Below are 1,055,073 nucleotides of genomic sequence, written 5' to 3'. Positions count from 1 at the left end.
TTCTTGCAAGGCACTAGATTCTGGTAATGGTGGGGACTGCACGTTGGGATAATGATGAAAGAATGGAAGTTAAGGATCTAAGTAAGTTTTAAATTTTATTTCCCCACCACCCAGGCCATATACCTAATTCTGAAAAGATGTAACTGATTTAGATAATTATGATGAAACCTCAAATTAAATGTGAAAATTTCCTGGCTTAAAAGAATATGATAAATTAGTTTTGAAAATTAAGTAAATTTTCTTACTTAAACTAACAAGGCATTCATACAGAGTTAAGTTTTGAGATTATAGGCAGGTCATGTTCCATATCCATTGATAGGATAATAGTAGAGTATTTTATGAACAAGTCACATTATATATAATGCAGTATTTCTAAGTTAACAATGACAATAGATAGTATACGATGTTATCTCCATTTTATGGTTGAGGAATTTTCTCAGGCTTACAAAGCTAGTAAGTAGTGAGGCTGGGATTTAAAACTAGGTCTGTTTTCAACCCACCAGCTGGGAGAGAATATTTTCAAAACATACATCTGACAAGGGGTTGATCTCCATAATATATAAAGAACTCACACAACTGAACAACAAAAAAACAAACAACCCGATCAAAAAATGGGCAGAGGAAATGAACAGACACTTCTCCAAAGAAGATATACAGATGGCCAATAGGCACATGAAAAGATGTTCAACATCACTAATCATCAGGGAAATGCAAATCAAAACAACACTAAGATATCACCTCACGCCCGTTGGAATGGCTATAATCACCAAGACAAAAAACAACAAGTGTCGGACAGGATGTGGAGAAACAGGAACCCTCATACACAGCTGGTGGGAATGCAAACTGGTGCAGCCTCTATGGAAAACGGAATGGAGATTCCTCAAAGAATTAAAAATAGAGATGACCTATGATCCAGCTATCCCACTACTGGGAATCTATCCAACAAACCTGATATCAACAATCCAAAGAGGCTTATGCACCCCTATGTTCATTGCAGCATTATTCACTATAGCCAAGAAGTGGAAGCAACCTAAGCATCCCTCGACTGACAATTGGATCAAGATGTGGTGTATATATACAATGGAATACTACCCAGCCATAAAAAAGACAAAATCGTCCCATTTGCAACAACATGGATGGGCCTGGAGGGTATTATGTTAAGTAAAGTAAGCCAGAAAGAGAAAGACAAACACCGTATGATCTCACTCATATGTGGAATATAAACCAACACATGGACAGAGAAAACTGTATTGTGGTTACCAGGGGCAATGGGGGTGGGGGTGGGGGGGTGGGGAGTGGGCACAAGGGGTGAAGGGAGACATATATATGGTGATGGACAAACAAAAATGTACAAACCAAAATTTCACAATGTTAAAAACTATTAAAACATCAATAAAAAAATTAAAAAAACTAGGTCTGTTTTATTCTGCTGTACCATGCTGTTATTCAGTAATGATTTACGGTAATTGGGTTGAATTGCATTCATTTCTAGGTGAAAGTCTACTTAATATTCATAAAACATCCCATGTAAATTTCCTACTGAAATGAGTATTTCCAGTGCCATGCATATTTGTATAGATAATAGACTTTATAACCTTTTTCTACATGCTTCCACATAACTGATATAATAAGAGCCAGAAAAATATTTAGTGAGGAAATATTTAATTTAAATATCAGGAGATAAAATGGCAATCTAAAGTGACAATTCTAATCAAGCATAAAACAGGTAAATTTCCAAAGTATATTAGGTTTCAATTATTAATCATTATTCAGAAAAATGTCTTTGTTACACATCTTATGATGATAAAAGTTAGGTTGAAAGGTGGAAGGTTGAGCATGGATTCACGCTGTTTTGGATATAGACATGGTTTGAGCACAGCATACCATAATATTATAAAGTCTCTGAATTTGGTCCTTTCAGAAATATTTCCAAAAAAATAAAGCAATTTTCCATTACTTTTGATACAGAAGAAAATTATTTAAATATACTTCTCCTATGAGAGGGATCATCAAATTGTACTATTTTTTTTATGTGCAGATTTAAATGTAATGTAAAGAAAGCAAAGACAGGAATTTAGAAAACTAAAGACATTTATAAATTCTTTTTACAAAGTAGTAAGAGAAGAAAAGAAATAATTGATCTATTTAGAAAATGATTCCATATCTCAGAAGGAATCAATAGAGGTAACTATATAGAATTGAACTCTTTTTTTTCCTTCTAATTTTTACTTTTGGTGTCTGGAATATAGAAGTGAATAATTAGATACCTTTTATAATGTCCATATATTTGTGGGATTTAAAAAGATAAAAAGACCAATAGACATTTGTTATATAGTTGGTTTTGCTTGAGACAAGACATCTTTCATTCATCTCTTTTCAGTTACTTGAGAGATGGTGTGTTTAGTTATTTACTATGAATGTTGCCAAATAAGATCTAAGGAAACCATGTTAGGTGCAAGACAACAGGACTTTACATTCCTGGAGGTCAGTCATGGAATGAAAAGCCAGCTTAGAGATCAGTCAATTAGCCAGGCATGCTTAGTTTTCTTTGCTAATAGCAAGGCTTATTTTTGCCCAAAAGGGTCAAATGTTAAGACTAGTTTTGATTCAGCAGTTTTATCCTTTGATACATTTGAATTTAGTTATTTTGGACTATCTTTATATATTATACAGTGAGACATTTTGTGTTACTTTGAAACTCATGTTTGCTAAAAGTAGTTCCCTAGAAGTAGTTTATGATTTCATGCAGAGTCTGCTTATTTAAAACAACCATGTTATAATACTCATAACATTATTGATTGAAAGATCCAGTCTTCACTAAACGTATACTAACTATTCTGATAAAATAACTTGCATCATTTCGTAGTCTACAAGGGGCTCCAAACTTTTGAATTCATAATGTTGATTACAAGAAACTGAATTTCAAAAACTAATCTGGGTCCGGCCCAGTGGCTTAGCAGTTAAGTGCGTGCGCTCCGCTGCTGGCGGCCCTGGTTCGGATCCTGGGTGCGCACCGATGCACCGCTTCTCCAGCTGTGCTGAGGCCGCGTCCCACATACAGCAACTAGAAGGATGTACAACTATGACAAACAACTATCTACTGGGGCTTTGGGGGGAAAAAAAAAAGGAGGAGGATTGCCAATAGTTGTTAGCTCAGAGCCGGTCTTCCTCAGCTAAAAGAGGAGGATTATCACGGATGTTAGCTCAGGGCTGATCTCCCTCACAAAAAAGTAAAAAATAAAAAAAATAAAAAACTAATCTGTGAGGAGAAAAATAAGGCAATTTTTATAACTTATTTGGTTTTTTGTTAATTTCAGAACCAAATCATTAGTGATTTCTTTTTGTTAACAGCCATGATGTTAAATGCCTCATAAAAGATATTTTTCTTTTTCTCAGACTCCATTGGAAATAGTTGTAAGGTATTTAGTACATGGTACATCAGTCCTCTTTGATGCTTAAGCAACCCCGAATGCCTTGAGGTCAATGCTCTGAAGGTCCTTTAAATGGAGATAAAGATCAGAACTGACACAGGGACCCCCAGGGCCTTTCCTGGAAAATGTTGTGTTTGTTTTGTTTTGTAACTAAACAAATTCCTGTGAACTCTTTGTTGTCGTTTTTCTAAATCCTTCAAAAAAAGAAGGATTTGGAAGACAAAACAGATTCAGTCGTCAAAACATTTAAAATTTCTGCTCTAGGTAGAGTCACATATTCTTTAGAATTTCAGCTGAAATAGATAAAATATTTCCTGACAGACTTTCATTATCATCTCTTAGAGGCACTTAGAGCTTTTATTGCTGTTGTTTTTGTTGTTACTGTTTAAATAACTGTCTCTTCAGCATGTAGAATGCCTACTAACTATATTTGTAAATGATTTGTAATGTAATGTAAATGATTTATAAATTAATGATTTGTAAAATCTGTACATTTCCTTAATTCAGTCCAGACTTAGGGGCCTCTTAGATCTGTTGGCTGGAGTGTAATTGAGCTTTTAGTTCAATCTCTGCCTAAGGCTTACTTCAGTGGCCATAGATTGTATTCCTGCTGTTATCAGTCATCTCACAAATTTATTACCAAATGGAGTATGGACAAGAGAGAATGGATTTGCAAAACATATCTGAAGGTTCATAATCTACACATTGAAAAATATTATTAGTCTAGATAGTGCTGATGTTCTATAGTTTATCTGTTTGTCAAATCAAAACATAAGCTTAATTTTTGATTCTTATGTTTAAGTATTACATATGGAAACAACATATTGCATATGGAAACAAGTGATCTTAAGAGCAGATTGCCCAAATTCAAATCCCAGCAACAATTTACCAGCTAATTGTCAGACTTTTTGTTTTCTATGCCCCAATTTTTTCATCTATCATTTAGGGCAAAAGTACTTACCCACCTCAGAGGGCTTTGGGAAGATTAAAGCAGACAGCATGTGAAAAGTAGAACAATTCTGGGTGTATAGTAATAGCTGAATAAATGTTAGCCCGGATTATTGGAGTTTTTCAATGATTTTGAACACTTTGCATAGGACAGATACTAACAGTCATTCAACAAATACTTAGGAAGCACCCATCACATGCAAGACCATGGTGAGATCTTTATCTGTGACTATGTTGAAAACCACTCCCGCCTTTTTTAAAATGCTGCGCTATATTTAAAATGTCTTCTAACATTTTGCTTTGCAGGAGAACAAGACAAAGCGGAAGTAAAATGAATGAACCAAACAGATGGCACCTAACGGCTTACATTTAACTCTTCCGTGTAAGAGTTCGCAAAAGTGACGACATTCCTGTCCATTCTCAAGGAGAAGGTGGGCTGTCAGCTGACAAAAAAAACTGTGTGTGACATTTGCAGATGATGGTGTGCAATCCCAAAGGGAAGGTATGCATGTCCTGGGCTGTCCTGTGCTCGCCTTTATTCTTGGTGGAATCTAGCAGGAAGTGGGCACAGAAAGGAGTTTTCTTGGCAGATGGTCACAGCTGGGCCGTCCAAAGAGCCCAGGCCTGCCCAGAGACCGCTGTGGAATAGTGATTAAATCTCTCGGACTGTGAGGAGCACAGGTCAGCAGAATTAGGTTCTCAGCATCTCTAGTTAAGCTGGAATTAGGGCTGCTTTTCATTGCCTGGCAACTTCCAAGTTACTCCCGACTGGGACAAGAGGATATCTGAATTAGATTGTCACACAGGGATTGAACACAGCTGATTAGTCAGAGAGCTATGTGGTTCCATGCTAGGTAAACTGATTTTTCTAAGTCTTGGGTGTGTTTTTAAGAATCATAGAATTTTAGATGTAAAAAGCAAACTCAAGCTAACTCCTCCAATCTCCTCATTTAATAAATGAGGAAAATGATGTCCCAAGAGGGGAAATACATCCTTTAAGAAAATTACAAAGTGGCCACATTTGCGCTGGCTACCAGCACAGGCTCTGGAGACAGTGTCTGAAGTTATTATATCCTCCTCCTCTGCCTACGAGCTTTCTAAACTTGGGGAGGTCATTGAACCTTCCTGTACCTCAATTTCCTGATCTATAGAATGGGTATAATAGTAATAACCAACCTCAGAAGTAGGTGTGAGGATTAAATGAGATCTCATGCAGGATATTTGGTAAAGAGCCTGCCTAGCCTGTAATAAGCATTCAATGAATGCTACCTCATTATTATTATTACTATCATACTTATTGGTATTATTTTGGGGAAACCAAATTTAGAAAGAAACCAGAAGACAATGGCTGACAATCAAACACCCCTTCATGCTCTGAAATTTTCACTCTAAAGCTCTAATGAGCTAGCCTAACAATAAGGAGAATTTTTATGCCTAGTCTTATTTGTTTTTGTTTTTAATTTGTATGTCTCCCAGGTCACTGTTTGAAGTACTTGAGAGAATTAGATATATAAAAGTTATGCTGGTAATGTTAAATATTTACAAGAATATGATTGCTTATAAACAATGTTTGAAAGAATTTAATTTGCTGGGTTTATTGTTTTTTTTACTTTAATTTGAAATGCTTAAGATAACATTTCAAACTGTAACTGAAAAAAGAAAGTAATAAACTTACTAGGAAAAATGTAGGATACTATTTATATGACATTGAGGTAGGAACGTATTTTTAGATAAGAAACAAAAAGATAAAAATCATGAAATTTCATAAATTTAAGTTCATCAAAAGGCAAAACTTTGATTCTACACAAAAAAATTTTATTTTTTTAAATTTATTTATTTATTTATTTTTTGTGAGGAAGATCGGCCTTGAGTTAACATCCGCCAATCCTCTTCTTTTTGCTGAGGAAGACTGGCCCCGGGCCAACATCCATGCCCATCTTCCTCCACTCTACATGGGACGCTGCCACAGCATGGCCTGACAAGTGGCGCGTCAGTGCACCGGCGAACCCAGGCTGCCACAGCGGCACACGCACACATAACCACTTGCGCCACGGGGCCGGCCCCCACAAAAAACTTTTAAATGTTAAAAGAACAACTTAGACTGTGAAAAGGGATTTGCCTTATATAACTAACAAAAGATTCTCATCCAATAACATATTTAAAATATTTTACAAGTTGGTAAAAAAAGTAAAACGATCTAATAGAAAAATGTTCAAGATAAGAATAAGAAATTCATAGTAGAAAAAATACAAATGGGGTCCGGCCCCATGGCATTGTGGTTAGGTTTGGCGTGCTCCGATTCAGCGGCCCGGGTTCACAGGTTTGGATCCTGGGTGAGGACTTACACCACTCATCAGCCATCCTGTGGTGGTGTCCCACATACAAAATAGAGGAGGATTGGCACAGATGTTAGCTCAGGGCTAATCTTTCTCATGCAAAAAAAAGAGGAAGATTGGCAATAGATGTTATCGCAGGGCAAATCTGACTCAGGAAAAAAAATACAAATGGCCAACGAATATATTAAAAATGTACACCTTCAATAGCAATGAAAAATACAAATTAAAATCAGATATGACTTTTTACTAATCAGATAGGTGAATATTAAAAATCTAATCATAGCTGGTGTGGGTAGGGCTGTGGAGGAAGCGGAATTTTCAGACACAGCTGACAGAGGTCTGAGTTGTTGGAGCCATTGGGAAGGACAACTTAGCAATATTCATTGGAACTAAAAATGCAGTCTATGTCCCAGCAATCCCCACTTCTCCATATCAACCCTAGAGGAACACTTGCCAAGGGGACATGAGCAAAAAAATTAATTGTGTGTTTTTTTTTTTTTTTTTTGCTATATTGAAAAATTGTAAACAACCTAAATGTCCTTCAGTAGGGTAATGGCTGAATAAATCATAGCGTGTTCCTTCTCTGGAATACTAAGCGTGAATAAAAAGGAAAGCATTAGGTAGGTGGATAGATCTCCAAGACGTATCTTGAGATAAAAATAACCAGTTGCAGAAAAATTCATACAACATACAATTTACATTAAAAATATAGTAAGATGTAAACACATAGAGTATAGATTTTTGCAGTCATATATCCTTATATAAAAGTATAGGAAATGTCATGGAAGGATACATACAACTTAGCATTGGACATCACTGGAGAGGAGCTGAGGATAGTGGGAAGGCTGTTCAGGGGGTGGTTCAGTTTTGTGGGGCCAATAAATAATACACTTGTTTGCTACCCAAGTTGAGAACAGATTAATATATAGACGGAGACAAAAATGTCAGCTTTATGACTGATAAAGGCCGTAATGGAACAAAGCGCTTAGATTCCCAACCCCCAGGCTTGCTGAAGTCTTGATCTCCCACCTCCCATCATGTTCACCTCCCCTGCCTGTCCCTTCTCCACACCAGTCTAAGCCTTGGGACGGTCCACGAGAAGGGGAGTTTAGTTCTGCGTCACCTCATCTTGGTCAAAGCCAGAGAGGAAAGTGAAGAGACTGGTTCCTCAATCTCATAGCCTTTTAATAGACTGCCTCCACCTTACTTAAAAACATGGACCACTGGCTGTCTCCCACCAGTTAGGTAATGCATTTCTCCTCATCCTGGGGAGTAGTGAGGATGGAAGGGACACAGCAGGAGGAGCCGACGGCCAAGATTGCTCCTGTCGTTGTTACTTGTATTGTTACTATTAGTATTGTTCCTCAAGGATGATGAGTGTTTCCTCTCACAATATCACTAACACGCAGTTTTTTAATGCTTTAAAAAAAGGAAATGTAGGGCCGGCCCAGTGGCTTAGCGGTTAAGTGGGTGCCCTCTGCTATTGGCGGTCCGGGTTCGGATCTGGGCGTGCACCATCGCACCGCTTCTCCGGCCATGCTGAGGCCGAGTCCCACATACAGCAACTAGAAGGATGTGCAACTATGACATACAACTAGCTACTGGGGCTTTGGGGAAAAAAAGGAGGAGGATTGGCAATGGACGTTAGCTCAGAGCCAGTCTTCCTCAGCAAAAAGAGGAGGATTAGCACGGATGTTAGCTCAGGGCTGATCTTCCTCATAAAAAAAAAAAAAAGGAAATGTATTCTTGGAACACAAGTGAACAGAACCAAAATTTAACTAGAATCTACAATGGGTGTTAGGCTTTTCTCCCAACAGTTGTCACTTATAAGTCATGTTTTAATGCTTCCAAAATGGAAAATGTATTCATGTTACATTCATATAATAAAATAAAAATTAAGATAGAAAACATAATGGGAGGCTATGACATGAATTTTCTTTAAAAAGACTGGAAATTATTTCTGTGAAATTTAACATGTAGAATTTCAATAAGCTTTACATCAACATCAATATACATTCAATATATTGAATGGTATTTATGAAATATAAATATAAAAAATAATAATTATTAAAATGTATGAACACTTAACTGCATGTCAGTTACTCTGTTATGCACTTGACATGGTTTTTAAAAATTTTTTTCATTTAATCCTTGTATCAGCATTAGGGGTCAGCACTCCTTTTCAGTTAAGGAAACTGAGGCTTAGAATGAATAAACATTTGCCCAAGGCCCCAGAAAATTTGAGCCCATTTCAACTGTGTACTTATCTCCCTTGTTCTTCACCCAAATTCTCTTTCAGCTTCTAGGCCATCATTGGATAAGCTGAATATATGCATTTTACATTAAAATAAATTCAATTGTTTTCTTGGCATATACATTTGAAGTGATTCAAAAACTTGCATCTTCATCTACTGAGAAGAAAGAGTCCTTCATTCTTATAAACTGTAATTATAAGCATTCAATATTTTTAAAGGGAAAAATGTATCTGTTTATACTAGGTATTTAATAATCATCTACAGATTTACTCTAATTGTCAGCTTCTCCAAAATTACTATTGTTTTCTAAATTTCTTAACAAGTAATTATAAATAGATGTTTTGGTATGAAAAATGAGAAGGATATTCAGTGTTTCCCGTATTTCATAAACACCATATAATTTCCATTCATCACAATTTCCATTTCTCGATATGAAATAGTGTTAGGCCACACCCTGGGCATAAGTGTATACTGGAAGCATCCATACATTCATTTCCTTCTGGATTACCTCTGATCTTACTTTGCAATGTTAGAAATTTGCACAAGAGATTAATATTCAAATACACGAACATATCTTTGTTTTCATTTGCAGCAAAGGATTTTTTTTATTGTAAATGCTGTTCACATTGAAGGCTTGAGAACATATATCAAGTACAGGCAGAAACAACATGTGATTTCATTAGGATGTACATCACTATATAGCAATGATGGCAGATTGGTTAGATTCATAAGTCAACAAAGATATGTCCAAGGTAAGAGCTGATTCTCCAAATGTACAGACTACTTTATAATTCTGATTGTACATATTTAGCTTGGCCTGTGAACTTTGCCCAATTTGTTATTGCAGAGAAGAACTGAGGTAATCCAAAAGAAAAGTATTTGGGGACTTCCAGTAGATTCTCTAGCCAGCAGAAATACACCCAGACACGGAAGCATTGACTCCCTCACTAAAGTCAATATATGAAAATGAACACTATCCTGGATGCCATTGTGCTAATGCAAGTGTGTAAAGGTGAGTGCTAATATTGGTCAAAGTGCAGATTTGGTTCTTCTCATGTCATAAAACGTGGAAGCTAACATCTTGATGACTCCCCTTAAAATCCTTTTTTTCTCTTTTTATAAAATTATAACGTATTTTGCAGTACAGACAAGAGAAGCTACTTTTTCATCTGCCAAAATAGACTGAGATTATGATCAGAGCCAAGATATAGAAACTATTAAATATCTCATGTCTCTTCCCCCAAAACTTGATTCCCCAGAGAGCAAAATCTAATTATTCTGTAGTTTATTCACAGCTCCTAAAATTTAGGGATTAGACAGCCCATTCACAGACTGCAAGCTCGAGCCCTTCCTGTATGAACTATAGGAAACAGGCAGTCGCATCATGATATATAAATGTATCAAAGTAACATGTTATCCACCTTAAATTGACACAGTGTTGTATGTCAAATTTATTCAATTTTTAAAAACCACAAATAAACCACAAGGAACAAAGTTATCATGCAAAAGGAAAAAACAATTTAAGATGCTGATTAAAGCAGATATTTAGAAATCTGTTTCAGGAATTTGTCAAGTAGAGAAGTCAGAAAGAAAACAATCCACATATAATATCAGTACAATTTTTTTCCATTTTGTTCTTTAAAATTTCCCTTTTATTAAAAAAAAATAAGAGCCAAAAAAAAGGTATATGAAATCAAACATAGAAATTTCTTCCTCATGCCATGCCTCAGGGATGTGAAGCAAAAAGATAAGAGCAATCAGTGCACCGGTCATAAAACTAGCAGATTATTGGCGACTCTAAGAGGTTTATTGTTCTCCTTCCAACTAGTAGCAAAAGTTTGATCATGTGTGAATTAATGTGAAACTAGGTATTTTCACAGAGATGTCAAAGTCTTCCCTTCAGTTCAGGGCTGAAGGAAATGCCTGTTTCTGCAGAGGAGAGAGGGCGTACTGGATTGAGTCCCCGGCCAGGGGGCCAGAGTACACTGGTTCTCCCCACAACTCCACCACTTATGTGCTGTGACTCACTATCTTTGATCTTCCATTTCTTCCGTCTTAAGGAGTAATGCCTGCTACCCCTGCCTCAAAAGAGCCTTGTGAAAAAAGATCTAATGAAGAAATGTAGTAGAATCACCTAATAAAATAAATAGTCCTGAACAAGTAGAAGGTGTCATTATTAATATCAGAATTTCCTTGTGGCTACTACTGAGTGTGACACTGTGTGAGTGCTTACTGCAGGGCTGTGACGTCAGCTCAGAGTGTGGCCCTCCCCAGTGGCTCAGGAAACCATGGACATCTTAGCAGAAGGTGACCTAATTTTTCAAAGTGAAGACAAGAACAATGCCAGAGACCAAACTGCAGTATAATATCATCTTTGGGGAAGACTGTGTCACAAGACATTTAAAAAGAGGAAACTTAACATATTAAAAAGAAAATATACTTTCAACTAGAACAGCTAAGAGAAACGGTTTTCAAAAAGTTCCAGAAAAATTTCAAGCCAAAGGAAAACAAAAGAAATGTTGGGAACATGCCGACTCTAGTTTTAATCATTTTGAAAAGCAGGAAAACTTGAGAACTAGATGAATTCGTAAACATGGTAAAAAAAAAGCTGTTGTTTTTCTTGGTCTTAATGTCCTCTGCAGCATTAACCAGGTATTGAACACTCAGGTGAGTTGAGACAAAGAGAAAGAGAGAGAGAGAGAATGAGAGAGAAAGAGAGAGAGAGAAGGAAAGGCAAGTTTAAAGAGTATGACTCTTCCGTGGAGCAACTCTGGCTGCAGCACGATCTTGTGTTTATTAAATATTCTGCACAAACGTCTGGGGTGCAAGCTGCGTCATGGAGTTCTTGGAGACGCACTCCACAGTGATCTTCAGATAAAATCTCTTACTTTTTAGATGAGAAGGATAACTGAGGTAACTGAGTTTTAATCACTAAATTTAATCTTCTCTTGCTTGGGCTAGAATTCAGATTTCCTGATTTCTAATCTTTTTGCCACCTTTCATCATTTTTCACATATACAAGATATGATTCTTTAATTATTGGACAGTGATTTCGATTCATTTTTGGATCCGATCTGGCCACCACCACTCCAAATTATATTATAGCACATACTTCCTATATATGGATATGAATCAAAATTAATTATATCTTAATAACCGTAATATCCCTTGAGATTAGAGATACAAACACCAGGGGTAGAATTTATGCTTATATTTTCCCATGTGAAGTGAAAAAAGTCTGAAATATAAATCGCTAACAAATTATAAAGAATTTCATATCATTAAACTCAATATTACTTTAAGAAACTACAGTGGCAGAGATTCTAGACTAAATCGCATTGTTAATATGAATACATTCATAGATAGATGATAGATACATCGATAGATAGACAGATAGATAGATGATAGACAGATACATAGTCTTTTGGGGAACTGTGAGCTATTTGTCAGAATTTAAAAGGAGACTATTAGAATTCTTCTGACAGGTCACTTTCTCTTGGGAAATATTTACAGATGATATGGGATTGCCTTTCTTTTTGGGCTTCAAGAGACTATAGGCAGAGTGTTTTCAGCAAAGATCCTAATTTCGGATCTTTCTATTGAACATGCACCTGATATACTTGTCTGTACTTCGTGGGCTGGTCTGGAATTTTCTAGAATGTTAGCTACAAAAGGTTTAGATATTAATCCCTGTAATAACATTTAGCACAATTCTAAAAAAAATTTCCTTATCACCTACCTATAATTATGGTATCATCACACTGAATACACATAAACTTCTCTTCGTCCCACTCTTCCAGAACTGCACACTAAGTATATTTTGGTCTGTATTCAATACCATTTCTTAATGTGGCATTCACAAACGATCCCATTTTGGTAGACCATATTTACATTTTAATTTCATTATGATCAGAATAATGAGGCTATTGATGATTTCTTCCATTTTCTCTTTTAATAGTCTCTTAAATTTGAACTGCGGTCCTTTTGTGCATCAATCTGTTGTCACAGATGGAATTTTTCTTGCATGCATTTTCTGTTTCTACTATTCTAGCAGTTAGAATAGAAAAAAATCACCTCATACTCATAAGTTTAAATTCCACGATGCAGTCTATACAGAAGTCAAAATATGAAGATGTATACCTGAAATTTATATAATGTTATAAACCAATGTGACCCCAATAAAATAAAAAATATATGAATAAACAAGTTCCACCAATAAAATCAAAACTTGTATAAGTGATTATTTATTTGTCCCATACAGTAAAGGATTCAGCTGGAAAGTGATATATATTATTATTTTATTGCAACATTAAAAATCTTTCTAGGAGAAAGCATTATTTATTTAAGAATGAAAAGCAGTGGAAGTCTTCAAAATGTTTTTATAAAATTTCAGGCCAAAGTTTAATATATATATATATTCTCTATGAATATATACATTTAAAAGTAAAATGTCTGAGATAAACATTTTGGTATTAAAAAGAAGGGACTTCTGATTATGGACGTGGTCAAGGAACAGATATTGGATTTAACTACCCAAAGTAATCAACTGTCAAACTGGAGAAAATACATGAAGTAACTCTTTTCAGACATTGGACAATATTCCACACAGGTCTGCCATCCTTAAGAGAAGGAAAACACAGGAATGTAGATACATCTTACTTGAACCTCAGCCTTCTGCCTGGGGCACTTTCCTGACTGTAGTACAAGGCAGTTAACCTAGATTGAGAGCAGTGGTTCTGCCCGGAGGAGGAAACAGAGTTGAGAGCTGCTGAGGCAGCTCTAATTTATGGAAAAGCATATGCAGGGAGGAAAGATCTGCCCAGAGAAGTAGCTCTAGAAATCTGCAGGTAGGTTCCTGTGAGTCTTTCACCAATACTAACCTGGGCATGCTCAGAGTGAACGCCATGATTACTGGCTGGGAGCTACTGAGAAGCTGGGAGTTGAACTGGGATACTGGAGCTTACACAGTGTAGGGCAGCCCTGGGGTTCTGACCAGTCAGAGTGCAGTCAGTTCACTGAATACCCCAGGCATTCTGTTGAAATCACAGGAAAGCCACACTTTAAAAGTAGGGCTGGGGCAGGCCCAGCGAGCGGCGTAGTGGTTAAGTTCGCGTGCTTGGTGGTTCGGGGTTCGCAGGTTGGGATCCCTGGCACAGACATACGCACTGCTTTTCAAGCCAGGCTGTGGCAGGCGTCCCATATAAAGCAGAGGAAGATGGGCACAGATGTTAGCCCAGGGCCCATCTTCCTCAGCAAAAAGAGGAGGATTGGCAACAGATGTTAGCTCAGGGCTGATCTTGCCACCAAAAAAAAAAAAAGTAGGGCTAACAACCGAGTTAAAAAGAATACACATTTCATTTGAATACACATTTCATTTTAAAAAGATATATGAATGGCTAATAACCACATGAAAATTTGCTCAACATCCTTAGTCATTAGAGAAATGTGTGTTAAAGTGATGATGAATACCACTACGCACCCGCTGGAATGGCTGTAATGAAAAGTGAGACAATACCGAGTATCCTCCCTGTGTTCTGGTAGGAATGAAAGCAGCTACTTTGGATAGCATTTTGGCAGTTTCTTAAAGTGTTAACCATAAACTTACCATTCAACCTAGCAGATCCACTTCTAGAAATCTACCCAAGAGAAATGAAAACATGTCTACACTAAGGCATGTACGTGAATGTTCACAGCAGCATTATTTATAATGGCCAAAAAACAAGAGACAATCTAAATATCCATCAACTGGCGATTGGATAAATAAAAATGGGTATATCTATACAATGAAACTGTGTACTCAGCAATTAAAAGGAATGAACTGCTGACCCATGCTACAGAATGTATTAGGCCAAAAATACGCTAAATGAAAGAAGCCAGACAAAAGAGACTATTTAATTTATATGCAATGACTAGAAAAGGCAAATTTATAGTTGGAAAGCAGGTCAGTGCCTGCCTGGGAATGAAGACAGAAGCTGGAATTAACTGTAAATGTCACAAAGGAGCTTTTCGGGACGATGGAAATGTTCTTAAACTGGGTTGTGGTGATGGTGATACAATTCTATAAATTTACTAAAATCATTGAATTGTGAAAAAAAAAAAAAAGGCCTATACAAACCATAGAGTAAGTGCCACTCTAGAACCATCCTAATAAAGCCTAAAGACAATTTGACCCACCAGTAAATTAACTGCCTGCCAGGATAAAACCCAACATTATTTAAAGGGAGGTAACAAAATCCAGACTCTAAGCAACATAGCAGCTGCAATAACCAACATTCAGTAAACAGTTACTAGACATGCAAGAAGCAGGAAAATGTGACTCATAATCGGGGGGGGAAAAGTCAATAAAAACAGACCTGAGATGGCCCAGATGGCGGAATTATGAATTGAAAACTTTCAATGAGCATCATAAATCTGTTTGAGGATTACAAGGAAAACACAGATGTTTGGGTGAAGAGATGGTGAATTTCAGCAGAGAAATCAAAATTATAAAAATTAAATACATGGCAAATTTGGAACTAAAAAAATCAGAACTGAAAAATTCCCAGCGTGGGCTGAACAGCAGATTGGAAAATATGGAAGGAAGTAACAGTAAACAGTAAATTTAACTCAGGGCAACAGAAAATCTAAATTTACACACAAAGAAAGATTTCTTAAAAATGAAGTGACCTCTCAGACATATCAAGACATATGCATAAGTAGAGCCACAGAAGGAACTTAGAGAGTTTGGGACAGAGAAAAAATTTGGAAAAACAATGGCTAAAAAATTTCCAAAGGTAAGAATGATTACGAACTTCTTATTAAAAACAGTATGAGACAGCCTACCTGGTATCTTTAAAGAGCCGAAAGAAGAAAATTTTCAACCTAAAATTCCATAACCAGGGAAATGATCCTTCAAAAATAAAGTTTAAGACATTTTCAGTTAAACAAAATTGAGAGCATATATCACTAGCAGATCAGCACTACAAGAAATATTGAAGAAAGTTCTCCAAGCTTAAATGATATCAATAAATCTGTTAAGCACACAATAAATCTATTATGCTCAAGAAATTAGAGAAATATTGCAAACCAAGAGAAATCAGTAGAAAGGAATTATAAAGAAGAAAGCAGAAATTAATGAATTGGAAAACAGAAATATAGTGGAAAATATAAATCAAAAACTAGTGTTTGGGGAAAAAAACCTTTAACTAGTCTGTAGAAGAGAGAATATAAATGCAAAAATAATAAATAATAATGGGAAATGACCACAAATATTAAAGACATTGAAACATAGATTAATTTGTATCACTCTATGAAAAGAAATTTGAAATTCTGGATAAACTGATTATTTTCTATGATAACATAATCACCAAAATGGATCCTAGAAATCTTAGAAAATCAACACAGGCCAATTACCCCAGATTAAAAAACTTTTAAAGTTGTCAAGGAGCTAGTTTTCCAAAAAAAAGTTTCAAGCCCAGTTAGTTTCATGGTTGAATTTTAACATTTAAAGGACATGTCATTTTCATACTATTTAAACTGTTCCATAGCATTGAGGAAAAAAGTTTGTTTCCAAATATTTTAAAACTAGTTTACCATTGATACCAGACATACCTTATGAAAAGCAATGTAAAAGTCATGAATTAAATATTAGCTAATAAAATCAAAGTCCGTCTTTAAAGACTTACAAACCACAACCAATTAGGGTTCATACCCGGGATGCAAGGGTAAGTCCAAATTAGAAAATCTGTTGTTTTACCATATTAATATCACAAAGATGAAAAGTCATCTTATCGTCTACATAGATGCTACAAACGTATTGGATATGTTCCCTGATCTTCAAAAAAAGTATTAATAAACCATGAATAGATGGATACTTTCTTAGCAAACATATGAGAGTGTCCAGAATCACCACCACTGTTTAACACTATTCTAAAGAGTATGTACATTTAGGCAGGAAAAAGAAAGAAGTAAAAATTAGGAAAGAAACAAGCATATTGATATTTGTAGATTCTATGATTGTATACCTGGAAACCATAAAAACAATAAGTGAATTTAAATAAACTATAAGTTAGTATTAAATCAATTACTTATATAAAAAATCAATTAGAACACATAATGGAAAAATCACTTATAATAGCTACAAAATTACAAGAAATAAATATGATAAGAAATGTAACAGATCTATATAAAGAAATCTTTCAAATACTACTGAGTAATTAAAAATAATATTTGTTCAAATAGAAGGATATATCCTATTCTTGGGTAGAATGACTCAATATTGTAAAGTTCAATTTTTTCAAAATGCAAGCGTGAATTTAATGTGATTTCAAAAAAATACCAGAGAAAATTACTTTTGGAACTATACAAATTAATTTTAACTTCAGTGGAAAAATAACAAGAATAACCAAGTAAATTCTGAAGAAAGATTTAATTATACCTACCAAATATTATAAAGAGTAATTAAAACAATTTATTATTGGCAAATATATATCCCTATAGAAAGGAAAGAAGGCAGAGTATAAAAATAGACTGAAATATATATTGACTCTACTTTTAGTATGTAATAATATTTGAATTTTATATCATTAGAGATTTGATGGCTTATTTAGTCTATAATACTGGGGCAATTTGAAAGCCCATCTGGACAAGAAATTAATTTGAATCCTTGCCTTACTTTTTTCACCAAAATAAATTCCAGATTGACTAAATATTTAAAAAAATTTTAACAAACCACAAAAATACTAGTAAAAAAACATTAGATAATTATGTTTAACAATATGGGAGTGAAAAAGCCTTTTCTAAACATAATACAAAATCCAGCAACTATAAAAGAAAAGACTAATGAATTTGATGAAATAAAAATAAAAAGAAAATTTTGCACGGATAAACAAGTACAACATGCAAAGTAGGTTATAAACAATAAATAGAGAAAATACTTACGTGTTAATTAGAAAAAGCCAACAACTCAATGGAAAAATTCGCAAAAAACTGAAGAAATGGTTCATTGGAAGAGAAAATCAAATGAATTTTACACCTATGAAAAATGTTGTACCTCATTGATAAGTGAAATGCGAATTAATGCCAATTACTGTATACCATCCCTCACAAATGATTAATAATATAAACAAAAATGTTTGATAATGTAATATGAAATCAGATCTCAAAGAGATATTAGCACTTCCATGTTCATTGCAGCACTATGCGCCATAGTCAAGATGTGGAAACAACCTACATGTCCATAGACAGATTAATGGATAAAGAAAATGTGGTATATACATACACTAGAATACTCTTCAGCCTTAGAAAAGAAGGAAATCCTGTAATATGCGACAACACGGATGAACTTGAGGACAGTATGCTAAGTGAAATAAGTCTGTAACAGAAAGGCAAATACTGCATAATTCCACTTATATGAAGTATCTAAAATAGTCAGATTCATAGAGTAAGAGTGGAATGGTGGTTTTCAGGAGCTGGAGAGGGGGGAAAAGGGAAATTATTAATCAATAGGCATAAAGTTTCAAGTAAGATGAATATGTTCTAGAGATCTGTACAACATTGTACCTATAGTCAACAATAATGTACTGTATACTTAAAATTTTGTTAAGGGAGTAAATCTCATGTTAAATATTCTTACTACAATAAAATAAAAAGAATGCTAGTTGAGGGAATATATCAAGAAACCGTTAGTTTCATACATTGTTGATTGAAGTAAAATAATGGTTCCAACTAATTTGAAGGGCAATTTGGCACTATCAACATTAAAAATGAATATTTCTAGGAATTTATCCCATGTCTAGGAGTTTATTCTTACTGATATCTTGTGAAAAAAATTTGAACAGTGATATTTGGTTGTAATTATGTGTAACAGCAAAAGTTGGAAACAACCTAAATGTCTAAGTAAAAAACAGATTAAGTAAATTATGAGATATTCTTTCAATGGGTATGTTGGCAGCATTTGTACTTCTTGGGTAGGGTACTTGGGATTGGGTAAGGGGAGAAATAGGAGAGGCTGACTCTTTATAACATTTTGTTCCCATTGAATTATTTACCATTTGTGTGTATTATTGTATGTATTATATTAAAAAAATAGAAGATAAAAATTTTCAAAGTTGAATAAGCGGGGGGAAGGGTAGAGGTAAAAACATTTCAGTGGCTTCCATTGCGCCCAGAAGAAAAGTCAAACTTCTGTCCAGCGGTACAAGTCCTCCTTGAACTAGCTTTTTCCCATGTCTTCAGTCACATCTGGTTCCTTTGTCCTCCTCAGACTGTGCTTTCCAGCTGTATTGACCTTCTTTCAGTACCTTGAACAAGGCCAGTTATCCCCCTTCAGAGTGTCTGTGCTTGTTTGCTTGCTGCTTGCAACTCCTTCCTCCCAACTCAATATGGCTGGCTCCCTCTCTCCCTCAGATTCTCTCAGCTCTGATGTGGCTTATTCAGAGTGATCCCCGAGCTTAACCATCCACTCTAAAGTAGAGTCCTTTTTCAGCAGTCTTTTTTTGTGGCACCTAATTCCTTCTGTTCACACTTATCACAGATAGTAGTTTTTCATTTCTGTATCTGTTTGTTGGCTTGTTTAGTGTCTCTCTACAGCCATCCTCAAGACAGTAAATTCCTTGAGGTACCATTTCTATTTTATTCTCTAGTCCATACCTATGATAGGGCCTGACACACTCCAACTTGGCTGGAATGCAAACATGTCTTGAATAAATTAATTCACTTATGAAAAAACAAAAGTTTTATAACAAACGTCTTACTGATTGGTATATAAGTGAAAAAATGTAGTCCCTACGATTCGTTTTTAAAACTCTCAGGATGCTCAATATTTTCTACTGCTTTATACACTAAACTTGCACGCACAGCTGTTTGCCCATTTCTCTTGACAATCTCAGTGCTTTGATAACCAAATGAAAAAAAGTACAGAAAAATGTAATTTTAGCAACTGCTAAGTGGACAAATAACTTCAGTACTAGCTTTTAAAAATTCTCAAGAGGTATAATTCTCAAAAGAACATTTCCTATAGCAATGACCTAAGTAAGAGGCAAGCTGATGTATGCAGGATATGGGGCAACCACACTTGTTTAGGACGGCTCTTATTTCATCTACATCAATTATTGAAACATCTTTTGTTGTCCACCAATCCAAAAAGGAAACAATAAAATATGCACATAAATTGATACTCAATATCATTTGATTATTTTTGCCAAAGTCTAACACACAATGTAGTTACAAAGTTGAATTTTAATAGTAGTACCAATGTAAAATGATATAATGCTTTTCATACTTTACATTGCTTTCATAAACATTATCTCATTTGAGCCTCGTTATAAAAACACAACAGAGATCATTTTGGCCCTTGCTTTTGTAAAATCATAGAATTTTAGACCTGGAAAATTTACAATGTTATTTAGTTCTGTCGTTCATTTTATAGATAAGAACACTGAGGGCAAGAAGTAGTACAAAGATGTGCTCAGGTCTCACAGCTTGTTAGGATCAGGATCCAGGTCCTTTCTTGGGCAACTGAAAAATCACCGAATATGCTTCTGCAACACCTTTTTTAAGATAACTTTTAAAATATACATTTTTGTTTATTTAAGAAAATTGCAACAGTTTTTCTTAAAACATGGAGCATGGTGCAATAAGAAAGATCATCTACATCCCACTACTCAAAGACAACCATTGTTTCATTTGTGGATATTATTATCTAGTATCCTTCTTTGATTTGCATGTTTCATAAAATTATATATATATATAATTTCATTCTATGCTTTTTACTTAACACGTCATTCTTATATTTTTATTGCTGCAAGTTTTTCATAATCTTAATTTTAATACATATTTAATATGCTGCTTAATGAACCTAGTGTAATTGACTTATCCCATTTCCCATTTTGGACATTGAGGTTGCTTTCACTTTATGCTTTATAAATCATTCTGAAGTAAACATTCTATGTGAATATTATGGTCAATATCTCTGAATTTCTACAGGAAAGATTCCCTGCAGGATGATTACAGGATCAAATGGAATGAATATTTTTAACACCATTGACTCACATTGTCAAAGTGTTTTCCACAAAGAATATGACAATATCACCAATAGTTTATGAGAAACAGTTTACAAGGTTTTATTCTCACTGGGTGTTGTCATTTAAAAATAAATCACTAATTTAACAGGCAAAATAGCTCCTAATTGTTCTTTTATTTTGAATTTATTTGCTTACTAATGAGATCAAACATTTTCCAATTTGTTAGTTTACCTGATGTCTTTTAAGCCTAGATTAATCTACTATTTTTTTTTAATTGACAGGCTAAGATGAAGATGAAAAGCAATGAGGAGAAGAGATGAGGAAAACAGAGGTAGAAAGGATTAGTGATCCCCTACTGAGGTGATAGTTATTTCAAATGATATTGTCAAGTATATTAATACTCAAGTTATGAGAAAGAGAGGAAGCCAAAGTCACAAGACTTGAGCTCATAATACAGTAAAAACTATCTCAGACTAGCTCAGTTTTAGATCTTTTTTTTTTTTTTGTGAGGAAGATCAGCCCTGAGGTAACATCCACTGCCAATCCTCCTCCTTTTGCTGAGGTAGATTGGCCCTGGGCTAACATCTGTGCCCATCTTCCTCTACTTTATATGGGATGTCATCACAGCATGGCTTGACAAGCGGTGTGTCGGTGAGCGCCCAGGATCCGAACCTGTGAACCCTGAGCCGCCGAAGTGGGAGCGCACCCTCTTAACCGCTTGCACCACCGGGCCGGCCCCTCAGTTTTAGATCTTAAGGGACTTTTATCCTTTGTCAAAGTTTTTACAAACTAAATGCATTCGTGTAAAGGCATTCTTTTAATATTAAAAGGAAATAATGAATAGCATGAATAGCATCTGCATGATGGGTTTACAACTTTGCTGGGAAATATGGTAGCCAGTCGGGGCCAGTGGCTATTGAGCACTTGAACTGGGGCTAGGCTGAATTGAGATGTGCTGTAGGTACAAAATACACGCCTGATTTTGAGGACTTAGCACACACACACAAAAAAGAAATGTGAAATATCTAATTAATAATTTTTTATTGATTACATGTTAAATGCTAATATTTCGGAGATATATATATATATATATATTAGGTTAAATAAAACTTAGTATTAAAATTAATTTTACCAGTTTCATTTTATTTTTTTAAATGTGACCTCTAGAAAATTTATAATTGCATATGTGGCTAATATTGGCCCGCACCGGTCTAAAGAATCATTATGATCTCAGATTTTAGGAAGGACGTTACAAAATTTCTGGCTTTGGCCAGAGATCTAACAAGGTGTATGACTCAAGAGAGGATGCACCATGTAAATAAATGAAGTAAAGAGAGTGGCAGTGCAGCTGCCAGCGTGGCCAGCCTGGAGGGCTCTGATAAGCTCAGATATTTATTTACAAGTTCAGATTTTAAAGGACTTACTATAAAAGACAAACTGAAAGGAGCATAAACAACTATTGTCAGGATCCTTATATAGAATGAGCTAGAAGAAGCCAACGGGGCTTCGAAAACTATGTTCAGAGAATAAAGAAGAGCAAAGAAGGACAGATACTGCCCAGGAAAGCTGGGAAAATATCGCGATATGAGAGAGAGGATAGAATTATGCAACTCCTATTTTGCTTCTGTCCTTTCTATAAAGAAGAATGATCTTCAAGCTAGAAAACAGAGACAAAATCTCAAGAGAAAAATGAACTCAGGATAGAAGAGGAGATATTCGAGAATATCCAGGTGTTATAAATAAATGTGCATTCCTAACAGTGGATAAATTTTATTTCCGGGCAATGAAATCATTGGTAGTCTCTGGCACTTGACTGTTCCATGAGAGACTTGTCCAAATAGCCATCCATTCACCTTTGCAGAACGTTAAGTCCACCGCCATAAACAAAGTGTAATCAGATTTCAGCTAGGTAATTGATAAGGTCGCTTGTAATAGTGTGGCAACTAATGCTGTATTATGACAATCAGACCAATTAGTAGTATGTGGAACCACTGGTCCCAAGTAGTGTGAATTAATGAATTGATGTAAAACTGAAAGGAAGTCTTGTGATGTAGAGCTCTGTTCTTGAACTTTTTATGTTAAAAAATGTGGTCAACGGCTTGGAGAAAGTAATAACATTCCCACTTTTAGCTTGTCACACAATTTTACACCAATTCCTACACTTGGACAATGAGCCTACGCACTCCCATTTACACATGTCCTCTTTTCTTCTTCCTCTGGTAGAATAAGAAGTGATCTCAGTGGAATTCCTGTGAGAGGTGCCTCCTATTTAAACATTTAATCCATGTACCTTTATGTACACATTAAATAGAAGTTTGGCTCCTTAGCCCTCAAGAAAGAATCAACAGAATCTTAGTCTGCTCATTGCTATCCTTACTCCAAAAAGTATTCTTGGGCATGGACCAGGCATTGGGAGTTAGTTGCTGTCACACTGACACAACTCCCTGCTCCAAATCGTTTGTTCCTCTCCCATTCCCCATCACCACTTTCCACCCCAATCGCCCTTTCCATTTCTGACACATTGCACAAGTGGAGATACGGGAGGAGCCTTCACTCCATCAGTGGTGGCATCATTTTCCTGGGCTCCTGGTGAAAGTAGCCTCACTCTTTTAGTTAATCTCAAGCTGCCCTGAGTGTCGCAATCCATTTGTTTTGTTTAATTAGATTTATTTAACTTTCTGCTATGCTAGGAAATGACAAGAAAGTCAGTTATTCCACTTAAATAAGATTTGTTGAGCATTTATATTCTACGCCAGAAACTGAGCTAAGAATGAGAGACAAAAAAAAAGGATTAAGACATATTCCTTGTCCTCAAAATATGTTAAGTTTGGAAGATGGAGATAGTAAGTAACTCAACTTCAACTCAGTGTAATAGATGCCAGGTGCTAGTGGAAGAATAGACGCGGTGCTGTGAGCGCTCAAAGAAAGCGTATCTAATCATCCTGATGAGGAAGTTACACGCGGTGAGTTTTTAAGAATAAGTACAAGTTAGCTGTGTAAATAAAAGGGGGATGAGTGTTCCAGGCAGAAGTGTCAGTGTGAATAAAGGCCAGAAAGCCTGATAAGGCGAAGCTGTGGGAACTGCCTTCTCTTGGGCCTGGGGAAAGTATGGAGCAGGAGGGATGCAGTGGTAAACCAGGTGAGAAGGGTAGGATGGCTTTGGACCATAGAAGATTTTAGACTCTACTTCTCAATGCCGTGGGGACGCAAGGAAGGGTTTTAAGCTGTGGTGTGACAGGATCTGATTTGCATTTTAGAAGGACTGCTTCTGGCAGCCATGGAGGATTAAGACAGCAGGGAAAAGACAAGAGGAAGGAAGGACCATTAAGGGGTTACGTAGTGATGTAAATAAAAAGTGGTGAGCCAGCCCTGACAGCCTAGTGGTTAAAGTTCAGTGCTCTCACTGCTTCGGCAGTGGCCCAGGTTCGGTTCCTGGGAACCACACCAACTGTCTGTCACTAGGCATGCTGTGGCAGCCGCTCACATAGAAGAACTAGAATGACTTACAACTAGGATATACAACTACGTACTGGGGCTGTGGAGAGGGGGAAAAAAAAAAAGTAAGGGTCTGAACTGGGCCCCTGAAGAGAAGATGGATTTGAGAGCAATTTAGGAGGTAAAATTAAAAGAACTTCATAAAAATTTGTATATGGGAGTGAGGAAGAGGGAGGAGGCACAGGGAACGTGGATTTCTGGCTTGGGCAAATTGGGTGGACAATGACGTCATACACAGAGAATGCACGAGACAGGTAGGTTTAGGGGAATGACAATAGCTTCAGTGTTGGAAATGTTGAGTTGTCTGTGAAGCATATGACGGGGGCGGGGGATGTGTATTAGGTATATATCTTAAAGGATCTGCAGCTTCTCAAGAGAGGGCTGGGCTAGAGGTCATGATCCAAATGGATGTCATTAGTGTGTACATCATGGCGGAAGCCCTGGGTTTTGATGAAGTCACCCAGGGAGGCGATATAGAGAGATAAGGGCAGAGGACTGAGACTGGAACCATAAGAAAAGATTTGCGGTTGATCTTTGTTGTCTTGTTTTGTTTTGTTCAAATAGATTCTAGAAATTTTTTTTTTTTTTTTTTTAATACTGAGAGGAAAGAGCCAAAGGAGAAAGTCTGAAGATACAAAAGAGAGCAGGTAAGTGGTAGAGTGATTTTCCTGAGGGGGCGGAAGGTATTCATTCATTTGTTCATTTAACAAATATTTGCTGAGGGCTTCTAGGAAGCTGAGAATAAAAGATCCCTGCCCTCATGCAGATTACATTCTAGTGGTGATGAGAGAGCCAGCAAGAAAGCAGTAAATGATAGAGTGTGTTAGCAGGTGACAAGTGCTACAGAGGAAAGCAAGGCTGCATATGGACGACAGGGCGTGCTGGTAGAGACTGTATGTGTGTGATTTAAACAGTGACTAAAGAAGAATTTCCTGAGAAGGTGACAAAAACTTGAAGGAGATGAAGGAGAGAGCCATACAGACTTCTGGGGAAAGAATGTTCTAGGCAGAGGAGTAGCAAGAACAAATAACCTGAGCCTCGGGAGCCGCAAGGAGTGTGGCTGAGCAGAGTGAGCGAGGGGAAGGGTAGCAGATTAGACCAGAGAGGTACGATGTGGACAGGTCATGTGGGGGTTTGTAGGCCTTAGTAAGGAGCATGGCTTTCTCTCTGAGTGAGGTGGGAATCCACTGGAGTGTTGTGAGCAGAGGAGGAGCGAGGTCTGATAGCTTTTAAAGGATCGTTTGAGGCTGAGTTGAGGATAGACTGTCGGAGGCTGTGTTAGTCAAGGTTCTCCAGAGAAACTGAACCAGTAGGGTGTGAGTGTGTGTATGTGTATGGAGAGAGAGAGAGATTTTAATGAATTCATGCATGCAATTGTGGAGGCTGGGTTGACCAGCAGGCTGGAGACCCAAGGAAGCATTGAAGTTCCAGTATGAAGGTAGTCTGCCGGCAGAATTCCTTCTTCTTTGGAGGTCAGTCTTTTTTTTTTTTGCTCAGGAAGATTTGACCTGAGCTAATGTCTGTGCCAATCTTCCTCTATTTTTCAATATGTGGACCACCAGCACAACATGGCCACTAACAGAGCGGTGTAGGTCCTCGCCTGGGAACCAAACCCAGGCTGCTGAAGCAGAGCATGCCGAACTTAACCACTAGGCCGCTGGGGCTGGTCCCCAGGGAGATCAGTCTCTTTTATAAGGCCTTCAACTGATTGGATGAGGCCCACCCATATTATGGTAATTTGAAGAAAGCTTAGTTTGCAGAGGTAAAAAAATAACTCACATATCTCCAATGTGAGAAGTTATTTATTTATTTATTTATTTATTTATTTATTTATTTATTTTTACTGAGGAAGATTGACCCTGAGCTAACATCTGTGCCCATCTTCCTTTATTTGGTATGTGGGATGCTGCCACAGCATGGCTTGATGAGTGGTACGTAGGTCTGCACCTAGGATCCAAACCCACGAACCCCGGGCCACCGAAGCAGAATGCGTGAACTTAACCACTACACCACTGAGCCAGTCCAGAGAAGTTCCTTTTTAAAAAAGTTTTTTCCTAACTGCTCCTTCCTAAGACATTTTCGGCAAACTTTTTATAGGTTGGTTTTATGGCTACGTATGTCTCATGAGAACGATACTAATGTCTGCTTTTGCTGACTTGGAGGTTAAAAGGAAATGGGAAGAAATCCAAGTGTGTTCCACCAAAAATGGTTTCCTCTACACTTAAGAAGTTATTTTTGTATAATTCAGTGATTTGGAAAAACACTTTGATCTAAATCCATATTTTCTAATGTTGCCTAGGAGTGAAAAAGCATTTTAAAACAACTTTAAATACTACAGGGAACAATCCTTATTTTCTAGTCTCTTCTATCATAGAGTCTTTTCTTCCAATTTTTTTTACTTTGAGAGATTCATCCTATTTCATAATTTAGAGTGCATTTCTTATTTTCTTACTATGTTTCTAGTAATGCAAAATTATTGACTGTTTTAGGGATCAATTATCCCTCATAATTTATTTAGGACATTTCTGGATCATTTCTTCCCTTTCCTACATCTTCTCTCTTCCTTTCCAAACCTTTCGTGTCAGCAGAGTATGTTGCAGACAAATGTTGCTTGAATAAATAAAAGAGTTGGTGCATATCCAGAATATGCAAATTTATTCTAATGGTAAGTGTAAAAATATATCCCAAGGAAAGTAAATGCATTCCGCCCTACAACCTACATCAAATACAGTGGATGCTGGATCTCTCTGTGTCTTCTCTTGATCCATCCTCTGTAGCATGAACCTTGAGTTACATGTCAGAAAAGTTACAGTTATTACAAAATTACCTGGAAATCAGAACTCCGTCCACCTTTAATTTTCTGAAAATGAAGTAACTTAGGGACACCCTTTCAAATCTGTATAGGGAATGTCAATTCAGAATGTGCATTTGTGAACTGTGACCCTAATGAGTTGGCTTTCTGGATTCCAAAAAAGGGCATACATTTTCGGATGTCTAATGCACATCGATGTCAGACATCATTAATGGCAGCACATTTCTGCATTTTGTGATCTGACTCCCAGACAATCTCATCCAAGAAATCTCTCCCTCTTGCCCTTAATTTGGGGCGAGAAAGATCTGGCACATGAAGCTTTGTCACTGATAGCAGCACTTGGGCAGCTAGAAATAACCTTATTTAGTAGCATGGCTTCACACTCCCTATGCTAGAAAGATCGGTTTGGAATGTGGTGACTTGTAATGCTGATAAGGACATTCCACAGGAGAAGGCTGAGGTTGGGTGGAGGAAGGATCGCTGTAGCACGATTACCCATTAAACACCAGCTCTTGTTTCAGACCAGTGACGAGCAGCAGCCGACAGAGTTTTCATTAGTCATAGACACTATGACCTGGGCTTGGCCTACTTTCAAACATTTAGAATTGCAAGCCCAAATGCACTTCCTCCGGAGTGAGTTTGCCTCTGCTCGCCTGAAGGGTGGTAGTTTATTATTATAGAGGTGACACAGGCACCTGGAGTCACTAGCAAGCTATTGTTTCCTTTACTGAGAACAGCGAGAGGAGATAAAACAGCCCTTCAGAAAATAGTTTATCTACACTTTTGCAAGCCAACGAGAAAGTGAATCAACATGAGGCTGAGGGACCTGCCCTGTGTCCTGAGGACGGAGAATGCCTCTGGAGGTGACCACACGTCTAAGAAGTTTCACTGCTGATCTTGATGTGACTGTGCTTAGAAAAGTGGAGTTCAGGGGTTCAGAGAAAATCCTTTCTCCTCATAAATGAGAAAGGAAGAATGGAGGCACTCAGGGCCCCGTTCCATGCAGACAACCAGCCTAACAAAAAGTAGCGTGGCTTTGCCATATTGCAGCATCTATCACGGGACATGTCCCAGGCAACCAGTCGGAGGCTTCACGTGGGCCCACCCTGGTTTCTCATCTTTGTGTCGCCAGCCCCTGAGCACGCTGCCCAGTACACAGTAGGTGTTCAAACTTCCTTCCTTCCCTTTCTTTCTCGCTGGCTGTCCTCCCTTCCCTTCTCCCTCTGTTCTTTCCTTTCTGTCTCCCTCTCCTCATGCTTTCTTCAACCCTCAGCGACCGAGGGCTTCTTACATCCCAAGCGCTGTGCCCACGGACAGTTTGGAAAGCCTGATGCCTGGTGAATTTCAGTGACACGCCTCCTCCTAAAGATTAAGGAAAAAAAAATCTCCCAACCAAAATCATTTGGTTCTCAACCCAATTCTGTACCACTTTTCAATAAATTTTGGTTTCTGCATTTAAAAAATTGTAATTATTATTTATTAAGCATGATCAGGCCTACTAGCAGTTGCCTAATTCATTGATTCATTTATCCATTCACGAATATTTATTGAGCACCTGTTATGCACTAAGCACTGGGATTACAGCAGTGAATAAACAAGAGAAGACTCTGTCTTCATGAAGCTCTGGGAGTGGGGGAGAAAAGCACTATACAGACAAACAGTCAACATCTATTGCCTCAGGTGGTAAGGAGGGACGCGAACGAAGACAAAACAGCATCAGGTCTATAGAGAGTGGCTGAGTGGAGAGGTGGGTGCCTTTTGAGCAAAGACTGCCACAAGTCCTGTGGAAGCCAGGGGGAAAAGCATTACAGCCAGAGGGAACAGCAATTGCACAGGCCCTGTGTCAGAGCGTCTGAGTGTTCAAGAACAGCAGTTTACCTCGAACAGAAGAGCTGAGGGAGATGACAGGCCATGAGGTCACAGGCTGGCAGTCTTGTAGGCCATGGTAAGGACCTTGGCTTTCCCTCCGAGTCAGATGGGAAGCCAGCAAAAAATTTTGAGCAAAAGGTCAGCAGGATATGATGTACTGCATGGTACAGTGGTTAGGTACTTAGGCCCTGGGCCAGGCTGCTAGTTTAGAATCATGCCTCTGTTTCTTGCTAGTTGTATGACTGAGGGTAAGTACAACTGTACCTGCCACCTAGGGTTGTTATAAAGATTATATAAATTAATATGTATAAGCTACATATTTGTTAAATATATAAAATAAATGTATTTTTAAAGGGTCACTTAAAAAAATTTGCAAGATAGTTTTGACCTACTTTTCGGCAATTAATACACATGATTTCTCTAAGGCTGCAACTCATAGATGACCAGGTCAGGATTTATTTACAGGTCTTCATGACTCTGAAGCCCACATTTTATGACATGGTACCCGCCTCTTTCCCTCAGCAACCCCAGCTGCTAGAACTGTCATTAATGTGATAGCAACACTGTGTGTTACGAGTTCAATTGTGTTCCCCCAAAATTCCTTTGTTGAGGTCCTAACCCCAGTACCTCAGAGTGTGATGTTATTGGGAGATAGGGTCTTTATAGAGGTGTTAAAATGACATCATTGGGGTGGGCCCTGATCCAATACAACTGGTGTCCTTATAGAAATGGGAAATTTGGACACGGAAACACACACACAGGGAGAATGCCATGTAGAGACTGGAGTTGTGCTGCCACAAGCCAAGTAACCACCAGAAGCTGGGAGAGAGGCCTGGAACAGAGCCTTCCCTAGCACCTTTAGAAGGAGTGTGCCCCTTCCAACACCTTGACCTTGGACTTCCAACTTCCAGAACTGTGAGAGAATCAATTTCTGTCGTTTAAGCTGCTCAGCTTGTGGTGTTTTGTTATGGCAGCCCTAGGGAACTAATACGCTGTGTTTAGGTCATCTTTGATATTTTATACACTCAAATTTGTCATTGCCAAGTTTCCAGCGAAGGCACGGTTCTAGAATCCCTGGGTGTCTAGACTCCTAGACTGCCTGGGTGAGAGCCCTGACTTCCAGGCAACTTCACTGTTGTCTGGACACTTTGCCCAAGAGGTGAATGAGAAGCTGTAGCAAATCATTTACAATTAAAGGTGTTTGCAAGTCGAAGCACTCACCTAGGCCTGTGTGTGCTTTACTTTCCTCCTGTAATTAACCTGTCAACACCACCATTAATAAACCGAGGGAGCTGCCAACACTGATCAAGGAAAACGTGAGGAAATTGGATCCCATGGAAAAATGTCACATCAAAGTATCAGAAGCATTTAAAAAACTCTGTTCTGATTCAGCTGACTTTTTAAGGAAGACAAATCATCCTGATGAGTAGAGATTGCTGGCACCTGGATGGCCTGGTAAGGCACCTCACTTTGATTGCCCGTTGTGTGGTTTCATTTCAGCCTGAGATCTTAATTCCTGCAAATGATTTCCGTGGCTGCACATTGAAAGGTAAGGTGTCTGCTGAAGATGGATTGAACCACACTAAGCTATCTATTAAAAAGTCCTTGTCAGGGACCAAGTCTTTATTTATTTTTTAAATGTTTGTGCAGTGCAGTGGCATATGAATGCTCAATAAATATAATTTTCACTGTTACACTTAATATTTTCCCCCAACTTTGATCTCTTCCCATAGATTATTTAAATTTTCTGTGATAATAATGAACCAAGGATTTCCACTGATTCCTGCAGTTTGCACACTCTTCTAGAAATACTTGGTACATTGCCCCGTAACTGCTCTGAAACAGCCTCTGACACTGACTGGGTCTGCCAGCTTAAGGTATGATCATTGATAATTTCGCAACTACTTTGCAATCAAGATCTAGATTTAAGGACCGTGGGTGTGGAAGACCACAGACATTGATTTGAAGCTCTGTCACCCACCAGCTGTTGGTCAGGTTATTGAATCTCTCTGGGCTTCAGTTTCTTCAACTGTAAAATAACGAAGATAATAATATCTCTGTTGGGATATTTATTCTGAAAATTAAATAAGATAGTATACATAAAGTGCGTGACACGGAGTGAGCACTCTTCAGCTGGTAGTAGTTAGTGCAGTTATTATTCACTACAGGGTGTTACTAAGTGATTAACATTTTTAGAAATACCTTCTGAGGCCATGCCCCCACCCCAGATAATAATAAAAAAAGAGTATAGATGTTTTGCCTTTTAAGAAGCAATTGTTGATTACTTGAAAGTCCATAATGATTATTTAAGTCAATGCTTCATTAATATTGATATTTCAATAGGAGAAACAGGATAGTAGTTATTAATTTTTGTTGGTTCTTGATTTGCACGTTCCATTAACTTAGATGGGTGCTTTTCAGCAACGAATGGGTCCCGATCTTTTGAGCAATTTCCCAGAAAAAGGTAATAATGATAATAATGACAACGAACATTTATATAGTGCTTGCCAGGGACCAGTCACTAGTCTAAGGACCTGTATATAGGCACATTTTCTTCTTTATCTTCCTTAATCACCCTAAGAAGTAGGCCCTTCTATCCCCGTTTTTCAGATGAGGTAACTGAGGTACAGAGAGCTTAAGTACCTCCCTCAAGGTCACACCCAGCTCGCAAGTGGCAGAATGTAGAACTCAGAAGAGCTTGTGTGGGCCACAAAAACACACGCACCTTTTACCACATGGTTAAAGGATAATGAAATTTGGGCAAATATCCCAAAGAAATGGTTCACAAACTAGCCTTTTTTTCTTCTTTTCATTTGACTTGCCCTGAGACTCCGAATGTGTGGAGTGGAGGCGAAGGTGAGGATTTTTCTAATTAAGGAGATGGTAGACAGAAATAAAAAAGGCAAAAGAAAGGAGAGGTTCACGGTTAAACCCAGGTGTGGCAGAAAAGAGTTGAACTTCAAGGTAGACGGAAAGGTCTGCCTAAGGCTTTGGATTGGGCTGAAGGCTCATCCTAGACTGAAGGGAAGGTCTCCAAGGAACGGTGTGACTTAGATTAAGCCTGTTCTGGAGCATGACTCTGGGGCTCCATTAACAACCTGAAAACCAGTCCTTCAGCCACGTGCTCGTGATTAGTGAGCACTTCCCCGACTCCGCAAAGCTCGAGAGACTGTGGAAGGCGTGGAATTGGAGACGACTGACTTTTGTTATCCATTCAGAATAAAAATGCTTATCAGGCACTTTGCCCATGTGTTGAATTTATGGCTATAAAATTAGAACATCTTTTTTTTGAGTACCAGCCCTAAAAATAGAGAAATTAGGCAACTATCAAGCAGCTGTTTCCCCTACGATTACATTCTTTCTCTTCTTTCAACAATTGTCCCTGTTCTTTCCTACCTTCCTATCAAGGTTATAAGATAACTTCATTTCGTATAGCCAACTCATAATCCCCCAATTTTCTCATTATGAACATTTGTAAGTGTTCTGGGAATATTTCTAAGGTTGGCGAGAGCAGTCAGAAAATACGTGCTAACTTGTGATTCCGTAAATGCAAAGTGAGGCAATGGGGTCATCTGACACCAGGTTCTCAAAACCGGACTCTGGAGGAAGCCTCATCGTAAGGGATTTCACCACAGTGTGTGTGGCCACAAAGGAAATTACCGTGACTGTTGTGGGTTGTTATGTAAATTGTACGCACCCCCCCCCCCATTCATATCCTCAAGTCCTAACTCCCAGGACCTCAGACTGTGACTGTATTTGGAGACAGGGTCTTTAAAGAGGTGATTAAGGTTAAAAGAGGTCATATGGGTGGGCCCTAACCCAACAGGACTGGTGTCCTTATAAGAAGAGGAGATTAGCACACTGACACGCATAGAGGGAGGATCATGTGAGGACAGAGGGAGAAGACAGTCATCTGCAAGGCAAGGAGAGAGGCCTCAGAAGAAACAACTCTGCCTACATCTTGAGCTCAAACTTCTAGCCTTCAGGATTGTGAGACAATACATTTCTGCTGTGTATGCCACTCAATCTGTGGCACTTTGTTATAGCAGCCCCAACAAACTAATACAGTGGGTGTCGGGTTTATAGAACCCTTTCATTCACAGAATGCAGCGTGGTTGACCTCCTACAACTTTCTCCCATGTTCCCTCTGCCCTAGCCACCTTGCTTCTTCACTATTCCTTGCACATGCTGTTCCCTCTGTGTGGAACATACTTCTCCCAGATATCTTTTTTGCTTCTTCCCTTACTTTCTTCAAGTCTTTGTTCCAATCTCACCTTTTCAGATAGGTCTTCCTGGCCATCTTATTCAAAATTACAAATCGACCACCTCCTCTCCTCCCTCAGCACTCCTTATTCTTCTTTGTTGTTTTATTTTTCTCTATAGTGCTTATCACCTCCTAACATCCTATATAATGCACTTATTTAATCCGTTGACTTCCCAATTAGAATGTTAGCTCCATAAAGGAAGAGATTTTTGTCTTTTATTCACTGACGCATGCTCAGCACTGTGCTCTATATATATGCTTATTATATATACATGTATGTGTATATATACATATATATACATGTATGTGTATATATTTTTAAGTAATGCCTAACGTTTTTTATAAAAATGATGCATTTTCATCATAAAGAAAAATTACATAATTCAGTAGAGTACAAGGAAGAAAGTAACAACTCACATAAAATCACATCTCTCAAGAAAAAAAAATCAGCATTGGCACTTGGTGAACATCATTCTAGATCTCTCTGTGAGCCTATATGGCAGACTGAGATGCCTTCCAGAGTCAAAGGGAACCTCAATGAGTGAGATGGGATGGATGCGAGAAAATTCACTAGATCCTCTCAGTCTACCTTGAGATTTTCCATGTGGAGATTGAGAAATCTCTCTCTACTTTAAGAAAAACCACAGTGCAAGTGAGATGATAGACAGCAGCTAATGCCGTCCTCATTGCTGGGGGCAAATGGAAAGTGGTAGGAGCTGCAACAATCCGGAGAGTGATGCCCCACCCAGAGGGGGCAGGTGTCACTGAGGTAGAGCCCATTGTTGCCATGTGGGAGTGTGGTCCCAGTGTTGTCAGACCTTCAGATTTATTAGAAGATGTGGGACATTTGCATTCGTACTTGAAACCTAATTTTAAATATTCTCTCAAAATTGTTTGAAAACACTGTGCAGACTAAATGAAATATGGAATGTAGCCTGTTGACTGTTTATGGATAATTAGGTAGATGAACAGATAGATCTGTAGAAAAGTGACCAGCATATCAAATAATTGTTTCAAAATAAAATAATTCTTTAGATGCTACTTACTTTTTAAAGTCACAATGAATTTTGCTTAAACTTGACAGAAGAAAAGTAAGCTGACATTAAACTGAAAGAATTGCTGACCTTCATTAAGCATTTCTTCACCAGCAAAAATTCCCCTAAACCCAAGAAAAGATTATGACAACCATTAAGAAATCAGAGACTTTATTATTACAATTATTACTGTATTGTTAACCACATGTTTCAGTTTTAGACTATATGAATTGACTTCCTACTTTTAGGAGATTTCAACTCCTTAGATATTTTTTTCTTAGTTTGTCTTAAGACTATCTTATCGTCCTTAGTCCACTTTTCTCAAAATCGTAGAGTATTATGAGAATCTCATAATATTGATTGACCTTCTTTCTCTAGCATTTTTTCCAGAAATGGAGGGGTACTTAAGAGCCATGGCACTCCAGAATCTTCAGTTTCTTTTTCTGACCACTACTTTTTAATGTTTATGGCATAATGCTATGCCCTTTCTTTATTTGGTTGCTGTTGGAGAACTTTTTGCCTTTTTAAAAACTATTTTTATTTAGTAGGTATCAGAGAAAGTAGTTTCTGTAATCCTATGTCATTTCACCATATTTATCTAGAAACCTGTCTCAACTATCTTTAAAGCTAGTATAAATTTTACAAGAAACTGTTACATACAATCAAGATTTATATCAAATAGCATGACTCATAAAATCTATTCTCAGATACTTACAGGTGTATCATTAATTTGGCAGTCATATGCTACCCTATATCGGAGGCTATATTTACATGTTTTCGTATCCACATGTACCACGTATCAATTTCCTGGGTTATTTAATAATGGGGTCTCCAGTCAGATTTTGGAATTTAATGTTTTTTAAAACTGGAAGAGATCTTATAGATCGGTTGATTCTTTCATCTTACAGATGATGCAACTGAAGTCCACAGAGATCAACTGGGCAAGCTTTTAAGTTTTTCGAGGGATTGGAAACCTCACAGGCTTTGTGTACAGCTTCCTTCGCCATGCCCACCTCTGGTGTTTAGAACAGCGCCTTGTATGATCACAGAGAGATCAAAATAAAAAATTAGTGTGCTGCCCGAAGCAATAGTATCAAGAAGCTGCTGGTGGTGAGCAAAGAGGCTTTTCACATTTTCAAAGCAACCCCTTCCTATGACTTCACAAGCACACTGACCCAGTGCTTACTAAATGTTAGGTGAAAATGAGTATGTCTTCAGATTTGACAGCGATAGATGGATTAGGGGAATAGAGCTTCAGAAAAGGAACACTCCTTCTACAGACTTAGAACTACCTGATTAAGAGAACTTTCAGATTTAAAAAAAACTCAATCACTATTTGGAGATCAGGGCTCTGAAAGAAAATAATGACAACTCTATTTATCTCCCTCTGAATGTTTTCTTTTGGTATAATGTACCTTTTCAAGTGTATTTTTACAAAAGTTCTCCCCTCCCCTGCCCCACAATGCTCTTGTGGGTTGTTTTTTCCCTACCTTTCCGTAAGGATGGATGCTGTCATCAGTACAAGTAATCCAGCAGAGTTGTCCCCTCAGCAGACTACTCCTCTCTCTTGGTCCAAGTTGCTTTCATTTGACATTTAAAATTGTAGGCATGAACATGCAGGCGACAGTCAGCCATAAAATTATGTACGTATGTAAATATTTCCTTTGTGCGAAGTAAAGTTACTTATGAGTTTTTTCCAAAGGACACCATGTTCTGTACAAGATAGGTGTATGTGCGTGTGTGTGTGTGTGTGTTCAACAGAACAATGTCCAATATATCATTGATATTTTACACTGAAAAAAAAATAAAACTAGGCCTGAAATGAAGTGGATTATCAATAACATTTATTCAGGGAAGTTCAGTTCATTTCAATAAACATTCATTATAAACTTACGATATGTGAGAAATAATACTCTACCTCTAGCCCTGTTATTCACATCCTTCAACATGCACATCAATTCTCCGTAAAAAACTCTGGCTTCTCAGTTCCTAGACCCCTTCATCTCTATTAATGTGTTACTCCACCATGCCTTTGCTATCTATTCTCAACATCATACCAGGGGCCTTTCAATATCAGTAATTGCACCACCTCAAATATCCCCATCTCTGCTTACCACCTCCAGACTTTCTAACCCGCTTTGCCTAATATGTCCACTCCAACAATTTTTTGAATCCCTAAATATTGCCAATCCATTGGCCTTCCTTTTTTATTTTTCAATCTTATTTCATTATTTTAAAATACATCATGAAACATTTCAGACATACAAAAAAGTATAAAGAATAATAAAACATTCATATTTCTACCACCCAGCTGAAGATATAAAACATTACCAAGAACACTGAATGGCCCTGTGTAGCCTTCCCAGCTGCAGCCCCGAGAGAAGCACCGTCTGTACTTTGTGCCTGTTATTCCCATGCATGTCTTTATTCTCTTATTTGTGTACCCCTCTACACAATATTGTTTAATTTTGCATACTTCTAACGTTACTGGTATCATAACGATTGTATTTTTTTTTGATGTTTTAATAGTTTTTAACACTGTGAAATTTTGGGTTGTACATTTTTGTTTGTCCATCACCATATATATGACTCCCTTCACCCCTTGTGCCCACCCCCTACCCCCATTTCCCCTGGTAACCACAATACAGTTTTCTCTGTCCATGTGTTGGTTTATATTCCACATATGAGTGAGATCATACAGTGTCTTTCTCTTTCTGGCTTATTTGACCTAACATAATACCCTCCAGGCCCATCCATGTTGTTGCAAATGGGACGATTTTGTCTTTTTTATGGCTGGGTAGTATTCCATTGTATATATACACCACATCTTGATCCAATTGTCAGTCGAGGGATGCTTAGGTTGCTTCCACTTCTTGGCTATGGTGAATAATGCTGCAATGAACATAGGGGTGCATAAGCCTCTTTGAATTGTTGATTTCAGGTTCGTTGGATAGATTCCCAGTAGTGGGATGGCTGGTTCATGGGGCATCTCTATTTTTAATTCTTTGAGGAACCTCCATCCCGTTTTCCATAGAGGCTGCACAAATTTGCATTCCCACCAGCTGTGTAGGAGGGTTCCTGTTTCTCCACATCCTCTCCAACACTTGTTGTTTTTTGTCTTGGTGATTATAGCCATTCTAACGGGTGTGAGGTGATATCTTAGTGTTGTTTTGATTTGCATTTCCCTGATGATTAGTGATGTTGAACATCTTTTCATGTGCCTATTGGCCATCTGTATATCCTCTTTTGCGAAGTGTCTGTTCATTTCCTCTGCCCATTTTTTGATCTTTTTTTTTTGTTTTTTTGTTGTTCAGTTGTGTGAGTTCTTTATATATTATGGAGATCAACCCTTTGTCAGATGTATGTTTTGCAAATATTCTCTCCCAGCTGGTGGGTTGTCTGTTCATCTTGATTCTGGTTTCGCTTTTCTTATAGAAGCTCTTTAATCTGATAAAGTCCCACCTGTTTATTTTTTCTTTAGTTTCCCTAGTCTGGGTAGGCATGTCATCCGAAAAGATTCCTTTATGAGCAATGTCAAATAGTGTGTTGCCTATATTTTCTTCTATGAGTTTTATAGTTTCGGGTCTCACCTTCAGGTCTTTGATCCATTTTGAGTTAATTTTTGTGAATGGCGATAGCAGATGTTCCACTTTCATTCTTTTGCTTGTGGCTGTCCAGTTTTCCCAACACCATTTATTGAAGAGACTTTCCTTTCTCCGTTGTATGTTCTTAGCACCTTTGTCGAAAATTAGCTGTCCGTATATGTGTGGTTTTATTTCTGGGCTTTCAATTCTGTATAATGATTGTATTTTTTGATAAATTCTTTATTTTCCCTTGATATTATGTGTGAGTCATCCTTGTTGGCCCATAGCTCTGGTTCATCTATTTTCACCGCCATATGTTACTCCGTGGTGTGAATATGTCATAATTATTTAAAATATAAATATAAATGTTCTTGCTGAGGGACATTGAGTTTTCCAGTTTGTTTGTTTTTCTGTTTCACATGATGCTACTCTGAACATTTGTGTACATGTCTCCTCATGCACAGGCACGTGAGTTTCCTCTGGGAGAGACGGTCGTGTCCTAGGTTATATCCGTCTTCATCCTTACTGGTGGTGTCAAATTCTTTCCAAAGCACATTTTCACTTCTCGCTAAATAGCTCATGTCCTTCCTTCTTTTCTTACCCCATTCTGATTCCATGATCCATCTGTAAAATGAGTCCCTTCCATATACTGTGGCCACCTGCCTTTTCTCCTCCCCTCTAATCTCCCTAGCAAAACCCTATCCTTTGCTTAGTCCAATTCTTATTATTCTGCTCCTCCCTCTGAGCTGAACCTAGAGGATAACACAACTCTGTTGAAGGACCCACTTCCTCTGTGTGACTACACAACTCTTGGGCACTCTCAATTCTACCAGGCCATCCAACTTCACTTCCCTCTCTCAGACAACACACGTTCCTTCTTTCACCTCAGACTCCCCTCTCCACTGTCAAATGATGAACTTTCTTTTCCTTTTTTTTTTTGTGAGGAAGACCAGCCCTGAGCTAACATCCGATGCCAATCCTCCTCCTTTTTTGCTGAGGAAGACTGGCCCTGGGCTAACATCCGTGCCCATCTTCCTCCACTTTATATGGGACGCCGCCACAGCATGGCTTACCAAGTGGTGCGTCGGTGCATGCCCGGGATCCGAACCAGCGAACCCTGGGCCGCCACAGCGGAGCGTGCACACTTAACCGCTTGCGCCACCGGGCCGGCCCCTCTTTTCTATCTTTAACGCTATAAAACAATCAGGGGAAAAATTTCACATCTTCCCACCTCCCAGTCAGTCAGCTTACCTGCCCCTGTATCCACACACTCTGCCTGCCCAGCTGCCAGAACAGGTGACCTGTCCTTGTTCCTATTTAAAGTCAGTCTATCTTCTGGGACACCATATCCCCTCTGTCTGACCTATCTAAACGTTTTTTTACTCTAATTTTCTCCACTTCCTCCCACACCATTATTTTCCCCCTCTCTGCTGGATCTTTCTCATTAGCATACAGTCATGTTGTAATATTTCCCATCTTAAAATAAAAAAAAAAATTCTCACCTTCCTGCCTCTCATCTCCTCATTTATCTCTTTTGCTTTATAGTAAACTCCTCAAGAGCAATCTAAGCTGATTGTCTCCACTTCTTCACTTCTATCTATTTTGACCCACACGGTGAGAACACCATTGCCAAGCCGTCAATAATCTCCATGTTACCAAATCCAATGGTCAGCTCTCATTTCCAATCAACCCTCTGGAAACAATTGGACCAGCCTCTTAATGTTGGCAGAGACAGCAGCTCTGTTGCTGATCCAGGTCTACAATGTGGATTTCAGAGTCAGTCCTGGGAATTCAGCCTAGAATCTGTAGCTCTACTTGATTTTCTTCACTTGGCTTCCAAGACACTTTCACTGTTGTTCAACCTCCTCACTGTGGTTCCTTCTCAGTCTCCTTTCTGGATCCTCTTTTCCTTCCTGCCCTCTAAATGTTTAAGCACCACATGTTTAGACCTGGCTTCTTCTCTATCTACAGTCAGCCCCCTAGGAGATCTCACCTATCCTGTGGCTTTGAATACCATGGTAATTCCCAAGAGCATATCTACAGTCCCCTTTAAATGACACTGATATGTGCCACTGTTTACTCAACATCTCTACTTTGATGTCCAATAGGCGTCTCTAACCTTACACACGGACAAAACAGAATTCTGTCTTATGCCCTCCTGCTTGTCTCAAGCCCACTTCCCTAGTCTTACCCATGTCCACAAATAGCACTACCCTTCACTCAGTTTCCCAGGCCACAAATCTAGAAGTCATACTTGATTCTGCTTTTTCTCTCGTATCCCACAATAAATCTGTTAGCATGTCTTGTCGTCCCAAATTAGAAAATATCTCCCGAATCTGACCCATTTTCAGAACTTACCCCAGCACCATTTAAGTCTGAGCCATTTTTTCTCTCCCAAGGTACTACAGTGGCCTCCTAAATGTCTCCCCACTTTAACTCTTGACTCCACACAGTATGTTTATAGAACTTCAGACTAGTATTTTATTTTTCCCTGTCTCCTTTTAAAAATATTTATTGAGGTATAACACACATTCAGTAAGATGTTCAAATCTTAGGCATTCAACTCATTTTTTATGTATATATATTTGGCCATGTAAGGGCCATCTGTATGAAGATATAGGGCACTTCCAGCACCCGGGAAGCCTTGCTCATGACCTCTCCCAGTCAATAACCCCCGAAAGTAACAACTCTTGTGACGTCTATCACTATAGATTAGTTTTGCTCTTTTGAACTTAATATGAATGGAGAAATATTGAATGTACTCTTTCATACTTGGCCTCTTTCACCTCCACATTAGGTCAACAAGAATCATTCATTCTGTCATATGTAACTGCACTTTGTTATTTTTCATGGCTGTGTTATATTCCACCATATGAGTATACCATAATTTATTTATCAGTTCTATAGTTTATGGATATTTGTGTTGTTTCCAGTTTGGGGCTATTATTAATAACTATGCTATGAATGTCCTTGTGCGTGTTTTTTGGTAGACATAGCTGTGCTCTTTTTTTTGGATGTATACACAGGAACTGCTTTGTCAAAGGTATATGTGTGTCCAGCTTCAGTAGATACTGTCAACTGGTTTTCCAAAATGGCTTTAACGACTCACAGTCCCATGTAAGATATGAAGATTCTAGTTCCTCCACATCTTTACCAATACTTTAATTTTAGCCATTCTTTAGAGTCACTACCATGACTTAAAAAGATCACATGGTAATCTTTTTAAAATAAAACTCAAAGCACACCTTTCTCCCGCTGAAATTCCCAGTGACCCTTTACCACGGTTAGAGCAGGGCCCATCTTTTCTGGGCCTACTTCCTTTTCCACCCCTCTCCCCTGGCTACCTGATCCACTGCTCCATTTACTCAGCACATTTCTACCTCTGTGAATTTCCTCATTCTTCTTCCAAGCCTGGCGTGCTCTTTTCCCAGATATTTGAGCCCCCTGCTCTCTCATTTTCTTTTTTCTTTTCAAATATCACCTCGTCAGAGAGATCTCTGCCTCCTGCCACCCTCCCATCACTCTCTACCTCTTTACCCCACTTTATTTTTCTTCACAATACTTATCAGTTCCTGACATTATATCATATTCTTATTTATTTGTTTATTCTTGGTCTCCTTTGCTAGAATGCATGTTCCACGCAAGCATGTTGGTCATCACTGTATACTCAGTGTTTGATGCCTGACGGAGTGTCTGGCGCTTAGCAGGCGCTTACCTTGGTGCAAGGGGACTTTTCTATCTGCACTAATCCTTTCTCTGCAGCAATTTCATCCCATCACTTACACTTACAACTATGAACCTATCATGTTCCTCCTCTTTTGTCTCATCCATTTCCATTTTCCTTTTCTATCCACCACTCTTTTAGTTTCTCTTTCCTTCCTCCTACTTTTGTTTCATTATTCATACCAGCACATTGGGTTGGGTTTTTAACATGAAAGCTCTCAATTGCAGTGCAGCGAGCAGGAGAGCTAACACTTTCTTTGCAACATGAAAAACATAGCACAATACTCTACAATTTATCTTTAATTTAGCTGAAGGGTTTTATAGAAATTCTCCTCTCTGTTCCTCTATCCTCTGCCTCTTCCCTTTTCTCTATCCCTTCCACTAGATATTTCACAAACCAATCTCTGGGGTGGAGTCTATTCGACTTAACAATAAGCCCCTCTTGCAGTGACACTGTTAGACGCAGAGACAGCTGTAAACCCTGTTCTCCCAGGTAGAGAGCAGCCGAGCGGGGATTTGGTAGAGGCAGTTGACAATACATTAGGCAAAGTCTGTGATGAGAACAAAGGAGGCAGATGAGTCTTCACCACTCCATCCTAGCGGGCAAGAGTGTAGCATTCCAGATTTGTCATCGCCTTGGGGTCTGGCAGGGTCATTAGCATATTTCCAATAAGCATAAGAAAGAAACAGAGAATAACACGTATCTGGGGGTGTGCCTGCCTGCCTTTCTCTTGTGCAAACAACAACTGGAAAATATGACTTAGCCCCCCACGAGGGAGGGAGAAGTTTGGAACTGTTGTGAGACAATGAAAGAATGGAGCTAGAGGAGGAGGTTAAAATGCTGTTCTTAGTCTGAAAAAGAGAAAAGATTCATCTTTAATAACACCAACTGCAAAGAGTACAATCGTCCAGGCAGCATCCCTCACACTGGCACCCTGTAGGACAGGGAAGGGAAAGATGTCTGGCGCACATGTTTGTGTGCAAATGGTCAAACCGCAATCCAGGAAGACTAAGGGAAGTCATATATGAGGCCCCAGGTAGAGCCAGGTAAGCCTACCCAGGCCTCTGTCTAATGCCCAGGCATAGTGTGTTACAAGCACCACATCATTGGCTTGCATCAGCCTACGAATATGCTTACGGATAAATTTATAAGCAAAGTTTCTAAGTAGCACAATTACACAGGAAAAAATGATTTATTTATATAAGTGTGGATTTACTTTAACCATCCCATTCTATGCCTTAGGGAGTTTCTAGTGTTCTCTGTCCAGGCAAGTCAAGGCTAACATCAGTCTTGCTCTTGTGTGGAGTACACTGTCATAATAAAGTACAGCTCTGGCATTCACCAGAGCTCCTATCAAAAGCCACTCCTTCCTCCCCCTTTCTTGGCAGAGGTTACCTCCCACTGCAGAATCTGAAAATGTCAGATAATCATTTTCCTGGTGTATTTGGCAGCTCAGCAGAGTAATGGCACTCAATTCTGGCCAAAGGAACTTGAGAGTTTCAGGGAAATATCTTTCATTTCCTAATTTCCGGGGAGAAGTTTCTTCCTGTTCCTTCCTTCCATGGAGGAAGCATGTGATGCTTGGAGCACAGCCACTGTCTTGTGACCTTCTGGGAACCTCCCCAAGGATCATGAAGAGGCTGACCCAGATGCTGGACATCGCTGAGCAACAGAACCAATCTTGAAATTGCTTCTCTCTAGGCTTCTTGTTAGGTGAAAAAAATCAACTTACCCAAGCCCCTTTCCATCAGATATTTTGTTTCTTGCAGCAGAAAACATTAATAATAAATTACAACATATTTATTGTGACATGTATTAATGAAATGCATATTCACAACTCCCCTTTTATAGACCCCTCAGGGCTTTTCCTTGCAAGTAGAATAAAGTACAAGGTCCTTACCTTGGTCCACCAAGCCCTGCACAGTCAACACCTCCACCTCTCCAAGTGCTCTCAGGCCTTGTGCTATGTTCCCCACTGACGTTCTCCTTTACTTTCTTGCTTGCTATCACAGCCAAATTCCAACCTCAGGGCCTTTGCACACCCTAAGTAAATCCTATTCCTTCCTCTACACTTACCCTAAAGGCAACTTTCTGAAACAGCTTTTCTCTATTACCCAATCTAAAGCAGATCTTTTGTGCTATTCCCTCTGATAGTTCTCTGCTTTTTCCCTCAGTGACGATGGCTGACTGGGTGGGGTCCCTCAACATGCATTTCAGTCTCCTTCTACAAGGCAGGGACTAAGATTAAAACAAGCTTTCCCAGGCTCCCTTGAAGCTGGGTTCTAGAAGTGGTTCAGATTTGCCTATCAGACATACATCCTGGAGGTGGTTTTGAGACTCTGTTGCCTGAACAGTGAGAGGTGGATAGAAGAATTCTATCCATTTGGCTGGCTGTGGTCCTGGCAGAAGAGATGTGATTCTCACCTTGACAAAGGCAGTGGTTTCTTTGGTGGCCTAGTTCTGCAATATGGTTTGGGATGTTGAGCCTGGAATGTTTGCCTAGAGTCTGTTCTTTTAGGCCTCTTCAAAGTGTGAAGCTAGCTGTATCTCTTAATACATCCGTCTCTGCTTAAATTGTCTAGAGTGGATCTTGTTGTCTGTAACTAAGAACACTGACCCACAGAGAAATACTCACTGCAATTTGTAATTATAGATTCATTCATACATTTCCTTGTTACTTGATATCTCCAACTAGCCTCTGTGCTCTGAACACTTAACCCAGGGTATAGTATATGTCCAGAGCTCAAATATTTATTGAGTGGATAAATAAGTCATTGATTTAAAAAAACCAGACATCACATATAGAATTATAAGAAAAAATAAAGTACTGAAGTCACATCTTTGATATTTAAAACTCCAGTGATGTCTAAGAAGCCAGAAGCCAATATTTACAATGAATTTTCAACTTGCTTGTTTCCCCTGGCAGCCCCATGGCTCTGATAGCCAAATTTGAAGCACTGGAGACCAGAGAACATTAACTCTGTTATGACATGGGATGATAATCCTGACCACAACAATTTTGTTCCTCAAGAAATGTAGTTTTCCTCAGGGAGATGTCCCTGACATTTTCTGTCTCTCCCAAGAGGGTAAATCACGCTCTGAGGCGTTTGCATAGTACCATGGAACTCTCCACCAAAGATGCAGCCTCACGCTCGCTCCTGGGCGATTCCCTGATTAGACACCGACGTGCCCGCTGGACTTTCAGATCCACGAGGGCGTGAACCCGTGTCTGGCTTGGCTAATCACTGTTCCTCAATGCCTAGCACATAATCAGCGTTCAGTAAATAAATGGATAGTGTTGCATGTTATTTAAGCATAAATTTTGAAAAGTTTCGTAAAGGACTAACGCTAGTGTTACATTTGCACTGAAGAATCAGATATCTCTTTTTATGAGTTATTTGTGTATGTACATTCTTATAAATTCATGATCCCTGTCTCATACATGTAAAAATATATTTCCTACCGGCTGCAGCCTTCTTTCGTTGTAGTAGCCTCTCTCTCCCACTGTGTTTTTCCCTCAACTACTAAAAAGAACAAGTAAGTGTGTCTCTTGCTCTTTGCCCTCCCTTCCTGTAGCTCAGCTTGTTCTACAAGCCCTCCCTCTACCTGGTCTTCCCACTAGAGGCTCACATTCTCTAGAGCGACCCATTGTTTGGAGTTATTCCTGGCTGACTGACTCTCACCATCATAAATATTAGAGAGGAGGGCGCGCAGACTGAGGGGACACAGGGAAAAGGGGGGAAACCAGTGATCCCCAAAAAAACCCTTCAGAAAGATCATCTTCCCAGAAAACAAGACAAAATGGAAGTTGATGTTTCTTCCCTGGGGCCAAGTGGTCCTACTCAAAGGCCGGTGTTGAAGCAAACATGCTTCTGCCATGTTTGCTCACGTTTAAATCTGTTCTGTTTATTGACCTATAAGTTACATCAATAGGTATAGATTCTACTATACAATTTACAGTACATTTTTTTTTTTTTTTTTTTTTTTTTTTTGTGAGGAGATCAGTCCTGAGCTAACATCCGCCAATCCTCCTCTTTTTTTGCTGAGGAAGACGGCCCTGGGCTAACATCGGTGCCTATCTTCCTCCACTTTATATGGGACGCCGCCACAGCATGGCTTACCAAGCAGTACTTCGGTGCGCGCCCGGGATCCGAACCAGCGAACCCCGGGCCGCCGCAGCGGAGCGTGCGCACTTAACCGCTTGCGCCACTGGGCCGGCCCCTACAGTACATTTTATCTGATGCATTGTAAGCATATATGACAAGGAGATCATGTATGCAAATAAATAAAGTATTTTATCTCCCCTTTTTGTCACTTTTTTGATGTCTATAATTGGCATCAATGTCCAAAATCTTTATTGACTCTAGGTGTGCCCATTAGTACACAAATGATCACATTCTCATTTGACACCACCAGTGATTGAGAGTCCCAAGTCTTGAAATGCTCTTCCTTGTGACCCAGAGCTGAGGACCCTGCATTTGCTCATGTCCTCCCATTGCTCCCATCTTCTTACACATGACTCCCCAACACAAACACACACACACAAACACTTACTCCACCTATCTCTAAGAATTCATGCTCCCCAGGGATCTAGGAATCTAGAGGGTGCTGTCAGCAGCCTGTATGAGAGCATAACACACACATGCCAAGCTGCAGGAGTGAAGGTGAAATTCAGATGCAAAGATGGGGGCACAGACCAGGACAGGTGGCACAGAGACCCTGAGCCCTGGAGCCGGGGTGTTTGAGAACTAGGGGAGAGGGAAGGGAGGGAGCAGTGAAGGATGGCGCTGAGGAACTAACCCAGTTATTCTGTGGTACCTTCACCTCAAGACTCCCAAATGTCCAAATCAGTTTTACCTTAAAATCACTAAAGCACGTTTGCTGTCAGGACTCTAGAAATCTTTCCGTTTAAGTTTTATTATTTGTAGTATTCGAGTCATACAGAAGAATATAGTTAACATGTCTAAGTTCTGTCACATACCGATAACATAAATACTTGCGGTTCACCCGTCAATGGTGGGCCTTGTATCTGAGTTCCTGCTAATTCTCACAATTACCTGAAATTCCTTATAGAACACACAAGCTTTCATGCTAGACATTGAAAGGAAGGCTAAAAATGCAGCTAGCAGGGAGAGTTGACACATTGGTATGAGCCAGCTTCAGGCAAAGCATAAATGGTGACAGCCTGGGGTTTCCTATTCAGAGGGTGAGAAAGAGAAAGACGTGTGGGGCCTGGAGGGGAAATGTTCACTCCCAATGGGGAGGAGGGAGAAACGGGGCTCAGATATTCTCAAAGCAAGTGCCCCAAGCTGTACAAGATTTTTTCCACACCTGTGCCACTTATGTCTATCTATTCAGGGACAAATGAAAATGGTGGACAGGGCTACTCCAAATTCCGTATCGTCATAAGTGACCACATGCAGATCCTTATAGAAACTGTTAAGATGGTGATATTTATATTGGCAATATTTATAATTTGCTGAGTGCATATTAAGTGTTCTATGCTCAACTCTGGGGCTACAGCTCTGAGAAAAACTGGATTCACAGCTCAAGCACCCTGTAGGCTGGTAGGGAGACCCACAAGAAGTCACGCAATTACCTCACAGTCCGAAATATGTGAGTCTCTCATGCCAGTTTGAGACACTCCTTCACAGAGTCCTATAGTCTCTTCAAAATTAAAACCACACACTTTTTTGTGCAGTGATTTGTAACGCCTACCTTCCCTGCTATATTGTTAGCGCCAAGAGACAGGACTTGTGTCCATCTTGTCCTCCGCTATATGCTGCGGCTCATCCGGGCAGGTGCTTAGTAAATCATCGCTCAATACATGAGCGAGTAAGGGAATGGATGCTAGAAGAGAGGCAAGCAGGCAGTGCTGAGGGACTATTAGCTCTATCCTGGGGATCAGGGAGGCGTGGGGAGAAGTGATATTTATGCTGGTACCACCCGGGGAAATGGTGTCTAGCCAGGTGAAGAAAGCACCAAGTCCTGGAGGCCTGGAGGCAAGACCTCTGGGTACATCAGAGGGAGCTGGGAACTGCAGGCTGGAGCTCAGAAGTGCTGCTCTGTCCGTGGGCCTTGGTGCAAATTAGAAAAGAGGGTGGTCTCAAGGTGCAGAAATTGCAAACGGGTGCCCCCTCTCTAGGCCAACCAGTGAGAAGAAAGAGATTTTTCTTCCAGGATGATTGAGTCTCTCCACCGTGCGCTGACTCCCTCTTGGCAGGGAGCCACCGGCACAACCAGGCCCAGCGGCCCTCCGAGTGGGGAGGAGGGCGCCGAGGGCTGAGCTAGGTCTAACAAGCAGGGCAGACTCACATACAGCTCTGGACCTCTAAGGAGTTTGAACTTCATTCCGTGGGCAGCGATGACCTTTTGAGGAATTTTAAGCTGGGAATGGCTCTCTGACAGAAGTTTATTGAACAGACATTTCTTGAGCTCCTGCTCCTGCGAGAGGCACATGGGGATCGCCTTGGGGGAACCTACAGTGCACTGGTGAGAGAGTGGGCGGGGGCAAGCAACCCACGCGCTGGCACTACAGAGAAAAGAGCAAAATGCTGAATAATATGTCCTCACATACAGTTGAAACGTGAATATAAAAAAGACAAATCACTGATTTCACTCACACACACACACACACACAATCTTTCTCCTCACTCCCTCCCACCCCCAATGGTGAAATAAAACCTCACTTTCCAGGAAATGAAGTCTGGAAAATATTGGTTGGAACATGGCCACTGGCCTAGCTTTTGTCCCTGCATGGGCTTATTCAGACTAGTTCAGCCCGTCCTGGGGAGAAACATCGAGTAATGACACACCTTGCCTCTCAGCTTAGTGCGGCTTCTTGCAGATGGGTGCTCTTCATAGGATCGCACAGCAGTAAAAAGCCAGTCTGAGAGCCTGGTTTGGAACTCTCAAATTCAGCTTAGCAATCCTGTGAATTCACATCAGTTCTCTCTTCTTTTCTTGAAGTTCTCTAGGGGTGGAACTCCATGTTCCAAAGTTTCATCACCCTGGTCAGTAGAATGTTCCACTGAGTTCAGACACAATCTTATCTGCTTTAGTGCGAACTCTGTCCCTTCTTTGGTCCTCTACTGGCATGGAGGTCAGAAAGCTCTTAAACCCGTCTCTTCTGCACACTCCACAAACCCACTTTTGCTCTTCATCCTAGGGTTCATTTTCTCTCTTTATAAAATATTCATTTCTCTTCTCTAAACTGTCTCCTTTCCAGTTTCCTTTTTAAAAAAAAAAAAAAGCAGGGATATGCATTTTGGGAAACAGAAAAGCTGCTAATGACAGTTATAGTTGATTCTCGTTATTAGTGGGAGTTATATTCTAGAAAGTCTCTGTGAATATTTAATTAGTGAACACTGAGCCATTGCTCCTAGTGGAAATATAGGTTAGGCTCCTGTGAGTCTCTGGTCATATTTTCATTAATTGATCAATATGTACCCTGTTTTATTTGTGTTTCTGTTGAAAGACACTTTATGTAATATATAATGTTGATTCATTAGCATTGAACTCATGATGAATGAAGTTGAGGGAACACACGTATTTTCTCCATAAGGCACCTCACGGACTGCTTGTACTTGGGAACACTAGACAGTGCTTCAGCACTATGCGTGGGGGCCATTTTAAACCATGAAATCACCCCCAAAAAAGCACAGAAATGTGAAGAATGTGGCACTAAATAAACAGCAAAAAGGACACTTTATTTCAGTCTAAGAACTGAAGCAAGAAGGCAGAGCACCGTCTCGTTCAGCTGGGAACACGAGCTTCCGTAATACATATTTTCTCCTGCTCCGCACACGTTCATGAATCACCGTGAAAGCTCTCGAGTATTGATTTGGGGGTTACAAATAAATCTTAGCATGCAGGCTCATTTGCCCGTATTTGCTCTTTCCTATTAAGTGATGGGGGCCTGTTGCAGATGGTAGAAAAAAGGATGAGAGGAGGGAACTGGGCATTTTTGGAGACCCAGGAGATTTTTGAAAATGATTTGTGAGAGGTACAGTCCCAGAACAGTAGCTGACTAGCCTGAGGTGCAGAAACATAATTCCTTGCACCTCCAGCAATCTGTCTGCAGCTCTTCGGGTGTGAAAAATGGCTTGCCATAATATGCGAGCTTTGTCACATGTACGTGTAATTATATTTTAATAAAAAATAGATTTATAGCCAGACAATGAGTCATAAGATTAAGTGGCTCAGAAGCTGCTGTGAGCTCTCAGCCGTCAAACCCTGGTCCTCCTGTCTCCCCAGCGGCGCTGACTTCCTGCCGGGGGGGTGGCTGACTGAACACCACTGACCCCCAAAGTTGTGCAAGGCTCATGGGACCCACGTTCTTTGCTTGGCATTTTAATTTTAAAGACCAATGATCCATCAAAACTCCAACTCAATGAATCAAAAGTCAAATCCACACTTAACAGGAAAAGATAAAATCATTGATCTAAAGGAATGAAACAAATCTGAAAACTGATGGGAAAGTTGTGTTGTGAAATCCACTCAACACATGTACTTCTTGGCATTCCCATACGCATTTGCTGCTTCAGTTTGACTATTAAAAATTATTTTTTTCTTTTACTAGAACTAAAGTATAATTTTACTTCTGGATTCTTTCAGAGCCATGCTCCAAACAGAAGCAAAATGAAAATCTTTCAGTGGTTTATTAGACAACCACTGTGAAAGAAAACACATGATTATCTGCAGAGTTGTAGGTTAAAGCTATAAATTTATTTTATTGAACAGTAGGCAACGGGTGAAATTTAAAGACACTGTAACCCTGACCTTGTTTTCTCGGAATAATATTCTTGGCTGATTTATTTCTTTAGTTTTTACACAGAGAAACCACTCAAGATACACACCAATGGTAACTCTTTTTTGGCAAGCTTTTATTTCTTGTAAAATTCTGATGTATTCAGTGATGAATTTATATTAAAACAAGTTTTTCAAAAAATCCATAGACTTAAAAACATAAAGCACTCATTAGCATTTGGATTAAATAAAAGAAGGGGTAAAACATTGTCATTTTTTCCCAAGAGACAGCAGTTCTCCACATTTTTATATAATCTCTTAAAATGTATTTAATTTGTATATAACTTCTGCTAATATGATCAGTCTCCGCAAATACATATGTCTGACTAGATCACCATATGGGAAGTCTGTTCAGATTTTTAGTAACTCAGTTTATTTTTTTCACCAGGCAATAAAACGTCCGGTATCAAATAAATAAGGGTCATATGATTCCCAAATAGCATGACCAGAATGTTCATAAAATTCGAGGAAGCTTAGTCGGATCATTTCAAAAGGACAAAGGCAGAGCTCCTCTGAATTCAGTAACTTGTGGAATGTAGCAATCTTGTCTCGTATTTTCTCTGAGCCAAGCAGCCTGGTGCTGTCAGGCTCTGCTTTCACCCCCGCCGCCTTCCACCAAGTGTTAGTGTTTTCATTATTAGAAGAAAAATTTATGCATTTCTTAATTAAAACGAAATTGATTCTGTTAAAGTGAAGTTGATCCTAATTGATTCTTTCACTCAAAATGCTAACATAATAAAGGAAAATGCTGTACGGCATGAAGTAGTGCTGTAGTTTATTGACCGTAGCTGCGGTAACTCATGTATAGGCCTTTGAGTTATTTTATAACGAAAGGCTGTTGGGTGCAGCCTTAAAAGCAATGAGGAAATCAACAGAATGTTTTTGGAATGACTACTGGCAAACTTTATTTTTGTCTGTTCTCATTAGTGGAAGGAGAGGGCAGGTCACTTTCAGAAGGATTAAAAGGTCAAAGAACTTGGTGAAGGGAAGTCGACAGCAGCCTTCAGAGAGCTGTTATCAGAGGATCGGCTAGAAAACAGTCTTAAAGCTAATCTTTTGGCTGCATCCAAAGAAAACCCTTTACCTGATTTTTCCTTTTTTTTCCCCGTTGCAGAGGCCATTCCCCACAAAACACCTCTCACTTTGCATTCGTGTCTTAACCCAAGTTTACAGGATCCCAGTTCTGCTCTTTCCAGCTCCTTCTCTTTTTCTCAGTACCCTCTCAGTCTCCAACCTAACCCTTCCCAGCTCTGTCCTCTTCCTGCCTTCTTCCGACCTCTTACTGTCTTTGCTTGGTTTTATCTGGTATTCCCCCTAAAGCCCTCCTAGCCTCTACAATAACCCAAACCTTAGCTGATGCAGAACTTCTTCTATAAAAATGAGACCGACTTATAGAATGCTGGTATTAAAGAGGATTTTGGAAAATCTGGTCTACCTGCCTTCTTTCCTCACCATTTCACAGGTGAATAAAATTCACAGAATTGCCCATAGTCACATACCCAGGTAGTGACTCAGCCAGGACTAGGACTCAGGACTGCTAATTCTACATTGTCTCTCAATAATTACTGCAAATTGGTTGCAAAGTATTTAGACAGCCCAAGCTGCTCTACTCATCTAAGGTTGTTAACCCAGTGGACACCCGTGTTGCAACCTGAAAATGAAGAGGGCTGGGCGTTTGCTTTATACTCAGAGCCCCGTGATCTGTACTCACGGCCAGAGGCTTCAGTCACTGCACTACAAGGGGGAAAGGGACTTTTCAGCATCTCAGGGCAGTCGTCACCAGGATACCCTCCTTCTCTTCCTCATGATTGCGCTCTGGGAACCATTGCTCACTAGGAGCCTGAGTAACACAGGAACTGTGTTTCTGAAACTGCACACAGAAACTGGTGTGCTATAGAAAAAGAAACCAAATAAAGGCCTCAGCTTTGCTGGGGCTCTTCCCACCCCCCTGCCAGCTGAAGAACAGAGATCAAGGAGGACCAGATGCTCCATATGTGGCCTGTGCTCCTTGGTCAATAGTCACAGAGGGCTGGAACCCACCTGGATCCTAGTATTAGGGTTGGGAAGCTGGCACTTGATAAGGTGTTGAATGCACCTTGCTGTTCACTTTCTGTGGTTGGAAAAGCCTCCCAATATCAAACTTTAGAATAAAGCACCACCTTGTGGTCTGATGCACATATTAAAATGGCAAAATACGAGAGCTACAACTGGAAATGCTCCCTCAGCTGGTGGCAGAGAAACCATGATCTGAAAACCGACTCCAGATGCCTGATCGGAAGCAAGAACGCCCAAGGTGTCTCTCCGCCACTTCTTGGGGTTCTCGGGTCAGTTACCAACAGTATCACCTTTCACGGAGTGAGTCTCATGTTTCTGACACTAGTATACTATGCTAGTCACATATGGTAACCAATTTAATCCTTCCAAAACCACAGGGAAATGGGTCTTATTATTTCAGCTTTGTAAATGGGGAAACTGAGGCTGAGGTCGCCCAGTGGTCTGACTGCATGTAAGGGGAGAGCTTGGATTGGAAGCCAAGCCCTTCTGACACAAGGTCTTTGCTCTTAACCACTGCTCTGCTGATCCCAAAGACCAAGACCAGGGTCCACTTTAGGCTCTCCTAGGGGACTATGGCTCTGGGCTCTAAACCAAACCAGAAGCAGCTAGAATCCCACCTGAAATTCACTCAGGATGCTGGAAGTAACAGATTCTCCAAGGTTGCCCTGGTCAGGAAGGTCTGTGCTCAGAAGTGGGCACTTCACTAGTGCCCATCCACCTTCTAAGAGAGCCAGAGATGAGGGAGTAATTTTGGCTTTTAAGGATGGGCCAGAGAGCAAGTGAGCAAGTGACCAGACCCTAAATCGTTTCAAAAAGAAACAAACAAGGAAGAGATATTTGGCAAATATTCACATGTACAATTATAGTGCTTTCCTGAACCGTGATATTTTATCTTCTTTAAAAAGTAATTATTTTATCATATAGGTTGTTTTAAAGGGAGTTTTGGAGTATCTGTTTGGCTAGTATATAAGGTAAACGCATAGTAGTAATATGAGTAAAATAATATTAGAAGGGAGACCTTGCCATAGTCTTGTTCCAGTGACATTGTAAATGTCCTTGGGTCTCAATTTTCTCATTTGTGGAATAGGGGGTTGGACTTCACTAAAAGGTAGATGGTTCTAAAATAGTGTACAATGCAACTGTATGGAAAATATGAGTCGTGAACCTCAGCTTTCTCCATTTCCTTAGAAAGTCTGTCCTGCCCATGCTTCCTTCCTATTCTCAACTGAATCTGCTGCTAATTTTAGTAACACAATGACTCGCACACAGTAATGTTCAGTAACATTTTTTTAATGACAATGATTTCGGGGGATATATGCTTCTCTGTTTTCCAAAGGAGATAAATGCACATAGTTCCTGACTTCCTAGCCACAAAAAGAAATACAAAAAGTGTTTTAAAGTACCATGAAAAGAGGAGTACTGCTATGGATTTTCTTCCTTTGGATGGCTAGTATGTGACACCAAGACACATGTGTTGTTTGTCTCAAAGCCTCTCCCATTCTATTTCCTCCTTGTGCTCTCACTCTCAATGTCTTACTCTGGATCTCTTTGTTGAGCCATTCTTTTAACAGATAATCTATAATAGAGTAGACTGTAGAACAGAACTGTCCAATAGAACTTTCTGCAGTGTTGAAAATGTAATTTGTGCTCTGCAGTGTGGTGGTCAGTAGCCATAAGAGATTACTAGGAATCTGAAATGTGGCAAGACTGATGGACAAAATGTACAATCTTACTGAATTTAAATTTTAAGTCACCACATGTGGCTAGTGGCTACCACACTGGACAAGACAGCTCTGTAACATTGTTATAATGTAGATTTTCACTGCAGACATTACGGTTTTTGTGGGCACCAAGCACATATCATAACAGAGCTATCCTTAATATTGGTTTTTCGAGCACACTTTTAAAAGATGGTTTCTCTATATTGTTTTTCTTACAAACAGGATTTCACAAAAATAATGGTATACCAGTCTTTGTGAAATGTATTCTATCTTTGAGACCACTGAATTTTTTCTTAATTTCACACTAAATGAGAAATAAAGAATCCTTGTTTGATTCCACGGGAATAGAACTTATTCCATGGCGGTAAGCAGAGAGAAGTATTTTCTCACTCTGTAGATTTTTTCCAGTCAATAATAGAATAAATTTGAATGTAATCTTAGAATATCTTCCAAGTAATGAGTAGTTTTGATGTCAAACATTTAATAATAAAAATAGATTCTGTACTTAAGAGTAGGGCTTCATATGTAAGTGTATTTTTCCTAAAATATTTGATATGGAGGATGAAATTAGAAAAAAAACAACTTGGATAATTCTAAAGGCTTTATTATATAACTGCTATCTTGAATGAGCTCAAGTTACATTCCAAGTCTGTTCCTAATTAATTAGCCCAGTATTTCTTAACTGGAACAAAGATTGAATAATATTATCTCCATTTATCTCCAAATAAAGCCTTTTGTCCTCAAAGAATAGAAAGAGGTTTTCAGGTAGGTGACAGTCCTGAGAAAGTGACATTAGGCTAGAAGAGAATACTAAAAAGTCATGTAAACAATATTGATAAATGCATGGATGCTTGCGTGACAAAGCATATTGACGTGTTTCAGAATTTGTAACACCCAGTAAACAAGAGATTCTGACTTTCATCTGGAATGAAGGAGCGGCATCCCTTGTGTCTTTCCTCATCTGCTACATGACTGAGGTTCTCAAACTGGGACCATATGATGGCCTGCTGCTCTGGGCCTGTCCTTGCTTTATGACGATGATATACAGACATCTTTATTCCAGCTGACCAGAGCTCTAATTAAAGAATTTACCCTTGGTGCAGAAAATCATCTCTACTCCAGAAAGTGACTTAAAACCTCAAAACTACACTTCCTGAGAACGAGCATTTCTCATGTGCTCAAAGGCAAATAAATGGAAATCAGCCTCAGGTCCTTAAAATAAACCGAAGTGCTGCAGAAAAAGAAATTAAGTCCGTGATTCTATTTCTTTGTAATTTGATTTTCAGGGGAATTTGTACTTGAAAGGATGTAGAAGTTCCATTGGGGTATGAAGGCACATTTCTGCCTTGATAAAACCAGTCCATATCTCAGTGGGGTCACTTCTCAAGTCCTGCGTCATATGGCCCACGTAGAGGAAATGGAGGCCCCTCCCTACCCACTCCACTCCTACTCAAGTGGCTGCAGCAGAAGGAATATTCAGAACCATAGGATAAGAAGTGCGGTAGACTTGGTGACCCTCGGAGCCATGAGGAAGTTAGTCAAAAGCATTTGTCAGAGAGCTACCAGAGAACATGCACAGAGAGAAGACCTCTTCCAGGGTTAACCAACATAACTATCAGACTGTCAAGTGTCCTTGCTGGAGGACAGCAAACTTCTGAGAACTGTGGTTGATGCAAACTGTGGTTAAAGCACGAACATTTAGCTCTTGCAGGAAGAGAGCTTGAGAATCTCCCATTGAAATTCTTTTGCAAGCCTTGATACAAGGATGTCACTGTTATAACCATGGACATGAAGTCACAGAGGGAAATGAAAGATCAGGATCCAAGCAAGAGCTGTAACGAGACATTTCCTTTAGTTCCACCTGACTGAAGGTTTCCCAATTCCCCAGTGAAGATGAGTTAGAAATTACATGAGAACCACACTCTGTATCATTTCTAGATTAATATATAGAGTGCCAGTTTCAATTGTTTATAAAACTGCATCTATCAAATGGGTGGGGTTAGCCATTTGCAATTGATCTTTTAGTAGTTTGCATAAAATTCCAACTTTTAGAAACTTCTTCAGTATAAATTAGACAGATGTATGGCAAGACCCATGTCTTGCTTACTATACCAACAGCTAGTCCCTAGCACATGGCAGGCCTCGTTGTGTCTTGGCTGAAGTAACACAATCGACTATTACCGTTACAATTCTGGGTCCAGAGTAGGCAAATGAGGTAAGCAGCATCTCTTTCAGAATGTTGTTCTGCCTTTGTTCTATGTTACAATCTCTATAGTAATTGTTCATTTCCCTAAACTCACTAAAAAACGTACCTATAAGTATAGTAGGATTGCTAGTTATTCCTGAATGTTCATGTTCCCCTTCTTCCTTGATAATAAAGCCCCTGAATGCTAGTAAAGTCATGGCCATCTAGAAGAAATACTATATTTCCTGTGCTCCCCCTGGCAGCTAGATGTGGCCAGGTAACTAAGCTTTGGTCAACGGATGTAAACAGAAGGCATGTGTACTGCTCCTAGGGTGTGTTTTAAGGGGTGGGGGCCAGCTCTCCTCCTGCCTCTTTCCTCCTTCCTGCTGGCTAGAACCCAAATATGATGGCTTAAGCTGGAGGATTCATATTGGACCTGACTTGTGAAGTAACTTAATAAAAGAAGCCTAAATTGAGAGAGAGTATTTGTGGAGTATAGAGGTTATGAAGTAAAATAAAATGAAGATATCAGGCATAAAACTATGTTCAGACAAGATCTTCGTGGTTGCTTACAAGCAGAATGGATGGAATTCAAATAGGCGAGCGCCCACTAAATTTTGTACTGACAAAGAGGCCACAACCTGGCCTGCAAAAGCTTTTGACCCTTCAACACCTGAGTGATTCCACCTCCCCCAGCCAGCACCGACAGGAAGGCTGTGAAAACTGTTAGAGCTTCAAAAAGGGCAAATTATTTTGAGTACCACAGACAAGAAAACGTTTCCCAAGGAGGAGAGCCAGGGCCCACACATGACAGTGAACAAGGGAGTCCTTTCCAGTAAGCAAAGGAGGGTCTACCAGAAGCCTGGACATTTTTTTTTTTTCTTTTTCTGCCCAGTGGAAACTGAAATTTTTAGAGATAAGTGACAATTGTGTGAATTTTATCTTTTTTGTTTTTCTGAAGGGGAGAAATATTTGTTTATTGTTTATCCTGCTGCAATTCAGTGTGTTATATGAGATAATTTAGGTTTTTTTAGGCCCCCAGAGGAAGAGTAGCCACATCCATTCTGATGAGGAGCAGTAAGTATTATCTGAAAATCCTGGGCTTAGAATCAGACGCATGAATCTGATGGAACTTTGGGATTCTTCCTCTGGGGGAGGGGAGTTGAGTGTGTTTTAAACAGGGAAATATAAGAGTACACAGAGATACTTGGGTGGCCAAAGGGGAGACTAACTGTCTTCCAACATCTATTCTCCCTATCTTCCTCAGTGAAAGAACTGAAGACTGTAAATAGCAGTGGTGTGTGCGGTATCTAGGAAGTGTCACTAAAGGAGGTTGTGTGGCCTTATCCTGCCTCCTTTTTTCGTATCCTGCTGCCTGGAATGCAGATGTGATGGCTGGTGATGGATCCTGTTGCGTGCTGAGAATAATGGAACATCAAGGGAGAAAGCACTGGATGCCCTGATCACGACACAGTCATCACTCCAGTCCTGGATCAGCTACATTCACATGAGACGTTATACAAATTTTCATCCAGGTTAAGCCACTTTTATTTTGACTTTTCAACCACTCTCAGTTGAACCTGATCTGAACTGCTCTAGAAAAACATTTTCACTATGGAAAATTGAGGTCACACATTTGCAAGCAGCTGGCTTTAGAAATCATGATGAGAGAGATAGCTCAGGAGAGGAAGAAAGGGAGGCATTGCCCCAACTGAGTTTCTGTAGGCGCAGCACTTACATTATAAAAACTGTTTACATAATAGCATGGCTCTACATTTTTCCCTGATGAGATTGCCCATTGCTCTATGGTCAGTGGAACATCGATGTAATTGCTCACCTATTTCCTTTCTTCAGAAATTAAATGTAGTTTACAATTGAAACCAGTTTTTTCTTCTCTTACTCATTTTAATAGGAGATAATCACATGAGTAACACCTTTTTGAAGACTCAATCATTGTTTCCAGTCTCTTACATTCCCTAGCAAACGCTTTACCTTGAGCAGCTTTCGCAAATTGCATCAACATACACGCCTGCTACAAATTTAAACTCAATAAACGAAAGAAAGCAAGGGTGTGGTGGTGGGAACTACTCCTGAAACAATCAAGTGTACACTGTGCGAGTTGCCCCCATCTTTACTGCTTTTCCATAAAAGGCTTGAGAGAAGGAAGTTAAACCACAACCGCATTAGGTAATAGGCTGTAAATTAATATAATTTATCTGGAATGAGGAAGGGAAAGGTTCAGATTTGATTTTCCTCAACAGCATAGTCCTCTTTGTTTCAAAGGTGTCCCTGAAATGTGAGGAGAGACACAGGAAGAAGCCTGGAATCCCTCATCCATCCTCTCCCATGGGCTTTCTGGAGATGTGCGGTCTTTAGACGTATTGAAGGTGTTGCTCAATAGGTAGAGCGATTTTAGAACCAGTCCTCACCAGGCTGATTTCCAATCCAGGCAATGGGAATGATTCATGTAGAAGAGTGATGAGGAGCTTTGACTTAACCGGACCCAATGGCGGGTACTGGGTCTGCCGCCAGCTAATCGTGTGGACTAGGAAAGGATGTAGTAAGTGGTGAAGAGTGTGAACGCGGAAGACGTACGGCCTTGGTTTCAACTCTGCCTCTGCTACTTCTCTACTGTGTAACTTTGGGCATGTTATTTTACCTCTCTGTGCCTCATTGCTTTCATCTGTAAAATGGGGACTTCTGTGTACCTACCTCATGGTGTGGTTGTGAGAGAGACTTGCACATGAGCCGTAAAGCGTATCCCACGGCACATGGCACATTGTAAGTGCTAAACCACAATTTATCTTTTTAAGTGGAGTTAGTGAGATGCTAGTTAAACACTGTAATGAGGCAGATCTAGACTGGAATCTGAGCCTTGCTACTCACTAGCTGGTTGACCTTGAATCTCTGCTCACCTTGCCCGCCTGTTCTGTGTCTATCTTCCTCTGGCAGTCCATGCTTTGACCACACTGACTTTTTTTCAGTTTCTCTAGCTCTCTTCATAGCCTATATATAATATTTCTTCTGGTTGGAATGCTCTTTATTAACTATTACAGTTGTCCCCGCCTTATCCACGCGGGATACGTTCCAAGATACCCAGTGGATGCCTAAAACCACGGATAGTACCAAATCCTATATAAACTATGATTTTTCCTATACATACATACCTATGATAAAGTTTAATTTATAAATTAGGCCCAGTAAGAGATGAACAACAATAACTTCTCTTTGCCATATTGGAATTGTCAGCGTCACTATTCGTGTGCTTAGAGGCCATTATTAAGCAAAGTGAGAGTTACTTGTACAGAAGCCTCCAATACCACCACAGTCGATCTGTTAACTGAGATGCTACTAAATGACTAACGGGTCCAGGGAGCATACACAGTGTGGATCCACTAGACAAAGGAATGATTCACGTCCAGTGTGAGATAGAGGGGGACAGCAAGATTTCATCACACTACACAGAATGGCCCACAATTTAAAATTTATGAATTGTTTATTTCTGGAATTTTCCATTTAATATTTTTGGACCGTGGTTGACCATAGGTAACTGAAACCGTAGAAGGCGAAGCTGCGGATAAGGGGGGACTACCGTATTATCAAAAGTCCCCTCCTTGGGAAGCCTATTTCTGTCCTTTCAGACCAGGTTCTGTTCCTGTTATATCTCTCAGAGCACTCTGTGCCTCTCCTTCAGAGCACCTGACATAATTGCAGTGAAGGATTCACTTGTGTAATTATTCCTAGCTTTGTTGAGAGACTATGAGCTGTGAGAAGTGTAATAGAGCCTGTATCAGTCAGTCCCATGTCTATACTGGTGTCTGGCTCAGAGTAGATACTTCATCAATATCTGCTGAATGAATACATAAACAAATTAAATGGGTGTGAGAAGAATTTTGTTTTTTGCTTGTTTTATAAACTCTGAGCTCCTTGAAGGCAAACCATATTTCATTTATTTTTGTATCCCAAGAGCCTAACACAGTGCTGGCCATTAGTAGGAACTCAATATATTTGTAACGTGAATGAGTAAATTTATGATAATGATTCAAATCCAGTTCACTAAAATGCAAACATTCTGATTTGAAAATATATATCATGATCTCTTTAGAGAGGTTTTCATTGAATATAACCTTATCTATATGACTATTATCTTTGTTTCTATGTTGATTAAGAAAGTCTTTACTTACTTGTGATGGAAAATTCCTCTCTTCTTATCTTAGGAACATCTCACTACAAAGTATAAGACTAAGACTTGTAGTACAGAGATTCTGAAAGCTTTTGATCTCAGAGTCCCTTGATACTCTTAAAAATTATTGAGGATCCCAAGAAGCTTTTGTTTATTTGGGTTATATCTAACATATTAGAAAATAAAACTGAAAAATATTTAAAATATTCATTTATTTTTGTTTAAAATGACAATGAGAAACTCAATACATATTAATGTAGGATAATTAATTTCTGTGAAATTAAAACTGAAAAAATTAAGATATTTTGTTTAAAATAACAATGATAAACTCAGTGCATATTAGCAAAAAATAACTAATTTTAATGAAATTATGTTTTCCTAATGGATCTTTTGCTCAAGTGTGATTTTGCCATATAATGTGTTTATCATTTGGAAAATATTGATTCATTGAGTGAATATTTGACCTTCCAAATATTGGCTATACAATATATTCAAAATCACACTTGTTAATATCATCGATCTCTTTGGAAAAGTCCTTAAGCCTCAGGAGGCTGTCAGGTTTACATTAGCAGACACAAGTTTTCCAAAATGCTAAGTTTTGCTTGAAAGTTTTGGCAGCAAATAACGTCTGTTGTTTTCCTTGAAGTGATAAGCCATCTTTCTTCAATCTCAAGAAAAAGTCTGTCAAGTAGCCAAGTCTGAATAACAATAGTTTGCTGTCAGTTGTCTTTGAAGAAAAAATGGTGGTTCATGAAAAAATAGGCTATTGCAGCACACGGTGACAAAGGACAACAGTGCCTGCTGGTGCAGCCGGAGCCCTCGCCTCGACTGGTACTAACGCTGCAGCTGTTCCACCCACTTTTGCTTTTGCACAATTAGTGTAAATGTCAACGCAGCAAAAATGGCAACTAACATCTTAGTATAATTATTAAGATAGTTTTGATCTCATGGACCCACAAAAGGGAATCCCAGTGGGCAACAGGCCACACTTTGACAATGGCTGTGGTAGGGTATTCTGCTGTTAAATGAAAAGACTCATTGACATCACATGGATGAGATTTACAACAGTGTGGTCTTTTAATTAAGCATCTTTTCTGCACCCACTACCCAATCGGGAACAAATAAGCCATGAGCAAAATGTTACAAAAGTTTATCATGACTGGGTTTTAGATAACACACAAGAAATAGCTTACCAATAATTGTTAATGGAAAGAAGAAGTCTCAAAATGTTTTTTTAAAAATTTCTACCCCTGAACACATTTCAGAATTTAAGAGGTAGCAAGAGTAATAATGAATAACTACAAAATCCCCTTTGAGTGTACTTTCAGCAGCTTTTTTTCCTAAAGATTTATCTTGTTTATTTTATTTTAACTTTAAAACATCTTCATGATATTGTTGCACAGGATTTGATACCATCTTCGTTTCATAGGCGAGGAATCTGAAAATTTGAGACTCATCCGTAGTCACAAAGGAACTTGGGGGTGGAACCCAGAGCACTCCTGATTGACATTCAGTCCCTTTCTATTTCACCACGCTGAATCACTTGGTCCATCTAGTCTCAGCAAACATGTTTCACTTTAATAAAAACAGAAGATTCCAATGAACTCAGAGACTTTGGCAATTCCTAAGGTGGAGATTGCAAAGTAACAGAAAACCTGCAGGGAGAGTGTGACTCCCATGAAATTTTCCAACTTTCATTTCTGCTAATAGATAGAAGTTCCTAGAAAGGAAGAAATTCTCTCAGCCTGGGCCACATCACTCACTAAATTTGGAGTTCCAGATTAGAGAAACACCCTCAGATGACGGGGCCTTCCATCCTTGATATTCTGGAGGTGCTCATTCTGAAAGTACACATACATTTTTCCTTCCCTTTTGAAGCCAGAGGGGAAACTTGGCTAAGGAGTCTGCTGCCGTTGGCCTGTTGTGAGTGATTGGGGATATTATTTGGAGATTTAGGCAGAATGTGTTGAAGGGGAAGAGGATGTGGGTGGGGACCAGTGATGAGTGAAAGAGAAGAGAAATGTGAGCCTCTGGTCTTGTAAGCAGAAACAGTTTTAAAACATCATGTTCGTGTTTACCAGCCTATTACAGGTAACAGAATCTTCTCTACATGTCGCCAGTGACTAATTGCCATAACAATGCTGTATTTATGTGACCCATATTTTACCTCCCAAAGTCGGAGGAAGATCCTTAAAGAGACACATAGACCTCCAGTTGTGTGTAGAAAGGATCAGCTATCTTCCCTCCTCTTCCATGTCGTACGGCCCTTTCCTCTTAAAAATACTCATCTTTTTCTTGTTATTTCCACTGTGCCCTCCACTCATTAAATTCTAGCACAGGATTTAAACGGAAGGTACAGGTAAAGTGTGTCTGAATGGAGCCTGCTTCACCCAACCCACCTCGTGGGCAAGGCAGCATCTGAGGGACCTCCTCTCAAAGAGACATCACAAGAAATCACATTGCTCAGATGCAAACACTTCTTAACCTTTGGAAAAAAAGCTTGCCTGGGTGGACCATTTCCTCAGACAGCGATTTGCCCACGAGTTGTAATAACATTGTTCTTCCGTGCCAAGAACATCAATCAGTTCAAAAGTCCCTCTCCCATGAGCCATTAGTGAGATCCTGGGCATGCACGCACAAGCAGAATTTGTAAGCCTGCTGTTGGGGGCTAGTGTAAATGTCAAGGCTGAATATTGGAATTAATTGTTTATTCTGCCACTACCTGGCTCTCCTATCTCTCTCCCACCACCACCCCTTTTATATAATCTCTTGACTTCTTCCCCCCTCTCTTGATCCTGATGTTTCTAGCTTTACGGTTCTCAGTTTAGGAGTGTGAGCCCTTTGGGATGAAAGGTGATATAAAATCTGGGCAGAATGGAGAAGCGTCTGTGAGGGATCAGAATTGGCCACCTCAAAATATGTCTCTTTACCTTGATTATTTTCTGAAAGACACTTTGACCCCCCCTCCCCCCAAGCCTAAAAGAATTTAAGATAAGCATCCTGTCCCCAGGACAGGCCATCACCAGAGGTAACTCTGGGTATGGATAGACTGGGAGGGTCCTTGCTAAGCCTTTTCTTATCAAAGTTCTGTTTACCAAACATTTACATTTGTAAGGGAAATCTCCATTTGTAAATGTATCTCCCTCTCTGTACCGGGAAGAAGGGGGGATGACCTCACCTCTAGAAACTTGTCAATGCGGAAGGCAAGGCCTTAAACCTGCATAACAACCTCACTCTTGTTTACTGGGCTTTTCTGATAATCTCCCATAGCTGACTCCCCCCACCCCCAACATCCGCCTTTGTCTTTACCTGAATCTATTTAAGAAGAGAACCTCTGCCCTTTTGTTGAGTTACCCAGTGGGTCTCTCCCATGTTTACATGTTATAAAGCTTTGTTTGATTTTCTCCTGTTATTCTGTCTCATGTGAATTTAATTAGTACCCCAGCCAGAAAGGACCCAAGTGGGTAGAGGATAGTCTTTCCTCTCCTTCACATCTTACAGTCTGAAGGAAAGAGCACTGGACCACAGGCCACAAGACCTAGACTCCAGTTACACTGTCATTTATTAGCTTATACCAAGCCACTAACTTCTCTTTGCCTCAGTTTTCCATCATAAACGGGGGGTAACATTACTCTGTCTGCATTACCAGATTCTTGTAAGAATCAATTGCTATTATGTAGCACTATTTGACATTGTGTTTACTTACTTCATTCCAGTTCCTAGAACAGTGACTGGTGCATAGCAGGTGCTCAGTAAACATTTGTTAAATGAATGACTGTATTGGGAAATGTTTTGTAAACTGTAAAGGTGTTACCACCCAAGGGGGTTTGTTGCTGCAAGATATGCCAACAGTTGAGAGGCAAGGTGGTAGGAGGGAAAGAGTTTTATTACAGCTTGCTAGCGAGGGGAAATGTGGCTGACTAATGTCCAAAAGAACCATCTTACAGAACAAAGACTACAGGCCAGTTATATAGGGGGCTGGTCTCTGGGTGGTGGAGGCTTCTGGTCTCCAGGTGGGGCAGACATCTGGTCTTAGTTCCTGATCATTTTTTGTTTTACTGGATATTCATCAGAGACCGGAGCAACGCCCTATACCCTGATTTAGTTTAAAGATAATAAGAATAAAATATTTAATATGTATAGTAAAGATTACTGTTTATGTGTGTGGCGCCAACAAAAGCAATGTACGAAGGGTTTTATTACACTTCCCATAGATGACACTGGTAGTGGGCAGCGCTCTAGGCCCTTGCTTCTGTTCCATGTGGTGTATGAACAGGCCAGGTCCTGCCACAGCTGGGGTTCAGGGATTTCTTTCCAGGTCATGGCATCCGCTTGGTTTCTGTGATCCCATCTCTTTGTGTGGATCTGACTTGCTGCCCAGCAGATTGCACTAAAGGGACTTTGGGGTGTAAATTCTATTGCTGGAGGGCGAATGTTGGTCCCCAGAGGGCTGGTCTTATAAATTCATAACGTGTTCCTATAATACGGAATGACACAGATACTGGCAATGAGAATTTTATTGGTCTGGGAAATTTCAAGGGCATTCCAGATCAAACAAGGGACAACAGTAAAAGAAAGAACTTTAGAAGCATCCTTATGAAGAATTCCTATTTACATCCCTGTTATGGATTGAATTCTATCCCCCCCGTAAATTCAAATGTTGAAGACCTAAACCCCAGTGGGACTATATTTGAAGATAGGGCCTATAAGGATGTAACTAAGGTTAAATGAGGTCATGAGGGTGGGGCCCTAATCCTCCATCAGGACTGGTGTCCTTATAAGAAGAGGAAGAGACACCAGAGCCTTTTCTCTCCCCTCCCCCACCCTGGGGGCCACAGAAGAAAGGCCATGTGAGGACAGAACAAGAAGGCAGCCATCTGCAAGCAGGAAGAGAACTCGCACCAGGAACCAAATCGTTTGCACCTGGATCTGGGAATTCTAGGCTCCGGAACTATGAGAAAATAAATTTCTGTTGTTTAAGCCACCCAGTTTATGGTATTTTCTTATGGCAGCCTGAACAGCTTAATACAGATTTTGGTACAGAGAAGTGGTGTGCTACTATAACAAACAGCTAAAAACATGATATTTTTACCAAATATCAAAAAAGAGTTTTGAGATCCATGCTAGAAAAAGCTTAGATTGCCTTGAAAGGATTGTTGGTAGAAATGTGGATATTAAAGGCAATTCTAATGATGCTCAGAAAGAAAAGAGGATGGCTGTAGAGAAAGCCTCTATCATCTTGGAGAATACATATTTCATCATGAACAGAATGTTGGTAGAAATATGGACATTACAGGCCATTCTTATGAAGTTTCAGAGAGAAATGAGGAACATATTATCAGAGACTAGAGGAAAGGCTATCCCTGTTATAAAGGGGCAAAGAACTTGGCTGAATTCTGTTCTAGTGTTTTGTGGAAGGTAGAATTTGTGAGCAATGAAACTGATATTTAGCCAAAGAGATGTCTAAGCAATGTTGAAGGAGTAGCTTGGTTTCTCCTCGCTGCTTATAGTAAAAAGCAAGGAGAGAGAGATAAATGGGAGGAACTGTTAAGTAAAAAGGAATCAAAACTTGAAGATTTGGAAAATTCTCAGCCTATGCATATTGCAAAAAACAAGGAAGGTGTTCTGAGGAGAACACTGAAGGTGTTCTTATTAGTTTGATAAGGAGATTAATATGGATGTGGACCACAGATTTAATGGCCCTTTTAGCAGAAACCGACAATAGAGATGGGATTACACTATCAGAAACACTGCCAGCTGGGACTAAATGGAATGGAGAAAACAGAACAGAATGTAGGAAGGCTGTCAGACTGCTGGGATTCTATAGGATGGGAAAATAGAGCTATCCAGCTGTAAACATGCATTATCTTTCAAGAAAAGGGAAAATGACCCCAAAGCTGATTCAGAGATCTTCAGGATTATCACTCCCACCAGAGGCCCAGGGGGCAGGGCTGGTTTCTCCTCGGTTTTAAAGAGTGGGGCCATCTCTTGGTATTAGCCTGCCATGTTGCCTCTGCCTAGAGCCTTGGGTCAGGGCCACCGCCCAGGGCCATGGGGATGACACTGCTGCCCTAGTAGGCCCAGAAGGAGGAGTGTTGAGCCAAAGAGGATTATTCTGAAGCTTTAAGATCTAATAGAATTTACCTTGCTACGTTCTGGACTTGCACGGGACCTAAGGCTCCTTTCTTCTTTCCGATTTCTCCCTTTTGGAATAAGAATGTCTGTCTTATACCTGTCCCACCATTGTATTTTGGAAGCAAATAACTTGTCCAGTTTCACAGATTCACAACTGAAGAGGAATTTTGTCTCACGATGACTCAAACCTCGAGTTTCACATATATCTGATTTAGATGATATTTAGATGAGACTTTGGATTTTAGACTCTAAAGTTGATACTGGAAGGAATTAAGAATTTTGGGGATATTGGAATGGGATAAATGTATTTTGAACGTGAGAAGGCTGTGAATTTTGGGAGGCTAGAAGGTGGAATGTTATGGACTGTATTGTGTCCCCCAGCAAATTCATATGTTGAAGCCCTAACTCCCAGTGTGACTGCATTTGGAGACAGAGCCTGTAAGGAGGTAATAAAGGTTAAGAGAGGTTATAAGGGTGGGGCCTTACTCTGATGGGCCTGGTGTCCTTATAAGAAGAGGAAGAGACACCAGTTATCTCTCTCTCTCTCCAACCCCTCCCCCCCACCACCATGTGTCACAGCGAAAGGCATGTGAGAATGGATCAAGAAGGTGTCTGTTTGCAAGCCAGGAAGAGAGCTGTCATCTGAACCCTAACTGACTGGCACCTTGATCTGGGACTTCCAGCCTCTAGAACTGTGAGAAAATACATGTCTGTTGTTTAAGCCACCCAGTCTATGGAATTTTGTTATGGCAGCTCAAGCTGACTAATACAATCCTCCTCTCCTCTTGGTTTCTCTGGCTCACTTCTGAGTAGTTATCCTGACATTCATAGCTCTGTCTCCACCCTATGTGCAAAGGCACATTTCACCCCAGGAGTGGACTGGGTGCATATGTTTGAAAATCCTTGTGACCCAAGCACAATGGAAAAGAGGGGACAAGACCAGCTACACTTCACTGAATGACAACAGATTGTAGAAAGTAGCTCTTTTACCTGCCTGGCCTGAGATCATTTTGGTATATTGCATTAAACTTCAGGAGCATGAAAGGTTATAGGTTATTTCAGTGAGCCTGTGGAATTTCCTGAAAACCACATGTATAAGGTCTAGGGCTTTCTGTTGCATTAGGTTTTATTAAAACAATGTTTCCACTGTGACAAATCAACTTTGCTCACACCATTGTTATCACTACTTGAAGCTGCACCTTAGTGGTATTGCTAACATACATGCACAGGGAAATGATTATTTGGGAGAGTGGAAAAACTGTATTTTATACAGCATGATAATAGAATAAATGTGAATACTGAATTTTTAATCCTCAACCTCTAATTTTGTGAAAGATTAGTGCTACATTCTTCTCATTATTTAGCACAAATATTAAAATGACTTGACATAAATGAGTTAGTCTATCACAGTCTTTCTCAAACTTTAATATTCCTACAAATCACCTGAAGAGCTTGTTAAGATACAGATTCTGATCCAGTGGGTTTTGGATGGAGCCCTAGATTCTGCATTGTTAAGTTTCAGTTTATGCTGCTGTTGCTGATTTAGCAAGGGTTGAGCATACTGTGTATTAGACTGAACTTTGGAGTGTATAGTTTTTCTCCATAAATAAAACATTACATGAGAGTCAGTTGTTGTTTTATTTTCCAGTGCCTGAGAATTTCTCCCTAAAAATGGTTCAAAATCTTGCACTTTGAAGAACTACATTATAGGGATTGTCAAATGATTTGAGCAGCAAGTGCTTGACATGAATATATGCTTAATACTGATTAATTGGCTGATTTCTGGAAAGGAGATCTTCAGGGAGGTATGACAAATGTCTTCCAGGGAGGTATGACAAATGCCTTCCAGTGATATAAAATGAGACATCCTTATTTAGAGGCTCTAGAATTCTATGCATTTAGAGACAAGACAAAGTTAATAGTGTCAGAGTCACTGAGAAAGCATGGCTAATCTGAGACTAACAAAAGAGCTCCTTTGCAAATAGCCACTCATCTAGGGTGAGCAATTGGTTTAGGAAATGGTAAGGAAGGTGTGTTTCATAATTTTATGACTGGGTACCTCCTGGAGTGAAGGAAAGGCATTAAAACATTTTGCAAGAGCTGGTAAAGCTGGAGTCCTTATTTGCAAGGCTTGGTAAGTCTGTGGGTGTACTATTGTTTATTTCATTGTGATGTATGATAAGCAAGTTCCTATTGCTGATTATACCTCTCTGGCCTTCTCAAGACCTCTCTCCCTTCAGACACCAGGGACTGCCAGAACCAGGCTTGCCAGTGGAGGAAATTCCAAAGGGGTCAAGCAAAGGATAAGACTCCTATTTGAAGCAATCATTTGTACACTTTCAGAATATGTATAAATGTACTTTCACAATACGTATCTATGTATATTAGGTAAGAGATTATAGTTAATAAATAATTCAAAGAGCATTTTTGACTTAAAAAATGTGCTTTATCCACCCAATCTTACTGAACTAGGTCCCTTGGAAGTATACAAGAGAAATCAGTTTCGCAGAGTTATAAGAGTGTTTGTTGGATGCTGGAAATAATATCATGCCACATTTGTTGCCAATGGCCTAATTTGGATAAATGTGGTGCACTTTTTTTTATATTTTGTTTGTTTGTTTCTTTCTTTTTTAAGTTAGACTTGACCCTGGAATTGACATTCTATCAAAAGGTCTTTACGACCATTGCTAATGGTAAAAACAGCTAAAAGTTTTGCAGGATGATTGACTTGGAGCAAGTATCTTCAGGATCAATTCGCTTCAACTCTTTGCCTTAACAATTCCAAATTTCTGGTTTTCTTGCCATTATCAATGAGTAGACATTTTCAGCCTTGCTAAAAGTATGTTATGTTCCATGGGAGAAATTTGGGTAAGATTGAATTTTGGAAAAGTTCCATGTTACCTAACCTACAAAATGCCTGTTCCTGCCTATGTCTAAGCAAACGCTGTACTTGTTTACAAAGAGAAAAATGTCCCAGTTTCCAACTTTGACAGTTAGGAACCCATATAATCTTCCCTACATCCAAATTTCATTTTATCATAAAAATACTCCTTTTGTCTTACCATAAAAGTATTCTTTCAAAAAAAAGTACTCATTTGAAAGGTTGCCTTCAAAAGATACCTGTTTAGGAGATGGAATTAGAGAATGAGTTCAATTGCTCTCATTGGTGGGTAAGTCAAGGGCTCCTTAAGCAGAAATTTCCAGTGCCTCTTGGCATGTTTGCATGTACCAACTAGAGGTTATCCATATAGTCATTACCTATAATACCATTCAAATGTATAATGAAATCCAGCAAGTCGTTTCTGCTTAACTGATATATCAGAGATTAAGCCATGATTCCTGAGACTGAAAGGTTAGCACGGATCTGGCTAGGGCAAATGTCTCTAAAATTACTGCAAATATAAGATAAATGGATACTGGATTGATGAAAGGCATAGACCAGCAAAATAACATAATTAGGGGAGATACCACCTTAGCTGCTGTGCCTCTATAGTTAAACATTGGATGGGTGTTGCTAAGGGACACATCACAATACTCATACGTAACCCAAAGGATATTAAAATAAAAACAAAAGACCACTAAAAGATATATTAAGCCATATCCAACAAAACCTAGTCAACTAATTAGTGATTTTACCATTTGACAAAATGCATTGATAGATGATAGATTTCTCCTTGGTAGGAACATTGCAGATTTACGCAATGAAAGCAATAAATTACATAGAGCTTGCTGAAAAGTCAATAGTGCAAGTGAAACCAATGATCACATTAATTAATGTGGAGCATATGCCTTTGATGGGTGTCTTACCAAACTCGAGATGTCACTCAAGAAGACACACTTGCTGTCTCTGTCTTCTGAATTTCCAAGAAGAGATTACTATATGTGTTGAAAATGAGTGCTCTCTTGGGTGACTCTGATAGAAATGCATTTTAAGTCTACATGTGTATAAATGTGTATGTGTAAATGTACAATTAACAGTATCCTTTTAGTTTTCTGCATTTATTTTAGGCCAAATTGATACACACACTTAGGTACTGTTTGGCAAGTTCTGTTTGCTTTGCTGTCCATTTCATTTGCTCCTAAAATCTGGTTGTAATTCAGAAATTCTTTGCATGCTGTGTAAACATAAATGATTGCTGCTGAAATTCTGATAGGATTCTGCTCCTACTGACAGAAAACAACTCCCAGGTAGCCAGGAGAAGAATATAAAAAGAAGAACAAAAAAGACATTTTAATTTCACACATGATTTGTTTGGTGTCTTTGACAATGCTTTTGTTTCATCCAAACCATAAAAGAAATAAAAAATTAGGTTCCATTTCTGTCCCTTATCATATCAACTCTCCAAAGTAAAAAATCGAATATTTTGAGTAGGGCTCTGAAGTTTGCTAGAAAATAAAGGTATTGAAAGAGGGGCAAATTTGGGTTGGGTTCTAAGAGTGGTGAAGCTTTCTACATGGTCCTAATGGCTTTCCAGAACTTTCCTGTCTTGTAATTCTGTAGGAATATAAAGCGGCGTGCCTGACTTCTCTTCAGTTGCATCAGTGTCTGTTAAACTTGGGATTGATAGTAGGGTAGCGAAACAGTGGTGCAGTTTTAAGTTTACCTAAACTTAATTTTTGTCTATTCGTGTATCTATTCCTCTAGTATTCACTCCATACCTAGTATAAGCCATATGCTCTACGAGATACTAGATCTACAAAGATGAATAAACTTTTCCTCAAGGAACAAGTAATTTTAAAGCTAAAAGATAACGAAAAATATCCAATTTACATCCAAGAAGAAAAAAAATAGTCACCTATAAAGAAATGAAATATAACCTCAGGATATTTCTTCAAAACTCTAAATGCCAAAACCAATGGAGCAACTTACAGGATTGTACGAGAAAAGTTTGTGACCAAACCACACTCTATCTGTAGCTTCTGCGTGGAGATCAGAAAATATACCCCCACATATTTTTTCAGGTGAATAAATGCTTGATCAGATACTATTACCAACCAAGAACTGAATAAAATGAGGAGCTTAAATTGTGTTAGTGGCAGACCATCAATGAACAATGAAACGAATGATTTAAAAACTGAATGCATCTGTCAAAAAAGGGAAAGAGAAGATACATAATGGAAAAATAATCATTTTTTCAACAAATATTTATTAGATCCTCGAATAAGCTACACACTGTTCTAGACTGTGAGATTATAACAATAAATCAATTAGACAAAAATTAAATAAAATATAAGCTCTGTTCTCATGAAGCCTATATTCTAGCAGGGGAATAAGAAAATGAACAAGATAGAAGAAATGAAATGCATAATATGAAATAACATAATAGCAATAATGTGGGCACAATACCTCAGATTTTATTAACAAAAATTTGAATATGGATAGAAAAGGATAGAAAAAGTGAGTAAAGGAGGGATACATTTCTTATCTTATGTAGAAAGAGGAAAAAAGAGTTTGATAATTTTCAGGCATCTGCAAACGTGCACACAAAACAAAGAGTAGAAAAATTATTTCTTAGAGAAAATATAAGTAAAAGTAAACAACGTTAAACAGGACAAAAAGAACAACTCATATTAATAATAATTTTAAAAAGTCAGCATACCCAAAGTCAGTATTCTTACTCTTCATCTGACTCTTTCCTCCCTAACTCAAGATATGGCTCTACAGCCCCCAAGTCAAGCCGAAAACGTGGGCGCCATTCTTTACTCCTCTTCTCTCCTATCGCACACGCCCAATCCATCACTCTCTAAATTCTGCTTTCCCACCTCTTAAATACATCTCAATCTGTCCTTCCGCCCATGCTCGCCGCTGCTTTGCTTGTTTAGGGCACCATCGTCTCTCATCTGGCTTTCTACCACAACCTCAAAACTGCCTTCCTTGCCTCTTGTCTTTTTCCATCAAATCTATTCTCCACAGCGAGATCAAAGTAACCTTACAAAAATTTTTGAAATGGAAAATCATTTCAAAAAATGATTATGTCATTTTTCTGCATAAAACACCATTGGCATTTCATTGTCCAAACTTCTTAATATCACTCTTTATAGTTGGATTCCTGATGATCTCTTCAGGCTGATGTCCCTCTTATTGCTTTTTATATCCAGCCTCATGAACATTTGCAATTGCCAAATACTAGGTCATGCTCTTTCTCAACCTGGGGCCCTGGCACAGGCTGTTTCCTTTGGCCTGGTACCCTCTCCCTCTATCTTCCTTTGCCTGGCCACTTCCTACTTTGAGCTTAGGCATCACTTCTACTTATAAACCTTTCTTGACTCCCATCTCTACCAAATCTGGTTGAGTTTCTATTGTAAGGGTTCTCTTAGAACTTCGAACTTCCCCTATCATACACCTTTCCCATTTTATTATCATAACCCGTTGATATATCTGCAAACCAAGCTAGTTTGTAAACCCCATAATGCTGTGGGCCACAGATCTACCCAGAAGGGCTTTTATTATTAAATAAGAAATATTTTTTTAAAAGAAGTAAGAATTTAATCTATGAATCTAGAAAAGAGAAAAATAAAATAAGCCAAAATAAATCAACAGAGAAAGACACAACCAAGATAAAAAAACGAATAAATCAGAAAGCAGAAAAACTGTATTTCTTTGAAAAGAAACATGCACAAAACAAAGTACATAAATCTGTGGCAAACATAATCAACAGGAAAAGCACTCACACAACTGAAGAATTTGGTATGAGAAAGGACAATAGATGCGAAGGATATCTAAAATTATGCTTATGATTTAGAACATCTTTTAAAATGGCAAATTTTCTGGATAAACATGAGTGACCAAAATTGTCTTAATAATTAAGAAGTCTGAAAATTCTGATAACTGTGGAAGAAACTGAAAAAGTTCTCAAATAATTAGGTCAAAAAAGGCTGCTAAGCTGTATAGCTTTACAGCTCTCACATTTTCAAGGAGCAGATCTTTTATGTTAGATAAATTGTTCCGGGAGTAGAATAAGATTTAAAAAAACTATCACATTCATTTCATGAAGGTGAAATGACTCTGCCTAAAAAGTTGAATAAATAACTCAAAATTCCTGAATTGAATAGCAATCTCATCTTTGAATATAGCTGCAGAAATCCTTAAAATAATTATAATCCAAACACAACAGCACCTTAATAAATCATCCACTGCATCCAAGTGGAATTTATTCCTGGAATTCAAGAATGATTTAATGAGAGAAATAGGTTAACATATTACGTAAATGGGTTTAATGAGAAAAAAATAGTAAAGCTCATAACACCATTTCGACACCATTCTGGATAAAAATTCTTAGACGACTAAAAACAAAGGACATTTACCCAAATTGCTAATGCATATCCAATAGCTAAACAGCAGAGGTACTCTCTTTAAAACCAGGAACAAAATGAGGAGGCCTAATATTACCATTACTATCTATAGGAATGCTCCAAACATCAGTTTTGGCTTATAATTGAACAAAATTTGAAATTTTTGCTTTGATTTTGGCTTTCAGAGACTGAATAAATACCTTCTTCACCTGGATTTCTAGCATCCCTGAGATCTTGCCTGATCAAAAATCATATTATTATGTAGATGACCGTCACATCTAGTCAATGATGATCGACAGTTTATATTGGTCTAAGACCTACAAGGTTTTCATTTTTGTAAGTCAAAATAAGCAAATATCAGCCATTTCATATGGTTTAGTCTAGTACAAGTACTGAGACAGAGTATGTTTGCTAAATAACTTTAGGGAGGACATTGTATCTGTGGAGATCAGTAGGAATGGCTCATGAATGAACCAGAAATTGCTACAAGGTGCATGGTAAGGAGAGATCTGAACCTAAACTCAACTTCTCTTACCCTGTTGCTTAGGAACCACCGTTTCCCAGCACCCTCCTAAAAAGATGGCTTTAATGAGGCTGCTTGGCACCTGAGCTCAAAATCTTCTTCCCCATTGCTCACCTCCATTCCCCAACAAGCCATCCACCTAATAACAAGAGAGAGCAAGAAGGCATGGGGTAGCCTCTGCTGCGACATAGTCCCGGGGTGCATGCAACTGTGACCAGGGAAAGCACGTCCCTCCTAAAGATGCCAAGAAAATGGATGTAAACCTGCTGACTTTCTCCCGTGAGCTCCATCCTGCGCCAGGTGATGCAGGCTGTGGTTTGTCTGAGTCTGTAACATGACAATACCTATTTTGAATCAACTGAGGTTTATAAAAAAATTAAATAACAATATCAGAAGAATAATAAAATTAAATTATATAGTACTAGTAATCTTCATGGTATTGTTTGCATACTAGTACTATGAGCATCAACTGAAATATTCTTAGAGTTAATGAGAGTTCATTAGCAATCCAAATTTAGCAGCTTAGACTTTTGAAATAAGATTTAAATAATTAGAAAGACATAACTTTTACTAGTGAGATAAATTAACAGTGTAAAGATGCAAATGTTGGGCCGTCCCCATGGCTTAGGGGTTAAGTGCGCGCACTCCGCTGCTGGCGGCCGGGGTTCAGATCCCGGGCGCGCACCGATACACCGCTTCTCTGGCCATGCTGAGGCCGCGTCCCATGTACAGCAACTAGAAGGATGTGCAACTATGACATACAACTATCTACTGGGGCTTTGGGGAAAAAAAAAAGGAGGAGGATTGGCAATAGATGTTAGCTCAGGGCTGATCTTCCTCACAAAAAAAAATAAATAAATAAAAGATGCAAATGTTTCTTAATTAATTTGTTGGTTTAACCAAGTCCTGATCACAATTCCAGTGGAATTTATTTTGGAGCTTATCAAAAAATGTCAAAAGATCATCTAGAGGAATAAGTGGGTAAAAGTAGCTAAGAATTTTTTAAAAATTAAAGTGATGGGAAGAGAATTGCGTAAACTATGTTATAAAGTAACATTAAGTAAAATAGTGTGATTTTACTGAAAAATTGGAAAGGTCTGAAACAAAATTGATCATAAAAAACAGATTCCAGAAAACAGAAAAGGAGAAGGAATGGTGTGTGTGTAAATACCATAAGGAAAATTAGCTCTCGGAGGAGAAATGATCAAGTGTCTCCTCTCTCTCATATACTGTTAATTGAATTAATTTTTAAGAAGAGCTTATAAAAGTTCCTGGCACATCATAAGCTCTATATAAATAAAACATAAGATATCAAGATAAGTTAAGAACTTAAAATACAACGTTAAACCTTTAGAAATAAAGAAAATACAGGTGAATTTGGGAATTTCTATACAAAAAGATAAAGATCGATGTACTTGGCTACATTTGGTCCAACACCAGAAACAAAATACAAAGCAAACACAAACTGCTAAAATATTTCCTAGCAAACATGGTAGACAATATATAAAAAGTTATTATGAATCAGTAAGAAAACCAGTAACATCTCTTGATAAATGGGGTACATGAATAGACAAGTTACAAAAGAAATATGAAATTCTAATAGACATAAAAACACTAATTCAAAACAATAAAAATTTTAAAAATTGATAAAGACTCCAAGTAATCTCAACATTTTAGAATATTGTTAAAATATTTTTTATCAAAGTTAAGTGTTCATTGTTAAAAGGGTTTTACAACTAAAATCAAAGTCTTCTTCCCTTCTCCTCCCTACTCTGAGTCCCACTTTCTGAAAGCAAGAAACTAACTCTTTGCTTCTTCTCATATTTATGTTCATATCTCTAAGAACCTTAAATTGCTTTCTCTATTTTTATCACTTTTATACCTTAGTTATTGATCTCTGCAGTGACAAATGAAATTTCAGCCCTCTTACAACATGCCCTATTCTCTCCCATCCTACCCATGCCATTACATCACTATTTAAAGTTAAATCATTACATTACTGTGACCATGTAAATATCATTCCCTGTACAATGAGGTAACGTTTTATGATTATATGTCTTTTATAGTCTTTTGTCCCCTGGTCCCCTGGAGTTTCTGATTACCTTTATTTTTTTATAGCACTAATTGCCTTTATCATATTGTCAAGTTTTTCTCAAACTCCTTATCATATCTGGCTTGGTATCAAATCTTCTCTGAGACTTAGGCTACCCTCCCCGAATCCTAGATCTTTCTGTTCCAAATATGGGCTGGTTGCTTTGCAAAGATTTGTTTAAAAGATTACATAGAAAAAAAAGGTGTGGCGGGACACTCAAACAGTGCTGGTGGAGTGTAAATTGTTATAAGCACTCTAGAAAGCAGTTGTCAATATGTGTCAAAAGCTATCAACATTCAGACTTTGACCCCATGTTTTACTTCTAGAAATTTCTTCTCTGAAAATAACCAGAGACGTTATACAGAGTTATGTTCAAGGATGATCACTGCAACAATGTTCATGTGAAAAATTGGAAGTGACCTAAGTGTCCACTTATTTGTGAATTGTTACTAAACTATGGAGTACATATTCACTAAAATTCATTGGTGGAACACTTTTTGAAATCTACTTTGGGGAAACACCTCAAGGAGAGAAGTATCTTCAAGCAGCTAAGACTGAAGTATAATAAGAAAACCATGTGATTGTCAACCAGCTGGGCCATCAAAAGACCTAGACAGAACAAAGTCTGCTCTCAAAGTGGTCTGCAAATCAAAAGATACAAGTAAGTACACTGCAAAGTCTCAAGGGTTGAATTACTGTAGAGCGGCTGCTCACATGGGCAACCCTATGTAGCATGTATGTCCCAGTCACGTAGCAGGGGTTTTATTTTTAAATTTAATGATGGTAGTGATGCTCTCAAGCAATGAGGAGGACAGCTATGAATGAACGGGTATCAGTAGCTAGGTAGGTATGTGAAGCTGACAAGGAGCGGAAGAGGTATTATTGGGGGAAGGCTGAAAGTTCACACTGGAGCCTCAAACAATTGCCCGAGCTCTAAGTTACTAGGTAAAGGATGTGTGGGGAATGAGACTCACCTTTAGAATTACGAGGAAAGTTATGTCATCAGGGGAAATCCAGGTTTCAGCTGGGATGAGGCAGAGGAGAGTATATTTGAGGAAAATTTTCCAAATTTCTGAAAGCCTCTTGGCAGCAGAGCAGGACTACCAGACAACATAATTTAGGCTAGGGTTAAGGGAAGGTCAGAGGGAAGGAAGAGCAGGACTACCAGACAACATAATTTAGGCTAGGGTTAAGGGAAGGTCAGAGGGAAGGACATGGGAGAGAACGGTCAGTCTGCTCTGAATGGAATGGAGAGTATAGACAAGTGTGGCCACCAGAATTCATCCCTTAGCAATCTTAAGAATAAGAAATTCTAGAAATTGAGAGGTCAAGATGCAAGTCATCAACAGAACCAATAGGATGGAATGGACTGCCCCAGGATTACAACTGAAACTTTGGAAGGAACTTGCGACAATGCCTCCGCCAAGTGTTGTTTCAACCAGCGCAGGTCCACCTAATTGCCTCAGGCCTATCAGGAGTTTTAACGTTGACTTCCTGCACAAATATTTTGGGGAAAACCCTATGGCTAAGTAATTTGAATGAGTGCTTTGTAAGAGAATGAAGCGGTATAGAGGATGGATTTAGGATTATTTGTTCATTAAAGCAAAAAAGCACAGATGAGAAAGGGTTCAAGGTATACCAGTAAAAGACTGAAAATCCAGTATTGGCTCAAGATAGCTGGGATAGACTCAGTACCCCAAGAGAACAAGTGTCTTGCTGGGAGTGTTCTGGGACTGTGTGAAATCCTGGCTGAGTTTGAGTCAGGGTGGACCAAGGTATGTATCTAGCTTCCTAGCAGAAGGGGCCTCACTCCCTGCTTGAGGCAAAAATCTGCCAGAAATGGCTCTGACTTTGAACTAAAGGAAGGAGTAGGAGTAAATTAGTGAAGGAAGACCGAAAGAGGGAAGGAAAACGATTCATGCTTTAACAGTAGACGCTTAAAAAGTTTCAATTAACCACCCGATGATGTTTTGCTCTCCCTCTTCCCCAAATGTTTATTTTTAATCTAGGGCATAATTCAAAGTGGGTGGGTTGTGGGAGGTGAGTATGCTTACATGTGCTTTCTTATTTCTGGGTAATTATAAGGAGTCAATGTGCACAATCCTCTTTAGAGTAGACATATAACTGTGAAGAAGACAATCTTATCATCTTAGAATCATTAGCATTTTTAATGTTTTGTTGGCCCAAATTCTGAGAAATGTTTCATGTAGATAATAGAGAATGTACTGCATCTTCTGACAGATGAAGAAGATTCAGAGTGACTTAAACACTCTTGTGACCTCATTCTAGATTCCTAAGCAGCTGAATTTTACCTGCTAAATATTACAATTTTTGGTAAATCTAGGGAACATAGTTTGTTCAGTGGTCAAAAGAATCTTACTCTGTATCATATACCTACAACTACATCTACCAAAACCAGTGGAAAAAATTTCCTTGAGGGATTAGCACAGAAAGAATCTGTTGCAAAGGATGTACAGATGCAAATTATTGATATAGAACAAAAACACACCCAAGTTCTGTTTGTTACTTCCGCCCTCATGCAGGGCCTGGGCATTCACAGAGCAGCCTAATTTTTCAACTCATTGACATTGCTCAGTCCACCACTCTGGGTTTGCAGAGAGGCCTCTATCTTCCTAATACTTGACTTCCATCATCAGAGTTCTCACGGAAAAATCTTTCACCACCATAAATCAACATGGCTGTTATTGATGCTTGGCCCAAAGTTACACAAACACTACAAGATATTGGAAGAGAGGGTTAAATGGATTGTTTTGGACATCTTTCACGAGAGTTACATTCTTCTCACATTTCTCTGCGGTGTTTTCTTTTTCTGAGTGGCTTCTTAATTTCCATATAATCATTTTCTCTACCCTTTCCAGTTCCTTGTTAAAAAAAGAAAAGAACATGCTTCTAAGAAATCATCTTGTGAACTGACCTTTGCATTTTAAATTATACCTCTGTTGTCTTGATTTCTAAAGAGAGTGGAAGCGGAAGTGATCGTGTAGGTCTAACTATTCCTAAACTTAGGTTTGAGCTCACTGAACTATTTTTCTTTTGAACCTCATTGAAACGTTTAATGTTACTTTCATTAAGAAACAAAATGTCATTTATCAACGGATCCTATATAACTATTTTGACCTGTAACACTCAAGAGTTTCTAATGAGTAAATAATGAGTAATTCCTAAAACATGTAATTAGGATGCATGTAAGCTCTGATAATAGCACTAATATTCTCATCTTTCTTATGCCTACCTCTTTGCTCATCAAGATTCCAATGACTCTAGTGAAAGAAGAGACTCAGGCGCCTGAAGTAGTATTGTAGGAGCAGGGACTCATGATTAGGAGCGTGGGGTTTAGAATGAGAGCAACCGGACTTGAATCTATCTCTCCAATAACTGCATAAACTTGAAAAGTTTCTCAACTGCTCTGAGCTTCAGTATGTGTAGGTGATAGATGGAGCTGTGGACAAGTAGATTTCAAGTAGTCGTCCCAAAGGACAGGATAACCACTTTTCCAAAAATGAGGGAAGAACATATAAAAGGGGATATTATTTGAGTTTCTTGTTTAAATTTAGTGAGCAGGTTGGAAGGGGGATCACTAAAGAGAGGACATTCTAGATATAAGGCATGGCATGGCAGTGTCCTCAGACGTGGAAGATGGGAGAAGTAGAGGGAAGATGAGCTGGGGTGTAGGAAGAGATGAAAAAAGTTAAAGATTGACTAAGGCAGTCTTCTCTGCCCATGTGTTTTGTAATATTAACAATGACATCTTTTTTAGTAGAATTCGATATCATAGAGCACCTGATTTCTTAACTGGGGATTCCTTTTATGAACCATATTCTCAACTTTGCTCCACCTCTACTTCATTTATCTGAAGAGGGAAGTCCAACACATAGGGAACAAGGAGTGCTAAAGGGCTGTACCATTCAGCCTCATTATTAGTGCAACAGGAATGCGGAGTCAGAGATGAGCATGGCATGGAGTATTGCAGCAAGCTCCAAGGAGGAAGGAGCTTTGGAGGAAGCTTCCTAGAGGCCAACAGCAATGGGAGGTCTTGATGTTAGGTCTGACCAGATAGTAGGAAGCTTTGTACCAGACTGTGTCCAATAAATAAGGTGCCTGAACTGACATATAATTATTTTTGAATTTGTTGAGTGAATGAAAATAAGAATCTATCTGTCATAAGAATCTATCTGTGATAGGCTGAACTGTGTCCTCTCCAAATGTTGAAGCCCCAACCCCTAGTACCTCAGAGTGTGACTGTATTTGGAGACAGGGCTTTTAAAGTGGTAATTAAGGTCAAATGGGGTTGTTAGGGTAGGTCTTAACCCAATGACTGGTGTCCTTATAAGAAGAGGAGATTAGGACCCACAGAGAGACACCAGACATGTGCATGCCCAGAGAGACGACCATGTGAGGACACAGCAAGAAGACAGCCATCTACAAGCTAAGGAGAGAGGCCTCAGAAAAAATAACCCTGCTGACACTTTGATCTTGGACTTCCAGACTCTAGAACTGCGAGACAATAAATTTATTTTGTTTAAGCAACCGTATCTGTGGTACTTGGTTGTGGAAGCCCTAGCAAACTAATAGACTATGCTTCTCATTTTAACATCCTTTTAGATGACAGTTACATCTTAGTTATGCTTGTTATCTATCCCTGAGGTAGCAACTCATTTTTTTTTTTTTTTTTTTAGCTTCCTAAATGACTAAGCTGAAGGGAGAGGAGAAGATTAAGTTGGAGAATTATGGTCATACATGGATGGAGAACAGAAACTAAAGTCTACATGAAAAATGCAGTTGAGATGGTGCAAGGTCAACATGATATAAGGTTGAGGGAACCCTCCCCACCCTTTTCCAATGACTCAGAGACTGGTCACTGCTTGACAGAATTTTTCCCTAGAGAATCACTAGTATTCGAAGAGGAGGCAGAAATCAGGGCCATTATTTTAGCTCATTCTTTCAGATATGGAACAAGGAGGAATGTGAGGAGGAGGTGAAGCTGGAATTTGGACCTTGGTTAGGGATATAGGGAGACCACAGGAAGAGCTGGGGTCAGGGAAAATTAATCATGTGCCTGCCTCTCCCACATTTTTATACATGCAAAATAATTCAAAACAAACATCAAGGAAGAAAAAAGAGCTAATAAATATTGAGTCATAGTCTTTGTGGAATGCGTGTCAAAGATAGCATTGAAAGGAAAAAGAAGTGGAGAAGATACCCCATACACTCTAAATTGAGCTTCAAGGGTGGTCAAAGAGAGTTTTAGGAGATGGGGAAAGAGCATAGAAGGGAGCAGTAGGGAACCATGCAATGGGGGTGGTGATAGTCCAGTTATTACTATGCCCTTGAACTGCTCTCATTTATTTAATGGGGATCCAGGCATGGAAAACACTGCTCAACCTCCCAAGGATCTTCCAGTCCATTGATGAACACTGACAAATAAATTGTGAATAGACTACAGTGTTGTAAGCGCTAAGATGGGAACACAAGTTGTGCATTGGGAGCATAGAGGAGAGACACCTTGCTTACCGCTGGAGGGAATGGAGCGGGTCAGAGGCGGTCTCCCCAGAAAAGGTGATGTCCAAGACAAGTCGGAAGAGAAAGTGGGAGTTAGGCAAACAAAGAGAGAGGTGGAAGTGCATTTCAGGCGTTTGAAAAGTTTGTGAGACAGGAGAGCACGACTCATTCATACCACTATACGTAGGTTACTATGGCTGGAATATGAAACAATATTTCTGAATCTTGGTCTTTTCTCAGTGGTGAAGAGGGAGGGCAAGGGAAGAGATCCGCAGTGTCTCTCTCAGAACTTAAAAATGTCTTCATTTTAATAATTTAAATTAATATATGCATATATATCATCTGGATGATTTGCATATTTTTGAGGACTATTACAATAAAGATAACTTAGGACAACACCAAATTTAGTAATCTATTCTTTTTTTTAGAGGGATGTCTTTAAACACTGATGAAAGATGCAACTAGAATTGTAGGCAGGACTATATGTTTTAAAGTTTATGTTTCTGCTTCAAACAATAGCTCAGGGATCTGGAAATTTCAGGGGCCTGGGTTAGCACCCCAATTCAACAGACTATAGGAAAGATTTCAGTTGTACTTGTTGTTCAAGTGAGGTTCTTGAATTTCAGTTGTGCCCTTTCTGTCAAGGATACTGGAGAATTGGACCTATGAAGAAAGTCTTCTAATGTGGAAAATGGAACAAAAAAGAGCCGTCAACTTTAATGGGAAGTGTGACTGGTCATACAATAAAAGAGCAGTCTCTGTTAAGAAATGCCACTGCGAGTGGGGGGTGGGGCACTAAGTACTAAAGAGCAGAGTGTTTTCTTAAGTGTGTGTTGTACTTGGCTCGCACATCTCCTGGATGAAATTTTATCTGTTACCTTCACTTGGTTTTCACTGTTATAAAAAAAACGCTCTGCTCTTTGAAGCAGGTATTTGGTGCATTTTCATTGTGATCAAATGATTGTCTTTTGACAATTGTAAATATGTACACTACAACCCATAAGATGCTTTAAGCCACCTAAATTGGAGTTTTGAGATCCAACTAATTCTAATGGATTTCATTTGGATATAGATAAGTACTAAAATTTGAAGGACTGTGAGGCAATGAGCAACTTAAGAACTTTTTTTTTTTTTTTTTTTTTGTGAGGAGATCAGCCCTGAGCTAACATCCGCCAATCCTCCTCTTTTTTTTTTTGCTGAGGAAGACGGCCCTGGGCTAACATCGGTGCCCATCTTCCTCCACTTTATATGGGACGCCACCACAGCATGGCTTACCAAGCAGTGCGTCGGTGCGCGCCCGGGATCCGAACCAGCGAACCCCGGGCCGCCGCAGCGGAGCGTGCGCACTTAACCGCTTGCGCCACCGGGCCGACCCCTTAAGAACTTTTTAATAAAAGGCTCTGACTTCTTGGCAGAGAGTGCAATGGAGAGTGACTGAGTACAAGAGTAAACTGGTTGCATATTAGTACAGAGCTCTGTGATGTAATCAAAATACATCAGGCACGTTTAATAAATCATAGACTGTCCCCAGTAAAAGAAGATAGCTTTCTGATGGAAAAAGTGGCAATTTATTTTCAAAATATTCATGGTATTTGAGCCCAAATTCTTATATCTTGTGTTTCTCCCCCAGTTAGAATTTAAGAACACTAGATCGGGGACTGTGTTGTTCACGACTCTATTGCCAGCATCTAGAACACTGCTTGGTCCATAGTAGACTCTACATAAATATTTCCAGGATGCACTAAAGTCATTTACACACCTAATTCTGGCCAGACACTGTGTTGGATACTTTAAAATCTTTGTCTCATTTGTCTTTCATCATAGCTAGTCAGGTACGCCACTGGCCCATGTGGAAACTGAGGCTCAGAGAGGCTAACTGTCCAAGACGAATAGCTAGGAAGTGTCGGATCTGGGGGTCCACCCAGGCCTTCTGACTTCACTCTCAATAATGCTTCTGTTTACCTTGGGTTTAGGGAATAATTCTGGTTCTCTGGTGGGAGGACTGGCTCCTGACTGCTACAAAATTTGTGAAAGTTTTTCTTCTTTCTGCTGGTATATATCCCCAAAGACCCATGATGTGAACTAAATAAGTTACTAGTCAATTTCCTTCCAGATCTAAATGTTTAGTGATATACCAGGACACCATGTAACCTCAAAAACTTCTATCCCAAGAGCACCTCCAGTGGTACCCACGGGGTCCCCTAAAGGGATCTTGCTCATACATCGGCCATTAGGTTGCAGGACCCCTCACTTGGCTGCTTGCTGCTGGCATCCCTGATCCTTCCCTGGCACCCATGCTTCCTTACAAGTCACATGGACAAACAGAAAGTACTGTCCCGATGAGTCATTTTTGGCCCCAAAGCCGCTTCTCACTCAGGAGGCAGGAGAGGGATGGGAAGGAGTCTTGGCATGAATTCTTGCAGAGAGAGACTTGGCTTGGTTACGTATATTTCTTTTGTTATAAAATCCTGATTAAAATAGACATTCTTCACTTGACACAGCAGATCCGCAGTGGGTATTTTTCCTCTCTACTGTAACCAAAATTAACTTTCCCCCCAACCTCTGGGCTTGACCATGAAGATGATAACTCATCATATAAATATAAAATTTCCCAACTTCTTCATAACAGGATCCAGGACAAACACTTTCAGGTAGGCTAAACAAGTGCTATTTTTGGAAAAGTTATAGGAGACATTTAAAAGGCAGAGGCCTTGAATCCAAATCTCCCTTCTTAATTAGCTGGTTAGAGAGCAAAGTGAAGACTTGGAGTGAGAGGTGTTTGTCTTGCGTGTTTTGGGTGGGTGTGTGCGTATGTGTGCACACACGCATGCCTGTGTGTATATGTACACAGGTGAAAAAGAGGAATCCTAGCACACAAAGAGTTTTGTTATTTACACAAAGATGTTGATAGTTTCAGAACAATTTCTAGGAATGCGAATTTTTATCTAGCTGACATTTTCTAGTAAGGGAAAGAAAACGGAATTAAGTGACTGTTAGTGCAGGCATTGTGCTGGGAACTTTATGTTTATTATGAATTCAATTTGTATTTAAAAATATGTTTTATTGAGTACCTCTTAAAAGTAAGTTACTGTGCAAAAGTTGGGAAATAAAGATGAACAAAGTACATTCCTTTATGCCAAGGAATTTACAGTCTAGAAGGTGAGGCAGGATAACAACTGGTGATTATAATTGGGAGTAATGAGTGTTATGCAAGAAGTCTACACCGAGTTATTATGCAGGAGCACTTGGGAGGGGCATCTACACTTAATCTTAGCCAAAGGGTGACGACCTGAGTGCAGGCAGCCAGACCAGGCTTGGTAAATGTGTATGTGGGGGGGTGGGGAGGTGGGGGTTAGGAAGACTTCCACCTTGGGTCTTGAAATACTGGTGCAGGAGTGTAGAGACAGCTTCAATGCAGGCAGAAGGAAAAACACAAGGAAGCTGCTAGAGGCAAGAGAGGGCTTGACAGGTTCAAGGACACTGCTCAAATAGGTGTGGCTGGGAGGCAAGGCTATTTTAAAGAGTTTAGATTCGTTGTGATGACTGGGAAATCAGTGAAGGATTTCAAGTGGGGAAAAATAGAATTAGATTTTCATTTTGTGAAAATAAATCTCAGTGTTTTGAATAAAGGTATATGATTATTTTGGGGTTTTTTTGGACTTTTGATTTTCTGGAATGATAAGAAATGAGGGACAGGGACCTTGCTATAAATAGAAATTCATATGATCTGATTATTGTGCTGGTTGTTAGTCTAATTTTCTCCCCATGAAACTTTTTATTGGAACTCCTAGTAAGTTATAAAATAAACTTATTTAAGTTGTCTTGCAATATGGCGAAAGGATTATGGAGAAAGTGAGATTGGAGGCAGGAGACCAGTCACGCACTTGTTGAACAATCCAATGGGTGGAAATGCTACGAGGAGAGAATTGATACAATTGGGAAGGAGAAGTGGAACAGAAACAGGTGTCAAGGGCGACTTATAAGTTTCTGGCTTGGGCAACTAGGAGGATGGTGATAAAACCATAGCTAACATTTATTGAGCACTAACTATATGCCAGGTACTATACATGCTTTACATATATGAACTCATTCGGTACTTACAACAGTACAATGACGTAAGTATTACTCTTTTTGAATTTTACACATGAGGAAATGGAAACAGGAAAATGATAAGTAGCTTGCCCAAGGTTACATAATTAGTAAGAAACAAATTTGGGAGAGGTCTTGAAGACAATAAAATAGATAGAAATACCCGGAAAGCATCTGTTGGACGAGAAAAGGAAAGGGCCAAGGGCAGAATCTTGGGAAATTCCAATATTTCTGGAGTTGGCAGAGGAAGAGACGCCTGTGAGAGAGATGGAGTTGGATCAGCCCAAAAGGTTGAAGACCTCAGAAGACAATGGCGTGATAGACGAGAAGGGCCTTCAGATTGGGATTGTGACATGCTTTTTCCAGATGAGGGAGTGGAATCTGGGAAGTGGCAGAGCTGAGATTTGTTGCAGTTCTAGATGTTGTCTCTTCCCACTGTTCCATGGCCCCTTTGTGATTAAGGCAGCATTTGGCAGACACATCACTTTTATTTTTATGTTTGGACTCTGGATTATCTGGAATGATGAGGAATGAGGGACTGGGACTTGGTTATGAATTAAAATTTAAAATATCCCCTCATTATAATTATAGTTGCTAGTTAATTTCCTCTGTATGAAATCTTTTACTGGAACACTTAATGAGTTAGAAAATTAAGTGATTTAAATTATATCTCCTCTTTTTGATACCAGCTGAATGTTGGTGAATGAAGGTTGACATAAGGGAAGCCATATTATAGAAAAGAAACTATATTGTAACTTTGAATGATCTCTGATTAACTAGCCCAGACATGCTCTGTGGATTTTACGGCCCCTCCCAGCTTTAGTAAGTCGATAACTTTGTTCTTTCGAGTTCCTTAGGAATGTGATAACCCCTGGGCAGAAAGTCTATGCTGATAGCCATCATCAATGACAACTGAAAGATCAGGGTATAGGGCGTTGCTCCGGTCTCTGATGCATATCAAGTAAAACAAAAGACTATCAGAAACTAAGACCAGATGTCTGCCTCCACCCAGAGATCAGATGGATGCCCCCACCCAGACACCAGATGCCTCTGCCATTCAGAGACCAGCCCCCTATATAACTGGCCTGTAATCATAGTTCTGTAAGATGGTTCTTTTGGACATGAGTCAGCCATCTTCTCTCTTGCTAGCAAGCTGTAATAAAAACTCCTTTCTCTCTTACCACCTTGCCTCTTCACTATTGACATGTCTTGTGGTGGGCAGATGAACCCCTTTTGGGCAGTAACATTTTTTCTCCACTAAGAACTAGCTAGAAAGTATCTAGGAGGAGAAGCAGAAGACCCCAATAATCCAGTGATCCCCCAAATATTCATTGGGGGTATAGTTAACTTTGATGGCTCACAGCTCACAAGGTTTGTTGGCAACCCTTATTATTTACCATAATTGCTAAGGTAACCTCATTGAATAATTTTTCTGGATTAAAATTCAGCAAACATCAATTCTCCGAGATCTCTGCTTTTCTTAGATCACTGGCTAGCTGGCTATTTCCTTTCCTTTTCTTGATTGTGTCATCTCTAGAAGGTGCCGTAATCCCATTAGTCTTCTTGTTTACAACAGCATTGCTGAGCAGCTCCTGGGGGTCCTCGAAGGTCTTTAATCCCTGACACCTGGCCACTCCCCCTTCTTAAACTAGTCACAGTCACACATATCTTTTTACATACATCACATGTACCATGTATTTTCTTTTCCTTTAAATTCTACATTTAAAAATCTCTTGCAAAAGCCAGCTTGAATCCCTGAGTCCTTTATAAAGTTTAGTGCTTGGCTCATTTTTTGAAAGAATACTGTCTCTCCACCTGAATTTTTATGTTTTAATTTTTTCCCACTTTCTCTGGCAGTGCTTGCTGCTAAATTCCCAATTTGGTAGTCATAAAACCATCATAGTCCCTGCTTGTATAGTCCTTAGCAGAACATGCCAATTTTTGTTCATTTTTCTGTTTACTTGTTTGGCTGTCTCGCCCATGACCTCCAAGATCTAAAGAGACAGGAATTGTGTCTTCTTTTACTCAGCGGTGCAAATTCTATTTGCAATTCAAGCTCAGTGCTGTTTTCACTACAACACACTAGCAGAGGTACCAGAGGCAAGGAGGGGAGGTACATCCTTCAAACTTGGCCCCTAGAAGAGGAGATGGGACGGGCATGAGATTTGTCTGCTCCTGAAAGTACCTAGAGAAGGGTAATGTTAGGGAACCAGTCTGAGGGTGGGGAGCTGGGCCTGCAAGGCAGCGAAGAGCTAGAAGATGAAGGGTTGAGATGGAGGATAAAGGAGCCTATAAACCAAGATGGGAGCTAAAGTGAACACTGACGCAAATGAGGAACTGGAAGGATGGGGTCAGGAGTCAGAGAGAGATGAGGGTGAGGCTGGTTTAGGATGAATTTTGCTAAGTCAGGGTATCTGAGACCAGAGTTCCTCTCTCTTATCTACCACTTTACATGCTCATGCTCTGCAATGTGTTTTCTTGCACAGTCATTTCTCAGAAAAATGCCATTAGGAAAATTTGAACTAAAGAGAAAAACCTGACTGGTGAAAGGAAAAATGATAAGAACCTTAAATGAAACTATGACCTATTATTCCTCTCAACACTGAAAGAAGGAAAATCTAGAATGAAGTCAGAGAGATACCAGAGATTCCTGGAAAGTAGATTACAAAACTTACAGTAAAAATTAGGCTTCCAGAGATTGCTAAAAGGGAAACTGTTCAAGAAGAATGGGAAGCTAAAAATATGACTCAAATAAGTATAACTATAAGTAATCCAATCAAAAATGATTTTGATGAAGGCAAAAGATAGACGGAAATCTGTATACTGAAACAGCAAGAAGTCTTTATTAGAATTGCTTGTAAAAAATCCACATAAAAATGTAAGGAGGGGAATGTAACCAAGTACAGATGTAAAGATGGCTTTAATCTATCTGTGAAAAAACAATTCTGCAACAAAATAAGAGGAAAGAAAAGCTAGATTTTAGAGTGAGCTGAAGCTTGCAAAAATACTTAACCAGAACAATAAAAGGATCTTTAAAACCTACGTTCTCAATGAAGATGAGCAGCAAGTCTGCTTTTCTAGTGTTGATGGGACTTTTTCCTCAGGTAGTTTTTTTTTCTTTTTTAGATATTTACAAACTACATTTTCTCCCCTATGCCCACTTCATAGCTCACCTCCTACATTTTCAACTAAAATTAGGAAGATCTCATGTGCTCAGTCTCGAAACCATGTTTTCTTTCTGATTGCCTAATCCTTCCTCTTTCGGATTGCTGTGCACACAGTCCCTCGTGTTTCAGTTTTTGCCTTTCTATTTGAGAATCTCTGTCATTACTTACGATCTGAATATTAAGTGTTTTCCCGCAGTCAACATCCCGTAACAGAGCTTATATAAAACTGTTCTCCCTGAGTCCTTCTTTCCACTTCTTTTACATTCTGCACTTGGTGATGTCTTGCTCTTTCCTTTGTTTCTGGATCTTTGACTTAAAAACAGGCACACATGGATCTCTGTATACTTCACTAATTACACTCTCCCAGGGACTATGATTGTCTCCATCCTTTGGGATACAGCCTCAACTCAACACTCTCATTTGGACATTTTGAGATAAATAGTAGACGATATGCTCTTACTTTGTAACGGGAAAAGGCAGACAGGGAGAGAGCAAGCACCTTGTCTGTCTGCGTGAGGGGCTGTTTGATCAGTTGACACGAGTTCCTGCTGAGTTGTATAACTTATATTTGGCCCTTGTCATTATTAGAAGTTTCACTTTCCTAAGAATTGGGTGTTCTTGGAATTTGGCATTCTGGTTGTTATAGATTGGGTCACTCTCCTGAGTTAAGCTCTATTTTCCAATATGTTCCTTTGGTTCCTGCTCCTCAGTTATCAGGTGGTGGCTGTTCCACAGGTGGTCGCTCTTTTCAGACTCCCTGTTCCCTGGAAGGGAACAAAGCCCTTGAAAAATTACTGGGTATTTAGTACTTATTTATCATTTCTTACGTTATATATCCAGGGTTTTGAACCAATATCATATCATCTTTAAGTGAAAGGAATAAAGTAAGTATAGATTTGATTAAAAGAAACTAAAAAGCATGATTAGGATTAAAATGTCCTGGTTTTCCAGTCTTCCTTTGAGAACAGGAAAAAAACAATCCACATCTCCATTTACATATGTAGAAGATGTTAACCAATCAAAGAGGGGAGGTGGGTGCTGGTTGGAAATCTCTGCATGTTGGGAACCTATGCTCTTTGTCCTATTTTGTCAGTTCCAAGTCACCATAAAGTGGCAAAACGCTCCTTGGAAGGGGGAGGGGTATAGGAGAGAATTGGTAAAAAGGAGGCTGCTGGTGCAGAGACCTGGTCAATAGTCCAAAAAGATAGTTTCTTCCAGATAATGTACAAAAATAGAATGGATGTTGGGGGAGAAAGAACAGCCAGAAAGAAACAATGCTGTAAAATGCTTTATCTAGAAAATGTTAGCCCTCCCTGACTAGTCTTGAAACAACTTTGGGAAAAAAGTCTTTAAACAAGCTACTTTGCAGTTCACAAGATCTTTTCCACCTTGTAGCAAGATAATGCACTTTACATGAACATTATCAATTTCAAGATTCTCAAACTCACGCTTCCCTGCTTTCCTCACATCCCAGGAAGGAGGAGGGCTGAGAATTGGGCCATAGCTCCATGCCCCATGCTTTCTCCTCTCCCTCCTCCCCCGCCTCCTCCTCCTCCTCCTTTTGAAGTGAGTCTTCAATGCTGCTTTCCCTGCAATGGAATTATGCCTGAAATTCAGCCATAAGCAGATACCTCTCATATTCCCTCATTTTCTTCTATTTTTCTTTTCCTCATTTTTCTCTTAAAATAAATCAACGTAATAAAGTGTTAACAAACACAATGTCATCACTCTGCATTTTTTGCTCTTGTGAGTCATATGTGAAAAAGAAACGTACTTCAACGCCTTTTGATGTACCTCACTGTCCTTAATAAAAAATGCACTTACAAAAGCCAGTAATCAATAAATGTTAAATAATATTAATAAAAAATTATGCAGGAGTTTTTAAGCTTCACAGAAAAAAAAAATTTAGACATCAATTTCCAAGAAAATTATTCTTGTAACCACTCCAAAAGTTTTTTTTTTTCCCATCAAAAGAACAAATGGAAAAAAGTGTAAATGCCAAATCAAACAAAACCCTTAGCATTAAATATATTCTGGACCTTGTGAAATTAAATTTGCATTTTTAAATAGATCCACATGCCCCTTTAAAAAAGTAACCCACTTTTCTTCATTTTTTTTTCCTATGGTGACAGCCAGTAATAAATATTTTTTCCTTTTTCACTGCATACTCATATTTGAGAAAAAATTACTATTTGAAGAGAAATTTACTTTTATCAAAATTATAGTTTAGAGAGGGAGGTTTGAATTCCTTGTAGGTGGGCAGCAGGTAGGAATAATAAAAATAATCCTTGTATTAAATCTTTTCTCATGGAAGGAAGAGAGACAAGAAGAAATGTAGGAAGTCAGAGAACTTTTCTAGAATTCTATAGTAAACATTTTTTTCCCCTGCAATGGCTGAGTCCAAAAAGGAGACTTGCAAAATGTGGGAATAATGTTAACTCATTTAATATTTTCTAATACAAATAAGATCCAGACCTTCTAATGGAGACATAGTCCGGACAATGAACTGTCAGTCATTTATGCTTATGTCCCAGGAAGGAGTTCTTCATGGTTCCTGTGGCTTTACCTTTTAGTGGCCCACGTTCGGTTCATCCTTAGGACTTCAGAAATCACAGTGTGAAAACTATAGGCACATTACAGTGATATTGGAAATATTAACCACATATATCACCTATACAACCTTTCTCTCATCATCATCGGCCATCTGGTCTCACTGAAACTGCAAATCCAATAACCAACCATCTCATTAAAATTCCCTGCCCGTCTTAGCTGTTTCCTGTCCTTTGTCACACCTTCTAATTCCTCTCACCTTTAAAGATCTTTCTTACTATCCTTTAAAACCTCCATTCAGCCTCTTTCATTCTGTGGTTATTTCTTGAATCACTGAGTAACTAGTGTCATCATAGCCCTTGCTTCCTTGTAGGTACCTCAGCTTTCCCCACCTCAATGATTGTCCTTACTCCACCCCCTGGGACTTTTATTAATCTCATGTCAATCCATTGACTTGTGACGATGAAGTCCATCTTACCTTTACAGTGGAACAGATAAAGTACCTAGAATTACTTTTGACACCCAAGGGGGGCTCGATAAACGTATATGCACATGAAATTAGAGAAATCAAATAAGAGAAGCTTTCCGATTTCAGATTTCTAATATGAAAATGAATTTCAAATGAATCATTTTCTTGCTACTTTCCTAGGATAGGTTTCTAAATTTCAGCAGGACACCAAAGGCCTTTTACACAAAAGTTAAGAAAGAGCTAAGACTTCTGGCTTATTTTTTGCTGTTACATATGAGGTGCAAAAGAAACTTTTTCCCCCCTAGTTTAATGAGATATAACTGACATACAACATTGTGTAAGTTTAAGGTATACGATGTATTGATTTTATACACTTATATATTGCAAAATGATTACCAATGTGGCGTTAGCTAACACCTCCATTACATCACATAATTACCATTTCTTTTTTGTGGTGAGAATATTTAAGATCTCTTCTCTTAGCAACTTTCAAGTGTATAATGAAGTATTGTTTACTATATTCACAATGCTGTGTGTTAGATCCCCAGAACTTACTCATCTTCTAACTGGGAGTTTGTTCCCTTTGACCAGCATTACCCCATTTCCCTCACCACCGCACCCAACTCCCGGTAACCACCATTCTACAAGAAACTCTTACAAAACAAAAAAGAAATGCACAATCAGAGATGAAATAGAGTCGTGAAAAAGGTTCTGAGAGCAGTGGATTTAACCAGAGTCAGCCTATTGAATGTCACACATGCACTTTGCTTGAGAAAACATGAGGGCAGCCATCATATTTACATGGCACCTGCCCTCCAGAATTAATTCCTTTTACCATCCCATTCAAACACGTGGAAAGAAAGCTTGTCTGGAATGATTACATAAATTAGGTTTAATGAAATGACTTGACTCTACTTCACTCACCCTCAAGTGGTCTTCTTTTTTAACCCGTGCATCAGAATCCCTTTAGTTCCACATGTCATGCATAACATAGAATTAAAATTAAAGAAAAAAGATGAGGAGGTTGCCACTGGCTGTCACATTTTTCCAGTCTCTGATGTGTGAAATATTACAATTACCCTCCCATTCCAATCTATAGGTTCATATGTATGTGTTGTGTGTATGTGTGTGTGTGTATGAGTGAAAACACTCAGAATATTTAAATTTGGGATAGAGGGTCAAAATAAGATAAAGGACAACTAACAAAATATTGAAGCAATAAGCCAAGGGGAAGTACCAACTAGGAACTTTTTTTGGATATAAACTCTTTGCTTTTCTAGATTCTGGATGCCTGAACTTCTGTTTCTTTGAGATGCATCCATATGAGAATTTTGATATGGAATACTTGGAGATTATCTTGGAAAGTAGAGGTCGGAGAGCAGAATTAAACCAGGGCTTAATTCTTTTTTTTTTTTTTTTTTGTGAGGAGATCAGCCCTGAGCTAACATCCGCCAATCCTCCTCTTTTTTTGCTGAGGAAGACGGCCCTGGGCTAACATCTGTGCCCATCTTCCTCCACTTTATATGGGACGCCGCCACAGCATGGCTTGCCAAGCAGTGCGTTGGTGCACGCCCGGGATCCGAACCAGCGAACCCCGGGCCGCCGCAGCGGAGCGCGCGCACTTAACCGCTTGCGACCAGGGCTTAATTCTTAACATGAGGTATAAGAGATCACAGTAGAAGGAACGGTGTTTCCCAAGAGGGGTAAGCATGCTGGGGTTGGTGTAGAAGGTGCTGGTACATGGCTGAACATTTTTTATTTCTAATTACTTAATGAACACACAATAATTATATTTATTTTAACATGTATTAAACTATGACTTCATGTACAATATTTAACCATGTAAATTATGTATATTATTTAACCACACAAACCATGATTTTATGTATATTATTGCTTGGGATAATAGTGATCGTAAGTTTCCTTAAAATTATTCAAGCAAAAGAAGTGTCAGTTGAATGGAAAATATTCAGTAAAAATGTACAGGTGACACACAAAGATGGCAAGATTCGTGAAAGAGGTGTATGAATGACTGAGGTTTGGGATATGCTAGGTTAAAGAATTGGACATATTCTTTTAAACTAAACACTTGCTACCTGTTATTGCCTTACGGTGGAAAGTGCCAAGGAAGCAGAGTTGCATACGTTATATGTTTTTAAAATGCATGGGATGAATCTATCCTGAGCATCACCCTAATTCCTGTGCTAAATCAACCATTGCAGTCTAGATGGTAGGGAGAAGCTGTGTTTGTTCATGACTCCTGGAGGAAGGTAACGTGGCATGGAGCAATATCTGTAGTGCACGATCTTTCACAACAGCGCTGTGCAAAGTGGAAACATGAAACAGTCAACACTGTACGACTGAACCAGGTCTAGGGGCCTGGAGAGCCCCACTGCACCCACAATAAAGTAGTTCCCCATTCTACTGTCCTCAAGCAACCTAACGGCCATTCTTTCTGCTGAGCTAAATGCAGCATCTCCCGGCAGGTTTATTGGCTTGGCCAAGTTGAAAATTTTATTACGCAGAAGTTGAGAAAGAGCAACACTGAAGAGAGCTAAAAACAGTGCACTTTGCTACTGTGTAGTATCTGTATTTGGGGCTCAGGCTGTTTTATTTATAGATATCTATTAATACACAGCAAGAGATACAGAAAGAAATACATAAAGAATAGCTTTATCAAATAGTTTCCAGTGTCCAAGTGTAACCTCAAAAGCAAGAACAGCAACAACAAACTGTTCTGTTGGGGAAAAAAGCCCTCTTCTTATGTCTTCTCCTTCCCTTCCCTTTCCTCTCTGAGGAGGACTGTGGCTGCAAGAGTCTTCCCCTTGCTAGATCTTGGAGGGGTGGGGTGGGAGGCTGTGGAGGGAGGTGGAATCTCCACCTTGATTTCTTTTTCCAGCTCTTTTAATCTCATCTGTCCTACCTCCCTCTCTAGCTATGCTGCAAATGGAGGAGAGGTGGGAGCATCCAGCCTGTAAAACTGGTTTGTTGGGGTTCTCTCTCCCTCCTCCTCTTGTTTCTTGGGAAAATTTCTTGCTGGGCAGCTGCCTGGCAGTGCCACGGCTGCCTTCTCTGGGCTTGAAAGGGGCTTCCCTTTCCTCCCTCAGGAGGCAAAGGGGCTGCTGCCAGAGGTGGAAATGGAGAGATGGAGGGAGAAGGCAGATACCACCACTTCCCCAAGACATACAAAGAAAGAGAAATAGAAACACACACATGTACACACGCACACACATGCGAGTGGGCATGTGGGAAACTCAAGATTCAGAGAGATAAGGGCAACATGGTACTTGGAACCACGGGACCCTCCCAGGTCTGAAATCCTGTGCATTTATTTTAACAGAAGGCCTGGGGTGAAGGGTGGGGGTGATGGGGGGTGGATCGCGGCTGCCCACCTTTTGTATTTATAATTCAAATGCATTCACAGGATGACACAGACAGGAGAGAAGAGGGAGAACTGTGGGAAGGTGTGTGAGCAGTTTCATTTTGCTTTACTTCCCCACCTGACGGTTGGGTGCTGTGGGCACCTGCAGGGAAAGCCTCACCACGGTGGGGGTGGTGGTGGAAAGACGGGCTTCCCTGCTGGACCTGGAGAGACTAGGGAAGGTGGGGGTGGCGGTCATTTCCGGGAGGAGCTCAAGACACGTTGGTCTTGACTGTGGCCAGTGTCTGGTCAAAGTTGCCAAGAGGTTAAAAAAAAGGGTAGGGGGAATCTCTGCCGAGATGCATTTCCTAGGACACTTTTCCCTCGCTGGGGGAAGATGGATCCTGTGACTGTGACATCAGCTCTCCTCTGCTGTCCCTGTGGTCTGCTGGGGGGAGGAGGTGGGACACGCTGGCCAGAGCTGAGGTGGGCAAAGCTGGCTTCCTGCTTGGTGCCCAGTCTTACGGGGAGCTGTGCCCTCCTCAGCGCCCAGGGCTGGGCTGAGGTCTGCATACAGAGGAGGCAGAGGGCCCAGACAAAAGCCCCTGGGGATGCGTCGAGGCCTCTCTGGGTATGGGTGTCGGGGAGAGGGCTCCTGCCTCACCCCCAACTCCACCTCTTGCTACAGTGGCTCTTTTAGGGGACAGATCTCATTATGGTTCTGACACTGCTACTGTCACTAACCAACAGTACTGACAGTACCATCTCCCCAACTGTGACTTCCAGGGAGGTCCAGGAGGCCCAAGAGTGCCCACGTCCACAGTGGCGGTGTTGGGATAAAATCTGTCCTTTAGATTCTAGAGGTGAAGGGTAAGCAGGAAGAAGGAGGAGAAAACGTTTCCGTGGGATCCTCTTGAGTATTGGAAATAGGTCCACATTTGAACACCCCCTCCCACTCCTGGGGGGCGGGGGGGGGCGATTGGAGTAAAATAAGATGAGGAAATAGAGGAAGCATCTATTTGATGGCGTCTCTAGGTGCTAGCTACAGACTCATCTCTTTCCTGTGCAGGGAAGATGCTCTGAATTTATGCCACAGGCCTTACTCAGTGCACCGTGAAAACTTGAGTGGAGCACGGAAATTCTGGCTGCCTCAGTGTTCTCACCTCAAAAGTGACGCTAATTGATAAAGCCAACGTGTTCCATTTATGTTTTGTTTCATACATTACAGCATGTTGTCATCTCTGCAGTAACTGCCCTGTGGGTACCTCAGGGGATATTTCAAGGTTAAATAGACAGGTAATTGCTTTGAAAATGTAAACACGTTATTAAACGTGAGGTATTATCTGATCCCTTTATTCAACACGGGCATTTCCCCCTTCCCAATGCCACCCTCAGTGCATATTTACCTAACCCTCCCCAAGAACACCCCTTCGCCCTGAATGAAGACGCCAAAGGAAAAACAGACCCCGAAAAGGTGTCCCTGTGTAGGGAGTAAATGGAATATTCTGAAGGGCATCCGCCTTTCTTTTGTGAGGCGCCATTCCGTGCCCTTCCTCAGCTCCCACCTCAGGTTGCGTTTCATTCTGTTATTCGGAAGCCAAGACTTTTACTTTTTGTCTCCATAAAACATCCGCCCCTGTAGCTCTTCACCACCCCCTGGCGTTCCTCTCTCGCTATTTCTTAAGATTGGTGCTATTGAACGTGGTCGAGGGGAAAAAGGGTGGGCACAGAAAAAAGCTTAGGGGGGTTCTAATCGTCCTATTGAAAGGATTGGGTGTGTGCCTGAAAGGGCTCTATTTTTTTTTTTGGTTTAAACTTCCCTTCCTTGCCATTCCCTCACCGATCTTTTCCACTGTGAACGCAAAGAACTTGAGCCAAAAAGACTTGGGGGAGGGGGCTCAAAGTAAGAGAAAGGGCAGTAAGGGTGCTCGTTGATCTGCCAAAATACTTTGACCCCAAGTCGGGGGGAGTGAAGAGGGAGAGCGCTCCCCTGTTTGATCAACACTAAAGAAATCGGAGAGACATAAAAGGAAAATGAAGTGAACAACAATTAAAAAAATTCCCCGCTCACAACAATACAATCTATTTAAACTGCAGCTCATACTTTTCATACCAATGGTATGACTTTTCTGGAGTCCCTCTTCTGATTCTTGAACTCTGGGGCTGGCAGCTTGCAAAGGGGAAGCCGACTCAAGCGCCGCACGGGCAGGTTTACCAAAGGTCTCCAGTGGGTATTTTCTTTTTCTTAGCCCTGCCCCTGAATTGTCAGACGGCGGGCGTCTGCCTCTGAAGTTCGCAGTGATTTCCTTTAGAGCCTGGCCTTATCTCCGGCTGCACGTTGCCTGTTGGTGACTAATAACACAATAACATTGTCTGGGGCTGGAATAAAGTTGGAGCTGTTTACCCCCACTCTATGGGGGTTCAATATAAAAAGGCGGCGGAGAGCTGTCCGAGCCAGACGCGCTTCTGCATCTGCGCTGGCGCGAGCGCCGAGAGGGTCCTCGCGTCTCCGCCGCTGTCCCCGCGCGCCACCGCCGCGTGCGTCTCCAGACCGCTCCCGCTGCCTTCTCTCCCGGCAGAAACTTATTTTTCTCCCCGTTAGAGAGCACTTAGGCTGAAGGATCGCTTTGAGAGCTGAATAACCAGAAGCGCTTGGAAGGAGCTGAAGCTGTTTTTCTTCGTTTTCCTTGGGTTTAGCTCGCAGGGGAGAATTTTGATCCCTTTTTCAGAATGGATTATTTCCCCATGATTTTCTCTCTGCTGTTTGTGGCTTTCCAAGGAGCTCCAGAAACAGGTAGGCACGTCGACTTGTAAATCGCTGAACGTTAACGTCTTCTTATGCACCTTCATGCTTTTCTTGCTTCTGTTTTTCCCTCTTTTTATTACAGCAGCTCAGATTTCAAGTGTCTGGGAATTATTGCTCAAAGCTACTTAAGTTTTCTAGTGGAAAAAAAAAATTCCTCTATTGAATACAGTTGCTCCTCTTGCATTAAGATAACATTGCTATTGTTGCGTAGTGTATTTCTTTGGCTTTTAGAAATATAACTCAAGAAAAGACAAGACAGAGTTTAGCCAAATGTATATGTGCAATATATGTGTTCATACGGGTAATAGGACACAGAGAAACTCATATCTTATTCAAATGCTGCTTTAATGTTGTGTTAATGTGTAAAATATTTAAACATTTCAGCTTGAAGCCAAGGAATTTTATTCAAGTCATTCAAGCAATATATGAGCAGTAAAATCACCTGCAGAACAGTCTGCTGAGTAACCCCCCAGGCGGTTTCAGGGTGAAGCAAATGTTTTCTTTAAAATTTGTCATTATTGACTTTAGGTTTCTTTTGGCAGGTTTTTGGCACCCAAAACAGTGTGAGCTCTATTTTCAGTTTTACTCACCTGTCCTGGGAGGGGAGCTGGGATAAATCTTGACTGCTTGAGGATTTAGATAGTACGTGTGCATCTGCCCCTTTCCCTCTTTTAGGGTCAATGCACTTTTTTTGTCTTTTCTTGACCCTGACTAAAGAGAAAGGATGTCAAGGGAATGAAAATCCTGGAATGTGTCTGATCATTTGAAATGTACAAAATTGGGCAGATAAGCTGCATGGCTAACTTGTCAGGGAGAAGAGGCGATGGTGCAGTGGGGACGGGGGAGGCAGCGAATCCCACATGTGCTGTGCTGCTCCCGGGACTCTGAATTCAAAATCCACAGAACCCTGACTAGGTCCCCCGAGCTGCTGCTCAGCCTCACCCTAGGTCAGTGGTTTCTGTGGAGTTGGTCTCCTGAAATGACTATTGTGGAGCTGATTTCTCTTCTTTTTCTCCAATCATCTCCCCAAAGCTCTTGACCTCCACCTGTTTCAAGGAGTATATATCATCCGGGCGACTCCCCTGCCCCACACTAGGTCTGAAGTGGTGGGTGCTCCCCTAAATGGAAGGTCATCCTGCATGGAAAAGTGGCTCTGAATCTAGGAAGAGGTAGTGATTTATTTAGTGTTAGCCAATTTTAGGCCACTGTAGGTTGTGCTGTCCTACTAAGTTCCATGCAGAAGCCAACCCAAATTTCTAGCAGGCAGCATTTCCAAGCATTTCCTTGAAGGCTGCTTCCAGGCGGCTGCTAAGTCCCTTTTCAGGTGTTTGTTTCCATTGCACTTGTATAATCTCTCTGATGGTGGATAAGCCAATGGAGGTAAAGGAGAAGTCATGCGAAGGAGGAAAAATTAAAGTCTGTTTTTCCCTGTGTTTCTTGCTGAAGGCAGGCTGTATGCTTCATGTGCTTTTATCTGCTCTGCTAGGTCTGGCATCAGTACTGTGATCCAGCGCGCCTCGGGGCCTCTGAGGAGACATCTCCCTCTGACCTGCTCTTTCTCTCCCCAGCGGTCTTGGGCGCAGAGCTCAGCACAGAAGCGGATAGCGGAGGCGAGAAGGCCTCTCCCAGTGCACCCTGGAGGCCCCGCCGGTCCAAGCGCTGCTCCTGTTCCTCCTTGATGGATAAAGAGTGTGTCTACTTCTGCCATCTCGACATCATCTGGGTCAACACTCCCGAGTGAGTCTCTAGAGGGCATCGTAACCCTAGCCATTCCCTAGCTCTGGCTTCGCCAGAGACTGGAGCCCAGTTTCTCTAGTCACTTTTTGGAGGAGCTCCTGGTTTGGATTCTGAAGGTAGCATTTCTGACGGCATGAAAGTGCCTCAATAGGGCCAATGCCCCTCTGTTCCTGAAAAGAACAGCACAGCTTGGATCTTAGCAACAGAGGAGAGGGTCTTCTGAGGCCTGTGGCTCAGACTACTCATGACAGGGTAGATGAAAAGAGCTGACCGCAGGCAGGAGCTCCCTACATTTCTGAGGAGAAACTTTAAGTGTGGGGCTTTGTGGGGAATGTTCTTTCAGTGGGATCTGCCTGAAGTTGCTGAGTTCATATGTGGGTTAGCCCAACCTGTGCTCCTGATGGCAGGGCAGAGACTGAAGAGGCAGAAGGGCTTATAAAGAGTTATAATCCAATCCCTTCATTTTACCTATTAAAAAAACCTAAGACCCGGGGCCGGCCCGGTGGCGCAAGCAGTTAAGTGCGCTTGCTCCGCTGCGGCGGCCCGGGGTACGCTGGTTCGGATCCCGGGCGCGCACCGACGCACTGCTTGGCAGGCCATGCTGTGGCGGCGTCCCATATAAAGTGGAGGAAGATGGGCACAGATGTTAGCCCAGGGCCGTCTTCCTCAGCAAAAAAAGAGGAGGATTGGCGGATGTTAGCACAGGGCTGATCTCCTCACAAAAAAAAATAAATAAATAAAAAACCTAAGACCCAAAATGTTGAAGTCACTTGTGCAGGAATGAGTTTATGGCAGAGCTGGATCTAGAACCTGGATGTCCTGACTCCTCCGTCCTTCCCTTTAGGAAAGCCCATTTCAAGACAGCAATAGAAACATGGTCTGTACATTTCTCTTCTGCCTCCAGAGTGAAGAAAGCTGTTTTCCCCCTTTCACTCTGAAAACTAGTTCACCCATCAGAAGCAGTGGTAAACAAAAACATCCCTCCCATTATGGCGAGGGATGACCAAAATGCAAACAAAATCAAATCAAACTAAACAAAACCCACAAGGAGCCTAATACTTAGTAAGGTGATACCTCCAAGGGCAGGACTTGATTCCTTAGGTGAGAATCAAAATGGACACACTGGAGATTACTGGAGAGCCTTCTAGCAGTGAGGCCTTCCACAGTCTTATGATATCATCAAATTGCAAGAGATGTGCAAACCTGGGCGTGAACTGTACACGCAGTAGTGTGTCTCCCTCGCCCCCTCAGGGGCACATTTAACATTATCATATATGACTCGAATTGAAAATAAGTTTCAAAATCTTGTGAGTCATGGTTTTGCTTTGAGGTTCCTCCCCCACAAATAGCTGTTAACGAAATAGAACTCTAGAAAAGGGAGAAAATATGAAACAGATACCAAAGGAGAGACATTATAACTTTAGACAAAAAACAATGCTGCTTGTGTTGAGAAGAAATTGAACTTGGTTAGAGTTGAAATGGAATTTCATTGAGTTAGAAAAACCGGTTTTCTCCCAGTTGGGTACACTCACTCAGGGCCATTGGTGGGCATGTGATCCCAGCTGTTGAATCTCCTAAGTTTCACTACCAAGCGCCGTGTGGTGAGCTCCTTGTGTCCCAATGGAATGAGTTTGCCCCATGGAATGCATCATTTGGAAGACTAATAATTATGCTAATATCTTTGTTTCTCTCTTTTGATAATAGGCACATTGTTCCATATGGACTTGGAAGCCCTTCTAGATCCAAGCGATCCTTAAAGGATTTATTTTCTACAAAGGCCACAGACCACAGGACTAGATGCCAGTGTGCTAGCCAAAAAGACAAGAAGTGCTGGAATTTTTGCCAAGCAGGAAAAGAACTCAGGTGAATAGAAACACTTTGCTTTTGATCAGTTTTACAGCCTCCTGACCTCCTTCCTGTTATGAGGCTGCCTTCTTGTTTAAGAGAGATTAACAGACACATTGAGAACACCTGAAGGTACTGTTGCTGAAATGTTTTTCCCTGTGTGTATTTTAACAGGGACCAAGACACTATGGAGAAAGGCTGGAATAACCAGAAGAAAGGAAAAGACTGTTCCACGCTTGGAGAGAAGTGTATTCATCAGCAGCTGGTGGAAGGAAGAAAAATAAGAAGGTAAGAGGCTTCCACAAACAGCCAGCCCCCATCACCAACGCTAATGGTCTAATCCCCTGGTTATTCTAACCTTGATGGGAAAAGGGCTTAGAAGGAAATAACAAAGGGGATCTTCATGTTCTATAGCTTAAAAAGAGCAAAAGGGGGCCTGCCCCGTGGCTTAGTGGTTAAGTGCACGCGCTCCGCTGCTGGCGGCCAGGGTTCGGATCCTGGGCATGCACCGACGCACCGCTTCTCGGGCCATGCTGAGGTCACGTCCCACATACAGCAACTAGAAGGATGTGCAGCAATGACATACAACTATCTACTGGGACTTTGGGGGAAAAAGTAAATAAATAAATTTATTAAAAAAAAAAAAAGAGCAAAAGGAATCCCTCTCAAATATTTTCTTGAAGGCCTTGAATGCAGACTGTTGCCCACTGTACACTTTAGTGATCTTTAGCATATAGCCCTCAGCCTAAAGGTAGATTTTCCCAACAAGTTATATCTAGAGATACCTTTGTCGTTTAGTCATATCCAGTCTGTGCCTCTCTGAGTCAATATATTTATTGCTTTCCCTGAGAAATTAAAAATCATTTCAGGGAGAGTTTTTTTTTTTTTTTATCAAATCCAAGTGTCATGTATAATCAAGTTCTTCAAAAAGTAGCAGTTATTCGAATGGCCACAGGGAAAATAAAGTCATTAGGTAGGGTTGGTGAGAGTTAGAACATGCTGTTTTTTGGGTTTATTTATATTTTTTTTTTAATAGGGAAATGCATTTGGTGGAGAGCCAATGTCATTCCAAAATCTCTCTCTTTTTCTAGTCAGTCGTGAGCTGGGGCAGAGAAGGATCTGGATTAGGCAATACCGTAGGGTTGCTAGGAGCAGCTCAACAGTGATGTTTTGGAATTCACAAGCTGGAGGGAGGAAAGCTCCTTTTAGATCTGTCACATGTTCTACCTTTCCCTATCATGGTCAGTGGAAACTTTTCCTAGAAATCCAGGGGCAAGAAGTTCCATGATCAAAGTGTTCTGAGCACAGGCCTGGCAGTCATGAACCACCTCTGAGCCGTTTACTGCTGATACATGAGCCATCCTCAGCTGTCTGTGACTTCACACTTGCCAGTGCCCTTTTCATATTTATGATCTCAGGCCACAAATGCTCCCCCAGATTACAAGATTATGTAAACCACAGTTTCTGAACTGACTCGGAAATTATTATTTTTTTCTATTAGTTCCTATTATATCAATTATGAAATCAACATTACAGTTCTTCCCTCTTTCTTTCTCCTGCAAAGAGAAAACATTAAACCTGCAAAAAAAATTTTTTTTAATTATCATAGAATATTTGCTTTGGGCCTTCCTGTACACCTCCTCTGTTTTTATTTCTTTTCCACTAAGTCACCTTTAATTCCTTTTGTGATTAAGAAGACATAAATGACTATTTGAAACCTATGCTGTATTAGTTTCTCCATAGAGTCGCATGGTGGTGGTGGTTGGGCTGGAGCTACAGAAGAAAAGAGAGTATCTCTAGTTTACCTTAAAATTGTATTTGATGCCCAATTCCCTTTAGATATGACCATATCACCCTTCCTCTTTGCCCATCCCCCTCCATTCTAGGCATACGAGGCAGGCTTTATTTTCACTTGAGGTTAGCGAAGAGTAGCATGCTGTTGCAGTTGGTGGTGAAAGTTCAGGAACTAGACTTAGATTTGTTTGTGCTAGATTCTAATCTTAGGTGTGTCTTTTGCCCAGAAATGATTTTTCTTTTTAAGATAACATTTGTTTTCTCTTGTCTTGTTTTAATAGGTTGGAGGCCATCAGCAACAGCATCAAAACATCTTTTCGTATTGCAAAGCTGAAAGCTGAGCTCTACAGAGAGAAGAAAGTGACCCACAACCGAACACATTGATTCCAGATCCTCTGGGCCTGTCTGAAGCCATCTCCTCCGCGGAGAGCTGTGTGCCTGACTCTGCACTCTCTCCACCCTGGCTGGGATCAGAGCAAAAGCATCCTCCCTGCTTAGACCATTTCATGTTCCAGACTGGCAAAGGATCAGCGTCCTAGTTCTAAACATTCCAAGAAAGGTTAAGGAGTCCCCCAACCCGTCTTCATTTGCTTCCATCAGTGGTAACTGCTTTCGTCTCTCCTTGTTGGGGGCGACAATGGACCACTCAAAGAAAGCAGAGAGACGCAGTGACCCGCCAATTAGGGTGGCATCCTCCAGAGGGAGGCAAGGAGATTCCACCTGCTGGTGGGGTTCCTGAAGAGGATCCCAAGGCAGTGTTTGTGTCTCACTCAGGCGCCTGGCACATTTCAGGGAGAAGCTCCAAAGTCCACGCAAAGATTTTCTGAGGAATGCACAAATTGAAAACACTCGAAGGACAAACACTCGAGAAAAAAAAAAAAAAAAAGACTTTGTTCTTTTAATTCATAAAATGCAAAACTTAAAGAAACTGTTACTACTGTAAATCAAGATGTGTTTCATGAATGAGTCTACCTCACTTACCTATATTGCACTCTGGCAGAAGTATTTCCTTTAATTATTGCCTCCTCAAACTCTTCCCCCACCTTCTGCTCCCTCTCCCAACACCCCCATACTAAATCCTAGCCTCGTAGAAGTCTAGTCTAATGTGTCAGTAGTAGATATAACATTTTCATGGTAGTCTACTAGCTCTGATCCATAAGAAAAAAAGATAATTAAATCAGGAGATTGCCTTACCTTGATTTTTGGAAACACAATGGTATAGGGTTGGTTATGAAAGACATTGAAGAGTAAACATTGGTTATGCTTTAAAGCAGTAAAATTATTTTCCTTTACATAACCGGCTAATGGAAGAGGTTGGATTAAATCTGGATGTACTTATATTTTTATAGATATTTATATTCAAACAATTTATTCCTTATATTTACCATGTTAAATATATGTTTGGGCAGGCCATATTGGTCTATGTATTTTTTTAAAATGTATTTCTGAATGAAATTGAGAAAATGCTTTGTTTTGCCTATCAAGGTAACGACGTTAGAAAATAAATATTTTTTTCCCTACTGTACTGGTTTTGAATCATTTCTGAAATTCCCAAGAAGTGGGCCAAAGTGGTAAGAATTATGTAGGGGAATGGTTAAAGATGGTTTCTTAGAAAGGTGACAGTTGAAAAGAAAATAGTCTTGGCTAATTAAAAAAAGAATTTGGTCTATATCTTAAAAGTTGCCTTTAGACTGCATTAATGTAAAAACAAAACGAAAAACCAGCTTTAACGCCTCTGTCATTCCCTGCCTCGCAGCCTTCTGCTTCCCCTTCACCTGAAAACTCTCCAAGGACTTCATCCATTAACTCTGCGTAGGTTGTTAGACAGGATCCAGCAGTTTAAGCTGATGGTGTGGTGAGAGGTGCTTTCTCCATATTAATGGACTGAAGGAAGCAATGGTAAGGTGACCTCTCAAAATGTACCTAGTTATACACAGTTCCACAGAGTTGCTTTGAGGAAATGGCCTGCTCAGAGGAAGGAGGGGCGCCCAAGCTCTTTTTATTTGCTCAGATCAAGAATTTTGTTTATTAAGGAACACTGAGTACCTTTGCTTCTTCATGGTAGCCCAGGCCAGACACAAGCCCGTGGAGGTAGAGATGCCCAATGCTGATTCTAGGTCTCTTGCGTCACAGCACCATCCTCCTCTCCACGTTGCCTTGGCTGGCCTTGCCAAACCACTGGGGAGAATAGTATTGCGAGTGGTTGTTACCAACAGAAGCCCGTAAGAGCTTGATCAGCTTTCGAGAATCTTGACTGCCCTTCTAGCAGTGTCGAAAAGAATGTCTGGCATTCAACAAATATTAGCTGATGGTGATCACTATTGTCCAAACAGTGGCACATCTGATGGATGTTAAATAACAGTCTTCAGGTGTGCGTAGCTAATGTCCTGGGCAGAGTTTCTATCCTTATTAGCATTGTTTTTCATCTTCCACATTTTTTTTAAGGGACAGTTCAGTGTCTTTGGGGCATTGCTTATAAAGCTCACTTTATCTAGCAAGCTCTTTATCAGTACGTAGTTCTCATGTGGATTGTGGAGCTGCTTGGCCTGAACTTGGCCACTACTTAATCTTGAGCAACTTTTCAATCCCCCTGCATAATGAGTTTCCTCATCTGTTAAATGAGTAAGTGGGGGAACTTCTCTAGTAGCTCTAAGAGAGAGTCTGAGATCACCTGAAGAAGCTGTGGTGGTACGAAAGAGTGACGGTCTGAGCTTGGAGGACATGGGTCGAATACATTTAAGGAGGAGTTGGGAGGGATGGGAAGAAGCCACTGAGGAAAAAAACAGCATAGCATGCAAAGGCAATAAGATTTTCTTTTTCTTTTCTTTCTTTCTTTTTTTTTAATTTTTATTATTTAGCTCTTTAAATCCTCTTGCCCCATGCTTCCTGCTTCAGTAACTGGCAAGAAAAGGAAAAGCGTGAAAGCAGCTCTCCTAGGTCATGAGGGTCAGTAGTAAAATAACCTGGAAGGTTCATAGGAAATAAATATTTTCCAAGCTTGTAGAGGAAAGATGCAATATTATTCAAGGCTCATGGCAGCTTGAGGGGTGACCTGATGGGACGGTCTGTCACATTTCCTGCTGTTTTTCCAGTAAAAGCATGGTTTCTGGAAGCCCACTTAGGACAGATTTCTCTCTTCACACTGACAGCTAGGCAAAGCTTTGATCTCAGGACTCCAAGAACCAGAGGATCCTGGGCTGGCAGTAGTGATCTTTGGTGGAGGGAGAGGAGCCCACTTATGGGTACTTCGTTTTTTCCCCCAGGGATTGTCATCTTTTGTGATGGAAACCATTGGCTTTAATTCTGCCTGTGCTTCCCTGAAATACTCAGGGTATTATACTGAGCTAGAGTTCCCTCAGGAAAACTCTTCGTAGCATTGAGCAAGAGGAATCTTTTGTCTTCCCAATGAAAAAACCAATGCCCAGAGAAGGAAGTGACTTACCTAAGAAAACGCAGCAAGCTGTAGCATCTCTGGAGTCTGAACACTCGAGCACTGCTGAGAGCCACCTGGAGGTCAGTGGAGACAGATGCCCAAGCAAACCTTAATAGAGGGTTCTGAGTGATAGAGGCAGAATCACTCTTCTTGAAAGTTTTGCCTTCCAGCCTCACAGATGATGGTTGGCAGATCCCTTCTCACAGGATGAAAGGGAAGAAATGGAGGGGAAGAAAAAAGGGATGTAAGGAGGCGTACCAATCTCTTGGCATCCTGGAGTGATTTTCTATAGGATTAAATAGACTATAACTAGGAACTTTTAATTATTATTATTTTTTTAGAGTTTAATTACCAAATAATCCTTACATAATATGAGTGATGGGGAATTCTTTTGGTCGATTCTCTTACTATATGGTGCAAGGCAGTGTTTTTATTTTTGTGTCTAAAGACTTGAAAATGCTTATTTTCAAGCCCAAGATCTCAATGTATAAAACTCTTTGTTTTCAAGCCCATGTGTTCAGTGGAGCTCTTCTCACCTCACCTTTCTCTCACCTTTGCCCCCACAGTTCCTGGGATCCTTGGTCAGGGCTCAGGATATATCTACTACAAGTGACGCATGAATCTTCTCATAACATTAAAATTTCACAGCAACCCCTCATCTTTGTAAAGAACTAGATTTCCCATAGCATTTTCACATCCTTCTCGCATTTGACCCTCTCCTTCAATAATCTTTTCAAGATGTTGGGACAACGTTTTTATACCCATTTGACAGCTGAGGAAACAGACATATTGAACGAGTAAGTGACTTGTCCAGACTCCTCCATCAGGCAAATAGCAATACTGGAACTCAGGACCCCTGACCCCTTCCCCTTAAACTGCCTCAGAGCAGAGGGGAGACCACTAGGCCCAAAGCTTGGATAAATGTAGATTATTTCCATCTTGCCAGCGAGCTATGGGTGGAATTAACTTTTTATTACTCTCTCAGTAATATCAGTGTTACACATGTGCCCCTGAGCCCTAGTCTGATCGTCATCCTGTAGCCCTAGCTACATCATCCTTATTACGCCAAAGCATGATTGGCAGAAAAATCTTGACAATTTACCATGCCTGCCTCCAAATCTTGTGCCATGGAGTGCTTCCTTGACAACCACTGGCAATAGATCTAACACACGGCAAGAAACTGTAGTGACGAATGTGATGGCAGAAGCTATAACATTTCCTCAAACTCTGGGCAATAATCAGAGAAAGATCTAGGGCTGGTGCCAGTGGATAATGAAGAGAGAAGGGCCTCGGCCTTGGGGATGCTGACTGATGGAAATGATGGGTCCTGAGCATGACAGGCTGCTCACAGCTCAGAGAGGCAGCTCATCGGGAATCTGACACACGGTTTTGTTGGTTCAGAGTCTTGTGTGTTTCTGCAGCTTATTCTTCTCTTTCATATTCTGAGTCATTCCAGGCCTCCACCCTACACTGCGGAAGGGTGTGGAAGTATCCAGGAATGAAATTCGCAATATTAAGCTACCACTGGCATGCCATGAGCACTGACCAGGACAGAGCCGTGGGGCCGGTTCCTGGTGGTCCCCAGCTGGGCCAGATGTTTAACCTCCAGGTGTTGGTTGTGGGGAGGTCCAGTGGTCTGGGGAAGGGGTGGGCAGCCAGGGTGGAATTTCCAGGCTTCTTGCTGCTATGGCTATTTACCAACCAGTATGAAAGCATTTCAATATTTTAAAAACTGAAATAGTCTCACTGGTACACGCCCCTGTGTATGTCAGACTTGGAAGTGTCAAAGCTCTCCTCCACTGGGTAAGTTATCCTCTTATCAGCCTCACCGAGTGGGATCACATTGTCTCATGCTTGCCGAAGCTTATTGCCAAATCTTTCTGTCCCTGTACCTTTGTTGTCCTGCTGCATTGTCATCCCTCCGCATCACCCTCTCACCTTCCACGTTCCCCAAATTCATGCTCCAATCTCCTTTGGTAGAAGTGGAAATATTCTAAGGTATTCTTTGTCTCCTTGGAGGTTTTCAGCAAGGGCTGAACTGAACAACTTTATGGTTGCTCAAACTAAGGTTTGCCTTAGACCAGGACTTGCTGGGGTCCTAAATCTGCTCTAGGATTGTCGTGAAGAAGGAGCTGCTTGTAAGGTTGGGTCTTGCCCTCTCAGATTAACTCTGGAACGTGAAAGGGTGGCTATATAATTTATTATTAAAATGGAGACATTTTTTATAGTGCTTGGTGACACTCTTAGTAATGACCAGAGGACCACAGACTATCATGGGCAAATTGGGACAGATGATCACCCTAGACCAGGACAAACCTTGAAGCAGGTCAGAATTTCGGAAGCACCTTGATCTCTTAGAGATGACCTGGACCTTGGCCCTGTTTAAGCAGACTCAATGTCTATGTCTCTTCATCTGCAGACCTGACTATGGCGGAGGATTTTTACCTTCTCTAGTGCCTCCAGCCTTGAGCAGGGAGCTTTGGGAATAATATGTGAATGAATTAATAAGTGTTCTAATGGGTTACAGGGTTTAGTAAGAGAGAGGTGAAGGTGATACTTCCCTGGCAAAATGAGACTAGACTACAGAAGATTTATAAGACCCACTCATAGGAGTCTCTTTGGAGAGTTTGTGTAGCTGAAATGTTCCATTATCCAGGCTCCACCCTAGTGGTAATTATTTGTCACAACAGGGTAGGTCTTTCTATTTCTCTCTGCTCCAATGTATCCTGTATATCACCGTCATCATAATAATCTTCCCCATATGTTTCAATCATAATATCAATGAATTCAGAGTTAGAAAGAACTTAAAAATAGTTTATGTTATCTCCCCATCTCAAGAAATCTTCCATTGCCATTCTCTGCTTATAGAATAAAAAATGTTATCTATTGAGACAGGGGCATTAGAGAAGGCCTAGATTGGGGAGAAAGGTTGGAAAGTATTATCATTTCAGTATTGGACATACTGAGTTTTTAATTTTTTATTACAGATGTCTTCTAACATATCCAATAATTGAGAGAACAGTATAATAACCCAATATACCCATCATACAGTTTTAACAGTTGTCAAGATATGATTGATGTTGTTTCATCTCTACCCACATTCTGCCCTCCCTTCTTGGATTACTTTGAAGCCAAACCCAGGTGTCATTGTCATCTCATCTGTAAATATTTCAGTATGGACATAATGAATTTGATATGCTTTGTTCAACCAAGTAAAATGTGAAATAGTCAATTGGATGTGTGGGTCTGGAGCTTAGAGGGAATGAAAAATAAATTTTCCCAGACCTCATGGGACTCATAATAACAAAGGAGACAAACACATGGTCTCCTACGGTTTGTCACATGGTCACAAATGTCCTTTCACCATGTCAAGAATTTCCACTTGATATTTGAGTATGAATTGCTCAACCACCTGTCAATTTAAATGTCTTCTTCAAGTTTGAAGAACTTACTAAGATGCCATCGACAACCACCCTGCTAGGAACATTGCTCATTGGTTTGTTCCCCCCATAACTGGTTGATTTTGCTCTGATCAATGGCCGTAGGTTGTGTCCTTCAGTTTGGTGAAAAACAAAATTCACGTGACAATTAAGGAGATGATTTTATTCTGGCTATTACAACAAGGAAAATGCTCATTAATGGAGAATGTTTCAAGAAAAGGAAGACGGCCTGGGGTTTTATAGAGGCAGGTAAACAAGGAAGTTGTCCATGAGTCTAATGGGAGTCATGAGGAAGGATGGAGATGGTTTTCCCTGAGTTGCTGAGAAAGGATGGAGGGCAATATGTGAGAGCAGGGTGATCTTTTGAGGTTAGCCATTTCTCAGAACATGAAAAGGGAGGGGGACTTCTTGACCCTTGCTTTTGGGGAACACAGGGCTCAGATAAAGTTTAACATTGTCAGTTCCCCCTTTTTGTTCAAGATGAGTATGATTTATCATTGAACAACTCAGCAATGATCATAAACTTTCTAAGAGGGGCAAAGCAAGTTCTCAGAAATAGTTTCTCAAGGTGTCCTTGCGTTGCTCCTGCAAAATCAGTTAAAATATCTGTAAAGAAGTAATGGTAACGGTCAGAGTTTTAGGGTCCTGGAGATCAGACCCCTTCAAGGAAGGATACCTATAATAAAAAAGAGAAATGTTAATATAAAAGGTTGTATTAAAGTAAAGAGCTAGGAACTGAACTCTGAGGGTAACCAGCCCAGTGGATTCTAGGATGTCAGTGGAGGAACACCTCCCAGTTACACAGCACTGCTTGTTAAGTTCCTTGGAGCTCCTGAGCTAGGATGTTGATGCTTTTGGTGTCCACCGGGCATGTCTGACCCTAGCATTCTACCAGGCTTGCTTGGTGGTCAAGACAGTATCTTTTCCAGGGAGAAATGTGGCCCATGAACGGTCTGCTATTGTGGTGAGTCCTTCAAGGTACATACCAAGGCATTGGGTTTTACCTCACAGTGCTTCTTCAGATCTGAGGGAAAAGGGCCAGCTGCCAGGTAACCAAGTCCATGGGGACCTGCATAGTCAGGTTTTAGTACTCAGAGACACAGAGTCAGGCAGCAGGGAGAAAAATTAGAAACATTACTTTGAAGGATTATGGTCAGATCTTGACGGAAACTGAAAAGATTGAAAATTTGATAAGGATTGACAATTTGGGAAGGTAACAGGAGCCAGTCCAATTTACAGATAGATACCAAACTGATTTTACCCCAGCTGAGGAGAAAGTCAATTAAATGTCTACCAAACAAGACTGAGATTTCATATGCATCAGTTACCCACAATTTAAAAAGAGATCCAAAATAGCTCAAAGACAATGAACAGGGCTAAAATCTGATAACCCAGAAGGGTGTGCTATACAACGTATAGTTTTCCATTAAAACACAAAATTTCTCTCTACAGCCACCCCACTTCTTGTGAAAGATACTCTCAAAGAAAGATTATTCTATTTTTTTAAAGAACGCTTACTTTTATTTATTTATTTATTTATTTATTTATTTTTAAGATTTTATTTATTGATTTTATTTCCCCCCAAAGCCCCAGTACATAGTTGTATGTTATAGCTGCACATCCTTCTAGTTGCTGTATGTGGGATGCGGCCTCAGCTTGGCCGGAGAAGCGGTGTGTCGGTGTGCGCCCGGGATCCGAACCTGGGCTGCCAGCAGCGGAGCGTGTGCACTTAACCGCTAAGCCACGGGGCCGGCCCAAGATTATTCTTGATCACAAAATAAGGCTAGTCTTATTAAATTTGGCATAGTTATTTAGATAGGTACAGCAAGAATGGTAATTCTATGTTGAAGATGAAGAACCCTGGCCTGTGGCTGATTGCAAGAGCTTTCAGGGAAGCATCACAGTAAAGCAAAAACTGTCTGTAGATCACAAAATACTGAAAATGGCTATGGTTAACTTATTACTGATAATTTTCAATAATGAAAGATCTGATGATAGTTCATTACAAGAATAATGCAACTGACAAGGAAATTTGGTTGTTTATGTGGTGTGCAAAACAAAATAATAAAGTCAACCCATAAAGTTTTAGACAAAGTAATTATAAACACACTGATTACCCCTATTTTCAAAGAAGAGTGGATTACCTCTAATTTATAAAAATAGGTGAAAGTTATCTTTCTAGAGAAAAAATTCTTCAGATAGAACTATAATAATCCAGAAATAATATACCATGAATATAGTATACCAAGCATATAGTTAGAATAAACAAGAATATATCAAGAATATCAAATAAAGAGATTCTGTAAGTCTGAATAATGTCCTAAACATCTATATATTGATGAAACTTCATAGGAAAGTGATGTGAACCCTAAATTGAAAATCAAGGCCTAGAAGATGCCCGACTCAAATAGAGAAACAAAACTGTGACTAAATTAATATTTTAAAAAGTAACTGAAATTATGATCAATAGCACTATAATGTTGTTGTCTAATATCAGGCAAAGCAGCAGTACCTCTCAATAAATAGAAACATATCATGGAAAGTGAGAGCATTGAAAATCCTTTAAGAACTTCTCATGCAGCACACATTTTCTGAAATATTTATAAGATTTTATCCATTTTACCTAGGGAAAGCTAAGCATCTCTTCTGATGTGCTAATTCATCAATAGTAACTTATCAAATATGCATAATTATTTCTAGCACTTCTCATTTTACAAAGATGAGAGAACAAATCTTGGTGATTTTCCAGGGGCCCTCTGGAAAATCTCAAAGATAGTTTTAGGTGCAAAAGATCTCATTAGGATTTGATTTGGGCAAGGCAAAAATTAAAAATCTTTAGGAGATTCGAACACTTGATTAAGATAAGATAATGGATTTCTGAGAAATAATATTTGGCTAAGTATTTAACCAAAACGACAATAAAATACTTAAAAGATAAACATAGGAAGTAACATGTTGTAAAGAATCTTAGCTCTTTCCTAAGTGACAAACTTTTGTTTTCTTAAATAATCAAGGGCATAATGAAGTCAACATAAACCACAGAAGGTTATTCTGGTAAGACACAGAAGCTTTGTTATCTAGGCAAATTACACAGAAGATAAAGAATAACCTTTTACAACCTCCTCCTGTTAAGTGCAAACCAATAATCCAAGAAATTTTTTTCACTTAGAGAAAATAAAATTCTAATTTTTAAAACTCTTTTTAAAAATGTTAAAAGTAAATCTGTCAAATATACTTAGCTTTCACCATGGCAAATAAAATTCCCTTTCCAAGAAGCTTCTACTACTTTCTATGTCCATATGCATCCTTTATGTTACAATTTCTCAAAGTGCCAGACATTCATTAACAGACATATGTATGTATATATAATCTCTGTATCACATAAAAATTAGAGGCAAGATTATAATGATATCATCATCTAATGAATATTCATTCATTAACTCAATTTAGTATCAGTTCAAGGTTTTAAGTTTCTTAAAGATCTTGCAAATTATCTTCAAGCTGACATACTGCAAAACATGATTACTGCTGAAATAAAATTTTTCAGAATTAAACACACATTTATATTTTTCATAGTCTTAAATATTTACTAGAAGTCATGCTAGCTTATTTAATCAGTAAATCTGTATAAATTTAGGAAGAACATACACAAGTAGAATAAAAATCTATGCTCATATTATATTTAACGTTGATAAATCAGAGAAAACATAGCTGTTTTTATTAAACCAAAAGTATTAAAGTAGTGTTGTTTGCCAAAAGTTTACATAAATTATGTGAACTTGAATTCTTAAATTGTTTCTATATCTCTTTTTTTCCCACATTGAAACTATTATAGATTCAATTTTCTTAATTTCTGGGAATTTTAGGAATATTCAATTTATATAAGTGCTTCTTTATCTCTAAGTGATTCAGACCAGAGTTCCTTTAATTTAAGAGATTTTCTAATCTAGTTTATTAATAGGAGATAGGAAACAGGAAAACGTTATACACTCACGCATTGAGAGGCAAAGACCTTCCTAAATTACGTATAAACATACAGACACACACAGAGAGAAAGCTCATAGTTACAATTCTAAAATTTCAGACATAAGTTAAGCATAAACTCAGAAATACCAAACTCACCAGTTCAGATATTCACTTCCTGCTTGGCATGAAATTCTTAGTTGATATGAACTCAAAACAGATAAACAAACAGAAAGGACTAACAAACCAAATTCTCTGGCACCTTCCACCCAACAGAGACAAGATCTTCATAAACCATCAACTCTTTACAGAGATCATCAAATGGTCAGACCATGAAACCAAAAGAAGATGGCACCAGAAATCAAGAAAGTGTCAAAAAGAATCAAAATCAAATCTTTACTGTGCTACCAGAGGACAAAGGTCTGCAGCACGGGAGTTGGACTTATCCTTGGGTCCTCGAATTGCTAGTCAGGAGCACAAGGAGGTCCACTGGCCTCATTCCCCTGGTGGAATATATTTCTAAAGGCGAGGTCCAATTCTAACCAAGCCATTGCATCCAACCAAGAGTGTCCTTGTTTACAAGGAGAATGTGGGAAGAAAGGGAAGCTAGGTCAGCACAAATGTATGAAGGAAAGGGGCCCAATGCAGTTAAATGGCTAAGAGCATGGCCATTGGGCTCAGACATACCAAGATTCAAATCATGGCTCCACCACCTATGTGACCTCTGGAAAGCTATTTTACCTTCCTGAGACTCCACCTATTCACATATAACATGGACCTAATAATACCTACCACATTGTGTGATTGTAAAGATTAACATTCCACATAAAAGAAAACTCCAGCGACCAGCCCTCAATACATCACATAAACCCTTCACTGTGAGCCTCCAGCTCACTTTTCCTGTTTTATCTTCACCCTCCACCTCTACTTCCTATTTCAGATACTATTTTAGGGCAATATTTCTCAAATTTTGTGTGCAACAGAATTATCTGGAAAGTTTGCCAAAAAATCAAGATTCCCAGGTCACAAACCCCAGCAATTATGATCCAGTACATGGTGGGACCCAGAAATCTTTGCTTTAGCAAGCATCCAATTGCTTCCAATGTAGGTGTTCTTCAGATTATAATTGAAAAAAATACTAAGTTAGAGGTTCCTCACCCTGGCTGTGAACTTTCTCTCCACCCTGGGTTTTCACATGTTGCTTTCTCAAAGCAGAATGCCCTTTTTTCACTGTTCTGCTGGTGAAATTTTATTTATTCTCCAAGGTTCTTTTCAAGTGTTTTCTCTTGTATGAGGTCTTCCTGGACTCCTCACGGCAAAAGGGCTTTGTCTCTCTCCTCTAGCATTTGCTCACACATCGAATTCCCCACTTGACAGCGAGCTCTTGTAGGGGCGGGATTGGGTCTTGTTTATCTCTGTGTCCTCGGCACCTAGACAAGGCTCACTTTGAATGTCTGGTAATTGAAATGACAATCCCAACCCTAAATTTTGAGGAGAATGATTGGAATCTCTCCCATCCTTAGCTTTAAACTCATGGACAATCCTGAACTGAGAGTCTTACAAAGGTTCAGTCCAGAAGACAGTAAGGTCTGTCAAGCCACAGACTGAAAAAAGATATTTACAATACATGTATCTGGTAAAAGACTGGGCCTCTCTCCGGGATACCAGGCTCTGAGAAATGGTGCTAACACATCACTGTAATACATAAGAAAAACGGTGCCTGCAACTCTTTTCATTGCTGACAAAATAGACATTTGTTCTGCTTCTGCTAAAGTAGATAGTGCCCTTGAGTAGAAATAAAAACTTTCCTAGCATGAACCTATCTCTGCTATTTTGGTGCATGGATATGTTACGAGGGCAATGACAGGCTCCTACCGTCTCTGAGTCCAGTCCCCTGACAATCACCCAAAGCCAGCAGTAACAGGCAGCTGACGTTCTGAAACTAAATAAGGTGTAACGAGGTGCCCTTTCTAGGGAACAAAACTTTGTAATTATATGCATGTCGCGGACCTCCACTTAAAGTGTGAGTAAAAATTGCTCTCTGGCTATGGGTAACAAAATAAGCCATGAAATGAAAGATAATTCCAAGTAAGTTAAAATGATAAGTTTAGTAATAAGTGAACGTAAAAAGCTTTACAGTTTCACAAATAAAAAAGCAGTTTCAATGTGAAGAGTCTAGAGAGTCGTTCCCTTTGGGGGTGGTTGAGACCAGCAGAGAGCCTGAGGGACTTCTGATGTTCTATTTCTTGGTCTGGATGCTGAAAACATAGGTGTGCTCACTTTGTGGGAATTCTTTGAGCTGTATATTATGATGTACACTCTTTTCCGTATGCATGTTATATTTCAAGAACGCCTACCTCCCCCTCCCAAAAAGCAGTTTTTTCCTTTCTTCACTAAACAAACGCTGAACAAATATGTGTGTAATAATGGCTTGAAGGCGTGCCGGAATTGTAGCCTGCCTCAGGGAGCATATAGGTCTTGGTCCAGCCTGGGCATCAGATGTGCATCTTCGTTCAATACAGGTCATTTCATTGTTGCATGACCTAGCTCCCCTCTTCGGAGGGAAGGTCCCCTTAGCATTTTTCTTGAATAAGGTCCCCGTCTTCTCTGCGTACAAGAGGCTACTCCAGCGCCGTGGCTGTGCCGCAGATTCATTTCCTTGTACACGTTGCCTGGCTTTGTCAGCTCTTGACGCCATCCTGAAGATGGTAAAACGAGCCAAGTGATTTCATCTCTCATGGCACATCTTGAGGACATTTCTTGGGCCTGAGCCAATTTACTGCTCACAGCCTGAGAGACATTTTTTCCCACGAGCTAGCTTACCTCCCCTTCTCTCACAAAGAACTTCCTCCATGGGGAAGGACACATCAGAGAATATGGGGCATTGTAACTAGTGGGAAATATGCTTGACATGGGAGATGCTGTCCCCACTCCCTCCTTCCCCACCCACTCCACACTGACGTGTCAACTCTAATTTCTCACTTACTAATGCTTGGGTTTCACTCTAAGCTCTCTTTGCTTGCTCATGCCCATCAACAAATATATCCAGGAAAAGAAAGAGCAGCAGGAAAGACTGGCCTGTGTGTAAGTAATTCGTTGTTGTTGCTGACTGCCTTGAGCAGCTTGGAGACTTTGACTCCTGGAATTCATTGATAGACTTAGGCTCCCCATGAACATGTTTCTCTCCACCTGTGGCCTGAAACTGAAGATGACGATGAGCATCGATTCGCAGCGTGTTTGGTGCTTGACACTTGACTTCAAGACCATTGTGCTGTCTCTTGGTCAATTCCACTGGTCCTTCCACTTGGTCAATTCCATGACTCCCTGACCCAGGCCTAGAGGAATTTAGCATCTCTACTAAGCTAGACACAATTGCAACACCAAAAAGGCTTGTGCTGAAGGACACAGGGATTAGGTGCAAAGAGTCAGACTTCTGTCAGGTTGCAATAGTGTTGCAGCCAATTGATTTCGGGACGTTTTTGTTTTGTTTTCCTCCAATAAATGTTTTCAGAGATTTTGCAGTTGGTTTTTGAAACAGTTTTATAAATTATGAGTCTTTTTTATTTAAAAAAATTTTACGAAGTACAATTTATATGAAATAAAATGCCTAGGCCTTAATTATGCAGTTTGATGAGATTTGACAATTGTATACACCCATCTAAACCAAAATGTAGAACATCTCCATCACCTAGAAAAATCGACCACGGCCTTTTTCAGCCAGTTCCTTCACACAGTCTTTCATCCCACCCTACCCCAGATGGAACTTAGAGGAAACCACTGTTCTGATTCCTCTCATCATAACTTAGCTTTGCCTATATAAAATGAAGTCATACAATATGTATTCTTTAGGTTCTGGCTAATTTTGCCAAACATAATGTTTTTGTGATTTGTCCATGTTCTTGTCTGCATCAGTAGTTTGTTCTGCATTATTCCTGATAGTATTCCATTGTATAAATACATCATAATATATTTATTAATTCTCCTGTATGGGTACAACTGGATTGTTTCCAGTCTGGAGCTATTATTAAGACTGCTATGAACATAAAATCTCTCTGGGCCCAATTTTTTTTTTCATTTCTCTTGTATAAGTAGAATTGCAGGGCCATAAGTAGGTATATGGTTACCTGTACAAGAAACTTCCAAAATTTTGCAAAGTGGTTATACCATTTTACACTCCTATCAGCAATATACGGGAGTTCCAATTGCTTCATATAAGGTATTGTCACTATTTTAATTTTACGTATGCCAACATTTGGTATTTTCACTTTTTATTTATTTTAGCTATCTTAGTTTGTGTGAAATAGCATCTTATTTTGGCATCAGTTGGCACTTCCTTGATGATCTGTGATGTTGAGCCCCTTTTCACGAGCTTATTGGCCATTTGTTCTTTCTTTGTGACATATCTGTTTAAATCTTTTCCTATTTTTACAAGTTGGGTTGTTTGTCTTCTTATTGTTGGTGTTTAAGAGTTTTCTATATATTCTGGATATGAGTCCTTTATTGGATATATATATTGCATGTACATTTTTCAGTCTGTGGTTTCACAAATTTTAATGGTGACTTTTGATGGACAGAAATTATTTATTTTCATAAAGTCTGACTTAACAATTTCTTTTTTTATGATTAGTGCTTTTTATGTCCTATTTAAGAAACCATTGTCTTTCCAAAGGTTGTGATAGTCTCATAAGTTTTCCACTGGAAGCTTTATATTTTCAGTCTTTCTGTTTAGAACTATGATTTATATCAAATTAATTTTTGTGTGTGGTATGAAATAAGGGGTCCAGATTAATTTCTTTTCTCAAATATCCAGGTGTTCCAGCAGTATTTGTTCAAAGACTTTCATGTCACCATTAGAATGTATTGGTGCTTTTGTTGAAAATCAATCCGTATATATGTGTGTGCCCGCCTATTTCTTGGCTCTCTATTCTGCTCCATTGATCTATTTCTGGTCTCTCTTCAGTTCCATAGATTATGATCTCAATCTCAGTACCTTTAAAGTAAGTCTTAAAACTGGTTAGTGTAAGTCCTCCAACTTTTTTCTTCTTCATCAAGATCGGTTATTCTAAATCCTCTGGGTTTCTATATTTATTTTAGAATCAGTTTGTCACTTTCTTTAAAAAAGTCAGCTGGATTTTTGATTGAAATTGGGTTGAATTTATCATCAGTTTAGAGAGAATGGACATCTTAACATGTTGAGTCTTCCAATTTATAAAAATGATATGTCTTTCCATTTCTTTTGTTGTTGTTGTTAAGGAAGATTCACCCTGAGCTAACACCCGTGCTAATCTTTCTCTATTTTATACGTGGGTTGCCACCACAGCATGGCTGACAAGTGGTGTGGGTCCATGCCTGGAATCTGAACCTGCAAACCCAGGCTGCTGTAGCAGAGCGCACCAAACTTAACCACTACGTCACGCGGCAGGCGCTCTGTCTTTCCATTTCTATAGGTTTAGTTTCTCTTAATATTTTGTGCTTTTCAGTGTAGAGATCTGGCACATCTTTCATTATATTTATTCCTAGTTATTCAATTTTTTGGTGATGCTATTATAAGTGATATTTTAAAATTTTTCTTTGCCAATTTTTTATTGCTGGGTATAGTGTATAATGTATACTGACTTTGTATCCTGAAGCTTTGCTAAATTCACTTACCGGTCATAATAAAATTTGTACAGATTCTGTAGTGTTTTCTATGTATAAAATTGTTTTCTTCGAATAATAACAGTTTGATTTCTCCCTTTAGAATATTCATGATTTTTATTGCATTTACTTGTCCTATAAAATTGTTGTGTCTTCTAGAATATTGCTGAATAGAAGTGTTAAGAATGGATATTCTTGCCTTACTGCTGGTCTTAGAGGAAACAAATTCATTGTTATTAGTTTGAAAAATAGCTTGTAATTAGATTGAGAAAGTTTTCTTCTATTTCTAGTTTGCTGATAGTTTTTATTAGGAGTGAATGTTGAATTTCAAGTGCATTTTTTGCATCTACTGAGATGATCTTTTTCTTCTTTATTCTCCTAATATAGCAAGTTACCTTGACTCAGTTTCACATGTTAAACCAATCTTGCATTCCTGGATAAACCCCACTTGGTTATGATTCATTTGTTAATTAGAATGCCTTTTTGAAAATTCCCATATTTAGGCCATCTTGTGGTCTGGTTGTATTGACTATATTTTAGCAATGTGTTGTTGTTGTTTTGTTTTGCTTGTCTGTTTTCTTGCTTTTTCATGTGTTTCTTAATTTGAGATTCAATGTCAGACTGTGTTTTAAAAAGAACAGGAGAGACTGAGATAAATCTTATTTACACCCAGAAAAGGGTATCTCTCCTCTTCTGTCAAATGTTTAGTATGGAGGTTTGGTTAATAAAGTTTGTATTTGAAGTGGGCTGGGCTCTGTTGTTGCTGTAGTTATGTCAGTACACCACAAGTTTTAGGTTTGCTCAGCAATATGCTTCTGCAGCCTCCTAGTTAGTGTAAGTACTGAGTGCCAGAAGCTGTCCCTTGGGTCTCCTGTCTGCCCTCAGACTTCAGGAGTCCCTGTGTCCTCGCACAGCAGGATGGTGTCTCGCTCAGCATTTCTATCCCTGCTCCAATGGTAGACTGCCACTTCCTGGCAGTTGGTGTAAAGCCAGGAGAGTGGAAGGGTTTCTCTGAGCTCTCCTGACCCACCTCTAGACTTATGCAGGCCTTATGCAGCTGTGGCTTTCTCATCTACCCTGTCCTTCCCCAGAAATAGACAACGGTGCCTCATTCTTAGCATATAGTCCAGAGGCCAGGCTGGATTCTCTTGGTTTTCCAGCTCTGCCCTCAGCCTTAGGTAAGCCCTGCGTACCAATGCTTCAGGGAGGTCTCTCTCAGAGCCCTGACCCTCCCCTCATGGTAGACTGCTGCTGCCTAATACTCAGTGTAAGTTCCGGAGTGTGGAAAGATTTCTTTCGGTTTTCCTGCTTTACCTTCACACTTAGGCATGTCACATTCTCTTGCATTCCTCAGAGTTCTTGACCCTTTCCCAGCTGCAGACTGTCACTCCCTGCTACTGAGGGTAAGGCCTGCAGGGGAAACGGTTTTCTCGGTTTTTCTGCTCTCCCTTCAGGTTTAGACGGTTGGCATACTTCGTTCGATTCCATTCACCGTTGGCTCCAATCTTTAAGACGGAGTCAGGACTTTTCATTCATCTGGGCTTGAGATCTGAATATCAGTGAGACTCCAGAGATCTCCTTATGTTTTAAAACTCAGCTTTCCAAATCTTGAGATCTCTCTGTCTCTCTGCTGTATAGTTTGCTGCTAGATTTTTCTATCAGGCTTTTCTCTCCGGTCACTCCGCTGGTTTTCTGCACTTTGGGAGGTCTTTCTCCTCCTTTTTGTCCTGTTCCTAAACAGAGAGTTACTGCTGCCCCTGGTGAACACCACTGTGCCTTGAATGGATTTATCTCAGCTCTTTTGCCCTGATCCCAGCCTTCAGCAGGCCACTGCACTGCCCTTAGTGAAGTCCTGGAGTGTCTCGGGGGTACGTCTTATAGTTCTTCTGCCATTTCTCCAGCCTTTGGTAGCCTCTGCCTTGCCCTAGTCAAAGGCCTCATGTATCTTGTGGGGGATATCCCTCAGGACTTCTGTCCTGCCACCAGCCTTCTGTGTACTATCCCTATCCCTGTGCACTCAATGATAGGCCCATAGGAGAGAATTGGACAGTGAGTATAAACTCGATTTGTGACTAGGGCTTCTCGAGACTCCAGTCCACCAGCCAAGCCAACCAGTGGGCGTCAAAAGTCCATCAAAAGTTTAGCTGACTTCTCCTCACCCCATCCGCAGAGGATGACTCCTTTCCCCACCCTCGGCCAGGGCTTGAAGCAATCACGGCCTTCTCTCGCCTGAAATTCATTTCATTTAGGTTTTCTTGCTCCACAGTTCTCTGATAGGTTTCTTAAAACTATAATTATGTAGCTTGTCTGGATGTGTTTTGCTGTAAAGGTGGAAGCAATGATTTCTTGCTACTTTTTATATCCGAACAGGAAGCAAATGTCTAAAAATGGTGTTAAAAAATCATTAGGCAACTGAAATTCTATACCACTCATTAAAAAAAACGAAAATCATTCTCCATTTCCTAATTTCTCTTCATCCTTTCCCTACTCAGCCATCCATGTCACCTCCTGTTGCCCACCTATTCTAAGTCAGTGGTTCTCAGTTGGGGATGCTCTTGCTCCCCAGGGGACATGTTTGATTGTCATGGCTGAGGAAAGAGTGCTCTTGGCATCTAGTGGGTAGAAACCAGGGGTGCTGCTAAACATCTTACAATGAATAGGACAGCACTCAATACCAAAGAATTGTCTGGTCCAAAATGTTAATGGTGATGAAGTTGAGAAACCCTGTTCTAAAGGAATATGAGCAAATGGCTGTAGAAGATTCAGTCATTATTGTTCCATCAACAAATTCTGGTGGCTATCAAGCAAATCAAAGAGGAATGAAAGGAAAAGGAAGAATCTATGTATTATCTCCCTAATCCTGGGAAGGCAGTGAGTGGATTTTATACATTGCCACATCTCCTGTCACAGTGACTTGCCATTATAGGGTCAGTAATAAATGTTTACTGCATGAATACATGAACGAAAGAGTGAGTGAATGATTCAGTGAATGAAGTTCGAATGTCACCTATTATCTGCTAGGCCTCTTCAATGAAGCCTTTCCCTGAACACTCCAGTACTTGTCAAAGGACTAGGGCATTTGAAATATGTGTCCTAAGAGTTAACCTTACGTTTTGCTTTTTGAAGTTAACTAGTTCAAGTGTCTCCTCACTTAGTTTGATGTTCTTTCAAAATCATCCTTTCATTTCTACATTCATTACTGGCCACCACTGTGAGGCACTGTGTTGGGCCCTGAGATAATACACTGACTACTGCATGGACTTGGCCTTTGAAGGATCCTTCCCATATATGCTCCACAGAAAAGCTTGTATCCCTGAATCACTTAAGTCGTGTTTCTAATCATGGCTATTCTGAAAGCACAGCCTCAAATACTGTTTCATATTCTGAAAAGATAAAGAGAGACAACTGAGTATGCTGTAGTCTTTTTATTTATTTATTTATTTTTTTCCCCCAAAGCCCCAGTAGATAGTTGTATGTCATAGTTGCACAGCCTTCTAGTTGTTGTATGTGGGATGCGGCCTCAGCATGGCCGGAGAAGCGGTGCGTCGGTGTGCGCCTGGATCCGAACCCGGGCCGCCAGCAGCGGAGCGCACACACTTAACTGCTAAGCCACGGGGCCAGCCGTTGTAGTCTTGATTAATAAATTTAACTCACTTGCTGAAACTCAACATTTTTATTTTACCAGTTATCCGTAGGAAATTATATTTTCCAAAATCATTTTGGGAACAAGATTCAAGTCCTATGACCAACTTACGCAGACGGAGAAGTACTATGAGTAAATTGATGTAGGTTGCTGGCTTTTATTTTTGTTATTTTTGCTCTACTTATCTGATGCAAATATTTGAATGGATGATTCATTATTATGCTTGAGTCCTGAGGCTTTTTCACTGAGGTTTGAATAGTTAATGAGGAAATGTTTTTCAAATATATTCCAATTCAAATGATTTAAATAAATTATGTGTGTAGGTGTGGGCATGTATATTTGTGCTTGCAGTGTATGAGAATATTCCAGCAGTTTTCCTTTTCCTTTAAAAAGCTTTTCAGACTAACATGTATTGAAAACCAAATGAATGGATGAAATACAATTTCTTCATCTTTTTGATAATCCTTTTCATTTTTTCCCCTTATTTATCCAGTCTATTTTTCTATAGATACCCTGGGATTGTGCGATTTAGAACTCTTTCTTAAAATTGCTGTAGTTTTAAGAGTTCTGGTTGAGGGGTAAGGACATGGCATTACCAGTCCCCAGGCACAGGTGAGTATGTGGGGCACACACCTGTTCCCATCAAACCCATCCTGAAGTAGGACCCCAGGTAGTTCTGTCTGCTCTTTGTATTCACCCCCCAGTTAGGTTACTGTGAATGGGGTCCTCTTAGTGACTTTCAAAGTCAAAGAGGAGAAACTCCATATCAAATGAAGAAATACGAAAGAGTGAAAGGTATACAGTGTCTTGTGACTGTTTCTACGGCGCTCCTGTGGGACTAGGCATGTCCCAGGTGTGATTCATGAGCATGGAATTTGTTAAATTAGCTTAAAGAGGCCACAGACAGTATTGGCTACCGTTGTAGCACCCTTTATTCAGCCAAGAGCTCAGCTTGCCAAACAAGACTGTGTGATTCTGACTTAGAAAGAGACAATCTGTAAACCAAAAGGCTGAAATCCTTGTTGATCCTGGTGTACCTACTCTGTTGTAGATCATGGGGGAATAATTTCCTTTGTATTTCTCATAAGATCAGGACTTAGGAATGTTGATCTCATCAACGGAGAATGAAGCCTAAATCAATATGTCTTCTATTTTCCTCCACACTGATCTCTTTTCTCCTTCACTCTGGTAAAGGAGACAGGGGTATTTGCCCTTGAGGCTGTTAGTGTGTAATTATCGTGAAGATAAGGTCAGCAGATGCATGATGAGTGCTTCAGGTGACTAATTAAGGCTTCACTCCTCTCCTCTGCTCCTCCACCAAGGATGCAGTTAGTAAATACAGGGACAGGGGCCCCCCCCACAGGCCCAACAGGTTATCTCACTGCTCTGGAGATGGCCCTGCCTTTGTCTTCTAGGTCTGTCATACCCCTAGGGGCAACGCATCCAAAGTGGGTTTGTCTATCACTTGCTGGGTGGTAGGAGCCCTGCCAGCTCGTGGTGGGAGATTCACCGCTGAGGAGGGACCTTGTCCACATCCTGGGGGTGGTAACAAGAGCTCACTCATTAAGCTTTTGTTTCAGGATCCAAGCATCTAATTAGGATTTTTCTAGTGAAATTAGAGCTATTTTTTTTAAATGGTTTAAGAAAAAGGAATGGGAATAGGGTGACAATAAGACAATCTTTAAACATATAGTAGCTGCTGAGAGCTGGAAGGGAGTAATAAAGACTCTCAGCAGGAAGAATTACTAGGCACTTGATGTTAAGACTAAAGAATATTGTGAGATTTTATTCCCTGGCTTTCTCAAAGAACATGATGGAGCATAATTTCTCTACAATTAGCAAGACAAAGCCAGCCTGGAGCAAGCACTCAAGGAATGATATATTCATTCACTCAGAAGATAATTCAGCACCTGCCAAGAGACAGGTAATGTGCAAGATTGTTCTGGGGAATACTAAGTTCTACCCAGCCTTTAACCCTCATGTAGCTCATAATCTACCTACCACAGAATTCAGTGATTTATTGAGGTTCCTTGTTTTTTACGTAGGATAAAAAAATACATGGTAATATTGACAAACTAGATTTTAATGGTTGGCATTATGTATATATAGATCAGGCTAGATGCTAGAGATCGGCTATGCTTTCAGTTGGCTTTTTTAAAGATCTGTCTCTCAGAGAAGTTTGTGTGTTGGTTACCGTTCAACTCTTTGGCTTACTATGCAGCTGCCTTGTGGCTGCCCTCCACTCCCAACTCTACATCCAAAGAGTTGTTGCCAGGGAGGTGGTGAAGCAGAACACATCCCAGCCAACCTGCGGTAGTTATTGGGCATCCTTCCTACAAAGCTCTGAACCAGATGCTGTAGGTGAGAAGGACCCACCAAATTAAGTAATTCATCCATATTCTGCTCAGTGTGATTAGACAAATTGCTAGGGAAAGTACATCCTGGAGTGATACCAAGAGCAACACGTCCCAGGTGCTGCACAGAACATGGAGAGACTAGATCCCCATCCCTGAGAAGTTTCCATTCTCCGTGGAACACTGATATTCCTCCCCATCCCTCTAAGAATACTGCTGGCCATTTAATTGGCAAAACAAGAGGAAGGCCCAGAAACCTGTGCAAACTATCCAGGAATGAAGGGAAGAAGGAAGAGAAGAAGGAAGGTGAGGATTTTATCACTCAGGCAAGAACTATTGATCCTTAAACTTCCATACTCCACTGGGAAATCCTGGGTTCTTAGTTTGCATGCAGTTTGCAAAACTCAGAAAAAACGTCAACCCATTAACCCCAAATCTGTATAGTGTGGTTCATCAAAAGATAAGCAAGATAAAGATTTCAGTCCATTTGGCTCTATTCCACCGACGTTGGTAAAGACAGACCGGTGCTAACAATGCTGAGGGTGTGGGGATAAGCAAGATTGCCTGTTCTTAGGAAGTTTAAGTCCACTGGAGGGCATTGTCGTGAACAAACAGAATTATTATAGGACTAAAAGAAATATGTGCTAAATATACATGTGATGAGATGTAGAAAATATCAGCTGGCAGAATTCTTTTTGGAGAAAATATCTTGGATGAACTATTTGGAGTCGAGGGTAAGACTGCAAAAACATACTCAAGTAATAATGGATGGTTTCTACACTGCCTTAAGGGGAGAGCAGATCTTGTTAATCGGAGGGTGCTTTATTTTCCAAACACTACAGAGGATTTGATTACGTGCTTTTTGGGAGTAGAAGCTGAGTCAGAGATGGATATCTTTGCGTAGTAGGGAGGAAAGAAACCTTAAGTCTATAGGGAGCAGGGAGCAGGAGGGAGAAGAGAGCTGTCTGCCAAAGAGGAGCATAGGAGAGCATAACGGGAAAACAGTGCCTTCAACGTGGCTTGCTGTGGCATTTGCAATGTAGGTAGTCCCCCTCTTCAGGCCTTTCAAAGGAATCTTCAGTAAAATAGACAAGGGTTAACATGGCTTTTGTGCATCTTTTTGAAGAATTTGAAACCCCATTTGAAGTTCTGCCTTGATTGGTGGGAAGAGAGGGTGAGCAAAACAGTTGGCATGAACTCCATTACCACTTACTACTACCAACGGCATCAGTGGTCTGGACGGTGGAAACAGGCTCCTAACTTGTTCCCCCTTTTTCACCCTTGCTCTCCAATCATCTTTTTGCCACCATGTAGTCCAAATCATAAACATAAGTCAGATTGCGTCGGACCTCTGTTCAAAACTCTCCAATAGCATCCATTTCATTTAAAACAAAATCCACTTTCCTAACCGTGGCCAACAAATCCCTACTTGATGGGTCCCTGGCTTCTCCTCTGAGCTCATCTCCAGCCTCTCCCCTAATTCCTACTCTGCTGCAATCTCATTTTCTTCTTGTTGCTCGAACACTTGAAGCATTTTCTCGTGTCAGACATTTGCATTTATTGTTTGTGCTGCTGGGATGCTCTTCCTTCAGACATCATCCTAACTTATCTTTCCTTTCTTTCAAGTCTTTTCTCAAGCGCCATCTTCTTGGTCATAACATCCCTGTTTCCTCCTTTCTTGCTAAGCATTCCTCCACTCTCACCCCCACCCCTGACCTGGCTTTTTTTAATTTACAGGGTTTATATGTTTATTATCTGCACACACACCCCCACCCTAGGCAGAATGTAGATCCCACAGGAGCACGGGCTTTGTCAGTGTTGTCATACTGAATCTCCAAAGCCTAGAATTATTCCTGGTACAAGGTAGGTAATTAATAATTAAATGCAGAATGAATGGATGACTGAATGAGGTTGTACAGGGAAAGACCACAAAGTAAGAAGAGAAACTTGAAATAGAGTGAAAACCTGGCCAGCAACTAAGGTTTCCTTCAAGGATTCATAACAATAGTGACGGGGAATTTTTTCCAAATAGTAATATTCCTTTTCTTTTATTTTTAGCTTGGAACAAGGCACATCATTGACTTGCTTTGTTTTATCAAACAAGCCTTTCTGAGGGAGGCAGAGGGGAGAAGGCGGGTCTGGCTCCTTCCCTGGGGATGCACAAGTGGCCTCTGGACAATGGCATTCCAAGTTAGGGAGCTCTGGGAAGGCAACTTAGGCGAGTGTGCACTGTCATCCATGCACCAGGCCCGTGTGTCCTTCCAGGCCGTGGGGCTCAGGTCACTTGCTGCTCGGGTGACTGACTAAGGTCTCTTTCGGCTGGGAGCATAGAGAATTAATTGCAATTGTGACAAGTCAGGAAGCAGAGCAGAGAATGAAGAAGAGTGAGAGAAAAGAGAACTAGAAAGCAGTGGAGCTAAGAAAGGATTTTGGAATAAGTACAATACAAAAAAAGCAGCCAAGTGGAATAGGAGTGGGGACCTAGAATTCACTTGCTTTTCTCCACCAGGGTATTGCTCCTTGCTTCCTTCTTTCTCATCCCTCCTACTTTGTGTCACCAACTAGGAAGAACAAAGTAGTTGCTTGAACCTTTTTCTTGCTGGATCAAGATACTTGGGCCTCAAATTAAATCTTAAAAAAGAAGATGCTACAATTGTTATATATGGTAATGATAATAATAATGTCTACTAATTGTTGAGTGCCTCCGCTTACTAAACTCAGTAAAGGCCTTTTCCATATGTTACGCCCAATCCTTAGCATTGTAAGGTGGGGATTACCCCCATTGTACATATGAAGAAACCAAGGTTTGGGAAACACTAGATATGTCTGGAACTTCTGTCGCTTGGAAACATTCCTCTTTGATATTTTCTCTCTCACAGAAGCCCATGTGCAGCCTTGAGTAGAGTTGATAGTTACTCTAAACAGTAATGAATTGAAGGGAAGTAGAAAAGCTACAAGAATGAGATGCTAAATATTTTGGACAACGTACTAGTGTGTGACACTGTACTTTAATAAATGCCTGGCAGACTGGAGTTAAGGGAATGAATGAAAATGTCAAAAATTAATGAGAGCAGACAGGGTAGCAACAAGAGGGACTCAAGTGCATATATCATCCCCACCTCATTTCAACCCACATGTTAGAATGACAATATTGTGTGTTTAAAAAGTATGAATTATTAGACATAAGGGGACTTATTTATTTGAGGAGGGAAGTTCAAGTGTTTGAACTGCAAAGGAGACCCTGCAGCAAGTTTGAAGTCAATTGCTGGGTGATAAAAAGAGGATGGAAGAAAACATCTCAAGAGGATTGTGAAGAAGCAAAGATCTGTTCTAAAACCAATGTTTGATTATTCATCATTAAGGGGCCCAGAAAGAAGGAGAGACATACAAATGCAAAAAAAAAATCTCAGAACCTCATTTTAATTTCCTCTAGGAAATCTGCTTGGAAGACTGCTAACAGGTAGCTAAACTCATAAGTTATATTTCACTTTCCTTCTATGTCTTTCCTTTCCCTTTCTTGATGTGAAAATGGACAGACAGATAGAGGGAGCTCAGATTATTCCAAAACTTTATCACAGAACGATCAAGATTTGGTTGCTTGCAGTTTTGAGGTTTAAAAAAAAAAGCCCATTCTCCAGTTTTGTGTGCGTCTGAAGGCTGTCTGACCTATCAGGTGACCACATAAGAAGCTTGCTAATTCGTCCATGAAAAGATTTGTCAACTAAACAGCCCACCACAAAAGAGCTGCCCTAGGCTTCAGAGCAAAAAGGCCAAAACAAACATCAGTGGGGCCCATGGATTTGGGTCACTGGGATAAAAGGAAAAGAAATTTCTACAGTGCCTGGCGTGTGTTATCTCTTCCCAGGCTGCTGCTCTTGGCATTGACTGCTGTGATGCCAAGCAACCAGATGAAGCTCCTGGTTGAGAGGACCAAATCATTCATTCATCTCTTATGTCTTTGAATTCCTGAACCATTTATTCACTCATTCATTCATCAACCTCAGCTGACTTCTTCTGTAACTCAAAGTGGGGTCTGAAGGGAGTTTAGAGGGACTCTGGAGTCTCAGATGAACTAGATTATAATTAATGTTATTACTTTAAATATAAAAGAAATGCTCTTGTTAATACAGCTGATAAGTCCTTGGCAGGCAGGGATGAATAACCCAGAAACCCCAGTATCTGAGGCCTAAGCTTTCACCTGTTTTAGTTCTTATCACAGTGAAGTGTGACTGCCTATTTATTTATGACTTCCACTCAGCAGTCAGCTTCTTGAGGTCTTACATCCTAGCACCCAGCACAGTTCTTGGCAAATAGTAGGAGCTTAACAAATGTTTGTTGAGTAAATTGAATGAGATTGGGCAGATTCCCATGATGTCAGACCATGAGGTCTTTTTCATGAGGTAGCTCAACTCAGCAGCTCCTCTGGAGCATTCTAGAAGGGTGAGCAAGTACCTTGGGGGCAGCGACTGCCTCTCATTCATCCCTGTGTTTGGAGCACATTGTTTGTTTAAGGAATGAGTGAAGGTCTGTACTGCTCACGCGGTGTGTGTGTGATAACTTTTTGGGGTAGTCCTACTCCATCCTCAGCTTGGAAGCTCCTCGGGAGATCAGCATGGTAATGTGTCAGATGGATGCCTGGCTGTTGCTAAAAACCTGCGTAGGGACTCCGATGGGGGCACTTTCTACAGGCCATGCTTTGAGTTTCTAGCTACTAGTAACAGCTCAATGACTCAAGGAGGTGACTAGAGGGGCAAAAGGCCAAGATAATTTGGAGACAGAAATAACAGGAGCAGAAGGAATGGCTTTAGCAATAGTACCTTATTATAACTGCAAGAAAACCACCCAAGAAACTGTTGATAATTACAAAAAGAGGAAATGGACAAAACTAAGGATAAGATGCAGGAATAAATGAGTACTTTAATGGGAAAAAAAAAGCCCAAGGCTCATAAATGTACCATGACTCTAAGACCATTCATAAGAATAAATTTATTATGGACTCAAGAGTTAAATAGGAAAAGTAAAACCATATAAGAATTATAAGAAAATATAAGAGAATCACTTTTACTTGATCTCTTAGAAGGGAAACCATTTCTCAGCACAAATGCAAAAGCAGAAAGCCCATTACAAAAGAGCATCTTATATGTATTATATTAAAAAAACATACAGAAAGCTTTATTTCCTTCTTTAAGCCTTCATTTCCATATTTTAGATAATAACATGTATGATTCTTGAAATCAGAAAAAATAAAAACATGTGTTTAATAATTAAACCAAAGTGAAAAAGTTATGTATTTGTTCCATAACATCTCACACCAGGCAAAATATCACCCTGCGTCCCCCTCTTTGGTTGACTTTTTTGGTGCTTGCTATTAAATTTCCAGCCTTGCACAAGCATGTATGTGGAGGACTAAGAAAGGCTGAGAAAGTACACAGTACAATTCTTCTGTGGTCCTAGAGTTCATCAAGGAATGCTCTATAGTCTCACATGCCCCCTTTCCTAATGTCTAAGTATTTTTGACTTGAGAGAAATTCCTCCTTTCATTTGTCTAGCCCCCTCTTACATTTTACCCTTGTTTCTTCCTCTTTCTTAGCATGGTATTCTAAACTTCTCACAGTGGATTCCAGCTATCCTTATTCCCAGCCCCATGTCCCATTTGGCACATACACACATAACGTGCTTCATCTACCGTTGCTATACCTGGAACATCTACTGCACTTTACATCTTCACATGGTTCTCTCTGCCTGGATTTTCAGTTTTTATCTTTTCCACCTAACAAACTCCACTCATTCTTTAAGAACCAACTCAAAAGCAATTTCATGCATTGTCAAGCCTTTCCTAATGCCTCTGTCAGAGGGCACCTCCCCTCCCTTCCGCTCCCACAACAGTGCACCCACAGACCCACAGTCTTACCTTATCACATTAAGCCCATTACCGTGTGTGGGTTTATACCTCTGACCCAATGCAGGCTCCTTGAGGGCGGAAACCATGTCTAATTCCTGTCTAATTCAATTTTGTATCCCCAACATCTTGTGATGCCTGAAACAGAGTAGACAAATGCTTCTTTTATGAATGAATGAATGAGCAACACTGTGAGTGGTAAAATAAAAACTAGTTGTTACATTCCTCCATGAAATAGCCTTTAATTCTTTAAGGCAGAGTAGCAAACATTCCGTAGCAATGTGGCCTCTGAGAGAAATAATTCCTACTTCAAGTCACATTTGTTTTATGTCTCACTTTTCAACTTCTTGTCTATTGGAATCTGATAAATCTAGACTCTAAAGCACAGGATTTATTGTAAAGTATCCATAAAGAAAGTCAAGGAAAATTCCAGCCTTTGGATTCTAATTCTTGTTATTGTATATTTAAAGGCTCAAGTACCTCTAGTTATTTGGAAATGAATAACAACACCCTAGAGGTGTCACTTATTTGTCTGGATTAGTATGTTTATTCCTATGACAATTATTATATTACTCCTGTAATTCCAAACAGCAACCAGAAAACTCCCAGAGTAGGTATCATGTTTTTAGAGAGTAACTTACCTAACTGCAGAAATTGGCCCACTATATGCTAATAGGCTGCTAGGTTTGCTTCCTTTCTGAAAGGCCACATGGGAAGTCCCAACCAAAAATATTTTGCAAGTCTAAGGGCATTCGAGGTAAAGGGCCAGCCTGAAAGGGCCAGTTGGTTAACTGGTGATCAATAGGTAAGTTTTTTTTTTTTTGCTGAGGAAGATTTGCCCTGAGATAATATCTGTCGCCAATCTTCCTCTTTTTGCTTGAGGAAGAGTCACCCTAAGCTAACATCTATTGCCAGTCTTCCTCTATTTTGTATGTGGGTCGCTGCCACAGCATGGCCGCCAAGGAGTGGTATGGGTCCGTGCCCAGGAACTGAATCCGGGCTGCCGAAGTGGAGCATGCCAAACTTAACCACTAGGCCACCGGGGCTGGCCCGTATAGGTAACTTTTAGTGAGAGTTATCATAGGCTAGACACTGTGCCAAGAACTTGTCACCTGTTGTCTCATACTCAATGTTCACAATAATCCTGTAATACACTTATTATTATTATTATTAATTTATCATTATGCACAAGTAATGAAAGAGAACGTAAGAGAAGTTAAATCGTTTGCCGTAGCTCAGATACCTAGTAAACAGAGAGAGGAGTAGCTGAAGCTTTGCAGATTCCAAAGCCCTAGTTCTCTTCACTAGAGCCTATCACATCACAGTACAAATTTGATAAGTCAACACACCTGGTGATAGCGGGTTATTATCAGTGGACTCCAAGACTCCTTAAAACGCTGCACTCACAATGAAAAAGCAAATCTTCTGCACCTCCAGGGTTGGTAGAGTGATTGACTCAGCTTCTCCAGGGTTACTCCCTCAGGCCCTGAGAGAGCACGAAGGAGAAGGCGCAAGCTGTGCCAACTCCCCCGAAGTTACCTGTGTGGAGAAGGGAATGGAAATCTGTCCTATTCTGCAGTTAAATGAGGACTTTTGTTTTCTCTTGGCAGCCCGGAGTTTCCAACTGTTTCTTTTTCACAGGCTAATCTTTCATTCTATGCTGCTTTCGAAAGTTCCTTATTTATATGTTTTTTCCTTTTTTACTTATTTGGGATGGAATGAGGCTAGGCCACATCCAGTCTTTCCGTGCAGGTCAGGGGTGGTCAAGTGACCCTTTTCCTTGCAGAGTCCTTCAGGGCAGGGCCTGGATGAGAGCTGACACGATCTCGCATACCGACTGGCAAACAAATAAACAAAGGAGGAGTTTTTCCTAGCAGCCATAACAAAAGAGCAAACAGAGAAACATCTGGAAGCCAAGAAATCACTAGAAACTACTTCTGCAGTCACGCAGACCCGCAGTACTTAAACCTGGAAGAATCTAGAAACAGTCCTTGAAGCTATTGCAGGCAACTAAATTTCATCTACTCAGCACCAAACCATAAAGGTGGTCCCAAACACAGCAGGGAAGGATGCCGGGTTTGTCTCTGGACCTTCATCCCACACCCCTCACCTCAGCAGTGTTGTGGTATCAGTTGCCAGCTGACAAGGGCTTTCCCTTATCACTTTCCTCCAAGGAAAAATTGCCTTTTGACAAGCGAAGTGGGGAATCTTCCAGTACTAATTTAGTGTTGAATGTTTATTTCCTCTTGTGTAGTTCTACTTCCTGTAATTTTCTCTTCTCAATTAGAATTGATGAATTACTTAATCAAACAAGCTTAAGGAGACCTCTTCCATTCCAGACACCATCAAATGTAAGCTCCGGCTACCCCTGCCCATTTTACCTACCTTCTTCGCTGAGGTGACTCCTAGTTCGAGTCAGGCAACACCTAGCCGTTCACGGGCCATTCAAGCTCAAAGGAACAGTAGAAAATCACAACATTAACAGTAATAGTATTAATAATAACAACTAACATTTATTGGGTGCTTGCTATGGGCCAAGACGGTTGGTAAATTTTTATGTTTTATTTTTCCATTGAAATCTCACAATAGTTCTAATTATCTCCACTGAATGGAGGAGTGGGCTGAAACTAAGGGTGTTAAAAACTTTCCCAGTATGATTTCCTTCATTAAGTAGTAGATAATAACAACAATAAACAAACACATAGGGACGGAGATTGGATTGGTGGTTACCAGAGGGGAAGGGGGGAGGGAGGAGGGTGAAAGGGATAATTCGGTACACGTGTGGTGATGGGTTGTAATTAGTATTTTGGTGGTGAACATGATGTAGTCCATGCAGAAATTGAAGTACAATGATGTACACCTGAAATTTTTACAATGTTATAAACCAATGTTACTGCAATAAACAAAAAATTTATTAAAAAAAAAAAAAAAAAACTTTCCCAAGCCCCTTCCTGCAGCCCATTGAGTGAGGGGCTAGGCTCACACGGAGAGTTACTGGCTGCCTTGCTTCCACTGTTAATTGACTGATGGAAGCCCCTAGGTCTCTGAGCTGTAACGCACTGAAGGTGTATATTTAGAATAATGGATTTTATGGTTCATATTTAGAGACTGGGGAATGTGTCTGACTGCTTCAAAGATTGGAGCACCTACGTAGCTCCTTCAAAACTGTTGACATGTGGGGAACAGATTTGCAAAGCTAATGATGAAGACAGCACCCTGATATCGGTTCATTCACACAGACACTCACACATGATAGAGGAAAAAGTAAATAAATACAGTTTCCTAATCTTTCCTCTTACAGCTCTTCCTTCCCACTCTGCCCTGGTCTGCTAGAAACGATTTTCTCTGCTCTCTCAGGTCTTACTCCTCCATGTCTGTAAAGGAGATTTGGTCTTTGTCAGCGTGCACCTGGCTTCTGTGATGTCAAATAGGAAAAGTGAAAAGAGAGAGAGAGAGAGAAATTGAGACAGAGAAATTGAGAGAGAGCCAAGGGAGAAAGACAGGAAAGGAGAAGGAGCCCCAAAAGCTGGGGCCAGAGGAGGCTATGTCTTGGTGGACAGCAGGAATAGTGAGTTGAGAGTAAGGCTTCAAGTGTAAGAGGCTCATGAGCGGCAGCAGGTATGTAAGGGAGCTGGAGAGAAGAGGACAGGAGTTTTAGGAAGGATTTCTGAAGGTTGTGAATTAGACTTCCTTCTTTAAAAGTTTTTCAAGAGACACAGTAATGAGTGCAATTACTTTTTAATGTTTTATGGGTGGGTACGTGATGTTTCTCTGAATAGCAGAGCAAGTCAGGAATAGACCACACAAAGCCCTGGTTTTTAGATGAGTTGCACAATCATTTTACAAGCATTTATTGAACACCCGTTTTGCCCTAAGAGTGCAAAGATAAACAAGGTAAGAGCTTTACCATTAAGAGTCTTACGAACAGGTGTCTACCCTCCTACCTGGAAGGACTGCTAGACCTTTGCCCTTCTTGGCTGCATGCCCGATGGATCTGTACCCAATAGGAAACAAAACAAAACAAATTCAAGGTCCTTAGCTTGGGAGGAGTGGACTGTAACTCACAATGCCGGAAGTGAACTGAAAGGCAACTTAACTCAAACGCTTCATTTTACAAACAAGGAAACTGATGCCCAGAGGATGAAGTGGCTTGCCCAGGGTCATGGTACAGCAGGACCCCAACAGGAACTGGAGACACCTCGCTGTCTGTTTCCTCTCACAGTGGGCCTCTTAGGCATTACTGGGGTGAAATCTGGGGACCCCTCCAAGGAATCCTATCTCATTGATCCATATTGGGAGTGGATAAGAGTTGTTAGGGACTGGGAGAGGGGCTGGGTAGAAGCTAGAGACAGGAGGGCCCTTGCACATTGCCACGGTATATGTCTGTGATGCAAGTCACAGCCCTCTCTTGGAGGCAGTGCCAAGGCCTCTTGGCTGCTCTCAAGCCTGGTCTCCCCTTGGATTCTGTGTTGGTGATCCCTCCAAGCAGGCCAGGGGTCATTCAGTATTACCTTTTGTTGAGGGGAGAGGGACAGAGGGCTAAGGAGGTTCTGCTCTTTTCTGGAGAGTGTTGACTTTCGGCCTATCTCCACAGCCTGATCTGTGGGAGGCCCACCCATTGGTGATAAATTGACACTTGGGAAGTTCAAAGGTTCTTCAGGACGGAAATTCATTCTGATGATTTATCAGCTGTTTGGGTTTGTCTAGGTGGGGAAAGAAGGAACAATTTTGCTTGAGGTGCCTCCAAAATGCTGCCTGCGTGGCGGTGGAGGCTGGGTAGCTGGACATGCCCCCACCTGGGCCCCTTCATCAGCGATGTTAGCCATCCTGATACTGATTTACTTGTTCATTTGGTCCATGGGAGGAGGCATTCCACTGAGTGATAATGTTGTGTGGACTGACCTTTTCTCTGTCAGCCCTCAGTGAGCCTGCCACCCTCCCGTGGAGCAGCTCAATCGCTGGAATGCACCATCAAGACAGGAGAAGAATTGGGGTGGGGGCAGATTCTGTTGTCACCAGTGAGTCCTCAGGGCGGTGGGTCTGCCATGGCCCAGCAGCTGACAGGGTAAGCGATGCCTTCCCTTTCTCACTTTCTCTCCGATGCACAGAGGCCCCACCCTATGCCACCTCCAGAACTATTAAGCAGAGTGTTGTCCTGGAGGCACTGTGGCCTGGGACTGCCCATGGGCTCTGGACACCCACCTGGGCCAGTGCAGGTGACTGTGATCCTAGCCTTCCCTTCTCCTCTCCCAGAAATGCAGGCCATGCCATGAATTTACTCTGAAGTCTTGAAAAAGCCACTAAACTTCTCTGGCACTCGGTGTCCCCATCTATCAATAATTACCTCTCTCCAGGCATAACAGATCATTATGTTTTCCAAAGTGTGGTTTGTGCCACCTTCTGCCCCCACTCCATATCAGAATTCCTGCGGACATTTATTTAAAATATGTATTCCCAGATCTCATGCCAAGAAATTCTGACTTAATGGTACTGAGAGGCCCAGGTATCTGAATAGTTAACAAACTCCAAGTGTCACGTTTTAATGCATTTTGCTTCCCTAAATTCATGACGTGGTGGTAAACTGAAACGTTTCATTTAGTACTGGATCATGTAATTTCTTGTGTTGATTTCTAATTGTTTCACTCACATAATGCCAATCTGCTTTTACCAGTGAGCAAGCTCCATGAGAGCCAGCATTCCTTTTTTTTTTCACTTTCTCAAAATCACTCTACAGTCGAGATTGATTAGAAAGGAACAGGAGGGAATTTTCTAGGGTGACAGAAATATTAGGGGTGTAGGTTACATTGATGTATCCATTTGTCAAAACCCATTTAATTGTAACATGAAGACGCTTGGGAATGCATTTCACACTAAGTCATACTTCAATTAAATAAATTAAATCAATTAATATTAACAAGAACAAAAACACTGGCTCGCAATTTGCCAATAGATAACACAAAGGCAGCCAGCAGGAATGAGTCTTCATTTGAGGGGCACTGTCAGTAACATTAAAGAAGGCTCTGTCACTAACAATTTCTTTCTGAAGGCAAAGCCAATTGCAGCTTCAGCACGTGGAGTGGGAACTGGCAGGGACTCTGGAATGACTCAGGGAAGCTGCATGGAGAAAGAAGGAGGAGTGTCCATCTGTCCATCCCCTCCTTGGAGCTGGCACTAGAAAGGCCTGTGGTTTATATCTGATCTGCAATTTTAGGACAGGATCTAAACCATCCGTCACAGGTCCAGTGAGCCTGTGACCCCAGAGGAGGGACACATCACTGCGAGGTGGGGGAAGATGGCACCTGGGGCACTGAGGAAGGGGCTGTTGGTGAGGGAGGAGGGATGGCATCATTTCAGTTGGGGGAAGTGGTGAAAAGGGAGGCTTAGCAAAGAGCTGAACCGAGAATCATCTAAGGAGTTTGGACTTTATCCTGAAGCTGCAAGTCCTGTGGTTTTTATTTTTTTAAAGTACAGGAGTGACAAGCTTTGTATTTTATTTCCTTCCCCTTTCAACCTAAGGAAATGCACAGTAATTTCTACCACCCAGGTGTCCACCCCACAGTGAGAATGGCCCTGAGTTGGGGCTGGACACCACCCCCTTCACCACTCCCCTCCCAGTAATGAGGAAACCCAGAGGCACGGCATGTAGACCTCAGATTCTTCAAAGGCCAGCTGAATGTCTGGATCCTTATCTTCCATAATTGTACCTGAATCTCAAACTTCTCACTGCTTCTCATGATTTCCACAGAGGCTTGTTAACTAACTGATTCCACCTATTTAACCAGCTGGAATGTACTGTAGCATCTCATCCATCCCGAGCTGGTTAGTCGGGTAACCTCAACCACACCAAAGAGAGCCAAGAATAAAAACATTTCCAAATGTATAAAGTCAACACCATTAAATCCATGCTCTAGATATTGTTGGAATGGATTCAGTTATTCAGTCCTTTACTTAGAGGCTGATCCACTCAGGTTAAACACAACCAGAACAAGCCTGGAATTTTCCATTTTCAGCCCAGGGCAGATTAGAAGTAACAGCTGAGAGGGAGGGAAAGACCAACGCCATAGCAAGCAGGCAGAAAGGAGAATTCAAAGGCACAGCCACCTGCGGCCACCGAGGAGAAGGACAAAGGTCTCACACCTCCTTGTCCAGTGGAGCAAAAATTTTCATTGTTCTGTCCAGTGGAGCAAAAATTTTCATTGTTCCAATGAAATAACTGTTTTAATAGTCATCATGTAAAGGCTACTTATGTTTGCCGTGCTCTGATTAATAAGGCAGGGACATGTGCAATATACTTTAAAAAAAATTCCATCAAAACGATTCTATTATAAAAATGTCGGTGCTTCAGGAAACACATTTCGGTTGTCTAGAAATTTCATTTACAAGGACTGAGTCACTCTCCAATGGTACAAATAAATGAAGCATTTCTCTGTTTGTAAGTTACACTGAGTTAGTATCAGTTAGGTGACGTGGCTGAAATGGCCTTTACAAAGGGCTGAAATTTCCTTACAAATGGAATTCTAAACCTTTCCATTCCCATAGAATCAATTTCCCTCCGTGGAGAACAAAGTGGTTAGAAAGGGCTCCTTTACAACCCTTTTTACACTAAGGGCAAGTGAAGCTCACTGAGGCTGACTCAAGGTTCTTTCCTGACACCTGCAAGAAAACAAGAAGTTTTCTGAGTTAGCTGCCCAGCAGTACTGCTTTTAAATCAAGGGACAAATGAATCCCATACACAGTAGCACCCAGTGAGAGTCTGCTATGCCCACGATCAATAAGTCTTTGTGCAGGCAAAGTATTGGTGGAGGTGAGATTCTGACCCCCTCGAGGCTAGGAAGAGCTGAGATCCTTGGTTGATAGCCTTTCAGCTTGAAAAGCATGGTTGGAGCTGAGCTATTAAAAAAAAAAAAAAAACTCTCTAGAAGCTTTTATTTAGTCCTTTGATGACACTTTATGATTGCAAAAAGCTCTCAAATTCTTTTCAATAATCCATTATTCTTCACAGTGTACAAAATACTTTCAAATCAACTACCTTATTCCCTACATACTTCCCAATGTTTCTAAAAACCACTGCTTTCTTCTTACTTTGGCTCCTTACTTAAAAAATGCATTCAGAAGAATGGCAAGCCTCTGTTTCTGTTAACTGAGTTAATGAAACGCAAGCCTCCCCGTTGCATAACTTGTGGTTTTTCTGAAGTCTCCTTCTGCTAAGAAATTAGCAAAATAAAAACAGGAAAGTAAAAGCATTATTTGCCTTTTTTTGTGTTTCCTGGCATCTTTCAAATCCTTCAGTGTTGCTTCTGACAAATGGTTTACTTGGTGTGGTCCAAACTCTTGCACTGGTTCAAGGCAGGGTTTCAGATCATTTTTGTTCGGTGACACTCCCTGTTTTCCCAGCCTGGCTTTGAGTTGAATTATAGCAGCCCGAACAGGAGACGGCACAAGACCAGGGATCAAGAGACCTTGGCTCAGGCCATTTAGCATCTTCAGCAGGAGGCTAACTAACTACCTCCCTGTGTTGCCTCTTTCACAAAGTGGTGTGAGGCCAGTGGGAAACCACATGTGAAAACACTTTTTAAAGCATGAGCGTCTACGTCACACCGACACAAACCTTTATTATCCGGGACAGTAATGAATTGCAACTTACAGGAATAGAATGTGCTATTGCTATTCCTTGAGGAATTGTTAGAATCACCCTCCAAGCCAGAAAACTTGCGGAGGCCATCCGTGTGTTTTTTGGATATAATGTCGAGTTCCATTGTTCTTCTTATCATTTTATACAAAAGCAGCTCCCTTGAGAAATAGGTGGCATAGTTAGGATTATTGGACGTATTGTCTTGGAAGTTCACCTCCGGGTATTGTCAGAAGCAAGTGTAAGGAGACTATGAGGAAAGTCCATTTGCATCTGCTCCTCACCTGAAATGTTTTCTATGGGCACATATTCTGATGTCTGTGTGTTCACAGAAGGGTAGTGGGCCAGCCAGCTCTTCTGGTGGGAATTCCAGTGGGCATTGTTGCAATTAGTCTCACTGTGTGTAAAGGCGTGGTGGGTCACAGTTCTTGTCACTGTGCTAAGACATTTCCAGTGGGAGAGAGAGTGAGACTGCAGAATCTGTGGTATGATCCAACCTTCCCGGCAGTCACCACCTCAGAAGTCGGTGGATTAGGGTGGATGCTTGCCTTCGCCTTTATTTGCCTTTCACCTGCTTTGCCAAGCTCCCAGTTGGCTGGCGTGTCCGCCGCCTCCCTCTTGTTGACCGGAGCTGGGGATGTGTTTGGCTTTTCACGGATTGTAACTAATTATTAACTCTGCGGGGTAGGTTATCGTTTTATGTTAATAGAATTGCAGGGGGCTTTGAGATGCCGCGGCTTGATAAAACCTTCTGAGGCTGTTCTCCTGGGGGCTCCCAGAAACCCGACAATGGCGCCATGGCCCCACACTGGGGCTGACCTGATTTCCTGAAGAGGGAATGTTTTGCAGTGGACGCAGGGAGAGTGCCCTGTCCTCGGTCTGGCTTCCTATCTAACACCAGGAACCTAAAGCAGCCAAAATCCTTTAGGTGATAAGGTTCAGCTTTCACGTGGAGCTGTCCCATTTGGTGAAAATAAGCAGCCAGTTCGTGTATATTTTGGACCACTCCTCTGGGTTGCTGGAGGGCATCCTGCAACCTGTTGTGCAACCTGCTTGTTGTGGAGAGTTAGGGGAAGAACAATTCTAGAAAGGTGTCCAAAGTCAGTCAGCTGACACTGTGTATTGAGAGTTCTTTTGGGGCGGACGCTACATGGACTCTGGGAGAAGGGAGAAGGGTTAGAGAACTAAGGGAGAGAGAGACGTGGACGAGGAAAAGGACTAGATGGGAGAGCTGCCCCCACTTTTGCCCTTGAGTGTGGTGAGTACTCTAGCACGGGGACAGTACCCTCGCCCATGGAGCACAGCTAGAAGTCTAAGGAACATGCTTCCCCCTAACTGCTGCTGTCACAGACAGTCTGAGTGAGGCAAACAGGACCAACTCTCTCCTAGGAAGCTTGATGCCCCCGAGTGTACGTGCCACTTCGGATATACAGCAAAGATCCTTGTCTAGTTAGTCTCGACTTGTTCGAAATTTCTAAACATTCAATGCGAATTAACACGAAAGCCATTCAAATGGTGGTAAGCACTAGTGTGAAATTGGTCCCCCTTTTCGATGGCCTAGGCCCCACATTTTGTGCCTCTGTCTACCCTCCTGACCAGCTCTCTGACCTTCTCTGCAGCTGTTCGGTGGTTGTCTGTTCATGTCTTCCAGCAATCCCCACCCCCAATCAAAGCCTGCTCACGGGAAAAGAGCCTAAACCAAGTCTATTCACACTGAAATGGCTGATGTATTACCTCTTCCAATAATATTGACATAATTATTATCCTTATTAGAAGAAAGCTTTCAGTCAAAGGAAAACATATCTAACTGTAAAGTTTCAAGGGAAGTAGAACAGCATTTACTGAGTGCTTACTATGTCCCAGGTATCATGCTGTGCAAATGATCCAATTAAATCTTCAAAACAACTCTATGGGGAGGCAGTTTTATATTCATTTACCCAAGGAGGAAAATGAGAGTAACCTCTCTAAAGATACATAATGGTTTCAGCCTGAAATGTCTTCCGGACTTAATTGCTAGACCCCTGGTTCATTAGAATCCAGGATTACACGGAGATATCTCAGAGCTACTGCCAGGAAATGAGAAGCTGAGCAAGTGAGAATAGACAAGCTAGGCCTTTCTCCTCTGCTCCCACCAGAGCAATGCTGCTTGCACTGGATTTCAGGAAAGCTTCTGTATTAAGAGTTCAACTATACAATAAATTTTTAAAATGACTTCTTTGGAAAAGGGGATCTTTTGAAGGGATTTAAGCAGGGGTATAACATGGTCATATTCACTTGTTAATATATCACCCTGAGGGTGTGTGGAGAATGAATTGAGCCTAGAAACAATCCTGGAGAGGAGAGGCATAGAGGACCTGAACTAAGGCAGTAGTAGAGGGCATGAAGACAAGAGAACAGATGTAAGAGATGTCAGGGAGGTCAGCCTTCTAGAGCCCAGTGACTCCAAGTGTGGCCTTTGGACCAGCAGCCTCAGCATGACTTGGGAGTTTGTGAGAAATGCAAATTCCCAGGCCCCACTCTAGATCAACTGAATCAGAATCTGCATTTTGACAAGATCCCCAAGTGATCCATATGCCCCCTTGAAATTTCAGAAGCACTGCTTTAAGGCTGTGTGCCTGGCAAGGGGAAATGAGGAAAGACTGTGCGATGACTTTGACCCTGTGTTAAGACGTCACAAAATAGGTGAGACCTTTCAGAAGAAAGTTTCCCACTCAACGGCTCAGTGGTTATGGCACCGGCTTTCTGGTGCCAAGACGTCTATCTAAAAGAGCTGGCAATAATGATATTGCTTGTTTTTAAAAAAAGTCCTATTTGATTTCTTACCGTACTCTCCTTTGCTCTGTTGGTACGGATTTCTTCAAGCATCCAGGACCATCGTCCCTGATTTTGGCTGTCCTACTGAATTGGTCCATTGTAAACCCTTTATGCCTAATCTTGACTTTCTTTTAGTCTCCCACCAACACTTTCTTGTCTAATGTTTTATTCTCTCAGCACCAGCCAATTTAAGCTAAAATGCTGATGGCAAATAACACTCAGATATTTTACTTCTTCAAAGAAATATTTCAATATTAACAGAGCCTTAATTCAAAGTCATTAGAGATGAGAGTGTCTCAAGCATTGAGTTAATGAGGAAACACTTGGAAACGCGAGGGTCTTGAAGGTTCTCTCACATAGACATCCCTAACATCGTCTCCCCTTGTTCTTCCACATATACCTGATGCTCCTGAAACTCTTGCTCTCAAAGGGCTGTGTTCCTTCACACCTGGAATGCTATTCCCCAGCTCCCCTGCTGCCTCCAGGCTGTGCTAGGGGCCCCACCTGTGTGTTCTCCTTGGGCATACCTCCATCACAGCGTGCTATCGCACTGCAGTCTAATCTTTGATTTATATGTCCCTCCCACACCGGATTCTGTGTCTGTTCATCTTTACACCCTCAAAGCATAACAGAGCACCTAGCTCATACCAGAGACACAATAAATACTTGTTAAATGAGTCAATGAGACAATGTGTGACTGCGGATGATGCTGGTCTTGGTTGTAGGATGGGTTTGGGAACAGGAGTTCGTTTAGCAGTTTGGGACTAGAACTTCTGAACTTCTAGACTTACGCTGAGGTCAGGCAGCTACTCTGTGTTCTGATGTGGATTTTGAGTATCTCTGAATTACTCTTAATACCCTAATGGGCCCTTCTGGCCCATTCTAGGAATGTTCCTAGAACATTCCTCCCCACCTTAACTTTATGGGCAAGCATCAAAACCTGCTGCTTAGTGTTATTTCCCCTACAAAACTTGCACAGCCCTGACTGTAAAGTGGGTTTGGTCACTTGTTTTACTTTTATGGGTGTTTTTATTCCTAGTTTCAGAGGTATTTTTACTTGCTGAACACTTAGAGTCCAAGGAACAATAGACTTGCCCTTAGCACAGGTCGACTCCGCGACCTCTGTTTATGAGGGGATTCCTGGACTTAAGAAATGATCCACCCCTACACAGTGTAGCTGCCCCCAAACAAATTCCATGACAATACAAGGAATGTCAAAAATACCAAAGCGAGAAAATACTTTTGTTGTAGCTTCAAGCTTGGAGGACACATTCCTCCCCACCTTAACTTAAGTAATCTTTCTACAGAGAGAAGAAAGAAAGACAGATCCCTGGGAACAAAGAGCCACGATGTATGTGTGCACATGAATGGATTCATGTGCATTTTTTATTATTGTTGTTGTTCTCAATGATCCTTTGTTGTTGCAAACAGAGACTATAATTTATCCTGATTGGCAAGCGGGTCTTATGATTTCTCTTTTAATTCTCCTCTACTAATGATCTTCTGAACAGCCTACTGATCACCTTTTCCTTGCCCTTCATTCTTTGTAAACACACTCCCGAAATTTACTTCTCGCTCTTCATACTCCCAGTCCACACAGTGGCCATCTCTTTTCTTCATTTCAACTTCTGTTTTCCCATAGCTCCACTCATGTTATACACAACTGTATTAGACCTGGTTACACCTGGGTCTTTTCTGGTCATTACCACATATATATTATAGAAGAACATTGAGAGAATCAATTTGGAAAATGAATGCAAAATTTATTTTCAGTCCTTTCTTTCCCATGCCATGAAAACATTGCTTGGCTTACTAGAAATCACAAGTGAGCTACCCACATGGATCAAGATCACGTTTCTTGATTCCCAGCAGAAGTGTAGCTGGCTCCTCATGCAACATTGGGGAGAAATGCCCCAATTTCATGCTCTGATCATTAGAATTTGATAGCATGCACATGGTCAAGACTGAGACAATCTGAAGATGCATGAGGGTCCTGTAAATGATGCTCACCGAAAGGAGGGAGGCACCAAAGACACACTTGGCCTCTTTTGCAATGTTTCTTAGAGCCAATCTCAGCTTTATTTATATTATTTTTAACTCAAGAGCCTTCACTGGATTTCCTCTGGTGTCTGCTATAGTTTTGCCAATTCCTACAACAATATTGTTTCAAGTGTAATAGAATTTTTGACCAACGGGAATCTAAGATTGACTTACACAAAGTAAAGCATGCCTGAAATGATTAATATTTTTCCAAGTTTCTATGTTGCATGTCTTGAGTTAAAATGCAAGATTCATGACCTGTTGTGAACTGGGCTTACCACTGCGTTTAATCAATGCAGTTGATCAAAGTAGCTTGCAATGCAAAAGTGAGTGCCTGGTTATGGTGTAATCGTGGCAAAGCAACAACTCTGAACTTCATTATTTAAAACATTTATATGTTCCGTTTATAATGGAGTAGCCAAAAAACTGAAATGCTGTGCTCAAATTAAAAATGCATTAATCATATCTTAGTGACAATAAAAGATTTTTCTTTTTTTAACGTCTGTGGAATGGGCACAAATATATTGGGAATCCTTCATTTCGTTAAAAAAAAAAAAAACATAGGCGCAAACGTTGCACTTAAAGTCCCATATTGCAAAGAACATTATTACTTGCTCTGTTTTGATTCTTTTATTTCCTTTCTTTTTTTTTTTTTTTGGTATGTGTGTGTTTTGTTTTTTTGCTGTCGGGAAGATGACAAATTGTATAGTTCAGTGACATGAATTACCTGAACAATTTACTGGAGAAGTTCCTGGCAGAAAACAGCTAGCCTCTGCGTTCCCTTCTTTGCTGCCGTGAGAACACTATGTACTCTCAGGAGCCTGGTGAGGTCTGGGTTGGGCTGTATTATTTTCATGTCCACGGTCAACTGCGCAGAGACCCAAGAGGTAAAGTGTACTCTCTCAGTCTGTCTGTCTAAGAGGGGTCATGCTTGTTATTGCCCCTTCAGTTCTGCTATTCTGCTTCCAGCAATGTTCAGCATTTGATAATTTAGGGAAAAGAGACCAACAGTTATGCACCTGGACAATTATGAAATAAATGTTGTCCATGACATGTAAGAATTTTATAAATTCCAGCATGTGATCAGTTCCCACCCTGAAGAATGTGTTCTGATTATGTCTAACACTGCTGGCATATCTACAAATAATATATAAACACAGTTATTAACCATCTGACACATTTTAAAGAGACACAATCATCCTGCTGTCTAGCTTTTGGTGCTTTTAAGGTCTGACATGTGGTTGTAGGAGGTTCTAGTGCTTTCCTTTATTGGCTCCAGGTCAGGCATGTTCAAATGTTTGCAGACAAGGGCTCAGCCAAAGATTTAAGCTGCAAAAGCTCATTCTACCTGGCCAGAAAGTGATGGCCCCACCATTTTCTCCACGTTTGTCCTAATTGTCTCTTTCATACTTCTCCTGGAGGGCATATGTATGAATACATTAAATGTGTCTAGAAGATAACAAGTGTGGGTAAAATAGTCTCAACTTTAGACAGTAGTGAACTTTACTGATTCAAAATATCCCAAGGCAGAGAACCGAGTGGCATTATTTGCCTCGTTCCCTCTCTGCGGTCCAGTCATTCCAGTCTGGTGTTGCCCAAATATGAAAGGTAAAACATGCCCAACACCAAAGAGAACAGCCAGTTAAAACCATCAGTTTCTCCCCCAGGTGGTCACTCAGTCCCATATTTCCCATTTCTGTGACTAACACCAGTACCCTCGGTGTGATTTTGAACACCTGACTCCTTTCCCCTTCTAAAGACTTGGGGCATCTCTTGCTCATGATCACTACTACTAACCACCCAAACCAGGTTCACATCTGGATTGTGGAAGCAGCTCCTAATCAGTGTACCTGCATTCAGCCTTTCTCTCTGCCCTCCACATGACTGCTGGAACAAATTTCTGCAAATGCTCTTTGTAATGTACCTAGTGACCCAACAAAAAATTCAGCTTATTACTTTAGACCTCCATCAACTGGCTTTATTTTTACTCCTCTCCTTCCTCTCTTATTTCTCCTCAACACAGCCTTTCTATTCCCATCCCAAGTAATATACTGGCACTTCACTCCACAATACAGGCTTGATGTCTGCCCTTAAGATTTTGTGCAAATGTTTCCACTAATCTGGAATTCTCTCTTTCCTACTCTCTTTGCATCCCTCAAGACCTGAACTCCTCATTCAGGAAATCACTCTAATTAGGCTCCCACTCTGATTACCTCTTCACTCTTCTTCCTCTATCCCCTGTAAGTTTTCAGTCTATTGAAGTTTTGAGTCAATGTTAAATAATTTTGCAGTGATGATATTTTATTTTATAACTACTCACAAAGTATTTCTGGTGCATTTGGGGTGTACCTCAACCAAAGTCCCTTGAACCCATCTACAAGATAGAAAACTTTTTGAAGTTAGGAGCATGTCTCCTATTGTTTTTTTATGCCCCCCAAATGTGATGTATCTATTTAGCATTTATTTGATAAATGTTCATAAGCACATAAGAGCTGCAGATACATGACCCAGTCCTTGCCCTCAAGAGCCAGTGTGGAGTAGGTTTATAGAGCTAACATCCCTGGGACATAAAGGAAAAATTAGGCACATATTTTCCAAAGGAATAAAAAAGCATGTGTGATAGCTTCACAAATAGTGGCAAGAGAAATGAGAGAATTACATACAGTTATTTATTTTATGATGCAACAATGTAATTAGGAAATAACATGGCAAGCACTGGAGACAGGCCATCTGCCAGATTCTGTAGACCTTCTATGTCCTCTCAAAATAGTAGGACCAGTCTTTGCGGGGTGGGGTGGGGCACAGAAATATTCTACATCTTGATCTGGGTAATGGCTGCACAAGTGTGTACATAAATAAAAATTCATCAAACTCTACATGTATTACAGTTCCATTAAAAGGTTTTGTTTCTTTTTTAGTTGAAAAAAATGGTAAGAAGAAAAGCAAAGTAAAAATATGGCTTTGGGCATAGCCACTTATTCCAATAGACATCCACAAGAATCAACCCTGCATAGATCCCTAAGATCCAGGTTGGAGACATTTTTTGTGGGCATAAAGTGAGCATGTGAAGCCATCTGAATGGATTCTTGCCTTCTCCTGAGCGTGCGAGCCTTGGAGTGAATAAGTGATTCTTAGAATGCTGAAGGATTGAAAAAATGTCTGAAGATCAGTGCAGTAGTTCTGCACTACGGCTGCACATTAGAACCACCTGGGGCATTCTTAAAGAAACACCAGTGTGTGGACCCCACCCTCAGAGATTCGGATACAGTCGGTCTGGGATGGCGTCCTGTACCACTATTTTAAAAAAGTGCCCAAGGTGTTTATAATGTGCAGCAAGAATTCAGATTCCCTAGAGAATCCCATATCCTCTTTATAGAGTTAGGGAAATAGAATTTTAAAGTTTAAGTGATTTGCTTAAGATGGTGCTTCTGTGTGCATTTCTCAATTACTGGGGGAGCATGTGGTGTATACCCATTCCTGCTCAGGGTTACAAAGGAGTAAATGGTCAGAGCCAGGAATCAAATCCAAGTGTTCTGATGTCTAAACTCTAGTTTGTTCCACTTCATCTCCCCCAAATGGAGGCATCATTATTGGCAAGAGTTTTTGAGACAAAAATTGCAGTGATTGCTTTAATCTAAATATGAACTCATTAGAGCAAACCCACTGACTGAAAACATAAGAAAGAATCTAGGGGGGTGGAATTTACTCTTCCGAATTCTTCTTGATATGAATAAACAATGTCAATTGCCCTCCCAGGTCTGATTCCTCATTTCCCTCCTCACTAGCCTGTCCACATCCCCCCATTGATAAAATCTGTCTGCTGGGTTAATACTTTTGTCTAACAGATTTTGTGGCATCACTCTGGCACGCTTCACATTAAAATACAATAATTCAAGAAACCAGAAAAATGAGGAAAAAATTAGTCAGAAAAACACTAATGAAGAAACTGGTGTATATTGAACCATCTATTTGACAAAGGGGATTAATGAGATCTTTGTAATCTAGCTTACGACTTCCAACAATATATGAGCTGCCCAACTAAAATGACTTCAAGAATCTCTATAACAGCAACTTGAAATCTACAAGAGGCTATTTAAGACGTTGCATAAGATGTCTGTTTTTAATGGCTTACAGGAAATTCATTAGTGAGATCACCATTTAGAAGCAAATGCAACTTTCTCAGAAGTCCATCATCCAGATTGACTGCAAGTGGTCCATTTTCCTACTGCTTTTTACCATTTGTTTCCTTTGAAGTAATCAGGGCAATTTCTGCATTCACATGTGATGACCGCTTTTTTATTTGTTTTATCACTTTCGTCTGTTTAGTCACGTAAGTTTTAGCTGGGTGATCATTATGTTTTTAACAAGGGTACACAATATATTCAAATACAAAAGAAAGATTCATCTGTTAGGCTCTGTGTCAACATGGTTGGATAAGTGCATGTAGATGAGAGATTGGTTTAGATCAAATCTAAACATATATCATGGTTGGCAAATGTGGAAATTAAATTACAGTGGAGCTCTAATGCCAAATAACACTCTGAATACAGCTCTGGTCTGACGCGGAGAAGAACAGCATGGGGAATTTGTCTTACATGCTCTCATCCTTTCTGACTTAGAGGAAGAGTTGCTTCATCTTCCTTTTCCAAAACTACACTCTTCTAGTTTTATTTTATTTTATTTTCTGTCCTCCCCCGACCTACCTCCTCCAGAAACTCGTATCTCAGTCATCTCTTTTTTTTTATTCTCTTCAATTTCCTACCTCCATGGAGGCTTTACTCTCTGCTGAAAACATGAATAATCGACTTTCCTTTGAAGAAAAAGAAAACAAACACAAACAAACCAAACCAAACCAAACCAATAAGCTGGTGGTTGATCATGCTGACTCTTTGGGCTCTCACTTAATCTCTTTCATGTGCTTCTAAATCTCTAAACCATTTAGATCTCTAAATCTCTAAATGTCCAAACTGTTTGAGTTCTCTGCATCATTTGCTATCAACGACCACTCTCTTTTTGAAATTCTCTTTTCTCCTGGTCTCTGGGTCACCTCACTTTCTGGCTCTCATTCTTTTCTTTTCTACTACTTTTACATTTTCTTTATCTATGTTTCTTTCACCTCTCACCTCCTAAATGCAGGGATGGCACTTGATTTTACTTTGGCTTTTTTCATACTCTCCATCCTAGAGCTCCTTCACTCTCATAATTTCAACTATCGTCTCTGAATGGAATGACTCTCAAGACCGTCTCTGGCCCTGACAGCCCTTCCTAAGTCTAATCTCACTTCTCTAATAATCTTTTAAATGATTCCTCTTGAATGATCCTCTACTCCCTAACAGAATTCACAAGCTCTTGCCTAATAAACTAACTCATTTTCTTAAAATCCTTGTTGCGGCAAATGGCACTAGCTTTCTTCCAGTCACCCATGCTGAAAACATCTGAGTCACCTTGCTCCTTACTCTTGCTTGCCTTCGGTGACCAATTAATGATGTGTTAATTATTCATTGTTTTTAAATCTTGCTTTCGTTTTTCTTTTATTTCAACTTCCATTGTGTGACCAACTTAGCTGCTTCTTCTTTTTTGAAGAAGAAGATTGGCCCTGAGCTAACATCAGTTGCCAATCTTCCGCCTTTTTTTCTCCCCAAAGCCCCAGTAGATAGTTGTATGTCATAGTTGTACATCCTTCTAGTTGCTCTATGTGGGACGCTGCCTCACCATGGCTTGATGAGCGGTGAGCAGGTCCGCACCCAGGATCTGAACCACCGAAACCCAGGCTGCCAAAGGAGAGCACACAACCTTAACCGCTATGCCACTGGACCCGCCCCTAGCTTCTTATTATATCTTGCCAGTACTACTATGGTAACCTCCTTGCTGATCCCATTATCTCCAGGCTCTCAACTATTAGTATATTTTCAGCAACACAACTGAGTCGCTCTTGTACATTGTCATTTGTATAACATTTCTTCAACTAGACTGTAAACATAGGAAAGCCTTTAACCAAATGCACACATTTTAGATATTCAGTAAATGTTTATTCATCCATTTATTCCTTCATCCAACCAATATTATAAAGTTGCCAAATGTTTGACAAGCTCTGCTAGATGTCAGAGTATATATGTGAATAAAATACAGTCCGTTACCATAAAGATTCTGGGGATAACTTATTGAATGAACGAATATAAGGAGAGAAGCAAAACAAGCATATAGAGGAATAGCAAGACTAGAGAAATATTGAGAAAGCATGAGCTTTTGAGTCAGGCCGATGCTAGTTTGAATCTAAAAATAACTTCTTACCAGCCCTGTGACTGAAGTCAAGAGTTCAGACTAACACCAGCATTCAGTTGAGAATGCTTATGTTATTTGGGGTCCTCTGAGAAGCAAAAGGCAAAACAAGACGAGACATGACAGAGATTTATTGGAGAAAACACCTGTGAAGGATAAAGGAGGAGGGAGAAGAAGTATGGAGGAAGAACCCTCAGACCATGATGTAGGTCTGACCCCTGGGAAGGAGAGAAGGAAGGAAGGAGGGTTGGATAGGGAGAGTCTTAGATTCCACAGAGCAGTTGCAAAAAAGTTTTGGCCAAGTTGGTGGGAGTCGCTGAGCCAAAGTCACCTGTTGAAGGAGCCTTGCATCTCACAGGAACGGCATCTGTGCTTAGCCGTTGGGTAAAGGCAGTTTGCCTGAAGCGTGGCTTCCCAGAATGTGGCTGTGGACCCAGAGGGCAGCAGCTGGGATTGTCATTCAGTTATGCTCCCTGCATCAGGACATCTGAGCAGCACGTGGCCACCACAATGCCTTTGACTGAAAACAAAAGAAAACTCAGCTATTGCTTACATCAAGAGTTGAAAAACATTTTCTGTAAAGGGGCAGATAGTAAATCTTTCAGGCTTTATGGGCCATATGATGAGAGCTGCCATAGACATTATGTAAATGTGTAGGTATGGCTATATTCCAATAAAACTTTATTTACCAAAACAGACAGGAGGCCAAAGTTGGTCTGTGGGGCATAGTTTCCTGACACCTGGTTTATGTGAATAAAGTGATATTTTTCTCACATGATGAGACATCTAGGTATAAGAGATCGCAGGTGATGCTTCAGTGGCTCAACACGACATACGACTTTTTCATCCTTTTGCTTATTTATTTTCAGCATTTTAAAAGATAGCAATCACTTCTCTAATGCCTGTTACTTGTATAAAGGAAAAAATTATTTTCCCCCAATCCCCTAGCATTAATGAACTAACTAATTAATTGACCACATACTTACCAAGCAGCTATTTCAGGTCAAGTATTATTCTAGGTGGTCCCACAGTTAACAAAACAGAACAAATGTTTGTCCAAAAGAAGCTAACACTCTGGTGGGGGGAGACAGACAGTAAATAAGATAAATAAGTAAAATATGTAGTACTAGATGATAATAGATCCTATAGACAAAATAAAGCCAGGAAGAGGGTAGGAAGTTCCGAGTGGTGGTAGTGGGGAGAGATTGCATTTTAAATGGAGTGGGTCAGAAAAGGTGTCATCAAGTAGGTGACATTTGAATAAAGACAAGAAGGAATCAAGGGAGCAAACCATGCAAATAAATTGTGGAAAAATTTCCAAAGAGGGGATCTATCAAGTGCAAAGTTCTGATGTAAGATCAGCGTGGCTGGATCAGAGGAAGCCAGAGGGAGAGGGTGAGACAAGAGACCAGGGAGGTAAAGGGGCCAGGTCATGTGCAGACTTCCGGGCTTCTGCGATGACTTTGGCTTCTACTCTGAGTGAGACAAGAAGCCATGGGACTGTTGTGTGCAGAGGAAGGACATGATGATTTCATTTTAACAGACTCACTCTGGCTGCTATGTTGAGGCTACACTGAAGGAGGTGGCAGGATGGAAGCATGGAGACCCATTAGGAGGCTTCTAAGCAAGAGACGCTGGTGACTTGAAGCTGGGCAGCAGCAGTGGGGGTAAGGAGAGGCAGCAGAGCTGCAGAATCCGAGGACTGACTGGCTATGGATGTAATGTGAGAGACAGAGGAGGCGAGGATGACTGAGTGTGTGGGCCTATGCCTCTGAGACAACAGAGTTGGCATTTACTTAGATGGCAAAGACTGGCAGAGGGCAGACGAAGCTAGGAAGGTCAGGAGGGAAGATTGGACGTGTTAGACTGACATTCTTATTAGCTACACAACCAAGAGCTGGATAGGCAGTTGGATATGTGAGTCTGGATTTAGACTAGAAGTCCAGACTGTAGATGTAAATTTGCATATGCATACATATCATTGACTATGACTTTGTCATATAGTCAGTCACATACGTCATGCAGTCCTAGATGCAAAGAAGGCAGAGAAAGCAAATGTTTACCTTTTCCATCTTCCATAGAGAAAGGCAGCAAGAGAGAAAAGGATTGGTAATGTCTGTTAGGTCACTCAGTTGGCAGTGTCTGTGCTTAATTTCTCCTTAGTTCTTCATATACAAAATAAGGATAACGAAATCTACATGATTATAGTGAAAATTACCCGAGGTAAGCTTTAGAAAGCTCATGGCATAGCTAACATGTTCTTTAAATATATGAGTTCCCCTTCCTTCCCTTTCAGTGTCCTGAGATGTCATAGTAAGTTGTTAACTCAGTCTAAAATACTTATTTTTGGACTTCCTCATTTAACAAAACAGTGGCACTGCTATTTTTACAACCATTACTGTGGCAGAAGAAAGGAACTTTTTCTTTTCGCCTAAAAAATTTTCCAGAGCTGGGCTAGTCAAACTGGGTTCTTTTCCTCTCAGTCATTCTTTCTTCTCATTTCTGGGGTTCTGTTTTCACTTTTACATTTCAGTTTCCGTGCATAACCATGGCCAAAGTATTTACAAATTCTTGGTAATGATTAACCATCCCAAGACAGGCATAACTCTCCCCTAATCCGAGCATGTCTGGGAAGCACATTCACAAAGTATGAAGAAGTCCAAGGCAAAACAGAGGGTGTCTGGTTAAAGGCCTAGTGTGGGCGTGCGTTTGGGCCACTTTATGGAGCAAAGTCAAAGAGAACCCAATGGCCATCAGAGGAAAAGTAATTCTAAAGAAGTTATCCTCTGGGAAATAGAACCCTCCACTCCCAAATCTGGCAGAAAGCTGTGTGGTGGCGTTCCTAAGTCCTTTCCCAGCCTTATCAGTTGACTTTATATTTACTTTACACTCCTTTCTCTCTCCCGGTGTGTGGATAAGGCAAGATGTTTGTGCGTGTTTATGCCCATAGAGGGTGGCCATAAAATCTTGACCCTTACATAATATTATTTTATCATTTATTTTGATGTGATAATGATAAACCTTTTAAAATGTGTTTGTCTGTTCTTCCAGACTTTGTGGCCATCCTGTGTGTGTATGTGTGTGTGTGTTTGTGTTGTATTAGTTTGCTAGGGCTGCCATAACAAAATATCGCCGACTGGGTGGATTACACAACAGAAATTTATTTTTTCACAATTCTGGAGGCTAGAAGTCCAAGATAAAGTTATCAGCAGGGTTGGTTTCTTCTGAGATCTCTCTCTTTGGCCTGAAGATGGCTGTCTTCTCCCTGTGTCCTCACATGATCTTTCCTCTGTGCATTGTCTATATCCTAATCTCCTTTTCTTATAAGGACACCAGTCATATTGGATTAGGGCCTACCTATATGACCTCATTTTAACTTAATTACCTGTTTAAAGACCCTGTCTCCAAATACAATCGCATTCTGATGTACTGAGGGTTAGAACTTCAATATATGAATCTTGGAGTGCCACTATTCAGCCCATAACAGTATGTATGTATATATATATTTCTATGTATGACTATAATATATGTAAAAATAAGTAAAATATAATATACATTATATTATATTATATGTAATACATTATATTTACACTTCTTATACATACACACTTACATACATCCACTCACGTGTACAACACACATAGAGTTCTGAGATGCTGTCCAATTTGTGCCTGAAACTTCCTCCTGTCTGTGGAAATGCCGGTCCCTTTGCTGCCTGGGGCAGCTTTCCCCTGTAACTGTAGATCTCATGTTCTTCTGCTCTGCCGGAGGCTCCTCGTCTGGATTAGTTAATCTTTGCAAAATGCTTTGAAGGGCAGGCTACCTTAACCTTCTAACCTTGCCGTGCCTGTTAAGTAGGAAGGGAGATGCTCTGCTCCTGGGGCAGCTTTACCTGTGGAGTCTATCAGCAGAATCTCAAAGCAAAAAGTCCTCTGGGATTGGGGATGGAGGGAGTGGGGAGCTCTGTGCTTTTGTTTCCCTAAAATTCCTTTAGCAGCAAGCAGGAAAAGTGACCACAGCAGGGTAGACTTCTGTTTAGGCTGAGGAAGCAGGGAGCCAGCCAAAGACCAGGAAAAGACCCATGCTTCTGGGTTAAAGATAAACTAAAAAGGTATTTTAAGAGCTAGCTGTTGGTCCACTGGGAACAATAGATAAGTTGCAGGTCTGGGGATTAAGCCAATTTCTTCTCTGAGTAATTTTTTTAGGAAACTATAAATGACATAAAAATTGGCAACAATTGTTCATTTGAAAAGAGACTTTTCAAGAAATCTTGACTTTTCTCTTGACATATGGTCAAAATGGGCAGAAGGAGCTGTTCTTTCGCTATCACCCATATTTCACTTATTTGGGTTACTTCTCTACTTGTCGGTTACAGATTGGCCAATTTTATTTTAAATCATATGCAGGTACTAATTTGTCTAAGTCCTTGCTGCCCAAAGTAGTGAGCCTGGGCCAGCAGAGTCCACATCTCCTGGGAGTCTGTGAGAAGTGCAGAATCTCAGGTCCCACCCAGACCTACTGAATCAGAATCTACACTTTAAAAAGATCCCCGGTTGATCTCTATTCATATTAAAGTTTGAGAAGCAGGGGTCTAAGACCCTAACATCACATTAGTGATTTTTCTGGAAGGTAGAGGCCACATACAAAAATGTAATGCTTTATTAGGGATGGTTTTCATGTAGTGCCTGATATTGAGTAGGTGATACACAAACAGGCATGCTGTGATGATTGACAGATCTAGCTCCTTCTTGCTTTTTAGTCTGTACTTTTGTAGCTTTATTATTCATCTAACTACACTATTTTTATGCTGTGCTATCTGGGGTCAGTTACTTGACCCTCTGTGACTTAGTTTTGTCTTCTGTAAAATGGGATTTAAAATAGTATTTATCAAGCCAGCCCTGATGGCTAGCAATTAAAGTTTGGGCACTCTGCTTCAGTGGGCTGGGTTTGGTTCCTAGGCGTGGATCCACACTGCTTGTCTGTCAGTAGCCATGCTGTGGCTGCGGCTCACCGAGAAGAACTAGAAAGACTTAACAACTAGAAAATACAACTATGTACTGGGGCTTCGGGGAGGAAAAAAAAATGAGAGGAAGATTGGCAATAGATATAGCTCAGAGGGAAACATTCCCAGCAAAAAATAAATAAATAAATAAAATAGTATTTACCACATAATATTCTTGTGAGCTTTAAATGAGTTAACACCTGTGGAGCATTCATGTTGGCATATCGCAAGAATCCAATAAATGTCAGTAAAAATACAACACAGTGGGACCTCCATAAAGTCTTCCCAGGCAAGAATTGTGATGATATTTTCCTTGAATGTGTTATTTGGTTTCTCCCTATGTGTTTGTAAGCTATCTTCCCTGCTGCAGTTTAGGTTTTTTGAAAGAAGAGTAAAAGACAATTACCGTCTTCCCATAACACTATATAACACAATGCTCAGCACACAGTAGATCCTTAGTGTTGTGGAATTGTCTATGTTCGTGTGCACAACTATTTTGATAGTTAAAACTCATGTGTTTGATTTTTCCACTGCAGGAATGACTAAATTGGCTGTAGTTGTACATTCATTCATTCCCTCATTTGACAAAGTTTTGAGCACCTACTGTGCTCTAGATTCTGTCCTAGGTGCTGGAGATACAGCAGGAACAAATCTTTTGGAAATCCTTTGAGAAGTTTTGCTCTAAAGAGAAGCAGAGAAATTAGGAAGTCCTGGAGGGAGATGAGGGAGGTCAAGGGAAGGTTAAAAAGACAGAAGATGTTACAGCATGTTTGCATACTCATGGGAATTGAGATAAGATGATGAGAGACAAGGAGGGTGGGATCATCACTCCTTGAGATAACAAGAGAGGGTGGGATCTAAAGGATACATGTTGTGGTTGGCCTTGGTTGGCAGCAATGACAGCTTATCCATAAAGAAAGGAGAGAAAGCAGAATATACAGATGGGCACATATGCCAGCAGTTGGGCAGATGTGATGGTGGGAGAATGGGGAATTTCTCCTCTAATTGCTAACTAAAAAAAATCGAAACAGGAAGCAAGGTAGGTATCAGTTTAGGGAGATGAGCAAGGGGGAGAGATTGAAAGTTTCAGGGAAGGGAAGGTGGGAAATAGTCATTAAGTAGAGTGGGAGAGGGAATGAGGTGTGCACATACAGAATGCCTGCCTGGTCCATTTGATGTTTGTGGTGATGAGTTTCCAGTGGGACCAGGCAGCATATTAGTGTGTTTTCCCTTGGTCTTTTTCAGCTACCCAGGTGCAGGTGTGGAATAGACCGTGAGTTGCACCTTGTCAGGTTGTACTCATGGTTTGGTACCATGTACACACAACCACTGGAAAGACTAGATGGGCCAGTTCCCAAAGGAACTCACAGAATAAGTACACTGGATATGAATTATTTACATTACAGGGAATCATTTACTCCCAAAGAATATGCCACTTCCCCTGGTATTATTCTGTTCATGTTAGGTTTCTACATTCCTAGTTTCAAAGACATTTATCTCTGGGAAAGTGACATATATTCACATATTCTTTCACTCACGTGATTTTTCAACTTTGCTTAGACCTGGAGTTTACTTACGCCTTTTCATGTTCCTTAAAACATGGAGACCTTGGGCCGGCCCCGTGGCTTAGCGGTTAGGTGCGCACGCTCCGCTGCTGGCGGCCTGGGTTCGGATCCCGGGCGGGCACCGATGCACCGCTTCTCCGGCCGTGCTGGGGCCGCGTCCCACATGCAGCAACTAGAAGGAAGTGCAGCTATGATATACAACTATCTGCTGGGGCTTTGGGGGAAAAAATAAATAAAATTATAAAACAAACAAACAAATATGGAGACCTTATTTAGTGCCTATGCCCTGGAATGGGCAGCCCCCAACAGGAAATCTGTTTATTCTGCTGGCTCAGTAGTTTGTGGAAAAGTTTGAGAGGTTGCATGCAGCTATTTCTGGTGCTTTCTATATCTCCTCTACATCAGGATATTGCTTACTTTGTACTCGAAATTGAAACCTTTTGTTTCCCCCACAAGGTTGAGAAAGTCCTTAAACACAGATGTGTGTCACCCAAATTTCCCTTTTTGTCCCTTCCTCCACAGTGTCAGCTTACATTATTACCCAACTTGCATGACTGTCCTTCAGCTGGAACAGCAGTATTCAAAAGAGCTCTTAAAAGCTTAGGACTCCAATAAGGAGGAATGAGTGAGCTTTATTCTCTTGAAAATCTTTTGCAACCTCCTGTGGTGAGCGCAGGGGTTGCTCTGTGCATTCTCAATTCTCCCTGGCTGCTGGCCACTCCTGGGCAATGGGAATCTGACTGTGCTCCTGCTCACTAAATTGTCCTTGCGTTGAGGGTTGCGTTGTGCTCTCCAATATATGCATAGTTGGCTGCATATTTCTTACCACGCACAGGTGCAGGAAGTACCCAGGGGGCTTCCCCACAGCTCTGTACCATGCATGTCTTTGGCTTGATCACATCCTGTACCCTTTTCACACCTCCCCTCCCTGAAGTCTTCCCTGATAATGCCAGGGTAGGGACATTCTGTTCTGAGCTCATTAGTCAAGAATGTTACCAGACTGCCCTGAGGCGAGTTTTCTTTGGTGTGGGCTCTTCCCAAAGGTGCAGAGAATCTGAAAATCATGCTGTCTTTATAGTGAGTTCAACTCAGAATTGCATTTCCTCACCTGTATCCAACCACTAGATAGATGATCTCTTATGACTCCAGCAAATTCACAAAAATGTCCAAATTAACAGTTATCCCACATATGGATAGTCATCCTTGAACTCATTCTTCCAAATGGTCTGGGATTTGGCTTCATCTTGCTGAGGAGAGTAGCCTGTCTGATGCACTAAGTCAGAGGAGGTAACATTGGTGCCTGCCTGCAGCCTCTATGGAAATCTCTGGTAAAGCTAAAGGTCCAAACATTTGACTCATGAGTATTTATTAAGTGCCTACCATGTGTCAGGCGTTGTACTTTAGACAAGTGATTCTCAAATTTTGCCACAATTCAGAATTCCTTGGGGAGCCTAAAAATAATCCTGATGCCCATGTTACAGCCAAAATCAAATAGATCTCTGGGGCAGGAACCCAGGCATCAGAATTTTTTGAAGCTCCCAGCAGATTCCACTGTGCAGTCAAGGTTGGAACCAGTGTTTTTGACAGTGTTCTTCAACTTGAATGTAAAAACGAGTCCCCTGGACATTTTGTTAAAAATTCAAATTTTGATTCAGTAGCTCTGAGGTGGGGCCTGGGATTCTACATTTTCCTAAATTTCCAGGGAACACTGATGCTGCTGGTCTGAAGACCACACTTTGAGTAGCAAGCAATAAAGTTCCTTTATCCCTTGATATGTCAAATTTTCCTGCCCCTGAGCCTTCACACAGGCTCTTCCTTTTCCCCTAGAATCACTTCCCTGGAAATCCCCAGCAAAGGTGACTTCTCATCCTTCCGTCCTTCAGGTTTCCCTTTACCACCCAATACAGAGTAATCTCTACACTTTCTCTATAATTCTCTATCACTATATTCTATTTGCTTACTTCTTAGAATTATCACAATTAATAATTATTTATTCGTTTCCTTGTTCCCTTGTTTTCTCAATGGTCCCTCACACTAGTGTGAGTGCCAAAAAGCAGGGAACCACATCTGTCTTGTTCTGTATAAATTATACTCAGCTCTCAGCACAGTGTCTAACACAGAGAAAGGAGTTGATAGATACTTGTTGAATGAATGATAATAGGAGAAACTGGCCAGTTTGATCAATTTTCCTATTTCAGATGAGACAAGAAGCAGAAGTGAGAATAGCCCAAAGATTTCCATGAGATAGCAGAGAGTATCTTTGAGCATGTCTTACCTGGCCCTTTTTCTAAAATGAACTTTGACTAAAGAAGTATGGTCTACCTCAAGAAACTCAGACCCCTTCCTAAAAACAAAGCTTGAGGAAGAATACTAGGAAAATCTACTGCTTTGCCTAAGGGAAGTCACCTTATTCCTATGAAAGGTGAATCATCAGTTTGCTAGTATTATTGTTTCAGGTCACTGCAGCTCACTAAGATAGCACCAAGGTAAATAATCAACAGAAAAATGCCATAAACGTCTCAGAAATTGAGGTGACCTTGGAGCTGGTTCATTACTAACCTGATACCATATCAGAGGTCTTAACTCGTCAAGGGCAACATCTTGTCCTTTGCCAAATCTGAGAATTAGATGGCAAGCACACCAAGAATCTTGTTTAGTTCCTCATTTTAAGTTTAATTCATGAAAACACAGAAATTTGTATTGACTTCTCATGGATGGTGCAGAGGTCAGAGATAATATACCAAGGCTGTGTGTGCTCCGGGTAAAGCACCGTGGAAAGCCTAACAAGAGTGATTTGGTGGGATTAAGAGAAGAGATACAAAATTTATCCAGGCTCACAAAACCCAAGAATGGGAGGAGAGGGATGTTATTGTCTCCCTTACTCTTGAGAAAACTAAGCACAGAAGGACTAACAGCTTGCCTAAGGTCACTAAGCAACCTTAGTTTGGGAAGGTAGGGTAGAAGAATAGGACTAGGGCATCTCTGTTCCCAACAGAGGCCTCGATCTACACAATGACCCAGTTTTCCCTCTTCCTAAATTCACTACAAGGAATTTATGTGTTATGTTTTCTTTAATTTTTCTAAATGGGGCATGATAGAATCTCAAGCCTGTTTCAGGCTTATACATTCTGAAGGTAATGAATTTTTGTATTTGCCTTAAGTGTTTATGTAATTTTTCATTTTGAAAAATTGGCTGTTACCGTTGACCTTCTCCTTGGTGCTGAGAATGCCCACGGGCTGTGTATACTGGTGAGTGTTTGTTCCTGACGCCATCTTTTCCACGATGTAGAACAATAAACAGGAAAATGGCCAGAAGGCATTGGTGTGGTATTTAGGAACAGCACATATACCGTCTATTAATTTGGTGACACTGCTTGAATCAGCGCCACAGTATCATTTAATCTGATCTGCATGTGGAAAACGAAACTTTTGGTAAGATTGTCCATCTCTTGCTCACATTTCACATTCTTCTCTCTTCCATTTCTGGAAGTCTCTATAATGCTTGGAGCTGAGATTTCTGTGTGATTAAAGCCTCTAGAAATCTCTACAGCAAAACTATAAATCAGTAAGAGTGGATGTGTACCAAGGGAAGTTTCTCTATTGTCCTTCAGCTGTTCGGTTCTAAATCCTAGAAGAAGGGAATAAAATTCTTTCTGTTGTGGGCTCCAGGATAATCTTTGAAAAGAAGTTTGATCAGGATGCAATGTTTCACATAGCTGGCAAAGCTGGTGAAGCTGCCTTGAGAGATCATGGAAGTCATAGGATCTCAGCACTCTATACCACCTGGACGGCCTCACCTAATGCAGGCTTCCTTAGAGAGCATCCCTACAGGCTTGGTGAAGAATGGAGAGCTCAGATCTTTGGCAAAAGTCATTCTTTATTGGTTCTAATTTTAAAATAAAATTAAAATTCCTTAATTTAAACCTATGTCTGAATAACTCCAACTTCTATACATTTATCTTAGTTCTCACCTCTAAAGCAATATTTCTAAGATCAATTCTTCTTCTGGCCATTTCACAACCTTTGTGGAAGTAAACAGAGTTTAATTTATGAGTTTAAAAATGAAAGACTCCTTCTTCCCAACAATAATCCTTTGGATACTTAAACAAAGATATTAAGACCTGTCTTACATAATGCTCTCTTCTATACTTGGAATGTAAATGATTGTTTTTAGTATATGGTTCTAGAATCCTCATGTTAGATGACCCTCATTCATTCATTTATTCATCAGGCAATCACTTGTTCACACAATGCTCTGTGTATTTTCTGAAATATACAGAGTGCAGGAGGACTGTTATTTCCCTTGTACCTTCAATAAACTAGGCTCATTTTGTGGTAGCTTGTTTACTAGCAGCTTTGTCACATAGCCTTGATCTGCTTTTAGTTGAGTCCACCTCCTTCTGGCTGTGACTGGGGAGATTGTCTTTGACTAAAGAAGTATGGTCTAGCTCAAGAAACTCAGACCCCTTCCTACAAACAGAGCTTGAGGAAAAATACTAGGAAAATCTACTGCTTTGCCTAGGGAAGTCACCTTATTCCTATGAAATGTTGAATCATCAAAAGATTCATGATAGATATCTTCAAGTACATGCTGAAACTGTGTTGAGAGAGAGTGGAACTATAACAAACAGTAGATGCTATAAAGAAGCAGATAACTATAGGAAAGCGCAGATAACTATAGGAAAGCACAGACAAGAAATAGAGTTTAAAAGAGGTGATGGATTGTCTTGTGGGGTAGCAACTTTCCCTTCACTAGAATTTCTTCAGATGTTGAGGGGCTTCCACCACTAGCAGCATGAGCTACAAGATTTGATTCAATTCTTACAGTCTGTGATTTTAGTGGTCTCTGTCTTTAGACTTCTCCACTTGCTTTTTTTCCAGTCATTTGGTTTTTTTCCAGTAAGCATAGAGAATAAGCCCTTCTCTCTGCTCTACTGATAAATAAAGCAGCCCCACTCTCTGCCCATGGAGCCATCCATACACGACCTAGGCAAAGATTGTGCCATTTACTCAGTTTCAGGCATGGCTCTAAGAGCCTCACATGCATTTAATCTTGTTATTCTCCTAATAATTTTACAGTTTAGCTCTTCCATTTAGATGTTTGATCCATTTTGAGATAATTTTTGTATATAGTGTAAGGTAAGTGTCCCATTTCATTCTTCTGCATATGGCTATCCAGTTTTCCCAACATCAGTTGCTAAAGACTGTCTTTTCTCCATTGAATGGTCTCGGCACCCTTGTCAAAAATCATTTGACCCTATATTCCAGGGATTATTTCTAGGCTTTCTATTCAGTTCCATTGCTCTAAATGTCTGTCTTTATGCCACTACCACACTGTTTTGATTACTGTAGCTTTGTAACAAGTTTTGAAATCAGGAAGTGTGAGATCTCCAACTTTATTCTTCCTTTTCAAGATTGTTTTGGCTATTTGGGGTCCCTTGAGAGTCTATATGAATTTTAGGATGGATTTTTCTATTTCTGCAAAAAATGCCACTGGGATTTTAATAGAGATTGCATTGAATCTGTGGGTCATTTGGGGTGGTATTGACATTTTAACGATATTAAGTCTTCCAATCCATGAATAGGAGATATTTTTCCAGTTATTTCTGTCTTTAATTTCTTTCAGTAATGTTTTGTAGTTTTCAGTGTACAATTCTTTCATAAACTTGGTCAAGTTTATTCCTATGTATTTCTTTTTGGTGCCATTGTAAATGGAATTGTTTTCTAATCTTGCTATTGATAGCCCATTGTATAGATGAGAATACTGAGGCACAGAGATGTTAAGTAACTTGCCCCATTAGTGGTAGTGGTGATGTTACCAGCAAACTGGGAAGCCGGGATTTGAACTCTGGCAGCATGACCCTAGAGTTGTGTTCTTGAGTGCCCTACTGTATTGTCACTACAGGAAGTGGACTAGACCCTCAAGGGCCTTCAGTGTGGGTGAAGAAGTCTAGCTGATTTACAGTGGAAAATTAGGATTTCTGTGGTTTCTGACCACTCCTCCCTGTCCTTCCTTCACCCTTCCAAACTACCTCTTTCCAACAGTTCATTTTGAAAGGGAGACAAATTGTAAACAACAGACCTTCAGCTTTCAAACTTTAGAAGCTTGATGAAGATTTATAGCCCATTCTCTTCAGAGTGCCCCTTTTCCTTCCTTTCTTAAATGGACTGTGAATAACTCTTATCTACTTTATTTTTTATTTTTAACATTTTACTCCAATTTCCCAGAATAATTTTAATAAATGATTAGAAACTGGTTTGGAAACACAGCAATAAATTTTTTTAAATTGAGCTTTGTAGTCGCGACTTGGGTATTTTCCTTATTATGGATATGTCTGGACTGTACAAGGATCCCTTTGTATAACCAACCTTAGTAAACCAATGGGCCAAACAGAGGCTTCATTTATTTCTGGCACAGTAGCACTAACCCACTTCAGGTGTCTGACATGAATTAGTATGATACTCTTCTCACAAGCCCAGGTATCAAAGATTTGAAAGTGCATATGTAAATACCCTAATGTCTCACCTGTTTATTAGGGCAGGGTTTGGAGAATTCAATGGTGAATCCCCAAATAAGAGTATTGGAAAAATGTCTATTTTGTAGCACCCTATATGCAATCAAGTGAGAAAATAATGGAGGAAAAAAGTAGTGGTTCTTCCTTTCTTTCTATCTCTCCATCCATCCAATTAACCACCAAATTCTACTCATCCTTACTCCTAAATGTCCTTCCAGTCCATTCACTCTCTTTCTCCACTGCCACTCTCTCCACTCAGGCTACCATGATCATTTGCTTAAATTACTACTGCAGTCTCCTGACTGGACCCCTTCTTCCAGTCTCCCCCTAGGGTGATCCTCCTGAAAAACAATCTCATCAATAGATCTCCTCACCTGAAAACTCTTGATCTTGAATTATACCACTTGCTCCTTCTCTCTCCTCCCTCCATCATATTTTTTTCTTTCTTTTCTTATAGTTAGACTTACTTTTAGGACATGCCATTCTCTCTTTCTGGAGCACTGGCCCTCCTTATCTTGTATATCAGTAAAGGTTCACTCGGGAAAATGAAAACCATTGTAATTTCAGACAGAAAGAAATTTAATACGAGGAATTGGTCACATAGATTATGGAAGAACTGAGAAAGCAAGCAAGGGAGGTGATGCAACTTAGAAATTGCCAAGAACAGGAAATAATTACCATCCTTAGGCCTGGAGGGATAAATGGAGGAGATGGTGTTATTTGATCCCAGAAACCAGGTAGATGCCAAAATCAGAGCAGAAGCTGTGGCCACGGAGAGAAGTGATATCCTGTGAGACCTGGAGCCATGGAGGAGAGGCAGCCATTGCTTGGGATCCTATTGAAAGAAAAAGGAAGAAGGGGATAAATATTGAGCTTTTTCCTCCTCTCACCATCCGGTCTCCCACAGTGCTTCTCATTGGCTGAATTTACATTGAAGCCAAAGGAGAGGAGACCTGCGAAATGTGAGTCCCTCTGATATACAGGAAGGCAGAGAAGGGTAGGGAAGTGATCTGTGTATTCAACTAATTCCATCTTTTTAGGATCCAACTCAAATATCATTTCTTTCAGAATACTTTTCCTGGTGGTGCCGTGTAACCAACTATGGTCCTCTCATTAAATTTACCACTTTTTGTTATAGATGATCATTTCTTTTTTTTTTTTTTTTTTGTGAGGAAGATCAGCCCTGAGCTAACATCCATGCTAATCCTCCTCTTTTTGCTGAGGAAGACCAGCCCTGAGCTAACATCTATTGCCGATCCTCCTCCTTCCTTTTTTTCATCCCCAAAGCCCCAGTAGATAGTTGTATGTCATAGTTGCACATCCTGCTAGTTGCTGTATGTGGGATGCTGCCTCAGCATGGCTGGAGAAGCGGTGCATCTGTGTGCTCCCGGATCCCAACCTGGGCCACCAGTAGTGGAGTGCGCACACTTAACCGCTAAGCCATGGGCCGGCGCCAAGATGATCATTTAACTATTGTTTTCTGAGCTAATCTGTAAGAACTCTCAGAACATTCATGGTCCCAATAACATAACGGTATACTAGCAAATATTTGTTGAACGAGAAAATGATCTTGGTAATTGCCCTCCATTGAGGTTGTACCAGTCAGTTCACACTCACCAAAACAATGAAGGTGGTTATTTCTTGACATCCTTACCACGTTGTGTATAAGTAAACTTGTTGATCTTTGTGAACCTGATAATTGAAAATGGTATGTTTATATTTGCATTCCTTTTATAGCAAGTGAAGATAAGCATCTTTTCATATGTTTAAGAATCCGCGGTGACTAATCATTTATATCTTTTGTCTATTTTTCTATTTCATTGTTGGTTTTGGTCATATTGATTTATAGAAGTTCTTTATATAATAGGGGAATTAGCCCTTTGCCTCATATGAGTTATGAATACTTTTACTTAATTTATTGTTAATTTTGAGACTTAGTTTATTGTGGTTTTACCAGGCAAAAATTTTCAAATTTGTCAATATCTTTTTGTGTGGTTTCTAATTCAACATGGCTTTTGATTTATATGTAAGCCTTTCTTATCCTAAGGATTATGTTTTTTAAATCTCCTGTTTTAGTATTTTATATTTAAATCTGTGATTGGTCTGGGATTTATTTTGATATAAGGTAAAAGATACGGATAAAATTTTACTGTTTTCCCAAATATCTCTTTGGTTGGCCAAACATAATTACTTAATAATCCATACTTTTTTCTCATGAATTTGAAATGCTAATTTTATCACATTCTAAATGTGGATATCTCTTTAGATTTATTTCTAGACTTTTATTATGTTCCACTGATTTGTCTATTGATGCAATAGTCTCGTAATGATTTAATACATATAATGTTGAATTTTGATTGCAGTATTCAAATGTTCTGGTTTAATGCTTACTGAAAATATATGCATCACAAATAAGAGCAGTGAAAAAGTTTTCCTGTTTTTGATTCCAAACTAAACTCTGAAGAGATATATAAGATTAAATAAGTAGGATTTCTGCTTTGAGGTTGGCTATAGTAGGTTACTATAGGCTAATGCTTTCACTGCAACAAAAACCCAGATAAATTACAAAAATATCATATTTTTAAAGCTACTGGGAAACTGCAGAAGCAAGGAGGATTAGATGTACTAATTTCCAGTAAGCGGAAAATGTTTCTGAGGGACACTGATGACATCCAGTCATTTTTGTTTTTTTACCTTAGGGACATTTGTTAATTATGGGCATTGGTTGAGGATTGGACTTAGCCAAACAGACTTTACTGGGGGAAAACAAACCAGCAAAGCTGTAGCAGTGATGCAGAGCTGGTGCAACAGGATGGAAACTCAAAAGGACATAAATGCACCAGGCACGCTCTGCTTTTTTTTTTTTTTTTTTTGTGAGGAAGATCAGCCCTGAGCTAACATCCATGCTAATCCTCCTCTTTTTGCTGAGGAAGACCTGCTCTGAGCTAACATCTATTGCCAATCTTCCTCCTTTTTTTCCCCCAAAGCCCCAGCAGATAGTTGTACGTTGTAGTTGCTCATTCTTCTAGTTGCTGTATGTGGGACCTGGCCTCAGCATGGCCGGAGAAGCGGTGTGTCGGTGCACGCCTGGGATCCAAACCCAGGCCGCCAGCAGCGGAGCGCAGGCGTGCTCTGCTTTGGTGGCCTCAGGTTTGCGGGTTCTGATCCTGGGCACGGTCTACACACCACTCAGCAGCCATGCTATGACAGCATCCCATATACAAAATAGAGGAGGACTGGCACAGATGTTAGCTCAGGGCCAATCATCCTCTTTGAAAAAAAAACTTTCATTTTTTAAAAAGACAATACCAAATGTTAACAAGGATTTGGAGCAACTGAAATCGTCAGACGTTGCTGGTGGAAGTGTAAAATGGTACAGCCATTTTGAAAACTGATTGTCAGTTTCTTATGAAGTTAAACATATGACCCAACAATGCCTCTCTTAGGTATTTCTCAAGAAAAATGAGAACATATATCCATAAAATGATTTGTATAGAAGGACCTTACTCATAATAGGCAAAAGTTAAAAAATATCACGTCTATAAGCAAGAGAATGGATAAACAAATTTTGATATACAAACAGTCCCCAACTTAAGATTTTTCGACTTTACAACGGTGTGAAAGTGATACGCATTCAGTAGAAACTGTACTTCGAGTTTTGAATTTTGATCTTTTCTTGGGCTAGCAATATGCAACAAGATACTCTCTCCTGATGCTGGGCAGCTACAGGGAGCCGCAGATCCCAGTAGCCATGTGATCACGAGGGTAAAAACCAATACACTTACACAACCATTCTACACTCAGACAAGCTTTCTGTTTTTCACTTTCAATGCAGTATTCAATAAGTTTATGAGATATTCAACACTTTATTATAAAATAGGACTTGTGTTAGATGATTTTGCCCAACTGTAGGCTAATGTAAGTGTTCTGAGCACATTTAAAGTAGGGTAGGCTAAGCTGTGATGTTCAGTAGGTAAGGTGTATTAAATGCATTTCGACTTAGGATATTTTCAACTTATAATGGGGTTATCCAGACATAACACCATCATAAGTTGAGAAAGATCTGTATTCATTTAATAGACTAGTACTCAGCAATAAAAATGAATTACTTATACATTTAACAATATGGTTGAATTTCACAAACAATTATGTTAAGCAAAAGAATCATGCACAAAAGAGTATATACTGTATAATTCCATTTACATAAAAATCAAGAACAGGCAAAACTGAAGTTGCTGTTAAAAATTAGAGAGTAGTTGCTTTTAGGTGGGAGTAGGTTGACTGCAAAGGGATGTGAGAGGAATTATTAGGGTGATGGAAATATTCTATACCTTCTTTTGGATACATACAATTGTCAATACTTATCAAACAGAACACTCAACGTCTGAACATATTATGATCTGTAAATTATACTCTGGTTTTAAAAAGACATAAAAACAAGAGAAGGAACACTTACACTTTTTATGAGGTGGCATAGCATCAATTTCAAAATCTGCCCAGAACATTACAAGAAAGCAATATCGCAGATCAATATCTCTCATGAACATATAGGCAAAAATCCTTTAACAAAATATTAGCAAATCAAATCCAGTGATATTGAAAAAGATAATACACCATACCAAGCTGGATTTATTCACCACATTAACAGTGGAGAAAATCAGTGCTTATCATGACAGGTACAGAAAAAGCTTCTAGCAAAAACTCTTAGCAAACTGTAATTAGAAAGGAACTTCCTTAATCTGATAAAGAAAGTCTACAGAAAAAACCTATAGCAGACATTATAGTGAATGTTGGAATATTAAACACTTTCCCCCTGAGGTGAGGAATGAAACGTCTTTGTAAGCACATGTACAGTGTGTAGTATGCTGCTTAGAACAAAATAAGCACTCAATAAATATTAGATATTTAGCAATTTTTAAAAAATTCTCTGCTTAGTTTCTTTCAGCTAACTCCACTGTATTTTTTGTTACTATTTTTACTTATTTATGACTTTTCAACGATTTGATTTGCATTTAACTAGCTTTTGGTTTTGTTTGTATCTTATTTAAAAAATTTTATTACATTTTTACCTTTTCTACTTTATTTTTTCCCTTTAGTTTTTAAATTTATTTTTAATCTTCTTTATGTTAATGCTTTTGAGGTTAACTGTTTCAACAAATACCATTTTAACTACCTCCCAACAGTTTTTCTCTCCATAGCTTCACCAGCATAATGGAGAGATACATTTTAATTTTTGATAATCTGATCCTTTTAGTAGTCATTCTTAAATTTGATCTACATGCTTAGTTGTATTTTCTAACAAAGTAAAAAAAAAAGTATAGAAAAATGGAACCTTTGTGCAATGTTGGTAGGAATGTAAATTGGTACAGCCATTATGAAAAACAGCATGGAAGTTCTTTAAAAAGCTAAAAATAGGACAACCATATGATCCAGCAATCCCTCTTCTGGATATATACCCAAAGGAAATGAAATCAGTACCTCAAAGAAATATCTGTGCTCTCATGTTCATTGCAGCATTATTCACAGTAGCCAAGATATGGAAACAACCTGAGTGTCCATTGACAGATGAATGGATTTAAAAAAATGTGATAAATACATACAATGGAATATTATTCAGCCTTAAAAAAGAAGATTCTGCCATTTGCAACAATATGGATGAACCTGGAGGACATTACGCTAAGTGAAATAAACCAGACACAAAAAGACAAAAACTGCATGATTTCACTTATTGTGGAATCTAAAAAAGTTGAATGTATAGAAGCAGAGAGTAGAAGGAGGGTTCCCAGGGACTGGGAAGTAGGGGAAATAGGGGCATACTGGTCAAAGAGTACAAAGTGGTAGTTAACGCAGGATGAATAAGTCTAGAGCTCTAAGGTACAGCATGATGATTATAGTTAATAACACTGTATTGAATACTGGAAATTTACTGAGAGAGTAGATTTCAGGTGCTCTCATCACATACAAAAAATGATAACTGTGTTAATTGGCTTGACTGTAGTAATTACTTCACTATGAATACGTACATCAAATCATATTGTACACCTTAACACACATAATTTTCATTAATAAAATAAAATAAATACTTTTACATGCAAAAAAACCCAAACAACACAAAATAAGCCATTAATCAGTATCTTTGCACTCATCCCTAAACAAGACAAGGGTCTGAGCATGCATTAACTTCTTTCCAGTCTCCCCACCTTCATGAGAGCGAAGTATAGAATTCTAGATTCAGTGCATTTTAAACAATAAAGAAAAGAGTTAGCACTGTAAATATTGTTTAGGTTTCTATTCAACATTTTCTTAGACTTGCCATGATTTTACATCACTTTGTTGCTTTTGCTTGTTTACTATTTCCTTCAGTCTTCATTAATATTTTTTTTTGCTCAAAAGTCCATTTTTTAATATACTTTTGGTGAGCGAGGGTCAAACCTCCCTTAGTCATTCTATCTTCATATATGAAAATGACCTTATTTTTTACTTTCTCTTAAATCATAGTTTAATGCAGTCTGGAAATCTAGGGTCACATTTTTTGGGGTTTTTTTCCTTCAGTACATTGAAGGTTTTCTACTGACTTTGGCCATTTGTTTCTGATAATGAAAAGGTAGATGGCATCCTCTGTCTCTCTTTCACAGATACCATCTCTTTTCTGTCCAGTAGCTTCACTGTGATTATTCTGGTTGTGAATTTATTTTTATTCGTCTGGCTTGGCATATGCTAGAATGCTTTTTCAAGCTAAAAACTCATGTTTTTCTTTACTTCAGGAAAATTTGCAGCCATTTTCTCTTGGATTATTATCTCCCACTCTCTCTTTTATCTTTTGGCACTCCCAGCAGATAAAACTCATTGTATCTATCATATCTCAATGTGTTTTTCTGTGATATTTTCTCATTTCTGCCTGTCAATTCATCAATTATTTTTTTAACTTTCTTCATTCTACCATACAGCTTGTCCATTAAGTTTTATTTCAAATATTATATATTTCCTCTTTTAGATTTACAACTAAATAGTTCTAATTTTATAACTTCATGGTTTTTTTTGCTTTAAAATGTTAATCCCCTTTTATCTTATTGAGAATTTTAAACATACTTATTTTAAGGTCCTTTTCAGGTTGACTTTTTTTATTCCCTCAGGTGTAAATTCTTTAATTTGCTGCTCTGGCTCCCTTTTATGGTCATTCGTGTACCTTCTGATTTGTAAGAATCACCTTCTCTGTGGATTTTTCTCTTTCTTTTGGATGGGATAGTTCTCTAGTTGCTTAAGCCTCTGGCCCCACAGATTATGTGTGCGAATCAGTGGCTAAACTTGAGGCTCTCATCCTGCGTACCTGGTAAAATTAAGTGTCCAGCATCCTTATGTGGTTCAAGCCTAGGTCCGGAAAGCACAGTGGCACCTCTGATTCCACCCTCAGGCATTTTGGATTTGAGAGTTCTTTGTTGTAGGGGTCTGTCCTGTGTATTGTAGGATGTTTAGCAGCATTGCTTGCCTTTACTCACTACATGCCGGTAGGACCCCACCCCTAGTGGTGACAACAAAAATGTCTACAGACATTGCCAAACATCCCTTAGGCAGAGGGGGACAAGTTTCACCTGACTGAGAGCCACAGCTATAGAGGAAGGAGTGTGGAGGCTCAGGGAGATGGAAAAGTTGGTGTAGACCTATTATTACAACATGGGCAGTTACTCCCTATTTATAATCCCTAGTAGGGCCCAGAGGACTTATTTCACTGAGGCATTAAGAAACGCACTATTATTCTCAAAAAGCTATGTGGCAGTTTTCCTACGAAGGCTGAAGTTAATCATGCGGAATTCTGCAGTGGAATTGAGTTCTCTAATCTCAATGAGAAATAAGATTCTTAAGTGGTAGAGATCAGGTGGCTGTGCTCTATTCTTGGAGACAATGTGGGTTTAAGTACCACAATAATCCAAAAGAGTGGGGTGATATTGAGTGTTTTGGCCCACAAGGATCTGTGGTGATGGCTGATTGATCACAGGATTCCTAAGAATGATATTAATGGGCATAACACTAAAGTACTCCTTAATGTATGTTAGTAGAAAAATTCTAGGTCCGATGGGCAGAAATGTAACTCCAGTTGCTGCAGTGGCGCTTCATAACTTCTCCCTCAGTTCTCAAACCTAAGCTGGTGTATAGATTTTGAACCTGTCAATTGAAAGAGAGGCCAAGTGCCTTTAAGAGCGGATTCTGCAGTGAGGTCACAAATATATACTATGAATCTTTTTCCATGACCATTATCATGATGACTATGCACTTAGGAAAGGGAAATACCCGAATCATCTGAGATTATTGGATACCGGCTCTGAATTGATGCTAATCCCTGAAAATCCAAAATAGTACCATGATCCACCAGTCAGAGCGGAGCTTATAAAGATCAGGTGACAGAGTTTTGTCTAACAGTGTCAAGAAGGATCACAAAACTATTCTGTAGTTATCTCCTCAGTCACAGAAGATGTAATGGGAATAGATATGCTTACTAACTGGCAAAATGCCTGCATTGATTTCTCAACCCTTATAGTGAAATCTACTGTGGTAGGAAAGGCCAATTGGAAGCCTTGGAACTGGCCCACCACCACCTAGCCAAGATAGTAAATCAAAAGCAGTGTCACCTACCTAGGGGAACTGTGGAGATTAGTGCCACCATCAAAGATCTGAAAGATGTATGGGTTGTGGTTCCTATCGTATCACCATTTAATTCACCTATTTGGCCAGTGCAAAAGCCAGATGTATTTTAAAGAATGATTGTAAATTATTGCAAACTTAATCAAGCACTAATTTTAATTATGATGACATATTTTATTCTGGAGCAAACCAACACCTGAAAATTGGCATGCAGCTTTTGACTTGGAAAATGCTTTAATCTCCACTGCTTCAATTAGAAAAGATAGAGGGAAATAATTTGCATTCACATGGCAGAGATAGCAGTACACTGCTGTTTTACTGCTTTGCCTTGGGCCATGTCAATTCTGCTCTCCTTCACAATATAACTCAAAAGAAAGCTAATACCTTGACAGGCCTCAAAACATCATACTGGTACAGACATTTGGTGCTGTTATGCTTATTGGATCTGGTTGACAGGAAGCAGCAAGATTCCTAGATGACTTAGTAAAACACAAGAGTACCCAAAGGTGAGAGAAAATAACCACAACACTTCAGGGGCCTGAAATATTGCTGAAGTTTCTAGGGGTCTAATTTCTTGGGGCTTTTGGGATAACACCCTAAAGTGAGACAACTTGCCAAACTTTGCACCACGCGCCAAAGAAAAAGGCACACGATGGGTAGTTCTCTTTAAATTTTAAAGGCAGCATATGCCACATTTAAGCATGCTGCTACAATACATTTATCAGGTAATCCATAAGAATGCTAGGTTTGAATGAATCCCAAAGAAGAAAAGGCTCTGAAGCATGTTCATGCTGTAGTACAAGCTATCCTGGCATCTGCATCATATGTCCCACCAGATTCAACAGTATTAGAAATATCTGTGGTTCTTAGAAGTCTCTGGAAAACCCCAAGAGGAGATTTACAGAACAAGGTTGAGGTTTTAGAGTAAGGACATATCCTCTTCTGCCAACAATTCTCCACTTGAAAAGCAGCTCCAGATTATGCCAGATCATGGGAAGCAAAATGACTATGCAATTCCGAGCGCTCTTAATGAACTGGGTATTATCTGATCCACTGAATTGTAGCATTCTGCTGTAAGATGGAGGTGTACATACAAAACTGAACCTGGGTAGGTCCAGAAAGTACATATACACTGTGCAAACAGGCAGCTCAGACTCCCACGGTATCTGCCCTTAATGCTTTGTAACTTCTGCCTTGACCCATACCATGACCATATGGAAGTTTCTTATGACCAGCCAATGTGGGAGGAAATAAAGTGAGCCTGGTTTACAGATGTTATCTGCACAGCATTTACTTTATAGTCTTGTGTGGGGCTGTCCCTGAATGACAGTGGTGAAGGGAAAGCCTCCTAGAGGACCTAACTTCATACACTACATCTAGTTGTCCAGTTCATGCGGAAGGAGGGATGGCCTGGCATGGATCTACATTCATTCATGGGCAGAGGCTGAGTTGATCTTCTGGACAGGGACTTGGAAGATTGAAATTTTTGTGCAAAGAGTTCTGGGAGAAGTAGTAGGCAGATGTACTTTTCGAATGAGCACAGAGTATATATATGCTTATGTCCCACATAAAAGTCCAGACAGTATCCATTTCAGAGGCTTTCTATAATCAGGTAGTCAAAATAAATCAGCCTGTGGATCTCAGTCAGCCTCTCTCTCTCACCATCCTGCGTTACTACAGAATGAGGGCATGAAGGACCATGCTTGGAACTTAATGGATTCACTGGGATACATCTGAGTACTGCTCTCTTGCCCAACAGTTCTGGTGAAAGGAAAACTATGGCAACTCAATAAACATAGGATGACTAAGCACTCATATCCCACAGAAATGAAGGCTTAGTTACATCCTCGTAGAGAACTCTGTCAGGCCAAGTTGTGTGTAAGGAAACGTGGGATGGATAGGAAAAGAAGGCAGGTATGTTTATCAACTTGGTCTCATGACCAGCTATGGAAGTAGAGCTATGTTTTTTATTAATTGATTCTTTTCCCCTGCTTCTACCTTCTCCCTTTATGAAGAGTATTGACAGTGACTAATGTTTTAAGTTTCTGGTGGGAGTATGACTGAATTTATCCTGAGAGAATAAAGCAACTACCAGGATCGTGAGTGTCACTTGTGTTGGGATCACAGTATTTTTCATCCAAAGGACAAAAGTAGATGCTGAAGGGCGAAAGAAGAGGACTGAATATTTTATTTTGCCCATTGAATCCACTCTCCGCCCTTCCCCATCTTGCTCTGTGCCTAGAGAAGCTTATTTTCACCTTCTGCCTTCTCATTGGGTTTGGCCAATAGAAGGCCCCAGTGGGAGTCAAGAGGGCAAGAAGAAAGAGTGAAGTCAGGGTGTTTATTCCCCTCGCTTCCATCCAGGAGGCAGGTTCATCGCTCTACTTAAGATCTAGTTCCTATTAGGAGATATACTGGCTTCTAGTAACTACTCCCTGTCTGTCTCCTTCAGGTCTAGTAGTGATAATGGCCCCTGCAGTTGCCCTGGGATAATGCACTACTTCTCATTAGTTTCCATAAACCCTGCACACACCTTTGAATTCAGTTCTCTACTAAATTTCTCTTAATTAATCATTTGAGTGTGTCATGTCTTATGTCAGAACTGTGACTGTTATAGTAACATTTTATATCTCCTCTCAAAACTCTTCTTATTAATGTGTCCCTAATCTTGACATATGACGTTACTACCTCCCTAGTTACCCAAGCCAGATATCTAGGTGACATCCTGGTGTATTCTTTTCCTCTTAGCACTCAGAGCTTATTCACAACCAATTCTGTCTCTTTAACACCTCTTTTATACTTATCATGCCCACTCCTACAGCCTTATAACTCGATATTTGCAACGGTTTCTTAACATAACTCCCTTCTCCAGTCTTATGCTCACCCATCCTTCCTGCACCATGTTGCATTCCAAATATACAAAACTGAGCTCATCTCATCCCTCATCACTTAAAACCCTTTGAAGTACCTTCCTCATCCAGAGGTCTAGGTTCAAAGTCCTGAAAATGACATGGAAGAGTCTTCAAGGTTTAGATCTGCCTTACTCTCTCTTCTTTCCTCACACAGTATGCGTCAGACATACTGAATTGGTTGACATTCTGAGCACTGACTAGGCTGTTTCATGTCATTGTGTCTTTGTGCATACTTATTGCCGTACTTGGCAGGCCCTTCTTGACTTTATCCACCTAGTAAACATATAATCATTTTTCAAGACACAACTCAAATATCAATGTCTCTATGTATCCTTTCCTGACTTACTTGAAAATCATGTAGGATTCATGTCACTACTTACAGTCATTCCTTCAATCAATATTTATAAACACTTACTATATATCACACCCTATTCTATCATTGAAGATATAGCATGGAAAGAAACAGGCAGAAACCCTGCTCTCTTAGAGCCTGCAATTTAGTGGAGCGATAAAGGTAGTAAATAAAAACAGTTTCATATAAGTTTGTGATTAAGGCTAAGGAATACCAAGAAGCAAGTTAAGGAGGCTTGAGATTCCTGGGAGGGGATGTTATTTTATATAGGATGGTCAAGATTGTCTCATTGATAGAGTGACATTTGTGCAGAGATCTGAATGAAGTAAGGGAGCAAGCCATGTGGGTAACTGAGAGAATAGCATGCCAGGCAGAGAGCCCGATAATTTTGAAAGCCCAGTGGCGAGTAGGCACTTGACACTTTACAGGAATAGCAAGGCGGCCAGTGTGGTGGAAAGATGTGACTGATGTAGAGACTTGCAGGAAATGAGATCAGAGAAATAATCAACTTGGAAGAAGCTTTGATTTTCCTCAGGGAATAATGGAGAGCCATTGGGGAGTTTTGAGCAGAACGCTAACATAATCTGACATGTTTTAAAAGGGTCACAGTGGCTCTGGGCTGAAAGTAGTGTGTCACTCTGCTAGGGCAGAGACAGAGGCCAGATAGGAGGCTGTTGTAATCCAGAAAAAGATGACAGTGGTGTAGACCAGGGTGGTGGCAAGTGGAAATGCTGAGAAGTGCTTAAATTCAGGATACATTCTGAAAGTAGAGCCAACAGATATATTGAAGGATTAGCTATGAAGGAGGTAGGGACACACACACACACACACAGAGATAGAGAGAGGGAGAGAGAATGAGAAGGTAAGAGTGACTTCATGGCTTTAGCTTGAGCAACTGGGAGGTTGGAGTTGCTATTTCCTGCTACGTGGAAACCAGGAGGAGGAGCCACTTTTTGCGAGGAATGAAGAATGTGGAGTTCAGTTTTGGGCATATTAAATTTGAGCTGCACGCTAAATGTCTCAGTGGGGATCTCAAGTAGACAGCTGAATATATAAGTCTACAGTTCATGGATAGAGATCTCTATAGTCCTCTGTAATAACACCTATGATAGTCTATTGAATTTATTTGTCTGCATGTTTGTACCCCTAAGTAAACTGTAAGCTCCTTAAGGCCAGCAACTATGTCTGATTCAACTTTGTATCCATAGTACCTAAAACAATGCTTAATAAATGTGTATTGAACAAAATGAATGCGTGCATGGCTCTCCTTTGCCCTTCTCTTCTTCTCCTCTGCACACCTGTTTCCTCTCTAATTCTCATCTCCTTGAGGGAACGAGATATGCTGGCCCATGTATTTATTCCTACCGTCCGGTACAACTAGGAGGTCCTCCATATATATTTGTTACATTGAATTAATTATCCCATACTCTATTCAGCTCGATTTACATCTGTATTTAGCATGAACATGCTTTTTGGATTAACAAGCACAATTATAATTTTGAGATGGGCTTCCCTGCAGACCACATCTCCCTCCATCTCTGAGTACCTTTTAAGTGTCAGGCAAAATTAAACATACGTGGAAAAAAATGGAGGAATTTATTCCACAGCCAAATACAACTGACTTTAGCATGCTCTAATACTAATAAATTTCTCCATCTTATAGTGTCTTATAGGTTCCAAAGAATTTTGTGCACATTTTCTCCTATAATTCTTATAGCCACTCTGTGACAGAAAGCCAGTCAGGACGTAACTTGCCAAATATTACACAATTACTAAATGGCAGGGCTTGGACTTGAACCTGTTTTTTGTAACTCTAATTCCAAGACTCCTTTCTCCATACCATCTTATCTTTCTGGTCTCTATATTTTCAGTGCAAAATGTTGAATTTTGAAGCTGTATTTTCTACTGAAGACTATTGTAAGATGTTTCCTGACTGTATCATGATTAGTTTTTTAGATCAATATAAGAAACATGTATGGTGAAATTTGGAGGTAATTCCTCACACCTGTCAGGATGGCTATTGTCAAAAAACCCCCAAAACATAACAAGTATTAGTGAGGATGTGGAGAAATTGAAACCCTTGTGTACTGTTGGTGTGAATGTAAATTGGTGTAGCCCCCATGGAAAACAGTATGGTGGCTCCTCAAAAAACTAAAAATAGAATTACCACCTGATCCAGCAATCCTAATTTTGGGTATTCATCGAAAAGAATTGAAATAAGGATCTCGAAGAGTTATGTGCACTTCACGTTCATTGCAGTGCTATTCACAATAGCCAAGTTGTGGAAACAACCTAAATGTCCATCAATAGATGAATGGATAAAGAAAATGTGATATATATATACATATATATATATGTATGTATATATGTGTATGTTAGCCAGCAATAAAAAGGAAGGAAATCCTATCACGTGCTACAGCATGGATAGATCTGGAGGACATTATGCTAAGTGAAATGAGCCAGTCACGGAAGAACAAATACTGCGATTCCACTTATATGAGGTATCTAAAATAGTCAGATTCATAGAAATAGAATAGAATGGTCATCGCTGGGGCCAGGTGAGAGATGGAGATGACAGGTTGCTGTTCTACAGGTATGAAGTTTCAGTTATGTAATGTGAATGAGTTCTAGAGATCTGCTCTACACCGTTGTGCATATACTTAACAATATTGTATCGTACACTTAAAATTTAAGGGTTCTCCAGTGAAGTGTTCTTACTACAATAAAAAAAATTGGAGATGATTTGTTGCCCAAAAAGGAGATGTAGGACTCCACTTTCCTGATAAAAATGCTGGAAAAGTCACTGATTTGCAAAGCAGGTTGTAAGCATTCGCCAGAGCAGTGTGGTCACCCTGGTGCAGACCCCTGCCAACTGAAGGAGACAACATTGGAGGGACATAATTGGTGACTTCTGTCTTCACATTTTCAGTTGCCATTTTTTAGGCATGATCTGGAAGAGAATACATAACCTTCTGCTTGTTGAGTCACATGTTCCAAAATGCAAAGCTGATGTCGTCGTTTTCTTCTTTCCCTGCCAGCCGGTCTTATTTTCCTTTCCCTTTCAGGGAACTCCCTTGCCCAAAGCTAGCTGGCATTTCTTCCATCAATATTTTCCCTGTGTATTTAGAAAAGGACCCTGTAAAAGAGGTGGGGTTGACACCACGGCCGCCACTCTTCTCTCGGACACTCATCCTTTCGGAACCTTTTATTCAGAGTATTTTCTGTCTCTCTTAAATTCACTGGACTACCAGACAGACATCAAAGGAGGCCGATTGGATTGCTTACAAGATGCAGACAACATAGTGTCCATATAGGACATGGAGTATGGAGTGTTGAAACATCCAGGCCTTCCTCCCTCTCTCCGAGGGGGTCTTCACGAGTGTTTTTACGCCCCCCAGTGAGGAAGATGCAAAGAAGTCTAAGTGTAAAGCATAACCAGCCTTCCACACATCTGGAATGCTTCCACAGTCTGTTTGCACAAAGCTGCTGGAGGAGGACCAATGTACCCTGGCTCTGCCGTCTCATGGCATCACGGCACGTCGCAGAAGCTTCCCCTGGAGAAGCGCTGAGTTGTCCGTTGCTGCAGGCGTGGCTTCGTTCTGTTCAGCTGATGGAGGTTTGTCCATGACTCAAGCATCCTTCTCCTCATGCTGTTCACCAGGCTGGTCTGGACTAGGGACGTGACACCTGGATCATTCTGGGAGTCAGATCTCCAACTGTAGCTGCACATCCACCCAGTGTCTATCTCCCTTCCCCTCCCTAGTTTCCTTGTGTGTGTGTCCAAATTGGGCAGCCAAATCACAAGTCTGAATTATGCCATCTTCCTGGTCGCCAGAGTCACTTTCCTATCTGACACTAGCCTTGCTGGCTCCTCCTACCAGTTTGCTCAGGTCAGAGTCATTTCTCGGATGTTTAGCTAAAATAACCAGCTTAATTAGGAAATCCCTGCATTTTCACAAAAAGCCTTCACTCAGTCATGCATTCTCCTGTAGGCTTGGTTGCTGAGGTCAGAATTTTACCGTTGTCAATTTCAAGGCATCTTGAGTAGAGATAATAATACTATAGGTGTTTAGATGCTATCCTGGTTCGAATCAGAATCTAAAACAATACAACTCTACCACTCTATTCATCCTCTGCATCAGTATTTCATGGAGATCCAAGTGTGGCGAGTCTCATTTTTATTTGAATTTGTACAGAATATAAAAATTCTACTCATCTGAATTTCAAATTATCTTAAGCCTCTCTTTAACCTTTATGGAGCTGCCTACCTCTCACTTTGGTCAATATAATAATTCTTTAGAAATGCTAAAGAGGGAAGGAGGTATTGTAAATTGTAGAACACATGACGAGTATGTCTCATATTTGCTGCAAAGAGCAAATGTTTATTGTCTATGGTAATGGGCCAAGCACTAATGAGATGTTTAAGTCTGTCTTGGTCTCTTTCTGTAAAATTGGGCAAAATAATAATTCTGTACATTTCTCATTCTCCAATTGCATATTTTAATTTTAAAATTAATTAATTAACTAAATTTATTTTTAATTTAATACTGACTTTTTTTTTTTTTTTTTTTTTAAAGATTTTATTTATTTATTTTTTCCCCCCAAAGCCCCAGTAGATAGTTGTGTGTCATAGCTGCACATCCTTCTAGTTGCTGTATGTGGGATGCGGCCTCAGCATGGCCAGAGAAGCAGCGTGTCGGTGCGAGCCCGGGATCCGAACCCGGGTCGCCAGCAGTGGAGCACGCTCACTTAACCACTAAGCCACGGGGCCGGCCCTTAATACTGACTTTTATATAACCCTTCTCCTAGTTTTTTTCAGGACCTGGGGGAAATTTGAGAAACACAAGCTTCTGATTTTACCAGATCTGAAAATTTGCAAGGAAAGGAGGTGTTGGGAGGCATGAGCTCCTTGTACAATAGGAACTAATACATATTTTTAAGAATTCAATGTAACTAGAAGTGTTTTTCAATTGATTCCTTTCAAATTTATTTTAACAAAGTGTGTACAAGTTTGTATATTCATTTCAACCCATGTGGAAGTCAAGAGCCTGCTGGGTCGGGCCGGGGTCTAGAGAAATGGCAGATGCCTCCTTTTTCTTCCATGTACACTACTCCACGAGAGAAACAACTCTCTGGGAGAGTATTATTGCCATTTCCACTCTAACTAGGGGCTAAGAAAATAAATAAATGTACTCAGAACAAAACATAACGGTAAATTAATGATAATAACAGAGATATGAAACATTGTGGAGCGAGCACTGTAACTTCTCCAAAGTTTAAAGTAAGAGCTGTGGAAAAGTGAACTCCAATGGGAAATATCTGATTTCTATCTTGAATTCTTGTACCAAAGGGAATTTATCTATTTGCTGGTATATCACCCATTCCTTGGACATTTACAGCTATTGTTCTTATACTCTATCCTAGTTAATTATGAATTTTTGACCTATCTGAGGGAATCTAAGATTGTCCTGCAGAGATCATAAAATCCCATTCTCTCCTGTTTTACCTTCATCGGGGATTAAGACTGCCTGGATTACTCCAGGTTATAGTACAAGACTATTAAAGATGCTCTCTGAAACACCCTTACCTCCACCAATACACGTGTATGCTCATACACTCAAGAGCACATGTATACACAGGCGCACATGTGTGCACGCACAGACGTGCCCTATTTCAAGGGCTGGCAGTAGGATAATTAAGTTCTTCCCAAAATATACCTTGTGCTCTATGCATACTCCTTGTACTACAGCCTATCTGTTAGTGGTTCAGTTGAAAGTGTTGAAAAGCGGGGTGGCATTTTAGGAGTCTGCCCTGAAGATGATTAAGATGGACTGCTTAATGGGCACAGTAGAAGATCTTTTGTTGTGTAAAGCCAACAGACAGCGTAGACTTCCCAGGTCCCTGGCTCATTTGGTCTGCTTCATTGACTTTCTGGAGCTGCCCTTACTTTCCACTGAACAGAATCTGATTTGCAATATTTGGAAATTTACTCCTTATCTGAGCTACCCCCTTTTAGTTGCTGGCTTTTTCTATGTTCCATAGGGTTAATATAGTAATGTAATGTTATACTGAGGGCATATTACCATTTAATATTTCCAATTATTCCAAGATTTATATACTATTACAGTTTTCATTCTACTGTTGAGGAAACTGAAGAGAAGCTACCCTGGCCTCAATTTCAGGGCTGGTGAATAGTTTGATCCTGGGTCTGTTGGACCCAAGATACATGCTTCTAACCCCTATGCCAGATTGTCTGCAGAGTTCTGAAATCTAGAGTGGATCTAAGGTGCTATCTGTCCCCATCTAAATTTAAATTAAGAAAGAAGGAAGGAGCAGCTTACATATTCATTGTTTCTCTACTAGCCTTTTCTCCAGAATTACCAGAGTAAATTCCCTTACAGAAAACCCTTATTCAAGAAGTTTCCTGAGTCATGACAGCCTGAGGTTCAATAGGATTATGATAAATAACAGCAATAAAACAGAAATCTATGGTTTAGAACCCACCAGTAGATCACTAGATCCCAGGCTTCTTAGAGAACTTTCCTTGTGAGGGGATTCCATGTCCTTCCACGTGTCAAGATGGCTTTCTTCTCCCACCCTTTCATGTTGGAGTCTGGTCTTCAGCTTTCCTCAGTGCTCCTCACCCATGGCCAGCCACTGGCTTGGCACTCTCTCTCACTTTCCACGTTGCTGATGATGTTGCTATGAGGCTCACTGTTTTTCTGCTTAGCTCGCTGAACTGGGTGGATGATACTCACATACTTTTGTTCTGAGGACACCACGCTGTATTGAGTTCTTAGTTTCTCATTGCTCTTTCAGCAGTTCAGCACTCTATTTCCCATTTCCTTATGGTCTTGTCGATGCAAAATAACCAATAACCATTCTATAGGTAAGAGAAATAAGTTGAGTTTACTTGAGCCAGAGTGAGGATTATAACCCAGGAAGGCCTTAGAAAACATTCCGGAGAAGCATGGTTTTCAGTACAGTCTTACATCTTTTTAGAACAAAGAACATACATCAAACACTCCCAGGATACATTTTTATCAAAATTTCAAAGAGGTATTCAATTGCAAATTAGCAGGTCAACACGACTGTGATGTCAGGAAAGGGACTGATCCGGGCGTTACCAATGGGCCTTACCAATGGGGTGTAGGAGGGCACGTATGCATTCTTATCTTAAGAGAGTGCATTCTTTACTTTAATGGTTAAGCATATGTACAATGTATGTTTGATAGGCCATAAATCAGGCTTTTTAGTTCAAGCTGAATCAGTTTTGAACCCAAACAGTTACCCCATATACCTCAATATGTGAAAATCTCTTGTTATTCTCCTAGTTCTCTAGTCACCAAATTCATTTTCCTTGGGGGCAATCTAGAAAATAACCTGAGTGTTGTGCCCCACACTGTACTTAGAGCCCCAAGCCAACCTCAGTCGCCTTGCCTCTCTCTCCCCATTAGGAGCCTGGCCTGGATGTTAAGGTGTGGCCTCTATTCCAGGAGAGTTCTGTTTCTGGACTTCAGCCCTCAGCTTCAGCATGTCTAGTCACTGTATCTTTCCTGAGGCTACTTGGTCCTCCAGGCAGGCCCGGACATGCTTGAATTCTTGATGTTCACATGATTTAGGCCCTTGCTCTGGGACCTTTGCTTCCTATTTTTTGTATCTTTTCTCCTGTGCTCTCATTTCAGTGATCATCTATCAGATCTTAACACTCTGAAACCTAGTTCTTAACATCCTGAAAGCCCCCACATTTACCCATCCAACTCCTAATTAATATGGTACCCCCATTTTTCCATTATATTTTCTTTTATGACTAGTGTTTCTATACTATTACCATTTCCTAGGACACAATTTCCTATCATTAGATTGAATGAGGTCATATGCATCCTTATACTAAAGGAGTGCCAGACTACAGCTCCTGGAAGCTTTTTTGCTCCTATCCAGAAGGCTCCAAGTTGGGATATTCATACACTTGTTGGGGAGCAAGGCAATCTTTTGGGAGCAAAGGAAGAAAATATTGAACTATTATTTTCATTTGTATTTTTCTTGAAGAGAAGTAAACAGTAAACTTTATAGTCTGTATTCATTGATTCTTGATTCTTGTCTTGACATTGTTGCCGGTGGTTCCTATGATAAAAGGCGCCATATCCCACATGGTCCATGAAGGGTCCTGAGGGAAAGGGGTACTGGAGGTACTACAGTCACTTGGTCACTGGTTGTCAGCATAGTGGCACATATTGTCATTTGTGTTTGCTTGGTTAAGTGGATTACAAATTACATCATCTGACTTTACTAAATTAAATCTCACAACATGGTTAAGTGGTATACAAAAATGGCTGCAAAGAGATCACCGATTAAGATAATACTAATAAAGCTGCAAAAGGGAAAAAAAGGTGGAGCTGACTCTTGTGTCCCATATAAGCTCTCATCAGCCAAATTAAGAGGTAAAAACAATGAATATTTAATCTGCTATCAAACAAGAAGTCAAAGTAATTAAGAATTTTAAAAAGAATCTAAAATAATCAAGAAGACTATTGGATTTAAAGTCATTATGGTTAAGAATGTACATCTGGTTTGAGATATCGACCACTGTAATTAGAAAGACATTTAAAAACTAAGAATTCAAAACATTAATAATATTTTAAGTGTGAGCTAAAAACTATTTGGTACCATTAATACATAGAAAATGAACCATTAACAAAACAGTATAAATAAGAGACAAAAATTACTTTAAAAATATATTTTATTTTTATCTTACTCCTTTAAAATTTATTCTTTGTAGGTGTCATATATGATGTAAATATAAATATGTATTTTATAAATAATGAACCATGCATATCTAGATGTATTTGTTCAGTACTTTTGCACTGATACGAACAAAAGGCCAAAAAAGAATCAAGAAACGGTGCCTTGAGAGGAGAAAGAAAGAGTAGCATCTTCTTATGCAAACTTATATTAGGAACATTTTAAAATCATTGTACAATGAATGAAAAAGAATTCATTTTCTTTGTCTTCCCTCCCATGGTTTTCTCTTTAGAATTTCTTCTAATTTCAATGGCATCTCCGTTCTGTTTTTCCCCTTTAAAATGGAAATGCCAGCCAGGCTGACCTCACCTTAATATTGTAATACTGTGAAACTAAAACCAAGCACATTACATCTCCATTCCACACTTTCTCCTACCTTTCCATCCCGACACCCCCACAACGGCCTTCAAAGCTCTACCCCCCCCCCCAAACTCACCAACTACAATTCTCTCATCTTCACAGACTCTGCCTCCCCCTCGCTGGCCCCTTGCTCTTCACATGTGTCAGGCAGCTCCTCCCTCAGGCTTTTGTTGTTTCCAGATTTTCACGTGGTTGATGCCCTGACCTATTTGCCTCTTTTCTCAACTACTGCCTTTTTAGTGAGACCTTCGTTGGTTACCAAATCCACTCTTATCCTTTTTCCTCGTGTTATTTATCTCCTAGACACTTACCACCATCCAACATGCTATCTATTTTCTTTATCTGTTTTATGTCTTTCATCCTCTAATACAACACAAGCTCCATGAGGGCAGAGGATTTTGTCTACTTATTCATCTCTAATCCCTGAACACTGGCACACAACTGGGGCATAATAAATATTTGTGGAATAAATAAATAAATGAACAAAATACATTGTGTGCTATTCTTTAAAGTTAGCTAAGTGATAATTTAACTATCATTTACCTGTTGTCTAACTTAACCACTGTAGTTTTATAACATGGACAAGGCAGTTTGGTTCTGCAAAGAACTAGGACTTCTTGGAAGGAATCAACACTGTCATTTTGATACATCATATTTGAGAAGAGGACAAAAGATTTCACCAGAAATAATTTGGGCTTTCAACACACAAAATATCTAATTTTGGAGCCCTACGAATCTTTAAAATTCCAGGAAATGTATTTAGAAGAATTCTCTTGTGATAAATTTATTTCTTGGAATATTAAAAGGACTCTTAGAGAGGATCTATGAATTTTCTACACAGAGTCCGTACAGAAGGTAAGTTCATGGATACAGCATTGGAAATAATACAGATTCCAAGAGATGATTTCATTGATTCTCTATTGCCATAGAAAAGTAACTAAGAAAGAAACTAACTTGCAGAGCCATCGAGACACTAGATCTTTGGAAAAATTAAATTCCAGAGGTGCCATAGAATAATTTAGGAAGCAATATGATTGAGTGAATCCACTGAGGAAAAAAGATATTTTATGGATAACAGTAGAGAAGAGAAACAACATTAGGGTAACATCAGCTTTAGAAAGCAGTGAGCATTGGGAACAATTTCTTTCTTACAAAATAATCTGTCTATCTTTTGGAAGAGGAGAGAGCTGAGGGGATGATTGAAGAGCAGGATTTTATCGGCAGAAAATAAAGAACATCTGCAGAAATATAATCAGAGTTATTACCAATCTCCACATAAAATGCTCACTTTAAAGAGAATTGACGGCACAGATAGTTCCTTCTCTTAGAGATCATCTAATTCTGGCCTAAAGGTGATGGAGGAAATAAGAATTCATGGGGATGACGGTGCCTCTAAGTTATTTCCTTTGCTCTGTTAGTACCATTATTTTATCAGCAAAGAAGGCCTTCAGGAAACAGGTCATGCACCAATTATCATCGATTGCACACACAACTCACAGGACATTTCTGAAGTCACGCATTTCCAGGACACAACTGAGATACTGCAAAAATGAATCAAATAGTTACTTTCTGTCTGTCCTAAAAAGACCCCTGCACAGCATCTCATTCTTCAGCAGCTCTTACAGAACAGCCAAGTTATCAACAGGGTGCTGGATGATTTGCCTCACTTTTTATTGTTTCTGATTTTTCTCTGGTAGAGACAGTAGTTAAAGGATATAAAATCCATTTTGACAGCTTTGTTGGGATGGCAGAAATTCAACTTTTTATGATATCAAGCCGGTAGTAAGTTTTTAAACTGTAATCTTGCCTTCGTGACCTTGATGCAAGATTACTCTACATTCTTTGTTAATGGAGAAATATCACTTCTTATAATGGTAATAACCAAAAATCAATTGTTATATTTTGGAACTTGGTATGTGGAAAGAGCTTTCTTGCTAATTTTAAGTTCCTGGAAGCTAAGGACTACATCTAATTCGTCTTTTCTTTCCTTACAACATTGTAATTACGTATAAAAGATGTTTAGGAAAATTTCTTGGATAAATGAATGACTCAATCAATAAATGAAAGATAGAACTAAAAATAAATATGAAAGACGTGGTCTCTGTCCCTAAGAATCTTGAAACATAGGTGAGGAGATAAGACACAATCTAACAGAAACCTTAACATGGGATAGTAAATGTCAAACAGGTGGTAAGTTCTAATGAACTCCAGCAGTGGAAAAGCCTCCTGGTAGAAGTTGAATTTGAAAATTAAACTTGAATATTGAAAAATGAGTAGGATTTCAATAACTGGAGAAGATGTCAGAGTACTCCTAGCAGGGTAGTTTCAAGAGGAAAGATCTAGAAATGGAGGTACATTAGGTGTACTCTGGGCACAGTAAAGAGATTAGTGTAGCAGAAGCAGCAGGCCTAGAATGCCAAAGGAAGGGGGTTAGACTTCATCCTGTAGATAATGTTGAACTGTGTACAGTTGTAGAATCCATTCAGTCACCAATACTTACAGACTCCAGGGGAGAAGCTAGAGGCACAAGGTAAGGACAGACATAGACAGACAAATGTGCTAGGTGCTCTGATGAATGTGTGAATTAGGGTATGGTAGCCGATTCTATCTATGTTGGCTTAGCACAGAGGGCTACTGGGCCCAAGCCCTGTCTTTCATGTTGAACATTTTCCATTGTGCTCAGATAGAGAGAGAAAACAATGGCTGTATGAAGAAGGGCCCCGGATGCTCAGCCCCAGGAACCATCTCCATGCAACTCATCTCATTGTCCAGTGTTTTCCCATGAGAGCTGGAATTCTACCCAACACACTGGCCACCAGACAGCCTCTAGCAGCGTTAATTATTGGTGTTTCCCAAGGGCTCCAAATCTATCATGAGTCGTGCAGGAAATTTCTAAATTATTTTCAAAGTTTTTATAAATCTCAGGGAAAAGTCATCATATTCCTTAACACTTAACAATAGGACTCAACATCGTCTCTCCTTGGATTGAAACATATGACAGAAAATAACTAAGATTTCTTTATGTTTTAGTGACTGTGAAAATGAAAATGAAGGCCACATGTAGAAATTTTTTCAACATTTTTACCCCCTTTTAGGGAGCAGCAAGAGCGAATAAGTAACCAATTTAATTTTTGGCAAAGTAGAGTATTATCACAACGTTTTAAATACGGATTTTAAAGATACATGCTTTTTCATAAGCCTGTAACCACAACCTTTCAACTTTCAAGTAAGAAGGGACTATTTAAGTTTAGCTGGGTTTGCAGAGAAGGCACCTTAGCCCTCACAAGAAATTTAACTTGCTTTAAAAGTGAACTTCTAGAAAACAAATCTATTCAGATTTTTAATGTGGAGGTGGGGAGCTTTCCTTCTGCTAAGAGAACTTGATATCTCTCCCTGTGATGCTCTTCAGTCTCACAGCTCAGTGGACTAACAGGGTGTCATGAACTTGGATAGCAGCCATTCCGGAAAAATCTAAACATGACAGGACTTGGTGTTAATGACTTTGGTAGCTTAGAGAAATGAAAACTGGGGAGCTTGTCCCCACTTGAGGCTAAAGGAGGCAAGGTGGCTTTCAGATTTAAAGTGAGGTGTGGTGTTTGTGAGTATGTTTAAAGCTAGGATCCTTGCCCTGCTCCAGGTGGTTCAGATCGCCTATTCTGAAATGCCTCCCCTTCCCGTCCTAACTGAAGCCCCACATCAGGGCCCTATAAGCAACCTCTGTTTGTAATTGACCTTTTCTTAGATCAAGTTTACATCAGCATTATCTACTTTCAGGTGGTTTGACCTGACTTTTTCTTAGCTTTTCAGCATTTCCCCTGCTCAGGCCTCAGATATCTATCTTCTCAATAACTTATGACAGATCACCTTGCATCCCTGCCTTTCTTCCCTGCTCTGACCTCTGGTCACCGCAAGTACCGTGGACTTTCCCATTGACCACCTGAACTCCTAACACCTGGCTCGTGCTTGCGTTAAGCCAGGAGTGCACCCTCCTGTAGTTTTCAGATTTGCTGGTCTTGACCTTGACTTGGATTTCCTTGCTGAACTGCCACTCTCCGACAGCATACTGCTGAAAGACCTCATTAAGGAGGTCTGTGGAGTCACTTCCTTGGGAAGTTTTCATAGAGAGGCTGAATAAACTTGCTTAGATATATGAGTCTAGCCTTGGACTCAGAGGCATCCTTCTAATTCTATGATCCTTACCAACATTGTTGCTAGAAACCACACAGTGCCGCTCTAGAAGGAAAGAATTTCTGTGGGTTACAAAAAAATGCTGACAACCTTATCTCAGGTTCAATTTCAGGTCCCCTTCACATAAGATATGTCATGTATGTATGGATGTAAGTCTTAGAAACACTAAAATAAATGTGGAATTATGATGATATAAACCAGAGCAAGAACCACAAAAAATGAAGAACTTTTATTTCTCCTCAAACTGTTAAATATTTCTAGTGACAAATCTGACATCCCTTATCATTTATATCACCTTTAGAGAGATTTCTGAACACTTGAAGACACTTTTATTTAAATTATTGTGGCTTGCTTTTTGTCCAAGGGATTGAAAAAAAAAAAGTCAGGCCTTTCTGAATTAAGCCTCCCCACATACATCTGTGTGAAGCGGACAGCTTCACACAGTGAAGTCTTCTATAGATTGACTCCATGGCCCAGAAAAGTGCAAGATGAGAGCATGTCTTGAAAACACAGAACAAGATGAATCGACGTCAGGCATCAAAGAATCTGGGAAGAAGGAGCCCTCGGCTAGCCTGCTCCATATCAGCCCACAGAGGGATGTGCAGGACCCTTCCAAGGTGAGGTGAGGCAGGTGATGGGCTTAGGCTGAAGGAAGCCCTTCTCTTTCTCCTGGTGTGTTGGCTTAGCATGCAAGGCTGCTGGGCCCGTGCCCTGCCTTTCATGTTGGACATTTTCCATTGTACCCAGATAGAAAAAGAAAACAATGGCTGTGTGAAGAAGGGCCCCAGATGCTCAGCCCCGGGAGGCATCTTCAGGCAATTCATCTCACTTCCAACTGTCCAGCGTTTTCTCATGAGAGCTGAAATCCTACCCAACACGCTGGCCACCAGACAGCCTGAGCTGGGCATTTCCTTTAGCAGCGCAAATTCCTAGTGTCTTTACAGGAATCCTGACCCAGAAATGCACCTCAATAGGTAAAAAGTTAAAAAAACACAAACAGGGGAAACAAACTGGGAGATAAAACATTCTTGAGCTCTGGGGAACTCAGAAAGGGTATTTGGAGCACAATTCACACATGAGCCAGCCAGCTCTGTTCATGCTGATAAGTCATTTTGAGAAAAACAAATGAATTCATATCTGATAAACCAGTACATTGATAATACCGAATTCCTTTTGCCTTTCTAAGACTCTACCAGGGAGCGGGAATAGATAAGTTCTTGCTGTGCAGGGGCTGAGGGAGGTAAGATTTACTGTAGATGCGACACAATGGAATATTTCTAAGTTTAATCAGTTTCGCAGGGATTGTACTAAGTGCCCCTTTCCCCAGATAATTAAGACGTGCCTTCATCCCCACACCTGCTATTAGAATGGCAGTTGATAGAATCTGTTTCTATCAACTAACAGTGTCCATTGTTCCAATCACAAATAAGAATAGCTGAGTGGATCCCAGGAGAGATTTTTAGACTTTTTAAAGTGTTTTTGAAGGGGTAGATCAGTTGCTGTCCCTCCTAAATGGTACTGCCCACTATGCACATGTACATTTATACACACACACTGTACATAAAAGTTATTCTCCTTGTAATCGTCCTCAGACAACTAGCAACCCGGTGACCCCAGAGAAAAACAGGGTAAAGAAATAAGATACTGGGGCTAGATTCTGAATGCCATCTCTCTAGGTTTTGAGTGACTTCTGAATTCTGCATCCAGGCTTAGCACTGACTTCTACTTGTCATTTATTCTTTGCAGTGTTAAATGGTAGCACATAAAAAGTAAAAAATGCCTGAATAATCAAGTAGCTTATAACAAGGGTTTATACAAAGTAGAAAGGAGAGCCCAGTAGAGCAATTTCTGATTCTTTCTGGACAAGTTGAGGATTAGTTTATACAAAGGAGGAGATTTAAGCTGGATCTTGAAAATTGGGTAGGAAATAGGTAGATGAAAGTTCTTTTCCAAACACACCTAGCACGGAGTAGGCATGCTTAAATAATCATTCATTCATTCACTCACCAGAAAAACCTACATAAGCGCTGGGGATATAGTGACTCATAAGATGGACTTGGTTGTTTTCATCACACAAGATGATGTAGTTATTAAAGGACTACAAACAGGTAAAAAGACAATTATAATACAAGTTTATAATACAATTTCTGATAAAAACTGCAAAGGGCTAGGAAAGAGAGGCAGGATGCTTTAGCAGAAGGGTGAGAAAAATTAGGCTCTTACTTCCGCTCTGCCTCTGCCTCGGCCTTTCCTCACTGAAAGAGTAAGAGTTCTCTTGGTATAGTTTCCACAGCAATTTATCAACATACTTCTTGGAGTCCCTTAGAAGTGTCTGATATAAGTTTGGTCAAAATATTCAGAATCAAGGCTAAATTCATCCTCCTGTTTTGTTCCCTTAAGTTCCCTTAAGTCCAAATTAAGGGGTCCTTTTTAAAATATGGGTTAGATTTTGTTTTCTACCATCAAGTATGGGTCTTGGCATGTAGCTCCCCTCACTCCTCCTTGCTGAATGCTGCTGGTTCTTAGACAGTTCTCAGAGTCCTAGAGAATATCCTGGTCCAAATCAGGGTGTAGATGCTGCCCCTCTCTTACCTGCAACCACTCCACATGAGACTGTGGGGGCAGATGCCTCTCTGTGCCTCAGTTTCCCTTAGTTCTAAATGAGAAGTTTAGACTAAGTGAACGCTAGGGTCCTTACAACCCTCTTACATTCAGAATTTCCTTTCGTTCATTTGTTAGGAGATGAGTCTTTGAAATCAATGGTGCTTTTGCATCATTAGAGGGCAGACTTCACTTGGAGTAGGAAATGAAGGAGAGTTTTGAAAAATAAATATTTAATATGAAGCATTGGACTCTTCTCATGGTAGGTGAGCATCAGAGAGGGGAGGAATGGGGAACAGTGGCGATAACGAAAGAATTGCCCACTCACCCTGGAGCAAACGTTCACCATTAATCAAATGTTTAGTGGATAGCGGAGTGTGTCGAACTATAGGTCCCATTAGCAGGTCATGAAATCGGCTTATTGAATCATAAATAGCATTAAAAACAAAATGGAACAAAATAGAAAGCATTCTGTGTAGTAAGAAACAATATTGTTTCATGAAATTTTGCTCCATATATATGTGCATGGAAATGTATACTAAATCACAATATGAAATTTATTTCTAACTGTAGGTAGAGGTCAAACATTTTGAGAAATATTGGTTTAAGGGATCAAATGTTACTTTTAGGGTTAAATATTTAAACTCTTTACACAATAATATGGAAATTGTAGTTGAATATCTGGTTGAAGCAGGGCAAGACTCACATACAGACAAACTAGACTAATAAGTATTACAGACCTGGTAATTTTTTTTTGAGCCATGTGCTTACAGTGTGGCTAATAATTGCTAGTTGATAAAGGTCATGAATCTTGTGTTCATGGTCATCCTTTTTGGGTCTTCTTTTTTTTTTTTCCTTCTTTATTTTTTTCTTTTTTTTTTAATGAAGTATAATTGACATATAACATTATATTAGTTTCAGATGTACAACATAATGATTCGGTATTTGTATATATTGCAAAATGATCACATCAATAAGTCTGGTTAGCATCCATCCCCATACATAGTTACAAATATTTTTCTTGTTATAAGAATTTTTAAGATTTACTTTCATCAACTTTCAAATATGCAACACAGTGTTATTAACTACAGAAACCGTACTGTTCATTACATCCCCATGACTTATTTATCTTGTAAGTGGAAGTTTAACAGACCTAATAATCTTGAAGAAATAGAATACATTCTATTTCATCCACAGTCACCAACATCTTTTGCCTTGGAACTTGTAGAACTTTTCTTCTAAGTCCTTTTCTTTTTAAAAAGTTTTTGTAAACTGATTATTGGCTTTGAAGTCAGGCAGCCTCGCATCCAGATCCCATTTCCACCATTCCCTATGGGTATGACTTTCGGGAAATTATTTACCCTCTTTCTGCCCAATGGCTTTATCTGTAAAATTAGGATAATTGCACTTTGCACACAGAATTGTTTTTACTCTATCAGCTCATGTATGTAAAGGGTTTAGCCCAGGGTTCTTGTAGTTAAAAGAGAATTAAATGGGGGCTGGCCTGGTGGTGTAGTGGTTAAGTTCATGCACTCCACTTTGGCAGCCCAGGGTTCGCGGGTTCAGATCCCGGGCATGGACATATACACTGCTCATCAACCATGGCAGCATCCCATATACAAAATAGAGGAAGACTGGCACAGATGTTAGCTCAGGGACAATCTTCCTCAAGCAAAAAGAGGAAGATTGGCAATAGATGTTAGCTCAGGGCCAATCTTCCTCAACAAAAAAAAAAGAGAGAGAGAGAGAGAGAATTAAATGGTTTTATCTGCTTCTTAATTTAGGAAGCCTAAGTGCGGAACAAGCCATGTGATGGCTGATTAACCAACGCAGAGATTCCCCTCTGAGCAGGTTGCAAATTCTTCCTCACCTACTGCTGAAAAACTACGTATTAGGTGAGGATAATAAATTAGCACAGTTAGCAAAGAATAGAAGCTGATCTCAGCTCATATTCACCTCCTTCAAACTGCCACTTCCATCTGGCTAAAAGGCTGTATCATTTCTGGGCTGTTTTCCAGTTGAAAAACTAAAGAATACGATATCTCTGTTTAGGGCAAGTAAGTTGGCTGCTGACTTGGGACAAGTCACTGCCCTGAACGGGATCCTGCTGCTCACCTCTGTTTCAGGTCATGATCCTGAAGAACAGCATAAAATGTCGTGTTGATGTGTAGTAGCTTTGCCCAATGACAAAAGAACTCCATATAGGTTATGCAATTGTTTTTTAATGAGTATCCAAAAGTCTTGTTATTTGTGAATTATCACCAATTGGAGGTGATGAAATTCACGCGACATTCATGAAACAGGAAACATCTTTTATCTTAAAGGTCATCTTCTGCCTTCTCTTATGGTTAATAATCTCAGGGGACCTCATCTTGGAGCTTTCCAGAGACTGGGCCCACGGTCTACAAAGTTACATGTGCTGGTGGATAGATTGATAATTTGTCTAAAACATATGACAGAATTATGTAATTTTTGAGTTGTAAGACGTTATAGAGATCATCTAGAACAAATCCTTCATTTTACAGGTGAGGAGACAAAGCCCAGAGATATTAGATTATCTGCTCAATTTTGTCCCATGGTTAGTGTGTGGCTCAGAACCTGAACTCAGACATCCTGTCTCCAAGCCTAGTACCCTTCCCACTGCATTCTAGCTTTCCAACAATGGGCATGAAGTAAAGGCAGTCCTTATAGTTCAAGGTCATGGCAGGATTATTTAGAGTCTCCGTCACAAAGCAGGCTGGCCAGTTCTCACTCAGCCTGGCCATAGGACAGACTTTCCAGGAGAGGCAGGAAACTGGGCTTTCTGCCACTCAGCATCCCATATTTCTCTTTAAAGCACAAAAAAGGACTGATTCCCTTTCTGAAGGGCATTTCAAAAGCTAAGTGAATATTCATGACTTGTAACTCAATGATCCCAGTCCTAGAAATTAATCATGAGGAAAGAATCTGGACGAGGGCAAAGATTTAGCTGCGAGGATGGCATGGCATTGTTTTCATAACAATAAGGTCTTGGACCCAGGGGAATTGTTTAAATAAATGATGATATATTTATATATCATCGTTTATTTTACAACCATAAAAATGATATTTTAGAAAATAACATCTAATAAGCCGGGGGAAATGTTCGTGATATACTGCTTAGAAAAGCACCTTACAAAAATAGTGTATACAGAATGATTCTAATTTTGTAACAAAAATCTATATTTATACCTATACTTGTTTAAAATAAGGACTCAGATTAAATATTCCAATATATCAAGAGTGGGTGGTTAAATGACAGGTCATTAATATTTTTGCCTTTGGGTTTTGCTGTATTTTCCAAAATTTTGAACATGGACATACCTTATTTTTGTAATGAGACAAAAATATTATTTTATGTTAAATTCTGATTTCTTCCTTTACTATTCTTCTAGGATAGTCCCAACAAGCTGAAGATGGGGGGTAGCACTTCAGAGTTTGGTGGGGGTGCAGCAGTGAGAACAAGGGAGGATCATACTCTGAAGATTTATTACATGTTACTACAGTATTTCTAGTCCTTTGGGTCTATTGTAAATTTCATCAAGCACAGGATTTTTAATGTTTTCTTCTAGACTACCTTAAAGTAACAGATCTCAAACTTCTTTCTAAGTGGAGGCCCAGTTAGGCAGGAAAAAACCCACGACCTCCCCACTTCATCTATTCCCACGCTCCATTGGTCATATAAAATTAGAAAGAAAGTATTTAAACACGTTGCAGTAAACTTATTGCTGGCTATAGATAAGAATCACTTATTTACTGTATGTGACTAGCATTTGAGCTTATACACATGATTTTGAGTTATAAAGCCATGCAGTGTAAACCTAAAACTAACCCAGTAATGTTATTTCACTTATCTTGCTAGTAAGTAGCAAATTACTTAAATAGAACAAATTTATAGATGGCACATAATACCTGGAGGTGTCATCATTCACATGCATTTGGGGACTTATATCTGCTCTAGCACAAGGGTGTAGGTGAGTCGTATTTGAGCCAGGACACGCACATGTGTTAGTTTAGTAATTGGGAAATTATAGGCCAAAAATAAATCTGATAAAAAATGCATCACTACATGCTACGGGTCAACCAAATAAACTGCATCAAACTAGATTGGTAATAATGAAGCCAGACCAAGAGTAATTCATCATTGAAAAGCAAGAATGACAGCCATTGAAAACTCCATCCAGCCCAAACATAAATGATGAGACACTGATTTGAAAATCACCTTCTCAAAAATCATAGAATTCCAAATATTGGCATGTACTCCTATGCCATAGGGGCTAGACAGTGCTGCCAAGAAGCTCGATTTGCGTAACTTGTAATAATTTACTTAGCAGGTTAGTACTAAGTGGCTTTACGCACAATGGAAAGCTATGGCCTTGCACTGCCGCCTGCCTGTCGCCTGCCTGTAAGAAGTTAGGAAAGGACTCTCATTTTAGAATCAGCACTCTGGCCGAGAGCCACCAATGTCCCAGGTTAACCCTTTAGATGACTGTGAGTTTAGAGGATTCTTGATCACTGTAAGTGAGGAAATGAGTAAGAATCTGATGGATTGGTTCACCCGGGGCTTCTGAACATCGGCATCACCAGCCAGAAGGCAGACTAAGAGGCCTCTTCTGAAGAAGTATACAAAAATCTAGAAAGCTTTTCTCCATTTTCTTTTTGCTCTTTCCTGCTTTTCTATCTCCCTCTCCCAGCTCAAGGTCTAAGTAGTGACAAAAATAGAAGATTGCTCTTGAAGGACATCCCATGCCACTTCTTTTGTTATTGTTTTTTTTCTGGTAATTTTTCATTTTCTTGGTTCTTAAGCCATTTCTCATCTCTGAGGAATAACTTTCATTTTCAATCACTACACATCTATATTCCACAGAAATAAAGGGGGAGCTTTAGAATTTTAAAAACAAAGAGACAATGTTGGAACCTCTTTAATAGCCTCAATCTTCAGGGAATTAGTGATTATAAGAAAATTCCTAACTAGGCCCAAGAAGAAAACCTAGGCATCCTAACCACTAGACAGGCGCTGTGGTGCACGAGCCTTTGGAGTGCCGAAGAATTAGCTGTGATTTATGTAATGGGTGGAGGATATTAATTCCAACATCTGAAAGGGCTTTGCATCAACCCCTCCCTTTAAAAATGGTTTGGCTTGTCAGATGTCCTCTGGCCCTGACAATGTACATGTCTCCCTCCAGGGGCAGAGGATAATGACAACAGCAGCAGCAGTCTGGAGACCTCACGGTCTTATGGGCCCTGAGACAACAATTGGCCGAGACACGGGCTGTGTGTTGCTGGGCCAGGCTCTGAGGCTAGTTAGGACTACCAGACTTGAGGGCGCCCCTGTGGCTCCTGCCCTCTACAGGGGCCCCCACAACTGCTAAGGCTGCCCAGTCAAAATGAGTCAGGCCTTGGTTGGACACCCATGAGGGCTGTCCTCTGACCCCCTGCCTTCTGCTGTCTTCTCTACTCCGTTCGGCCTCTTTGAGCTTCTCAAGGTTTTTTGACTCTTTCTACCCAAACTCACTCTCAGAAAAGATGCTGATCTTCGCTGGACATTTGCATATAGACTTAGGTTGACCACTACCTTTCTGGATGGAATTGTCATTCTCGTGTTTTCATCAAACAGCACAGAGAAGGTAAAGTCCCCAGGAGTTGGGGTAATACTGATTCCCTGAAATCACAGGATTGATCTTTTCTTAAATAAGGTCTGCTCCAGGGGGAATGGTTGAAAGGTGTGAATTCAAGTCTGAAACTATCACTGACTATCTCCTGCTATCAGTTGAAGGACTTCCAACAAAGAATTCTGATTTTTTTTTCCAGGGAAGAAACTGGGCCAACCCAGAAGTGTCTCTGTCATAGCTTTACTTACACTTTCTTGGCTATTGGGAAGTACCTGGGCAAGTGGCCTAAATTAGCTGTGCCTGTTTTCCTTATCTGTAAAAGGGGTATAATAAAATACTACTATCTTTAAGGAGAGTTCAGAGTACATCTCCAGGAATACTCCTTGGCCTTGAAGTGGTTCACCAGTGAACGTGTGTGCACATGGCTGCATTTCCTTCCCTCAGCCTCTCTTCTAACACAATTATTTAATTGTCTTGGTTTGCTATGTACTTCTATCTATTAATTTTGGTTTGTGTTTCATGTCAATCACTGTCCCAAACCAAGAACCAAATTCTCCCTCAGCACTCAATACTTAAAAAAAAAGGAGAGGAAAAAGCTTGAGGACATGGTCAATCAGCTACCGTATGGTTAATCGACGAAGTCCTAATAAACCAGCATACATTTGAGTCACAGCTACTTTGGCTGATGGGTGTCCTAGTACAGATCCCACGTTAACATTGCAATTATGTGTTTTTGTGTCTGTTTATTCTGCTAGATTCTGCTCCTTGAAGTTTCTAGTGTCCTCTGTGTATCACTAACACCAACATGGGAGATTCCAGGTACACTAACCAGTTACTTACTTAACCTTTGGTTACTGAGACTAGTCACAGAGAGCTGAGATGAGGGTTTCATTCTAGGGATGTACACACTAATAGGAGAGACAGGATCACATGGCATCCAAGAAAAACAGCCAGGTCTGTCCCTTCTGGAGCCCAGGACGGCGTGGACGTCAGTCTGTATGGATCTCCACTCTAATGTCTGTCATTGATTCCGCCATTTCTCTGTCTGTCTCTGTCTTAGTCAGCTTGGGCTGCTATAACAAAATACCATAGACTGGGTGGCTTAAACAACAGAATTTATTTCTCACAGTTCTGGAGACTGAGACGTCCAAGATCAAGGTGCTGGCAGATCCTATGTCTGGTGAGTCCCACTTCCGGGTTGCAGACGGACAACTTCTTGTTGTATCCTCACATGGTGGAAACAGAGCTAGCTAGCTCTCTGGCCTCTTCTTATAAAGGCACTAATCCCATTCATGAGGGCTCCACCCTCATAACCTAATTATCTCCCAAAGGCTCCACCTCCAAATACTATCACATTGGGATCAGGCTTTCTACATATTAATTTTGAGGAGACACTTACATTGGGTCCATTGCAGTGTCTCTTTGAGACATCAACTTCTAACGCTACCAACTCCTTTCTATACCCTCTATCTCTACTTCCACTAACCAAACAGGACACAGGATGGGCTGCTTAGGGGCTATGGGTAGGGGAAGACTGACATGTCTGCTCCACACAGTCTGGGCAGCACTCCTGGAGCATGGCAGCTGCCCCAACATTCTTTCAGTCACTCACCCTGGGCCTAAAAAGGATGAGAACAAGTCAACGGCACCACTTACCAATGGCATTCCAATGGGCCTTTTCCCACATGTTTGTGCCATTGGATTAAACAGTATTAGAGTCAAAATTTGGGACAAGGTTATTTTTTTCTCACCCTTGTGACAAACAATCAACAGACATGACAATGCCTGGGACATGGAAAGTCATATTTCTAAGAAGAGTCAGCAAATATTCCAAATTCTGTGACTCTGTCCTATTCCATCTGTGGCTACAGCCATCTCTCTTATCGCCAGTAAATCTCTAAGTGACTGCACACTATTACTAGTGAGAAAAGGACAGAAATGTACACCGCAAGAAAAAGGAAATCTCCTAAGGCACAAATCAGAGCTGCCTGAAGTCACCTGGATGAAACTCTGTATTTTTGTTGTTGTTTTATTTTATCTCAGCCTTTTGGTTCAGAGCTACCTCCACTCTACAGAGAAGAAAGTAACAAGCAATTTCAAGGAGAGAGAAGATTCAAGAGGAAGGAGAGAAGTTATCTAAGAAGAATGGCGAATGGTTGACCTAAAAGTGAAGGCCAAGAGCTGAGATGCTGTTTTACTAAGTAAAAAAATTTGCTACATCTCCTACATTTGCTCTGTCCTCTTTGTCCTTAACCCTGTCTCTTCATGGAGAGACAGGGGGATGGAGAAAGGGGCCGTCAGCACAGGAAGTCATCCCTAAGTGCAACTCTCGCTCCCTGCACCTGGCTACATACTGTTTTTCCCCAGCTCCCAGTGGAAACCCATTATCGCAGCATTTGCCATACTATAGTGAAGTTGGCTCTTTCTCGTGGAAATGCATTAGCCCACTCAGGCACGGGACCAACTTATTCATCTCTATACTTCAAGGCCCAGCCCCTGGTATGTTTAAGAAATATTGTTTGAAAAGGGCTGAACAATTTCCTTTGCTAAAACACAGTAAAACAAATAATTTTGCTATTTGCCCGATGGGTTAAACATCCTTAAATTAGAAGCCATGCGTAGCTTACTCTCTTTCTATTCCTGTGATCATTAAGAGTAAGTGACAATCCTTACTACAGATAGAGCAAGAAAGATTGAAGTTCATGCAGGACCTATAGTGACAATACTGGCAGCAAGGTACCACACCAAGTGCAGTATTAGCGTGGCTTCGCATGTCCCTGCCTTGCGAGGATGAGGTTTGAAGTTGGCTGACAGATCAGCACTACCTGAAGCCCCCCAGCAAGCTGCTCAGGAAGCATTGAGAGCTTCTTGTTAGAAATGAGTTGAGAGGGAGCCCAAGCCTTAATAATGTCAGAACAAAATGGGAAGGGGGGCCTTTGATGCTTTAGCACCACACAGATATGAAAATAAAAATTTATCCTGGTTTGAGAGTATTTTTTATCCTTCCTGGGCTCCATTCTTCCTCTTTTAGCTTTCCTGACAAGTTGTCAAAGAATAGTTATGGGTGGGAGAAGATTCCTATAAGCAAATTGCTAGCGAAAACAATAACACAATGAAGAAACCTCTCAGGGTGGATCATTTTCCTTAACACAATACATCTCAAAGAGATCTTATTTTAAATGATTTAAAATGAATAGAGGAAATAAGATGGGCATGAACTAGACAACATCTTCATCACTGCGCTGTTTCATTCTGACCTCGATACTTCTGCATCATCTTCCTGCTGGGTACCCTCCCATTGCACGTTTCTGTATTCTTCTTCTTATTATTATTTGGCGACCTCTGTTCTGCTCAGAATGGCATGTGAAATGCCTGCTTGTGGGACTGCTCTCCATTGTTAGGGAGACAATAAAAGGATGTCTGATAAGCATCTTAAGACAGATTTTTCTCCAGCTGAAGCATATTGGCAGCACAATTTTCCAAATTTGCATTCTACCTGTGGCTCCACGGAGCTAGCCGAGACTCCTTGCCAAGAGAGGACATTGTTCCTTCATTTCTAGAGGCTGAAAGCGCTTACCAGATTGTTGTGGATATTGTCTTAGAGCCGGTTAATTCACACACTACTAACTGTCAACTACAAATCTCTGGTTGGTTGAGGAACTTTTGAACTGTCTCAATGTTTCAGGAAAACCTATTTGATTGAGAAGCATGTGAGCAGGTACAATGTAATCTGTCTTCAACAAAGCATTGATTTAAATGAGCATGTGTGAAAAATCTGTATTCTTTTTTAAAAGGTAGATTGAAAATGGTGCTTTGCTTTATGGCACATTCACAAAAGGAGGGTAGAAATTTTTCAGACTCTGATGTAATAGTTATTTTTATTTCACTGGAGGTTTTCAACAGGGGATCAATGCTCATTTTCAAGAACATTCTGGAGGGATATGTTTATGTGGATTGGAAACTACACTAGAAGGCTTTTTAATGCCAACTTTAAGATCCAACTTTTCTATGACTCCTTTAAATAAGAGCATCCCTATGTGTTTAACATATAATTCAATTAAGGGAAATTTCAAGTTATATGCCAATCTGTAGGAATGTCTGTTGACTGAAACAAAACTCTTGTTAATGACCTTCTAATCAACTGTATTTGTTACATGTGTGCAATGTATAAGGCACCATACTAAGCATTTTGGACCGCAAGAAACTAAAGACATTTCCCATACTTTCCATGAACTATCTATTAAAGAAAACAGTCACAGGTAGATAGAAAATTAATTTTTAAATTCCAAATGGTTGCCCAAAACTCTTTGCAAGTGACGTGGGGTTCAGCTTGAGGAGAGAACATCCCGGCCTGCCATGCTGAGGAAATCTTTCATTAAACAAGTGAGATTTGAACTGTCCTCTTTGAAGAAATTTTTGCCCTATGTATTCCTACTGCTTCCATTTAAACATATATTTGTGGTTAATCAGAAATCAGCCCAGAATGAGTTCCTTTTGCTGCTTCCTATGTCTCTCAGAGGATCACAAAAGTAAGCAGAAATTATTAGATAACCCGGAAGTAGATTTACTGGACAGCTAGAATTTAGAAAGTTACACGATAGGGAAAAAAACAAAGTCGTTTTTTGACAACCCGTATCTTCAAGAATCTCGGTAAGGATTTAGCATCTTGGTTTCAATCATTCAGTTTAAGCTTACATGTTTTCAACATAACAGTCACCAAAATAAGAAGAAACAGCTGGGGGCAAATTAATGTCTCAGAAACTCTAGGTCACTATCATCAAAGGGACAATGATTGCAACATTTTGACATTGTTGAGAACAACTAGTGTAGTTCTTTCTAATACAATGTGAATGATAAGGAAGAATTTCAGGGATTGGACTGCATTTCTGCATTTTGTAACATTTGGTAAACATAAAGCTCCTCCATTTTCTGTTCACCATATGTGCCATCTTTTCTATTAGCATAAAATTCCAGTGACCCTTAAATAATCCAAATTCAGTGACAGAACATAACTAAGATTCTGTTAAAATTAAATAGATGAACAAAATTCCACGTAGTCTCTTCCTGTGAAAGTAAAATAACTTCTCTAGGTCATTTACATACATTTTTGGTAGAAGATTTCTCTTTCTTGAAAACGTTTTTAATAATATATTGTTTAGAACCCAAATATTTGTTATAAACTACTTGCATGAGAGAATAATAATTTTCACTTGACCTATTAATTATTTTAAACATTTTATTAGAATTGATAAGATGTGCTTCCCACTCACTTAATTTGTTCCCTAAGTAACTGGGTTTCAATAGCTTTTTTTTTTGTCCTGATGTTTTGGACAAGGCAGAAGGAAGTAAAATCAATGGACAACAACCACCCAACTTCATCCACTTGGGAAAAATTAAAGTTTACAATAAAGAGCATGTACCCAGCCTGGTGCTAATTACTCTTTTGTATGTAAAGAAGTGAGCCTTTGCCCAGACCCTCAAAGAACTTCCCACTATGCTGGGGAAAGAAGACTCCTACAAGCCCTAACTAAGGAACAGGAGTTAACCTGAGTGATTCAGAGTCATAATACTTAGGGTTAGAGACACATAAACGGGAATCAGAGCCACGAGGGCATGTTCAGGAGAAAGGAGGCTCTGAAGTGATCTTTGAGAGGGATTCCATTCTGGACAGGCTTGAGGGCAACAAACATTGGAAAGAGGCCATTCTGTTCACGGCCGGTGAGAAACAATCACTTAATCAAACAAAGAAACAGAAAGCAACATTAAAAACAAACAAACAAAAAAAACCTTCCTGACTGGAGTAGAGGTACCTGTGGGGAAGAGTGGACGCAAGTAAATTGGTAGCTAAGGTATGGCAAGGAGATGATGGTGAGCTTTGAGATTTAGGCAGAAGTGATATGGCAGATGCTTGAGTCACATACAATCATTCTGAGGAACACTGGAGAACCCCAAGCTGGACAAAGTATTCTACTGCTAGTATAAAATTATCTTGTTCTAAGTGATGTTGTTTTTTTTTTAACCCATAACTTTTTTTGGACTTTTGGTGACTGCTGATGATGGTTTACTAGCTTAATTCTAAAAGACGTTAGGAGTGAAAGAGCCATTCAAACACTTGGAAGCTGACAGCTTGCTTTTTGCTTTGTTTTTAAGGAAGACTTGTGGTTCAGGCTCTAATTTTTTTGTTATGTGTATTGATTACAATCAGAGATGGCAGCCGTTCAGTGTAATGACTAAGAACACAGATCTTAGAGTCAGGGTAAAATTGGGTTGAATCCCAGCTCCATCTCTTACCAGTGTATTACCTTCAAGAAGTTATTTTACTTACCTGTGCCTCAGTTTCCTCATATACAAAATGAGGAGGAGGATAAGGATAATGATGATGATGATAACAATACCTACCTTATACAATTAAATGTATATCTATAGTATAATATACGTAATGTGTGTGTGTGTATATATATATATACACAAATATATATATAGTTTTTAGAACAGTACTTGGTACAGCAGAAGCCATCAATAGGTATTAGCTATGATTTTTTTATAGTAGCAAAAATGTCCCTAATATCATACCATAATTAAATGTATTAACATTTTGCTGTATCTACAAAGAACACGATAAAATCTAGATATTAGATAAAAAGGTTTGAGAACCACAGAGCCCAAAATAGGAAGCAATTATAGTTTTTGCTAAAAAAGTGACTTGGTGAAAATGATTTTTTAGGAAGATTAGTTAGCTTTCTTCTCTTTTTAATTTATTCTCACTGTGTACATGTTCCCTGAACAATATTAACCATCCCTAAGGCTTTAAGTATACTATTTCTTATATGCCGATATCCAAATTCTTGACTCCAAACCTGACCTTTTTTCTAGCTCCTAACCTGTCTATCCAATGGCTGACAAGAAATCTAGTACTCCTTCAGGAAATTCAGGAGCAACGATTTAAACTCAGCTGTCGCCCAAATCTGTCACATTGATAGAATTCTAACGCACTCGTTCTCAGAATGGGAGCCCTTACCAACAGCATCAGCATCACCTGAAGATGTGATAGAAATGCCAGTTCTTGGGTCCTACCCCAGAGCTATCAAGTCAGAAACTCGGTGGGGGAAAGAAGGGGCAACAATCTGTGTTTTAACAAGCCCTGCAGGTGAATCTGATGCATGCTAGAGTTTGAGAACTACTGGTAGAAAACTAAGGCTGATACTTTGTTCTGTCTCTAGTTTGTGACTCCCTCACTCTTCACACGAAGGGTTCAGTTTTTCAAGCAGAAAAAATGACTGGGAGCTAAGAAGAGTGTGAAGGGGAAAGAACAAGACTAATACTAGGGAAACCTACCTGGTGACTAATGAAATAGTACAGATGAGAGCCTCAGCTGGAGCAGGGCAGTGGGATGTTTTATGGCTAAAGCAAAAGTGTTCTAGGTTCTGTTCTTTCAAGTCCACTGCTATTAATTCCCTCCCTCTAACTGTGTACTCTTAATGAGCTTCAATATTTTTAATGGAATTTTTGAAATTTTAATTAAATAGTTTTGATCATAAATCCTTTTAAAAGGTTGTGAACGGTGTCTTATTTGCCAAAAGTAAAATAATTTACCTAGATTTTCTGAATCACGAGCCTTTGTGTCCATTAAGAACAACCTTTAACCTCTAAAAACTGTCTGGGTGAGGTAGACAGGGAGATCATAGAATTAAGAATAGTGTATCTATGGAATTTTCCCAAATACATTTTATCATATTTGGAAATAGTTTTACATTTAAAATCAGTGTGAGAATTAGATCATAAGGTGAAATTGGACTGTCAAAATATTTTTATTTTTCATATTTCTAACACAAAACAAATAATATCACAGGCATTCTGGAGGCTCCTGTTCTCTGAATATTGATCCTTTTAGATGCCATTCTCACCAAGCCATCTGCCAAATGATTTTCTCTTTGGAACAGAAATGTAAGAACTCAAAACCCCTCTTTTTTCTTTAATGCAGCTTTTACTTAGGGGAGGTGAAATATCCTTTAAGAAGATAATACAGAGTGCAGATAATTATAATTTAAATTAAATTATACTTTATCTTCCAATAATCAGAGGAAAGAGGGAGAATCAAAGGTAGGTGTCAAGTGAATCCAGAACTTAGTATAATGATTTTCCAAAAGCGTTTATCCTAATGCACTTAGGAAGTCTGAGGGAAAACTATATAACTATACTTTCTTTCTTTATTTTAGTTTTTAATTTACTCATGTTTTTTGCTTAGTATTGATTATAAAAAATGAATAAGACACATAGAAGAGTTGTCAAAAAAATCAGAAAAGATATAGATCTGAACACTATCAACAGTATTGACCTAATTGATCTTTAGAAAACTCTACACCCAATAATGACCGAATGCTGATTCTTTATAAGTGCACATAGTATTTTCACTAAGATAGACCACATGTTGGGCCGAACAAGTCTCCATATACTAGAAAAGGATGAAAATCATGCAGAATATATTTACTGATCACAGTGGAATAAAATTAGTAATCAGTAACAAGATCTCTTAAAAAACCCAAATATTTGGAAATTAAACTTCTACATAATTCACAGACCAAAAAAATCATGAGATATTAAAATTTTTTTAAACTAAGTGAAAATTAAAATACAACACATCAAAAATTTCTGGTGTAGTTAAAGTAGTACTCAGTGAGAAATCTACAGCTTTAAATGATTAGAAAAACTGTACAGTATACTAATGACCAATGTAAAAAAAAGGAAATAATAAGGGCTGGCCCGGTGGCGCAAGCGGTTAAGTGCGCGCGCTCCGCTGCAGCTGCCCGGGGTTCGCTGGTTCGGATCCCGGGAGCGCACCGACGCACTGCTTGGTAAGCCATGCTGTGGCGGAGTCCCATATAAAGTGGAGGAAGATAGGCACCGATGTTAGCCCAGGGCCGTCTTCCTCAGCAAAAAAAACAGGAGGATTGGCAGATGTTAGCTCAGGGCTGATCTCCTCACAAAAAAAAAAAAAAAAAAAAGGAAATAATAAAAAGTAGAAGTTAATAAAATAGAAAACAAACAATAGAGAAAATGACCACAGCCCCAAACTTATTCTTTGAAAAGATACATCAATTTGATCAAATTCTAGCTAGAAGGATTAAGAAAAAGAAAGAGAGAAAAAACACAAGTTGCCAACATCAGTAAAAAAGGGGAGTTATTACTACAAATTCTAGATACATTAAAAAGGGTTTAAGGGAATATCACAAACAACTTTATGCTGCCAAATTTGATAACTTAGATGATATGTACAAATTCCTTGAAAAATACTATTTACCAAAATTGACACAAGATAAATAAGAAAATCTAAGTAGCATTACGACTACTACAGATAATTAATTTCTTATCAGAAACCTTCCCACAAGGAAAACTCCAGGCCTATGGAATTTTATTGCTGACTTCTATGAAACACTTCTGAAATAAATCACTCCTTTCTTACTTCCTCAGAAAATAGACGAGGGAAGAGTTTTCATCTCATTTTATGAGGCCAACATAACCCTAATACCAGAAATTGATAAAGAAAATAACATATCAATAAACTTCATAAAAATAGATGTAAAAATCCTTAACAGAATATTAGCAAATTAAATCCAGTAATAGATAAAACTTTTTTAAAAATGGAATAAGACACTGTTTCTGCTTTCAAAGAATGCGTCATCTAGAGGGGAAACAAGACTATAAAATTTCATAATGGGTTCAGAGAGTTAAACAATGGGAAAGAAAATTTATGTTTCTTAATATTAAACAATATATAATATTCATTCAAAAAAATAAGTTAATTAAGGATCAACAAACATTTTATGAAAACCAACAGCAAGAAAACAAGTATTGATAAGAATAAATGTTACAAATGATAAATAGTACAAATGATAGGAAAAAAGATGATAGAGGAGAAATAAAGGTTTTGCTCTTTCCATTTTACTCTCAGAGTGATTGGAAATAACATTGCATCTTAAAATATGAATACAGTGCTATGACAAAAAGGAGAATTCAGAAAACAAAAGCATTCTTGAAAAATAAAATGATTGTTCAATAAAAACAAGAATCAAGAGAAGGACTGGAGGAAATAGGAAGATAAAGAGATGGAAAATTAAGAAAAATGATAAGACATGAAAGGTGAATTTAATACGTCCAACATCTGTTTAATAAAAATTCCAAAAGTGATAAAAAGAGGAAATGAAGGAAAGAAAGAATCTAAGAAGCAAAAGTTATAATACTATCCATCTTCAAATTAAGTGCTGAGCTGGATAAATCAAAAAAGAATAAGCAGATACATGTGTTAAAATTTCAGAAAAATATAAATAATGAGACGGTCCTAGAAGTCTTCAGTCTGCATTTTCAGAAATTCAAAGACAGAAAGTTTATCTCCCATGCACCATTGTTGTACAAATTATATGAGAATAAATCATCAAAACAAGAGAAGCATACAAGAAAAAGAACACAGAGTTGAAGAGAGAGGTGTACAAAAGAATTACTGAGAGATAACCATGCAGCAGACAAAGAAAACATTGAATTCAAGTTTGAACATGAATACGTGTTTCTCTGAGAAAAAGTCATTTCAAAATGAAAATATTGTATATTTAACTGAATGATATGATTAAGAAGTTGGGATATCTCATTCATGTAGTAAAGGTGGCCTATATTTCTGTTCTCAACAAGAAGAAACAAAAAAAAAAGAATGGTGTTAGAAACTACAGAAAAAACCTAAATTCTTATAAACTAATTATAATCTAAATATGAAGCAAACAAACATTTGGCATGGTTTGGAGGAATTTACATGTGGCAACAAAATTCTCATATCCTGAAATGTAAGAAGTTTCATTGATTCTCGTTCCTGTAACATTTTCAGTTTCAGTGGCATAGATTTAAAGGCATAGAATTTATTTTATCTCTAATCATACTAGTTGGTTTTATAGTAAACAAAATTTTGCAATCAAAATATCTTAAGTGCTGTTTATTGATTTTCCTTTTCTACAGTTTCCACTTCTCTGCTGAAATTCCCAATATTATCTTTTAATTCCTTGAACATATTAAGCATAGTTATTCTAAAGTGTATGTTTGATAACTATTTCTGAATCCCTGTGGATCCGTATCTATTGTATGTTGTTTCTCTTTCTCCTTCCTCCCCACCTTCTTCCTCTCCCTCCTCCTGCTCATCTCCTCCTCCTCCTCCTCCTTCTTTTTCTTCTTCTCTTGTTCTTTCATTATTGACTCCTTTATTCCTGGTTATTTTTGTTTGAGGGCTAGACATTTTTTATGAAAAATTATAGAATTAATTTGAGGCCTATGGTAACGTTATATTTCTCTAGAGAGGATTTATGTTCACTTTATAGGGATTGAGATGTTGCCAGAGCTTGGCTTCAGTTTCATCTTATTTCTGGTTCACTGTTTTTCCTAGAGTACAGCCCGTCAGAGTCCCAGCTCAAAGTCCCAGTGGTTTACTAGGGCTCATCCAACTGGCAACATCTGAACTCTAATTTTTATCCCATAGTTTGGTAACTATTTAGTTACCAAATATAGTCTGTATGCCAAACATAGTTTGTTAGACTATTGAAAAAGTCTAGCTCATCTTCTCAGCAATCTACACTTGAATTTGAAGCTACCTCTAAGGGAAAAGCAGCCCCAAATTCTGGGTTTAACTCCTGGGGTTTGAATTACCTAAGATGCCATTTCTGAAAGCAGAAGTCTCTTGTACTGATTTCTAATTAAGACAAAATATTTTTTTAAAAGTCTAAAAACTTAAATATATCTTCAATACAAATATTATAAAACTCGATAATGTGGAAGTAATGATTTCTGTGAAAGAAGTAAGAAAGTGGATAGTAAAGGAAAAATGGAGGGTAGTATAGGTGTCATAATTTCCTCTTTTTACAAACTGAAGATTCAAGATACACTGCCTAAGGTTGGTGGAGCTGGACCTAGAGGTTTCACTCATATTGAAGTTGTAAAATAGTAGATGAACCTAAACAGCGACAGCACCAATGTAACTGAAAAATTTAGGAATATTAGGAAGGTAGGGAAAAGCCTAAGAACTAAATCCTCCACTTTCATAGTAATAGTCAAAAAATAATGCAGAACACTTATAAATCTACTTTACTTGGAAATGTGGCCATAAACAACCAATCTGAACACAAAAAGTTTAAAAATGGTTAGCTCTTGGGAGTGGGCCTGGAGGTCAGCGGAACTGGTGGAAGGCTTTTCCTTTTCACTTGGACCCGTTCTAAAATGTTTAACTTTAAAAAAGTTAGGACTAATTCAGGGGAAATCAGGAAAGGTTTTACAGAGATGCTAACACAAACTGCATTTTAATGGATAATTTGTGTTTTTCCCCCTTGGTCATAGAAAAAGAGTGGTCATACTAAGCAGAGGGAATGGTTTGGAAAAAGACATGGATATGTGACATGGCCTGTTTTAGAAACAGCAAAACATTCTGTAGATTGGAGCATCCAAATGAAGGAGAGAAATGGTAGGAAATGAGGCACATGAGTGAGATAGGGGCCAGAATATAAAGAGTTTTGAAAGATCTGAAATTTTTCTCCGAAGTTTTTCTTTTGAAAGTCCGGGAGGAGGTGGTTCTCTATTCCCTGAAACAGGGGATACTGGAGGCAAAGCACTCTTAAGAGGAAGACACAATGAAAAGCAAGTAATTCTTCAAATATTTCACAAGAAGAGTCTTAAAGCTATTCATAAAGAGGCTCCTTGATTGCTGTCTGTAGTATATGGAATATATGACTATTGTATGCGGTAGAGGAACTCAATAAATATTTGTTGATTACTTTGGCACAATAATACCTTGAGAAGATCCAGTAAGGCAATTCATCTAAAAGCCTCTAGTTACACCATGCTTTCTGAAGAAAAGAGCTTTTAAAATTTATTGGGTCTCAATGTGTTCTGTGAAACATCGCCCTCATTCTCATTCAGCCCAGATAATCATTCTTGGCATCATCAAAAGTATATACAGGTCATTTTAACTTTGTGTGTCATGAATAAACATCTACACCGCAGTAGCCAAAAATAATACCCATTTTAATCACGGTCAACTCTGTGCTGGTCTGATGGACCTTTCAGATTATGAACAATTTCAGATCTTCTCTATTCTCTGGAAGAGAACCTGGGGAAGGGCTTGTGTATTTAAAAACTCTCTTTTAAAATCTGATATTAATTTACAAAAATGATTTCAGCTGTATGAAAGCTTTTAGGTTTGCTAGGAGATTATGCAGTGCAGAAGGAAAGTTTGCAATGGGGTTGCAATACTAGCCAAGTGTGTTAATCTTTCATGTTTTAATAGGGTGAGAGGCAGGGGTATGGATCCTTTTCTTGATTTGCAATTAAAGTGGATGTGTGATCCTACTTTCTTACCTAATTAGCTAGGGTTCAAAGACTTATAAACAAAGATGCTGGGAATCCAAAGTGAGGACGCAGACGCTAACCTAGTTGCACTACAACTATTGATACCACACTCTTATGAAAGGAGTTGGATGCCTTTTAATAGCTGGGCTAACTGCCACCAAGATTCATACAGGACAATCATGCCAGAGCAGGAGGCAATTGAGGACATCTCTGGACAGACACCTATTATCACATCTCTTCAGTGAATCAAGATCTGTGAGCATAACTTTTATCAGATATTTTTGTTCCTGCTATGGGTTGAATTGTGTCCCTCCTCCAAAGAAAGATATGTTGAAGTCTTAACCCCTAGTACTGCAGAATGTGATCTTATTTGGAATTAGGCTTGTTGCAGATGAATTGGTTAAGATGAGATCATGCTGGAATAGATAGGGCTCCTAATTCAGTATGACTTATGTCCTTATAAGAAGACAGCCGTGTGAAGGCACAGAGACAAAGGGAGAAGGCCATGTGAAGCTGAAGGCAAATATTGGAGATCTACTGCCACGAGCTAAGGAACACCTGAGGCTACCAGAGGCTGGAAGAGGCAAAGAAGGATCCTCCCCTGGAGGCTTTGGAGAGAACGTGACTCTTTTGAAACCTTGATTTCAGACTTCTAGCCTCCAGAACTGTGAGAGAATAGATTTCTGTTGTTTTAAGCTACCCAGCTTGTGGTACTTTTTGCAACACTCCTAGAAAACTAATACACCTCTCCGGATCCCTAAATGCAGATAAACTGGAATGTACAATTAACCTCTCAGTTAAATTCAGCAATCTCATTATAATGATTCAATATTTTAATCTATCTGTTAAATATTTTTATCAATAAAATTTTTTTTCAGATATCTTTCTTAAGGGCTACATAATCTGCTTTGTATACATAGTAATTTGTAGAAATGGAGTTACAAGATCAAAGGGCATGAAAATATTTAATATTCTTAATATATGTTATCAAATTGCTTCCCATAAATGTTATAACAATTTATTACTCGCCCCTGACATAGTAACAAAAGGGCCCTTTTCAGAGCTGTACCCCAGCGTTCAGAATTTTCATTAAAAGTGTTCTCTGCCAATTTGACTAATAAGAGATTTATCGTTTTAATTTTCATTACCTTGAACACTGAGGTAGAACTCTATCCCCTCAAATGGTTATTAACTCTTAGTATTTCTTCTATGACACTTCTACTTGTTCTTCATTTTTTTTTTAGAGTCTTTGTATAAAATCTATTTGTTCATTATATGTGGAATATATTAACATTTTTCAATGTCCTCATTTGTAACATGAAAGTAAGGATAAGTATTCTCTAGAGTTGTAGTAAAAACTAGAAAAGCTGAATATACCAAGTACCAGGCACCTATCAGGTTCTTAACAAATGGGATAATTCATTATAATTTCATATGAAGCGTAATCAAATGACCTGCATATACTCTCACTTGCTCTCTCTGATTTAGCAGCACAAATACTTTGACTTTTCAATAAATTTCATTCTTATTTATATAGTTACTTTGATCATTATCTTTTGCACTTTCTATATTCTTTAAGGTTGAACCAAGATGGAGGAAAAAGCTGGTCTGGAGACTCAGCGTGCAGAAATGCACAGAGACATGGAATGCATGTGTTGTGGGGTAAGGGTGAGGGCTCTGCACTCAGATCACCTGGACTCAAATCCTGATTCTATGTGTTTGTAATTGGGGCTCTTTGGACAAGTAAATTAATCTTTTTATTCCTCAGTTTCCTCTTCTGTAAAATGGGAATTAATAATGTTAACTATCTCATAGATGATTGTGAAGGTTAAATAAGCTCTATTAGTTATCTATTGCTGCATATCACATTACCCCACACCTAACTGCTTAAAACAATAATAAACATCTATTATCTCATACAGGTTCCGTGGGTCAGGAATTTGGGAGTGGCTGAGCTGGGTGGTTCTAGTTCAAGGTCTCCCAGGAGGTTGTGGTCAAGGTGCCATCTGCAGTGGTAGTCATCTAAAGCTTGACTAGGGCTGGAGTATCTGCTTCAGAATGATCACTCATGTGGCTGGCAAGTCAGTGCTAGCTCCTGGCGGGAGGTCTATGTTCCTTGCCATGTGAATCTCTTTCCGGGACTGTTTGAGTGTCCTAATAACATGGCAGCTGGCTCTCGTATGATCCAAGAAAGAAGGCAAGGAGGCATTTGTAATGTCTTTTTCGTTAAATCTCAAAAGTCTCACACTATTACTTCTGCCACTTTCTAATCATTAGATGCAAGTCACTATTTGTGACCTGCACTCAAGGGAAGGAGAATTAGACCCTACCTTTGGAAAAGAGGACTGTCAAAGAATTTGTGGACTTATTTTAAAGTCCACATTAAGTCCATGACTTAATTCACGTTCTACATGTAGCAGAGATAGCATATCGGAAGAACTCAAAAGATTTTAGCTGTTGTATCATCATAATCATCATCATTATCCATAGCACTATCATTAAGGAACTGCAAGTTGTTCTGTGGTGGTGACTTTTGGGTACATGTGTGGTGTGATAGAAACTGAATCTGTAAGATACACAGGAGATAGGTCAAAAAGGGCTTAGCATGTCATAACATAGCATTTGTATTATTCCCATAAGTCCTTGCTTTTCAAACTAGGCTATTCCCAGGGCACATAGGCACAGGGAACAAGTGCTACTTAAAGCAACAGGACAAACACACATCATATCTACTGAAGTCCTTTTTTATTTGGAAAAAAAAATGTAATAATGAAATGACCTATCAAGCCATGAAAAGACATCGAGGACCTTTAAGTGCATATTACTAAGTAAAAGAAGCCAATCTGAGAAGGCTGCATATTGTATGATTGCAACTATACGACATCTGGAAAAGGCAAAATTATGGGGACAGTAAAAAGATCAGTGGTTGCCAGGGATTAGGAGGGAGGGAGAAATGACTAGGCAGAGCACAGGGGATTTTTAGGACAGTGAAAATACTCTGTATGATACTATAATGGGTGGACATATGTCATTATATATTTGTCAAAAGCTGTAGAATGTGCAACACCAAGAGTAAACTCTAATGTAAACTATGGGCTTAGGGTGATAATGACATGTCAATGTAAGTTCATCAATTGTAACAAAAGTACCTCTCTGGTGAGGGATGTTGATAATAGGCAAGGCTATCCATGTGTGTGGGGTTGGTGGGGGGGGATTAGGGACATATGGGAAATCTCTGTACCTTCTGCCCAATTTTGCTGTGACCCTAAAACAGCTCTGAAAAAATAAAGTTTATTTGCTAAAAAAAAAATAGATATATTAGAAAATAGAGTGTAAAGTTGCTTGTATTTTAAAGATGAAACATTAGATTTAGGTGGAATGTTGGCTTTCTGATGGGCCATTTTGGATTATACTCCCTGATTCTGAGTAAATAATTTACTTTTCTCTTCATTTTGGGTCCTTAATAGTGAAATTAAGCAACTCAGTTGATGAGGGGTTACTGAAGGATCTAAGAAGGGTAAGAACTTGAAGGATCTAAGCAGGGTAAGGACTTGATTTTTTTTTTTTTTTTTTTTTTGAAGATCAGCCCTGCGCTAACATCTGTTGCCAATCTTCTTCCTTTTTTTCCTTTTTTCTCCCCAAAGGCCCAGTAGATAGTTGTTTGTCATAATTATACATCCTTCCAGTTGCTCTATGTGGGACACTGCCTCAGCATGGCTTGATGAGTGGTGTGTAGGTCTGCACCCGGCATCTGAACCGGCAAACCCTGGGCCACCAAAGCAGTGTGCAAATTTAACCACTACACCACCGGGCCAGCCCCAAGAACTTGATATTTTAACAAGGTATCTCTGTCAAGAATATTGAGGGGCCAGCCCGGTGGCACAAGCAGTTAAGTGCGCGCACTCTGCTGTGGCAGCCCGGGGTTCGCCGGTTCGGATCCCGGGCATACACCGCTGCACCGCTTGTCAGGCCATGCTGTAGTGGCATCCCATATAAAGTGGAGGAAGATGGGCATGGATCTTAGACCAGAGCCAGTCTTCCTCAGCAAAAAAAGAGGAGGATTGGCAGATGTTAGCTCAAGGCCGATCTTCCTCACACACACACACACACAAAAAGAATATTGAAGTAATTTTTGGTAAAATAAGAATGATAAATATTTGAATTTACCCAAAATATATTAAAGCCATTTCAATGCCCTAATAATTTAAAAAATTAGGACAAGAATAAAGAAACAATCCATTTATGAGAGTAGTTGTTCCAGAAATAGCTGCCAGTATTTACCTAAAAACCTAATGTAGGACTAAGAAAGTATTATTAATCATTGGGAGAAGGAATGAATTCAATGCTTGTCAAGGGAAAATTGGCTCTTGGAGGGAAAAAAAATCCATTGCTAGCCTCACCTTGTATTATATACTAAGATAAATTCCAGATAGAAGAGATAAATGTAAAAATGAACTCATAAGAGACTTGAAGAATTAGATGTATATTTACTTGCTGTCTAGGTGGAAAGGGATTTCTAAATATAAAAGCATTAGAAGGACTCACTAGGGAAAATAAATAAACAGATATGTCCAAGTAAGTGTGAAACCTTTATATAACGCATTAAAATTTTTAAAACAAACCACAAACACTGACACATTGTGTACCAACTATGTGCCAAACACCGTGCTTGGAGCTTTGTCTTAATTACTTACCCTTAATCCTCACAAAAAACACCAAGGACTCAGTATTATTACCTCCACTTAACGAGTGAGGAAACCGAGCCTGTAAGAGATTACATCCGTAGTTTACAATTCTGGCTGCATATTGAATTACACAGGGAGCTTTAAAGAGACCCGTGCCTATGCCCCACCCCAGAACAGTTTAATCAGAATTCCTGAAAGTGCACCTGGGCATCCAATGCTTTGCTCAAAGTCACACAGCAAAGACAGAGTGGAGGCCTTTCTGCTTCTTAAACATCTGGACTTTTCCTGTGCCACATGGAAAGATTTCTTAAAAACATAAACAGCTGCTTAGTTCTCAAAGATTGAAAAAACCTACATGAAGGCTTAACTTAAAGCAGAAAAAATTTTAGATATGAGGATATATTCGTTGACCCATCTGCAACATAGACTCCATGATACGTGTTTTGGGGTATCAGTGAAAAAACCACAGGGCTGGAGTGGATAATGCTTGGAGAGCTTGAAGTCGCAATGTAATTTATGACTTAGCCTTGGGGTCACACCATCACTTCTGCAGTATTCCATTGGCCACAGATATCAGTCCTGATTCAATGTGGGCGGAGACTATACCCTTATACCAGGAAGCAAGCATCATTGGGGGCCATTCTGGAGGTGGCTACCACAAGTATCTAGTTTACAGTCTTGTTGCAAAGACATATTATATATGTATAATACACAATATTAATATATGTGTGTGATCACTTAGAATAGAGCCTAGACAACAGAGCTTAGAACATATTTAGACCAGAGCATAATATGTATATTGTGTATGTGCATATGTATCTCACATTTAGAACAGAGCTTAGACCATAGTAAATATTATATAACTAAATCAGAAATTCTGGGGGTGGGGCCTGGGCATTGAATTAGTAGTTTAAAAAATCATTTCTAATATGCAGTCATATTTGAGTCCCACGATTCTATCCCAAAACTTAGCTTCATTATGATAATCAACCCCTGAAGCCCTAGTTAAGAGATATTCCTCTACCTTGGCTGCATAGTAGAATCACCTGGAGAGCCTTTAAAAATCTGGATGTCCAGGCTACATACTAGGCCAATTATATCAGAATCTCTGGGATGTTAAGACCCAGGCATCAGTATTTTTTTAGGCTTTCTAGGCCATTCCAATGCACAGTTAATTTGAGACCCACTGCTCTCATGATTTTACTTAGATGATTGTATTCCAATCCCCCCATTTCTTCCAAGAGCTGAGCTCTAACTCAGCATTTAGATCCTTGAGACCTAATTTCACTTGTTGAAAACAAAGGGAAGACCTTTGACTCACCCTAATGTGCTGGGAATGCTGAAGATGGGTGGGAATGTGCTGCATGGCGCCAGTTGCTCTCTGTCTACGCTCTGTGTGTCTGGAGGATTTGAGCCTCCAGCATGTCAGCCAGGCTCCTTTGGCCAGAATTTGCCTTCATGCAACAGTAGAAACTTCCTAGGCATGTGATTGCTGGGCCAGGAAAATGTCACCCATTTCCAGAGAAAAGCCAGCCTTCCATGAAACTAGAGTGAATGGCACATGAAACCAATTTAGCCACAGTGGTTGGAGAGGCATCAGAAGCGTTGTGAGATGACCATTCTGGAAACAATGCCTAAAAGATGCACCTGGCAACGTTTATAGGTGCTGTTCAGGCAGAGAACATGCCTCAAATTCGAGATCACGGAGCTGCCTATCTGCTGCTCTGTGAGTCTGTTTTTGTAAATGAGCATTAGCTTGGTATGGAGAACAATCACTTAGAATTTGGGGAAGACAAGCAATAGAGAGGAAATTGCAGCTGTACTTACGTCAGAAAAATACTAGGTAAATGGCAATTTCTAGTGAATGAAACCATCAAACTACACAGAAAATTTGTGGTGTGTTGGAAAAATCAACCCTTTTGCAAATATTTGGGATTGAGGGAAGCTCCACGCAGAAGTTGCCCATAGCTTTCTCTCCACATTTAAACCTATGTTTGTTTTAAGTAAGGCTTAATCCATGTGTTTCTGATTCCTTTACACATAAGTCATCAGAGTCTTTATTTTGGAAAAAAAAATCGATTTAATGTTCAAAATGCCTTTGCTTTTTAGCCTTTTAAAGCATTTTTCCTTCTTTGAAAAGGGGCTCAAATAGCATGTTTGCCAAGTTTAGAGCCCACTTGGCTTTTGTGAACGTCAGATTTTGACCACTCTTCAAGATTTGATGTCTTCACATTTGCCAAAAATGTGACTTCCTGTTTGTTTTTAATACCCCAATCCCTTTTTAAAATAGAGTTTGTGACTCTCGATGAACCCTGAATGCAGCAGATTTGCCCATCCGTAAATTCTTTTTTTTTTTTCCTATTGTGGAGCTTACTAATGCATTTATATAACAATCTTTCTGATTCTTTGGAACAATTTTATTTGTGTTGCCTAGTAATAAAAGAAAAATATTTTGAACTTGTGATAGCACCTTTTATCAAGGATCTTAAGGCTGGCTTGCAAATATGAGCACAGCTATGACCACATTAGCCTCCACGCACCCTGTGATGAATGTAACGCTTGATTTGGAGGAATAAGAGAAAGAGAAGTAAGAATGAGCAAAGACAGTGTCTGGACTAAAAGCAAGCCAGATGGGCCTTTTGGACCTCAATAACCGTTTTCTCGTGCATTATTTAACAAAACTAGTTAGGTGTCCCTGTTTCATAACCTCTGTTTCTTAGAATGAGAGGAACAGGGAACTGACCGTGTTAATTAGGCTCAGCCAAAGTTGTGTTGAAATAGTGCAAATCACCTAATAAAAACCAAATAAACGTTAGTAAGCTATTTAGCCATATTTATTTGCATAATGCCATAGGCTCTGTTATTTGGAATATCTTTCTTTTTTCTTATTAAATTTTTAATTTTAGATGCTTGGTTCAGGTAATCAAAAAGAGAGAGGAAACAAAACTCAAGAAGGTTGTGATGAACTATTGTAAAGAAGCTCGAGTAAATATTATTTTCATAGATGCAGTAAACTGATATCTATTTTGATCCTCAGATGAGTAATTTGGTCAACACTATCTTTTATGTTGATTGTTATTTGGTAATGTGGGGACATTTGTACAGGAAATGGAAGTCATAGTTCCTTCCCTTAAAGAACCTACAATTAGGAGAATTTATAAAATTTCACTACCAAATATAAACCACAAAAAAAGGGATTAGTCCGTAGCGATGACAGGTGTTCAGGTGACTTGGCACTTGGGGAGATGAGGAGGACAGAACGTCAATATTCAGATTGAGTGACCAGATCCAGGAGGCTAACAGTGCTTTGACTGCCGGGACACCACAGCAAACATTAGGTATGATTTTCAGACAATAATGACTCATTTTTGGAAAAAAAAAATGACAATCTGTCATTCTATTTTATACAAGTAGTGCCAAGTTTGATATTTAAAGGAAGACCAAATAGAATATTGAAGTGGAGAGAGATGTCCTTTAATAATTACTATTGGCAGCTTGAGTTTATTTTCTGTAACAAGGTTCACATCCATTATATCTACTTAACATACCCAAATGGAGCAAAATATTTGTATTATCATGATCCATTTTTAAGTGAATGTTCTGAAGACCATTCTTCATAATGATTTTATATTTTATACAAGTATTTTCCCTTATTTTATTGTATTGTATTGTATTTTACCTGTGCAGACACTTTATCTCAGAGCTGGCCTCTTAAAATGCCAGCTATTAACATAAACTGCAGTTGCCTCTTGAAGAATATACAGCAACTTTTTCATTGGTGAGGAAGAAAAATCAGAGATTTTTAAGAGAAGATTTTGAATGTTTTCTCTGGGTGGCTAACCTTAATTCAGTTGGTCTCTCAGTTCCCTTTTCTAAAAAGTAGGGCTATCACTTCCCAGGAAAGAGATGTGGGAAAGGTGAACGCTTGGAAAGAAAATTTGGACTCCATAGTACTTTTTTGTGTGTGTGTGAGGAAGATCGGCCCTGAGCTAACATTTGCCAATCCTCCTCTTTTTTTGCTGAGGAAGACTGGCCCTGGGCTAACATCCATGCCCATCTTCCTCTACTTTATATGGCATGCCACCACAGCGAGACTTGACAAGCAGTGCATCGGTGCACGCCCGGGATCCGAACCGGCAAACCCCGGGCCGCCGCAGCAGAGTGCACGCGCTTAACCACTTGCGCCACTGGGCCGGCCCCTGGACTCCATAGTTTTAAGAATCATTATTCCTGGAATTCTGGGAAGATGACGGAGTAGGAAGCATAAAGATTCTGTCTCCCCACCTAGACAACAATTGTACTGGCAGAATCTATTTGATGAAAATATTTTGGAACTCTGAGGTCTATTGAGGGCTTGCAAGTTCCAGGAGAAGACTTGAATAGTAAGTTGTGCTTCATTTGGGTCAATTTTAGCTCTTAGCACAGTAGTGCTACCCCTACCCCACCCCTTAGCCCCATGGCAGTCGGTTGTGTATGTGTTCCAGGAGCAGTTTGCAAGGAGCTTGTGGGAGCCAAGGTGGGTATATTATTCAGGGTTCTCCAAAGAAACAGATCTAATAGGATATGTATAAATATAATAAGAGGAGATTTATTATAGGAATTGGATCATGTGGTTATAGAGGCTGAGAAGTCCCATAATCTGCTGTCTGCAAGCTGGAAAACCAGGAAAGTCAGGCAGTATAATTCAACTATCTGGGCATCCCTTAGTCCAGTCAAGTTGACACATAAAATTAACCATCATAGTGGGCAAAAAGGACCCTGTCCTATAAATATTGGGGGTCTGCATACTGAGCCTTGATTGCTGCTTCTGATTTCAGCAGTGCAGACAAAGAGGTGGGCAGCCATTGTTGTTGTACCTTCCCAGATTGTTGCAGTGCCCTTCCCCTCTGGCTGAAATGACTTTCACAGGACTTAAAGGGATAGTGCCCTTTTACCTCCTCTTTCATTTTTCTCTATTTCCTCTCTTGGGAATCAGATATTAAAGAGTAGGACATTCAAGAGCAACTGCATATATAAGGGTACATTAGAAAGTCACCATGCATGTGCAACATCACTAATCATAAGGGAAATGCAAATCAAAACCACAATGAGATATCACCTCATGCATGTTAGGATGGCTATCATCAAAAAGACAAGAGATAACGAATGCTGGCAAGGATGTGGAGAAAAAGGAAAGTCCTGCACTGTTGGTGGAATTGTAAATTGGTATAGCCATTACGGAAAACAATATGGAAGAGCTTCAAAAAATTAAAAATAGAATTATCATGTGATTCATCAATTCTACTTCTGGGACTATATGAGAAGGAAATGAAAACACTATGTTGGAGAGATATCTGTACCCCCGTGTTCATAGCAGCATTATTTACAATAGCCAAGACATGGAAATAACCTAAGTGTTCATTGATGGGTGAATGGATAAAGAAGTTGTGATATATATATACAATGGAACATTATTTAACCATAAAAAGAAGAAAATTCTGCCATTTGTAACAACATGGCTGGAACTTGAGGGCATTTTACTAAGTAAAATAAGTCAGACTGATGAAAAGAGATCAGATTTTGGTTACCAGAAACAGAGGGTTGGGGGAGGGGGAATTGGATGAAGGTAGTCAAAAAGTACAAACTTCCAGTTCTAAGATAAGTAAGTACTAGGGATGTAATGTACAACATGATGACTATAGCTAACTCTGCTGTATGGTATATTTAAAAGTTGTTAAGAGAGTAGATCCTAAGAGTTCACATCACAAGGAAAAGAAGTTTTTTTCTTTCTTTCTTTGTATCTGTATGAGAAGATGGATGTTAACTAAACTTACTGTGGTAATTATTTCATAATATACGTAAGTCAAATCATTATATATTGTACACCTTAAACTTATATAGTGCTATATGTCAATTATATCTCAATAAAACTGGAAAATAAAATTAAAAATTTAAAGAAAAAGAAAGCCACCATGCATGCCCAAATAAAGACAAAGGCTCAGAAAAGACCTGAGAAAATCTTAAGTTTACACCTCGGGCTGATCCTTGGCACAGACACAGCCTACAACAATAAAAAAACAACAACAACAAAAAAATCAGCCAACTCTGGAGAAGAAGGAGAATCTGATTTCTAGAGTTGCCACTTTATGAGATTCAAATGTCTAGTTTTCAACAACAACAAAAAGCCACCAGGCATACAAATAAACAGTAAAGTACAGCCCATTCAAAGAAAAAAATAAATCAACAGAAACTCTCCCTGAAAAAGACCTGATCAGAGATCTACTAGACAAAGACTTTAAAACAGCTGTCTTAAAGATGCCCAAAGAATTAAAGGAATATGTGGAGAAAGCAAAAAAGACAATGTATGAACAAAATGGAAATATCAATAAAGAGATTAAAAAAAAACTGAAAAGAAACCAAAAGGAAATTCTAGAACTAAAAAGTACAATAACTGAAACAAAAAATTCAATAATAGAGTGATTCAAAGTCAGATATGAGCAAGTAGAAGAAAGAATCAGCAAACTTGAAGATAAGACACTGGAAATTATCAAGTCTGAGGGACAGAAAGAAAAAAGATCAAAGAAAAGTGAACAGAGCTTAAGGGACCTGTGGAACACCACTAAATGAACTAATACATGTATTGTGGGAGTACCAGAAGGAAAAGAGAGAGAAAGAATATTTGAAGAAATACTGCCTGAAAACTTCCCAAATTTAATGAAAGACACGAATATAAACATCCAAGAAACTCAATAAACTCCAAGTCAGATGAACTGAAAGAGACTCACACCCAGATATAATCAAACTTTCAAAAGACAAAGACAAAGAATCTTGACAACAAGCAGAAAGGTGACTCATCACATGCAAGGGATCCTCAATAAGATTATTAGTAGATTTATCATCAGAATCTTTGGAGGCAAGAAGGCAGTGAGCCAATATATTCAAAGTGCTAAAAGAAAAAAAACCCGTCAACCAAGAGTGCTTTATTTAGCAAAACTCTCCTTAAAAGGTGAGGGAAAAATGAAGACATTTCTAGGTAAACAAAAGCTGAAGGCGTTCATTACCACTAGACTAGCCCTGGAAGAAATGCTCAAGGAAGACCTGCAGATTAAAATGAAAGGATACTAGACAGTAACTCAAAGCTGTATGAAGAAATAAAGACCTAAGTGAAGTAAATGCACAGGCAATTATAAAAGCTAGTAATATTGTAACAACAATTTATTACTTCATTTTTTGTTTTCTACATGATTTGAGACTAATACATTTTTTTTAATAAATTTTATTCTTTCTTTATTTATTTTTTTTGCTGAGGAAGATTCACCCTGAGCTAATATCTGTTGGCAATCTTCCTCTCTTTGCTTGAGGAAGATTTGCCCTGAGCTAACATCTGTGCCAATCTTCCTCTATTTTGTATGTGGGTTGCTGCCACAGCATGGCCACCAACAAGTGGTGTAGGTCTGCACCTGGGAACTGAACCCAGGCCACTGAAGCAGAGTGCACTGGACTTAACCACTAGGCCACTGAAGCAGAGTGCACTGACCTTAACCGCTAGGCCATGGGGCCAGCCCAAGAGACTAATACATTTTTTAAAACCCAGTTATTTGTTTGTAACTCCACATTTTTCTTCTACATAATTTAAGATATTAATTTAAAAGAATTATTAGTTTATGTTTTGGGGCACACAATGCATAAAGATGTAATTTTGTGACATCAACAACTGAAAAGGGGGGATGGAGCTGTAAAGGAGCAGAGTTTTTGTGTGCTATTGAAATTAAGGTAGTATAAATTCAAATTAGAGTATTATAACTTTAGGTTCCTCATGGTAACCACAAAGAAAATAGCTGTTGAACATACACACAGAAAAAATGAGACAGGAATTTAAATCTTTTACTACAAAAAAATGAACTAAACACAAAAGAAGACTAATGTAAAAAATCAGGGACAAAAAAGCTATAAAACATAAAAAACAAATAGCAAAATGACAGAAATAAATCTCTCCATATCAGTAATTACTTTAAATGTAAATGGATTAAACTCTCTCATCAAAAGACAGAGACTGGCAGAATGGATAAATAAACCAGTCACAAAAAGACAGATATTGTATGATTTTCACTTATACAAGGTATTTAGAGTAGTTAAAATCATAGAGACAGATTGTAAAATGATAGTTACCAGAGGTTGGGGGGAGGGGGAGTAGGGAGTTGTTGTTTAAGGGGTATAGATTTTAAGTCTTATAAAATGAAGTGTTCTGGTGATGATGATGGTACAAAATTATGAATGCTTTTAATGACACTGAACTGTACACTTAAAATGGTTACAATGGTAAATATTACGTTATGTGTATTAAAAAAATTAGGAGAATCGTCATTATAGCTAAAGAATTGCTTGTCATTTAAATTCTGCATTGCCTGGTGAAACCAGGGAAGTGGATACATCTGGCTTACAACACTGGTTAGTGAACAATGTCATCTGAGATTTGCTTGGCCTCTCCAGGTCTTTGCTCACATTACCTACGACCTCCCCTTATGGTGTTAGCCACATCTTGAGAGCCATTATGTAATCACACGTGACCAGCAGTAAATTAGAATCTGCCTGTTGGAGTGGAGCACCATGTTCTTACACCCAGGGCCTCATATATAGAGGGATTCCAACATGTACATCTCCATAAGAAAAAAAAATATTCATCAAGAAAAGAAATTTGGGGTTTGGTTTGCAACCACTCAAGAGATCAACAAATACTTATTCAGCATACGCCAGGTGCCAAGCACTATCCCAGGTGCTGTGGGTACATTTGTGGGCAAAGTTTCGTATCCAAGAAAACTAAATGATTTACTCAGTGTCCTTAATCAAATATGTGGTGGAGGAATATTGCACCATGTCAAATTCCTAAAAATAAGTTTGGGTAAAACTAGAGTATTTCTGTTCCTCTATTTCTTTGTAGAAATTAAATATAAAATCATCATATAATAGGAGACAAGTTACAAAGTGCTCTCATGAATTAGTTAAAGTTAAAGTCATGTTTTAAACCAGGCCACATAGTGTTTTTAACTTACTGTGGTCCCAAAAGCAAAGTTCTGTTTCTAGCTTTACTCAGTGAATTTAGGTGAGTCATTTAACACTGTTGAACCTTCATTCAAAGTAAAATGCTGACAATTCCTGCCCTTCTGCAGCAGACAGTGTGGACTTACCACTTACTTTCATTTTCTTCTTCCCTAACCTACCTCTACTACAGAGTCTTTCAAAGATAAATATGAATTTTCCAGCCAGCCTTACAGCTAAAGGTGGTTGCAAATAAATCTAAGCAGATATTTAAGTAGCGAATGAGATATAAGTAGTTGTCTGCTGAGGTAGGGTGGAAAATTCTGGAAAACATTTACTTTCTTGATAAAATGGCACAGACACAGCTGGTGCCACATCTCACTTCAGTTTTCTCCTTCTCTCTTCCTTAAATGCAACAGTGATATCTAAAGTGTGACAACCATGTTGTGGCTATGAGGTGACAAGCAGAGGACAAAATCTAGGGTGCTAAGGATAGCCTAATGAAAGATAGAAAGAGCCTGAACCCTGGAAGAGATTATTGAGCAACTGAGTTGACTTCAGCAATGGCTGACCTCCTGTTTGTAAGTAAAGTGCCACCCACCCCCAAAATGTCTATTTTACATTATTGACTTCATATTCTTATTTTGTATGTGAGGAAACTTGGGCTCAAAAAGGGTAAGTAACAGAGCAGAGTTAACCTACGTCCTCTAACTGCATATCTTATGATCATGCTGTATGCCTTGCTCCCTCTTGAAGCATACAGAGTGTATCAAAGCATTTTGTAAATGATGCTCTTCTAATACCTCTAAACATCCGTCTAGTCCTTTAAAAAGTTCAATGCATTTTCCAAAATTTCATCAAGTTTGATTCTCAGAGCAGCCCAGTGAGGTAGAAATTATTAATATCCCTATGTTACATAGTTATTGCCATTATTACCCTTCACTTCTTTATCAACCACTATTGCCACTTGGCTCAGCACTTCTGCCATCACCGATTAACAGTCCCCACTTACTATTCTTTTTTTGGTGGGTTAAAGCTCTTTCTTTGCTTCATATTTCTGCCTTAGTCTATCTCTACTCACCCGTCGTAAAATTCTATGTTAATTCAACAGGGCACGTAACCACAACACCAGAGCATACTTCGGCTTGGCTGAAGCCAAGGAGCTCTGGAAATCTCACTAGGAAGGCTGTCTACATTGCCAAATTCTATTATTAAAAAAAAAAAACGCTTATAGTATTAGGCATAAAATGTGATGAGAGCCTGTCCTGGTAAGGGAAAGCTTTTACAAAGGTGGTGCCTCTGATTCTGGAGGACTGTAGCCCGCTTTTTTCCTACCAAACATGATTACTTAGAGGAAACCTCTTTGCCTCATTTGAGCTAACTCAGTGAAATCTGCCCCTTGCACACACCCTGCCCCTCCCCACCCAAGTTGGTGACTGTAAAATGATAACACTGGTTTGTTGAAATAGATTCTGTGTGTGACGAAACATAGCAATTCAGTGTAGATAGGGAGGTAACAAGTTACTTTACTTGAGTCTCTTCTACAAAGTCTTGTTGTTCCCGGTGTGGCCCCTGGACCAGCATCATCAGCATTACCTTGCAGTTTGTTAAAAATGCATAATCTCAGGCTCTACCCCAGACCTACTGAATGAAAACGAGAGCCTCTGGGGATGTGTATGTATGTTGCAGTTTCAGAAGATTACTGGGAAGAGCTATCTATCACATAATTGCATCTGTTATGGGTGCCCGTGAACCAGTCTTTGCTAGAGTATGCATTCTTGCCATCTCTTTTATACCTTGCCTGTGGTGCAAAAAGAATTTCAGTGACCAAAACTGTCCTCCTCTCACCCCACTTTTTTTATTACTCAAAAGTGTAAGTTGGTCTACTAATACTCGCTTTATAGCGAATATGTTTGAATGCATCCACTTTGAGCACTGGTGGATGTTTCACTGTATTACTTGTCCTCTCTGGTTAGATTTGGATTGAAATTCATAACTGAATTCCTGAGAGCTTGTTGATCCTCAAGTACCACTCTAACTTTTAAAGTCAATTAAATAAATTATGTGAAAGCATGTAGTACGGTGCCTATGATAGAGTGGTATGCAAAAAAATGGTATTGTGAGGGGCTGGCTGGGTGGCGTAGTGGTTAAGTTCACATGCTCCGCTTCAGCGGCCTCGGGTACATGGGTTTGGATCCCAGGCGTGGACCTACACACTGCTCATCAAGCCATGCTGTGGTGGCGTCCCACATACAAAATAGAGAAAGATTGGCACAGATGTTAGCTCAGGGCCAATCTTTCTCACCAAAAAAAAAAAAAAAAAAAAAAAAGGTATTGTGAGTATTTTTGTTTGCTGAATTTTATGATATTATGTTTGCATTTTGGGATCCACACTTAGAGGATGTTGAGGGGGATGGAGGGATAAATATGGACTACAGAAAATTTGTCTAATAATTCTTTACTTCAACAATTATGTACAAATTATCTCATGGGTTCCCACATTGGCCATGTGATGAGCATATAAAGATGATTGAGACACAGTTTCCTTCCTGAAATTGCAGACAGTCATGTGGAGGCAGAGCCCTGCACAGCTAAACTCCAATGGCACCAGTCACACTCCAGTCTATGTGAATAGTGCTTCCTGGAGCTCAGCCCCACAGTTACTTTGGGGGTAGGCGACCAACAGTAAATAGTGAATTAAGGCAGAAATGTACCTAGGAGCTCAGGTAGCACAGTGAAGGTGTAACTAATTCATACTGAGTGAAGTATGAGTGTGTGTGAAGTGTATGTGTGTGCACATGTGTACATGGTGTGGGCGTATGTAGTGTATATGTAAGTGTGAGGTGTGTGTGTGTGAGGTGTACATGTGTGTGTGTGATTGGTGTCTGTGTGTGAAGTGTGAGCATGGTATGGGTGGGTGTGGTATATATGTGTGTATGAGTGTGTGAGGTGTGTGCAGACCCTTGTGTGTGTGTTGGAGAAAGAAGTGTGAGGTTTGAATATAGGCAAAGCTTTCCGGAGGTAGTGATGCCTGAGCTCTCTGCTTATTCAACTCCAGTCCAGCTTTCTTCCCACTGAAACGACACTTGCCAAGTTCTTAGTGTCTTTGCCACCACCAAACCTTACGCTTGATTCTTAGCCTTCACCTTATTCACCTCCCTGAATTCCCATCTCAGTAAATGGCACCCACTTCGTCTAGATGCTCAGACTGCGAACCTAGGGATTATTCTAGACTCTCTCTCTCTCATACTCCCCATCCAATCCATCTACAAATCCTGTTAGTCCTACCTTCAAAATATCACCAGAATCTCAGCGCTTCTCACGACCTCTACCACTAGTCAGAGGCTCTACATCTTCTGCCCTATTAGAATAACTTCCTAATTGATTTCCCTATCCTACGACAGCCTTCCTATTTTACATTCAGCAAATAGAGTGGCTCCTTTACAATCTAAATTTGATCGTGTAATTCATTTCCTCAAGATATTCCAATAGCTTCCCTTCATGCTTAGAATAAAATTCAATTTCCTTGCCATGGTCCAAGGCCATACACAGTGTGGTTCCTGGCTGCCTTCCAACTTCCTTTCCGCCCTCTCTCTCCCCTCCTTCACTCCTCTATCCACACTGGCCTTCTTGTTGGTTCTTGAACTCACCCAACATGCTGCTGCCTCAGGACCTTTACATCGTTTTCCTTCTGCTTATAACGCTTTGTCACCAGTCAGTAACATGTCTTTTTCTTCATTTTATCCTGGCCCCAACTTTCCCTGGTTGTTTTTCTTTTCTCCTTACCCTGCTGTATTTTTTTTTCTTTTTAGCACTAATTTCTACTCCATATTTTATATTAATTTGTTAATATCTGTCTCCTCACTAGAAAGTAAGCTCCATGAAGTCAGGAACCTTCTTTTTCTCTTCCCTGTGTCTTATCTCCAAGTCACAGTACAGTGCCTGGCATAGCAGGTGCTCAATAAATATGCACTTAATAACTGAATGACTAGCTGACTGACCGACTGAATATACATGGGCAAAGCCTGAGGAATTCCCATATCAAAGCAGTAGCTGTGGAGATGAACAGCAGGAACAGGAGGCAGGAGGCACAGGACTTGGTGATAATTCATACGTGGAGGTGGGTGAGAGGAAGCTTTCTGCTTTGGGTCACTGGATGACTGCAGTTCCATTTAATGAGAAAAATAACATGGGGTCAGGGGGTATGTTTAGTGGCAAAATGATTAGTTCAGTCCTGATCATTTTCAATTTGACATGCCAATGGATAGTCCAGTTTAAGATGTCTAGTAAGTAGATGGGAATATGTGCCTGGAGCTAAGCATAGGAGATTTGAGAATTGGATGATTACAGGTAGCAGTTGGAGCCATGGGAGAAAATGGGTTTATTCAGCAGGCAGGCCAAGAGGGAGAAAAGAAAATGCAAACAGCTCCTCCAGAATCTTGAAGTATCGTTCATCCTTGCAGCTTTGTGTAGCAACTCAGTGGTGGCACCAATCTCACTACCAGCCTAATTTAAGAACAATGAATGTAGATTGGACATGAGTTGTTGATGGTGGTAGCGGGTTATAGGGCCTTTAGAATTACTTCATATCCTCTGTTTACCCCAGACAATACTCACACTTATGCTTTTGCCCACCTAACACAATGGTCAAGTGCTCTGCTCTTTTACATTGTGATGTTTATTACAACAATCACTCATTAATATTACGACAATTTCTCTGTTTCATCACTACCCATTTACTTCTGTAATCCCTGTAACATGTGGCTTCAGATTCTACCACTCTACAGAAGCTATTTTTTGGAGGCCTTTAGGGACACAGACATAATACATTTGACGCACTTTCCATAGTCCCATTCTCTTTGCCATTTCTGACATTTGACACCATTGGTCGCATCCCTTGTTATGAAGCGCTCTCCTATCTCTGGGAAGTTAATTATGGTCATTCCGTCTCCTTCCCTGGTTCTGCATCTTTCCCTGCGGGCTCTTCCCAAATTTCAGACCTTGGCCTTCCATTGTTCTGTCTTATGCTTTCTCTTTGGGATCTCAGTCAAACATCCCATAGCTTTACAATCCCCGAATCTGCAGCTCCATCTCTGACTACGCTTTTTCCCCCACTACTCCACTTGTCTTCTGAGCTTAAGTTTTTGTTTCCAACAACCTTCTGAATAGTGCCATTTGGATGTCATACTTCATCACTGTAACCCCAACATATTCTGGAACTAAACTCACCATCTTTGCCCATGATGCTGGCTCCTTTTCTTGACTTGCCTGTTTTCATCAGTGGGAAATCAATGTGCGAAACCACAGAATTACTCTTAATTTTTCACTCTCTCTCAACTATTTACCCAAACAGGTGCTAAACTGCATAAATTCTTCTTTTTAAAAATTCTTCTTTTTAAATGCCTTTTACATCTATCTTCTTTTTCTTTCCACTGCCATCACTTTTGCCCAGGCCTTTAAGAACCCATGCCTAGTTAGTATGGGGTAGAGGCTAAGAGTGCAGGCTCTGGAGCGGGGCCACCTATATTTGAACTCAAGCTCTACTCTTCACTATGTAATCTTGAATAAGTCAAATCATCTCTCTGTGTCTTTGTTTCCTCATCTGCCAAATGCAGATAATAATGGTATCCACCTTATAGATTTGTTGGAGAATTAAGTGAATTGATATATGTAAACACTTAGCATAGTCCTGTAGTATTGTAAGCGTTGTTATTGGCATTGGATATTATTATTATCAGTCTTTGCATAACTTTCTAACTGTTGTCTGTGCCTCCCAACCATTCTTCTGTACAGCCTCCTGGTACATCACCACCAACTTCCTAAAATAATTCCATCATGTGCCTCTTGCTGAGGGTCTATAAAAATTGTTATTTCCCATTCATTTCCAGGAAAACTGTTCTACTTGCCCTTCAATGTCCTCCATAACTTGGTGCCATCCTGGGTGGTCACCTTTATTTCTCACCACTCTCAAACATCACCTGCACTTTAGCTTCAATTCCAAGCACAGTATGGCAGAGAGATCAGAGGAGTGAGAAAAGAGAAGCATATCTTACTTGTCACAGACCGAGTTTAGCTTCAGATCTAGTTTCCACTCCCAGGTCTGTGTGACCTGGAACAAGTAACGTAATCTTTCTGAGTCTTGGTTTCTTCATCTGTAAACACTGGAGTGTAATAATTCTGTTTATGGAATCTTTGCCATGCTGACTTATGTTATATGAATGCCATGAACTCGGGGGTGTCTGCTTTGCCTAAGAAGGGTCATGCCCCCTCAGGCCTGCCGGGGCTCTTGAGGCCATGTTGCAAATGCGCCACTCAAACCATCAGCAGCATCATGTTCCTCTGAGTTACGAGTATGAAACGAAATGCTATATGTTAGTTGCTTCCAGCCCTTATTGAAATGAGTCTGGGTATAAATAAAATACATTAATTAAATGAAGCAATATGAATGGAATGATCTTGAAATGTGTGCAAACCAATGGAATGTACACAAAGGTACTTGGAATGTACACAGAGTACCTAGAATGTATGCAGGGTACCTGGAAGTTATACGTTTATGGAACATATGTGAAGAGGTGACATGAATTAAGCTAGTTCATTCCCATCCTTTGCTTTAGTTAAAATTGCTCCTTGCTTCTGAATACTCATTTTAATCCTCTCTGCCTTTACATCTTAAAAAGTCCAGCTCTGGTCTTGACATTCGGGAGATGTCTTTTTTCACTTCAGCGTTCTCTTTCTTCTTTGTAGTATCTACAACGCATGTTGTCTAGACTGCTAATTTAGGGCTTACTATGAACTGTCCTGCGTTGTTAGTTAAATTTTCGTGTTTTCATGTTTAGTCTATTCAGCTAAACTATTTGTGCTTCTTCTTTTTTTTTTTTTTTTTTTTTAAGATTGGCCCTGAGCTAACATCTCTTGCCAACCTTCCTCCTTTTTTCCTTTTTTTTTTTCTCTGCAAAGCCCCAATAGATAGCTGTGTGTCATAGTTTTACATCCTTCTAGTTGCTCTACGTGGGATGCTGCCTCAGCATGGCTTGACAAGCAGTGCGTAGGTCTGCGCCCAGGATCCAAACTGGTGAACCCCAGGCCGCCGAAGCAGAAAGCACGATCTTAACTGCTACCCCACTGAGCAGGCCCCCTATTTGTGCTTCTCGAGCACAGAAACGGTGTCTTCATAGTCCTTCAGCATGTAGAACAGAATTTTGCAAATAGCAGCCCCCTAGGTCTATGTTTTTAATTTAATGCGCTGTGGGAAAAAGGAATCTTTGCCGCGTTAGCTCATGTTATATGAATGCCATGAACTCGGGGGTGTCTGCTTTGCATAAGAAGGGTCATGCCCCCCTCAGGCCTGCCGTGCCTCTTGAGGCCATGTTGCGAATGCGCCACTCAAACCAACAGCAGCATCATGTTCCTCTGAGTAAGGCTGGTGTAGACTGATGTAGAGTATGTGCAATCGGGTTGCTTTATACACGAATTAGAACTGCTTCCTTTCTGGTGGGAACATTTAGAGTGGGCTTAGAAGAAAATAAGATTCAGCAGGAGCAAGTCTCACTATGAATAATACATAAAGTATTTTTTAAACAGTCTCTAGAAACTGCCTGCTCTTTCCTCATCTGGCAACTTTGATTCGGGTTTATACAGATTTTATTAGTTTAAAATGAGATGCATTCATAGAGCCTTAACTTGCCTCGTTATTTATTTCAAAATACAGATCACATAGATTTTGACGTATTCTAAGTAATCTTATTATAATGTTTAGGTGGCCTGAGCTAACTCGGGCTTTCTGTCCAAACACATTACAGAAACAACTCCTTTCTTAACAAATGCTTAAGTGCCAACAACGGTGCCCTGGGCCACAGTCTCCGCAAAGACCATTAGGGAGTAAAAGAGGCCATGCTTGACATGCTTTGGAGATTTATTCTATAATGAGGTTCAGTAATCATTTCAAAGAGCCCAGGGCCATGTAAGGGAATTTTGGTCCACAGACTAAGGTACTTGAACAGAAAGTGTTCAACCCCTGCTTCCAGGGCCATGTTACTCAGCCTGATCAAGTACTGGATTTCTGGCACCAATGTCTTGACTTGAGCATAGCCTCACATGATGATCAGTAAGTTGAAGACTTAGCATTTTACCTGCTGGTTGGAGAGGTAATGAGAATGCTTATGCTATACAAATAAAAACTGTGCTTATGCTAATACTAGTAACAGCTCCATTTATAGAGCACTCCACTAAGCATTTTATATATGTTATCTCATTCTATCTTCATAGCAACCCTGCAAAGTAGGTGGAAGACTGAGGCTCAGGTAAGTGACCCAGCAATTAAGTGTCAAGAATATTATTTGAATCCAGGGCTACCTAGCTCCAAAGTTTCTTAGGCCAAATATTATATTGCCCCAATGAGGATATTTCTTGAAATGATAAATGGTTTGGTGGCTGAGTCTTTGAATTATTGAGGACAAATGAATTCATATGATTTAAGCAGTGTGTTTATTTTGAAGAAAGGATTTCAGTAACACCTAATAACAATAGAGAATTTAGCCACATGGTAGAATGAATGCATAAATCTTTTTAAACTGATTTTAAATGTTCTGACTTTGTAACGATTAACTTTTTGTGTGTAGGTATTAAGAGGAAGTGGTTATTGACTAGTAAAGGGACATGGAGAGTTGGAAATGTTTAATCTCTTGATCTTGGCAGTGTTTACATGGGTGCATATTTATGTAAAAATTCATTGAGCTATATACTTAAGATTGGCACACTATATTTGTCAGTTATATCTCAAAAAATACTTTTAAAAATTAAAAACTAAAATGTCTTAAAATTTCTGTCTTTTAATTGGTATATTTAGACCATTTACATTCAATGTGATTACTATATGATTAGGTTTAAATCTACGACATTGATATTTGTTTTCTAATTGTCTTGTCTATTCTTTCTACGTTTTTTCCTCTCTTTCAGCCTGCTTTTGGATTCAATATTTTTATGATTCAATTTTTTCCCCACTATTGACTTATTACTTACAAATCTTTTTAAAAAATTAGTGGCTGCCCAAGTATTTACAATATGCATATTTAATCAATTACGGGTTATTCTCGTATAATATTGTACTGCTTCAAGTAAGGTGTAAAATCGTTACAGCAATGTATTGCCAGTTCCACCTCTCATCTTTTGTGTTATTGTTGTCATACATTTTATACTCTACGTGGTATTAAGCCACAGTAGATTGCTACTATTTTTATTTAGACAGCAACATCTTTTAAAGTGATGAGAAATAAGAAAAAATGTCTTTTATACTAATCTTCATTTTAACCATCCTTGGAAATCTTCATTTCTTTATTTAGATCCAAATTTCTGTCTGCTATCATATTCATTCTGCTTGAATAATGTTCTTTAACATTTCTTGTAATCCAGGTTTTTGAAAACAAATTCTCTGAGTTTTAGTTTTCCTGAAAAATCTTTATTTTGCCTTCATTTTTTTTTACTTTTTTTAATTGAAGTATAGTTGACATACAATGTTGTATTAGTTTCAGTTTTACAACATAGTGATTCAACATTTATTTACATAATAAAATGATCACCCTGATAAGATTAGTTATCATCTGTCATCATACGAAGTTATTACAATATTGTTGATTATATTCCCTATGCTGTACGTTACACCCCCATGACATTTATTTTATGGCTGAAAGTTTGTACCTTGTACTTCACCTATTTCACCCTTTCCCTCACCCCTCACCCCTCTCCCCTCTGGTAAAAGCACCAATTTGTTTTCTGAATCTGAGTCTGTTTCTGTTTTGTTTTGTTTGTTCATTTGTTTTTGGTTTTTTTTATATTCCACATGTAAGTGAAATTGTGTGGTATTCTTCTTTCTCTGTCTCACTTATTTTACTTAGCATAATGTCCTCTAGATCCATCCATGTTGTAACAAACAGGAGGATTTCATTCCTTTTTATAGCTGAGTAATATTCCATTGTATATATACATACCACATCTTTTTTATCCATTCATCTACCAATAAACACTTAAGTTGCTTCCACATTGTGAATAATGCTGCAATGAACATAGAGATGCGTATTTCTTTTCAAATTAGTGTTTTTGTTTTCTTCAGATAAACACCCAAAAATGGTATTGCTGAATAATATGGTAGTTCTATTTTTAATTTTTTGAGGAACCTCCATACTATTTTCCATAGTAGTTGCACTAATTTATATTCCCACCAATAGCGCATGAGGGTTCCCTTTTCTCCACATCCTCATCAACACTTGTTATCTGCTGTCTTTTTGATAATAGCCATTTTGACAGGTGTGAGGTGATATCTCATTGTGGTTTTGATCTGCATTTCCATGATGGTGAGTGATGTTGAGCAACTTTTCAAGTAACTTTTGGCCATCCATCCATATGTCTTCTTTGGAAAAATGTCTATTCATGTCCTCTGCCCATTTTTTTAATTGGATTATTTGTTTTTTTGATATTGAGTTGTATAAGTTCTTTTTATATATTTTTGATATTAATCCCTTATTGGATATATGGTTTGCAAATATATTCTCCCATTCAGTAGGTTGCCTTTTTGTTTGTTGATGGCTTCCTTTGCTGTGCAAAAACTTTTTAGTTTGATGTAGTCCCATTTGTTTATTTTTGCTTTGTTGTCCTTGCCTGAGGAGATATATCCAAAAAAAATATGGCTAAGACCTATGTCAAAGAGTTTGCTACCTAGTTTTTTCCGGGAGTTTTATGGTTTCAGGTGTTACATTTAAGTCTTTAATCCATTTTGAGTTTATTTTTGTGCATAGTGTAAGAAAGTGGTCTAGTTTCATTCTTTTGCATGTATTTGTCCAGGTTCCAACACCATGTATTGAACAGATTATCTTTTCCCCATTGCATATTCTTGCCTCCTTTTTTATAGATTATTTGACCACATAGGCATGGGTTTATTTCTGGCCTCTTTATTCTGTCCCATTGGTCTTTCTGTCTGTTTTGTGCCACTACCATACTGTTTTGATTACTATAGCTTTGTGGTATAGTTTTAAAGCAGAGAGCATGATTCCTCCAGCTTTGCTCTTCTGTCTCAAGATTGTTTTGGCTATTCGAGATCTTTTGTGGCTTCATACAAATTTTAGCATTATTTGTGCTAGTTCTGTGAAAAATTGCAGATGACATGATACTATGTATAGAGAACCCTAAATATTCCACCAAAAACTATTAGAATTAATAAATGAATTCAGTAAAGTTGCAGGATACAAAATAAATATACAGAAATCAGTTGTGTTTCCATACGCTAACAATCAAACTATAAGAAAAAGAAATTAAGAAAACAATCCCATTTACAATTACATCAAAAAGAATAAAATACCTAGGAATAAATTTAACAGAGGATGTGAAAATACATTGGACACTGAAAACTATAAGGCACTGGTGAAAGAAATTGAAGACGACATAAATAAATGGAAAGATATACTATGCTCATGGATTGGAAGAATTAATATTGTTAAAATGTCCATACTACCCAAAGAAATCTACAGATTTAATGCAATCCCTATTAAAATATTTTGCCTTCATTTTTGAAAGATATTTTCACTGGGTAAAGAATTCTACATTGACAGCTTCTTTTTCCTTTCAAGCATTTAAAGATATCATTCCATGGTTTTCTGACTTGCATAGTTTCTGACAAGAATCTGTGGTAATTCTGATTTTTGTTCCTCTGTTTGTAATGTGTCTTTTTTCTCTGACTGCCTTCAGATTTGCTGTTCGTCTTTGGTTTTCAGAAGTTTGCATCTGATGTGTTTAGGTATGTGTATATGTGTGTTATTTTGCTTGGGTTTCTTTGCGATTCTTGGATTTGTGGTTTGATATCCTTTTTTATTTTTAGAAAACTTTCAGCCATTATTTTCTCAGCCAGTGCTCACATTCTATCTCTTTGGATGGGCCTATTTCTCCTTAGATTTCAGGCTTGTTGGTTTCCTTGAAACCTCAGCTCCCTGAAAGGCTCAAGGAAAGTTCTGATATTATAGTTTATCCAGGTTTTTCTTGTTGTCAGAGTGGAAGCAACACTGTTTCCTTGAAGGAAGTAGAATTCTCTTTATTCTTTGAATTGGAAACTTCAAATCAGTATCTGTTTGGTATATGAAACTGTCAATGCTGTGAAGGGTTTGAGATTTTGCCCTACTTTCACCTTAACTAGGCAGCCTGCCTCCATTTCATGGACACAAGACTCCTGAGTCAGACAAGGATTAGTTTGTTACACATAGGAAGAGTGGTATCCAGAATATCTTCACTTTTGTGCCCATCCCCCAAGCACCAAGTCCCTTAGGGCAATAGGCAGAGGGCCAGGTGACACTTACACTTGCAGTGGGCTGTGTTACAAGGGAACGATGAGTTTAAGGAAACCAAAGCTTTTATAATGGACGTTAAGTATGCCTGCACTTTTCTGTGGAGGGAGACGTTATTTTTCTCTTGTTTGCTGTACAAATATCCTTGAAGAGATAGTCCAAAACAAAGACAATCAGTGCCTCTGCTCCTAAAACATTCAAAAATGTAAGAGACCTATGGAGAATTGTCTCCCAATAGAGATAGAATCTCATGAGCTGATTAATTTTCTCAACTCACATTCTCAATCCAATTGTATCAGTAATTCAGTTCTATATTTTGTGTCACAGAATCTATTTCCATTCATTTCAATGATATTTATTATGGACCTCTCATATACCAGCAGACATGCCAGGAGCTGAAGATACAATAGTGAGCAAAATAAAGAAGGTCTATATTTCTCTCAGCTGATAAATAGGATAATTGGAGTTTTTCAGGTTTTTAAATAAGCCATACAAAGTCCCAACGAGCTAAATTATTAGTGCTGGGAGACTTTAGATGTTCAGACCATAATATATGAATGCCATTTACATTTACATCCTCAACCTGATTATAATTCCTTTTCTATTATGTATGCCACTGTAGGAATTATGATACCTGACTGTGAAGTTTTTAAGAGAAAGAACTGCATTTTATTATGCTCTACTTAGCTGAAACTTCTCATATACTTTATTACCTCATAGGAGACATGAGAATTTTTTTTGCAAAATTGCCTTTAAATTTGTCCTCTAGACTTCACATATTATTTCATTAGAAAATGAGACTTAATTCTACTTTTCCATGTGGTAAAATGGCCAAATAATTTTTACCTGGATGTTTGCCATGTCAAAGAGCTTTGAATCATTAGGCATAACATGCAAATTCTGATATTTTTTCCCCAGCAACCTTTACACTTCATAAAATAGATATGGTGCTTCCTATTTCTGTATATGAAGGTGAGAGATAACAAAATTGAAGGAAGTTTGGATTTGCAAATGACTTGGAACCACATCTTGAACACTATTTCTTACCACGTGTCCTTTTCAAAACAGATATAAAATGTAATCTTTTCTTCTCTTTTTTAATTGCCAGGAATAGGAGTATGATGGCATTTCATTTCTGATAAAACATCACAAGGTTATCTATTTCCCCCAAATAATGCCTTTGACTCAGTCAAACCCAGCCAATATGCTTTCTTAGAGTTTTCCCCTTGATTTTTAAATTCCATAAATGTGTATGTATGTATATCAATATATTTATACATAATTTAGTTATAGTCCTTATTCATTTGTGCCTAATTTATGTGTCTTGAATAGATCTTTCTGTGCCTGAGGTGTCGTGTCAAGGTGCCTTTGTAAGTGTTGACCTTTGAACCTAGGAATTATGTTTTACCAGCACTCAACTGGGGACAAGCCAAAGTTCAACTCTAAACTCTGTGTGTGTTGCTTGATTTAAATGTGAAACTTGGCACTCTGTGTCCTCCTGTGTCTGGTTATTATTTTTGGAATGCAAAAGGTACATGTTTTTGTAATTCTCTGAGGAGCTCCTCTACAGCTTTTCCAGAACCTAAGTCAGATTTTGCTTCCAGGGCTATGTTCCAAGGCCTAAAATTCATTTTTTAGCAGCTCTCAGACAGATGGGTACTATTTTTGAAATCCATACGCACTTTCCTGTCTGCTAAGGTCTACTTAATGGTCTATGTTACTACTACAGAAATACACTTACAGCATTTGTTCTTCCCTTGCTGCATAGAGGGTTCTGATTTCTATCCAAAATACGGAAGCAGCCATGGAGAGGAAAGGGAGAGCAAACTCATGTGCAAGTGAACTTTAGTCAGCATTTCTGAATTTCCACAGATTCCATTTCAACATTCATTTGGAACCTCAGGCATTAGAACTAGTAAGAGTATGACGCCGGAAGCTACCTGTGCAGCCTGGGAGAAGAAAAAAATAAATAAAGATGTATGCATATACTACGATATTTACAGCTGGTATGTTCTTGAAAGAGTATGGGTAGATTAAAGTTTGGGAAATTAAATAACATTTTAAATGCACTAGGAGAGCATATCAGAACAACACTCTAATTAAGTAAAAAAACTTTTGTATTTAAAGGGCCACTTGGTGTATATTTTATAATTTCTTGTTTTTGGAACTATGATTTTACCTGTCTGAAACTCACCTATTCTGTAACTCCTCCCATTTAGAACATAACCCAGAGTCACCGAATAAGCCAAAGGTGTTGCTGTAAGCTAAAATCGATATCACACTGTGCATGCATTAAAGCCCAGGAACTTAACTCAGAAGCAAGCCCCACTTCAAGATCTATTTATTTGTAGCTTATGCACAATTCTAAAAACTAGCTATTTTCATTTCTTGTTTGTATTAGTTGGCTAGGGCTGCCATAACAAGTATCACAGACTGATTAAACAAAAGAAATTTATTTTCTCAGTTCTGGAGCCTGGGAAGTCGAAGATCTGGGTGTTCGGCAGGGCTGGTTTCATTCTGAGGCCTTTTTCCTTGGCTTATAGACAGCTGTCTTCTTCCTTTGTCCCTTTGCACATGGTCTTTCCTCTGTGTGTGTGCATGATTGTGTCTAAATTTCCTCTCTTTATAAGAACACCAGTCATATTGAATTAGGGCCCACTCCAAAGACTTCATTTAACTTAATCATCTCTTTAAAGACCTTATCTCCAAATACAGTCACATTCTGAGTTACTGGCATTTAGCAGCTTTGAGGTGTAAAATAGAAACAGTGAGTATAGAAAAATATGGCATTATTCAGGTATCCTGAGAGTAGCAATAAAGGCAAAAAAAGAAGATAGCAAATTAATTTTAAAAGCTCATGTAAGTATATTGAAAAGCACAAAAGCCTAGTGTAAACATCTTTGCGTCTCTCAGCAGGTCCTGGATCATCTTGCTATAACTGCAGAATTATAACTGAGACCGGGAGAAAAAGTGAAGTGTTCATCATATAGAAGCAGCAAGTTCTCATAGAATGACAGATGGGAGTTTAAATCCTAACATTGTCACTTGGACAAGTCACTTAAACTCTCCAAGTATTTGTTTTCTCATTAGTATCTTGAGAATAAAATTATTTGTGCAAATACCAGCGATAAGAAAGCCAAGTATGGATAAGTGTCTCATAAACTGATGTATTCTACAGAAAATAAGGTCATAGACCCAAAAAGAAGGCATGAAAATATGTATTACAATTAAATAGGATCTAGATTTATATATGAAAATAATCAAGGAGGAAAAATATTAAATTTTTAATAAGTCATATCCTTAGTTATCTAGAAAACTGATTTTTAAAAGCAAAAAAACTAAGTCAATATCTGAGTTCTCTAAGGATTCATTGCAATGAAATTTCTTGAGGTAGAGCATAGTCGCTTGTTAAAACAACTAAATGAGGTCCTTCTGATTATATTACCCTGTATCCAAACTCAAGAAATAGAAGCCACAAGAAGTAATATGACATAGCGGAAAGACTTCTGCTCTATAAATCAAAGGAATCAGATTCTAATTTGAAATTTGTAACTACCTTGAACTTCATTTTGTTTTTATGGGCCAGCTTCCACATCTTTAAAATAAAGATATAGAACCAGATGGTTTCAATGGTGTCTTCCAATAGTAAAATTGTAGGAAAAGTTATTTCCATGTCTCTTGCTGTCATTTCAGAGAATTGAGGAAGACCTAAGAAAAGAGATGACCTCCACGTACTTATCAATTCCCATTACTCCCCACCAATTTGTGGAGATGAGAAGGGTGAGAATATGAAATACCAGGAAGTCTGGTCTCCACCTATGCAGCCAGCTGACTTGTTATGGCAACCTTGACTCTTTGAATCTGAGTGTTAGGTATCTGTTTCCTGGGTAGGGACTTCCGGGATAACACATGATTGTCATACCTAAATCTCATAATGGGTAGGTTGCCATTTTAAGCTGTTAAATCCTCCTTAGCAAGACATCAGACTCTGCCCTACTCTGTCAGTGCTGTGTTAATCTTTGACATTCAGAAGAAACCAAATAACCTGACAAGTCACAGCATGCATGTAGATCGTGTAGGGAAAAATTCCCCTTTAAATGCAGTCAATAATTTAATAGCTATAAGAAGCCCAGAACCCTCAGCCTTTCTCTTTGTCTAAAGTCCTAAGAAAAAAGTCCTGTCTTAGATGGAAGCACACCTAAGAGCTTCTCTTTGCTTGAAGACAATAAGAATCCACCACACGTTAAAAATAAATTCTTCAATCCCTCTACCTAAAGTGGTTAAGGATTTAGGGATGGCACCACAAATGATTAGCAAGCAAGCACTTTCTCAGGCTCTAAGTGATACAAGGTTGGGCGTGAAAAGATAACCTTCACGGAGTTTATGATCTAAGGGTGAAAGAACAGTGTGAAGTACTGATACCAGGGATTTAGGCGAAAGAGCACTGCTTCTGCAGCAGAGCCTACAAGATTTCAGACAGATTTCGAACTCCCAAAGACAATTCAAATTTAACATACCAGCAACCAAACCCATTACTCAGCAACCAAATCACCCCTCAAACCAATTCCTCTTCTAAGTCCCTCAAGCCAGAATGTAACTTCCTGTACCTAATCAGTAACTAGGACCGACTGATTCTGTCTCCTAATAATTTCTTAAATCCATTCCATTCTCTTGTTTTTATTATTATTACCCTAGTTAAATGTCTCTGTTTGCCTCTAGTCTTACCAGCCACTAAATCATCCTTTACACAATCAACAGATTATCTAAATAAAATACAATTTTAACTGTATCACTCCTCTGCCTAAAGCCCCTAAATAGCTCCTCATCATCTTTAACAAAAGTCCAAGCTCCTCAGAAGGGTATATAAGGCCTTCTGTCACCTAACTCTTTATGATATGGCCACCCTACTCACCCCCTTTCCCATTTCCTATTTCTATCCTCCCATTCTGGATTTGGAAAACATAGTGTCCAATCCAACTGCATTTCTTTACATATTGATTTAACATACTTTATCTTATAAAAGTAACATAAATGTCAATCATTTTATAGCTCAAGTATCTTATAATAGTTTCATTGATTTTCTGGAACAAACAAGTTATGAATAAGTTTAAATGGTAAGAGCCATTTTCTTCCACTGGATTATCATTCACTAAACTGAGTGTTCTAGGTTGCAGAACTTTACAATGAAGATAGAACTCTAGATTAAAGGAAAATAACAGCAACCTTTATAAGCCAGCAAACTGTTCTCTACTACTATAATCTTTTTGCCATACCAGGCAAAGTTACAGTGAGTAAAATAAATTGATTTACGGAATACAAGTTTAGAAATAGTGGAAGAACAAGCTGATAGTTCTTTGATAAGCCTTGTCTGGTGCAAGGCATTTCTCTCCATAGGCATAAGCATAACTAATATTGGGGTGGGATTGGGGAGGTGGTGGAAGGAACCTGAGCCACTGTCCATGGTCCTGACACACAAATACACACTGTGACATAGTTGCTCTCTGTAGGCCATGTGCCTCCTTCCTCATTTCTATCATCCATCAGCACCCAAGAGTTACATCAATATGGCTAACTGTGGATTTCTGAGTGAGTCAGTGATCTAAATAAATACTGTTATAGGTTGAATTGTGTGCGCCCCCCCCCAAAAGATATGTTGAAGTCCTAACCCCTAGAACCCGTGAATATGACCTTATTAGGAAACAGGGTCTTTGCAGTTAAGATGAGGTCAAATTGAATTAACTGATATCGTTATAACAAGGGGAAATTTGGACACAGATACACAGTGGGGAAGGCCATATGAAAACAGAAGCAGAGATTGAAGTGGTGCATCTACAGGTTAAGGAACACCAACAATTGCTGGCAAACACCAGAAACTAGAAGAGGTGAAGAAGAATTCCTCCCCTAGAGCCTTCAGAGAGAGCATGACCCTACAAACACCTTGATTTTGGACTTCCAGCCTCCAGAACTCTAAGAGAATACGTTTCTGTTGTTTTAAGCTCCCCAGTTTGTGGTAATTTGTTATGGCAGCTCTAGGAAACTAATACGAGTACAATATAAATACTCCTTTGGGTTTTTTTGTTTTGTTGTTACTTTACAGCCCCAAATCTTAGCTAATTATCTTTCTTCCAGGTCTAGATTTGATGCACTCATTAGTATGTATGAAGGATAGTAGTGTTCAGGACTGAAATACAATAATGCCTATAAGTGAGGGAGATCACACTGTGAACACTAAGTGAGGCTTTTGGTCTAATTTCCATGATAATTCTCTATTTCTGCCTCAGTTCAGGCAGCAGGGCAAGTATATCTTTCACTTAAAGGAATAAAATAGCTTCAAATTATTCAAAATTAGTGGTGGTTTTTGGATAATTTATAGAGATTTTGCTTTTCTACTTTTCTCTTTTGGATCTTCACTGCTTAAGTATTTCTCTAACATTAGCAGTGCTTAATAAGTCTACTTACTGTTTTAAGACATTGTTAGGTAAAGAAAGAATGGGAATTATCCTTCAAAATGTCTATTTTCCTAGGTCTTTTTTGCACTAGAGGAAAGACTGGTAAAGAAGCCGCCGTGGAGAGAGGGTGGCATAGAGGACAGACCATGCTTTGCAAATTGCGAAGGTTACTTATGACTTGGTCCCTCCTGACTGCAATAATAACAGGCTGTGTTCTCCCCTTGCCATGCATACTTTCAGCAGCCAAGAAGGTTATCTTTATTATTCTTGTGCTTGTGAATGCCATTTTGTTGTTGATGAGAACACGGAAGAATTTCTGCCTTCATTACCTTTTCATCTGGGGTGTGTATGTGACCAGGAGGCGTGTGCTCAATACTCTGCTTGCTGATGTTATCAAGACATCCTATAGGGCATACTGTTGAAGAGTTTCCTGTTCTTTCAGAACAGAACAGCCAGATTTAGTTTTCAATGTACTCTGAGTAGACGATGCCGACAGGCTGCACGTTAACTCAGAAGGAGCCTTTGGCATGATTGGCAACACGATACCAATTCTTAGATTGTTTTTATTCTACTTTTTTAAGGGAGTGATCTTTTTCCCATCATAATCTTCCTACGGATTTCAAAACACATTTTCTATCCCAGTGTAAACACAGAAGATGTTTCTGGCACACAACTTCCTGAGATGGATTTTCTGGGGTGAATTTTGGGACTGGCATCTAAGTACATTACATAGACTGATTGACTTCACTGGAGTTGCTCTCAGGTTGCGGCACTAGTTTATTAGAGTTTGATACACAATTAGAACTCCTGTAGGACTTATTTATTTTGATCATTTGCAAATACATACAGTGAAACCATGAACTTTATTTCAGGATTATTTTCATTGCTGTTAATTGAGATAGGCAGTGTCTTGAAGATAATGTGTTTTAACTTGTGAGATTTTTGTCCAGAACCTTGCCCTTTTCTTTAGCTCTCTGTGAATAAGTGAAAAAATTATTATTTTCTTGCCAAAACTGTTTGGCAGGTAAGGTAATGACTTATTTAATAAAAGTGTTCCTATGGTTCTTGTTTGAGTATGGTGTATTCTTTTGACTATCGTAGGATTGTGGCTTTTGGATTAAGCCAAAAGATCATGAAGATTTAAAAGCAATTTATTCTGTTTTTATCAGTCATCTTCCTAAAACAAAAAAAGTTACCATGACATTGTTCTGCTCAAAAACTTTTGGATTGTTAACTCAACTATTGAAATGTCTTGTCACTTACGTCTCCCTCTGTTTGATCATTCCTCTCTATAAAAAAAGCAGTAGAACGGACACTGTTTGTTGCATTAGAAAGGTGACTCTCCTCAGAACAAGTTGAAAACAACTTGTGTATAGTGACACCGGCCCATGCTCTGGGATGTGTGAAACAAGTAAGAAAATGAATCTTGTTTGACTGCCAGGAAAGTTGAAAACTAATTTATACTTTTTTAATATGATAGAGCTAATAAGCCTGGCATGGGGTAGATGCCTAGAAGATTCTTATATGATTTGGATATTGAATTTTAGCAAGGCATTTGACAAATTCTTATAATATGTTTATGAACAAGATGCACAGTGACTGTTGCACAAACTAAGTTACATTTAGGCTGCATTAAAAGAGGTATAATATTTGGAACAAGGCATGTATTGGTCCCACCCAGATCTGTCTTAGAATTTTCTTGGAGTTGTGGGCTCAGTTCTGGGTGCTATGCTTTATGAAGATATTACTTAGAGCATGTCCAAAGAAGAGAAGCTAGAACAGTGAAAAGATTCAAACTCAATTCATTTGAAGGAAGGCTGAGTCAGTTCAGAATATTTAGCTTGGATGAGAGAAAATGTGGAAAGAATACAAAATGCTGAATAATACTGTGGGCCGATTTGTCGAAGAAGGGCTTATTCTATGTGGCTCTTTGATTTAAAGAGGCAGTAGGAGACGGAAAGGAAAGAATAAGGACTTAGAAGTCAGAACTGGATTTGTCATGCCACTTTCTAGCTGTGTGGGGCTGGACAACTTTTTTTAACCTATCTGAATTTTAATTTTATGCTCTGTAAGGGGAAGATAATTGTGTCTACATTGAAAAGATTAAAAGATAGGTACTAAAACTGCCTGGCATATGGTAGTGTTACGGACTGAACGTTTGTGTCCCTCCAAATTTATATGTTGAAACTCTAACCCCCAATGTGATGCTATTTGGAGGTAGGACCTTTGGGAGGTAATTGGGTTTAGATGAGGCCACGAGGGTGGTACCTTCATAATGGGATTAGTGTCTTTTAAGAAGAGGAAGAGACACAAGAGCTTTCTCTTTCCCCAAGTGCACACCGAGAAAAGGCCATGTGAGGACAGAGCAAGAAGGTGGCCATATGTCAGTCAGGAAGAGAGCCCTCACCAAGAACCAAATCTACTAGTGCCTTGACCTTGGATTTCCTGGACTCTAAAACTGTGAGAAAATAAATGTCTGTTGTTTAACCACCCAGTCTATGTTACAGCAGCCTGAGCTGACAAGATAATAGGTACCATTATTTCAAGGAATTAGAACTATTATCTAGAAGGTCCTGGGAGGTAGTTTTGCTTCACTATAAAGAAGGGTTTTCTTGTATTCAAGGCATTCTTACAAAAGAGTAGAGGAGTGTATTCCTCTGGCTGAAGTGTTCAGAGTCTAGATGGTAAACAGACTGATCTGTATAACCTTTCTGCCCACCCTCCTGAATTGGCTCGACCTTTGCTCTCTCCTGGAAAATTAAGGTACATGAGAGTGAGAAACCCTATAAAGGAGAGATTAGCTTAAAGAAGAGCATCTGTAATTCTCATGTACTTTCTGGGTTTGTAATTCCATCTTCTTGAAAGAATTTTTTTATTTATTTCTAATTTGGATATGTTCATTTGTTTTAGCCTGTTATACTTGCAAAATTATGTCTTTTAACACAATATCAGTTATTTCCACACAATCAAATGACTGTAGACTTAAGAAGAGTGTTCATTCTCTTAACTTGGAACTCAGAAATGAGTTTTAATTGCTCCAAACCAAACATACACTGTTTTCTAATGGGGAATCATAGTTTCCAAAGAGAATAAAACTGAAATGCAAGAATACATCATTTTCTATTTTCGGAGACAAGATGGAAACTCAATTTATATATATTCCTTGAAAAAAATATACAAATGACCCTCAATAAAATACAGAAAATCCCAGTGGAACACTGGATTTAAGTTATGGCACCATGAAGGCATGTAAGTGTAATTTATATGCCACTAATGATACTTATATGAATTTCATTAATATTAAAAAGTAAATTGTTGCTATCTCCATGTGGACAAGCTATCTTTCTTTGGTGGCTTTTGAAAACCATCCTGGGTGCATAACGAGAACTACTACATGAGAATTGAGATTCTGTAAAAATTAATGTGCATATATCATCTGCTGTTAGCAGTTCATATTATTGTTCAGTGCAGCACATATTAAGAAATTAAAGCTGTATATATCTAACTAATAAACTAAAGAGAGGCAACATAGTGTCTTTTTTTAAGATTCTTTATCAACTCTGTTAAATGCAATACAAAGGGAAATTCTAAAACATGGCTGAAATTAGGAGTCTTTCAAACCCAAAGGATATTTTACATATATTTCTAGACAACACATTTTTTCTTCAAATACAACACAAATTTTGAAAGTTTTGGAAACTTTATTCAGAAATAAGATAAATTTATCAATGTATTTTTTAATAAATTATGTGAGATGTGTATAATTAGATGAATTTTCTCTGTAACCAAGAAATTCATCATATTTCCCCCCTCAAACAGGAATTGATTGAAAAATCATTTGAGATACACCTTGGCTGACAAGTAGGCCTTTCCAAGGAAATTTTGAAAATTCTTCAAGGCTTAGTGAGCCAGGTATCTCAAGTGCCTCGGGTAAGGAGAATCATTCCTAGACATGAACAAATAAATCAATCTATGTATTAACCTGTTCTACCTATTGTGCAAGTATGCCAATCATGTCCTTAGAAAAAAGCATTTGAAAATAGGAATAAAATTCTTGTGAGCATTCCATAAAACCTATGGATATATATTATTTGTCTCCTCAATTTCGTCACATTTTAAGAAAAGTTATTTTAGTCAAATCAAAAGAGAAATTTGCTCTCACTTTCATAGGTGCCTCAGGGAACTACAAGTGTCTCCTTTTGAGGCTCTTGAATTTGTGTGTAATGCGTCTCCAAATTCAAAAGTGATCTTGAGTTTAAAGAAGCTAAATTACTTCCCCAAGTGTACAAAGATGGCAAGTGGTGGAGCTGGGCTCAAACCCAAGTGAGACTGTCTAGAAACACAATCTTTGTTTTTCTCAAGACACTACCCACTCTTCTCGGGCAACATTTCTGTCTCCTTTGCTGAGCTCATTCCCTCTATTTCACTTCTAAATATCAGAGTTCTTTGGGGCTCTGGACTGGGCCTTCTTCTCTTGGTATACTGTTTACCTGGACAACCTCACTTTTCCCACATGAACAAATACCACCTGAATGTTGACAATTTCCAATTTTCATCTCTAGCTCAAACATCTCTTCTGAGTTCTAGATTTGTACATCCAAACGTCTTATAGTCACTTCATACTTTAAATTTTAAAAGCTTGCTTTCTCCACAAACCAAAAGTTACCATCTCCACTTTTTCCATCTCAGTAAAGGGCATCTCCACCCACATAATTGCTCAAGACATAAATCAAAGAGTTGTCACTGATTTGTCTATGTACCCACACTCAACCTACCTCCTAACTATGTTCTGTTGAAATATTTCCTAAATATTCCTTGAGTCCCTCCACTTCTCTCCATCTCCTGGTGATGAGGACCAGAAAAGTGGCTGCCTTATCAAAAAATGATATAATCTCATTATTAAAAAAAGGTGTAATGGATTCTACTTCTTGTTTTCTGAAAAACTATGGCCATGCATTTGGTCATTTCTGACAAGAACTTGCTGTTCTTGCTTTACCAAATTTAGAATTATCTTCAATTTTATGAAGACAAGAATAATTTAAGAGTTTTTTCCTCATCCCAATGCCTCTTCTCCTTTCCCTATGTGGTATTTTCTGTGTTTTCTAGAACCCTTCCAATCCTCATTGGAGCCTTCTTTACTCAGTTATTCCTCCAAGGGCTTTCCTTTGTCTTATCAGTGCTCAAATCTTGGTTCCCTAAGGATTGCATTTTTTATTACCACTGTTTAGATATGAACATATTTTACATAACCAAACATATGAAAACATTTTTTAAGGGTTTTTCTTATTTTAAAAATACCATAAAATGGTATTCTTCTAGTCTAGAGAAGGGAGGAAATAAAGATATATTAGCATGGCCGGCCCCGTGGCTTAGTGGTTAAGTGCACGCGCTCCAGTACTGGCGGCCCGGGTTCGGATCCCGGGCATGCACCGACGCACCGCTTCTCCGGCCATGCTAAAACCGCGTCCCACATAAAGCAACTAGAAGGATGTGCAACTATGACATACAGCTATCTACCGGGGCTTTGGGGGGAAAAAAAGGAGGAAAATTGGCAATAGATGTTAGCTCAGAGCCAGTCTTCCTCAGCAAAAAGAGGAAGATTAGCACGGATGTTAGCTCAGGGCTGATCTTCCTCACAAAAAAAAAAAAAAGATATATTAGCAGTTCTAAGTCTCAAGATTTTGCCACAGGGGAAATACACTGTAATAAAGTATTTAAGACAGTTGTGGTTAGAACTGTGAATTCACAGAACAGAACAGGGTGTTATAAGAACCTATTACTGGGGGTACCTGATATAGTCTGGTAATAATAATAGTACCCGTGATAGGCTAGATAATGATCCCCCCCATAGGTGTCCATATCCTAATCCCTAGAACCAGTGAGTGTTATACAGCAAAGACTTTGCAGATATAACTGAATTAAGGATCTTGAGATGGGGACATTATCCAGGATTATCTGGATGGACCCTAAATGCAGTCACAAGCCTTCTTACCAGAAGCAGGAAGAAGGAGATTAGAGTCAGAAGAGGAAGAGGCAGTGCACCCACTGAGACAGAGACTGGAGGGATGCAGCCACAAGCCAAAGAATGTTGGAGCCACCAGACGGTGGAAGAGGCAAGGAACGAATTCTCCCCCAGAGTGTCTGCAGGGAGCCTGGTGATGCTGGTTTCTTGATTTCAGCCCATTGAAACTGATTTTGTACTTTAGGCCTCTGGAACTGTGAGATAATAAATTTCTATTGTTTCAAGGCCCCAAGTTTGTGGTAATTGATTACAGCAGCCCCAGGAAACTCATACAGTCCCCACATGATAGGGCATGCCCAGAACAGGCACAGTGCCTGGAATATAGAAAGTTCTCAATTGTTATTTGTTGCCATTATTATCTAAACCACCTAAGTTAGTGGGAATCTGTCCTGCTTTTAATGATCTCCACAGGAAGAAGAGGCTCGTGCTCCTCAGAGAGGAGGAGAGTTTGAACAACCTGTCCACTTACCAGCCAATAACAGTCACTCAGAATTTGTTGTGTGCAAAATGTTATGGACAAGTTTTGTTAACTGTGTTGTTATAAGGAGAAAATATTCTTTTATAACTTTATTTTTGTTTTTGCAATATCTTATTCTAGACCTTGCTACATCACTTATTTTTATATTGCAATTTATTTAAGTTTACATGTCTAACCTCCAAAGGGTGGGTGTCCTCTGTAATTTGGCTCTATATTCCCAGCACTGAGCAGAGTGTCTGGCACGCAGTAGGCGCCTCATTGTGAATGATTAATTGATAAACTGATTGAATGAACAGATTCAGACTATTTCATTCAAATAGAAGACCAGGGTGAAGGAAAAGGACCACAGACGGACATAACGACAAGTGTGTTTTTGGAAGGAGCACTGACTTGCAATGGTGAAGACTGCAGCCAAACCACAGTGCAGCTTGGGGAAGGCACTGAACCTCCTGTTTCTATTTTCTCCTCTAATGAGGATAAGATAAAGTAAGATAAAATAAAGTAAAATAAAATAAAAAAAGGGGCTATAGTGGATTACAAGTTATTTGTCAAAAGCTATTTACTGAATACTCTGGGCCAGACACTATTCTAGGATCTGAAAAGACAACAAAATCTTTTATTTCATGAAACTTAAACATAGTAGGGAAAGACAGAAGATTAACAAATAAGAACATATTGGGTAGTGCTAGTGATTTGACAATGATTAAGCGGGATAATATGATAGACTTTTAACTAAATCTTGCACAACAAGGAAGAGATAGCCATGCAATGATCTGGGGGAAATCATTCCAGGCAGAAGGAGAAACCAGTGCACAGGCTTTAAGATAGTGAAAGTTTTATGTTTTTGCATAGTGGAAAGAAGGCAACTGTGGCTGGAGAGGACGGGGCAGACGAGCATAGTACAAGATGACATCAGAGAGGTTCAGAGGAGCCAGATCATGTAAAGAGCTTGTCTAATTTTTATTCTTTCAAGTACTGAAGGGTTTAAGCAGGCGATCAACTTCACCCGGGCTATTTACTTTTCAAGATCACTTTTTGTAAGGGCGGAGTGCAGAGAAAGCAGGAACATCAGATGGTACATCATTGCAGAAGTCCAGAAGGGAGAGGAGGCTGATAGTTCCCGTTACGGTAGTCACAGTCAGGATGGCAAGAAGTAGACAGATCTGAAATATCTTTTGGAAGTAAAATTGACAAGACTTTCTTACATGCTTATTGGATGTAGAGATAAAGGAAAGAGAGGATCAAGAATGCCTCCTAAGTTTTTATCTTCAGTAACTAGTGCAGGATATTTACCCATACAGTCACGTGCTGTATAACAACATTCCGGTCATTGACGGAGTGCATATACGACAGTAGTTCCATAAGATTTGTACCATATAGCCTGGGTATGTAGTGGCTATACCAACTAGGTTTGTGTAAGTACACTCTACGATGTTCCCACAATAACTAAATCGCCTAATGATGCATTTCTCAGAACGTATCCTCGTCTTTAAGCAACACACAACTGTATAAAGGAAAATAGGAGAGAAATCAGGTTTTCTGTTTTGAGATTCCTCTTAGACATTTAACGATATGTCAAGTGGTCAACCAGATATGCAATGTGACATTCAGAGTTGGTCAGGGCTGGAGATAACATTTGGGAATTAATAGTATATAGATGGGGTAACAGTTTCCCAGGGCTGCAGTAACAGAGTACTCCAAACTGGATTGCTTAAAACAACAGGAATTTATTGTGTCACAGTACTGGAGGCTAGAAGTCCAAGATCAAGGGGTTGACAGGGCCATGCTCTCTCAGGGCTCTAGAGGAGAATCTGTTCTGTGACTTTCTCTTAGCTTCTGGTGTTACCAGCAATCCACGGCATTCTTTGGCTTGCAGCGGTATAAGTCCTATCTATGCCTCTATTGTCACATGGCACTCTTCTCCCTGCCCTTCTTTGTGTCCAGATTTCCCTGTTCTTATAAGGACACTATCATTGGATTAAGGCCTACCCTACTGACCTTGTCTTACCTTGGTTACATCTACAAAGACCCTATTTTCAAATAAGTCACATTCACAGGGACTAGGGGTTAGGACTTCAATATCTTTTAGGAGAACACAATTTAACCCATAACAGATGATCTTAAAAGCCATGAGACTGGATGAGGTCAACTGGGAGAAGTTTACATAGAGAAAATGTCCAAAGACTTGGCTCTGGGGTGCTCCAACATTTAGAGGCTCAACAGAGGAAGAAGAAGGCTGAGAAAGAGGTAGGAGGAAACCAGGAGAGTCCAGTGTCCTAAAAGATGAGAGATGAGCATTTTAAGAAGGTAGCAGTTAAAGGATTTTTTTAAATCAAAAATACTAGATCATGGGATTCTGTGCTATGGGAAGTTGATTCTACAACAGAGAGAAGTCAAGTGGGGGAGCTACACCTCACGAAGGCGAGAAGGGCTGGAGCTGACTTTGACGGGAGCAGGATCACGCTGTCCTCTGTAGCACATCCTCTGACACATCTCTGCTCTTGGATTGGGAGACATGGCAGACTTGTCGTGTCCACAGGCAGGAAGTTTGAGATATGATGATGAAAAGGAGTGATGGTTCTCTTCTGAATCCTTCCATTTCCTCTATAATGTGTGAGGCGAAGCCATTCAATGAAAGTGAGGCAGGAAGAGGGAATGTGGGGGATACGAAGAGAGGGATGAAGGTGTGAAAGGCATTTTGGAGAGTGGGAGAGTGAAAATACTAAGGACATATACTAGGACTAATAAATAATATTGCTTCCAATTTGGAGTCTATGATTCCAACCAATGATAGTTACACACCCCCACACCCACACCCACACACACTCATGCTTCTGTGCTTTCTCAGAGTTACTCATTAAAATTGATTTGTAAGCATACTTTATGTATTAAGGATATTGATATTGGCTAATTGCCATGCTGTTGCACTTTTTACTGTCTACTGTTTGCTCATTGACTTTGTTATGATGTTTTTTGGTTTTAATTTGTCATGTGGTCAAATCTCGACCTTCTTTGTGACTTTTCCCATTACTGTTATGCATAGAAAGTCTTTTCTTTAGAAAAGCGTTACAGCTGTCTTTTCTTCAGTTTAACCTGCCACTATTTCTAAGACTTTCCAAATTTATGATCTTCATGCCTATTGTCATGCTCATCGTGGTCCCAACCCTCATCCACATCTACAGCTGCTACCTGCGTGATGCTGGGTTTTACCCTTGCAGAGTGTGGAAAAGACACAGTGCCAGACCTCAAATTAACAATAAAGCATTTTAGTCCCTTTGTTTTTCCTATAATTGATATTTGACTTTGTCATATGGATCCCTCAATTTTTCAGCTAAAAGTCAGTTGAGTTAGCAGTTGGCTTGAAAAGTAAATCAGTGAGTGGAAAGAAGGTACATCCAGTGAATGAGTGGAGATTCGTCTGTTTTCACCATGTGAGCCAGCTGTCAGATATCCGGAGCACAGAGAGCAAAGCTCTCGGAGAAGCTTACAGGTCAAGAGAAAAGCTCTCCCTCCTGGTGCCAGTGGATGCCGCAGGGCTGAGAAGGACATTTTGTTCTCAAGATCTGAGGAGCTCTCCAGGGATTTTCCTGGGGCCTGAATGAGAGCCTGAGGTCTCCTTTGTCACATGTCACTTCATCCAACCAACATGAGTTCTGTCACTCCAGGCTTGGGAAGAGCAAGTCTGCCCTTGGGTGAATTTAAGTTTGACACTAAAGAAAGAATGTGGAAGCAAGTAAGCATGAGGCGTGTTGCCTGGACATGTGCATTCCTACCAGGTTGGGAAGAATCAAGCTAATGCCTCCCTCCAGTTTAGGAATTCACGAAACAACAAATGTGTATTGAGCACCTAGTTTATACCAGGCATTGCTATAGACATGGGAACTCTTGCTTGTGTAACTGAGATTGCCTGAATTAGACATGCATCCTTTCAAAAGAAGACTAATTGTTTCATAGTTTGCAGGCTGTGGACATCCTAATTCCTTCACCACTTTATTCACCTTGTCAGATATACCAATACTTACTATCCCAATGTCCAGTCATTTGTCTCTGTCCATATATTAATAATTATTATTAATGTTACTGTCATTTTCCCCTGAATTAGCAGGATGACATAGAGATCATTAGAGACAATATGCCTTCTATAATGTCACCAGAATTTTTTCTACTTCTGTGTCTCTTTGCTCTACCTTTTTTCTCTCTACGCCTTTTGTCTCTACTCTCTCTTTCCGCGTCTCCCTTTCTCTTCTTCTCTCTCATTCTCTCTCTCACACACACGGAACTCACCTGGCTTTCAAACATTGGGATGCTCTTTTCCACATTACTGATAAAGTGTATGACTCCTGCCCTTTCTTTTTGCAGATTTAGCAGCTATAGAGTGTTCATGGTCTACTGTCACGTACAATTTTCTTTCTTTTGTGGAGTAATTGAAATGGAGCCATGACTCAACCCTTCCTGAAACACCACATTGTGAGGCTGACAGATTTGGAAAATACTGAAACTCCTACCTTAACCAAAGCTGTCTTTCTGGTCTCTTATTCTATTATTCCTGCCATCAGTTGCTGTCCGTGCTTGGAAACTCTTTTCTCTACTTAATTTCGTCTCATGACTAGATGTGATGAGGAGCCTACGTGAATTCAGACTGGGAATTAAAAAAAATAGTGCTTTCTCTTCAAAGTAAATTAGTTAAAAAGTAAGGAGATTTCTACATCAGAATCTCTGCATGTCAAACAGTGGAAGAAATCAAACAGAGTTCTAGGAAATAAAATGATTTTGGACTCCCTGGATTATAATTGATCGGTGTGTATGTTGATCCATTTTAAAGCATCCTAGTTAAATACTAACCTGGTTATAAAGGTTGTACATATTAATTTTTCCCTTGATTGAACTCCCATTGTTTGTGTGAGCCTCATCATTTCCTTGGTCCTTCATTTTTCATAAAGAAGAAATTGAGATCCTGAGAGGTTAAGAATTTAGTGTAATTTTATGATACAGTGAGATCTGGAATGGGATTTGAGGGCTTCTGGTACGTAGAACTGGAAATCTCAGCCCCAAGGCATCTTCTGCTCTGGATCCATTTGCTCATCATGCCAGCGAGGTGCCATTGCTATGGCAACCTCTCAGTCAGCACCAATGAACGCCCTGACTGCCTAATTGCACGTGGGGTTCCCAGTTCAGCTATATTTTCCCTTACAATGCAGGATTATACTCATTTATTTTTCTATATAACGCCAACTAATTACTTGTGATGTTTAACCCTATATTCTCTCCTGTCACTCTCTCTCCCTCCCTTCCCTTCCTCCTTCCCACAACCCATCTCTCCTCAGGAAGGAATGGGGTCATTCTAGCCAGGGCACTGAGATGCCGTGTCTCTGACCTGCTTCTCTGAGGATAGCGCCTTGATTTTGCCTTGCAACCTCTTGGGTACTTCTCTAGGTCTTACTGATTTAATGTCAGAGCTCTCTGTACCTTCTGAACTGGCTGGAAACCTGATATTTTCAGTATAAGTATGTGCTCTCCTCTCCATGAAAAGTGCTAGGCTGTTACCTGGATTGAGTGGTGACTTTTTGTGAGCTCTGTGTTGTTTTGCGTCAGTCCTGACTCCGCCTTGCACAGCACCTCTCTCTGCACAGAAGGCTGTACTTTCTGTTTGGCACTGTAAGGGAAGATTCCTAACTTTACAGCCTCTGAGGGATTCCACCCTGGCCCAGAGGCCAGTGACTTCATTCATCACATTCCTAGTTCTCTCTGGGTCCATCCTGATTGCTTCTAGGTTTTTTTCTGGTCCCCGGTCCCACTGAGCAGCCCCTGGCTCTGCGGCCTGTCTGAGCAGAGTCTGTACTGGGCAGCTTGGCCTCAGGACCCTGATGGCCGCATACCGACTCTCAGATCTCTTTTGTCATTTTGTGGCTCCACTGACTGCTCTCAGCAGGCTGGAAGGGCTGTTTTTCTTGTCCTGTGCTTTTGAGCAGAAATAGCTTCTTGGCAATCAAGCAGCATGGAGACTTGCTCTCCAGTGAAGCATAGATTTCGCTCCGTAGCCTTCTCCTGCTCCCATTTTCAAACGTTCCTCCAATGTCAGACATACTGCCTCTTCTATGGAGCCCAGTCTGCTGGCTGGATCTGGGGCAGAAAGCATTAGCTCTTTCTTGCCTTCTATTTTGGCAACACTGTTGCGTAGATCCTTAATCTGATAAACTGTGTATTTTTCGCTGAGGAAGATTTGCCCTGAGCTAACATCCACTGTCAATCTTCCTCTTTTTGTGTGTGAGCCACTGCCACAGCATGGCCACTGACAGATGAGTGGTGTAGGTCCATGCCTGGGAACTGAACCCAGGCCGTTGAAGTAGAGTGTGCCAAACTTAACCACTAGGCCACCAGGGCTGGCCCCTGATAAGTTTTAATTCAGTCTAATTTGAAAGCCATTATGATGGGAACAAATAACATTTTCTCATAGGGTAGAATATTGCCCCAGACCCTAGGGCAAGGAGATATGATCCTTACTTTTAGGCACATAAGTGTTCTTATGAACACATACAGTAATACACACACACAGTATATACCGCTGTAAAGACCGAACACACACTCCACAACATTCACTCACACATACACCAGTGTAACTGTAGCAGTGTAATGTTAGGATTATTCTCAAAAGAACCATTTTGAATTCAACCAAATTTCTTTTTGGAAACTGAACTTTAAGTTTTAAATACTGCCTTGTCATGCTCTTCCAAAATTCCCTGCATAGACAGATTTGTTTCAAGTCTTTCTAAGGTATATGTGATTCCCAACTATTTACTCTAAAAACACCCACCTCTCTTCTCTTGCTGTGCTATTTCAGTCCACACCTGTTCACTCGAGAAACCTCAATTAGAGCTCCAGACTTACTGAGCTACTCTAGGATGATTTCCCTTAGATTCCCACTCAAAACAAGTGGTTCTGCTCCTCTTGTTCCATAGTAATCTAGTATTGTACATTTGGAATACCTTGATATAGGATTGTAGCTATTTGTATACACAACTGTCTCCACATTATACCGTGAGCTTCTTAGAAGACACCGTTCTTAGTCATCTCTGTGATCCCAGCACTTAGCACTATGTTCTCCTGCCTTGTATATAGCAGACGCTGCATACATTTCCACACACATACGAATGGCCAAGAGGTATATGAAAAGGTGCTCAACATCACTAAGAATCAGGGAAATGCAAATCAAAAGCACAAGGAGATACCACTTCACGTTTGTTAGGATGGCTGTTATCAAAAAGTCAAGAGATAACAAATGTTGGTGAGGATGTGAAGAAAGGAAACTTTTATACACTGTTAGTGGGAATGTAAATTGGTATAGCCACTATAGAAACAACTTAAATATGCTTCAACTGACGAATGGATAAAGAAAATGTGATACGCACATATGTGTGCGCATACATGCCAGTGCGCGCACACACACAAGCAGGAAAATTACTCAGCCATAAAAAACAAAGAAATCCTGCCATTTGCAACAACATGGAAGAATCTATAGGACATGATGCTAAGTGAAATAAGCCAGACAGAGAAAGACAAATACTGTATGGTATCACTTACATGTGGAATCTAAAAAAAAAAAGACATCTCATGGAAACAAAGAATAGAATGGTGGTTGCCAGAGGCTGGAGGGAGGGGGAAATGGGGTGATGTAGGTCAAAGGGTACAAGCTTTCAATTATAATAGTAATATTTTCTGAGAATCTAATGTACAGCATGGTGATTGTAGTTAATAATATGATATCGTATACAGTCGTGCATCACTTAGCAACAGGTAAACGTTCTGACAAATGCGTCGTTAGGCGATTTCATCAGTGTGGGAACATCATAGAGTGTACTTACACATACCTAGATGGTAGAGCCTACTACACACCTAGGCTATATGGTGCTAATCTTATGGGACCACGGTTGTATATGTGGTCCATCATTGACCAAAATGTTATCACACAAGTAAGGGGCTCCACCTTACTGAAAGTTGCTGTGAGTAGATCTTAAGCACACACACAAAAAAGTTCATTATGTGGGGTGTGGAAGTGTTAATTATCTTGATCTTGTAATCTTTCCACAATGTACAAGTATATCAAATCATCACCATGTACACTTGAAATATATACAATTAAATTTGCCAAAAAATATAAAGAAAGAAAGAAAGAAATTTCCACTGGATGACTGACTAGATCAATGATTAATCTTCAGTTGACTTGCCACTGCAGTCACACACTCATGAATTAAATGACATTGTGGGTCAAAACCCAAATAAATGGCAGTGTTTTGTAGATCCCATCTCAGGGTCTCTGTTGTAGGATCCTAAAAGGAGGAACAGTTGCATTTCCCAGAATATCATTTTGCTTTTCCCAGTACTATTGCTTGATCATGCTGACACATTCCAGGATACCTTTAGATTTGGTGAATTAATTAGCCTCTGTCCTCCTTTAACTTTTCCAAAAAGTCTTCTGTGAGTGCTTAGTGGACTCGTTTTTACCGTTTTCTTTCCCTTAGCAGTTGGTTGGGGAAATTTTCTTTCAACAGAGAAACGTAAAGCCGTGTCTGTCAGCGTGGCAGTTCTGGTGAGGGGATTGTTTTGCAAGGCAAGGATTAAAGACATTTAGTTACTTGTGCATAGACTATACTCTCTTCTACCATTTCAGTGTAGGAGTCGATGAAGACATCTTAGTCTTCTTAATAAGTTACAGATAATCTCGCTCTACGTGCATGTTTTTCTGCTTCTAACTTGGAGCCAAATTTTGGTCATGCTGAAAAGAGTGATGCCTGCGTGTTTGCTCTGGTATTAGCTCTACTTTGTAATACAGCACAATTCTGTAATTCAGTGTCACCCCTGGCACTTCACGCACATGTGCATTTTCTTTCTTCCCAGTCATCACTGTGATTATCTTGTCTGTCTCTTTGTGTAACATGTTCTGCGTGGGTCTCTGTGCTGAACCCCATTTATTTGGCAACTATGAAAATTCAGGTTTGGCTGCAGTTTAACTTTGCACTGTGAATATGAGGTTTCCTAAGTAAACTTTAAGAGTTAAATAGTTTAAAAAAATAGTGAATCTACTTAAGGGAAGAACTTTTAAAGACATAGTCATTGTTTGAAAGCAAATGAATCCTGCTAACCAGGCGTCATTTTCTTTGGTCATGTACAAAACTTGTGTCTGGAAACATTTTGCTAAGTTTGTCTACATTTCTTTATGTACGTGAAAATAACAAAAATGCATTTAAAAAATATTTCTATAATTCATATTTGAACTTATGTATTTTTTCTCCTATTAATCTAAGTGAGAACTTCTACAGTCAGTAGAATTGAATGGAAAGATCAAGACATAGGGACATAGGGCGAACTGTCTCCGTATTATCCTATGAACTCTCCATGTCTCAATGACTTTCTTTTCTTTCAACAAAGCCCAGGGCAAAGGACTTTTCCAGGATTTATGGCAAAGATTTTAGAAGTATGTTGGGGAATAGGGCAGGAGCTGGCAAACTTTTTCTGCAAAAGGCCATATGGTAAACATTTTACACTTTGAGGGCCATAGACTATCTCTTTTGCATATTCTTCATTGCTTTGCTTCCCTCTCCCCCATCCCCAACAATACTTTAAAAGTGTAAAATCTCTTCTTAGCTCATGAGGCCACACAAAAACAGGCACTGGGCTGGATTTGGCCCACAGGCAGTAGTTGGCACACCCATAGAATCGAGGATTGCTTGTTCCTTGAGAGCACATGTAATTGTGTACGTTATGCATATATTTGCAAGTGTGCGTGTTGGGGGAGGGGATTTAGATGGTAGCTATTAAAAACCTGGAAAACATTTTTTTTTTCAGTTTATGAAACGTTTTAGTTTTTTGGTGCTCAATTTAGATTCTTCTAGTGACCTAAAACTATCCACTTTAAATCTTTTTCACAACAAAGCAGGATATAAATTCACACAGACACATAAATGACTTGAAATATGCATTAATAACATTTGTAATAGACTTAACCATCTAGAAATGTATATAGACAAACACAGGTCTCCAGCAAAAACAACTATAATGTTCTATACATCAATATCTCTTCAAACTTTTTTCTATATATATGTTCCTATTATACATACACATCTACAGACAAATGTTTTTATGATGTATACGTGTTTAAAGCTATGCATATATATATGCATACAGAATTCAGATAATTTTGTATTAATCATTTCCAATTCATCTATTTTCATCAAACATATTTTCTGATGTAATCACTGATTCTTTGTAAATATAATTTTAAATTACTAGACAACATTCTGTCTTACCCAACTACTCTCATGTATTACTTATTTTTTATTAGGTTGTTGTCACTATAATATGTAATACAACAAGGAACATCTTCATAATTGCAGTATTTTTGAGTAATTTTTAGAAACTGGTAGTTTTATTCTCTTGAATGACAGTCAAAGATTTCACAAATATATAACTAGAGAAAAGCATGAAACAACCACATTAGAGTTTCTTGGAAATTTATGTTAATAAGGAAAGGGAATGAACGAGTTTGGATGCCTCTGACGGGGAAGTGAACAACCTTCAAGAATTCACAATGTCTGTCTTACTCAACAAGATATGCCAAGCTCTTCATGGTTTGCACCCAGTTTATTGTTTCCATCGTTAAATTCTTTTTTCCTCTTGACTTAACCTCCCAGTTTTCCATGAGCCCCTTAGGCCGATACTATGTATACAGTGTGCTCAGAAAACAGAACTTAAATGCTAAGTGCTGCTTTTTAAGGGAGTATTTTCTGTCAGCAATTCAACCTGGAGTAGGCCACAGATCTCAGGTTACTGTGAAATAGAGATGATTTGAAATAGAAAATTCAACTTAGTGGGAAAGGTATAGTGTTTGCTTTTATATTGTCCATGCCAGCTGAATTAGTTTTGAGGTTTACAGATACAGAAACTTCTATGAACAGAAATGGCCCGGTATTAAATGTTGGCAGTAAAAATTTTGATGAAAGATGCAAAGTTTTAACTCATACCTAATGTTTGTCATCGCAGCTCAAAAGATAAGAGCAAGTCAAGTTGCTTATAAACCATAAGAAGTGCTGCAAAACATTAGTCTAATGCCTTACAGCTAAAACAGTGAAAGCATCTGAATTTGAAATATGTATAGTATTCTCTTGATCTAAAAAAGTTATACACAGTCAGCAAAAGGAATAAAAGGGAGCATTCCCTTCAGGCAGGGACAATTGGCTGACTGATAATATTCAGGATCTAAAAATACATGGAGCCTTCCCTGAATGATCAGATGGGTTCATTTAGAGAACATTTTCAGAACTAATTCCATCTCCTGTCCACAAAACCCACTGTGCACAACAGTAATTGCTAGGTGCTTCGGGAACCTAGAGGGATGGAAGTGATCCCTGAGGCCAGATGCTAATTCTGAATAAGCCTGCCATAATCTTCTTCCACCTGTTGTCTTCACTCCATTTTATGGTTTACAAAGCACTTATGTAACATTGGTTTCTGTCTTTGTAGGTGAGGAAACTGAACCTCAGAGAGGGCATGTGACTTACCCAGGATCCTATACCTGAAAAGTAGGGCAATTGGACTCTAGATCTCACATTACTTTCAACAAACCCTGCTGGGTGGCAGAATTTGAAGAAGCTGGGACATTTCCTTGTTCAAAGAATCTCCCTCATGTACATGTCATGATATTGTCCCATTCTACCATAAGAGATATTCTTTTGGTGTAATCACTTTTAATGATAAGGAAAACAATAAGAGTTTGTGGAACACCCACCATGGTACTTTTTATGTGCTCTCTCTAAGCTTTATGAAAACTCGCATGGTAGAGATTCTTCTTTCCAATTTACAGTTGAAAACATGTGGTTTGGAGCAGTTAAAATAACTTGCCTTGTTCAATAACCAGAAATGGTACACCTGGCCCTTGAACTCGGGACTCTGGAAGCAGCCTTCTTTTTTCTGTCTAGGAATAACTGTTCAAAATATAAATTCCCAAAGAGCAACACATTCACATCTTCTACAGAAATTGTTTAGCTGGCTGAAAATACAAGGAAAATTGACTATAAAAGTTTGATGGAAGATGGAAAGAGAAATCCAGAAGTAGGGTTAACAGATCTAGATCTACCATCGAAATGATACAGCTTGGGGGGGTGCATTTGGGGAGAGGCCATTGATGGTACTGTTGATGGGCATAAGGATAGTGTGTGCCCTAGGCAAGTTATGTAACTTCTTTCTACATCATCTTTTCTTCATTGTAGAAATAATAATTCCTACGCTCCAGAGTTGTTGTGAAGAAGGGAAGTGAAAAAGAAAGTTGTAGAGTACCAAACATAGACTGCAGCTACCTCAAAATTTCGCCCACAGCCAGTCCTCTGGCTGAACAGAATCTCTTTTTCACTCTATACTGAATCTTTGCCATGAAAACAAAGCAAAACAAAATTTAAAAACTTTTCCTTGACCCTATTCCTCCACAGCTACTGGGCCATATCTTTGTTCCTCTTAGCAGGAAAGCTCCTCAAAAAAGTTGTCTGTTCATACTGTCTCCAATTCGTCTCCTCCTATTCTTTCTTTTTTTTTTTCTTTTTTTGTGAGGAAGATCAGCCCTGAGCTAACATCCGTGCTAATCCTCCTCTTTTTGCTGAGGAAGACAGGCTCTGAGCTAACTTCATTGCCAATCCTCCTCCTTTTTTTTTTTCTTCCCCAAAGCACCAGTAGATAGTTGTATGTCATAGCTGCATATCCTTCTAGTTGCTGTATGTGGGATGCAGCCTCAGCATGGCTGGAGAAGCAGTGCGTCAGTGCGCGCCCGGGATCCGAACCCAGGCCGCCAGTAGCGGAGCACGCACACTTAACCACTAAGTCACCGGGCTGGCCCCTACTCTTTCTTAAACTAACTCCAGCCAGGCTGTCACCTCATCACTTTACTGAAACTGTCATCTGGGCACCAAGTTACCAAATCCAATGGTCAATTCTCTATCATCATCCTACTCGACCTATCAGTGACATAGTTGATCACTCCCTTCTCCTGGATTAATTTTTTTACTTAGTTTACAAGACACTCCATCCTCTTGGTTTTCTCTTACCCAATTGGTCACCCCTTCTCTATCTCTTTTGCTAGTCCCTCCTCTTCTCCCCAGACATCAAATACTGGAATGTCCCAGGCTTCAGTCATCATTGTTTTTCCTCTACCTACTCAATCCTGTGGTGATCTTATTAAAAACCATAGATTTAAGTCCATCTATATGCTGACAATTTCAAGTACATAGGCCCAAACCAGACTTCTCCTAAGCTCCAGCCTCAAAGAGCCAATTGCCTATTGGCTATCTCTCCTTGGATGTCTAATTGGCATCTCAAATTCAACATGTCCAAAACTAAAATCCCAATGCGAACCCCCCATCACTAGAAATCTGCTTGTTCTGCAGGCTTTCACATCATGGTTGATGGCAATTTGTTCTTCCAGTTGCTCAAAGCCAAAACTTTGGAGTCACCTTTACTGTTTCACATCTCACAGCCAGTCCTTTAGGAAATCTTGTCTTTAAACTATATGGGGATCTGACTGCTTCTCCCCGCCTCCACTCCATCCTCTCACATCTAGATTATTGCAATAGTCTCCTAAACTCTACCCTTGATCTCTACATGGATGCCAGAGGGATCTTTTAAAATGTGAGATGATTACATAATTCCTTTTCTTAATCACTTGCAATGTCTCTCCATTGCATGAAGAATAAAAGTCAAAGTCCTTAAAATGGCCTACTAGGTCCAGTGTCCTATGGCTGTTGTTCCTCATGGTCTCTATTTTCTACTACTCTCACCCTCCATTCCAGCTGTACTGCCCTACTTTCTGTTTTTGGAAACCAGACATACTCTGCTTTAGGGGCTTTGCTCTAGGGATTCCTTCGCCTGGTGCACTCTTCCCCCAGATACCCATTTGGTCAACTCTCTCACCTCCTTCAAGTCTTCATACAAATGTCACCTTCCCAATGAGGACTACCTTAACAGACCATCCCATTTAATACCTCATACTACTCCCCAACCCACCATCAGCAATCCCATTCCTCCTTATACTGATCTACTTCTTTTTTCCCCACAGCACTTATCATCTTTTAAATATTCTATATAATTTATTTATTAACCATGTTTATTTTGTATTTGCCTTCACCCATAGAATATAGGCTCCTTGAGAGCAGGAATGTTAGTCTGGGTTGTTCAGTGATTGCCGCAAGTGCCTAGAACAGTGGCTACACATAGTAGGCACTTAATAGCTATTTTTTGAATGAGTGATTGAATAAATGCACTAGAAATGAACTGAATCTGATTCAAGAGCAATGTAGAGTCATCTCTTCAACACCAATCTGTGGGAAAATCATAAGTGCAAAGCAGAGAATCTACCACCAACCATTCTCTCACTCTATTCCAAGGGAGAGGTGTGAATTTTTCAAAGAAAAGTTTAGCTTATCAATTGCAATGAAAATGTATATCAGCCACCTAGAAATAGAAATCAAGTCAGTTGATACAGACTCTCATCCCTAAAACTAGACTTTTAAAAAAATTTAAACTGTGCCTGTAGAATGTTTATACAGAAAGTGAATCAACATTTCAATTTAAATCTTGTTTATAAAAAAGTAATGATCTGAGAGTCAGATTCCTGTTAAAAATTCCCTGTTTCCCTAAGTATGTTCTGTAGAATCCCAAGCCTAGAAGACATTTAGTGAAATAAGTGTCCTTGGGTCCAATAAAATAATAAAATGACTCTGGAGTGCTAGAGCCAGTTCAAACTGGCTCACACCCAAGAGACAGATGTGCACAGCTCTTCCCACCTCTACATTGGTAGCTTGAAATCTGCTGTGTTGAGAATATTTACAACATAAAAACTGTGATTGGCAATCAGCAAATGCTACAAATCAGGCCTTGTTATTCCTGATAAGATTTAAATAAAATTTAAATAAGAGAGTTGGTTGTTAAACATTTACTACCACACAAAATCTCCATTGCATATTAAAATCAGAGATGCCTGTAGGAAAAAATTGATTTAACTTTGTCTTCCAGTCTTACTAAACGTGCATAACTATGGAATCAGTTTTTTGAGTTTGGGTTGTTGTTTTTTTTACCTGTGAAACACACATTAATACTATAAGAAAATATACTTTGTAAAATGCTACAATAGTGGAAATTGCATGGAATTTTTGAGTCTGAAAAACCTAGGTTACCAAATGTGTATAATCTTGGTAATATTTCTACGTGTGAAGTGAAGAAAACACCTAACTTGTAAGATTTTTAAAAGGCTGAAAATGAAGCCAAATATATAAGGGTTCCCGACATATATTAGGCACTTAATGAATGTCCATTTTTCTCTTCCCCGTTTCCATCCCCCCAACCTGGTTTTTGGAAAATGCAAAATGATACTAAAGACCTTCCCATTGTGAGATTGGGAATTATCATCCAGAATCTTATTTCTCATTACATAATCAGATACACAAATTTATAATCAAGAATAAGAAATTTCTTGTATCACCATTTTACTTGTAACAATATCTTAAAAGATATTTATTCTGAGCTTAGATTTGAATTTTGATTCATTGTAAAATAGTTTGTATGATAATCAAAAAAGTAAATCTTACCATAATATTTCACAGTTTTCTTTGTTTGTTTGGGACATAGTTTCTAGTCTTCTCAATTTTTTCCTGATGAGTTTTCTTATACCCAAGAATCATGGAAACATCTTTGAATTTTATTTATTTGAAACAGTTTAGTCTATTCCAAATTATAAGTGAGGGCTTTGGGTTCAAGAAGCTTCAGTTGTGAGTGAGTTGTCTTTACATCTGGTAGGTATTTTTTCCTAGTAAACAAATTGTTCTCCACACACTGAGTAATTATTTAATAAGGCATTGTGAAATCTTCTTAGGTAGAATAAATTGATCTCATTTATTATGAAGACCAAACAGTAGAAGTTTCTAGGAAATATGACTTCCCAAACAACCCCAATCCCAACTCAAGAAGTTGTTCTTTGCCAAAATCTACTTGCCTTGTACTAAATGGTTTCAAGCAAAACTCTAATAACTTTCATGAGAATAATACAGATATTCCAAAGGATTTCAAAACCACCATTAAACAATCCTTCTTAAGTGCAAATTGGAGATACAGCAGAGCATGTAAGGAAAAAAAGTCTTTTCTTTGAAATGATATTTCCCGTGAGACTCTTAGTTAGGACACATCTTGATTGGAACACGCCATGGGATTTTCCATGCGCATCACTCTCCAGACTCGGGGGAGGCTGAGTGAGCGGGAAAGTCATACATGTGCAAAACGGAAGATCCCCTTGGCACCATCAACAGAGCGTTTGCAGGCATTGAGATTGGGATCCGAATGTGTAGAAAGTCCTAACCATCAACGACAATCTACAGACCTTCCTTCTTTGGTCTCCAATTGAAACATGAAATAACAATCTTCAGAAACACAAAATGGTCAGTCCTAGCCATTATGTGGATTGCAAAGATTATTCTTTCCTGTTATCTCCCGGGATGCATTATCTTTAGAATCTCTCCAATGCGTGTGTACATTTCTGTGAAGAGGAAATAAGCACTTCAAAAGTTGCCATCAGCAAAAGACCTTCCAAGAGCTCCGGGTGTACTTTGTTACATTGTGCTGAGTTCACCACAGCCAAAATTCTTGTGCACTAAAACAGTCATTGTGAATTCCATTTACTGCAAAAGCAAAAGTCGTGGAGAGCCTCTTGCCAAGAGCCTCTTGCCACGGAGAGATTATAGCTGGAACACAGGCATTAATAAGCCACATTACTAAGAACAACAACAAAAACTGTTCTTTCTTCTATGCATCCTTGCTAGTATTTGCCAGTATTACCATAAAAGGCTGTTCATTTTATAGGTTAAAAAACATATATTTTAATCCATTTCTTTGATTATTAGTGAAATTGAATGGTTTTCCATGCTTGTGAACTAGTTATAGTTTTATCTTTTAAAATTTTGTTCATATCCTTTGCATATTTTAATTGAATTTTCATCAACATTTCTTATATAATTTATGCAAGCTCTTTATAAAATAAGTTGACCCTTTATTTATTGAATATCTGAATTTGAACAACCTTGAATTTTGATTATTTTTTTGTACAAAGAGAAGTTTAAAATTTTTATATAGTCAGATCTGTTACACTTTTCCTTTCTAATTTTTTCTATCATATCTAATCAGTGCATTTTTTTCTGCCTTGCAATTTGCTAAACTCTTATTTTCTCCTAGTTTTCTATGGCTTAACTTATATTTAATTTCTTAATACATCTGGAATTTATTCTAATCCCTTGTGTGAGTTAAGATCTCAATTGATATTTTAAAATAGCAAATTAACTATCCCAATATTTACCAAATAATCTTTTCTTTCTCCTTTGACTTGTGAACCTTAACAAGATGGATTGCATAGGGCAAGGAGTGTTGCATTCAAGAACTAGACGGGCTTCGATCCTGCTCTCAGCTACTCGTTAACTAAGTGATTCTGGGCAAGCTCCTTTATCCTTCCGGACCTCAGTTTGCTCATCTGTAAAGTAGAGGTGATAATATCTAACTGCCAGGGTCATCATGAGAATGAAGTGAGAAAATGCAGGTCAAGTGTGGAACACCATCCCTGGGACATAATTAGAGCCATTTGGCAGTGTTAATAGTACTTACCTCTCCCTTGTTGTGAAAGGTAAAGCCCTTACGATAGTCTAAGGCCCTAACCTGCTCAGTCTTTTTGCTACTTTTCCCCACTGTGGTCACCCTCTGACTTCATCTCCTCCTCTTAGCTCACCCCATTCCCACCACACTAGCATCCTGGCTGGCTCTGCACCAGCCAGGTTCACTCCTGCCTCACACCTTTATTCTTTCTCTTCCCTCTCCCTAGATGTTTTCCCAGATTCACACCTGGCTTGCTCCTTCAGCTCTGTAAAGTCTTTGCTCAGCTGATACCTGCTCATGGAGACCTTCCTTGAGCGCCCCATTTAAAGCTGAACCTGCCCCCAGCACTCTCTCTCATCCTTGTTTATTTTCCTCCACAGCACTTACCATCTCAATATATTTGATGCATTTGCTTATTGTCCCACCCCACCCCATGATGAAAACTCCACGGGGTCAGGGTTTCTCAGCCATGTTGTTCATTAGTGTACCCACAGGACCAGCAATAGTGTCTGGCACGTGGTGGCATGTGCTCTATAAATTACCGTTGAATGAACCAATTATCGTACTTTTTAGGTTACATTATTTGCTTCAACTAGCTAAGGAGGCAGGGCGGGGGAGATTATCAAACCAGACAATAGAAGCAGCGAGGGAAGAGGTGCAACAGAAGGAGGAGCAGCCAGCACCTTCCTCAGGGAAAGGTTTCATGGAAGCAGCCTTTCAGAAGCCCCAGCTAGGAAAAGTGCCCCCTGCCTCTAACAGCCGTCTGTGCAGCCTTGCTTGTGTGCCTGCCCCCTGACGAAGCGTGCTGGTGAGAACCAAATGGTCAGGAGTGGGTTGATGAAGGAGAAGCAGCAAAAGGAGAAATAAGGGCCCTTCCATGAGTGAGCACTGTCTCTGAGTCTGTGTGTTGTCTATGAAAGTGACTAAGTAACATGCATATTCTGTTACTACCTTAGCAATAAAGCCTTCGTCCTAGTTTGTTAAATGTCAGAGGACAGAAAAGCCTGCATTAATACTCAGCAATCCTAAGTAGCATGGTTCTAAAAAATTTTTTAAAGCAAACCTGATTCTTAAATATTATCTATCTTTCTATACACTGAAAAATAAAACAAAGGGTTTGCAAACTGCAAGTTGTATGAATTCTTTTGACATCATCATTTTGTGACATCCTCTGCATGACAGTTGGGAAAATTAGATTTACTCTTAGCTTTCTGTTTACACAATCAGATGGAGGAGACCCGAGAGATGTCTTTGCACTTTATTCTAATGATCTTCTCTTTACTTGACTGCATTTACCTAACAGAATTGTAGTCTCCTGAAGTGTATGAACTGGACTACCAAAACCTTTCAACTAAACTATTCTCACTCCTGTGAACTCATGGATGCTGGTTCCCGAAGGCTCTGCAAGAAGGGAGTGTTTGTCTTTGTCCTAATGTTTTCCAAGCTTATATAATCTTGTTTACTATGTCTGGTTTCCATTTCTCCTATTTCCAAATGATTCAGAATAGACCTCCTTAACTTTCTTCCTCAGATTTCTATCTCCTTGGATGACTAGAAAAGTCTTGACATTATAATAGCAGGGGGAGGGGGAATGACTTCATTCTCTAAGCTGCAACTCTTTCATAACCCCTCTTGGACCTAAAGCAGAGCTGACCTGCCAGAAAGAGCATTTTGCTGTTGCCTTGGCAACCTCCTGACTCATTGACTACAAGCCGCGCCCACCAGAAGTCCTTAAATCGCTGAAGTCATGTAACCACTATCAAAATGCCCGCTTGGGTCCATGTTTACTATTGAGCACCCAATTGAAATATGTTTTGGGATGAAGGTGGGACAACCAGTGATTGCTTGTCCATACATGAAGAGACAGGCATCTCAACATCAGGATGCCTTGCTTGGTACACCACGGATGACTCAGATGAGTTGGATTTGGGGACGAATACTTGTTAAGATTTTACAAACCAGCCAGCAGCATGGTGCTCATTTCACTAAGAGGTTCTCTGTGTGATATTGACTAATGCAAGTTCATTCTGTTCTCTAGAAACAGTAAAATGACCTAAAGAAGTTTTCATCAGTCAGTGTTCACGATGGACACAGGTTTTTATAATTTAGGTCTTGCCTCTACCTTCAACTCCTGATTGTTCATAACAGGAGAGACATTTACTAGTATAGATAAACCAGTCAACAGGCATTTACTAGGTCTCATTTGATTGAGTGCTAGTCTCAGCTCTATGGTGGTTGTTGTGACAGATTTAAAAGAATTACAGGTCTCAGGTTTCAGGGAGGCTGCACTCAAATTAGTAAGATCAGGATGATGAACTGGTGGTGGAGAAGTAGCCTCAAACCCTATTTGCGTATTCATTTGCACGGAAAGGAAGGACCTTTGAGGAGGAGGTTTGCACAAAAAAGCTTAGAGATAGAGGTGGTAGAAAGCCTGACATGGAGAGCAGATGCCTCTCTCCCAGCCTGGCCCATGGACTAGGTGAGAGCTTTCTAAAACAGAAACTGAAGAGGTGACTTTGAGAGATACCAAGGCTCATGCAAAGCTGCTTTGAGGCCTCGGTGACAAAAGACAGCACCTACTGGGGACAGAGATAGAGTGAGGAGAAGAACATTCTCCCTATGCGTGAGTGGGACACAAACAGCACTATCTGGGTGCCCATGGGCCTGCGGCTGGGGAGACTCAGCATTTATCCTCTGGCAGTGGATCCAGGCACTAATGGGCACAGGCAGCGGTGGACATCACATGGGCCGGTATGGACAAACAGAAGAGGAATCTTGGTGAGCACATGTGAGAACCACCAAGGGAATCCCAGAAATAACTGGGAGAGATTTAGGTGGCGAGGTGAGGTCCTCATTGTGCAAGTAAGTGCAGTGAGCCAGTAAATTTCGCCTACTACTCAGCGTTACCTTATTTGTACCCACATGTTGGAGACGATTTTCCTGACCTGATTTTTGGAGTCTCTCCAACGTTTATGAAAAAAAATGGTGGTGAGGCAGCTCTTTCCAGGACACAGCTAGTCAGAGAAGGAGCAGGCTGCGTGGAGACAGAGGAGAAGCTCGGAGGCTGGGTCAGTCCTGAAAAAGTGAGATGAATGATGTGAACGTCATTTCCCATTTCTCTTCTCTTTACACTTGTTAGAAGATTTTGGTTACTAAAATGACTTCAGAGGGTTATAAATTCCTGGACTGATAGAGAATAGAAGCAGAAGGAAACATTCTAACGAGGTTAGGTAATATTAGTCAAGTGGAATATTGCTCCCATGTGAAACACTATATTTACTTGGAGGGGAGCTCTCCAAGTGACCACACACTCTGCTGATTATCGCCTCTCCTGCTGGCTCAGTAAGGCAAAGGTGAACTGGTTGATTGCTGTGTGAGTAAGGCAAGTAATCAAGTCAAGGCTCAGTTAATACTTGCCACTCTTAATTGTTAACAGATGCACGTGAGCATGCTTCTTCTAATCAAGAGATCATCAAGTGAAGAAAGATTTCACCCTTAAGTCAGTCCTGCAATCTCCACCTTTTTCTCCTTTATTATCTGACATTTGATCCAAATCCTACTTATGCTAATGCAATGATCAGAAACTGAAAAAATATCTGCAGCTAGTCCTCTCCTGTTTATTGTGGCTTCCACAAGCTTGAAAATGCCTAGAATTGTCTTGCTGGAGTGTTACTCGCTTTTGGATAATTTATCGTAAGAAGATTAACGCCAACATGCAAGAAAGAACTTTCGTAGGTTACGTCATCCCCTGCTTCCCTCTATTACCTCCAGAAATAACTGGTTTTAGGGATATTTCACTACCGAGCTTTCGGGATGAGAAGTCAATGTTAAATTGGTGTATTCATTCTTCTCTGAAATATGATTTGAAATAAAATACTAGAATTCATTTATAGATAAGATCTTAGAGGAAATATTTTACGTTTGGTTCATTATTAAGATAATTTCTAAATGAAATTATTTTACATATTCCATGTGTCAAAAACTGAAGGATTTAAGGTTTTACCATACTTAGAAACTAAGTTAGCCTGCCACAGTTTCATGGATGCTGGCAGAAGACATGAGACTCCTGGGTCAAAGACAAAGAACTTCATGACTCACAGCAATAGCAATAGGCCAAGAATCAGCATTCTCTTGTGCCATTTCCACAGCCCTAATTGCACAGTGCAATTCAAAGAGCTAGGTGACATCTGTATGAGCAGTGGGTTGCATTATAAGAAAGGAACCCTGAGCTCAGGGAACCAGAATCTTTTATAGTAAGCATGCCTGTCCTTTGCTCCAGAGGGAGACACTATCTTTGTCTTCAAAGGCTATTATTCACTACACAAACGTCTTTGAAAAGATGGTCCAGAACAAATGTAGTCAATACCTCTGCTCATAAAATGTGCAGAACCTGAGCTATCCATTGAGAAATGTTTCCAACTGTACACGTATTTTGAAAAAGTGAATATCCGTGTCATATCAAATTACATAAATTAAATGTAATAGGCCCCCCAAAGTAACATTATAATATAAATTTTACTTTACAATATATAATATTAATTTATGTGATGTTAAAATTCACTTCCCAATGTTTTTATAATGTAAACATATAACAAGGATAATAATACAAAGAAATGTCACTCTTTTCTGAAGTGACAAATTTCTATTTGAATTGAGGTTATTAATAAAATTAATAATGAAAGAAGGCCTTTGCAAAACACTCTCAATTACAGGACGATTAGGAAGAGAAATAGATAAAGTCTATAAGTACTGATTTGAATGGAGAGACAATAGTATAAAGGAATAATCAAAAGGAAAGTTGTTTGTTCTCCTCACTGGGAAGGAAGCTCTTGAGCAGGGCATTGGGCAATTGGAGGATACAGTCCAAATAATGGCAAAGGATAACCCAAAATGCAGGATGCAAAGAAAAGAAATTGTCCAATTCAGACCTTTCTAGTGACAGCTAAATACTAGTTAACAAGTGTTTTTTGTTTTTTACTGCTAGAAATACTTGATTGCTGAAATACAAGTTCTTTTATCTTCTCTTTCATTTTTCACAGTTGTTATACTTACCCCATCCCAAGCCAGGAAAAATAGTAATCCCATAAACCCTGGTTACAAAGTTTATTCAGATACCAGAAGCATCAGTGAATTATGCTTCCACCCTCCAGAACTTGATATAACTTTAAATGCTAGCTTGTTGAAAGTAAATTGAATTTAATCACTTCCATTTACTTATTGAGATAAATATGCATCCCTTTGGCTTCTGACATTTGTAGATGCTTGGACAATATGTCTTTACGATCTATGATGATGGCAACATTGACCTATGTAAATAGTCTTACACAAATGTAACTCTAATGTGCTAGAAAGCTGTCCCTTACAATTTTGCCCTAACCTAGTGACTAAAAATAAATAAACAAATAAAATTACATTCTTGCATCAAAGTTCATGATAGTTTGTATGTGGGACTTTTTTCCCCCACAAAGGATCAGAGCATTGATTCCAGAGACAAACCGTCCAGGTCCAAATCCTTGCTTCACCACTTACTAGCAGTGTGACCAAGGGCAGCTTCTCACCTGCCGATGCCTCAGTTCTCCCAACTGTAAGGTGCAGATAATAGTAGTTTTTGCCTTAGAGGGTTGCTATGAGTTAATATGTGTAACATCTTTAGAACACTGCCTGGCACACAGGAAGCACTTTATAAATGTTTATTATTATTATCTCAAAAATAGCAATTTTTTTCCTTTCGTTTTTCAGACCAGAGTGAAGAGTTGGCCTTGGCAAACATAAAAATATTTATATCAACACGAATTTTATGAGCATGGTGTCAGGCACACGGTAAGCATTCAGTAATGATTTGTGGAATGAATGACTACATTAAATGAATACATAAACTGATGATGCTCACACTCTCATCTCTTTATTCTCGTTTTACCACAAATCCAGTGATTAGATTGAAAATTAAGTGACAGGGAGTTAGAGAATAGCCCTGAGCCTGAGCCAGGGCCCGTGGGAGTCTGTTGAGCACCTGCCTTTGTCAACACCGACTTCCTCCCTCCTTCAGACAGTCTGATTTGGTGTTGGTCAGTGCCTGTCTGCCTCTTTCTCTCTTATTCACCTGTCGTGGTGGCCTTCTGGATAGAACAAAATAGATCTATGCCCTCAGCTATAATGGATAATTAAGGTGGAAAGTAAAATGTACCCAGTCACACAATGTCTGTTGAGATTATATGGGATGAAAAATAAAATTATATGCAATTCATGCATATGCAATGCTCTGTGGTCTAATATTTAAAACTCAGAGTCATGGCATTCTGTGCATATCTTGATTTACAGATTTTACCCTCCATCACTTCTAGGTGAAACCTATCCGTAGTGTCATTTGGTTAGAAAGCTCTTGAGCGGAAAGGACTGTCTCTGGGGTGTTTTATTTTTAATTCCATGTAATTACTCAAGTTGTTCTATTTCACTGGCTGATTGAGTGCAGACTGAGGTAACCTGACAGATATTTTCTGACATGTCTTGGCAATTGCCTGATGCCCCACCAAAGGCTTAGCTATGAAGAGAAACCAAGTGTAACTTGGTCCCATTTGGAGTAGACATGCTGGGAATTGTAGTGGCATGGCTCCTAGGCATCAGGGACTACATGAATAAGAGGGTAGGTGGATCCCCAGTAGATATTAAAAAATGTCAGAGAACTTTTCAAAGTTATAACAGTACTGCTATTTCTATTAGAATATGAAGGACCCATTCGCTTAAGAAAATTCAACTTGTTGGAAAAGTTAGTTCTTGATATTGAACCAACTTGAAAGGAGGGTGCACAATTTGTGTAGTTTAGATTTATTTCTGTAGTTCCAGAAAGCCGTCACCACAGAGTAAATGGAAGATAAAAAATTTTAAAGGAGACTATTATGGGCTGAATTTTCTCCCTCCCCCCAAATTCACGTGTGGAAGCCCTAACCCCAAGTGTTTCAGTGTCATCATTAGGGCAGGTCCTAATCCAATGTGACTAGAGTCCTTATAAGAAGAGGAAATTCAGACACAGACACATAAAGAGGGAAGATAAGAAAAGTCAGAGAGAAGGCAGCCATCTACAAGCCAAGGAGAGAGGCATCATAAGAAACCAACCACATCAGGACCTTGACCTCAGACTTGTAGCCTCCATAAGTAAGAAAATACATTTCTGTTGTTCAAGCCACTCAGTCTGCGGTGATTAGTTACAGCAGCTCCAGCAAACTAGTACAGAGACAGAAGACTAAAGACATTTTGAGGCAGAAAAGCAGTGACTCAAATTTCCGTGGTTAAAACTGTCATAGGGGTCATGAGGAGGGTGGAAAGCTTTTTTAAAAATGATTAGTGCAATATTTTCACACTCATCACCACTACTTAATTTTGCACAATCATTGTCAGCTTACTTAATCTTTCTAAACCTTGATTTACTCATCTCTAAAATGGGCTGTAAGATCCTTGAGACAATCACAGGGATTTTTCTATCCTCTTTTAATATGAATCTAGCCCACAGAAAAAAATAGTTTTTTAATAAATGAATTAGTGATTCTAGAAAAAGAAAGCAATGAGTCCTCTCTCCTTAAGGAGCTTACAGCTATTTGGAGGGAGATACACTGTATGCACAAGGAAATGCAACCAGGAGGTGGGTAAATGCTGAGTACTCAAAAGAGTGAGGGCTGTAAAGCTCCCAGAAGGGGAGACACTTGAACCTAGGATGATCATGGAAGGCTTCAAGGAGGAAGTGAAATTGATTTACTCTTTGAAAGTTGAGGGGAGACTGGATATAAAAAAAAGATAGATATGTACCAGATAAAAGCAAACAGGTACAAAATGCAGTGTATGTTTTAGGGACAGTAAGAGGAACAGCTTGCAAATGTGGAGCCCTTTGCACACTGAAGAGAACACCTTTAGGTGTTAGTGTTGTAGGTTAATTCTTTATAAGCCATGGCCTTTTAAGAAACAATAAAGCAGTTTGACTAGTTGTTGGAGGCAGAAGGAACTTGTCCAATTATTAAAATCAATCATGGTATTACGAAATTTATTAACAGTGGATGAATGTTTCATCCAATAGAAAACGTTTCTTTCTACTCCTTCTGACCTGGATAATGAAACCTCACTGTTCTATTCCACCCCATTGACACTTGGGGTCATTTGAACAAGGACTGCACTACAGTTACCCTTGCTCCATCTAAGAAGACAAGATCTGCCAAAGAAGTGAATGGAATAAACAAGACTCCAAAAGGAAATCTTCCAGAGCTTTAAAATACCAGTGCCATTCCAACTGGTATTCCAATTATGAATCCTTTTAATCTTTTCATCAAAATAGAAATCCGGAGGATTGCCATTTGGCATTGCCCTTAGTTCTATTTAATCTATTCTATATGTCTTTGAAAGCAATGGCTGTATTTTACAGTTTAAGCTTTTGTTTCAGTTTGACCTTTACTATAGTTATTCAAGTGACTACATTTTACTGTACTGTCAATCTTCTATGAATTAAATCAACAGATAATTGTTGACTTCTACCACGCACAGAATTAGCTTTAGGGAAGAAATAACCCTAAAATAACTGATGATAATTCTGTGTGATGTACGTATTTTCTATGAAAGCCATGAAAAGCTCCTAAACCCCAGCAGTTGGTAAAAGTTTTACTCAAATTGAGGTAAGAATTGGTGGAGAGGTTTGGATTTTGAAGATGATGAAAGAGATCAAGTCATACACTTACTGAGGATGGTGTTGCATGGAGAAAGCTGACAGCTCTGCTAGTCATTTGTATCTTTACTGATGAGGAGTGGGGAGGGAGAGCAAGAATAAAACTCTAATTAGCAACATTTTGCTCCTTATCTGTCACTTGGACTAGAGCTTCATGAGTGCTGCTGTTGAAGGAAGCTCTGTTGGAAAAGGCATAGGGATCAGAGAGGGAAGTAAGTATTGAGAGAAAGGCAGGGAGAGACTTAGCTCATAATCTAGAGCTTGGCTTTACTCTTAAGAGTAATGGGGAGCTATTGGTCTCCTTGGAGTAGGGATCTAATGAGATGCAAATTACATTTGATGAAAATTATTTTAGCAGCTATCTTCAGAATGTGTTTCAACTAAAGAAGCAAGAAGGCAGGTTATGTGAGATTTTGATCATCTGAGTGAGATTTATAACAACAGTGGTGATGGGGAAGACGATAAGAATACTAACAATGTTGGCATAAAGACCGAACAGAACAACAAAATGTGGGGATTCATTAAATCAGGAGACCAAGGTGACTGAAAGCTGGTAGATGTGCAGCACAGAGGGGCAGCCTATAGGACAAGGTGTTTCAAGGTCATTTAGGGTAATTTCCAAGAGGAGAGATAAGAAACACAATCAGCTAATGTTGTAGTTATCTTTGCTCATGTCTTACAATGGTTTCAGAAGTCTACACGCCCTAATGACACATGCATAAATTAATCAGAGCCTCAAGTGCCTGACTTCCTTCTCACCTACTGACAAAGACACTAATGAGTGAAAGAACTGTTAGCTCTTTGATGAAACATCATCCTGAAGAGCTATGGCTCTATCTTCCACGGTCTTCAAAATCTGAATCTCTCTGTCAATTCTCACTATACCTTGAGTTAAATTGTGCACTCCCTTTGTAGTCACAGGTTTCATACCACCCATGGTATGTTGTTTGAGTTCATGCCACCAGATTAGGAGACCAAATGAAGAGCAATTTTAAAAAATAAAAAAAAATAATAATGAAAAATAAATACATGTTCAAAGAGGAATATGCCAACTTGGGAGTATATTCCCTCAATCTTTCGTAGCCAGAGTTATGAAAATTCCTCTTCTCTTAAAGGGTTAAGTTCCACTAGCTGACAGTCTATGAAGAGGAAAGAAGAAGAGGACCAAAGTAGATCCAGAAGATGTAGTTTGCAGTCTGAGCCGTGTCCTTGCTTAGACCTAAGACCTTAGGAAAGCTACACAGTATCCAAACAACACTTTCCACCTCTGTAAACTGAGATTCTACCTGTGAGGCTTACAGGAAATTACTTTCAGTGGTCTAAGTACTAAATGACAGATGTTGTTACTGTTACTGTTTTTATTGTTATTCTTATGAGGTCACTGCCCTGCTGTAAATATGGGCTATGTGACATTTCTTAGCTATTTCCTGCACTGAGCTGGGAGGAGCTAATGTCTCGGGTTTGTTTTAGGTTTGGTCTATTCCCCACTCTAACTTCATGTCATTTTATTTTTACGGAGGATTGAGAAAGGAGCAGATTTATTTTGGTGAAAGTGCTTCACAAACTATAAAACACTTTAAACGACAACAGTCTTTTGATAGGAAAATTTCGTTGGGAGTGCAGAACTTCAGAAGTAAAGGCAACGGGTGGTGGGGTACCAGGACAGCAGTTAGCACCGCAGTTGGTTGGTATTTAATTCACAGACTTCACAATGATCAATAATGACAGACGGGGATAAAAACATTCAGGCTTCCCATGTGTTTCATGAATCTGGACTGAAATCAGGAAGCTTCTTCCTCAGATTAGGGAGTCTCATGTAGGTTCTTGAGTGCCTTTTCTTAAAGCAGTAGTTTCACTTTCTAGTGTGGCCATCCGCCATGTGTCACCAGTGGACCAGTGTCACCAGCTCTTACTTCAGATAAACAGTCTACAGGCTGATATTTTTGGCAGAAAACCACATTCTGGGTCATAGGTCTCGTATCTGTTGGAATCCTCTCTTCACTCGAGTTTGTTGGCCTCACCTCTCTTCTGTGACTAACCTACATTCGCAGCTGAAGTGCATGCTTCTTGGAGAGAAGTCGTGGGTGCACTCCTGCTTCCCTCAGGCACGTCGTGACCTTTGACAAGCCACAGAAGCACTTTGTGCCTTAGACACAAGTTACTCCCCATTACCTCCCTCTGACAGGTGCTGTCAGAATTAGAAAGATCTGGAAGAGCCTCAAAACATAGACTTAATATAATAATTATAATTAATAATAGTAATTCACTTCCATCACAGATGAGTCATCTATACATTGGAGATTCAGTGATAATTTGTTCCAAAGTTACATCTTAACATTTCCTTACTTACTCAGCTTCACTTAGCATGAAAGGTAAGTTGCATTTTATTTTTTAGTTTTTCCAGCTTTATTGAAGTATAATTGACAAACAAAAGTTATATATATTTAAGGTGTACAATGTGATGTTTTGTTATAGGTATACATTGTGAAATGATCAGTACGATCAAGCTAATTAACACATCCGTCACCTCACACAGTTACCATTTGTGTGTGCGTGTGTGTGTGTGTAGTAAGAACACTTAAGATCTACTTAAGATCTACTCTCTTCACAAACTTCAAGTATACAATACAGTGTTGTTAACTATAGTCACCATGCTATACATTAGGTCTTCAGAACTTATTCATCCTATAAACTGAAACTTTGTATGGACCTTTTGACCATCTTCCCATTTCCCCCACTCTCCAGCCCCTAGTAGCCGCTATTCTAGGTTACATTTTAAGGAAAATATTCTTAGCTTTTGAAGAGAGCAGAGAGAAGTTTTCCCATCTTATATTTAATGCATTTGAATGGCTGATATTGGCAAAATTATGTTTTCCTTAAACCACAAAGAAAAAAAGCAGTAAATATTTTCTAAAACAATCTGTAATTCTGTATCTGTAATTGTGTCAATACTGATATTTTTGCTTTTAAATTCCTTCGATATTCAACAGGGCAGCTTATCTCTGTGAAATGTTTCCTTCTTCCCCTGCCCAAAACAAATGGATGGGAAGTTCAAACATTTGTACTTTTTCTTTGAAGTAATTGCCCTTAACGGGTAAAAGCTGTTTCATCTGCTACAACTTTGAGTATTTTTATTTGCTCCTGATAAAGTTTTAGGTCTGTGCTTATGAACAAGAAACATAACTGTCAATAACCGTCTTTTCAGCAGAGAGAGTGAAAGTTAGTTTATCAAACACAGCAAGCTGTTCTCCTGGTCTTTTCCCCCTGCGACGCATTACCCAATTATTTCACATTCTTGTAGTGTAAAACAAACACATTAAGTCTATTGGGATTCTGCTGTGGTTATTTATTTTTCAAATTTAATAAGAAGGAGGAGGATGACCTTTCCCCCTAGGACAGGAAACAAAATTAGACCTGACAGTGATGCATTATCAATTTTCACAACTATGAAAATATTCCAGAAAGCCAGCAGTTCTCCGCACTCAGGTGACCATCCAGGCGGGCCAACGGAGTCATAAAATCCAAATCCTTTTAAGTTAGTTCTGAGTTAATTTTCCATTTACTTGCAGGGTTTCATTTACTCTGGCAAGTTTGATAACCATGCATAATTATGTCAGCTTTCTTCCTCATCACATTCCATCACATTTCCCAGGCCAAAAGGAGCATATGATTCTCTTCTCAATGCAGGTAAAAGGAGCATGGGACTCTGCAAACAGGTTTAGCTGAGGGACACGCCATCGTGAATTTCTTTTGTAAAATTGAGCCAAATAACTTTATCTTCCTGTATTTACATTTCTTGTATAGGCAAGGGCAACATAAATAGGTTCTCTTACCTGGCAGCGTTATAACCATGAAAATGCATGATAAAGTTAAAGAAAACTACATCTATACATGTACCAACCAAAAAAAAATAAAAATAAAAATCTGTCGCCAGCACTGGGAGAAATGTAATGCTTTCAGACTCCTTCATTTTTCTCTAATCACAATCTTGGATGTGGTTTAAGTGGATATGATCTCATAACCAGAAGCATAATACTGATATGTGCAAGGCAGTCAAGGGCAGCAAGATTTGAATATTCAGAAGCATAACGTTATTTAGAGTTGAAGAAATTTATTTCTAGATCTCGTACAGACATTGCAAATTCTGTGGCAAAAGGAGAAAGTAGTAAATTAAGCAAGGAGACGCATCCATACAGCTCTTCTCTGAGAGCTTAAAGAAATGGAGATACTTCTTTATATCAGTCTTCAATAATATTCTCTAATTTTCATCTCTACAGCTGTCTTAGCTTGAATCATAGTTTTGTTTTGTTTTAAAGGAGGTGGATTTGGGGGAGAGGAATGGTTACTGAGCCCCAGATTTTTAAAAAATGCAACACACGGAGAATTCTGACGAGGGAACCACAGTGATTGGATTCACTGTTTTCCTCTCTCTGGGTGGTGGACTGATGATGAGAAAATTCTTCCCTGTCATCATCGCTCTCTTTTCTAGGAGGTTCAGCCGAAAGCAATCTGCTCATTGTACTCAAGCTTCATGAAAATTGGTTTGGAGAAAAGAAAATTAGTAAAAGAGATAGTGCAAGATATTGTCAATAGTGTTGAAGTCTATGAAACAAAGATATGTACACACTAACATCAGATTTTCCATATGAAGGTTTGGATTTTCATGGCCCAGGTGTTAGGTTTCAATATTGGTCCTAGTTACCTGGGATGTAACCCAGGTTAAAGGCAGCCCTGGGAGATCCAGCAGAAAACATCCCCAAGTCCGAATCAGCCCAGATCCATTATTATCATTTCCAATTTATGACTCTCATGGAAATATTTCTTAGGCATTATTAGCAATAGAGTGAGTCAGGATGATATTTTTTGGATTATGATTTCAAGCTTTTAAATTCTAGATAATACATTTCTTTGTATTAATAAATACTATTAAGAGTTCTACAGTTTTCCTCATTTTTATCTTCCTCTCCAAATCTTTCCTCTTCTCATCATTACATTGTTAACAGGTCCCTAAATAATTTCCAATATAAGCGAAATTTTTCTTTTGTGAATGAGTAAAACACCAGGTTCTCTTTGGGGGTATATTTATACCTTTTACTATAAAGTTTAGTTTTTGATTGTGCATTTGTGTTTGTGCTTTAGATTTCAAGATTCTAGTTCCTTTCCTTTCCAAGTTTTCTCATTGCTAAAACAGCCTGACATCATTTTTTAAAAATTTCAGTAAACAAATTTCTGTCCATTGCAACCACAAGTAAACAACTTTCCTTCTTCCTCTAAGATAGTCGTTTTATCTGTCAGTCATTGAAAATTACCATATGTTAGATGTTGACACCAAGACAAGATATCTTGTTAGGTCATATGTTATACCTTTTCCTTCAGAGTTTTTTTCTTTCTTTCTTTCGTTTTTCATCTTGGATAAAGTATTCGAGAAATTCTTGATGTGGAATAAATTTTACTGTGGTTAAGACTTATTCTTTCTGGAGGAGAAACAGCCCGTAAAGAGTCACCAGAATATTTCAGTCAGGCAGCAACAATATGTTTTCCAACTCTGAAGTAACCAAGTCATCTGCACTCTGGAGCCATCCTCCCTGTAAGACATCTGTCAGTAGGAAAAGAACTGTTCCATCTTTCAAATCTAGTAGAACAGGGTCTTGTCTCACATGATGGTTCCTTGGCCTTCTGAGGGAAATCTCCACTGGGCTGGCTGGGTACATTCCAGGCGAGGACTTGGCACTTAGCAAGGAGAGAATATTCTGCTGTCAGTTCTCAGTGAAATGTAAATAATTCCAGAGAGGAGCAGAAGCGAAAAAAACAATCTCTTTCTAGTCTTTGTCATGAGTTCTACACACGGCCAACTTTCTAACAGGTCCTCTGGCCTAACAAGGCTTTCCTTCTTGGTTAAACCAGACACCAATGGAGATAGACAGGATCCCTAGAGAGAGACCTGTTTCCCTCCACTCTGCTCCCCAGTCTCTCTCCTGATGGGTCTCCAAGAGGGCAAGTTTGCTAAAGATGCAGGCAGAGGGAAGCTGACTGAGAATGTTCCTTGAGATCCCAGGATCTCAGACAGACTTTCCTAAGGCAAGACATCTCTCAGAGAAAAGGCACTTGTACCAAAAACTGCATACTCTTCTGGGATGTAACAAGAGAGAGAATCCTAACTCAATCTAGCTTAACAAAAGAAGAAAAGAGAAAAAGAATTTCTTGGAAGTCTAGATATGATTGGATCCTGGATTTGAAGGCTGTCCTCAGCAGTCCATATCCCTGTTCTGCTCTTACATTTACAGACCAGCAACGCTGAGTCTACGTAGATCTTTGAACTTGTGATATGAGAGGAAGAGAAGCCATCCCTTCTATTAGCTCTGGCAAGGGTCAAGCTTGGGTTGGATCACGGCCCATCCCTAGTTCAATCTTTGACTAGCAAGACGAGTGGCCAGAATTGAGTCAAGTGTACATTTCTAAGGCTAATGGGAGGTTGGACAAAGATGGAGACTTGGGAATCACCTGAATCACTTGGACTGAATGTTATCATTAAAAATAGAGGGAGAGTTGGTTCCCTCAGGAAGTGTTAAAAATACAGAAAAACATACGTCCACTGCACACATGGGAAGAACTCGATGGGGCATTCATTGAGGGAGACAATAAGCTTCTTGGCGCTTGGAGAAGTAGAGGGTCCTGAATTGAGGCTCGCATAAGTCATAATGTGAATTGGAGTGCAGAGCTGTGGATTGGGTTTTGAGCACACTCAAATTCAAGTAATTTCAGTGTACTTTGCTAGTTGATCTGGTCCTGGGTAAGACTGTGAACTCAGTCTTTTGGGTTTTGCATCTCTATCTCTTGTGCCTATGGTCCTGTGTTCTTTCCCTTTCTACCCACTGTCCACCAAAGCACTTACACTTGCCAAGCCATCTGGTCCTGATGTCCGACACCTAAGTAATGATGTAAACATTCTACCCTTCATTCCTTCCCAAATGACCTACCCTGTGCTTTAAACTCTAAAGACCTTCAGGGAAACTGAGGACTAGTATAAACTGAAATGAGTATTATTTGTTACCAGACAAGATACTATTGATGTTTCGAGAAAAGTTATCCCTTAACCTCGTGGCTTCCAGCCTTTGAGATTTTCATAGACTGGTAAAATGAGAGAGAGAGCACAATTGGGAGCAGGGAGGTGGGGGGCGGGGGGAGAGAAGAGGACAAATTAAAGATTAAGGACTGGTTTAGAGTTTTTAAGGATTTTATTTTGTTAAGTTAAGGACCTTAAAAATAGCCACAACAAAACTATTTAATATCACCAAAATTTTATAAAAGAAAGGATATATTTTTTTTAATTTTATTTATTTATTTTTCCCCCAAAGCCCCGGTAGATAGTTGTATATCATAGTTGCACATCCTTCTAGTTGCTGTATGTGGGACGCGGCCTCAGCATGGCCAGAGAAGCGGTGCGTCGGTGCGCACCCGGGATCCGAACCCAGGCCGCCAGCAGCGGAGCGCGCGCACTTAACTGCCAAGCCACGGGGCCGGCCCATAAAAGAAAGGATATTTTAATACCAAAAAAATTGGAAAACAGTTTAGTTTTATATTCAAAGAAAATTCCTTAAATTTTAAAAATTATAACCCTTTTGGAAAACTCACTAAAATGTTCTGAGTTAGCCAGAGATCATTCAATGCTTTATCTCAAAAACAGCCCTTGTTAAAGATTAGTGTTTGGGAACCTCAGCGTTATCCCCAAAGAGTTTAATGGCAGGAGTTTTAGGGGTGTGGCTCATCAGTGGGAGAATTGTATGGGCATTGAGCCTTCATACCATGAAGATAAATAATTCCTCTATCTGTAAAGACCTGGCCTTGGTTCCAGGCCACGGAACACACATCAGTATTATCCTTGATAGGGACATTTCATCACTCAGCACAACTTACTTTCTTCATAGAAGGGGAAATTGAGGCTCAAGAGGTGAAGAGACTTGGCTAAGCCACACTCTGCAAGTGAATCTCATAGTCAAGGTAGAACTTTTATGAACTAGGACTCAGCTGGCACTCAGAGAGAAGGCAGAGAGAACAGTCAGGAGCTGAAGGCTGAACATGTTCCTGGATGGGCCAAAGTGGAGAGCGGGCAGAGATGGCCATAGGTGATGGGAAGGAGTCCAGACCAGCAGGTGGCGCACCTCAACAAAAGAGAATGGTATCAAGGGATGGATCCCAGCCTGATTATCAGGGGGTGTGTGTCTGGGGTATGTAGCAGTGAAAAGGATCCAGACCATATCTTGGACTTGGCAGTTTCCAGGCAGGCCCCATGAAGTCTAAGCAAGACCCTACCCCCAGAAACACTAGATTACCAGGCCAGTTGTCAAGACATGGGTTTGGGCCCTCTGGAGGAAAAGTCAGGACCTGAGTTCCTGGAAATGAGGGGTTTGGGTAGCTGGAACTGTACCAAGACAGACCTGATTGACTTCAGAATGTCAGACCAGGGAGCGGACAAGCTAATTCTGATATGAAGATTAGAATCTCAGCAGCGGAAGGAATGTTTTGCATTACAAATGTGTGATTTGGAGGCAAGAAATCTGTAGGATATTTTTCCCAGTAAAATTGCTGTTATCTTTAATATTTTCCTGTCACTTGAGCTCCATTGCTGACAAGGAAGAGCACATATCAAGTACTGTGTTAGAAAATGTGTGGCCACATTTGGTTGAGGGGATGTTTGGATAAGATTGTGAAATTGTAAGGAATTTAGAAAGAAAAAGAAGAAATTTTGGTGATACTGTGGAGAAAGACAAAGACTGGCTCTTAGGAGAACTGGAAATTAGTTAAAATTAGAGTGGCAACGCTTTGTCAAACTGCTCTTAAAAAAAACCTCAAAACGAAGCACAGGCAGAGGGAGAAATGAAATTGGGACTGAGAATGTAAATCACGATGGAGATTCAACCTCTGCCACTACTTAACAGCTTTGAAAGCTAGTAGAGTCATGGACACCTGCCATGTCTCCTAACAGATGCCAAGGACAAGGTAGACCTAAAACCTGAAGAGGTGGCCTGAGCCTGGGAGTAGGAATGATATAACTTTTTGAGAAGCTTAAAAGACTAAAAGGGGAAGCTCAGACTGAGTTCCGAGGAAAACATACAATGGTCCAGTGGGCATGATCCCCACCAAGAATAAACACAGTAGGGCATGCCTACAATTCTTCACTGCTTTCAGGTTGTAGGAAGCCGTCCCTCAGGATTACTTCACATTGCAAGAAAATTTGGTTATGTCATTTCTAAACTGATTAAATTATGCCTGGGTGTTGAGGGATCAGAACGTGTGGCTGTGTCCGCCTATTTCTTCTGGAACACAGCGGTGCTCTGGATATGGGAAATCTTTGGTGAAAATATCAGCAATCGAAACAAACAGAATATTCTTATGACATTAATTATTAAACTTTCCTATCTTTTACAGCAAAAACAATACTCGGAGCACGGGCATTACTGGAAATTCATGAAATGAACCCTCTTTTTTGGGTCAGTGTTTACTACAAACCTGATTGTTTCAGAAAGAAAACTTTATGAAAGGAAATCAAGAGCGTTTCTCCAACCCCACGAGTACTGCAATAACAGGAAACAAAACTCCTATTTCTGTAGTTTGCCAGATAAGAACTGAATAGTAGATTTTTTTGAAGGCATGCTGCAAATACTGTTAAAGACATATAAATTACTGTCTATTGCATGGTCTTGGCTGGGCGACTTACATTGTAGCTTCTATTTCTGGTGGGGGAGACACATACATTTGTCATTGCTCCAGAAAATGATAAAAAATGACAAGTTGGCAGAAGAGAAATAGTTGCTAAGAGTGAGGCTGTTTCTGCCTTGGTCATTTGGTGGAGCTACTCTGCCCCAAGAACAGTCTAGAGAATGAATTTGAAGCAAAGCAAGGGCCAATTTACTAAGCAATTGGAGGTAATTTCCAATGGACTCCTAAGATACTGCAGTTCACATGCTCTCTAAGACTAGAAGAAATAATAGCACTCAGTGGCCTTAAATAGAATCTTTCTTTCAAATATACAAGGAGACGTCTTACTTTAGTCTAGGGCATATTTGCTTATTACATATTTTATAATGCAAGTACAATAGCTAGCTGGCCTATTACAATATACTTCCTTAAACTTTTCTCAAGTTATGTTGTAACAGCAAACATAATTAGGGAGGTAAGTGTGTTTCATTTCAAAATGTATCCTCTTCAGTAACTTTGAAAAGGACAGGAAAGGCAGCAAGTGGGTCATTTAAAACATAAATCTCTCCAAACACAACTTCTAAGATTATATTGATATAAAAATCTGTACATTGAGGGATTCTTTAGGTTATAATGCAAAGGTTCTTTTCTGGTCATGATTTTCAGCTTTTTAATCATGACAACTGACTTTCAGTTTCCTTGTTTGATAAGATAGCACTGATGTCACCCATTGGTGTTGACAAGGTGCAAAAAAAAGAATCATTAATATATGGTTATGTCAAAAATTGTGAAGTCTTGCTGAGAACAAGTAACAGAGAGTGAGATTAGTACTTTTGTTGAATATGTTATTCTTACAACATTACGGAACTGTGAAATTGCAAAACAATGCACCATTATCCAATCCCAAGCCTGGATACAGTCACTGCCAACATTTTGCTGTATTTTGTTATGCATTTACTTTTTACCTCTACTAGACCACATTTATCCACAATTTTGTATCCTGCTTTTATTCCACTTAATTTTATATCATAAGCAAGTTCCTATGCTATTAAAATTCTATGCAAAGACCATTTTTATAAATGGATTCATTTTATATGTATATACCATAATTGACACATCAAGGTTGTTTGCAGTGTTTCTTATTATAAATAATTCTATGTAAAATGTCCTTGCAAATGTGTCCCTTTTCTTTTCTTTTTATTTTTTATTTTTTTGGTGAGGAAGATTAGCCTTGAGCTAACATCTGTTGCTAATCCTCCTCTTTTTGCTGAGGAAGATTGGCCCTGGACTAACATCCTTGCCCATCTTCCTCTACTTTATATGTAGGACACCTGCCATAGCATGGCTTGACAAGTGGTGCCTAGGTCGATACCCGGAATCCAAACCTGCGAACCCCAGGCCGCTGAAGCGGAGCACACACACTTAACCGCTATGCCACCGGGCGGGCCCTATGCGTCCCTTTTCTTACTACTTGTGATTTCCTCAAGATCCTTAGGAGTGAAATTACGGTCAAAGATATAAATTTTTTTTAGAACTCTTGATACATATTGCCAAATTTTTTAATAGAAAGGTTGTACCAATTTATACCCCAATAGAAGTTTATGAAGGTAAGCAAGAGAAGGCACTTAGTTTTCTTTAATTTGGTCCTAGTTCTATGAAAATTTATACTATGGTAAACAGAGCAATTGTTAAAGACAAACTATTGAAATATTTTTGTTTAAGATAAAATGAGTGAGGAAGACATCTTTAAATTACTAGTATGTGCTAGGAATTTTTAAATATATTCAAAATATATAACTGGGGAAACATCACAGGCAATTTTTTAAGAAAAAAAAATCCCTTATATTTTCCACCTGCTTCACAGTTTGCACATACTTTTGTAGATGATCTCTTATTAATCACCATGAACTTCAGCAAATTCTGAAATAACTTAGGGCCTACAAGAAACCCTCAAACACAATCACATTAAAAAATATATCACAAAGTTGTCTTGCATTTTAAATTTATTTTTCTCATTAGTTTTAAAATTTATGTTCCCATGAAAGATCTCTCCTCTGGGTAAAGAATAAAGTCTATGGCACGGTTCTTTCACTTGCAAGCAGCCTAGGAAAGCAGGTCTACAAGATCGACTGACTAGTGTCTGCATGCCCCCATGACCTTGCATCACGTTGAAATCAAATTAGGGAAAGGGAGAAACTTGCAGCTTCCCTAAGCATACTGTAACGCCTGCCCCTACCTCGGAATCTTTCCACTGGCTGTTCCCTTAGCCTGGAGCTCTGCCCCAGCCCCCTCCATGACATCGTGGCTTCCGTCCCCTTCCTCCAGATCTTTGTTCAAATGATACAATCTCCGCTGGGCCTCCTTAAAATTGCAACCACCACCATCCCTTCCCCCCCTAAAAAAGGCACTCTCTATTCCTTTTCCCTGCTTCATTTTTCTACATAGCATTTGTTACCATGATTTTTGTTTGTTTCACTTAATTACTCATTTTGGTCTGTCTGCTCACACTTGACTGTAAGCTCCATGACAGTAGGGATTTTCATCTGTTTTATTCCCTGCCACATCCCCATCACATAGAACAGTCTAGTATAAAGGAAGCAATTAATATGTCTTTGTTGAAGGAAAGAATGACTGAATGGGTGTGGGGCCTGGAGTTGTCTAACAACTTTTCTGGATACACTATGAAGGAAGATAGTACTCTCCAGGGGGGCCTTTGACTTTGAGGCCCACCCTGCTAATAGCTTGCATTAGAGTAAGACGTTTGTCCCAGGGGTAGATAAGGAAAAGTAGGGGCTAGGGAACCAGCATTTATTAAATTGTGCTCAGACAGAGTCTGTGCAGTCAAAAGTCCCAAGTTTGCCACCTTCTGGCAGTTGGTCAATCTCTCTAGGCTTGTTTCCTCACCTGTGAGATGAGAATGGGGATAACCACCTCTAAGAATTGTTGTGAGGATTCAACATGGTGACACAGGCAGTACCTGGCACATGGAAGTGGTCAGTAATTGTTAGCCTTTATTATGCAGGAGATACTGAGCTAAGTATTTAATGTACATTATTATACTTAATTGTCACAGCAATGTTAGGAAGTAGATAAGCTCATCTGAATAGCTGTTCTGTGGCTCTCCAAATAAGTCTGGCTAATGCGATGTAATTCACACCTCCATTGGAGACTCCTATCATGTATTAACGTATCAAGAAGGTCTGAAATAAAGAAACCTGCTCAATTTTAATTTGACTTTAATCTCTAATTTGCGTTTAATGGAGCATTACCCAAGAGATGCTTTTCTCTTTTTGCGTAACATGCATTGTCATCATGTGAAGTAGGTGATTCTTGTAAATCCCTTAATAAATAGAGAATACATGATTTTCTCCATTTAACAGGGGAGGAAGCTGAGGCTCAGAGAAGTTCAGTGACTCACACAAGGTCATGCAGAGAACAAATAGAAGTGCAGAACTCATAACCCTAGCAACCTGATTCAGGAGACGGAGCTTATCACCACCTCCCTGCACGCGGCCACCCATTGCCTAACTTGGTTGTGATTGTTCCATGCAGAAATGACAAGACAATAACACAGCTGCATTTATAGAACTGTTGAAAATTCAAACTCAATTGGAAAATGGATTTGGGATAAGATTGCATTTCGTGAAGCTAAAAGAAACATGTTACGTGAACTCCAAGTGCTTGGCTATGGCTCGATGCTACTGATGACTTTCTTCTTGCTGACGTTTATGTTGTAGACAGGCAAATAAAAGTAAAGCTGTTATCCAAAACATAGAAATGGCATGATTAACTTATAAGGATTAGAAAAGAGAGAATCAATAAAAATCAATTAATTAGAAACAGATGGCTACAAACATGAACTCTGAAGCTATTTTTCTTGTGTCAAGAGAAAACCTGGAAACTTTCAGAACATTGAATTAGAAAAGAAAAACTTAGCTTCAAAAAAATTGTAGGTCTCTGCTGTTGGTTAACCCGGGGTGAGCCTCACAGACAGAAATTCCAGCTAGGCAGGCAGCCTTGCCCACAAATGGATGGGGCTTGTCTGTTTTGGAGATATGCTTATTTGCTTTCTGAATCAGCCAGAGATTTCATCTTATGTAACTATTTAAGCCTTCTTAAAGTCTGACAAAATTAGACCACGGGGTTCAAAGATGAACAGAGAGTACTCAGATTTTTGCTGTTGTTGAAATTTATATTTTATTGAAAATGAAAGAAAAAAGAGTCCGTAGTAAATACGGAAATCATGTTTGAAGTTAATGAGCTCTTTATTCTCGATCCCCAGAAAGGATTTCCAAGTAGGGTTTGGCAAAAGTGACAAGAAAACCCAGATGAGACGAGATGCCAGAGAAATATCACGATTGTAAATTGCATTTGGTGTCAAGAAAAATCATCTCAATTTAGAGAACTTGGAAACAGTTTATCTGTGTTTCATCTAGCATATGATGTGAGAGAAATAAGACTGGAAAGGGTGTCTTAAAGATTGGATCATGTGCTCATCTAGTCAGCTTGTTTTGCAATACTGTGACACTTTTAAGCCCCACAGTGTCCTTCAATAACTGTACCAAAATAGGAATTAATAGAAATATTCAAATAGTCATTTTCTTTTGTCCAAACCATGATAAGCATACCCAGGTACCTGTCCCAGCCCCAGACTGACCTATGTGGACTTCTCTTGAGACATTCCATGTGTCCTGTATAATTTCTTTCTGGTTGTTAAGACAATAGACATGTAGGATCTCAGCAGGGTTTCTTGGTCATACTTCTGTGCAGTGACACAGTGGCAAAATAATTCCAAGTTATTATAAGTGGCAACATGGATTACTAGAAAGAACATGAAATCTTGCCCCATAATCACCGTTTGCTGAGTCCTGTAAGTGACAGAGGGGATGAGTCCCAAGTGCTTGGAGGGTGATTCATTGCTGTCTATGAAATAAAGTTCTTCTATTCCTCCTTACACCCGGATTAGCAGCCCTAGGGCATTGTCGGGAGAAAAGACTTCTTTATATTCTTATAGTGTTTTATAGGAATAATAGCATGCACATTTCCAGCATGCCGCTCTTTTAAAAATAATTCAGGATTTTGGTTTTGCCAAAAATGCATTTGAAGCAGGCCTTGCATTGTCAACCTTAGAGGTTTGTAGGTTATCAAGAGTCTCTGTTTACTGCAGTTTATATACATTTTGGACAAAGCAGAGCTATTTATTTTGAAATTAAAATGTCTCTAAGCAACCAAGCATTACAAAACACTTTAGAAAAGCCTTTTGGCAGTGGCTAAGGAGAACTTTCCATATATGTGTATAAGCTTGTGGAGATAATGGGCATAAAACCCGTTTTCAACTTCTGACGCTTCTTGTGCCTGATCTTACCTTAGAAGTAACAGCGATTGGGTTGCATGCAATGACTTGTTCTGTACAACAGCTTCAGAGAGCCAACTTTGTTTTTTGGACATGAAGTAATTACATATGATGTATACAGCAAGAGCAATGCTAAAGTTTATGTCAAGGAGGTATATTTCTAAGTTCATTTTTCAGGTAGTTAACCTCCTAGGAAAGTGCCCTTTAGACTAAACATTTTCTGTTCTTTCCCTTTATTCTTTGGACAAATGGAAATGCCTATTTGAGAATATCTATCAAATTCCATAATGGCAGGAATAGGGGAGGAGAGAAACCATAAAGCCTGAAAACCATGATTACTGTTTATTAGTATATCTACTTGCACTTGCAGATGGCATTTCTAGAACTTTATCTCTCTGGTTGACAGGGGAATGGAGATTGGATAACATTGTCTTTCCATTATGGGGAGTCATGAGGCTGGAAGGTAGGGGATTACTCTTGATGTTCTGCTATTGTTAGGACAACTCTCAGTCAACAGGCAGGACCTACCTGTTGGGATTAACTTCTGGTTTGTCGGTGCCTCATCAAACTGATTTATATTTGGAATTTTTTTTCCTTCTGACCATGAACATTTTGAAAACCTTTCTTTATTTGCACAGGGATCATCCTTTAGTTGAAATCGTGTCTTGGCAGCATTCTGAGTGTTATACCAACCAGAAAACAATTGCTCAGTTAAGTATAATTCAAGTTTTATAACTCAACAAAACTTCTAGGGAGTCTTCAAATAAGTATTTCATTCAATGCTGAAATCCTTGCTAAGCTCGGACTTTCCCTATGAGAGCTCGATGTATTTTAGCACTCGGTTCCTTGTACCTCTCATGTTCCGAGTTGGAGCACATTCTGATTGTGATTTGTCTCCCCATGTAGATTTTACTACATGGAGAGATTTCACTAATGCTGTGAGCATGAGTACTCCAGCTCTATGACAATTCTATTTCTCACTGCAAATTAATACATTGGATACATATGAATGATGCTCTATTTTGGTTAATTTGAGTCTGCCTGCTCTCGTTACATTAACAAAATCTGGTTTCAGAGTCCACAAGGCTGAAAGTCAGACTTGGGTCCATGGTAGGTAATTTCTCCGAGGCCCTCTTGGCCAGTCAGACTGCTGGTCTGGTCTCCTGGAGGCAATTCTCAGATATCACCATGTGGAAATTGTCTCTTCTAAATTTCTATAATCTTGTTTGTATTTTTTGTCTAGAGAAGTTTAGAAGCTGTGCGAGCAAAAGTATTGTGAAATTGCAGGTGGATATTGGGGAAATTGAGTGATACTAGTGTAGAAGGAACACTTGCTTTGAAGGGTGGGAACACTAGGTCAGGCAAGGATAGATTCTATATACTTCCATAGAGTGTCCACAACATTGCTGGCATGCCAATGTGAGGGAAGAAGAAAGACTTCCACAGAAGGGAATGTTTATCCAATGATAGCCAAATTTTGGAGGATGAGGAAAATAACAGTTCCCTATCTATATTAACTTGCGTTTGTCTCTACCCTTTATCATTAATCACTGCTCCAAACAAAGTTAATGGGAATGTTATGGCTCAATTTCTGTGGACTGGGGAAGCTTATCAATGGGGCCGCCACTTCCTAGCTACTTGTGGAATTTATCTGTGTTAAATGAGTTCACTCAGGGGTGTCACGAACATTATAAATTCTGACCCGCCAGGGTGATAAAATATTAGAAAATATTCACACACATTTAGGGAAAAATAAGCTCCTAAAACCCAATTTCTTCCCTCCATTCTGCCGTGAACTTCTTGCTCAGAAGACTGAAATAGACATTTATAATTACACATAGTAATAAACATCAATGGAGCTTAATTATATTTTAAACCCAAATCATTTACAACACAGTTTTTGAAATACAGGCTGTGATTATTCAAGGACACATCCTTTTAAGAAGGAATACTACAAAATGTCATAAATGATAAGTTGGAAACGTAGTGAGCAGTCGCTTTCTTGGGAGTCAATCTACCTGAATGGCTTACAGTCTACCCGGGACATTCACATTTAATTACGTAGATGTACAAAGCTGTTTATGTTATTCAAATATTGAGTCATTGCTGCTTAAGAACTCCTGATTCCTACAGCAAAGAGATAAGGTCACATCAAGAACACTGTAGCTGAGTTAAAAAGGATTGTAAAATTCTTGCCCAATATAACATACAAAACTGGTTATGGAACCATTCTTCCAGTTAAAGACACGTCCACTAAGTTCACTAGACTACTCTGTATTTCAACTAAAGTAAGTCTTTGAGCAAGAAGAGCGAAAAGCAAATGGTTTAGAGATAGTAGCAGTATTACTAAAGGAATACCTAAAAACCCTGCTGTTTGTCTTTGCTAAGCTCTGTGCTATTCAAGTGAAGATTTACGGTATTGAGAGTCAAGATAGCTTTAGTCATTTTACATATTACCGCAGGGGTGGGGTCAAAGGATTAGGCAAGTGGGGAAGGACACCTCCCTAAAGAATGTCACACGCCCAGTCTTCCTTTAAAGCTTGTGGAAGAATTCTCCTCTTTAATTTTAAAAGCCACTATGTGACTTTCAGATTGAGTTTCTTAAATATACCAAGATAAGGCTTTCTGGAGGGATTGTGTGACATGAAGCAACTAAATTAATTGAAGTAGCTAAATTTCACAAATTTTTTTAGGGTCTACAAAATACTGGCTTAATCAACATTTCTAGGCAGATAGCTGTCTTCCTTCCTCTCACCCGAAGCCTTTATTTCCACATTATTCACAGAAAATACATGTTTTTTGTGAATTAGAATTGATTTACTACAATTTGAATTTAAGAAATATTCTGCTGATAACTAAGATGCTAAAATACTCTTTGAGGTAAGATATATTCCTAACAAGTTTGCTTGGATGCTAAAAAGGATGATTTTTGTTTCTCATCTTCAAGTGCTGTGGACCTAGAGCTGAATAAAAGCTTCTCTACTCATAGCTAGGTTATCTTGGGGGTGCTGGTTCAGTGCTCTGAGCTTTAGTTTCCTCCTATATACAGCTGAAGCTAGTGATTCCTACGGTCCATTTAGTCATGAGGAATAAATCAGATAAACTATATAAATTTTTTGGTGTCTAGATTATAGTAGATATTCATTATTAGTTTCTGCTATAATCCATCCAACCCCACCTAGATTTTAGGCTTCTTTGGTACTAAGGTAACCAGCTTTACCTATTATTAGTGGATTTAATCATCAAAGGATGGTATGCAAGTTGCTCATGATAGAATATAAACATATTTATTAGAACCATAATCAAAGGCGTTAGGTTAAATATGCTTTGTTAGTACTACTTTCCCAATCATATAGTACTTAATTAACATTTCCTCAAATTCTAATGTACTTATTAATTCCACTGGCAAGAAGATTTTATAAAAGGATATGACATATAACGAGAAGAAAAAGATCATAGGGCTTCTCCACTCAAAATCAACATGATTTTATTCTTCAGCCTTTGCATAATACATAGTCCTTTTTTCCCTGCTTACTTATTTCATGGTTGATATCATCAGGTTGTAGCTTCTCAGGGTTTCAGAATGTGGTCTCATGCTACATATTCAAACTTAAGTTCCACTATTCCAGCTGTCTCCTTCTTTTTCCCTCCCTTTCTCACACAAACATCATACACATTTATATGTGTGTGCATGTGTGTGTGTGTGTATATGTATACCAATGGCTCAAGACCCGGATCAAGTACTGTCTCCTTCAGCAATTCTTTGGATGCATCTTATATGGCAAATGAAGGGACTACCAAATGCAGAGCACCCTGCTATGGAGACAAAGAAGACAGACATGTGTGTCCTTCAACATGTTTACAGCCTAACATAAAGAGTCAGAAATAAAATATCACAGATGCTAGAATAAGGGGATTTGGAAATGATAGAGGTGACCAAAATGGTCATTTCCACTTGGTCAAGGTGGTGCAATCCAGAAAACACTTAATGTAGATGGGACCATGAACCTGACCCTGTACACATAAATATCTTGTATGTGTAAGTAGGTGTCCCTCAAGTAGGGTGAATGTAGATGATGGTGGATAGGGGTAGTCCTCAGAGAGGGACCTCATATGTGAAGGCACAAAAGCTTGAAGCGTCCTGGCTTGTTTGGAGCTACAGGAACGTGAGTGGGCCTGGCACAGAGTGGGGAGGCAATGGAAAAGTTGGGAAAGGTAAGAGATGTCAGATCTCCATGGTTTTCTGTTTATTCTACAGAGATTGGACATTATCCTCAAGGGAGTGGAGAGCCATTGAAAATTTTAAAGAAGGAGAGCAAATGAAAAGATGTACATTTTAGAAAAATCTCTGGAAGAAGCACAGAGGATAAAGGAAGGCTAGATTGGAGGCGGTGTCCAGGATGTTGACTGTTTCAATCCTCCAGGCAGGACAATAGCTAACATTCTCTTCTTTGAGGTTTGATTATGCTGATTGTCAGTGCCATTTATTTTACTACTTAGTTGTCCTCTTATTTCACTCATAAGAGTTTTCTCTCTAAACTACATTGAAAAGTATTCCTGACCTGACACACCTTGCATCATTTTTTGGTACCTCCTCTACCAACGCTCTGCAGCATCCTTGTACACACACACAGCCCCCAGGACAAGGATACATACAGAAAAGATGGACAGAAAAGGCTTTTAAGTCACAGATTCCACTGGCCTCAAGACTGATTAATTGTACACAACCAGGATGAACGAGATCAGCAGCAGTGAATGTCATACACGCATAAGCTCCTGAAAGAGATTTGAAGGCTAAATCAACACACTGGAGAGTTGGAATGTGTGTGTCTTGTTTCTTTACCCTTTGGCGATTTATTCTATGCAACCTAATTGAATTTGAACATTTGCATATAAAAATGCTTGGCTACCATCAAATAATACCCTGATTTTGACTTGGCTGAATATATGAGATGACTTTGTCCCAAACACGTTGCCCTCCATCTTTCAAACTGAGTTTTTTTAGAGCCTTATTCAGCTCGATGGAATTTGTATTCAAAAGTATCCATTCTTTTCCTGCAAAGCTTATTTTTTAATCAGACCTCTTATACCTCTTATCTGTAAGCACAAATTAGCCTTTGATGAATGCATCATCTTAACTGATAAAGGATTAGATTACAGATGTGTAAAAAGAAACATGCTATTTAGATGTAGTAAAATTTTGTGGACGATTGGGAAGTTAAAGAAAGGAAAAACTCCCTGTGAGGTATTCCATAATTCTTGGTTTTAAAATTCATGGAATTAGATAACTATGTCATCTAAGACAAGGGGACTGGCTTCCACTTTGAAATCTGTTTTTCTCTAAGTCTAACAAAATTTTTTCATTGGCCTTCAGAACACCTTGCAAAACACACTTTTTAAAAATTCTTGCATTGTGGTAGTGATAGATGGAGATCTAAATGTTCAAGATTTTTAAATTTACATGGATATATACGTTGAGATAGTAGACATTTCAGCTGATTCTGCAAGAATACAGCCATTCTATGGAGCTGAGTTCTTTTTAAACCTTTTGGCAGTCTACCAAACTATAGGTAGGAGAGAGTATTGGACAGTACAGATGAGAGAGAGACAGTTTGGAAAAGGTGAAGAAGAAAAAAGAAATGGTTTTCTAAAATGGAAGGTTTGGAGAGTAGCCCTGTGCAGTAGAAAGGGAAATATCAGAGACAGAGGCATCAGAAGAAAATGAAAAAGAAAGACTGCACGGAATCCACCACATGGCAGATTCTCTTCCCATCTGTCCCTACCCTCTCTGGTGCATCCTATTGTACTGCAGAGGTGAGAAAATGAAAACTACATTTCCCAGACTACCTTGCAGCTGGGGTTTCTGGACATGGTCTAGGTTCTACTGATCAGAGGCAGCTGTGAGAGACTTGAATTTAGCACTGAACCAAGTGGGGAGCCAGGCAGCGGCAGATCAAGCATCCATTTTTCTGACAGAGATACCATAAGGGGTACCAAGCTCTGGAGCCAGTCATTCTAGTGGTGGCTCCTTCATCCCCAGATCATAACTCAGCACATGTAATCCTAGAGATGATGACAATCTCAGCCTTGGATTGCAGAAAAGCTTAGGACAATGGCTTCCTAAATCTCAAGCTTTTTTGATTGTGATAGAGATAGAGCCTGCCTCTCCAGTATCTTATTCTTTGTTTTGAGCCCTTACTGCTTAAAATAGCTAGAGCACTTTCTGTTATCTGTAACTGAAACCGGATCAATACACATTATTTTTGCTTAGTGGCCCTAAAGGATCCATGAGAGAAAATTTAGGAGTAACTGCGTTAGGAAATAAAACTTCACTTAATCATTGTCAATGTACATTAGGCAAACAATTTACACGTTACATCTGTATTGATAAATATAGTCAACTCCATTGTTCAAAGGTCAACTCCTCGTCCTCGTCAGCTGTCCTGACTATAGCCCCTAATACTGGAATTAAGAAGAAGAAAGATACTTTTGAACAGAGCACCTAGATAATTCTCATGGGTCCTCATTTGGTGAGCACTCAGAGTATCACTGACTGCTAATCAAAAATTCAAACAATTTTGGATTTATAATTTCTCATGAATTTGACAAGAAGCTATAAATATGTGAGACTGATAAAGATAAACACAAATAAGTAGAAGATTGAAACATCACAGAGGAGATGGAAAGAAATTAAAAGGCGATGTGATATCATATTCCCCCAAATAGCATCCAAATTATAATGCAGAGAACAGCCATAAAAAAAACAGACTATGCTCAAAGACAAAATGTAAAAGTTGTTATCATTTTGGGGCTTAAAGACATGCTATGCAATGGGATGACAACATCTTAACTCTGCAAATGATGTAAGGTAAATGAAGAATCATGATTTCCTTACAATAGATATGTCACCCTTGAAGCAAATAAACATCACAGAGAGAATCAAATGTGTGTTCTTCCCTACATGTGTATTTCATCTAGGGAAGTTGGACTAACACTAAAAAAGCCTGAGCAATAATAGTTTTTTTATTTTTTTGCTGAGGAAGACTCACCCTGAGCTAACATCTGTTGCCAATTTCCCTCTATTTTGTATGTGGGTCACTGCCACAGCATGGCTGCTGACAAGTGGTGTAGGTTCGCAGCCAGGAACCCAACCCAGGTTGCCAAAGCAGAGCATGCCAAACTTAAACATTAGGCCACCAGCCCAGCCCCTATAATTCTCTAACTGAGTAAATAGAAAAAATGAAAGTACTTCTGGAGTAAGCTTAGAAGATTACATGGTATAGGGACACATTTCTTGAGTGTTCTGCAATTTCTGACAGTGAAAATGATCACCTGACAATAAATTATAAGCCACATTAAAATTTTCCCACCACTTTTTCACATAGCCTACTCAGTGTGGTCACTAAATCAAATTGGTGAGTTTTAGCTGCCCCTCCCTTCCTGGCTTTACAGTAAGGTCCAAGACAACAGCCTTTGCCTGTAACCAGGAAGGGAAGGAAGGAAAGGAAGGGAGGCAGGAAAGAAGGAAGGAAGGAGAGAAGGAAGGAAGGAAGGAAGGAAGGAAGGAAGGAAGGAAGGAAGGAAGGAAGGAAGGCAGACAAGAAGGCAGGAAGAAAGGAAAGGAGGAAAGGAAGGAAGGAAGGGAGGGAGGGAGGGAGGGAGAGAGGGATAATGTTGTTGTATGTATGTGTATAGGTGTTTGTGTTAAAACCCATAGAAAGTGGGGTGAAAGATTTCAAGGATGTGTAATAAACCTTTAATAACAATGCCCCTGGGAAGGGACTTATGTTGGAGAATATATGAGGTGGGAGTAGGGGTGCAGAGGGAGGTACAAGCAAGCTGGAATCATCTCTGACTCCCTGACCACCCGGATGTAATCATCACCAAGTCCTTTCAATGCTGCCTTCTTCATGAGTTTAGAATTTGTCTGCTTTGAGGAATAACATCCCCAACTAACCTTCCCAGCCTAGACAGCCATTGTCTCTCACTTCAGCTTTGAGCTACTCTTCTAAATGGTCTCGATGCTTTTAGTTTTGCTTGCCCATATTGTCCCACTGCAGCCTAAAATCCGTGCTAATGCCTTACCTATAATTATTTTTAAAAATCTCTTAATTTTACAATTATGTGTTATACAATTATATATTATGTATAAATACATTTTCAATGTAGAAAATTCAGATATCAAATTATCCAAACATTTCCTTTCTGCAAGCTGCCTCCCCCATATCACTTCCCTACACATTCTCCGTCCTAAATTCCATTCCCCTCCCCAGAGGCACTATGAGTGATTTATTGTGAATCTTTCCAGTCTCCTTTCTATGCTTCTTAACACAAACACACACTTACATATACCTTTTTCTTTGTTAGTTTTTGCAAAAAACATGATTATATCATCTGTATTATTCTGCATGTGGCTTTATATTTTCCTCAATAATTTCTCTTGGAGAATTTTCCATGAGGGTATGTAAGGTCTACCTTATTCTGTTTAACTGCTGTAAACTATTTCATAGAATGGATATATTGTGATTATTTGCTGATAGACATTCAGGCATATTAGAGTTCCTTGCTGTTAAAAAAATGCTGCGTTTCTGTGGCAGACACATTTCTATAGAACAGACTCCCTAAAAGTGGAATCCTGGGAGAAAGTGCATGAATTCTTTCTTTTTTGATAGATACTGCACCAAATTACATTCTAAAAATTCTTAACTACTAGCACTTTCACCAAAAGTGCCTGTTTCTGTAACAAATTTGTTTATCTTTTAAATGTTTTTAATTATGATAGTAAAATATGACATTTACTTATTGTTTTAATTAGTAATTCCAGAGATGTTAATCATATTTTGGTTTTGCCTGATATCTCTACTTCTGTGTTTTGACAAATACATGCTTTTTTGTCCATTTTAATAGATTTTTGATTGACATATGAATTCTATCTATCAATTGATTACTCTTTCACCTGATATATGGCACTTTTGGATTTTTTCTTATGCTCAGACTGTCCTAACCATAGATTTAAAAATTATTCTATATTGTCTTCCGATAATTCATTGGGAACTCGTGTTGTTTATGGTGTAAAGTAGAAAAGTCTTTTCTTTTTTCAAATTGATAGGCAATGATCTAAGACCTTTGTATGGTTGGTCATTTTTCCCTTGACGTAAAATGACACTTCAAAGTAAACTACAGCCCCACATAGATGTAGTCTGATTCTGGTCTCTCCATTCTTTTTTACTAACATGTTTTTATGTTTTATGTTAATGCCACAATGTTTTAATTATGTGTTAATGACGTGTTCTTATATCTAGTAATGCAAGTTTACTTTCTTTTAAAAAATTTCTTTTGGTTATTTTCATAAATTTTGTTTGTTATATGAAATTGAGAGTCAGCTTGTCAAGTACCATGAAATATCCTGTTGGGATTTCAGTTGGGGTTATATTAATTTCATGGAAGAATTTGGGGAGAAACAAATATATTGCGACAATGAATATTCTTGTCCAAGAACACAGATAATTACTTAGGTCTTCTTAAATGTCCTTTCTTACATTTTTATGGTTTCATTTTATATAGTTTCTTGTACATTTCTTGGATTTATTATCAGGTCTTCTGTTTTTATTTTTGTTATTGCAAGTGGAATTTTTTTCCTTCAAAATATTTTCCTATTAGACATTTCTGCTATTTGGGAAATGTTTTAAATTATGTTTTAATTTTCAATTCTATCTACTTTTTAATTCTAGATCTTTGTTGTTCCTTTCCTAACTTCTTGCATTTTATGCTTTATATTTGGGAGCCTCTGCTTGGCCCCTTTTGAGTTATCAACATCTGGCTCTGGTGAGGGTGGGACCACGGCAAAAGTGCACCACTGGTTGTTAAAAAATCCTGTCTTTCTTTTTTAAAAAATTTTATTGATAAATAAGTGACAAATACAATTGTATATCTTTAAAGTGTACAGTGTGACAACTTGATATATATGTATATATATATATATATACTGTAGAATGATTACCAAAGTCAAGATAATTAACACATCCATCACCTCAATAGTTAACACATGTAACTTTTTTGTGTGTGGTGAGATCACTTTAGATCTACTCTCAACAACTTTCAAGTATTCAACATTATTTCAAGTATTCATATTATTAACTATAGTCATTATGGAAAATAGTGTGGTGGTTCCTCAAAAAAAAATTAAAAATTGAACTACCGTATGATCCAGCAATCCCACTCCTGAAGAAAATTATATGTATAATATATATAATATAATAAATATAATATAAATATCTATATATACACACACACGCACACAATTATTCAGCCATTTGTGACAGCATAGATGAATCTGGAGGGCATTATGCTTAGTGAAATAAGCCTGGAAGAGAAAGAGAGTCCTGTTTTTCCGAGAGGCCAGTATCTTCCTGGAGACTTCTCCGTCTTCCTGGCTGCAGTGCCCACCCTCACTGATTCAGTGTTGGGTACACACCATGACTGCTCATGCGCAGCCCAAAATGAGGAAGGAAGACACGAGAGGGCCAAGTCCCAGCTGCTCCAACCACAACCCCAGAGTGAGCTCCATGATGCTTCCTCCCTGGGACCTTCGACTCTGAGCCTGGAGTTCCCCAAAGTTGCTCCAACTTCTGTAGCATATTTGCCCCCTGAGGTATATCCTGGACACAGGAGAAAGTACATTTTCTTTCATACTTTCTATTCTCCAGGAATTCCTCAAAATCACAGATCCACCAATGATACTGTTTCTTGTTTTCTAATGTTATTATTGATTTATCCTCCTTCTATCATCTTTTCCACTGTTTCATGGTTTAGGGATACTGACAGATGAATAGAAGTGGAATTAGTTCACTATCCTGATCACCACAGTGATTTCCTGCTGATGGAAATCTTATCACATCATTTGCTCCCTTAAAATATCTCGGCGATTCTCCAGCTCCCTCCTTGGTCTCACAAGGCTCTTCATCATCCAGCACTTGCCACGTGTCCTGCTTCTTTTCTTGTCCCTTCCCGAAAGTCCAGCTTTCATTTCCAAGCTGGAGACGTACTGACTGAACTACTAGTGTTCCCCAAACACACCCCATCTCTCCAGTCTTTGGTATCTGTTACCTCTTACACACTTCATTAGTCATGTCCATCTCATCAGTGAGGTTAGAGCTAACATGTCGACTCCACCAGAAAGCTTTCCCTGACCTCCAAAGTTAGGTTAGATGCTCCACATCTATTCCTCCATGGTCCTCTCAGCTTATTCCTGTCATTGCATTTGTCACACTGTATGACAATTTGCTTTTTACTTATTCATTGCTTCTTCAGCCTGTATTTTATGTGAAGGGCAGAAATTGTAGTTTATTCATCGTTATAAGATCTCTGATGCAAGGAACTGCCATTGATTCTTATCTGTATACTTTCTAGGACCTGATACAATGCCTTAAACATAGCCGTTGTTAAAAGCAGGAGCTTTGGGGTAAGGCAGACTTAGATTCAAAGTCTAGTCTGTCATTTATTAGTTGTGTGCAGTGCTGGCTACATAATTTGCAGAGGACAGAGAAAAATGAAAATTTGAGCGCCGACTGGGGTGGGGAAATCAATCTCCCCTTCCCCAAAGCCCACCTCCCCAACCCAGAGCTGATGAGCAATCCCCAAGGGGTTGCTACCTCCGGGTTGGGATGGGATTGGTACCTGGATTGGGGGCAGGTGAGTGGTTCCTGCCATCACCTACCAAACATGGCCTGGCACTGTCATCCCAGACAGAGACCTCTTCTGGCTTTCCCCTGCCAAAGACCCAACCCTCCCTGTGTGTGTGTGCAGGCCCACCAGGGGGCTGATGGCTATGATGGAACATGGGACTCCCCTCTGCAGATAGTCACTGCCCTGGTCATAGAGTGGAGGCAATCCCAGGGAAGGAAGGAGAGGGGAAGGTCGTGGCATCTATAGGCGATGGGAGGCAGGACCACTTCTAAGTTGAGGCTCCAATCCTGTTCCATGCTCCATTGTCCCCTCAGACTTCACTTTGAAAACACAAATTCAATGATAAAATAATTAAAATGTCCAGAGAAGACCACAGAGCATTGATCCCAAGCACAGGCCCCTTCTGAGCAGGGGGCCCTGCACAGCTATCTGCACTGCATACAAGTCCATGAAGCTGGCCCTGACTCTGTGATCTAAGAAAATTTCATCTAAATTCTGAGCCTCATTGTCTTCACCTGTAAAATAGGCATGAGGAAACCTATCTCATGAGGTTATAGTCAGCCTTAAAGAAGTAACGTCCCGGGGCTGGCCCCGTGGCTTAGCGGTTAAGTGCGCGCGCTCCGCTGCTGGCGGCCCCGGCCCGGACCGGGCGGGCACCGACGCACCGCTTCTCCGGCCACACTGAGGCCGCGTCCCACACACAGCAACTAGAAGGATGTGCAGCTATGACATACAACTATCTACTGGGGCTTTGGGGGAAAAAAATAAATAAATAAAATTAAAAAAAAAAATGTAACGTCGCCAAAGCTCATAGCACAGCACTCTGATGTTTTTATGAGAAGTTCAATATCTACTGCTTGAAAGGACTCAATACAATTTTTCAATGGACTTTTTTTTGTAATACTTAAAATGTTTCAAAATTTACTCAGTCATTAATCCTTTAGGTCATTATCCCTTTCCTTATCCATTAACCCTTTTGGGTTAGGTTGTGGGGTATAGGAGGAAACGGCCATGGGATAATTTCACATTTTTAGCCTACACCTGAACCCTGCTGTATGGAAACTGGTTCTTAGCACACACCTCAGAGCAGCTGCTATGGTCCTGAGGTGCTTAGAAAACACTGTTTCCTGAGCTCCACTGTCAGAAGATCTGGAGATAAGATTGAGGAGTATATGTTTTTTGCAAATCTCCCGGAAATTTTTTGTCAACATTTTCTTATGCTTTTTTTTTCCCTTTTGAAGTAAATTTACGTACATGGAATGGACAGATCTTAAGTGCACATTCACCAATTTGACAAATGCATAAACCTATGTAATCCAAACCCCACCAAGACGTGAAATATGCTATGGACTAAATGTTTGTGTTCTCTCAAAATTCATATTTTGAAGCTTAATTCTCAATGTGATGGTATTTGGAGGTGGGGGCTTTGGGAGGTAATTATATTATGTGGGCAGAGCTCTCGTCAATGGGATTAGTGTCGTTATACGAAGGAGCACCGGAGAAATGCTCTCTCTCTCGGCTGTGAGAGGACACAGCAAGAAAGCACTGTCTACAGGCTAAGAATCTGGCCCTCACTGGATGCCTGATCTGCTAGTGCCTTGATCTTGGACTTCCCAGCCTCCAGAACTCTGAAAATAAATATTGTTTAAGCCATCCAGTCTGTTTATTTTCTTATAGCAACCTGAACTAAGACACAATATTCCCATTACTCCAGAAAGTTTCCTCATGTCCCTTCTCAGTAAATAGACATGCCCAGCCTCCCAGAGGTAACCTCTGTTTGGATTTTTTTCCAACATGTATTTGTTGGCCTGTTTCAGAATTTCACATAAAGGAATCATTTATTACTACACTTTTCTGTAAGGTGCCTTCCATTCAGTGTGTTTTTGAGATCCGTCCACGATGCTACATGTTTCAGTGGTTTGTCCCTTCTTTTTGCTGAATAGTATATGAACTATATGGATTCTTCCCATTATATGAATATATATGAATATATGTTTACCATTTGTTTATTCATCGTCCTACTGATAGACACCTGTGCTGTTCCCAATTTTGGGCTATCATGACTAAAGTCACCATGAGCATTTTTGTGTGTACTAGGCTTTTTGTGAACTTAGGTCTTCATCTCTCTTGGGTAAATACTTAGAAGTGGAATTGCTGGGTCATAGAGCATGTATATACTTAATTCATAAGAAAACGCCAGCTTGGGGCTGGCCCAGTGGTGTAGTGGTTAAGTTCGCGCGCTCAGCTCTGGTAGCCTGGGGTTCACTGGTTTGGATCCTGGGTGCAGACCATGGATGTTAGCCCAGGGACAATCTTCCTCAGCAAAAAGAGGAGGATTGGCAACAGATGTTAGCTCAGGGCCAATCTCCCTCACAAAAAAAAAAAAAAAAAAAAGGAAAATGCCAGCTCTGCTTCTGAGGTGGTTGTATTATATTACACTCTCATCAAAATATTTGAGAGTGCTCGTTGCTTCTCGTCCTCACCAACATACAGTGTCCTCAGTCTTTTAAGTTTAATTTTAATCATTCTGGCAGATATTTAGTGATCTCTCATTGTGGTTTGAACTTTCATTTTCCTGATGACTATTGATTTTGAACACTTTTTGCATATGCTAATGGGCCATTCAAATATCTTCTTTTGTAAAATGTCCATTCAAATCTTTTGCCATTTTGAATTAGGTTATTTGTCATTTTATTATTGAGTTGTAGGAGTTCTTTATATATCCAAGATGCTAGATATTCTTCATCAGCTGTGTCTTGTAAATAGTTTCTTCCAGTCTAAGCTGTCTTTCATTTCTTAATAGTGTCTTTTGAAGAGCAGAATTTTTTAATTTTGATGAAGGTCAATTTAACACTTTGTTCTTGTGTGGTTAGTGCTTTCTCCCCTACCAACTTTTGAAAACCCTGCTCTATATTCTGTCTTCTTCTCTAAACTCCTAGCCTAACCGTGCTTGTGAAACGAGCAGCATAAGGGCCCTCCCCCATTTCCATTCCTCCTCACTCTGTGATATCAGTCTCCACGCTCTGCTCCAATGACCTCTGAAAGATAACTTCCAAAGAGGTCGACTCAGTAGGCACCTTTAAAAAAAGTCCCCTGTGCATGACGCCAGTGTTTGGTAATTATTATTCCTTGGAGAAAAGTACAGCTGTCTTTGTTCCCTGCTGTTCATATTTTTCAGAGACATAAACTCCTTTCTATGTTTAAAAATTCCTGAGAGCGCCAAGCTCAAGGCCAAGATCTAAAATCTTTAGAATTATCAACTCACAGTGAAGGGAGAAGGGGAAGATTGAGATAATTGCAGTGAGTTCTTTAGGCTCACTTTTTTTTTTATTGCTCTGTGTTTAGAAACAATTATCTGAAGATCGTCTAGCATTTGACAGAGTTAGGTAGTAAGGTAACCATCTTCGATGAGAAAAAGCAGACACAGGGAGCAAGCACGTTAAGGCCACCATGGGGAGCTTGGAACAGACGCCGGTGCCCTATCAGGAGATCCCAGTTGCCTCTGAAATTCCACGATCAGAACAAGCAGAACACAAAAAAAGAAACCCACTGAGGAGAGGAAATGTTTTCCCACAAAAGCAATTTCCTCCAATTTGTATTTCAGCAACAAATTTGTTTCCAGTTTCAGATGCCACTATTCAAAAATGACCTGTTGCCTCTCAACTATAATAGACCCTCTCGCATTCTTCAGTGGTTTGCTTGTAAATATTTATCAATACAGCTTGGCCCTCAGCCCCCTTTCTCTGACTTTATTGTAGTGAGCCCCTAGCCCCTGTCAATATGTCTCAAGCCTTGATTACTGTTATGTCTTTCACATGGGCTGATGTGTTTTCTCATGTGGTCTATGAGATGCTATAAACATTTACAACTGAACTGTCAACATGGATAAATAAAGCACTGTAAATTTTACAGTGCAGTGACCTTTACTATGCTTCTTATACTCTTGCATAGGTCCAGAGGATACGCTTTATCTCAAGAAAGTGAAGCAAGAGATTAGATTAGTTTAACTATATTACTCAGTACCAGTTGCACTAAAATCCTGAAATTGTCCCCTTCCTAGAATTATATGTGTTTTTTTCTTTAGTTAGAATCTGGTTTATTAATGATAGAAACAAAGCCTTGATTAAAATTTCAGTCTTCCTCTCATTGACAACTACGGTTGTCTAAGGCAGCAGTTCTAAAACTTTAGCAGGCATCAGAATTCCCTGGAGAACTTGTTAAAACATAGATTGCTGGGCCCCACCTCCAGAGTCTGGGATTCAGAGGAGCTGGGGTGGGGCCTGGAAATTTGCATTTCTAACAAGTTCCTGGTGATGCTGGTGATGCTGGTCCAGGAAACTAAAGCACTGATTTGGTTCTTCCATCTGAAGAACGAAGCATACTTAATTTCAGTTTTGATTTCCAGCAAGTGGTGCCTTATTCGTATATTCTGAGCTACACAGAACACTAAATCTTTGTCTTCACAGAAAGCAGGGCTTGCCTCAGGCGAAATTGGATAGTAAGTAACCCTCACTCACGGACAAATATACATCTCAAGGTACTGGGGGTACCAGCGGGCACCATGCCCAGTCTCCGTGGCCGCCGCCTCCTTTGGGAAGGCCTTGTGAGAATGTTCTAATACGTTCTTTGCTTCCTCCATCTCACTATCTCTTTCTAGCCGGCTACTTTTTAAACTTCTCCTGCAGGGATATGTTAATCAGGAGGATTCATTTCTCATTCAGTCTTACTCTCCACACTCTCATCTGTTTTAAACAGACTTCTACCCAGCTGAAGGCCTGGCTCAAACTTCACTCCCTCTCTCTGGTCCAAGAGCATTTTGGTTGCATATCTCACTTAACACACGGTCTTGCACTTTTCTGGTTATGTGTTTGTCCCTCTCTATGAAACTTGGGCTCTTCTAGACAGAGCAGTGTCTTATTCATATCTATTACCCTGCAAAGTCACACTCAATAAATTAAAGGAAGAAGGCAAGGGGGAAGGAAGGAGGAAGAGAGGAAGTTCTGCTCTCGGGAAATATGTATACATTTGTTGTGAAGAGGAATAGCATAGTAGTTGGGTGGTTGGGGAAAAGAGTTGGGCTACTACCTATGGTGACAACCCAACAGATTGATCCTCACAGCACCAGCAGTGGAATAGCCACATAATTGATTTTGCCATAGGTCAAGGACGTGGACCCAGCCCAGTGACAGAGGAAGAGTGCGTAGTGCATTGCCTGCACCCTCGTGGTTTTCATAGCTCTTTGGCAGAGATGGTACCGATGCCATGACAATAGCAGGGGCCTCTTTGGAGGGCTTTTATTTGAGGCTGGAGGACTTTGAGACTCAGGAAGGACATGGGATAAAATAAAAACAAAGTGGGGAATAATATTTGCAAATAAAATTGCTCTTGGTTGCTCATCGGCCACCACATGCCAGGTACTTTTCTAGGGTAGATATACAATGTTATTGGTTGGTTAAATTGAGGGCTATGTAATAAATTAAAATAATATGTATTTGTCTCTTCATCATGTATGAATAGTATTAGGCTTTCCCTTAATACAAGAAAAAAAATTATAGAGGGGCCGGCCCAGTGGCATAGTGGTTAATTTCACGCACTCCACTTCGGCAGTCTGGGGTTCGCGAGTTTGGATCCCGGATGCAGACCTACACACTGCTCATCAAGCTGTGCTGTGGTGATGTCCCACATACAAAATAGAGGAAGACTGGCACAGATGTTAGCTCAGTGTCAATCTTCCTCAAGCAAAAAGAGGAAGGGTGCCAACAGATGTTAGCTTAGGGCAAATCTTCCTCATCAAAAAAAAAAAATTATGAGCTCTTTTCTATTATCTAATTTATCTCCAATACCTTGCAATATATGAATGATGAATAAATTCATATCATGCAATATATGTCTTTTTACTGCTTCCAAAAATATTTTTTAAATATTTCCTTTATACAGCCACTTTGGAAGACGGTTTGGCAGTATCTTACAAAGCTAAACATAGTCTTATCATACAACCTGGCAATAGTACTCCTAGGTATTTACCCAAACGAGTTGAAAACTTATGTTTGTATAAAAACCTGCACATGAATGTTTATAGCAGCTTTATTAATAATTGCTAAAAATTGGAAGCAACCCAATGTCCTTCAGTAGGTAAATGGATAAACAAACTGTGGTACATCCATACAGTGGAATATTATTCAGCAATTAAAGGAAATGAAGCCAGCCCCCGTGGTCTAGTGGTTAAGATTCGGGGCTCTCACTCCCACAACCCCGGTTTGTTTCCCAGTCAGGGAACCACACCACCCATCTGTTGGTTATCACATTGTGGAGGCTGCATGTTGCTGGGTTACTGAAAGCTAGGCCACTGGTATTTCAAATACCAGCAGGATCATCTATGGTAGACAGGTTTCAGCGGAGCTTCCGGACTAAAGACAGACTAGGAAGAAAGACCTGGCCACTCACTTCTGAAAAAAATTACCAAGAAAACCCTGTGAACAACAATGGATCATTGTCAGATATAACCCCAGAGGGTGAGAGGATGGCACAAAAAGACCAAGCAGGGTTCTGCTCTGCTGTACACAGAGTCGTTAGGAGTCAGAATCCACTCAATAAGACTAATAACAAAAAAGAAATGAGATATCAAGCCATGAAAAGACATGGAGGGGGCCGGCCCTGTGGCTTAGCGGTTAAGTGCGTGTGCTCCGCTGCTGGTAGCCCGGGTTCGGATCCCGGGTGCGCACTGAAGCACCGTTTCTCTGGCCATGCTGAGGCCGCGTCCCACATACAGCAACTAGAAGGATGTGCAACTATGATGTACAACTATCTACTGGGGCTTTGGGGGAAAAAAATAAATAAATAAAATTAAAAAAAAAAAAAAAAAAGAAAAGACCTGGAGGAACCTTAAATGCATATTACTAAGTGAAAGAAGCCAGTCTGAAAAGGCTACATATTGTACGATTACAACTATATGACATTCGGGAAAAGAAAAAATGATGGAGACAGTAAAAAGATGAATTGTTGCCAGGGATTAGGGAGGAGAAAGGGATAAATAGGTGGAACAGAGAGGATTTTTAGGGCAATGATACTACTCTGTACGATACTGTAATGGTGGATACAAAATCTTAAACACTCGTCAAAACCCAGAGAATATACAACCCAAGAGGTGAACCCTAATGTAAATTATGGACTTCAGTTACTAATAATGTATCAATATTCGCTCATTAATTATAACAAATGTACCATAACAATACAAAATGTTAATTAAAGGGGAAAATGAGTGCAGGAGAGAAGGAGTATATGGGAATTCTCTATACTTTCTGTTCAATTTTTCTTTAAACTTAAAACTACTCTAAAAAATAAAATATGACACAAGGAAAAATATATTGCCCTTGTTTTATCTCATTACATTCTTAAGACATCTAGAGATCCATTTTTTCCCCACTTCCCAATGCCTTATTTTTTTTAAAGTTGAATTTTTATTGTGTAGCTCTCAGTTGGCAGAGTACACTGCATTTCCTCTCCCCTAAGCAAAAGAAGATAATATTTAATGCTGATTTCATGAAGACTTATGAGGAAATCAATTTTATGAAATAAAAGTATTTCTGAATGAATGTATTACAAACTAAGAGAGGAATGGGTTGGAAATTCACACAATAATATCATTCTTAGGGAATTTGGTCTATATGAATTCAATCTTGGCAGCTTGCCATTAGGGCTTTGGATTGGTATATCATGAAAAATGTTCTAACTTCTTTGGCAGGGTAAGGATGGGGAAGAAGAACATAATAGAATGATTTTTTCTTTAATAAATTTCCGTTTGAAAGGATTTTGAAAGTCTGTTCTCAAGACAATTCTGGAAATGAATTTCAAAGACTGCTATTAGATTTCTGTTTTGTGATAAACTTACGTTTTATCAAGTGTCAAATTGATAGTTATAGAGAAGCCTCTATTTATAATAGTACAGCACATTTTTTATAGCATTTTTAATTTGCAAAGGTGCTTTTCATATATTATCTAATTTGATATTCCTAATCATCCTGGGAAAATTATAGAGCGATGCTAACAAATAAATAACCACAATTTCACAAATTAAGAATACTTGCCTAACTTTTCTTCTAGCTTCTCTCTCATAATCATGATTTTTGATAGGTGGGTCTGCTGCCCTTAGAAGCCATGCGGAAATAGGCAGTCATGCCTATTTTTAAAACCATCAAAAATAAATCCTCTGCTAACTCCTGATCCAGGATCATTATGAAGATTTCTTCAGGGCCAGCCCCGTGGCTTAGTGGTTAAGTGTGCGCACTCAGCTGCTGGCGGCCGGGGTTCAGATCCCAGGCGCACACTGACGCACCGGTTCTCCGACCATGTGGACACCACGTCCCAAATACAGCAACTAGAAGGATGTGCAACTATGACGTACAACTATCTACTGGGGCTTTGGGGGAAAAATAAATAAAAAATTATAAAAAAAAAAAAGATTTCTTTAAATGAATGCTTCCTATTTTTTTCTTACTTCTGTCTTTTGTAAAAAGAAATTCTGCATATTAAGTGCTTGAATGAGAAAAAAATACCTTATATCTCATAGATTATAACCAGAGATGAAAATAATATTAAATTCCAGTAAAAATAAATATAGAATCAGAAACAGACATCTCCAATAACAAAATGTAGACTCTTATAGCAGACATTGTTTTCACATTTGTGCTGTGTTCTGCTTTGAATGTGAATAGAAATGTGTGTCATTCTGCGTGTATCCACGTACACATACGTTCTCCACTTTGGGGTCTCTCTCCTTGAGTCAGTGCCTCAGGTAAAGATCTAAATGCAATATTGGTTAACCTTCGCTATAGGATGCTGGTGAGCCTACATGTTCAAAGTTCGTTTCTGGAAGCTTTATTGGACAATGCACTTTCCATTTTGGCTACTGTATGGGATTGTGACCAGAATTCCACAGAGACAACTGATGTCTATAGAGGTGAGGAAACCAATGCAATGAGATTCATTTTTAAAGTGACCTGCTAATCCTCACATGCTCTCAGATCTGGTAGTTCTCCAGGGGGAAATTCAACTTGTCTTTCAGGGTGGGACTTGCTGAGACTACAATAGTTTGGGTTTGGATTTAGGCCCAGACTGCACAGAAATGGAGTAGAATCACTCTGATTCCAATCTTGGATATCTGTCTGAGGTTTTTCTAGTCCATTTTAGGGAGTGTGCTCATTCTTATACTTTTGACCTTTTAGTTCATAATTGTACCTACACATCAAAAGTCCAGTTATTTTTAGCACAAAATATCTGCAGTTAAGGGCTTCATGTTTTATAAACATCAACGTTTTTTTTTCTCCTGACCTATTTCATATGGAGAAAAAACAAAACATTGGCCGATTACTTCCTAGTTCTAAGCGTGTTAAATTACATATAATCATTAGAATGCTACTAAGTGTATAATAGTTTAATTTGGGGGTAAAAAAGCAAAGTTTGTTGTGGTATATTAAAATCATGAAAATATTTTCTTTTACTTGAATCAGTTGCCCATTTATGGTACATTTAATAAGCAAATGTCTTTTTAAATACTCAAGGACATTCTTACCACCTCTTCTTCCAGAAAGGCTAGAGTCTCTTAGGGCCATCTTGAGTGTGCAGGGCTGGGTGGATGCATTTTCTCATTACCCTAGAGCATCTTGGGGTCCACTACTGCTTTTTCTAGAGAAAGCTGCCCGTCATTGAAAGAAAAATCTTCTAAGTTAATAATTGTGCCCATGTGTGAAGGAGGGTGGGAAATTGCTGTGGGAATGCTACTGAGAAGTCAACACAGGCTTTCTGCTCTAAAGATGCCTACAGGCCAGAGGAAGAGAAAGATGCACTTCAACTAACTCCAATCCAAGTGGGATAGTCCCCATCACTTGCAAAAATGATGTCAACATACAGCACTGAGGAGGAAACAGTTATTTTCCACCTAGGTAGGATGGAGTGGAGGTGACATCTTTGTTTTGAGAGATTTGGAGCCCCCTTTCTTGACAGATGAAATCAGTGCTGGATGTATCAGTAAATTCCTATAGTTAGAAAGAAATGAGAACACAGCACTCCACTTATACATTCCCCAATGAATAATACTGAGAAAGATCTCCTTAGACAAGAGAAAAAAATTCTCCAACACAAGCAAGTACAACCTCATGCAACACAGCTTTCTAGGTTTCCAATCCTCCCTTCTTTGATCTTTTCCACAGCAGAGTTTACATCCAGTGGGAAACTCTTCCATGGCCTTCCTGAGGGTGGTGGCGTCTTTGCAGCTCTGCCTGTGTGCCAGTGGTAGACTTCTGTCCAGAGCATACAACTGGAGGTCCTTCTGAGAGTGCTCCCTGACTCCTGCTCACAGGGCTTACCTGAGCTTGAGTTCCCCCTGTAGGGAATAGAAACGGTAAGTTCGAGCTATGGGTGTTTTTGTTACATTTAGTCTTAACTGATGCCCTTACTGATATTTTCTACCCTTAACTGGTGTTAAATTGTGCTTTAGGAGTCCACAGTACTCTGTGGTTATTCAGACCAATTCCTGAAAGAGATTGAGCCGCCAAATTGCATTACTTTACTCTTATTACTATTACTGTTACTGTTACTGTTACTGTTACTGTTACTATTACTATTACTACCAAACCACGAGGAACAGCATGTAGATCTTTGGGAGATAGGTGGAGTTCGTTTCTCTACATTAGAAAAAAGGGAGTAGTCTAATTTGTCCTCATCGTCCTAACTCAAGAGATGGAACACTCCAGTAACACTAGCTATCATTTATAAAAACTGAGGCAAGTATACATTTATGCCAACGTCCCCTGCGCTTGGCCCTGTATAGTCTCTATTAGAAACATCTGTCAAGCAAATATGTAATATAAAGGGAGGAGAGAGACTATGGTCTACATTGAGGAGTGGTACTCTATTGACATTTGTTTCTTTTCTGGAAATTGTATTAACTGTGTAAGAGGAAGTAAGATATTGGACAACTGTAGAATCTTCCCTCCCCTCAATTTCCCAAAGAGTATGATCTACCTATACTTGTATGTGCATACAGACACACATATAAGTGACAAGTGGCAAGAGTCACACTAATGCATTGGCCCATTTAATGGTCAATTTGTTTTTGGAAACTTCCATAAGAACCCTCTAAAGACACTCTAGAAATAATAGAACAGATACACTTGGGTTAAGAGCCTCTAAACTGTGCAATTATTTGTCTCATATCCAGAAAGTGTTATACATCTCCTCTTTCTCCTCTCATATGAGGAAAACTACAGGAAGATTTTGTAAATGCACGCGGATAAAAGCCCCTCTATGGTTGCTAGTGTATTCTTCTCCATAACATTAAAGGGAATTGAGAGTTTGTCAGCAGAGCTGTCATTGCCAGCGAAACAGAGGGCTTCATCAGAATACAGCTGCTTTAAGATGCAGTGTCCCAGTTGTTGGGTCTTTTGCTTGGTCTACCACACACATGAAGCTCTTCGTATCTAAGAAAGTTATTTTCTTCACATGCATCTATTGCACAAACGTATTTGTCAGTAGGACCCAAACAGAATACTGTATCTGGATGCCTGATTAGAACTTGTTGATGGAAAGAGGGAAAGCAAAGCTGGAGGAGAGACCATTCCATCCTGCACAAAGAGCAGATGGTACTAATGGGAGCCTTTCTACGAGTGCCTTCCTGTAAGGAGTTCTCCAGAGACCAAGAGAGCTTTGATATTTGTTTCTAACAGGTATGCACTTCGTCTTCTATGAGAGCATTGTAATTTTCCATGATTCAGGTAAGTTCAACATGGGCTGCTTGGCAACTAGAATTGACACTAAAGTTATCTAAATCTTTACATCTGGAACCAGTCCTCTGAATTCCCTGACCCTCGGCTATTATTGGAAGCTCTTCCAGAAGCAATCTAAATTCTTATTGTAATTTCAGGTTTGTTCCAACCCAAAAAAGTTACCTGAGAGTATGTGAGCTAATACAAACTAGATTTGAGCTATTTTGAGTTTGATAAAAATCCCAATGAGATATTACCCTATTTGTATAATCATGAGTCCATATGTATATTGATTTAATAATCCAGCAGGCCAGTCTTTTTTCATGTAGATAAGTACCCCTCAAGGAACCTTCATCCAATTTTTGTTTTATTGGTGGTAACTAACCTGACTTTCTTATTCATGCTATAGAAAATGATATAGCAAACATGCTGATGTGCTCATCCAAGAAAAATCTGAAATATGGAAATTTCCAAGTGCCTTCTTTAGGAAGGCAAAGAAGAGGCTGGGCCGGTGGCGTAGCCATTAAGTTCTCACATTCTGATTCAGTGGCCCAGGGTTTTCTGTATCGGATCCTGGGCGCGGACCTGTTCATTGCTCATCAGGCCATGCTGAGGTGACGTCCCACATAGAAGAGCTACAATTCTACAACTATGATACAGAGCTATGTTCTGGGGCTTTGGGGAGAAAAAAAGAAAAAGAGGAAGATTGGCAACAGATGTTAGCACAGGGCCAGTCTTCCTCAAAAAAAAAAAAAAAGGAAGGCAAAGAAGATGTGATAAATGTCTAGTTATGAAGGCTCTTTTCACATGCGCCATTTAGTTTTTAAGTAAAAGATCTTGAAGTTTAACTCTCTGGAAAGCTTCATGCTCTTTCTCTATTCTGTCATTGTGTTTCCCTGTGCCTGGTATTAATACCTCCAGAATTTTTACTCTCTGCTTAGCATTTTTTTAGGTACTCTATTCTTATTTTTATTGAAGTAACACTGGTTTATAACATTGTGTAAATTTCAGGTGTACGTCATTATATTTCAACTTCTGTGTAGACTACATTGTGTTCACCACCAAAAGTCTAGTTGCCATCTGTCACCACACAAATGTTACCCCTTTCACCACCCCCCTTCCCCTCTGGTAACCACCAGTCTATTCTTGTACTCATGTGTTTGTTTCTTCCAAGTATGAGCGAAGTCTTATGGTATTTGGCTTTCTCCATCTGACTTATTTCACTTAGCATAATATCCTCCAGGTCCATCTGTGTTGTCGCAAATGACAAGATTTCGTCTTTTTTATAGCTCAGTGGTATTCCACAGTGTGTGTAAATATCACATCTTCTTTATCCACTCATCCATTCATGGGCACTTAGGTTGTTTCCAAGTCTTGGCTGCTGCGAACAATGCTGCAATGAACGTAGGGGTGCATATATCTTTTTGAACTAGTGTTTTGTGTTCTTTGGATAAACACCCAGGAGTGAAATAGCTGGATCATATGGTAGTTCTATTTTTTATTTTTTTGAGGAATCTCATACTGTTTTCCATAGTGGCTACACCAATTTGCATTCCCACCAGCAGTGTACAAGGGTTCCCTTTTCTTCACATCCTCCCCAACACTCGTTATTTCTTGTCTTTTTAATAACAGCCATTCTGATGAGCATGAGGTGATATCTCATTGTGGTTTTGATTTGCATTTCCCTAATAATTAGTGATGTTGAACATCTTTTCATGTGCCTGGCCTCTGCATAGCTATTCTTATATTTTGCTTTTAAACTAGTCTCCCAAAGCTTCTGATTTCACAAATTATTCCTATTAACTTCCCACTGCATCTCCAAAGGATATCCAGAACATGTTTTTAGGCTTTTCTCTGATGTCTGCTTGAAAATAGCATGATTTCAAATGAAATCCAGTTTACTTCATTAGATCTAGAGGGGACATTTACTTATTCTCCTGATAGGCAAATTCAGGTTTCGTTGGGTTCAAGTAGCCCACGTAATCAAGGATTTCTGAATGTGATCGTCTCTGAATGTTTATCCCTTATTCTTATAGCTGAAGCTATTTGCCAGGTCATTTAGCAAGTTCAAAACGATTGTTTAGAGCAAGACAATGTGCTTATGTGGTGGAGCGTACAATGTAAAGCCCTAACCTACAAGATTGACACTTAAAACTTGACAGAAACATTCCTTTCACAGTAAAATAAACAGTTTTCTCTTCTCCTAGATAAGTTAGAGCCATTTTTTTGATTAATCCATATGGTTTGTCCTCTTGCCTAGGAAACCACTAAAGACAACAATTTTCCAGCTCCCTTCCTCCAAGTTTTTATTATCAATAAATGCCTGTGATATCAGCTGAGACTGTTTAGCCCACACATCCGGCTTGTATCTTAATTGCAATAACTTCTTGTCACAAACAGCCAACCCAGTGATGTATGGAAACACTTGATTTTTTTCTCCTCCTCGTGCTCCCGCTGTACCTCCAGCCCCCTTCCCTCCATTCCCCATTCCCAACCTCACGGAGCCCGGAAAGTCTTGCAGCATTCCTGAAAAGTTACATAAGACACCCGAAGTAGATAACATTGTATGTTTCAAGTTTCAAATGCAGAATGTTTATGCCTGTAGGGAGAAAAGAATGAAAGAATGTCCCTTTCAGGAATCATATCTGAAATGACTGGGAGGCTGACAAGTGCTTTCTTTATAATAAAAGTGATGTTTAAGGAGTTTGGGTGTTCTTTACCACCTGGTAAATGGCAAATTCTTTGTTCTTTAAGAATAAATAATAAGGATCTAACAGTTCATGTTACAGCTGCTAGGCTGAGATTTCCAAGGTTTAATTTGAGGCAGGGGCAATGGAAGCAGAACTTTAGATCCAAGAGCAGTGTCTTAGCCCTAAGAACCAGTCTTCTTTTAATAGTATGGAAGGAAAGGGATGGAGGACATCAGTCTTGGCTTGGCATGAAAGAAAGGCAAGCCAGGTTCTCTTGATGGCATTTGATCACATCTAGTGCCTAACCTGCAGATATGGAGAGTTAGTTCCGTCTAACACCCAGAATTTTTAATCACAGCAGCCCTTCCCCTCTGGAGTAATGAAGCCTTCTCTGAGAACAGAAGTGACTGTGCTGTATTTAGAAGAGGTGATCATTTAATTGAAAAATGGAAGCACCTAAAAAAAGAGGTTTAATGGCTAAACATATTTTCCCAAATCAATATGCCACACAGAATTGTTCTGTAGCCTCCTGACCGTGCCCTTCCCTTTGGCAAGGTCAGCAGCAGCAGACACGCAGCCCCACGACTGATTCCAACACATCACAACAGTCTCCAAGACAACGCTGGCTTAAGGTCATCTCAGTGCTGCCCAATTTCCAGGAAGCACTCTATTCTTTGTGGTCTGGCATTGGGGTGGAAAGTTAAACCTGAGCACAAGTGGAAGCTGGTCGATCCCTTCAGACTCTGCGTTCTTTTCTTTGGTACATCAGGCTTGTGAACAAGGATTGGCCCTCACCTATAATGTCACTATTTTTGAAAGGTTTGTAGAGTGTAGACATAACTTCTGCCCAATGGACTTACCACCCATCTAGATAAGTAACAACAGAAGGGAAATATGGTGAGCATCTCTGCTCATTTTCTTAGAAGGGGAAGTAACTTGGGAATAGGAGTGAATGAAGGAGGAATGAACAATACAAAAAGGTTTGGGGCAGTTTCTTCCCTCTGTCCCTATAGGCTCCTATTCTTATTGTTCCTTTGCCATCTTGCTGAGTTTATTTATCTTATTTTTTGTAATGGAGTTATGCTAAGGGTGGGATCGGGGAATGCTTAATACAACTGAAATAAAACGAAGTGTTTACCAATGAGTCTCCTCACAGCAATGATTCCTCTTTATTTTTTTTAAGTGTGGTACGATTGACATACAAAAAATCTGTACACGTTTAATGTATACACCTTGATGAGTTTCAGTAAGTATTCCCCTTTATTTTAAATATTGTCTAGCCAGTTTTTTCTTGCATCAGCACTTTTAATATCACTGATGATATTTATTCTTGCATGTATTCATCAAACGTTTATGGCACCCCTACTAAGCATCAGACACAGTCCTAAGCCCTGGGACAAGGAAACAGGCAATTACAATGCAATCTGTAAGCAATATGGAAATCAAGAGGAAGCAATGACCCATCCTGATAGAGTGACCAAGGCAATGGCCTTGAAGGGATGATATTGAGCACCAAGTAACTGAAGGATCCTTAGCCTGGTAAGATCCTTAACCTCTCTGTACTTTGGTTTCCTCATCTGTAACATGGCAGCAAAAATAGTATTTCCTATAAAGGCATCTTATGAATTGTATCCTGGCTTAAAGTGACTGGGTCTTCTACTTGTAACTCATCATTGTCCCAGCAAGTTCAGAGAGATTAGCCAATTCCTCCCTGAATCGCAGTGACTCCCAATGCTGAATGGGGGAAGAACCCTTAATAGGGATGAAACGGGAGTTGGGTTTACTTCATTTGTCAGGACTGATTCTCCCTGTGGCCTCCACCACTTTGTAGGATTAAGTTAGACATAGATGTGGCAAGTCCTGTCCAGCTAGGTGGGAACCAACTTCAATCAACCAGGCCCTGGGCAGAGTGTGGCTCACTGAATCTGCAGCCATTCTAGAAGGCATAAGAACGTGAACATTCATTTGTCTTGTGTTTTATGTCCAGACAGACTCAAGTGCAAAGAGGAAGTTGTAATTCACACAGCCAAAAAGAGCCAGTATCACTTCTGCAAACAGGACATTGTATCCCATGGTTGCATCACAAGCAGCCACATTTCAACAGAGTAGCTCACACAAAAGAAGATCCCCAATGAGGACTTTGATTTTAATCGTTTGCCATACTAATGAACCAAAGAACTGAAGCAGATTAAACTCTTTCAGAGACATTATCGCTAGCTTTGAGAAACTTCCACATTAAGACTAAAAATTTTCATTGACCTAGAAGATCAAGGTAGGATGAAGAGGTTTGAGGAGGTAGAAGTTGGTGGTGATGTCTCTTATCAAAGAGATTTACAACAAATCTCCACTTACGTGGCATCCAAATAACAGACACTAGAAAAACTCTAAGTAAAAATTTTCTTACTCAACATTTAAGACAAAGAGCCAAAATCCAAGGAAATAGGTGATATAAGTACAATAAGCACTCAACAAAAAAACTCATAACTCTTCACAACTTCCTCATGAAATAGATGTTATCCCCATTTTACAGATGAGGAAATTCCAGCTTAAAGAGATTAAGCCTTGCACAAGGTCATCCCAAATCACCTTTCAGTGGCTTCAAAACCTGAGAACTTAATACTGTAATACTTTTTTCATGTCACAGATTTATTTATGTCAGATGCACAACTTCCAAAAAGAGGTGACATCTAAGGCTATCTAAGGCTATCTAAGGCTCTGAAGCCTTAACCATAATATAATATTATCTGATATTAAGAGATTTCTTTAAATAAATAGTCTTCTAGGGCAGGGTTTGGAAAACTACAGCCCACAGTCAAAATCCAGTCCTCTGTCTGCCTTTGAAAATAAAATTTTGTTAGAATAAGCTCATTCCTTTATGTAATGTCTATGGTTACATTCAAGCTACAATGGTGGACTACAGTAGCTACAACAGAGACCACATGTCCTGCAAAGCTGAGATTATCTACTATCAGGCCCTTTACAGATTAGTTTAAAGAGTTGGTATAAAATGAATCCATCTGCCTATGTATGATACTCACTCAATATTTTATAGCATTCGTGATATTAACCCCAAGACTCCTTGCAACTTCTTAAGGTATCATCTAAATCATAAAAGACTCAAGTCTACTTGTGGCAGTCTTAGGGTTAAGTATATTTTATGCCATTCAAATCCACTTTAGGTAAATAGCATAATTCTCTTAGCCAAAACATTCTATTTCTTAAGCATCCTGGATAAGTAAGATATTGATGTGAAAATACAATCTCGAGTGTATAGTTCAAATTGCTGCAGTTAAAGCTGAATACTAGTTGTGGACTCAGCAAATTTATTCATATTAAAACATGGTTTAGGTTTTACGGTCCCCTACTTGTACAATTTTATTTCTGCTGCTCGCTGTGCTTTCATGATAAGCAATGTAGCTCTCCTTCTCAGCTTATGAGGGAGCTTTTTGCATTCTTCTACATACAAATCTTCCAACAACCATACAATGAGTAAAAGGCTATTGTTCCTCTTTTTTCTATCCCATCTATTTTTCATTCCCATTAGCTTACAAACCTGCTTTTATTTTCTCTCATCTTAAAAGCAAACAAACCAACAAACAACTTTCTCTTGACCAAACTTACTCTCTATGGTCCTGCTTCTTAACATCTCCTTGAAATAAAACTCTTTCAGAACTCTCTTCAATTTCTCTTCTCTCTTCCCTTTTAAACTTTTCTAATCAGGCCTTCACCATCCCCACTTCCACTCTAACTACTCTACTAAAATGGTTCTCAACTGGGTCGGCAATGACCTCGTTAAATCCACATTCAAATCTCAATCGTCATGCCACACTAGGTACTCCTGGCAGCATCTGATGTACTTGCTTGCTCTCTTCTCCTTGATATACCTTCTTCCCTTGCCTTCCAGGATGCCATACTCTCTTGGGAGCTTTGGTTTTGTCATAGTTCACACCAAGAACTGTGCCTGGCAGCCGATAGGTGCTCAGTGAATAACTAAGTCAAGGAAACTGGGACATCTAACCTCATCTGCATCACGAAATATATTCACACCATTGCTAACAGGATACTATCAAATGTTTAAAAGATTGTTAGGAAAATATGTTTACACTAAATCCAAATGATCATATTCCAATGTGAAAATATCAAGTACTTTTAACAAAATAGCCAGGCTTCATCAATATACTATCTATATACTACTTCCTTTAAGGTGTTTAAAGAAGCCATAAAGTTTTTATTGATAAAGTGATGACAGTATTTCATTCTGCTGAGAATACCACCCATTTTCCAGAAAGAGTTACAAATCCGGGTAGATCATTGGTGGAAAAACAAAGGCTGACATCTTTCTTCTTTACTTAATGTTGTATTTGAAAAAAGTTGTTAAGAAGACCCTTGGGAATATATCAATGATGGATATAGTGGTGGATAGCCATATTAGTAAAGCCATTTCAGAAGAAAGTCATTAGGATTAGGATGATACATTAACTAGAGTGTAATCTCCTCTGGTCAGATAATATGTGGCATATGTGTTAGGGAAGCATTCTTCCCTACTTTCCCACTCCCTGTTAAATAGAAGATAAGTTCAATGTGGGTGTCCAATAATACTTCAGAATGGAATGGAATTGAAAAAAAAAGAAGGGTCCTTGTAAATTTTAACCAACTTGCGTTTGATTGAAGAAACATTTTTATTCGGTATGTCTTTCCTAGATCAAAACGCTACGTACGGTAAATAGTAATTAAGAATCCAGACTCACAGTTATTCAAAACAGTCTTTGAGAAAACTGAAAGTGATTTTACTCAGCATCTGCACGTTTCATGAGAAGAAAGTCACGTATCATGAGAGTGCTGTAAACATTGTGTGAGAACCAAGCTGGGATTGTGATGTACAGGGCTTCCTCTGGGTGGGTGATATACCACCAAGACAAATGGCATTCCAGTCACTCAGTTGGCCAAAGTCTAAGATTATTAACCAATTTCCGTCCTGTTCTCTTTTTATGGGTTTTAATGACCAGGCGAGATTTCACTGTTTAATATTTAAACAAATGTTTTCATGCTGAGACAATAAGCCACTGTTGAGACTGGATAGAACTGTTTGATATTCTCCAGTATGGCTGACTGCCATTCCCCCTGGAGTAAATGGCATAAATTGATTTCTAGAAATGTTCAGAAATTAAGGCTTCCTTTTTGGTGACACATGTAAATGAAATCTCTTTGAGTTGCACACATAGCATACCAGAGATCTTCTATTGTTCTGGCTCTTCTAGCAGAACATGATTTGGTTAGCATAGCTTGTGTTGGCTAAACAAACTGGCTTGCTTCCATGTACTGCTGCTTCTCTGCATTGACCCTTATCAATTTACTGACAATGGCCTTTAATAAGCCCCTTCTTAATTATCCATCATCAAAGGCAGCTGGGTGATGGGCTTCCATTTTGAGGTTGAATATTCCTTGTTGGCAAGATGAGCTATAGCGAACCACAGAGATAAGCTTACTTAGAATGAGAGCGTGTTTCACATGAGGCAGGACATCTCTCAAAATCCACTTTGATGTATTTAACCAGTAGTTATGTACTTTTTTCTCAAAGCTGAGTGTTATAATGTTTGTATCTGACATGAAGCAAGAAGGCTAACTTTACAAACTGTTCAAGATCTTTTATGTGCCTGAAAAAATTATAATGGACAACTTCGAAAAAGATCTTTGAATATACCCCCAAGGAGATGTTATCTCCTCTAAGGTTGGATGTAGGTAGGACAGGCTGCAAATCCCCATCACTATCCCAGTGGATTTTTAGACACACAACCCTGCAAAATATTGAAGTTGTAAATTCTACTCATACTTACAACATTTTAACAAGTTTCTTCCCTAAAAGAGATGGGGTCCAAGATGGAAGCCAGCAATTGGAAAGAACAATGTAAATCATCTTAATTTGAACAACCATAGCAACAAAACAGAGACCAATTAGAATTTTAAGACAACTACTTTGTTGCTTTTTATTGTTTAGCTTGCCTTCTTTAATAATAATCTATGTATATCTCAAAAGTAAAAAATAAAATCCTTTGAATATGGTTGAGTATAAATTCTAAAGCTTCCATAACATACTGTCTGATAAATAAGAAGATGATTCCTCCAACCCAAGACCTAGAAGATATGCATGAAAGAGCACACTTTCTCAGAAAGGGCATGAATTGGTATAAATTCATCCACATTCTCTCCCTCAGCTCTCTCAGACTCACAATTTTAGTAACAGCTGCCTGGGGCCAGGAAACCATGTAAAGCTACCTGGCCACAGGGAGAAATGTTTCTCAAATTTGTCAAATCAGAAGAATTACTTGAGGCATTTGTTAAAAATATAAATTCCCAGCACCCTCACCCATCCACCCCTCACTTCAGATTGACTCATTAGACATGGGTTGGAGCCCAAGAATAAGGGTTGTTAATAAGATGGTTCTTTATATCAGGAAATTGTGCAAAACACTTCTCTAGGATATAGAATCCCAAAATCATGACCTCACCAATCGAAGATGTACCAATTTTATGGCTTAATGTATTTACAGAGAGTGAACAAGAGAAACTAGAGAAGAGTTAAGATGTGTAAAGCATATAGAAAGAATATAAATGAAGGAGAAAAAATAAAGAAAATTAAGTATGACGATCGAATGTCAGCAATGAGTAGTGACTGGAAACTTAGGACATCATAATATGACAAAAAAGACAAAGAGACAAAAAACAGAGAGAGAGAGACTCAGAGAAATTAGCTTTCTCACATCTGATTTAGTCTTGGACTTGTGTCCAAGATCAAGGTCTCTGTTCTCATTACAGTGCCCTGCTCAATAGCCCCTGCCTCTTTTGTGTTTGTAGTATTAGACACCTGGAAGCTAATTAGCAAAGCTTGTAGTTTCTTTATTTATGTGAATCCTTATGAAATCATTAAGGAAAATAAGTAGAAAGAGCAGGAAATGTGTTGATGGAATAGCTACCATTTATTGAGCATCCAGTTATGTTCCGCTCACTGTTCTCATGTTATATCATTTCTTTATTGACCTTCACAACAACTCTCTGCAAGAGGTTTTATTACAATTTTGTTGATAAGAAAACAGAAACTCACAGAAATGATTTATCTAAGATCACATTATCTACAAGTGACAGTTGGGATTTGAACCCAGATGTATCTCTTTCTAGTACACCCTATGTTAGTGAGACAGTAGGCTCTGGCTTATGAGGTAAGAAACTTGGATTCATTTCCTAGGTCACCTAATAACTCATTGTGTGTGTTTGGGATCCTTCATGACTTGGTTTCCGTATCTTCCAGTCTGCAGGCAAATTTCCTGTTATCTGGTTTTTAACAACCCCTAATATAGCTCCAATTGAAGTAAACACAAGACTTCTATTTGGGTTCTAAATCTGCTGTGAAATTGAGAGGAACATTTCAGAGATCTTTCAGTTGGTATCAAAATGGCAGCAGTCATTCACAGGTTAGGGAGCCCATTAAAACAGTCCAAAGCACCCTCTGCCTAACTGATAAGTTACTACTGTCTTTTTTTTTTTTGGAGTGTGGGAGGGAAATGCTACGTCTGCCATTTACCAAATTGTAAAGTTATGAGGGCAGAATGGTATCTTCTCATTTTTTAAATTTAATTTAATTTTTAAAATTAATTTTTTATTGAGGTAACATTACTGTATGATTTCACTCATATGTGGAAGATAAACAAAAAAACAAACACACAGATAGAGAGACCAGATGGGTGGTTACCAGAGGGGAAGCTGGGTGGGGGGAGGGCAAAAAGGGTAAAGGGGTACAGGTGTACGGTGACGGTGACAGTTGGCAACTAACTTTTGTTGGTGAACACGATGAAGTCTACACAGAAGTCAAAACACAATGACGTACAACTAAAATTTACAGAACGTTATAAACCAGTGTTACTATTGTCTTTTGACTCTCATACTTGTCAGCTTGCTAAGCTCTGACAAAAGTGACAGAGTGGAGCTACTATCTAAAACGAAGCATTCTGTTTCAATTGGCAAAAGGCAAAATGATCTCCCAGACTCTTGCGTAGAAGCAATCACTCTCTAATGAGTTGCTGTTTTTATTAAATATTATGTAGAGCTGATTCATCCTCTTGGATTATAAGAAACACAAACATAATGCAACATGCTTTTCCTATGCAGCTCTTTGCAGGCTATGTCACAAGTCCCAAGTGCATCTCTGCAAATCAGTGATATTTGTACAGATTTAAAGAGGTTTGCACAAAGCTTTGAAAGAATTAAAAATAAGCACTTTCAAACAATTGCTTCCAACCAAAGGACTGTGCTCCCTGGTGTCAAGGCGTATCCTTTGCAATAAGGAGCTGGGGGATATGAAAAAGAACATGAAATTTAATGTTAAGAAAACAGATGTCCAGAGCCTTAGGGACTAGCAATGCAATTCCTGGGCAAGGGAGCTATAAAGTGCAAATGAGTCCAGGAAGGAAATGTGATAACGTGGGAGAGTGATATCTGTTGGGTAGGTCCTGGGTCTGTAGGGGTTTCATATTTTCAGCAACGACTCAGTGATGGCACCAAGAACATATTTGTGTTCATTATGTTAATAGGTGACCCCACGGTGACCCAGAGAAAATTAAAATTCAGAATGACTTTATTCAATGTGGGGGGAGGAACTTTGTGAAGATTTTAAGGAGGTGTTCCAGGCAATGTGCACACAGCAAATAACATGGCAGGAGAAAATCATTTAGGGTTTAGCGTGAACTTCAGGTCTCTAGGTCACCAATGCACAACTGTACTACTGTTTCCAAAGAAGCATGTAGGATGTACAATGTTCAACTGGAAAGGAAGTATATGGTGGGCTCCCTTTTCTTTAGTCAGTAAGGCAAATGGCAGAAGGAGAAAATACGAGGGAATGGAGATTCAGGTCAGCCACAAGAATGAGATTTGCAATAGGGAGAATTGTCAACACCAGAATATATGGTTAAGGATGTAATTATCATCCTTATTATCACTTTCCTGACATATTAAAAATCAAAGAAGTTCTTGTCCAACAAGTATAAGTTGAGTGCCATTATGAATACCAACACAAATCACATCTAAATTTAGATGATTCTTTAAGGTCCACTTTGCCTGATATTTCTGCGGACATGAGGAGACGAAACAGGCCCTGTCTGAAATTTCCCTGGGCCCCCCTCTTCTCATCCTGGACCCTGACAGCTCTCAGGATAATACAGATTTAGGTTGTGTTGGCTCTTCATCTCTCTATGTTTACTGACTCTGAAGTTGGAACAAACCCTGTTTCTTCCTGCACTGTCTCTCAAAATGGAACTAGATGAGTTCATTTTCTCCTGCCCTACAGTAGCTCTGACTTTGCTAGTTCATCTTCGCGAATTTAGTTGTCCCACATACCAGATTGAGATGAAGAGGCAAAGAAAAGGACAAGGATAGAAAGAAGGGAAAGCAGAGGCAGTACCAAGAGGATGGATAGAGACTTGAGCCTTGGTTTAATTTCCATTTGCACATCATCTTAAATGACATTCGACCTAGTTACACCCTCTCTTGCCTGTGCATACGTAGCTTTAACACAAATTCTTCATCCTTCACCTTCCAATCAATTTGCTACCCTTAAACTAGAAACTCTGGACCTTCCAGTTCTTTGAGATTATCAAAGAAGTGGTCTCTGATTAAAGAATTGAAGACATCTTGATCTGTAAGAGACATTAGAGGAAGATCATCTAGTCTAAAAACTTTATTTTACAAATGAGCAAACTAAGACCCATACAGATAAATGACTAGACCAAAACCACCCGCCTCTAGTACAACAGAGCAAGATTTACAGTCAAGATTGTGGGCTCTATGTGGGCAGGACATTGGTCCACTTTTTTCCTGCCATATCCTCAGAACTTAGCACAGTGCCAGGTATATAGTAGAAACTCAATAAATATTTATTGAATTAATGAATGATCCACGATTTCTGATGTCCTTCTTCGTGTTCTTCCCATTCAAGCACACATTTAGCTCTCCAAAAAAACCCAAAAAACAATCTGAGGACCAATTTAGCTCATTTCACCCCACCTCAAGCCCTGAAATGACCTAATACTTTATCTTGGAATGTTCCGCTGTGTTTCCAAAAATTTCTAGTATGCAGTGGTGTGGTTTGACTTAATTCTGTTTTCACAAAAAAAGTTTGGCTCAATGAGCTCTTCACAAATGCTCCATTGTTATCGTAAGACTCAAATTTTCGCCAATGAAAAAGCGTCACCTTATTAAATTTTTGGTGTTTTGATTCTCAGGCTTTTCCCTCACTGTTCATAAAAAATTTTCCCATTCCTCAAACTGAGGGAATTCTTTTACCTTAGTTTATAGTGAAAGTAAGTTTAGTGTACTGTAAGCCATATGTAGGTAAATCTCACTATGTGCAAATTCTGATATCAGAAAATCTGATTTCAAAACAGATGCATTACAGGAGAGGCCAATTCTTTGTATTACTGAAGGATTCACCATAAGATTCTTTTAAATAGGGGTCTAGGGTGTAAACGTGTTTCAGATTATATGCAACTTTTTAGGAACACATCTATTATGCAAGAGAGGTAACTTTTCTGAGGCAATCACGAGGTAGGCAAAGCAGCCAACTGATGTGGCATGTTTTAGGAGTGATTCAGGGTGTTAGGAGCCAGAGTTCCCAAAGTCCTCTAAAGCATGTGGACTCTGTCAAGCTCTGGGGGTCAGGGAAAACCTAAGAACTAACATATTTAAAATTGCTTGCTCCACAGCCAGTTAAATCCAGAGGTGGAAGATGAATTGGAATAGGGAAAGAACACTTTAACCCCTACTGGAATGTCTAAGCCTGGCTAACCTTGCCTGACACTTAACAAATACTAACACTTTGACACTGAGATGTTCATTTTCTACATTTTCAAAAAGACTTAATAACTTAGGAAGACACATAAAATACAATAAAATGGATCGAATGTACATGAGAAAGAATAGGAATATAAAAACAAAGAAAGAAGCTAATACAACAATGTATACCATAATGTATTCTGTTATAAGAGATATTGATGTGACTCCTAGCTTTTTAGCAGTCAATGAGAGTAAGAAAACTGATCAGTTACATAATTCACTGTCATCCTAAGATTTTTTTTAAATGCTTAAGACCAGAAAGAAATTTGTCTCGTAAGTCCTCATAAAGATGGTACTGGATAAGTAATAAATAATATCCTTAATGACATACTTACTATAGACCAGTGGTTCTCAAACTTTAAAGTACATCAGAACCAACTGGAATACTTGTTAAAATACAGATTTCCAACATCACTCTCACAGCTTCTGGTGCAGTACATTCAGGGTGAGGCCCAAGTATTTATATTTTTAATATGCTCCCAGGTTATACGGATATTGCTGGTCCAGGAACCACACTCTGACAACCACTGTTGTAGGCATGAAGCCAAATTCCCCAGGTCCTCTTCTTAAAGCATCCTTCCATGTAGACTGATGACAATGCAGTAACTGCAATTGAACAGTTCCCTGGGATTAGTTCAATAGAGTCCAAGCGCATTCCATCTGCAGATTAAGCCCACAGTGGGAGGTACCAATGGGGGGAGGTAATGGCCATACCATTTCTCATTCAGTCTATTTGCTATGTTATTACTTAATGCGGTCCAACCCCACTGGTTTATGCATTGTATTCCCCAACAAACTTATAGATTTCTTCCTCATTCCTCAAATTCTTCTGCAACCCAGAGCAGAAGGAACTCTACTTATTGGAACCCCAACCATCCTTCGTCAACAACCATGAGAACAACCTTTTCTTCTTCTTCTTTTTTTTTTTTTTTTTTGGTGAAGAAGATTATCCCTGAGCTAACATCTGTGCCAGTCTTCCTCTATTTTGTCCATGGGTCACCACCTTAGCATGGCTGATGAGTGGTGTAGGTCCATGCCTGGGATCCAAATCTGTGAACTTGGGCTGTCAAAGTGGAGTGTGCAGAACTTAACCGCTATGCCACAGGGCAGGATCCTGGAACAACCTTTTCTTATTGAACACTGCCTCTTAAACTGTCAAGAGATTTTTGCACCTATGTTAGTTACTCATTATTTACATGTTCTCTTTTTATTATTCATCTACTATTCAACTTTTTAAGACTGAGATTCCTTATATTTCTAACCACAGTTCAAACTCTATGAGCCATGTCTAATGCTTCCTTGTATCTCTAAAACACATGGTATGCTGCCTTGTATCAAACAGGAACTCAATTATTTTAGTGCTAAACAAAATGCTTATGAAGGAAACTGTAAGAAATCTGTGAAGCTGACAACTAATACCGACAAAGGAGATTCCCCTTAGCCACCATAACATATCTTCTTTCTCATAAAGGTGCACTGTTTTAGATTGACTACTTTCTATTGAGAAAAAAATGTGTGTATAAAAAACGTGGTTTTATTAAAAATATAAACAATGTATGGTATGATTATTCTCCTTGAAATAGGATTTTTTGATTCACCCTGAGCTAACATCTATACCAATCTTCTGTTTTGTATGTACGTCACTATCACAGCACAGCCACTGACAAGTGGTGTAGGTCCATGCCTGGGAACCAAACCTGGGCTGCCAAAGTGGAGCATGCTGAACTTAACCACTAGGCCACAGGGCTGGCCCCCGATTTTTTCCATTTTTTTAAAGCTAAGTTTATTCATTGATTCAACAAATGCTTCTTGAGTATTTACTATGTGTAAAGTAATAGAAAAAGTAATAGAAAAGCACAGAGTACATTCTTAAGGAGCCCACAACACAGTAAGGAGGATAAACATAAAACCCATAAACATGACCCACGCTAGACTACAGGTACACACGAGGCATGCTGGGGAAACAAAGAAGCGTATGTAGTCAATTTCGGGGTGGCAGAGGGTGGGCCTACAAGCTTATCATATTTGAGGTGGGAGAACACATACGGAAGGTGGGAGAACATTTTAGGAAAACAGGACTCATATTAGGAATTGACTTGCCTTGTACCATAACAGGTGAAACAAGCGAACTAATCAACTGATCAACATGCTACTGTGAGCAAGGGAAGCACAAAGAATAGCAGGACTGAGCTGACACACACAGTGATATGTTTTGAGAGGAGCCAGAAAGGATCCCTGACCAGAGATATCCTGCCACAGATTGCCGCGGTCCTGACATTTCACCACTAAGAAGCCATTCCTATACATCTTAAGGTTCTCTGGTTTTCAAAAGTCCTCAGGAAATGCTATTTCTCCTAAGACGTGATCCCTCAAACGTGGCAGCACTATTGACATTTTCGATCAGATAATTCTTTGCTGAGCGCAGCTGCCAGTACATCATAGGTTGTTTAGCAGCATCTCTGGCCTCTACCTCCTAAATGCCAGTAGCAGCCCATCCCTTAGTCATGACAATAAAAAATATCTCCAGACATTGCCAAATATCCCCTAGGAGGCAAATTGTCTCCTATTGAAAACCACAATCCTAGGAGATACTACATCTTAGGCTGGGGTCAGCTGTGGTTCCGGTCCCCATGATTAAAGAACAGGTCTCCTCTCTCTGAGGAGACTACCTCCCCCCACTTAGCCACCATGCAGCTAAGGGAGAAGTGACGGACCAGTGAGGAAGCAGGATGACAGTTGCCTCCCAACCTAATTGGCTTTACCAGCTCTGGCTGTCAATGGAGTGACAGCTGTCACCTCCAACTGAAATTTAGGAATTGAACTATTTGAGTATAGAAGAGATCTTGGGTGAGGGAAAGGAGATGAATCAGAGTATGCTAAATCAAAATGGCCCAATTTTACATAAGTATGAGGAAGAATGTCGAAATTGAATCTTTTCTGTTTAGGTATATCAAACAGCTGAAAGGGATTTGATTGATGATTTATTGACTGACCAAACGTCTATAAAGTACATAATTATTATCGATTTATTATTAATAATCATGAAAATAACAATGTCCTCTACACATATGTAATACTTCACAGCTTTTAAAATCCTTTTCACATACTACCTTTTCCAAAAATTAGCAATACATTCTGACATTTCAAAAATCAAAACAATCTAAAAAGGAAAAGCATGAAAAATCTCATTTCCACCCTTTCCCTATCCACTCCATTCGCTCCTCACTGCGGATAACTATTTTATGAGTGTCTTTGGTATCCTTCTAGAATTTCATTATGAAAATACAAGAATATACAAATATATAATCATATTTTCCTGTTTCTTACACAAAAGCTATCATGTTACACATTCTATTCTACAGTTTGCTTTTTACCATTTCCACTTAACTTCTAGGGGACTGTTCTATACAGAGAGCTTTCTCATCATTTGTTCTTGTAGCTACATTGTCTTTCATTACACGGATTGCCACCATTTGTATAAATAGCCCCCTAGTGATGAACTGTTGGATTGTTTTCAGTCATTTGCTATTGTATGCGATGCTGCAATAATTATCCTTGACCATGCCTCATTTTATATGTGCACGCACTACCTTTCTCTGATCCTTACATCAATCCTGTGAGACAGGCAGAGAAACGATCTTTCCTTCATTTTACAAACTTGATTCTTTTGGTGTGTGTGGTAAAAAACACATATAAAGTGCATGATATTAATTGTTTTTCACTATAGAGTTCAGTAGTGTTAAGTACATTTACATTGTTGTGAAACAGATCTCCAGAACATTTTCATCTTGGGGAACTGAAACTCTGTACTCATTAAACAAGTTACCATTTTTGGCTCCCACCCCAAGCCCCTAGCAATCACTATTCTACTTTCTATTTCTATAAATTTGACTACTTTAGACACTTCATGTAAATGAAATTGTACAGTATTTGTCTTTTTATGACTGGTTTATTTCACTCAGCATAATGTCCTCAAGGTTCATCCATGTTGTAGCATATGACAGTATTTCCTTCCTTTTTAAGGCTACAGAGTATTCTATTGCTTGTATAGACCACATTTTGTTTATCCATTCATTCAGTGATAGACACTGGGTTACATCCATTCTTGGTATTCTGAATAGTGCTACTATGAGCATGGGTGTACAAATATCTCTTCAAGACGCTGCTTTCAATTATTTCGGATATATATTCAGAAGTGAGATTGCTGGATTATATGGTAGTTCTATTTTTAATTTTTTGAAGAACCACATACTGTTTTCCATAGTGGTTGCAGCATTTTACATTTTATATTCCCACCAGCAGTGCACAAGGGTCAAACTTGATACTTAAATACTCTCAAGTTGATTGCATTATGTATGCAGAAACCAAGACACACTGCAGCCTCGCAGATAATACAAGGCCAAAGAGGAACATGCCCACAGATCTTCTTGACACCATCTAGTACCCTGTATCATTCTATTTACTGCATCAAAGTCCCAAGTGGAGCAGATAATGCAAATGTTATTTTCTGTCATCACTAAGTTTAGTTATCTCTGTTAGAGTCTCTGTGATAATTTTAGCCAATGGATTTTTGTACCCTTTGAAAGAATAAATCTTCTCCTTGTTCCTCAGTTCTGCTACTGCTCTCCCCCAGCACCACCACCCTGTCTTACACTCCAAAAATATAGAGAAGATTCGTTTACCAGCTCATTGGTCATTATTCAAGCCAGGTTATATTCATCCTCCACTATCTATAAATTAACTGAAATCTTGAACTTGGAAATAGAATGATGCTCCATTGGCCCAGCACTGGAGAAAGAGCCATGAATGACTAACACAGTAACCTGGCTGGACGTGTTTGCTAATCCAAAAAGCTGTGATCTCTGGGCCAGGCACGTGGGGCCAGAGGAAGAACTAACTCTTGGCTGTAATACTGGATTTTTCCACCAAAGAATTATTGCAGGAAGACAGGTCACAAAGTCAAAGCATATATTACCGAGCAGGGAATACCATCAGAGGCAAAAACAAATACCAGCAGGAAAAAAGGAAAGCCTGGCCCACTCTCCCTCACACGTCTCACCTCAAAGATGTTGGTAGTTGGAAGCTGTTTCAATAATGATAGCTCAAACTGATGACAATGCTCTCTAGAACTGTCCTTGCAATCTAGTTGTTTTATGTTTCATAAAACATCCGATGAAGAAAAGGAAGGTCATTGCCATGGGGAAGGATGTGACTGAATGTTGTCCAGCAGAGCTAATCCTTTCCTGATCTACACATGCCTTAGATCAGCTTTCAAAGGTTTTGTGCTCTGTCAAGGAGCTTGCTGCTAACAATAAAATAATAATCTCTGACCCTGGAGTGCACATATTGACGTTTAAGAAAAAGATGGCTATTATACGTGAATGGAATAGCTAATAATCAGCTAACAAGTACTGGAACCTGACATATCAAGGCAAACTAGAAATACACCCACATATAGAAGGAGACGTTGAGGAAACGTGCCTGTCTTGAACTTGGCATTGTATAAAAGGGGAAAAAACTCCCTGAAGATTTCATAACCACACTCTGGCACATATGTAGGTTTACTACCCAATTTTGCACTTCCATTTTGGTCAAACAAACCTGACTCCAATCCGATTCCTTGGGAATAAGACTTGACTCCCAAATTCCTTCTGTTTCCCAATGATCAAAGCCTGAATCTTTTCATAAATTATCTAACCGTTTATCTTAACACTTTGGTTTATTATATAATGTAAATTCTCCCAGAAAACAATAACACACGAAAATATTTTTATCCAGGTATCTATTGTAGCTCAATTCTTAACTATCCACATAGCTAAAGCAATTAACTCTTTTGAGCCTCAGAATTTATCAATTCTAGAAGATCGAAGTAAGTTAAGGAATGAAAGGTAAATAGAATTAACATTTTGAATCAATTGTCTACTCTATTAAAATGATTTCTTACTTAATTCTCATAAAACTCTGTATCGTGCATATTATCATTATTAATAGTATTGCCAAGTTATAGGTGAGGAAACTCAAGCAGAGTAATTAAGTAACTTGCTTGAAGTCATGATAAGTAAATGGCGGTAATTTGCAAAGTAGGATTCAATTTATGATAAGCCCCAAATGCTTTGCTATATTGTACATACTGCCTCCCTAAGCTTCTTTCCAGTACTCACATTGTATTGTTATGTAAGAATTTAAAAATCAAAACCAATTTCCTATTCTATAGTTAATAACATGTCCTTCATATATATTACAATATTTAATCCCCGCCCCCATAAAAGAAAGCTTATGTAATGATTTATTCCCAAAGATTAATGTCTCAATGTGAATAAAGCACCTGAAAGCAATTGTGACTAGCTCTTGGGAGAAAGGAGAAAAATTTTCATTCCTTCCTGAATATTTTAGAGGGATTCCTATGTTCTGGGGCCTATGCATATATCAGTGAACAAGTCAGACAAGAAAACTGCTCTTGTGAAGAGTATATTATAATAGGGAAATACATAACATATACAAGTAGAAAAATAATAATAGCATTTAAGAAAATGGTAATTGCTGTTAAATAACAGAAAAATGGAATAGAAAATGACTGACAGTCAGGACAGGGCTGCTGTTTCAGCAGAGAGGTTAGGATTTGCTACTCTGAGATAGTGATGTTTGAGAAGAATCCTAAATGATGAGTTTAAAAGCCGGTCATGTTGAGATCCGGGGTCTCAGAAAGAACTTTTCAGCCAAAGGGAACAGCAAGGATAAGGACCCCAAGGTAAGAAGATGCTCACTTAGTGGCCTGCAGTATATTTGAAAGACAGAATGGTTGATGATTTCAGAGGTGGACATCTAGATCATGTGGGGCCTTGTTTTCAGTTGGAAACTACTGCAAGATTTTATCAGATCACTTCAACTATTGTTTGAAGAACGGAGTTGCAAAAGCAGTACAGGGAGTTCCCAAATATCCTTCACCTAGCTTCCTCCAGTGTTGACATCTTACATAACCATAACACATGATCAAATCTAAGAAATTAACTAAACTACAGACTTTATTTGGCTTTCACCAGTTTTGTCACTAATGTTCTTTTTCTCTTTCAGGGTCTCATGTTGCATTTAGTTGTTATGTCTCCTTAGTCTCCTTCAATCTGTGATAGTTCTTTAATCTTTCCTTGTCTTTCATTACCTTGACATTTTGAAGAATAATGATGAGCTACTTTTGTAGAATTTTCCTCAATTTGAATTTGTCTGATGTTTTCTTATGATTAGATTGAGGGTATGCATTTTTGGAAGGAATATCACAGAAGTGATTCTATTCCCTGTGTATCACTATATCAAAGAGAACATGATACTATAACTGGTGATGTTAACTTTGATCATTTGGTTAAGGTACTGTCTGTTGGGTTTCTCCACTGTAAAGTTACTAATTTTCCGTTTGTAATTAGTTAATATCTTGGCAGAGATTCTTTAAAACCATAAAAATATCTTGTTTTTTCTCAACTTGGTGTCCACTGATTTTAGCATACGTTGGTGAATCTTGCCTGCAACAATTACTAGTGTGGTTTTTTTTTTCTGCTTTGACTACTGCAGAGTAGGGGGAGCAGAAGAAAAAAATCTAGGGCTCATCCATCCAAGTGGGGATGTCTAATAGGAGATGGCTATTACATGGCACAGGCTGAAATAAACTCACTCACAGAAGGGGACATTAAGGAAACTTGCCTGCCTTAAACTTAGTATTGCGCAAAGGCAAAAATATTTCCTTGGGATTCATAACCAAAATCTGTCTTTCACGTGGATTTGCTCCAAAAATTCAGACTTGCAATCTAATCCAAAAAATCTCAATCCAAAATGTGTTTTAAAGTAGCTTTAGGTTACCAGTGCCCCAGTCACCTCACAAGACCAAGTGAAAATAATCTTAGCAGAAATCCACTCCCAACATTGACCATAAGATATTTCCCCATGTAGTGTTCCACAGAACATGAATTCACAGGTAAAAATTACAAAATACACAAAAGAAAATAGTGCCTTGAATGAGAGCCAGTGGAAACAACATATAGTAGAATCAGATGAGCCAATATTTCTGATATTGGAATTTTTCAATAAAAATACATAACAGGTTTAAAAAATAAAAGCAGAAATTAAAATATGAGTATATAAATGTCTATATAATACCCAAACAAATTTGAAAAAGAAAAAAGATCACTTAAAAGTGAAAACTATAATAATTGAAATTTAAAACTCAGTGCATGAATCAAATAGCATGTTAGATCAAGCTGAAGAAAGAATTAATGAACTGGAAAATAGATTTGAAGAAAATACCCGGAATTTAGCCTACTGAGTCAAAGAGAGAAAATACGAAAGAGAACTTAAGAAACGTGGAGGAGAGGAGAGAGTCCAATATCAGACAAGTGGAGTACTGTTGAAGAAGAAAAGAGGAAAGTAAATATTTGAATAAAGAATAACAGAATTTTCAGAACTGTAAAAAGTAAGAGATTTTAGAGTCAGGAAATCCAAGAAATCTCATGCAAGATAAATAAAAAACATTTGTAAATAGGCTTACCATTGAAAAACACTAAAGACTAAGAAATCATCTGAAAATTTGTCTGAAAGAACAATTACTGACAGATTAACAATGATTTGATTAATTGGTATCTCAACAGCAATGATGGAAGCCTAAACACCTTGAACGATATCTTCAAAGTGTAATGCAAAAATAATTATTGACCCAGAGTGTAATGCAAAAATATTGACCCAAAAATTGTATACCCAGAAAAACTATCTAATAATGATATTTTTAGGAAAAACTAAAATGAGAGAATTTTCCACCAATAATATTTACTAAAAGAAGGTATCAAGAAATTCCTTTAGGCAGAAGGAAATAATCATATATGGAATGTCTGAGAAGCAAGAAGGAATGGATGAATAAAGAAATTGGTAAAGCATACCAGCAATTTACACAACCTGTGATTGTATAAAATAAGAGTAATAATTTCTAATTTGGTTAAAACACACAAGAGAGAACAAAAATACAGTGCACTGATGGTATATAAGACATGAGGAAATGTTTAGGATTATAGTGCTATTAGGTTCTATAATTTTAAGTAACAGGGCAAAGGTAATTGTTAATTTTATGTATTAGTCAGGGTTGTCCAGAGAAACAGAACCGATAGGATATATATTATAGGAATTGACTCACACAATTATGGAGGCCAAGAAGTTCTCTGAACTGTAAGCTGGAGAACGAGGAAAGTTGGTGATGTCATTCAGTCCAAGACCAAAAGCCTGAGAACCAGAAGAGCCAATGGTGTAAGTTCCAGAGCTGAAGGCTTGAGAAGAGGGGAATGCTGATGGCCAAGGGCAGGAGAAGATGGGTGTCCCAGCTCCAATGGAGAAAGCAAATTCACCCTTCCTCTGCCTTTTTGTTCTATTTGGGCCCTCAATGGATTGGACAATGCCCACCCACATTGGAAAGGGCTGTCTGTTTTACTCAGTTCACCAATTTAAATGCTAATCTCTTTTGGAAACACCCTCACAGACACACCCAGATGTAATGTTTTACCAGCTATCTGGGCATCTCTTAGCCCAGTCAAATTGACACACAAAATTAACCATCACACTTTAGAATTTAAGTTAAGTAGGCATAAGAAAATGTTTCTGGTAACTACTAATGAAAAAGAAAGTGCATTTATAATTTAAAACCAGTGGAGGGATAGATGGAATGAGAGGAAAAAATTCAAATAATTTCAAAGACAAAAAGGAAAAGAAATAAATATACTCAGAAACTTAGAAAAGGCAAGAGAAATAATAATGGTAGAAATAATTTCATATATATCAATAATCACAATAAATATAAATGAACTAAATTTAGTAGCCAAATAGCAAAGATTATTACATTGGATTTAAAAGATTCACTTATATGCTATTAACAAGAGATACATATATATTACATTGCATAAAATTTGAGAGTAAAAGATAAATATTAGCCAAAAGAAACATAGCATCATTGTATTAATAGCAAATCCAATAGACTTTATAAAAAGCAATGCTGAGGATACAGTCACTATATAACGATAAAATGTTTAGTTCACCAGGATGCTGATACATATAGCATATCACCAACATATATAAAGTAAAAATTGACAGAACCACAAGAAGAAATAGATAAATCCACCATCATATGGAAAACATTAGCACATCCCTCTTTCTACTTGATAAATCAAGCAGTAAGTATATAGATATTTGAATAACAAAATTAACAAGTTCAGTATAAGAGAGATATACAGAGGATTGCACCCAAAACATAGTTTTTAATCATGCAAAAAAAAATTTTTTTTTAATTTGACCTGAAATATGCATAAATCATGAAACAACATATCTAAAAATCTGGTATCATACAGACTTAATTCTCTGCCCACAGTACAAGATTAGAAATTATATAAAAATATAATTAGTATTGTTCCACATAACTGGAAATTTTTTTAAAAAACACATAGTTCTAAATCTGAGTCACAAAATAAATAACAGTGAAAATAAAAAATTAGAATTATTCAATACCAATATAATACTACATATCAAAACATAAGTGATACTGAAAAAGCAATACTTAGAAGTATAGAGCTTAAATCTTTATATTAGAAAATGTTAAAAGCTGAAATTTAAAATAATAAGCATCTAACTTAAGAAATTAAAAACGAACAGCAGAAAAAAGTACAGAAGAATGTAATGATAAAGCTAAATTTGAAATTAGTAACATATAAGGCAGAGATAAAATATAGAGGATTAACAAAGCCAAAAGTTTATTCTATGCAGATACTAATAAAATTGACAGCATCTTGACAAAACTGATCAAGACCCCAAAAAACACATTTTTTGAAAAATATGTCATTAAAACTGACTCAAGAAAAAGTAGAAAACTTGACATAGAAAACTAGCCAATTAAGATATTGAATCAGTAATTTAAAATCATAAGACAAACAAGCCAAGAAACACTATATGCACATCAATGTAGATAATGTAAATCACTGTAGCTAATTTATGAAGCAAAGGATTTGGTATAGGATATTCACCTTTACAAAAATCACTGCAAAGGCTAGCCTGGGGTTGGCAAACTTTCTGTAAAGGATAAGATAGTAAATACTTTAGGTTTTATGGGTCATATATAATCTCTGTTACATATTATTCTTTGTTTTTGTTTTTTATTTTTAACAACACTTTAAAAATGTAAAAACCATTTTTAGCTCATGGATTATACAAAAAGAGGTCATGAATTTGGCCTACAGGCTATAGTTTGCCAGGCTCTGATCTAGACTGAACATTCTGGAATAATTCCCAGAAACAGATTAGAGGAGTTACTAAAGAAGTAAGTACACCAGGGGAGAGGAAAATGTGGGATCCAGGAAACAGGAAATCCAACATATAAGAGAAACGAAAGACATTCCCATAATGGAGGAGAAGAAATGCTCCTCCAAGAAGACAATTGTATAGGGGGCTTGGAGAGCAACCCATCCAGATTATAGCAGGAGAGAAATGTCTCTAAAAGAATTGACTCCAAAGAAAAATATGGAACTGATAGGTTCAAATGATGTATTTGACTACACAAAAAGAGATTTTACTGATTTATTGGTGAGTTTGAGGATGAGTTAGTGTTAGCTGCACAGAAAACCAAAAAAAATCAAGAAATTATTGTATAATTACATTATTTAAAACATGGTACTAAATATCAGAAAACAGCAAACGTTCTGTGTTTGAATATTCCTACCCTCCACATATCACCTGCCTCCTAATAATGGCAAAACGGATCTGGTTTTTGAGGAGCCAATAATTGATTTGGGGCCCTCAAAGCTGTATTATTTATTTTCTGCCCACGATGTATAAAGCCAATTTATATTCTTGGAAATATGCATTTTTAACTTTAGGAAAATGTCATTATTCTCTTAATGTTGTTATATCTGGATGTTCCAAATGCATCACTATTAGGAGGATTATGTTTTAGAAGATATGTACAGGGCTTAGCTATCATCTATTCTTTCTTTTTTTTTTAAGTTTTTGTTTATTGCAGTAACATTGGTTTATAACATTGTATAAATTTCAGGTGTACATCACTGTACTTCTATTTCTGCATGGGTTACATCATGTTTCTCATGTTCACCACCCAAATACTAATTACAATCCATCACCACACACATGTGCCTAATTATCCCTTTCGCCCTCCCCCCTTCCCCCTTCCCCTCTGGTAACCACCAATCCAATCTCTGTCTCTATGTGTTTGTTTGTTGTTGTTGTTATCTACTACTTAATGAGTGAGATCATACAGTATTTGATCTTCTCCCTTTGACTTATTTCACTTTGCATAACACACTCAATGTCCAACCATGTTGTCACAAATGGCTGGACTTCATCGTTTCTTATGGCTGAGTAGTATTCCATTGCATATATATACCACATCTTCTTTATCCGTTCGTCCCTCGATGGGCACTTAGGTTGCTTCCAAGTCTTGACTATTGTGAATAACGCTGCAATGAACACAGGGGCTCATGTATCTTTACACATTGGTGTTTTCAAGTTCTTTGGATAAATACCCAGCAGTGGAATAGCTGGATCATATGGTAGTTCTATCCTTAATTTTTTGAGGAATCTCCATACTGTTTTCCATAGTGGCTGCAACAGTTTGCACTCCCACCAGTGGTGTATGAGAGTTCCCTTTTCTCCACATCCTCTCCAACACTTATTGTTTCCTGTTTTGTTAATTATAGCCATTCTGACGGGCATGAGGTGATATCTCATTGTAGTTTTGATTTGTATTTCCCTGATAGTTAATGATGTTGAACATCTTTTCATGTGCCTGTTGGCCATCTGTATGTGTTCTTTGGAGAAATGTCTGTTCAGGTCTTTTGCCCATTTTCTAATTGGGTTGTTAGTTTTTTTGTTGTTGAGATACATGAGTTCTTTATATATTTTGGAGATTAAGCCCTTATCAGATGTGTGGTTTGCAAATATCTTCTCCCAATTGTTAGGTTGTCTTTTCGTTTTGTTGATGGTTTCCTTTGCTGTGCAGAAGCTTTTTAGTTTGATGTGGTCCCATTTGTTTATTTTTTCTATTGTTTCTCTTGCCCGGTCAGACATGGTGCTTGAAAATATGTTGTTAACATCTATGGACAGCTAATCTTCGACAAAGGAGCCAAGAACATACAATGGAGAAAAGAAAATCTCTTCAACATATGGTGTTGGGAAAACTGGACAGCCACATGCAAAAAAATGAAAGTAGACCATTACCTTACACCATACAGAAAAATTAACTCCAAATGGATTAAAGACTTGAATGTAAGACCTGAAACTATGAAACTTCTCGAACAATACATAGGCAGTACGCTTGTCTATTCTTTCTGATAATGGATTCATTTTTAAAACTCATAGACCTGGTATATAAACAAAAACTAATAGCAACACAGAAATTTTTGTCTCCCTATTCACTCAGGACCTAGCCCTGTCAATACCTTCTTAAATGCCTCATAATTTGCTAAAAAATTAACCATAATTATTTAAATCTGGGAATAGTGGAAGGAAGTGGTTTTGTTGCCCACATTTATGGATAATTGCTAACTCTTCACTTTACTTCATGCTCTTTAAAATTAAGGACACTTTATATTCTGTTCTCAGGAAAAGTTATTTAGGAAAATAAAATGCCCTCAAAATTCCACAGAACTGCTTTCTGTGCAACTATGCTCAACATGAACTAAAGCTGAAATATTTGTTCCTATTTTCCTATAGTTCTAAATAAATTATTTTCTTTTCCTTCTTTTTCCTTGTATGTGTTTGTTTATTAATATACATGTTTACAATAAATTACAAAAAGTGTGTTCATACAGCTATGTAGACATGTATGTTTCAATCACTATATATTGTTATATATTTATATCTAATTATGAAATATATGAAATATTTATTTATGTTATACTATTTTCCAATAGGTGTCACCTCCATTTGAGCCTTCCATGACTGTTGGATGCTTACAATTACATGCATTTATTGATTTGTTTATCACTTTCTTGTCACACTATGTAGAGTGTCATTGTTAACTAAACATCACAACCACAAATACATTTTAGAAAGGAGATACAAATAAGTCCAATAAATAAAATATAAATCATAAAAAAGTGTGGAAAAGATATTTATAGCATATAGTTATATATATAGAACACAGGAGCTTCTCTGTGTTCCAGATATGGTATATGCTGGTAAAATCACAACTGATAATATTTTATTGAAATTGGATGCCTGGAATATACATCAGTGAATAGCATTCTTTCATATGTCAATTCCTTTTAGTTTATTCACTTTTGTCTAAACCTGTCATGTCCTGAATATGTCTTGATGCCATGGTAGTTCTAGATATCTAGAATATCTAAAATTTCTAGCCCAATTAGAAAACCCTCCACTCCATATTTTTATACATTTTAATAAATGTTAACAATTTGTATAGGGTAAAGAGCTATCAAATTAAGCTTTGGGTTGAAAACTACAATCTTTTAACATTCCCTAGCCCACCATCTCTTTGTTATATACTCTTATTGGCCCATTTCAAAAGGGATTTCGCTTGCAAGTTTGCGTTGAAAGCACAGGGCACATCCCTCTGAAGTCTACAACATAGCGGACAAAGTCACCAAGAATCTCCCTGAGGTAGAAAAGAAATTAAATGACGTTCTTTCCCTGAGCTCTCAGCTGGAGAGAAAGAACAAAACAACCTGTTCACTGCCCTCTATAGAAATTTGGATCTAATCAAGGACTGAATATTAATCATGTTTTTACAGGAAAAGCGACATCAGGAAGCTTTTCTAGTTGAAAAAAAGAGAGAGAATGAAAATAAAGCAATGCACTGCACAAATTTGAGCGTTCTGAAAATGACTCATCCAGCAATCATGTCAGGAACGCATGGCTGTTAGCAGATGGCTGATTTGGGCGTCAGACTGTATTCTTGAGATCCAGGTTGAGGGAGAGAGTGTTTCCTTTAGACCAGACCTCAACTTAAACGTGTTGAGATCCAAGCCGATGTGGAGATGGAAACTGGGGTGTTGCAGGGACACATGCATAGCACTGTGCTCTCAGCTGTTAGTTGACTTGTGAAAGGAGCAGATTCGTCTTAACTCTCTTCTCTGTATCCCAGATCAACAGAAGCAGTCATGCCTGTCTGGGCGGTGTAGCACATTTCTGGGAATACATATACATGTGGGTGGTAATTCAAATCATACATATATATGCACTTAGATGTGACTCATACTACCTTGTCTATCTTTTTATTGCAATTAATCATGTACTGCCTTATGATGTTTCACATTTATGTGTAACACAATTTAACCTTTATATTATTTGATTTTTTCATTTATTCTCCTTTACCCAAGCCAACTGGAAGTTTATTAACACCAGCGATCATGATTTTTACTCTTTTGTGATCCCCATAGCATTTAGATTGAATTGGAATTTAAATACATTCAGAATTTCAAATGAATTTTATAAGTCTATGTGATATTCTTCTTATAAAGGAATATCATGAGCTAAAAAAACATCCAGATGATGCATTTCCCACAAGCTCATCTTGTTCTTATTGGCAAAAATTCCTTGGAAGGGCAATGTAATTGGTGGTCTGTATGTGGTCCTCACAGGTGTGGTGGGCACATTGCTTCTTCTGGGGGCATAAACACTGGTGATGCCTCCCTCTGGTTTTCCGTTCCCATTGGATGTCACCACTGACCTCAAAAGCAAAACTACTTAAAAATTCATCTAAAATATAAAGCAATTAATCAAAACATTGTTACTGAGGGGCCAGCCAGTGGCATAGTAGTTAAGTTCAATGTGTTCCACTTTGGAGGCCCGGGTTCGTGGGTTCGGATCTGGGCCAGACCTACACCACTCAACAAGCCATGCTGTGAAGCGTCCCACATACAAAATAGAGGAAGATGGGCACAGGCGTTAGCTCAGGGCCACTCTTCCTCACCAAAAAAAAAATTGTTATTAAGAGTCTACTATGTCCATGGACTATTTTTAAGAAGTGGGTAGGTATTATAAAATCAAAAACAGGCATCATAACACCAAAACTGGAAATCACTGTACTGTGTTACTATGACTTGCAGTGTATCTATTTGGAAATAAGGTTTAAGATTGAGTTTTTTAAAGGAGGTATCTTACTAATTTATTCTAGACACAAGAATCATGACCTTAATTAATCAGGCACTACTGAGTTTAACAATACCTTAGAGCAGTGTTTCCCAAACTGCACTCTTCGATACCCCAGTGTCTGGCAAGAAGTCAGTAAATGTTCAATGAAAACAATAGTTCAATTAAAACAATGATTAAGTTTGGGAAATGGTGCCTGCTGTACCACTCACTTGAATAATTCCCAGTGCGCATAATTATAGCAATGATTCTGAGAAGTCCCTCTGTTAACAAATCTGCTTAGCTTTGTTTTACTCAGTGTTTCCCAAACTAATTCACCACCCTCTTTTATTTTTAATTATTTGTTAACATTTCAGAGGGCACTAGTGTTCCAAGGAACATAATTTGGAAAAAGGTCCCTAAGGAGTTTATTCTTTAATTCAGTTCTTTCTGAGGACAATAAAAGGATTAGTTGAGAAAAACCACACCTGCTCCCTGTAATGAGAACTACACAGTTTACTCTGCACAAGTACAGTGGTATCACAGCTAGCCTCTCCTGCCTAAGAAGCACGTAATAACCTGTAACCAGTGGGTAAGGGAATAGTTTCTATTCTAGCTAATCCTGACTTTTTCCCTTCTCTCACCTCTCCCCTACTGGTCTTGCCGAGCATTTTTTTTTTTTTTTTTTTTTTGCAGTGGAATATTTATTTCTTGTTTCTCATCCTATGTTACTAAACGTAGGAAAGTAATTAATATTTCCTTTAGTAACCACAGAAATTACTTGTTGCTTACTGCTGAATTTCTTTGTCTTTGCAACTAGTCTGTATATATATATATACATACATATATAGTCTGAATACAGACTAGTGGTGTTTGGGAGAAAGTGAAAGATATAATCCCTGCTCTCTTGATAATATCTTTTCCCTTATCCTCCTGAATATTCTGTGATGATTAATAACCCATGTCTTCAACTTCTTTCCTCAACTGTCTTCATTGCCTCACTCATACACATGTTCAAGTCTTCTCTATACTAATCAGACAAACTTTCTTGGTTATAGCGTTATTCCTTATTCTAATCTCAGCCAAATTTGTAGGAAATGGTTATTTTTACTCATTCCGCTTATACCTCCAATTTACTCTTCAGCCGTCTGCAATCTAGTTTATACTATATTTTTCCACAATCTTTTCTACTGCTAGTATTGTTTTAAGAACACCAATAACCATGTCTCTGTTATTATCTTCCTTGATCTTTTTGCTGCAGCTGACACCTTAACCAGAGCCTTCATGAGCTCTCTACTCTCATGGTTTTAGTTACAGCACACCTTCTTAATGATTCTCATTCTTGGTCACTTTGTAGTATTCTCTATGTCCATTCAACCCTAGCTTTGGTGTTCCCTGCTGTCTGTTCTTGCTCACTCTTCTCACTCTATTTGTTCTTTCTGAAGAATTTATTTCATTCTCAAATATTTAGCCTCCCCTTGTTTGCTGATGTTTGCAATTGTCTATCTCCACCATAAGCATCTCCCCTATATCTCAGACTCACATAATCAAATGTCTCCCAGACACCTTTATCTGGATGCTCCACATGAACTCACACTCAACATATTCACAATAGAACTTTTCACCCCCTCCTCCTATCTCACAAAGATTTTCTCTTCCAGGTGAAATCCTTACTACAGTTGGTGGCAACGTTCTAGTCTTTGTCATCCCCAAAAGAAACATGTGTTCTACCTCCATGCAACCAACTTCTTCTCTTTGCTTTCCCTCACTTGCAACATCTAAGAGTGACTTGGCCCTTTCAATTCTATCACATTACCATATGGAATGTCTTCCAAATTTGTGGTCTCATTCATTCAAGTTTATTGACCACACAGCTGCTAAAATAATGTACCTAAAACACAAATGAGGTCAAGTCATTGCTCTGCTTAATGCCTACCAGACAAAATCTAGCGGGAGGCTGGTGTCTACAGTAGCAGTTCTCTTTCAGGTGGTCTGTGAATTCTTCACTTTTTCAACTACTTATCTCTCTGAGGCTGGATTTTTTTTCATATACTTCAAAAAATCAACATAATAAAACGGAATTGAATGCAAAAACAGATATGAGAACCCAGCTGTCTTTTCTTAAGCCAGACATTAAAGAGATGTGCAAAAATGTAAAGCAAAGCCACCCTTCTCACTAAATTTTGTTCGTTTTGGAAAATATAGTTGCTTTTCATAAAAATAGGTTATTTATGTTAACATATGATAGATTTATTATTGTTATTTTGAAATGAATGAATAATAAATGTTTTTAGATGCTTCAGTTATAATTTCTAACAGTAAATATAGATTGATATAACCTGTATAATCCAAAGTTCTTTAGGATTCTCATTTTTAACAGTGTAAAGTGGTCTTGAGACCAAAAACTTTATAAACTTCAGATCTAAAGGTTAAAATGCAAGCCCCTGAGCATGCAGGTGTTCACTCACCTATTCAATGCATTTACTCATTCATGATTTATGTAAAAGAGCATAATGTTACACATGATCCACATCTGACCAAATCAATTCTGGAGTCACCTCCCTGAGAAAGGATTCCTCAAACCCCAGTCTAGATTAGGTCGTTTCGTTTTTGTGCTCCAATTATGCTGAAATAACTTGTTTTTGTATATCTCTTCTAAAGGATTGTCAACTCCTGAAGAAGATACGGTATTTTATTCACTTTTATATTCTCATTCCCTAGCTCAGTGCTTCAAGATAATCAACAACTGACTGTTGACAAATCAAAGACAGGTCTGTGGCTGATTTTCAAGAAGCTTTCAATTTTTGTGGCTGGTTTTCTCCCTATTGCACCCAAAGCTGGATCAGTCTCAAATTTTCCTAATTCGTGATCAAAAACCATCCATTTCATATACTTGTTCACTTATTCATCTACTCAAAAATACTGAGTGCTTACTGTGTCTCAGGCACTGAGCTAGGCACAGACCTTTCAGTGGTGAAAAAAAACACACATTTCTCTTCCCATTTGGAGTGAATTTTCTATACAGAAAACTCTCCTTGCACCAATAAATACACAAATAAAAGTATACTTGTAAATATTTATTTTCTTTTTATAGTTTGGGCAATCAGAGAAGGATTTCCTCAAAGGATGATATTTAAGCTGAAACAGAAAAAGTGAGGAAAAAGCCAGATGTAGAATGGAGGAAAAAACAAGAGGTGTGAAGGCCCTGAGGTAGTAAGGACTTTGTCATATTTGAGGAGCTAAAAGATGATCTGTGTGACTGGAGCCACATGAACAAGGGGCAGAACGGCCTGACAATGTTAAAGAGGGGACAGATGCCAAAAGCACACAGGGCTTTGTAAGTAAAGTCATCACAACATCATACAAACTGGAACACTTTGGGAATGAAAGGGAGTGGTTGGAAGAAGAACTTAGTCAACTGACATAAACAGGACTGTCTTTGGAAAACCGAGACAGATGATCACCCTACTTATAAGCCATTTTAAGGTGATAAGGTTTTAGTTCAAGTGAAATGGGAAGCTATTCAAGGTTTTTGAATCACTCTGGTTGCTCTCTGGAAAACGGAAAATGAGAGAGTAAAATTAAAAATGGGAAGACCATTTAGGAAGCTCTTGCAGCATCCTAGGTAAGAGGTAATAGGCGCTTAGACTAGGGTGGAAATGGAAAGGTTTGAGATCTATTTGGAAGTAAAATCAACAAGGTTTGGTGGTGAATTGGGAGTGAAGGTTTGAGGGAAAAGTAGGAGGCAAGAATAATCCTACATTTTTCAGTTGAGCAACGGGGCAGATCGTGGGTTCTTTTATTGAGAAGGATGTCTTCGTGAAAGAGTAAGTTTATAAGGTGGGGGGAGCGGGGCAGAAATCAAGAATTCGGTAATTGGGGATATTACATTTGCAATTCCTGTGAGACATCCAAGTGGAGATAGATGAAAGTTGGCCTTTGTGTATACAAGTCTTAACTCAGAAAGAAATGACTCGCCAAAAATATTAACATGGCAGTCATCAGCACATAGACAGCATATAAGTAAAATAAGGTTCAAAATATTTCCTTTTGCCTCTTCTTCCATCTGAAAAAGCTGATATAATTCTTACCCTCCCCCATCCCATGTTTCTGATATAGAAATGGGTTAGAAGTTGGCTTCCAACTTTAAATCTTGAAAGCCTTGCTATCTCCTATTTTAGGGCCACTTCAGTGACTGATTATATTGCGTCTTTGAAAGATTGAATTTTCAGCTTTTCTGGATAGGACTTGTACTACAGAATTGTGGTATTCCTGATGGTTTGACAGTAGATCAATTCTGGAAAATTAAGTTGTTTTGTAAGTATATGAGTGAGATCAGTTATTATTTATATTAACCCCATGGTGAAAATATTAATAAAGTCAGGAATCTGTTTTATTGGTGAAATATCATTCTCCGATATTTTGTTTGATAAGTTTGGATTTTCTATACCAAGTTTTCTTGAACTGGTCAGACCTAAATTTTGTTTTTAAAGCTGATATAGTTATTTTCTCTATGGCAAAAGTCCTACCAGCCTAACTAAGTCAACATTATTTCATTAATTGTGGGTGGGTCTCTTTCCGCTTTTAGACTTGAAGCTAAAACTGAATTGCTTAGATCATTAATCTTTGTACTTCCAAGTTATGTAAGAACTCATGCTTGTGGAATTCTCTAACTGAATTAGTGATTTCAAGAATTTCAGAGAATATTCTAGTAAATCTCCTAAAGTCTTATTACTTCTCCAATCAAAACATGTAACATAAATAAAAAGAAATATCCATGATTTGCTAACAGAGCTTAGCCCTGATCTACTTTTACTATTAAATGGGATGGAAGGCATGTGTGCTTGAAAAAACATGTCTGATTACATATTTTACAAACTAGTTTCCAGGTATTACTAGACATGAGGATCTTAAAATAATGATATATTACCAAACTCTTCATCTATCCCTTGAAGGGTTTGTAAGAATAATATCATGATTCTGGCTAAGTAAATTATATTTATGTATGTGTATATGTATGTGTGTGTGTGTACATAAATATACATGTACACACATATATACATATATATATATTTATATGTGTATATGTATGTATACATAGCCCTAGTGGTCTGGTCGTTAAGCCCAGACACTCTCACTAACGTGGCCCAGGTTTGTTTCCTGGTCAAGGAACCACACCGCCCATCTGTTGGTTGTCATACTGCGGTGGCTGCATGTTGCTGTGATGCTGAAAGCTATGCCACCAGTATTTCAAATACCAGCAGGGTCACCCATGGTGGACAGGTTTCAGTGGAGCTTCCAGACTAAGACAGACTAGAAAGAAGGACCTGGCCACCCACCTCCAAAACCGTTGGCCATGAAAACCCCTGCTCTCATAGCAGCGGAACATTGTCCGATATAGCTCTGGAAGGTGAGAGGATGGCACGCAGACTAGACAGGTTCTGCTCTGCTGTACACAGAGTCCTAGGAGTCAGAATCTACTGGAGGGCACATAACAACAATGTGTGTGTGTATGTGTATATGCATGTGTATATGTAGGTGTAGTATGTGTAGGTGCATATGTGTGTGTGTGTGTAAATGTATATATGCATAGCTGAAAGGATAGATACCAAACTATTGATAGGAATTTCCTCTGCAGAGGGCAATGGGAATACAGGGACACATGAAGTGAGCTTTCATGTTCATTCTATGTATGTCCATAATACTGGAATCTTTCACCATATGAATGTATTCACATTTCTTGTGTAATTTAAAAAGAAAGAAGAAAACAAATTAATAGATGGATATTTTATTACAAAGAGCAGGAGGATAAGGAAGAGAAGGAGATTAAAAGGACGACTATTGAAAAATAGAAATATGGCAAAAGTATCTAAACTTGCTTCATCAATTTACTTTCCATCTGGAAAATTGATACAAAGATCTGGACTTTTTCTTTTACATAACCATCTGAAGTTTGGCAAGACCAAATGTTCCCACTAGTAATTGGCTGGTTATAAACAAGTGGTCCTTTATCTATTGGTTTCGTGGAAAGAGAGATCTACCACACCCAGGACTCTTCTTTCGCTGTACTCCTGCCACCCCACTCTAAGGCTGTCCATCATAGGGATCCGTCAGCAAATGAGTCATTATCAACATTATGCTGTAGGTCTCTGTTTTAGGCTCCTACTATTTAGACGGCTGACCTTGGCTGAGATCCTTACCCTTTTTGTTTTTATTAAGTTCTTTTTGAAAACAAGCTTGTGTGTGCTGTTCTCATTTTTCCTTGGGAATGGTCATCCCAATCCTCATGAGTCATAAAGTTATTTCTTTAATCCTCATGAGTAGTTGTTCAAGATGCAACTCTTTCCTAAGGAAGAACTTCTGTGGGCAGTTCCTCTCAGAGAAGCAAAACCCTCTAACCCCTGGGGAGAATTTCTCTGTGTTATATACACCCTGCCCTCCAGCATCTGCAGATCCCCAGATAGGGACATACATTGTGGAAACACTTGGAGAAATTCCCCCAAGAGTCGAGCAGGCCCTTGCTACCAGGAATACAGTGATACTTGGATGAACAAATCTTAAGGGGCTAGAATGGATATGGGTTTCATTCCTGGCAACAAAATATACTGTTATTCCTTTATCTCCTTCTGCCCACATCCTTATCTTCCTCCTTTCTCTTCTCCCTCTTTCCTTCTTTTCTATCTTTCTCTTCATTTTATGCCCAGTACCTCCCAGAGTCTTTGTTTGCAGAAGGCTGTCTACCCCAGGCGTGTGTCACTTTTTGAGCATGAAGACCACTGACACTTCTCAAAGTCAGTGGGCTGGCCTCTCTGGCATTGCTGCTCAGAATGACGCAGGACCCTCGTAACGAGGGATGGCCTGTAGCTCTGGGTGATGAGCCCGGACAGTCAGATGGAATCTGACAGCTAGCGTCAGTGATTTGTAGGAATTCACAAGGAGCATTTTGCTCCTCCTCGGTGAGTCCAAGTGCTCTCTGAAACTGCCAGTATCTCTGGTCCTTCCCTCCTTGCCCAGGGGCAGGTTGGAGATCCTAACCCACACTCTGCGGACAGAAACAGGGCTGCTTCTTTGCCTCAGATACTAAGAGCAAAAGGATCTGAAATTATCTTAAAATTGCCCAATCATCATACTCCATTTGGTTAACTGCCCCCACTTCCCCCCATAAAAATAAAGGAAGGAGGAGAAGAAAAAGATAGCTCTGTAATCTCCTTAAAGTCGCAAAATATTGTATATTCTATAGTGAGAAGTGGCACTGAATAACGTAGGCTGTCAGGTCTTCCTGGGTATTTGGGGCTGGTTTTAATATTTAGTGGGAGAAACTGATTCATTAGAGAAAGAAGGAAATCCTATCCATTTATATTTTAGTATAAAATTGGTACAGAATGTTATGTTGATAAACTGAGATATATCATTTCATCAAGGCAAACATGTTTTAGGCTTCCTCCTCCAGGACCCAGTAGAGTGAGTCATTCTCTGAGTTCATTTGCCCTATAAAAGTGACTTAATCTAGCAAGTCACTGACTGAGTAGGGAACTGAACTTTTTGGAAGTAAATTTCATGTTTGATAAGTTTCTTGGTAAGGACTGACTGTTGAACAATAAATAGTTGACATTTGACTCATGAAAATTTGCGAAATGTGCATGTGCAAGATTTTGAAGATGTAGGTAAAGTCATTCAAGTGTAACTTAAGCCATATATCACAAACTTCCAAGACTTCTATTAAACAATGATGACAAAATTATCTCAAATAAAGAAAAGAAGAGAATTTAGACTAATTACTTTAACTACACTTTGGATTTTGAGTCCAGTATTTTATCTTCAGTGCAATTCTCACCCTATCTCTATTAAAATAAGAGCCAGAGAATAACTTGTCAGCTTGAAAAAACCCACCCAGAAATATCCAGCAACTTTCATTTCTCACCAAGCAGAAAAGCTGGCATTATTAAAGAGTCTGAAGACCCTTCCTATTTTTAGGTACATGCCTAGGCATTTTGAAATTTGCTCAACCCCCAGGCAACCCAGAGCATAATATTTTCTGGGTCTGGGCCCTTTAATGGCTTTGGATTTGCACTACACCTGCATATAGCACCGAACACTGCTGATTTTCAATGACTCAACAGGTCCAGACCCATAGGCAAGAATTTTAGAGCCATCGCCCAGGCCTGAATCAACCAGGACTAAATCCAATTCATCACTTTGCAATGATATTTGTTTATTCTTGTTCCAAATGTGATTAAAAGAAAAACAAAACCAGGGGAGCTGGGTACAATTTAATGTGAGCCTGCAAATAGCAATTATTTTGATGAAACTATATAGAATAGACCTGGTCACCATGCCATTCCAAGGACTCTTTTGACTTCTACTTTTATTAAAGTGACCCAGAGAATCGGAAATGAGTCACCATTATTATTTATCGTTCTTAAAGAAAAAAATGAGTAATATCCAAAGACTTTCAGAAAAGAAAAAGATGATATGCTAGAATATTCATAATCCTTCCATTGTCCCCAGTTTCAGTTATCTAAGTCCCAGTGTGTTTATGGATGCCTTTTGGATTAAGCCCAAATCTGTGTTCATTGTCAGGAATTATCTCAGAGAACATCTGTCTCATGAATCTCCATCTAAGTTTTTATACCTTGGTTGAGGTGACGCTAATATTATTACTGATAAATCACCACTTATTCTACTAATCATCTGCATTCCCATTTTGGGAACTATAAATGCTGAAAATCTAAAAGTATTCCTTTTTTTCCTCAAAGTCCTAGAATTACAATTTATACTTGTATTGTGAGGTCCAACCAATAACTCTTTCCAAATTTTAACATCTCTAGAGAATGCCATCTCACTCTTTGACTTTATAAAGATGATCCTGTCCACGGATGGAGTGAAATCCCTAAGAAGGCAGGGAGGTAGGGAGGCAGCCTCTTTTTCACTCCTAGCAAGAGCCCTGACTGCCCCTGACTTTGGAAGGCAAAGCATTCTCTGTTTGTACAATACAACAGTGATAACATGACCAACGTATGAATTTCAAAGGGTGCCCAGCTTTTGCCTTAAAGACAAAGTAAAATAAAAAAGACATCTGTTTGTTTCCAACCTCTTGGAAATAGTTAATGAGGAGCAGGAAATTATGATAAAAAGTGCCACAGCTTATAAACAGTGGAAAGTTTCTGCTTTTGTGTGGGTTGAGTTGGTCAATATTGTGGGGAAACCTGATAATTCTTTCTCCTGCCTATGCAAGGAGAAACACCCCTCTGAGGTTAACTTCTTTCAAGAGGGCTGCGTTTGCCTTTGAGCTTACATTAACTACCTCAGAAAACTGTGGATGATGCTCTGGCTGTTTGTAGAGATGGTTGGAAGCAACTCTTGCAAGGTATTTGGATATAATTGACTGTTATGGGTCAGGGTCACAGCTCTACAAATGGTTCTTTAAAAACTATGACATCAATAAGGTATTTCTTTTTTTTTTTTTCCAGTAACTTTATTGAGATCATACTGGTTTACAACATTGTGTAATTTGGGGTGTACATTATTGTTTATCAGTTTCTGAGTAGACTTCATCATGGTCACCTCAAGTAGTCTAATTATTGTCTGTCACTGTACATTTGTGTCCCTTTACCTCTTTTACCCAGCCCCTCCCACCTTCCCCTCTGGTAACCACTAATCTGTTCTCTTTATCCTTGTATTTGTTATATTCCACAAATGAGTGAGATCATGCAGTATTTGTCTTTCTCTGTCTAGCTTATTTCATTTAACATCATACCTTCAAGGTCCTCAATGAAGTATTTCTGATGATTGAAGAAGACCTTTTGTGGGACAATTTATTTGCTAGTCATGAAAACTCCCATAGATCTTGTTCAGACACCCTTAGCTTGCAACAGACAATCCATCTTGCTTTGATTGGGGTACACGGATTTCTCAGAATCCATGTATAGCAAGTTCCAACTACCAATAATGAATACTTAACTAAATTTTGGTTGTTTTTGCAAGCAGGTAACTTACTAAAGTGAGCATCTTGGGGGTTCCATTCAAAACGTGGTTCAGCAGAGCTACTTCAGGGTTTAAAGCTCTCTGATACCTGAGCATACTGTGTGCTGTTACCTCATGATGGCTTGAGTTTGCATTTGAATCTATTAATATTTGAATGAAACTTCCCTTAACACTTTATCCCTATCTGTCTTTTCGGATTTATCTCTTTTGGTTGATGTCCGAGTCATGCATGTGCTCATGCCCTAACTCCTTTACTAGACAGTATTACCCATGTTGGCTGGACACGGATCTGAATTACTTTGGTAAATTGTTAATGAATGTCAATAGATACTGTTCTAAGAATGTTTCCTTTCTTCTAAATAGAAAGGCACACATTTATACGTAGAGGAATATGTTGACTGTAGGTGAAATCTTAGGACTGGGAATGTCAATGTTCCTATTTCTGAGTTAAATGATACTTAAATTCTTTTAGGAAAAATTTTCTATTATAGGTTTCCAAAAAAAGAGGGACAAACAGAGAGAGTGAGCCGGGCTGACTTTTGGAAACATTTGATGTTTCTCTCATATCTGTTATATATCTTAACTTCCTGTTGGTGTTTAAGCTTGTTTTCTTTCAAAAAACAAAAGTCAGTCACTTCTCCTCTAAAAATAAACTCTTAAAATCCTATCAAAAATACTATATACTTAATTATGAGTTAATAGTTATAGTTAGTAGTTAATTGAAACTGCAAATCTGAGATATATCCAGGGATACTCTGAAAACTTAAATTTAATTTCTTTATTAAACTGGTCTCTATTCTACCAGGCCGAATGAAATTGCGAAAAGTAAGATAATCTATAATTGATATAATATTATGGATAGAACTACAACCTTAAATAATTTCTCTCTACCTTGTAGCCGTCAAGAAGAAATGCCCTCAAAATACTGGAAGCGCAATTCACTTTGATCATCAGATATTTAGGTCCAACAGTTGGACAGAACTTTTGCCCTATTCAGACAGACACCAAGTTTAAAAAAAAAAACAAATCCTAAAGCACCTTTTTGATCTAACTTTAAAAAGCATTGTCAATGTCAAGAACACGGAGACTGTAGACTGTGGGTTGTTTATTATGCTAGAAGGAGTCTTCTGTGTTGTATTGTTTGTGTGGTATCAGGCGACATTGTACACCTGCTGTCCCTCCGGGACCCTCATGAAAAGGAGATGTTTTATCTCCCTGTCTATGCCCATAAATGAATTCTACAAAATAAATACAATATATAAAGCCAAGTCTGGCTCCAAAGTCATGTTATGTGCCTCCTTTTGGCCATAGAGAAATTAGTCACTCTTATCCTAGGGCCAAATTTGATAAGCCATTATTAGGTCAAAGGCAATGTGGTTACAAGACACCACTAAGTGGTTTTTACCAACAGGGTACACCGATACACGATCTCCCAGCCTACTGGCTGCTGGAAAAGTGCTCCTTACCTTATCGGTGAGGTGGGGGAACTTCTAATAACATAAAGAGAAGTTAGATCCTTTGAGAACTGGCATCAGATCATTAGTTCATGTAGGGGAGGTAGTTAAATACATCAGCTTAAAAAGACATTTTCACCTCTATGGCACTGACGTTTAGAGAACTGGAATTTACTTTATTTTACTATTTTATTTTACATCTAAATCAATCAGGAATTACTTGCTTCCCATGAGGAAACCAAATATGCAGGAATTTAGCCACTTGACATAGCTGTGACCACATCATAAGCCAGACAATAAGAAAGGACAATGGAGAAGGAAAGTCAAGGTGAAAATATATTGCTTCATGACTGAACCATGCCATTTATTTCCTGTTCCTGACTCATAGCCTCTTTCGCCTGTGTGCATCGGTCTTATCCAATCCTTTCCTATTTCTCCAGATGCTTCAGCACATTTGCGTCTGATGTCTGTTGTCACTGCAATTGCATTGTTGGGGTTAAATAAAATTGCTTTGAAGCCATGAACATCTGGACTCAAATCCTGACTCTGCTACTTACTAGCTGTGTGGCTTTAGACAAGAGCATTCTGAGCCATGCTTGCTTTATAAAAGCATTACAGATTTTATAAAATAACTATATGACATCTGAAACAGAGTAATTTCATAGAAAGTGAGGATATGAAAACAGATCATCATTCTAAGATTATGTTTTGAGAAAAACAACTCATTGAAAATACTTGTGCTTTTTTTAAGATAAAGAATTAAATTGACAAGTATTTTGTTAATTACCATCCGAGGACTTTTAGCACTTACTATGTATAATGTCTTAGCATAATTAAAGATTTAATTTTTACCAAGAATCCTTGATACTCATGTGAAAATATTGTTCAGATATTACTAATTTTAAAATTTAAAAATAGAAATAATTTAAAGTTTTATTTTTTTATTGGGATGTAATTGAAATACAACATTATATTAGTTTCAGGTGTATGACATAATGATTCAAAATTTGTATATGTTGCAAAATTATTGACACAATAAGTTTAGTTAACGTCCATCACCGTACATAGTTACAAAAAATTTTTTTTCTTGTGATGAAAACTTTTAAGATCTACTCCCTTAGCAACTTTCAAATGTACAATACAGTATTATTAACTATAGTCATGATGCTGTATGTTACACCCCCCCAAGACTTATTTTAGAAATAATTTAAAATTTTAGACCTTAAAAAATCAAACATAGGTGTCTATGAAAACATAATCGAGAGTCTTATAAGCTCCTCTTTTCTTTATTTCTCTCCTAGGGAAATATTTCTCAGAAGCTTAACACTTTTCTCAACATTTTGGCCAATAGCCATCATATTTTAAGTCTGCTAAAAATTTTAGCATGATTATGCTTATCATGTCAGCTCAACCAACATTTCAATCATGTACGAGGCTGAAAAATCAAGATTGATTCAGCAGGTCCAAATTTTATACACTGAGGCATCCATAGCAAATCTGGAAAATATATCTTCGGATTTTCTGTGGAGGTTAAAGTGGTCTGCTTTGGCCTGTCTCGCCCCTTATACCATCTCAAAGCGTAAATAAGAATCTGTCAAGTACCAAGTAAAGTTGGAGTAGAATTGCCCAGCAGTGATGTCAAAATCCTGAAGAATAACAATTTTAAACTGAGTATTTCCAGGGGTAACATCAATGTTTTTTCCTCTTATTACTGACTGGAGAAACTGAAGGACCAAACAATTAAGATTTCCCAACCTCCTTCAGTAGAAAAGGAACCCTGCTTGGAAAGAATCGCTTACGATTCCGGTCAGCGTCCATCTGATTGCTATGGATCTGTGTAAGTTTCCATTATAACAAATGAAAAACAACTCACACTACACTCAATACGATGGGCATCTATTTTGTTTCCTTTGGTGATTTGAAAACATTTCTGGCTCTGGATGTGTGTGCTTTTAAAACTGCAATTTGTCAACTTTGTTGTTGACATATGGCATTTGCAGGGTTTGATTCAGCCTTGTTCTTCAAAAAAAGAAAAAAACCTTCTTAAAACTGTATGCCTTTATCAGAAGTCGCCCCTCAGCTATTTACAAGTGCCATGGTTACAGTCCTGCTAGACTGATGATATTCACATGCAGGAAACAATGCAAGGAAAACAGGATTTGCACGGCTCCGACTGCACTGGCCCAAGAATTCCAGGAAGTGATTGTACTTTATGAAACCGTCTGTGCCCCGCTAGATTGTCTATAGCTTTTAAGGTCAAGTCCTATCACACTGAGTTTGCAATGCCCTTTGTAACAACGTGGAGTGTTTATGAAGCTGAGTACATGTTGTATTGTTTATCAAGCCATATGGCATAAAGGTGCGATACCCCAATCTCTTGTTCAGGACGGCACTGGGAATCGATCACGGGCTTTTCTGACACAGGCTTGGGATCAGTTCAAAGAGTCACTGGCAACAGTGACCATGCCACAGTCAAGTGCATGGAGAAAGTCACGAAGCCCACAGTCCCTGACAGGAGAGACGGGTGAGAGTGTAGAAGATAAATGCTGGGAGCACTCCGAGTTTATGTTATAAGATTTCTGTGCTTCCTGGTGCTGCTGAGCGGTCTCCTTGGAGGGATAAAGGTGCTGGCATACAGTAACTGCTGATTCCGAGAGTGCGGAAAGGAGAGGGAGACAACAATGGAATTTACTTCTTAGTAAGAGAGCTGGGAGGCAGCCAAGCATTCCAGGGCCTTGCTCTTGAATTTTTTGATTTCTCTGCAGTGCAAATGACTAGAGATTTCTGGTGCTGCTGGGCTCAGGGCTGTTGGAGCCGGACAGTGGACACCTAAACTGCCCAAGTGCAGAGGCAGCCTTGCCTGTTAACCTCACTCCACAAACCTAGCAAATCTCCTTGTAGCTGCCCGACTAGACGTGACTGACCAGACCCCGACTTGTTCGCTGGCCGTGAAGGATGTTGATGCTAGGTTGAACAAGCAACAATCCATAGTCATTGTTAAGGATGCTGTAGCAATTGGATCATCTGGGCCCACATTCTTTCAACGAGGAGTGTCCGCTGCTACCCAGGCTTAAGTGAACTGTCTTTCTGGAGATATTCCCATGCTGAACACCAAGGTGCAAATGTGGACAGCACTGATGCTTTCAAATATGTGGACTGAATGAATCTTGGTAGGTGATTATTGAAGTCAAATCAATCAAAATAAATTTACTGAAGCCTAATAGTTTATAAGTTAAGTGACTTGCTGGTAGGAGCTGCTTCCTCCAGGGTGGGAAATAAATGGACAGCAGTGAGATACTTTTCATCCAGCCGCGTGTCATGTACAGATATTTAGATATCTGGTTTCACAATGGAGGGTTGTATTTTGTTGAACAAATTTTACTTTATTTTTAAATTTATAGGCATCTTGAGGTTCATCTTTAACTTAATAGCTATGCTGCGGGCAAAATTGCACAGCTATCTTTAAGCCTTTTAATAAAATGATTATTTCTTTCAAGTAGGTTCATAGAAGGTCATTGTTGGATGTAGTAGTGAGAATAACTGCCTCATAAATTGTTGATGATTACTGGTCAAAACACTCAAAATTAAGTAAAAATAAAAAGTGCCACTCATCAGGTAAGAATATGATAGAAAACGCCAGATCAGAAGTCCTGAGAGCTTTGTTCTGGTTTTGGCTCTGGAACTAACTAGGAAGAAATTTCACCTCTGCTCTTTATAGATTTGGGGATAATTTGTTTTTTCATTTACAAATGAAGGAGCTTTGACCACATGATCTCTAAGGGCTTTCACCTCTGTAAAGATAGAATCTGGACACGGAGAGTGACGGCGTCCTTAAGGAAGCAGGAAAAGGCACATAAGAGAAAAAGAACCAAGGTATAAAATGTTGAGGATTAATTCTGCCATAGGAAGAAAAATAATACTTTATATTTGCATAGCATTTTTTAAAAAGTGCTTCCATATTCATTAAATCCTCAGAAAAATACTAGGAGTTTGCTATTATGATTTTCAATTCACAAATACGGCAACTGAGGCTTACTGAAGGTACAGAGTGATGAAGGCTTGAGTTTAAAAACACATCAAGCTCTGGGGCTCCAAGACTAGGGCTCCTTAAACAGTCTGAATGCAAGGGCAGTAGCGCCAAACAGGGGAAGAAATTCTACTGAGAGCATGTCAATTCTTGGTGGGTCTTGCTATATCATGTTCAATTTTCTCCAGGTTTTAGGTGGCAAAAATGCAAAAGGCCATTGGCCCTTTGTAGGAATATTTTCTGATTTTAACTCTGCTATTTTTATTTTTCACCCTTTTAAGACATGCATACGTAAAAGAGAAATGACATTATGGAGTTATTTACTTGAGGTATATGTTTGTTAGCCAGCCCTGGTGGTCTAATGGTTGAGATTTGGCACTCTCACTGCCGCCATGGCCTGGATTTGTTTCCTGGTCAGGGAACCACACCACCCATCTGTCAGTTGTCATACTGTGGCTGCTGCGTGTTGCTGTGATGCTGAAAGCTATACCCGGTATTTCAAATACTGGCAGGATCACCCATGGTGAACAGGTTTCAGTGGAGCTTCCAGACTAAGACAGACAAGGAAGAAGGACCTGGCCATCCACTTCCAAAAAGTTGGCCATGACAATCTTATGAGCAGCAGGGGAGCATTGTCTTATATAGTGCTGGAGGGTGAGAGGATGGCGCAAAGAGACTGGGCAGGGTTCCACTCTGCTGTCCACAGGGTCACTAGGGGTCAGAATCCAATTGAGGGCACTAACAACAAAAAATATCTTGGTTTAGAGAAATACATACATTAGACATTACGAAAACCATGTACTGTACACTAAGTGCTCTCAACACATTGTCAGATAATGTAAATAAAATGTCAGATAATTGCTTTACCTATTCAATATTGATGCAGTTAGAACTAACAAAAACACTATATACTATATACAGTAATATAAAATATGTGAAGTATAAAAAAGCAATTTTTACAGGGAAAAATATAGTTTACAAATATTAGAAAAGAGGAAAAGCCTAAAAATAAATGAGCTTACTACCTATGCTAAGAAATTAGAAAAGGAAAAACAGAATAAACTCAAAGAAAGGAGAAGAAAAGAGATAATAAAAGTAAGTGCAGAAACAAATAAAACAGAAAGTAAAATTTCATTTAAATATTCAAAAAGTTAAAAGTTGTTTGAAAAGGCAAATGTCCAGTAGATTTATCAAAAAAAGAAAGAAAGAGAATATTCAAACAAATAGCATTAGGCATAAAAAAGAGAAAATAAATATTGTTCCCACAGATAATTAAAAAGAAATAAGAAAATATTATAAACAACTTCAGGCTAATAAGTCTGTCAACTGATGAAATATATGAATTTGTAGGAAACATAACTTATAAAAATGACTTGAGAGGAAGTAGAAATCCTCTACAAATTAAAAAACGTAATTGAATCTGTAGTTCAAAACTATTATTTTACTTGTGAATTCTACCAAACATTTCTTACACAAACTCTTCCAGAGTTGGGAAGTGCAACACTTCCCAACATATTTTATGAGACTTGTACAACCTTAATATAAAAACTAGCTAAAGACAAAACATAAAAATTATAGATCAGGATTATTGTAATTCACTACATTAACAAGTTAAAGAAGATAAACCATATAATTGCATCCATAGTAGCAAAAAAGATTCAATAAAAAGGTTCAATAACCATTTATGACAAAACTTTGGCAAAGTAGGAATAGAAAAGAATGTCTTTAACTTGATAAGGAAGACCCATAAAACTCTAGAGCAAACATGATACATAATAGTAAAAATTTGAGACTATTTCTTTTAAAACCATGAGCAAGACAAGTATAACCACCATTATCACTTCTTTTCCACATTGTAGTGGAAGTTCCAACCAGGGTAAAACAAAAATAAATAAATACTTCAAGAATTGCAAAGAAAGGAACAAATCTCTCATTATTAGTAGATGATATTATCTACAGAGAAAACTCAAAATATCAAAAGATAAATTACTTAAATTGATTACAAAAATTAGCAATTAATCAATTAACAAAGAAAATCCAAAGCATTTCCAGTCATCAGAAAAGTTTGGATGCAAAATTTAATTTAAAATACCTTTTACAGAGGCAACAAATTGCATGAAGTATGTAAACACATAGGGATAAATCTAACAAAAGGTATACAGGAATGTATAATTAGAAAGCTTTTGAAGTTCATTGAAGAACTCAACTAATGGGAAAATGTACCATGTTCTTGGATAAGAAGAGTCTAGATGTAAAACTATCCTGATTAAGTTACTAACAGTGTGATGTTGTACACTAATTAACAAATAGACCAAAGGAACAGAATGGAGAATTTAGAAACAAATCCACAGTGGAAGCTTGATTTATGACAAAGATGACATTTGAGGTCAATGGGGAAAAGATGAACTATTCAATAAATGCTACATTCAAATTTTAAAAACTGAAATTACACCCCTCACACTATACACAAAAATCAAGTTCAAAGAAGATTAAAGAAATAAATGTGAGAGTCAGCCCTATACAATCCCAAGAAGAGAATGGGGGAGGTATCTAAAATGCACACACCTTAAAGAAAAAGATAGAAGAATTCAATGACTTTGAAATTAAGAGCTTTTCTTTGTCAAATGAGCCCAATAAAAGAGTGAAAATAATTACCTATGGAGTGAGAAAAGATAATTACCTCACATATAATTTATAAAAGTAAATAAACTCTACATAGTTAAAATCTTTGCCTGTCACTATCTTTACTTTGATTATTTAAGAGCTCCAATAGATTAATAAGAAAAAGAGAAACAACCCAATAGAAAAATGGACAAAAGACTTAAAAAGGAATTCCAAAGAAAAGGAAACACATAGGGTCTATCGTAGACACGTGAAAAGACGCTCAGCTTCTTAAGTAATCGGAAAATGAAAATATAAGGTCACAGTGAGATTTCATTCCATATGCCCCAGATTGGAAAAAATTTTTTTGGACAATAGCATGTGTTAAAGAGGATGTTGAGCAATGGCAACTCTCACCCACATCTGGTGGGGGTTTAAATATGTACTACTACTTTGGAAAACAGTTTGGAATTGCCATTCGTAGTTCATGACCCAGTAATCCACTTCTAGGTTTATACTAAGAGATTCTTTCATACGTGCACCAGGAGACAAGTACCCAAAAATTCATATCAGTGCTCTCTGCAGTAGTCCCAAACTAGAAAAAATTCAAATGTCAGCCAAAATCAGAATGAATAAAGCAGAATGGATAAATTCAAATGTCTATCAACAACAGAATAAACGAATTCATCTGAAGGAATATTATACAACAATGAAAATTAGTGAGCTACAGACCTCAGCATCAACACAGATGAATTCCTGAAACATAATTTTGAACAAAAGGAGTAAGTCCCAGGAAAATATAAACATACATTTCCTTTATATAAATTCCCCCAAAAGTCAAAACTAAACTACAGTTTGTTTAGGGATGTATACATGTATGTTAAAACTATAAAGAAAAACAGGGAATGATTAATGCAAAATTCAGGATAGTGGTTACCTCTGACGAGGATGGGAGAAAGCAATCATTGAGGTTCACATGGAAAGATTTAAACTACAGTTTATGCTCCATTTCTAAAGCTGGGTGGTAGGTATGTAGGTATTCATTTTATTGTCATCCTTTATAGCATAGAGGTAATTCTAGACACTTTTGTGTATGTATGATACACCCCACTATAAAAATAAAGAAATCTATGCTTACCACAGCTCTCATGTCAAGGCCCTTCAAAATATCTTATTCTTTGCCACTGGATCATTTTGGTAGGAAATGTTTAAAAAGCCCTGTCTTAAAGCTAATCAGTGTAAATGATGAGTTTTAAAATTTGGATAGACAAGATGAGAGATAGTGAGAGAGGGCACAGGCTACCCAGGGTGGGCATGGAAGTTAAGAGGACAGGAATTTAGTGGGCACCATTGCCAACATGCTTCACACAGCTAATAACTTCACCTAACATGGTCCCTTCCGGCAGAATTGCCACCGGTTGGAAATCCCATGTCAGTCACCACTTCCCTGGTGACATTAGTTGTTCATGTAAACTCTGAATAATGGAAGGCTGGATTTTAATCAGAAAATAGAAGGAAATGGAAAACAAAGACAGAGCCTGAGATGTGGAAAGCAAGTGCTGGGTTTTCTCCCTAAACTTCTTCCTTTAGACATGTGCTGATGTTCTCAGTTAAGTATTTGGAAACACATCATATTTTAGGGGTTTTTCCCCCTAAAAAAGAATGGTTTGTTCCCATACTAGGAAGAATGACAGTGTTTTCTTCCCTTTTTACGTGAAAGCTCCATCTGACAGCAAAAAGCAGAGATTTTGTTTAGGAATACACACATGTATGTAAAACTATAAAGAAAAGCTGGAAATAATTAACAGAAAGTAAAGAGAGCAGTTACCTCTGGCAGAGGGAAGGGAGAGCACATGATCACGGAGATTTATGAGGTGAAGAGGGTGGATTTTCTTAATCTAGTTGATAGGTACATGGCCACTCCTTTTATTGTTATTCTTTAAACTGTGCATACACGTTTTATAGCCTTTTTTCTATATCTAATATATTTCGCAATACAGTTTTATTTGTTTTATTTTACCTGAAGTTCTAGATAGATGCCCCCCAAAAGCAAAGATAAACAGAGGGCCCCTAAAGAACAGGTACCAGAATCAAGTAGGTCAATGTGAGAGAGATTTTTCACGTGCACCTATACTCTTCTCAGGTTTCAGCCTTTTCAATACACACCTTTCAGAAGAGCCTTTTTTTTTTTTTTTTTTTTTGTGAGGAGATCAGCCCAGTGCTAACATCTGCCAATCCTCCTCTTTTTTTTTTGCTGAGGAAGACTGGCCCTGGGCTAACATCCGTGCCCATCTTCCTCCACTTGATATGGGACCGCGCCACAGCATGGCTTACCAAGGGGTGCGTCAGTGCGCGCCCAGGATCCGAACCTGTGAACCCCAGGCCGCCACAGCGGAGCACATGCACTTAACCACTTGCACCACCGGGCCGGTCCCCCAGAAGAGACATTTTAAATGCTTTCCCCCTGACCCAGACTAATCATGAGCATTTGCTGGGATGCTCTGGGTTGCATGAGAAGGCAGGGGGATACTAAAAGAAGAGAAACCACTGAGTTTGCAACCCAGTTGGGCCACAAGAAGCAACTTAAGAAGGATTCCAAAAGCAGCATGTGGATAAATGTAAGACAGCACTGAGTCAACTAAATAGCTACCTGGAAGTAGGGTGACTACATGTACCAGTTTGCCTGCTGTAGCCCTTGCTATGTCTTCTGTCCTGGAATAATTGTTAACAGCACCCTCTTTCTCTCTCAAAACTGTCCCAATTTGACAATAAATTATGTGGTCATCCTATCCGCAAAGGAAGCGATGTGATGGTGCTGTGGGAAGTGAAAGGCTCATCTAGAAAGACTTCTTAAAACGGGAGAATCTGGATCTTAGATGCTATGGCTCTAATTGGCAAAAAAGAATAGAGAAAACTTTTTAAAAAGAAATCATGAGAGAAAGAGACAGGGAGAAGAATGAGAAGGAGAGGAAGAAGAAAGAGGAGGAGAGGGAGGAGGAGGAGGAGGATTATTTGTGTATTTGCTTAGATCTGTATAAAAAAGAAATATAATGAGAGTAGCTATTATTTTCTTGATCAATTTTTCTTCTGATTTGAGTTTCTGAAGAGCTTGCCCGGGCTTTCTTTCACCTCAATTCGCTTTTCATCTGAGATGAGTAAAGGATACATGGGAACTGGAATTATCAGAGTTGATTTAGAGATTAGAGAAGGGTTCATTTCAAGCCCTCCATCTTGTCTGTGGAAGAAAAGATGGAAGCTTCCTCTCCTCATCACAGAGCTTGTGACCTGTAATTCTTGCTATTTCCCAATATGCATTCTTGTGGCTTTGTTAGTTAATGGAATGCTGTAATTTATAAGCTTTCTTCTTTTGACCCTTTCAGCTGAATTTATCAACATTCTCCAATTTTATTAACAAAAGAAAAAAAAACTATTTTTAGGTGTGATGACCACATAAGGCTAATCCCAGACCATCCCAACCATGTTGCAATTCTGCAAAGTTGTCCCGTGAGGCTCTTTCTCCTACATGTAATCTCAGCTCATAAGTCATTATTTCGCAAACCTTGTCCTAACAGGACCAAGACACAACGTTTTTGTCTTGTTTGCTTCTTTCAAAAAACTCAATTTGCATATAGCCATATGGTAAATAATAGCTTACAGGAAAAATGAGAAAGGACAGAGAAATAAAACAGAGTAAGAAGGAATGAGCAGAAGTGATAAAAGATCACACAGAAACCAGAAAACTACAACTTATTATGTGGTTGTTCCATTTTTCCTCCCTGCATCTTTTCTTTCTAAACAGTGGCTGAATTGGTATTGGTATGATCTGATTAGGATCCCAGATCTTTGTGAATTTGTGGATGAGGAGATGAGGAATGGGACCAGGTAGGGAACTCTTGGGGGAAGAGGATTCAAATGAGCAGGTTTTAGTATCCCTCAGCCTCTAGAGATCCCAAGAAAAACACAAATGGTAGAGTCTCTAGGAGACAAGCCGTTTAATTTGACTCAAGAGAATGAGTAGAAAGAAAGGCCCAGGTTTCCAGCTTTGGAATCAGACATTCCTAGGAGAAGAAGGAAAAAAATACCATTTGCTAATTTATTCATGGTAGTCAAAACAAATAACAGTAATCAAATCATGGTTTAGCTACAAGGGGAAAACTTTATTTACTGTTTCCAGGAATGCTAAGCTCTGGTTATCAATTTCCTGGGTATAGGAGCATCTGTCAGAATTATTCTAAAATGCTGCATCATATCCAAGAAAGATCCTTGACAACAAAAAAAGACTCGCACCATACAAGTTGAAGCAAATTAATGCCAACTCTAATGGCTCAGTAAACATTATCAGTGATGTCTTCATTTTTCTTGATTTTTAAGGCTGCCTTTTTTCTAATTAAGCAATTCAGTTCTCCTTTTTAGTCTCTGCTTAAAAAGAGAGAGGAGTCATGAAGTCATATGTTAGACCATCCCAGGACATTTCATGGCCAAAGGAATATATATCCAGTATTGAAACTTATGAACATAAAAGAGAATGACAGGGAAATCTACAAGAATTTCTCCCTGTCAACATAGACTCCAATAAATGTCATAGTAATTAAGACCTGGGAAGTGGAACATTTTCAGTAAGGTAAAAGGTATTGACACTGGTGGGTGTGGGAGGTGGAGGCTGAAGAGAGATGGCAAAGACTTCAGGAAACAAAAAATGATAGAAGAGAAGAGGGGAGATGAGAAGAAGATGAAGATTAATTTCACTAATTTAAAATTTTTATCTGAACTGACTCTGGTCATTCTAGGAATTAGCTCATACAATGCCATATAATACCTGTTCATCTGGCAAACCTTTATTAAACACCTAGTATGTTCCAGGCATTCAACTCAAGTTTAAGGATTCAAAACTGAACAAGATATAGGGATGGCTTCTATCACAGATTACATCCCTGAGCTTTGAGGAATAAATAAGGATTGACAAGAAAAGCAGTAGCATGTAGCAGGACATGGCCGTTTGTGACTTCCAGTTTAAATGGACCCTCAAGCATTGCTTGCAGCTCTTTCACTTTTCCCCAGAGCAACTCTCTACTCTGTCTCCTGGAGCCTTCAATACTGGCCCGAATCTACTTACTGTCCAATACTGCCCCACATCTTCTTGCTGTCGGCAGACGACCTAGTCTCCCGTTTCTCAGAGGAAAGAGGGGCCACCATTCATGAAATTCTCCAATTTCTCTGTGTCATCACCCATTCATATCTCTCCACTCCCAATTCCTCACCTTGTCTCATAGAAAAATGTATTCATCCCTCCTCCTTGATATAACCAAGACTTTCTTCAAATCTCTGAGAGCTGGACCTTTCATATCTCATCTGGAACCTATAATACCATTATCCCCATTCTCTCATCTGTCTTCATCCTCATTCTCAGCCCTAGTTCAGCATGAAAAACCTCAGCTCTTCTCCCTTTTAAGAACCAAACACACAAACACACACACTCTCTCTCTCATAAACTTTTATTAAAACAATTTCAATCTGTTTTTACCCCTTCCTGTGCTTAAATTGTTTTATTAATCTGCTCATTGACGAATCAATGAACTCTTCTCGATTCTTCATCCTAATTGACCTTTCTGCACTATTAGATATTGCTAACCATTTTTTCCTTCTTACAGTGCTGACCTTTCTAAAATACTAACTTCTTCCCAGTTCTCTTACCTGTCTAATTATTCCTTCTAGATATCTTATCATTCTCTATCCTTTAAGTGTTTGTAGGCCCCAGAGTTCAGGTCTTGACCTGCTTCTCATTCCATTAGCTTTCCCAAGTAATTTCCTTCACTTTTAGGGCTTATTCTCTCTGACTTCCCACGCCCAACCAACAATTATTTCTGTTAGATCTTTCTTCCTTATATTTATCAATTCTAACCTCCTCTTTATACCCACCTACTGTCATTACTCAGTATTGGCCATCCTCATCTCTCACCTGGTTTGCTTTTTTATTTTTATTTATTTATTTTTTTATTGTGGTAACATTGGTTTATGACATTATGTAAGTTTCAGGTGTACATCATTATATTTTGATTTCTGTGTAGACTACATCATGTTCACCACCCAAAGACTAATTATTACCCGGTTTAGAATTAAAACCTCCTGGTGCATCTCTCTGCCTCTCATCTGGCGAACCTCCAATTCTCCCACGCTTTCTAGAGCCGTCTTTCTAAGTGATAAATCTTATCATTTTGCTCCCCTGCTTAAATACTGGGGTGGCTCTTCATTGCCTTCAGGATAAAGTCCCAATCCTCATGAAAATTCTCATTGTAACACAGAAAATGCTGGACGCTCTGTCCCAATCTACTTTTCTAATGTCTCTTCCCCTTCTTTATGCTCCAAGCATACAATTGGGGAAATTTTTCATCATCCTTCAACCATGCCTTGATTTTCATACCTCTTGCCTTTGCTTCTGCTTAAATTTGAGCTTGGAATATCTTTCTTGAATTTCTCCACCTGGAAAAGTTATACTTAATCTTCAAAATTCCAAAAAATAATTACATCTTCTCTGAAGCATTTCTTGATATTGCTCCTTATTCCCTCTACTCTATAAAAACACATCTCCCAGGCAAACTTACTTACTGTTTCTTCTTTGCTCTTACAACATTTAATTCATTCCATTACTTATAGCCCTCACCAGATTGTTTCATGGTCATGTAGTAGCTGTGTTCCTCCCAGGAAATTAAGGGCCTGGACAGTTAACGTCACAACTGGAAAAACAAGGATCTAGAACACTTAGGCTAGTGAGCCATCGCCTATGCCACGTTGCGTGGTTGGTCTCATCCTGCCAGAAGGGCAAGCAGTAGACCTGATAACCCCAGAAAGCCTCTGCCTGTGCTACCATGATTCTACGAATAACTTCTTTCCCTATTGCTTCACCACAGAATCCACATAGCTGATGCTTTTGTTTTCTAAAGGCCCCCCTGTGAACAGCAGCAGGAAAAACAGCATCTCTCTTACCGCATCATAGGCGCCGTTATTGAAGGTGGCTTCTTGATAGTGTTCAGGCTTGTTCTCATTCCCAAAAGCCTGAATAAACAGAATGACATTTTTAGGGCTTTCCCATAAGCTGAATCATTTTGAAAAGGGCCACAGTTATCTGAGTGGTTGGGCTTTCTTAGAGGTGATTTATTATGACTAACAGAGTAATAGAAATGAATTTATTGTGCTTAATTGACCTGTTAGTTCAAAAGATCTTCCTGAAGATCAATCCACACATGGAGGTGCTTATGAAGTCTAAAGAAATTTTTCTTCTACAAAATGGAAATTGCAAGGGAGATGTGGTTACAAACCTAGTGAGATTATATATTTTAATCTAATTATAGGTATTAGAAAACTCAATTGAACATCTACTGTGCACCAGTTAAGTAAAATATAAAAAGACACATGACTGTGCAAATAGCATGGATTGTAAAAACTTTAAGGTCCCTGGATAAACTCTTTGATAAAATTCTTTTAAGCAATAGTTTTATAATATAGTGGAAGTCGTGGGCCTCATGTTGAAAATATGTGATCCACACAAAATGGTAGCAGTTCAACTTTGAAAATTTACTGTTCTTTTGGGGAGGTAGGGGGGTGAAGGATATGAAAAAATTTGGTCTGGAAGTTAGAAGGAGCTTAGGTCTCTGATCATAGTTCCTCTCTAACTGCTTATATGACTCAGAGGAAGACAACTATCTGGTGCCTCACATTGCCCAATAAAGTATGGATAAAAACACGTGCCTCACAAAGAGAAGTGGATTAAGTAAGATAAGTAGAATGGTAGTTGCCTTGGTGCTTAGGAGAAGCCACACACTATAAGGCCAAGGTATTTGCATCTCATTGTCTTATTTACTCGTCCAGCAAATAGTCATTGAGTGTCCATCATGTGTCAAGCACTATTCTAAGTGTTAGGATGACTAGAGAACCAAAGAGACTTCCTTTTAAGAGCTAACATTTAATGGAAGAAGAGAAAGCAAACAAACAAAAAACAAAAGAAATAAGTAAATTTTATATTATAAGATGGTTAGATAGTATGGAGAAAAATGAAACAGGAAAGGGGGACCAGGAAGTCTGGGGTTGGAGGTGGGTTTCAACTTTGACTGAATGATGCTCAGGGAAGACCTGAGTGAGAGAGCGACACTTGGAAAACACTGGAGGAGGTGAATGAGATGAGGTGTGAACACGAAGATATCTGGAGGAAGATCATCCGGGCAGAGGGCACACACGTGTGAAGGATTTGAGAGGGAAGCATGACTATATGTTCAAGGATCAGTGAAAAGGCCAGGGTGGTCAGCTGGTAGGAGGAAGTTCAAAGAGTTAGCAGGAGGCCAGATGAACAGAACCTTATAGCCCATTGAAAGGATTTGCTTCTCTGAGGGAGATGGAGAGCCACTAGAGGGCTTTGAGCAGAGGAGGAACATGGTCTGACTTGCACCTTAAAGGTATTTCTCTGGCTGCTGTTTTGAGACTAGATAGTGCTCAGGTAGTAGCAGTCAGGAGGCTGTTGCAGTAATGCAGTTAGTGGTCATGTCCAGGAAGATAGCAATGAAGGCAGCGAGAGGCGGTCAGACTGAGTGTATTTTACAGGTAGGGACCAAAGGATTTCCTATGGGAATAAACTTAGGGAATAAGAGAAAGAAAGGAGTCAAGGTTGACAGCATGGCTTTTGTCCTGGCTAAAGGAAGAGTGTACTGGCCATTATAAATCCTCTGGTGTGACACTAATCCAATTTGGGGAAATTTAAGGCAAATAATTTAACACTATCTCTTCTTCTACATTTGTATTTATCTTTCCAAATGGTAAAATGGGAATACTCAATTGAGAATTTTTAAAGACTTTGAAAGATTTTATACAATAAGCTTTTTTTCTTGTATCTATATATTACTTTAAAAAGCTGACTTGATCGTAAAAATATATCTATGATATAAAAAGTTGTCACAAAAAAGATCCATGAGAAAGAGACAATAGGGTATTATTACCCAGGTTTTACAAACGAAGAAACCAAGGCCCTGAGAAACAGTCATGCAGCTGAGATCCGGTCTCTCTGATTTCCTTTCCAGAGAACTTTCTACCATAAACACTGCCTCTCTGACCACATCAAGCCCCACGCATGGTACTTTCATAATAAGAGTAATGATTTTTGTATGGAAAGGCTCTTAGGTTTTAACGACTAATAAACTCTCCATCTGGAGAATATAGACTGCTATTATAAGACACAATATATTACCAGGTGTTTTTTTTTTTCTTTAAATCCTATTTCCCCATCCTTCAAGTTAGAGTCTTTAATCTGCTACTTTTGTTGTTCTCTCTATATTAAAGCTAAAATTCAAAGGTTGACTTGAAATGCTAATGATGTTTTAACGTCTTTTCAGTACATACTACTTCTTGTACTAATGCTAGGGAGTGTGAGATAAATAGATTGGAGTTCAGTTTTTTCTGCTTTTTAACTGTCTCTACTTGCTCTTGTAGAATGCTCTGAAAGGCAGCCAGTTAAGCTAGAGGAGAAAGTTTATAACAATCTGTATTTTCTCTGCTGTGGAGCAAAGAAAACCTTAAACGTCGGTTTTATAGTCTTCTCTACTCTCCAGGGAATTTAGGTATGCAGAACTTTGGCTGAGATAGGAAAGGAACAGCTCAGAGGTGGGGACTGCTGCTTAAAATGTTCCTTTGTTTAATTTTTTTCCTGTTATTGTATATGAAACTTTGAAACCATCCTAACTTTCCATTCCAAAGGCACACGCCGGCACGGGTGCCAACTGTGGCGACAGCTTGGACGAGGGGTACATGATTTCTGACTTTTATGGGACTCAGAGTGAAAGCAGAGGGGATTTTCATGAAGAAGGTTTCATTATGAGATTAAGATGTTTTCCTCGTTAGGGTAAGCTGAAATCCTTTGTCACCTTTGAGTGAAGGGTATCCTGTAAGGAAATGCAACAACAGAGATTTCCAGGTTCAAGACAAAGCAGGGTACTAGTAGCCCAAGAATTGAGTGGAAACTCAAAGGCTATGGATTATAAACTCCATCTGTGTTCACTTGCTTTGTAAACCAGGGAAGTGTCTTTAAATCCCTCTGCCTCTATTTCTTCATCTGTTGTCAGGCATGCCAGGGACAGGTGTTATGTAAATACATAGATATCATCATTTCTTGAAAAATAAATGCTTTGTTTAGCCAACAGGGCTCTCTTTTATGTAGAGCAGGGTATGAATCAGAGCTCCTGGGTCTCACTCCAAATTGTTCAAGATTTTCTGAAAATGGTCTGGAGAAGGACTTTCTTTGGCTTGAGATATATTGCCTAACTGCAGTGCAGAGCCGGTGGTATCTCTTTAATGGCAGAGTTGGGAAGATCTGTTTTATTTTTCTCTTTGATAAATCACTCTGAAGTCATGACCTTGTGGATATGCTGGGCTAGCTAATTCCACTATGTTGAACAGCAAGTCCCACCATTAACTTGCTAGATTCATTACTCTCTCCTATGTAACCTCCCCTCCCAAACACACACACACACACACACACACACAGACACACACACGATAACTCCTCGCACTGGTCATGTGCGATTTATACAGTATGACTTGAGGGATGCCAAAATGCTTCCTGCTGCCACATATATGCGCCCCTAAACTTTTCTCCTGTTACAAGATTGAAACCTGTTATTAAAACGGAAAGAAGAGTCAAACATACTTCATTGTTGCTAATGGTATCAGATTAGTGTTAAAAGTGTGGGCACTGGGTTTGAACCCAGCTCTGTCACTCACTAGCTGTGTGACATCTCTGAGCCTCAATTTCATCTTCTGCAAAATGGTGACAGTAACAGTCTGGGCCTCATACGGTCGCTGTGCGAAGTAAAGGTGATGATGCAATCTGCTTAAATATTGCCTGATACATAGGAAACACACAATAAACACAGCTTCTGTGATTATCATTGGCTAGCCAATCTCCAGCGAGAGCCACAAGAAATGGTACAGAGGAAGGTGAACTGCGATGGTGAAGAGACAGAGCAAAGCATATATTTGCACTGACGGTTTATGGGTGTTTTATTCTGCTTCTGCAGATGGTAAATTTTAAGGGCTTACAAAACCTGCCTTATCTTGTAGACAAAGACCATTCTAATCACTCTGTTGCTAATGACTGGAGTGACCTCTAGTGGTAATGATTTTTTCACACTGGAAAAAAAAAGACACCCAAATTAAAGGTCATTATTAGCATCATCTTTTACTATTTTGCTTGTAGACCCCAAATTCAGAAGTTGATTAAATGGAAACTAATATAGTGTTTAATTGAATTGACTGATTTTGAAATGAAAACTTTACCTCCACAGAGTAGTTTCAATAATCCCTTCTGAATGTCACCCCCACCTCACTTCCATTTGGGTTTCCATTCATTACTGCTGAGCCATGGGAGTCATTCATTCGCATTCAGTGAAAATGGGTTGGATGACTCCCAGGTGCCAGACACTGTGGTAGACAGAAAGGACATACAAAGATGAAAATGGCCAAGACCCTGCCCTCCAGGAGCTTCTTATTTAGTGGGTGGAGTGGAGGAGAGTTTGAAGAGGAAAGTACTAAAAAAAAGTATCTGCTTCTTAAAATGTATTAACATAAGTGTCGGTCAAAGAACTACCACCATGTGATGCTTTCTGACTTTGCAGACGACCTTTCTTTTTCTGATAGGAGAAAACAAACCCCCTTTGAATAAAGCAGAATAAAGCTTGTGTATCCATTAAGATACAAGAGAATTCTCTCCCACAGCCTGGGAAGTATTGGCTGAGAGTAGAGCCAGTTAGCAAAAAAGAAAAGTACTCTACTATGGTTTTTTTAAAAAAATCAATGTTAAATAAAGCAAACTTCAAACTTCAAAAATCTTTTAAAGAGGTCATTTTAAATTTGTTTTGTTGGATTCAGCAACCATATCTCATTTATTTTCTGGGTAATTCTACTTTCATATAAACTTACTCCCTTCTATTAAAGCAATGCATTAAATAGGCAAGTGAAAACAGTAAATTTTTATACCTTTATATAACTTTTCATATAACTTAAGTTCCCAAGCCAGAAAAATATTTTGTCAGATCCTATTTTATCTTGTAGAGGATTGGCAACGTATATCTTGTGTGTCTAAAGAAGTAAGATTCTCAAAAAGAGTGTTAGTGCTCTAATATAACGCCCATACATTGATCATTTTTATTTTATAGCTATAAGAAGCTCAAGAATATTTTTCGCTACCCATGCAAAGTATGATTGTGTCTTGGTTCTCATTTACCCTCCACGAAGACTTTAGTGATGGCTAGTTGACCAGCTAATTGGCTTTACCATAAAGAACTATTCAGACTTGGCAGAAATTTAGAAATTCCTCAAGATTAATTAAATCCAAAGGCCACAAAATGAATTTACAATACTTTAAATTCTCCCTTATAACCACTTTATTTGGTAATAGTATGTAGAGGATTCACTCCAAATACAATTCACTGGAATTTTCCTGAAACATTGGGTTCTGTCATTGAAAATTCTGTTCCATTTTTTTTAGGATTTCTAGTTAGTGTCACTTATGTTTGTTCTTCTGTTCTGGGAGTACAGAAATAGCCAATTAGGAGCATATAAAAAGTTTTGTTGTGAACATGATGTAATCTATGCAGAAATAGAAGTATAATGATGTACAATTGAAATTTATACAATGTTATAAACCAATGTGACCGCCATAAAAAAGAAAAAAAAGAAGCAAAACTTAAAATATGTGCCTGAGCATATAAGCCTCATTGATTTGCAGAGACCTTGGGAAGAGCATCAGGCTTTTTACAAGTCACAGAAAGGGCATTTGAACCACTTATTACCTAGACTGAAAAGGGAGGGATAGCTCTAGTTGGTGAGTTAAAGGGCATATAAGGAAGATGAAGCTTGTTTTATTATTGATCATCTGAATACTGATGATACATACTGATCATCCGAAAGTATGTTTTTTTGTTTATAAACCTATTTAAAGTGGACTGTTCACTTTTAAACTTTTCCATATGATATTTGGTGTCATGTTATTGCTAATAATTCTTTCCTTTGTTTTCTGAAATAATAAAAGAATAAAATACAAAACATAAAAAATAAATAAAAAGTTTTGTTTTTAAAACTTATTTGTTGATTTATTTTTCTTTGTATTTTCTTTATTTTTTCTGTGTTCTTTATTTAGTATTATATTTCTTTATTCTTATTTATTCTTTATTCTATTTGTGATTTATCTTATTTATTCTTAGCTGGTCCTCAATTTAAATATGCTTTAAGACGTTCCACATCTTAAAAATGTTGACTTCTCCAAGGTGGGGCTGGATCTGATTAGGAGCTAGAATAGAAGGGAGCAAACAGTTTGTAAAGAAATATTACAGGAAAGATTTATATAGAAAAAAACAAGTTGAAAATTGGAATGTTATCTGCATCTGTAGAGTCTTTGATTTCTCATTGTCAAATTTATTTATTCAATTTTTTATTTGTTTTACATTTAAAACTATATCAAAAATCTAATAATCTTTCACAGGCAATTAATATTTTTAGCCAACATTGAGTGGTGATTAGTACACAGTTGAACAGCCTATACTTTTTTAAGCATTCGTACTAAGCATTGGGCTGATAGTAAATTTATTTTCTATATTGCTTTGAATTATTTGAACTGAAATAATACCACTTAAAACAACTATAAGCACATATCTAAAACAAATAAAAGAGATTAGTTGGCAACACAAATTTAAAGATAACTTTTTATGATGAATGGGAGAAGCTGTGATATCTGGATACCTATTTTTGACTTCAGAGAAATAATAAAACTAGATAGGGCCTTCATTAGAAAAGTATTAGGGCCTACTGGGCATATAACTCTGCTCTCTGCAGTTTAAAAGTAAGTAGATGTAGCTTCAAGAAGCTTCAACAAATATTGGGAGATACGATAATTACAATTATGCCTTTGAAACTTTGCAACCAAGTGTGTTCTTTCATACTATTCAGTTTTATCCACATGCTATTTGCGTCACCTCCCTTTGAGTATCATAGACAGGTTTGAGCCTCTTTGTCCCTTGGTTGTTTATGTCAGCAGTTTGCTGCCACCTAGTGTCCATAGAGTGTCCAATAGAGTGTCATCTATTAAATCAGATTTGGTGACAGAAGGACAAACTTGGCACTACTCACCAGAGCACACAAGGTACAAGCCAGCATATATGGGTGGCATGATAATGGTTCCCACACTGATCCAATAATGCCATCACATAAGATTTAACTCTCATTAATATATGTCTCACAATAGGAATTAGGGTGGGGGGAGATGTGGAAACAGTTCCAGTTTCAAATTAAGTTAGAAAACCACTTTACACATTTTCAAGCATCTGAGTTTCAAGGTTCATAAAGTCAATTATGAGAATTCTTGTAGCTCCAACCCTATCCCATGAGTTTAGTTAACACAATCACAAAAGTTTTGGTAGAATTTCAGAGAGCCTTACATTGAATTAGGTCTGCCACTTGCAGAGATACTTTCAGATACCAGGTCCTAGGATAAGAGAAATTTCTCCTTATTTTGTCTACAAAATTTTAGACTTCCTCCACTTAAATCTTCCATTTATGTCCAGCTGCAACTGGCCCATGTACTGCTTCTGAAAGTCTAGTTGTTACTAGTGTATGACAGTGTTTGACATCCACTTTTCTTTCTGAGCCTATTCCAATTACAGCTGTTCTGAAGAACAGATTTCGTTTTGGGAGGCGAACACAGTGCTGTTACATAAAGTCTGATTGATGGGAGTTAAGGTGGGCAGAAGTTATCAAAATCTGAAGATGAAGTGTTAGAAGGGGAAGAAATGTATTATCATTAAAGAGGTGGGAAGATAGAATTGCCTGCTCTGACTGAACGATGGATTGGAAGCTCCAGCCTCCATTGTAGATCCCGAGAACTGAGCCCAGCATCCTCCAGAACTTGCTGTGCTGAGCTTCCCAGAATACATTAAAGCCACTTGTCAGAAGAAGTCCTCTTTAGCAACCAATCTAGTCACAAGCAAAGACTTGTTTGGTCATCTCTCTATATGTCTCACGAGACTAAAATATTAGAATGCGCAAAGGAATGACCTCAGCAACTCAGAGCCCAAAACAAGTTAAGGCAATGAGAAAGAGAAAGAAAAATTCAGCCTCACTGGTGTATTCACTCTAATACCTCTCTCCCTTCTCATCTGTCCCTTTCCTCCTACTGATTATCTCACAGTTCTCACACTTACACATTCTCTGTCTCCCTCATATGCAGATACAGGTACTCACACATTTATCTCTCCTCTTTATTCTCTGCAAAAAATAGATGCACAGAATTGCTCTCCTAGTAGTGGAACAACCAGTGAATTATTTAAAACCTACAGTTGTAAATTTTATGCCTACTCATTAAATTTCCCCATTGATTGCCAATCATCCTCATCCATTTCCTACACAGATATAGACTTAAAATGCTGGAGCATAACACAGAGGATCTGTGAACAGAGCAAACGTAAAATTTATCTTTACTTTTATAATTCAGAATATTTTAATTTAAACAATCTCATGGATCAAGTTTAGCCTCTAGCAAAGGTGAAACTTTTTCTCTGTTTTGATCATCAAGTACTTGACTACCTGAAGGAAGACTATATTTTGGAGGAAGAATTTATTCTGACCATACTGGCTCAGTTGTGTCCCTATATGTCCAATAACATTCTTAATGAAGATAGCTCACTAAACCTATATTATTGATGAAGAAAGAGACTTAGATGATAAACAATAATGCAAATTGCATGTATGTGTGGGGATATATATATATATATATATATATATATAAATGCCATTTACATTATTGTTCTACATGTTTGCATTATTGTTATATATATCTGGCAAAGAAAATCTCCTTCTATGAGAAAGTCATCCTGAAATATACTTTCCAGTGCAGAACTTGAGTTACCAATTGCAAGTATTCACAATAAGCCTGATGATAATAAAAGATCTATCTTTTGTTTAAAAAATATCTATTGACACCTACTATGTTATATAAAGACGGCTGAAAATTCTTTTGCACACTGTTCTGTCAATATAACAGAAAATATCCATCAGTCGTGATGGTGACCCTATTGATGTGCCCTTGGTAGAAGGTCAAAAACAATCCTTTCTGTAAAAGGATGAAAAACAAATTGAACAGTGAGAGATTGCACATTCCAAGAATGTTAGCTAATTTCCTGCAATAGAGCATAATGCGAGGGCATGTGGACAGTGTGTGTTGTGCTTTATCTGTAAAAAAGGAATAAAAAAGAAACAAAAGCATCACCATGTCTTCTGGTATCCAGATATAAAATTCCCTGAGTTGAATTGTAATTTTGAGCCAGTTTGAAAAGATCGTCAATATTGTATGCCATTTTAAACGAATAAAACTTTCTCTTTGTACCTCCAACAATCTTACATTTTAATGAAACAGACTCAAAATAGCACAATGCATATTTCTAGGTTTTGATCATTAAAATTCTTCATCTGTAGACTGCTAGCCACAAATAATCAACATGAGAAAATAAACCAAGCTAGATGGTTTTCTTGTTCCCTGTAATGATTTCTGGGTTTTTTTAACCTTCTCTTCCTACTTACTCAACCAAAGGTAGCCTAAACAAAGAAAATCCAGCCGTTTGCCCAGTCTTTTCAATCCAAGCCTGCATAAATCAAACCAGAAGTGACCTTATTCCTTGTTTCACCAAAAGGAACTCAGTGACATTTCTAAACCTCACTCTGGAGAAGAGAAATGGTATTGGCCAGAAAGACAAATTATAAGTAAGTCAAGGTTTACCATAGAGAAATAGCAGGAAATATCTACGAGGTTGTTTACAGCTTGTCAAGCCAACAAATATAAGACTACATATGTGACTTACCTTGACAATAGTTTCAACTCTGGAATTTCCTTCTACTGTAATAAATTCTACGGTGCCCTTGAACCAGGAAGGGAAAGACACAGGCTTTGCTGATGGACAAACTGAAGTGTGAATCCCCGAACAGCCGCTTACCAGTTGGGTGGCTTTGGCAATTTCTTAATGAATTTGAACTTCTTAATTGTAAAATGGATATGTGAATCTATACCTAACATTACTGTGTGAGAATCTAGAGATAATATACAAAAGAACCTAGAATACATCTTTACCCATTATTGAGAACATTATGGGAGTTGAGCTACAGAAGGTAGAATGGGAGAAGAAGATTTTGTAGAGGACACAAGTAGAAAAAGGCTAGGAATTAAGATAAATTAAATACCTCTATAGCAAAAAGGTTATTTAAGATCCAACTGGTACAATAAGTCAGGGAAACCAGATGATAGAGACTTTGTGAACTTCTACACTATCCTAAACCCGAAGTGCTCTACTGTAGTCTAACACATCTCAGGTATATTTCTGAAAGACCCTTGTAGCACAGGCACTGTAAAAGGAAGTGCTCATGGGAAAAGTGTCATTCTGCAATAATTACCTGAAAATCAACCTCGTGAACTGCAATGCAGTCTTGACAAATACGAATTTTCATCACCCATTGGGCAGAAGCCAAGTTGCGTATTCAGAATTTCATCTATTACTCAATCTACATAAAATACTTTTCCTTGAAGGTTGTTTTGCTACTTTACTGAGTTAGGAGACTAATCATTCAGCAGAAATATGCAGTGAGGGACTTTTATCTTAACTTGACACTATTGTCGTTGGTGCAAAAGTGTTGTCATCTTTTAAGCAAGAACCAAAGTGAGGAGCCTCTCCATATGCTTTGGCAGAATTGGTGCATCTGTGAGGTTCAGTGGTAAGCTCCACATGCCTTGGCACAGCAACTGCACGGATCAGTGCTCCTGGACGTGTTCTCAGTACATCGCCACATAGATTTGCAGAAATAAGTCAGAAATTTTAAAGCCACTGGACAAGGTTTGCTACTGGAAGTGTAAGCTGATTCAATTTCGCAAACATCTATTAAGAATCTTTTCATGCAAGTCATGGTATAAACATTATTTAATTTTTCAGCTATCTTGCCCAGAATTCTAAAACTCTGCAAAAATATTTTATTTTTACCTCAAGAAATATTTTTCCCTGGATAAAAAGGCAGCATACAAAGTTTCAAAGCTTCAAAGAAGGGAAAATTATTTCACAAACCTACAAATATTCACTATGATATGATTAGAAATAAATCTTAGATAGGCACAGATTTCTTGGACAGGACAAAAAAAGCATTGCCATAAAAGAAAAAAAATGAGAAGTTGGACTTTATCAAAATTAAAAATGTCTTATTATCAAAAGACTCCATTAAGAAAATGAATAGACATACCACAGACTGAGAGAAAAATGTTTGTAATACATATCTGACACATATCCAGAATACATATAAAATTACTATAAATCATTAATTTTAAAAATGCCATAAATAGTGAAAAAAGTTTTGAATAGACACATTCCACAAGAAGATATACAAGTGCATTAAAAAGTTTTAGTCATTATTAGTCTTCAATAAAATGCAATTTAAAACCAATAAAGTGCCACTTTACACTCACTGGAATAGCTAAAATTAAAAGCTCTGACAACACCAGGTGTTGGCAAGGACATGGAGTATCTGGAATGCTCATACACAGCCAGTGAGAGGATAAATAGTAAACTACTTTGGAGGACTATTTGATTTCCAGCAATTCCTCTCCTATGTTAACATATGTCCACAAAAAGACTGACTTGGACAAGAGTATTGATAGCAGCTTTATTCACAACAGCCAAAAGCTAAAAACAGCCCCAGAGTCCCTTAATTGGAAAATGGATACACAAATTGTGACATATTCATTTAATAGAACAGTATTCAGTAATAAAAAGGAAAGAACTACTGATACACACAACAAAAATTAGATGAATCTCAGAAGTGTCAAACTGAATGATAGAAGCCAGGCACAAATGACTACACACGATGTGACTCCGTTTACATAAAATCCAAATTCAGACAAAACTCATCTATGGTTATAGAAATCAGATAGTGATTGAGAGGAATACTTGACTAGAACAGAGCACAAAGAAATGTTCCATGGAGATGGAAATGTTCTATATCTTGTTTTGGATGAAGGTGAGAAGGGTGTATGCAAACATCAAAACTCAATGATAAGAGGGTTCTACTTCTGGTAATAGCCAAGCCACTCGTACCAGACCATTCCACCCACAGATAATAACTGTAAACTCTGGGCAAAATGTAAAAAGAAACTACCTGAAGGCATTAGAGAGCAACTAAATCAGACAGATACTGGAAGGTGGGTGACACCTAGCCAAAGGAAACAAAACTAGGTAAATTTCATGTTTATATGCCTTTTAGCCTGACGGCAAGCCATAGTCTGAGCCATGCTGAGCAGCTAAAACTCAAGATAAACATGCTGCATGACTAGCTTGAAGAACAAGATGGCAGAGGTTGGGTTGACCACTGCAGCTGGGAAATGAGGGGCTAATCCCAGAAAAAAGAGAGACAGAGGGAGTGAGCCGCAAATACAGTGTATACACTTTCCTCAAAATTTTCGTTAGCTCCTAAACTACACATCGCTGTGGCAAACTTCTAGCAGTCCAGCTAAAAGAATGGAACTGAAATTCCAGCTGCCACCCACAGTTTGTAGTTTGAGCCTAACACTAAAAATCAATATTTTTACAAAAATATTACAGATTCCAAAGTGTCTACAACACATCATTTGTCCAGAATATTATCCTAACTTATTCAATAAAGAAACAGGGATCTTGCGAGTCAAGATGGCGGCGTAAGCAGACTCGGAACTCACCTCCTCCCGTGGACACAGCCAATTTACAACTACTCGTGGAAAAATTACCCCTGAGACAGAACTGAAAACTGGATGAGAGGAACTCCTGCAACAACGGACAATCCTAACTGAGGTGGAAGAGGCAGAGACTCCCTTCTGGAGAGGAAAAACGCCGCCTTCACAAGCCGCCAGCTTCACGGCCGCCGGGAGCAGCGGACAGGTCCGCAGCCTCCCTGGAGACGCGGGGCCCTGAGCCGGGGAGCGCCCCCACTATGGGCATTTTGTGGACCCAGCACAATCGAGACCAGCGGCATAATATCTGACTGTGTCTGCTACTAAAACACTGGGGAGCACCCCCAGAAAACCCAGTTCACAAAGAAACTAAAACTGGCTCTTAAAGGGCCCGCGCCCAAACTCACCCATTTCAGGAAGCACCCTAAAATCACCAGAAAGAAAGGTGCACAGTGCTCTGGTGACAAGAGACTCACCTAATAGGCCCTGAGTGCATCTCGGTGAGGGGTGAGACCTCTCCAGGGACTGGGACATTGGCGGCGGCCATTGTTGTGGCCTGGTGTGGGCGTGCTGACGCAGACACCATTGGAGTTCTCCCTGAGGCCTGCTAGCCCAGGGTCTGCCCCACCCGCTAGAGCACCGATTTAATCCAGCTCAGCCAGGGCAGGCAGCCCACCCTAGAGACTGGCCCAACCCAACAACAAGCCCTCAGGCATCTTGTGGGCCTGCGTAGATTGGTGACTGGATTCTCTGCAGCCTGGCAACTGAGCCGACTTGAGCAGGGCAGGGTGTGCACAAGGAGCGGGTGGAGAGTGTGGGGCAGTGGCAGAGTGTGTGGGGCTCCCGCCGTGGAGAGACTGGGTCCACTTAGGGAGGTCAGGGCACTCACACGGGGCAGGACTGTGTTGACTGTGTGTGTGGACCTGTGGGCGGCAGGGCTTCTCAGCCGCAGAAGACTTGTACTTCTCAAAGACCCACATAGGAGGTTTGCTCCACCTTCCAAAACCTGAAACAATTGGGTGCTCCTGTGCCTGAGACCAGCCCCACCCAGCTGCAATCCTCAGAGAGCTGACAAGAGACCTAATAGGCTAGAGGCTTACAGCAATTGTAAGGCCCTGAGCCTAACAACCTGCCACGCTGGGGGCCTACTCACTTAAAAGAAATACTGCAACACAAATGTGGTATTAGAACTTGCAGCCAGCTGTGCTGGGGATCCCCACACCTGATAAAGAGACTGAAGGGCCCACAACAACTACAAGCAGCTGAGCATTACAACAGCTGGCCAGGAGCATAACTCAGCCTCCCTGGGCGCCTATGGGGAGAACAAACAGGCCACAACAGAAGGACACATGTAGCCCACATAGGGGTCACCCCTGGAACATTGAGAACTGAGGGAAGCACACTGGAAGCCTCCTAAGCCATCACTTACATAAGGTCACCTATCCAAGAGCAGGAGACGTAGCTGACCTACCTAATACGTAGACACAAGCACAGGGAAAGAGGCAAAATGAAGAGGCAAAAGAATACATTCCAAGTAAGGGAACAGGACAAAACCCCAGAAAAGGAACTAAGTGAAGCAGAAATGAGCAACCTACCCAACAGAGAGTTCAAACTAAGAGTGTTAAGGATGCTCACCGATCTGGGGAGAAGAATAGATGAACTCAGTGAGAATGTCAACAAAGAAATGGAAGATATAAAAAGGAACCAATCAGAAATGAAGAATACAATACTGGAAATGAAAAATTCATTAGAGGGACTCAAAAGCAGAGTAGAGGATACAGAAGAACAGATCTGTGAGCTGGACGAAAGACTAGAAGAAATTACCCGAGGTGAACAGGTAAAAGAGAAAAGAATTCAAAAGACTGAGGACAGTCTAAGGGACCTCTGGGACAACATCAAGTGCACTAACATCCGTGTTATAGGTGTCCCGGAAGGAGAAGAGCGAGACAAGGGGGCAGAGAATCTATTTCAAGAAATAATAGATGAAAACTTCCCTAACGTAAGGAAGGAAACAGACATCCAGGTACAGGAAGCACAGAGAGCCCCAAACAAGATAAACCCAAAGAGGCCCACACCAAGACACATCATAATCAAAATGTCCAGAATTAAAGATAAAGAGAGAATCCTAAAAGCCGCAAGAGAATGTCAAGTTACGTACAAAGGAAACCCCATAAGGCTATCAGCTGACTTCTCTGCAGAAACCTTACAGGCTAGAAGAGAATGGCACGATATATTTAAAGTGCTAAAAGGAAAAAACTTACAGCCAAGAATACTTTACCCAGCAAGGTTATCATTCAAAATGGAAGGAGAGATCAAAATTTTCCCAGATAAGCAAAAATTAAAGGAGTGTGTCACCAAGAAACCAGTGCTACAAGAAATGTTAAAGGGACTGATTTAAGGGGAAAAGAAAAGACCACAAATAGGAAAAATTATCTATTTCCCTGATTAGAACGTAATGGATACAAATGCACAACAAAGAGGTTAGATATGATATCAAAACCATGAAGGAGGATGGGAGTCAAAGAGTACAGCTTTCAGACAGAGATCAAACTAAAGTGACCATCAATTCTGTATAGAAGAAGAAAGGAACAGAGAAGGACTACTAAAACACTGAGAAAAAAAAAAAGTTAACAAATGGCAGTAAGTACATACTTATCAATAGCTACTTTAAACGTCAATGGACTAAATGCTCCAATTAAAAGGCATAGGGTGGCTGACTGTATAAAAAAACAAGACCCATATATATGCTGCATACAAGAGACACACTTCAGACCTAAAGACACTCACAAACTGAAAGTGAAGGGATGGAAAAAGATACTCCATGCAAATGGCAATGAAAAGAAAGCTGGGGTAGCAGTACTCATATCAGACAAAATAGACTTTAAAACAAAAACTGTAAAAAGAGACAAAGAAGGGCATTACATAATGATCAAGGGAACAATCCAACAAGAGGATATAACACTTGTAAATATCTACGCACCCAATGTAAGTGCACCTAAATATATAAAGCAATTATTAACAGACATAAAAACAGAAATAGACAGTAACACAATAATAGTAGGGGACTTTAACACTCCACTTACACCAACGGATAGATCATCCAAACAGAAGATCAATAAGGAAACATTGGCCTTAAACGACACACTAGAACAGATGGACCTAGTAGATATATACAGAGCATTCCATCCAAAAACCGAAGAATACACGTTCTTTTCAAAGGCACATGGAACATTCTCCAGGATTGATCACATATTAGGCCACAAAACAAGTCTCCATAAATTTAAGAAGATTGAAATAATACCAAGCATCTTTTCTGACCACAATGGTATGAAACTAGAAATCAACTATAGGAAGAAAATCAGAAAAGCCACAAATACGTGGAAATTAAACAAAATGCTACCAAACAACGACTGGGTTAATGAAGAAATCAAAGAAGAAATCAAAAAATACCTGGAGACAAATAGAAATGAAAATACGACATGCCAGAATTTATGGGATACAGCAAAAGCAGTTCTAAGAGGGAAGTTTATAGCGATACAGGCCTATCTCAACAAACAAGAAAAATCTCAAATAAACAATCTAACAATGCACCTGAAGGAACTGGAAAAAGAAGAACAAACAAAGCCCAAAATCAGTAGAAGAAGGGAAATAATAAAAATCAGAGCAGAAATAAATGAAATAGAGACCAAAAAAACAATAGAAAAAATTAATAAAACCAAGAGCTGGTTCTTTGAAAAGATCAACAAAATAGACAAACCTTTAGCTAGACTCACCAAGAAAAAAAGAGAGAAGGCACAAATAAGTAAAATCAGAAATGAAAGAGGAGAGGTTACAACAGACACCTCAGAAATACAAAAGATTATAAGAGAATACTATGAAAAGCTATATGCCAACCAATTCGACAATCTGGAAGAAATGGATAAATTCTTAGAATCATACAACCTTCCAAAACTGGATCAAGAAAAAGTAGAGAATTTGAATAGACCAATCACCAGTAAGGAGATCGAAACAGTAATCACAAACCTCCCCAAAAATAAAAGTCCAGGACCAGACGGCTTCCCTGGTGAATTCTACCAAACATTCAAAGAAGACTTAATACCTATCCTTCTCAAACTCTTCCAAAAAATTGAGGAGGGGGGGAAGCTCCTTAACTCATTCTACGAAGCTGACATTACACTGATACCAAAACCAGACAAGGACAAAACAAAAAAAGAAAATTACAGGCCAATATCACTGATGAACATCGATGCAAAAATCCTCAATAAAATACTAGCAAATCGCATACAACAATACGTTAAAAAGATTATACACCATGATCAAGTGGGATTTATTCCAGGGATGCAGGGATGGTTTAACACTCGCAAATCAATCAACGTAATACACCACATTAATAAAATGAAGAATAAAAATCACATGATCATCTCAATAGATGCAGAGAAAGCATTTGACAAGATACAGCATCCATTTATGATAAAAACTCTGAATAAAATGAGTATAGAAGGAAAGTACCTCAACATAATAAAGACCATATATGACAAACCCACAGCTAATATCATCCTCAATGGTGAAAAACTGAAAGCAATCCCTCTAAGAACAGGAACCAGACAAGGATGCCCACTGTCACCACTCCTATTTAACATAGTACTGGAAGTCCTAGCCAGAGCAATCAAGCAAGAGAAAGAAATAAAAGGGATCCAAATTGGAAAGGAAGAAGTGAAACTGTCACTATTTGCAGATGACATGATTTTATATATAGAAAACCCTAAAGAATCCACCAGAAAACTTTTAGAAGTAATAAACGAATATGGTAAAGTTGCAGGATACAAAATCAACATACAAAAATCAGTTGCATTTCTGTACACTAACAACGAAGTAGCAGAAAGAGAAATTAAGAATACCATCCCATTTACAATTGCAACAAAAACAATAAAATACTTAGGAATAAACTTAACCAAAGAGGTGAAAGATCTGTACACCGAAAACTATAAAACATATCTGAAAGAAATTGAAGAAGACACAAAGAAATGGAAAGATATTCCGTGCTCTTGGATTGGAAGAATTAACATAGTTAAGATGTCCATACTTCCTAAAGCCATCTATAGATTCAATGCAATCCCTATCAAAGTTCCAACAACATTTTTCACAGAAATAGAACAAAGAATCCTAAAATTTATATGGAACAACAAAAGACCCCGAATAGCTAAAGGAATCCTGAGAAAAAAGAACAAAGCTGGAGGTATCACACTCCCTGATTTCAAAATATACTACAAAGCTGTAGTAACCAAAACAGCATGGTACTGGCACAAAAACAGACACACAGATCAATGGAATAGAAACGAAAGCCCAGAAATAAACCCACACATCTATGGACAGCTAATCTTTGACAAAGGAGCCAAGAACGTACAATGGGGAAAAGAAAGTCTCTTCAACAAATGGTGTTGGGAAAACTGGATAGCCATATGCAAAAAAATGAAAGTAGACCCTTACCTTACACCATACACAAAAATTAACTCCAAATGGATTAAAGACTTGAATGTAAGACCTGAAACTATGAAACTTCTAGAAGAAAACATAGGCAGTACGCTCTTCGACATCAGTCTTAGCAACATCTTCTCAAACACCACTTCTGACCGGGCAAGAGAAACCATAGAAAAAATAAACAAATGGGACTACATCAAACTAAAAAGCTTCTGCACAGCAAAGGAAATCATCAACAAAACGAAAAGACAACCTAACAATTGGGAGAAGATATTTGCAAACCATACTTCTGATAAGGGCTTAATCTCCAAAATATATAAAGAACTCATGCATCTTACCAACAAAAAAACTACCAACCCAATTAAAAAATGGGCAAAGGACCTGAACAGACATTTCTCCAAAGAAGATATAGAGATGGCCAACAGACACTTGAAAAGATGCTCAAAATCATTAACTATCAGGGAAATGCAAATCAAAACTACAATGAGATATCACCTGACGCCCGTCAGAATGGCTATAATTAACAAGACAGGAAACAACATGTGTTGGAGAGGATGTGGAGAGAAGGGAACTCTCATACACTGCTGGTGGGAGTGCAAACTGGTGCAGCCACTATGGAAAACAGTATGGAGATTCCTCAAAAAATCAAGGATAGAACTACCATATGATCCAGCCATCCCACTGCTGGGTATTTATCCAAAGAACTTGAAAACACCAATTTGTAAAGGTACATGCACCCATGTGTTCATTGCAGCGTTATTCACAATAGCCAAGACTTGGAAGCAACCTAAGTGCCCATCAAGGGACGAATGGATAAAGAAGCTGTGGTATATATACACAATGGAATACTACTCAGCCATAAGAAACGATGAAATCCAGCCATTTGTGACATTATGGATGGACATTGAGGGTATAATGCAAAGTGAAATAAGTCAGAGGGAGAAGGTCAAATACCGCATGATTTCCTTCATTGAGTAGTAGATAATAACAACAATAAACAAACACATAGGGACAGAGATTGGATTGGTGGTTACCAGAGGGGAAGGGGGGAGGGAGGAGGGTGAAAGGGATAATTCGGCACATGTGTGTGGTGATGGGTTGTAATTAGTATTTTGGTGGTGAACATGATGTAATCTATGCAGAAATAGAAGTACAATGATGTACACCTGAAATTTTTACAATGTTATAAACCAATGTTACTGCAATAAACAAAAAATTAAAAAAAAAAAAGAAAGAAAAAGGGAAATATTATCCATACTCAAGAGAAAAGGCAATCAGTGGAGTCTGACCCCCAAGATGATCCAGATATTGAATTAGCAAACAAGGAATTTAAAGCAGATGTTACAAATACACTAAAGTATATGAGAGTGCTCATAATGAAGGAAAAGATAGGAAATACAGAAGAGAAATTGAGACTACAAAAAAGAACCAAATGGAAATTCTAGAACTGAAAGATTAAATATCTGAAATAAAAAAAATTCAATGGATGAGTTTAACAGTGGATTAGAAATTACAGAAGAAAGAGTTATTGATCTTTAAGACAAAGAAACAGAAATTATCTAATCTGAAAAAGAGAGATAAGAATACGATTGAAAATAATGAATAGGGACTCACAGGGCAATATCAAGAGGTCTAACACAGAATTTTTGGAGTTTAACAACAAGAGGAAAGAGAGAATGAAGTCCCCTAAAAAGTTATTTGAAGAAATAATGGCTGAAATTTTTCCATATTTGGTGAAAGACAAAACCTATAGATTCAAGAATCTCAGCCAACCCTAAATCTAAGTGATAGAATACAGGTGTTCACTGTACATATATTTAAATTTTTCTCTATGTTTGAAAGTTTTCATAATGTTGAAAAATAATATAAAAACTCATCAGAGTGAACACTTAGATCTATGTGTTATATTGTATGTTAATTATATCAATTTTTAAAAAGTAGTCTAATTCTAAACTATATCCAGTGAATATTCAAGCTTCAAGCATTAACTGGAAGGTACAATATTCGACACCTTTATGATTCCTGCTTATGGAGGTAAAGTGTAGCCCATGGAAAAGGGGGTGGATGATTGGCATTATCTGATGTAGGTCTACTCCCAAATAATCTGTTAACTCATCCATCCTCCTGACCCTCAGTAAAATCTCTTCATCTCATCTCATGGATAAATATACATATCTAATGAAAAGGTTAAAAAAAAAAAAGGCAAAGAAAGGAAAAACGGAGACAACACAGTGCCACACACACAACTTCCTGCCCACTATCCTGTTGGTATCTGTGCTTTATCAGCGGGAGTGTGCTGCTGATATTGGTACGATAATGAGAATGATATGCATTAAAGTGATATGCAGCGAGCCCAATCTTCAGCACCGTATCTGTGCGTATGATGATGAACACTGCTCAAATTAGTGTCCTACCTCTCTCATTAACTAGTTGTGTAACTGTAAGTAAACCCCTAAATTTACACAAAATTCAATTTCTTTCCTAGTATATGAACAGTTTAAGAAAAGAATTGCTTCCTCAAGCACCTTTCGTGTCTAATATTTGCTGTCATCGCTGGGCTCTTTTGAAAAGGATAATAATTCTGTATATCTGGGAACTCTTCTGTGATGCCAGATGAACCAAGTTTGTCTGAAATTAACTCTCCGACCAAAGTCTATGACCAAGTTTCAGTCGGCCCCGTTTGAACCCAGCAGAGTTGAACATTTTCTAATAAGCATCACAAACTCTGAACAATTGTTCTTTTTTAAAAAAGGGAACTGACATTAGCAACCAGGTGGGTTTTAAAGATACGAAAATCCCCAAAGAAAAGGTAATGTGCTGCGATTAAGTTCGTACAGAAGTGACATCATGTGTGGGGAAAGGGAGAAAACCACCTACAATAAAGTGAATGCCTGTCCCTGTTTTCAAGTTCTTCCCACGCATATACCGCTTCTGTTGAAACTTGTTATTGCTAAAAGTACTTTTTTATCATAAAAAGAGCTACAATTCTAAAAGAGATTATGGGCATCCAAATTCAGCTTTGATGTTAGAGGTGATTAAACTATGTTTGGCAATTTCTTTCCAGGGCGTTTAATGTTGTCAATGTCTGATATTGTCGCTGTTGTCAATGCGCCCAGGAGAGGGATGCTTTCTATTCATCATTCACACAGAAACAAATATTATGCCAATGTTTAAGTATTTCTTTTTGAAGACAAAGAGCTAGATTATATCAAGCAATAATGGCAGAAATAAAAGCAAAGATCTAGCTATTGGTAAAAAGTGATATATCTTCAATTGCTAATCAAAGCATACAAGTAATCGTAAAAGGCTCATCTCCTAATTCAAGATGATTTACATCCAGAAAGTTGTTTCCAGAGTAAATCTAAAATACAACCAAAGTCTCCATTTAAAAATATAAAGCCTAGTTTAATTCTCTGAATAAGTAGAGATGAACTGACGACCAGTTACTTAACCTTTTGAGAATTAACTATCAGCGTGGCTCTGATCTGCACTGTTCTCCCGTTACATCTAGCTCTCTATAGGTGTAAATAACACTGAAGTGATATCTATTTTAGGAAATGCTGATGCCTGTTTATTTTATAATTAACAAACTGGGCAGGCTTTTTCCGAAGCTTTTGTCTGGGCACCAGAATTGCTGGCTGCCACTAAGTTTATGGCCATATTGTTTTTTTCAGGTGAGAATTCTGTCAGTTCGTAATTATAATTCACAAATCATTTTATGTTAGGGCTGAAAAAGACAGAGATTGCAGTGGTTTCCAAACTCTGCTCCCAGAAACCCCTTGAGTTCTACGGAGATGTGTTAAGGGTCTGGCCCAATTCAAGTAAAACAGCCCAACTTATTCGGTTTCTCTAAAAAAATAAAATGGATCAAAAACGTGGATTTTGTCCAACTCTTTCAATTTAAAGTTAAGAAAACTGAAGCTCAAATACATGGAGGGGCCTTTTATAAGGTAGCTAAGCTAGAGAATTTGGACAAGTAACAATGATTGGACCAATAAATATGAGAGAGAGATAGAGACAGAGAGAGAGAGAGGCAGAGCTGGAAACACTGTCTTATGGTGATGCATCATTTTTCTCCATTATCTTGGGTGAATTTCATCCCTATGATGTATCTACTGTCTATTTTGTCCTTTTCATGTTTGTTCTCACCATCTTAGTTTAGGCTTCATTTGTTCACACCTGGACTAGATCGTGTCTCCCCTCAGCCAGTGTCTCCTTCCTCCAATCCATTCTACCCCCTGCTACTAGACTTCCAAATGGCCATGTTACTCCCCTGATGAAAGACCTCCAATGACTCCCTTTGTCTTCTGCAGTGCTTCCCAGGTGCAGTCCCCAGACCAGCAGCACCAATGCTACCTGAAAACTTGTTAAAGATGCAATTTCTCAGGCCCCACCCGAGACCTACTGAACCCAATACTCTGGGGTTGGGGCCAGTAACCTGTATATTAAGGAACCCTCCAGGTGACATCTGAGGACTAACATCTGAGAACTCTGGTCTACAGAATAGACTCCAAACTCTTTGTACAAATATTCAAGGTTGTGTATCATCAGTTTCTAAGCTACCTTCTCATCTTTATCTCCTATTGCTTCCTAAAACGTAACCCATGTTCCACATAAACTACACCATTCCTTTGACTCAAAAGATGACTGAAGTTTTCCTACTTCCAGGCCTTTCTTCACCCTATTGCATTAGGTGGATGTCTCCTTCGTTGTCATCCATCTCTGTTGAAAACCCACTTGTCTTTCAAAGTCAACCTCAACTTCTCTTTCAAGATATCCACGTGGTGCTATAACTTCTCCTTATTCTGAATACCTACAACACTTTCCCCCACTCTCTTTAGTTTACTATACCCTCACTGAATTATAATTATTTGTGTAGGTGTCATGTCATGGCTACTAGATGCTTTAAGCTCTTGAGGTCAAAGGCTGTGAGGACCTTTTTTATCATTTTTGTCGCTTACAGTGCCTTGCACACCATATGTATTCAGTAAATATTTGGTAAATAAAAGAAAAAGAATAAAGATTTTCTAAACCCAAGAACCATGTCCTCCTTGGCATCAAGCACAAGATACTGCATATAACAGGTGCTTAATATGTTTATTACTTGAATGAAAACTGAAGACTAGCAGTTTGCTTCGAAGGTCTGGTTTCTGACTTGTGGCAACACTCTTTGCACAGTGTCCTCTCTCTGTCGATATATTATGGTCAAAGGACAAAAACTGAGAACTCAAAAGACCTCAAGTCCAGGCCAGCTATTAGCTAGTATGTAACTTTATGTGTCACTTACCTTTTCTGGATTTCAATTTCCTCATTTTTAAAATGAGATTTTTAGACAAGATGTTTTTTAAAGCTATCCTAATCCTTAAAATCTATAATTTTATAAATTAGCATAGTACAATGAAAAGAGAATCCCATCAGCAGAAGCTGAGAACCATTTCTGTGTTAACCATTCTATTAGGCACTAGAAATAAATTTGAATAGAGGGTCCAGCTCTGTCACTGACAAGCTTTTTGTTATTCAAGCTCTTTAACTGAGACTTCAATTCTTTATTTATAAAATCAAGATATCTTTTACACATGAGTGACGTCAGCATCATGGCGGAGTGAGCTTTCCCGTGAATTCTTCCCCCACAAAATACAACAAAAGTAACAGCCACAGACCAACAACGGAATCCCAGACAGTCAAAAGCTGGAGCGGAGGGATCCACACTGCCGCACATCTGAGAGCAGAACGTGCTGGGCCCCTGGAGGAAGTGGGGAGAGGTAAGGAGAACTCCGCTCCCTCCCCATCAGATCAGCGATCCGGTCCGCGCGGCTCCCAGAGAGGGGGGAGGGGCGGCCCTTGGCGGGAAACTGTAGCACTTCCGGCGCTCTCAGCCAGTGGGAAACTCCCGCACAGAGGGCTCAGAGGAGCCACAGGGCTACCATCAACATCTGAGCAACCCAGAGAGCGGATAAAGAGGGGCAAACGAGAAGCCTCCCACGTCAGGGACCCAGAGGGCAAAAGAGAGAGCTCCCCCCTCCCCGCAACCCGGAGTCTGCAGCTCGACCAGATCTAGCGGTCCGAGGCAGACCTGAATAAACTGGACTGGACCCGTGGATCGCAGTGGGGAAAAGAAACAAAACAAAACAAAACAAAACTGCGGATCGCAGCAGAAAAACTGGGGCAGAGCGCAGGGGGCTTAGACTACACAGCCCTTTACCACCAGACAGTGGCGGCAGGTGGAAATTGCAACCAGAGACTTCCAGGATGAGGAAAATCAAAACCAACACAGGAACCACAATGCAAAAATATATGAAATCACCAGACCAGAAACAAAATGACAAGCACCCAGAAATCAACCCCGAAGACACAGAAATCCATAAACTAAATGACAGAGATTTCAAAATAGCTATCATAAAAACACTCAACGAAATACGAGACAACACAAACAATTAAATGAGATTAGGAGTTTCTTCACAAAAGAGATTGAAATCATAAAGAAAAACCTATCAGGGCTGATGGAGATGAAGAACACAATGGAGGAGATAAAGGAGAATCTGGAATCTTTAAAGAACAGAGCTGACAATATGGAGGAAAGAATTAGTACTTTAGAGGATAGGAATACAGATATACTCCAGATGGAAGAAGAGAGAGAACTAAGACTAAAAAGAAATGAAGAAAGACTCCGAGAAATATCGGACTCTATTAGAAAATGTAACATAAGAATTATAGGTATTCCTGAGGGAGAGGAGAGGGAAAGAGGAACAGAGAGCCTATTCAAGGAAATAATAGCTGAAAATTTCCCAAATCTGGGGAAGGAGCAGGAAATACCAGTAAGCGAAGCCAACAGGACTCCTATATATATTAACAGACAAAGGCCTTCACCACGACACCTAGTGGTAAGGCTAGCCAGGGTCAACGACAAAGAAACAATATTAAGGGCAGCTAGACAAAAACAAAAAATAACGTACAAAGGAACTCCCATAAGGCTCTCAGCGGATTTCTCAACAGAAACTCTTCAGGCTAGAAGAGACTGGAATGATATATTCAAAATGCTAAAAGACAAAAACTTTCAGCCAAGAATACTCTATCCAGCAAAAATATCCTTCAAATATGATGGAGAAATAGTAACTCTCCCAGATAAACAAAAGCTAAGGGAGTTCATGGCCACGAGACCGCCACTACAAGAAATACTCAAGAAGGCCCTCAGGCCTGAAAACAAGAAGAGAAAGGGAACACAAAGCTTGGAGTAAGGAGAAAAGTAGGTAGACAAAATCAGAGAAATAATAGATCTTTACCGGAATAGGTTAGCAACCACTTAAATACTAAACTCAAAGATCAAAGGAAGAAATTCACCAAAAATAAATTTAACCTCATCACTGTAAACACACAGCCACAACACAAGATAGAATAAGGTATAACAAGAGCAACTTAGAAGGGGAAGAGGAAAGTGACTGAATTGACTTAGTATAAGGAAATAGGAGGCTATCAGATAATGGACTATCTCATACAGAAGATTTTTCGCCCAAACCTCAAGGTAACCACTAAACAAATAATCAAATTAAAACCACATATGATAAACAAAGAGAAAACTAGAAGAATCATAAGACAGAACAACCAAACTGAGTTGGCAGTCCAAAACAAATGGGACAAGAAACAAAGGAAATGCAAAAGAACCAGAAAATAAGTGACAAAACAGCAACATTCAACCCTCATATTTCAATAATTACCCTAAATGTAAATGGATTGAACTCTCCAATCAAAAGATACAGAGTGGGGGCCGGCCCGGTGGCGCAAGCGGTTAAGTGCGCGCGCTCCGCTGCGGCGGCCCGGGGTTCGCTGGTTCGGATCCCGGGCGCGCACCGACGCACTGCTTGGTAAGCCATGCTGTGGCGGCGTCCCATATAGAGTGGAGGAAGATAGGCACCGATGTTAGCCCAGGGCCGTCTTCCTCAGCAAAAAAAGAGGAGGATTGGCGGATGTTAGCTCAGGGCTGATCTCCTCACAAAAAAAAAAAAAAAAAAAAAAAAAAAAAAAAAGATACAGAGTGGCAGGATGGATTAAAAAGCAAGACCCAACAATATGCTGCCTTCAGGAAACACATCTTAGCACTAAAGACAAGCACAGGCTCAGAGTGAAAGGATGGAAGACAATACTCCAAGCTAATGGCAAACAAAAGAAAGCAGGTGTTGCCATACTCATATCAGACAAAGTAGACTTCAAGATAAAACAGGTTAAGAAAGACAAAGAAGGGAAATATATAATGATAAAAGGGACACTCCATCAAGAAGACATATCACTTATAAATATATATGCACCCAACATAGGAGCACCAATGTACATAAAACAACTATTAACAAACCTAAAAGGAGAAATCAACAACAACACAATAATAGTAGGGGATCTTAACACCCCACTTACAGCAATGGATAGATCATCCAGACAAAAAGTTAATAAAGAAATATTAGACTTAAATGAAAAACTGGACGAGATGGACCTAGTAGACATATACAGAGCACTCCACCCAAAAACAGCTGACTACACATTCTTCTCAAGCGCGCATGGAACATTCTCTAGGATAGACCATATGTTGGGAAACAAAGCAAGCCTCAATAAATTTAAGAAGATTGAAATCATAACAAGCATCTTTTCAGACCATAAGGCTATGAAACTGGAAATGAACCAGGAAAAAAAAACTGGGAAAGTGACAAAAATGTGGAGATTAAACAACATGCTACTGAACAACCAATGGATCATTGATGAAATTAAAGGAGAAATCAAAAACTATCTGGAAACAAACGAAAATGATAACATGCCATATCAAACCATATGGGACGCAGCAAAAGCGGTCCTGAGAGGGAAACTCATAGCGATACAAGCCCACCTTAACAAACAAGAAAAAGCCCTAATAGGCAACCTTAAATTACACCTAACAGAACTAGAAAAAGAAGAACAAACAAAGCCCAAAGCCAGCAGAAGGAGAGAAATAATAAAAATCAGAGCAGAAATAAATGATATTGAGACCAAAAAAACAGTAGAAAGGATTAATGAAACAAAGAGTTGGTTCTTCGAGAAGATAAACAAAATAGACAAACCCTTAGCCAGGCTAACTAAGAAAAAAAGAGAAAAGGCTCAAGTAAATAAAATTAGAAATGAAAGAGGAGAAATTACAACGGATACCATGGAAATACAGAGGATTATAAGAGAATACTATGAGAAATTATATGCCAACAAATTGGACAATCTAGAAGAAATGGATAAATTCTTAGACTTATACAACCTCCCAAAATTGAACCAAGAAGAAATGGAGAATCTGAATAGACCAATCACAAGTAAAGAGATTGAAATAGTAATCAAAAACCTCCCAAAAAATAAAAGTCCAGGACCAGATGGCTTCTCCAGTGAATTTTACCAAACATTCAAAGAAGATTTAATACCCATCCTCCTCAAACTATTCCAAAAAATAGAGGAAGATGGAACACTTCCTGAATCATTCTATGAGGCCAACATCACCCTGATACTGAAACCAGACAAAGACAATACAAAGAAAGAAAATTACAGGCCAATATCGCTGATGAACATTGCTGCAAAAATCCTCAACAAAATATTGGCAAACCGAATACAACAATATATTAAAAAGATCATACACCATGATCAAGTGGGATTTATACCAGAGACGCAGGGATGGTTCAACATCCGCAAATCAATCAACGTGATACATCACATCAACAAAACAAAGAATAAAAACCACATGATCATCTCAATAGACACAGAGAAGGCATTTGACAAGATACAACATCCATTTATGATAAAAACTCTCAATAAAATGGGAATAGAAGGAAAGTACCTCAACATAATAAAGGCCATATATGACAAACCCACAGCTAACATCATACTCAACAGGGAAAGACTGAAAGCCATTCCTCTGAGAACAGGAACGAGGCAGGGCTGCCCACTCTCACCACTCCTGTTCAACATAGTACTGGAGGTTTTGGTCAGAGCAATTAGGCAAGAAAAAGGAATAAAAGGAATCCAAATAGGTAACGAAGAAGTGAAACTCTCACTATTTGCAGATGACATGATTGTATATATAGAAAACCCTAAAGAATCTGTTGGAAAACTGTTAGAAACAATCAACAACTACAGCAAAGTTGCAGGGTACAAAATCAATCTACAAAAATCAGTTGCATTTCTATATGCTAATAATGAACTAACAGAAAGAGAGCTCAAAAAGATAATACCATTTACAATTGCATCAAAAAGAATAAAATACCTAGGAATAAATCTTACCAAGGAGGTGAAGGACCTATACAATGAGAACTACAAGACATTATTGAGGGAAATCTACGATGACATAAAGAAATGGAAAGATATCCCATGCACGTGGATTGGAAGAATAAACATAGTTAAAATGTCTATATTACCTAAAGCAATCTACAGATTCAATGCAATCCCAATCAGAATCCCAATGACATTCTTCACAGAAATAGAAAAAAGAATACTAAAATTTATATGGGGCAACAAAAGACCCCGAATAGCTAAAGAAATCCTAAAGAAAAAGAACAAAGCAGGAGGCATCACAATTCCTGACTTCAAAACATACTACAAAGCAATAGTAATCAAAACAGCATGGTACTGGTACAAAAACAGACACACAGATCAATGGAACAGAATTGAAAGCCAAGAAATAAAACCACACATATACGGACAGCTAATTTTCGACAAAGGTGCTAAGGACATGCAATGGAGAAAGGAAAGTCTCTTCAATAAATGGTGTTGGGAAAACTGGACATCCACATGCAAAAGAATGAAAGTGGACCATGTGCTATCGCCATTCACAAAAATTAACTCAAAATGGATCAAAGACCTGAAGGTGAGACCTGAAACTATAAAACTCATAGAAGAAAATATAGGCAACACACTATTTGACATTGGGTTTAAAGGAATCTTTTCGGATGACATGCCTACCCAGACTAGGGAAACTAAAGAAAAAATAAACAAGTGGGACTTTATCAGACTAAAGAGCTTTTATAAGACAAATGAAACCAGAATCAAGATGAACAAACAACCAACCAGCTGGGAGAGAATATTTGCAAAACATACATCTGACAAGGGGTTGATCTCCATAATATATAAAGAACTCACACAATTGAACAACAAAAAAACAAACAACCCGATCAGAAAATGGGCAGAGGAAATGAACAGACACTTCTCCAAGGAAGATATACAGATGGCCAATAGGCACATGAAAAGATGCTCAACATCACTAATCATCAGGGAAATGCAAATCAAAACAACACTAAGATACCACCTCACGCCTGTTAGAATGGCTATAATCACCAAGACAAAAAACAACAAATGTTGGAGAGGATGTGGAGAAACAGGAACCCTCATACACAGCTGGTGGGAATGCAAATTGGTGCAGCCTCTATGGAAAACGGTATGGAGATTCCTCAAAGAATTAAAAATAGAGATGCCCTATGATCCAGCCATCCCACTACTGGGAATCTATCCAATGCACCTGAAATCAACAATCCAAAGAGGCTTATGCACCCCTATGTTCATTGCAGCATTATTCACCATAGCCAAGAAGTGGAAGCAACCTAAGTGTCCCTCGACTGACGATTGGATTAAGAAAATGTGGTATATATATACAATGGAATACTACTCAGCCATAAAAAAAGACAAAATCGTCCCATTTGCAACAACATGGATGGGCCTGGAGCGTATTATGTTAAGTGAAATAAGCCAGAAAGAGAAAGACAAACACTGTATGATCTCACTCATATGTGGAATATAAACCAACACATGGACAGAGAAAACTGGACTGTGGTTACCCGGGAAGTGGGGGTGGGGGGTGGGCACAAGGGGTGAAGGGAGTCATATATGGGGTGATGGACAAACAAAAATGTACAACCCAAAATTTCACAATGTTAGAAACCATTAAAATATCAATAAAAATCAAAAAAAAAAAAAAAAAAAAGATATCTTTTACATTCTTTCTTATTGTACTCACACTGCCTTGTGTTGTAGCCGTTAGTGCAGTCTTTTCTCAAAGTCTTTTAAAGAAACAGACAATTGCTCATCTTTATCCCCCATATTTTATCCTATCTACATACAAAATATGTAATAAATGCCCTCAGAATTTAATTGGAATGAGTACATGTTTCCTTTCAACCCATTTTAAGATTTAATGATTCAATGAAAATATGACTCTACGGTTTTCTATTAGAGTTTCTAGTAAACGTAGAAAATTCTGGAAGAAAACAACTGACAGTCTGCTGTTTCATTGAAAACTCTTTAGGTCTACAAAGGGATAGTGGTACTATATTTTACTTGGAGCATTTCAAGGCCGACAATTTCTTACAGCAGAATCGTTGGTAGTGGCAAGGTTAAAAAATCATGGTGACTGGAGTAACACCAGGCAAAGAAAAGGAAACTAGGGTACAATCTTGAAAATCAAAAGGCAGAAAGGCTGGAACAACCCAAAAGTCGGTATCAAGGATGGTTGCCTTAGGACACTCTCAAATCCTATAATGCCCTTTTCCGGGAATAACAATGTGGTAAGATACGTACCACATTGACGGTGCTGAAACTGACCACATGTGAGAGGAGATCTTCCTTGGTAGTTTGTTCCGTTTCTCAGGTTATGCCTGGAGAAGGAAATGTATCATTCTGTTACCTGGATGCTACAGTGGGATTCTTTCTAATCATCTTCTGAAGAAAGAATTTTACTGTCTTCTGGAGTTACATGAAGGGAAAGATATCCTTTCAAGTCTTGGTGTGGAAAGAGTGAGTTAAGGTGAGCATGAAGTCTCCCAGATACCCTCTCATGAAAATACAGATGTTGTCCTTCCTTGTACTTAAAATGGCCCCACCACTTTCCCCAGACCATAAGCTGAAAACCAAGGAGATAACATAGAAGGGAGAAAAATGACCAATTGGAAAACTCTCATTATCGAGTGGTTGTATGCCCATTGATAGTGAGACAATTTTGAGTTTGAGGCTGTGGTAGGCTAAGGCTAAAAGTGCCATAAATGGACACGAATGGAAAACTCCTGGGGCATCCTTCAGTGCGGGAACAGTAGAGGGAAGATTTCCCCAAGGCTGGAACAACAAGGATTTCCAGACCCAGAATCTGGTCATCAGACTTGAGTGATGTTATTTGCCAAGTAAATGAATTATTAACTTACTTGGTGGTATAAGTGGTTTGTGGGCACTAACAGAACTGAGGGTATAAAAGGCAGCAAAATCACCAATCTCCACTCCTCTGATCCCAAAGGGATCACATTCCACGTAAGTTACTGACCTCCAAACTTAGGATGCACTGTGAGATAGAAGGAAGGAAAGCCACCTGCCTCCTTATCTCTTAAATGTCCTTTGCACTTCTCATTAGCTGCTTTGAATTAAACTCATGTAAAAAAAAAAATATGAATTCTTTCCAGCTTGTCACACTTAGCCATTCTTGAAATAAAACCAAAGTCAGAGTCCAGTCTTGCTCAGAAGCCCAGGCTCATGAAAAGAGCACAGATGGAGAAGAGCCATAGCCAATCTATAACACACATGAATTTGAGCAATAAACTTCTGTGAATGTAAGCCTTTGAGTAGAGGGGTCATTTGTTACCACAATATAGCTTAGTCTAATCTGACTATACAGTCATGTCAGGTCATAGAAGTTCTTTGCTAAGGGGAATTTTCATTCCAGACATAGGGGAATGCATTAGAGTATTTTCAAGAGCCAGGCCTAAAAGTGGAAAAAAATCACTTCTACTAACATTGTATTGAATAAAACTCAGTCATAAAGCCATACTTAACAGCAAGAAGGCTGAGGAATGGATTTTGGTGAGCAGCTGGAAGTTTTTGCCACACAGTCAAACAGCTAGACCCATAACCGATGACTCAACACAGAAGCTTTCCAATAAGTAAGCCCTGTTTGTGCAGAGAGCCTTGTAGTGTTCATGCCTGGTTAAATATGAATAAGCATCCATGAAACAAGATTAGGACACAATAAAAATGGATCCATAAGAACCCCAGAAAGAATTCTCAGAAATTAAAAGTATTAGAGTCAAATTAAAAGAGTCAATAAAAATGTTGAAAAATAAAACTGAAGAAATCTCCCATAAAAGAGAATAAATAGGGAAGACAAGGCCAAAAAGAAAGGAGAGGAAAGAAAAGAAAAGGGAGGCAAGGAGAGGAAAGGAAAAGAAAGAAAAGGGTAAGTTTTATAAGAGCATGTGAGGATCATTAACCCAACAACATTGAAAGCTAGAAGCGAGAGATCAATGTCTTCAAACTTTAAACAAAAATTTATACCCAGCCAAATGATTAACCAAGTGTGATGACAGAATAAAGAAAATATCATACATGCAAAGTTTCAAAAAATATATCTTCCATGACTTCTCATTTGGGAAGCCAGTAAATAATGTGTTCAACCAAAAACAGAGAAGAAACCAAGGAAGACATAGACCAAGATCCAAGAAACAGGGCATCCAAAACAAAAAAAGAGAAGTGAAGAGAATTCTTAGAATGATGGCAAAGGGATGACTCAGTAAAAGACTTGTGTAGCAGGACTAGAGAATAACAAGTACAGATTAAAAAACTGAATGGAAGTCAACAAAAGTGGACAGCTCAAGAAAAAAGAGTGGAACTGATCATCAAAATAGATTTCACTATATGGAAAATGTAATTGAGAGGTTTTTAACAGAGTTAGCAGATAATGCGGCAACACTTAACCACAGGGTCAAAGAAAACTAAGCAAATGGAAAAGTAAGATTATTAATTACAGAAAGAATTAAAAGTTATACAGAATTAATGTAATCATAGTATACAAGAATAAAGAGAATTTATATAGTCTATTCATTATTGTTGATATACAAGAAACTACCCCAAACTTAGCAGCTTAAAAAAACACATATTTATTATCTCACAACTGTGGTTCAGGAATTTGGGCATGGCTTAGCTGGGTCTTATGTTTTGTGGTTTCTCACAAGTCTGCAATCAAGGTGTCAGCGCAGGGTCTATGGTCTCATCTGAAGGTTTGAGTGGGGAAGGATCTGCTTCCACACTCACTCAGTGGTTGTTGGCAGCATTTGGTTTCACACAGGCTGTTACAAAGGGTCCCAGTTCCTCATTGGTTTTTGGCACAAGGCCACCATCATTTCCTTGCCACATAGGCCTCTCCAATATGGTAGTTTGCTTCATCAAAGCCAAGAAAACAATAGAGATGTTATCATCATGATGGTGTGAGATGTTCCCTTTGTCTGTCCCCTTCAATCTACAATGGGTAAAACATCCATAACTCACCAAAGGCTACATTGTCCAACACACCAGGACACCAGAGAGATCCAAACATTGGTACATATGAAGGTGGGTGGATTGGAGCACATAGAGGAGGCAAACTAGGGGAACAGCAAAGACAGTGCTCACAACCTGGGCCCCCTAGCCATGGTGGCTAAGCCAGCTGCCCTCAGCCCCAGAGAACTCAGTAGCAGCAGTGGTGGCATGCACATGACTCCAGCTTCTCAACCACAGGGTACTTGCAGCCACAAGGAACTGAGCAACAGTGGAGGTGGAGTCCCACGATCCCAAACCCCTAGTCCTGGTTCAGTATCTGGTAACAGCAGCAGAGGTGCACACATGATTCTAGCCTCCCAACTGCAGCAGCATCTGAGGCCACAAGGAATCGGGCAACAGTGGAGGCAGTGCCCTGTGAAACCAGCTTCCTGCCCAAATGCCCTGCCATGGTGGCAGTGCTTGCAACCCAGGTTATCCTTGATGCAGCAGAGGCACCTGCCATCCCTGTGCTCCTTGTGGCAACGCCAGCAACTGAAGCAACAGCAAGGCATCATTGACCCCTGGAGGCACAGACAGGGAAGACGAGGGTATCAGCAACAGCCCAATAGAGGAGGTAGAGGGTGGAATGTGCCAATTCTCAAATATAGCCAGAGGCTGCTTAGGTAAGAGAAACCTAAGTGCCACCTACTGAAAAATGAAAGAAAGTCCTCTAATCACCAACTGATTGAACAGTTAGAAGCAAAGCAAACAAAGCTATACCTAAATAAGAAGTGTTCACTACAACAAATGCTCTGGCAGAGGGATAACTCATCAAGCACCATGAAAAGTCACAGTAACACAACATCATAGCAAGAAAATAACAATTCTCCAGAATCCAAACATAAAGTCATGGAAGATTGTGATCTAACTGATAAAGAGTTAAAAACAGCTGTCATGAAGAAACTCAACAAACTACAAGAAAACCTAGAAAGGCAGTTCAATGAGCTCAGGAATAAAATTAATGAACAGAAGGAATACTTTACCAAAGGGATTGAAACTCTAAAAAAGAACTAAACAGAAATTCTGGAGCTAAAGAACTCAATAAATGAGATGAAGAATGCATTAGAGAGCACTGGAAATAGAGTAGATTATATGGAAGAGAGAATTAACAAGCTCAAATATAAAAATATAGAAATAATGCAGGTAGAAGAGGAGAGAGAACTAAGATTTTTTAAAATGTAGAACTATGAGAACTATCCAACTCCATCAAAAAGGACAATATAAGGACAATGGGTATCCCAGAATGATAAGAGAGAAGGGAGGAGAGAGCTTATTTAAAGAATTAAGAGCTGAGAACCTCCCAAACCTGAGGAAGGAACTGGGTATACAAATCCATAAAGCTAATAGAACACTCAATTATCTCAACAGAAAAAGACCTTCTCCAAGACACATAATAATAAAACTGTCAAAAGTCAATGACAAAGAAAGAATATTAAAGGCAGCCAGGGAAACATTTTAAAAAATAACCTACAAGGGAATTCTCATTAGTCTACCGGCAGATTTCTCAGCAGAAACTCTACAGGCCGGGAGAGGGTGGAGTGATATATTCAAAATATTGAAAGATCAAAACTGTCAGCCAAGAATACTCTATCTAGCAAAGTTATCCTTCAGATATGAAGGAGAAATAAAGGCTATCCCAAATAAACAAAAGCTGAGGGAGTTCATCACCACTAGACCTGCCTTACAAGAAATGTTGAAAGAAGCTCTCTTACCTGAAACAAAATGACAAAGGTACACAAAACATCAAGCAAGGTGATAAATAGACAGACAAATTCAGAAAATTGCAACTCTATATCAGAATAGGTTGGTAAACAATTATAACATAAATGTTAAGGAGAAAGGAAGCATTAAAAATAACTATAACCACTTCAATTTGTTAATGAACTCACAATACAAAAAGGGATAATTTGTGACTATAAAAACGTAGAAGAGAAAAAAGAAAAAGGACAGAACTTGTATAGGCAAAGGAAGACAATAGATTTCTTTCTATCAGCAGAAAAAAGACTACCTCATCTGTGAGATGTTTTATACAAATCTCATGGCGACCACAAAACAAAAATTTAGAGCAGAGACACAAACATAAAAAAAGAGGAAACAGAAAAACATCACAGGAAACCACCAAACTGAAATGGCAGACAGAAACACAAGCAATAAGAAACAATGGAAATATAGGGCAATCAGAAAACAAAAGATAAAATAGCAGTGCTAAGTCCTCATATATCAATAATCTCACTAAATGTAAACGGATTGAATTCACCAATTAAAAGACACAGAGTGGTGGGATTGATTAAAAAACCGGACCCAACAACATGCTGCCTCCAAGAAACCCATCTCAGCTTTAAAGACAAACATATGCTCAAAGTGAAGGGATGGAAGATGACACTCCAAGAAAATGGCAACCAAAAGAAAGTGGTGTAGCCATACTGATATCAGACAAAATAGACTTCAAGTAAAAAAAGATAACAAGAGACAAAGATGGATATTATATAATGATAAAGGGAGCAGTCCTTCAAGAAGACATAACATTTATTAATATATATGCATCTAACATAGAAGCATCAAAATATATAAAGTATTATTAACAGACCTAAAAGGAGAAGTTGACAGCAACATAATAACAGTAGGGGACTTCAATATCCTACTCACATCAATGGATAGATCATCTAGACAGAAAGTCAACACGGAAACATTGGTCTTAAATGAAACATTAGACCAGATGGACTTAATAGATATATCTATAAAAGATTCTATCCAAAAGCAGCAGAATATACATTCTTCTCAGGTACACATGAAACATTCTCAAGGATGGATTATATGTTGGGAAACAAAACAAGTTTTAATAAATTTAAGATGATTAAAATCATATCAAGCATCTTTTCTGACCACAGCAGTGTGAAACTAGAAATCAACTACAAGAAGAAAGCTGGAAAGTCACAAATATGTGGAGACTAAAACATATGCTACTGAACAAATATTGGATCAACAAAGAAATCAAAAAAGAAATTGAAATATGTCTGGAGACAAATGAAAATGAAACACAAGATACCAAAATATATGGAATGCAACAAAAGCAGTACTAGCAGGGAAGTTTATAGCAATACAGGCCTACTTGAAAAAATAAGAAAAATCTCAAATAAACAATCTAACATTACATCTAAAGGAACTAGAAAAAGAAGAACAAATCTTAGTAGAAGGAAGGAAATAATAAAAATCAGAGCAGAAATAAATATAGTAGAGACCAAAAAGACCATAGAAAAGATCAGTGAAAGTAAGATCTGATTCTATGAAAAGATAAAAAAAAATTGACAAACGTGTAGCTAGACTTACTAAGAAAAAAAGAGAGAAGGCCTAAATAAAATCCGAAACAAAAATAGAAAGGAGAAATTTCTCCAAAAGGAGAAATTACAATGAATATCACATAAATACAAAGGATTATGGGAGACTACTATGAAAAGCTATATGCCAACAAACTGGATAATCTAGAAGAAATGAATAAATTTTTAGAATCATACAAACTTCCAAAACTGAATCAAGAAGAAATAGAGACTCTGAATAGACCAATCACTAGTAAGGAGATTGAAATAGTAATCAAAAACCACCCCAAAACAAAAGTCCAGGACCAGACAGCTTCTCTGGTGAATTTTACCAAACATTCATGGAAGATTTAATACCTATACTTCTCAAACTCTTCCAAAAAATTGAGGAGGAGAGAACACTTCCTAAGTCATTTTATGAGGCCAACACTACTCTGATACCACAAATCAAACAAGGACTACACAAAAAAAAGAAAATTACAATATTGCTAATGAACATAGATGTAAAAATCCTCAACAAACTATCAGCAAATCAAATACAACAATACATTAAAAGGATTATACACCACAATAAAGTGGGATTTATTCCAGGGATGCAAGGATGGTCCAACACTCCCAAATCAATCAACATGAAACACCACATTAACAAAATGAAGAATAAAAATCATATGATCATCTAGATAGATGCAGAGAAAGCATTTGACAAGATTCACCATCCACTTATAATAAAAACTTTCAATAAAATGGGTACAGAAGGAAAGTACTTCAACACAAGAAAGACTGTCTATGACAAACCCACAGCCGACACCATACTCAACAGTGAAAAACTGAAAGCTATCCCTCTAAGAACAGGAACACGACAAGGATGCCTACTCTTACCACTCTTATTCAACATAGTATTGGAAGACTTAGCCAGAACAATTAGGCAAGAAAAAGAAATTAAAAGTACCGAAATTGGAAAGGAAGAAATAAAACTGTGGACAGCATGATTTTATATATAGAAAACCCTAAAGAATCCACCGAAAAACTATTAGAAATAATAAATATAATAAAGTTGCAAGGTACAAAATCAACATGCAAAAATCAGTTGCACTTCTGTACACTAACAAGAAGCTAGCAGAAAGAGAAATCAAGAAAACAATTTCATTTACAATACCAATAAAAAGAATAAAATCCCTAGAAATAAATTTAACCAAGGAGTTGAAAGACTTGTACCCTGAAAACTGTAAGACATTGTTGAAAGAAATCAAAGAGGACACAAAGAAATGGAAAGATATTCTGTCCTTATGGATTGGAAGAATTAACATAGTTAAAATGTCCATATTACCCAAAGCAATCTACAGATTCAGTGCAATCCCTATCAAAATCCCAATGACATTTTTCACAGAAATAGAACAAAGAATCCTAAAATTTATATGAAACATCAAAAGACCCCAAATAGCCAAAGCAATCCGGAGAAAAAAGAACAAAGCAGGAGGTAAAACACTCTGTGATTTCAAAGTATACTACAAAGCTATAGTAATCAAAGCAGCATGGTATTGGCAGAAAAATAGACACACAGATGAATGGTATAGAATTGGGAGCCCAGAAATAAATCTACACATATATAGATAGCTAATTTTTGACAAAGGAGCCAAGAACATACAACAGAGAGAGAAAAGTTTCTTTAATAAATGGTGTTGGGAAAACTAGAGAGCCACATGCAAAAGAATGAAACTAGACCACTATCGTACACCATACACAAAAGTTACCTCAGGGGCCGCCCCAGTGGCGCAAGCGGTTAAGTGTGCGCGCTCCGCTGCGGCGGCCCGGGGTTCGCTGGTTCGGATCCCGGGCGCGCACCGACGCACTGCTTGGCAGGCCATGCTGTGGCGGCGTCCCATATAAAGTGGAGGAAGATGGGCACCGATGTTAGCCCAGGGCCAGTCTTCCTCAGCAAAAAGGGGAGGATTGGCGGATGTTAGCACAGGGCTGATCTCCTCACAAAAAAAAAAAAAAAAAAAAAAGTTACCTCAAAAATGGATTAAAGACTTGAATGTAAGACCTAAAACCATAAAATTCCTAGAAGAAAACAAGGGCAGTATGCTCTATGACATCAGTCTCAGCAGTATCTTTTGGAATCTATCTTCTGAGACAAGAGAAACAAAAGCAAAAATAAACAAATAGGACTACATAAAGTAAAAAGCTTCTGCACAGCAAGGGAAGCCATCAATAAAATGAAAAGACAACTTACTGCTTGAGAGACTATATTTGCAAATCATATGTCCAATAAGGGATTAATATCCAAAATATATAAAGAAGGCATATAATCCAACAACAAAAAAAAACAACCCAACTAAAAAATCGCAAAGGATCTGAACAGACATTTTTTCAAAGAAGATATATAGCTGGCCAACAAGCACATGAAAAGACGTTCCACATCACTAATTATTAGGGAAATGCAAATCAAAACCACAATGAGAAAGCACCTCATTCCTGTCAGAATGGCTACTATGAAAAAGACAGGAAATAACAACTGTTGGAGAGGTTGTGGAGAAAAGGGAACACTTGTATACCACTGGTGGGAATGTAAACTGGTGCAGCCACTATGGGAAACAGTATGGAGCTTCTTCAAAAAATTAAAAATAGAATTACCATGTAATCCAGCTATTCCACTTCTGGGAACGTATCCAAAGAGCACAAAAACACTAATTTGAAAAGATATATGCACCCCTATGTTCATTGCAGAATTATTCACAACAGCCGAGATTTGGAAACAACCTAAGTTCCCATCAATGGATGAATGGATAAAGAAGATGTGGTATATATATACAATAGAATAATACTCAGCCATGAAAAAAGATGAAATCTTGCCATTTGTGACAACATGGATGGACCTTGAGGGTATTATGCTAAGCGAAATAAGTCAGACAGAGAAAGCCAAATACCACACGATTTCACAGATATGTGGAAGATAAAACTACAACAACAAACAAACACATAGATGCAGAGAACAGATTGGTGGTTACCAGAAGGGAAGGGGTGGGGGCCTAAATGGGTAAAAGGGGTCATTTGTATGGTGACGGATGGAAACAACTTTTGGTGGTGAACACGATGTAGTCTATACAGAAGTCAAATTATAATGATGTACACCTGAAATATATATAATGTTACAAACCAATGTTACCTCAAAAAAAAATAGAGTATGCAAGCAAGATGAAAGTCTCACTTTTGTGTAACCTAATTATAGAAATGATATCCATTCAATGTTGCCATATTCTATTGGTTAGAAGCAAGTTACTCAAGGAGAAGGGATTAAGCAAGGTCATGAACACCAGGAAGTGGGGATAATTGGAGGCCATCTTAGAGGCTGCCCACAACACATAATCAAAATAATTTTTCAATTTTTACAGATTTAATTCAATTTTACAGACTGAACCAAAAATATGATAGAATTCTATTGGGAGGATGGAGGGAGAAGAAAGGAAACAAGAGAATTAAAATTTCTCATCTACCACGTAGGAAATCAACAAACAATATCTAGTAGAGATCAACCAAAGGATAGTAATACAAACTTAACTTTTAGGAATATGAAAGTAAATATCGACAGAATCTCAAAAAAGTTGACAGTGATTTCCTCTGGGGGGAGGCTGGAGCAGGAGACTACTGGGTTTTTTTCCCTAGATAACATTACCTGCAGACTTGATATTTCTCAAATGAATCTAAATGGACTGACTTTTGATTGCTAAACTCTTAATGTTGACCACATTAATTGGATCTCAGAGTTTAAAAATAGCCTTTTTATTACTCTCTTCATTTTATGATTTTTTAATGTCAGTCACATTGATTTTTACCTTCTCACATGTATAAAATATTGTCAGATATTCACTGTTATTTCCAGTTTTCCTTTGGTCAATATATAGGCTTTATTTAAATTCCGTATTTGTGAGAGTGTGTGTGTGTGTGTGTGTGTGTGTGTGTGTGTGTGTGTGTGTGTGTGAAAGAGAGAGATGTCTTGCAGAGATTAAGGATTCTTTTGTAACTTCCGTTATTAGATGACTATACGACCTTTCTGTTAAAATTTTTCTTTAGTCCCCTGCAGCTGATCTCTTAAATTGTGTTAGGTTATCAAAAAATACTGGCATTATGCTTCCTCAGTGTATCCCAGAGTGCACCATGGAAGGTCTGAGGGGGAGAGTGAAGTGAAGGTGGAGGCCAGGGTATTTCTCCAGTCACATAGATCGGAATGCTGTGCATGCCACATACCAGTAAGTAATTTACAATAAACAACAGCATATTCAATGTTTCTTAAAGGACTTGCGATAAAACCTTTAAATTTATTTTCTCATGATTACTGCATTTAACCTGTGGGATGAATGTTAAAAGGAACACACTTTAGGATGGTTCCACATAGTAAATCATAGTCGTTTTAGAATAGCTCTGTATAGGAAAAGGTAACTGCGAACATGTGTCACCTGTGTGTGATGGCACCTCTACTTGTGTACAGGAAGTGTTAAGATTCTTATTGGGAAATATAACATTCATAAGAAAAATACATTAAGGAAAAAAATGCTTTGCCCTCCAGTATAGATTAAGAGTCTGACGTAGCATACTGTCCTGGAAGCTCTGGACACAGGCTTTGTTGATTTAGCCTAGATGAGTTTCCAAGCTCAGAGCCCTGCCAGACCTCTCATCCCTGTAAATTTCTTTGAACCACCAATGAGATCATTGCCAAAAACTCCTAGCGTCGAGCCAGAGGGATCTTGACTAGATTGACTGAATACCTAATCGAGGCCTTCCCCCTACTCCAAATTGCAATGAGTGCATGTTTTGTTTTCTTTTGTGTCTTCTACCTCCAAGAAATTATACCTTCCTTATACTTTCAAGGAATTATCACAATGAACAGCCATGTTACTACCTCCTAAGTCAAAATACAGAACATTTTAGCACCCTGGAAAGCACCCTCATGGCCCTTCCAATCATTACCCACTTCCTCATCAGCGAAGGAAACCATCATCCTGAGCTTCACAGTAATCATTTCCCTACTTTTTCTTTATAGCTTAATCATCTAAGAATAAATTGCAATTTTTTTTAATTTTATATAAATAGAATCATCAGTATGTATTATTTTGAGTCTGGATTCTTTGACTCAACATTACATTTTTGAGATTGGTGCACATTTTTCACATAGCAGTAGTTCATTTTTTTGTTGCAATAGCAGTCTATTATACAAATATGCCTTTATCTATTTATCCATTCTACTGTTGATTAATGTAAATATTTTTCACTTTTCAGTTTTTTTCAATATTTATTTCGGATAAACATAAAATTTGGAAAAGATTGAAAATGACTCTGGATAGGCCAAAAACCTCATATCAAAACCATTCTTTCCAAATGCCTAGTTTCTAAGAAAACTAATGCCATATGTTTCAGTGTTAAAAACAAAAATGAAAAAAAATATAGTCCCAAAAATGGTGCTTAAAACTCTCTGCATTTGGATCAACCTTCCTAGCCCCACTCCACATCTTCTACATCAGCTCCAACTTTCTCAAGTGACCAGGCAGCTTGAGGCAATGACCCAGGGAGGCTGCTGGGCAAACAGAGAGGGAAGTGTGGTAGAAAAGAACCTGGGACTCATGTCAGCCATGAAGATCAAGAGGGAACCAAGCCTGAATAAACACAGCACACGGGCAATAGAGTGGACCAGCCTATCCCTTCTTCAACACACCACTCAAGTTCCCCTTTTGCCACTTCTTTTTACCCAGAGAGTTTGTGTGTGTGTGTCTGTGTGTATAAGAGAGAGGGAAGCATGGAGCCTTTGATAAAAGTGACAGTGAGAACATTTTGCTTCTCATTGGAGTTATATGCAAGCTGTCACCTAGGCAATGCCTGGGACCTATATGGCACAAGAGAATCACCCCTTTCCCTCCAAAACGATGGAAGTATTTCTGAGCACAAGGGAAGGAAAAAGCATATTGTACAAAGTGTGTTTTAGGAATGAGGACATTAATTTATACGATTAACTAAGCACTTTCTTTTTTTAAACGGAAATCTATCTAACCACTCTTCCACATTCTCTTCTAGTACCTCTAGGTTCTATCACATCTCTGCTTATCTACATCTTAATAAGGAACTGAAAAACATTTAAGTGAAATTGAAGAACAGAAAGGGTGAAAGAATCCCCTGGACAAAGACTGCCTTCAATGAGGTGAAAAAAATAAGACTTCAGACAAGGGTAGGCCACAAGTTTCACCGCCTTATGCTATGACCAGGGATATAGTCACTAGGTAATGTGAACAAAGGAAATATTACAAGTGGATATTTTTATATTTTTGACATGTCCTTGTGAAGACATGAAAACCTTTCTTGAAGAGTTCCATCTTATAGTTACTACATCTTCAGCTGTATTCCTGAAATATTCTCTTTTTCCTTGTAATTAAAAAAAAGATCTTTTAGATTAAAAAAGGTAGGTTTGCAAATCCAATTTCTATCTGCATTTCTTAGAAAGGGGAAAAGAGTCTGCAAGCAAGCCTATGCTTTTTTTATGCATAGACTTTTACCTAGTTCTTTTTTTGTAGTCATTTATCAGTTTATAAAGATGACAATATAATTTTTTTCTTTCTTGTTGACACAAATGTTAATTATTCCTAAAGGCAACCGAGAGAGTACTTTTATTTGTTATGTTGATCTTCATATTTATTAGATTTTTCCTTTCAGTTTTCTTGACATAGTTGATGGAGTACTTTTGGATTTAGGCTTAAGTTTTTTCTACAACTAATTCTGGGCCACTATCACATTAGATTCTTTGAATGCCTGCATTGCAAGCTGATCTATGAGATAGGGACCCAACCACCTTATGTACAAGAAAGCAGAGGTGAAGTCCTTTGCTCAAAGTCACACGGCTAGTTAGTGCCAGAATTGAGAGGACGCCCTGGTCTCCTAACAGTGGAGCAGTCAACGCTCTTTCCACTAGGTCTAAAATTCTTCCACAATTTCTTCTCGTAAATAAATGGATGTGGGATTTGTTTTGTTTTTTGAATTTGTATATATGCCCTTCCACTACTAAGGGAGAAATTAACATATGTCCACACAACACTTATACACTAATGTTCATAGCAACATTATTCATAATTGCCAAAAAGTGGACACAACATAAATGTCCATCAACTGATGAATGGATAAACAAAATGTGGTGTATTCATACAATGGAATATTATTCAGCAATAAAAAAGAATGAAGTACTGGCACACGCTACAGCATGGATGAACCTTGAAAACATTATGCTAAGTGGAAGAAGTCAGGCACAGAAGTCCATATATTGTATGATCTCATTAACATGAAATGTCCAGAATAGGTAAATCTATAGATACAGAAAGTAGATTCATGGATGCATAGAGCTGTGGGAGATGGGCAGGAGGGCTTCAGGGTGATGGCTAAGGGGTATGTGGTTTCTTTCTGGAGTGAGGACAATGTTTTGCAATTGATTGTGGTGATAGTTACACAATGCCCTAAATACATTAAAAGCCATTGAGCTATACACTATAAATGGGTAAATTATGTGAAATACGAATTATACCTCAACAAAGCTGTCCAAAATATGCCTTTGTTGGTGCTCATTTAAAAAAAAAATTAGATCATCAACGTTAAGATGAGATGAAATAACCATCAGCAACCAGGGACATAAACAATGGCAGAAAAAAAAAAACAACAACAACAAATGGCTGAGGACTAAAAAAATGTAATATGTTTTGCTTTCCTGTGTTTTACCTTATTTATTAGATGCTCACTGTAAGCTGTGCTAGGAAAGAATTCAAATGCCAGTTTGCTACTCTGGGATCGGCTCATTCAGTCTGCAAATATTATGGACCACCCACCTGCTGCCAGAAAATGTGCTGCACACGGCGGGTAGACTGATGAACAAAAACAGAAAGGCCGCTCAGGGAGCTCGTGGTGAAGATTCCAGTTTTTTAGAAGAAGTCAAAGAAGTTAGCATTCTTTGAACACATTCTATGTGCCAAACACTGTGCAAGGCATTGTGCATAAGGTTAAAGTTCTAATAATGGCCGATTGCAAAACCATTTATCACACCGCAGTCAATATCGGTTGGCTATTAAGATAATTGAAGTCATTAAAGTGTTCAGTTGATGTCTATTTATTACATAAATAAAGTCATTCACTCTCTTATTCATCTCTGTATCTCAGAAGCCTATTCCACTAATGATAATCAAAATACAGTTCACAGTAAAACTTTGTTGAACTCTCAAAGGTGGTTAATGATTTAGCAACATGATGTCCTTGTGACTGTAGTCCATGAAGACCCAAAGAGCTGTCAAATGGTCGTCTTATTGATTCTTTTAATCTCCAGCTCAAGAGGGCAGAAAAAGGGAAAATATTTGCAAAGGCAGCATATGGAGAGTTACGAGTGTAATTTGTAAGCCTGTGTAAAGCCAGTGCAAGTTTATGGAGTATCATGAATATTGTCTTCTGATGATTTTTCAAGCAATTTGCAAGACTAACCACTGTTTTCTGCTTTATTTCACATGCCTTGCAAGACTCCCTCAGGCACAATAGTTGCTTTATTCTTTTGTACTTGAGCTTGAAAAGTGAGTTTCTCTTTATTACATATGCTTTTGGTACATGGCATGTGAAGGCAGAAGAAAGCTTGGCCGGTGACAACAATTGCCCCTGGTGCAGTCAGGTGGATAATAGTTATCCTTCTAAGTGTGACCTTTCTTCTGAGAGCAAAGTGCTTTACAAACATTATCTGACTGAGCTCAGAACCCCGGCAAAGAGAGTAGGAGATAGGGACTAGTAGTAAACTATTTCACACCTGAGGAAATCGAAGAAAAAGAGACTTTCCAACTGAGATGTGAGGAAATTTTAACCTTTTAACTACTAGAGGCAAATGGTCCAAGAAATAATTTGAGGATGAGTTTGCCTCCTGCATCCCGACAGTGACAGCACAGCCCACAGAGTTTGGGAGTATTTTGCTTAAATTGCAGCCATCCACCCTACACAGATCCTGGCATTGCAAATGGCACCTTATGCAAGGAGGTGCCCGAAAACAGTGCCTTGAACCTAGTGGGCTCTTGACAAATGATGGTTGAATTGATTTTGGAAAATGTGGCAGTGATTCTGTAGCGTAAAAATAAAACAATCTCTATAAGCATGCTGCATAAGACAGTCTCTGCAATAATTGCCACCGTGACCATAAGGAGATGTTAGCAGCATGAGGTCACTTGCAAGGGGGGGCTTAGATTGTACTCACCCACAGAATGATTTGGAAATTTTTAAACACACACACAGACACAAATTAAATATATGTATTTAATTTAGTCAAGCAATAGTGAATGAAAAGTTACAAACAAACAACTAGAGTTTGAATTAAAGCAATTTTAAAATTAATTGATCTCCATGTGTGGACATTTTCAGTCTGTTATTGTTTGAAATGATAAGAAACTAGAAAATAGTATGGCTCTGCTCTGGGAAGGTTAAGGTTTCAGCTGAACAGCTGACTTTCATTTGATGAAAATGAGAATCCTGGCTCTACCACTTACTAACTGTATGACTTGGCCAAGTTATCGAATCTCTCTATGCTTCAGTTTCCTCATTTGGAAAGTGGGAATAATGATCATTTCTCCTTCATTGGGTTATTACAAAGACTAAATGAGTTAATAATGTAAAGTATGCATGAGAGTGGCCAGCACAGTTCATGTTATATAAATGCTAGTTATCTCTGTTATTATTAGTGTTGCTGTTATTGCTATATTACTGTTATTTCATTCACATAACGGTACTTACAGTCTAAGAGTAAAACAGACATTAAGCAAGTAATCACTACAAAATATGATGAGTATTAGGACAGGGAAGTATAGGACGCTCCTTGTTCTTGAATAAGCACCAATACCCTCTCCAAGCAGTGCTGGAGTTTTCCTTCCTCCTTACTATAGCAGGAGCACCGGGTTCAGATTCTGGTGAAAGACCCAGGAAGGGCATCCTACCCTTAAATTCCAGGTAGACAATTTTGACTCAGGGATAATGGAGAGAGGATTCTGAGTCTAAGTGGGAGAAGGTTATCTTCCAACTCTGTTCCCCTAGAACAAAGGAACTGAAATGAGAAGAGCAATAAAACCCTGGAGAACTACTGCAGCAAAATCTCCCTTACAAATTGAAGTGGAAAATTATTAGCAGTATTGGAACAAGTGATGGCCACAGAAACGAGGGACGGCAGGGACTGGCTGGTGGCCTTCAGTGGCCCCTGGTGTCAGGCATTAACACCCTTGTGAAAAGGCGGCGTCAGGTTTCAGGGTGGACATCTTGGGCAGGCACCAACAGCCCAGCAGGACTTGCATTGGCATCTGTGATGTAGGTGGCATTTTTGCCATTGGCAGCAAGATAGCAAGAAATGAGGGCACTGCAGGATGCCAGCTGGTATCCAGGAAGGTCTGTGTCCTGTCTCACCCTTCATGAACCTGACACATCTTAGCATGAGTCCTCAGATAGGTCTGTATTTGAGGGGCTGCTACTGCCCTACGGACTCCCAGGTCAATGGGAGGAATTAGAGAGGAGAGGAGATTTCTGCAGGGCAAAAAGAAAAGTGTTTTGTTACAATAATCGTGGCATTGTTTTTCCCCAGATTACTGTTGCCAGAAAAAAAAAAAATATGTTCACCTTCCAAAGGATAATATTTTTAATACTTTTAAAACTCAATTATAAAAAGCCACATGTAATTATAAAATAATGTTGTTATTCTAATCCCTATAGTACCAACAAGAAAAATAAAATCCTAAAATTACAGCAATAAAGTTTCTTACAGGCTTCTGAGTGATACTGACATTGTAACTTTTAAAATAGCCTTTATATGGTAGAAATCTAAATAGTCTAATGTTTTTATTTGTGTTTGCTGGCATGATTATTTCAGACATGTTACCAATGACCAGTCTAAGTCAAGAAAATACTTCCAGTATAAATTATCAAGTACATATATGCCTTGTCTCTTATACCTGTTACTATAGCACACTGTTTCTATGGACCCTGAATTAGAATTTTTTTTGTTTTTTTTGTTTTGTTTTGTTTTATAGAATTTCTTTAAATGCTTGAGGACATGATTTTTTTTTTCATTTTTCTTTTAACTTGTCAGTAAAGTTATTTTTACATTTTCTTTTTTCTTTCACTTGTCAGTAAAGTTATTTTTACATTAATCAAGAAGTTTAAATGTCTTTCTCTTGAGTCATGCTTACCAGGGACACAAACTCAGGGTTGGCTTTAGATAAAATTGTAAAAACGCAACATTTGTTTTCACGACCCTAGTTTACCCAATCTGTTTTCTTCACCTTCCCCACTCCCCACCTCACACCTTCTCTCCCGTTCTCTAGAGAAAATTGTGTCTGTACCACCTACCTGATTTAACCCATCAAAAACCTGTCTTAGAAACAACTACTGATATTAACTTACCATCACCTCCTTTTATCTCAAAGTGATAACTGAATTTTATTGAGAAACAACGCCTGAGCTTCCCACAGCAGGGTATCCTTAATCCTAAAAGTATATATGGTCTGCCAAAGTATGCAAAGTCTCAGGAAAAATATGGTACATCTTCTTGAGTGTAAATATTAATTTGTATATTAAAACAAGGATGGCTTTATAAACTGGGATTGCAAAGTACCCAAGAATTGTGAAGACAAAACACAAGACTGTAAGGAAATCTTACAATAATCATGATAGGCTATTTGAGCTAAAGCCCCAAAGCCTCTCATTCCTCTGTTATCCGAAATCATGCCTCTCTGCAATCAGACAGGCATCTGTAGAAGAATTTAAGTAGCACAGGCTCCAGCTAAAGGCATGAAGTCCTAATGTGTAATTTCAGTACCATCCAGCTGGAGAGATACCAGAAATTAGCAAGAGAATGATGACTCTTATGTAATAGAAAGAAGTTGAAGTTCCAATGTTTACTGACTGTGTGACTTTGGGCAAGTCCTTTGACTTCTCTGAGTAAATTTACATATCTGTGAATTGGGAATGAAGACTCCCAGCTCAGAGTTCTTCACAAGAACTGATTAAGCTAAAGGAAGACAACTGTGAAAGACTATAAACTATAAAATGCTACGTAAAGGTAAGTTACTCTTGCTTCTGTTCTTGCTCGATTGCTTGTGTGGTGGAAATGTTCCCAGGTCTTCTCTGAATCTTGGAACCCCATCCCTATAGCTGAGCCTCACCCTGCCGCTGACGGACTCCTGTTCTGGTGAGGTGTGCTTCTGGACTTCCGAAATCAAGTTGAGAATTGCCTAGGGTAGAGTGTCAGAATGGGATCATAAATAATTATTCTTGTTGTATGTTAAGATTTTACACAGAAATAGAAAAACGTGTCTACGTTTTAAAGCATCTGTGCACGATTTCTGCTCACATCCTTCCTCCACCTGCAGAAGCTGTAGGAGTTTGTAAGGAATGCAGGATTGATTCTGGTAATAGCTACTTCAGAAGTGGAAGTAGCTCCAGAAATCACATGCCGTTCTTTGGAACAAAGATTACATCTATCTTTGGCTTATTTGCCATCTGTGCTGGTAAATCTTTTGGGGGAAAAACAAAGATATATAGCTCTAGATTTGAGGCCCTCAATTAGCTATTTATAAAAATAGAAAATTGTTTTAATCTGAACTTGGTATTCCTGGTAGTGGGTTTGGATATGGAGAATGCCACTTCCTTTGTAGAAAGGCAAGCCACGCCTCCACACACAGAGAAGTCATGTACGGTCTTCTACTCCTAAAAAGCATCCCAAGTGCAGCTATCTGATAGGAACGATTTTCCTTTCAATTGTGACTGCATTCTCCTTGGTGTGGGGATGACTGGGAAACTTGAGTCAGCCCTAGGGCTTAGGAGTTGTCATATAAGAGACACAAAATGCATGACCACTTTAAAGCTCTAAGAATAGTATCTCTCAGGGAAGGGGATATTAGCAACCAGAAACTGAATGTGCTTTCCTAGAGATTCTTCTAGATAATGAGAGCTGTTACATTCTGCTTAAGTTTGAGAGTTAGCACGTCTGGCCACTAATCCCGGTTCTACCACTGATTGCACAACTGGTAGACGGAGCCAAGCTCCTGCCCAGCTGGCGTTCAAGGAGGCTTTGGCTGAGAAGGGAAAGGCGGACGAACATTCTGAGGGGATGGGAACAATCACAGATCTCATCTTTTCTGTAGCTTTGAGCAAGTTCATTTAAATTTCACAAATTTACCTTCAATTTTAGGACACATTGTTCTTACCTTTTTTTCTTTTCTTCTAAGAGGGATAATTTTCTTTCACATTATTTTATGATTACACAGATAATACATGCTCATTTCCAGAAAACGCAGATACAAAGAAGATAATAAAAAGAACCATTGTGGATGTGTTGAAACGGTCATTTCAAGGCTTTTAGCTATGTATATGCATGTATTCAAAAACCAGATTCATAACACATAGAGTCATTGAATATTTGCATTTCTTCTTTAAACTATTCATCTCCTTTGCCCAAATTTCTAAGGAGCCATTCATCTTTTTCTGATTGATGTGAAAACCCTATTTATTTATTTATTTACTTTTTATTTATTTATTTATTTATTTTGCTTCAGGAAGATTAGCCCTGAGCTAACATCTGTGCCAGTCTTACTCTATTTTGTACGTGGGATGTTGCCACAGCATGGCTGAGGAGCGGACTAGGTCTGTGCCCGGAATCCAAACCCACGCACCCCGGGCTGCCAAAGCAGAGCTCGCAGAACTTTAATCTCTTGGCCACAGGGCCAGCCCCCAAAAACCCTGGTTATATATTAAAGATAGTAACATCTTATAAGTGTAGCAATTTTGTGCCTGGTTTATTCTTATTCTTTAAACTCATTACTTTTTTTAAATAGAAGTAACCATAATTTTTGAATGACAAAAACAAAACATGTCACTGTGGGAAAAAATAGCAAATACCAGTCAGTAAAAAGAAGAAAATGCTGACGAAGAAAAGATCACATTAATCTACACCTTGAGATAAGCACTATCAATACCTGGCATGTATCTTTCCTGATGTGTATATCTACATGTGCACAGATTTCCTTTGATTATGTTTACCTGAAAACTGTTGCTCATTATTTTTAATTTTGACTTAGCTATGTCCTTTTATTTTAAGTCTATGGCTTGAAGGCTCCACATAGTTGATTCTGGATTTTTTTTCCCCTCTAATTAGAGAGATTTAACATGGCAGTTAAAACCATTTACTCTTCTAACATGTTTTCCCATTTGCTATTTCTTTTTCTTTCAGTCTTTTACCAAACGAACTATTTCTCTCTCTCTCTCCCTGTATTTTATTTTTATATATAAACTGTTTTTGTTTTTTGCTTTTTGTTTTTTTGGTGAAGAAGATCGGCCCTGAACTAACATCCACTGCCAATCTTCCTCCTTTTGCTGACGAAGATTAGCCCTGAGCTAACATCTGTGCTCATCTCCCTCCATTTGTATATGGGACACCGCCACAGCATGGTTCAATGAACAGTGCTTCGGTCTGCGCCAGGAATCTGAACCCACGCACCTGGGGCCGCTGAAGCAGAGCACGCAAACTTAACCACTACGCCACCGGGCTGGCCCCTAGATTGTTTGTTTTTTATTAATCATCACAGCCTACTTTCACTTAAACTTATTTTTCTCTACTCCTCAATGTCAAAGATAAAAAGAAAAATTTTTCAATTCCTTCTATGTAAGATGAAAAATATTAGTGTTACCTCTTTCTATCCTTTTTTCTCCTTGATATAATCTAGAATTTTAGATCTAGATTATTATGTAATTACTATTTAACTAATTCTTAATTATTAGTGTTTTAATATTATATTGTTTCCCTGTCAAGAACTTCTGATATTTTTATTATGTCGTGTGTGCATACAGACAGCCCCAATTTATTATGGTTTGACTTAACGATTTTTTGACTTTGGTGTAAACGCAATAGAATTCAGTAGAAACCACACTTTGAATTTTGATCTTTTCTCAGGCTAGCAATATGCAGTAGGATCCTCTCTCCCGATACTGGGTAGTGGCAGCTCCCAGTCAGCCACACGATCATGAGATAAACAACAGATACACTTACAACCATTCTGTACCCATCCACCATTCTGTTTTTCACTTTCAGCACAGTTTTCAACAAATTACATGAGATATTCAACACTTTATTATCAAATAGGCTTATTGTTAGATAATTTTGCCCAATTATAGGCTAATGTAAGTGTTCTGAGCACGTTTAAGGTAGGCTAGGCTAAGCTATGATGTTCGGTATGTTAGGTGTATTGAATGCATTTTAGATTTACAATATTTTCAACTTACGATGGGTTTATGGGGATGTACCCCATAGTAAATCAAGGAAGATCTGTATTTATGTAAATTAGATTATCTCTAATATTAATTAGTTTCAATGCTCATGTACATTGCCATTTCTTGTTTCCCATAACCTACACACTTTCCAGTTTTCTATCTTGATTTCTCTCTCAGTTAGCTGAACTGACAGAGACCCAAGTGCATCTTCCAACACATTTGTGCATAAAATACCCGTAGGGGTCTTCACTCTCTTTTCATCAGTACATGGTGAGCCCTTCTCATCTGTAGGCCCCAGTGTTCAGGAAAATTTTCTTCTTTCTTTAATCGTTGCTTTGGGTTCTTCGACAGCACTCTCTCTCTCTGAAATTCAGTGCTACATAAATGCGAGTTCCTAATTATGTTTTTACATTGTTCATCTTTTCTTTTTTCTTCTCTCTCTCATTTTTAGCTTTATGCTATCTGCCTTAATTTCAGGAAAAATGCTTGAGCTTCTATTATACTTTAGAAATTTTATATTTTCAGTGTCCAATCTTCTATTCATTATATACATCATAGTTTTTATTAAATACTTGTGTTTTTCATCTCTATGTATACCACTCTGATTTTAGAATTTCATGACTACTTATTTTGGATTCATAAATGCAAATTTTCTTAAGGCATATTGATAACACAGTCGGAATCATTAAACATTTCTTTTTCTGCTGTTTCTTGAGGCAAATCTGTTTCAGAGGGAAGCATTTGCTTTGATTCTTCAGAGCTGTTGCTTGTCTTAGGCTGAAGCATACAAAATTGCTACTATTCCAGTCATTTTTTGATTTATAAACATGGCAATGATAGGTGGTTTAATCTAAAAGAAATGTTTTACCTTTTCCAGGATTTGTGACTTACTAAACCTTCCAGAAGCAAGTCATTGCTGCCCATACTGACTTATAGTCAAGTCAAAGTGAAGATGGGTTTGTAACAGATTTGTTTGTGTCCTTGTTACCACTTCTTCAGGTCCAGGCACATGGGGGGAGGAAGTATTGTCCTGGGTACTGGGTAGGGGAAGAGTCGGCACCACAAGCAGTTCCACGGTCAATTTTGTCCGTGGCATTTCTACACGTGATTGTGGATGCTGTGCAGAAGAAACCCCACGTCTCCTTAGGACTGTGTAGTTGCCATTTTTTTTTTTCAGTGATCATGGCAGACAAAATCAAGGTCAGTGTGTTCTTTGCTGGTACACACAGTTGCCAGACTTGGCAACTAAAAATACAAGTTGCCCAGTTAAATTTGAATAAACAACAAATAATTTTGTAATATTAGTATGTCGTATGCAATATTTGAGACATGCTTAGACTAAAAGATTATTCATTGTATGTCTGGAATTCAAATTTAATTGTGCGTCCTGTATTTTATCTGGCGACTGTACTGCTCAGTCCCGTCACAGCATTAAATTCTCAACACAACCCGGCAGTCAGTATACATCGACTGGAGTTGACACGTAAGTTGATGTCCATTTGACATCTTGTAATGGAGCTTAACTGGTGGGGTTCAAAAGTCTGCCAAATAGGCCATGCTTGTCTCCAATCCTTGCTTCTCTGAGTGTTTGGATGGTAGCCAGGGTTCATCAGGATCTCCTCCATTCCCACCCAGGGACACCACTCTTGTACAGGATAATGGTGTGTGTCACTCTCTGTAACTCTCATCAATCTGCGTGCATCTCACCACCTCTCCCGCAGATTTCCCAGATGTTATGGAAAGTCAGTCGTGCTCTTCTCTAATTTCCAATGGTCATGCAGGTTTCTATTAATTATTTCAAAGGGATTTGGGGAAGAAGAATATTAGATGACTGTAATATAGCCATCTTACCACCTAACCTGGATAGTCAGGAAAATTTTCTTGATCTGAAACAAAATGAATTCTTGTACATGGTCAAATGGGCATCTTCCACCATGAACTTTAATAATCATATAAGCCCAACTGTGGTATTTATCCATAAGATGGTCAATATTTTTATAAATGGATTGTTCTAGTTGTGAAAACACAGTGTTTTTAGAAAGAGTCATCTCAAAGAAATTGCCTCTTTCTCCAAAGTTTGCATGTAAGGCAATGTACAGACACTAAGATTTGCTAAATGAGTGTCGTGAAATAAGACCCTTTAGAGGAACTTAATTTAAACTTTGAGAATTTCATGTTAAGAAAATTTCTTATTTCAACACACTCTGACATCAAACTTCAAATGAGAATGCATTGAGAATAAAAATCAAATTATTTAGACAGCATCTTCAAAATGATCACACATGGCCTCTTTCCTTCTCTTCCTTTATCCCTTCCTCTCCATAGGTGACATATGACAGAAGAAAAACACTCTGTAGCATTAAATCAGATTTCATCCTTGTTATTATAATCATATGTGCATCAATGATACATGTCCTACTCTTGCTTAAATCATGGAGATTATGGGGAAAGCATTCCTTTGGAGAATTCAGTTTGTTTCCCAACTTTTATGGATATTTCATGCTAGAAAAATAAGATTTTGGTATAGGTATTCAAGACTGATGCTTTTATTTGTAATTTTCAGTAAACACTAAGGCCGCTGGCCAAACCTATTATGATACAACATGAAATTTTAAATTTGATTCATTTTCAGGTAAAAAAGTATGTTGTTAGTAATGCCCTACTGTTCCCACAGTAAGAAGGTTACTTTTCTTTTTTTTGGTATAATGATAGCTTTGATTTTTTACTTTAAGTTTGATATGTAATGTATATTCAAAGTAAAAGTCAACAAGTATAAAATAGTATAAAGAAGACATGAAAAATTACCTTTAATTCCAGCATTATCAGATAAACTTTACCATTATGTTGGTATATCCTCTGGACGTCTAGCTGTTCACAGTTAGAAATGTAAATGTGAACATAAATATACATACAAAGTTCCAATCAGAATAACTGACCTTATTTTAAGTGTAGTGTTCTTCAACACTTTACTTGAATTCCTTTTTAATTTTAAAAGCTACCCTATAAAGTAGGTACTGTTATCCTTCTCAATTTAGAGATGAAGAAATTTTGAGGACCAAAAAAATCAGCTTGACCAGTCACATGCTAGCAAGTGGTGAAGCCAGAATTTGAAAGAAGACAGTCCCACTCCAAGCCCACAATATGCTAGGTGCTGTTAATGACCTACATTCTTCATCTAATGATATATTATAGATACCTTACATGTTAATACATATCAAAATACATACATCCTTTTTATGGCTGCATAGTATTCCACTAGATGGTTGCACCACAGTTTACATAAATGATCTCTTCATGGTGGAGTTTGGTTTGATTTTTCTCCTCATTTTTTTTTTCACTACTGCAATAACGCTCTGAAGAAGATCTTTGGAATATGTCTTTGCTAATTTTTCTAATTACTTATTTAGGATAAATTCCTAAAAGTAGCATTTGGGAATTCAATTTGCTTTTTGATACACATTGCCAAAATATACTTCCTAAAGATTAAACCAATTTACACTCCTACGGACAGTACATGAGAATAACTTTTCTTCATGCTTGCTCCGCTTAGAAAAATCATTCTTAAAGCCTCACATTCCAAGACACTTTGAAATTAAACATTTCTTTCCATAGTGAGTCATCACTGCGACTTCCATAAAGACCAACTACTTTTAAAGACTATGGTACTTGGTCTATGGACTAATGCTTTTGTATAAAACACTTTTCCAGGGTCCTGTTGTCCCATCGTGGCCAGCAGGCGGTGCTCACACACAGATTAGAAAGATCTCTGTGGTCACATTCACTCTAATGCACAAATCATCATTTATATCATCTGAAATTCTTAGACAACACATCATGGCCTGCTTGCTCGAAACTTATGTAATGGCTCATCAACCAATCTCTGAAATTCAAGTTCATTGTTATTCTTCTTATATCAATGTCTTGGTAGGAGTCATGTTAGCAATGTCCAAATATTCCTCTCTGAGGTCCATATATACAGGCAATAGCTCCCTAGGACCCATTCAGGTGAGTTTTCAAGCATCCGATCTTAAAAAATTAGCAGTCAACCTTAACCCCATCTCTTTATCTATACTTCTTGTCCGTAAGAAGTGGCATATGCCAAAATGCCATCCAATGCTCTTTATTGTCCATACTTCACTTTTAACTGTCACATATTTCTCATTAAAAAGGTGGCTAAAATATTTGTCATTGCAAGCCTGAGGCAGGTAAAAATTTCTCAATGTTTTCCTTCCTACTAGAGATTATTTTTCTTTTAATATCTTCATATTTGGAACCATCATGTTGCCTTGTGCTTAATATAAAAACATTTCTGACTCCTCTATAGTTTGGTTGCTAAGAGCTTAAAAAGCAGAATTCAAATGGAAAGATTGAAAAATGTCACTACAAAATAAAAAAATATCTGAGCATCCAGAATATCAGAAAATAATTTTGAGAAAAATATTAACAAATAAGACACACAAAAGATGATGTCCTTAAGAGATAAAGAGTTCATATATATCTATTAAAAATAAAATCCTAACAGAAAAAGAAATGGACAAGGGACTGAACAGAATTTATAGAAGCACAAGTAACTACGTATATATAAGAAAATATTTAATTTTATTAGTTGTAAAAAAATTCAAATTAAACTGACATTTATTCAAATTAGCAAAGAGTAATTCAATGTTAGCAATGATGGTTAGGATATTGCAAAGGTCAAACTCACACCTCACACGTGGTTAGTAGAAATATATAACCATTCTAGAAAGAAATTTTACAATACATAGCAAGAACATTAAAAATTTTGATCCTTTGACCAGTAATATGCCTCTGGAAATTATTGAAAACTTAGTCAAAAAGTATATACGAAAAGTTCAATCTGGCATTATTTATTCCAACAAAATATTATACACCACCAAATATACAGTAATGCAATAAAATTTTCATATACATTTATTTTTAATATACATATGCAGAAGAAACAAAGAAAGGAAATATATTCTAATTTTGACACTTGTTTTCTCTGGATGTAGAGTCATGGTTTTTGTTTTATTGAGGTAATATTGGTTTATAATATTATATAAATTTCAGGTGTACATGATTATATTTCGATTTCTGTGTAGACTACATCATGTTCACCACCCAAAGTCTAATTAACGTCTGTCACCATACACATGTGCACTTTTACCCCTTTCTGTGCCACCCCCCCGTCCCCTTGGTAACTACCAATCTATTCTTTATATCAATGTGGTTTTTTGTTGTTGTTGCTTTTTTTTAATCTTCCACTTACAAACGAAATCATACGATATTGGGCTTTCTCTGTCTGACTTATTTCACTTAGCATAATGCCCTTAAGGTCCAACCACGTTGTCACAAATGGCACGATTACATCTTTTTTATGGCTGAGTAGTATTCCATTGTGTGTGTGTGTGCGCGTGCGCGCGCACGCGTGCATGAGTGTCTATATATATATATACCACATCTTCTTTATCCATTCATTCGTTGACGGGCACTTATGTTGTTTCCAAGACTTGGCTATTGTGAATAATGCTGCAATGAACACAGGGGTGCATATATCTTTTCAAATTTGTGTTTTTGTGTTCTTTGGAGAAATACCCAGCAGTGGAATAGCTGGATCATACGGTAGTTCTATTCTTAATTTTTTGAGGACTCTCCATACTGTTTTCCATAGTGGCTGCACCAGTTTACATTCCCACCAGCAGCGTACAAGTGTTCCCTTTTCTCCACATCCTCTCCAACCCTTGTTATTTCTTGTCTTTTTATTAATAGCCATTCTGATGGGCATGAGGTGATATCTCATTGTAGTTTTGAATTGCATTTCCCTAATAACTAGTGATGTTGAACATTTTTTCATGTGCCTGTTGACCATCTGTATATCATCTTTGGAAAAGTACTTTTTTATTTCTCACGCTTTTGTATAGGATTGTATTACTTTTACAATAAAAAAAAAAGCAGACTTTAAAAATCAACTTGACTGAAGTATAATTCTCATACAATAAAATATATGTAATTTGTGTAGAATTCAGTGAGTTTTGGCAAATGGTACCCTAATGTAACACCCACCGTGATCAAGAGAGAGAATATTTGCCATCAAATCTCTCCACCTCAACCCTCAGCAACCACTGGTCAGCATTCTGTCACTATCAATTTGTTTAGCCTTTTTGAACATTTCGTATAATAGAATCATACAGTATGTAGTCTTTTATGTTTACCTTCTTTCACTCAGCATAACATTTTTGAGATTTAAACATGATTATGCATATGTTCATGTTTGTTCCTTTTTACTGTTGAGTATTGATTTTAAAGATATACAACAACTTGTGTATCTAATCAACTAATGATGGACATTTGACTTGTTCCCGGTTTGGGTTATTATAAATAAAGCTTCTAATTATATTTGTGTAAAAGTCTTTCTGGGAACATATGCTTTAGTTTTTCTTAGGTAAATACCTTGGAGTGGATTTTCTGGATAGCATTGTAAGTGAATATTTAACTTTATGAAAAACTACCCAACTGTATTCTGAAGTAATTATACCAATTTATCTTCCCAACAGCAATGTATGAAGGTTTCAGATGTTCTACCCTCTCACCAACATTTGGTATTACCAGTCTTTTTAATTTTAGCCCTCCTGGTGGTGAGAGTGAGATCTCTTATTTCCTTCCCCTGAGTACTAATGATTTTTAGCATCTGTTCATGTGTTTAATGGCCTTCTGTGTATCTTCTTTTGTGGAATCTGTTCAAGTCTTTTCCCCATTTTAACTTGGATGTTCGAAAACTTATTATTGAGATAGAAGACTTCTTTGTATATTCTAAATAAAAGTTTTTTGCCTGATACGTGTATTGTGAACATTTTTCCCAGTTTGTGACTTGCCTTCTTAACAGTGTCTTTTGAAAAGCACTTTGGGATTTTAGTGAAATATAATTTATCAGTTTTTTTCTTTTATGGTTTATGTTTTTGGTGTCATATCTAAGAAATATTTTCCTCCCACAGGGGAGGAAAATGCTACTATGCTATCTTTTTAAAGTGTCATACTTTTAGCTTTTATGTTTATGTCGATGATCTATTTCTGGTTAATTTTTCTGTATATATTGTGAAGTAATTTAGAGATTCATTTTTCATACGGATATCTAATTGTTCTGGCATCATTTGCTGAAAAGACCATTCTTCCCTAATGAATTACACTGAAATGTTTATTGGAAATCAACCAACTCTAAATGTAATTTGCTTGATTGGCTATTCTGTTGTATTGATCTATACATCTATCCTTACACTAGGAATCATCAACTCTAACTTTTCTGTCGTCTGCATATGGATCCATTGTCAGACACTAAAACCACCTAATACCATGGACTTTATAATCTGAAGAAACTTCTCGTGAACCTCAGCTATTCCTCTAACTAGCAAGAAACACCACATGAACAAGTCATTTAAATTCTCTGAACATTAATTTCTTCACCTATAAAATAAGTATATTAGTAGTTTTTTTTTTTTTATAATTTTATTTATTTATTTTTCCCCCAAAGTCCCAGTAGATAGTTCTATGTCATAGTTGCACATCTGCTAGTTGCTGTATGTGGGACGCGGCCTCAGCATGGCCGGAGAAGCAGTGCGTCGCTGCATGCCCGGGGCCAGGCCACCAGCAGTGGAGCGCGTGCACTTAACCGCTAAGCCACGGGGCTGGCCCTAGTACTCACTTTCAAAGATTGTTTTAATAATTTAATGTGATGATAGCTTAGAATGTGTAGAGCAGCACCTAACTCAGATGAGAAAACCAAGGTAGGTCAGTGTCTCTTTAGTGACCTTGGTCAGTCATGGCCCTTAAACAAAAGTCAACAAAGGGTATATCAGAATGCATTTACTGTTGGGATTTCTAGGCCTTATTTTGCATTTCCAGTCATCTGATTTTCATTTTGATTCATCCACTTAATTATTTGATGACTCTTTGGCAAGTCATATAATATCTCTGGCCTCAGGCTCTTCTTCTGAAACCTTAGGTCACTAGTCATTCCCTAAAGTCACTTCCACCTCTAACCATGAGGATTCCAGGAGAGGTACTAGTATGACAGGATTCCATGCTCTTTAGGTTGTACCTGGAGCACGGTGTTCAAAACTGGATAGCTCTCTATAAGAAAGACCTTAATAAACAGGAGTGCGTATGGAATAGCCCACGTCTGGAAACCAGATCATATGAGGAATGATGGAACAGACTTGTTATGATTCACCTGGGAAAGGGAAGACTGGATGGATACATGATAATGAGCTTCCAAACTGACTGTCGGGGCGGCCCAGTGGGGTGGCGTAGCAGTTAAGTTCGCGCGATCTGCTTCAGCAGCCTGGGGTTCGCAGGTTCAGATTCCTGGCACAGACCGATGTATCATTTGTCCAGCCATGCTGTGGTAGGCATCCCACATATAAAGTAGAGGAAGATGGGCACCGATGTTAGCCCAGGGCCAATCTTCCTCAGCAAAAAGAGGAGGATTGGCAATAGAGGTTAGCTCAGGGCTAATCTTCCTCACACACAAAAACTTTGGCCGTCTGTCACGTTAGAAGAGTGAGCAGACTAGTTGCTCCCGAGGTTGTACTAAGATCAAGCAGGGACATTAAGGGAAGAAGTAGATTGCTGTAATGTACATTTGTCCATATTTATAAAATGGTCTGCTTTTTACAGAAGTGAGCTCCCCATCACTAGAAGTGTTCAAGTGGAGGTCAGATCATCATCTAACAGTGAGGTTCTAAAAAAGATTTCTGCAATGGGTAATTAATTTGTCTAGAGAGCCTGTAAAAATTCCTTCTAGCTCTGCAATTCTGTGATTCTGTAGCAAGCTTGCAAGAACTCAGTAGAATATTTGAAAACTTACACCATAAAAAACTCACAGCTTCTAAAGCTGAAATAGCCTATGAATAGCCATCTTTATCACGAATTTAAATTCCAAAATAAAAGAAGAATCAAACCTTACTCTTTTTTTGTCATCTCTCTAAGTGAAAAGACAGTCTTCCAGATCCTAATGTACTGAGTGGCTTGCCCACCCTCCCCTGGTCAAGAATAATAAAAATAGAAAGATAAAACAGCTTAAAGATAAGAGATGTACCTTTTCGCCTTGAAAACTGAATTAACTAGGTCCCACTAAGGCTGGAGGGAAATTAGGCCATAATTATATGGAATCAAACTACAAACAGGAACTTTAGAATACAAGGAACCATGGCGGCACTATATTTGTTACTTTGTAGCCTGGTACATATTCGTTAGCATTAAAGGTATTAATTGCATACAAAATTTTCACAGTGTAGGTCAACTTTTGTCATGTTTTCTCATAAATTATATATTTTGAAATATTTTATTAATACAACTCCAAATATTAAATATTAATTTATTATGCCATGTTGTATTCATCAAAGACCTTGGTAAGTGTTGGTTGGTGCTTTTGATTGGCATGAGAAAGCCAGGTTAACTTGATAGAATGTCTCCTGGAGAAGATATACTGTAGTAGATCAATTGCCTTATGGCCCCAAATCTTTACCCCTTCTTGTTTCCACATCTTTTGTCAAGTGACTTTAGAGTTCCTCCTCTAGCGGTGGAGTACTTCTCCATCCCATGTGCCTTGCTTTGACCTTTAGAATGAGTGAAAATGACAGTGGGCTAGTTCTGAGCCTAGGCTTCGAGGACGCTTGCAATTCTCTGCCTGTTGTCTCTTGTTCTCCTGTCATTCCCATGAGACCAGGCCCTGGCTAGTCTGCCAGAAGATGAGAGACATATTGAACAGAGTTGGGTTGTCCATCATCTCAGCCATGGCCAACCTAGGTCAGCCAATCTCTAACAGGTGAATGAGCCCAACGAGATCAGTAGAGACCCCTGGTTAACCCAAAACTGACCCCACATGATAAGTACATATGACTGTGCAACAGCAGAGCTTTATGGTTGCTTATTATGATGGCAATAAGTAACTGAGTCAATTATCTTGTGAGCGTTCTTGTACAGGATGTAACATATCCATTCTGCTTTTAAACACGTTTGAAAATAATCCTCAAATTGCTTTTGTTTCCTTGAATATCATCAGAACCTTGGGTATTCCAGCTTACAAATAGATCTCTTCCGTGTGTTACCCCTGTTACAAATATGCAGCATGATCTGTCAAGCTGAGTTCATAAAGCACAAAGCAGAAATGGCTGCCTTCAAATGCTATCCTGCTTATTTTTAGTCTCAAAAATCAATTTCTAAGTGAAATCCATAGAGCCAATACATCTGGATTCAATATAGATATGTGTAGGAATGTGTACATTCCTATGTACACATAGGAATGTGTGCATTCTTGTATTATATATACACATTCTTTTTAAATGCCCTTGATGTATTTTGAAAAGGATCATATACTGGCCCACAGATAAAACTTCAATAAATTTTAAGAAATACACTAATATAGACTACTGTCTCCTATCTTATTACATTAACACCAGAAATTTATAAAAAAGGTTAAAGCAGAAACATCAAATTAGTTTAAATAAAACTCTCCTAAAATATTTTAATGCCAAATAGAAAATAATTCTCATAAATTGTTAGTTAACTATGAATAACTGTATTCTTCCCAAACATAATAAAGAGTTTTAGTCTAAGACCAGAAACTACATCATACTTAATGATGAAATACTTTATTTATCATATTACTATCAGAAACAAACAAAATGTATGGTGGCACCACTGTTATTTATCAGTATTCTAGAAGTGAGAGACTATATTTAAAAATAAACAAATGATATCAATATTAGGAAATAAATACATTTATCATTATTTTAAAGTAATAACATTTCAATGTAGGATGTTCAAGAATATCGATAAAAAATATTTTAAGTCATAAAAAGTTAGATAAGGTAGCTGGTTAAAGCACAAACAGAGATCAGTTGACAATAGACAATCCAGCACAGCATTTTGATTTCTATCATTGGGAATTCACTGAAATCATTGGAGAAAAAAGTGCCTTCTCCCAAACCATACTTTATATTCAAAATACTAAGAAATGGCATTTAACATGAAAAATTTTAAGGACTTGAATATAAGGCAATACCCTTTTTACTGGGGAATAATTTGGGGGAATACCACCTCAGGTTTGGATATATGTATACCAGCATGCAGATATTTACACAACTTTTTAAATTACCAAATACATATATATAAAATAGGAAAAAAAATCTATCTATTTGTCTAAATAGATGATATACTAGTTGAGTGGTGATGATAGATAGATGGATAGATGGATGGATAGATAGATAGAAAGACAGGTAGACAGATAGGCAGACAGACAGATAGATATAGATTTTTTTACAAATAAAATTGATTTCTATAATAGGCTAACATTGTTGAGAGAATGTTGAAAAATGACCACGGATAAAGTCTTGGAATAAATTAAGGCTTGATTGAGGGCTAGTTTTACCATTGGTTAATGTGAGGAAGACTAGTAGAATTTAGGCAGGGCACAGAACAAGTACTATGAAGCAAAAAGTGGTTACTTTTTCACTGTAATTTATTCCTATGCGTATTATACCATGCATATCACCAACTAATTGACAAAAAACAAAAAGTAAGAGCTATAAATATATAATGGTTAACAACATTTCAATTTATACTGCAAGGTCATTTGTATCTGTGTTTGTGAATATCCACACTTACATAATTATCTCAAATAGTCTGCAGTACTACAAAGCACCAAAATAAGAAAAAAATGCTTATTGTTTTTAAACATGCCTGTAGCTATGACAAACACACTCATACACTCTTTGTTTACTCTGCGTGAGGCATATGTTATTTTACTTTTGTCTGTATTCTTTTCACGTGAGTTTTACACTTGGCTTGAGTAAGAATCATTTTTCAGAGAGAAGCAATTCTATTTCGCACTATGAATTCAAAAAATGCTCTAGCAATGCATGCGAGGGTGGTGAGATTCATGCAACAAGACCACAGATGGATGGATTGGAGTTCATCTTCTCTTCCTCCTTCAACTTATTGTATGGTAGAGGTGTTAATGAACACTGAAGTGACCATATGCTTAGCACAGCCAGAAGAAACACAAGAAGAGAAAAAGAACCAATATAGTCTGTTCCAGAAAATTCAAGTGTTTGCTAGGCCCTAAAGATAACCCAATAGAAAATGAGTAACAGATGTCAATCACTAAATCACAAACAAAAATGATGTAAGTACATAGAAAGTTGATCAACCTTACCAACAATGAAAAATGACAATTAAAACAATGAGATATAATTTTTGTCCACTACATTGGAAAAATTCATAGAGCCTGAAAATATTCAGTGTCAGCAATAGTGTGGGGAAATGGGCATTCTCATAAGATGCTGATAGATGAATTGATAGAACCTTGCATAGGATAGTTTTATCTGCATGTAATACAAAAACCCAACTAACACTGGATTAGAGAATTGGTGTTTATTTTGAAAACATAAAAACTGTCTGGGAGAATGAAAACTGTTGGCCTTGGTTCATTTGCTGTCTTTCAATCTTACTGCCCCATCATTTCGGAATTGTGGCTTTTTTATTTCCATGCTTATTGTCCCACGGTGAGGAGATGGCTGCTCCAGCTCCAGGCTGCTGCGTGAGAATACCAAGCAGGAAGAAAGGTCCAGGGGCCAAAAGACACTGGTTTCTGAGGTTCTGTCTTTCCATTAAGAAGAAATGTCATTCAGCAGTCTTCCCCTTGAGTCTCATTGACCAGAACTGAGATACATGTCCACTGCTATACCAAAACTATTGAAGAATTATTCAAGATAAACAAGGCTTACCTTTCCTGACAAAAAATAACTCTTGAATGGGGCATGAATTTGCATCAGTCATAAATTTTGTGTGTGTCATTTTGGTAGTATCTACCAAAATTTAAATGGATAAATCTATCACAGAGTAATATTTCTTCCAGGAATTTAGGCCATAGATACTTCTAGAAATACTGTGCAAAGGTATATCTGTCTGTGTATGTACTTCTGGAAGTATTTCCATGTGTGTATATGTATGTACATCTGTATATCTTTGCATACTACTTCTGGAAATACATATATTCACACCAGCATCATTAATAAAAATTGAAAATAATTTATAACTTAAATGTCAATCAATGCATGTTACACTTACTACAGCATACCAGGTATAATAAGTGTTAAATTAATATTCAATGCTGTTTTTGGTTTTGGTATAAATTTTTTTGTTCTGTTTATTTTGTCTCCATCAGTACAAGAAGAGTTAATCAATTGTAGATACCCATATACTGGAATACCTCACAGAAATCAAAAAGAATAATCTTGGTTTACATATACTGACATCGAAAGATGTATAAGATACATTATTCGGAAAAGAATAATGTAAGTTTCTTAATAGTATGTGTATATCATCTTATTTTTCTTTAAAAAAGAGAGAGAAAATAAAGTCGAGGAATATAATTGGGAAAGAGAGTTTACATTTCAATACTGTCACATTTTTTAAACAACAAGTAAGTATTACTTTTTTATTCTCCTGAGTGATTTTAGATTTCCTCTCTGTTTTCAGTAGCTTTAATATGATAGATGTAGATATGTGTTTTGTGTTTAACCTGCTTAGAGTTCTTAGCACTTCTTGAATATTTAGCTTGATGCCATCTATCAATTATGGGAAATTCTCAGCCACTATCTCTTCAAATAATAGTACTGCCCCATTCTTTTTTTTCTCCTCTTGCACACAAATTACACATGTGTTATATCTTTTCAACGTATCTCATATGTCTATTTTACTCTTTTCTGTATTTTCTACCCTATTATTTCTTTGTGCTTCAGTCTGGATATTCTCTTCTGTCTTATCTTCAAGTTTACTAATTCTGTCTTTAGCTATTTCTAATCCACTGTTAAACAATCTATTGAGTTTATAGTTTCAGATACTGTAATTTTCTGTTCTAGAACCCCCATTTGATTCTTTTTTATAGTTTCCTTCCAGAATTCTCATTTATTTACTTTAATACCTTGAATACATATTATGCATTTTGAAGTCCCTGATAACTCCATTAGCTGTATCTCAATATCTATTTTCCGGTTTTTCTCTTGATTTTTGGTCAAGTCTTATCCTTTCACATGCCTGAATTTTCTGATTGAAAGCCAGATATTCCATATGAGAAACTGTAGAGATGTTTTGAGATTATAGGTAATATTATCTTTCTCCAGAGAAAATTAATTTTGCTTCTAGCTGGCAACTATGCTAGGTGCACTAGCAATCCAAGGTATGCTTTTCTGATCAGGAATTGAGATGATCTAAAATGGGGCTTGACTCTCTATAGGGAATGTTCTATGTCCCCCTTACTTTACCTTGGAGAGTCCCAAACAAAAGTCTGCAATATTTATGAGGCCCCATCCACATTGCTGGACCTTGAACTCCAATTTTTGTAACCTCATTCCCACCCCAACCTTGCGAGTCTGTTGATAGCTCTGCTTAGCTTCTCAACCTTTCAACGATGCTTTGGAAATTGGCAAATGCCTTGAGGGATCAACTCCCTGGGCTTACCTTCTTTTTCTGGCCTCAAGGACACAAATCTTTGCCCTCCAGTTTGTCTGGCTGTTTTCAGGAAGAGGATTTGTGAGAACAAGCTAATATACCATTGGCAAAGTACAAATCATAAGCAACGTTTTTTAAATAACAAAAAAAAGATAGAAAACAGAAAATTCCATTAGAGTAAATTACACTTTGAGATAATATCTGCCATTTATATCAAAATGAGAATGAGAAACGATGTTCTGATGGGAACCCTAGAATTAGAGTTATATTCTAGGAATTAGAACCCTAGAAAATGTGAAGAGAACCACTACATGCATAAGGTGGTAAAAATGGGAATCTGATTGTCTTCAGGCTAATCCTTGTCTTAAGGATTCTGGAAAACTGAAATCTATGAAAAAGTATCAAAGTGGCCAAACAGTAAGAAAGAGAATAAAATTTCTGGGTTAAATGCCAACATGAAGCCAGACCAAGAACATCCTTTCCTTAATACTATTAATACATGCTGTTGAATAAATTGCACTATTTTTTCTTAACAACTTATCTGGTGTATCTATCAGTGTTAGCAAATCTCAGCTATTAAAAAATTTAGAACAAAACAATTATCAGTAACAGCGAAGCAAAGAAATGGCAAATCAACTTCCAGAAAAAATGGCTACCAAGAGACTGAAAATTCTTTTGTGACTTCACATCTCCTGATCCCACATCTACCTCTCAGAACTCATATCAGTAAATAAAATCTTGCAAAATCCTGAAAATTCTCACTGATACCCATTTCCCAATTTAGTAAGCCCAGATCGGCAGTACGTAAGCAACTCAGAGAAAATTCAAAGGAAAAAAATTATTAATGAAAGCGTCTACCTAACATTGCAGGATCTCAGCAAAGGCAAAAAAAACTGTGATGGCTCATTTGTTGCAGCTACTCACTTAATGGAATGTCCCCAGGTACACTATAAAGGGAACTGAGTATACCTCCTAAACAGGAGTGAACTCTGAAACAGGACTTCATACAATCTCAGAAGAGAGGACAGAGTCTACACCATTCAATAAAGTCTGCAGCAGAAGTCTCTCCATCACTTTCCAATTTCTTTGTTACCCTCCAGTCCCCACGAACTACAGAAAAGCAAATAAAACTAAAGTATCGCTACCCTTAAACAGTAGGTGAAAGAGGAAACCACATTAGTACACTGGTATCAGATGAATTAGAAACATTGTTAATGAGTGTTAATTCACACTGTATCAGAAAAATCTAAGTCTGGACAGAGTGGCCCACCTTAACCATGGACAAAAGAAAGGGAACAGTGAAACAAGTCATAAAGCAAAGGACAGACGAAAATTCCCAGTCAGCGCCTCATGTTTAGAAAGGTTTTAAAAGAATATAAATTTAATTTACTAAGGGCTCAAAGTAGAACCACATAATAAGAGGGAACAGGGAAAATTCTTTCCAGCCAAGGAAACAAATTGACAACAAAAGCTCACCATTACCTAGCCAATAAATAAATAAATTAGAAACCTTAAGGAATGATTAAGCATGGCTGAAAATTAAATTACTGACAAAGAAGAAAGCCTTTGAGATAACCATAATGAATGCTGAGGAAATGGGCAAACAGATAAGGCAATTAGAAAGAAGACAATAGATATAAAAGATAGAGAAACACGATCTATCATCAAGAGAGTTCCTATTCCTGAGGTAGAAAACAACAAATAAATATGTTTAAAGATATAATAAGTCCAGGCAAGGATGGTGAGCTGAACACATCCAAATAATTTTCTTTCACCCTAATGCCCCACTATAATCATGGACTAATAATAATAATAATAATAAATGTAATAATAAGCTTATGTCAGAGAGAACAAGGAAAACTGTAACACAATTTGGAAAGCTGTAAAGCAGATGGACCAATGATAATTGATTCAGCAAACACAAATAAAGGCAAATCTTAAGTCAGCAGTGGAGAAGGTTGAGGCTTAACAGAGTTTTCTTCACAGATTTTTCAAAAGGTATCAGAACTGGCAGCCTCACAGCCCTCTAGAGCTGGGAGTAAATGGAAGAGGTGCCAAAATAAAGAGGATGACTGAGAAAGTTGTTTGGAAAGAAGTTAGCTTCTTGGTACCCTTTCCCACTCCATTCTAGGCCTTGAGGTCTAATCTCTGGAGATTTAGATTCAGTGGCTGTGTGCATGCTGCTTTCTGACCGCAGACACCACAACCACCCCACCACCCCAGCTTGCTTCCCCAGTTTGGCTCCCAGAATGATGGCATTCTGATCTTTACTCTCTAGGTGGGAGAAAGAAAGACTTGGTATGCTACTAAGCCCAAGAGGACATATTGAAAGACGCTGATATTTGGACTTTCTCTACAAAAAGCCCACTCAGGTCACCCTACAATAAAGCTCAAATACAACTAACACAACCCATGAACACAGTGCTTCCAGTTAGCTTTCAGTAATTCATCGTAAACAGGCAACCCAGAATTACCAGAACTTAAGGAAAACCTCTAACATGGAAGATAGAGCCAAAACAAACAAACAACAACAACAACAAAAACAAGAAAAGGGAAAAGAAAAACCTAAACTAGAGAAAATTGAAAAAACTATGAAGGAAAAAAATCTTTAAAAATGGTATTACTAATATCCTCAGAGAGATAAGGAAAGAGAATGCATTTCTGAAACAAGATGAGGATTCTCTTTAAAAAGGAGCTTTTAAAGAACCAAACAAGTCTTCAGATATGGAAAACATGAAAATAAAAACTGAAAAACTCAATAGATGATTTGGAAAATATAATTGAGGAAGTTTTCCAAAAAGTAGTATAAAAAGACAAAGAGATTGAGAGAAAAGGTAAGAAAATCAAAGAGCCAACGCAGGAATCTAACACCATAATAATGAGAGCTTCAGAAAGAAGGAATAAAGACAACTGAGCAGAGGAAGTCATCAATAAAATGATTTAAGAAAATGTCCCAGAACAGAAGGACATACGTTACCAAATACAAATTATATGTTAAAGGAAGACAAATAACCTCCTATAAAAATGGACAAAGGATCTGAATAGACATTTCTTCAAAGAAAATATACAAACGGTCAACACACACATGAAAAGAATCTCAACATTATTGGCCATCAGGCAGATGCAAATAAAAACTGCAACGAGATACCACTTCACGCACACTAGGATGGCTATAGTCAAACAGACAGACAATAACAGGTGTTGGTCAGGATATGGAGCAATTGGAACCCTCCTACATTGCTGGTGGGAATGTATAGTATAGCTGCTTCAGAAAATAGTCTAGCAGTTCCACAAAAGGTTAAACATAGGGTTATCACATGACCCAGCAATCTACTCCTAGATATATACACAAGAGAATTGACAACATATGTCTACACAAAAACTTGTACATGAATTACACATTATTCACAAAAGCCAAAATGTGGGAAAATACAAATGTCTATCAACTGATGCATGAATAAACAAAATGTGGTAGATCCATACAATGGAATATTATTCAGCAATAAAAATGAATGAAATACTGACACATGCTGCAACATGATGTATCTTGACAACATCATGCTAAGTGAAAGAAGCCAGTCACAAAAGATCACATGTTGTATGAATTCATTTATATGAAATGTCCAGAGTAGGCAATTCCATAGACACATAAAGTAGATTAGTGGTTGCATAGTGCTGGGAGTTCGGGTTTGAGAAATGAAGAGTTAGTGCTAATAGGTAAGGGATTTCTTTTTGGGGTAATAAAAATATTCTAAATTTGATTGTGGTAACAACGGCACACTTTTTTGAATATGCTAAAAAAACATTTGTAAACACTAAATTGGTGAATTGTATGGTAGGTAAATTATATCTCATTAAAGCTGTTTATATGTGAATTACATTTCATTAAAGCATTGTTTTAAAATGATCAGCTGGGTTTCCAGTATAATGGATGAAAATAGATGCAACCAAGTCACATTGTTGCCACATTTAAGAATACCAAGGACAAAGAGAAGATTCTGTTAACTTCCAAAGAAAAACTGATTATAAAACAAGAATCAGAAACCTGAGTGGCCCCAGACTTCTCAAGAGCAATCATAACCATGAAGAAATGCGGCAATGCTTTCAATACTCTGAAGGAAAATATTTCCAATCTAGAATTCTACAGCTAGCCAAAGTGTAATCAAGTATGAGGGTAAGATGAAGACATTTCTGATATGTTAAGTTCTCAGAAAATGAATCACATGACTTCTTGACAAGAAGCTACGGGAGGATGTGCTCCTTTGAAATGAGCATATGAACCAAGACAGAGGAAGACAAGGGATATAGGAAATGGGTCAATCAATGCAGCAGAGAGGCAAAGAGAATTCCCAAGGAAAAGGGAACTCTCAGAATGATAGTTATGCTCTAGATTAGAAGGGAGTAGTCCAGTCTGAAGTAGCATGCCTCAAGCAACAAATATGAAAGACGTCTTCACCAAGATTCCTAATGCTATGCAACCCAGAATGCCTGGATACGCCTGCCCCAGATTCTCATGTGTCTTAGATTACTTAACCATGTGCTGAGGAAATTCCTGCTCTTCCAACCACGTCCCAATATTAGGTCATGTAAGGACACTCGTTTCAAACCACAGAAGTACGCTTCATTCCCCTTTACCTGGGATCTAATAGTCGGCCATGACAAGATGTATTAATCAGAGTATCCACAGTTATTCTGTGTAACAAATTAACTCTCAAACTTTGGTGACCTATCATTCTCACACCACATGTCCATTGTGGCTTGGGATGGATATTCTGCTACACGCGGTCACTGAGTACCCAGGCTGAGAAACAATCTGATTCTTAACATCTTGTTTCCACAGTTGCTGTGGAGAATTAAAAGAGTTGGCCTAGCACTTGCTCTTGCATCTGCCACCCAGAAGTAACATACATCTCCTATACTCCTTGTACATTGGCAAGAGCTAGAAACATGACCCATCTAACTGTAATGGTTCTAGGAAATGTGGCAGACCACATGACTATATGGTGAGCAATAACTATCTCTGCTATATTAACTGGAAAGGAGAAAATACAAAGCAGCCCAATCTCTCTGACCATATTTTTGTCAGATATCTAGAACATGGCCCACTGTCCATGCCTACCAGATGCCCCACCCTGGTAAACCCTGTGTTTCCCAGGACTCAGTTGTGACCTTGTCCACTTATTTCCCCAGAGGAGGTTGTTGTTAAGGAAGCTGAAGCCAGAAAATGTTCAGTTTATGTTTCCTTCATAACATGAGCCCTTTCCTAGTGTAACTAAGCTTCTACTTGCCACTCAGATTTTCAAAACTAAAAGCAGGTAGGTAAGGATACAGAGAGATAGAGACAGAGGGAATAGTTAACACAAAAGTCAGAGAAGTGGTTATCTCTGGTGGAGAGAAATGGTAATACAACTGAGAAAATTAAAAAGTAATGTATTCTATTTCTTAATCTGGGTGGTGAGTATTGGGGACATGGGTCTTTGTTTTACTAAAGTTCTTAAATCTATCTAACTTTCTATCTATCTATCTATCTATCTATCTATCTATCTATCTATCTATCTATGTAATCTACCTGTATATGTATCCAGTTTCCTGTTGTGCAGTAAGGATTAACCTTAGCCAAAGAAAGTTTTGGCCCTTGACTAGCTCCTGAGAAGTAAGTGTGTTTACTATCTGGAGGCCTTGGGCCATGCAATATCAGCACGACCTACGGAGATGCTGGAGATGAAGGTCAGCCATACGGGAGGTCAGTCATGCCTAGCCCCAGTGAAACCCTGACACCAGGGCATGGTTGAGCTCTCCTGTTTGGCAATACTCCATGAATGCTGACATCTATCGCTGCTGGGACAGGTAAGCCCTGTCTGCATGACTCCACTGGGAGAGGGCAACTGGAAACTCACACCTGGTGTCCAGAATGCTGCCCTGTGCACTTCTTCCCTTTGCTGATTTTAGTCTGTATCCTTTTGCCGTAATAAACTGTAACTGTGATTACAACAGCTTTGCTGCATTCTGTGAATTCTTCCGGTGAATCGTTGAACACAAGGGTGGTCTTGGGGACCCCGGAACTGTACCTGTATATAAGATATCTTTCACAATTAATTTTTTTAAGATATTAATAGAAGAAAATTTTCCTAAATATAGAAAGAAGTAAAGACATTTTGTGTTCTGTGGAAAATTTCTTTTAATAGAAAATCTACATCAAGACATGTCACAAAGAAGTTACTGCACATTAAGTATAATGAGAGAAAAGAATCTTTAGTCATCCAGGGGAAATGCAGTTCACTTACAAAGAGGAAAAAATAACTTCTATTAAATTCCAGAGGATAATACAAAAACATTTATAAAAATCTGAGGAAAAGTACTGCTGAAGAATATAATACTCAGCTTAAATTTTTGCTCAAGTATTAAAAAGAGACAGACATTCTTTTTTTTTTTTTTGTGAGGAGGACCAGCCCTGAGCTAACATCTGATGCCAATCCTCCCCTTTTTTCCTGAGGAAGATTGGCCCTGAGCTAACAACCATGGCCATAACAAGCGATGTGTCTGTGCGTGCCCGGGATCCGAACCTGCGACCCCCGGGCTGCCGCAGCGGAGCGCGCACACTTAACCGCTTGCACCACCGGGCCGGCCCCGAGACAGACATTCTTAATCAGGAAACAATCAGGGGTAGTGCACCCAGAGGACTTTGCTGACAGCAGTTACTCCAAAGTGATAGCCATGCAGCCAAAAGATGAACCAAACAAAGATCTCAGGAAAAAAAGGCACTGAACTAAAATGATGAGTACTGAGCATTGAATTCATTTCAGTGTAGAAGCTGATTAAACAACTACTGGAATTATGCATGTAGAGCAGAATGTAGATGTTAAAACTCTTAGCTAAATAAAAATAATAAAATAGAAGTCAGGATGCGATTGGGAAGGAGGGGAGAGGGCGGGGGAGAAAACAAGATAAATTCCTCCACCTTTCATGGCAGACGACTAAGACATTTTTTCAAAAATGGACCTAACCCAAAAATGACTCCCATCTCTGATGTTTTTCATAACTAGATTTCCTTAAAATAAATCTACATAATCGAGTTAATATGAAAATAAGAGACATTTATGAATCACTATATTCACATCTTATGATTTAGGTGCTACAAACCCTATTTTACAGATCAGAAATCTGAGGCACAGAAATGTTAAGTAACTTGCCCAAGTTCCCGCAGAAAGTTAAGTGGTAGATCCTGGAAGTAATATTTTTTCACATATGGAAACAACTCTATAAATTTTGACTTCAGTTTTTTTCTCCCTCTATTATGTTCAATTATAATTAAATTTGAAACATCTTACTTAAAGTAATATGTATAGCATAATTTCATTTTTATAAAAATTTCTTTTATCCAGCTATTTTTCTAACTGTGTATATGTGCATAAAAAATGTTCAGGAATGTTGCTCACCTAAAATTAGAGAAGGTACTTCAGAGAATTAAATTTGGGGTGATACTTTGCTCTCGGATCTATAATTATGTATATTATTTAAACATATATAATTAGTAAGGTATATAAAATTAATAAAATATTCTTTAAAAGTGTGTCTTCTAATTTTTGAAAAAAACATGCTTCTGTTGCACCAATACCATGAAATTTTAAGCAGCTGTCTAAAGTACTAGTGTTGCCTATTAGAATGCCTATCATCAAGAAGATAAGAGACAACAGGTGCTGGTGAGGCTCTGATGAAAAGAGAACCCTTAGACATTGTTGTGGGAATGTAAATTGGTCCATCCATTATGGAAAACAGTATGGAGGTTCCTCAAAAAATTAAAAATGGATCTACCATATGATCCAGCCATTCCACTTCTGGGTATATACCCAAAGGAAATGAAAACAGGATTTTGACAAGACATATACACTCCCATGTTTATCGCAGCATTACTCACAATAGCCAAGATATGGAAACAACCCAAATGCCCATCAATGAATTAATGGATAAAAAAGATGTGGTACATATACACAATGGAATATTGTTCAGCTGTGAGAAAGGAAGATATCCTTCCATTTGTGACAATAGGGTGGACCTTGAGATAAGTCAGACAGAGAAGGACAAGTGCTGTATGATATCACTTGTATGTGGAATCTAAAAAAGTTAAACCTGTAAAAAATGGAGAGTAAAATGATAGTTACCAGGGGATGGGGGAGGGATAAGAGTGGTGATGTTTAAGGGTAGTAAATAAGCCACAGAGATCTAGTGCACAGCATAATGAATACAGACAATAATGTTGTACTATAATTACATAATGTGATAAATATCGCTACATTGGCAATCATATTACAAGATACAAATGTATCAAAGTAACATGCTGTATACCTTAAACTTACACAATATTACACATCAAATTTATTCAATAAAAATAAAGTACTAGTGTTGATTAAGACTTATCAATAGATAAACTTTTGTAAAAACAGTCAATTTGTAACACAACATGAAAAATGCATTCAATTATGTAAAATTTTATATATGGTGTGTGTGTGTGTGTGTGTGTGTGTGTGTGTGTGTGTGTGTCTAGAGCCAAACAGACAGACATAGAAGTATGTTTCCAAGATATTAGCAGTGGTTATATCTGAATGTTAGGGTTTTAGATAATTTTTACTCTATTCTTTATTGTTTCAGTGCTTGTCAAATGATTAACCACAAGCATGTTATTAATTTAACTAAAATTGGAGAAAAATAAAAAAATTAAAATTTGGGGAACAGTGAAAGCAAAGGACACATTTTTATTTGTCCCTCAGAGAGGTGCCCTGATTTCTCTCCTCTTACTGCTCGGCAAACGTGTGGGTGTTTGGTTTTTTCCACTATTTTTTTCCTTTGCTGATGATTGCTTAAAACCTCACTCTTGATTACCCACTTTGAGATGCAAGACAGCAGGAGACTTTTGCTACTGAGTCATTTTGCCTGGGAGGGGAAAAAAATGCTCCAGGGCAAGTTGAACGACAAGAAAGGAATTGATTATATTTTTGATCTGTTGCTACTCAATTAGATGAATTTGACCAGCTGTGGCAAGATTGCCCTAGCAGGCTACTCTGCTTAGGGAACATCTCGTTCTCAATCCTTTTCTAGACTGACTTAGCCCCTTGCTACTTAAAATGTGGTTTGTGGAACAGCACCAGAGGTCTCACCTCAGAGCTTATTAGAAATGTAGTCCTCAGATCTACTTTTATCAAGGTCCCAGCTGATTTTTAGGTGCATTAAAGCATGAGAATCACTGACTTGGAGAACGTCATGTTCCTGATTCTCTCTGCTGGTTGGTCAAGTGTGACACTGCATCGAGGTCCGAGCATCATGGAAGGTGAAACGGACAAGCCCCCAGTCCACAGAGGAGAAACGTGGGGCTGAGTACAAGCTGAGTCAGAGGAAGAACTAACCCAGGCTCCTTGCTGCAAACCACATCCTGGACAAATAAACGTTCCAGAACCTACAAAACCACAATTCAGAGATGTAAATGACAGCTCTAGTCAGGATATCTGAAGGCGGTAACATTTACAGAAATTTGAAACTAAAGTCCACTTTACTTGAATGTTTTGTGTTGCCTCTTCATGGTGCTGGTTTCCAAGCTCTTAGAGCGGTACCTGGCACGTAATAAAACACTCAGCAAGTATTTTATAAATACATGAATTCTGGGGGTTTAACCCAATAGAGAATAAATTAGGTGACCATAAAGCTGAAAGAAAATTAGGACATGTAGAGTTTGGCAGATCAGCCCAAGGTCAATGCCGGTTAAAGGTAAATTCATGATTTGAGTCTAGGTCTTTTGATTCCCGTTCAGGGCTCTTTCTACCTCTCTTTCCCGATCTGGCATTTCTGCTTGTTTCCCTTTTATCTGCTCCTCTACCATCTAAGTAATATAATAGATCCAATGGAAATTATGGTTATCTCAAGAGTTGCCAAAAGGGTAACAGGAAAAATGTTCCCATTCTTTCTGGTTCGTTAAAATTATCAGATTAATGGAAGCTTTCTGAACAGGATTAAATGATATCAAGCATGCTTGGTGTTGAAACACCAAATTTAGGAAAAAGACAAAGAAATAAAACCACTCATAATGAGTAACAACAAAACTAAAAATCATGGACTAACTGGGAATAAACTTAATAAATTCAGTGTAATTCTAGTTAAAACCCCACAAAATGTTTTTCGGAGTTGATAAAACAAGTCTAAATTTTACCTGGAAGAATAAACAAGGGAAAATAGCCAGTAAAATTTTGAAAAGGAAGAGTAATTAAGTGAGACTTGCTTCCAAAAGATTTAAGCATTTATGATAAAGCTATTGTGAATAAAACAGTATCTTACTAGTGAATTTAATTTGTAGTTTACATTACTCAGTAATCATATTTTTATAATATTGAGTCTTTCTGGCTAAGAAAAAGTATGTCTTCTTTTATTAATTTATTAATACATGTCCCTCAGAGTTTCATAGTATTTTTTATATATTTCTATCTATTAAATTTATTTCTAGGTATTTTGTCTGAATTGTGGTAGTTATTTTGTTTCTGTCACTATTTGTGTTGCTGCTATTATGAATGGATCTTTCCCAATATTATATTTTCCATTCTTTAAAAAAGCAATTCAATGTTTAGGAATTGAACCTGTGGAAATAATCACAGAAGTTAAATGTATACACATACAGGATGCTTCACTGCAGCATGGCTTCAAATAGTAAAAACAGAATTTTGATAAGTAAATTATGTTCCATGCATACAGTGACATACTATGGGGTCATTTTTTAAAATGACATGTGTATGTAATGAATTGACATGAATCACTGTCCAAGACATATCATAAAGGAAAAGAGAGTTAAAAAAATAGCATGTAAAATATACTATCTCTGTTAAAAATACATATAAATACACACAAAGTAATTTTTATTGAATAAATAATGTGTTAGGCACTGTATGAAGTGTCTTACTATTTGTTTGTATTTCACAGATGAAGAAACTCAGGCCTAAAGAGATTAATTTTTCTAAGACCATACGTCATAGCTGGGAATCAAACTCAGGTATGACTAATTCCATGCTCTTAACTTTTACGTGATGTGGTATATGTGTGTGTATAAGAATATTCCACAGCGCCAGCCCTGGTGGCCTAGTGGTTAAAGCTTGACAGGCTCCACTTTGGCGGCCCAGGTTCGGTTCCCAGGCACGGAACCACACACCCGTCTCTCAGTAGCCACGCTGTGGCAGCAGCTCACATAGAAGAACTAGAAGGACTTACAACTAGGATATACAACCACGCACTGGGGCTTTGGGAAGGGGGAGAAAAAAAAGAGGAAGACTGTCAACAGATGTTAGCTCAGGGCAAATCTTTCCCAGGAAAACAAAAAAAGAATAGTCCACAAATTTAGGATATTCCACAAACTTATAATTTTTTCTCTGAAGTATCAGATTATAAGAATTCTTATTTTCTAAATTATACATGTCTACAATGTTTTTATTTTCTAATAAAAGCTCATATCATTTTGCTATTAGGAAAAATAAAAATGGAATATTTTAATACAATGCACAGTTTATTGCAAGTATTTTGGTTAAATTGAAAGAAATAAATAAAAGTAGTTTACGAAAGAAATTTGATAATTGGAGTTTTAAAAACACCATAACCCCATGATCCTGTCCTAAACAATATTAATATTACAATGTATATGTTCTTACTTTTTCTATGCTAACTTGAAAGCAAACTACAGATAAGTTTATAACTATGTATGTGCTGGAAATATAATATACTATTGTGCGATGTGCCATAAATTACTTAATTCTTCCCCTATGATTGGATATTTAGGTTGCTTTCTATTTTCCCCATCCTAAAGAACACTATGATGTAGATTAAGTAAACAGTAATATTTACTAAATTTTAATTTCGATGTAGGTGACTTTCATATTGAAGATCTCAAGATTGACATTACTGCTGTAGCATTCATAGTTATATATAGATATATACCATCAGCAGAATAACCACTTAAGAGATGAAAAATTCATCAAAGCTGTTTATTTGAATATTTTTATAGACATAAAATGGTTATTTTACTCATTTGCTAACTTTTATCTGAAAGGCTTTGTGTGCTTGATACCAAGAATAATTTAGCAGAGTGGAAATTCCTTTGGATCACAAAGATCAGCTGTCAATTCTTTTTGTTGATTGCAGCAAGAATTCAAAAATGACCTATAACTAGTATACAGGGGAAAGGCCTTCATGTACCTCTATTTTATTCTTAAATCCCCACTTAATTAATAATAAAAATTAAATAAATAAAATTGATTTGAATCAGTAGAGTGCACTAAATATAAGCATGCTGTTATTAAAGGCCACTGCTGAAAACAGTCAGTGGTTTCACATGCATTGTCAGTGAGAGAATTTGAATGTCTTTAATGAGAAAAATGAAACTATAGCACACTGAGCCAATTATGCGACTTGACCAGATTTTCCAGGAAATAAAGCTCTTAATGTTTATTTAGAAAGGTATGCGATCTCCAAGGATGCACCCACAGTATGCCTTTAATAATTCAATTTGTTTGTTTACTACAGATAAGGAAAATATTGTATATTTCTACAGACATTTTAACTGCATCTTCTTTTTCTCACCTTCACGGCACTCCTGAGTTTAGAGTTGATATTTACATCTCCATTTTACAAATAAAGAACTGACTCCCAAAGAGATGAACTCTCTCACCCAAAGTGATGTTAAATACCACCTAGACATGTTCTATTTGAAGATTAATGATTCTCCATGGAAGGTGGGCTCTGATTTGTTTGTCTAGAAAGCTAAATACTCAGAAAGATTACTTTTAAAAGTTAAAAGGATTATGTAAATTTCCAACTTCAAATTGATATAAGCATTCAAGAAGTCATTAAGTGGCATTTAAATGTGAGTTTTAAATCTAAGGTGGATGAAAATCTAAAGTCAGCCTTTGTGGAGAGGGGGTGGGATTTACCAGGAAAGGCCTGAGCGAGCTTTCTGTGGGGATGGTGATATTCTAGATGATCAGAGGGGTGGATAGTTATGTGATAAAATGAGTATAGTAAGATTTAGTGGTAGAATCTTGGTGCATATTCAGTGTTTGTTTTAAAATTCCCTCAACTTTTCTGTATGTTTGAAAATTTTCTGCATGTCATAAAAATACAGTAAACTGTGGAAAAAAGGCAAATATTTAAAAATGGAGTTTTAAACCAATATATGTTAGAAACCCATGTCTAGGCACACAAATCACCTATCTACTTCAGAAACACAATTTGAAAGAATGCACATAAAAATTATATTCTAGAGGGGCCGGCCTGGTGGCGTAGCTTCACTGGCCTGGGGTTTGTAGGTTCAGATCCCAGGCGCACACTGACCCACTGCTTGTCAAGCCATGCTGTGGCGGCATCCCATATAAAGTAAAGGAAGATGGGCACGGATGTTAGCCCAGGGCCAATCTTCCTCAGCAAACAGAGAAGGATTGGCAGCAGATGTTAGCTCAAGGCTAATCCGCACCAAAAAAAAAAAAAAATTATATTCTAGAGATGCATTTGGAAACGTACTACATTCCTTGGCAAAATTATAGAGTACAAATTGTACTCTAACTTTACTAAAATCAAAACTGAGATTACCTGTTCTTTTTTGGATATTTGAGAAGTATATATTGTGTTCAGGATTATTGATTATTAATGAATTTCATTACTATCCTTGTTGTCAGCAACTGAATAGATTTTCTAAATTGTTTTATTTTCAAATAATTATATAAATTTAATTTCTCCTTCATTCTCTTTTCAAATGATCTCACTATTCTTAGGACAATCTGGAAACAAAAAAGCAAAAATCTTTCCCTTTTTAGTATTTTATTATGTCTAGGATAACCTTGCCTTCAAGCTCACTTACACTGCTCTTTTCCTGGTGCAATGGAAAAAAATGACTTCCTCTTTCAAGGAACACTCCAGTGACAGACAACTGCCACTGTTGGCTGAATTAGCTTTACATTGGTTTCCTCCATTCTGTCTGTCTTTTGATTTCACAGTTCAAGGAGAGAAGGTGAAAAGAAACAAACAAAAAATCCTTACATAGCCCAAGTGTAACTCTCAAAGGAAACTATTTGGGACAATGTTCTTAAAAGTATAGGTAGCAATCTTTTTTAAATGATCTTAATAACGTAGCAGTTGCACTTTTCTGAACATGATGGATTGACAAAAGATGTGTGTTTTCTCTCTTTAGGTCTATCACGTACATACGTGTACAAGCTTAATAAAAGCAGGCAGGCACGGCACTCTATTCTTTCTTGAAACTCTAGGCTGTCAGAAAACCTACCTTTGTTATGTTTCTTCTACTACGTATGTTGTAGGTGAGTTCTGCTTGCTTGCTGAAGATATTGAAGCTGATTAGCAATTCTTTGTTAATACTTATATACCATTCAAGGCGTCTTCTGATTTTTAAATGTTTCCCAGACTATCCGCCTTTATGTCATTTAGTGGTGGAAGCTAAAACCCCTGTTTTAAGGACTATTTCTATATTAATTATCTTTAGAATCGTTCTGTTGAATTTTTCACAACTTTCAGAAACTCGAGCTTATTTGTGAAAGTTCTTTACTAAATTATCAAATAATGATTGTGAAAGACGTGCTTATTGTGATATAGTTGGTTTTTTCTAGGAGGGATGTCCAGGTTATTGGCATAAAAATATATGAAGGAGAAGAAGTAACAGAGGCTGCTGGCTCCATCCCATGAACCTAAAGAGGTAGATGCCACAGAAGTGAAACAGGTTGATGGATCCTAGGACCTGACGTACAAACAGAGGGAAATTCCCAGGGAGAGAGGAGGAGCTGAGTCTTTGTTGCCATGTATGTGACAGGAAAGGCAGTGAAGAGCTAGGAGCAGAGGATGGGGAACCTGGTGGGGAGCACATTTCACTTGTGTCCTTTTCTCTCCTGCATTACTTTATCTGCTGTCCTTGTGAATTAAAAAACTGTAGTTCCAGCCAAATGCCAGGTGGAGGAGTGGGTGACATCAGAGAAACTCTGGAACCTGGTTTGGGAGAAAAGGGGATGAAAAATGATGAGATAAACTGGCCAGGCCTCTGTACATTCACCCCTCCTCCCAGTCCCCGTCCACCCTTGGCTAGATAAGTATAACTAAATGAGGAGGCTCTTCACAAAAAGCAGTGCCTGGGCAGAGGTGCTGGGGGTTTCCTGTGGATCAGGGCCCCTTAATGGTGGGGGTGGATGTGGAGTAACTCAGATGTAACTTCAGAGACTCTCCAACCCGGACATAGGCCCCTTTCCCTGACTAACCTGAGAGGGTATGAGCCTGTGCTGTGGTATCCGTCCCTCCCTCTGTGTATACATCACCAGCCAGTATGGCTCATTGATCCAAAAGATCATGATCTCACAGAGAATTCTGCTCTCCTTTACACTTAAGGAGATATCTGCAAAGCACAAGCAATATAGAACTTTGATTACATATGCTAAAGTAAGCAAAATTAAGGAGGACAGAGAACCAGAATCTAAAATAAACGTAATAGAAATACTCAGTGACATAAAAGAGAATATTGCAAACATGTACTATCATCAGCAATTATAAACAAGAACCATTTGTTGAGCCAGGGCACGAAAAATATTATAGCTACATAAAGATTTTAAAAGGTAGTTAATTAGCAGAATGAGTATAACCAAAAAAAAAAAATTATTAAACTGGAATATTAGATCCAAGAACTCTCCAAGAAGGCATTAATAAGAAATAAAGAGATAAAAAATAGACAAGGTAAGAGATATGGAGAAAAGAAGGAGAAAGTGAAAACAGCCTAGGTAATATGAGTCCTAAAGAGACACAGAAAAATATAACCTATGAAAGGAAAGCAGGAAAGTATAAACATCTGTATAACATAGGAGTCCCAGAGGAAGAAGAAAAAAATATAGAATTTGATCAAGGGAAAGTAGAACGGTGGAGAATACAAAAAACAAAAGAAAATATGGTAAATAAAAAACATGACAGAAAGAAATATTCACAATAAATATAAATGGAATAAGTTAAGATCAAAAGATAAAACATCTCAGACTGGATTAAAAACAATACAAGCAAGACAAAATACAATCCAGCAATATAGTCTCTGAGACATATTTACAATAAAAGGATAATAAGAGATTGAAAATAAGAAGATAGGATATCAGGTAAACATGAGTTAAAAGAACATATTGTAGCTATTTTAATATTAGTTAAAATAAAATTTAAGACAAAAAATTCTTAGGGATCAAAAAGATCCCTTTACTATAAGATCATTTACTATAATAACGATAATTTAGCAAGCACCAAACTGATCTGGAATATAATTGCATCCAACTATATAATCTTAAATACATAAAGAAAAATTGATATAGATTAATCAGCTTGTAGCTGAATATTTTAATATCCTCTTCTCTGGAGTAGATTAGATAGATCATAAAGACAAAAAAGAAAAAAGACAACACAATTTATAAGTATATGATTTAAATATATATATATCATAAAATACACATTCTTGCCAAACACATATCACATATTCATGATAATTAACCATGAATTAGGCAAGAAAGAAAGCTTCAAAAAATTCTAGAGAATCAATATTATACAGATTTATATTTTCTGATCATAGTGCATCAAAATTCAAAAACAAAAGGAGATTTAATCTGAAAAGTCAAAATAGTTTTATCCAGTTCCAAGAGGTTAAACTCAACAGACATTGTTAAAGATCTACCAACTTGCAGTCTTTGGATACCCCCAGAGTACCGAATAATATCCATTGAGATATTCGAAAAAATATAATAACTTATTTCCACTTTTTCTTTTATACTTTTAAAAAACTCTGTACATGTTTTATAATGTATGTAATATATTGATACAGTACGTCAAGTATATAGTGTATAAATAAATTATTACACTTATTGGTGTTTGTGTTAGTTTCCTAGGGCTGCCATAAAAAATTACCATAAACTGGGTGGCTTAAAACAACAGAAATTTATTCTCTCAAATTCTGGAGGCTAGGAGACCAAAAGCAAGGTATTGGCAGGACCATGCTCCTACAGAAGGCCCTAGGGAAAAATCCTTCCTTACCGCTTCCTGACTTCTAGTGATTGCCAGCAATCCTTGGTGTTCCTTGGCCTGCAGCTGCATCACTCCGATCTCTGCCTCCATCTTCCCATAGCCTTTTCCCCCCTGTGTGTGTATGTCTCTCCTGTCACCCAATCTCTCTCTCCTTGTAAGGACAGCAGCCACTGGGGATTTAGGGCCCACCCTAACCCAGTATGAATTCATTTTAACTTGATTGCACTGCAAAGACCCTATTTCCAAATAAGGTTACATTCATAGGTACTAGGGGTTAGGACTTCAACATATCTTTTTGGGGGACACAGTTCAACCCACAACAGTGGTATATGCTCAAATCCCTTTTTTAGTAATAGAAGTATGCGATCCAAAAAATAAAAATTGAGAGCACTAATGTGAAACTCTGGGATAAGTAGCATGGGAGATGTAGGCATACATCAGATATGGCCCCCAGCTTTAGCATACAGGCAACTCATGGGAGATATCACAGGTTCATTCATTACCATAATATATTTTAAAAACATAAATGTCACAAGAAGAGTTCTGACAATGTTCTAAGGCAGCTCAGAGGAAAAGAGTCATATCCAGGTGAGGGGATCATGAAAGGCTTTGTTAAGGAGGTGATGTGTGTCTTGAGCACCGAAAAGCATTACATCAGGAAAGATGAACACTCTATAGAATGCATTCCTGGCACAGACGCTGTGCCCAGGGGAGGGGCAAGAACACTGAATATAGTTTGGTTTAGAGTGATGGACAGAAAAATAACAAGATCATATTGCAGCATCCCTTGGAAACCAAAAGGAAGATTTTATTTTGTTATTGCTTTTGTTTTCTGAGGTTTTTTTTTTTCCTTTATTTGATGGTAATAGAGACCTACTGAATGTTTTTGAGAAGAATATTATTTTGGCAGCAGTGTGTATATAATGGTTGGGAAGATGGATAGATGGGAGATGCTGTTTTAATATCTAAGCCAAGGAGAAATAAGGACGTAAAGCTCATAATGTCTATGAGAATAGGAAGGAGGAAAGTGATTTGAGGGCTTCTACAAAAGTAGAAGAAAATAAGCTGGCAAGTGATTGGATTGAGACACAAGTTGGAAGAAGTCAAGCGGCTTGAGTACTTGGAGGCCAGTGAAAGTGGTCATGAAAGTAGAGGAGTCAAGAGGAAGACAGAAATTGTTTTTGTAAAAGTTTGAGGTTGAAATTTTGATGTACTGAGGTTTAGGACCACCAAATAAGGATGTCTGATGGAAAAATAGAGGAAGTTGTGGAGCAGGGGTATGACCTCCAGCGTAGAGGCGTAACTTTGGGGGTCATCTGCCTAGATCAAGGTGACAACGGAAGCTCTGGGAGTCTATTTGCCCTTAAGGAAGAAAGTAGAAAAGAAGCAGAGATGGACTAGGATGGAGTTGGGGGTCTTAATTTAACTGCTTATTTTTTAGTTATCTTCCATATTCTCCAACAGCTTTTACAAATTTAATTGCTGAAGGATGCTTTTGTAGCAAAGCAGGCCTTTCCTCTGTAGTGTATTGCTTTTTTCCATCCTCATATGCTCATTGTTTATTCTTTGCTTATTAGGCCACCTGATATCAAGCTAATTGAAGTGGATGGCCACAGAGAATTCTGGGATAGGTGTGAATTTTGAACAAATATCTTTGAAGATTCAGAGACACACACACACAAGTATACCAAGCATTGTGTTAGGAGCTGGGATATATGGGGAATCCTATGCTTTAAGGAACCTCCAGTTTAGTGAAGGAACTTTCAATCATGTGGGGGAGAACAGATTAAGGCAGAACTAAAGGTGTTTGATGGATGAATGAATGGCAAGGCTTCATTGTTCAGATAATGATTGGATATGTTATTTCAATGAGATTGGTGGTGATGCAAAAGGGGGGGAAAGAAGAGTAGCTTTCCGGTTTAGCAGAGTCAGGGAAAATATATTATCTTTATTTTTAATTTTTATTTATTTCTTTTTCTCAGAAGGCTTAGCCCTCCTTCCATGCAGCTAAGTGACTAGGGAGGTGAGGGGGTTGTATGCCCTTGTTTTGGGGTTTTTTCCCCAGCTTCATTGAGATATAATTGACATATAACATTGCTTAAGTTTAAGGTGTACAACAGAATGATTTGATGCATTTATATATTGCAAAGTGTTTACCACCATAAGGTCAGTTAACACATCCTTCATCTCACATAAGTACCATTTTGTCTCTTCATTTTAAAGGAGGATTTGCTGTTTCAATTAATTATCCCAACAACAGCTTCATGTGCCTAGAACTCTATGTGTTGTTTCTAATGATGAGAAGAATGTAGGCCTGATTACTCAGAAGAAAGGGGCCCATGGGGACGGGGAGTAGGGGAATTCATGAGAGAGAGAACAACTGAAAGATCAAGGTCCAAGAACAGATACAAGTAGTGGGCCGGAGCAGCAGCCAAGGCTTAGCTTCCCTCTTCTTTCTGAAGAGGAAGAGAAAAATGTGGAAGCTATTTGAGGGTGGAAGAAGAAAGTTGAAGTAGCAGGCATTGGGTAACCAATTGGTAATATTATTGGACTTCAAAGATAAAGAATCCTTTAACACGCAAGCAAAAATATCAAGGGAAAAAGAATCAGACTGGTTTCAGACTTTGCCACAATGTTAGAACATGGAGTTCTACCCCAAAGTCCTCAAAGAAAGAAAGTATGACCCAAGAATTGTATATACCCACCCAAGCTGTCTTTGACATATAAGGACAACAAATATTTTGGAACATGCAAAGAACTTACAGACTATAGTCCCAGATATGCTGCATAAAAAATGACTTAAGGAGTTATTGCAAAAGAGAGGAGAGTGAAAGGTGTGTTTTAAAGCAATTAACATATAAGTGAATATCCCTTCCTTTTTGTATTATACTTAAGATACGTTTGGAGGTTAAACTGAAGTTTGTTTCCTGGCCCAGAAAACTAACTACATACGAAAAATTTATTTCTTTGGAAAAAATGAGTTTCAAACCAGTTTTTAAGTGAAATTTGTGAACAAATTTGTTCTGAGGTTAGAGACTGCCTTGACTATAAAACCAAAAATAGCTTTTAATATTATTGAGTTAACACATAATTGAGACAATATATTAATTGAATTTCTAAACTTACTCTTAACAAGGGAATGAATGGTCACAACAACTTAAAAACTTTAACTTAAATAATGGTATGTTAGTATTTGTCTTTAAAAAAAAATTTTTTTTAAGCTGCCTAGTCCCTTCTGTGTTTGCGGAAATCCCCACCTCATGAGTTTTTCTGCGAGGCAAAGTCACCTCCCAAAGAACGCTGAAAACACCAAATGCCTGTTTTGCCAGGCTCCCTTGGAATGGCTGGGCACCCACCCAAGGCTTGAGCTGTCAAATATACCCACTCAAGACCAATGGGGAACTCAAGATGAAACGATGTACCCACAGGGAAGTTTTGGTGGTGGGCAACATCAATGGCAACAGCCACATTGCATTTCCAGGGGCCACAGTGGCAAAAGTACAGAGGAGGACCCAACAGCAAGTGCTGGGGCAGCAGGGGCCCAACCTGTGACCTCGATTGTTTAGTGGTGACAGTAGCAGTGTCCTCACCTGACTGAACTGCAATGAGATTGCAGCAGTGGTCCTGGTTCTGACCTCCTGCCCAGCCCCAATTTTATCTACCGTCGTTGTCCATGGAAAGTCACAGACGGGTCTGCAGAATACATGTATATACACATAACACAGGAGGAAATTTCTAGAGTGAGTATTAGTTAGAAAATTCTAGAGTTAGAAAATTCTAGTGGAAGTACCGTTTCACTTAGCGTAACTTTCCAGTTGTATCTCTCATTATTACTGCACTCTGCAACCTAGACAACTTATTACCTGCACTTTTCCACTTTCAAGCCCCTGATATTCCTTGCCTGGGATGAAATTTCCCTTTCTCTCCAATGACTTCTACTTTTTGAAAACTTCTCCTCCTTGACAAAACTAAGCCAAAGGAGCTGACTGCCTCAGTGTCTGTGGACTGTAAGAGGACTACACAGCTATATGTTGAGAGAAATCCATCCAGTGTTTTTGATGGATGTAGGTTCCCTGCTGGTTCTCAGGTGCTGGGCCACTGACCATCTCCCAGAGAGCAAAGAGGGCTGGCTTATGGCTTGAACTGAGTGAACTGGTTCCCTACCTAGCAATGAATGGGAGGGGGCATACTCCCATCTAAGTGTGTGAATCTCTTCCTAGGCTGCTTTCCTGTCACTTTTCTCTCTCTTCTTGTGGTGATTCCCTCTCCAAAATGCCATCCCTAAATAAGAACCTGGAATGAGCAGAGGAGTCAGCCTTTTTTTTTTTTTTTTTTTTTTACTACATTTGTCATTGTTGTTTGTTTGTTTTATTAAACACAAAAAAGGACCTACATTAGATGGTGCTCCAGAGCCCATTTTTACTAGCTGGACCTCTTGCTATACTCTTCAAGCTCCCATTTAAATGCAAGGCCCTCGTTAGTGCATTTCCTGACTCCTTTCCTGCCCCATTTCCCATCCCCTACTACATTCAATCCCTTCCTTTGTGTTGCCACAACAGTTAATGCTTCTCTTAAAGCAATCACATTTACAGTCAGACATAACAATTACAAATGAAGTGTTCTCCTTGTATATCTGTCCTTTTCTTTCCCCTTTCCTATATTTTAAGTTACCAAAGGAAACTAAGGACCAGAGATGTTCACAGATTCAGTCATTCATTCAATAATCACTAGCAGAGTGCTCGCTTGTTCAGGCACTCTGCTTGGCGTTGGATGCACAAAGATGAAGGCAACAGATTCTAACCTCAAGGAACTCAAAGCCTAGTGAGAGAGATGTAAACATCGCACAGCGTTATTGTCAATTCAAGCAAAGAGAAACATGCAAGTTACGGGATCCTAAGGGACCCCGTAACCAGCCAGAGTGGGTTTGGGGAACACGGAAGATGGAACTGCAAAGACTTCCTAAGGAGGTCGGACTTGAAGTCATTCTTAAAGGATGAGTAGAATATCAAAACGGGGTGGATGGTGGAAGAAGACCTTCCAGGTAGAGAAGTAGTATAAGTAGTATGAGCAAAAGGAGAAAAGCAAAAACTGGTCTGTGTGTGCAGAAACCACAAGGAATTCAGAGTCATTTCAGCATGAAATACAGGAAGTGAAGCTTGAGGGGGTGCAGGGGCCAGATCACAGTGCGACACATATACCATGTTCAGGAGTTTGGGATTCATTCTGCAGGTTCTAGAAACCCAGTGAAGGATTCTGAGGTGTGGAATTACATAGGTGGTTAATATTTTGAATAGATCACTCCATTGGCTTTGCATAAGATGAATTCAAGAGAGGAAAATACCAAAGGCTGATAAAATGATTAGGAGCCTGGTACAATATACCCCACCAAAGAGTATTTGTTCTAAGATAGGAGTTGTAAGGTGAGAGAGGACATGAAGTCTTGAAGAAAAATTATAGAGCAAAAAGTTGATTGAGTTTAGAGATTTATTTTCTGTGGGAGATTAAGAGGGGTGGAGGAGTCAAGGATGCTCCCATGTTTTGTTGCCTAGGAGATATTATCAACCTAGAGAAAATACAGGGAACCAAAGAAGATGATAATGTCAGTATGGGACCACTGACTTTAACCGTAGTGGAGTTAATACCTATGTGAAGCTTAGGTCATTAGGTCCATCAGGAGTTAGGAAAATGTCTGAATTTCAGGGGAAAGGTCTGTACCAGACAGATTTGGGACTCATTAGCATCTAGGGGGCGATTGTACACATGGACACTATCTTAGAGAGAAAATAATATGAGAGAAAAACACTGGGTTGAAGCTAGAACAAGAGTATACTGACTGTAATAGGGAGAGGGAGCAAACAAAGGGCCCTATATGGGACATAGAGATAAAACGTTCAGAGATGTATGAAGGGAACCAGGAAAACAGAGATATAAAGTGAGAAAGTGTGCTATAGTGACCAACCAGATAAAAACTGTCACTAAATATGACAACATGTCAGTGTGGGGGGATGGAAGCTAGAAGCCAAATCTCAGAGAGTTGAGCAGTACCTGTGAAGTAAGGAAGTGGGAAGAGAAGTGAAGTCAATTCTTTCAAGAAGCACAGATGGTGAGGGGTGGAGAGCAAGTGGATGAGAGAGGAGGACCGGAAGACTTGGGAGTTTATACAAAATCAGCTTTGCATAGTTGAAAATGTCGTGTCTGCAAATTGCCTATAGCCCCACCTGAGCACAATTATCAGAGCCCATCCCCCCTGCCTTGACCTCTGACCTTCGGCCATCCCTCAAATAATGGGACACAGCTGATAGCAGGTGTCCTTAAGATGGATCAAGCTGACAAACTGATGTGGATGGTTAAGTAACTGTCTAGCAAAGTTGATTAAAATAGATAGGCCAGCCATGCATGCGTTTTAAGTTTTCTTCAGTCAGCATTGCTATAAAGCTGAATCATGAGGCTAATCACCTTGGTTCTCCGCTAAGCCGTTTCCCATGGACAGTTTTCCATGAAAACCAGGCAAAGAGGCAATTAAGGAAAACATAGCGTATACGAAAAGTCTTTTCAGCCCATATCCTGGTCTCTGCTGTTTACTGCCTTCCCACGCCCTCTGCCTAACTCCCCTACGCTGGATTCCTCACACTACAGTTCATTTTCTTCACTACCCTGTATTGAGACAGATTCACAGGTCCTCTCACACAACTGATGTTCAATGGTAAAAGTCATTTTCTCTGCTTCAGTCCAGCTTTTTCTGACCAGCATTCATAATAAACATTTGGATCTCTTTCAATACCGAAAAAGGCAGGGAGAAATGTTAAATGATAGCCTAAAGACACCAGTCATAGTAAAATTTTTTTTAATTGCCAGATTTGAAAATATTAGGGGTCACTGGGACTGTATTCTTTCGACCTGAAATCCAGAATTTTAAAACTCTGAAACAAAGGCTGAGACCCTATGCGATAAACTAGGTGGGCAAGACTAGTCTTTCTCTTCTCTAGCAACTGGGTGGCCTGGGGTGAATTCTGAGGACTGCGCTTGACTGTCCAGCAGGGATCCTGCCTGGTTGCTTTCCGTGGGTCGTGACAGAAACCATCATGAAGCATGAAGCAGGCGGGAAGGCAGTGCCTACAATGGAAGCATGGGCAGTTTCTCCGAGTTATTTGCTCTTATATCTAAATACTTTCTTAATGCTCCGCACACCTTCTGTTTCAGGAATGCGCACTCCAATTTCTCTATTTGGTTTGCAGACTTATCTTTCTCACCTGCCAGGCATGGCTGGGGATTAACTGACTTCTCAGTAACCTACTTCCTGTCACCACAGGGATCTCAGGCTGGGCAAGTGACAACTTGAATGGCTTCAGGTGCTACCTGAGAAAGAAATACAGAAAAATTTATGCATAAAATGAATGTACCTTATGTCGCAAGAGAGAGAGGACACTTTCAAATTTGTTGATCTTTTTTTCCCTTGCTTGGCTCAGGTTGTGTGTTAAGAAATAGAAAAAAATGTCAATCCCTTTGGTTTTCTTTGCTGAATCATGAAAAAGCAGCAACGTGCCCAGCAGGGTCTCCGGGCACAACAAGCTCGGCTGTGCAGAGACTCCTCACCAGGCAAACACCACCAAAGCCAGCCCCGCTGCCAATGAGGCCATTCCAGGCAGAGATTAAATCACGATCTTTGCCACACACATATCTCCCCACTTCCACCCCAAATTCCAGCTGTCTTCCAACTGTGGGAAGCCCAGAAAAACTCCCAGAAATGGAGTGGAAGCATGAGAGAGTCAAAGCTTACCATAAAGTGGTCAAGCAATAAGTACTGCTTCTATGAAGATTTTAATAAGGATGACTTTAGGGGAATAGAAGGCTGGGGAGGGAATAGGAAGCGGGGTTAGGAAGAAGTACAGGAGGTGACGAGAGGAAAAGGGCTGTGAATTGTGAACATTTTTTAAAGATAAGAACAAGTATTCTGCCTAGAGATAAATTGAAAAGCCAGAGATATTACTGAAGATCCAAAAATACACAGCGAAGAGTGTGAGGTGAGAGAGAACTGGGTGAGAGCGTGGAGGAGTGGCAATGTGAGATGAAAACAAGGAGAGGAAGAGGGAGAGAAATACTAGAAAGATAGGAGCGTGCATGGAAGGAGAGCAAGAGTTGGGAGGAAATACACACGAGGACAACTTGGAAGCGAAAGTCTTTGATTTATGATAGTCAAATCACGTGAACATGGTTAATGAATTAGTGATGGATAATAGTTAACTAATTGTGACATTGTCTTTTAAAAAACTTAAACGCAACAGTAACCGGCAGGAAAAAAATGTAAATTCCAATTATTGAAGGTGATCAAAAAAAGGCAGGAATGGGAAGTATGAGATCTTATCTTGCTCCAAGCTCTTGGGACCTGAATGTCACCCAGCTCCCCAAGTCTCTTGCTGGTGCTTTGTTTCTATTAGTCAGCAGTTAAGGTCCTTGAACAGATTAAATTATATGTCATAAGAGGAAACCAGGTCGTTATATAATACAGCCCATCTGTAATTGTTTTTCTCCTCCACATCTTCTGAATAGAGATAGATTTTTGGTGTTACATTGACTTAACTAGATATGCCCCTCTGGTGACATCATCCCACAGGACCCCAGCTCAGCCTGCTTATTACACTTCCTTCCAACCCTTCATCTAGTCTTAGGTCCCACAGGGTGAGAGTAAGAGGGAGAAAAGGAAGAAACAGGAGGAAACGATTCTATCTTACCCATCGCAACTTCAATATGTGTTGCTACAGGGCAATCCTGGAGGCCAGGATATCAGTTGGGAAAATATTGCAGTATTCCAGGAAATAGATGATGGTGGTCTGTGTTAGAGTGGATGAGGGAGCAGAGAGAAACTGATAACTTGAGAAATACTTAGCGGGTAACGATAAGGACTAACAGGTTTGGGATGAGAAAAATAAAACAAGAGATTTATGGCTTGAGCAAACTGGTGAACATGGTGCTTGTTACTCACCAGGGATCAAGGAGAAGGAGGTTGTTTGTGGAGTGAGATGATTAATTCCATTCTGAATACACTGAATATGAGAGACCTGAAAGATGTCCAGATGGGACTATCCAGCAGGCAATTGGATATATACATCAAAGGCTCAGGAGGCATCATCCCTGGAAATACAGATTTTGGAGTTAGCCGAATTAGGTGGCAATGAAAGCTGTGAGGTTATATGCAAACTCCCAAGGACCACAGGAAATCCAGAGTCAGAAGAGCAAGAGGCTATGAGAAACCCCAACATTTAAAGCACTAGTAGAAAGTGGAGCCTAGAAAACTGAAAAGGTGTGGTAAGAGAAGTAGAAAAAGAGCTAGAAGGATTTGCTGGAATGAAAACTGAGGTAAGTGTTTCAAGAGTTTCTAGAATATGGTGGCAGGGCACACAGCAGATTAGTTTTTGGATCTTCCTAAATTCTCCACATAAAAGGAGACAGAGAAACTAAATGGTAAAACCAAAACATATGGACAACATGTGGAAGAAGATTCAGTGACGAGATATCCTTCAGAATCCCAAAATACAAGGGAGTGACAACAAACCATCAACAGTGACAAAACCCATGCGGTTTCAGCATCTGTGTGGGAGAAAGTAGACGGAATCAACAAGGCACCCAAGAGACCTGAGGATAGGAGAACCCGAATATAGCCAAGAGGAATCCACTGGGAAGGTACAGTGGGTCAATGTGAAAGCAGCAGCCGAAATGGGCAGAGGTTTCCTTATTCTGATATTCTTTATTTCTAAAATGAAGGCATTCACCTAAGAAGGTGAGGTTTTTTTGTTTGTTTTTAAGTCATTCATTTATTTCTCAAGATGTGCACATTCAAGTATTAAGTTGGCAAGGCTTACTTGTGGCTCCTAGGTATGAACAGGTCCTTCAACAGCTTGAGTTACAGACAATTTCATAGCGAGTGCACCACACACACAAGATAAAACAGGCAGCCTAAAAACCCCAATCCACTCCAGGAAAAAATGAGGGGGGCGAGGAGGAGTAATAATGCAGCGTCCTGTGAGGGGGGAATCAGTGCACAGGCAGGGAAGAACACAGAGGGTTGGAAGGCAAGCTAGCTTCAATCTTTGTCAACTGCAGTTTCCGTGTGTTGGTCAGGGCATTGAGTTCAACAAGTCCTTCAGGAAGCTCTCTGGATCCGTGATATCTGTTAACCCATCAGAACTCCTTGATAACAAGGAGATGGAGTAGCCTTGCCCCTGTGAATTCTTGAAACTGAACTTTTAGGGCTCCTCAAAGGACAAGGCTCCACACTGAGGGAGTGAAATCAAAATTGAACATGTGAAAGAGAAGTCCAGCTCAAAGTAGGGGAGGGGAACAGAGACAGGATACTTAGAAAACAAACCACCAAAATTATTTAACACCATGTGAGAATGACAGAGGAGTTCTGTAATATTAGAAAAGCTATCAGAACCAATCTCTTTCTAAAAGCTCAGGAAGGGGCCGGCCTGGTAATGTGGTGGTGAAGTTCCTGTGCTCTGCTTCAGCAGCCTGGGGTTCATGGGTTCAGATCCCAGGCACGGACCTACACACCACTCATCAAGCCCTGCTGTGGTGGTGTGCCACATATAAAATAGAGGAAGTTTGGCACAGATATTAGCTCAGGGCCAGTCTTCCTCACCAAAAAATAAAATAAAATAAATAAAAATAAAAGCTCAGAAAAATTAAATTGCCATAAAAATGAAGGACAGAAAATTATCAAGTTCAAGTTTTTACAAAGTTTCTATAGGATATAAGAGAATAAGGAGCAGAATAACATCCTAAAGACAATGAAAGCATGCCAAAAGATATGTTCAAAATAGATCAAAATGGTCACATACATAAAATGAGCCAAAAGACATTAAGAAAACTACACAAGACATGAAAGATCAGGATATATCAGAATTAGAAAATCTCAAATGAGTTGACAGAACTCCAAAAGAATTAGAAATAAAAGAAAAAGAGTCATTTTAGAAATGAGGACTAGACTAGAAGGAACACAAGAATGAATAAACACAACAGATAATGCTTTAAGAGAAATAAAAAATGAAAAGGTAGAAAATTTTTAACTCAAAAAGAAAGACATTCAAAAAAAGACTTGAGAAAGTGACAAATATTGAAGATAGACAAAGATGATCCAATGAACAGATAATACCAAAGAAGAAAAGAAAACCAAAAGTAAGGAAACAGAACAAATGCTCAAAACTAGAATTCAAGAGAATCTTTCTAAAAAAGATTTGAGCTTACATATGGAAAGAGCACAAGTGTATCTGAGAATATAGACCCAAAACAATCCAGAGTAAGACATATTCTAGAAAAATTGCTTAACTTTAAAGAGACTCATAAGGGAAAGAAAATTAGATAATCATCAGATTTTTTACCTCAAAGCTTTGTACCAGATGAATATGGAGTAAAATACTTAGATATTCAAAGAAAGTGATTGCAAACTAAGGATTTTATATCCAGCAAAACAGACCATTGAGTACCAACGGTATAGAAAAGCTTCATCACTAAGAAAGAACTAAGGAAATAGTGCTCCTATGATTCCTTCCAAAGCATCTAGTAGAGAGCAAGCTTTGAACAATCAAATGACTAGAGAGACATTGACGTGAAGACAGGTGATAAGCACTAAACATATAACAGCTTGTAGAACTAAGACCAAAAGGGAGTTAAAAGGAAGAGAGTTTAGTATGTAACAGCTGTATGATCTGACAATGTAGATTTAGTACAGTCATTATGTAGTGTATGAGGGGATGGGCATACACAAACAAAATTTTTAAACTGCTTTAGTGACTATAATTGATGGTAGTAGCATTAGTATAATTATTCTGAGACTATTGGGTGTGTGTAATATGGGATAGTAGAGTTTCTCAATCTTGGCACTATTAACATTTAGTACCAAATAATTACTTGTTGTGAGGGCTGGTCCTGTGCATTTAGGATGTTTAGCAGCATCCTTGGCCTCTACTTCCTAAATACCAATAGCACCAATGCCCCTCTCCCAATTGTGACAACCCAAAATGTCTCCAGACATTGTTAAATGTCCTCTGAGAGAAAAAAAAATCACCATTGTATGAGAACCACCTGGATAAAGCAAATAAGCAATCATGGGATATGCTAATTCTAACTCATCCCCTGTGTCCTTCCTTGTAAACTAGGATTCTTGGTATAGAGGAAAAGAAGTACAGATTACAGTGTATACAGTGAGAGGAGAGAGAGAGAATTTGTAGCACTCATATTGTAGTGTTGAGATATTATTTCTCGTTAAAAATAAACAGGGCTTGGGGCTGGCCCCATGGCGTAGTGGTTAAGTTCGGCACACTCCGCTTCTGTGGCCCGGGTTTGCAGGTTCCAATCCTGAGTGTGGACCTACACAACTCGTCAGCCATGCTGTGGCAGCGGCCCACATACAAAATAAAGGAAGATTGGCACAGATGTTAGCTCAGGGCGAATCTTCCTCAGCAAAAAAAAAAAAAAAAAGAAAAAGAAAATAAAAAAAGGAAATAAACAGGGCTTGTTGGAGAAATGCTAGCTCCAGGTCTGGGGCATGAAATATACAAGATGATCCTGGAATGCCTTGATGTGCCAGGTATCAAAGAAGAAATTAAAGACTTTTAGGGTCATGTCAAAAAGACTCAGGATCTAACTTGAAGAGGCCCCCACTGGCCAAAGTTCATGCAAATTGACCTTCAGTAAAGGTAAAGTTTGCAATAGATTGGAAATCATTAAATATGTTTAAATCCATGAGTTCATAATAATATTTTAAAAATAATAATTGGTTATCTTTAGAAGATGATAGGGAACCAAGTCATCCTGAAAACTTACAAATAAAGAATATAAATCAAGAATTTATCTAGCCTTTCCTTAATTAACCAAATAGAAGATGAAAGAGTCTCTATAAAATGTTTTCAACTAATAAATTCAAAAGAAATGATAGATTAGAATATCATCATTTTGCAAGCTCCTATGATTTAATAGATCTGCACATTGAGAATCAATGGCTGTTAATAACACAAAAAGATAAACAACCAGACATAACCTGCATCCTGAAAAAAGAACACACCACCACTATGGTATTGCCAAAGAAATCACACCCGAGTCTGATCAAGTGTCTGGGCCCAGCTGACAATTTATGAGAAAGAGAAAGGGCAGAGGAACATGCTACCCTACACCAGGAGTATGCAATAGTCAAAATTCAGATTGTGGGAAAATCTACAGCAAAATAGCCAGCGTTCTTCCACAGTCAAATTGTAAGGGAAAGAAAAGAATGAAAGAGGAAACTGGATGAAAAGAGACTTAAATGCCAGCTCAAATATTTTTAAATGGGCAAGACTAAGTGTCTAGGGATGCACATATGAGTGATAAAACCATTCAGAAATGCAAAGAAATGACTATTATAAAAGTTAAAATAGAGGTTACTGTGGAAGGAAGGGCTTCTGGGGTAGCAGACCTAGTTCTATTTCTTGGCCTGAGTGATGTTTACCAGAGCGTTCAACTTATAATAATTTCCTAAGTTATACATTTATTCCCTGTGATTTTCTGCATCTGTTTTATTGTACAATGAAGAGGTTAAAAGAGAGAAATAGATAAGGAAGGAGTAGTTATCAAAAATGAATATTTCTAAGTTCTCTCAATTTAGTGACAGTTCTCCGCCTTATTGAGACAGTTTTGGTGGAGTGGTTAGATGCAAAATAGACTGAAGTAGAGTGAAGAGTGAATGAGAGGTGAAGAAATGGAAAAACCAAGTATAGACAACTCTTTCAAGAAACGTAGCTTTGAAGGAGAAATAAAAGATATGGCAATAGATAGAGGGGTATGTCTAGGAAAGAGAGATAAGTATGTGTAAATGCTGGTGGAATGCAAAGCAGAAAGAGAGAGCTTAAAGATACAGGTGAGAGACTGTCAATGACCAAATCTTGAAAATTTGAGCACCAAAATATATCATGATAGAAACAGATAACCCATTTCTTAAAAAAAGTAAAATTGTAAGTTCATAGTAATTAAATTAATTAATTAATTGAAGAGGAGAAAGAAAATCCTTTTAATAAAACGTCAACTAATAAATATGGAAGGAATGGTAGAGTTAGAAAATAGGCAATTCTCTATATGATAGAAATAATAGAATACTAAAATTCATGAGTGAAATATTAATGAAGAACAGGATATTAACATAGTCTCAAATTATCTCCCCAGAAATAGCTTATTAATTACGAAGAGTAAATAATAACTTTACAGTAGAGAAAATTAGCAGACACAACCTTATTCCAGTTAATATTACCTATATTGGGACAAACCAACAACATGAAACTCCTGATAAAATGTACTGAAAAAGACACAACATCATGTCTGTTTCTGCCAAAAATGAATAACCTGACTTCTAATCATGAGGAGATAACAAACAAATCCAAATTAAAGGACATTCTAAAAATTAATTGGTATTTATTTTATAAAATTGTCAAGGTCAAGGAAGATAAAAAATGGGTGAGGAACTAGTCCAGATTAAGGAGACTCAAGAGATATGACAACTAAATGCAAGAGGCATCTGGGATTGGATCTCAGATGGGAAAAGAGAATAACTAGAAAGAGCATTACTAGGAAAACTGATGGAATTTGAATACAGACCATGGATTAAATAATAGTATTGTCAATATTAAACTTCATGATTTTGATCACTGCACTGTGGTTACATCAGAGAATGTCATTGTTCTTAGGAAATACACCCTGCAGTATTTAGGAGATAAGAAGTATGCTGTCTTTCCAATGTTATTCAAAATAATTCCTTATGAATTGAGAGAGAGAAGCAGAAGGGGCAAAATGTAAACAATTGGTGAATCTGGGCACTGAGTTCGTGGATTTTCTTGTACTATTCCTGTAACATTTCTGTACATTTGAAATTACATCAAAATAGAAGTTAGAGGAAAGAGGAGGGATGATTGACAAATTGAGGTCACTGGGGAGATGAAAGGGAATAGGATTTAGAACACGTGCAGAGGGAAGAGCCTTAGACTGGAGGAGGCACACTTAGTCCATTGTAAAAAGAGGGAAAGGGGAGACGATGTGTTCTGACGTCCATTTTCTGTATAGGTTGAGTGCAAGGAGGAAAGAATTGGTTTTTATAAGCTTCTTAGCAAGGAAATAAATCTTTATATTACTCTCTTCCACTTTGGAAAGTTGATGAAGGAAGGAGCGAGTATGAGCCCAGAGCAGATGGACCATTACTTAGAGTGTGTTAATGAGTCTTTGGGTATGCAAAGGAAGTTTTAGGTTGACTATATGAGCACATAGCACAAGCCCACTCCTGTGCATGTCGGGGAAAGAGATTGGGAGAAGAGGGAGAGAACAAATAGCACACGGGGGTCTCACTCGCACTCTCATTGGAGAGAGAGTGGGTCAGAAGATCGTAAGGCAGTTACCCTCCACCCATGCCCAAGCTAGCACGCCCAGTCCTTGTCCTGTTTGTGATTTTCCCTTAAGCCAGTTTTCACAGAATGAGCCTGTGGACTATTTTTAAACTAAGGCATAAAATGTGTTTCACCTGCAAATTGTTTACATAACTGTTTGCCTTAGTCATTGCTCAAATTTAAAACCTATTTGTGGAAAGACAAAATCCTACAACAAATAGTAAAATACTCAAGTTATAAACTCGTCTCTGCAAGTAAAGAACAGCATTACTTTCATGGTTTCTATTAAAATGCCCCAAAGAGACCAATAGCCAGGATAGACGCAATGCACTTTCATTGAGAAGTGGGTTTTTCTTCCTTCTTATGGCTCAAAATTTTCACCATAACCTCTCTTCAGCTTGATAAATTGCAAGATGCAGTATAAAGGCTTAAAAATAAATTAAAAATTTGGCCCCCAGAATAGTTTTACCCTTATAACAGTACACCTATTCACATACAAAGTTTAAATGTAGTGTTCCTTACACATGGGAGAATATGAGGCCATCAGAATTTTTTTTTAAATAAATGAGTGTTTGCCCATTTAAATGAAGTAAAAAACCTATTGTATAATTTTGGAAATTGGAAAATTTATTGGCTGGATATTTCTAGGTCCTGTTTCTCTCAAAAAAAATTTACTGAATGAATGTATAGAGTCACCCTGATTCTACAAGAGAAAGAGGCTTATATGGGTCCATCCCAGGAGAGGGTCTAGATTAACAGTCTCAAAATTACTTATTTTGTGGGTCTTTCCAATGGGAAAATAGAGTGGGCTTCTCTCTTATGAACACAACAATTGCCCTGTTATTCAAAGAATTGTTGTGATATCTAGGAGCTAAGCCTTTTGAGAGAAATAAACACATGGAGAAAAATTGTGTGTGTGTCCCGTCTCAGCCAGTAACTGAGCAATCAGAAAATGTAGAGAAGCGCAATGTGGTAACGTTACTTATGGAATTAACAAGTAAAGAACTCACAGCATCTTATTTTAAATTTTCAAACATAAAATAATTTATTCACAAGTTACCACAAGTATTTTCTACGATTTATAGGACATATAAAGTAACGTACAAAATAAAATGAAATAAATCCCTCACCAATAGTTTATCAGTTTCCTCTTAATCTTTTTTAAAGTTTCTTTTTATATATAAACTTGGTTTTATGACTTAAAATGTCTGAGAAAAATTTATTGGATCAGAATGGTTGAATCTCTCATTACCTTGCCCTCCAAGGAGAATTTTGACTCTTTGATTTTTTTTTTTTAATTGCTACAAAGATTGTTTAGCCTTCTGATGAGGAGGGGAAAGGGGACGGCGCTTAGTGAGCCCCAGAAGGAAGCAAGCTACATCTCTCTCCTCTTGGAATCTTTAGTTTATTATGTGATGCTACAATCGTGAATAAGTTTCTTACTTTCTACTAAAAATCAAAAACAACCAGCTTAAAAATATTTTTTACAGTAATCTATAAATAACTTATAACTCCATCATTGCAACACAGCTGTTTTCCTTTTTGTTCTTCATGCAAGAATATTTTCCATATAGTTATAATAATTTCTGCATCGATATTTTTCAAGGTTTCTTTCTGATTATACAAGTATATTAGGTGAGAGGAATCTGGGGATTCTGGCTTGAGTGGCAGTCTGTCGGTCCCTCTTATTTCCAATCCTCTGATGAGATGACTCAAAAAGTTTGACAAACGACATCTACTGCTAGAAACAAGAGAGCTGGCCCCACACAGCTGGACCTATAGATCCCAGAGATGGTGCAGTGCCCGGCTGTGGAGGGAGAGGCATCTCTGCACTATCGTTTACCTGCTGGTGGAGAGATGGCGAAGCAAGTAACAAACCACAGGAAAATTTGTACCGTAGAGGGCTGGGACAAGTTTATATTATAGGGTTGATGACAAATGGGTTTAAACATGACTTTTAAAACTATCTTAATAGTTACTGGAAAGAGAAAAGAGAGAAATACAGTCAAGCTTTCCATTTGTTAAATATTTACTTCTGGCTACTAAGTTTAAATATCTCTACATGTCTATGAGCCATTTGTGTTCTTGTTTGTTTCATGTCTTTTGTCAATTTTTCTACTGAGTTATAATTGGTCTTATATAGTAAGGATGTTAACTCTTTTCTGCCCCACTCTATTTATGATGTTTTGTATTTACAGAAATGTTCATTTTTTATAGTCAAATATTCTAGTATTGTCATTTGTTATTATTTCTGCTCTTTTGATGTATAGAAAGTTTTCCTCACCTAAATGTTTATTAAATATTCACAGAAAACTTTTCTTGTTTTTGATGGTTTCATTTTTTTACATTTATTTTTAAAGTCCATTGGAATTTGTTTTTTCATGCAGAATAAAATAAAGATATAAATAGAAAAATGGCACATAAGCCTCATATTATAAATAATATAGCAATGAAGATCATTGGCATATATTTTCGCTACTGTTGAATTATTTCCTTGTGATAAATTCTTAGTATCACTAGGTCAAAGTTGTCTTTGGCTTTTAGCTATATTCCTTTCTAGAAGAATTATATTAACCAAAATGTAATAATGTAACTAATAATGAATGCTGTTGCCAGTTGTGTAAGACTTTGTTTTACATACCTTCACACCCCCCACCCTCAGAAAAATGTCCTGCCACAGATGAATATGACATGGTTTGCGGGAACCAGGACTGTTTGATAGGGCCTGGATGCTATATGAAACACTCTGTATGTGAGTTTCCTAATGGGAGCCACACAAAACTAACAGGAAGCATGAACTAATCTCTCCAGTGGCTCTACAAATGCTACATGAGTCCAAATTTTGTGTACAGAGCAGTGATAAGTTAAAAGAGGTAACTAGTAAAATGAGTTTAATAATATGGAAAATATTAATAATATAAATTAGGAAAGCAGGATGCTATGTTAATAAAAATATATTCATAGATATACATATAGAAAAGATAGTAAGGTAATGAGGGCTACCAATCTGAGAACTCTAGGGGGTAAGTTCATACTGAATTTTGCGTAAATAGTGCATCATGGAGTTTTGCAAAACTGTGGATGTGCAGGTAATACATTCATCATTGAAATTCAAACATTGCTTTTGGACAACAGGATTAAGAATTATTTTTACTTTTTCTGTATACTGTTGTGTATTTTCAACTACATTTGAAAACAAAGTTTGAGTGCTTTAGAAATATATGTGAAAACTACCAACCTAATCATGGCATCTTATAATCCCAAAGAAAGTGTGAACAGAGAGCACCTAAACTGGAAAATACACCTGAGCCACTTATTCTGTTTGATAATTAAGTCTGGAATTTAAACTAAATAGTGACTGAATAAACAAATTTAGCCATTGGGTCATGTATTCATCAATTCAAGTATTCACCTAACATATATTGAATGTCTGTTTCAGGAACTGTACCACGTGAACAAAAGCAACCCCATTCACCCCTAACTATAATACAATACCACATAACAAAGTGTAATGCAACATGCAACAGGAGTCCAATTGATTTTAGAATTGGTCCTGTCACATAGCAAGTGCCCAATAAATATGTATGAATGAATGATAGATGATGAATAAATGGATATTACACCAGCTCAGATGTCAAAGCAAAAGTGACATTTGGGTCTCATATACAGTTCGTTTTATGCACCAGATGGACTTGAAGAAAGGAGGATGCTATGAGGTTTACTCAAACACTGAAATCAAGCAGAAACGGCACACAACAGATACAAGACAATGTGTAGGACAGTAAGGGTGTATTTGGATTTATGACCATTATAACTGGACCACACCTAAAAGCCCATCATACATTTTATAGACAATTCTTACTATAAGCCAACTGAAAATACTGTGATGCTTTACTCATTCACTCTAGAGACAGTATCGTGTTCGAGGCCTTGTGTTAGAAACTGAGGATAAAGAAAAGAATGAAATAATCCTTATCTCAGAGAGCTCACAGCCTAGAATGAAATACTTACTATCATCATCATCATCATCATCATCATCATCATCACCACTACCTTCATCATCATGACAATACAGTGGATTTATACAACAGAAACATGGACATGGTATTATGGGAGTATCAGAGAAGGAAACATAAGTAGGCTGTTAACTCAATCATTAGGAATTGGTCTGAATATTGAAGGATAAAAGAGACATTCAGAAGAGAAAACACACTGGGCAGAGGAAGAGCATGTACAAGGGCAAAGAGACACGAGAAAGCAAAATGCCTTTAGAAAACAGCAACTTTGGTCTGACTAGAAGGGCAAGGCTCATGGAGATGCGATGATGTAGAGCAACTGCTGAAAGGAAAAATCTGGGGGTTCCGTACGACATAGTGGGGACTTTGAACTGCATCCCAAAGAAAGAAGGAGTCATCAAAGATCACTGTTGCTAGGGAGAGCCAAAATCTTCCTGTTTTGAAGGTTTTAGGCTGACTTCTCAATTTAGGACTGTTTAAAATAAAGATTCTAGGGGCTGGCCCGGTGGCGTAGTGGTTAAGTTTGTGTGCACCGCTTTGGCGGCCTGGGGTTTGCAGGTTCGTGTCCTGGGGCGAGGACCAAGGCACCGCTTGTCAAGCCATGCTGTGGCAGCGTCTCATATAAAGTAGAAGAAGATGGGCACCGATGTTAGCTCAGGGCTAATCTTCCTAAAGAAAAAATAAATGAATAAAATAAAAGAAAGATTCTCAGAGGAAACACATTTTGAACGATCTGAGCTTACATTTTCAAGCTGTGTATAAAAGACAGACTGACTCAGCAAAGATGATCTGCAATTGAATTTGAGCATGCAAAATATTTTTCTCAACCACTTACTGGAATGCTTGGAATTTTGCTTCTTCTCTTCCTTGAAATTGTTGATATAATCATCCCTTTCTGGATTCCTAAATAATTTCTCTGTTTTTCTGTTGATGTGTTAATGGTCATTTTTCCTAATAGTCGCTTTCAGGATCAAATCCAAGTGGTCCCTCTCCAAGGACCAAGAGAGATTTTCCCAAGAGGGAAAGGTGCATAGAGGCTCATGTAGTTTGAATGCAGTTTGGATCAATGCGAGTGAGGAGTGTAAAATCTGACATCAGGTCCCACAAGATACCTAGGCGATAAGGAGAGACTGACACATTTCAGTTACACATGAATCTCTCGCCCCCTCCACGGTGGTGGCACTAGTAATGTTTGAAGTTTCGTTTTGTCTTAAGTTCATAATTCCTTGAGAAAGAGACTTTGTCTGATTATAGTTTTCTCAGCATCCAAAGCAGTATACTAGTTCCTGCTCAGAAAGCTGTTAATAACAACAATTTCTACTCTCTAACAACTTTGCAAAGCTTTTCTGATGTGAATTCTGTGCACTCACTTATTGGCAAATCTTTAGTTCCCCAAAAGAGACATTGAACTGAATTTTATTTCACATACTTGAAATTTTAAAAATGTATTCAAATAATCATTGTTTCCCAATCTTTTGGATGAAAATATTTCTTTACAAAGATGAGAAAAGCCCACTCCAGGTTTGAAACACGACATTTGCAGTGGCTCTCAGGAATGAGAATGTACAGAAAATTTCAGAAGAAGACCATGTGGCTTCAACATCTGATACATCTGAGAGGCGAGGCTCGAGCAGGAGGTGGTTTTGTTTACCGTGACAAGAAAGGAGTGAGAGACACATCCTGGAGTCTAGAAGGGTGTTAGTGAAGGATTTCAGGCAAGTTAATGACATGATCAATTTGAATTTTAAGGATTCATTCTAGCATCACTGAGGGTTAAAGGGGGCATGCTTTGGATCCCAGAGACCATCAGAAACCTGTTCAAATAGCTAAAAGAAAAAAGGATGAGGCAGTGGGAACAGAAAGGATAAAAAATACTCATGAGGAGGAATAATTGACTGGACCTACTGATTGGCGAGATATTGCTGGATGGAGAAAATACAGGAATTTAGGATGACTCTCAGATTTCTGGATGAGCTTCCCCAAATGATGATATGCCACTTACAAAAAACCAAGAATGCAGGAGAAAGAAGAGTTTGGGAATACATAATGATAACCGCTAAAATTTATTCAGTGCTTATTCACCACTCACTGTGCCAAACTCTTTGTATGATCTTCTGTCAAAGGTGATCTCTAGGGGCTGGCCTGGTGGCGTATGGTTAAGTTGGCATGTTCTGCTTGGGGGGCGCGGGGCCACGGGTTCAGATCCCAGGCACACACACAGCCCATCAGCCACGCTGTAGCGGTGTCCCACATACCAAATAGAGGAAGCTTGGCACAGAGGTTAGCTCAGGGCCAATCTTCCTCACCAAAGAAAACCGCAAAAAACAAAAACCGAAAGGTTAGCTCTATTTTGGGCATGACGAGTTTGAGAGGTCTGTGACTGTCCAGGAGAACATCCTAGTCAGCAGCACCAGGAGGATATATGAATCTGTAGCTTAGAAGAGCTAGTTGGTTTGGAGACTAAAATTTGAGAGTCACGAGGATAATAACAGCTAACATTTATTGAGCGTTTGCCATATGCCAGGTACCACTCCAAACACCCATTTAATTCTCACAACATCCATATCAGGTAGGAACTATTAGTAATTCTTTCCATAAAAGAGGAAAAAGAGGTCTAACAGGAAATATTAGTTGACTTGCCCACGGTCACAGAGCTAGTAAATGGCTGAGCTAGAATCCGAAGCAGGGACCACATTCCTAACTCCCAAACCTTGAGATTAAAGAACCAAAGAAAGTCACTAAAATAAGAACCATGAACCACGTTTGATTTCCTTTGAAAGTAGATTCACTCTATTGCATTTTCAATTATGTAGCAGTGTTCTACAACCCAGGGGACAAATGTCACGTCTAGGGAATTTAGGATAAAAAACTGGGTTTGAAATTCTCCTTTCTGTGATTTTAGGCAAATAACTTCATCTCCGTCAGCTCCAATTTTTTTTTCAATCTGTCAAAGTTGTATGATACCACCCAAAAGGATTTTTCTGAGAATGAAATAAAATGGATTTATTTGAAAGTGGAGCACATAATGAGTACGCACTAAAAATCTATCATACGTTCAACCCTTTTCAATCTGCAATAGCCTCTTCACTTTGAAAAGGAGCCACCATCACAAAATACCAGGGAACAGACAGAGCAGGGAGGAGGGGATAATGCAGAATGGGCTCCCTTTACATCTTCTTTGCAAAATTAACATCTTCAGGTGAGAAAAGCAACAATGTTTTTATCCACCCTATTTCAAGAATTGGAGTAAGCAGGTAATTATGCCCATGTTCAAAGTTAAAGAGATTTATGGGATATTGCAACTTCTCAGGCCAGTATTCTTTGTCCTTAAGCTGACATAATAATTTCTTTAAAATGTTATACCAAATATTAAACCATCTGTAGCTATTTTGCATTCCCATATCATTGCGAGTATTATTGCTGTCATTCAATTTTTAAAACCTTGAGCTTTATGACTTTACAGATTTTCTCGATTTTAAGTGCAATTTTATTGTATCTTGAAAATAAAATATTTTCCCGAGATGCACAACTCCAGTTGTTTTTATTGAACAAATGTTTAAGCTCTTCAAGGACAGAGAAAGTGTCTTGCAATTCTTTCATACTATCCGTTGGTACCCAGGATAGTTTGGAGAGCTTACCAAGCAGCTATTGAATACAAAAATACAGATATTCTATCAAGCATTTCATAAAGAATCATGCTGCTGGTAGGTCACTTTTGAGATTACTGCAACACATTAATTATAGCATGATTTGGGCATTTGGAAAAATCTTATTAGGATCAATGCATAACACATTCTGAGATAATTAAAAACTCCTAAACTTTTTGAGATCTCATTTTTTATAGTTTGAGCTATTCTGCCAATGGATAAGCTATATGCTTGAGAAAATTTGCAGAAATATTTAAAAATACATGGCTGAAGTCTTTCTCCATTCTTGGAATTGGGCATAATCCACCTGATTAAATTGTAACTCAAGATAAGTGGTGCTTTAGAAACAGTCAATACTTGCTTCTCCCCAACTTGATTTCCAAGGTAAAGGCATAAAATTCCCATCATACTCTATAATTTAGGTATTAATCTTTGACTCATCCTTGACATTCTACTTACACCTACACAGTCTTTCAGTCTTACAAAATGCCACCGTTTCAAGGTTTAGCAAATTGAGGCATACAGCTCTTTACCGCTGAGAGAAAAATCTCTCTCCTTCTCCTGACTTCTTTCTGCCTCCCTCTCCCCAAACTACTGTAACATAAGACAAGCTTTTATCATGTCTCTGCTAACTTGAAAAAATTGTTGTGTAAGTTTTCTAATTAAAACTCTTGCAAGTTAAGAGCTTAATAAGAACTCAAAGGTTTCCTAAAGAATATGCCATCTTTTATGTCATCAACGATACCTTCCAGAAATTACCTTCACACCATCCTGCTGCACAGCAACTTAGCCTTCTATTATTAATACATTCCTAGCATTATGCTCTCATTATTAAAAAAAATCCTATTATATTTGATTGAATTTAGATTTCTGCTTCCCCTTAAGACTTCTTAACACAGTGATTCTTTTCCCTAGCTATATATTAGAATTACCTGGGGGGCTTTTAAAATACTAATGCCTGGGCCTCACCCCAGAACAAAGAAATCAGAATCTCTAATAATCTAAGTTATTAAGGTTCTTACGATGTGCAGCCAGAGTTTAAACTACTGTTTTAGCAATTCAGGGGGTACTTAAGTTGGGTTTGGCCAAGTCTGCCCAATTATCTTCTAAGGTTGACCCATGACCTGTGCAATGGCAAGACCCAGGTCGATTCGAACACATGAAGCAGGTTTTTAAATTTTAATGTGCATAGATGTCACCTGCAAATCGAGGTGAAATTCAGATTCTGATTCAGTAGGTCTGAGGTGGGACCTGAGATTCTGCATTTCTAAAAAATTGCCAGGTGCTACAAATACTGCTCTGTGGAACACTTTATCTCCTAAGTGATTACATTCGTTTTCACTGCTTCAACTTCTAAATATGCTAATTGAGAAATGATATCTATGGATATCATTTTTTAACTCTCTTTTAAACATCTACTCTTAAAGATATCCAGATGGCCAACAGGCAATTGAAAAGAAATTCAACATCACTAATTATTAGATAAATGCAGATCAAAACTACAATGAGATATCACCTCACACTCATCAGAATGGCTATTATTAAAAAGACAAGAAATAACAAGTGTTGGAGAGGATGTAGAGAAAAGGGGACCCTCATACACTGCTGGTGGGGATGTAAACTGGCACAGCCACTACGAAAAACAGTATGGAGAGTCCTCAAAAAATTAAGAATAGAACTACCATATGATCCAGCTATTCCACTTTGGGGTATTTATCCAAATAACATGAAATCAAAAATTCAAAAAGATATATACAGTCCTATGTTCATTGCAGCGTTATTCACAATAGCGAACACTTAGAAACAACGTAAGTGCCCATCAACTGATGAATGGATAAAGAAGATATGATCTATATATACAATGGAATACTACTCAGCCATAAGAAAAGATGAAATCTCGCCATTTGCAACAACATGAATGAACCTTGAGAGTTTTATGCTAAGCTAAGTCAGACAGAGAAAGACAATTACCATATGACTTTACTCATATGTGCAAGATAAACAAATAAACACGTAGATACGGAGAACAGATTGGTGGTTACCAGAAGGGAAAGGGGTAGGGGAAGGGCGAAAGGGGTAAAGGGGCACGTGTGTACAGTGATGGACGCAACTAGACTTTTGGTTGTGAATGTGATGTAGCCTATACAGATGTCAAAACATAATGACATACACCTGAAATTTGTATAATGTTATAAACCAATGTTACCTCAATTAAAAATAAATAAAATAAGCATCTACTTTTCTTTCTGTTTCTGAGACACTTGAAATTCACATGACTCCAACTGAATTCCACTGTCTTAAGTCCTCATCTTATTTTGCCTAGATTTTGTCAATTGCCTCTTAACAAGATTCCCTCCTCCTCTGGAGGAGTCCCTCCGTTACCTTATTCCTCCTGAAATAAGCTAGGCTCTTCCTTGCTGCCATGCCTTTCTCAGGTTGCTCCCTCTACCCAAGACCCTCTTCCCCACTTTATCTTCCAGCTTACCCACCGCTACTCAGTAGTTAACTTCGGTCAAACAACACTTGCTCTTAAACAATGTCTAAAGCCCACGATGAGTTGGTCAAATTCCCTCTTCGAAGTCTCTGCTAAAGTACTTCAAACTCTGAATTGCAATTATTTGTTTACAACACTTTCCTTTTAACAAACCTAGAGTCACCCCACCACCTCTGCCCTAGGAAGGAACTCTGTTGTTTCTTTGTTAAGCACAAATCCTTTTGAATCAACTAAAGAAATTGCGAAATGAATGGGTAGCACTAAATGATCACTAATGTTGCCTTCTTCGACTCTCAAAAAGAATTCAGGTTTTGTTTGCTTCATTCTTTTGTTCAATAAACATTTATTTGTTTAAGCTCAAATTGATTGCTTAGCTGCCCTAGAGAGCAACAGAGTTAAGAGATGTCGATTTAGCAAATAGAAAAAACAAATACTTGTGTAGTAGGATGAATTCAAATGCACACAGGGTGGTTTTTATTAAGTAATGTGGTCGCTTGTCTCTGTCTCCTTCATTCCACAGTTAGCCCCAGATAGAAGTATTATGCTCATTATCATAAAAACAACTCAAGATCTATCCAAAAAAGGTGAGGGAGTTTCAAGGGTATTTTTATTGTATCATGCTTTATGTGGCTTTTCAGCCATTGCAGTTTGAACAAAGCGAAATTTCCAAGCTAAATTCTATAAGTGGAAGTTGGAGGCTATGGTTAAATGAACAAAAATAGAATTGACAACCTAAATGCGTCAACATCCATGAAAAGTGACATCAGCAGGTTTCGTGTGCTATTGCTTTTTTTTTTCTTAAAGGTGAGTAGGTGTTTAAAACTTTTAAATGTTTAGAAAATGTTCTCTTCAGCTTATTTTTTTTATGTAATTTTTTTAACAAGAAAGAAGTTCTTTGCAAAGATTAGAAGATATGTTAGCACCAACAAATGTAAAATCATGTATCTGGATAAAAAAGGGCATCAAGAAAGCCATCTCCCAAGAAATATAATTTTGGGGTTATTATAATAATCCCAAGTAATTAGAAGAGGCCTCTGCACTTTGGATCTGCTCGTGACTATCTACAGAGCTGACTACCAGGAAACAGCATCACCACTTGGTTCTGCATGAACCATTTGATGACAATCTCCTTGCTGATCTCCAAAGGACTTTCGAATGAATTTTTTAAGAGGACAAAAGAACAGATCAGTTTAAAATTTTCAAGCACAAAAAGATGAAAACATTCCCACGCAATTCTCCTTTATCATTCCCCATAAGGTTGTTGATCTTAATACCTTCAAAATGAATTTGTGAGCCCAGAAAAGAAAATGTAGATTATTCTATCAAAATATTTTATTTCTTTTGGTGAATGTCAGTCGGTAAAATTCCTGTTGAAGTAAGGTTAGCCCCTCCATTCTCTTTGTGCCTAAAGCACTATGTACATGCGTGTCTTTATTACAGAACATGTGTGTTTATCATACTTTGAGTCAGTTTACTTCAGTAGACTGTGAATTCTTCGAATGCAGGGATTTTATTTTTAATCATTCTGAATGTTTAGCACCTCACGAGTGTCTGATGCTTTGCAGGACAAAAGTGGTTCATGCCAGCAATTTCATAAATTATTTAACCTAATAATTATTCAATATTTAATGAGTGAATATTCAATCAATTACTGTGCATTGATACTCCATTTACCAGGGTTGGGCTTTTCAAGAGGAAAGTCAGCATTTATTCTATGACTTTCATGTTTTACAATGTTTATGAAATGATAGGAAGTGTTGATTAATCAGTGGCTGGCTTCATATTATGGAGATTCGCCCAGTTTTGATGGCATAAACAATTCAGCCCTGATAGAGAGCAAATAAGGAGACCTCTATGCCTCATTTTATTCTGATAAATGAATTAAAATTTTGTAGATCTTTTGAATATGAAAATATCCATTACTAGGAACAGTTTTTCATTCAGTATGTACAATGTTATATATATATATACATATAAATATATGTAGAAAACTGTTGACTTTTCTCAATATTTCTTAAGGATAGACAAGAAATTGAAATGGAAAATAATGAACTCTGGAAGACATGAGATGTTCTATGTTTAAGCGAGCTTTTGGGGAGGATGCTGCTCTCTGAAGACAATTTCAGAGAAATTCAGACCAGCCAGTAAGCTAAAGGATACCAGAGTCAAAATTAAATTGAATAGAGCCATATTTTTGTTAATTGCATTGCCCAAGTGATGATATGAGAAATCCTTTATACCATTTAGCAATCTATTTCAACAATAGCTCTTTCTGTGATACACGATAGCCACATAACCATTCCAAAGAACCATTTTCACTTTTTGATGTATATTTTTATCTCACTTCAATGACATTTTGGCTTTGAAACCACTACAGTTTACCCTAACATCTCAAAAATGTATTTTCCTTGACATATTTACCTCTTTTAAGACCAGTTTACTTCTGACATTAGTGTTCAAAATGACTTGCTGCTATGAAAAATAATTACAACACGAATTGCCACTTGTCTAATATAGAAGCCTCACAGTAGGTTGTGCATGTTTAAGAGTAAGATAGATATGGTATAACCCCTTTCTGAACAATGAAAATACTGTTGGGCTGGATTAAGTCTCCAGAAGTCAGCCTTTCAATCTCCCAGAACATTAACTAAAAGGAATAAGATAGAAAAATGGACATTAAAATCAATTATGGTATTAAATTTTCCTTCAATTTTTAAAAATAACATTTTTCTTTTTTTGCACTGTTGGTGGGAATGTAAAATGGTGCAGACATTATGGAAAACAGTATGGCAGTTCCTCAGGAAAAAAATTAGAATTACCATATGATCCAGCAATTCCATTTCTGGAACACGCTAAAGAACTTAAAGCAAAACCTTGAAGAAATATTTGTACACCTATGTTCCTAGTAGCATTATTCACAATAGCCAAAATGTAGAAGCAATGGATGAATGGATAAACAAAATGTGGTATATACATACAATGGAATATTATTCAGCTCTAAAAAGGAAGGAAATTCTGACACATGCTACATATATATACACATATAAATGAAACTTGAAGACATTATTCTAAGTGAAATAAGCCAGTCACAACAACACAGACACTGTATGATTCCACTTACGTGAGATATCTTGAGTAGTCAGATTCACGGAGATGGAAAGTACAGTGATGGTTGCCAGGGGCTGGGGGAAAGGAAAATGGGGAGTTATTATTTAATGGGTACAGAGTTTCAGTTTTGATGAAGAGCTCTGGAAATGGATGATGGTGATGGTTTCACAATGTGAGTGTAGTTAATACCACTGAACTGTGTACTTTAAAATGGTTAAGATGGGAAATTTTATGTTATGTGTATTCTACCACAATTTTTTTTTTTAATTTTAATTAGAAACAAAAAAGAGAATCACCAAGACAACACTATCCATTGTTCTGGTCTTTGATGTCAGTGTGGACACAGATCAATAAGTGGGCAGCACAATGAGCATTCTGTATCAAATACTATAATATGGAGACAATGATATAATACTGGGCTTTGTACCCAAACATCAGGGCTTTTGCTTGGGCTCTGTGAGTTACTAGGTCAAACAAGTCAATTCAGTTCTCTAGGCTTTGAGTCTGACCCCTTCTGTAAAATGAAGTAGCAATCCGCCCTTGATTTCCATGTGATGTCATTAGAATCAAATGATGATTTTTGAACTGAAAAATGCTATGTCAAGTTGGGGAGTGGGTAGGGTCTGACAAAGGGCTTCTATTCCAAGAGACTCTATCTGTTAATAAACAAGGGAGGTTTAAGATGGACAGCTGAAGGTGGCCTAGTGAACATTCCTTCCCCCTCTTAGTTGATTGGCCATATGGGGAAGTCTACCTTAAATCTACCTTGGTTTCATCACTTAATAACCTATTTATTGTGTCACTATAGGCAAGTTATCTAATCTGTTTGCACTTTAGTTTTCTCATCTGTTAAGTGGGAATAATAACCAATAATAACTTCATAAGGCAGACGGGAAGGTGTATCATGGTGCTTAAAATAGTTGACCTTGCTGCCAACAAATTTATCATTAGAAACACAGCCTCTGTAAGTACTCTATGTCATTGGTTCTCAAATTTTAATGTGCATATGAATTTCCTGAAAAGCTAGTTAAAATGCAGATTCTGAAACAGTAAGTCTGGAGTGAGACTCAAGATTCTGCAGGTCCCAAGTGTTCAAGAAATGCTGATGCTGCTCATCCATGGATACATTTTGAGCAACAAGACTCGATACTGTGGGTCTCACAGTGTGGTCCACTTCTAAATATTCTGGTCTCATTTTACAAAATAAGAGAAAAACTCAGAAAGATTTAATCAGGCCCCAATTCTCTTGACATCAGTTCTGGAAATTCTAGACTTTTTGAGCAAGAAGATACCTTAGACTTAGAGATTAAATAGTTTAACATCTCCATCTGCAAGTGAGGGAGAGAAAAGCCCAGAGCTGATAAGTACTGTGCCTAACATCACAGAGCAACAGACCCAGGATCAATGTCTGGGTTTCCCAGCTGCCAATCCTTCACTCACCAGTAATACAGTGATAGAGGACAGAGTCTTAACCATCACACCCTAAACATACATTCTCATTGAGGAAGCATGGGGGGCAGAGGGACAATGGTTGGCCATTCAAAAGAGAAGCCATTAGGGGTGTCATCCTTCTCTCTGATCCAGAACGTTCCTCTGAACCTTTCCAAAGGAATAGAAGTGAATGACTAGTCCACATTTTGTCAATATCTTGGAATCTATGCAAGTTTTACACAAAAGATTTCAGACCCTCTCCACCCTGAAAACGATCTTTTCCTTGAAAATTTAAAAAACACGCAGCCAGGATTTAAGCTGTCTTTACTTGGCCTTTCGATCTTTGATAGCAGACTCAGGTTCTCACTCTTTAAAAGAAGAAGCCATCCAGGAGAACGGAGAACCACTGGAGTCCTCCTTGAAGAGCAGGCAGTAATGGTGACAGCCAACCTCCTGTGAGACAGTTGACGCAGAGGGGGTCTTTCTCCATACCCATGACTAACCACTCCAGCTTCCTGAGAATGTGTTATAATTGTTCCCAGAGCTGCTCTGCAGCCCAGTGGGTGCTTTTTGGCTCTGTCTCACCACATATGTTATCTTCATGGTAGCTGCTCCCAAAAAGGGTTGTAACTCAAGGGAATCTCTTCACAGATTCATGTCTGGCTTTAAAACAGGAGTTCTGAAACCTGTCAAGTCAGGGAAGCAGACGGTGTCTCTATTTTGGGGTACATTTTTCCCTCTGGATTTGTATAGGTTTCCTCCGGGAGGACTCTTCCCTTTTATATTCATGGGTTTGATTTCCTGCATGTTGGAAACTAACTCTGTGTCTGGAAAAGAGCCTTTTTCAAGGTATACAGTTTAGTGAGCTTCAGGTTGAATCCATAGGGAGGAAGGCAGCAGAAGGTGGGAGAGATACACAACGCACAGCTTAATGTACACAGCATGTAGCATTAGTTGAATACTTCTGTTGGTTGCCATAGGAATGAGAAGACTTTTGATTTTAAATTGTAGTTCCTCTGGAGCTATGTTAAAAATGTGACAGTGTTTTCTTTCTGTTTACCGCTACCAGCTTCTTAAATCAAGGGCTCTTTAAAAAATGCAGCTCAAATGCTTACCCTGCCAAAGGAGGTTACACTAACCTGAAAAAATGTCACTCCCAAGGCCCAAACAGCTAAAGAACATGGACTTCTCCCAGCTGCCTTGGGCCCCACAACTTCCAGGCTAGTGAAACACAACGCAGTTCCGTTATTTTCCTCCCCAGGAAGAATTTGTGAAATATACAAAAGAGCATGTAACTGGTGGTAACTCACCCAGGGCAATTATCATTAAATTGTCGTGAGAGAATATTTAAAAACCAAACAATTAATTTCAAACCTCTTGAAACCATTTAAAAGATTATTTATTTAAAACATGGTGGCACCCATCTGTATGTGTTTTCCCCATCAGTCAGCCCTCCAATCCTTTTCATTGCTAATTCAAAGTCCTGACATCAAGTACCAACCAACAAATTCAGCGTTAAACACCACACCAAGTTTAATTAGTGTGTACTCCTCCCTTCCCCCACTGCCAACTAGACACTGTATTTTTCACCTAATTTGAAAACTTATGGAGAAATTAAACACATTGAAAGTTGAGCACCTTACATAAAGCTTCCCAGCTGGCATGCTAAGATGTTGCCCCTTCAGCCCTGGATGGCTGAGCTCCGGAAGCTGCCTTTCATCTGGACACATCCACACACTTACAAATACAATCATTTCTGATGTATGCCTTAATAGGAAAAAAGTTGAATCTAAATTCAGCTAACTTGTAATCTCCTTGAAAAAAGGAATACATCTAGTTTATTATTGAATTCCCAGCAACTCATGCAATGCCTAGCACATAGTGAATGATAAACAATTAATGCCAAATAAATAATTATGAATAAATAAATAAATAGTGACCGAACGTTTAGATTTGGCAACATCTTTGGACCTGTCTCTGGAAGAATAGAAACTTCTGTTGTTGAGCCATTCATTACCCAATGGGTAAAGGGCCTACTCTGTGCCAATCATCTACCTACATGATGTCCTTTAATTTGGTTGAGGAAAGAAAAGATGAGCTTATGAAAAACAGTGACCAAAAATCTGCTATAGTTTGTAACTCCATGTTGCAAACTTCTGCCAGGAAAGCAGAGTGGTAAAAAGAGAAACAGATGCCTTTTTCGTGAGGATATCTTGGCATCGGTCCTTGATGCTCCCCAACTTTGCTTGGCTCTTCAGAAAAAGAACACGCACTGAAGAGCTCATGAAAGTCCACCTGCTCTCTGTGAGGGAAAATAATTATAATAACTAACACTCTAGGGGCTCTTACTATGGGCCAGGCACCATTCTAGATGTGTTACATGTGTTAACTCATTTAGTCCTCATGCATACATAATTAACTATGACACGAGTTAGAAATATAGACAAAATACTATGGAATTTCATAAGACCAGGAGTTTACTTGCAATCAAAGTGACAGAGGTAATATTTCAACTGATATATGAGACAGATGCAGTTGGGATGCATGGTATGGGGTGTCTTACTCCCACAACTCCTTGCATTTGTAAGCTGTTCAAAAATATTTTAAAATAATACCTAACCTAAATGCTTCCTGCGTGTCAGGTTCTGTGTTGTCAACATAGATTACCTCATTTGATTCTTATTTTTATTCCTATTTTACAGAGATGGAAACTGAGGCCTAAAGATGTTAGCTTGCTCAGCTAGTAAGCAGCAGAATCAGGATTTCCAAGCTGATATTTTTAACTACTTGACTGCATTGTCTCCTAAATGATTAGATAACATTTCTGTGGTGTTTATTATACAGCAATGAGTGCTGTGAGGCTAAACATGACAAATGTTTTTTTTTTCCATGTTAATAACGCTTGTGTGAAATTAAAACTCAGTGAATACTAATGAGGTTCTCTTTGTTTCAGAAGCAAGACCCCACCTACCATCACTCCCCTTTATGAGCATCATGGAGGGGGTGGGTTTTCTGTTATCTTCAATCCACCAGGAGCAGAGAATGCTGATTTGGAAACCTCATACCTGTGATATGAAGCTCCTTCAGGTGATAGATCATAAAGATATTTAACTCTGAAATCAAACCAAAGACTATGTCATGAATAATAATATTTGTTACAGAAATATATACATCAAATACCCTTGTCCATATGTATAAGGAAAACATTTAGTATCGATATTTAAGCACATAGACCTTGCTGTAGAATTTGTCAGTGTATTCAAAACCTAAAAGGAATGAAATAGTTACCAAAGTTTCTTTGACTTATTCTGTTTTGTTTTGTTTTTTGACCTTGGCACTTGGAAACACACAAAAAATGCTAGTTCAGGGTTACCACTATGTCTAAGTTCATTTTGATCATTTTCTTCTATCTCTATATATCTCTATCCCTATCTCTGTCTCTTTCTAATCTCTACTTCTACCTCTATATCTATCCATCATCTATCTAATGTATCTATTGGCAATCCTAACTTTGCACAGCAGTGTGGGATTGTAAAAACAATCTTGCAATGACCTAAAAATGACTTATACATTTTTGTATACAATTCACACTTACTCCCTGTGGGCTCTCACTGCTATATCCAATCCAATTTTCTTAATGCGCTGTGGAAGTTCAGGGGCCGCATCTTCTGTGTAGGATCTGTAAGACTTGTATGAGGCCCTCAGACATAATTATTCTTTCTTTCTTCAACAAGTCTTTGGATATTTTCAGGTTGTTATCTGGATTTTTAGGAGGACTAAGAAAACGCAATTGAACTTGTGATTAATCTTTTCAGCTCCCTCTAGGAGTGTTGAAAATGGATTACACACACACACACACACACACACACACACACACACACACAAAGAATTGAGGGCAATGTGATTTTCTTGCTAGAGAGAATAAAGTCAAATGTCATTATTATGTATCCTCAAATTCATGTTTTAAAAAAGCTACTACTGTCAACACATTTCTCCATCATTAGGTGGCCATTTTCTTGTCTTCATATTTAGGGATTTGAGAGTTATAGTAAATAGAGAGTTCCTTGAGAACTCGTTTCCCTACTCAACATTTCTTCATTTCTCTATTTCCAAATAATTAGTAAACATTGAGATAGAGATAAAATTTTTGAGTATTCTTTCTGCCAGGTAAAGAGATTTCCATGTTATAAGCAAGATCAACTCATTAGAATCCAGTTGGCAGAAGGGTAAGATGACATTTTGAACTCTTGTTCTTCACTGAACCGACTCTTCTACAAAATATTAAAAGAGGGGAAAGGATATTTTCTCAAGTGGGCCCCACCACTTTCAGAAGTTCCCCACCAAGGGATTCAAAATGTCTCCACACTTTAAGACAGCTTCTAATATTTTAAAGTTAAATTTAGTTGGGTTTACTGGGAAAAGAGAAACTTCTCCAAGATTTCATGCAGGTAGAAGACAGAACTTCATGTAGTCCAACACAAATGTAAAACATGGTCTTCTAAAGAGCTCTGGCATATAGTAAGGCAACAAAATAAGTAAAATTAATTGTAAAATTGTCAATAACACAAACCTCTTTGTTTCTCACTAAACAGAATAAACCCAGACTGACTCTGATGGAAGACAGTTGGATGATATAAAAAAAGCAAAAGAACAAGTTGTCTACTTAAAAGTCCCACGAACTTCTTTCTCAGAATGTTTGGGTGTTGTGCCATCCAGTAAAATAAATAAAAGATAAAGATAAAGATAAATACCCCAGAGATAAATTAATACACGGTGATATCTTTACTGGTCTCCAGATTCCATCTTGAAATAATTTTGAATTAATTGAATACTTCTTCCCCTGGTATATAAAACACTCACACACATACCCTCTTACCACCAAACTGCACAGAAAAGTATACACATCTCTGTCATGACACATCTCTGTCATGGCATGTATTTTTAATAATCCTAGATTATTTGTTTCAGCCTTACAGTTCTAAACTTTCCTATTATAATGCCATCAATATAAAAGATATAACTCTGCTTTGGCGTTTTTTTAAACAATTTTTTATTTCTAGCTCACTAGATATGTTAACACTGTCTGAGGTCACTTTTAGAACTGATGTCCCAAGGATGTTTTGGGCTGAATTGTTCAGTGCTGCATAAGTATTAGTCTGAATACTTGCTCTATACTTGCCTTCTTCTCTGTCTTCTTCTATTATACCTCAGAAAAAAAGGGTCATTATAAATATTGCTTTTGAGTAGATTACAGTTATAAAATAGAGCTGAGCTGATCAGATTTGACATTGGCTTTTGAATATTAAATGCTTCCCTACCTTTAAAAATAATTCCTCACACAGATATCCCTATATATAATTGACAGCTATGCTCCCCAGTGGGTAAAATCATTTTTTGAAAATCTATTTTAGAAGCTGGTCATATTATGTTACAGAACTCACTTGTTAATTATTTAGTAAAATGAAGTCCCTTTTTGCAAGTGAACAATCATCCCCTTCCCAAATACATTTCTTTTCTCTAACTTGAAATTTTCCTCTCTGAGTTTTCCCTTTCTCATTATACGTTCATTTTGTAAGACACTTTAAGTTTCCCTTTCTTGGTCAACTCTCCAGAAATGACTGACTTCCAAACCCATCCTCCAACCCCCAGGAATCAACTCTATTTTTCAAATGTCCAATTTAGCTTCTCCTTCAGTCACACATTCGTTTGTGCTCACCTAAGTGTTTGGTGTTTATCAGCAGCAGTAGACTGTGCATATTCTCTCTCTTTCTCTCTCTCTCTCACCTATGAGTCATTAGGATTTCAGTAGAATCACAATAGAGAGTTCAGAACCTGTCGCCCACACCTTACAGTAAGCTAAAGGAGCCAGAAGACAGCTTTTTCCTCTTGTAAATGTCAAGTGCTCAGCATGTCTCCATTGCGGGCTCAATAGAAATGTAAGCTTAGAGAAGTAAGTCCTTGAGTCTGGGCAAAGCTTTGAGTATTCTGAGTCCAAAGTTTACTTTCTCTACCATGGCATATGATCCGTAGTTTTGGCTTTCTCTTTCACCAGGCTTAACTCCCGGCACCACCAGCTTGGTGTCTGATTTGTTCTGATTGGGTGGGAGAGCCCACAAGACAAACAGCAGGAGATTTTCAGGTTTGTCTCAAGAGCAGCCAGCAGAGCTGTGTATACGGGAGCAGGGAGTCTGGTGGTCTTCCTTCCAAGGCTTCTCAAATGTAGCTTCTCTGTCTTAACAATCCAACACACCACACACTATGCCATACTTATTACCAATTCTGCTTGGTCAACAAAGAGTGTAAGAGGGTTGTGGAAAACTCACAATAGGTTTTGTATTTGGCTATCATTATGTCTTTCATGAGCAGATCTCAAAATATTATGCCTTAAAGTCCTTACTGTGGTTTGGTTGGGAGGACATCCAACCAGAATAAGCTCAGGTATCTGACCAAAGTTTCTTTTTGCTGTTGGGATTGTATTGTTACATTCAGACCGATAGGAATGCATTTAGACAAATTGGCATGATTTGGGCTGGAGATTTGACCAAGCAATCAGCAGCAGGAAGAGGAAGAAAGGCCAGAGAAGAGGGAGGGGGTAAAATCAAACGTTCATTCTGTATTTCACTCCAGAAAACAGCTCACAATTATAATTACCCCTTGTTTTGCAGCTTAGAATAAAAGTGGCGTTGCACCAAACCCTACCCAAGCAGCCGTCGTAATTAGAAAGTACTCCACACCTTCGAGAACTGAGGAGACACGAGCATAATTTTAAATGCAAATTAAATTGAGGGGGTAGCAGAGAGAACACATAAAAGACAGTAAAACAAAACCTTTCAATTTTCTTAAATTAGCAGTCTAATGTGTTCTAAAGAGCAGCTCCACTCAGATCTCTTCTTAGGGGTTGCATTTCATCACAATATAAAATGGGCAAATCCATCACTTTCCTCTGCACAGTGCTCTTGAATTGAGATTGAAGGGAAAATTAGAAGCTGTTCATTTGAGCTTCTGGGCTCAGCAGCGTCACACAGCTTCGTTTTATGCTCTACAGTGTCCTGTTGAGAGGGGCCAACAAGTGCTGGTAAGTATCTGCTAACTTCAAGACTCTTCCTTTCATATATCGTTTTTGGCTATCTTTCCTTTACAGGGTGGGGAAATCTCCCAAAAGATCTATGTTATAATGCGTCTTTCAAAACCTAGGATATTTCAGACAGCTTTTTAAGCATCTTCCAGTGATTGATCGCAGAAGGGAAGAGAGTTATTTTCAGCCTAGATGCTGGTGACTGATCTGTGTATTAATTATAACAGGGGAACGTTTAACATATGCTAGCTAAAGTGGCCTTTCCTACCACCTTTAGCCAGCATTAGGATAAGAACCGGTGCCCCTGACAATTTCTAGACAACTTTCCTATCATATTAACTGTTTAATCATGTAATCTTGTTGTAATTGCAAATCAAACTGGGACTTGGGGCTATAAAAATAAATTATTAAACCAAAAACCATTTTTTAATGACTATGACACGTCTCTGCATAAGAAATGGGTGGGGGAGGGGGGAGTTGGAGAATGGATCTGCGTGATGGTTACGTATAGATTTTGATGGTGATGGTTTTCTGCCAAAGTTTTACACGAGAAACTGGTCATTTTCTTCCTTCACAGTGGAGGATACAAAGAGGCTGAGGCTGGCGTCACTTTCCGTTGCTAAGGTAACGTGCTCTAGCCGTTTTATCTGATAAAGGAAGTCCAGTGGATGGTATACATTATTCATCACCGTTTTAATCAAACAATCAAAACTGTTTACTTTCACTGGGAATATTTAGTGAGATCAAAGACATTCTGAAATTCCTCTTGTTTTTACTGCCGGAAGTTAGCCTTTGATTTTTTTTGCAGTAAGTATCATTTGCTGTTGGGGTACCTTTCGGTATTTTTAAAAGTTTCCTCTTACCAGACTTGGGTTCTTAAATTAAAATGTGCACTGTTAGAAAGAGAAACCAATTGGATTAGCCTTCTGAGCTTGATTTTAATGACCTTGCCTTGTTAATTCTTTGCAAAAACATCCTGCAGAAATAGAGATACTTTATTTGTGCAAGAATCAGGGAAAGGCTACATATGCTAGAAAGAACCCAACAGGCTGAATGTTTTTAAATGAAGTGTATTAGCTTCCTGACAGGCTAGTGCATGAGAATATTATGGGTATCGTTGCAATTCTGAAATAATTGTCACTGCTCTACAAACGAGAATTCTTTCTCAAAAGCAGCCTATGTTAGAGGCAAGCAGGTGGTGATCCTATAGCACTTGATAAAATGTGCTGGAGGAAATCGCTATAAAGGAAGGGATTCAAGGCATTTTTACAGCAAACATGTCAGCATGTGTCATAAACGCAAGGCATCTATAAGCGGAAGCTCTGATTCCCAGGTGATTCTCTCTGCTTGAGGGGAGTCGGAATTCCCTGGATCAATAGAAGATCAACTCAGAATAGCTGACACTTAATGATGCCATTTATCACAGAGACCTTTGGAAAATGGATAGCATATGAATTTAACAGTATATTTTCCAGTTAATATACAGCAAGGAAAGACTGGTAGGTTATTTCTCTTTAGCCTGGATTATCTGTTTTTTCTGAGTAGAACATGTCGCTTTTAATGAATGTTGGTTAAATGTTGCATTTTTTCATACAATAGGAAAGCTATGTTGAGAGGTGGTTCTAGAATTGGAAATGTCGGTCAAATAATGGGATATTTCTTACTCCAAAATTCTTAAAATATATATATACTTATATATTTTTTTACTTGTATACATATATATAATATATACTTATATATATTTGGGGGTTTAAAAATCTATTTGACAGTCTAAATATTGTGGGGGTTTTTTTTCTCTTTCTTAGACATACAAGTGACTATTTTGTCTTAAAACTCTTTTTTTGGAACATCAAGGATGGATTATCCCAAAATGGACTATTTTCTGGATGTTGAGTCTGCTCATAGACTCTTGGATGTTGAGTCGGCTCAAAGATTCTTCTACAGTCAAGGAGCTCAAGGTAATAAAGTGGGAGAAAGAGAGGAAACTCTTATTTGCATGTTGGTTTTATGTTAACAGTGCAATGTCGACTGTAGCAGTTTAAGCTCTACTGCAGAAAGAAGTTCAGGAATTGGGATTTCTAAATTGATAACCTCTACCTGACTGTTGCTTGAATTGAGGCAGGCATATAATAGAATGAATAAATCCAAACTTCTTGGATTTGGTGAAAAAGCAACTACCCAACTTTCAGAACAAATGCCCCTTGGAAAGCTACGTTGGAAAATGATTGCCCCACCTCCTTGCACCCAAAGCATAAGTTTGAAAGGCATCAGGGATGCTTTTACTCCCTGGAAAAGGTTGAGTTTGCAGCCACTGCACTTGAGGAGATCTAGGGTACTCTGACCTATCTGACTGAAATCCCGCTGGATTACGGGCTCCTGAGATAAGCTTTGAGTTTCTAGAGCTGCTTTATCTCTTTTAGATGAATTCAGTTACTGCCTCAAGGAATTAACAGTACACTCTGGGAGCAGTAAGAAACATGATTGTTGTGAAGTATGGCTGATGTGTACATTTTTATTACGTATTTCAAGATGGTCAATTAGGCTCCTGTTTGCTTGCTCTTCTGTTCCAGGGTGCATTTAGAATGTTTTGCTGGCATACTACAGTACAGAAAAAAGCTAGAGTGTTTTATGGGATCTCCTGACAGGCAGGAGATTTTTCAAACCATATTTTCTCTTTTCCACGGAATACTATTTAGGGTATTCAGTCAAAGCAACCTGAGGATAGGCATATCCCAAATGGTCCAATTGAAGCACTAAGGAGAAGGGCAACGGCCCTATTCTTCAGGAGAAAAGTAGGTGAATTCTTGGAAGTCACAAGGCAGAGCTGAGAAGGAAATGCTGTTTTGATAATGCTGACTTCTTTCACTGCTAGGTGGTGAGGGGTACTTCACATGGGGCACTGAAAATATTCTGCCTTGGCTTTCCCGGTGGTCTCTTCTGAACTGGTTTACCTCATTCTCAAGCCAATTTCTCATGGCGACCTTGAGAGCCTATGAGCCGCCTCCTCCTCCTCCTTCATTTTCCTGGGCATGATCCAGTTTTCTTAAAGTCAAGAGGGGCTGGAAATTATCTGGTTGATTTGCTTGGGTCAGTGTGCTCAACAGCAGAGCTTAAATTAGCCAAGCGATACAATAGCTAATTCTCCTCATTTTTCTGGTTGCGTGTAGTCAGCACTGCTACTCTCAGCCACTTAAAGAGACACGAGGATGTTACTGAAGTAGGAGAAGGAGAGAGATTGGTCAGAACCTCCAGCCGTTTCTGGGTCTGCAAGTAAGAAGATGCTAGAAGTAGATGAAAAACAGAGGCTGGAAGGGACAGAGGGCTGGGGCAGGGCTCCATCCCATCTCTAGTCCTGTGTTTAAACATTGCTGTATGTGGCCCATTCAATTTGAATGAGAGAATCATGTTCGGTGGTGGGGTCACACACCTGAGCTGCAGAACTGTTGACAGAGCAGGGAAGGGGAGTGGCAGTTAATTACAGATAATAAAAATGTCCACTTTGCCCTGCAGCAGAGACGGTTTTAGCCTTTAAGAAGATTGTGGGCTCCGGGCTTTTACGGAAGGAAAGCAGGCAGGGTGTGGGAGGCTCAGAGGACTCGAGGCAGCCTGGTGGCTGTTGGCAGATGGAGCTGGGGGCGGAGTGGTCAGAACTGTCGCCATCAGTGCCTGTGGTTTAGACACCAGAGCTGGAATGACTAGAAGACGCCTGGGAGGTGGCAGCATCAGCTACTGCTGCTCCCCATTATCACATCCATTTTAGGGTAATCAGAATGATGTTCCAATCAAAAAATCTTGGATTTGTTGTAAGGGTGGGGGTTCCCTGATCATCATCTAGGTCAATTTCCAAAACCCCAGACTTCCTGGATCAGAAGTCTAGGAATAAGGCCCAGGTGTTTGCATTTTAAGCAAGAGCAGCAACAATGATGACCTAGCCAGCACATCAGTCAAGGGACCTGCATTTGAGAACTAGTCCATGCAGTCCAATTTCTCTCCTTCCACCCCAGAATAGGAACACTTTCCTCAGCATTAGAGGCAGCATAACACAGTGGTTACAGATCTTGGATCCTGACTGCCTAGGTTCAAATCCCGGGTCTGCCAGAGTGAACCTGCAAATTAACCTCTTTGATCTTCAATTCCCACCTCTGCAAAATGGAAACAATAATAGTGCCCAATTCGTAAGTTGTTAAGAGCATTAATGAGGTAAGATTTAAAGTGCTTAAAACCGTGTCTGCTACATAGGAAACACTATAGATAAGCAAATCAATAAAATAAACATGCCTGGCAAAAGGCCTTCTCTCCTCTGTTTGAGATTTTGTAGGGAAGCCACTGCCTCACAAACAAGAAATGTGGCCCTATAGGAGTTTAATCTCCTGTTTTGAGAAAAAAAATTTTTTTTAATTTTAAATAAATGTTAAAACACAGTGATCATTTTCTTGCCCCACCAAAACCCAACTCAGGACAAAACTGAAAAATAGAAAAGTTTGTCTTGGTACTCCTTATCCACTTCTTTCTTCATTTCTCTTGAAAGATGAGAGCTTCCAACACCTTCCCCAGAGGCCCAACACCTAGGTCCGGTCACCCCCAGAGTCTCCTTTCTGGAGCTCTGCTGTCACTATGACATGGGGCTTGTCACTGCATAGCTCTGGCTCCTCCATGACAGCTTCCTTCCACTCAGCACAGACTACACAGTCTTTCCTGGAAAACAAGCCCCTCGGCCTGATAAAAGGCACCAAGAGAATGGACAGAGATCTGAGGACCATGGCTTGCACCACTCCCTTTCTTAAGCAAATGCACATGGTTTAGAAGGGATGATTAAAGCCTGTATCCCACCAACAGCAAGGCTCTGAGGACCAGAGGAAGGAGGGGAGCATGGTGGCTGGCTCTTGAGAAAGGCATTGGAGGCAATTAGGGCCTTGCGCTGTTGCTGAATGGTAATGTATGGCAGCTCTCTACTTGGCCAGCCCAGCCCAGGTACAGAGGGATATTAGTAAGGTCAAGTGGGCCCGATTTGATACCCTCTTCTATAAAGATGGTCCAGTTGGGAATACAGTATGGAGTTGAGTACTTTGAACTTGAATGACCTAGCACTTTGTTGGCTAAACTAGCGTGTGATTCTTGCCTTTCGAGTTGTCAGTTCCCGAGTTCATACAGATATTTCTGTAGACTGATCAATTGTTCTTACAGGTGTAAATACTTTTAAAGGGGAAAGCAAGAAAATATGAGTTTCTCTCATTTCCCACATTACCATCACTGCATTAATTTACTTACAAATTCATAAACTTCTTTGAAACCAAACCCTTCTCTATTAATTACATGCAAAATGGTTATCCAAAGCAACAATACCAGAGTTATAATGTTTTTGACCCAATCATAGTTGTTTTTCAATTTTTCTTGGAAAATGGCAAAATGCTTGTCCCTAAGTATAGGATATTTTTAGCTAGCAAAAGCAAGAGGAATCCAGGAGGATGAGAAGAAGAAAAAGAAGGAAAAAAGTAATCCAATCTATCATGGGACAGATTCTTCTGGAAGTCCCAGAGATTTTCAAAAGTCAATCACCTGCTTTGCTGAATAAAGCAGCTTGTTGTTTTCTCCCATCTCCATTTTTCCTTGGTTTGCTTTCGAGGTAGAGAAGCAATCCTGCCTCTCCTGGGATTCTGCTCTAGAAAGCTGGATGTGTTGCAGAGAGCAGAAAAAAGTCCAAGGTCATCCTGTCCATCTCCTGCCAGTGAAGAATGCTCTCCCAATTAATCTATGAGTGCTTCCTGCACAGTAAACCTGCTCACACAGAGGGAGTTCTGTGAAGGTCCCCATTAACTCAAAAGGAGAATTCTGGAGGTTGAAGATACACATGACATAAAGATCAGCCATGTCTTGACATCAAAAAACTTCACTCCACCCATCCTTCAGGTTCCTGACAGTGATATCCCACACACTCAACTTCAGACTCTGTAATTTTTTTACCGAACAATTGAACTGGGAGGGAAGTCATATTATAAAATCACAAAATTAGCATAACTGGGATTTTCAGGTTGAAATGGATATTATGGATCAGTGATTCTCTTGGCTCCTCCCTAAACCAAGTGAAACAGAATTTGTGAGGGCCAGACCTGGGTCCCAGTGCTACATTTTCAACAAGCCACTGGGTTATTCTGATGAACACTGATGGTTGACAACCACCGTGGTGGATCATGAATCACTTGCTACTCAGAGTGTGGTCCTGGATCAGCAGCCCCAGCTTTACCTAGGAGCTTGTTAGAAATGCAGAATCGCAGGCACTGCAGACGTAGAGAATCAGAATCTGCATTTGAACGAGATTGCAAGGTAATTGATGTTCAAGTTTGAGAAGCAATGTTTGAATCTGCTGCAGGCTTTTGAAACACCTGGCAAGCTTTCACAAACTCAAGGCTGAATCTCACGACAGACCAATTAAATCAGAATCTTTGGAGGTGAGCCCCACACTTGGGAATCTTTTTAATTGTCCCTGGTGATTCAAATGTGCAACCAGGCCTAAGAACTACTGACCTCCCATTTTATAGTAAAGGAAGTTTTAGCACATCATGCAGCTCTCCTTGCCTGAGTATCTTTCTCTAGTTAGGTCTTTCCCTTTATTTATTTATTTATTTTTGTGTGTGTGTGAGGAAGATAGCCCTGTGCTAACATCTGCCAATCCTCCTCTTTTTTTGCTGAGGAAGACTGGCCCTGGGCTAACATCCGTGCCCACCTTCCTCCACTTTATATGGGACGCCGCCACAGCATGGCCGGCTAAGCAGTGCATCGGTGCGCGCCCGGGATCTGAACCAGTGAACCCTGGGCCACCGCAGCGGAGGGCGTGCCTTAACCACTTGCGTACCCAGGCCAGCCCCTAGGTCTTTCCCTTTAAATGAATCCAAACCACTGGAAAGGTGCAAATGGGCTTTTAAAAAAGGGACTGCACTATGTGTCAGTGCTGCACTTTGCCTATTCATTGTATCCATTAATCCTCAAAACAACTTCAGGAAAGAGGAATTATGATGCTCATTTTGCAGATTAGAAAAGACAATACATTTAGATAGCGGCATAGCCAGGATTTGAATTCAAGTATGTCCAACTCCAACATCCCCACAGGTAGCGAAGGTAGCATTTGTGACCAAATCACAGGTTGGTGAAGCTCAGAGTGCTTCAGTCACAATCCCAAATCACATAGTTTATAGTGAGAAGGTGGGCAGCAGAACTAGATCTCTTCTTACCACACACACTATGCCCTTTCCACTGCACTAGGTTTCTTTTCTCAAAGACCATCAATATCCTTGGACATTTAAATTGCCTTCACAAGGGAAAATATGCTAAAAGGCAGCCAATTGACTAAAGTCACTAGGCAATCAAATTTATGACTCCCGCTCACAATTTCCCCTCTTTTATCATTTTAAATAACTCTTGGCATTGGAACCAGGTGCTGCAGTCATTGTGACTTCGTCATAATGCATCCTTTCTGTCGTCTACATTGTCTTGCTCAACAAAGGAAATGCCAGTTTTGACAACTGATGAATGTCACAAGGAGCAGCTAAGAGTCTCTTCAAGTTGTATTTGGAAATAGAGAAAACTTCATCTAACCTCCTCCCTCAACCATGTCCTCCCCCGGCCCGACCTCCTCCCATCTCCACTTTTGCCCACCCTGTGAAATCTGTCAGAACAGCTGGTTTTTCAATCTTGAGCTTTGAGTTAGATATACTCTAAACCCCTGGGACTTCTTAAGGTGGCCTCAAGAGACAAAGACATTTGGTAGCACTCAATTATTTGCAAATCATTGACAATAATCATCGACACAGAACATGCTCATGCTATTTCCGTTCCTGTGCTGAATGCAAGACCCAATCTCAATGTCACCTCCTCTGTGAAGCCCTGCCTGACTTTTCCAGGCCTTTCTCCCACGGCATTCTGCTCAGCCTACATTATAGCCTGTGTCATATTGTGTTACTCTGCTTCTACCACTTACTAGATGTATGAGCTCACATAAATGGCTTCACTTCTGTAAGTCCCAGGGCCCTAATCAAAATGGATGTAATGCTAGCTCTGAATACCTAGGGGTTTTTGAGAATTAAAGGAGGTATCCTATAAAGTGTTCAGTACATTGTTATTATTGACTAGTTATTGATGTTATTGTTTTATTATTACTTAGGTGTCTGTTACGGACCTAGATCATGGCAATCTCTTTAAATACCATTTTCTGGGTGCCTAATACCACCCTTGGTATATAGTAGAAGCATTGAGATTTATTAAATGTCTCTGTTGAACTGAAGGAATGAAAATGATTAAATTTTCATAACAAAGACAGACTTGGGATTTAGGGAAAGGACTTTTGATGATTCAAGATTTGGAAAATAGAACCTCCAAAGACCTTGAAAGAATTAAAATCCTTACTTGAAAATAGAGACTCTGCTTAAGGCTGAAGGGAAGGACAGGTAAAAATAATTTTCAAACACATAGACATGCAGGAAATGGAAGACAGTCATCAACTCTGCTACACCTCTTATAAAACAGAAGTAATTTAAAAATTAAAAGCAAAAAGAAAACACAGCAGGAGGGGATTGGTGTACTATAAAAGAGAATTAACCTTTTAAAATAGACTTACAGGGGTCCTTGAATAGTATCCTCCTTAGATGGGCTTTATAATATACAATAGTCTGTGAAGACAGTTTTTATTCTACCTAAAAGTAGAACTGTGGAAGAAGTGACCACTCAATGTTTACTCTGATGAACTTAATTGAGATCAATTCAAAAGCTGCTCTGCACACGTTCAGGAAACTAGCCCTGAGCTGTACCTTAGCTGAGATCTCTTGCCCCTTGCTTCTCTAGATCCTTACTGCCTAGTCCAGTCCTTACACTTCCTGGCTGATTAATCCTCACACCAGCTACCATTCACACTCCTGCTTCTGACCAAACTCAGTGGAAGGCAGCTGTAGATACCCACCTAAGCCCCACACCGGAGACACGCACTTTGTTCACCACTCACTGAAAGCCTGGCCATGGTGTTTCTAGGAGTCTTGCTGAGTGGGTGCCAGGTTGTCTTCCTTCTCTGTGTCTGTCCGCTGAGACTTTAATGTCATAGTCTTAGATGTAGCTCATATCTGGACTTGCGGGTCTAATTTGCTCCATAAGGACTGAGGCAGAAACAGTGATTGCAAAGCAACTGGATCCTCATTTGAGGCATGATTGCCAATTGGATTATAACCTTTTCCACTCATCAGTGGAATTCATTTTTTAATGTCCCTCCACCTGCCCCTCAGAGTGCTGCTAGGACCAGCCCAGCAATACCAGCCACATCTCTGTCTCCTCATGGCAATGTCCTAACCAAGTAGTTTATATGTAATCATACTATTTCCCAGACCCTCGTCTCTGAGAAGTGCTTCAGATGACACTTTTCTTATACAGTTTCCAGCCTTGTTTTTATGGTACTCAAGTCATCACTCTCAACAAACACTTGTTTTTGATTTTTGCTTCTTTCTCTATAACTCTAGCCAGGAAGCAGCGTGCTGTGCTACACTCACGGATGACAAGCTAACTACCAAGCCTTCCCTCCTAACCTCCCACATGCTCCATTTTAGACCTCTAATTGCTCACACCCAGGCTTTCCAAACCTGTGTTTAATACAGTGAACATTTTGTGTGAAGGAGAGAGTGAAGGCTGATCAAGAGGAAAAATATTGTGGAGATAGCCAGGCTGTCAATTCCATTCATATGCAGATGACCATGAAATCCAACCTTCCATTTCTGGTGTGCCCTTGGAACAGGACAATTCTCCACACATAAAGCAGCATTTTCGGTGCCGACAATTAACCCGCACACGACCATCCAATGCTCTTCACGCCTTTGCCACCCACAAGCATCTGCTTTGCCATGTATTATGATTCAGGGCTCTTAAGTAAAGTGGGGCATAAGAACAAGAGGAAGAGAGAAATGAAAGGATGGGAGACAGAGAAGAAGAAAATCATATGAAAATACAATGAAATAATTCCAATCAATTAATGACTCCCACTCTCACACAGGCATGTGAAAGAGCGGATTAAAGAGGCAGCACACACACCTCCAGCATGAGTCATGACCCAATTAGCATTGACAATTCACAGGTGCTTGGGAAAGAATTCTCACTGCTTATTTGCCCAAACAAATCTGTTTTCCAAAAAACTTTCAGAACCACTCTCTGTGACTGAGCTGGCAGAGGCAAGGATGCGGAGTCTAACATATCAAAATTAGCTCATGGCCAATACCATTTTTAATATTTTTAAGAATATTTCAGTAAACAATCAGGCCCACACACTCATACAACACCACTGAATGAATATTGCTATTAAATTAGACTCCTGAAATTGTAGAAATGAACAGAGGGATTATCTTACAGATTTATGTATCATTTTTCAATTATAAAAGTAAAACAGGAGTAACAGAAAATGGAAAGGAAAATCAACCCTACACAAGTATTTTAATTTTTTATACTTTCAGTCACTTTCATATTTTTACAAAGTTGCGATTACGGCACATACAAAATTGGCAGTATGAATGAGACCTTCTCCAGCACTGGCTGAAGAATGCCATAGTGTTTTAGAGCTTGGGCTTCATAGTAACACAGATCTGAGTTCAAACTATTGTTACTGCCCAATGCGGGGCCTCTGCTTGCCACAAGACATGCCAATAGTTAAGAGGCAAGGTGCTAGGAGAAAAAAGACTTTTTTATTACAGCTTCCTAGCAAGAGGGAAGACGGCCAACTCATGTCCAAAAGAACCATCTTAAGGGGGCCCGAAATCTTACAGCAGTTATATAGGCCATTGGGTTATAGGGGAGGGGGATAGGAATGTTGATCTTCTAGTGTTACAGACTGGGAGTACCACACCAGATCTTTCAGTTTTCATTGATGATGGCTATCAGCATAGACTCTCTGTTTGGGGGTCATCACATTCCTAAGGAACTCAGAAAAACGAAGTTATCATTTTATTGCAGCTGGGAGGTACATGCACAAACAGGGGTCGTAAAATCTACAGAGCAGTTAGCTCTCCTGGAGGGTGCAGATCCAGCTGGGTTAGTTTGTCAGAGGTCATTCAAAGTTACAATAGAGTTTTTCTTTTCTACAAGATGGCTCGCCTTAGGTCAACCTTGTCTTGAGCCAGTATCACTATGATTTCCCTTCCTAGCTTGTGATATTAGGCATGTTATTTTATCTCTCTTTGCCTCATTTTTCCTTTTTGAATGCAAATGATAATAATAAGAGTTCTTAACCCAAAGCATTATTTTGAGGATTATATGGAACAAAATAGCATTTCACAAATTATGGCCCAATATATGATTTTCGGGTAATACATGAACTCTTTTATTATAATAATGTATTTATTTTATTGTGTTTTAGAAAAAATGTAAACTGAAAAAATTTAATTGAAATATAGAAATGTATAACTAGACCTCATACTTTTGGCTACTGCTTAGAACAAGGGAAAAAATAGGCTGACAAAAGTCCATTTAAGGAAAACCATTAAAGAAATAATAGTGTAAATGACACTTAGATGTAGCAAAATTCATAAAAGTGACATAGGAATGGCTAAAGTTTGGAAACGCTGAACAAATAAATATAAAACACTAATCAAAATGTCAAGTACTAGTATGCATTTAATAAACGTTAGCTCTTATGTTAATTATATCTTAATTTTGTCAAGCCTAAGAGGAAAATGGCAGGGCCTCAGCTTCCCCAAGAGAGACCCCCTACCCTGACCCATCTCTCATCTCTTCTGCTGCCATTGATTCGTAATTCAAATTTCTAAACCCTTTGGAAATGTGAGACAGTCTTAAAGCACAAGAACAAAAAAAAGCAACAAAACTCTGTTTTTTAAATTAAATTGCTAACAAATCCCCAAAGAATTCCCTTTCTAGTTCTACTGCTGAAAATTTTCTTCCTTCAAACTCTCTTAAAACAGTAGCTAAAATGTACCAATTTCCTCTGAATTTGCAGCAGACTCTAGTTGATCAGAATATGGCTTCTAGGTGGTGATTTAAATGAGACAGCATTTACCTAGGAATAAGGAAACAGATTTGGGAGAATCCACTTTAAATCATATTTGTTTTCATTCTTTTATTTTGTTCCTTTAAGAAAAGCATGGTAGTGTGAAGAAAGTGATATCAGAAGTACTTGGCAGGTAATTCTAACCCAGCCCCATTAAGCAACCATGCTACACAAACGGTGGAACTTCTGTAAGACTTTGTCTCCTTATTTGCAAAATGATAACAAATCCTTGCAATATTATTATTATGAAGATAAAATGACATAAAGTAACAAATTTAGATTAGTAGATTCTCAATTTAGATAGGTTCTCAATAAATATTTGTTTAAGGAATAATAAATTGCCACTAAAAGGAAAGGAAAGAACATTCGTGGAGTAACTGTTCTGTGTCTTCAAGAAGCTCACAGACAATTTAATACAACACAAAGTGCCCTAATAGAAGCAAAAACAGGATAAAAGGGGAAAAGAAAGAACTCAGAGAATTCTTCATGGAAAAGCTAATGCCTAAGCTTTATCCTGGAGTTAGCACAATAGTGGGGCGTTCTTTGCAGAAAAAGCTAGCATGAATAGGTCTTTCTATAAGCAATCCAGTTTGACTGGATCATAAAGTGCAAGAAGGCAAAGGTGATACCTGAGATTGGAGGAAAAAGCAGGGCTTAAGGAAAGAGACCTTGAATACCAGATTAAGAAATATGGAATCTATTCTGTAGGAAACACAGAGCCTTCGAAGGATTTCTAAAGCTGAAAGAGCGTTCCTAGACCAAGTGATCACAAAACTTGTTACATATCAGAAACACACATTCTACAGCCCCTGCCAAGGGTACTGATCAGAATCCTTGGGAATCTTGTGTGGTGATCTGGGTTTCCCTTATTTTTAAGGAGTTGTTTTGTTTTATTTTTGCTACTCCCAGATGCATTGATGCAAATAGCACATGATCTGGAATTTGACCCATTGACTAGTGTAATTCTTTAGTTTTATACATGAGGGAAATAGAGCCCAGAGAGGTAAATGAATGAAACGGAATAAAAATCAAAGATTATGCTCACTTAAAATTCACTATTTGTTGAACCCTAACCATGTTCTGGGGATTCAAACTCAAAATAGACAAATCCCCTGGCGTCAAGGAGTTTATCTAATATACGAACAGATAAATAAATCAATGATTTCAGTTCCAAAAGATAAATGCTAGGAGAATGTAAACATTGAGAGTTTTGTAAGCATGATGAGGACATCCAAATCAGACAGAGCTATGTCAGCATGTGTGTGTGTGTGTGTGTGTGTGTGTGTGTGTGTGTGTGTTGGGGAGAGAGGTGGGTGTGTTTCCAAGTTAGCATCCAAGAGGAGATGACAGATAATCTGCCTTTAAGTTAGATTTAGGTAGGAGAAAAAAGGAATATTCTGGGCAGTGTGAAATGGCATGTGATAAGGCCTGAATATATTAGGAGTACAATATATTAGAGGAATTGTATGTGTTACAGAACGAGTGGTATATTGTAGATATGAGCAATGGAGAGAGAAGAGACTAGAACAGTAGCAGGACCCAAGCCATGCAAGCCTTTTCATTTAAATATTTCAAATGAAATGCCTAACTAAGGAATTCCGGATCTGACACTGAATCCACTAAAGAATCTAATATAGAGGAGATCTGTTGTAAGATCTGTTTTTATCAAGACCACAAATATGGAGGATAGATTGGAGAGAGTAAGATTAGAGGCAAAGAGAACCATTAGGAAGCTACTGCAGTGATCCCAGCAAGAAATAAAGACAGCCTGAAAGGGAAATGATGGAGTGAATTCTGCAGGAGAGAGGGATCTTAGAAATATTAAGAAGATTCTTTCCAGATTATATGGTGGTCAAGTGAGTAGACGGAAAGTAAGAAAGGGATACTTCCAATCATCCCCAGAGGTTTTACTTGGACTCACTGGATGGATAATGAAGCTGTTCACTGAGGAAATAGGAAGTGAATCAAGATAGAAGAGGGAAAAAGATAATTCAATTTAGAATATATAGAATTTGGAGAGCCTATAGAATATCCAAGCATAGATTAAGTTCAGCAGAGAATAAGTTCTATAGGTATAGAACTTGGTATAGAGATCTTGGAAAACCATCCAAAATATTCTACTTGCCTAGGTAATTCCTAAAATAATTTTACTAATGTGTTTTACATTTGCCTCTGAATATGTGGATCCACTGGGCCTTTAATATGTCTTTCATATTATGTAAAGGATTGGGAGATTGTTTAAAGGGAACATTTGTTTTCTAAAATGAAAGTTTTCACTATAAATACAATATTTTCTCCCTAGCACTAGTACTTAAAATTAATAGTCCATTTGAAATATTTACATGAATGAAGTGTTTGAAGTTACCAACATTATTTCAAATTCTGGCTGAAGCAAAATTTTGAGTTAACACTTATGAGATCACCTCAAGAAAACAAGTTTTTTTTTTTTAAACTCAAGGCAGCTAAATCACTTTACAGAACTATAGGCTGTCACATAATGTTGCAAAAGATGGAAAAAAAGAGACTCAGCTATAGCTAGTTAAAAATAGATCTTCCTTTTCTTTTGAACCTACACAGTAAGATCTTCTGTTCTATTTAGTTGATTAGGCACTATTTGGTGACTAGACTTGATAGGCGACAGGCGGAGAAAAAACTAATTGGCTTAGCCCAATTTAATCTTTGTCTCTGGAAAGCAAGACTACACTTCAAATGTCATACTGTGAGACTGATTTTTACATTAGCCCCATGTCCTATCTAGCCCAATAATCTGGACACGTACACAGAAGTTGTGAAGGAAACGAGAGTGAGAAGAGGACTCACATTTGATGTGCCAGGGGCTTGATATTTATTGTCTCATTTAGTTCTGGAAAAGGGCATTTGTGAAGTACTTGTTCTTGTCCCCATTTTACAGATGAAGTAATCCATGTTTCCAATAATCAAGTAACGTCCCAAGCTCACACAGCTATTAGGAATGGAGCCAGAATTATAACCCTGAACCTTTTGATTCTTCCCGCCACATCTTGTCATCCTATATTATATTGGTGACCGTGGCAACACTAGGAAAGATGTGTGGGCATACATGGCTCATGCATTTCCACACATTCAAAGGTAGAATGTCTCAAGATTGTAAGATATAAATGTGGCAATGGAATCATTTTATGTAATTATACCCTTAGGTTCAACTTCTTAAAGAGAGTTTTTACCTTATTTTTGGGGGAAACTATCACTGTAAAATGGTGGGTTTCCATCCTTTAGGTTAATTGCAGGGGTTGTGGGGGAGGGAGGGAGACAATCTGCCTAAGTCCTCATGGGAGCTGCTTATTATATTCCTAACTTGTTTTTCCCTCTCACTACCAATGTAACACATAATAATTACAGAAAATGTAGAAAACACAGACAAACAACAAAATGCAACTAGACTCATCACCTAAAAATAGGTACTCTTTACAACCTGGTGAATTCTTACATTCTTTTTATATACATGAGCACACACACTCACACACACATATTCTTTTAACCTAAATCAAGCTCCTCAGATTTATTACCTTTAATTTTTCTCTGTCTTAATTTAAAAAATAAATAAATTCTCATCACTTGGGATAGTGAATTCTAACAAATGTAGGAAATAATCAGGCACGGTTCGGGTTAAGAGAGAGAAGTCAACTACGCTTTGTTTTTGCCCAAAGGGTGACTTTGCCAGCTGAGTTGATGTTACCGGATCTGTTCCACCATTATTTACTAAACAGAGTCTCTGACTAATACCCTGTGATCTGATCACTGTTATCAGCCCATCTGTAGAAACAACAGAACGCAAACAAAATAACTACCAAATCTATGTGGGGCTAGCCTTCCCCTTAGACACATTTAGAAATTTTTGCCTTTCCCCCCTCCACCACCACAATATGCTTTTATTCTTATTATAGCCAGATATAGCACTTCTTTATGTACCAAGAGCAAGTGCCTCGATCTTTCTAATGTTTCATTTAACAGCATAATTCCTATAGTAATAGAACACTATAGCCAGAGGGCCTTAATCCACCTGGGCCATTTCACAGGTGATAAAACTAAGGCTCAGGGAAGAAAAGAAAAGCAAAAATTTGTTATTAAATACCTAACATATACCAGATACTATGCATGTTTATTTCATGCAAAATCACAAACTTATGATTGCCCCAAATAATTAGGAAATTAAAGCTCAGCGGAATCACACAACTATGAAGAGGTGGAGCCAGGATTCAAACAAGCCTTTCTAACTCAGCTTTCCCCTACAACATGCTGCCTTTCTGGAAGGAGGTGACATCTAAACCAGACAGCTAGATAGTGGCGGACCAGGAGCTAGAACTCAGTCTCCTGCTGTCCAGTCTGATGCCCATATCTCTACCTCCTATTGTATATGGGGCTCAAATGGGATTCAACCCATGGTCTTTGCCTCTATCATCACTTTGCAAGTGACCAAGACCAGCAGTTTGACACACAGAGATATGTCCAAATATGTCACCCTTTTGTACAGCGAACATGAATTAGAAATATTAGAACCCTTAGATTTCAAATTATGTCATAAATTAGACCAACTATATTGAAAATCGACCAGGTAGAAAATACAAAATTAAAATAAGTAAAGTTTAACATTACCTGTACTATTAAACAAGATTGGAAAAATGACTTGTATATCTTAACCAGGCGTGTTCAACATGTAAGTAATAGAAAGCTGTTAGGGTTTCTGTCCAACTCAGTTCAACATACCCTGCCCCACACACATTTTCCTTTTCTGCATCTAGCATGTTTTAACAGCCAGCCCCCAGCCACTCTGCACAGTATCTACTTTAAGAAGCTGAGAGGAAAGGAAGCAACGAACATTTGTTGCCCGCCTACTATTTGTCAGGCTCCGTGTTAGGTGTTTTACATTTGTTATATAATGTTTTATCCTCCCAAGCCCCAGTGAGAGAGTTTATTTTATTTCTAGTTTATATGTAAGGAAACTGAAGCTTGGAGAGCTCACTAACTTCTTTTCCAAGATCTAATAAGCATTAAGCTTAGGAAGTATGCCAAGGTTTAATTTCACAGTGACAGCCTTACTTGGATCTGGCTAGTAATAATAGTTTTAAAATAATAAATGTTTATTGGGAACTTCCTTTGCCAAAGAATTTACATAGATTATGTGTTTGAATCCTTATAGCAACTATAAGTTGTAGGTACTATGTAAGGCCCATCTTACAGATGCACAAGAGGTAAGTGACTTGCACGACATCGTACAACTATTAGTATGGAATTTGGGTACAAACTCAGGAAGGCTAACCTCAAAGCCTGTGCTGTTAACCTTTATTTCATATTGTCTGGAAGGAAAATAATATCCACATATTGTGTTTACATATTCATATAAAGTGAAAATTACCAAGTGACACAGGTGGACAGAGACAAAGAAAGAGGAAGATGCTACATTCTCACAGTAGTGCTGGATTGGGGATGAGAATAAAAACATTTCAGACATAGAGGATGGGCAGAGTTTAGAAATGCAAAGATGAGGAGGGGGAGAAATAGAAAGATTTTCTAGTGGAAAGATTTGTATTGTCATTTGATAACATTTTCTTAATTTTTGTTTGGATCTTCTGTCTTAAAATTTGCTAATTGTTTTGGGTTTTCTGACAGACATAGATGGCATAAGCTGTCATGGTTGATGCTCTGGGTCCGTTGAGAACCCAAGTGTATTACTTATCTAGTGCTGCATATCAAATTACCCCAAAACGTAGTGGCTTAAAACAACAAACATTTATTATCTCACAGTTTCCGTAGGTCAGGAATTCGAGAGAGGCTTAGCTAGGTGGTTCCGGCACAGGGTCTGAGGTGGCAGCCAGGTTGTTGGCCAGGGCTGAAGTGATCCAAAGGAGCTTTCAAGGTGGCTTCTGCCAATAGTCCTTGGCAGGAGGCCTCAGTTCCTTGCCACATGGGCCTCTTCATAGGCTTCCTGGGTATTCTCATGACATTGCAGCTGATTTCCTCCAGAGCAAGAAACCGAAAGAGGAAGCAAGACAGCAGCCACAATGCAGTGTGTGGCCTAGCTTTGGAAGTGACACACCATCACTTCTACGCTATTCTAGTATTCTAGTGGCTACAGAGCCCAACCCTGATCTAATGTGGGAGGGGACTACAGAAGGGCATGAGTACCAAGTGCTGAGGATCACTGGGGACCATCTTGGGGGCAGGCTACCACAGGACACAAATGTGTAAAGGAGCAGAAGAATTTCAAAAGAAAGAGAGAAAATGGCTTCTATACTTGAACAGATTTTGCTAATATATCTCATATCTTCCCGTGGGCTTTTAAATTAGGCACAATTTTACATAAACCAAAATGTAGTCCCTCTGGGGGAGAAGCCACTATGTCTATGTTAAGGTAGCTATTAAATAGTCTTGCACCCATCTTTATCCAGGCATCAATTCAAGGAAAGCTAGGTATTCAAGCCTTAAAGGAAGAGTCAGAACAAAGTCAATGTTAGACCCAGATTTTTGTAGGAAAAAGGTCTGGCCTGAATGTCCAGGCATGGAAGCATCTCTTTAGGGACCCACCAACACATCAGGTATGTCTGCACAAGTTGTGGACTTCACCATTCCATAATTCTACTCACACACACTATAATGTGAATGGTGTATCCCTGAAGTTGTGCAATGTAAAAGCCCAAATTGGGGCCAGTAGGAACACTGCAGCTGGAATTCCAGGCAGCAATGGTAAAAGCAAGGCAGCCAACCCCTCTCATTTGTGGACCCCACAAAATTAGCCAGATGGAAGAAGAGATTAATATCAGAACTGTGTAGAGTGGACAGCTCCTTCGATGACAAATTTAAGCAGAGAGCACTAAGATATACCAATAACAATTCCTCAGATTCTTGGTTCTCTAGCAAAGTATGCATATGTATAGAAAAGAAAAAATGTCTCAGCAGCTACATACCAAATTTAGTTGTAATTAAAAAGTCCAAAAGCCTTTTTGGTATATCGTTGTTAAACCTATTTAAGACATTCAAGTTACTACTGCAGTCTTGTTGGGTTAATATTGTAGTTAATAACACTCATCCTCATCAGTTATATTTTGCATTTTCTCCATGAATGATTTTCAATAACATCAGTGTAATTAGTGACATCATACTGGGTTTAATTGTGAGGTATACTTCTAACGCATGTTAGATATGCAAAATAGTGACATACGTACTTTTCATCTATTCAGCTCAGATTCTTAATCTGTTTGACTCGACTATACCAGAATCCATTTTTTAACAAAAATTTAAAGACTACTACATAAATGGAGGACATTTTACCTTAAGATCAATACTATAGTTACCCACAGCCTTCGGGGATGCCTGACAATGATAAATTTTTAGAAAAATTTAAAGTAAGGATGGGCCATTATCTCTAATCTTTGGGAACTCTCCTAAATAGAAAGAAATAAACATGTTTTTACTAGTACTTTTTAACTTTTATTGGAAATAATTTTAAACTTATAGAAAAGTTGCAAAAATAAAACAGCTCAAAGAATACGATGTATACTTTACTCAGATTCTTCTGCTGATCACATTTTACCCCATTTGCTTACCATTTGCTGACTCTTGTCTCTCTCTATCAATCAACTGATCTATCCAGAGAGGAGTGTAAAAGTATATAGAGAGGCAGAGAGAGAGAGAGAGAGTCAGAGAGGAGTGAGCAAGAGAGGGAGAAAGAGAATATATGTGTGTAATTGTGTGTGGGTTTGGTTTTGTGTGTACATATATACATAGTTTTTTCTGAACCATCATGGCTCTTTATCCCTACTACTTTACTGTGCATTTCCTAAGAATAGGAATAGGATAGTCTCTTCCATAACCATAGCACAGTTATCAACTGCAGTAAATCTTACATTGATGCTTGAAGCTGCTCTTTGAATTTTAGTTTTGTCAGTTATCAAAGAATGTCCTTTGTAGCACGTTTCCCTCGCAGGACAGGATCCAGTCTAGGGTCAGTTCAGTCTAAGATCAAGGTCCAATACCAAGTCCAGTCTAGGGTGAGATATCTTTTGCCTTCTTTTATTTGGAAATTTCCACAACCTTGATTTGTGTTTTAGAACATTGGCATTTTTTAAGTATACAGTTCCCCCCTGCCACCCATTTTAACAGACTATTCCTACTTTTGAGGTTGTCTGATGATTCTTCATAGTTCAACTCAGGTTACGCACTCTAGGCTGGAATACTCCAAAAGCGACGTTATGTATTTCTCTAAGTATCACATCCAGAGGCACCCAATGTCCATCTGTCCCTTATTGGTGGTGATCATTTTGATTGTCCAGTCAAGGTGTGGTCCAATTTCTCCCTTGAAACTATATAAATATGTGGGGAGAAATTTTAAGATCATGAAAATATCCTATTCATCATCAAAATTTCCCCCTAGACTTAGCATCCATTATTGGCTCTTGCTTGATCTTTACTATGATGGTTGCGAAATATGATTTTGTAGCTCTAGCCCTCCCTCCACGTTGATGCATCAGCTCTCAGCATTCTACTGTAAGCAAGAGCCCTCCTCTTTCGTGCATTTACTTTTTTAGTTATTTATCCATTTATTATCAGCTTTTATACATTTATTATTAGGACTTATGAATACCTATTATTAATAGTTTACCATTCATTACTGGGCTTAGTTGTTTTTTGGTGCTCAAATTGTCCCAGATTTGGCCAATACAGGCTCCTTCAATCTGGCTCCTGTGTTCCTGTGACATGCTCCCATTTATTTGGGGGAATGCTGCCTTGTTTCTGGCATGACAAGAAGCCCACTGTCATTATTCTTTCTTTATTACTTATGTACATTTCCAACTTAGTTACTTGTTGTTTTTAATGCAGCACTGAATGCTAGGAGCAGGATATTTAAAAGATCATGGTTATAAGAGGTGTATATGATGATAGCCTAAAAATAAGGCTAAGACAGAAAGAAAACTTACAGAATTTTGGCATAGTGGAATGTTGATATTCACAAAGATAGCCCAAGTCATTAAGAAATTATTTTAATTAATCAAATCAAATTAAATTAATTGTTATTAATAGTGTGAGTTTATAAATATTTTGTACTTAAATGCAATAATCTCAAATTTATTTTTGAATCTTAATAAACTGGAAGCTATTTTTTTACTGTCAAAAAAGGAGCTTTTACATTTATTTTTAAATTGATAATGGTTGGTATGAAATTACAATAGTCCACATACTATGATATTTTTTATATCAGGATATATTTGTTTATAAGAATGATGTAACGGTTTTATTTCTAAATGTGTAGCTAATGGTAGCTAGCAAATTTTTATTACAGTAAGCATAATTCTGTGAGCTGGAAGCTTTTTAAAATTTAATTTTTTGTGGTATATAACATACGTAGAGTGATGTGCACAAATATAAACTGTATATGTTGATGACCTTTTACTAAAGTAATCATTTTTTCTAAAAGGTATAGCTACCACCCAGATCAAGATGCAGAATATTTCCTACATACCAAATGGTTCCTTTGTGCTCCCTCCCAGACAATGTCTCTCTAATCAACCTTCTATCACCGAATATGAGTTTTGCTTTTTCTTGAACTTCATATAAAGGGAATATATACATATTCATACAGTATATACTCTTGTAGGTCTGGCTTCTTTTGTTCAACATTTTGCCAATGAAATCCATCCATATTATTGCTTGTAGCAACAGTTTGTTCTTTTTCATTTCTATGTAGTATGACACTGTATGATGATATTAGAATCATTTTTGTACATTTTCCTGTTGATGCCATTTGGGTTGTTTTCAGTTTGGGGCCATTATAAATAAATCTGCCATGGAATGCTTGTCCATGTCACAGGGTATATGTATGTTTACCTATGTTTATGTATACTATGTGTATAAATAGTTTTCCAGAGTGTTTTTACAAGTTTATATTCCCACCAGCAATGTACAAGGGCTCCAATACTTGCTAATGAATGATTTTTAAGTTTTAGCCAGATTGCTGGATGTGTAATGATATCTCATCGAGGTTTTTATTTGAATTTACCTTTAAGTGATGATGCTGGGCATCTTTTCTTATGTTTATTGGGCATTTGGATATCTTCTTTTTGTGAAGCACCTATTCAAGCCCTTTGTCCATTTTTTTAAAAAATTGAGTTGAGTTGTCTGTCTTTTCATGATTGTTTTAGAAGTTCTTTAAATAATCTGGTTACAAGTTCTTTGTCATATATAAAATTGAAAATATCTCCTCCCAGTCTGTGTCTTGCCTTTCCACTTTCCTAATAATCTCTTTTCTTTTCTTAAAAAGAGTGCATGAAGCTTATTTTTACTAAGTTGTCGAATACATGAGCATAAAGACATTTGCAGTATTCTCTAATTATTAGTTCAATGGATTTAAGATCTTTAGTGATTACCCCTGTTTGATTCCTGATATTAGTGATTTATATCTTCTCTATTTTTAACTTTGTTAGTCTTGCTAGAGGTTAATCAATTTTATTGATTTTTTTGAAGAATGAGCTTTTTATTTCATTTATTTTTCTATTGTTTTCAATTTCATTGACTTCTGCTCTTATCTTTATTAGTTCCTTCCTTCTGCTTGCTTTAGATTTGTTTTTCCTTTCCTTTTCTAAGTTCCTGAGGTAAGAACTTAGATCATTGATTTGAGACCTTTCTTCTTCTCCAATGTAAACATTTAGTGCTATAAATTTCCCTATCAGCACTGTTTTAGCTGCATCCTATATATTTTGGTATGTTGCATTTTTAATTGTGTCTTGTGATGAACGGTTCTTAATTTTAATGGCATCTACATGCCTATTTGTTCTTTTTTCGTTATTGCTTTTCATGTCCTGTTTACAAATCTTTGCTGAGGTCATAAAATATTCTTCTATGAAAAAATTTTCTTGTAGAAACTTTATTGCTTACCTTTCACATTTAGGTCCATGATCCATTTGGAATTGAATTTTGTGTATGGTGTGAGGTAGGGATCGAGGTTTATTTTCTTCCATCATATTCAAGTCATCGAGCATTATTTATTGAAAAGCTATCTTTTCCCCACAATACTTCAGTGAGACTTTTGTCATACTCAGGTGACTGTTTATATATGGGTCTATTTTTAGATTCTCTATTCTCTTCTATTGGTCTATTTATCTTACTTGTTTTTGAATTCTATACCTTTATAATAAACCTTAATATCTTCTACTGTAAATCCTCCAGCTATTTCCCTATTTATCAAGATTGTCCTGACTAGTCTTGTCCCTTTGCATTTTCATATAAATTTTAGAATCAGTCCAATTTTTTTAAAAAGCTGGGATTTTGATTGGAATTTCATTGAGTCTATAGGTCAATTTGAAGAGACTTTGTAAAGATGTCTTTACCATAGTGTGCCTTTCAATCCATGAGCATGGTGTATTCACCCCATTCACCATTTATTTAGGTCTTCTTAATTTCTGTCAGGAATGTTTTGTACTTTTTCATGTAGAAGTCTGGCTCATATTTTTTTAGATGTATACATAGGTATTTGATCGTTTTGGTGCTATTGTCAATGGTTCTTTTTAATTACATTTTCTAATTTTGCTAGTATATAGAAACAAAATTGATATTTTATACTGCTGTTTTATCCAGTGATGTTATAAAATTCAATTATTATTTCTAACAGTCTGGATTCTTGTGGGTTCTGTATGTACACAATCATAACATACATGACTAATCACAATTTTATTCTTGTTTTCCTATCATTATACCTTTTCAATTTATTTTACTTACCTTATTGCCCTGACCAAGACCTCTAGTGTAATGCTGAATACACATGGTGAGAGTAGACACAGTTAGGAGCCTTTTGAAAATCTAGATACCCTCAAAATTCAGTACAGTCCAGTCCAGCTTAGGGGCCCCTATGTTGATATAAGGGTGTCCTAGAAATACACTTTGAGTAATATTTTTAAAATATAAGCTTCACTCACATAAAGAGTTTTCTTGATTAGGATGGAATATTGCACTTTTATTTCTTCCTCCCCTTCTCACATCCATCCTCTTCCATGCCAGTGATGGATGTGTCAAATGTTATTTTTCTGAGCACCTTATTGTGCTACTTCTCTTTCTCTGTCTCTAGCTCTGGATAGAACATGCCTGTAAGGGTCTTCAGTGTTAAAACGTTGACTGACTTTAGAAAAGAAATGAAAAAAACGGGCCTCATCCTGAGTCAGCAATCATATTCAAAAAGAAGCAATCTTTAAAAAAAATATAACAAACTACATTTGGAAGTTGTTGAGGCCGCAGTTGAATTAAATCCTTTCTCTACACACACCCACATCCACAAATACACACAAACAAGCAATCATATGGGTGTTGCCACATGATGGAAACAGGATGAGAAAAAAAGAAAGAGATTCTATAGGATGCACAGTTACATAAATTAGAAGTGAATAATATGAAATCACTTGAGAGAAGTATGGATGCCATGTGGTTGCCTAATTATGATTGGTTACAAGTTAAAAGAACAATGTATTTTCTTAGATTAAGAGACAAAATATGTCATGGAAATTTACAGAAAGAAATAGAGATACAAGAATAGCTGCAAATATTTACAGAGTATTAGAGCCAGATAAGGCCTTAAGATCATGTTATCTCACCCTTGCAAGTGAGTGACTTGCTCAGTGTTACTTGGTGAGGTAGTGGTACTCACTGGGAGCAGTGTACTGGGAATAGTGGGAGCAGCACCCTGATTTCCACCCCAGGGCTCTTCCCTTGATGTCACTCAGTCTGATGTTTTATGATAAGAGGTCGTGTATATGAAAGGAATCCCAGAGAATAAAGAATGTGGAAACATTGGGACAAGCCTACAAAAGTGAATCCTTCACACAGGATAAGAAGGAGATATGTGAATGGGATTGGCTTTGTAAGGGAATTGTTAGAAAGAACTAAGAAAGATGTGAGACAAGAGAGGCAAAGTGAAAAAGAGAATGGGAAAAATTTAATGAAACAAAGAAGACAGTAAATTAGGGACAAAAAAATAGAAGATAATAGTCAGAAATAAAAATATGATAAAATAATTCAAGAACATCAATATAGATGTAGTATTTTTATCTCATTTTTGTCAAAAGTATATCTGTCTAGAATTATTTCAATAATAAAATAGTCCATAATAAATAGTCCAATAGTTAAATGCACTGTGAAAGTGCATTTAAACTCCTTTAAAGAAAGATAAACCTTGGGGGGCCCTGCTGGCATAGTGGTTGAGTTCACATGCTCCGCTTGGGCAGTCTGGGGTTCACAGGTTTGGATCCCAGGCACGGACCTACACACAGCTCATCAGGCCATGCTGTGGCAGTGTCCCACATATAAAATAGAGAAAGATTTGCACAGATGTTAGCTCAGGGACAATCTTCCTTGAGCAAAAAGAGGAAAATTGGCAACAGATGTTAGCTCAGTGCCAATCTTCCTCACCAAACAAAACAGGAAGATAACCCTAAAGTGGTAGCAATATTAAGTTCCTAATCCTCTAAAATGTTGAATGAACAAGAAACAGAAATTCAAAGATATACTTCTCCATATCAAGAACTATTAAGATGTAAATCAAAGAAACAAAATAAAAGGTAAGGGTAGGTATTCCTTCAAATGACTTTCTGGGTTTTTTTTTTTTAGAGGCATGGCTATTGAACAAAAATACCAGGGGGTAGGGAATCCCAAACATTTTGAACAATCAAATAGCACTGTATTAATTCAAAGAGAGGTATAGTTGATACAGTGTTCAGAATTGTGTGAGTTTATATCCTTACTTTTGCACTTCCATAATAGGCTGAACCTAAATGTTATAATCATAATATTGGTTGGCAGCCTGATTAGTCATCTAAAAGCATTAACCTTCATGGTTCATTTGATGAGCCAAATGCCCCTGATGTGCCTCCTGGGATAGGAGGCATTCATTTTTTATCTATGTTTAACAGAGATAAATGGAACATAATAATGAGGCAAATGTCATAGAAAAGTGAATTTAAAATGTGGCTAGTCAATCAAATATATATACTTAGCATATCAGTATTTTGGTTAAGAACACAGGATTTGAAATCAGGCAGATTTGCTCCCTAATTCAGTTACTCATTAGTTATATAACCCTCCTTCACTCCTTTTTTCTCTTCTCTCCTTCCTCCCTCCCTCTTTCTCTCTCCTCCCTTCTTTTATTCAAAAATATCTATTGAGCATTTACTATGTACTGGGTTCATGACATAGACTAGTGAGCCAGTTATCTTACATTCCTGAGGGAGAACATGGTAAGTTTATAGGGAAGAAATTTGACGTGTGCAACACAAGCAAAGGTGCAGATGCAGAAATGAGCCAGGGTTGTGGGGACAACTCTGAGCAGATTGGAGGTAAAAAATGGGAGATGAGTTTGGAAAGACATGTTAAAGTCAGGTTGTGAAGGGCCCTGAAGGCCAGAATAAGCAATTTCAAATTAACATGCAGAGAATTGGCTAACAATTAGAAACCAAGTGGTTAGGGAAGTAGTCTAGTACAAGAAGGCCAAAGAAGGAGATTATTTCAAGGATAGATTACTATATACTTAAAAGAAGTCAAGAAAGAAATGGATTTAACTGTTAGAAGGATGTTGATGACCTTTAAAATAACTTTGGTTGAGTAGTAGGGATAGAAACCAGTGGTGGGGATGAAAGGAGGGGATTGAGAGTGAAAAAATGGACCCTGTGGGGCCAAGAGTTCCAGAGGAAGGTTAAACAGAATGAGAAGGAAATAGTATGGTAGAGATTGAGCAGCAAGGCCAAGGGCAGATATATTTTTCCTAAGATGAAGAGTTACTACCTACGTGTGACGTAGGAGACCAATGTAGAGAGACTGAAGATTCTAGCGAGCAAGAATACAAGATGAGAGATAGAACTGATAGCTGAGGTGGAGAGGGAAGTCTTGCAGAGCCAGAGCAGCACTTCTTCCTCTGAGACTGAAGGGCATGACTTGACACTAAGATTTCCTTTGTAGCATGAAGAGAATCAAGGTAACACTTATCGAGGTACTCCAGGTGGGCTCTTATTAGAAAGAAGAATGGCAACATCAGGCCACAAAAAGACCAAGCACCTAAAGCTGCAGAAAGACACACATAAAAGAGGTTAGCCCATCAATAGGTTCAGTAGGAGCATCAAACCATTCTGATTCACACTCCAGAAACCTTTCTAGGTTCTGCTGGGTAACATGGGAAGGTTGCAGTGCAAACATTCAAAGAAATGTAAAATCCCCTTGATCTTCGCCTCTCCTTCAGAAACAATGGTACAGGGTTACAGAGACTACAGGTCCAATCCAAAGGCTGTTATTTGTGCTCTAAGTCACCAAATAAAAAGAAAGTTGAAGGTTAAAATGAATGGGTATTTATGTAGAGATAAACACATCTTAGAAGTTGGTGGTTGTGAAAGAGGGCCACTCAATTCTGCGTGAATACACCTGGTCTGTGTTCAAAATATCTATCAACTCTAGCAACTTGACTGCCAAACTGCCCCCAAACTTGTATACACTTTTCCTCTGCCCTCCACCGCTAGAGTTCCAGGGGGCCCGCAAGAGAGCTTCTGAGGATTTCCCATCTGGTTCCATCCCTATTTGAGCTCCAGGTTGGGAAAGAGGGAGCAGAGGGGTACCCTGGGTGCAGTGCCCTCCTCCATGACCAGCTGGGCCTAAGCTTGCTCCCCAGGACTAATAATTACACGCAAGGAAATCTGAAGCTGGGATCCTCAGACGAGGAACTCCTGTGGGTTAAGGAGACCCTAGTGTGCACTTGAAGAGCGGAGAAAGTGCATTTGGCGGGAGAGGGCACAGTGCTGACTGGGCATCTTTGCTTTAGACTCTTCCCTTTCGCATTAGCCTATCTGTGCCAAGAGCTGAAAACTGGGGCTGCGGGCAGGAGGCGGGGTGTCAGTCGGGTGTAGTGACCCGTTGCCCCTGCGGCTGGGAGAGGAGTTAGGGGATCCCTGGGCGCAAGCCAGGGATAGCCTGATCTCTGCTCCAGTCCACAAATCCTTAACGGATTTTCTTTCTCTCCCTTCACCCTTTTCTCTCCTTTGCTCTCTTTCTTTTTCTTCTCCCTCTTTTTTCCTTCTTCCCTCTCTTTTCCCCCTCCCTCCCCGTCCCCTTTCCCTTCCTCTCCCATCCCCCTCTCCCCTCCCCCTTTCCATGTGTGTGAGCCTCTTCCTTTCCCCTCCTCCCCTTTTCCGCCTCTCTCGCTCTCTCTCTCCATCTCCTTCTCCCTCTCAGCTCGCCGGGCGACCCTGCTCCTGCCTCCCACATTAATGGCGGCATCTTCGGAGGATGACATAGACCGGCGGCCCATCAGAAGAGTCCGCTCCAAGAGCGACACGCCGTACCTCGCGGAGGCCAGGATCTCCTTTAACCTAGGGGCAGGTAAGGACGACCCTCCTGCTTTGCTCTCTTTCCCCTACCCTGCTTCCTTCCCTTCCTTCCCTCCTCGCCAGCTGGCTCAGCCCCCCGCCCCTCCTTGGGTCTCCGTCTCCCGGCAGTGCCCTCCCCTCCCGCCCCCCTTCCTACCCAGCCGGGCGCTCGCTCACTCGCTCTCTTTGTGTCGCCGTGTAAGGAGTGTGTGTGTGTGTGCGCGCGCGCGCGCGCGTGTGTGTGTTGCGGAGGTGGGGGAGGGTAGTGCGTGGAGCCCTACATCCCCCCAGCAGTTACACGCGGGCTTTCCCTTTTCATGAAGGGAAGAAAGTGTTGTCACTGGTAACAATGATCATACGAATAACCAAGAGCTGGGTCAGGATGCGAGTGCTCTGGCTGTGGGCGGAGGGTCTGGCAAGGCTCAGCTGGTGAGGTTTGCTGGTGAGGCTACTACAGGGTGGAACTTGTTGGTGACATTCAGAGTCTGGTGATTTGGCCGGGTTGATGCCACTGCTGCGGTGTTGGAGTAGAAGGAGGGGGTGGAGTTGACAGCTGGGAGCAGGACCTTTTCCTCTCACCAAGCAGTTGGCAAGCGACCATAGTGATAATGATAATAATAACGTGGTCTATAGGATACATGTTAGGTGATTTGGTGGTGTCATTGGAACTGATGCCCAAAGTGGCTCAGATGGAATTAAGCAAAAAGGGTAACTAAGGTAGAGGAGGGATGGAGGGAAGGAGGTGGGGAGGAAACAGGAGGATAGAGAGTAAGGAAGGAAGGGAGAAAGGGAGGAAGGGAGGAAGGAAAACGAGCGAAGGAAGGAAGGAGAAAACCGAGGATTCAGAGTGTCAAACTGCTTCAGCTGAGACCTCTCAGGGTTACCTGATAAGAAGCACCCAGTGTCTGCTGTCTGCACTGCTGCTGCTGGACCAGATGCACAGGCAGATCTCACCCCCTGTTACTGGTAGGATCACTATCACTGGGAGAAAGTTGCTGACCACTAGCTTCACCAACTGCCTTTTCTGAATAACTCCTAAACCTCCACCCTAGCTTGTGTCTCTTCCTTTCTAGAGTCCCTTAGTATTTTAGCAACTCCAATGCAAAAAAAGTGAGGGCATTTTCCTGAAGACTCTCCTTCAAAGTAAGTTGAAAAAGCAGATAATACCTTTTTTTTTAGGTAACTAAACCCTTGAATATGGAACTGAATCAAAGTGAGTGTGTGTGTACATATGTTGGAACAAAAAAAACCTTCAAATGACGAGTATTTTGTATATTATCGAGAAGTTTGGACAAAAGAGAAAACTCTGCGTAGAGAAACAAGATGCATTGACTAAGCAACCGTATCTTTATGACTGGAAGAATGGCAACTGAATGTGCCAAAGTAGCCAAGTTCCTTGGAGTATAATTTTCCTGTCTTGGTGGTTTTGGTTTTTCAATCGTATGTTTCCTTGTCACTCCTGAAATGTTTGCCTCTGGATTTGGGCGGGGGAGGGAAGAGGACTTTATTGACAGGAGCTTTGGCACTTTTTGTGGCATGCTATAGTAGCCTGTGGTCTCACTTTGAAACTGATAATCCTCCGCTTGTACGTTCCAGATTCAGGATATGGTTGTGAGGGGTTTTGGAAAGGACTGAGAAGAGTTTCTTTTAGGACCAAGATTGTTTTCCCACCCAATGATATTAGGAATTAGTCCACTGACTTCTTTGCTATCAAACTCTGGTATATTCCCTTAGTGTCTTTGGCTTAGCACAGAAGGAAACGAGCTAACATAGCAGTTAGTAAAGGTTGCTTACCTTCTGCTAGTACTTTTACCACAAGACAATAAAATAAAGCACTAAAAAAGAATTTCAAGTTTCAGCTACTACTGAGTTACATTGAGCCATTTTGCCACCAGATTAAACCCAGTGACTTGCAATCTTTTATTCTGCTTAAATTGCTCTGGAGGCCAATTAAACAATTGGACTTTTCAGACAGGACTCGTCTCCCTTTCATCTGGAAATAAACAAGCCAAACAAGCTCCCAATCCCTTCTATGTGTCCCTCAAAATACCCCTAAAAGCAAGGTGTCAAAGACACCAGCAAGAAAGAGAAATGCGGTAGAGAGGATGTTGGTCGAGGAGGGAGGGCTGTCACAGTGGGCAGTTAGGGGAACTGTCCTCTCTCGGTAGTGCTGAAGGGAGGACTGTGTGACAGAGACGTGACTGTAAGCAGGACAGCGGAGGGAGGGGTGCTCAGTTCCTCTCAGTGATGGAATCCCAGGGAAAACGTGCAAGATCCAGCCACCAAAACTTTTCTATCCCTGCCCACCTACATTTGCCGCCTGTTTACTACGCCTCCCGCCTGCTGCTCCAGTGCTCAAATGGGCGGTTTTGCTCTAATTTTGCAACTGCTGCTCACTCTTGGGGCTTTGTTTATTTTCCAGCTGGTTTCTGGTTGCTTTCCTGACATAGTAAGATCTACTCGCAGATGTGCCTTTCCCCCGCGTTTAAAAGTAATTGTAACCCCTAGTTTAAAAAGCAAACAGCCTTGTTTATCTCCTTGAGCAGCAAGTTGTAATTAAACTATTAACGTTATCAGCGTTGCTGAACAGAGAAACCTGTACACTCCGGATAAATTACATAATTTGGGCATAGAGAGAATTTTGTTTGTCTCTTAAAAACAATTTATAAACAATTAAGCAAGGAAGCTTTCTTCCATTACTCTCCTACCCCCAAACAGTCACTTATTATTCTTTCCAGAGAAATTCTTTATTGGTTTAAACTATTTATGTTTAATATTTGCTTTCTCACACCCACGCATTATAGATACGTCCATGTTTAATATTTTAGACTTTTAGTAATACTTCAGAGAAATAGATATACATATTCATTTTACTTGGATATCAAGAAATCATTTTGGTATCCACTCTCTTAAACTAATCTGTACAGTTGCCAAATAAAATGGACTGGGTATTTTGAATACTATTTAAATACTTAAGCATTCCTTCAACTACACCCTGTCCCTGATGGTCCTTAGTAGTGTCATTTCAGAAATAACTCCACAGCTTGAATGAAGCATATACTTCTTTACCTACAGTCCTGTGTCAAAGAATAGTACCAAAATGTGGATCTTTCATCACTTTGTGAAGATGCTAATTTCAAGGATCAGCCTAAATTGAAAGAGTAGAGAACAGAAATTTCCTAACCACGACTTTCATTTTTCTAAAAGAGCCCCTTTTTTAGATGTTTAACTTCTATTTAGCATTTAGTATATTATGCAAACATTAATAGACAATTGTTTGCTGAAGACAGTATAAATGCTAGAGAAAATCAAGCCAATGTATTTGCTGAAAGTTTCCCAGACCCGACAGACCTCATTTAAAACATTGGAAGAGTTTTTTTCCCCTAAGAAATTCAAATGTGTTAAAAGGACATCGTGTAATGGAAGAGTATGTTCACACTATTAGTAGCAAGTGTTTCTAATTGTGTTCTCACTTAGTAATAAACATCACTGACATTTAGCTTGTAAGAACTTACCCTGCCTTATGACATCATTCATTCACTGCACTGAAGTGAATGCAATGAAGAGTTGTAGCTCATCTGGCAGATATTTTCCTACAGGCTAGTGTATTCTATTTATCTTTATGCCAACAGTATCTAGATGAGTATGATGAGTATTTGATACCTAGAAGGTGCTGAAACTGAAAGGTTCTTTGTAATTACACACTAAAATAAATGAAAGCATTATGATAAATAGAAGATTTAAGCACATCTAAAATTTCTTAAAAGAGTGTCAGAAGAAGGAAAGCTAGTCATCCTGATGATTTAGGATTGTTTTAAACACAAAACCAATATTGGGCACTATTGAGAAGAATAAGTACTTCTCTAATCATAAGGAAGTTTAAATTAACCTTTGTTGACATTTCAGAATTGCTTCATATGGAGATTTTAAATTAAGCTTGGTCAACCCCAGAATACTTATCCTCTTTGGAAGGCTGAGATCTGTTTTAGTTCCTGATGTCACCCAACGATAGCTGTTTCTGACATCCATTGGTCTCCTCCACTCTTTCAGGACCAGAGGATAATGGCAGTCAAAATTGGCTCACTCTGGCTACCTATAACAATGAATGGGTCAGCCAGTTTAAGTTATAAACTGGGTCTCAAGAGGTCTCTTTCCTACCTTTCTTGAGGAGGAAGACCTTTATCCCTTAGCTAAATTATGAAAGCCCATGATACTGAGAATTGACAGTCTGGAATGTGCTATCATCACTTAGCAATGAGAACTGTCCCTAGGCAAAATTGTGAATATTGTCATTGCTGAATCAAGATTGTTTCGCCAATCTCAATGTCTTGGTAAGCATCTTCCTTCACTCTTTCACTGAAGAACGCCTATGTATCCCTCACAATATTTTTTGTTAGTGATTTCAAATTGAAGGTAGATCATATGGGTCTGGCTTCTATTTGGTGGCCCCAAATCTCCTTTAAAATATTGCTTCTCACATTCAGTAGCCAGAATCCAAGTGGCTGACCATGTACCTGGCCAGGATCCTCTATTGTGGGGCTCTCAGGGTCTGCTTGCCTTCTGTGCCATTGTTAAATCTAGCTAACCCGGTAATCTTATTTTGTCATGCATTAAGGTGGTACTAGTGAAGACAACTCCAGATGATATACATAATGTAAACAAGGTACAGGAAAGTAAGTAATTAACACTCTGAGGAAATGGGAGGCCCTTTTCCATAAATATTTAACTTGGCTACTTACAATGTCATTGTTTCAATAACAATTCATACATTTGTGAGACAACTCAAACACAAAATCTGTGTTACATGGTTAAATTTTCTTTGGTCTGGGCATTATTAAAATTTTTTAACATCTAATTATTATATTTACTATTATCTTATCACTAAATAGTAGGTTACTTGTTTCGTTTGTCTGTATATGTCCATATATTTTAATTTCATGGAAGACCATGGAGGTGTGTTTTATGTGAAAAATATGAATCGAGAGTCAGAGGAACTTGATTCTAATGCATTTGTTCCTCTAAGACCATGGGCAAGTCATTTAGCCTTTTTGGGCTTGATTTGCTCAGCTCCAAAATGAGGGATTTAGATTTAAAAATCTCTAAAGTTCCATCCAATCTAAAAATTTTATATGAATAACTGGTACATCTAACTTGAGCTGTGCTATCAGATACATACTATACCACTGATTTTACACATAGTCTTATTTATAGTATAAAACATATACAATAGCATAATTGCAATAGAATTAAAATATTTTATCACAGCTAAGTTATGAAAATAAGTTGAATTAAGAGAAAAACTAATGTATGTAATAATAATAATTAAATAATAAATTATCAATAATAATAAATAATGTGCTAGAATGCACATTTATATACACCGTATTCATTAACATGTTTTTAATTTGAATATTCAGGGATTAGAATCTTTAACACAGTTAATGCTCTATAAGTGTTTGTTGTATGATTGAATAAGGTATTAGAGAAATATTAGCACTAAATGGAAAGTGAGGAAATGAAATATTAATCCAGTTCCCAATTGGCGTTTTAAGTCTTTTAGCCTGATCTTTTTTATAATTAAAATGAAATGGGTATATAAGATCTATATTTTCCCTTTATCCTTTTAAATTACCAGGGAAGGTAAATATATATACAAACTAGCTAAATGACAGGATTCAATCAAGCTGCAATGTACCCCTTTGGAATTCACAGATAGAAGAATCCTAACTTCTAAGCATGTAAAACTTGGCCAGGAACTACAAACAACTGTTTTTCCTTTTTCTTCACAGGCATATAAATTGACAGGAGCAAATAAACTATTGGTCAGAATAAGCGTAGCAAATGCACATTAATATATTTTCATATATACATTTTAATACTAAGCAAAAATATTTAAAAACTATTTGTATAGCTACCTTTGATATATGCAACTTCAATTCATGATCATTATTTATTGTACAAGAAAAAGTTAAAATTCAAATAGGAAGAGAAGATAATTTGAAGAGCTGACTGTTTTTCTCCTTGACTTAATAAGGCGAAAAAGGGGACATACATTATAGCCAGTGTGTTATGTTATGTAAACAAAAGAGGTCCTGAAAGAATGATTAATAGATATAACATTTTTCTCATTGTATGATACAAGAGGAACTCCAGCATTTTCGTATTTTGTTTCATCACTCTCTCCACCCACTTTGGTAGGTGATAAAGTAGACGTGATTTCAAGGGGAAAAAGTGGGCCATGTTGATATTTTAATTGCTTTAATTTACAAGTCTTTTATAAAATGAAGGAAAGGTAAAAAAAAGACTAAATCAATTTTACGGCCTTATTGAATGATGATGGATTTGCATGACTTTCTACACAGGGTATCAGAGGACAACAGGAATAATCTCATGCTAGTAGTTATTTAACATTTATGAAGGCAAGTGTTGTGTAAAAATCTGTAGGTTTCCTATTGATCTTTTCTGCCACATTTGTATACCCTAAACTAACAATTCAGCGGCAGAATCTTTGGATAGTAAATACTTGGACTGTAATTGTAGACGTGAGGATTCAATAGCTTTATCAACATGATCATTTGCCGTTTATAAACATCAAGAGCCCATTATTTCTGGATCTCTACCAATCAAATGACAGCATGTTGGTACTCAATCATGGTTTAATCAAAAGTATAGAAAGACCTTTGTTCTTGAATTTATCCCTTATTCCATCTGGGACTTGTTTTGGGAGGGTGGTGGGGGAAGGTGAGAAGAAATAATAATATAATAATATTCATTCACTCAACACATTAACCGAGAAATTAAATATGTATTAGACCATCTTTAGACACTTGGGATACATGAGTGATCAAAACAAACAATATCTCACCCTCATGAATTTTAACTTCTAAAAGTGGGTTGTGGACAGTAAACAATATAATACTTAAGTACATTGTATGGCATTTTATAAGTTAAGTGTTAAGGCAAAAGTAAATAAAGCAAGCTAAGAGTATAAGGCATGTGGGGCAAAGAAAGGGGTGGCTTGTGGGATAGGCAACATTGAGAGGAGGGAATCTGAACAAAGTTCTCCAGAGTAGGTGAGAGAATGAGCAACGCCAGTGTGGGGTGGGGGACAGGGCGGGAGAGCTGAGGGAAAGCACGTATGCAGGCCCTCAACCAGGAGAGTTCCCAGTAGGCTCAAGGCCAGCAAGGAGCCCAGTGTGGCTGGACAGTGAAGGGGAGAGCGGAACAGAGGAGACTCGTGAGGGAACAGCGACCAGATTGCATTGGGTCTGCTAGGCCGCTGTCAAGACTGACTTTACTCTGAGTGAAGTGTGGCACAGCGCAGAGATTTGAGCATAAGAGTAACACAATCTGAAATAGATTTTTAAAGGATCCCTGGGGCTGCTGTGTCAAGAACACACTATAGGGGGACAACGAGGAAGCACGGAAGCTGATCTGGAAGCTGTTACGGTAACCCAGAGAAATGGTGGTGGCTCAGCGACGTGGTACCGCAGAAGCACTGAGAAGTGGTCAGATTCTGTATGTATTTGAAGGTGTAGCAGATAGGCTTTCATGATGGATTGAATGTGGGTTGTGAGAGAAGGAGAGGAGCAAGGAGTGCCTCAGAGGTTTGGCCTGAGCAACTAGAAGGTTAGAAGGGCCCTTGTGGGACCTGGGGGAACGGTCAGGAGTTCAAACACAGACTTGTCAAGTGCAACATGTCTACTAGACGTCTAAGTAGAGGTATTAAATAAGCAGTTATACGAGTCTAAGGTTAAAAATGAGGTCTGGCCCAGAAATAAATATTTGAGTTGTCAGCATAGATGGAGCATTTGCTAACATCTACTGTGCCAAGGGCTCTATAAGCATTTGCTCATTTACTTCTCATATTGACCTTATGAGATTGGCCTTATTACTACTATCCTTATTTTATCCATGTGGAAACTAAGTCACAAAGAGGTTAAATAACTTAGCAAAGGTAATACAGCTAATAAGGGGAATAAGAGGGAGAATTGGAGTTTGTATCATGTTTTGTGACTTCAAAATTTGTATTTTTAGTGGCCATGGTTTATTACAAGAGACCAAGCTTGTATTATCAGCTTCGTTATGAGGTCACATTTTAAGCTGAGCATGGCTAAGGGAAAGAAAGAGATGGAACTTGGAATGCATCCTAGGTCGTGATTTTAAAAAAAATTGCTAGGATTTATTGTAAGAAATGCACTTTATATCACTTCACGTAACACACATACATATTTATAATTGAAATAAAATATTCTTCAAAATACTCCTATAAAATGTAAATGTACTCTGATGTTTTCTGTATTATCCTATCCCATCCTTTCCCACTGCATTCCATATCATGTATTTTGTTATAAAAATGCTCGTTATGACCCATCTAAATGATTTTATAACCCATAGTTTAAAAAACATTTCTTAATTGTTAGTTTTCTAGGTGCTATTTCTGAACTCAGAAAAAGTATTTGCAAGGAAATCTCACTTTAGTACTTTTACCATCCCCCTAAGAGCGTGGTAAATTCATTCTTTTACCTGGACATGAATCAAGGTGAAAGAAAAAACCCAGGGTCAGGACCAGCTTAGCTACTGGGCACAGTAGGCACAGAGCCTAGGTTCACGGTACGTTTAGAAGCCCACGAAAAGGTTTTAAGCTATTTTAAAGCCAGAAGAAAAGATAAATATAATCCAGCCTGGTTTATATTTGTGTTTATACCAACGTAGTCATAAAATATAGTTTTTAATATTTTTTGTGGTAAGAGGAGCCTACAGAGGCAAATGTGCCTAAACCCACGAAAGACATCATGCAGCCCTTCAAAGAGTGGAAAGACGAGCAGTGAGAAAGAATTCTCTCTTTTCCGAGGTAGTACAGTGGCTATGAGGATGTGCTCTGGAGCCAGACTTTTTGGGTTCGAATCCCTACTTGCTCACTTACTAGCTGTGTGGCCTTGGGCAAGACATTCAACCTCTCCCTGCCTCAGTTTTCTCACCTGTAAAATAGGACTAACAATGGTAACCATCTTGGAGGTTTGTTTTGAAGAGCAAATAGTTTATTAAATGTGAAAAACTTAGACTAGAGCCTGGAACATAGCGAGTGTTCATTACACAAAGTGGAGAATGAACTCCATTATGTTTCTGTTTTCTGCCTCACCTTTACTGTTGTTCCAAGATACTGCTAAAAAAAAAAAGATACCTTTCTAGTTACCACTGTTACAGACCAAATGAGCTACCAAATCAGAAACTTTCACATAAGGAACAAATTTTCTTAGCTAAATTTGACCCTCATTCAATCTTTCTTGCTTATACTACAGAATGAATATGACCAGCCCAAAATGAGAAAGGAAGTCACCTCGGACTCTGAAAATTAAGGAAATTTACACTAAGAATAGTCTATCCTGGGCCGGTCCAGTGGTGCAAGTGGTTAAGTGCGCACGCTCCGCTTCAGCGGCCCGGGGTTCGCAGTTTCGGATCCCTGGCGCGCACCGACGTGCCGCTTGGTAAGCCATGCTGTGGCGGCGTCCCATATAGAGTAGAGGAAGATGGGCATGGATGTTAGCTCAGGGCCAATCTTCCTCAAGAAAAAAGGGGAGGATTGGCATCAGATGTTAGCTCAGGGCTAGTCCTCCTCACAAAAACAAACAAACAAACAAACACGGCCAACGTTACAAACCTCAGAATGTATTAAAAAAAGAATAGTCTATCCTTTGACTAGAGTTGAATGTATCAACCTTGAAATATCTTTTGCAAATAGCCACGTGGAAATGGCCACATGGAGAATAATAACCTACTGGACTTTCCAACCTTCCTCTGAACTTGGAGGAGGTGTTGTGAGGGAAGGGAAAAAGAAAAAAAGAGCAGAGAAAGAGATACAAGGAGAAAGGGAGGCATAGAGAGAGGGAGAAAGAGAGAGACCACAACTTCTTAGTTTGAGAAGCTATCCATACAGGTCAGGAGAGTATATCAAAAATCACAGAATCTTGGCTTTTGAGAGTCGAGGAACATCTCTTCTCTAAATAATGAACACAAGGGTTCGGTGATGGGTTTGGAGATTGGCTGCTTCCAATATCTGAGTTTGCTACTTATGGGCTGAATCATCTCTCAGAACTTTGAAACCTGTAACATGGGGATAACACTCTCTTCCTAATTTACATTGTTACTTTGAGAACCGAATATGAAAATGCTTTGCCAGCAGCCAAGTGCTATACAAAGGCAAGAAACAGATGTGGTCTGGGTGAATGGGACACCTTTAGATGTGTAGTTCTGGCACAAATAAGGCACAGGAATAAAAATGTGAAAAATAGACTAATTCCACCTAAAATTTTGCCTTTTCCATAGCCCAAAATTCAACACAGCCTAATAGTCCCAGAAAGACTGAATACAGCATCTACCAATTTATAAATTTAGACTATGTTCATGCCACCACTGTCAACTCTCATCATTGTATGAAATGTGGTCACTCTAGGATGTTATTATCCATCCATAAGAGTTCAAGTGCTTGAATTTTTACAAGTGTTTGTGAGTTGCAGAAGCTTGTAACTTCTTAGCACAGTCCCAGCCTCACTTAAATTTTCCATGGGATGACATTCCTCAAGAAGGTACCTGTCCTTTTGAAGCTAAAAATAACAGTACTGCACACTAGAACGACTGGCCAATGCCATGTGGGGCATTAGTCCCGTTTGGCCTTGGGCAAACACTCAGCCGAATAACCAGGTGCACGCTTCTTTCGCAACTTCCTTTTCTTCACCTTCTCCATATTCTCGCCAACTGAATGACCTATGTATTTGTTTTGACCTTAGAAAGCACAACAAGAGGTTTCATGGCAAAAGCTTCATTTCTGAGAGACTGAGAGGCTTAATCGTCCCCTGTGTATCTGCGGAAATCTAGGGCTGTTCGTTACCTCCCACTCAAACCAAAGAATTACACAGTTGCACAGCTGTGGAGCCAGCTGCCCGCATTCACTCCAAACCTCCCACCGCACTGCCTTCCAGCAACATCCTTGCTATATCTGGTCATGAAGCTGGCTGTAATCAGCTAAGAACCAACTATTTCAATAAGAAAAGTGACTTGTACCAGCAGTTTTGGCATGGGACTGGTGTAAGCTGCTTTACGTGGAAGGAAGCTTCTCAGTTCTGAAAACAATTTCTTCATGTTCAATTTGTTCAATTGAAATAGAACAGGCAGAAACAAAATTATGAGTGAGTGGGTTTTTCTTTACTTTTTTTTTTTTTTTTTGTCTTTGACGTCTATAGTTTGGAGGCTCCTCCTAAGCTACGGATTTCGTTCATATAAAAGCAAACTTTTTCAGCCAATATCTGGGTCTGAAGCTATGATGAGTAATGCAGACCACATCAAATTTTGGTTAATCATGGATTCTCCATTATACATAACTTATAATACCGCATGATTTTCATGAGTGTGTTTTACTGTATTTTGACGTAAAAAGATATTTGGTTAATAGACTTTAAGTAAATTAAATGCTTGATACTTTATTACAATTTTGCAGAACTTCACAATGACTGAATCTTTTTTCAAGTTGTAAAATGCCTGAGGTAGTTTTCCTTTATCCTTTCATGTAAGAAGTTCATTTTAAATATGCAGGAATAAGTTGTTAGTGTGTTTTCTGACGTTTTAGCCAACAGTGGTCCCTATCCTCCATGTACCACTCAATTCTCACCGCAAAAATCCTCCCCGTTTTATGAAGCAACCAGACAGCATGGTCAATGGTCACTGTAAATGGTGCTTGGTTTACTTTTTAGTTGATTTGAAAATTCTTTGTTTTTCAAAGTTTACTCGTATGTTTGCATATATTGTTCAGGTCATATCCTTTCAGGTATCTTAAGAACACTTATGCTTCTAGAAATAAAAGATTTGCTCTTATTTTTCTTGTCCACCAAGATCTGAGTCAAACCATATCACCACTTGTCTCATAGAATGACAACCATATAAATGAAAGTGTGTGTTAAGTCTAAGACTAGCTAGAGCCATCCATAAAAATAATACCAGGTCAACCCAAAGTAAGCTCAGATCAGCCTTAAACTCACTTCATTGGCCTCTCTGTTACAGCTCGTATAATATGATCTGTATGAACAATTTCTGCTGTAAAATTACCTCATAAAGAAATATATCATCTACAGAGTCCTTTCATAAACCCAATTATAAGAACAATTCAGCAGAGTTATAGCTACTAGGATCTGCATTCTATCTCCTCCTTGGCTCCACTTATTAAAGACACTGAAGTGGAAATATTGAAGTGGAAAGGAAACAATGACTGAATTTAGCCAACACCAAAAAGGCTGGTATAATCACTCCATCAGGCATAATAACTTTAGTTCTCTCTTATTGCCGTATTGCCAGCTTCATTTATTATAGGTGATTTGTCCAAAGAAAAACTAAAAGCAGGCTCTTTGTATACAAATATGAATATATTGTCAGTGTCTCACTGACTTACTTGCACAAAACTGTATGATTCATTCAAAAGTATTAATTGCTTATTTAATTTAAATTCAATCATTATAGTACTTTGATAACTAAGATCTTTGGTGGCAAGTGATGGAAAAGAAAGTAAGAATCACAATTAGTAAAACACATCATTAATTAATAATTGATAAAAATGTATTGTTGGGGGGAAATGTCCAATTGTAAAAGATGTGATTCCTTTTAACCTTATGCCAAGGCTCAGACCAGAAGGTTATTAAATTTATTAAATTTTATATTAAATTTGTTATTGCACATATTTGAAATGATGATACTGGTTTTGAAAAGAAATCACATATGTTATAATAAAAAGGCCTTAGAAAGGGACCACGTAGAGAAATAGTTGTTAATAATCAGGTGAAAGCTTTTCTGCAGCCAAGACTCATCACTCAGAACTGGGGGAAAATGAGAAGCAAGTTACAGCTACTAGTGCATTGATTCAAATATTTAGTGCATTTGCTGCAACTGGACAAATACACTCAACAACACTGGTGTGTATTAAAGTTAGTGTCATTTTTTTCCAGTTGCTGTTTCTCAGAAGACTTTATTCTCTGTCAATCTCTAGAAACCTCAAATACAGTCCAATAACCGCAATGGATCTTGAGCGCATTCTAGAGTGCTTTTCTAAATTATGACTAAGTTTCATCTCTCTTGTGCTTGCTCTTTAGTGACCTAAGGAAAAATAATTGTGTTATTTATGTGGGTTCATAAAAACATAAATTTTTTCCATAAGTCCTCAGTTTCCATAAATCTCTTCCTGACATTCAATTATTTTCCTCCCCTGAGTGGGAGAACAGATTCAAGCCTTAGGTTCACATAATTTCTCCTGCTACATTCCTGGCTCTGCCTAGTGTTGGAATAAAATGCCTTACTGTGATGAAGGTTTAGAGGCTGCATGGTTAGGAGCAGATAAAGAAAGTGTGGTGGCGAGAAAAAGGTAGAACTCTAGTCTTCCCAGGGATACATCTCTTGGAAGGCCCACTAATTTGTAATATACCATCGTATATAGAAGGAAGAAGATGTCTGGGGATCATTGGTTCCCATGAGGAGCTCTGGTCAGGTAAAGGCGTAAATGACCCTTCTGACCACTCTTGAAGCATTGCATATAGAGGGATAAGCATGAATTTGTGTCAGGCTGATCAGGCTATGAATTCTGACTGTGTTGGGAAATTTTAGGGCGAGTTTATTATCTTTATGAACTTTAGCTTACTTAGCTATAAATTGGGAATATTCATTTCTGCGTTGTGAGAATTACATGAAAGGGAGATATTAAGCAAAGTACGCAGAATAGTAGGTGTTCAATAAACACCTTTCAAACATTTCAAGCAAGAAACATGCTCAGTTTATTAACGTAAAATCTTGATGTTGTATCACAGCAGCAATTATTTTATTAGATTACCAAAGCCCCCTTGTAAAACCTCGACAAAATTTTAGGAAAAGAAAGGATGACATGTTATTGTTTATTGTGACTTATTTCATTAACTATCAATATAACAAACATTCGTCAAAGCACTGCTACATGCTCAACATGGATTTAATGTTTTCATCACCAACTAAATCCGTCAGTAGGAACATCAGTATCCACTGGATTCCAAGCTTTCTGAGGGAAGGGACCATGTCTGCCTTATTCCTCCTGAATCCTCAGTGCCTAGCACAGGGCATGGCCCGTAGGAGGTGCTCAAAAAGTACTTGTCAAGTGAACAAATGTATCAGGACAATGGCCGTTTTGCTATAGTCCATCTTTATACCAAAGTTGTTGGATTTCTTCTTCATGTTTTTTTAAACAGGACTTTATTTTTGTCTTTTGCATTTTTTATATATTTTTTGAAATATAATTGACATATAACATTGTGTAAGTTTAAGGTATACAACGTGTTGATGAAAGGACTTTATTTTTTAAGAGGAGTTTTAGGTTCACAGCAAAATTGAGAGGAAGGTACAGAGATTTCCCATATACTTGCTACCCCTACACACGCATAGCCTCCCCTCTTATCAGCGTCCCCCACCAGAGTGGGACGTTTGTTACAATTGATGAGCCTACATTGACACGTCATTATCACCCAAAGTCCACAGTTGACCTTATGGTTTACTCTTAGTGTTGTACTTTCTGTGGGTTTGGTCAAATGTATAATGTAATAATTATGTATAAATGTATAATGTATATGTAACCAAACGTATAATGTAATAATATGTAACCATCATTTTAGTATCATACTGAGTATTTTCACTGCCCTATAAATCCTCTGTGGTCTGCTTAGTCATCTGTCTCCCTCCCCCCAGTCCCTGGCAACCACTGATCTTTTTACTGTCGTTATAGATTTGCCTTTTCCAGAATGTCACAGAGTTGGAATCATACAGTATGTAGGCTTTTCAGATTGGCTTCTTTCACTTAGTATTATGCATTTAAGTTTCCCCCATATCTTTTCATGGCTTGATAGCTCCTCTCTTTTTAGTGCTGAAGATTCCGTTGTCTGGATGGACCACAGTTTATTTATCCATTCACCTACTGAAGGACATCTTGGTTGCTTCCAAGTTTTGGCAATTATGAATAAAGCTGCTATAAACATCTGTGTACAGGTTTTCTGAGGACATAAGTTTTCAACTCCTTTGGGTAAATACCAAGGAGCATGATTGCTGGATCACATGGTAAGAGTATGTTTAGTTTTGTAAGAAATCACCCAACTGTCTTCGAATGTGGCTGTATCATTTTGCTTCCCACCAGCAATGAATGAGAGCTCCTCCTCTTCATTTTTTAGTAACATCTATAGACATCTTCAGATATCTGGTCCTTATTCTCTTCTGACAATTTCTGTAAGCAGAAGCTTTAGAGCAAGGAGGCAAACGTATTTCCTCAGAGCTGTCTACAAGCCAGTCAGGCCTTAGCATCGCTGTGTCCACCTCTTCAGCCCCTCCATCTTCTAGGGAAGGGTCCAGAGACCTGGTATTCTCTGTAGTTTGTGTCTGAGTCCTAAAAAATGTGGAACAAAGGTGTTATGTTGATTTTTACTCCTGCTACATCATAGTTGCAATATTACTTGCAATGATGCCATTAACTTTTCTTCATCAGTATTCACTTCATGGTTTCCTCCCAAGTGATTCCCTAGACATGAAGAAAGGTTTAAAGTGCAGTTCTTGCAAAGGAGACTAGCTGCTACTTCCCCCATGCATCAAACATGGGGATGCTTTTGATTTTCCCCATTTTGAAAATGCAGTAGAAAGGAAGCAGGTACAATCAGCCACAATGTGTTTCTCTTCATTGACCTGGCATCTTTTTCTTTTTGAGCTGAACTATAGGAACTGACATCATTGTGACAAGATCATGGGAGCCTCCTATTTTATAAATTTCTGAAAACTATACCTAAATTTTATAAAATAAACCTTACTGAAATAGGAATAATATGCTCTGTGTTGGAGGCCATCCATCATCTCCAAGTCCTTAGAGTATAAATTTAGACTCAACAGAATTTTTTTAAAATTCTGCTGTCTTACTCAGGCTGCCTTAAAATTCAGAGAAGGAAAAGTATTAAAATATTTAAAGAATTGAGCTTAAAGAAAATTTAGAGATTACCTATTCCAATTAACACATATTGCAAATGAGGACATTGTGTTCTAGAGAGTTCTGTGGTGCCTAAGAAGAGAAAAATAAAGTTAAAGGGAAATTCCCCAGAATCTAGACATTTTAAAAGTGCTCAGTTCCAGGGGAGTACTGGAGCCAGCTCATGTAGGTTGGCTAAAGCCAGCTAGGCACATCTCTTCCCAACTCCACGTTCAGTGACATCACATCAGTAGCTTGAAATCGGCCGTGGAGGGAGTATTTACACCATGGAAATCAAAAAACACTACTATAAATCAGAACTTTTTTTAGAGAGCTGGTTGTTAAACATTTACCAGCACACCACTGCTCAGTTCACAGAGTTGAGACTAATATTTGATAGACATTCTCTAAGCACCATCTAAGTGTATATGTGTGTGTGTGTATATATATGTGTATATATATATAAAAGAAGTTTGGGCATGTTTTATTATATGCTAAAAATATCAAAGGAAAAGTATCAGAATGGTTTCAGTTGACCAATTTAATTTGACAACTTAACATTGAAACATTTATTTACTTCAAAATCTAGGAACATGTTGATAGGTAAAATTACTTGATTATTGCTTCACTGTTCTTTTAATATGGAAAAATCAGTATGGCTAAGGTGAAAGATATAAGCATGTCTATTAAAATGTGCTTTCATCTTTAGAGTAGATATAAATATGTATGTTACAATTTAACAATTTTTTATAGAAAATATTTTATCACCTTACATTGTATTTTGGACACTTAGGAAGATGAAAGTGGATTTCTTTTCGCAATCCATTCAGTAATAAGATCAAGTTGGTCAGTGTTCCAACATATTAGGCAGCGTTTCCACACTTCCCAGCTAACACTACTGTAATACCTTAACTCTGTTTGGAATCCAGTTTCGATCAAATAAATGGTGAAGCAGTTGCAATGTCCCTGTACCAGCCTTGCCAGCTGGGAAGGTGCATGCTGAAGCAAGAACTCAGCAGCTATTCAGAATTCTCCCAGCCTATCTGTCCTTAGCACAATTGCTGAACTACATCAGAATAAAAAAAAAAAAGTCATCACATGTAGGCCTTCCAAAGAGCCTTTTAAAATTACATTTCAGTTTCTGCAGGTCATATGTATTTTTCAAGCAGTGAGGAGGAAGGTTTTTCTGTTGTTTTCTGAATAGTTGTTAACTTACAGTAAATGCAGCTGTAGATGAAATGAGGCTCCCAGAGGAGCACCTGACTTGCTGTAGGGAATTTGAACAACCTCCTTTACATTCGTTTCTTTCTTTTTAAAATGTGACTCAAGAACAATCGTAAAGGAGTACATGTACATACACTAAGAAACCAAATTAGAATTTTGCATTTATGGATAAGGGTGGTATAGGATAAGAAATGACAATGTTTGCTCTCTTGGTGTGTTTTAAAGCTCTCCAGGTCATTTTCGGGCATTCCGACATGTAGAAGAAAACGCATAAATAGATTCAGAATGAGAGGTCATTAATTAAGAAAATGGCCTGAGGATGGAGAATTCCAGGAAAAATGGCAAGACAAACTTAAAAGGCATTAATAAATCCTGTTTGAATTACTTTAACATATTCTGGCTGAATACGTGAATCAAGCAGAAAATGTTAGCGTATGTGGCCTAAATATTATTGCATAATGGGTTTGGCATTTTTTTATATAGAAAGTGAGACCTGGTGCATTGGGACAATAGATTTGTCAATTGAGAACTGCAATTACCTGATTTTGACAAGTTTGATGTGACTAGGTACAACAGTGTCTCTTTCTATAGGGACAATTATTTAGAATGCTATCAAACCCTTTTTAGGGAACAGGTCCTGGGAAGAACAGTTATCACCATCAAACCCCTGTTGGGCAAAAGATCCTGAAAAGAGATTGGATTTTACCTCATTTAAGGTCTTGGTAGGATGAATTAGTATGGAGGGCCAGAAAATTTCTTTTCACTTTCTTTCTCTTTTTGAGACAGGAATGAGTTCTAATCTTGATTTGGGTTGGGGTCTGTGGGTTAGACCCTGGACTATGGAGTCCTGCCCCCTGGGTTTGCATACCACTTCCAGCCCTCACTAAGTATGAGACCTTGAGTTAGTTACAGAACCCCTCTATGTCTTTCTTCCTTTTCAATAAATCAGGGATAATCACAGCATCTTTAACAATAGCATCTTTTTACAGTTGTGAGGATTAGATTCAGCAATATGTACAAAGTTCTTAGAAGAGTTTCTGATACATAGTAAGCTCTCAGCAAATGTTAGTTGGTATTATTAGTAGGGACTGCTGGCCCAGGCAGCCCAGAGTGCTAACAAGCTTTAGAGACTCAGCACCTGCTGGGAGAAGAGCCTCAGACAGACTTAGGGTGAGCAGAGCCAGCTGGTTCAGCTGTGAGATCCCTCTGTGAGTCGATGCTTTTGCTTTGCTCCCTCTTCTGCACAGATCTGCTGAGAGGCTCAGAGGAAAACCTCTTTAACCCCCTAGGTTGAGTCTTGGCTGAAACAACTTATGCCAAGCCATCTTTCAGGCTGTGACTAAGCAGATTCAAGATTCAAGCCTCTTTAGGATAACTCAATTTATGGGGTTAAGTATTTAACTCAGTAGGGAGGTAAAAGATGTGATATACCAGTGTTTAGTCACTTATAATTCTAACTGCTTAAGATGATTATGCAATTTGAAATGCCACGAGATGTGGGAAGCGAGGTATGAGTCAGGGAAGACTTAGGTCCTCTTGCCCTTTCCTTTGGGAAGCCTCCTTGGTGTATCCTCCCATTGTGAGGACTCTTAAAACTGGTTTCACAATTATCCTAGAGGTATTAATACTGCTATTTTACATCATGCCTCTCTTTAGCATTCCCTATACCTAGCCCCTGTACTGGGCACTAGGGACACAAAGATAGGTAGCAAGCCCCTAGTTTTTAGAAGCCTGAGTCTGCTTGAGTAGAGGGATGGTAAACAGATGGTTCCAATGCAAGGTGGCAGTGTCATTGTCAAGGCATAGAAAACGCATCACTGGACACAGACAATGAAGAGACGAGCCCTGCCTGGGAGAGTTAGGGAATCGTTATTGAGGAGGGCACCTGGGCTGATCCTCAGAGGATGAGTAGGGTTTTTCCCATGGATGAATCAATGTGTGGAGACATATGGGGGAAGGATTTCAGGAATTGAAGGGCATTCTAATCAGAGTAAACAGTCTGTGCAAAACACATTTGGCATTTAGGTTACTCTGATTCCACAATGGTTTTATATGTACTCGTTAAAAAATATATGATCTGCAATGCATTGAACTGTCTATGGACATCTCTGCCATTAAGGAGTGCAGACTAGAGGGAAGACAGTTATGGAAAGTGACTGTGATGTAACATAAGTGCTCTAACAGCAGAAAACAGGGATCCCACCCAGCAGAGCCTTGGGATCCAGTGGAGGCTCACAGTGAAGGTGGTGCTTGAGTAGGGCTTAGGGAATGAGTGGTGTCCCCCAGGAAGGCAAAAGGAAAGAATGTGTGTGAAGGCACGAGGGCAAATTGTATGCACATACCACAAAGAGCAAAAAAACTGGTGGGACTGGAGCACTGTGTGTGAACAGGGAATTGCAGAGAGGAGACAGGGGAGAGAATTGGATAATGCAGGGCCTCATATGATACTCAGCAACAGTGAGGAAGATGGATTGGAGAAGGCCAATACTGGAGGCAGGGCTAGTACTCAGTTTATCTTCAGCATTTGGCAGGACATGATAGAGGCCTGAGCTGGAGTAGTAATAGCAGGGGTACAAAATTGATTTAGAATCAAAATATTTTAAAAGATGGAATAGCCAGGACCGAGTAACAATTGACTATGAGGGGTTAGGGAGAGGGATGGAGGACCTCTAGATTTCTTCTTTGGCCAACTAAGTTCTGTTTACCAGTTCAGGGAACAGAGGGTGCGGGCAGATACTCATGGGACAAGTTAATGAGCTTATACATAGACAGGTGGGTTTTGGGGTGCCTATGTGACATCTGGTGGAGGACCCAACAAGAAGCAAATGCAGGAACTAGGGAGAAGTGATCATATTTATTAAAATCATAGGTGGGTAAGATCTCCTAGGTCAAAGATTCTTGTTCAGTGTATCATCAGTGTTGCGTTGTGCCAAAGTATGGACACCCTCAACATTGAGTTCGTTTTAGGTGTACAACATAATGATTTGATATATGTATACATTGTGAAATGATTGCCACGATAAGTTTAGTTAACATCCATCATCATCCTTTTCTATATTTGCCATGACCTGATAGAACGTTAGGAAACCTTATGCTAGGGAAACCACGGTGAGAGATAGAAGAGAATTGGAACGAACCCTCAAGGGACATCCATTTTAAAGGGGTGCAAAGAAGAGGAGCTAGCACTAGCAGCCAAGGAAGAACAGAAGGGCAGAAGGGAAACAAGAACAAGCCAGGGGAGAAGGGATTTTCTAGAGAAATACAATGGCCAACAGCTTCACATGCAGCAGAGAGACCCTGGGAGGACTAAACCGTGGTCCTTTTATTTGGTGCCTTTATCAAAAGTTATTTATCAAGTGATAGAAGCCCAGTTGCAGTTAGTAGAAGAGTGAATGGAGGTGAGGAAATGGAGGCACTAGAGGTTGATTCCTCATTCGAGGGCATTGGCTGTGAATGAAAGATGAGAACAAGTACCCTGGCTAGCTAGCTAGAGTGGGACTCTGTTTTGTTTCCCACTTGTGCATAGAGGTCTGGCTAATCTGATTTCCTTAGTTAGGTTACAAGGTCCCTGAAGAAGCAATCGTGTTTCCTACAGCGCTGGGCACAGTCCAGATGCTGATTCAGGACATGCAGTTTCACATATAGATTTTTGTCACAGAATTATTCAAACAACGTTAATTGTGTGTGCATCAATTTTCAATGTAATTTCTTAATACCTTTACAAATATGTGTATATACACATTTCCTAAGGGGAGAAAGCAGATTTTTTGAAGTTAACTAACAATAATGAATCTATTAAAAATATTGTGATTCAATAGACAATTATCCTTCCTCTGGAGGTTTTCTTTTATCTAGACTTATTTTGAAGTGTAACAAGATATTTCATGTCCGCTTTTCTCTTTGTACTGGCCTTTCTCCTACATTCATCTGTTAAGCAACATTTTCTCTACCATAGTGCTCAAACCATATGTTCCCCTTCTGTGGTGTTTCTGATGTTTTTTGGTGAGGTAAATGGTACTTAGGGGTGGGTCTCATCGTTCTCAAATACCAGGCAAATATACTAATGGGGCTTAACCATGAAATCAGTTTTTCCTGGGCAACAATTTATTGATCGAAAATATCAGTCTTGCCAACGTTTATGTTGGTTTATACTGGGTAAAGCAAGCCCCCCAAAACATGATAGTCTATGTTTAAAGTTTCTGTTTGCACTAGGATGTGTCATTTAAGCTCAGAAAAGTGTTAGAACTGATTACAGATCACAGCAAATGGATTCTATTTTCAACTCCCATTTTTAACTTAAACTTGTACCAAATCCAGTAGGATTTCCGGACATTTATATAAAGATACGATATGCACATGATAAGAAAGAGACCTTTAAGTAAGAAAATATACCCTTTAAAATAATGAAAAGAGTAAAACAATCTGGTGAACTGATTGAACGCATAGCAGAGTCTCTCTTTAGTAGAAGTTTGAAAGTAGTCATTAGTGTGCAGTGATGTCGGTTTGCATTTTTCTTAAGTGAAATTGGGGGTAGATGTTAAAAGATGTTCAGATCTCCAAATAAAAAGACTAGTTATCTCAGCTAAATTCCATTTCATGCTAAGCTTTCTCAACAATGGGCAACAACTGACTTTTTCACATTTGGGAGCTGCCCCTTGGGTAGACATGGGGATGTATATATTTTGCATTAGCTCTTAGTATTTTAAGAGAGCTCTGACAAACGGTTCTATTTTCCCCAACTAACTTCAAGTTACTATAACTTGTACCATCTAGCTTCACCTGATTCAAGTATATTTTTCAGACTTACACAATTTATCCCTTTCCTAGAAGGATAGGAAATGCAATTTTATTAATTCTATTACTTTGTTTTAAATCAGATACTTGAAAAACACCACATTGCAGACTAGCCCTAAGAACTGTGTGCAATAGAACCAGAAGGCTGTCAGTTAAAGTCATGTCTCAATTCTAATATAAAACCTCAGATTTCACAGATCTCATAGTATCTGAGCTGTGAATATTTACTTCAGGCATCAACTTGGCATTTTAAAAAAAATCTTTAAAACCACATGGACATTTCATTTTGGCAGAATATCTACTTCTCATATAATGCTTAAAAATACCAAACTTTAAGTAAAACATCCAATTTTGTCACATTCCAAGAGTCAGAAATCTCCTTTGTTTGGTGAGTTCATCCTTCCTTCTTTCCATTTCTAGGCCAGAACATACTTGTCACCCATTTTGTATGGATTGGTTAATTGATTAGGTAATCAAATTTACTGCCCAGAAAATGCATTCTAAACACAAAACCCATTTTTCTCCTAGAATTTCTGTTTAAGACTTTCTCTTTGGGAAATTAAAGAGTATAGATAGAAGTAAAAGACAAGAGAAAGCAGTGGTGGGTAAGAAGAAAGGTGTGCAACTGGAAGGTGAGAGAGTTAATAAAATTTAAAATATGTGGCAATAGTGTTTCTTCCAGATGAGACAGATATCTATTTTTGTATTGGAAATACTCTGTATTTTATACTTACATATATTTTTGGCATTATTAGCTATCTCTGTACATCATATTCATGATTAATGTTTGTATAACCCTCTGCAGTTTACGAAGTGCATATCTTATCTTCTCAAATGCAAGGCAAACTCCTTGAGACTCAGAGGCGTATTTGTATCTCCCTGACACTTCAGAGAGATTTGAATATATTCAAACCAATAATTCTTTGAGCCTTTGGGTCTCTGTGGGCTGTTTAAATGCAACATCACATCAGCAGACACAGATATATTACGCCTAGTAGTCAGTTTTCAGTAGAGGTTGTAAGAAAGAGGGGCAGGTCTTGGCATCAGATCCAGTTTAGTTCCCAAAAAGCAAAGCCATTTCCAAATAAAGTAAGGGAAGATGTACCTAAGAAGTTCCTGAGTCCCTTTTGGAGTGGGTCTAGAGCTGAAGGACCCGTGACTTTCTATTGTCTCTCCAAGGAGACTTCTCACTTGGGAAGCGCAGAAGAGTTGAGGGTGCCAGGCAAGAGCCCCACCAGGCCGCACTAGCCGGAGTAGCCTGTTGAAAGGATGAGCGAGGGAATTGTTCAAGGACCCCACTGTCTTCTCTTTCTAGGACTGACTAGTCTCGCTTAATCTTTTTGACACATTAATTACCCAAAGACTCCCACACTATATCACATCTTATTCAATTTTTCAGATAACCAGTTTCCTAATATTTGTAACCTTATGATAAATCAATATTCTGCTCCCAAAAAACACCCCTAATGAAATGACACTTCCTATTTAAAAAAAAGTTAGAATAAATATCTTAATTGGGTTTTTAAAAATATTTGTTTAGAGAAAGTTGGATCTGGCCATCTGTTGCCACATTAACTAGTAATGTAGTAAACACAATATGAGGACATAAATCTGTCCATTTGGTGAACTCTTAAATCATGTGGTCTAATGTGACTGCACAGGGCCGCTCACATGTTAAATTTGTGTTATGATGATAAAGGCTAATCCTGGGATACTTCATTTATTTTTGATTGCCAAGTGACAAATTAAAATCATATTTAATGTTGTGTTTTTTAAAAAATCCATTGTGGTGGAGATAATATGCAAATTCATGTGAGATGCAAAGCGGAATGAAATACCATGTGTACATGTAGGAATCCAAGAGCAGGTGGTTTTCTGTTGCTCTAACTCTAGTAAATTTTTTAGAAGCTTGGTTTTTGAAGATCTCAGACTCCAAGATTCTCTCCTGCCAATAGTTTTGACTGGAACATACTGTACCACCAGGCGTACCTACTTCTAGCTCTCATAGAAGGTGAGAGATTCTCAACCATTTTCATAGCTTCTTGCCACAAGAAACCATTCATTAATTATTTATGTTAAAATCAATTAAAACTAAATAATTAAAAATAATTACTTCATTCAACAATTAAAAATAATTACTTCATTCAACAATTACTTATTAAATGCTCACTCTATGCCAGGCATTATGCTAAGAGGTGGAAAGACAATGATGAACATTATAGTCATGTTCCCTGTTCTAATGGATCTTACAATCTTAAAGGTCACCTTAGTCTGAACACTCAAGTGATCTTAAATCAAAAAAAAAAAGACTACTGTCTAAAGATCTTTTTTCCTTAAAATGCGTGTACATTTTAACCAAACAAACATGAGGTTTTGTTCTACATCTTTTGGCTGTCAGTGTTGTTTTTCTTTCTTTTAGCTATACATATCCAAGTCAACAGAAGAAAGTACTGCTTATGTAGCCAACACTGTCTTTATTTTCCTTTTCCTGTTTACTTATAGATTGAAGGAAAAAGTGAGAATTTCTTCTATTGTCTTAACACACTCTCATTACTGCTTACAAATTTAAGTTAGTCCAAAATAAGAGAACAATCTTTCTACTTCTGCTGAAAAAGCTTCCTCTGTACAGACTGAATCGGTACTTCCAGCAGCCTCTGCTAAACCAGATGCTTAAGCTCGCCCACCAACTGACACTCCAGCGCCCCCGGCAGTCTGCACACCCCCATCCTGAAATGTGTCCGCTCAGCTTTGAAAAGCGTCAGACAGCAGTTGTCTTTGGGCAGAGGTGGGCTCAGGTTCTGGGGAAAATCAGAAATGCCTTGTGTATATTATAATCAGGTTTATTGCCCCATTTTCACATTTGGAGTTTCACATATTTGGGAAAAAAATCCCACCCAACTACTAAATAGAGTTATTTAAACAAAATGGACATAGTATTTTAAAGCTTGTGTTTGTTTTCGTTCATCATTCATACTTATCTTCCTTAATTTGAGAACATAAGAAACCTCAGGTACTAGTTATATAACCTGATCCGTCTTGACTTTCTTCTTTCTGCTCACTCATAGATTGAGGAAATAAGATGCTGGACTGTAGAATAATATTGAAGATTCTTAGATTCCTAAAGAATGTAAGAAGAAGAAAACGAGGTAGGGCCCTTTATAGCCTTTACAAAATATTATCTTTAATGTATAAAAATAAGAAATTATGACCCATACTCTTTCCACAAAATAGCCAATAGGTTCCCAGGGTAGTAATTCCCATTCATTTGTTAGTAAAAATACTCTTTTTTTTTTCCTAGGAAATACTTTTTTTAAAAAAATTGAGATAACATTGGTTTATAACATTATGTAAATTTCAGGTGTACATCATTATATTTCGATTTCTGTGAAGACTACATCATCTTCACCACCCAAAGTCTAATTGCCATCCATCACAGTACACGTGCCCTTTTACCCCTTTTGCCCTCCTCCCTCCCCATTCCCCTCTGGTACCCACCAATCTGCTCTCTGAATCTACATGTTTGTTTGTTTGTTGCTGCTGTTGCCATTTTTTATCTTCCACATATGAATGAAATCATATGGTATTTGGCTTTCTCCATCTGACTTATTTCGCTTAACGTAATGCCCTCAAGGTCCATCCATGTTGTCACAAATGCCAAGATTTCATCTTTTTTTATGGCTGAGTAGTATCTCATTGTGTGTGTATTTATCCATTCATCCACTGATGGGCATTTAGGTTGTTTCCAAGTCTTGGCTATTGTGAATACTGCCGCAATGAACATATGGGTGCATATAGCTTTTCGAATTAGTGTTTTTGTGTTCTTTGGATAAATACCCAGAAGTGGTGTAGCTGGATCATACGGTAGTTCTATTCTTAATTTTTTGAGGAATCTCCACACTGTTTTCCGTAGTAGTTGCACCAGTTTACATTCCCACCAGGAGTGTGTGAGGGTTCTCTTTTCTCCACATCCTCTCCAACATTTGTTATTTCTTGTCTTTTTAATAACAGCCATTCTGAATGGCGTGAGGTGATATCTCATTGCAGTTTTGATTTGCATTTCCCTACTAATTAGTGATGTTGAACATCTTTTCATGTACCTGTTGGCCATCTGTATACCTTCTTTGGAAAAATGTCTGTCCAGATCCTCTGCCCATTTTTTAATTGGGTTGTTTGTTTTTTAGCTGTTGAGTTGCATGTGTTCTTTATATATTTTGGGTATTAACCCCTTATTGGATGTGTGATTTGCAAATATCTTCTCTCAATAGTTAGGTTGTCTTTTCATTTTGTTGATGGTTTCCTTTGTTGTGCAGAATCTTTTTAGTTTGAAGTAGTCTCATTTGTTTATTTTTTCTTTTGTTTCCCTTTCCTGAGGAGACATGATATTTAAAAATATACTGAAGATACTGCTAAGGCCGATGTCAAGAGCATACTGCCTGTGTTTTCTTCTAGGAGTTTTATGGTTTTAGGTCCTACATTCAAGTCTTTGATCCATTTTGAGTTAATTTTTGTGTATGGTGTAAGATAATGGTCTACTTTCAGTTTTCCCCACACCATTTATTGAAGAGACTCTCCTTTCTCCATTATATGTTCTTGGCTCCTTTGTTGAAAATTAGCTGTCCATAGGAGTCTGGGTTTATTTCTGGACTGTCGATTCTGTTCCATTGATCTTTGTGTCTGTTTTTGTGTCAGTGCCAGGCTGTTTTGATTACTATAGCTTTGTAGTATATTTTGAACACTCATTTTTAAGGTTAAAAATTTTTAAACACTCCCCCCATAAAAATGTGCATGATGTGCACATATATTTGAGTTTAATATCCATTGATTATTGTAAACGATGATGAAGAGTAATACTTAAACATTTTTGTACTTTATTCAATACAACAGTATTTGTATAGATCTCAAGAATAATAGCATGGAGATATTTGAGATTTATTCAGACTACAGTTAATAACTGGTATATGCACATGGATGCGATGACTTCCTGTAATAACTCTGTATTCAAAAGAGTTCAAAAGCACAGCAGTTCAAAAGGCATGGCTGTGGTATGGAAGGCGTACAGGGATTTCTCAGGGTTGAGAAATGTATGGATCTTTTTAAGACAAAAAAAATATTACTAGACCCCTGGAATTGACTTAAATTATTCTTATGTGCATATGCAACATAATAAACATATTAATAAACATGTTAAACCTGTGCATGTGCAAACCTGGTTACAAACTCTTTATACTCAGAGTCCTTGTCCAACCGTAAAATCAAAACAAATTAACAATCAAATACAGCCTACAAAACCAATTAAAATCAAATTAACAAAACTAATTTAATGTGGCAAAACATGTTGTTTGGCGAAATTAAGTTACCACTCAAAATGTGAACATGGTGTCGACTGGTACGGCAACAGGGCGTTCAGTTTCAGCATGCCTATGTATTTCAAGTACTGGGTGATAGTTTTCTCGTAGAACTCCACGAAGCCTTCATTTCTTCTTTGGATTTACTTGGTGCAAATGAACATTTACTTAGTAAGTCCATCTTGTAGTTCTCATTAGTATTATTTGTTGCTATTGCAAAAGAGGTTATATTAATTTTTTAGATTATCATGTGACTAAAAGCATCAAATCAAATCAATTCCTATAGAGAATTTGCAGAATCTTAAAAACATGTCCAAGCACTCCCTACCCGCGTTCCTGATGACCGTGGGCACCAGTTTAAAATCAGTGCCCTAAAAGACAGTACACCTTGTTCTTAACTTGTATTATGTGAAAGAGTAGACTCTGTAATAACAGCAAAAAGATTTGAAATTCAGTGTCATATTATAAAGCATTTAAATGCACAGTTTGATTTTTCTACATAGTAAATTGCAGGTTCACTGCTAACCCATATTGTTCCTCTGTGCGAATTAGAAAAGGGTGCCCCTCCCGTCAGACACAGCCCCAGGCAGGTGCTCATGGCTTAGCCATAGGGCCAGGCAGGATTTCAGCCAGATTTGCCCCCTGGCTCTGTGCCTTCTTGCTATGACAACCTGCACAACTGTACATGGCAGACTCCGTATATTAAGAAGTTAAGGAGGCAAGATTCCTCTCCTTCATTTCATTTTCCAAAGAAAGAAATCCTGACGTTGACTCATTAGCTAAGTTAAACTTTTTCATAATGTCATATTTACTTCAGTTAATTAAAGCAAATGCACTGGGAGATACTCCATGCAGTTTCCTTTGGGAAATTATTCCTGGTGACCTCATGTTAAATAAAAGACACCTTCAACCCCTGAGTTCTATTTCCACTTATTTCTCTAATTTCATTGCATCTTTCCCATTCCTTTCATTTGATACAATTGATCAAGTACTCAAACCCTAATTTCAAGTCCCCCAACACCTTCTTGATCATTTTATTTTTTGGAAAGACTATTTCCTTGCTATATGCGATATTGTCATCATCTGAATGACCAAAATATATTTCTTATAAATATATTTGGTCTTTATCCAAGATTCCTGGCTCAGAGCTTAAACTCTTGGAATTTCCTGTGATAAGAGGATAAATGTGTCTTTTATTATGTTAATGAGGTGACTTTTGGAAAGCCTTTAGGTAACCTAAGCATGGGGTTTGGTTGAGGGTTGGAATTTTCTGTGCCTTTGGGCCTCCAGGGAGGAGAGAAGGGATGAAGATTAATCTGTCAATGGCCAATGATTTAATCTGTCATGCCTATGCAGTGAAGCCTCTGTAAAAACTCAAAAGGACAGGGTTCCGAGAGCTTCCAGGTTGGTGAACGCATGGAGATTTGGGGAGAATGGTGAGCTTGGAGAGAGCATGGAAGCTCCATGTGCCCACACACCTTGCCCTATGCATCTCTTCCACCTGGACGTTCATCTGTATCCTTTATCATATCCTTTTATAATATACCCGTCATCCAGTAAGTAAAATATTTCTTTGAGTTCTGTGAGCCATTCTAGAAAATTAATCAAACCTGAAGAGGGGGTCGTGGGAACCTCTGGTTTATAGTCAGTTGGTCAGAAGTACAGGTGACAACCTGGACTTGCGATTGGCATCTGAAACCCAAGGAGGGTGTTGGACTCTCCCATCTATAACCAGTCAGTCAGAAGCACAGGTGATAACCTGGGCTTGTGACTAGTCTGAAGTTGGGGGTGGGGGCAGTCTTGTAGGACTGAGCCCTTAACCTGTGGGATCTGATGCTATCTGTGGGTAGATAGTGTCAAAATTGAGTTGAATTGTAGGACAGCCAGCTGTTGTTGAGCATTGCTTGTTGGTGTGGTGAACCCCTTCTCTGATGTTGGAATTGGTGATCAGAACCACCAATTTATGATAGGGACTAGAAAGAAATATTTTTGCTATCTTCTGTGGCAGTGTTTCTCAATAGCAATACAGGGATGTATATATGTATATTTTTCTCATTTGCTCACTATATACATAGCTTAGTTTAAATAAAGTGTCCCTTTCATATAGATGGAACATTTTGAATAGGAATACATCGTGGAGAATTATGTAACACTGTCACCTTGAATATTACTCACTGAGCTTTTCAATGCTATTTACAGGTCATTTCTCAATGTGCAAGTCATTGAGAAAGTCCACTTGTGTTCCCATCCTGCTCTAGCCCAGAGAGGAGGGAAGAGAGAAAATTATCAAGAACCTGTGGCAGGGAACTCTGAGATGACACCTGGAGGTAGAAATCAGGAAGTTTAGGAGGGTTTAGGGTTTCAAGAACCTGACTTGAAATAACTTATTGTTATTGTTTAAATGTTTAACATCTTTGACAGGTATATGCTTAACAAAAGCCCAATATCTAGAAGATAGAGCAACAGAAGCATTCCATTTTGTGTGCGTGTGTCTGAGAGGGAGAGAGAGAAGCCATTCCATTCTGTGTGTGTGCATGCACATACCTAAGCATTCTGCAGAGGCAACTATACGTGAGCATCAGGGCCTGATATACAGAAACAGATAATTGCTGTTATGTGATTGTGAGCTTATAGTAAATGCTCTCTTCTTTAAACTTCATACCCAGCAGAATTATGCAGAGGCAATTTTACTTAGTGGATTATGGCCATTTATCACAGAGTAAATCTTTGCCAGCTCCCTGCAAAAGGAATAGAGCACTAGGAGATGTCTTCTACCTAAATCAAAGCCTTTAGTTTATCCTGAAGACCTCTCTTTGCAGGCATAATGACCTCCTCAGGGCGAGGAAATAAACAACGGCATTCTCTCAAGGCAGGTACTTTTATATTCTGCCTTCCTGGTGTTTGCATCCATTCATTCAAGCTGCCTTAAGGTCATCTAAGCACATCTAATCAAAAGTTATGGAAAATGATCCCCAAAACTCTAAAAATGTATGCAAGTCTTAAGTGGATAATTTCTGAATTGCTGGAGTGCAAACTGACCCCATACATCATCCCCTATCTCATAGATGGATTTGGAGGACAGATGAACTGGGGAAAGGATCTGGGAGAGACCTATTTCTGCTCTATCTCCTTCCCCCTCAGCTGCAGAAGAACACTTAGCACAATTTGGCACTCACACTATTCTCAGGCAAATTGCTGGAAGTCACTCATGAAAAGCTGAAACTGTTCATTCCAACTAGGGATGTAGGGCCCTCCCATTCCTTGTCACTCTCCTGGCGGAGTCTGGGGGACTTGAAGAATGGAAATTCACAAATTCTTCAAGTATTTCGGAGTCCCTACTATGTGCTGTACACAGACTTGGAGGCTGGTGGTGCTGAATCTTCCCCTCCTTGTCTCCCACATTCTGCAACTTGGATGAGTCTCCTGTTCTGTGATTACTTTAGGGTGGAGATTCCAGATCCCTTGCGCACCTGCTGTAGATGATGTCACCAGCACCAGTCAGATCAGTGCGGTGAGGTCCCAGGTTCTTGGTACACAGACACAAAATAATTTGAGAGCGGACACACAGCAGAAGTTTTAACAGAGAAGGATTTATTAGCAAAGGGACAGTACACCCTCAAGGGGAGGGGTGGTCAGGCTGGAGGGGAACAACTGCGCCAAAGTTGTGGTGGTCAGTGGCTTTGGAAAGTCTGTCCCGGGGCGGGTGAGGGTCTTGGAAAGTGGACCAACTGGGGCATTGTCTCCATCCCCACGTTGGGAGGGGGGGATTTTTTTCCTTACATGGGCATCTCCGGAACTGTCATGGCAGAGATCCCCTGCAAGGGAGAGTCAAAACCACAATACAAATGAGGGTATAATGAGGCTTGGGCTACTCTTGGTGAGGGTCAGGGGGAGTGCTGCACGTCTGAACAGCCGCTGCCCGGTAATGAAGACGCTGCCCCTGGTGGAGTGACCTCGCTCCCAGCTCATAGCCAGCTTCCTGCCTATCTCAATGATCAAGTTTATGATTGTTCCTTCACTACTAAACATTCATTCCACCCAGTATACATGAGCCTCTAGTGATGAAACTATTTTCAAATCAATGCTCACTCTAATAAAGAAATGTTTACTGTCTTCAAATATTTGGCAAGCTATTTTCCAAAAAGGCCCGCAGAGGTTCTAGGGTCTCCTTGTTCAAAAGAACATTTTCATCAACCATGTTCACTGTTAGCTAGGCTTTTCATTTGCAAGGAACAGAAAAGCTCAATTTGGTAATCTCAATGCATGAGAGATTATTTTAATGAAAAGCGTAGCTATAGGGAGGCAGACATTTTATGGCAGTCCGACATCAACCACTGTCTACAAGCCTTCGTGGTGGGCCCTCCAGGACCCGGGCAATTCTTCCCATCTCATTGCCACTTCAGCAGCAAGAGTGTTCATGAATCTTTTCTCTGGTGCTGTGCTTCCGGCCATCTCTACTTCTTCCTGCAAGGAGGTGGATGGTAAATCTTATCCTTCTCCCATTACCAACTGACTGTTTATTTCAAAACTTCCCTTTCAAAATCCCAAGTGAAAGAACGTGTTTGTACTGTCATCTCATAGGTTTCTGCTCAACCTAAGGGATGGCAGTCAGGTGCCCCTTCTTGGTCCAATTCGTTAGATCTGGAGGTTTAAAACATGGCACAGAACCTGAGCCCCTGCACAGGGTACTTCCCGTGGCTTCTTTCTTCACTGGGTCATGTGGGCAAGGCCAGTGTCCTCAGAGAGCACATTAGATGTGGCAAGTATCGTGAATGACCCTTCCAGTATAATGTCAGGCCATAAGAAGGCTGTATTCATAAGGACAAAATATAATCAGCTTGTGTTTCTAATGCAGTTTCTAAGACTCTTTCTAATGTTTGCATATAGATTTGCAATATTGAAGATATTTGTAATATTGAGGATATGGCTAAGGTTTTTATAAAAATATTGACTGAAAAACATACATTTTTTCCACCTAAGTCTTTAAATCTAGAATTTTACTTTTCATGAGCTTGGATTCTGGTGGCACATGGGATAATTACAGGAAAACTAGTAATAACAGTTTACAAGAACTGAAAGGAGATGTGTTTAGCCTTCAGAGAATGTTAGATAAGACTGGATAGTGGCCAACAATAGAATTAAAAAAGAGGACTACTATTAATTAGACAGGCAGAGTAACAGAAAAACAGAAAATAATGTTTCTGGATGGCACCCTGATGATAGGAAATGAGGGGCTGTGTAGCTATCAAAAAGAAGAAGTATTCAGTAGACATAGTAATTATCTTAGAGCCTATTCTTTTATGAAATATTATAGCCAGCTGGAAACTCAATTGGGAGATAGAGAGGGAAAAAAAAGATAAATATTTGTGTTCAACCTGTATCATTTTTGGAGTCAAATATTTACAATGCTCAACTTATGAATGCTCCTTATGAACTATGGCCTCAATATCTAGTTTAGCCATGATTTAGGCAAGACAAATGAAACCCTTTCAGTTTACTATTATGAGAATGTCTGAGCTGTTGACTGAAGAGGAAAGGCTGTCAAGAGCCTGTTGCTTTGCTTGTGTATTGCTGGTTTAATGTCAGGAACCCTGGTTTCAAGTCACCGTGTTGTCTTATCATCTCCCTGCATCCATTGCCCAGGTGGGTTGCACCAAATGCACAGATTCTTTAGCGTTGGGCATCCTGGCAGATAACTAGGAATACACTGATCAGAATCTGTGGGGGGTCAAATGCCCCACATTTACAAAAACCAAATCCACCTTGGATTAGTGTTGGTTCAACATATAAGAATTATATTTAGGGGGCCGTCCTGGTGGCGCAAGCAGTTAAGTTCATGCGCTCTGCTGCTGTGGCCCGGGGTTTGCCAGTTTGGATCCCGGGCGTGCACTGACACACTGCTTGTCGTGCCATGCTGTGGTGGCATCCCACATAAAGTAGAGGAAGATGGGCGTGGATGTTAGCTCAGGGCCAATCTTCCTCAGAAAAAAAGAGGAGGATTGGCATCAGATGTTAGCTCAGGGCTGATCTTCCTCACAAAAAAAAAAAAAGAATTATATTTAATAACATTCATTTATTAATGTGCTTATTTAAAGATATATTTCTTTGCTCTCTTTGTGCTCAGAAATATATGGGGCTCAATGAGAGCGGAGGTACAATGGTTAGGTAATAAAAACATAGAGAATGTGAATGGGCTTCGCATATATTCTTATGACAGTGAGATAACTCTTTATTTCACTTTTAAACTTATTTTGTTATACTCCAAACCACATGGATTTTTCAGTGTAATAAACACATATTTATAGAGTGCCATTATGTGCTTGCTGCTTTGATAAGCAAATCCATGGTGGAATCCAAAATAGCATTTTTCATCCTCAAGGAACTTTTGATCAAATGAAGAAAGGCATCATAAAAATCACAATTGCTAGGGCTGGCCCCTTGGTGTAGCAGTTGAGTTCCAGTACTCCCCTGGGCGTAGACTGACGCACCGCTTGTCAAGCCATGCTGTGGCAGCGTCCCATATAAAGTAGAGGAAGGTGGGCACAGATATTAACCCAAGGCCAATTTTCCTCAGCAAAAAGAGGAGGATCGGCAATAGATGTTAGCTCAGGGCTAACCCTCCTCACAAAAAAAAAAAAAATCACAATTGGCATAGCAATGAATATTAATTTAGCATGTTAGTTGCTTTACATGTATTCCTAACCACTGTAGAAAAATATTATAAATTGTCTCATTTTCACAAACGAAAAAATTAGGAGTCGGCAGGTTTAAATGACAAGCCCAAGTAACCAGATAAAGGATTCAAATTCAGGTCATCTGGATATCATGTTAAATAAACAAAATGGTGGAATAATAAAGAACAGTTATATGGATTATTGCTCTAGAAATGCAGAGAAAGGAAAGATCAACACAAAAGGTCAATTAGTCCCATACTTTCTTGATAGCCTTTATAGGAAACAGTGCTAGAATGCATATATACACACACACCCATGATGATATATATATACACATATACCTATATATGTATACGTACATATATACATACGCAATACATATATACATGATGATATATACACATACATGATATATACACAGATACACATATATACTCACATACACATACATATACGTGATGTATATACATACATGCATACACACACACATATATATGTTATAGAGTGAAAGAGAAAACAAAAATTAAACTCCTCCTAGATATTTATAGTCTAAGAAGAAATATAGAGCATACCATGAAAAAAAATGCATTTCATCAGATCTCACACATAGACAAGTACTGAATCTCACCACCTATAATTGCATGTATTGCCATCTGATAGAAAAGGCTGCTGTGTCCACCCCCGCCCTTTGTCTCCATTGCCATTCCATAGCAGAGCTATTACATAGGGTAATAAGTGTAAGTGTATGCATTAAGTTGACATATAAAGGGAGAAGGTGTTTTTTCTTGTTTTGCTCAAGAAGGAAACCTCAGACAGCAGTTATGTCTTATCCCTGGCTGTCTCAAAGCAACGTACAGACAGAAGCAGTAGAAGGGTTGACGAATCACTGCAGACCTGAGAAGCTAGTCTCTGTAAGCAGTGGAAAAACAGAAGGAAGATTCCGATTTCTCCCCTTGTGTCGAAACAATGGTATTTTTACAGTATGTTGAGTCGAGACTCTCTGGCATTGCAAAACTAGTTTAGAAATTTCTTAAGATCTGGATCTCTTAGAGAAGAGATCCTTAAAGCAGCCCTGATCCCCCAGGTACTAGATGCCCTCTTACAAACTTTGTTTAGAATAAATTGTTTTTTCCTTTGCCAATATGGTTTTATTCATTTATTTATATTATATATATTATTTATATCATATTCATTTATATTATTCATTCATTAATCCTTCATCATGGCTTTATTTATTTATTCATTCAACAAATATTTATTAAGTATCTATTTCATGCAAGGTAGTGGGGTATATTTCACTGATTGTCCTCACTCTATTGCTGACGTCTATTCCAACATCCCTGAAGGGAATTCTTTCTTGACAAGACAACTCTTCAAAGGTCAAAGGTTGTATTGTGCTCATAACAGCATGGTAGTTTTTAGATTTTAAATCTATTAGTCAAAGGGAAAATAAGAACTTTTCTTAATGCAATTTTTTCCTCTGCCTTTGAGTACTCAAAGATATCAACATGGTGACGAGAGAGACAGCATATTTTTCCCCAGTAAATGGGACCTTTGTCATAATAGTCTGGCCGTATAGCTTTTAGTGTCTTAAATGTAACACAAGCTTTGCTTATAGAGGGATATGACTGGTGTTCTTATGCTACTCATAAACTGATGGTATTCCAAAACCAGGAACTTCTGGTTTTTTCTTGTGTGTGTGTGTGTGTGTGTGTGTGTGTGTCTGTGTTTGAGCAATGTCAGCATTCTAAATTCATAGCTTTCTAAGGTGACTCTTTGGAATAGGAAAATAATTCTTAATACAAATTTGGTATTTTGTTAATAACCAATTTCAAAACATCAAATATAGGGATTAATACAGTGTACAGTGTGATGTTTGCTGTATAATTGGGCCTAAGGTTCAGAATCAGTACTCAAGTAAGGAGAGGAGAAGGGGAAAAAAATTGAACTCCCTGTTTCTGGAAAGTGTCAATTGTTAGTGGTCGTACATATGTGCTTCAGGTTTGCTCAGGATCGGTATTAACTGACAGATCCCCTTACCACACTATTTGGAGTATTTAAGTGTCAAGGAAGCTAGAGATCTGGAAATTGCTATTCTGAAGTTGAGTTCAAAATGACAGCTGTTTCTGTAGTACAAGAGCAAAGCCCTTCAATGCCGACCATCATCAGTCTTGATGAAAGTAGTCATTTTGTTAGTTTCTTCTCCTACTTTAGAAGCACTTAGCTAAGCCCCAGTGACAGGAAAGGCATACTTGAAATTATGGTCGTGTATAAAAATATTCCTTCTACAAAATTACATGTTTTATAATTCCCCAGTTAAGTCACCTATGGTAGCGAGTTTTGGGAAACAGAGGGTGGGATGGACGTCATGCCCTCACTTATATAACTGAGGGAAAATTATAAGTTCTGTATAAATCCAGAGAGGTTAGGAAATAATTATGTTAAAGCGTGAGTGAAGTACTACCAAGGAAAATATTTCAATTAGTGAAGCAATTGAAAATCAAGACTATTTTCCAATTGACTGAAAAAGAGATGATTTGAATGGACAGTTCTTATAGAATATTAGAATAGAAGGGAGCCTAGAGATTACCCTTTCATTTTACAGTTGAGGAAATTGTGACAGAAGAACGTGGGAGACTGAATCAAGGGTTGATGCTAACCTTTGACGCAAGGCTGTAACAACTTATCAGTTTCTTTCTACTAATAATGCTGACTTTTTAAGTTAGAACTTTATTATTATTATTATTGTTGTTATGGGTTAGAACTCAGTAGGTGTGAGATTAAAAGCAGGTGGAAAGTATGAGAATTTTGAATTTTTACTTAAACTCTCCACAGTTAAACTTTCTCTATAGAAAAATACTTCCTTTGAAAAGGACACCAGCATCCTCCCATGACTTGAATGTGAAAGGCAGAAGAGTCTTTTGCAAATCTTACATATTCAAAGTCAAAATTGGAAAAATTCTGATGTATCCTGAGCAAATGGTTTCCCAGAATACTGATGGAAATAACAAAGATATATTTGGGGAGTTTATTCCAACTTGCCTTTACACAAAGGTTAAGACGGCAGTGAGAAAAAGGTCAGTTGGGTTCTAATTTATAGTCAGGCTCTTCTAACAGGCTGGCAGTTGCTGCTCAGAATCAATCACATGTCAGGCTGGGGTCAAATGCTACATCACAGCGCTCCTCCTAGAGGGATTCTGGCAGGAACAAGGTGTGTGTTGACCCTGTGGGGTCCCGGGGCCCTTATCAGTTGCACTGCTCTACCCAGAGTGACCTTCCTAGCCTGGAACCCGCATCTCAGGATGAGTAAGGGAGCCAACTGGAGAAACTCGGCTGCCACCTCTGCCCTGGCCTAAGCCTGGAGATTCAAGAGGGCATCTGGGTCCATTCACAGCAGATTCAGGCAAACTAAATGAGAGAAACTGAGCACTACTAAAGCCGTGCCTTCCCTCCCCAAGTTCTCCACTATGTCAGCTGGTGTAACTACTTGTGATATTTTCAATTTGCACCATTTAGCAAGATGTGGGCTTTGCAGCAATGAAACCCCTTCTCTCATTTGCAGGAACAGAAATCTAGAGACCACAGGCGAGAGAGAAATATTATCTTGTCGGAGTTATTTTTAGGGATTTTGAATGACCTAGCAATGATGTCCAAAATCACATATTTTTAATGAGGACCTCGTGGGGTGATGGAGAGGAAGGAAAGAGGAAAGACAACAAATGAGAGGATTTCATCAGGACACTGAGGATATGTTGGGCTCTAATTTTCTATGACATTTTATTTCACGTTGACATACTGTTCTGATTCTAGATGGAATAAGGTCCCAATATAAATTTTGTATTTTTTATTATTATTCTTACGTATCAAACTATTAATGAAGTGAGGAATTAGTTAACTTATCTGAGAATATAAATTAATCTGACAGAGAACAGTGGCCAAGGCCCTGATGGGTGCCTGTTGTGTGCATAATTCTAGTACTCATTTATAAGACCACCGAAAGAATTTAAAACATTGTCTGTGCCTTCTAGGAGTTAATAATTTTGGGGAGAGATAAGACATACAAGAGAAGAGTAGAGTAACAATGTGAGGCGGAGTTTGATTAAATGCTGAATTGAGGGCATAGGAAATAAATGCTAAAACACATCTTCAGGGACTAGAGGGGTAACATGAGTTGGACTTTGAAAGGAAGACAGGAACTGGAGAAGCAAAGGTATTTGGAGAAGAAGTCACTCAAGAACTGAATAGCTCTAGTACTTTTCTATCTGTTGAAGTTCTTTGGATAACACAAACCACCATTTCTTTGTTCTTTGTTAATACTCACTGTCCCCGTTCCTCTGTTCTCATTTTCTCTTAAATCACTTGGGTTCGTGTTTTCACCTTCATGCTTCCCTTATTTATATTGCTTTTGCTGAGACCAATAATGCCTTCCATCATATTAAATCTAAAAGTCAGTTCTTACATCTCATCTTTCAAGACCTGTCAGCATCATCTGGTGCCATTGGACCCCCCACCACCTCTTTCCATTGGCAAACTTTCCTCGTGTGCCTGGCTTCCGGGACAGCCCCTTCTCCTGGTTTCCCTCCAAAGTTATGGATGACTTATTCTCAGTCTCCTTTCATGGCCCTCATCCTGTCTCTGATCTTTTTACATTGGAGTGCCTCAGAGCTAGCTAGGTCCTTGGGCCTCTCTTCTCCCTCTACCCCAACTCCCTTGGTGATCTCATCTGGTTTCATGACTTTAAATATCATATATGCAGAAATAACTTCCAGATTTATGTTCTGAGCCCAGACCACTCTCCCAAATTCTGTACTCACATATCGAACTACTTTTTGACATTTCTACCTAAATGCCCAACATATGTCCAAAACTGAACTCGTCTCTGCCCATTAAAACTTGCTTCTACCCTCAGCCTTTCTTGACTGTTGATGGATACTCCATCCCAATTGCTGGCTTTTTCTGGTTGCTTAGGCTAAAACCTTGGAGTCATTCTTGACTTTTTTTCTTTCCCTCATCACCTACACCTAGAAATCCTGTTGGCTCTTCCTTAAAAATATTTCTAGGGGCCAGCGCCGTGGCATGGTGGTTAAGTCCAGCGTGCTCCACTTCAGTGGCCCGGGTTTGCGGGTTTGGATCCTGGGCACGGACCTATACCACTCATCAAGCCATGCTGTGGCGGCAACCCACATGCAGAATAGAGGAAGATTGGCACAGATGTTAGCCCAGGGCTAATCTTCTTCAAGCAAAAAAAGAGGAAGATTGGCAACAGATGTTAGCTCAGAGTGACTCTTCCTCACCAAAAGAAAAAAAATTCTAGTATCCGACCGCATCTTGCCACCTTCTACTGCTGCCACCTTGGCTCATGCTACCATCGTATCTCTCCTGATTTATTCCAATAGCCTCCAAATAAGTCCCTGCTTCTACTTTTCCCACTAGAAATCTATTCTCAAAACAGAAGCTAGAGTGACATTTTCATTTTAAAATGAAATACCATGTCATTCCTCTGCTCAAAACCCTCTACTGGTTCCCAGTTTCACCTAGAGTAAAAGCCAAAGTCCCTAAAATGACCTGTAAGTTGTTTCATGATTTGGGATCCTGTTACCTCTGATCACACTCCCTAGAATGGTCCTGCTCGCTCACTCTGATCCAGCCACAATGACCTCCTTTCTTTTTTTCAACATATCAGGTAAGCTCATGCCTCACAGCCTCTTTGCTGGCTGTTCCCGGTGCCTGGGATGCTCTCCCCCAATATCACACGGCTCACTCTCTCACTCCTTAAGGGTCTTGCTCAAGTGTCGTTCACCTCAGTGAGGCCTTCTCTAACCCCTCTATTTAAAATTGCAAACTACCTGCCTATTCCCAGTGCTCTTATTTTTATCTTGTTCGTTGTCTGCCTCCCTGATGAAACGCAAGCTCCATAAGACCGGTGATCCTTGTCTGTTTTTCTCAGTGATAAAGACTACATAGTATGTGGTCAGTAAATATTTGCTGAATGAAAGAACAAAGACTGACTATGGCTAACTTATGGAAAAGAGGATATTGTTGGAAGTACACAGGATGGGGTCAAAGAATCTAAAGGAACATGGCGAACTTGGCTTTGACAAAGACTGAAACCCATCTCTTTGGGTTGCCACCATCAGGCTAAATCATGAGTTCCATTTGGATCGAGGTTGAAAATCCAGGAAGAAAGCTTCTGATTGGCCTCTTTGGTCACCTGCCTGACCCATGACCAGAGGAGGGTGGGGCAACTTGATAGACCATTCTATCAAAACTAGATCAAACAGGAAAAGACCAATTTCTCCCTTTAAAACCAATGTTATTTAAAAAAGGAATAATGGATAATGAGCAGGCAAACACAATAGATAGCCTAGTCAGTAGTCATTCAACCAACATTGATTGAGGGCTAACTATATGTCACACACTGGGCTGCACAGAGTGGGGTGCATGGGAGGGACAAACAGTCATGTAACCAATTATGTATAATACGATAGGCTAACTTTCTGTGGGGACATAGAAAAGGTAGTGACTGCTGCTTTCTGCAGAGAGGGAGAAGAGAAGTTGGTGAAAGCTTTTAGAGGACGTGGAGATGTTTCGTTAGAGGAGATCCCAGCAGTCTCATCCTTTAGCCCTCTCACCTACAGTTGCTAAAGTGATGCTTAATTGAAGCCCTTTTCAGGGCAGTTTGAGGTACTTGCTCTTGTTCTCTCCCTGGAATGGAGGAATATATTTAAGGAATTAGATTAACCTAGCTATCCAGAGATGAATAAGACCCCGGGAACTTGTCACTGATCTCACTTCCTCCACAAAGGAAGTGACCTGAGCAAAGCTTTACAGTGAAGTATGAGCGTGGTGTCCTCAAGGAGAAGTGAAGAGACCGTCCTTGGTGAAAGAAGGTACATGCCCAAGAACCTTAGGAAAGAGGAAGGCGGCAGCAGAGCTGAGTGGTTGAATGCACTGGCAGGCTGGGCTTGAGGCCACCTGCTTGGGAGAGCTTCTTCCCCTCTCTAAGACTCACTTCTACAAGAAGGATAATAGTGTGCCAAAGTCATAACCTCTCTTCAGAAGATTAAATGAGAGCATGAGTTACTGTCTGTAGAACAACTAGTGCAGTGCCCTGCACAAAATAAGCAGCCGTTCCCGGTTCGTTCTTTCAGTGAACGTTTCCTGAGCACCTCTATGTTCAGCTTCTGTTCTAGATGTAGCAATGACCAAGACAGAAAAAAATTGCTCCTCTCCTTGGAGTTACACTATAGTAGGGAAAGCAGACAATAAATACATAATATGTTTCGTAACATGCCAGTGGTAATAAATGTCATGAAGAAAAATAAAGCGAGGCAAGAGAGATAGAGAGTAATGGAGTAGAGATGGGTAATGTTTAATGGAGGGTGGTCAAGGAAGGCCTCTCTGATAATGTGACATTTGAACGAGACCCAAAGGAGGTGTTAATATACACGTGTGTATGTACATATGAAAGTAGACATAGGCATATATATAAAAGTGTATATTCACATATGTATATACTTATATATTCATATTTGCATCATAGCTTATGGTTAGGAATAAGAGAACCGGGCAGGCCCCTGGCTTGGTGGTTAAGTGCGCACGCTCCGCTACTGGTGGCCCGGGTTCGGATCTGGGCGAGCACTGACGCACTGCTTGTCGGGCCATGCTGAGGCGGCGTCCCACATACAGCAACAGAAGGATGTGCAACTATGACATACAACTATCTACTAGGGCTTTGGGGAGAAAAAGGGGGAAAAAGGAGGAGGATTGGCAATAGATGTTAGCTCAGGGCCAGTCTTCCTCAGCGAAAAGAGGAGGATTGGCATGGATGTTAGCTCAGGGCTGATCTTCCTCACACACAAAAAAAATAAGAGAATGAAGAGTTCTGACATCATCCTGAAAAATTAAAATCTATGGAATAATTTTTCTTACCAAGAAAACTCAGATACAATGTGGCATGCCCATTTTTTCATGCCCATATATTTCAAGCTACCCATGGTTGTGAAAATTTCAGTGTTTCTTGTGTGTTAGAATTTAGTCTATTGTGATCATATTCTTTAAATTTCTGTTTAGAATCCTGAAAATTTAACTTGGGCTAGGATTCTTTTGAACTCTGAGGCTTTTTAGATTCCACTAAAATGGAATTCAAGACTTAGGAATATTAAATAGAGCTGTACATTCATGAAGCTTGATATTCCCACTATTTTTGTGCCTTAAATAAAAGCTTTTTTTAAGGAGCAATCATCAAAGGAATTCTGAAGCTTTTCTATCTTGACTACACCTACGTGTTTGCTATTTTTGGCAAGCTCCCTGCTAGTCAAAGACATTGCTTAGATTTTAGATTTTCCTTGCTCCCAGTCAAGTTTGTGAGCTTTGTCATTTTAATTTTATCTTCAATATTGTATTTCCCCTTCTAAGGTCATTATCAACTCTCACTCTGTTTTTTAAAAAAAAGGAAAGGACAATTATTAGGAATCATTCACATTAAGTGTTTCATTCTTTGCTGCACTATTTCTCAAGTGCTCTGATATGAGATTATTAAGTCGGTATTTCATGAGTATTTTAGAATCAAAGTTGAACAAATGTCGAGTGTTTCCTTACGCAAGAGTTGGCAACATTCCCACCAATACTGATTCTAGAGTTTTATTGGGCTATAAAATCTTGCAACTGCAAAGCTTTGTATATAATTTTTCCTTTCTTCAGATTTGTTATTTTTTCCATGATTGGCATTTTTTAAACTAGGCTATTTGGTAAGGGACAAGGCTTCACTGAATGAGATGTTGCAGGATTTCGGTTCTTGTGTCTTTTTCTCCATTCTTTTTGTATATCAAGTGAACATAAGGTAAATTTAATATGTCATTCTTTATGCTTCAAGATTTGAAAGGAAATGCAAAATCACAGAGAAAATAAAGTTTTTGTGAACCTTTGGGCTGGAAGACACCTACTACGCGAAACTCTGATTGTGTTAAGAAAGCAAACCCAGAAAGGTGAAGTGGCTTTTTAAAGTTAATTTAGTGGTAGAAGCCACATCAGGATCCAGGATTTGAAATTACCAACTCAGTGGTGTTTCAACCATAACGTTCTATTTTCCCAAGGCAAGGGAAAAATGTATGGTGTAAATCAGTTTTTATGAGATACACTCATATTTCTGTTTTATTTAATGTGTCATCAATTTCACATGTAATCAATATTACTTTCCCAAAGCTTCCTCCAAAACTACCATATGGCAGTTATTAATTTGATTGAGAATATAAAATGTGAATTCATGTGAACTAGAAATAAATTTAATCCAAAAAATCATTTACTGTGCATCAACAAAATGCCGGGCACTGTACTAAGTCCTGGAGATATAAAGAGAAGTAAGATGAGAAGGGCACAGTTTGAAGTCAGAGAGGTTTGAATCCTGGTTTAGCCACTTAGCAGTGCGTGGCCTTAGAAAAATAAGTTAACCTCTCTGAACCTCACCCCAGTTGGCCTACATACGAGGACAAAATGGAGCATGGCACTTTGTAAAATGCCTAGTTCACTTCACACACAGTAAACCCTCAAATGTGCGGCACCCCTCCCTCCTTTAAGTCACAGATTAGTTAATCTAGTAAGAGAGACCAAACTCTGAACAGATGACTATGGTACAATTTGATAAACCTACAATAAATTACTCCTAAAGTGCCGAGGGCATCCTCTATCCTGGAAGGAAGTGTCAGGGAGAGCAGAGGAGGTATTTGAATGGGGAGGACATTTGCCAGGCAGACAAGCTAAGAAAGAAAATTCCAAACCAAGGGACTTGCCCAAGCAGATCACAAGCCTGAATGTGTTGGGCATAGAGTAGCACCATTCAATAGAAATAGATGAGGGGCCGGCCCCGTGGCTTAGCGGTTGGGTGCGCGTGCTCTGCTACTGGCGGCCCGGGTTCGGACCCCGGGCACGCACCGACGCACCTCTTGTCTGGCCATGCTGAGGCCACGTCCCACATACAGCAACTAGAAAGAAGTGCAACTACGACATACAACTATCTACTGGGGCTTTGGGGAAAAAAAGGAGGAGGATTGGCAATAGATGTTAGCTCAGAGCCAGTCTTCCTCAGCAAAAAGAGGAGGATTAGCATGGATGGTAGCTCAGGGCTGATCTTCCTCAAAAAAAAAAAAAAAAGAAATAGATGAAACTTTAAATATTCTAGTAGACACATTTTAAAAAGTGAAAGGAACAGTGGAAATTAATTTTGGTACTATATTTTACTTAGATATATATCTAAAATAGTATCATGACAACGTCATCAATATAAAATATTAATGAGATATTTTACATTCTTTTCCCCATACTAAGCTTTTGGAATTGGGTGTGTATTTCCCACTTACAGCATGTCTCAATTCACACTGTCCACACTTGATGTGCTTAATCACCACATGTGGCTTCTGTAGTGCACAGCACAGAAAAAGAGTAGTGAGTGTGTGGATGTGAAGGAACTCGGGAACTAGAGAAAAGACAGATTAGAGTGGAACACAGGGACTGGATGACAGAGGGCCTTGTAGGCTGGGTTTTGGAAATGGACTTGACATTTCTAAGTAGGAGAATTATGTAACCAGATGTGTATTTTATAAAGATCACTCTGGAGGAGGGAGGGTTTGAAAGAAGGGCCATCACTTAGGAGACTGTCACAAACGATCTAGATGGACTATTGCTTCTCAAACTTGCATGTGCACTTGGATAATTTGCGGATCTGGTTAAAATGCAAATTCTGATTTTCTAGATCTGGGCTGGGGCCTAAGATTCTGCGTTTCTAACAAGCTCCCGATGTTATTGCTGCTGCTGCTCTATGGACTGCACTCTAAGTAGCAAGGATCTAGAATACAAACTAAAAAATAATGTAAAAGATAATTTTACCTAGAGAGAAGCGAGAAACCTTAGTTCATGATCAAATTATAAACAATGACACGAGTGCTTACGGTCCAGAACTAACGACTTGGCACTGAGCCCCTTTTGAAGTCACCCTTCCCCTGTAACTAGCTGTGTCAATTAAGGTTGTGAATGACAATTATCTTGCATTTCAATTTTGTTAACCTTTCCAGGAAACTCATTAATTCGTGTTAAAAGGATGAAGACATTTGTAGCACAAACTGCCTGTGATTTCATGCTCCTGAGGAAGAACACTTGGATTCACAAATGAATTAGAAACCACAGGCTATAACAAAATTGCCCACATAAAGGTTGGGTGTATGATTAATAGGTCCCAGTGTTTGAGGTGGGTACGTGCAACCAAGTGATTGGGGGGCAGAAGCAGGGGAGGGGGATGGTAACAAACCCAGTAAATTTTTCATTGTGTTTATACAAGTTGACTAATTTGAGAGAGGTCAGTTGATCTACATAAAGAGTAACATCATGGTTTTTGAAGTTTATTTTTTATTTTATACACTTTTTTATTCCTTCCCCCTTCCTTTTTTTTTTTTACTGAGGAAGAATCACCCTGAGCTAACATCTGTGCCAGTCTTCCTCTATTTTGTATGTGGGTTGCCACCACAGCATGGCTGATGAGTGGTGTAGGTCTGCGCCCAGGATCCTAACCCGCAGACCTGGGCCACCGAAGCCGAGCGTGCCGAACTTAACCACTAGGCTATGGGGCCCACCCTTATTCCTCCACTTGTTAAAGGGCAAAGTAAATTAGTCCATTGTATTGACTTTTTCTTTTTTTTTTGTAAAAGAGAAAGAATTTTCTTTAGGGAGAATTCTTGATAGAAAACTTGTCTTCCTCTAATGGGAAATTTTATTTCAGGAAAATGAATGTTCAAGTTCATGGAGAAACGTAAATTATTGTTCTCAAAATTTATTAAACATTCCCAAATGATTCTTGGCCATTCAGTTAATGGAAGTAAATAAAGAATTAATATCTTAAGTTAGAAGAATTCCAATATATACATCTATGTTCCTTTGGAATCCAAAAATGTGAACTTAGTTTAGCTTACTTAAACTTTACCAAGGCCAACAAAGCTGACTTTTTTTCCTCCATTAAGTTGAAAGGACTTGGGAAAGAAGGAAAAAAGAACAGCATTTAGGGGATGTACGGGGTATGAAGATTTAATTACTGTCATTTCTAAAAATTACATTTTCTTTTACAATATTTTGAGTATCCTCTGACTTAAGTCAGCATGTATATGCTTTTTGGTTTATAGCAAATATGTATAAAACCCAATTTGCATCAAAACAATTTGGGCAAGAAAATATTCTCCTTTTCCCAGGGCGTGCTCCCTGGAAGATTGCTTGATGCCCAGGACTGTCTGTTCTGTTGCTGTCTCATGACACCTGGTGCCCAGCACAGATTTTGCACCTACGGCAGTATCTACCCTGCTCGTTGACTGAGTACTAGCAGTTCTCTAATAGTCATGCTATTATATACAGCAAGTGGATCTTTAAGATGCCTCTGCAGAATGAACCCAAGAGTGGTATTAAATTAATAACTAAAATTCTTCTGATCTTTGATTTCTAGGTTATATTTCCAACATATCTGCTAGACATTGGTGCCAGAGTTTCCACAGACACCTAAGGAGAGAAGTGAGGTGGGAAGAGTGGTTTGGGGTAAATAAAGGTAGCATGAGAGAGAAAAGAACTCTCACTGGGCCCTATGGCAGGTGAAAAGTGATGCTCCAAGGCCAGAGTCCATGGGCAAGGGGTAAGCCAGAGCAAAGGGAGGCAACTACCATCTATCTTTACCCATTGTGTTCCAGATGCTGAGCTAGATACTTCTGAAAAATTCCCGTGTACTCTGCACACCAACACAAAGCGCCGTTATTAGCACTTCCATTTTAAAGAAGAGAAAATTGAGACTCAGAAATACTAACTAACTCGCTGTGGGCAAAAAATTTGTCAGTGAAGGAGCCAGACCTTAGGCCTGGTGCGTCAAACTCCAAAGCTTAGCAGTGTGTCTATGTGTGTGCATGTGTGTGTGTGTGTGAGAGAGAGAGAGAAAGAGAGAGAGAGCAGAGTGACAAATGGCAGAACTCCAGTTGGAGAGAAAACTGATCTTGCAATAGCTGAGGCCTTCCAGGAGTAATGGAGATAACTGGTCTAGGGCATGCACAGCAGAAGCAGTAAGGTAGATTTATGGGATGAAAACACGCTGACTGTCTTGTAGCAGCCACCTTGCGATCAGCTAAGGGGCAACTGGGCCCTTCCAGTAGCCGCTGGAAAAGGATGTATGACAGAGGTCAACAACCAAAAAACGTGCATTCCTGGACTGCTATTGTATAGTGATTTAAGGACAAGTACCTTCTTTGAGTTTTCAGTCTGGTAATCAGTGAATTTGTTATCCACTGGCCCTTCACAGTTTGATAACTGCAGTGGCTCTAACCATGGGACATGGAAGTGAAAAGGTAACTCATTCGTTACTTTTTTCAATAGATAATTCTTTGAGCACCTTCTCCATGATATTTTGGAGCTTACAGACTAGTAGGAAAAGGAAATAAACAATAATAATCCAAGAGAACAGTTTAGTTGTTTTGATGGAGGAGACATCATCAGGTGCAGTGGCAGTGTAAGCAGGTGTCAGTGTAAGCAGGAAAGCAGGGGTTAGACTTACTGTCCCATGGCCCGTGGAGACGCTGGTCCATCTCAACCTGCTGCACCAGCCTCTTCTTAGATCCTCTCTCCCTCCCTCACTACACTCCAGCCACGCTGGCCTTTTTGTTTGTCAACATATCAGGCTCATTCTTCCCTTGGGGCTTTGTACCACCTGTTCTCTCTACCTAGAACACTCCTTCATTAGATGGTCACAGGGCATTTAGGTCTCAGCTCAAATGTCACTTCATCAAAGAAGGCATTTCAGAACACCATATTTAAAGTAACCTCCCTCTATCCTCAGTCTTTATTACATGTTTATGACACTTACCACTATTTAACATAATATAATTTCTGTTACCTTCTGTGGTTATTTTCTTGGTCCGCCCACCACTCGCCATTTCCCAAAGACACACACAGAAAACTATACAAGTTCCATAAAGGAAGGGATTGGGATTAATTGCTGTATCTATCTTTAGCACAAAGTTGCCAGTCAATAAATATTCATTGAATGAGTGACAGAAGGAGGGAGGGAAGAAGGGAAGGAAGGAAGGAAGAAAAAGAAGGGAAGGAAGGTTTCACTGGAGAGATTGGGGAGATTTGAGTAGGCTTTATTTATTTATTTATTTTGACTAATACAAGCAAGGAAGAGGAGGGCTGCCAAGGAAGGAAGAAAAAGAAGGGAAGGAAGGTTTCACTGGAGAGATTGGGGAGATTTGAGTAGGCTTTATTTATTTATTTATTTTGACTAATACAAGCAAGGAAGAGGAGGGCTGCCATATGTAATGGATGCCAGGGATATAATGATGTAGACAAAGTCAAAGTTAAGGAGTAAAAATTACCACTGGCTAAGATGGTAGGGAAAACCTAGGGAAAGAGTAGGAAGAGGTTTGAGATTCCAAAAGATTAATATGATACAAAAGGCAGTGAATATTGGAAAGGCACTCCAGGCTCAAGCCCCAGCCCACATATCACAACTTAATGATGAAGAAAATAAAGTATTATAGCACAACTGACTTTGAGAATGGCAAATAACCAATTTAAAGTCAGTGCTTAGGTGACAGCACCAAATGCTTACTTCACGAGGTTTGTCACAAAGAGTTTACATCCTGCTTTCTAATTAGGGGAGTGGTGACTTGTCCTGTACACTTGGGATGGTCACCTAAGAGGTCAGAGTATTGCAAAGGAAGCTGTGTTTAATGCCGGACTGCCTTTCAGAGCATACCTTTCTTTTGTCTGGTAATTTTTGAAACATAATCAGCACGTGTACCATGGCACAGTGTTTAGGACAAATTCACGTGATTTCAAAATGTCAACAGTTTATGGCAATTTCCCTAAATCTGCATAGTGGCAGTGGATGGTCTCTATTCTTTTATTCTAGTTGATTGTTCTTCCCTCCAAAAATTCCACTAGTTTGACTCAGAGGAGTATTCAGGTTCTTTCCGCTCTAAAATTGTTCTCTTTTTTTTCCTTTGTGAAGATCTTCAGGTAGCAAATTGAAGCATTTCATTGACGTAAGGTTCTGTCAAATTGTGAACAGCTGAGTGACACCTTCTAAATGTCATATTCTACCATAGTCACTTTGGGGAAAAGCAATACCCATTTTTTAACTTGACCTTTCTTTGGAGCATGTTTGGTACATGTGATTCACTTCAGTTTTCCTCACGTCATCTACATAAAAGATTTATAAAAGGGTCTCCACCACTGTGATATCTCATCATGATGCATGGAAAGGATGTTTGACAAATGCCGGAGTGTGATGAAAGGGGAGGCCATGCGTCAAGCTGGGGTCACACTAGAAATGACACTCATTTGGAGAGAATTCACTTTCATGTCTTTTTATTTAATATCACCAAAATAAAAATGCATATGTAAATGAAACATCATTAGATTTCAAAGCTAGAGCCAGTTATTAGGTCTTTAGAATTGTAGATTTTTTTCATAATTACTTTTCTGGGTGAAAAATAACTCTGTTATCTTCTTGCTATAATAAGAAAAGCATCTCATAATACTAGGTGCTCTAATAGTTACCGACATTCAGAGTGATTCCACAGGAAATGAAAAACTAACTATATTTCTTTGGGGAGTGGACAAGAGATGCATGAAGGAGGCACTTCCATCTCCTAATTCAAGCTCATCGCTACATTCTGATGTATCACTAATATTGATGGTCCCGGCCAAGCTGTGGGGCCCTGTGGTTAGACTTTATGATCATCTGGTGTCAATAATGTTTTCGTCCTGAGGTAACCTGAGTTTAACATGTCCTTGAAAATAATAAAGGAAAGATGGATTTTTATAGAAGTTTTCATAGGCTAACTTTTATCCAAGTGGCCGTTTATACTGAAGGATGTAGAAGAAAGGTAGCTGAAGATGATGCTGGTAATAACAGTACTAATAACTCAAAAAACTCATTATGTTCTAATGCTACAGCATTTTATACTATTTTGCAGTTGACAAAAGATTTTCACATACCTTATTGACTTTAATCTTTCCATCAACATTGTGTGAAAGTTTTGAAATATTCTTATTATTCCCATTTTATAGATGAAAACATTGATGCCAAGATAAAGAAATGATAGACACAGCACTAGAACCCAGGTCTTCTGACCTCCAACCCCATGTTTATTCCGTTACTCTATGGAGAAGGAATAAAAAACAATTGTATAAGCAAGAAGCAGTGGCAAAGAAAAATTTTAAACTCCTTAACTTTATTATCTCTAGGCTGGATGTTTATTCTTTGCTTTGGTTAGAATGAGTTTCAGGGGATATAAATCCCTGGAATTAATTTTTTAAATCCAGGGGTTATTATTCCATATGTACAAAAAAGAGAGAAAAATCTCAAAGCCTAGGCATCTCATCAAAAGGCTACAACCCAAGAATAGTGAGCGGGCAGCACATACAGGGAGCTGCCTTGATCCATTTGGCATTTTGTGCCTGTTACAAACTTTTCCTAGCCTCAAGTTAAACAAATTGATTTTATGTCTCATTGTATGCCATTGTTTTTTCTCTCAACGTCAGCAGAGTGATTCCTAATTTTAATATGTGTAGTTCATTAGGGAAGTCATAACAGAGAGGGAGTTGATCGATCTAGAAAATATTGAGTTAAAGTTTAAAAGTCACCTTGACTAGTTCATTTTCCAGGGACGTTTCCAGCTCTCAGTTTCTAAGTGCTAAATCATGCCAATAAATTTTTGAGTATAATATTTTTAAAAATAAGCTGAAGCTACTGGGAAGATAATATACAGTAACTATGTGCTGGGTTTGTTAGGGCCTCTGATTTTTGTATTCAAGATACTAAAGCTAAAGGCAAATGTAACAGTGTGCCTTAAATTAATAATTTGTATTGGTAAAGTAATTTGCAGAAAGATTTTGAGCGTGTTAATATATTTTGATAATAGTCTAGAGGGGAGAATCTACAAAAGACTGAAAAGATGGATACAAATGAATCACGGGAAAACACCAAGTCTAATTTGGTAATAAAGCTCAATTGTGCATGTCAAGTTAGTGAGATGGTCAACAGGGCCATGGGACTGATGGTCTGGTCAGCAGTGTTGGTCTAGTCCACATGCCCCCTTGGACTAGATGCTGGCGGACTTCACCTACCCAGCTGTGTATGGCTTGGGCATCTCATTCTCATAAGGAATGTAGGCAAATGAGAACAAGTTCAGAAAGGGGCCATAAAAATAATTATAGAAAGGGGCCAAAATAGTTCATGCGTAAGATTAAAAATAAAGAAGAACAGAATATCTTCCCTGCTTGGCTGACAGCTATGCCAGGGCATGGATGACAGAGGGGGGGAGGAATTAATTGCCAAGGAGCTAAGAAGTCTGTAGAAGTTTAGGAAGGAAGCATTTAGCAGAATCTTGGAATTTTAAAGTTCTAAGTCATCTTAGAGATCATCTGGAGATTTGGTTGGAATTAATGAGGCTAAATTAAGCTGAGGAAACTTGAGATAAAAAGCAAGAAAAACCTTCTGCAAATGAGAACTATTTAATAGAGCTTTATTGAGCAAAGTAGAAACTCAGCCTCAGTTCTCCCCCAATATCCTAGTATCCTAGCATATGAGATCCTTAGGCAACATGTAAGCCAATGTCTTTACTTACATGAATCAAGAATTAAGCCCCCCAGAAGTGACTTAATAAATTGTCGTCAGATCCAGTCTTTTGATATCCTAGTTTAGCATTACTTATACCATATTGGTAGCCTCATCTGATTTAAATTTATGGAATTGCATGGAGAAAATATAATTTTTAGCTTCAGGTGTGGTAATTTAACCCCACACAACCCTTAAATCATAGGAAAACTGAGCTTGTATCATTTTATACAAAACTTATGTAACCAGTTAGTGCCAAAGATGATGAGTAGATATTAACTTCTATCCATGTTCTTCTATTTTCAGCCTAACTTTTTTATTGAATAAAACAAACATTTTTTAGTCTTCACTAGTCTGTAGACCTCATTAGCGATGTGTGATAATGTGGGAGAAAAAAGGAAGTCTTAGGAACAAAAAGCTACACACAAAATTAATCATTTTTGTGTGCTAGCAAATGACAAAAATAACTAGGCTAAAATAGAAGCTGAAAGGAAGCAAATTAAAAAGAAAAGAGATATATCTATAAGCATCAAAAGAGGAGCAATTTTAGAGATGACCTGCCTGATCTGAGTGATTCTAAGAAATATGTAAAGCATTTACTTTATTTCACTGAATCTAAAATGCCATCAATTATAGAATGCGCCATTATTTTATCTGCCACAAAAAAAGAGAAAAACCAATTAAACCATGACACAATGCTTTCTTATCTCATCAATTATAAGAGGTATCCTGCTTTCTTAAATGTTAAAATGTTTTTTAAAATGTGCATAGTAGAATCAGTGAAATATGATATCTTACGCTTAACTGCATAGGAATTGATGACCTCTCTAAACTTGGCGTCTTCCTGATGGAAAGCCTCTTGACACCCAAAGACCTCATCTCTATTATTTTATTCAAAGAGGAGAAATTTTTAAAGTGACCACAAGTTTTGGGGTTTTTAAAAAGAAAATCAATTCAGTCTGTTCTCTGCTCTTGGATGACAGGGGTGGCACATATCTTATGTGAGGATAGCTTATGTGTGTGGCTTTTTAGGGAAGAGGAGACACATTCCACAATATACTGAAGGTGAACACATTATGTTAAAATATCAGGCTGCGCTTTCAAAGCCTGTGTAGTAAATTGTGATCTGTTGACAGGCTGTACTCTCTTATCTGTGCTCTGCCAAAGCCTGCTTCTGTTTGGTCCCATTATTTTATCACTTCTCTGTGTCTTCTCTTGTTTGAAAGTATACATGTCATTACTGCTGCGCTCAGTAATTCAGAGAACTCTGGTGCCTTTGAGCCAAGTGTGGAAGCTAATCAGATCCTCAGTGTTGGGAGGACGCGTGCGCAGATTTAGAGCTGTAGTCCGTCTTTTCCATTTCTCCCATTCCACCTGCAGTGCTAACTCTGACCAGACCCAGCACCCTGCACGGGGAAGGGGAAGAAGGAGGGCAGATTAGAAAAGGTGAGGAGACTGGAAAACATCCTCCAGTAGGTGGGGCGTACCTAAAGGAAGCAGATGAAATTAAAGATCACAAAAACGCGCTAACCATGCCACTCTCAGGCAACTCCATCTTGAACTAAAAGATATGCACCCTTAAAGTGTAAAATGTGTTTTTATAAATAGGAAAAATAAATAGTTTGGCACTGTTGACATTTTGAGCAGGATAATTGTTTATCAGAGGGGTGAGGGCTGTCCTGTGCATTGTAGGATGTTTAGCAGCATCACTGGCTTCTACACCCTAGATGCCAGGAGCACCCCTCCCTCAATTATGAAAACCAAAAATATCTCCAGACGCTGCCAACCATCCTCTGGAAGGCAAAATTGCCTCCCCATCCATTCCATTTGAGAACCTCTACTCTAATCTCTTCAGAAGGAAAAGCTCCAGGGAATGGAATAAAATTCTAAATAGTAACAAATTATCAATTGCTCATCTACAAAGAGCTAAAAAGGGTTCCTTATTCTAGAAATGGCCCATACCATGCAGAGAGTGAAAAATGGGATTCAAGCTGCTTTATACTATTAGTCTAACCTGAGCGTATGTTGTAATTTCACTCTATAACAGAGAAATGATCAACCCCACCCATAAAATATTGTCTGGAACTGTCTTGTGCCTATTAGACTTCTTTTGCTTTTTTAGTTTAAAACCAAATAAACGCCCATTGAATTATTTGATCATGCTCGTGTTTAGCTCAAAGAAAACAACTCTGCAATATTTCAGTGACCTCTAAGAGGCTCTTTTAAGTGTTGACTTATGTTTATATGTCTCTTAAAATCTTTTGTCCCATGAATTTTTCCAGGGTCTTCCCATAAATTCTGTCTTGCTTGGAATGGCTGAAGGGATCACAGCCTAAGAGGAATGATGAAGCATTGTGCATAAGTTTAACTAGCTTGAAAGGGAACAATTCACTGAAATCAGATTTATTTGAGGAAGATGATTGATCCCATTACAGAATGATTCTTTGCTGTATAAAATAATTCCTTACAGAAATTTTGTTAAATGTTATTTTAGTCAAACGTATAGTACACAACAGTTGAGCATACTAGTACCTTACGTGTGTGAAAATAAATATTCCAAAAAATGGATAATAATTAATCCATAGAAATTTATTCAAAAATTTTATCCTAATTTACATGGCTATCACTACAAGATGTACACTAACAGCAATCACTATTTCCTATGCTGTTCAGAATCTCACCTCTCTTGTCCTCACCATATGTATTGCAAAAGAATTTTCCTTTTTGGTTATATGTGGGTTGTTTGGGATTTGGCTTTTTAACATTTTTTGGTAAAGTTTGGGGCAAAAATTTATCAAGCTATCTTGTTAAGTCAGAATTTTATCACAGAAGACATGACTCATCTGTGCTCTTGAAAATATCACACTTGGAATTCATCAATTAACACGTTGTATGGAATTTATTTAACAATGCGTTTTGGGTGTCAAACTCTTCAACTTCTTTTTAAAATAAATCTCTTCCTAAATGATCCAGTTTACTTGAGGTCATAGCGCCTCAAATATTTCCCTTTTCTAGAAGCATGAAACATTTGTGTAGCTTTAAATTCTGGCTCACATTCTCTCTGTCTCAAACAGTCCTCTTCAGCCCTCAGCAACCTCCACTTAGTCACCTCCCATTCATACCTCAGTCCCCGAATTCTGCCCCACATTGACATTCTCTGAGACACCAGTGACTAGTTGTCGGCTTGAATGGCCTCTTGTTTGCTTCCTCGAATGTTTAGTAGCATTTGCCCCTGTGGACTGCAGTTCCATCCTGAAACTTCCACCCCTTGGCTTCACGATGCTGCATTCCTCTCATTCTCCTACTTTCTCCCAATTTCCGATCTGCATTTTATAACCTGCCAAGGCCTCCATATTCAACAGCTGTATAACTTAGTCCAACCATCCTCTCCTTTGAATATGCTCCTATTCTAGTCTCATGACATCTCCATCTCCTTTGCCATCACCCAGACTTTAAATCGAGAAGCCTTACTTTCCTTTTTTCTCTCATGGCACACATTGTTTCAGTTGCAAATCAGGTAAGAGGCACTTTTGTGATGTCTCTGATATCCCTTCTCTTTCTTTTCAGCCTCACATCCTAGTTCAGGCCCTTGTTCCCTCTCTTACGGACTAAGCACCTCTCTGATTTTCTCCTTTCTAATCTATCCTATGAGCAGTTGCTAGAGCCTATCTCTTTATAAAGAATGGGTCTTTCCAAAGAAATGGCCATGCCTTTCCCATGCTCAGAAACCTTCAGTGGTCCTTCAGAGTATTCAATGCCTTCTACTTTCTGACCTCAGCCTACCTCTATCTACTATGTCCCATGCTCCGGCTAACCCAGATGACTCACCATTCCCTGAATCTGTTCCACCCGTGCCATCACTGTGCTTCTGCTTACACTGTGGTCCTCGAAGTGTAGTCTCGGGATCAGCAGCATTAGCAGCACCTGAGAACTTGCTGGAAATACAAATTCTCAGGCCAATCTTAGACCTGCTGAATTAGAAACTCTGAAGGTAAGACCCAGCAATCTGTGTTTTAAGCGTTCCAGGTAATCCTGATGCATGCCTTTTCCTGTTCTCCCTGCTAAAATTTTCTCTCTCTTGAAAAATTGCTTAAATATGACTACTTCTGTAAGGTTGTCTCTGATTCACTGCTCTGCTCCTACAGTCATCTCTTGTGTCTTTATCACATCATTTTAAAAGTCCTGCTTTGTTTCTCAGTTATATGCACATGTCAGATCTCCCCTGGTAGATTTCAAGCTCAAGAATAGGGAGCTTGTGTGTGTGCATGTGTGTGTGCATGTGTGTGTGCATGTGTGTTCTACTTGGCTTTATGCCTTGTCTTCATATTTTGTCATTTGTTTTCTATTTAAAAAAAATAAAGTTGAAAGCAATGAATAAAACTTTCCTAATTTGTGAATGATGTAATTCATTAGAATCTGGAAGGTCATCAGGAGAAATGAAATAAGCACTTAAAATTTGGCAATGTGGCTTTAATCTTCTAATAAAATAAATCCACTCTTTATTCTCACATGCTTATTCAATTATGAGAGGCCTGTCTGATACTGTGATATTGATTTCAGAACATTTTGACAGTCTGATCTCTAGAAAAAAATTCTACCACTCAGTAGCATCACAGAGACGGGAAGTTGTGTTTTCAGAATGTGCCTTATTTTACACGAAGCCTGTGGCTACTTTTGCAGTTTGCATAATTGGTTTATCTAAAGGGATGTCTAGAGGCAAAGAAGAAAGTTTTCCCAGACAAGTATGAAATTTAAATTTTAAAACCAATAGGAGTAAATTCACCCAGTTGTTCTGCATCGTGATTTGAACTCTTATTATTTCCATTTTATACTCTTAATGTTTATTGATTCATTGAAGTATTATTCAGTTATGAGACTGAGTTGCTATGACTATGCATGTGTGTTTAATTTAAAATAGTATTAACAGGTCCAATTTTTATCAGGTAGGGGGCAGAACTGGGGGGCAGGGGAAGAGCAGAGGAAAGGAAGGCGGAAGAGATAGGGTCTAGTTGTGTCACACGGGTGATGGTAACCAATCTGTCATTTCAAATGTAGCCATAAACTGCTGAAAACCTTGCTCTAATTTGTTTCTTTATTTGAGATTGGGTGGGCAATTAAAGTAGTGGCGAATTCACTTTTCTAATGATTGACCAAAAAGACTTCAAGATAATGATTTCTAAGTTAGGAAAGTCACAGAGTGTCTACTCTATATCCAGCACTTCAAAAGTGGCATTTTAGTTCCTAAAACCTCCCAGAAGGAAGGCACAACATACGACATCCCCATCTGACAAATGAAGATGCCCAAGCAAGGGGAGGGTAAGACACCTGTCCAAGGTCTACAGGCTGCACTGATGGAACTCACCCATACCTCAACCTAAACAAGACTGTGGTCCCCTTAAAAGATTAACTTCAGCAGCGCTCAACTTTTCTGTGCTTGCAGCTCTTTTGAATTCTAGATATTTTGGCAGTGCATTTAAAGGAATTCAAGGACTCAGAACAACTCAAGTCAGCACTAACCACAGTGTAAACCCTTATCCAGTAAACAGTGGCTGGGTGTCCATGCAAGCATCCTCAAGTGCCCTACTCTTATTCATGAGTTACTCCCCTCTGTGTTCTGTGGATGGTGAATAGAGCTGTGTGTGGCTTCCACTGCACTCTTACAGATCCAGGAGGCTGGTCTCAGCACTCCAGTGAGGGGACTTTTCTTTTATGCAGCTTGAAGTTAACAATGCATTTCACCTCTACACCTTGTGACAGATCCTCTCAACTCAAAACTCCATCTGACTCCACTGTGGTGTATTCAGTTAGAACAGAAATAAGCTTTACACATTGCTATTGCATTACTGATTATACTGAGGACCCCTAGAAGACATCATCTCACATATTTTAATGATTATGTAATGGAATATAGAGGTTTGGTCTGTTATATAACAGAAATGTGGCCAGCAGAATGTTTTAAATGATGCTAGTTGGATTTTTAAAAGGCTTTTAAAAATTATGACTTCTGCCATTCATAGCATGCTTTAATACTAGAAATTATCTTTTATAAAGTATGATATAGTCAAACAATGAATTTTTTTATACATCAGATCTGAGTTATACCTTTTCACCAGTAATAGCTATCAATTCAACCTTTAGCATGATTAAAATATTTACCATACATCAAAATCCCTGGGCAAAATGACTGTCCTTAAAGACATAGCCAGTAGGACATATATTTTCAGAACTGTGAATTTGTTTGCATGGTAACTACAATTACAAATCTGGAGTTTTTAATCTAGCAATCAGATGACAAGTTGAGCAATTACTATTCCATGCTTAACTATTTTTATGATGACTTTTTTTTTTCAAAGCAGCTGTTGTGGTTAAAAACACAAAGATTCTTATTTTTTCTTCCCGTGCTACAGTATTTTGGCAAACAAATCTCTGTTTCCCAAAACATAAAGAGTCTGATTCTAAGAGATGATGATGTTGTACCACATGTGTTCTTTCATAGATTTTCCACTGCTTAATTATCTTGTAGAGATGGGCTTTTTTTTTTTTTTTTTAATCTCACACAGTGCTTAGTACAGAGTGGGTACCCAATGAGTAGTTCATGAATGGATGAGTAAATAAATAATATTTGAATTGTTTAATCATATATTTCTAAAAGCAATTTTGTGTGTGTGTGTGTGATAGCAACTGGAAAAGAAAAACCAAAATATTTATTGATGCCATTTTCTTTTCTTCCCCAGCAGGCTGACGACATTAAAGAGGTAGATAGTGTTTCTCTGCAGTATTTCAGACCGAGAGAGATGCTAGTGTGCATTGGAGTATTTGATTCTCCCTGTTAATTATATGTCAACCCAAGGACACACAAGACACTGAGAAAGGTAGGATGGATAGTGCTTAGATGGATGCTGCTGCTCAATGCTGACTTCAGATATTTTAATTTCCTAGCCCACTGTTTTGGTTAGAACAGAGGCATATGAAATCCTTACACAGAGCAGACAGAAACTCTGATCAAAAATCTTACACCAACCCAGTCTTCCTAGTGAATGCATCTGAAATGTTCTTTCCTTCATGAGGCCTCTACGAACGATCGCAGGCACAGCTTGTTGCTGCCACTTGTCCCTGTGTCTTGAACTCACTTCCATCTATTCCAGTGCTTGTTGCCCTGATCTCCTCAATATTTATTTGGATGTTCACTCAAGCCTTGTGACAGCTTTAATGGCTGAGACCATGTCTTAATAGTCTTTGCACCTGCTATGTCTGGCATAATGTGGTTGCCCAGTGAAGTTTGTTCTATTTGATTTGGAGAAGGTAAATGTATTCGATATTCACATCTCAGCTGAGGTTATTTTAAGCAGATTTACAGTCTATGACTATAATCTTCAGAGATTGAATTTTCCATTTGGGCTGCGGACCATTTCCATAATTTCAATAGGATTGATTTTAACTTATACAGCCGGTCATATTGGAAATAAAGATCGCAGTGTAGAACTCTGCCTTTCCTGTTTGTAGGAACTTTTTCTTATTTTCTCTGAGACATCTCAAAGTAGAGTTCAGTACCAAGTTCTGACCCATCTAATGAGTCAAGATATGTGTGACAAGCAGGTGACTTTTCCATTACACCTTTGTGTTTAAAAAAAAGCATTTTGTCACCCACATAGTTCCAAATATGACATTAATATGATTCATTGTAATCATGTATGCAGAAACAAGTTTTGGAAAGCTAATTGCAAATCTATACAACAGAATTCTTTATCAGTCTCTTAAATCTTATTGCTGTTATTCAGTCCTTGGACACATTTAAAAATATACTTTCAACTTTGAAAAAGTTGATGGAGGATAAGTTTTTATAACATTTCAGGGGGGCTATTCATCAATACACATCAAAGTAACATGCATTCAATTTGTTCCAGCAATTCCACTCAAAAAACTTTACCCTGACATAATAATTCTGCAGGTGCCAAAAGATGTGGCTCAAAAATTTCATGGAATTGAGGTTATTACAATAGTAAAAATTAGAAGCCACTATGATATACAAGAATAGTGGTTAAACTACATAAAACTGGTACAATGGTGGGGTCTGGCCTAGTGGCCTAGTGGTTAAGTTCACATGCTCTACTTTGGCGGCCCAGGGTTTGCAGCTTCCAATCCTGGGCCTGGGCCTACGCACTGCTTATCAAACCATGCTGTGGCAGGTGTCTCACATATAAAGTAGAGGAAGATGGGCATGGATGTTAGCCCTGGGCCAATCTTCCTCAGCAAAAAGAGGAGGATTGGCAACAGATGTTAGCTCAGGGCTAGTCTTCCTTACCAAAAAAAAAAAAAAAAAACTGGTACAAGGGCTACAAGAAAAATATGTTAAATGACATAGAAAGATTTTCATGAAATATGATCAAGGTTAAAACATCAGGTTGCAAAACTATGTGAGCACAGCCCCTTTTTTAGAAAATAATGCTTAGACAGGAAAAAGGGAGAGAATGTCTATCAGTGTTGTCGCCATATCTCTGGGTGACAGAATGGTAATGATTTCTACTGTCCTATTTGTAGCTTTCTGTATTTTCTAACTTTCTACAGTGAGTACAGATTGCTTTAGAAATAAGAACAATGAAAGTTATGGATATTTACATACATTGTTTTACACAGCATTGAGAAAAGCAAACTCCCTAGCACAGGAAAAGCAGATACTCCACACCCAGGAGATACTCCACACCACTCACCAATCTCAGTGCTTCGCCCTGAGCAACCTTGATGAAACCTCAGTTTTTCTCAGCACAGTGCTCTTGGTAGCCATTATCCATTAATCCAAGTTGGCATGAGAGATGAAACCTATTGTCAACTCTCCTCTATCAACATAAAACCAAACAAAACTCTCTTCCCAGAGATTGAGATTTATCTTCTTGTGTTCCATTTTTTTATATAATAATATTTTAATTTCTCAACTTATAAAAATTTCTCTTTACTTCCAGGGAAGTAACGTAGACTAACAAAATGGTAGATGTGAGGACAGATATCTTTCTTGAAGAAAAAAAGAAATGATGCTTTAAATAAGCTTTGTAGTTCAGTTGTTCTTATAAGATCAGATACAGATGGAAAGGCCTATGGATGAGAACTTTCCTTCCATCCAAAAAAAAAAAGTATATCAAACATTGTCTTTTGTAGAGAGCAAACCTTATGATTTGATTATTCTTCTGACTAATGGTTAGAACAATAAATGTATTTTAAAATAATTCTTATCTTCTTGGAATTACAGTCCAAGACCTCATCCTTGGAAGGAGAATCTCCTAATACTCGAAGATAAAAGTATGGAATAAATGAACCGAGTTTACTTAAAACCTGTATCTAGACAGCCTTCCTTCATTGCCTGGCTGGTCATATTTTCTTCTCAAGAAGTCTCTTAAGTCCTATATACATTCAGTTTTGGTGGGTGTGGAACAGAACTGATCAAATGAAATCTATCTGGGTTAAAAATGAAATATTCCTTCAGATTATTTCTCTCTTCATAACGTACACACATTTCAAAGTCTAGATATTTTTAAACTCACTTTTTCTCACTGATAATTAATTTTAGAAAGAGGGGCCATGCTCCCTATTTTATGACAATTTAGTCTTGTTCCTACATTATTTTTTTTTTCCTAAAATAATTCCTATTGCTCTTCCCAGAGACCAGACACCCCCTTATATCCCCAGGCATTTCTACAAATGCTCTCACTCTATTTCAGGTAAGACAGAATTTGTGTGACGCTCCTTCAGGTTTCAAGAAACAGAGATGCACTTGGGTTCTCTGAGTGGATGGGGTTTCTGGTAAAGATCCCTGAGCAGTCTCAGCAGCTGCAGAACTGGAAGTCTGTTCCCTGTGTCAGGAGGTGACAAGGGCTTGTGTTCCAACATCTTCTCCATAGTGACCCAACAGTAACTGCCCTAGAGTGAGTGCCCTGCTCATACCTCAGCGTTGTCGACTGCACTTCCTTCACTAAACGCATCTTTTTCCTCCTGTACACCAACTACCTCCTTTCTCTGTCATGACTTCTGCTTGCTTCCTCCTCTCTCTGTGCTTCTTTACTCCTGTTCCGCACTACTGTATGTTGCCTCCCTCTGTGTGTCTCCTTCCAACTCCTCAGGAAAGAGCATGTTTGGCCTTCCAATCATCCTCTAGTAGCACGATGAAGAGCTACTACTTCAGAGCACCCTCATGAAGCAGCAGGCATCTTAGGCTGCTGCCCAGACTATAAATGGCTGGCTTTGTGTGAGTTGTCCATCCTCATACATATTAGGTAGTTCTTTGTCCAAGAAACACCTCAGAAATGGCTGCGGATTCAGCCAGTGCTCTGAGGACTCCTTCCATAGCGGGTTCAGAACAAGATTGATTTCCTAGATTATTTTGTTAGCTGTAAGGTGACATGGGATTTAGCGTGATAGGAGGATGCCTCATTGCTTGTTTTACTGTCAATCATAGTTACACAGGGAGTTTCAGAAATCCGAGGAGGAAGAAAGTGTAATAGTTTGAGACCATGTTGAAAAATGTAGTGGATCACAATTTGCCTGGTCACATAAACCTTCAAAATAAATGCAAGACAAGATCTAGCCCTGGGTTTATTTAAAAGCATTATATAAAATGCATCCCTGATTATATAAGGCTACACTAGAGAATATAGTTTCATTACTGAAAATAACTGGTAGGTTTTAAGAATTTGACTTACTTAAAGTATACATGTTTTCTTGTGGGAAACTTTCTACATCTTGACGCGGGTGGTGGTTACAAAGGTGTATACAAATGTAATATCATTGAGGTGTACGCTTAAGTTTAGTGTACTTGATGCATTTTATTCTATGTTTGCTATTCTTCAGTTTGCAAGGATATTGCATGATTTCTTTCTTACTGCCCATTCCTATCTTGACCAAATCTTTTCCAGTTTGGGGCTGTAGCCTAAATGCCCCCTCACTGCATCCTTTCTCTTCCTATTATTCTCCATACCGGTCACCTCCTCTGAAGCAGCCCTGGTCTTGTTCTGTCTTCATCAGGCACCCTTGTTTAAATAACTCGTGTGCCTGTCTCTTACTGCCTACTTAGCAGAGCACCTTCTGAAGGCAGGCACCATCCTTTATTTTTCCTTTATGTCTTCAGCAGCCAACACAGGACTTAACTCATAGTAGGATTTCATTAAAGACATAATGAGTCAGGGAATGGCAGAACTGCAAGGAACTGTAGAGATCTATGGCCCTTCAGTATTCCAGAAAGAGAAAGCTGATCCAAAGGGTGTTTGGGGGAGAGGACAATAAAGCACTGATTTTTTTTCTTATTCAGTGAAATGCACAAAAGATAAAATTACCCACTTCAGTGTATGCAATTCAGTGGCATTTAGTACATTCACAATCTTGTGCACCCACCACGTCTCTCTAGTTTCCAAAAGAAAACCCTGTCCCCATTAAGCAGTCTCCTCCCCTTCCTCCCTATCCCCAGCCCCTGACAACCATTAATCTGCTTTCTGTCTCTAATGGACTTGCCTATTCTGGACATTTCATATAAATGGAATCCTACAATATGTGACCCTTTGTGTCTGGCTTCTTTCGCATAGTATTATGTTTTCAAGGTTCATCCACAAGGTGTCGTGGATCAGTGCTTCATTCCTTTGTGCGGCTAAAGTGCTAATATTTTTGAGCACTAACAAAGCACCAGATACCATGCCAGGTACTTTACATACGGGATCTCAGGAAGCCCTCGTAACAGCCCTGAGATAGAGGTATTAATATTCCTATTTGACAGATCTGAGAACTATTCCAAAGAAGTGATGTGTCTAGCCCAAATTTATAAAGCAGACAAACCACCCAACCAGTTCTAGGATCGAAATTCCTGAGCCCAAGTGCAGCATTCCTCCACTTTGCTCAGTTGTCTCTCTTGTCAGCTCCTGAACATCTGTAGTCCATCCAGCTCTGGTATTTCTAGGATCCTGACTTCACATCCGCATCTGTCTCTCCATCACCTGCTGATGTGTTAGTGACATGGCCTGACATTTCAGAGTGGGCCTGTTTGGTCCTGGCTTATAGTGTCCCTTGTTTGAAATCACAAGTGTTAGGTCTCAGAACAGATACTGAAAACATTACAGAAATTTCCATCGCTCTCCAGTGGTGTGTAATTGGAGTTTCATCAAATTGAAGCCTAAAAGCAATTTTCCTTTGTTGCCTGGCAGTCAGCAGAGAAGAAGGCCTCTCCAAGCTCTGTTTAAAATATTGAAAAAAGAAGGTGCTTTGAATATGCATGAGCATCACCGAGGCCGCAACAGCAGAGGTGGATTTTAATAATTAATTCATTAGGCTGATTTATTTCTCTAATTGGTTGGGAAGCTTTGTCAACTAGGAGATAGTAAAAACAATTAAAAATTTAAAAAATTTTTTAACTTGGTGGAGTTTGGGTATTAACCATACGCAGAGAGATGAAAATAGATGGGAAGCCCTCATTACTTCTTAAATAAGTGTTTAAATATTTACAAATTACGCTTCAGTGAAACTCATTTTTATTTTTATAGATGTGTGCTCTCTCTATTTGTTCTAGGATATCAGTTCCAAACACCAGTTCTGAAGGCTCTTTTAGTGTTGAATGGCAGCATTCTTAACCTTGGGCTCATAAACCAGGTTTATGAAGCATAAACCCTTCACAGGGTCTATTAATATCTTGAAATTATCTGGAAGACATTTGCATTTTTCTGGGATGAGGATGCAGAGCTTTTGTCCGATTTTCATAGTTTAGTAACCACTACTTCACAGCTTCTCTCTGACTCTCTGAGGTATCAGCTAACAGTAGTCTAATAGTCTAGGAACCCTAACTCCCTCTGCAATGTGAGGAGGAGCATCTGTGCTGTGTGAGGGGGCCTCTACCATCCCAAAGTCCCTGATGGCCGACTGGCCCCTTATCAGGGGCTGGGAGCCCTTCCTATGGCCTTAGTCTTGGAAAGTTCACACTACACTTTCCACTCGTCCCTCTCTTACCAGTAAAGCAAGTCGTACAACCAGTTCAGAGACTGCAGCAAACACTGGGAGCAGCTAGATGAAGGCTAACACCAGAAGCAAGTCAGCTACTGGAGGTAGTTTTCCGGAGGTGCAGAAAAAGAGAATTATCAGAGCCTCGCAACTCAAAGTGTGGTCCGCAGACCAGGAGCATCAGTGTTCTCTGGGACATGTGTCTTGTACCTGATCAGGCTTTGACTAGTTTTTTGTGAACTTGGGTAAGTCCCTTCCCCTGTTTCCCAACCTATAAAATGATGCTTTAACCACAGTGCTCTCTAAGAGCCTTTCTGACTCTGTCATTTTATGTATCACCTCCCAGAGGAAGCCATCACCCACCAGATGTTCTACAAATGGTGAAAAACTACAAATGGTGTATAGAATTAGTCAAACGCTTGAAGGGTGTCCCTTGAGACAAATATATTTTCATTGTTCCACTTCCACACACATTAATCCCCCTCCAATAGTGATTCTTAGTTGCTGTGACTGCTTTATGCAACCCAGAGCTCAAATCCTTGGTCCTTTGTGAGATATCCTCCATTAAGTTTGCCTCAAAACACAACACATGCATTGAGCATAGTTGCAAATTCCTCTGTTACAAAACGAAAAGATTAATTTTGAGCCTCAGTACTTTGTGTTTATCCATCCTGGTGCCAATTGTCATTGTAATGATACAGTCTCCCATGCAGACAATTAAAATCATGCTCAAGGAATCTGTTCTAATTGCTTTGCTTTGAATTATAATTCAATGTAGAAACACGTCCCATGTAATAGGAGGGCCACCACGCTTTGTTTTCAGTTTCAGAAATTCTTTAGCAACATACTGATACTGCTTTTTCTCTCCAAAACATCTCAAGGAGCCCCCCAAAACCAGGGAAATATAAAGAGTGGCTTCAGTCGTGCCTAGAATTCCTTTTCCCTCCATTCCTAGGCCCCAGGGCCGGCCCCCGCCAAGCTACCCAAGATTCCCTTCTCTATCGACAGCCTCACACTTTGAATTTTTCTCTGCTTGCATCTCCCTACACCAAACTTACCTGTTTTAATCTAAACAGTAAATGTGACAAATTGATCTGTTCCTAACTGTTCAGTTGGTACTAATGAAGCTACCCTTAGTTCTTTGTGCTTTAGAAATGGATGAGGAAGGAAATAATCATCTTCCCTTTTTATTGAGTGTAGGTTGGCAGTTGTGTGGGAGTGGGGAGGGAGTGATGCAGAAACAGCTTTTTTTTTTTTTTTTTTTTGTGTGTGTGAGGAGATCAGCCCTGCGCTAACATCCGCCAATCCTCCTGTTTTTTTGCTGAGGAAGACGGCCCTGGGCTAACATCTGTGCCCATCTTCCTCCACTCTACATGGGACGCCGCCACAGCATGGCTTGCCAAGCAGTGCGTCGGTGCGCGCCCGGGATCCGAACCGGCGAACCCCGGGCCGCCGCAGCGGAACGCGCGCACTTAACCGCCTGCGCCACCGGGCCGGCCCCCAGAAACAGCTTTTTAACTCCACCTTCTCCCAAATTAATTCAAGTTCAAGAAATCCCAACTCACATGCAAAACAGGGGACAGGTCTTTGGGGAAAGTAGTAAAAGGTGGATCCATTTAATTGTCCTTCAGCGATTTTTTTCTTCTATTATTTCTTTTTCCCTTTGTCTCTTTTTTGCCTTACCTTACTTCCATTACCTAACTGAACACAAAACAGTATATAGAGCCTTTCCACAAGAAACTAAAGGTTTCTAGGTAGTAAAGTTAGTTCCCTTCTCCTTGGTGTAGGCCCATCTTCTATGGGAGCAAGGCAGGTTGCCATGGGCCTGTGCTCAGTTTCCAAGGGGAAGAATCTCTGCAATGTGGAGAAAAGAAAGCTAACTGAGTACAGCTCTTCACCCATTAGGGTGAACCGTATTAGATATGTGAACAACAGTTGTACATGAATATTATTATATTCTAAAACCTTCTGCCAATGCTACCTTGAATCATTCCATGTCAACTCAGAACTGGAACTGAGTAAATGATTCTTAATTTAGAGATTCATGAACATTGGCATTAAGAAGCTCTCAACTTATCTGCTTAATATACCTGACGATACCTAAGATGTGTGAACCACTTACCCTCTTATGAGAGATGTTTCATCAGACCCATTCTTTTTGAGTTTCAGAGAATGGATGTCATCTCTTAAACATTTTATCCCTCTCTTAATCTGAAGTTCTCTCTAAGGTAAATTCAGGCATTCCCTTTAGTCTTCTAGACTTATGTAATTAAACTCTGTGGGTGTATGTCTTGGGTTTCATGTCAGGGAGTGATAAAGCCTGATTAGGCTTACTCCCCAGGGGAAAAGTCATTACTGTGAGACAGGGCGCTTTTGTTCTTGGGCACTTGCATTATATTATATCATGGTGTGGAGACGTCTGTCAGTGTGTCGTTGTCCAGCGAAATCATGTCTGACGCCTTTCTCCTATCCTCACAACTTTAGAGTATCATATAGTTTTCCAGAAATGGTAATTCCTGTTTTCATCTATATAAATTGCAATAGCCACAGCCTAGAAGAGAGGCTTTGACTTTTTTCTTTTGTTTTAAAAAATCTTGCTGATCCTATTAACAAACCAAGGTGGTCAGAAGGATGTGTTAGCAAGTGTCAAAAGACTTCAGGAGTCCTATTTTGAGAAAGAAGATGAAATTATGAAGAAAATATTTAGATCAGAGCAGGGCATGCAATGAAATTATGGCTTGTCTTAACTGTAAGAGTCCTCACTGGGTGAGCCATGAGAAAGGGAAAAAAACACTTTGGCAACTGAGAAGGACACTCATAATTTATATTGCAGAAGGGAGAGAAAGAACAAATAGGGGAGAGTGTGTGTGTGTATGTACCTGTGTGTGTATGTGTGTATACATGTAATGACAGGACTTTTATTGTGGTAATATGACTTCCTTTATTGGCAGGGAGGTAGGAATTGGTCATACTTGTGTAGTGGTCTAAAGATGATTTTTCATAAACACTTGCTGCCTTTTGGTATTTTTAGTGAGTGGTGGGAGAATAGACTCTTTTGCAAAGGCGGCTTTAACCTAGGAAACAGTGATAGAAAGCAAAATTATGAAGCAAGTGAAGTTTATCATGACAATTTCTGTCTACCTCTTCTGCAAACTTTTTACTCCTCTCTGTACCTCCTCCAGACTTGTCCACCCGTTAAATCCCGGAAAAACAGTTATAAATTTATTCCTAGCAGTAATAAATGGCTTGGGAGGCCATAAATTTAAGTGGGTAAGAGTCAGAAAGATCTGGGATTGAATCCTGACTCTGCCACATACTGTGGGATCTTGGACAAGTTTACCTTTCTGAGCCTCAGTTTCTTAAACTAGAAAATTGGAAGAATGATGTCTTTCTGGTGCTATTGCTGTGACTGAGTGAGATATGCATCTAAAGCACTGAGCACAGTAGCTGGGATATAGTAGGTGCCTAATAAACCATAGCTTTTGTTATCGATATACTACATGACCCAGAATTGAGAAAAGAGATTTCAAACCTTTGGAATTTTTCTAACAGTGAATTGGAAGACTTTGGTTATATTTTTCGGGAAAGATGAGTACTGACATCAAACCACCTTCTGTTAGTAAGGTGGACTCTATATATTGCATAAGATCACCACTAATTAAAAATAAGCAAGGGTTTATTTTTTTCAGCTTTATCGAGGTAAAATTTATAAATAAAATTGTAAGATATTTAAAGTGTATATTGTGGTGATTTGATATATGTGTACATTGTGAAAGGATTCCCATCATGTAGTTAATTAACACATCCATCACCTCACTTTTTTTTTTTTTTTGGTGAGAACTTTTAAGCTCTGCTCTTTTAGCAAATTTCAATCATATACAATATTATCAATTATAGCCACCATGTTTTACATTATATCCTCAGACCTTATTCATCTTATAGCTGAAAATTTGTACCCTTTTACGAACCTCTCCCTATTTTCCCCACCCCTCAGTCCCTAGCAGCCACTTTTCTACTCTCTGTTTCTATGAGTTTGACTGTTTTTTTAGATTTCACAAATAAGTGATACCATCAGTATTTGTCTCTCCTTATCTGACTTATTTCACTTAGTATCCTGCCCTCAAGGCCCATCTACGTTGTCCCTAATGGCAAGGATGTCCTTCTTTCTCATGGCTGAATAGTATTCCACTGCGCATATATATATATATATATATATATATATACATATATATATATATATATATATATATATATATCTCCACACTATAGCTTCTTTATCCTTTCATCTGTTGACAAACACTTAGGTTGTCTCCATATCTTGGCTATTGTGAATAATGCTGCAATGAATTTAAGCATGCAGATATCTCTTCAATATCCTGTTTTCATTTCTTTTGGATATACACCCAGAAGTGGGATTGCTGGATCATATGGTAGTTCTATTTTTAATTTTTTGAGGAAACTTCATACTGTTTTCCACAGTGGCTGCACGAGTTTACATTCCCACCAACAGCAGACAAGGGTTCCATCTTTTCCACATCCTCACCAACACTTGTTATCTTTTGTCCTTTGGATGATAGCCATTCTAACAGGTGTGAGGTGATATCTCATTGTGGTTTTGATTTGCATTTCCATGATGATTAGTGATGTTGAGCACCTTTTTATGTACCTTTTGGCCATTTGTATGTTTTCTTTGGAAAAGTACCTATTCAGTTCCTTTGCCATTTTTTAATCAAATTGTTTTTTCGCTATTGAGTTGTATGAGTTCTTGATATATTTTAGACATTAACTCCTTATCAGATATATGATTTGCAAATATTTTCTCTCATTCTATGGATTACCTTTCCATTTTGTTGATGGTTTCCTTTGTTGTGCAGAAGGTTTTTAGTTTGATATAGTCCCACTTGTTTATTTTTGCTTTTGTTGCCTTTGCTTTTGGTTTCAAATCAAAAAAAATCATCACCAAGACTGATGTCAAGGAGCTTACCCCCTATGTTTTCTTCTAGGAGTTTTATGGTTTCAAGTCCTATGTTCAAGTCTTTAATCTATTTTGAGTTGATTCTTGTGTATGGTGTAAGATGGTCCAGTTTCATTCTTTTGCATGTGGCTGTCCAGTTTTCCCAACACCATTTATTAAAGAGACTGTCCTTTCCCTATTGTATATCTTTGGCTCCTTTTTCATAAATTAATTAACCACAAATGCACAGGTCTATTTCAGGGCTCTCTATTTTGTTCCATTGATCTATGTATCTGTTTTTATGCCAATTCTTTACTGTTTTGATTACTATAGCTTTGTAACATAGTTTTTTTTTTTTTTTGGTGAAGAAGAATGGCCCTGAGCTAACATCCATTGCCAATCTTCCTCTTTTGCTTGAGAAAGATTGCCCCTGAGCTAACATCCATGCCAATCCTCCTCTATTTTGTATGTGGGACACTGCCACAGCATGGCTTGATGAGCGGGTGCATAGGTCCATGCCCGGGATCCAAACCCGCAAACCCTGGGCTACCGAAGCAGACTACGTGAACTTAACCACTGCACCACTGAGCTGGCCCCCTGTAATATAGTTTGAAATCAGAAAGTGTGATGCCTCCAGCTTTGTTCTTCTCTCTCAAGATTTCTTTGGCTATTTGGGGTCTTCTGTGGTTCCATACAAATTTTAAGATTTTTTTCCTATTTCTATGAAAAATGCCACTGGGATTTTGATAAGGATTGCATTGAATCTGTAGATGGCTTTGGGTGGGCATTTTAAGTAAATGTTTACTTTTAAATTATTTTTCTTTCTGGGAGTGTGAGAATGTATCAGTTTGCATTCGCTATGGAACAAACCGTTCCAAAACTTAACCTAAAACAACATTTATTATTTGTCATGATTCTGTGAGTTGCCTGGGTGATTCTTCTGGTCTAGGGCAGCTCTGCTTGGGCTGGATGGTCAAGGATGGCCTCACTCACATGTCTGAGGCCTCAGCTGGGACAACTGAAATGGCTGGGCTGGCTGGGGCCTGTGTCCCAGTGGTTTCTTATCCTCCAGAAGGCTAGCCCAGGCTTGTTCACATGTTGGCAAAAGGGTTCACAGCAGCTGTAGAGGGCAAACCCCAATAAGCAAGCACTTTTCAAGCTTCTATTTGCTAATCAGCCAAACCAAGTCCATGGCCAACCCAGATTCGAGGAGTAGAGAAATAGACTCTACCACTTGATGGGGGTTACTGCAAAGAACTATGGCCATTCAGACTCCAAGATACTGGGGTTATAGGTTAGCCAGGCTTTTTAATCTCCATACACAGCTATAAGGAGAGTTCTTCAGAATATTCTCTAATGAGTCTACAGCTTTGTTCCAATAAAGAAATCAAAACCTTTAGGAAAAAGTTCAACACTTCTTAGAATGCAGAGTCATTATCTACATCTAATTCTTGCCCTTTCAACTACTACCAATGTCGGTATGAAATTTCTAAGGTGATTGCAGCCAGAACAAATTGGTTCAGAACTCTCTATACAAGCCAGAATCCTGTTTACTCTTTGGAAAACATTTTAGAAAGTGGAGCAGTTCTGCATTTCCACATTTCTTCAAGAAAATGCAGGCATAGGAAATGCCAGAGATATCTTTGCAGGAGACATTAGCCAGAAAAAGCACAGAGTTTGGAAAACATTTCAACCAAACAAACAACACTGCAGCTGTACCTTTTGCGACTTCTCAGCCAAGACACTAAATCATGGTGGCTTGAAGTCTATGAACATCAAGTATGGCATTAAAATCCTTGAAATCTTCAGATTGTTCTGTTGTCTTGTCTACAGCTCTATTTCTATATCATGGTGCTTTTCTTTTATTGAATTATTTGGATTTTTATAGCTCTCTTCTGGCTCATCATTTAATATCCGAGTCTGAAGATGAGAGAAGGGACCTATGTGTGTGTTGTGTGAATGGAAAATTCCCTGCAGTTATAACCTACGGCTATACTTTCTGCAGACAAAATATTCTAGGGAGTCACTGGGTTTGCTCTTTTGTTCTGCAGTAGCTCTCGTGAATACCAGAGCAGTTCAAACAGCCAGTCTCTGGGTCCCTCGTGTATTTTAACCACACAGGACAGAGTATTTGCTATAGATGATAACTTCACACTTATGAAATAAGATAGGCATCTGGAAAAAACTTGAGCTCTAATTTTAAATTCACCCCTTCTTAGCTGTGTGAATTTGGGCAATATAAACGACTTCACTGTGTCTCCATTGCTTCTTCTTTTTTTGTTTTTTGTTTTTTGTGAGGAAGATTGGCCCTGAGCTAACATCTGCCAATCCTCCTCTTTTTACTGAAGAAGACTGGCCCTGGGCTAACATCCATGCCCATCTTCCTCCACCTTATATGGGACACCTCCACAGCATGGCTTGACAAGCAGTGCGTCGGTGCGTGCCCGGACCCGAACCGGTGAACGCCGCAGTGGAGCACGCGCACTTAACCACTTGCGCCACTAGGCCGGCCCCTCAATTGCTTCTTCTATAAAATGGAAATATAAATTCTTGCCTATCTCAAGAGGTATTGTTGTGGTGATCAATGAAGTCATGTATGGGAAAGTGATTTGTAAATAATAAAAATAGAGAGAGAGATGGCATTATTATCATCATTATTGTTGTTAGCCTCAAAAAGGTATGTCCATAATCATTCAAAGCAGTAAGAGACTCAAATAAGCAGTGAGGTCTGTTTCACCATTTTCAAATTAGGATAAATAATAAATCTAACATAAGTGAGGAGCAGGAAAGTCATTTCTGTAGGTCGGGTATCCTCAGTTTCAGCTCAGTGATTAATCATCCTCACTGTAGTTTATTCTTGGGATTATCAAGGTGCCAGGACTTTCAGTTATTTAGAGACTAATTATCTAAATCATGGATTCCTTGGGGCCGGCCCAGTGGTGTAGAGGTTAAGTTCACATGCTCCGCTTCAGCAGCCCAGGGTTCGTGGGTTTGGACCCCAGGTGCAGACCTACACACCGCTAATCAAGCCATGCTGTGGCAGCATCCCACATACAAAATAGAGGAAGATGGACACAGATGTTAGCTCAGGGACAATCTTCCTCAGGCAAAAAGAAGAAGATGGGCACAGATGTTAGCTCAGGGACAATCTTCCTCGCCAAAAAAAAAAAAAAAGGGTAAGCTAAATCATGGATTCCTTGCTCTCTGTTTTTGCCTTAATTTGTAGCAACTCATTTCTTAGGTAACCACTCTACACATTAGCAGTACTTGATTCAGTCATGGGAAAGAGAATCAACACTAAGAACTTAAATATTTGAGGGGATGGCACCTCTACCTTTTGGTGTACACAATTGAGTGCTCATTCTGTCATAACATCATCAGTGAATAAGTATATTCTTAATGTTTCTAAGGACAATCAAAACTTGTTTCAGAGCAAAGAGATGCTTTATCCAGTATCCCTCTCGTCCTCGATTATATTTTTTGTCTCCTCTGTTCCCTTCTCTATTTCTGCTCTGATCTCTTGTCTTCGAGTACCACGTCCTTACAGAAGGGTTACTTGCCAGGGAGATTTACAAGGGCACAGCCTCCACTTTGGCAAGAGAAAATGAAAATTAATTTGAAATTAAAAAGCTAAACATTTCATTTAAAATTGGAATCCTTTATTTTTTTCACACTTAAAAATGTATTCCAACGTCCCTCTTCCGATTAAGAATAGAAACTGAAATCCTAAAATATGAGAATCGTGTATGAACTCTCTATAAAAAAGTTGTTGTTATCGTCACCAAAAACCAAGCCAAAGGAAAAAAAAAGGAAAAAATATACAAAAAGAAGCCTGCTCTATCTACTCTTGAGAGATGATAATAATGCCTTATTTTGTTTGCCGTTTTCACATTTCCTAACCACTTCCAAATTCTTTCTTATTGGAAAACCTGGTACAGAGATTTAGAATTTTCAGGAGAGACTTCTAATTTGTGAGCATCTGTGTAAGCTACAGTCTTTCTGGGATCTCCCAATGTGGTGATTCGGTGTAGTTGTGTCTTGATACTCAAATGAAAGAAGATCAGTGCGTGAGAAGTTGAGCATCAATGAATGTGGCTCAGATCCTAAAGCACAGGCCAGAAATCCTGGGGCTTTCTTACCTCTAACCCTCCTAGACTCCAATCTGTAGCTAATCATTTAATCTTTCATTGACTGTATATAAATGGAGGTGATAAGGGATATTTTGTGGGAAAAAAATTGAATTTTTTTAATGATAATACCTATAATTTATTGACTGCCTTCTGTGTGCTAGGATTTTGGATTAAATGCTTTTACATGTTTTTGGCAATGTTGAACACATCTCTAGGTTTTTTTTTTTTTTGCTTCACTAGACTTTTACTTCATGCTTCTTTCAAAATTCAATCATAAAGTAAAGAGTTTTTAGGCATGTCATGTCTGCATGCTGGGTCATTAATGGTACATCACAGGATAGACTCTAACCAGTAACAATAAAGACATCTCTAGATATTAGCACATTTTACAAATAATGAAAGGATGGTAAACAAGTTGCCAAAGTTCGCCCAAGTGGATCCATATTTGAACCCAGAGCTGTGAGTAAATGAATTTACCTATCCAATTTTACTATGTCTTTGTAAATAGTCTTCAGTAATATCAAAATTCCCTGAAAGAAACTTTTGGAGAAACTAATTTTAATTGTAAGCCACATGAGGAGACTGTAGCTGATGTGCGTCCCCCCAGCCTGGAGCCAAATAAGAGAAGATTTAAGAAAATCGCGAGAGTTTGTTATGTGTCCTCTGGTGCTGGGGGAGCACAGTGGGCTGCTGTAAGACTCAGGCCTGAAAAATAGAAAGAACTGGCGATGGCATCAGAATAGGAGTCTGTAGTTTTGGAAGTCACTGGACTCCTATCAACTAGAGGTCAAAGGTGTGTGTTTCCAGGGGGTGAGATGTGGGCAGAAGTAGAAAACTGACCTGGAGGTCTCCTAAGTGGACTTTGCCATAGAGGGCCACCCAGAGGGGCACTGAGACCCCAACAGGGAAAACCTGCATGGTGATGGACTCCTGAGAACCAGAGAGCTAAGGAAAAGCCACAAGGAGCCAGCCTGACACCCTGGTTGGGGAGCCGCAGAGGAGAGATACCAAGTGAAGGAGAGCTGAGGAACAGCAGGTGATAAAGGCCTCCCAACAATGCACAAAGCTCTCCAGGACAGTTGACTTTAAAACTCTGCCACAGCCAGAAGAAACCAAGGCCAGCTCACAATACTTCTAAGCAACGAAAACATTCCCTGCTTCTGATCTCTCTCTTTCCCTGCCCTTCCCAAGCCCTGGAGGAGCAGGGCCCGTAGCAAGGAGTATGCGGCTGGAGGCCGGGGGCAAGGGCAGTGAGGAGAGGCAGGAGCTCCAGTCAGGAAAGAAGAGTAGATTGGCCTCTCTTTCCCAGGAGAGGTTTCTACTCTGCAGCAGTCCTGAGCCACAGCTTTGACTTCAACCAACATTCAGCATGTGGCTAATAAACCAAACTGGACATATTAATTGTTGAATGGAGATTGTTTCAAGGTCTAAAGTTAAAAAAGGATTTTTTGTTTTGTTTTGTTATCTTTGAGAAGGTAGATGAGCATAAGGCCACAGAGAGGGTTTGCAAGAGAGGATGAGGGGAATGGCTTTTGATTTTATCCTTCAAGTCCTCCTTTAACAATAACATTTGGGTCAGGAATACAAGTGGCTTAGCAGGGACAACAAATAAACCTCATGGTGCCTTGGTAATAGATTTACTGCACAATATTGTGGTAATTGGCATCTTGGAGTCCAATCAGAAAGGGTTGTATGTCAAGGTAAAGTCACAAAACCTGCCATCTGCAGACATCACCTAATTGCGGAGGTTCTGTCATCCACCACCACCCATATATCCTCGGGGAAGCCACTGATGTTCTCTATGCTAAGATTTCTAATTCTGCGGAATGGCAGGAATAGTGTCACCTTTGCATAAGATTTTTGGGGAGGAGTAAATAAGTTCACAGATTTCAAGTGCTTAGAGGAGTGAATAACACATGGGGAGCACTTAATTTGGTATTTTAAATGGACTTTATTAAAATCAACACAGTGAATCCAAGAAGTTAATTTGAAGGCATCCATGCATTAAGTGAATGGTGAGTTTAGAAACAATAAAATATATAAGAAATGTTCCAATAGTTCCAAGACCAATAAGATGCTTGGCAGTTTTTGAATGAAGTGAAAAAAATTGTGTTCACTGTACTTTGTTGGTTATTATGTGCGCAGCAAGCCTGCATTTAGATTTGGACAGATCTGTCCTGGTGATCTTCATACCGATTGGAGATGTATATGGACTGTGAAAGGCCTGGAAGCCAGCTGACCCACTTCCATGTCCAGAACACAGTGTTGTATGGAATTATACTACCTGATCTGTATAAAATCCCTTTCTCAATTGGAGCTTCAGGTTTAGTCTCTATTTTCATTCTGTCTGTGGTTTTGTCTGTTATTATAATAGGGTGGAAATAGTTTCCTATTACTTTAGAAGCTTCCGCTTAGTATTCGTTCATCACATCCATTTTCTTTCCTTATTTTGCAGACAAATATAAGCTAAAATTCATTAGCTATTAGGGGTCATTTGCTGCTTCCTTGGGGTGTGACTACATATTGATGTGATGCATTCCTGAATTACCTTTTTCATGATTTTCTTTCCAAGAAAAGGAAGCAAAAAGTTACCTGCCCAAGGTTATTAGAGCAAAAGTTACTAATTTTTCCTTCCAAGGGAAGGAAAATTCTGTTGCCTGATGTCCCTAATGGACATTATGTATCTGCATACTATTAAAGAAGAGAAAAGCTGTATAAATACTTTTCAATCTCAATCTAGTTCTCTGGAAGAAGAAAGTTTAAGGATGGAATTCAGCAAGGATGGAAGCAGTAGTGAAGGCAGGAGACTGAAAAGGAAATACATAATGCTGTCCTATTTCCTAGCTCTGTTTTGTTTTTTCTGTTTTTTTCTTCGTGAGGAAGACTGGCCCTGAGCTAACATCTGTTGCCAATCTCCCTCTTTTTGCTTGAGGAAGATTGTCCCAGAGCTGACATCTGTGCCCATCTTCCTCTATTTTGTATGTGGGACACCGCCACAGCATGGCTTGATAAGTAGTGTGTAGGTCTACACCTGGGATCCGGCCCGTGAATCCCAGGCCACCGACTCGGAGCACGAACTTAACCACTATGCCACCGGCCAGCCCCTCCTAGCTCTATTTTCATTGCATGCTTAATCCCTTCTTGATCATGTAACAATGGAGTCTATTAATATACTTGGTCCTGAAGTTTCAGAAGATTAACATTAATATACGCAGTCTGACAATGTGTATTTGAATCTAACGTATAATGTAGTAGTTAGGAGAGCACAGGTTCTAGAAGCAGATTGTCTGTGCTTGAATCTGGGCTCCATCCTCACCTCCTACCCCGTGACCTTGGGCACATAACTTTTGCTCTCTGTGCTTGGGCTTTCACATCTGTAAAATGAGTGCAAAGAAAATTAAGTTAATATATTGGAAGTGTTTAGAAGAGTGAATGACATTATTTGCTTTTACTATATATTTGCCTGCTTTTATTTCTGAATGAAATGATAGCGAATTATTTAGTGTTCTTTCTCCATTTTATTTAGAAATGTACCAGCATATTACAAATGGAATAGAATAAGATGATTGAAAAACATCAGTTTTCATTAATACAGCCTATCTATTTTTTTGAGAAGTTTTGAAAAGCAATATGCGAGAAGGCTAAATCCCATCATTCTTATTTTTACATTTTGATTATAAAAGTTGCATCCAAAAGAAGCAGTGCACCCCCACGGTCCATTTGCTGCCTTCCTCTTCCCAGTCACTTCTCTTCTGTCTCGTTCTCCTTTACATTATTGTGCTGCTGCTTTTAAAACCTAGATGTGCATGTGCCTCATCCTATATCACAACCACTTTTGTAGGAAACTACTCAGACTCAGCCTCAGACCCACGTGCCGATTAACAGTAAAAGAATAATTTAACCTCTCTATTAGAAAGGATGTCCAAGTTAAACAATTTATTTTAGAAAAAAGATTGGATTTAACATGGAAAGGGCACTTTGGGGGCAAATGACAACCAGAAATAAAAGATCCCCAGTGCTCTGCCATCAGAGCAACACAACTGAGCAGCTATGAAAGTTCCTCTTCACTTCACTGAGAGAATTTACCCATTGAGGATATAAACAAAATCCCCCTTAATCAGTTCATCAAGGTGCAAGGAACCACTTCCCTACAGTTATGGACCATTTGGGACTATTAACTCCAACCAGGCAGGAAGCTAAATTACAACAGTACAACCTTTAGGTGAACTTGGCATTCCAGCCCCTGATCATCTCCCAAGAGACTCCTTGTCATTTTGCTTCCACCTAGCTACTTCCTGCTTGCTCAGTCAACTCACGCTTTCCACCTCCCCATTTCTTTCTAGAGTTTTTCTTTCTGTCTCCATTTTTGCTCCCTCTTTCATCATTGTAAGTTCCTTTGTATGTTTAGCTGTATCCTTCTCATCGGCTAGGGCCTTGCCTTTTTTATCTTCATCTCACTATGAAATTAAAGTTTCCTAAACTCACTCACTGCTCTTGATGACCCCTCCATTTGTAAGGAGGTAAGCGTTAAAAATAACAATCAAAAAGAAAAGAAAAAAATGTAAGAAGAGACTTTTTTCACAACAATAGGTTTGCATTGCTAATGGGATTTTTTTCTAGATTAAAGTTTTCTTTGAATTTTAATTAATAATTTTGATAGATTGGAAGTGTTTCTTAGTGTGGCTCCATGTGTTCACTTAGATTATAAGGCTTTGTAATGTCGAGAGTGAAAGTAATTTTTTCCCATGGCTAACTCCAAAAATCCAAACATTTCACTGATTAACTTGGAAACAAGAAAGCCAACAGAATATATTTATTATATTTTTTTCATTTGTGTATTTATCATTTTTTCTGGAAAGGAATTGAATAGCTTACAAGGATATATACTCTCTAACAAGATAACCTGAATTTAAAGTTGTGGTACACCTTCCCCCAAAGAAAGAGAATAAGAGAAAATTAAAAATAAAGTTGGAGGCAACGTAGAACCAGAGAGGCTAAACGTACGTGTCACGATGACCCAAACCTCTTCTTTAGATGAGTTCACATAATTGACTAGAAAAATGGAAACCTTATCAAATTCAGTAACAATTCCAAATATTTTCCCCACCTCAACTATAGGACAGATGACTTTTACCTGTGAGACATAGTCCTCTGTGGGGACTTAATTGTAGCCAGTTTGCTACTTGTTATTCATTGTCTCTGCCACTCAAGAAGAAAGTACATGGGAATTCAAAGGACTGTGACGTAGTTATAGGATATCCCTGAATCTTCTCTAAGCTATTTCATAAGTTCATAATTTATAAACTTCATGACTTTAATATTAATAATAAAAATCACTTGCAATATATCTTAAACACACTGCTAGAGAACTTCCAGGTTTGCAGAATTCTCCATGTCCATAAATCAATATAAAAGAAATAATAACACAAGTTAAGGATAATTAATCTTGAAAAAAGGTCAAGCTGGGATTCTCCTGGGACTCCTCATGAAGATGAGCATACTTTGATGCAATGAATGCCTTTCTCCATGACATGCTGACAGAAGTATCAAGAAATTCCGTTGGAATAATTCCTTTTACAGCCTTAAAATGGGCTGTTAATAACATCCTAATAGGCACCTAACTAAAGGCAATTCTCTAGGAATTGCATTTCATCACTTGTCATGGTTTTTAATTGTGTATGGCCATAAGGCTGATTATCATTAAGCTATTTTTTTTTTTTGGAGTTTTCTTTTTTTTTATTATTTATTTTTCTTTTTAAATTTTTTGTTTATTGCAGTAACATTGGTTTATAACATTGTAAAAATTTCAGGTGTACATCATTATACTTCTATTTCTGCATAGGTTACATCATGTTCACCACCCAAATACTAATTACAACCCATCACCACACACATGTGCCGAATTATCCCTTTCACCCTCCTCCCTCCCCCTTTCCCCTCTGGTAACCACCAATCCAATCTCTGTCCCTATGTGTTTGTTTATTGTTGTTATTATCTACTACTTAATGAAGGAAATCATACGGTATTTGACCTTCTCTCTCTGACTTATTTCACTTTGCATTATACCCTCAATGTCCATCCATGTTGTCACAAATGGCTGGATTTCATCGTTTCTTATGGCTGAGTAGTATTCCGTTGTGTGTATATACCACATCTTCTTCATCCATTCGTCCCTTGATGGGCGCTTAGGTTGCTTCCAAGTCTTGGCTATTGTAAATAATGCTGCAATGAACACAGGGGTGCATGTACGTTTACAAATTGGTGTTTTCAAGTTCTTTGGATAAATACCCAACAGTGGAATAGCTGGATCATATGGTAGTTCTATCCGTGATTTTTTGAGGAATCTCCATACTGTTTTCCATAGTGGCTGCACCAGTTTGCACTCCCACCAGCAGTGTATGAGAGTTCCCTTCTCTCCACATCCTCTCCAACACATGTTGTTTCCTGTCTTGTTAATTATAGCCATTCTGACGGGCATGAGGTGATATCTCATTGTAGTTTTGATTTGCATTTCCCTGATAGTTAGTGATTTTGAACATCTTTTCATGTGTCTGTTGGCCATCTGTATATCTTCTTTGGAGAAATGTCTGTTCAGATCTTTTGCCCATTTTTTAATTGGGTTGGTAGTTTTTTTGTTGTTGAGATGCATGAGTTCTTTATATATTTTGGAGATTAAGCCCTTATCAGATGTATGGTTTGCAAATATCTTCTCCCAATTGTTAGGTTGTCTTTTCGTTTTGTTGATGGTTTCCTTTGCTGTGCAGAAGCTTTTTAGTTTGATGTAGTCCCATTTGTTTATTTTTTCTATTGTTTCTCTTGCCCGGTCAGACATTGTGTTTGACAAGATGTTGCTAAGACCGATGTCGAAGAGCGTACTGCCTATGTTTTCTTCTAGAAGTTTCACAGTTTCAGGTCTTACATTCAAGTCTTTAATCCATTTGGAGTTAATTTTTGTGTATGGTGTAAGGTAAGGGTCTACTTTCGTTTTTTTTACATGTGGCTATCCAGTTTTCCCAACACCATTTGTTGAAGAGACTTTCTTTTCCCCATTGTACATTCTTGGCTCCTTTGTCAAAGATTAGCTGTCCATAGATGTGTGGGTTTATTTCTGGGCTTTCGATTCTATTCCATTGATCTCTGTGTCTGTTTTTGTGCCAGTACCATGCTGTTTTGGTTACTATAGCTTTGTAGTATATTTTGAAATCAGGGAGTGTGATACCTCCAGCTTTGTTCTTTTTTCTCAGGATTCCTTTAGCTATTCGGGGTCTTTTGTTGTTCCATATAAATTTTAGGATTCTTTGTTCTATGTCTGTGAAAAATGTTGTTGGAACTTTGATAGGGATTGCATTGACTCTATAGATGGCTTTAGGAAGTATGGACATCTTAACTATGTTAATTCTTCCAATCCAAGAGCATGGAATATCTTTCCATTTCTTTGTGCCTTCTTCAATTTCTTTCAGATATGTTTTATAGTTTTCGGTGTACAGATCTTTCACTTCTTTGGTTAAGTTTATTCCTAGGTATTTTATTCTTTTTGTTGCAATTGTAAATGGGATGGTATTCTTAATTTCTCTTTCTGCTACTTCGTTGTTAGTGTACAGAAATGCAACTGATTTTTCTATGTTGATTTTGTATCCTGCAACTTTACCATATTCGTTTATTACTTCTAAAAGTTTTCTGGTGGATTCTTTAGGGTTTTCTATATGTAAAATCATGTCATCTGCAAATAGTGACAGTTTCACTTCTTCCTTTCCAATTTGGATCCCTTTTATTTCTTTCTCTTGCCTGATTACCCTGGCTAGAACTTCCAGTACTATGTTAAATAGGAGTGGTAACAGTGGGCATCCTTGTCTGGTTCCTCTTCTTAGAGGGATAGCTTTCAGTTTTTCACCATTGAGGATGATATTAGCTGTGGGTTTGTCATATATGGTCTTTATTATGTTGAGGTACTTTCCTTCTATACCCATTTTATTCAGAGTTTTTATCATAAATGGATGCTGTATCTTGTCAAATGCTTTCTCTGCATCTATTGAGATGATCATGTGATTTTTATTCTTCATTTTATTAATGTGGTGTATTATGTTGATTGATTTGCGAATGTTAAACCATTCCTGCATACCTGGAATAAATCCCACTTGATCATGGTGTATAATCTTTTTAACATATTGCTGTATGCGATTTGCTAGTATTTTGTTGAGGATTTTTGCATCGATGTTCATCAGTGATATTGGCCTGTAATTTTCTTTTTTTGTGTTGTCCTTGTCTGGTTTTGGTATCAGGGTAGTGTCAGCTTCGTAGAATGAGTTAGGGAGCTTCCCCCCCTCCTCAATTTTTTGGAAGAGTTTGAGAAGGATAGGTATTAAGTCTTCTTTGAATGTTTGGTAGAATTCACCGGGGAAGCCGTCTGGTCCTGGACGTTTATTTTTGGGGAGGTTTGTGATTACTGTTTCAATCTCCTTACTGGTGATTGGTCTATTCAAATTCTCTACTTCTTCTTGATCCAGTTTTGGAAGGTTGTATGATTCTAATTTATCCATTTCTTCCAGATTGTCGAATTGGTTGGCATATAGCTTTTCATAGTATTCTCTTATAATCTTTTGTATTTCTGAAGTGTCTGTTGTAACCTCTCCTCTTTCATTTCTGATTTTACTTATTTGTGCCTTCTCTCTTTTTTTCTTGGTGAGTCTAGCTAAAGGTTTGTCAATTTTGTTGATCTTTTCAAAGAACCAGCTCTTGGTTTTATTAATTTTTTCTATTGTTTTTTTGGTCTCTATTTCATTTATTTCTGCTCTGATTTTTATTATTTCCCTTCTACTGATTTCGGGCTCTGTTTGTTCTTCTTTTTCCAGTTCCTTTAGGTGCATTGTTAGATTGTTTATTTGAGATTTTTCTTGTTTGTTGAGATAGGCCTGTATCGCTATAAACTTCCCTCTTAGAACCGCTTTTGCTGTATCCCATAAATTCTGGCATGTTGTATTTTCATTTTCATTTGTCTCCAGGTATTTTTTGATTTCTTCTTTGATTTCTTCGTTAACCCAGTCGTTGTTTGGTAGCATTTTGTTTAATCTCCACGTATTTGTGGTTTTTCTGATTTTCTTCCTATAGTTGATTTCTAGTCTCATACCGTTGTGGTCAGAAAAGATGCTTGGTATTATTTCAGTCTTCTTAAATTTATGGAGACTTGTTTTGTGGCCTAATATGTGATCAATCCTGGAGAATGTTCCATGTGCATTTGAAAAGAACGTGTATTCTTCGGTTTTTGGATGGAATGCTCTGTATATATCTACTAGGTCCATCTGTTCTAGTGTGTCGTTTAAGGCCAATGTTTCCTTATTGATCTTCTGTTTGGATGATCTATCCGTTGGTGTAAGTGGAGTGTTAAAGTCCCCTACTATTATTGTGTTACTGTCTATTTCTGTTTTTATGTCTGTTAATAATTGCTTTATATATTTAGGTGCACCTACATTGGGTGCGTAGATATTTACAAGTGTTATATCCTCTTGTTGGATTGTTCCCTTGATCATTATGTAATGCCCTTCTTTGTCTCTTTTTACAGTTTTTGTTTTAAAGTCTATTTTGTCTGATATGAGTACTGCTACCCCAGCTTTCTTTTCATTGCCATTTGCATGGAGTATCTTTTTCCATCCCTTCACTTTCAGTTTGTGAGTGTCTTTAGGTCTGAAGTGTGTCTCTTGTATGCAGCATATATATGGGTCTTGTTTTCTTATCCAGTCAGCCACCCTATGCCTTTTAATTGGAGCATTTAGTCCATTGACGTTTAAAGTAGCTATTGATAAGTAAGTACTTACTGCCATTTTTTAACTTTTTTTCTCAGTGTTTTAGTAGTCCTTCTCTGTTCCTTTCTTATTCTATACAGAATTGATGGTCACTTTAGTTTGACCTCTGCCTGAAAGCTATACTCTTTAACTCCCCTCCTCCCTCCTTTTATGTTTTTGATATCATATCTAACCTCTTTTTTGTGCATTTGTATCCCTTACGTTCTTATCATGGAAATAGATAATTTTTCCTATTTGTCGTCTTCTCTTTTCCCCTTAAATCAGTCCCTTTAACATTTCTTGTAGCACTGGTTTCTTTTTTTTTTTTTTTTTTTTTTTTTTTGTGAGGAGATCAGCCCTGAGCTAACATCCGCCAATCCTCCTCTTTTTTTGCTGAGGAAGACGGCCCTGGGCTAACATCGGTGCCCATCTTCCTCCACTTTATATGGGACGCCGCCACAGCATGGCTTACCAAGCAGTACTTCGGTGCGCGCCCGGGATCCGAACCAGCGAACCCCGGGCCGCCGCAGCGGAGCGCGCGCACTTAACCGCTTGCGCCACCGGGCCGGCCCCAGCACTGGTTTCTTGGTGACAAACTCCTTTAATTTTTGCTTGTCTGGGAAATATTTGATCTCTCCTTCCATTTTGAATGGTAACCTTGCTGGGTAAAGTATTCTTGGCTGTAAGTTTTTTCCTTTTAGCACTTTAAATATATCGTGCCATTCTCTTCTAGCCTGTAAGGTTTCTGCTGAGAAGTCAGCTGATAGCCTTATGGGGTTTCCTTTGTATGTAACTTGACATTCTCTTGTAGCTTTTAGGATTCTCTCTTTATCTTTAATTCTGGACATTTTGGTTATGATGTGTCTTGGTGTGGGCCTCTTTGGGTTTATCTTGTTTGGGGCTCTCTGTGCTTCCTGTACCTGGATGTCTGTTTCCTTCCTTAGGTTAGGGAAGTTTTCATCTATTATTTCTTGAAATAGATTCTCTGCCCCCTTGTCTCACTCTACTCCTTCCGGACACCTATAACACGGATGTTAGTGTGCTCGATGTTGTCCCAGAGGTCCCTTAGACTGTCCTCACTCTTTTTAATTCTTTTCTCTTTTACCTGTTCACCTTGGGTAATTTCTTCTAGTCTTTCATCCAACTTGCAGATCCGTTCTTCTTTATCCTCTACTCTGCTTTTGAGTCCCTGTAATGAATTTTTCATTTCCAGTATTGTATTCTTCATTTCTGATTGGTTCTTTTTTATATCTTCCATTTCTTTGTTGACATTCTCACTGAGTTCATCTATTCTTCTCCCCAGATCAGTGAGCATCCTTAACACTGTTAGTTTCGGGTAGGTTGCTCATTTCTGTTTCACTTAGTTCCTTTTCTGGGGTTTTGTCCTGTTCCCTTACTTGGAACTTATTTCTTTGCCTCCTCATTTTGCCTCTTTCCCTGTGCTTGTGTCTACGTATTAGGTAGGTCAGCTACGTCTCCTGCTCTTGGATAGGTGACCTTATGTAAGTGATGCCTTAGGAGGCTTCCAGTGTGCTTCCCTCAGTTCTCAATGTTCCAGGGGTGACCCCTATGTGGGCTATGTGTGTCCTTCTGTTGTGGCCTGTTTGTTCTCCCTGTAGGCACCCAGGGAGGCCGAGTTGTGCTCCTGGCCAGCTGTTGTAATGCTCAGCTGCTTGTAGTTGTTGTGGGCCCTTCAGTCTCTTTATCAGGTGTGGGGAGCCCCAGCACAGTTGGCTGCAAGTTCTAATACCACATTTGTGTTGCAGTATTTCTTTTAGTGAGTAGGCCCCCAGCATGGCAGGTTGTTAGGCTCAGGGCCTTACAATTGCTGTAAGCCTCTAGCCTATTAGGTCTCTTGTCAGCTCTCTGAGGATTGCAGCTGGGTGGGGCTGGCCTCAGGCACAGGAGCACCCAGTTGTTTCAGGCTTTGGAAGGTGGGGCAAACCTCCTATGTGGGTCTTTGAGAAGCACAAGTCTTCTGCAGCTGACAAGCCCTGCCACCCACAGGCCCACACACACAGTCAACACAGTCCTGCCCCGTGTGCGTGCCCTGACCTCCCCAAGCGGACCCAGTCTCTCCACGGCGGGAGCCCCACACACTCCGCCACTGCCCCACACTCTCCACCCGCTCCTTGTACACGCCCTGCCCTGCTAAAGTCGGCTCACTTGCCAGGCTGCAGAGAATCCAGTCACCAATCTATGCAGGCCCACAAGTTGCCTGAGGGCTTGTTGTTGGGTGGGGCCAGTCTCTAGGTTGGGCTGCCTGCCCTGGCTGAGCTGGATTAAATCGGTGCTCTAGCCGGTGGGGCAGACCCTGGGCTAGCAGGCCTCAGGGAGAACTCCAATGGCGTCTGTGTCTGCACGACCACACCAGGCCTCAACAATGGCCGCCGCCAATGTCCCAGTCCCTGGAGAGGTCTCACCCCTCCCCGAGATGCACTCAGGGCCTATCAGGTGAGTCTCTTTTCACCAAAGCACTGTGCACCTTTCTTTCTGGTGATTTTAGGATGCTTTCTGAAACGGGTGAATTTGCGCACGGGCCCTTTAAGAGCCGGTTTTAGTTTCTTTGTGAACCGGGTTTTCTGGGGGTGCTCCCCAATGTTTTAGTAGCAGGCACAGTCAGATATTATGCCGCTGGTCTCGATTGTGCTGGGTCCACAAAATGCCCACAGCGGGGCCGCTCCCCGGCTCAGGACCCCGGGCCTCCAGGGAGGCTGCGTACCTGTGAGCTGCTCCCGGCGGCCGTGAAGCTGGCGGCTTGTGAAGGCGGCGTTTTTTCTCTCCAGAAGGGAGTCTCTGCCTCTTCCACCTCAGTTAGGATTGTCCATTGTTGCAGGAGTTCCTCTCATCCAGTTTTCAGTTCTGTCTCAGGGGTAATTTTTCCACGAGTAGTTGTAAATTGGCTGTGTCCGCGGGAGGAGGTGAGTTCCGAGTCTGCTTACACCGCCATCTTGACTTCTCCTTTAAGCTATTGATTATTTAGGAAAACACCCCATCTGGAAATAATAATATTGGCTAAAAGTCCTAGAGTTTTCTTGGAAAGACTTTTCCTGTGTTTTGCTTAATCACTTTAAATACAAGGGCCATCCAAAAAGCTGCTATGACTTCACTGCATAAACATGAAAGCAAATTGACTCAGTTGTATTTAATATAGGGCAAGGGTTCTTGGACATTTTGGGGTCACAAATCCTTGAGAAAATGATGAAAGCTATAGGACTTTTTCCCAGGACAATGCACAAAAATTCATAATATTAAATTTTGTACATCATTTCAGAGATTTTATTGCCTTCCTAGAGCCTGCACAAAGGCCCTCTAACCCAAAGATACCACTCATTCTAACTTAAATAATTTGACTCTGGTTATTTTAAGCTATATACACATAAATGAAAGCCTGCCTTTGGAAAATCTCACTCAGGGAATTGGACATGACCAAACATCCGTGTTAATAGACAGACTTGGAAGGTGTTTTCATTCACAAAAAAGGCAACATAAATCTCCACACAGATGTGGATCCAATGTACTAAGATTCACAGGACCTGATATTTATGGCTGAGATGTTCCTGGAACTGCCAAAATTTAATATTTTTATGGAAGCAAAAGCCAGCTTAAAATTGCCCACCCTTCCCGAGAAGACTGGCCCCCGGCGAGCATACCAATGATATTAAAAAGGCTGAAGTGGATTCTGACGTAAACTTCCAACCACATTATATGAAAACATAAAAATGAAAAGAGCTTTATTTTCTGTCTCACGTGAGGGAGGGGGTCCTACAATAAATAGAATATTGAGGAGCTCTTGTGATTTAAAAGTTGGGCCTTTTTGATACTCATTAGTCACTTTGGTTTTCAGCAGTTGTTTAATGTCTCTCTTTTCTGGCAGAAAACTTAATTTTGGAATGTGATTGTCAGGTTAATCAGAGCTAGAATTATCTCTACAAAGAGGTAGCTGTGGGCTTTGATTACCTACCTAACCTTAACCAATCACAGTTTGCTGAGTGGGTAGGCAAGAGCGTTGTCATTCTGTGACTTTGCTATATATGATGCCAATAGGCCAAAAGGATTTATTTATAGAACGTTATGAAATTCTCAGCTTAAAGTGGAACATTATGATTCTCTATTCTACTAATTTGGAATTGCCACTGATTTTTATAGTTACCTACTTAAATATTATTGGAACTGATACTGTATGTTTTCTATGGCTTATATATGTATATTCAGTACAAAAACATTACACCTGAGAACCCAGAGATTGAAGCAAATTTAGATTGTATAAAAAAGATGTAAAATTATGTGAATGTGTTCTTTTTATAAGAAAATAACTATGAGAAATAGATAATCAAGGGTATTCTATGGTGGAGTTTCTATTCATTTTTGATTCTTTCGTTTTTAATAATTGGTGCCTTAGTAATACTTTAAATCCCCATTTGAGAACTTTTTAAAGTGTAATATTCTTGTAAAAGGAGAAGGAAATGCATGAGAATTCAGCTGTAGTTATCTCTGGACAGTAGGATTATGGATGATTTCTATTTCCCACTGTTTCTTTATCTTTGTTTTCCAATTTTTCTGTAATGAAAATGTATTACTTTTGTAATGAGCAAAAAGCAATAAAAGAAACTTCATTTTGGGGGGAAAATAATGCTCTATTGTAAAGGACTCAGGCTCTTTGAAAAACCAATTTGGAATAGAGGCAAGACATACATTGCGGTCCTTGGCCAACAGGAGTCATTACAGAGGTGAGGCAAGGCAATGCCTGATTTGAAGGAGCATGAGTGACGTTTCTCAAAGAAAAAAAAAGTAAAAAACGTGAATTTAGATGCTAGAGAAAAATCTCTTTCTAGTAGTGGAAAGAACATAAAGTTGTATCTCAGCCTAATACAGCCTTGAGAGACTCTTAGGAGGTTTAGTAGAAGAGTTTGGGACCACATTATAGCCTTAAGTACAAGACCAAGGAGTTTTGTGCTTGATTTAGGAGGTGATGGGAATTTATTTGAAAACATTTGAGTAGGGGGGTGATAAGATTAGTGCTATACTTTAGAAAAATTAATCTGCAACCCTAGGCAAATGGCTTGGGGAATGGAGTAACAGTAGAATGAGTTTTAGGTGTTGACTCTTTAAAATGGCTCAGGTGAGATCTTGAATTGGGCTCTAGTTTTATGAGTGGAATGGATGAGATGAATAAAAGATTATAAAAGAAAATTAAAGGTGTCTTTAGTTCACTTTGTCTAAGACATACCATTTATTTAATTCACAACTGACTGAATCTAATAACTGGAAATAAACTAAAAATTCTAATCAGGTTTGATACCCAGCTGACCGAATTTCCCAGAATCTTACTCTATTCTCTTTGTAGATTGCCCTCAAAATAGGATTTAGAGTCTGAGAAACAAACGATCTCTGAAAACGGCATTGATAGTAAGATATTGTTTCTTTAAATCTCTCTTTATGGAATCAACACATTTAAAGCTCACAGTGATAATTTCTATATTGAACATGTAACTAAAAACGATGAATTGATGGAGATAGACATGGAGAGAGAGACAGATAAGAAACGGAAGGGCGTGGAGTTTAGACCACCAGTTTACTATTACCTAGTGGCAGCATATACTAATTGAAAACTCAATTAGTATATTAGACAGAAAACTGTCTTCTTCTAAGACATAAATAACATTTCAAAAAGTTGAATTATGCAAACCTAGGCATACAAAGTTATAAAAGAATTGTTATTTTTGAGTTTCCCTCAGAAAAAGAAAATAAAGTTGAAATATTCCTCCACGTTTTCCGATTAAAAATCCATCGCACTGCACATAGAAGATGCTCAACAGACATCCACTGAATAACTAGGTAAATGAACAAATAAATGCATAAATATTGAGTTACGGTGCATTTTTTAACACTACGTGAACACTTGGAGATGTAATCTTTGTAGTTTATAGACATTAGGTTTTTCAGGAAATAGGGAATGTCATGGTACCAAAATGATTAAAATCATCCAGAAAACAACCATTCACTCAGGACCTCAGGTACGTATTTGTTGTGGCTTGTACTTCAGTGACCTAGAGCAAGGGATGACATCCTTAAAATAGGAGGAAATTTCATCTATCATTTCAAAACTAAGTAACTGATATGTAGGCTGTACTTGGATACAAAGACATAAAACGTAGATCAGATGTCTGCCCCTTGTTTAAATTCACATTGGATGCTTCAAGTGTGGCTTACTTGGAAGTGTTTCTTGCCTCTTAGGGGACTTTGGCCATTCTGGAATTATTCTGTTCTGTCATATTCCTTGACAGACGTAACAAGAATGCCAACCACGATATGGTTTAAAACTATCAGTGTTAAATGCTCTACAGGAATTATGTTTAATCCTCTTGGTAAATTGGACAACCTAGAAGAAATGATAAATTCCTAGAAACTTGCAACCTACCAAGACTGAATCATGAAGAAATAGAAAATCTGAACAGACCAGTAATGAGTAAGGAGATTGTATCAGTAATCAAAAAACCTCCCAACAAAGAAAAGCCCAAGACCTGATGGTTTCACTGGTGAAGTCTACCAAACATTAGAAGGATTAATGCCAATCCTTCTCAAATTCTTTCAAAAAATTGAAGAGGAGGGAATACTCTCAAACTCATTTTATGAGGCCAACATTACCCTAATACCAAAGTCAGATAAGGACACCACAAGAAAAGAAAACTATAAGTGAATATCCCTGATGAATATAGATGCAAAAATTCTCAACAAAACTAGCAAACCGAATTCAACAGCGTATTAAAGGATCATGTGGGATGATCAAGTGGGATTTATCCCTGGGATGCAAGGATGGTTCAACATATGCAAATCTTCTTGACTATTTGGAGAAAAAGAAAAGACAAAATTAAGTCTAAGAGTTGGGAAACGTGTTTCTCATAAATATGATCTTGATCATTTGGGGCACACAGAATTTTTAATGAATTCTTGAAATAGCTAATGTGTCTTTTAATTTCAGAGAGGAAAGGGATTTTAAACCATCTAATCTAGACACTCTCCTCATTTTAAAAAAGCAAAGAAAACAATATACCTTGAAAAAGTTAATGAGTCAGTAGACTTTTGTGCTGCTCAATTCTATCAGAACTATGGTGAAACCTAGGTGTTCTCTCCTCACATTCCCTGAAGAAGTACTTTGAAATTGCAGGATACAACATCTGTTATGGGAAGAGCACTTGGAAATAACACATTGTATGAACTAGGAGTCTGAAATAGAATCCACTCTGTATAACCTATAAGTGAGTTTTATGCTCAAATATATTTAGTTTTAGGCTAATGGTGTCCTTGCCAGGTCAACACACTTGTCACATTCTAGCATGAAAATAAAGAAAGTTGATCAGAGTCCAGTTATGGATGTAGAACAGTAAACACTAGAAAATAATTCCTGGCTGTAGCATGTCTCAGACAATTCATCTCTTGTCAACAGGAAGCATTTCTGGGCTCTTTCAATCTGGCCCTGGTAAATGGGATGCAAATAAACACTTTAGAGAGTCAAGAACCTTTCATATGACTATTTATGAATTCTCAAAGCAAGCAATATTGAAATGCTTTTATTAAATTTAGTGTAATGCTTAAGATTTCATTTGCCCTATTGCTTGTTTCAAAGTTCTCTGCCTCATGAAACAATTTAGTTTCAGATCTCTAAACTGTTACCTGGAAGATAAAAATCTCCCCTTCTTTTGTTCCCCTTAGGTTGTCAGGCACACAGAAGTACCAGTAATAGACACAGGGATGTAGAAAGATAGTCAAATCTCTGTCTATGCTAAATGCTAAAATAGCTCTTCTCTCTGAGTCAGGACTCTTAACTTCTTTTCCATCACAACCAATTAATGTCTTAGAAAATACAAGATGCTTATACATAAGTAGTCTTTCTGAGATTTTCTTTAATTAAACTGCAGCTTTAGACTATCAACTATGGTGTGATCCAAAGGGCAAATTCCAAATTAGCGATAAGCCTGAATATGGTTAAGAAGACAGGATATGAGGAGATATAGTCTTGGTTCTGGAGCCAGTTAACTGTATGTCCTCGAGGAAGTTATTTACCTGTAAGGCTCACTGTCTTCTCATCTGTTATGTAACCTCATGTCCCTTCTACCTCCAAAATGCTATGATGTAAAGTAACTGTCCATGTGTTATTTGGTTTTTTGCTTCCTGTTCTGTGTTAAAGCTGGGTACATCTAACGTATCTTTTGATATACCAGATAATTACTGTTCTAGGAACCTCTGTTACTTGAGTAAGATAATTTGAATCTGTCTACTTCTCTCCAGATTCATCACTATTATCGTGTTTGAAAACACCATCTCTCTCCCATCTGAATGTGTTACTGGTCTTCTGCTTCCACTCTTGCGCACGCACACGCACACACACACACAGACACACACAATCTATTCTCTACGTGGCTGCTAGAGTGAGCACTTTTAAGTGTAAGTCCTCTAATGGCCTCTTACTAAATTGGAATGAAATCTCCACCCCTTAGCCTGCCTTAGAAACCCAGCCCTGCTTCTCTCTCATCCTTCTGCTCTTATTCAACAGGCCCAGTTGTTCTGGCTTTTCTTTTTCTCTGCTCCTCACACACACCGAGTTCACTCCCACCTTAGGGCTTTTGCACTTATGGCTCCCTCTATCTGGAATAGTCTTCCCCGGTCATCACACAGCTGGGTTCTTCTTGTGATCCAGGTCATGGATTGGATGCTGCACCCTTGGAGAGCCTTTCCTGAACCCCCATCCTGACAGTCTCCTCCAGTTACTCTCCATTTGGTCACCCTGCTTTAGTTCCACCATAGCACTGACCATTATCCGAAATAGTATAATTTTTATATGTCCACGTCTTCTCTACTTTTATTCCCACCACCCAAAAAGGTTTGAAGAGATTTTGCTTATTCCTTTCCATCAGTGTATCACTAGAACACTGCCTAGCACATACTAAGTGCCCAATAACTATTTTTTTAAAGACTTTAGAAGAGAATAAAAATATGTTCTCTTTGGCCGAAATCATTTAGTTTAGTCAGCTCTGGATCCTGATTGGCATAATAAGTCCATATATATTAGTAGAAATGTCTCAACCTTGTTCCCTGGAGAGGCCTGAGCTACTGAAGTCTGGTTCTATAAGTTGAAATTTCTGCAGCTTGGGCAGAGTTAAGTGGTTTAAATTAATGGAGAGAAATGGTAGTGTCCACCCAGAAGAAGTTAAAATAGAGGGCACAAGGTAGCTTCGTGTAACTTACACCTTTAAATTGCATACAGATGTCTGCAAATTAAGCAACCAAGAATAAATCAGATGTAAAACATATCTATTTCAGACAGAAAATTCACACAGATGTAAATGTGGTTGATGTACACATAAGTCCAGATAACTGTAGCAGTGGATGGGAACAAAAATATTAGTAATTTAAGCAAAAAATAATAAGATAGTTTATCCTTGCTTTAGGAATGTGATGGTTTGAGCCATAAGAGAATGAGATTATAAAAATGAAAGTCTGAATGTCAAAATCCAAATAAATGGTTCTATTCATATTGTCTTCAGAATAAGTCAGAACACCATAAAGATTTTTTACTTATAGGCAAATAGATCGAATCAAGCTCCTGATGGTGACTTGTTTTTGATAAGTTGCTAGGATAACTTAGAACATTCTAGAACATATGATGGACTATCAGCAGAGGAAGCATCTGTACCTTTTCAAATACCCCCTTCCCAAAGATGTATGCTTGATCCCCGGAAAAGTGAAATGATTTGCTTTTGCTCATAACTGGTTAGCCATAAAGGGAATTCAGAAAAAGGGAGCGATGAGAGTAGAGTGAGAAGCTTTGAGGATGTTGTGAAACCTGGGCCCAGATGGGAGGTGAAGAGGTGATGGGGGGGCGGTGTAGGTGTAGGGGGAAAACCCAGAGGAAGAGAGTCTGTGGACAGAGTAGAACTCAATTGGAATGTGTACTGAGAGTGAGGATCAGCCTGAAGTAAGAGAGTGCCTCCTCGAGGAGGTGAGAAGTCAGGTGGCGTACATCCGAGTGGGCCAAACTATGAAGACGTTTCTTCCTTTCCAGCCCATCAAAAGAATCTGGGCAGAGGAAAACGAGACATTTCTAGGGATGCCTGTGTCAGAGTGTGAGACTCTGGGGACAGGCGAGTACAGCACAGAGGATGTTTGGACTGCTCCTTTGTCTAATCCTTTATCTGGGAGGCGACTATTGCAGTGTGCCAGGCCTAAAGGATTTGGCCCTGAAAGGCCAAATCGAGGAAACATTCTTTTTACACATTTTTGTATTGGCTTTAATTTTATTTACTTCTTTTTGAATAGACCATACATTCTTATTATTCAAACTTCAAAAGTTTCAAAAGACTATACAAATGAAACAATTCTCTCCCCACCAAATAATGTTATACATTTTTGTGTACCCCTTTTGGAAGACATTTTAAAGAAGAAAGTATATGATGAGGGACAGATTGAATATTAATAATGTACTATGTTTTATGTAGTGGTTTATTCTTTACCATAGTTTCATGTTATCCTGTCAACACCCTGTAAGGTAGATAGGACAGATGTTATTATTTCTATTCTACTGACAAGGAAACAGGCTTAGAGAAGTTAAGTAACATAACCCAGGCTTAGTAACCTTTTAGTGGAATCTAGATTAAGGCTCAGTTTTTGGGACATAAAGGAAAAAAAAGAGTTAAAAATAACTGCAAATGAAACTTCACGTATACTAATTTCAGCCTCGGTTTTTTGAATAGCTACAAAGGAGAAAGTTTTATATTCCTTTTGAGGCAAGAAATTTTAAATCATTAGTGCATCTGCGTTATTTCTTTATAAAATCCTATCAAACATAATGGCCTTTTATTTAATACCACAAAAGCGGCAATAATAATGGTTGTAATGCTTATAAATTAAGTGCTGGGACCTTTGTTTCTGTTTGAATTACTTTCTGAAACTTATCAGGAAGCCATCAATGTCACCTGACTTCTAACGGCATCTGAAAGTACACACACAGTGACCTAAAATGTTAAGGTAAAGCCTCGCTTTGAATTTTAACTTCTGTCTTTCTCTTTCCCTCGCCTGCCAACTCTGTTTCTTTTTTCAGCTTTAATTTCAGGATAAATGATGGAAGAAGATATTCTTTTTTCTATTGGCCAGGCAATTTACCTGAATTCTTCTGGTGGCACAGTTTGGTGAATTTGAAAAAGCAAAGTCAAAATCTTGATTTCTCTCGAGTTTTAGTTGTCAGGATTTTGTCCCTTTCTTCTATCCCTTTTTTGAAAGCCAATAGACTTAGTCCAGCATGAAAGATTTTAGGATGAATATAAGAGTGGAAAGTCTTCAGCAACATGTAGTGAACTGAAGGGTAAAGAGACATTCTCAAGTACTAATCGAGCTGCCATCTTTATAAATTTTTCCAGAATAAATGCAGTAGAATGATAAAAAGAGATACTATGTATCCCAGAGAGGGACTCATTTGGCTTTAGTGTCCATTTCTAGAAATGATAGTTGAAATACTTTCTGTGCAATATTGCTTGAGTCTAAATTATGTACTTTTTAAATCACTCTTTTAGTCACAAAGAAGAAAGAATTGTTCTAAGAAAGCAAGTGCCTCCTCAGTAATTCACTGATAATTTTTTAAATTATTTCAAATATTAACTGCATTTACAAGCTTCTCCAGGGAGCAAGGAGTTTCTAAAAGACATTATCTCATCAGCCCTATTAGTTCTATTGTGATGAATAAATGGAGCAGATATTTAAAATCTTTTTTATTCTGCTTATGAAAAATAAAGGATAGCAAGAGATACCATTTATTCAACTTAGCACATTTTGACCAAAACAAGAGATGACACAAACAAACCACAAAAATCTCTCTCTCTATGAATTACAACCCTACCTCAAGGTAGCTGAATGGACCTGGGCAAGTTAATTAACATCCCTAAGCATCAGCTTTCTCTCTATAAAAATGTGGATAAAGCCTTCTTCACAGAATTATTGAAAGCATTGTACAACTACATATGTGAAAGTAGCAATCCAGTGACTGGCAATAATAGATATCTGTATTAGTTATTTGAAACTGCATAACAATATTACCTCAAACTGGCTTAAAACAACATTTATTATCCCACAGTTTCTGTGATCAGGAGTCCAGGCACAGCTTAGCTGGGTCCTCTGCTGTGGGGTCTTACACAGCTACAATCAAGGTGCTGGCCAGGGCCACAGTCTCATCTGAAGGCTCGACTGAAGAAGGATTCACTTCCAAGCTCACATGTTTGTTGGCAGAATTCAGTTCCTTAAAGTTGTAGGGTTGAGGAACTTGGACTTTTACTTGCTGTTGGCTGGAGGACCCTCAGTTCCTAGAGGCCACGCTCACTTCTTTGCCATGTTGGCCACCCCAAGAAGGCCACTTGCTTTATCAAACCAACAGAAGGGAGAGTCTCCCTATGTTACGTAATCACAGAAATGACATCCCATCACTCTGGCTATATTCTATTGAGTAAAGCATGTCACAGTTCCTGCCCACACTCAAGAGGAAGGGATCACACAAGGGTGTGAAAACAAGGAGATCACGAGTCCACCCTAGAGTCTGCCCATCAGCGTCCAATACTCAATTCCTCCTTTCCTATAACACCACCCCTTCTGTTTTTTTTCATTTCTAGCTCAGAAGACTATGACCCCTGCTGCCCATAAAAATCTCCTTTGTCTAGGTAGTTAAAGACAGTACTTTAGAATTTCATAGACATAAAACAGGAAAAGACAACCCACAGTGGAAAATATTAAAGTTAATGTTTTATAACAAGTTAAATTGTGTTTGGTAAAATTAATAGTTGAGTAAAATTTCGTAAAATAGTAGGCTGTTTGTTTTCTCCTGTTAGTTCATTCTCTTGATGCCATTTTGTTGGAGTGTGTTCAGAAAATGATTGCAAATCTAAATCAATGAGTACAAAAGCACTCATGAAACACAGGCACTACAAAATAATTTAACTAAATAGCCTAGAAATGGTGGATTTTGTTCCCCTACGTGTGGTTAAAAATACCCACAAGCCTCAACATGAGTCAGGACAGCATCAGTGCAGGTATTAGTCATTCTGGGTAGTTTGGCCCAGTTTGGTATGCCTACCTGCATCTCTGAAGTCTCTGAGAACTAGGGTCTTCCAAAGATGGCAGGGATTTTAATGATTTTAAGGCTGTTGCTGCTGCTGATGATGACAATAATGGTGACACCTAACATTTACTATGTATTTGTTACATGCCAGTTATTCTAAAATGCTTCGTACATGCAATCTAATACAACCCTGTGAGAAAGGAACTGTTATTATTCCTATTTCACAAATGCAGAAACTGAGCCTTAGAGAGATTAGGGTCTCACGGCTAGCAAGTGGCAGGGCCTGGATTCTAACTATGGAAAGGTTCAATCTCAGAACCTCAGAGCTTGCTATGAAAAACCAGGAACTTTAAGACACAAACAAGAAGACTAAAGGTGGGCCTAAATATTCTCTTCAAAATGTTATAGGCCTGTCTTGTTGAGGATGGATAAGAGTACCTATAGGTAAGAAGTGGTATCAGCTCTTGCTCTGACACTCACCCCATCCTAGCTGCTGTGAATGTGCACCCAGGTACCAGCAAGCTCTTACCCCTTCTCTCAAAGCTAGTCAGTAGGGAGTGGGACAGGATGTCCACAACCTCCTCCTCCCCACACTGGATCCTTAGTGGCATTCAGTAAGAGTCAGGCTTGTACTACGCCAGCGAGCAGAGTAGCCAGGGCACTTCTGAGGTAGGCTGCCCCTTCTCCATACTCCACAGGTCCTGTGGGCTGGCCCCCTTCTACCTGGTCCCACTGGCCCGTAGTATGGGTACCAAGATTACCCTTGTCCCCTCAGGCCTCAGCCTTCCAACTTGATCCCAAAGTCTGATACAGTTAATAGAAGCTGAATATGGGTCACGAACGTATCAAAATGTACACATTTTAATGGACAGTGAGTCCATCCATGTCACATGATACACATCTCATTAAATTAAAATGAAAGAAGTAAGACTAGCTGGTAGTGTTCTGGGTGCTTCACCTTGATCAGATGGGGTGAGGGTAGGTTGCGCAGAAGGAGAAATTAAAGATCTGTGGCAAGAAGGGAAGAATGTAGGTGTAATACAGCTGCAAAGCAAGAACAAGGGATCATTACCTTATGCTTCTGTCACCAGAGATTACTCCCAGCCCCCATGTAGAGGAGTTATATATTGAGGAGAAATCACAATATATAGCAGGGTTTTTATGTGGGTGTCCTATAGGAGACTTCAAGGAGATCCAGTTATATCTCATTAACTAAACATTCTTTTCAAACATTTATATTCTGTTCTTTTTTAATGTTAATTCCATCAAGAATACATAGTATAGATCTTTACAGAATGTTATCTAAAAATGCAGAACAGCTGATTTTAGTCAAGTCAATATTTTGGCATGTCTAATCTGTTTTCTTTAAACACTGGCTATTCATTCCATTAACTTGCTCCATCATGCTCACAACCTAAACATAACAGAGAAAAAGCTTTTGTCCATGAGAAAGGGGCTAGTGGAGCCTATATCCAGGGATTCCCTTCTAGAAGCAGACTTCCAGACACTTGAACATGTAAGGAGACCTTCTCTGAACTGCTACTTGGACCTGCTTCCTCTTACACATAGAGAAACACCAAGGCACCGCAGCAGGGGAACTTTCTGGGGTTACCTTATAATGCAGCTCTGAGGGAAATCCTATGTACTAATGGATAATTTAGGCATGAATTTCCTATATTTTCTATATCGGCACACTTCTCACTGTCTCTGCCAAAAAAGGAAGTGCATAGGTCTATACCCGCCACCCTCAAATTTGTGTGTCTTCAAAGGTAGAGATTTCTTCTTGCCTTTTTTTTTTACTTTCAGGGGTGTTATCAAGGCTTTAAAGGAGAGTGCTTTGCATGAAGGAAGCATTTAATAAATGCTTGTTGCATTGAGCTGGTAAGGAAACAATGCTGCAGACTCAGCAGCTGAGCTGACTTAGTAGATGACATGGTCCCTCTCTCAGCCACGTTCAGACAAGGCCTTAAACAGGTGACTGATGGGGGCATTCTGTTGGAGAGGGTACCCTGCCTACATTAGAGTGAGTTAGAATGAAAAATATGATAAGAACTAACTTCGTTGTTTTACTGTCTATTGCAGAACAGGCACTGTGTTAAACTCTTGGAATATAGTCACTTCATTTAATCCTCACAGCTCTTTGAGGTATGGGGTAAAGAAACTGAGATTTAGAGAAGTTAAGTGACACAATCAAGGTCAGACATTTAATATATTGTCAGACGGGGCTGTGAGCCCAAGGCCATGCTCTTTCCATTAGACCAGTGTGTTGCTTTCTTCCTTTTCTCATTTGCTGCACAGTCACGTCATCCTACTAAAAATAAAGAGTGTGTCCCTACAATATTTGCACTAGGGTGATATGAGAGGCCACTCCCTTGAACCTGCTAAGTTTTGAGAGACAATCAACAAGATTAAAATAGGTGGGACTTCATACATAGTTTCTCAGCTCTATACACTTTCGCTTGCGAGGAGAAGAGCATGATATGTATGAATTTAGCATCAGATATCAAGATTTTCTTTTTTGTTATAAGAATAATTTTTTGAGATGCTGTTGACTAGATTAAAATGAAATTTCCATCATGCTTGGGAAGAAATGTTAGTCAAACAGAATAATTTAGTATTTCAGTGTTTACTGTAGCCATCCAGCTATCAAAAAGCGAGACTGCAAGGGATTGTTTTAAAAATAAATACTCTATTTTAGGGATTAAATAGAGCTGGCCAAGAAGGAGTGCTGTAAACATTTCAGTTTTGTACCAAAATTCATTTTGATAATAATCCTGCTTTATCTGGTATAGCTCTTGTGGGAATCATCAGGCTCTGACAATGTTCTTTTCTATTGCTATTATCACTTAATTAAGCAGCTTATTTCAGTTGCCTGAGGGCTTCTTACACCCTTATTTTAAACCTAAAAAAGTACTCTTTAGAGCCTCAATCTACTTCAGGTTTCTGGCATCGTATAAAACAATCTTGAGTGGTTATTTTTATGCCACTGGGAATAAGGAGTTTGATCCTATGATAACCATGCAGCTGTTTTCCTACCATTTATAAGAGACATATACAAATAAAATAAATAAAAATACATATGTAAAATAACAGTGAGAAAAATCTATATTTGACTAGGAAAAATGCTGCTCATTCAGTGTTCTACCCTTAAAATTTTAATTGAAAAATTTCTGAAAACAACCAGATGATTAATTTACATCATATAGGTATAGTTAACTTAATCATTTAAAGCATAATTTCATGACATGTTAGTATCACTTCTCTCACTATTATACACTACATAGACTGTCTTCAACTTTGCCCGTGTTATTGAGAAAAATAGATTATAAGAAGTGTGTCGTATTTTCCTGTAAGAACAACGTTGCAAGTAGGGGGCTGTGTGATCTTGACGCATGGCCCAATGTCGTAAATTACTGATATCTGTTAAAAGGAAGGGATATAATTTAAAATCTTTGAAATTATTTTAAAGTAAAACACATTTTAATAAGTGCATTTAAACAGTAAAGATATTTTTTCTAACTTTTGCAAAAATCAACATTAGTGTACTATACTTACTGATTATTTAAGGAATTTCAATGTACCATAAGGGGTACATCTAGCACATAATTATATATATCTTCTAGGTCACAATTTGACTTATCTCCCCATTATATACTATCTGAAATAAACATTTTCTTAAAGTTGCTTTTTTGTCATTGGAATGTAGACTTTGAGATCATGTTTTGATGGTCCAAGTATCTCGAAATTGGAACTGGTGGCACACTTTTCTCTTGTTAAAATCCCCTATAGCAAGGAGAATATTTAAAACGTTCCCATTACTAGCTAAGAGCAGTAATCAGTTTGAGTCAATCTTTGAAAACATTGAAATAAAAGTCATTTCTGTATCTTTACTAAGGACTCTAGCTTTGTGAGTTTGGACAGTGGGCACTGCATACGCCTAGCCGTTTGATTCATCTTCGTTTCGTTGCTCCCCATTTCAATGACAATTTTATGCGAGCCTAGAAGAAAAGAAGAAATAAATGGAGAGCCGTAGAATCTGGTCAAGATACTGAAAGGGTAAGGAGGTGCCAGGTGGGGAAAACAGGGCAGGAAGAGTGGAGGACAACAGTTACACACACACACACACACACACACACACGTGAGCCCGTGCACAGGGATTCACCTGGAAATACTTATTTCTTTTGAAGCTGGGGAGCAAGCCAGTTGCTTGGAAACCATTGATTCCTCATAACTGATGGGCTAAACCATGCATCATAAATTGACAACTTCTTCCCAATGCCAACAAGACTGAGACCAAGGATTTCAATTCTACATGGACAACTGAGCTTTGCAGATATGCAAAAGACGGTTAACAAAGACCTGAATTTAGTGAAGGAGATAATGTAGGTAACAAGCCCCATACTGGGCAGGACACCTGGTAGGCAATGAATAAATAAATTTCCTTTTGCCCTTCATTGAGAACAGGTCAATCTAATATTTCTATTTGTATAAAATGTTTTATATGGTCATACAAGCCCATTCTTTCTTTGAATAAATATAGTAGAAACAAAATATGTTTTAAAGTCAAATAAATATGGGTATGAGTTTCAGTTGTGTCCTCGCTACCTGTGTGAACTTGTGCAAAGTAGGTAATGTCTCTGAATCCCAGATTCCTCTTATGTAAAATGAGATTAAAAATCCAACTCTAAGAATCAACTATCCAGCTATGAGGATCAGCAATCATATAGGTAAGTGCACAAGTTTTGGTGCACTTTACTATGGTACAGGCATTGTTCCAAGCATTGGGGACACTGAGGTGATACATAAAGATCAGATCCTTGCTCTTAGGAGTTTATATATTGGTAAGCAGGTTCAATAAATGATAGAAGTTATTAGTGTATGCTAAACACTGTACCATAGAGTGAAGAGAAATACTAGATGGGATATCTGCCTTGTAGAGCCTGCAATGATTCAAGAAATATTTGAGGAAAGAAATAAATGGTAGAGAGAAGGAAAAATCAGCAGGGGAATGTACTACTGGAGAAATCAGGGAAGAAGTGGCTTGGGGGCAAAATCAGGACCTCAGTTAAAGCATCTGTAGGCCTAGAAGAGAAACCTCTCCCCATGTTCAGCCTCCTATTGGTGGAAACCAACAGCTACAATCAAGACTTGAGCAGCAGCAGGCAACCACAAATGAACTGGTTGCACAAAGGGTCACCTACTTTGTTTCAATTCTTCCCTGGTATAAGATTTTGATGGAAAAAGTTTTTAAAATTATAATGGTGTATGTGTAGGGGGTGTGTGTGTGTTTGAGTGCATATTTACATACAGCTGCATCTGGGTGTCAGAGTCTATATTTTTCAAAACTGTGGTTTTTTATTTACAGTGTGATTATATGCTAGGTGTGCTTATAAATCTACACATGATCTATATGAGGGAAAGTGAGGAACTGCCCTAAATTATTTTGGTCTCTTTTCTTCTTCACCAGATCTCATGATGCATACATGTTACCCATCACATATGCCACCAGATCTGAGGGAAATCCTCAGATTTGTAAATCCTTCCCCACTCTCTCCTTTGCCTTTTAGTCTCTGCTGCCAGGTGCTTGCTCATTCTCGTGCAGGGAAAAAGGAGTGCAAAGATGTCATTGTGAAAAATCCCCCTAATGCTGAGCATTCTTCCTGCTGCTTTGCAGCCTCTGATGGCAGTGCTGTCATCCATGGCACAGCAGGTATTTCACCTCGGGGATTACTATTTCTGTTCAACATGGAGACAGTCTAATGTGCTGAGATTATTATCATATATATGGCTTTTGTGTACTGTTTACAAAAAAAAAAACACCCTCCTGAAAGGAAGATAACTACTGAGGTTAATGCATCTATTTAGCGTGCTCCCTGCATGTCTGAGTACCAGATCTCTGAGCTTTATTAAGTTCCTTCTGTGGGCTCTGAGACGGAATTGTTCACATGCATCCCTGCAATGCATATTATCTTATTCCTTTTAAAAGGCCATTTGTCTCACCAGAAGGCAGCATTCTCTTAGATCCTGCAAGAGTAACTTTGACTTATTTGTTTAAAAAAGCTCTTGTATTGTCCTTAAAATTTCATCAGACAAAGTAAGCAATTAATGAGCAGCATCTGCTAAAAGTATGTTTCTCTCTTCCCTACTGTATTTCAAAATCAAGCCGACGAGGTGAAAAGTTTAAATGTAATTTGTTTGCAGATAGCAAAAGTGAGGACTGTGGAAAGGGGAGGAATGATAGCCACTTTGAAGCCATTTCTTAAAAAACCAACCAACAAACAAAAAACTGAGGCTTAGATAGTGTGGAATGAAGACTTCCATTCGGAAAGATGATTTTAACCCATGTTGATATTTGACTATTGTTCAGTGTGCCTGGTGGACTGCCCGGCACATAGTAAGAAAGAGCTTACTGACTATCTGCTGAGGGAGTGGATTGATAAATGTTCATAGCTGAGACAGAGATTTTAAATGTTAAGATCTTAAATGTTAAATGTAATCTTAAATGTTATGGAAATGGAAAATTTTAATTTGATGCCACATATCAGATACCCCTCTTGGGATTATATTACAAATTCCCTTCAAAACAGTGACAGTTCTGGGGCCGGCCCTGTGGCTTGGTGGTTGGGTGCGTGTGCTCCGCTGCTGGCGGCCCGGGGTTCGGATCCCGGGCGTGCACCGACGCACCGCTTCTCCGGCCATGCTGAGGCCGCGTCCCACATGCAGCAACTGGAAGGATGTGCAGCTATGACATGCAACTGTCTACTGGGGCTTTGGGGGGAAAATAAATAAATAAATAAAATCTTTAAAAAAAAAAAAAAACAGTGACAGTTCTAAGGACTCTGTGCTCTAATAAGTTCAATTTCCTGTCACATTTTAAGGATCCCTACTGCTAGGTAAGTGAACTTTATACGTGGATGCTCTTTTTCTAACAAAGCTTTGGGTAGACCTTGCATCTTAGATTCAGAAATGCAAAGTGTGCACTAATGTTGCTTACTAACCAAAATCAGACCTTTTTTTCCCCCTCCCCAAAGCCCCAGTACATAGTTGTATATTCTAGTAGTAGGTCCTTCTAGTTCTTCTGTGTGAGCCGTGCGACAGCATGGCTACTGACAGACAAGTGGTGTGGTTCTGCACTGGGGAACCGAACCCCAGCTGCCAAAGTGGAGCATGCTGAACTTTAACCACTAGGCTATCAGAGCTGGCCTAAAATCAGATTTCTTATGTGTAGAGTTTTACAAGAGCTTTGGGCTCTTTACTGGGATTTTTGGATATACAGTTGCTTGTTAATTACTGAAATGATATTGTTAAAAGATAAACTCAGGCATATTAAAAATTTTAAGAGGGCCGGCTCCGTGGCTTAGCGGTTAAGTGCGCGCGCTCTGCTGCTGGTGGCCTGGGTTCGGATCCCGGGCGCGCACCAACGCACTGCTTCTCCAGCCATGCTGAGGCCACGTCCCACATACAGCAACTAGAAGGATGTGCAGCTATGACATACAACTATCTACTGGGGCTTTGGGGGAAAAAAAATTTAAGAATTTATTTGAGCAAAAATCAATTCAAATTGGGCAATGCCAATCCGGAAGTGGTTAGGAGCACTCTGCAGACAGGAGCAAGAGGCAAGACTTTTCCAGAAAAAAGGTGGAAAAAGCAAGGAAATTATTTGGTGGGCTGTAGCTTACGCAGTTGCATTATTTGGGAAAGCCTAGTTGGCTGTTTGTGAGTGGCTGTCCTTAGGTTTTGATTTCTTAACCTTGAAGCATTACAGGTTTAGGCTTTAGTTTGCTTATATAGCTACTGAGGCATTAAAGCTACCTCAGTCTAATGGCCTCCTTCTTTGATTAATTAACAATATTAACCCTGCAGAAATTTTGGAAATATAGAAATTTATAACGCCATCACCGTAACCCAGTAATGAATATCTCTTTTTGCCTATTTCTCTTTGGCCTTTTTTCCATAGCTTTAGAGAATTTGTGAAAGTTCCAATTACTGTTGATATACCATTCAGCATCCTGCTTTTTTTTTGTTAGATAATGTTCTATCATAAGAATTTTATGTTGCTGCGTAGCCTTCACAGTTGTGGGTAATTCTACAACACCTGGTATAATCACATTCGGGATGTTATTTTGACATCAGTTGTAGATATATTTATATAAATATATATATATATTAGCAGGCATAGATAAATGGATAGAGAGCTATGAATAAATAATATTTATACATATATATATAAGCAGATATAGATAGATATGAATAAATAATAGCCCCTCAGCTATTTGTAAATCCAACATTCAGCAACCTCATTTATGACAAAACAGATGTCATAAACCAAGAAGAGGGCCGGCCCCGTGGCTTAGCGGTTAAGTGCGCGCGCTCCGCTACTGGCGGCCCAGGTTCGGATCCCCGGCGCGCACCAACGCACTGCTTCTCCGGCCATGCTGAGGCCGCGTCCCACATACAGCAACTAGAAGGATGTGCAACTATGACATACAACTATCTACTGGGGCTTTGGGGGGAAAAAAAAGGAGGCGGATTGGCAATAGATGTTAGCTCAGAGCCAGTCTTCCTCAGCAAAAAGAGGAGGATTAGCACAGATGTTAGCTCAGGGCTGATCTTCCTCACAAAAAAAAAACAAGAAGAGAACAAATCAAAAAGATCCTTCAGTAGCCAAACTAAATGACACAAAGCTCGTGACTCTTCACCCTATTAAGTACTTCTCAGTGCTCATTGAGAATCTATTACTCTTATTTTATGGGCAATTCTAATACACTTGGTTATTGGTATTGATGTTAGTATGAATACTGATATTGATAATGGCTAAGATCTATTGGCCTGCAGAGTAAAAACAGTAAAACTATGAAAACAAGCATGAAACCTCAATGAGAACAGCAATCTTGGGACCATCTAGTATAAAAGAAAAGATTACAAAACACAACCCAAGGTGTTTCAGTGGCACAGTATCATGGTGAACGACTATTTAAAAAGTGCCATTTATTTTTTTTTTGTTGGTGGTGAGGAAGATCGGCCCTGAGCTGACATCTACCAGGCCGCCGCAGCAGAGCCCGCCCACTTAACTGCTTGTGCCACCGGGCCGGCCCCTTAAAAAGTGCCATTTTATATTTAGGATACTCTATTTCCAAAAGCAGGGAAATACCTGATATATTTGGAGATATTTCCGTCTAAAATTGCTTTTAAAAAATTAGTGAGGATTTAAAGGAAGAAAACAACATCCCTCAAAATTTATTTCTTTAAAATAATTTATTCTTCAATGATACTATTTAACTGAGGTTTTAAAAATATTCACTATTTCCTATTATTACCTTTTATTTGAACTTTGATGTATCACCTCATCCTGATGTGGTTAGGAAAAACTTTCCTGGGAACAACAGCTGATCATTGGGTGATGCTAGTATACATGCATTATATACATAAACACGAAAAGTATAATAAATGATCCATAATAATTAAATGTTATCCTCGCAACAATACACCTGGATTTTCATTAATCCATCCATAGCTTTAGGCTGGACCAACAGCACACATTGGTTATAAACAGAGTAGAGGTAATCAACCCACATGGAGATCAGCCCTGCGTGTTCACATCTTTACCTTTAACCATCAGAAACGATCTCCCACTGATGGAAGATCAAGCTATGTCCATTTTCTCTGTTTACAGTCTTACAAATATGCACAGATGTACATACACGTATTTTAAACATAAAAGATTTTACATAAACACACATATACATAAGGGCAGTTGTCTCATTTTTCTTTTCTTCTCCTATCTTCTTTTCCCAAGCTTCTTTAGGCTCCACTGGGCTGAATCAAGGCGCCAATTCATTTCTATGAAAGATCTAATGCAACTGGTAGAGACGTTTATTTGGAAATTTAATAGCAGTTCATTTAGAAAGGGGGGTGGTGGCAGAGTTTGATAACAGGTTTCTCAAGACAGTTGGTTTTCAATGTGCCAGAAGATTATCTCACTTTAAATAACATTTAATAGCTTTCTCTTCCACATCCTGATAAACATTTCAGTGTAACTGATCACTTTGAAAACAAGACATGCAAACTGGAGCAGAAATGAGGAAAATAGCTAGACCTCTCATTCTGAACTTATTTTCAAATGGCTTTCTGCTGTCGGAGAACACTAAGTGAACTCCCCTGAGAAAGAAATACACTGCAATTTAGAAGAAGCAATTTTTTTTTCCTAAAGAAAGTGCTATAAGATTCTGGATTAACAGCTGAAAACTCAAAAGACATTCATTAGAATCACTAAAATGCCAAGGAAATGGAAACTTTTTTTTTGCATTTCTCAAAGCACATTTAATCTGACCGCCTCTAATTATCAATGATCGTTCTATCTAGGATTTCAAAGACAGGCAATATTCTTCTTTGCTACAACTCAAATTACTTTGCAGATGGTGCCTAATTCATTCTCCGCAATGCAATTCCATGTAAAGGGGAGGTGGATTCCACTCTCCCCAGCAGGAATTCCCTGGTGTAGCCATGAGGACACTGCTGAGTTAGATTCTCCAGTCTATGAGCAGTAACAGAAGCTCCCTAGGAGTTTGTGAGAGAATGAACGAATTAGGGAGGCCTCACCCCATTGTTGGTAGTTCTGGAAGACTTAACAACAGAGCCCCCATATACAGCACTTACGTTTAGGTGTGGTGAGTTCCCATGTGGGTGATCCGGTCAGCCAGACCTACAGGCACCTCCCTGTAAGAACACATGCACCTGCTGGGAAGAAGAGGGGCCCTGAGATGGGGGGAGAGAGGAGGAAGAGGAGGGTGGATGGTCTGCAACCTGCTGTGGAGAGGGCTGCAGGCAAAACCCAATGGAGACACAGATTATAGGTCAGGTCTAAAGAGAAAGAATGTAATAGCACACGTCATTGCAGCTGACAGACTGGACCATGAGCATATAGGAGGTAGTCTGTGGACTCCTAGAAATACCGAGGTGAAGCTTACAAGGAGGCCAGAGACTCTGTGTGAGCAGGAAGGACAGGAGCCAGTGAATTTTGAGATTTTGCTGGTTCTATGATTCCATTGCTGTGCCAGAGCCAGTAAAGCCTGGGATAGGTCAGAGTTCACCAGCTATAACGCCAACAGTTATGTTTATATACATCACATTTTGTGCAATATTTAATGGTTTCCCCATCCTCCAGATAATCAGACAACAATGGTGAAAAAATCTTCCTTCCTTTGTCCCCAGGACTCCTAGAAATATTTGAAATACTAAACAAAAATACACAATCCCTGGCCACAAAGTTATGTTGAGGTTTAAATTTCCGGAGAATAAGTAAAGGCAGATTTATTCAAAATTAAGTGAGCAGACTGCTGAGAGGCACTGAGGTTTCCTGGGGAACTTCATGCTATAAAACAAGCCCCTGCTGCTTTTTCCTGGACTGGCTCGGAGACTAGGGGATTTTTTGTCTTCTCTGTCCCTTCTCCCCACATGCCACGGGATTTGACCGCCTGGAGTGAAACTTGGAAAACTCAAGGATCCTTTTTCCTTTTGCCTCAGTCAAATTTTACCTTTGTCTCTACTCCCCATTTTATCCCCAATCCTACCCCATACTGGATGTCTTTCCTCCTTCACGACTTCCAAGAAGCTACTAGAACAACAATAGCTGCTGCTGCCCTAGCCTAGTACCTACCCCTTCTTCCTCTGTGTTCCCTGCAAGTACTTTTAATGGATGCCTGCACTCTTTCCCACCAAGCCTGATATAGATGCAAAATCCTTCTCCACCTGGGCTCCGGGCAGCCACTACTAGTAAATCGACTTTGCACACGGATGAAATCGATATGCCATTCCTCCTATATGACAATGCCTGGAGAAGGGAACTTTACTTCATCATTTGTCCTCCCTTTAGCAGAAAATCACTTTCTATCCAATTGGGTGTCCCAGGAGCCTTGGGCCTCATTCAATATTTGTATTATTTTCCATGAGCTGCTATAACAAATTACCAAAAACTAGGTGGCTTAAAACAATAGAAATGTATTGTCTCACAGTTCTGGAGGCTAGAAGTCCAAAATAGAGGGGTCAGCAGGGCCATACTCTCTCTGAGAGCTCTAGGGGAGGTCCTTCCTTGCTGCTTTCAACTTCTGGTGTTTGCTGGAAGTCCCTGGTGTTCCATAGCATGGAGATACATCACTCTAGTCACACAGTGGTCTTCCATCCGTGTCTTCACACCTCTGTGTGTGTCTGTGTCCTAGTTTCCCCTTCTTGTAAGGACATCAGTCATATTGGATTAGGGCTTACCCTAATGACCTCATCTTAACTTCCTTAAATCTGCAAAGATCCTATTTCCAAATAAAGTCACATTCTAAGATACTGGAATTTAGGACTTCAACATATCTTCTTTTGGGGGACATAATTAAACCCACAACAATATTCCAATGCACTGTTATAATGCATCCATATAGTATATGTTATTCTTCTCAATTTTTGAAAGTTTGTGTGTTCACAGATCTAAAAAATTCTACCACCCAGATTCCACAAACTGGATATGATCATTCCACACTCATACATCGGCAATAGATTCATGTAAACCAAACATGCCCCTGAATGGACTGATCAACAAGAATACTTCCCATGTACCAGGGAAGCGTGTGCTGAGCAGGAGATGCAAAGAGTGTAAGATGAAGCTTTGGACATTAAATAGCCTACTTCAAGGGATGCTTGGGAGACAATACATAGATGAAGATTTAAATAACAATCTAGGACATTAATAACGTAGCACAAGGAAGTACAGTACTGTTGAGAATAGCAGTGGGTTATGAGGGCATTGAAGACATTATTGCAAGGGAATCCAAGAATACCCCAAAATCTTGCCCTTTAAATTAGTCAACTCCCCTGCAAGTTTCCTGAAGACGGATGTAAGTAATAATAGACTAATACCATAAAAAGTACCATTTTATCATTAATTACACAAGTACTCAACGGCTCATAACGCAAAGCAATGGTACAGCTGAATTGGAAGAGTCCCGCATCTGAGTAATAACATGTATTTCACATACCTCTACTTTGATTTTTCAAATAACCTGGCAGATTCCCCATACTTATTCTAAAGCATTTTGAACTTTAAACTCTATTCTCTTTTAAAAAAAGGAAAATCTTAAACAATTATGCACTGCTGTGCTGAAGTTCTCCTCTCTTGCCATGTATGTGGTGAGCTTTGGCACTACCGCTTAAGAACAACATCTATCAGTATGTTCCTATGTGTGGTAAGGAGTTTGAGGTCTTAAAGAGAAATCCTTGAGAAGCCAATTTAAAGTGTCAGTGACCCGACTGTGGCCAAGCAATGGCGCAGAGCTGACGTGACTCATGCCTTTCTCTCTTCCTTCTATCATACTCTATGAAAACAAGTGCAACTAGCAAGAGAAAACAACAAAAATCTTTCAAAGGAAAGTCATAAACTCGATCAGAAGAATCTGACTTAAGAAATATATGATAGGCAAAGCTTATAGAACTTGCTTTTAGAATGCAAACTCCTCGTCCATCCGTGCTAAAATAGCAACAATCTGTAGAAATCATTGACTCTTGGATCTGAAGAGTACCCAAAAGATGACTAAATGCATTGCCTTGCTTTGACAGCACTGGAGAAAAAGCATCCTACATGGAGGAGTTGTAACCTGTGTCCTAAAATCTCTAGGCAGGAAATCCTTGGCCTCTGTCAGAAACCTTTTCTATCATATGACAACCTGAATCATCAATAATCCATCCTTACTTCTTTTTTTTTTTTTTTTATAATTTTATTTATTTCTCCCCCCCAAAACCCCAGTAGATAGTTGTGTGTCATAGCTGCACTTCCTTCTAGTTGCTATATGTGGGACGCGGCCTCAGCATGGCCGGAGAAGCAGTGCGTCAGAGTGCGCCCGGGATCTGAACCCGGGCCGCCAGCAGTGGAGCACAAGCACTTAACCACTAAGCCACCGGGCCGACCCCTCCATCCTTACTTCTAACCTAAGTCTCCAGCACTACCCATTGCAATTCAGTTTATTCAAAGGACATATATTATGCACCTACTAAACGTAGAGAATCAAGGCATTGTAGAATGTATACAATCAAATAAGAAACAATCCCAGCATCAAAAAATTTAGTCTATTGCAGAAATGGCAAACCCATAGCAAGTGTACCACCACTGCCCTGCTCCAGTGTCCCTTGCAGACATCATTAATTGATTGCTACATTTTTCCCCCCACTGGTAGACACAGTTTCAGAATCCTCAACACAACTTCTAGGCAGGCAAAAGACATTGATCAGATTTGGATTAGGAGATAAGATCTATTTAGTAAATCACAGTTGGCATGTTACTAGTAATGATGCAAGATAATTTTTTTAAAGAAATGCTAAGTAGAGATTCAAATAATGTGCTGACAGAGAGAAGAGAAAGCACAATTTATTCTGAATGGTTGGAGTACAGAAGGCTTCATGGAGGAGAAAGTATTTAAATAAGACTTTACAGAATGAGTATGATGTCCGTGGGTAGATGTTTGGAAAGTGAACATTCCTGACTTGGACAACACCAGGAACAAATGCATATAAGGCATGTATGTGGAACTATATGTATTGCCAACTCCATATGACTGGGTTATGGTGTGTATATAAGTATGTAGTGGGAATAAAAAGTAACTTAGAGTCATGCCATTAGAGACCTTCAATGTCTTAGGAAATTTAATTTTTTTTCTGACATGATGGAAGTGTTTCTTGGGGAAAATAACAACATATTACTTTAATCAATTCATTTAAACTAGAATCATAAATAAATAAATATCAGAAGTACCCATTTCTCCAAAGAGCTGCCAAGCACAAGAGTCCTCCAAAATCCATTTAAACTTTTGCCATGGACATGTGTATGTTTCTTTTTTATTGCATTTCTCAGATATAGGGCAGTAGGCTGGGCTAATAGGATGTATTTTTGGTTGACCTGCTTGTCTCAAAGGATATTTGCACCTTGTTAGCATTTTCCTTGTTTCCATCAAATCCTGATAGAATGCTTTGTTGTGTACCTAGGGAAGTGCCACTGTGTGATGGATGGCTTTTGTCCAGGGACTTCCTCAACACCTGATTTTTAAAAATTTGGCTCAGAGTATTAAAATGACACGAGAACAATCTGACGTGAGAATGAGAATGCTGTATAAGCTAAGAATTTATTTAGTGTCTCCCTGGCAGTGTGGCTTACAGTGAATTCCTGATTTCTCTTAATTCCAGAGCCTTACAGCCCAGGGCATAGGCTTTTGAAATTAATCATCATGATCGAAAGCTGCTAAACTGGAATAAGAGTGTGACTAAAGGTAATATATATTCTTAATGGTGATGGTTTTGAGCGAGGCTTTTAAGCGAGGTTTTAAGTGGAGAAGCTTGGCTAATCTGACTTCAACTACCGCCCTATCTTCTTGGGTCCCCAGGGAAGTATACTTGTTTAGTGTCTTCAACTCATTAAGTCACTGTCTATTTAAGTTTAACTCTAAAAGTTCACTCTTTCTTGAATTATCTAAAAAATGACTGCACGACCAATGCAAATCCTCCTTTATATTCAACCAAATAGACAAGAGCCCAGTGATTACAGAGAATCCCGTTTCCTGCTGGATTTTTATTAAAAAGATTGCCAGGACTGATGGCTATCAAGATCCTAAATTCCTCCCACTTTGGCTGTTTGCCTCCACCAGTTCTCAGAAGCCACAGGGAAAGGGCCACACTATGTCTTTGGACAATCTCTCAAGGAAATGCTGGTGTTCACTTGAGAAATAAGCCAGGAGCACCCTGAGCATTCTCATCTTCACTAACGACTGGAGATGGAGAACTTGCTTTCCTGAGCAGTGGGACCACAGAAAAGGGCCCTGTGGTAGCAATGAGATCTCAGAATCCTTCTCAGCTTATGAAAATTAAGGCCTCGGTCATTTTCATTCTCTGCTGAAACTGGGGATTATTCTGTTTGAGGAATATTGTGTTCAAACAGACCCAAGCAGCCAACTGAGAAAAGCATGAGTCCCAAACACAGCACCTGGAAAACAGTCTCCTATTTCCAGTAAGTAGCTCTGTGTAGGTAGTAGATCAAATGCTGAATTTATTCACAGGATATTTGTGCTTATTTGTCCTATTACCTATTTTGTGCTTATGGACCACAATTAGATGGGAATTCATTGCATAGATAAAAATTAGGTCAAGTATTATCCTAAGAAAAAGATCTATAAATTATAGATCTATAGATCTATAGATCTATAAAGCTTAAAGCCAGATTAATATAGTTGCATGCTCAAAAAAAAAGCAAACACTAACATTCTCCTAGGCAGGAATAGTACTCAACTGGTGATAAAAATAATCATGCTGAATCAACTAACAATGTGAGTTTGGGGTTTGGGGTTTTTTATATCACCGGAGCCTTAGGCTGTATCTTTCAGCCTTTTACCAGGATTAATGTCTGTTAGGAATAGTTATGATTCTCCCACTCTTAAGACCTGAGATTCAATCACCCTGCTTCAGCCAAAGTCTGTGGAAACAAAATAAGAGATTTATAGTCACAAGATCTGAGTTTAAGTCCTGAATTCACCCTTTATTCACTGTAATCTTGGTCATTTCAGTCATTCAACAGGCAAGTATTGAATGCTTCTTCCATGCTGGCTACTGTTCTAGGCATTCGGGAGGCAAAGATTAAAAGATACAGCCTATTCTCAATAAATTTACTGTAGAGAGGAAAACCAGATATACAATTACCCTGCAATTTGAGAGTTAAAATAATGGAGGTTATAGAAGTTGGCGTGGAAGGGACACAATAAGTTTTGGAAAAGACTGGGAAGGCCTTTTAAAGAGACCTCACAAGGTGAGGGTGATATTGATATGACTGCATGTCACCCTTATCTTTACAGGCTCAGAAATTCTCTTTGGTCAGGTAGGCTTAGGGAAGACAACACATGCTCATCGTACTCTGAGAAGGCTGAAGTAGATAAATTGTAAAACCAATTCGTTAATTTACAGGTAAACATATAACTACCCACAGAATTGGATAATTACACCTGAAGCCTTAATTTCTCATCTATCGACATGGCAATAATGATAATGACAATACATTCCCTACGTACTTTATAAACAGGTGGCTAAGTCTAGAGATCAAAGTCTAGCTATCAAAATATCTACCATTCATTGATTGTTTAAATCGAGCACTGTGCTACATTCTTTTATGTAATTCTTCCTCAGCCTTAAGATGTAGATATTATTATGCCAATTTTATAGAGGAGGAAACTAAAGCTTAGAGAATTTAAATAACTTGTTCAAGATCACACAACTAATAAGCCTCACAGCCAAGTTTTGAAGCTGGCTTACTGCAAAACCTATGGTGTTAAACACTAAGTATACAATTTCCCATGAAATAATAAAAATATATCTGCAAGAACTATTTAACTGCAAACACCTTTACAAAAATGACCTAATAGGATATGATAAGAAACAAGGGAAAGCTTATGAAAATAATTGCTGGTTTTAGACACTACCATCACAAGTTACTGGCTATTCTTTTTTTACCCTCTCTCTGTATTTTTTTGCCTATAGAACTATGTAGCATGTGGGATATAACCAGGAAAGAACTGTCCTAAACCTTTGTATGATACTTACAGCCAATATACGTATTATATATATAGTATTTCTATGCTATATATATGGTAATTTATAGCTTTTCCTTCTTGTAATACACATATTGGTGAGTCTTTGCCGTGGCTTGTATATTTCAAGTAAATTTCGTGAATTCAATATTGTATCAGTGATGTCGCACTACATGATATCTAAATGTGATACTAGGGTGGGTTTTATGCAGGCAAAAGTCCAGAGGGAGAGAAGATAACAATCTAGGGTTTTTTGTTTTTTTTACAGCAGCAGCCAACATGCTTTAAGAACAATGTGTGCAAAGTTCAGTCTTAGGAAGCAGAGCTACGAATTAGACCATTACCCAAGTAGCCTGCTTGTACCTCAACCATTTCTTTGTACCCTTGCCCAGAACCAATGTGCTCACCATCATTAACCAAGATTCTATTACACGAGGACAACACATGTAATTCCAAATGCACAAGAGATTCTCCAGAGGGAACCTTTGAAAAATTGCTGGTATTGTTATACAGAGGCCTTTCAAAGCTAGGAGGCACCAACATCACTAACGCACCATTGAGTTTTCTATAAAAATTCTTAACCTATGGTTAAGAATGGTATCTTTGAGGGCCGGCCCTGTGGCTTAAGCGGTTAAGTGCACGCATTCTGCTGTGCGGCCCGGGGTTCGCTGGTTCGGATCCCAGGTGCGCACCAATGCACTGCTTGGCAAGCCATGCTGTGGCGGCGTCCCATATAAAGTGGAGGAAGATGGGCACGGATGTTAGCCCAGGGCCAGTCTTCCTTAGCAAAAAAAAGAGGAGGATTGGCAGATATTAGCACAGGGCTGATCTCCTCAGAAAAAAAAGAACGGTATCTTAAGTGAATTGTTCTTCTGAGGTTATGATATAAGGATTGCTTGACAATTACGAGATTAATTGCTGGTGTATTACATAAACCATACGAATTTTGTTGGGCAAGGAAGGCAACATTATAAAGTAGATTTATAGTTTCAGACCGCTTTCAAAATGTCATTGCCCTGGGCATGTGGTCCACAGACAGAATGCCACCACAGGGACCATGCCTTTCTTCCTAAATTATCTTACACATTTTTGATATGCTGTTGACTGAAAACTATTTCCTCAATAAATTAGAAATGAATTTCCAAAATGTAAACATTTTTGGTTATGTAGGCATTTAACAATCAAGTCAGTGGACACAATCTGTCTCACATTGAACCTCTTGAGCTTCAGGGACTCGTCTGCCAGGCAGTGTCATGCCTCTGATTTCTTGAGGGAAGGGTCCCTTGAAGAGACTGAAAAACGGTCTCCCAACACTCCTGTTCAGAAGATGAAAGGCAGCGTGCATTGTGATCTGCCAGTCTGGATCTCATTTAGACTACACACAGGTCCTGTTAAACAAACATAAGCAAAGAATAATAATAACACCAATTCCCAGTCTTCCTTAAGCTAGGACAGCTGATGCACGAACCTCAAGTTGAAACAAGCATTTTAGCCATGGGTTGCAATCAAATATATGTTGAGTTGAAAAGAAGAAACAGAGAAACCAAGCAAAAACTTTACCCAATGACCTCCCATCAGTGCACTGTTCTAGACCAATGGGGTTATCTACTGTTAGAGGAATAAACATATTGAAAGAGCATAGGGGCTCTGTTCTGTAAGCAAAGGAGACACAGTTGTCTCTTTGATTTACTTAAGTCACTTATGAAGATGAAATTGTTTTCCTTCTCAGTCCTTTTCTTTACCCTCATTATTAACCATACTCTCCAATGTACAAATAATAAGTATGAGATGTAACCTCATCGTTTCTGGCAAGCTAGAAATCAAATGCGCCTTTTGACCAGAGCCAGAAACTGGCACTACACCACCATAGCTAATTTTGATTAAATTAGTTTTTAATTAACATTTTAAATAAATACATAAATACATATTATGTACATATAAACACATATTGTAAATAAATATAAATGTATATGTGTATATATACTTTACACACATATAAATAGTACTTTACACATGCTAATATATAATATATACCATAGTATATAATATGTATACTTACATACATTTTTGTAAAGTATTATGCCAAGTATTATTTATATGTTGGTGGAGGTGAAGGTGAGGGGAATCTACAGATGAATCAGATATTGTTTGTGCCTTTAAAGAAGCTTGTATTGTAGTAAGAGAGACCAACATGAATTCCAATGTAATATAAGGGTGTGAATGAAAGAAAAGAGAGCAGATGGAAGGAGAAAGACTTGTGTATGGACTGAGTACAAAATAGCCAATATTCCAGATGAAAACACCAGTATTAGGGCACAAGCAGAGAAATCACTTCTATATTCAGCCTAGTTGCACAGATGGCCAATGTTGGTGAGCCCTGTGGAGATCTGGAGCCAGAATGGTGTGATCTTTAGCATAGAGTACCCTACTGAGACATCAGAAAGAAATAACACCCCTGGTGTCACAGCCCAGGCCAGCTGGAAAGCACTAGAACTGGGAGACTATGAGAAATGACGAAATGCACCTCTGCTGTCCTTGTCAGGGTTGCTGGCAGGCACTGTGTAATGATTCTTATCACAGTGGTACTTACAGTTCCGGAGCCACATCTCACTCCCTTTCAAACCCAAGACAAGAGGAGAGTGGACAGTGGCTCCTTATCACTCACTCAGCGGTTGAGAAGTCCGACAGTGTCTAAGCCAATATTTCTGCTGTGTTATCACACACCACAGGTACACTGTGCTTTTTGCAGTCAGCAGGCTCTAGGACAAGTAAGAAAGAAAATTGAGAAGGTCCCACTTTGTCTGATGTGTCAGTACAACTGAGGGTCTTCTAGTGGCCAAGAATATCTCTGTGCACCTTCTATTACCAATTAATTAGAGCAAGCCAGGATATAAAAGCGCTTGTACCGGATTCTATACAGACAAGTCTGGAGGTGGCCAGGGAGATCCCTGTGCAATTGAAACAACTGTGTTGCAGTGGACAGGACAATGGTCTTTGCTTCAGAAGACGTGGGTTCCACCCTAGCACTACCCCTAACTAGCTGTGTCCTTAAGCATGTCATTTCAGCTCCCAGAACCCCAGCTTTTCACTGTTAAATGTGGACTCCCAATAATCCATGAAAGGGCTTTCTGAACTCTCAAGTTTTATAATTGGCAGCATCATTTACTAACCAATAGTGTAGGTTGAGAATTTATGAAGTTGGAATCTTTACTGTATGTATTAATCATCTTGGGCTGCTATAATAAAACACCACAGACTGGGTGGCTTAATCAACAGACATTTATTTCTTACAGTTCTGGAGGCTGGAAAGTCCAAGATCAAGGTGCAGGAAGATTCAGTTCCTGATGAGAGCTCTCTTCTTGTCTTGCAGACGGCCACCTTCTCACTGTGTCCTCACATAGTGGATAAAGAGAGATCTCTGGTCTTTCTTCCTCTACTTCCCATCATAAGAATCTCACTCATATGATCTCATTTAAACCTGATTACTTCTCATAGGCCCCAACCTCAAATGCCATCACATTGTGGGGTTAGGGCTTCAACATATGAATTTTAGAAGGACACATATTCTTAACACTGAGGATATGGGTGGAGGATGGCATTGTGCAGAGAGGATAGCATTGTATGAGTTTCACACATCATGCTAAGATGTCCTGAATCTGGTACCATGTGAAATATTTACTGTTGGTGGTGATATCCAAGACCCTTAACTGCCTGTTGTCCTTAACATAGAGTGATAATATAAAAGCTAGACTCAACACCTGAATTCTTTGGTGTCTTACTAATCTATAACACTGTCTTATTGAGATAACCATTGTTTTATTAACCCAAAAGAAAAAAGATAGTGACTTGAGATTATGAAATGTCTGGAATGAGTTCTTCCCATTCGAAGGCCGAGAGCCCCAGGCAGGATCTGACCACAGGAGGACAGCCTGGTAGGGCATCCTTAGAAAATAAATGTGTCTTTTAAATAATGTTAAGAAAATCAAGTTTGGGTAATCACAATTTCATCTTACAGTACAGGATGATAATTGATTTGGTGCTTATCTTCTTCATAAAATGTATCGGGTGTGTTTTCCCAGCTTTTAAAATAATAAAATATCTTGATGTGATGCTAAAATAAATGGAAAACCCAGTTGACCCTTTGCAGAATTGCAGGAACTACCAAGTGCCGAGTGGCTGTTCATCGAAGGCTGGTTCTGTAGCAATGCATGATTTATGAGACTAACTTGTGGGCAAACATAAGAAAGACGAGGAGCAGAGAGGATAGCATTGTATGAGTTTCACGCGTCCTGCTAAGATGTCATCAATCTAGTACCATGTGAAATATTTGCTGTTGGTAGTGATATCCAAGACCCTTAATTGCCTGTTGTCCTTGACATAGAGTGATAATATAAAAGCTAGACTCAACACCTGAATTATTTGGTGTCTTACTAATCCATTGATTGTCAATCACAAGTGAGGAAGATAGGGTGTGGGGACATTAATTCAGTGTTTCTCAAATTTTTGCTGCGTGCATAAGAGTCACCTGAAGGGGACGTACAAACACAGATTGCTGAGTCCCATCCCCAGAGTAGCTGATTCATTGGTCTGGGGTGGGGCCTGAGAATTTGCCTTCTATGTTCCCAGGAGATATAGACGCTGCTGATTCAAAAGAGTGATGCTCTTTCAAACTTCATGTAAGTAAGAAAGAAATTACAGCCCAACACTGAGTCTTCAATTCTAAGAAATAGTTTCTTCAACTAATTTTTCCTTTTGAAGAGATCAGATGAATAATCATGAGCTAAACATGGAGATGTCCACAGACTAGCATGTAGGACTTTGTTTTCATTGTGGGTTTCCTCACTGTGGGTAGCTTAGAGGATTTCAGGGTTGATTTATACAGCCCAGCATTTTATAATTAACTGCATTCTTTGTTCTTGATTTTCTACTTTGTGTCATTGATTGAATATTCTTCATCTCTATCTGCACAACTAAGTTTGGTGTGTTAGTGCTAGTCAGAGCTAGCCAAGGGCAAGAAGTCGGGGAGAATAGGTAGAAGGTCGGGTGGACAACTCGTCCCAGTGTGCCCAGGTACTGTCCCAGCTTTGAAAACGGAAAATTCCTCATCCCAGGATAACCCTCAGCCCAGGGCAAACCAGGATAGTTGGTCACTCTTGCAGGACAGCTTACCAGTGACTTTGTGGGAAGGGTGGGGGAAAGGTAGGATAATGACTACTGATCATGTCATTTATGCTAACATCGCTGCTTCAGACTGGTGAAATCCTTTGACAATGACGGTTTCACAAGAGCAGAAAAATATCCCACAATATTGGTGAATTGATTTGACAAATACCAACAAGGTCATGCCTGCTGCCTTCCGTCTAAATTCTAGTGTAAGGCTATTGTTGAAATACTGTGCAATTGCTTAAGGGGTGCACTTGTGTATAGACAATCCCTCCTCCCCAAGCTCTTTTCGTCTTCAATTCCCTGGTCTTTTCACTCTCTCTAATGGGCACCGTTGTACGTTATTCCCTCAGGCAGTGTGCTAGTTGCTCAGTAGTCTAAAGCTGTCATAAAGTGCCATTGTGAAACTTCCTCATTCTCTGCTTATCAGTACTATTCAAATATAATTTGTAAAGCCATAAAATTAAAGGTTTTAAGTTCTTGATTTTCCAAGACAGTCCCACTTTCAAAGAGCTTGTTGCGTTGTCCCCACAAATATCCTTGGCCTTGTTGGATTTGTGGAATCAATTTTTGGCTTGGGAAGTTTGATATTATGTTTTCTTCCAGCTATAAAACTTCATGATTTTATTCCCCAAGGAATGCAAACAACCCACTAATGAAGTGCAATGGGAGAACTTGAACTTTTGGTGCTTCATTCCATTCTTTACTTTTCATCCTTTCTTTCCTCTAACTTCACCCTAAGAAAGGCACCCTCCTCCAACAGGACAGCTGAAGGGGGCTCCGAGCTACTATCCTTCAGATTAGAGAGACACACAGGAAGGAGATACCCAACTCTTTCAATTATGTTTTATATCATCTGTGAATAGGCACGGTACCCGGCATATTTCAGCATAAGCAAAGCCTAAGTAATTCAAGCTGATGGTGGTGCTTGTAATTGCAGACTTAAAGCTTTTCACTTCCTGTCACCCAGAACAAATGGTATATCAAACAAGCAGATTTCATGTATTATAGGACCTGAGCTTTTCCTAGTAAAGGAAAGAAGTTAGAAAAATATTTTGGTTGCATTTTAAACTTCACTCATGGGCTATTTTAACCTCTTCCTCTCTCCCTACCCCTCTACCCACATCCTCGGTGAAGTACTGGTTCCGTGTAGCTCTGAAATTCTCTCATCAGTCCCACTCTCCCCAAAAGAGAATGGAAAAGTTTCAAGAATTCCCCCCCTGCAGCCCAGCACTGCTGTTCTTTATGTCAGAAAGAATTGGTGCCTAAAAGGCTCAGCCTGCTCAATCCCCTTTCCTCCCACACACATGCCATGCATTAGCAGGTTGAGATGGGGAGATTGAGAAGGCACGTGCCAAATGTTCCATTTATGTTCACAAAGGTTAAGGAGCCTCCACAGGGGGCCTAACTTCCCTCTGCAAATAAAACATTATGCAAGTTGCCTTGCTGAGAAGAGACCCGGTGCTTTGGTGACAGAAAAGAAATAACCGACAATAGAGGGGAGGTTTTCTGCAGGGTTGTATGCTAGGGAGTCAAGTGGCCCATAGGTGCCAAATTAATCCTTCTGTTTTTCATTTCTGTTGAGCTAAAATAAAGCTTTCAAAGGAAACACATGGTCCCTTATGGGTTACTGGGCTAGAGTCCCACTTTGCAAAATGCCTTTATTTCTCCTCCTCTCTCCTCCCCCCAATTGCCTGTTGTGTTTACTAAGTCTTGAGTTTAACTAATGGTTAGGAACTGATCATGGAAAGAGAGAGAGAGAAGAGAGAGAAGGAGAGGGAGACATAGGAGACGTAGATATAGAGATACAGAGAGAGGAGACATAGAGATAGAGAGAAGAAAGAAGAGAGAAAGACAGATATATGGAGAGATAGAGATACAGAGAGAGGAAGGAAGGGAGGGAGGGAGGAAGGAAGGAAGAAAGGAAGGAAAGAAGGAAGGAAGGAAGGAAGGAAGGAAGGAAGGAAGGAAGGAAAGAAGGAAGGAAGGGAGATACAGAGAGAGAGACAGCTTCAGAAAGAGAGAACTGGACACAAATGTCCTCCTCTGGGGGTGACGGATGAACTCCGTGGGGACAGCCCTTCTGGGCAGAATAGACAGTATATAAACCAAAAGGAGGCACTGAACTTCACTTATGTAAGTAACAGGCTGGAGAATCGCAGAATTTAAGGAGGGGGTAATCTAGTTTAACCATCGACTTTGACAGATGAAATGAGAGGAGAATCCAAGAGGGATTTCAGGGCTTGTCTGGACTCACAGTTAATTATGGATAGCGCGATTTTCAAGGCTACGCAGCTGCTTCGGGCACTGGTGAAAGGAAAAAGTCAGGCCTCCAGAAAAGGGAATTTTGCAACATATTTGGGCAAGGGCTCCCTTTTGACCACCAGCCTGGTCATTTGTACCTGGCCCCTGCTCTTATCAGTTCGGAGGTCAAGACCCAAAGCTAGGTCACGTGTCCCCTATAGGGGAGCAGCTATCCGATCATAATGGCAGGCTCTACCTCATATATCCTCTGGGGTCGTCAGTGCTGGCTGCTTCAAGGGGCCAGAGGCGAGCAGAACCTCGCTAGGCTCATTACAAACTGGAATTAACAACACTAACTGGTCAGGTTCTTCCAGGATTAAATGAAAAGTCATTTAGCAGATACTTTTTAAGCCTTTCTTATCTGCTATGCTCTCTTCTAAGTGCTTAACATGCATTAATTCATTTAGCCTCATAGTAATCGTAAATTGTCTCCAAGGTTGAGGTACAGAGAAGGCAACTGACTGGCCCCAACTGACTAGTTAATTAATTTGATGTTCAACACGTTACTAGTTAAATGGAGGAGTTAGAATTTTAACCCCAGCAACCTGACTTAAGAGGCCCAGCCTGTTATCACAGCCCTATCCCAATGCCTGGCATATAGCAGCTCTTCACAAAATCTGAATTCACTGTCATTATCAATAATAAGAGTTTTGGAGTCATAATGACCTAAATTGCAAGATGGGAAACATACATGTACAGGTTGGGTTGGGTTTTTTTTTTTCCTCCTTTTGTTTCTTGCTTGACTTAGCTAGGTTATTGGAGGAATGAAGGAAAGAGGAGGGAGGAGCTGGTCCACTCTTCACGTGTGGGTGAGGATGTGGGGCAGTCTGTATACCAAGGCCTGTTTTCAGACTAACACTACCTCACATCCACACCAAGCATGTTCCCACCTCAACTGACAGATTGGTGGGAATAAGAAGTTCACGTGCTGATGGATGCATGAGAGGCCTCTTGAACACTTCCGTATCTCTACATTTCCTTGAAGAATGATGACGATCCTTGTTTTCCTGTTTTTCATGATGCTATCTGAACCTACACTCTAAAGATATACTCTCTATGAAAAAACATTCCTGGAGATGGCAAACTCAATAGAGAAATAGGGGAGAGGACCCATGAAGCAAGGAGAGGGTGAATCTATCAAGACGTGTGAATCAGACCACCTCATCATTTTCACCAAAATAGCACTGGGGAGGGGCAGATAACTGATATGGTGAATAGGAACACAGAGTAGAAGAGAGAGAAAGAAAGGAGAGAGGGAAAGGTTGAGGGGAGAGAAGAGAAGAAAGCTGTTAAATTCTTTCTTACCACTCTGAAAATAGCAAAAAGCATATGTCCTGGCCTTTTCCCAGAGAGTTAGAAACAGTTTACGAAAACTTAGGGACAGTTTAAGACATGCCCATGATCCAGAGCCAGGCAGGCCTTCTATTAGTTTAGAACAATGAGAAATTAACATCTTCTAGTAGTCCCTTCACCAAAAGCCAGGTACTTCAATTCTGTCCATCTTATAGAACCTCTTATAGGTGAGAGCAGCCTAAAACTTGCCCACTATTAAGCTTCAGGTCTTGGGTAATTTATCCTCATGAATTCACTTTATCATCAGTAGCAAGGGTCCAGCATATTTTCCTCTTCTTCCAAGCCCCTTCCCATTGCCACCACATCCTCCTAATCTGCATCCACCTCAGGGCTATGTTTGTGCTTCAGGTATAATAACTCTGATCCAGCAAAGAGACTCACAGGGCATTGATATATTTCCAGCCTGGCACTGACAGTGCTTCCCCAGGGCGTACATGAGGAGCAAACTTAGTATGACATCGCTTCCTGCTGTCATCTATCTCCACCAAATTGTCCATCCCTATTTCCCACCCTTGCACCATGTACCTAATAATCTAGTCCTATCTCATATTCCCTGGACCTCTACCTAATAGTCTAGTCTGATCTCCTCCTGCCTGCACCTCTGCGTGATGATCTACCATTGTCTCCCACCCTCTGCACCTCTACATGATGGTACATTCCTATCCCCACACCCTGCATCCTCTATCTAATAGTCCAGCCCTATCTCAACCCCTGGTACCTCTGCCTAATGGTCCAACCCTATCTCTCATCCTTTGCACCTCTACCTGATGGACTAGCACTATCCTCAACCCTCTGCACCTCCACATAATAGTACAGCCCCATCTCAGTCCGTTGCACCTCTCCCTGATGGTCCAGCCTATTTCCCATCTTTTGCACCTCTCCCTGATGCTCCAGCCTATTTCCTACCTTTTGCATCTCTACCTGATGGTCCAGCCGTACCCCCAACCCCCTGCACCTCTACCTAATAGCCCAGCCCTATCTCCCACCCCCTGCACCTCTCCCTTCTTGTTTAGCGCTACCTCCCACTCTTGTACCACAATGATAGTCCTACTGCAATTCTACCTGATGGTCCAGCCCTGTTTCTCACCCCTTAAACTCTACCTGAATGTCTCTACATTTCAACTAAACTGGCCTCCTCACTGTGTGGCAAATCCATCCTCCTCCTTCCTCCCAACCGTGGTGCCTTCGTTAATAATGTTTACTCTGCCTAAATGCCCTTCATACTCTCTGTTCTTGAAATTTTACCACCTTCATGAGATCCCTTTGGATTAGAATTTCTCCTTCCATCTTCTGTGTCTATAGCTTTTAAATTTTCCTTGCTTGGAGTACTTAGTACATTCTGTTTTTATAGTTATATGCATTCATGTATATCTTGCCACCCACACACAGACAAGATTGTAAACACAATGAACTTGGGTGTATTGCCTCAAATTCTTTTAACAAATGGTCCCTGAGCTCCTCTTCTGCTTCAGACATTGTCCTAGGTGCTAGGGTTATAAGGTGACTGACACGTGGCCTTAGATAACTTTATTTTATAGTCTGATCATTTATATGTCCCACAGCACCTGCAAAGTACCAGTAACAGGTCCTCAGTACGTTTAGTTGGATAGAATATGAAAGGGAGAAAGCAAATTAGCTGGTTGAATGATCACTGTAGCTGAACAGAGGCACAATAGAAAAACTCCAATGCTTCCCATACATCCACAACACCCCTAATTGGCTCAAAGACAACATGCACATTTTCTTCAATAAGGTGTCAGAGACTGTGGCGGTACATGTAGGTGTAATAACACATTGCTCTGTCAATTCAAAGGGATTCTGTGACACACTCATTTCAGGGAAATGTGTATCTTGTTTGGAGTGCTTTTCTTTTTCTTTTTTTCCCTTTTTTTCAGACAGTTGCTGTACAATCTAATTCAATTCATCTAAAAGGAAGATTCATTAATATATGATTACATGTTTCATCAAGGGGATTTTATCAATCCCCTGTTTGGAGAGGAATTTGGTAGAATGATTTTTATTAGAAAATGTCAGCCTCTGAAAAGTTTAAAATTATAATCATCCAGAAAACACACTGGAGCCTGCTTCCTTGTGAATTTTATTTGAAGGGTCTGCAACAGGTACATCCATAATTGCACACATACACACACGCAAGTGCATTCTTTTCTCTCTCTTCTTTTGCATGCTGAAGCACATTAAGTCCCCCCTTCCGAGTGTATCAGAGCTTTATAACCCCATCCTCATAACACATACAATCTCATAACACATACTTTCCTTCCATCTAGAAGTAAACAGCCACACACACTCATTCCGTGACAGGAATCCTTGAACTGGTGAGAGTTGGGAAGCTGACTTTTATCAGCTTCTAAAGGTCTTCATCAAAGTGATTTTTATCAACTGGCTCTAAAAAATGAGTCAATATCAGCACATGAGGAAAAGTAGTTAGTTCTCAGACTCAGGAAATAAAATTACCACCTTGAAAATAACACTATAATTATTGTCTAAGATGAATAAACTTAGGCTTGCGGAGAAATTACAAGAGTCAGGAGACTGTCAGTAAATGTGTGGCTGAAGACCCAAATCCGGTCAGTCCGGGGGGGATCAAAGGTGTATGATGGTAACTGCGAAAGTTGAAACCTAAGAAAGAAGAAAGGCTTCCTAACAGAAAATGGCCTGCTAGATCCAAGGAGAAGGGGACAGATAAAAGAATTTGTCAGTGTTTATCCAGCACTGTGAGCTACTAGACCTTGGTACGTGAGTCTGTAGATCATATACCTGATCCACTAGGCATGTACGTGTCTCAGACCCCCCCTCAAAAAATGCCTCAAGACTCTTCACTGTGTTCAGATGTCCTAGCTATCTCAGATGTCCTAGCTAGCTTTAAAAAGCTAGCTTTTTAAAGTTAGCTTGTTCCAATCAAGATCCAAAAAAGATTCTCACATTGCATTTGGTTTATAAGTCTGTTAAGTGTTTTTAAATCTGTAACAGTTGCCCCTCTTATTATGCCATTTATTGTGGAAGTAATCAGGTCATTTAATCTGTAGAACCCCCCACATTCTAGATTTAGCTCATTGCATCCCCGTGGTGTCATTTAACATGTTTCTCAGTTCCCCATACTTCCTGTAAACTGGCTTAATCAGATTCAGGTTCAATTTTTTGCCAAAAATACGTCATGAATAGTCACATAATGTCCAGTTGTCCAACTTTTAGTGATGTTAAAATTGATCAATGGGCTTAGATATTGTCAGCCTGATCCACCCACTCTGAAGTCTTTCATCGATCTTATATCTAAGTATTTTAAAAGCCATTGATGATTGTTACCTAGACTTGCTATTTTATTAGAGGTTGCAATGGTTTTTTATAATTCTCTCCTTTCTTCTGCATTTATTAGCTGAAATTCTACTCTAAAGAAAAATATTCCCTATGAAACATTCGATTACCCTGAAATACAATTTGTATGTGAAAGGCAGGATATATGATTAATTACTTTCTTTTATTTATCAATTTTCGGAATAATGAGTTGGTGAACAGTGCGTCTTTGTACCATTATGAACATATGGGTTTTAAAATACCAAATGTGTTTTAATCCATTGCAGTCATTATTCCTTTTGATGCTCAAATTGTGTCACAGTTGGCCAGGAGGAGCCCCTTCGAGTTAGCTCCTGTGCCTTATGAAATGGCTCCAGTAGTCTCTAATGGCTTCCTTGCTTTCTGGCACCATAAGACGTTCATAGCTCGTTTTATACGTTTCCCACCCAAGACCTGGAATCAGCCGTCTCTCCAAGGAGCTCTCTCTCCTTTTTTGTGGGAAGTGGGATTTAAAAACCACAATCTGGATGCTAGGAGTGCTCATTACTGCTGGATCTCCATTGCTTCCAAGCTTTATCATTGGACAGAGCTGGGAAATACAGAAGGGTATTGTCACTACATTAAAAGAGAACTTTTTTATCTGCTAAAGGTGCATATGGCAGTATTTATTAGTGATATATGACATGATGGCTTGGATTTGTTTTAAAATATCTTAACTTTAAAAAAAAGTAAAGAGATGGAAAAAGAAGCTTCAAAAATGTTATTAAAAGTAGTTGATGGATATGTAAGCATTTTCATATTATTAACTACACTTTTACTGGATGTTTGAAAATCTCCATGATGAAAAGTTTAAGAAAGGGGTGATATTACACATACACACACACGCACACACACACCCCTACTTTTTCACTTCTTTCTGATTTCGTGTACATAGAGATACCTCTTTATTATTCAATTCTCCCAGTATCTTGATACAAAGAAGAAAGTAGAAGGATATAATATGTGAGTATTTTAGTCCCTAAAAAGGAGACTACCCCTATTATACATTAATGAATTGCAAGCCTGGTTTGTTTTAATACTGTGACTTTTGTAGTTCAACATCGTGCCTCCGTGTCACCAAGATGCCCCTGAAGTACTGCATCATTCTTGTTCTTCACTATGGTTCTTTGACACGCTGGATTCTCCTCAAGGCAGGGAGGGACCAAATCTTTGTATCTTCAGTGCCTGGAACTCCTGTGGCTGTGCAGCTCTTCTAGGTCCATTTTTCTATTTAATTCTAAATATATTTCCTAAACTAAGACCAGTTTAGATCAGAGGTGAAAAAAGTCATAAATATATATTCGGTACATACTATGTCACTATGCTGGGCACCAGATATGCAGACATAGATAAAACATGGGGCCTGCTTGCAAGGAAGTTACATTTTAGTGGGAAGGAAAGACATGTAAACAAGTGCACACAGAGCCTTTAAGTAGCTCGGAAGTTAGTGAAAGAGAAAAGAGTTTCAATGTTAAGTCTAAGCGCTGCTTTTGAAACAGCAAAGGACCCATCACTTCTGAGGAAGCCCAGAGTAGGAAGCCTAGAGAAGTGTGAAATGAGCCTTTAAAGGTGAGTATGGATGCCCCAGAAAGTGAAGGGACTGGAATCAAGGGAAGAGGCAGGAGATATTCAGGAGAGGAACATGAATGTTCATGCGCAGAGATGAATGAAAGGGCAGAGAAGAACCTAAGGGAAGGGGCTTGGTGTCCTGCTTTGTACAGTAACAACACATGCCCGTGACTCTGGGCCCTGCAGGCCAAATCCAGCCTCCATCTGGTGTTGTAAATAACGTTTACTGGAACACAGCCACACCTACTTCTTTACAGATTGTCTATGGCTGCTTTTGTACTACAACTGCAGAGTTGAGGAGCTGCAACAGAGACTTCCTGGTGTGCAAAGCCTGAGACATTTACTATCTGGTCCTTTACAGAAAAAGTTTGCCCACTTCTGCTCTAGAAAAATATTTCTCAAACTTTAATGTGCATATAAATCACTTGGGAATCTTATTTAAATGCAGACTCTGATTCAGTAAGTCTGAGTGGGCCTAAAATTCTGAATGTCTAAGAAGCTCCCAGGTGATGGCAATGTCGCTGGATGGTTCGGCACACTTTGAGTAGCAAAGATCTAGAGAAACTCTGGATTCTCAGGGCTTGTTCTTCCAGAATGACAATCCATCAGAAATCATCTGAGGAGCTGAGAATATGGAGAAGCTGAATTCATTTCTGGACACAGCCTGACTTACTGACGTTCACTGAGACGCAAAGCCCTGTTTCTGTTACACTTTAAACTTTTAGAACAGTTTTATAAATGCTAAATGGCCATTAATCATGTCAGTCTTCCTCAAAACAAAGCTTATACCATAGTCACCGTACGCTCTGCATCCATTCTCAAAGTGGTTCCATTTCTATTCCTGTTAACTAAGGATCTCCTCAGTGGTAGGCTGTGTAAGGCTCCTCCCATGCACTTCATTCCCCCTGAGCCACCCGCCGTCTACATCCCTCTCTTAGGTGGGTGGTCAAACACATTTCCAAATGTAGTATCAAACTGAAAGGACCTCTTGTAAAACATAAAACAAGCAAATCTGATGGGTCTGTATCTTGGACCATAACAAATATAATAAGAATGCTGATTTCCACCTACCCCTCTCCATAGTCTTTATAACATTACAGTAAAATAGGAACACTTACTCAAATGATTTAACATATGCTTTGCTTATTTCAGCTTGCTGGTATGAGGGTTGAAGTTGGGGTTATCCTCTTCCCTACCCTTATTTTTAAATAGAGGATTAGAATTAACTCAGATTTGGCAGATATTGAGTGTGAAAGAAAATGAAAATCCTCTAGCATTCAAATGTGTTTATTCCTGGCAAAGAACTTCCTATTTCTGCATCAAAAAAAAAAAAGGCTTGGACCGGCTGGGTGGCATAGTGCTTAAGTTCACGCGCTCCACTTTGGTGGCCCAGGGTTCGCAGGTTTGGATCCTGGACGTGGACCTACGCATCGCTCATCCAGCCATGCTGTGGCGGGCATTCCACATATAAAGTGGAGGAAGATGGGCACAGATGTTAGCCCAGAGCTAATCTTCCTCAAAAAAAAAAAAGACTTACGTAAAGAACCAAGCTTAAAGGGCACTTTGGACATCAAATACCTCTCAAAAGAATAACATTTAGATGAGTCAACACCAAAGGACTCAGAAACGTAAGGACTGAATTCCCACAGAAACTTTACACTTGGACTTTATATTTAATGTCTTCAATAGAGCACATGTTACAATTTATCTGGAAAAATCATTTATCCCTCATCATGATTCCAGAGGGTTCTTGGTTCTCCAAGAGCCCTGAGCCAAGAGCCAAGAATGAAAGTCCCCACTCTGCCACTACTTCGGTTATGTTTAGCAAGTCACTTAAACTCACAACCCCAATATCTGCATCATGATGGCTAAGAGCAGAATTTGGTAGATTTGCCCAAGATCGCCCAGAGCCAAGCAGAGCCAAGAGTGAAGCTCAGCCTTCTGATCTCGAATCAAGGACTTTCTTCAATGTTCTGTGCTGCTCTTATGAATAAAAATCATCCATTTATTTACCTTGTTCTTGACAGACCAGTAACAGAAGCTGCCCAGTCCAATTTGACCTATAAGTATAACCCCCAGGGTTGTTTAGTTGTTATTCTGTTTTGTGGGCTAACATTGGAAATCACCATTGTGGAGATTTACGTGGGCTCCCATGCAGCAACGGAGAATTCTAGTTAGTTCAAATCAATGGAGAAATTGCTAGATAAGCTTGGTTTGCATTGTCAGTATGTTTCAAGCTTTTCTGAGAGGGACTGAAGAAAGCAAATGTGACCCCATGATAACACGTGCCTTAAGTGTTGCTGGTGAAGTGCCATCATTCTGTTTACAATGCATAAAGAGGAGGACCAGGAGGTCCTATGCAGGAGGACACTGCATAGAATGATGAGGAAGGCCAGCTCCACTGTGTGTTTCTTGGCTAACTGTTATAATAAAGCCAGACAGGTTAGAAACATGAACGGAAAGATTGGGAACACTTTATAACCAATCTAATGAAGGCTTTCACTGTATGTATTTCACAAGTATTTCTCAATGAACACAAATGAAGGGAGCAGATCAGGGCAAATTCATCACCTCTACAAGCAGGGCTATTGCCAGACCATCCAGTGCCTTTGTGCCAGTGAGGGAAAGGTGCCCCCCTGCATGGCACAGCCCTTAGTGAGCAGAGCAAAGGCTGGATTTCACTCACACTTTCACTAGGACCTCCCTATACAAGGAACAAATACTTAACTGCTGCTTACAATGTGCCTGGCACTGTTCTAAACCTAAGCATATATTAACTTTGTAACCTTCATAATAATCCAATGATGTGAGTATTATTTACAATAGTAACAATACTCATATTAATATCATTATTATTCCCATTTTACAGATGAGGAAACTGAGACCAGAAGCAGGTAAGAGACTTATCCGAGGTCACACAGCTAGTAAACTTCAGAGTTAGAATTCGCTCCTGGTGAGAAAATGATCCTCTGAGCTTCAGCTTATCCCTACCTTAAGAATGAAAACACATCAGTATCTTCTCAGGGAAGACTTCTGTAAGGGCAAGCCTGTGGTTACTCAATCTGTACAGTCTGATTAAAGAAACCGTACACAGACTCAGAAACATTGATTCCAAAATTTACGTCAAGAAAACACATGCCCCAAACCTGCAGCACCCTTAGGCAAGGCTCACAACAAAGCCATCGGTGTGGATACTAAACACCTTTGACAGGCTGCAGTAAAATGACTTGCACGTAGGCTTGTAGGATTGTCATGCCCATGATGTGTGTGTTTTGGGGTGTATGAGGCTGTTTCCTTCTGAAGTTCCCCATATGATCATCAAAAGCTTGGATGTCCATTTAGAGTGAAGGTAGAGTCGTTTTCAAGATAATGCATTGCCTGAAATACCGGTAAACACTGCATAACGGAACAATGCACACCATCCAGTCCTAATCAACCAATTGAGAATAGAGAGCACCTACTGTGCGCCAGACCACCCAGTAGGCAGAAGAACTGGAATGCATAGTCATAGAGTCTGGCCTTCACTCACTCCTCGACCTTGCTCTACACCACATCATCCTGTTCCAGCACATAGAACTCAGGGTGTGCCCTGGGGTTTCACACTTGTATGTCTTTGCATTTGCTCTCACTTCTACTTGGAATGAGCTTCTTGCTTATCTACCTAGCAAACTATTCCCCCTGCATCGGATGATTCTTGTCTCACCACGCTGTGACACTTCCCCTGTCTCCCCCCAAACTTTCCTTCTTCCATCAGCTCTCCTGCTGCACTACATGCTCCCCTTCATCTTAGCAATTTTGGTGTAGTGTCAAGAATTCAGGCTTTGGAATCAGACAGTTTTCTCCCAGCAGGGGCTCATTCACTCTCTGACATCAGCTGACTCTTCCTCAAATGGGGATGATCAGACCACCCGTCTTACAGTGGGGAAACATCAAGTGATAGACTCATGTATAATTTTAGAAATTCTCCAGTATGTGTTTCCTACTGATATCGTGTTGGATTGTAGTTGCCTCTTTAGTGTCTGTTGCTCCTTGACGACAACATCATGCTTTTCCATCTCTGATTCCAGAGCACGTAGAGTGCCTATGGAGGAGGCCTTCAATACATATTTAGTAGATAAAAAGGTGAATAAACTCTAGAGTATAAAAGGACCTCAGAGACGATCTTATCTAATGCTTTTCCATGCATATAAAGACCCCCTTTATAAATCAAAGTTTGATGGTCTCCACAAAAATCATAGATATTTGAAATATCTGTGGATTGAGAAAATAATAAGCTGCTATGGATTCACTGATCCAAACGCATAGATAGATGATCTTTTTCATGAATGAACTGTTGAAAGAACTCTGCTGCTCACCAGGGACTTACGGATATAATTCAACCCCTATATTTGAGAGAGAGAGGGAAATTGAGATTAAAATTAAGTATTTCCAAGGTCATAGAACCCAGGGGCAGTAGAATCAAAACAAGAAGGTAAATCTCTTGAATCCCCAGTCCCTGTCCTGAAGGATCTTACCATCTTGTAGGGAAGCCTAACTAACTTCCACATGAAATACTTTGAAAGAAACACAGCGCTGTACATAACCAAGGGCTGAGTGGTGAGCCAACATCTACAAGGGCAGTTGGAGGTCAGTCTGGTAATGTGGTCACCCTGGGGATTTTAGAGTGAGCCTCTGAGAACTGGATCACTTCTGAAATATTTAGAGCACCTGTGTGCTGTTCAGCATCATTAAGTTGTCTCGTTTCCCTTTTAACTTCCCTGGGCCCTGAAAGTGTTATATATTATACTGCTGTCTAAAACGGGAGGAGGTGGATGAAGAGGTATGAGACAGATTCAGATGCACTGGTTTCAGTGGACTCATTTGGAATTTATGGCTCCATGCAATCAATCTTTCATCCACTTAAAATTTTACCTCTGCCTCTTCTTGTATCAACAGCATTGAGATGACACATGTAGCAACGGGGGATTGTTAACAGTCTGGAGATGCAGTGCGGGGCTCACAGTCTCAATATTTTAATACAGTTCTTGCTTGCAGTCATGTTTTTCAAGCAGGTTAATTTTGCTCAAGTGTAGAGTGGATTATAGCGGCATGGCTGGAGGCAATGAAAATTTTAGGAGGCTGTGGCAATCATCTGAGCAAGAAACTTGAACTATGAGTTCAAAACAAGGCAGAGACAGTGGGGCGGATGGAGAGAGGAGAGACCTGAGAAAGGGTTAAGCTCTCTGAGGAGAGAGTCTGGGTCTGTTTTGCCAAGTTGAAGGTGGAAATTGAGCAAGAAGGTGGAGTAGAGAAAAATGCCATTATCCAAGGCCACTCAACCAATTTAAATGTTATCTCGTGCAGGGAAGCCTTGCAACTCCCAGTGAATCAGGCAACGGGAGGCCCTGGCAGACTCCTTGGCTCCTTTCTGAATCCTCCCCCCACTTTTCCCATGTGCCCAGAATTCTCTGGAATTCTCTAGAATCCTCCGGAAGCTTCAAGGCTCATGTTCTAATTATTTCCTTCCTCCTGATTTCCTTCAAATATGATGTATGACTCTTCCCTCAGGACCTTTGTGCCCCTGTCAGAGGCTTATACACAGCTAGATCAACAACAACAACACATAATAATATCAAGAGCCAATATTTATTGGGTACTAAGTGTTTTAGGTTTATTATCTTTATTTGGTCCTCACAAGAATTCTCTGAAGCAGATATTATTACCCCCATTTTTCAGATGGTAAAACCAAGCAACACAGAGATAAAGTGTCAGGATTTGAACCCAGGCAGTTTGCTTCCACCAACCCCACTCTAATACCACACTTCCTCCACAAATAATAGGTGATGAATCTGGTGCACTGTGGCAATTGTTTTCTTCTTATACAGGTCCTTCCCTCTATCCTCATAGTAGTTAGAAGACTGTTATGCACATATTTATTGATTTGAATGGATCCATATTGAAATGATATTCACTGAGGCCACATTATTCCCAAAATACTGGGCTGGCATGCAGACAGCTAACATTTACTGAATGTGTACTATGTCCAGACTAACTGCATGCTTACGCGCATTCGCTCATTTAAACCACATGACAATCCTTTGAGGTGGGTACTTTTATCATCAACTCTAGTTTATGGGGAGGAAATGGAACTCCAGAGATCACATGGCTACTCAGGGACAGATCTGGGACTCAAACTCTGAGACTGTCTCCAGAGTTCACACTTTCAGCCACTATGCTCTGCTGCAAGACAGGTGTGCTCATGGTTATGTTGAGGAAGTGTATGCATGATCAAGAGCCAAAGAAATTGATCCCAGAACAATATGCAATATGGGTTTTCATGGCCTAAGTGAAGCAGAACATGTCATTGAGGAGAGAAGCGAAGATTCAGCAAGAATTGAACAAGCTAAAAGAAAAAGGCAACGCATTCCAGACACAGAGCTCAGTGTGAGAAAACGTGATGGATAAAAGCAAAACAGATTTATTGACGAGCGGGGTCAGAGATTTCATGTTGTGGGGAACAGGCAAGTTGTGGTTCGAAAGGAAATTTGGGACCTTGTTTATCAGGCTAGGAAACATTGCCTTTTTCATGTAGATTTTTTTAAAAAGAAAAGAAATGGCCGAGTGAAGGCTACGATCTAGAAGGGATACCAAGCCTCAGTTTCTCCACCTATAAACCAGAGTTATTAATACTACCTTGCAGATAGTATGAGCTAGTGTGTGTAAAGCACCAAGCACAGCGCTTGGAATAGTGTGAGTTTGCAATAAACGGTAGTTATTCATCTGCCTGTGGGTCACAGGGTCAATAGTGTAAGAACCTGGCAACAGGGAGCTGCATTAAAGAGTGGAGGATGTAGGAACAGGAAGGACACTAGGGACTTTATGATGCACTAAACATAAGGAAAGAGGGTGATAATATGTGCTAGGTGACTTTTAAGTTTGCAGCCTAACTGGCACTAACAGAAGAGGTGAAGAAGTCAGGAAAGAGAAAGAGCCCATTTGTGTGAGAGCGTTGAGCTCGGATGCAGACATGCTGAACCTGCAGTGACATGGTAACAGCCAGGAGGCAGTTAGAGAGAGGGAACGAGAGCTCTTTAAAAGTCATGAATTGTGGCCCGGAGTTTGGAGTCATCTGTATAGATGTCGTTTATGTCCCTGCTCCACTTCCTGAATACTCTTCTCCCAGAAATGGCCATGGCTTCCTTATCACTCAGGACTCAGCTCAAATGTCACCTCCTAGGAGGAGACTTCCCTGACCACCCTGAGCTAGGGCAGCAGCCCCCTGCACTCTCTATCCCATCTCTTATTTTGCTTACATCATAACACTCACCAGTCTCTGCAGGTGTAATATACATCTGTTTACTTGTTCAGTGTGCCTCCCCCAGAAGAACAGGGGCCTGGTCCTGTTCCCCACTGGATCCAGGGCCTAGAAAAGTGTCTAGGACAGAGCAGGACTCAGTATTCCCAGTAAACGGTATTAAGCACTGTTAAGCTTAGTAAATATAAATACATTTCAATAAATGAACCAATAATGTTGGATGTAGGCAGAGGGTGAGGAGAGGGAAGGGCAGAAAGTCACCATCCAAGCCCTTGGAAATATCCGTTGGGCAGGAGGCAGGAATGAGATAGAGTAAAAATGAGATCAGAGAGGTGGGAAAAGAAGCAAGATGCAGAAATGTCCTAAGACCAAAAGCAGAAGGTATATCAAAAAAAAAAAGAAGGAAAGAAAGGAAATTCAACATGGGCAAATGCTGCAGTGACGTTAAGGAGAATGAGATGTAAGAACAAGGCATTTGGGCCGGAGGGTGGCGGTGGGGCTGGGGCTCCATTGGACTGCGAGCGCCCAGTGGAGGGTGAGAGAGGAGGTGGGATGGAGGGAGACAAATACTTCTACTAACCAATCCCTGGGAATCTGTGAATGGGAAACAGGGTTGAAAAGCAAGACAGTAGCTTAAGCAGATAAGAATGTAAAAGAAAGTAGCTCTTAGACAGAAGAGAATTAGGCATGAAAAGGGAAAGATTGAAGATGCTTAAGAAAAAGGGACAACGATAACAAGGAGGGACGTCTGCCCCCAAGGGGAGGCGGACAGACAGAACAGATCCATGAAATCAACTACCAAAATCCACATAATGACTTTGTTAGGACTTGGGGAAATTGGTCCCACTACCATCCAGTTATAACCTCAAACCTGTAAAGAGAAATATAAACATACATAAAAACAAATACTAACTAGTGCCTTGGCTGCATGGAAAGAAATATTTTTATCTGCCTAAAATCAATTTACGGACAAAATAGAGCATCTAAAGCAAACTGAGAAAATAATTAGAGAAAGATGAAAATAGTCAAAATTTAAAAAAAAAGAAAGAGAAGTGTTAGGACTCCCGTCACCATGTTGGCTAGCTCCCTTGCCCTCATGGAACAGGGGCTGTCCATTCTGGAAAATGGGACGGTTCCCAGTCTCTTACCTTCCTTGTGAAGTTTCTGCACAGGTTCAAAAGAAAAATAATATGCTGTGAGGCACTTAGAAGTATGTTATAAATGGATGTGAGCTGGTGTAGTGATGCCTGAAAGTGATTCCATTATCCCAAATGTAACACGATGGCTTTGTGTGCACCCATCAAGAGGTGATAAATGGGTGTCCAGCAGCCTCATGCAAAGGCCTTTGAAAGCACCTGTTTGAAGGAGGCGCTGGACCAGCAGGAGGCCTAATGACTCCGCTGGGATGCTGCTGCCCCGGGGGTCAGGAATCAGCGGGCGGGCGTTATCACGGGTTACCTAAGTGATAAATCAGAGATATGGAGAGGGAGCCCGACAACAGGACACCCAGCCCAGCCCCCGCCTGAGGGGGAGCAAGCTCCATTGCTCATGCCTTCTCAGATAATATCAAAACAGAAATGTCAAGCTTTTTTAAAAAAGGTATAAGATCTTAAAAAAAAAAAAAAAAATCACACAACAGAGAAAAAGAAATGTCCCAAATTCCAGGCCCCAAGGGATTTGAGTTCTCAGAGTTCTAGGCTCTCTGGGGATGGTCCAGTGCCTGCTGTCCCCTCCTCCCCTCCAGGGGTCGGAGCTGGGACAGGTTGATGAAGCTGGAGCTCTAGAACTGATGGCTTGTGACATCTTGATGGTGCTCCTGTCCCACTCTTCTTCTCATGTTTCATGTCTTCTCCTATTACTTTTTCTTTCCTCTTGCATATTGTCTGTCTTTCCACTTGTACAGTCCTTTGGCCTTGTCAGATACTGTTTTGTAAGACTGCAGTATATACATGTTTCCATCTGCCCACCCACACCCCACACACACACTCACGCACCCGGGTGCACACGTTCTCACAGCAGATTATAAGCACTTAAAGGCAGAGACCTAGCCCATACATTTTTCTCTTCCAACTCTGGCACAGTGTTATGCTCAGTAAATCTTTGTGGATTTTATTTCCATTTTTATATCTGTTTATACATTTGTAAATTAGCACAAACTTTCATTAAAGGGACGATGTATACACAGAGATGAGCATCATGATTCATTCTAGAAAATTACAGAATTAGACTGTTGAATTCTTGGAATTTCTTATACCTCAAAGTGGCACCAATACATCATTCAGTCATTCATCCATTCATTCATTCAACACCACCAAATGCCTGTTGTCTCCAGGCACTATGCACACTACACACACACACACACAAATCCTGCTCTCTAGTAACTCAGTTTTGTAAAAGAAAGACTAATCATAAATAAATAATTACAAGATGGCTTAGCATATTCTAATAGGAGTGCTGGATAAAGGAACCACTGGGGATGTCTTGCTAAGTAAGCATTGGTCACAGGGGAGTAGGGTCCTGAAGGATGAATAGGAGCATCCTTCAACTCACCTGGAGACAGTGCACATCTAAAGGCACCACTGATGTTGCTATCTACAGACGGGGTGAGGTGACCACGCATCTCAGTGGAGTGGAGGAGGCCCAGACAGCCCCATGGTAAAGAAATGTTTTCATCTGGCGCCAGAGTGTCCTTTCCACTTCCATCTGGTGCTGTTTGAGCAAGTTTTTCTGGGAGGGTTGCCCACAAGCATCTGTCCAAACCCCTTGCAGCCTCTCAGAATGCTGAAGAATTCACTAACTTGGGTCTTTTATGTAGGCAATTATCATTGGACCCATTTAAAGGGAACTGTCTGCATGCCTTTGATCGGAGAATTCCTATTATCTGGAAAATTGGTTTTCTAGTAAACTGGGGTAGGGGATGTTTGAGGCTTTGCCTATTTATTTCACTTTGAAGTTTTAAATTGCGGTCTGGCTCTAGAAATGGCAGAAGTGCAGTTCCTTTCTGTCTCTTTGCCATTCCCCTTACAGGGTTTGTTTCATGAATCATTTCACCAGAAGGATTGTGGTTTGAAAGTTTCCCTCCCAATGACACAGCCACTTGTCAACTGTGTTCCTAGAGAAGATACTCATCATGATCTACATCCTTACAGACATGGGAAACAGGGGAGGCTGTCATCTGATGACAGTGACACAGGGAATAAGGTCTGGGAACACAACTGACCATTTAAAACCCTGTCCATCCGAGGAAGCTTGACGAAATGGAAAAGAGCTCTCTGATTCTACCTCGACCTTAAGATATTGGCTCATGGTCACGTTGTGATAAAGCAAACCACATGTACATATACTCTCACATTAAAATGGTTGTCTTATTGCTAAAAAAGCAACTTAAAAAACACATTCAAATGTCACAGACTTACACATTCCTGAAAATGAAGGATAATTTTTGCAAGTTAAAAGGTCACTTTCGATGCTAGTGATTTCCATATAAAGACAAGTGTCTCAGTAATAATTTCTTTTATTCTAAGCCTTCTTACTGAATGCTTGTCTGCACTCACCAGTTTAAATACGTTTTTTTGTATAAAATGTTCAAGACAACTCTTCAGAGTAGTATTATTATGCCCATTTTACAGATGGGTAACTTGAGAGAAGTAGAGAGATTAGATAACTTCCCCAAGGCCATGCAACCAAAGGAGCAGCAGAACTTTGGCTCTCAAATGCCACATCTGCTATTCCCACATAGTGCTTTGCTGGGGAAGAAAGGGAGGCAGCAAAGACGGCTAGCCAGGCTTTGTAAATCAACTGAAATCCTAGCTTTAAAGCTAGGTGATGCATTAGGACCAAATGTCACAGACAAGGCAGGGCTCCAGTTACTAGGACAGACCCCAAACAACACAGACGCAAACAGGGAACCTCAGAGAGAAACCCTGAGCAGCTCGTGATGGTGTGTGATGCAGAAAGGGGAGGAGAGTGGGGGAGGGGGAGGACAAAGAATTGCTCTGTCATTGTGTGTGTCTGGTGCTTGCTGGGATGGTCAAGATTCTGAGGCAAGTGGAAACTTAAGGAATGCAGATCCAAATAATGCTTTAGCTGCCACTTCAAAAAACAGCAGAGGGAGGGATAAGGGGGTGTAGACCATGAGGCAAACAAGTTTGGTTCCAACCAAGCATGGGATCCTGACAGGAGTCTGTAGTGGGCTTCAGAGCAGCAGGCAGGTCCACGCTGCAGACTTTCCCGGGCAGCCATGTGCTGTCCCAGTCAGCCAGCCAGCACGAGGGGCCTCCCTTGCCTCTAGTTCAGCAGTCCCTCTCGCGAGTTCAGGAAATAAGACCTCTCCTGAGTGCCCCACCCTCAGCTCCCCCTGTCCCTCTCCTCTTGGACTTCTCCGCTCCTTTGAACATGCACCAGCAGGAAGAAAGAAGGGACTTGCATGCTAGAATGCCCAGAGCCTGAAGACGGTAAAGGGAGGGTTTAATTATAGTAAGCATAATACATTGCAGCTCTCTGCTGAGTCCTTGTAACTGAGGAATGCAGCTCACATGCTTCTGTGCTTCGTTTCCCCACATCTTCTGGCTAACTCAAAGCTAAGCACTCATGATCCTCCTCCACTCCATCACTGACCCTTGTCCTCCAGTAGTGTCCATCCATGGGATGTCACCTCTTCAGTCATGAAAGCAGCAATTCTCCAGCACTGAGAGTGTGATATTAGCGCTTTGTTGTCTTACTTATTCTTGCATTCATTTGCCACATGCTTTCAACAAACATTTATGGAGTCCAATATGTGCCAGGCATTATTCTAGGTGCCAGGGCACAAAGGTGGGTACAACACTATTCTTAATCTCAAGAAGCATATCATTTAATAGAAAAGTTTTGAACAGAAATCCAAATTTTGATAAACTATATCTAGGTTAGCATTTTATAATTAATCATAAATTTTAAAAACCCAAAGTCATCAAAAAGGATTTTTACTTAGCCATTTAACTCTTTATAAAGGCCATGAATTGAGTAACATATTTTTGGTAAATAAAGTGTGTGTTTTTAATTAGATTTGCATTCTAAGAAATAAACTCTTTGGCTAACTAGAAAATGCACCCATCTGGAATAACTTTGTATTAGTCAGCTTTGCTGTAGTAACAAACAACTCCAAAATCTCAGTGGCTTGCAACTTTTCTTTCTCACTCATGTTGAGTGAGCTCTCTCATCAGCTGTGGCCCTGTTCCATGTGCCTTCTGATTTCAGAACACATGCTGAAGGTATCTGGTGTGTGCTGATCTCGTGAGAGAGAAAGAGTGAGAGAACTGGTGGAAACATACAATGCCTCTTGAAGCTTCTGCCTCCACGAGGTGTGTGCCACACTCAATCATATTTCATTGTCCAAGGCAGGCCACAACTTCAAGGTCAGAATCGCAGGGGTGGGCATATAGTCTTCCCACAGACAAGGGGTGGAGGAGGAAAGCAAATATTTACTGAATTCCAAGGGCTTCAGTCAGCCCATTTTGTAGACTGGATGAGGCTGTGTCTATATTTATATCTATCTCAAAGACATATAATGATCAAACATGCACTAGTCAAAGCATGCTGGGAGAACTACAAATGTCAAGAAACATGATACTTGAGAATGTATGCTAATCTAATAGTCTTCCACCGTGCACCTTGGTGGTCTGGAATGGAACTGATTTTGTCAGCCTTCTCTCAAATTTCTGTGACATTTGGGAGCAGATGGCAGCACGAAAGATCCACTGATGAGCTAAACAATCTTCCTTGAGCCAGTATTTCCGTGTCATCCACTGCCATTTGACGCATTTAAAGTTTTCATTATCACAGATTCATTCATTTCATAAATGAGATAACTCAAAGATAGATTTAAAATGATTACAGCAAAATATTCCATGGTTCAATTTTTCTTTTTTTTTTTTTTTGTAAACTATCCTCAAACTAGAAGAGCTTGATTGGAGTCAAGCTACCAGGGATCTTGCAAACATGTAGTCCCACCTATGAAGCTCCATCTTGAAGGTTTCTCTGCCTTTGCTGCCACTACCTGGTCCCAGGCACACTCAGATCACCTGGGTTCCTGCCGTGTTCCCCTGAGAGGCCTCCTGCTCATGTCTTTGCTTCCCTACAATTCTCAGCACCGCAGCCAAAGTGACCCTTTGAAACCGGATGTCAGATCACATGCCTTCTCTGTTCAAAAGCCTGAAATGGCACCCATTTCATTAGAGCAAAAACCACCCCCCTCCAACCACTTATAGTGTCGTACCTGATCTGGGCCTGATGCCCCCATTTCCTTCCCCCTCCTTCCCCACTCACTCTGCCACAGCCTCATTGGCACCCTTTTCCAGGAACCAAATATGTTCCCATGTTAGGACCTTTACTCTAAGTGTTCCTCGTTCTTTTGCCTGAAAGGATCTTCCCCCCATATCTGCTTGGTTAATTCCCTCACTTACTCAAATCTCACCTTCCCAATGAGGTATACACTGGTCACCATTTTTGATCATGAAAACCACCCATCACATTTCACGTCCTCCTGACCCTGCTCTGCCTGTTCTTTTCTCGATAGCACTTTCTCACCTTTTAACCTTCTTAATAATTAGCCTGTCATATTTACTGTTTAATATCTGTCTCCCCCTCTCTTACATGAGCTTGATGAGACAAAGTGTCTCTGACAATTTTGTTCATTGATTGATCCCAATTGCTAACAATCATGCTTGGCACCAAGTTGATGTTCAGTAACTATTTCTTCAATGAGGAATTGAATCCCTACCTTCATTCCTTGAAATAAAAACATGGAAAGAATTTTTTTAGATCACTAGGTTACTCTCTTCATCATTTTACTTGCTTTTCAAAGACATATTATTAAAAAATTTTGCGCTTATTATTATTCTAATATAAGCCTTCATTCATCGTGTTTGAATAAGGAGCAATTTCTGAAGTGGTATCAATTTCCCCGGGAAAAAAAATCTGCATGTTCAACATCATCATGTAACATTTGGATGATTAATGTGAAAAAGCAGGCGTTGCTCCTTCCATTCTACAGACCATGCCATTGAGCTCAAGTGGTTAGCTATGATCTCCCTCGTAGTTTAATCCATACTTAATCTTTTTAACTGCCCTCTTTCCACTGGGTTACTCAAATATGAGTTGAATGCCAAATAGATGGAGACCTCCTTAATACTTTGACTTTATTACAAAAATGATGCTGTCATTATATAGTTGGAGAAATGTATGCATTTTATCATGAGGAAAGAAAGAACTGAAATTTGAGGATGCTACCTAGATCAGAGCCTTCCAAGGGGTAAACCTTAACAACGGCTACTCCAAATAATGTGTATTTTTCATGACCTGACCTACACTGCTGTCAAAAAGCCTTCCTGATCCGCTGAGTCTGCCTACAAAGTTCCTTAATGCCTGGTGCTTCTGTTAGAGCATTTGTGCCCCTGTGACAGCATTTTTCAGAGTCTATATTTTATAAACATACAACCCACCCTTGATTAGATTATGAACAGTGGACCAAAAAGGATCTGGTTTTACTAAGTCTTACAAAGTTTTGCACACACTAACAGTTACCTCTGAAATCAGACTGGGCTTGAATTCCATCCACCTGCTGGCTGTGTAACCCTCAGCAAGTCATTAAAACTCCCCAAGCCTCATCTGTAAAATGGGCATAATAATAGCACCTACTTTATAGGGCTGTTGCGAGGACTGAATGAGATCATACATGTAGGGCTTCTATTAGCTCTTACACCAATGGCTCCTAAGTAGAATGTAGAGAGTCTACATGAGAAACACATCTTCCCTGTGAAGCTGTTAGCTTATTAAGCAAGGATCCTAGAAGCCCATATTGATACATGAGTGATGTCTGCTCCCCATGAACGCTGAATCTTTCCAAAGAAAGTACTGAAAAATTGAGGTTTTCTTATGTTGCTGGACCCAATGGCATGAGCGGGCAAGCAGTCTCACTCGGTTTGAACTTTCCCGTCAAAATTAGTAGTCTTTGCCAAAGGAGCACATTAGAGAAAATTGTTCTCTTTGTAAAAACGGAAAAGCCCATGCCAGTGTCCAGCTCCTTTATAATTTAATGCACTTAATGCGGGCTTCACTTTATGCAAATCATAGACTACACCTGCATATCTTCTTTGCCTGGATAATTGCTCTTCAGACCGGGATCAAATTAGGATAGAACTGCACCTGGGTCTGTCAGAGCACAATGGTGAAACATACACACCCGTATAGATTTATAGTTACACGGGGTTTTTTGGACTTAGTGGCAAAATCTTCAAGTATAGGATCCAGTTTGGTCGTTAAAATAAAATAGTCTATTAAAATGTTTCATTTTTTGTGACTGTATCTTGAGCTAATGGTAAAGCAGAGCAGAAGCAATGGCAGTTACTGCTTTAGACACATTTTTCCTCTCCATGGAGACAGGATAGTATGAACAATCAAATTCATCCTTCCACTTAATGAGATATGAGGACCTGTAAGACATTGTCATGATCTCTGTCCTCAGGGAATACACAATGTGGGCTAAGGAAGGTGGGAGACGTGGAAACTCCCTTCTCTAACTGAGTAGGACAAGTTCTACAAGTGATATGAATGAGGCCCATAAAGGAGACGAGGTTTCATTAGAAGGCTGTTCAGAGATGGGGTGATGGGGCTCTGAGAAGAGGCAGGCCTACCTGAACCAGGCTTTGAGATAATGCTGGCATTTCTTAAAGCAAAGAAGAGAGAAATACAGGCTTTCACAGAGGGAAGAGGGAGAGAAAAATTATAGAGTCTTGACAGTATACAGAATGCCCACATTTGTTTGGTAACAGATGGCAACTAGACTTTCAGTGGTGAACACGATGTAGTCTATACAGAAGTCGAAATATATTGATGTACACCTGAAATTTATATAATGTTGTAAAGCAATGTTACCGCAATAAAAAATATATGTAAATAAATATATATGTATATGTTTATAGTGTCCAGGCAACACTCTTAGACCAGTAATGGCTAAAAATGAGATTGGAAAGGAAGGAAAATCCCATTATTCCAGTCCCTACTATGTGCTGGGCGGTGCTAGGTGCTTATAAATGTGATTCCCTGACTCCTCTGTAAGCCCCTTGTACGGGTGAGAAAACCAGGAGCTCAAAAAGGATCACATATCTCAAAAGATCATGTCCAAAGCTGACGCCAAACTCCCGGATGTCTGTCTGACTCCAGAGCTTATGCTCTTTGCATCCAATACACAAACGCTACGTAGGCTGGGAAACTGACATCCAAAAACAGAGTCAAGGGGAGCAAGACTTGGCTGTTATCTTTCAATAAACTTTTATTCGCCAACAGTAGAAAATTGCTGCTTTAAGTGTCTCCTGCTCTCCCTACCTCTCCAGATTCTCCACTGGAATTGCTATGGAGATAATAACAACAGAATGGCTTCAAAGTTGGTAAGCAGCAAGATAACTCATAAACTGGCTAGCTAGTCCCTGGACAGGTTCTAGATATATGCAAGATGGCCCTGTGAGCTCTTCATTATGATATATGTGATTTTCAAAACTTGTGTTTTGGGGGCTCCTTATCCCTCCCCCTTGTGACCCGCTGTGCCCCTGGACAGCCTGCATGATGATAACACCAACAGCTTTCAACCGACCTGTCAGCCCCTCTCTTCCAGCCCTCAGACTGACCAAAGGCAAAGAAACCATTTGCTTTGTCTTTTCTCCTCGTCCACCGTTACTGCAGATACTGCTTCTCCCTCGGGGACAAACAGCTGAGGGCCTCTCCACACGGGCAGCTCTCTCAGGGATAAAACCCTTTTCCAAGTCAGGAGTCACATGGGCCTCCAGACTCAGCAAAGCAGCCCTGTTGTTCAAGGGAGAGAAGATTCAAGAACCCATATTTCTATTTACTTGAGGCCAGCTGTGCCCTCTGCGGAGCGGGGGCAAGGGAGGGAAGACTCCTCGGCGCGAGATAACACGTGCTGCTCGTTAGCTCCCATGAATAGCAATATGCCCTGGGAACTGGTCTTCCACGCCTGACCTGGGGGATTTTTATTGACCACACCCTTACTTGCACTTTTTAAACTTTATCGCCATCTTGTGGCTACTTTTAATATTGCATGTGAATGAATCAGCACAGGTTAACCAGCCTTGCAATCATTTATTCAACAAGTACTTTTTGAGCCCTTACTATCTCAGGCTCTTGCATAGAAATACAAGCTGATAAAAGTAAAGAGTAAGACAGCCTAGCAGTATTATTGTAATTATTATTTAGTAACACTTTAAACCTCAATAGTCAGGTTTGCACTGCCAGGTTTAAAGAGGCAATGAACTTGGGCAGCCTCTAGCTGACTTTTCAGCCCAGCCACGCTGTTGCCCCTACAGCTAGACAAGGCCTGCTGTGTGACAAGTCACTTAACACGGTCCCATTAGAGTTGTGGGACGTCTGAGAAATGGAATGGAATATACCCGATATCTGTAAAATTACATAGGTAATAAATGCCCAGCATAGAAAAAAATCCAAAAAATAAAAGAAAATTAAAATCGTCTTTAATCCCATCACACAGAGACATCTCAATTAACATTTTAATGTATATCTTCCATATTTTTATGCATATATGTCACAAAAGTATTATCATAATATGCATGCTGTTTTTAAACTTCCTTTTAAAAAAATGTTAATGCCTCTTTCGTCTTCGCTGCTATATTCCTAGAGCCTAAAGTAATATTTGGCACACAAAGGGTTCTCTAAAAGTAGTTGTTAAATAAATGACTGTGAATAAACAATTTGCATAATTGATTTTAATGCATGTATAATATTCCACTTTTGGGCTATCCCATATTTATTTAACTAATCTTCTCTCATCTGATATGATGATTCTTTTTACTTTTATTATTAGCAAAACTATAATAAGCAAAAGTAGGGGACTTTTATGAGTTTTACTAGATAGGCATGGTAAAGGGTCCTCCAGTCAACCTTGTGATTATGAGACCAGCAGCAACAATGGTGGTGACTGCTTTCTAAATAAAATACAAGTTCTGATGCAGAAGGTTGCTGTGTTCATGCAAATTTTACCCATCAAAATGAGACCAAAGCAACATCATCTTTTCCAGAACTTAATCCGTGATCCTCAAGTCTGTCTGCAAATTAGAATAACCTGGGGAAATTTCAGAACTAGGGATGTCTGGGCCCCAGCCCCTGGAGATTCTGACTTAATTGGTCTCAGGTGGGTCTCACCCACATGTATTTTCCAGAGCTCCAAGGTAATTCTAACATGCAGCCAGGATAGAGAAACTCTACTTTAAATGGAGTTACCCACAGATTTCATGTCAGGGAGACCTCAGGAGAGGAGACACAGCCCTGGTAAAGAAGCCCTCCTTGAGTGTGTGTGGCTCAAGGTGAACACAGAATGGCGTCGGCGCCGTAGCTTCTCAGATACAGTGCAGCAGGTTCTGCACCCACCTGTAATTGGAACCCCTCAGAGCTATTTTAGGGAATTAACAACAGAAGTAAAGCAAGTAGAGTAAATGTCTATTAGATGACTTGCGAATACCACAGTGACTTTACATACATCAGTCACCACCCTTGTGTTCATCAAGACATAGACTGCATCCCTCTACTGTAATATAGTGACCCCAGCAGCAGGCATTACCCTGTAACTCAACATGAGTTTTAAAATAGGCTTCAATTGCAAGGTAGAAAATTACCTTGGGAACTGCATATGTATGTTGTCATTGGTTTGGCACATCTGGTAGATTTATGAGGGAGCTTCACCTCTCAGATTCCCTAGAAATATAGACCACACAGTTCTTTGACAATTCCCTTAGCCTGATCACTGTTTACCCTCGTTTTACATGTACCAGACATCTGAGCAGCCCTTTCTGAGCTGGGCATGCCCAGATCACTTACCCCCTCCCCCTCACCCCAAGCTACAAGCAAGTGCCTCCCATGGGACCAAAATGCCAGACAGTCCCATGGGACCAAAACGACCTGAGGGCCTTGGAGGTAGTCCCTGCTCCCCGGGAGATTCTGGTTAAAAATAAAAAAGTAAACAACCAAGAAACATTTTTCAGTGCGGAAAACAGTTCTGGCCATATTTCTTTAGGGAATAAAATGTCTCGTTTTTAAAACTCCCGTGAACTGATGGTTCCCTGTATGCTTTTCTTCCCACACTATTGGTTTTGATCTGTGTAGTTCTTTCTCGTCTTTTAAGCATCAGTCCTGAATTTTTTGGGAGGAGTTAGAGGGTCTCTCTGGAGACCTGGAAAGGTCAGTTTGTATCTGTCTCCAACGTACTGAGGGTAGAGTTGAAAATAAAGCAAGCAAAAGTCCTACAGATGCCTTCTTGACACTGACGTTTAAGTTCCCAGTACGGCGGCTGGAGCAGTTTGCTGTCACAATGCATTCCCCCTAAATTCGGTCACTTGGTTCTGCGGCAGATGTGGAAAAGTTGGATTCAAATACAAGTTCTCGAATCAAGATGATCATATACATTCTTCTTAAAGGAGCCACTTCTGAAAATAGCCCCTGATCAAACTGAATCATGAATGAGAGTCATCACCAGCCTTGGTTTCTGTGTCCCTTTGTTACGTAGCAGACACGGAAAATATTTCACAACCTCTCCTTCTGTCTTCTGCTAGAATATTTCCATTAGCATTAAACATACCCAATCCTTCCCATGGTAAAAAATAAAGCCCCCTTCAATCCCACATCCTCTTATTATTGCCAGGGCTGTCGCCCTAACTCCCCCTACCCTGACCCACATACGCACACACACACACTTCACCCGTTATATAGCATGTACTTCCTCACCTCCACTTACACGCTCAATCTGGCTTCGGCCTCTGTCACTCCACTAAATCCTCTCCAGCCAGAGACAAAAGTTTCTCTGTTCCAAAATGTAACGGGCACTTTGTACTCTTTACCTCACTCGACTTTTCAGGCAGCATTTAGCACTTTGGAACACTCTCTCCTTGAAACACCCTCTCCTTGAAACACCATTTTCCTTGACTTCAGGCCACCACATTCTCTTGGGATTTTTTTCCCTACCTCTCTGGCCACTCCTAGGTTCCTTTTTCACCACCTTCTGCTCCCCTAAATCTTGTGGTTACACACTGTCCTGCCCGCTTCCCGTTTCTCTTCTCTCTGTAGCCTCTCTGCCTGGGGAGCCCATCCACTCCCATCTCCAAATACCAGCTGTGAGCTGACAACTCTCAAAACTCTGCTTCAACCCTGATCACTCTCCTGTCTCCTAAAACCATGTATCCAACAGACCCCACAATCTCAGCCTCTCCCAAACTCAGCTCTCTCAGCCACTCTCAGCCTACTTCTATGTTCCCTGTCTCCAGGAGTGGTGGCCCCAAGAGCCCATTTGCCAAACCAGAAACCTGGCAATCATCCTTGATGACTAAACCACCCTATCCTGTCAAGTCTACTTCCTAAATGTCTCAGACACAACCCCTCTTTCCATCCTAGCCACTGTCTTAGTCCATTCAGGTTGCTATAATAGAATACCAAGACTGGTGGCTTATAAAACAACAGCAATTTATTTCTCACCATTCTGGAGACTGGGAAGTCCAAGATCAGGGTGCCAGCAGATTCCGTGTCTTGTGAGAGCCTGCTTTGGGGTTCATAGATGGCCATCTTTTCACTATAACCTCACATGGTGGAAGGGATGAGGGAGCTCTCTAAGGTCTCTTTTATAAGGGCACTAATCCCACTCATGAGGGCTCCACGCACATGACCTCATCACCTCCCAAACGCCCCACCTCCTGATACCATCACATTGGGGATTAGGATTCAACATATGAATTGCAGGGGGGAAAGCAAACATTGAGTCTATAGAAGCTACCCGCTGCTTTAATCTGAGCATTGTCCTGCCCTGAGATCACCTCAGCCACCTCCTGACAGGGCACACTGCTTCCATTCTCTCTGAGCCAGTCTCCACACTGCAGCCAGAACACTCTCTCCACCATGCAATCCATCCTGGTTATCAGGACCTCCCCATTGCTTTTAGAATACAAACCTCTTGGCATACACTCTGCAAGGTTCTTTCTGATCTCCCACCTACTCGTCTTTCCAGCCTTCTCTGTCAACCAGCGCCGTTCACTGTGCACAGGACTCGGTTACTTGCCTTACTGCGTTTCACCCCAAGCCCTTTGCATATGCTGTGCCCTGGGCCTGAAACACACCCCCTCCAGCAGAGCTCCCCTGTCCCACTCTACTGCTTTGCCTAGTTATCACTACATATCCTCACACATAGCTTCCCTGGCAGAACCCCCCATTGTCCCCAAGGCTGTGATACCAGCCCCCTGTGCTCACCCAGAGCACGTATGTGTACTTCTATCACATCACTTACTACATTGGGCTGAAATGGCCTGTTCGTCTATGTCTTCTCTCCTTAAGAAGGCTGTAAATTCCATAAAGGTAGAGTCTGAATCTTATTTGTCACTTACCCACAAAGTCTGTTACTTGCTTGACATAAAGTAGGCTATCGATGAACAGCAATTGAATAAATGCAGCGTGATTTTACTTCCCCAGTGCAGGGATGGTATGAGGAATAGTGATGGAAACAATCATTTGAAAAGCATTAAAGTAATAAAAGCACCCCCAGAAGATAGATGACAAATTCGCTCTTTACCTGTTACCCTAGTTAATGTAATTTTTAGTCATGTCTGTATGCCATACACTGTTAAAATAGCCTAGATACTATGATTTGTTTAATTTGTTCAAGTGAATAAAACTATAAAAGGTGTCTCTCTATGTGGACACCCACAAGTGTTCGTAAAATTCTGACGCTAGAGTAGTTACGCAACCAGGAGACGAAAGTGGCAGGCTGGCATTTCCTACTTACGGGGTTACTTTGTGCTCGCTTGCGCCCTCTTCTGGGTGGACTGAGACTCGCCTAAGTGTGAAAAAGACTCCGTGAGGAATGCTTGTTTAGAATCACCCCATGGTGTGGTTCTAGGTTCAGATCAACTCAGACTTTCTAGAGGAGAATGAGTAGCTGAAAACTCGGCAAGGAAAGTGTACCATGTTACCATTGGTTGGGAAACTGCTATTCTGTGGCATCATGCGAGCTCATTCTGCAGGAGGCCTGCACTCCTTGTCTGCGCCCCATAGCTCTGCCTTATGTCCCTATGGGCTTCCTGGTGGCAGCAGAGAGCCCTTGCCCCCGGGCACACAGTGAACCAATTCAGGGGACCACCTCTGCCCAGCTGACTCTCATTAAGGCCTGATTGCCAGATTTAGCAAATATTTGGCAAATATTTTCTTTTCTCTGGCAACCCTATCTCTGACATACCAAGCTATGCCACCTCCTGGTCTCCTGAGGCTGCCTTCCTTCACTTTTTCCACTCGATTTTTCTTCTTCAAGTTCACTAGTCTCTTAAAATTGCTTGCACTTAAAATTTTTTTCTTTATTATTTTTCACTTGTGTTAATCCCTTTCCCATTCTTTGTTTTTAGTTCATTGTTTTCCTTTCTATTAATTGTTTTCGACTACTTCCTTTTCTCTCATTATTTTTTTCTAAGCTAATAATTTTGTCTAGTGATTTACTTTTATTTTAGCCTTACTTTCACTCCTCATCTTTTCACCAAGAGACTTTCAAACTTTAAATTCCCTGGTCTCTTAAATTATTTGCCCTTTTACATCATCTTTGCTTATGTTAATATTTTATCAACTTTTTTCTATTGAAGCCCAATTTCAATGTTTGAATTTGTATATGAATTATTCTTTGCCTTGTTTTTACTTTATCTAGTTGTCACTAATCATTCCTAACTCTTGGGTGTGTGTTTTTCATTTTAATTTGACATTTTACTTGATGTTTAAGCCTCTTTTGTTTTGTTTCCTTACATTGTTCAGTCAAATATTATCTTCTATTTTTATTTAAATTGTTATTTTTTTCCTCTTATTTTACAAAGGGCAGTTCAAGAAACACGCTGATAAAAGGGACGATCAGAAGGACACCCTGCGTTTTGAAGGAGATGACACACTCCCAGGGGAGGGGCGAGGGCAGCAGGGGCCCCGGCCAGTTGCTCTCCTTCACTTAGTTTCTTTGTGAGTGAAGAGATACAGAACATTGAGTCAGGAAGTGAGGCAAAGAATGGGATCTTGGAGGCCCCCACACTCTGAGCTGGGCTGTGGCTAATGCGGATTCTGTTTTCTGCTTATAAGAGTAATTTTGCAACAGGATCTACACATCCGTACCAAAGATATGTTACAGGCAATTTCAGTATAGACCACTGCTCCTTGGCCTTCACAGGAAGCGAACAAAGAGGAGACCTAAGAACAAGAGGCTCCTCTTATAGTCCTCCCCAAAAGATGGTACTATGTTTATAGAAAAAATTAAAAGCTAATGCAAAGAAAGGAAGGGAGAGACGGAAGGAGGAAAAAATTGAAAATGGAATTTCAGGCCCGGCCCTGTGGCTTAGCGGTTAAGTGCACGCACTCCGCTACTGGCGGCCCGGGTTTGGATCCCAGGCGCACACCGACGCACCGCTTTTTCTGGCCATGCTGAGGCCATGTCCCACATACAGCAACTAGAAGGATGTGCAACTATGACATACAACTATCTACTGGGGCTTTGGGGAAAAAAAAATGGAGGAGGATTGGCAATAGATGTTAGCTCAGGGCCGGTCTTTCTCAGCAAAAAAGAGGAGGATTAGCACAGATGTTAGCTCAGGGCTGATCTTCCTCACAAAAAAAAAAAAAAAAGAAAATGGAATTTCAGGAGTTTTTCATACCAACCTTCTTCTTGTACAGTCTGAGAGGTTAAAGAGTGTGACCAAGAGCTGGGGGTGAAATCAAGTCCCTGAAAATTAAACTCCAGGGTCTCTGCTTGAACACCCTGGCTTTCCACAGGGGGTTGGGGGGCATTTTGTGCTCCAGAGGACATTTGGAATTGTCTGGAGACATTTTTGGTTGTCACAACGGGGCAGAGGGGTGCTACTGGCATCTACTGGGTAGAGGCCAGGGATGCTGCTAAGCACCCTACATGCACAGGACAACAAAAATCACCAGCACGAATGTCAATAGAGCTGAGGCTGAGAAAGCTTGACATGACGACAGTGTTCCTAACAATCTCCCTCTCACCTTACAGGACTTCTATTCACTTCCATTTGATGACCTCTTCCCAAAAAGTCCCCTCTAGTGAACACAGGATCAGCTCCATCAACCACCGTGTCCCACATGTCCCAGTCCATCTCTTATTTCTCTGCAAATTATCTCCCCACACACGTCTCCCAGGCTGAGGAGCTTAGACCTCGATTTTCTCTTCCCAGCATCCATTTCTTCCTCTTGAGCCATAGTTCAATCAATCACCTCTCACTGAGAATGCATATCCGGCCTGGGGAACGTGCAGGTTCTCTCTCTACACAGAGTGGACTACCCGTGCTTTGACTAGAGCCCAGTAAACCTGCACTGCCCATCTCAACGAGTTGCTAATCAGCAGCACAGCCCCCGGGGAACACTGAGCTTCCTAAGGACAGTAGCTCCATTTCTCTAGACCCAGTAGGTTCCCTGTCACGACTTTCCTCCACAAGCTTTGAATATCCCCAGTGGCTCCTACCATTCAGCTTACGGGGTTGAGGCAAAGAGGGATGAGGGGCTATGGATGAAGGGAAGCAGACATCCACATGGGAGGGGATAGAATGGGGGGTGAAGAACATGGGTTCTGGAGCCAGAACACCTGCATTCCACCCCTAGCTCTTGGTCACATTCTTTAACCACTCTGTGCCTCAGTTTCCTTATATGTAAAGAGATGTCTTGAAGGGTGGTCGTGAGGATCAAATGAGTTAGGACAAGGAAAGCACTTAGGACAGTGCCAGGCCTGGTAAAGGTGGATATTATTAGAGGGGAGTCATGCCATTAATCAACAGCCGAGAGGTGAATGTTCTTGTGGCTAATACTACCCTTGGATAGCGTTATATAAATGTATCAACTGGATGGTCAGCGTGACCAAAGGTTACCTCTCTCCAAGGTTAAGTGAAAAGCGAAACAAATTTCACTTCCTTACAAGGGCAACAGGACTGGACTCCGTCCTACTTCACGTCGATTCTGTTTCCTTTTTGCTATTTAAGAATAAGCACACCATGTACAATTCTCCATGCTTCCTTCCCAGCTCCTTCTCCTTTATCCTCAGGGAATTCGTGGCCTTCCCCTTATAACTCAGTACAAATTATTACGAAACACAAAAGAAATGGGATTTTAATTATTTTATTAAAGCCAAGAAATATGGCTATACCCTTGAGGCCATAAAAAATAGTTTTGAAATCATTGGCCATAGTTATATTTTTCCACCAGCTGAATTTTAAAATATATGAAAAGCCTGAAATAAATTAAGAGAGATTTCAGCCTATTAATATTCCTAAACAGTTCTAAATAGGTCAAGAATTCAGTTGTCATATCTTTGGATTTTGGGGTTCTTCTCATTTCCTGATAATACCACGTTTTATAATCTAACATCTTTTTAAGGAGGCAACTGCCTTAAAACTTTTAAAATAAAATCCTGTTTTTAACCTTCAAAAATATTTCTTTTAATGGAAAGTTTGCTATTACTTTAACAGAATACCTACATCCATTTTAAGATTTAGGGGATAATCAAGCTATTTTTTTTCATTTCCCCAGCACGTAACAGAGCATCTAGAACAGAGAAGACATTTCATTTATGTCTGTTAAATGAATAAAACATACATATGAATTAACAAATGAACTATAAAAGCCATAGCTAAGATTTTATTTTGATGTGTTTTTTTTTAACTAGTTTCTTTTATAGAAACTACTCATAATACTAGTTTCCCTGGCATGAGAATCACATTAAACATTAAACCTTTCCATCTTCATTTTCCTGACATCTCTTTGACCTGAGCAAGGATAAATGGCTCATTACCTACGAGGTGAACCCATTATATACCCTGAGGTCACTGACCGTTCTCAGTGCTGCCTACTGCGAATCCCATTCCACCAGCCTCATCTAGTCTTATGTAAAGGGCGTGGTCTGGCTTCTGAGAGAGGTGGGTCCCAGTCCAGGTCTGCTGCCTCTTAACCTCTTCATCCTCAATTTCCCCATGTATAAAAGGGAACACTTGCGATTTAGTTGAGATGCTGTGTGTAAAGTGCCCGGCATACAGAAAGCATTCTGTACATATGTTATTTATTAGGTCATGATCCCAATCACTTCCCTAGGAGTAACAGGAAAGTCATAGGAAAGCAGACTGGATGGTAGGGAGCACTCCTACCCATCAGCTCCTACTTGGCCAAATGTTAACATCACCTGCTGAATTTCTGAAATATTCTGATGCCTAGTACCCACCCCCAAAAAGTCTGATTTAAATGGGGACAATGGGCCGGCCCCATGGCTTAGCGGTTAAGTGCGCGCGCTCCGCTGCTGGCGGCCCGGGTTCGGATCCCGGGCGTGCACCAACGCACCGCTTCTCCGGCCATGCTGAGGCCGTGTCCCACGTACAGCAACTAGAAGGATGTGCATCTATGACATACAACTATCTACTGGGGCTTTGGGGGAAAAAATAAATAAATAAATAAATTTAAATGGGGACAAGGTCTCTGTATGTTTCTAAAGTTTTCCCAGGGGATTCTAATGACCATCCATGGCTGAGAACTACCGAACTAACAGGTGTGCAGGACCTAGTGCTCCCCTCGTCCTCTGGGAAGCCGTAGGCTGGGTGGTAAACAACAACTGAGGCACATTTTCATGGTGAGATCCATTTGAACGTATGTCCCTGTCCTTACACTCAGTTTAATTTGGCGTACTGGGTATCTTTTACGCAAGATCTTCCATGCTGATTCTAGAGCCTCCCGCCCTCCCATAGCATGATGTCTAATCAGCATTCATACATTCATTTAAACATAATTTACTGAACGTCACCTGGGTGCCAGGAGCTGTGCTGTTCCTCTGGGCTCCAGAACCGAGCCTGACACAGTCTTTGCCTCGTGTTGCTCCCAGTCTAGTGGAGGAGACAAGGACAGTGACAGTTCCGTGTGACGTGTTCCCACGTAGGTGCGCATGGAGAAAGGCCACTAACCCAGGCTCAGGGGAGAGAGGGCCTGGAGCATGTCCAGAGAAGGTGATGCTAAGGATGAACAGGAATTCACTGGGCAGAGAAGAAACGTCCAAAGACAGGAAGTTGGTGGCACAGGTGGCGAGGAGGGTTTGCCAATTTTGTATGATAATGAATTGCTTTATCTTAAAATTATTAGTGTAAGTCTGTAGGCACCTATTGTGTGTGTAAGATAATATTAAGATAATAGGGGTTTAGAATATCCCTACATGGCAACGTCCCATTAATTAAATTCCCTGGGAAATATGTGTGACAATATCCTGACATAGTATGTTAAAGGAGTTGAATAAATGACTCCTAGTAGTGTTTCTAACTTTAAGTTCTAGAACAAAGATGGAATGATTTTGCAAGCTTCCTTTTTCTCATTTTATTCCTACTCTTCTGTTTATCTAATAGACTAAGACAGATCTTGTAAGCCTGTCATTGTTTTATATGAGATAGAAGAATGGAAATGTCAGTTGTGTTGTGAGTACAAAATTAATTCCCACTTAGTTGGCCTGTTGACAGCTCTGGTTTTAACCATTTAGTCAGAATGATTAAAAATATATTACTTCTGGGGCCAGCCCTGTGGCGTAGCGGTTAAGTGCATGCACTCCGCTGCTGGCAGCCCGGGTTTGGATCCCGGGTGCGCACCGCTGCACCATTTGTCAAGCCATGCTGTGGCAGCATCCCATATGAAGTGGAGGAGGATGAGCACAGATGTTAGCCCAGGGCCAGTCTTCCTCAGCAAAAAAAGAGGAGGATTGGCATGGATGTTAGCTCAGGGCTGATCTTCCTCACACACACACACACACAAAATATATATATATATATAACTTATGTTCAGTGGTATTCAACCACAGATTATTGAATTTAGGAACTGGGAGGGATAGCAAAGCATTGCAGAATTAATACTTAACGTAAAATACACATAAATTCTGCATTTCCATGATCTCGTTTCCTATTATCATACAGTTGGTGTTCTCAAGGGTCAACTTTTTCCCTTCCAAAAACTTCATGTTTAAAGGTGCTTTCAGATCTTTAAATGAAAAGTGCTGTTGCTAATAAGCTAAAATATTTCCCTCCCCCAGATAATCTGTATGTCATAGCTTTGAGAGCTAAAAAGCACAGTTCAATGAAGGGTACATAATTAGTCAGTATTCTTTCCTTGGAAATCCAAAATTAACTTTAAAAAAGGGAGAATTTATTGGCTCAGGGAATTGTAATAATTCCAGCAAGGATGAACAAAGACCCTCAACTGATGTGTCACTGGGTCTCTTCATCTCTCTTTGTTGCCTTCATTCTCTAGTAGGTTCTCTCTACACAGAGGGGAAGCTGGGCCCTAACAGGTCTAAGACCCTAAGATGAATACAGTTCAGGGTCTCTGAAAGAGAAGCTCTCTCAGTGAACTTTCTCCCCCACTCCCCACCTCCCACCCCCCACCCCCACTGCCCCAACAAAGCCCCAGTGCGTGGTTGTATATCCTAGTTGTAAGTCCTTCCAGTTCTTCTACGCGAGCTGCCACCACAGCATGGCAACTGACAGATGGGTGGTGTGGTTCTGTGACTGGGAAACGAACCTGGGCTGCCAAAGCAGTGAGAGCACTGAACTTTAACCACTAGCCCATCAGGGCTGGCTCTCAGTGAGCCTTCTAAGTCCCCAAAAGAACTCTGGTTGGCCCTGGTTGGGGCATGTGCCCAGTCTGGACCAATTACAATGTCTAGGGAAATGAGGTTTTCTGATGACTCTTGGCTCCACCAGTGTAGTGAGACAGCGCCTTTGATGGACAGGCCCATCAGAGCCACAAAGAAGAGGAAAGAGTAATTCTTATGAGAAAGGAATTGGGGGCAGACAAAGTAAGAGATGACCATTACTGGACCCATGTTATTATAGTATTTCTCTTGTTCTTCCTTCAAAATTTTAATATTTCCACTAAGTAAAAAAAAAAAAAAATGAAGATCTAATAGAAAAATTAACTACAATATGTATTTGGCACTTCTTCCCTTTTGAAAATCCTTTCAGCTACTGACACATTTCTCTTCAGTGAAGAATTCTATAACGTCACAAAATTCTCTTTGGTTATTCGACTGCCCAAGAAAGTTCTTAGTAATTTATATAATTAGTGTATCAGAAAAAAAGAATTAATGGTTTTATAAAATAAAAATAAGTTAACCAAACCTAATTAGCTGGAGTTTATTATTTCTCCAGAGAAGCAGATGAGGGTTGAGAAAGAAGGAGATAAGGTTGAAAATTATAAGCAACTTCATTTTTGTACTCTTCGTTGTATAAGATTTCTATGAAAAGTTGTTGGTGTATTTGTATTTCTATGTAGTTATTCCAGTTTGAAAGGCATTGGTCTCCACTCAAGGAGCCTGGCACTTGGACAGAATCTAACAGGATAGAACTACCTTAGGAAGGTCACCCTGGTCTGAGAATGGTCCTCAGCTTTGAAGATCCAGAAATTTGATTGTTTTCTCCCAATTCTCAAACATTATCTGTATCTCCAAGTCTGGCTAATAGCAAACTCACAGAAGAAAACTTAGAATCTTCTTGAACTCTCCCTTTATGCATATTTCCATAGTAACCAAGCCTTCCTAATTCTGTCTTCTTAATACCCACCCCCCATTCTGACCCCATTCTCATCCTCCTTTTTTTTTTTCTTTTGTGAGGAAGATTAGCCCTGAGCTAACATCCGTTGCCAATCCTCCTCTTTTTGCTGAGGAAGATTGGCCCTGGGCTAACATCCATGCCCATCTTCCTCCACTTTATATGGGATGCCGCCACAGCATGGCTTGACAAGCAGTGCATTGGTGTGCGCCCGGGATCCGAACCGGCAAACACCAGGCCGCCAAAGCGGAGCACGTGAACTTAACCGCTTCAACACTGGGCCGGCCCTCATCCTCTCTTTTTTATCCCCTCTGCCTGTAACATACACAGACCCTCATACTCTCTAACCTGGACTATTGTTCTACTCTTCTGATATCCTGACTCAACCGTTCCACCTTATTTAATCCATTCTTCACACCGAAGTCAGTATTCACATTCAAAATGTAAATCTGAAATGAACTCCCTAACCTGGGACATTGGGACAGAGTAAGTAGGTCCTCAATTAATATTTGAAATGGTACTATTTGAAATAGCCAGCCCTAGTGGTTTAGTGGTTAAGATTCTGTGCTCTCACCACTGCCACCCGGTTCATTTCCCAGTCAGGGAACCACACCACCCATCTGTCAGTTGTCATACTGTGGTTGCTGCATGTTGCTGTGATGCTGAAAGCTTTGCTGCCAGTATTTCAAATTCCAGCAGGGTCATCCATGGTAGACAGGGTTCAGCAGAGCTTCCAGACTAAGACAGACTAGGAAGAAAGACCTGGCCACTCACATCTGAAAAAATTGGCCACAAAAACCCCATGAATAGCAGGGGAGCATTGTCTGATAGAGCGCCAGAAAGTGAGAGGATGGTGCAAAAAAAACTGGGCAGGGTTCCGCTCTGCTGTACATAGAGTCACTAAGAGTCCGAATTGACTCAAGGGCACTAATAAAAAATAAAATAAAATAACTATTTGAAATGGTAGTTCAAAGAGAGGGCATAGTCAGTGATTCCTCTCCCTCAAAGGAAATCTCTAGGAGAAGTCAAATTTTAATCTCAAAGTTGCCTGGAGAACATGAAATATTAGCAAGATCTATTATTACTAGGATCATTTTAAAGGCTAGTGGTATGGAGCTATGCCAGTTGGATGCATCCTTAGCCTCTTTGTGGATAGACTTGATCATTAAGCCAGCTGGTCAGAGAATCTTCTTCTCAAGGCTTTAATAAAGAAAACTCTCAATTTCTCCTTTTCCTACTTCCATTTTTTAAGTTTCCTGCTTACCATATCCCTTCTACTGCTGTATTCTTTCTTTAGAAATGGGAATGACATTGATAGGCTCCAGTTGGACACCCTTCCTTAGTGTCACTTCTCTTCTTTAGTGTTCTGTGCATTAGGACACTTCTCTTTAGGCTTAAGAGATCATTTTTAAGGAGATAAATAATAGATCAGATCTATCTAATCTGTCTGGGTCTAGAAAGCTAGAAAAATGGATAGAAGGATAATAGATAGATAGATGATAAAACAGATAGATACTTACCCTTAAAAATATATGTATTTGATTCCATTCTTCATGTGTGGATTTCAGCCAGTTTAACTAGTTGACTCAATGAGACATCTATCTTATACAGCCTAAAATAGTGTCTGGACTATGCTACATGAGCACTGCATAAGTATTTGTTAATGATGGTATAATGAAGAAGGAAGTACTAAGAACTACAAATCACTAAATGAGAAAATATATTTACTAGCGACACATAGAATGATACAGAAATTGGGCACCAGGGAAAAGGACTTAACACTTCAAATACCTGCCAAAATCAGAGCTGTCCTAACCCATCTTGCTAGTAGCTCCTAAAGATAAGCATTTATACACTGTCACTTCCATAGAAGTTCCTGTTTAGTGATTTCCCTGAACACCAGGTGGGCATCTCTGGCTGGTTAGACCATGGTGAGACTGATAGGTGGCAGCACAAAAGGGCCGTGTGTTCCAGGGTGTCAACAGGTGTGAAGGGAATATGAAAAGCCACCACCTGGCTGGGTGACTGGGCAGATTCAGTACCTTGAGAGAAGTTTCTCTGGTACAGTGGTAGTATATTTCTATATTGACTAGATAAATGGGAAAACATTATTAGTGTTCTGTTCAATAATGCAACAAACTGCATTCAGAAAGCCAGTTTCTCTGTCTTGAGATTAATTTGAAGGACTTCTCCTAATTTGCAGCCAAAATGAATTTTCAGGCACATCACATTTCAAATAGCCATAGTCATCTTTAAGAGGATACTTTAAAACTAATGTGAGTCAAATTTCCTCTGGGGCTTTAGTTAGATAATAGAAAATCGTACTTATGAGGTTCTATAATATAAAGAAGCCTAATTTGGGGCTGTACAAGGTTTGGCAGCTGCAATAAAACTGGAGTTTATGAAGAAAGGAAAAATGATCAATTAACTTTGTGCTCCCATAATGGTGCAGCATCTCAGATTCACCATAATCATTTTATCCACCCCATACTGCTGCAGGAAAAAAAACAGCACAAAATGAGGTAATATATGAAGTCTTGCACAGTAATGGATCTTTCACAACTGTGATGAAGTCTTTGGAAACTTCACAGTATGAATTCCTATTATTTCTCAAAATGTACAGGTAACTCATAGCAAAAACAAAAAAGCTCAAACATTTGAATGAATTCAAACTATTAATGGAAAATAAAAACTGTAACAACAATCATGATGCCACCTTAGGATCAAGTTAGGAAAGGAGAAGCTTTTTTTTCAGTTCTATCTTCAAGAATCATTAGGACATTCCCCCATAAACATGAAATATCATTTGCAAAAATCAGAATCTTAAATGTTAAAATAGGTCACAAACCTTTCTGAAATGACACCGTATAGTCAATAATTATCCTGGTGAAACAAGCATTGATATCTTTAATATGCAATAATTAATATCAAGCATCTCAGGATAATGATATAGGCAAATCTGGGTCCCGACAATTTCATTTATGGGTTTGTTTTCTTTGAGATATAAAAGAGCTATAGTAATGAAACATCAATGCCATGTTTTAATTTTTATATCATAAAAATAGAAAGACAGCCAGTGTGGTCAGCCACATGATACTTGAATAATTCCTACAAAATCTTCGGCTTAGCCTAAATACTTCAGTTATTGGAAACTAACTACCTGTCTCAAGAGACAGCCGATTCTCTCTTTGAACAGCTGCCATTTAGGATATTCTTCTTGATGTTGATCCACATCTGTCTCATTGTATCCTCCACGCCTTGACCAAGCTTCACACCCAGGCCCAGGTGGAACAAGCCCAAATCCTTTTCCATATGACAACCCTTCAGAAACTCCAAAACAGTTATCAAGTCCCCTCCATCTTCTCTTCTTTAGTCCAGACTTTTTCTTTTTCAAAAATAGAGTTGATGGGGCACCGGCCCCGTGGCCTAGTGGCTGAAGTTCATGCACTCTGCTTCGGTGGCCTGGGTTCAGTTCTCAGGCACAGACCTACACCACTCATGGGCGGCCATGCTGTGGCTGCAACCCACATGCAAAATAGAGGAAGATTGGCACAGATGTTTGCTCAGGACAAATCTTCCTCAGCAAAAAAATAAAATAGAATTGAACAATCTTATAGACTACCTATTATAGATCAAGCAGTAAGCTAAGTTCTAGTGATAAATAGGATGTAAAGATTGGTAGCTGTCTTTACCAGTTCACAGTTTAGTAAAGGAGACAATGCATAATCAGAACAAATTAAAAAATGTGATAAGTTCAGTTACAGAGATTAAAAGGAAGATGCTGTGTGGCCCATAAGATGGAGGAGATGATTCTGCCTGGAGGAGTCAAGAAAGGCATGACAAAGGAGGTGATGTTTGAGCTGAGTCTTGAAAGGCAGATAAGAATTAGGCAGGTGACTATGGGATGGGGCTTGGCCGGTAAGAGAGTCTGGATGCTTCTCTACTTAGAGGGAGTGCAGGCAGACCCAGCTGCGGGCAGTGGGGCTAAGAACAGTGTGTTCATGGACCTGCAAGTCAGCCAGGCACTGGACACCTGGGTGGGAGGAGGAAAGGGACGGAGGAGATGGTACATGACATGTGGGAAGCAGCATCTCCAAGGTCCATATAGGTTTGCTCGGCAACATGAGAACCACTCATCCTACAAGTCATAAAGAGCCACTGAATAATTTTAAGCAGAGAAATGACACTGTCAGATTTGCCTTTTAGTAAAATGTGTCAGATGCTTGTGTAGAGAGGAGAAGAAGGGATGATGGCACAGGGGGAAAGGCAAAAAGATCAGCATACGGCAGTACGTAGGCAACAGAAACGGAGGGGCAGGGTGCGGGCCCACACGCTCACGCAGGTGAAATCCTCGGGACCCACTGCCTGACTGGGTGTCAGTGAAACGCTTGGTCAGGAAGATTTTTGTTTTTTAGTTTTTTTTCTTAAAGACACCAACTTTTTCAATCATTCCACATCGTACTGTTTCCCTCACTATTTGGTTACTTTCTTGATATTGGTGGAACCTGGTGACCCTTCTACCACAATTTAATTGCAACCTATTCTTCCTCAGAACGTAATGATCCTGAATTAAGAGCAATGTCACTGTTTACATCACGGTGTCAACTTAAACTGCAATTAAGTCACAGTTCTAGGCTGTTAGGAACTGTTGTCATAATAGCTATGGCTTCCTTTATCTGCAAATGCTGAGTTGTGAGATCTAGACTTATACACAAGAGTAATTAGTTTTAGATTTATTTTTATAATTATATTAATTGAGCTTGGAAGTGAATTAAAAAATATAAAGGGCATGGCATTGAGCCGATGCAATGTCTTCATAATAAGTAGATTAAAGAAATGATTACTACCAGGAGCTGAACACGAACCTTGCTCACTTGTCCTAGTGCCGTGTCGATACGATGACCCACGCATCCCCTCCGAGTTCAGTGACTGTTCAGCACATTTGCCAGGTGGAGTCTGCATGAGAGTCACTTTGAAAATGGACCGATGCCCAGAGCAAGAGGAGGGCGTCCTGGCTGTCCTGCTGAGGCTTGGGATCTGCAGCATTCCCTCAGACATCACCAGTGAATACTAGAACTTTCCCTAGGAGACGTGCTCAGTAGTTTCTAAGCTCACCACTCACACATGCCCACCCCCAGGCCTCCCACGATCCCCCTCCTCTAACAAAACAGACAACCGTTTATGATCTCTCCAAGCCCCTCATACTAAGATGTCGGTTGTCCTCAGTACCCACCCAGTCCCACTCCAGCAAGCTGTCCAGCCCTTCTACTGATTATAGCAGTGAATTCAGCAGATGAAGCTGCTTAATCTCACTTGGCCCAGCTCCTTATTATGCGCCCATCTGCTCTTCAGTTCTGCACGGATTAGAGCCCAGGCCAGCTTTTGCACCAAACACTTAGGGGGCCCAGGCCGGCCAAGAGGGAGGAGGGGGCAGGTTCTCCTCTGCACTTCTTCCTAGACCAGCTCTTTAATATGCCACAGAGCCGTAAGGAAATACTCTCTGAATAAAACGCTTGCAATACCGCGTCGTCTGCTAGAGGGCAACATATATTAAATAATAATGTGGCTGCTGTTCTGTGGGATGATGACACAAGTTGGGTTTTTTGGGGGGGTTTTTTGTTTGTTGTTTTTAGTTCAACGGCAAGATCCAGAGCCTGTGAGATACCCAAATACTTCTTTGCTTAAAAAAAAAATCTACAATGTCCATAGGCATCTCACCTGAAAAACAACAGCCTTTGAGTTTTTGCTATTTTTCGAGGGGTTTATAGTGAACACCTTTATTACTGCTTTTGTCCCCTTCCAAACAGATTCACAAAATAACCTCAACATGATTCAAGACCCCTAACCTTCTCCACCACCAGCCATGAAATCCTTGCCTGAAAGTTCTGTTAACTTAACTACCTGAAACCAAGAGATGAGAGAGGGAGGTGGAAGGAAAACACATCATGAGGACAAAGAGACGTTTGATGAGTGTTGGACCCCCCAACAGCGTCTAATCTCAGAAGTCCACAAGCGCAGGCTTTTAGGGGACCCCATTTCTAAAACTAATCAGAGGTCCGTGTTAGTGGTTTTATTTCATTCTCTGGTGCCCAGATTGTGTTACCCAAAGAGAGAATCAGTTGTTTGGTTTTGACAAGGTTTTTTCGGTGGGTAATATTTGCACGTATCTATAAAGCTAGGATGTGCCCCATCTAAGAAAGAATATGCCAGAGGTGTAGCCACCATCCATGTTGAGCCCATGGCAACCACACCTTCCACTCCCCCAAGTCCAATAGCATGCCTTCTCTAACAAATAGTTTATGTTTGGTCCTGGTGTGTCAAGAAATAACAATTTCAAAAAACTGGCATTTAGAGCCATCATAAAAAAAATGTATTCATTCTACTTGAAAAGGCTTCATGGGGCCAGCCCGGTGGCGCAAGCGGTTAAGTGCGAGTTCTCTGCTGAGGCTGCCCGGGGTTCACTGGTTCGGATCCCGGGTGTGCACCGATGCACCACTTGGCAAGCCATGCTGTGGCGGCGTCCCATATAAAGTGGAGGAAGATGGGCACAGATGTTAGCCCAGGGCCAGTCTTCCTCAGCAAAAAAAAAGAGGAGGATTAGAAGATGTTAGCACAGGGCTGATCTTCCTCACAAGAAAAAAATAAATAAATAAAAAAGAAAAGGCTTCATATCTGTCCTTCCAATCCCCAGGAAGCATAGTTTAGCATATCAGATTAGACACTGAGTTTCCTACAGAAAAACTCAATGTAGACATACAACCAAAATATAAAAATCAAATGGCCCTATCTGATAAGAGCACAGAAGATGATTTCCCAGGTCTCAATGGAAAGAGATCATGCAGAATTACAGAACAGCACGGGATCCAGAGGTTCATTGAGTGGCTTGTCTACGAAGCTAGGCTGCCAGGCAAATTGACCACGAGCTCTCACTGTGTCCCAAGGGCACTTAAAATGTCAAAAACTGCATGCAAATTTTAGCACTCAAAGTCCCAAGACCCTCTTGCTACAAATCCAAGAGCCATATGCCAGTTAGGTACTGGGCAGCTTAGAACTCGATAGGATTGATCAAACCCTAACAGCTTCCATCTGAGACTCTCTCTCCCCAGGAAATGTCTGAATGGATAAGACAGTTCTCAGATCATCCAGGGGCTCTCAGCTGACTCCAGATCCACTCCACATGCCCTTGAGTCCTAGGGAACTCCTAAGAGGTGGAATTATTTTTCTGGTACCCTTATCAAACTCCACCTCTGGTGTAGTGAAATACATTGCACACTTGTTCCAGTCAGTTATCAGTGTCAAAGAGGATCTCAGAGCCTCAACTCCTGAGGGACCAGAGTGATTTTTATAGTCCAGAGACACCAACAACTGAGCTGTAAACTTGTGGGCGTATTTCACTATGAAAAAAAAGCAATAATACACCAGGCATCCCTTAATAACATTTCACTCTTAGCAAACGGGAAGCGTTCACAGAGGAGATGAGTTTACATCCTACACATTTTGACACCACTGAGGATGTTATTCCTGAGAACATCCTGAACTTCCAAGTAAACTCTGAAGACAACCTGATTCCGTTGAATGGTCTGAGACATCTTGTTATTTCCTTCCTCGATTCCTGCTTGTCCTCCTCCTACCTCCGGGACTGCGCCTCTCACCTCTTTTGCTGACTCTTTTGCTCTGCCTAGTCCTTAAACTTCGGGAGTCCTAAGAGTCCCATTCTTGGTCTTTCTTACTTCTGAGCCTCTACTTGTCACCCTGGGTGACTTCACTTCTACTCCCATATATGTGCTCAAGACATCTGTATCATCAGCCTGACTCCCAGATCCCTGTCTCAGTCACCTATCTGACTTCTCCACCTGGAAGTCCCTCAAGCACCTTAAATGCAGCAATGGCAAATATAAATTCATTATCTTTATCATCAAAAGGTGTTCTTCCTCCTCCGTCTCCACTAGGGCCACCATCCAATTGGTTGCTCTGTCAGCTGGGTCCAATCAGAAGATAGAAACCTCACAGTAACTGAAAAGAAGAAGCTTAATATAAGAATTATTACACTATGATAGGGAAGTAACTATAAAGATATAAAGAGGACTCTAAAGGGCAGCCTAGGGCTGAGGGAGAGTACACAAGGAAGGACAAATTTGGAAGGGGGTTCCCCCTCCCCAGGGCTGGGGTTCAGATCTCACTGGAGAAGGTGTGGTTGCAGCCCACTGGATGATGGAGAAGTTGGCTGGGTGTCCAGGCCAGAGCTGATCGACAGTCACTGGGCAGCAGGAACTAATCCTCTGGGGTGCAGATGAGCCCAAGGTGGTGGGCAGGTCACAGAGGGAGTGAAGACACCACTGTGAGGATGAGGCCTGGAATGTGTTGTGTCTGCTTAGACAGGGCTACAGCAATATGGTACCAGGCCATGCAGAGCTGCAAGATGACCGAGGGACTACACATTTTGGGTGTGCATCTGGGGCAGGGAGACATTGGATGTCTCCACACATGTGCACCACTGCAGGACCATGCAGCAAGAGCAAGAAAAAGCAAAACTCAGCACGCCAAACCAGGAAGAACAGCTCCCTTCTTCCTGCAATGTCTCTCCAGCACCCTCTACTGACATGGTAAGGGAGAAATGCTTACAGAGTCCAGTCCGTTATGGCAGAGCAGATACTGAAGGGTGAATTTGGAGCTGAGCAGTAATAAATTGATGATTGGCACAGTTGCCCAACTAAACTCCTCCCTCCCACTCACTCCCTCACATTTAGTTACCAAATCTTGCTAACCACTTAGCAGATAAATGTCTGTAGAATAGAATCCATCCTCTCTCTCACCCCTACCAACTCTGGCTTGGTTCATCCTCTTCTCGGCTGTCACATGACTTTGACCGTAGCCTGTGACTGGTCTCCCTTCCACCAGCATGTCCTGACTCCAGTCCCATCACCACACAACTACCAGGTATCTTCCTAAAACAACAAAATCATCCTTATTATGTCCTTGCTTAAAAACCTCTGGTAGCTAATTGGCTGACGTAAGATGTTAATAACAGGAAAACCTGTGGGGAGAAAAAGATTATATAGGGATTCTCTGTACTGTCTGCTCAGTTTTTTATAAGCCTAAAACCACTCTAAAAAATAAAATCTATTAACTTTAAAAAAAAAAAAAAAAAACAACTCCTCTGTGGCTCCTCTTTGCCAAACTCCTCTTGCCATCAGGTCCTTCCTGAGCTTCACATCTATGCAGCCTCATCTTTCAGTTCTCATCAGACTGAACTTCACATACCAAGCCCTAAATTTCCACAGCTCTCCTTCAAAACCAGGCATTCTTCTTGTGTGGAATACCCTTCCATGCTTTCCTCTGCTGGAAAATCTCTACTCATCCTTCAAGTTCCACCTCAGATGTCAGCTTTCAGCAAAACCTTTCCAGACAACCAGGGCAAGCCAGTTGTTTATTTCCCTCTGCTCTCCTTTTATTTCTTAACAGGCAATATTTTAAATTACCTGTTTACGTGTCAGGCTTTGTCATCTGTTTATGAGCTAGAGGGCAGGGACTAGTTCCTACTCAACTGTTTATCCCCAGCACCTGGTACAGAGGAGACACTCAATAGATGTCTGTTGAATGATGAATGATGAATGAATGAAGGATGAGAAGAGCGCCAAGAGCCTGTGTAACAAATTTATTGCCACGTCTCTACAGTTGAGAGAGCATATCCTATAGGTAGTCAGGATACCTATCTTGTAGGGGAGAATAATAGATCAAAATAAAAATGCTAGACATTCCCATATATATACCCTTAACAAAAGTATAATGTTGACAATCAGTAAATTTATATTTGCTAACTCAAAATTACTAATAACTAATAAATCTCAGGAGAATTGGATACTCCTGGGCCTGGGCTCCTGAGTGGAATAAATTGTCAAAGTGATAAATGACTAATGTTTTTTACTTTCAACATATCAGCATTCGAGGCTGTTGTAGCACTTCACCCATGGTAACTCAGAAATCCAAATGGCTTCTAGTTGAAGAGTACTGTTACCTTTTTACGGTTAGGTACAAAGTGAGCAGCAGAAGTAGGCAGAGTGCACATCTGTGATTATAATTTAGGCTTCCATTAATAATAGGTAGGCGTGCCAGGCTCCTGGCTCAGTGCTGCACGTGGATTCTCTCACTTCATCTTCACATTGAGTTAATCAGTTCCTTTTTCCATGACTGGGGACAGTTCTTCGAGTAGCACCCCAGTTTATTCTTTTCAAATCAGCCTCTCTGTTAGTGAGAGTGCTAGTGTTGTTGAATGAATTTGTCTCAAGGAGGCTGGTGGCAGAGCCTGGGTTCTTCTTTAGCCAGTCAACATAACCAGATGCCATTGTACAGCAAGGTTGGAGCCTAACTCCAGAGCTACAGCTTTTCAGCTTGACCCTAAGAGGGACTTACGCCATACCAGAATCACCCATGTTCATTTTGAGCTTGCTACCTTTGGTCAACTCCAAGGAGAGAGCCACAGTTGAAAAGCAGCTCAAACCGAGAGGTGGATGCTGCCCTTCAAATCAACACCGATCCTCGCTCACTGAACTGTGCTCAGGAACTCAGAACTCAGGGATTCAGAGGTGACCAGCAATCCAGGCACCACTATTCTGATGGTACCACTAAAAATAGAATCCAATCTGTGCTTGATGTAAGCAAAAATAACTGCAAATCAGTATCCTGCCTTCCGGAGCATGAAGCTGTAGCACCACCCACAGTGATAGGAAACAGGTACACTGGCAACAAGAAGAGCATATCCACTCAGCTTTCGTTCTTGCTCTCCCATGTGCCATGTCACGCCTAGCCAAACAAAAGCATTGCACAGTGGATCACCTTTATTAATCGGTCCTCTAAGAGAAGACCCAAAGTGGCTTCCACCAGACAGGATGTGTTCACAGGCTTAGATAAAGGGCTGTCCACTTGGCTCACCCACAGATCTCCTCAACACTTTCCTCTTCATCTAGGAGCTAGAAGACAGTTCTAGGAAAACACTGCACTGACATTTAAAAATTCCCATTACTCCTTTGAACAGCCTAGAATTACTTTTCACGCTATAGCCATTGTAATCACGCTCATATATCCATACTGCAAATTGCAAACACAATTCGTTTTACACATAATTACATCTCCACTTAGTGAAAGGAGTTGAGCACAAATTTTGACAGTGCGTTTATAATTGTGTTTGTTGACATTACTTCTGCTATTGTATATGAAATTAGCCATGTTTTGTGAGAGCTGCCACAGCTATCTATCTTTATTTCATTTGCATATAGAGGTTGTCTGGTTGTATTTTTAAATACTCATTAATTTGATGTGATGTCATTCTGAGCATAAAAACAATGTTATATGTCATAAGTGAGCGAGCTCCCTAAGTCTTGACTCGTAGTATAAAATTACTGGCCAAACCCAGAACTGTTGAGACATGTTAGACATGTTATTAAATCTAAAGATAGAAGCAAAAAGCATAATCCTAATCAGAGCCTTAGAAGTTGGCCAGGTATCTGTTGCTGAAGGAGATCATTTGAATTTAATTTGCACTTAGAGTAGAAACAACCATTCTTCCAGGTCACTTTAACTTTTACGTTTTAGTGGTCATCCAGGAGCAAGAAAAGAATTTCAAAGTTTCTTTGATTCTAAAATGCCATTGTTTTATAGGACTCATCACTGATATTATAAAGGCTTTTAAAGAAAAAAAACACAACCACATTGGATGTGCACGTTGCTAAGATAATCCTTACAATATAGAAGTAGTGTTTTAGACTCAAGGAGATATGAAAAATATTTTACCCAAGTGCCTTACAAAACTTAGAATTAGGGGCCGGCCTGGTGGCGTAGTGGTTAAGTTCGCACTCTCCGCTTCGGCGGCCCGCCCGGGGTTTGCAGGTTCGGATCCCGGGTGTGGACCAATGCACCACTTGTCAAGCCATGCTGTGGCAACTTCCTATAAAAGTAGAGGAAGATGGGCACGGATGTTAGCCCAGGGCCAATCTTCCTCAGCAAAAAGAGGAGGATTGGCTACAGATGTTAGCTCAGGGCTGATCTTCCTTAAAAAAAAAACTTATAATTAACTTTCTTACACACAAAGTTCTGAGTTATTTTTTCATTGTGATGCTGCCCATGGCTTCTATCTCTGTTTCATCTGGCATTCCTAACTGAAATCATCGAGAATTTCTAAAGTCTGGTCAAACCATCATTTTATGTGTGGAGAGTAAAAAGCAGCAATGCTGCCCTTAAACATGTACTAGGCTTAAAGTCAGTGTTATCTCTGCCGGACTCTAGTCTCCTCAAGGAGAGACTCCTGCGTTTTTTGTCTCTTTTTATGTCTGGAGTCCGGCACCGTGCCTGGCATTGTGAAGCGCTGGGGCACAACAGAAAGAGCATTGTCACATAGACCTGGATACCATTCTCAGTGCACATTTCCTCACTGTGTGTATGATAGTTTTCCCATCTTCTAAACATTGTAATAAGTCTTATCTACCTTGAAGGATGATTGTTAAAAAGAGAGAGAGAGAGCAGCTAATATATGACTATTTTGCCTGAAACACATTACTCCCTCAAGAAATGTTGGCATGATAATTGCTACTATTACTGTTAACAGATAAATATCTGCTCAAATGTTTGCTGAAAGTTTCCAAATGAACTTAATGGGTGGTGAACAAAGGAAGAGAGAGTAAAACAGTAACAAAACTTGTTTCTGTTCTGCTCCCAATTTACATGACAATGAATATATTGAAGCATAAAGCTTTTTGTACTCATAAACCAGTAAAAATTCCCAATGAATTGCAGAAAGCCCGAAATCCACATGATGGAGGGTGACCTTGAACATTTCATCCCATTCGTATTTGTGAATCTTCAGCTGTTTCCTTCCTCCCCAGTTTGAGTCACTCATAAGTTTCACAGAGGAGATAGAGAACTTTTCCAAACCTGTCACCTGAAATAACTGCCAAGGAGTCTGAATTTGCAGAGATGTTAATGACTGTTTTTCCTTCTCTCCTCATTATTGGTAATCCATGCATTATCAACATTTTGCTTTTCTTCCTGTTTCTGTTTTCCTGCCTGGCACTATAAGGACTGGGACCAAATGCAGCGATGATGTAAATTTTTATCTACCTTATGATTAACAAGTTGCAGAATTACAGTGACAGTAAGTAGACTGTCATTATCGAAGTGTCCCTGTGAACAGGGCCAAGGCCAGGCCAAGGTGAAGAAGGGAGCAAAATAAATGGAAGAAAGAAAAGTGTGCATTCCTGTGTTAAGTAACTTTTGGGGAGATGGAAGAAAAGAGAATCATGCCTTAAAGTCCAAGGGACCTGAAAATAGTATCCCTAATACTAATTGCTACCATATTGGGGTAATTAACTATGTTTCAAACACTGTGCAAAACATCTCACTTTTCCTTAAAACAACCTTTTGAGTTTGAGATTGGCATGTTGAGTTTGGTACCACTAACTCTCTTTGTTTCACAGATGAGGCTTAATGAAGGAACTTGTCCAAGGTCAGAGCCAGGACCAGAGAGGCAGATGAGGAGACCAGGTAGCAAAATTTAAGGAGGCACTCATTCTCATCTCAGGCTTGTACAAGTGCAGGGTTGGCATCTAAGAGTGAGTGCCTCCTTAAATTTTGCACCCTAGTCTCCTCACTTGCTTCACCCCAGTCCCACCACGCCATGATCACACAACTAAGAAGAAAATGGCCAGTGAATATTTTAGATCTGATCCAAAGTTCGTGCTTTTGATCACTCTGTTAGGTGCCAGCTCAGGTAATCACGCTCAGCTTTCTGGAGAATAAATTCAATAAATAATGAGCACCTGCTAGTGCAAGACCCAGGGCTGGGCATTCAGGGCACACAGAGATGAAAAAGGCCACCCCTGTCTTCAAGACTAAAATGCTGGTCTACTGTGAATCACTGACATCCCAGCCAAGCTAAGAGAAAAGAAGGAAGGCTGGACTGCACATTGCCCTGCATCTCAGTATTGTCCGGCTCTAGTGCCAGCAGGCATCATGGAAAGGGCACTGAACCTTACACTGTCTGGGACTCATTTTCCACATCTGTACAATGGGAATGATAGTACCTGTGCTATCTATATCACAAAGTCACAATAATGACAAGTATCAAAAGGAGTGGTACACTTTGTGGGACTACAAAGCAGAGAACAAATATGAGCTCCTTTTGTAAGGAATGCCAAGTTATGGACAGAACAATGAGTTTGGAGTTGGGATCCCTGGATTCTAATTCTGGCTTTGCCTTTTATCCTCAGTATGACCTCACAAAAGACTCTTCTTGCAAGACCTTATTTCCTCATTCATTGAGTGAGAAAACTGGATTCAAAATAATCTAAGATTTCGTGATTGTGTGACTGAAATATTGAGGGAATGTTTAGTAAAAGTTTGTAAAATTGTTTGTAATCCTGTCTTGTACGTAGATCAGTACACATTCAACAATATGGCTTTAGAGACTTGCAAACTCGTATTAATGATGCTATATAAGGCAATAAATGAAAATATTAAAGGGTAAATTTAGCTGTAAGGAATAACATTGTAACAATTCATTTATTCAAGAAATGTGTATGGAGCACCATGATAAGATGAGTTGAATCTATAGTTCCAGAGTCTAAGCCCCTTGGGAGACTTTGCTGCATTGTCTCCCAAGCTAATAAGTGACAGAGTGGTGTAGCAAGAAAATCATGAGGCTTTGAAGTCAGCTGACCTAGGTTCAACTCCTGACCCTGCCATTCACTTTCTCTGTGGCCCCTGCTGGGTATAGAACCTCTCTGAGCCCCAATACCCCAGTGTGTGAATGTACCCAACACTGCGTCAAGAGGCTTTCGTTAGGATTCAATTACATGGTGCTTATAAGGATCTTTACACATAGTAGGTGTTCAGTAAACTAGAGGTAGCTAGCTAGTATCAGTTTGAAACAATACCAGAACACTAGTCCGTGATAAGAGCCAGCGACCACATTCTGGAGAATTGCCATGGGTGGGTAGATTTGTAGGCTCTGTTCTTCTCCATCTCAACTACACTCTCTTGAAGGGTCTCAAAGGCAGGATAACCCTCAGATCTCAACAGTCTCATGTAGGTGTTTTATTCATGTAAAAGCAGAGGATGTCCATACAACCTTCTCAAATACAAGTTCCCAAATGCATACCTCTGTGTGTCTCCTGCTGTCAGCCCCTCCTCTCAAACCCCACTCATTTGCACTCTGCCTCCTTAATTCAGCCAGGCAGTAAGTACAGCATGGTAGAAAGACTTTGATACTTGGAATCCAAAGACTAGGACCTGAACATTATAATCTCTCTGAGCTTTTGTTTCTTCATCTGTAAAATGGAAATCATGATACCTTTCCACTTACTTTGCAAAGTTTTGGGAACTGAGTAAGATAATGTTTTTAAAACACTTAGAAGACTACAGTGTTGTACAAACAGAAAGACCTATTGCAGAACGTGGTGCTGGTGCCCAGAAAAAGTGAAGCAAGAGCATGTGAGTTAACCTGGGCAGAGAGCTGCCATCACTCTTAAAAGACTAAAGCAAAATTCATACCCTAACATCAGTAACTAGAAATCATCTGCAGCTCTGATGAGAGCTCGTCGAGAGCAAAAAAGTATTAAGACTGAGTACTGCCTGAGAAGTCAGGCCCACAGCAATTAAAAGGAATAGCACCTCCTCCCACAAACCTACCCTATTCCCAGAAATCTGCATTGGACATTGGAGTAAATTGAAAGAACTTTATTCATTTCACAAATATTTGCTGAATATTTTCTACAAGCAAGACACTGTGTCAGTGGCTATGGGAGATTACAAAGGTAGAATCAGAAACTGAGCCTTCCTTCTTAGATCTATTGCCTGTCCAGCTAGGAATTCCAGAAGCTCAAATTTTAATGGAAAGGAGACTAGGGATATGTGAAAACTACAAGAAAGTCAGAGATCAAGAGATTCAGGGGATCTAAGATATGGTCCAGGTCCTTATCAAAGGCCATGGAAGTGAAGCTACTCCAAAATTAGCCATATTGTAATGATAAAGAGTAGAAAAGATGTATGGCTGAGATTTTGCAATGAAAACTGAATCTATATGAACTATTTCATCCTATATTTAATGAAATTTAGGATAAAATACTAATATGTATAATTCATGAAACAAACATAAAAAAGAATGTTTTACTTAAAATAATTTTGCAACAAATATTGTGATAGCACAATGCAACATCTTAGACATCATATCTGACTTCTGCAGTAGGAGCCAGAAGAGAATCACATTTACAAAATTATGTGAAGACCTCCTGCATTTTCCTAAAATCCATCCCTTGATGTTGAAAGTATTCCCACTGAAGCATCTATGATATGGTTACCCTTGCCAATTTTTTTTCCCTTTTCAATTGCTAACTGATCTAACCCTTTCAGAAGCTCATGTTTCACTGGCTTTGCAATTCTCCATCATCATTTTCACTCATTTCATGAAACCACACGTTCTTCACAAGATTTGCTGCTTCTCTTAACAATTAATTTGTGTCGTGTTGTCAGATAGCAGCAGACATCAGCAAGAAACTGATCTTCAAAGACAGGATGGGCCTGAATAGGCAGTAGTGTAAAGAAGAGATATGAGCGATGAGTTATTTCATAGGTGGTTGGTTTACACATAACATGTTTATATTATAATAATTTTTTGCTTCTCTGAACAACATCATAAATGTGGAAGTTTGGATAGTGAGGAGTTTCTGTTCATGATAATAGTGTTCTGAAGTCAACTCTGAATATCAAGATCTTTAATTTATTGATTCAAGCTTGAAAGATATGATCACCAAATACAAATTGTGTTTTTTATTTCTTTGGTAGTATTTTAGATTATATAAAAGATTTTCCCTTCAGTGTAAATTGACCAATATTATAAATTGTTGAGACTCTGTGCTTCTAGATAATATGTGTGTGTACATGTCTAAATGCATATATACACACATATTTTTATATGGATATAGATATAGACATAGATATACAGATATAGATAAATGTGTGTGTGAGTGTACACACACATATACCAACACATGCTGATTCATAATGATATTTAGGTTATTTAAACTACATACAAATAAGAAGACAAGTTTTATTATTGGTTTTATTATGTGTTTCTTTAAGCAATCACACCAAACTTGTTAAATTTCCCATTAACACTGATTTGCCAAGCTTTTGGAAATGCACTAATTTCCATGAATTCTTAATGAGATATAAAGTGATATAAAATTTTTTAAATTATAGTGAGTAATCATATTTTGCAGTTGCTTATACTCATTCGGACCCATCTTAAAAACGCATAAGTGGTTTTTCTTATGTATTTGTCTTACAAGTTGATGATCATAATGGAAATAGACATTTTCAAGTCATTTCTTTTTGCATTACCCTTCAACACGTACCATTTATGATAGAAATCAACTGTGAGAAGCTCATTATGCAAGCATGGATTGTTCCTCTGGTTTTGATTCTCTTTCAGATCTATCACCTAAGTTACTTATTTATCCTGGCATATGCTTTCCTGGCGGTAGCTGCTAATACGGATGCACAGCTGATGTCATTTGTATTTTACATACAATCAGATATCTCACATGAAATTTATGATGCAAAATTCAAGCACAAATAACTCCCAACAACCTTATCATCTTTTTACTCAGGGCTCAACCGACCTGTTGATGTAATAGAGTTCAGTTGTGACATCAGCTACAGGTTGAAAGTGAACATTACTGTCTTTTTCCTCCAGATTATATATATTATATATCTGAGTAAACATGAAAGTCTATTAGTCAACAAGGACTGAGAGCCTATTTATTGTTCAAGACTATGCGGGCAGAGGGCCCAGAATGGGTAAAAGATATAGTAACTGCTCTAAAAAACTATAAATGTAAACAAAAAGAAAATAAATGCTCGTTACTATGTTATACTCATTTGGGATGAGCAAAATCATCCAAGTCAACAGTTCTTACTTTTTTGGACTCTGTTGATCATCTCATTAAAGCTATGAACACTCTCCTAAATGCCACATATACATACACAAAAAGAGGAATAAAATATCAAGAACTTCATGTATCCCTAGTTTAACAACCTCTGTTCTGAGAGAAAAATTCCTACATCATATAGTTATTCTGAAGATTATATTAGATGATATACATAAATCTTCTAGCCCATGGAGTGGAATTTAGCAGATATGCGATAAATGTTGGTACGTTTTCCTCCTTCTCGTTAATATTTGGAATTCTTATTTTACTTCAAAAGTCTTGGATTTGGCTGGACTGTGTTCCCATTAGAACAATACATAAAAATAGCATCTCATCTTGCAATTGCATTGATGTTATAGAAAGCCCAGAATTGACCTCCGAAGGTCAACAAAACTGGCATGGGAACTTCTTTTTCTCTACTACTCAAAAAGTGCCTCCCATTTCTCTGCTACCCAAAGCAGAAATATACCATCCATTTCTGGGAGCATCTGTCTCATGTATCTTCACACTCATCCTAATAAACCCTTTCTTCCCCTCAAGCCATTGTCACATATCTCTTTTTCCTTTCTTCACTAATCTTTTTGAAAAAAATAGTCTATATTCTTTCCTCCACTTTCTTCCCTTAAATCCACACATCCTCTCCTCTGTGCTGTGTCTTCTGACTTTGCCTCACTACTGGACTGTCTTTGTTTAGGTCCCTGTGAACTCCTATCTGCTACTTCTCAGACCTCATACTGCTAGAACTCTCTGCAGCTATTAGGTATATTGGCCTAACTTCTTCCTCTTCTAGAATTATGGTTGCCCCTGATGTCTTTCACTCCTTCCACTCTCTCTCCTGGATCTTCTCCACCATTTTGGGCCCTGTTTTTTTTTTTTCACCCTTTGTCTCTTGTCTTCCCTTCCAGTCTTTTATTAGTATTTCCCATGATATTGTCTTGGATCTTCTTCTCTTCTCATTACATACTCTCCTTGGTGAATCTCATCTAATCCTATCGCTTCAATTCTGCTCTACAAACTAATGACTTCCAAGTCTATGCCCTGGTCCTCACCTGAATCTCAGATCCATATCTACATTTGGATATGCCACAGGTACCTCAAACTCTGTGTTCCCCCAAACCCAAATCTTTGCCTGACCCCAGTCCATGCCCCATCTTCTCCCTACCCTGTTTTGCAACATCAATATCCATCAAGTCTCCTGGGCTAGATGACTTGGACTTACCTTTGACTCGTATTCCTTATCTCTATAGAAAGTTGCCCATCAAGTCCTGAATATTCTTCCTTTGTAGAATTTCTGGCTTTGGCTGCTTCTCTTTCACAACCTGCTTTGGGCCTTCATTCCTCTCATTAGTGTTCATAGAGTGCCCTTCTCTCTCCACTCTGTTTACAAATCCATATCACAAATATCCAGCAGTCACTGAACTCAGACAGAGCTGATCATGAGCTCACAGTGCTTATAAACAAAAGACCAACCTCTTTTGTGTGGCATTCAAGGCTCTTCACACTGGTCCCACCAGCCTTTCTAGACTATGAAGTCATCAACCCGTTTCATGCCTCTGTGCCTTTGCTTCACTGCCCTTTCTGGCAAATCTTGCAAACCTTGTCAAATATAATCATTGCTTAAGATACAGCTCAGATGCCACCTTCTTCTCTGTGAAGATTTATTTTACTTTTCCCACCCCAAATACAATAATTACAGTTTTGCTAATGCTGCTTGCATAGCACATATCACATCCGGTCATTATGCACAGTTGTTCAGATTGTTCACTGAACAAGGGCACCTGGTCAAGAAGGCAAGGTTCTAAAAGCCAGCCCACTGGCAGAAGGGAGCATCTATTTTTCTCATTCACATAAAGGTGCAATGTAGGCTGGTGGGGACCCAGTGTCAAACAGCACTTCAGTTTAGTGCTCTTGAACGCATCTGCCCCTCTAGACTATGAACCTTTTGAAGCCAGGTCTCTCTTGCCTTTTTATCCTCAAGGCCTAGTGAAGTCTCTTGCATAGACTTGCAAAGATTTGTCAATTTTGGAAGATTAATAATAGCAACAACAATAATAATATCAATATTTTAAGTCCCTTGTTATGTTGTAGGAATAACTCTACATGTTTTTGAATGGATAATCTCACTTGGTTATCACACTAAGCCTATGAAGAAGGTACTATTATTACTTCCATTATACAGTTCATAAAACTGGGGCTCAAAGAAGCTCAGTTGTTTGCTTAAAATCACACAGCCAAGATTTGAATCCAGGTCTGTCTAATTCCAGAGCCTGGGCCCTTGAACGCTATAGTGAATAGAATAGGTACACAAATGCACACACCAAAAGGACACTCACATGCCCGTGATGATAAATCCTGGGGCTCAGGACCATTTTGAGAATCTGAAGTGCTTCTGTAGGAAGCAATCTGATGAAGAGCAAACCAGGGGCTTCTTGAAGCTCACCCATAAGAAGGTAGACTGCTGTCTCTTGGGAGTCAAAGAGGAATCATGCTTCTGGCAGGTTAGCACCTCTCAGAGGTAAGAGGGCTAAGCCTCTGACTGCTGCCTGCAGGTGTCTCTTGACACCAGCACCATCTCTCTCTTACCTGCAATGAACCTCATCCAGGTTGCTGGCTCTCATTCACGTCCCAGTCATAGCCAGACTCTGCGTAAACTATGGAGCCCCTCAGTTAGGCTCAGACAAGGAAGGACAGTAGAGCCATCCATCATTGCCAGGATGATGGCGTCCATCCCCACATGCCCCACTGTTTCACCCAAGATTCATTAATACATTGAATGGGAGAAGGACAAACACCTTCTGAAAGGAAGGCCTGCTGATGGATGAATGATCATCTTCAAATGACCATGAGAGAAGGGCAAGATCTCTTTACAAAACAGTTTGCACTATGTGTGTTAAGAACCATGGTTAGTCATTCTGGAAGGCTGCTGAGAGGAGCACTAAAAATGTGTGGATCGTCCAGTTTCCATCCACCACCTGCCACCCTAAACTGGTTTGAAATTAACCCCCAGGATTCTAGATAGACTGAGAAACTAGGAGATTACAGGGATTTGCTTTTGTTTTTTCTTCAGAATCCTGCTTTAATTTCCACCTTTCCCTCAAAGCCTTCTCCAGCCCTGAAGGACTGCTTCCTCCTCAGAACTCCTGGAGCATTTGTGTCTGTACCACTCATTTGAAAAGTTGCAGTCCCATCCATTCGTTTATTCAAGTAACAAACCCTGAAGGTGTCCTCTATGCCAGACACTGTGGTAGGGGCCAAGATAGAGAGACAAATTAAAGCTCATCTGTATCCTCAAGGGAGAGCTCAGTCCAGTGGGCAAGGCAGATGGGTAGAAAGACAGCCTCAATAGAGGGTGATCAGCTCCATAACAAAGAGAGGCAAAGGTTCCAGAAGAGAGCAGAGTTGATGTTAACCCACCCCAAGACAAGACTAAAGAAAAGCTGCACAGAGGAAGGGCACATGAGTCTTGAAGGAGCAGAGAGCGATGTCAGGGAGTTTCAGGCAAAAGCTCCTTAAATCATAATGTCTGAGCGTGTACACAACACAGTGGTATTTTTTAAAGATCTCCAGGAGATTCCAATGTGTTTGAGAAGCACTCCTCTGAGATTGCCCTAAGCAAAACAGAACTGCTCTATCTGGGAGGTCGTGCTCCACCCATTCACCCTCCACTCATCCCCGATCCAGGGCAGCTGGCAGCCAATGAATGAATGACTTGTACAGAGGGACCAAGGACTGACCCCCTTGCCTAAAGGTGGGACCAACTCTGTGGGGTAAATGATGCTTCAGAGCCTCCCATGGAGCCAGGCTGGAGCTAGAATCCAGCTGAAATCACGTCCCTGCTTTTAGCCCCTTCCCTGCCCTAACCTGCCCCTGCTCACTCTCTTTCTCCTGACAGCATTCATCTAGCAAGTCACATGCACCCGAATTACCATCTGGGCTCTGCTTTAGGGCACCTGACTCCAGATCTCCTAGTCCTTTAAACTATTCACTATAGACACTCAATGTGGACTTATTGGTAGTGGTGGTGGTAAAATCTCGTAGACAGAGGACAGATGGACTAGACAATGTTATCTGCAAATGATGAATTGTCCCTTTATTGGAAAAGTGAGGAAGACAACGGTTTAATCAAGGAAGTTAAGGCAACACCGTGACTCTCAGACTTGAACCAGACAAATCTGAAAAACAAATGACTCATTGTTCCTCAGTCACACCACATAAACAGCTGCCAAACTCACCTCTTTTCAGGACTATTTATTCACAGCCAAAGCCTGCAGCTTCTTCACTGTGTTATCTTAGTTTAGAAAAACACTTCCAGGGTCCCCAGATGATATTCTTGAATAGTTTCTAACTGATCAGCCTCTACTGAGACTGCTGCTTCATTCAACTTTGTCAGAAGTAATCATTTTAATTTTCTGTAAATGCCTTAGTGGCACTTCTTGGCTGAGTAACCATTGTTTTAAAATGTTGATGCAAATGACAATGTCTTTTGAGTCACCAACATGGCTGTTGTCACCCTTTAATTTTTTTTACACTGCTTTTTTTTTTTTAATAAAATATTTTATCCCCAAAATACTGCAAGTAGAAGACTTTCTATGATGGTTAAACCTCTAAACACTCCCTTTGAACAGAGCTTTCTTGTGTGTCTGGAGAACCTCTTTGGGGACTATATGAAAAGAAAGAGAAGTGCGAAAGAACTCACAATCAGTCCTCAAACAATTACTCAAGTATTTGATCATCATTGTCTTTACTTGGGCTGTTATAACAGCATCTGTATATCAGCATTGCCAGCCACATCTGTCCTTCAGTGTTTGCGTGTCCCCTAGACAAGAACCCTAGGTGCTGAGTCACTGTAAGAGAGGGCTCAGGAGACTAGATCTGGGACCCTAACTAGTTGGAAAAAGTGGAAACAAATACCAATTCAAAGCAAGTTCTAGGTATGAGAAAGGATGTATCGGTACCATGATTCTAAAAGCTTGAGCTGAATCTTGAGTCCAGAAAGGTAACAAATGCAAAAGACAACCATGCAGGCAATTGTATTAGTTACAGTAAAGGCTAAGCTGCTATAACAAAGAGACCCCAAAATGCGGTGACTTAAACAAGACAGGAATTTGTTTTTCTCTAACATAAAAGCCTAGAAAGGAATGGTCCAGGGCTGGTGGGGTGGCTCTGCCAACTTCATCATGTGGCTTCCGGGATTGTTTCAGCCATTGTCCCTTCTCAGAGAGTGGGAAGGGGAGACAGAACTTTGGGGAAGCACTTTCCATTTTAAAGAAGATAACCCAAAGTCACACACATGACTTTGGCTCATCTCTCCTTTTAGCCTGAATTTATTCTCATGGTCAAACCTAGCTGCATGGAAGGTTGTGCAAATTTAGTTTTGAGCACAATGGCTATATGTCCAGCTGAACTCAGGGGATTCTCTTCCTAAAAGAAAGGAGTCAGCAGTCTCTACCATGGCAAGTTAATATAAATGTCCAGGGACCCAAAATAAATCCAGGAGAAGACTGGAAGTGGATTCCAAGTAGGCACAGACCGTAGGGCTGTACATGTTGTAACAGTGAGTACATATTTAAAGGCTGAGTTGATGGATGAAGGAATAAATGGATGAATGAAATGAAAATGTTCATATCAGCATCCAGAGACTCCAATTAAATAGAGGTGATATTCACAAAGCAGAATCCCACACAGATTCACATAAGCAGAGAAGATGCAGGAGCGTGCACTCTGGCTGCCCTTGTATACTTCCTGCTAAGTGCAGGCAGGCAGAGGTTGGCCGGTGTGTGCTGAGGAATAGAGAGCAAAGGGCTTACCACTCATTTCATTGTGGTCTCAGCATCTCACAGCTGGGAGATCCAGCCGGCCAGGACTGAGGCCACTACCCTGGCATTCAGACACTCAGACAATAGGAATCTCCCACTCGCAGCATCCTTTCCTCTATAGATCAGTGGTTCTCAGAGTATGGTCCCCAGACCAGCTATTTCAGCATCATCTGGAAACTTGACGGAAAGAAATCATCAGGCTCCACCCCAGACCTATTGAATCAGAAATTCTGAGGATGGGGCCTAGAAATCTGTGCTAAATTAGCCCTCTAGATGATTCTGATGCATGTTCCAGTCTGAGGACCACAACTCTAGACAACTACTTTCCTTCAGTGACCTGTTTTCTCTTGCCTGTTACTGAGTCATTACCACTTAATGTCTTCAGAGAAAAATAGTGTAGCCCAGGATGTAGCTTGGCTTGGCCTGGATCTCATAGTAAGAGAGTGAAAGATCCTGTTTTGGAATCCTCATCCAGGAAGGAATTTCAAAAAAAACTCTTTTATTCATCTGCCTGTCTCTATAGTAGAAAATATGCAAACCATCCAAGATGCAATTGTGGCCAACATTATTCCCGAATATCTCTGAGGATGGAAATTACGAGTGTTCCTTGTCAGCTAGTTCCAACGTTTAATCAGCGTATAGGCAAGATGTTTTTCCTTTTAGATAACCAAACTCCTTCTCATTAGAATGTAAGCCCATTTATTCTTGAATAATCTTTCCAAGAGATCTCCAATCTTTGGTCATTTTAGTTATCATTTGTATACTCAAAGACATTTATTAAACCATTTTTTATTCTTCTCTCTTCTAAGCTAAACAATTCCAATTCCCTTAAACAATAAACATCTTTCTTTTAATTCTGAATGATCCTGATGGTTTCTGCTATAGTCTGAATGTTTATACCTCCACTCCGCCAGTATGTATGTTGAAATCCTAACCCCCAAAGATGATGGTGTCAGGAGGTGGGGCCTTTGGGAGGTGCTTAAATCCCTAAGGTGAAGCCCTCACGAATGGGATTAGTGCCTTATGAAAGAGAGCCCACAGAGATCCCTAGCCCCTTCCACCATATGAAGATACAACCAGAAGTCTACAGCCTGGAAGAGGGCCGTCACCTGACCATGCTGGTAGCCTGATCTCAGACTTCCAACCTCAAGGACTGTGCGAGACAAATTTCTGTTCCATATAAGCCACCAGTCTGTGGCATTTTGTTATAGTAGTCCAAAAGGACTAAAACAGTTCCTTAAGCCTTTATCAGCATTATCTCATTAATCCTCATAATAACCCTAAGAAATAGATGTTATTACTTTTTTTAAAAAAATATTGCAGGGTTTTTTTGTTTTTTAGGAAGATTGGCACTAAGCTAACATCTGTTGCCAATCTTCCTCCTCTTTTCCTTTTTTCTCCCCAAAGCCCCAGTAGATAGTTGTATGTCATTGTTGAACATCCTTCTAGTTGCTCTATGAGGGATGCCGCCTCAGTGTGGCTTGATGAGCAGCGCGTAGGTCCGTGTCCAGGATCCGAACCAGCAAACACCGGGCCACTGAAGTGGAGCATATGAACTTAACTGCTACACCACCGAGCCAGCCCTAGATGCTGTTATTTTTCTTGTTTGTTTGCTGAGGAAGATTAGCTCTGAGCTAACATCTGTTGCCAATATTCCTTGGTTTTTTGTTTGTTTTGCTTGAGGAAGACTAGCCCTGAGCTAACATCTGTGCCAATCCTCCTCTACTTTATTTGTGGGTCGCTGCCACAGCATGGCTGACAAGTGGTATAGATCCGTGCCTGGGATCCAAACCCATGAACCTGTACCACCAAAGCAAAGCGCACCAAACTCAACCACTATAGGGCCAGCCTCTAGATGCTGTTATTTAATCTTATTGTACACATGAAGAAACTGAGGTTCAGTAAGATTAAACTACTTGCCTGGGGTTACAGAATTTGGAAATGGCTGAGCCAAAATTCACAAGCAGAGAGTCATTACCTTGGCTCTTATGTATCTATCTATATGTCAAGCATTTAATTTATTCCAAATCTTGGTGAAGTAATGTTTTCATATTTTTCTTAAGGTTGAAAATTCAATTGTAAGTTCGAAGCTTTAAATGTCCTACAAGTATCTGCATACTCAAGAATGATTATATGAATTAAAATGTTCAAGGGAAATGACATTTTGTTTAATAAAACTAGATGTTCTAAAGAGATGCTTCAAAAAATGATGGTCAAATAATCATAACTTGAGAACCCAAATGCTGTGAAAACTAGGAGAAAAGAGAAGGAGGAGATAAAGGTAGTAAACAGATCCGTTAGAATTGATGACTATAATGGACCCCTCCAAGATGATTCTTTCTGTTATATTCATGGGGATGAGCACTAAAAGTACCAAGGAGTACCGTTTTTTCCAAAGTACTTCATGGATAGTTCCCTGCTGTGTCCCAGCTCCAGAAGAGGTCCTTCTGTATGGCATGTGTTCACTGTATACTTGTGGAATGAATAAACGTGGAGTTGATTCTTTGTCTTCAAAGAAGACTTCCAAGGAAGAAAGCAAAGTCAGATGGCCTTCAAGACCTGCCTGTTGGGATGGGATTATCCCTAGAGACCCGCTAGTCCATTTTCTTTGTTTTCAGATGAGCAAACTGAGACCAAGTAGTTACATAACACATTCAAAGTCTTATAAATGGATAGTGCTAGAGTTGGAACTAAAACTCAGCTTTCCTACATGGGTTGTGCATTTGTCAAAACTCATCAAACTGACAATTAAGGTTTGTGCATTTCACTCTATGTAAATTATACATTTAAAAAAAAAAACAAACCTCAGTTTTCCCAACTCAGTTTTTTTTTGTCATCTCTCTTCCATTATACTTCCCTGCTTAAGGATGAATCAGGAACAAAGTAGCTGATACAGTTCTATCCACAAACAGCCCAACTCAGAAGGCCAGACTTTGAACTTCCATAGAACAGATTACAAAATTTCAAGAAACAGTCAAGGATTGACATAGGAATACCAACTTTATTTTGTCAAGGAAGGAAATTAAAAGAAAAAAAACTTACTATTAAGAATCACCTTCATTTCATAAAACAAAGGACATGTTACCATTTTAAAAATAGGAAGGGCATATTCTCAAAATAAAGAAAATATTTCCCAAAAAAGGACTGTTTTTGTTAAAGGCGTGTGAAGATTCTTAATGGACCAGCACAGGCCAGCATCTGGAACTCCTGGGCCAACTCAGAAAGAGCCAACAAATGAGGCTCAGTGCCAGGATATTAGATACCTGACTGCACCCAATGATGACAGCTTTTCTTCTTCTGACCCGGGCTCACACCTTAATATCTTCATGTCCCCATATGGTGCAGACTATTCCCATTTTTTCGGGATATGGATGAAGCAAGAGTGGGACCAGCAGTGCCAACCCTTCTGTGGCCTCTTCGACTAGAGCTGTGTTCCGTAGAAACCCACAGAGTCCTCAAGAGAGCCGCTACACCAACTACATTAGGCCACACCTGCTGGAGCCCCAGCTGCAGCTGGGCAATTCCCTACTTGGGACACGAGCCCTGTTCAAGTAGTTAAGAGAAGGGAGAGGGTTTGGCTGCTTTTAGAAGTCTGAAGGGACATTTACTCTTTGATCTATTATGAAAATGGAAAATATGGATGGGTGTGACTGTTGGTTTCCTAGGGCTGCCATAACAAAAGTCCCACAAACTAGGTGGCCTCAAACAACAGGAATTTATTCTCTCATGGTTCTGGAGGCTCGAAGTCCAATATCAAAGTGTCAGCAGGGCCATGCTCTCTCTGAAGGCTTTAGGGAAGAATCTTTCTTTGCCTCTTCTAGCTTCTGTTGGCAGTTGGCAATTCTTGGCGCTCCTTGGCTTGTAGATGCAACACTCCAGTCTCTGACTCCATCTCCCCATGTCTTCACATTATCTGTCCTCTGTACATGTCTGTCTCTGGCTCTCTTCTCTTCTTATAAGGACATCAGTCAAATTGGACTAGGGATCACCCTAATGACCTCATCTTACAAAATTGTAAGATTTTGTAAGATTACATCTGCAAAAACCCTATTTCCAAATGAGGTCACATTCACAGGTACTGGGAGTTAGAAATTTATATATATTTTGGGGGGACACTGTTCAACCTGTGACAGTCCATAAGATTTACTCCATGGCTCTGGTGAGCCATGGTTTTGAGGAGGATTTCAGTTTTGCATCAACTCTCCCAGGACCCTGACAAAATATGCATTTACTCATTAGATGGGTTAAAACTCCTATTAATAGTTACCTGCTGATCACCTTGTATGTGTTTTTACTGCCCTATGAGGGACACTTAAGATGCACAAAACTTTGTCTCTACCTTCAATCCCAGCTCTACCTCCACCAGGTTCTGTACCCCAGTTTCTCTGTCTGTAAAATGGGGATAACAGTGGCACCTTCCTCAGATCATTGTTATGAGGATTAAATGAGATAATAGACACTGTGTGGAACATAGCAGAGGCCCCATAAATGTGACCAATTGTTACAGTCCCATGTGTGAACAAAACACAGCCATAGTTTAGAGAATACATAAGAACCAAAAGCGTGATATAATATATATACTGATACTGCAATGTAGAAATTCAGAGAAAGGAAAGGGAGCATCTCAGACATTGATGTATTATCTTATTTATGGCATGCATGTATTTGTGTGTGAATGTGTAGATGTGGATAACTCTGTGTGTGTGTGTGTGTGTGTGTGCGCGCGCGCGCACGTGTGTATGTGTTTGGGTTTGCGGGTGGTTTGATGGGGAGCAGTAATCTGGAGGAGGGGTATCTTTCCTGGGACCAAAAAAGAACTTAACACCCTTTCTTCCTCATTGTATTTCCATCTAACCACCTGGTTCCTGCAAAGCCCCAAGGACAAACTCCGTTCTGTTTGGCCCAGCACTCATGGTGGCTGCCAGCCTGCGTGCCTTGTGTGAAATGAAATAGGCTCCTGAAAAATCTGTTAGACTTGTGCACTGAGTGGGAGGTCACCCCGTGACTGAGATTTGTCTCCTTATTTTACCTAAGAGATTATTTCTGGACCTTAATGTCCTCACAACAACCTGCTCAAACTCCCTGTTCCCTGAGAGCCTTTGATCAAGGCCACTGCTTATGATTTCAGATCATATAAAATAAGATAAAGAGACAGTCTTGTTCCCCCTTAAAGAACTATTCACATTTGCAGCAAAGAACGGGTATTGACATAGCAAACCCATCAAACAAACAAAAAATAAACCTCATCCAAATTCATCCAAACCCCGTATGTGCCTTTCGAATTTCAGGAAAAATTTCATTTTTTCACTTCAAAGTAGTCTAAAAGAATTTTTCACAGCCAGGATCTCTGTATTCAGAAGTAAAGTGATGGATCTGGAGCTATTCAAGCCACCTATCGACTTATATTTATATTGGTGTAATAATAATTATAATATTAATTGATTAATCTAGCCCAAGGCACTCAAGTGTCTACACACTAAATTAGAATGGAATTGCAACAATAAAGAGATCAAATGAGATAATTAAAACATCAAAGATGACAAATGCTAACTCAAGAAGTCTTTTGTATGCACTGAAATCGTGTGCTACTTATTTATAAGGCATTGTTTGCAGATTCCTAAGGAGAGAGTTCAAGGCAGAATAATTTCAGTAATCTGTTTGCACACAGATATCAAATAAAAGTACTCACGTGAGGATTGACTGACGTACAATTGCAGGTCCAGGCGTATATTCATTAGAGCATTGTTTAAATGCATCTTTATAGAAGACGTAACATTGAACTGGCATTGATGCCATTTTCACATTTCTGCTAAATCTACAAACTTGAAGAAATAGCATCTATAGGAAACATAGCAAAAGGAGGACGAGACAGGCAAATGGAAGCAAGTCAAGAATTAACTCCTTTGAGGTTTAGATATGTAACCTGCATTCATAGAATTAAAAAGAAGGAAAAAAGTGTGGGCAGGTCTTGAGTTATCCAAACCAGAACAAATTGGCTGCATTTTCAAGGGCTTCTGGAGGGCAGGGGTGACTTTGTACCTTGGACCCAATTTTCATCCAATTTCTCTAATTGACTATAAAAGAAAGAGTCTAAGGATGGATCGTGTCAAAATTACTGTGTTTGCAACTTTCTAAAATTTAAAATTTATTTTCTGCATCATTTTAGTAACAGTCTCAGGCCCTGATCTTATTTTTTCAGATATCTCATTCAGCATATGCAGTTTCTTACTCCTACAGAGCCAGGAATGAAATGAGATTGGGATTTCACTGATCTAACCAATTTCCGGTCTTCCTTCTACCCGGCTACTTCTGTGTGTTAAGCCAGCTGCACAGAATCATAGAGGACGATAAACCTGTCCATGCCACCAGCCACAACACAACAATGACAAGGACTGCATGCTACCACCACACTGCCACCATCACCGAGGAAGGTGCTTGGAGATAATGCAGTCGTTCATTTATTCAACACGCACACGTATTTATTGAGTGACTCATATTAGTGAACCAAACAGACAAGTCCTTGGTCTTAGGGAGCTTCTGTTTCAGTGGAGGGAGACAGAGAGTGAACAAATAAAGAAATTGTAACATAACATCAGATGATGATAAGTGTTAGGAAGAAAAATAAAGCAGAGGAAGGGTCTAAAACGTAACTGGGGTAGGGGTAGTATTTTAGAGTGTGGTCAGGAGAATGTTCCCAGATAGGGTGCTGAGCAGAGACCCAAAAATCTGCATGTCTCACTTTAATATTCCTTAAATAGATTCATGAACTCAAATTTTATGGGAATGAGATGGAAAAGATAAAACAGAATTCTTTCTCAGTGTTTCTGAGAAAATAATAATAAGAGCTAGTTTTTATTAAGGACCTTACAAGTATTAACCCATTTAATCCTCACGGTAACTTTGTGAGGTAGGAATCATTATTACCCTCCTTTTGCAGATGAGGTTAATAATGCACTGAAAGTTACACAGCTGGGGGATAATGAGGCTGGGTTTCAACTCCAGGCCCCCTATGGTTTTTTGGTTTTTATTTTTTGGAACAGCTGTGTTGAGGTATAATTGATATACCATAAATTGCACATATTTAAAGTGTATAATTTGAGAACTTTTAACATTTGTATATACTGGTGAAACCATCACCACAATCAGAATAATGAACCTATGCCTCATTGCCACAAGTTTCCTCAGGCCTCCTTTTAATCCTCCCATCCATCTCTCTCCACACTCCCACCCCTAATCAATCACTGATCTGCTTTCTGTTGCTAGAGATTACCTTGCATTTTCTACAATTTCATACAAATGGAATCATACAGTATGAATTCTTTTTTGTTTAGCTTCTTTCACTCAGCATAATTATTTTGAGTGACATCCACATCCACATTGTTGCAGGCACCAGTAGTTCATTCTTTTTTATTGCTGAGTAGTATTCTATTGTATGGATATACCACAATTTGTTTATCCATTCATCTGTTAATGGACATTTAGGCTATTTCCAGTTTTTGTTTATTAAAAATTAAGCTGCTATGAACATTCATGTACAAATCTTTGTATTAGGCCCACACTCTTAATCATTGTGTAATACAGCTTCTCTAAAGAAAGATAAAAACAGGACACATAGAAGCTGCATTGTGTGGCAAAATCATGCTGAACCAGAACTAAAACTACTAGCTTCCAAAAGCTGTGATCCCTCCCTAGTCCAAGGATAGTGAGTAGCCATTGAAAAATACCGTTGTAAAGATGTCTCTTGGTTTCTCCGTAATCTAAGGAGAGATTGCCTTAGATAACCTAGCATGAAAATCCCCGGTTTGCACTCTCTCTCTCACATTTACTAACAGTGTGACTGTGAACAAGTCGCTTGTTTTCCCCAGAACTCTTTCCTCATCAGTCAAAATCCCAGCCAATTTTAAGCCTGACTCATGGCTCGTGCTAATTAGAGGAAAGCAGTAGATGATCCGAGTAGTTGTACATCATGCCTCTGTCCTCCTCTTTATTGCTTTACCCTCCTGCTCACCAGGATCCTAGCACCTTACAGCTGCGTGCAACCTAAGAAAGCATAGAAGAAAAGCCAAGGCCCAGGGACTAAGGGAGGGCCTGAAGTGCCCCCACCCGTCTCCTGCAGAAGGGAGCTCAAATCCTTGCTGACGTCTAGTCCAGAGCTTTTCCTCCTACACACACTGCTGCTTGTTGATTGTTCACATTTTATATCAAGCAAGTGTACTAAATTGAGTGCATTTTTTTTCCATTTTATAATGAATTAGGGTGGCAATCATCTGTCTCAGAAGATTTACTATACAATTTGTGATCAAATCTCAGACGCCAAAGTCCTCAGGACACAGAGTAACACCTCGCTAGCTAGGTAGATGCCTCAAGAAAGGAAACACTTTTGGGGGAGAGAAGCTGTAATGAGAGAGACAGATAAATGATTCATTTCCCCCCTGCTGTTAGTTTAAGTTATAATTACCCAAACTTTAAAAATAAAACCTGAACAGTATCGCTGTCTCTGCTGCACGACGGCAAGAGCACACCCCGTGGCATAGCTCAGATCACACGTTTAACAACTGCTGGTTTAGGTTTAGACTAATTAAGGAATGAATCTTGGTACATGTATTTCTACTGCAATTAAATAACTCATGGTGTAAGGATGGAATTGTTAAGACTTCTTAAAGCCGCTTTTCATCTTTCAGTGTTAGAGGAATGTCTCGTATATAACACAGCTGTAAGAGGTTTGTGTTTTAACTCATGAAAGCCTCAATATATTGGTTTAGAGTGACTTCTGTAAAGCAGCTTAAATAACAGGGTAATAGGCTGGAAGAGTTTCTATTTAGGATGGTGAAATATTCAGTGGAGATAAAGTTGCTTTAGATGGCTGACCAGAACTCAGTTTAGAATTCATAATACATGTCAAACCTTGAACGGAAGGAGCCTTAAGTGTTCACCAAGTTTTGTTGCTTGGGAGCTATGTTCTGCCCAGAAGTGATGAAATGCACATATCCAGCCCCCCATGTCATGTCCTGCATACAGCTCATCCTGGCTTTGCCGTGTGGAAAGCTAACAGGTTGGAGATTTTTATGTTCATGGTCATGTTTAATGAAGCTCTACGAGTTAGGCTCATTTACGCCATCTAAGTTTTTCAGCCTCTCATTAATAGATCAGTCCCAGTGGTTTAATATGCTTGCCTCTCAGTGTGTATCATTTGGATGGAAACACTTGCTATCTTCTCATAGCAAGTGCTAAGACAGAAAATTGGGACAGACTGAAATGATTCTTACTACCTTCACTGAAGACACTGGTGGCTTCAAAATGTCTATATAGATTGGCCTTAGGAATTTCAATATGGTTGAAAGTAGAGGCTGGGGGCTTGGCCTTTAAGAGGCGTTTGCATAGCAAGCATATAGTTTTCACTTGGATGTTATGCCTATGGGACTCCTTATGGCACCAATTCCACGTGAGCAATCGTTTGCTACTGGCGAGGTTCACAGCCAAGGCCACTCCCCCTGCCAGTTCACCTACATAAAATCCTTGGGCCCCATACATTTGGATAAACCTTTGGCTGGTGAAAAGCTAAACCAGACCCGCGGTAAACACCCCCTTAAGGAGTACTCCCAGAGTAGTAGCAAATTAATGACAGATACATGATAGTTCACCAGTCTCCTATATTGTGTCTGTCACTTCGCCCATTGCACGTGGCTCTTAATGACCATTTGTTATGACATAAATCACCCCTGTAAAGTAGATGAAGCGTCTTCCTTGCATATTACAACAGTGAACAGAAGCGAATAGAAAACCATGGCACAGGAGGGCTGACTGAAAGAAAAGAAGAGATGGGGGGCGGGTCTCATCACCCAACACATTGCTCCAGGACGTTTCCTCAGTCTGAAGAGCTTGGGACTGGATGCCATTCCCCCTCTCTCACTACTTCCTATCCTTCCACTTGAACCTGTCTCTCACTCAAGGGGGATAGGAGCTAAAAATCCCTTAAGTTTAACACTGGGATTCTGGGAAGCTGCAGAGATGTGAATTATGGGTGTATGTGGGGTCAGCTGAGCCACCAGCAAACATGAGTCAGGGATATGGCATTATGAGAACCAGAGCAGATTATAAGCCAGGCACAAGTATACAAGCAAAGGTATATACAATCTGATGTGTGTAGAGCTGAAGGCATGCACTGGCATAGAAAATTATGCAAAGTAGACTGAAATATTAGTGTATAGGGCTTGCAATCAAAATGCCATAAGTGGACCTGAATTAATAAAAATAAATTTTCTAATATAGTCAGAAAGTTCTTAGATGTTTCCCTTTGGAGAAGCTCCTGCCCAAGGTATATACAACTCTAAGCAGGCAACACCAGATTCATGAACTCACCTATCCTGCCCACCACTGACCTCACCCACAAAGTGATTAAATAAACAGCACCCGTGAGGGAATCTCTGCCTATGTTCATGGACCTTGACTTGCTGATGCCAAATTCCATCTCTTGCTCATCCTTCAGGAAATGAAATATTCCAACATGAAATGAAAGAAGGATGGAAGAAAAAGAAAGAAAGAGAGAAAGAAAGAAAGAAAGAAAGAAAGGAAAAGAAGCTCATAAACCTCAAAATGACCCAAGTTGTTTCCCATTAAACATATTACTTATTCAGATATGATTAAGTGCCTTGCTCGGCACGTGTGCTACTTAAACACCACAGGGATACGAAGAAGTATAAATACAATCTAAGCTTACATTTTTTGAGCATTTATTAGCCAACTGATATAGTAAGTCTTTTAAATATACTTCCTACTCAAAGTAACCACAACTGTATGTTGTAGTTACAGCTAGTTCCCCCACTTACAAATGATGAAATTTTTAGAGGTAAAGTAACTAATTTAAAGTCACACACTGATATATGCCAGGCCTGGTAGTGAAATTTACATAATCCAACTCCAGTGGCCAAGTGCTTGGCAACAAAGCTCTACTGAAGAAAGTAGTTTATGAACTAGTGGAGAGATGAGTCACCCCACACAAATCTTCCTGACCCTTAGTGCTATAGACAAGCACGTCTCAGTGCTCTATAGCATTTTCATTAAGGCATTTCAGCAGGTGTAAAGTAGTTTATGAACTAGTGGAGAGATGAGTCACCCCACACAAATCTCCCTGACCCATAGTGCTATAAGCAAGCACGTCTCAGTGCTCTATAGCATTTTCATTAAGGCATTTCAGCAGGTGTAGATTTTCCCTACCAACTACATTCAACCTCTGCAGAATCCTGGTAATATTCACTAAAAAAGTTTTATGTGTTCCTCCATAAGTTAAACATGGAATTTCGATATGACTCAGCAACTCTACTCCTAGGTAGATACCCAAAAGAATTGAAAACGAGTATTCAGACAAAAACTTGTACAGGAATGTTCATGGCAGCATTATTCACAATAGCCAAAAGGTGGAAATACTCCAGATATCCATCAACTGATGAGTGGATAAACAAAATGTAGTATATCCATACAGTAGAATATTATTCAATCATAAAAAGGAATGAAGTATTAATACATGCTACAACATAGCTGCACCTTGAAAACATTATGCTAAGGGAAAGAAGCCACACACAAATAGCCACATATTGTATGATTTTATTTATATTAAATATCCAGAATAGGGAAATCCATAGAGAGAGAAAGCAGATTAGTGGTTAGCAGGGGCTAGGGGGAGGAGGGAATGGGCAGCGACTGCTTATTGGGTACAGGATTTCCTTTTCAGTTGATGAAAATATTATGGAATTAGATAGTGGTGATGGTTGCACAACATTGTGAATGTACTAAATGGCACTGTATTATATACCTTAAAATGGTTAAAATGGTGAATTTTATGTTATGTGTATTTTACCCCAATTTTAGAAAGGTCTATGGATCTGGGGTAAGATGTTCCATGAGGCATTTTTAAGGGTTCATGGATGTACAAGACACATTCTCTATCCTCAAAGAATTTAGAAATGCACTGTCTAATGAAATTAAGAGGTAATGTCTTTCCTACTTTTCCATGACCATGGAAGTGCCTTTGCTTTGGTGACAAATGGTGTATCCAATCAAATAATTGCTCCACTGGTGGATGAATTGACACCTGTCAACATGTGATGATTTATGGCAGTTGTACAACATTCAAAAAATCTGAATGGCATAAATTCATAAGATCTGAGTGGCATGTGTACATTTCTTTTCTATTTGAGATTATATTTAGGAATTTATGGCCTGTAAACCCGTAGACCTTCTATGCATTTAGCCTTTGAATTTTCTTGCTTTTGCTGGAACAATAGAAAAATGACTGATAAAAGATAATTGTTGTCCATATTTAGATCCTAGGTCATTTTATGGATTATTAACTTTGTCAAACTGCGTGTGGGATTAACTGGAAACAATTGCAATGTTGTCACTACACTGCACCACTTCCTTTCATTAATTAAGAGACGTTACCCTCTGTTCTACAGATGACAAAAGGAACAGCTCTTCTTTTATTAGGAGACAGCAGCCACAGAAAGAAAGGCAGGAATTACAGTGTGTCTGAGAAGTGAGGCAGCAACAGAGGGCAGGACTCCCAGTATGGTGGCTACAGGGAGAGATGCTGATTCCAACTCGGGGCTCCTAGGTACACTCAATTCTAAGCGTCTAGTTCATCCGCCCAATTACATTTACCTCTCTATTTGCTAGATGACAAAAGGAAGCTGCCTAAGAATGGAAAACGTGTTAAAGAGGATTAAAGAACAATGGAGTTAATTAAGAAAATCACCTCATTATTCACAATTACATATCTATATTTAATTTTTTAATTAAAAACTCAATTGGAAATAAAGTTACTAAAACAACATCTATATACATTTTAACAATAAGCTTTTTTAAAAAGTAACTCCCTTATTTTGAATTTATTAAGAGTGTTGGGGATGGAGTGTGTGTGTGTGTGTGTGTGTGTGTGTGTGTGTAGCTTGTGCTTCAACAGATGGTATCTGTCTCCTTAAAATAATAGTGAGATCAGATTACCACAAGGGAAATAGCAATTTAACAAACATTTATTGAACTTCCACTTTGTAAGCCAGATGGGGTAAGAGGACAAAGGAAGATTGTGGGAGTGGGGATGAAAGGGATATTGAAGACTTCCTGGTGACCTTTGGGTAGAGATGTCTTCTAGTCACTCAGTCATCTCCATGCTTTCTCTGGCTTCAGAAACTTCACAAGCAGTTGACCCTGCCTACATCACTCTTTCCCTTTCTGTCCCCAATTTCTATCTGGCTAATTCGCACTTCTTCATCAAGTTCCCATATAAAGCCACTTCCTCCAGGAGGCCCTCCCTAACCATTCGCCCAGACTGCTGAAGTCCTATCCACCCTTCAGGCAAAACTATAAGCTTTGTGACAGCAGCCACTATGTCCATGTTGCTTTCTATTATTCCCCCAGTACATTCTCCAGTTTCTGGCATGGTGTTAAATAAACATTTGCCGAGTAAATGGATAATGGACGAATGAAGAACGAATGAAGGAAAAGGATTTGAATATATCAGTGTTTCCCAAAGGGTAGTTAATAAACTCTAGTTCCTAAGGGTTTCCAGTAAAAGAGGAATCCAATGTTTAGGAAATTTTGGGGTAAACAAAGCTAACCAGGTTTATTTGTCCCAGGACTTCTCAGAGCATTTGAAATGCTAATGTGCATGTAACCTCCAAGGGGAAGGCGGAATCTGGTATACAGTATCACCCGGAACCATTGACCACAGCTCCTGTTCTTCAGTAGAGCATTTCATAAAACCAGTATTCTGAGGAGAATATAGTGGAAATGTTGCAAAAGATAGAGAATAAGGGAAGTGCATTGTCTGATGAGAAGGAAAGTAAAGAAAGATGAAAAGTGTGTGGAATACCAGGAAGACCGTTATAGTGGAAAGTTAGGCATCAGGGAAGGAGAGAGGAACGCAGTGCAACATCAGGACGGACCTTGAACGCCATGCTAAACAACTTGAACTTGATGCTGTAGGGAAGTAATGTCAATCTTTGAGGAAGAGTGTCATGTAGCAGCCTGGTTTTAGGAAGATGATTTTAGTGGCAGTGTGAAAAACAAAGCTCAGAGAGACAAGCAATTCACAAATGGGACACCAGTTGGGTTATTATGATAGTTCTAGTGAGAGAGGCTAAGAATGTGAATTAGAGAAGTTGCAATCGATATAGACCGGAAGGCTCTAGAAAAGTAGATTAAAAGATCAGAAGTGAGATCATTCAGTGAGGAATCAGACCAGGATAGGGATTAGGAGAGAACCCAACATTTAAGTAGATAAATGAGGAAAAGAAAAAGAGATAAGTACAGTTTGTTTTTTAAAAAACTAGCTTAGAGTAAGTGGTGTTGTGGAAGTCAAGAGAAGAATTGCAGCATGGTGTCTAACATGGTAGAGGGCTCAGAGGTCTAGAAAGACTTTACACATAGTGATGCTGGTGGATTTTTAATGGTGGTCTCCTAGATCATTAATATAATTTTGTAATATTTCCAACTTTTAAATAAAGGAAAGAATGTCCATAAATTACCACATGGCCAGATAAGCTCTTTCTGACTAGATGCTGACTGTGGCTTTTTCTGCTGCACTATTTAGATAAGATATTCTGCATAGCCCAACCCTTCACTCCGGCTTCCTGAGTATAACCTAAAGAAAGATAACTATTCCTGTTGTTTTTTCCTGTGATGGCACTAGTTGCCGTGTGATTCTCATATCAGTTCATGCTTACTGCATTGGGTTCTACAGAAGAGAGATAAAGAAGACATGGAAATAGGCATGGGAAAACAAATTTTTTATTTTCGAATGAGTGATGAATTAATGACTTGGGGGAAAATCAAAGTCAAAAGTAGTGAGACTTTAAAAAATAATTATAATAATTAGAAAATTCCTCTAAAAGCACAAATGTGAGAACCAGACACTCCTGGGTTTGTATCCTGCCTCTAATGACTACAAGTTATGTGACCTGTTGAAAGAAGCATACACATTGCTGGGTGCTGTGGGGAGCACTCTCCTTACGTTAATTCATTTAATCCTCGCAACGACCCTAAGAAAAGGATGAGGCTCAGAAAGGTTTAAACAATTTAAATATGTAGTAAGTGACAGTGCCAGATTTAAAGCCAGTGTTATTAGATGACAAAGCCAGTTACTTTCCAGCAGTCTGAAAACTGTGAGGACAGAGATCACATCAGTTTTGTTCGTGTTTGTATGTCCAGAGCCTGGCACATAGAAAGCTGTTAATAACCATTTGTTGAATGACCAAATGAATATATGAGGGGATAAGTGAATGAACAATTAAACTATAATGCTGTTTCCAATCTACTTTATCTTTTTGAGCCTTCCTTTTCTCCTCTGCTGGCTCATTGTAGGTACTCAAAGTCTGAGCTGAATGGCCCAACAGACTTAGGGATAGATAGTTCTGCATCGTTAATCAAAACAGACCTCCTGCTCCAGAATATTTGGCTATTAGTAGGTGATGACGACGGAGACAGCTGAGAACATCGAGGACAAAGCGATGGCTGGTTGTGGGTGAGCTGTACAAAGCAGCTAAGATTGATTGGATTGTTTGAAACAATTCCTTGTGATTGTGACATTAGCATGAAGGCTAAGAAACTCAGTCATACAGAGTATGGGTTGAAGGGAAAGTGTCTAAATGGAAGGAAGTGTGATTAAAAAAAGAAAGGGGTGTACTTCAGCCAGCTCTAAGGCCTTAGGAGCAAAACCCATCATAATGATTGGAATAGGGTTGGTGGTGGTGATGTTGGTATTGGTGGTGTTGGTGGTGATGACAAACAATATCTAAGATGTGTCGGGCCGGCCCCGTGGCTTAGCGGTTAAGTGCACGCGCTCTGCTACTGGCGGCCCGGGTTCGGATCCCAGGCGCGCACTGGTGCAACGCTTGTCCGGCCATGCTGAGGCCTCGTCCCACATACAGCAACTAGAAGGACGTGCAACTATGGCGTACAACTATCTACTGGGGCTTTGGGGGAGAAAAAAAAAGGAGGAGGATTGGCAATAGATGTTAGCTCAGAGCCGGTCTTCCTCAGCAAAAAGAGGAGGATTAGCACGGATGTTAGCTCAGGGCTGATCTTCCTCACAAAAAAATAAATAATAGATAAATAAATAAATAAATGATGTGTCTACTCTGTGCCAGTTTTGATGCAAAGTACTTAACCTGAACCACCTCGTTTATCCTGACAATAATCCTATGACCTATGCATTATTTTTATCACCTTTTTAGACATGCAGACCTATTAAAGGTCACACAGCTAAAGTAATAGGGTCAATTTAAACCCTGGTCCTCCCCAATTCCAGGGCCTGAGCTTTGAACCCTATGTTATTGTACTCTAGGAGAGTGTGATAGAGGCCATGTTTCTCTTCCAATTAGGTTTCACTGTGTGTTCAAGATCTGCATTTCATTGACGTGGATCAGGAGTACAGGATGGGCTCACTTGGGTGATTCTGGTTCCCCTCTCTGATGAGGTTGCAGTCAGACAGTGACTGTGGGAGGTGAGGTTGGAGTATCTGAGAACTCTCTCTACAGTCTCTCAACATGGGCTAGGTTGGGCTTCCTCAAGGCATGGCGGCCTCAGTGAAGTCAACTGCTTACCTGCCAGCTGGAGGCTTCAAAAGCAAGTGTTCCAACTAGTAAGGTGGAAGCTGCATTGCCTTTTATGACCTAGCCTCTGCGGTCCCACAGAATTACTTCTACCACACTGGCTACAAGCATGTGCCAAGCCCACCAGGATTCAGAGGGAGAGTAATTAGAACCCATCACTTGACAGGGGAGTGGCAAGGTTCTAGGAGAGTATGTGGGATGGGAGATAACAGTTGTGTCCATCTTTAGAAACTATTATCTGCAACATGGAGGTTTGTGGGAGGTAAGAAGGAAGACACACACATGCGGTACTTACCATTTGCTGGAGGTCTCCTTTAACTTACACCAAAAGACTTTATAAAAGGGGCATTGTAGTCTCTTTCTATTTTAGACATGAAGAACGGAGGCTCAGAAACCTACCTGGCCAGAGTCATTCAGCACGTGCTGTACACCAGGCCACCTGACAGATGCTTTACGAAAGTCACCTTAGACTTCCCCCCAGCTTATTATTATCAGTATCGTACACAGGAAGAAACAGAGGCTAAATAACCTGCCCCAGTGAGCACGTGGCAGAACTAGAATTCAATCCCAGGTGTCTCTCTTTACTGCATTCTCCGCCTTTTAAACCTCATTCATTTGTCTCCTTATGAGGACTACTGTGTATATCTCTTCTCCCCTCTTGTGCCTGTCTTGGGTCTCAGTGCTATTTGGACGCAAGTCATCACGAAAATTCCACATGGTACTTTGGAGAGAATTAAAGGAAGCAACGGAACCACCTACCTCTCTGGGAAACTGCCTTTTTCTATTGTTCTCCCAAAGTTAGGCTGTCCTGTAGACATTACGCTGAGCTGGCCAAAAAGCAATTTGAAAAATGGCTTCCGAGATTGGCAGTGGCATTGACTTGGCAGGGAGCGAGGCATTAACTGCTCTGTTATAGATTATGCCCGAGGCCTCAGATCTTGTTCCTGTCAGGCTCTGCCTTCCTTCTGGGAAGACTGTGTGTAGCAGCCCCCTTTGCTCTGAACAAGAATCCTTTGACCTCATACCTTCCTTGTTTATGTTATTGCAGGCCTTCCAAAAGAGAGCAGAAAAAGGCTGATCTAAGTATGGCAACCTGGTGAGCTTAACGTGGCTTTGCCAAGAAATCCCGACACAAGAGCCTTAGTTAGTTAGCTGAGAATAGCAAGGGACAAAATAAACTCATTTTAAAAAAAATAAATGGAAAGGGAGAGAAAAAGAGAAGAGGGAGGGAGGAAAAAGGACTATAAAGAGGGAAGAAGGGAGGGATGGAAAAAGGAAAGAAGGAAGGAAGACAGAGGTCACGGAAGTCAACACGCTCACCATCTGAATGTGTGCCAACAGCACAGCACAGTGAGTAGAAAGAAGGTGGGGTGAGATAGAAGAGGAGTTCACACAGCTACTGCCACCTCCTGGGCTCCCTAATCCCATCGCCAGCACTTTATTATCATCATGTAATATCTACTAATACTTAATATTAAGAATAAATATTTTCCACTAATTGACACAGACGTTAGCCAATTGCTCTGCCAAGCACTTTATAGACCTGATCTCATGTAATGCCCACAATAACTCACAATATCCTCATCCTCTTTTTACAGATGAGGAAACTGAGGCTCACAGAGTAAGTACCTTGCCCGGCAGAGACAGCACTGCTCTGTGCAGTGCATTGTAAATCCAGCAGGTGGTGACAAGGGCTGACCCTGGGGGACACGTAGAGCACTTCCAGGATTGAGTCAACGAGGAAGTTAAGCTTTCCCAAGACTCAGCTACTCTTCTAGCCCCAAGCCAGGCCTCCTAACATAACCCCTCCTCCAAGTCTGAGGCTGTGCCAGGCTCCAGAGTCTCCAGAAACCCCATCAGTAATAGTTTTTCTGTTGACAGTAAGGCTATTATGCTGTTTATGTGGGTGGAAATATGTATTTATTATACGAAGCATTAAGTGTATTTTCTCATTACATTTAAAGGAGAGTTTATTAATCCCTTAGTACATGCACTGCTGTTTATTTAGTGGTGTTGTGGAAACAAAGTAGGGAAAACAATTAATAAACTTGAGCAACTGACAGCCTAGTGGGAAAACAACTGGTACATCATCCCAGAACCCAGTGAGCACAATCCCAGGGCGCCTATGAGCAAGCCATTCTCTGGTCCCTCCACTTTAAAAAATATATATTTTTTAGAGCGGTTCACAGCAAAATTGATCAGAAATTACAGAGTTCCCATACACCCATTTACCCCCACACATGCACAGTATCCCCCACTATCAGCACCAGAGTGCTACATTTGTGACAACTGATGAATCTACATTGACACATTACTACAATGGCTATAACGACAATTACTACAGTGACTACACTGACACATCATTATCACCCAAAGTCCATGGTTTACATTAGGGTTCACTCTTGGTGTTGTACATTCTATGGGTTTGGACAAATGTATAATGACATGTATCCACCATTATAGTATCATACAGAGCAGTTGCACTGCCCTAAAAATCCTCTATACCACCTATTCCTCCCTCCCATCCCCCCTACCCCTGGCAACCACTGATTTTTTTTACTGTCACCATGGTTTTGCCTTTTCCAGAATATCATACAGTCAGAATCATACAATATGGAGCATTTTCAGATTGGCTTCTTTCACTTAGTAAGATGCATTTAAGTTTCCTCCATGTCTTTTGATGGCTTCATCACTTTTTTTTTTTTTAGCACTGAATAATATTCCATTGTCTGGATGTACTGTAGTGGGTTTATCCATTCACCTACTGAAGGACATCTTGGTTGCTTCCAAGTTTTGGCAATTATGAAGAAAGCTGCTATAAACATCAGTGTGCAGGTTTTTGTGGGGACATAAGTTTTCAGTCCCTTTGGGTAAATACCAAGGAGTGTGATTGCTGGCTTGTATGGCAAGAGTATGTTTAGTTTTGTAAGAAACCCGCAAACTGTCTTCTAAAGTGGCTGTACCATTTTGCATTCCCACCAGCAATGAATGAGAGTTCCTGTGGCTCCACATCCTCCCCGGACTTGGTGTTGATCCCTCCACTTTCTAAAGCACTACTAAACTGAACTATGTGGAAACAACTAAAGACCCAGAAATGAAGCCACAAATGACTCTGAGCAACAAAACTAAATGTCACATCCTGTGATGTCCATGTGGCAGGGTTTCTCATGCTCTTATTCAAAACCACCATACTCTTACTCTGCACAAAATACTATTAATTAGGTTTTCTGTTTTCCCAGCCCACTAAAAACTGGAAGTGTTAACGAGATGGAGACACTAAAAGTCTAAAACAAAACACACATGCATTAGCCTGTTAACAAATAAGTTAACAAACAAGTACGTAATCCTGTAGTCTATCGATACATTACTGCACATCAATTTGTCATAACTGGTGTTTATAAGAATGACCTTGAAACACTGGTTGAAAGAATGAAATGGTATTCAAGATGCCACAGCTATTGAAAATTGAGGATAAATCCCTGCCTTACAGATTTGTTTTCAGAATTAAATGAAAATCTTAGCACAGTGTCTGGTACCTAGTAGTGCTAATAAATATTGGCTGCTATGTAATGGTGGTGATGGCGGTGATGGTGATGACGTGCCAAGTGGTTAGACAATTGGAAGGGGGAGAAATGGACAGGAAAGGGTATTGGAATTCCTCAGGCATTTACTGAGATCCTCCTATGTCCCAGAGTGAATTCAAAGATAAATGGCATGTGGTTCCTGTTCTTGAGGAAATCCTTGTCTAGCATATCATATAATTATAATAGAATGTGGTCAATGTTATAACACACCTGTTTATAAAAGTGGTGTGAAAACATAGATAAGGGGGCTGTTAATTTTAACTACAAGCTCAGGAAAAGCTACAGGAAATATTTGAGCTAGGCTTGAAGGATTGTGCTATTTGGTGAGGGGTAGGCATTTTAAGGAAGGACATTCCAGGCAGAGGGAACAGACTTTTTTTCTTTCTTTTTGCGAAGATTCACCCTGAGCTAACATCAGCTGCCAGTCTTTCTCTATTTTGTATGTGGTTCACTGCCACAGCATGACCACTGATGAGTGGTGTAGGTCCATGCCCAGGAACCAAACCTGGGCCGCTGAAGCGGAGCATGTGAAACTTAACCACTAGGCAACTGGGGCTGGCCCAAGGGAACAGACTTTAAACAAAGGCATGGAGTCATGCAAATCATGGCCCAGTCAAGCATGTAGACCAGGGTAAATCAAAGAATGTGTAGTTAAGTCAGGAGATGGGCCAGAAAGTTCCCTGGAGGCCAGTTGATGGTTGCCTGGTATATCACGGCAAGGCATATGGATTTTATTTGAAAGGCAGCAGGTTGCTATTAAAGGCTTTAGGCTGAGAAGCCCACATTATTAAATGTCTGCTTTCAACGCATGTTCTCATTGAAGGCGGGATAGAAAATGAACTTGGATGGGTAGAGAGTGGAGGCAGGGAGACCAGGGAGGGGTTCTTGGTGTCATCTGGGTTATAGAAGAGGCCCTGGGACTTGAGGACACATGACAGGTAGACTTGATAAGATGGAGAGTTCTGTTAGAGAGGCTGTGGGGAGAAGGGAGAGAGAGGATACATAGAAAGTACAGTCAAGCATGTCTCTGAGGTTCCTAACTTGGGCAATTGGGGCAACCCAAAGAAGGAACTTGTTATAGATGAGATTTATTTTTTAATCTCTACGATCCTCTGGTGGCATGAGGGAACCTGAATCCTTAAGAGCATTTCAATTCCAAGCTTATTTGATATTTTCTTGTTCCACCCAAGAGAACACCACTTGAATTATGCCATAAGGCTAGAACCAAATGCATGCAATTTATTTTTCTAAAAGTTCCAAGTAGGGATGGACGAATGTGTACTCAAAGAACAAATTCCAAACCAAAGATGACCAAATATAGTCTAGGGCTGGCCTGTCTAATGTGGTAGCCACTAGCCACATATGGCTATTGAGTGCTTGAACTGTAGCTACTCCTAGCTGAGATGTGATGTTAGTGTAAAATACATATAACTCATATTGTATTTCAGAGAATTAGATTGAATAAAAGAATAGAAAATACTTTCTTATTAATTTTTATATTGATTACATGTTGAAATAATATTTTGGATATGTGGGTTAAATAAAATATATTGCCAAAATTAATTTCACTAGTTTTTTTCTTTTTTAATGTGACTACTAGAAAATTTAAAACTACGTATGTGGCTCACATTATATTTCTATTGGACAGCACTAGTCTAGGAAATTTGATTTTTGTGGTGTCAATATTTAATGACTATATAGATACCGAGGGTATGTATATTTTGTATTATTGCTTCTTTTCCCATTATTGGAGAGGGTCTCACCACCTGATGTTTTCTAATATCTTACTATATATCCTTATTCTCATTAAGAAAGTAGTTACCATAGCAACTGCCATAACACATTGTATTTACTACATCTGGAGGGAGAGATATAAACAGACATCAATCTGTCATTCCGGTTTACACATGTATATTTTTTTCATGTGTATCTGGGTCTTCCTTTGCAAAATAGAGCACTGAGAATAGAAGACTTGACATCCGATTCCTGCCTGTGTCACTGGCTTCTTTGGGTCTGTATAAGGAGAATAGCAATTATCCCATGCCTACTTCAGAGGGCTATGTGGATAGATAGTTACAAAGTATTTGGAAGGTTATTCTTAAGGTGCAGTATCAATCCAATCACACAGTTTAATATAGTAGTGATATCTGATATTACTTACAGTGCTGGAGACAGACAGGAAGGACAAGATAGTCTCCTTTGGTGGATATGGGTGGAGGAATGCAGAAGGGAAAAAAGAGGTCAGAGTAGTAAAAATCAAAAGAAGGTTGATCAATGTTAGCATTTGTTCCCATGGACTTGAACAGTCCTTTTCAAGTACTTCCCATATTCAGCAACAAGCCTCCACTGGCTAGGAGAAAACTGGGAGCTCAGAGCCCCCTCTGCATACAGTTCATCCTGGCTTGAACATGGAAAAAGCCAGCAGGTCGGGGTTTTTTTATGTTGATCGTCATGTTTCATGATGCTTTAAGTATTATACTCATTTATGCCGTCTAAGTTTCTCAAAGAGCCTCTCATTCATGCGTCAATTCTGTGTTTTAACCTGCTTGCCCCTCAATATATATCCTTTGAACAGAGATGACAGACGCTAAGAGAGGGAAACTGGGACAGATGGAAATGATTCTTATTACCTTCACCCAGGACAGTGGCGGCTTCAAGATACTCACGTGGATTGGCCTTAGGATTTCAGGATGGTTGCAAGTAGAGGCTGGGGGGCGTGACCTTTGAGAGGTATTTGCATAGCAAGCACACAGTCTGCAGTTGGATGTTATGTTTATTTGAGGTGGCTGGGGGAGGGTTTATGATGATCAAAGTCAGGGCGGGGGGATTGGCTCAAGACCCCTCAACTCAATCTACCTCTGGCATGTCACATAACTTAGATATGTGGCAAAAGTAATCAACATTCTAGGTTTTAGATTTCCTTTGCACATGTGTTATAAATCTGTGTGAGGCTTTTCAAATGATGATTCACTCTCTCTTTTGAAAATCCATTCAGTGACTTATCTAATCTACAGACAGCACCCTAAAAGGAAATCAAGGGAACTGCTACAGTTACATCTTGAGATGTTACATCTTGAGAAACCCCTGCTAACTCAGCATTGGCATTTAGGAGGTCCTCTACCCAAGAAGAATCAGATGCAAGGGAAATAAAGATACACCGCAAAAATGCAGCCCTCCCACTGAAGTTTCGAGAAGGTTAATTGCCATTGTTTGGTGTTTTAAGTGTCTCTTTCTCTGCCTCCCCCTCCACTGCAGGGGGAGAGGAGGCATGTGGGGGGAGGGGAGGAGAATGTGGTTTTCTGATCAGAACTCAAATAGCATAGTTTGAATTATATAATGGAGCTGCTGTGAGTCAGGTGACAGGCTCACTGAGTAATTCCCTGCAGAAGGAGACAAACTGCATGTTAAAAAGCTCAACAAATACTCCTAAAAAAAAAAAAAAATCCTAGGCCGTGAGTTCCAGACTTCCAAGCTGCAGTTTCCTCTGAAAGCTCTCCAGGCTGAAACAGCTGGGCGGGCGCGCTGAGTCCGAAGACTCGCAGAGGCTGCTGCGGAGGGCCGGTGCAGCCGGGGGTCTGGTTTGGATCACCGGGTTACTTTCTGTTTCATTTCGAAATGTTCCCTGCTTCTGAGACGGGTTGTCTCCAATGTCAAGTGAAACGCAGGACTCCTTGGAGACTCCGGCCAGGCTTTTAAGAACTGGGGCTTTGTGAAGGTAAGAGGCGATCCGTCCCGTCAGCTGGGGGCTGCCGCCTCGGGCGGTCTCGGTGCCCGCAGGGAGCGCCAGGAGGAGTCTGCCAACTTGTTCTGGGATCTGAGTGAGGCTGGAGGAACCATCTGTGGAAGGGTTTTAAGGTTAGAAAAGGGATGAGATGGACCCTTTCCATCCTTGATGGGTGGCCACCCAGTCCGAGGTGAGTTGCATAGATCCCCAACTCCTGTTGGCTCTCCTTCCTTCCCCATTCCAGCCCATGTAGGAGTTGGTGAGCGGGCTGGTCCGGGGCTGGGAAGGAAGGCGAAGGGGCTGCCTGGCACCGAACGACTGTATGGGCGTGTGTAGCATGTGGATTTCAGAGCCCGACACTTGAGGAGACTGTTGCTCAGTCTAAGAAAGCACAGCTGTTGGCGAGCCAGAAAACAGACCCAGAGAGGAGGATACATGTGTGAGTAGAGAGCTTTGGGAAATCTGTAAGGTAGGCATTTGAGCCTTAAATAATTTTATTGCTTTTTGTGTACTTCTTAGTTGGATTTTGTATTGGTTTTACGTTTTATTCGGTTTAGGGAATTTTCCCTTTTTGGAGCTGTCAATATCAAGTGATTCTGTTTTCAATTCTCTGACTCGGTTCATAGGATGTCTTGCAACCCACTGGTGTCAGTGTAGACCCCTCGAAGTCAGAGCAGATCCATAGGAAACTGGTGGTGTTTTTCAGCTCTGGGAGGTTCACTGGCCAGTCTCACTGCAATGGAGACCTGCTGGGAGTCTGGACGCCTGCTGAGGCCGGCAGCTTAGGAACCTCAGGAAGTTTCTGCCTTAAAGAGACAGGACAGGAAAACTCAAATCGGGAATTGTTATTTCGGGGGAGGCGGACACAAGGAGAAGTTGTCGATAAAAAAGAAAGATGACTGGGGACACGGAAGGATAAATAAAGGAATAGGTTCAGTGGGATCCCATCTCGGGCTGTGGTATTTTGAGTTAAAGATAAAAATCAACGTGGGAACTAATAACAGCTGGCTCGGGTGAATAAGAAATACTACAATGGATTCTTTTTTTCACTGACCCCTAGAGAACCTGAGAAATAGGCAAGGCGTTAGTTTGGAAGAGTTCATTTCTAGTTACTATTCTTTTTGGCCACATGAGGTGCCCTAAACAAAGTAGGGTGATGTTAGAACCAAAGGGAAATGTGCTTAGAATGATGCCTTAAAGAGATATTCAAGTTTTTGCTGCCCCTTGCTCCATCTCTGCCTTACTCCCAGTTTTGGCAAATTATGTGAGTTGAAAGTGTCTGCTAGAAACAACTCTTTAGAGTGGTACAGTTATCACTGTAAGAGGATGTTTGGATATCAAATAAAAATGATCTTGAATCAGTGGTTCTTAAATCTTTGAGATCATGAACCACATTTGGGGATCAACAAGATTTTGTTGATCATGAATTTCTAGAGTCCTCTGTCTACTGCGGCCCTATGACTCTTATCTCTTTGGTTGCTCAACAAACAAAACTGAACGATGACAACGAAGCAAAAGGCATAGTGTAATGAGGTTTCTAATTAAAGCCCGCATTTTAAATTTAGATAGTATAATATTATAAATATTCATAATATAGGAGAACCGCTCTTGGAGCCCCCTTCGCAGGCGGTGGCAGTCCCTCAAGAAAGCACTGCTTAAATAATTAATGTCAGCACAGTGAGTTCCTTTTATCCAGATTTCCATCCGTTGAAACTTGCTGGAAAACCTGCATTTCTGCACGTCAATAATATAATGAGGACTCAGATTCATAAGGATGACCTCCAGACGTTGCAAGACCCGGCAGTGCCTTCCAAATCTCAGAAGACAGCATGGTGCTCTGAATAGTTTTAGTTTTGAATGCATTGCTTTGCACTCTAATTCCCTAATATTTGGTAATTTGCCTAAGTCTTGGTGCCCACATTTTCCACACCAAGAACCAGGACTTGTGGTCTTACAAAGGATTTTTGTGTTACTTTCAGAGTGAGGGACAGCCTGGGAAAGGCAGTTTGGATGCAGAGTTGTAGTTTGGACGGCCATTGCTGGGACACTATGGGACAGCTGGTCAGAAGATGTGAAATAGGACAGCTTGTGAAAATCCAGTCCTCACAGAACTATAGACACTTCAGTTAAAAGCACCAGTTTTTTTTCTGTTCAGACTGACTTAGGTTTGCATTCCCATTCTGACACCTATTCAATGGGTGACATTAGGCAAGTTTCTTGACCTTTCTAAGGCTCAGTTTCTTCATCTGTAAAATTGGATAGTGTAAGTACTTACCTTAGAGGTTGTGTGGGAAGTAAATAAAATACTGTATGATTGAACAGCACATAGTACTGTGTCTGGCATAGTTAGCACCTAATAAATGTACTTGCTATTATTATTGTTATCATTTATGGTACCTAGTGACCACAAATATTTGAAAAACTAGGTTATTTTTTCCTTTTAATATGCCAGAGAGTAAAGAATATGTTGTGCAACCTTAGATCAACATTAATGATCCTCAGAATGTTCTGGAATTAAGTCAATTCCTCTATAGGAGGAGGCATCGTTGTTCTCATGTTTTGCACAGAAGAGTCCATTGAACTGGTTTAAGCCACACAGGAATCAGTGGCAGCACCAGATGGGGAATATTTGTCTCCAGACTCTCTGTCCTACCCCTGGATCACACTGATCCTGATGATCCCACTAGGGGACCACACTAGGAGTGGTCCAACAAAGACAGAGTAGCCCTTGCCTCCAGAGAGCCTGTAGTTTGGTGCGGCAGGCTTGGTTCTTCCTGCTTCAGCCCTGCTATTCCTTGTGGCTCTGCCCTTTCTCTTCCTGAATCTGCTGTTTACCCGACTCGGCCAGCTCATGCAGATGGGCGATTGTGATCATGACTGCCCCGTTCCAAGCCTCCACTAGGACAACACAGAAACTTCTACCCTTATCCAGCCCCCTAAGAACTGCGTTTCTATTTTCTCTTTGCAGTCTCCTAACAAGGGGATTGAATGCCTCCCATAAAGCAAACTCCCAACCATATAGTATAAAGTCCAAAGACAGTAGTATAATTAATCTAAAGGGAAAAGATGTCAAAGGCCTTTACTTTTGCATTCTATAGGTATTCTGGGTCCTGTGAAATTCAGAATGCACAGTTGCAGGGAATGGGTTAAGAGGATGAATTTCATAGGAATGGGGTGAGAGGATGAATTTCATAGGAATGGGGTAAGAGGATGAATTTCATAAAAGGTCCTCCAGATATAGCCTGGGCTTCTCAAGGAAACAAACTGAATACAAAAATCCCCCCTGGGATTGGTCCTAAAGATGGCAGAGTGAAGAATAGTGTAGCATGTCTGCTTCTAAGAAATCCACCATGATGACAACACCAAAGCCTAAAATTAAGAGAAACATAAAGAAAGAATCCAACAGAATTATAGGAAAATAAGACACAAGATTCAAAAACAAAGAAGCAAATTTTGAAATGTAAAAACATCCCAAACTTGGAAATATGATATTGCTAAGGAGAAAGAAAAAGGAGTGGGATGTGGGAGAAACAGCAGAGAGAGTAGGATTGAAAGACTTGTTTTTAAGTTCAGTGCTATACCTTGGGTAAATCATTCGGTTGAGTCTATTTCCTCATTTATAAAACAACAGAATAATTCCTACCCTACTCTCAGGGTTACTGAGAGGAACAAATGAGATACTGTGTCAAAACTGAAGAGATGGAGCCAGCACCATGGCGTAGCAGTTAAGTGCGCGCGCTCCGCTGCTGGCGGCCTGGGTTCGGATCCCAGGCACGCACCGATGCATTGCTTGTCAGGCCATGCTGTGGCGGTGTCCCATATAAAGTGGAGGAAGATGGGCACGGATGTTAGCCCAGAGCCAGTCTTCCTCGGCAAAAAAAAAAAAAAAGAGGAGGATTGGCATGGATGTTAGCGCAGGGCTGATCTTCCTCACACACACACAAAAAAACCTGAAGAGATGACAAGAACCTTAAGAGTATAACAACAATAAACAAACACATAGAGACAGAGATTGGATTGGTGGTTACCAGAGGGGAAGGGGGGAGGGAGGAGGGAGGAGGGTGAAAGGGATAATTCGGCACATGTGTGTGGTGATGGGTTGTAATTAGTATTTGGGTGGTGAACATGATATAATCTATGCAGAAATAGAAGTATAATGACGTACACCTGAAATTTATACAATGTTATAAACCAATGTTACTGCAATAAACAAAAAATTAAAAAAAAAAAAAAAAGAACCTTAAGAGTATTCCCCTCAATAATGCTAGGAACCTGAACTCCACCTGGGCCTATCAAACAGGTATTAGTAACTATTTAGGATTAAAGAAAATTGACAAAAAAAGAAGGAATGTGTGTGCAACTAAAAAACAGGATTTTCTTCTTGATAATACAGAAGAAAATCACTTTGGATAATCCACAGCTAATGAATAACCAATAAATACTGTATTAGTTTGCTAGTGATACCTTAACAAAATACCCCAGACCAGGTGGCTTAAACAACAGAAATTTATTTTCTCGCAGCTCTGGAGGCTGGAAGTCCGAGATCAAGGTGTTGGCAGAGTTGGTTTCTCCTGAGGCCTCTCTCCTCGACTTGCAGGTAGCTGCTTTCTTGCTGTGGCCTCACATGGCCTTTCCTCTGTGTGTGAATATCTCTGGTGTCTCTTCCTCTTCTTATAAGGACACCAGTCTTATCAGATTAGGGCCCACCCGTATGGCCTCATTTAATTGTGATTACCTCCTTCTAGGCTCTGTCTCCAAATAGAGTCAAATTCTTAGGTACTGGGAGTTAGGGCTTCAGCATATGAATTTTGGGGGAACACAATTCAGCCTGTAACATCCACCAATTAAGAAACTCATTAAAAGGTATAGTCTCATTTTAGGAATTTATCAGGTCCATAAAGGAAAATGGCATCCCCATAAAGGAAAATGAATCTCCGAATTGCCGTGGGGAGACACCATGGAAGGTAGCCTGGTAGACCTGGCCCCAGATTCCAGAGAAGCTTGACTTCCTGGTGTATTTCAACTAAGAGGGAAAGTGAGGACCTTGTTTTTTTGATTTGCACCTAGATGTTCTATCAAAGAACTAGCAGATTGTCCCTAGCAAGGTGGCATCTCTATGGTGACAGCTCTTCTTGGAGGATGGATTTAACATTATTTGGAATTAGATGCTCCTTTGAGGTCAAAAGGATTATGGCATTTCATTGGCTAGTTTCCCACTTCCTTTCAATGTCTGTTTCTTAAGAAAAGTCAGAGAATGATCCTATCATCCAGGTTCCTGCCTTGTTCAGCAGGATCTTGCATATTTTTCACCATTTCTTCAGTCAGTCTCCAACTCTCCCTGTTCCCATTCAGTATGAACTGTGATATTCAGGTTACCTGAAATACACACCAGGTATACATGTGCACACATGCACATTTATTTATTCTTGAAACGGAATTTGTGAGTAGAGAGGAAGATCATTTAAGTGATATTTACACATCTCTTTTTTTCTAAATTCAGATCTTTGATTTCAGACCAAGAGATCCCAGACCCAGCTCATGGCTGAGATGTCCCCACAAATATGGGAAGCACAGGAGAACTGACACCTATTCTAAATTCACAGACATGAAAAGGCATGAAAGAAAAGGTGGTAACAGGGGAGGAGCAGGCGATACGCAAGTGTACACGGATGAGGGTGAGTGTGCTCACTGGCTTCCTCTTCCTCCTCCCCAGTCGCAGCTGCACCACTAGCTGGACCATTTTCACACTCTTAGGGGGCACATCCTAGCTCGCTGTTATCGGTCTAGATGCTGGATCCAAACAGTGGCATAAGGGGGAAATTATGCAAGCAAGACATGTACCTTTATTTTCTTCTTAAAATGACTGGTGGTAAAAAATTATATTGCAAAAAACAAAGACGCACACATTTAGTAACTTGTAAAACACCCTGTTGTGTCCTTTTTCCTTAAAAATAAGTTATGCCTCCAATGCCCAGGAGGGAAAAGTCAGTTCCCCGAGCATCGTGATCAACCTCCTGATCCTTCTCCTGGTGCGGTTTCAGCACAAACAAGAACACACTCCATTATTACTAGACAGGTTTCCCCTTCTACCAGGATCCATTTCAGAGGCAGGGGAAGTAATGAGTTAGTGCTAAATTAGTTTGCCCAACCTTCAAGCAATTTGGATGCAATTTTCTCTCCAAGTGTCCATTGCTCTTGTTTGGGTTGGTAGAAAGAGGCTGTTGAAAGAAACTATGATGTAATTGGGAATATGTCAGTACCTGTATTATTTAGCTCTGATTTTAAGGCTCATGACTTGTCCAAAAAAGGAGCTGGAGGCTGAAAGTGATAAGGACAAACACTCAAGAACCGGCCATCAGACTTTAAGAAACCTTTAAGAAACCTTTAAGAAAATTAGTGTTAGTATTATTGATTTTCATATAAATTAGGAACTCTGATTTAAGTTGGTTTATTCATATACAGAATTTCTCAAATAAAAATGGAGATTTTTCACTAAAACAAAAGATAGCTACCTTGGGCTTTTTGTTGTTGTTGTTCTTGTATTTAATCAGTAAGCGCTTACTATCTACTGAACTAAGGACAAGGTGTTGTGCAGAGAGTTTTACAGAATAAGAAAAGATGAATCAGATCTACTCATATCTATTTAGGGAAATAAAACATGTACATAAAAGTTTTAATAAAGTATAGAAAATGACAGCTTCATGAGAACAGAAAAAAATGGTTATTGAGGTTGAAAAGAAGGAGATATTAATTCTAGCTAGAAAGGGTTTTAGAAATGTTTTTAACAAGAGGCTTTAGGGCTGAATAGGTAGATTTCAGTATGGAGGCGGTATGGGGCAGGGGGAGGCAGGGGACTGTCCCAACAGAGGAGAGGGAGTAAGTGGGAAACAAAATCATAGAGGAAGGTGTGCCTGGATTGTGCGTGAGGCATGGTGACTGGGCCAGTTTTGTTGGAGGAGAGGATGAAAAGAAAGCGACCAGTTGTAGGGACATTGGAAAGAATTTGAATATCAAGCAGAGAATGACATGATCAGAGCTTAAAACTATGTGTAGGGCGGGCTGAAAGCAGAGGGATGGTGAGTGCACCCATCTGTTGCAATACTAGTGCAGTAGTGGAGGGCATAACAATGGTTAATACTAATAATTACTGCTACTAATAAATAGCTCTCACTTGTTGAGTGCCTAGTAGTTGTAAGCATTTCCTTTAGATTATCTCCTGTAATCTGCACAGCAAACTTGCAATGTAGGTCCAATTCCATCGCTCTGCATTATTCACAGATTCTGTATTTGCAAATTTGCTTACTCGCTAAAATTTATTTTTAACCCCCACATCAATACTCATGGTGCTTTCACAGTCATTCATGGACATGCCCAGAACAGCAAAAGACTTTAGTTGCACCACACGTACATTCCCAGCTGAAACTGAAGAAGGTGATGCTCTGCCTTCCTGTTTCAGCTCTCATACATTCAAAGTGTCATTTTCATGGTCTATTTAGTCTCATGTTTTTTGCATTTTTTTGCTTTTGGTTGGCGATTTTGCTGTTTTAAATGATCCCCAAGCATAGTGCTGAAGTACTGTCGAGTGCTCCTAAGCACAAGGAGGCCGTGATGTGCTTCACAGAGAAAATATTGTTTGTATGTTAGATAAGCTTTGTTCAGGCGTGAGTTATAGTGCTGTTGGCCGTGAGTTCAAGGTTAATGAATCACCGATATATACTAAATAAGGTGTCTTTAAACAGAAACACACATAAGACAAGGGATCAGCTGATGAACACATTGTGACCAGAGGCTTGCAGGAACCTCACTCTGTATTTCCCCTAGGATCGGTGGTTCAGTATTCACTAATTCAGTTCACAGTGACTTTTTAGAACAGGGCTACTGTGATTATCAAGAATCTACTAGTCATCTCCTTTCCACAGAGAAGTAAACTAAGGCTGGGAGAGATAAGGACCTTGCCAAGGCTACCAGCTGGCATAAACCCAGTCTGCCAGACTGGAATGTCATAATGTAATGACATACATTTGTAAGGACATAACAAGGGCCTGGACCAGGTGATAGCAATGAAGAATGGAGGGGAGGAGGTAAATGATAAACAGTTTAGGAAGTAGAATCAACAGGACTTGGCCACGGATTGCATGTGGAGGGCAGAGAAGGAAGAGATCCAAGAAGACTCTGAAGTCGGATAGAGGTGATAAACTGTTGGAATCGGGAGGGCCTAAAGGGCAAAGGTTGTGGGGAGGGTAAGCAGCAGGTTCAGCAGGGATCGAGGACTGGGGCTTGAGAACAGAAATGCCCGCTATTATTTTTTGAGTGCTCACTATATTCCAGGTGCTATTAAGAGGATCTTGCTAAATGATCTCATTTAATCCTCACAGCAACCCTATGAGGCAGAGACTATTACGCCCATTTTACAGATGTGAAGAGTGAGGCTTAGAGGAGCAAAGTAATTTGCTCATGGACACCCTGCTTATAAACAACGGAGCAGAGAATTCAAACCCAGGCAGAGTCACCCTGGAGGTTGTCATCACAGACAGAAGTTTTGGAATTTGAGATCTTGGTGGAAGAGAAGGATTAATATTAATGATACCCTATCTTGTTCTCTAGTTTCTTGTTTTTAATTTTATTTTTTCCAGTATTCTTTCCTTATGATTGCATAGTTTCTACCTTCATGTTTTTGTTCAAATTCTTCTCTCCCACGAGAATGTTGTTCCTCTCTCCTAGCCTTTAGGGTTTTTTTTTAATGTTATTTTTTTTTTTTGCTGTTGCAGAGGGGTGGCTAAAATTATTTGGTATCTACAGAAATTGGACATGTTGTGTTAACGCTGTGCTGTTTAATAAAAAAGTTTGAACTTTTCAAGGTTTCCTAGGATGTAATACATGTTACTTAAAAAGAATTATTCTCCCAATCGCTCTTGCATTTCACATTATTAGACCTATGATTTACTTACAGATGTGCTCATTAATAGACGAAAGCATGATTATGCCATTTGTGTAATAGGTTTGGATAACGCGGCATAAAAAGACATGGTCCTTGTTTTGCATTTCGTCTCAAATATCAATTGTCTTTAAACTTGTTTTTAAAGATATGAAGTCTCTTAAGTTTCCCAAATCTGTATCACTGAGACTTATTTGCCCAATTCCTTGAAATAGTAAAAAATTAAATATTCCCCTGACTCTTAGGTATTAAGGGTTATTTCCACAGCACTCATAGTAGTACTGTGCCTGGGGATGGGATAGTTTCCACAGACAGAAGGTGTTTCATCTAAAAAGTGCCAGAGTTGCTTATTATATTCAAAACATGTTAACAATATATAATAGGGAAAAAACTCCTATCGGAATCTTGGGCTCCTTGTTTCTTTCTAAAATGTCCCTTCACGATGTCCGGAAGATGAGCGCTCTTTCTGACCACACGGAAGGTGCTCTGCAGAGCCATGGCACTCCATCAAAACGCCTCTGCCCACAGTGTTCAAATGCCAGAGGATGCAAGAGCAGTTAGCTTGAATCTCTGTAGGTAAGTGGAAAAGAGTTCACCTACAAGAGTTTCTATTCTTTGAAATAACCCAAGTCTGAAACTCTTCCTTTATAAATGAAAAAGAAACCTCTTGAACTATTCTGAAACCAAAAGAGAGAGAGTTGCAGTGCAGCTGGCAACTGTACTATGTATGCAGTCAACTGCAACTCTTATGTGAATAAATGCTGCATTTCTAGAGAGATCTGATAACTTAGGAACAAAGGCTAAGACAAAGAAACCTTAAGAAATCTTTGTCCTCTTCTTAAACTGCCATAGCCTAAAAGGGAACTGGGAAAAGTGAAGCCATATTTGATTCAATAAACACTCGAAACCATCTTTCAAATATTCTGGATGGAAAAAAGTCCAAAGTGTGTTTTGCCAAACCCAAGGGAAATTCGCTCCATATGTTTCTGATTCATTTATAGTTTAATCATCAAAATATTGCTTTGCAAGGACTCGTTATGTCCAAGAAACCTTTTATGAGCCATTTTAAAACATTATCTTGAAAACAGGAAGCCCTGTTTTGCCAAGAGCTAACAGATGCCTGGGCAGAGGTTCTGGGTTTGGATGTGGGGGACAGAGCCCTGGATACTGAGATTTCTAAATCTGGCAGAGCTGACTTTATAATGCCTCTGGGGAATCTATGCTATGTGTCTGTCTCCACTCACTAGAATTATAGAAATCCTTCAGGGAAAATAACCCAAGGGGAAGGTGACCACTGGCTTCCATGATTTTCACTCAAACTCATTTCCTTTCATGGAATTTCATACCCCTTTCACCATATTTGCATTTGTAAATGATAACTCAGGAGATAACTTCTCTACTGAAATCATAATGTTAGTAGGTTAGCCCTTAAAAACCTAAGGTAGAATGTCATAAATGAGCCAGAAAACAGCTTCAAAGGAGACATTGACTCCAGGAATAGGAAAAAATATTTTTTCGTTATTTTTGAGATTTTTTTTTTAATGAACTAAAATTCTCAGAATTAAAGACTCCTAAAATGGCTAAAATAAAATGAGGTTTATGCTGCTTTCTCTCTCATTGCCCTTCCTTAGTGGTTTTTAAAGTTCCCTGATCAGCTTCACCTGGGAAATTGTTAGAAAGGAAAATTCTTTGAGCCCGCCTCACACCTCTTTCTCCCAGTGGTTTTCAAACTCCGTACACATAAGAATCACTGAGAGCTCATTAAAACAGATATTGCTACATCCCACCCCTAGAGCTTCTGATTCAGTAGGTCTGAGTGGGACCCAAGAACTTGTGTTTCTAACAAGTTCCCAGGTGATGCTGCTGGTCCCAGGTCTGCACGTGGAGATCCACTACTGTACACTCTTCCCAGTTCTCACCGCTGGCTTGCAGCTGAGTGGCAGTGAGATGGGTACTCAAGTATAGTTACAAGTGGAGACCATTCCAGGTGCATCCACTAATGGTTACTTGGGCATGTGTTTCAATGATTTAACAAGGATGCTGTCTCTTGAAATTCCTATGGACCATTATTCATGGCCAAAGAAATGAAGTAGTTTACATAATTATTGGAATGATTATGTAAATCTTTGGCCTCGATAAAAATTTAGTTTATGAAATAGGAGTACCACTGAGCCAATGTATATAGAACACCTGTAATTTTTAGAGACTTTCATGAATTAGACTTTCTGCAGACTTTAAAATTATTTAAAAGTAGTAACTAAATTCATCTGGTGACATGAGCTCTCTCTGTTATTAAAATGTAAAGTGACTTTTATTGCATGGATTCTTACATAAAGAATATTGGGTATATAATGGGAAAATATCTCTGATGAGAGTTATACAATTGTATAATTGACACTAATGGACTGTACTGATCCTCAGGCAAATCATGGAACTGGAGATCAATGAAGGCATTTCACCAGAGAGTTCTGCTGGTGTGCTGCTTTTTGATGATCTGACACTACAAAGAGCTTATAGAACCTTCTAAGAAAAGTGGTTCTCAAACTTTCAAATGCATTAGAATCACTTGGGAATCTTGTTAATATGCAAATTCTGATTCAGCAGGTGTGAAGTGGGGCTCAACGTACTTCATTTCTCACCATCTCCCAGGTGATGCTCACGCTGCTGATCCATGAACCACGCTTGGAGAAGCAAGGTTCTAGAATAGTGGTTCATGACCCTGGGAAGCCTTTAAAAGATTCTAAATCAAACTTTCTGGGTGAGACTTGGGCATAGGTATTGTTAAAGCACCCCAGGCGATCCTTATGTGCAGCCAGCATCGAGAAGCTCTGACCTGGAAAAGCAGAGTTAATGTTTCTAGGCTGCCTTTCTCAAAATCAGATGTTTTGCCTGAGTCTGGTGAGTGCTGGATTACTGTGAATTCATACTTGACTTCTTTAGCAGTCTTAAGTGCCTATTTCTATTTTGCTGATAAAAGAAAGAGCCACATGCTTTAGATTCCAGATGTTCTGACTGCAGAGTTGACATTCAGCTATGAAAATTCAACAACGTGTCTGGTATTCTCACTCCTAGAGAGGGTCTCACTATTTACTCTTATAGGGGGATCTACGGATTTAACTATGGGTACACCCAACATTAATGCTCAGATAAAAAATGTTTAATATGCTCAAGTATTTAGACACATATTTTGCACAGAATCCTGTGCAAAAAAAATCAAGAGAAAAAAATTGCCTTAAAAACAGTAAGAGCAGTTGTTTCAATCCACTTGTCTCTAGCATAAAATAAAGGTAATATTACTTCTGTGGAGCATCTGATTCTGCTTAGAACTGCACCCCAATGAATCTTCTTGGATGAGTCAGTTGCAAAGTGCACCCCTAAGTAGCTGAACGTGCTACCTGTGGTTGGGGTAATTAAATATTGTACATCTAAACATTAGAGAATGCTGCCAAATACAATCATTTCAGTTTTAGCCTAGTTGAAACTAAACTTCTCTTTCGCACAATAATTAGCCAATATTTGTGGTTACGTCTTAAGGTCACTTCTAACTTCTGATAATAAAATTACAGCAACATAGAAAAGGATGTGTCCCTGTTTATTCTGGTAGATGGATGCAGACCCAATTTGTCTAATAACTATATCAAGTTATTTAACTATTAAACCCAAAATAAGGTGACCTAAGTGCACAGAATATTTTAAAGTTAAATTTAATCCACCAAAAAGCCATTCTTATCCCACCCCATTTTTTGCCAGTAGGATTACGATGACAGGCTGTAAAGAATTAAAATTTTAGGGCTGGCCCCGTGGCTTAGCGGTTAAGTGCGCACGCTCCGCTGCTGGTGGACCGGGTTCGGATCCTAGGCGCGCACCGACTCACCACTTCTCCAGCCGTGCTGAGGCCGCGTCCCACATACAGCAGCTAGAAGAATGTGCAGCTATGACATACAACTATCTACTGGGGCTTTGGGGAAAAAAAATAAATAAATAAAAATTATTAAAATTTTAGATGCCATATAAATGTTTCCCATTTTATGCCATGGGTAGTTCATGGGCATGAATCTAAGACTGACAAAAACAACAATCATTGCAAAAGTTGTCTTCTTAACCATATCTCCATATCTCTAAAGAGCGTAATTGTGAGTAAACTGTGAAAACTCAGAGAGCTAAAAGGAATTCCGTTTTCCTGTCATTGCAGGTGGGGGGATGGGAGATCGGTAAAGGGTGAGCCTGGAGAGATAAATGTGGGCCAGGAAAACAGCCTCCATGCTGTATAATTATATGAAATGGCCAGAAAGGCAAAACTCTACAGAGATAGGACATAGATTTGTGCTTGTGTAGAACGAGGGTGACAATATGCTAGAGATATAATTCTACTGGATCTGAAATATAGACAACCACTGCTTTACCTATGAGGCAGTTAGGCTCAGGGAGGTGAAGTAACTTGCCCCAAAGCACAAACAGTAAGTGGCTGAGCCAGGATTGGAACTCAGGGGATGTCTGATCTAAGGCTTTGCTCTTTCCACTCTACCCTGCTGCCCTGAGATTGGGTGAATCAGCATGCACAGCATGGGGCTGAACTCTTTGGTAGATTACGTAGCAATAATATTTACACATACCCCTTGTGTCCTGTTGCTGCTGTAATAAATTATCACAAATTTGGTGGCTTAAAGCAACACAAATGCATTCTTTCACAGTTCTTGAGGTCAGAAGACTAAAATCAGTCTCACTGGGATAAAGGCAGTTGGTTCCTTCTAGAGTCTCCAAGGGAGAATTCGTTTTCTTGCCTTTTCTGGCTTCTCAGGGCCACCTGCATTCCTTGGCTTGTGGTTCCTTCTTTGCAATGGTGTCACTCCAACTTCTGCTTCTGTCATCACATCTCCTTCTTTGACTTGACCCTTTTGCCTCCCTCTTATAAGGACTCTTATGATTACATTGGGCCTATCTGGATAATCCAGGGTAATCTCTTTATCTCAAGAGCCTTAATTTAATCACATCTGCAAAATCCCTTCTGCTGTGGAAGGTAACATATCCACAGGTTCAGGGATTAGAATGTGGACATCTTTGGTGAGGCTGTTATTATTCTGCCTATACCCCTGCTCTAAAAACCTGTGTTTGAAAAGAGTCTCCGAATAAATGAAGTCTTCCATATTTTGACCTTGAACCTAAACTCAAAAGCTTCTCTTTATTCATAAAAAGCAAAATCAAGATCAGAATCAAATAAGACTATTATTTATCTCCAATTTTAAATGCCCTCCTCTTGAAATGTTAGAGGAATAAAATAAATAAAAAACTTGATGATGTGCCATTAAGAATATTATTTTCCTTTGAAGGTATTATTATTAGTTGATAATTGCAGGATTACTTTAATATGTGAAGCCCCCAGAGAGGAATGTGGAAGTTTGGACAAATGAGAACAAACACACATAGAATAATATTTATATGGCTCATAAACTATTCTGAAGCACACTTTCCCTTCTACAATGTCATTTAAGAAAACTATGAGCTTCATGGAGCACTTTTCAAACAGGCCAGTGTCTTGTTTTTTTAAAGGTTCTGTGGTTTCTGCTTTCCTCTAGGTTTACCCTCTATGGAAAGAGCTGTAAATTGTCAAAGTCAAGGCACCAAATTACAACAGATGAAGAGCAAAACCAGAGGCCATGAGACAGCCTTGACTCTTCTGACCGAAAGCACAATACAGAGAAAGGGGCTTATCTATTGTTATTCAAGGGTCCAGGGCTCTGAGGGGTTGTTCTTCCAAACTATATATTTTTTAAAAATATACATTCAAAATATTGAATGGTAAGTATTTGGGAGTTGAAGAGGATGAGATGTTCCTTTAGCTCTTATGAAGATTTTCCTACATGTTCTCATCTCTCCTTGACTAAGATTTTCCTATGTATTCTCATCTCTCCTTGAGTAATAATAATAATACCTTTCTCTATTACTCCTGTCACTTTCAGAGAATATATCATCCTCTTCATTTTTTTGTTCTCTTATACTCAGCATATCACTTTGGACTTTTTTCTATTCTTCAGTTCAAATCCCATGACATACTTCTGCTAAAAGTAGTGTTTTAGTTCCAAAATGTCCAGGGCGGTTAATCAGGTTTAAGTCTCACTCTCAGAGTAGCATCCTGGGGGACTCAGGATACTTGCTGTTTGCCATTAACTGCTTATGTGATTTTGGAGTCCATCTGTCTGGATCTCTGTTTTTCCATGTGAAAATCAAACCAGTCAGGGTTGTCTAACAGGACTGTGAGGTGCCTTTCAGTTCCAGTATATTGTAAGCTCAGAACATTGAGTGGATATGGAAACTATGTGTTAGATCTTGGTTTGGGCTTTCCAAGAAGCTGACCCAGAGATAAGATTTTGAGTTCAAGTAGTTTATTTGGGGGGCATACTCAGGAAATACTAGCAGAGGTTTGGGGAAAAAAACAGAACAGAGAAGGAGGGCAATAAAGAGTGTATTATCAAGTCAGTTACCGCTTCCAAGTTATTCCCATTTAGAGGTGTGGAAAGTGGGTATGTATTCACATACTCCTTCTCCCATCATAGGTTGAATGCTGCTTCAGGGGGCATTGTCTCTCCAGCTCTTCTTGCTGCTTTACTCCTATTGTCAGAAAAAAGCCCTCCATTTAGAGTTGCAGGTGTTTCCAGTAAGCTCTCTAGTTAAGGAAGTAAGTGCCAATGGGATATGGGCGGGGTGCTGATTGCATCTGCTACACTGTGTGTGAGAGGTCTGGGGGAAGTATGGGAAATGAATGGTCAGTAAGGAAATGAGGGTGGTGGTCTGATGTTTTGGTCTCTTTTATACTTGCATGAATGTTCCAGGGATTACAAGGCATTATTCTGCAATGTTGCAGCGTATACCTGCTACCTCCGTGGTGGGCATGAACAGGAAAATAAATTTGTAGCTAAGCATTAAAGAAGAGCTCACAAAAATCCTGACCAGAGTGAAAAGGGTGGTGCGTCAGTAAATTATGGATGCTCTGTATTACTGATATAGAAATATTCTTAAAACATCACTCTGCAAAAATCTGCAATTAAAATGTTCTCTCACTACTCATTCTTCAGGAAATTATATTAAAATGTTATAATGCTATGATATTTTAACTAACAGGGAGCTTATTTTTAATTGCTTGGTATGGAAGGTCCAGTTTGGCCCAGAGCCTTCCCTTATGTATTATGGGTCTTTCCTTTATTGCGTGGCCAGTGCGCTGTGTAAAATGGGCCAATCAGTTCTGCGATCATCCGTTGCTCCTTGAAAGGCTTTGGCATTCAGATATGCTCTTAGAAATAAGTGGAGTGAAAGGAATGGGATAATTCAATTCATTTTTCTCCTTTTGAACTTTATTTCTGAGAACCCAACTTGCCAACACCTATGAAATACAGAAGAGGCTTAGCAACCAATCATTGGGGCAGGAGGTGATCGAAGGGGAAGCAGACAGCCGGCTAAGGAACTCTCAGCTTGAATCATTTTGTATCTCAGGACAAGAGAGCAGGATTGCTGAGTTGTAGATTCCCTCAGAGAGGAGGTATGCGAACAGCATATTGAATATTCTGATAAAGCCAAGCATAGGTGTAACTCCTTTAGGAAACAGTCCAGCTGGTGAAAATGCAACTCCTTGGGTGAATATTAAGTAAGATTTGACTTACATGCAACTTAGAATCATAGAATAAGAACAGACCTTCTAGAGCATCTAATTTGACCCTCTCATTTGACTCAAGAAGAAACCAAGACCTCAAAAGTTTCAGAGATTTGTCCACCAGGACCGCAGAGCTTATGGATTCAAGTGTTCTGACACCCCATCCAGTGCTCTTTCTACCCCACCACATTGCTATATTGTTCCTCCTTCTCTTCCTCTTTCCTCCTCTTCCTGTTCTTCTTCCTCTTTCTCTTCCTCTTCTTCTTCTCCTCCTCCTCCTCCTGATACCGAACCTCTTAATCTCAAGTTCATGAGCCCAATGCTCAGTAAACCATTCACTGAGACATCCGTGCTTGGAGATGGAGAAAGGTTTATTCCAACTGGCCAAAATGAGAAGGCGGAAGGATGGGTTCTCTCAGATCTGCCTTAACAAGAGCAGAAAGCAGGGGGTTTTATAGAGCTAAGGGGCTTGGCAGGAGGAGCTTTGGAGAAACAAAGGGGTCACTCTGGATAAGCCCCTGGGCAATCAGACTTCTGGGAGTCAACAGCAGCTGGGGGCCGGTGATCACAACCTCCCCAAAGGCATTCTCTTTCTTCTGCAAAAGAAGCTCACAAATCCCCAAGATTCCTGAGTCACCCCTCAAGTTAAACAGGAAAACAGCAAATTGACTAGATTAGCTTCTCTTCATCTACGTCTGTGCTGGGAGCAAGGTCGAAAGGCAGTCATGTTCTTATTGAATATCTACAGTAACTCTCAGGGACCCGGCCTCACTCCTCCTCCCCCTGCTCCTCATCCTTCTTTCTCTCTCTCACAAACAAGACATTCATTTAAACAACAAAACACCTGACTTGAAAGGACAACTATCTAGGATTCATTCTTTTAGCTTATCCCTACCCTTAATAGCTTCATACACACACACCGTAAAAAAGGGATGAAGTTGCCCTTAGATTTACAGTGATAAAAGTAAAACACTGAAATCCTCCAGTCAAGCAAGCTCTGCAAAGATTTGTGTTGTGGTTATTTGTTTAACGCTGAGAGCAAAATAATTTACTGTTATCTAAGGACAGACGTTGAATGAGCATGTCACTAATGGAGAAAGGGGACATTTTCACAGAAACAGTCTTTTTCCAGACCTTGTCTCTATTTGATCTTCACTTTGAGCAATGTACTGTAGACCGTTTAGTTTAAAATTAAAAAAAGCCACATTTCTGAATTCTCTGTCCTGCTTCTCTCAGCTTCTCTTTGCCTGAACTCTTCCGATGTAGTCCACATTTAACATCTCTGAGCCTCAGTCTCCCTGTGTTTGAACAAGACTTCTTGGCAGGGGTGGATCTTGTTTTGGAGGGATCTTTCTAAGAAGCAAATACCAAAATATCTGACTTTGGAAATTTAGGAAACACCATGTCCCTGTGAACACATTGCTAGGTCCCCTCTCAGGGTCTTGGAAGGGGTCTGTGCCTAATTAAAGTGTCATTACCTTTGTGATAAATCCACCCGTAGGTCCCAGTGTCCTCCACAGTGTTTCCTTCCATCCCAAGTAATCTGGCCCATATCCGGTCTGGCTGTGTTTACTGCAGCCCCTTTGGCTGGTCCCGTACCTGCCTTGAGTCCCCTCTTTCCACGGGTCTATCTCCCACTAGCTGCCCAAGTAAGTGTTCAAAATCTGAATCTAATCATGTCACCCACCTCGTGTAAATCCTCCCTGATTCCTCATTGTCTTAAAGTCCAAATTCCTTAGGAAGGCATCCAAGGCCGTTTAGAAGGAGCTAATCCTTGTCCCTCCAATACTTTCTCTTGCTGGACCCCCAAGACCACCTCCACACTCCAGCCAGCCATGCTGTCTGCTGTTCCTGAAGCAGGTGGGCTCTCCTGCCTGCATGGCTGCCTGTCGTGCTCCTTCTCCTCCGTTGTCTGTCTGGCATACCCCTCGATTTTGACTCTGCTCCCGAATCATCATATAGTGAAGCCTCTCCAGGATCCCCAGTAGAAATGGCCACTCTTTCCCTCACTGTGCTTACCTGTAGATACCTGTCTTAACTCCTGGGACACTTTATTGCTCTGATGAGCTTCTTCATCTCTCCCCCTACAAAGCTTGAAGACAGTCTTATATGTCCTTGTATTCCTAATCCATAACATAGTTGTTGTGAAATAAGTGTTCAATGAAGTCTACGCCATATTAGCGCTTTAATCAGCACAGCAATATCAAGTCTCAAGGGAAATACGTTTGACAACTTTACAGAATGAAATAAAGGAACTAATAAGATAGGAAACTCAGAACGACTCCATTTGAGTTATTTTAACACCAGGATCAATATCATAGATTTTCATTGGAATAGTCCAATAATCATCAGACCTGGTCTACCCCTTTTGTAGATCTTGGCAGCAGGGATAATGAGGCCAACCGATGAAAAAAGGATGGGGATGCTCCTAGCATATTTTTGTTCTTTATGTGCTCAAAATGTTTATTGATTCTCAATCACAAAGTTCTTGGCAATTCCAAAATTAGTCACATTAGCCTATTGAAAAAGCCAGTACTAACACCATTTTCTAAAATGTAGCACTCATGCAGGAGAGACATGAATGCAATGTGGCGTGGAAGACGCTGAAGAAGAGAGAGGCCCAGAGACCTCTCACCTGAAAGGTGAGGCCGGACGGCCCTCCCCCTCCCCACCTCCAACCCAGCCCCTGAGCACATTGTTCCTCAGGGATCAGGGGCTGCCTTGGCCCCAGACAGTTGTATTTCTCTTTCTTCACGTGGGGGAAGAGGGAGGGTGAGTCTTGCTTTCTTTTTGCTACTTGCAAAATTCCACCTTGCCCCTAGTTTCTCCCTTTGCACTGATTCCTTCTAATTATTATTATAATCATTAAACGTGTTTCTGAATCTATCGAGTGCCACTCTAAATGTGGCGATGCTGTGCTAGGCGCTGAACTAAGGAAGCAAAGCGGCTAGTGGCTCTTACTTTCAGGAGTTCATAGTGCTTAAGAGAGGAAAGTCATGGAGGTCCAGGGAGCCCTCCTGAGCTTCACAGTTGGCGGTGGGTCCCCAGCAGTCAGACATGGGAAGAGACCTCACCTGCCCGCCCAAGAACTGGCAGTGTATCCAGCTTGCATACACCTCCATGCCTTTGTTGCTTGCCTTGTACCGTTCTGGGATAACTTGGGTAGCATTTTGAGCCTCACACATAGGCGTTATCATTTCAAGAAACATTCTCTTTCTGTGTTTGTGCATGGAGGGGATCCAATGCCATGAGTTTTCCTTGCAAGTAGATGACCTCCCAAAAAAAACCGTACAACGAATGTTGCAGTGTATTCTGGGAATTCTGTAAGACACTACCATTCTTTCTAAAACAAAATCAAATGATGAAAGTTCTCTCATCCTTTAGTTGTCAAATACTTGCTAAATAACAGCTGATTTGGAATGGCTGATTTAAGACTTGTTTCTCATCCCGAGGATGGTTCTCGGAATGGTTCCTTTTTGTTTGCACTGCAATGAAATCACTTGCACAGTTAGCATGATTTATTAGCCACAAGCAGAGGGAGTTCTCGTCACGATATACAGAAATGTTCTATCTACTGCTGGTAAAATAATAACATGATTATGATATCCTAGTCAAATTACGGAGAGTTGTTTTGTGTCGTAGCAAAGGAAGGTGGGAAAAGTCCTTGATCTAACAGAGTTTCTTATCTAACAGTGTGAAAATGCTGGTGACTCTAAAAGCTCATAGAAAAAAACCATAAATTTTGCGTGTGCGCACGCGCACGTTTGCAGCAAATGCTAGAAGGGTTTATTATTTTGCCTCTTTCCTTCTCTTTGCTCCTGCACATCCATCCCCCCAGGGGCTTTAAAGTGACCAGGCTGAGAGAAGGATTCAGACTTTCCCATCCCTTACCCTGCCCCCAACCCCCGGACCTCCGGGCAGCAGGCCGGGAGTGTCAGGCAAGTATCATAGAAGTGCATGTGTGTGATCCCCATAGAGAGGTATGTGCTTCGCACGTGGCAACCTCTCTGTGTTTGCTCACACTTGGCTCCGTGCTTAGGATATCCCTTTGCCCTCTTCGCCATGGCCGCCTGTCCAGCTATAAGTATGCCCTTCCCCAGCATCTTGTGCTGATCCTCCAAAGCCAGAAGCTTTCACTCTAGTCACATGTGGTTCAGATCTTTTTACAATGCTAACCATAGTCATTTTTTGCATTGCTATTATTCTGCTATTTGTCTTCTTATTTAATACTGTAAGCTCTTCAAGGCAATGAGTTCTGCTGGACCTCTGCCGCCAGGATTGCACATGCAGTGCCGTGCACTTACTTAGTAGCACCCCATAAACATTGGATTGAGTGAGTTTGGATTCACCATTTCTGAGTCACAAACAGAATAACTTCTACGTGTGGTTGTGGTAAGGAGGGTGGGATGAAGTGGGCAGGTTTTTAAAAAAAATGCCCACTGCATGTCTATGAAAACTGTCTATTTAAGACTCCCATGTCCTAAGTCTTATACAAATTCTTTTTACTGTTTCTTAGAGACACAGATGCAGACCTAAGATAAAGACGGCCAGGAGAGAGAGAGCCTTGCTGTTATTTATATGCCTTTATAAAATCTTTCCTTAGTCTTATTTTAATTTTTCAGAAGTTCCCATGTAGGCCTGAATCTGCCTACACAATTTCTTTAAAATTAAACTTGTGCATCAGTATTCATAGCTCCACCTACTCTCCCTCCCATTTTTGAGCTGTGTGCAGGTTATACAGATGTCTGAGGATGTGCTTCCATTCTTGCTTGACATAAACCTGGCCAGTTTCCCCCAAGTTCACTGGCAGGAATGCTCACCAAATAAGATTACAAATTGGAAGTCCTTAGTGATGCAGCCTGCAACAATCGAGTGTGTCCATGCAGCATTTGGTTTCTCGTCCTCCATGAGTGCTACAGTTTGGAAAATGGTGTTAATCCTGGCCTTTTCAATTCAATTTCAAAAATTTCAATTTCAAAAAATAGCTAATGTGACTAATTTTGGAATTGCCCAGAACTTTGTGATTTTTCAGAGCAGATTTTGTGAATAGAATAGTGTAAAGTATAATAGCAAAAAGTAACCTGAAAAAAGATGTTGAAGGACAATGCATAAAAACTATTCCCCATCTCTGCCTCCCTTGCAAAGCAAACTAATGTGAGTTGTTCAGCCGAATGTCTTATTATTGCATGCCTTGGCCCTTCTTGGTTCCTACCACAAATGGGAAGGAAACCTTTAGACTGAAAGAAATAGCATATATGTCCTTTCTTTCTCCTGTTAGAATATGAGCAATCTGAGAAAAATTCACATTGGAAAGATTTCTGTTCTATTTATGTTGGGAAAATTCCACAAAGCATCCCCAAATATAGGCACTTTTCTTTACATACTTCTAGACTTTTTTTTTTTTTTTTTCGTAAGGAAGGTTGGCCCTGAGCTAACATCTGTTGCCAATCTCCCTCTTTTTGCTTGAGGAAGATTGTCGCTGAGCTAACATCTGTGCCAATCTTCCTCCATTTTCGTATGTGGGATGCTGCCACAGCAGGGCTTGATGAGCAGTGTAGGTCTGTGCTCGGGATCCGAACCCATGAAGCCCAGACTGCCGAAGCAGAGTGCAGGAACTTAACCACTATGCCACAGGGCAAGCCCCAACTTCTAGACGTTTTTACCCTAGTTAAAGGGTTAGGAGTTTTCCACTTCAGAATCTTACCGAGGGATAACTGTCTTGACCCCTGTTCATTTCTAGCCCTCACTCAGGCATCACATGACCAGTGAACTGATTAAACCAGAAAGTTCTTGAACTACGGGGGCAGGAAACTTCAGGGTACAAACCATATCTAAGGAGACAGTTGTAGTAGGCAGCTTAATCGTGAGACTCAACTTGTCTTGACATGTATATATTTTTATGTATATTTTCCATCTTTTGTGTTTTATTCCCAGGGCCTTCTTCACGTCAAAATGACTTAGTAGTTACTTGAAGGCCATCAAATTGTTTACATCCCCGGAATCCACTTTCATACATCTATTTTGCCTCTCTTCTTTCTTCTCAAACCTCAGTGAGCTCTTTTCCTGGTTCTTTGGGAGGAGATTAAATGTTTGCATATTGGCTTTAAATTCCAGATCTGAAACTGAGGTAAACTGTAAAGTTGCATTTCACTTAAGCGGTGGGTCCCAACATCCCTATTCTTTTTTGGGGGGGTGAGGAAGACGTGCCCTGAGCTAACATCCATGCCGGTCTTCCTCTATTTTATGTGTGGGTCACCACCACAGCATGGCTACCGACGAGTGGTGTAGGTCCATGCCTGGGAGCCGAACCCAGGCCGCCGAAGCAGAGCACGCTGAACTCAACCACTAGGCCATGAGGCCAGCCCCCCAACATCCCTATTCTGAACGCTTTTCCTCGTTCAACTTCCCCTGAATAAACTCGCCTCTCCTTGCTACTCGCTGCTGCTTTTGCAACATCACACACCTTATCTTCTTCTACCTGGAATTGCCCAAGTTCCATTCCCTGCTGCAACTTTTTCCAGCTACTGCTTCAATCCATTTTTAGTTCTTTCCTCTGAGACACAAATGATTTTTCTGCTGCTTGTCAGTTGTTTACTCATTATAACGATTAACCTAACTAAAGCTGCCTTTCTAGCTTTGCTCTCAACAGACAGTTGACCTGCATGAAAAAAACTAGACTTGAATTCAACCAGCTTGGATCCAAACTCCAGTGTCTATCACTGTTAGAGCCTCTATTTTCTCATCTGTCCAGTGGATCAGTTCCTGACTCTCAAAGATGTTCTTTCTTCCTAGCTACAGCTAATGAGGTGTATATTCACAATAACTATGTAATGGGAGATGTTACATTCCGTGTAAATGAGAGAGTTTTAAAATTTCTTCTTTGATCATTAAAGCTAAGATCCCTAAAGATATGAAGACCAATTTCTTGATTTTACAAGTGAGGGAAGTGGTGTCCCAAGATCCCACAATCAGAGAATTAGTAGCAAAGCTAAGAACAAAACCAGTGCCCCAAGATTTCCAGTCCGTTGGGTCTTTTCCTATATAACATTCTGAGTTTGCAGACTCAAATAATGCAAATTAATTTAATGCTTGCTGCAAGGAACTGTGTTAAGCACTGAAGATACAGAGAGAAAGTCTAGTTTCTGCTCTCAAAAAGATTATGAACAAGTAGGGGAGAGAAATATGTCACCAACTAATACAAGGCAGAATGAAGTAAATGCTAAATAAAGGCAAAATAGGCTTGTAATTCCTCTAATTCAAAGAGGAGATGGCATTTAAACTGGGCCTTGACCTTTATGAGAAATTTGGATACATGGAGAAGTTAGGGGGTAGGAAGCACATCCCAGGCAGGGGAAATTACAAAAGCAAAACCATCGAGTCCTGAAAGTGCCTGGTGTGGACTGGAAATATAGGAGACTAGTGTTAAGCAGAGTGTAGGATTTCTAAGGAGACGTATTTAGAAATTAGATTAAAAACATAAATAGTTCGAGGCCATATCGTCAAGAGCTTTGTCCTTTTTTTTTGTTAATGAACAGCCATTACAGGTGTTTGAGGAGGCTGGGGGCATGAGATAATTTAATCTTTTACGAAAATAACACCTAAAAATTAAGTCTAGGTTGGGTTGGAAGGGCCAAAAGGGTAATGGAGAGAAGAGGGCAGATTCTAGAAACATGCCACATCAGGATAGAATGTAAATCGACAATTCTAACCTTAAGAACTTACGTCATTGCTCATTTCTAAGCTATGCCCTCTGGTGTTCCAAAAAAGAGGGGCCAGTGCGGTGGTGTAGTGGTTGGGTTCGCGAGCTTCGCTTCAGCAGCCTGGGGTTCACAGGTTTGGATCCCGGGCACTGACCTACGCACTGCTCATCAAGCCAATGCTATGGCAGCATCCCATATACAAAGTGGAGGAGGATGGGCACAGATGTTAGTCCAGGGCTAATCTTCCTCAGCAAAGGTAGGAGGATTGGCAACAGATGATAGGTCAGGGCCAGTCTTGCTCACACAAAAAAAAGAGTATCTTTCATATGGTTTTGTCATCTCATAGACACCAACCAGGTTACATCTTTCATTTACAGAATATTAGCTAAAACTAGTTTCTAAATATTTTTTGTATTATTGCTGGAAAGAGAATGGGGTAATGTTGCTTGCACAACTAAGTAGCTTATTTCATAAGGAAAAAGCAAACCTTCCAATTCTGGATCTATAACACTGGAATATCCCCTGATCATAGTTTCAGAACATGTGCTTAATAAATAGGAAGCCCATGGAGATGTTTATAGCACATTCATGTTAATGTAAGAACAGAATTTGACCAAGAGGAAATAACTAAAATAGTCATTTTGGGTTTGAAACTTCTGATTTACAAGTTCTGGAACTAGTTCTATATTTGGCAAAAGCCAGGTTGTCCCTTAAATTAATGTCAGCTAAACCACAGTATATACAATTGAAATTTTGTCCAACTGAAACCACTTAAAATTGAATTTTCATCAATAGAACATGAAGTTTGTCAGCATTATCTTCATTCTAAGATGATATTTTAAGAAGCACTTTGAAAAATACTCTGTTTATTGGCTCTCTAATTCACACATGAGTACCATAAATTGTCTCAATAATCCAAATTTTCCTATGGTGTAGATTTCCTCTGCAGGTAAAAATCTAAACCTAAGGTCTTACCTCCAAATGAGAAATTAACCTGCAGAGAGTAGATATTTGACTTTTTGCAAGCTCAAAGCAGCAGGTACAGGTTTAAAATGGATTGCGAGTAGATATAATTGGATCTCCTGTATTCTAGCAAGTGGCTCTCTTAATTTTCATTCCAATGAAAGACCAAGTTCATTTGTATTGAAATGGGGCTACTGTTTACACTGAACATTCTGCTTCATCAGAAGTTTGTGAAGTGCTACAAATTAAATTATATATATATATGAAAATTTTTCATATTTTATTAAAAATGCTATTAACTTCTCTGTGTGTGTGTGTATATATAATTATATATATACACATATATATAATTACACAATAGGAACTTCTATTATTGCTCACTTCTAAGCTATCCTCCTCTGGTGTTCCAAAAAAGTATCTTTTAATATGATCACTACTTTTTTTTTTTTTTTTTTGGTGAGGAAGATTGGCAGTGAGCTAACATCGGTGCCAATCTTCCTCTTTTTGCTTGAGGAAGATTGGCCCTGAGCTAACATCTGTGCCAGTCTTCTTCCACTTTGTATGTGGGTCACCACCACAGCATGGCTTGATGAGTGGTGTAGGTCCACACCCAGGATCCAAACCCATGAACCTGAGCCACCAAAGTGGAGCGCACTGAACTTAACCACTATGCCACTGGGCTGGCCGCTATGATCACTACTTTTGATTTTGTGATTTGATAAACATTAACCAGGTTATACCTTTCATTTATAGAATATTAGCTAAAATTAGTTTCTAAATATTTTTGTACATATCAATATGTATATGTATATATGTATGTGTATATATATATGTATATATATATAGGGAGGTTAATAGCATTTTTCATAAAAGCTAAAACCTAGAAACAACTCAATGTCCATCAAGAATAGAATGGATAAATAAATTATGATATAATCATACAATGGTATACTACATAGCAATAGAAATAGCAAACTACAATCATATAGATGAATCCCACAAATGTTGTATTGAGCAAAAGAAGCTAGAATACCTATTGTATGATTCAATTTATATAAAGTTCAAAAATATTCACAGTTAAATTATACTGTTAGAAACAACTTACCCTGAACTGGGGAGGAGGGTGTGGTTAGTGATTGGGAGGAGGCATCAGCAGGGGCTTCTGAGGTGCTGGCAAAGTGATATCTTTATCTGAATAATATCTGCATGGATATTCCTGGGACCTTGTAGTGATGAAGTACACAGTTGTATATTATGGAGCTGGATACTGGATTGGCTGGAATCTGTTCCAGACCTTTCATTCCTAATTGGGAAATACTTCTATTGTAAAAGATATGATATTCTGGAAACATAGATAAAATCGACAAGTATTCATGGAGTGCTATGTGTATATTACTATGGAACTTAAAAATGACATATAAGTATGGTTTCAGTCTTCAACTCACTAGGTGAGAAGCAATAAGTACTAGTACTATGGATGTATTCATTAATCACCTAGCCTTTTTTTATAATTTTATTTTAATTAATTAATTAATTAATTAATTTTTTGGTGAGGAAGATTGGCCCTGAGCCAACATCTGTTGCCAATCTTCCTCTTTTTACTTGAGGAAGATTGTCACTGAGCTAACATCTGTGGCAATCTTCCTCTTTTTACTTGAGGAAGATTGTCACTGAGCTAACATCTGTGCCAGTCTTCCTGTATTTTGTAAGTGGGTCACCACCACAGCATGTGGTGTAGGTCTGCACCTGAGATCCGAACCCGTGAACCTGGGCTGCCGAAGCAGAGCATGCCGAACTTAACCACTAGGCTGTGGGGCCGGCCCCCCCAGCCTTTTTCTAATGTAGCTCTGTGCGGATAGTGTGCTAAAGATACAGGGATGGATAAAACACTCCTTGCGTCAGAGAGCTCCCAGTCCCAGTCTTGCTGGGGTGATGGGTGTGTGTGCATAGTGCCTATATGACATGTGTACGTGCATGCCAAGTACCATGATGCCAGTATATTAGAAACCCATGGAAGACTGGGGGTGGGGGAACAGGATTACTCTTACCTGTGAGGATGGGATTTAAGGAGAGCTTCACGGGTGAGGTGCTATTTGGACAGTTCTTGATTTGTGCTTATTTGAGAGAACCTAGTAGGACAATATAGTTCAGAGGGAACAATGTGAGTAAAGATGTGAAAGGGCATGGTTTGGTGGGAAACACATCTGAAGGACACCTACCAAGAGGCAAATTGGGCTGCCTCGGAGTGGTGGATTTTTCCTACTTCTTTATATAAGACTATCATTTACACATTTTCTACAATAAGAATGTACTGTATTTGCAGTCAGAAAAATATATATGTATATATGATTTTAAAAGGAATGTAGTTTGGATTATTATGACCATAGCCAATAATCTATTGTGATGAGGTTAAGAAGGATCCAGAATCCTAAAGATTTCGACTTTATTCTATAGATAAATGGGAGATAAAAAAGGTCTTTTTACAGAAGAGTCACATTATCAATTGAAACAACTGGAGAACAATTCAGAACACTATTTGAATCCGCTCAAAAATGTGCTACATATCCAACATGTCAGAGAAGAAAATAGCACTGTGGACCAGAATGTTAGTGATAGGCTGTATGGAAAGACATGGGATTGGAGCTCATCTTGGAAAGATCTGTAATATTTAGATAGAGAATAAAGCAGGGGAGAGGACATTGTTTGTAGGCTGAAGCAAAGTGTGAGCAAAAGCAAAGTAATGAGGACAAATGTTTCTTTTTGGAAATAATGAGATCTGGGGATGCATAGGTGAAATCATGGCAGACTAAGACAGCTTCTATTTCCGGAAGGGAGGTTTTGGACTGGATGGTGTAAGCCAGGGGAGATTTCAAGCAGGAGAATGATGGGATAAAAATAGTTCTTGAATAAATAAAGTTCATTCGGTAGTGGTGTTCAGGGAGATGTGGTGGGAGAAGTACTAATAGTCTCCATGTGGGGTGATGAGCATGGAAGCAGTAGGAACGAAGCGGCAGAGACAGCACATTTTAAAAACTCAATTGAATGGGTAAAGATTGGCTAGAGACTGAATGAGAAGAAAGAGTTAATGGTGCTTCCAGGGTAGAACAGAATTCTAAAGTCCTGAAGATAACTATAAATGGCCATAGAACCCCATTCACATGAAAACAGCAACACCAATCCCCATCATGAGGGCATGAATGTCATGAATTTTTCTAGCAATTGTTCTGGACTGGACTAGCCACTCACATTCTCCTGCTAAGGCCCCTCAGTGGCCCATGGTGGTCTTTTATAAAAGGGTTGGTCAGCCTATGGCCATGGGAAAAAGCAAACCTATCTGATAACAGGGGCACACCTCCAACTCTAACCTTCCACATACCATGTGACAGCCAACTAAGGTAATCAATGTGAATTAATATTGGAAATTAAATGGTTTGGGCTCCACTTGTAGTACATACTGGTGGGCAAAAGACATAGGGAATAAAGGCACCGTTTCCTTCAGCACTTCTTAAAGAAAGGAGGAATTGTCATAAGCAATTACAGATTAAAGAGTCTTCATCCAGACTGATTGCTGTGGATGACCTAGAAATCATCTCTGAGTATTGTGTGCCACAAAGTCACATCACACAGATCAGCAATTACCACGGGTAGGTAGCAAAAGGGTGTGAAAAGTGCTTGGATGCCATATTAAATATTCATAATGAAGTATTGAAGCAGAAAGTTCTCCTTTGATCCTTGGTTACAGAATTATCAACAATGCTGGTAGGGGTGATGCATTATGAATGCATGTGAATGATATGTCCGTCAGACAATCATAGAAAACCAGCACCAAGATGCAAAATGATAATATTTGCAAAGTATTTAAGCATCCTTTTATTCCTTGGTCTTATCTCCCCACTGTGTAGGGTATACCTTCCCTCTTTTTAGATAAGAAATCTAAAAAGATTGCTGAGAGTTTAAGCCATTTGGTGGGAAAAAGTCTGAGTTGGTGAAGAGAGTCATGTTCAAATTTTGGGGACCAGGGATGCATCAATTAACCAGTCTGTTTTGCTTTCTTTTCCTCTGAAGTAAAAGAGCCTACCCATCTCACAGGGTGTTTGAGAGGATCAAAGAGATAATGGATGTGAAAGCAGGGTTCAAATGCAAGATCCCATCAGTGTGACTAGAATGTAAAGCTCCCATACATTTCTGAGCTTTGTAGAGCCCACTGAGGAATATTGATCCCCTAGAACAATATGCTTCTTGCTCTACCTGCTGCTGCAACAAAGGTTTAAAAAGGTAACTGCTGTTTTTAACCACTCAGAATGAATATTTAACATGGTATCACAGTGCCTGTCATAGAGCTTTGTGCCCACTGCAAGGTAATTAGCGACTAGCATAAGGAATACTACTACATAAGGTGAATGAATTCATTCATTCATTTTCCAAACATCACTGCTATTCCATCATGTGTCCAGGCTCTGCAGACACAAAGAAACACAAGGTATATTTGCTTTCCATAGAGTCTCAAAGCCTACGGGGGCGGGGTGTGGGGGGAGATAGGGAGGTGGAGAGAGATGACCACATAGTCACAAAGCCAAGTGAGAGCTGAGGCATGAAGAAAATGCTGTGGGAGCACAGAGGGAAGAGTGAAGAACTCTGCCTACTCTGCCTGCGTAGGCAGTAAAGTCTCATCCAGGAGATGACACCTGAGCTGCAGGTCATACCAGTGTCTGGCAGACCAGCTAGATAGGATATTGGGATTGTGGGCTGTTTACAGCAATGTAACCTTGGGGTTGCTGACTCAGGTCCTGCATTTCAAGACACTCCCCTCAGCCCCTCAGCCCCCCAGCCCCCATTTTGGAGCAGTTTTCTTGAAATTTTCTAAGGCCTCTAAGGTGCCTGGGACAGGAGGGGTTGTAGCCGTTTGAGTGGGGAGCCCTGGACCAGGACCAGAACCCATGTGGGCCTTTTTCGGGTATTCTCCAACCCTCTAACTCCATCCCACCCCATGCCCGGCATGTGAGGTTGATCAGATGCCCCCAGGAGCTCAGAACTCCCACCTCTGGCTTGGTTGGGGGCCCTGTGGCCTGTCCCTCGTTCCAGGAGGGTGGCCTGCCTAGCAGGTGGTTCCCACCGGCCAGCAAGCTCTTTCTGTTGTAAATCAGTTGAGATCAGTGCTGATTTGGAATGACTCGAATTGGTTCTGTAGACAAGGACCCTGCACCCTCTAGGGACGGCTGTGGTTTGCAGGCAGGAGCGTGTGTCTCCACAGGACTGCCCCACCGTGGAAAATTTTCCACTCACAGAGCTGACCGGCAAGTCAGCGCTTGGTAATTACAACAGCTCATTCCGTTACAGCAGAAATACCTGTCCCACAGAATGCTTCCTAAAGAGGCCAGCTATACAGAAAGTTAGTCTTCTGCCGTTGCTCTGATTTCAGTAAAAATATTCCCTTATGCTCTTTGGTTTATTCTCTGACACGGTCTTGTTTCTACACCTTTTTCTTCCTCTGAAACAAAACAAAACAATTATAACTGAAGAACTCAACCTACCTCATCAGCATTTTGTTGCCGTATGCAGCTGGCTGGCCCTGGAGGTATAAGCTGAAGCCTGGATGACGAGGCACATTGTCAAAAGTGGCCAGCACACTGTGGTGGGCACCGGGGAGGAAATGGACTTAATTAGATGAACTGTCATGTTGGGGTGGAGGGAGGGGAATCATGTGAACGATATTTGCTAAATACACTTCATTAAAAGCTTGCTCAGGATCTCAGATAATGAAAATATCAAGTATTCAATGTGATAAACTTTACAAATTTCACATCAGAATACATGGCCTTACTCAACTGTGGCATTGACATAACTATATTTCTGTGTGTGTGTGTTTACTATTAAGAAAGATATTTCGATCCTAATTAGTATCTGCTATTCTTTTACATCCAAAATCCACTGACAATGCATGCATTGTTATTTTCCATGTTCAAAAGGTAAACAACTGACTCAAAGTAAGTTGATGAAAAGGACGAGTTAGGTCAATAAAAGACAAGGCTTTTTTTCCTTCTTTCTCCCTCCTCCAGTTCCCTGCCCGAATCCCCCAGTGACACATGTTGAAGGACAAATCAGAGGGCCCTCCTCTTGCACTGTAAGCAACTTGAAAATGCAGCACTCCAGTATTTCTAAGAAACTGAAGATCTAGAAAGATATTAATTAAGTTGTCAAAAAGCTTCTTGCCTCATTTCAGTGCACTGCATAACTAGGTAGCCAGAAGCTATATATAGCCTCTGAGTGCTATTCTTGGGCCTTAATATAGTTTTAATTATTTAATTTAAACAATGCTTCAAACAGTGAGGAAAAAAACTGTTGAAGACCAAGTCAGAACAATCAGGTACCACTGACGTCTCCAAGTGTTTCATTCCAGTCCTCCTTAGTCTCTAACACTTACCTGTGTCTTGGAAATATTCTACATCATGCTGCAAGCGACAAGTTGTAGGGAACTCTTTAGTAGATGTCAAACTCACCCAAATTAAAGCCATCTGTTCATTCATTCATCCAATGTTTACCGAGCTTCTATTTACCAAGTGCCAGGTCTATGCTAGAAGCTGGGAGAGCAGAGCAGAGCAGAGCAAAATGATGAGTAATAAACTGTGGTTCTTGCCTTGGAGACACTTACTGACCAGTGAGGGAGATAAACATGTAGAAACACAATTAGAAGGATTTTCAGCAGCACAGTCAGCTGAACTGATGTTCCCATGGGGTGCCTGACCTGGATATACACTCTAGACACTGATGGCTGTAGTTTCAATGCCCAGTTCAGGGACAAGAGATGTGGCCTTGGCCTTGCTTAAGAGAATGAGCTAAGACACTGCTTAGGGAAGGCTTGTCAGGCATCTGCCCATGTTTAAACCTGGAAATAGGAAAATAAAAACAAAAAACTCTGCCGGTAAGGGCAGGGAAGTAGCAAGGGAGCCTGAAGCTCTGGGGATCTGCGTAGAGGCAGGAAAGCCCCTGGGAGAAATTGAAACTGCAAGCCTGTGCCACTCTTTGTGTTGGATTCAAATTTATACTGCTGATAGGATTCAGGAATCCCAGCACTAAAGGTGAACATAAGGTTTTTTTTTCCTGGGCCATTGGAATCACTAGGATACTGATAGAAGCAAATGCAAAATCACTGTAGAGGGAATGAAAAACCATCCTGTTGAGCATAAATTCACAATGAAAAAGTCCAAATCACATGAAGAAATAGACCACAGTAAGGAGAGTCAGCAGATGCAACAAAGGAAGAACTAGAAATAAGAGAAAAATCTAAAGGTTATTATAAAATACAGATGCTTACAATAAGAAAATTAAAGAAGAAATATAAGCCATCGTGAAAGAAGAGACCACTATGAAAAGCAAACAAAAGACAGACTAGAAAAGGAAACAAATGCAACAACTAGAAATGAGAAATAGTCTTTGAAATTAAACACTAAGTGTTTGGATTAAATAGCAGAGTGGACACAGCCAAAGAGAGAATTAACAAACTGGAGGATCTAAGGAAATCACTCAGGGTGAAGCCTAGAGAGATAATAAGAAGAAAACTATGATGTATTAAGAGACATGGAAGATAATAACAATAAGGATACCTAACACTTGTTAAGTCCTTAATGTATACCAGGCCCTGTTCACATTGCTTCTCTATATTAACTCATTCAAGCCTTATAACAACCGTCTGGGGTAGATACTATTACTAGTCCCAATTTTGCAGATGAGAAAACTCATGTAGAGAGAAGTTAAGTGATGGGAAACAGGAGGGAGGAGGGATCTGGGCACCTTCTTCCCAAAGAACTGCTCTAGGACCCCATTTTTCCATGCCAACTTGGGATCCATCTGCACTCTCTCTTTTTGGCTTATCATGAAGCAGTAGCCAGTGCAGTAATGCATTATTTAGCATCACTTCCCATCCCATCTTGCCTTACTCCTCCCATTTATCACTCTTATAGCTCTGGCTTTGTACCCTCGAGATAAATCGTTAGCAGTTAATTGATATCTGTCATAATAGATCATTAATAAATACTATAAATTAGTGAATTAAGAGAGTATTATAAGCACACTATTTAAAAACATGGAGGTAAATACCTTAAGGAATAGTTCCCTGCAAAAAGTTGAAAATTATTATCTCTGGGGAAAGTAAGATTATTACTTTTAGCACTATTTAAAATTTTAAACGATTTACATGCATTTCTTGGATAATAATAGTTAAAATATGTAAGATTGATGCTGAACTAAAGATGTTTTCAGACAGACCATAAGTTTACTATGCATAGACCTCAGTAAATGAATTAATCACATATTATTCAGAAAGAAAGAAATTGAACCAAGAAAGAAAGAGTGGGATTCAAGAAGCAGACATGAAGTTGACAAATATGTTCATAAAACTAAAACAAAAACAAAAACGATGGAATTTTTTAAAATAAGGGGGATGACAAGCAAGGTAGAACTAAAAGCAAGCCTACAATAATGTGGAAGATGGAGAAGGGTGATCATATTTGAGCATTCTAGGGTTGTTCAGGAAATACTGGCCAGATAGATAAGGCCAGAATATGTTGAAGTTTGAATGGTTACTGTAAAGAAAATAGATATAAAACATATAACTTCCAAACTAGCAGAAAGGAAAAAAGAAATAAAGAAAACTCTATCAATCAGAGACCAAGAGGAGCAAAGACAAATAGAAAACCAGAATAATATGATACAAATGAGTCACAATAATTGTAAATAGATTAAACTTCCCTGCAAAAAGTTAGAGAAAAAACAATGATATAATATGCAAATATCAACCAAAAGAAAACTTGCATACCAATATTACTATCAAATAAAATAGATTTTAAAGCCAACAACATTATTAAAGATAAGGAAAATTGATACTTAATGATGAAGGGAATATTTCATAGGATGATATAAAAAAATCTAACAAAATAGCCTTCAAATATAAAAAAGATAAGTAATCAGAATTATAAGGAAAAATTGACTAATCCAAAATTATAAATGGAGATTTTTAAACACACTTTTCTCAGTAAGTAATAGATCAGCAACTTAGTAAGTAGAGTGGAGATTTGAACAACTCGTCTAACATGTTTTATTTAATGTACACATTCAACAATTGGAGACTACATGTACTTTGAAATAATATATAGACCATTTAAAAAATTAGTTAGAAGCTGGATCATAAAAAAGTCAATAATTCCAAACTATTGATATCATACAAAGCATTTTCTCTAAAATGCAATAAAGCTATAAGTAAAAACTAACATGTTACACGATACATATGTTTGGAATTAAATATCTTAAGAAATTCATAGGTCAAAAATATATCATAATGAAATTATGAAGTATTTAGAACTAAACAATAATTTAAAACTACTTAGAAAATAAATGGGATTTGCAAGAAGTGCTTACAGGGAAATTTGTAGCCTTAAGTGCATATATTAGAAAATAATTAATATTTAAAATTAATGAGTCACAATCAATCAAGAAGTAAGAAAGGATACAACAGAGCTAGTCCAAAGAATGAAGAAGGAAAATATAGAAATAAGAGATGAACTTAATGGAAACGAACACCAAGATACAATAGAAGACTCAAAAACAAACAAAACAAAAGCTAGTGTTTTGAAAATATTAATAAAATAGGCAAATCTCTGGCAAGATTCATCAAGAACAAAGGAAAAGGAGGCACATTAAAAGAATATTAGAGGGGCATAGTTAACAGATAATTTTTAAAGATCTTAAGGGAATATTATGATCAACTTTTTGCAAGTAAATTTGAAAACTTAGATAAAATGGAGAATTTTCCAGATAAACTATAAATTACCAATATTGACTAAAGAAGCAATAGAAAACCAAAATCTCTGCAATTTCTAAAGAAATTGAATCCACGATAAACAAAAAAGTCTGCTAACCAAAAATCATTAGTCCCAGAAGGTTTTGCTGGTGAGTTTTATGAACATTCAAAATGGGTTACGTTTAAGTTATATAAGCTGTTCTAGAGAATACAGATGGAACCTCTATCTCATACAAACTGTTCAAAGAAGTAGAAAAAGAAGGAATATAACCTTTGGTATAAAGGCTGGACAGGCACCATATGAGAGGGAAATTTTATAAACCAATTTAACTTATTAACATAAATGCAGAAAGTCCTAAACAGGGGGCCCAGTGGTGTAGTGGTTAAGTTCGTGTGCGCCACTTTGGTGGCCCAGAGTTCCCGGGTAGGGATCTCCAACGTGGACCTACACACCGCTTGTCAAGCCATGCTGTGGTGGCATCCCATATACAAAATAGAGGAAGACTGGTACGGATGTTAGCTCAGGGCCAATCTTCCTCACCAAAAAAAAAAAAAAATCCTAAACACAATGTTTGAAACCAAAGCCAGCAAGCTATTTAAAAGTATGATATCAAGGCCAATTAGAATTATTCCAAGAATGTAAGGTTGGTTTAACCTAGGAAGTCTATTTAGGATTTCACCACATTATTATATCATAGGAAAAAAAACAATGATTATCTCAATAGATACATAAAACGCATTCAGTGTAACTCAATACATTGAAATATGACAAAAGTAGCTTTATAAATCAATGGGGAAAGAATGTACTATTTAATAAACAGTACTCAGAAAAAATGTCTCTCCATATTGAAAAAAATAAAATGGGATTTCTAGCCCATATCATATATAAAAACAAATTCTACATGAATTTGCATAAAGACCTAAATATGTAAAGCAAAGCTTTGAAACTTTTAAAAGAGAATATAGGTGACGGTTGTATAACCTCATCATAGGAAACAATTTCTTTAAAAGTCCAAAAACAGAACAAAACATAAACAACTGATAAAAATGGACAAAAATATAGCAAGCAAATTGCAGAAGAAGAAATCTGAATACCTAACAGGTAATCAGGATATAGCAATTAATCACACCCAGCATACTGAAAACAATTAAAATATTGGTAATACCAAGTGATGATGAAGTGGAAAGGGCAACTTACATACACTGTTGATGAGATGGTAATTGCTACAATCAGTTTGAGAGCTATCTGTTAATATCTGGTTAAGTTAAAGATGTGCATATCCTATGACAGCTATTCCCATTCTAGTTATATTCCTTAGAGAAACTATTGCACAAGAGCATGAAAGAGAACTTTATCAGGATGCTCACTGAGAACTGTTTGTAATTGCCAAAAACTTAGATACCAACTAAATAACCCTCATGAGGGGATTCATGAATAAGTTGTGATATAATCCTAAAACGGAATACTAATACAACAGGAAATATGAATGGACTAGATTTACATGAATCAACATGCAATAACCTTAAAACATAATGTTGAATTAAATGTAGATATTACAACATGATTCTTAAAATGTAATACCACTTATGTACCTTTGAAACCCACGAAGCAATATTATATAATGCTTGCAAATGCATACATATATGGTAAAAGTATAAAAACATAGATGAGATACACAAACATCAACTTCAGTATAGTAGTTCCCCCTGGGAAACGGGATGGGAAAAGGGTGGATTGGTGGTCTTTGGCTATATCTGTAATTTTTATTCCTTTATATTCTTTTTAAAGTGCTAAAGCAACTAGGACACGATGTGAACATTTTTAAACCTGAATAATGCACACATGAATAGTAGTCACTATCTTTTTCTACATCTTTGAAATATATCATAAATAAAAACAATATTTGCGGGATGTTACAATAAATGTTCAATTAGCAGTACCTTCCAAGGGGGCACTGAGGACTGAGCAGGTAGTTCTGTCTGCCCAAGTGTGCTGGGGGAGCCTTTGAAAATGGCACTCTTAATGCTACAATATGAAGAATGAGAAAGAGGCTCCTGGGAGAGAAGGGGACAGTCTTCCAGATGAGGAAATAACATGTGGGAAGCCATGACAAGGCATGGTATCGTGGGAACTGTGAGTCACCTGTAGTAGCTATCCATGAAGTGATAGGAGATATGCAAGGTGGTGGAAAATGTGGCTACAGAGGAAGATTAGGCCAGTCTTGGCTCTAGGTCAAGATCTGATATCTTAGAAAGGTTAAACGCTCATTGAAAACTCTTGCTTCTATCTAGACTGTCATTTTCCTTTTCCAACACAATCAGTTCTTTATATTTCTTTCCTCCTGGAGACACTCTTCTAATAGTTGCAATTTAACATCTATTAGAGTTACAGAATTGCATTTTTGGAAAGACTTTTGCAATCATCTACTAGTCCAATTCCCTCATTTTATCCACCAAAGAATATATTGATCACTTTGAGGGCAAACTCTTCTGAAAGTTTTTGTCTTTGCAATCCAAGTTAACTCAGTTGGCTTTCTAGAAGAATTGATTCCTAGGAAAGATTTATGAGGGAACCAGGGAAAAGACTGTGTCCAGAGAAGTTCTTCATTGTTAGAAAATTTCATGAAAGTAATACTATGATATATACAGATGGGTGCTTAATAAATTACAAATTATTTTGATGGATTCTTAATTATGAAAATTAATAAAAGAAGTCTCTTTAATTCATTTTCTGAAGAATGAGGTGGGGAGCCATCTCATCCCACCCTCAACTTTGGGGATTTTTATCATAAATGAGAGAAGCATTAAGATGAAGAACGTATAAGGCTTGGTCACTGTATGCAGAAGATGAAGAAGTGGTCATAGATAGCACAGAGGATTCAAGTCCAGGTGACTAGGAGGAATGGGAGACCTGGGAAGGAGCAACAGTTTGCCCATGGAGACAAGAAGAATGGTTTGGAGCCAGACTGTTGAATTGCGGAATATGACTACATATTCTACATCAATTTGATTCATGCCTCTCCCCCAGCTCCACCACTTGCATTTGCTGAGATAAACATAATCAGGTCTTTCCCAAGGATTCTCTGTAGTGTTTTGAAAAACAGTTTCTACCACTAAAGTACAATCTCTTCCTTTTCTTGATTGAACTCCACCTCTCAAGAAGAATTTGGCAGAAAAGTGAAATCCAATAAATTGTGTGCCCTCACTTTGGGGAAATGATCTCTTGTTTCTGATCTTCACTCCTCCATCTCACTTTGGTTTGAAACTTTTCTGTTTCCTCATCGTCCAGGTCATGCTTGAGCCATAGGTAAATCAGAACGTCCATGAAGAATTCCTCTAGTGTATAAGACAACCATCACTGGAGATTTCTGTCCAGGGGATACTGACAGGTGATTAGTGTGGACAGTAGCATCAATCTCGATTTGAAGATGAAGATTTTATTGACTCATTCATTCTTTCCTCCAACAATTAGTGATCTCACCGGTTCTGGGCAGTCTCTTCATGTTATCAAACTTATGCTTGTATTTATAATGAACACCCAAAGCTATACATTTGCAGGTAACAGACCCTTTCTTTCCTGGGTTACTGATCTTTTACCTCTTATATGCAGTTTTGAGCTAAGGTCATTTTGGAGAACACAGCAGCACATGGCTCATCTCTTTTAGCAAATAATACAGTGTCCCAGGTAAAGCAAAAATGCCTGCTATATTAGCTCAGCCATCCAGTTTCTTTCTTGACCTGGCAAAATGCCGCCATAAACTACAAAGCATTATATACATTTCTGCTTACTGTTGTTGTTAGTTGCAAATTATTTATTTATAGGAAAATAGCTCAGCTCTCTCTTTATTCCAATATTACACGTGGAAATCTCTCGTTATTTACATGTTAACAAAACCTGAGAAAAAATTTAAGCAGAAAGCATATCCTATGATTATTGTGTGTCTCCTAGATTACTTGCATGCTTAAAAGCACAGTAACACAAATGACAAAGCTTGTCTCAGTTTGAAAGTATATCTAAGATTGAAGCAATGTCAACTATCAGTCGACAATGCTCAACTGTCAAAAACTAAGCTTAGTTTTGCCAGTGCCTGCCTTGGGATTTTACTCTAAATGAATTTAATGATGGGCAATAGTTCCCAAACTGTGTATAAAATGTTCTAAACAACTCACAGTTGACTTAATATGCAGCATTTAAGAAAAATTAGCAGATCCTAATATATAAACACGCTAGTATGCCCTGTATGGGCTCATGAACATATTAGCAGGAAAGCTTTATGAGTCATGCTGATAATTCATATGTGTTAATGCCTTTGAGCATGTCTGACAACTTTTAACTTTTGAATGTCAGGTTCAGGCTATGGAGCAATATCTATACCTTTTTCTTTTAAGCAAAACAGGAGTGTTTTATTTTTAAGGTAAAGTTGAGATTAGGATTTAGAAGACTGAAAGGCTTCTTTGCCTTTAAGGAATTGACAGATTTTGGGAGCACTAGCCTGAGAAGGCATGATTGCCTTCCTGAAATCAGGGGATCTTAACCTGGGGGCTCTGGATCTCCCTGACATATTGCCAATTTTGGAAAAGGAAGAGAAAAGGAGTCTGGAAAAGGGACTTCACATAGTTAAAACTTTCGCAAGATTTGCTTTGAATAGTTTCCATATTCATTAGGTTGGGTAAAATATAAAAATATGTTGATCTAATGTCCATAGTGTCTGAATGTTTCCTTAATTTTTTATCATAATCACACATTTTCTAAGAATTGATCATTTTTGTCAAGGCTTAATAATTCTGTTTTTTCACCTGCTGAGTTTCAAGAAAAAAGGCATGTTTTAAAATGTTTTTAAAAATAAATTACTTACAAGATTTGGGAATGAAAGAATGTTCATTTCAGTACTTTTTTTTTCAAAGGAAAGGTAAATTTACTTCCAATGTAAATGGGTAGATGTTAACAAATACAACAGATTTGCGCTTCATCTTTGGGAAGTCCTCCAGGAATTTCTTCCTAGGTTGACTTGGAAAGATTTTGCCCTTCACTATAGCCTCTTTCCCATGTGCACATTTCTGGACAGCAGCATGATATAGTGGAGAGTGACTGTGTCTGAATGGAGAATGGCCTGCATGCGTTTCAGATCTGGGCTCTGCTTTGTCCACCCAGTACAGCTTTCTGCAACTCCCTTCACCTCTCTGTCTTCTTCCTTGTCAGGTGGTGGTCAGAACACCTCAAATCTTGGAAGTGTTGTGAGGATTAAATGATAATTTTTTTGTGTATGAGCAAGAGTGGCCCTGAGTTAACAGCTGTTGCCAATCTTCCTCTTTTTGCTTGAGGAAGGTGGTCCCTGAGCTAACATCTGTGCCAGTCTTCCTCTATTTTGTATGTGGGACGTCTCCACGGCATGGCTTGATGACCAGCGTGTAGGTCCGTGCCTGGGATCTGAACCTGCAAACCCCAGGCTGCCGAAGCGGAGCATGCAAACTTAACAACTACGCCACTGTGCCAACCCCAAATGATAATTTTTTTTAGTTAAAAATATAAAATATAGGGGGGCCAGCCCCATGGCCTAGTGGTTAAGTTCAGCGTGTTCTGCTTCGGCAGTCCAGGTTTGGATCCCGGGCGCAGATCTATACTACTTGTTGGCCGCCATGCTGTGGCGGTGACCCACATACAAAATAGAGGAGGACTGGCACGGATGTTAGCTCAGGGTGAATCTTCCTCAGCAGGAAAAAATATATATATATATGTATATAAAATATATGTAAAATATACATTATATGAAATTTAATTTTAAATATAACATTTAATATATTATTATGTAAATATGTTTTACAAATAAATATATATAAATAAAAATATTTAATGTATTTATTAGTAGAAAGCCCAGCAGAGTTTCTCAAACATACTGGCGGCTCACCAAGTGATATGTTACGCTCTGCCTGCCCCCAACAGTGGACTGTCTTTCCCTGCAAACTCATCATTGTTACCCTGAGTGGATTTTTAGAGTATATCCTTATCTATCTACACATGTGTATCTATTCTTCTGCTCTTAAATTCCAATGGTACACTCTAATATGATCTCTCTTTAGCCTCCTCTTAGCTTTTTAATTTACCTTCCCATTCCTCTAAATATTCCTTTTACATGTAAGACGGCTACAAAGTGTTGTTATAATTTATGTGGAAAAGCTCTATTGACATATAGTGTATAAAAATACATATAGTTCCTCCTCAGCACGGCTTCTTTACTGTAAAAATCTGTCTGGAAGCCCCGCAGATCCCAGGATCCTGGCGTGTTGGGACCAGGAGTAAAACTGGGTTTGTTAGAAGCAGAGATATTCCTTTGATCACTGACTTCACAAGTCTTAGAGCATACTGTAACGTTTTCCTCTGTGAATAAGACCATCTTATTTTCCGTGGAAGACAGAATGTGCGTGTCACACACTTATACACCTGCAATACCCACGTAAACTCTCCCTATAGCTGACGACTCACAGCTACACACACAGTTATGTTTCATGTAGAACTCAGATTCTCACACTTGGAAAAGGGCCAATCTCCATTTCTTGCCAATGTTACATTATCATATTACCTTGTTCCTGCACCTGCTCTACAAACACAATTGTAATTTTGTCCTAATGGCCAATTATCATTAGCTGATCGTGAGCTTTTGTTAAACAGCCCTGAGGGGCTCACCACACCGTAGATACAACCCCAGCCCTGAAAGGATAACATCAGTGAGTAACAACTTCGGTCTGTTTTCAAGATTGAAAAGGCAGGGATCTGCCAATAGGGATGATAGATAAGAACTTGTGCATCCTATTTTTACCCCTGTTCTCTTTACCACCAGCAGCTACGCTCTGCGTGGCAGGCAAGGTTTCTGTGTCCTCTGCCTGTAGTCTGTAACCTTTCTTGGTTGCGTTTCATGATGCCATATGTTTCTGTCCTAAAATAGTACTGAGGGTCCTTTGAAGAAGAACTATCTAGCAGCTCTCTGCATGTCAGTGGGATGGTTGGAGAAGGAAAGGTGTGCTTTGCATTAAACATATTTGGGCTCAGATTTCTAGTTGGTGAAATGCTAATTGTGTAACCTGGGAAATTGATTTAATCTTATTGAGCTTGTTTCCTAAAGTATAAAATGGAAATAATAGTTCCATCTTATGATGTTGGTGTGATAACTAAATAAGGTGATCCATACACACCTATTTGTTGTCGTTGTATTGGTTAATAGGCTAGATTAATCTGCAGTAAAAACAACTTCAAAATTTCAGTAGCTTCAAACAACAGAAGTTCATTTGTCATACTACATGCCCCTTGTGGGTCAGCAGGTAGGTTGACTCACTCCAGAACCCAAAAGGAAGCAGCAGCCACTATCTTGAACTTCAGCTCATCACTTGTAGATCAGAACTGGTCATCTGGTTCCATCCACCATAGGGGATCTAGATGTACAAACTACAGTCCTACTATGTACCTGAAGATAGTGAATCAGAAATATTTGGAGAACAATATTAATGCTTACAACATTTGTCTTACAAAAATGAGATCATAATATAGTCAGTTCTCCGAATATTAATTTTCTCATTAACAATACATTGTGGAAATCCTTCCAAGCCAGCTTGTTTAGATATAACTCATTATTTTTAGTGGCATCATGCTATAAATATACCATAATTTATGCAGCAATTTCTTTATTGATAAACTTTATTTTATTTTATTGCAATATAAACACACTTAATAACATCTTTATTTTCTGGTGCTTTTATTTCTATAAGATAAATATCCAGAAGTATCTAAATCTGCTAAAATTAACTTGTTTCAAAAAAGAAAACATAAGGCTATGGTTATAAGGCTATAATTCTCATTTTAAATGGGATTTATAATTTGGAGCAAAATTTAAAGAAACTAAATACTTTGGAACAACAAACTTCTTACTTACTAATCTTTAACAGTTCTCAACCTCTACCTAACCTATTCTCTCTTTTTCCCTGGATATGAGCAGACATACTTGATCCCCAATTTTTTAACTTAGACTGAGAGCCTTCCTTGGATTATGACAATACAGACTTTAAAGATGCTTGACATAACAAGACCTTGCAGAAATTTTCCTGCTAGACCTGATCTTCTTTCCATCACAGTCACAAAAATTATATTCACTCTGAAAACATGGCCTCTGATGGAGAAGTTCCTCTTATTTGGACTTAAGAACTAGACCATTCCCATTCTCTTCCTATCCGTGGCAATGCAAAAAGAGAAAGAAACATTCCAAAATTACACTGCAATCAAGAAGCTACAGTTCACTCCTGATGATTTTCCCTCAATCACCTCTGTCTCCACCTGTTTTGTCTAAATGCTTCCAATCTTCCCTTCTCATCAGGTTGCAATCTGCTAAGTGTTTGCAGAACAGTTTGCTCAGAACAATCCCTCAGTAAGCATAATTATCACAAGCCTAGAAGTAAAATTGCTTTTTATTCAAAGTTTCAGGAGGGAAAAAAACAAGGAAACTCTTAACTAAAATTAAAAGAAAACCCACAAAAAACTGCTCACATCATTTAGATGTCTCAACTATATATATATTTGGTGAGGAAGATTGGCCCTGAGCTAATATCTGTTGCCAATCTTCCTCTTCTTTGTATGTGGGATGCTGACACAGCATGGCTTGACCAGCAGTGTGTAGGTCTGTGGCCTGGAGCTGAACCCGAAAACCCCGGGTCACCAAAGTAGAGCACACAAACTTAACCACTATGCCCCTGGGCCAGCCCCTCAACTACATTTTTAAGAACTCAAGTTCTAAAAACAGAGATATGAAATTGTTTCTTCAAACCTACTGTCCACTGACTTCTCCCTGGCTCTTATACCAAAAACTTGCCAGATTGGATTAAGAAATATTATGGGAAAAGCTAAGGCCAAAAGAACTTTTGTTATAGGCTCCAAAACACAGTTTGAAGGAAAACACTGTGGTAAAAAGCCCTTCTTTTAGGAGAATAAAAGCTTGCCAATTATATAGCTGGTTTCTAACCTTTTATCTGCAGGAGTGACATTCAAAAATATTTAATAACTACACTTGCAAGAGTCAGAAAGGATACTCAACCTATTAGAACAGATGTCATCCATAAATAATCCATACAGCTGTATCATTGCACAAAGGCTGCATGTGAGCTCTCCTGACGCATCACTGAATTGCCTAAAGAATTTCCACTGGCCTCCCGTAGCAAGCTCTGATCATGTTTCCTTGCTCAGAATGTAAATGCATTATACTAAATATGAAAAAGCCTGGAAGCTATATCCCCCTCTTAATAACGGTCTACTTCCATTCCATTCCATACTTCCATTCCAGCATCCGTGAAAATAAAAACAAAAACACAAACACAAAAACAACACACATACACAGAAGTAGCAGTAGCATAGCACAATTCTGTGTTCATGAACCATTTGGAAGTAATTTTTAACCCTGTTCTTAAAATTTGCACTTTGTAGATTGGCTTACAGTTCTGGTTTTAACGTATTACACATTTAGATCAAACTTAAAAAAAAAAACCAGATGCTATTGTTATATTAGAAATATAACATATTATTAATATTTAGGGAGTGTATTAGTTTTTTAGGGCTGCTGAAACAAATTACCACAAAGTTGGTGGCTTAAGACAACACATATTAATCCTCTCACAGTTCTGCAGACCAGAAATCCAAATTTAAGGTGTTGGCAGGGCCGCCATCTCTCTAGAGGCTCCTGGGGAGATCCCATTCCTTGTCTTCTTCCAGCTTCTGGTGACTGTTGGCATTCCTGTGACTGCATCGCCCCACTCTGCCTCCATCTTCACATTGCCCTCTCCTCTCCTGCCTGTGTCTTCCCCTGTCTCTGTCTCTCTCCTCTGTGTCTCTTTTATAAGGACACTTGTCATTGGATTTAGGGCCCACCCAGATAATCCAGGATGATCTCCTCATCGCAAGATCCTTAATTACACCTGCAAAGAACCTTTTTCCAACTAAAGTCACATTCACACATTCAAGAATTTGACAGGGACATATCTTTTGGTGGTGCCACCATTCAACGCACCAGGGGGAGGATAGGAACAAGAAAGGAGGATAGGAACAGACAGAAACAAGAGGAAAAGGTAATGGATAGCTTGAATTTAAATCAAAGAAAAAATATTGAGGAAGAAAAAAATCTTTTCTTACATCAAATATGTGTAGTGATATTTATCTAAGTACCCCTCTTTGAGTGGTCCTACTGCATTGCCTTGTATTGACATTAACATTTTGTGTTTCTACTCTATCTTTTTGATAAGAGTTAAAGCACTATATGAGCATTTCCAAATTTCTACCCTTAACTTTGATTTTGACTTTTCTTTAAGCCTAATAACTGTTGAGCATTAAAAATAAGGTGGGGCATAGAGGAGCAGAAACCAGAACAAAATCTCAGTTCCAAGTTGATGGCACAGTTTCTGACATTCAGACTTAGGGAATTTCATTTGCAGTTCCCTTCACATCATCATAATGGTGGTGTCTTCTGGAAAGCCCAGTTTTCACAGAGTGCCTTGCTGGGTGTAACAGCCTTGCCCAGCTAATGACCACCCTTGACCACCCTGTCCCCCGACCATGAACTTCTAGCTTATGTGCTTGCATTCTCCCCACACTGCTACCACCATAGTCACCACCCCTCCTCCCCAAACTGCTTCAGCTCAACTTTCCCAGGGAACTGCTCGTCCATCAGCTCCATCTCTTCCACATTAATCACGGCCCAACTCCCTCTACACACGGCTCCCACTCAGATATTAAATGCATATTTCTCCATGGCTGCTCCTACTTACAAACATGCACACGTGTTTTCAGCTCAGTGTGCTCTGCTATTCTTATCTGTCCTTCCATTGAGTGCATCTGCTCTCCTATTAAATTGTAAGCTCCGTGAGATCGGGGGTCCTATCTGTTATTTTACTTCGGAACCAAAATGTGCATTCCACTGGTAGGCAAGTAACACTGTTATTGGGCTGATTCCTAGTAGGTGCTTCTCAAACCTTAATCTGCCTCTGAATCACCTGGAGGTCTTGTTAAAATGCAGATTCTGGAGTAGAGCTTGAGGTGCTGTGTTTCTCCCAAGCTCCCATGGAACCAGGACCTGCTGGTCTGTGGGATCACACTTTGAGTAGCAAGGTCTTAGGGCCCCAAACGAGTTTCAAGGAGGGGATCTACCAGTTAAGTGTATCCTAAAGAGGGGATAGGAACGACACTGCCATGCAGCTAAGCGACACTGAGTGATCACAGGGGACTATTCCCATTTAGATCATCTGGGTAAAAATCCCATGCAGGCTACATAGGCCCTATGTTGAGAACCTCTGTTATAAGTGGTAGAATGCTCTGGACTATCCTTTCCTTCGGTGTTTCCCTCCTTCCTTTTAAAGGTGAAAAAAAAGTCCCACAATATTTTTTTTTCAAGAATGCTGTAGGTTGACCATTTTCTTCCATTATTAATGCAGGGAGATGATTATCAACAGCGGCAATAGAGCTGAGCCATAATTACAAGGATTGTAATTAAACATAGGCTTGTCTTGTGGGATGAGACAAACACACTCTGTGTAAGACATCTCTTGGCATCAAGAGCTCTAGCACGTTACAGTAATGGGCATCAGAAGAAGTCTTCACTGAGTTAGCATTCAGGATACAGAGCAGGGTTGAGAAGAAATGCCAGATGTCTGTGCACACCTGCCCTGCTGCCTGCTGCGGGTCAGAGGAAAGGTGGTGCCAGAAGCCACCAGACACAGCCATCTTCTTCCAAACTGCTGCCAGCACTAAGGTACAGTCCATCCTGGTCCCCTCTCCACCCACTTTCTGTTGTAATAATAGGAGATAGTGCTTCTCAGCTTCCAAATTCAGTCTGAGACACTAAAATGCGTACATCTTCTAAGAGCAGCATGATCTAATAGAACTTTCAGCTATGTTGGAAATGTTCTACCATCCAATACAGTAGCCCTGTCTAATACAGTAGCCACTAGGTACATGTGACTATTGGGCACTTGAACTGTGGCCAGTGAATCTGAGAGACTGAAACTTAATTTTCATCAGTTTAAGTGTGAAGAGCCACATGTGGCTAGTAGACACCATATTGGACAGCACAGTTAGAAGCTGAAAACTCAGGGAAGACAGTATAGGAAGATGGATCACCAAACAAGGGAGTAGCTCTCTGTGGTACAGCTTAATTTTTTTACACACTTACCGTGAATACAGAGCCCCCACAGCTACGGGGCATCACCTTTAATATTTGAGCCTAAGCTGTTGGTCCTGTCAGTGTTCTCTATGCTACAACCCCACTTGGCCAATTAAAATAGAGACACCCAGAGCCCTTAGTCTGGTCTGGTATTCAATGAGTGAATAAAAGATGGCAGCGGGCTCAGTTGTTTTAATAAGACCATATGGGGTTTATGCGGGTCTACTGTTCTGACCTGTGAGACAGAGAGTAAAGTGGAAAAGGCATGCAATTTAAAAAAACTCACTTAAGAAAAGATGTAATTTTTTCTTTTTCAGAAGAGAGTTAAGACATGATACAGTTTGGGGGAGGGATCTGAGGATTAGAAAAAGAGAATAATAAATGTTTGCCCATAACACAATGCAGTAAATTCCCTCATACACTGCACCAGTGTAACACATGGGTCCTTTGCCATCTCTAAGATAAGGCTTATAATTAACCAGGGACCGAGTGACATGCATCTGACATGAGCAGACACAGTGAGATTTACCTGTGGCTGGTTTGGTTGGTAATCCAGGCGAGAAGGAAGGGGTCCCTGAGGACCACGATGGGCACCCAGAGAGACTTGGTTTTGATCTAATTAAAGAGAGCACAACTCCAACATTCAAATTCCACTTCAATGCCTGACATCTCCTTCTGGAGCAGGCTATGGCGGCTGGACACCCAATGTTCCCAACTACAGAAGGCAAATGAAACTGAGTGTGCTGATTTGGGCAGAATATTTTGCAGGTGAGAAATAGTATAAATGACAGAGTGGTAGAATTGCATATTATAACACAGTAATTTAATATCCCCAGTGGAGTGTTGACCCTCTTCCCTGTGAGGTGAACTGTACAAGCAGAATTTGCCCAGTTGGAGGAGGGACTAGCAGTGACCTGCCCTTTGTGGAAGGGGCAGTCACGGGGGATTATGAAATTAATTTGGGGGAAGTTCCTGGAAACAATAGGTGGTGAGAGTACATCCTTTAACTGACACTATTTCAGTAGGCAGGAAAAGAAGGGGAGGGTTGTGGCTCACAGGGAATGGGGTGTGGTCGGAAGGCAATAGCTGGGAGTCAGACACACCTGGCTGTAAACACCCATTTCATCACGTATGCTTTGCATCAGGATCACCTGGGGAGCTTGTTAAAGCTACAGACTCCTGGGCCCTACACTGACCTACTAAACCAGAATCTCAGGGCTGGGGGCCCCCAAGTCTCTGTTTTTTAAATAAGCACTCGAGGCAATCGTGATGTGTCTTTTCCAAGCCTTAGCTCTCTAAAAGGTGATGTAGGATTCACAATATCTGTGTCAGGATTATTGTGTAGACATAGTGTGATTTTTTTTTAAAAAGTGCAGAAGACAAAAGGCTCACTAACTTGTTGCTGTTATTATTAAGCGATGGATTTGCCTTATTGAAGACACTGTTCTTTCTTTGGAAATCTCGACAGATGTCACTTGCCTTGCTAAGCCTAGTCACTGTGCTAAGACAGCTGGGGAATCTTTGGCCAAATTAGCTGGGATCCCAAAGTTGCGAGTTGTTGTTCCTGAGTGTTGATAAAAGCAGCCTCTTCTGTTCCTTTTTACTCTAAGCTTCAGTGACACTGGTGTAAGGTCCCCTTCAGGCTGGGGAATTGCTATTGAGGGTGAAAACATCAATTATGCTGTAACAGGTTGTCGGCTCCAGGAAAAGTCAAGGGCTGTGGGTTGAACCCACGAGAGAATGGTAATTTGTTCTGGCCCCAGAGAGGCACTTGCAACCCGAGGGCTCCCAGCGCAGCTGCCCTCAGTGCGGGACCTCTCGCTTTCACGGCTGGCCATGTGAGGCTTGAAGAAAAGGGGGAGGGGGAGGCTGGCGTTCCGCCCTGCGCTCGACAGCGAGTGAAGGTAGCTGCAAATCCGGCGGGCGCAATTGCTGGTGCTGAGATTTACGGAGGGGCGGGGCTGCCAGGGGAGGATGTGCACGTGAGGCTGCGGGCGGGGCGGGAGTGGAGCATCTCAGGTAGGACCGAGGAGTGCTTTCCGGAAACCCTCCTCCGGCCGCGGAATTCGGATTGGCTCGGTCGACGAGGTCAAGACCCTTTCAGCGCCTTCTCCTGACCCGCCCCGCCGTGGTCGCGTTGCTGTAGAGACGCGGGGGCGGGGCGGGGCGGGGGCATGCTGGCCAGGCGGCGGGGCGCGAGTGGCAGCGCGCGGGGGCCGGAGCAGCGCCCGGCCCGGGGCGCCCGGGGGCCGGATGGCGGAGCCCACGCGCGCCGCGGAGCCGGGGAGGTTTGCGCTCCGCTTGCCGCGCTGCAGGGAGGGCGCGGTGCCAGGCGCGAGCGCCCAGAGACCCAAAAAGAAAGCTTTTTATTTGCTGAGGATGAAGCCCCTGAAGGAGCCCGCCCCCAACAACAACAACAACGTGTCCTTTGTGATCCATTGTCAACTAGGCAAGGAGATCAAACACATTTGCAGCAACTGCAGTCGGGGGGAGGACGCCCGGGACGGTGAGTGCCGGGGCCCGTCGTGGCGGCGGCGAGCGCGGGAGGCGGGGAGGTGGCTCTGCCAGTCCCCAGTGTGGGAGCACCGCCGGCATCTCTGCCTGGAGAACTGCGGGGACATGCGCCCTTTTTCTAGGCGTGACCCGCCTGCCCGGCACTTTGCAGAGTGCCGCCCAGAGCCAAACCTGGACCGCATCCGTGCATATACCATTGATGTATATGCTCCCCCAAATGGGGGGTTTGAAACAGTTAAAGGGACAACTCTGGCATTTTCTTTGGGAAGGTGGGGTTTTAGGGGATTTGTCTGGGGCAACACTATTAGCTTTAACAAGATTGTTACACCTGCTCTCTGGGTTTCTTAGCTGTTCTCCTGTCCTTGCGTTATGATGGGATACAGGCTTTGCTGGGCTGCATTACAGGTGTGGGCTTCAGGAGGGTTCACTTTGGAGAGGTCGTTTGGCCTCGGCTCCAGCGCCCAGCGCCCTGGAGACTTGTGGAGTTGTTGAATGATGTCTGTATAGAGTAAAACATGGCCGTGATTTTTGGAGTGCCGCTCCTGGCCCCTTTGGAATGATGCCTAAAGGCTAAAATGTGGGAGATGGGGGAGGGGGTGTGCAGCGGCTTTTTCCAGGTAAGCGTGTGCGAGCCAAAGAGCTCCCCCAAATCCCATCTGAAGTGGGGCGGTGAAAGCGTGCCGGGCTGCCAGCGACTCTGGGCAGAAGGGGCCAAGAACGAGGGCCGGCTCGCGCGGACCAGCTGGAAGACTCTGCAGATGTGGACGCGCCTGGGTGGCGGTGCATTTCGCAGGAGCCTCCCGGCGGTTCCGAAGCGGCTCACAGAGCCAACGCCGGAGGCCCACTGAAGGTCGTGGAAAAGTTTTAGGCAGCAGATTTTGCGGGGAAAGCATTAGCTACTGGCCAGCGTGAAGCTCGTCGCCTCGCTTGACACTCACACCTGCTTGGGCAGGCAGATTTTCCTATCCCCCAGGCGGGTTGCACTTGTTCCCTTTGGGAGAACAAATATTATTTAGGATCCCTCCCGTTCATTGCCGGCCTCTGAAGTGCAGAGTAATGAAGTAACTGTGGCTTGGCTAATGTCTTTTCAAAATTAGAGTCTTGCTAGTGTAATTATACTTTTCTTTGATTAAACTGCAAGAGAGGCTGTGCAGGATGGCACTAGGCATCCTAGAGGACAACTGGGGCCCTGCTGGAGGCAGGCAGGCGCCCAGAACCCACTAAGGCTGCTCCTGTGAGGTTTGGGGAAGAATATCCGTTTATGGGAAGCACACACCTACTGACATGCGTTTGGTCCTTTGGTTACTCTATAAGCCGATGACGCCTATGGAATATAAATGGATTAATGGGATGATCCAAAGCCAGACTTTTACCATGTAATGTAATAGAGCATGAGATGCAGGCTAAAATATTTATTAAATGAATCACTCTGTTGACTGAATTGCTTCCCAAATGGGCTGCTTCCACCTTGGGAGTGGATCCTAAATGTTGCTTCGGTAGGGAACGGTCTATGTCTACACTCAGGGATGTGTGTTTATGTGTGTCATTATGAACATCACTGGTTGACATGTTGGTGTAGACTGTCACTGAAGGCAGGCATATATTTAGCCTACAGCACATATTTCTACTTGCAACGCGATCGTCTCTACAGTCTCAAACACTCCAGAATGTCTTAAGGAGCTACCTATGGATGTATCCATATCATCTGATAAGACAAAAATATTTAATTTGAAAGGATTCTTGTATAGGGGAGACCTCATGTTGTGGTGCCTAATTCGACGCTGCTAATCCTGCCTTCCTAATCTGTGGTGCACTCATTTCGTCACTGAAATAGAAGGAGGTCAGGAGTTTAAACCTACTTTTACTGCTGAAACCCAGAGCAGCGCTGCCCACTGTCAAAGGAAAGGAGATTCAAATAAATTTCACTTTCTGCAAGGATTGCCCTTGTATGATAGTTTCTGAGTGAATCTTCTGTTAGATAACGTCTCTAGAAGCTACTTTCCATTTGAGTCATCTATTCTGGATGCCAGGAAAGCCAACTATTTTAAAGGAAGTGTGTGTGGTAAAGATTGTAGTGATGCAAACAGATTTGGGAGGGCTGGCTGGAGGAGGATGTCTCTTATGATGGGGCATGTCTGCATTGTGTCCAGCACCGTGAATGAGTTTGGTTTCTCATTCAGCACTGAGGAGGCCTTTTAGTGGTAACCAAGGAGAATTCTGGTCCAGCTGGAAAGCCCTCACTTGAAATGTTACACAAGTAAAATTTTGCAGAAGCATTGCTCACTAAATCTCTCTCATCTTTAATTTCTTCGTATATAAAATGGCATTTATTCTAAACAGATTTAAAGCATGTTTTAGTAACTTTCATTTTAAAGAAAATCTATAACTAAAAGTATTTGGCCAATACAGAATAAACTTTAAAAGAAAAAATATTCCTGGAGCTGGCCCTGTGGCGTAGTAGTTAAGTTTGCGCACTCCGCTTTGGTGGCCCAGGGTTCGTGGGTTCCGATCCTGGGCGTGGACCTACACACTGCTCATCAAGCCATGCTGTGGCAGCGTCCCACGTACAAAATAGAGGAAGATGGGCACGGACATTAGCTCAGGGACAATCTTCCTCAAGCAAAAAGAGGAAGATTGACAACAGATGTTAGCTCAGGGCCAACCTTCCTCACCAAAAAAGAAAAAAATTTCTGGCTAGTAGAGCATATATAAAATGTGAAATTTTGACAATTGCCGTTTTACTTAAGAGTATTTAAAAAAAGAAGTTCCTGGTATCCACTAACTAGTATTAAAGATGATTTGCTGACCTTATTTTAAGTAATTTTCTATTTAAAAAAAACAGCCCCATAGAATACAGTTCACCATTAATGGCCAAAGACAATTTGTGTTTCCTTCATCTTGGCTGTTTTGGTTCAATACTGAAGCCGTCTTCAGGTGAGGAAACAAGCTTATATAGCATTTCACTGCTTTGGCCACAGAGCAAGTACAGGGTGGAACAAAGATTCAAACCCTTGTCTTTCTTTGAAATCAAAGTGCTTTCCACTATGCCATCAAGCTGATTTTTTTTTTTTAAATGGCACCTACAGTGAATGTAGAAAATTAGGTACCGTGATGTGTCTGTTATATACATGTGCAGTTTTGATAAGCCAGGTATATTAGGATAGAGAATTAGAAGGAATTGCAGAATTTCCTAGTACATTCCGTTTTTTAAAAATCTGCCTTGCCTACTTGATAGGCTAAACACTGGTAGGAATAGAAGGAGAGAAATTTTTAGCTAAGTAGATTAGAAGTTATGCACATTGTAAAGCTACAGGAAACTTAGCCAAATCATCACTGAACTTATATTGGAAGTCAATAGGAGAATATGATTTAATTTACAAATAGTTAAAAATCAACTTTAGGGAGAAATCTATTCTAGAAGGCAAGGTATTTCTGTATATAATTTCATACATATTTTCTATTCTCATTTGAATTCCTTTTGAGTCTATTAATCGTGAGGAATTATAGTAGGAATTATAATAACATCATTAATAGTTGTATTAAGATGTAATTTCAATAGAATAAAACATTAACATTTTTAAAATAGTTTTTAGAAATATTTCAAAGCCTCTTATAGTGACATATTTAAAAAGTAATCAAATGATAATTTAGAAACGACATTGATTGCAGCTGTTAGTGCCTTTGACATGTGATTAATCAATATTTCAAGGTTGTCTTCATTTCACTAAATATGATTCCTATTCTTCACATATTCATATACAAATACACTAATCCATTGACTCATTAGACACATTTCCAAATTTTGTTTTAGGGATTAGCAAGATTAAACATGTTTTCTAATGAATTCCAACATGAACCTTTAGGAATGACAACAATTTGTCATAATACTTCTCTGTTACTCTGACTATAGGGTGCATTCAGCAAGACAGCCTTTTAGAAGAGAGTGCCTTGTAAGTTTCTTTGGGGTCAAATCCTTCATTTTGCAGATGAGAAGACTGAGGTGCATAAAGATTAGGTGAGCAATCCTCCCAGATCCAACCACCATTTGGTGGCGGGGCTGCTAACAGAACTTGTCGCTTGATGAAGGCAGCAGTTTCTAGTAGTGGCCCAGAGCTGGATCCTGGAACCTCACTGCCTGTTTTCAAATAATGATTCCTTCACTTGCTAGCTGGGTGACTTGAGGATACCACAGTGTTATTTACTACATGGGGTTGTGAAGATTAAATGAGGTAATTGGTACAAAGCCCTTAGCATGGTGCCTGGCAGGAGAAGGCGCTCGAGAAATGTTAGCTATGATTACTATCATTTGTATTGTTACCGCCAAATCCAGTTTTGTCTTGGGTTTTTCCTCCCGCTATACTGCGCTGCTTGACCTCTTCTGTAATTAAACTTTCTGGGATTGGGTCCAAGATGAAAGCACCCAGTTCAGCTCTATGTTTAACACTTAACACGTATATTTCTAATTAGGCGAGTGAAGTAAAAGTGAGGCTGGGGAAGAGACTCCTCACATTGTACGTGTCAACAGTGTTTTTTTTTTTTGGTTTTAAAGTTTTAACAATCATGACCAGTACATTCTAGGTAAAAGGACTAACATATATATCTAAATTTACAATGACTGAGCATTTTTTGGTCAGTTTGAGTCATCAATAAAGTAGGCAAGTTGAGATCCAGTTGTTTCTCAGGGAGGAAGAGAAAAGGTGAATGGCTGAAAGGAGTAGTTACTGGAGAATTCTATAGTCATGGGCCTTGTGGAATCTCAGTTAGAGGGACACCTGTGGAGGACTTGGCCTGAAGCAAGGGGTGGGGACTGGGAAGCTGCTTCCTTAAAGTCAGGAGAGCCTCTGGAAAAGCTCTGACCTGAGCAGGGTAGAGAGGTTGTGTGGAACCCTGCAAAGAAGGGCCCTTGCTCAGGCTGTAGGGAAGACAGAGGAAGAAGGGCTTAGCCGGGTGTCAGGAAGGGGTGTACAGAACGGGGAAGTTCTAATCAAGTTGTGCTCTTTGAATTCTGTTAGAGCATCCAGTATTCAAACAGCTGAGCTGTTGATTGTCTCTCCTACATTTGTTTGTGAAATTGGCAGCTTGTGTGTGCAGGGCCCCCTCAGCTTAGGGGTAGATAGCAACAGGTACAACCACCAGTTGTGACCTTGGAAGAGTTTGGACTCCAGTGAGAGTAGCAGGAAAGTAAACTGTTAAGTTATCAGAGGAAGCTCTTAACTACGTGAGTAAGGCAGGAGGGCTTCCCAGAGGAGGTGATATTTGGACTAGGACCTAACAGAGAAGTTTTCCCAGATAAAGAAGAGGGAAGGGCATTTCAGTAAAGAAAAAACCACAGGCAAACAATTTAAACTGTTAAAGAGTGTGACTTAGGGAAAGGGAGGAGGTCAGCAGGTAGAATTGATGAAATGTAGAGGAAAATGACATGAGTTAGTCTGGAAATGTGTTGGGGCATTTCATCATTTTTTTCCAGGAATACCTTTTTGAAGCATTTTTTATGTGCCATGTTAAGCATCGGGGTTAGAAAAATCAGTAAGATAGTATAGTCTTTGCCTTCAGAGACCTTGTAATGTAGTACAGGGAGATAGACAGACAAATACATGCACAGAAGTTTTAAAAGTGTTGGAGAGAGAAAGGTGTTGTTTTAGAGGTGGAAAGGAGACAGCGGTAGGTCCCACCTTGGGCAAGAGGGGCGTCAGGAAAAGCCTCGTACAATTTACGAAGGAATTCAGATTTCATCCAGTGAGCACTAAAGGCGGCACGGGGGTTTTTCAGTAGAGGTGATGTGATCAAGTTACTTTTTTTTTTTTGACTTTTATTATGGAAAATTGTACATATATACAAAAGTAGACTGAATAAAATAATGAACCCTCGTAGACTCATCACCCACATCCCCCTGCTCCTGTATTAAATTGAAGCAAATTTGAGTGGGTTTTTATGATGGTGTTTTTATGATAGCCTACACAGGGACCAGACAAGAGAAAGGGCCTGGGTCCCACAGCCACTCAAAACTCAAGAAAGGATGTCCCAAGACCTTGAACATTAAGTGTCAAAAGACCAAGATTCTGCTATTCTGTTCTAGACTCATAGAAAGGCCCCTGGACACTTTCAAGCACCAGCAATTCAAAGGCAGTTTATTTTTAGCATAACTTTGAACTCATATGTAATTTCACTAATAATTTTCCCCTCCATTCTGGTATCTTTCTGACACTTTACAGACAACATTTATAAATATTCACTTAGTTTAAGAGAAGAAATGTTGAAAATATCTGCAAAATCTTTAGCTTAAAATATACCTATATGTCTAAAGGAGATAAAAAAAATCAAACTGAAAAGATAATAGATAAAATATGTATGTAAAACGTTATTGGGAGAGAGGGGTCAATACTTGTTTGCTAGCCCAAACATTCATTTCTGTAGTTTGCTAATTAATACAAATAGTAAGCACGTTCTGGACTTGAATAGGTGTTCAGAGTTTTAAGATGTGTCTGAAAGGAGAGAACATGATGAGCCCATTAGGAGCCGCCTTTGATGGCTCCAGGGTCTGTGCCAAGAAGGCTGTTGTGATGAAAGCGATGAGATGAAGGGGAGCCTGTTGAAGGTCAGAGAGCCAGAGGTGGGAGAAGAAGGGATGAGCTTCCCTTGAACCTGAAGGTTGATAGGGGAGGAAAGGAAAGACCGAGGAGGCCAAAGTTGCAAAGCTCTAGGTAAGAGAACCATGAGCTAAACAGGAATTTACTTGTTGGGTTGGAAAAGAAGAAATGAGTAGTCGAGATTTTCTGCCTGGGGAAAAACCAGCCAGAATGTTAGCAGGAGACCACATGAAAGAAATAATGTGATGGTTGTTTTTACAGTTGTACTGTTTCTATGTTCAAGGCCAGAGGAAGGGCAGAACGTGGTCATTCATTTATTACAATGCTAGTAACAAGCATTGATGCCTACAGAGAACTTGATGTGCAAATATAGAGACACGGGATGAGTTCCTGCCCTTGGAGAAGCTCACAGTCTAGCGAGGGCACATTCCTGTATAGGGGTGAGCTCAGGATGCTGTGGACACACAGCTGGGGACTCCATCTCCTCCTCCAGGGAGAAGGCCAGCGAGGTCATGTGGGAGGAGATAGCACTTGAGCTAAATTGTGATGGGTGAAGAGGATTGGACTGGCAAAGATGCCTGAGAGAGAGAGTCACTCAGGCAGGATGACGAGCATGTGCAGAGAAAGGTTAGGAGGGCATCCCATGTAAGCTACTCAGAGCAGGGGTCTTTCTTGTCTCTCCCATTCACTACATACTATATTTCTAGTGCCTATATTTCAGTGCATAGATACTAGGCACCTTAAAAAGGTGTTCAACGTATGAACATACATGTTAATTTACTAATTGTTGATCCATTCGATAAATGTATATCCATTGATTAAGGTGACTACAAGGACAGCAGTTTGATATGATGGGGGTAGAGCATATAAGCTTGGGAATGATGAGAAAGGAGCCTGGAGGAATGGGTAGAGGTAGATCATGAAGGGCCTTGGATACCATGCTAAGGAGTTGGGACTTGCTCTGATGGGATCCAAGATTCCCTGGAGGACTTTTTTAGCAGCTTTTAAAAAAAATATTTTTTCTATTTATTTATTGTCTTTTTTTTTTAATTTTAGCTTTGTTGAGGCATAATTGACAAAAAAATTTGTACAATATTAAAATGTACATTGTAGTGATCCCATATATGTATACATTGTGAAAGGATTCCCTCCATTTAGTTAATTAACACACACATCACCTCACATATTTACCTTTTTTTTTTTTTTGGTGAGAACATTTAAGTTCTACTCTCAGCAAATTTCAGTTATACAGCACAGTGTTATCAATTATAGTCACTATGATTTACGTTAGATCCTCAGACCTGGTTCATCTTATAGCTGCAAGTTTGTACCTGTTTACCAACTTCTATTTCCTCCACCCCCACCCCCAAGTCCCTGGCAACCACTTTTGTACTCTTTGTTTCTATGAGTTTGACTTTTTTTTTTTTTTTTGATTCCACATGTAAGTGATACCATGCAGTATTTCTCTTTCTGTGTCTGACTTATTTCACTTAGCATAATGCCCTCAAGGTCTATCCACATTGTAGCACATGGCAGGATTTCCTTCTTTCTCATGGCTGAATAATATTCCTTGGTATATGTATACTACATCTTCTTTATCCTTTCAACTGTCGATGGACACTTAGGTTGTTTCCATATCTTTGCTATTGTGAATAATGCTGCAGTGAACACGGGGATGCAGATATCTCTTTGATATCTTGTTTGCATTTCCTTTGGATATATACCCAGAAGTGGGATTGCTGGATCATATGGTAGTTCTATTTTAATTTTTTGAGGAACTCCATACTGTTGCAGCCCCGTAGTGGCTGCAACAATTTACATTCCCACCAACAGTGCACAAGGGGTCCCTTTTCTCCACATCCTTGCCAACACTTGTTATTTCTTGTCTTTTTGATAATCGCCGTTCTAACAGGTGTGAAGTGATGTCTTACTGTGATTTTGATTAGCATTTCCCTAATGATTAGTGACGTTGAGCACCTTTTCGTGCATCCGTTGGCCATGTAGTTGTTTTCTTTGGAGAAATATCTATTCAGTTCCTCTGCCCATTTTTCAATCAGATTGTTTGTTTTTTGCTATTGAATTGTATGAGGTCTTGATATATTTTAGATAGTAACCCCTTATCAGATGATTATATATGATTTGCAAATATTTTCTCCCATTCCACAGATTACTTTTTCATTTTATTGATGGTTCGTTTGCTGAAGGAAACTAAAGAACTAACAGAAGCTTTTTAGTTTGATGTAGTCCCACTTGTTCATTTTTGCTTTTGGTGTCAAATCCAAAAAAGTCATTGCCGAGACCCATGTCAAGGAGCTTATCCTCTATGTTTTCTTCTAGGAGTTTTATGGTTTCAGGACTTACATTCAAGTCTTTAATCCATTTGGAGTTGATTTTTGGGTATGGTGTGAGATAGTGGTTCACTTTCATTCTTTTGCATGTGGCTGTCCAGTTTTCCCAACAGTATTCATTGAAGAGACTGTCCTTTCCCCATTGTATATTCTTGGCTCCTTTGTCATAAATTAATTGACCATAGATGCATAGGTTTATTTCCGGGCTCTCTATTCTGTTCCATTGATCTATGTGTCTGTTTTTATGCCAGTACCATACTGTTTTGATTACTGTAGCTTTGTGGTGTAGTTTGAAATCTGGATGTGTGGTGCCTCCAGTTTTGTTCTTCTTTCTCAAGATTGCTTTGACTATTTGGGGTCTTTGTGGTTCCATATAAATTTTAGCATTGATTTTTCTATTTCTGTAAAAAATGCCATTGGAGTTTTAGTTGCTTTTTTGAGATATAATTCACACACCATGGAATTCACCCATTTAAAGTGTACAGTTCAGTGGCTTCTAGTACCATCACAGAGTTGTGCATCTATCACCACAATCAATGTTAGAACATTTTCATTACCCCCAAAAGAAACCCTGTTCCCCTTAGCCTATCCCTCCAATCCTTCTATCCTCCTAGCCCTAGGCAGCCAGTAATCTACTTTTTGTTTCCATAGACTCCCTTATTCTGGACATTTCATATAAATGGAATCATGCAATATATGGTCCTGTTCCTGTCTTCTTTGACTTAGTATAATGTTTTTAAGGTTCATACATGCTGTAGCATGTATCAGTGCTTCGTTTCTTTTTCTTGCTGAATCATTGTGTGGATATGATACATTTTGCTTCCATTAATCAGTTGATGGACATTTGGGTTGGTTCCACTTTTTGGCTATTATGAATAGTACTGCTATGTGCATCCATGTACAAGTTTTAGTGTGGATGTATGTTTTCATTTCTCTTGGGTGTATATCTAGGAGTAGAATTGCTGGGTCCTGTGGTAACACTATGTTTAGCGGTTTGAGGAACTGCCAGATTCTTTTTCAAAGTGGCTGCACCATTGTATGTTTCCAACAGCATTGAATGTATGAAAGGCTCATTTCTCTACATCCTCTCCAATGCTTGTTATTATCTGTGTTTTGAATCATAGTCACCCTAGAGGATTTTTAAGAAAGAAAGTGAGAAGGTTCTGAGATGGTGGTCAAGAAGAGAGTTAATTTGGTCCATTTAAGAAAACCGATAAGTTTAGAAACCTTAGACACCTTACATAAATATATTTATGTTACACTTTATAATTTGCACATGTTATTTCCTTGTAATCATCAGAACAACCTTTTAAGGTTGGAATTTCTATTGTGACCGTTTCAGAGAAGAGGGAACAGAGAGTCAGAGCCGTCGGCTTCCTCCATGTCACCTGCTGATGCAACTGTACCTGGACTGCCCCTCTGGTTCCACCTCCGCACATGGTTGGCCGCCTCTGAGATGTGAACCTCTAAGAAGAGACTAGTTATTTTGGCCAATGAAGTTTAACTTCTTAAAGTGATTGCTTAAATGTGAAAATGATTCTTTCAGGAAAATTTGGGCAAAAATTAATATTCAAAGCAAATTTTCAATTCATTAAAAAGCGAGAGAGGAAATTATGTGGTGGATAGTGTGTTTGGTTGGAATTAGGAAGCCTTGGGGACACTGATGCCCTTTGCCCACTCTTAGGTCACCTTTGTCCTGAGTTTCTTCTACTTGTGAAATGAATTTACTTCTCTTCCCTGAAGACGTTGCCGAGGTCCCTAAAACCCGTCTAAATGAGCAGGGCTCATGCTATGGCCCGTGAGCCCTCTGCCTGTTTTTTAGGTTGCTCATGTTTTTTACAATTGCAGATGGTTGACCAAAATCAAAGGAAGAATACTATTTAGTAACACAAGACACTTATGTGAAATTCAAATGTCGGTGTCCATAAAGTTTTATTGGAACACAGCCACGCACAGTCACTTACATCCAGTCCATGGTGGCTTTTGCATTCAACTGCAGAGCTGAGAAGCTGCTCAGAGACCCGCAAAGCCTGAAATCTTTTCTCTCTGGCCTTTATCAGAAAAAGTTTGCTGACCCCTGACTACATCGAAGTTCCTCTTGATTAGAAAATACCCCTCCTAATCGTCTTAGCACCAGGTCTGATCTTAGAATTGAAAGAGAGCCGGTCACATCTGTGTCATTCACCTGAACTGTAGTTTTGGTCTTTTAAAAAAGGGCTTCTTGATGTCCTTGTACAAGCAAAGGAACAGGTTTAAAATGAAAACCTGAAAAGAAACTACTCGTCTGAATTGGGTTTGTGGAGTATCTTGGCTATCCTCACCTCCACTCTGACCTTTATGTGGGCTTCAGGCTGGCACATTTGACAGAGGGATTGGGTTTCTAATCCCCACCTAAGAGCTAACCATCTTGACTCTGTTATTGTTTCGGCGTGAACTTTAGAACAATCGCTTCTGCTATTTTGGCACATGGAGATTTGCCGCCACCATAATTATTTTGCAACCCACAAAAGTAATTATAAAATCAAATAATTATCTTCTAAACAAGCTGTAACCCCAGCAGTGGCTCTTGGGGGTAAAAAAAAAAAAAAAAAGTTCCTGTTCTTGAATGTTCATTTTTAGGGCTGTAACATTCTGTGTTTCTTGCCCCCTTACCTTAGTTCTTGTGTTATTTCAAGTACAACAGCAACCTACAAGGAAGTACCAGCTTCTTTTGATGCAGCCTCCTCAAAACAGTAGCACTGCTCCAAGTTGATGAGTGGAAAGACAGGAGCAAGCAAGAAAGGGGGAAAGCAAAGCCTGGTCTAATTCGTCTGGTAATAGGAAATAAAATTAAACAAGAGAATAACAGCCTACCAGACTACATTACTGGTTGGTTTGAATTATTGAGTGCTGCATTGTAGTGAGGCCTCCAGATTCAGAAGGTGTTCTCAGTAAGATTTGGCACCAGTGTTTCCTGGCACAAAGGGTAGAATGAAATCTGCTCACAGTTAGCGACCATCCGTCTCTGACAGGCTGGGCATATACCAGAATGAGGTTATTTCTTGAGAGACGTAAAGTCTGTTTATAGGTGATTGTTTGTCTGACATATGCAGCAGATATGGTAGATAACGTTTATTTATATGTTTGGAAACTGTGATTTGTCTGATAAGCCGGGGTACTGCGCGTGTTGAAAGGATATATAGAGAAGCAGATCTTGGCGACAGGGACCATCAGGGGTCTGCTACACATTCAAGAATCGCCTTCTCCAAATTTCAGTAACTCACTAGTTTGTGAGTCTCTTCACCAGTCCACTAAAAGAGTTAAACAAGCCACAGACAGGAGCTCATCATCCCCGAAATGAACACACAGTGAACCTTTTTGCTTGCCTGAAGCCCTGATGTTTTCCTGTCCAGAATGAATGGTATGCTGCAGTTTCCTGCTAGCCATGATATGAAGTATTCGTGCACTGTTAAGCCACCTGTGGTCAGAACACCACTACCCAAAGTAAGACAATACGAGAGAAGAGATTTTACTGTTTGCAGCTGAAAGAGCCCTTTGCAGTGAAAGTAGGAATGATGAGCTGCTGGACCCCGCCCATCCTTCCCCAGGTCTTCGAGATTGAGTCATGAACATAGATGTAGATTTCTTGTGATAAGACAATAGAAACTGCTGCATGCCTGGGTTAATTTTTCAAGTTTTTCTAGAAGGCTGATGAGGGGAACATATACAAAAAGGGGTATCTTTTTCAAGAAGTGAAAGTAAAGACAGGAACATATAACCAAAGAAAGGAGTTATTCTTTAGAAGAAGACAACCTACAGGTATCTTAGAAGACCCCCACATATAAACCAGACAAAAGGGGCTTGCTCCCCTGCCCTCCCCTAGTGCCATAGAGACCTAAAGCTTTTCAGAGCCATAGTTTGCGTTATTTGCTCTACTCCATTTAGATGAGATATAATGTGTTGTAGAGTGATGATTGTATTTCTAGAATATCAACATCATGTCATAACAGGGGCTTATACCCCAAATTTTAATTCTATGAAGATGATGAAACATCTAATAGAGCAGCTGTGACATAAGTTATAACCAAATAAACTATAGGTTATTCATGTGTGTGTGTGTGTATGGATGTATGGTACACCCTAGGGTAAAGTTTGTTGTGGGAAAATGTGTATATTGGCTGAAGAATTACATTGCATTGTATGTAAATGAGTAGGAGTATAAAATTTTTGGATTCAAACTATTTCAATAGGAATGTTTAGTCTTATGGCAACGTTAATAATCACCTCTTAAAAAAAGGCAACTGCTTAAAATGAAATTGGATCAGGTGCGTAGTCCCTTTTGCTCCCTTCTTAGCATTGTTGATGGTTCTGAAGTTCACCATTGGATTTATAAGCAAGTGTTGAGGACCAAACAGGAATGACATTTAGCGTTTGAGCCATAAGTATGACAGATGGGTCAGTGAGTGTTACTAGCTCAAAGGACATAATTCACCATGAATGAAATGGCACAAATTTACTTTGAAAATATCATAGCCTAAATTACAGTAAGATTTAACAGAGAGGATTTCCACCATGATTTTAGAAAGCAAATATGGCCTATTTTTATGCAAAATCCTAAGAGTGCAATTCCTGGCAGTGTTTACCAGAGAGAAGGAATTAGCAGCCTCAAGAGGAGCGTTAGGAAAACAGAACACTCTTTGGGATTCAGGCTTCCTCGTCTCAGTTCCAATAGCCTCAGCACCAGCTGACCTCAGACAAGTCATTCGGTCTCTGTTTTCCTTCTTGTGAAAGGGGGAGAAGGATGGGAGGATCATGCTTGTTTTTCAAGAGGGTCTAGAGAATATTCAGGAGGCATCTGGAACATTTTTGAAAATAAAAAACACAGGGGATGTTGTGCTTTTATATCCGTGGTGCTGGCTTGCACATTCCAAAGGGAGGAAGGAGATGAGTTTCTCTTTTCTCCTGATATTCTCTTGTCTGTTCGTGGCGATGGTTGGTGGAAGAATGGAGGACTGAACAGGCTGTATGGCTTGAAGAACCAGGAAAATGAGAGTCGTTTTATCTCAAGGTGAAAGAGCAGAGGGATCCCCTGAGCTAGGTGAACAGATGGCAGAATCATTGCTGCTACACTGCTTCTGGCCGTGAGTCCTCACCCCTATGCTCAACCGAGCCCGTTTCAGACTGTGCAGGTCACAGAGCTGTGGTGAACTCTGAAGAGCCGTCTCCTGAAGGCTATTCTAGAGATCGAAGTACCTCGTCAATGGCCACCCCCCTGCCCAAAAGACAAAGGCTGCATACTCTTAAGTAAGCATGGGTGGGCTGAGGTCCTCTGGGAAGCACAGATCCTCTTCAGAATTCACGATCCTCTGCTATTCAACTAAATCCGTAGATATCACAGAGTTTTTAAAATGAACAAATACATCTATGACTTAGGGATAAATGATGTTAGAGTGGATTAGGGACTAGTCGGGAAGTGGGTGGGAAAATTGGGGTACTTTGCACCTTCACCTTTGCTCTTAATTTGCTCCCTTACTTTGCTTCCTTATGGTTATTCAGGGTCATACTTTGTTGGGCTCCCCCTCCAAAACACAAAAGTTTAAGTTAGCCTTATTGCCTGTGGGAAAATTATAATTTTTTGCCTGATGTGTAAATCTGCCGAGGTCTGTACTGTTATAACCAATCCACGGTAGTAAATTGGAAAAGACAAGTTCTTCCAGGCTGTGTAGAAATATCTTCTGCCCAAATTCTAGGGTCTGTGCCATTCCAACAGAGTCCAGCAGAAGCACTGTTCCTCCTGCCAAAGACTTCTGCAGTTAAGGGAGCTGTGTCATGCTGCTCTGCTATTTCAAATCCCCAAACAACTCTGATTACAGTTGAGAAACTTTATAATTCAAGTTCTAAAGTTGAATGTTGAGATTTTTGTCAACTTTAATGAGATGTTTTCCAAGATGTGTTCCGTGTAACACTTGCTCCATAGGATGGTAATAGATGGTATGGGAAAAATTTCAAGATCAGGCTAATTTGGAAAACTGAGCTAAACAAAGTTAAGTAGATTGTTTTAATCTCCAAGCCCCTAGGTATGCTCATGTGCATCATAAAATGTCAAGAACGGAGTATATACACTTCTTTATACAAATTTATTTTATCACACACAGAGTTTTTTGGGGGTGGGGCTGGGAGCATCACTTGTGACGCATGCCCTAGAAGAAAATAATGTGCTGCTTCAGAATTCTCCTGTAGAAAATACTATATTGATTGAATATGTTTCCCACTTGTCAGAGACACCGCATCATACAAGACAATGGGATTCGTTCCTGAATTTTTCTTTCTGACGAGAAGCAATTAACGCTAAACTTTACATAGTAACTGAGAAGAAATACTTTCACTTTTGCTGAAGATATTTATTCAGTAGTTTTTGGTTAAAAGAGCTATGAATGCAAATTAAACTATTATATTGATTGTACCAGTGCTTCAGTCAATCCAGGAATCAAGGACTTCTCTGTTCCCTAGTTAGGCTGTATGATAGAACCATATGGCAGGGCTGGGGCTTCCAGAGACCTTGTGATCTCAATGTGTGGAACATTTTAGGTCAGTGTTTCTCGACTTTAGGACTGTTGACGTTTTGGACTGGATAATCCTTTGGTGGGGGGATATTCTGTGCATTGTAGGATATTTAGCAGCATCCCTGGCCTCTACTCACTAAGTGCTGGTAGCATCCACTGTCTTAAAATGTACCTGGGATTTGTTTTAATCAGGTGTGGTAAGGGGACAGACACAGAGACAACTGCCTTTGACAGAAGAGTTTATTACTTACAGTTCCCAAGAGGAGGGTGCTTGCCTCGCCATGCAGGGCCACATGGGGAGGTACCAGGGCTGGGCAGGACTGAGGGGGGAGCATAGCCCAGAGCCTTTACTGTGGTTTTTGCAGGGAAGGAGTGGGTGAGTCAGGGTAGGCAAGTTTGAGCAAGTTTAGGATTGGATAGTTTGAATAATTTTGACTGGGTCAGGCTATAGAAGTGATCTCTCATCAGGTACCTGGCCCTGGGGTGATTTAGGGCAGAGGAAATATTAGCTTGGTGTGTGAGAGTTAGATAAAGGAGGTGGTTGAGGGTGTGGGCTCTGGACTGGTTGTTTTGCATATGAAAGGCGTGCTAGCAGGCAAGTTGTTTACTATCTCTAGAAATGAGCTAGCCCTGGGAGGGGCAGTCACCCCAGGCCGCAGGATGTCAGAGCATCATAAAATACAAAAAATATTAAAAATGTGAGTAATATACCCACCTCTCAGTTTTGACAACCAAAAACGTCTGCAGACATTGCCAAATATTCCTTGGGGGGCAAAATTGCCCCTGGGTTGAGAACCACTGATTAAGAGCCAAGGCCAGTAGTGACAACCATGAGTGACTTCACCAAAGCAAAGATCAGTGTGGACTCAAATCCCAGGGGAAGGCGTGGTGTGAAGGTGCTGGTTTGGATTGACAAAAGTCAGGAAGGAAGAAATCCCAAGTGGGAGGATGCACATGAACACGAACAAAGGGAAGGAAGGAAGAGTAAGTGTACTGTTTTTCGATAATAACAACAACAACATCTCTTATTCCCTTATTCTGTGCCAAGCCCAGTGCCAGAGGAGGGAATTACGTACTTAATCTTCCCAGGAGCCCCATGAGATAAGTACAGTTGTCCCTCAGTATCCGTGGGGGTTGGTTCCAGGACCCCTGCGGATACTAAAATCCTGCAGATGCTGAAAACCCTTAGCCCGCCCACCATATCCACGATGTGGAACCCGTGGATATGGAGGGCCAAGTGTACTATTTATCTCAGCTCATCAGAAAAGGAAACTGAGACTCAGAGGGATTAAACAACATGCTGGGTCTCACCGGTAGTTTGTGTTGGTGTTAGGATTTGAAATCAAGTCTCTTTTAATACAAGACTGTGTTACTATGATTAGAAATAATGTCAGGTGAAGTTAAAGGATGTTAAATTACAGACACAGGTGTCCGGACTTAAAGGGATGTGCTACACAGATTGGCATATTCTTCAGTAGGTGGGTGATAATGGTGTAAAGAGTATTTCAGTTCATCTCGCAGCATCGGCTCTGCAGCAGGCTCAAGGAACTGGTTGCAGGTGGGCTGGGCTGTTGTGGAGCTGAGCGAGATCAAGTAATACGGGTGTGGTGGTCAGCGCTTGGCCAAGGGTGGTGGTAGTAGGACTGGAGCAGAAAGGGGTGTCAGAGAGATGTTTCTAGACAACAGGAAATAAAGGCTGAAGAAATGAAATCTAAAAGGTTACCCCATTTCATCTAAGACAAAAGCCTAGAACGGTGATTCCCCCTGGCCGCTCCCTACCCATAGAAAGGGCATGAGTTTAATAGGGAGGCAGGCTGGGATCTCAGGGGCGTGGTGGATTCTGAGCTCACTTAAAGATTTGTTTTAGTTCATTTGCGTGCCTCGTTTTTAATTTTCATAATAGCGCACACTCATATTACACTCACAGGCAGTGCTCTTTGCATATATGCATATATCTTTACATATATGAGCTCTCTCATTACTCACAATGACCTCTGAATATGATCTCCCTTTTGCAGACAAGGAAACCAAGGCTCAGAGAGGTTCAGTAACTTGCCCCAAACCTGGCTGCAGAGTCATGCCCTTAAGGACCCAGCTGTGCAGCCTCTGGAGCACATGATTAATATTCAACTGCCGGGAACTTTTGGCGACTTGATCTCCTGTCGTCGCTGGGTGCACTTACACGCTTCTTGGTTTTCCCATCAATGAAATGAAGAGTCTGAGCTTCTAAATCCTTTTAGCTCTACCATTCTGTGTCTATAAATGATAATTCTGCTTAGCGAACAAATCAGACATAATTCTGTTATTCAACATAATGGAGACCTTTTTCTTAAAAAGTGAAATGAGTTTTCAAATGTCTTCTTTTTGAGGCCTTGGTTGACTTCCCTGGAATCCTGGGCCCCTGAGCATGGTTCATAGAAAGCCATTCTGTGAGCTCCCTTGCGGGCAAGGTTGTACTTCATTCATTTTTGTGTTCCTGGCACATTACTTGTTCCCAGTAGAAGATCAATAATTGTTTCTGTATTTCGTTTTTGCTTTTTAATTTCAGACTGTGAGGAAATCAGATGTAGTAAGTTTCACCTGTATAACATGACCATCGTTCAGGTAAACTCTTTCCTGAAGAAAAGGGGAGTGTTAGCCCTCAGGATGGCTATAGAGACAGAAGCACGGAGTCATATTGAAAGGAAAGAAGCTTCTTGGCTAGGAAGTATGAGAGCAAAGGGCTTCCAGTGGCTAATAGTACAGAGCACAAGGTCAAGTTGATGTTACTTCGTATTGAAGCGTTTAGACAGGTGTCGGCAAACTTTTTCTGTAAAGGGCTGGATAGTAAACATTTTAGGCTTTCACCATATGGTCCCCATTGCAACTATTCATTTCTGCTGTTGTAGCTCAAAAGCAGCCATAGGCAATATATAAACGAAAGAGCATGGCCGTGTTCCTATAATTTTATTTACGAGGACAGGCAGCAAGCCAGATTTGAACTGAGGGTCATAGTTTGCCAGCCCCTGGTGTAGACTCTCAAGTGTGACCGAACAGGGCACAGATCCCATCTGTGCTGTGTGCTAACTCTGTGGCTTTCATCAGATTAAGCCTCAGTTTCTGCATCTGTAAAATGGTCTCTAATGCATCCACACCACTCTAACACATCCACCACACTCTAACAGCATCCACACCAAGGGCTGGTGGTAGGATTAAATGAGATAATATAATGTAAAGCGTTTGGCACTGCGCCTAGCGTTACAGTAAGCGCTCAATAAATGGTGACTCCTATTGTTATTATTATAAATAGTAGTTATCTCTTCCTGACTTTTTTCCTTCTTGCTTTTTGTTACATTAAATGAATTCACATTGAATTCAAGCTTGTGAGTGCTAGGGTCAAGTGCTTTATTTGCAGTCTTCTTTTTCCATCTCCAGACTTGTTGAGTTTGAAGAATAATAAGGAAAATAATATCTGTAGTTCCTACTGACTATGATTGTTGTAAATATAAAATTCATGTGCAGTAACTCACACAGTGCCTGGGACATAGCACTCATTATGTTGTAGCTAATAGGACGAGGAAGGAAAGAAGTTGAAAAATGTATTTTTGAAATGAAGAATGTAAAGAAATTCGCTAATTACTTAAAAATCTTGTGGAATTTCAATTAAACAGGAATTCTAATGGAGAGATTTTGGCATTCAGTGTACATGATGACTTAGTTTTTTACATTTGGAATCAATTAATTGCTTGGCTCTGTAAATCAATGATTTCCTAAAGTGGAATCCATTGCTCATAAACTAGGAACTTTAAAACCAGTCAAGGCATTTGCTTTTCAGAATGATCTGTTTAAATGATAGCTGAAACCACATGGAACACACATGCAAAACAGCTGTCTGTTGGTCATGAAGAACAGTCTCTGTTTTACATATTGAGAACACTCACGATGAACAGTCATATATGTGCTGGGCCAATGAGTGTACAGTTATATACACGGGAGGTGAAAACTAAACTTAACCAACTAGGCCTGGCTTCTGTTGTGGCATGTGTTCTAAGGTATAGAGAGCAGAGTTTCTCAACCTCGGCACTATTGACATTTTGGACCAGATAATTCTTCATTGTAGGTGATTGTCTTGTGCATTGTAGGACGTTTAGCAGCATCCTGGCCTCTATCCACTAGATGCCTGTAACAACCCCCCACCCCACCCCAACTGTGACAACCAGTGTATCTCTAGATATTGTCAAGTGTCTCCCCTCCTCCCGCATTGAGAAGCCCTGGTGTAGACTGATGATTAAACCGTGCATGCAGACATCATGTTCCAACATATCCAACCAATAATAACCTATTCCTATGGAAACATACATGCCAGATTTCTCAGGAGAGTCTTTATTTCGGATATCCTGCCCCGTTGACCCAACAGGTATGCCTACACTTGAAGCGCACACAGGCTGGTTTTCTTAAATTTGAAAATACAGTGACCATCCCTATGCAGAGTTTGTCTTGCTTAGGCTCTAAAGTTTGAGTACATCTATTGTACCACTGTTCACTTTCAGTCTTTATGAATTTTTCTTAGACAGATTGTTGACGCACTTCATACTGCTTAATGACATTAAATGTAATTACATCATAAGAGTGCTGTAAGTCTGCCATTAGTTTAATTGAAACACATTTCATTTAAAACTTCAATAAGCAGAGCAGTACAATTTTTTGATCTGATTTTTCCCGTATTGGTGCTAAGGTAAAGCTTTTTTGGTGGCTTTCACATATAACATGACTGTTGATTGGTTTAGTAATGTGTCACATTATATGTGGCTGGGAAGGGATGGCCTTTTGGAGTGCATGAGAAGATTATTGTCTACCTGTCTACCAGATACCTTTCCAGGTAAACTCTGGCGCATTGGCTGTACTACCTGAAGCAGTTCATTTATCTTTAGGGTGCATTTCATTTGTAAAATTAGGTTGATATTACTCATGTCTTTAAAACAAGTATCAAAAATTACCAATTTTCTTTTTAACCCACCTTTGCTGAAGGAATACAATGGTAGCAAGAAAAATGAAATCAAAGTTTGTACTTTTTAGTAGATCTTACACCAAGTGCTACATGGAAATGTTGCTGTTTAACCTATAATAAGATGATAAGTTATAGGGGCTATTGAGAAAGGTGTCAGTATTTAAATTGTGTCTTGAAAATATTTATGGTAGAACATATATATATAAAATTACTTTTTATATATAAAACATATATATATTTTTTCCATATCACTATTCTGACACTTATGGAATTTACTAGTCTAATGAAATACCAAAATTTTTTGTGTGTGTGTGAGGAAGATCAGCCCTGTGCTAACATCTGCCAATCTGCCTGTTTTTTTGCTGAGGAAGACTGTCCCTGGGCTAACATCCGTGCCCATCTTCCTCCACTTTATATGGGACGCCACCACAGCATGGCTTGCCAAGCAGTGCATCAGTGCGCGCCCGGGATCCGAACCAGAGAACCCCAGGCTGCCACAGTGGAGTGCGCGCACTTAACCGCTTGCACCACCAGGCCGGCCCCTGAAATACCAAATTTTTAACATTAGGTAGAAGAATTCAGGAATGTAATATTTTATCAAATGCTGTTTCTGATGTTATGTAGTCTAGCAATAATTTTGCCAAATTATTCCTAGGCTATTCTATATTTACCACTTATTAAAAAGATACATTTTACACTGAACATCAGTACCTTGAAAAATAATTGTGGCCCAAAGTATTATATACTTTTGAAATGTTGGCTTTCCCAAAACGTAATTACTGAGGCTCAACCTATTTTGTCCTGAATTTGTGTATATGTAATAATTTGCCCTTATTTCCCCCCATTTTATAGCATTTGACTATAGAAGAGGAACTGTATAAATAAACGATAAAGTATCTCTGTTAATTTTGAGCTCTCAGTCCTCGTGAGGTCATGGCTATGCAGTAGAATAAATCCTATTGTTGCTGTGTTTACAACAGTATTTTCTAGAGTCTTCTTATTAGTGTGTATGGAATATCCCTTGTGCCTTGTGTGTGTATATATATATATTTTGTGTGTGTGTGTGTGTGTGTGTGTGAGTGTGAGGAAGATCGGCCCTGAGCTAACATCTGCCAATCCTCCTCTTTTTTTGCTGAGGAAGCCTGGCCCTGGGCTAACATCCGTGCCTGTGTTCCTCCACTTTGTATGGGACGCCAACACAGCATGGCTTGACAAGCGGTGCGTCGGTGCACGCCCAAGATCCGAACCAGCGAGCCCCAGGCCGCCGCAGTGGAGCGCGCGCACTTAACCACTTGCACCACCAGGCTGGCCCCTTGTGCCTTGTATATTTACATGATATTTACTGACTCTGTTATGAATTTTTATACTGTTTGAGAATATGGAAGATGATATGAGATAGATTTTTGTTGTTGTTATCTTAGAGTTTTCTTCAAACTTTCTAGTTAGAGAAAGTCTCAATTTTGTGAAACTTATTTTTATTCCTGAATGTCATAAATATGAAGCTAACTTCTCCCTTTCCTTGTCTTTTCCTGTAGTTTCATTTTTTTTTTCGAGTGCTAAAGTTTTAATCTTAACTTGCAATGCCATTTATAAGGAGAAAAATCTGTGGAGAACAGCAGCTGATTAACAACCAAATTAGCTAAAGTTTCTGCGTGATAGTGTAAATATAGCATTGGTGCATATTCTTGTCATAGAAACGGCCTGTGGCTCCATTACTCAATGTCCTCCTCCCCTACACCCCAGCCAGATCCCCAACAAATAGGAGTAACACAAAATCATCTTCAACATTAGATTTTTAATGTCAGCAAAATCTTTACCGTTGCTTTTTGGCAGGGAACTGATTTGGAAGAATGAAGTGAGGATATTCTTCCCTCTTTCCAGCCTCAGCTAAATAGTGAATGTGTAACTATGTGAGGTTATTTTTCATTTGCAAGATGCAATAATTGCATACACGGCCTATTCTAGCCACCGTTATCATGATAGTACTATACAAAACGTATTATTGCGATTCTATGGACAAGTTGTCTTATACGGGCACATTCTGTTAAAATGTACCATTGTATCATTGATTCTGTCTGTAAACAGCCATACAGAGCAGTTACTGGCAATTAGACAAATTTTTTTAAGACCACCATGTAATGCTGTTTGTTTCCAGCTATATATCCTACTTGGTCGGCCTCAGAACCAGAAAGAAAAATGCAGTATATGGTATTGATAAGATCTGTCAGAATATTGAAGCTTAATTCAAGCAAACCTGACTACGGGCATAAAAGTTGCTTCAACTTTTACGGTATGAATGTCCTAGAAAAGAACTTTCTTGGTGCTATAAAGATAGAGCTGACTTGCCTTCTTCCTGTCCCACAGAGTGCCCTAAACAAAGTGCTAGTTTATGGTTTTTAATAAAATTGTCTATACTTTATACAGAATATAATAGAGCAAAATGGTCCCAAGAAATATTTCTGCTAAAATCTCTGCACGTTCTTATCTTCAAGAAAATCTGAAAATTGTTTTCTCCATATCTTGTCTAAGCCATTAGATGATGTGTGTGTGTGTGTCCCACAATATTGTGAGTACTTCTGAAGAGCAGAGACTCATCTTTGTGTAATTCACAAAGCTGCACACAGAGCAGATGCTCAATAAATGTTTGTTGAATTGAATTCATAAGAGGCAGTTTGTTGGGGAAACCAATTTTTGTTCACGTACTTAATATAGATTATTTTCCCCTTCAAACCACTTCCTCTCATATTTTATCGTAGAAGTTCAGTTATTGCTCTCTTGTGAGCTGAGAAAGAGCTCAAAATAAACAGCTACTGTTTTTCCCCCAGTGGCTATGTGGCTGAGTTTTCCAGATAATTAAAAAAAAAATTCCCGTTATTGGTTTGGGGTTGTGGTTGTGAGTATCTGAGTGTTATAGAGAAGACTTATTTGTCAGACTTAACTTTTCTGAGTGATCTTCTCTATTTGCAAACAAGGATTCCCTTCACCTGGCCTGTCCTCCTGAGTTGAATCTTTCTTGAATCCATTCAATTCTGTAACTAATTTTTACATAAGCATCAAAGGGAACAGTTATATTCGCATTTGAACCAGTACGAATGGCAAAAATTTACTTTTCTGGGTAGCAAAAAGCCAGGAAATAGATCAGGAAATTACCTTCAATATTTTTTGAAGGATAGTTCAACAAACATCAAATGCTGTTAGAAAACCTATGAAAATATTGACTTCATGGTGTCTAATTTCTTTCTGCTTAGTGGATCTACACCAGATCTCAGGCAATTTCTATTTAATACATGCCCCTAAAGGCTTCAGAGTATTCATAGAGTGTTTGCTTTGTGTGTTCTGTGATAATATTGTGAAGATATTTGAATTACTCTGCTTTTTTAGTTACCTTGGCTATAAGATTAAAATCCAAATTATTTTATTTTCCCCAAGACAAAAATTAATTGTAGCTATGTCTTATTAGACCAGCTAGTGGGCTGTTTTTATTAGTCTATAAAATACTGTACTTCCGTTTTTCATTAGAGTGCTGTTTCCATATAAATTAAATCCTATAGAATAAAGATGAGTTTGGCATCCAACTAAATTTGAACTTATTTTGTTATATATCCTCCTCTCATAAAGAACCTCCCCAAACCCTCCACCACTTTTTAGTTTGTCTCTTTTCAAAATACAAATATTCCAGACAAGTTGTATGTAGCTGATTTTTTTTTAAGCCAGCAAAGCTTTTTAGTGCACTGTTCTACTTTCTGTTTAAATAATTCCTACAACTCCACATTTTAAAATGCAAGAAATCCGCTAGATAAAAATTGTAACTAGTGGAATGTCAAGGCAATATTTATTATATTTAAAATAGAATTTTATGATGAATTTATAATAATAATATTTGTTGGACTCTTAACTATGGCCAGGAACTGTATTAGACATTTAAGTACATTATCATATGTAATACAACAACCCAATAAAGAAGGTATGTATTATTCCCGTTTTAAAGTGAAAAAACTTGCCTTAGGTCTGAGGCTCACGTCTGTCCTCTCCAAAGCCGTGCTTTTATTTTTTTTTTTTTGTGAGGAGATCAGCCCTGTGCTAACATCTGCCAATCCTCCTCTTTTTTTGCCGAGGAAGACTGGCCCTGGGCTGACATCCGTGCCCATCTTCCTCCACTTTATATGGGACGCCGCCACAGCATGGCTTGCCAAGCAGTGCTTCAGTGCGCTCCAGGATCCCAACCGGCAAACTCCGGGCCGCTGCAGTGGAGCGCGCACACTTAACCGCTTGCGCCACCGGGCTGGCCCCTCCAAAGCCATGCTTTTAAGTGCTGCATCCCACGTGCTCCAGGGATAGCCTCTGCTAGGAGAGGTGACATTCAAGTTATCAGTAATTCCTTTGTGCCCTGTACGCTCAACCACAGCTCCACTAAGTACCATTTGTAGATTTCTGTTAGACTTAAACACAGATGCAATATTCACATCACAATAATGGCAATATACTTTTCATAATATAATAATCATAATAGCTAATGTGCTAGATACCATACTAAGTGTTTTCCATATATTCATTCTTCGTTAACAAGAGAGAAGTTTCCTTTTTTTCCCTATTATACAAAGGTAGATACTGAGGCTTTGCACATGGCTTGTAGATGGCAGAGAAGGGATTAAATTCAGTCCTCATCCCCCCTAAAATCAGAAAATACAATTATAGAGAAATTTAAAATCATCTATGACTTTATGACCCAAATAGAACCACTAGTTAGCTGAGTTTCTTCTTCCAGATCGTATGCCTATGCATAGAGAGATACAGATGCAGATAGATAACTAAAATTCTCTTTTAGAAAAATAAAATTATACTATAGATAATACTTGGCAGCTTATTTTCCACTGAACAAGAAACCATGGCAGTTTTCATGTCAATAATTAGAGCTGTCCAACATCATTTTTAATGGCCACAGAGTCGTGCATTCGATGATTGTCACTTAATTTAGTTAATCAGTCCCTCATGGTTGGACATTTGGGTTACTGTCTTTTTATGCTATGAAAATACAAATGAAGTTTAGTTTGTGATGTCACCCTTCAGTAATATATCAGACTTGACCCAAGCCAGCAAATCTCTTGTGGCATTTGGGACAAACTTTTGTGAAAAGCCAGTGATCAAGTTGAAGCAAAAGCCTCAGTTTCGTCAGATTTGGAATAATAATTATAACCAAAACAGCTCTTTCAAGCAACGTGACAGCCTCTCCTCTTTCCCTTGCATGTGAGAAAATTCCCCGTGTCATTTCTTAGCTGTGACTTGGAGGAAGCCGTTGTCTCCTACTCCATAGCCCCACCCTTCAGCCATGGCTCTGCCTAGAAGTAAATAAAGGAAGAATTTTAACTCTAGTTGTTTGTCCTAACCATGAACATTCCAAGAGATGGGAAATATTATAGATACCCAAGCCAGAGCCTATCCTGTCTTTTTCTAAGAAACTTCCATTTATTCATTGGAAAAATATTCGGTAATCATTTTCTGTGTGGCCTGAATGGTCCTTGTCCTCCAGAGTAACCAATATAGTAGGGACATATCAGTTAGGATGCTTTTGGTTGCAGTAAGAGAAGACTCTGTGCATCTTAAACAAGATGCCTTAAACCTTAAACAATAAGGTCATTTATTGTCTGGCATAAATTCGTGAGTGGGGCAGGCTCCAAGCCTGATTCCATTACCCCATGATTCTCCGCTCTGCCCTCCTTTGCTTCAGGACCCCATCCTCAGGCCACTTGCAAAATGACTACAACAGTTCAAGCCTCACATCCTGGCACCACAGTGACCAGAGGCAGAAATGAGACTGTCTCTTGTCCATCTCTAAGAGCAAGGAGGCCATTCTTAGAAGCCCGGTCATGTACAGGTGTCCCATGCAGATCTCAATGGCCAGATCTGGGCGGCCTACCCAGCCTTTCATCCGTCACTGACCAGAGATCCACCCACTAGTGCTGGGTATGAGGTCACCCTCTGGGAGCTCATGGTCCTATGGAGAAGGGGTAGATAGCTGAGCATGGTCTGGGTTCTGTTAGGAAGGAAGACAGGCAGAAAGGGACACAACAGGAAGGAACGTGGCGTTCAGAAGTGACACAAATAATTAATCATCCAGGCAGAGGGAACGGCAGGTAGAAAGGCCTTGAGACAGAAATGATGTGTTTCTTGTTGTGATTGAGGAAAGAAAGATGAGCAGGGTTGGAGCCAGTGAGTGGGGGCCAGATCATGTCCCTCTGAGATGATGTGAAGACTCTGGGTCCTTGTCCTCAGAGCAGGATGACTCCTGGGGGATTTAGAGGGCCCCGTGGCATGCTTTAATTTGTGTTTTTGAGAGATTCCCAGGCCACTGTGTGAAGAACTTGGAGGTGAGTAGCAAGACTAAGAACACAGAAATTGGTGACTGGTCTACCTGAGGAGAGCCGTGGAGAGAGCTGCGGAATATTTAAGAGTTAGTTTTCACCAGTCTTGGTGATGAATTAGATCTGGGGGAGGTGAGGGAAAAGGTGGTGTCAGGGATTTCTTTCTGAGCAATTAGATAACTGGCATTGCCATTACTGAAGAATGCTCAGATTAAGGGTAAAAATAATTCACTTTAAATAAAGTGAATTTGAGGTGCCTGTGAAATATTTTTTGGAGATGAAGAGTGGTAATAATAGTAGAAATGGTTCACACATCATTCACCATGTTTTATTTGTATGAAATAATCGAATTTTCACAATAACCAGTGAGATAGGTACTTTATTATCCCCATTTTATAGATGTGGTAACGGAGACCCAGAGAACTTAAGTAACTTGGTCAGAATTAAACAGCTAGTAAATGTTGTGTCAGGTAGAAGAGCCTTCTAGGCTGGAAGTATAAATTTAGAAATATTCAGCTTATCAATGCTAATTAAAGCCATGTGAGTAAATGAAATTGTCTAGGGAGAGCTGAGCCTTGGGAAATTCCATGATTTAAACAAAGCCCAAGAGACACGAAAGTACTATAGAGGAGAGAGGAAAGGAGGAAGGGAGGAAGATAGTCTTCTATGGATTGGCTTTTAAAAAAATGAATGTTCAAGTGTTAAAATGAAAACATAAAAGGTATTTGGCTCCTTTACAAGCTAAGAAACGGATTATAAAAGGTTCTGGGATTCTGCCTGAGAGTGCTTGGAATATGGATATGTATGTTAACACTTGATGTTCTGTGCCTTACAAACTGTTGTTTGTATAAACTTAAGCAAGTTGCTTCTTTGCATTAGGATTAGGTTCAACTGCATAAAACAAACTCAAAATAGTAATAACTTAAACAAGATAGGGATTTATTGCTCTCTCAGAAAAATGCAGAGGCAGCCAGTTCAAAGCTGCTGTGTATGATGGCTCCACAAAGTTAAGGACCAAGGTGCCACCTTGCTTACTGCTCCTTCATTACTCTGAGGTGTCCCTTGTCCTCATAGTGGCTGCCAAGTTCCAGCGATCACATCTCTGCTTAAAATGTGAATGATGGAAAAGCAGACCAAACAAATGGTACATCCTTTCCCTTTAAGCAGTCTTCCCAGAAGTAGCTCATGAAACTTCAGCTTACAGCTCAATGGTCAAAGCTTGATAATATGGCCACACCTATCCTCAGAGGAGGCTAGGAAACAATCTTTTAGCTGGGCAGAAAACCAAGAAGCTTTCACTAAAGAGGCAGGGAAGAATGGATATTGGCCGGCAACTAGCCATCTCTGCCACTGTCAATTTGCTCTTTTGTAAAATAGAGATTAAAATATTCACTTTACCTCTCTTGCTGGTTTGTTGTGGGGATCAAATGATATCATAACTAGGCAAGTGCTTGATAAATGGTGAAACGCTTTTCAAATAGTTGCTGTGGGAATGACCATTGACTTCTCTTGCACACAGTAGGCATTTATATTTTGAATGAGAAAATCTTGAAAAAAGTTAAGATTTTCTACTAAATTTGTGGGTTCAAAAGCAGGAACTGTGAATTGGGGAGAGAGAATATTTTTCTACAAATCTTGCATTTCAATGATGAAGTCTTCCTTTGCTTTCAGAATCAATTTCAGAATAGCCAAGGTTGATATTTGATTAGCTCTGCAGTAACATGTCCCATCAATATTGTCTGGTGTCTGCTGAACCCAGGCACTGTCCACGGAATTCTTGTGGTGGATCAAGCAGGAGAATTATCTCCTCATTAACCCACCTGATCTCATCATTCTTACTTATTGGTAACATAACGAGAATTCTAGACCAAAGTCCCTCGTGGTGACTGCATTTAAGGGAATGGATCTATCATTTGGAAACTAGTTGCTGTGATCATTAGGAAATTAAATGCAAAGATAGCAGGGCATTTTACATACCATAGCTGCTTACTGTGCCTGGAGATTCTCAAGCATGGTTAAAAGCAAATGAAGTTCTTTTTCCTGTTAAAATAAATCTAGAGTAGTCAGGAATTATCTGTGAATATTGGTATTCTTTTTTTTTCTTTTTGGTGAGGAAGATCGGCCCTGACCTCACATCTGTCGCCAATCATCCTCTTTTTGCTGAGGAAGATTAGCCCTGAGCTAACATCTGTGCCAGTCTTCCTCTACTTTATATGGGATGCCACCACAGCATGGCTTGATGAGCAGTGCGTAGGTCTGCACCCAGGATCTGAACCCGTAAATCCTGGGCCACCGAAGTGGAACACACGAACTTCACCACCATGCCACTGGGCTGACCCTGCTATTCTTTTTAAGTGTTGAGTTTGGCTCCAGAAGGATGATGCTTTTGCATTAAACAATGACCTTTAAAATTATTCTGTCACACAGAGCAAAGAATTTCTCTTATCTTTCATTATGCATGTGCTTTCTATGTCCATATCAATTTCAAATTCCTCTAAAAATAGAATAGTGTTTGCCTTTGCGTAGTACTTTCCATTTTAGGATTTTAGAGTAGGAACTTCATCTTCTTTTTCCTCAAATCCTCTACAACTCGAGTTGTACAATAAATGTCTGACAAATGTTTGCATTAATGCATTATAACCTCGTGCTCATGGTTCTTGGTACGTCCGGAAACTGTCTGAAGGGGCAGATATGAGGACAGAGGCCTGAACTCAGCCCGTTCCTTGTGACATCCCGTTTTTCCTTTCCTAGACCTGAGGGCTTATCATTTAATATCTGGAAACTTTGGAAAGGGAAAAGGGACTAGCCCAATTAGAGCTAATTTAGTTATGACCAGTTTTATTATGTTACGTCAAAGAAAAACTGAAATGATGCTTTATAAATTAAAATGCTGTATTACAAGTAAAGTGGGAAAAAATGATTGACGTATTGTAAGCCAAAATTCTAACTAACAATTCAACTTCAGCAACTTGGGGGGGTTTCCCAGTTGGGATTGGTGCTGTTCAGTTAGTTTCATTGATGCTCTGGAGCGTGTGAGCCTGTTTGATAATCATTAACTGTGCTAATTTCTGACGCCCTCCAACTAAGACACAGCAACCAACCCTCCACCCTTCCACACCTTCAGATGCGATTCAAGTGGAACCAAGAGTGAATTCAAAGAATAACAGACAAAATCAACCAACACTCTAGATTTGGAGTCAAGAAATATTTAATGAGCACACAATAAGTGCCAGTTAAGAGTCTAGTATATTAAACTCATTATATGTGTTAACGTAATGATTGTGCAGTCAGAGAGGCGGGTATTATCCCCGTTTTGCAGTTAAGGAAATGCAGTTCTGAGAAGTTAATTAACTTGCCCATTGTCACAGAGCTAATTGATGATTGGCACTTAAACTTTGGTTTTCAGAGTCCAAATTCTAGGCTCTGAGGTCAATATATTCAGTCATTAGAAAAAAGAAATAAGAATTTAAAAATAAACTCAAATTCAAAGTAAATTCAGAACTTCTTATGGGGAAAAATTAACCAATGACTTTCTTTGCTGAGACAGCTTTAGAAATTGAACATCTTTCATGGAGGAGAATAATAAAAGGTCCCCAAAGGAATTATTGACAAGACAAAAAGAACGGGACATTTACCTTTGAAAAAAGACTAATGGAGCTCAGTTTCTGTGTTCTGAGACAAGAGAAATTAAGAATTCCTTGTGAAAGTCTCAAAAAATGTGCAAGCAGAGTTCCTTACTTTCTGAGTAATGGTCAAGGCAGGCCCAAGTTAGAGCTATTGTTGGTAATTATACACTCACATGCAAAAGGGAAAGAAAACAGGATGTTTTAGCAAAAACCAACATTCTTGCGAACGTGTTTTTTCCAGGGGTACTATTTAGATTTCACAGTCACCACACAAATGACAAATGGTACTGAAGATTGGTCTGTGAATTAATGAGAGGTAAGTAGTGAAACTATGCAACGTCATCAGAGAAAGAAAATGAGAAATCTGAGCTTAAAAGGAAGTAGACTCAAGAAGTGGTTCTTAGTGGAACGTGAGGTTTCATAAGGTTCTCTATCGTCCTATGTTCAGTAGGCAACTGAGTGGCTATTATTATGAGATTTTGGAATGAGCTCGAGGCGGGGAAAATGCCGAGAAGTGTATTAACCTTGACGGTATTATGGAGGAACAGACTGTTTGAAAAGAGTTGAATCAAAAACCTACACTGCCTGGTTGTGAGCATTCTCAAGCCACCCAGGATATATGAGGTGTGAGTGGTGATTGACTGATTTCTGAACTCAGGAGCCCTGAGCCACTTTAACTCCCTGTGTGAGTTAGCACATTCTGGGCAAATCACTTGACCCCATGTCTAATTTCCTGCAGCCACAGAAGGAGACAAAAAAGACACTACCTCAGCATTTCACAAATTGTGTTCCATGGAACACTAGTCCACAATGAGACCTTAATGATGTCCCACAGGGAAACACCAACCAACCATATTTGTGATAAAATTAAGTTTGGGAAACAAGTTAAACAAAGTTAAAAAGGTTTATTGCAGACCTTCTCAGAGCCTTAAAAAGGCTAAATTGTGATGCAATTGTTTGAGAAGATAGTACGTTAATCATAATTGTAGGGACACAAAGTTAGGAAATTTGATAACCTACCTACATAATGGGGATGTTCTGAAGATCTAATGAGATAGCAGATGTAAAAGCACTTGTAAAGAATAAAGCACTACATGAACATTAGGCATCTTTAAAGAATTCCCAATGATTTGAGGGTTTTGGGGCTGGCTGACACCCATGAAAATGATAATTTTCTGTACTAGGGATCTTCCTTCTGAAGGCTATAGGTTTAATTGGGGAGAAGGAAGTAGGATTCTAGGCTTCTGTAGGAATGCTGTAGTATGTTTCTCAAAGTGTGATTCTCAGAATGCTTGCATCAAAATTACCTGGCTGCTTGTTATGCATTCACATTCTAGTTCAGCAGCTCTAAGATGGAGACCAGGGATCAAAATGTTTAACAGATACTTCAGTTGCTTCTTATGTACGCTGAAGTTTGAGATCCACCAGCCCGGAGCGTCTTGGCACAGTTCAGAGCCTCCAAAACTTTAAAATTCATGTAGTCCCTTAAGGGACATCCTAATGGTGAAGTGGTAAGAAACTTTACCCCCAGGGGAACCCTTATTGGCCAGATGGTCTGCCTTGTACCAGGGGAGACTTTTCATTTTTAGTTAACTTTGTTTTTTTTTTGGAGGAAGATTGGCCCTGAGCTTGACATCTGTTGCCAATCTTTCTCTATTTTTTTTTCTCCCCAAAACCCCAGTGCCTAGTTGTGTATCCTAGTTGTAGGTCCTTCTAGTTCTTCTATGTGGGATGCCGCCTCAGCATGGCTTGATGAGCAGTGAGTAGGTCCGTGCCCAGGATCTGAACCAGCGAACCTCAGGCCACTGAAGCGGAAGCCATGAACTTCACCACTATCCTGGCCCGGCCCCTTAGTTAACTTTTATTGAGCCCTCATTCCACGCCCCCAAAGGGGTGCTTGTAAGTACATACCTGTTAATCCTTGCAAGTCAGTATTATCCCTGTTTTATAGGAGAGCAAGCTGATGGAACTTTCCTAAGATCACACAGTTAATTTGTTAGAACCCTTTTGGTTGCAAGTGAAAGAGAACCCAACCCATCCTGGCTTAAGTGAAAAACAGAACTTATTGGTTCATATAAGGAAAATGTCCAGAGTTAGAATGCTTCAGGCAGGGCTGGATCCAGGGGCCCAAACGATGTAATGAGGTCTCAGTCTCACCTGAGCCAGTCTTCCCTCAGCTCTTTTCTTCTTCTTTATGGGCTCAATTCTTGGGCAAGTTCTCCCCTCAAGGTAGCAGAAAGATTACCAGCAGCTCTGTGCTATAGGACAAGAGCTGGCAAACTATGGTCCCAATGGCTGGCTGCCTGCTTTTCTAAATCAAATTTTATTGGAACGTAGCCATGCCCATTTGTGTACCTTTATCTTTGGCTGCTGTCATGCTGCAATAGCGGAGTTGAGTGTTCACAACAGAGCTGTATGGCCCTAGAGTATTATATATATATAAAGCCTCAAGTAGTTACAATTTGGCTTCACAAAAGAGTTTGCTGACCCCCGCAGGGTAAACCAAGTTTTGTTGAGGTTTGATTTGAATCCATGAAGGGTACTATTTATTTACTTCAAGAGGATCACACCTTAGGGTCTGAGGTTTTAAGATGAACAAAGAACCTACATTAAATAAAGGGTGTTGCTCTGGATTAACACGAGACTTGGGAGTTCATTTACAATCTAAATAAACAAGCTCCGTTCCCAACACAAATATATTCTATAGATTAAACACACAATAGAGTGTGTTATAAGTTTTTATAGTCATTATGTACTTTAGTGGTTGAAGGTTAGATTCCTGGGAGAAGAAACAGGAATTTTAACTTGAATATCTCAGGAAGAACTTTGTTGATAACATCTAATATCTCAGTAAATATAACTGCACACACCTACGTAAATTTAAATTTCAATAAGACTTGTTCCTCACCTGTCTTGTCTATTAGCAATCCTCTTTATTCATTGACTGCCTGTGGCCATGGAATATAAATATCCTCTCAGCACAGTACTTAGAAAATATGAAGTATTTGACAGAATAGGATTGTTTCCTCTCAAAGCATGTGAATTACCGTTGCGACCTAGAAATCCTTCAAGTCTGAGTGCAGGTTTTTAAATTTATGGCCTCTGCTTTGACTAGGCTTAGAGCCTATTTAATGTATAATCCCAGTTGAAGGAGCATGTCTATCATTAGCCCCAACAAAATCCAGCATTGAGTCTCGTTTCCCGGGGAGGCTCAACTGCTCATCCCTGAAAAAGTTACTAGGGGTGGAGGTGGAGAATGCCGTTTTCTGATTGGCCAGCACTGGGTCATGTGCCCTCCTCTGGAGTCAGAAGTGACATCACGCTTTCCTGAACTGTCTGGACTAGAAGCAGAGGAGGGATGATTCTCCAGAGGAAGATCAGGATGCCCAGGCTACTCCCTGGGAGGCCAAAAAGAACTCAAGTCCACCAAAAGCTATTAAGTGGTATAGTCTGGATCTGATCGCACATCCTTCTGGTTTCAAAACGAACATTCTTTCTACCATACACAATGTATGGCATCTTCTAAGTGAAGGAAATCTGAGCCTATTGCAGGCCAAGCTGGCACCTGCTGAGTTCCTAATTGTCACCTGCGGTGTAGGTGCGTAGTAGAGAATGTCCTATGGTTCCTCATGTCCTACTGACCTGGGGGGTATCCTCCAGGGCACCTACATTCAGGTATGTGTATGTTTTATGACATCTTAGGATAAGGCAGATAACACCCCTTTTCTCTTGCTGGAGTAGGATCAATTTATATTGATGTTTGTTTTGTAGCCTTTTCAAAAAGAAGCTCATTTCCTCCCTCATCCCTGAAGCCCTCCTATTACTTTAGTCAGTGATAGGGGGATTCTAAAAGCCAGGCTTTCCTAGAGTAGGCAGGTGTTCTTGAAAATAAACAAGTCTTAATTAAAAGTTTGTGTTTCTCTTCTTCTGCGAATCATGTCTTCCTATTTATTAGTTCCTCCTCAATTTCCCGAAATGTAAGATGGGAATAATAATACTTCCTCATGAGACTAATGTGAGGGGCCGGCCCTGTGGCTTAGCGGTTAAGTGCGCGCGCTTTGATGCTGGCGGCCCAGGTTTGGATCCCGGGTGCACACCAACGCACCGCTTCTCCAGCCATGCTGAGGCCGAGTCCCACATACAGCAACTAGAAGGATGTGCAACTATGACATACAACTATCTACTGGGGCTTTGGGGGGATAAATAAATAAAGTTTAAAAAAAAAAAAGACTAATGTGAGAATTACATAAGGTAATGCATTTTAAGTGCTTTGATCAGTGCTTGGCATTGGCTTAGTGACTAAAAAATGGTAGCTGCCATTAATACTTTTATTATTATCATTATCGCCATCATCATCGTCAACGTCAAAGCCCAAAGAAGCTCTGTTGTGTTTAGAATCTCTCTCCCCATTATGAGGAAGCTGGAAACCCTGTTAACAGTCTGCAGAGTTCTGTAGACCCCTTAGCCATAGAGCCTCTTTCTGATACAATGGCCTATAATTCCAGAGCCAGGAGAGCTACTCCCTTTGCTGTCTTTCAAAATCAGTACATCTTAAGGCACAGGATTTAGGGGCATTCTCATGTTCCTCTTGGATTTCAATTACTGCTTCAAGAGGAGATTAACAGAAACATGACTTGGGCCATCTCTGGTCCCATGGGATCCATGAATTCCTCTTCTTTCCTCCCTCCATCGCATGATGGCACAGAGTCCTTGTGTCCTTTTGTCAAGATGTCAGTAATGGATGGTCTTTGCCTGTTCATAGCGCCAAAGGGTTGTAATGCATCCTTTGGGACCTGCTCCTGGCAGTGGGAGGAACTGCGTCCTACTGGGGGGATATCTCTGGATCCAGAAAGAAAGGAGGAAGTTGGCCAAGTGCCTGAGCAAATATGCGGAGAAGTATTAGCCCGGGTATATGCAGCCTCACTGTCTTTTCCCACCATCTCCCAACCACACTATTGTACAGGCACACCCATTATTGGTGAAGAATACCAATTGGTGAAGAATATCAAGAGTTGATTAGCAACTCTCTCAACACTAACGTTTATGTGTCCCTCCAGAGGTACAGTGGCCAAGACTCAAATGTCGTGATGGTTGTGTCTGGAGTGTGAGTGTGGTTTTGTATGGCATGTAACTGGGATTTCCTCTGGTGGTTCCAGGTACAGAAGGCAGCCCCCTATGTGTCCAGAAAACTGAGAGACACCAGAGCTCTCTCCCCCTTCTCAGTGGGGCCTCAGTCCTCAAGTTAACCAACCTTTGGATTAAGACAGATAAACCCTTTGTTAAATGCAGCTATATTCTCATTAACTTTATGTTAGGCCATGTCAGTGTTCATACCTTAGTTCTGATATACAGATTGGATCCATTTTTGACTCGATGATAAGGGATGAGGAGGAGGAGGGTGGTGCACAGAGTGTGGAAGACTGGGGAAGGACAGTGAAGGTCAAGGAAAGGACAGAGTGGGAGGGTAGATGAGAACACCACAGGTCATGTACTCAGCAGTGTTAACACTGGTGTGTTTTCAGCCATCATGTCTGTGTTTGCGCCAAACTCTGTAATACCTCCATGGGCAATGTGGCAGTGTCGATTTATCTCACGGCTCCTTATAGGACTATACTGTTCCCTAACCAGGCAAACTTCTCTGGGCAAAAGAGCCTCCATTTGCCCCCATGACCTTCCTCCTCTAATGCCCAGTCCTCCTCCCACCTACCCCCCATTGCCATCTTCATCCCCTTCCTCAACTCATGGGACAAGGCAGGGGCTCCTGATTTTTAGAATAAAAGTGTGTCACTCCTTTTTTTGTTTTTTTAAACGCACCTCGTAGTTAATACAGATCAGTCCTAAATTGGACAGAACTCTTCGAAGAGATCTGGCCTCTATAAGAGAGTGTGATGTGACTTCTTCTGGAGTGAAAAAGGGAAAGTACTGCCTGCTCATGCCTGATAATTCATATCAATCCTCCGTTTCCCTGCAATAAGGTATCTTTGTAAAACAAATTGCAGTTTTGAAAAGGGAAGCCCCAGTCACTGAGAATTTTCTATATGGCTGGATACCTGTGTGACATCATTTTGCAGCTGTAAGAAAAGGTAACCCTGCTTGTGTCAGAAAAGTCACAGGTTTAGGCCGTGGGCAGCTCAGCGTGGTTAACTGACAGCTGATCTCACCTCCGCCTCCATCTTTGGCTCCCATTCCTAGGATGGTGAAATACGGTGAAAACATAACCCCTTCTGATAAAATTAGAAAGAAAAGTGAGTATTAGATCCTGCTACAAAGCATTCTATTTTTGAGTTCTCTTTGGGTTGAAAAGCAAGTATCCAATCTGTGAGAATCTTAGGCCCTCCGGAAATCCTAAGAGCACTTGGCACATGGAGAGATCTACAGTTGGGGCCCCAGATGTCCTGGCCCTTCTGCCTCTATTGTTGACTAGACATCAGCCAGTGCAGACACCGTGGCTTCCTTCTTTCCAAACTTCTCAAGGGGACGCTGCACGACTAACACTTTCTAGGCCAACAGGACGCCAGAGTTGGTGCTTTCTTTGGATAAACCTTTTGAAAACTAAGCCACCATGAGAAATATAATGGTGAGGGTGCCGGGTGAAGTGGCCCTTGCCCACCACCATCATTGCATGCTCTGAGAGAACACCAGGAGCACCCCCGGGCGACCACAGCGGGTGGGCTTCAGAGCACAAGCAGACACAGCTACTTGAGTTCTCAGTAATTAAAATCATGCATAAGTCAAGAATTTTCTCTCCTGCTTTTCTAAAGAAAAAGAAAAATCATCTCCCAACCATTTCTCTCCATACGGGTAAAGGAAATCCCAGTCATATCATGAAAGGGAGCTCAGATTGTCTAGTCGCTCAGAGAGTATTTTCTTGGATGGTGGCGCTGGAAAGACCCCAGAGATCCTCTAGTCCAGGCCTCCCTTCCTTCAGTTCTCTGAATCAGCTCGGCTGCCTAGCTTCCTACCTTTTGATTCAGCATTCTCAGTGCTGGCAGTTGACATTTGAGCTGATTCATGTCTAAGGGAGCATTTTCTCCAGACAGCTGTCTCCTCTCTCAGCAGCACAAGGAGCCACCTTTGAGAGTAGCGGGCTTGGGCAAAGCAGCCTTTTCATTATCTGTGTCAAAAGAAGGCTGTTTTTATAAACACGCCTGGCCCGTATGCCCTTTCCTCTCCCACTTGCCTCCCTCCAGTTCTCTCATGTCCCTGTGGTTGGTCTATCGGAGACCACTTTATTCTGAGCCCTGCTTTGTTTTCTTTTGTTTTCCCTTCCTCTTCAAACTGTATTCACAGTTGGCCTGCTTCCTAACTCTTAAGCCTTCCGATTTCATTATCTGGTGACAAAGCAGTCAGGTTGAGAGCTAGTCCCCATCATCAGATGAATTGGAAAAAAAAAGTAGTGTGCTTGATTATAATATAAATCATTTAAACGTAAAGCAGTCCCGTCTGCTGAATAATCTGCTGCACTTAAGGGCTAAACATCTTGAATTTAATAATATACTTATTAAGGATTCATTTAAGGATGGAGTTATAATTATGCCTTTTTAATGCTCTGTCAGCTCCTTGCCACTCTAGGTTTTTTAAAGGCACTCCTAATTTCTTATAATTATTTTAACGTGGTAATTGCAGAATAATTTTTATTCATTTCTTAAAGATGTGATTATGAAACAGCTTTTTGATCCTAGTGGTGCATTTTTCTTAAGACGAATATGATACAGATTTTCATACCTCTCAAGATGTGTGTGAATGAGCGAATCAAATGCCCTTATTCGTTTACTTGTTCAACAAATCATTACTGAGTGCAAACTGAGGATCAATTCTGAATAACTTGTATCTTGATTTTTTTTTTTAGGATTTAGTTTATAGTTTTTCCCTTTAATCTTGAGCAGAAGATGTTTTAAGTAAGCTGAACTCAGAGAAGCCTCAACCTGGATACTTTTTAAATTTTACCTTTGTGTCTTAGACTGCTTGGAGAATCAAAAGAAAGATGGAAACTCTTCCAACCAAATGCAGATACCCAAATATACATGAAATGTTGCACATAATTCCCGTGATTTGATGGCGCCCCTGAAGCCCGTGGGGATCCATAGATCCCGGGATGAGATGCTGCTACAGGGAGTGTTTCATTTCAGCCCCTGTGTGTATTTAGAGAGGGAGCAGGAGACGGCTCCGGGTAGGTCACTCGAGTGAGGTTCCTAAAGGCCAAGGCAAGCGATTAGAACCTTCTACTGTCAGTTGTGGGAAGCCATTGAAAGTTTCTGAGAAAAGCAGGCTTCTAGCAACAGTCTAAAATATAGGTTTGAAGGCCAGAGACGGGTTGGGAATGTAGGTTTGGAGACTTGCAAAATCTGGACAAGCAACAAGATTATAAACTAAGATAAGAAATGGGGAAAAGGTGATGGATGTGACAGAGAACGTGATCTTGGGAATCAGATGACAAGACCGTTTTGACTTTGTTGCCATCCTAGACTCAAAGCCCTCTTGGTACTGTTTCCAGTTGTCACTAGCTGTGGAGCTCTACCTAGCTAATGAGCGCTGTGGAAGAAGCACTGACACAAGCCACTGATACCTTTTAAAGAGAATAATTTCCAAATTCAGTGTTGTTCTAGAATTCAGTGTTGTTCCAGAGGCTGTTTACTTGCTCCATGGGCTTCCTTCGCATTCCTCCTTGTAGCTGTTTTTTTTAACTTCTCTTCTCAGCCACTCTGCAACCCAAACTTACTTAAAGTCTTTTCTATCTTTATCTTCTTCTCTTCAGCCTCCAATAATCCATTTTATCCACTACTGTTAGATTTAATCTCCCTGAGGCCCACATCTGATCTTTGACATTTGTGATCAGAGACCTCAGTACAAACTTGCAATAACTCAGAATAAAGTCTTCCAATGACTAACACCTCTATATGTACTTTTGATCCCACCTCCTCTTCTCCTCCCTATAAAACCCTGCTTTATAAATTTTTCAACCTCTTTCCTACAGCTTCAATTTCTTATTCTTCACTGGCTGTTGCAGCTCAGCCTACTGACCAGATCAAGTCTCCCATCCCCATCCCAGCAAATTTCCCTTCAGCAGTTCTCTGTTAACGTAAGAGATAAAATCCCAACCCCTAAAGAGACTTTGCAAAAAACCCCTTATCTGGCTCCATAGCCCTGGTCATTGAGCGGCTATCCTATTCTGCTTCCTCCTTTTATAATCAAAGTTATTTAAAAAATGTGAAGTCTTCACTATCTACATGGTCATGAAAAAAAAGCAAAAGCTTCAACCATTCTTGCTTCCTTGTCCTCCTCCTGTTAATCCAGAAAGTTGCCAAGATCTGTTGATTCTACCACCTAGCTGAATCTCATCTTTTCTTTGTGTCCCTTCCGTCATTGCCCTCCTTGGATTCTAGTCACTGCCGCTCACGACTGTTGCAGGGGCCTCCCTATTTCTCTCTCTGCCGGTTGTTTCTTCAAACTCCAGGTCAGGTTCCCGTTGCTGTTACAATAATATTCCTAGAAACACATCCAATTGTGTCCTGATTGTGTACCTTCTCAATCGGGCTAATTAAAATTGAACGTCTCCCCCACCTAGGCACTCTTAATCTCCTTTACTATGCTCTGCTTTTTCTTTTCTTTTTTCCCCAAAGCATGTATCTTCTAACACACGCTACAGTTCACTTAGTTTTCATATGTGTTGTCTGCTCCCCACCCTACCTCCCAGTGTAAGCACCACAAATTGTTATTTTTATCTGTTTTGTTTACTGATATAGCCTACGTGTCTGAAACATAGTGAGCACTCAGTACGTCTTTGTTCAATGTAATAATGTCAATTCCCATTTTTAAATTCTCATCCTTCTGCTCAAGGATAAAACCCAGACACCTAACAAAACCTTCCGGAAGCTTGCATGATCTGGCTGCAGACTCGTCCAACCCCCACCTCTCACCACTAGCTCTCTGTCTCACTTTGTGTAACTGATGCTCCTGGTTCACTGGGTTTCTTGCAGTTCCTAGACATGCCATGTTCTTTCAGCCCTCTCTGTTCCTTTTGAGTCTGTTTCTTCGTCCATGGATCCACTTCTCCCTCTTCCTCATGTGGGGAGAACAGTTCCTTCTCTTTCAAAATCTAGCCAAACATTACGTCCCCTGGGGTCTTCTCCAACACGGTAGAGCAGAATTAGCCGCGCTCTCCTCTTTGCCTCCATTGATTTTTACACAGCTGCCCCTATTGCGGCCCAGTTTTACACACTGATGCCTCTCTGTCCTCCTCTAGACTCTATGCTCAACCACGTGCAATTCTTCTGTGCATCCGTCCCACAAATGATCAGGGTCTGGCACAGTATTAAGCAGTCACTAAATACAATGATTGAGGAGAGGAGATACCAGTGCGTTGAACCATGTAGTCAAAGTTGTAAGCACCATCACCATGCAACATGTGTAGATCATTGCTGCCCTCACCCCCAAAGCTGTCCCTCCCCCCGTGTTCCCTGTTTCCATGAATGGAGGGTGCCACTCCACTGATGTGAATATGGGCATCAGGAATGATCTGCCTCCTCTCCCTCAGGTCACCCAATTAGTCACTAAGTCCTATTGACTTTGCTTCCCAGACACCTCTCAAATTCCTTTATTTCTTTTCAGTCTTGCCCAGAAGCCTTTACCAACCTGTCATCATCGGTCACCACAGCCCACTGCCTGCACACAGTTGAGGTTTCATATATACTTGTTGAATGAATGAATCTCCTGAGTTAAAACCATTTCAGATGACAGCAGGCAGACTACCAGGTTGCAAGACTGAGCTTCTGAGGACAGCCTGTGTTGCAAAGTCCAGGAGGTTTTTCTGAAGGATGGTGTTAGAGGCCCAATGAAGTGGGTTTGGATTGGCCACAGCTCTAGATGTAATTTGACTTTCTGGAAAGACGAGTCCCTCCCACCCCCTTGATGTTGCCAAGGAGGTTATTTTCTTTGATTATTCCTGTCTTGAAAATTCAAGTCAGGGTGTAGTTACCTCACTGGGGTATGTAAATGCTCACGTACATTGGAAAAGAGTTTGTTTTATTCCAAGTGATAAAAGAGGTCAGGGTGATTGTGGCCTTTAAGGAAGGATCTGCCAACAATTATGAGTGTGAAGGTCTCCATGTCCTCAAATGTAAAGTTATTGGGATTAGTGTAGGTGGTTCCTAAAGTTCCTTTTGGCTCTCAATTTCTAAGAATTTTTTTTTTATTATTAAAGCAAAACACCAGGAACAAAAAGACCTACAGGAATTAAGGCAATTGTGAAATCTTATGAAGGACGAATGATTCTAAAATTGGTCAGTAACCCTAAGGTGGAGCCACTCAGCAGATTCCAGTGCTTTGGTGGGTCTGCATAAGCAGGGTAGTAGGAAGGAGAGTTGTGTGTGGTGGAGACATTGGCGTTGGAATAGACAGTTGATAAATGTTTTCTCCTTCCTCGTTTCTCAGCAGACGGTGTTATAGTGATTGCGTCTGCCAAGTCTTATTTGAGAAAGTGCTGGACCAATAGTTACACTGACAGTCATTTGACTCTTCTGAGGCCCTCTCCCTGCCTTATGGGGGAGTCTCCAATGTGTCAGGGGGGCTCTGTTCCTCCTCCTCCCCCACCTTGTCCTCCCTCTCAAGTCCAAGTTAAGGTTGGACAAGTTTGGTTGGGGTGTTCCAAATCCCTAGGGTTTTGGCTGACTGTCCCCAGCCTTTAGAACACGTTGGTATGACTTCCATTCCAAAAGGCAAAAAGAGATACGGAACTTCGGTCATGTGGTTTATGTTATCTGTAACCATGGAAAACGTTGGCCATCTGTGAGGCTCCCATTTTAACACTTTTTTTTTTTTCTCTCTATTTCCATCTCTTTCTCGGGAAAAACAAGCTGAGGAAGTGGAGAGGCTGGCGGCGATGCGTTCTGACTCCCTCGTCCCAGGTACCCACACCCCACCCATCCGGAGGAGAAGTAAGTTTGCTAACCTGGGAAGGATTTTCAAGCCTTGGAAATGGAGGAAGAAGAAAAGTGAAAAGTTCAAACACACGTCTGCAGGTAAGAGGATTTTTTCCTTTGTTTCTCATTGGGTGTTTGTTGACTTCAAATCTGTATGTTAATTAGTAGAATTTTAATTATCATAGGCTGTCTGAACCAAAGGAAAAAAAATCAAGCCTTAGAATTGCTCTTGTGTTTAATAATTCTTCAGTATGATTGAGAATGGCTTGTAGATCCTGTGTGTTTTCTTATGTCTCAGGGTTTTTTTTTGTTTTTAAGTAAAAAACCACTCCTTTTATTTGATCTATAAATGTCTGAACTTAGAACTCCACCTTTTCTTTAATTGAATGCTTTCGTTCTAGCATTGACTAGAATTCATTCTGGAATCCATTTCTGATTATTCGTCCTCATTTTCACTGCTCCAGTAAAAATCAACACACAGCAGAAAACAAGTTATCTGTGGTCATTGATGGCTAAGAATAGGTTATTTCATGAAGGAAATATCTTGAATAAATGATTCTTGGACATGGCAGGAAAACACAGGAGAGTGGAAATGAAGCATCATTGTAATGACAAAGATAACTATACAGCTCATTGCCTGGTGGACAGCCAAGGAATTTGGAAAGAGTCAGCATAGCTGAGGGGTGAAGAGTGTAGACTCTGGAGACAGACAGACGGGGTTCAAGTCCCAGCTCTGGTACTTGGTAGTTAAGTGACCTTGCTCGATTTATTTAACTCTGTACCTCAGTTTCCCCATCGATAAAATAGGGGTAAGAATATGACTTAATATTGTGGAGAGTTTATGGGGCACATTATATGCATATTTTTTAAATAAGTAAGAGCGTGCAGAAGGAAATGTATAGGGAAAGAAACACGAAGAGTTCCGATTTCACCGTCTTGGGTTTGAGATGAGATGATGGAAGTGTTATGCAGATTCTTTTCATTTGTTTTGTTCTGATTTTGCTAATTATATGCCCTGGTCATTCCAGGCCTACTCCAGGGCTTTCATTTCCTTCTTCCTCAACATCCTCAAAAACTCAACCTGCTCGCTCTCCTCAGAATCATCCCTTCCTCTATTTCTTGGTCCCCTCCCCCTTTTGCTGATCCCCAGACTAACCATGAAATAGGAGGCAATCGGCTTCTTGTGTCTGAGCTCTAGTCCACAGATCTGAGACTTTTAATGCTAATTGCTTTGGGGAGTGAAAGAGAATAACAAACATAGGAAAGTTGCCAAAAGTCTTAAAATCTTAAATAGTTCTCATGGTGGACGTCTCCAGTTCATGTTTTCTGACTGTTTCTTAGATGGAAGTCCCAAATGCCCTGTTGCTATAATCTGTTAATTCCTGAGATTAGAATGAACCTCTAGATTCCATGAATCTTTAAATTGTCACCCCTCTGACGGAGTCTCTTTGCCTGACGGAATTTTCCTCCATCCTCTTGGTCATCGCACAGATCAGTTACTAAGTTAAGGTGTACTAAAACGGGTAGGTCATTCATGCATTCCTAAACACTACTAAGAGGTTTATATGCAAGTGAAACTCGAAATGATGACTCCTCTGTATCCACCCCCCATACCAGGGTGAAACAGAAAAGGGCACGTAGATCATTGCCTCGGAGAGGATAAATCTAAATGAAATATATTCTTTAGGCAAAGTGAGGTGTAGGATATGTAAGCAAGAAAGAAAAAGGAAATGTTCTGTAAGCACTGGAAAAAATGATAACAAAGATTCCTCAAGTTCCCTTACAATGGCCTTTCTGACTTTGTTATGAAAAATGGTTTATAATAATACAAACATATATTTCAATAATTGCCACTTATCAGCAAGAACCCCTGAGTGATGGGGTGGCAGATGCATTTCCTCCTGGCACATCAAGAGCTGAGTTTAGTCCATTTGGCAAGGCCAGAACACAAAGCTGCCGTGCTTCTCACGTGAGAAGACACCTGATCAGTTATGCTGATTCCTTCAAGATGTTGGAAGACTTGTCCTTTGATAGATGCAAATACAATGGCATCAGATTACTCATGAATGATTAAAAGTCTGAAAAAATTTTCATTTAAAACTCTTTGGGAAGAAAGAATTAAAACGTGACGTGCAAAGTTGCAACTTTAATCGTTCTTATTATTAACTGTTCTTAGCGAGTTCTTGTGATCTCTTTGGCCAAACTGATTAATTGGACAGCTGAATGTGATATTTGTATGTAGTTTTTTTTTAAAGAGACATTCAGCTCCTGAATTAGAGGAGGTAGAGGATATGCTATTGAATATCTTTATATCATGAAAAATGGATGGATACATGATATAAGTGAAATTATTCTAGTTTAAAAAAAATAGTCAATGATTTACGCTATAATATCCTTTGTATTTAACTGGATTCAGAAATATTATTTTTTATTTATGGAAAAGCAAGACTTTCTGTGCTAGATCTTAGCCCAAAGGAGAAAAAAATTGACAACATAAGGTTGTTTAACATGATAAATTGTGTATATGTTCAAGTAATACTTTGAAGTGCAAACTTCCCTATGCATAGGTAAAGAGTCAGATATTAAAGATACAAGAGGATTGATTGATTGATTGACTGTGGGACTTTTAATTGGCTGGCCAGTTTTAGCTGGTATGCATATATTTGTCTTGTATGTGTCTGTATGTTATGTCTTTTCACATGTACAATAATGTCCACAATTTTAAGTAGGAAAAATAAGTCTATATATTAAATTTATATTATGTAATTGTATTTAAAGATTTTATTTATTTATTTTTTCCCCCGCAAAGGCCCAGTAGATAGTTGTATGTCATAGCTGCACATCCTTCTAGTTGCTGTATGTGGGACGCGGCCTCAGCATGGCCGGAGAAGCGGTGCGTCGGTGCGCGCCAGGGATCCCAACCCGGGCCGCCAGCAGCGGAGTGCGCGCACTTAACCGCTAAGCCACAGGGCCGGCCCTGTAATTGTATTTAAAATTGTACTCTTTTTTGAATACATGAAACAACGTTAGCACAATGCATACTAGGCCTGTTATTATTTCCAGAGTGAGTTACATTTATAACTTGCCATAATTAGCTGTACTGTAGTTTTACTGTAACTCAAGTTATAGGACATGTGTGTCTGTGTATACAGCATCTTCAAAGGTACACCCAGAAATATTACTTTGTAAGTAGCATAGCAATAAGAAAACTACTTTGGAAAATTATGATCTCAACGTTTTCCTCAATTTTGGTATCAACGGTAATACGAATTTTCAAAGATAGACCTCATGTTTCAGGCTGCTCAGACATCCTTCCTAGTCTAAGCTGAAGGCAGCTGTCCTTAGAAGGCCCTCAGCATTAAGACCCAAAGATGGAGCTCTGGATAGTATGAAAGCATCACAGGACAAAGAGTTCCTCTCAGAAGCATCCCTGCATCACATGACAGAAGGAGGAGAACAGTCATGGATAGGACGTAAAATAATGGTCCTAAAGGAGGCGATCCCGACATGCTTTTCAGCCTGTCCTCAGAGGCCCTGCCCAGGGCCTGCAGAGCAGTTAGCCTGACGCCCAGCTTCTTATGCGGAGTCAGCAACGGATGTCCACCACACACCCCTACACCTGCCCCAGGACTGAAGACAGACGACAACATCCCCTCCGAAGTAGAACAGACAGTGCCTCCCCACAATAGTCAGCTGCAGCCATCTTATCCAAATTCCTTGAAAATGAGGACTGTATTTGTAGAAAAGGAGAACCGGCAGGAATAAACTGTAAAGATGCCACCGAGTTATGCCTTTACTTCCTCTTGACAGAAAATCATAAGCTGCAGGGGTTGGCCTTGGAAATCTACAGTGTGCCAAAATTCCCTTTGTGCTTCTGAGCTTTCCTGCACACCTAGGGCCTCGAGCAAAACATAAATAAATAAATAAATAACTTTTACTAAGTGCCTACCACATGCCAAAAGTGCATCTGGCTCTGGGAATATAACTATGAGCAAAACCAGACCTTGTCGGTGACCTCATGGCATACATGGTGTAGCAGGAGAGGCAGACAATCAAATCACAAGACTAAAGGTAAGACCACAGCTGTGATAAGGGCAGAGAAGGCAACTTGGGAGAATGAGAGGGGCACTTGACTCAGTTTGAGGGATCAGGGAAACTTTTCTGAGGAGGAGAAGTTTGAGCTGGGATCTGAGGGAAGGGTAGGGATTTAGAAAATTAGCACTCCAGGTGGCAGTAACAGCATGTGCAAAGGCCCTGTGGTGGAAGAAACAGTGGTGAGCAGTCTAGGAAAGCAAGAAAGACCTGTGGCTGGAGAGTGGAGAGCTGGGAGTGTGGTATGGGCTGAGGCTAGAGAGGTAACCAAAGACTGGACCCTCACTGGGCCTGCATCCTGAAGAACAAATTAGACAGAGTGTGAGTGGCTGCAGGGCCATTTAGGAGACCACTGTGCCGATGATAGTAGCTTGGACTAATGTTTGGTGGTAGAAACGGATGGATTTGGGAGATGTTATAAGGAACAAGTAACTGGAATTAAAGACAAGTAGGATGTAAGAGGCAGAGAGAGAAGTGCCAAGTTTGACACTCCAGTGCTGGTGTAGGGTGTATGGTGTGGTCTTACCTGAGATGAGTATTTTGCAAGAGTGGCAGGTTTGGAGGAGTAGGGGCGAGGTGGAGTTGGGGAGATAATCCAATTTTAGGTATGTGTTTGAGTTGACTTTGTGAAATCCAAGGTTGGCAATTGGACGTATGGAATGCAAACAAGAGGTCTTGGCTGGATATATACATTTTGGGTCATCTGCATATGCATGTTAGTTGGAGTGATGACCATGTATGAGATTGGCTAGGGAACAAGAATAGAGTGGAAAGAAAAGAGGGCCAGAGACTGTCTTATAAGACAAAGGAAGAATATCATCACTAATGACTGGATAGAGGAGGACGAACCTGTGAAGGAGATAGAAAGGAAGTAACTAGAGAGAGAGGAGGAAAGCCAGAAGAACGTGCTGTGATAGGAGCCAGGAGCGGAAAGTGTTTCCAGGAGGCTATGCTTAGCTCTGTTCAGTGCCGTGAAGAAGTCAAGTGGAAGAAGTACAGAAAAATGCCCATTGACTTCAGTGACTCAGACCAACTAGAGGTCATTGATGACTTAGCAAGAGTTGTCGGGGTGGATTCCTTAGAGGTAGATGCCAGATGGAGTGAGAAATTAACAGGAAATGGGGGAAAATGGGAATAAGTTTTCAAGAGGTCTGGCTGTGAAGTGTGGAAAAGAGATAGGACAAGGATGGATGAGGAGGAAATGTGTATGTGTCTGTAGGGGCTTGTGTGTGTGTGTTTTGATTGGGAGAGGGCTGTCTGTACCTTCTGACTTGTTGCTGTCATTCTATGGTGGAAGTGACATAAGCATGAAAAGCCATTGTGAAGGACCCACTAGAGATCAAGAGTCAGGAAATATATGAGACAAAAGAGAGAGGGTAAGGGTGCAGAGAAGTTAGGAGTGGGTGGGATATAAAACACAGATAGAAAGGTTAGTATCAGAAAAGGAGTGAAAAAGGAGGGAAGCAGAGGGGCTGGTGCAGAGGTAGGGAGGTAGGAATTTGGAAGTGACCCTATCTGATGGCTGAGCGTTACTGGGTAACAGTTGAGGTCATCTCCTAACAGGGAGGGGAGGAGAGGGACATGCAGAGTTAAGCCCGTTTCAGACTGAAGATTATGAATCTACACGGCACTGGTGACTTTTTTCAGTGGTTTTGGCTGTCCAAGTACAGCCACGGCTAAAGCACAGTTGGGTCCGTCCAGGGCTGGAGTTTTGCCAGATGAGTAAAAAGAAAAGAAGGAGGGGCAAAGGAGATTAGGGTATTTGTATCAATTTCCTAAGGCTGCTGTAACAACTCACCACAAAGTTAATGGCTTAGAACAACAGAAATTTATTCTTTCTCAATTCTGCAGGCCAGAAGTCCAAAATCAAGGTGTTGGCAGGGTTGGTTCCTCCTGGCTGGAGACTCCAAGGCAGAATCTGTTCCCTGCCTCTCTTCTAGTTTCTGGTGGTTGCTGGGCACTCCTCAGTGTTCCTTGGCTTGTAGCTGCATGACTCGAATCCCGGACTCTGCCTTCACATGGCCTTCCCCCGTGTCTCTGTGTCTCAAATCTCCCTCTCCTTTCTCTTATACAGACACCAGACATTGGATTTTGGGTCCACCCTATATCCAGGACAATCTCATTCCGAGATCTTTCATCACAGATACTGGGGGTTTGAACTTGGACATGTCTTTTGAGGGGACACAATTTAACCCACTACAGTATTGATTTTTAAATTGGATGGGAAAGGAGAGGTCCAGTGGTTGAGAGGAATTAGAAAAATCAGTAGACTTTAAGATCCAAAGAAGTCAAAGAATTTTAAAACTGTCAGTGGGAGCAGTTGCCAGAAGCAAGCTTGAGGGCGGGAAGACAAAACACGGACTAAAATCATGGAAGTGGGTGGCTGAGGTGGAGGAATCATCAGGAAATTATTTAAAATGTGGTAAATGATCCCATCTACTAATAGACACCCGTATATCTTTATTTGCAAAATTTTGCACTGATTCAATCTGCCATTTTCAATTAAGAAATACAAGGAACTTTTCTCTTTGGTTTTATCATTCAACTAGTGGCTAAATTGTTATTTTCTTGGAAAGATTCTGTATTTTCTTTTTTCAAATTGACATGTTTCAGTCCATCATACTTTTAGGCCAATAAAGTACTACAATTTAATTGATTTATAGAAAATCAAAGGTTCCGTTTTTTTTGTGTGTGTGTGAGGAAGATTAGCCCTGAGCTAACATCTGTTGCCAATCCTTCTTTTTCTGCTGAGGAAGATTGGCCCTGGACTAACATCCATGCCCACCGTCCTCTACTTTATATGTAGGCTGCTTGCCACAATAGGCTGTGTGTAGGTCCGTGCCCAGGATCTGAACCTGCGGACCCCAGGCTGCCGGAGCAGAGCATGTGAACTTAACCACCATGCCACTGGGCCAGCCCCTCAAAGATTACTTTTTAAATGTTCACTACAGCTATTAGCAAACTGACCTAAGGTAGGTAAAGTGTGTTTTAATGAGGCAGCAACTTTGAAATAGGAATAATTGATTGCCTGTTCCCCAACCACACAGTTGGGAACCTGTGAATCATGGCATCAGTCTTCGCTTGCATCAGCCCCACCCAACTGCCAGCAGTAATGAAGGGCCAGGCCTAAAATCCACTGGGAGCTCCCCTGCTACTCATGACAGAGTCCAGGAACAACCTGCATGCTTCTGCCCAGTGTTTTCTGTGCAACACAACACTGATATAATGGTGTTTGTGGGCAGGAGAGTCTTAGGTAGTCACGTGAGCACTACTCACTAAGGAGCTCCAGCCTTCTCATTAAACCCCTCTGACTGATTGCCCTTCTGCCATCGGTTCTGCTTCCCCCCAAATCTCCCAGTGGAACAAGAGCCAACCCTGAACCCTGGCCTGTTAGCTAACCACTTCACTGGATGCTGGCTGCCCCTTTTCCTCAGGGCCAGACTCTGCTTCCTTTATTTCTTCCATCAATTCATCCAGAGTCACTGATGGCTTTAGCAACCGCTAGTATCCAGGAATCGCGTGTCTCTAGAATTGTGTCTCTTCAAATACAACTCCTTGGATAATGAAGACAGTCTAAATTGGATTCTGCCTTTGGACCTGATGTGATGGGCTTCTGGGCTCTTCGCGAAGAGTTTGTCCCTTTTATCCAGGATGATTGGTTCCCACGCTAAGCCCACATTGCTAATTCCGCTCTGCTGGGAATTCCTAACATATCCTGTGATTGGGGATGGAGGAGGGCATTTACAATTTTGGAAAAGAGAAATAAACCCTAAGGTTTACATGGAAGCTTATCTTGACATCCTTTTGTAGTGCAGAGTTGAAGATCACTGTTGATAAATGGAATCATTGCCTCTTATCCAGCATAAAATCAGCTATGTCCACTATGAAGGCCCTGTGGACCATCACTGGCACAGCTCTTGGGCTGGAAGTTGATGTTCTTCCCACTTAGGCAAAGAGATGAAACTGATAGGTTGAAAACATTGATGATCGTGAACTGGCACATGTGTGCTTGAAAGAGAGCCAATTTAGGCCTGTGCACCCTAACTTTAACTTCCCTTGAAGTTCCCTTTGTTTAAGCTAACAAAGGAATGTTACCTACTTGGTCAGAGCCTAGGATTTTAGATTTCTGTAAACCTTAGGAAGTTCAGAAAAGATGCCAGCTTAGCGTATTGCATTTATTCATGTGCCAGGCACTGCTGTTGTCCCTAAAAATGTAGCAGTGAGGATAGACATGGCCCCTACTTCCCAAAAGTTATGGCCTTGAGGGAAAAACAGATAATTAAGCTAGTGATTACAATAAAGTATAAATGATATTATAGGAGATGCACAGGAGCTTCAAGAACTCAAAGGAGACAAACTCAACTGAGTTGCAAGTTATTAGGAAGTTTCCCTAGAGAAGTGGATATTTAAACAAGAAGTTCGGCAATGAATGTGAGCGAGTCTTCTCTCCTGGTGGTAACAACAGAATGTGAGAGAGCCTGGAGAAGAGAGAAGGAGAGACTGGCAAGTATAGCTTAAAAAGAGGTTATGCTTTGAAAAGGATTGTTAGGGGGAGAAGCAGCGAGTAGTGAGAGATGAGGATGAAGAGGTGGGCAAGGGTCTTCTCATGAAGGGTCTTACAAGATATATTATGGAGTCTGGACTTTGTCCTAATGAAGCTATCAGAGGACTTGCCTTTTAGAAAGATCATTCTCTATAGGATGGGAAAAGTTGGGAGTGGTATCAAATTTTGTTTTCAAGTTTATAATATAACTACTTGTATATATTTGTGTCTGTAATGAGAGAAAATTTACTTTTGATAGCATTAAGAAGACACTACATTGCTGTCATATCAAATGGAATCGTAAGTGTTCCTATTGATTCTGGTAACAAGGAAACTGGTTAGCAGGTGGTTGATTATAACGTTGGGGAGAGATGAAGATAACCTAGACTAAAATAGTGGCATTAGGAACTGAAGACTATGAATAGTTGCAGGAGATATTTCAGAGAGAGAATGAGCAAGACTTGATTGGATGTGGAGGATGAGGGAAGAATAAAGAACTACTCTTCAGTTTCTTGCTGAGCAGTTAGATGGGTGGAGGTACCATTCACTACATGAGGGGCGCTGAAGAGGAGTGGGTTTGTGGGGAAAATGATATTTATTTTGGGACGTGCTGGCTTTCGTGTGCTTCCGAGACATCCGAGATGGAGGGATATAAAATATAGAGAACCAGGATCAGGAGAGGTCTGGCTGGAAATGCAGATCTGGAAGTCACGGGCACCTAGGTGATCACTGAAGCCGTTGGATGAAAGCTCCAAGGAGGGAATGTGCCGTGGGAAGCAGAGAGGGTCTGCAGCAGTGCCCTGAGGACCGCTGACCTGTAAGTTGTGAGCAGAGGCAGTGGAGCCTGCAGAGAAGGCAGACAGAGCCCACTAGAGAGTTAGGAAAACCAGGAGGGACTGGTGGTCTCAGGACAGACAGGACAGAGTTCAAGAAAGGAGGAGGGTTCCCTCTGCCAGCTCCTGAAGAGATGGTGAGGACTGAGAAGTGTCCACTGGTTCAGTGACAACTGATCACTGGTGTCCTCGAGGAGAACAGTTTCAGGGGAGCTGTATGGCTGGGATTTAGCGAGCATATGAGGAGTCAATGAGAGAAGAGGGAGTAGACTGCTTTTTTTGAGAAGTTTGGCTGGGAGGAAGAAGGAGAAATATTCAGTAACCACCAAAAGGGGATATGAGCTTGAGGGAGGTGTTTTCTGTTTAAGATTGGTCGTATTGTGTCCAGATGCAAAATTTGCCTTAACAGAGCTTTGGCAATTCAGGGGAAACAGAAACATCAGCAGAGTGGCTAAGCCAAAAAAATATATTTCCACACATTTTTCAGTAATGACAATTGTCATGACTAGGAAAAACAAACATGCAAATAATCAGAGCACTGTTTAGCATCTGATTTTAATAAGAAATCATCAAACCAAGTTGTATAGCTTTCAGCATCCAACTGAATCACACATTTTCTGGGCGATTGGGGCATTTGATTTCTTTAGAAAACAGGTTGAGCATGGAGAGGCAAAACATATTCTTACCTGCATATCCATCATGACCCACGACCCATCATGGGAATCAGTACCTTCCTAGAGAGTGTGAAGGTTGTGAAGATATAATTGTTTCTTCTCAGAGTGGACTTTATCCAGTATTCTTTGCTTATATGTCAAGACTATAAAATCCTTTATGATAGTGACCCTGCCTTTTCCCCTTTGCCTCTTGGCCTTGAGCAGAGCACCTGACATACTGGGTACTTGAGTGAGGTGGCCAGCCAACTATATTTTTGAGTCCCTCTGTTTACCAAGATCTGAGAGAGGAGAGGAGGGGCAGTCATTGAAGCCTACTACAGAAGGTCGCAGCCTTTGAAGAACTTGCCATCACTCGTGATTGTTTTTCAGTTTATCAGAGTTGTACACGGGTCAGGTTAAGTGATAGTGTATGTTGAATCTCAAGGTATTTGGGCTGCATTGTTGTTTGAGGTATCTATTGCTGTGTAACAAAACACCCCACAACTTAGTGGCTTAAAACAACAGCCCAGTTGTATTATCTCTTGTGACCTAAGGATTGACTGGGCTCAGCTGGGTGGTTCTCCTGCTGGTGTCTCTCAGAGTCTCTCACGCATTTGCAGACAGGTGGGATTGGGGTCATCTGGAAGCTTACCGGCACATGGGATAGAGCTGGGCCCCTCTCCTCCATGTGTTCTCAGTGCTGGTCCATGTGGTCTCTTCCCATGATCACTCCAGCAGGACAGCTCAGGGCGCCCAAGAGTGCAAAAGGAGAAGCTGCCAAGCCTTTTTAAGACTCAGCTCCAGAATTGGACCAGTATCACATTCGCATTATTCTGCTGGTTAAAACAAGCACAGGACCACCTTTCATTGTTGGAGCAGATTGAATAAGGAGCCCGGAATGCCAGGAGCATGGTTCTTTGGAAGCCAGCTCCCACCATCGTTCAAGATGTAACAAAACTTCAGCTGCTACTTGTTCCTTTCTTTCCAAGTAGAATGTGCTTCAGCAATTTCATATCGATGACAGCAATAGCAGTTGCATCATCTGTTGTGTTTTCTGTGTATGTGAAATATGCATGATCCTTTTCATGCCTTACTGAAAAATCTCATAACAGACCTACACGGTATTATTAACTCCATTTGACAGGTGAAGAAGCTGAGGCTTAGAGAGGCTAAATAATTTCCAGTTAGAAATGGCAGAGCTGGGGGCCGGCCCCGTGGCTTAGCGGTTAAGTGCACGCGCTCTGCTGCTGGCGGCCCGGGTTCGGATCCTGGGCGCGCACCGACACAGCGCTTCTCCGGCCATGCTGAGGCCGCATCCCACATACAGCAACTAGAAGGATGTGCAGCTGTGACATACAACTATCTACTGGGGCTTTGGGGGGAAAAAATAAATAAATAAAATCTTTAAAAAAAAAAAAAAAAAGGCAGAGCTGGAATTTGAACTTAGCCTGTAGTCTCATTGCCTGTGTTGCATTTCAGATCCATGAGTATGGGAACTCATAATTCAGATGCTTTAAAACATATAATGCACCTGCACTTAACAGTGAAATTACAAGATGCTTCCTTTTTCTGACATATTGCTATAAGCCGAAATGTGGGGGAAGAGAAAGCTCATCAATAAAAAAACTGACAGTGGAAGTCATAATGTGAGTCTTGCTTGAATGCCCTTAAAGGCGGTGGTTAACATCTGACTCATCTTTGTTTGTATCTCACAGTATCTAGTTTGATGCCGTGTACAAGGCAGGTGCTTTCTATTTGTTGAATGACTAAGAAAGAGTAAATTGATACTGGCTCCAAACAAATATTATTCAAAATCATTGTGTTTATGTTTTCCATGGAACATGACCTCTTTCTGCTATATGACATATAGGATCAAAATATGCGTAATGAGGTAAGCAGACAGTGATCATGCAGACCTCTGGAGCCGTTGTTAGATTTGGGGCTAGATATTCACTGAACTAATTCTATGAAAGGACACAAACCTGACGGCATTTCTATCGTAAGATGTGTGCTTGGCCGCTGACTTCTAAGATAAGCAGGAGTTCTGTGTGAGGAGGTGGTGTAGAACTGTGCTTAGGGCACAGACCCTGCACCCCGACTGCCGATTTCCCTCAGGCAAGTTATTGGGACTCTGTGCTCAGTTCTCTCATCTAAAACAGGAATAAAACTGACACTTCATAAAGTTGTGAGGATTGAAAAAGAAATTAATTTTGGAAAGCTCTTAGAATAGTACCTTGCACGTAAGTTTTGTGTAAGTTGTATCTATTGTTACTTCTTTTTCTAGAAATGCATTAAAAAAACAAACATCCAAGAGTAAAGAAAGACATTATTTTATAGTTTTAGGCTTTGGATGGTGTATGTATAATATGACAGTTTGGATGAGCTTCTCTTAGATTTCAGTAGTGTTTATTTAGGTGTGGGTATAGGAGCCTGCTTTTAGACATGTTGTGCAATTCCGCGAAGTTGGAGTTTATCCCTGGCTTTCCCAGGTAGCAACGATTAGTTCGCTCAAGTATTTCCTCCTCTCTGTGAATTTACTGTTAAGTGAACAGACACAATGGCCTCTGAGGAAGTGCTTCATCCTGTTTCTGCTTTGCTACATCACAGGCAAAAGTACACGTGATCTACAGAGAGGTGTTCTTGGGGGAGAAAACAATGTGGGCGTAGTCTCCTTTTGAAAATCAGAGATTTGTGGCAAGTCAGGATGCTCAACAATAGAGAAAGACATAAACAGGATGATCATATACCTTATTTTCCAAACCTGGACCTCTTTGAGAGTAAAATGAGGTGCTGTTACTACTTCGGCCAGGACAATAAGCATGAACCTGGCCTGTGCCGGCCAAGGTGGGGAGTGTGGTCACTCCATACAAACCACCTGGACATAAGCTGCAGACCCTGAGGCCAGGTCTGTTTTAGAAGCAGAAAAGAAGTGCCAGTTAACTTGCAAGAGAAAGTAGAAGGGATCGTTGGAACCGAGACCCATAAGAACATTAGAATGGCCCTCAACTGTCTGCCATTTCAGTTAAATTAATTAATGGTAGTTGAGTCCTTTAGCATCTTTACAGAATTAAATTTCTTTGTTCCCAGCCCTCAAACTGTTTCTGCCTCCTCTCCCGCACTTCTGCTGCTGAGCGCTTTGATTGGAAATTCTGTCCCAGTGCCAGTCTCTTCCACCAATAATTTATTCTGTCTTCCTTCAGCACCTCTCGCACTCTCCAAAGTTCTCAACTGCTGCTGGCGTCAGCTCCCACGCCCGCAGGCCCTGTGCACTTCCCCACTTCCAGGCCCTCCAGGAGGGCACCACACGCTCATCTGCTGCCTCTCCCTCGAACAGCCTGGAAAGCGTGTTTGACTCACCTCGAGCACTTCTCCTCCATGTTCCACATAATATTCTTTCTTTATCCCTCTTCCTCAGCTCTATTCCCTTCTCATTCTTTCCCTTGCCTTTCCTTCTTGGAGCGCTCATTTATCCCATCTAAGGCCCTGATGTCTCCTAAGTTCACCAAATTCTTGGACATTTGCTGACGCCATCTCTATGGCAGCACTGGGCTCAGATCTCCGTTGGCAGGTCCAGCCTCCACCCTGAGGCCAGCCCACTGCAGGATTTTCCATGCGTACTAAATGCATCATTTCTGCCCAACAGGCTTACCCTCCAAAAGCACCCTGGCTCCATGAAATGGATCATTCTTCACTTTGGGGACACGTTTGAATCAAGTCTCTGTTTTATTTCCTTGTCCAGTCCAATTACAGACATGCGCTCTCCTGTCTCCACTCTCACTTGGATACAGACGTTCAGCTGGGTCTCCTGTGTTTTCCAGAATTCTTTGACCTTCTCCCTTTGACTTTTATTCACTATAAACATAATAATAACACGCTAGCACTACTCATGACCATGGTGACAGCTGATAGCTCTCTGCCCCCTGCATGACAGACGCTGGGCTAGCTGCAGTGTAGCTCTCACGGCCTCCACAGTCCTAGGAGGCAGTTACTCCTGGTATCTGTTTTATAGATGAGGCTATGAGGCTTAGGAAGGGTCAATGACTTGCCCTGAGTCACTCGGAGGGTTAATGGTAAAGCCCTAGAGGTTTGAATGCGGTCCTCTCTGACTGGCAAGTCTTTTATGCTTTGCTTGGAAATAGCACTGCTCCACGTGACTTGAAAGCACAGAGAGTGAAAAGGTTAGGATGTGTGTAGATCTGGGTAGATAGGTGTTAAACACACTGGAATCCGAAAACTGGTTTCATTAAGTAAACAAAATAATATTGGAAATAGGACTTGGTAATTTCAATGACTGATGCTGGCCTTCCTGAGGCAGAAAAAGTTACCGATATGATGGATATTAACTTGTCTATTAAAAAAATGATTCCTTTTGTTGGTTAGTTGGTTGATATATTTTTTGTTGTTGGTTTCCTTGTTAAGTTATAGGAGATGATAAGAATGACATTAGGCGATGAATCAATTATGATTTGGGGCTTGTTTGGCTAAAACAAATGTCAAGTGACCTTAATAGAGAGAAAAATAGACGTGAGCCCACACATGAATCAAATGGTTTTTTGAAGGTCAATTTTAAAAGTCTTCCTTCTTCTTTTTGTTAGCCCGAAGGAGAGTTGGGGCCGGGGCAATGTGTGAATATAAAATGTGTGAGATATTAATGAAATCACATGAGTGAAAGAAAGCATCGTGTACCAAGAACCTGCCTTGAATGGCAGTCTGACCTGGGGAAGGAGGACGTGGGTGATAACCTCAAATGCCTCTGGGGACTTTCCTGTCTTATCACAATGAGTTATAATTAGGCAGCGCTGTTGAGAGGTCTTTGTGGAGTAGAAGTCAGAGAGGACTTGCTAATAATGTTCAGATGCAGATATAATTTCGGCATAGAAGACTGTTGTAACGTTTAATCTATTTTTGTCCCCAAATTAACCAAGTGTGAGTTTCTGAAGAGAATGAATGTCTCTTCCATGGCATAGCAACATCTTTGTATCCTCTGAAAAGCTGCTCCGTTTCATATTGCTGGGGTTTGCATTCCCTGGCTGCCTGGGGGCCATGAGTGGCTCTGAAATTGTAGGAAGCTGCTTGCTAGCACTCAATGTTGTTGTCAAGGGCACCCGTGAAAGGGGCCTTTAAATTCTTCCCAGCATACGGGAAGGAGTTGTTTAATTTGGTAGTTTGAGCATCATGCTTATTAGATTTCCAGATGTTTCCATGAAGATTATATGAAGCAGCTATGAACTGTTATTCCACAACATCATTTTACAATAATATATTCCTATGTGAAAAAAAATTACACAATTTATCCATCATAGTGCAAAACTCTATGTCATGCAGTGGACAACTGGAAAGATCCATTACCACAAAATTTGCCATTACGACGAGGATAATGCTCACCTGCCTCATGAGTGACTGACATCACTTGATAGATCTGGGTCAGGTCGATATTTACAGAGATACTCATAATAATGTGCCTTCCCTGATGGCCATAGTCTCATTGGTTTCTGGTGGTTCTATAGAGACCAACGGGCTCTTCTTGTGTGTTGAATTCTTTTTTTTTCCCCCCAGTTCAACAGCTTTATTTATTTATTTATTTTAAAATTTTTTGTTTATTGCAGTAACATTGGTTTACAACATTGTATAAATTTCAGGTACATCATTCTACTTCTATTTCTGCATAGATTACATCATGTTCACCACCTCAATACTAATTACAACCCATCACCACACACATGTGCCGAATTATTCCTTTCGCCCTCCTCCCTCCCCCCTCCCCCCTTCCCCTCTGGTAACCACCAATCCAATCTCTGTCTCTATGTGTTTCTTTGTTGTTGTTATTATCTATTACTTAATGAGGGAAATCATATGGTATTTGACCTTCTCCCTCTGACTTATTTCACTTTGCATAATGCCCTCAATGTCCATCCATGTTGTCGCAAATGGCTGGATTTCATCGTTTCTTATGGCTGAGTAGTATTCCACTATGTATATATACCACATCTTCTTTATCCATTTGTCCCTTGATGGGCACTTAGGTTGCTTTCAAGTCTTGGCTATTGTGAATAACGCTGCAATGAACACAGGGGTGCGTGTATCTTTATGCATTGGTGTTTTCAAGTTCTTTGGATAAATACCCAGCAATGGAATAGCTGGATCATATGGTAGTTCTATCCTTTATTTTTTGAGGAATCTCCATACTGTTTTCCATAGTGACTGCACTAGTTTGCACTCCCACCAGCAGTGTATGAGAGTTCCCTTCTCTCCACATCCTCTCCAACACATGTTGTTTCCTGTCTTGTTAATTATAGCCATTCTGACGGGCGTAAGGTGATATCTCATTGTAGTTTTGATTTGCATTTCCCTGATAGTTAATGATTTTGAACATCTTTTCACTTGTCTGTTGGCCATCTGTATATCTTCTTTGGAGAAATGTCTGTTCAGGTCTTTTGCCCATTTTTTAATTGGGTTGTTAGTTTTTTTGTTGTTGAGATGCGTGAGTTCTTTATATATTTTGGAGATTAAGCCCTTATCAGATGTATGGTTTGCAAATATCTTCTCCCAATTGTTAGGTTGTCTTTTTGTTTTGTTGTTGGTTTCCTTTGCTGTGCAGAAGCTTTTTAGTTTGATGTAGTCCCATGTGTGTGGAATTCTAATCATAGATATATAACTAAATATCTCTAAACAAGTCACTTAATGTGTTCATCACAAACTGCATCCCCACGTAAGGTAATTACTGTCATAATTTTGTATTTAGATTAAAATAGAAAACTTGAGAGATATTTTTTAAATAAAAATAATAGATTCCATTAAAGTTTGAAAATAGAAAATTCACCCTTCATCCTGACATGCTTACATATTATGATCATTTATACAGATTTGCTTGTATTCTTTAATAATTTCACATCGTTGAAATCAATATATAAATATAATTTTATCTCACTCTCTTATTTTTATTTTTAGTGTTATGATATAGTAGAACTCTTGCTCATAGTCAGCCAAGTCACTTTCCTAATGAAGCATTCCCTTGGGTGTGTGTTGTCATAAATAACCCTGCCACAAACATCTGAGTATGTAGCATTTCCTTCTTTTGTACTTTTTTCTTTAGGGTAGAGACCTGGTTCTTGGGCAAAAGGGTGTGAATATTTCTTTGGCCCTTGCTTTCCAAGAAGGTTGTAAAGTGATGTGGGGAGTAATGACTTTGCGCTCAGCAGGGCTGGAATATAGAGGTGTGCAGTAGTGTTAGGTTATAAGTGGGTCGGGGAGAAATCAAGCAGGGAAGAGTAGGCTCTTTCCTAGGATATTCCAACATTGGACAGTCTGTTCATAGGGGCCTCAGGGAAGCCATGATCATTGGCCTCTATTTGGACTGATTTCTTCTTTCGTAGTTTATTTTAACCTCCTGGTGTGAATATTGCAGTCCACTTGTAGTTTTCCCCATCAGAATAACTTAAACTTCAGTGAGAACTTGAGTAAGAGCCAGCTGGAAGATACCTAGATATCATCACCACTATAAACTAGCAGAAACCGTAAAAGACATATTATTTACACAAGGTCTCTGATAATAAAATTAACTAGAAAAATAAAACACTTGAGGAAATAGTTGAGTGTTTCGTAATAATTCTTTTTTAAGGTGAATTATATGAAAATTGGAATTCCTTCAACCAGTCACTCAATGAATCTTTACTAAAGTGGGCACAATGTGGGCTGGGAACCACAGACAGCCGGGTGTTACTGGACCATTAGTTTGGGGGCAGAGTTAGCAACCACATAAAAGCGGAGGCTTAGAAGGGACCAAATCACAGGCCCCTTCTTGTCATATCAGGGATTCCAGACTTTATCCTATAGGTGATGGGTCACCATTAAAGATTTTTAAGCAGGTAAGTAGCCGAGTTCCTATTTTCAATTCAAAACAAATTGTCAGGGCAAAGGATATAAACTAGCAAACCCAAGAAAAATACACGTGTCCCATAAATATAAAAAGATCTCATCCTCACTCATAATTAAAGAAACACAAATTGAGACTAGTGAGATACCATTTTTCATTATGACTTTGGCAAAGATAAAAGAGATTGATAACTACACTCTGTCAGCTAATATGAGAGTAGAGTGGGAAAGAGCCACTCTCATATAATGTTGGTGGAAGGATGAAAAGTAACTAGAATTTTAAATGCACTTACACTTGACCTTGCAATTCATCAACCTAGCAAAGGATGGTAGGGCAAGGAAGAAGTTTCCAGGCACAGGAAAAGAACATGCTGCAAAGTTATAAATGTAAGGAAGTGCATGCCCAGAAAGAGTTGTAAAAATTTCCAAGGATTTTTTTTTTTTTTTTTGGTGAGGAAGATTGGCCCTGAGCTAACATCGGTGCCCATCTTCCTCTACTTTGCATATGGGATGCCACCACAGTGTGGCTTGATGAGCAGCACATCGGTCCTCGCCTGAGACCTGAATCTGTGAACCCTGGGCTGCCAAAGCGAAGTGCACAAACTCAACCACTACACCACCGGGCCAGTCCCAAGAGTGGAACAATTTTTATTCCCGTTTTTCAGATCAGGGAGTGGAGGCACAGAGAGATTAAGCAACTTGCCCTGAGGTCATACAGCTCTTAAAGAGCAGAGCCAGGATTTGAACTCTAGTAGCCTGGCACCCTCGCCCACTATACCTTCATTCAGTTATTTTAATTTGCCAGCATTGAAACAGGAAGCTGTTTCCTAGAGTAAGGTCTTGGTAAGGACCCATATACCATTACTTGTTACCTATTTGAAGTTCTTTTTGTTCAGTCGCTAAATAGTTTTATTTAGTAAGAGGCTGAAGTTATTTCTGGCCTTTGCTCCAACAGGTGCCTCTTTTTTAAATGCAGAATTTGTTCAGCCTTCATCTGCCCACAGAGAGGCCATTATATAAAAGGCAGGAACTGCCCCTCAAAGCCCCTCCTTCCTCTTGATCCACCCTAGTTTGGCTTTCTGAAAGGGAAATCCACAGAGTTATCCCTTCCAGGCATGCTGTGAGCCCCAAGACCAGCAGTTGGCCAGGACATTCATATCTGTATTCTGTGTCCCGAGGTGCAGACTCCCAGCCTGGACTACCTAACTATAGCAGAGCGCTTTATAGCTCAAGGTCATATGCCAAGGGATCTTTCTGCTCTCTGACTTCCTGCATCAGGCTTGGAAAACAAAATATTGTAAGTCAGGCTGCAAGGCAAGGGTTATTAGATGAATATAGCTAAGAATTTCACTCTTTTCAGAATTATGTCATGGAAATAACAATAGCATTGGATCAGATATACCTTCTTAGCGATGGAGTAGTGGGAAAAACAATGCAAGGGAGCATCTTTCTTTTTCTGCCTCATGCTACTTAATGGCTCACAGTGCCCTATTGTTGTTTAGCTCAAATTTCTCCTACAACTTTCTTTGTTCAACAAATACTTACCCAAGATCTCCTAAATGCCAGGCTCAGAAAATTGAGAGCTGACTAAGAGTCTGCCCACACTGAGCACACGCTAATGGAAGAAACAGAACTGGCAACCAGTAATTACAAGGCTGTGAGATACGTGATTGTGAGGTATACACAAAGTGCTCTGGAAGCACAAAAGAAGTGATTCCTTGGTTGTCTTAATTTAGTCCCAATTGAGAACTACTGCCTGGGGGAAATGACCTAAAGTCTCCATTGGAGATACCAGCACCTCAGGTTATTTCAGCCCTTCCCCTGTGTGCGCGTGCGTGCAACAAACACTTATGCAGCACCTAGAAATGCGAGCACTGGTAGCTGTATAAAGATGATATGAAAGAGTCACTACCCGTTGAGGTGCTCACACCTCCTAGTGGTTTGGCATTCAGTCTACTTGTTTTGTGAGCATTCGTTTTGTACTTAGAGTTAAGCACTGGCTTAGGCCCTTGGACACAAAGACAAAAAAATACAGTTCCTACCCTCAGAGACTTGAGTCTGGCCCAACCGGTGCAAGAGTAGAGATGGCAGCAGAGTGCTGAGGAGCAAAGAAGACAGAGTGAGGGTCTGCGGGGACTTTGAACTGGTATCTCTCTCTATGAGAGATACAGGAGGAAATGCTGCAGAGTTTTGGATTCAAGGAGGGGCATGTCCAAAAGAAATTATAAAAGAAACGTGTCATAAGAGCAGATTAGTGGGGATGCTATGAGAACTCCCACAAAAGTGTTTGTGAATAATAGATGAAAGTTATTGAATACTTAATATGCCAGGTACTATTTGAAATGTGGTTCGTGTATTTTCTTATTTAATTCTCACTGTAGCCCCATGAGGTATTATTATCCGAGGTATTTGCATTTGTGGAAAATGAAATGCAGAGAAGTTAATAACTTGCCAATGTCACATCTCAGTGAGTAGGGGAGCCAGGATTGATCGGTTCTTTGCACTCCAGAGCCTGCAAATTTAACAACAGCACCATAGCTACACTCCTCAAACAATAGCTAGAAGTTTGACAGACAGAATTAAGGGAGAGATATTCCAAACAGAGCAAATGGAATAAACAAAGGCACAGAAGTGAAAAATCAGAAGTGTGTTTTAGAAGTTTGTCTTAGTTGGGGCTTGGGTTCATAATAGGAAAGTGCTGGGAGGTATGGTGGGATTAGGTCATGGAAAGTGGGCAAGACTGCAGAGTGGGCTTTTATTCCCTTGGAGACTTTTGAGCAAGGAGGTGACATAATCACAGCTGGCCTTTGGGTGACTCACTGGCAGTTACAGATATAATTGACTGGAACAGTAGAGAGCCTGGAAGGGGGAGGCCAGTTAGAAGGCTATTATAACAGTCTCGGCAAGAGATAATTGGAGCCTCCATGGGGTGGTGGCATCAGGAATGCAAAGGAGAAGAGAGATTTGAGAGACACGGAGGAGGCAGAAATGACAGGACTTGAGAGACAAGATGTGGGGGTGAAGGAGAAGGAGAAATCAAAGATAAACTCTGAGGTTTTGACCTCATGAGGAATGACTCATAATTGGTAGCGTTTTTTTTTTTTAACAGGAATGGGTAAGAGTTGAATTTGGGAGATGAGAAGAGAAAGGGCATTCCATTTTTGACAAGGAGTCTCCACAGCCAGAGAGGATCCAGGAGGCTCCCACCACACCATGAAAAAGAGACCATTTACTGGGAATACAGGGCCAGGCTGGGTTCCGTCATGTCTTGGAAAGAGAGGGAACAGTTTCAACCCAATGAGGCAGTTGTATTCGTTTTCTAGGGCTCCCGTAACAAAGTGCCACAGACTGAGCGGCGTAAACAACAGAAATTTATTGTCTCACAGTTCTGGAGGTTGGAAGACAGAGATCACGGTATCAACAGGGTTGGTTCCTTCTGAGAGTTGTGAAAGAGAATCTGTTCCATGCCTCTCGCCAGCTTCTGGTGGTTTGCCAACAACCTTTGTCATTCCCTGGCTTGTAGATATTTCACCCTGAACTCTGCCTTCGTCTTCACATGATGTTCTCCCTGTATGCATGTTTATGTCCAAATTTCCTGTTTTTATAAGGACGTTAGTCGTATCGGATTAGAGGCCCATCCTACCTCGAACATGATCTCATCCTAATCTAACTAATTACATCTTTAATGGCCTTATTTCCAAATAAAGTCACATTCTGAGATACTGGGGGTTAGGACTTCAACATGTGGATTTGGGGGAGATACAATTCAACCCATAACAAAGGTGAATGAGAAGAAGGCCTTCTTGCTCTCAAAAGATAACCAGGTTTTTATTCTCCTCGGGCATCTTCTGGAGGTTTTTGAGCTAGTTATTATTAGCTTAAAAAATATTATCCAGCCCATAAGAGCTGAAGTCTGTTAATAGCTCCTTATTGGACTTGAAAATATTTTTAATCAGCAAAAGAATGTCAGTACCTCAATTATTCATGTGATCAGCATCCTCCTGGTTTCTCAGCTCTGGAGCACTTCTGAGCAATGATAATCCTGCTCCCAAATATCATATTCCAGAAAAAGTAGTTCCATAGCCAGGAGCACGTGCCTGATAGGTAGAGAACTCTCACTTGGGAATAAGCAGCTTGAGAGAAGGAACAGGTGAAGGTGAGAGCGGGAGCTGGGAGTACCTAGGATGTTCAGATGCAAATAGAGTCCCACATTCAGTATCCAGTAGGAAGTGATTTTTGTCTGTGTTGTTCTGCTTTAGACATCAAGCTTTGTCAATAAAATAGTTTGTAGTTTTTAACTCAAATTGAGTTTTTCCTTCTTGGAAAATGAATTATATCACCTTGTTGAAAAGAAAAAAAATCCTCCCCCCAATTTCGTTTAAAGGTATCTGATTTTTTCAAATTCACCCTCATCCTCATAAGGCTTAGGGGCTGTTATACCCAAGCAGGATCAGAGAAAAACACATTTGGATCAAGATACATGGTCCTTCCTCATGAAAAGGAAATGCCAACTCGAGGAGACCTGGGCTGTGCTGTTTATGTCAGACAGCTGTAGGTTTGGGCATCCCAGAGATGGACGGATGCCCATGAATGAATCACAACAAGCTCTGCCCTGGGTGTTTATAATTCAGATCCAGTCCTTCCCTAAATAGCTCTTTGGTGGTTTTCCATTTTTGTGTGGGTATATTTACATTTACACCCCATTTATATGATTTGCCAGAGTTTGAAGCTGATAGCTTAAACCTTTCCCTTCACTTCCAATTTTCATTGCCTTCCCCATCTCCATAACCCTGAAAATGAGCTTTTCTGAGTTCCTCATTAATTTTTCACTCCTCTCCCTGCGGGAGACGCACAGATATACAGCACTAGGATTGCAGGCCAAAGAATGTTTGGCAAGCCACTGCTGTGCCCAGCAATAGGTTTCAGAAACATACCTCCAGGGGTTTTGACAAGTGAAATGCCCAGTACCTGCTTGCATTCTGATTATGGGGTTCCCATTAGACCTTGAAAAAGTTGTGCTATATCCCAATACCAGGGTATGCCATGATTTGCTCTTTTTTTAATTGGGTGTTAAATTAAGAGTAGCAGTGTGATATACTGGCAAGATCACAGGTCTGGCTATTACTAGCCATGTGACCATGGAAAAGTGAGTTTACTTCTCCGAACTTTATCTCTTCATCTTCAAAATGGGAGGCTTAGACTAGACCATCTCCAAGAGTCTGTTACATCTAACCCTCCTCTCATTTCGATAGCAGCCAGATATTCTTCTCTACAAATATAAAGAGAAGTCATTTAACAAGTTTCCCTCAGTGTCACTGTTTCTTTAGCCAAGAATAGGATCTCTGTGTTGGAAGGCTGAAAAATTCACCTGCGCCCCACTTTACGTAAGAAACATGGCACGTAGAAATCTTCCCCTTAAAACAGCTCCGTTGCCAGCTGTCTGTCTTGACATTGGATGCTACCTCCTGACCTTCACTACCCTCCTTCCTATCTGACCCACACAGCCGTCACTCCTGATTTAGAAGAATGAACACATTTCTTTAGGGACCTCTTAAAAAGTTATTTCAAGTGCTGGAGTTTTGAGTTCTGTAGGACAAGAGAGGGCGGAGGTCTCTGTAATGAGCCTCGAGTCTCAGTAAGCATGAACTTACTCAGCTGGCAAAATTAACCCTATTGAAATTTTTACCCAGCTGGCTTAATTGGAACTAGGGTGTCTACAGGGTCCAAATGGATAAGGCTTTCAGAATGCTAAATGAAGTAAGTGAGTGGTGCACAAGATTTTCTTCTGCGAAGTCCTCTAAAGTGAGATAACCTTCTGAATATGTAGCTGGTCTTCTAAGAACTAAGAATTCAAATGCTCAGTGAACAAAATAGGATAAAAGCTGGTTTTCATCATCATGGACTGCCTATATCTGATGTCCAGAAGGAATTATCTTGGGAATGAACTCTTTTGATCAGGAGCCAGGAATGCTGCCTGTGAAAACTAAATTCCCTCACATTGTCCTTGAGGACAATAAACAATGTCACAAAAAGGAAAATATAAAAAGAAAACCTGGTAGAAAAGAAAATAAAGAGGTGTTAGAGATTAAGTAGCACAGTTATATTAGAACTATCTCCACCTAAATTTTCTATCATCCTAGGTTAGAACTTTTTGTAAAAGAAAAAAGTTTTTAATGGCTTGCTTCCCTGACTAGTAGAAAACCAGAGGAATTTTCAGGCTGAGCTAAAAATGAGAATATTTTTAGAAAACTACAACTAGCACTTGGAGTACAGACAAGTTGTTTCACCAACATTAAATCAGAATGTGTTGAAAAGCTGATGGATTATTTCTTCATATGAGCAAAGAGTAGTACAGAGCACAGTATTTAAAACACTGGGTAAGAAAACCCTAAGACTGTCACTCTTTTCATGTACCCAAAAAAGTGTTGGAAAATAAAACAGGCGTTTAGAGCAATAATTATTATGAGTGAAGCTCTGCCAGTATTTGAAGTCCTTGGCGTAACCTCATTTTCTTTCTCAGATTGAATTCTACTCCTACATTAACTCCCTGAGAGCTCTTTTTCTCATACATAAAGTGAAGGGTTCAAAATAGATGGTCTCTGAGGCCCCTGCCAGCCCTAATATTCTTTGGTTTTAAATTAACACATACGGGAAAAGCATGTCAAATTTTGTTAAGTTTTCAGTCACATTCAAATATAGTAACAGTGGAAATGATAGACACAATATTTACCCATTCTGTTAGCAAAATCTCTCTCTTTGCGCAACCACCCCAACCACTACTCTAGATTATAACTATTTGAAAAGGCTGGATGATATTATTTGAAAACTTATTTAAATAAGAAAGTAAAAAGAAGTGTGGTCTGCTCCTTTAAATGCTATGGCAGTAGGCTTCCGTTATAGAGAATTGAGGAATACAATAATAAATGATAACCCTCTTGTCACTGCTACTTCCTTTCCTAGTTTCACTAACAAGTCATAAGGGATTGCAGGTAAGATAATTCTTGCTACCATTTCTTCTGAGCCAGAGCAGACATTAATACTTAAAAAGAAAGAAAACTTATGGGCCAAGAAGGGATATAGTTAAGTCTAGGCACAGACTTTTGGAGATACCACTGATGGACTTCTCTCATCCGCTCCACATTATTCTGCCTGTTACCTCTGTTTATCATAATATCCCCATCATTTTTCTTCTTCCCTTATGAGTATCTGCTGCCCTCTCCATGCTTTCCTTCTCCTCCCCTGAGTCACCAATGGCTCTCATAGGCATCATGTTGCTCCAAGTCAAATCACTGGAAATAACTGACCATGAAAATTGTATCTTTAGAGTGCTGAGGGGAAATACTGTTAACCAACAATTGTGTGCTGAGATAACCCAAATATAAAAGAGTTTACTGCGAAGAGATAGTCCCAAAAAGAAATGAAAAATCTATATAATTCAGGAAGGAGAAGCTAGAACCCACAATAAAGAAGTAGAATGCAGGAAGCAGTAATGAGCAAAGAAATTGGTAAAATTTTATGAATATGAATAAGTGCTGATTGTTTAAAAATAATCATTATAAGCATTTGAGGGGTCAAATAAAGACAGAATCAGTATACTAGATAACAGCATATAAAACAGGAGAGTATGATCTGAGTAAAGACGTTCTAAGCATGCTGTATTATTCTGGAGGTGGGGATAGGAATTCATTTTGAACTTTCTAAGTCAAGTAAGCATGTTAAATATTTAAGGCTAACCACTAAAAGAGTAGAAGTAGAGTGTATAACTTAAACCAGTGAAGAGGGAAAAGGAAGAAGAAAAGAAGCCTTAGCACTCTAAACGAAGGTAATAAAGAAGGGAAAAAGAAAGGAAAATCATGATAATTAGCATAGAATGAGTAGAAATAAATCCAAATATATCAGCAATTATAATAAAAATAAATGTTCTGGGGGGCCAGCCCCGTGGCTTAGCGGTTAAGTGCGCGCACTCCGCTACTGGCGGCCCGGGTTCGAATTCCAGGCGTGCACCGACGCCCCGCTTCTCCGGCCATGCTGAGGCCGCGTCCCACATACAGCAACTAGAAGGATGTGCAACTATGACATACAACTATCTACTGGGGCTTCGGGAAGAAAAAGGGAAAAAAAAAAAAAAGGAAGAGGATTGGCAATGGATGTTAGCACAGGGCTGGTCTTCCTCAGCAAAAAATAAATAAATAAAAGAAAAAGAAAAAAAAATAAATGGTCTGTATATACCACTTAAAAGATTGAGGTTGCTAAAAAACATATAACAAAATCCAGATATAAGCTATTTATGAAATATACCTGAAACATAAAGATAGAGAAAAGTTTAAAATAAAAGGGCATAAAAAGATACATCAACCAATATTTTTTAAAAGAATGCTAATTTATTTACATTAATATCAGGCAAAATATATTTTAAGTCAAGAAACATAAAGTTGGGTCATTATGTATTGATAAAAGGAGTAGTTCATTAGGAGGGTATAATAATTCAAAATATGTAGCTAACTAACCTCATGGTCTCAAAATATATGCAGTAAAAGTTGGCAGAATACAAGGATAAATGAACAAATCTATTAGTGTACATCTCTCAGTAATTGATAGGTCAGGCAGACGAAAAGAAATAAGGATATAGAAAACAAAAATACACAATTAACAAACTGTAAGACAGCCAAAGCCCATTGTAGGTTTAGAAATTTAAAAATAAACATCTAAATACTTAATGGATTAAAGAATAAATTATACTCAATATTAAATATTTAGAACTGACTGAAAATAAATATATTACATGTCAAACATATGTGAAATATAGCTAAAGCAGTAAAGAGAGGGAAATTTATAGCCTTAAATGCATACCTTAGAAAAGAAGAAAGATTGAAAAGAGCCAAATTTAATGAGTGAGAAAACAATGAATAAATAAGATCTGTAAAATCTAAAAACAGTAATTTGAAAAGACCTAAAATAGATAAAAATCTACCAAAAGTAATTATATAAAAATGAAGAAGACACAAATAAATAAAATACTAGCAACGAAAAGAACATAGCCACAGAGTGCAGGTTTTTTAATTCAAAAGAAAAAACAGAACAATTTTATGCCAAAATTTAAACACCTAGGTTAAAAAGACAACTTGCTAGAAGATAATAGAAATTGATAAAACAGGCACTAGTGAAAATAGAAAACCTGAATAAACTATAACCAGGTCCAAATTAAATCAGTAGTTTAAAAATCGTCCTTCTTTTCTAAAACTTTTTTTACTGAGGTATAATTTACGCACCATAAAATTCACCCTTTTTCATGTACAGTTCTGTGAGTTTTGATAATCATGTACAGACATGTAACCCCCACCACAATTAAGATACACTGCTCTAAAAAATTCCTTCATGCTTTTTTCTAGACAACTCTTTCTCCCACCCCAGGCTCTAATTTTGTCTGTAGTTAATGGAATCATTTAGTTTGTAGCCTTTTGAGAATGTATTCAGATTCATCCATGTTATGGTGTGTATTAGTAATTCATTCCTTTTTCTCGTGAGTAGTAGTCCATTGCATGGATATACAGTTTATCCATTGGACCAGTTGAAGGATTTTTGGGTTGTTTCTAGTTTTTGGCAATTATGTATGAACACGTTTTCATTTCACCTAGGCAGATGACTGGAAGTGAGATTGCTGGGTCATGTGGTGAGGGTATGTTGAACTTTATAAGGACTTACCACACTGTTCTCCAAAGTGGCTGCACCATTTTGCCTTCCCATCAGCAATGTAACTGAATTCTAGTTGCTTTGCATACTTGTCAACACTTGGTATTGTCCATTCTTTTATTTTAGCCATTCTAATAGATAATGAGTCAGATTTCATTGTGGTTTACATTTGCATAGCCTGAATGATTCATAATGTTGAGCATTTTTTCATGTTCTTGTTTGCCATTTTTATATCTTTGTCCAAATCTTTTGACCATTATTTAAGAAATTGGGTTGTTTGTTTTCCTATTTCTGAGTTTTCAGAATGCATTGTACATTCTGGATAAAATTATATGCAGTAGTTTAAAATCATGCTTCTTTAAAAATAAAGGTAGGCCTATGTGGTTATTTAGCCAAACTCTACTAACTATCAAGAAACAACTACAAATTATTCCAGAACACAGAAAATGAGAGAATGTTCTCTAATCATTTTAAAGTATAACCACAATACCAAAAAGACACTATGAGAAAGGAAAATTTGTAGAGAAATTTTACTTGTTAACCTAGATATTATCAAACTGAAGCCAGCAATTGGAGGGAAAATCATGTCCAAGTCGGATTTATCCATCCAAGGATGGGTTAACATTGGAAAATGTATTAATGTAGTTTATCACATGACCAAATTAAGGAGAAAATCGTACAGTTATCTCAAAAGAAGAAGAAAAAGCATTTGATGAAATTTAACATCCATTCATGATATTAGAGAGAGAAAAAATTGTAGCAAATTACAAATAAAAGCAGAAATCTTTAACCTGGTAAGGTATACCTACAAAACACACCGTATTGAATGGTGAAACATTCTTTCTGATGAGAGCTGAAAGAGAAGATCGTTCACTCTCACCACCTCTATTTCACGTAGTCTGGAGGTCCTATCCAGAAAAATGAGATTCCATGATTTCTACGTAGAGAGTAGAAGAGAATCTATAGAGAACTTAGAACTAATATGGAAGGTTTGGTAAGATTGCTGAATACAAGATTAATATATATTAAAAAAAATCAGTAGAGAGCCAGCCCTGATGGCCTAGTGGTCAAAGTTGAGCACGCTCTGCTTAAGCGGCCCAGGTTCGGTTCCCGGGTGCAGAACCACACCACTTGTCTGTCAGTAGCCATGCTGAGGGGGTGGCTCACATAGAACAACTAGGACTTACAACTAGCATATACAACCATGTACTGGGGCTTTGGAGAGGAAAAACAAACAAAATTAATAGAATTCATATATAACAGCTAAAACTAATAAGAAAACAATGATAATTTTTTAAGAGAGTCTATTCTTGACTGCCACAACCTGCTCCCCTCCACCCCACCCCCCCAATTATGATTCTGGCTTATGTAGTTGATTTTCCACTTCACCCCTGAAGGACCTGACTATGTTGCCACTAGGAGAAATTTGATTCTCCCTAAACCTGATGACTTCTTTACAAATATCTGTACCCAGATGGTTCTCTCCTCCATGTGTGTATATACTGATCCATTTACTTTTATTTCTAAACCATTATTAAGTAACTATTATATTCTGGGCACTTTCTTTTGTCCAGTACCTATTTAGCAAGTTTCCTTTTTTTAGATCTGGAAAAATTCCTCTCTACAGCTGCTCTCCGTAGGCCTCTAAACACAGATCAGATAGTCTTTGTTTTGACCCTAGTTTCTGTATATAACATTCTTTCTTCCCTGCCATTCTTTTCTGCCCACCTTTGATTCTGAGCCTTTTGGATGTCATAAAATTATCCCCAGAGTAATCCTGAAAAGAGCCCTTCTAAAGTCAATGTCAACATTTAAATGACCCTCTTGCCTGCAGGAAGACAGGGGTTACGATGCGATACACAATAAAATATTTCCTCGTGTGCTCTCAAGAGCGGGGACAGCATGCTATTCAACTTTGTACAGTATCCTCTGAGCCTAACAGAGAGTCTTGCAAAAAGAGAGTGCTAATTATATTTTTAAATGGATTATACAAAACCTCAAATGTCCAGAAAACAGAGTGATTATTTTAGATTTTCTGCAAGGAGATCAGAAGGGGCTGCCTCATCCCCTCTATCTCCTTTACCTTCTCTTTCACTGTTCAGTCATAAAGTGACCTCCAGTAGGGCCTCCACTAACATTTGTCGGGCCTGGACAATAGTACAAACTCAGTCCCCCTCCCCTTTGGCCCTTGGCTTGTTCCCTTTTCTTCCCATCCTAGACCCATCCACCCACCACAAGGAGCCTCTAGGGCACAAGTGTGGACACCCACCAGCACACCTGCTCAAGCTCCATTCTCTGGAAGCTCTTGGCCGTCTGGACAGGGAATTTGGTGGTCCCGAGTACCCAGTACCCAGAATGTGGTTTAAAAGGGCGTGCAGGCTTCAGGTGGGCACACTCCCTTGGCCCAGACATCTTACCCTGTATCGAGGGCAAGAGCTGAGGGGAGGTCTTCTCAGGTACCAGGCTCAGGGCAGGCTTTCTCTGCTTCCTGTACAACCAGGAATACGTGAGCTTGTTTCCTGAAGAATTCTGAATCAATATACTATCATTTTTTTGGTCGAAACATACATAACATGTAAGAACTTGAAGAGACCTTTGAAATCATCTTATCCAGACTTTTCATTAACTGAGGAAACCAAGGCCAGAGAAATGAACTGACTTGCCAGTGGTCATATGATGGGTCGGTTTAGACAAGTCATAGAAAACCAGGTCTCCAGAGTCCAGATAATCCTTCTCGCTCCCATTCTTCTAGCTCTATATTCGGTGCTTGTCACTGAATGCTTTGGCAAAGTCTGTTGCTAGCTCTGTTGCTAGTGAACAAAATTGGCAAACTGTAGCCACAGTGGAGCAAACTCATATGTGGAGGGTGGAGGAAAATGCAACCAAATACCCTGCAGCATCTCTATACCTTAGGTTTCTCCTAGTTGTGAGATAATAAATGCCCTGTGATGAATAGGATATGTCTGTTAGAATCAGAAGTGGACACCGGTGGGCTATCAGATAAGTTGAAATGCCAGAAGCCAAGTAGTACAGTGGGAGAGAAGAGCAGTGCATTGTTGGCTTCTATTAAAGTTGTCCATTTTCATCCATTCAGAGGTCCAGATCAGCCATCGCTCAGCCTTGAATGCTATCGCTATAATTCACTGAGTTTATTCTTGAGTAAAGTGAGAAGAGAAGGAGGAAAGTAGCTTGAATCTCTCTCTTTTCATTCATTTGTATACTATTTATTCTTTCAACACACGTTTATTGAATACTGGCTGTATACTAGGTCCTCTGTTGGGTACTAGGAATACAGAGGTGAATGAGCAGATAGTCCCTGCTGTTAAGTAGCTTCCAGTCTAATGGGGAGAATCATATGAGATCTTCAAGAGGGCGAGCAACTGTGTGAAAGAGCTAGACCAAGAAATTAGAAACCCTGATAGAGCAAAAAACAACAAGGAACTCTACCTGTTAGCAAGCCATGGTGGAGATGCTAGATGCTTTGCTGCTGAACGTAGATGAGGACTGATGTTTTTTCATCTTCACTGAGAACAAAGTTACAGCCCGAGGGATTCAGGTGGGGAAGTAACATTTCCATATTTTAAAAGTTTTTAGAATGGGAAAGAGACATCTAGAGGACATTTCGGAATATTCTTGTCTGATGATCTTTAAAATAAACCGACTGGCCTAGGGTGGTTTAGCCATGATCTTGTTTGTGACAGTAAGTGATGAATTGTGGAACCCCTCAGGGTCAGTCCAAGCTTAATTTGCCTTTATGTGATTGACAGAATGCTTAGTGATACTGGCCAATATGTGTCTACTTTGTTATTTAGTAACTGATGTTACAAATGTTTAAAACTGACCTGAGATTTTGTAAACTAGGGGTGAGAGAGAAGTAAGTCAAAGAGCACCTAGTTTTTATTGCGCTTACTTTTTAGTGAATTAATATTGAATTACAAAGAAGAGCCACCTTCTGATTTTTTCTTGCAACAACTTAAAAATATGTTAGCAATCAGCTATATTTAGCCAGAAGAATACCAGATGTATCCAAGTTCATAAATTGAAAGTTAAGCCAAAAGTTCTATAAAAATATTCTTTCCAGTTACTAGAAACAGTCAACACCCAATTGCTGTCGTCTTCTGCCTTGTCACTGTTGTTATTATTCTAGCCCACTTGCCACACCAAGCACTAGGACAGGAAAATAGCAGTCATGTTATGTGTTTTAGGCCAATTTAATTAGTAGCTATACCCTCAGCACTGATACACCCAACTTAGCGCAGATAAGGCACTAAGATAACAGATTGAAAACAGGAGCTTCCATGCCCCAAATTAATTCATTTCAAGTTGTGACTAAAATGTACCCCCATCTATATCATCTATATTGGGCTTTAGTCAGGTTCTTCTGTTAATATTACATGTATGAATAGTAATTCTGTTGGGCAAAGACAAAAATACCAAGCACAGATTAAAGACTAGAATGTGTGTTAAAATAGTCCAGTAAATAGATGGACTTCGGTTCAGGAGAGAATCTGAATTTGAAGAGCCATTCTTTCAACAGGGTCTGCTATTTTTATTTTAGGTTAAAGTTAGCTAAGCAAACTTTTAATTTTAAAATTAAAATATATTACCTGTATTGTACTTTTTTCCCATAATGGTATTATTTTTAAAAAGTGGTAATGTATCTTTATGGCTTAGAGAAGGGAGCAGGATATAGGTAAGTAGCCCAGGAAAGAGGCTGAAGATGACAGAAATAGAAGCATCAAATTGACATGTATGTTTGATAACACAAATGTACTACAAAGTTTTGACACAGATGTGAGTATAAAATTATGTTCATTTGATTACACTCATATACCACAAAGTTCTGAGGAAAAAAAATATGCAGCAATATTTCATCACTCACCCCTTCTTTCTCCCTGTTATGGACTGAACGTTTGTGTCCCCACAAAATTCATATGTTGAAGTCCTAACCCCCAGTGTGACTGAATTTGGAGATGGGGCCTCTGAGGAAGTAATTAAGGATAAATGAGGTCATAAGGGTGAGGCCCTGATCCAACAGGATTGATGTCCTTATAAAAAGAGACACCAGAGAGCTTGCCTACTCTCTCCACACACAAAGAAGAGATCATGTGAGCACATAGGGGAGAAGGCAGACGCTTACAAGCCAAGAGAAGAGGCCTCAGAATGAAACCAACATTGCCAGCACCTTGATCTTGGACTTCCCAGGCTCCAGAACTGTGAGAAATAAATTTCTGTTGTTTAAACCAGTCTGGTATTTTGTTATGGCAGCCCAAGCAGACTAATATCTTCCCCATTTCCAACATCACTCCTAAGAGAAGAAGCCCAGTTGAGGATATGGCTGCATTAATGGCATATTAATTTATAAAATAAACAAATAGACAAAGGACAGAGCCTTTTGTTAGTGTGAGTGATTTAAATTATGTGTCAATGATACTCTTCATCACCATCATTGACAGTCACTTTGGCTCACTTTGGGTGATACTCTGCTAGGTCTGCCAGACACAAGTAAAATAAGTGTGATCTCGGCCTTCTAGGAGTTTTACTGATTTCAGTCATTTACCAAAGAAAATGTGTTGTAGGATCTCCAAAACACGCTAAGTTTTACTGTGGCATTCCTATGTAGGAGTAGGGAGACTGAAAAAACAAACCTACCCACAACGAGAAGGTCATCCAAAGATTTAAGTGCATGGAAGATGGAGGTGAAGAGTGGAGGAAGGGATGTGATCTTAACTTAATTTGGAAATGTAATTGATACTAAACTTTAACAACTAAAGTGGGTTATTTTGAGGTTTTCTGTTTGATCAAAGACTTGTAAAACTAACTGGATAACTTATCAAGAGGAAGAATTGAGTTTTGATCCATTGGCTTATCACATTTCATGTCTATGTGTTAAGTCATGTAAGTACAAGAAATCAAATGGTTAGGAATAATTGCAGTTTTTGAAACACAGAAGGTAAAAGGGAGGTCTCTTTTGATCTGTGTGTCATTTCTTTTGACTGTGTATTTTCCAATAGCTAAAGTCTGAAATAATCACAACTGGGGATGATATTCTTTTCCTTTTTGCTCCTTATTTTTTTTAAACCTCATCCCCACAAATGATGCTAAATTGTGAGTTTTTATGCTGCTCCACAGCCAGCAGGTGTATTCAGGCAGCCTGTGGAGGTTAAAATGAGTCTTCAACACACGCTTTTTTTTTCCTCTCTCTCTTTTTACCAATATACGTTCCTGGATAGAAATTGAGTTAAGTGAAGGAAATAAATTTGACCATTCCTTTTCCATTCCTTGGTATTAATTCTGTTATCCTAAGGGCAAACAAGTGATTGACTCATTCGCAAGACTCTCTAAAGGTAAAAGAGAAATTTCTCTTTGATTGGAGATTAATGCGTCAGATCCTTCAAATACGTAGGCTAATTAGAAATAGTTGCACAGCCCTTAGAGGACAGAGCCTGAGGAGGGAAGTCTCCTTTTTTGTTCATCTTTTTTGTTCTTTAAACTTGGGGAAATCATACTTCGGAAGCTTCTTAGAAAAGCAAATCAAATCTTGGTGATACTGTGGGTGCAGATTAACATTAGTAATTAGACTTGTGAGGCTGTAGATGTTAAAAAAAAAAAAAAAAAAGCTGTGCCGGGGCCGGCCCAGTGGTGTAGTGGTTAAGTTTGCATGCTCTGCTTTGGCGGTATGGGGTTCACAGGATCAGATCCTGGGCGCGGACCTACGCACCACTCATCAAGCCATGCTGTGGCAGGCGTCCCACATATAAAGTAGAGGACGATGGGCACGGATGTTAGCTCAGGGCTAATCTTCCTCACCAAAAAACAAAAAAGCTGTGCACTGCAGGGACAAGAGCAAGTGGGAAGACTGAGGACTTGACAAAGCCCGGGGAATTGAAGCTTGTGCAGAAACTCCAAGGTCTTAGTTTTTTACTTGTTTCTAAAATATTCTGATTTGAGGTATAAGTATTGTGACAAATTTGTTTATTAGACATAGCTTTTGTGAGTGTTACTTTTAGGGAAGGTCTCTGTATATCGAAGTGCCAGGAAAAATAAATAAAGATTGGACCTATTCTATGAGTTTCAAGAGGCATGTAGCTTCTCTCTGCTATCATACATATGACCTCTGGAATATTGAAAAGGTCTTTTATTGCATCTCTGCTGAAAAGGAAAAAACAAAGATGGTATAGAAAGGCGAGATAGCATAAGTTTTAGATGCATAGGGAAGAACTAATCTGATATTTAAATAAAGAAAAGGACTCAGGCTCTTCATTACCATAAGCATTCATATGGTAGAGGGAAAATAATTGGAAACTGTGGTTCCCATAAATGCAAATTTAGACAAGTCAAGCATACACTGTTTTTCCAGAATAAAGTTAACTCCTTGCAACCCACAAGGTTACAGGTAGGGTATTCTAGCTAAGGAATACTGTTTCTAAATCTCCAGTTGTCTACTGGATATCTTTGTGTTTTCCATGAACAATGGAAAGCATTGTACGTATTAAAGATGGATTTATTTCTAAGAAAATATTATCCAGGTTGATGCAAATTAATCTATGCCTTGCCCTCGCTTATCCCTTCTCCCCCCACCCCCGCACCCCCCATCGTCCACCTCCTGCGCTGACTGCCACCAGCAATGGTATAAAGGAGTGATTGTACACTAAAATAGTTCATTGGGGATAATTTATTGTTATTTTTGTACTTAGTCATACGTTATTTGTAGTAATATTCTGAGATTTTATTTTCTTGGTTGTTAGAGCAGAGGAAAGTTATTTTACTTTTGAGCCTTACAAAACCATGTACCTTTCTACAAGGAAACTGATTTAAAGCTGAGGAATGTCTCTTTCCCGCTGGCTAGCTGGCTAGAATGGGCACTGAGTAGTTTATAACTGGATTCACATCCAACCATGGTAGATTGCTGTACCGTAAACCCAGCAGCCTCACTGGGGCTTTGGAACCACTCTTGGCAATCCTACTATGTTTCTCTAGTATCTTCACATTGCCACTGTCCTCAGTGACTTTTACTTCCTCTAGTATCTCTGTATCTCCCCTCATATTCTCCTCCCTGCTCCCAATCCCCTAATCCCATCCCTGTGATAGAGCCTTATATAGAAAACAGCAGCCCTCAGGCAGGAATTCCTGCCATCTAATCTACCTGTTCTCTGCATCCTGTTGCGATGGAAGAAGCATCCCTCTGCCTATTAAAGAACAGTCTGGATCCTATTCTCCTACCTAGTCAGAGTCTCACTTCATCTCCTTTCTCCCCTAGAATTCAGTTTTCAGTTATTACTAGATCTTTCCCCTCCCCAAAGATGCTATAGCACCTCTCATTTTAGAATACTCTCCCTTGACCCTGTAGCTACCAGGACAGTAGTTTTCTCTCATCACTGAACTTCTGGAGTTATTCACTGCTTTATGGAAACTGCTCTTTTAAGGTCCCACGCCCTCCATGTTGATACTTCCAGTTTTCCTCTTCCTTGACATCCCAAGGACATTTGCCCAGTTGACCAGTCCCTCCTTTTGAACGCTCTCTTGGCGTTCAAAAAAGCACTTTCTTGCTTTTCATTCTCTCTCCCCGGCCACTCCTCTGCCTCTCCCCAGTCCCTAACCATTAGAGCCCCTGCAGGTTTGGTCCTGAGCCCTTCTCTTCTGCACTCCCTCTCGAGGTTTCTCATCACGCGTGTGGCTTCAGGTATCATCTACATGCTGACAAAACCCAAGTTTATATTTCCATCCAGATTTTCTTCTAAGCTCCAGAGCCGTAATTGATGTCTCCACTCTGTCTCACAAGGACCTCAAATTCAATATGGCCAAAATCAGACTCATCATCCACCTCCCCAAACCTGATCCTCCTTCTGTGTTTTCTTTCTCCGTCCCCTGTCTTACTCAGGATAGACACAGAGAGTGATTCAGAACACCTCCCTGTCTGCCACCTCTCACGTCCAGTCAGTCTCTAAATCCTGTTGATTTTAGCTTCCATTTATTTGTAGGACATGTTCACTTTTCTCTAGTTCCAACAACTCTTTCCTAGGACAACCTCTATGTTCTCTTGTCAGGACTATCACAATAGCCTCCTATGGTCTCCCTGCATCCACTTAGGTACTCTGCAATCAAGTCTCTGGCCTATAGCAACAGTGATAGTATAAAAGTGAAAACATGGTTATACTCCCTCTTTAAGATATTTCAGTAGCTTCGAACACACTTATAAAGTCCAGAATCCTCTGTGTGGTCTATGAGGCCCTGCTTGAGCTAGCCTTGCCTGCGAGCCTTCTGTATCCCCTGCCACCCTACCTGGCTCAGTTGCTGCAGCCACACGGCCTTCTCTGTGCTCATTGTTCCCACCCCATGACCTTGGCACATGTCCTCCCGGTCCTCACCTGGATAAACTCTTACTTATGCCTTCAGTCTTGTCTAAATGGCACTTGCTTAGACATCTTCCATTTTAAATCAGGTACCAGCATCACAGTTGTTCATCATACCTTTTTGTTTCCATAGAACTTGCTCAGTTCAGTCATATGTCTCCCCTTGTGATTATCTAACATCTGTCATCTGTCACCCCTAGTAGACTGCAAGCTATGGGCCCTCTGTCTCTTTAGTCCTAGATGCTCCTGGCACATGGTAGGTGCCAATGATAGTTGTTGAATGAATTAGTAAGTAAAAGATGAATAGAAACATCCCCTGGAACTGACCTAGAGTGCTGGTGGCTCCTTTAGTGTCACTGCTAGTGACAGGACAAGCCCCATTCCCATGGTGTGCAGTGCTTCTGAGGTATAGTAACGTGTTCCTGCTTCCCATCAAAAATCACTCCTAATGGAGATATTCTGTTTTATATACTCTCATATATATATATATATACATATATATATATATGAATGATCCCTTTTACCTTCTGCTTCTGTCTTTTTTTTTGTTTTGTGAGGAAGATCAGCCCTGAGCTAACATCCATGCCAATCCTCCTCTTTTTGCTGAGGAAAACTGGCCCTGAGCTGACATCTGTGCCCATCTTCCTCTGCTGTATGTGGGATGCCGCCGTAGCATGGCCCCAAAAGCGGGGCATCGGTTCACGCCCGGGATCCGAACCCGGGCTGCCAGCACTGGAGAGTGAACACTTAACCACTACGCCACGGGGCCAGCCCCCAAAGTACACTTTTGAAAATTAGCACCTGCCCCAATGAAAGTCCTTTATAATTTCTAAGTCTTATGGATGATGGTAAATCAGGAAGGGTGGCTGATTTAATATCATAGCCAGGGTTAGTTTTACTCTGCTCGACTACATAACAATCAACAATATTCTAACAAGCAAACATAGAGTGTGCTGTGAAACCCTGGTGGTGAGGGAAGGAATAATAGGACTAAAATTAAGAAAAGGAACTATATATCATTAAAAAAGACTGAAGTCCCAAGCAATGCCGTTACACCCAAGGCCACTCACGGGCACAATGTTGCATTTTCTCTTGATTAACTAAGGAATGTTGTGAAAATTTCAAATTGTTTCTGTTCTGAGTCTTCTTTCCGCCGTCTCGTGTTAATGAAGGCTTTTGAGCCAAGATACGTCTTAAAACCTCTGAGCAGTCACATTAGAAATCTTAGGCTCTTGGAATAAAATATCTTTTCTAGGATTTGTGAAAGAGAACTGTTAGCTTCGATCAAAGACCTGGCCAACAGTTTAGTTCCCAACGCTGAAACTTGATAAATTGTCTGCCTGGGGTAGGTATGACACAAAACTATGGAAACACACCATTCTGTAAATGATTAGAGAAAAAAAATTTTCAGCTCCCCACCCACTCACCTCCAAAATTCTGTGCCCCTATACTATAGCCCCACATTTATGCATGTTATATTTATGCATTTATTCCTCTTCCGCCCTATAATGCCATTCTTGGTCTTCCTATTTCTCAGCTTCTTACATCGCAAATTGTGAACTGGCTGGTTGCTTGGGATTTTAACATAATTGCCTTCACCAAGTTGTGTGATTATCAGCTTCAAGAAACCCTCTGGGGAGTTGAACTAATCAATTGACAAGCACTTATTATGCAGCTGTGAGTTACAAGGAAGGATTCTGCAGAAGATAAAAAGGTGGATGCTTGAGCCCTGTTCATAGCTCCCTAGTTACTTAATGAGGCTCACGTAATTGGGATAAGGGAAAGGGTAGAGAGGAGGTGAAGGGATGTCCCAGATTGCAACTGTAATGATTCTAGCTAGTTTAGCCAGTTCTTCCCAAACTTGAGTGTACATCCGAGTCTTTTGAAGATGTTGTTAAAACTCCTGTTCCTGGGCTCCACCCCCCCCCAAATCCTCAGGGATTCTGACTCAGTAAAGCCTAGATAGGGCCTATACATGGTCATTTTTATAAGCTTCTAAGTGCTGCTGCTGCTGGTGGTCTGACCACACTTTGAGTAGAACTGGTTTAGTCTAGCCAACAGCAGGAGCAGCTAACACATCGTTTCCCTCTCTCCACTCTTGCCACTTTTGCTATTAACCTGTGTTAAAAGAGAGGGAGGTATAGCGGAGAAAATATAGGAGAACCTCTAGGTATGTAACTCACAGAGTTGTGTGGGCGGAATATGGTGGGCGTGGAACTCAAAACAATGTATTGAGTGGTGACAGTATTCCACCATCGATCCAGGCAGCTCACGGGCTGACCACAGCTGAAACTTGTGGAAATTTCGTTGTGTCTCCAGACTGCCAAAATCTGAATAGGTGGGAAAGGACAAGACATCTCTGAAGAGAGAAAAAGAGCTTAACTTTTGCAATAAGAATGCCAATCACAAACTCATGGGTACAGCTCAGTGATGCTGCTTAAAATCACCTGAGAGCTCTTAACCTAGTAGAGGCCCACCCTATGCTTGAAGGATCCTCCTTGGGTAAAATCAGCTGCTTAGAACGCTGGGTTTCCCTGGGGGTTCTTGTTGCCCACGGGTTAATACCACCAGGTTTCAAAGAGGTTTTGCTAGACATCTACTCTCTAGATACCCCAGAAAGCCTCTGAAACGGCTTTCCCTACCAGCTAAACGATGCTTGTCAAAATTTGGCTAACTGGGAAAACATTTGTATTGCTTATTGACCCAGAGCTGCATTTCTGCAATTACAGTCATGAGCCGCATAACGACATTTCAGTCAACAACAGACCCCATGTACCCGGTGGTCCCGTAAGACTAGTCCCGTATAGCCTGGGTGTGTAGTAGGCTACACCATCTAGGTTTGTGTAAGTGCACGCCATGATGTTCGCACAACGAGGAAATTGCCCAAGGACGAATTTCTCAGAATGTATCTCATCGTTAAGTGAGGCATGACTGTGGAATAGCACTTTTCTTGTTCTCCCTGAGGGTGAAGCAGTTGCCAGGTATTTAACAATCAACTTCTAACAAGCCCCATGGAAGGAGCTATCGATTGGGCTGGAGGAGAAACAAGTACAATTAAGTCGCAGACTAATCATCAGAATTCAACATTGACCCAGTTGTTCCAGAGATTCGTTAAAACCCCTCTCCTTGTCTGAGAGTGAGGGAGTTTCGGGGTCTGTTGAAGAGGGTCATCCGCAGTGTGAAAAACCATGCTTCAGCAATTTGGAATATTTTCTTACTCTAGGGATCAAAAATGAAATAAATAAAAATTGTAAATCCCCACAGTACATTCTGTAATTAGAGATGAAAGGCAGGGAGAATTTTAGTATTTAACAGCCTAGCCTGTTCATTCACAGCTATTACACTATAAATTATGTGTATGTTTTGTCAGTTTTTTGTGTGTGTGTGTGGCTTAGGGACATTGCAGAGCAACAAGGCTATGGCCACATCTATTGTAGGTGCCTAGGTAGGCTGTGTGGAACTCTAAGGATGTACTGAACTGTGTTGAGAGAGAAAACATTGTTTCCATCTGCGTTTAGCAGCAAAAACTGTTCTTGTTTGAAAAGCTCACAAAACATCCTGGTATAATAGCAGTGTATACTACCTTGAAAATGTAATTGATGTTGTATTATATATTATTCATATGCAAATCATGCCTTTTAAAATAATCTCTAAAGTGACAGATGGACAGACGCCCACTGCCTCCTTGATGGCCAGTCAGTGTCTATGACCTCTGTCCAAGAAGGTCGCTCGTTAAAGGAGCTCATGACCTTTACTTCACTCCTTGCAGTGTAAGGCAGTCCAAACTGTGCTGTTTTATTTCTTCATGGAGAGGCTCAGCCTGCCTCTCTGGACTGGAATTAGTTTTATGATATCATCAAAACAAAAGAGATAAATTTCTACTTACTTCCACCTATTAAGGTTTGTCACAAATATAGCTTGGAAACATTCTAAATAAATTACATTGCCCTGTTGGAAAAAGTGCCATGCTGTTAATTTTATTGCTTTTCTGGCAAGCATCTTAGGGTTGAGCAGGAGATATAATTGGAGGCATATTATAAATTAGACATGACCACTGCTGAACACAAGATCTGTACCAGCTTCAGATAGAGGATAGCATCGGAATTCTTTTCCAAGGAAAAACAAAGGAGATGCTAACAAACCACCTAGCAGTGGTTTGTTAATTGTTGTAAGAATTTGCAAATACTTTCCACAGTGTTTGATGATTATATTACTTTTATAATAAAAAATTATAGTAAAAATAACAGGTGTTACAATTTGCAGAACTACCATTATTTCACTGACACCCCAGTACCTTAGTCGTTGCTTACAATGAACTTTTCTCTTTCTAAAACAAGCTATACTCTTAAAAAATGTAAAAATGTTAATATGGGGTGGAAATGTTTCTTGTTTGAACTTTTAATTTTGAACTAATTTTAGACTTACAGAAAAGTTGCAAAAATAGCTCAGAGCTTCCTTATACCCTGTACCTTGCTTCCCCAGTGTTGGCACCTTAACACAACCTTCATACATGAGCAAGGATAGGATATTAACATTGGTACCATATTATCAACTAAACTACAGGCTTTATTCAAATTTCACCTATTTTTCCTTTAATGTTTTTTTTCTTTTCTGGATCTTATCTAGGACCTCAAGTTGAATCGAATTGATATTTCTCTTTAGTCTCCTGTAGTCTATAAACGGTTCATCAGTCTTTCTTTCTCTTTCATAAAACTGTTTCTTAAAGTAAATTTTTTGTATATTTCATGAAATGTAAATAGTATGGGTATGGTAATTGAATAGGAAGCACTTAAACTCCTTGTTTGCTTGAAGACAAATGTTACAGAGGCCTTTCCAATACATTAATGATATATGACAACTTAGTCTTATTCAGTAAACTTAGTTCAAATGGATAGAAAAAAGCTACTAAGATTTGGTTAAAAACAAAGGCTCAATTTTAATTTTAAAATCTAATATTTTAGGGCCCAGCCCCGTGGCCGAGTGGTTCAAGTTCCCCACCCTCTGCTTCTTTCACAGGTTCAGATCCCAGGTGTGCTGTGGCAGTGTCCCATGTGTAAAAAAGTAGAGGAAGGTTGGCACAGACCTTAGCTCAGGGCTAATCTTTCTCAGGAAAAAAACAAAAAAACTATTATTTTAAAAATAAACTGGGTTTTATTTCATTAATTTTTATAAAACTCTAAATTGATATAGATTATTCATTCTAATTGTTGTCTAGGAGATCTTATTACTGAATAGGTAAGGCCACTTTATAATTAGCATAAGTATTTTTTGTATGTTATAGATTATTTCAACTTCAAAAAATAATTTTGTTCCTTAACTATCTTCCCTAAGAAGGATCTTATCTTTTTTTCTACTATAAAGAAAACATTGGCTAAGCAAAGATAAACTGCAGCCAGAATCTTACCCATATTCTATGAATTTCAAATTAATGTGATTCAAATTAATAGGTTTTCATTGTATTAGAAACTTAAAGTTGTTACTAAAATATGATTTTGCAGAACAGTTGAACCATTTATAATCTAATCTATTCTTCTTAGTACATTGGTCCTCAGCCTTTTTTATTTTTTTTGAAGAAAATTAGCCCTGAGCTAACATCTGTTGCCCATCCTCCTCTTTTTGCTGAGGAAGATTGGCCCTGGGCTATCATCCGTGCCCATCTTCCTCTACTTTATATGGGACGCTGCCACAGCATGGCTTTGATAAGCTGTGCATAAGTCCGTGTCCAGGATCTGAACCTGTGAACCCTGAGCCGCCGAAGCGGAGCAGGAGAACTTAACCACTATGTCGCCGGGCTGGCCCCTGTCCTCAGCATTTTTTTTCCACCACAGCCACATGCATACACAAGGATCATGAACATAGTTTAATGGGGAAAAATGGCGGGAATTCTCCATGCCTCATCTCTCTTTACGAATAACTATGGAATGGAGATACACACATGCCCCAGTTCCACAAATGTTGTTTTATTCTTCCCTTTTGTTTCAACTATTCTGACACCAACTGGGAGTACTGCGGGTCAGTTCTGACACTAACCACCCAGAGTTAGCTCAGATCCTACAAGTTAAAGGGCACAATCCACAAGACTGCCCTTACTTCAGAGGCCAGCAAAAAGTGGGGTCCTCAGGCCACCTGCACTTTTGACTGACGGCCTGTAAATCCGGGGGTTCCCATCTCTGGTCCAGTAGTTCTCTGGATGGATGTACAGCACTCAGGAAAGCACTTAAACTTATGACTGCAGTTTATATTATAAAGGATACAGATCAGGAATAGCCAAATGAAGACAAGCATAGGGTAATGTCTGGGAGGGCCTTGAATGCAGAGCTCCCATGCCCTCTCCTCATGGAATTAGGGTGTGGCCACCCTCCGGGCACATCAATGTTTTCAACCAGAAAGCTCCACTGACTGGTGTTTTTATTAGGGTTTCATTATGACGGAACATTGGCTGCTTGGTTGAACTCAATCTCTAGCCCCTTCCTCCCTCCCTAGAGATCAGAAGGTCAGGCTAATATCATGTGGCTCAAAGCCCCAGCCTTCTAATCATGTGGTCTTTCCAGCATCACCATCCTGAAACTATCTAGAGGCACACCATGAGTCACCTCATTGGCATAAACCATCAGGGCCAACCATCAATAACAAAGATACTCTATCACTCAGGAAGTTGCAAGGATTCAGAGTCTCCCTCCCAGGACAAAGGACAAATTCCTTGTTTTCTTTTTTAGCTTTTTTTTCTGATAGTAAAAAACGTGATATTGCATACTGTTTGGAAACTATAAAAATATTAAGAAAATAAAAAGCATCCATAATCCTACACAGTGATAACACCACTGTGAATATTCCAGTGTACCTTTTTAACATTTTTTCCTCTGCATTTTGAACAATATTGGAGCATAGTTTATAGATTTTTTTTCCCTAATTTGTTAAATTTATACCTAAGTATTTTTTTTTTCCCCCAAAGCCCCAATAGATAGTTGTATGTCATAGTTGCACATCCTTCTAGTTGCCGTATGTGGGACGCGGCCTCAGCATGGCCGGAGAAGCAGTGCGTCGGTGCGCGCCCGGGATCCGAACCCAGGCCGCCAGCAGTGGAGTGCATGCACCTAACCGCCAAACCACGGGGCTGGCCCTATCCCTAAGTATTTAATATTTTGATGCTGTTGTAAGTAGTATTTTTAAAAACTTTATTTCTCAACTATTAATTTTTAGTATATATGTTGCTGGACAAAGGGCACGATCTGCTTGCTGCAAGACAAAAGCCAATAGTCACAGGCAAGATGGTGGAAAAGAAAGGGCAGTTTATTACAGTTTGCTAGCAAGGGGGAAGATGGCCGACTAATGTCTCAAAGAACCATCTTAAGGGGGCACAAAATCTTACAGCAGTTATATAGGGGGTGGGTTATAGGAGAGGGGGTTAGGAATGTTGACCTTCTGGTATTACACACTGGGAGTGCCACACCAGATCTTTCAGTTTGCACTGATGGTGGCTATGAGCATAGACTCTCTGTTCGGGGGTCATCACATTCCTAAGGAACTCAAAAGAACAAAGTTACCATCTTATCACAGCTGGGAGGTGCATGCACAAGCGAGGGTCGTGAAATCTACAGAGCAGTTAGATCTCCTGGAGGGTGCATATCCAGCTGGGTTAGTTAGTCAGAGGTCCTTCAGAGTGACAATAGGGTTTCTTTTCTACAGTATGGCTTCCCTTATGTCAACTTTGTCTTGAGCCGATATCATGTAGAAATGCAAATTATTTCTGTGTATTGGCATTGTCCTTAGGTTGCTCCAAATATATGATCATGTTGCCTGCAAATAAAGAAAATTTTATTTCTTCCTTTCCAATTTATATTCCTTTTATTATTTTTTTGGTCTTGCTTCATTGTGCTAGCTACCTAGGATATGTTTAAGTGCATTTTATAATACAGTACAGTGTTCAATAGAAATAGAGTGTACATCCTTGCCTTGTTTGTGATCTTAGAGGAGGTATGTTCAGTCTTTGACCATCAAGTCTGATGTTAGCTGTAGGTTATTCATAGATGCCCTTTATTATGTTAAGGAAGTTTCCTTCTATTCTTAGTTTTCTATGAGTTTTTTTTTTAAATCATAAATGGATGTTGCATATTGTCACTTTTTTTTCATCTTTTGAGATCATCATTTGATTTTTCTCTTTTATTCTGTTAATATGATGGATTATAATTGAATGACTTTTGAATGTTACACCAACCTTGCATTTCATCGGATAAACATCATTTGGTCATGCTGTATCATACTTTTTATAAATTGCTGTATTTGTTAAGGATTTTCATGTTTATGTTCATGAGACATATTGCTCTATACTTTTCCTGTAATGCTTGTGTTTGGTTTTGTTATCAGGGTGAAGCTGACCTTATAAAATAAGTTGAAAAAGGCTTCCTTCTCCTCTATTTTTGGAATGAGTTTCTGTCATGTTATTATTTCCTCTTTAAATGTTTTATAGAATTGAGTGGTGAAGCCATTTGGAACCAGAGTATTCTTTGTGGGAAAGATTTCAGTTTCAAATTCAATATCTTTAATAGATATAGGACTATTTACATTTTCTCTTTCTTCTTGTATCAGTTATGATAATTTGTCTTTCAAGCAATCCATCCATTTCGTGTAAGTTGTTGAATTTGTTGGCCTAGAGTTGTTCACAGTATTCTCTTATTATCCTTTCAATGTCTATAGTATCTGTAGTGACGTCCCTTAGTTCTTTCCTTCCTGCTATTGATAATTTAAAATTCTCTTTCATTCTTGATCAGTTTTTCTAAGGGGTTATCAATTTTACTGATCTTTCCAAAGAGCCAGCTTTTAGTTTTATTGATTTTTGTTTATTGTTTGTTCATTCTTTCTCATTGTTTTCCACTCTTTATTATTTCCTCTCCTCTACTTACTTTTTCAATTTAGTTTTGCTTCTCCAATTCCTCTAAAGTGGAAGCTTATATCATTGATTTTTTTCTGTAATATAAGCATTTAAAGTTTTATGATTTTCCCTTTAAGCACTATTTCAGCTGCAACCCAGAAACTTGATAGGCTACATTTTCATTATTATCAAGTTCCAAATATTTCCTAATTTCCCTTATTATATCTTCTTGGACCCATCGGTTGTATATACTGGTATTAATTTTGTAATATATATAATGATTTAAAAAATATTTTGGTTTTTGCCTTCTAGTTTAATTTCATTGTAGTCACAGAACATGTTCTGTATGATTTCAGCTATTTTACCTTTATCAACACTTATTTTATAACCCAATATGTAGCATATCTTGGTGAATGTTTCAAGTGTCCTTGAAAAGAATATGTATTTTGCAGTTTGGGATAAAGTATCCTATAAATGACATTTAGGTCAAACTGGTTGATACTGTTGTTCAAGTTTTGTATACCCTTACTGTGTTTTTATCTTCTTTTCTAGCAAATACAGCAAGAGGAATATTGAGACTTCTAAGTATGATTATGAATTTGTCTATTTTTGTTTTCCATACTGTCAGTTTTTGATGAGTGTATTTTTAAACTCTGTTGGTTTAAGATTGTTATATATGTCTTCTTTAAAAATTGACTCATATCATAATGAACTGGCATTCTTTGCATCTGGCACTATTCCTTGTCATAAAGGTTGCTTTTTCTGATATTAATGTAGTTATTCCAGCTTCCTGCTATTAGTGTCTGAATAAGGTATCTTTCTTTGGTCCTTTTACTTTTAACCAACCTGTCTTTATATTTAAAGTGTTTTGTTTGTAGTAGATAGCATATAGTGGGTGTCTGCATTTTAATTAGGATGTTATTTTAATGTAATTATCAGTATGGTTGAATTTAATCTACCATTCTTGCTATTTATTTCCCATTTGTCCCATTTGTTCTTTGTTCTCTTTTCCCATTTTTCATGTCTTTTTTTTTTTTTTAACATTTCACCTGCTTATTAGTTATATTCTCTTGGTTTATTTATTTTTTGATTGCTCTGAGATTTACTATATTCATCTTTATTTTATCACAGTCTACCTTTACATAATATTATACCACTTTATATATAATGCAAGAACCTTAAAACAGTAACCTTCTGTTTCTCTCCTCAGTCCTTGTGCTACTGTTGAAATACATTTTATTTCTACATATATTATAAACCTCACAATGCATTTTTATTACTTTTTTATACAGTTAGTTTTTAATTAATTTAAAAGATAATTGAGAAAAATAAATATTTTCCATTTTGTTATTCTTTATTCTTTCATGTAAACCTGAGTTTTATCTGATATAATTTTCTTCAGCCTTAAGAACTGCCTTTAATATGTCTTATAATGGAGGTCTGCTAGTGATAAATTCTTAAAACTTATATTTATCTGAGAATTTCTTTACTTTCAACTTTGTGGAATATTTTCTCTGGGTATAGAATTATAGGTAATATTTTTATTTTTCTTTTTGCGATTTGAAGGTATTTTTTCTTTGTCTTCTGGATTACATTATTTCTGATGAGAAGTCAAGATTATTCTTATTTTTGTTCACCTCTGTGTAATACATCTTTTTTCTCTGGCTACTTTTAAGACTTTCTCCTTATCACTAATTTTGAATAATTATGGTGTGCCTGGCTGTCCCTTTCTTTATATTTATCTTGTTTGGGGTTTGTTGAGCTTTTTGGCTCTGTGGGTTTGTACTTTTATAGTTTTTATCAAATTTGGAAGAATTTAACCATTATTTTTACAGAAATTTTATGCCCCTTCCCCTCTCTCTTTTTCTTTTGGAACTCAAATTATATATATTTTAGGACATTTCATATTGTTCTGTAGGTCTCTTGGCTCTGTTCGATTTCTTCAGCGTTTTTTCTTTCTGTTTTTCAGTTTGGATAGTTTCTAGTCCTATATCTTCAAGTTCAGCAGTCTGTTCTTCTGATTGTCTAATCTCCTATTGATCTCATTCAGTGAAGCTTTTAATTCAGATATAGAATTTTTCAACTTTACAAGTTTTTATTGGTTCTTTTTTATATCTTAAATGTCTCTCAGTTTCTCTTATGTTCATGTTTACTTTTCAATCCTTGGACATAAATAAAATAGCTGTTTTTAAGTTCTTGTCTGCAAATTCCATTATCTCTGTTATTGCTGGGTCTGTTTCTGTTGACTGATTTTTCTCCTGGTTATGGTTTACAATTTCCTGCTTTTTCATTTGCCTAGTAATTTTTTACTGGACACTGAGCTTTGTGGTGTCACATTGTTAACTCTCTGGATTTTGTTTTACTCCATTAGAGAGTACGAAGTTTTGTTCTGACGAGCAATTATTTGTGTGATCCTTCCAAAGCTTGTTTTTAAGTTTGTTTTGGATGGGTCTAGGGTAGTTTTCCCTCTAGGACTAGTTTAGTCCTTCTACTGAGGCCTTCTGGGGTCTGTACAGAATGCAGCAGGTTTTCAGAGTTTTCTCCATTCTTACTGGTCAGAATTTGAATTAATCCAGCTTTCTGGTAGCTTTTTTTCCCCTACAAGTTGTGATTTGCTCAAGTTTTGAATCCCAGTTAAAACCTCAAGAGGATTTCTACATGTCTACTCTGTGTAGCTCTCTCCTTTCTGCTACTCTACTTCTCGTATTCCAGCTGCCTCAGCCTCCCTGTGAACTCCCATCTCTGTCTCTTCAGCTCAGCAGGACTGCTAAGCTCTGCTTGGTATCCATGTCCCTGTACCACAGTCTGGAAAGTGCCTCCAGACAGAAAGCTGGGGAGATCATAGGCTCACCTCATTTGTTTTTCTTTTCTCATATGCTACTCATAATGTTACTGTCCTGTTCTGCCTGTCTGAACTGTGAAAATGTTTTTTTTTTTTTTAGTTTTATTTAGATTCCTAGTTTTTTACAGTCAAAGGTCAAGTTAGGTTTCTGTCTCATGGCTGGAAGCTGAAATTCTGCCCTTTCTGCACAGCTTTGTACCCTGTTTTTGTTTGTTTTTCTCTCTCTTTTTATATTTTAAATCTTTTCCATGCTTTTCAGAAATTCTGTTTTGAATGACTGGAGGGCAGTCATTTGAATGGATATACCATAATTTACATAAGAATCCCCATAATTTGCATAAGAACACAGAGCCCAGTTGTAGTGCATTAATATTAATGTACGTTTTTTATTATTTCCATAGGATAAAATGAAATTACTATGTCAAAGGAAGTACACATTTGCATGGCTATTTGCACAAATTACCAAGTTGCCTCCAGAAAGATTATTTTAGTTTAAACCCAGCATCATGATATGAGAGTCCATGTATCACCGTGACCGTGCTAGTATTGGATATTAACATATTTTTTTAAATCTTCAATTTAAATAAAAATTGATATCTTATTGCTGGAGTGTCATTTACCCAGAAGTTCATTTATTTTATTATTGCTATGTTTGAATTTGTATAACACCTATTATTGACCATTTGCATTTGTTTGTTTAAATTCTATCAAGTGAAAATATGTCCATGGTTTAAAACATCAAATAGTGGAGCAGGTCTTACAATGAAAGCAGCTAAGGCCCATATGTCATCATTCCAATCCTGTGGCTCAAAGGAAACAAGTTTTAACTCCTTAGATTTCTAAATTAGATCTTATAATGCTACTACTTCAGTTACTAATTTTAATGTTTACTCTTTACCTCCTACTCTTACCTAAGTCGTTTAGGTTAGACTTACTCCAGGCTTCTCCCTTCTTGCCCCGTCCTCTCAATATACTTATAAAGTTAAATCAGTAAGCAGTGTTTACATTATTGTGTCTATGTAACAATGTTTCTGCAGAGCTGACATTGTATTATTACAATTCTCATCTTGCATAGCTTTTATTTTTCCTGGAGTGTTTAATTATTTTTCTTTTCTTCTTGCAATATCTTCCTTAAAATAATTTTATTTTTTAGCTCCAGCATATTTATATTTATATTAAGTGCCTCCTTTTTTCTGGGAGACCACCTCACTTTCATATTCCTGTTTAAGTATGAGCTGTTTACTCTCTAGACCTGCCATTTTGTCATCAGGAGACCTTTCCTTAGCTATTCTTTGCATGAAACCCATTTTTTTCCTGGGTCCCACATCTTTACTCTTTGTTTTCATATGGTTTTGCTGCAGCATATTCTCAGGTAATTCTAAAGAGTCACATTCTTTGATTGAATGTAGAATTCTAGGCTTTAAATAATTTTCATAAAAATTTGAGAATATTATTGTTGTCTTATAGCCTTGAGTGGGTTTGAGAAGTTGATGATGTTCTGATTCTTATTCTTTTGGATATGACCTTTTATTCTTGGGAATATCTGGGGATATTCTTTTTATCCTTGAGGTGCTAGAATCTCATAATTGTGCACCCTGATATTCATTGTGCCTGGCATCTGGTTGACCTTTTCAATCTAAAGATCCTTGTCCTTTGGCTCTGAGAAATTTTCTTACATTATTTCTTTTAAAACTTTACTCCTTTGACCTTCTCTGCTCTCTCATTCTGGAACTTTAGTCAGTCAGATGTCAGATTTCATTGAGTGATTCTATGTGTATATATTTATTTATTATTATTATTATTATAATATATTTATTCTCATATTTTCTGTCTTTTGTCTTTTGCTTCTAATTTCTGGGATATTTTCCTGACTTTGTGTTCTAAGCCGTATACATATGACATCATTTATTTTGGTAATCATGTTTGATTTTCAAGAGCTCTTTCTTGTTCTCTGCTCCTTTTTCATAGCATACAGTTCATCTTTACTCAAAGGACTTTTTATGATATTTTTTGTTGTTGGTCTTTGTATTATTATCTATTTCTCCTAAGACCAATTTTTTTGTTTTATTTGTCATGGTATCCCTCTTTCATATAGTCGTTTCCCCTCAAATTCCAGGTGATAATTGGCTGTGAGTTTATATTTAAGAGTGAGGCCTTGAGACTTCCACCACTTCTACTGCTGAGTTTTCAGGAAGTGACAAAAATTTTCAAGCTCCCCTCCCACCATAAAGCAACCACTGCAATAAAAAGGCAAAAACAAAACAAAACAAAAAAAAAAAGAAAAAGTTAAAGTAAGGTTACCATGAAAGCAAATGCTGATCAAAGGCAGCAACAAAAACATAAATTTAAAAATTTCTGTTAAATGTGGAACTTAAAAACATATGTGTAGGGGCCTGCCTGGTGGCATAGCAGTTAAGTTTGCACGTTCCGCTTCAGTGGCCCAGGGTTCACTGGTTCGGATCCTGGGCGCGGACCTACTCTCTGCTCATCAAGCCATGCTTAGGTGGCATCCCACATAAAACTAGAAGGACCTACAACTAGGATATACAGCTAGGTACTGGGGCTTTGGGGAGAAAAAAAGAGGAAGATTGGCAACAGCTGTTAGCTCAGGGCCAGTCTTCCTCAAAAAAAACACACACAAAAAAAACATATTTGTAAACAGCTCATGGGCAAAAGAATAAATTATAATGGAAATTTAAAATATATGGAAGAACAAATAATTTAAAAACTACATGTTAGAACTTGTGGAATGCAGAGAAATTCACAGCCTTAAGTGTTCATAGAGAAAAGAACAAAAATTAAAGCATCCAACTTAAGAAACTAGCAAAAGAAAAAAAGAATAGATCCAAAGAGAGTAGAAGGAAGGAGATTCCATCCAAAGATACAGAGACAGTGATTAATAAAATAGAAAAATATACAATACATAGGATCCACAAATAGAACCACCTAGTGATGAGATCAAGAGAAAAAGTGAAAAGGTATATAAACGATATTAGAAATGAAAAAGGGGACAAAGTTTAAAAAGGTAATAAGAGATACAGTCACAATTTTATGTAGATACATTTTAAAATTTAAACAAAATTCTCAGAAAAAGATAACTAATCAAAATTGATCTAAGAAGAAATAGAAACATGAATAAGTCTGTAACCATTAAACAAATTGAATCAATAGATGAAATTCTTTCAACAAAGAATACATCAAAGGTTTTAAAGCAAGTTTTACCAGACTTTCAAGAAAGAGATCCTTACAGTCTTATCTAATCTCTTCCAGAGAAGGGAAAAAGAAAGGATTCACCCTACCTCATTCTGTTGGACTCAGTTCATAATTCATATTTAGAAAACTACAGGGAAAATTACATATGATCATTTCAGTAGACACAGAAAAATTATATTAAAGAATTTAACACTTGCTCATGATTAACAACAATGAAAGGAATAGAAAGGGAGCTTTCTTGCATTTATAATAAAACGTACTGACAACAACAAAAACAAAACCAAATAAAACAAAAAACAGGAGCAAGCATCATTTTTAATGCTGACATGTTAAAAAACATTTAAAGATCAGGAAGAAGACAAGAATGCCTGCTATTCAGGGTTCTGTTTCACCGGTGGCCCTGGCCAGTGTAGTAAGTCAAGAAAATTATATTAAAATTATGAGGATTGGAAGAGAAGAAACAAACTATCATTGTTTGCAGATTATATGATAATTTAGGTGAAAAAATAAACAAACATAAAAAGCTCTAAGACTAGTTATTAGAAATAATAAAAGTATTGAGCAAAATAAGCTACAAATAACCAGGTTTCAACTGGATAAAAAGCTATAAAACTATATTAATTTTGGAAAAACAAAAATACTAAGAAAATCCAAAAAAGAATCAAAAAGATCTGCAAAAACGTTTCACTAACAGCCATGCACAGCACAGATGTCTGATCCTAAACGTAGCTGAGTCCTAGGCACAGGTTGCTGGTACCCCTCAGGCTTCATTTCCGTGCCTTCCAGCTCCCAGCCTCCCAGAAGCAGGGTTGTCGTGATGGCTTCGCTTTCTCTCTATTCCCTCTGCCAAGAGCTGTTCCAGCTACTCTGAAGGGTTGGCTCAAGAACAGAAAAGACTACAGTTCTTTTCTTTCCAAAAGCTCTGTGTTCCCTTGAGACATCTCAGAGTTGAAGTTTCTCGAGTGGGGAAAGCATCTGGTCTGAGTCCATCCCTGGAGCTCCTGTTATTGGTACATCCACAGGAATAATTGCTTGGTCTTTCCAGGTTTGGGTACTCCTTTCTGACTTGATCTGGAGCATCTACTTAAATCTCCTTTGCCCGGGAAAATATTATTCTATTAGAGGATAAAAGTATCAAGATACCAAAAGTATTAAGAAACATATATACACATACACAGCAGGAAGACATGTTGTTGCATGATAAATTAAATTTCAGAATTAGTAATCAACAGGTTTAGAATTAGAGCCTAATTTCTCTAGCTCACTGGTTTCCAATGGGGCATTGGCAATGTCCAGAAACACTATTGGTTGTCACAGTTTTGGGGCAAGTGGTGGTGGGTGGTGGTGCTACTGGCATCTAGTGGATAGAGGCCGGGGTAAACATCCTACAGTACACAGCCCCCACAACAAAGAATGATCTGGCTCAAAATGTCAATAGTGCTGAGGTTGAGAAACCCTACTCTACACCAACAACTCATCCTCCAAAAGTTACAAATCTAAACTACCATAACAATCATTACAGTTAACATTTATTGAGCACCTAGAATATCCCAGACACAGTGCTAAATAAGTCACGTTCATATTCTCCTAGAACCTCCATAGCTACTCCTGTGAGGAAGGTACTATTCTTATACCTATTTTACATATGAGAAAACAGGCTTAAAGAGGTTAAAAATTTTATGAAAGTTTACCCAATGACTAAGGGGTAAAGCTGGAATTCAAACTGGTCTATCTGACTCCACGGCCAGAACTTTCAACTAGGCTGAACAGCATCCCAAGTTAGGGCCGGTGCCCTTATTTTCTAGATGAGAGGACGGATGGGATCTTCATGTTGGCTTGTTTCTCTTTCAGGCCTTGTAGTTAAATGCTGTAATGACTTGGGAAACGTTTAGCCCAGAATTGTTTTTATACTACCAGAGAACTGTTGGGTTGAAGGTCTGTATATCTTACTTGTTTTACTACTTGACTCAACAAAAATTGACCTCCCTAAGAACTGAGAAAAGCCCACACACACACTCCTAGGTATCACTCTTTAAGGCACTTGGTTCTGGCCACCCTCCCGCAAAGGAATGCCTTTTGAAAGTGCACCTTCTGATCCCTTCTACTCATGTCTTAGTTTGACATGAAAGCAGATCCTGAGACAAGGGTTTGGGTGCAGTTGGTTAATTGGGAGGTGAACTCAGGAAACAGGAATGAGGCAGAGTAAGTCAGGAAGGAAGAAAAGCCAATATAAAAGTGTGTTATTCAGGTTGCCTCAGTGAGCATGGGAGCTCCTGTCCCCCTTGCTTTAAATGCTTGCATTTCCAGCCTACACTTGTACTTGGGCTGAGTGTAAAAGGGCTTGGGGCAGATAGTGGGAAGATAGAGATGAGCACTGTGTGTTTGAGAAGGGATCATTTCAGTGAAGTTGGGTCTGAGCTCACACGGAACTATCCTCCACAGCTACAGCTGAATTCAGCTAAGGCCATTTCTTCCCAAATGTTCACCAAGCGCAGTGACAAAACAGCAGACACATAGTGATTTTGTTACCGGATACATACCCAGCTTCTTTACCTACCACACAAGAGGGGCCAAATAAAACTGGAACGCCAGGCTTATGGCAAGGAAAGAGTTTTTATTTTGGGTGACGTCAGCTGGGAGACGAGAGCTCTCAAATTTGTCCCGTCTCCCCAAAGGATGGGAGGCAAGGGGTTTTAAAGGTTATGAAGAATGTGGCTGCTTGTAGGGAAGGGGAGCCTGTGGCCTTGCTGGTTGGCACTTTCCCGCCAGCCTGCCTTTGGCCTTGTGAGGCTGCTGGCTGGGAGGAGGATGGCGAGATAAGGGAATCAAAGGTGGGTGTCCTTGGTTGTCTGTCTCTGTGGTGAATGGTGGATTCTGGTGCCAGCAAGCCAAGGAGTTGAGGTCTGAGAAGCTTTAGCTCTTGATATTCTCTGGATATCAGTTGCCCTGTAACAAAACTTCAGAGGACCTGTAACTAGCCAAAATGTTAGCATGAGGCCACCTGGGCTCTAACAATTTGTAACTTCTATTTGCCTTGTGAAGTTCCCGGATAGGAAGGTTTAAAAAAATGGCATTTACATATGAATGTAACTTAGAGAAGGAGGGAAAGGGGTTGAGTGCTTTTGGTTTTAACCCTATATATGCTGGGTTTAATGTAAGGGAACCGGTATCAGGGCTGGCATCAGTTTCTCAGCCAAGTTTTGAATATTCTTCTGCTTCAGATAAACAGGAAAAGATCTGCTGGAGTACCATGGAGCTGTCATGGTATGTGATCAGGTGGGCCCAGTATGGTCGGTGTGCTGCAGATAGACTTGCTTCTTGACATACTAGCTCTCCACTCTTTTTCTTTCAAAATGCTGCTGGAACTAGCTGGTCTTTCTGTAAAAGTTCTGGACAAACCCAGTCAACAAGCGGCAGTCATTAAGGCTCCATTCCTCATTGCCAGTCTGGAGGAAGCTAAGGATAGCAGTTAACTAGACTGCAGTGGGGGGATGTGCATTAAATGAATGCGGTTTTACAAACCCAGCATGCTGTGAATCCTGACAGCCATGCTCAGCGTGACAAATAGAAGCTGCTTACGCCCCAGACAGGCTGAGTGAGAGGCGTTGCGTGTAAGTGCAATTACAAAATCAGAGGAGTGTGATGTGAGGAAGCACAAAACGGCTTGAGTGTACCTTGTATTGCCTTATAAAAACAGTAGCCAACCTTTATTAAGCACTCACCGTGCAGTAAGTTTTTTAAGGCCACCTTGAGAGAATATTAAAGTATTTTAGAAGACAGAACAGTGTTCACTTTTAAGGAAAATGGAGGGAATTGGGATGGGGGAGAGCCAGGAGGGTCTCTGTGGAGCTGGCAAGGTTCTGTTTCTTATTTCCAAGTGCTTGTTACAGAGATGTGCTCTTTATAATAAGCAATATGTTAATGATTTATATGCTTTTTTGTATATTTTTTGCAGTTAAAGAAGGTGAAAATACGAAGTTTGTTTAATGACTGGTTAGACAAACTCTAACTTCTGAGGGAGAGAGGAGAGGGAGACTTTTAAGGCTTTCATTTGCATTATCTCATGTCATCCTCATAACACCCTATGAAGTAGATGACAGTATTATTAATCCCATTGTCAGCTGAGGAAACTGAGGCGCACAGAGTTTAAATTACTTGTCCCAGGTCACACTGCTGGTAGGTAGAAAGTTTTGTTATTTAGACATGATACTTTCACTTTCTAAAGTGTCAGAGCTGGCCCAGTGAAGCAAGGTGCTCACGCAGTCTGGAAACGCAAGCATTTAAAGCGGTGAGGATGGAGGGGAGCTCCCAGTGCTCACAGTGGCAACCTGAATAACGCACCTTTGTATTGGCCTTTCTTCCTCCATGACTTGCTCTGCCTCATTGCTGTTTCTTGAGATCACCTCCCAAATAAACTACCTGCACCCAAGCCCTTGTCTCCGGCACTGACTGAGCCTTAGACCGTCATAACCTTGAAGCCCAATGCGACAAGGGCAAAGTGCCCCATGGGAAGAAGTCGGCCGCCATGTTGTTTCAGAGCAGCTGAAATTTTTCTGTGGAAACCTGCCACTTTCCTCAGTCTGTTGGATTTTACTTTAAATTAAAAGTTACTGGTTAGTTGTAGCAGCAAAGACAAGAGACCACTTGTTCTAGCTTCTGCAGACTTGACCACAGCAAGGTGCCATATTTAAGGGTTTGGGGTTTGGTTTCAGTTGACATCCTTTCCATCCTGTGTCAGGTCTGGTCATTTTGTGAAACTTGGGCTCTTCTTCAGTGCTGATGTCACGTGGATGTGTTTGTGAAAAGGATGTCTATGAATGATCTGAGAGGACTGTTAATAAAGGGCAGTAAATATCAAATTAAAATACAGTCTTAGCTCTTAAAGGGCTAAAATTTGAATCCCGGTCACCATCTGCCATGCTTGATTCAATCAAGCAAGTGTTTGTTTGGCGTTTTGTGATGAGTTAGTATATGTTGTAAGTTTCACAAAAATATGGTCTTTAGTCGGGAAGATGGGATATATGCGAATGTGTGCATATTTTAAATCCTACTGAGCTAGGCTTTAAATCGGCATGTAACATAATTTTCAGTAATTCACCTTGTAATCTTAGCCCACGCACATCACATCACTTTCTCCCTCTATTATGTTTATTAGTGATTGTAGCACTGCATCCTTCTGTTGCTCTCCGGGTATTGTAATCTCCTTTTTTAGCCACCTTCTTTTCCACCTTTTTTACTCACCCTTATCCACCGAGCACAGAGCTCTGCACGTGGTAAGCACTCAACAGATGCCTCAAATAAATGAATGCACGCCATAGCCTCTCCACTCAACTCTTGATTTTTGTGAGCAGGAGGATAATTTTAAATATTCGTGTTGTATGTAGAATCTCATCTTACTCTGCTCCTTAAACCAGTACGTAGTCCTCAGTGCTGGGTCCTAGAAGCTGGATGGAATCAAACAAAAAATTCAATATTCAGTCCATTTCTTCCAATGAATTAAAACTTCAGAGAAATAGTTTAAACTTTTCTAAAACGGGACAGTGAACTGCATGTCTTGATATATTTTCTGCTTTGTCCATTTTTACTGCCCGGAAGCACCAAGACTTCATGGATACATGTTGAGAATTACAGTTGCTCCCCCAGTTAAGCTCAGGTGCTGTGGCTCCCTTCCCTTCCTTTAGAAAAGCCCAAACTGAGGTATTGGCCACAGGGAAGCAAAGAATCAAGAAGCCACTTGCCTGGAATTTTTACCCAAGTCCTGGTGGCTTATTAAATAATAGCCTCTTTGTCAGCCCCTCCATGAGGTCACTGCTCTGAGGCATGCCCACCAAGGCCCTTTCTAAGAGGGATAGTGTGATACAGTGGAAGGAACTCAGGCACTGGAGCTAGAGCCACTGGCTGTGTGCCTCTGCCCAGCCACATTCTAGATTCATTCTTTTGGCACTGTTCCTGCACTGCTGAGCCTTGGTTGCCTCACCTGTACAGTGGTAACTGGAGTACTTATAAAGCTAGGTGCTAGTGAGGGTACCTGTGAGTTAAAAATACCTAGCACAGGGGCCAGCTGGTGGCATAGTGGTTAAGTTCATGTGCTCCGCTTCGGAAGCCCAGGGTTCGCGGGTTTGGATCCCAGGCTTGGACCTACACGCTGCTCATCAAGCCGTGCTTTGGCGGCGTCCCACATACAAGATAGAGGAAGATTGGCACAGATGTTACTCAGGGCCAATCTTTCTCACCAAAAAAAAAAAGGAGAAAGAAACAAAAAAAACACACCCAGCACATAGTAGGCCCTGAACAAATATTTCTTCTCCCCTTATTAGAGAGTTTATAAGAAACTTCCTCTCCCTGTCTTTCTCTTTCAGGCTTTCTCTTTGTTTTTTCTGACTCATAAGGAACAGAAAGAGGTATATGTTTTAACATCACTTTTTTTTCTCCCCAAGAATATTTTTCATATGGTAGAAGATAGTGGATGAGGCCTTGTGCATGGGGAGACAAGCATCTCTTCCAGAGAAATTCCAGTGGGATGCCACGTGTTTGTGAAAACCCAGTGAGCTTCATTTAAGCTTGTAACGCTTGTTGGAAAACAGCAGTTGATTTTGGAACTGACTTGAGATTTTTTCAGTGATAAAAGTTACCAGTTCATGATCATCGATCACTTTTCTCATAACATTGGAAGGCTACTGTAGAGTCCTGCACATGTTGACTTTTTTTTGTTGTTGTTGTTGTTGAGGAAGATTTTCCCTGAGCTAACATCTGTTGCCAGTCTTCCTCTACTTTGTATGTGAGCTGCTACCACAGCATGGCTACTGACAGACGAGTGGTGTAGGTCTGTGCCTGGGAACCAAACCTGGGCCACTGAAGCAAAGTGTGCCAAACTTAGCCACTAGGCCATCGGGGCTGGCTCTAACCTTTTTAGAGTTAAAGTGAATGTTCCCCAAATCAGAGGAAGTTGATGCTGTATGATGCACAGGGAGTGCTGAGGGCTCCCCCCACCTCCACCCAGAAGCCTCTCTGGGCCCCTGGGTGCAGGACAGGTGCTGGGGGAAGAGGCCCCCGGTTCCCAGCCCCTGCAGCCACAGCTTGCAGCACAGGGTTAGCTGCATTTCCATCTCTTCCATCTCTTCCTACCAAGGAGAGGTTTCAGACTGCTGCAAAGCATTAGCTCCTTTGATCTCAAACACCACGCCTTCAGCTACAGGAACACTTCCAGCAAAACAGATGTTTCCATGAAAAGCTGACCCATGGTTTTCTTTTCCCCGCTGACTATTGCCTGGGTCATCCCTGAGGAATCTAAACTTGTAGAGAGAAATCCCGAGTGGTAAGAAAGTGTGCCGAAGGCTTTTCCTTGCACGGAGGCACCCACGTCAAACCTCACCTCTATTTGATTATACAGCTGCTTACTGAAGATGCACCCTGTCAATAGCGTAACACAGACGTGCTTGATGAAATACTTGGCGAAGGGGCCATGGTCTCATGACCCATCTCTCGTCTTCTGATTAGTCTTGGTTCTGGAAGTGCCTTTCTCTTGTTCCCTGTGGGGAAGCACTTTCCTTGGCAGTGTCTCAGGGGTGTACACATCTTTTATGAATTGTTACCACGGAAGAGGGTAAATGCAGAAATATGATAAAGAACTTCTCTCCTTGTCTGCAATCTAGTTTTCTAAACTAATCTCTCCTTCCCTCTCTCCCTCTTTTCTTCCCTTTCTAAAAGGAAAAACAATCCATTTAAATGAACTAAGAAAACAGAATGTCCAGTGAAACTGAATGATGGGGTGCTCCACTGTGGTATCCTAACTCACACTGCTGAGATGTGACTTCTTGGCATGGAGAATTAATAGGAAAATGATGACCTTAAATGATTCAGCGCAGAGTCAGGAAGGTCGGACTGTTGAAGCGTTGGTGGCCTGCTTCCGTCCTCACCGGTGGGGAGAAGGAGGCTGGGTGACGAGAGTGGGTGGGAGCGTAGCAATTTGAAGGAGCCACATGGTAGGGATGGTTCTTTCTTCTTCACACTAACCATTGATTGTGGGGCCTCATTTCTTCTTCTATAGACCGCTGTATTCATCTCTCTCAATTCTGCAAGACAAGGACGGCGATGGCAGCAAAGGACACGCCACCCTTTGTCTCCTTCCTGCCACCACCCAATCATTTATGGGAAAATCAGGGTTTGAGGAGAGACAAAGCATAGTCTGTAAGGACTCATGCAGTCCTTGTTACTGATGTCATTTTAAAGTATATGTTTGCCTCTCTTGAAGGAAACTTTTATCCAGCATTCTTGCACGTGGTGTCACTATATTCCTTCACATTGTTATAATTCAGATGAGTAAGCAGTAGTTGGGAGCTATCATGCTGGGACTCCAGGTGATGAAGAACAAGTCATGCTCCTTAGTCTACAGAATGTGCAGTCTGTGGGGTGTTCAGACAGGTGAGCAGCTGACAGCAGCACAAAGCAGAACCAGATGAGGGTGTAAAGGAGGCATGGGTGCTCAGAGTGGGGAGAGCTTAGGCATGGGCAGCCTGGGAAAAGAATTTTTACTAGCTCAAGATGAATGTTTTCCAGATAAGAGGAGCAATTCCAGCAAAGAAGCACAGTGTGCTCAGAGGGAATAACTAGAGTGCTGGAGGGAATAGGGCTGGAGGCACCGAGATGGGGCGTCTGGCAGGGAGTGTAGCATAGTGGTTAGGGGCACAGACTCCAGAGCCAGACAGCCTGGGTTCAACTCCCAGTTCTGCCACTTAATAGCTGAGTGACCTTGGGAAAGTTACCTAACCACTCTGTGCTTTAGTTTCTCCATCAGTAAAATAGAAATAATAGTACCTCCTTCATAGGGTTGTTGTGTAGTAAGCACTCTAGTAGAATATATCATATGTCTTATATTATTCATCATATAATATGTAATAATTACATAATTTTATATAAGACTATAGTATAATAGCTATTATAATTTGAGGTTCACTGGCATAGGGCCTAATATGCCAATTTAATGAATGCCAGTTTATTCTGTGAGCAGTGGGGAGACTCGAAAGGAGCTCAAGGTACATTTTATATGGTCTAACATGGTGTCTAGAAAATAACTCTGGGAGCAGCGTGAAGGATAGGTGGGAAGGGGAGAGATTGGCAGGAGGAAGACATGTCGGCTGCATCTTTTGGTCAAGACAGGATGTAAAGAGGGCCATACCCAGGGCTACAGCAGTCCACGTGGAAAGCAGGGCTGTATGTGAAATGACGGCGATCATGTGAACAAGATTTCACGGTGAATCCACGAGAGAAGCAGGAGGAGAGGGACTTCCTGGATTCAGAATGTGTATCATGCAACATGAAGTTCAGGACTACTCTGGGCTTTAAATGTATGTATTTACGTGCAAATATGTGAGTATGTGCTTATATACATGTGTCTACGTATGTGTGTATATACGTATATTCACATACACAGAGTCTTGGGAGAAGAATTATAGGCAGTGTTATGATATGCCATGTGTTTATGATGTCGTGCCTTGGCCTCTGTGTGATATAGGAGCAACCTGTGCCTGAGCCCTGCGGCCACCACTCTTTGGTAAGGGCTCGTCTCTGTTGGAATACTCACCAGCACATTCTAAATAGTAAATAATCCAATAACAATTAAAAATCACTTTTTTTTTTTCCTTTGTGAGGAAGATCAGCTCTGAGCTAACATCTGATGCCAATCCTCCTCTTTTTGCTGAGGAAGATTGGCCCTGGGCTAACATCTGTGCTCCTCTTCCTCTACTTTATATGGGACACCACCACAGCGTGGCTTGACAAGCGGTGCCTCGGTGCACGCCCGGGATCCGAACCTGCGAACCCCGGGCCACCGAAGCGGAGTGCGCACAATTAACTGCTACGCCACTAGGCGGGCCCCTAAAATCACGTTTTAAAAAATCACTTTTAAGAGTTTCAGTCCATAAGGACTTTGTTTATTACATCTAGATGTCTTGTGTTTTCAAGAGTTATTTTTACTTAGGGTTGTAGCCTGTTACTATTAAACCCCTGAATTCTCCTTACGTCTATAACTGGACGTTGGAAAGGTGTGGGGAGCTTCCTCCACACCTGATCTGAGAAGAGCTTTGTAATTGTCATAAGAAATAAAGCTTTAAAAACACGTGTGTACATCAACGCAACACTTACAGGTTAAGACACCCTGACAATGTCAAACTATCTATATATATCATTCTACCAAAATACGGGACGTTTACTCTAGAGATGTGCTAACTTGTGTATCAAACTTGTAGGAATTTTAGTGACAGCTGTTGAAAATGGGACATGAGTAGATGGGGCTTCATTGTACTACTTTCTCTATTTCTCAATACTTAAAATGTATCTTTTTTTCCTTTAATTTTTAAGGAGAATTAAAATTGTGGAAATTGGAAAATACTGTTAGGAACCTTCCCTAGATAGTATGTGGTAGGATTTTAGGGCCACAGAAGGACCATGTAATTCATCTGTTACCGGACCAGGTTCGTTTTTGCCTGTCGCCCAGAAAGCCCAACACAGAGACTACGAGATTGCAGAGAGAGAGGGTTTAATCACAAGGCAGCCAAGTGAGGAAAACAGGAGAACAAGTCTCAGATCCGCCTTCCTGATAGTGGGAACTCAGGGATATTTATGGGGTAGGGAACAAGGAGGTCTGAAATGTGGAGATAGATGATTGGAGGTGAGGAGAGGTGAGGTACTTGATGATCTGCGCAAGCGTAGTCAGACTTCACGCCTCTTCACAGGACACATGTTCACAAAATGGCAGCGTTGGCATGACCCGAGGGTGGAGTTTTTACTCTCTTGACGTCAAAAGGTCGCTTATTGGACATCTGCGCGGGCCCAGTTGGTGGGTTGGTGGTCTCAATCAGCCTGAAGTGGACAAGGGGCTCTAATTCCTGAAAAACAGCTCAAACACCCATTACCATGGTGATCCAGGCTCCAGGGAGATGTTATCTATAGGAACCTAGTGGGAGTCAGATAGCATATTGCCTAAACAGCGCAGTTAACAATGGGTGGGTAAACAGCTAAAAGCTATAACCAGTAATTGCAAAAGGAAAAAAACTTTAGTTCCTAGCTACTTAATCATCAATGGCTAACTGTTTGCCGGTTTCACATCTAGCCGAATGTTTCCACTGTGAGATTGACTCCATTAGTTAAGGCCGTGGTCTATAGTCCTTTTAAAAATGAACAAAGGTTACTACCTGTGAGTTTATACGGTGCCCCACAAATATTCATAGACGGTAGCACATATTCAGTGTCTTAGACTTGTTTTGTTTAGTGAGCAAGCTTCTTAGAAGCCAGAGATGGGGTTTGAGTTTCTCAGGAAGTGGCTCAGGGGATGAATTTTGAAGAAGTAACATAAAAAAAGATCAAGAACATAGCAAACTTCCCAAGGAGTGTGGCTCCCAGAACTTGGAAGGTTAAATGGGTTCTAAAACAGTGGAACCATAAGTAGTTCAGATGCTGAAGACAAACGTTTCTTATTTAATTTCACCGAAAGCCAGCTCAGCCTGTATTCAGCTCCTGGGTGTGGATAATGATTTAGAAGAGAATTTGATTGCCTTTCTCCTCTCTGAGTGGCCAGATTACAGCTGAGCTCCTGAGGGATCTGATTTAGTAGTGGGAACATCTTGAAGATGTTGAGGGAATTCAAATCTGCATATCCTTACAACTGGAGGAACAGTGAGCACTGAATGGGGTTGTCGCAGGAATATAAACGCAGGACAAGAAAGAGAGAGAGAAGCTTAACAGCCGGTCCCTTTCTGACCCAGGTGCAAAGCGTTAAACATTTAAAGGCTTATAATGGGTGTGTGTCTCTTAAAATGAGAAGTAGAAGGCCACTTAAATGTAGAGCCTACAGCCAGGTCTGATGGGGGAAAATGAAAGTCGTTAACATCCTCCATCCAATTGGCAGATGTTTGTCCTTGATGATTTGAGGTGTTTTGTTGTGAATTTCTGAAATTTTGACAAGAGTGCCAGTGTCCATAACAACTCCTCTAAAACAAAAAAAATAACAAGTTGAAATCAGCAAAACAATTATGAATTGCATTTGTTTATTTTGCTCTAAATACTGGCCCCTGTCACACCCCTTTCATTACCTGTGTCCCATGCCAGGTAGATGTCACTTGCGTTTAGGCCATCAGAGTGGCGTGTGGTCCGAGGCAGGGGCTGGGGGCTCAGACAGTCCTGAGGGGCAGTGTTGCAAATTGCTGGTTGGTAGAGGAAGGCAGTGAACCCTGCTCAGAAGTCAGACATCCTAAATCTCAGAGGGGCGAACTCCAACTTGCCAGCTGGAGTTCAGGAGGGGGACAGGTCCTCCCATATTCAAACGACCTAAGGAAACAGAATATCCTCAGTATCCAAAAGTCTGAGTAAAACTCTCATCAAAAAGATCCCAGGAGTCTGGGGGTGTTGAACCACAAAGAGCTGGTTCATGAGCAATGCTCCAACATTTGTACAGGTCTCCCTCTCCCCAACTTCTTAAGCGGAAGCGTACCACTGGGACCTCGAGGTGTGGATGACGGGGCAGGGCTGTATCTCCAACTGACTTGGAAGAACCACAGAGCGTGGCTCCCCATACCATGAGATTTCCTGACCAGTGGTGTTCTCTGGGATTCAGTTCATTAAAAGCACTTGTGGGCCAGCCCCATGGCTGAGTGGTTCAAATTCTGTGTGCTCTGCTTCAGCAACAGAGTTCACGGGTTTGGATGGCAGGTGCGGACCTACTCCACTCACCAGCCATGCTGTGGTGGTGTTCCACATAGAAAAAATAGAGGAAGACTGGCACAGATGTAAGCTCAGGGCTGATCTTCCTCAAGCAAAAAAAGAGGAGGATTTGCAATGGATGTTAGCTCAGGGCGAATCTGCCTCACCAAAAAAAAAAAGCAGTTGTAACATCTGTTTCTCTTTATTTTCTTAAAATGAATCAGTGAAATAACTGCTGAAGTATGTTCCCTATGAAATGAAACCGTTTGAGAGCATTGGGAACGCATGTGCAGTGGTCAGTGGTAGTCCAGTGTGCAGGATTATTGTGACTCAGTCACTTGGTCAGTTTTATTCAGTAGTACCTTACTTACCTGTGTGGATTGTAGCCGCTAATACAGTTCAAAACTGTTTTTATTCTTAGTTGAATATTGTTTCATTTCTATCTATAAAGGCCTTTTGATTAAAGACAGGAACTTGTATTAGTCTGCTCAGCCTGCCATAACAAAATACAACAAACTGGGTAGCTTAAACAACAGAAATTTATTTTCTCACAGTTCTGGAGGCTGGAAATCCAAGATTAGAGTGCCAGCATGGTTGGTTGTGACAAAAACTCTTCCTGGCTTGCAGATGGCCACCTTCTCAATGTATCCTCACATGGCAGAGAGAGAGACGGCAAGCTCGTGGTGCCTCTTCTTATAAGGACATTGATCGCATCATGGGGACCCCATCCTCATGACCTCATCTAAACCTGATTACCTCCCAAAGGCTCCATCTGCAAATACTACCTCATCAGGGGTTAGGACTTCAATATATGAATTTGGGGGGGAAACAAACATTCAGTCTATGACAAGACGCAATTCTTGAAATGCAGGCTAAGGCATCCAGGTAACGTGATGGGCTGAACACAAGACTTGGTTGCCACGCCCTCCTGAAATACCAGTAAATGATATTAAAGGGGAAAGAGGCATGGACCTATGAGACAAAGAGAACAGCAGAGGATGCAATAGCAAAGATAAAATTGAACACACTTTTGAAGCTAAAAGGCAGATCAATGGACTGAGCAGACCAGAGAAAGATGGAAACTAACTGCTGGCAGTGGGAAGCCACAGGCCAGACCGTCCATGCTGCAGAACCCCAGAAAGGTCTAGGAGTTGGAGGCTTCAGGGAGCTCTTAAGACAGGGGTCCAGGTGGGGCTGGAAAAGGCGAATTCTTTGCAAGATCATAAGAAGCAATTAGATCCCTGGATCCCTTCATTCACCCCATACAGAGAAGCAGCTGCCCCATACCAACGCTGGCAAAAGAAATGGGATTTATCTTTGTGGAGGTTGAACCAAAGTGATTATGGCCATGTGGACCAGGCACACTGGGGTAGAGGGGCACCATAGTGGTGATGCGTGACAGCTCAGTGACCTGTGGTGGGACCCATCTCTTCTCCCCCCAGGGGCTAGGAATGCTAGCAGCCAAAGCTTGTGTTTTCCAAGCAGGAGACTAGAGGACTCTTAACTAGGGAGCATGTTTGGGCCTCAGGAAAGACTTCCAGACACAGACAGTCTGGGACCCTCTGCAAGAGACAGGGGTCTCTGCCTGAAGCCCCTCTCCTGACAAACCACTCACCTCACTCTGTCATTCAGTACAGTGGCCCTTACCACCTGTGACTGCTGAGCACTTGGCATGTGGCTAGTATGCTGAGGAGCTGAATTTTTATTTAATTTTAATGAACTTACATTTAAAGCATCACAGATGGGTAGGGGCTACCATATTGAACAGCACAGCCTTAGACAACTGCGAGTTGACTTTGTGTTTGTTTTTCTAGAGGCTCTGACCTCAATTTTTCCTGAAGCAGTAGTATTACGTTTTATCCCTGCGGTATTCTCCTTCTGCCAGGCAAACATACTCACTGTGTAAGTCATTGATCCTGTTCTCATTCCTCCTTTTCCACCACCGCAGGACTCCCATATGCCTGTATAAGTGTCACATCACCTATGTATGAGTGAGCAGTCCTGTGTTTGTATTGAAGATTCAGTGTGTTAATATTTATGTGGATGTAGATTTGGGCCTCATCTTACAAAAAAGGCGTGGTTCCTCCCAAATCATATTCCTATAATCAAGCACTATATTTAAGGCACTAGGGCAATTTGATTGCCACCCTACTGTGCCTTCATTTGTAAGGAGAATAGAGTTAATTATTCACAGATTTCATATTTGCGAATTCACCCACTCGCTAAAATTTATCTGTAAGCCCAAAATCAGTACTTGTGGCGCTTTTATGGTCATTTGCAGACGTGCAGAGCAGTGAAAAATTTGAGTCCCTCAATGTGCACGTCCCTAGCCGAGGTCAGTCAAGGCAGTGATTCTCCTTCTCCTTTCAGCTCTTGTGTGGCCAATGTGTCCTTTTGGCAGTCTATTTAGCGCCATGTTTTTTTTGTAGTTTAGTGCTTTTTTATTAGTGGTTTCTCTGTTTAAAATGGCCCCCAAGCATAGTGCTAAAGTGCTGTCTAGTGGTCCTAAGTGCAGGAAGGCTGTGATGTGCCTTATGAAGGAAACACAGGTGTTCCATAAGCTTCCTTCAGGCGTGAGTTACAGTGCTGTTGGCCGTGAGTTCAAGGTTAGTGAGTCAATAACATATATTAAAATAAATATGTGAGGTGATGGATGTGTTAATTAACTCAATGGGGAGAATCCTTTTACTATGTATACATACATCAAACAATCACGTTATACACTTCGAATATCTTACATTTTATTTCTCAATTATACTTCAATAAAGCTTGGGAAAAAACCCAGAAACACACGTGAAACAAAATTATGTGTTGATCAGTTGACAAAAATGTTGTGACCAGAGCTCGTAGGAACCTAACCCTGTATTTCCCCTAGGAGCAATGGTTCAGAGTTCACTAATCCAGTGTTCGTACTGACATTATAGGACATAACTACCAGAAATAATGAGAATTGACTGTAATTACTTCCTGCTATAGTTGTAGTTTTAGGAGGACTCTTCCTGAAAATTCTTGTGTGCTTGCTTTGCTCTAATCTTTATTTGTATTCTTAGGTTGTAACTAGTAAACTCAGTGGCAGTCTTTCTATTACAATTATTTTTATAACTTGATTTTATCTTGTTTTCAAGGCCAGCAGCTTTTCGAGGTTGTTCTAGTTTACCTTTTAGTCATTTTTAATGTTACCTTCAATGGAAAAAACCCACTGAAAAGTAATTTATGATTGCTACTTCTATGACATCATCTTCTCTCTCCTTCCAACAGAGGAAGAAATTTATCATTCCTAAAAATCCATAAAAATTTGACAGTGTGGTAAGGGATTTAGATGGGAAATCTTCACTATTTAGAGGCACAGTTTTTGTGTTTTAAAAAATATTATGTTGTCAGGCCAGCCCCGGTGGCCTAGCGGTTAAGTTTGGTGCGCTCTGCTTTGGCGGCCTGGGTTCGGTTCCTGGGCACACACCTACACCACTTGTCTGTCAGTGGCCATGCCATCGTGGCAGCTCACATACAAAAAGAGGAAGATTGGCAACAGATGTTAGCTCAGGGTGAATCTTCCTCAGCACAAAAAATATATATATATTTTGTTGACGTATCCAGGTTAAATACATGCCTTTTGTATGAAGATATTTCCACATGGAAGATGTCCAGGCTGTGCATCTGTGGCCAGCTAATGTTTAATATTAAGAATTTAATAATATTTAAAAGCATTTCCCTTATTCAAAGAAGATTTCCTTCTTGGGCTTCAGACCACCAAATAACCATACAAGAAGAAAAAAAGACAGAAGAGTAGCTCAAATGAAATGACTGAATTAGTTGTGTGTGTGAATTAGGAATTATTTTAATCTACTAATTCATGAAGATACATCATTGCATTTATGTTTAAGTAATGATAAACATCAGGGTATCTGGAATCTAGTAAGTACCAAATAAATGTTTTGTGGGGAAGGAAAAAAGGGAAAGGGAGAGAATGAAGGAGATGGAATTGAGCTACTTATTTTTTCAAATGTGCAAGAAAGAAAATAACCCCAGATGCCCATAAAATACTACTTGCTAATGGAAGCATGCTAAATGCTGGATAGACTTCTTCAAGTTAGGAGAATGGGGAACTGGTTCACACTAAGAGACCGAGGCCCTTCCACTAAAGATTGGAATGGTCTCAAACAAGCCTCTTAGCCCTAGAACCAAAAAGTGTAACCCACCACAGTATCCAAGCTAAGTGTCCACCATGTGTTGAGTGTCTACCTGTACTCATTCAAACGTCAAAGTCTTCTTATGTGACAAATATCATTATTTCTAATCTATAGACAAGGAAGCTGAGTAAATTGTCCAGGGTCACACAGCTAGGAAATTGTGGAAATGGAATTTGAACTCAAGTCTGTTGGACTCCAAAATCTATGCTCCTAACCAAATGCCGAAACTTTATTATACCACCCATTTTTCTGGATGCCCATTTGATTCACAAGAGATATGCTTCAGTATTCTTATTTGCCCTTTCTATTTTAGTAGATGCTGTAATGGGGGGCATATAATAATGTATTTTTAAAATGTCCTGTACAATGGAAACAGTTGACACTATTTCTAAGGAATCGCATGAAAGTTAGCTGTAGAAATAAATCATCTGACTAGAAGTTTTTTTTTAATTTTGGCAGATATTAACTACCTGGAGAAATTTTAACTATTAACCATTGGGAAGTTCCCTCTTCCCTTGCTGTTTCTTCCACCTGACTCATAAGGTGGAAGGTCCATGATATAAGGTCCATAAGAAATGCCTGTCAGGTTATGTTGAGGGAATAAGAAGATTCGAAGAAAGAAAATGGCAAAGTAAGAGAGTTTTGTGTATGACATGTTAGTGTGCATCTGACCTTTCTGAGACTGATTCTTGGTGTGGTTGAAAGTATCCTAGAATTTAGCTTTTGGTCTCAGTTGTTAAGTGTTAACTTTGAGTGTATAATATCATTGGAACCTCTTTTGACCTCCGTTTCTTAGAAGGTTGGAATAGAAAATCTTTGCCTTCTCATCCATTCATAAAATTTTTTATCCTATATCTCTTTGATATTTACCATATATTCATATAATATGAAAACATGTACACTATATGTATAACTTACAGAAAGAATTTACAGCGACTTACATGTATGAAAATATAAACACATATGTATCTCTGATGTTGTATTGTGTGTGGATGATTGATTATGCTTGAAGGCCATGGCATTTTTTTCTTTTCTTGACTTTGCCCCATCTTTGAGTTGAGTGGTTTATACAAATTATGGCTTATTTGGAGCCATATTTACATTCTTACATGTTTGACCAAAGAAGATATTACTCGGTTAAGAGACCAGTGGGACCCCCAAGGTATCCTCTTACTCTGTAAATGGTAGATGGCTTTGGTGACAACTACCAGAAATTTTAACCACTACTGGCTTTTAGAAATCTAGATTTAAATGGAGTAGGCTTGGGGCCAGCCCCGTGGCTTAGCGGTTAAGTGCGCGCGCTCCGCTACTGGCGGCCCGGGTTTGGATCCCGGGCGCGCACTGACGCACTGCTTCTCCGGCCATGCTGAGGCGGCGTCCCACACACAGCAACTAGAAGGATGTGCAGCTATGACATACAACTATCTACTGGGGCTTTGGGGGAAGAATAAATAAATTTAAAAAAAAATTTTTTTTAAATTTAAATGGAGTAGGCTTGATGGGTATTATGTTGTGTAATTAGAACTGTGTTCTGGCTTCATTGCTTTGAAAGTTATCATTCTAAATTTCAGAAAATATGTGTTAAAATTGTTGAAGTGCTTAGAAAATAGTAACATCAATATACCTCTATTAAATTGTTAATTTCTTTGATATTTTTAATCAGACACAGGCATACAGTATTATATCTCTATAGATAGTCATGTCTCCATGTGATTTATGTCAATTTACATCATTATGGAAATATAATGCTTCATTAAGCATTAGGAAATTAGGTGTTCTGTATGAGTCATTTTACGAAAAGATTCTCTCTAACTGCCTTAAATTTTTTTTTAAATCAATCTTCAGTAGAAGTCTCTTTCAAATATGTACTTTCCTATTTCTCCATAAGTAAACTTAATTTTATATTTTCTTGATGCTTCAGTGTCCTTATTAAAACATTTCTTACGGTGCCATGTCCTGAATAATGGTGCTCACAGGGGCTAATAAAGGGTGTAGGACAATTTAGTCTTCTTTGCTTTAAAATCCCCTCCCTCTTCTCCATTTCTGTAAGCTGCTACTTCTGTCAGCCTGCCTCTTGCTTTCTAATTTATCTTTCTAATCTGGCATGGGCTAGGAAAGCAGACTACCAAACCCACTTAAATTGTAACTAAAATTAAAGTAAACTAGCTAGGAGTGGGAGCTTGGAGAACTCGCAAAATGATTTAACTGCATGAGTTTTAAAGCATGGATTTGTGCCATCCGTTCTGCTAGCTGTGTTGCCTTTTTAGCTTCTTGCTAGCTAGAAACTTGACTGCGATCTAGATAAGTGAGCGCTGTGCTGACTTAAAACTCTGGAAAGTATTTTAAAGTAATTCTTGGATTCATATAGAAGAAGACAATTTGTTGAATCTATTTCAAGTCCTTAATAAAGGTGAAATCCCTCTGATTTTAAATACATGAATATAAAGAAAAAATATTAGCTGAGCTTCAGAATCATACTCTAATTTAATTGGTTCACTGGCTATTCCAGTAGTTTCTTTGAGCTGGGAAAAAATTGACACAACATGGAAGACTTTTTCTTCCATTAGCTTCAGCTCGCAATCTGAAGGACTTGTTTTTTTCTGGCATATTTTTGCTAAGCAACCATGAGCCCACTATAAATTTTGCAATTCCACTGAGGCAAATTAAAATTTTAACTGAACCTTCTCATAAACCAATGATGTGGGGCTTGCAAATAGTTTAATGACCTTGTTAGGAAATTCATGCAATGTGGTTTTAGACAGGTGCCTTTTAAAATATCAGTTCAGGTGCATCCTAAATAAACAACAGTTCAGGTGTGCTTTAAATTAGGCCTTTCCTGTGAAATTCCCACCTCACATTTGTGAGCTAAAATTTGGATTTTTTTTAACCCTTTTCTCCTCTACAAATCTGTTTCTTATCTTTTGGGTCTTGGCAGGAGAATAAGACTCTGGATTCTCTCCGTATCTGAATAAGTCAATTGTAGGCAATTTTCATAAATGAAGTATACATACGAGTTTGAATGTGTAACTTCATTATTTGGAAAATTAAAATGCCTTTCCTCAGCTATGCAAATTAGGAAATGACAATGACTTTAAAATGAACATTTAAAAAGGTAAAAATTATGCTTTGACTATGAATGACATAATAAATCCCATTAAAGGCATTTTTCAAAAAATAGTTACACAACCCTTGTATGAAACAGAGAACCTCAGGAAACAGAGTAGTAATAATCCTTACATATAATATTCAAAATACCTAGAATTAGTTAAAGTCCACTTTCCAACAGCTTTGTTTTTCCCCTCTAGCTTTTGGTGAATATTTTCTTTCCAGCCTCGTCACTGTGGTTGTCTCTAAGGCTCAGTCATTTCCCTTTTGTTGTTTCTCGTCTAATTCCATTTCCCTGGAAAGGCCCTTCCCTCCCTTGACTTTATGCTGAGCTCTGTTTGGTTGTCTCTTTGCTTCTGATTTCATTCCAGTTCTCCAATTACATATATTCTGTTGACCATAAGACATTGTCAATTGGATATCCCAAGTCATTCAAAAGATAATACCACCTCCCCTGTCCCACCCCCAGCCGAAAGCAGACCCCTTCCCAACCTCTCCGTCGTGGTTTGAGTATCACTCAAGTTCAGTGCAGAAAGAGATTTAATATAGGAAATTAGGTATAATGGAAAGTTATCTGAATACTTTAGATGAGTGGGTAATCAGAGTCAGGAAGGTCCACAGCAGAAACTCAGAGGCATGAAGATTCAAGTACATGATTACATTCCCTAGCAAAAATCCTTAGGAAAAAAAGTCCCTAGCAAATGTGTAAGAAACAGGCGAGGGCTGGCCCTGTGGCGTAGCAGGTAAGTGCCGCACTCCGCTGCTGGCGGCTGAGGTTTGGATCCCGGGCGCGTACCAATGCACCACTTGTCAGGCCATGCTGTGGCGGCATCCCCTATAAAGTAGAGGAAGATGGACACAGATGTTAGCTCAGGGCCAGTCTTCCTCAGCAAAAAGAGGAGGATTGGCATGGATGTTAGCTCAGGGCTGATCTTCCTCATAAAAAACAAAAACAAAGAAAAAACAAAGACACAGGAGAATCTTAGTCCCTAAGGATAGAGAGCTCAAGGATGAAACTGAGAAAAGGACTATTACTGAAACTGAGCTTCCGGAATCAGAATACCTGGGCAGAGCAAGATTAGCCCCTGTTTTTAATAGCAGCTTAGGTGTCTCATTCATCACTCTAACCAATGCCTAGCTGTGTGCCTAGAACATAGAATGTGCTAAAGTCGAAGCAAACAAAAATTGTTGGAAGAAAAAAGTGAATGAAATCCACAGATACAATATTCAAAATTTGCTCATTGACTTGAAGCAGAGCCGACAGTTGAGGTCTGGCCGTCCTTCCTGGGTATGTGAAATCCTACCCTGAGGACTCAGGGCACTGGGCCCGGATAGAATCAGCCTCTGGTAGAGATGAATCTTCTGCTGAGATTGAGTACATCTGGTGAGATCTGTCCCTGGTATTTCTCTAAAAATAACTTTAGTCACAAGAGATGTAGATGCTACATTTAATTCCTGTAACTCGCAATAAGTCAAGAGCAAGTCTTATTTTTAAAATTCATTTAGTTAATATTTCCCTGGTTCAAATTTTTGAGAAATTTTACCTCCATTTAATTTGATAACATGTGGCATTCTGTTTTTAAAATAATAATTAAAACATTTTTAAAGCCTCTTCAACTTGTTAGACCTGTTGGGTAGACCTGTTAAATATTTTTAAGGATTCATTTCAATGATTTGACTGAACTTCAAACACAAACATAATGTTCCCTTAATCCTTTCATGTTTTTTTAATAATGTAGAAAGGAGCTTTCACAAAGCCAGAAGTTTGGAAAAAGAAGCTTGAACTCAGATGTCATTCAGAATTTGACCTTCATGGTATTTCCTAATCTCCTTTCTTCCAAATCCTTTCCAAGAACCATTGTAAGTAAAATAGTGCACTAGACCCCCCTTTCAGAAAAAGAAATTCAAATGACCCCTCACCACATGACTGAAATAGACATGAAACTTTGAAGACTCACTCACATCCCGGGCATCAATTTCTTCTATTAACATAGAGGTTCATGTAGAACCTTTCAGAATCAGTAACTCAGAAGGGGTTACAATGACTTGGTGGAGAAATGGCTGAGGCCTTTGTTCTAGTTCTGATTAACTAGTGGACCTTCCTGGCTCAGGTTATCAGCACTGAGTTCTGCCTTCCCTTCTAGTCCCAGCCCAAGTCCCACCTGGCTGGACCTGCCAGGTAGGTGACTGCTCCGTCCTCTGAACCCACAGCAGCCCCTACTCTCTCCCCGTCACTTGGCCCTTAGCTGATCATTCTTCTCCAGAGACCTGTGCCTCATTTAAGCAGCACATTCTGCAAACACCAAGGCTGCCCACCATCCTCTGCATCCTACACATGGTCAGTATTTAGCAACTGTCTCTTCATGACGTTGTGGTCGATGATGTAGTGATGAGAATTACTGTTTATTTCATTATGGGGCAATAACTATCTTTGGGAAGCACTAGGAGAAAATTAGCGGTAAAGGCTCCTGAGTTAATCAACAGACAATCTTTTGTGCCTAGGATGTGTAAGCTTCTTTGCAAAGCCTAGAATAGGAGGCATTAGATTTTGGTTTTGTTTTGTTCTGTTTTTCTTTTTATTTAGTAAGTACAGAAGATAAAAAGCAATTTTTTAAGGTGTACCTAGGAATCAAGTTAATAGAATGTGCCTATTAATTAAAGCTAGTCCAGTGTCTTAATTATAAAGATACTTAGTATTTGGTGACTGAATAAATGAATGACTGAATGAGTGAATTAGATTTGGACACAAGCCATCTTAATTCAGAGATTCTACATAAATGGTACTTTTGGAAGTTGCCTCACTGGTAGGTTTAAACTATTTGGATTAAGTCCTCCATATACCTTTTCCCACCCTCTTTTGTCCAAAATAAAAATAATGGGCTGGCCCGGTGACATAGTGGTGAAGTTCACACGCTCCACTTCGGTGGCCTGGGGTTCGCTGGTTCGGATCCTGGGTGTGGACCTTTGCACTGCTCATCACGCCATGCTGTGGCGGCATCCCACATACAAAATAGAGGAAGATGGGCACAGATGTTAGCTCAGAGCTAATCTTCCTCAGCAAAAAGAGGAGGATTGGTGATGGATGTTAGCTCAGAGCCAGTCTTCCTTACAAGAAAAAAAATAATAAAATAAAATAATGCTCAGGTTTCTGGATTTGGTAATTCCTGTGGTTTTAATCCTATGCTGTTGTACTAAGATGTGGTTGTACTGCACAGGTGACCCATGAGCGTGTGGATTGGGAGTGGGAAGGGGGGAGTCGGTTCCTGGTGTCGTTCACCTAGACAGAGAGGCCTGTCTCTCCAGAAATCTGAACCTGAGGGGCCCAGCTCCAGCTGGTGGGAGAGGAAAATATGTCTTCTGGATGTACCTATGAAGCGTCAGTCAGATAGTCTGTTTGGGCCTCCTGGGTTTGGAAGGAATGATGTGTCTCAAGACATGCTAAGGAAAATAAGAGGAGAGCTTTTTATCCTTTTGGGGGCCCAAGCGTTAAAGATGGAGCAGTGTCTCCTGAAGGCAACATGGAGCAGCAACCACTGTCAAAGAGAAACAAAGCTGGGCACTAGTTAAAGGTGGTAAGACAGATTCTATTCCTTCATATTGCAGTGGAGGAGAGACTCCAGTGTAATCTGAGCTCAACTCCATGGAAACAAAAGGCAGGAGGCCTTTTAAACACTGGGGTGTGCTAAAGGAAAAGTACCAAAGGGCGTTGAGCGGTGAGATTAGGCCATCTGTGTCTGCTAACTGGCTCTCATCAAAGTTAGGCTCCTCCCCTCCCACAGAGACTGGGGCAGGGGCTCTGTCCTTCTAGATGGTTATGTTGGGCTCTGTCTTTCTAGATGGTTATGTTTCAAAGGAATGGCTTCCAAGGCCTTGAGAAGAGACACTGCTGGTTGTGGAAGATACATGTACATCTCAAGGGGACAGAGAAAGGATTTACAAGTGTGAGTTGTCTGAAGTAGATGCTCTAAGAAAAGGGAGCTGGAACAAACAGTAAATCCTTTTCAAACAATGTTGCACTTTCTCAGGCAGGCATTTTCAGGGGGCTAGAGTCATCATCCTAGGGACATGACCTTGAGCTGCTAGAAACTATGCAAGTGTTTCTTCACGTCTGTTGGGGGGAGAGGGACAAAATCGTTTGTCTTGAAAATGGGATTCGTATAGGCCAAGGTTGCGGCCTCGTTGAGAAGAGGACTCAGAGGAGCCTGACTGGAGTTTGGTCAAGGAGAGAGTCTCTGTGACCACCTTGGGAGAAACTCCAAGGGAAAAAATGAGGTGGGTGTCAGAGGGATATTGGCCCAGCCACCCACTGGGGAGGAGCATTTCCTTCCAGTGGTTACCTTGGAGCTTCCAATTATATGTTAATGAGGAAAATGTCATTTCCTAATGCCAACAGGAAGAATTTGTTAAGTGACTTGTGATTAAGGATGTGATTTCTTCCTGTCCACCTGACATTTTCTTCTTTGTAAAGTCATACGTTAGCTTTTGAGGAAGTTAGGATTTCCAGGTTCCACATTTAAGGTTATGTTGATTTTCATCTATTGTAAACTTCTTTAGACCAAGGATCAAAAGCATGAACATGGCATGGACCCATGAAATGCATATCTTTACCTGAAAGCCACAGTTTTATACTTAGTTTTGAAAGAAATCATGTCGGGAGGGTTTATTTTGCTGTCTTTTTTTGCTGCAGAGCTTGAAGGTTTGTCCCTCTTCCTTCAACTTATGAAAAAATTCTAATTTTTAAGGTTTTTTCTCTTAGGTCTTCTACAACAGTGGTTAGGAAATTATGACCCATGAGCCAAGTCCATCTCCCAGCCTGTTTTTGTAAATGAAAGTTTTATTGGAACACAGCCATGCTCATTCAGTGGCACACTAACTATAGCTGCTATAGCAGAGTCGAGTACTTTCCACAGAGACTGTGGCTGTTTAGCCCTTTTACAGAAAAAGTTTGAAAACACCTGCTCTGTGTATTCACAAATTCTTTTTTCCATTATAAATATATATTTTTATCTATTTGAAACACGGAGCTGGAAGGCTTACAGAATCCATAGTGATACCTTTGGACTCAATTGTATTCCCCCCAAAATCTTCATTTGAGGAATTCAACTGGAATGGACAGCATTGTTTCAAGCCACAGTGAATCTTCAAAGAAAGAGACCAAGTACATACCAGGTAGCCAGGTTTCCTTATAAGCTAGAAGCTTTGGCTCATGTGATTAAAGACCTACATCACACACAGTGGAAGGAGATACAGATGCTTACAATGAAGCTACTGTCCTTCCTTAGTTATGAAGAAATGTATAGTTAAGTGTCTATTTTAAAAATAAAATAAAAACAATAACAAAACCTTTATTTCTTTCTCTGAAAAATGTAACCTTTCCTCTTAACTTCTTCATCCTTTCCATAAAATCCATTTACTTTTCCTCTATGAAGAAATCAAGTCTTAGAATCCCAAAGAGTCAAAGGAGGCCTTTAGTGTGATTTATTTCTGTGACCTCAGGTGAAGAAATGGCAACTTTAAAAGCATTTAGGCTCACTGCCAAATATTATATCTCTAGATTTTCATAATTTCCCTCTCTCTGAGTTTTGACATCTTAAAACGAAGCTCATCACCTCACACCCATTAGGATGGCTATTATTTTAAAAAAACACACACACACACACCCAGAATATAACAAGTGTTACAAGGATGTGGAGAAATTGGAGTTGTTGTGCACTGTTGGTGGGAATGTAAAATGGGGCAGCCACTGCGGAAAACAGTATGGCAGTTCCTCAAAAAATTAAAAATAAAATTACCATATGATTCAGCAATTCTACTTCTGGTATATCTCCAAAAGAATTTAAGCAGGATCTTGAAGAGATATTTGCACACCCATGTTCATGGCAGCATTATTCACGGTAGCTAAGAGGTGGATGCAACCCAAGAGCCCATGAGCAGATGAATGAATAAACAAAATGTGGTATATACGCACAATGGAATATTATTCAGCCTTAAAAAAAGAAAGAAATCCTGTCACAGGCTACAACATAGATCAACCTTTGTGACATCGTGCTAAGTGAAATAAGCCAGTCACAAAAAAAAAAGACAAATACTGTATGATTCCATTTATATGAGATACCCAGAGTAGTCAAATTCATAGAGAAAGAAAGTGGAATGGTGGTTGCTGGAGGGTAGGGGGAGAAAGGAATGGGATGTTATTTAATGAGTATAGAGTTTCAGTTTTGCAAGATGAAAAATTCTGGAGATTGGTTACACAACAATGTGAATGTACTTAACGTTACCAAACTGTACTTTTAGAAGTGGTTAAGATGGTAAATTTTGTTATGTGTATTTTACCACAATTTAAAAAATACTAAATTGATGACATCACTGAGCTAATAGTTTCAACACAACGTGTGGCAGAGTCTAGACAGTGTCTATTTAGGCTCTCTCTTCATGGTTTCACAGCAGTTAGTTTATCTACTTAGCTCTGTGAGGTGACAGGATGTTTTAATAAGGGAAAGAAATCAAATCAAGTTGATTGATCTGTTTTCATCACTCGTTCCTATAATATTGTGTAGGTACAACCTCAGGCAAGATTTTCTATTAACCTGATGATGAGGCCAGCCCAGCCCCTTTTATGGGTTTGCCAGGAAGAAAGAAAATGGGTTGATGGTGTAGTTTGCCTTGAAACACCATTGAGATCCGCTGGATTCCGATCAGTACCACGGCCATCGAACACTTCATCCCCTCACTCACTCAAGCCAAGATGGTCCTAAGAATCAGAATTTGCATTCTCAAATGCTGCCTTGACTCAGACCTTTACTCAAATCAGCCCGTAACTGGGAGTCAATCCCTAGAATTGGAGGACTGCTGGACAATGTTATGGCACCAAGTTCTATTCATGATGTCATGAAGAATCAGTCTTAAGCAAATGAAAGAAATTGAATTCTGCTATTTTTATTTGTGAATTAAGGATTGCACATTTGTCAGCTTCCACTGTGCATGCTATAGTTACTTCAGAAGAACTGAAAAAATACCCATCAGAAACAAAACTCAGAAGTTGCAATTACAAAAGACAAAAGGAGAAGGCTGAGCGTTCATTTAAGGGAGCCGTGTGCTGCTTGTCACAGCTCACTGCCTTGTGAGGACTGATGGCATTCTGTAAGAACAAGCAGTGCCTCAAGGAAAGCTTTGAGTAGCTGTGCTTCTAGACTTTTCTTCTCTATTGCATAGGTTATGAGATTTCTTCTTTTTACAGTGGTATGTTTTTCAATTTTTCCAATTACTGTCAGGGTAAATGTTTGATTCACAACTCTGCTATTCTGGGATATTTTTCCGGGATAATATCCCAGTCCTAAAGGTTTATTTTTTTTTCTCTAATACAGATTAATAGTTCACTTCTCCAATTTGAAGATAATGGGTATTTGACCATATTGTTTTTATCATTAGCTGGCGAATGATTAGATACAGTACAGTCAAACCCAGTCCCTGTTTCTGGGTTAAGCATCTTATCACGCAAGAACAAAAGATTGAGATAGAAATGAAAAAATATGTTTGATGTACAGAATAGGAAGGACATTTATAAATTACTTGGACTTTTTATTAGATTTGGAGGGTTTTGTTATTTAATTGCAAGCAATTATTACGCATTTCTTCTTCATAAGAATTTCTGTTCTTCTTTGGTGTTCAAGTCATGATGTAGCTCAATATTTCAAAGATAGGCCTCGAAATGCATAGCAAATGTGTACATTTCTTTCCTGTATAGTTCTCCCCACTGAAGTGACTGCTGAGAAGTAACAGAGCAGATATTCACCTTCATAAACACGGACATTACTTATCATATTCATATAAAAGAAGAGAGTGAAATTATAAGTGTGTGTGTGACTCAGTATTTCCTCTGGCCAGTTGAACTTTTTCCTGAAGTGGAGAGAGGTAATAATAACAACCACATGGTGTATTGAGCTTTCTGTGAAAGGCAGTATGCTTGATCTTCCTATGTGAAACCTCATTCAATGACAATTAAGTCAACGTAACCTTAATAAAGTGATTAAAGAAATGATCATAGTTTACAAGCTACAAATTCTGCCCAGGAAAGAGCAAAAATCACATCTTTAGTTCTCTTATATATGCACTACAGCTTATCTGTCAAGTCTGTTCACTTATAGGTAGGCTGGACAAATCGTGAGTCATATTCCTAGTTTTTAAGATTTTTTAGATGGGCAGTATAATGTCATGTCTAAGTGTTCACACACTGCAATCACATGGCTTGGGTTCGCGTCCGACTTTGCACCTTGGGCGAGTTACTTAACGTCTTTATCTGCAAAATGGAGGTAACAGTACCAACCCTTTGGAGTTGTTTTGAGACTAACATAACGTACTACATGGAAACACGTAGAGTAGCTCCTAATACATAGTAAGTGTTACCATAGCAATGGAAGGCAGAAGTCAAATCTTCACACAGAATGTCCCTTTCAGGCAATGTATTTGAGCAGACATCTGACATAACTATGCAGAGTTATGATTTTTAAATCTGTTCAAAATTATTAGCTGACTTTAGTTCTGACTGTAGATAATAAGAACAAATAAAAACCCTCTGTTGCTGTGTTTCTCTGTTGCTGTCTTTCTCTGTCTTCTAAAGTGTCAGAGAAGTAAGATTGTAAAGCCTAAATATCCTCACGCTGCCTTCTAAAGCCTTCACTGCAGCAGGGTTAATCTGACCATGAGGAGAAAAGTGAGCGGTGAAGCGAGCAAGCTTATTTCCCTTAACTTGGCACTGCAAAACACTTGGAACAAGGACCCCATTATCTTTTAGGTAACAGGTGGTAGTTGTCCTGAGCAAAATTTCAGATTTCCATCCTTCACTGCTTTAGGCAATACACTCTATCATAAAGCCATCAATAATAATTAGGTGTCTGGAATGAAATACAGTACAGCATTATGTTTCCTACCTCTGAAAGAGAAAGATGCTTAACTAGCTCTAAATCAATGAATTTCCTTTTTATTCCTGGAGGGAGTGTTAGAGAGGCAGCAGAGAATACAGTGGAAATGTGAATTGTGGCTCAGTGCACAGTCACAAAAAAATTAGATGTTATGACACACTTTCCTACAAGTAATAAAAGCAAACCCCAAAGCACTGAACCTTTATTCCTAGCATAAACACTTTCATCACATTGCACTCTCTAGCACTGTCGAGCCACCTGTTTCACATTTAATGAAAAAGTCTGTCATAGTAGGTGATACATCGGTGAAGGAACAAGGTGACGGTTGTAAACAGAACTTAACGTAAATCATTTTTCAGATCTTAGTTTTATTAAATCATGTTCTACCATGTTCCCATAACAGGGCTAATAAATGGAGAATGAATTATTTGTTTGTGTCTCATAGATCTCAGAAGAGAAAACTGATAGTTATTCTGTTACTCTTTGATCTGAAGTTTCTTTCTTGTGCAGATTAGGGTAGAGGGATAGAAATGGGAATCTGCAAATTGTAACGTCAAGTTTCGTCAGTGCGCTCCCACGAGTGTTGAGCCCGATCCTTGCCAAACTCCTTCCCCTAAGTTGCTTCTTGTTCGTCACTTCAAGGATGGACTCTAAGAACGGTGCATCTGATTTTCAAAATTTGGAATCCTTCCTTCTGCAAAATGACTCCTCTCTAAATCTTTCTGCCAGCTTTCTCCTCCCAGAACTTCAGGTCCCTGTCCCGCTACCTAGCGACTTGCTGGTGTTAAGAGCAACCGGCTACATTCCAGTCTGACCTGTTTGAAGAAATGACCAGGAAGAGACTTGTGGCTTTTATTGCCTTCTAATCACCCTTTCTTTTGTTAACAAGAGTTAGTCTGTGGCCAGCTGCATAATTTCATTATAAGGTGGCTGAGTTTTTTATTTCCCTTCAGAGATTATTGCAACAGTACAAAGAGAAAGCAGAGTTAGTAAGAATGTCCTTTTGATGTTTTTGTTTTAGAAAACAAAACATACCTTGAGAAAATGCATTAAGCATCAACGTACAGTTTAACAGATAGTTATAAAGTAAACGCCATATCACCACCGCCCAAGTCAAAAAAGAAAATACTGACAGCACCTGGAAGCCTCTTAATGTGCCTTTCTTTTGTTAAATGTTATTTAATTATTATATTTTTTTTGGTGGGGAAGATTGTCCCTGAGCTAACATCTGTTGCCAATATTCCTCTTTTTGCTTGAGGAAGATTGTCCCTGAGTTAACATCTGTGCCCATCTTCCTCTATATTGTATGTGAGATGCCACCACAGCATGGCTTGACTAGCGGTGCGCATGTCCGTGCCCAGGATCTGAACCCACGAACCCCGGGCAGCCAAAGCAGAGTGCGCGCACTTAACCACTATGCCACCGGGCCAGCCCCTCATTCTTTTTTTATTGAGGTAACATTGGTTTATAACATTATATAAGTTTCAGGTATAATGTGCCTTTCTGATTACAATTCCCTTCCTCACCAAAGGTAGCCGCTGACTTGATTTGATTTTTATGGTAATCATATCCTTGCTTTTCTTTGTCGTTTTTAAAGTTTAGAGATATGCGTCTCTAAACCATATATTTAGTTTTGCCAGTTTTTGAACTTTATATAAATGGAATCACAGTGTATGTGTTCTTTTGTCATGCTCTTTTCACCCAACATTACTTATAAGATTCATTCGTTTTATGTGTTTACTTTTTATTTTGAAAAGTTTCAAACATGAGAAGTTGAGAGAATTGTATGATGATATTATTGAATAATTATATTGTTATATAGCCATCATCTAACAGTTACTAAGATTTGGCCAAATTTGTTGTTGCTTTTCCTGATGTGTTTTGAATTACAGACATCTCTAATCGTGCATCTATATAACCACAGGACATCATCATATGTAGCAAAACTAATAATAATTCCCTAATATCATCTAACGGCCAGCCCTGGTGGTCTAGTGGTTGAGATTCAGCGCTCTCAACACGGTGGACCCGCTTCATTTCCTGGTCAGGGAACCATACCACGCATCTGTCCGTCATCATACTATGGCGGCTGCGTGTTGCTGTGATGCTGAAAGCTCTGCCACCGGTATTTCAAATACCAGCAGGGTCACCCATGGTGAACAGGTTTCAGCAGAGCTTCCAGACTAAGACAGATAGGAAGAAGGACCTGGACACCCACTTGCAAAAAAATTGGCCATGAAAACCCTATGAATAGCAGCAGAGCATTGTCTGATAACAGTGCCGGAAGGGGAGAGGATGGGGCAAATAGACTAGGCAGGGTTCTGCTCTGCTGTACACAGGGTTCTAGGAGTTGGAGTTGACTTGATGGCACTAACAATAAAAAGTATCATCTCATACCCACTCCATATTCATATTTTCCTAAGTGACCTCAAAATGCTTTTACAGCTGGTTTGTTCAAACTGGGCTCCAGTCAAGATCCATGAACAATGTTCTTTTAACAGCACAGTTTATAGCTTAAAATGAGTCTGTGATCCTGCCTTTTTCCCATGCACTTAACCAGTGGTTAGAGCTCCTGTGGGACCTGGCTGCAGGCACTTCTCCCACAGTCAAGAGGAAAACACATTGCCTTGTCTATGGTAGTGATATGGTCCTACTCTTATACTCTGTGACTCCAGAGGAAACTGTACTGTCTGAATTATTGTCAGGAAGAAGTACCTAATATCAGTTATGTCAAAGCCAAAATTGTTATTTTGGGCAGATGCTATGTAGTATGGAGCTGCTCAAGGTTAAACAAGTATAATCTTTTTTTAAAAATTATTTTATTGAGGTCATATTGGTGTATAACATTGTGTAGTTTGAAGTGTACGTTATTATATATCAGTTTCTGTATAGATTGCATAGTGCTCACCACCAATAGTCTAATTTTTATCCATCACCGTACATATGTGTCCCTTTATCCCTTTTTCCCACCCTGCCAATCCCCTTCCCCTCTGGTAACCACTAATCTGTTCTCTTTATCCTTGTGTTTGTTTATATTCCACATATAAGTGAAATCATACGGTATTTGTCTTTGTCTGGCTTATTTTGCTTAACATAATACCCTCAAGGTCCATCCATATTGTTGCAAATGGGATGATTTTGTCCTTTTTTATGGCTGAGTAGTATTCCATTGTATATATACACCACATCTTCTTTATCCATTCATCAGTTGATAGGCACTTGGGTTGCTTCCACATCTTGGCTATTATGAATAATGCTACAGTGACCATAGGGATGCATAAAAATCTCTTTGTATTATTGATTTTATGTTCTTTGGATAAATATCCAGTAGTGGGATAGCTGGATCGTATGGTATTTCTATTTTTAATTTTTTGAGACATCTCCATCCATACTGTTTTCCATAATGGCTGCACCAGTTTGCATTCCCATCAGCAGTGTATGAGGATTTCCCTTCTCTCCACATCCTCTCCAACACTGGTTGTTTTTTGTCTTGTTAATTATAGCCATTCTGATGGGTGTAAGGTGACATCTCATTGTAGGTTTGATTTGCATTTCCCTAATAATTAGTGATGTTGAACATCTTTTCATGTGCCTGTTGGCCATCTGTATATCTTCTTTGGAAAAATATTCATATCCTCTGCCCATTTTTTGATTGGGTTGTCTGTCTTTTTGTTGTTGAGTTGTATGAGTTCTTTATATATTTGGAAATTAACCCCTTCTCAGATATATGATTTGCAAATATTTTCTCCTCATAGTGGGTTGTCTTTTCATTTTGTTTATGGTTTCCTTTGCCTTGAAGAAGCTTTTTGGTCTGATGTGATCCCACTTGTTTATTTTTTCTTTTGTTTCACTTGCCTGAGTAGACATGGTATTCGAAAAGACATTGCGGCTAAGACCAATGTCAAAGAGTGTACTGCCTATATTTTCTTCTAGGAGTTTTACGGTTTCATGTCTTACCTTCAAGTCTTTAATTCATTTTGAGTTAATTTTTGTGTATTGTGTAAGGTAAGGGTCTACTTTCATTTTTTTTCATGTGGCTGTCCAGTTTTCCCAGCACCATTTGTTGAAGAGACCTTCCTTTCTCCATTGTATGTTCTTGGCTCGTTTGTCAAAGATGAGCTGTCCATAAATGTGTGGGTTTATTTCTGGGCTTTCAATTCTGTTCCATTGATCTGTGTGTCTGTTTTTGTGCCAGTACTGTGCTGTTGTGGTTACTATAGCTTTGTAGTATATTTTTGAAGTCAGGGACTGTGGTGCCTCCAGCTTTCTTCTTTTTTCCCAGGATTGCTTTGGCTATTCGGGGTCTTTTGTTGTTCCATTATAAATTTTAGGATTCTTTGTTCTATTTCTGTGAAGAATGTCATTGGGATTGCATTGAATCTGTAGATTGCTTTAGGTAGTATGGACTTTTTATCTATGTTTATTCTTCAATCCATGAGCATGGAATATCTTTCCATTTCTTTATGTCTTCTTTGATTTCTTTCAATAATGTCTTATAGTTTTCTGAGGATAGGTCTTTCACCTCCTTGGTTAAATTTGTTCCTAGATATTTTATTCTTTTTGTTGTGACTGTAAATGAGATTGTGTTCTTGAGTTCTCTTTCTGCTAGGTCATATTAGTGTGTAGAAATGAAACTGATTTTTGGAGGTTGATTTTCATACCCTGCAACTTTGCTGTAGTCGTTGATTATTTCTAATAGTTTTCTGGTGGATTCTTTAGGGTTTGGTTATATAGAACCATGTCATCTACAAACAGCAAGAGTTTTACTTCTTCCTTTCCAATTTGGACACCTTTTATTTCTTTTTCTTTTTTTCTTTTTGGGGAGAAAGATTGCTCTTAAGCTAACATCTGTTGCCAATCTTCCTCTTTTTGCTTGAGGAAGATTGTCGCTGAGCTAGTATCTTTGTCAGTCTTCCTCTGTTTTGTATTGGCATGCTCACAGCATGGCTTGATGAGCAGTGTGTATGTCTACACCCAGGAACCGAACCTGCGAACCCTTGGGCCGCCAAAGCAGAGCACGTGAACTTAATCACTACACCACCAGGCCAGCCCCTATTTCTTTTTCTTGTCTAATTGCTCTGACCAAAACCTCCATTACTATGTTGAATAGGAGTGGCAAGAGTGGGCACACTTGTCTTGTTCCTGTTCTCAGAGGAATGGCTTTCAGTTTTTTACCATTAAGTATGATGTTTGCTGTTGGTTTGTCATATATGGCCTTTATTATGTTGTGGTACTTTCCCTCTATGCCCATTTTATTGAGAGTTTTTATCATAAATGGATGTTGGATCTTGTCAGATGCTTTCTCTGCATCTATTGAGATGATCATGTGATTTTTATTCCTCATTTTGTTAATGTGGTATATCACATTGATTGATTTGTGGATGTTGAACCATCCCTGCGTCCCTGGTATAAATCCCACTTGGTCATGGTGTATGATCCTTTTAATGTATTGTTGTATTTGATTTGCCGATATTTTGTTAAGGATTTTTGCATCAATGTTCATCGGTGATATTGGCCTATAATTTTCCTTCTTTGTGTTGTTGTCTGGTTTTGGTATCAGGGTAATGCTGGCCTCATAGAGTGAGTTAGGAAGCATTCCGTTGTCTTCAAGTTTTCGGAATAGTTTGAGAAGGATAGGTATTAACTCTTCTTTGAATGTTTGGTAGAATTCTCCAGAGAAGCCATCTGGTCCTGGACTTTTGTTTTTGAGGAGGTTTTTTGATTGCTGTTTCTATCTCTTTACTTGTGATCAGTATATTCAAATTCTCTATTTCCTCTTGATTCAGTTTTGGGAGGTTGTATGAGTGTAAGAATTTATCCATTTCTTTAGGTTATCCAATTTGTTGTCATATAGTTTTTTGTAGTATCCTCTTATAATTCTTTGTATTTCTGTGGTATCCATTATAGTTTCTCCTCTTTCATCTTTAATTTTGTTTATTTGCACCTTCTCTCTTCTTTTCTTAGTGAGTCTGGCTAACGGTTTGTCAATTTTGTTTATCTTCTCAAAGAACCAGCTCTTAGTTTCATTGATCCTTTCTCTTGTTTTTTTAGTCTCTATTTCATTTATTTCTGCTCTAATTTTTGTTATTTTCCTCCTTCTGCTGACTTTGGGCTTTGTTTGTTTTTCTTTTTCTAGTTCTGTTAGGTGTAGTTTAGCATTATTTATTTGAGATTTTTCTTGTTTGTTGAGGTAGGCCTGTATTGCTATAAATTTCCCTCTTAGTACTGCTTTTGCTGCATCACATAGGAGTTGGTATGTTGTGTTTTCATTTTCATATCCAGGTATTTTTTGATTTCTCCTTTGATTTCTTCATTGATCCAATGGTTGTTCAGTAGCATGTTGTTTAATCTCCACATCTTTACTTATCTGGGGAATGCATGGGAGGCTAGCTCATCTGGGGAGCTCATTGGAATGCATATCTCTACGAACTGAAGTTACTCCCAGGACCACAGGAGGACAGTTAGATAGATGGCCGGTCACTTTGCTCCATTAGAATGTTCCAGGTCAGTCATGCCATGCTCATTTGATATTGCAGGACTTTGGGTTTTTGGTTGTATTTGATTCAAACATTTACCAGAAAGCTCTTTACAAAAGAGCTTGGCCCCTCTATGTCCCTGCTGAGTTAGATGGGTTGACATCCCTCATTCCTTTTTACAGTAGAACACATTTGCTTCCCGCAACCTGGTATTTAGATGAAAATTTCCCAGGAGCTAAAAGGGTCATATTGTCAAATGAATTTGGGAGAAACACTGGGTTAAACTAGTTTCTTTACTGTAAGTCTTCTTGCGCTAATGAACACTGTGATTCTCCAGTGGTACGTGGCATTTCCCAGAATGATTGTCCTCAGAACTCGTTCCTCAGAGCATCTCTGGGGTTTCCTATTCTGCAGAACAGACTATAGAAAATGCTGATCTAGGTGACTTGGGTGTAATCACAAGCAGCATTAAATAAACAGTCTCATCTCCTACCTGATGGGCCATGAAGAGTCTGTCCATAAACTAGCCAGTAGTCTATGCTGGCTACACAGCATTTCACAAACGCAGCGGCTGGGTCACCATGCTGGAGATGAGGAACTTTGTTCATGTGCTCCCTCTGCTTGGATCTTTGCTGAAATTTGTACTGTAACAATGGGAGGATAGGGATCTATGCCTGTTATTATGTGATGAGGACATTTACGCCTTAGATTTTGTCTTTAAATGGAATTTGCACATGATTTGGATTTTTAGAGGGAAAAAAATTCTAAACTGGTCAGCCTCTCTGATTTTGAAGATCACTTGGCCTTAGTTGCCAAATATTAAAAAAAAATTATTTTGAGTTAGTAATTCAGTAAGCTTTCTTTGGATAATCAAGTAATCGAAAACCTTCTTGCCTAGTTATTCCACATGTGGCACAATGTTTAACTAGTCATAGGACTCTCGAACATCTTGTGAGTTAGTAAAAGGCACAGTATTTGGTGTTCATACAAAGTGCTTCTAGATTAACACAACTTCTTCTTGAATATGTTTCTCATACCATTCTGTCTGAAACTAGACATTTAGAGTTGCATTCTTTTTTACTTTCTCTTCTTTTTTCAACATAGCATTTAAATTGACAACTTGTTGCTTTTCTCATTAGTTTCCCTGTGAAATAAAAGATCGACTGGCATTCGTCATCTGATCTTTCAAAATGGAAGACCCCCAGGTCTATCCCCCTCCTCCAAGTCTTTGCTCCCCTTTCTCTTCTTTTATGTATTACATATATGTTTAATTTTGAAACCGTCTCTTTATCTTAAAAAAAATGAAAGTGTTTTCTCTGGAGATAGTGTAAATGTGGGTTGATTTTTTTCGTGTTGCGTCCTTCTAGGCTATAGTTGTTGCATCACGTTGATCATCCTCATTATTCATAGAGTCAGATGGGAAGTGGAGGTGTGTTCTACGTTCTCCAGACTCATTCTGTTTGTCACCTCTATATTTCTAGCCTAAATTCACTTTCACTGGAGTTGTAAAATTTTAAAGGGATAAAAGCTACAGATTTTACTTACAAGTTGGTTATTTTAACAACTGAAGGTGTAAGATTCTGCAGTAAGCTATTGCAAATGTCATCATTTCTTGATTGGTTTTCCCCCTTCAAACTTCTATCCACTGCGGAATGTAATTTAAAGGCAGTTGAGCAGAGAATTCAACAGAGATAGATTATCCTAGGGAAAAATCTAAACTCCCTGCTCTGGTACTCTGAGTAGAACCAAATGACTTGTTCCAGCATCAGTATTGCTTTTTTTTAATCCCTGTTTACTCACTTTTTTTAAATAAAAAAAAGCAGTACTTAAAAGTTGTGAAACATAACAGTTTCTTTTTTCCATCAGTACTGGGAGCATATAAAAAATGCCCTGCCTAGAAATTGTACATCTAATGATATATTCTGGAAAAATTCTGGAAATATATACCTGTTCACATGGGTGCCCTAATAAATATGTTTATAGTAGCAATGTTTGTATGCCCCAAATTTGAAACAACTTAAATTTTCTTCAGTTGCAGATGGTTAAATAAATTATGGTACTTATATCCTATGTAATGGTGTGCAGTACTCAGAAAGAATGAGGTGCTTCTGTATTATTAGTGGAAGGTCTATAAAACATATGGGTAAGTGAGAGGAAAAAAAGACTTGTAGAACAATATGAGCAGAACGATTCCATTTATGTTTTTAAAGACTGTAATTATATATAGTGTAGGAGTGTGTGCGTGTGTGGGAAAGAGGAAGAGATGGAGGGAGGAAAGAAAAAAGAGAGAGAGACACACACAGAGAGAATAAAAATACCAAAGAAAGCAGTAGTGAGATTTAGTGAGTTGGGTCTATGGAGGGAAGCAGGTGAAAAAGGACTTTGTTTTCTCTATATTTCTTGAATTATTCACAGTGAAAATATTTTTCATGAATAAAAAAATAAAAGCATATGTGTGTGTGTGTGTGCAAAAAATAAAAATGGAATATCCTAGTTTAGTTATTCTTAACAAATTTATCCAATCCAGGCATTCACTGGGGAAAATGAGCCCATCCAAGTTGCCTGTTTTAAATTCATCGATGTCAAAGAAGCATAGGATTCCTTGGCTTAGCACAAACCCATGTGGATAAGGAGAATGGAAAAATAATTAAGGAGAAGTGATGGGGAATTGGCTTTTGGTACAAATATAGCATAGACTGCAGTGGTGGCTCAGAGAGTTTACAGAGTGATTAGATGAGAACTACTGTCACTCCATTATTAGAGTTGGTCTCCGGGCTTTGGTGGAATTGACCGCCGAGGATCAGTTCTTCACCAGGCTCCCCATTTCTTAAGCACTTGCTCAAATGTAAACAGACTTCAGAACAATAGATTGGAGCATAAAGCTGTGGAAAATCTCCCTAGTTTTTCCTTTGTTTACAAACCAGTGCAAGTATCAGTGTGTTTTAAAATGTAGGTTTTATTATTATTCGGTTATAGTGAGGCCAGTAGGTCAGGAGACAACTGCTGTTGAAAAGATAGTTTGCTACTCACAGATCCCAAGAGAAGGGGCCAGGCCATGCCATGGAGGGCCACATGGGGAAGCACCAGCGTCAGTCAGGAGGCAGAGAGAGGGAAGAAATGTGGGAAGAGCCTTTATGGTGGTTTCCACAGGAAGGAATGGGCGGGACAGGGTAAGCAGGCTTCCCTGGCTCGTTTGAATGATTTTAGCGGGCTCTGGGGCGTAGGGGCTGTCTCTGGTTGTCTGGTACCTGGCCCTGGGGTGATTAGGGCAGGGAAGAGTGGCCTGTGGTGAAAGAACTTGATGAAGGAGGTGGTTGAGGGTGTGGGCTCTGGACTGGTTGGTTTGCATATGAAAAGTGTGCTCACAGGCATGTCATTGACCATCTGTAGGGGACTGGGGAAGAGAGAAGGTGTAATGCGCACTGCACTTGCCCTAAGGGTAGCAGGAATAAACCAGATAAATAAGAACCCTGAGGCATGGTGTGAAGACTTTTCTAAGACCTCAGTAGGGGAGATTATTTATCATATGTTCTGGTAGAACCATGTCCCTTTCTTTTAAGAGGGCTTATCTCAATTTGCAGTCACACATTAGGAGATGTCATTATTTGATGACTGTGTATATTGCACATTAGTCTGTAAACTCTACGAGGACAGGGACTGTCCCTTTGGTCACCATCATCTCCAGCCCCTAATACAGGGCCTTTCACCGTGGGCAGAGGGTCCGTAGCTGTTGAGTGAGTGTGGGGAGATGGCTGAGGTCCGGGTGGCCAAGTGGTTGGCCCGACAGGGTCCACGTTCTAGTGATACTTGCAATCTCAGACCTCCACATCCAAGGTTCTGCCTGCCTCGTAGCAGATACTCCCACTAGTGCTGTGGATCAGGTCCATCCACTTCTCTCTGTGGTTCTGAAAATCCCCTGGGAAACCTCATTTTGTTTCAGAGAAATCTGTTCAATTTATGTGGCTCAGTACAGTATGGCAAAGCACCTCTTTACGCTTTTTGGGTGGCTTTGTCACCCAAAAGATCTGTTAAACTCCTTGCTTAAAAACCCCTACTTCGCCTCTTCTGTCCAGTCTTTTCCCACTCTGCTGCTAAGTAAATCCTTTTTAAAGTCAGGCAGAACTCTCTAACCTAACTGCATGTAGTTCTTTCCCTTCTCCGGGCTTTCCTCTTCTTCATAAAGAACGTCCTTCTGCCCTCCTGTCACCACATCACATCATTTGGTGGGTCGTAAACCTCTTTCACTCCCCAAGACAAACACCGCTCCAGTGGTTCCTACACCCACCTTTAACCCTTGTCCTTCCGTCCAACCCTCCTGCCCTCACTTCTGTGGGTAGATATTTATATGTATCTATTTTATTATTAATATGTTCTCAGTAAGCTTTATGCGAGTGCAAGCTAACCTGACATTTATTTTTCTGTCTTGTACCACTTAATTCATTATAATTTGAGAGGGACTTAGAATATAACATTTTTAAAAGAGTAAGTTACAAAATATATAATCAGTATTTTTCAGCCTTGATATGCCTGAGAATGATCCAGAGAGCTTTTTATTACAATCTAGATGTCCAGGTCCCACCCTGGACCTATTAAATCGGAGTAGCTGGGACTGAGGCATCAGTGTTTTCCCAGATGAGCAGAGTGACTTGACTCTGCTCATGGCTAGTGGATAAGAGAGTTAAAATCACAATCCCTGGTTCCTTGCTTTCTTTCTGGTTCTTCTTCATATTTTTTGGACTAAATTCTATTGAAGTATGTGTGTGTGTTTAATTAATCTGTATCTGAATTTGTCTGCATAAAATAGTGTCCTCATTATTTAACTGGCTTTTTTCCCCCTGAATAACTGTATCCAAAGGATGTGGAGATTCTCAAGCTGACGAAAGCAGCCAAAATAACCTCTAACACCTGCGCTCTGTATTTCCCCAGAAGCTGGAATGTCGGCTGCTGAAGTAGCTTGCTTTCTTCCACAGGCTCTGCTGATCCCCCGCCCGCATCCTTGAGCCACAGGGCTGCCCTTTTGTGCTGCCCCCGACTTCTCCACTCCTGGGCTCGATTTCCATCTGAATTGCCCTCCATCACACCCACTGATCCGAGAGGGAACGCTCCACCTTCCCTCCTCTAGCCCCAACTGCCTGAGCGTTTGGCTCAGGTGGGTGGCTGGTCATGGTGGAGGTGCATTTGGGAACTGAACAGTTCATTCCCTGCTTGGCTGCTCCGACTTGGAGACTAAGAGAGGAGAGCGGTGGTTGGGCTGTCCCAGGGAGGGCTCCCACTACCCCCCAGTCCTTCCTTGGGAACCTGGGGTACCAATCCCAGACCTTTAGGAGATATTTTCACGCCTTGTTTTTTTTTGTAGTTGGAAAGCAACAAAATCTCCAGTGAGATGTGATCTATATGAACTAGAAAATGAGAGGAGAATTCCCATGTATGAGGAAATGCCCCTTAGGAAAATGCAGTATGACTCAGAGGTTAAGCTGAGATCAGAGGTAGCATTTCCAGCTTTGAACCCCGGTGCCTTTTCTCAATAGGCTTGTGACTCTGACATGTTATTGAGTGTCTCTGTGCTACATAAATTGGGTTAAAGTGAAATAAAAATGGCTACCTCATAGATAATTTGAAGATTAAATTAAATAATCTGATTAAAATGCTTCTCATAACATCAAAAAATGTTAACTAGTGGGGCCGGCCTGGTGGCTTAGTGGTTAAGTTCAGTGTGCTCTGCTTTGGCAGCCCCGGTTCGCAGGTTCGGATCCTGGTGCGGACCTACACCACTCATCAGCTGTGCTGTGGCGGTGACCCACATATAAAATAGAGGAAGACTGTCACAGATGTTAGCTCAGGGCTGATCTTCCTCAAGCAACAAAAGAGGAAAATTGGCAAGGGATGTTAGCTCAGGGCAAATCTTCCTCAGCAAAAAAAATTAAAAAATATAACTGGTATCGTTAACTTACATTAGTAAAGTATAATTTACAGAATACATTGCATTTTAATACATATTAAAATATGATGCCTTTAGAAGACGGCTTTGTTACCTACTTACACCTGCTTCTCTGTTTGTGTTTTGCTTGTAGCCCTGGAGAGGAAAATATCAATGAGGCAAAGCAGAGAGGAGCTGATAAAGCGAGGGGTCTTAAAGGAAATTTATGATAAAGGTAAGGAAGACTGCCCACTCTCCATGGGCTGGGAAGCCGTGTGCGGAAACTGTGTGTATTTCCCGGAGTTGGATTCAGTTTTCTGCATCGTTTTATCAGAATTTGAACTTCAAAACTCCAGACAGTCCTGGAGAGAAAAGAGAATGTAGCAGACAGTGCTAAAGATACCAGTATTTTATTAGAGGAGGGAAATAAAGCTCCCTTTTTCTCAGCATGCGAATCAAACCACAGGATACTAAGGAAAATGATGTGGCTCCAGGAATGGTGTAGGTATGGTGTGAGCCTGTTGGTGTCCAAATACACACAGCTGGGGTGAATTTAATTGCTTAGGCTCTTTCAGGCACTAGGCATTCCCAAGACATGTTAAAAATCCAAAAGCATCTAGAATTTCCCTAACAGATTTATTTTTTTGGCAGTCCATCTTCCCACAATAGAAGAAATCAGAGTGGAGAAAACTATAAAATATAACTGTACACATAAGATATTTCAAATGATATTATTTACAGTGATTCAGATGCTCTGTGAGTGTGTCCACAAGTGTGCCCATGAATACCGTGTGTCTTTTGCTTATTGAATTAGTGCCATTGAATATGAGTGTATAAGTGGTTTACACGGTGTATTAAGTATTCTTCACTCCTCTTTTTTAAGAGCTTTGCTGTTTTCAATTGCTCTCTCTCTCTCCACTCTCCCCTCTCCCCTAAGGCTCTCTCCGCTCTCCCTGTTAAGGCTTTAAGTGAAATGACGGGTTGTTGCTTCCCTTGTGGTTATAGTCATCAATAGCAATTGTCCCTTTCTGGTCTTCTTGTTTGGGGCTGGTGTTATTTGGTGGGCCAGATTATTAAATCACCTATTCGACTTTAAACATAAAGCTCCATCCTGATAGTCAAAGTGATCCTGTAATTCTGACAACACAGTCAGTTTACCATGTTTTTGTGGGTCTTCTACAGGCCTGGTTTCTGTTCTAATACAAACAAGCCGGCTGTGTTTCTAACTTTGGTGCTTCTCTCTGTGTCTACTGTTTCGACATGAGTTGGTCCTTATTTCTCTGGTACGTTTCACCTCGTCCATTCCTGTCATGGGGCTTCCTGATGGCACTTTTGAAGTATTTTCTCTTAGCACAAATTGCCACCCCAAAATGCTGCAAGTAGGAAGTAGGAAGCTCTTGCCCTGCCCTTGTGGCAGGGGATGCTGGAGGCAGATGTGAAGTTGTACTGTTTCAAATGACCTTCGATAATTATCAGAGCCTCCTAGGGCCAAGGGATCCCTGTGGTAAGCCACTTTATCCTTCTACTTCTGCATAAGGCTACACCAAAATACAACTTCTTTGGTCGATTAGGCTCTCCAGGGAAAAAGAATACATAATTTTGTCACTTTTCTCCAGTGTCTTACTTTCTGTACAACCCTCCTAAACCCTTTCTTATGTCAACCTTAAGTCTCATACTTCATCACCAGCTCCTTTCTTCGTATTCCCTCTGCAGTAGGGATGGAAGGGGTCTGACTACAGGTACAGTATTACATCATGAGCATCCAAGTGCTTAAATAAATATTATTGTCAAAGCTAACGCTTGTTCAGATCCAGTTAAATGATCCCTTCCTCTCCCTCCTTTCTTCCTACGACCTTTATATCTCTCAGTGCAGAACTTCAAGAATACTCTAGAGAATACATTTTACTATCTCATTTATTATTTCCATTACACCTAATAACTGGGTTAAAGTCAGTCTTGCCTAAGTAACTTCCTGATTTAATCAAAGAAGTCATAGACTGTTAGAACAAAAGCCTCACGTTATAGAGAAAGAAATGGGGGCCATTGAGGCTGGGGCCTGCCAACACCACGCCAGCGTTAGGAGTCCCCGAGAGCGAGAGCTGTGTCTTGTTCACAGTTGCTTCACAGCGTGCACTCAGGAACTGGCTGTGGAGGAGAGGACCAGTCTAGCCGCTACCTGTCACCACAACTTCCTGTTTTATTTTTATCTCTGCACTTGTCACTGTCTCCTCTTTTCTGTTTGGTTATTGGCTGGCTTTCCCCACTAGCATGTAAACACCAGGAGAACACGGACCTCACGGGCTTACTGCCAGATCCCCCGAGCCTCAAGTAGCGCCTGAGATAGATAAGGCTCGCAAGAATATTTATTGTTGGATGATGGGAAGAGGACTGAAGAAGAGAGGGGCTAAAAGTAGAAGTCTATTGCACACAGTACATGTAGGAGTTTGTATTTGCTGTGGGTTTTTCTGATAAAAGCATGCATTTTGTGTCACTGTGGATATTAATCACATCACCTTATGTTATATTACATCAGCTGTTGGGAACGTGGGCCCTGGAATCAGATTGCTTGGATTCAACTCCACTTCTACTACTGACTAGCTGTGCAACTTTAGTCGAGTTGCTTAACTTCTCTGTGCTTTTGTTTGTTTATCTGAAAGAGTGGATAATAATATAGTAATGGGGGTTACATGAGATAACACATGTGGATTAGTTTGCTAGGGCTGCCATAACAACATACCACAGACTGAGCGACTTAGACAACAGAAATGTATTTCCTCACAGTTCTGGAAGCTGAAAGTCCAAAATCAAGGTGTGAGCAGGATTGGTTTCTGATGAGGCCTCTCTCTTTGGCCTGCAGCTGGCCGCCGTCTCGCCGTGTTCTCACATGGCCTTTTCTCTGTGCAGGCACAGTCCTGGTGTCTCTCCCTCTTCTATAAGGACACCAGTCCTATTGGATTAGGGCCCACCCTCATGACCTCATTTAATATTAGTTACTTTCTTCGAGGCACTTTCTCCAAACACAGTCACACTGGGGGTTTGGGCTTCAACATATGAATATGGGTGTGGGGGGTGGTTGTGACACAATTCAGTCCATAATAACATGTAAAGTAGAATAGTGGCTGTCATCCCATAAATTCTCAAGAAGTTGTTAGCATACCATTATTAGTAGTAGTCTTGTCATCATCATCTTCATCATCCTTTATATTTTTGGAAACCCTTTGCTTGCCTTACCCTAGGTCAGCAGGCCCAAGAGGTAGGAAGGGACGTCATTGCCCCCTCTTATCTGAGGTACAAGGATCTGCAGCCCCCTCAAATAGTCTTACCATTTTGCTGGCCAGCGAGAACCCAGCCCCCTGGCCTGATTTAAGTTCCTTCTCACACCTCCACCTGCCTCCTCTTAGCCTCCAAACATGTTGTCTTTCTGTCATTCATGCTCCCCTTTCTACAACATCATTCGCCTTGCTGTATCTGGTAGGTAAAACAAATAAAATTTTATTTCCACAACCTGAATGAACAGCAGTGGCAAAGAGACTTGAATCGTTTTTCAAGTTGTTCATTTCAAAGATAAATTTTGTGGATTTGGATGGATCGTTCCATATTGCCTGGCTGGTAATTCCTCATTTTGCACCACCTCCTTTGTTAGCACACATGACTCTGGTCACCTGGCAGCAAGATAGTCTCCACCAAAAATGTGTGGTCCCTGCCAGCTGCCCATTGATTTGTAATTACTATGTCAGCCCATCGGCCGGCATGCAGCCTACGAGGGCCGGCCTCTGTTTGCTCTGCAGTTATACTGTTTTGTGCATGATGTTGCTAATGTGCTGGAAAGCAGTTATCTTTAATAGGTAAGCTTTTCTCTTCCAACTTCCTTATGTTATTGATTTTGCTTAATAATACCCTACTCATTCATAGAAAGTATAAAAATAAACTGTAGTGATTTGAGGTTTGTAACTATTTGGGCAGAGTGAACTCAGAATTAATGAGGTTTTCTTACTCTGACAGTTCTCCTCAAAATTCCTTATGTTTTTCTTAGATTAAAATCCCAAACTGATCAATAAATTCAAATCAGGCAAAATGAGAGCTTGGATCAAAGAGGGAAAATTATCTCAAATGTCTATAGGAACTAGCTCAGGAATTCTTCATTTAACAGAATATGTTAGAAATAAAGAACATAAGCTATTAAATGGCTTGTATTTTTTTATTGGCTTCCATATATAGAATCATGTAAGATTAGAGTCCAGAAGGAACTTATCAAGAGCGGGGGAGAGGGAAAGGAGAGCATCTCTCTGCCATGCGATGATCCAACATCACCCCTGCATACTACACACTTCCAGGCCCTAAATGGGAACAGGAAGCTAGAACGTGAGGTGCCTGCAAGGATGTAGTTGAGACAGCTCATCTAGTAGTTGCCATGTAGTCACACCAAGACCTGGGGGGAAGGGATAATCCCACCGGAGGGGAAGGAAGACCAGGGGGCATGTAAGAATAGAATTCACTGTGTGCCAGTGAGCAAACACTTTTCTCCGTGTGCTGGGAATTAGAGATACTTCACAGCGAATAATAAAGTGCATTGAGGTGTGCTTTTTTCCTTAATCGAGTTAGAGCAACATTTCGGAAGGTGTTATTTTTAATTATGAACACAAACAGAAGCTCCCTGAAATGGACAACTCTTTTATGCAGAGGCTGCATTTTCCCCTCTCTGGCATTCAAGAGAAAAAAGCCTGATATTTAAATGAAAAGATATCATCTTTTAAAAATAAAAATAAAAGTTTTCCACTGCCTCAGAGGAGACAAATGGGGTAGGCTTGAGCCTTCTTAAATCCCGTTGTTGATCTGGTACCCCAGGTGCATAGACTTTTAAAGTCTTGACGTTTATGAGAAGTGCTTTTCGCAAGCTTTTCCAGGCACTGTTGTTTTGTTATATTTTTAGCTGTTTCTGATGTCTCACCTAGAAATGGCATCTTCGGAAAGCTGTGATTTGGAGTAACTGTCTGAAAATGAAAAGAGAGTTTACTTCCAGCATCAGTGACATATAACCATTTGTGTACCACCTCAGCACCCAAGGCAATGGATTGCCCTAGGGGCTAGTTGGAAAATGGTTTAAACAATAAAGAGAAAAAGAAATTGTATCGGAATTTGCTTAAGCAACACTGTTCTTTCAGAAAGTCGCTATCCCGAGCCAAAAAATTAATGAAATTATTATTATAGCCATGAGCAAGCATTCCCCAGTAAATTTAGTCATCACTTGTCTATTTACATGTTGCAGACACCATTCTGGGCACCAGGAATACTGAGAGGGACAAGCCGGGGCCCCCTGGCTAACAGAATTCAGAGTCCTGGGAATGGGTCCAGGTGCTGGGCAGTGATGACAGAGAAAGTACAGGATGTTCCAGGGCGCATGGAAGTGTCACCCACCCAGGCCTGGACACTTAGGGAGGGCATCCTGGACAGGGCGGAGAGGGGTCTTAGAGGGATCCCGACGTATGATAAGAATTATCCTAGAGAAGATGGCATGGTTAGGGGATGTTACAAGTGGAAGGACTAGTGCACGTGGAGGCACCAAGTTGACAATAAGTGAAGGAGAGAGAGAGTCCAGTGTGTCTGTAAGGTGAGGGGGAGTTGAGGTAGATCATGCAGGCAGGAGAACTATATTAGTTGTTTATTCTTTATCCTGAGAGCAGTGTGAGAAGCTTTGGAAGAGTTTTCTATACGATCAGGTTTGCAGTGTCATCACTCTGCCTATGGGGGAGAAGGACTTGGAGGGAGACCAAGACATGAGTCATGGAGACCAGTTAGAGCACTGTTGCTGGGATTCAGATGACAAGATGGTAGATAGCAGGAATGAGGGTGGTAGGAATGGGGAGTGGGGTGGGAAGAGGACAGACTGGAGAATTTTAGGAGATGGAGTCAAGAGGGCTCTGTGACTGCTTAGATTTGGGGAATGAAGGGAAGGGTATAGGCATGGCCGATACTCAGGATTCTGGCTTGGGTGACTAGATGAATAGATACAGGGGCCATTCACTGAGCTGGGAACCCAAGAGCAGTGAGCTTAGGACACAAAATATCGCGATGGTTTGACCACATTGAGTTTGAGATGTCCAAATGGCTAAGCAGACAACTAAATACACAGATTTGAAGCTCAAGAAGGAGATCTGGGTTGGAGATACAGGTTTGGGATTGTCAGTGTGTAAATGGTCATTAAGTCGTATAAATTGATGATATTTCTCAGAGAAGATTTAGAATGAGAAAAGTAAGTGGCCCTGATAGAAAACCGCATGGAACTCAGCATTGAATGAACAGAGAGTAAAAAACAAAATGGTCTGGGAATAGGAAAAACCCTCAATGACTGAGACGTGGACAGAAAAATCGGAAATAAACCAGAAACTTTTAGTATTGTGGAAGCCAAGACGAGACACTAGTTCAGTGGGGGGAAAATGGTCCAAAGTGTCAAATACAGACACGTCAAATAAGATGAGGACCAAGTGTCCTTTTGATTATTTTTATGCTGTTTAATTGTAGGCTCTTTAATTACTTGTGAAGCCAATATGCATTCAGCAGGGCATAAGTTAAAATGCTTCTGGTTTCAGGTAACAAAAAACTTAAGGAAGTTGAAGCAGTAAGCAAATTTAGACCAATGATCTTTGTGTGTTTTGTCCTCTAAAGTATTCCAAATGCCTTGAGCAATGCTTGGCATTTGTCAGTGCTCATTTACTATTTATTGCATGAATGAATGAGTGAATGGATGAATGAATGAGTGAATGGATGAATGAATGAATCTCACATAATAAAGTCCAGTGGTAAGACAGCTCCAGGGTTGATTAATTCATCAGCTTAGTAACATGGCTAAGGGATGCCATCCTCAGGCTACACCTCATGGTAACAAGATGGCTGCGGTAGTTCCAGCATCACATGCAGACAGAGGAAAAAGAGAGGGCTATCTCTTCTTGGTATCTCTTTCTAAGAGCAAGAAAACCTTGCCCCAAAGGTTCTCCAGAATTACTCTGATTTCTCATTGACCAGAATTTTTGGAGATGACCACTAGATATTTTTTGCCCTAATTTAGACAGATGTTTCCATAAACCGAAGTGTTGCAGGTGCAATCAACTCTCAAGAATTGCTGCCTATTATGAGTTATCCTTGGAAGAGCCACCACAATACCACCCCTTCTAATTGCCTATCCCAGCCCCAACCCGTGAAATCAGGGCAGGGCAGGATACCTTGGGCATGGTGGGCATCACTGCCCCACCCACATGCCCCCACCCTTCTGATGCTTGATCACTCCACAGCCACTGCCCTGCACTGGCGTTTGTAATGAGAAGGCAAGCCAAACTTTGGAAGGCTAGTAGCTAATAAAGGGAAGGCTGGTCATACTTAGAAAAACTTCCTTGACTTTTTGCTTTTGCCCAGGACTTGTGTAGAGTTAAACAAGTCAGTGGGGCATTCAGCCTTAACCCCCACGTAAATATCTGGAAAACAACAGCACTCTCCTAGGAGCCCCAAGCACAGGATTCTGGTCCCAGCTCTCTCGTCTTTTATCCATACAAGGTGCAAGGCAGTTTTTCATCTCTCTGGACTCTGCTTTCTGATCAAATGTGACCCAAGGATTCTAGACTGCTCCAGCCAGCAAAGCTGTGCTTTCCTTGAATCCTCTCTCACTACTCCCAGCCCCCAGGCCGCTTGATTGAGGGCAGTCTATTACCAATAGGGGGTCCTCCTCGTGTCTCTGGGAATACCCATGCGATGGCATACTCTTCAACTCCATTCTGCTCTTGCATGTCATCTCGTAGGGTTGTTGGAGGATCAAAGGACATAATCCAGTTTGGGCTTTTAGGCCATTACCTGCCCAGAGTAAGTGCTCAGTGAATGTTAGTGATGGTCTCCACTAGACGTCTGGTCTGTACTGCTCTTCTTAGATGTCTGCCTTCCCTCAGCCTGCCTCCCTTTCCTTGTTCCCCTTCACCTGAGCCAAGACTTCTAGTTTTGCCCAGGAGAGCTGAGATTCCATTGAGGCTTCAGGACTTCTCTGAGGGCCATGTCCACCTCTGCAGTTCTGTGTTGCTGCTCTCAGGGCTCCCGCCATCCACACGTGCCCTGAAACACGTCTCCCCTCCCCGCGCTCCAGGCTTCCCACCACTGCAGTTTCTCTAAAGGAAATGTTATCCACTAAACTGGCCATTCATTGTGATGTGGACCAGTTTAGCAACATCATTTTAACCTCCCAGTTCCAGAAATGGGTTCACTTTTGCGTATTCGTTAGGCCCATGGTGATTTTCAAGTCTGTCTTGAGCAGCACTGTCCAGTAGAATCTTCAGCAGTAATGGAAATGTTTTATCATCTGTGCTGGCCACTGCAGCAGCCACTAGCCACAGGTGGTTGTTGAGCACTTCAAAATGTGGCTAGTGTGACTGAAGAACCGCATTTTAAATTTTATTTCATTTTAACTAACTTAAATAATAGCCGCTTGTGGCTAGTGGGTACTGTATTGGAGAGCTCAGCTAGAGAAACAGAGCTACTTAAATTTTGAAATGGCCAGCCCCTATCACTTCCCTCCCCCAACTCTAGCCATTAAGGATTTTTTACATCTTGGATTCCAGTTTTGGCCAGGCTACCCATTAACTATGAAAGGCCCTTTGCACAACGATGTATGATTCTCTGAGGTTCACGCTATCATCTGATAGCACAGGAGAGAAACTGTGACATTCCATTCATTTTATATTCAATCTCTGCCCCAGTTGCATTTATGATATCAAAATGCCCAGGAATAGCAAGACGGTAAACTCTCTTTCAGCTACGAACCTTGGAGCCAGAGTCATTATTTGGAAGTAGTGGTCAGAGCCATCATACTGCATCAGGATAGATGATGTCAGAACCCATGGGCTTGGCGTGAAGATTGGTGAGCAGGCGTAGCTGTGTCCAGGATAGATGAGAGAAACACCTCTGGGAGAGACAGACACCACAGTTTGACACGATGAGGTGTTTGCGGTCGGGGAAGCAGCCAGGAATCCACGTGAGCCGTGGTTTGTTGACCGTGAAGCCCAGTAAAAGGCAGTAATTGCTGATGAATCCAGCGGGAAACAGCCACAGGGAAGTGCAACTTAACAAGCTACCTGAGGTCAATGCCACTTTTGTGCTAGGAAGTCATCGCAACTCACATGTGTAATGTTTTAGGCAAAGGCCTCTGAACAGGAGGGAAAAATTAACATCAAAATAGGATATTAAATCCAGAACAACAGCAACAATAAAAAAGCAAGGTGATTCTCCAAGCACAAAACATGTACCATTCCATTCCATGTATGGAATTTCTGAAATTGAAATAAGTCTTACAGATTTTGGAGGTAGTGGGTTCAAAAGGATTCTGTGAGTAACCAAGATGCCTGTATCACACAGAAGGGAACCTCCTGGCTTTCGCAAAATTATTCCTCCTCATAAGCTGGTCAGAATAATCCAAAGACTTCTGGCTGCAGATACAGATAAAGATAAGTGGGAAGGTTCTCTAACTTGTGGATTCCAAAAATATAGTTTCCCTGATTCTACAGAATCCTGAGGTGTCTGCCTTAAATCCTGGTGGTACACAGATTCTTTTAAATACACACACATACAGACACACAAACACACACACAATGGCTTTTCCTCACTGGGAAAGAAAATGCACCAGAAGAGAGAGAAAGAGAATGACTGTAGTTTTTTTGCTTTTGCAAATAAGACTTTCAATTCAAATCTTTTCAACTGCTCAAGAATCAAATACGTTAATTAGTAAATAGGCAGGGTTTAATAGGAATGTTTCTATGTATGTTTAAAATTCTAGAAAATGATAGCTGTAGCATCCTTTCATTTAATTACCTCGACTCCCTGAACTCAGGCAAATTGAAGAAAATATCTTCAATGACAGTTGACAAATGCCGGGGAGCTATTTCCAGCTTCTTAAGTTGAAAGCTTTTAATCTTTCAGTGAATCCTTAGATAAATTATTTGTTAGCTAACTGTTGCTCGGCACATCATTTTACTGACTATGAGAGCAGCTAGTGGCTTTGCTTGCAATGATTTAAAAGGTGATTGGGATTAACAGAAGCTTTTTCAAAGCCCTGTATATTGTTGCTAAAATGGCACCTTTGTGGGTTTCAAAAGATGGGTATGCCCCCTTAATGGGTGGATTTTTTTTCACTCTAAAGGAAAAAGTATATCAATGTCAAAAAAAAATTTTAAAAAAGACATTGGATGAAGTCTTTGATTCATGGCTCACTAATATTAGGACCACCACCACCACCAGAGTGACACTTCTTGGGAAAGCACCTTCAACTCTGGGGGTAACTCATCAGCCACTCAACGGAGATGCCCCTTTTGGTCAAAGAGCATGTCAGGGAAGCTAAGATGAGACCATGGAATTGGCTGAACAAGAACTCTTGTCTCAAAGGGAAAAAACAGTTAGCAAATGCTTGCATTAGGCTCTCCTTTCATGTTTTCACAAAGATAGTTATTTGCTTTCAAATAGGTGGCTTCACTTTTCGATTTTGCTTTAATTATAGCCATTGGTGATCACCAGTAAATTAAAATGTGTTTGAAGTTTCACAAGTGTGCGTGTGTAAATTCTACACATTTGCGTTACCAACAAAGACGCAGTTTAGTTAACACTTCCTAATGTTTTCAGTCTAAAATTGTCATGACTCTTCACTTACAGAGTAATTTTTCTTTACAATGGAAGCATAAATGTAGCCACAATTTCATGATGTCGTTCATGACATCTTCTTCTCCACTACCAGTACAAACAGTAACAGAATTTGAGTTTTAACTATGACAACTACCTGTCTTATTTATAAAGGATTGCTGTATTGTTCTTTTGCCATCCTTACAGAATTAAAATTTCGAAATAAGTCATTTTAAATGAGATCACACACAATCTCACCACATCCTAGCTCAGCACCTACTAATTATGACTTTACACAAGTTATTTAAACCATCTAGTGTTCACTTTTCTTTAAACAACGAGGGTAATTTGGGAACCGACTTCATAGGATTGTTTTTTATATATATATGTTAAATAAACAAGTGCCTGGCACGTAATAAATTCCCAAAATATTGTTTAAGGGGTTGTTATTATTCTATGTAAAATGTCCAGCATATTGCTTGACGCTGAAGATGCTCCAAATGCTCCAAAATGCCCCCAAAATGTTTCTTTTGCCATCCTTTTCACCTTTCCTGTCTTCCTGCCTGTCTTTCTACTGAGTATAGAGGTTTTCTGTATAGAGCACAGGTCTCTAGCTCTACATGAAAACTACCAGTTTTTTTGAAATAAAAATGTAAAACTTTATTAAATAACAATAAACCTGAAATCCATAAATATACATCCTAGTTCTTACTGTAATATGCCCAAACAGAGTGAGTCATACAAGAAGAAGGAAACCTAATTGCAAAATGATTTGCTGTTTTAGCTTATCTGTTATTTCAGGTTTATTTGCAAGTTTTGGGGGGGCTTATTCTCATTTCTTCCAACTGTCATACAGATAATACTTTGATCTGGAAGGAAGTTGAGCATCATCTAACAGTCCTTCTGTCTTTGAGGGACAAAACTGAGGTCCCAGAAGTTTAGTGACTTGTTGCAAGCTAGTGACGCCAGAACAATAAGACAGCCTCTCCCCATGCTCGGAGTCTGGTTCCTTTCCCCTGTACCTGCTGCTTCTCTCTTCCTACCCAGCTCTCCTGAGAATGGGTTAGGGGTGCCCACTGGCACACCTCCCAGGAAGGCATGGTTTATAACATCCTTTCTATCGCTTATCAATGGGTCCTTCGATTTCTTTTTACCTAAGATGGAAAAAGCATTCTCTTCCCTTGAGTCTCCGGACTCAAGGACTGTTAAGGATTTGAGGGATCCAATATCAGCACTCTTTTTTCCTCTCTGAGTTTCTGAACCATTTGAGAGGTAGGACAAACAGGAGATCAAAGTAGGGTATCACCTTTATTATTGATAAAGGCTAGTCTGGAGGAAATCGTTGGTGGGCCTGACCACTCATTACTCGTGCCCTCCCCCCAAGCCTGGACCTCAGATCAGCCCACCAAGAGGGAAGGTCTGAGTCCTGAATCAGCACTGGTCCAAGGTGGTGAGGCAAGGATGCAGAGTACGCCCTTGTGCTGTTTGGATAGATTCGCTCCACCTGGTGGAGAAGCAGGGACCAGTGGTTGCATCCCAGCAATGAGGTGACTGTACAGAGTGGTAAGAAGCTGGGCTTAGGGCAAATGCCGCCTCAAGAAACCAGAGTGAGGAAGGGGTTTCCCCCCAACAAAAACTATTATTTTTTCATTTAATTTAACAAGGCAGCATGCAATTTTTTGTTCTACTTTTTATAAACGTAAGCATCGTTACAGAAAAAAAGTGAATGGTCATTAAACTCTGCTTAGTCTTGCCAGATCTCCGTCAGCACTTTGCCAGCTTGCATACAGATTTCATGTTGATGTCACCAGTCAACATGTACATATTGTTCTCTGGTCCTGCTTTTGTGCTTGACGTGATTTCAAACACATTTTTATGTATCAGCGTCACCCACACCCATTTTATTTGCATTTATTTCATTCCTAGCAAGGCCATGCACTTCGCAAGTGGCACCTGGGACTTGATTTTTATTTATTTGTACAAATGCTCTTCATACTTGGAATAGTTTCTCTTTTATTAGCTACATTTAGCTTGTATTTTCCTATTATGCTGCTTTTTTCCCCCTATATTTGGTGTACAGCATTTTATTTTGCAAATTAAAAATCAAAAAGTTTATGAGTAAAGTCAAAACTATCCATCTGGCTTCCCTTTTATACAACCTGAATAAATAAATATGTATGTGTGTGCGTGTGTATGTGTATAAATAAATAAATATTTCTTTTTACTATGTATTCTAGTTTTAAAATTTTATTTTTAGTTTTTCAATCCGTATGACATTTATTGTAGCAATGGTGCAATATATAGATGTAAAGCAATTCTTTATACTCATATTCAACTATTATTTATTAAATAAGGATTTCTTATCCAACTATAAATACATTTTTAAACATAGATTTTCATCTAAACCATGATGCATATCCTAGAAAATCAGATTCCGTGAGCTTAAGTTTATATTAAAGTATTTTTTCAGAATTAAAATGGATACTTTTTTTATCTTAAACTTCAAAGGGTCATGACCTCTGAGCCCTCTCAGAGCAAAATATCTATCTTTCGTAATTTTTAATGTTATTTAATGTAAATGTTATTACATAGGTATCTATGAGAACCTAAAAGAATTCTTGTTGCCCATTCTCCATGGTGACGTTCATCTATAAAAAACAACTTCAGTTAACCTTAAGCTTTGAGAAAATTTAGTTGATCAGAAATTGGTATCAGTCACTGTAAAACCAGAGTATAGGATTCCTAAAACAAAACAATCAACAATAACAAAACAACAAATCAGAAAAAAACCAAAACCGCTCGGAATGTAGTCACAAAGGTGACATCCAGTTATAGATGGACGCAGTTCCTGAAGAAACCAACACAAAACAAAACAAATTTTTAATGCATCTTTTGAGCCAATCCTCTGGAACACAACTTTTACATAAATCATACTTTCAGAACATTAAAAAAATTCTGTGCCAGACAAGATCTTCCTCTAATATGTGGTCTCCATCTACTCCGAGCACACGTCTTCTGTCCTCCTTCACCCCTTAATTTTCATCATCCGCTTCTCAGGGCTTAACTTCTCATTTTTGCTTCTTTTTCCCAACTCTCTCACCAGCTAGCTCACACCCATTCCTCTCTGTCTGCATTTCTCCATCATACCTGGCCCCACTCCCTTCCCCCAAGGTAAGTTTGTTTTCTCCTAAGTGTTTGGCGCGGTGCCTGGCTTCTGGGTGGAGAGGCAGGGCGGGCGTGGTGAAGCTCCAGGGCTCTGGAGGCAGCAGACTGGGCGGTGGTTTCCGCCAGTATCATGAGGAGCTAACAGCCACCGTCCGCCTCCCTCCCAGGGTCGTTGTGAGAGTTGCCGGTTTCTGGTTTGTAATGCATGTTGGTCAGTATAGGCTCTCAGCACGAGTCTGTCAACTGAAGGAATGAATTCACTCTCACCTTTCCCTTCCCTCTCCTTGCTTTGGTGTTAACCTGACTCTGCCAACCTCTGCGTTTCGTCTGCCTCACAAGGAGAAGAGGAGCATAAGGCTGGCGCAGTTTGTATGGCCTGGTCTATATCTTGGATTCATTGCTTTCTACGTCCCATTTAAAATTCATGACATTGACCCGCACTCCTTCTACGTCTTGTTCTCTACCACTTCTGTGCGCTGCTTTTACCTTGTTAGACATGCCTGCGTCTGGCTCACATTTCACTTTTCCACTCCACCCTGCCGCGCGCTCCAGTGCCGTTGCCCTTTGTGACAAGGTCGTATTCGAGATCCGTGGTTAGACAAGGCACCCTCCTGCTTTCCCGTCTTCTTTGCGGGTTAAACCAGCTGCCTCTGTTCCGTGTTAGCCGTGTAAACAGCGTTTCCTGCCCTGAGTCTCATCATGACAAGGCACTGTTGCCGTTCCAGGTTCTCTCGCCTCTCTGATTCCCTACTGCCAGTCCACCGGTTCTCAAAGTGTGGAACCCTGACCAGCCAAAGCAGCTTCAGCATCACCCAGGAACCTGTTAGACATGCATATTCTCGGCCCCACCCCAAACCTACTGGGTCCGAAACTCTAGGGGTGGGGCCCAGCAGTCTGTGGGCCCGGCAATCTTTGACTTCCCTCCAGGAAATTGTGGTGTGCACTCAAGTTTGAGAACCACTGCCTCAACCCATCTACTTTCTTCTCCTGCCTTCTCCCTTCCTCCTATTCACACTTTACTAATTCTGGTAGGAAATGTCTTATTATTGGAGGTCATCGTGTGCCATTTTGAACACCATTATTACAGATAATTTTAGAAGATCATGTAAAACATCAAAATAATTTCTAATACTCAGCGAACTCTTTCTCATCCATGATAGCAAGAGATGGTGATGGTCTAGATGGATGAAGGTACAAATAATCCATGAGACTCATCTTAGTCAGGAGGGTTAAATTTTTCCTGGAAAAAAAAGTTTTTCTAATAATGCTGATAAAAAATGCTGGTAAAGATGCTTGTGAGAACTAGTGCTGGGGGGCTGGCCCCATGGCGCAGCAGTTAAGTGCGCGTGCTCCGCTGCTGGCGGCCCAGGTTCGGATCCCGGGCGCGCACTGACACACCGCTTGTCAGACCATGCTGTGGCGGCTTCCCACATAAAGTGGAGGAAGATAGGCACAGATGTTAGCTCAGCGCCAGTCTTCCTCAGCAAAAAGAGAAGGATTGGCATGGATGTTAGCTCAGGGCTCATCTTCCTCACAAAAAAAATAGTGCTGGTAAATAGTACAAAAGATATGGAGAGTTAAGTAGTCTTCAGATTAATCAAACTTAGAATTACCAAGCATTAGGAGTTCCCAGCTAATTGATGATGAGTATGTGGGGTCCCTTACATGAATGTTTCTACTTTTGCATATGTTTGAAAATGTCATAATAAGAATTTTAAAATAACAATTACTTGACAGTGGCAGAAACATTCTCCATATTATATGAATCCAAATCAAATGGTCTTCACTTTTGTCACTACCAATCTAGGTCATAAATGATATTAATAATGAATTTGTTGTACCTATTGAGTGTTTTTTCCTTATTTCTATTAGATATGTATATACATATATGTATGTGTGTGTGTATATATATAAGTAGGTAGGTAGGTAGATAGATAAAACATCATTATCAATGTTACTGTTGAAGAATGACCAAAAACTATGAAATTTGTGTGGTCTGCCCATTGCTGCTGTGTTAATAGAGAAACCCTTTGGAAAACAATTTCACAAGATCCAAGTATGTGTCACTAGATGTTAAAATATTAATACACATACATTTCATCTATTAGAATCTCTCCTAAAGGGAGAGAATTCTAATTGCAGAAAAGATTTTATACAAGAAGATGGTCAGCAGAGCTTTCTTTTTTATAATAGCAGAAACCATTGGAAATCCCTGTGTGACTAACCATAGGGAGATAGCTAAATAAATTTCAGCTTATTCATCCAGTGTAATCATTAAGATGATAATTATGCAAGTTATAATGCTTATAATAGTAACAAAAAAGACAATTTGATACATAATATACAACTAGGAAAATATGTACAGAAAAAAACTATTTCTGTTAGGGTGGTGAGATGAACAGTCTTATTTCTTCTTTTTTCTCCGTTTTTATTTTTTCAGTGGAAATGTGCATTTAGATATTATGACAGTGGGATTTTGAAGGTAGTTTCCTATGCCAGATGGTTTGGGTCTTGGTGACCTAGCAAAGGCACTTTTAATCCATAGGGAGCTATGTTTTTTGAGAGTTAATACGTCCCAAGGAGTGCTGCTCTGTTACTCACAAAGCCTCTAGCACTAAGCCAGGTGCCCTGATGAAACACAGATTCGTAGAGAGAGTAGAGAGTCTAAAGTAATCCAGGGGCTGGCCCAGTGGCACAGCGGTTAAGTTCTCGTGCTCCACTTTGGTGGCCAGGGGGTTCGTCGGTTCAGATCCTGGGGGCGGACCTGCTCACTGCTCATCAAGCCATGCTGAGGCGGCGTCCCACATACAGCAACTAGAAGGATGTACAACTATGACATACAACTATCTACTGGGGCTTTGGAGAGAAAAAGGGAAAAAAGGAGGAAGATTGGCAACAGGTGTTAGCTCAGGGCCACTCTTCCTCAAAGAAAAAAAAACAACTAAAGTAATCCAACTGCACTTATATCTTCTTTTCCCAATGCTGCTTCTGTGGTATTTTAGCTGTTAAAAAGTACAGCAATCCTTTGGTTGCGTCTTTGCCCCAGAGAAGCAGGACTTGGCAGTAGCGCTGAAACCCCTCCTCCTCTGGTTGTCTCATCCAGGACTTTTGTTACACTTGGAACATCCGAAATCAGAGTGGTTTCCTGGAGACATACGAAACTGAATGGCAGCTGCGTCGTTATTTCACCAACTGGGAACTTTCAGCAGAGCCGTTCCCATGGCGTCAGTTTGAACATGCTAAATTAAAGCATGTTCAGAGGACTGGGGACCATCCATTATGGGATGGTGTTGCTTTAACACACCCGCCACCCTTCCCATCCCAAACACACTGGGTTCAGTTGTGTTCTTTCCACAGCGTTGGTCTTAGAGTCTGCACTGCTCTTCTCTTGTTAATGAGAAGCAGTCATCATATTTTTAATCACAATTATAATTAGTACTACCATTTGGGGCATACAAAAAGGCCAAGTGAAAAGAAGAAGGAAAAAACCAGCATCTTCAAGTGTCAGTGCTTTATATCGTCTGCTTCAGATGATTTTTTGGTATCCGTTATATTTTTTTCTGTTTATAGAAGAGTCAGGTCAAATATCGCATGTCCTTGAACCGTATGCTGCCTAAAGCCTGTTGGTTTGTAGTTACTCTGCTGAACATACAGTTCATCATGCCAATTCTAATTGGGGGCGGGGGGCTGGCGGAGGATCCTGTGCCACCACATATCCATCATTGTGTATAAAATGAAAGCCTTGGGAAGAACACAGTGAAAGGAAAGGATTATTTATCTGAGATTAACCTGGAAGTCATTTCACTGTTTCATTTCTACAAGTAAATCATCTTTCTTCCGGTTTTAAGGCAGGTAATTGCTTTGCTGGTTTCTGTGTTTCTGACTAAGCGTGACTTAGAGTCTTTCATCTGGATGTTTATTCATCTTACTGGAACAGCCTCCAGTCCTCTTTAAAAATTAATTTGACTTTAATGTCCAGTTATCTAGGACTCCCCTGGGCTAGGATGAAATCACAGCGGGGGAATTTTGATTTGACAGATGGTCATTGTGCAGGAGACTTTGATCGTCCACCGTGGTGTTAGCCAGCTGCCCCTTGTTTTGCTGAGCTTTAAGCAAGATCAAAGTCTGCTCACCCACAGGCGTGATCACTGGTGGGCACTAGAGAATTCTGGCGCTTCTCTGCATCCTTGGGCTGCTGCAAACCTTCAGCTGGAGCTTAGAGCCCTCCTACGCATTTATCTACCTAGAGAAATTGGATGCGGGCAGAAGGCAAGAGAAGACAGGATGAGTTTTCTCCTAGAGCCTTGCAGTCCCGTGCTTCTGGTGCTTGTTGAGTTGATAGGAAGCCCTTGGCTCCCTAAAGCAGGAATTCCTAATTCTGCTTTTCCAATCTCTGAGGCTTGCTCAGTTTTTCCAAGTTTTCAGAAATTATGAAGAAAAGTTCATTTTCATTCACTTTCATTAAAAAAAAATACATACAACATGTGGTAGGTTATGGTTAGAAAGATGGAGAGAAAACAGGCAATTTGCTAAAGATCTTTGGACATTAGTCCTTGGACTAAAGAACAGGTGTACGCTTCACATACTCACCTTGATAAAGATTGTTCAGAAACATCTAGACTCGGTTTGCAGGCTATGAATGTCACCCTTCCCAGGAAGGCAGGCATTGTCTAACTCTGCAATCTGCTTCTTGCTCTGACAGATGGGGAGCTCTCCATATCGAATGAAGATGACTCCCTGGAAAACGGGCAGTCCCTGAGCTCCAGCCAGCTGTCTCTGCCTGCCCTGTCCGAAATGGAGCCGGTCCCAATGCCCAGGGATCCCTGCTCATATGAGGTGCTCCAACCTTCAGACATCATGGATGGGACAGGTAAGGCCCCTGGTGGAGTTGTGGAACAGGTCCCCAATGTGGGGCGTTAGGGACCTTTGGCCTGGCTGCGCTTGGGGTTCTATTTTGAACCACTCTGAGCGTAAGAATCTCCTGGAGATTAGGACAAAACTGACCAATTAGTACATACTGAGTATAAAAACATGGAGGATATTTACACTTATTTTTCTATAGTTTTTAAAAACATTTTTTATAACCTTAATCTCTTTAAAGAAGATATGCCTTGTTTTTATAATATTGATGATTTAAAATATCATTGTTTTGTGTTCTGACACTCATTTCTGTTAAGATCAAACTAAAGAATCCTACACCCCTATGTGGTACCTATCTAATTCACCTGTTCATAAGGCCTGGCATGCCCTTTCATCCTAGTCCCAGTATACCAGTTAATGGTTGTATCAATTTAGCAAATTGTATCAATTTACTGTATACAATGAATTAATGTGTTCATTGGCTATTAAATCATATACGATTTACTGGTTATCTTGTATCCTACTGACAGATGGTTTTTGATGCCATCTGACTGTCACTCTTTCTTTGATCCAAAGACCTCTGGGTGGCCAATTCTCATTCCCTCAGAAGGTTTGCGGAGGGGTCCTCATTAGCCTGAAGACGAGACCCTCCCAGTAGCCAGTGAGGAGGGGTCCTTATTGTCAGGAGACAAGCCTGAGGGAAGGGACCTCTTGGAATCTCTGGAGTATGGATAGAAAGGCCATGTGCAAAGTCTACATCAGCAGAGAATAGGTGGGAGGAGAGGGGCGACGATGTTTCACGGAGTCAATTCCCATGCTTTGCTTTGGGACCTGGTGAGTCATTCCTCCGTCATTGTGTCCAACATTGATAATAATAATGTCCCTTGAGAAAGGGGGAGAATTTAGTGCTCATGGGGATTATTTGCAGGGCTTCGATGCTGCGGGGAACACTGCTACCCAGGTTAGAGAGGAAGAGAGGGCAGAAGAGGAGTCATTTATAGGCATTCTTAGTAGCAGTGATGGGAGGAAGGCGGATATGCAACTGAGTTCCATTCCCCCCGACCCCCCAAGCTGGGGAGATTTTTCCAACTAAAGCAATGAATTGTGTTTTTTATCCAGCCTTCCTTGTGACATTGGAATCAGATGGATTTGATTGTTATAGTGAGATCTGTCATCCCGGTGAATCATAGTTTCAGTTTGTCATTGACCAGGCTGCCAGCATGGTAGGAAGGCCTGTGCTACTACCTATAACAGCTCTTAGCTGGAGCCAGGTGGGGTTCCCCCGTGGGGAATGGAAGAGTCAGGCCCAATGCAGAGCAAAGAGGAGCGGGGGGCATTGAAACAAGAAAGCCATAATTCTGCCGAGTGAGAGGAGAGAGGAAGGGGGAAGACAAAAAGGTGTTGACTTGGAGCATCCTTCACCTTGTCAGGATTTATAGGAGCCGACAGAGACAGGAAGGTGCCCCTAAAACTGCAGGGCGCCCTCAGGAGGCTGCTGCCTAGCTCGGTCGGCTCTGGAACGTGGAGGAACAGCCACCCCAGGTGTGTGGGGGCAGCCCGCCTGGTGTCAGCCTCTAGGCTGTCTTCATTACCTGGTCCCAGACCTGGGAGCAGAGACACAGCGAGACCCAGCGGTAAAAAACAAGACCCCAAAATCCACTCTCTCTTCCTCCCAGCAAAAGGCAAACAGGCCCAAAGGAAGGTGCCGGCATTTGGTGCTGGTTTGGTTCAGAGGGGGCTCTTTGTCCCTGATCCACTACACCTGCCATCTGTTGATTGCTGCTGTGGTCCCATGGCTCACATTTAGGAGCACTCATAGAATTTGTATTGAAAACACCAAGACCAAAGTGACGGAGCTTTGGATGGTTTTGAGGAAATGTCCTCTTCCTTTTTCTCCCTCTTGCTTCTTCCACTTCTCCCTCTCCTGCCTCTGGCTCTCCACTGTGTCCCTCCATCCCCACTGCCCCACTGTTTTGGATTTCTGGTGTCCTCTCTTGAACTCTCCACACATACTTGACAGCCTGGAACAGTTGGTGCTCTGCCATGTTGCTGACCCACGTCCCCGTGCTGTGTGTTCCCGCTGGCCCCCCTGCACTGCGTTTGTGTAATGTCTCCTGTGTGTCATGTGGTTGTCCCCTCAGTGTCTGAAGAGAGTCCCTCTGCCAGTGAGTCTGGAGTCCTCCTGTCCCAAGATCCTTCAGCCAAACCAGTCCTGCTACTGCCCCCCAAAAAACCTGCTGCTTTCTCTGGAGACCATGAGGAGACCCCAGTGAAGCAGCTGTCCCTTCTCAAGCAACCCCCCGCCCTGCCTCCCAAGCCCACTGCCAGGATTACCAACCACTTAACAGGTGAGTCGGGATGTCTTCTGGGGGCGTGCAGCCCTACCTTCCCTTCAAGGGATGATCTCTTGCTCTTTTTCTGTTTATCTGAGGCCTGAGGCACCTGTTTGATGAGGTTCCTCTGTGAGATGTTTGGGTGTTTCTGTGTGTGTCTTGGTACCTGCAGTCATGACCTGGGTTTACGTGTTTGTGTCCGGAAGCATTTGATATACACCCACCAGTCATATGCCAAGAGCCTTCAGTTGTGTGTATCTGCAAATATGAGCATTGGTATTTATGTGACTGATTCTGGATTATTTGCCCATCTAGGTGAATTAGATTCAGTGTCAAAATCTTTGCAAAGATAAGGAGTAGTACCTTGTTCCCTTCATAATGAATTTGTCAAAGCTTTAAATTTTTTGTCTTTAAATTATTGATCTGAAGCCCAGGATATTTCTTCTAGTAAAATTCATGTCTGTGCTGTCTGTTCTCTTAAAAAAAAAAAAAAAGCAAAGACAATCTGCAGAGTATTGTGAGAAATACTTTTAAAAGAAGCATAAGCTTAGGACTGTTGTCCTAAAATGATTTTTATATTTTTATTTTTAAAGTGTTACTTGACAGACCCACAGTTTTTTGTTTTTTGTTTTTTTGAGGAGATCAGCCCTGTGCTAACATCTGCCAATCCTCCTCTTTTCTTGCTGAGGAAGACTGGCCCTGGGCTAACATCCATGCCCATCTTCCTCCACTTTATATGGGACGCCGCCACAGCATGGCTTGCCAAGCAGTGTGTCAGTGCGCACCCAGGATCCAAACCGGCGAACCCTGGGCCGCCGCAGCGGAGCGTGCGCACTTAACCGCTTGCACCACCAGGCCGGCCCCTGTGTTTTGTTTTTTTGTGTGAGAAAGATCAGCCCTGAGCTAACATCCATGCCAATCCTCCTCTTTTTTTTTTTGCTGAGGAAGGCTGGCCCTGGGCTAACATCCATGCCCATCTTCCTCCACTTTATATGGGACACTGCCACAGCATGGCCTGACAAGCAGTGCATCGGTGTGCGCCGGGATCCGAACCCTGGGCCGCCAGTAGCTGAGCGCGCGCACCTAACCGCAACGCCATGGGGCCAGCCCCTGGACCCACAGTTATTAAACTGGCACCTAGTGAAATTGCACTTCCCTGCGTATTAGCATGTGAATCGGATACCACTTTGTGATTTAAGGTTGTGGTTTAATCAGAGATTAAAGATTTCAGAGCGTTTTCTCGAACCTTGATAGTAACCCCACCTAATACTACCAAATGCCTTTTTATAGTGTGTTTGGTATTTTTATAAATCATTTCTAATTGATCTCTGTACATTTTTGTAAAATGTAATGGGGATGGAGGGAGGGAAGAATATTCACCTATCTTACAGTAGAAAAACTGAGGTTCAAGAAAAATAAGTGACTTTTCCAGGGCTGGCAGGAATTCTGCAGTAGAACCACGATTAGATCTTGTGTTCCCAACTCCTACTTCAATAAACGTTGTTTCCATGACAGAAGGAGGTCTCTCACGCTGTGCTGAGTTTTATTCCAGTCCAACTTAAACAGGGTTGTGTCAAACCACTCTATCAGTGTATGTGTCTATCCAAGTTAGATTTTTATGGTTCAGAGGAACAAATTTCCATCTAAAGGAACCATTCAACACATTAATAAACGCTTTAGTTCAGTGCCTCAAAATTTAAATGTGTAGAAAACCACAGAGGAGAAAATGCCCTCGTACGCCTCCCTCTATGAGATTACCACTGTCCATCTGCTTGTCTTTCTAATAAAAATCAAATACTGCTGTATATATTCTGTTTTCACCTGCTTTTTGCACTTGGTGATATCTCGTGAACTGATCCTCATGTTAGTAAATATTCCACAATATGACTTTGTTAGCTGCTTGGTGTAGATCAGGATTACTTGATTGACCCCTTAGGGGTTTTCCATCTTCTCTGTTGTAAAAAAACACAACAGCGAACATCTTCAACAGCATACGTATATCTTTATAAGCTTCTCTGAGTTTTCCCTAAGTTATTTCTAGAATTAGCAGTTAGAATTAGCAATTCTAATTCTAGAAATAAGTTATGTACCTTTTAAGAGCTATACACCTTTTAAGGTTTTGCTGCCAAATTTCCCTTGAGAAAGATTAAATATTGCAAAATAAACGTCCACATGTAGTACATATTTATTCAGCACACCTACTCTAGGCAGAATACTGTGCTAGGTATCAAAGCAGATACAAATATATGACAGTTTAATGAGTGTATATATGTATATGTGGTTATAAAATAGAGCGCCAAAATACGTACTGTCGAGAGTAATACTTGCAGGTCAGTGCAGTCTGATAAAAGGGTTACTGGAGAAGGCTGAAGCTTGAGCTGACCCTTGAAGCTTGAAAGGCATTTATAGAGAACGAGGGAAGAACATTCCAGAAAAGACGACCCTGGACAAAGGCTCAGAGGTGGCAATGTTTCGGGTCAGTGACGACGTGGCTAAGCTGGGGTAGAGGGTCCGTCTTGGGATGTGTTGAGAGAGAGGCTTACTAGGTAAGGTGTATGAGGATTTAGATTTTGTTCCCACAGCAGTGGAAAGCCTTTGGAGGTTTTTGAGTAGAGGAGCGATGCGATGAAAACCAGCCTTTAAAAACTTTTCCCTGGTCACTGTGTAGAAGGAACAGAAAGAGGAGAAGGTAGAAGGCCTAACAGAGAAGCCACCGAGGCCAGCCCTATGCCTCGTTCTCCCGAATCACTAGTTGAATGAAACTGAACAATTTGAGCCAGGGCGACTATTTAAGAGGCTATTGCAGTTGTTGAAATCTGAGCTAACAAGCATGTGGCTGATAGCACTGGGAAGAGGGAGAACAGAATAGATGAGACATTTTAAAAGAAGAATTGACAGAATTCTTAACCAACAACACCCTCTAATTTATCTAGTTATCTAATTAATGAAGGCACACTTCATTCATTCATAGCTTCAGCTATAAGCCCTGGACTTGGTTAGCCTGGTATCCGCAGGACTCTTTTGATATATGAGGGACTGAAGATATCTAAATTAGCCCAATCTCTCTGGATTCCCTCATCCTTTCCCATGGAGAGGGGACTGCATCTATTATCTGTAAATCTTGACTCCATTTAGCTTCGATCAAATGGATAAAAAATAAAAAATCTAACAATCCTTACCATATTGTGCCTGGTAGCCTCTGAAATATGATGAAGACAAGATGGGTGGAGATATCTATGGGCTGTGAATCTGGTGCTATCCTTTTGGGTTTAAATGCAATTAGACTTGCTTAATTTTTGTAAGTGAGTAATCAGTCATAATGAATCTGCATCACCATGAGGCAGCTACATTAACCCTGTTCTGTTACTAATTAATCTAGAGACATCTGGGCCATGTCAGAAGGAATTAATAAACTAAGAATTCTAGAACCCTAAATTGAGACTTATGAGTTTTAACATGTTCTCAATGTCTGTTGTTCTGTTGACATTTTTGAAAGGACACACAGGACAATTTGAAAGATACCAAGTGTGAGTAATAGAGAGAGACAGTGGTTAATGGTCTGGTAGGATGCTGGGGGAAGCATGAGCCTGAACTGCTTTCAGGTACATGATCAGGGAAAGACATGCAGAAATATCTCTGCTTGGGGTATTTGCTTCCACTTTGTCAGGAAAACCATAATTAAGTTGGAGACTATTTTTCTTACAAATTTTCTCTGTTCTTCAGCCAGGTAGAAAGAAGCCCTCTTGCTCTCCCAAACTGTTTTTCTTCTTCTGCCACTGTCATCCTCTTTCATCTGATCTTCTCCAACGTCAGCATGCACAGTGGCATGCAGTACAGGGTCAGGAGTTGTTGAGCATCAGATTCTCTTCTATTCCCCCCAGCAGAGCTGGTGGCATAGTGAATATGATCGGAGATGAATGATTCTCAAAATGCATCCTTCTTGGAATGATGGCTGACCCCAAAGGAAAAGGATGATTGAGGCAAAAAACCTCCTAAGTCTTCATCAATCACCTCTCTAGCCATCCTGACTCCAGAAGTCAAGTGTTAAACATTGCATGAATAATCCATGCCTTCTGCATAAAGTATCTGTGATTAGGTACCCCATAAGTGCCATTTGAAGGAAGGATAATCAACTTAGTGATAGCCGGACTTCACAGTCTGACGTTCACACTTGGGTAAGAATAATGGCACCTGCCGTTTTTTGAGAACTTTACGGTGTACCCTTTAGTCCTATGAGGTAGACACTATTATCATTGTTCTCTCTTTTTCCTAGAAGAGGAAAATGAAATTTAGAGAAGTTAAATGACTTGGTAGTGATTACATAGCTAGATATCAAAGCAGATACAAATATATGACAGTTTAATGAATATATGTATTAATGAATATATACAAATATATATATGATTATAAAATAGAGTGCCAAAATACCTACTGTCAGGAGTAATACTTGCAGGTCAGTGCAGTCTGATAAAGGGTTACTGGAGAAGGCTGAAGCTTGAGCTGACCCTTAAAGCTTGAAAGGCGTTTATAGAGAACGAGGGAAGAACATTCCAGGAAAGAAGACCCTGGACAAAGGCTCAGAGGTGGCAGAGTCCTCTCTTATAACCATTAGTTTATACCATCTCCACCAAGATACCTATTTTTAAAATTCTAAAAAACAAAATCATTAGCTTTCTTTGGAGTTTTTTTTTTTTTTGCTTTGTGTGTTTTAGTCTGTTTAAGAAATTAGAGAATCTGTTGCTTTATTTTTATAACTCAAAGACAAAAAATTATCCAGTCTCAAAAATAAGTAATGTTCTCAAGGCATTTGCTTATAAAGAGGAGGACCTGAGCGCAGTTGGGTTGGATTTCAAAGAACATGCCAGAAGGAGACAGTCAGTGAGAATCAAGAATGGGACAAATCACGTGGGAAGCACTTGACTACCATTGGAGACTGACAGTTCAGCAAAGAAAGGAAACTGTTGCTGATCCTTAAAAACAAGTCCTTCTGGGCCAGCCCCGGTGGCCTAGTGGTAAGCTCCCCATGCTCTGCATTGGTGGCCTGGCTTCAGTTCGTAGGCACAGACCTACACTACTCATCTGTCAGTGGCCATGCTGTGGTGGTGACTCACATACAAAAAGAGGAAGACTGGCATCGGGTGTTAGCTCAGGGTGAATCTTTCTCAGCCAAAAAAAAAACAAGTCCTTCTGCTAACCGTGAACCTGCCCAGGGGTTATTTGCACTATCTTTGGAACCTAAAATACAAGGAAACTTACTGTACTATCAGAACTTGGTTGATGGCTAGTTTCAATATTGCAAAGTATTTGCAACTGCAATTACCTGAGAAATGGCATCCACGCCCTGTGGTATTTTTCAGCCCCAGCATGTGTCTAGTAAGAATCCTCTATCCAGTGCTTGTCAAGCCAAAACTGGTATTCCTATTTATAACTGTCTCTCTTGTTTTGTGGGCACTGTCTGCAGTGGACTGTTCTAGTCACATTCTGACATGTGATTTCATTACATTTCTCTCTTGCTCTCTGGTTCTCTGTCCCCATTTCTCCCCAATATCCCATCCCCGGTCCTTGTTCTCCTCTTTCAGCCTCCTCTCCAACCCTGAAAAATCTTCTAACTACTTTTGCTTCTGCCCTGGCCTTCCCTCCTAGTGTTCCACTCTGATAGTGCAGTAAAATGGGTGATTAGACTGCTGTGACCTTGGATCTCATCTGTGCCTCTAAATGGAAAGAACGATTTGTACCCAGAAGTCTCATAAAGAGGTTTAAGGTTCACACTCTCTTGATAATGGATACTTTGAAGGAATGGGAAATTTACCTGAATTTACTCTTTATACCCATTTGTCCATATCTTTCCAATTTTGATTTTCTTTTCTCAAAATGCAGAGATTCTTTTCTTAGTGCATGTAAGAACTATCTGTTGGTTAAAACATTTTTAAGAATGCTTTCTGCTCTGACCTCTATGAGCAGGGTGAAGATTGCAGCAAAATACCTTTCTTTTTTTGTAGCACTGTTAGGTTGGATATTTAATTCACATGCCACTTTTTTTTATTGTGGTGAAAACACATTACATAAAATTTACCATCTTAAGCATTTATTTTATTTTATTTTTTGACGAAGATTAGCCCTGTGCTAACATCTGTTGCCAGTATTCCTCTTTTTATTTTTTCTCCCCAAAGCCCTAGTACATAGTTGTGTATCATAGTTGTAGGGCTGTAGCTCTTCTATGTGGGATGCCGCCTCAGCATGGCTTGATGAGCGGTGAGTAGGTCCGCGCCCAAGATCCAAACCAGTGAACCCCGGGCTGCCAAAGCAGAGCATGCAAACTTAACCACTATGCCACTGGGCGAGCCCCAACCATCTTAACCATTTTTAAGTGTACAGTTCAGGAGTGTTAAGTGTATGCACTTTGTTGTACAACAGATCTCCAGAAGTTTTTCATCTTGTAAAATTGAAACTCTGTACCTATTAAACAATTCTCCTTATTGTTTCCCCTCCCTTTAACTCCCCAGAAGGGCCCCCCATTTTAATTCTTGTTTCTATGAATTTTACTATTCTTTGTACCTTATATAGGTAGAATCATACAGTATTTGTGTTTTTAAGGCTGGCTTATTTCACTTAGCATAATGTCCTTAAGGTTCCTCCAAGTTGTAGCATGTGACAGGATGTAAGGCTAAATGGCACTTATGTTTTGAGTGCCTACTATGTGCAAGGTGCTCTGCCAGCCCTGATAGAATTTACAAAACGTGTTGTCTCATCAGCTGAGGGGTTGTAGGCAGTTGTAAGCTACAGAAAATGTTTACTATGAAGACGTATAAGCATGGCTCTAAAGAAATTCAAATATAAGAGATCAAATCCTTTTGGAAGAATCAGAAAAAATATCATAAAGGCGGGTATATTTAAGACAGACCTTAACAATGAGTGAAATTTTGATGGGTAAGGATGGAAGTAGAGGTTGCTGTGAAATGAGAAGCAGAGGACAGAGAGGCACATGAGTACAAGGCATAGTATGTTCAAGAAATAGCAAATAGCCCAGCGTGGCAGGGATATGGGATTCTTGTGGGGAAGTAATAGAAGATCAGGTCAGAAGTAGATTTCAGCAAAACTGTGGAGAGCCTCGAATGCCCTGATGAGGGATTTAACTTGGGAAGAGGAAGTGGGCATTTTCTGTGGACTTTTAGCAATGATTGCCTGATTTCACAAAAGCCTGTCTCCTCGATGTTCTTGTGGATAAAGATGGTCAATAATGCTGTTGGATGGATTTATAACTGGATGTATGAATGTAACTGGGGGATGGCCAGCATCAACTTGAAATTGCAAAGGGCACCAAGCTGCTGCCCTGGGTTCTTCCTCTTGGATCTTGTTTAAATGTCCCAGGAGTGAGTTCCTTGAGGGCGGGGATTTAGTCTGCCTTGTTCCCTGCTGTGTCCTTAGCTAGCGCTGTACAGCAGCAGAACAGGAGGCCTTGCAAGGGAGAGAGGCCTCTGTTGCTGGGGCACTGAAGGAGGAGTTGGATGGTCATTTGCCCATATCCATAGCAGGATACTTGTTCTCCGGCTCTGAGTTCTGCCGTAAATGAAATCTGAGTCTCTTACGTTCTATAGTGTTTGAAGGAAACATGGTAACCTTCATGGAAAAGCAGCCCCTTATAAGAGTAGCCGTTAGAACATGACAATCATCCATCAATCCAACTTGTGGTCCAGCCTTAGATGTCAGGGATTACACAGGGGATGACCTTATAGACACCAACTGGATGACCTTGTAGACAGTTAGACCAGCCACCACCATCTCTGTAAATGCAAGAAATCCAAGTATGTCCTCCAACAATGAATAAATGTTGTGCTTCAGATGGATGCAGTTAGAGGTGAACTGTGGCCATCCTTGTTGTTCCTTTATAATATTTATGGATCTAACTTGAACTTATTTGTACCTTCACCATGAATAGTCTACTTCTTGATAGTTCCATATGTCCTATGTAGTATTTCATTTTATATCCTCTAAATTTACTGCTTTCAAACTTCGTAGATATGTCCCCTGGTTCTAGCGTTTTGAGATCAGATGAACATGTTGATGCTCGCTTTCGTGACTTGGTGATCTCGATTCAATTCCCTCTCTTTTGCCTGGATATTCACAAACAGCAGTCCTCCCAGTAGGCACTGTGGGATCCGTGCTCCTTTCAGTTGTCCATCTCTGGACCTCTTCACCTTCCTTTATACCTGTCTTGCAGAAGGCTCAGGTTCAGCAGCTCAGTTATCAATTGAATGGCACTCTCCTCGCCCAGTCTCCCTGGGCACAACAGCACTAGTCCATTGCTGCAAAAATAAACAGTATAATGTGTTTTTAGATAAGTGATTTATAATTTCTAACAAAATACTGATCTTTTCAACAGGTGTTTGTTCTCATGATTATAGGGACGTCTATAGTTTTGACTCTTTGAGAGCAGTTTCCTGACAATAAATAATGAGTAATTTTACTTTAAGAAAATCTAATTTAATTGCTTGCCCTGCAAAGATAACATGCCCAAGTGCCTCGGTTAGCTGGTGAATGAATCCCATCCACTGCCCAGGGTCTCCATCTCAGCGAGGTATATATCTCCCTACTTCTTGTCTTCCCAGATGGTCTTAGGAGGGATAAATTTAAAAACAAAAATGTTTCTTTGTGGAAAGTGGCTCTGAAACCAAGTCAGTTGCTGGTGCTGCATATGCTATAATAGCCCTCAATTTTAGGATTCTAGAAGGTCTCAGGACATAGTCCTCACAAACGTCAGGTGTTTGCTGTAGTCTCCATATGCTGGCCTGGCTTAGAAGAGCAAGCCAGGCTTGGGGCATTGAACACAAATAACTTCTCTGTTACTCTTGCATCCCTCCACACCATCCCTCTTACCACAAGGGGTCAGTCAACACATTTTGCCTTTCCAGGCATTTGACCAAGGAAAAGATGTCAGACTGTGGTAGAATCCTTAGGATGGCCTGAAGGAATTGATGGAGCTCCTGTGCGCACCTTGCTTGCAGCCATGGGAAATCTGATTCAGTACTTTAGTAATACTGGACTCTTATTTAAGTTCCAAATACCCTTCTTATAGGCCCTTTATGTCTTTGGGTGGAATGCCTGTGTCTGTGAAAGGAGATAGAGATTCTAACCCACTGGAACCAGGTGGCAAATGACTGAGACATTCTTACAACACCTTTGTTCATTAAGACACTAAGTGCTACTATCATTGACAAGTGCTTCTGATACATTAGCATTTACAAATGGCTTCCACAGCAGGTGTTAATAAAAGTGAGAAGAGAGGCTAGGGCTGTATTTATTTAGCCCAGACTCCTTCTGTTGTAGACTACAGTCCTATGGCATGAGAATCGACTACAGAAGTAATCTGGGGTTTTCATTTCCTTTTCCAAAGTCATAAGCCAGAGCTGTGTCATGCTTGGAAATACAGCCCTCTTGGGTTTTATGGCTCGGTGACACTCAGAGTTTGGGTTTATTTTCCTTGTTCTCTGGTACTGGTCGTTTTTGGTTTTTCCACTCCATCAACAGAGACAGTTTTACGAATACACTGCATCTCAATCAGTCTGGCTGCAGAGGACTCATCCATTTCTAAGTCAGCAAGCAGAGCTTTGTGTGCACCCAGCAGGACCAGCCACGACCATCATTATAAATGCAAGAGGTAGAGTGTGTCCTCCAACAATCCATAAATATCGTGCATTGGAGGGATGCAAAGCGTTTTATTCAGTGAGCTGCTATCAAAGGAAAGGAGGCATTTTTATCCCTGGATTTTTAGAAGTAAAAGACCCTGAGTCCCAAAAAATGTTAGCGATCTTTCCCAGCTAATGGAGAGCAGAGGATGCAGGTGTTCTCACTCCCAGTTCTGCCTTCTTTCCCACTGATGCAGCATGGTGTGCGTCTGAACAACACACTGAGGCTTGGGCGGCCCCACCTTTTTCTTTTCCTGCGATGCTTTGTTGCAAACATGGAAAACTGCTCAGATGGTCCTTTGGAAGCCTCTTGGCTCCACTACTTGATTCACTTTCACCTGGTGTTTTCACCTACTTACTTATAATAGAACCACTGCCCTCTCTATCGCTTTCCTGGCTGCCATCATCCCACCCCAGCTGCAAAGCATCGGGCTCGGTGGACTCTCCCAGGTGTGGCAAGAGTTCTGTTAGTAACACTGCAGGTGTATAGAGTGCTTTGCAGTTTACAAAGCACGTCCACATTATCCTCTCTTGACACTCACAACAACCTATGGGAGAGGCGGAGAATGTGTTATTTTTTCAGAATCCATTAAGGCCTTATTTGTTGAACTCCTGTTACATATTAAGGACTGGACTGGGGATATTTTATACTCAGACCCTCTGCTAACCTGTATGGGGACTTGGTGAAATTATAAAAACGTGCTCTTTGGAGGAACGAAGTACAAAAGCTGCCCCTTCCTCTGGGGTGCATCAAGCCCATGCCAGGGCAGATCTCAGGCTGGATTTCAGCCCACTCATCCCCTCAGCACCTTACATGGAGGTTGTGTAGACATTAATCCATGTACCTCTCATCACAGACCTATAAGGTAGGTAGTACTCCCATTCTCCAGATGAGAAAACTGAGGCTCAGGGAGACTGATGTCTTAGGCAAAGTAACAGAGCTTCTTAGTCTTGGAGCTGGGATTAAACGCCAGCTCTTCTGAGTTGTACGCCAGTGGTGATTTCACCAGGCCATTCCATCCTCAGCCTCCAGCAGAAGCTTTCTGAAGGCCTTGCCCACAGAGAGCAAGCACTGGAGCCAAGTCTCCCCCTCCAGAAGGCCCCTGTCATTTTGCCGATGGAGAGAGCAGCCTCTTCACGAAGGAATGGCTCTTAGAGGATGGCTTCTCAGACTTGACTGTGGAGAGGTCCCTGGGGACCTTGTCAAGAGCAGATTCTGATTCAGGAGGTCTGGTCTGGGCCGTGAGAACCTGCCTTTCTGACATGTTCCCAAGAGGCTCTGCTTCTGCTGGTCCACGGACCACACGTAGATTACCTGAGCCGTAGCGTAGGAGAAACGGGTCACCGTTCTCCCTCTTGCCACTGCTCTAAAGACGTGAGAAGGAAAACCAACAGACGTTCATTGCACACCTACTATGCACTAGCCCAGGCTCTGCTGGTGAACAGGAAAGGAAACAGCCACATCCAATGTGATTTAATTAAGGCCTCACTTCCACCTACTGCAAATAAAAATCAGCAACAAGTCAAGAAAAGTGAGATGGATGAAGTCGACTCTATTTGAAATGCTGTGACAAAGGGAAGCCCAGGGCCCATGAGAGCCCAGTGGTGGGCACCTAAACCAACTTTGGGGAAGACAGATGGGCTTCCTGAGGAAGCAGTTCAATAATGATGATAATGACAGTTACTATTTGTTGAGTAACCAAGTGCCAGGCACTATGCTACACAGTTTATGTACTTCATCTTATTTAATTTTCATGATAGTCCTATGATACATTAATTCGTCCCCACTTCACAGGTTGGAAAACTGAATAGCAAAGAGATTAAGCAGTTGGCTGACACTAACAGAGCTAGATGAGTGTGTGACTTTCACACTTTATCTTCTATTTTTGGAAAGACAAATTTTGGTAGTGATTTTGTGCTTCTTGGTCCTATACTAACTTATGGCACTCTCTCAAAGTGTGATCTCCACCTAGATCAGGGTGATCTGGGGGCTTATTTACGAAGCAGATCCCTGAGCCCCACTGTAGACCTACCGGATCTCTGAAAGTGAGGCCCAGGAATTTGCCTCTCCCAAACCTTCCTAAAGAGGTTGATATAATCACTACCCTCAGAATTTGACATTTTGGAAAGAAAAAGTGTGTGGCATGCAGTACAGTCCCAATCCATTCATCTGAGTCTATCATCCTTACTACAAAAATGTTGGTGCCTCACCAAACAGAAATGAGTATTGGGTATATGTTTCTTTACTCATTTAATAAATGCATACAGTACACACAGGGGAAATACAAAATCAGCAAGAAGGAGCTAGAGGAATCTCATGTACTGAATCAACTCTGTAGGGAAAGCTAAACATTTGATTAAGTATTTATTGCTTGAGACAAAATTTTGAAGAAAGGCTCTTTAGGCAAACTTGTCTAAAATGTCCTTAAAGTATCCTAAAGCTAATAAAATAGAAAAGTCCACCCGCAAGGATATAAGAAATCTTATCATTCACAAAATGTTCAATGATATATGATTTTTACTAATATAAAATTAAATTGAAAGTGCCACCTGACAAATTCGTTTAAAAACAAATCCTTTAATTGCAAACCTTAGATTTAGGCAAGCTGGTCATTAGGTGAACAGATTTTAGGCAAATTAGCGTTCAGTAAATTGCTTTCCTGCAAATTGGTCTTTTTACATGTTGGGGGCATAGAAATAGAATGTGGAGACCATGCTGATGACCTCTCAGGGTGGAGATTTGCCCAGGCGCTGGATGGAATTGAGGCATCCCAGCCATAATTGATGCATCCTGGCCATTGAATGCTGGAATATCCCAGCCTCAGGCTGCATCATACTCCAAGCAATTCAGCACCCCTGAATCAGTGATTCTCGACTCCCTCTGTATGGTAACCATCTGGGAAGCATTTAAGATCCAAATACCTGGCCCAGAGATTCTGATTCAGTAGGTCAGAGGTGAAGCCCAGGAGTACAAACTTGTAGCAAGCGTCAGGACTGTTGCAGGGGGTCCAAGAACTCTGCTCTAAGAATTAGTGCCATTGTTTGTTTGTTTTCAGAGAAAAGGACGAGAGTAAGAGGCTAAGAGTGGTTTTCAAACACGGCTTTTTAAAAAAACAAAGCTGGACACCCCGTGCACTGCCCCGTAGAATCCCTGAGAGGGGTCAGGGGGGTCAGCTTCAGTGTGATGCTAATGCACCCCTGAGTGAGGCTGCAAGAACTCTCAGCTATCGAGTGCCGGGTCTCACCACCCGGGGCCCACTGTGGGGAATGCTGAAGCGTGCATGGGAGGACCTAGTTGGGAAGACAAGGCTAACCCAGATGGAGCCGGCAGTAACCAGCACAAAATCTAGCAGAATGAAATGAGGGTGCTGATTATCAGGGTCACAGGAGTTCAAGGGAGGAAAGGCTGCGAGGGGGAAGTTGGGTCTTCAGTTGTGCTTTGAAGGGTGAATGCAATTTTGATCATCAGGTAGGAGCAGGGAGGGTATTTCAGGGCATGGCTATGACAGAGGCCCTGAAGAGGGAATGAACGTGGTTATTGGGAAACCCAGTGTGGAGACGGTCCTGACTGGAGAGGCCACAGTGGGCCATGGTGATTTAGGGCAGGAGACGCCTGGTGGAGCTGGACAGGGATGTCCCAGAGAGTGTCACTTGGACTTGCAGCACTGACTTCAGCAAGGAGCCATTGTGGGACTTCATGCATGAGAGATGTCTAGTATAGGGTAGAGGATGGGTTAGGGGACTGGGACCCCATTATCCGCACAATACGAGGAGATGAGGTCCCAGGGCGGGTGCCGTGGTCAAGAGGGCGGAGAACACAGAAATTTGAGAGGGATAGAAAGATAAAGAGAAAGGCAGAAACTCAGAATGCCAGATCATGTACAGCTGGTTCCAAATTGTGCCTCCAGATCTGTTATGAGGAATGACTTGGTATTAAGATGTCAAAAAGATATAAAAATAGGCATTGCCAAGTTGCCAAAGATCTGAGCTTCCCAGGCACTCCTCACTTATCCACAATGTTGGAGAAAGATGGAGACTGCAGAGCTAGTTCACTGAAAGCAGACAATGCCACCTGATTTTAACCTTTTTCTTAATTTCTTTTCTTTTCACCAAATCCACTGAGCCAAAAATTATTTTAAATGATTCAGTTTCATTCTCTACCCCTATTTAATTTATGACCATGTGTAGTAAAACAACCAGAAGGGAGACGCAGGCGGGAGAGAAGAGGGAGCTCTCCATGGCCCAGGCATGTCTTTCCTAGGACAGTAAGAGTAACTATCTCCACTAATTTGGTCCCACCAGTCATTTCTTCCTTGCCTGATTTGATAGAATTCCTGGAGTCCACTTGGCCATTTTTCCTGTGATGAAACCAAGTGAAGTTTGCTGTGGAAGTAGTGACGAGAAATACTGTGGTGAGTGTGAGTAGGAAGTCATAGCTTAGCAAGATGGGCGAAACCCAATGTAGTCATTGGCCCTTCCTGTGCAGATGGTTCCGTGCTGCCCTCTTGGTTCTACTTTCTCCTGCTCAGAGGAATGAGCACCTACCTGCCTTGGACAACTAGACCCGAAAATGAAGGAATCATGGGTCAGGGGTTCCTGGATGAAAACTCTTAACACTTGCGGACGCATGGCATTTGCTAGGTTTGCGCTAAAGCTTCCAAGAGCCACAGGAGTGGACCCTTCAGTAACAGGAACTGGACAGATGTGATGAGTTTCTGCATCTCAGCCACTTTGGAATTAGCACCGCCTGTCATGCTCCTGAACGTGGTTACCTTGTTTCTGGTGCGTGGGCGATGGTAACGAACAAGATGAGCCTTCCCGGAGGAGCGTGAGGGAGCCTTGTTATGGGCTGGTTCGCATTTTGGTGTTAGGGGATTAATTTTATCAGGCCCCCTGGAATTATTAGGCTTCTCTGTATCTCAGCTATAGAGTCAGCAGTTTAGTGTCCATACACCCACAGCTCATGATCCTAAAATTTTGATCCATTTTATGCTCACGTCACCCTCCTAGAGTATCTATTTCTGGAGAAAGTGTGAATTCATCCCACAGCAGAGCATCATAGTCTCGGCTCATTCTGTAAACGTGTTTTGAGCCTCTTGCTATGTGAGCTGGGCACCACACAAGATGCCAAAGATACAATGACAAATTATTCACGGTCCTTTTTCTCTGGGAGAGGAGGCAGCTATGTAAAGAGGAAGCCCAGTCCAGTGTTTTCAGAGTCCAGTGCCATCATCTGTGAAAGCGAGAAAATAACGGTGCCTACGTCCCAGGCTCCCTGTGAGGATCAAATTGGTTCGATATGAAAAGCGCTTAAAACAATATCTGGCACATGGTGAGCCTGGTGTGAGGGTTGGCTATAACGATTACTGGCATCGTCATGATTGCCGTTGTTGTTGTTAGCACTAACATACCACACGCCCACGGTAGGTCCAGTGGGTGCAGAAAGGAAGGAATGAGGCAATGATCAAGCCAGGTTTTTGAGGAGAGGTCATTTTGAGCTGGATCTTGAAGGGAGAGTAGGTGTTGACCAAGAAGACAAAACAGAGGGGAATATTCCAAATTGAGGAAAAGAAACAAAGGTGCAGGGGTGTGGAAACATCAGGTGGTTTGGGGAACTCAGGGTACAGGTGAGGGGAAATGCACATGCGTAATGGTGAGAAAAGAAGCTGCATCAGAGGGAGGGAGGGGTCTTGAGTGCTGCGCTTGGGTTCTCTGTGAACAGGAGAGGGAATCTGCTGAGTGAGGAGCCTGGAGGAGGCCAGGGAAGACAGCAGCAGCCCACGTGGGGACTGTGAGGGACAAAGGCCAGCTGGGAGGACTTAGCGGAGGCTGGAGACTGAATTTGTGGGTGACTGAAATCCTCTGGAGAAAAGCAGTACGTATGGTAGGAGAGACTCTGATCAGAGGCTTTTTGAGTACAAAAGGAGAGATTATTTCCAATCGGAGGAACCAGAGCAGACTTTGTAGAGGCTAAGTTGTGGACATGAAGAGACTAAACAGCAAGCAGACCATGGAAGCCTTGAATGATGTGTCAGAAAGTTGGGCTTTATTTCTAGGTTATTGGTAGGTTTTAAACTGAGGAGCAACATGATTAGATTTGTGCTCCAGAAATGTCATTTTGGCAGGCCTGTGCAGTTAAACTGGAAGAAGGGCACCCTCAAAGCAGACATAGTTGGAGCAAAATCTAGGGCTTCAAAGATCAGGAGTCAGAACCATGCTCTGCTCCCGCCATGAGCGCCAGATGTGAAGCTGCGGGTGCGCCGCCCGCCTCACGCAGGTGATGCTGGTACACCCACCCTCCGCTGCCCTTCCTGGCCATGCTCTTCCCAGGCAGCCTGCAACCCATAGGACTCAACCATGCCCCTTCCCCCCAGTGCTAGGTGATTTCCAGAAATGTAGGGTGCAGACAGAGGATGACAGGGTCATCCCAAAGATGCCCTGAGGGCTAGTCTGCCTCTAAGCCCCCTAAATTGGAGCATCTCTGGGAAGCTTCAGTGCCACTGTCATAGAACCAAGAGGTTGGCTGTGGGCAGGTTCCACCAGGCCCCTGGAGTGCCTGTTGGAGCCTCCCTACAATTTGAACAGCCCACGGTGGATGCCACATGAGTGGGTGGACCAGTCCAGCCACAATGCTGAACACTTGCTCCCACACGGGGGCATCTGAGCCCTCTCTGAGACAACAAAGCCTCACAAAGCATCCTTCCAGGTAGGATGATGGTCCCCAGGTTACAGATGAGGGAATTAAGGTTGGCAGCATTAAAGTCACTTGTGGAGGGGCACACTGTTAGTGGACTTGAACCTAGGTCTGGCTTCTAATCCCGTGCCTATTAGAAGGTGCCAGCTAAAAGGATAATTTCACATTACAATGGCAAAATTGTATACATTGTGGCATATTTTAGAAAAGGTCTCTGAGGGTCCGTGGGTTTCCATGAGCAGAAGAGAGCGTTGCGATCATTCCCGTTCCCTGCTGCTGGTGACAGCCCTGAGACAGACACTGCTAACACCTAGGTCCCTGAGAGTCCTTGGGGCCAGCACGCTTTGAGCAGGAAATGAGAGTTTATGGGTGCTTGTCGAGTAGTACTCACCCTGCTGGTGTCTTCAGTTGGTGCATTTTATCTCAGGGGTCCACTTCAATGGCCGTGGTCCCAAGGTGGACACGTGTGGTGTTCTAGGTTTCTTTCAATGCCCCAAAATTCACATCTGCCTCTCACCCTCCTTCTGCCACAGATCCTGGCGCCCCTGTGAAATTGCCTTGTCTGCCAGTGAAACTGTCGCCTCCGCTACCTCCAAAGAAAGTCATGATCTGTATGCCTGTAGCGGGGCCAGACCTCTCCCTGGCATCCTACGCAGCTCAGAAGAGTGGCCAGCAGGGCGGGGCCCAGCACCACCACACGGTCCTGCCGTCCCAGATCCAGCACCAGCTGCAGTATGGCAGCCTCGGCCCTCACCTCCCCTCTGCCACCGGCTCCCTCCCTATGCACCCCTCCAGCTGCAGGATAATAGATGAGCTGAACAAAACTCTGGCCATGACCATGCAGAGGCTGGAAAGGTAATTGGGGATGGGGGGGGGCAGGAAGGGAGGGCTCAGCTGGGGGGGATGGGGAGAGGGGTTGGGGATCTGACCATGACTGAGGAATGTGAAGACCAGAGTGAGGATTCATCCCCACTGGGGGGTAAAATAATTTGAAAGCAAAAGCAGACCAAAAACTGAATGTCAAGGAAAGTATAGAAGAAAAAAATAATGTTGCTAATTGCCAAACTATAGAACGATCACATTTATCAAAAAGAAAAAGTAACATATATATGTGTGTATATGTATTATGCTAGCACATATTATGCTTCCATAAGCCTTAACATTTAATGGCCACTGACGAGTGATGTAGGTCTGTGCCCAGGAACCGAACCCAGGTCACTGAAGCAGAGCACACCGAACTTAACCACTAGGCCACAGGGCTGGCCCCTAGCCTTAACATTTTTTGAAAGCATATACACACAATCATGAATAGTGGTTACCCTTAGGGCAAGGAAATGGGGAGAAAATCTTTTATTTTTGTTTTTCATATCTTTCTGTACTGCTTAATTTTTTATTTTGTGTATATTACTTTTATGATATAAAAAAGACAATTTGAATGTAAAATAAGAAGAGATGAGAGCTGGTAGGGCAATAGTGAAAAACAGGAGCGATGGGAATGGTGGAGAGGTATGCCCTTGTTCTTGCTGATGGAGGAAGCAGAGTACTCTACAGCCATGCATCACTTAATGACAGGAATACGTTCTGAGAAATGCGTCGTTAGGTGATTTCATCGTTATGTGAACATCATAGAGTGTACTTACACAAACCTAGATGGTAAGGCCTACTGCACACCTAAGCTGTATGCTACTAATCTCATGCAACCACCAACATGTATGCAGTCCGTCGTTGACCGAAACATCATTACGTGGTGTATGACTGTTGTCTGATTGTATGAGTGTGAGCCTCTAATGTTTAGCAACCGCTGGTGCAACCCCCTCTCACTAGAATCTGCCTCCAGTAGCATTGCTGGGAAACTTGCTAAGAGGACGCCCAAGGGCAGGCCCATAGCAGAGACTCTGACTCCCTACCACCTAGGGAGATCTCTCATGCTGGTTCTGAATCTCTCTGGGCGTGTGTGTGTGTGTGTGTGTGTGTGTATGTTCATTTGTTCATTCAAATACCACCCACCTTGTGCCCAAGAGGTGGCTGAGATTTCCCAGTATGATTCCAAGACGTGCTGCTTGACCTAGTTCCCTGGCGTGACAAGAAAGCGTTGCGATCTGGCGTGAAGGGTGTATCTGAGCTGGGATCCAGAATGCCTGTCCCAGGTTAGTGACCACTGTTAACTGGGTCCCACGGATGGGAAAATTGCAGTCTGGAGGGCCCAGCCAATCACCAGGCAGAGAGCCAGAGGCAAGATGGACACAACTGGGAGCTTTCTGTTGTAGTTTTCTGACTCTTAGTGGTTTTCTCCCTTCCTGCCTCTCAGCCAAGTATTCTGTGTTTGGGAAATTAGTGACTCCAAGAGAAGTTGTTGTCGCTAGAAATTCTGACTTGATTGTGCCACATTAATATCTACCTTTACTGAAAAAATTTATTTGGCCCCTTGCCATCATTTTCAACTACTGGTATTGTTAATGAGGCTGATAATAATTTAAAATTTGGATGGCACTTTTTAGTCTATTACACACCTTTATTATCTTCTTAATCCTCACACCACCTAGGGAGACTAAGTGGAGAAACTAAGGAAGGCTGAATTCCCCAGTGCCAGCTACTCAAATGAGGTCCACAAACTGCTTGTTGCCCATCTCCAACCACATAGGTGCAGAAATTGAGAACAAGCTTTTCAACACTTTGGTAGCAACAAAATTATTCTGCCAAATAATTTTATGTCTGTTGAATCTTATGATAAAAAAGTTTCATTTTTTTATGTATTTATTATTTTTACAAAAGCATCAGTTTGTGATGGATTGAAAATTAAAATATATAAATCAACCAACCAACCAGCCAACCAAACTGGTCCTTCCCTGCAGACATTTGGAAAGCACTGCCCTAGTCCATAAATCAAGGGGCCACCCCTTCAAGCTTGGATCTTCCTTCTGCAAATCCACAACTCTTTCTACTATAGCAGAACTGCTTTCCTAAAGACAGCTAACAGTCAACATGATTTCCTATCCCCCCATCTACTGTATATCCAGTAAGTTTCTGTATCTCTCAGGAGCTTTAATCAATTGAAAAAGATACTGGTGACACTATATTAGGAGGATATTGCTAAATACGTTCCCACGTAAAGCACGCCATTTTAAAAGGTTCGGTTGAAAGTACTAACCAACACGTTACACAGTGTTCCTCAGTGCAGTAATTTCTGTGTGTATTTGTAGAATATTTTAGTTAAGTGTAGACAAGTGGGTAGGTCTATTGGACCTAAACTAGGTCAGGTTCTTTGTTGAAATGAATCAAAGAGAACAAACAGGGGCAGGAGAGGGGGGGAGATATTGTGATATCGTGGGAGGAGGGGCTGGGAAGGAGGACGGCATGATCTTGGCAGCTGAGCCAAGACCGTCCCTCGTGCTTTGTGCCACCATCAGACTCTCTTTACCTCCTTCTGTCTCCCACCCCAGGTCAAGGCACAGGGTTATTCTGATAGACCAGCCAGGACATAGGGAATTAATGCATACATCACTTTGACAAGATCACCCTCCAGAGAAAGAGAGGCCTTCTTCCCAAGCAAAGATGGAGAGTTTTTTCTGAGCATGCACATTGTCTTCCAAGAGTCCTGGAAGGATGTGGGGGCAGAACAAGGTCACAGACCACCTTACAGTTTAGTATGGAAACTGCTGCTGTCTCTGGTGATGTTGCCCTATCTTTTTTTTACTATCTAAACATTCTCCTTGTTGCCTGTGAACATGATTTCATTCTTGTTCTGACCAACTTTAATATAGAAGGAAAGAATTACTTTTCTCTTCTAGTAATTTCCAGTGACCCCGAAAAATGCTGCAAAAAGGAAGAAACGTTACCGAACACTTCGGCATTCTGCCTGCAAAGACCCTGGGATCTCATAGAACATCACCTCTAGGGCATTAGTGCAGACCTAGAGTCTGATCCTGATGAAACATTGTAGGTCATGTGAAAATTGAGTAAAGAATTAACCAGCTTTAACGCCTGACTTTGGACCATAAATTTGAATAAATAGCCGTCTTACAACTGAAAGGGACCTTAAAGACCATCCAGGCAACCAGCCCACTGCCCATTGCAGCTTTCCTGACTGTCCTCTAGGAGAACAGGAACCTCCCTAGGTCCCAGGATGGCCCACCCCACTGTTGACATTGGGGTCTGATTATCACAAAGTTCGTTCTTATATTAAGTTAAAAGTATTACTTATTGTAAGTCCCTCCCACAATCTTATTTCTAATGTTCTTGTGAAAGCCTTTCAAATCTTTGAAGGTAGCTACCATTTACTTTATCTAAGGGCTTTCTTCCATGCTAATAATCCCCAAGTTCATGTAATCATTTATTGAAATGGTTTCTAGACCTTTACCATCTTGTTTATGTTCTTCCAAGATTATTCTAAATCTGTTCTGATTTGTATGAAGAAGTTCTTAATCATTACCCAAATTTGAACCTGCTTGATGACACTAAAAAATGATAGGTAGTTAGTGACATCATTGGCTCACCAGATTCAGGGAGAGGGGTGCAGAAGGCAAGAACTAGAGACCAGTTGAAGCAAAATTAAAGAGTTCTCTGTGTATCCAGAGTCACAGGGCTGCCCTAGAGAGCGTGGCCATGCTGGAGGCAGCCCCCACATCATGGCTGAGGGCATGGGTTCCAGAATCTGACTGCTGGGATTTCAATCTGAGAGAGACCACTTCCTTTTACCTGTGATTCCTCATCTGTAAAACAGGGATAATAATAACACCACCAGCCTCGTGAGGGTTGTTTGTGAGTAGCATATGACTTCATCCAAATCAGTTGTCTTACTGCATGGCATAACAGGAAGTGTCCAATAAATGGTAGTGAATATTAAGCAAAATTAGCGCACAAAATTTGCCTTCAGTGCCTCTACAAGGTGTATTGTAAATAGACTTGACCCCGTCTTATTGGAGATTTTGTTTGTTTGTGTCAGTTTGCCCAAATTAGATCGTCTTCCTTTGTTTTCTCTCCACTGTTGATTCATATCTTATTTGAAGGTCATGTTTTATCATTTCAGATGTTATGCAATTGCTATTTTTAATGTCTGCAGTAAGCTCTGTGATCTAGTTGGCATCAATCTTGGAATTCAGACTTAAAATCGTAATCAACCACTAATTTTCTTTCCCATCTTAATTCCATTGATCAGTTCTCTGTGCTCTGGTTTCCCTCTTGGTAAAATGAAGGTGGGATATGTACCCTTGATGACCCTAAAGGAATTTTAGGAAGATTCTTAAGGGAATGCACTTTAAGGAAGTTTTTCCCTTCTCAATTAAAGGGAAAGGAAATTCAACTTCCATTTGCTCAAGCCAAAAATTTTGAGGTCACCCTTGATACTTCTCTTTCTGTTGTACCCCATGTCTGACGGGTCAGCATATGCTATCAGATCTGCATTGAAAGTATGTCTAGGATCGGCACTTCTCACCTGCTCCTGCTCCCCTGTGATCTAAGCCTCCATTGTCCCTCACCTGGCTTGCTGTGGTCCCTCCTACCGTCTCCTGCTTCCACTCCTGCCCCTTCAGTCTATTCCTAACACAACCGTCAAAGAGATAATGTTGAACAAAAATCAGATCATGACTCTCTTAGTCTGCTAGGGCTGCCTTAACAAAGTACCGTAGACTGGGTGGTTTAAACAGCAGAAATTTATTTTCTCACAGTTCTGGAGGCTGGCAGTCCAAGATCAAGGTGTCAGCAGGGTTAGTTTCTTCTGAGGCCTCTCTCCTTGGCTTGTAGCTGGCTGTCTTCTCCCTGTGTCCTCACATGGTCTTCCTTCTTTGTGAGTCTGGGTCGTAATCTCCTTCTCCAAGGACACCAGTCATTTGGTTAGAACCCACCCTAATGAGCTCACTTTAACTTAATTACTCCTTTAAAGATCCTGTCTCCAAATGCAGTCACATTCTGAGGTCCTGGGGATTAGGATTTAAACACATGAATTGGGGGATGGGGTGGGGCATAATTCAGCCCATAACAGTGACTGTGCCCAAAATGCTCTTTCGGCCTTTCAGCTCACTGAGAGTAAAAAGCAAAGTCCCTTCCATGGCCCAGAAGCCCACCATGGCCTGGACCCTGTCATCTCCCTGACTTTGTCTGCTGTTCTCCTCATTGCTCAGTTTCTCCCACCACATGGCCTTGAACATGCTAGACGTCCTCCTGACAAGGGGCCTTTGCTCTAGATTGCTCTTCTCTCAGATATCCTCAAGGCTCCCTCCCTCACCTTCCTTGGGTCTCTACTCAAATGTCACCTCCTCAATGAAGCCCTCCCTGATCTCCCTATTTAAAATTGCAAGCTTCCTCCCAACACAACCTATTCCCCCGCTCCCCTTTATTCTTTTGTAGCATTTCTCAGCTTCTAATATTCTACATCATTTGCCTTTTGTTTTGTTCATTGCTCTTCTAACCTAATGGAACACACAGTCCACAAAGGCAAGAACTGTTTTGCTCACGGTTGTATCCCAAGTGCCTAGAACAGGGCCTGGCTTATAGGTACGGTGGGCGCTCAATAAATGTTTGAGTGAATGAATAAATGCTTGAATCAATCAATGAACGTAGAGCCCCTAGTAACTGCTAAGATATTCCTTTGATTGTTAATCCACTCCCTATTAATGGATATTTAGGTTGCTTCTGATCATCTTTTTCACTGTTGAGCTTCGAGTTCTCACAAGACACGTGCTATATAAATATTAAGTGGTGGTGGTGGTGGGCAGAACAAATCTTTAACCTTTTATATTAATTTCTCTCATTATTCTAAAATTTGGAACTGTTCTCTCTGTCTGGAATGCACTCAACTGTCTCATTCACTCCACCTTGTTTTGCAAATAAAAATTCTACTTATTCTTCAAGACTTATTAAAATACCACGTCCTCTGTGATCTCTTCTCAGATTCCCGTACACTGAGCTCTGTCTCCTGGGCTGCCTACCTGCACAGACCCTGCTGCACACATTGCATCACGTTGTGTGTTTCTCTCTATGTTCTCTCTTAGATGTGGGCAGGAACCACTGTTGTCTCCTTGCAGGCCCCTCAATCCATCACTGTATGTGTGGCGTAGGAAGTACTCAGTAAATGCTTATTAAATGAATGTTATTAAAAGTTATTCTGATCTTTGTAATAGAAAGGTATTTTAATCTATGATTATAAGTAATGTTTTATTAGAAACTCTCTTAATATAGAAATAGGCATTAGCTGTGGGTATACTCTTGATCCCATCGTTGAGCTATGCCAGTTTTGTTTTTGCAGATATCGGAAACACAGTGAAAAGTTCTTCCTTTAAATGAAACCTAGGTCTTTGCTTGTCACATTTAGTAATATCAAACTACAGTTGAAGATATTGTAATGTTGATTATGAACCTTGCCCATGTAAGTCCATTATCCCTTCGTTTAATTCTCTTGGAGCATATCACCATATATGATCAAATTTGGGGGGAGCAGCCATCCATTAGCTCTTCTAGCAAATGGTTGAGGTGTAGGGTTTTATATTTGATCATCCAGCTGTCTTTAGTATCCTTGGACTAAAACTAAAAACTAACTTTCAGAATTTTACACTGAGACGTGAAAGACTGGAACAGCCAGGTGAAGGGACAGAAGAAGAGTGAGGGGACATTCTAGGCAGATTAGTGCAAGGAGTGTGTTAGATAGTTGGCCAGTTAAGTCCACCTGGAAAGAATCATACGAATCTCTGGGTTTAAGCTAAAAAAGCAAAATACGAATGGGTTTTTGTTACTATTACCACTCATGGATATCAACAGCCAGTTGATATTTGTAATGGTGTTTTATTTTCACCCAGTGCGTTTTGGTTTAGGAAATTTTAAGCACCATACTTTTAGTTCTACAGAGATAAATGTACTTACTACATAAGGACCTTAAAAGTGAACAAATAAATATGTTTCTAATAAATTCATTCTTCCTCTACCTTTTCCTGTCCCAGAATTGCTGAACAGATAGATCAGGAAAGCTCTGACATTTGCCAGGAGAAAACTTCAGGCTATCACTGATGCTGAGGATTTGTAAACCTTAGGTGAAAAACAGGCTCTGCAAAGGCAAAGAAAGATACCTGTATTTCCTTAGCAACTGGAAGATCAACCAACAATCTCTTATTGAACGCCTTTTCTGGACCCGGCTCTGTGCTGGCACAGGGCTACAACAGTGAATGAAATGTAGAGGGCAGCTGCCGTGAGTGGAGCTTAGAGTCCGCTGGGAGCATAAATCGGATGAGTCTGTACCTTTGAGGGTGCAGGGAGGGAGGGGAGCATCCAGGAGTGGGGCAGCTGGTAGGTGGGATTTGGGTGTGCTTCTTCGGAGAGCTGCATTTAATCTGAAGTCTAAAAGATAGAAATAACCAGATGAAGAGGGAGAAAGGGAATGAGAGCACATTCTAGGCAGATTAGAGGAAGGAGTCATATACTATCTCCAAATGGTGATGGGATTTTTATTAAGAAAATGCAGGAAGTTGGCAGTTATTCTCCCAAGTTTTCAAAGGACCAATCATAGAGAATGAGAGATGACAGAAGATTGTAATCAGATGTAAGGAAGAACCTAGGAGCCGTTGGAGAGGATACTGGAGATCTTTAAGAAAGATCAAGCTAACAGCTGTCCCAAATGGTTTACTCATGTACTTACGTAAAGAAAAACCTTACAGGTGAGATTGTCTGCTAAGAACCTGCCCAACTCTATAAATCCATGTTAGATATATTGAAGTAGGTTGTTAACTGCAATGTGAATGTTTTTAGAAATAGAATGGTTTTCTCTCTTCTGGGATATTAAATGTACATCTGTGTTAACACAGATAGTCCAGACCAACGATGGTCATCCAGACCCAGGAAGGCTTCCAGAAGCATCTTGAACTCTTAGCAACATTATTGTGCACTGCATGCCAAGCATTATGGTAGACACACAATATCAAAACATTTACGATCTTTCGTTTAAAATACTATTGATAAATTTAGGTATATACGTAGTTTATTTTGTTTGCTTATAGTATCCCCATTTTTATATTTATATATTCCTTGAGATTAAATGACTACTTGTCAAGAATATTGAAAAAAGAATAATTTCAACATTGGACAGAAGAAATTGAAATCAGTAGCCCTCAAGATCCCTTTAATCTCTACAATTCTATTATTACATAACTATTTTTAGGACTTTCAAAGAGCATGATTCATTTATTATCCTAGTGTAAATATATTTCACAGTGACAATTACTTTTCTTCATGTGACCTCAAGGGTCACAGGAAATTCTAAATAATAATCCTTGGTCCTGAACTACATGATCCCCAGGGTTTCTTTTAGCCATAACAGTTGGACATAATTATTGCCTTGGCTTAGGTTAATGTTTCCACCTGAAAATAAGAGTGTTCCATGATGATAAGCAGATGTTCATTGGTGCCCTAGCAAGAATAAAACTCTGGGGGCTGGCCTGCTGGTGTAGTGGTTAAGTTCATGTGCTCCACTTCAGCAGCCCAGGGTTCTCAGGTCTGGATCCCGGGTGCAGACCAACGCACTGCTCATCAAGCCATGCTGTGGCGGCATCCCACGTACCAAAAAAAAAAAAAAAAAAAAAAAGGTAGAGGAAGATTGGCACAGCTGTTAGCTCAGGGACAATCTTTCTCAAGCAAAAAAAAAAAAAGAGGAAGATTGGCAACAGATGTTAGCTCAGGGCCAATGTTCCTCACCAAAAAAAAAAAAGAATAAAACTCTGAATACCTATGTGTTATTTGCTTGTGAAGTAGCGTTTTTTTGAATTAGTTAGGTATTTTGTTGCTTATAGAGAAAATGGCATACATTTTTAAATGAAATGCGTTTTCAGGGAAAGAGTCTCTTTCTTATATTGATGACTGCCTCTTTAAAATCTCATGCAATTCTGGTTAGACATTTGTCCCTGATCCTTTGAGGCCAGAGTTATCAACCTCTTGCTTTAGGTCAGTTCTTTGATTTTAAAGCATATATTTATCATCTGTAAGTGGCTGCATGTAGATATTGTTTTGCAGTTTAACTGCTGTTCCAAGGGGCATGATGAGATTTCAGTGCAAGATATTGTCACTATGAGCAAGACAGATCCTCCCCTGCAAGGTTGGTGAGCAAACTGGTTAGAGCAAGGTTAAAATGAGACTATACAAACCATTAACATCTTTTGAAGTCTTAAGAGGAATAAAAAAGGAAGTGTATTTTCAAAAGAGAGAATCTGCTCCTGAACTTCTATGTATACATTGGTAGAAACCCTGCCCTTGCCCAATGCATAAATATTGATCTTTGATCTTCTTGGCAACTATTGTCCAGAGAGATTTTGCAGGCCAAAAATATAAAAATGCTAAAGGAACTATTTTAATAAATTAATGGATAATTATGGAAAATAATAGATAAATCTTAATGACTGGTTTATGATAAATTGCTGATATTTAAGTATATCCCTAGTTAAAACAGCACCTACCAACGTTGACATTCACCAAGTACCCTGCACCAGCATTATCCTCTGATCTTGCAGCGGTAAGGTGGGCAAATAGGTTTCTCTGTTTAACAGATAAGGAACCGAAGACCAAGATGCACAACTAGTGAGTGGCCCGGCTGGGACTCAAACACAGGCCTCCTCACTCCTGGCACCACCACCTGGCCAAGCGTGACCTAGGGCATTTGCTGATATCTAGAGACAAAGTCATGTAGAAAAGCCACCGCTGTTTGGTTCCTCCATCAGAAATGGAGATGCTGTGAGGAGTGGCTATTGGTCAGACTCTGTATGTCTCATATCCCAACCCCAGACAATATTTCAGAAATACTGGTCATTGGTCCCTGGAGGGACAGAGATAGGGTTGTGAATGAATTAACTTGAATTCATTACCACTGCTGGAAAAAAAGAAGCTCAAAACACATTCTCTACTCAGAAAAACTCAGTACCCTAGTCTGTATATAGAATGACATTGTTTCCTGCTAACTAAAGTCCAACAAATAACACAAAAGCTGTGATGTTGAGTTTCTTATCTTAGAATGCTAATCCAAGGCCATGATAAAACACACAATGTGTGCCTGCTTTCTTAAAATGAAGCTGATTAACTATTTTCTTGGGTTTCAGTGGTTATTTCTGTCATTTTTCAGCCTCAGGCACTGCAATTTGTAGCATAATTTCTCACACATTTTTGGTCTCCAAGAAGAAAACAGTGGATTGTTCTCTCTCCCCTCGGAAAACTCTCTTCATAATTCATGCAGACTAAATTACAAAAGCTGTTCCTGTTGAAGTTTAATTTCATTTTCAGTGTCATATTTGTAGATAATAAATTTTCTCCGTCCTTTGAGGAGATTAATGTCTTTTTTTTTTCATTTTGACAATCGTTGCGTTTGAAATCATATGCCAGAAAGCAATAGCCCTTTATTACACATTTTTCTTTAGAAATGATGGTGAAATGGTTCCCAGGTATTTTCAGGGAAGATTAAGGATTTAAAATAGACAGTGAGTTTTAATTTCAAAACCTGCCCCTGATTTCCTACAAGAGAATCAAAGGTGTTTGATAACCTGTAATCCCCACCCATGGATGAGTCACAACGGGCTACTACTCATCTACCCATTACCAGGTGATGGAGAAAAAGTGATGGTTATAAAGCTCCCTTGAAAGCGGACCAAGTGTTGTAATGACCCTAAATTGTTGTAGATGTCTTGGCATTCATTTCTTTATAAATTATTAAACATAAGCTGCCTTTCCCTCACCAGTAATGAGCATGCAAGGTAAGGCAGTCTCTTAATTTTCAAAGTCTAGGGATTCCCCAGAAACATGCAGCCATTTAAATAGTAGGAAAATGAGGGGGTGGGAATGGGGATCTAAGGGATGCCATTGTATTTTCAATCTATGCATCTCCTACTTGGTTTAGTAGAGTCAAAGAAGAGAGTTGAATTTTCCAAACAGAAGGCTCATTAAATTTTATCCTTGATGGAGACAGGACCAAGGGGCGAGAATAAAGCTTTTCACTTCCCTGACATGGCGCAGGCATGTAATGAAGGAGAAGAGAGTTAGAAATGTGTGCTTTTTACTGATTGAGGGCTGCCATTTTTCCCTCAAGCTTTCTGATTCCTTCTGTTTTTAGTGTGTCCCCTGTGAGCAACAGGCCTCCTGTTTTAAGTAAACTTCTGTTTCTTCTTCCCTGTTCGTTCATTTTTCTCATGAAGGATGATATTTAGGCTGTTCCATCCTCTGGGGAGACAGCGAGGACAAAACAAAGTTCGCATCCTCGCGAGCTTACCTTTTAGTGGGGGAGACAGATGATAAACCACTGAATATGTTATATGCTGTAAAGTGGGAGTAGGGCACTGAAGAGAAATAAAGTAGAGGAGTAGGAGGAGATGATGGTGATGCCTTCTTGTCCTCAAGGAAATACGTCATTAGCATGGCCACAATAAACCCTTTGCATTCCCCCTTTTCATTGACAACACTCCATTATCCAAGGCTGGATTATCCAGCTTGCTAATTATTCTCTCCTCTCTCTTGAATCCTGTTCTCTCTGCACACGTACTCACCCCCAGCCATGTATTACATGAAAACTGTTGTACCACCCAAGTCTAGAATTGAGACCCCCTCCGTGTTCTTAATAGCCTGTAACCTTGGGACTCTGAACAGCAAAATTCATAGCAAAAGAGTAGTTGGGTTCTGTGAGCATCTGTTATCCTTGCTATTTGTTATATGGTTGATTATTATATTCTGTGTTTTTTTGAATTTGTGGTGCAGATTGAATTTCATAGTCAGCATGTACAAGAAAATAATGGTCATCGAGGGTTCTCGGGGAGAAGGCAGCATGGTTCTCTGGAGTGAGAAGACTTGAGTTCTCACCCTGCTGTGATCACAACCAAGAATCCCTTCACTTATTGTCTTGGAGACTTAATGTTCTCATCCATGAAATCAAGATAATAACAATAGCTTTCCTAACCTTGCAAGATTTTGTGAAGATTGAGATGATGAACATTTACAAAACACTTTTGTAGGACCATAAAGGACCATATGTGTTGGCTATTGTAGTTGTTTTGAAAGATGGCCCTGCTCCTTCCTCCTAAGCTGTGGAGCCCCCTGGTATTTTTAATTAACAGAATGGAAATATTCCAGAATGGTGCAACTATCCAACATCTTGTGAATGTCATGGAACGCTCTTAGGTTTTTGCATGTTCATCCCTATTACATTTGTCAGGAAAATTACATGATTTGGAGCTACCCAGAGAGGAAACAGAATCTCATCCTTTTTTCCCCCTGGAGAATAATTTAGAGTCTTTGGTGTTTATCTAAATTCATTACAGAATGTCATATAAGAAGTAACCTTCTAGGGCCAGCCCCGTGGCTTAGCGGTTAAGTGCGCGCGCTCCACTGCTGGCGGCCTGGGTTCGGATCCCGGGCGTGCCCAGACGCGCCGCTTCTCCGGCCATGCTGAGGCCGCGTCCCACATACAGCAAGTAGAAGGATGTGCAGCTATGACATACAACAATCTACTGGGGCTTTGGAGGGAAAAAATAAATAAATAAAATCTTTAAAAAAAAAAAAAAAAGAAGTAACCTTCTAGATCTCATCTACCCCAACTACCTCATCTTATAAAGCAGCCTAACTCTGGACATTCTTAACTGAAGTGGCTGATAGCCAGTGAGTGTAGAATTAGGAAATGTGATAACTTTAAGCTCTGTTACATCTTCACGCAGTCCTAGGATGGAAGGCACATAGGTACCATGGCATTCTTCCTTGCATAGATCTCTGTGTTTTATCTTTTTGAATTATCTTCTTAGGAAAGAAGTCTAGATTACTGTTTCCAAAACCTTAATTCTCCTTTCATAAGGATACTTTCCCTACAACAGCAGGACTCTAAGGATCAGGGATCATTATTTCAGTGAATTAAGTGATAGGAAATGTAATATAGCCTACTCTGATTCCAGGAGACTTCAATACAAATATTCAATTGACCTTTCCATCAGTTCCAAAAACATGCACAAAAATAGGACTGGGATATGAAGATAATCCAGGTTATGATTAATAATCAGCCTTTATCTTTGAGAGGCTCACAGTCAATGGGGCAAAGGGCATAAATGCTTAGACACATAATTATAACATAATGTGACAGATGCTGCAACAGAGTTGGGAACAGAGACTGGAAGCACAGAGAAAGGACTGATTTCCATTGGAAAAATCAGAAAAGGCTGCTCAAAAGAAAAGGCACTGGAGCTGTCCCTGAAGGATGAATAGGATGCTCCAGGCCAAACTCTGAGGGGATAGTTCCGAGGCAGAGTGATGGCAGGAGCAGAGGGAGGAGGCAGGAGAGCTCACAATGTGCTTGGGAAGTGGCAAGTGGCCTGGTGTGGCTGGAACACTGGGTATATGGCAAAGAATGGTAACAAATGAGATTGAAAGGAATTATGGGGCCAGATGGTGAGGCGCCCCCTAGTCCATGCCAAAGAGGGTAGAGTTTATCCAGTTGACAATGAGACCCTTCAAAGGTCTTTTAACTGAGAGAATTACATGATCAGACCTGTTTGACAACAGTAAAGAGTAAGTGGGCTGGGTGGTAGTAGGGAGGAGAGAAGGTTCTGGAAGAAGGGTAACGTTCGAAGCCATTGCAGGACTGCTGCTTCTTCACAGGCGGCGGTATAATGACATCAGTAAGAGATCAGGTTGTATAGTCCTACTTCTTGAGTTCAATAATGCCTGCATCCCTCAGGCTGTGACTTTGGCCATGTGGGATATCCATGTAGGATAACGGTAGTACCTATCTAATAGGGTTGTTGTGGGGCTTAAATGAATCAGTATGTGGCAGTGTGTGAGCGTTTAAAATGTTAATAACTTTTATCATCATTAGATACAGTAGCCCAGTAAGAGTTAAGGATGAGGGGCTTTATGTTTACCTGTGGCTTTAGTTCCTAGTCAGCCTCCAGGAAGAGGAACAGTGAACACAACCCACATGCAATGAGATCCATTGAAATTCCTAGCAAACTAAATGCTTAATCCCGAAAAGTTTTGATGTGAGCGGTCCAGGGTAGACCTTATTACATGAGTCAGCTTTCCTCAGGGAGTTTGACAGGTGCTCTGGAGATGTGGTGACTCTTTCAGGCCACTAGAGTGTCGTTTTGTAAATCACTGGTCTGGGCAACAGAATGAGAAAAGCTGCCGCACTCAAGAGTCATTTTGGAGCTCTTGCATTAATGGGGTAACTGCTCAGAGACTAGAGAAGGGGTGCCGATAACTTACTCAGAGAACCTTAATAGCATCAAAGTGTTGGCACAGACCCCAGAGTGCCAGCCTGAGACACAGCACGTCAGGAACTTAGGATCTGGACAGTGTTCCATTCCCAAACGGGCAGTTTTTCCTCCTCAAAGACATTTGGCAATGTCTGGTGATATCTTTGGTTGTCACAACTAAAGGAGATGCCACTAGCATCTAGTGGGTAGACACCAGGGTACTGCTAAACATCCATCAATGCAAAGACAGCCCCCCACCACAAAGAATTGTCTAGCCCCAAATGTCAATCATGCCAAGGTTGAGAGAATCTGATCTAGGCCATCATTTAACCAAAACGTGATATATACATCATTGGTAGTACATAAAGTGACTTTAGGACAACTTTTGATAAAAGTTTTAATAGTCACATATTAATATTTTGCCATAAGTTATAAACATATAATTAGCATATAATACCTGTGATTACAGAGATATCATTGCTTAAGATGAGGCTAAATTAGTATTTAAGTTTATTTTTAAGTGTAGACTTAAAAATACGAAGTAAATAGTAGTATAAATGGACTTCAAACATGGCACACACACAAAAAATTGAGTGTGGGTATGAGTGAGGTTTAGGAAACATTGGTTTAGACCAGAGGTAAGAAAACTTTTTCTGTAAAGAACCAGATAGAAAGTATTTGAGGCTCTGCTGCAACTACTCAACTGTGCCATTTTAGTGCAAAAGTGGCCATGACAATAAGTCAACAGATGAGTCCCTTCACCATCTATAATCTATTGTCTAAGATGAATTCTTTAAACTCAGTGCCCCAGGTGTGGCCTGACCATAGCAGGGTGGAACACTTATTACTTAGCCGGGTTAGTAAGACTTAAAATATTTATAAAATAATAATACCCATTGTTTACAAGTATTATTGACAAGGCATGGTGTTTCTTCCACGTTGCGTGTGTACAGTTAGTAGGGTTTGTGTTTAATCAAAGTACACAAAATTACAAGTATCACAAATCAATTTTTGGATTCATAATATTGAAACAGAGTGGGTTCAAATTCCAACTCCTTCCTTTACTACCTGTGTCCTCATGGGTCTATTTATTACCCTCTCAGAGATTTGATTTCCTGCTTAATAAAATGAGGATAATGACACCTGTCCTGCAGAGATGTTTTAAAGATGTAATGAGATACTGGATATGAAAGTTTCTAGAACAGTGGGCAACAGATTCAGGAAATATTTGCTTTCTTCACTCCCTTCTTTCCTTCTCTACCTCAGTTGTTCCACATATTTGATGAGGATGCCCTTTTGTCATTAACCCATTGGTAAAAGTGCCAGCCAAGTCAAGGGCACCCACAGTCCTGCAATACACCACTAGATGCCTTCCTGAAAATCAAAAATGATCTCTTAATTAATACCCTTTCAATATGATTTGTTAACCACTTACAAATGCACCTAAATATCAGTGATTCCAGCCCATATTTCTTTCACTCAGCAAAAACAATAAACAATTACTGAGTGTCCACTTTGTGTCAGACGTGGCGCTAAGCACCTGCTACAAACATGAGTTAGACGTGGTTTCTGCCCCTCAAGGAGCCTACAGCTTGGGGTGGGGAAGGGAAGACAGTAAGCAAACAGATGTTCGCAATTTTCACAACTATGGAATCTCCCAAGAAGATAGGCAAAATGTTGCCTGAGACAAGTAGTAAAAGATAACAAAAATTAACAAGGTGAAAGTGGGATGGCAGAGCATTCCAGCCCAAGAGCATGCAATCATGCAATGCATTGTTGTGCGAGACCAAGGGGTAAGTTATATGGAGACAGAGGCTGGGTTAATAATAAGGGTCAAATTGTGCAAGGCATTGCAGGTCATACTTTGTTTAAATGACTTCCTCTAGGCTAATGGTTTTCACTCTTCTTTAGCAGTGAGACCTTTTATTTAGAGCGAATCTTTTAAGTGACAACTCCATTATGTAAAACCAGCGTTACTAAGACCGGATGTTCGGCTGTGTGTTCCCCTTCCTGCCCACAACCACCAGGGGTGGAGGCCAAACGTAATAAGATGCTACATTTAAGTTGATTTCGTTCTGTGCCTTGAATGGTATGGCCCATAAGGTGTTAACTGGGTTTTCCATTTGTGTCACTCTTGGAGCACTGGTTTTGTAGACTGGGCAGGCAGTCAGAGTTCTGATGGGTGACATGACCAGATCTGAGTTTTAGAAAGGTGCTCAGACAACACTGTGGAGAATAGACTGAAAATGAGAGTGTTTTGAAACCACTTGGAAAGTCATTCCCTTAAATAACAAGTGAGGGTCTCACTTAAGAGCATGCCAATGGGACACTTGACCTGCACCGGCCCTGCACAAACGGTGTCGTTTCCCCAACTGTGCAGTGGAGGAAGCTGAGGCTCCAGAGAGGTTAAATAATTTGCCCAATGTCAAGAGAGAGTAAGTGGCAAAACTTGGACTTGGATTTATGTCTTAATTTCTCAAACTGAGGTCCCATAATAACCTTGCCAGCCTCCTTCTCACCTAACTCTTCCCTCATTTGTCTTTTCTTGCTATTCTGTGGTTCTCCAGAGTCACCAGATGTATGGGATCATCTGGGTATTTGGCTTGCTCCCTCTCAGCACCTCTCCTGACACATAGTTGGCAGTCAATGGATATTTATTAATAGAATTTTTGTGTGTGTGTGAGGAAGACTAGCCCTGAGCTAACATCTGTTGCCAATCCTCCTCTTTTTGCTGATGAAGATTGGCCCTGAGCTAACGTCTGTGCCTATCTTCCTCTACTTTATGTATGGGACACCGCCACAGCATGGCTTGTTAAGCAGTGCATAGGTCTGCGCCCGGGATCCGAACCTGCAAACTCCCAGCCACCGAAGCGGAGTGCGCCAACTTAACCACTACGCCACTGGGCCGGTCCCTATTAATAGGATATTTTAAAACCCTTTTGCTGGATTCACTTAGCTTCCTGGAAACACCTTCTTCATCGTTGTGGGAAATTAGACATTCTATCGCATGCTAGATTCACACTTCAGAAAGATGACCTGATTGGCCAGGTGAGGTCTCCAGCTGTTTCTATAGCACCCCCAGCAGGCAGTCGCTGATCACCATGACTGGTCCCTATTTTACAAGGCTAGTAGCATGATACCTAGTCCTTGCCACTGCAGTTGGGGGATCTGCCTTATATTCTACTCAAGGTCTCACACTTCCCATGTGTCTTTGAGGGAGAAGAAACTAGTTTCCCGTTGATCACAGACCACCTCTGAGGCTGAGTTTCTTATCTTCCTTTGCATAGTCTTTCTCCTTTCTCAATCATCTTGCGGCAACTTGGAGCCTTCTACCTTGAGGAACTCTTATGCTTTCTAGTTTCCAACTGTTATTTACTCAAAAGATTCATCCTACCACACAAGAATATTTATTGGCTGCTTTTCATCCCTCGCTCCTGTCATATCCCCAGCTCTGTGCCTTTGTAGGAACCATTAATTAAACTATAAGTGAGGGAGAGGAGAAGGCAACGGTGGGCAAAACATGAGCTGTGGAATTACATCTTTGCCTCTTCCATCCCTACTTCCCTTAAAACCCACTGTAGAAATCCAAGCACAGCTGGAACGCAGTGTAGATCATTGCCTGATGGAAGGACCGCCTTGTGAGGTGGGGTGGCAACTCCCCAGTCAGTCACCTTTCAATCAGCTATTATATGTGTCACCCCGGAGGCCATCCATCATGTACCCCTCCTTCTTGCTCTCATTGCCATTCATATTAAATTAGGTGGGAAGTGGATCCCTTACACTGCTAATGTCTGATGAGCTGCTGCATTTTTGTAAATATGTGATTTAATCTTAGTAGTTGAAGGTTTGTTTTTTTTTAAGTTGATTTAGTTCATTGCCTTGAACATCATAGCTCATAATGTGTTAACTAGATTTTCCATTTGTGTCACTGAAGAGTTATGTGAAAAATACAAAAAGAAAAACAGCCCTTGGGAAACAATGGAAGGAAGAAAGTTAATTGAATTTAACTTAGACATAGCAATAATTTAAAGCATAATTGAAAGTTTCAAAGGAGACTATCATGTGTGTATATGTCATGAATAAGATTTTTCTTTTGGATAAAATATTCTAATGTAAAATTTTTGATATATAGTATAACCTCACGCTCTATTTCCTTGTGAATGTCAAACACTTTTGGATGGTAAAATGCATTGAGTTTCCTATATTTAGAAATTCCTTAAATGAAAGATATAAATTCCACGTCCAGTTAATCTAAAACAGAATTATAAAATTAAACTACACGTTTCTGGCTCCATTATTCTTGCTGGGCTTCAGTCAGAGCTGGTCATAAAAAGGATTCTAAATTGTTATTGGAGGCTAGGATAGACTCTATTAAGAAAATAACTACTTCATTTTCTTTATTTTTGATGATATGCATTTCCTGGTTTTCCTACAATGAACTTATATGGCTTTTATTGTGAAGCAGATCATTTTTAATTAAAAAATATATTTTATCTAAGTTGGCTCAACTTAAGAGGTAGAACCAAGAATATCATCACTGCTTCCTGGAAAATTGACCTACAAAAAAATCAGGCTGGCGTTACCTGTGGCTGCTGAGGGTCTGACACCATCCTTGGGAGAGAACTTGCTCTGAGTTATCCTTGACCATGTCCAGCCTGACGTTCATGCATGGGTCTCCAGCCTTATGGTCCCACGTCTTCTCTTTGCATCTCCATCCATGACATTTCAGTCTCTCCCACACCCACTCCCTACCAGTCATGCTGTATAGCTTTGAAAGCTAGAATCTCATGCCTTGTCTCTTTCTTTCCTGTATCTTTAGCTTCACTATCAGATTAATTCTTTTCCCTCCTATGAGACCTGTGGGTTACAAATGAACCTTCCTGTGCACTTGGAGGTAATAATCTTAACCAGAAATATTTGTGGAATTAAAATTCTTTTTTTTTTTTTAATTTTGCTTTTATTTTGTTAATTGTGGTAAATATACAGGACAAAAAATTTACCATTTTAACCATTTTAAAGTGTACAGTTCAGTGGCGTGAAGTACATTCACATTGCTGTGCTGGCATCGCCACCATTCATCCATAGAATTCTTATTTCCTATTCCATGCTGCTACCACCATCAGGAAACTGCCATCCTAAAATGTTAGTTGTAAATGAGAAATGAGACTTCAATTGCCCTGTAGACCCTTTGTCTCTTAGGACTGGACAACTGAGTTTTAGAAAGGTTCTGATGCATTTATACGATGCGTTAGCCAGAATGAATGTCTTCTTTTCTCTTTCTCTTTAAACAGCTCTGAGCAGCGGGTCCCCTGTTCCACTTCTTACCACAGCCCTGGTTTGCACTCGGGTGACGGTGTCACAAAAGCAGGACCTCTGGGCCTTCCGGAAATAAGACAAGTGCCAACTGTTGTGATTGAATGTGATGACAATAAAGAAAATGTGCCTCATGAATCAGACTACGAAGACTCTTCTTGCCTATACACAAGAGAAGAGGAGGAGGAGGAAGAGGACGAGGATGACGACAGCTCCTTGTATACCAGTGCGTGCGTCCAAATTCTCCACTGAGGTGGGAGGGGCGTGGCTTGTGGAAAGAGAGCTGACCGAGCTGCCCAACACCCCGAGTCCTAATCCGGGGTCTGGTGTTAACTGGCCCTGGTCATAGGGCAACTCGGGTAACCTTTTGAGGCCTCAGTTTCTTCCTTAGTAAAATGAAATGGTAAATGTCCTCTAAACATCCTCATGGCTCTAAAAATTGCAACACCATGCTACCACCTCCTACTTCTTAGATGGCTCTTTCTTTCTTTGATTGCTTCCCTTGGGATGTAACCCCCTCCCTCAAAAAAAAGGTGAGGAACCTTAAAAGTCAATTCCAGTCTACCAAATACTCAGACATACTAACCATTATGTATGCAACAAATTCATGTGTAGGCATACCTCAACAACTTTAGAAGGCCTGAATTTACATTTCTCATTTAAGCCCTTTAAATGGGCAAAGAGACAAGAGAAGAAATGAAGAAAGAAAAGTTCAAAATCTATCATTCTGGCTGTGAACAATAAATAAATTTTAGTTAAGTGATTATAGATTGATATTTGGTCAACATTTTAATAAGTGGATTTATGTAATAACCTTTTACTGAATATATACTGTGTCCCTGACACTGTGCTAAGATTGTATTCTGTCAACACCTGGTGGCGTAAGCACTAAAATATCCATTTTACGGATAAGGGAAGAAAATGGAGAGGTAAGTGACTTGCCCGGACCCTCACATCTACTCAGTGGCAGCGTTGAGATTTGTTGCCGGTGATGTCTCATTCCAAAGCCTGTGTTCTAAAACCAGGGGAGGAAGAGAGAAGACAGGCAGTACTAAATAAAGTCCAAAATCCAAAGGAATCCCCTCAACTTGCTGTTTCCCAGTCTCTTCCTCTTGCTTCACTTACCAGACTTCAGAGAGCTAGCTCAATTTGAGCTGGTTGGGGTACTGGCGAGCTGTGAAATGATCACAATGATGTCAAGGGGAAGACCACGGAGGGGCAGCCAAAGGTCGAAATGACTTATGAGTGGAAGGAGCAGTTGCTCAGCCTCTGCTCACCGTTTCTTGCCAGAGAATTGATTGTTTTATACCCTGGTTTCTCAACCTCGGCACTATTGACATTTTGGACCAGATGATTCTTTGTTGTGGGAGCTGTCCTGTGCATTATAGGATGGTTAGGAGCATCCTTGGCCTCTACCTACTAGACGCCAGAAGCAGTCTCCCTGCCAAACCCCAGTTTTGACAACCAAAAATGAGAACCATGGATTTATTCCGGATGTAAGGCAGCCCTGTCCTGGCTGCTCAGAACCCCTTATGTTAAGAAACGAAAACAATCCCAGAATATTACCTATTTCAGTGACCTCAATTCCGTTCCAAACTGACCCCGCTCTGTCTGCCCAGCTTTATTTTCCTTCACATACCCCCAGCTCCACTGGAGCTGTTATCTTTTGTTTCCTGTGATCACCTGGCTTATCCGTCACCTCTGAGCTGTCCCACCTGCAGATGTCCACCAGCCTGCGGCCTGTTCACATCTCACCTCTCCTGCAGGCGCCAGTCCCTCCTCTGTGAAACTTGCCGTCGTCACTACAGGCCTCTGTCCTCTCTCCCCTTTGCATTCTGTTGCACTCCACAGTCTGTCCTGCCCTCCTTTGTGATGTTGCCCACATGCTGGGAGTTCTTGGAGAGCAGAGACCCAGTCACGTGCTCCTCACATGCCCAACACACTGCTAGGTATACAGAACATGTTGATTGCAGGAACTTGATCAAAAGGACCTTTGAGGCCTTAACCATTCTCAGGTGTTAAGCCCATGGTGTCTGTCTTCCTGCCTTTTACCTTTTGGCCCACAGTTGGCCCTGTGGGAGCCTGGGCAGGTTTGTGTCAACATTAATTGAAATTTGTTTCTCCCTTCTGCAGGCTCCCTGGCCATGAAGGTGTGCAGGAAGGACTCCTTAGCCATCAAACTCAGCAACAGGCCCTCCAAGCGAGAGCTAGAAGAAAAGAACATCCTTCCCAGGCAGACGGATGAAGAGAGACTGGAGCTGAGGCAGCAGATTGGCACCAAGCTCACCAGGTAGGACAACAGAACCACCAGCTCTACAGATTTTAGAAGAATTCATTCTCCATCCCCAAACCAGTCTTGAGTGGTCTCTTGAAGAGCTTATTGCAGAAAAAGTCAATGGAAAACATTCCGTTTCTTCTCCAGGGTTGCTTCTATAGTCCCCTCCCCTTCACTCATCCACATCTTAGAAATTTCACTTGGTTAATGGTTCAAGGAAAAGCTGAGAGACAGGTTTCCAGGGAGAATACCCACCTGTGGAAAGATCACCACCATCCAGTTGAATTGAGGGCCTGTATACGTAGGAGTTTTGGTTTGGTTAAGCACAAAGCAATCAAATAAATGCACTTTCTGCTGTACTATACAACCAGAAGAGATCAGTGGTCATTAATGATGCCTCATTGTTAAACTGTGATTCCTCTTGAGTGATTGCCCTTATGTATGGATATTACAGACAGTCATAGCAATATGTTATATTAATATATGAATACCTATGTGTGTATTTGTAATCTAGGGCATGTTTATATGATATTAGCTAACATTCATGGAGCACTTATTATTTGCTAAGCATTCTTCTAAACATTTTCCGTGTGTTAAATCATTTAATCTTTGAGGCTCCTTGTGAAATGGACATTTTTTTGCCCATTTTAGAGATGAGAACACCACCTGATTTATTTTGTTGCTTAAGGGCAGCTTCTTTCTCGTCATTAACTTGATTTCCTCGTGGAGGAGGTTGTTTTGATGGTACAGGGCTGTGTAAAATGGTCAACATTGATGGATGATTTGGCCTTGTGTTATGCAGTCTTGAGAGTCATAGAATGAAAATATCTAACCACCTGCCACACATGCACAGGCGTGCACACACACATACCCTTGTTGAATGTGGTAACACACGCAGATCTCTCTCAGTGCCTCAGTGACAGTTCCTCACAGCACTCCCTTTGTTGGAGAGCATGATTGTTAAACATTCTTCCTTGTATTGAACTGAATCTCTGTCCATGCAACTCCCACCCATTGGTCTTATTCTGTTCCTTCTGCAACTACCCAAAGCCTCATCCCTCTTAACATGCATGCTTTAGGGTACTTGGAGACAATGATCCTGACCTCCCCAAGTTGCCTCTCCTGGGCTATGTATAGCCAGATCATATCTCTAGGGGTGGGTGGGGTGAGTGGATACGGTTCTAGGTTGCTTCCTGAACCAGATTGTTCAATTTTACACCTAATACAAATAGGGCTATCCTTTGGGGGACTAGGAAAAGGAGAAAGAGCAGATCCTTGACCCCAGCCCCTCTCCAGCTCCACACCCCGAGTATGGGCATCCTTTATCGTAGTTCATTCCCTTCACTTCCCATTTCCCCAGCTTTGCTACAGTATAAGCAGAGCCCCAGGTATGTGGGGAAAATGGAAGATTTCTCTGCAGATGTAAGTGACATGCCAGCACATCTGGCTGACCAGGGTGGCATTTTCTAGAGAGAGAGAGATGGGAGATACAGAAAGCAGATGAGTGTGGCTGGCCTAGATGTGTGCTGCTGGCCACTCTGCTTGTCCACTGTAGAGCCGTTCCACCTGAAGGTAACTGACAAGGAAAAGAGGCAATGTTGTTCCAGAACATACCCCCTAAAGAGAGACAGCCCCCAGCTTCTCATGCCTGAATCCACATCCACATCCCACCACTATGACTGCCTGGCAATGGCAGTGACAGAACCCAGAAGAGACATAGATTATCCCTGCATTAGAGGAAGTTCTCTGCATTTGAAGCCTTATCCTAATAAATCAACCCTTTCCCAACCCTTCCTCTTCTAACAACACTTAAATAACTGCTTAGAATTCATAAAATCCACTGAAGGTTTACCACAGTACGCATCCATTCCCAGCCCTCTTTCACCCTGGTTGGTAGAAGGAGAAGACACATTGACTAGGGAGAGAAAGACCGAAGCAGAGAGGGCAGTTGTTGGGCGTATTCTAGGTGTTGAGTGACCTACGTCCTTGCTCTGAATCCACTTCGTCTTTGTTCACTCTTTCAACTGGGGAGTTTAGACCCTTGTAGTCAGACCCTTGGCATCTCTAGCCAGATTACAGGAGCTGCTCCGAAAGGAGAGGGCGTCAGGAGTGTTTAACAGGTTGACGAGGTTGTACAGAGTTCAGCAAATCAGGTGGGTAGGCCAAATCTGCATCTCCGAGCCTTCTCTGAGGTGATGCAACCACTGAGTCACACCCAGGGAGTTTTAAGGACTGTTCCCTTTAGAATGAGAACCTAGCTTTGTGCTTCCAGCCACTCACTTATCCTGAAGCCAGGGCAGAGTGAAGAGCAAATCTGAGAACCAGAAGGTGGTAGTGGTAGAGAGAGAATAATCTGAGGTCAGGAGCCTTGGCTTCTAGCTCTGGTTCTACAGTCTCCTGAGTAGTCATTTGCCCTCCCTGGGCCTTCATTTCCTAATCCAAGGGGATTAGACTAGGCTATCTGATCATTGTGTGCAAAATGTAAGCTTCATTATCATAAAAAGTAAAAGAATGTAGGAATCTGTTGTAGATTTCTGAAGCCACAAGGCTGCCGCATTCTTCAGCTATTTGAGGTAGCGAAAATGTGCTGGAAATCTTAAGCACTTTGAAAAGCATGCAGCCAAGTCTGCAGTCCTCATAGAGTAAGCAAGGTATAAAACATAATTTTAGCCTGACAGTTTTAATAGCATTAAAAACCCCATCAATTCAGCACTTCAAGAATAATTCCAAATTGGAGGTAGGGAGCAGAAACACCCAGTAAAATGATATCAAGCATTAAGGCAGAGTTTCTACTTAAGAATACAAAAATATTAATCTTCCAAAAATGTTTTCTCATTGATGCTATTGGGCAGACTCTCCTGAGTCAACAAGTCATCTGGATGTTTTGATGATAACTAACTATTTCAATCAACCGCCATTGGAGAGGTGTGGGCGGCTCTTGAGACATGAGCATGATCAAGTGGGCGCACTATTGCTCTGCTCTTTATGCGTGCAGACTCAGGATGGGTGCATAGAACCAAGGGGCCAAGAAGGCCATCTACCTAGGTATGGGGGGACGAAAATAGTAGAGCTTGTATTTAAATTTATTTTATATCATTCTTCTTAAATTGATTGCTTGTGTCTGTATTATGATGTGCATGATATATCAGTGCAGTAGTATTTGTATATAACATAAATAAAGAAATGGCATATGTGAGGGTACATGCTTAGATTTTTATTGATGGAGTTCTCAAAAAGATTGGAGTCCACAGGTCTGAGGGTCCCTTCTCAGGGTTATGTGGGCAGGTCTTTTTCTCTCTGGTGACCTCTAGTCAGTGGAAATGTGGCGACCTCAGGGCAATTCCTCACCCACCAGAGCCCCCCCAAATGCAAGACCCGTGCTGCTTTCTCTCTGGGTCCCTTCTTCAGCCCTTCCACCTGAACCCTAGGAAGTGGTCAGCCTAACCATGTGATCTTACTATCAGATCTACTTCTAGTTCCCTTCATTCACCAAGCTTTTTATTTCCCTAAGAGAAATATTTCATCTACAAGACTCTGTTTTATTTGAACTTGAATTTACCACCCCCCTTCCCAGAAAAATCATCATTTAAAAAATTAGACATGGAGCCATGTTTCTCAGTGTTTGTGGTTAGTGATTGACCTGTCAGGGTGACCTCTTGACCAGCCAGCGACAGTGCCTTCTGGCCCTTCTCCACTTTCCAGCTTGGGGAGTTGATTGGTTAAAGAAGTGAAATCCTCCGAAGGATGGAGCTCAGGACCACTAGGAATGTGGTCCTAAAACTAAAGAGATGTTTGACACCTAAAGAAGTGATGCTTTTGTTTCTGAAACATCCTCTAGAAAGCGAATCATTACGTAAGTCACCAGGACTACTTATTTTAAAAGGAAGGAGCTAAGACTCTGAAACACGACCTGCTCATGGTTACTCAACAGCCAGTGCACTTAGGCCTCTTCTTGGAGAACAGCCAGCCTTTCAGACCCGGCTGACCCAGTCCTCTCCAGCTGAGCTCCTTTCCTCAGTCCCCTCCAATGGCCTCTGTAACGTTTGGATCAGACAGAGGAGAAAAGGCCTGGAACGAAAAATAAAATGGAAGGTGCCTTGCAGCCTATGTAGGAGTATGTAATCTAAATTAAGCTCAGGAGTAAATGAGGATTTGGGCAATCTGCCTCCCTGACACACTTCTTCCCCTAAAATATCTCTTCACCCTTAAAATATCACCCTCCTACTTTGAGTGAACTGTCATCTTTTTTGCAGTCACAGTTGACCAGAATTTTTTCAGCACCCACCTGAGCTGGAGCAGACATAGCCCCCACTTAAAACTGGAAGCATCTCTATGGGGAAGCTCTTGGAAGACTTGCTTGGTTTTGGAAAGGATCTTTCTCCTTGTAAACAATCTTTCTCCTTTTGATGTCCTTTTGCTAGACTAGACGTAGCCAGTGATTCAGGCCACTCACTTGTGATTCTTCGCAATGATCAAATGAAGATACTGACTTAATTCAAACTACTTGGGGTATTAGTTTTCCAAGACTACCATAACAAGGTACCACAAACTGAGTGGTTTACACAGCAAAATTTATTGTCTCACAGTTCTGGAGGCTGGAAGTCTGAGATCAAGGTGTTGGCAGGGTTGGTTCCTTCTGAGGGCAATGAGGGAGAATCTTTTCCCTGCGTCTCTCCTAGCTTCTAGTGGTTTGTGGCCATCTTTGGCGTTGCTTGGCTTGTAGATGCATCACCCTGATCTCTGCCTTCATCTTCGCTTCTCCCTGTGTGTGTGTCTCTGTGTCCACATTTCCTCTTTTTATAAGGACATCAGTCATTTTGGATTAGAGCCCACCCTAATGACCTCATTTTGACTTGATTACCTCTATAAAGACCCTATCTCCAAATAAGGTCACATTCTGAAGTACTGGGGGTTAGGACTTCAACATATGAATTTTAGTGAGACAGAATCCAACCCCTAACATTTGGGGAAGCATAAAGTGGGTCTACCTAGAAAAGGGGCCACAACCTCAAATGCATGCAGGGCCAGATAGGTATCAAACATACGTGAAGCAGGCGGTTCTAGAATTATTGGAGTGTTGGGAACAGGGGCGAGATGGAAAGTCCACCCCTTATCTAAAGGGGCCATCGCTATTCAGCTTCAGCCCCCTGTTGTTTTGCAGAAATGAAGGACCAGTTTATCAGATTTCTCTGAAAAAAATCTGGATTTTTTAACTGGAATTTTTTAAAAATTTCAAATTTTTAAAACATTGTACAGACCAAGCAGAATATCTTTATGGGCTAAATTCAACCCAGGAACCACCTCTCAGCCTGGACTCTTGGTTTTAATCTCTGAGCCGGATGCCAGTTTTTCCTATCTACAGTATAGTCATGAATTCTATGTGTGTGCACTATACATCTTGAGGACATAAGACACAACTCTTCTGTGTGTTGTGAATGTTAAGTGTGGAGTGTGCATGTGTGTAGCAGTTTGGAATTAACATCTTGTAGGATCCAGATTAATTTGAATGTAGTTATTTATGTGGAATTGATCATTAAAGCAACATACCACATTCCTAAAAAGAACTTTCGATCCAGCTCTTTCTGTTTCAGGAGTTTAATCAGATGGTCTTTAGAATGTTTACAAGTGACTACTGAAGAATACAGGAAGTTGGATGAAGAAGTTGGTAGAAATAGCTCTGACTGCTTTCTTTTCCGTAATGCCCATGAGTCTGGGCATCAGAAGGATTTAAGATCAAAGCATCTGGTGATTGTTGAGAGTTTGAATCTATACTTAAGGCATGAAAACCAGCACTCTGCACCATGAGGTAGCTCAGATGTAAGACTCTCCTTTGAAAAGTACCAAAGTTCTTCCTCTTCTCTCCTCGTTACTGCTTATTGTTGCCATCACTTAAACATCTGTTGACTTTGTGGTCTCAGAGAGGGTGGTGAATGAGATAGGGAAGGTAGAAAAATTATAGCCTATCATCCCCATGAAACCTAATATGTTATTCTCTCTTATTTAGAATTTAATAATATGCTAGAAAGAATATTCTAAATCTGTATTTTATACTCCTAAGTAGTTTACACTATAGTCACTATAGGCAGAATAGAAAATAATATGTACAGAGGATTATGTGTTGCTTTAAATCATAATACAGTGTTCAAGGGAGAAAATTGAAATCTATTTTTTATGCTCATAGCGCAGGCAATAAAATATAGTGATTCTGACTTCTAACTGTAGCTCACATGCTGTTTATGGTTTGGGAAAATCGGTGCTATGAGTCTGACACACTAGAGCCTAGTTCCAAGGTGGCAAATGGCATCTCCCCCAAAATTTAAGGACTGATGCTAAGTGTGAGCTGGCATCTCCCCAGGTTAGGTCATTTCTGCTGCAAAAGCACTTTCTAAAAATAGGAATAACAATCAAAGGCTCTGTGAATTCAGTTCAACTTGGACTGACTTAGGCGCCCTGGAGACACATCACTGTGAATCACTGGAAAGAAGGGCAAAAAATAGACTTGAGTGAAGTTTTGGAGTAGCTTCCTTATAGACCTGGCCCTTGCAGCCTTGCTTCATCTGCGTCCGCATCCGCATCTTCATCCTCATCCTCATCACTTTGGCTGTGGTGTAGCACGGAGTGGAGCCCAGCTTAGGGGGGACCGGAGAGAAACAGAAAGAGGACGTTTGTGTCTGCTCACCTTCACATCCACGAAGCCTGGCTGGGAATGGCTCAGGTTGGTGGACTTTTTCTGTAGATTCTGAGACCTCCCATAAACAAAACTGAAATTAGATACCAGTCACCAAGCTGAAGCTGAGTGATGGAACAAGCTAAATCAGAGCGAAATATGACTTGAATGTAGCTATTGAGTCCTGCAGCTATTTGCATGACAAACACGTGGACTCTTCAAGGAGCTTTGTTGCTTTCAGATCATTTGACATCTCCCATTAACTCGCTGCACAATAGAAAATTCTTTTTAAAAGCCCTTCAGAAATGCTGACATCTTCTGAAAGGTGCTGAGCTGAGACTACAGCACTACCTGTCTGATGGAACGTTAAGGGTAACCACATATTCATTGTTTTTTTGCTTTTTAAATGAAAGGTGTGAAAGCTGCCCCAATAAGATTTGAGTGAGGCATATCAGGAGGAGGTGGAATAAAACTTCAAAACTACATGTGTAGAGGTTCTGGCATTGAAGCATGAGCCACACCCGTGACAGGGACCCACAGCCACTGAACACGTCCCAGAGCCTTGCAGAGGTTCGTAGCCTCCTACCCTCTCACCCCAGCCTCCATCTGTTAAGAAATGCAATAAAGACTGAGTTCTTGACATCCTGTTGCTAAGACAGAGTTTCTGACAGTATGTGTGTGCATGTGTGTGTCAGGAGGCGAGGAGTCACGGTTTGCAAGCCCCACACTGGATATCAAGGAACAAAGCCCCATCCTGTCCGGCACTTCCAGGGCGCTATGTTGGTGACTCGCAGCTGCCCTCGCTGCCTGTGCATTTTTCAATAATATAGTAAGTGTGGAGGACAAAAGAGCTGCTTTTTACCCAGCAGGGACAGAATCAGTCTCAGTGTTTAAAACTTGCAAAGGTTTAAAGAGAAAAGTGGCCATCACTGGCAGATAGCGAGTGTTATTTTGTTTTCTATGTCATAGCTTTTTTAAATGGCTGATTATTCCAGCAGCTTTTCAAGTTGGAGCACAGGGCATGGGAAGGGTATAGCTATATTCAACTACAGGCTAAGCAGAGAATGGGTGAATCTTCTAGGCTGCTCTATGGCCACTTTTTTTTTTTTTTGGTGAGGAAGATTAGCCCTGAGCTAACATCTGTTGCCAATCCTCCTCTTTTTGCTGAGGAAGATTGGCCCTGGGCTAACATCCGTGTCCATCTTCCTCTACTTTATATGTGGGACGCCTGCCACAGCATGGCTTGATTAGTGGTGCGTAGGTTTGCACCCAGGATCCAAACCTGTGAACTCTGGGCTGCTGAAACAGAGCACACGAACTTAACTGCTATGCCACCAGGCCGGCCCCTCCATGGCCACGTTTTAAGTGGTTCCTCTTAACCTGAAATCGTTTGATAAGGGGAGGCCTTTTAGTTCCCTAATGGTTTTTCTCCTGATCATTATTGGGATTCTCTGCAATCGTTCTTCTTGTTTGTCGTTAATATTAGCAGATGGCAGAAAGAAAGGCCCTGTTTCTTGGAATATTTGGCTAAGTAAAAGAAGAATCAACCTTTCTATGCTTAGAGGCAACCACTCGGGGTCATGGTCCCTGACATAACATTATCTAAGACTTCAGAGCCCTTTGTTGTTGATAAAATGCTTTCCCATCAGCACCTCATCTAATGACCTTCACCACAACCCTGCAAGATGGCTGCTATTGGGAATCCTTTCTTGTAGGTCAGGAAACTGAGCTAATAATCTTAGAGATGATAAGTGGAAAAAAGAAACATATCTTCCAAATCCAAGACTTTCCTATTTCAAGTAAACATGCTGAGAAAAATGTTTAGTTTGATTTAGTTTTTATGCTGAATAGAATTTCCCTCCCTGGTACCTGTGGTTGAGTAGGGACTGTGTGGGATGGTGGAGTTCTAGATCAGTGACTCAGGCTTGTGTGTGCAAAAGTCCTCGAGGGAGAGATAAGCCATGGAAGGGAGACAGAAGAGGAGGTTTTTCTCCCATCTTGGACTTAACTGGGCTCTTGATTGCATTTCAGTAACACTGCCCACAATAAGTAGGAAGGTCTGAATCACTTGACACTGAGGTTTGAGTCTCAAGACACTCATGCCTGATGCAATGTGGGAAGCAAGGTGGTCCAGTGCAGTGGTTCCCACAGTGTGATCCCTCAGTCAGTGGCAGCAGCATCACTTGGGAACTTGATAAAATGCATATTTTCAGGCCCTACCCAGACTCTGAATCAGAAATTCTGAGGGTGGAGCCCAGAAATCTACATTTTAACAAGTGTGATTCTGATGCACACTAAAATCTGAGAAGCAGTGGTCTAGCAGAAGGAGCAATCAAAGACTGTGAAGCTGGACCTCAGACTGAAAGCTCCATCCGCTGTTGACTAGCTGGGTTCCTGTCGGGCCTTAGTTTCCATATCTGTAAGATGGATCTCCCACCCAAGGTCATCGAGAGCACTAAATGAGTAATTCTTGCAGTTGTAGTAGATAATGAACATAGTTCCTTCCCTCTCATTGTGAATTTGAATGCTATGTTATGCTAGAGTCTATTAGTCAGAATAAGTAATGCTAGTTGCCCTAACAGGCATATCCTAAATCCCAGTGGCTTAAGGTAGTAAAGGTTTCTTTTTCACTGAAGTAAAGTCTAATCTGTGGATCAGAAGGCTTCTATCCATCATGTAGCCATTATATACTTCTAGAACACATGGCCCCACCATCTCCTTAGCAAGAGAAGAGGGAGTAGAGGAGATACACGCATCACTTCTGGCACAGTCCACTGATCAGAACTAGGCTCATGACCTCAGTCCACTGCAGGGGAGGCTGGCAAAGGCAGAGGAGCACTGGAGTATTCGATGAGCGTAAGGCATCTGGGTCACAACTCCATTTAGACAGCACTTGCTGTGGCTCTTTGATGGTGGTTCTGGTTGTGGCTCCAGTCATGTGTGAAAGGGACCGTCACATCTTGAAAAGACTGGACTACAAGACTTTTGTGGTACATACATACAATGGAATATCATTCAGCCTTAAAAAGGAAGGAAATCCTGCCATTTGTGACAACATGGATGAACCTGGAGGACATTATGGTAAGTGAAATAAGCCAGACATAGAAAGACAAATACTGCATGAACTGACTTAATGTAGAATCTTAAAAAACAAAAACAACCAAACTGTTGAACTCATAGTAACAGAGAGTGGACTAGTGATTACCAGAGGCTGGGGAGTGGGGGACATGGGGGAGATATCGCTCAGAGGGTACAAACTTATTTATAAGATGAATAAGTTCTGGAGACTTAATGAACAGCATGGCAACTATAGTTAATAGTAATGTATACTTGAAATTTCCTAAGAAAGTAGATCTCAAGTGTTCTCACCACAAACACAAAAAATGATAACTATAGGAGGTGATGGATATGTTAATTAGTCTGATTGTGGTAATCATTTCACAATGCATACATATATCAAAATATCACATTGTACACCTTAAATATATACAATTTTCATTTGTCAAAACTAAAATAAGTAAAAGCCTTTTTGCAGTTGGCTGAAGGAAAGAGGCAGTTAATTGGCAGTTGGAAAGCAGAGACTCTGGTTAACCTGAGGGGAGCAGATCATGTGGACAGTCTGTGAGGGGCTGTGTTGGGGCCAGTGTCACTACATGGCCATGATCTGTTATCATTGAATGAATTGCTCCTGAGGTCAAGTTTAGAAAAGCAACTCATGGAAATCACAATACTCTCAATTAGAGAAAAATGAGACCCAAACTAAACACTGTTTCTGTTTAAAGAAAAAACTAGTTTAAGTACAGGGGCCGGTCCAGTGGCGTGGTGGTTGAGTTTGCTCGCTCCGCTACTGGCAGCCCGGGGTTCGCGGGTTCAGATGCCAGGTGCGGACCTACGTACAGTTTGTCAAGCCATGCTGTGGCAGGCCTCTCACATAAAGTAGAGGAAGATGGGCATGTATGTTAGCCCAGGGCCGATCTTCTTCAGCAAAAAAAGAGGAGGATTGGCAACAAGTGTTAGCTCAGGGCTACTCTTCCTCACAAAAAAAAAAAAAAAAGAATTAAATGCACATGTGGGAGATGTTTCCCCGTATAGCCACCTGCTAGTTCATCACAGCTGAGAAAGCCTCATTAATAATTTTGGAGACTGAGCAGGTACTTGGGAAGATTCTTCAGCTGGTGCCTTAGTTTGGACTTGGCCTATTCTAGTGATTCTGTCATTCAAATGATAAATGAAGCTCTAATCATTTATACTTAGGAAGAATTCTTTGTTCTTTGTTTCAATGGTGAAGTTGGCATTTCCAGTCTCCAGAGTAATTTCCATGGTACGTAGTGCTCTTTCTCACCCGCCAAATTTGGCTTCAGGTTTGATTGTATGTGATTTTTCTGCAGCTCATCTATAGAGCTTGCACACAGTCCTGAATATTTAAATAGCAGAAGTGGATTACAACTGAGAAATTTGCAGTGTGGTTGTTTTTCATGTCTCCCCGCACATCTTTGTTTACTGGCAAAATACCTCAAATCTCATGCAAAATGCTAATAAGGTAATTCATTTTATTTATCTTCATTTTGCTCATTTCATCTTCTTGGTTAGAATGCAAAGATTTTTAGAATAGCCTTGAAAATCGCATATATGCTAAGTAGTAATTTTTAGGCAGAACATAAGCAGGAAAAATTATCTAAAGATAAAAACCCTGGAAAATCGCTTTTCCCTCTGATTCTGAAGGCAAGTCCTTTGAAATATAAGTGAATACACTTCTATTTTAGGAAGTGTGAGCATCAAAATTTTATGTTCTGTGTCCATTGAATCATTAAAACAATAGTTCTTCAAAATGGCTAGCCTTGTTAGTTCCTTTGGAAAAAAGTAGGCAGACAGATAAATTGTGTGTGCTGACAGGTAATCAATGTGTTGAAAAGAGATTTACCTACCGTAAATCCAACCCTCCTTTTGACTGTTGTGATTTTCCTTGTTTTGCTCATCTTCATATTGTAACTTATAAAGCTCTGTCTTAAAAGATGCTAAGACAGGTAATTGCATCTTCCTGTGTATTAAAATTACTCTGTGCAGCAGCTGCCCTCCCCAAATTTGATTGAACCAATGAATCTGCCACCTGCACCATCCACCCTAAGAAGCTGGGTCCGTGTCCCATCCAAGGGAAGCCCTCAGCATGCCCTCTTTAAGTAACTTGGCACTGCCTTTGTGTTCATAGAAGTTGAGTGTCAGCACAGCACATCCTTGGAGCACCTTCCCTGCCCAGTGCAGGCTCTCACTCCATCTAGGTTCTCTGTCACCTTGCCTTCTCTCGTCACAACAGAGCCATTTGAGGCCACAGCCTGTGAAATCTGATGCTCACCTCACAGTCAACAGTGCAACTGGGATATGCTCAGGTGTTTCCCACAAAGAAACTGTAAACTCATATAACTTTGTCGAGGCAAAAATAAAATAAGCTTATTAATTTTTTTTTAAAGCCTATATATAATGTCAGGTTTAGACTACCTAAGAAATTAGTTAAAATTTGTCATAAATTTACCTCATGTGTTACATGTTATCTGTTTACTAATTTATTAATAATAGAATGCTGAGGTATGTGTAGAAATATATAGAACATTTTCTTAAACATTAAAACTCCTAATTTCTATAAAAGTTTTCAAACTGCCAGCTTGACAAGTAAACTTGATTTAGGGGAAAGTCTGATCTCCTGTATGTCTGTCACAGTCACCCTCATATTGAGTTGATAAAGCCCTAAGGCCGTGGACCCTATGAGAGGAGATAAATCATCATTGGAAGGCCAATTAATAGATGGGCAATAAGTCCTATTAAGAGAAGCATGCTCTTAGCTGCCACAGTGGAGGAACTCACAGCTGCAGCCACACCCTGCAGCCCTAATCCAGCTAGAGAGCCACCAAAAATCTAATCCTCACGTGGGCCAAAGCGTGAGCAAGGGAGCCACAAGGAAGCCACATGGGCCAAAGCTTGATCAAGGAAGTCCGGAAGCCACAGTGGAAGAGGAGAACTCAGCAGAGAAAGAGTTAGTGTAAAAAACACCCAGCAGTAATCAAAATAATGTGCTAAGAAAAGCCAGCGTGCCTTCCATCCTATATCACCACTCGCACTCCGTAAATCAGACTGTATGATGGTTAAAGACTTATCTAACTGCTGTCAGTCATCAGCATTATTCTCTGTGGCCTCTTGGCAGTGCTCAGTTTTTCAGTCTAATGTGTTGAAGGACCCAGCATATTACATCTTTCTTATGGGATTAAGACCTACACAGCATGTGACAAAAGAATCACCCCTTTCATTTTGCATTGAGGAACCAAAATAATTTGCATTGAGTAAGCTGTGACAGTTCTTGGGGTTCCACTCCTCTGGCTGATGCAGCAAGGACAGACTCTTCAGGCACTGCTGACACTGTGGGGTAGGGGCCTGCCTGAGGGCCAAATCTGGCCCACCGCTTATCCTTGTAAATAAAGCTTTATTGGAACACAGACACGCGTATTCATTTATGCATTGTCTATGGGTACTTTCACACCTTAGTGGCAGAGTAGTCGTGGTGGAGACTGTATGGTCCATCAAACCTAGGTATTTACTGTCTGGCCCTCTGAAGGAGAAAGAGATGATACATTTAAGTATCTGGACTGAGGACATTTAGAGAAGGTGGCCTTGCTATCACAGTATTGACACTGGATCCATTTAGAAAGTTACATAAGTTTAAAATATCTCCATTAGAGGGAGAAATTATATTTATCTTCAAACGAATAGGTTCTTCTTTGTGCTAATTTCGCTGATCATCAGAATGGTTCCATTTACTTTTACCTTTTAGTCCAAATCTGAAGTACCACATTGCTTTACAAGTTATACTAGGGATACAGTCCATTCTTTTCAATTTGATTTATTACCTGAGCAATTAGAAAAGCTATATCAAGGACAACCAGGTACCATCGAAAGCAGTGCATCTTGGCCGTTGGCCAGCTAAAAAGGGACTGGCTCTACAGGCAGATGAGAGAGGGAATTGATTTTAGCAGAACATGTGTGTTGTCTCAAGAAAGGAAAGCCACACACCATGCCAGGCAGGCCTTCCTTGAAAATAAACATCAACAGGGGTGGATGAGTGTCTTCTTGTTTTTGCTGCTGAAGCCAGATTCCAAGGCCCACAGGAAGAGGTGGGGGCTCGTGAGAGGGACACCAGCGAGTAAAAGGCAATTACTAACACGTGACTCCTTGGGGGCAAGACAGGCCTAACCTCAAAACTCTAACCTCAGGGCAGGCGACACAGGTGATAGCTAGACCGAGTGTCACACAGATATGAAGAGACATTGTGGCAGCAGCTCCAGCAAATCTCAAAACCATAGATGTGTGGGATGTGTGTAGACCTGTGGTGACAAGAGACTGACTCAACACTAGCGCATGAAGAAAAACCATATATATATTTCATGCACACATAATGTCAGGAATGTCCATTTTCTAACTAGAGAAAGGAGGTACTGAGAAAGGTCCCTGCACTTTGTTGTGGTTGATCATCCTCTGTCCGTTTGCACGTGCTTCTCTTTGAATGCTGGCCTGGCTGAGAAGGGTGGCTGTCTGGGCTCTAGGTGGCCGAGTGTTCCTATCCACTGTTTGTAGGATTCTACTTTCAGCAAGCTCTGCCTCACATGACCTCTTGTTAAAGATACGTGGGTCAGGATGCTGGCTACAGTCAGCACTCTCCTGGGAGGAGGAGATCGCTCCTGACTGAGGGGAATGTTCTACCATCAGCCATTTCCCTCAGGGTGGAGGTGGGTGTTTGTTTTACACCTCAGGAGTTGTTTTGCTGGTGCTCCCTGTGAGGGACGTTACAGTCACAGCTCAGGGCGCTAATGGATTCTGCCCAGGTTTTCCCTGGGCTCCTACTGGGGCGTTTCAGCAGTTAAGAAGCTGCCTGCTCATTTGCTGGTGCTGCTGTGGTCTTTGATTTCCCTCTGGTTTCACATGTCAAAGTGCACACGCAGGAGAGTGAGGGGGTCTGTGTGTGCTGTGTATCTGATGTGCCCAGAATGTGAGGAAATAAAACAAAAAACATAAGGGAGGGAAGAGAATTTGGACTAATATTCACCAGGCTGGGAGCTAACAGTCTGAAGATAGATATGTTACATAAATTCATGGTCTCTTTTTGGGACCATATTTGAGGGGAAACAGTTTCTTCCTGCAAGGGATCTCCCAATGCAATGGGTCAAGAAGGCCAAGAAATTTGTTTCCTATCTAATCAAGGTCAAGTCTACTTGAAGCATCCATATCACTCTCCATTTTTCCATCCTTTTCCTCTTTCCCTTTCCCATATAAATAGATCTTTTCCTAGACAAAGAAACCCATTCCATTATTAGAACTCCATCTTTAATGATTCTTTTAGAATTAACAGAGATTTAAAAGAATGCAAAAATGCAAATCCAGACTGGTTAGACATTCCTAACACCCACAGTGCTGCTGGGGAAAAAAAGGTGTGGTGTTGGGCGGGGGGATGTCTTTTTGTTGCAACACATATATAGAAAAATGTATTTTGTGAAAGATTATCAGGCCATGGGAAAGCACTTATAGTTTAATGAGAATAACTATATCCTATGCCACTCCTCTGGGCTGCCAGGCCATTGGTTTGAAAATGAAGCTTTACATTTAAAATTGTGGAGACGGCTCAGGAAACAGTAGGGGAAATGAGACTTTTAATAAAGGAGAACTGTAGAAAACTTTGTAAAATAATGTGACCAAAACCCCCTCCACTCGAGCGTCTGAGACTCTTTGAGGTTTTTGTGTTTTCGTCTCTGGGTTTCTAAACAGCATGGGAACTCATCTGAACTCGAGTTGTTATTTTTTCCAGAAATAAGAGCGTAGAAGAGGCCCGGGGAGGCAGCTGGAAGAGAATACTGTAGCCCCAGTGAATGAAGAGGGGAAAGGAGGCTAGGGATTCCTGCTACCTGTCTCCTGGCTTTTGCCCCACTGTCTACCCTCACACCTCTCCTTGGAAAGTGCTGATGGCCCCGAGATGAGAGATGGGCCCTTTGGGGGTGAACATGAAAAAAGCATGAGCTGCACGTATTCTGCAGCTCCTAGGAGGAGTCCAGGTGTCAGAGTCAGAGCAGGACATGAGAGGAGCATCCTGGGGCCTATTTCCGGCTCTTCATCCCTTGCCTCACTTTGGAAAGTGATCAAGGGCTGTATATATTGTTTATTGAGGCCCAACAAAGCAGGGGCAGTGGGGAAATCTGGAACCATAATATTTTTTGAATGAATGGATGAATGAGTGGATAAATAAATTAAATATATACTCTTATGACATTTTTGTATTGTCTTGGCTGTGCATGTCAACGTAACCATGATATTGTCCATGACAGTCACTCATTAGTGACTCCCAGGGCTTCCTCTCTTCATTTGAATCACTCTTTGTCCTTGCCGCAGAGATCTGTGTAATCAGAAGCAATATTCTTTCAAGAAGTAGGGAAAACAAGTACAGGGATACCCAAGTAAGGCTCAAGTTAAAAAAAGACTATCCAGATGCCCATGCATACCAGAAGTTCCTGCTTGAGCCTGAATCAGGTCTGTCACTGAGATTCAGCCAGTTATGGGCATGTTTGGTGGGCATGTCCTGAGTCCACCAGAGGTCTACTTTCTTGCAGGAGATCAGCTCCGTTGACGTGGACTTCTGTGTCCTCACGTTGGGCAGGCATCTTTTAGCAGTCACTGAAGGGACTAAGGCATAAAAGGAAGAAAATGGCCAATGTCATTTGATAATGATAGGACACGTTTTGGGGACATGTTAAAAACTAAGTGGGGACTCCCAGAAATAATTGGGATAATTTGCAAAGATTGGAGACTATGTGTTTGTGTGACACAGGGTCTATTGTGTATAAGTCATCTGAATATTTTTCTTGACTTATTCCTCTTGGTTGGAGCATTGTGCCCAGTTTGAGCCTCTACCTTTAAAGAGAAATGGTACAAAAATAATCCAATCAAAACAATAATGTACCACTAAAATTTCATAATGTTATAAACTATTATGACATCAAAAAAAATAAATAATCAGATTGCTATGATCTGTCACTCTGTCAATCACCAGAGTTGATATGTTTATCTATCAAAGCAGGTATCTCCTTCTCCTCTGGTATTCCTCCATGTCTCAAATCTGAATAGCTTCATCAAAAAGGAAGACTTTCCCTACCATGATCTTGCCATCCATCAAGGTTCCAACAGGAAACAGATGGTTCACGCATTATGATAACTTGAGGAGGGTTTATTTACAACAGGACTAATAAAAAGGTGTGGGCAGGCTTCAGAATCCTTCTCAACACAGCTCCAGGCAGCCTCTGTCAAACAACCAGAGTTACCAAATGAGATGAATCTGTTTTTCAATGTGATTCATGTAGATTACTGTTAGTTGCATGTTCCATAAGAACCAAGAAAGCAAAAGACTGCTTATCTATTTCTACATGAAGAAGTTATAGATATGTGGGAGATTCTCAGATGCAGCAGGTTAAGAGAGGAGGTAAGTTCCAAACAGAGAAAGACCCACCTCTTAGCTCCCCAAAGCCAGGAGGCTAACACATCTCTAACTCCACAGAGTTTTATTACATATCATATTTATCTTTTTTGTGTGTGTGTGTGTGTGAAGAAGATTAGTCCTGAGCTAACATCCATTGCCAATCCTCCTCTTTTTGCTGAGGAAGATTGGCCCTGGGCTAACATCCATGCCCATCTTCCTCTACTTTATATGGGACGCCGCCACAGCATGGTTTGACAAGCGGTGTGTCAGTGTGCGCCCGGGATCCAAACCTGCAAACCCCAGGTCACCGAAACAGAGCGCCCAAACTTAACCACTGCGCCACCGGCCAGCCCCCGTATTTATCTTTTTTGTTCCCATCTACCCTGCACTTATCTAGAAAATGTTCCACAGATAATATCTTGAATCATATCGAATTGAATCGAATTAAATTGAAATAAAATAAACACTAAATAAATGTTAAACCTATTTGTCTAAATTATAGCTGCTAACTCTTTCAGGATCTTATTTCCGTAAGATAGAGAACAAATCTCAGTTCTTCCCCCTGTAGATGGAGGCCAGCATCTTGCCTACTCCATTTCTCTCCTGATCGCTCAATGATCTCCCTCACTTCCAGAAAGTTAATAATGAGTGAACTCCTTTCAGGATATACAAAATATCGCCAAATCCTCACACGCTCTCTAAACTTCCCTATTTGCATCTTCTGCACCCCAGCTATTGGAGCAGCCTCCTCCAACATTTTATAAAATCTCATCTAGAGCCCATCTTCTCACACTTGAATGTGCATGCGAGTCTGCTGGAGGTCTTGTTAAAACAGCACAGATTGCTGGGCCCCACTCCCAGAGTTTCTGATTCAGTAGGTCTGGAGCCCAAGAATTTGCACGGTTAACAAGTTTCCAGATGATGCTGATGCTGCTGGCCCAGGGACCACACTGTGAGAAGCGCTGATTTAAAGGACTGCTTCACAGATCTTGAGCGCAGGTTTAAATTACCTGGGAAGCTTTAAAACATATATCAGCCCCCAAGCTCTACCCTCATATATTCTGATTTAATTGGTCAAGAGTGTGGCCCAGCCATTGGTACTTTTTAAGGTAACATAGGTTATTCTAATATGCTACAGGATTCAGAACCACTGACTCAGAAACCATTGAAATGGCAGAATCAGAAAAATAGACAAAATGCTATAAGAGGAGGATCAAGGATGGGCTGAAAGTTACAACTTGAGGATATGTTTTGTTCCCACTAGACTAGGGAAGTGAGATAGGGGCGGTACTGATGCACTAAATTTGCCTCAATCTCAGTCTTTTGACCTCTTACCAGATCATATAAAATTCGTTGAAGACTCTTATTAAAAAATGCTTTGTGCTCCTGGGGAGAATGTTAACTTAGTAGAGCTATATTTTGGAGGATGAACAAAAAAAAGAAGTCAAAGGCTACATTTTAGTTTTCATGTTTTGGGGAGAGGTTAAGGGCAAAAGATAAAACAGTATATATTTGATGGCAGAACTTTATTATATCATCCACACACAGTCATGCTTGCTAATAGTGTTAGTCCTTATACTTAGCTCTAATTGAAGGCCTAGACCAATGTCTGGTATGTGATGGATGGATGGATGGACTCACACATGGAAGGACAGATGGATGGATGTCTAGATAGATGCATGCATGCACAGATGGACGGACAGATGGATGTATGGATGGATGGATGCGTGGATGGACAGATAAGGTTAAGCTAAAGGTGACCAAATCTCCTCAGTCACATTGAAGTGACAGAATAGTGGACTTTTTTTTAATTTCCACATTCCTTATCTTTTGACATCACATTGTTTTAGCATTTTTTTGGCTGATTCTTTATGTAAAGATGGCCTTATGTTCTTTGGTTAACTTTATTAACTATCTTAATTTCTAATGTAACAACTCAGTTACTCTTTCAAAGTGCAGTCTGCCTGATTGCTGATATTGGGTTTATGTTAAATAATCCTAATAACACTAAAAGTATTTGCTATGTAGGCTCTCAGTTTTTGTACATTTTTTTTAATGAGTTTGATGCCTGGCAACACACACAGTCCCATTCTTATTCCCAGACTGATTTCAACTCAATACGACCAGCATTATTTCAGTGTTTTCCCTGGTTATTACTTCACAATACCTTATCTTAGCCATGGGGCCTCACATTGGGGCCACAGCCTCCAGTGAATAAAACCAAAAGTATTTCTCTCTTAAGAGTAACCTGTTTATCTATTTAAGGTAAGAGACTTTTTTCAAGTTACCAAAAATAATATTTCACGCTTTATTTTTAGAAGGGACTTACACATCTCGTTCTCGTTCAATCCTCTCAACACTCCTGTGCAGCAGGCAGGCTAGATGGTGGTTATGGCCATTTGTCATACGGTGAAACTTGGGCACAGAGGTAAGGCAGTGTAATATACCGAGCGACCTTCTGGTTAATGGTGGAGGCAGGGCTCTGAATCCCAGTCCATCCTCCCCTCTTTCTGCTCTTTCCTATACTGCAGCCAGGTTATTTGTTAATAGCTTGAGGGGAATGATGATGAGGGGAAAAATAGAAAATTATTGACTAAAATTTGGGTGCATGGATCAACAATTTTAAGAGTTGTTCTGCCTAGTTTGCAGAGAAAAGGTAGAAGGGCATAGTTCTCAGATATAAAAGCAAAACTGCTATTCACCTTTCCCAGAGGAACCTCTCCAGTGGCAGGAACGCCCTCATGCAGAACCAGAGTTCTGGTCATCCCCATGGGCACAACTCCAGGGTTAAAGTAGTATTATTTTACTTACTCATCAAAAAATCTATTGAGCCCCTCCTGTGTACCAGCCGCTACACTAAGTCTAGAAACACAGTGATAAATAAGACATAATTTGTGCCTTTGAAGCATTCATGGTCCAATTGAGAAGATCTTCATGTAAATGGGTATTAGCAGTGTAATGGATGAGGCCATGATTAAGATGGGGTACACAGTAGAGGGAGAGGGTGGAATCAGAGGAGGCATCGCAGCTTCTCTGAAGCGGGGATGTGTGACCGGGTTATCCCAAGGTGAAGGAGTGAAGATGAACGAGTTATGGGGGTCGCTTTACGCTGGGGTTGTAGGGCGTGGTGAGTAGTGAATTTCAACTTTATTCTTATCGCAGTATCAAGCCACTGAAGGCTGTGAGCAGAGGAATGGAACAATCTAGCTATGGCTTTCCCTTCCTCCCTTGCCCATTTTCAGCACCAAAATTCTAGGAAATCTGACAGAGTCTGGCAATTAGAGGATTTCCTTTGCTCCATCACACAGGAATGAAAAGGCGGTGGCTTAAAGAGGAACGCCAGCTCATCTGAGGTCCCGCCCTGCGAGATAGTGAGCCCACACTGGTCACTGGCATGCATAGTACTGTCCCTGAAGCCATCCTGAAGGAGAGAGCACCTCTGGGGCTTTTATCATACATGAAACCTGCTGAGAGCAGGAACTAAGGAGATGGGGAAAGAAGATATGAGACCTCTGAAAAGCTAGGGAAGAAAAAGGTTCCAAAAGTAGTTATTAGTTAAAGGTGTCATATGACAGAGAAAGGTCAAGTAAAATGAGACTTTACAAAGGCCACTAGATTTGGCAATTAAATCCTCGATGACCTTGACAAGATCTGATTCAGTAGAGCGAGGTTTCTCAACCTCAGCACTTTTGATGCTTTGGACTGGATCATTCTTTGTTGTGGGGCTGTCCTGTGCATGGCAGGAAGTTTGGCAACATCCCTGGCCTCTACCCGCTAGGTGCCAGTGGCATCCTCCCCAATCATGACAACCAAAAATGTCTCCAGGTATTGCAAGGGTACCCTGGGGGGCAAAATCATCCCGAGGTGAGAACCCATGCAATGGAGTGGTGTGGACGGAAGCCAGATCATGATGGGTCTTTTGAGAGGTCTGGCAGCCAAGAGCAGGCAGGAGAGGGGGATTCGCTGGGGGAGGAGGTATGGTTAGGAGGATAGTGGTGATGGTGTTTTGTTTCATTTCTAGTGGAGAACACATGTGTTTGCCCTAGAGAAAGAACTAGAAAAGAGGAAAAACTTAAAGACAAGGGATAGCCGTGGGGCAGCATTCATTTCATTATTTCACAAATGTTAAGTATCTCCAGTTACCAGACTCGGTGCCAGGCACTGTGAAGCCATGTTAAGCAAATGAGGGGTTCCTTGTTCAAAAATTATTGAAAATTTCAAAATGACGCAGAGCATTAAACCCTGAGGACAGGGCCCTTCTAAGCAGGGGCCCCTGTGCAACTTCCTGGGCCATATGCCCATGAGGAGGCCCTGGTGGTGAAGGGGGCAGATGTGGCCCCCGCCTCACACAGCTTAACCCCTAGGAGCCAGTGGATGCGATGGGCAATAACAGGAAATATAACAACACCAGATACGGGAAATACAGGACTACTGTGCATGCTGTAGAGGGTAATGAACAGAGGAAGTGATATTTAAGGTTTAAGCTACAATCAGGAATTGTTGCAACTAGCCAAAGAGGAAGGGAAAGAGTGCTTAGATATAAGGAAGAGCGTGCAAATCTGGAAGGAATCAAGAGAAGATGATTATGTCTAAAGGACAAGATGGGGGAGATCCTTGGCAAGTGGCCCGATCATGAAGAATCTTATAGGGCATGGGGTGTTTTGACTCCTTCCTGCAGGCACTGGGAAGGCATGTATAGTTTTCAAGAGGGAGTGGTGGGACCAGATTTGCCCCTTAGAAAGACCATTCTATCTGGGGTGGGAAAGGACTGGAGTGGGATAGGCTGGCAGCAACCAGGAGAGATGCCGGTGGCCTGCTCTCCCGAGGTGGTGGTGGTGGGATGGAATGAGCAATGGTTTGGACTTGGTGGTTGATCGGCTGTGGAGGGTGAAGGACAGGGAGGATGACTGCCAGTTGCCTGGCTTGGGCAGCTCACTGGAGGTGGGATGTAAAACTACCTAGACAGGAGGGGAAGAAGATGGATTAATTCATTTGGGACCCTTTAAGTTTGACAGCCTGTAGGAGTATAAGGCGGCAATTGGAAAGATGGTCTGGAACTCAGAAATATGACTGGAGTTGTATAGATTTTGGAGTCATCGGCAAATAGATGCTAACTGCAGCCATGAGTGTTGACGAGATCATCCAAGGAGTGTATGTGGCATCAGAAGTAGGTAGGACCTGGGTTAAGCATCAATTATGTTCTCCATGGTGTCTAGAAACTGGGGATGTAGTGATGACCAAGGCCAGACAGAAATGCCCCAAGAACTGACGTTCTTGGGAAAAATTCCGAAGGAGATAGAGGGGACAGAATTCTGTGCTCCTTCCCTTTCCCCTGGCGCCACTTTGCCGTCTCCACTTGTTCCGTTTCCCATCTGGGAATCTGTTGGAAAACCCCCATCTCCTCCTGCCTTAGGAGAGAGGACCTTGTTGTCTGTCATTCTCCATGAGTACCTCGGCATTTTCGTTTTCCATCTGTCTGAAAAGGCAGTTACCTCTCTCTGCGGCTGAGATGCAGAAAACCAAAGTCAGTTCTGCTTTTCTTTTTCCTGAAATGCAGATACAGCTTCAGAGATCCAAACTTTAAAATCAGGACCCTCAAAACAATAAGCAGTTGTAAGTACTAACGAAAGCTGTGACCTTGCTGTTCTGAAGCCTGCAGAAGCTCATTAGCTCTGTGCAGCAGAACAAATCCTTGTCGGCATCGACAAGTCAGACCAGCAAAACTGACAAGAGTTTTGTCACGTCTCTGGGGAGAGGCTGTAATGCGCCGAGACAATGCTCCCTGCTCTGCATATATTTAAAGCATCTTGCCACTACATTCTCTAGCAGTCTCCTTTATCCAAGGCCAAAACTGAAGTGCTATTTGTTTGGGGGTTGTTTTTTCACAGTCTTTTCATGCAGAAATAAAAACATTAGTTTATCTGGTTGTTTATTATGGTCACTAGTATAGAGTTGTTCAGATTGATAAAAACAAAATCCATTCTTAAATTTTGAAAGAAGATAGAAGCCTCACATATGGCGATTGATGGCGTGCGGCATTTAAATGTGAGCTCAGTGGTTTTTCAGTTCACAGCAAATGGAAATCATTTAGCGTGGTTCATGGTAGAGAAGAAATCATTTGAGGCGTGGAAACAATTTTGCTGCTCAGAGATATCTCATAAACCAGGGTCACATATATAACAGCAAAGCTATTTCAATAGATCACTTGAAAGTACGTTAAACTTTTACTTTTGGATAATTCATTTTATATAGAAGTGTAACTCTCAAAAAAAGGTTTCCCTTGCCACCTAGCATATAAATGGTCGTGTCTAAATATATAGTCAGGAAAAATTTTTTTTTAATTTCATGTTAGTCTAAATCAGATATAGTTACTTAAATCTACTAGCAAGGTAAGGGTAAAAGAGAAACAATACATTCAGAAGGCATCTCTACTTTTATTCTTGGAATTTTTGGCTCCTTGGGATTATTCATAAAGTTGATCACTTCATTAATAGAGCGATTGTGCCCTGCTCTTCAACCTTCTTTTAGCCAATACTTCTGCACAAGGTAGATCTTAAAAGGAACCAAGCAGATGGCTGCTTTACGTGGTGAAGATGGCAGGCTGTTCCCCTAAGATTCTGATGACTACAATTCTGAAGCTAGAGCTTTATCCCTTTGGTTTGTGAATTTGGCTCTGTTCAAAGACAAATCCCTCAAGGAAAGATAATATTTTAAACTAATGTAAGTCATCTTTTTTAGTCCAACTTGAAAAAGTAAGTAAAAGCCATCAATTGGGAACTCCCTTATTAGTTCCAATACCAAACATAAAAACTTACATACAACGCACTCTATCCTGCTTCCCTCGTGTCTCAGTCAAGAATATCCCTCCTCCATTTGAAAGATAAGATCTTCTCTGTCCCTTGGATCCCAACCTCTCCTGCCTTCTCAGGACTCCTCCACTATCAATTGAGTCTTCTCCATCCTTATATATTTAGCTTCTCACCACCACTGCTTAATCTGGATTCTTTCCATTAAACATGTTCAGTCTTCTCCCATTGAAAAATATGAACCTCACTGGAGCCTCCTTCACCTCCAGCTCTTGTCCCCTTCAAAGCCAGGCTTCAAGGAAGAGTCCTCCATACTCGCTGTGTCCATTTTCTCACCTCTGTTCTCAACCCACTCTAGCCAGGCTTCTGTCCCCACCACCCCCTGAAAGAGCTCTACATGAAGCTGCTAATAACCCACCTGGTGCTAAACCCAGTGGACATTTTTTCAGGCCTCATCTGACCTCTCGGCAGCACTCAGCACTCCTTGTTGACCACGCCCATCTTCTTTCTTTGCTTCCACGATGTGACATTCTAGTTTTTATCCTGCTTCCATGCACTGTCCCTCCTCTAACTCCCTGGCACTTTCGTCTTCCTTAATCTGAGCATTAACAATTGGAATTCTGTAAGGATCCATCCTATGCCCTCTCTTCTCATTCTATGCTTTCTTCATACTCCTGGCTTCAAATATTTTCCATATTGCAGACTAGTCACAAATTTCTATCACTGGCCTACACCTTTCTCCTCTCTCCTGAGCTCAATATATCCAGCTCCCTCCTTGACATCTCCACTTTGATGTTGCAAAAGCATTCTGAATCAACAGATGCAAACTCAGACTTATTGTTCCCTTCTACCCTTCCCCCCATCCTCTGCCAAAATGCCCTGATTCCCTTCCAGTGTTCCTGTCTCAGTGAACGGCATTGCCATCCATCCAGTTGTGTAAGTTATAAAACCTAAGAGATATCCTATATACCTCCTCCTTCTCCCTCCATCCATATACACTGTGTCTCCATGGTCTGTCAACTTGGCTTCCTAAGAACTTGCATGTCTATCACCATAGCCTAGCCCAAGCATCCACCATTTTCTACCAGGTGTGCAGTAGCCTTCTAAGGCTTCTACTCAAACTACCTCTAGCCTCTCCCAATCCATTCTCCATACAATAATCAAGTGATCTATTGTAGATCTGAAATGTTCATTTGCTCCTCCCCTCACCCACTCTAAAATTTAAACTCTTCAGTGGCTTCACGTTGCTCCTTGAAAAAAGATGAAAATCCTGAACACAGCTTATATGGCCCGCACAGCCTGGGCCCCCGCCTTACTTCTCACCGTCCTTCTTCCCCTTGCTCTCTCCACTCCAGCAACCTGGCTTCTTCCATCCTTCAGATCTGAGCACAGTGTCACTTCCTCCAAGAAGCCTTTCCTGACGTCCTAATTTAGTCAGATCTCAATATTATTGTCCCAGCTTCATCACTATGGAAGCTCTTACTATAGTTACATTTTATACTTATTTCTGTGACTGTGATTAATGACTGCCTCCCTGACCCCCTTCCAGTCTTCAAGTTCCAAAAGGTCAGGACCTTGATCTGTTTTTGCTCAACCCCCTTCCAGTCTTTAAGGTCCAAAAGGTCAGGACCTTGATCTGTTTTTGCTCATCACTATACCCCATGCCTAACACAAGACCTGGCACAGAGCTGGTCTCAAAAATAATTTGTTATGTAAGTGAATGAGTTTACATTTGAGTGTGACTGAGTGTATAACATCCATTTTTAAGAACAGGTCTTGACAGGAATGAACCAGAGTAGAAGTGATAACATGATTCTGTGGACTTGAAAGAGGAAGAGTCCAGGAGCTAGAGTTAAGACAGAACCCCAACAAAAACTTTATTTCTTTCACAATTTTGCCTGGCACCCAGCCCCCATTCCCCATATCTACTGATCTGTTTTTGGCTGACCCTCCTGATAGCCAAGCTGAGATGCTGCAAGAATCTGTAGTGCCTTCTAAATTGCCATGAAAGCCTAAATCCTATCCCACTTATTATTTTGAGGATATTTTATTATAGTCTAGCTCTTGAGAATTGTTGATCCAGTTGTGACATGCACATTTAATCACTAATGTGCACCTCCAGGCTGTGAGCTCCTTAGGAACTGGCGGTGCCTGGTCCTCAGTGGGGTTCTTAGTCAATGTTGGGTAGACTGGTGGATAAAAGGAGGACAAGAAAAGTTAGGGTTCTTGTGACTTGATGATCTCATCCAGGAGTCTCAAACTCAGAAGCCCACAGAGGCCAGGAATGATTGGCAAGGAAGAAAGCAGGACAGATGTCACTGTGCTCACAGGTGGTATCTGGGGACTGGGCTTACTGGGACGCACACACCCTATCTAAAGGGATTCAGGTAGAAAAAAATTGTAACCTCTGAGCATGCCAAGGAGAATTTGTAGAGTCAAATCCAGCCCACCAGACATCAGTTTACAGCTTCTGGCTAGTAGAGTGTTAATGGTTGTCGTAGATAGAATATCAGTCCCCCAAAAGACGTCCATGTCCTAATCCCCAAACCTATGAATATGTAACTTCTCAAGGCAAAAAGGACTTTTCACCAGTGATTAAATTAAGGATCTTGTGCAGAGAGGATTATCCTAGATTATCTGGATGATCCCAGTGTAATCACAGAGTCCTTATAAGTGGAAGGCAGGAGAGTCAAAGTGAGAGAGATTGGAAGAGGCATATGGAATGCAGGCAGCCTCTAGAAGCTGAAAAAGGCAAGGGAACAGATTCTCTCCTTCTTCCAGAAGGAAGGCAGCCCTGTTGACGCCTTGATTTTAGCCCAGTGAAATGCTTTTCAGACTTCTGACCACCAGAACTGTAAGATAATAAATTTGTGTCGTTTTAAACCACTCAGTTTGTGGTAATTTGTTATAGCAGCAATAGGAAATGAATACACTTGTTAAGAATACTCAGACTATAGAGATAGAAGGCCTGGGTTTAAGTCCTGGCTCTGTCACTTGCTAGCTATGTGACCTGGGGCAAGGAATGCAATGTTCTATGCCTCGGTTTTCCCATTTGTGCGATGGAAATGATGATGGTACTACCTCAAGGGGCTGCTGCCAAGATGAAATGAATTAACATACATACAGTTCTTACAACCATGCCTGCACGTTATAGGCATCAAGTCAGCCTTAGCTTATTAAATTACAGTCATGTGTCACATAACAACAGGGGTACATTCTGAGAAATGCATCATTAGGGGATTTCATCATTGTGCGAACATCACCGAGTGTACTTACACAAACCTAGATGGTATAGCCTACTACACAGCTACGCTATATGGTACTAATCTAATGGGACCACCGTTGTATATGCGGTCCATCCTTGACTAAAACGTCATTATGTGGCACATTACTATACTATTTATTATTTGCAGAGAAAAGAACATAGGCCAAGAGGGGTCCAGAACCTTCTCCAAGGACAATAGGTTCAGAGCAGAGCACAACTAGAACCTAGATCCTGTAACTCCTGAGCTGTTTAGTGCTTTGTCATTACAAGGCCACTTGTAGTGGCCAAATATCATTTTCCTACCGAATCTCATTTCAAAGTCAAAACAACTAATTATAGTACATGCCCTTTGGGAGGGCTTAGCTACGTTTCATAGCTGTGATTAGCCTTGATGTTCTCAGATCCTTTCAAGAGAAATGAAACATAGAGGGCCTCATTTGAAGTCATGATTAGACTATAAGGCTGCCTAGTTAATAACAGAATTTTCTCTGGTTATAGTTCAGCCACTCATTGTTGTGTGCCCTCCAAACACTATCCATAAGAAAAACAAAAACCAGAAGGCCAGCACAGAACCAGGCAGTGCATCTGGTAGTGGAATCAATGGGCTGCTTAGCACAGGTCAGTGGGCAAACATTCTGCAGACATTTCTGGACATGAAACATTGGCTCCACTTCCAAGATACAAGCTCTGTCTTGAATCTGAAGGGCTTGCCCAAAACATACTGCCCCCCAAACCCTAGCTTCATTTAAAGCCTGGGTCTTATAAAGGTGCCATAAATGGTCCCATAAAGGTGGCTGTGCATCCCTATAAAAAAAACAAGTATTCTTGGGGAAAATAAATTGAAAGGTAAGGCAGAGCCTTTAAGAAGCTCATTCCAAGTGGAGTCAGTAGCTGCATTCCAGACCTATGATATCAGTTTGCTCAGTTGTGTAATCTCAAGTTTCTTCCTACAGTATGAGAATGCTATTTTAGAAAGGACTTAAAGACTGCTGAGTCCAAATTTAGAACCTCAAATATTGTAAATTTCCAAATACACAGCTGGCCCTTATCAATGGGGATAAATAAGCCTTAATGCGATGTTTTGAGGAGGAAATGAATAATGAACATGAAAATGTTCTTATAAACTTAAAAACACTTTTGAATACGATTTCCAGCAGTTTCCAGGATGCCATAAATTTTACAGACAGATATCTGACCAAAAATCCTTTCTCTGGCATTGAAGCCCATTCCCTATCTTGAGCATATATGGTGATGATATTGGGGTATCACAGAATTAATTGTTTTCTGGTCCAGGGCAATAAAGAGAACTACAAGTGACAGTAAGCATTGGATTTTAAATATTTACACTTGGTGACTCCATGGACTTGATATTTTCACTCTAGGTCTCTCTTCAGATTCCATGATGTAAACATCTTGCCAACTGTAGACACTAGTTGCAGATATTTGGGAAGGGACTTCAACCTCTACCACTAGAAAAGCAGTCCTCTCTACCCCTTGGCTCCTAATGGAAGACTCAGAGAAGGCTCAAACTCCATCCACAATTTTCTCATCTCACACACAGCTCATTCCAATGAGTGAAGCAAAATGCTGAATAATTGCAGGGTTATTAAATAATTTCCAAGAACTTCAAAAATACAAACATCTCTGTGAACACTGAAGCCCATTGTGTTTGTGTTGATCATTCCTGGAACTTGATATGGGCGTACAAGCATGTAGTTCTCCTCTTTGGTGCCCTTTCCATTCTCTGGAGACTTCTGTCACTACGGGGTGCCCATCCATTGTCTGTCCCCGCCCCCTGCTGTTGCATCATAGCAGGTTCATGCCCCTGCTATGATATTTCACTTGTTATGACTAAATTACATGCCCAGCAACAGGGGTGTCATTTCTGCTCCTGTTCGTTTGTCATTCCACATCTAATAAGGCCCTGGCGGTGATGGGTGGGGACGAGAAGAAGAGCAGCTATTGTTCTTTGCAGACGAGACATGCTCTCCCGCGTCTCCCTGGGGCCATGAGCCTCCTTGTATTCTAACTGCGTCTGCACAATCGTGGCAAGAAGCGAGCTCTAGCCTCAGGGTTGGGGGAGAAAGGCAGAGGCCACGTTCCTGGAGTTAGGAGGCCACAAGGAAAGAAAGGGACTTCTGTGAAGAGAATAGTCCACTTGCCTGGAGGCACCGGAGGCGCAGGGCTGGGGAGGGGCCCATGAAGGGAGGAAGGCGGAGGGTCAGCTCAGCGTGACATGACGCATGGTGCCTTTCCTGGGGTTGAAATTGAGGAACTGAGGAGACGTTGGTGGTGCAAGTCAGTCTTTCAGAGCACAGGATGGAACAAGAACTCCAGCCACTGACTCTGTCTCGTGTATCTACAAGGGCCGAGGAGATTAATGATCCAAGGAGGATATGATATGGTCCAAAAACTTTTCCTGGATTTTTTCCGCAGGCGACTGAGCCAGAGGCCAACTGCAGAGGAATTGGAGCAGAGGAACATTTTGAAACGTAAGTGACTAAGCCCATGGCACTCGCTGATGTTGTGGGTGGCTTTGGTTATTATTTAATTGTGGGCCACAAGCTTTCTCCCTTGTGCCTGTGTGGAAATGACTGAGAATCTCTGACAGTTGAGGCTTCATCCTTGTGTGTTAGAACATCGAAGACAACCTCCCCATCGAGAAGGCAAATTCTAAGTTACTTGGTGCCCTAGAAGCTCACAGACTGTAGGAAGAACCTTCCCTTTGGTGGGCTGTAAAGTTGGAGAAACCGAAAAATTAGAGAGAACTAATGATTTTGAGGAGACTTAGAGTCACCTTTAAACCAAAATTGGCTTAAAAACAGCAAATACTCTATTGATGGCTAAAATAAGGCAAATAGCCATTTGAAAACTGGGACTTAGAAAACATGGCTTTCCATTGCAACTGGCTGCTGTTGATAAGATTCCCCTTCTCTTTGAACGTTAAAGTCCCAAGAAAGCATTTCCAAGTGAAAATGCTTTGTGTCCATCTCTCAGGACTCCCATGACTGGGTGATGGTATGCTTGCCTAATGCTCGCATTCAAGAAAAACACAGCCGCCGCTGTGGCTGTCGACAGAACAAATAAACGAGCCTCTTGTTTGGTTCAGGACAGAGATATTTGAGCATGTACAGAGAATCCACTTGGTGCTTAAAATATATATTAAAAATACTAAAGTCAAATATCTCATTGACACCAGCATACCTCCATTTAGTGGGAGATAGTAAATAATTAAAAAATAAAACCTCTCTGCTCACATCTGCTCTTTCATTACTGCTACTCTCACCCACACTTTCCTCAAGATGGTCAACAAATAATATTTTTAGTTTAATTCATGACCCTTTCTCCCCACACACACATCCTCTTCTAATTTCTCTCCAGCAAAGAGAAATTTCTGCTATGCAGAGTTCCATAGAAATGCTGTACACACACACTCACACACACACACATACACACACAGACACACACACAGACACACAGACACACACACACACACACACACTTTGAGTGGCAGGGTATTTCCACTTAAACCAAACTAAAATGTTCTTGATTCTACGTTTTTACCTCTCCTCACTGTGGTCTTGTGACTGGGTCAGCGTTGAATGGTTTGCTGAGGGTGAGCTGTGCATTTCCCCAGGGAAGGCTGTGGCGGGAGGTTTGTCGTCTGCAGCCCCTCCAGCGCACCCATCTGTGATGTTTGCCTTTATCAGCATCCTGCCTCCCTCCTCCAGGCCAGCTGCCACTTCCCCACCCTCAGTTGTGACATTTTCAGGATTGGCCTTCCTCAGTCTTGAGTGCACCTCACGTATTTCCTAGGTCTCTAGGAATTTATGTATATATTTTTTTCTAACAAGGGGTGCCCTTAAAAGTTTCTAAGCTGAATATGCTACGAAATGGAATTAGAACTTTTTCAGATGATTTCCATGATCAGGGAAGCACCTGGCCTGTGTGTTGTCTCCCTTTCTGCCCCAGTCTGATACCTGATCCATTATAAACTTTCCACTGTTGAAGAGAAAGGCAAACAGAAAGCTGTCCATTTATCCCTAAACTCAGAAATGGGGTGCACGTGCTTCCTTCTCCCTCTGCTGCTTCCCCCACACACACACATGCCTAATGCAGATCTGTCGTCTTCTGGAGGAAGCTCTACCAGTTTACTTAGGGCGCCACACTGTACTTGTGGCTTCCCACCTGACTCCTGACCTGAAAGAAGCTGAAAACTTCTGGGGGATTATTCAGGTTTCAGAAAATAGTGCTTCTCTCAGCAAGGGCGAGCGTTTTGGAAAGAGAAGGTGGAAAATCCCCAGCTCCCCTCTGGCTTCCTGAAGACACCAGCCCCCACTTCTCACTTGCCCAGATCCATGGGAGATCACGGGCAGGTGCCTCACGATAGGTTTTTATTGCCATCCAGAAAGATACTCAGATCTTAGAGACAGTTACTTGAGTCTAGTTAGCCTGGGGGGCTTAGAGTCAGGGGACCAGAGTGGGCTTAGAAGATTGTCCCCTGGTTCCTTTTTGTTCTCTCTCCTCTTCCTTCTTGTCTTGTTCAAAGAGCTGCAGATTAAAGAACTGCCAAGTTCAAACAGGTTGATCATTTCTGTTTCAAAACTTTTCGGAAAGGAGCTTATTTTTCCCGTTGGTTCTTATTTTTTCTCTGCATTCTGGAACTTTGTTTTCCTAAATATTTTTTTTAATCTATTCTGATTGTCAACAAGAAATGTTTAGACGTGTAGGAAAACACCCTCAAACAGTGTGTTCTAAAACTTATTTTCTGAGTTTAAATCATTTGAGGGCTCGTCTCTCGGAGGGTGTTGGAGAGAGGTACACAGAGATGTCACACTTCGTCCTCCTCCCGTGGTGGGGCTTGAGAGGCTGGCTCTGGCTTCCAGCCCCACCCTGCCCGGCCTGTAGGTGGTGCTGGCTTTGTTCAGCAGCCAATGAGACACTGTGCATGTCTGAGCACATAATGAGCTCACTCTGATGATGGGAGCAGATGATGACAATGTGGGCCTTTCTTGGCCGGTCTTCCCGGTTGCCTAATGGGGTTGTCTTGGTACCCTCAGCCTGAGAATTCATGACCCTGGGTTTGTAAATGGCTTTGAACTAAAGGTATAGATTCCACAGCTGGTAGCTGGGGGCCCTGCCAGAGGGAGCCCCTTGGTCCAGAGGGACCAAAGAAACACCTGTAGGAGATGAAGGCTCCATGCCTTGTACAGAATGCTGACCTTCATGGCTGGGAAGGGGGACTGTAGGGTGAGGTGGCCCTGACTAGAGTCTGAGGCCAGTAACCAGTAATGAGAGGAGGGCCCGCCTCAAGTAAAACATGACGGGGGAAGAGGCAGCGTATTCTAGTGAGAGAACTATTTGTCTAACTAATTAGCCATGTAGCATGTGACCAGCCACTTAACTCCCCTGGGCTCTCACATCCTCATTTACAAACCGAGAGTGGTAGACTAGGTGGTCTCTCGGGCCCTCATGGCCCTGATATGCTGTGAGTCTGTACATTGCAACTAAGTGCTATGAGCTGCCTTCTGGGCACTCATGATCCAGACTAGACCTTTCCTTCCATCCTCCCTCCCACCTGCAAATGCAGCTGTCTGGGGTCGCCCTTCTGGGTCTTGCTCTCTGCCTCCCAATTTACCTCTGATAAGATTAGTTCATACTAAGATATTAATGGCTGACTAGTTTAATGGGTTTTTATCCAAGAGAAATTTGCATATTTAAAGGGAACTCAGGGAGGGAGATAGGATCTTTAAAACCAAAAGAAGGAGCTCTCATGTAGGGGTTTGGGGTACTGTGGAGCCAACTGCCACGGGGACCTCTGGTGATCTCGGCCCACTGAAGGATGTGGGCGTTTCTAGTGCTACCCCCATACAAGATCCTGAGCCCCACAGGCAGTCAGAGCAGCCAAATCGTGCCCCTGGGGGTTTCGCTCAGGGGACTGAGTTCTGCTCTGAACTGCCATGTCTCTTCTAGTGGGAGGTGTTGCCAACTTCAGTGTGAGTTGGGTGTGGCTGTGTTTGCTGCTGTCAGGGATGGTAAGGAGGGGCAGGGTGGGATCCTACTTCTATGCAAAGGGACTTCCCTCTTTTAAAGATCTGTCCCATACTGAGATAGCTGAATTGCAAGTGTGCACTGATACGATAAGTCATTGAAACAATCTAACACCAGTGATTTCAAAATGAGAGAACAAGTGCCCAGGGCACTCTTAATGCACCCTATGCCAAAATCAGCTGGAAGCACATTCCTTTTCCTGATGCCATTCTAAATTCAGTGGGTGAGAATCACAAGCCTTCTCTGACACAGGTTGACTTTCATGATTTTCTTCAAGCTAGACAATATATAATGCTTATACCCATGCTTCCATTCCAAGGGCCAGAAGGAAAGTGATGTACCCAAGGTCATTCAGTTAGCTTAAAAGGAGAAACAAGCCCACACTCTCTGCCCTCCAAATCTCTGCTGTCTTCCCCAGACCCTCTTACCTACGGCTCTTTAAACATCTGATGAATAAGTCACCCCACATATTAAGCTGAGAACGTTTAGGCACGAAGTCTACTCTACGACACTCCTTTCAAGTCTAGATGCAGGCAATTGTGTCCCACGCCGTGGCCTCACACATGTTCTGTGGACTTCTTGGAAGATTCAAACAATTAATGGAATCAAGGCTTACGAAAGGTGAGCGTTTTGAAATTCCTCTTCGTGCAGCCGGCCTTGCGTTTGGCAGTAGCCGTGCCTCTTTTCGTTTCTGCAGCAGGTGACAGGCACGCCCAAGGGGCCGGTCTTCTTTCTCTTCTGCCCCACAGTGCACCAGACACGAGGCCGCATCACAATGAGCCCCCCTTCAGTCACCGTGAGGCTCCAGGCAGAGTTGAGTGAGGCCCCAATCTTGTCCAAAGAAGGGAGCCTCACTTCTCCCCAGACGCCCGTGTCACTGCTAACAGCACCCCCACGCCTTTAGGACCCGCCTCCTTTGCCTTGTGGCCACATTTCTCAACTCAGCATTTCTGTCTGGAAACTCAAAACACCATGTGACATAAAGAAAACAAAATAAGGTCAACCTGCCCATCACCAATTTAAAACAATGCAGGCAGTTTGGAAAGCGTCCCCACAAGCAGAAGGATGGCTGGGGTAGTGGACAAGAGCGCTCTCTCCCCCTTTTCAAGCTGGGAGCTGCTGAGCCTTGAGCCTGCAGAGGTTCAGAGGATGCACCTACGTGTGACACTGTTGACCAAAATCAAAAGCTTCTTAAATGTTTCTTTCAGCTCGGAATGAACAAGAGGAACAAGAGGAGAAAAGAGAGATCAAGAGGAGGTTAACTCGCAAGGTGAGATGGTTCTCCATGCTGAGAGCTGGGACAGGAGAGGGTGGGCTGCCCTCCACTCCTGTGCCCCATTGGCCGTGCAGCTGCCTGGCCCATTGGAAGCGATGTTAGTGGTTCCAGTCCTCGGGGTAGAGCATGCAGCTCTCTTGACTCCCCAGGACTCTCCAGGGAACAGTGGTCAACTCAGCTTCAAGACCCTCAGTCCTTTTGGCTGGTGATATTCTATGTTACTTGATTTTGTGACACTCACCTACCCCAAGCAACTTGATGTCACATGCATTATATTTTCACTTACAGTGAATATTTTGTTTTTAAAAATTCACTCTGGGGCCGGCCGGGTAGCGCAAGTGGTTAAGTGCGCGCGCTCCGCTGCAGCGGCCCGGGGTTCGCTGGTTCGGATCCCGGGCGCGCACCGAAGTACTGCTTGGTAAGCCATGCTATGGCGGCGTCCCATATAAAGTGGAGGAAGATGGGCATGGATGTTAGCCCAGGGCCGTCTTCCTCAGCAAAAAAAGAGGAGGATTGGCGGATGTTAGCTCAGGGCTGATCTCCTCACAAAAAAAAAAAAAAAAAAAAATTCACTCTAACCCCATTAAGCAATTGGAAATTCACTATCAAAGTCAGTAGTTCAAATATAACGCAGTTATTTGCTGGGACCCTGGGAAAGTATAAGTGTTCCTTGTCTCCCCAGTACTATTTCTTACATATTTGCTAAGAACTATTTGACTTTATTATGTGAAATCCAATTTGAATTACTGAATTAGGAGAATGCCAAAAGTACTGATAAATTTAACAAAGATGTTTGAAAAGCACTTAGATAAAAGTCATAAAGCTAGAATTTTTATATATTTTTAACCCCCAAAATAGATGGCTTGGCAATGCAATGTAGAGCCAAATGGATCTAATTCTATGAGTGGCCTCTTTAATAATAAACTCTTATTTGAGGCTATTCTTGGATGATATTGACAAGTTTAATTAATTGATGACACATAAGATATAATACCATATTCTGTCTGACTAGAGTGTTTTTAATCAGCATCCTACAGTGACTGTCCTGAGAGAAAGATACTCAAATCTTAGAGACAGTTAAGAGACCCATTAAAATTAATTTTTTAAAGGTTTATTAATAGATTTTTCTCGCTAGAAATAGTACGCAAAGGAAGAAATTCAGAGATCCTGAGATACCATACCAATTATTAAGGTGATGATTTGTGTTTCTCAACACTTTCTCTCCCTTAGAGCATCCCAAACATCTGGTAACAAGCCAGATGCCATCTGAATTAAAAGGAGTGAGATAAACAAGTACCTGAAAGGCCAGATGACTGGCTGACATTCCCTGGTGGGGACTAGAATAAGAGCTAACTGACCTCACTTCACCCAGGCACCCTAACCCCTGTCAGGGGCTGACTCTTACATCCTTAAGACCACCCAGTCTTTGGACACAGGGCATCCTTTTTCCCGAGACTGAGTAGTAAGAAGAAATGAGGGAGATGCATTAGATTGTTCTAAGTGTGTCTTTGAAATGACTAGGATATCAAAAGGAGGCTGGTGCTAACCCCTCATTTCTGATACAGAAATGTCTAGACATTCAGAAAAATTCTAAAATCAGATTTTCATAAAGTTCATTAGAGTTGATTGCTGGCACCCAAAAATTCTCCTAAACTTTATGGTTTCTTGCTAAAAACTAGTAATAGGAAAATACTTACACATGCATTTAATTCTCATCTCTTTAAAAAGAGTATATGATTTTGCAGAGAAAAACTTGGCTAATTGATTATTTGGCAGGAGGGGGGCGAGAGAAGAGAGTTTGCTCCCACACCTGTCTCCCCTAGGATGGGTAATGCTAGGGATAGGTACCCCCAAATGGCCCCTAGTTTTTGCAAGTCTTCAAGACAAGATAAATGCCTCTTCCTCCTCCTGGTTACCTCTCCTTCCTTCTTCCAGGAAAACTACCTTTTCATTTCAGTATTTGCCCTCCCCGGGGCCTGGCTTGGGGAATTAGAAATAATGAGCTTGACTGAAGGGATAACTGTTTATAAGGGAGAGACTGGAAGAACCTTCACAGGAATGTGGAGCCTGCCAGCAGGTAGGAAATCCATCTCAGCTCCTGGCTCTGGGCCAGTTCTTTTCCTCTTGAGCCTTTATCACACCAAAACCAGATGCCAGTGATGGTGGCTGCTTCTCAGTTACTTACCCTCAGCCCGAGGATTTCCTCAATATAGTTCTATTTAATTTTAATGTACTGAGAAAAATAAAACACGGTAGCCAATGCTGATAGCAACAGACCATTTTCTTCAGCCAAATTGAGACTAACCTAAAAATTATATGCTTTGTCTTTTAATAAATGCCTGCCTCCCCCGCCCAAAAAAATGCTAGCTAGTTAAACGGCTAGATGAATGGATAGAAAGAAGTGAGGAAGGGAAGAAGGAAGGAAGAAAGGAAGGAAGGAAGAGGGAGAGTGGGAGGAAGGGAGGGAGGAAACGCACTTGGGTTGGGTTGTATTAATAGTGGAATCTGGGTCTCAGTTTACTCTTTTGTTGAGTATTTAGTTGAAATGATATTACTGCTGCCATAGATTGAAACATAATGCTGCCAACGCCTACACCCTACCCCTTCTTCCAGCCCCTCACCCCCAGAAAACCAACTTTGGCCACAAAGATCATTTTCTTAGCATCCGAGGAAGGCCCTTGGGTTCACATGCCCCAAGGGCTACATCCGGCCGTGAGCCCGAGGCACACCTCCTGAGCCCCACGTGGCCAGGGGCATGAGCCCACGCGCACAACGGAGAGTCCGGGCAGCCATTGGTTAGTGAGTCCACACACCAGCAGCAGAAGTCGGTCCCCTCCACACTCACTGCCTCATACCACTTAGGCGCAGTGCCTCATTGATTTGGAGAGGTCGTGTCTAAAGTCCCCAGGGGATTCAGGCATGAAAACTCGTCCCTGACCCTCAGAGATAGTTTTCTGTTCACTCCAGACTCCGCCACAGACAGTAAAATCCAGATCATGATTTCCAGAAATATAAACTAGGAATTCCATGCTTAACAACCTTTCTCGTGTCATGGTGCGCTTAGAAAATAATACTATTTGTCCAGCACCCCAGGGTAAACCTTGCTAGTCCTTAGAAACACAAACTGGGATTTTGAGTAGAAGTCCTTATTTATCTGGGGTAAATATGGTAAACATTAAATGTTTGTATATATTTTAGTGATAGTACAAAAGCTCCCTGCACTCACATTTTGGAGAACACGTTTTTGGAGTCAGGATGGGCTGCCATTTTTGTTTACAGCAACCTCACCCATTGAGCCTGGGAAATCTGTGATTTCCTGCAACAGGCCACCACGGATGCCAAAATGTCCCGTCCCAGGAAAACTAGGGCCACCTCAGGACAGACTGGAACCACTTTGAGGGGGAACTACATGCAGTCTAGGCAAGTGGACCAGTGCCACGGCCCGGGAGGCCTCTGATCCCCAGATCTTCCCACCACTGGCCAAGAGGGAGCTGCAGGCTGTCTTGGTCCTGTCCAGAGCCTATCAGTACCCGTCACCATTCTATTGAATACCAGCCAGGCAGTCATCTAATTATGCTTTTCCATTGTAGGCCAGTTGGCAGCAAGTTGGAACATTCTGACACCAGCCAAAGGTGTATGGCAGCTGCATGATATAAAGTCACAACAGCCAGGGTGGTTTGGATTCATTTGTGTGTTTGTTTTATAGGCCTTTGTGGTAAGATTCTATCTTACTGCATCTTCTATTAATAGAATTAAATACAGTCTAGGGCTTAGAGGAGAAATTGCTTTTAAATAACATTGGTTAAATGTGAATTGACAGCATCCTAAAGAGAGAGCAACTGTGTTGTTCCAGAAGAAATAAACCTTGTGACAGGAAGAGGTAATAGAAATGTCAGCCTTATGTTGTTTAAGTACAAAGGAAGGATGCTGGTGGGTGACACCGGGAGGTGGTTAAATAAATATGAATTCTCTTTTACTTGTTTCATTCCTTCACCGCAGACCCATCCAGAAGGCCCATCCTGAGCCTTCCTTAGCATACATGTGGCCCAGCTCTTCATTTGTGGGCTGACCTTTCATTTGAACTTCTTGAGGAGCAGGGTCTCCTCTGACCTCGTAAATCAACGTATTTGCATTCCTCAATACCCCAGAGTTTGTGTACTGTTTGCACGTACACTTTTGTGTGTCTAAAACATACACACATATAAAATGATTTACAAACCCATCTTTCCGAGAGCACTAAATTTGACACATGGATGTGGACTCACAAATCCAAAATATGACAAAATCACTGTGTAAGATTCCTGTCACCTGACAGGAGAAGTAGAACAGTCACAGTAAAATCCACAATGGATTTTTTTTTTAATTTAAATTTTTTTTTCCTTAGAATTAAATTTTTTTTTAAAAATTTGTACCCACACAGAAAGATGAGCTGCTTGTAAAGACCAAGACACTGTAGTGTTATTAAGAAAGAGACGGGGGGTCCAGCCTGGTGGCGTGATGGTTAAGTTCATGCACTCCACTTCAGCGGCCTGGGGTTCGCAGGATTGGATCCCGGGCACGGACCTATGCATTGCTTATCAAGCCATGCTGTGACAGGTGTCCCACATATAAAGTAGAGGAAGATGGGCACAGATGTTAGCTCAGGGCTAATCCTGCTCACCAAAAAAACAAAAGAAAGGAAAAGACGTCCTGGCTGTCTATCTGGATAGGCGTGAAGATAGCTCGAGGGATAATAAAGCTGTTTCTTAGAGTCCTGGAAAAGTCCCAGGTGCAGGAGTCAGGAGCCCTGGGTCCCCCCTGGGCCCTGTCCCTCACTCACTATATGATGTGTCTGTTGCCTCTTTGGACCTCACTTTCCACACCTGTAAATTCACAGACAGACCAAATGATCTAAACTTCTCTGCTTGACTGCATCTATCTTTCTCCCTGCCTACAGCTCAGCCAAAGGCCCACAGTGGAAGAACTTCGGGAAAGGAAGATCCTCATCCGCTTCAGTGACTACGTGGAGGTGGCTGACGCTCAGGACTATGACCGCAGGGCCGACAAGCCATGGACCCGCCTCACCGCTGCCGACAAAGTAAGCAGAGGGGCGAGGAGAGGGGGCCGTGGGTTCTCGCGCCTTGGTTTGCTCCTATAATGGCTTTCTCGCTCGCTGCTGGGGAGCCTATATTGAGACCAACAGCCAAGCCGTGGTCACAGTCTGGGTAGTGGGGCACTAAGTGCCCGCTGGGCACGCTGAGGGCTGCTTCCCAACACCTTACCCAAAGGGCTCCAGATGATCTGCGGACAGGTCACTGAATTGATTCCTCGCTGCTCTGGAGAAGGCATAAGACAGATGCACAATATTGTGCCACTTTACAGGAGAAGGAAAGGCAGCATGGGAGGCTGTGCCAGAGAAACAGAATAGCACTTGTATGGGCACAGAGCAGTAAAAGAGCATGGGCTCCAAGCTCATCACAAACCTTCCGTGTAGGGGACGCTGTCCTGGGCACCCAACGGGGCTTCGAAAAACCAAAGGAGACAAAATCGTTGTGTTTGCCATTCTTAAAACCTAATGAGAGACACAGAACACAAATCACAGAGACAGCAAAACATGCCTCACCACACTAAACTCGCATCGATATGGAAAAAAAAGACGAGTAATAATCTGAAGCTGAGTTTGTCTTATAAGAAATGCAGTGATGCAAATGAAAAGCCATTCTCATCTGTCCATTGGACCATGTACCAAAACGAACCTCTGCCTGGTAATCCTCTGCTATTCTCGTCCAGTCACCATGAGGAGCTGGAGGGCTAAGGGCCTTTTTTTTAAAAAAAAGTCTAAAATAATGACTATGTCCAATGTGCAAGTGACAATAAGGAGACTCTGGGGTACACCAGGGGCCTTCCAAAGAGTCCTGCCTTTGCCCCATCCTTTCCCGGGGCCAGTGGCTTCCTTACACGCGATACAGGAGGAGGTCGTCTATAGCCTAGACTCTGGCCGGATCAAGGAATTGCAGGGAACAGGAGCACAGGGAAGCTGCTGTTCTTGGGTGAGACTGACGTGGCCAGAGGCAGAGAGACCTCCCAGAAATGCCTTTCACATGCTGAGTCAACCCCACAGATCCTCATGAATGGAAAACTCTGCCCTCTTCTTAAACATAGCACTCATATCTTCCCTCTACAGGAATTTGTGGTAAACAATCCCAGGAACTGGCACCACCATGCACAAGACAGACAGATGCTGTGCCCCAGGCACTGTGTCATATAAGTGTGAAAGGAGGAAGGGGCCTTGGCCCTGGTTCTCTGGTTCTCTTATGTGTACACTTTCACTGCAGTCTGCTTGCTTACCAAGGAGGAGGGTCTCAGCAGATGTCCAGGGAAAGTACAAGATGTCTCCACATGCACGTGCTAAAGTTCTGAGAGGGTGTTAGTCAGGGAACTATCCAGTTCCTCAAAGGCTGCTGGGGACAGAAGAACAGGAAGCAGTTCCCCCCGAAGCTGATAAACAGGCACTTAAACCCAAGCATGAGCGTGCCTTCCTTCCCGAGGGCGAGCCACCCTGATCCTACCTAAAGACTTTTCCAGCCTCAGACTCTCAGTGCCTTCCTCTATTCCCATCAGAGCAAATATCAGCCTTGGCGAGAGCTGTGGGAAAGGGCACATGTTTAAAATTTCAGCCCCCAAGGAAGAAGTGAGGTTTTCTCTAACCCCAGACATTCTTCTAGTCCAGTCTCTCGTCACCTCTCCTTGCAGTCTGATCACCCAGCCCTCCCTGCTTGGCTGCAGCCACATCTGTGGGCAGTGCTGTAAGGATGAGGTTATTCAGGTTTATCTCAGAATATCTGAAGTTACTCAGAACATAGCCCACACCCTTTGTGGTGAAATATATCACCTCGGAGTCAATAAAGTTATAAAAGAGCGAAGGCTTTATAAATCAAAGGGAAAGGGGGAGCTGGACCTCACCCATTCCCTTAATTTGGTTGGGAAATTGATCCATCCTTTCTAAAAGTATCCTTTTTTGAGGCATTACTGTTTCTGTGATGAGCTTGGATTGTTTACCTAAGGAAGATGAGAGGTTGACATTTAAATGTGTACTGGGGACCCCAGGAGTGTGGGGCAGGGGCACGTGCACTGTGGATGGACCAGCTCTGTCAAGAGAGGAAGATGCAGACGCTCTGAGTAATATCCCAATATCATCATTTGCAATTGAAATTTGGGGGGGAGTGGGGCAGTTCTTAGTAGGGTCTAAAGGATATCTCAGGTGATTTCTTTCCTCCCAGTGGAGGAATCCATTTTACGCATTTGTATGGCTTTGTTGAAGAAATATTGTTAGAAATAAAATAAAAAGTGAACTCCTTTCCATCTGCCCCCCCTGCGTATTCATGGGCTTCTCTTCATTCCAGGCTGCCATTCGAAAGGAGCTCAATGAATTTAAAAGCACTGAAATGGAAGTTCACGAATTGAGTAGACATTTAACAAGGTTAGTATCGAGTTGGGTTTTTTTTCTCTCCAGTTGTAATGTTTACTTCCAAACTAAACTATCCTGTCTGCTTCTGGATCACAGGCCATGTGGTGGGTGCAGTGGGGAGAAGATAGAAGAAAGGTTGACATGAGGTTCCACTGTGGTTCCTGAAACTAGGGGAAGGGGCAGGAAAGGCCCAGGCTAAAAGCAGCCTTTTGAAAGCCTAGTTGTTGTTTTTTTTTGGTGAGGAAGATCAGCCCTGAGCTAACATCCATGCCAATCCTCCTCTTTTTGCTGAGGAAGACTAGCCCTGGGCTAACATCTGTGCCCATCTTCCTCCACTTTATATGGGACGCTGCCACAGCATGGCCTGATAAGCGGTGCATCTGTGCGTGCCCAGGATCCGAACCCAGGCCGCCAGCAGCGGAGTGCACACACTTAACCACTACGCCACGGGGCCGGCCCTCTGAAAGCCTCGTTTTTAACTCATCCAAACTCAAGATCTAAGGGCCAGACCACCAGTAACCCAAAGTGGGTTTTCATGAACACTTAAGCTGAAGAGAAAAGATCATTCATTGCCAATTTACAGCCAGTCAGCAGAGGCCACACCTGGGCAACATACCAAATCCACATGGTACTTCCCAAGTGGGTTCACTTCGGTGATTCCATCTCATTCTGAAGCACGGAGAGATTTAAGGGGCTTGTATAAGGTCACATGGCCGGTTAGTGATGGAGCCATTGACTTAGTTCTCACAACTGTCTCCTTTGTGAACCTTTAGAGGAACAGTGCCTGGACTTGGAGACTCAAGGTTGGGTTCTCCACCTTGGGCTGAGTCCAGGCTGAGGGCATGGGCTGAGCACCACCAGGGCCATCCATTTGGCCCTCAGGAGCTCCAGATTAAATCACTCCAGAACCAAAGGTGAATTCGGTGTGCCTCACGGACTTGGGGAGTTCTGTGGGGATGTGCCTCTGGTTGGAGACTTAAATCTCCCTGTTGCTGTCAGAGACAAGGAATCTGAGGATGGGAAGTCTGGGTTGTCAAATCTGACCTCTTTGACAGCCTCTTGGTCTTGATTTAATTATTTGTTTTCCCAGGTTTCACCGACCTTAACCATCGAATTCCTCTTGAGTGCTATGCTGTCTTCAAAACATAAATTTATAAGAACCATAAGTGCTGGTATTTATTCACTTCCCCATTACGATGTAAATCTTCTGAACTGCCTTTTTTAAAAAGAAGGAGAAGAAAAATAAAAGGAAACACAATCAGGATTCTATTTGTGAAAACGTGATGGTTACCGCTCCGTGGTCAGAGCCACTGGCACCACCGCTGATACTGAACTGCATCCCACCCCCAGCGGGGCCGAGGGCACCGGCACGGCCTCACTGAAGACTTTCTGGCATTCGGAGCAGTCCTGGTCCTCTCAGGCCGGGCCCAGCAGGCACCATGTTCATTTAGGCTCCAGTGAACCACTTCCTCGAAAGTATCTGTCACCTGAGTCCAAAGAAAGTTGAGGCGATGGGTTTGGCCAGGGGATGACCATGCAAAGTAAATGATCTGTTTGGCCTTCTAGACTTGGCCAAACGCACTGGCTCCAGGCATGGCATCTGGTTTGGGGACCCCTTAGAAAGAGGATGCTGAGAGGGAGCACTGTTTTCAGTTGCCCCTGTCCTTTCTCTCCCTTCAGCCATCATCCATGCAGTGAACAAAAGGGAAGAGCCCTTTTCTGGGGGAGTCTGTGGTTGACTGTCGGTCCTAAGAGTGTGTGTGCTCCAGGTGTGGAAGGCTGGCACTGAGCACCCATCCTGTCCCCTCAGACTGAGCCGAGCTGCCTTCCAGGAAGCTCTGGTTCAGAAGAGGAAAGCTGTCGTCTGCTCAGTTCAAACTAATTAACCCATCATATTAAAAAAGCCAAATGTCACAGGTGATCTTATGCACACAAACAGCCATTGGTAAGGTCTTCCTCTGGTAGTCACGCGTATGAGCGCAAAGACCCTATTAGGGCATAAAGGCTGGAGTAAGAAACTCTGCTTGGCTGATGTTCCTCATTTTCTCGGCGTGCCCCAGGGCTGGTGACTGTATGGCTTGGAAGTTAATGGCCTCTGAGTATAGGACTGATGCATGCAGGCTAGAAACCATTCCTGAAAGACTGGCTTTCCAGTCACTGATGGACTGTTCCTCTAGAACTACTTGATGGCCTTCAAGTCTCCTTTTTTTTTGCACTGAAGAGTTTCTATGGAGAAGCCCCAGGGTTCGGCATATGGCAGAATCATGCAAACACCAGCCATGCCCGCAGTGCTGTACTTCCACAGCTGTTTATCCAGAGAGACTCCTTCCTCTCTCTCATGCTGGTGAGGGTGATTGGAGAAACAGTGCTAACTGTCCTTCTCACTTGGGACCACAGGAAAGCAGTGCTCTGTCGACAGGAGGACACTGAGGGTAGGATGTGCAGTGAGAGGAAGGACAACTCCCAACCCTATAGCAACCCACTGCAGTTTCTTTTGTTTTCCTTCCTGACAGAGCTTGTAGGGCCCTCCATGGCAAAGCTCTGCCTGGCCTTGTGCAGTGGCCTCATAGTTAACCACGACCTTTCCAGGTGATGGCTCACTCTCCACCACACATGCCCAGAATTTAGAAAGATGCCAGCGTGGCCTTCACAAAAAAGAGTTAACCAGTCCCCACCCCAAACCGTGTGGGAAGCAAGTTACTCTTGGGATGCCCACCCACCAATGAGGCCATTTAATGTTCTGCAGGCATTAACCGCTCCTGTGGCCAGCATTAACCCAGGAGCTGTGCATATTTTTGCGGGGAGCTCAGGGCAGTTCTTTAGGCAGTGCCCACCAGCTGTTGCAAAGCTGTCATATGCTTTCCTCGCACCCCCTGGAGTGAGCATGCCACTGCCCACCCCCAGGAGTCCGCCATCACTGGATCCTTTTCTCATTGAATGTTGAATCTGAATAGTTACTGCCGTGGGGAGAGGTATTGTTCAGGGAAAATGTGGTCAGGATGTTAGTGTGGCTATAAACACTGTCTTCCCAAAAGGCTTACTGACGTTTGAATGTGCAAATGGTATGATGAAAGATATAGGGCTCTTTGGTTTAACTTCTCTATGGCTGGCACATGTTCTAGGCGGAGGTGCCTGCCTTGCCAGGATCTGAGTCTGAGCTTCCTCTAACTCACAGCTGTGCGTCAGGCAGCTTGCAGCACCCTGGCATGATGGTCACGCCTTCCCCTGGCCCAGGAGCAGAGTCCTAAGGGAACTCATTCCATTGCCTGGACTCCTCCTACGAAGGCCAGTGACATCTCTGCTGGCCTTGATTCTTGGGTCTTTCAGATTCCCTGGGGACATGATGCCAAAATCAATTTCCCTGCAGCCAGCCAGCTAGCCAGCAGTCCAGGTTTTCCCCCCAAAGTGCCCTATTGTTGCAGTCCACTTTGTGCATGGAAGAAATTGAGCACAGTTTCTACTTCTCTTCCTGCAGAGCACCCTTTTCCTGAAGTCACTTGCATGGAGATAGGGGTGCACCTCCAATGCCACTGCAAGCTCACCCACCATCGAGGTGGGCTATTTCCAGCCCATTGTAAGTGGCTGGGCAAACTCAACAGACCACAGAGTGGGCCCTCTGCTGTCTCTTTCCTTTCTTGAAATCTTGAGGTCTTTATAGAAATCTATCCAAATTTCTTTTTTGCCACATTGTTACAGCAACTGGAAATGTGTGTTACCTTCAAAGATGCCAATTTGACATTAATTAGGAAAGAAAAACAGAGAGATGGGCTAGGTGATTTAAATACATCCCTTTTCTAAAAAAGCTGTAGTTTGCAAGTGAAGTTTTATCTCGAGTGTATAAATTCCCAGCTGAGCCTTTTGTCATTTGGACTAGCAGAAGAGGAAAAATGTGAAATTTCTCAAATCAAAATGTTTCCCTCTCAAAATCAGACCTTGCCCCGACCTCCCCACCCCATCCATGACAGAAGAGACTGCCATCTGCCTACTTGCTCTTTCGAAATCGCTGATATATTCCTCCCCAAAACTATCCCTCAGAGCCCTGTAAAACTTTTAAAACTTTAGCCTTTATGTCAGATTAGAGAAACCAAACAATGTGACAGTAGATGTGATGAAAACTTCTGAGTTTATTTTTCTCCCGCTTATGAACGTGTATTTATATTTGCCGAATGAAAATCGTGGTGTGTGCTTTGATGAATGGAATTTCAGGCTCTCCCTGTGCACAGCCAGTGGGCAAAGGTCACCTGAAATGACTTTTTCTTCCCATTTGTCTGTTAATCCCCAAACCGGTTGCTTTTTCGAGTTGCTTCCCGGGTGTCTGTACATAGTTTGTCTTTGTATGGGAGCGCTCTCCCGTGTTCTAATTTAACAGATGACGGCTGTATGAGGAAGACCGTGTAAATAGAATACAAAGTAAACTGGATCTCTATGGCCTAGGTTTTGTACATACAGAAACTGCATGGTATTTAAATTATTGTTTGTCTCTGATGATGTATGCAGTTTCTTTAAAAACAAACCGAAAAAAAAAAAGTCTAAAAAAAATCGTTTCCTTGACTCCTGTGTGTTTTATCAACCACCAGCAGGAACCACCAATAATACTCAGTTTGGCCGGGGAAGGGGGTTGGGGGAAGGAGTAAGTCAGCTCATCAGCAAAGGAGTAAGAGTTATGGAGATACAGTATAACCTCAGGGATCTGGTGTTAGTCGGGGAAGGAAGGATTGTTGCACATTAGTTAACTCTAGATAACTGTTGTATGCTAGGACTTTTTTTCTTCCAAACACTTTTTTAAGAATATGTAAAATGTATTGCCCAACTGTCTGTCCTTTAATAATCTGGGAATGCTGAATACAAATTACCTTGTTAAATCACTCAGAGTCGTCTCCCTAGTATCAGATATCAGACAGCCTTACATAGCAGCAATGCCTTGGGGGGGCCTTTGGGGTGTCACTGCCCAGAAGCAAAAGCCCCAGACAACTTTGCTCTTTGAGTATGTACATCTGTCTTCTTTCTTGAGAAGGCTGAGTATTTGTCCTGTAGAGCAAAGAGCTTTATCGCTTAACCTTCTGGTCCGAACTTGTCTTTTTGAAGGTTTTGGGGGAAGCAGGAAGGGCTGCAGTGCTTGCTGGCTGCATTTCAGGGGGGGAAACTGCTGGATGGCAGACCCTGGGTCTGGCAACGCAGGAAGGTGGCTCTGGGAGAGAGGGAAGAGCACAGCGCTGCTCCCCTGCCCCACTGCCAGGGATCACCCCGGAGTCTTGTCAAAGTGCAGATGCCAACCCAGTAGGTCTGGGTGGGGCCTGAGAGTCTGCCTTTCTGACTGGCTTCCAGGGCATGCTGATGCTGTTGGTCCTGGAATCACATTTCTGAGTAGCTAGGGCTTCGCAGAACAATCCAAAGGGATCTGCTTTTCCTTTGCCTGTGACTCTCCAGCCTCGGAAAATTGGAATGCCCATATGCGCTGCTTATTTCTTTGCTGAGCAGCAGCTGTGAAGCCCCCAGGGGATGTCAGTGTCCTGCAGCATTGCATCAGTGTCTGGGCAAGCTCTCGCCTGTGCAGGCTGAGGGTCGCCGCAGCAGCAGTGGCCACAGGAGAGGGCGAGTGGTTTACAGCAAGGATTGCAGGTTTTAGGCTAAGAGCTTCTCCCTCTGTCTGCCCTCTCCTCACCTCCAGAGCTCTCTGACTTTAATAAGTCTAATCTGTAGAACTTGACTGCAGTTATGTAGGGGAGTGAAAAGGCTAAAGAAAGCTCTGGTAGAGCCCCCAACAGGCTCTGCCTTGCAAGAGGGAAGGAAACTGGCCACCATCCTAAGAGCAAGCCCTTTCCAAAGTAAACAAAAGTCATGGCTACTCCATCTCCAATAGGCAGAGGTGCCTGCTGTGTCCCTCCTCAGCTCTGTTTACCCCATGCTGTGACAGAGAAGTGGTGTCTCTCCCTTGACACCTAACTAACTGGGCAATTTTGGCCAAGTCATTTGATTTCTCTGGGCCTCAATGTCCTCATCTGGAAAGTGGGGGCACTGAAATAGATGTCCTTTACTAGGACATCTATTAGGACATCAGCTTTCTATGATTTGGGTTTATCTGAATTTTTAAAACACTAAACTTAGCCCTTAGGAAAGAGTAAGCTTTAGGGAAGTCCTGCCGAGGCAGGCTCTGAGAGAATAGTTTGGATTCCTCTCCTTCAGACCACCTGCAAGTCTGACATGCTGTGCCTGCCACCTCTCCCTGCCCTGGGTTGGCCTCCTGGAGGGCTGGTAGGCACGGGACCTGCCCTCTAACACGTGTCTTCATGGGGGCTCATCCTGAAGCTGCTATCAACCAGATTACCCTATGTCGTCCTGCCTCCCCCTTCCTCTGGGCAAAGCACCCTTTCCAGGCTTGTGGGCCTCGGGCAGTGATGCTTACGACACAGCCTGTTGTCCTCTACAACACCCCAAGTTTGAGGGCACTTCAGTGATATGGTTACTTACATCTGATTATTAATCCAAACGACAAGTCTGACGCCGGAAACACTCCCTGGCCGGCTCTCCACAGGTCCAAAGTGCTCTCCTGGCCTCAGATGACTCCATATCTACAGCTATAGCTCAGATTTGCCCTGAGTGCCTGACCCAAATATCACAAAGCAGCAGTGTAGTGTAGACGTTGAGAGCATACGGCACTGAGCCCAGGTGCCCTGGGGTCAAGTTCTGGCTCCACCCTTACTAGCTGTGTAACTTTGGGCAAGTTACTTAATCTCACTGTGCCTCTGCTTCCTCATCTGTGAAATGGGATGCATGGCGCCTATTTTATAGGGCTATTAGGATTAAATAAAATGGTATGTGTAAGGTGCTTAGCACGGTGTCTGAAATGTTCACGGTTACCTTTGACATATGTCTCACAAGCCCTCAAATTCCATATGTCCCACAATATTGTTTTCATATTTTCAAACCCCGCCCCTCTGCCCCAATCCTGTCCCTCCTCTCTAATTTCCTTTTTCAGTGAATGGCGTTACTTAGAAGTCGCCTTCTCCTTTCCACTTCCAGCTGATCATCAGTTCTAGAACTATTCCACTGCTCTTTAATTAAGGCCCTCACCTCTTGCCTGGATGAGTGCAGCCATGGTCTGCTTGCCTGTGGCTGTCACCAGCCCCTTCCTGCTGCCAGTCCTCTGTCCAAGCACAGCCTTGCTCGCACCCCCCTCCCGCTCGACATCTGCCGTGGCCCCCACTGTCCCGCTGATAAAATCCCAGTCTCCAGTGGGCCATCCTCAGTGCCCATGTGGCCCGTCCCGGCCACGTACCCCTGCTCAGGGGTCCTAAAGCAGGTCCCTGGGTGTGTGGCCCTGGAGCCCTGCTACGGGGCTGCTGATGTGGCCAGACCGTGGTGATGACCTCAGGGACAACCAGGGCTAACGCGGCTTCGGGGACTGAGCCCTAAGCTTCCTGTGCGGAGTCCAAGAGAGGCCTCACTAGGTGACCTGGGAACTCGAACGAGGAGCCAGAGTGCTCACGTGTAAAAAACACACATAGTGTGAGCAAACAGCTGTCCCAGGGGGTGCCTGACGTGTGGCACCCCTGATTCCTAACCCCAGCTATCTGGACGCTCAATTCCTGTTGATGCTGCCACTCGCAGCCCCCAAATACGAAACGCTCACTCAATCCCTGGCAATGGGCTCCTCCATTTCACGCACAATTTTACTTCATCCTTACAGTGGCTTGTGGCTTTCAAACCCCGGTCTGTTTGACTCTAAAGCATCTCTCTAACCTCCCTGCTAGGCCCAGGCAGGCATTGCTTTGCCTCCACTTTCTTGAGTTCACACTTTCTCAGCTTTCCATCCAGTTATCCCAGTTGCCCGTCTTAAGTGATAACATCATCTTCTGACCCCGAGAACTACAGATCAGGAAAGATACCCAAGAATCTCCAAGCTCCAGGTAGGGGGAAGCTGTTTCCTTAACCCAGCTCCTCCTTGTCCTCTCCCGCATACTGCCTGTCTGTGGGCAGGCTGAGTCTCCCACCAGTGGGGACCTCCCACAGCCACGAAACAGCCAGCCAATATTTATGACTTCCTGCGAGGGAAATGATGTTGAACGAGGCACCTGCACGACGTGCGTCCCACCTAGAGCTGTGGCGAGGGCAGGAAGAGACCAGCATGCTGTGTAATGCCAGAGAGGAAGAAAGACTAGATCTGACAATCAATCGTGGGCACGCAACCCGGCCCCTTCCTAAATGCTACTTTTGATAAAAAGGGGTTCCGCTCTTTATGCACCATTAATCAACAAATGCTCTCCTCATTTCATAATAGGAAGCCATGATCATCTGATATTTCCATGGGACAACACCCCAGATTAAGGCAAAGGGCCCTCGTTAAATGAACTAATGAACTTGTTTGCAGAAGAGACAGGAAGAGTAAACCACAGAAGCAGAATTTAACTGCTGCTTCTTCCAGGCTATGACAACCAGTTAAGACGCCTGCTGTCCTGAGCTGGAATTCCGACCCCCATTTCTCTTCTCCTCCATAACAGATTGAGACTGCATCTCGTGTCACCTCCAAGGCTCGGTGTCGCCTATGTGTTGGTATCATTGCTCTTTTGTTCCTTTAATAAAAAACGGGACAGAATGGTGGAAGGGAGGGAGAACACGGTGGTCTGTTCCTTAATTACCGACGTGGAGTGGATGGTTGTCACTGACACCTTGTCCGGGGGGGTCTCGGGGATCCATGAGAGGCTAGGTCTTCACAAGGCCAGTGATTTCAGAGCCCCACCCAGAAGAGGGCAAGTCCGGCTCTTCGGCTATGCAGGTAAAAATCCTTTATACACGGGTTGAGCTTCTTATCTCAGGAAGTCCCCCCCATGGATGGAATCAGGGTAAAGGCCCTGTCCCGCATCCCAGGGGGCCCTGCCAGCTGTGTCGCCTGGGGCAGTGCACCTGCGAGAGTGCTTCTGGGTCTTGTTTGGCAGCTGAGCCTCCCAGAAGGCCTTGGCAACCTCGCAAAAGCCCCAGTGTGCTGGCTCTACAAGACCGTGGGGTTAAAATACATGTGGCAGGAGGCTGGCCTTGTTCACACCATGTGCTGCCTTGCTGTTGGGGTGGTGGGGACACTTTTCCAAGGCAGCATGAAAATGTTTGCTGTCACCCCACCAGCCGCAGCCTCACCCCCTTGCTGAACACCCATCCAGCTGTGACAAGAGCCCCGTGCTGCAGTTTAATCGTCCCGGGTTTTCCTCAATTCTCTCTCACGGACTTGGTTACGACAGCCCCAGAGCAGGCAGGACAAGCCCCTATGCCATCCCTTCTTCATTCCTAGAAGAGCACCCGCAAGGCCCTGCTCACGTTTAGGCTGACAGGGCTGCTTATGAGAAAGGGAACTAGGACTGTGGGGTGGAGAAGTCACTGTTTATCGCATACCCTCTGGTCTTGTTGCCTTTTATCCCCATGTGCACATATCCCTTTTCCATTAAAAAATTTAGTTACAATTATTTTTTTTAAACAAAGGAAGAACTGAAAGTACACAGAGTGCTGGTTGCCTTTAGTCTTACCTCAACAAGGAAACTTACGTATGTGTAACAAGTCTACTGTGTAACAAGTCTACTCGGATAGACCTTACTTCAATCATATCAAATTTAGAAATCTAGAAACAGGCCACAATAAGGAAATACAGGCATTTTTCATACCATCTAGCAGCTGGTCAGAAAAATGGAGGCCATGGGCCAGGCAGGGAGAGGTTCCTATGGAGCAGTCCTAGTTCAGGTCTCCGCCTGCCACCCTCCAGGCAGGAGAGAAGCACAGCTCTTGATAATTTCAGTTCATTGTAAAGACGTGGTTTTTGCAGCCCCAGAAGCAGCTGGCTCTGCAGGAGTGAAACAGTACAGGCGCCGACCATATTTAATTGGGGTGGCAAGAGGGGAGGGACAGAGAGTGATGGCTTCGGGTGTGGAGGGTGGTTGAGAGAAATTTGAAGCAAAGCAGGTCTCGACTTGGAGAGAAGAGGTGTGGCCCGTTCTGCTGTGGCTGCAAACATCCTCCTGCAGTTCCCGTCAGTAGGAGAGAGCGAACACTGAGTGCTGACCACGGGGGCCGTTCCGCTGGCTTGGAGCAAGTAGCTGGGGGGAGTCATTTGGGTTTCAGCAGCTAAGCAATGGGGGAGTTGAGATGTTGCCTGGGCCACCTCCCCGTCCTCAGCTCAGAGCTCAGGAGCTGGGGGAGGGAAGACGCTGAGCTGAGGCAGGTTTCTCCAGACCCAGCTGAAAACTACTTGTGCTGCCTGTCTTCCTCTGAACAAAACCACACTCACAGAACATTCATGACAACAGCAGCACTTAGTCCAACCCCTCCGGTTATGACGGGCAGCGGTGCTCTGCCGCCCTCGGCACACCAGGTGGGCACCCCTAACAGAAGTGCTGGAAGGTGTGTCGGTGCCGGCACCTAAGCTGCACCCTGCACGTCCCCTCACCGCTCACATCGGCCCCAGTCACTGCTGCTGGCTGGTCTTTGCAGCTGCACACCATCGTCCTGAGACCCGCCCCAAAACCAGCAGAATGAGTTCCGCACCCCAGCGCCGTGCAGGGCACTTTCATCCGTCATCCCCATGAGGGGACTGAAGCCTAAAAGGAACAGGATCACACAGCTAGGAAATGGCAGAGCTAAGCTGAGAACCCCGGGCCTCTGACTCTGAATCCAGTTCCTTTGGCCCTGCACGACTAGGAAATCCCACAAAGGGTGCTAGGAAGGATGATAGTTTCAGACACATTTAAACCTGTGTCTGCCCTGCATCTGCTCTGGTGGTGTCACTTAGCATTGGGTTCAGCAGACTGCACAGAACAGGAAACCCAAAGAGTGGCTGAAACAACTGGGTTTTTTTTTTTTTTGTGAGGAAGATTGGCCCTGAGCTAACATCTGCCACTCCTCCTCTTTTTGCTGAGGAAGACTGGCCCTGGGCTAACATCCATGCCCATCTTCCTCCACTTTATATGGGACGCCACCACAGCATGGCTTGACAAGCGGTGCATTGGTGTGGGCCTGGGATCCGAACCAGCGAACCCCGGGCTGCCGCAGCGGAGCTCGAGCACTTAACCGCTTGCGCCACTGGGCCGGCCCCTTTTTGTTTTTTTTTTTAATGTAAAGGAAGTCTGGAGTTAAGCAGGGAAGAGCTTGTGACTCCATCAATATGCCACAGCTCTGTTTTTCTGCCCCATCATCCTTATCTTGTGGCTTCCATCCTCTAGGTTGCCTCATGTTCCAAGATGGCTACTGGAGTTCCAGTCACTACGTATGTGTTCCAGGCAGGAAGTAAGAGGAAAGGTTACCTGCCAGCTGAGTAAATCCTCTTTAAATAAAAACCTTTTATGCAAGTCCTACCTAATGACTTTGACTTCCTTCCATCTTATTGTCCATCTCTCTTTGCACGAAAGGCTGGGAAATACAGTTTTATTAACACACACTTACCTCAAATAAAACTGAGGTCTGATTAGTAAGCAAGAAGGGGATGATGGATATAGGTGGTTAGCTGGCACAGAGCTATCCTTGGTAATGAGCTGATCTGTGATAAGGTTACAGTGAAACCACTTCCAGTGACCCAGCAGAGAGAGAACAAATCGTAGAGAACATCTGCATCTCAGTACTGAGATATTTAAGTTTTGATGAAGTGCTTTATAAACTTTTAGCAATATCCCCACCACTGCCTAGAAATGAAGTCAGACTAATCACTTAAAAATGAGAAAATGGCACAGGCAGGTGGCATCCTCTGTGGCATTTTTCTTTCTTTGACAATCAGGGTTAAACCTCATACTAGATGAAATCTACATTCCCTAGGTCTTTGCTACTCAAATTGCGGTCCCCGAGGACAGCAGCACTGGCATAATCAGGGAGCATATTAGAAATGCAGAACCCCAAGCCCCGCCCCAGAGCTACGAAATCAGAATCTGGGTTTTAACAAGGCCCCAGGGAATTCCTATGCACATTCAAGTTTAGGAAGCCCCCTTCAAGTGCGTGACTTAAAGAACCTGTAAAGGGACCTCTAATCTCCTAAAAACCTCTTCTCAGGAAGTAATCTCCTCTAAGACATTTAGTCTTCAGCAAGACTGTCACAAGGCCACCTCTCTGAGGAGAACAAACATTGTAACCGTTATCACTTGTGCTGCAATAATACCTAATGTTTACCGAGTGCTGCTTCTGTGCCGGCGCTGATCTAAGGGTACTGTGTGTCTCTCTGCACTTAATCCTCCTAACACTTCTGTGAGGCGCCTACTGTTACTATCATCCCTCCGGTTTACAGATGAGGACCCAGTGCCAAGTTACCCGGCCAGAAAGCATCGACTGGGGACATCTCAATGCCGTTTTGCCCAGGTGAGGGGATTTTAATGCTCGGAGAACAGAGCGGGGCAGTGTTTCGGGATGAGGGAGTAGCTTGGTGAAGGGAAGCAGACAGCGAGCCAGGATGCCTGGGTTCTAGAAGCTGCTCGGCTACCAGCGGTGACCTTGTGCAACCCCCTTTACCACCTGGAGTCTCACTTTTCCTATCTGCGTGTGGGGAGGGGAGCGTTGACCCACGGGATGACCTGCAGCTTTCCTCCAGCTCTGACATTCCTCACGTCTAGGTGTGCCGCCCTGGGATCTTGCAGTCAGTCAGCCTTGGCAGCTGCCTACTGACTGACTTCATCCAGGTTCACCAACTGCCACCAGGTCTGGCCGGAGCCCAACTCAGTCTCGAGACCCAGATGTTTACACCCCGGGGGAACCCTACACCCTCCCCAGCAATCAGAGGCAAATAAACACAGCTGCTGCCAGCCACTTGCCACCAAGCCCTCCCACTCAACCCAGGTGGGGGGAAGGAGCCGGGCCAAGCCGGCTTTCTGTAGACTTCCAGAATAAATTAGACTTGATATGAAACGTTCACAAAGGAAACACCTGGCCATGTGAGACTGCCAAAACTGCCAGTGGGATGTTGCCACTCTGCCTAGCCGCATCTGAAAGGGCTAGCTGTGCCACCCTCAGACTGCCTGGCAGAAACCAGAAATAAGTGGTGAAGGAAAAGCCACTTAGATTTGATTCAAGGCAGAAGGTGCCTGTTGCCCCTCCTGGCACCTTTGTAGGGCACATAGCCAGTCAATGGATTTGCTAAATGGAGTGGAAAGCTTTTGAGAGTATCCTCCCAGTTCACAGTGGACCCTGTAACAATGTCCCTGAGTCACCACCTCTACACTGCCATGGACACAAGGGAGGCTCCTGGAGCCATGTGTCTGCTCTCTGACCCCTCCATCTCCATGGCTATAGATGACTGATCCATGGGCAGCACCAGAGCCAAGCTGGACCACAGCCTCTTTCCCACAGATTCAGAAATTGGGGCCAAGAGTCTCTGTCTCCAGAGGCTAGACCTGTACCATACAAGCCTAGGATCCAGGGTAAGGCATCTTCCACCAGATGAGAGAGAATAATGCAGCAGACACACAGAGTAGGTCAAAGATGGGAGGATAAGAGGGTCCAGAGTCTCTTTAGTCCTGCCCCAGATTCTAGCCCTACCCCTTTGGGTTCTGAGCCTTGCCCCTGTATCCTATAATAAAGTCTCCTTTAAGCAAGCAAGCTCTGGAACAAGTCTATTACTTGTCACCAGAGGAGTCTCAATCAACACTGAGCCAGGCATTCACATATTCAACTCATATTTATGGAGAGCCCAGGCGGGCTGAGATGTGCTTGGCACTGAGGGAAGGAAAAAGAGAATAAGGCACGATCTCTACCCTCGAAGAGCTCACAGACTACTGTGGGACATAACAGGTCATTCTGAACCAATGAATTAAATGTAGGGAAAAAAACACAGAGGGCCCTGGAGAGAAACAAGCTGGGGGCAGAAAGCAAGGAGCGGAGAGCCAGGAGCACTTCCTGGAGGAGGGGGTGCTTGAGCTGAACCTGAGAGATAGGAGGATGCAGTCCCGCAGTGGGGAGAGGATGCTCCTGGCAAAGCTGCCAGCATGCCCAAAGAAGGGCGGGGCAAGCATGGTTTTAGGGAGAAAACATGCATGAGGAACTGTACTAGGTAAAGCGGGGGTATGAGAAAGCAAATGAGACGCAGGCCTCAAGAAGCCTGCATTTTAGTGGGAAACCAGACGGAAAGTTTAATAGAAGTTCAATACTACCAAACAAGAGACTTCTGAGCAATTACTGCTAAACGAGTGGTGCCTGAAACGTGACAGAAGCTCAGAGGAAGGAGAACGCACCTTCAGTTTGGAGGTTGACAAGAGACTTTTCGGAGCAGGCAGAGCTGAGCCGGGCCTTGAAGAGTCGTGCAGATTCAAACAGGGGCAGTGCCTGGCCACAGTCTCGCAGACCACGCTATCAAATACTGGACATTCCAGCAGCTCCGCGTGTCTTAAAGTGCTTCCACATCAACTCCCTTGATGCTCACAAGCAGGGTGGGGGACGAAGAATGTGACAGAATTGCTGTTTGACGATGGGGAGACTGAGACACAGACTGAGCGACCCCCTCGGGTCACAGAACTAGTGAGTGTGGCAGAGGCTCAGACCCTCTCCCCATGCGCCAACCCCCTGTCCCCCAGCGAAGGCACTGGCACTTCTTCCATTAAGGGAAGGGGACAAAGAACCACACCTCTCAGAGCAATGCCAGGTCCTCTCCCTTGTGTGGCAGCTCAGGAGCTGAGAAGGGCTCTGAAAGACTGAGAGAACAAAATACGCTCTCGTTTAATTTAATATTTGTCTTCCCTGTATGATTATAAGCGCCAAGAGGGCAGATACCACATGACTTGTTCAGCAATTAAGCTCAGCACCTGGCCCAAAGTTGGGAGTGCCTTCAAATTTATTTCATGATTGAATTAGAATGAATAAAAGAATAAACGAACCAGACAGAATGGAAGGGGGAGAAATCGGAGGTAGGGATGTAGGCTGGCCGCCCTGGAGTGAGCCTTCTGACATTCAGAAGTGAATCATCCAAGGCTCTCCTCCTTGCTGCCTCCCTCACGAACCTTCAGAGCAGGCAGAGGAGGGAAAAGAGAGATGCTAAAACTACCAACAAGTACCAGGTTGCTACTTGCTAACACTCTCCAAAGACACGGGTGACGGGAGAAGAGCACCTCCAGCCGTCCCCAGCACGTGTGTATAAGTTCTTGGTAAACTATAAAGTAACACCTAAATTTTAGGCATGATTTTGAGGTCTGAACACTAAGCACTTGCTGTGATGTTCTACTTGGAGCTCTGCTCAGTCAGGACAAGCTTTTTGAAGGACCTTTCCCATGCATTCTCCCAACACATTCTCCCTCTGTGGTTGCTGTACAACAAAACCAGCCCCCAGGAGGAAGGTGGGAATTGTTACTTCACCTAGCAACTGACTGTTCACTTACTTTTTAACCTTCATAAGGCAAGGCTGAAAGAGAGACAGAAAGGAAGGGGAGGAACTGGTCAGGAAAGCAGGAAAAGGACGGCACCCCCACCCCACCCCGTGGTCCTCCAGGAAAATTCCAACCTCCCTCTGTTCTCATCGCCCCCTCTTCCTTCACCCAGCCCTCCCTCCTACTCAAACTGGCGCCAACTCTGGATAAGCACCAGCTGATCAGAGAGGTGCAGCTTGTGCCAAGAGCCACGAGCGGTTTCACTTGGCACAGAGTCTAAAGGAGAAACAGCTCTTTGTTTCATCCACCAGAGGGAATGCTACCAACTCCCGCTACAAAAATTCCCACACTCCCCTCTCTGCAAGGCAGAGAACAGTGTCCTCCCCAAGGCCTTCCAAACCCAGGCAAAGACAAAAGCTGCTCACCCTATGCGACCATGGGCAGATGCAAAACGCAGAGCCAGACGCCCTGCCAGCTCCCAAGCCTGCCTTTGGCTGAAGAGCTCAGGACACCACTCCTGTCCACCATCTCACAGTGCCAGCAGAGGCAGTCGCTCTGAGCAAGAGATGTCTTCGGACCTAGTCCCGGGCAGATATGCTCTATTTTTACCCTCCTCATCCCCACAGACTTCTCTCCAAATTTTTCACTTTCAGGGAGAAAAAATAAACCTCAAGCCACAGCAAGGAGGTGATGACCATGTGGCAGGGCACTGGTCAGAGCCAAGGAAGGATTCTTTTTTTTTTTTTTTTCTGTAAGGACGTCCCTGGGGTTCCTTCCATCTCATTGCCCGTGGCCTGGCTCGTGCACCCACCCGTTGATGTGATTTCCTCTCTAATTCAGCGTAGTACTCCAGAAGTTTCCAGAATTCCTCTACTCAGTACACAGGTTTATAGGTATTTTATACTCTTCTTCGTTCAGGTGTAGGCTCCTTTTTTTTTTTTTCACTTTTTATTTATTTATTTATTTATTTATTTTTGTGAGGAAGATCAGCCCTGAGCTAACATCCATGTTAATCCTCCTCTTTTTGCTGAAGAAGACCAGCTCTGAGCTAACATCTATTGCCAATCCTCCTCCCTTTTTCTCCCCAAAGCCCCAGTAGATAGTTGTATGTCATAGTTGCACATCCTTCTAGTTGCTGTATGTGGGACGTGGCCTCAGCATGGCCGGAGAAGTGGTGCGTCGCTGCGCACCTGGGATCCGAAGCCGGGCCGCCAGCAGCGGAGCGCGCGCACTTAACCGCTAAGCCACGGGGCGGCCCAGGAAGGATTCTTAAGCAGTTCAAGACAGGGCAGGCATGTCTCCCACCCAGAGCAACAGAGGATGGAGCCTTCAGAGCTCTTTCTGCACAGCATGTGATTTGAATGTTGTCCCATGATTTTCACGCAAACTTCCCATTAACAAAAAAAGCATTTCATTCTAATGAACCCTGACCTCATTTCCTGACGTAGTCTCAGACACACACACACACACACGTATGTACATACAATTTATCAATTCAATTTGTCATCAGGCAAAAGCCACACACACACCCCCCGACCTTCTTTGGCCCTCAATGTCTCCCAGCAGAGCAGATTTAGAGCTTCTCTCATCTGTGTTTAAGAAGACATTGTAGGGCCGGCCCCGTGGCTTAGCGGTTAAGTGTGCGCGCTCCGCTGCTGGCGGCCTGGGTTCGGATCCTGGGCGCGCACCAATGCACGGCTTCTCCAACCATGCTGAGGCCACGTCCCACATAGAACAACTAGAAAGATGTGCAGCTATGACATACAATTATCTACTGGGGCTTTGGGGGAAAGAATAAATAAATAAAAAAATTAAAAAAAAAAAAAAAAGAAGACATTGTAGAAAGGAAGGATTAGAAATGAAATAATGCTAAATCCCAGTTTTCCAAAGGAGGAGAGCCCCACATATTAGCCACAACAGTTTTGGCTAAACAGAAACCCTGGGCTTTAACATAGAGGAAAAATTCTGCAGGATCCTGACAAAATGTTTTGAATAAAGGGAATATGGGGGTATTTTCATCAGGAGCTGTGCTTCTCATCGAAGGCAGTGGGCAGAGAAACATTTTCAAAATACTTAGCTCTCAGCAAAATAAAATTCTGAAATTGAAATGAAATTGGATCCTCACCTATTCTGTCACTGTCCTCACAGTGGACCTTAAAAAATCCTGCTGAGGCCAGACCAGTGGCATAGTGGATAAGTTTGCCCACTCCGCTTCAGCGGCCTGGGATAAACAGGTTCAGATCCTGGGCGCAGACCTACACACCATTCATCAAGACACGTGTAGTGGTGTCCTATATACAAAATAGAGGCAGATGGGCACAGATGTTAGCTCAGGGCTAATCTTCCTCACACACACACACACAAAAATCCTTCTGCTAAGATAGAGCTGTTTAGTTTTTTAATAGGAAAACTCTTGACAGTATCAGATTGACTCACTTAAAAAAAAGAATGCCCACCCCATACCCTATAGCCAGAAAGGTTTTACTAAACTGAGTTTGACAGAATATACTTGGTACAGAATACTTATTTTCCGATCCCTTAGCAGTACAGTAATAGTCTTCCCTTTCAGCTCATCTGGACCCTCCAAAATTGTGAAGAAGAGTATTTCAGCCCCCTCAACTTCCTCCCCACGAGTACCGGGCGCTCCCGTCTCCCTCTGCCCCCACACCACCTCCATGGCGTGCAGTCTTCCCTCAGCATTCAGGAGTGAGCAAGCAGGAGCGCATCCTTTGCAACTATCTTCTTGTGGAGAGACTGCTAATTCTTTTCTTCTTTTTTTGGAGTTGAGATTCACTAACATCACTTGACTTTATCATCTCTATTTTACTAAAAAGTTGTACTAACGATATGCAGATCATAAACAGAGGTAAAATTATTTTGGTTTTAGGACTTCTCTGCAAATTGCACATATGCCCCAAGATCACCAGATGGCAGGCAACTGAGCAGGAATCTCTTCTCATGTGCTTTTTCTTATCTCTCCAACTGGCTGGAAAGTTCTCTAGGGGCAGAGGCGAGCAATGAAGAAATGTGAAGTATGAACTGTAGACAGCAGTTTGCTTTAAGAAGTGTCCTTCTGAGTGTATTTTTTTGTTTTAAAAAATCAAATACTCTTGGATACATTACTATAAAGGAGTACCAGCTGGTTTCAACAACTCAGTTTGCTCTGAACTCTTTATGCACAGTTATTTTACACATGAGGGAGAGAATGAATTCTCAGAATTATAACTCCATGACTTCACGGTCTCCCTCCTCTTTGGAGGGAGGGGTGGGGTGGAGGATCCAACTCGCCACCCAGGCTCCTGCAGGTCTGACAGCTGAATCAGTGGTAAACAAAGGCTGCGTCTCCCTCGCCAGTCTCAAAGCCTGCAACTGTCCAGTGAACAGTGACCATTATGCATTGCAATATGGCCCGGGGCTCATAAGCTGTTAACCTTCACCTGCCATTTCTCCCATTCCTATTTCTATTTAGTGCTCCCTGAAGCCTACCCAACATTTAATGTCCCATCGGGAAAAAGCATGAGTCCAGCAAAATATCAGCAAGTACTCTCTCTCCTAGTAGGTAAATTTAGACATATTTTGTTCAACAACTGCTTTATTCCAACTGGCACAAAGAGAAAAAAAAGTAAGGCTTTTATTTAAACCTATTTAGCAAGACGAAGCCTCAGAAAGCAGTCAGCTTAGATTTAAACAAGCACTGTAGCAACAAAAGCCAAATCTGAGTTGTCAACAAAAGGAGGTTGTTCTTTATTCCAGAAATAGACAGTAGAAAGTAAGTAGCTTGGTGCTAATGAGGGAGAAGCAGGCTTGGCCACGCACAGCTTGTTCAAGCCCCCACCTACCCTGACTGAACTGCTTTAAAAACGGAGCTATTTTCTAAAAACCCTTTTAAAATGCTATTCCGAGTTGAATTCTGTGTACTTCTGTGTAACCAAAAGATGCTGCTCCACAACACAGCAACACCAGATATCTTAATTAAATAATTTTACTGGAAAAAAATTACACCTTGAGCACCAAAGCAAGAACTCTACTTTCAATCAGTGTAGTAGCCTGGGTCCCAAGAACAGAAAGTTCAGGGCGGGCCTGGAGACCGTCCACAGCCATCAGGAGTGTTCAGGCTGAATGCACCGGGGTCCCACAGTGCTTGTGCCATAAGTCGATGGCCTTGCTCACAATCGCGTCCGAGCTGTCCTGGGGAATCTGTGAACAAGCAAACCAGTCTCCATGAAATTTCAGTGTTTACAACTTCAGTATCTCCCTCATTCACCACCATATAAAACTTATTTCCACTGGAGTTTTCACCGTTTTTCAGAAAGTGATTGCATAAAAGGCTGCTGCCAGGATGCTTGTTTCACATGCCACCTGGGACATATTAAGGAGCTCTGGTGTCAGCCTGCCTGGGTTCAATCCTGCACTGCCCACTAACTATGTGTCCCTGGGCGGGTTAACCTAAGCTACCTGGGTTCAGATCCCCATCTCTAAAATGGAGCACATGATAGCCCCACTGCACAGGGCTGTTTACAGGATTACATGAGATAATCCATGAAAATTACTCAGCAGAGGCCCTGGCACTGTTAGCCACTAATTACTATAATGATGATGATTCATTTATTCAACACACATTCACTTAGTACTTATTATTTACTGGGCCACTGTTCAAATGTTAATATTGACTGATTGAAAAAAAGAAGAATACATTTTGGGTCCAGTGAAATTTATTCCGGCATAAGTCTCTTTACTTCTAACTCTTGTCTAGTTAAAGGTAGTCTAAGATACGTAGAAAGGGAAAAGCTGATTCATTTAGACCTTTTTCAACATGCACTAAGTTTATACTTGAGCACAATAACAAACCCAAATGGGATTCCAACAGAGAGAGTAACAGAAATGAAAGGGCTTACAAAATCCCCCAAAACATCAGGATTCCTTTTCCATTAACAAGGATTACTCTTCCTAAAGTGACATATCTCACCTCTTCTTTTTCTTGACCAGCCTCCTATTAGTAGGACAAAACTCTGGTCCTAAGTGCACACTCATGGTGTGACATGGTGACAGTCTCACTGCTTAGACCATCGTCTCTCAGAGGATGCAAACTATAATCCACAGAGCAACTTTAAGCTAAGCTTTTTCAAGGGAAAAAATTGTTTCTTACAATGTAAAAATATACTATGTTATTTCTCTGAAATAATTTAATGCAATAGGAAAATCTGTCTTGCTAAGCTGACTTCCTTTCTAGATTCAAAATCAACAAAATAAAGCACACTTACATTTTCCAGAAACTTTGTTATCTTCTCTGCACTGTTCAGTGCCATTACTTTTATTTTAAAGGTTAATAAAATTTCCACAGCTACAAAAACTAGGATCTTACAGGATCCACTTACAACTTTATCCCAAACCCTACAAAAATAAAAAAATATCGTCAAATTATGTGAGTTTGAAATTTACATTTACCTAGATATCTCGAATTACAAAATTAAACCAAATTACTCCTATTTTGAGTACAATCTTCAGAAAGAGTTATAATGAAATAATTATTGAAAAAAACCCAAAACAAATCAGCCATTTGAAATCTCTTTCAGACACAATCAGCACTGAAAGGAAAAAAGGAATGATGACTAAAAGTACGCTTTGCTGGAATCTACCAAATGCCTATTCCCTAATGCTTCAAACCTGACCGTTTGGGGAAGGAAAGGAAACTCCTAAACCAAGTTTAGATTTTAGTAATATTTTGTAATGCTAATATAATCATTACGCACCAAGGAACAACAACAAAAGAAGCATATGAAATTAGATAAATTCAATTTCATTTTTCCAGTGGTTCAAATTCCTTAAACTTCTCCAAGGGCTTAAAGAACTAGTTATTGATCTGCAACCACTCTAAAATAATTACTCTGATAATTCCTACACCTCTTAAAGTTGGTATTATGCTCCATATGCTTAGTTATGTACTGTCTTGTGTATTGCCTTTCTTCTCAACTACATCATAGTCTGGGAGGGGCAGGGCCAGGACTCTGAAATACCCATAACACATGTCTAAAATGGGTGAAAGATCTGAGTTTGAGTCTCAAATTTTTGACTGCCTTCAGCTACTTTAAAGATGTCATGATGAAACTAAGAAATATCAAGATTTTCTCTAGATTAGGATCTACCAAGTTTCCGGAAAAGCAAAGCCCAGGCCTATATTAACTCCTGGAGACTGTTTCAGATGTGAATATTGTACAGCATCTAACACTTTGAGGGCCCTCAATTCTTATAATTTTGTATTCTAATATTTATACTATTAATTTACATTAATATTAAATTAGGATTAGTAATATTCTAATATTTCTAATTGTATATATAATAAGCAGAATCATGTGTTGTTATGTTAGCTGCTGGAGAAGTTAGCTTCAAATTATTATATTGTTCTAAAGCAAATTTATATTCTGAGGGATGAGCACATGAAAACCCAGGATTCTTCTCTGACTCCAAGCCTTCAGTATGTCTTTGAAAGAAATACTTGCCTCTGTAAACTGGACTCAGGCAAGCACCCTGCGAAGCACCTCTTGAACCAGAGATCATAAGGAAGTTTGGACACTGCAGAACATGTCTTCAGGTGACTCAGCAGTCTGCTATCTTCCAGATTCAAGTATTGTTCAAAGGCCTTTGGCTAATGATTAAACAGGAAGAAATTACTCGTTTCCTGTGACATAACATTACCTGATCTTACAGACTATGATGAAAAAAATGTACATGCTAAATGCAAGGAAGTGCTGGAAAACAAAGCTTCAGAATCATCCAAGTCACTGATGATGCAGCAGTTTCCCAGGTCAGCATGAACCAGAGCAACCAGTCATCTGACTGAAGGCTTTCCCAGGACAGTCCCAGGCAGAAAGGAACAGCGGGTTACCCTAATGTTAACTGCACTAACCAGATTCAACAGCCTAAGGCAAAAGTCCAAAGCAAAATTCAATTGGTCTGGGGAGCTAAGAAAAGCCCATGATACGCCTGGCTGCTCTAGGGCAGTAGATTATATATATACAGGAAAAAGGGGAAGAGTAAGACCAAAGAACTAGGGTGGGGCTACAGTGGGGAGAGGGAGCTGGGAGGATGAGACAAAAAGAGCCAGAGATGAAAAGGGCCCATCACTCACTGACCACACATATGCTGACCCACGCTGAGCACTGCTGTGCACCACGCCAAGGAGGTTCATACTACAGGGATGTCCAGAGGAGGAGCTCTGTACCCAACAAAATGTGCGTGAGAATTCCTGGGAGGCAGAGGAATAACACAGAGGGAACTGGATTCCGTCTGGTAGCCTCTCCCACGTAAGGGTAAGCAGCAGCCAACTCTAGAAGACTGGGAGAGGTAACAAATCCAGCTTCCCAGACCAGGCCAAATCCACCTTGCTGTATTTAGGGTCCAATGGCTAAGAATGGACCCTAAGGGTCAAACCCTAAAGTCTCTACTCCCTATCTAAAAGAACACAGCCAGATCCCTTATCATCTAAGCAAATGCAAATGTTTACTTTACTAAATATTTGCATCTCTGCTTCTACCAAAGAGGCAATACAGAACCCTTACAGTGTCCACTCTAGCCAGACACTATGCTATACAGGAGCTAGAGTAAAAAATAAGATCAAGTCCCTGCCTTCAAAGACCGTACAGACTGGTGAGACAGACCAGTAAAGTAACCATAACACACTGTAATAAAGCTATGATGGGGACAAGCACAGGACACGGGGTACGTCCAGGTGGGAATCCTCACCCAGGCTTTAGAAGCCAGGAACAGTTTCCCAGGGAGGTGACATGTGAGCTGGCCCACGAAGAATGGAGAGGAGTTAGCCAGACAAAGTGGGCCCACATATTAATATCTGGTCCAGTTTTCCCCTCTCTCTTTCAGGGAATCTCTAACTCTTTCCTGTTTCTCCAACCTTCCTTCCCTACCTAACAGTTCCTAGAGCTTCTCAAGAACACCTCAGACAACTCCTCAAACCAGGAGCTTTTCTCCAAAGTACAAGTTGCCAGAGGGCTCCTGTTCTGGCCTTTCACCTCTGAAACCTTATTCTAGAATTTTGGTTGGTTCTGCCAAAAGTATACATGTACTTTTCTCACAAAGTGACAGGGGTGAAAACACACATATTTATATGTTATGTCTCAAAGCAAAGAAAATTCCATCCAGAAGTCAGTACAAATAACAAACAAGATACAGACAAGTGAAAACTTTAAACTATGTGTTGTCTTTTTCCTTTATCAGACTGAAGGCTCAGCAAGGGCAGGGACTGTATTTGTTTTGTTCACTGCTAGTTCCCCAGCACCTAGAACATTACTCAGCATAGTCAGCACTCAATGTACAATTATTGAGTAAATGAATATTGCAAATTAAATGAAATTTTGAAATATATTATTCAACATCTTGATAATCAATGTACATCTTTTTGCCAGTCTTATTAAATTTTTCTAAATATTTTTTCCTGATTTATAATATACTCATTATATGAAATCTTAAAAATAAAGAAAAGAATAAAGGACATCAAGATCACTCACGCTCATGCTACCCAAAGATAATCAGTGATAACATTTACGTTGTATGGCATCCATCTGTTTTCCTGTATACATCACACAAACGCTTTTATCAGTTGGACTCATACTGAATACACAACTTACTATTTTGCTCTTGCACTCAACATATTAGCCTGGCATTTTCCCAGGCTAATAAACAACCTTAAAGGGTGAATATCCTTAAATAAAGAGCCCTTCTAAAAATAGAGAATAAAAAAGCTAAAAACTCCATAGGAAAAAAATGCAAATGGCTCTCACCCATAGGAAAAGATGTTCATCTTGCTATAATAAAAGAAATGCAACCTAAAACTACACTGAGGTATCATTTCTCACCTATCAGACTGGCAAAAAGGACACAGCACGTTGGCAAGGGTGTAGAGAAACACGCGCTCTCATCTATTAGTCGTGAGGACGTGAGAGAGTATGAGCTCTAGGAAGAGGAAGATGGAAATATCTAGCAAAGTAACATATGCCTTTACCTTTTGATCCAGCCAATCCATTTTTAGGGAATCTATCCCAAAAATATACCAGCAAATATATGAAAAAATGTATGCACAAAGCTATTATCTATAACATAAAGGGTATATATATACCACATATATATGGGTTTTTTTTAGCAGAAGGAGATAACGTTTATATTACCTGAAATTTTTAGTACTCAGCAAATGGTAGGTGTGATTATTATAATTATATTTTACTGCAGAACATTTAGGTTATCTCCAATATTTCCATGACCCTAAATTCTTACTTTACAAAGAAAATAAAGCATATCTCATCAACAATAGGTAAAACCTCAAAAAAGAGACTTAACCACCCTGAGAGGAATTTTTATTAAGCTTACAAGGGGCTGATAACAGTGTTTATTAAAAATAAAAACAAAAAAACAAAAGCCCTCTCTTTATGATAGCTTTAAAAAAATGTTGCAGTAGCAATGAAAGAAAGCTCTCTTACTTTAATGACTAAACACAATTAAGTTTGAGATGGTTTAAGGACAGTCTGCTCTGAAAAGAGATTTACAACAGAGGTCTTCCATGTCACACCACTGAAGTTGGCCTCTATTCTCCTTGGCAGTCAGAGGCCTCAGTAAAGAGCAGAATTTCCCAAAGCTTGTAAGGAGAGGAGAAGATGTGATGTAATCCTATAAATTGGAATACTACAACATAATAAACACGTCATCACCAGGGACACTTTTCTTCTTTTGATGTGAAAAACCCACCATTGTCCATCACGTGGGCATCTCCCAAGGATTACATAATAACCTATGCTGTGTGATAACAAATTTATTTGGTAAAACCACAAAACTTTGAAAAGATGACAGACAAGATTATAGAAACTGTACTTTAACAAGAAGCTAGGAAGAAGAGATCCACTTTACAACAATAATAAAAAATTTTAAGGTAGACTAAACACGGTTGAACTAAAGAGAAAAGTTTAAGTAAATCACTTGCCTAAATCAAACAGCAACACAAAGGAAATTTAGTTTTTCTTATACATTCTGAAGAACTTTCAAAAAACATTTTGTACCTACTTAAAACTATGTACTAGGCACTATAATGTACATACTAAAATAAACTCTTTTTTTGAAGACAAGGAAATTAAGGTTTAAGGGACATGGGGACATTAAGTATCTTGCTGATTCTAAATTCTTTCCTAAAAAGAAAAAAGAAACTTCAAGGCATTTTGGAAAAAGAACAACAATAAGAGGGAACTTTCCCTACCAGCTATCAAAATATGCTAGGAAGTTATATTAAATAAATCATCTGGTATTGGCCCAGGAACAGACAAATAGCTTGATGGGGAAAAACATGAATCCAGAAAGAGATGTAAATATATATGGAAATCTAGTGTATAATAAAGGTGGAATTTTGAATCTGTGCACAAAAGGATGAACTGACAACAACTAGCGTAAGTGGTAGTTCTACTGCTTACTAACTGTGTGACCTTGGGCAAGTTACTCAACTGCTTTGTGCTTCAGTTTCCTCATCTCTAGAAACGGAGATACATGTTCAAATGAAGTAATTCATTCATAAAACAAGTTTTGCATCACCGGGCGTGAAGTGTATTCTCAGTGACTGCTAATCAGAGCCAGGGAGAGGAGGAGGGCAGTAGCGTGCTGGCTGAGGCTGTGCTGCAGTCCACAACGAGTGAATGAAGTCAAACCTGTGTCTGACACCAACCACAGAAAAACCTCCACAGATTACAGGACTAAATTTTAACATGTTTAAATATTTTAGAAAGTTAGAAGCAAGTTTTTAAAAAATGTTTTTTAATCTTGGGATTAGAAAGGACTTCCCAAATAAGATACAAAAAAGCAAAAGAAAAATATCAACAAATCCAATTGTATCAAAACTTAAAATCTTTGTACAACAGACAGGGAGAAAATATTTCCAACATATTTAACAGACAAAGGATAAATATCCAGAGTATATGGATAACTCTTACAAATAAAAAAGAAAGAAGCAAACAATAAAAACATGGACAGGGCCGGCCCCGTGGCTTAGTGGTTAAGTGCGCGCGCTCCGCTGCTGGCGGCCCGGGTTCGGATCCAGGCGCGCACTGATGCACCACATCTCCGGCCATGCTGAGGCTGCATCCCACATACAGCAACTAGAAGGATGTGCAACTATGACATACAGCTATCTACTGGGGCTTTGGGGAAAAAAAAAAAGGAGGAGGATTGGCAATAGATGTTAGCTCACAGCCGGTCTTCCTCAGCAAAAAGAGGAGGATTAGCATGGATATTAGCTCAGGGCTGATCTTCCTCACACACACAAAAAAAAAAGATGGACAAATACAAATGACAATAAACATATTCAAAGCTGCTCAAACTCACTAGAAACTGAGGATATGTAAGTTAAAATGGGATACTATTTTCACTACCAGATTAACGAAAACATAAGAGATCGATGCTATCAAGTATTGGCAATGGAATATAAAACAGGAAATCTCAGAATCTGGTCAGGGAAGCATAAATTGGTATGGCTTTTGGGTGAACAACCCAGCAGTTAAAAAATTTAAACATGTCTCCCCTTCAACCGAGCACTTATCCTCCAGGTACCCACCCTAGGGAACCACTCACACATATACACAAAGGAGCATGTACAAGGGCCTGTTGACTGTCAGCATGGATCTGTTATACTCAATTATGGCAAATTCTCAACAGGAAATACTATGAGCAAATTTAAAAAAATAAGAAAGAAAGGTGGTTCTAAATGAGTAGCTCTCAACCCTAGCCACACTTCAGAATCACCAGGAGCTTTTGAAGTCTGGGGCCTCAGCCCAGAGATTCTGACTTAATTCGTCTGGGTGGAGGAAAGGGACGGGTAATTTTTTAAAGTCCCCTGGTGGTACTAATAGGAAGTCAGGGCTGAAAACTATCTGTACTGACTTGGAAAGTGCTTCACGACTTTAAACAAAAAAACTATAGGGCCATACGAACAGTATGATAACATTTATGTGTTTTTAAAAAAATAACAACATATGTAAAAAAATATATAAAATTATTATATATGTGTGTGTATACATATGCGTGCACATGCATGCACACACCCACCCACCCATCGTAATGTACATAAAATAGTCTAGGAGAATACACACCACGCTCGTGACAATGTTTACTTCTTAAAAAGTGGGGGATGGGGAGGTGTTGGCGCAAATCTACAGGAACAGTGGATTAATCTCATTGTTTAATACTTTAAGAATGTATTTATCTATACTTGTGTTATCAAAAATAATGAATTTTTTTAAACATAAACTCTCAATATGCTATTGAATTTATTCCAATATTAAATAAGAAAAGCTAATTAAATCATGGGATAATTTGGAACTCTTGATTTAATTAGGCAACTAACATTATATTTGCATATGCTCCAATGCCATGCTTAAATTATTTACATAGAAATCAACTAAGTGGATTAAATTTTAAAATTCTAAAAACCAAATTCTACTTAATTGATATATATAAACAGCACCCTTGTACAGTGCTCTATAAGCTGAGGGGTCTTGCCAACTGCCCTGGTAACTGTATAGTTAGAGTAGTGATTCTCAGGGCCCATCCAACCTTATCAGAGCCCCTCATCTGACCCCGCGCCCTGTGCCACTGTTATTGCTTTCGATAGAATTTTCATATGAAATGACTCAACAATTTAAGAAAAAAGATTAATTCTTATCAATGAGAGAAATAAGGAAAAAAACTGGAAAAAGAGAACGTCAAAGGACCATCGGCTTATGCTGAGGAAGCAAGTGCCATTCAGTTCTCTGCGTTCCCAAGTCAAGAGTACAGCAGACAGCCAGCTGCCTCCCCATAGCCTTTCACCTCTCCTCCTTCTATTTTAATGGGAGATCACAATGTGTCCCGCTTAAAAAAAAAACACATTTCCCAGCCTCCACTGCAAACAGGGGTGGCCAGGTGACACAGTCCTACCACCAACAGATATGCAGAAGGAAAGTCTGTTAAAGGGGCACAGGCTTGACTGGCTTGTCCCCTCTAACCCTTCGCTTTTGTCTTCGCCGTTCCCCTCCTGCCTGCCTAGAACATGGATGTAATGGCTGGTGCTCCAGCATCCATCCTGTGAGCATGAGAGGAAGGATCACACCTAGGAATGCTGGAGCATAAGGACAGGAGCCTGGGTCCCTATCGACACCGTGGCATTGTGGCACCAGCTCTGGACTGCCTTACCCCTGGACCTCTGGTTACATGAGAGAAAACAATAAAGCTTCTGCTATTTGGGCTTTCCATTACATATAGCCAAACTTAAACCTTAACTAATACAGAGGGATAATTCTAGATAAAGCCAGTGGATTCTAGATCAGGATAAGGAAGACCATAGAGCAGGGGTGGGCAAACTACGGCCTGCAGCAGGCCCAATCCAGCCATGACCATTCTTTTATGTGTTGTTGATGGCTGCTTTTGTGTGACAACAGCATAGCTGAGTGACTGCGATAGAGACCTAGAGACCATCTGGCCCACCAAGCTGGAAATGTTTACTATGTGGCCTTTAACAGAAAACATTTGCTGACTCCTACTACAGAGGGTCCACTCATAACTGTAGCAGCACCAGGAGGCAAGAGCATTTCCTGAAGACCCCCAGTACCACTGCTCACCCCCACCCCTGAACGGCCAAAAAATCATCCCTCACCAACTGGGGTAAGGAATCCCGGTACTTGCTATTTAATTGGTTCACAAAGCATCGGATGATCCAGTAACAGTCGACACTATCTTCCACCATCTCTTCCATGGCTTTAGCTATGGCAAGAAATACTTCATCTTCTGGCTCCTGAAAGATTGATAATAAATCTCAAGAGGGAGGCAGCAGAAGAAAGGAATACATATTTCTTTAATAAAAATGAAACCTTGCCCCCTAAATTCTGAAGAGGCTGCATTAATAAATCAAAGTGGGACCAAAAAAAGCACACGGTCCATCACTAGAAAGCAGACCAAGCGGGAGATGAAGAGGAAGAAGCAGAGAAATCTATCCGCATCAGTGCTGCTTACAAAGGCCCAGTCCTCAGGCTGAGCACTCAGAGATTTTCCCAACTTCTAACGTTAAGGCCACCAAAGAGTTAACATAAATCATAAACAAAGGGCTGACTCCCTCTACTCAAAAACATTCTCAGTGCTAGAGGAGAATTCCCTTCAAAAAGATGTGATAAACAGTACAAATAATAATTGGAGACATTTGTCAATACAGTAATTTGCAAAAATTAAATGACTCCAAAAAGACTAATTAAGCATTTATTTCAAAGCATTCATACATACCTTTAGAATTTTGCTCTACCTTTAAGTACCTAAAAAGTTAAAACGTCTCTAGAATCAGAATTTTAGGAATCAGAAGAATGGCATTTCTCAAACCTTGTGTCAATACTCAGAACATGAAAGTAAACCCTCAAGTAAATTTCAATACAGAAATCTTACAAAAAATGGAACTTACTTGAAAAATCTATTTTGTTTTTAAACATCATATGTTACACAAAAAAGCTTTACATTTTCATCTAGGACTTAATAGTGGAAGAATTTTAATGTTAAAAAGAAACAAAAAAGTGTCTTTCTACTCTCCTAAAATGTCCTAAGTTAAATCAAAATTCCTATTTTAATAATGTATTTCATTTTAGGCCTCTTTTCAATTTATTCATATTCTATAAAATGTCAAGAGTAACAGAGTTGGAATTGCAGACAATAAATTTCTCTACGCGTTTGTTAATGTGTCAGAGGAGGCGAGAAAAGAAAAGAAGGAAAGGGACAAGAAGTCTCCTTTCCTGGCCTCCCACCAGGATGGGGCATAGCACTACTGCCCCCACCACTCTGAGAGCCCAGGGAAGAGGACCAACGTCCTTCAGCTGACCATGTTCCCAGCCCTGTGCTACGCACTGTCACACACTCTTATTACAGATAAGAAAAATGAGGCTGAGTGTGGCTTGGTGACGGGGAGACATGGGGTGGCAGAGCTCAAAACAAACACTTTGGCAGCATGTCTGCCAGAGGCTGCAGGAAAGGTGTCTGGGCTTGCAGCATGGACAAGCTGAGTTGGGAAGAGGTGGAAACTAGAACCTATTATTTAGATTTCTTGAGTAAATAGAAAACCTAACTTAATTTAATATATAATTTAAGAAATTGTGTAATACCACTAACTTCACTTTGCCAATGATAAACGAAATTTAAAGAAGTTTGTTAAGAGTTCCAATTATTTTCAGGAACGTTCTCTCTTGATAAACTTAATAAAACCTAAGGTTTGTCCATGGGAACCATGTCATTAACTTCAAAAAGAAAGAACAAGTCAAAGCACAAACTGTTGTACTGGTGGTTGCAAGCTGCAATAAAAAAAAAATTTATAGAATAGCACAACTTACCGGCAAACCCCTGTTTTGAACAATTCACTCTATTTTAGCAAAAAAACAAAACAAAACAAAACATTAAAATGACTAGAGTGAACTGCAAATAAAATAGCCAAAGCCCAAGAGCCATCATCATTCCTTTCTGTGTCCTCTTCCTCTTACCCCTCTTTTTCCTTTACAAACAATAAGTAATTCAAGTAACTAGAATAAGGAGTCTGTCAAACATGAAATTTAAAAAGCAAGTTGGGCGGGCTGCTCTGGTGGCACAAGCGGTCAGCGCCCCAGTGTTCGCAGGTTCAGATCCTGGGCACGCATCGACGCACTGCTTGTCAGGCCACGCTGTGGTGGCGTCCCATATAAAGCGGAGGAAGACGGGCATGGATGTTAGCCCAGGGCCAATCTTCCTCAGCAAAAAAAAACAGGAGGATTGGCATCAGATGTTAGCTCAGGGCTGATCTTCCTCACAAAAAAATAAAATAAAATAAAATAAAATAAAATAAAATAAAATAAAATAAAATAAAATAAAATAAAATAAAATAAAAATCAAGTTGGGGCCTGTGGGCCTGAGGTCAAGGAGGGGTCAAGGCCAAGTAGGCGGCCAAGGACCACAGGGCCAAGAGGCAGCTGGCAGTGTTGGTTACATACAGAGGAATGAGCAAAGAAGTAAACATATTGAGGATAATGGGAGCCTTTTCATATTTGCAACTGTCAGAGAAGGAAGTTGCAAATATAGAAAGGGTGAGGGCTGGAATGAACTTGTGATACTGGATTGAAAGGGAGGTATTAATGTGAACTCAGGGTTTTTAATATGTAGAGATAAATAGATGTATAAACATATAAAGCTATGTGTTAATATGTGTGTATGTATACATACATCTATTTCCTAGCTCTGTCTGCTGAGAGGGCCTAGAAGCAATGACACACAGGAACTATGAGCATAACTAGCCCCCTGTTCTTGGTTTCTACATACCCTACTCCATTCAAAAAAGAAATGGCTGATCCCAGACCTAGGGTAGGGTAAGAACAAGACGAGTCTGGAATATCTTTTTGTGCCAGAAAGTAAAAAAATGCTCAAAATGATGAGAACTTGTCAAAAAGACAGAAGTCAGCTTGAATGGGCTCCCACTGGCCACAGCTGGGACAATCTGAACACCAAAAGAAATAACGGTAGTAATGGATTATAGGCCACTGAATAAAAGTGGAATCCATAACTTTATATTGCTATAAATCAATAAATGGTAGAGAAGGGAAAACTCTTCCTTATAAAAGAATGCCAACTAATAAATGCAGAAAAAAGGAAGGAGTTAATCATCATTTGGCAATCAGCGTAGTACAAATTTTTTCAGGCAAGGTTCATTAGTGGATGGATAGTTACATAGTCTCAAAGTACCTCCCCACAAGTTACTTATTAATTACAAAGGGAAAAATAGCAACCTTATATGGGAGAAACCCGGCAGCTACCACCTTAACCAAGTGATCAAAGTCAGCAGCAACAGAAATAAGTATCACACTTCTGTGGTATTCCTGCCAAAAACGCATACACAGATTTTAATCATGAGGAAACAACAGACAAACCCAAACTGAGAAACGCTCTACTGCCCAATACTCTTCAAAAGTGTCAAGGTCATGAAAGACAAGGAAAACTGAAGAACTGTTCCAGATTAAAGGGGACTAAGAAGACATGGCAATAAATGTAATTTGTGATCCTAGATTGGACCCTGGACCAGAAAAAGGACATCAGTGGGAGAATCAGCAAAATTTCAATAAGGTCTATAGATCAGTTCATAGTATTTATCAATGCTGATTTTCTGGTTTTGATAATTATACTATGGTTATGTAAAATGTAATATCTGAGGATGTTAGGTGAAGGTATGTGGGAACGTTATACTATTTTTGCAACTTTTTTCTATGTCTAAAATGACTTTTAAATGAAGAGTTAAAACATTAAAAAAAATTTTAAATCATCAACAAATGGTAAAACCAGTGGGTAAAAGCTTGATAAGAAAGTTCGATAAGTTTGAAACCAAAACTTTTATGGTTTGTTTGTTTGTGATAAAGGGCATTACTGGGACAACTGGTCAAATGTGAATGAAGTCTGAAGATTGGATGTTAATATGGTATCAATGTCAACTTCTTGGTTTCAATGACTGTACTATGGGTACCTAGGGGAGTGTCCTTATCCTAGGAAGTATAAACTGAAGGAATCGGAAGTAATGGATATCATGACTGCATCTTACTCTCAAATAGGTTAGAAAAAAATATGTACACACACATAGGAAAAATGACAAAGCAAATATAGTAAAATGTTAATGGCTGCGAAACCTGGATAAAGGGTATATGGGAATTCTTAGTAGTATTCTTGAAACTTTTCTGTAAGTTTGAAATGACTTAAAATAAAATGTATTAAAAAAAATAGGCAGATTGGGTCAGAAGGTACAGGGCCATGAATGCCAGGGAAAGATGTGTTGTTTTTACTCTACAGATAAAGGGGAGCCACTGAAAGTTTCTAGGGCAAAACATGATGCAATCAAAGCCTGGCAAGGTGGGATGGTCTAGAGTTGAGCTAAGTGTCAAACGTCCCACTGACCAGTGGAAAGGAGGGACTTCGAGGCAACTTCCCAGACTCCAGCTGATACATGCGGAGAAAGACTTCAACCTGGGGTGTGGCATCACTGACAAAGCGAATGACTTTCAGGGCATGAAGGACATCAGAGTACTGCTCCTTGCGATACATCATCACCTGGGCATGGGACTCGTGGTGTGGAGGCAGGATCCCTATACAGAGACCCAGAAAAAAAAAAAGAAAGGCAAAATACTGAGGCACCAATCCAAGTCCCTGCTCTGTTAAAGAGAATCCTGTGTGAAGCTGCCCAACACAATTCGACTACAACTTACACAAATATTTAATTACCATACAGATTCTCTTTTAGAAATTCTCACTATAAAACAATCTTAAATTTCAAATACTATTGATATTTGAATGGCAACTGCAACACTGCTATTAAAGAAAAATAAAATGGCATCATAAAGCCCTTCAATAAGTGTGCCACCTAAATTCAAGATAATAACCACATCAATTATAATGATGATTTAATTCAATTTATGGTTATGAGCCTGGGGCCATCCTTAGCTCCTAGAGGACTATCTCTAGTTTTTCCACTTGGCCACTGCTTTGGACTAAATTGTGTCCTCGTAAAATTCATATATTAAAGCCCTTTCTCCCAATGTGACAGTATTTGGAGACAGGGCCTATAAGGAGGTAATTAAGGTTAAATGAGGCCCTAATTATATAAGGGTTATAAGGGTGGGGCCCTAATCCAATAGGGCTGGTACCCTTGTAAGAAAAGGAAGAGCTATCAGAGCTCTCTCTCTCTCTGTCTCTGCCCTGTGAGGACACAGCAAGAAGGCGGTCACCCTCAAGCCAGGAAGTGAGGCCTCACCAGGAACCAAATCAGCCAGCACCTTGATCTTGGACTTCCCAGCCTCCAGAACCATGAGAATATAAACTGTTGTTTAAGTCACCCAAACTGTAGTATTTTGTTACAGCAGCTCTAGCTGACAATACAGCCCCCCTCACCTCAGAACCACCAACAACCCATCGAATCCTTCTCTGCCCCAATACTTAAAACTTGCTCACAAAGTCTCCTATCTTCAGGACCACAGAAATCGCCAATCTTCACTGACAAGACCACCTTACGTTACATTTCAATGCCATTTTACATTCACTACCCATTTAAATATAACGTCTACCCATTAGGCTTTGGAGCAAGAACCACATCTTTTTTATAAACAAGTGGCATGCAGAAAACACAGGAAAAAGTGCTGGATAGGCCTTCAGTAAACCTAGGTTCCAGTCCCAGATCTGATAACACCAGGGCTCTCACAAACGTCTCTCTGGGCACCTGTTTCCTCATCTGTCAGAGGTGGAAATGGGATAGATAAGCATTTCACCAAATGTTCTTTGCAGAACATTAGCCCCAAGAGTCTTCATGAGAAAAGGGTACCATGGTCAAATAGATTTGGGAAATAGTAACAATGAATTTTCAAGGCTCTAAGTTTTGCTATAAAGAAGAACACCTTACTTTATTTATTTCAGCCTCTTTAAACTTAATGAGACTGTACGGCAGCACAGACTCTGGAGTCAAAGTTCCTGGGTTTGAATTCTAGCTCTACAATTAACTGGCTGAGTGACTGTCAGCAACTTACTTGAGCTCCCTATGCCTTAGCTTCTCCATCTGAAAAATGGGAATAATAATACCTATCTCATACAGTTGCTGTCATGAATAAAAAATTAACATACATAAAGCACTTAGAAAGTATATGCCACATACTAAGCCAGCATAAGTGTTAGCTAGTACATTTGACTATGGATCACTCTTTGGTGCAAAAAACCACAAATCCAGTATTCTAAAGAATAAAAGTTGGATGAGCTCTAAAGACTCTTGCTAACGTGATGCCATGTTAATGTTAGAACCAAACTTGCTTAAATGTTCTTTTTCCTAACACAAATCTTTACTTACCTTAGCTATGGGGTTCTGTGCCAGGCTTCCAGAAAAGCCAAGGGAATACACTACAATGTCCTCCAAATCTGGGCTAATACAGATTAAATAGCTGTAGTTAAACCCTCATCATACTACTAGAGGCAGCACAGCACTTCTCATGTTAAACTCAAACTTATTTTCTAAGAGTTAGTCCTAAAAATCTCTTTCTAATATCTACCTAACATGGTATCAGGAAGCAGGCATGCCAAGGTCCCTGAGTAATCAACAACCTGTGCTAGGAAGAGTCAGCCTGTCTCCTACACGGCTGACATCTCTAAATCTCTAGTGCCTTTAAGTACCTCAAAAATAACAACAAAGACTTGCTGATAAAGGCAGGTCAGCAAAACAGAGGTGATAAATAAGGCTTGGCACTCAGGAAGTGCCACAAAGTACAACTATACACCTCTCACTAGTCCACTGGTATTACTAATTAATAACACACACAGTATTTTCCAGCAGAAATAGATAATATCAACATTACCACCTAAAAGGCATCCTGTGGAAGGCATTCATTTTGATGGCCACTGGAAACACTAAAATTTAAGGAAAAAATGCCCAGGGAAAAACTAAAATAGTTGTCACCTATTCTCTAGATTTTAACTGCCCAGTGACCTACTAGAAATATAAGAGTACAAAGATTGCCAAGATGCGTTAAAAAAGTCATTATGCTGTGCTTTCTAGTATGGTTTGTATTTTCTCGCTGCCTCCATATTACAAAATCAGATTTAGAATGGCAGATTTCTCAAATCCTGAAAATATAGTACATTTCGGAAAGAAAACGAGGTCTATAATCTATCCCACCTTCAAATGGGCTCTACAAACCCCAGCTAAAATCCTCGCTCTGCGATTTATAGGCTATAAGGCCTTAGGCAAGTCATAGAGCCTTGCAGTCTTTGCCTCATCTGTAAAATTGGGGTATTGATACCTACCTTATAGGGGAACTCTGGGATTACCATAAGATTTTTTTTTAAGAAAGAAAGGAGGGTGGTAATGGACGGGTACTATGTGTGTCACCAGGCTCAGCAATGATTAAAAAAAAAAAACCTTTGGTTCAAAGGGGTGCTGCCAGTCACTTGTGGCACCTAATACACTTTTTCTTCCATAAAAATGGAGCAAGATCATGCTCCCTTCTCCTTCAGCCATTCATCACTGGAATTTACTCATGTGCACTTCTAGGAAATAAAAACTCTCCAATCCCTTTTTGACTCCGATAGCACTCATTAGAAAATTATACATGTACCACTGGGAATCACAGAATCTAATAAATTGAGAGCTAAAACCTAGGAGTTAATTTAGCTCATATCTTCATTTTACAGATGCAAAAAAAATGAGGTCTAGTGGGGTCTTCCTCAAGGTTACCCACTTAACAGTAAAGCCTAGACTAGTTCTTTCTCCCAGTACAATGCTCTTCCTACACCTTGTCTCGGGAACATCCGTTACTTTCTCTTCTATCATTAAGAAACTGACACTGGGGCCGGCCCGGTGGCACAGGGGTTAAGTGCATGCACTCCCTTTCGGCGGCTCGAGGGTTCACAGGTTCGGATCCGGGCGCACACCAAAGCACCGCTTGTCAGGCCATGCTGTGGCGGTGTCCCATATAAAAAAAGTAGAGGCAGATGAGCACGGATGTTAGCCCAGGGCCAATCTTCCTCCACAAAAAGAGGAGGATTGGCATTGGATGTTAGCTCAGGGCTGACCTTCCTCACAAAAAAAAAAAAAAAAACTGACACTCTTAGAGTAATATTTAATGTATTACCACTGAAGTCATCTTTTTAAAGGCTTTCATAATGAGCAATAATTCAGTCTCCTGTGGTTAGACCCAATATTCAGTAAAGGGCCTAAACAAACCCTCCTTTTTCTGACTGATAAGATAAGAAATGATCCCATCATTCAACATTTTTGAAGATAAATCTTCCAACTCTTGGGTCTCATACCTAGAAGCACCTTCCATACCAATGCACGGTACATGGACGGGAGAGGGAACCTCTGACTAAAAGTACAAAGTTTCTCAATATCTAGAGAAAGAAAAAAACAATTAGTTAGAAGCTTTTCATGGTGATCACAATATGTAAAAGTGCATTTCATTTTTTAAAACTTAAAGTATAGTAAGACATTTATTCAGAGGAAGTCTACTATACTGTCAATCTAGTAAAGGCAACACTGGTCTGATTTCTAGCCCAGGTGTTCCACCAACCAGCTATTTAAAAACAACTAGGTTTCACAGCATAGGAGATGCATTTTGCATATATTACTACATTCCCTATAACATTAGCAGTAGTTACTATTTATAGATTTTATTTCATTTAATCCACATTGCAAGCTTGTTGAGTAGTTATTGTTTTAAAGATGCAGAAACTGAAGCTCAAAGCAGTTAAGTGACTTGGCTGAGTTAACATAGCTAGTGAGTGGCATAGACAGCCCTCTAATCCCCACATTTTCCAAAAAACCACACTCAACTGTCCTGGACCTCAATTCCCCTACTTGTCAAATGAGAATAATAATACCAGACATACTTAAAGCACAGACTGTCTAGTAAGGATCAAAGATCAGATGGGACATGTTCTTGAAATTTTAAAAGCACTCTGTGCATATAAAGTACTATTTTTAATATGGTTCAGTTTATTTTACTTTAGTCAACAACAGAACAGACCTTATTGTTACTGGCTTAGAAGAAACTAAAATGTCAATACATAACGCAGTCTTAGTATTTCCATAAAAGAAAATCCTGGCAAGAGTTGCTGTAAACTTACCCAGAAGCTATGATGACACTTCTAAAAAATTTGAGAAAAGAAAATATATGGGTCTTATATGAGAAAAAATATTATTGACTTCTTAAGAGGTCTTTCAAAAACGTCCAACTCTATCTCAGGGAAATATAAACTTGAAAAATCCATAACTTCTCCTAAAATAGCCCATTCTGCTGTCATCCTATCACTAAATATAGCAGGTAACAAACACCTCTGGATGTCTTTTCAGGTAACATTTATTTCCGAACACCTGAGATGACTGAGAACCAATAAACTTAACTTATAAAACTCACCCAGACGGTCATCTTTTAGGAGAATTTCTAATGATTTCTTTTCTTCAACTCCACGAAACCCCACTTTCTCATAATATACTGAACGAAAGTTTCTCTGCGAGTCCTCAGTCATGTTTCATGCTTGGAGGAGAAACAGAGTAGGGATGGGAAAAAGTGAGCATAGAAACAAAGAATGAAGAACTGATAAATTTTTCAATGATTTTCTCCAACTTTTTCAGCAATCTGATATACTATGATCAACTGCCTGTCCTTGCATAGCACTCAATATTAAATCTTCCCTTTTTCACAACTCTAACACCACCTCACCTAGGCACCTTGGCCAAAAACCAAGACATAAAAGAAAAGTCCTCTGAGCTGCTAAAACAGATGGCACAAGGTTCACGCACTAGGGCTCCTACTTTACCTATGATAGCACCCAGCCATTATGCCCGTTCAAAGAAAAAAATTAGTGAAATAAGCAGACAAGATCTCATGCAAAACTGATTACCAAACAGTATACACTATGATTCTGTGTTTGTTTTTACAAATATTGTGCCTAAAAGAAAATGAGACTATATTCTGAAATGTTAGCAATGGTTAGTTTTAGGTAGTATCAGTCCAGATGACTTCAATTTTATTTCTTTTGCTTAGCTGTGTTTTCTAAAATGGGCATTTTGTAAAATGAAAAATTAAGTGATAAAAAAGTAAAAAGCAACAAGTTCCTCACTTAGCTTTCTTTTCCTTTAAAACCAATCCTATCAAATGTAATAATCAAAATTCAAAACCCATAACAGATGAACAGCATCAAATTATAAACCACAAGAGGGGCAGGAATGTAGCCAGTTGACAAGTGCTGCCACAGAGCTGGAGACAGAATGACGACTTAAAATCTGGCATCAGAATTCAAAACGTTCAGCAGTCTCAGGTTCTTTCACAATAACCTTCATAAGACCGACGGCAAGTCACCAAGAAAAAGTCCAATTAGATTGGTATTCTGGGCCAGCCCCGTGGCTTAGCGGTTAAGCTCTCATGCTCCGCTACTGGCGGTCGGCAGGGGTTCGGATCCTGGGCGCGCACCGACACACCGCTTCTCTGGCCATGCTGAGGCCACGTCCCACATACAGCAACTAGAAGGATGTGCAACTATGACATACAACTATCTACTGGGGCTTTGGGGGGAAAAAAAGGAGGAGGATCGGCAATGGATGTTAGCTCAGAGCCGGTCTTCCTCAGCAAAAAGAGGAGGATTAGCACGGATGTTAGCTCAGGGCTGATCTTCCTCTCACACACACACACACAAAAGACTGGTATTCTAAGAATAGAACTGCTGTGATGCATTTCCCAAAAAGTACTGCTCTGCCCAACCCAAATGTTTAAAGTATTGCTGCAAAAGAATATAATCCTCAGGTTTCAGAAATCCTGAGATCTCCCCACTGACCAGGGGAGGACTGAGTTCCAGACAACCAAGATATTTCTTAATGAAAAGATATGCTCCCAGCCGATTCAGTCACAGGAAAGATTAGGATTTGTTTAAAATGAGAAATTCCAAAGGGTTCTGAGTTTTGGGGACCAAATGTTTTTTCGAAACAAAATTCCAAAGCATTAAAATGCTAAATGGGTTCGGGGATTTATTTAAAAGAAGCATCCACACGGCGATCCGGTGCCTGCCGTCTAAGGACACCATTCTCAGAATGCATTCCAACGGCAAACGTGGCCTCTTGGACGAAACGTTGTAAATTACATTCCTGCCCATGAGCGTTCACCTGACAGGACAGTAAACACACCCTGGTCCAAGACCCCAGGTCCCACGCTCGCTAGTATGCTTCACCTCCAGTAGTGGAAACCACACCTGGATTGAGAGTAAGCGGTCCCAGGCAGGCAGCGGAAACCGGGCCCGGCGCGCTGACCGGCCAGCGGGCAGGCGGGAGACGCGGCGTCCGCCAAGAGTCAGGGGGCGAGCGCGCCAGAGGCGGACCTGCCGGACAGACGGAAGCGGCAGGACACCCGCGCGCGGCGCCGCCCGCCGCAGAAACAGCACCTCACCGCCGCGGTGGTCGCCGCCGGCGGACGTGACGTCAGCCCGAGGGGCAGTGCGGAGAGTGCGCGTGCGTCAAGAGCATGCGCGGAAGCTCCACGCATGCCGTGGGGTCTTGCGCTCTGAGGCCCAGACGTTAGAGAGAGTGGAATGCGCATTGGTGTGGCGGCTCGTTCTCCTGTCGGTGACGCTGGTGCCCGGCTCCTGTCCGTTTGCACTCCCGACCCACTCTGGGTCCGGAGAATCTCGCGACTGCCTTACCCCCGCTGTCCTGGCGGTGCGTGCCCCGGTTGCTCTCCCCTCCCCTGCCCTGGAGGTCTCCGCGTGGAGGCGACCTCCGAGCCCCGAGACTGTCTGCTGTGGAGGACCCTTGTTTTGTTTTTTATTTCCTTTTTTTTTTCGGTACTTGGAAATAAATGGAGAGCAACCAAATGAGAGATGCAAAGGCAGTTGATTCAGAGCTTGCTATGCAGGGGAGTTGGCCACCATCACTTGCGTTTTGACAGAGACTCAAAGGCAGGCAGAGGAGCGGGAAAGGCTGATAGTGCAAGAAGGGAAGGCCTCAGGTGTGCCCTGATTGGAGTTTCTCCGTCTGGAGAAGCTGTAGATAGACTAATTAGGAAAGGGGCATCCTATGTGATTGTCAGCCATGTTTGGCCTCTCTGGTTGGTCCTAAGTTGGAAGCAGGGGCAAAAATTAGGGAAGCTTTCAGTTATTAATCAAGTCGCTGCCATTTGGGGCCAATTGTTACAGTAGTTATTGTTTAGCTTCCTGGATTGTTACTAAACTAGCAATCTGGCTTCCTGCAAGTCTAATTTACAGCAGCTTGGAAACTGATTATTGTAGATAAGGGGTTTTTAGGCAGGTTGCTGCAGGTTGTGGGTCAGATTCTATTTTTATATATGCTTGTACCACTGTCTGTCTATATATTAAGCCTCTCAGGTAAAATACTATAAAGATGAGTTACATGAAAAATGAAGTTTAAAAACAAGATATACTAAACACAAGCCCCAATTTATTTGATTCAGCAGACATAAAATCACCCTTTAAAATGGCCATCAAAGTTTATATACACTTTCAGTTCCTCTTCTTATCTTGTCACAGACCAGCACCGGTCCCCGGGACATCCCTCTGAGCAGCACTGCGTGAGTGAGTTTTTAAATCACCGCAGCTTGAGAGGAACCCCCTAGAGAAAAGTTGGTTCAGCGGTGGGTGCTGCCTCCTTAAAAGCCGGAATCTGTACAGAACAGACCACACAGAGGCCAACCTCTAGACAGAAACTTAGGAGTCAACCCTGCACAAGTCAGTCCAGTTACAGTGTTGGTAAGTTTGTGGTGCCATGGCTAGACAGAACTTTTTAAAATAAAGAAGGATGTGGTGGTTGAACTCAAACATTTATGCTCCTCCCAACCCCCATACCATCACCATCTTTAGTTCCTCAGTACTGGGGTAATAAGCATTATTTAGGCAATGTTTCTTCGCATGAGTAAACAGTTCTTCAAGTTACAGCTTTCAAGAATTCCATTTACTTCATCTAAACCTTGGACCAGTTACTGACTTTTACAATCTCCTTTTTCTTGTTTCTAAAATTGAGCTACTGGTGCTGACAATATCATAGAGGTGTTGGAAGGATTAAATCAGAAAGTATGTAAAGTGCTTGGCACAGAGCCTGGCACGTGGCACAGTGAGGATGCGTG

General features: G+C 40.0%; 3 protein-coding genes across 10 annotated transcripts; 2 read left to right on the top strand and 1 right to left on the bottom strand.

The window, feature by feature from the left end:
- Positions 1-98,129: 98,129 nt before the first annotated feature.
- On the top strand, positions 98,130-105,895 carry EDN1 (endothelin 1). The gene is made up of 5 exons (XM_058555255.1): positions 98,130-98,699; positions 100,280-100,448; positions 102,153-102,311; positions 102,468-102,581; positions 104,369-105,895. The coding sequence occupies exons 1-5, from the start codon at positions 98,636-98,638 to the stop codon at positions 104,469-104,471; spliced, it is 609 nt and encodes a 202-aa protein (XP_058411238.1). The 5' UTR covers positions 98,130-98,635; the 3' UTR covers positions 104,472-105,895.
- A 387,600-nt stretch (positions 105,896-493,495) lies between these two features.
- Positions 493,496-1,014,372, top strand: PHACTR1 (phosphatase and actin regulator 1). Of its 5 annotated transcripts, XM_058555251.1 has the most exons (14): positions 493,496-493,598; positions 519,890-520,036; positions 817,625-817,789; positions 911,101-911,181; positions 929,455-929,622; positions 931,754-931,960; positions 948,856-949,177; positions 968,799-969,046; positions 970,954-971,110; positions 1,000,771-1,000,826; positions 1,005,594-1,005,655; positions 1,010,598-1,010,738; positions 1,013,044-1,013,120; positions 1,014,199-1,014,372. In XM_058555251.1, the coding sequence occupies exons 1-14, from the start codon at positions 493,496-493,498 to the stop codon at positions 1,014,212-1,014,214; spliced, it is 1,950 nt and encodes a 649-aa protein (XP_058411234.1). In that variant the 3' UTR covers positions 1,014,215-1,014,372. The 5 variants fall into 5 exon arrangements, with proteins under 5 accessions (XP_058411234.1, XP_058411235.1, XP_058411236.1 ...); XM_058555252.1 differs by lacking the exon at positions 493,496-493,598 and having other exon boundaries at positions 519,827-520,036; XM_058555250.1 differs by lacking the exons at positions 493,496-493,598; positions 519,890-520,036 and adding an exon at positions 775,006-775,315.
- Positions 1,014,373-1,032,380: 18,008 nt separating this feature from the next.
- Positions 1,032,381-1,053,367, bottom strand: TBC1D7 (TBC1 domain family member 7). Of its 4 annotated transcripts, none has more exons than XM_058555247.1 (9): positions 1,053,170-1,053,367; positions 1,051,363-1,051,482; positions 1,050,257-1,050,337; positions 1,046,369-1,046,556; positions 1,045,216-1,045,305; positions 1,042,089-1,042,226; positions 1,034,914-1,035,059; positions 1,033,678-1,033,807; positions 1,032,381-1,032,613 (listed from the first exon to the last, which is right to left on the bottom strand). In XM_058555247.1, the coding sequence occupies exons 2-9, from the start codon at positions 1,051,472-1,051,474 to the stop codon at positions 1,032,527-1,032,529; spliced, it is 972 nt and encodes a 323-aa protein (XP_058411230.1). In that variant the 5' UTR covers positions 1,051,475-1,051,482; positions 1,053,170-1,053,367; the 3' UTR covers positions 1,032,381-1,032,526. The 4 variants fall into 4 exon arrangements, with proteins under 4 accessions (XP_058411230.1, XP_058411228.1, XP_058411229.1 ...); XM_058555245.1 differs by having other exon boundaries at positions 1,053,191-1,053,367; XM_058555246.1 differs by lacking the exon at positions 1,053,170-1,053,367 and adding an exon at positions 1,052,308-1,052,408.
- Positions 1,053,368-1,055,073: the final 1,706 nt, after the last annotated feature.

The sequence above is a fragment of the Diceros bicornis genome, chromosome 14, assembly GCF_020826845.1.
Source record: "Diceros bicornis minor isolate mBicDic1 chromosome 14, mDicBic1.mat.cur, whole genome shotgun sequence".
Classification (NCBI taxonomy): domain Eukaryota; kingdom Metazoa; phylum Chordata; class Mammalia; order Perissodactyla; family Rhinocerotidae; genus Diceros; species Diceros bicornis.
The sequence above is the reverse complement of the archived record's forward strand: the minus strand, read 5'-3'. Positions and strand labels throughout refer to the sequence as shown.

What these genes read in the sequence shown, in the direction of transcription:
- PHACTR1 (XM_058555250.1), top strand. Translation starts at nt 775,063, where the DNA reads ATGGCGGAGCCCACGCGCGCCGCGGAGCCGGGGAGGTTTGCGCTCCGC. An exon ending in ACCATGCAGAGGCTGGAAAG is followed by an intron (nt 949,178 to 968,798) that starts GTAATTGGGGAT and finishes CTCTTTAAACAG; the next exon opens with CTCTGAGCAGCGGGTCCCCT. An exon ending in GCCTCACCGCTGCCGACAAA is followed by an intron (nt 1,010,739 to 1,013,043) that starts GTAAGCAGAGGG and finishes TCTTCATTCCAG; the next exon opens with GCTGCCATTCGAAAGGAGCT.
- EDN1 (XM_058555255.1), top strand. Translation starts at nt 98,636, where the DNA reads ATGGATTATTTCCCCATGATTTTCTCTCTGCTGTTTGTGGCTTTCCAA. An exon ending in CCAAGGAGCTCCAGAAACAG is followed by an intron (nt 98,700 to 100,279) that starts GTAGGCACGTCG and finishes TTCTCTCCCCAG; the next exon opens with CGGTCTTGGGCGCAGAGCTC. An exon ending in CAAGCAGGAAAAGAACTCAG is followed by an intron (nt 102,312 to 102,467) that starts GTGAATAGAAAC and finishes GTATTTTAACAG; the next exon opens with GGACCAAGACACTATGGAGA.
- TBC1D7 (XM_058555247.1), bottom strand. Translation starts at nt 1,051,474, where the DNA reads ATGACTGAGGACTCGCAGAGAAACTTTCGTTCAGTATATTATGAGAAA. An exon ending in CCTAAAAGATGACCGTCTGG is followed by an intron (nt 1,050,338 to 1,051,362) that starts GTGAGTTTTATA and finishes TTCTTTCTCTAG; the next exon opens with ATATTGAGAAACTTTGTACT. An exon ending in TAACAAAGTTTCTGGAAAAT is followed by an intron (nt 1,032,614 to 1,033,677) that starts GTAAGTGTGCTT and finishes GCTTGTTCACAG; the next exon opens with ATTCCCCAGGACAGCTCGGA.